A 1,150,177-nucleotide genomic window follows, 5' to 3' on the forward strand; every position below is an offset into this window, starting at 1 on the left:
AATATAATACATATAAAGAAAAAAATTAAAACTTGCAATTTTATTCACAGATAATAACATACTAATACTTCGGAATATCTCCTTCTTCTTTTTTTTTTTTTTTTAGATTTATTTTATTTATTTGAAAGACAGAGTTACAGGGAGAGGTAGAGATAGAGAGAGAGGTCTTCCACCCGCTGGTTCACTCCCCAAATGGCCACAACGGCTGGAGCTGTGCCGATCTGAAGCCAGGAGCTAGGAGCCTTCTCTGGGTCTTCCACGTGGGTACAGGGGCCCAAGCACTTGGGCCATCCCCCACTGCTTTCCCAGGCCTGGAAGAAGCTCCTGGTTCCTGCCTTCGGATCAGCACAGATCCGCCCATTGCTGCCATCTGGGGTGTGAACCAGTGAATGGAAGACCTCTCTCTTTGTCTCTACCTCTCTGTAACTCTTTCTTTCAAATAAATAAAATAAAATCTTAAAAAAAAAAAAAGATTTACTTGGGCTGGCATCTTGGTGAACCAAGTCAAACCACCACTTGCAATGCTAGCATCCCATATGACTATTTCTGGTCTAGCTCTCTGCTAATGTGTCTGGGAAAGCCGTGGAAGATGCCCAAGTGCTTTGGCCCCAGCTACCCATGTGGGAGATCTGGATGGAGTTCCTGGCTCCTGGACTCAGTCTGGCCCAGCCCTGGCCATTGCAGCCATCTGGGGAATGAACTAGCATTTGAAAGACCTTTCTCTCTCTCTCTCTCTCCTTCTCTCTATAGCTCTGCCTTTCAAATAAATAAACAAATATTTTAAACAAGGAGATTTAGGGGCCGGCACTGTGACATAGTGGATAAAGCCACTGCCTGCAACACTGGTATCCCACATGGGCACCATTTCGAGTCCTGGCTGCTCTACTTCCTATCCAGCTGCCTGCTTAATGGCTTGGGCAAGCAGCGGTTAAATGCTTCGGCCCCTACCACCCATGTGGGAGATCTGGATGAAGCCCCTCACTCATGGCTTCCTTCTGGCCAGCACTGGCTGTTGCAGCCGTCTGGAGATGAATCAGGAGGTGGAAGAGCTCTCTCTCTCTCTCTCTCTCTCCTTCTCATTCTCTCTTTCACCTTTCAAATAAATAAATAGAAAAATCTCATTAATTTTTTATTATTTCTTCCTTAACACCCTCCTCCGCAAGAATGTAAGTTACATATGGCAATTTACCATTCTTGTTTAGTATTTAATTTCCAGTGCCTCAAACAATGTCTGATACAGAGGACTTGATAAATCCTTGTTGGCGGAAGGAATTACATCTATTTAAAAACCTTGATAGATATTCTCAAGTTAAGCTCCAGAAATCCACTTGCCTGGGAGTGCCAGTGCCTGCCCCATGACCCTCTTTCCTGTCTTTGCTTGAAGGGTTGCTGACGTCACGTCTGCGGGGTGCTGTTGTTCCTTCCTTGTAGGCTGGTTATCATACTCCACTAAGCGTGTGCTGATTGAAGCAGCTGCGTCGCCTTATACTTTTTATCCCCACCCAGTGTTCTACGTGCAGAATGATCTGCAGTGTGTCTGCTCGTGGTACTCATTCTTATTTTCATGAGTGTATTGAGTTTGGATAAGGCATATTTGCTTTCTCTTTTTTAAGATTTATTTTATTTACTTGAAAGGCAGAGTTATAGAGAGAGAGAGAGGGAGAGACAGAGAGAGAAATCTTCCATCTGCTGGTTCACTTCTCATGTGGCTGTAACAGCCAGAGCTGGAGAAGCCAGGAGCTTCTTCTGGATCTCCCACATGGGTTCAAGGGCCCAAGGACTTGGGCCAGACTCCACTGCTTTCCCAGACACATTAGCTGGATCAGCCAGGACTCAACCAACAACCACATATGATGCTGGCGCTGCAGATGGTGGCTTAACCCACTACGCCACAGTGACCCCTGCCCCCTTGTCCCCCTACCCCGATATTGTTTCTTTTCAACCCTTTTCATCTCACAGTAGCAAGAAAAATAAAATAAAATAAAAATCTTAAAATATAATTCCACAGGTGGGCATTCAGCCTAGTAGTAAAAATGCTGGTTAAGCTGCCTACATCCTTGGCCGGCGCCGCAGCTCACTAGACTAATCCTCCGCCTTGTGGCGCCGGCACACCGGGTTCTAGTCCCAGTTGGGGCACCAGATTCTGTCCCGGTTGCCCCTCTTCCAGGCCAGCTCTCTGCTGTGGCCCGGGAGTGCAGTGGAGGATGGCCCAAGTGCTTGGGCCCTGCACCCCATGGGAGACCAGGAGAAGCACCTGGCTCCTGGCTTCGGATCAGCACGGTGAGCCAGCCGCGGCGGCCGTTGGAGGGTGAACCAACGGCAAAGGAAGACCTTTCTCTCTGTCTGTCTCTCTCTCACTGTCCACTCTGCCTGTCCAAAAAAAAGATGCCTACATCCCATAATAGTGCCTTGGTTCAATTCCTGGCTCCAGCTCCTGACTCCAGCTTCCTGCTGATGCAGACCCTAGGAGGTGATGGCTCAGGAAATTAGGTCCCTGCCACCCACATGGGAAACGTGGATTCAATTCCTGGCTATCCCTTCATCCCACTCAACCCAACCCTAGCACTGTGGATATTTGGGTAGTGAACCAGCAGGTGGGAACTTCCCATCTCTTTCTCTTTGCTTCTCATATAAATAAATAAACTACAAATGCATTGGCTGGTGTTAAGGCACAGCAGGTTGCCTTGCCATTTGAGATGCCCTCACGTCATATCAAAGTGTCAGTTTGAGTCCTGGTTGCTCCACTTTTGATCCAGCTTCCGGCTAACGTGCCTTGCTCTACAGCAGATGATGGCCCACATATTTGAGTCCCTGCCACCCACATGGGAGACCTGAATAGATTTCCTGGCTCCTGGCTTCAGCCTGGCCCAGCCCTAGCTGTTGTGGGCATTTGGGAAGTGAGTGAACCAATGCAAGATCTCTCTGTGTGTCTTCTCCCCCTCTCTCTGTCTCACTGCCTTTCAAATAAAAAATCTTTTTAAAAATAGAAGAAAAAGCTCTTCATTTCTCTGCTTAAAATCTTCCAAGGCCTTCACTTTTTATTCAGAGTAAAAGTCAAACTCAGCACAGCCCACAGAACGTGGTTGCTGTGAGCTCAGCGTCACTTTTGGAGTCCCTGTGCTCTTTCTCGCTGCGTTCTGACTACTTGATCTTCTCTCAGTTTCTCTGCACTATCAGGTCTTTCACCAGGATTTTTTTTTTTTTTTTGACAGGCAGAGTTAGACAGTGAGAGAGAGAGAGAGAGAGAGAGAGAGAGAAAGGTCTTCTTTTTCTGTTGGTTCACCCCCAATGGCCTCTGCGGCTGGTGCATCGCGCTGATCCGAAGCCAGGAGCCAGGTGCTTCTCCTGGTCTCCCATGGGGTGCAGGGCCCAAGCACTTGGGCCATCCTCCACTGCACTCCCTGGCCACAGCAGAGAGCTGGCCTGGAAGAGGGGCAACCGGGACAGAATCCGGCGCCCCGACCGGGACTAGAACCCGGTGTGCTGGCACCGCTAGGCGGAGGATTAGCCCAGTGAGCCACGGCGCCGGCCCACCAGGATCTCTGCATGTGCAGTTTATTGCTTCTGTCGAGAGTCACAGCTCCTGAAACATTGCCTGTGCTCACGTCTCAGCGGAAATACCTGGATCTCTTCTTGACCTGACTTTTCCCGAACACCCTAAGATTATTTTTCTCTGCCTTTACTATTTTAACCTCATGTTTATTTTCTTCATAAAACATTCACAACTCACAGGTATTTTTTTTTTTCATAATTGTTTCTTCTGTTACCCCACTCCCAACCTCAATATAAACTCCATGAGTATGTAGGGATTGTGTTGGTTTTCTGTTTTATTGGTTTTCCTCCTGTGTCTGTAGCACCTCTCACAGATATATAGTAACTGTTCAAAATATTGAAATTTATTGATTTCATGAACAAAAGAGTAATATGCCGGAATGCTGATTTCCTGGTAGTTCTGTGTGGTTTCTATGATTAGCAGGCAAACTTCCATGATTGACGCATTTCATTTTAAGCAAATCACTTGATCTTTTCGTACTTTAGTTTTCCCACACATACATAAAATATAATCATAGCCTATTAATCTGTTTATAGAAACATTACTCATAAAGGCAATTTCGAAGTGATGAGTGATGGCTGCTAATCAGACATGCAAATGGTGAAAGTGCGAGCGTGTCTAAGAACATGAGAACACACCAGCTGGCTGCGTGTTCTCCCTGGAGACTGGGAGACTTCTCTAGCAAACCGAGGAGAGTCTGGGGACAGCAGATGATTACGTAATAAAAAGACCTCTTGGTGGAGGCAGGCACTTAGGACACATCCTGGGGTGCCCACCTTCCACATCCTGTAATCGCACACCTTGGGAGGCAGCGAGTCGTGGCTCCAGAAGTCGGGTCCCTCCCACCCTACGTGGGAGACCAGGGCTGAGTTCCCAGCGCTCAGCTCCAGGCTGGGTCAGCCCCAGCTGTTGCATACATTCGGGGAGTGACTCAGCTGAGCGGTCTTCTGCCTCTCAAATAAATAGAATTAAATTAATTAATTTTAGCAAAAGACTTTTCAACAAATCTTCATGAATTGATTTATGTTTCTCCTTGAGTGTTGAAAAGAGACTTGAAAAATCCTAAGAGGTTGGAAAAAGTATCTTGAAATTGTAACTACAGATTTCTGCTTTCTGTGTCTGTGAACTGGTTAGTTACACACTGTTGCTTGGAGATTCCAAAGCCAATCTCCATAGGCCTGGATTCTAAAGGATTGGATTGCGTTTTGTTCCTAGAATTTTTTTTGACAGTTTGGCTTTTTTAATATAGGTGTGTTTTTTTTTTTTTTTTTTTTTTTTTTTTTTTTTTTTTTTTTGACAGGCAGAGTGGATAGTGAGAGAGAGAGACAGAGAGAAAGGTCTTCCTTTTGCCGTTGGTTCACCCTCCAATGGCCGCCGCGGCTGGCGCACTGCGCTGATCTGATGGCAGGAGCCAGGTGCTTCTCCTGGTCTCCCATGGGGTGCAGGGCCCAAGCACCTGGGCCATCCTCCACTGCACTCCCTGGCCACAGCAGAGAACTGGCCTGGAAGAGGAGCAACCGGAACTGAATCTGGCGCCCCGACCGGGACTAGAACCCGGTGTGCTGGCGCCGCAAGGTGGAGGATTAGCCTAGTAAGCCGGGGTGCCGGCCTTAATATAGTTTTTAATACTTTAATAATTCGTTATGCATCTTACAACACTTTCCAATCCATTTTCACATTCATAAACAAACTGATATTTTCTGTTGATTTTAATAGAGGCTTGCAAATAAAGGTAATTATTTTGTTTTATTTAAAGAATTATTTATTTGAAATGTAGAATAAGAGAGAGGCAGAGACAGAGAGGTCTTCCAATCTCTGGTTCACTCCCCAGTTGGCTGCAACAGCCAGGGCTGGGCCAGGCCGAAGCCAGGAGACTGGAACTCCATCCAGATCTCTCATGTGGGTGGCAGGGGTTCAAGCACTTGGGTCATCTGCTACTTTCCTAGGAGAATTAACAAGGAGTTGAATCTAGCAGTCTCGAACCAGTGCCCACGTGGGATGCTGACATAGCAGGCAGTGCCTTAACACGCTGTGCCATAACGCTAGTCCACGAATAATTTTATAAATGGAATCACTCAAAAAATCTATAATCCTGTAAGCATCTAGAATATTGACCTAAGTGATATGGACAGCATTAATATTTGAAATCTCTTTTCTTCAGTTCGTGGCTTTTTCCAGTTTGAAATATTTGATATGCTTTTAAAAATCATGATTAGATAGTTGGGAGAGAACTGTTACCTATTTTTGCTCCTGAAGTACTGAAGTGTCTTGGTCACCTAGTGCCCTCTGCTGAAGCAGTTATAGTATAACAAACTAATACTAGAGGAATTCATTTTCTCAGAGGAACTGATGGTTGGTGTTACGTCTCAGGAGAGAGCAGAGCCCCCGGTTTTGTAGTAATTCTCCAATGAATTCCCCTTTCCTGAGTGTATTGTATTGTATAAACGGAAAATGTATGTTACTAGCACCAACTCAGAGCCAGCTCAGAGGGCTTTCAATAAACGTTAGGTGAGTTCACGTTCATGACTGTGCTTTGTTCTAGGAAAGTTCGTGGAACAGTCCACAGGAGCACACTTTTGGGAAGTAGTGTCAGTCTTTCGTAGTTTCAATTGGACCTCATTAATATTCTCTTCTCGGAGCTGGCACTGTGGCAGAGTAGGTTAAACCTCTGCCCACGGCACCAGCATCCCATATGCGCGCCGGTTTGCATTCGGGATCCTCTACTTCTGAACCAGCTCCCTGCTAATGGCCTGGGACAGCAGTAGAAGATGGCCCAAGTGCACCCACGTGGGAGACCTGGAATAAGCTCCTGGCTCCTGGCTTCGGATTGGCCCTCTGGCTGTTGCAGCCATTTGGGGAGTGTACCAGCAGATGGAAGACCTCTCTCTCTCTGTCTCTCCCTGTCTCTTATTATAACTCTGCCTCTAAATTAAGTAAATAAATCTTCTAAAAAAAGTATCATTGTAAAGAGTAAAAAATAAGAATCATATAAAAGTATTCCCTTCCCCTATAACCCTGCTCTGAGACTGGGCAGCCATAGTCATTTTAATATTTCCCTGTGTAATAATATTATTGTTATTAGTTTTGCTCCAAATGCACTGAAAGTGTATGAGAGCTTGGACTTTTGAGTAAAATAGATCTGGGTTGAAACCCAGTGTGCCACTTCCTCAGACAAGTTACCACTCAGCCTGTGCAGGCTTTTCTAGCCACAGAATGGGGAGACAGCGAGCTCTCACTCAGGGCATCCTTGTGAGGATTCGAACAAAGTCATGCAAATGAAGGCGCAGCGCAGTGCTGGTCACCTGGAAACTGCTCCGTGAGTGTTGGTGGTTATTATTGCTTGACTATTGTTTTGTCGCAGTTTAGTTTAAACAGATTTTGTCTTGAAGACCGGCTTTCTGGGCCGAGCGAACGCTTCGGAGAGCCTGCTGGTCGCCGCCATCCTGGACAGCATTTGCAGAATGCGGGTTTTTTGTTGTTGTTTTTTGTTTGTTTGTTTGTTTGTTTTTTGTTTGTTTGTTTTTAATAAAAAATCTGTCTCAGGGAAGGAGAATTCTAGAGAAAACCACCACATTTTAGAGTTATTTTTCATCTAGAAGATGTGTCCTAGATTCCTCATTATTTCAATCTTTTATACTTACCATTTTTATTAGTTTTTCCTCATTTCTTGTGAAGATGGTAAAATAATCTTCAGCTATGAAAATAGGAGAGACCTTGAGAAAAGAGAAGAGACTTGGAACCAAAAAACTAGAACAAGAGGGGAAGAAACAAGGTTTCATTTCACTCTCGCGGTATAAAGGTGCTGGCTATATTTGATTTTAATTTAAACAAACTAAAATCTTATTTGTATGTTTGTTTAGATTTTTATCACATTAAGGCACAGAGACTATTTTTTTCTTTTCTCCTTTTTTTCTTAATATTTACTTATTTATTTATCTTTTAAAGATTTTTTATTTGAAAGGCAGAGTTAGAGAGAGGCAGAGAGAATGGAGGGAGAGAGAGAGAGAGAGGAAGAGAGAGAGAAACAGAGAGAGAGAGAGAAGTCTTCCATCTGTTGGTTCACTCCCCAGATGGCCACAAGGACCAGAGCAGTGCCGATCTGAAGCCAGGAGCCAGGAGCTTCTTCTGGGTCTCCCACATGGGTGCAAGGGCCCAAGGACTTGGGCCATCTTCCACTGTTTTCCCAGGCCATAGCAGAGAGCTGGATTGGAAGTGGAGCAACCGTGACTTAAACTGGTGCCCATACGGGATGCCGGCACTGCAGGCGGCAGTTTTACCCGGTATGCCACAGCACCACCCCCCACATCAATATTTAAAAAGCCAAATGGTGGGGTTGGTGCTGTGGCATGGTGGGTTAAGCCTCCACCTGCAACGCAGGCATCCCACATGGTTGCCAGTTCATGTCCCGGCTGCTCTTTTTCCGATCCAGCTCTCTGCTTATGGCCTGGGAAAGCAGTGGAAGATGACCCAAGTGCTTGGGCTCCCACGCTCACATTGGGGAACTGGAGGAAACTACTGGTTCCTGGCTTTGGATCGGCCCAGATCTGGCCGTTGTGGCCTTTTGGGGAGTGAACCAGCAGACGGAAGACCGCTCTCTCTCTGTCTCTCCCTCTCTCTCTCTGTAACTCTGCTTTTCAGATTAAAAAAAAAAAAGATTTTATTTATTTATTTCAGAGGCAAGAGTCACAGACAGAGGGAAAGATAGAAAGGTCTTCCATCTGGTAGTTCACTCCCCAAAAGGCCACGACGGCCAGAGCTGTGCCGAGCTGAAGCCAGGAGCCAGGAGTTTCCATCCGGGTCTCCCACATGAACATATATATTTAAATGATCGTAAAAGCTCCATTCTCTTAAGACTTGGGATTTTGCTAAACGTTGATCAGCTGCCCATCTATCTCATTTCCACGGACCCTGTCATTGTTAATTATTGCCACAGACCATTTCTGAAAACAATTGATTAACACATGTTCTCTGCAGCTTAATGTGGTACTGCATGCACTCGTCTCTAGTGATTAAGTGCTGCCACCTGGCTTCTCTCCCCCCCCCCCCCCCATCCTACGATTCTTCTGAAATCAGGGGTTCCGATTGTGGAAGCTTTCCTGCTGTCATGGCTAATCTGCAGAGGATCTCCGGCCTGGAGCTCTTCAGGGAGACTGTGCAACCCAGTCAGTGGCTTTTATTAACTGATTCATTTTTTTGTTTGTTGACTTGGTAATGACTTGGTGAAGGGAGTGTGGTCTGGGTTCTCAGGAGGCGCTGCTGGTGTGTGACTATGCGTGCTTGCTCAGATACACCGGGCCGCGAAGCCTTGGGTTTCATTTCTAAGGCAAACCAAAGGAGCTGTGGCATCTCGGTTTCCTTCCCTACAGACCCTACTGAAGTGAGGACCAGTAACCAAGCAAGAAAACTGTTACAAGTCACACCAGGGGCTTCAACATGCGTCTTAAAACTTCACATTTTTTAAAAAGGATTTATTTATTTATTTGAAAGTCAGAGTTACACAGAGAAAGGAGAGGCAGAGAGATTGGTCTTCCATCTGCTGGTTCACTCCCCAGTTGGCCACAACGGCCGGATCTGTGCCAATCCGAAGCCTGGAGCCAGGAGCTTCTTCCAAGTCTCCCACGTGGGTGCAGGAGCCAGGACACGAACCAGCACCCATAGGGGATGGCGGCACTTCAGGCGATCTCTGCCTGCTATGCCACAGTGCCAGTCCCACATTTCTTCATTTTCAACAGACATTTCAGTTTTCCCTCTGAGCTACCCTGGGATTTAATTATCATTGAGGTTGGAGATATTGTGGAATTTTAAGACATTTATGGGGGGGCCGGCGCTGTGGCACAGTGGGTTAACGCCCTGGCTTGAAGCTCTGGCATCCCATATGGGCACCGGTTTGAGACGAGACCCGGCTGCTCCACTTCTGATCCAGCTCTCTGCTGTGGCCTGGGAAAGCAGTAGAAGATGGCCCAAGTCCTTGGGCCCCTGCACCTGCGTGGGAGACCAGGAAGAAGCTCCTGGCTCCTGGCTTCAGATCGGCGCAGCTCCGGCCATTGCAGCCATCTGGGGAGTGAACCAGCAGATGGAACACCTCTCTCTCTCTCTCTCTCTCTCTCTCTCCCCCTCTGCTCTTCTCTTCTCTCCCCCTCTGCTCTCTCTGTGTAACTCTTTCAAATAAATAAACCTTTAAAAAAAAAACCAGACTTATTTATGGGACTAGTGCCGTGGTGTAGTAGGTTAGGTTTGAGTCTCAGCTGCTTCACTTCTGATCCAGCTCTCTGCTATGCACCTGGGAAAGCCGTAGAGGATGGCCCAGGTGCTTGGGCCTCTGCACCCAGGTGGGAGACCTGGAGAAAGCTCCTAGCTCCTGACTTTAGCTTGGCCCATCCCTGGCCATTGCCACCATTTGGGGAGTGAGCCATCCCCTGGTTCGCTCCCCAAATGGGTGCAAAACCAGGCCTGTGCCAAGCCGAAGCCAGGAACCTGGAATTATATGTGAGTCTCCCACCTGCGTGGCAGAAGCCAAGCACTTGGGTCATCCTCCTCTGCTTTCCCAGGTATATTAACAGGGAGATGGATCGGCAGTTGAGCAGCTGGAACTTGAACCAGCACCCATATAGGATGCCGGCACTGCAGGTGGTGGCTTAAACTGCTATGCCACAGCGCCAGCCCCTTGCCCAACTAATTACTAGCATTCTTTCGGGTCTCAGCTAAAATTTTGTATTCTCGTGCAGGCATTGTGGTGTAGTGAGCAAAGCTGCCTCCAGTGACATCAGCATATGGGCACCGGTTCGAGTCCCAGCTGCTCCATTTCCAATCCAACTCCCTGTTAATGTACCTGAAAGAGCAGTAGAAGATGGCTCAAGTGTTTGGGCCTCTGCCACCCACATGGGAGATCCACGTGAAACTTCTGGCTCCCGGCTTCAGCTTGGCCCCGCTGTGGCTGTTGCGGCAATCTGGGGAGTGAATCAGGAGATGGAAGATTTCTCCCTCTCCCTTTCTCTCTGTAACTCTGACTATGAAATAAGATTACTTATTCTCTGCTGCCCTCTCGGACACCTAAAAAAGGCCAGTTGCCCCTGCTTCATTATAAATAATGTTGAATCTTTATTTCCCACTATCTGTTGGAAAGTAGTGCCTTTCATTGCTGTATTTCCAGTGCTTAAAATCCTAAATATCTTAATTGAATAAATTTATGTTGTTTAGTGGCCTTTTATGCCCTCTGTCCATTATAGTACAACTTGCTCATTTAGAACTCTTGCTCTGATTTCTTAGTTGAATATGCATACACTCAAGATTTTTTTTTAAGATTTTTTATTTATTTTGAAAGGCAGTTACAGTGAGAGAAGGAGAGACGTATCTTCCAACTGCTAGTTCACTCGCTGATGGCCACAATGGCCAGGGCTGGGCCAGGCTCAAGCCAGGAGCCAGGAATTTCGTCCAGGTCCCCCATGTGGTAGTAGGGGCCCTAACACTTGGGCCATCTTCTGCTGCTTTCCCCAGGCCATCCACAGGGAGCTGGATCAGAAGTAGAGGAGCCAAGACTTGAAGTAGCACCCATAGGGGCTGCTGGTGTCAGCTTTACCCACTATGCTGCAATGCCAGCCCTAAGATTTTTTTCAAGAAATGAGGGTGATTTTTTTATTCTGAAACATCTCATGTTTTTTTTTTTCTTGCCATCATATATATAAACACTTGATTATTTCTTGGCTCTCGGTAGCTTGGACTTAAATTTTTATCCATCTAAATTTTTTTAAAGATTTTTATTTGGCCGGTGTCGTGGCTCACTTGGCTAATCCTCTGCCTGTGGCGCTGGCACCCCAGGTTCTAGTCCCAGTCGGGGCACCGGATTCTGTCCTGGTTGCTCCTCTTCCAGGCCAGCTCTCTGCTGTGGCCCAGGAAGGCAGTGGAGGATGGCCCAGGTGCTTGGGTCCTGCACCCACATGGGAGACAAGGAAAAGCAACTGGCTCCTGCTTCAGATAGGTGCAGCGCACCAGCCGTGGTGACCATTTTGGGGGTGAACCAATGGAAGGAAGACCTTTCTCTCTGTCTCTCTCTCTCTCTCTCTCTCTCTCTCACTAACTCTGCCTGTCAAAAAAAAAAAAAGATTTTTATTTATTTATTTGAGAGGTAGAGTTACAGACAGTGAGAGGTAGAGACGGAGAGAGGTCTTCCATCCGCTGGTTCACTACCCAAATGGCTGCAATGGCCAGAGCTGAGCCAATCTGAAGCCAGGAGCCAGGAGCTTCTTCCTGGTCTCCCATGCAGGTACAGGGGCCCAAGCACTTGGACCATCTTCCACTGCTTTCCCAGGCCATAGCAGAGAGCTGGATTGGAAGAGGAGCAGCCAGGACTAGAACCAGTGCCCATATGGGATGCCGGCGCTTCAGGCCAGGGCTTTAACCTGCTGTGCCACAGTGCCGGCCCTATCCATCTGAATTTTAACAACTCTATTACCATGGAAGCTCTAAATGAGCCTACTTGATTTTTGGTCATCTAGGTAATTTGCTTTAGTTTGCCTGAATTCTTAAATTCTTGTTTTCATCCAGTGCCCCAGCTTACTAGGCTAATCCTCCGCCTGTGGTGCCGGTACCCCGGGTTCTAGTCTCGGTTGGGGTGCCAGGTTCTGTCCTGGTTGCTCCTCTTCCAGGCCAGCTCTCTGCTGTGGCCTGGGAGTGCAGTGTAGGATGGCCCAAGTGCTTGGGCCCTGTACCCGCATGGGAGACCAGGAGGAAGCACCTGGCTCCTGGCTTTGGATCGGTTAGCTCCGGCCGTGGTGGCCATTTGGGGGGTGAACCAATGGAAGGAAGACCTTTCTCTCCGCCTCTCTCACTCTCACTGTCTAACTCTGCCTGTCAAAAAAAATTCTTATTTTCCATTTTTCCTTCCAGGATATGTTTAGATGAGAATTTTTTTCCTCTTTTAGTCCATATCACATTTTCTTCTATTTCAAGTTGCTCTTTAAGTCCAGACTTCTTTTTTTATTCATTTAATCTTATTTTCCATTACTTCTGTCCAAGTTCTTCTAGATTATCCATCAGACCTAATCATAACCCCTGTCTGGGGTTTATCTCATCTTCTCTTTCATCCTCCCACTTCTGTTCTACATAGGACATGACTTCCTGCTTTCTTGAGAATATCAGTTTTCTAAAAAGAGTTGTCTTTTTCCTTTGTAAATCACTTTCAGAGATAAGTGTATCTTCTGAATCTTCTGGTCGTGTTCCATTCCCCTTTTCTATATGATTATTTTTCAGTTTTTATTTTTTAAAGATTTATTTATTTATTTGAAGGCAGAGTTAGAAGAGAGGGAGAGGGAGGGAGCGAGAGAGGGGAGAGAGAGATAGAGACAGACAGTCAGTCTTCCTCCAGTGGTTCACTCCCCAAATGGCCTTGATGGTCAGGCTGAGCCAGGCCAAAGCCAGGAGACTAGAATTTCATTTGGGTCTCCTATGTGGGTGACAAAGGTCCTAGGACTTGGGCCATCTTCTGCTGCTTTCCCAGGCACATTAGCAGGAAACTGGATCTGAAGTGGAGCAGCCAGGACTTGAACTGGCGTTCACATGGGATGCAGCTTCACCTGCTGCATCACAGCCCCGGCCCCCTATATATTTTTTAAATCGTTCTCTTTGGACAAGAAGAGAGCTGGGGATATGGACCAGGGTTCCAAGGATTTGAGGCAGTTTACATGTAAATAAGCAGGGCTGACCCAGCTGTGGACAGGGAGCAAAGGGGAGTTAAAGTCTAAGAGCCTTGCCAAGCAGCCTGAGAAGAACACATGATCTGAGACATGGAATCCTTGGGGAACTGGATCTTTTCAAAGGTGGTCAGCAAAGACTGATCTTTGCTAGTAGACTCTGGATATAGATCCAGGAATGTTAACCTGAGGAAATAAAGCTTACTTATGATAAAAAAGCTTACCGCCATTTTTAATAGTGCTTACCATTTGGGGAATGAAGACCTTCTGTCAGTTTGGAGAGCTTTTCCCCTTTATTTCCTCACATGTATTCAGGGTATCCATCACGTATCCAGACAGGAAGTCAGGATTTCCCTAAGTGGAGGCCCGATTGATGTTCCCAGTCTCAGAGTGATTCCCAGCGTCTTTTTCATTTTTACAGATTAATTTATTTATTCATTCGAAAGGCGGAGTTAGAGAGAGGCAGAGGCAGAAGCCTAGAGAGGTCTTCCATCTGCTGGTGCACTCCCCAAGTGGCCACAACGGCTGGAGCTGCGCCGCTCTGAAGCCAGGAGCAGGAGTCCTTCCAGGTCTCCCATGTGGGTGCTGAGGCCCAGACACCTGAGCCTTCTTCCACTGCTTTCCCAGGTGCAATAGCAGGGAGCTGAATGGGAGGTGTAGTTGGGGTTTGGACCAGAGCCCATACGGGATGCCGGTACTGCAGGCAGCAGCTTGAACTGCTACACTACAGCACTGGTGCCTGTCTGTCTGTCTGTCTCTCTTTTAAGATTTATGTATTTATTTGAAAGAGAGAGAGGACAAGAGAGAGCTTCCATCCACTGGTTCACTCCCCAAGTGGCTGCAACATCCAGGGGTGGGCCAGGCTGAAGCCAGAAGCCAGGAGCCTCCTCCAGGTCTCCCATGTGGGTGCAGGGGCCCAAGCACTTGGGCCATCCTCTGCTGCTTTCCCAGGAGCCTTAGCAAAGAGCTGGACCAGAAGCGGAGCAGCCAGGACAGGAACCGAACCGGCGCCCATATGGGATGCCGGCATCACAGCAGTGGCTCTACCCGCTACGCCACAGCACTGCCCCCCTCCCCCCGCAGTGTCTTTTCTCACTGGTTCTGTTATACTACAACAGGACTTGCGGTCCTTAATGTGACTACTTGAAGGACGGGCGCTAATACAGCAATGGAGTTCACGAGGTGCTACTATCCCAGCAAGCGCTGTGAGCGGGAACACTCCGCCCACAGACCGTTCCTGGGGTGACTCTGCCAGGGCAAACGGACAGTGACCGCTTTCCCGTCCATCGCATCCTCCCTCCCTGAGTCAGGTTGCAGGCTCCAGATCTATGCAAAACGGTGATGTCTCTGAAGGTCCTCTACCTCTCAAAGCACGATTTGGGGTCGTGGGGGACCAGCTGCTCCGTCTGTGTGGACACGCTCTCGGATCCAGCTAGCAGAGGGAAGGGGTGTTCAGATGCCACCCCGCTTCTGCCCGAGTGAATCCACTGTGGTAGGAAGCGGAGGGTGGACAGGACTCTGCTAGTCTCATAGATTAGCTAACTCCTCCTGGCCATGCCAGCCTGTCAATCTTCCTGCTCTTCACTGGCGAGCCTTTTTGCGTTTTTCTTTATCTTTTTATGTGCTTCAGGCAGCCGTTGAAGCAGGCTGCTGGCCAAGCACCATTTAAAACTGGAAACGCCTTGCTGAGCTTTACTGCGGTTGCATCAGCCCGCTCTCCTGTCTGCAGCCTCCCACTCTGGGGGTTCCCGGGGCGCAGGCTCTGGCTGGCTGCGCAGCCTGCACGCTGCTTCTGAAGACGGACCTTCTCTTCCCCCTCGCAGGCACCCGTCAGCTGAGACCTTCATTTTACACCTAGAAGATAGTTCGACTCTTCCTTCCACAAAAATCCCATTCCCTGCTGGATATATTCCTACTTTGATTATTAAAACTGTGAAAATAGCAGAGACCAAAGCCATGGAACAGAAAATAAAGATTCTTTGCAAGGGCCAGCAGGCGAAACTTTTCGAGATACAACTTCACTTATACTCTCTTGGTTCCTAGAGAGGAGACAGTACACTACACATTAGTCAAAGGTTCGGACACTTCCAGGGCCACACCCTCTGTTCACACCCAAGGTAGCTCATCCCCCAGCTGGCAAAACAACCAAGTTTTCTTTACTTTTTTGAACTATTTATGTTTGTTTGTTTTCATCTTATTTGAAAGGCAGAGAGACAGACAGGTCTTCTGTCTGGTGGTTCACTCTCTAAACATCTGCAATAGCATACTTAAATATGACATGTACTGCCGGCGCCGTGGCTCACTAGGCTAATCCTCCGCCTTGCAGCACCGGCACACCGGGTTCTAGTCCTGGTCGGGGCACCGGATTCTGTCCCGGTTGCCCCTCTTCCAGGCCAGCTCTCTGCTGTGGCCCGGGAGTGCAGTGGAGGATGGCCCAAGTGCTTGGGCCCTGCACCCCGTGGGAGACCAGGAGAAGTACCTGGCTCCTGCCATCGGATCGGCGTGGTGCACCGGCCACAACCCGCCAGCCGCGGCAGCCATTGGAGGGTGAACCAACGGCAAAAAGGAAGACCTTTCTCTCTGTCTCTCTCTCTCTCACTGTCTAACTCTGCCTGTCAAATAAATAAATAAATAAATAAAATAAAAATAAAAATATGACATGTACTGCCTCTGAAGTCCAACAAAGTTCACAAAGCGCCCGATCTCTTTCTCAGTGACGGGAAATGACAGCATGATCTTCGTTCCAGAGGGAGCAGCTCAGCTGATGCGGACTGAAGTGCTGGTTCTCAGCCGATGCAGCCCCAAATCTAGCCCATTATTCCATACAGAGACTGTGTCCAGTCTTGTGAGGAGAATCCCAAGCAGACCTTTGAAGTAAAACAAATATACTCTCATACAATAGAAGAGATGCTCGCCTGGGGTTGGCACGGTGGCACAGCAGATTAAGCTGCTGGCTGCGAGCCTGGCATTTCCTGTGAGTGATGATTTAAATCCTGGCTGCTCCACTTCTGATCCAGCTCCCTGGTAATCCACCTGGGAAAGCAGTGGAAGATGGCTCAAGTGCTTAAGCCCTCACCATCCACGCGAGAGAACCAACCGGAGTTCCAGGCGCCTGGCTTCAGGCCGCTGAGGCCATTTGGGGAGTGAATCAGCAGATGGAAGGTTCTCTGTCTCTCTCTGTCCTCCCTCTCTCTGTAATTCTGCTTTTCAAATAAGTAAATCTTGGTATAAAGATACACTCTTGGCTGGCGCCACGGCTCACTAGGCTAATCCTCCACCTTGCGGCGCTGGCACACCGGGTTCTAGTCCCGGTCGGGGCACCGGATTTTGTCCCGGTTGCCCCTCTTCCAGGCCAGCTCTCTGCTGTGGCCCGTGAGTGCAGTGGAGGATGGCCTAAGTACTTGGGCCTGCACCCCATGGGAGACCAGGAGAAGCACCTGGCTCCTGCCATCGCATCAGCGCAGTGCGCCAGCCGCAGCACGCCGGCCGCGGCGGCCATTCGAGGGTAAACCAACGGCAAAAAGGAAGACCTTTCTCTCTGTCTCTCTCTCTCACTGTTCACTCTGCCTGTCAAAAAAAAAAAAAAAAAAAAAAAAAAAAAAAAAAAAAAGATACACTCTCACAAAATGTACTGTACTGTATAGTAAGAATTATGTATGCATATAGTTAAAAATTTTTTCTGTAGATTGCTGTTGATCCCTGATGGGTAACAAATGCATGTTCCTGAGAGATCAAGTATCCATCGTGAACTTGACAGTCACTGGCCATAAGCTCAAGCATCCTATACACCTTCACCAAGTGGAAACCAGGTGGACAGGACCAGACCCAAGCAGCTCCAAGTTCCCAAGACAGCTGCACTTGCAGGCAGCCCACACGGTCAGCTTGCCTCTTCCGATCTCCCTGCTGAATCTCTCAGGTCCCACGCCTGTGGTCTCATGGGTGCGTCCTCAGGATCATTTGCCTGGGGAGGGAAAAAAAATAGCAGAGCTTATGGAACAAAGCTTTGCATAATATGGCAGCTTTTGCCCTAAGTGAACGTCTGTGGCCTTCAGAAAATGGCCTATCTGATAGGTATTTTCCATGCAATATTGCTTCAAACCAAAGAATTCTGGCAGTCAGGAGTCTGACACTCATTGAATTTCCAGGTCTTAGCTTGCTCCCTCTTGGCCAGAAGTGTTTGTTGCTGATCTTACAGAACAGTGTCATGGCTACTGAAAACTGGCCAGGGAGGCATTTTGTGCAGTGGCCCAGCCCTGGCTGTTATACGCACTTCAGTCTGGGTAAATTGGGATATTCCCTCTAAAATGAGGTTCATGTTGCTATTTTACCTACCATTAAGAAAGAAGCACAGTGGTTTGTGAACCCTGTTGGGTTTTGAAGCCTGCATATGCCACATTTGAGAATGTTACTCTGATCTGTTTTCAGGTTAACACAAAAAGTTCTCATCTTTGAGAGGACTCCAGAGCTTACAAGCATTTTCTCTATATGGTCAAGGCAGATCCAGAAGCTGTTATAGAGATGAAGGCAGGCTCCAGTAAGAGAGTAAAAATAGAGGTACCCTAAAGGCAGAGAGATGGGGAGGGAGGGAGGAAAGGGAGGGGAGAGAGAGAGAGAGAGAGAGGGAGCGAGAGATTGAATGATTTTTATCTGCAGGTTCACATCCTCTAGATATGTGTAACAGTTTGGGTTGGGCCAAGCTGAAGCCAGGAACCTGGAATTCAATATGAGTTTCCCATGTGGGTGGCAGAGACTCAAAGGTGATCCATTTATTTGAAAGGAAGAATTACAAAGAGAGAGAGAGAGAGAGAGAGAGAGAGAGAGAGATCTTCCATCTGCAGGTTCACTCCCCAAAATGGCCACAACAGCCAGGGCTGGACCGGGCTAAAACCAGGAGCAAGGAACTGCCGTCTCCTGCTACTTTCCCAGGCACATGAGCAGGGAGCTGGATTGGAAGTAGAACAGCTGGGACTTGAACCGGCGCCCCTATAGGACGCCGGCACTGCAGGAGGTGGCTTAAACTGCTGCGCCACAGCGTGGCCCCTGATGGTGCTTTTCTTGCTCTTGTCCACCAGCAGGCTGTTCTTTATACTGCACCCTTAGTTCTTCTTTTGAAAAATAAGTCGGGCCAGGTCACCGTGTACTGCAGAATAAGAGCCCAGTAAGAGCCCAGGTCTTCATTCTGCTTCACCCTCACTTGGGGCTCTTGGAATGTGCCAAGAACATCTCCACCTAAAGAGATTGCACATTTCCCTCACCCCGCCCCGCCCCCAGTTAGCACTGTATTTTGTTCTTTATTTCCGTAAGGTCTTTGCATAAATGTTACCTTCTCAGTGAGGCTTTACCCAAGACTGTATTTAATATTGTAACCATTTCTCCCTTGGCATTCCCTATCCCCTGTCTCTGTTTTGCTCCATAACACTTATAATAAATGTTTTATTTATTGTATTCTCTGCTCCTGCTGCCTGCCAAGAAAGCAGGCATTTGTTGTCTGTTTTGTTTAGTGCTAACAGAGAGCTGGAAACATTAAATGTTCAATAGATGTTTTTTTCTCCCCCTCTCAACTTCCTGTTTTGAAAATTTCCAAACCTATAGAAAATTTTAAAACAAAGAGTATTCCTATGTCCTTTACCTGGATTCATACTTGCTAATATCTTGTTACATTTGCTTTATTTCTCTTTCAGTTGCGCTATGCGTGCACACACACGTGCACACACACTTCCCTTTGTATCTGCGGTGGATTGTTGGTTCCAGAACCTCTCTACCCCCTGCAGAGAGCAAAGTTGGCAGATACTCAAGTCTCTTATATAAAATAGCATGGTATGTGCCTTTAAAAAAGATTTTAATATTTATTTGAAAGGCAGAATTACAGAGAGGCAGAGGCAGAGAGAGAGGGAGAGACAGAAAAGTCTTCCATCTGCTGGCTCATTCCCCAAATGGCCACAATGGCCAGAGCTGGGCCTATCTGAAGCCAGGAGCCAGGAGCTTCTTCCAGGTCTCCCATGTGGGTGCAGGGGCCCAAGGACTTGGGCCATCTTCTACTGCTTCCCCAGGCTATAGCAGAGAGCTGGATGGGAAGTGGAGCAGCCGGGACTTGAACCGGCACCCAGATACACTGCAACACCATGTATACTTTATTTTTTTAAAACAATAATGTGCATTTAAGGATGATTTCAAATATTTATTTATTTATTTGAAAGGCAGAATGATAGAATGGGGGGTGGGGAGATAGAAAAAGATCTTCTATTTGCTGGTTGAGTCCCCAAATGGCTGCAATGGTAGCAAGGTCCCAAGCACTCACACCATCTTTTGCTGCTTTCCCAGGAGCATTAGCAGGAGCTGGATCAGAAGCCGAGTAGCTGGGACGCAAACATTCCCTCTGATACGGGATCCCAGCATTGCAAGTGGCACAATGCAAGACCCTTCCCATGTATTTTAAATAATTTCTAGATTACTTATAATACCTAATAAATGTAGATGCTGCGAAAATAGTTGTTAAGTGACGTGATGGTACTTCAAAAATTTTGTGGGAAAATGGAATTAAAAGATATTTATTTTGGGGCTGGTGCTGTGGCATAGCAGGTAAAGCTGCCACCTGCTATGACAGCATCCCATATGGGCACCGGTTTGAGTCCCGGCTGCTCCACTTCCGATCCAGCTCTCTGCTATGGCCTGGGAAAGCAATCGAAGATGGCCCAGGTCCTTGAGCCCCAGCACCCGCATGGGAGATGTGGAGGAAGCTCCTGGCTCCTAGCTTTGGATCAACGCAGTTCTGGCCTTTGCCCCCCAGAGTGAACCAGCAGATGGAAGACCTCTCTCTCTGTGTAACTCTGACTTTCAAATAAATAAGTAAAGCAACAACAAAAAAGTTAAAAAAAAAAACTAATAAAAAATAGAGTCAGCACCAAAGGTAGATTTTCTTTAAAAAATGTTTATTTTGGTGCAAAATTGAAATCCATGCATAGTTTTGTCATAGTTTGTGCATCCATGAACTTTTTTTTTTTTTTTTCTGATAGGCAGAGTGGACAGTGAGAGAGAGAGACAGACAGAAAGGTCTTCCTTTGCCGTTGGTTCACTCTCCAATGGCTGCCACAGCTGGCGCGCTGCTGCCGGCTCACCACGCTGATCCGATGGCAGGAGCCAGGTACTTATCCTGGTCTCCCATGGGTGCAGGGCCCAAGCACTTGGGCCATCCTCCACTGCACTCCCTGGCCACAGCAGAGAGCTGGCCCGGAAGAGGGGCAACTGGGACAGAATCTGGCGCCCCGACTGGGACTAGAACCCAGTGTGCCGGCGCCCCAAGGCAGAGGATTAGCCTAGTGAGCCGCAGCGCCGGCCGCATCCATGAACTTTTTGAAGATCCATTGCATTTTGGAAATTCACACAAAATTATGAAAAACTATGCAAGGATTGCCAAACTTTTTTGGCACAAAAATAAACTTTCAGTTCTATTCTTTCCACAAACTTCTGAAGTGCCCTCATATTGTTGAGGGAGCAATGACAAAGAAAGAAGTGTACACATTTAGGATAGACACAATATTTTTTTGTGAGTATTTTCAATCTGCCACTGGCTGAATGCTTGGATGTGGAGATCATGGATCTGGAGAGCTGTTTTATATAAGGGACTGAATTTTGGTCCAGTCAACAATGGACAGCATATATAAGATTAAATCACTTCGTAGCCATGAACTTGATGCACTTGTAGCCATCTGTTTGCAGATGATGAGGTGACCAAACGACACATTTCTCAGCACGTATCCCAGTCATTAAAGGATTCGTAACTGTATTTGTGGGGGTCTCATGGGGGAGGATTCCCCCCTGCTGTAGGGCCTCTGGGTTTTGTTACAGCAACCTGAATAGACTAAGACACATTCTCAAAGCTTTCAGTTTTTGGTGCCCTACTCTTAAACACAAGCAACGAGCAATTGAGAAATAGAAGAAATCCTACACAAAAAATTAAAACCAAAATGTGTAAGCACAAGAGAGAAGCTTGAGGAGATGGCAACCAGACAAGGAGGAAACCTCCACGGGGAAGGCATCACATTTGTGAAAGAGATGCTACATACAGTTAACATTCAGATAACAAAAAACATTCTTTAGAGTTAACATCGTGCTATGTAAATGAAACACTTAACAGAGGAGCTGACGGATCGAGCAGAGGATATCTTCCAGACAGTAGAGCGAAAAAGACCAGCAGCTGGGGCTGGCACTGTGGTGTAGTGGGTAAAGCTGTTGCCTGCGACAAGCATCCCACGTGGGAGCCAGTTCATATCCTGCATGCTCCTCTTTTGATCCAGCTCTCTGCTAATGTTCTGGGAAAAGCAGTGGAGGATGGCCCAAGTGCTTGGGCATCTGCCACCCAAGGAGGAAGACCCGAATGAAACTCCTGGCTCCTGGCTCCTGGCCTCAGACCAGCCCAGCCCTGGCCATTACAGCTACATGAGGAGTGAACCAGCTGATGGAAGACCTCTCTCTCTGATTCTAACTTTCAAATAAATAAATAAATAAATCTAAAGAAAAAAAAAAAAAAGACAAGACCACAGCTGGAAAATAAGAGAGGGATAAAGAGAAGACCCAGAGAACCAGGTCAAGAGGTTGAGCATCTAAATAATAGGAGACCCAGACAGAGGGAACTAAGAGTACTGTAGAAGCCATGAACAAGATCACTTAAGAAAATTTCCCAAAATTGAAAGTCCAAAGTTTTCAGATTGAAATTTCTCACTGAGCATATAACACAAAAGATACAAATAGATTCTGATCCTGGCACTTCACCACGCAATTTCAGAACACTGGAGACAACAAGAAGATCCTGCTAACTTCCAGAGAGAAGAACCGAGGTCTAACACAAAGGATCAGGAATCAGAACGGGAAGCTGGTGTTGTGGCATAGTGGGTAAAACTGCCTCCTGCAATGCTGCCGGCATCCCATGAGGGTGCTGAGTGGTGTCCCAGCTACGCCATCTTCCAGGGCCTGGGAAAAACAGCAGAAGATGGCCCAAGCGTTTGGGCCCCTGAACCCACATGGGAGATCCAGAGGAAGCTCCTGACTCCTGGCTTCAGCCTGGCCCAGCCCTGGCTGTTGTGGCCATCTGGGGGAGTGAACCAGGGGATGGAAAAATGAACCAATCAATCATCAATCTCTCTCAGTAACTGACTTTCAAATAAATAAATCTTTTCTAAAAAATCAGAATGACATTGGACTTTCAACAGCAGTGTTAGAAGGCAGAAAGCAATGGATAGGTGGTCTCAAAACTCTGAAGGAAATTTATACCCAACCCAGAAATCCATACTCAGTATGTATGTATAAAGGGAAGAGATAGTTTCAGACATGTAACATCTCAAACAACTTATTTCTCATGTAGATTTTCTTTCTTTTTTTCGTTAATTATTTATTTGAAAGGTAGAGAGAGAGAGAGAGAGAGAGGTCCTCCACTCGCTGTTCCACTCCCCAGATGACCACAGCGGCCAGGCCGGGCCAGGCCAAAGCCAGGAGCCAGCTTCTGAGCTTCCATATGGGTAGAGGTCCTAGTACTTGGGCCATCTTCCACTGCTTTCCAAGGCGCATTAGCAGGGCACTAGATCAGAAGTGGAGCAGACAGGACGAGAACTGGTGCCCACGCGGGATGTTGTCTCTGCAGGTGCACGCTTCTTCTACGCCACAGTGCCAGCCCCTCACGTATATTTTCTGAAGAAGTTACTGAGGATTGTGTACTGTCGAAATAAACTAAGAGATCTATCTTGGGAGAGATGTGAAAGGCTCCTCCAAGATGAGTGTGAGTAAGTGAGAAGTCCTACTACAGAAATATTCGGGATGGTGAAATTGATGCAGTATTTTATGTGAATTTAAACAATGGCAGAGAGTTCAACCCAAATAGAGATTAGAAAATTACACACACACAAATTATTTGTTTTAAGATTTATTTATTTGAAAGTCAGAGTTACACAGAGAGAGGAGAGGGAGAGAGGGAGAGGGAGAGAGGTCTTCCATCCACTGGTTCACTCCCCAATTGCCCGCAATGGCCAGAGTTGCCCTGATCTGAAGCCCGGAGCCAGGAGCTTCTTCCGGGTCTCCCATGCGGGTACAGGGACCTAGGGACTTGGGCTATCTTCTACTGCTTTCCCAGGCCTTAGCGGAGAGCTGGATCGGAAGTGGAACAGCTGAGACTAGAACTGGCTCCCAAATGGGATGCTGGCACTGCAGGCCAGGGCTTTAATCTGCTACACCACAGTGCCGGCCCCACAAATAATTAATTCTAGGGGAAACAAACATTTTGTAGGAGAGGAAAATTATCATAGCTGACTACATCACTTTTCTGAAAGTAGATATAGTTATGATAATATAAACACTATATATTTAGCTCACCCAAGTTATATCTCCATATTGTGAGGTTAAGAATCATAGCTACTTGTGTATGCACGTGTGTAATTGCAGGGCTGGGGAGGGGCTGGGGAAGGAAAGATGGCGGTGAACACCTACAACTGAAAGACGAAATAGCACTGCAAGCATGGAGCATGAGACGAAGCACTGGGAGTTGAAAGCAGCTGCCTTTCGTTAGAAAGACTGAGGACTGTTTCTCCTTTTAACATAGCTCATAAAAGTTGTTGACTTTTTTTTTTAAAGATTTATTTTATTTATTTGAAAGACAGACTTAGAGAGAGAGGTAGAGACAGAGATAGAGGTCTTCCATCTGCTGATTCACTCCCCAGATGGCCGCAATGGCCAGAGCTGAGCTGATCTGAAGCCAGGAGCCAGGAGCTTCTTCCGGGTCTCCCATGCGGGTGCAGGGACCTAAGGACTTGGGCCATCATCTACTGCTTTCCCAGGCCACAGCAGAGAGCTGGATTGGAAGAGGAGAAGCTAGGACATGAACTGGTGCCCATATGGGATGCCGGCACTTCAGGCCAGGGCTTTAACCTGCTGAGCCACAGCACCAGCCCCAGTTGTTGACTTCTAAAAAATGAAAACAGAGGGGGCGGCACTGTGGCATAGTGGGTTAAGCATCCACCTGCAGAGCCGATGTCCCATATGGGCACCAGTTCGTGTCCCGGCTGCTCCACCTCTGATCTTGCTCCCTGCTGATGACCTGGGAAAGCAGCGGGAGGTGGCCCAAGGGCTTGGGCCCTGCACCCACGTGGGAAACCTGGAAGAAGCTCTTAACTCTGGCTTCGGATCAGCTCAGCTCCGGCTGCTGTGGCCATTTGGGGAGTAAACTGGCGGATGGAAGATCTCACTGTCTCTCTGTCTCTCCGTCTAACTCTGCCTTTCAAATAAATACATCCTTTAAAAAATGAAAACAAAAAGTTAATTGACAATCGCAGTATTTCAGAGACACTGTTAAAGTCACTGCAACTTTTGTAATTTTTAAAAATCATGCTGTGTGCATGGCTAGGAATCTTGGCTTTCTTTTCATCTAGTCCTTTAAAATGTATCAGAAGGTGCAAGGCGTTCTGTAAAATCCTTGCACGCAGGGATTATTTCTTAAAAAAAAAAAAGATTTATATATTTATTTGAAAGTCAGAGTTACACAGAGAGGAGAGGCAGAGAGAGAGAGAAAGGTCTTCCATCTGCTGGTTCAATCCCCAATTGCCCACAATGGCCAGAGCTGCCCCAATTTGAAGCCAGGAGCCAGGAGCTTCTTCCGGGTCTCCCATGCGGGTGCAGGGACCCAAGGACTTGGGCCATCTTCTACTGCTTTCCCAGGCCATAGCAGAGAGCTGGATCGGAAGTGGAGCAGCTGGGACTAGAACCAGTGCCCATATGGGATGCCTGGCACTGCAGGTGGTGGCTTTACCTGCTATGCCACAGCGCCAGCCCCATGGCGTGGCATATTTCACTTTAGAAATAAATCTCTTTTCAACGCCATGAATCAAAGCTTGCCTCCCAATCAAGAACCATGTGGTCTGAACATGTCCCTTCCAACGGACCGTGTTGGGACATGGGGCCTGTGTGAGGTCATTGAACCATGAACTTAGCAGAGGGAGTTCACCTCTGAGCACTTCCGCCTTCTGCCATGTGAGGGCGCACTCTCCTTCGGAGGATGCAGCACTCAATGCGCCATCTTGGAAGCACAGATTGACCTAAGGGTGAACCTGCTGGTGCTTTGATATGGAAATTTCTGGCCTCCAGAATTACGAAAAAATAAATTTCTCTTGTTTATAAGTTACCCAGTCTGTGATAATCTGTTATAGTAGCATAAGCAGATTAAGACAGACAAACCAAAAAATGTGGCGGACCTTCTTGGGTTAAGACAGATCATTAGTTTTCTAATTAACTATGGTACATATAGCTCTTTAATAACAACATTCCTATATTGATGAACTATGTCGCATTCTCTAGGCAAAGAATCTGAGAGATGGTCAAGGTCACCCAGAGACGCAGGCAGCACCACCCCTCAGAGCATTGCCCTGCACCAAACTCGTGTGCTAACCAGATGCCGAGGAGCTGTGATTACAAGTCAGAGGGTTTATCCCACTTGAGATGAACGGGAACTGAGGTTTGTCTTCAACTGCAGTGTTGACGGATGAAAGACAAAACCTGGGGTGGAAATCCAGCTCTCGCTTTGTTGAAAGGGGCTTAAAAATAGAAAGGAATTCTATTTAGGGTCAGATGCTGAAAGTTGAGAAACAGAAAGAACTTCTGTAAAGGAGGAGGCTTGAGATATTTTTTCCGACTGAAGAGCCCGAATTACGGAGCTGCCCAAATAAGCATCTTGCCGTCTGCCAGTGTTTCTGGTGTTTTGATTAATCGCATGGCTGTCGTGCATCAGCGGTTTTTAATCTATAAATTCACAGCTCCAGAGAGTTAATATGAGATACTCCAGACCCTATTTAAAGGGCCAGTGATCAAAGAAACAAAGAAGCCTCTTCATAGGGGTGTTTGAGTACTTTCCTAGTCCTTTGGCACTTGGTTATTTCAGAGTAGATATAGCACATTTGTCAAGCCAATCTCTCTCTCTCTTTCTCTCTCTTTTATAAAAGAATTATTTTATGGATTTGAAAGACAGAGTTACAGAGAGAGATAGAGCCAGAGAGAGACAGGTCTTCCATTCCTCTGGTTCACTCTCCAAATGACCACAACGGCCAGAGCTGAGCTGATCTGAAGCCCAGAGCCAGGAGTTTCATCTGGGTCTCCCACATGGGTGCAGGGGCCCAAGGACTTGGGCCGTCATTTTCTACTGCTTTCCCAGGCCACAGCAGAGACTTGTATGGGAAGTGGAGCAGCCGGGACTCAAACCGGTGCCCATATGGAATGCTGGCACTGCAGGTGGCGGCTTTACCCGCTAAGCCATAGTGCTGGCCTCAGTTTTATACTTTTTAAACTGTTTCCACATGCATAATTTGAGATAGATAGTGCAGGTGTTATTATTCTTGATAGACTGAGGAAACTGACACATGAGAAGTGGTATGGTTGATGCCTCAAATTGTATTGTGAAAACCAGAACCAGGATTCTTGTTCCAGTGTTTTGTTCTTTATCATCTCTCAGTAAAAATATTATCTTTGATTTGTTATAAGAATTCCTGTCTTACAGTTCAGTATGTGAAGGCAAAACAAAAAATATTAGTGGGTTCATTCAAGGTCACTCTGCAAAAGAAATAAACAGCTTAGAAACATATACAGAGACCCTGCCTTGCAGTCCTTTGTACAAATCACTTGACCACAATAAATGTGAGAGTGAAAGCTAACGAGTTGTGCAGAACGTATTGTCCATTATTGCTCTCCTTAAGGTTTGTCCCAGATAAAAGGTTTCCATTAAAATCCATTTATTGTTGGCAAACACCATAGCCTTTGTATAACTACTCTTCTTCTCAAGAAAGATTAAAAACAAATGAGAAAAAAAATTTCCAAATAAATAATAGAAATGAAGAAATCCTTAATGATGAACAGAGGTCAAAAGAATTATGTTTTTACGGCTTAAGTACAGGCTTATTTCTGTCATGTAGCTACATGGCAGTATGTATGAGCTAAATACATAATTTAGCTAAATGTAGCTATAATTTATAGTTGTAAAGTTCTGTTAATTTGACTCTTAAAATTATTTAAAGAAATAATTTATATGCCAGATGAATGGTATTCTTAAACAAATAATATTAGAGAATTAAAAATAGGTTGAGGGGCTGGCATTGTGGTGTAGCAGGTTAAGCTGCTGCCTGCAATGCCAGCATCCCATGTGGGCGCTGGTTCGATTCCCAGCTGTTCTACTTCAGATCCAGCTCCCTGCTAATGCAGCTACAAAAACAGGAAGATGGCCCAGGTACATGGGTGGGAGACCTGGATGAATCTCCTGGCTCCTGGCCCAGGCCTGGCCATTGTGGCCAACTGGAGAGTGAACCAGTGGATGGAAGATCACTCTGCTGTGTCTCCTTCTCTATCTAACTCTGCCTTTCAAATAAACAAATAAACCTTAACAACAACAACAAAAAAATAATTTGAGGGGCTGGCATTTGGCCGAGCCTGGTTGAGATGTCTGCATCCCGTGTTGGAGTGCTTGGGTTCAAGTCCCAGCTCTGTTCTCCATTCCTGTTTCCTGCTACCGGGAGGCAGCAGGTGTTGGGAACCTGCAGGTGCTGGCTCAAGTAAGTGAGTCTCTGTCACGCATCTGGGAGTCCCAGACTGAGTCCCCAGCTCCCAGCTTTGGTCTAGCCCAGGCCAAGCCGTTGTCGGCATTTGGGGAGTGAATCAGCGAATAGCAGATCAATCTCCCTCTCCCCTCTCCCCCTGCTTTTCAAATAAAATGAAAACAACTAAGAATTTAAAAATGTTAAGATACATAAACATAATTTGGATGCTATATGGAGATTGGTTATTACTAAAGCCCCCCGATAGTTGGAGTGAGTGGAGTGTTCCTCACCGTGTGAATCTTGGTGGCAAGCAGGCTGTCTCCCGTAACAGACAGAAGTAGGAGGTGTCACCTTCCCTCCTGCTGTGCCTCCCTTGCAGTGAGGGTGCAGGCACACGACCTAGGCTTTTCAACCAAATGTCTATGCCAAACTTCGGACTCCAAGCTGAAGGGACAGGCAAAAGCGTTTCTTCCTGCCCTCATTGCCCACCCAGTGGCAGCAGGGGTTACTGCTAGCTTGGGTTCCCAGAGTAGGAGAGGCCAAAAGGCCAGTTGTGTTTGGTGATTGACATCTGTGGCGCCAGCTGTGAGGTGACCACTTTGTCAATCATACTTTGCCCAACACTTTCCAGGCTTTGGCATGGAAGGATTCCAAATCCCTGGAAACCACTCAGTCCCAGGAACAGGGTCGACCTGGACAGCTGTTCGCCCCTGCCAGCCTCCTCCTCAGGCTGGTTCTGTGGGTGGCTTAGCTTCCACTCTGGTTTTCCAGCCTTCTCATCAATTCTGTGAGCTACCCAGTGTCTGCTACTTTTTCTTTCTTATGGAAGTAAAACTCAGTATCTGCTACAGTCTGCACGTTTGCCTCCTCCTTCAGTTCCTATGTTGAAAACAAATCCCTGGGGCCTGCACGGTGGCACAGCTGGTTAGGCCCCCATGTGATGCCAGCATCCCACATGAGAGTGCGGGTTCAAGTCCCGGTTGTTCCACTTGTGATCCAGCTCCCTGCTAATGGGCCTGGGAGAACAGCAGAAGATGGCCCAAATACATGGGAGACCAGGATGGAATTCCTGGCTCCTAAGTTTTGCTTGGCGTAGCCCTGGTCATTGTAGCAATTTGGGGAGTGAACCAGCAGATGGAAAATCTCTCTCTCTGCCTTTCAAGTAAACAAATAAAGTCTTAAAAAAACTAACCATCAGGGGCCGGCGCTGTGGTGCAGCGGGTTAACGCCCTGGCCTGAAGCACCGGCATCCCATTTGGGCGCCAGTTTGAGACCCAGCTGCTCCACTTCCTATCCAGCTCTCTGCTATGTCCTGGGAAAGCAGTAAGAAGATGGCCCAAGTCCTTGGGCTCCTGCACCCATGTGGGAGACCCAGAAGAAGCTTCTGGGTCCTGGCTTTGGATTGGCGCAGCTCCATCCTTGTGGCCAATTAGGGAGTAAACCAGGGATGGAAGACCTCTCTCTTTCTCTCCCTCTCTCTGCTTCTCCTCTCTGTGTAACTCTGACTTTCAAATAAATAAATAAATCTTAAAAAAATTAAACTAACCATCAGTATAGTAGTGGTAGGAGATAGGACTTTGGAAAATGATTAGGTCGTGAAGGAAGAGTCCTCACGACCTTTGTGATTGATTGATTGATTGATGAGAGGCAGAGTTACAGAGAGGCAGAGGAAGAAGCAGAAAGAGAGGTCTTCATACGCTGATTCACTCCCCAGATGGCTGCAACCGCAGAGCTGGGCCAACCCGAAGCCAGGAGCCAGGAGCCTCTTCCAGGTCTCCCACGGCGGTGCAGGGGTCCAGGCACTTGGGCCATCTTCTACTGCTATCCCAGGTACATCAGCAGGGAGCTGGATTGGAAATGGAGCAGCCAGGTCTCCAGCCAGTGCCCATATGGGATACTGGTACTGCAGGTGGCTATGCCACAGCGCTGGCCTCATGACCTTTCAAAAGAGACCAAGAAACTCCATCATCCCTTCCACCATGTGAGGGCACAGTAGGAGGGTGCTGTCTGTGAGCCAGAGAGTGGGCTCCCTGATAGTGGGCAGCCAGGTCTCGAACTGGCACCCATATGGGATGCCAGCACTGCAGGCGGTGGCTTTACCTGCTACGCCACAGCACTGGCCCTGCTTTCTTGATTATTAATGAGGCTAATAGTTTAAAATATCTTTTTGGTCTTACATTCCTTCTTTTGTGACCTGTTCATGCTATGGGCCCAGTGTTCTTCACTGTGGAGATGTGAATTTACCCACTTAGTTCTGTCTTGAAATGCAGATCAGCAAACCAGATACTGAAAGTAATTAAGACTCCCTGAAAGAAGTAGCACTAGTTTGTTATCATCACCTAACTATTTGGATTATGTAACTTATTTCCTCTCTAAAAATTTCCTCTCTGATTTTCACTCTCTTTAACTATGTTTTTAGCTATGGGGCAGGGGTGCAGAGAGAGAGAGAACTCCCATCTGCTGCTTTACACTCCAGATGCTTGCAATGGACAGAGCCAGGCTAGACTTGCAGCCGGGAACTCCACCCGCATCTCCCGCCTGGGTGGCGGGAACCCAGTTACTTGAGCCTCACGGTCCACGGTAGCAGGAAGCTGGAGTCAGGAGCAGAGCAGGATGTCTAACCCAGGTTCTCCGATATGGGGTACAATTGGCTTATTTTTTTAAAGATTTATTTTATTTATTTGAAAAGCAGAGTTACAAAAAGAAGTAGAGACAGAGAGAGGTCTCCCATCCGCTGGTTCACTCCCCAGTTGGCCGCAACAGCTGGAGCTACGCCAATCTGAAGCCAGGAGCCAGGAGCTTCTTCTGGGTCTCCCATGTGGGTGCAGGGACCCAAGGACTTGGGTCATCTTCCACTGCTTTCCTAGGCCATAGCAGAGAGCTGGATTGGAAGTGGAGCTGCCATGTCTTGAACCGGTGCCCGTATGGGATGCCGGCGCTTCAGGCCAGGGCGTTAACTTGCTGCGCCACAGTGCCGGCCCCTGGGATATATTGCCTTAGCCAACTTCTCAACCACCAAGGCCCCAACTCTCTTTCATTCGCTTCTCAAGGAATCCTTAGATTTTCTAAATTCATTTTCTTCTGTCTCAAGAGGTACCATACTCAGATTGTACTATTTATTTAAAGAGTGGGTGTGTGGGAACTTTTCCTCGCATTGGAAGGAATCAAGCAGGCAGTATCAAAATGTAGTTAAATGGGGCTGGCGCTGTGACATGACAGGTAAAGCTGCCTCCTGCAGCACAGGCATCCCATATGGGTGCTGGTTCAAGTCCCGGCTGCTCCACTTCCCATCCAGCTCTCTGCTGTGGCCTGGGAAAGCAGTAGAGGATGGCCCAAGTCCTTGGCCCCTGCTCCCATGTGGGAAACCTGGAAGAAGCTCCTGGCTCCTGGCTTCAGAAAGGCGCAGCTCTGGCTGTTGCGGCCATTTGGGGGAGTGAACCAGCGGAAGGACGACCTCTCTCTCTCTCTCCCTGCCCCTCCTTCCCGTTTTGTGTAACTCTGTCTTTCAAATAAATAAAATCAATCTTTAAAAAAAATGTAATTAAACTAGTCAGTTTCTTCTTCAGGTTGAAAATATTATCTCCCTTTTGAATGGGGAGAAATTATAGCTTTTGGTTTTTTTCTTCTACTTAAAATACATAAACTACTAAATACAGTAGTTATGAGCAGGGGCCTGCAGTGCGGCAGGTGAAGCCTGCACATCAATGCCAGCCTCCCATCTGAGCACGGGTCCCAGTCCCAGCTGCCCCATTTCCTGCCGATGTGCCTGGGAAAAGCAGCAGAAGACGGTCCAAGTACTTGGGCCCTGCCGCCTGTGTGAGAGACCTGAGTGGAATTCCAGGCTCCTGGCTTGGGCTGGCCCAGCTCTGATCACTGGAGCCATTTGGGGAATGAATGTAAGATGTCTCTGTCTCTCTCTCTCTCTAACTCTGCCTTTCAAATAAAAAAAAAATCTTCAGATAAAACAGTTATGCTAGCTAGCATTTATCACAAGGTTGGAGTTTCAAGGGGGTGTAATCAGTATCTCTACAGCAGTATTTGCTATTTCCTAACTATTTTTTTTTTTTTTTTTTGCTGACCCCCGTGTCCAATACTACCTCTGAATCCACCATCACCCACTTCTAAATCCTGCTTACGAGGCGTTGCCAGAGGTTGTTAGTGTCAGCCACACCCGACTGGAGAGAGAGCTCTCCAGGGCTTCTTGCGGGCGACAGGATCGCAGCTCTATTTTTAATCCTGCAGTGTGGATGACATTAGACATTTGCTCCATCTCAGGGTACCCAGTCACGCTTTCCTTGGCTCATTCCTCTCCCACCACAGAACCTTCTCCTAAGCTGCACCTAACGGTCCAAGAGGCCATATGTTCTCTATTTCTCTGGAGTCCAAATTTCAGATATTTTGTCCTGTTGCCAAATCAGATGCCAGACCATATGCTTCATATTTTCTTTGGGGAAATATATCCACTTACCTATGCTTTCATTCTCTAAACTCTTGCACATCAAGGTTTTTATTGGTTTTGGCAGACAGTTTATGAAAATTTTCTTTATCGAAAATGCATCTCCGATTTCTTCTCCTCTGGGAAGCTTTCCTGCACAGTCTTCCTCCCTTAAATCCATTTCCAACCATTAGGATTTTCCTCTGTGGTCTGTTTGGGAATAGTGAAAGGTGAGAGGGGTTTATGGGTTGGCCCACCTGCACTCTGCTCGGGAAGTCACTACCCAGTGAGAGGACACTTTCATTTTCCTGCTGCTAATGGTTTGCATCATGTACCGTAGTCCATATTCTTCTTCCCACTTCTGTTCATCTAGAGATCTAAGTATACCCAGACGCACATTTCTCCTCTTTGCATTTTGCAATCCAGAATAATGCCACAGGGAATGGATGTGAGTTCCAGGGGGGCTTTCCACTCCACGCCCGTCAGTGTAGGTTTGAGCATGGGAAAAGTTTTTGTATTCTGAGGATCTAGGAGACAGTCCTTGCATCTGGCACATACGCACACTCTTAATCCATTTTACATTGCTGTAACAAAATACTTGTAGCTGAGTACTTACAAATAAAAGAGATTTATAGGGTGGGCGTTTAGCCTACTAGTTAAGATACCAGTTGGGGCTGGCACTGTGGCGTAGTGGGTAAAGCCACCACCTGCAGTGCCAGTATCCCATATGGCGCCGGTTCTAGTCCCAGCTGCTCCACTTCTGATTCAGCTCTCTGCCATGGTCAGGGAAAGTAGTAGAAGATGACCCAGGTCTTTGGGCCCCTGCACCTGTGTGGGAGACCCAGAGGAAGCTCCTGGCTTCTGGCTTTGGATCAGCCTAGCTCTGGCCGTTGATACTATTTGGAGAGTGAACCAGTAGATGGAAGACTTTTCTCTTTCTTTTTCTCTCTCTCTGCCTCTGCCTCTCTGTAATATTGCATTTAAATAAGTAAATCTTAAAAAAAAATACCAGTTTAGATGCTGACACCCCATGTTGAGTACTTGGATTTGATTCCAGCTTCCTGCTGTTGCAGACCCAGCAAGGCAGTGCTGATGGCTTAGGTCGCTGGATTCCTGCCACCCACATGGACTGAGTTCCTGGCTTTGGGCTCAGACCTGGTTATGGTGGGCATTTGGGGAGTGAACCAGCAGATGGGAGATGTCTCTATCTATATCTTTCTCTCTGCCTCTTAAAAGAAAGAAAAGAAAGGAAAAATTTATTTAGTTGTAGTTTTGGAAGCTGAAAACCCAAAATTAGGTAGCCTCCATCTGTTCACTTGCTGGTGAGGTTTGCCTTGGCTGGCTAGGTCACAACGTGGCAAAATAAACAGAAAGGGAACTGCCTATGTGCAGAAGGGGGCCCAGTATGGAGGGTGGCCATACTTTATAACAGGGGTGGGGAACTTTTATTCTGCCAAGGACCACGTGGATACTTATATATTTATAATATTCACAAACCATATGAAATTATCAACTTAAAAGTTAGCCTGCTGTGTTTGGTCAGACATTTAACAAATTCACCCCTAATGTGATGGCTGGAATTGCTTCTGTTTGGGAAGTGTGTGACGTCAGCGGACATCCACGATGTTACTCACAACTGTTTTCCTGGATTTGCATGGATCAGTTTGAAATGCAGTTGAGTCTTTGTGAGGGCACGTTTTGAAAAGAACTCCTTGCAGTAAAAAGTTGTATGCAGCACAGATGCATATTTCAATGCATGTCTCCTCGAAGTGGGAAATTCAGCATTGCTTATATAACATTTATAGGACTTGGGCAGTGCGGAGGGTTTACCTCGCTTTGCATCCACTGTGCAGGTGAATGAAGTCTTGTAGATTATCAGGTGCAATCAGTGGGTTCCACCTTGAATGATGTAGCGAAGATGTTTGATTCCATTTTTCAGTCCTTGGACCTTTCATTAAATGCCTCGGTTGGTCTCCCCCATTCATTAGCATATTCAAATGTTAGAAGGCTTTTGACCTTCCAGCGTGGGGAGATGGACAGTTGTTACTCCTTTCCAGTTGCTCGTTCCGCAGCCTTCATTTAGCTTCAGATGATTTCACGTTTAAAAGTAGGGAGCAGAGGAGCTCGATGGGGCTCTGTAACTTGATGTTTAGCTGTGAGGGGTACTTGGTAGTGACCACCATGAACACTAGATCACATAGCCACTCGTTATGTGTGGGGAGCAATCCGGACTAGACTAAGTTACTCGAATTAGGACTTATTCTATGCATCTGCTCTCCCACAATATGGCGCTGGGAGAGAAGTAAACAGCTTTCGCACAGCTGCCTCCAGTTCAACCAATTAACTGTAGGACTTGTTCCTGATTGGAGAGCAGCGTACTCGGCGTGTGGGCAGCCGAGTTGGGATTGGCGGAGGAGGACTATAAAGGAGGAGAGAGACGGCATGCACCAGGAACATCTATGGGGAACATCTAGCTGAAGGAACACCTGTGCAGCCCCCGAGAAAAGCCGGCCGGCGGTGTGCCGCTCCCCTGCGGAAGTGGGGAATGCGGCCAGGGGGAACTGCCCTTCCACGGAGGTGGAAGGGATAGTAGCCAACCCGGGAAGAACCAGCAGCAAACCCGGGGAGGGCCGAGCAGACGAAAGAACAGCGCAGGGTCCTGTGTCGTTCCTCCATGAAGAGGGGGAGCGACATTATGGAGTTCCCTAACAGGTTTTCCCTTCACCTCCATGAACTGACTTCTTCCTGCAGTTCATAAAACCTCATAAGCATATTCCTGTGGCTCAGCCACCACACCTCACAGCAGCAAATAAGATCACTGCACAGAGTCAGACTCAGTCAGTAACTCTTTAAACTGGCAGCTGTTACATTCTCTGCTTTGGATAAAATTTACACAGGACACTACTGCTGACATAAAATGACTGAGCCACAATGACCGTGCATAGAGACCTTCTGGGTGTGTGATGCAGTGGCATACAATGCAATCACTTGGTTCAAGACAGACAAATGCAATGAACCCTTTTTTGCAAGCCAGTCATCACTGGAGTTTTAAGGACACTTAGCTCTTCAAATGTTAGCTCAAGTTTTTTCACTGATAGAAGAAGTCTCTCAAACAAGTCCTCACCTCTTGTAGTGCCATACATGGCTTCTACTGAGAGCAGTTCCTCTTGAGTGTCAAACTCTGCAGTTATCCCGTGAATAAAAATAGCCAGTTGGGTAGTATTTGTTGCTATTTTAAAAAAAACCTCCTAGATTTACTGAATGTCTTTTTTTTTAAATTTATTTGACAGGTAGAGTTATAGACAGTGAGAGAGAGAGACAGAGAGAAAGGTCTTCCTTCCGTTGGTTCACCCCCCAAATGGCCGCCATGGCCAGCACTGCGCCAATCTGAAGTCAGGGGCCAGGTGCTTCCTCCTGGTCTCCCACGCGGGTGCAGGGCCCAAGCACCTGGGCCATCCTCCACTGCCCTCTCAGGCCACAGCAGAGAGTTGGACTGGAAGAGGGGCAACCGGGAATAGAACCGGCACCCATATGGGATGCCGGCACCATAGGTGGAGGATTAACCAAGTGAGCCAGGGTGCCGGCCGATTTATTGAATTTCGAGTCCCACCTGTGGCTCCCTTGGTAGGGCCAGACCAGATGATTTTAAGGCCTGCAGGTCGGAGTTCCCCACTCTTGCTTTATAACAACCACTCCCGTGAGAACTAACTCATTCCTGAAAGGACTACATGAATCCCTTCCAATGATGCTGTCTCCTATGACAATTACGTCCCACCAGACTTCACCTCTTCCAGGTTCTACCAGCTCACCACCCCTATACTGGGAACCAAACTCCCAGCATATGAACATTTTGAGGACACTCTCAAACCACTTCCAACCATGGCATACACATCGATCTCCCAAAAACAGACATCAAATTTCAGAGCAGTATTGCTGTAGAAACAGTCCTCTAAACTAGCTGGAGGTGTTGCTATTGAACCCTCACATCTGGGTCCACTGGTCCTACACACAGAAAACCAATCACTGACACCATGGTGGTGGAAAAAAGTAGATATTTATTGCAAAGTGGAGAAAAAGTGCAGGGAAGTTATTACTTAATTCCAAGACTCTCCAAGGAATTAGAGGTGAGGGTTTTTATAGACTGACACTGGGGCTGAGAGGTGCATGTCCAAGTTCGTGGTTGGTCAGTGGTGCTCATGGCCTTCTTTGATTGGTCAGTGATGCTCTGCTCTTGAGGGAATTGTTATGGTGGCCAGGTGGGCTTCAGCTGGGCTGAGAGGGACTGCATGTAAGTGGGAGCTCCTTCTGCCCCAGACCTGGAAGTCCCTTACAGAAACTCCTCTGGACACTCTGGGCCAGCAGGGTCTTATCTCTTGGAGAAGCAAATGACCTCCTGAGTCAGGTGATTAGAGCCTTGTTGGACCAGCTGTGCCACTCCCTCAGCTCAGTGAATTCCTTTTGGTAAAGGACAGGCAAGGACATCCTGGGCTAAGGGAGACAGACAAGAGGCTGATCCTGCTTTTACAACAGGGGTTTGGTCTCAGTTCCCCCTGGTTCTTGCTGCTCCCCAGTCATGAGGGAATACTGACAAAGACTGCTTTGTTTCATGATGCTTATGAAGAGAAGCGGGTTGTTGGCAGGATTGGAGGGGAACTTGTAAGCATTTTTTTAAAAAAACTTTTTGGGCCGGCGCCACGGCTCACTAGATTAATCCTCCACATAGCGGCGCCGGCACACCGGGTTCTAGTCCTGGTCGGGGTGCCGGATTCTGTCCCGGTTGCCCCTCTTCCAGGTCAGCTCTCTGCTGTGGCCCGGGAGTGCAGTGGAGGATGGCCCAGGTGCTTGGGCCCTGCACCCCATGGGAGACCAGGATAAGCACCTGGCTCCTGCCTTCGGATCAGCGCGGTGCGCTGGCCGCAGTGTGCCAGCCGTGGCGGCCATTGGAGGGTGAACCAACGGCAAAAGGAAGACCTTTCTCTCTGTCTCTCTCTCTCACTATCCACTCTGCCTGTCAAAAAACAAATAAACAAACAAACAAAAAACCACACTTTTTGGTCCCGGCTTTAACTGTAGAGATCCTGTGTATCATGATCAAGTTTCACCCAGCTCGTCTCTGTACATCCATATCTTGTAGACATATGACCATTTTACAGCCATGAAAGCCAGAGGAATTAGTTTTTTACCAGGAAACTTTTAGTCCAGAACTGGAACTATTGATAGACACTTAGTGTTTGGTCAGGCACAGCATTTTTTTTTTTTAGGATCTATTTCTTTTTTCAAAAGATTTATTTATTTATTTGAAAGGCAGAGTTACAGAGAGGCAGAGGCTGAGGAAGATAGAGCGATGTCTTCCATCTGCTGGTTTGTTGCGCTGATCCGAAGCCAGGAGCCAGGAGCCAGGAGCCAGGAGCCTCCTTTGGGTCTCTCACATAGGTGTAGGGGCCCAAGGACTTGGCCCATCTGCTTTCCCAAGCCATAGCAGAGAGCTGGATCAGAAGTGGAGCAACCAGGACTCGAACCGGCACCCATATGGGGAGCCGGCACGTGCCACAGTGTAAGCCCCCCCCCCTTTTTTTTTTTTAAGATTTCTTTCATTCCTTTGAAAGGCAGAGTCATGGGGAGAAGGAGAGGCAGAGAGAGATCTTCCATCCTCTGGCTCACTCGCCAAATAGCCGCAATGTCTAGAGCTGGGACAGACTGAAGCCAGGAGCTGGGAGCTTCTTCCAGGTCTCCCACATGAGTGCAGGGATCCAAGCACCTGGGCCATCCTCCACTGCTTTCTCAGGTGCATTAAGAGGGAACTGGATCAGAAGTAGAGCAGGCAGGACTCCACTGGCGCCCACAGGAGATGCCATTGCTGCAGGCTGGGGCTTTAATGTGCTGAGCCACTGCGCTGGCCCCTCAGGCTCTCTCTGATACGAACAAGCGTCCAAGAAAGCTGTGAGACACACACAGGGGTGACTGTGAGTCAGGCGCCAGCGTGCCACAGGCAAGGTGCCAACTCAGAATCTAGTCCCTCATGGGGCTACACCATTCCACTGCAAAACAGCTCCCAGACTAGCGGGATTTGTTTTTAAGAAATCCCAAATTGATCCACTCACCCAGAAAGTCCCCGCATCAGGGTGGTGGGAGCAAGTAGGTATTTATTGCAAAGTGGAGAGCAAGGAGCTGGGCACCCATTGCTTAACTCCCGTGCTTTCAGAGGAGTTAGGGGTGACACTGGGGCTGAGAGGTGCAGGTGTGGCTCATGTCCAAGTGACGTCCAGTGGTGCTCATGGCCTTCTTTGATTGGTCAGTGATGCTCTGCTCTTGAGGGAATTGTTATGGTGGCCAGGTGGGCTTCAGCTGGGCTGAGAGGGACTGCATGTAAGTGGGCGCTCCTTCTGCCCCAGACCTGGAAGTCCCTTACAGAAACTCCTCTGGACACTCTGGGCCAGCAGGGTCTTATCTCTTGGAGAAGCAAATGACTTCCTGAGTCAGGTGATTAGAGCCTTGTTGGACCAGCTGTGCCACTCCCTCAGCTCAGTGAATTCCTTTTGGTAAAGGACAGGCAAGGACATCCTGGGCTAAGGGAGACAGACAAGAGGCTGGTCCTGTTTATTTATTTATTTTTAAAGATTTATTTATTTATTTGAAAGGCAGAGTTACGGAAAGAGAGAGGTCTTCCATCAGCTGGTTCCCTCCCCAAATGGCCACAATGGCTAGAGCTGGGCTCATCTGAAGCCAGGAGCCAAGAGCTTCTTCTGGATCTCTCATGCAGGTGCAGGGTTCCAAGGACTTGGGCCATCCTCTACTGCTTTCCCAGGCCATAGGAGAGAGCTGGATCAGAAGAAGAGCAGCTGGGACTTGAACTGGCACCCATATGGGATGCCGGCACTGCACGCAGCAGCTCTACCCACTACACCATAGCGCCAGCCCCAATCCTGCTTTTACAATAGGGCTTTGGTCTCAATATCAGTGAGGAGATAAAGAACTGTTTTTCTGAGTATTCCATATAACACAGACCTGGCATGCAATGGAGTTAGAATCTCACATTATCATACAGAACAGAATTATGTCTTTCATTCATTTTTTCTTTTATACTTTTTTTTTTTTTTGACAGGCAGAGTGGACAGTGAGAGAGAGAGAGACGGGTCTTCCTTTGCTGTTGGTTCACCCTCCAATGGCCGCTGTGGCTGGCGCGTTGTGGCCGGCGCACTGCGCTGATCCGATGGCAGGAGCCAGGTACTTCTCCTGGTCTCCCATGGGGTGCAGAGCCCAAGCACCTGGGCCATCCTCCACTGCACTCCCTGGGCCACAGCAGAGAGCTGGCCTGGAAGAGGGGCAACCGGGACAGAATCCGGCGCCCCAACCGGGACTAGAACCCGGTGTGCCGGCACCGCTAGGCGGAGGATTAGCCTAGTGAGCCGTGGCGCCGGCCCTATACTTTTTTTTTTAAAGATTTATTGAGCAACTCTACCCTTAGAGACCCTTTGCTGACTACTGTAGCAAGAGGCTTTCTCACTTAATTAAATTTTACTTTGCTCACTGTCACAAAATAAAAAGTAAAAAGGATTTATTATTTATTTGAAGGGCAGAGTGACAGAGGAGAGAGAGATCTTCCATCAACTTGTTCACTCCCCAAATGCCTGCAATAGCTGGGGCTGGGCCAGGCCAAATCCCAGAGCCCAGAACCCCATCTGGCCACCCCAAGTGGTTATCAGGGGCCCATGCAAGTTAGCCACCATGCTGCCTCCCGCTCAGGAAGCTGGGTCAGAAGCAGAGCAGCAAAGCAGCGGGGGCTCAAAACTGACACTCTGATATGGGATGCAGGCTTTCCACGCAGCAGACTAACCTGCTCTACCACAACGTCACCTGCTGCTCTTAAACAGGGAACTGCAGGACAACCAGAAATGAGGTAGTGGGTGATTCGTAATGAAGAGAGGCCAGTTAGGACACTCTGACGATAGGTGAGAGAAGATGGTGATCTGAAGAAGAGTTACGACAGTGGAGGAAGAGAAGAGTGGCTGGGTTCAAGGAATAGTCCAGGAGTGAGCTGATGAACTGAGCGACGAGCTGGGAAATGGGAGAACAGAGGGGAAGACGTCAAGAAGACGTGTGAGCTCTGGGCTCCCGCAGCACATTAAATGGTGGAATAATTCAGAGAAATCAAGTTTTGGAGGACAGGTTTCTGGGTTCGTTTTGCACATGTTGAATATGCTAGGTCAGTCATATCTTCAATCGAGGTATAGATTAGGCTGCTTAAGTTGCCATAACACAATACCACAGTCTGGGTGATTCAGTCCAAGATGGAGCAGCCAGCAGGGTTAGTTCTGGTGTGGTCTCTGTTCCTGGTTCACAGATGGCCACCTTTTTGTGAATCTTCACATGGCCTTGTTGGTGTGAGTGGACAGAGCGCAAAAGATGCTGCTCTTCTTAAAAGGAAACTAGTCCTAAGGGATTAGGGCTATGGCGTGATTTAACTTTACCTTCTTAAGGGCTCTCTCTCTAAGGATAGTTAGCATATAAATTTCGGAAGGACACAATTCTGTCCATGGCAAAGTGTGTTAAGTGGTAGGTAAAATCATGGACGCGGGCTGGTGCTGCGGCATAGTAGACTCTGCCCGTGGCTCTACCATCCCACATGGGCGCCAGTTTGTGTGTGTCCTGCCTGCTCCTCTTCTGACCCAGCTCTCTGCTGTGGCCTGGGAAAGCAGTGGAAGGTGGCCCAAGTGCTTGGGCCCCTGCACCTATGTGGGAGACCCGGAGAAGCTCCTGGTTCCTGGCTTCAGACCAGCTCAGCTCTGGCCATTGTGACCGTTTAGGGAGTGAACCAGCGAATGAAAGACCTTTCTCTTTCTCTTTGTCTCTCCTTCTGTAACTCTACCTCTCATAAAAAAAAAAAAAAAAAAAAAAAAAAAAGAAATCATGGACATTTTAGTAAAACAGAACCAGATTTCAAAAGTCCATGAACAGCTACGTGGATAAATTGTGGAATATCCGTACAACACCTGATAACTCATCAAAAAAAAAAAAAAAAGAAAAGAAAAGAAAAAATATTCGTACATATAAAAACATGGATGAATGTCAAAATAATTACATTTAATGAAAGAAACCAGAAAAAGGAGAATGTGGAATTTTATTGAAATAAAATTCGAGAAAATGAATCTATTATGACAAAGAAAATCAGTATTTTCTGGTCTGTTACCAGGAGTGAAGGGGGAAGGATTACGTAGGGGAGTGAGAACATTTGGGTGTTAGATATGTTCATTATTTTGATTGTGGTGATTGTTTCACAGTACATACGTTATGTAATACATTAAGAGGTGTCAGACTGTACATTTTAAATATGTGCACGTTATTCTGTCTTCTTTGTCTCTCACTGCAGTACTGAATTGGGGGGTGGGGAAGAATCGATGAAGTTGGGCTTTCTGCCCGGACGGAGGCCTAGGTGGCCTTTTCTACCCACGGTGAAGGGCACAGTGCCAGGCTCGGGCCAGTGCTTGACCCACGCTTCTGACGGTGCTCTGGGTCTGTTTAGAGGAGAATTTTTGGGGGCAGCTGTGACCTTCACCAGAGTTGCTCTCGTCCCATCTTCTTAAGCCCATCACTTATTGAAACCAAAGAAGAGGAAGGGATAGTTTGGGGCTTCCAGCTCCCAGCCGGTAAGGGACAACATCTGCGAAGTGATTGCCTTGAATGGAATCTGTGTCGAATTAGATTGGAAAGCCTTCTTACCATGTTCGATAAGCATTTACTGAGTACCTATTAGGTGCAAGGTGCTGAGGGCGTATTCACTGAGGGATTTCCCCATATCTTAAATGTAGGTCGTGTGACTTCCTTCGCCAATACCGTGTGGCAGATACTGTATGCCAGTTCTAGACCTTAAGAGATCTTGTGTGCTTCCATGCTAGGACCCTGCCAGTCCATGTGAACAAGCCAAGGCCAGCCTGCTGGAGGATGCGACAATAGGATGCACTCATCCCCATCAGCCCAACAGACAACTCACTAAACTCCACAAGCAGAACTTCCTAGCTTCCCAGAAACTGACTCCAGATGCGTGAATGGATCCAAGTGAGACCAGAAGAGCTGCTCATGTAAGTGCAGTCCAAATAATTGCTTCTAAAACTGTGAGTTAAATACATGGTTATTGTAGGTCTCCCTCGCAACCTGTATACACCCAGCTCCTCTTATTACTAGTACTCGACTGACTTAGTCAACTCGTCCAGCCTGCTGATATGTCAGGTTCCTCATCTTTCCAATGATTATAAAAGTACTCGTAATAGAGGGTCACTTTTAGTATCAAATCAGGCAATATTTCCCAGGTGCCTAGCGCCATGTTAGGCACAAAGCATGTATTCCGAGTATGGAAGCAAGGATTGTTTTTGAATCAGGCCCATGTGTTATTCATCTTTGTCTCCCCAACAATTAGCACAAAGTCTCATTCATAAAAGGGATTCAGCAAATGTGACTGATTTGGGATCTGAAGTGACCTCTGTGAACAGGCTGAAGACAGTACCATATATTTACCTTAAAGGCAATAAGAAATCATCAACTTGCTGATGATACATTTTAACAGGTAAGAAGCAAACAGGAGATCTTTGTTATCTTGTAACTCAGGACTGAAACTGAAATTCTCATTTCTTGACCGTTCAGTACCAACAGATCATTCCTTCCTTCTTGAAACACAGTCTTCCTGCGGCTCCCTGTGTAGCATACTTTGCAGATTTCCCTGTTTCACCAGTCACTTGTACTCAGTCTCCTTTGAAAGTCCATCCTTGGCAGGCGCCGCGGCTCACTAGGCTAATCGTCCGCCTTGCGGCGCCGGCACACCAGGTTCTAGTCCTGGTCGGGGCGCTGGATTCTGTCCCGGTTGCCCCTCTTCCAGGCCAGCTCTCTGCTGTGGCCAGGGAGTACAGTGGAGGATGGCCCAAGTACTTGGGCCCTGCACCCCATGGGAGACCAGGAGAAGCACTTGGCTCCTGCCATCGGATCAGCGTGGTGCGCCGGCTGCAGTGCGTCGGCTGTGGTGGCCATTGGAGGGTGAACCAACGGTGTGGGGAGCAACTCGGACTAGACTAAGTTACTGGAATTAAGACTTATTCTATGCATCTGCTCTCCCACAATATGGCATTGGGAGAGGAGTAAACAGCTTCTACGCAGCTGCCTCTCACCAACTTGAGTGATGACCTGCAGGAGCTGATCCTGCTCCTGATTGGAGGAGAGCAGCGTACTCGGCGTGTGGGTAGCAGAGTTGGGATTGGTGGAAGAGGACTATAAAGGAGGAGAGAGACAACATGCACCAGGAACATCCGGATAACATCTGAGCAGCCCCCGAGAGAGCCGGCCGGCGGTGTGCCGCTCCCCCGCGGAAGTGGGGAAAGTGGCAGGGGGAACTGCCCTTCCACGGAGGTGGAGGGACGGCGGCCAACTCGGGAAGAACCAGCAGCAAACCCGGGGAGGGCCGAGCAGACGAAAGAACAGCGCAGGGTCCTGTGTCGTTCCTCCGCGAAGAGGGGGAGCGACATAATGGTGCCGTGACTCGGATAGGAAGCCTAGGAGTAACACAACGGCAAAAGGAAGACCTTTCTCTCTCTCACTGTCCACTCTGCCTGTCCAAAAAAAAAAAAAAAAAAAAAATCCATCCTCCTCTCCTCCTCTCCTCAGCCTCTAAATGTTAAGGTGATCTGGGGCTCAGCCCTGGGCCCTTTTCTCTTCTCTATTTGCCTTATCTCCCTTAGTGAGCTCATTTAGTCTCATGGCTTTAAATACCTTCCATATATATATATATATATATATATATATATATTCCATATATGGAATACACACGCACACACACGTATAAAATGGCAATCCCAATGTATATCTTTGATTTGGCCCTCACTCCTCAACTCCAGTATCATAAATCAACTTCGTATATCCAACTGCCTACTTGATGCCTCCATTAGGATATTTGATAGGCATGTAAAACAGTGCACATCCAAAACTTACCTCCTGATTCTGCTCCCTCCCACCTCACACCTGTCGCTCCTGAAAATTTCCCCACTTCAATATAGACTATTCTGTCTATCTAGTTGTCTCCACCGTTTGGAGAACCTAAACATTAGGGAGCAAGTGTCCTGGATATTTCTCATAATAACCAGGGTGAAAGGTGGAAGATGGACTGTGATAGTACAACAGAAGTTGTCAATCCTAACTTGTAAGCACTAATGGTTTCCTGTGTCTTCCACAGAAGTCCCCTGCTTCAAATTGCTCTTCTTTTTGGTCAGTTGGGTGACAAGATAGGTAATATGACACACTGATTAGTTTTAGGTATTCATTTATTTGCAAAACAGAGTTACAAAGACAGAGAAGGAGAGACAGAGAGAGATCTTTCATCCGCTGGTTTACTCCCCACATGGCCGCAATAGCTGGGGCTGTGCCAAACTGAAACCAGGACTTCTGGGTCTCTCAGGCAGATGGAAGGGGCCCAAGGATCTGGATCATTTCTGCTGCTTTCCCACGTGCATTAGCAGACAGCTGGGTTAGAAAGGAGCAGCTGGGACTTGAACTGGTGCCCATATGGGATGCCAGCCCTGCAGGTAGTAGCTTAACTTGCTGTGCCACAGTGCCAGCCCCTAGAGTGATACTTTAAAACAAGCTTTGTGTCCTTAGGAAGTTCCATTGCCCCCACAAATATGTATAATTATTACATATCAATTTAAAATGTCATGAAAGCTTATTTTCCACTAGTGGGCTCTCTTGTCATCTTATTATAAGCTCCTTTTCCTTACTAAATTATTTCAAAATAATATGCACATTTTACCAGAAGCCTTTAGTATTTTAAAGCTTAAAACAGTAAATATTAGCCAGTATGGCGTGACTGGGGGAAGAATATATTGTTGGGCAAGATAATCTTTTGGTGCCAATCAAAAATATTGTATTATATATTCCATATACTGTGTTTCCTACCACAAATTCTCCCTCTACCTGTAGGCTAATTTTGGTTTCACAGTACCATCTTAACATTTTTCTCTCTTCTTTCCTTCAGAGAAGTTTTATAAGCAAAGAGCCCAGGTTTCTTTCTGGAAGGGTGTTCTTGCATGAAGTATATGTAGTCTCCTCCCGTTTTTATAGATTAATCCAGAGACTGGAGGATTACCAAAAAGAAGATTGAATTTGCATGGGATGGCTCATCCTGCATGAAGCTTCAAATGCCTTCACATCTACTTTCTTCCCTCATTCTAATACTGTTCTATCCTAATCCTATTACTGCTAGTACTGTTGCACTTTTGCCTCCACTGCCATTTATCCCTGCTCTGAGCTGATTTGGTATCTCCCAGGCCTTTCTGACTGCATGTTCTTTGCTTTAATATAGCGTGTGTTCTACTAACACAAAACAAAACCAACTTGGTTTATCAAATTTGTACCATTCTCTCTTTACTTTGTAAATTTCAATGGGTCTATGATGACTACGTTGCTTAATTATGGTGGCCATAAAAATATTATTACCCATGCTTTTCTTTTTTGTTTATTTTTTAAAAATAATTTATTTTATTTATTTGAAAGGCAGAGTTACAGAGAGAGGAAGTGATAAAGAGAGAAAGGTCTTCCATCCACTGGTTCACTCCCCAGATGGCCGCAAGGGCAGGGGCTGGGCCAGGCCAAAGCCAGGAATCAGGGGCTTCTTCCTGGTCTCCCATGTGGGTACAGGGGGCCCAAACACTTGGGCCATCTTCCACTGCTTTCCCAGGCACATTAGCTGGGAGCTGGATCAGAAGCAGAGCAGCTGAAGGAACAGAAAGAAAAACAAAAACAAGAAAAAAGAAGAGGAGCAGCTGAGACTGGAACCAGCCTTGTATGGGATGCCTTCGTCACATGCAGCACCACAATGCTGACCCCAATTGCCGATGCTTTTAACAGCATACCTGGGCAACAACCTATTCAAAGCGTGTTACCCAGGAAGATCACATAGGTAATGCGTGGGAGAGCTGAGATTCAAATCCAGGTCTTCTTGACTCTACTCTTTTTTTTTTTTTTTCCCCACTCAAATTTATATTCACTTTTGGGGAAAACAGTTAAAACATAGGTTCTACTGAAGGCGAGTCCAGCATATCAGATTCTTATCTTTTTTTCCCCCAAATAAATCTTTATTTAAGGAGTACAAATTTCATAAGTATTACTTTAGGAATATAGTGATTGTTCCCACCATACCCGCCCTCCTACCTCCACTTCCATCCCACCACCTCCTCCCTCTCCCATTCCCAGTCTGATTCTCCATTAAAATTCATTTTCAATTAACTTTATACACAGAAGAGCAACTCTATACTAAGTAGAGAGTTCAGCAATTTGTACACACACACATGCACACACACAAAATTGTTTGAGAACAAGTTTTACAGTTAATTCTCATAACACAAATCATTGAGGACAGGGGTCCTTCATGGGAAATAAGTGCACAGTGACTCCTGTTGTTAATTTAACAATTAATGCTCTTCTGTATGATATCAGTGATCACCTGAGGCTCTTGACATGAGCTGCTGTGGCTATGGAAGCCTTTTGAATCTACAATCTCTGTTAGTATTTAGCCAAGGCCATAAACAAAGTGGAAGTTCTCTTCTCCCTTCAAAGAAAAGTACATCCTTCTTTGATGACCACTTCTTTCCACTGGGATCTCACTCGCAGAGATCCTCATGTAGGAATATTTTTTGCCAGTGTCCTGGCTTCTCATGCCTGCAATGCTCTCATGGGCTTTTCAGCCAGACCAGGAAGCCTTAAATGCTGATTCTGAGGTCAGAGTGCTATTTAGAGCAATTGTTATTCTATGAGTCTGCTGTGTGGACTGCTTCCCATGTTGAAACATTCTCTCCTTTTTAATTCTATCATTATTGCAGATGCTGTTTATAACCCTCTCTGCCTACCTTCCTTCCTAATAGTGGCATATTACTGTCCCCACCTTTTATCCAGATCCCATATCAGCTCATACCCCATGGAAACAGCTGATTTGACCGAATATGGACATTTGGACCAAACTGGGCCTATCAAATTATCCCTCTCGGTAGCTTGTCACAGAGACTCTGACAGCTTCTTGGAAACTAATGCCGAGGGATAGAGTAGTTTTTTCTCTGATATGCATGTGCTGGTGTCCACTTCTTAGAAGACTGAACTGCCAGCGCTGCGGCTCACTAGGCTAATCCTCCACCTAGCGGTGCTGGTACACTGGGTTCTAGTCCCGGTCGGGGCGCCAGATTCTGTCCCGGTTGCCCCTCTTCCAGGCCAGCTCTCTGCTGTGGCCAGGGAGTGCAGTGGAGGATGGCCCAAGTGCTTGGGCCCTGCACCCCATGGGAGACCAGGAGAAGTACCTGGCTCCTGCCATTGGATCAACGTGGTGCGCCAGCCGCAGCGCACCAGCCGCGGCGGCCACTGGAGGGTGAACCAACGGCAAAGGAAGACCTTTCTCTCTGTTTCTCTCTGTCTCTCTCTCTCTCACTGTCCACTCTGTCTGTCAAAAAAAAAAAAAAAAAAAAAAAAAGAAGAAGAAGAAGAAGAAGAAGACCGAACTGCTATACAAGGATAGGGTTGGGGGAGGAAAGAGAGAGAGGAGAGGAGAGGAATGACAATGAAAAGCAGAAATGAGAAATAATATGTCTACAGAAAGAAGGAAGATTCACCTTGGTTCCTAACTTTCCAGTTCCTGGTTCCTCACACCTGTGGAGCCCAGATACGCTTGAACCTGTGAGAAATTCTTATCTAAATGTGTGAAAACTTGATTGAGTGGATTTTTGCTTTTGCTGCCCAGTGATTTCTAAAATATGCTACTCTTTTCATTCATTTTCCCCTCCTTACCACCAGTGTTTTTGCTCACATTGTTCCTTCTGCCTTGAGAGCTTCCTTACTCTGTCTTTTAAATTCTGCCCTCCTTCAAATTCTGCTAATTTTGTTAACTATGTCTTTCCTTATGCCTTCTTTGTTCATTTGCCTTGGAATACACAATCACTCTGCTTCACTCTAGTATGCAGTTTGCATCAACAAAGGAACACTTACCATATACTGCTTTAGAGAATTACTTGTGTGCTTATCTCATTTGGCTTATTGTTATATAAACCTCTCGAGCTAGAAAGCATAACAGAAGACTTTTATGTCCCTTACGGAGGCAAGTATGGTCATTTTCAAATAATTGTGAGTGAATGAATGAAGAACTGAAGGCCTTGGCTTACCCAGTTCCAACAGGAGTTGAGGCCTAGGGAACATCTGGTTGTCAAAGCGGAGCCACCTGTGGTACCCACATAGCTGTTCTTGCATAGTAAGTATGGATGTGTTTCCCTATTGGCTTAGTTTTTTATGAGTTAACAAAATTACTGAACTAATAACTATTTAAGCTGTTGATGCCCCAGGACAAAACAGAGAGGTGAAGTGGGTTGAAAAATTCAAGTTAACAGTCCCCCGGAATGCAAATGGAAGAATTGAGCCCAATATTTCTTAAATTGCATTCAGTTTAGAGCCAAGGAACAAAAGCCATTTATTATTGAACACATCATTGTACAGTGATATTATTGATGATGATGTTGATACCAAATCCTGAATTTATTTAGTATTGGAAATTCCTGGACAAATCTCCAAATGTGAATTTTAATTAAGAAAAAAGAAATTTTTTTTTTTGACAGGGAGAGTGGACAGTGAGAGAGAGAGACAGAGAGAAAGGTCTTCCTTTTATTCCATGGGTTCACCCTCCAGTGGCCGCCGCGGCCGGCGCATCACGCTGATCTGAAGCCAGGAGCCAGGTGCTTCTCCTGGTCTCCCATGGGGTGCAGGGCCCAAGCACTTGGGCCATCCTCCACTGCACTCCCAGGCCACAGCAGAGAGCTGGCCTGGAAGAGGAGCAACCGGGACAGAATCTGGCTCCCCGACTGGGACTAGAACCCGGGGTGCCAGCGCCGCAAGGCGGAGGATTAGCCTAGTGAGCCGTGGCGCTGGCCAAGAAAAAAGAAATTTAATTTTTGTATTTGAGAGACAGAACGACACACACATACAAAGCAGGAGAGAGAGAGACAGGTAGAGCGCGAGAGAGATCTTCTATCCATTGGGTCACTTTCCAAAGTCCCACACGGGTGGGGCTGAGACAGGCTAAAATCAGGGTTCCAGGAGCTCAAGCCAGGTCTCCCAAGTGGGTGGAGGGAGCAAGCTGCTGCAGTCATCACCTACTGCCTCTCACGGCACGAATTAGAAGGAAACTAGAGGGCCAGCACCATGGTGCAGCAGGTAAAGCCGCTGCCTGCAGCGCTGGCATCCCATATGGGCGCTGATTTGAGTCCCGGCTGCTCCACTTCTGATGCAGCTCTCTGCTGTGGCCTGGGAAAACAGTAGAAGATGGCCCAAGTCCTTGGGCCCCTGCACCCACATGGGAGACCTGGAAGAAGCTCCTGGCTTTGGATTGGCACAGCTCCGGCCATTGCAGCCATCTGGGGAGTGAACAGCAGATGGAGGACCTCTCTCTCTCTCTCTCTCTCTCTCTCTCTCTCTGCCTCTCTTTCTCTCTCTGTGTAACTCTGACTTTCAAATAAATAAATAAATATTTTTTTAAAAAAGAAGGAAAGTGGAATTGGGAGTAGGGCGGGGGCTCAAACCCAGGCGCTTTGATACGGAACGTGGATGTGCCAACTGGTATCTTACCTGTCAGGTCAAATGCCTGCCTCAGAAGACTTGTAAAATAGAGAAGCTTGTGGGACTGGCAACGTGCACAGTGGATGCCAGCATCCCATACCAGAGTGCCGGCTCGAGTCCCTGCTCCTCCAATTCCGACCCACTTGGGGAGTGAAACAGCAGACGGAAGATCTCTCCGCCTGTGTGTCTATCTGCCATATAAACAAACAAATAAATCTTTAAAAAGTAAAAATAAAATAGAGAAGCTTGTAAGATACTACTTGGACTGAGTGATTCAAATGACAGTTTGCAATAAGAATAATCCAGGATCACTTTTGTGATCTTCCCAATAAAGATACATAAACTCAATGCAGTCATGCTGAAATTTTAAGATTTACTTGTTTATTTATTTGAGAGGTACAGTTATAGACAGAGAGGGAGAGACAGAGAGAAAGGTCTTCTATCTGCTGGTTCACTCCCCAAATGGCCGCAATGGCTGGACCTGGGCCGATCCAAAGCCAGGAGCCAGGAGCCAGAGTGCCATTCTGGTCTCCCTTCTGGGTGGCAGGGGCCCAAAGATTTGGGTCATCATCCACTGCTTTCCCAGGTGCGTTAGTAAGGAGCTGGATCAGAAGCTGAGCAATGGGGTCTTGAACTAGTACTCCAACATGGGATGTGTTACTGGTCATGGAGGGGAGGGAGGTTGCTGGAGTGAATCATGTGGGTTCTTTTCCTCAGCTTAGTATAGAAAGAAAAAGCCGCGAAACAATTTACAAAGAGGCAGAAACTTTTATTCAATTGGCAGCGACAGAGAAAGCATCTGGTCCAAGAGGAGGCCGGGGGAGTGCCCGAGTGGGAGCCTGGCTGTGAGGAAGTGTCCCGGGTTTTTAAGGCATAGCTGCTTTTTTCACTGGGCCATTCTGTGGGGGTGCCCATTGGATGGGGGTTTCACATAGGTATGTTGCTTGGCTTGGGGCTCAAGGAGGTAGTGAGGGTCTCTGGAGACTATCTGTTTCCTTAGGGGCTCAGCCCCCTCCTCTGGTAGCTCTGGGTGGAAGATTGCAACTAACTTGAAGGTGTGGTTTAAAACTGCAAGGTCACACACAAGGGTCTCTTGGAGTGGGTCCAACTCCCTCCAGGTGCTCAGCCCCATCCCCTGCCAGCTCCGAGTGCAAGTTTGCACCCACCCTGAAGGTGTGATTGAAGCTGCAAGGTCACACGGGCAGCACAAGAAGCTGTTAGTGGGGGAGACGCCAGTTAGTCTGGAGACAGGCTTTCCAGCCACGGCCGGCAGCCTGCTTGTGAAGAACATTCTAACAACGTCTGAAGGGGCCCTCGGACTCCAGCCCCCCTTGGCCAGCCTCAGGATGCTAGTGTCACAAGTGGTGGCTTAACCCACTGCACCACAATGCCAAAGACATTGTTACTTTATTTATTTATTTATTTATTATTTGAAAGGCAGAGTTTACAGAGAGGCAGAGGCAGAGAGAGAGAGAGGTCAAGAGAGAGGTCTTTCATCTGCTGGTTCACTCCTCAAATGGCTGCAACGGCTGGAGCTGGACCAATCCAAAGCCAGGAGCTAGTAGCTTCTTCCAGGTCTCCACGCAGGTGCAGGGACCCAAGGACTTGGCCATCTTCCACTGCTTTCCCAGGCCACAGCAGAGAGCTGGATCGGAAGTGGAGTAGTTGGGACTCCAATCAGCACCCACATGGGCTGTCGCACTGCAGGCAGTGGCTTTATCCATTATGCCAGCCCCTAAATTAGTTTTCTGATTTCTATTCTCACTTCCTATAATTACTTCTCAATGCTGGAGACAGAATGGCCTTTTATTTTTTTAATAAATCTTTTTTTTTTTTTTTTGATAGGCAGAGTGGACAGTGAGAGAGAGAGAGAGACAGAGAGAAAGGTCTTCCTTTTATTCCGTTGGTTCACCCCCCAATGGCCGCTGCAGCCAGTGGGCTGCAGCCAGCACACCGCGCTGATCTGAAGGCAGGAGCCAGGCGCCTCTCCTGGTCTTCCACGTGGGTGCAGGGCCCAAGCACCTGGGCCATCCTCCACTGCACTCCCGGGCCACAGCAGAGAGCTGGACAGGAAGAGGAACGACCGGGACAGAATCCAGCGGCCTGACTAGGACTAGAACCTGGGGTGCCGGTGCCGCAGGTGGAGGATTAGCCCATTGAGCCACGGTGCCAGCCCAGAATGGCCTTTTTAAAGCCTGGAACTGACCGTGTCACTCCTCTGCTCAAAATGGCCTTCCATCAACTTGGAACAAACTCTAAGTTCTTTCTGTGGGCTGTTAGCCCTCTATCATCTTTGCCATTAGCTATTCCTCATACTCATCTCCTACCGACTTTCTTTCAATCGCTGGGCCCTACTGTACTGGCTTCCGTGCTGGTGTGAGCGCACCCCACGCAAGTACTGTAATCTCAGTGCTAACCCAAGCTCACTTCATGATATTTCTGCTCAAACGTCTCTCCCTAGGGAGGCCTGCCCTGACCACCCTCTCTACAATGACGATTTCTATGTCTTTATGCTGCCTTGTTTTTCCTGGTGGCATTTGTCACTGCCTGACACTGTATTGTAATGTCTGGTCATTTGCTTGTTTACTCCCGGTGTTTTCCCCGAGGGTCCACGGGGGTCTGAACTCCTTCTGTCGTGGTTACGTCTATTTCTCTGCTATCTGAGATGGCGCCTTGTAGCTCAGCTTTTTGTGACTTCAACTCAGACGCGGGGCAGGAGCCTCTCAGGGAGGGAGGTCTGTTCCGGCTCAGAGTTTGGAGGTTCACAGTCCCAGAGGTTCCGGCTTCTGCTGAAGCTGCCGGACGCCAGAGGGCAATCACACAGGCAGCCGGGAAGCAGAGACACAGAGCACACTCCCACGTGCCTTCTGTGCAATCTCTCCTTAGACAGCCATCGTGATGCTACCTCTGATCCAATCCAGCCCCTTCCCAGGGGTCCCCCCTTCAACACCATGATCGGATCAAACCTCCACCCTCATTCGTCAAACATTAACCCATTAACCACTAATATACGATTTGGGATGTACATATCTGCATAATGTTGGGAGGTCAAATTTTATTCAAACCATAGCACAAGTACTCTTTAAATCTTTATTCAGGGGCTGGCACTGTGGCGTAGTGGGTAAAGCTGTTGCCTGCAGTGCCAGCATCCCATATGGGCGCCAGTTCATGTCCCGGCTGCTCTACTTCTGATCCAGCGCTCTGCTATGGCCTGGGAAAGCAGTACAAGGTGGCCCAAGTCCTTGGGCCCCTGCACCCACTTGGGAGACTGGAAGAAGCTCCTGGCTCTTGGCTTTGGATAGGCACAGCTCTGGCCATTGCAGCCAATTGGGGAGTGAACCAGCAGATGGAAGCCCTCTCTCTCTATGCCTCTCCTTCTCTCTCTGTGTAACTCTTTCAAATAAAGAAATCAGTCTTTAAAAAACTATTCAGTGAATGGAATCAATGTGTGGGAATGGTTACTATTAATCCAATGACCAAGTGAAAATTATACAGTAAATTTTGACCAAGAGAATGGGAGGACTTTGAAGTATAGCTCTCAAAAGGTAGAATTTGAGTAATACTATGTTATGTGACCTGAAGTTAGATGCAGCACAGGTAAACAAGCATTTTTCTTCAGAACCCATGCTAGAGTAATAACAAATATATATGCATGTAAGTATACATTTACAAAATATAAAAAGGTAGAATTTGGGAGGGAGGGATCAGTAAAGGTAAAGATTTTTATAAGTTATCATGATAGGAAGGGAGTGAGAAATGAATAATATCAGGACACAAGTTTATCATGTGCCTACAGTTCCCTTTCTTCTTTGTACTTATCCACGCACAAGGAAAGGAAGTTTTCTGGTGAAAAGAAGGTTAAAGTGTACAGAGAATTTAGCTGAGTAGCATGGTGTGTAAAAGAATCACTCAGTAGAATTACCAGACACACTGATACAACTACACATGTAACTAGAAGGTCATTTGATTTTTTAAAATTTCATTTTATTTATTAGTTTTCACTTTATTTGACAGGCATAGAGACTGAGGGACTGTCCACCCACTAGTCCATTCCCCAAATGCCCTCAACAACCAGGGCTGGGTTAGGTCCCAGCTGGGGGCCAGGACCTCAGCCCAGGTCTCCCATATGTGTGACAGGGACACACACACCTGAGCCATCATCTGCCACCTCCCAGGCTGTGTATTAGCAGGAGGAGCCGGGACTTGAACTCGGCATCCTGATAGGGGCTGCAGGTGGCTCCAGTAGGGATTTAACCACTGTACCAAACGCTGGTCATTTGATGTTTTACAGATTTATTTATTAATTTATTTGAAAGGCAGAGTTACAGAGTGGGGTAGGGGGCAGAGAGAGAGAGAGAGATCTGCCTGCTGATTCACTCCCCAAATGGCCACATTGGCTGGGCTGGGTCGGCAGAAGCCAGGAGCCTGGAACTCCATCCAGATCTGCCTCGAGGGTGGCAGTGGTCCATGCACTTGGGCCATTTCCCCTGCTGCTTTCCCAGGCGCATTAGCAGGGGGCTGAAACCTGCACTCACTTGAGATGCTGGTGTCACAGGCAGAGACTTAGCCTACTACACCAGGGTCTAGCCCCGCGTCATCTGACTTCTAAAGAGGTGCTTTATTTCAAAGCGGGCAGTCAAATCAGTTTGCATTCCTACCGTTCTAACAAAGGGCCCCAATTATAAAAACTTAATTTATTGGGACACTGTGCAAATTTTCTCCTGGTTAAACACATGTCTGAGAAGTCTGACTATTTGAATCCTGGAGCTGTAACTGTTACAGAAGATGGCATAGAAAAATTTTGATCTAAGCACGCTAATGGAACACATGTGATATTTCAGAGTGAAGTACCAGACCACCAAGGAGAAATTTCAAAAACAAGTTTCCGGTGGTTGGGTGATTGTTAAAACCAATCAAGGTCAGATGGCGGAAACGGAGACCGCTCTTGTGACGACGTGCTCTTTAGTCGTGTTATGTACTGTGCCCTTCTCCCTAGGGTGACGGAGAGAAAGGTGCTGCCCTTTCATCTCAAGCCTACTTAGAACCGCTAAGAGGATGCTTACTCTCACAGAACCGTTCAGAGGACTGCTTAACTCCCTCCAGGAAAATCTGGAAGGTTACAAAGAGAATGGCTGCAGTCTGTTTGTTAGTAGCAAGGATATCCTCGGTTGCTTCCGACCGGCCAGCTCTCACTTTGTCAAGAGAAGCATGCATATGGAGACACAGAAAACCTAAATAGAAAGAAAAAAAAAAAAAAGAGAGAGAGAGAGAGAAGCCCATGGATCAAATATGGGCCACACGTGGGAGGAAGAGCCTGTCGAGAGCCCTTTGACTCCTGTCCAAGAAAATGCCTCTGATGTCAATTGGTCTTTAACAGAACAATATGGTGTGGCTTTCCAAGTGAGGCTAATGGAGAAGTGGCAGCAAGAGAAATAGAATACATGCGTGTATCATAGAAGGTATTGGAGGAGCTGTAGATTCAGTGGCAAAGCATGTGAGCCTCTGAGAAACTCACCAAGATGCCCACAACAGAAAGAGCCAGCTTTTTTAAACGGTTCATATATCTATATACATATATATATTTTGAAGATTTATTTATTTGAAAGTCAGAGTTACACAGAGAGAGGAGAGGCAGAGAGAGAGAGAGAGAGAGAGAGAGAAACTTCCATCCACTGGTTCACTCTGCAGTTGGCTGCAATGGCTGGACCTGCGCTGATCCAAAGCCAGGAGCCAGGAGCTTCTTCCGGGTCTCCCACGTGGGTGCAGGGGTCCTTCAGATGTATATATATATATTTTTTTGAATTATTCTTTCTTTGCAAGGTTGCGAGAGCTCCCAACTGCTATCTCACTTCTGAAATGCCCACGACACCTGGGGCTGGGCCAGAGCCAGGGACCAGGGAGCCAGGAACTTAATCCAGGTCTCCCACCACAGTGGCAGGAACCCAAGTACTCTGGTGGGAAGCTGGAGTCAGGAGCCAGAGTGGGAGTCAAACCTGGGTACTCCACTGTGGGGGTAAGCATCTTAGCCGCCAGGCCAAACGTCTGCTCTCCACTGTGGGGGTGAGCATCTTAGCCGCCAGGCCAAACGTCTGCTCCCACCGTCAGCTCTACACACCTGCGAGTCTCAGAGAGAACAAAGCAAGTTCACCACTGCTCCCTTTCCCGCTCCTCCCTCCTTGCACTTCAACCCACAGAGTCAACAACAGCAACCACCGAATAGTGGAGAGTGTGGAGAGTGAGCGCAGCAAAGAGAGCGACGCTGACTGCATTCCTCTTCTCTAAAGCTTTTCTTGCTAAAGATCGAAGTGAGGCGAAATTTTGTGATTTGACAGTGCAAGGCTTTTGTTTTCTTCAGAAGAACAGGAAAGTCATGAGACTTGCAGGAATTTTCCTCTTAGTGGGAGGGGAAAAACCGTGCCCCACTGAGTTAATTTCAAAAGTGCAGTTATGTTTTGACTATATCTTATATATATGCTAGTTCAGTGCAGTGTACACACAGATTTTCCACTTAGCAGTTGAGCAAACCTTTTGGAACTTGTAGGTACGAGTCTTTAGAGGAAAAAAAGCATTGCAAGCTCGTTTATAAACTAAAAATTTTACAATTCTTTATTTCATTCACCCACTACTACACTAGAATCCTAAACTGAATAAAATATAGAATATTGACACTTTCTGGAAGAAATAAATTAAAAATCTGAATTAAAAATTCAATTTGGGGGGCCAACATGGGGCACAGTGGCTTAAACCACATATCAGACTATTGGTTCACATCCCAGTTGCTCCACTTCTGATCTGGCTTCCTGCTAATGTGCCTAGGAAAGCAGCAGAGGATGGTCCAAGTGCTCAGGCCCCTGCAACCCATGTGTGAGACCAGGATGGAGCACCTGGTTCTTGGCTTCAGCCTGGCCCAGATGTGACTGTTGCAGCTACTTAGGGAGTGAACCAGGGATGGAAGATATCCGTCTCTCCTCCTCTCTCTGCCACTCTGCTTTTCAAATGAATCTTTTAAAAAATTTAGTTTTCCTAACATGGGGAAAAAATACAGGGTGCTTTCAGTAAAGAGATAACCAAACCAAAATAGACTTTTAAAAAACATTTATGGGTCTGGCATTGTCACGTAGCAGATAAAGCGGGCACCTGCAAAGCCCACTTCCCATGTGGGTGCTGGTTCATGTCCCAGCTGCTCCACTGCTGATCCAGCTCCCTGCTAACAGCCTGGGAAAAGCAGTAGAAGATGGCCCAAGTGCTTGGACTCCTCCTATACCCATGTGGAAGAAGCTCCTGGCTCCTGGCTTCAGCCTGGCCATTGCAGCCATCTGGTATGTATTTTCACATACGATATAATATATAAAATATGCCATATATTTATTGTCATCATATGGTATATTTCTTCCTAGATATTTTTATTTATTTCTTATTTATTTGAAAGGGGGAGAGAGAGAGATTTTCCACCCATTGATTCACTCCTGGCTGAAGCCAGGATATGGGAACTCAGTGTGGATCTTGCACTTGACTGCTAGGGACCAACGTACTTGGGCTATCATCTGCTTCTTCCCAGGTTGTATATTAGCAAGAGAGTGGAAATGGAAGTGAGCTGGGACTCAAATCCAGGCATTCTAATATGGGATTCAGATGTCCCAAGCAGTGTCTAATCTCTCAAACACCTGTCCAGCCACGGTTATTAAGGTAGAGTTGTACCGGCGCCGTGGCTCACTAGGCTAATCCTCCCCCTTGCGGCGCCGGCACACTGGGTTCTAGTCCCAGTCAGGGCACTAGATTCTGTCCCGGTTGCCCGTCTTCCAGGCCAGCTCTCTGCTGTGGCCCGGGAAGGCAGTGGAGGATGGCCCAAGTGCTTGGGCCCTGCACCCCATGGGAGACCAGGAGAAGCACCTGGCTCCTGCCATCGGATCAGCGCGGTGTGCCGGCCGCAGCGCGCCAGCCGCGGCGGCCATTGGAGGGTGAACCAACATAAAAAAGGAAGACCTTTCTCTCTGTCTCTCTCTCTCACTGTCCACTCTGCCTGTCAAAAAAAAAAAAAAGTAGAGTTGTTACTGAAATCCTTATTAAAACTTTATCAGCTATCCTGTACATGGTGGGTCCAAATAAAGGATTTCAATTTTAAAGGAATTTTATCATTATGAAACTATTTTAACTCTCTCCTAAAATCATGTGAATCAATGAAGAAGAAACATGATCCTAAAATGAGATTTCATAGTAAGAGGAGTGGTTAGAATTAAGTGTACCTACAATGAGTGAGACCAAAGATAATATATATATTAGATTATGTACGTAAGTCTTTATTCCCTATAAAAGGACTTTGTAAGCTGGCATCTCAGGTGGGATAGAGAGTCCACAGAGTCAGCAGGGGGCTAAACTCCTTCCACTTTATCGCTCCACAATTTCTAGGGTGGTCCTTGTCTTTTGGTTCAAGATGATTGCTGGATTCAATGATTACATCCATGTTCCAGGCATCAGGAGAGAAGAAAGGGAGAAGAGCCCAAGTGTCTTTGCAGACAGCTTCCTGGTCATTTCTTATTTGCTAGAATATGTGCTATAAAGTAGGTTAGAAAGTATTGTCTGTCATCTGTATACATTTTAATCCTGAATAAATTTAAGGTTCTGTTACTAAGGTAAAAGGAGAACATGGATGTTGAGGCAAGCACTTAGGAGTCTTTAGTAAAAAGACTTAAATATATTGTTTCTGGTAAAACAGTTAGGTCTAACATTGATTACTGAGTTAGAATTACAGGTAAAGACCCTAATTGTACTGGAGATTTAATTTTCTTTAAATCATGTTTATGAAGAGACCATTTCTGTTACTTGCAACCACAGAAAGACCAATTCAAGGTCAATTATCAAGAAACTCAGCAAGTTGTTAGATTATTTAAACTTTGTTTCACAGAGAGGCGTATCAACAATTTCTAACACAAATTAAAAAATGTATACATTCATTACATTCATTCTTTCATCCAAAACATTTACTGAATGGCTGGGTACTAGAAATGAGAAAACATGATTTTTGTCTTCCAAGCTCTCATAGTCTAGTGGAGAAAGATAGCCATAAAATTTTTTAAATTTAAGAAGGTGTTTTAAGTGATGTAAACAACTATATACCAGATGTTGTGGTTATACAGTTTTATAATTACACGATTTAAAAATATACAAAAAGATATAGAGAATAACACAATAACACATTTATTTACTATCTACTGTATGAAATAAGATAGTTTGAATATAACTACAGGTTGCTCTTCTGATTTAAAATATCCTAAAGTCTAGATTTTGGCATGATGTTTGAAATTATTAGTAATGATATTATGAAGGAATGAGTGCCATAAACTAATGATTTTCCATCAAGAGGTTGTTATTGTAACCAAATCAAAAAATTAAAATGAGAGGCATAGTGGCTAAGGCTCTGCTTGGAACACCCACATCCCATATCTGAGTGGATGAGTTTGAGTCCTAGCTGTGCTTCAGATTACAGGATTCTGCTAATATGCACCCTGGGAGGTAGCAGGTGATAGTTCAAGTACTGAGGTCTCTTCCACCCATGTGGGAAGCCTGGATTAAGTTCCTACCTCCTGGCTTCAGTCTGGACCAAACCTACTGGTGAACATGTAGGGAGTAGACAGGCAGATGAACTATTTCTCTGTTTCTTAAAAAAAACCAAAGTAGCTAAGAATCTCCCTAGAATTGAAGAAAAGCTAGACAAAGTATTCAGAATCTTTTAATACATTCTAAAGTAACAGTAGCTGTCATTTACTAATTTTCATTTACTTTTATATTCGATATATTCTCAATGAATTTGGACATATATATTTTTAAAATCTGCAGCATATTTTTTACATGGTAAAGGGAAAAGGAACCAAAAAAAGTCTTGGAAAGAGGGGCAGTGGGTGTGGATTTCCCTTGACTCAGAAGAGGAAAGTGGTAATTTTCTTCCTTTTACCATGAAAGTATTTTGTAACTTTTGAAGTTGCTTTTCTGTAGAACATATGTATTTAAGGAACATTTCTTATACGTCCAAAACCTAGAATTTACTAGGTTTGTGGCAAGTACTTCAAGGGAACTTGGGGTTTACTGCTAAGGCTGTGTTTGGAAAGACTGGGTGGGGGAAGACTGCTCAAGTGGTTGACGACACTGGGGCAGGCTCCTTTCGACTAAATCAGCGTTCTCTGGAAGCCCTTCGATTCTACAGTGTATGGTAATTGTTCAGCAAATCTAATCAAGCTTAATATAACAAACTAGGCAGGCAAGGGAGACTCCCTACCTTTCTTTCTTTCTTTTTTAAAGATTTATTTATTTATTTGAAAGTCAGAGTTACACAGAAAGAGAAGGAGAGAGAGAGAGAGGTCTTGCATTCGCTGGTCCACTCCCCAATTGGCCACAATGGCTGGAGCTGTACCAATCCGGAGCCAGGAGCTTCCTCCCAGTCTCCCACGTGGGTGCAGGGGCCCAAGGACCTGGGCCATCTTCTACTGCTTTTCCAGGCCGCAGCAGGGAGCTGGATCGGAAGTAGAGCAGCTGGGACTCGAACTGGTGCCCATATCGGAGGCCGGCATTGAAGGTGGTAGCTTCACCTGCTACATCACAGCGCTGGCCTCCCCTACCTTTCTAAAAATATAAAAATGCTGAATAATAGCTTAAAAAAAAAAAGAGTTGGCAAGCTTGAAAACATGAAAGGGGAATTCCTAGATTCTAGAAAAAGGAAAATAGAAAAACTGCATTAGAGGGAGCTGAAGGCAAGAAGATACTGAAACGCAGTGACTCACATAGGTACTGGAACTTGGATGTGTGTTCTGTGACCGAATGACTAAAAAATAATAGACTATTGACATATTCAATATGGCGAGATCTCAGAATACTTATTCTGAGTGATAAAAAAACACAACAAAGAACACATTGTATGATTCCATTTATAGAAAACTCTAGAAAACGCAAACTTATCTATGGGGTTGGGTCAGTGTCTGCTTGAGGATGCAGGAGGTGGGGCAGAGTAGGATGGAGCATTCACATAGGAGCAGGAGGGGCGGGTGCTGTGGTGTAGCGGGTAAAGCCGCCACCTGCAGTGCTGCATCCCACATGGGAGTCCTGGCTGCTCCACTTCCAATCCTGCTCTCTGCTGTGGCCTGGGAGAGCAGTGGAAGATGCCCAAGTGCTTGCGTCCCTGCACCTGCGTGGGAGACCCACAAGAAGCTCCTGGCTCCTGGCTTCCTTCTGGTGTAGTTCCGGCCATTGTGGCCAATTAGGGGATGAACTAGCGGATGGAAGACCTCTCTCTGCCTCTGCCTCTCCTTCTCTCTCTGTGTGACTCTGACTTTCAAATAAATAAATAAATCTAAAAAAAAAAAAAGGAACAGGAAATGGATGGGATGATGACTGTGTCCACTCTCTTGTATGCAGTGATGGTTTCCCGGTGTATACCCATGTGCAAACTTGTTAAAGTGCACATTTTACACACGTGCTGTGTAGTATGTCAATGATACCTCATGAAGCTGTTAAGCAGAAACAAACAAACAAACAAAAAGACCTAAATGAAAGATCTCTGCGAGTGAGATCCCAGCAGAAAGAACGGGCCATCAAAGAAGGAGGTACCTTTCTCTGAAGGGAGGAGAGAACTTCCACTTTGACCATGACCATGTCTAAATAAGATCAGAGTCGGCAAACTCAAAGGGCTTCCATAGCCTTGGCAGCTCATGACAAGAGTCTCGGTGATTACTGACGCCATAAACAAGAGTGTCAATTGTTAAATCAACAACGGTAGTCACTGTGCACTTACTCCCCATGTAGGATCTCTGTCCTTAATGTGTTGTACTATGTGAATCAATGGTATAACTAGTACTCAAACAGTACTTTACACTTTGTATTTCTGTGTGGGTGCAAACTGTTGAAATCTTTACTTAATATATACTAAATTGATCTTCTGTATGTAAAGATAATTGAAAATGAATCTTGATGTGAATGGAATGGGAGAGGGAGTGGGAAATGGGAGGGTTGTGGATGGGAGGGAAGTTATGGGGGGGGGGGAGCCAATGTAGTCCAAAAGCTGTACTTTGGAAATTTATATTTATTAAATAAAAGTTAAAAAAAGAAGAAACAAACAGAATTCATATCCAAACAAATTCAACCCATCCTCTTTCCCCTTTATATTTCTGCAATTTGTTGAAGGAACTTGGTAGTCTGTCCTGTAGAATTTCCTACATTCTGGATTTTATTGATTGCAAAAGAAAAAAAAAGAATCCTGATGTTTCAGAGCTATATAGTGAAGTATTTATGGGTAAAATTCAAGAGAGGGTAGGAAAGAGGAAATTGGCCATATGTTGTTAATTGTCCAAGCTGGGTGAGTGCCACATGTGGGCAGATTACACTACATTTTATGTGCTAAACATTTTTCATAATGAAAAGTTAAAATGAGTGTTGTGGTACAGTGGTTAAAGCTCTGCTTGGAATGCCTGCACCCCATATTGGCGACCTTCATTGGAGTCCCAGCTCCTCCACTACCAATCCAGCCACCCTGCCACCATGTGGGAGACCCAGATGGAGTTCCAGCTTCCTGACTGTGCCAGGCATTTGGGGAAAGAAGCGGAGGCTGGAAGATAGATCTTCCTTTATCTTTCTTTCTCTTGCTCTGCCTTCCAAAAACAAAACAAAAACAAAACAAAACAAAACAGCAAGTCCTACCAAGTCCTAGTCCCATTGCAAAGGTACAGAATCTCTTCAAGCTGATGATGTTATGCACTAAGAACCACGGCCCCAGATGAAAGAACTCTGATGGTGAGATGGTTTCGTTTTGGATAGCTACCTCAGGGTGTTCATAGCTGTCCTTTTAATTTTTTATCAGATTATAAAATCAGTGGGTTAACTATTTGTCAAGAAATCTTGATAGCTCTGCCTGCCTCTTCCACTACTGAGGACATTTTCTGATCTCCATACACTTATTGTTTGCACTTCTGTTCAGTTTTAAAAGGGTGATGGTAACATAGGCTTGGCTTATCAGACAGGCTTAGCATGAGTCGTGATTACCCTGGATTCCAGGCCTCTGTAGACTGAAATGTGCACGTTTTTCTTCTGTATCTGCAGGCTCGCCTCCATGGCATTTTCTGCTCCCTCTGTGGCTCCCCCTTCTTCAAGTAGCCGCTGTGGTTTTTCTTTTTCCCAATCTTCTATCAGAAAGATCACTCAACGAACCCGTGAATAGAAGATCTGTTTGCCTGCCTTTCAAATAAATAAAACAAATGCATTCATTACCCAAAAGCCACCTGATAAATTCATTTATGTAAATTACTAATTAGATGCAGGGGTGGGGAAGCTTTTTTTCTGCCAAGGGTCATTTGGGTATTTGTAAGATCGTCAGGAGCCATACAAGAGTATCAACCTAAAAATTAGCCTGGTTTAGATTTATTGAATTTCGAGTCCCACCTGTGTTTGCCTTGGCAGAGCCTAATATGTCTTGCCCACCCCTGCTCCACCAGAGTTACAAAGTGCTGTTTTCAGGGAACATTGATTTAAGCAGGTCAAAGTAATAAAGTAATAGTCAAAGTATTAAATAGTATTACTCAAAGTAATAAAATATAGCCATGGATTCTCAGGAAACAGGTAATCTAGTTAGGGAAGGTTTTTGGAGGGTAGTCAAGTTCCTTTCAAGACCCTCTACAGGAGCCAGCACAGTGGCCCGGTGGATTAAGACATCGCCTGTGGGGCCGGTGCTGTAGTGTAGTGGGTAAAGCTGCTACCTGCAGTGCCAGCACCACATATGGACGGTGGTTCTAGTCCCGGCTGCTCCACTTCCCATTCAGCTCTCTGCTATGGCCTGGGAAAGCAGTAGAAGATGGCCCAAATTTGGGCTCCTGCCATTGTGGCCATCTGGCGAGTGAACCAGCAGATGGAAGTCTCTCTCTCTCTCTCTCTCTCTCTCTGCCTCTACCCTGTGTAACTATGTCTTTCAAATAAATCTAAAAAAAAAAAAAAAAAAAAAAAAGATATTGCCTGTGACACCAGCATCCCATATCCAAGCACTGATTCAAGTCTCTGCTACTCCTGCCACACTGATTCCAATCCAGTATTCCTGCTAATGTGTTGGGGAAAGCAGTGGGAGACGGCCCAAGTACTTGGGTCCCTGCCACCCACATGGGAGACCTGGGGCTGGGCCAGGTTGTTGCAGCTATTTGGGGAAGAGTGAACCAGCAGATGGAAGATCTCTTTCTCTCTCTCCCTCTCTGCCACTCTGCCTTTCAAATAGATAAAACAATATATTTTTTAAAGACCCCCTACAGCTTTTTTTTTTTTTTTTTTTGGACAGGCAGAGTGGACAGTGAGAGAAAGAGACAGAGAGAAAGGTCTTCCTTTTTTCTGTTGGTTCACCCTCCAATGGTCGCTGCGGTCAATGCACCATGCTGATCTGAAGCCAGGAGCCAGGTGCTTCTCCTGGTCTCCCACGTGGGTGCAGGGCCCAAGCACCTGGGCCATCCTCCACTGCCCTCCTGGGCCACAGCAGAGAGCTGGCCTGGAAGAGGGGCAACCGAGACAGAATCCGGCGCCCCAACCGGGACTAGAACCCGGTGTGCTGGCGCCGCAGGCGGAGGATTAGCCTAGTGAGCCGCGGCACTGGCCCTACAGCTTTTCTAAATATGTTGTTGCCTATCCAACCCTTGGGAAATGTGTCCTTGGTAGAGTCACTAATGCAGTGATAACTCTTTCTTTTGTAACAGGCATGGAGAAATTTAGCTTTGGCTGCAAGCAACAAAAGGCCAAATGCAAACTTTCTTAAACTAAGAAAAAGCTGTGGCTCAGAGAAGTTACTCAACCCTGAGGAAGAAGCAGGCTTCATGCCGAGCTTGAGCTTTTTCGTCACGTGTCTAAGGCTGCATTCCCTCGTGGTAGCCGAGTGGCTGCAGTATCCATGGACTCACAACCCCCCATCACACTAGCCAGAGGAACACAGAGGGCACTTTGCATTGCCCGAGACGCACAAGATCTGTCCTTCACGTGATGGGCCCAATCTAGACCTTCGGCAGTGCCTAGCGAGGAGCACTGACAGTCAGGGGCAAACAGGATTGGGCTGGTTATCCAACATCCATCAGGGCCCACATGTGGAGCTAGAACCCAGCCTATTCCCACTCACATCCTTGGCTGCCTCACAATTGCAGTTGGGTGGAAATTGTCTGTTGGGGAACCAACCAGTGCCACCTTTCACAAAAGGAATACGGTATTCCATACCGAGAAACACCACAGTTCCAACTCTTCTGTTATTGCTTAATGTTTGTTTCCAGGTGTTTTTTTCTTTTTGATATTGAACAGGGAGGTACAGACCTAAATGAGGGAAAGACAGTGCCAGGTTCAACAAGGAACACAGAGACCTTGGCATGTCCTGCAGGTGATTCTTGTCCTGTGACAACGGAAGCCCACTTTTTAAAAGAGAAGGCTGGAATGCTTGTGAAATCTGATTTTTAACTTAAATTTTGGCCCATTTTCTTTCTGAAGCACTGTGCTGGCCAAACAAAACATGCTTAGAACTGTTTTCTGGGTGGTGGAGATGAGTTTACACCTGTCTCTTACCAAGGTTCTGTTGTGACTTGTCTCTTATCAAGGTCCTGCTTCCATGAAAAGTTCAGCGTCCCAGAATGAGTCCTGGGGATTAGAGGTGTGACACATGGCCAAGGGACAGACCTTGTCTTTTCACTGTGGCAAAATGGCACAGATTGACCCTCCTATAGCAATTTAGTTGTCATGCTCCCCTTAAATAGAGGAACTGACACCTGCCAATGGCGGCCACTAGTGTTGCTTTCAAAGACATGGAATTGAATCTAGGAAACACTACCTTTTTTTTTTTTTTTTTTTTTTTTTTTTTTTTTTTTTGACAGGCAGAGTGGACAGTGAGAGAGAGAGACAGAGAGAAAGGTCTTCCTTTTGCCGTTGGTTCACCCTCCAGTGGCCTCCGCGGCCAGCGCGCTGCGGCCGGCACACTGCGCTGATCCGATGGCAGGAGCCAGGAGCCAGGTGCTTTTCCTGGTCTCCCATGGGGTGCAGGGCCCAAGCACTTGGGCCATCCTCCACTGCACTCCCTGGCCACAGCAGAGAGCTGGCCTGGAAGAGGGGCAACCGGGACAGAATCCGGCGCCCTGACTGGGACTAGAACCCGGTGTGCCAGCGCCGCAAGGTGGAGGATTAGCCTAGTGAGCCGCGGCGCCGGCCGGAAACACTACATTTCTTTGGACGCATCATTTAAAAATTTATTTTCTTTTTTGGCTAAGTTTATAACTGAATGCCAATAATAACCACAGTGTTAGCCTTTTATGCCAACAAGCTTTTCTCCAGTTGGAAACGATCAGAAGGGAGAAACTGAGTTTTTCAAGTATGGCTCCCTGAGGGTGCCTAGTATAATTTTATTACTACTTTATTTAGTACAGGCTCAGTACCTAGTTGTTGGCATATTTATTAATAGATTGCGTATGTTTCAGCAAATCAACAGCTGATTTTATTCTAATACTAATTTGATTAAGTGTTAGCAAAACTTCCAGGTGAAGTGAGGCAGGCCCAGGGCTACTAGGCAGCCTCTTGGGATACAGAGGTTATTAATGGGCCGTCTTCAAAAGACGTGCTTGAACCGTCAGCTCGTGGGGGAATCAGGAAGGACAGAGTTGAGGGCTGCCACTTGGTGCAGCAGCTAAGACACTGATTTCACATTACAGTGCCTGAGTGGGAGTCCCCCCCCTTTTTTTAATTTGAAAGGCAGAATGGGGAGGGTGTTGGGAGGCGAGTTTGGGGGCAGATACCTTCCATCTGTTGGTTCAATCCCCAAACGGCTGAAACAGCCAGGCCAAAGACAGGAACCTGGAACTTCATCCAGGTCTCCCATGTGGGTGGCAGGGGCCCAAGCCCTCGGGGTGTCTTCCTCCGCTTTTCCAGGTGCATTAGCAGGGAGCTGGATTGGAAGTGGAGCTGCTGGAACTCGAATCTTCTGGCAGCAACAGTAGGTTAACCTGGTTCTTCCTGACGCTGGCCTCTGCGGCAGTGTTTTGGATCCAGCTTTCTGTCACTGTTCACCCTGGGAGGCAGCAGGTGGGTCCTTGCCAGGAACTGGAGACCTGGATTGAATTCCAGGTTCTCGGCTTTGGCCTTGCTCAGCACTTGCTGTTGCAGGTCTTTGGGAAGCAAACCACCAGATCGAAGACCTCTACGGCTCTCTCTCTGCCTTTCAAAATAAACAAACTCTAAAAAATAACATGGATATGCCCCATTGTTTACACACGTTAACTTAGGAAAAGAGAAAAAATGGAATTTAAGAGGCAGGGCCCTTTGCACAACGTCACATTTCTCAGAGTAGCTTTTGGATCCGGGCGGGGGGAGAGCTGGAGTTAGAATTCTATACCAAATTAGTCACTCTTGGGCTCACGCCACTGGACACACACACACACTCTTGTGGTACCACGTGAATTTATTCCACGCAGCGAAATTCACCCAGTACTTCTGAGTCAGGCACCACGCGAGTGAAACCCGTCCTCGAGCGTTCCTAGGGGCTAACTACTGCCCAGATTATCCCCGAGCAGGTGGGTGCCACAAACCCACAGCGCCCTGAGGACACTCGGGAAAGCCGACAGGCCGTTTGTGGCTTAGCCTGAGTTCAAAGATCAGCCCAGGATGTGCGGCGAGAAAGAGCGGGGTCACTGTTCCCCTAGCGGGTTCGGCCGATTCGGCTCCCCCACAAGATGAAGAGGTGCAAACGGGGAGCCGTGCTCTTCCCGTGTCCGCGAAGCGGCGCTTTCCACGCCCGCCCGCGGGTCCTCGCCGCCGTCTCCCCGAGTCCCTCAACCCGCGGCGGCTTCAGGAAACAGCGGCCGGTGAGAAAGTTGGTGCTCTTCAGGGCGGCTTCCTGCAGAGCGACGGCTTCAGGAACGAACGTCTACACCTCAGGGCTCTCAGCACGAAAATAATTCCCGCGAGCGGGATGACATCAGAACTCAGTGACCGCCCGGCGGGGCTTCCGCCCCCTCGCTCGCACGCGCGCGCCCGCGCCCACCCGCCCCGCATCCCGGAGGTCCTCGAGGGCCGCGGGCACGCCCGCCCCCGCGGCGCGTCCCAGCCCCGACAACTCCGTCTCCGCCAGGGCCCCCCAGGCCACGCGAGTCCGCGAGGCCGCGAGGCCGCGAGTCCGCGCGCGCGCCAGGCCGGCCGCCGAGCGGAGCGGGCGCCCCCGCCGTCAGGAGCGCGCACGCCGCGCCGCGGGGCCCGCACGCGCGCGCTCCCGCCGCGCCGCCGCCGCCTCCTCGGCCCGCCCCCTCCCTCGCCTCTTCCTGCCGGGCGGTCCCTGCGCCCGCCCCTCGCCGCTCCCTCCGCCCTCCCGAGGCTCCGGCGGCGGCGGAGTGAACGGGACGGGGCCCGGCCGCGGGCGCCTGGCGGAGTTGTTGTTCCGGCGGCGAGCGCGGAGGCGTGAGGAGGTGAGGCGCGGGGGGCTCCCGCGGGGCTCGAGGGCGGCCCGGCGGCCCGGATCCGCGGGCCGGCTCGGCCCGGGGGTGCCTGTCGGCGCCGCGGCGGAGCCTGAGGAGGGTCGGGATGGGGGCCCGGCCCGGGATGGGGATGCAGGATGCGGGAGGGGGCGCGCGGGGCCGCCCGCCGCCCGCCCGACGCCGCGGTCTGCGCCCGGGCGGCTGCCGGCGTCCGGGGCGGGCGAGGCGGGCGCCCCTCACCTGGGGGCGGGGTGGTGGTTTCGGCGGCCGCGGACGCCGGCGGTGCCCTCTCCACTTGGCCGCCGCCTCGGCCGCCGCGGGGTTCTCAGCCCGGCAGCCCGCGTCCGGGGGGGCGTGTGGCTAGGCTGGTCCCTTACCCACCTGCGGGCGGCCGCCTCGCCCTCGCCCTCCTCCTTGCCCGGCTGCTGCTGTCGATGCTGGCGGATGTGCAGTCTGGGATGGGCTGCGTCCGGGGCAGATCCCTACCTGCCAGTAATGCCCTGCCTCGGGGCGGACCCCCCACTCCGGTCCGTGACCGACAAGTCGCCAGCCCCCAGCCCGGGGTGCGGGTGCTTGGTGTCCCGAACGCGGAGTCAAAGTTTCTGAGACTGGGCTGGTACTTTGCTCCGGTCGCCAGCGGTGCAGAGCTGGGCAGTGCGTCAGCATGTGGAAAGGGGCCACCGGCCAGCGGGAGGTGGCCGGGCTGACAGGCTTCGTTCCCGATCCCGGGGTGGTGTGTTCTCCTTGCACTTCTCAGCGAGGATGGCTTTAGAGCATGCTCCAGAATTCAGATGGAGGGTTTCGTGCACGTGAATTGCAACGCCGACCTCCCTGCGCTCCACGGGAGCGCTTGGCATGCTTGGTCGATTTCAGCGCTGTTCCCAAAGGGATGTCGGGGCTTGCGTTTTCGGCCCTGTCAAGATTTAGGGAATTTTGATACTCGCACCTTGAAGTTTCCTTGCGCGTGGTGGGGTGGTAGGAGGTAGGTAGCGCTTGTTTATGGTTAGCCCCTGCTGCACTTCTGTAGGATATCTAGTAGTTACTCTGTCAGAACACTGGGATGTGCAGATTGCTTGTGGTCAAACTGGAAGTGGTTTTTTGCCCGTGGAAAAATAGCTGGTCTACAGGCTGCTAGTTCTAGAGAATTGGCTTGTGGCTCATTACTTCAGCAGAGCAGCCTATGTGAAACTGACAAGGAGACTGCAAAGGAGAAAGACGAATGAATTTACATCGTCATCAAGTAGCACTAACTGTTCCCCTGCCTCAGGAGTTCGCCAAGGCTTTGAGCTGGGCTGCTGCGTACACTGCATCAGTTCAGATGTGAACTCTGTACTGAAGTGGTCTGGGGAGGAGAGACGTTAGCAGGGTGGACTTCGGTGCGAATGCTTTGTGCACTAGAAAGCTGGAAAGAGTCCCGTACTGTTGTGTGTAGTGAACACAAACCAGCCTAAAAAGATGTGACTGTAAATATGTTTTTCCTTTTTTATTGTTTGACCGTAGTTACTTGATGGGAACTTGTCCGCATCAGAGTTGTGATAGTCTGAGGGTTTTTGTTTCTTCTGTAACTGTTCATGATTCAAGTCATTTTTTTTTTTTTTTTTTTTTTTTGCTGTAACACGTATAATGTTTTATTCTTTGAATGACAGAATTTTGTTTGGTATGTGACACAAGAGTTTTCATGTTTGTCAGCTTGGCAGTTCTGTGTTTGTGACTTGTAATAAACTTGTGATGATTTTTTTTTTTTGCTTTAAGCTGGACTTGAAATTGTTTAATTACTGTATTTTATTGGAATTTTCAAATGAGAGAGTATTAAAGGTAGAATTCATTTTATTCATTCTTTTTTTTTTTTTTGACAGGCAGAGTGGACAGTGAGAGGTAGACACAGAGAGAAAGGTCTTCCTTTTGCCGTTGGTTCACTCTCCAATGGCCGCCGCGGCCGGCGCGCCGCGCTGATCCGAAGGCAGGAGCCAGGAGCCAGGTGCTTTTCCTGGTCTCCCATGGGGTGCAGGGCCCAAGCACCTGGGCCATCCTCCACTGCACTCCCTGGCCACAGCAGAGGGCTGGCCTGGAAGATGGGCAACCGGGACAGAATCCGGCGCCCCGACCGGGACTAGGACCGGGACTAGAACCCGGTGTGCCGGCGCCGCTAGGCGGAGGATTAGCCTAGTGAGCCGCGGCGCCGGCCCCATTTTATTCATTCTTTTGACATAGTATAAAGAAAGAACTCTGTTGTATCAAGTGACAATATTTTGTGGGAGACAGCCAGGCTACTACATACGGACTTTGACGAGACTGTTAGCCAAGTAGCAAAACTTTCGTGTTCTGGACGTGTAGAGCTGGAACTGAATTTCAGCCTACTGTTATCTGGAAGTGGTACAGGGATAAATATGGCTGGATAAAGGGTGTTTGGAGAATGAAGTTGGTAGTGTAGCCTATGGGATTCCTAGGCGTAGACCTGTTTTTTGCAGGTGTCTCACAAGTTTTGATGAATTCCTCTAGGTTTATACATTTTGTCTTAGATGAATAGTCCAAGCCATGGGGTCTGAGGATGACCAGCAGCCCAAGGCCATTCCAACCATTGCTACTTAAAGGACAGCTCAGGTATTTTTTTTGAAGATAGACTTATGAACGCTTGTCACGACTAATAGTGGAAGTAGAGGATATACAGACTTGAACCTGAGCTATGGTAAAAACACTCAATTTTTATGGAGAGTTTTAATGTTGAAATTATTGAGAAACACATTGCTTCATTTGATTCCTGGCTTTTCAGAATAGGAATAATTTTGACTTTATAGTCAGTATTTACATTGGGTGTAAGTGTGTGAACATCAGCATACCTTAATAAAGAACAAAGGGGCTGGCACTGTGGTGTAGTGCATAAAGCCGCCTCCTGCAGTGCTGGCATCCCATATGGGCCTTGGTTCGAGTTCTGGCTGCTCCACTTCTGATCCAACTCTGCTATGGCCTGAGAAAGCAGCAGAAAATGTCTCCAATGTTTGGGCCCCTGCACCTGTGTGGGAGACCCAGAAGAGGCTCCTGGCTTCGTATCAGCACAGCTCCGGCTGCTGTGGCCATCTGGGGAGTGAGCCAGTGGATGGAAGACCTCTGTGTCTCTGCCTCTGTCACTCTATAGCTCTGACTTTCAAATAAATACATAAATCTTAAAAAATTAATGGGACTCAGCAGAATTCAGTTCTCAACATTTTCCTCTTTATGCTTCATTTATTCTGTGTACTGCTCTGATTCAACAGATAGGCTGCCATAATTATTTGAATATAGAAAATTTATTTCCATAGGAACTCTTTTTTTTAGTCATCTATTGGTGTTTTTTGGCAAAATACTTGGGGATTTTCTTGGGAAGTTTCTCAGCATGTATTTGGTTGATTTAGAGTTAGGTTTGAGCTAAGATTATTACTATATTTGAAGTTCTAAGCCTTCTTGTTTTCTAGTCTTAAAAATAGAAAACACAATTCTTTATAAATACTCATGAAGAATCTGGTTATAGGCTATGTTGTTGTGATAGACATAGTACAGCCAAAAATATATTCAAGAAACTTCTCACCCAATTTCTAAGCTTAAACAAGAAGAAAATAAAGTTTTTTTTTTTTTTTTCAGTAAAATCCCAATTTTCTTAGAATATCAAGTCCAACAACTCTTTGCTGTGCTATCTTTTCTCTTGACTATTCTTAATCCAACAAGTACTAGTCTGTGACAGAGACTTAATCCTAGTGGGGGAGTCTTGGTAATGAAGATCCCATTGAGGGCTGCAAACGTGTGCTGGGAAGTTTGGGAAACATGAGATCTGGAAAATCTACCATTTTACCATGTCAGTTTTCTCTGTGGCCAGGTTCTGAGCATGGATACAAACCAGAATTACTTGAACTTTTTTCATACTATAAATTTCTCACCTCCTTCCCTTACCTCTCAACCCTTTGCTAGATGAGTCTTTGTTATTAATAGGAGTATGTTGTGTCCTTCAGATGTGTAGGGCCGAACGGAGGTGTAGAACCTTGACCCTTGGCTGATAATTGTTTTTTTTTTTTTTTTTTAACATTTAATTGTTTGAAAGAGTTATAGAGAGGGAGAGACAGAGATCCCAGTTCCATCTGCCAGTTCACATCCCATATGGCTGCAATGGCCGGCGCTGGGCCAGGCCAAAGCCAGGAACCAGGAACTTCATCTGGCTCTTCCACATGGGTCGCAGGGGCCCACGTACTTGAACCAGTTCTGCTGCTTCACCCAGGCCATTCGCAGGGAGCTGGATAGGAAGCAGAGCAACTGGGATGTGAACTGTCACCTCTATGGGCTGCTGGCATGTGGGCGGAGGCTTCATCCACTTCGCCACAACACCAGCCCTGGCTGATAATTCTTTTTTTCTTTTTAAATATTTTATTTATTTATTTGACAGGTATTTATGTGACATGCCTGTACGTGCACACACACACACAAATTTCAAAGAAGTCTGGTAAAATAATACTTACCTTTTCAGGGCCGTGCTGTCTTGGCTGATACTGGCTTGCAAGAGCAGTTGGGCCTTTCTCCATAGACAGTGAGAGGGAGGGACAGAGAGAAAGGTCTTTCTTCCGTTGGTTCACTCCCCAGATGGCCGCAACGGCCGGCACTGCGCCGATCCAAAGCCAGGATCCTGGTCTGTCATGTGGGTGCAGGGCCCCAAGGACTTGGGCCATCTTCTTCTGCTTTCCCAAGCCATAACAGAAAGCTGGACTGGAAGAGGAGCAATCCGGACTAGAATCAGTGCCCATATGCAATACCGGTGCTGCAGGTGGAGGATTAACCTAGTGTGCCATGGCGCCGGCCCCTGGCTGATAATTCTTCAACCAAATTTCTAATTCTTTTATTTGCCTTCTGCTGCTGGCAGGAAATGTTTGCTTCTCTCATTTTTGAAGAGAAATACAAATTGATGTAGTGAAGAGACTGAGTCTGTGACCAAGAATAAGAATTATTGAATTGTGTAGCACACATGAAGGAGACGGGAGATTGTTTAGCTGAACATTCATTAAACTGCTTTGACTTGATCCACAGCAAGAAATAGATTTTATGTTTTGATGTGGTACATATGCACGCCTATGCACACACACACAAAGTTCAAAGAAGTCTGGTGAAATAATACTTATCTTTTTAGGGCCGTGCTGTCTTGGCTGATACTGGCTTGCAAGAGCAGTTGGGCCTCTCTCTACTCAGCTCCATGTTCACTGATATCATGTTGGTAACTGGAAATTGGCCGTAGTGGGAATATTTATCTCAGTGAAATTAGCAAATTGTACAAATAGCTAGTTGTTCATAGTACCGTGCTGCCTATGGTGCACATTAATACTCCTATATTTTATTTCCTTTTGGGTAACAGCCTATAGTTGAGAAAAGGGTTTAGCCCACCCTTCTAATTTTGCCGGTGAATTTATTAAAGCACAAGGTCCAAGTCATATTGCTAGTTACTAGCAAAGCCAGGATTCTGCATTGCTAATCCAGAGTTGCTTCTACTGGGCTTCTGCCCTTGTCTAACCCATTCATGTATCAATTGGAGTGCTTATTATGTGCAAGGCCCAGACCTTGACCCTGAGGACTTTATGCTTATATATAAGATTAAATATGGATACAAAGATAATGCAGAAACTAATGGTGAGAAAGAAACAAAGATAAGTACTGTAAGAGTTTAGAGGGGAGGGAGAGATTACTTGTAAGCATAGTGGAAGAAGTGACTTTTTTTTGTTTTTAAGGATTTATTTTATTTATTTGAAAGACAGAGTTACAGAGAGAGGTAGAGCCAGAGAGAGAAAGAGAGGTCTTCCATCCGCTGGTTCACTCCCCAGATGACCCCAGTGGCTGGAGCTGAGCTGATCTGAAGCTAGGAGCTTCCTCTGGGTCTCCCATGTGGGTGCAGGGGACCAAGCACTTGGGCCATCTTCTGCTTCTTTCCCAGGCCATATCGGAGAGGTGGATCGGAAGTGGAGAAGGTGGGACTTGAACCAGCGCCCATATGGGATACCGGCATTGCAGGCTGGGGCTTGAACCCACTACGCCACAGTGCCGGCCCCAGAAGTGACATTTTAACTGTGTTTTGAAGACTGGGTAGAATTTGGACATGTGGAAATAGGATAACTAGTATGGAGAGAAAGGTCTTTTTGGACCAAGATATTGTATCACGTAGAGGAAGGGACGTGAAAAAGTGAGTAGTGAGAGTTAGGCGATAGTCAGTTAACAGAGATGGTTTAAGAGACCAGAATGCCAGTTTTCCTTTCTGTTTTCTGGCTTGTCTTTCATTTTTATATCTGGAATCATCTGGTACTTAAATAAATACGTTGTGCTCCTGGTTAAAATACGACCAAGCGAGCCCTTTTACCTTAGAGTAAAATCTCAAGGGAAAAATGATTGGTATTAGAGAAACACCCTGGAGTTCACCCATCCTAAAACTTTTGGGAAGGGAAAGTATTTTCTTTGTAAGGACATAAGCAGTGTTTGTTCCTTAGCTCGGTCGAGAGCATCAGATTGGCTGAGGCAGAGCAGGGAGCAGTTCTGAAAGTCTTTTCCAAGGACTCTGTAAAGTGTGATTTCTGTGCCTGGCTCCTGATTCTCAGAGGCCACTCTGGTTCATCAGAGGGTAGTCTGTGCAGATCCTCAGCTGAGTGGGCTGGCTCTCAGAATTTAGGGCAGCAAGGCAGTTCTGAGAGACTCACAGGTTCTTAATTCCAAGAACTTCCTTGGATTTCAACACGCGTTTGTTCGACAGCCAGTGTGTCAAGGATGTTTTGAAGTCCTGGGTGGAACTTGCTTTGTTTTACAGGGGAATTTGGTGGCTGGAAATGAAGATGGATGACAGTAAGTTATTTGTCTGTTAAGTGACAAATGACAGTAAGTTATTTTATCTGTTAATCAAGTTGAAGCACTGGTGGTGGCAGTTCTGTAGCTTTTGTGTCTGCTGCTGATTTCACACCCGCTGCTTCTAATGAAAATGGTGCAGTGGGTTTGAAGAAGCTTGGTTCTCGTTGACCCACCAGTTCTGTAAAGGTAAAAACCCTCTCACAGTGTTGCCCAGGAAACAACACACACAGACACTGTTTAATAGCTCATTGCTGAAGTGTGTGGAAAATTTTGGAAATCTTGGTCATGAAGTTGCTGTACTATTTGGTTGGTAACAAGCGGGGCTACTTTTGGATCTTTGAAGGTTTTGGAAATGGATCTAACATAAATATACATTGTGTCGTTGCTGTGTTGTTTCCCTCATTTATTGAAACTCCAGACAGGTAATCTATATTGTCCTGTTATTTCCTGTTATTTTGAAAGGTTTCAGCAGTTTCATATGTACTGCCCCTAAGATCACATACCCCAAATAGCATGATAAGAGTTTAGAGGCAGCATGCCCCAGATACCTCACACCAGTTGAATGAAGTAGATAATCATGTCAGTAGTTTTTTTTTTTTTTTATTGTTGTTGTTTTGTTTTTGGTTTTTTTCCCTCTTTGAATCATGATAGCTTTCACAAATTGAGCTTGAATAACCTCCAAATTTCTGGCCACTATTTTTTGTGGTACAAAGTGTGAGGTTGGTGTTCTTAATTTAAATGATATAAACATTTCTAAAGCTGTGCATACATTGTTGTGAGTATGTGAATATATATACAGCATATATATATCTATATAGTTGGAATTTATGGTAAACATATAGCCCACCTGGCAGAGAACTGAAGACAAGTGGTCTGGCTCTTTGAAGACTATCTTGTGAAATATTCACAAATGTGAAACTACTGTAATACACACCCAAAGGGAATTTTTGTATGCCACATTTCTGGGAAAGGAACACATTTTAATCATAGTGAGGAATTTCTCAACCTCTTTGCTACCCCACATCTAGACCTGTGTTCTGTCCTCATTATCTACAGCAAGCATAATTACAGGGCTTTAAAATCAGACTCCTACACCGGATGCAAATAACAAACACTATTTTTAGAAAAAAACGCTAACCTGTGGTTTTTAGTTTTGCAGGTTTAAGAGACATACAACACTAGTTTTATTCTGTACCTTAAGATACTGTCTTTTTGTCATTTTGAGGCTCTCTGCTAAGAGCATTATATAAGTGCAAAGAGTTAGAATACTTACTAGGTGTTTCTTTAACTAGTCCGTGCTAAGTTTGTTGTGAGCTAACACTTTGGGAGGAGTATAGCTCTGTCACTGCCTCTGAAGAGAGCCTGTACACATAGTAGCAGGCGATATGGTTTCTGAGGTGGTTTTTGAGTAGTTTTGTTTTTCAGCAACTATTTGCTAGTAGAGCTTAATCACTTTTTATTGTATTTTCCCAAAGTTTTTCTCTCATGAACTATATTCTTTCACTTTAAATCTTTGACTTGTATTTGCCTTGTTGTCAGTAGTCATATTTAGACAAATGTTTTGTGTGCCTTTGTCCCAGACTTTCTGTGTAAATGTCTATTTACCAAGTTGTATTATCAAGGTCGTTGTACTGAGTGTTTTCTCCCCTTCACACCCCCATGTCTGCTTTCTTCTCACGTATTTTAGAATTCACCTTTTTTTTTTTTTAAGATTTATTTATTTATTTGAAAATCAGAGTTGCACAGAGAGAGGAGAGGCAGAGAGAGAGAGAGAGATGGAGGGAGAGAGGGAGGGAGGGAGGGAGGGAGGGTGGTTGGTTGGTTTTCCATCCACTGGTTCACTCCCCAGTTGGCTGCAACGGCTGGAGCTGTGCCGATCCGAAGCCAGGGAGCCAGGAGTTTCTTCAGGGTCTCCCAAGGTACAGGGGCCCAAGGACCTGGGCCATCTTCTACTGCTTTCCTAGGCCATAGCAGAGAGCTGGATCGGAAGTGGAGCAGTTGAGTCTCAAACTGGCGCCCATATAGGATGCTGGCGCTTCAGGCCAGGGTGTTAACCTGCTGTACCACAGTGCTGGCCCCTAGAATTCACCTTTAATGCTAACTCAGGCTTCTTGGAAAGTTAATGAGAAAATGAAATTAGATGTTATTATTCAAATCTTAGCACTGCCTATTTGCCACTACTAATGAACCTACTAAGTTTTTTGGCATGACTTGTACAGCTTAACTTTTCACTAAGTGTAGACTTTTTTTTTGTTCTGACATAAATTTTTATATTTCCTATCAACACTGTCAACCGTTTCATAGATGAAGCATGTTTCTTCTGTTCCATTTGGTATCACAAACGTTAGCCATCCATACTGTTGAAGATATCACAAAGTTTTTTAAAGGTAATCTAATAACAGTAGATTAATCAGTTATCAGTTAAGCTGATACTTCCCATTTGTAATATACTTTTTGTGTTTGCATGCTATTATTATATTGCACTGAGAATTTTTCTAAAGAAAGAACTTGTGCAGTTTTTCAACTTTTGAGACTTTTACTTTGAAGACAGTGGTGATAGTAGCTTTTAGAAAAGTTTGTTGCTTGGGGGCCAGCATTGTGGTGCAGCATGTTAGCTGCATCCTGTGACACTGGCATCCAGTATGGGTGCCCATTCAAATCCTGCTGCTCCACTTCTGATCCAGCTCCCTGCTCATGTGCTTGGAAAAGCAGTAGAAGATGACCCAAGTGCTTGAGCCCCTGACACCCATGTGGGAGACCCAGATAAAGGTCCTGGCTTCAGCCTGGCCTACCCCTGGACATTTGAAGAGTGAACCAGTGGATGGACTGTCTGTTTTTCCTTCCCTTTCTGGAACTTTGCCATTCAAATCAATCAATCAATCTTTTTTTAAAAAAAGAAATGTGGGGCTGGTGTGTGGAATGGTTGGTAAAGGCACCACCTACAATCATGCCAGCATCTCATATGAGTGCTAGTTTGAGTCCTGGCCAGCTCCCTGCTAATGGCCTGGGAAAAGCAGTAGATGGCCCAAGTGCTTGAGCCTCTGCCACCCACATGGGAGACCCAGATGACGCCTCTGGCTTCAGCCTGGCCCAGCTCCAGCTGTTGTGATCATCTGGGGAGTGAATCAGTGGATGGAGGATCTCTCTAATAAATAGAAATATTTATTGGTTGCTCAAGTGAGAAAAAAGTAGTCATTAATGTAGATTGGAAATAGTTATTATGGAGAACAGTGTGGAGGTTTCTTAAACTGAAAACATGATTTACCGTGTGACCCAGCTGTCCCACTTATGGATGTGTATCTGAAGGAAGTGAAATCAGCATATGAAAGAGATCCTTGTACTTTCATGTTCGTTGCAGTGCTAGTCACAATAACCAAGGTGTGGAATCTACATAGATACCCATTGATGGGTGGATGGTTAAAGAGAAGTGGAATATTATTCAGCCACGAAAAGAACAAAATCTTGACATTAGCAGCAAAATGATTGGAGCTGGAAGTCGTTATGTTAAGTGAAATAATCCACCCATAGAAAGACAAAATACTGCATATTCTCTTTCATACGTGGCAGTTAGAAAAATAAAAAAGTTGATCTGGACTTAGAATAGTGATTACTTGAGGCTTGGAAGGGGGTGGGGGGGAGGGAAACAGTGGGAAGTTGGATAATGGGTACTAAAACATAGTTAGATAGAAGTAACAATTTCTGGTATTCCACAACACAATGGAATGACTATAGTTCAAAATAATGCATTGTATACTGTGTGAAAACTAAAAGATGCCTTAAAAAAGATGAAAAATGGGGCCGGCACTGTGGCACAGCAGGTTAAAGCCCTGGCCTGAAGTGCCAGCATCCCACATGGGCGCTGGTTCTACTCCCGGCTGCTCCTCTTCTGATCCAGCTCTGACCTGGGAAAGCGGTAGAAGTTGGCCCGGGTCCTTGGGCCCTGCACCTGTGTGGGAGACCTGGAAAAAGCTCCTCCTGGCTCCTGGCTTTGGATTGGCACAGCTCCAGGCGTTGCGGCCAATTAGGGAGTGAACCAGCCGATGGAAGACCTCTCTCTGTCTCTACCTTTCTCTGTAACTCTTTCAAATAAATAAAATAAATCTTTAAAAAAAAAAAGAGAAATGGAAATGCTAATTACTTCATTTGATCAGTTTACACTGTATGCCATTATCCATAAAAATGTACAAGTATTATGTGTTAAAAAATAAAGATGCATGTAAAGAACAACTTTTGGTTTTGTGAAAGACAGTGTAGATAGAACACAGGGCCTTAGTTTTTTCTTGTTTCTTTAGGAGTTGCAGAAACCCTGGCGGAGAGACACACAGATACACGTGGTGCTCCCATCTGCTGGTTCACTCCTCAATGCCCAGAGTTGCTGGGGCTGGGCCAGAGGTGAAGCCAGGTGCCGGCACTCAGGCCAGGTTTTCCCGCGTGGGTGGCGGGAATCCAGGTCCTTGAGTCATCACTGCTCCCTCTCTGAGCCTGCGTTAACGGGAGGCTAGGGTCAGTAGCTGGTGTGGAATCAGGGCCAGAGCTCAGAGTCAAACCCGGACACTGTGGTGTGGAGGGGAGGCAGCTGACATTGACACCTTAACTGCTAGGCCAGATGCTCCCCAGGACCTTAATCTTCATCTGATGATGCTGTGAGAATGATTTGACCAGTTTTTTTTCCTTCCTTTTTGTATAGCAGTAATAAACTAACACTGAGCATTTCTGTGGGTTATTACATGATAACGCGTATTACCTAGTTAATCTTTACAGTAACTATGAGGTAGGGACTACTACAATATCGTTCCCAGTTTGCTGTTGAGGAAACAGGCTCAGAGGCGTTCAGCTACTTGCCTGAGATTACATAGCTCTTAAAAAGGCAGGTCTCTGTTGTTCCTAATTTTTTTTTTTAAAGATTTTTATTTATTTGAAAGTTGGAGTTGCACAGAGGGAGAGGGAGAGGGAGAGAGAGACAGAGGACTTCCATCCACTGCTTCACTCCCCAGTTGGCCGCAATGGCCAGAGATGCGTTGATTTGAAGCCAGGAGCTTCTTCTGGGTGTCCCGTACAGGTACAGGGGCCCAAGGGCTTGAGCCATCTTCCATTGCTTTCCCAGGCCATAGCAGAGAGCTGAATGGAAAGTGGAGCAGCTGGGACTCGAACCCGTGCCCATATGGGATGCCGGCACTGCAGGGAGTGGCTTTACCCACTGCACCACAGCTCCGGCCCCCCTAAATCTGTCTTACAGTAACTCTCAACGTGTACTCTTTATTGATGATCTTTATTTCTTTGGTTTTATTTATTTATTTATTTGCATGCATTTCATAATTACAACTTTAGAAACAGTAATTCTTTTTTTTTTTTTTTTTTTTTTACAGGCAGAGTGGACAGTGAGAGAGAGACAGAGAGAAAGGGCTTCCTTTTGCCATTGGTTCACCCTCCAATGGCCACTGCGGCTGGCGCGCTGCGGCCGGCGCACCGCACTGAGCCGATGGCAGGAGCCAGGTACTCATCCTGGTCTCCCATGGGGTGCAGGGCCCAAGTACTCGGGCCATCCTCCACTGCACTCCCTGGCCACAGCAGAGAGCTGGCCTGGAAGAGGGGCAACCGGGACAGAATCCGGTGCCCTGACCGGGACTAGAACCCGGTGTGCCGGCGCCGCAAGGTGGAGGATTAGCCTAGTGAGCCACGGCGCCGGCCCTAGAAACAGTAATTCTTCCCACCCACATTCTCCCCTCCTTCCTCTTCTATTTCTTATCTTATTTTTTACCATGATCTATTTTATATTGATGATCTTTAAATGGGGATAAAACTTGCCTTATTTCATAGAGTGCTTATGAGAACGAAAAAGTTAAGCATTATACAATATCATAGTGTGTTCATTTTGTTGGATACTAATTGAGAACCCAAAGAAATCTTTGAAATCTCTTAAATTAAAAAAAAATCAGTTATCAGTAATACTGTAAACTAAGTTGAACCAATGAGTATTTGAAAAGTTTTTTGGAAAGTAGAAGATTTATTTTGCCTGGGTCCAGAGAATGAGTGAAAATCGGGAAAGGCAGAAATGTAAGGATGTGCTGAATAAAAAGTCGATTGGATGATCTCTAGCAGCCTGAATTCTTTGTGCAGTTAGGAGGAGTATGTGTAAATAACATTAGTCAATGTGTAAGATCATTCCAGCATCAAGAATCTATGAGTCTCTGTAATGGGTACTTTTCTTTTTCCTCCCTTCCTCCCTCCCTCTCTTTCAGTAATGGGTGCTTTCTTTCACCTCCCTCCCTCCCTTCCTTCTTTCCTTAAAAGGTACTTATAGAGAGAAAGAGGGAAAGATGGAAGGAGAGAGAGGAGAGATTTTTTCCATCTGCTGGTTCACTCCCCAAAAGCTGCAACAGCCAGGGCTGGGCCAGGCCTAATCTAGGAGCCTAGTGCTCCATATGAGTCTCGCATATGGGTGACAGGAGCCCAGGCACTTGGGCCATCTTCCTCTGCTTTCCCAGGCACATAGCAGGGAGCTGGATCTGAAGTGGAAGTGGAGCAGCTGGGACTCGAACTGGCACTCATATGGGATACTGGTGTCACAGTCAGCAGCTTAACCCACTGTGCCACAACACTGGCCCCTGGGTGCTTTTCTTCCATTCTCATATTCTCAAAGTAGCTAGATGTGTCCAGAATAGCTTTTGAAATATAATTTTAAAAATTATTTCTTTAAGAGGGAGAGAGGCAGAGAGCACGAACATGTACCCATCTGTTGACTGATTCCTAAAATACCTATAAACAGCTCCAGGTGGGGATAAAGCTGGGGTCTGAGATCTCAGGGCAGGGCTCCACCCTCGGTGTCAGGAACCTGATGATTGAGCCATCTTTGTTGCCTCCCAGGGTCTGCACTAGCAGGAAGCTGGAGTCAGGAGTGGTGCTCACAGTATAATGTGAGATGTGGGCATCTTCATCACTAGACTGAGTGCCCCCCTCCCAGAATAGCTTTTTTATTTTAGTTTAGCTCATCAATGATCACCATAACTTTTTCTTCTTTTAATTTGTTTGTATCAGGTATATAACCTGATGTGTTGATACACATGTATGAATAAAAGAATTACTATTGCGAAGCAAAAGTAAACCTATCCATATCTTTACCTTTTTTCAAGCAAAAGCTAATGTTTATTGACTTTTATGGAAGTTTATTTATTGAATTTGAGAGGCAGAAGGAGAGAGGGTGAGTGAGAGAGAGGGAGTTCCTATCAGTAGACTTAGTGTCTAAGTGTGTGAACTGGCTTGAGCTGGCAGCTGGGGGCTCAGTTCAGCTCTCCCCCATGGGTGGCAGGAACCCAGCTGCTTGAGTCATTGCCACTCTCTTCCTGCTTTGCATTAGCAGGAAGCTGGAATCAGGAGCCTGGTGCTGAAGTCAGGAGCCAGGAGCTTCACCTAAGTCTCCCATGTGGGTGACAGAAACCCAAGTACTTGGATTATTATCTGCTGCCTGCCGGCTGTACTAGCAGGAAACTGGATCAGAAGGACAGAGTAGCCACGACTCGAACTGGCACTCCTGTAGGGATGCGGGCGCCCCAAGCAGCTGCTAAACCCTCTGTGCCATGCCTGGTCTGTATTGGACTTTTTTAGATTTCTCATGTAAGGGAGATCATGTAATACTTCTCTTTGTGTGTCTGGCAAATTTAATTTAGCATAATGACTTTCAGTTTGTCATATGTGTGTGTGTGTGTATGTGTGTGTATCAATTCTGTTATCCATTTCTTTGTCAATAGACACTTAGGTTATTTCTGTGTCTAGGTGTGGTGGGTAATGCTGCAGTGAACATATGAATGCAGGTATCTCGTTGAGGTTCTAACCTCATTTCCTTTGGGAAATGTACCCAGCAGATGGAGTCCTGGATTACATGTAGTTCTATTTTTTAATATTTGAAGGAACCTCCATACTATTTTCCATAGTGTCTGTATCAGTTTATATTTCTTCCAACAGTATTCAGGCTTCTTTTTTTCTCCACACCTTCACTGACACTTAGAGATCCTAACAGGTGTTAGGTGATGTTTCATTGTGGTTTTGGCTTGCCTTTTTCTGATGATTAGTGATATTGGATGCCTTTTCATATACCTATTGGCCATTTATCTTTTGGGGAAAAATGCTGTTTAGGTTCTTTGTCCATTTTTTCTTTTCTTTTATTGGCTATTGAGTTGTATGAGTTTATATATACATTTTATATATGTATGTATATGTAGACATGTATATATACATATGTATATATGTATGTATTATATATGTATGTTTATATATACATACATATATATAATATGTGTATATGTATATATAAACCACTTATCAGATACTTGGTTTGCACATGCTCTAATCCATAGACTGCCATTTTGTTTTGTTGGTGGTTTCTTTTGTTGTGCAGAAACTTTTTGGTTTGATATGGTCCTACTTGTTTATTTTTGCTTTTGTCATTGGAACTTTCATTATGATGATACCAATGTCATTGTTAAGGCAAGGAGCTTTTCTTCTGTTTTCTTCTAGGAGTTTTAGGGTTTTAGGCCTTAAGTTTAGTTATCCGATCCTTTTTAGCAATCACCATTCCTTAAGTATATCAACTTTTTGCACTTAGGTTGAACAGAAGTTCATAGTTGCCTGAATAAAATACAGTTATTTTATTTTTACGTATCCCCTGCCCCCAAATTAAAAAAATTAAGGGGATGTGGGTGAAAGACCTTGATAGTTTGTTGTCATGTGATTGGTACTTGATACACATTTCTTATGTGTTATCTATAAATTTGAATTTCCTGAGTGTACATTTTCAGAAGGAAGTTAATATGAAAATTATTTTTATTTAATGGGATGTTTTAATTTCATGGGTTTTTGTACAGTTGGTTTTATTCTATGTAATTGTTTTATTCAATAAACTTTTTAAAAAAATATTTATTTATTTGAAAGAGTTACAGAGAGAGAGGCAAAGGAAGAGAAGAGAGGTCTTCCATCCAGTGGTTCACTTCCCAGATGGCTTCACCATCTGGAGCTGTGTCGATCCAAAGCCAGGAGCCGGGAGCTTCTTCCAGGTCTCCCACGCGGGTGCAGGGTCCCAAAGAGTTGGGCCATCTTCTAGTGCTTTCCCAGGCCATAGCAGAGAGCTGGATCAGAAGTGGGGCAGCTGGACTCAGACCGTCACCTATATAGGATTGCTGGCACTGCAGGCAGGCATTTACCCGCTACACAACAGCACTGGTCCCCATCAATAAACTTTTATTTATAAGGCAGAGTATAGGGATTCTGCTAGATAAGTAGAGATGGGAGATTGGTAACCAAAGCTGACAGTCATGTTGGGGAAATGGATAGAGTGGAGTATGGCAAGGCTGAGCAGCACAGTGCGTGCCCACCTCTTATAGTAAAAGATCTGTAGGTTGTCTGGGAATCAGGTTAGGCCGTCTGGAATATCTGAACTGAGTTTAGAGAAAGCAGGAGGAATATTTTAGGTATAGGTAGGAAAATTTGAAATAATATATCATATGTCTAGACCCAGTAGTATCTCCTCGTCTCTTTGGGATATTGCAAAAGCTCCAAGATAGATGTCATTTTAATAAATTCCTTAGAAATAAAATTTTTCAAACTGTTACTGAGCACTTATTATTTTATATATGTTGCTTGTTGTTTCTAAGGTTGTGGTAGATTAAAAATAGGAATAATTAAGAAGCACTGAGATGGTGCTAAAAGCATACATACTGATCATAGGACAGTGAGATTGCTGATATCTTGATAACAATGAAGAAATTGGTAAAGAAGAATACTCCAAAAATTTCATGGAAAATGGAATTAAAAGATAAATTTATTTTAGAGCAAAAAATGAAATTTATGCCTAGTTTCTTCATAATACACATTTTCATGAACTTTGCAAAGATTACTCCTATACATGGATTTTAAAATTCTTTTGCACCAAAATACACTAATTGTTTACTTCCATTTTCCATGAATTTCTTTTAAGATTTATTTATTTATTTGAAAGTCAGAGTTACAGAGTGGCAGAGGCAGAGAGAGAGATCTTCCATCCACTGGCTCACTCCCCAAAAGGCCACAATGGTTGGAGCTGTGCTGATCCGAAGCCAGGGGCCAGGAGCTTCTTCCGGGTCTCCCACATGGGTGCAGGGGCCCAAGGACTTGGGCCATCTTCTACTGCTTTCCCAGGCCATAGCAGAGAGCTGGATCGGAAGTGGCGCAGCCAGGACTCAAACCGGACCCCATATGGGATGCCACTGCAAGTGGCGGCTTTACCTACTATGCTACAGCGCCAGCCCCTTTCCATGAAATTTTTGAAGTATCTTTGCACGTATATGTATGTAAGTGACAGATAGTATGAGGAAAACATCCTTGAACAGCCTAATTAGCTTTAAAGGTGACAACTGTATTTAAATACTTCAGAATAGTCATGAAAGGTTGTCATGCTTTCTCTTAGCAAGAAAAGGTTAAATACATGGTCTGTATAGTATATGTATTAGGGTTCTGCAGAGAAATAAAATCAGTAAGGTAGGGAGATGCATGGATATAGATATATGAGAGGGGATTTGTTTTGGGAATTGGCTCATATGATTATGGAGATGGTGAAGTCCTGTGGCAGGCCACCTGAAAGCTGGAGAACCGGGCAGTTCAGTAGCCAGGCTCAGTCCTGGAGTCCAAAGGCCAGAGAATCTGGAGTTCTGATATCCAAGGACCTGAGAAGGTGGCAGGCAGGTCCCAGATCCAGTACAGGAGGGTAAATTCATGTTTCCTCTGCCTTTTTGTTTTATCTGGACCCCAGCAAATTGGATGGTGCTTGCTCAGATTGTATGAGCTCAGATCTTCTTTGCTCAATTCAGTGATTCAGATCTAGGCTTTTGTGGCACAGTGGGTTAAGCTGCCTCTGTGACACTAGCATCCCAGATGAGTGCTTGGTTAAGTTCTGGCTGCTCAGTTTCCCATCCAGTCCCCTGCTAATGCGCCTGGAAAGGCAATGGAAGATGGCCCAAGTACTTGGGCCCCTGCCACATGTGTGGGAGACCCTGATGGAGTTCCAGGCTGGCTTTGCACTGGTCCAGTGCTGGCCATTGTTGCAGAGTTGTGAGGAGTGAGCCAGTGGAGGGGAATCTCTCTGTCTCTGTCTATAACTCCTCCTCTCAAATAAATAAATCTTGAAAAACAAAAAAATCCTGCAAGTCCAATCTCTTCTGGATATATCCTCATAGACATACCCAGACAGTGCTACACTAGTTATCTGGCCAGACCTTAATTCACTGGAGTTGACACCTAAAAGTAATTGTAATAGCATATTTATGAAAGTGTTAAAGTATTTATATTAGAAAGATTATATGAAATAGGATGAAAATCAGAGTAAACAGAGTTCAGTTGTCAAATATTTATTGATAATGATTGATTTCCAAAGGGTTTTGGCTAACTTTGGATTTAATTTGCTTATATATGTACATACAGAGATGTAGGTTTTATGGAATGCTATGTAATTCAGTAGTGTATTTATATAATTGTGATTATGTTATTTTTAATCAGAATGTCAGAATTTTTTTTTTTTTAAATACCAGAGAAAGAGAGATCTTCTATCTGCTGGTTCACTCCCACAGAGACTACAACAGCTGGGGCTAGGCTAGGCCAGGCCAAAGCCAGGAGCAGGAACTCCATCTGGGTTTCCCATGTGGATGGTGGGGACTCAAGTGTTCCAGCCATTTGCCACTTTCCAGGAGCCTTCACAGGGAGCTATACTGGAAGTGGGATAGCCAAGACTGAAATCGGTACTTGAGTATGGGATGCGGGCTTCACGAGAGGCGGCTTAACTCGCTGTGCCACAGTGCCTCCCCAGTGTCCTGATTCTTGACCGTCCCGCTAACAGATACTTGGAGAGAACATGAACCAGGTTCTCTGTTCTGGATGGCGCGTGGTAGCTGTGGCCTCACTACGGATATCATCTTCAGAGCCTTGCCTAGGCTGGTGGACTCTGTTAGAAATCTCTCATATGTGCTTTCAGAGAGTCCTGTTTTGCTTCCTGTTGTGTTTCTAATAACACTGTATCAGAACTTACTTTTTTTTTGTATTAGACTTTTCAAGAGCAAACGTTTCCTTTGCTGCTCTAATGTTTGCCCTAGATTTAGGGCATTGATATTGATCTGTATTTGGATCTTATCTGTAAAATGGAGATAACAGCACCAAGTGCATGGGCTTATTTCTCCTCAATAAGTTATTGAATGTAGTAGAGGAGGTTTAACACAATCCTTGGCACATAATTAAAATTTTCATAAATGTTTCCTCTTTTGCTTTCTGGTTGTATCTGCCACTTAGTAAAGTTTGACTAACTCTTGTTAAGTGAGTGCATAAGTTGTGTTAGAACTGAATTGGATCTATCTATGTATCTATATCATTTTTTTTTTTTTTTTTTTTGACAGGCAGAGTGGACAGTGAGAGAGAGAGACAGAGAGAAAGGTCTTCCTTTGCCGTTGGTTCACCCTCCAATGGCCGCCGCGGCCGGCGCGCTGCGGCCGGCGCACCGCGCTGATCTGATGGCAGGAGCCAGGAGCCAGGTGCTTTTCCTGGTCTCCCATGGGGTGCAGGGCCCAAGCACCTGGGCCATCCTCCACTGCACTCCCGGGCCACAGCAGAGAGCTGGCCTGGAAGAGGGGCAACCGGGACAGAATCCGGCGCCCCGACCGGGACTAGAACCCGGTGTGCCGGCGCCGCTAGGCGGAGGATTAGCCTAGTGAGCTGCGGCGCCGGCCCTATGTATCTGTATCAATTATTAACCTTATTAAATGAAAATTTTTCTTAATGAATAATAACTATTATTTGATAATAGTTTGAGCTAGATAGTAGCACATTATTTAGATTAGCAGCCTGAACATTTTTTAGGTCTTTGTCAAACTTTTTTTTTTTAAAGATTTATTTGAAAGGCAGAGTTACAGAGAGGCAGAGGCAGAGGCACAGAGAGAGAGAGAGAGAGACAGGTCTTCATCCGCAGGTTGAGAGAGAGAGAGAGAGAGAGAGGTCTTCATCCGCAGGTTCACTCCCCAAGTAGCCAGAGCTGGGCCAATCCAAAGGAAGGAGCCAGGAGCTTTTTCAGGGTCTCCCAGGTGGGTACAGGGGCCCAAGGACTTAGGCCATTTGCTGCTGCTTTCCTGGTGCATAGCAGAGAGCTGGATTAGAAGTGAAGTATCTGGGACTCAAACCAGCACCATGTGGGATTCCAGCACCGCAGGCGGTGCCTTTACCTGCTACAACACATTGCTGGCTCCTTTGTCAAACTTCTAATTGTTATAATGGCAGAGGGAATAAACATCTTGAAGATAATATCAGTGAAATGTATTGCCGGGAGATTTAAAGTGAGTGGAAGAGATTTATTTTTTTTTCCCTGGATTTGCTACTTTCTGACATTTTTCACTAGGATCAAATTATAAGTGGGTTTGGTTTCTTCTTAGAACTCTGCCCTTGGCTTGGAAATGACCACCATCTCACTGTATTCCCATGTGGTCGTTCCTCTGAGTGTATACATCTCTTGTGTCTCTCTGTGTGTCCAAATAATTCTCTTTGTAAGAATACCAGTCAGATCTGATCAGCACCCATTCCAAGAGCCTCATTTTATCTTCATCACATTTCTTTTCTTTGCTTCCTTCCTTCCTTTTTTTTTTTTTTTTTTTTTTTTTTTTTTTGACAGGCAGAGTTAGAGAGAGAGAGACAGAGAGAAAGGTCTTCCTTTTCAGTTTGTTCACTCCCCAAATGGGTGCCAAGGACTGGTGCACTGCACCGATCCAAAGCCAGGAGCCAGGTGCTTCTTCCTGGTCTCCCATGTGGGTGCAGAGCCCAAGGACCTGGGCCATCCTCCACTGCCTTTCCGGGCCACAGCAGAGAGCTGGACTGGAAGAGGAGCAACCGGGACAGAATCCGGCGCCCTAAGAGGGACTAGAACCCAGGGTGCCTGCGCCGCAGGCAGAAGATTAGCCAAGTGAGACATGGCGCCGGCTCTTTCTTTCTTTTTTAAAAGAATCATTTATTTATTTGAAAGTCAGAGTTACAGATGGAGAGAGAGAGACATCTTCCGTCTGCTTGTTCATTCCTCAGATGGCTGCAATGGCTGGAGCTGGGGCAGGCTGAAGCCAGGGGCAAGGAGCTTCTTCTGGGTCTCTCACGTGGGTAGCAGAGTTCCAAGAACTTGGGCCATCTTTCACTGCATTTCCCAGACCGTTAGCAGGGACATGGATTGGAAGTGGAGCAGCCAGCACATGAACCAGTGCCCAAGTGTTGCAAGTGGAAGCCTCTCCTGCTGTGCCACAATGCCAGAACTGATCTTTATCATATTTCTAAAGGGTCCATCTCCAGGGACAGTCATGTACTGAAGTTAGAACTTAAACGTGAGTTTTGGGGAGCACGTAATTGAGTCCGTAATTATATCTTCTAATGCAGGTTTGTTTAAATAAAGATGATCAAGGATTATGTAGTTGCATTTAGTTGTGAATTTCTTGTGTCTGTTTTAAATCTATAATGATTGTTCCTGTGTTTTTCTTTTTTTCCATGGCTGTCTAGGTACCTTGCCACTTGTATTGTAAAATGTTCCATGTTTTCAGTTTGTCTGATTTTTTTTAAAGATTTATTTATTACAGAGAGGGCAGAAGCAGAGAGAGAGGTCTTCCATCCACTGGTTCACTCCCCAAATGGCCGAAGCCAGGAGCTTTTTCCGGGTCTCCCACATGGGTGCAGGAGCCTAAGGACTTGGGCCATCCTCCACTTCTTTCCCAGGCCACAGCAGAGAGCTGGATAGGAAGTGGAGCAGTTGGGACTTGAACTGGACCCCATATGGCATGCCGGCATTGCAGGTGGCAGCTTTACCTGCTATCCCACAGCGCCAGCCCCTTAGAATTGTTTTCAACTTACAAAAATTGTGAAGTAGTAATACAAGGTGATCCTCCTATTATTAACATATTAGTATATTTGTCACAATTAGTGAACTGCACCCAGTTTCCCTAATTTTTAAATCCAGCACCTTCTATTCCTCTCTCTCTCTTTTTTTTTTTTTTTTTTTGACAGGCAGAGTGGACAGTGAGAGAGAGAGACAGAGAGAAGGGTCTTCCTTTACTGTTGGTTCACCCTCTAATGGCCTCTGTGGCCGGCGCGCTGCAGCCAGCGCACCGTGCTGATCCGAAGCCAGGAGCCAGGTGCTTCTCCTGGTCTCCCATGTGGATGCAGGACCCAAGGAGTTGGGCCATGCTCCACTGCCCTCCTGGGCCACAGCAGAGAGCTGGCCTGGAAGAGGAGCAAGCGGGACAGAATCCGGCGCCCTGACCCGGACTAGAACCCGGTGTGCTGGTGCTGCAGGAGGAGGATTAGCCTAGTGAGCCGTGGCGCTGGCCCTTCTATTCCTCTCAACCTCCTGGGACGCAGCATGCTGCCATCTGGTTCCATCCACTTTGTTGCAAATGACAGTGGTTCATTTTTTATGACTGCATAGTATTCCATTGTGTATATATACCACATTTTCCTTATCCATTCATCTGATGATGGATACATAGGTTGATTTCATATTTTGGCTATTGTGAACAGTGCTGTGATAAACATGGTAGAACAGATACCTCTTTGATGAAATGATTTCATGTTTTTGTTGTATATACCCAGTAGTGGGATTGCTGGATCGTATCGCAGTACTGTTTTTAGTTTTTGGAGAAATCTCCATATTGTTTTCCACAGTGGCTGCACTAATTTACATTTCACTGACAGTGTGTAAGAGTTCCCCTTTCTCCACATCCTTGCCAGTTTGGTTAGTACAGCAGCTCAAAAGCAGAATCCAGTTCTTAGATGCTTTCTGTCATTTTGAATGATTATTCTCAGTATGTGATGTCTCCCTTCATTGTTAAGGAATGCTGCAGCGATTCTAGTATTTGTAGACACTGGGATGTCAGCCAAAAAAAAGGGGAGCCTATTTCTCCATGCATCTCTTTATTGCATGGGAAAATCTTTTCTAGAAGTCCCACAGTGAATTTTACCTTAGGTTGCATTGACTGGCTTTGAATCATTGCCTATCACTGGACCACTCAGTACTGGCAAGGGTCATGTAGTCATTATGATTAGCTGGTAAAAAGAGGTCACCATTCCTGAGCACAGGGCCGTGAGAGCAACCATCTAAACAAATTCAGGGCTCTGCCAAAAGAAGGGAGGTGAGTGGGAGTGACCGTGACCTGGGGAACAAAGAGTGTCTGCTCCCTTGTGGCTTTCTGACTCCTCACCATCACTATACTGTGACTCCTTCCTAATTTAAAGAGAGTACAGATGAGGGAAACATGTAAATGGAGTACATTTCAGGGTAGGAAAAAATACTACCTGTAGAGACAGTGACAGTGATCAGTGCGACTTTTTATGCAGATGGGTGAGTAATACACATCATGCTAAAGAAAAAAAAGCAAATTTGGAATGAATTTGTGCTGGGATAAATTATAACTGTGTTGTTCATGGACTAGAACTTACTCTGTAAGTTCATTATCAGAGTTGTAGAATTACTTTTTTTTTTTTTTTATTAAGGATTATTTATTTATTTGAAAGGCAGAGTTACAGAGAGACGGAGAGGGAGGTGAAGGGGAAGAGGGAGAGAGGTCTTCTGTCTGCTAGTTCACTCCTCAAATGGCCACAATGGCCTGAGCTGGGCCTATCTGAAGCCAGGAGTCAGGAGCTTCCTCTGAGTCTCCCACGCAGGTGCAGGGGCCCAAGCACTTGAGCCATCTTCCACTGTTTTCCCAGGTGCATCAGCAGGGAGCTAGATTGGAAGCAGAGAGGCTGGGACTTGAACCAGTGCCTATATGGGATGCAGCTTAACCCACTGCACCACAGCACTGGCCCCTAGAATTTCTTATGTTTGTAAAAATAAAGTTAATAAATGACCTCAATAATAGTTTTTAGGCTTGTAAAACATGCTTTAAGTACAAATAATTCTCATCCCCTCCCTCTTACTCCTATAAAAGAAATTGAGATTATAATGTTTTGGTTAGAGATAAAGAAGAACTTCCTGACTATAAAGGTTCTTAAACACTGGATCTCAGGGGAAAAGGGCCAGCGGTCTGCTTTAATCTGAAGATGAAGTGAAAATGCTAGACTCATAAATCATACATTACAGCTTAAGCAGTTAGTAGTTTTGTAAAGCTGTTGGAGATAGGAGGTAATTCTGGTCTGAATATTCCCATAGTCAAGTTCTTAAAGTCAAGTTCTTTGTTCCTCAAACTCTCTCCCTACTTTGGTAGCATTTAGGTCAGTTTTGTGTGTTTTTAAAATATTTCAAATTTGTTAGGGAGATCGTCCATTCTCTGGTTCACTCCCCAGATTCTTACAAAAGCCATGTCTGTGCCAGGATGAAGCCAGCATCTAGGAACTTCTGGGTTTCCCACATGGGTGGCAGGGTCCAAGCACTTGAGCCATGATGTGCTACCTCCCAGGCATTAGCAATAAGCTGGGCAGAAAACAGGACTGTGATATGAGATGTGGGTTTCCCAAGTGGTTGCTTAATCCACTGTACCACAAAGCTTACCCAAGATTTTAATTACTTTACTTTCTGTTCATTTGAAGGGCGGAGAGACAGAGACAGAGAGATCTTCTGTCTGCTGATTTACTCCCCAGATGCCCACAACTGCTGGGGCTGGGCCAGACTGAAGCCAGGAGCTGGGAACTCAATCTGCATCTCCCATGTGGATGGCAGGGACCCAAGTACTTGAGCCCTCACCTGCTGCCTCCAGGGGTGTGCATTAGCAAGAAGCTAGGATTGGTATTGGGGCTAGAACTTGAACCCAGACGCTGTGATATAGGATGCAAGTATCCCACGTTGGGTCTTAGCAGCTGTGACAAATGCCTGCTCCACTTGCATTTTTATTTTTTGCATAAACAACTCCACAAAATGTGAGATTTAAAAAGCTAGAAAAGCCAATATGTAAACTCTTAACAAGTATTACTATTTTGATTTTTCTCATCTTGCCTTTCAAGTTTTTTTTTTTAAATCAGTTTCTTAAGTTTTTTTTTTTTTGTGTGGTGTTGTTCTGACAGGAGTTACCTATATTTATTGTAGAAAACCATCAGTAACTTCTGTGAACTTATTTTTTTATTTTTAAAAAGATATTTTTAAAGATTGATTTATTTGAAAGGTTGAACTACAGAGAGTTCCATCTGCAGATGTACTCTCCCGACCTTCATCTGTTCTCCTGTGTGGGTGCAGGGGCCCAAGCACTTGGGCCATATCCTGCTGCTTCCCCAGGTACATTAGCAAGGAGCTGGGTCAGAAGAGGAGCAGCTGGGACTTGAACCAGTCTCCATAGTGGATGCTGGTGTCACAGGCAGTGGCTTAACCGGCTGTTCACAATGCAGGCCCCAAACTTCTTGTATATTTTTCTAAATCATTTGTGTGTGTGTGTGTTTGTCTTAGAATTATGTGACTTTGTACTTTTATCACCATGTGTAATAATAATTGTCATTTTCCTATTAGACTGTGATACTTTTAAATTCATATTATATTCTGCTAATCTTTGAAACTCTCTAAAATATATGTAGAGCTGGGAGTCATAGGTACAGTGTATATTTTTTTGATAACTTACCAATATTTCCTATGTTGTTACATAATTTTCCTAATTTTATTTTTCATACTATTCCTTTGAGGTCTTTTGAGTTGAATAGTTTATCTGTTTTTGTATGGCATCAATTTTAACAAAATAAGGAAGAAAGTGAAATAGCCAAAAAGCACTAAGCAAAACATGTTTTCAGATGAAAATTTTGGGGGCTGGTGCTGTGCTATAGTGGGTAAAGCCACTGCCTGCAGTGCCAGCATCCCATGTAGGTGCCCATTGGAGTCCCGGATGTTCCACTTCCAATCCAGCACCCTGCTAATGTGCCTGGGAAAGCAGTGGAAGATGGCCCAAATCCTTGGGCCCCTGCATCCACGTGGGAGACCTGGAAGAAGCTCTTGGCTTTGGATGTGCCCAGCTCTGGCCATTGTCGTCATTTTGAGAGTAAACCAGCAGATGGAAGACCTCCCTCTCTCTCTCTCTTTGTTTCTGCCTCTTTGTAACTCTGCCTTTCAAATAAATAAATCTTTATTAAAAAATGAAAATTTTTATTTAAAAGTTCCCAGGAGTGATCCTGAGAGTTATCATTTTTCAGTTATCAGTGGCATCTGTGACCATATTTCTTTTTTTCTTGTATCTAGAATTATTTTGTTAAAGGATCCCCTCCTTTATTGGTTGCCCTACTGCCAGGCTGGAAAATTGTACAGAAGGAAAATTCAGTGGATAATAAATCCTTTCTCGGGGGCCGGCGCTGTGGCGCAGCAGGTTAAAGCCCTGGCCTGAAGCGCCGGCATCCCATATGGGTGCTGGTTCTAGTCCTGACTGCTCCTCTTCCAATCCAGCTCTCTGCTATGGCCTGGGATAGCAGTATAGGATGGCTCAAGTCCTTGGGCCTCTGCACTCAACGTGGGAGATCCAGAAGAAGCTCCTGGCTTCGGATTGGTGCAGCTCTGGCTGTTGCGGCCATCTGGGAGTGAACAGGTGGATCGAATACCTCTCTCTCTGTCTCTACCTCTCTCTGTAACTCTGTATTTCAAATAAATAAAATAAATCTTAAAATAAATCCTTCCTTTTTTGGGGAAAACCCCCCACTGAGATTATCGGTATTTGTGGGCCTGTTCTTTTTCTTTTCTTTTTTTCTTTTTTTTTTTTTTTGACAGGCAGAGTGGACAGTGAGAGAGAGACAGAGAGAAAGGTCTTCCTTTGCCGTTGGTTCACCCTCCAATGGCCGCCGCGGCCGGCGCGCTGCGGCCGGCGCACCGTGCTGATCCGATGGCAGGAGCCAGGAGCCAGGTGCTTTTCCTGGTCTCCCATGCGGGTGCAGGGCCCAAGCACTTGGGCCATCCTCCACTGCACTCCCGGGCCACAGCAGAGAGCTGGCCTGGAAGAGGGGCAACCGGGACAGAATCCGGTGCCCCGACCGGGACTAGAACCTGGTGTGCCGGCGCCGCTAGGCGGAGGATTAGCCTAGTGAGCCGCGGCGCCGGCCTGTGGGCCTGTTCTAATGCATACTGTTTAACCAGAATTAAATAAAAAATGGAGATTTTGTGGGAGGAATTTGGATTTTTTTTTTTTAAGATTTGTTTATTTGGAAGGGAGAGAACAAGAGAGAGAGATAAAAAATATCTTCCATCTGCAGGATCACTCCCCAAATGGCTGCAGTGGTCAGGGCTGGGCCAGGCCGAAGCCAGGAGCCTGAAACTCCGTCAGGGTCTCCCATGTTGGTGGCCCGGGCCCAGGAAATTGAGCCCTCTTCCACTGCTTTCCCAGGCACATTGGCAGGGAACTAGATTGAAAGTGCAGCAGCTGGGACTGGGACAGGACTGGAATTGATGGTCACAAGAGATGCTGGCAGCTGTTTAACCTGCTGTGCGACAATGCTGGCCCCTGTAGTGAAGCTTGTGAGCATTAGGTAAGTAGAGAAAATTATGTAGTCTCAAGGTCAGAAACTTGAAACCATTACCGTGAACTGAAAGGGAAAAACAAAAGAAAAATAACCACTTTAGACTTGGATCTCAACTGTTTCTTAAGATTTAGTTTATTTATTTGACAGAGTTAGAGAGGTAGAGACAGAGAAAGAGGTCCTCCATCCGCTGGTTCACTCCCCAGATGGCCGCAGCGGCTGGAGCTGTGCCGATCCGAAGCCAGGAGCCAGGAGATTCCTCTAGGTCTCCCACGTGGGTGCAGGGGCCCAAGGACTTGGGCCATCCTCCACTGCCATCCCAGGCCATAGCAGAGAGCTGGAGCAGAAGAGGAGCAGCCAGGACTAGAACCAGCGCCCATATGGGATGCTAGCGCTTCAGGTCAGGGCTTTAGCCTGTGGCACCACAGTGCCGGCCCCTCAACTGTTTCTTAGATAAAGTCTAGAATATGATATGAAGACCGTGGGATGAGTAGTTCGCTAATAATGCTGAGGAATAAGAATAGCTATTTATTGAGTGCTTTCTGTGTGCTGATTAGTGATTAGAGTAGGATCATTTGATGGTTATACTTTTGTGCCTGACTTCTTTCACTCAGCAACATTGTGAAATTTTCAGTACTGTTATACACAAAGTTTGTTTATTCTTTTTATTTTTTAAAATATTTATTTATTTGAAAGAGTTATATATAGAGAGAAAGAGAGGGAGAGAGAGAGAGAGGTTTTCCATCCACTGGTTCACTCCCCAGTTGGCTGCAACGGCCGGAGTTGCGCCGATCCGAAGCCAGGAGCTTCTTATGGATGTCTCACATAGGTGACAGGGGCCCAGACACTTGGCACATCTTTTGTTGCATTTCTCAGGCCATTTGCTGGGAGCTGGATCAGAAGTGGAGCAGCTAGGACTCCCAACTGGCACTCACTGGATACTGGTGTTGCAGGCAGTGGTTTAACCCATTGTGCCATGGCACTGGCCCCACTGTAAATTTTTGTTACACTGTATTGCATTATATGAATCAACCAGATTTATCCATTCTGTTTATGGATAGACATATGGGTTATTTTCAGTTTTTCTGCAGTTAACGATTAGTGCTGCTGTGACTATTCTTGCACATTTGTTTTTCTGACTGCATGTATACATTTCTTTTGACTATATACCCAGGAATGGAATTACCAGGTCAGAGAGTATGTGCATTGGTTATTGCTGTGTAACAAGTTACTCTGTAATTTAGTGACACATCAATAAATATTTTCTCATGGTTTCTGTGGGTTGGGAACCTAGGAGTAGCTTTTCTGGGTAGTTCTGGCTTAAGGTCTCTCATGGGATTGTAGTCAAGATGTTGGCCAGTGTTGGAGTCACCTGAAGGCTTGACTGATTGAAGGATCCACCTCCAGGTAACTCCCTCAAAAGCCTGGCAGGCACGTTTGTTGGCAGGAGACCTCAGTTCCTCACCATGAGAACTTCTCCCTCATGTGCTGGACTGAGCCCCGGCCCTGGCAGCTGGCTTTGCCCAGAGCAGGTGATCCAGAGGAGAAAGCAAGAGGGCTGATACAATGCCTTTTAAAACCAAGTCTTCCAAGTGACAGAGCATCTTCTTTACATTCTGTTAGAGGTGAGTCACTGAGCCAACCCACACTCAGAGGGAGGGACATTGCAGCACTCTTTGAAGAGAAGTTCATCAGGGAGTTTATGGACAGCTTTTAAAGTTACCTGTGTGTTCAGTAGGCACTGTCAGACAAGTTTCCAGAGTGAGGGTTATTCTGAGTTATACTTCTCCAGCAGTTTGGGGGGTTCTAGTTGCTCCGTATCCTTGCCAATATTTAATAATGAAGTGGTTTTAATGTTAATAATAATATCCACTTGAAAATTAGAACACTCTACCTTTCAAATAAATAAATAAATAAATAAATCTGAAAAAATTAGGACTTGAGTTTTAGAGCTTAAGGTACTAATTTTTTTTTAAGAAACGTTTATTTTAAACTCCAGTATCGGCTGGCGCCACGGCTCACTTGGCTAATCCTCTGCCTGCGGCGCCGGCACCCCGGGTTCTAGTCCCGGTCAGGGCGCCAGATTCTGTCCCAGTTACTCCTCTTCCAGTCCAGCTCTCTGCTGTGGCCCGGAAAGGCAGTGGAGGATGGCCCAAGTGCTTTGGCCCTGCACCCGCATGGGAGACCAGGAAGAAGCACCTGGCTCCTGGCTTTGGATTGGCACAGCGCCAGCCGTAGCAGCCATTTGGGGGGTGAACCAACGGAAGGAAGACCTTTTTCTCTGTCGCTCCCTCTCTCACTGTCTAACTCTGCTTGTCAAAAAAGAAAAACAAAAAATTCCAGTATCTTCTCAGTATTCTGAAAACCCGTGCACTTAGGAACTTAGTTATTTTGCCTTTTTTAAATTTATTTTTAAAAATTTTTTATTTATTTGACAGATAGTTAGACAATGAGAGAGAAAGGTCTTCCTTCCTTTGGTTTACACTCCCCAAAAGGCCGCTACTGCCGGCGCTATACTGATCCGAAGTCAGGAGCCAGGTGCTTCCTCCTGTTCCCATGCAGGAGTTATTTTGCTTCTATCATCACCTCTTTTAGTGTGTACAAGATAGTCACAGGAGATGGAGAAATTGACCTGTATGGAATTGAAAATTTTGCTTATGGATACACTATGGATTGGAATTTGGAAGCAAGATGTTACAACTGAGTTAGTATTTTTAATAAAATGATTAGAGAGTTGGATTACATACGAATATAATGTAACACAAAGTTGCTTTAACCCAATGAAGCTTTACTAAAATGATTCAATATTTATACTTCAGTAATATATCTATTTAAATTAATCACATATTTAATATGCTATATACTATAATATATATCAAATACTGTACTATATTATAAAATATAAAGATAGTGCATCTCATGCTATATGTCCTTTACATAAACAATATATATGATATTTAAATTACTGTAAATTAAAAAATATTTATTTATTTGAAAGGCAGAGCCACAGAAAGACCAGAGTCAGAGAGCACCTCCATATGCTGATATACTTCCCAGGTGGATGCAACAGCTGAGGCTTCACCAGGCTGCAGCCAGAGCCAGGAGCTTCATCTGGGTCTCCCATGTGTGCGAGAGGGGAACAGGTACTTGGGCACCCCCCAGGTGCATCTGCAGGGAGCCCAGTTGGAAGTGGAGCAGCCAGGACTTGAACATGGGATGCCAGCATTGCAGGCGACTGTTCAACCCACTGCACCACAATACTGGCCCCATGTGTAAAATTTTTTAAAGGATTGCTTTATTGAAGAACTTTGCTCATCTTTAGTGATAGCAGGGTCATTATTTTAAAATTAAGTTTAAAATGTGCAGAATTAAATATGTTACCTGTAAGCTTAGGAAATTGTTCTCCAGAGGTCTTTTAAATAAACCCAAATAAGCTGAAGCTTAGCAGATTGGCCTGAAATGTTCTGTTTTTTGTTTGTTTGTTTGTTTGTTTGGTTTTTGTCTTCTGGCAGCTGTTTCTGTCTAGAGTTTCTGCATAGAGAAGTTTTGGGAAACTCAGCAGTGTTGCTCTCTTGAATGCGTCTCAGGATTTAGTAGTCCAGACTCTCAGACTAAGACCTGATTCTCTTCATTTGCTTCTTCAATTTGTGGTAGCTGAAGTGAACAGAAGTAGTTTTTAATTTTGGCATCTCTACAATGGAATTGTCTCCTTTATTTAAGAAATGGTTGACCTAAACAATGTGGGCAATGATTGCACAGGTCAGTTAGGTTGGGCTGGAGTTGTGCCCCACTTGTTTGCTGTATGGGGCAATGCTTCTTGACCTCTTTGGGCTCATAGACTCCATTAAAGTATGTTTCTAGGGATAGAGGAACTCTGGGAGGGATCTCTCAGTGTTCTGAGCCATTCTGTTGTTTTTGATGATAATGTATCTGAGAAATTTTATTTTTAAAAAATGTATTTGTTTATTGGGCCAGCATTGTGGCGCAGTGGGTTAAGCTGCTACCTCTGAAGCCAGCATCCCATTTAAATGCTAATTGAAGTCCCTGCTGCTCCACTTCCAATCCAGCTCCCTGCTAATGCACCTGGGAAAGCAGCAGGTGTTGTCCCAAGTACTTGTGGGAGATCTGGATGGAGTTTCAGGCTCCTAGCTTTGGGATGGCCCAGCCTTAGCCATTTGGAGAGTCAACCAATGGATGGAAGACCTTATTTTCTCTCTTTCTCTCTCTCTGACAAATAAATAAATAAATCTTAAAGAATTATTTATATGTGTGTGTGTGTTTGTGTGTGAGTGTGTGAAACTCAGAGGGGTAGAATGAGAAGGAATGAGTGTGATAGTGCATGTACTCTAATTTGTTTGTTCATTTCCCAAATGCCCTCAAGTGCCCCTAGCAAGGGCCAGAGCCCAGAAGCAGGACCTCAGTCCAGGTTTCTTGTGCGAATGGCAGGAACCCAGTTAGCTGAGCCATCACCATTGCTTTCCAGGATCCACAGTCGCAGGGAACTGGGGTCAGTAGTGAAACTGGAGGTGGAACTTTGCTGCTCTGATGTGGGAATCAGGCTTCGTATCTGCTAGGAGGTGACTGTATTTGGAGAGCCTTGTAGTCGTGTAGATCTAACTTGAACATTGATTCATTAGACTTGTTCAGTTCATAAATATACCAGTTGTGATGGAGAGAATTGTAAGCAGTTTGTCTTGAGAACCAGAGTACATTGAAGAGTAAGTTTAAATTTTAATTTTTTTCGAGATTGCCTGTTCAATTTTTTTTGTAAGTAAGTATAAACTTATACATTCAGATGATTATTTAAAATTGTTTTTCTGCCTTTAAAGTCCTGGGTAGTAATTGAAAATTGTATCATATTTAAAAGAAGAGTACAAGTCATACACATTCTAAAAAGGAAATGAACTCATAGTGAACAGTATATTTTCAGGCCGGCGCCGCGGCTCACTAGGCTAATCCTCCGCCTAGCGGCGCCGGCACACCGGGTTCTAGTCCCGGTTGGGGCACCGGATTCTGTCCCGGTTGCCCCTCTTCCAGGCCAGCTCTCTGCTGTGGCCCGGGAGTGCAGTGGAGGATGGCCCAGGTGCTTGGGCCCTGCACCCCATGGGAGACCAGGAAAAGCACCTGGCTCCTGGCTCCTGCCATCGGATCAGCGCGGTGCGCCGGCCGCAGTGCGCCAGCCGCGGCGGCCATTGGAGGGTGAACCAACGGCAAAGGAAGACCTTTCTCTCTGTCTCTCTCTCTCACTGTCCACTCTGCCTGTCAAAAAAAAAAAAAAAAAAAAAATAAACAGTATATTTTCAATATGTTTCTGTAACAATTCTATGTCAGTGTAATACCTCACAACTTAGTTTTCTTATTAGAAATTTAGTGTGCTCCCCATTTCTAACACATATATTGAGAGAAATGCCAATGTGTGTTCTTGTAATTGTATTTCCTTAGGTCAGATTTTTGCAGATGATTTGCTGGGTCATTATATACCCTTACTTTAAAATTTTGTTTAAAATTTTTCTTTATATTCTAATAGAGCTAAATTTTGATTTCTAGTTCTCTTTGAACGATAATGATCAAACTCATTTTTGGTAGAGCTAAAAGGCAGGAACCCAGTTACCTGAGCCATCACATTGATTAATGAAAGATATTTAGCAAATAGAATATTACAGGTAGATACTCCAAAGAAGTTCTCTACATAGCTGAATTTCAAGTAGATTGTGAAGATTCAAGGAAGTGACAGCTAGTATTCATATTTTAAGGTTGGTTAAAATTTAAGTGAAAATAATTTATGAAAGGTTTGGCAAAATTTTGGCAGTTATATTATTTTAAACTACTTTGTAGTGAGGAATGTTCTAATGAAAGTCAGTATTTTGATTTAAAAACTAATACATATGGTTAAAATTTAACTAGTTCAGCATATCTGCATCTTCTGTATACACCTCTGCTCCCTTTCCATCCCATCCTCTAGAAGAGCAAGTCAGCTAAGTTATTCAGAGACTGATTACTCAATCTGTCACTATCCATGTATGCTTATTCTAGATATATATCTTAAAGATTTATTTATTTATTATGTGAAAGGCAGAGTTACAGAGAGGCAGAGAGGCAGAGAGAGAGAGAGATCTTCTATCTGCTGGTTCACTTCCCAGTTTGCTGCAATGGCTAGAGCTGGGCTGATCAGAAGCCAGGAGCTTCCTCTGGATCTCCCATGCAGATGCAGGGGCCCATGCACTTGGGCCATCTTCCACTGCTTTCCCAGGCCATAGCAGAGAGCTGGATTGGAAGTGGAGCAGCTGGTCTCGAACCGTTGCCCTTATGGGATGCCAGCACTGCAGGTGGTGGCCTTACCTGCTACGCCACAGAGCCAGCCCCTATTCTGTATTTGACCATTTTACTACTTATTTATGCTCATATAACATACAAGGGAAAGTGGAATGTGATCATGTCTCATAGTTGATGGGTTAATTGAAAAAGTCCTTTAAATTAGGGAATCCTGAAAACAAACATATATACATCTTATACATTTTATTCTCACTAGAATTCTATGGCTACCTTAAGCTTTTGGTGTTGGTCTCTCAGGCTTTCTGGCAACCTGTATCTTTTTTTTTTTTTTAATGATTTATTTATTTATTTATTTATTTGAGAGGTAGAGTTACAGACAGTGAGAAGGAGACACAGAGAAAAAGTTCTTCCATCTATTGGTTCACTCCCCAAATGGCTGGAACGGCTGCCGCTGTGCTGATCCGAAGCCAGGAGCCAGGTGCTTCCTCCAGGTCTTCCCACGCAGGTGCAGGGGCCCAAGCACTTGGGCCATCTTCTACTGCTTTCCCAGGCCATAGCAGAGAGCTGGATCGGAAGAGGAGCAGCAGGGACTCAAACAGGCACCCATATGGGATGCCAGCACTGCAGATGGAGGATTAACCTACTGCACCCAATCCTCCCCCCCCTTTTATTTTGATAGGCAGAGTTAGTGAGAGAGAGAGAGACAGAGAGAAAGGTCTTCCTTTTTCCGTTGGTTTACCCCCCAAGTGGCCACTACATCTGGGGTGTTGTGGCCGGCGTGCTGCGCCGATCCAAAGCCAGGAGCCAGGTGGTTCCTCCTGGTCTCCCATGTGGGTGCAGGGCCCAAGGACCTGGGCCATCCTCCACTGCCTTTCCGGGCCACAGCAGTGAGCTGGACTGGAAGAGGAGCAACCAGGACAGAATCTGGCGCCCCAATCGGAACTAGAACCTGGGGTGCCGGCGCCGCAGGCGGAGGATTAGCCTAGTGAGCCGCAGCGCTAGACCATCCTCCTTTTTTTAAAGATTTATTTTTTATTTATTTGAAAGGGTTAGAGAGGTAGAGACAGAGAGAGAGGTCTTCCTTCTGCTGGTTCACTCCCCAGATGGCCACAATGGCTGGAGCTGTGCCGATCCGAAGCCAGGAGCCAGGAGCTTCTTCAAGGTCTCCCATGCGGGTGCAGGGGCCCAAGGACTTGGGCCATCTTCTACTGCTTTCCCAGGCCACAGCAGAGAACTGGATTGGAAGAAGAGCAGCTGGGACTTGGACTGGTGCCCATATGAGATGCCGGCGCTTCAGGCCAGGGCTTTAACCTGCTGTGCCACAGCGCCGGCCTCCATTCTGTATCTTGATCTTTCTTAATAGATACTTGCAAGTAATGTTTCATTTTCTGTTTTTCAGTGCACCTAGAATAAAACTTTAAATTCTTAAATGTGGTAAAAGACTGTACGTTATCTGTCTCTTAGTTCCTTTGAAATCTCTCTGGTTTCCTGTGATCAAGTTATACTGGCTATTCGATTTCTGAAATCTGTCTCAGGGCCTTTCTATTGCTCCAATAATCTGAAAATGTCATTTCTTTAAATCTTTGCCTGGCTTGATTTTTTTTCCATGTCTCTAAAATGTCCTGTTCTCAGATAGACATCTTTAATATTAGATAATATTCCAATATAAAATAGGATAACTCCAACCCTCTGAACCCCACTAATACCATCCTGGGACTCAAAGTGATGCCCATATGGGATACCAGTGCTGCAGACTGTGGCTTTAACCACAGCGCCACAGCGCCAGCCCCAACCTGTCATGTGTTTTAAGATGGAAATATATATAGGCAAGTATATATTATATTGAACAAAATATGGGAAATATCCAAAATTTTCACATGTTAATATTGGAGAGAATGTGCAAGTTAATACTAAATAGAAGTCTTTTAAAGACACATGAGAAAATATTGCTTATTCTTTTAGAAATTGTCATACATTTTTCATTGAGACTATCTTGAGAATTCTCACCATCTTGTGGGACACTTTGAAAAGCTAGGACGGTCACAAGCACTGTTAATAATTGTAGAATTTCTTTCCTAAAGTAATTAAAGTTTCCTTGTGACTCTATATAATGTAATGATAGTTGCCCTCTGGAGAACCATAGCCTTGAAGGTTGGAACTAGAACTGGGGCAAAAGTAATTAAAGCTAATGAATATGCTGCAGTTCTGACTTGTTACGTCTTAAAATTTGTTGTCCTTAATGAGGTATACTGGGATAAACAGAATGGAAGACATCATTTGTGAAGGTTTGCTTGTTTAATTAGTTTTGTTTTCGAATGACCATACTTTTCTGATTTGGCAAGGTATACTTTATTGTAAAGAAAGTGTGTTATAAGTGTTTAGTGCTGGGGCTGGCACTGTGGTGTAGGGGGTAAAGCCGCCGCCTGCAGTGCCGGCATCCATGTGGGTGCTGGTTTGAGTCCCGACTGCTCCACTTCCAATCCTGCTCTCTGCTGTGGCCTGGGAAAGCAATGGAAGATTGCCCAAGTCCTTGGGCCCCTGCACCCACATGGGAGACCTGGAGGAGGCTCCTGGCTCCTGGCTTTGGATCGGTGCAGCTCCAGCCCTTGCGGCCATCTGGGGAGTGAATCAGTGGATTGAAGATCTCTCTCTCTCTGCCTCTCCTTCTCTCTTTGTGTAACTCTGACTTCAAATAAATAAATAAGTCTTTAAAAAAAAGTGTTTAGTGCCTGTCTTTGTATTAAGTCTATGGAATGTGATTTCTTGACTCTGGGTAAAGAAATTAGTCTTTTAAACTCCACCCAGCTGTAGAGTGGATTTGTTTTTAAATTGAATTTAGTTGAATTTATTTACTTGAGGGAGGGAGCAAGGTGGAGGTCTAGGAGGGAGGAGAAAGAGAGAGAGAGGAGGGAGGGAGGGGGGGTAAGGGAGAGAGGGAGAGAGGTCTTCCGTCCGATGGTTCCCAGATGGCTGCAATGGCCATACTGTGCTGATCTTGAGCCAGGAGCTTCTTCTGGTTCTCCCATGTGGGTGCCGGGGCCCAAGGACTTGGGCCATCTTCTGCTGCTTTTCCTGGCCACAGCAGAGAGCTGGATCTGAAGGGAGCAGCCAGGACTTGTACCTGCACCTGTGCGGGATGCCGGCACTGCTACCACCTGCTGCTTTACTCCCCAGTTGTCTGCCGGGCTAGGCTGAACCTAGGAGCCAGCACATATAAGTGACAGCACACAATTTCTTAAGCCATCACGCTGCCTCCTAGGGTCTACACTGTCAGGAAGCTGGAATCAAGAGGTGGAACTGGGAATTGAAGGTATACACAGGTTGTCTTAGCTGGCGTCTTAACTACTAAAGCAGATGCTCACTCCAGTAAAGTGAATTTAATTTGGTACTTGGATGGGTTGTCTAATCCAACTTTGATCTTTTAAAATTCTCTGCTGGGATGATCATACTAGAGATTATTTCAGTCTTTGAGATGTATAAATTCAACCCATTCATTCAATAAGTATTACCAAATGGTATTTCTTGTACTTAGCAGGGAGCTGAGAATGCAAAGATGAATAAAGCTTGGTTGTTGTGGAGGAAATAATTGTAATTGATGAGGTACACCAAATTTGACATGGCAAACACTGGAGCAGGATTGTAAACTATGTAAAGTGTTCTACTCATATGCGTAGAGTTCCAAGCTTTTTGTACCCAAATAAATAATTTTTAATTCCATTTTCATGAACTTTTTGTATAAGCACTGTGTAGAGAGTGGTTGGCTTTTGTTTTGGGAGAGTTGGACGTTTCTAGATTGGTTAATCCAGACAGACTCAATTGTTGAGGTTTAGCCCTCTTCTCCCCAGTATGTGAAAAAATGACTTTTTGAAACTACCACTGGGAGGGGAGAGTAAGTGTACCTTTAGGTATTTTTTGCGAGTTTGGGACATACCTTAGAACAGCTTGAAATTTTCTTAAACTCTGTGTTTCATCTTAAAAATTCATGTGAAATTTGCATTTAATTGTATAGTGCTTGTATGAATACAGAGATGTTCTAGTTACTACAAAAAAAAATAAAAATCGAAAAGAATCTCCTGCGGCTGGCACTGTGGCACAGCGGGTTAAAGCTGTGGCCTGCAGTGCTGACATCCCATATGGGCGTCGGTTCGAGTCCTGGCTGCTCCACTTCTGATCCAGATCTCTGCTATGGCCTGGGAAAGCAGTGGAGGATGGCCCAACTCCTTGGGCCCCTGCACCCGCGTGGGAGACCTGGAAGAAGCTCCTGGCTCCTGGGTTTGGATCAGCTCAGCTCTGACGGTGCGGTCATTTGGGGAGTGAACCAGCGGATGGAAGACTCCCCTCCCCCTGGCTCTACCTCTTTCTGTAAAAGATTTTTTAAATACATCTTTTTTTTTTTTTTTTTTTTAAATAGCTTCTCCTGCTTGGCTGTTAATTTGTAAACAGAGTGAATTAAGAGACCTAGGGGCCAGCTTGTGGTACAGCAGGTTAAGCCACCACCCATGACACTGGCATCCGTTTGAGTGCCAGTTTGTGTCCTGGCTGCTCCACTTCAATCTAGCTCCCTGCTAATGTGCCTGGGAACGCATGCTTAAGCCCCTGCCACCCACTTGGGATACTTCGATAGAGTTCTAGGCTCCTGGCTTTAGCCTGGCCCAGCCCCAGCTGCTGAAGATACTTGGCGAGTGAACCAGTGGATGGCAGATCTCTCTCTCTGTCTCTCCTAGTCTGTCTGTAATTCTGCCTTTCAAATAAATAAGTAAATAAATCTTTAAAAAAATCTTAAAAATAATAAACTTTATTTCTGGTTGAAGGTGGTTTGGAAAAGCTGGTGAGGATTCCAGTGTTGAACTCTGCCTTTCAAATAGTAAGAAGTGAAAGCCCCCATATAGAAATTGAATCCAGGAATAGGGTTTTCTTTTCAGTGCGGTGAGTAATGACATCTGTCACTGCCACAGTCCCTTCACATGGAAACTTTAGGCAGGGAACTAGGCAGCCATGTTTGAAATCATTTAACTGGGTCCCTGGCCCCACCACAGCTGGTCTTGAGATGTGTATCTGACCAGTGGGCAGTCATTACTGCTGGAGACAGGCCACCGTGTGGTAAAATTGATTTGGTTGCCTTAAATCTGGACTCCTTCTTTAATTATCTACCTTAGGTACAACACATTTTTTAATCTTTTGAATAGTCTTTTTTTTTTTTTTAAAAGATTACTTATTTGAAAGGCAGAGTTACAGACAGAGACAGAGAGAGGTCTTCCATCCTCTAGTTCACTCCCCAGTTGGCCACAATGGTCAGAGCTGCACCAAACTGAAGTTAGGAGCTTGCTCTGGGTCTTTTCACGCGGGTGCAGAGGCCCAAGGACTTGGGCCATCTACAGCTGCTTTTCCAGGTCATAGCAGAGAGCTGGATTGGAAGTAGAGCAGCCAGGACTAGAACCGGTACCCATATAGGATGCCAGCACTGCAGGCGGTGGCTTTACCATCTATGCCACAGTGCTGGCCCCAACTAATAGTCTTTCATTTATAAAGTAGTAGTACACTTAGTTGAGTGATTGTTGAGAACATAAGCAGTAAGATATTAAAATTGCCCAATATTGTTTGATTCCCAGCAAGCATTTAGTAAATAATAGTCATAAAATGATCATTTTTGGGTTATAACAACTTAGTATCAACAAACTAGATCTTGAATGTTTAATTCTTTTAAAAGTTAAAACTGCCACCTTGAACACATAGTTGTAATAGTTGTTAAATTCCCAAGTTGTACTGTTAAAAATAGAAAGCATGTCTATTGCGTGTTTGACTTACTCATTTCATAAAAGCGAAAGCCTGCACTGTCTTTCTGTTGACACTGCAGACTTGGCCATATATATAAAAATTACACAGAATGCCAGACATAGGCTTTGATTTTCTTGTCAGATTGAAATCTCAAGACTATTCTCCATATATTTTTGAAAGAGGATATATGAGTTAATCATGTCTTAGTGATAACCTGTTTTTCTTAGATGTCATTTCAAATAGGAGCTTTTTAAAAAACAAATATATATATTTGGGGCCAGCGCTGTGGCGTAATGGGTAAAGCACCATCTGCAGTGCTGGCATCCCATATGGGTGTCAGTTATAGTAATGGAGATCCTAAGGTGGTGGCTCTTTGAAAATCAGAGCACATGAGTAGTTGTATTCTGACTTTTTTGATGCTAGAGGGTTTGACAAGATGATGAGTTTTTAGTACTAAAATATTTTGTTTATTTAGGAAAGGATTATGGAGCTCTTAGAGCAGTTAGGATTTACTGATTTGATTCTTAAAAATGTACTGAAGAAAGCTTTTAATGTATGGATTTGTCGAGTTTCCTGAGTTTTTCTATATCAAACCTCCAACTGTTTATTTTCATCATTCTCATGATGGAGCAAACTGAAATATGTTTTTTGGCATATATGAGTTTTACATTTTTTTTTCAAGATGATAAGTTGTGAAAGGCCTTACCCTGCAACCAGTGGAGCTGGACCAATCTGAAGCCAGGATCCAGGAGCTTCTTCTGGGTCTCCCACATGGGTGCAGGAACCCGAGCACTTGGCCCGTGTTCTACTGCTTTCCCAGGCCAAAGCAGAGAGCTGGATCGGAAGTGGAGCACCCGGGACCAGAACTGGCACCTACGTGGGATGCTGCTGCAGGCAGCAGCTTTATCTGCTATGCAACAGCGCCAGCCCCAAAAGAATAACTTGTCACTTTGTGCTTGGGTGTTGACCATTGTAGAATTCTTTTTTTTTTTTAAACATTTATTTATTTCTTTGAAAGAGTTAGGGCAAGACAGGCAGAAACAGATCTTGCATCCTCTGGTTCATTCCTCAAGTGGCTGCAGCAGCCAGGACTGGATCAGGCTGAAGCCAGGAGCCAGGCCCTTCATCCAGGTCTCTCAGTGGGTACAGGGACCCAAGTCCTCCATTGCTTTTCTAGGAACATTAGCAGAGATCTGGGTTGGAAATGGAATAACTGGACTTGAACTGGCGCTGATATGGGATGCTGGCATTGCTAGTAGTGGCTTAACCTGTTGCACTAGGACACCAGCCACCTTTGTAGAATTATTATGTATAGTCATTGGGAATCAAAGAATTGCTTGGATAAAGCAGCATTATGTTTATGACTATATGTTTACTGTCTGGGCCTATTCAAGCCTACTAGGAACAGTCAGATTTTTTTTTTTTGTATTTATAACGTATTTTAAGTTTTTTATGGCAAAAATTTAATTATCTGAGCCATAATTAGATTAAAAGAAAATGCATGTAGTTAAACTGCATTTCAAATCTTCTGTCAATAATTGTGCAGTAATAGGAAAATGGCTTGGGAAAACCAGAATTCGTCTTCCTAGCTTAACTGAATGCTTGCAGCTTTCATGTGAAAGAAGCTACTTCAATTTTAAACTTAGTAATTGATAAGAGTTAAAATGAGTACTTTGTATATTTGTATTTGCTTAAAGCTTTTAGAGTATTCAGCTACTTTTTTTTGTTTAAGTTTCATTTTATGATTTGAAAGGCAGAGTTAGAGAGAAACCTCCCATCCGTTGATTCACTCCCCAAATGGCTGCAATGGACAGGGTTGGGCCAGACTAAAGCCAGGAACTTCTTCTGGGTCTCGCACTTGGGTACAGGGACCAAACATTTGGGCCATCCTCTGCTGCTTTCGTAGGCAAATCAGCAAGGAGCAGGAATCAGAAGTGGCACAGTCAGAACTTGAACAGGCATCCAGATGGGATGCCAGAATTTCAGGCAGTGACTTAACCTGCTATGCCACAACACTGGTCCCCTCAATACTTTTTTATATGTTAGGTTTTAGATTGTGGCTTTAAAATGTAATGATAGGGGCCGGCGCCGCGGCTCACTAGGCTAATCCTCCGCCTAGCGGCGCCGGCACACCGGGTTCTAGTCCCGGTCAGGGCGCCGGATTCTGTCCCGGTTGCCCCTCTTCCAGGCCAGCTCTCTGCTGTGGCCAGGGAGTGCAGTGGAGGATGGCCCAGGTGCTTGGGCCCTGCACCCCATGGGAGACCAGGAAAACCACCTGGCTCCTGGCTCCTGCCATCGGATCAGCACGGTGCGCCGGCCGCAGCGCGCCGGCCGCGGCGGCCATTGGAGGGTGAACCAACGGCAAAGGAAGACCTTTCTCTCTGTCTCTCTCTCACTGTCCACTCTGCCTGTCAAAAAAAGAAAAAAAAAAAAAAGTAATGATAGGAACTAGTGCTGTAGCATAGCGGGTAAAGCCGCTGCCTGCAGTGCCAGCATTCCATATGGGCGTCAGTTCAATCCCGGCTGCTCCACATCTGGGAAAGCAGTAAAAGATGGCTCAAGTCCTTGGGCCCCTACACCTGTGTGGGAGACCTGGAAGAAGCTCCTGGCTTCAGATCGGCGCAGCTCTGGCTGTTGCGGCTATTTGGCGAGTGAATCAGTAGATGGAAGATCTCTCTCTCTGCCTCTGCTCCTCTATATAACTCTTTCAAATAAATAAATTTAAAAAACATGTAATAGATCTGGACATCAGCTATCACTTTACTTACCTCTAACATGTTTTCTTAGTGGGGTTTGGTTTCAAGATAAAAATATAGAACTTCTTGTATGTCTTCCAGTGTATGTTCATAGCAACCATCAACGTACAGAGTTGAAAATTGTTATCCTGATGATTAAAATTGTGAAGGCCTTGAGTATTTGAATTCAGATCAGACTAATTTTAGTGGTAGTTAATTGGGGAGAGGTTTCTGTTTTCTTTTTCCCTCCTTAAAAGCATCATTCTATGAAGAATCTTCCCTAAGAGAAAGTACATGTTGACTGAATTGGTAGGTGAAAATTAAAAATAAACTTCTCATTCAAATAATCAGCGATTCTCAATTGTTAACTTCTTTTTCTTTTTTGTTTCTATGTTGTGCTTATATTAAGTTTATATAGACTTTAGACTTGCAATGCAATTTAAGGAACCTGTTGGTAATAAGTCCTTCCTAGCCGTGTGATGTTGGGTGTGACATTTAGAATTCTGTTGTTTATTCATTTCTTTTTTTTTTAAAGGTTTTATTTATTTATTTGACAGGTAGAGTTACAGACAGTGAGAGAGAGAGAGAGAGGTCTTCCTTCCATTGGTTCACTCTCCAGATGGCTGCAATGCCGGAGCTGCGCCGATCTGAAGCCAGGAGCCAGGAGTCCTTCCTGGTCTGCCATGCAGGTGCAGGGCCCCAAGGACTTGGGCCATCCTCTACTGCTATCCCAGGCCACAGTAGAGAGCTGGACTGGAAGAGGAGCAACTGGAACTAGAACCGGCGCCCATATGGGATGCTGGCTCTGCAGGCGGAGGATCAGCCTAGTGTGCCATGGCGCCGGCCCCCCCCCCCTCTTTTTTTTTTTAAAGAAAAGATAGATTTGTTTATTTGAAAGGCAAAGCCATACAGAGAGACAAAGAAAGAAACAGAGACATCTTCTGTTTATTCACTCCCTAAATGGCCTTAGTTCCTGGGGCTGGGCCAGGCTGAATCCAGGAGCCTGGAACTCCATCCTGGTCTCCTACGTCGGTGGCAGGGACCTAAGTACTTGGTCCATCATCTACTGCCTTCCCAGGCATGACTCAAACTGGTGCCCCTATGGGATGCCAGTGTTGCCTAGTCTGCTGTACCACATCCTCAGCCCCACTGCCTCTGTTTCTGCTTCCTCTATATGGATGTTTTTATTTGTGGACCTGTCACATATAACTAGTGCTGTTCCTTTAAATTTTAAAAAATTTTCTTTTTGTTATTTGAGTGGCGGGGGAGGGGATGAAGGTATGGGGAGAGAGAAGGGAAGCACCAGAGTGCATATACATCTGCTAGTCCACTCCCCAAATGCCCGCTCTGCCCAGGTCTGGGCTGGACTATAGCCAGGAGCTGGGAACTCAGTGCAGGTCTCCCACATGGGTGGCAGGGACTCAACCATTGGAGCCATCATCCACTCCTGCCCAGGGCACACGTTGGCAGAAAGCTGGAATCCAGGAGCTGGAGCTAGAATCTGGAATACTCAGGCATTCCTTTGTGAGATATGGGCTTATTAACTGTGAGGCTAACTACCCACTCAGTTCCTTTAATTCTTACATTTTGGTATATTCTCGTTTTTATTTTGTTTTCAAGTTCAGTAACAGGTTAGCTTCCAAGAGGTCTAACAGTAATTCGAAAAATTGGGGAGAATTGTTGGGAGTGCTGAAATTTTTATTTTTAAAAGGCTCAAGTGGCATACATGGTCTATGCGGTGATTTTAGAAGCTACGGGGATCTTCTGGATAGTTTTAGGAATTAGGGCCTGAAGAGTCTATAGGTTTGATTCGTCTCTAAATGCTCAGCTTATAGTGTGAAGTAGTGGGTAGAGTTGCAGTAAGTGAATGAATGACCCCATGCCATACACATTAAAAAAACTTTTGCATCTTTTGGTCAAGTATGTATTTATTTTTCTTCCATTATTGGGGTCATCTTTAGAAATTATGAAACATCGCGATTGCTCTTTTTCTCAAGGTTGGACTAGCAGCTTATAGGACTTTTCAGTTTTGATCCAGTGTTTCATGCTCTTATGCCATCCCACCCCCACCTTTCTAAACTGTGCAGTGGCTGGTTTCTGGTTTCCTAGATTATTCCTGTGCTTGATTAAATACAACTGTGTTCTGTCCCCTTTTTTTCCCACACATTCGCAGGGTTTGCATCTCATCTCCATTACTTACTGAGTGTGTGGCTGTTTAGTGAGTTACTCAATTCCTCTTTAGTCCCACTTAACAGTCAAATTAACTACTGAGTATGAGCTCCTGACAGATGAGCTTACTAATAATAAAATGACAACTGCTCATAATAACAACTTCCAAGTTTTGACTATGTTTATTTAGCATTTTATTGTTTCTCATTAATAAAATGAGCTATTATTAGCCCTGCTTCATATTGTAATACGTAAAGGAAATAGAATATAAAATTCCTAGGAAAAAATAAGCACTCAGTAAATGTTAGATATTATTATTGTATACTTTGTTTTTGAGAGACATCACTGCTTAGTCAGCAAAGCGGCATCTATGGAGTCCAGCGCATTAGTTGTGAATCTTGCCTTAGCTGTCTAATAGCACTTTGACCTTCGGCAAATTACTTTACTATTCCCTTCCTGTTTTTCATGGCTATAAAATGAGGATAATAGCTACTTTGTAGGGTTTTGTGGCATATTATAAATACACTTTTTAAGGTTTTGTGGCATATTATAAATACATAGATACTTAGTAAATGCTAATTATTATAGGCGTTCATGTTGTTGAGGGATGGCTGGGTCCAGGTTCTAGTTTCCAGTGCAAGAACAGAGTTTGAGGATGAAATTTAGATAAAAGTCAGTGGAAAAACAAGATTTATTTACACGCAGAGTGAAAGTGCATACTTAGGCAGGAGTGCGGGCATGCCCTAAAGAGAGCTGCACTCAGTGAGGTTAAGGTACATCCCTTTATATCCCTGGAGGCATATGGGATGGAGTTTTATTGAATATTCAAAGGGGAGAAGAGTTTTCCTTGTCCTTTTTTGGGGAATCTTGGAAGTGTCACGGCAGCAGGTACATGATGGCTAAACACCCATAAAATTCACCCTTTAAAAATGTATAGTTGGAGCCGGCGCCACGGTTCACTAGGCTAATCCTCTACCTTGTGGCGCCGGCACACCGGGTTCTAGTCCCGGTCGGGGTGCTGGATTCTGTCCTGGTTGCCCCTCTTCCAGGCCAGCTCTCTGCTGTGGCCAGGGAGTGCAATGGAGGATGGCCCAAGTGCTTGGGCCCTGCACCCCATGGGAGACCAGGATAAGTACCTGGCTCCTGCCATCGGATCAGCGCGGTGCGCTAGCCGCAGCGCACCAGCCGCGGTGGCCATTGGAGGGTGAACCAATGGCAAAGGAAGACCTTTCTCTCTGTCTCTCTCTCACACTGTCCACTCTGCCTGTCCAAAAAAAAAAGTATAGTTGGAGAGCAGGCTTTTGACCCTAGTGGTTAAGATGTCTGGCTCCTGTATTGGAGTGCCTCTGTTTTATTCCTCTGGCTTCTGATTCCAGCTTCCTGCCAATGCAGATCCTTGGAGGAAACAGGCCATGGCTTAAGTAGTTGGGTCTAGAACCTTTAAGGGAGACTTGGGTTGAGTTCCTGACTCCTGGTTGCAGCCCCCACCCAGCACCGCCCATTGCCTGCAGTTGCAGAGTGAACCAGCAGATAAGAGCTCTGTTTCTCTCTTTGTCTTTCTGTTTCTCAAATAAAGAAAAGTTTAAAAAAATGTAGAATTGGTGCTGGTGCTGTGGTGCAGCAGGTTAAGCTGCCGCCTGGGACGCCAGCATCTCATATGAGTGTCAGTTTGGTTGGATCTGTTCCCCTTAGCCATCCAGCTCCCTGCTAATGCGCTTGGGGAAGCAGCAGCAGATGGCCCAAATCCTTAGGCCCCTGTTCTCCTGTGGGAGACCTAGGTAGAGCTCCTAGCTTCAGCCTGGCCCAGCCAAGAATTCTTTGCTGAAGTCCTGCCAAGAAAATGCCATATAAATTGGTTAAGATGAAGTAAAAGCCATTAGGTTAATTGACTTAGAGTTCAGTTGGAGAGCTCTCTTCTGCCACTGGCCCTGAAGCTAGGGATTAGAGCTGCAACAGTTGAGGGAGGGGAGGAATGGATGTCAGAAGACAGTATGTTGATTGGTCCTTTATCTCTTCATGCCCTTCATTTTGTTTTCCTTTGGGCTGTTCATCTTTTTCTTATTTATTTCTAATAGCTTAAACAAATATCCCATTTTGTCATATTTTGCCATGTTTCAGGGTTTTGCCTTCGTTTTTTTTAATTTTTATTTATTTATTTATTTTTTGACAGGCAGAGTGGACAGTGAGAGAGAGAGAGACAGAGAGAAAGGTCTTCCTTTGCCGTTGGTTCACCCTCCAATGGCCGCCGCGGCCGGCGCACCGCGCTGATCCGATGGCAGGAGCCAGGTACTTATCCTGGTCTCCCATGGGGTGCAGGGCCCAAGGACCTGGGCCATCCTCCATTGCACTCCCTGGCCACAGCAGAGAGCTGGCCTGGAAGAGGGGCAACCGGGACAGAGAAGAGGGGCAACCGGGACAGAATCCGGCGCCCCGACCAGGACTAGAACCTGGTGTGCCGGCGCTGCTAGGCGGAGGATTAGCCTAGTGAGCCACGGCGCTGGCAGGGTTTTGCCTTTGAATGTTGCTCATGTTATCATTTGATACACACAAATATTACATTTTATGAAGTTAAATTTGTCAGTCCTTTTTTTTTTTTTTTTAAATTTATTTGACAGGTAGAGTTAGACAGTGAGGGAGAGAGACAGAGAGAAAGGTCTTCCTTCTGTTGGTTCACCCCCAAAATGGCCTCTACGGCCGGCGCACTGCGCCAATCCGAAGCTAGGAGCTAGGTGCTTCCTCCTGGGACTTGAACCAGTGCCCACATGAGATGCTGGCACTGCAGGCTGTGGCTTTGCCCACTATGCCACAACATGGGCCCCATACAAATTTTTTTAATACTTCAAAATTTTTTTGTTTACCTGATCTCCCTGGGGTTGAGATGGTAAGGTTTGTTTTTTCCTTTTTTTTTTTTTGACTGTAAAATAATTTACTAAAGTCACTATAAACATTTGTTTGCTAGTAAAGTGGTCTGTGTATTTCTAATAATTATGCTACAGTGTTGTTTAGGACATAGCATTTCAGGAATGCTCTCTTGTCCCTGTTGACTATATTTTGCATTTATGTGTATGACCTTTATTGAATAATGTACAGTGCCTTTTACCCTGAAGAAAGATGAAAGTTTCTTCAGTGTATCCCCATAATGTTCCAGATGACCAAAGCTGAAGTCTTGTGACTTTGCTTGTTTGGACAAGTTAGTTCTCTGGTCTTTGTAGTAGCAGCTATCAGGGCTATCCATTTACCTGTCATTTTTCTTTGACTCAAAGGAATGCCCATTTTGGTCATTATTTTTTGTTTTAATCTGTTCCCATCATTATGGTAATCTATAAAATCTATTCTTTAGTTGTGACATATGCTTTATTCTTTAAATATTTGTTTTTAGGTGTCCTATAACGTGCTAGATGATAAAGGCAGTATATTCTTGGCTTGTGTTTTTATGTTTGGTTTGTTTAACTTATTTTCTGGGTTCCTACATTTTTTTTTTGAGATGAAGAGACAGAGACAGAGAGCTTCCTTCTGCTGGCTCATTCCTCACATGCCTGCAATGGAACTTAATCCAGGTCTGGCATATGGGTATCAGGGACCCCAAAACCCCTTGACCTATCACCTGCTACCTTCCTGGGTCTACCCTGAAAGGAGGCAGGAGCAGGGAACCGAACCATGTACTCCAGTATGGAACATGGGCATCCCAGTTGGTGTCTCAACCACTGGGCCAAATGGACGCCCCAACTTTTTTTTTACTTTGGCAAATTGGAAGCATATACAAGGTCAGGGAGAATAATATGAATACTCTTCTGACTCTGTCCGGTTCAGCAGTTATCAAACAGCAATTTTGTTTTCTCTGTGCCTTACTCCTTCATTCCACTCAAAATTATATGAAGCGAATCTCTGCTAATCATGTAATTTAATCTGTAAATATTTGAGTATGTATTTTTAAAAGACAAGGAGTTCTTCATAATCATATTGTCATCCTCACACTCAAAAAATATCAACAATAATTCCTAAAAACATTATCTAATCTAATAGGCCATGTTCTCAGTTTCTGGTGTAAATGGAAATTTGGAATAAGGTCTAACATTTTAATTTACCTTTTAAAATGATCTCTTGGTGTCCTATTATATCAAAAATCTTTATGAATTCAAGAGCATTCTTGTTAATTACCCAGCGAAAGAAACCATCAGTGCTGTTATCCTATTCCTTTAATGGTACCATTCCTGATCAGGCTGCACCTAGAGACCTGGTTGGCTTCTGGAGTTTAAGACACTTTATTTTTTATTTAAAAAAAATTTTTTTTTATTCGACAGAGTAATAGACAGTGAGAGAGAGAGGGAGAGAGGTCTTCCTTCCATTGGTTCACTCCCCAAATGGCTTCTACAGCCGGCGCTGTGCCGATCCGAAGCCAGGAGCCAGGTGCTTCTTCCTGGTCTCCCATGCGGGTGTAGGGGCCCAAGCACTTGGGACATCTTCCACTGCCTTCCTGGGCCCCAACAGAGAACTGGACTGGAAGAGGAGCAGCTGGGACTAGAACCCAACGTCCATATGAGACGCACTGCAGGCGAAGGATTAACCAAGTGAGCCATGGCGCCGGCCCTAAGACACTTTAGTCATCTTGAATGTTCATCTTTTTATCTGTACAGCTAATATTTAATGGTGCAGCTATGTGACAGTTACTTTTCTAGGTGCTTGGGTTACGTCAATGCATAAGACAAAGATTCTTGGCTTTGACAGTTTTATTTTCTAGTGGGGGAGCAGACAATAAACAGAAAATACAGTACAAACAATATTAACAGTTATTAATTAGAAAATAGTGCTCTGGAAAAGAAGGACTAAGTAGAATAAGATAGAGGGGAATTCAGATTTTGTTGTGATGGGAAACAATATTAAATAAGATGATCAGGGCTGGCACTGTGGCATAGTGGGTAAAGCTACTGTCTGCAGTGCCAGAATCCCATATGGATGCCGGTTCTAGTCCCGGCTGCTCCTCTTCCGATCCAGCTCTCTGCCATGGCCTGGGAAAGCAGTTCTTGGGCTCCTGCACCCTCGTGGGAGACCCAGAAGAAGCTCCTGGCTCCTGGCTTTGGATTGGTGCAGCTCCGGCCGTTGCGGCCATTTGGGGAGTGAATCAGCAGCTGGAAGACCTGTCTCTCTGTGTAGCTGTCTTTCAAATAAATAAATAAATCTTTTTTTAAAAAAAATAACATGATCAGGGTAGATCTCTTGACAGGTTGAGGTTTGAGGAAAGATCTGAATGAGGGAGTAAAGATGGTAGCCAGGCAGCGCTCTGGGGAGGGGATTTATTGTGATGGAAGAGCCAGAGAAAGTGTGCCAGGCTTATTTGAAGGAAAAGAAGAACTACATTGCAGCTGAGGTTGAGTTGAGTAGGGGAGATCATAGTAAGCAGATAAGGATTCAAAGGTGAGACAGTGGGTAGTGGAAGTGTGAGGAGTGATGCTTTGTAGCACCAGGCACATAATGCCTTTGAAGTCACTTGGCTCTGATCTGCAGCAAAATGAGGGGGGGCATTGGAGGATTTTGGGAACTGAAGTAAGAGGATCATTCTTGTTATTTTTTTAGTATACCATAGCAGGGGAGCAAGTGAAGAAACTGGAAGACTAGTTAGGAGGCTTTATAAATAGTCTAGGTAAGAGATGATAATGACTGGGACTGGGTTATGGCAGTGGAGGTGGTGAGAAATAGATGATTTCTGTATATAATTTGAAGGTAGAGCCAAAGGAATTTTCTGATTTAATGTGTTTGTGTGCATATGTGTAAGTGTGTTTGAGGAAGAAGACAGATGCTATCAGCTGAGTTGAATAAGTGTGTAGGAGGGTAATAGAGAGATCAGGGTAGAATGGGAAAGATAGGAAGTTTGGTTTTTTAATCCGTTAGTTTGAAATATCTCTTAGATATCTAACTAGAGAAGATACTTTATAACTATGCCTGTAAAGTAATAAGTGTTAAATGACAACAACAACAGTGATTGTCAAAAGAATAAATTAGGGGCAAGCATTTGGTCTAGCAGTTCAGACGCCATGTCCCATATTGGAGTGCCTGTGGTTGAGTCTTGGCTCCCAATTCTGGCTTCCTGCTAATATAGACCTTGGAAGGCAGCAGTGGTAACTCAAGTAATTGGGTTTCTTCCACCTATGTTGGAGACCTCGATTGAGTGCTGAGCTCCCAGTTTAGGCCTGGCCCAGCTCCAGCCATGACAGACATTTGGGGAGTGAGCTAGTGGGTGAATGGCCTCTCTGTCTTTGTCTGTGCTGCTTGAAGAAGAATAAGAAGAAGAATGAATTAACTGGATTCTGTGTTAGTGGCATTAGAGATGCTGTGACAGAAATATATCAAGCTCTGCCCTCAGTGTGATGCTCTTTTGTTCTTTTATGTTCTGTTATGGCTTGAACAACGTCTAGATAGAATGCAACCATGCGGAGTTAATAAATGAGTAACTGTCAAATAATGGGTTCCTGATTATATTTTATCATGCTTTTCTTTTTTAAACCACAAAAAATATCCTCTAGCTCTGGTGTATTCAATAAAAGTGTTTGAGAAGCCAGTACATTTTATTGAAAGCATGAATAATTTTCTCTTCTAATTACATGGTTTTGGTTTTCATTTGCCTTGTGAGAATAAAAAAATTGTAACATAGGGTAGAAAAATCCAATACTAGAACTTTTTTTAAAACTTTGAATTATTTCCTATTGAATAATTACTTAGTTTTTTGTTTACAGTTTGCATTCAGCAAGACCTGCCTCTTCTTTGCTTTTGTAAATACATTGCAGTATATGAGTTCATAGAAGCTACTTCTAATTTTTGGCATGTCATAATAATATCTAAATATTAGATTCTTTAGATCTTTCTTCTTCTGGGTGTTCTCATTTTTATTTTAGCTTTAAGTGATCATTGATCACTGTGACTAAGTCAGCAGTGCCTTGCGTTGTAAGTTTGAAAATCCTTATTTTAGAATTTCAAAACTTAGAAAACCTGTTCCTTCCTTCTTTCCTTGTTTCCTTAAAGGCAGAGAAGGCAAGACAGAGGGACAGATAGAGAGATCTTTCATATGCAGATTCACTTCCCAAATAGCAGCAACAGCCAGGACTGGGCCAGGCTGAAATCAGTACTCCATCCTGGTCTCTCTTGTGGGTGAGAGGTACCTAAGTATTTGAGGCATCATCTGCTGCCTTTCAGGGTGTATATTACCAGGAAGGTGGATTGGAAGCAAAGCTGGAACTCAAACCAGGCTCTTCAAAATGAGATACGGGGGTCTCAAAGGATGACTTACTCACTAAGCCAAATGCCTATCCTGGATTTCACAGGATTTTGTGTTTCTTCATTAGCATCTGCTGAACTATTTTAATGAAAATATTAGGAGTTAGTTGCAAATATAAAATATCTTGTTATAAATTGTACCATATCAAGGGAAAATATTTGCACTTAAAATCTAATCTCAAAGAATTTTCATGAGGCCGGCACCGCGGCTCAATAGGCTAATCCTCCACCTAGTGGCGCCGGCACACCAGGTTCTAGTCCCGGTCGGGGTGCCGGATTCTTTCCCTGTTGCCCCTCTTCCAGGCCAGCTCTCTGCTGTGGCCAGGGAGTGCAGTGGAGGATGGCCCAAGTGCTTGGCCCTGCATCCTATGGGAGACCAGGAGAAGCACCTGGCTCCTGCCTTGGGATTAGCGCGGTGCGCTGGCTGCAGCGCGCCAGCCGTGGCAGCCATTGGAGGGTGAACCAACGGCAAAAGGAAGACCTTTCTCTCTGTTTCTCTCTCTCTCACTATCCACTCTGCCTGTCAAAAAAAAAAAAAAAAAAAAAAAGATTTTTCATGAATTATCTTTTATATGGATTTCTGTGTTTTCAAATCATCACAAATTCTATGGAGAACAAGGCAGGTATAAATGTATGCACAGGTACAAACATATGTACCCAAATACATACTATTTGCCCAGAAGACTTGGGGTGCTGTATACAGGTTGAGCATCCCTAATTTGAAAATCAGAAGTTCCAAATGCTCCACAATCTGAAAGCTTTGGAGTGCTGACTTGACCCCACGAGAGGAAAATTCCGCAACTTACTTTCTGTGACAGGCTGTAGTCAAAATGCAGGTGCATTAGAAATATGAAAAGTTATCTTCGAGTCTATGTGTATAAAATATATATGAAACAGCAGTGAATTTTTTTTTTTAATCTTTGACAGGCAGAGTGGACAGTGAGAGAGAGAGACAGAGAGAAAGGTCTTCCTTTTGCCGTTGGTTCATCCTCCAATGGCCACCGCGGCCGGCACATTGCTGCTGGCGCATCGCGCTGATCCGAAGCCAGGAGCCAGGTACTTATCCTGGTCTCCCATGGGGTGCAGGGCCCAAGCACTTGGGCCATCCTCCACTAAACAGCAGTGAATTTTGTGTGGACATGAGTCCCATCCCCAAGTTACATTATTACATACAACGATACTTAAAAAAAAAATCCACAGAAAATAGAATTAAAAGATTAATTAATTTTGTTATTAAAAATTTTGGAATCCATGTTTTTTTTTCATAATAAAACTATTTCATGAACTTTTTGAAGACACTCTAGGTACCTAGATTTCAAAAATTTTTTTATACTGAGATGAACATCTTTATATTTCATTTTCTGTGAACCTTTTGAAGAACTGTCATGCATGTGGATATTTCAGAATCTAAAACTATCTGAAATCCAAAACGTTTCTGGTTTTAGGCATTCAGATACAGGATACTCATTCAACCCTTGCTTGAATTTCTGTTTCTGATGGTATATCTCAGAAATATACTGAATGCTCTACGAGATCTAGGGGTCTGTGCATCAAAGACAGAAGTAAATCTTGCTTGTAGGCTTTAGTGGGAGAGAAAAACAGTTAAAATAGTGATTTGGCTTCTCTTCCTTCATTGTGTTGATCTCTTCCTTCTTAGACAATGACCCTCGCTCACCTGACTGGTGAACTTGTTTGGATGAAGTAGTGGAAATGGATAAAGGGGGAGGGGGGGTCTTTTATCTTTTCCTTAGATGTGGAAACCATGTGTGATTGCCAGGTTCATTAACTTTTAGGTTCTACCTTGAGTCTGTCTGTGCTGGATCCAACAAATTGGGTAATATTTTTTCTGTTGAATTTAGTGCTAGTTATGTAAAGTATGCACAATAAACATTAACTATCTCCAATTCCTTATTTCTGTTTATTTGATATACTGTATATTATTCTGTATATTTGATATACGTTTATATAGTATACTATGTGATGACAAAAGAGATAGTGAGTTGGAGTCAAAATGTCTGAAATAATCAATGTAATGATTACCAGTCCTTGGAATGGTAATATGGTAGTAGTGACTGTATTTCTAGGACTTGTAGATTCTACTTCTGGCTCTGTAACTTTTAAAAGAAATCAGTTTCTATGTGCTTCAACTTCTTCATCTGTGTTATGTATCTTCTTCATGTACTGATGTATTCTGAAGATAAGTGACTGATGTGCAGAATTTAAATCTTTTCTCCATGCTCTTGCCTTCTTTCATCCCTTTTACTCTGCTGTGTATCTAGGAAATTATTGTCAGCTTTTCAGATTCTTTTCTCTTGCCTCACCTAATTTTCTGTTCTCATTACCTATATATGGAAGCATATAGCCATCCGCAATCTCTTTAAGTGTATCGTTAAGTGTCCTGTTGCTAGCATGTGATTTTATTCATGTGACAAACTCAGATTAAACTAGTTTATTATTGGGGGGATAGTTCATGGAATTAAAGAAACAGTGGATTTATCAAGGCTGATAATGGGAGCAGAAGGAGCTAGACTTCAGGAATGATTCAAAGGGATAGGATTTTTTTTTTTTTAAGATTTATTTTATTTTATTTATTTGAAAGAGTTGCAGAGAGAGGTAGAGACAGAGAGAGAGGTCTTCCATTTGCTGCTTCACTCCCCAGATGGCCGCAATGGCTGGAGTTGAACCGATCCAAAGCCAGGAGCCAGGCACTTCTTCTGGGTCTCCCACATGGGTGCATGGGCCCAAGGACTTGGGCCATCTTCTGCTGCTTTCCCAGGCCACAGCAGAGAACTGGGTTGGAAGAGAAGCAGCCAGGACTAGAACCAGTGCCCATATGGGATGCCGGTGCTTCAGGCCAGGGCTTTAACCCGCTGTGCCACAGCGCTGGCCCCAAAGGGATGGGATTTGGTTAAAACACTAGTCTCTGAGATTTAGTTTTCTCTATTAACTGCAGATTGGCTTTCTTCATAGGAGGAAGAACAGGCCCACCAACAATTCTCAGTTTCCATCTTAAAAGTTTCTACTGGAAGAGAGTAATGAACTCACCAGTCAACAGTCCAGAAATCTTAGGAATTGAGTTTAATTGATCTAGCTTGCATTTAGTATCCACCTTTTAATCTGTTTCTCTATGGGGCTTGAGGGTTCTGTAAAATCCATGTTATTTGAATGGAGAGAAGGCTTATTCCCCCAAAACTAAAAAAGGTTCTGGAATTATTGCTGGACAAATGAAAATACATAGATGTCCACTAAAATACTGGGAGTAATGAAAGTTCTTCTATGCCCTTTTCAGGACCAGAGACTTACTTTCATGCATAATGTTGTGACTCTCATGTGGGAACTAGAACAGTGGATGGATGCTTAGAAAACAGAAGTCAGAGTAGGGTTTTTCTGGACTGGCTGAGTTCAACATGGAAGAATTTTGGTTGGCAAATGTTGTTCTACATTATTCATGTCTATTTTCTTACAGTAAATTAAGAGCTTCTCCTTTTCTACCTTTGTAATGTGTCTTCTGTGACCTTTCTAACTCTCATGCCTTATAGTCCTCCTAACTTAGCCACTTTTGACTCACACTCATGTTTTTAAGTTCTATTTTAGTTCAAGAGCCACTTGAATGTGAATAGGTACACACATATAATCTAAAAACAAGAAGCAAGCTAACCACATTTGGTACAGAATGAAATTAGATCACATGGACTACAATTTTGTACTTTTGAGTATGTTATTTTGGGAAGAACATAGCTTCCAGTTAGACTTTGCTGAGTGTTGTTAGACTTTTTCTAGTACATATGTGGAAATTGTAGTTTCAGACATCCAAGTGAGGTGTTAATTGAGATATCACCATTGCTCATTTAACAAAAATGATGTGACATTAAAGTAGGAGTTAAAGGCTGTTCACTTGGTGGAATTGGAAGAATTGCTACAGTTGTGGAGGATAAGTCTGTTACTAGTGAGTCAATTCAGTGAAAAAATATTAAGTGTCTTTGGGTTCAGTGGAGAACAGGATGGTTAGATGAAACACAGCTACACGTGTCTGACTTTGTGGAACTCTGTTTTCTGTTAGCCTCATATCCCTTTAAAATGTCCCACAAGTGAAGACTTTATGCCTAGACTACGGAGCCTAATGTTGATTTTTATTTGCATTTGAAGAGAAATAAAAAATTCTTTGTCAGATTTTATGGTCTCACTTTTGTATTAGAGCAGGGCAGTCTTCAAAAACAGGTCCCCCCCCCCCCACCCCGCCATTGCTCTGTTGTATATAGTGGGTTAAAATGGATGTATTGGTTCAGGGTTCACAGAACAGTGAGCTCAATTTTATTTAGAAGACTTCTGAGAATTGTCAGCTTTTAAAAGATTTATTAGAAAGGCAGAGCAACAGGGAAAGAGGGGGGAGGGAGGAGAGAGAGAGAGGGTGATGCGGGGGAGGGGAGAGAGAGAGAGAGGAGAGAGGAGAGAGAGATTTGCGGGGATGCATCCTGATGGGGATGCACTGTGATGGGGGTGCACTGTGATGGGGATGACTGTGATGGGGATGACTGTGATGGGGATGACTGTGATGGGGGTGCACTGTGATGGGGGTGCACTGTGATGGGGATGACTGTGATGGGGGTGCACTGTGATGGGGATGACTGTGATGGGGATGACTGTGATGGGGATGACTGTGATGGGGATGCACTGTGATGGGGGTGCACTGTGATGGGGATGACTGTGATGGGAGTGACTGTGATGGGGGTGCACTGTGATGGGGATGACTGTGATGGGGGTGCACTGTGATGGGGATGACTGTGATGGTGCACTGTGATGGGGATGACTGTGATGGGGGTGCACTGTGATGGGGGTGCACTGTGATGGGGATGACTGTGATGGGGGTGCAATGTGATGGGGGTGCACTGTGATGGGCATGACTGTGATGGGGATGACTGTGATGGGGATGACTGTGATGGGGATGACTGTGATGGGGGTGCACTGTGATGGGGATGACTGTGATGGGGATGCACTGTGATGGGGATGACTGTGATGGTGCACTGTGATGGGGATGACTGTGATGGGGGTGCACTGTGATGGGGATGACTGTGATGGGGGTGCACTGTGATGGGGATGACTGTGATGGGGGTGCACTGTGATGGGGATGACTGTGATGGGAGTGACTGTGATGGGGGTGCACTGTGATGGGGATGACTGTGATGGGGATCACTGTGATGGGGATGACTGTGATGGGGATGCACTGTGATGGGGATGACTGTGATGGGGGTGCACTGTGATGGGGATGACTGTGAAGGGGGTGCACTGTGATGGGGGTGCACTGTGATCACTGTGATGGGGATGACTGTGATGGGGATGAGTGTGATGGGGATGACTGTGATGGGGGTGCACTGTGATGGGGATGACTGTGGTGGGGGTGCACTGTGATGGGGGTGCACTGTGATGGGGATGACTGTGATGGGGGTGCACTGTGATGGGGTGCACTGTGATGGGGATGACTGTGATGGGCATGCACTGTGATCACTGTGATGGGCATGACTGTGATGGGGATGACTGTGATGGGGATGACTGTGATGGGGGTGCACTGTGATGGGGATGACTGTGATGGGGGTGCACTGTGATGGGGATGACTGTGATGGGGGTGCACTGTGATGGGGGTGCACTGTGATGGGGATGACTGTGATGGGGATGACTGTGATGGGGGTGACTGTGATGGGGATGACTGTGATGGGGGTGCACTGTGATGGGGGTGCACTGTGATGGGGATGACTGATGGGGTGCACTGTGATGGGGATGACTGTGATGGGGATGACTGTGATAGGGATGACTGTGATGGGGGTGACTGTGATGGGGGTGCACTGTGATGAGGATGACTGTGATGGGGGTGCACTGTGAATGGGATGACTGTGATGGGGGTGACTGTGATGGGGGTGCACTGTGATGGGGGTGCACTGTGATGGGGATGACTGTGATGGGGGTGCACTGTGATGGGGGTGCACTGTGATGGGGGTGACTGTGATGGGGGTGCACTGTGATGGGGGTGCACTGTGATGGGGGTGCACTGTGATGGGGATGACTGTGATAGGGATGACTGTGATGGGGGTGCACTGTGATGGGGGTGACTTTGATGGGGGTGCACTGTGATGGGGGTGACTGTGATGGGGGTGCACTGTGATGGGGGTGACTGTGATGGGGATGACTGATGGGGTGCACTGTGATGGGGATGACTGTGATGGGGGTGCACTGTGATGGGGATGAGTGTGATGGGGATGACTGTGATGGGGGTGCACTGTGATGGGGGTGACTGTGATGGGGATGACTGATGGGGTGCACTGTGATGGGGATGACTGATGGGGTGCACTGTGATGGGGATGACTGTGATGGGGGTGCACTGTGATGGGGATGAGTGTGATGGGGATGACTGTGATGGGGGTGCACTGTGATGGGGGTGACTGTGATGGGGATGACTGTGATGGGGGTGCACTGTGATGGGGGTGACTGTGATGGGGATGACTGTGATGGGGATGACTGTTATGGGGGTGCACTGTGATGGGGGTGCACTGTGATGGGGATGACTGTGATGGGGATGACTGTGATCACTGTGATGGGGATGACTGTGAGGGGATGACTGTGTGGGGGTGCACTGTGATTGGGATGACTGTGATGGGGATGACTGTGATGGGGATGAGTGTGATGGGGATGACTGTGATGGGGGTGCACTGTGATGGGGGTGACTGTGATGGGGATGACTGATGGGGTGCACTGTGATGGGGATGACTGATGGGGTGCACTGTGATGGGGATGACTGTGATGGGGGTGCACTGTGATGGGGATGAGTGTGATGGGGATGACTGTGATGGGGGTGCACTGTGATGGGGGTGACTGTGATGGGGATGACTGTGATGGGGGTGCACTGTGATGGGGGTGACTGTGATGGGGATGACTGTGATGGGGATGACTGTTATGGGGGTGCACTGTGATGGGGGTGCACTGTGATGGGGATGACTGTGATGGGGATGACTGTGATCACTGTGATGGGGATGACTGTGATGGGGATGACTGTGTGGGGGTGCACTGTGATTGGGATGACTGTGATGGGGATGACTGTGATGGGGATGACTGTGATGGGGATGCACTGTGATGGGGGTGACTGTGATGGGGATGACTGTGATGGGGGTGACTGTGATGGGGGTGCACTGTGATGGGGATGACTGTGATGGGGATGACTGTGATGGGGGTGCACTGTGATGGGGATGACTGTGATGGTGGTGCACTGTGATGGGGGTGCACTGTGATGGGGATGACTGTGATGGGGATGGCTGTGATGGGGGTGCACTGTGATGGGGGTGCACTGTGATGGGTATGACTGATGGGGTGCACTGTGATGGGGATGACTGTGATGGGGATGACTGTGATGGGGATGACTGTGATAGGGATCACTGTGATGGGGGTGCACTGTGATGGGGGTGACTGTGATGGGGGTGACTGTGATGGGGATGACTGATGGGGTGCACTGTGATGGGGATGACTGTGATGGGGGTGCACTGTGATGGGGATGACTGTGATGGGGGTGCACTGTGATGGGGATGACTGTGATGGGGATGCACTGTGATGGGGATGACTGTGATGGGGATGACTGTGATGGGGGTGCACTGTGATGGGGATGACTGTGATGGTGGTGCACTGTGATGGGGGTGCACTGTGATGGGGATGACTGTGATGGGGATGGCTGTGATGGGGGTGCACTGTGATGGGGATGACTGTGATGGGGATGACTGTGATGGGGATGACTGTGATAGGGATCACTGTGATGGGGGTGCACTGTGATGGGGGTGACTGTGATGGGGATGACTGATGGGGTGCACTGTGATGGGGATGCACTGTGATGGGGGTGCACTGTGATGGGGATGACTGTGATGGGGGTGCACTGTGATGGGGATGACTGTGATGGGGATGCACTGTGATGGGGATGACTGTGATGGGGATGACTGTGATGGGGGTGCACTGTGATGGGGATGACTGTGATGGGGATGGCTGTGATGGGGGTGCACTGTGATGGGGGTGCACTGTGATGGGTATGACTGATGGGGTGCACTGTGATGGGGATGACTGTGATGGGGATGACTGTGATGGGGATGACTGTGATAGGGATCACTGTGATGGGGGTGCACTGTGATGGGGGTGACTGTGATGGGGATGACTGATGGGGTGCACTGTGATGGGGATGACTGTGATGGGGGTGCACTGTGATGGGGATGACTGTGATGGGGGTGCACTGTGATGGGGATGACTGTGATGGGGGTGCACTGTGATGGGGATGACTGATGGGGTGCACTGTGATGGGGATGACTGTGATGGGGATGACTGTGATAGGGATGACTGTGATGGGGGTGCACTGTGATGGGGATGACTGTGATGGGCATGACTGTGATGGGGTGCACTGTGATGGGGATGACTGTGATGGGGATGACTGTGATGGGGATGACTGTGATGGGGATGACTGTGATGGGGGTGCACTGTGATGGGGGTGCACTGTGATGGGGGTGACTGTGATGGGGGTGACTGTGATGGGGATGACTGTGATGGGGATGACTGTGATGGGGGATGCACTGTGATAGAGGATGCTGGCAATGCACATGTTGGTTTAACTTGTTGTCACAACTCTTGCCCCATCCCAGATTTTTGTGCACCAAAATAAATTTTTCTTTCCAATGAACTTTTGAAGTATGCATGTGTACCTATTTATTTCATTTTCCCTCTATTGTAAATAACACTTTAAAAAAATAAATTTCAACTTAGTATTGTTTATTATGTGTAGAGAAGACATTGACTTTTGTATATTGACTTTGTATCCTGATGCCTTACTATGTTTATTTATTAGTTTTAGGGGGGGTTTTCTTTTTAAACTTTTTTTTTTTTGGCAGGTTCCTTGAGGCTTTTTACATAAAGAACCATCTAATCTATGGATAAAAGCAGTTTGATTTAATCTTTCCTAATCTATATTTTATTTCTTATAATGCTGAATGGATCATTGTGATGAGAGAGGACATCTTTGCCTTGTTTCAGCATTAGGAGTAAAGAGTCCAGTGTCTCACAGTGAAATATGATGATAGCTGTAGGTGGTTTTTTTTGTTTGTTTTTGGGAAGATTGCCTATGTCAAGTTGAGGAAGTTCCCCTCATTTGCTAGTTTGCTGAGTTTTTTTTTTTTTAAATCATAAATAGGTATTGGATTTCATTAAAATGTATTTTTATATTAATATGATCATGATTTTTTAAGCCTGTTGATTTGTTTAGTTACATTGGTTATTTTTTGAATGTTGAGATAGTCTTAAATACCTAGTAAATATTTTAATACATTGTTGGATATCATTTGGTAGTATTTTCATGAGGATTTTTTTCTGTCTGTGTCAGTAGAAATAGTGATCTGTAGTTTTCTTATAGTCTGGTTTTAGTATTAGGTGATGCTCATTTCATAGAAAGGGGTTAGGAAGTACTCCTTTGCATTCTAATTTTTTGAAGAGATTATGGGAAATTAATTGTATTTCCTCCTTCAAGGTTTGGTAGAATTCACCAGTGAACAAATGGATGAGAGCTCTTATTATCTCTCTGCCTCTCACATAAATAAATAAAAATTTCAAAAATGTGTGTGTGTATATATATATATATAGAGAGAGAGAGAGAGAGAGAGAGAGAGAGATTGATTGTGAGCATGAGAGAGCACTATTCAGATTATCCATGTCTATTCAGATTATCCAACACTCCCTGGGGTGAGTGTTGGCACTTTTTATCTTTCAAAGAACTGGTCCATTTCAGCTAAGCTACCAAATTTGTGGATATAGTTTTTTGGTAGTATTCCATTATCATTCTTTTAGTGTCCATCTGTTGGTAATGATGACCTTTCTTTCATTTGTGATATTGGTAATTTGTGTTTCTTCTTTTTCTTGTTTAGCTTGGTTAGAAGTTGATAATTTATAAATCATTTCAATGAATGAGCTTTTTAAAAATTTTTCTGTGTTAATTTCCTGTTTTCAGTTGCATTAATTTCTGTGTTTTTTGTTTCCTTTTATCTACTCTCCTTTTTCTGAATTTCCCAAGTTAGTAAGGATATCTGTATTAAAAGACTTTAGGTATTTTTTTCTTTTTTTAGTATATTCACTTAATGCTTTAAATTTCCCTCTAAGTGCTTTCACTGCACATAACAAGTTTTGATAAATTCTGTTCATTTCATTTGAAATGTTTAAAAATTCTCTTGTCTCATTGTGACTCATGGTTTGTTTAAAATTAATTTTCCGTTTCTTGTATGTGAGAACTTTCCAGGTATTTTTCGCTTCTGATTCCTAGTTTAATTCTATTGTGATTGAAGAGCTCATAGTATGATTTTACTTTTATATTGATTTAGGTGTTTTATGGTTTAGAATTTGGTCTAACTTTGTGAATGTTCTCTGTGAACTTTAGAACAAAGTATGTATTTTGCTTTAGTTAGATGGAACATTTTATTTCATTTACTTATTTTTACTTAATAGAAAGAATGAAAGTGAGAAAGAGAAGCGAGGCAGAGATCTTCCATTCTCTGGCTCACTCCCCAAATGACTGCGACAGCTGGCGCTGGGCCAGGCCAAAGCCAGGAGCCTGGAACTCCATCTTGGTCTTCCCATGTGGTTGGTGGTGATTCAGCCACTTGAGCCATCACCTGCTGCCTCCCAGACTGTACATCAGCAGGAAGCTGGATCAGAGGTGAGGAGTAGCCGGGACTTGAACCTGGCACTTTGATGTGGGATATTAAGCCATGGCTTAATGCACTATGTGCACCACAATGCCCCCTACCCCCTGCCAGCAAGGAGCTTTTTTTTTTGGGGGGGGGGTAGATTTCAGATGATAGCTTTTATTTATTTTAATCTTAGTTATTTACTTAAAGGGAATAGATTTCATTTATTTCATATATCCAGTTTTTTTTTTTAATTTTTTTTTTTTTTATTTTTTGACAGGCAGAGTGGAAGAGTGGACAGTGAGAGAGAGAGAGACAGAGAGAAAGGTCTTCCTTTGCCGTTGGTTCACTCTCCAATGGCCGCCGCTGCCGGTGCGCTGCGGCCGGCGCACCGCGCTGATCCGATGGCAGGAGCCAGGAGCCAGGTGCTTTTCCTGGTCTCCCATGGGGTGCAGGGCCCAAGCACCTGGGCCATCCTCCACTGCACTCCCGGGCCACAGCAGAGAGCTGGCCTGGAAGAGGGGCAACCGGGACAGAATCCGGCGCCCCAACCGGGACTAGAACCCGGTGTGCCGGCGCCGCTAGGTGGAGGATTAGCCTAGTGAGCCGCGGCGCCGGCTCATATATCCAGTTTTAAGAACATAAATGTCAGGGCCAGCGCCGCGGCTCAGTAGGCTAATCCTCTGCCTGTGGCGCCGGCACACCGGGTTCTAGTCCAGGTCAGGGCGCCGGATTCTGTCCCGGTTGCCCCTCTTCCAGTCCAGCTCTCTGCTGTGGCCAGGGAGTGCAGTGGAGGATGGCCCATGTGCTTGGGCCCTGCACGGCCTGGGAGACCAGGATAAGTACCTGGCTCCTGCCATCGGATCAGCGCGGTGCGCCATTGGAGGGTGAACCAACAGAAAAGGAAGACCTCTCTCTCTCTCTCTCTCTCTCTCTCTCTCTCTCTTTGTCTATAACTCTGTCAAATAAAAAAAAAGAAAAAAAAATATAATTTAAGGGGGCCAATGCTGTGGCGCAGCAGGTTAAATCGCCGCCTGCAGTGCCAGCATCCAGCATCCCATATGGGAGCTGGTTCGAGTCCTGGCGGTTTCCCTTCCAATCCAGCTCTCTGCTATGGCCTGGGAAAGCAGTAGAAAATGACCCAAGTCCTTGGGTCCCTGCACACATGTGGAAGACCTGGAAGAAACCCTGGTTCCCAGCTTCAGACTGGCCCAGCTCCAGCCATCACACCCATTTGAGGTGCGAACCACAGAATGGAAAATCCCTCTCTCTCTCTCTCTCTCTCTCTGCCTCTCCTTCTCTGGAACTCAACCTTTCAAATTAAAAAAAAAATCTTTTTTAAAACTGCTTTAAAAATTTAGGTGTCCAAGGGGAGAGTAGGTTGTGAAAGAGTGATTTGAAATGTTTTGCAATACCAAGCTTGTGCTTAATAAGTAATAAAGAAATTTCTGGGGCTGGCACAATGGCATAGAAGGTTAAGCCTCTGCTGTGGCAGCATTCCACAGAGGCTTCGGTTTGAATCCCAGCTGCTCCATTTCTGATCCAGCTACCTGCTAATGTACTCGGGATAGCAGTGGAAGATGGCCTAAGTGCCTGGACGCCTGCACCCATGTGGGAGATCCAGATGAAGTTCCTTGTTCCTGGCATTGGCCTGGCCCAGCCCCGGCCATTGCAGCCACTTGGGGAGTGAACCAGCACACAGAATATTGATCTCTCTCTCCCTCTCCCTCCCTCCCTCCCTCTCCCTCTTTCTCTGTAATTCTGCCCTTCAAATAAATCTTTAAAAATTTTTTTCTAACATTCAAAATAAAATAAAAATGGTGAAATAGCTACATTGATTTTAGACAAAATAGATGAATTCTTGATACAACTTTTCAAGTAAGGACATGCTCTCTTCTCTCTTCTGAATAAAACTTGTCCTGTAAAACAAAGAAACACGTACTGGTAAAATGTGTCCTGTAGCTGTTAACCTGGCTCCATCTGCTGTCCAGGTCCTGAATTACTCCTTTTCATGAACTCTTGACTTGACAAAGAAAGTCTACCACTTCGCTTACTGGTGTATCATTCTGAGCTTCAAAATGTTCTCACAGAGTCTCAGCTTTTTTTTTTTTTTTTTTTTTGGATAAGATTTATTTTATTTATTTGAAAGGCAGAGTGAGGAGGGGTGGAGGAGGGAGTTGAGAGAGAGAAGGATGGATACCTTCCAACTGCTGATTCACTCCCTAAATGGCCACAATGGCCAGGACCATGCCAGGCCACAGCCAGGAGCCTAGAACTCCATCTAGTCTTCCACATGGGTGAGAGGGGCCCAAGTACTGTGGCTGTCAGTGCTGCTTTCCTGGGTGCATTGGCTGGAAGCTGCATTTGGAAGCAGAGCAGCTGGTACTCACAGCAGCGAGCAATATGGGATGTTGGTGTTGCAAGCGGAAGCTTAACCCACTGTCCTGCTGCGCTGGTCAGAGTCCCAGTCTTTTATGTTGTCTATCTGAGAATGGCAAAATTAGTGATTCCCGCTGTATATATATTTTTTCCTCTTGTTTTTGTAATTGTAGTTTTCGAGTTTCTTGAGACATCTAGAAAGGTAGAGAGTTAGGTATATTAAGGTCTTATCAGCTTCATTCTTATTTTTTTAATATTAGATAGTGTGTTTATGTAATATATAGAAACAGGCATGCAAACATGGTTGATGGATACTTACTGCTCATTTTGTTCTGTGCAAAATATGATACTTGAATTCTGTTGTAGCAGCGTCCTTTTCTGTGGTAAGAATAGGTAGCAGCATGTGACCTGTTTTGTTGGACTTTTATGTCGTATTATTAGCTACGAAAACTGCTGTACAGCAGAGCTTTAGAAATTACTCATTTTGTACAACTGAGAGTTCATCCTGTTGGACAGCTGCAGTGCCTCATTTTCCCTTCTCCACAGTCTCCAGCAACTACTATGCTGCTTTGTGCTTCTGTGAGCTTGGCTGTTTTAGATGCCTCGTTTAAGTGGAACCATATAGTATACTCCTGTAATTGCCTTATTTCCTTAATGGTATCGTTTTTCAGCACAGATGTTCTTCATTTTGACAGTCTAATTTATCTTTTTTTTGTTTGTCACTTGTGCTTTAGGTATCATACTTCAAAACCAATACTTAACCCAAGAATGTGAAGATTTATTTTTTATTTTATTTATTTATTTATTTATTTTTGACAGGCATAGTGGATAGTGAGAGAGAGAGAGACAGAGAGAAAGGTCTACCTTTGCCGTTGGTTCACCCCACAATGGCCGCTACGGCCAGCGCACCACGCTGATCCGAAGCCAGGAGCCAGGTGCTTCTCCTGGTCTCCCATGCGGGGGCAGGGCCCAAGCACTTGGGCCATCCTCCACCGCACTCCTGGGCCACAGCAGAGAGCTGGTCTGGAAGAGGGGCAACCAGGACAGAATCTGGCGCCCTGACCGGGACTAGAACCTGGTGTGCTGGTGCCGGAGGTAGAGGATTAGCCTATTGAGCCACGGCGCCAGCCCTGATTGGTAATTTTTTTTTTTTTTTTTTTTGACAGGCAGAGTGGACAGTGAGAGAGAGAGACAGAGAGAAAGGTCTTCCTTTGCCGTTGTTCACCCTCCAATGGCCGCCGCGGCTGGCGCGCTGTGGCCGGCGCACTGCGCTGATCCGATGGCAGGAGCCAGGTGCTTCTCCTGGTCTCCCATGGGGTGCAGGGCCCAAGCACTTGGGCCATCCTCCACTGCCTTCCCGGGCCACGGCAGAGAGCTGGCCTGGAAGAGGGGCAACCGGGACAGAATCCGGCGCCCCGACCGGGACTAGAACCCGGTGTGCCGGGGCCTAGGCTAGGCGGAGGATTAGCCTAGTGAGCCGCGGCGCCGGCCCCCTGATTGGTAATTTTAACAAATGGTTTAACCCACAGGTGCTGCACTATGCATGGGGTATTCTCTGGTGAACAAAGCAGAGTTTTGAGATTGACCTGGGGCTCAGTTAGATAGCCTTAGCATTGGGAGTGGCCCTTGTCTTCTGTCCATGGGTGATTTCGTATTACTCTCACCCACACGCTCTGATCTAGTCACCACCGTCTTTCCGTTCCCCAGCAAGTCCTTTCTCACATCTTGGCTTTGCCATTTATTCTGTTTGCAGTTCTTTCTTCCTGAGTCTTTCCATGGCTGACTCATTATTTAAGCCAAATAACAGCCAGGCCAGTATCGCCTGCCTCCTGCCTTCTCATTATCTTTTGTCGTGTTCATTGCAAGTTGTGATACTGATTGATTTCCTCTTGTTTGTCTTTCTCTTCCATGGGGATAGTAGCTCTAGAAGACAGGGACTGCAGTGGTCTTAGTTACCAGTACAGATTCCGGTAGTAGAGTAGTCTCACTAAGTGGGTGTAGAGTGCGTGAATGAAAACCGATAGCTGAAGAGGTCAGCCATGTGGAAGTAGAAGGTGTGAGCTAAGACCCAAACATGAGAGAGAAGTTGCTGTGATTAGTGAGCTAGGAGAAAGTAGCAGGGGCTTATGTTGGGCCTAAGTCCTGGTAAGCAGTTTGCATTTTATTTGAATTGTATTGGAAAAGTTTTAGTTTGCAGTTTTAACATAACCTGATTTACTTTCCAGTGCTTTTTTTTTTTTTTAAGATTTATTTATTTATTTGAAAGGCAGAATTAAAGAGAGGCAGAGAGAGAGAGAGAGAGAGAGAGGGAGAGAGAGGTCCTTTATCCGCTGGTTCACTCTCCAAATGGCCACAATGGCTGGAGCTGTGCTGATCTAAAACCAGGAACTAGGAGCTTCTTCTGGGTCTCCCACGTGGGTATAGGGACCCAAGGTCTTGGCCATCTTCCACTGCTTTCGCACACCACAGCAGAGAGCCGGATCAGAAGTGGAGCAGCCAGGACCTGAATCAGTGCCCATATGGGAAGCCGACACCGCAGGTGGTGGCCCCCCAAAAACTTTATTTGGCAGCTCTGTGATTGAGATACAAGATGGGTAGGAGGCTTTTGTAGTAGATAAAAGTCTAACTTGGGTGGTAGCAGTAGGCTAAAAAAAAAGAAATTGGATAGATATAGGGATTATTTCGTAGGTGGGACCCTTAAAAAATTCAGTTATAAGGAGTGAAGTGGAACTGAATTAGGGATAATATCTAGGTTTCTTATTTGAGTAGCTTGGAAGAAGGCAATGTTATTTACTGATAATCAGATACCTAGATGAAAAACAAATTTGAAGGATATAATAGGAATTCCATTTTTTTCCACATTTCATTTAAGTAGAGAATTAAATTCCAGATAAGGAATTTAGAGGAGACATTTGTGTTGAAATAGAAATTTGGGAGTCAGCATATACTTAGATGATATTTTAATCTATAACAATGAGAAATACCATGTAGAGTGTGTGGCAAGGGAAAGGGGCTAAAAACTTGAAGGCAGAGAATTTCTAACATTGAGAAGTCAGGTGGGGGACTGGCACTGTGGCATAGTGGGTAGATCGACTGCCTGCCCTGCACTGGCATCCAATATGGGTGCTGGTTTGAGTCCTGGCTGCTTTACTTCCCATCCAGCTCCCTGCTGGTGTGCCCGGGAAAGCAGTGGAAGATGGCCCAATTGCTTGGGCCCCTGTACCCATGTGGGAGACTTGGGTGAAGCTCCTGGCTTTGGATCTGCTCAGCTCCAGTCGTTGAGGCCATTTGGGGAATGAATCAGCAGATGGAAGATCTGTCTCTGTCTCTCCCTCTCTCTCTAACTCTGCCTTTCAAATAAAATAAATAAATCTTAAAAAAAAAAAAAAAAAAAAAAGAAGAAGAAGAAGAAGAAGAGGCAGCCAGGCAGAATAGCAATCTGAGAAGGACTTGGAGAAGCATGACCATAAAAAGACACATGCAGTGTGTGGCAATCAGGGACTGACAGTGCAGCCTAGAGGGGGTAGAGATGTAGCTTGTAACACATACTGTGTTTTCAGAAACATATATACAAAGTGAAGAAAACCTTTAGAGGAGATGAATGGGGTTGAAAGTTTTATTTATTCATTTTTCTATTTGACAGAGTTAGAGAGAGAGACAGAGAGAAAGGTCTTCCTTCCATTGGTTCACCCCCAAAATGGCCGCTACGGCCGGTGCTGCGCCGATCCGAAGCCAGGAGCCAGGTGCTTCCTCCTGGTCTCCCATGCAGGTGCAGGGGCCCCAACACTTGGGCCATCCTCCACTGCCTTCCCAGGCCACAGCAGAGAGCTGGACTGGAAGAGGAGCAACCGGGACTAGAACCGGCGCCCATGTGGGATGCCTGTGCCGCAAGGCGGAGGATTAACCAAGTGAGCCACGGTGCTGGCTCCTGAAAGTTTTTTTTTTTTTTTTTTAAAGAATATTAACCAGTGTAAAAGAAATAAATGATGGCTAGCTAATTATTGTAACCCAGGAGTGTTATTTTTTATTTTGATATTCTTAGAAACTGATTTTAATTTTTTCAAGTGTATCTTGAAGGTAAATCATTTTATTTTTTGCAGGAGCAGTGGTGTTAGTGCCATCTAACGGCAGAATGGAATATTGCATCCATGTTTCTGTGTGGTAATGAAAAAAATAACCTGAAAGAGAAAGAAACAAAACTCAAAGCAAAACATTTCTGGGGAGATTTTAGGCATAGATTGCTAGTAGACTTACTGTAGTTTATAAGGCCCTGTGGGCTTCAGCCCCAGGCTCCCTGCCCTGCCCCTCTGCATGCTACTTGTGTGTCACTGAGCAGATTGTTTGATGTAGGATTCTTTTTTGTCTTTCAGGTTTCTGCTCATGTATTTCTCTCTCAGAGTTTTTTTTTTTTTTTTTTTCCTATCAGCTTGCTTCAGATTTCCTTGTTTGTTGGCTTGTTTCCTCACGTGGGTGTCCCTCCACTGATCTTGGCTTGGATACAGTGTGTTATGGAGTATTTATCTTCAGTTGAAATGGGTTGTTAATACATGAACTTCTGGAAATGACAGTGTTGAGTTTCTGTGGTGTAGAAATCTATTCAGAAAACAGAATTGCACTGCCTTTGATTACAGAAACATTTACTACATAAATGCCTTTTTATAAATGTTGTGTGAGTGTGGGTGCGTGCATGTGTGTACATGCAATAAGGATTAATTTGTCTGCAAAAGAAAAGATCTATGGCTTCCGGTGTTGAATTCAGTATGACTCCAACCTCAATAACCCAGAAAAAATATTTTATGGGACAATATTTGGTCTTGAATAGATTGATTTTAGGGAAGTATGTAGGCTTAATTAATACACTAATTTTGTGTGTGTGTATAGTTATTTCCAATTTTGTGTTTAATCCTTTCTCTTATTAAAAAGATTAAAACCAGCACTTCTAGGAGAAAATAAGAGATAAAGTAAAATAAAAAGCAGCCAGTCTGTTGAGTTGATATATAGGCTGGTTTGGGTTATTTTTTTCAGGGAACAATTTGGTTCTTTTAGTCTGAAAACTCCAACTGAAGCGAGTACCTTTCCATTATGTGGTCCAGTCCAAGAAGTTAGCTTTCCTAATTCTGGAATAATTATTTAGCCAACAGGATTCTTCTTCACATGAAACATTTTAAAAGCTTCATTAGTTCATATTTTTAGTCAGTAGGTTTTCTTTTTTCCCTTCTTAAATCTCTGTAATTTTGCCAGGTGGATGTGGGCGGAGAAGTTTGCAGAACTGAAATGGAGGTCAGAGCTTCATTACAGAAGGTTAGTGGGTCATCTGATTCTGTGGCCACAGTGAACAGTGAAGAATTTGTTTTGGTTTCTCAGCATGCAGACGGTACTTCTACAAAGGATGATGAAAAACCTCAACTGAAGGTATTTTATTTCATTTTCTATTATGGTATTATTTTTAATTATTTTTCAAACTTTCTTTAAGCTTATCTTAAGAGATGTGTAAAATCCAAAGATTTTTTTGCAAGTACTGACCCTGAGAATAAAATCAGTGATTTATCTAGATGCTGTTTGGTTTGTGTGTTTTTAGGGTTTTTTGCTTTTGGTTATTTACTTTTGAACTAAATTTTAACAGCAAAGCATAGAAGGAAAAAATAGAAGAGAAAGGATAATTGGTGAGTTAAACTTAATGCTTAACTATTACATTTCTTTATCAGGATATTTTTGTTTCTCTTACTGCTGAGTTTTAGAAGTCAATTATATATATCACTATGTTTTTCTTCCAGTTTAGAGATTTTTTTTCCCCATTTTTTTGGTGTGTTCTAAAGCAGGTGTTAACATTCCTCTGTGATTTAACAGTTTACATACCTGTATTTATTTTTATTTTTATTTGTTTGACAGATAGAGTTAGACAGTGAGAGAGAGGCAGAGAGAAGGGTCTTCCTTCCGTTGGTTAACCCCCCAAATGGCCACCACGGCCAGAGCTACGCTGATCCGAAGCCAGGAGCCAGGTGCTTCCTCCTGGTCTCCCTTGCGGGTTGCAGGCGCCCAAACACTTGGGCCATCTTCCACTGCCTTCCTGGGCCACAGCAGAGAGCTGGACTGGAAGAGGAGCAGCCGGGACTAGAACCCGGTGCCCATATAGGATGCCAGCGCCGCAGGTGGAGGATTAACCTAGTGAGCCACAGTGCTGGCCCCAGTTTATATACCTGTATTATTTTAAAAGTATATGTCTTGGCTGGCGCCGCGGCTCACTAGGCTAATCCTCTGCCTGCAGTGCCGGCACCCTGGGTTCTAGTCCCTGTCGGGGCGCCGGATTCTGTCCCGGTTGCCCCTCTTCCAGGCCAGCTCTCTGCTGTGGCCAGGGAGTGCAGTGGAGGATAGCCCAAGTGCTTGGGCCCTGCACCCCATGGGAGACCAGGAAAAGTACCTGGCTCCTGCTATCGGATAAGTGCGGTGCGCCGGCCGCAGCGCAGCGGCCATTGGAGGGTGAACCAACGGCAAAGGAAGACCTTTCTCTCTGTCTCTCTCTCTCACTGTCCACTCTGCCTGTCAAAAAAAAAAAAAAAAAAAGTATATGTCTTACATATTTAAAAGCATATCTCTTATCTGGGTGTAATCCTTTTGCCTTTTTGTTTATATGTTGCCTTTCCTAAGTCAAAGAAAATGAAGCAGGCAAACTCATATATGTATGGAATTTTAAAACCATATTCTACCGTATTCTAGAAACAGAAGTAGAAAAATGGGTCAACAGTACTACTTATTATACATAACTTTATTTAGTATTAACTATGGCATCAAAGATGTATTAGGATATCAGTCTAATAAATAAAAATATCACACATGCTGAGCATATATAATTTTATTAAAAAATCAATGACTTTATTTTTAGATTTCTATATTTTAGCATTATTGTGTTTTTAAAAATTATTTATGAAAATGGGACAAACCTTATGTATTTCATATATACAGTTTTAAGAGCATTAATGATACTTCCCACCCTATGCTGCCTCCCTTCCAGCCTCCCTCCATTTACTTTTCTTTTAATTTTTACAATGATGTACTTTTAATTTTCTCTATAATTACAAGCTTAACCCTCCACTAAATACAAAATTCTACAAGTAGTAAGTAGAAAAACCACTGTTCCTCAAGAGTACAGACCAGGGCTATAAACAAAACTCAAGATGTCAATTTTGTAAGCATTATTGTGTTTAACTTAAGGCATCATCTGTGCACGTAGGGTTTATGTCTCCCCTTTTCAGGGACAGATGAGTCAGCTAAAATCTAAGGGTATTGGCACATCTTTTCTCAGCAGCCAACAGTTGGTTAAGAAAGCAGAAATATATTTATGTTGTGATAGTAAGACGAACTTTGAACTGATATTCTCAGTAGACCCTGTCCATTGAAACTTACCCATTTTCCTCGCTTTAAAACATATAAACTTAAGTTTATCCAGTATTTAGATTGTTTGCCTAAAAAGTAAAAGAGGAAAAATAAAAAAAACCTTGTAAATAAGGTTTTATATCAAATAAGTTGGGAAACTGAAAATGTTTAAGAAGGATCGTTTTGTGAAGATGAATACTTTTCTGTATTTTAATTAGTTTTATAATTTAGGATTTTAATGTATTATGTGACATTGTGTAACTGCAAATTTTTAGTATCAATTAATTATATATTTATATTATTTTAATTTCTTCTTGAAATATTTTCTGTGGCTGGCATTGTGGTACAGTGATTTAAGCTGCTGCCTGTGATGCTGGCATTCCGTATGGGTGATGGTTCGTGTCTCAACTGATCCATGTCCCATCCAGCTCCCTGTTAATGTGCCTTGGAAAGCAGCAGAAGGTGGCCCAAGTGCTTGAGCCCTTGCTACCCGTGTGGGATCCTGGGATGAAGTTCCTGGCTTCGGCCTGCCCCAGCCCTGGCTGTTGTGCCAGTCGGGGAGTGAACCGGCAGATGGAGGATATCTCTTTCTTTTTCTCCTCTCCTTCTCTCCCCTTCTCTCTCTCTTTAACTATAGCTTTAACATAAATAAGTACATCTCATAAAAAAGGAAATGCTTTTCTAAAATTAAACTCCGTAGCCATGATGGAATTGACATTTTCTTTCTCCATCTCTAGATGGTTTCTGATGATGATGAACAACTGGAGAAAGCCATGGCAGAGATTTTGAGAGATTCTGAGAAAGGGCAGAGACGTCTTGTTGATGGTCAGAGTTCCAGTGAGGTTTCAGACCGTTCATTTGGAGACAGTCCAGCCAGTCAAACAAATAAGTCATCTCTTCAGTTAATTTTGGATCCGTCTAACACAGGTACTGTATTGAACTTTTGGAAATTATAAGGGAAATGTTATAAAGTGATAAAGAAGTATTTAAGATGAAAATTAGAACATGCTATTGGATTTTCTTTCATGAGTTCGTGGCCACGAAGTTTTTGGTTCTGATTGAGAGTTTCCATTTTGTTTCTTATGTTTCTGCTTATAAAATGAGATCTCAACCTTCTTTGAGAACAGGGATTATATCTGGCTTTGCATTTGATCTCTAATGCTTGACACCATGGTAGGTCCTCTGTAAATACTTAATAACAAATGAGTAAATTCTTGGGCATCAGAGAATAGTATGATGGATATAATCTTTCATATGATGTACATTTTTACTCAGCTTGACTTATTTGCAATGTAATTGGTAAAAATTCTAATAGCATAGCAGTACCTTTATTTATATTGGATAATAAATACACCATGAGGGTATAGATATATATTCTGATCAGCAACTTTGAAGTCAAGGTGCTTTTAGATTCAAGAAAAACAAACGCAATCTAAAGCCAACTCCAACTTCAGCTGGCTTCAATACTAGATGTGTGGTTTTATCTGGGCTCTCTGGTGGTGTTTCTTTGTGATCTACTCAGCTTTGATTTTCTGCTTTTCTCCTATCTCCTTAGCTGGTTTCCATCATAGTCACAAAGTAGCTGCCAGCAGAAATTTATAGATAAGGTTGGCTGATCTGTTTCATGCGTGGTGGCAAAGAGAAAGGCTTCATTCATTTACCAGCTGCACAAAACTTCTGAGTTTCACTTTGATACAACCAACTGAACCAGTTTTTATTGGTTAGGGAGATGACATGAATTGATAGATGATAGGATTGGGTTACATTCAAACCCCTTCATGAGTCACTCTGGCCTGTAGGATTACCCTGTTTAATTTAGGATATTCATAATCCATTTCTGCATCTTGCCATAGGGTAAATAGAGGTATAGGCCAAAATGCTGAACAGTGATGGAATGTATATAGGGAATTTAATCACAATGCTTGCCATGGCAAGGATGATTCAGGAGTAAGACATCTGTCAATATGATTTATCATATAAGACAAAAAAGAGAAATGAATCAGGGCCGGCGTCGCGGCTCAATAGGCTAATCCTCCACCTTGCGGCGCCGGCACACCGGGTTCTAGTCCCGGTTGGGGCACCGGATTCTGTCCCGGTTGCCCCTCTTCCAGGCCAGCTCTCTGCTGTGGCCTGGGAAGGCAGTAGAGGATGGCCCAAATGCTTGGGCCCTGTACCCGCATGGGAGACCAGGAGAAGTACTTGTCTCCTGGCTTTGGATCAGCGCAATGCGCTGGCCGCAACGCGCCGGCCACGGTGGCCATTGGAGGGTGAACCAACGGAAAAGGAAGACCTTTCTCTCTGTCTCTCTCTCTCACTGTCCACTCTGCCTGTCAAAGATAAAAAAAAAAAAGGAAATGAATCAAATACAGAACAAACACTGAAAAATTGAGGATTTATTTTATGTATACACATGTAAAGTCCTTGAAAAAATGAGAATAGAAGGAAGTTTACTTAATCAGATAATGATATCTACCAAAATCTTAGGTGCACTACCCTTAAGATACGTCTGAACAGGCACAGTGAGGACATGACAGCTGTCATCGTGGCTGTTTGACATTCTGCTGGAGAATCCAGCTCATATTAGATGACAGGAGAAGGAAATGGGGTATGATAATTAGAAAGGGAAAATAGTGCCACAGTTTGTAAAGTTGTTATTTTTTTAAAGATTTATTTATTTATTTGAAAGGCAGAGTTACAGAGAGAGGGAGTGACAGAAAGAGAGAGATCTTCCACCCCCTGGTTCGCTCCCCAGATGGTCGCAACAGTCAGCCATGCCAAAGTCAGGAGCCAGGAGCTTCTGGGTTTCCCACGTGGGTGTAGGTGCCCAAGCACTTGGGCCATCTTCTGCTGCTTTCCCAGGTGTAGTAGCAATGAATTGGATTAGAAGTGGAGCAGCCTGTAGCCTGGGAAAGCAGAGGAGGATGGCCCAAGTCCTTGGGCCCCTGCGCCCTCATGGGAGATCTGGAGGAAGCTCCAGGTTCCTGGCTTTGGATTGGCACAGCTCCAGCTGTTGTGGCCATCTGGGGAGTGAACCAGCGTATGGAAGACCTCTCTTTCTGTCTGCCTCTGCCTCTCTGTAACTTTGCCTTTCAAATTAAGAAATAAATCATAAAAAGAGAGTAAAAGTTTAAACAGTTAAAAAAAAAAAAAGAGCAGCCTGGACTCAGCTGGCACCCTTATGAGTTCCTGGCATTGCAGGTGGAGCTTAGCATGTTATACCACAGCTCTGGCGCCTGTAACGTTGTTAAGTGCATGAGCAAGTTACTAGATTTAGACTTTCAGGAATGTTAGCAGTGATAATAGAAAATATAAATTCCATGCAAAATACCAACAAAGATAATAAATGTCAAGCAAGAAACTGAGATTGTATGTAAAGCTTAGTAAGGGAAGTTAGGGAATGTCATTGAAGGAAATGCACACTGAGTCAATGGGAAGGGGTGCCATATTGATTTCTGGAGGGTGGATTCAACCTTGAAAAGCTTGTCATTTATCTCTAAATTAGTCTGTAATTTGAGTGGTAGTTCCAAGTTTCCAATTATTCTTATAAACTGATTATAAAATACATTTAAGGCATTCGGATCTGGCTGAAGAGCCCATGAGAGTATTGTAGGCGTGGAAAGCCAAGACACTCTGGCAAAAAAAGAAAAAAGACCTAAATGAAAGATCTCTGAGAGTGAGATCCCAGTGGAAAGAACAGGCCATCAGAGAAGGAGGTACCTTTCTCTGAAGGGAGGAGAGAACTTCCACTTTGACTATGATCTTGTCTAAATAAGATCAGAGTCGGCAAACTCAAAAGGCTTCCATAGCCTTGGCAACTCATGACAAGAGCCTAGGGTGATTACTGATGCCATAAACAAGAGTGTCAAATTGTTAAGTCAACAGCAGGAGTCACTGTGCACTTACTTCTCATGTAGGATCTCTGTCCTTAATGTGTTGTGCATTGTGAATTAATGCTATAATATATATATATATATATAATATATTCAATAAATAGCATTGGAGCAATTGCTACTTTGAATGAAATGAAAGAAAATTAGGTTCCTACTATACACAAGAATTATTCCTAGTTAATCAGATATTTAAAGGTGAAAAATAAGTCATTGAGAAAATATTAGAGAATATTTTTGTGGTTATCAGGGCAAGAAAATCCAACCAGAAAAGGAAATGATACGTAAATTTTTAGTGGATAAAAATTTAGTCTGAGTGAGAAAGATGCGTAATAAATATGGTTAGACAACAGATGGCAGGCAGGTAGAATATACTTGCAGTGTGTTGCTGGAAGGGAGAGGTGTCTCTAAGACTTACCTCCTACTATAATGATTACCAAGAATCACAGATCTGAGCAGGTATAGTTGTACTCATGGCTAGATGTAAATACAAGGGCACTTAAGTGTCCCCCTCCCCCCGCCCTGCCACAAGGGGTTGTCAAAAATGTATGTTATCTTTTAATTCCGTTTTCTAGAAACTTTTTGAAGCTCTTTCATGATTATAAATCTATATTTCTTGTATATATGCTTTTAATAAAAAATATAAGATTGGGAACAAATATTACAAACCTTCTTATTCTAGTTTGAGGGTACATATGAGATTATATTATTCATTATGTTTTGCTTTATCCTTGAATTTTATTAAATTTTGCCGCTTAAGAAAAACCATAAGCATACCTGTTAGCTGCATTCCTGTGGTTAAGTGATTATGGTTAATAAGTCAATTGAAAGGAAGGAATTCCTTTGACTGCTAACCTAACAGTGGCTTAAGCTAATATGATGTATGATGATATTCTGTAGGAATTATATATTGTATCCTTTTTATGGTCTTAGCACTCATTATACTAAATACATTTAAAAAAATGTTTCACTGACTGTTTCCGTGGGTAAGAAGAATTTGCCTTATGAGAAATTTTATTTTATTTTTTTTCCTGGTTGTATATTTTTAGATTTCATGTTCACTAAATGGGCATTTCTGTTGCCTTTTTTTTCTTCTGCAATGAACACAGTTTTTGCTAATCAAATTGTGGTTGGTTTAAAATGTCAGATAACTTTAGGGACCAGCTGTGGTATAGTGAGCTAAACTTAGACCTGTTGGCATTCCATATCAGAAAGCAGGTTCAAGTCTCTGCCTCGGTGCTTCTGATCCAGCACCCTGCTAATGCACCTAGGAAAGCCGCAGGAGTTGGACCTCTGCCACCCATGTGGGGGGCCTAGACGGAGCCTCAGGATCCTGGCTTCTGCCTGGAACAGCGCTGGCTGTTATGGCCATTTGGGGAGTGAACCAGTAGATGAAAGGTATCTCCCTTTCTCTCTTTCTCTTTCTGCCTTTCAAATAAATGAATAAATATTAAAAAGAAAAAAACACAGATAACTTTAGTGGTAAGAGACTGTTTTGAAACTAGGGAGTGAAATTGTATGAAATAAACATTTATATGTTATTTGGTAATTGTAAAATGAGGTAGATGAGAAATTTTGTTTAAACATTGAGAAGATTTATTTATTTGGGTTGGTAAGGCTAGAGAGATGAGATGATATGAGAGAAAAGAGATTTTCCATCTGCTGGTGCACTGCCCAAATGGTTTCCAACAACCAGGGCTGGGCCAGGCCAAAACTGAGAGCCAGGAAATCACTTTGGGTCTCCCAGGTGGATGGCAAGCATCCAAGTACTTGAGCCATCACTTGCTGTCTCTCAGGGTGCCAGGGTATGTGTTAGCAGGTAGCTGGATCGGAAGCAGAGTAGCCAGGACTTGAACCTAGGGACTCTGATGTAAGATGTGGGCATCCCAGTTATGTCTTAGGTACTGCATCAGATACCCACCATTGCATTATTTTCTTTGAAATATTTTATTTTTTTATTTGAGAGGAAGAGTTACAGGCAGGGAGATACAGAAAGATCTTCCATCTGCTCATTGATCCCCAAATGACCACAACGGCCGTAGCTGGGCCAATCCAAAGCCAAGCCGATCTGAAGCTGGGAGCCAGGAGCTTCTTCCAGTCTCCCATGCGGGTGCAGGGGCTGAAGCACTTGGGCCATCTTCTTCTTCTTCTTTTTTTTTTTTTTTTTTTTTTTTTTTGACAGGCAGAGTGGACAGTGAGAGAGAGAGAGACAGAGAGAAAGGTCTTCCTTTGCCGTTGCTTCACCCTCCAATGGCCGCCACGGCTGACGCGCTGCGGCCGTGCTGATCCGAAGCCAGGAGCCAGGTGCTTCTCCTGGTCTCCCATGGGGTGCAGGGCCCAAGCACTTGGGCCATGCTCCACTGCACTCCCGGGCCACAGCAGAGAGCTGGCCTGGAAGAGGGGCAACCAGGACAGAATCTGGCGCCCCGACTGGGACTAGAACCCGGTGTGCCGGCGCCGTTAGGTGGAGGATTAGCCTAGTGAGCCGCGGTGCCGGCCATGGGCCATCTTTTGCTTTCCGTGGCCACAAGCAGAGAGCTGGATCAGAAGAGGAGCAGCTAGGGCACGAACTGGTGGGTGTATGGGATGCTGGCAGTGCAGGCAGAGGCTTAACCTACTACGCCACAGTGTTGGCACACATTGCATTATCTTTTAATTGTGTTATTCTGTGAACTTTTGGAAGCTCCCTTGTATGTATGGGGGCTGTTAAATGCTTTTGTATTTTCATTGCACTGTATACCTATCCTTCTGTCAATACCATACTGTCTGTGGGACAGCTGAGTTGCAGGGTAGATCTATTTTTAGTTTTCTGAGTAATCCCCATACTATTTTCCATAATGGTTGTACCAGTTTGTATTCTCATAAATTAGTTCTGAGAATCATGGAATGTGTGTTTTCTTTGTTTTTCAAGATGATTTTGGCTCTTCTTTGTCTTTATAAAATCAATTGGTTGGTCATAAATTCTTTCTGGAATCATATTGGGATTGTTAGTGTAGATAATTTTTTGGGGAACTAACATCTTAATAATACTGAATCTTTCAATCCCGGGACTACAACATATTCCTTGATGTTTTAAAGTATTTTTAGATTTCTTTTGTCACTGATTTGTAGTATTCTTCCTGTAGTTTCTACACATGTATTTATACCTAGATGTATATTTTAGATGGCCTGATAAATAGTATTGTTTTTTAAATTTGGAGTTTTCATTGTTCGTTTTTAGTGCATAGAAATACAATTTGTTTTTGCGTATTAATCTTGGTTGTGGTGCCCATTCCAGACTCTTCTTGGTTCTAGCCCTTTTCTGCTGATTCCTTGTTATGTTCTACGATAGACAGTCGCGTTGTCTGCCCATAAGAACAGCTGTGTCTCTGTCTTTCCCGTCTTGTATGCCTTTTCTTTTTCTTGCCTTATTACCCTGGCTGGGAGTTTCCAGGTGATGTTGAACAGAAGGAATGAGAACAGACTTCCTTGCTTTGTTTTTCGGGTGTGAAATCTCTACTTTTTTTTTGTAAATTTCTCTGTCAAGTTAAGAAGTTTTTTTTTTCTTTTTTAAAAAGATTATTTATTTGAAAGGTAGAGTTGCAGAGAGAGAGAGAGAGAGGGAAAGAGGGAGAGAGAGACTTCCATCTGCTGATTCATCCCTCAAATGGCCACAATGGCTGGGGCTGGGCCAGGCTGAAGCCAGGAGCCAGGAGCCAGGAGCTTCTTCAGGTCTCCTACGTGGGTACAGGAGCCTATGGACTTGGACCATCTTCTGCTGCTTTCCTAGGGGCATTAACAGGGAGCCAGATTGGAAGTGGAGCAGCTGGGACTTGAACCTGCACCCATATGGGATGCTGGCATTGTATACAGCAGCCTAAATTGTTGTGACACACCAGGCCCTAGAAGGTTTTTTTTTTTGTTTTTTTTTGTTTTTTTTTGTTTTTTTGGTGACAGAGTAGACAGTGAGAGAGAGAGACAGAGAGAAAGGTCTTGCTTTGCCGTTAGTTCACCCTCCAATGGCCGCCACGGCCTACGCGCTGCAGCCGTAGCACTGCACTGATCGTATGGCAGGAGCCAGGTACTTCTCCTGGTCTTCCATGGGGTGCAGGGCCCAAGCACTTGGGCCATCCTCCACTGCACTCCCGGGCCACAGCAGAGAGCTGGCCTGGAAGAGGAGCAACCGGGACAGAATCCGGCGCCCCAACCGGGACTAGAACCCCATGTGCCAGCGCTGCAGGCGGAGGATTAGCCTATTGAGCCGTAGTGCCAGCGGGAAGTTATTTTCTATTCCTACTTTTTGAAAGTTGCTATTTGAAAGGATGTTGAATTTTGGGAAGTATCTTTTCTTTGTCAGTGGTTATAGTTATGTAATTTTTTCCTTCTTTAGACTGGTAATGACAATGTCCTTAGTTACATTGACTGTTGAACCAGCCTTTTATTTCCAGATGAACCCACTTTCTTGTGAAGTATTATTCTTTTCATAGGTTGTTAGATTCAGTTAACTCATATTTTGCTGATGGTTTTAACTTTTATGTTCACAGTGGGTAGTGGTCTATCATTTTTTTTTCTTGTACTATCTTTATCTTGGTTTGGTATCAGAGTAATGCTGGCCTCATAAAATCATTTATAAAATATTTCCAGGAAGAATTGTAGAATTGATATTTTTTTCTCCTTTAAATATTTGATAGAATTCAATAATGAATCCACCTGAACCTGGAGTTTTCTCTGTTGGAAGAGTTTACGTATTCATTTATTTGGTAAATGTAAGATTATTCAGTTATTTGTTCTTGGGTGAATTTTAGTGGCTTTATCTTTCAAGGAATTGGCCTGTCTCAACAAATATGGGTGTGAAGTTGCTTGTATGTTCTTATGTTATAATTTTAATGTCTGCAAGATGTGACTCCAATTCTCTTACATGTGTTAAAATTTTATTGCTAAGGAAATGATCAATCCTGGTGAATATGCCATGTACATTTGAAAGGAGTGTGTCTTCTGTTGAAAATTGGTTGTTAGTGTGATTTAAGTCTTGTGTATCCTTGTTGATTGTCTGTTTACTTGTTCTATGCATGCCTGAAAGAGTAATTTTGAATTTCTTACATGTGATTACAGACTTGTCTGTTTCTTCATTTAACTTTTACCAGTGTTTACTTCATGTATTTTTTTAAAATTTCTTTATTTATTTGAGAGAGAACTAGAGAGGGAGAGACAGAGAGAAAGGTCTTCCATCCACCAGTTCACTCCCCAGGTGGCCACAACAGCTGGAGCTTGGCCAATCTGGAGCCAGGAGCTTCTTCCGGGTCTCTGACATGGGTACAGGGGCCCAAGGACTTGGGTCATCTTCTGCTGCTTTGCCGGGCCATATCAGAGAGCGGAATCAGAAGTGGAGCGGTCCAGACTCGAACCAGTACCCATATGGGATGCTTGCACCGCAAGAGGAGTCTTAGCCTTCTGCGCCACAGTGCCAGTCCCTACTTCATGTATTTTGAAGCTGTATTCTAGTTGTGGACTCATTTTTATGTTTTATAGTGAATTAATTTATCTGTTATTATGTAAGTTGCTTTTCCCTGGTGATTTTGTGTATTCTAATGTCTGTTTCTTTTCTATTAATAAGGTCATTGCAGCTTTCTTTCAGTTAGGATTTGCATGTTATATATTTTCCTTTTTTGTGATTTATTTGTGCCTTTATATTTAAAATAGATTTCTTGTAGACAGCACATGGTTCCATCTTTGTTTTTTGGGGTATGATTTGTCAATCTCTTAATTGGTATGTTTAGACTATATATATTTAATGAAATTGTTACTATTTGTAACAAATATTTCACATATTAATGGAATCCATGTGATATGTCAGTACATGTGATTGTGCAATATTAAGTTCAGGGTAATCATAACTATCTCCTCATATAATTATCATCTCATGGTGAAAACATTCAAATATTCTTGTTTAGGGGCCAGTGCTATGGTGTAGTAGGTTAATCCTCCATCTGCAGTGCTGGCATCCCATATGGGTGCCAGTTTGTGTCCCAGCTGCTCCTCTTCCAATCCAGCTCTTTGCTATGGCCTGGGAAAGCAGTAGAAGATGGCCCATGCTTGGGCTCCTGCACCCATGTGGGAGACCTGGAAGAAGCTCCTGGCTCCTGGCTTCAGACTGGCCAAGCTTCGACTATTGTGGCCATCTGGGGAGTGAACCAGTGAATGGAAGACCGTTCTCTCTGTTTCTCCCTCTCTCTGCCTCTCAAATAAATCAATCTTTTAAAAAAATCCGATTTAAACAAGTCTATATACAGATAGAATTCATTATTGTCATTTGTAATCACTCTGCGGTGCAGCGGAGCACCAGAACTTCTTTCCCTGTATGCTGTAACTTAGTACCTGTTCATGAACCGCCTCCCAGTCTCTCTCCCCAACCCTCGCCCTAGCCTCTGGTCACCATCACTCTATTCTCCACTTCTATGAGGTCAGTTTTTTAGATTCCATTTATGAGTGAGGACATGAAGTTCTTGTCTTTATCTTTTTTTTTTCATTTAACCTAATCACTTGCCATGCCTTTTGCAAATGAAAGGATTTCATCCTTTTTATGGGCTAATATTATTCCACTTTCTTTATCTGTTCATCAGTGGATGGACATGGAGGTTGGGCACCGTAGGATAGACGTGTGTTTGCAGTTGTGAATGTGTTGCAGTAGATGTGGGAGTGTAAATGTCTCCGACAGATATTTTACTTGGATGCGGACTTAGCAGTGGGGTTGCTGGATCAAATGGGAGTTCTGTTTTTAATTTTTCGAGCACCACCCACACTGTCTTCCACAAAAGCTCTATTGCTTTCTCTTCAACAGTGTGCAGAGGGTCTCTCTCCCTCTCCATCCTTGCCAGTGTGTTCTCTTTTGCTACTTTTTTTTTTTTTAAAGATTTATTTATGTATTTGAAAGTCAGAGTCACACAGAGAGCGGAGAGGCAGAGAGAGAGGTCTTCCATCTGATGGTTTACTCCCCAGATGGCCGCAACGGCCAGAGCTGTGCTGATCTGAAGCCAGGAGCCAAGAGCTTCTACTGGGTCTCCCACGCGAGTACAGGGGCCCAAGGACTTGAGCCATCTTCCACTGCTTTCCCAGGCCAAAGCAGAGAGCTGGGTTGGAAAAGGAGCAGCCAGGACTAGAACCTGAGCCCATATGGGATGCAGGTGCCACAAGCCAGGGCATTAACCTGCTGTGCCACAGCGCCGGCCCCTTTTGCTACTTTTTTAATAGTAATCATTCTAACTGAAGTGAAGTAGTATCTTGTTTTGATTTGCATTTCTCTGATGATTAATGATGTTGGACATTTGTTTATATGCCTGTTGGCCATTTGTATGTCCTCCTTTGAAAAAATGTTCAGATCTGTTTGCCATTTTTACTTATTTTTAAAATGTTTATTTTTATTTTATTTGAAAGAGAGAGAAATAAGGAGAGAGCTCTTCTATTCATTGCCTCTAACAGCCAGAGCTGGGCCAGGCTACAGTCAGGAGCCCAGAATTCAATCTAGGTCTCCGTTGTGGGTGGGCAGGGACCCTAGTACTTGAACCATCAAACTCTGCCTCCCAGGGTGTGCCTTACCAGGTGGCTGGATTGGAAGTGGAGTAGCCAGGACACCAGCCAGGCACTCCAGCGTGGTATGGGGGCATCCCAAGCAGTGTCTTAATTGCTACACCAAATGCCTCTCTCCTGCCCATTTTTAAATTGGATTATTTGTTTTGGTGCCATTGAATGCCTTATACATAAGGATATTCCAGTTATTAACCTCCCTGTCAGATACCTAGTTTGCTAATGTTTTCTCTCATTAGGAAGGTTGTCTCTTCACTTTGTTGATTGTTTCCTTTGATGTGCTATAAGCTTTTCAGTGTAATGAAATCCCACATGTCTACTTTTGCTTTTGTTTCTTGTGTATTTGGAGCCTTATCCATAAAATCCTTATCCATTCTAAAATGTTTCTTCTATGTTTTCTTCTAAGAGTGAAAGACAGTGATTTGGTTTCATTCTCTGTGTGAGTACTCGATTTTCCCAGTCTTACTTATTGAAGAAACTCTTTTCTCGCGTGTATGTTCCTTGCACCTTTGTCAAGGACCACTTGGCTGTGGATGCATGAGTTTACTTCTAGGCTTCCTGTAGCCAATGAGTTTTCTACCTTCCGATATTTTGTTTTTACTTGTTAGCATCCATCTTTGGGTTTGAAAAACCCCTTTGGCATATCTTGTAGGGCAGGTTTGATGGTAATAAATTCTCTTAGCTTTTGTTTGAGAATGCCTTTGTTTCTTCTTCATATCTAAAAAGTAGCTTTCTGGGTACAATATGCTGTATTCTTGGTTGGCAGTTTTTTCTTTCAGTACTCTGAGTGTCTAATTCTACTGTCTTCCGGCCTTTTAGGCTTCTGCGAAGAAGTCTTTAGTCTGGAAAACTAGGACATGCTTCAGTGTTAACTTTTTTTCTTCTCTCTTGCAGCTTTAAGAATCTTCTCTTTATCTTTAATCTTGGAGAACTTAATTATAATATGTCTTGTTGTAGACTGAGTTGAATCTAACTGGTGACCTCTGACCCTCCTACATCTGGATAGTTTTGTCTTTCTGTAGCCTGGGTTTTTGTTTGTTGGTTTGTTTTTTATCTCTTTGAATATGCTTTCTACTTCTCTGAAGTCCCTTGTGAATCCTATCAACTCATGGTCTCCCATGGGGTGCAGGGCCCAAGTACCCTCCACTGCACTCCCAGGCCACAGCAGAGAGCTGGCCTGGAAGAGGGGCAACCAGGACAGAATCTGGCGCCCTGACCGGGACTAGAACCTGGTGTGCTGGCGCCGCAAGGCGGAGGATTAGCCTAGTGAGCCACTGCGCCGGCCTCCATACATAAGTTTCTGTCCAGTTCCTGACACCTTATTTTGCTCATTCATTGAGGTCGTTGTTCCTGAAAGCTCTCCATGCTAGTTGGTATAGCATGTCCTTTGTGCATTGAAGGATTAGGACTTCCCCCATTCTTTGTAATCTGGCCCTGTTTGTGCCTGCCTTCCAGAAATTCTAAGCAGTCTGCTTATTGTTTCTGAGCTTATGTACACTTTTGCTGTTTGAACATTATGTGACACCCTAAGTTGAGGTTTGCTGGAAGCCTGTTATTGGTGTATTGTTGCTGTTGTAGCACTAGAAGGCATTCCTATCCTAGGTCTGTCCTAAAACTGAAGTTAGTACGTTGTGTCAGAATGAACTGGAAGTGTCTAAAAAGTGTAGCTCCTCTCTGCAAACCTCTTCTTGAGGCCAGGGTAGGCCCAGACAGATGATTTACAGTAACTGGCCTGTAGTTATGTACCATGGGATTCTGCCTAGCCCTGGGCCTCACTGTGGAGGGACTAGCCCCGGATTCTGATGCAATGTTTTACCTGTTCTCTCGGATGGACAATTACTACCTCTCTCTTGTACTGCCTTGGGTTAGGGGAGGAGTAGGTCGGGTAGACCTGTGCTTAACCAGTGGCATGATACCGAATCATACCCTGAGCCCACGGCCCACGGCCCACGGCCCACGGCCCACCGCCCACCAAGTTTAGTACAGCATGGAAGTAGGACCAAAGGCCTGTTTCTTTGGACTGCCTGCTGCTGAGGTGAATTCGTGGCCTGAGGCTACTGTGGTCAGATACAGGTCTTACTGGCTGGGGTGGCACCAGGGTAGGTCCAGAGGCTTGTCCACAGGCCCTGGCCCAGGGACCTGGACCAATAGGATCTGACCAGTGTTAGGTTTTATCAGCCTGGGGGTATGTTTCAAGATACAGTCCTGTGTTCTCTGTTCTGTAGTTGCTGGAGTGTTGCTCCTTGTTGTTTAGGGAGGGATGCCTGAGGTTTAGGGAGGGAGGGTGAAGGCAGTCCTTTGGCTGTTCACCCCACTGACACTAAGGTAGGTCACTCTAGCAGCCATAGGGCCCTGTGCAGTCTCCAGGCCTGTGTATGCTGGTGGTTATACAAGTTGGAAATGAGTCCATCTTACATCAGAACAGGGTTCTGTTCAGTGCTGGGACAAGTCTAGAGCCTCTATCTGCAAACACTAGCCTGGGGAGAGGGACCTTTGGGTCTTAATATAGCAGGCCTAGCCCTGCGCTTCAAGGCGTAGTCACATACTGAATTTCCTTCCCTGCTTCCCAAGCTAGAGTCTTGTTCTGCTGTCAAATGGAGGTTGTAGGAAGAGTAGTTAAGACAATCCCTTGGCTTGTCTGTAGATAGTAGCCTGGGGGAAAGGGGCCTTGAGTCCTGTCTGGCACCGGGTTTTAAATTGGGGAACTTGGTACTGGGTTTCAAATCTAAGGTCTGCACTTGATGATCTCTCCCTCTCCTGAGTCAAAGATACTGGGTTTCTTCCCTGGGTATGCCACTTGGAATTGGGGGCAGGTTATGTGGCAATTCTTTCTTTCTGGCCTACTTTAATGTGTCTTTTTTTTTATTATCATACTGAAAGTAGGTACTGTGTTCTCTCACCTGACTTTCTTGGCTCATGGAGGTGGCTGGTGTTGGAGTAGTTACTTCAGTTGGAGTTTCAGTGGGGGGATAATTATGGCACATCTCACTCAGCTACTGTCTGCTCTTCCTGTGTGACACTTGACACAGCTGGCTTTGTAGCTGCCATTTTTGCATTTCCTCCTCTGCTTTTGGTTTCTCCGTTCTTCCTCCTGTTGAATTATTGAACATTTTTAAGTGTTTTAATTTATTTAGTGGTATTTTTTTTTAGTGTTTGCTTTGAGTTATAGTATATACACCCCAGTGTTCACAGTCTACTTAGATACAGGTTTTCTTTAAAAATTAGTCACTTCCAATACAGTGGGCAGCCATTATAACCATATATGGCTTTTTATTCTGCCCTTTTTATTCTATTGACATATGTAATACAGTTATGTGCATTGAAAAACACATGAGACAGTGTGATACTTACAGTGGTTCACATGTTTTAAAGAATTTGTGAGGAGAAAAATGAATGTGTTGTATTTGTGACTACTTCTTTTGCTCTTGAAGTTCCAGATTGCCCTAGCATCGTACTTTTTCTTCGGTCTGAAGAGCTTCATGTAGCATTTCTTTTACTTATTTTTAAAAGATGTATTTATTTGAAATGTACAGCAACAGAGGGAGAGGGACTCACACAACATAAGAAAGTACATTTAAAATGAATGAAAATATCAAAGTTCTTAATGCAAAAACAGAAAACTTAAAAAGAACCAATGTAAACTGCTATTGTTTGCACACACACACACACACACATACAAGGTTTGTTTATTTGTAAGGCAGAGTTATAGAGAGAAAGTGGAGAGAGAGAGACAGAGTTCTTCCAGTGGCTGGTTCACTCCCTGAATGGCTGCAATGGCCAGGGCTGGCCCAGGCGAAAGCCAGGAGACAAGAGCTTCATCTGACTCTCTCACATGGGTGGCAGGAGCCCAAGGACTTTGGCCATGTTCTGCTGCTTTCCCAGGCCATCATCAGGCAGTGGATTGAAAGTGAGCAGCGAGCACATGATCTAGTGCCCACGTGGCATGCCACCATTGCATCTTGTGTCTTCACCTACTATGCCACAACACCAGCTCAGACATATGAAACACAAATTTGAGCGTCTGTGAATTAAGGTTTTTTTTTTTTTTTTTTTTTTTTTTGGGTCGGGGGATGATGTTGTGATGTTGTGTCATACCAGATAAAGCCCCACCTGCAGTGCTGGCATTCCATGTGGGTGCCACTTCAAGTCCTGGCTTCAGCACTTCCTATCCAGCTCTCTGCTGTGGCCTGGGAAAGTAGTGGAAGATGGCCCAAGTCCTTGGCCCCTGCACCCGCGTGGGAGACCCGGAAGAAGCTCTTGGCTCCTGGCTTTGGATTGTCCCCGCTCCAGCATAGTGGCCATTTGGGGAGTGAACCAGCAGATGAAAGACCTCTCTCTCTGCCTCTGCCTCTGCCTCTCTATAACTCTGCCTTTTTCTGATTAGCTTTTATTTAAGATTTAGGATTCGCAAGAGTCACCATTTACAAAACAGAACGAGAGCTCCCAAGGGCTAATAAGCAGAACAGCGTTTTAAGGGGGAAATGAGGGACAGAATAAAAACAAACATTATTAGATTGCAAATCTGTTTTTCAGGAAAAACTGGTGTTTCAGAATCAGCGTCCCTAAAGCTGTAGTTTATGTGACATTTAGTGCAAATAACTCTTGATTCTGTCTGGTGTGCTGGGGGCCTAGTGCAGGAGCTCAGCTGCCTTATGATGGTATTAATGTGGGGTTCCTTTAGTTTTGACCCCCACTCAGTTAAGACCCCTCACTTGTATACCCTTGCCCTTCCACACTGCTGCCTTGTACATTCACATGAACTCAGGTGGGAGAACTCCCAACCCACCGCTTCTACTTAGGTTGCTCCACCTACACAGCCTGTACTTAATGAGCTGTTTACATAGTAGTTTACCAACGCTTGCCTCTCATGATTGTCAGCCTTCAAATAAGCAGTTTCCCTGGGTGATACCACCTCTAAATAGGTTGTGACTACACTTTAGTCGGGAGCTAAAACTTCTCAAGATCTGGCCGAAGCCAGTTCAAGGACACCGAGGCCTTTAACATTGCTCAAGGCAAAGTGTTCATTCCCTCCCTGTAGCCGCCATTGCACAGCGTTAAATGGAGTCTGCATGTGTCTGCTCTCCAGGGCTCAGCTCTGGACTTAGTGATAGGTTAGTGTTCCCTGACAAGCTCATGGAGGAACGCACAGGTATGCACGTGATATGCGATGCCCTCCCTGAGGGGCAGAGCCTGCAGTTGTGCCCCACCCCCCACCCCGTGACCCCTTTGGGTAAAGACATCCTCCCATTGCAGCCCAGGTGGTCGTGTTGCTGGAGGTTTAACGGGCTGCTCATGAACAGCAGGTGGCTTCAGTTACGTACAAACTGTGCTCTGGTGCTGCAGGAATTAAGTTAAATTTTGTCAAAGAGAAATTTCTGGAAGATTGTTTTTATTCTTGTTATATAAATACCTGCATAATATTCTAGGTCTTGTTTCTTGGCCCACAAAACCTCAAATACTTATTATGTATATATGGCCTTTTATGGAAGCAGCTCAGGGGGCCTGCGTTGTGGTGCTGAGAGTGAACTGCCTCTGCAGTGCCAGCATCCCATGTAGACGCTGCTCCACTTCCCATCCAGCTCCCTGCTGATGAGCCTATGAGGGCAGTGGAGGGTGGCCCAAGTACTTTGGTCTCTGCATCTACATGGGAGACCCAGATAGAGTTCCAGGCTCCTGGCTTTGGCATGCCCCATCCCTGGTGGTTGTGGCCATTTGGAGAATGAACTGGCAGAGGGACGATCTCTGTCTCTTTGTACCTCTGCTTTTCAAGTGGATAAGTAAATCTTGGGAAAAAAAAAAAAAACCCTGAGGATTCATCTTTTGATTATTTAATTTAAAGTTTAAAAAAATACATGGTTTGGGAGGTACCAGCATTGTGGTATAGCAGGCTAAGACGCTGCCTGCAATGCCAGCATCCGGCTGCTCCACTTCTGATCCAGCTGCCTGCTAATGGATCTGTGAAAGCAGCAGAAGGTGGCCCAAGTCTCTGGGCCTCTGCACCCAACATGTGGGAGACCCGGAAGAAGCTCTTGGCTTCAGTCTAGCCCAGCCCTGGCTGTCACAGCTATTTCAGGAGTTAACCAGTAGATGGAAGACTTCTCTGTTTCTCTTCCCCTCTCTCTGCAACTCTGCCTTTCAAATAAACAAATACATCTTTAAAAAAGAAATTTATATGTATATTTATTTGAAAGTCAGAGTTAAACAGAGAGAGGAGAGGCAGAGAGAGAGCAAGAGAAAGGTCTTCCATCCACTAGTTCACTCCCCAATTGGCTGCAACCGCCGGAGCAGCACCAATCTGAAGCCAGGAGCCAGGAGCTTCTTCCAGGTCTCCCGCATGGGTGCATGGGCCCAAGCACTTGGGCCATCATCTTCTGCTATCCTAGACCATAGCAGAGAGCTGAATCAGAAGTGGAGCAGCCGGGTCTCGAACCAGTGCCCATGTGGGTTGTCGGCGCTTCAGGCCAGGGTGTTAACTTGCTGCACTACAGCGCTGGCCCCTATCCATAAGTCTTTAAAACAAAACAAACAAAAAAAAAATCAAATCCCGTCACTATATATATATATATATATATATATATATATGGGCCTGTCACTTTATATATATATATATATGTATATATATATATATATATATATATATATATATATAGGCCCATGCTATAGCACAGCAGGTTAAGCCGCTGTCTGCAGTACCAGCTTCTGCCTACTCCACTTCTGATCCGGCTCCCTACTAATGTGTTTTGGAAAAGCACTGGAAGATGGCCCAAGAACTTGGGCCTCTGCCACCCATGTGGGAGATCCTGATGAACTTCCTGGCTCCTGGCTTCTGCCTGCCCATTGAGGCCATTTGGGGAATGAGCCAGAGGATAGATTTCTCTCTCTCTTCCTCTGCCTCTCCCTGTCTGTAACTCTTCCTTTCAAATAAATAAATCCTTTAAAACATACATATATATTTGCATATAAATGTACCTTTTCCTCCCTGTTTTCTCTGTTTCATTTCCCCTCTCTTTTCCTGCCTTTTTTTTTTTTTTTAAGATTTATTTATTTATTTGAAGTCAGAGTTACAGAGAGAGAGAAGGAGAGGCAGAGAGACAGAGGTCTTCCATCTGCTGGTACATGTCCCAGTTGACCACAGTGGCCGGAACTGTGCTGATCCGAAGCCAGGAGCTTCTTCCGGGTCTCCTATGTGGGTGCAGGGGCCTAAGGACTTGGGCCGTCTTCTGTTTTCCCAGGCCATAACAGAGAGATGGATTGGAAGTGGAGCAGCCGGGACCCAAACTGGTACCCATATGGAATGCTGGCACTGCAAGTGGCGGCTTTACCAGCTAAGCCACAGCGCTGGCCCCCTGCCTTCTTTTGCATTGAGTATTTTTTTTCTTAATTTTTGAGCGTTTTTTTTTTTTTTAAAGATATATTTAGTAACTTGAGAGGCAGATTTAAAGAGAGATGGAGAGACAGAGAGGTCTTCCATCTGCTGGTTCACTCTGCAGATGGCCACAGCTGCTGGAACTTAGCTGATCGGAAACCAGTAGTCAGCAGCTTCTTCTGGGTCTCCTATGCTGGTGCAGGGGCCCAAGCACTTGGGCCATCTTCCGTTACTTTCCCAGGCCACAGCAGGCAGCTGGGTGGGAAGCAGACCAGCTGGGACTCAGTGTGCCCTATGGGATGCTGGCACTGCAGGCAGGTGCTTAATCTATGCCATGGTGCTGGCCCCTTTATTGAGTATTTTTTAATGTTCCATTTAACTCTGCATGTGGCATCTTAGCTATATAATTAAAAAATATGTATTATTTATTTGGAAGGCAGAGAGAATTGAGGTGTAGGGGGAGAGATTGATTGATTCCTATCCACTGCTTCATTCCCCAAATGAATGCAACAACTGGGATGGCCTGGGCTGATACATGGGGTTCTGAGAACTCAGTCTGGATCTCCCATGTAGGGTGCAAGGATCCGAGTGCTGGAGATGCCATCCGTGGTGCGCGTTACCAGGCAGCTAGAATCAGAGCAGAGCTGCAAATTGAACCCAGGCACTCCAGTATGGGATACATGTGTCCCAAGCTGTGTCCTAACTGCTCTGCCAAACTCCTAGCACAGCTATGCAATTTTGTTTTATGATTTTAGTGATTACTCTGCGGTTTATAGCATGAGGTTTTAATACATATATTTTAATAATAAGGCATTTCACGTACACTATCAATTCTTTCATCTCTTCCCCTGCAGACTTTGTGCTTTTATCACCATTCATTTTGCTTATATACATGTGTTACAGACTCTGCAAAGTAGAGTTATTTTAGGGGCTTAACCTACTCCATTATATATATTTTTATAATCTAAAATTATTTTATTCAGAGACAGATGAGGGGAACCGAGAGAGAGAGAGCGCGTGAGCGAGCGTGTTTGTGCTTCTCATTCACTGATTCACTCCCTAGATACCTGTAGGGTTGGAGTCAGGAACTGGCATAGCAATCTAGGTCTTATATGTAGGTGGCAGGAAACTGGTCTCTTGAGCCATTGCCACAGCCTCCCAGGGTCTGCATTGAATCTAGGCACTCCAGTGTGGGACAGGGGCATCTTAATAGGCTAAATGCCTCATCCTATTGTATTTGGAAAAAAATTTAAAAAGCAAGGAAAAAAGTCTTTTTCCTCATATTTATACCTAGATACTCTTCAGTTCCCTCTAGTGTCATTTTCCTTTAGCCTAAGAAACTTTTAACATTCTTCTGCAAATTAGAATCTACTGTTACATCAATTCAGGGAATATTTGACTATAATTCTAGACTGTTTTTTGGTTCTTTGTTTTTCTTCAAATTCTGATCACATTTAAATAATTTTATTTACTTTACTTCTTTGAAAGGGGGAGAGAGCAAGTGAGTGTGAGAGAATGTGTCCCTATCTGTTTGTTCACTCCTCAAATGTTTGTATCATCCCAGGCTGGCCAGGCTGGTGCCAGGTGCTGGAACTCAACCCAGGTCTCCAGTGTGAATGACAGGGACCCAATTACTCGAGCCATCACCTCTGACTCCCAGAATGTACATGAGCAGGAGTGTTGACTTGGAGTGGAGCTGGTGCCTGAACCCATGCACTCTGATGTGGGATGCAGGAGTTGCAAGTGATGTCTTTTTTTTTTTTTTTTTTTTTTTTTTTTTTGACAGGCAGAGTGGACAGTGAGAGAGAGAGACAGAGAGAAAGGTCTTCCTTTGCCGTTGGTTCACCCTCCAATGGCCACCACGGCTGGCGCGCAAGTGATGTCTGAACAGTTAGGCTGGGCACCTGCTGGCTTCTTCATGGTTGTAATAACTTTTTAAAAAGCCTGGGCTGCCAATTTTATCATCTGTCATTTTTGGATCCATTTCTGTACTATTTTGTTTATTGGGTCTGTAGAGTTACTAATCTTGGGTTATACAAATTGGTAAAATATTTAAGTCTTCAGCCCCCCTTTCTCTTAGGACTTCAGTTACATATGTCAGACCACTTGAACTACTTCATCTACCATGCTTATCAATCACTGAAGCATGGTTTTACCACTGGACTTGCAATTAATTGTTACTGCATTATAGTGCTTGTTGCATATCTAAATGATACATGCAGATAATAACAATATACAACAAGCAGTATAAACATGTTAATATTCAGCCTTAAAATGTATTTGTCATTTAAAATTTATCACCTTTGAAATATAGTATATTGAGCAAATACAAAAAGAAGGAAACTATACTTCAGTGACTGAAGAACACGGTGGAGAAATAGTTAATTTTGAATGGCTTTAGTATCAATGGAAAAAGTTCATAGTGAGGATACATATTTTAGACTAGTATTTATGAACTAGAGTAGGGAGGTTTTTAATGACTTTGGTGAATTATTTATTAAAATCCTTTTTTTTTTTATTATTTGACAGGTAGAGTTATAGACAGTGAGAGAGAGATAGATAGAAAGGTATTCCTTCCGTTGGTTCACTCCCCAAATGGCCGCTACAGCCGGCAGTGCGCTGATCCAAAGCCAGGAGCCAGGTGCTTCCTCCTGGTCTCCCATGTGGGTACAGGGGCCCAAGCACTTGGGCCATCCTCCATTGCCCTCTTGGGCCACAGCAGAGAGCTCGACTGGAAGAGGAGTAGCCGGGACTAGAACCTGGTGCCCATATGGGATGCCAGTGCCGCAGGTAGAGGATTAACCAAGTGAGCCACGGCGCCGGCCCCGAATTATATATTAAAATCCTTTAAGATGAATCTGATATTGAGAATTTGAACATGATGCAAGGACCTAGTTCAAGTGAGATGGGTTTGCTTAATTTTAGGCAGCATGGATATGGGTAAAGAGAGAGGGAAAGAGTTGGAGACAAGCTGAATGTGTGTTTTAGGTAGAGACAGAAAGGAGAACACTGTTACTACCTGATACTTGCAAGTAGATGCTTCCTAACTGCTCTATGATGTGGTTAGAATTAAAGTGGACATTTTATTAAAAGAAATTCATCAAGGTTGGAGTGGAATTGATTGAAGCAATCATAGACTAATGTATCACAAATAACTGTTTTGAGGAAAAAAATTTCATTGGAATACTTACATGGTTCATAGAAGCCAGGAAGGGCAAAATAAAGGAACTTATGTTGTTATTGTTAGGTGGTGTGATATTTTTAACATGTTTACTTTTCCTTTGACAATTAGGCTATTTAATAAATGTGGTGCTACAAAAGTTCCTGGGGGAAAAGGAATTAAAAAATAAGTTCATTTTATGAAAAAAAAATTGAAATTCATGCAGTTTTTTCATGATACACATTTTTCATGAATTTTTGAAGACCCCTTGTTTGCATGGTTTCCAGATTTTTTTCACCAAAATAAACTTACCTTTATGAAATTTGAAAAATTTATTTTCATTTTATTTGGAAGAGAGAGAAAAAGATAGTTCATCCTTTGTTTCACACTCCAACTACCTACAACGTTTGTGATTGGGCCAGGGCAAAGCCTGGAGCCTGAACTCCATCCAGTCACCCACGTGGGTGGCAGGAGCCCAACTACTTGAGACATCTCTGGTTGTACGTTAGCAGGAGACTGGACTTGGAAGCAAAGCCAGGACTCAAACACAGGCACTCTGATATGGGGTGTGGGCATTGCGAGTGTGTATTTATTTATTTGAGAAGCAAAATTATAGACCAAGAGGGAGAGACAGGGAGAGTTCTTCCATCTGCTGGTTTATTTCCCAAATGGCTGCAATGACCAGAGCTGGGCTGATCTGAAGCCAGGAGCTTCTTCCTGGTCTCCCACAGGTGTATAGGGGCCCAAGAACTTGGGCCATCTTCCACAGCTTTCTCAGGCCATTAGCAGTGAGATGGATTGGAAGTGGAGCAGGTGGTACATGAATCTGTGCCCATGTGATATGGTGGCGCCACAGGCAGAGGCTTAACATACTATGCCACAGAGCCGGCCTTGCAAGTATGTCTTAACCACTGCACCAAGTGCCTGCCTAGTTAACTTATTTGTAATACAAATTTTCACTAGGTTCTTGAGGCATTCTTACATGAAGAATCTTTAACAAATTTTATGTTTAATATTCTTTTTAAAATATTTATTTATTTGAAAGGGTTAAAAAATCCATTGTTTATGGGCTAATTCATACTATCTTTAACATAGGTTTTTTCTTGTTATTGTTCTGTATCATTTAAACTGAACATTTTTGAGGCAGGTGTTGAAGCTGTGGCTTGTAATACCCACATCCCATTTTCAGAGAGCCTGGTTGGAGTCACTGCTGTAGTCCTGATTCTAACTTACTGCTAAGGTACACCCTGGGAGGCAGCAAATGATGTCTCAGGTATTTGGGTCCCTGCCACACATGTGGGCAACACACTTGAGTTCTGGGCCTCTGGCTTTGGCCTAGCCCAGCTCTTGCTATGTTTGGGAGTGAACCAACCGATAGGAGATCTCCTTATCTCCCTGTCTCACTGTCATTCTGCCATTTAAATAAATTAATTAATTAAAAAATTTAAAAAAAAACCTTCACTTTTTTAAAAATAGAGCTTAATTTGTTTCCTCTGAAGAAGTTATAGCCAAGAAAGTTATTTTTCGAGATTTGTAGGTACAAAATGGCTAATTCTAGAACTCTGAGTTAACATTTAGGATTAACAATAAAAGACATGACAGCAGAGACTTAAATTTTTTTTGTAATGCTTTGCTTCTTTTTGGGCATTTGTAGAATTTTGCATTGAGTTTTTAGTGTTTATTGATGTTGTTGTTGTTCTGCAGAAATTTCTACACCCAGACCATCTTCTCCAAGTGGACTAGCTGAAGAAGATAGTGTTTTATTTAACAAACTGACCTACTTAGGATGTATGAAAGTTTCTTCCCCACGAAATGAAGTGGAGGCTTTGCGGGCAATGGCCACCATGAAGTCTTCTAGTCAGTACCCTTTTCCTGTTACTCTGTATGTGCCAAATGTTCCTGAAGGTTCTGTGAGGTAAGTTCCGATTTCCTTTTTCTGTAGACACGTGCTGAGTCTTTAGAATGATGGTGAGGATTCCCTTTTGGAAGTCAGGTGAAGGCCTCACAGTGAATTCACTTAGACATTTAAAGTAAATGTTATGTTTAGGCTTAGACTGTGGTGTTTATTTGCAAGGAGCACTTGCAGACTTAGAAGTAAAACTAAGAATAATGATAATTTGTATTTCTCCATTCTGAAGTAGTATTAAAAACCTCTCTTATCATGTCATGTAACAGTGGCTCAGGAAACTAGAGTGAGCCTTAGCTTTTAAGCTGTTGATGTATATTAGATGAGGAAGAAGCAAATGGTTATGCCTAATTAGGTTAACATGTAGTGTCATCTGAACCATGACTTTCCTCAGATGTAAATGAGGTAACTGCTTTCCTGCACTCAGTCCTCTGCTGGCCTCTGATCACACTTTGCTTGCATCTGATCTCCTCAATCTGCCTGGCCTCTGATGACTTACTGCTCTGGGTTGATCTTCTGTCCTTCTTCCTCCCACCTTCCCCTGTCGTGGTTCCTTTGGGCTGCTGTTATAAACTGCCACAGACCAGGTGGCTTAGAAACAACAGAAATTAATTTCTCACAGTTCTAGAAGAGGGAAATTTCTAGATCCAAGCTTCAGCCTAACTTCAGGTTTCCAGTGAGGGCCTGCTTCCTGGCTCCTATGTCCTTACATGATGGAAGGTATCCTAGTTAGTAGAAGGGGATGAGAGAGTTCTCTGGGCTCCCTTTATAAGGGACTAATCCATTCATGCGGACTCTAATCTCACTCCACTTTTCTCCCTTTCCATCATCAAAAGAAGATAAAGACTGTACATGGTGTGTGTGTGTGTGTGTGTGTGTGTGTAAGATTTGTAGGGATATGAAGATAATTCGTTTTCCTGCATTTGTAGTGCCAGCAGCCTCACTCTCCCTCTCTCTTACAGCATTCCTGTCATCCTAGCCTCCTTGTTCTTTCCCAGACTTATCAGTCATGATCTTGGCTAAGGGCCTTTGCATATTCTCTTTGTTCTACCTAAATACTCTCCTTGGTCTTTCAATAGCTGTTTCTTTTCTCTCTAATTTCACTTTAAGACTCATATTGTTGAAGAAGCCTTCCATGGTCATATCATCATATCTCTGTTTCCCTCCACAGGACATTTTCTTTCCTTTTTTCCTTTTCCTTTTCCTGTTTCTTTTCCTTTTCTTTCTTTCCTATCTTCCTACCTTCCTTTCCTCCCTCCCTCCCACTCTTTCTTTTAAAGATTTATTTATTTGAAAGACTGAGTTACAGAAAGGAAGTGGCAAGAGAAAGAGAAGTCTTCCATCCACTGGTTCACTCCCCAAATGGCCACAGTGGCCTGAGCTGAGCCCAGAGCTTCTTTCAGACCTCCCACGTGGGTGCAGGGGCCCAGGCACTTGGACCACCTTCTGCTGCTTCCCAGGTGCATCGCAGGGAGCTGGATTGAAAGTGGAGCAGCCAGGACTTGAACTGGCACCCATATAAGATTCTGGCACAGAAGGCAGCAGTTTAACCTGCTACTCAGCACCAGCCCCATATTTTTCTTAATAGAATTTTTCTTGGACTTAATATTATATTTATGTTTATATTATTTATGTATGGCCTGTCTTCCTCACTAGACAATAAGCTCTGTAAGAGCTGGTTCTTCGTACTTTTCCCTGCTCTAGCTTCAGTGCCTACAGGAGTATCTGGTCCATTGCAAGATTTTCGAAAATAAACAGATAAGTAGACCAGCTTTAGGATATGTTGAGTTAGTCTTGAACTTGGAATATTGCCTAAGTGTTGGTTTAATCTCTCAACCTCCCCCAACATTTCTTTATTTATCTGAAAAACAGAATGGCAGAGAGACAGACATGAAAGAGAAATATCTTCCATTTACTGACTTACTTCCTGAATGCCTGCAGGAGCCAGGGGTAGGCCAACCTGATGCCAGGATGCTCCAGATGCCAGGAGCTCCACTGGGATCTCCCCAGATCGGGGCAGAGGCCCAAGTGCTTGGACTATCGTCCTCTAACCTCCAGGACATGTTAGCAGGAGGCTAACCAGAAGTGCGGTGTCGCTAGGACTTGATGCTCCAATATGGGGATGCGGGTGTCCCAGGCAGCAGCTTAACCCATTGTGCTACAGTGCCCACCAGGTTTAAATTTTTTTTTTCACATTCTAATTTGCCGCATTCTCTCATTAATAGAATGTGGGAAAACTTCAGCTACATCCTAAGTACCAAAATAATAGCAATGTAAATTTACAAGGTTTTGGTAAAAAATGCTTTGAATTTTTAGAAAAGGGTTTTGTAAATATATTGTTTATGTTATCTCCTAAAAATGGATCTTTTTATGTTACTTGTTTAGTTTTAATTTGCCAAACCCATCTTGACCAAGATTTCATGTTTTGACTTTCCTCTCTATTCCTGTTGGTTGCCCCTTACCAACCTCTACTCCTCTGTTTTTTACTTTGAATTCTTGAGGGGTTCTCAGATGTTTAGGTCAGGCTAGGACATATGGTTTGTTATGGGAAATTCACAGAAATTATTGCTTCTAATCCCTACAAACCCCTTTCTGACCTTATATTCTGTTTTTGAGTCCATTGTTAGAATCATCTGACTTTTTGGATGATTAAAAGGGGTCTTAGTTGAACAAAGACTTGGGGCCTACCTAAGATTACAAGTGCTATTTTAAATAGAAATGGACTCTCCAGGAATGGTTTATGCTGTTCTGTGCCTACTTTTCTTGTGCCACAAATAGACCAAGACTAGACTTGAGGGATGAGAGATATAAGTTTTACCAGTCCCTGTATACTTGGCTTTGGAGTGTGTCCATTAGATCATAGAAAATAAGAAAAGGGGGCTGGTGTTGTGGCTTAGGGGGTAAAGCCACCAACTGTGATGCTGAAATTCCATATGGGTACTGATTTGTGTCTTGGCTACTCTATTTCTGATCCAGCTCCCTGCTAATGGCCTGAGAAAAGCAGCAGAAAATGGCTCAAGGGCTTGGGCTCCTGCCATCCACATGAGACCCAGATAAAACTCTTTGCTTTTGACTTGGGCTTGGCTCAGTCCTGGCTATTGCAGCCACTTGGGGAGTGAACCAGCAAATGAAAGACTTTTCTCTCTCTTTCTCCCTCTCTGATGTAACTCTTTGAAAGAAGTAAATCTTAAAAAAAAAAAAAAAAAAAAAAAAAAGAGAGAGAGAGAGAGAGAGAGAGAATACAAGAATGAAGAAATTGTCAAAAAAGGATGAAGAATTATGTGTGTATTTGTGTAAGATTTGCAGGAATATGAAGATAATTTCTTGTATTAGTACTAGTTTATTTTTGTAGTTTCTAGATAGTTGTGTTTATCTGCTACATTATGTTTATATTTTGGCATAGTGAAACTGTGTATCTTTATGCCTTGACATTTTTTCTCATTCTCATCACTGTTCTGCAGAATCATAGACCAATCCAGCAATGTTGAGATAGCGTCTTTTCCGATCTATAAAGTGTTGTTCTGTGCACGTGGACATGATGGGACAGCAGAGAGTGATTGTTTTGCATTTACAGAGAGCTCCCATGGTTCAGAAGAATTTCAGATACATGTTTTCTCCTGTGAAATTAAAGAGGCAGTAAGTATAATATAGTGTAGCGATTGAGTTAGGGGGATCTTTCTGAACTCTACTCTCACTGTTATGTAAATAACGTCATAAATTGGGAATATGTTTTAAAGGCATGATTAGTATTTGTAATAGCAGAAACTGAATATGGAAAACAAAGTCTGGTATTTTTGTTTCCTAAGATGATGTTGGAAATAGGGCACTCTCAGAGCTTAGCACGTGTAATAGCAAAATCCCACTTCCTGAGCTCCCCTCCTGCCTCACCAAGGTGGTCATTGCTTCTGCCCAGAAAGGGCGAATGTTTCTGAATCTTGCATCTTGCCCAAGTAGAGTGGTCTGTGTGATTCTAAAAAAGTGCTTATGACAATGCCTGCTTCTCTGCTGGGTTTGATGGCTGCATATTGCTTTCATTTAGATATTGCGCTAAGAGTATTTCATGGGTTTCTCTGATTTTCATGTGATTGTTACGTGCATTCACTTAGAGCAGCGTGGGGGACGTGCAGCCCATGGGCTGTATACGGCCTGCAACATCACTTGGTCTGGTCCTGCCAAGGCAACTGCAGATGCAACTCAAAATTCAGTAAGTCTATAGCAGGCTAATTTTTAAGTTGATAATTTTGTATGGCCCATGAATGATGTTATAAATATCCACATGGCCCTTGGCAGAAAAACGGTTCTGCACTCCTGAATTGCAGGCTGGATTTTGTTCTGGAGAACTGGACCAATTAAAAATACAAATGCACACACAGAGCAGGGTTATTTACTGATGGTAGCAGTTATTAAGTTGTGGTTTATTATTATACTGGATAAGTAGTTCACAATCAAATGGCTCTTAAATAAATAGAAAAACCTTCCTTTTTTGTATCTATTGAATTCTCCCCAAAATAAAAATAAGGACTTTGGTACATGTAATCACTTCAATGGATGTGGAAGGACAGTCTCCAGTGTATTTGCTTTTAGAAATATAAATTGTAAAGAGAACATACTGAAAGCAGCAGTTATTCTGATCTCTGTTTACAGTGAAACATGAATAATCCAATGTGTTAACAGCAGTGTTGAAAGTTTATTTCTGTCCACAGCATGAAAATTCATAGAAATGTAGATTTTCTGAGTTCAATTCTGAACATTCCAGATATCATTTCGAAAACCTTGGTGATCAGTTTTACACTAACATGGACATGTACAAACACACACAATTTGGATTGTAACCATAGAAGTTCTCTGCTAGAACATATGCCTTTTGTAAACAGGTTCAAATTTTCTATTTTGTTTTCTAAGGCAGACTTTATTTCACCCAACACCTACATAGCTTTGCATATAGTGACCTCTCGCTAAAAATGTGAACAGGTACAAGTGTGCTGCTAGTGTGCCTGGCACATAGAACTGATGCATTGATATGTTGAAGTAATACGTGTGTGTTTGTGAATGAGGGGGGCTGTTTCTGATCCTTAGCAACTCCACTGCAGAGGTGGGAAGCAGATGGTAGAGCCCTGGCATTTCGTGTTGGCAGCGGTCACTTAGCCCCGCCGTGTGGTTTCTGCATCACTGGAGCAAGAGCGCCAGGAAATGGACTTGGAAGAGCTGGAGAACCTGCTGCTGGAGATGAAACACTCCTGAAAAAGGAAGTTGAAAGGGACCTTGCTGCAGGCGTTTCCTTGACTGTGATGGTATGAACCTCTCTCTTGGATTACAGCGTCCTCTTGCGTATGAGTGGAGGAAGTGTTTGCTATTGTGAGAGCTTTAACAGTAGGAAAAACTGTGGGAATTCTTGATCATTTCGGTTAAAGTATAAATGACATGGATGACATGTTTAGGGAGCATATTGGCATAATGCAAGTTGGGAGAAAGTGGTTTCGATATATTACTTCATTTTTTTAGAGTTCATTTTTGAAAGTGTTACATTGTGAGGCGTTAGTGGTACAAATACATTGTTTGGAGGTGGGCATTTTGCCTAGCAGTAAACAAGTCATTTAAAACATCCGTGTCCTGTTGCTTGAGTTCAGTTCTCAGCTATGGCTCCCAATTCCAGTTTCCTATTAACGTACATGCTGGGAGACAGTGGTGTTGGCTCAAGTAATTGAGTTCCTACCTCGCATGTAGGAGACCTGGATTAATTACCAGCTCCCGACTTCAGCCTGATTTCAGCACTTGGCGTCGTGGGCATTTGAAGATTGAATCAGTGAATGGGGTGGGGTGGGGGGTTTGCTTGTTTTCCCTGTTCTTCTCAAATTAAAAAAAAAAATGTTTGTTTAAAGGAAAAACACTGTAGTGATCATTAAGCCTATTATGAGGCATCCTTTTGTTTGTTTCTTTCTTTCTTTTTAAAGATTATTTATTTGAAGGGCAGAGAGAGAGAGAATCTTCTATCTGCTGGTTCACCCCCCAGATGGCCAGAGTTGGGCCTGACTGGAGCCAGGAGTTTCTTCTGGGTCTCCCATGTGGATTCAGGGACCCAAGGACTTGAGCCATCATCCACTGCCTTCCCAGACCATTAGCAGGGAGCTGGATTGGAAGTGGAACAGCCAGGACTCCAACTGATGCCCATATGGGATAGTGGTGCAATAAGTGGCGGCTTTACCTGTTAGGCCTCAGCACCAGCCCTGGGGCATCGTTTCTGAGTGAAGAATAACACTGAGTGTATAATAGAGGGCTTATGCCAGTGACTGTGCTAAGCATTTATTTCATACTCATCCCAAGACAGACAGCATTTGTTTATCCGTGGGATCATATTTTTCTCTTTGCCTGGAGAAGTCCTTTTCTAGACCTGGTTTCCAGGCTTCTTATTAGCACCTCCTCTTTCTTTTCTTTCTGTCTGTCTTTCTGTCTTTCTGTCTTTCTTTTCTTTCTTTCTTGACAGACAGAGTGGACAGTGAGAGAGAGAGAGAGACAGAGAGAAAGGTCTTCCTTTGCTGTTGGTTCACCCTCCAATGGCCGCTGTGGCCGGCGCACCGCACTGATGTTGATCTGAAGGCAGGAGCCAGGTGCTTCTTCTGGTCTCCCATGGGGTGCAGGGCCCAAGCACTTGGGCCATCTTCCACTACCTTCCTGGGCCACAGCAGAGAGCTGGCCTGGAAGAGGGGCAACCGGGACAGAATCCGGCACCCCGACCGGGACTAGAACCCAGTGTGCCAGCACCGCTAGGCGGAGGATTAGCCTTTTGAGCCGTGGCGCCGGCCCTCCTCTTTACTTTCAAGAGTTCTGGTTTCAGTGATGTTCTGTGACTGCCCTTTGTTTATCCTCAGGCCAGCAGAAGAGGTGGGAGAACTGAGGTTCAAATCCAAGTCTTTGGCTCTGAAGAGCCATATATTTTCAGTAAAACTTTCCTGCTGTTTAAATACCATAAACACAAGTGTTGATTCTTTTTGTCTTTCTATTGTGTTCATTAATCTGATTTATCAGCCACAAAGCTTGTATTCCAGCCACCTTTGTGTTCTACCTGAGCCCCTCACAGACTATCTTACTCTCTCCCTCAGAGCATGATTATGCCTTTAATTCCTCTGAAGTCTTGTAGTTCGATTTCCTGGCTGTGTGGTTGGTTGCCTGTTTCCTGCTCTGTGGTAAAGGCACACATTTAGTTCTCAGTGTTTGGATGGCAGAGGTAGTTGGCACAGATAGCTCAGAAGCCCGCTGACAGATACTCTTATCACTTAAGTATTTGTGTGACAATGCCAGTAATTCCCTTGTTTTCCGTTTTTTGTTCTGCAGAGTCCCTGGATCAGTTAAAAGCAAGAAGACACCTTCTGGAGAGTGCGGCCTGCCTGCCACCACCCGCGTCCCGCGCCTTCCCCGCCTTCCCCGTGCTGCTCTTGCTTCCCTGTGGAGTCCCTGAAGCGGCAGGCAGCACCAGTGGTAGAAGGGAAGCCCAGTGAAGAGAATGGCTGCCTTGGACACGTGTGACGCAAGAGTTAGGGCTTCCCGCAGCAGGGCTAGGACACGTTTGACCTGTTACCCTGGATAGTATTCTGCAGGCCTCTGCTGGAAGGGATCTCCGCCATCAGTGGCCCCGAACTGGGCAGCCCAGCCACAAGTACACAAGTAGGAGGAGTGATGTTTAGTCTTCCGCTGAGGAACTGCGGACAGGACAGGGGGAACAGCAGGAGTCAAGAGGCACCCGAGTTTTCCTTTCTCTCTCTCTCTCCCTCTTTCCTTCCTTCCTTCCTTCCTTCCTTCCTTCCTTCTCTCTCTCTCTCTCTCTCTCTCTCTCTCTTTCTCTCCATTTGTATGGTTATGTAAGAGCTTAAAGAGATACTCTAAAACACTTGATTGACTATACGACTTTCTTTTAGCCAGTGTGACCATTTTTGTCAATGGATTTTGATGATATTATTTGCATGTAGAGACACCATTTTTCTCATTTGGCATTGCAGGCATGTATAGATATTTCATGATATATATCGAGATTATCATTGAGCTTTCTGTTGCATGGAAAGATACTATTTCTATACAGATATTTATTGAGGTGGTATTTTAGCTAAATGCCTTATTTTGAAAGCAGAAGTGGTTACTTTTGTGTAAATAAATTTATTTTTGATAACTTTATTTTTGATAAGTTTCTTGAATAACATGCCTGTTAACTTATTTTCAACAGGTAATTTATCTGAGCAAGTTGCTTTAAAATTTTACCAACTGCCTTTCACAGTATCTTTTAAACAGTGATTTTTCTACATTTATTTTTTGAGTGAATACTTTCTTGAAATATATCTCTAAAAGAAGGAGTTATCTCATACTAATATTAATGAAGAGGCTTATCTTTGAAAAAATTAGCTATGATGTTTATGTAACTACTTTTGTTATTTAGTAACTTTATTTGGACTTTTAACATGTAATACCCATTTGAGAATTTGGAAAATACTGAAATAAAGAAGAAAATTAAAAGCGCTCAAAAATCCAATGCTTTTAATATTTCGTCGTCTCTGCATTCCAGATAGATGCGTGTTCCCCATCCTTACTAATTCAACAACAGCGATAACAACAAATTGAACCAGATACACAGCTTTTGTTTGTTTAATTAGTACTCTCTAACAAGTATTGTTACCTGAAGAAAAATTATACCATATTATTTGTCAATAAACCTTTCCGTTCTGTAGAGGAAATGGCCGTCCTAGATATTTCCATGTATATTTGCTCTAATAATGTGACATGTATTATAGTGACTATCGTGGTGTATGTTTTTAATTTTTCCTTGATGTAATTGGTTGTCCTGTTTATTTCAGCAACAGACATTGGGAATCATTGTTTCTGAAATTTACTGTTCTTTGGGTTCTCATTTCAGCTTATTTACAGATTTCAGAATTCACAAATGAAAACCTTTTTGGTGTAAATAGCCACTTGTAAGATATAATTAGTATTAAATGAATTTGGTTGCTGATAATAAAATGAATGTTCTATTATTTCCTTTCTCCAGAAGAGAGAAAGGTAGACTTTGTTTTTTTTCCCTACCATTCTCTACTCCTGTGGCTCTGCTGAATATACTTAATGTTATAAAGAAATTTCTGGCTGGCGCCGTGGCTCACTAGGCTAATCCTCCGCCTTGTGGCGCCAGCACACTCGGTTCTAGTCCCGGTTGGGGCGCCGGATTCTGTCCCGGTTGCCCCTCTTCCAGGCCAGCTCTCTGCTGTGGCCCGGGAGTGCAGTGGAGGATGGCCCAAGTGCTTGGGTTCTGCACCCCATGGGAGACCAGGAGAAGCACCTGGCTCCTGGCTTCAGTTCAGCGCGGTGCGCCAGCCGCAGCAGCCACTGGAGGGTGAACCAATGGCAAAAAGGAAGACCTTTCTCTCTGTCTCTCTCTCTCTCTGTCCACTCTGCCTGTCAAAAAAAAAAAAAAAAAAAAAAAAAGAAAGAAATTTCTGAGCCTTGCTATTTATTACAGAATTTACTAAGTTCTTTGACTTTTTTTGATGTGGCAAGCTAGCAAGTATCTCTGACTAAAGAAAATGTGTTAGAAGAGATGGGAAAGGAGAAAAAAAGGAAAAAAATATGATTGGGGTTTGGTACTAATTCATATAAAATGATGTAGAGGTGTTTCTTTATTTTTACTTATAGTGCAACCTAAAAATACACTGAAGTTGAATGTATAGAAGGTAGACAGTAGACTTCAAATTTTATTTGAGGGTAACAAGTAAGGGGTACCCAAAAAAATAAAAGTTGCTTAATATCCATAATTTTACCCTTACCTTGTAGGTATATTCTTCAGTGGCATATTTCTACCATGTTCTTTATCTTTGCTTTCCTCCCCAACACTTAAATTATTGTGCTAAGTCTAATAAGTAATACCAAGTAAGTAATAATAACTTAAGCTAAACTTAGTTTCTGCGATTGGCTGACATGCTGATTTCCTTTGCCTCATCCCAAGCACATGCAACTACGTTTGATGGAATGGAAACTCTTTCTCTGCCTCCAGCACCTAGAATGGTACTTAGTACACAGAATTCACTCAAGAAATATTAGTTGAATGAATGAGTGAATTTGTTATTGTCTTAATTATATGAGATTTGAGACCTAAAGTTCTTATTGATATCAGTGCTTCACTACTTTTGTTTTTTTACATTTATGTAAGATTATAATGGGATAACATGGCAAAATATTTAAAACATTTGATAAATGTTGTAATACAAGTTGGGGCTCTTGCAGGAGTTACACTTAGGCTGGCACACTGTCTTTACGGTTGTTAAAAGTGTTAATCAGCTCAGTTAGGAAGCTATTTGGCAATCATTGTTAGAGATATAAGTGTGGCTATTGGAAGGAAGTATGAAGACCACTTATATTTGAATGCGATAGACAAGAAAAGGTTCATGGTAGAATATAATGTTAAAAGAAAAGTAGAAAAATTAGAAATGGCCTGTTGAAAGGAGTATTCTTATTTTAAGCATTTTTTTTTTTTTTTTTGACAGGCAGAGTGGACAGTGAGAGAGAGAGACAGAGAGAAAGGTCTTCCTTTTGCCGTTGGTTCACCCTTCAATGGTCGCCGCGGCCGGCGTACCGCGCTGATCCGATCGATGGCAGGAGCCAGGTGCTTCTCCTGGTCTCCCATGGGGTGCAGGGCCCAAGCACTTGGGCCATCCTCCACTGCACTCCCGGGCCACAGCAGAGAGCTGGCCTGGAAGAGGGGCAACCGGGACAGAATCCGGCGCCCCGACCGGGACTAGAACCCGGTGTGCCGGCGCCGGAGGCAGAGGATTAGCCTATTGAGCTGTGGCGCTGGCCTTATTTTAAGCATTTTACAAGATAGTATATTCCTTGACTAATAGAATCCCATGCTCATTTGAATTCATTTCATCTGAGGTTAAGGGTTTGCTAATATTTAAGTCTTCTTACTTGCACCTCCCAGTGTGAGGTATTGAAATTACGAGCTTTGTTGTATCTTTTTCCTCTCATTCATTCTTCAGCCCACGGGTGGGCTGAGACATTTGGAGAGTCTTTAGTGCTTTAGGCTCACCAACTTGAGGAGGTATGATGCTTTGGAACCCAAGGAAGAGAATAACCTATAGAGAAGTGAGAGATTTAGAGTACTTCTCCACTTCAGGGGAAGAGTATAAGCCGTTGCTTTTATATGTACATTTGTAAATGTCTATATCTTTAATCACTATAGTAGCCTTATACTAATAGAATAAATAAGATGTTTTTGGCATCCCATTCTGGGGCTCCTTTAGCATTTTGATACCATGATGACATTGAGTAAAACCGCTAGAAGCTCTTTATTCATGTTACCGTATATGCTTGTTGCTAAGACCACTGTTTGCTCTATTATGTGGCTCGCTATCTAGCCCTCTGAAGCTGGGAGAAGTGAAGAGAAAAACCAAGGACTTGCTAAAGTCTTGTTTGTGAGTGTTCACTGGGAAGACATAGACGGCAGCATCATTTTAGCAATTATCTTAGGATCCATCCGTTGAGATGTTGTCGAAGTATGTTTTGAAGCCTAGAGACATCTAAAAATAGAGTTTCTTTTGTGAACTTTAATTAGGTCACCATCTTTATAACTGCCTTTAAATGTCACAGGTAAAACAGCAAAGCAAGAAAATTTAAAACTGACTTTTTAAAGTAAAATGAAAGAATCTTTTTTAAGATTTTATTTATTTATTTGGTACATAGAGTTACAGACAGAGAGAGGGAGAGACAAAGAAACAATCCACTGGTTCCCTCCCCAGATGGCCACAACAACTGGAGCCGGGCTGATCTGAAGCCAGGAGCCAGGAGCTTCCCATGTGGGCTATCTTTTACTGATTTCCCAAGAGAGCTGGATTGGAAGAGGAGTAGCTGGGACATGAAATGGTACCCATAGGGGATGCCGGTGCCGCAGGTGGAGGCTTAGTCCCCTATGCCACAGTGCCAGCCCCAGGAAAGAATTCCTTTTTTTTTTTTTTTTTTTTTTTTTTGACAGGCAGAGTGGATAGAGAGAGAGAGAGAGAGAGAAAGGTCTTCCTTTTTGCCGTTGGTTCACCCTCCAATGGCCGCCACGGCCGGCGCACTGCGACCAGCAATCATGCTGATCCGAAGGCAGGAGCCAGGTGCTTCCCCTGGTCTCCCATGCGGGTGCAGGGGCAAAGGACCTGGGCCATCCTCCACTGCACTCCCGGGCCATAGCAGAGAGCTGGCCTGGAAGAGTGGCAACCGGGACAGAATCTGGTGCCCTGACCTGGACTAGAACCCGGTGTGCCGGCGCTGCAGGCGGAGGATTAGCCTATTGAGCCACGGTGCCGGCCCCAGGTGGTCTTCATCCTCCTATGTTTCTTCATTTTCAGGATGCCCAAATCCCTTTATCTTAGTTCCTTCTAAGTTGCAGCTCCTAAATCTTTGTTCTCTTCTGGTCACTGGTATTATAGTGGTGATTACTTACTGTGGAACTATATCTATGTGAGTTTGAAAACACACCTCATGTTTGAACTTAAGTTTCTGTGAAATGATTTCCTATATTAGTTTCATAAACTTTTAAAATAGATTTATTTATTTTTATTTGAAAGAGTTACAGAGAGAGATAGAGACAGAAAGAGAGAGAGAGAGGTCTTCCATCAGCTGGTTCACTTCCCAAATGGCTGCAATGGCCAGAGCTGAGCTGCTCTGAAGCCAGCGGCCAGGAGCTTCTTCTGGGTCTCCCACATGGGTGCAGGTGCCAAAAGACTTGGGCCATCTTCCACTGCTTTCCCAGGCACATTAGCAGGGAGCTGGATCAGAAAGGGAGCTTCTGGGACTTGAACTGGCAACTGTATGGGGCACTGGCATTTCAGGCCGCGGCTTTAAACCGCTGCTCCACAGTGCTGACCCCAGTTTCATAAACTTGAACATTTTGTGAACTGAATTTACATTCTGAAGCATAGTTTGGTGATGTTTCCCTCCTCGGGCTTCATTCACAGAGAGTTTTTAGGCTGTAACAATTTAGAGTTGGGATAGCCTACACTTAACATACATAGTTTTGTACCCACCCCTCTTTAATGGGTAAGTGATAAAAAATTTGTCATATAACATCTAAGCAACTGATAGATATGTAGACTATATATTTTATCTGTTAAAATGTGTCGAGCTGGCGCCATGGTGTAGCAGATAAAGCTGCAGCCTGCAGTGCTGGCATCCCATATGCACACCGGTTCAAATCTTGGCTGCTTCACTTCTGATCCAGCTCTCTGCTGATGGCCTGGGAAAGCAATAGAAAATGGCCCAAGTGCTTGGGCCCCTGCACCCACTGGAGAGACTCGGAAGAAACTCCTGGCTTTGGATTGGCTCAGCTCTGGCTATTTTGGCCATCTGGAGAGTGAACCAGTGGATGGAAGATTTTCTGTCTCTAAACTCTGCCTTTCAAATAAATGAATGATTTTTCTTAAAAAAAAAAAAAAATCATAGTCATGGAAAGTTTGGATGCAAGAATTAGGAGAGAAGAGTATCAGAATACACATCCTTTGCCTAATCGTATCTATTTTTATTCTTTTAGGTAAGCAGAATTTTGTATAGTTTCTGTACAGCATTCAAACGTTCTTCCAGACAAGTATCTGATGTTAAAGACTCAATTGTCCCTACTCCTGACAGTGATGTGTTCACCTTCAGTGTCTCCTTGGAGGTAAAAGAAGATGATGGAAAAGGAAACTTTAGGTGAGGCTATTTGGAAAGAATAAAATTTAGTGTTGTCCTGAAATACAAAACTGGCTCCTGTAGTTTCTAGAAACTATACAGTATTGGCATAAAGCTTTAAATGGATGAAGAACTATTTGGTCCGTGAATACATGTGTTTCATTGCTTACCTGATATTTAAATAACCTAGTGGCTTAAAAATATTGATATTTAATTGAGAATTTAGTAAATTAATAAGAGTAAAAAGTTATTTCTTTTGTTTCATGGAACTTCTAAAGTTTTGTGTATGTGCTTTTTTTTTTTTTTTTTCATTAAAATGTACTTAGAATCACTTTTGATGTTCTCTGGTAGTACTTATACAGATTGATTGACCATCAGGTAATTTACTGTTCTATTCTGTTGTATGGTTTGAATTTTTTTTTCCAGTTCAAAAAGAAGTAGTTATTAGGGCAATTATATTATTTAATGATTGCCTGTTTACCTTAATTGTGCCTTTAATTCTAGCACTGATTACTATGTAGGTATTTTACCTGTATTTTACAGATAGAGAAATTGAACCTCAGGTGGAATAAGTTGTTCAAGGTATTTTCTTTTTCAGATTAGATAATCTACACTTTAGAAATGTATTATTTTAATGAATTAATTCATAAGAATAGCAGCCAAGCTAGAGCCTGACTGAGTTGCCCTATTCTTTATTCTACATCTTCTTGCGTATCTTTTATATGTTATAGTCTCCTCAAATTGTAGGTATCTGAAAATAAGTTCTTCTCACTGTCTGTGCTTTAGGTTTTACTGTATTACAATCACCCAGGACCCCTCAACCAGTGAGACCAGAAATGTGTTTTAAAAAACTTAAACCATATTCCTAAATTTGTTAAATTTAAAAACTAAAATTTGAAAATGTTGTAATTTTTACCATTTTGGGTTTAACCTCGGTTGAGATATTTGTAAATTGAGCTTAAAAATTCATAAAAACTGTATTATTGACTATAAAATGTGTGGTTTGCTACTTGTGGCAAGGTGAGAACTTAGTACATCTCAAGAATGAGAATGTTGTCACTTAAATACCTTCTTTTCTGATTTTAACATCAGAATAGGTTATGTGATCATTTTATTGAATTATTATATTGGTAATTCCTATTCTTTTTGAATATTTCAGTCCTGTGCCTAAGGATAGAGATAAGTTTTATTTCAAATTAAAGCAAGGAATAGAGAAGAAGGTTGTGATTACTGTGCAGCAACTTTCGAACAAAGAATTAGCTATCGAAAGGTAAGCATCTTGCTCCTAAACACGAGGAAAACCGTGGGCTGACATTACGAATGTGCTTCCAGAACCTGCTGAATCTCAGCAGCCTGCTGTATTACTCACTGTGCTTCTCCATATGCTTCAGTTTCTCCAGTTAGAAGTAAGATGAGAATAATATTACTGACTCCATTTTAAGGATAAAAGGTACTATAAATAAAGTCAGTTACAAATGATATTTGTAATGTAGAAGAAAACTGAAAGGTTACAATCTAATATGTGAGGCTGTGCAAAGGTTTGTAGAAAATGGAGCTAAGAGGTCAGTTTAGGGAAGAGCACTTGGCCTAGTGGTTGAGATAGTCGTGTACCATATTGGAGTGCTTCTGCTCCCGACTCCAGCTTCCTGCCAGTTGAGTCCTGGGAAGTAGAGGTGATGGCTTAAGTACTTGGGTTCCTGCCATCCATGTGGGAGATTTGGATTGAATTCTGGTCTCTGGCTTCCGCTCAGCCCAGCCATTGAACCAGAAGATAGGAGCTGTCTCTGTGTCTCCATCTTGAACCAGTTTTTTAGAAAAAGTTTATTTCAGGCCAGCGCTGTGGCATGGTGGGTAAAGCCGTGGCCTGTAGTGCCGGCATCCCATATAGGCACCGGTTTGAATCCTGGCTGCTCCGCTTCCAATCCAGCCCTCTGCCTGGAAAAGCAGTAGAAGATGGCCCAAATCCTTGGGCCCCTGAATCCACACAGGAGACCTGGAAGAAGCTCCAGGCTCCTGCCTTCAGATCAGCTCAGCTCTGGCCTTTGCAGTCATTTGGGGAGTGAACCAGCAAAAGGTAGACCTCTCTCTCTGGCTCTACTTCTCTCTGTAACTCTGTCTTTCAAATAAATAATCTTTAAAAAAAACTATAAAGTTTTTTCTTTTTAATAAATTTAAAAATTTAGTTTTTATTTATTTGAAAGGCAGAGAAGGAGAACTTTCATCCACTAATTAACTTCCCAAATGCCTACCATAGCCAGGGCTGGGCCAGCCTGCAGCCAGGAGCCTAGAACTCAGGCCAGGTCTCCCACATGAGTGAGAGGGACCCAAGAACTTGCGCCCTCACCTGCTGCTCCCCAGGGTGCACATTATCAGGAAGCTGAATTGAAGCAGCAGGTGTGGATGAGGACATGGAACCTACACATTCTGTATGGGATATGGAAATCCTATGCAGAGTCTTAACTGCTTGTCAGATGCCTGCTCCTGTGGTTTTTGAAAATATGGATTTTCCATTAACTTTTTGAGAAGCTGTTATTATTTATGGACTTTAAAATTTTTTGCATCAAAATAAAATTTTATTTCAATTCCAGTTTTCACAAACTTTTTGAAGTACACTTGTACATAAGTTTCTTGATAACTTGTAGAAAACAAAGGAGAAAAGTGGGCAAACGGTTGTGTAGATAAACCACTGTAAGCCTGTCTGAATGTGTAACGAATATATGTAAAGAACACTTGATTTGGGGCCAGCACTGTGGCTTAGCAGGTTAAGCTGCCTCCTATGACTCTGGCATCCCATATGGGTGCCAGTTGCTGCACTCTTTTTTTTTTATTTTTTTTATTTTTTTTTTTTTTATTTGACAGGTAGAGTTACAGACAGACAGAGACAGGTCTTCCCTTCCGTTGGTTCACTTCCCAAATGGCTGCCACAGCCGGCGCTGCACCTATCTGAAGCCAGGAGCCAGGTGTTTCTTCCTGGTCTCCCACGCGGGTGCAGGGGCCCAAGGACTTGGGCCATCCTTCACTGCCCTCCCAGGCCACAGCAGGGAGCTGGACTGGAAGAGGAGCAACCGGGACTAGAACCCGGCAGCCATATGGGATGCCGGCACCGCAGGTGGAGGATTAACCAAGTGAGCCAAGGCGCCCCCCCCCCCCCCCCCACGGTTGCTGTACTTCTGATCCAGCTCCCTTCTAGTGTGCCTGGGAAAGCAGTGGAAGATGGCCCAAGGCCTGGGGCCCCTGCACCCATGTGGGAGACCCGGAGGAGGCTCCTAGCTCTTGGCTTCGGACCCGCCCGGCTCTGGCTGTTGTGGCCATTTGGGGAGCGAACCTGTTGATGGAAGATTTCTCTTTGTCTCTCTGTTTTTGCTCTCTAACTCTGCCTTTCAAATATGTAGATAAATCTTGAAAAAAAAAAAAAAGACCTGATTCACATATAGATAGGAAAAAATGCAAATTTACTCTAGGACAACATTGCAAAAGTATGTTGTAATGATGGGATATGGGGAAAAGAGTATTCTCCTATTGTTAATGGAAATGTAATGTTGCAAATCATTCTGGCAGTATCTGTGAAGATAAAAAATACCTGTATTTGGACATGACAATCTCATTCTTAGGGAATCTATGCTGTTGGGAATTATAGTGCCACTATTTAAGGACATATTTTAGAGGATGTAGAGGGTGCTTGTTAATAAAAGACATTGCTTTGTAGAGGAAAAAAGCTGGAATTATAAATGCCTGTTCACTTTACTTTAAGGAGTGGGGAAAGTTTGTAAAAACCTCTTCATCAGGACTTCTTATATTATAATTACTCTCTCTGTCCTCCACATTCTCTAGACTGGGATGAGGGTGGGGGTACGTGAGCTGCTGTTGGCATCCATGACTACTCCTGTTCCTCTTAAATCTTGGAGATACTTTGGCTGGCGCCGCGGCTCACTAGGCTAATCCTCCGCCTGCAGCGCCGGCACACCGGGTTCTAGTCCCGGTCGGGGCGCTGGATTCTGTCCCGGTTGCCCCTCTTCCAGTCTAGCTCTCTGCTGTGGCACCGGAAAGCAGTGGAGGATGGCCCAAGTCCTTGGGCCCTGCACCCACATAGGAGACCAGGAGGAAGCTCCTGGCTTCAGATAGGCGCAGCGCGCCGGCCGTAGCAACCATTTGGGGGGTGAACCAATGGAAGGTAGACCTTTCTCTCTCTCTCTCTCTCTCTCTCTCTCTCTCTCTCTCTCTCTCAATGTCTAATTCTGCCTGTCCCCCCCGCCAAAAAAAAAAACAAACCAAACTTGGAGATACTTAGTCCTCCATCATCTGCAGTTTCTCTAGAAGCTAGGGTATTTATTTCTACTTTGTTTCTATCTTTGGATATAGCAACCAGTGTTCAGTAACAGAGAAAGTTCTGTCTAACACCTTTGTATTTTGATACATACATTTATTTTTTGTTTTTAATTTTTATTTATTTGAAAGGTTATTGAGACCTTGATGGGGAGGAGAAGGAGAGTGGAGAGAAAGGAAATGAGAGAGAGATGCAGAGAGAGGTTTTCCATCTACTGACTCACTACCCAAATATACACAACCACCAGGGCTGGGCCACCAGCCCAAAGCCAGGAGCTTGGAACTCCATCCAGCTCACCCGTGTGATGGCAGGGACATCTTGTCCTCTCTCCAAGGATGCTCATTAGCAGGAAGCCATAATCAAGAGCAGAGCTAGGACTTGAACCCGGGCACTTTGATGTGGAATGTGGGTATCCCAAGTGGTCACCTGACCTGGTAATTTAATTCTAAATAAATATTTTAGAATCTTGAAGTTATATGATTAAATAGTTTATTATGCCTAAATTATGTCTAACTATAAGGCTATCCTACTTTTCCCAATGAGAAGCTCTAGTTTGGTCAACTTGAATATATGAACCTGTGTGAGTATAAATGAAATAGTTGAATGCCTAATTATGTTTCCATTGTTAAGTTGCTAAAACATTTACATATGCATTCAAAATATATAAAAAAATACTAATTTAGAAATGTTACTTTTGTCCACCTTACATTCATAAAATATTTTTTCAGATTCTCCTCAACAATCTTTAATATCATTGTCTTCATTATCAGGTAAACTGCTTGCTGAATAATTTGAAGGCACTTGTTCCAGGGCGCTTTTTGAGAGAAAACACCTTTTGAGTCAGTATGTCACTATCAATAGAAATTTTACCTAAGACACAGGTGCTTATTTTTATACATTAGAAAATTGTTCTAAAAATGATTTCATACAGAGCCACTTACTCTAGTGCTTTTCTTCTTAAAATTGTTTTTTATCTTGAATTTATTTTTGATGACGCATCATTATGCATATGTCTTTACAGGGTACAGGTGATTTTTCAGTAGGTCTATACATTGTGTGATGATTAAATTAGAGTAATTGGCATATTCATCACCTCAAACATTTATCATTGCTTTGTTGTGAAAACTTTAACCGTGCTCTCCTATCTGTAGTGAAAGATACAGTATGTCGTTAACTGTGGTCAGCCTACTATGCAATAGAACACAGGAGTTTCCTTCTTGTATCTAGCTGTAACACTATATCCACCAACTAACCTCTCACCTTTCTGTCCAACCCCCTTTCTACCCCCGGGGAACAACGGTCCTGCTCTTAGCTTCCGTGAGATATTACAGTGTTTAGGGTCCCCAGGTATGCGTGAGATCATGCAGTATTTGTCTTTCTGTGCCTGGCTTGTTTCATGTTCCAGTTCAGTCACGTCTTCACAGATAACAGGATTTCAACTTTTTCTGTCTGAGTAGTCTTCCATTATGGAAATATACCTCTTTTCTTGCATCTGGTCATTTACTGATAGATACTTAGGTTGATTCCATGTTTCGTCTCTTGTGAAGAGTGCTGCAGTGAAGCATGGGAGGACAGATATCTCTTTGACAGAGATAAACAGCAGTGGAAATGCTGGAATACAATAAGGTAGTTCTGTTATAATTTTAAGAACGTTTAACAATTTGACACCTACAGTGTTGCGACTTATTTGAAATGCGTGTTTCTCTGAAAACGCAAATTGAGAAAACTTGACATGGAAAAAAGAATATTTGAATAGCTCTATATGTGTTTAAGAAATTAAATTCATTTACAAAATATTCTCCTCATAGGAGGTTTTTTTGCAGGAGGTAATTAATAAGGCATGAATAGTGTCACTGGTGAATTCTACTGAACTTTTAAAGAAGTAATAACACAATAATATGTTCTTTCAGAAAATAGAGAAGGATCAAATCAAATACTTTCCAGCTCATTTTAAGAAATCAACATAACCTAGGTAATCAAACCTAGTGAGTACAAGAAAAAAGTCATGGATTTGTAGTTCTAATTAACCTACATGAAAAAACCCTTATCTGAATATATAGCAAATCAAATTGAGGGATTAAAGATAAAATATATAACATTAGATTTTTTCCCCCTCTTTCTTTTGTATGTCTGCTCTGTTGTTGAGATTTATACTTTTCCCATGTTTTCATGATGGTGGTTACCACCTTTTCATTTTTTTTAAGATGTATTTTATTTATTTGAAAGACAGAGTTATAGAGCGAGGTAGAGACAGGGAGAGAGGTCTTCCATCCGCTGGTTCACTCCCCAGATGGCTGCATCGGCCAGAGCTGCGCTGATCCAAAGCCAGGAGCCAGAAGCTTCTTCCAGGTCTCCCATGCAGGTGCAGGGGCCCAAGGACTTGGCCCATCTTCTACTGCTTTCCCAGGCCATGGCAGAGAGCTGGATGGGAAGTGGAGCAGCCAGGACTAGAACTGGCGCCGATACAGGGTGCCAGCGCTTCAGGACAGGGCCCTACCTTTTCATTTCTTATGTAGGACTCCCTTAAGCATTTTCTGATGGGCCAGTCTGGTAGAGATGAATTCCTTCCATTTTTGCTTGTCATGGAAAGTCTTTGTTCTCCTTCATTTCTGAATATCCTTGCTGGGTATAATATTTATGTCTTGCAGTTTTTTCTTTCGGAACTTTAATTTTTAAAAAGATTTATTTATTTATTTATTTGAAAGGGTTACAGAGAGGGAGAGAGAGCACTTCCATCTGCTGGTTCATTCCCCAGATAGCCACAATAGCCAGGGCTGGAAGCCAGGAGCTTCATTCCAGTCTTCCTGTGGGTCTCAGGGGCCCAAGCACTTGGGCTGTCATCTGCTGCTTTTCCAAGGGCATTAGCAGGAAGGTGGATCTGAAGTGGAGTATCTGGGATTTGAACCAGCACTCATATGGAAGCCTGTGCCAGAATGCTGGCCCCACTTTTAGAACTTTAAATATTTTGTATCATCTCTCCTATTTTTAAAGTCTCAGTGTTAATCTAATGTAGTTCCTTATAAGTAATTTGATGCTTTTCTGTTGGTGCTTTTAGAACTTTAAAAATTTTTTTTATTTTTAATTTGATTATAACATGCTTTTGGGAGGATTATTTTTGGTTCAATTGTTCAGGGTTCTTTCGGCTTTCTGGACCTAGATGTCTCTATCTTTCTGAAGACTGGAATGTTTTCAGCAATTATTTCAGCAATTATTTCATTGACATAGGTTTTTCTATGTCTTTTCCCTTTTCTTCTCTTTCTAGAACACCCATAATATAAATGCTGACTTAATTTACTTACTTTATTGCTGAGATTCTCAACAGTAATTTCATTTATTGAGTTTTTTAGCTACAAGATTTCTCAGTAATTCTTTTTTAGGTTCTTTATGATAACTTTCTCATTCATATCACGAATTGTCTTCCTAGAGTTATTGGTTTGTTTATCTGCATTCTCTTGGAAGGTTTTCTTACCTCAGGCGGTGCATCCATGTCCATGTCTTTGTGTGCTGTGGTTAGAGATACTGTGTTCTTTTGGAGACATCCTGTTACCTTGGTTTTTCATGCTTGTGTCCTTATATTGGTTTTTGTGCATCTGATGGGTCAGTTGCGTTAATCATTTTAATAGGGTAGTTTTAGTTTTTTTTTTTTTTTTTTTTTTTTTTTTTTGACAGGCAGAGTAGACAGTGAGAGAGAGACAGAGAGAAAGGTCTTCCTTTGCCGTTGGTTCACCCTCCAATGGCCGCCGCGGCCGGCGCACTGCGCTGATCCGATGGCAGGAGCCAGGTGCTTCTCCTGGTCTCCCATGGGGTGCAGGGCCCAAGGACTTGGGCCATCCTCCACTGCACTCCCAGGCCACAGCAGAGAGCTGGCCTGGAAGAGGAGCAACCGGGACAGAATCCGGCGCTCCAACTGGGACTAGAACGTGGTGTGCCGGCGCCTCAGGCTGAGGATTAGCCTATTGAGCCACGGCGCCGGCCTAATAGGATAGTTTTATAGTGGAAAATTTTATTCTGGTGATGTGTCCTAGAGCATTGCTTTGGATATGCTATATTGCTTTGGTTTCAGGTGGCTGTTTTAGTGTAGTATCTATGTATCTTCTTCGTCTGTAATTAATGTGGGTGATTTGTACAGGCGCGTAAGTGGGCTGGCCTTCAAGGGTTGTGGGACTTCATTGCCAGTTGGGGTACAGTTCTCTTAGGCAGGGCAGGTTCATAGGCAGCTGTGTTTGTGGTGTGCCTGGCTGTGGGTATGGAGATCCTGTCAGTTTCTGTGGGTCTTGGGAGGATGAGGCCACCCCTGTGGGCCCAGGTGGCTGTGGAGTTAGTGGAGTGCTGCAGTCAGTGTAGGAGGGCTGCACAGGTAACTTCAAGGGGCTTCTGAGTAGGTCAGCCTACTCAGGGAGGTCTGCCCAGCTACTTCTCAGGCTGACCGGGTGGGCGAGGCCAAGCACCTCAAGGCCAGAGTAGGCCAGGTTTCTGCGAATGGGCTGCTCAGCCTCTTGTTGGAACTGTAGGAGGATGAGCTGGGCTACCTAGTTACTTCCTGGGGTGTTGGTGCGCCACATAACTCAGGAAAGGCTCTTGGCTGCTTGGCTGCTTCTCTGGGCCATCGTGCTAAGATTCACTCAGGCCTGGTTGTCAGGTTGCTTCTTAGGCCTTGGAGTGCTTAGGTGGAGCTACTCAGCCTCTGGGGCAGCAGGAAGGTGGGTGGGGCCACCCAGTTTTCTGGGTGCGTCTGCAGGCCAAGTCCCTCATGATGTGCTGTCTGAGTTCTCCTAGGGTGATAGGAGGGCAGGTGGCACCTTATGGTCTTCACAGGGCTGGGTCTTTGGAGCTACTGGGAGCAGCTGCTTCATAAGACCCCAGGTGGGAGAGATCTCAAGATGGCTGTGTGCACCAAGAGACTGAGTGGAGAAGGGTGCAGTGTGGGCTGGGCTCTTCTTTTGGGGAGCAGTGCAGTTGCATGGTAACCCAGTATCTCCCTAGATTGGGCTTAGGGCCTGGGAGGGCCCAAGAGTCGTCCAGTGGTGAATCCTTGGGTTCTGATGTGAGGGGATTGGCGAGAAACTCCTGCTTGGACTTTCCCCACAGAATGAAGTCCCTCTTGGCTCAGGCTTGACTTGAGAGATGGAATGGCAGATGCTGTGTGCTTTGTTCTCTGTGTGTAAGGCGGTTGTCTTTTTGGTCTGCAAAGTTTAGTTAGTCCTGTGCTCTCTTTCCTGCCCCACTCCCCAGTGGGTGTGGTCTTCCTCTGTGATGTGCTGCCTGAGTTTGGAGGAGCAATGCTCTTGCGGTCCCATGGCTGTCTGGCTAATGCAGTGAAGAGGCTCCATCTGCAGGTTCTTCTTGGAGACAGAGGCTGAGGGACTCTGCCTAGCACTGAGCCTGCTGTTAAGGCATGGACCTGTTCTCATTCCCTCTCCCAAGTTGGAGGTATTCTCCACACTGCTGCTCTTGGAATTGGGGCAAGGCTGGGGCAGGCAACTCTTCCTTTTCTGCCTCCTTCAGTGCCTCTTACTAGTGTGATGAAACCAAGCTTTGTGGGTTCTCACTTGGCTGCACCGGCTCTTGGGAATAACTCTTCAAATTAGGATCTCTGTGGACAGATGATCACTGGAGGATCTCAGCCTTCATCTCGCTTTGCCCTTTAAACGGATTTTTAGTTGACAAGGATTGTAGGTATTTACTGTGTATGACATGTTTTGAGATATGTATATGTTGTGGAATAGCTTAGTTATATCACTCTTACCGCCATGTTGACGATGATATCTAAAAATATAACTATTTTGTTGATGATAATATCCAATACTTGCAGTGTGGATTCATACATCCCGTAATAATGACTAAATCCATGTTAAACTTCTTCCTTTTTCACTCATCCTATCAAATGACCTCTGTAAACATCCAAATGACAATTGAGCTTGCTTTAGGCTAATGAGCCGTCCCCAAACAGTACATTATTCAGCATAGCAGACAGAATTTCTTCTGATCTGGCAGATGTTTAAATCACTGTCTATAAATGGTGAACTTCAAGGTAAGCCAGTAGGTGGCAGTCTTACCAAGATAATTCTTATTTTTATTTTTATTTTTATTTTATTTTTTATTTTTTATTTTTTTGACAGGCAGAGTGGACAGTGAGAGAAAGAGACAGAGAGAAAGGTCTTCCTTTGCCATTGGTTCACCCTCCAACGGCCGCTGCGGCCGGCGCACCACGCTGATCCGAAGGCAGGAGCCAGATGCTTCTCCTGGTCTCCCATGGGGTGCAGGGCCCAAGCACTTGGGCCATCCTCCACTGCACTCCCTGGCCATAGCAGAGAGCTGGCCTGGAAGAGGGGCAACCGGGACAGAATCCGGCGCCCCGACCGGGACTAGAACCCAGTGTGCTGGCGCCACAAGGCGGAGGATTAGCCTAGTGAGCTGTGGCGCCAGCCAAGATAATTCTTAACACCTCTGAATCGTTAACATTGCTGCTAACAGTGAATTGTAGTATAAAACCTTGGTTTGAAGAAAACCCTTTAAATTCCATAATGTTGTCTTCTAAAGGAGGAAATAAAACTTAACGTTATTAAAAACTTTTCATATGTGTAAAATTGAAACCCCAGCACACCATCACCTACCCAGGATGCTAATTAATACTGTGTTTTTTTAGAAGTAATTTTTCCTGTGAACTAAGCCGTTTCTCTGTACATCCTGAGTTCCTCTTATTTAGATATTTAATAAACTATACTGGAATTGTCTGTCTGTACCCCCCCTTTTTTTCCTTTTTATTATTTAATAAATGTGAATTTACAAAGTGCAACTTTTGTATTGTTGTGGCTCCCCCCCAACCTCCCTCCCTCCGTGGCCCTCCCCTCTCCCACTCCCTCTCCCATCCCGCGCTTCATGGAGTTTCATTTTCAATTACCTTCATATACTGAAGATCAACTTAGTATATACTAAACAAGGATTTCAACAGGCTGCACTCAGACTGCCTGTATCCCTTTTTAAGGCAAGTTCTATGTTGTTTATCCCCAGAACCTCCAGCATCTGTTATAGTACAGCGTTATAGTTAGCTACATGATCCTTACTAGCACTTTGGCTATGCTGGGCACAGATCCAGGTTTCACCTGTGAGGTGTAGGAACTTTTCTTTTTCATTTTACAATTGAGGACACTGAGGAACAGGTTAAATAATTTACTCAAGGTCATTCAGTTATTTTTGAATCAAGTCCACATAACTGTTTCTATAACCTTTTTTAAAAACTTGGATAACTGGCCGGTGCCGCGGCTCACTAGGCTAATCCTCCGCCTAGCGGCGCCGGCACACCAGGTTCTAGTCCCAGTGGGGCACCGGATTCTGTCCTGGTTGCCCCTCTTCCAGGCCAGCTCTCTGCTGTGGCCAGAGAGTGCAGTGGAGGATGGCCCAAGTGCTTGGGCCCTGCACCCCATGGGAGACCAGGAAAAGCACCTGGCTCCTGGCTCCTGCCATCGGATCAGCGCGGTGCGCCGGCCGCAGTGCGCTGGCCGCGGCAGCCATTGGAGGGTGAACCAACGGCAAAGGAAGACCTTTCTCTCTGTCTCTCTCTCTCACTGTCCACTCTGCCTGTCAAAAAAAAAAAAAAAAAAAAAAAAAAAAAAAAACTTGGATAACTGAATAAAAAGTATATAAAATGCTAAATTCATTGTAATATGGGATGAGTAATTTAACATTGCACTTGATAAAATCCTACTTTTTAAGAGGTTTGTGAAAGCTTTTCTTATGTCTTAATGGCTTCTAGTTTTCTTTCTCACAATTACCCTTTTGGATGTTAGTAAATATTAAGCTTTAAGAAGTGGACATAAGACAGAAAAGAATGATAGCCAGCGTTTATGAGCACTTCTTTTTGGTGGCTGGTGAAGAGTTTAATTGTCTTAAATGTAAGGAAGGTTCTAACATTAATGCCTCACTTGGCAGGTGACCAAACACAGACTTCATGAAGTTGAGTAATTTTATTCAGAAAATGGTAGAGCCAGGGTTTAAACCAGTGCCTGACTGATACTTGAGTGGGTACTGTTAAAGAATGAACCTTTTTAATTCTTTATTACATACTGGGTTTAACATTAATCAAACAAGATAAATGATTTGGTATTCTTTAGGGTCTTTTTAGCCGAATTTTAAAGTAAGAACATAGGTGTTGGGGCATCCAAGTGATGGCTCAGGGATTTAAAACCGAGCATGGCTTAGGTAAGAAGTTGATTGGTATGTGGAAGAGAAAACCGACTTTAACACCAAGGGAAGAAAGCAAGATGTTTGTAATTTGAAGTACGTGAAGAGAGGGAGGTCCAAGCCTGATTTTTTGGGGTGACTCCAGCTAAATTGTTAAAGTGCATGCAGATCTGATCAGGTTAGACCCCTACAGTGTTTTGAAAGCAGAAATGGTGATTATTTCTCTCTGACCAGCTGACCTTTCCAAGAGTTTTTTGTGAATACCAGCAGAAATATTGTACAAGATTTTTTGCAGAATACTGAGTTGATTTGGATTTTTAAGGTGTTATCCAGTGTAAATACACAATTACTATCACTATTACCCAGCACTCACTTGAATGCTTTGTATGGATTATTAATTATGCTTGAGACCCAAAAAGTGAGGAAAGGAAGGGGGAGAGTTTTCAGGTTTTATCTTATTAATTTTCTAACTGATTTTTTTTGCCATTATTACTGTGTCTTTTGTAATAAAGTGACTCACACAAATAATACTATATATACTTAGAAAATAGATGACTTTATAATTCCTTAACAAGGATAGATGTTTAAATGATGGTAATCTCAGGTTTTGTGGAGGGGTAATTTGGAAGAGATTTTTGGGCTTTGGGGTTTTATGTTGTTAGACCACTCTGTTCCCAGGGATCTCCTTTTGTACTTGCAGTGTTAGCCAGAATTAAGTAATGATACAGCAAGCTGAGGACAGTGGTTGGATTTGAGAAAGCGTGAGTAAGGATTAGATTTGACTTGTGTGAGTGATGTGGGTCAACACTGGTAGAAAGGAAGGGTTTCCATGAAGTCACTTTTACCCTCATGTGGGTGAAAAACAGTTGTTCCATATCCATAGGAAAAAATACAACACATTACTGGAAGGCAGTGATCATATGCAACAGTAGATTTAAAACCTATGCAGTTTAATCATCTGCAGAGTAATTCAGAGATGTGCCTGTCTCAGTAGCAAATTCTGCTGTAGCTCTTAGTTTATACTTGCTGGCTTGTAGCAAAACCAATATAATGAGAAATAAGTGATTAGCACCATACTTTTCAAAAGCATGAGTGATTGCCAAGTACCATTCCTTGTGTTATTTTCTTGAATGCAGAATTTTCTAGCCAAGGAGTACTGAAAAAAGAAAATCAGGTGGGCTCATTTCTTCCTACAGGACAAGCAATTTTATAGAACGATTTGACACCAATGAAGTTCATCAATAGCAGAATTTGAATTATTATTCAGCTTATCTAATTTGGTGTTAGACTTCTCTGAGAATCTTTTGTTGAATTTACCCAGTACTTAGTTCTGCCTTTACCCTGGCAAGTTTTACGGTTTCATTTAGACAGAAGCATGTCCCTGACTTGAAGTTGCCTAGATGTTAGTCCGACTTGCATGGTATATTTTCTTATATAGATTGATGTGTATATGAACTCTTTGAGAAAAGTCGAGTTTTAGATGTTCTGATAATCTTAGAGGACATTCATTCTTCTCGTTTCTGAAAATGAGAAAAATTAGTGGGGTGACCTGCGCGCTACATAGTGTTTTAAAATCTGCCCTGTGAGCTTATTCTCTTATTGGCAGGAGAAAAATGACACCCCCCCCCCCTTTCCTTAGGAACACAGGGCATTACTTACAGAAAAATCCCTTGATTGTTCTCTGATAGTGATGTCAAGTGGCAGTTGGTAGAACTCTCTTGGCATCATGAGATGCTTTGGAAAATGGATGACTGGAAGCTTCTGTCTGTGTCTCGCTATTGGACTGGACTTGTTGTTAGAACAGAATTTTCAGCATCTTCCATTGCTGGCTTCTGCTGGCATCCAGTGGAGGGAGGTGTGTATAATAATTCCACCTGTATATGAGGGATGAAAAGGTACATTGTGTTCTGTAATGTGTTTTTATGAGTTGATTAGTTCCAGGAGCTCCTTTTAAAAACCTTTTTAGCTTGAAATAACTAAAGATCCACAGGGAACTGCAGTGCTGTTCCCGACAGGCTGCACGTGCAGTTTGCCCAGCTTCCTGTAGCAGTGGGTAACATTTTACCTAGCTGTGGTGCAGTATCAGAGGTCAGAAACTGAACTTGAGGGACTGGCCTTGTGGTGTAGTAGGTTAGGCTGCTGCCTGTGACTACGGCATCCCCTGCTGGAGCCCCGATTTGAGTCCTGCCTGATCCAGCTCCCTGCTAATGTGCCTGAGAAAGCAGCAGAAGGTGGCCAAGGTGCTTGGATCCCTGCTCCCCACCTGGAAGACCTGGATGGAGTTCTGGGCTCATTTCTTCATGCTAGCCCAGCCACTGCAGCCATTTGGGGAATGAAGCAGGGGATGGAAGATCTTGTTCGGTGTCTGTCACTGTGCCTTTCAAATCAGTCAATCAGTAAATAGTTTTTTTTTTTTAAAAGAACTTGACATTGATACAATATGTAGATTTTTTTTTTTTGCATTTAAAAGCAAGATTTATTTAACCCCAAGACCTCCAGCCAGAGTAGCCTGGAGGGGGCCTTCAAGAGAGGAAAACCTGAAGGGACTGGTGGTAGTGGTTTTTTTTTTTCTTTTAAAGATTTATTTATTTATTTGAAAGTCAGAGATACACAGAGAGAGGAGGAGAGGCAGAGAGAGAGAGAGAGGTCTTCCATCCGCTGGTTCACTCCCCAGTTGGCCACAATGGCTGGAGCTGTGCCTATCCACAGCCAGGAGCCAGGAGCTTCTTCAGGGTCTCCCGTGTGGATTCAGGGGCCCAAGGACTTGGGCCATCTTCTGGTTTCCCAGGCCATAGCAGAACGCTGGATCAGAACCGGCACTGATATGGGATGCTGGCACTGCAGGCGGCGGCTTTACCTGCTACGCCACAGCGCTGGCCCTGGTAGTGGGATTTTTAAGCACAATTTTGGGGAAGAAAAAATTGTCAATCAATACAAGGCAGGGACAAACCCATGAAAAGACCTGTTTCATAATCTTTTTACCGTGTCTGGCTTGCTCATTTGCAGCTTCCAAGGAGTGGAAAGATTTTGGTAAAGACAACTTTCGGGGAAAGAAAGCATTTTGCACCCTAAATTTCTACTGGGACCAACTGGACTGCCTATGAACTGTCTAACTCCTCACATAAGGGAGGCATGAGCCCCCTTGGGAAGCCCTGTTGACTTCCATTGCCCAGCTGGCCTGGGAGGAGAGCTGCCTGAACAGGTGGCTTCTCTACCAGGAAGTACGGTTCTGCCTGCAGTGTCACTGAGCCTAGGCCGTCCTCAGCGGTGGTGCTCGCTTTGGAAGCTGGGCAGAGCGAACAGTTTTCCAGCTTCCAGCCAACAGGGTCTGCTGCACAACATACAGATTTCTAGTGGAGCTCTTATTGAGTCTTGTGAATATTGTATACTTCTATGATACTCGTACACCTGGATTTGAAACTTTTTTTTGTCATCTTTTAATTCCATGTTCTATGAACTTTAAAAAAATTTTTAAATATAGTTCCAGCCACATTACTTTTTTATATAAAAAATTATTTATTTGAAATCCAGAGTTACATAGAGAAGGGGGGGGGAGCGAGCAAGCGCGCGAGAGAGCGCTGTCTTCGATTTGTTGGTTCACTCCCCGGATGGTATCAATGTTGTGTCCCCAAATAGCTGCAATACCCAGGTGGAAGCCAAGAGCTTCATCCAGGTCTCCCACATGGATGCAGGGGCTCAATTACTTGGGCCATCTTGCTCTGCTTTCCCAGGCACAGTAGCAGGCAGCTGGATCAGAAGTGGGGCAGTGGGGACTTGAACCAGCAGCCATATTGCATACCTGCATTGCAGGCAATGGCTTTACCTGCTACGCCACAATCCTGGCCCCTTCCATGAACTTTTTGAAGTATTCTTTTATAATTATTTCTTAATTTACTGGTTTAAGAAATTTGTATTTGTATCCCAGATGCTAAATAATGAGAAGAGGTGGACATTTGAGACTATATTCTGTATCAGTTTATTGCCTCGTGGCTCTTTGCTGATGTGCATTAATGGTAGCTGCAAACGTTGCGTGCGGCAAGGAGAGTCTTGTGCCAGTAGAGGGTGCTGGAGTGATACTGCAGGAAGAAGGGCTTTTCTTCCTGGTTTCTGAGTGCCGGGATTATTTCCTGCTCTTGTCACAAGGTCTGTGGACGTCCAGCGATGCTGTGTCTCGTGCTCTGTACTCTCCGTGGGCTCATTGCTCTGGTTCTGGCTCACTGAGACCTTACTGGGAATCTGACACACATACTCTGTGCCCTAGGCGTCACACCACCCTGCTGCCGAACTGCCTTGAAGAGTCTGATTGCCTTGCTGGGCTGGCTGCTTGCCTGCCAGAGGGTTGTTTGCTGCTTGCCTTGTGGTCCAGCTTTGCCTGAGCAGTCTGACAAACTTCTTTGCTACCCACTGAGTTGCAATTATTCCTTCTCCAGTGAGGTCTGAATACCAGCTTTAGGGTTTATTCTTTTTTTTTCTTTAGATTTATTTATTTTAAAGATGGGGTGGGGGTGGGGGTCTTCCATCTGATAGTTCACTCCCCAAATGGCTGCAACAGCTAGAGCTGAGCTGATCCGAAGCCAGGAGTCTGAGGCTGCTTCTGGGTCTCCCATGTGGATGCAGGGGCCCAAGTACTTGGACCAACTTTTACTGCTTGCCAGGCACATTTGCAGGGAGCTAAATAGGAAGTAGAGCATCTGGGACTCGAATTGGTGCCCATATGGGATATGTAGGCCAAGGCTTTAACCCACTGCACCACAGCACTGCCCCCCCCCCCCCCCAAGTTTATTCTTCCTTGAGATACTCTCCTTCAGCCTCATGGTTAGAATTCTGCACAGACACCCTCTAATTCTCTTCTGTTAAAGTTAATAATTCTCTCTCTTTTTTTAAGGTTTAAAAGCAAGATTTATTAGAGTCAGAGACTTCCAGCCAGAGTGACGTGGAGGGGGCTGGTGATGCTGGGGCTTTTAAGCACAATTTTGGGGAAGAAAAAACACTTGGCATTGTTACAAGGCAGGCACAAAACCCATGGGAAGACTTGATTTGCAATCTTTTATCTGTGTTTGGCTTGCTCATGACCGAACAGTAAGAGCCTCAGAAGGGTGGGAAGCCTGGTTTGCTCTACAGTAAAGTGGGGGCTCTGGAGGGGTGGCCACTGCCCTGCTGCTCTTAGAAGATTGCAAGCTTTCCGGGAGTGGGCAGGCAGGCACTTTTGATCTTGCTAAAGACAACCTCTGGTGAAAGTGAGCATTTTGCACACTCAGCTTCCACCGGGACCACCCTGACTGCCCACTAACCCATCCGACTCCCACATCCCCTCCCCCAGAAGAATGGACCCTAACTTCTGTGAGAGGTGTGGGTGATGACATCCCCTCCCCCAGAAGGATGGACCCCAGCTTCCGTGAGCGGTGTGGGGTGATGACATCCCTCCCCCAGAAGGATGGACCCCAGCTTCTGTGAGCGGTGTGGGGTGATGACATCCCCTCCCCCAGAAGGATGGACCCCAGCTTCCGTGAGCGGTGTGGGGTGATGACATCCCTCCCCCAGAAGGATGGACCCCAGCTTCCGTGAGCGGTGTGGGGTGATGACATCCCTCCCCCAGAAGGATGGACCCCAGCTTCCGTGAGAGGTGTGGGGTGATGACATCCCTCCCCTAGAAGGATGGACCCCAGCTTCCGTGAGAGGTGTGGGGTGATGACATCCCTCCCCCAGAAGGATGGACCCCAGCTTCCGTGAGCGGTGTGGGGTGATGACATCCCTCCCCCAGAAGGATGGACCCCAGCTTCCGTGAGCGGTGTGGGGTGATGACATCCCTCCCCCAGAAGGATGGACCCCAGCTTCCGTGAGAGGTGTGGGGTGATGACATCCCTCCCCTAGAAGGATGGACCCCAGCTTCTGTGAGCGGTGTGGGGTGATGACATCCCTCCCCCAGAAGGATGGACCCCAGCTTCTGTGAGAGGTGTGGGGTGATGACATCCCTCCCCCAGAAGGATGGACCCCAGCTTCCGTGAGCGGTGTGGGGTGATGACTGCTCTGGCTTCGTCAGGCTGAGGAGGGGCAGAGAGGCAGTCAGGCAGGGTCCCAGCAGCAGGTGGGGCGCGGGCCGACTTGCAGAAACTGCTTCCATCCCAGGTTTCTTGCTGTGCGTGGCCACCTGGGATCCCACTGTCTCAAGTCTGGAGGAAACAAATCTAACAAGCAGATTCAACTCCCAGGGTCTAAAACAAAGGTCAGAGTCATTATTAGAGGACCTAAGAAAGGAGCTGTCTAAACCATGGGGAAGTTTTTCTTTTCTTTTCTTTTTTTTTTTTAATTTATTTGACCGAGTTGGATAGTGAGAGAGAGACAGAGAGAAAGGTCTTCCTTCCGTTGGTTCACCCCCCAAATGGCCGCTACGGCCGGCGCTGTGCCAATCTGAAGCCAGGAGCCGGTGCCTCCTCCTGGTCTCCCATGCGGGTGCAGAACCCAAGCACCTGGGCCATCCTCCACTGCCTTCCTGGGCCACAGCAGAGAGCTGGACTGGAAGAGGAGCAACTGGGACTAGAACTTGGCACCCTTGTGGGATGCCAGTGCTGCAAGGTGGAGGATTAACCAAGTGAGCCACAGCACCGGCTCCCAGGGAATGTTTTTCCATTGAGAGACAAATAGAAATCGACAGGAGGGACCTGGTAACAGTCAGGTAAGCTGAGGCCTGGCCAGGTATATATGAGGTCCAGACCTGTCTCTTCATGTGCGGTACTGGAAGGGACATCATAAGAGAGGTGTGAACCTCCTTAACGAAGGCACCCTGTTGACTTCCATTACCTTGCTGGCCTGGGAGGAGAGCTGCCTGAGTAGAAGGCAGGTGGCATCTCTAATAGGAAATTTACAGTCTACCTGCTGTGTTACTGATCCCACTTGGCTGTCCCCTCGACAGTGGTGGTTACTTTGGAAGCTGGACTGAGTGAATGGCTTTTTTTCTCAGCTTAGAGCTAATAGGGTTTGAGGCTGTGACCCAGGAGTCCTTCAACCCCCAGGACACTTCCATTTCCAATGACCCAGCTCTTGGCTGGCAGACTTTCTAAATGCTGACTTCTGTGTCCATCTGAAGCCCTGATTTTCCACATTGAAAACCAATAGCATTTGCAGTGGTTGGGCCTGTTGGGTCTTCTTGATGGCAGATCACTGTGTAAAGCAGCCATCATTGGCCTGCCACCTGTCTTTCCATTGCTGCCGCTGCCTGGCCTCTCCTCTCCCCTCCTGGTCTGGTGAAGGAGACCACGGAGGCAGTCTTTAAGAGGATCCAAGTCAAGGGGGTGCGCAGTCCCATTCCTGATCCTTGGAGGCCTGAGCTAGAGATCTGCGGTCACAGGCCTGTGCTGGTAGTGGTCTTTCTGTGAGGCAGACAGTGCCCCTGAGGAAAGCTGTGTCCTCACTTCAATATCAAACGTGATGACCGCCTCATCTATGAAATATGAGGTCATTTGTACAACTTTCTTGCCCTTCATTTGGTTTGAAAAGGGAGGTTTTGCCTGTTTACTGTGCCTATGGCAAAGGACATATAGCTGTGAAATCATAATTTAAGCTCTCATTTTGGCTATGCTATTATTAGAGAAAATGTTAGCCATCCCTTTTATATGGTCTGCAGATCAAACTGTATATCCTGCAGAGTTCTTCAGTACAGAGTCAGTTTTCCATCTTGAAGAAAATAGAGAAACAGGGCAACAAGTCAGGTTTCCCAGATAGCTTACTGTCAACAACTTAGTATCAGATGAAAACTCAGCAAGCTATTATAACTGTTAGATAACTTAGAGAAATATTTACCCAAAGGTCCAATGCTTTCTATAAATTTAAAGATATATATATATATATATATATATATATATATATCTGATATAGAGATTTATTTAGGTCATGTGAACCAAAAAAATCTTTTTGATTCATTTGGCAGTTTAAATTTATGAGCAATATTTTATCTATAAGCCAATTAAAACAGAGTTCTCAGTTTTCCCATGTAGACATATAGTATGTACATATGTATAACATAACATACAAGGTAGAACAATAAAGCAGTTTCAGTAATAGCTTCTTAAAATCTTAGCTTTTTTTTTAATTATCATCAATCGATTAGAATTACTTCTTGCTGTTAAAATCTGAATTACCCATAGTTTTTCTAAGTTGGAAACTATAGTACATTATTGGCTTTATCTGCTTTAAGAAGTGTCCCAAAGAATTGAATACAATAGAGAGGTCAGGGAAAAGAAATCCTTTGGAACCTAAAAGGACACATTTGAGCTGGTGCTGTGGTGCAGTAGGTTAATCCTCTGCCTGCAGTGCTGGCAACCCATATGGGCTCCAGTTCTAGTCCTGGCTGCTCTGCTTCTGATCCAGCTCTCTGCTGTGGCCTGGGAAAGCAGTAGAAGATGGCCCAAGTCCCTGGGCCCCTGCACCCACGTGGGAGACCTGGAGGAGGCTCCTGGCTCCTGGCTTTGGATCGGTGCAGCTCCGGATGTTGAGGCCATTTGGAGAGTGAACCAGTGGAAGGAAGACCTTTCTCTCTGTCTCTCCCTCTCACTGTCTGTAACTCTAACTCTCCAATAAAATAAATGAAATCTAAAAATCAATAAAAGGACACATTTAAACATAGAAGCAACAATGTTTTAACTTCATGAGCAGTGAATCTCATTTTTTCTTTGGAGAATACAAAACTGTGGATGACAAAAGACTTTAAGTAACCATGTTTAAAACTATAAACTCTTGCACACCGGGTTCTAGTCCCGGTTGGGGCGCCAGCGCCAGATTCTGTCCTGGTTGCCCCTCTTCCAGGCCAGCTCTCTGCTGTGGCCAGGGAGTGCAGTGGAGGATGGTCCAAGTCCTTGGGCCCTGTACCCCATGGGAGACCAGGAGAAGTACCTGGCTCCTGCCATCGGATCAGAGTGGTGTGCTGGCCGCGGCAGCCATTGGAGGGTGAACCAATGGCAAAAGGAAGACCTTTCTCTCTCTCTCTCTCACTGTCCACTCTGCCTGTCAAAAAATAATAATAATAATAAAAAATAAAAAAAAACCTATAAACTCTTTAACCAACAAGAAGAGGCACTTGGTTACTCCACGCAGTATTTTGAAAGTACCTGCAAGATTTTATAAAACATTTAGCCTTTTTAGGCCTCTGAGCCTTTCTCGTTAAGATAACCATCATGTCTGATAACACAAGCTCATTAGACTTTTGTAACTTTTGGACATGTGTATCCGTAGCATTTTACATTATCACCACTTAAAATTTGGTACCACCTCACATCTTGACAGTACCTTTAATATAATCCAGATAGCTTTATTAGTTGGTATCTCTGCAAGATGAGACATATCCTTTGACATTTCCAGGGGCTCAACTGGAAATATCAAAGTCCAAAGAATTTGGAACTTTTGAATTTTTGAATGCCTGTCAAAGATGCCAAGAAGGCTTAAAATATCTGGCAGAAAAAGAATCCGTTAACATCATGACATACTACCAGATTTGATCACTGTTACAAAGCAATCACCCAAATGTTTTAGAATAAGTATATATTTGAACCATCCATAACTCTTTTAAAACTCAGTTTTTTTTTTTTTGTTTTGTTTTTTGTTTTTTTGTTTTTTGTTTTGGACAGGCAGAGTTAGAGAGAGACAGACAGAGAGAATGGTCTTCCTTTTTCCGTTGGTTCACCTCCCAAATGGCCGCTACAGCCAGCGTGTTGCGGCTGGTGCACTGCGCCGATCCGAAGCCAGGAGCCAGGTGCTTCCTCCTGGTCTCCCATGGGGTGCAGGGCCCAAGGACTTGGGCCATCCTCCACTGCACTCCTGGGCCACAACAGAGAGCTGGCCTGGAAGAGGAGCAACTGGGACAGAATCCGGCACCCCAACCGGGACTAGAACCCGGTGTGCCAGTGCCGCAGGTGGAGGATTAGCTAGTGAGCTGTGGCGCCGGCCAAAACTCAGCTGTTTTTAGATAATCAGAACTTAACAGAAACATTAAGAGAATGCAGTAGATTTCTTCAGCAGAATACAAAATTGGTCTCTGGTCATAAAGATGGGAGTAAAACCTCAAGTATAAGAGTTAGCACATGGAATCATCTCATAACTTGGAACAATTTTAACAAGATTGTTAAAGAGGAAGAGAAAAGAGAAAATAGCTTACTGGGGCTGGCTAGAAATCTGAGAGTCACCAATTGAACAAAAACTATTAAAAGGAGATGCTGCAGTTTTTAAACAGATTTTTTAGACTATTTCAAAATATTTACTAACATATACATTGCAAAAACCTCATTTGACAGAGGATCTGATTCCAGTTCTGTGTCAAAAATAAGACATTTTCTAAATAAGATAAATTTCAACCTGTTACTTTCTTTTTTTATTGTTTTTTTTTAACTTTTATTTAATGAATATAAATTTCCAAAGTACAGCTTATGGATTACAGTGGCTTCCCCCCTTCCCCCATAACTTCCCTCCCACCCACTTTCAAGTGATGTTGAACTATTTTCATATGGACAGTTTATAAAAACATATCTTAGCAAACCCAAATAGTTTTCCCATAATATATAAAGTGCTAAGAATAACAAAGTTTGCATTTAGATACGTTTATCTCATTTGCCTTTACCCAATTTACATTTTTAAAAGATTTATTTATTTATTTGAAAGTCAGAGGTTCACAGAGAGGGAAGGAGAGGCAGCGAGCGAGAGAGAAGGAGAGGCAGAGAGGTGGGGTGGTTTTCGATCCACCGGTTCACTCCCCAGTTGGCTGCAACAGCCGGAGCTTCGCCAATCCGAACGAAGCCAGGAGTCACAAGCTTCCTCTGGGTCTCCCATGTGGGTGCAGGGGCCCAAGGACTTGGGCCATCCTCCACTGCTTTCCCAGGCCATAGCAGAGAGCTGGATGGGAAGTGAAGCAGCCAGGACTTGAACCCGTGCCCAAATGGGATGCTGGCACTGCAGGTGGTGGCTTTACCTGCTATGCCACAGCACCCATCCTACCCAATTTACATTTAGCAGTTACTCCTAGATGACTGAAGATACTGATATTCTGCAAGTGGGATAATTAGACCTTAACATAAAACTAACAAACAAAATATCTGGGAAATAGCTGTTAAAGGGACCAGGAAATCGAGTTTGTAGGAACGGAGGAGACCTGGCGAGGTATGGAAAGCATTTAGAGGGGCAGAGAGATGGAGATTTGTTGGGATCTGGGGTACAGGAAAAACTCACTGAGGCCTGGAGCCTGGAACCCATGGCCTCACTCCAAGCTGTGCCTGGTCTCACCAACAAATTAATCTCCGAGAAGGAAGAACAGAATGCAGTTTTCTGCCGACACCCTGATGGGCCCTCAGGCTGATCCCCGCGAAAGAAAGCTGCTTTGGAGCAGACCAAGACTCCAAGATCTGAGACGAGAAGAGTGGAGAGTGGAGCCTCTGGTTTTACAGCTTGTGAGGACTCCAGCAGGTAGAACACTTGCTCCCTGCAGGCAGGTGCGTTTCCCTGCCCAACATCACTCTGGCTGTTGGGGTCAGGTGTCCAGCCAAGGGACCTTCTGGGAGCACCGGAGTGTAGCCCCAGCCAGAATCTGTCATTCGTCTCGAGGCCCACTCACAGTCCCACACGAAGGGACAATCCACGCAAGAGGGAGGGAAGATGTTTCACAGTCCAACACCATTTCAGGAGTTGGGGTCAGGTGTCCAGCCAAGGGACCTTCTGGGAGCACTGGAGTGTAGCCCCAGCCAGAATCTGTCATTCGTCTCGAGACCTGCTCACAGTCCCATGGCCGATCCACACAGAAGAGTAGGGTTAGACTAGAGTCTCAGCTCCAGGGGATTGCTCTGGCCCCTGAGTCTTAAGTCCAGCAGCCATGCTAACTGCTTTTAGCTGGCTGACAGGGACCTGGTGTTTTTGAGAAAATGAGAGCTGCTATGGAGGAGAGTGAAATTCTCCAATAAGCAAGCGCAGTCCACATGCTCTTCAGTCTGGTGAGATGATGCGATGCTGGCTGGAGTTGAACTCAAGTGGGGTCTTGGACACGTTGGAGTTGCTATCCGAGTCATGGCACCAAAATGTTACTTGGGAAACGGTGGCTGAGAAAACATTATTACCTTGATTCTTCGTCTCACATGGAAGAGGAATTTCCAGGCAGACAAGGCAGAAAGAAACGCAAGGTTTATTAGAGTCAAAGACCTCGAGCCAGAGTGGCATGGAGGGGGCTCCAAGAGAGGCAGACCCCAGTCATTCTTTACAGTAAACTTCCTCTGATCAAATTCTCTTGTGTTGTCTCTCCTGATTGGACCCTGACCGGGAGTATCTAATTGAATTTGTGTCTAATGATATTAACCAGTCACACACACATTTTTTTTTTTTTTTTAAAAAAAAAAAAACAAAAAGCAACCAGTGTTTTAGATAGTGTTCCCATTGTCCTAATTATAGCAGGGATAATTGCTATTTAATGATTCCTATCATATGTTTATTCTCAAGTGTTTAATGCCTAGGCTAATTTTTCAAACTAAAGGAAGAAATCCTGAAAAGTAGGTAATCTTTTATTTTTATTTATTTATTTTTTGGACAGGCAGAGTGGACAGTGAGAGAGAGAGACAGAGAGAAAGGTCTTCTTTTGCCGTTGGTTCACCTTCCAATGGCCGCTGTGGCCGGCGCACCGTGCTGATCCGAAGGCAGGAGCCAGATGCTTCTCCTGGTCTCCCATGCAGGTGCAGGGCCCAAGCACTTGGGCCATCCTCCACTGCACTCCCTGGCCACAGCAGAGAGCTGGCCTGGAAGAGGGGCAACCGGGACAGAATCTGGCGCCCCAACCGGGACTAGAACCCAGTGTGCTGGCGTCACGGCTCAATAGGCTAATCCTCTGCCTTGCCGCGGCGGCTGGCAGGTAATCTTTTATTTACATTTGAGGAGAAGGAGCCAAAGCATGTTTTGCCTTGGTAATAAATACTGCTAAGAAGAAGTAATATATAAAATTGAATCTAGGGCATCATGCTGTTCCTCCTAAAGCCTTGGGAGTTGGGGAAAAAAGGAGGGAGAATATCGCATACTTACAGATGGGATGTAATTGTTTTACGTCACTGATAAATACTGCTTAGCTACCAATACCTTGTCCTTATTTATATTAGCAGTATAGTTGTAAAAATTGCTTTGAAAAATCTTTGGATCATTTTGAAGGGAAGGAGGAACAAGACATAAAATGTTATTTTTAAAAAAGACTTATTGAAATGCAGAGTGACCTAGGGTTGGGGGCAAAGGGGAGGGGAGGAGAGAGAGAAATTGATCAATTGATCTCCCCAAATGGCTGCAAAAGCCAGGTGGACTTGAGTTGGTCCAGGGGTTTACATGCAGATGGTAGTTACGTTCTGCCTCAGACCTGGAATCTCTCTGAACAAAACTCCTGTGGATAATACTGACCATCAGATTTTGTCTACTGGAGAAGCAAATGACATAAAACCTTACAGGACCAGCTGTACCACTCCATTAATTCATTGAGTTGCTCTTGATAAGTGGTTAATCCTAACAAGAATACCTTGGGTTAAGGGAGACAGACAAGAGGCTGGTCCTAAGGATATCTTGCCTGCACATTAGGAATGTTCATAGAGGGATTCAGTCTCACAATGTATCACTATCTACATTTCCTGTGTTACTCTTAATTGGTTGGGAAAGCAAAATAATTTAGTTTTTTATCAGAGATTAATGCATGTTATATTTTGAAATTTAATTAATGATTGTTGTGATCAGTTTTAATACTCTTAATTTGAAGATGAACTTACATTAATAGGGAAAGTGGTTGTGATGAAAAAAGATTAAAGTCCCAGAGGAAGTGACTCTGGCAAAAACGTCACATTAAAGGAACTCCTGGAGACATTTCACAACATTGAAAATGCAAAGGAGAAAATATTGGAAGCTGATCCAGCCTAAGAAAGGAGTATCATAGCTTGGCAAGGCATAGAAAAAAATGCTTGCTCTGAATAATGAATTATATGAGAAGGCAGCAGGCAGTGTTCGGAGTAGGCTTGTTTTTAGTTTTGAGAAAAAATTTAAAGGTCATAGAACAATTATAGTTATTTCTGTTGATTATATGACTACTTTGCAATTTTACCTTGCATGGTTATTTTTATAGTTCCACACTATAGTGCCTATAGTAAACAGAGCTTGTATTATCTTTTCCTATTTGATCCCTTTGGTAAAAGGACAGTGGGAAAGAAAGACTTGTAGCAAAGGTAAGATTGGGATTCCAGTTTTTATGAAGTCATTTAGTCTTACTGTTGTACACATCCCTCTGAAATGGTGATTAAATTATTCTGTTTTGCAGTTCGCTTTACCCCCTTTGGTGATGTGCTCACTTTTTCATTTTTAATAACAGAACTTTAGCTTAGTATGACACTGTGCTTTTTAACTGATTGTTGGTCAGAGCACCCCTAGTGTACTCCCCCACTCTCTCCCTTCATCCTCAGGGAGGTATATAGAATTCTTAATGCTTTGATAGACTAAAAGCAAAAGTAAATTAAACTTTCATATTGCCAAACATCTTTTTTTCTCACTGTTTCCTACAATTAAGTCTAAAGTAATAAATTCTCACTGAAGTTTTAGTATTTGCTAAAAGGGAACTTGAAGCTTTGTTTTGCGTAGAAGCTCATTAAATATTATGGAAGGCCGAACTTTGTCTTCTCAATGATAGATAGTGCTGCTAATACTTTATAATTTGCAACTCCTCTATAGTATACACTTCATTTTCACCATGACTTTTTCAGTTCAACTTTACACTAACGTAATATACATGTAAGCAGGTAATTATATTTCAGAAATATGGAAAGTAAGACTTTGAACTTTGCGACTTGTCCAGTTTCACATGATGAATTTATGGTCTTTTTCTGCTGATAATCTGGAGAGATGGCAGGCTGTTTTTTTAAAAAAGATTTATTTATTTATTTATTTGAAAGAGCTACACAGAGAGAGAAGGAGAGGCAGAGAGAGAGAGAAAGAGAGAAAGGTCTTCCATCTGCTGGTTCACTCCCCAGTTGGCCACAACGGCTGGTGCTGTGCCCATCTGATGCCAGGAGCCAGGAGCTTCTTCCAGGTCTCCCACATGCGTGCAGGGGCCCAAGGACTTGGGCCATCTTCTACTGCTTTTCCAGGCCACAGCAGAGAGCTGGATCAGAAGGATAGCAGCCGGGACTCGAACTGGCACCCAAATGGGATGCTGGCACAGCAGGCGGTGTCTTTACCCATTGTGCCACAGTGCCAGCCCCAGCAGGCTGTTTTGTAAAAAAAGAAATACAAAAAACAAAAAACAACAACAAAAAAACACAACAGTTTTGTAGTGATAGATATGGGTTTAAATCCAATCCTATAACTTTATAGCTGTCTGGCTTTCAGCAAGTTACTTTTACTTTCCAAAAAATGAGTTTTACGCTTCTTATATGGAAGTTGTTTTAAAATTTAAGTTTAGTAACAGGAAGTATCTGGTATTAAGACATTTAATAAGTTTCATGTAGTTGTCAGTGTAATATTGTTAAAGTGATAATGTCGTCTCATTCTTGGTTTTGAATTCAAGTTCTGGGTCAGGTCACACATAATGTTGGCTGTGTCACATCTCTGCTTTATTACCTTTCTGTACTTACTGGTATCATGGAACTTACCCTATTATGTTATAATTACCTGCTTACTCATTTTCCTCCCATACTGGACCATGAGCTGTTTGAGAAAATAGGTGGCATACAAATTTGCTTTCTTACCTTATTTATGTAGTTAATTAGAGAAAGTTGAGTGCCTTGAATTCCCCAGTGACACAATGTTTACATTAGGTGTTTGTTACTAATAGTATCTAATTACTGATATATTATTCCTAATAGGTCTCGTTGGTCTTCATAGGAAGCTTCGTATGCTTAATGAAGTTTAATTTTGGAAGTGACTAATACAGCTTGATATTCTGTCATTTTAGTGTTGGAAGAACCCTTAACATTCATGTTTTATACTAATTCCATTTTCTAGAAGAGGAAGCAGAGAGGCACGTGTGCTAGGTGCTTTTCTGTAAGGGTACCCTGCTGGTTGGGCAGGATTTTTTATTTATAAGCCTGTTAAAGAGCAGTACATCAAAGATCATGATAATAGTGTTACAAATATTTCCATTTAGGAAAATCTAAACCTCTAAAGCTCCTTTTATGGTAGAGTTTAATTATAGGATGTTATGGTAAAAACATTATTAAATTGTACCAGAAACAAGATGCTATAAAACTTTAACAGAGGGGCCGGCACTGTGGCGTGGTAGGTTAACACCCTGGCCTGAAGCGCCAGCATCCCATATGGGTGCTGGTTCGGGACCCAGTTGCTCCACTTCCAGTCGAGCTCTTCTATGGCCTGAGAAAGCAGTAGAAGATGGCCCAAGTCCTTGAGCCCCTGCACCCTCGTGGGAGACACGGAGGAAGCTCCTGTCTTTGGATTGGCGCAGCACCGGCCATTACGGCCAATTCGAGAGTGAACCATTGGATGGAAGACCTCTCTCTCTCTGCCTCTCCTCTCTCTGTGTAACTTTGACTTTCAAATAAATAAATAAATAAAATGTTTCTCTGAAAAAAAAAAAAAACTTTAAAAGAAAGAGAGGATGTATCAACTTTAAGCACTAGTTCCCTAGGGAGCTGAGGGGGGGAGAAATTATTTTTTCCTTATAATCTTTGATAATTTTAACTTATAATTAATATACAGTAGTTTTATAATGTAAAAGCCCTGCAGTATAGAAAATTGTCTCTTAAAATAATGAGATGCAAAATGATGCAAAATTATATAGGAAAGTTTGACAATTGTGACAAGTCTGTCTCCATTGACCTGGTTTTTAGGAAATAACACAGTAATTTGCTTGATTAGTTACCATTTAGTTTGCAATTACTGTTTATTATAGGAATTCATAGGAGAATGATTGTAGCAGTATATAGTAATCATATTAAAATTTTGAACATTCAAATAGCTATCCCTTTGTGTAGATTATATTCTATTCATTGGTACAGAAAAATGTTGGGAAAGTTATCCCTAGAGCTCACGGACTTTATCTTTGCTGTGTACTTGATCAGATTTGAATACCAAGAAGGAAGTGTTCCTAAGCACTCACAGGGAGCATGAGTATTTACTACTTTATAAGCTCATGTGTTAATAGCCCAGCCACTGAAGAAGAGACCATGCTGCTTAGAAAGCAAACCTTGGGAAACAGCAAGGATCAGATTTAGTGTTCACTGGTCAGCTGCCTCTGTTTTGAAGCTTAAAAAAACTGTTATTAATTTAGTTACATTGTTTACCCCTTCTGTAAAATGCTCTGTAGTGGGATGCTACAGTGAAAACACGTAAGTGTGGGTATGTGAAGTTGGCGGAGGGATGCTGTGGGCAGGTATGAGGTCCAATTAGTAGCAATATGAATTTGAGTAACTTGTTTAATTTCTTTGGACTTAATTTTGCATACAGGTAAAATGGAATTAATAATGCCTAACAAATGTAAAAATCTTAGATTTAGCTGAATTTTAGAGCTTATGAAAATCTTTTACAAATAAGGTGGCAGTGTTGGTGGGATTCCTCAAGGTTTGCTATAGCACCAGGAGACACATAGTCAATAGTTAACAGTACATTAATAGTCTGTTGGATGGTATTTTCACCAGTGTGATAGCCTGTGTAGTAAGTTCTTATTACCACTTTTGTTTTAAACTCAAGATATAATATTGATGCTACTCGTGAACATGACTGTTCAGAGTCAGGGTAATGATTTTCTGTTGATCTGGTTTGTTTCCTGTTTCTCTGTGTTCTGTTAAATAGAGAACACAATGTCTTATTCTTAAGAATCTCCTTTTTGATTTAATTGTATTAACTGATCTTAAGCTACATATGTGGAACAATTCTGAGGCAAATAAAATCTTTCTATCCCCCTGGAAGTTAGTTCATGTCTTGCCGTGGTGTTTTCTGCCAGTCAGCGGTTTGTGGACTTCTCGATGGCAGTTTCTGATCATTGGTAATCTTTCACAAGCGCAATTAAGACCTGAGAATTTAAATTAATTAATGAATGGTGATTTTATTGTGATCTCTGTGAATTCTAATTTCTGGTGTTTCCAGGGGAAAGACTCAAACTCTTTATAAGCACAGAGTTCAGATTGTATAGTTTGTATAGAAGTACTGTTTTTGCTCACTGGGTTTTTATGTATTTTTGCTAACCTTGTTTCCCCTTTTCTTCCCCCTAATATTTTCAGATGTTTTGGAATGCTATTAAGCCCAGGTCGAAATGTGAAGAACAGTGATATGCATTTACTGGATATGGTAATGATAAAATAATAGTTATTTTATATTTTTAAATTACTTTCTATTTTTCACTTTTGTTACATTGTCTGAATTGTTAATTTTAGCTGGCTGATACTCATCATTAAATTTCCTTTTTTTAAAAAAAATATTTATTTATTTGACAGGTAGAGTTATAGACAGTGAGAGAGAGACAGAGAGAAAGGTCTTCCTTCCTTCCAAATGGCCGCCACGGCTGGCACTGTGCCAATCCGAAGCCAGGAGCCAGCTGCTTCTTCCTGGTCTCCCATGCGGGTGCAGGGGCCCAAGCACCTGGGCCATCCTCCATTGCCTTCCCGGGCCACAGCAGAGAGGTGGACTGGAAGAGGAGCAGCCGGGGCTAGAACCTGGCCCATATGGGATGCCGGCACTGCAGGTGGAGGATTAGCCAAGTGAGCACAGTGCCGCCCCTCATCATTAAATTTCTAAACCCAAAGTTAGTTACTTGTGAGCCAAGGGATTTACAAAAATTTCCAACAAAAAAATCACACACAAGTTGAAAGCAAATAAAAGCATAATGTTGTGACTATGATTTATGCATCTATTTGGCTTCTTAAGATGAAGTCTTGTCTTTGAGCCCAAAGTAACTATACATGATTATAACAAGCATCTCCGTAATGAATGTGGCTTCTTTCACTTATTTTAATGCACTGTCATTAATTTGAATATTGTGATATGCTTTTGTTTTCCTTAAAGCATTTCTCTGTGTGAATTTCTCCTTGATTACCTGTCTGTAGCAGAGTATACTTACTGTGGACGTGGTATTTACAGAATGGTATTCAAGGTTAATACATATTTGCTAGTAGGTATTGGGTGTGAAGTAGCAGTGCATCTTAACTTTTACACAGAAATACCTTCTAATGATGAAGTTGATTAACACTTTTACTTTGTGATTTAGAAATGGCGTAGGAGATAGTTGTCCTAGAGTGAGTATGTGGCTCTTACTTGTGAACTGAGATGTTTACATGTGGTGGTAACAAGCACTGCATGCCTTCTTCCTTTCACCTGTGCTTTGCACATGTCAGTTAAGTGTCGCTAGTTATAATACCGTGCACAAATAATTTCATGGTGACATAGATGCTGGCCTTTCTGGCAGTACTGGAGTGCTTCGTTTGAGGCTTCTGGTCACCTGTTTGTGTGCCCAAGTGTTGTGTGCAAAGTGCTGGGGTTAGACTCTGAGCCAAATATGGCTTTTACTACCTGTTGATTCATATTCTTGCTATGGAAACAGACCTTTTAAGTGTGTCAGTGTAGCCGTTGATAAAATGCTCTCTCTGATGGTACAGTGAACCATGGAAATAGAGAAGCAGCACTACCCTGACCAGGTAAGGATAACCAGTTACATTGGATGTGGAAACATAAATTTATGGTTGATCCATCTCGCTTCCATCGAGAACACACTAGTAATAAAGGTCGTTTTCTTAGGCAAGCCATAGTCTCTTGGAGCCCTGACATTGCATGGGGAGGTGGTTCGGAAGCATTGAAGCATTAGCTTTTGAGATCCTGGGTCCTCATTGAATCTGGTCCATCAGAGTTCGGAAGAATCGGGGGCAAAGATTTGTCCTTAAAAACCCAAGTTCAGATTATACAATTGTAGAATGGAAGCCCCTTGTCATGTTGGTCTGCCTTGTAGAATAGTCTACCACTTAGAAGTCCAGCATTTGCCCTTCCAAAAAGAGAAATGGATAGTTTGTATTTGCAGTTATCAACAGTTCTTATAACCTAGTGTTACTAGTCTTCACTAATATTTTATTATGTTGTCATTGAGCCTTGTTTTTTATATATATATATATATGTATTTTATTATGTTGTCATTGAACCTTGGCTAGATAAACTTGCTTTAAGTCTAAGGGACAGTTCTACTTGTTAAAAAGTGTTTATGCTGCCAGTGCCCTATTTTTGCTCGCTTAATCAAATGCCTGATGTTTACTGTTCACTATTCTCTGACTCACTCCTAAATTCCTTCCTGAAACAAAATCACAGACCTAAGTACTGGGCAGCCCTCACTGTCCAGCACCAGTATATTAACATCTTCCTGTTTGGGCAAAACTAAGACTGTTTAGGCAAGGTTACAAGGAACATGGCTTCAGGTGATCATAAAAACTTTCCTCCTGTTTGGAGGAAAGTGTCTCTGAACTGTGCTTAACGTTACATGGTTGTTCAATGAAAGGGAAGTACATTCTCATAAAGGAGAGGAATATTCAAGAATTTCCGGGAAAGTGGTTGCAGAACTCTTGCCCGCCCTGCCCCAATCCTGCAGTAGCCCATTTTCACTTCTTATGTGGTCCATGTTTCATATTAAAGCAGCTGATTGGATTATCATTTAGCATGGGAATTATTATAATGAACCATAGAACTGTAGTTAGCTGTAGGTTAATCCAGGTAGCCTTGGCTTCCTAACTTATGAGCCTGGTTCAGACTGAGGGGCTGTTTTATCTTCAAAGCTAGGGGAACCAAACCCATATCCTGTAGGCCTTTAGATAATGGTATCTGTTATATCCAAGTTTCTCAACTGCTTCCTCTACCTCTATGTCTCAGCACACCTAAATTTGGTATAAACACTGAAAACAAATTGTACTTACACTTTATGTATTCTAAAAAACTTTGAAAAAGTATATAGTTTTACTTATTTATTTATTTATTTATTTTTAAAAGATTTATTTATTTATATGAAAGTCAGAGTTACAGAGAGAAGGGGAGGCAGAGAGAGAGAGAGAGAGAGGTCTTCCATCCACTCGTTCACTCCCCAGTTGGCCACAACTGCTGGAACTGTGCCAAGCTGAAGCCAGGAGCCAGGAGCTTCCTCTGGGTCTCCACATGGGTGCATGTCCACATGTCCAAGGACTTGGGCTATCCTCTACTGCTTTCCCAGGCTACAGCAGAGAGCTGGATTGGAAGTGGAGCAGCCAGGAATCAAACCAGCCCTATACGGGATGCCAGCACTGCAGATGTCAGCTTGACCCGCTATGCCACAGTGCTGGTCCCCGATTTTATTTCAACAATGGGAATGTTTTTGGTAATTGTTCTTGTAGTATAGGAATAAGGAAATAAATTTTTTGATGTATAACTATTGATACCTAGAAAAAACCCAGCAGCATGGTATGAAGAAAAGTAGAAAACTCAGAACTGTGGAGCCAAGTTTCTTGGAACTGAAAATAAAATTTAAAATGAAAGTCCTAGAGATGGTTCAGAAAGTTTGTACATCTTTATAGCTAACTGTTTATTTATACTAGACCAATGGCTAGACCCATACTTAGAAATATATTTGATCTTGTAATCCAGTGTACTTGTGTGTTGTGTATGTGTAAGAAGTTGAAGGAGGGGTGAGTGTGTGTGTGTGTGTAAGAAGTTGAAGGAGGGGTGTGTGTGTGTGTAAGAAGTAGAAGGAGGGGTGGGTGTTTGTGTGTGTAAGAAGTTGAAGGAGGGGTGAGTGTGTGTGTGTGTGTAAGAAGTTGAAGGAGGGGTGAGTGTGTATGTGTGTGTGTGTAAGAAGTTGAAGGAGGGGTGAGTGTGTGTGTATAAGAAGTTGAAGGAGGGGTAGGTGTTGTGTGTGTAAGAAGTTGAAGGAGGGGTGAATGTGTGTGTGTGTGTGTGTAAGAAGTGGAAGGAGGGGAGGGTGTTGCGATGAAACAGTTAGTTAAGCTGCAACCAGGAACGCCTGCATCTGATGTCTGGGTGCCAGCTGATAAGCTCCCGGCTAATGCACCTGGGAAGCCAAAGCTGAAAGGTCAAGTACTTGAGTCCCTGCCATCCACACAGGAGATCCAGATGGAGTTGCTAGTTTGTGGCTATTGGGGCCATGTGGGGCATGAACCAGCAGACGGAAGCTAGCGCTCACTTTACCCCTCTCTCTTTCGTTCGGCCTTTTAAATAAGTGAGTGAATGAATAAATAAATAAAAACATAAATGAAAGAATTTTTAGGAAGCAGTAATTAAGCCTTACTGTGCAATGAGCTCTTATTTTCTCTTCTGCTTGCTCACTCCCTGCTCCCTCTCTCCTTTTGTCTCTGATCTCTTTCTCTCCTCCATCCTTCAGTCTTCCCAGCGTCTGCCTTTGTGTTTTGTCTGAATGATTTGCAGTTTTACGTTTTCTTAATATTTTCTCCATTGTTCTCTTTCCTCGTATCAGTTTCTCAATATTCTGTTCTTTACGTATTTTCCCCTGCTTTATTGTTTCTTTTGCTGTGTAGAAGCTTTTCTTTAGTTTGATGAAATCCCATTTGTCTGTTTTCACTTTTATTTCCTGCGCTTCTGGAGGCTGATCCAGAAAATTCTTGCCCATTCTAATGTCCTGAAGTGTTTTGCCTATGTTTTATTCTAATAGTTTCAAAGTTCCAGGTCTCACATTTAGGTCTTTAATCCATTTTGAACTAAGTTTGGCAAATGGTGAGCATTTTATATTGTATTTTTAATAGAAACTATGTACATCCTTATGTATAGGTGTATAAGATTTTGACAACCAGCATAGAGTTAAATAGAACCTCTTCCCGATAGTATATTTTGTGATTCAGCATGGAAGAATATGCTTCCTTTTATCTAAGAGATGCGCATCTACGTAGAAACTCTGAAGAAAGCTGTAGGAGAATTTAGGATTTAAAGAAATACTTTCTATTCTTTTAAAGATTGAGAGGCAGAGTTACAGAGAGAGAGGGAGAGACAAAGAGAGATCTTCCATCCACTGGTTTACTCCCCAAATGGCCACGATGGCCAGGTTTGGGCCAGTCCGAAGCCAGGAGCCGGGTCTCCCATGTGGTTTCAAGTGGCCTAAGCACTTGGGCCATCTTCCACTGCTCTTCCAGGCCATTAGCAGAGAGCTGGATCAGAAGTGGAAGAGTCAAGACTTGAACCAGTGTCCATATGGGATGCTGGTGCTGTAGGCAGAAGCTTAAACTACTACACCACAGCACCGACCTCAAGAAATACTTCCATAGGGTGAAAAACTTTACAATGAAAGTGAAACCCCCATTTGATGGTAAATCCAAATTTTAGTAAAATGGATTGCTTAAAATAAGATAGTTTAAAACAGCAATTTTTCTTGATGAATACAGTATCAGTGACTCCTGTTTGAACTTTTACAGGAATCCATGGGGAAGAGCTGTGATGGGAGAGCCTATGTTATTACGGGCATGTGGAACCCCAATGCACCGATATTTCTGGCACTTAATGAAGAAACACCAAAAGGTGACTCTTCTTAAAGATCCCTTATTATTTGCTTTAAATTTTACATCATAAATAATGCAATTTTGTTATGTTTTTAAAGAATTGTGGTACTCATTTAAAATGGAGATATTCTTTTAGAATTTGAAGTTCCTTGACATACTTTTGCTTCTATGAAGAAAACTCCATTATTCAAAAGAATCTCCCCAAAAGATAGATGAATTAATTTTATTAAATTATAAATGTTGAAAGCATTTGGGCTTTGCACTTAATCCATCACTGTAGAGTTTTATTGGGTGGGAGTATTGGAAGATTATGAAAGATAATCATGGAAGCAAACAAGGTCTGGAATGTTGCATGTTTTTATTTATACTTTTAACCTTTTTATATTATGGATTACTTACGTTTTTTCATTAATTATTGTTCCTGCTCTTGTCCTTCAGCATCTTAGCACTATATAATAATAAGGCTTTCATTTGTGGCACACTTTTGTTCTCTAGTTGTTTATATTTTCATTTTATTTAACATGTCTAGAAATAGATTAACAATAATGTTAAATAGTCACATTTATCATTTTTCCCGTTGTGCTTTTTATTCCTGCTTTATCCAGATACTGTTAATTGCCTAGAAGATTCTAGATTACAGTGAAATGAAGTCTATAATGAAATAAACATTTTACATGACAACTAGAATTTTGGCTGATAACACTACACTGTTTTTGTCTATAGCACTTGTCATGATTCCAATTTTATACATGTGGGGGTACTTCAGATAGTTAAGGGAAAAATGCTATTAAAGGATAAGTTTATCATGGTGCAAAGAAATCTGAAATCCACCCATAGTTTTTTTTTTTAACCACATAACTTTTATTAATATTTACATTCATTGACAGTCATAGAAAATGTTGATTAGAATTGAAGGTGATCCTCAAGGACTCATTTACCCTCTAATAAAATGAACAATCGAAAAAGGTTTGGGATTGTTAAACAGTGTCCATGGGAAGCTATCATTTGGACTGACTAAGCCAGGATGGAGTTATATAGGAATTAAAAAATGGGCCAGTTTAAAAAAAAAAAAAAGAAGAAGAAGAAGAGATTGACTTTAGTTAACCAGAGGGGCCTTTAACCAGGGTCAGCATGAGGATGTTCCCTCTGTTAACATGAAAAAAAAAGTTAACTTTAAAATGATTCTAGAAAAAGAACTTTATAAACTTTTTTTTTGGTAATTAAAACATTAAAAAAAATTAAAGGCAGAGAATTTCTCATCCACTGCTCATCCGCTGCTTCACTTCCTAAATGCCTACAACAGGGGCTGGATCAAGCCAGAATCAGGATCCAGGTTCTCAGTTCCCTGGTGGGTGACAGGGACCCAGCCACCTGTGCCAGTACCTGCTTTTCTCAGGATGCAGATTAGCAGGAAGCTAGAGTCAGAAGTGGACTTGAACCCTGGCACTCTGATATGAGATGGGGTGTGTCTGCTTTTATTAATTTTTTTAAGAGACTTCAAGTGATTACTAAGTGTAGAAAGATACGAGTGAAGTAATGGAAGATCAGGGCTGTTTTACTCAGGGTCTGTTTTTGCATGCTCATCTTAGTGCTGACTGCCAGTCTTCAGTGATGGCGGGAGCACTTTCCCTTAGCCCTTATGCTAGGTGGCCTATATTGATCCCTCCTAGGAAAAGTTCAGTGAGATCATAGAAACAATGAACCCTAAGCAAATAGCCATCATTTTACTAACATCACAGAAGTTTGATGAATATTGCAAATGTGCTCAGTGGAAGTTTACTGTCAGTATCTGCATTGACTTCAAAGTTTCTATTTTTCAAACAGAGCATGCATAGTTTTTTTTCTATAGCACAAACTTTTTGTGCACTTTTAAGTTATTTTTTAAGATTTATTTATTTTATTCGAAAGGTAGAGTTACAGAGAGGGGTTAGAGAGAGAGAGAGAGAACAAGAGAACGAGAATGAGAACGCGCCATCCACTGTTTCATTCCCCAGATGGCTGCAACGGCCGGCCAGGGCTGGGCTGTATTGGAAGCCAGGAGCTTCATTTGGTCTCCTTCATGTGATTTTCCTGATGAATATATTATCAGTGACTCCTGTTTAAACTTTACAGGAAGTGTTTGAAGTTTTACAGTACAGGGGCCAAAGCATTTGGGTTATCTTCTGCTGTTTTCCTAGGTGCAATAGCAGGGAACTGGGTTGGAAGTGGAGCAGCAGGGTTTCGAAATGGTGCCCATATGGGATGCTGGCATTGCAGGTGGCATCTTAACCCATTAGCCACGGTACCAACCCATTAATGAACTTTTTGAAGAGCCCTTATATGCATGGATTTGAAAAATTTTTATCACCAAGATGAACTTATCTTTTAATTCCATCTTTCCACAAATTTTTGATATATACTTATATATGTATTTCCTTGTGTGTGTGTATAAGCATACATGAATGTAGACACATGCACACATATATGTATATGAAAACTTCACAGAACTGTTTTATTAGCACCTTGATTAATGGTTTTCCCAAGGGTAGATATATGTTATGAACAATGAGGGTACTGACAAATTTCCAGAGACTTCCTTTAAGACATACAACGTGGACATACTTGTATTAATCATATTTGACGTATACATGTTTAAAATAGAGAATGCTGAGCATTTTTTTTTATTTAACTGTTCTTCCTATGCAGTTCATCAAACAGAGCCAATAATTGCTAGTGTATCTTTTTATAAGAGGAAAGGACAGATCTCTGTGGTTTTCCAGAGATTCTCTGGGAAATGTAATAGAGTGACCAACAGTGAAGATTTTATTTTGCTTATTTTATATAATAGGGGTCTAATGTGAGGAATGAAAAAAGAGCGTCAGGAGATTTGGACAGCTGATTCAGATAGGATCCTTGGTGTCGGATAAACATACTTTGAGCACTTGGTTAACTGCTGAATCAGATTGATACTAAAATATTACAAAGTAAATGTATAGCAGGTCCTATTACTAAGAAGCTCAGTAGTTTCAGAAGTGAGGAACCTTTGTTTTCTTAATCAAAGAGGTATAAACCCAGACGATTTCTGCCACAGATAAGCGGGTGTACATGACTGTGGCAGTGGACATGGTAGTCACGGAGGTGGTGGAGCCTGTCCGTTTTCTCCTGGAGACCGTGGTCCGTGTGTACCCTGCAAACGAGCGATTCTGGTATTTCAGCCGCAAGACTTTCACAGAGACTTTCTTCATGAGGTTGAAACAGGTGGGGCCCTTTTGTTCTCTTCATAGCGTAACATAGTTTTCTTTCTGTCTTTCATTTTTTATGCCAAGGCGATTGTGTAAGTTGCCATCAAAAACAATAAAATTCTTTCAAAAATAAAATATTTTATGTTAACCCATAGAGTGTTTGAAAAATCTGCATCTGGGCAACTTAAGCTTAAAAAATAACAACTGGTATAATAATTACCTACTTTTCCCCCAGAAGCTTGTAATGTGTACCTGTAAATTATGAGCATACTTATTAGAAATACTGATGATGTATAAAACAACTTTTCTTCCTTTTATATATAAATATTTGAAACCAAACTGACGGGGCACAGAAATATCATATGCTTGTAACATTTTAATTAAAACGTTCTTAAGAAATTGCCATAGTTATTTCTGCCTGTAATGTTAGGTAGTCTACATTATAAGAACATCTTATTCAGCTTATCAGTAAGCTAATAAAATTATTTTAACATTCAGTTAACAAATTTCATCCTTAAATTAGGTAGTACTGGGTAAATATTTAATTTTTGTTTCGTAGTGAAGGAGGAAGTTAACAGTAAAATAATTGGAATTCTAATGCTGTCAGTTTCATAAACTCTGTGTAAAATTCTCTGTTCCAGTAATGGGAATCCTTCATATGCTGTTTTTGTCTGTACTCCTGTTCTGCGGAGCTTTAAAATGCTTGGTGCTTCTTGTATTGTAATACGTGAAATGTACTGTGATGAAGTAAGCATCAGTACTGACCAAGCATAGGAGCTACTTATCCATTTGCATTAAAAAATGGGGGAAAAACCAAACAGCTTGTTGTGGCTCAGTTAGCCTTCCTATAGTAGTAGATGGTTTGAAATAATTGTGTTTTGTGTGTTTCATAAAATTTTTATAATTGTGGTTTGACTCAGTTTTATTACTGAATGCACTATTTTTTGCAGCCTGTGCTAATGAGATTATATGAGCAATACTGAAAACTTCATTCTCATGAGCACTGTTTAATATTTTGTTATGAGGATTCTACCCCCTCTCCCGGCTCTCTCTGGTCCTTCCTCCTATCCTTCCCTTTAACGACACTAAATTATAATGAGATAGTCTACCTTTCGGACACCTGTGGAAAATTTAAAATTTTCCCAGTTCTGATCTGTGTATATGCTCATAATTATAAAATATAGTTTGGATTTTTATTATTAAATGTTATTTTCATACTTTGGAAACTGCTAATGTTGAATGACTTCGATAAATATCATAAGAATGCTTTTAGTAATAAAACATAAAATTGCTACATGGGGCCATTTCCTGTGAATTAATAAGTTTAAATTGAATTCACTTGCACTGTTTAGCGCTATTAAATATGAGACTGATTTAAATTAATTTTACCTGTGAAGAAGATGGTTTCTTTACTGCTGTAATCTGTATTAAGGAAAAAGTGTGGAAAGGTATGGAAAATAGATGGTTGCCTGACCCACATAGGAAAACATACCCATCTTGAGCAGAAAGAATGAAAATGAAAATGCTGAGATCTAGCAAAATTCAGTTACTAAATGTATTTGTGTAATTATTGTAGGAGCTGAGGTGACAGTTTCTTAGCGTAACACAGACTGTGCTGCTGTAAGGGCAGACTGGTTTGATCCTGTAATTCCAGAGGCTGGATTGGTTGGTAGCTGTTGAGAGTCATCGGGAGATACTAGACTAGATAACGTTGGTTGAGAGAAGGAATTATGTGAGCATCCGATGCTCTTTAGGTCCAGGGCGATACTGTTTTTAAAGAACCCATGGGAGGATGAGTTGGTTTCAGTTCTGAGTGATTTATACTTAGACGCCAGGAACTGTTTCTTTCTTTCTGAGAGTGTTGCACATACTGAATGAGCTCGGAAGCGTTCCCATGTCCCATCAGCACTAGGCCTGACTCCCAGGGGCAGCATCAAAGGACGGATGTCCTGTCCCAGATTATTGTTCCTGGGCTGCTTTCTACTCTGAAATGTTGAGAACTTTGTCTGTCAAAGATGAGGTCCCCGCCTGTTCCTGAGTAGTGTCCACTGAAGGCCCAGTGGCATTTTCGTGTCATTCCTTCTGCACGCACAGGGAGCAAGGAGAACATGTAAGAAGGAGACGGGAGCTGGGGGCTTTCCTGTCTTTTGATCTGAGGGCCAACCTGGGAGCAGAAGGCAGTTGGGGCACAGCAGCATGTGGCAGTGCCCACGGAGCTGCAGAGCACAGTAGTGTGACAAGAGGGAGCTGATCATGGGAGACTGCCGTTCCCATCAGGGTTCCTTCCTTATCGAGGTGTGCTTTGTACACAGTAAAATGTGTCTGTGTTAATTGTACGCTTGGCGAATTTTGACACATTTGTACATCTGAAAAACTGCCACCAAAATTAAGATACACATTTGCATCACTCAGCTCCCACTGTGCTGGAGCAGGCGTTCGGCCTCGTTAGGCTGCCGTTTGGGAGGCCTGGAGCCCACATTGGAGTGACTGGGTTTGATTTCAGATTCTGGCTTCCCGCTGATGCCGTGAAGTAGTTGGGCCTTTGCCACCCACCTAGGAAACCTGAATTGAGTTGGTGTGGCTCAGCCTGGCCGTTGAAGGCATCTGGGGAGAGAAGCAGTGAATGGGAGTGTTTGCCCTTTCCTCTCTCACTCCCCTCACTCACCGCCTCTCGTCTTTACTCTCAAGTGAAAACCACAGATTCCACTGTACCTGTTCCAGCCAGTTCTCCCCAGCCTCAACCTCAGGGAACCCCTCTGCTTTCTGTCATGAGACATCGTATTTGTCTTTTCGAGAGTTTTGTATAGCTGCATTCATACGCCATCTACTCTTCTGTGTAAGACTTCTTAGGTGTGACGTTGTTTGTGAGATTCGTTCATGTTATGTGCCAGAGTTCATTCTTTTTACTCCTTTGCACGAATGCACCACAACTTGTTTATCCATTCGCGTGTTGGAAATCTGAGTTGTCTCCAGTTTTTGTCTAGCACGGCTGAAGGTGCTCCATGTGTGCCTTCGTGGGGGACATAGGTTTTCATTTCTCTTGGGTGGATACTGACAGGTGGGATTGTTGTGTGATACAACAGTGTGCTTCAGAGGAAACTTCCACACCGTCCTCCAGAGTGCTTGGCCATTTCATTTTCCCTCCACTAATGCGTGTGCATGTGTATTCCAGTTTCTCTTCATTTTTACCAACACTTAATATTGTTGCCTTTCACTTTTTGCTGTTCTTATAAGTACGTAGACATCCCTCATTACAGCATTAATTTGCTTTTCAGATAGAGTCATGATTCTGAGCTCGTGCTTATGGGTCATTCATGTTTTCATTATAAAATACTTTTCCAGATATTTTTGCCCACTTCTTAATAATTATATTTGTCTTCTTACTGAGTTGTTTATGTATTATGAATATGTATTTTGTCAGATATTTACATATATGTAAAATAATTCTGACAATAGCTTGCCTTTTTTTTTTTTTTTTTGACAGGCAGAGTGGACAGTGAGAGAGAGAGACAGAGAGAAAGGTCTTCCTTTTGCCGTTGGTTCACCCTCCAATGGCCACGGCTGGCGTGCTGCGGCCGGCGCACCGCGCTGATCCGGTGCTTCTCCTGGTCTCCCATGGGGTGCAGGGCCCAAGCACTTGGGCCACCCTCCACTGCCTTCTTGGGCCACAGCAAAGAGCTGGCCTGGAAGAGGGGCAACCAGGACAGAATCTGGAGCCCCAACCAGGACTAGAACCCAGTGTGCCGGCGCTGCAGGCAGAGGATTAGCCTATTGAGCCGCGGCGCCGGCCTGCCTTTTTATTTTCTTAGCAGTATCTTTTTTTTAAGATTTTATTTTATTTATTTGACAGAGTTACAGACAGTGAGAGAGGGATAGAGAGAAAGGTCTTCCTTCTGCTGGTTCACTCCCCAAATGGCTGCAACGGCTGGAGCTGTACCGATCCAAAGCCAGGAGCCAGCTGCTTCTTCCTGGTCTCCCACATGGGTGCAGGGCCCAAGCACTTAGGCCATCTTCCACTGCTTTCCCAGGCCATAGCAGAGAGCTGGACTGGAAGAGGAGCAACCAGGACTAGAACCAGCGTCCATATGGGATGCTGGCACCACAGGCGGAGGATTAACCTATTGTGCCACGGCACCGGCCCCAGCAATATCTTTTGAAGAGTTGATTTTAATTAAAAATTGTTTAACACGGGCCGGCGCCGCGGCTCACTAGGCTAATCCTCCGCCTAGCGGCGCCGGCACACCGGGTTCTAGTCCCGGTCGGGGCGCCGGATTCTGTCCCGGTTGCCCCTCTTCCAGGCCAGCCCTCTGCTGTGGCTGGGAGTGCAGTGGAGGATGGCCCAGGTGCTTGGGCCCTGCACCCCATGGGAGACCAGGAAAAGCACCTGGCTCCTGGCTCCTGCCATCGGATCAGCGCGGTGCGCCGGCCGCAGCGCGCCAGCCGCGGCGGCCATTAGAGGGTGAACCAACAGCAAAAGGAAGACCTTTCTCTCTGTCTGTCTCTCTCACTGTCCACTCTGCCTGTCACCAAAAAAAAAAAAAAAAAATGTTTAACACTTTTTAAAAGATTTGTTTATTTATTTGAAAGAGTTGCAGAGAGAGAGCTAGATCTTCTGTCTGCGGTTCATTCCCCAGATGGTGGCAACAGCCAGGGCTGAGTCAGTCTGAAGCCAGGAGCCAGGAGCCTCATCTGGCTCTCCCACATGAGTGGCAGCGGCCCATACACGTGGGCTACCTTTCACTGCTTTTCCCAGGCCATTAGTGTGAGGCTGAGTCAGAAACTGGTGCCTGTGTGGGATGCCAGCATCACAGGCTGCAGCTTTACCTGCTGTGCCACAACACCAGCCTCGAAGTTTTAAATTTTGGTGAAGTCATACTTGCCAATATTTTATTATTTGTACTCTCCGTATCACACCGAAGAGAACTTGGCCTACCTCAGAGTGTGAGGATGCAGTCATTTATTTTCTTTTAAATGCCTTATAGTTGAGCTCAATGATTCTTTTGCTTGATTGTATCTACTGTAGAATCTCTGTTTTGGATTTTTCAATTCAGCCTTCAGTGCTAGGATTTTTTAAAATGATTTCCATGGCTTTGCTAAACTCATTTTTGTGCTTATTTTGCTAATTAGTTGTCTATCCATGTTTTCTTGTAGTCCACTGAACTTTGAATGCTTCTCATTCACTTGATAGCTTTTCATTTTTTACAGGATTTATTAATTTTAAAGTCAGAGAGGGAGAGATATGGAGAGAGATCTTCATCTACTAGTTCACTCGCTAGATGGCCACAACGGCGTGGGCTGGGCCAGGCCAAAGCCAGGAGCTTCTTCCAGGTCTCCCATGTGGGTAGCAGAGGCCCAAGCACATGTGCCGCCTTCTGCTGCTCTTCCCAGATCATTAGCCGGCAGCTGGACTGGGAGTGGAGCAGTTGGGACTCCAGCTGGCATCCGTGTGGGATGCCAGTATTGCAGGCGATGGCTTAATGCCAGCTCCTTAGATTCCCATTTTTAATGGTCACTTACTACAGCTGTATTAGGTTCCCGTCCTTGTGATCTGTAGTACTGTGAAAGTGGTGTCTGTAGTACTGTGAAAGTGGCCACCTCTTCAAGCTGCTACACATTTACAGTGGCAGGGAAAGACGCTGCTCTGCACGGGGTGAAGTTCTTGGGGGGTAGCAGGTAGCATCTAGAGGCCCGTGAGGCTTGTTCTGGGGGTCTCTGGTTGAGTGAGGTTGCTGGCAGGCTTTATGGTCATATGAATCCTCTGGCTGGACTCTGTGGTCAGGCAGGACCACCGACTGGGCTCCTTGGTGAAGTTCGGCCACTGTTTAGGGTGTGAGATCAGATGGAGCTATTGGCTGGGCTCTGCTTTGCTTGTGTTTGGATCGGGCTACAGCTGTGCCTCACAGTTGGGTAGGGTCACTGTGCTGCACTCTGCAATTGGACAGGCCCATACGTATTGCCCTGCAATCAGACAGGCTGCTGGCTGTGCTCGTGTTTGGGTAGGACTGCAGACTGTGCCCCAGAGTTGGGCATGGTCATTAGCTAGGCTCCCTGGTAGGGTGGGGCTGTAGGCTCTGCTCTGTAGCTGGGTCAGATCAGATCACTTGTTGGATAGCTTAGCCAGGCCAAACTGATGACTGCTCCCTGGTTACATGGAGTGCCAGCTCCGCTCTGCAGGTGGGAGGAAAGACTCCACACAGCCAGGATGCTCAGCCTATGACCACATCGAACTCTGTAGGGTCTAGCCAGTAGCTTTGACTGCTGGCCGGATTCCTTGGTCAGGTGAAGCTGCTAGCAGGGAAGTGATGCCACTCCCAACTTCGTGTGCTGGTTGTTTTGAGACATGTCACTAGCTGACCGTATGCAACCTAGCTAGTTCCCTGCATGGGCCCATGGAAGTAGCTTTCCTAGGAACTGCTCAGAATGCTAGAGCAGCTGCATGTCCACCTTAGGCTTTGCTTTTCCCAGTGGAGAAAGGATAGGCCAGGGTGTCCTTCTCAGTGTGGTTTTTGTTAGCCCAGGGGAGAAACAGTATGGTCAAAGTAAAATGCCTCATCTTGTCTTTTTTTTTTTTTTTTTTTTTTTTTTTTTTATAGAGTGGACAGTGAGAGAGAGAGACAGAGTTTCAGAAAGGTCTTCCTTTGCCGTTGGTTCACCCTCCAATGGCCACCGCGCTGATCCGATGGCTGTAGCCAGGTACTTATCCTGGTCTCCCATGGGGTGCAGGGCCCAAGTACTTGGGCCATCCTCCACTGCACTCCCTGGCCACAGCAGAGAGCTGGCCTGGAAGAGGGGCAACCGGGACAGAATCCGGCGCCCTGACAGGGACTAGAACCTGGTGTGCCGGCGCCGCAAGGCAGAGGATTAGCTTAGTGAGCTGCGGCGCCAGCCGTCTTGTCTTTGTAGTGTGACTTTTCTCAGATTTGTGCTTTCAGGAGACGCGTCAGCCTCACCTACAGGTTCTGGGATTTTTGTAAAGGTGTTGTTGCCTGTGGATAGTTGCTAGTTGGTATTTCTGTGAGGAAGAATGAAGCTGGAGACCTCCTGTTCCATTTTGCTATGTCCCCAGTATTCACATGGTTTTGATCTGACTGTATGTTGTATTTCTCTATCAAATTTTACTGTTCATTTCTGGAATATAGAAAGATAATCTATTCTGTATATTAACTTTATTTTGTGCAACCTTGATAAATTTACTTATTAGTTTTGTAGCTTTTCTAGATCCCTTAAGATTTCTATGTATGTGATCATGTAGTCTGCCATTAAAGAAAGCTTTTTAAAGATGAACTGATTTGTTTGGAAGGCAGAGTTACAGAGAAAGAGAGAAAAGATAGTTTTATAGCCTTGTTTCCAACCTCAATGCCTGTACTTAATGTTCTTGCTTTGCTGAGTTTTTTCCCCATGGATAGTATTGGGATTTTGGTAAATGATTTTTTCTGCCTCTTTTGTTTTTTCCCTTTAATATAGTAAATAACATTGAACAATTTTTCAAATATGAAGCCAAGTATGCATTCTTTGGGATAAGTGCCCCTGATCATTATATTATATATTTTTTAAAGATTTATTTATTTACTTGAAAGTCAGAGTTACACGGAGAGAGAAGGAGAGACAGAGGCAGAGAGAGAGGTCTTCCATCCGCTGGTTCATGCTTAAGTTGGTCACAACGGCTGGAGCTGTGCGATCCGGAGCCAGGAGCCAGGAGCTTCTTCCGGGTCTCCCACGCAGGTGCAGGGGCCCAAGGACTTGGGCCATCTTCCACTACTTTTCCAAGCCGTAGCAGAGAGCTGGATGGGAAGTGGAGCAGCTGGGACTCGAACTGGTGCCCATATGGGATGCCAGCACTGAAGGTGGTGGCTTTACCTGCTATACCACAATGCCGGCCCCTCATTATGTTATTTTAATGTCTATTGTGATGACATTCTTTTTATATATTAGCTTTATCTGTCTTTGTAATATTTTTGTTAATGATTTTTATGTCTATTTTCAAGAATGCTATTTTTGTAGTTTTCTTGAAATGTCTTTGGTTTTTGTATTAATGTTTTGTCCCCAAAAAGTGAATTGGAAAATGTTTCTTCTTCTGTTGGCTGGAACAATTTATGTAACTTTGTATTATTTTTATACTTAAATGTTGGATAGAATTTATCCAGTGAAAACATTTGTGCCTATAGTTTACTTTATGCAGTAGCTTTAATTATGAATTTAGTATCTTTAGTAGAAATTGAGTTATTCTATTTTTATTTCTTTTTAAGTCCCTCTTAGTAATTGGTGTCTTCCAAGGATTTTTTATTTTATCTAAGTTTATTGCTCAAAACAGTACATTATTGTCTTTCCAATGTCTTTCAGATCTATAGTATTTTTAAGATTTTTTTTGAAGATTTGTTTGTTTGTTTGGAAGGCAGAGAGAGATGTCTTCCATCTGTTGGTTCACCCCTCAAATGGCCACAACAGCAGGAGCTGGGCTGATCTGAAGCCAGGAGCCAGTAGCTTCTTCTGGGTCCCCCATGTGAGTTCAGGGACCCAAGCACTTGGGCCATCTTTTCCTGCTTTCCCAAGCAGCAGAGAGCTGGATAGGAAGTGGAGCAGCCAGGACTCAAACCTGCGCTGATATGGAATGCAGGTGCCGCAGGTGGAGGCTTAACCTACTACGCCACAGTGCCAAGCCCTGCTTGAAGCACTTTTAATGCAGCTACTTATATAACCTTCAGTGCATGTCTGTTGAGGCATAGAAACTATTGTTATCCCCACTTTTTAGATGAGCACTTAGGTACAGTGGTAGACTCAGAATTGAACCTAAGCAGTTTGACCCTAAACTTCACCCTTGTAAAAAGTGCATGATAAGTGGAAAATTGGACTAATCTGACACTAAAATTGAGATTTTTGTTCTGAAAACTTTTCCTTATGAGTCCTAGTTTTTTTCTTTTTAATTTCACTTCAATTTGCCCTTTCTTTACCTGCCCTGTCTTTGTAGATAGCACTGTTTTAATTAGTTATAAATTGCATGGAAAGTGTAGAGAGAAAAGCTAAGGACTTAGAACATTAAAAACATTGCTGGCTGGCGCCGTGGTGCACTAGGTTCATCCTCCGCCTGCGGTGCCAGCATCCCATTTGGGCACTGGGTTCTAGTCCTGGTTGCTCCTCTTCCGGTCCAGCTCTCTGCTGTGACCCAGGAGGGCAGTGGAGGATGGCCTAAGTACTTGGGGCCCTGCATCCGCATGGGAGACCAGGAAGAGGCACCTGGCTCCTGGCTTTGGATTGGCTGTTGTGGCCATTTGAGGGGTGAACCATTGGATAGAAGATCTTTCTCTCTGTCTCTCTCTCTCACTGTCTGTAACTCTACCTGTCAAAAAAACAAAAAAAACATTGCTAAGGAGTCTAGTCTTATTCTTTGTTGAAAATAGGCTCTTAGTTACTGAAATTTAGTGATGAATGCTGTTAATCTAGGAGGAGAACTGTGCTTATGTGAGATGATTTGAAAACTGTTTGCCAAAAATATTTCTGCTTCAAAATCTGATACTAATGAATGTCTGATATCTTACTATTAGATGCTTATTCCACTAGCTTAAAGCTTTGCTACTTGTTAAAATGCCACTGTTTCCAGGAGGTAGACCCTAATGATTTTTCCCCGGTCATATTGTTCTCATTATTAGTGCGTTTAGTAAGACTGCTTCCTTAGGGTAGATTTTATTAGAAGTCAAGGTAAAGTAATCAGGAGGGCCTTCGTGCTTGACAGGAAGTTTCACTGTTTTGAAGAGGCAAGGCCAAAGGCCTTTAGCCCTTATTTTGATAGTTTTGCTGACATGCCAGTATTCATTTTTTGAGATGATTTTCAGTGCTTAGTTTATTAAACATTTACTCAGTGACTGCAGTGTGCCAGGCATTTTGCTAGATTTGGGGGATAAGCAGATGAGGAGCAGTGTTTATGTTCTCTGTCCTAAAGGAATGGAGAATATAGTGGTCACAGTATTACAATGCTAGGTAATGTGTGCAACAATAGAAGTATGTGCACGGTTTAGTAGCAGTCCTCACTAATCATATTTATCGCTTTGGATTGAAGTAAAGTTTTCTTCAGTTTTGTTGGCAAGTGTACCTAGCTGTGAGTTTCCTGCTCAAGATACTCCTCATCTCTGAAATGGGGATTATAATCATACCATTTTAGAGAGTCGTCATTATGCATAGAAATTAATTTATGTAAGGACTTTAGAGTAGTGCTGACCAATAAATGCTCAATAAATGTGAGCTATTATTGTTACTGACTGACTGTTTATTTGCCTTCTGTCCAGTCTGTATTTTTGGGAGACAGAGTATTTTGTATCTTCAGCTTAACAAATGATTGAATCAATAAGTGACTGGAAAGGTCAGGCTTTTGAAGTGTGACAAAGCAGGGAAGGGCTTTTCAGCTGGATAATGGCTGGGTAAATTAATAAATCTGTACCTGAGCATGGCGCGTTCGCGAGGGGAAGGACATCAGATACAGCTGAAGCACCGACGGAGATCTGGCCGTTTCTCTGGGTAGATAGGTCATCGCCATGTGCAGGACTCAGAGACGTTATCTTCACATGGAGAGGGGCCACTGAAGCTTTTATGTTGTGAATGACGCTAGACTTACAGGAGCTACGGTGGCCGAGAAGACGCTGTTGAGACTCGAGGCAGTGAATACGAAGGGAGAGGGCTGTGTGGCCAGCCTAAGAAAGAATGATGGCCAAAAGAAAGGTAGTGACAGTGGAGTGGTGGAACCATGGATGGGGGAGGCTTTAGGGAAGAGAAAATGAACAGGACTTGGTGTTTGAGGTTGAGGTAAAACAAAGGGACTGGGCTTAGCTCCAGGTGACCTGGTGGCTGTTGAATTTCTTGGTGAGCCAAGTGCCAGCGAGCAAAGTTTGGAGGGGATGGAGGATGGTGGAATTTTGGATATGTTTCAGTTTGCATTTCTGTGAGCTTGCAAGTAGACATGTTTAACAGGCAGTTAAATATGTGTATTCTTAGCTTGGGAAATAAAGTTTTTTTTTTTCTGTTAATGACAACTTTATTAAATAAAGGGAACAGATTTTATGTATTTCATATATTCAGTTTTAAGGAAATAAAGATTTAAAAAATGTTCACTGCTTGAGGGAGCTGGTGGAAGAGCTGGTTAAGATGCTGCTTGGGGGCCTGCATTCCGTACTGGGGCCTGCGTTTCGGGTCCACCTTCCTGCTGCTGCTCCTGAGAGGTAGCAGGTGATGGCCAAAGTGCTGCGTTCCTGCCGATCACGTGGGAGACCCAAATGGAGCTGCTGGCCCGTGGCTTTGACCTGTGCCGACCCTGCCTGGTTAGGCCCTTTGTGAAGTGAACCAGCACATGGAAGACCTTGATATCTTTCTGTCTCTCCTCCCTCTGCCACTCTGTCTTTCTAAATCGATCTTTGAAAAAAAAAAAAAGGTTCAGTGATTGAGAATGGTGAATAATAGCAAGTGAAACCATGCAGGGACCAAGTGTTGGATGAGGAGTGAAGGCTGAAGAAATGGCCTTGGGGAAGGCAGATATTTAAACAATTGGTACAGGGAGAGTACTGAGCCAAGTAATTGTTGTAGAAGGACAAGCACAGATCTGGGGGTAAAATCACAGGAACGTGAGGTCAGGGAAGGCAAGAGAGGAAATAGTTTCTAGTAGGACAGGAGGCCCGCAGGTCAGTCACCGCAGGGAGGTTAATTAGGGAGTCCACTGCAAATAAGAGATGATGACTATAAATGCTGAAGACTGGGACAATTTCAGAGGAGACGCGGGGCAGAAGTAAGATTGAGGTTGATTTAGGGTTGAATAGGAAACATAATGCTACCTGCCTCTGCCTGTACAGAACTCCTTACCCCAGTCAAGGACAAATGGTGCTGGATCCAAATCCAGAGTTTTAGGATACCTTTTAAAAAAAAAAAAAAATTATGAACATATTTCAAAGGCAAAGTTACAGAGAGGGAGAAATGGAGAGAGAAAGAGATCTTTCATTTGCTGCTTCATTTCCCAAATGCCACAGTGGCCTGGGCTGCTTCAGGTGGAAGCCAGGAGTCAGGAACTCTATCTGGGTCTCCCAAGTGGGTGGTAGAGGCCCAAACACTTGGGCCATCTTCTGCTATTTTCCCAGGCTTGTTAGCAGGGAGAATGGACCAGAAGTAGAGCAGCCAGGACTTGAATCGGTATTCATATGAAATGCTGGCATCACAGGCAGTGACTTAACCCACTGTGCCACACCACCATTCCCCCACCCTTTTTTAAATTAAGATTCACTTATTTATTTGAAAGGCAGGGTTAGAGAGAGGGAGAGACACAAAGAGAAAGAAATAGGATTCATTTTATTTTATCTTATATAATATTGCACTTCTGGAAAAATTATTTTTTTTCCTTGTACTTTTCCTAAGTTTGGAAGCAAGTTCTGGTAGTGATACCACTAGATTAGTGCCCTTTGAAAACAGGGAGTCCAGGGACCGACACCACGGCATAGTAGGTTCTGCCTTGGCCTGCAGCACTGACATTCCATAAGGGTGCTGGCTCCAGTCCTGGATGCACCACTTCCAGTGATGGCCTAGGAAAGCAGTGGAGGATGGCCCAAGTGCTTGTTCCCTTGCACCCACATGGGAGACCCAGAAAAAGCCCTTGGCTCCTGGCTTCGGATCTCGGCTCAGCTCCAGCTGTTGCAGCCATCTGGGGAGTGAACAAGCTGGTAGAAGGCCTCTCTGTCTGTCTTTCCCTCTCTCTGTCTGTAACTCTGCCTCTCAAGCAAATAAATCTTAAAAACAAAACAAACCACAGAGTAAAGCACTAACAGGCTTTCACTGACAAAATTTATAAGAATGGCAGAGCAGGTATTAAAACAATTAATTTCTGCAGCTTTGAGATATATAAATTATACATTGATATATATATAAGCTATACATTGCTTGATATTTTGTTTTTTAAATATTTTTAATGGCTTCCAAAGCAGCTGAAGTTATTTTTCTAAATTTTTTTGTTGTTACTATGTCCATTCAAAGATGATCTTTAAATTTTTTTGATGATGACAGTCTTTTTTTTTTTTAAATATTTGTTTATTTATTTGAAGGTCACACAGAGAAAGAGGGAGACGCAGAGAGAGATCTTTCATCCATTGGTTCACTCCCTGCAACAGCCAGGGCTGGGCCAGGGCAAAGCCAGGAGCCAGGAGCTTCTTCTGGATCTTGCACGTGGGTGGCAAGGGTCAAACACTGGGGGCATTTCTGCTGCGTTTCCCAGGGCATCAGCAGAGAGCTGGATTGGAAATGGGGCAGCCAAGACAGGAGCTAGCACCCACGTAGGAAGCCAGTGTTGGAGGTGTCGGTTTTACTGGCTGCGCTGCAGCACCGTCCCCTGATGGCATCTTAGAGTACCACAAGTAGAATTCATGTTGGCAGTAGCAGCTACTGCTGCTTCAGCAAACTGCATGGGGAATGATTTGATGAGCTGTTGTTTCTTCTTTCTCCTGTTATTGAAAATAAATGTCACGCATCCTATCATCCACAGGTGTTTAGAGGCAGAATTTTTTGATAGAGAATTGATGGAAGTGCAACCATTATAGTAATTTTTTCTGTTTTTATACTGTTTTATAATTTTTAAATTGAAGAATAATTCTGTATTTTACTGGTGATGTTTAGTCAAAATACTTATAAGACACTGGGAACATTTAGGTGGTACCACTTTTTTTTTTTTTTTTTTTTTAAATTTATTTGAAAGGCAGAGTTGCAGAGAGAGAAAGGTCTTCCATCTGCTGGTTCACTCCCCAAATGGCTGGAGCTGGGCCAATCTGAAGCCAGGAGCCAGGAGTTTCTTCTGCGTCTTCTATAGGCCCAAGCACTTGGGCCATCTTCTACGGCTTTCCCAGACCATAGCAGAGAGCTAGGTTGAAAGTAGAGCAGCTGGGACTCGAAGCAGTGCCCATATGGGCTGCTGGCACTGCAGGTGGTGGCTTTACCCACTGTGCCACAGCGCTGGCCCCAATACCACTTATTTTTAAGTTTGTACTATATAAGGGTACTTCAGAAAGTATATGGAAAATGAAATTTAAAAATAAGTTTATTTTGGTGTAAATTTTTTTTCTTGAAGGGACATTCTTACTGAACTCGAGTGGATTGTAAGAGAGACAAGATTTATTTTCTTATCCACTGCTAAGTTCATGGTCAAGGCCCCTGTTTTTAAAAGATTAACAAGGAAAAGCATTCCAGATTTATTTAATATAAGTATGTAAGTGACACAGGAGCCTTCGTAAGTAAAAACTGAAAAAAATAGGGAAAACTCAGGAAAGTACTTCACAGGTTCATGGAAAGTGGAATTAAAAGATAAACTTAACTTTGAGGCTGGTGCCGTGGCTCAATAGGCTAATCCTCTGCCTGCAGCGCCGGCACACTGGGTTCTAGTCCCGGTCAGGGTGCCGGATTCTGTCTCGATTGCCCCTCTTCCAGGCCAGCTCTCTGCTGTTGCCTGGGAGTGCAGTGGAGGATGGCCCAAGTGCTTGGGCCCTGCACCCGCATGGGAGACCAGGAGAAGCACCTGGCTCCTGCCATCGGATCCGCGGCCATTGGAGGGTGAACCAATGGCAAAAGGAAGACCTTTCTCTCTGTCTCTCTCTCTCTCACTGTCCACTCTGCCTGTCAAAAACAACAACAACAAAAAACAACAACAACAACAACAAAAAAAAACAACCTTAACTTTAGTTCAAAACTTTTGAGATCCACGCATGGAGGACTCTTCGGAAAGTTCATGATAAATATATATTATGTATATTTTTCCTTTGAAAGGCATAGTGACAGGGAGAGACAGAGAATCTTCCATCTACTGGTTCACTCCCTAAGTGGCTGCAAGAGCCAGGACTGGGCCAGGCTGAAGCAAGAAGCCAGGGACTCCATCTGGCTCTCCTCCATGGGTGGAAGCATCCCAAGCTTTCCCAGGTGAATTAGCAGGAAGCTGGGTTGGAAGTGGTCCTAGCCAGGCTAGAGCTGCCGCTCAGATTTAGAATGCTAGGAGGCGAGCAGTGGCTCAATCTGCTGCACCACAATACTGACCCCCCTAAATGCACACTACTAAAACTGTGCATGACCTAAAAGGTAATCTGTAGAAGTGAACTTGACACTTTGAGATGCAAAGTCTTTGATCAGCCCTTTTCTTGACTGTGAGGAACAGTATTTTTTTTCATACTATGTGTTGCTCTCTTTATTTAGTATAGAGTTAATCTTATGTGTATAACGTTAATTGAAAATAGATCTTAGTAAAGCATAACAATGGGACTAGCAGAGGGAGGAGGAGTGGTGGAAGTGTGGGTGGAAGGGCAGGTATGGTGGAAAGAATCACTGTGTTCCTAAAGTTGTATTTGTGAGATGCATGAAATTTGTATTCCTTAAATAAAAGCTTTCTGGGAGAAAAAGAACTCTGCATGGATTTCAAACTTTGCACAAAAGTAATTATGAAATAATTGTGAAATTTTTGATGTACCTTTATATCTTTATGTTTAGGTTTGATGACGACTGGATAGTCATCAGAAGTATGATTGGACAAATGGGAGTATTAGTTAATAGTAATAAATTGGGGAGAATGTAGCTAGGTCTAGATCCTTTTGGTGTCTATGTGTCTTCAAGAATAAGGATGTTTTTCTCTTCTGGGAGGGTGCCTCTGGGATGAAAGTCTTGACCTACTTCTGGAGAGGTTAGGCTGGAACTGGATAGCCTGCTTCAGAGGGAGGGAAAGGGACGGAAGGGGGGAGTGACCCATCTGCTTGTGCTGTTTTCTGAAATGCCAGGTGCTGTATTGTGGGATGAAGACTCCAGGTTTTATCGGGATCCCACAGCAGAGGAAGTGAAACAATGCAGGCAGTATCTCCTTCAGGTTCTGAAGTGAGTGTAGCTAGTTTACTACAGGACTTCAGAAACGTGTGGAGTTGTTAGGTATGAATAGGATTGTTTCTGAAAAAATCATCATATGTTCAATTTTATTTTTTAAAGATTTATTTGAAAATCAGAGAGAGAGAAAAGAGAGAGAAAGGTCTTCCATCTGCTGGTTTACTCCCTCTAAGTAGCCACAACAGCCGGAGCTGAGCTGATCTAAAGCCAGGAGCCAAGAGCTTCTTCTGGGTCTCCCACATGGGTGCAGGGGCCCAAGCACTTGGGCCATCTTCCACTGCTTTCCTAGGCCTTAGCAGAGAGTTGGATCGGAAGTGGAGCAGCAGGGACTTGAACCAGCACCCATATGGGATGCTGGTGCTATAGGCCAGGGCTTTAACCCACTATGCCACAGCACCAGCCCCAAAATTATCTTTTAAAAATTTGAAATTATAAAGCAGAAAGGACAAAATCCTTACATAGGATTAGAGTTAGGGTTTTATATATATATGTGTGTATATATACACACACACATATATATGTACATATCTATGTTGCTTTGCCATGTATTTAAAATATAATGTGCCAGGTGGACGCTGAAAGGTATCTTTAAAGAAATAGGTTTATTGCCGGCGCCGCGGCTCACTAGGCTAATCCTCCGCCTTGCGGCGGCGGCACACCCGGGTTCTAGTCTCGGTCAGGGCACCAGTTTCTGTCCCGGTTGCCCCTCTTCCAGGCCAGCTCTCTGCTGTGGCCAGGGAGTGCAGTGGAGGATGGCCCAAGTGCTTGGGCCCTGCACCCCATGGGAGACCAGGATAAGTACCTGGCTCCTGCCATCGGATCAGCGCGGTGCGCCAGCAGCAGTGTGGCAGCCATTGGAGGGTGAACCAACGGCAAAGGAAGACCTTTCTCTCTGTCTCTCTCTCTCACTGTCCACTCTGCCTGATGAGACAAAGTCTATTTGAGTATAATGGGAGAGAGCACAACATAACTGATATTTAATGATGAAATTTTGCTTATTCCATAGTCAGGCAAACTTTTAAGTCCAGAGAATATTTTTATTTTTAAGACTAAGGCATTGGCAATAAAACAGTTGTTGTTCAACATTTAGAAATCTGTTGTTTATTAAATATGTTGTTTTCCATGAAAATGTTTTTACTTTGTGCTAGTGCCAAAAAGTAGTAGCACTTGATGATAGTAAAGTTCTAATTATTAGGATTAAGAGTGAGCATATGGAGATAGGAGCTTGGAAAATGTTTTTCTTTGTTTAGTGAGCTCAGTGATATTCTATTTCATAATTAAACATCTTGGAGAATAGAGAATATTGAAAAATAGCAGATTTGGATGATTAGATGAAATTGTTGTAAAACAGTTCAATTCTCAAAAGCTCTCAATTGAGTCAGTAGCAGTGAAAATATGCAGGAGGTGATTCTTGAATTCTTGCTTATTCTGGGAATATGTGGTGGTAAACTATGCAGAGCAGTTTGAAGCAGAAAAAACCAAAGTTATGAAGGCAGAAATGCTTTCATAATATTCATTTTAAAGATCGTCTTAAATAGGATTATTTAAGTTGCATACCCTGGGAAAGCACATGCTGTATAATGAGCAGAGTTTAAATAATTGAAACAATTCCTGTGTGGACATGTGATTATCATGATGGATATGTTTTCTGAATAATGGGTTGTTGCTTATTATGGATAATTTTCAACTCATATTAAAAATAAGTTTAGTTGTTTAAGCCTCTGTCTTGAAAGATATACTGAATTTTACATCTGATTGCAAAGGAATTACCTATTCCTATTTCTGTGTGTAGTGAATAGCATATATTTTGGATTTAGTACATGAAATACATGCTTTTAATTTGTATATAAAATTAACATTTCAGATTAAACTGGTTCTCAATAGATAACTAATAAAACATATCCTAGTAGGAGTCACATTATCTCTCTAATCCTTAGTTTCTTTATTGTAAAATGAAAGTGTGGGTTAATAGTATTACTGAAGTGTTTTTCATCTCTAAAATTCTGTGACATTGGAATTAGCTTACATAAAGGTTTTCAGCACAAATACTTCCATGACTGGAACAGGCAAGTTAATTCAAGGAGTCCAGTCTTGTTTTTAGTGTCTGCAATATGGTGGTGGCCACACTGAGGCTATGATGTTTAAACTAGCCTTACCATCAAAGAATCTCTGTGTTACCTCATTTTAATAAGGAAACATAGAGTCGTCAGTATACAAGCAGTCATATGCTAAATACCAAATAAATATTGCTAAGTTGGTTTAGAATAGCTAGAATGACCCAGGTGTTGTTAAAACAAGTCCATCCTGGTGTGGGTGTTTGGCCTTGTGGTTAAAATGCTCTCACCCCATATTAGAGTGCCTGAGTTCAGTACCTGCTTCTGGCTTCTGACTGCAGCGTCCCGGCAGTGTACACCCTGGAGGCAGTAATGATGACTCAAATATTAGGGTCCCTGCCACCTATGTGAGTGACCTGGTTGAGTTCTCATAAGATAACCAGAGAGGGAGAGTTCCCATCTGCTGGTTCATTCCCCGGATGCCATAATGGTTGGAGCTGGACCGTGGCAAAAGCTGAGAAAATTCAGTCCCAACCAGCTCCTTAACTGCTAGGCAAACACGGCCCCCAGATGATTTGATTCTAATGCGAGTTTCCCCTTCTGGCATTTGGTAGTTGTATCCATGAGCCTCCAGCTTCTGTACATGTGAAGTGAGGATAGCGTCTACTCATAGAATTGTCACTCATTCGCTTATTCCTTCAGTAAGCATTGCTTTGGTAGACCTTGGAGCAGTAGTACTGAATGTCGCAGAAGAGGTCTCTGCCTTGTTCTCTAACCTAAGGCAAACAAACAGCAAAATTAGCAGACGCTAACAGACTGATATAATGAAAGGTGGAACTTTCAGATGGGCAGTTAAGGAAGGCCTCTCTGAGGAAGAGACATGCAATGCCTGAAGTCTCTACGACAAGAAGGAACCTGCTATGTGAAGATCCAGGGAAAGAATAAAGCAAGCATCCTCACATACAGGTGCTGTAGTTTGGTGGTTGGGGGACCCCAAAGGCCCATATGTCAAAGGCGTGGTGCCTGATGTAGTGCTGCTGGGAGACGGTGGGACGTTTCAGAGGTGAGGCTTTAGGAGGGAGGTTCAGAGGTCGCGAAGGGGGATTGTGGGGCCTCAGTCTCTGCATCCTGGTGGACATGCACTCCAGCCATTGCTATCTATTGCCATCATTGGAGGCCCAAAGCCATGGAACAACCTGATCTTGGACTTGAACCTTCAAAACTGTGTGCTCAAGAAGCCTTTTTTTTTTTTTTTAAATTTCTGCTTGGATTCTTTTTTTTTTTTTTTTTTTGACAGGTAGAGTTAGACAGTGAGAGAGAGAGACAGAGAGAAAGGTCTTCCTTTTCCATTGGTTCACCCCCTAAATGGCTGCTATGGCCGGCGCGCTGCGCCGATCCGAAGCCAGGAGCCAGGTGCTTCCTCCTGGTCTCCCATGTGGGTACAGGGCCCAAGCACTTGGGCCATCCTCCACTGCACTCCAGGTCACAGCATACTGGAAGAGGAGCGACTGGTACAGAATCCAGCGCCCCAACCAGGACAAGAACCCAGGGTGCCGGTGCTGCAGGTGGAGGATTAGCCAAGTGAGCCACGGCGTCAGCCTCAAGAAGGCTTTTTTTCCTTCAGTCAGCTTATTTCAGCTATTTTACTGTGATAACAAAAGCTAAAACCATGGACAAACTTGGGGTATTTCCGGGCTGAATGCTTGCTGTCATCCATGATCACCAGTGTAATACTTGTTTAGGAGGATTTCTAGAGTGGCGCTAGAATAGGATGTGGAAACCCACTTTGGCTTTTCAGTTTTTTGTGTGTTACTTGTATATTCTACCATAGGTGAGACTCTCATTCCCAAAGTGGTGTTATCAACTACAGCACAAAACAGTAGTGACAAGTAGGAGTTGTCTAGTGTTTTCTGTGTGCTGAACGTTATTCTAAGTCCTTGACTTGCCTCTTGTATCTACTAGGAATCAAATCGAGATTCAGAAAAGAGAACGTTCTCAAGAGAGTGGGGGAAAAGTGGGAATGAATTAAAAGTTACAGAGTAAGACTGCAAATGAAGTTGAAGCATTAAGTGGGGGTGGGGTGAGACCTTTGTTTGGTAAATCTGATCTCTACAAGACAGTTTCCAGTCTTGTGTTTTGGGATAGCTTATAGGCAGGAGGCTGGCCTGTATGAAAAGGACTCCTGATTTTGTGCCTGGAGGCGGTGAGACCTGGGGGCGTGGAGGGGTGGGGGGATCGTGATAGTCTTACTTATTCTCAAGTTCCTCTGAGTATGGGCAAGTGAGCTTTTTCAGTCTCTTCCGGGATATTGTGACCAGGCTGGAGGTAGATGTTAGCTGCCTGTTCTTAGTCCTTTTTCTGGCCACAAGCTTCTTAAAGATTTGCTTTGGACTCCATGCTAAGTGGGGGTTTAATGTTGTTATTGCAAGGTGTCCAGCGCATAACAAATCTTCCTAGACAGACGAATCAATTAATTCGCAGGCTTTTATTGGGGTTCCGCTCCCGGGCGAGGTTCCCCCGTCCCAACAGAGCAACAGCGGGGGCCAGGGAAGTCGTCGCGCGTCAGAGATTGGGAGAGCTCCTTTTATAGATTCAGGGCGTGGGGGTTAAAGGTTGAGGCGGGTCTGATCCTCACTGGATGACCTTTAGGCACCCGCAGGGACCTTGACAAGGACTTTTCTTCCCTGGACTTCCCGGGACTTCTCCATTCCCAGAAGTGTAGGCCTTCCCTCCTTGGGGATCCCAAAGCTACCATCCCGACCTTTTGATGATAGGAAAGGGGGTGACGATGAGTCTCTGGCTACTTCCTGCTGACTGGGGACGTCATCTACAGGGGCGTGCTGGGGCTATCTTGGGGCTCCGCAGGGACAGGCATGTATGGATGGAGAAGCATCTGGTTGACTGCCTGGTTGCTGAAGGCCTTGGTTCATTCCATTGTCACCTGCTGTAAACACTTAAACAGACACTGTAGTATACAAGTTAGGGTGAGAATAGCAACCAATGATCCTAAGAGTCGCATTAACCAGGTAATGAGAGGATTTCATAGAGAGGAAATGAGGGGGTCTCTAGACCCTTGTGAGGATTGTTTGATGGATGTGGCTTAAATCTGATCCCAGCCAAGACCGGGAGAAAGGCCACTCAACTTTTGCTGGTAGAGGGGTTTGTCTGTAGAGAAATTCTGAATAATCATACAACATTAAGTGGAGGAGAGGACCATCAGTACAAACAGGTTGGGAGCAGAGACATTGATGTTAGAGTAGAGGTTATTCTTACAAAGGAATGAGACCCAACTGGGCTAGACAGAGTCTAGAACAAAGGACAGAGTCATTATTAGAGGACCCAAGGAAGGTGCTGTCTAAGCCACAGCAAGGTTTTCTGATTGAGAGACAAATAAAGCCTGACAGAAGGGGCTTGAAAATAATCTGGTGGGCTTTAGGCCTTGTAAGTTAAGAGGCCCAGACCTAACTATCTCTTCACATGGGGTACATTTTCAGGGAAGTGTGAACCTTCTTGGGGAAGGCACCCTGTTGACTTCCATTACCCAGCTGGTCTCAGGTGAAGGCAAGTGGCATCTCTAACAGGAAATTTACAGTTCTGCCTGCAATGTCGCTGACCCTACCTGGCCATCCCCTCAGCTGCAGTAGTCACTTTGGAAGCTGGGCTGAGTGAGGGGCTTTTCAGCTTAGAGCCAATAAGATTTGTGGCTCTGACCTGAAGTCCTCCGACTCCAGGGCAGGTCCATTTCCAGTGATCCAACTCTTGGCTGGCAGAGCTGCCAGGGCTCATCACAAGCTGACTTCTGCTGAAGCCCAGGCTCACCATATTGAAAGCCACTGCAGTGAACTGGCCTGTTGGGTCTCCTTGAAGGCAGATCACTGTACAGAGTTACATTTAATAGGCCTTTCACCTGTCTCTACATTTCTGATGCCTAGCTTGCTTTTCCTCCTGATTTTTGTTAAAGTAGACCAGAGGATGCAAGTCAAGGGGGTGCTCAAGTCCCAGATCACTTACTGACAATAGCAATATCAAGTGAAAATTTAGAAAGCAGTTTCAATCATTAGATAACAAATATAGCAGTGTCAGTACCAGCTTTTTAAACTCTGTTTTTTAATTTACCAATTGATTCGAATTACTTTCTGCTCTTAGTAACCTCAGTTAACCATACTTTCTCTCAGTTGGTACCTGCAATACATTATTGGCTTCATCTGTTTACAGCGCCATCCCAAAGTACTGAATATAATAGATGTGGCTGGAAAAAGTCCATCAGAACCTATAGGAGGACAGCTAAGCACAGAACCAACAACGCTTTAGTTTTATGAGCAGCAAATCTGATATATAAAACTGTGGATGACAAAAGACTTTCAGTTGCCACGTTTAAAATTATAAACTCATTATAAACTCAACAAGAGGCACGTGCTTACTTCACATTAAGCATTTTTGAAAGCACCTGTAGGATTTTACAGAACATTTAACTCTTTAGGCCTCTTTTGCTTTCTCATTAAGAGCCAAGATTTCTTCTGTAACCTTCTGTGACTTCCACACACCCTCTTCAACTTACTTGAAACATTCCATCATTTCCATTCCAGTCTAGAGTAATGGCTAGTATCCTAGCCATCAGGATAAAGTCAATCTTACAAACTTTGTCCTTTCTTTATTCAAAATAACTCTTTCCTTTTAACCTTCCTTGCCAAATGTACATTTCTATAACATTTTTAACACAAATTTAACATGCTGAGTATACAAGAGTTTACAATAAATTAGCAGTTACACCTAAATGACTTAAGATGCTGATATATCTCTACTTGAATTCAATTAAAATTAAAATTGCATTCATTTAAAACAAGTACTAATTACCCATTGCTGTTTCATTGAGTACTGATTACCCGGAAACTTGTTAAAATAAATTGCAAAAATAAGCTCAGCAAGTTACAAAGCAATATTTTCTTTTTCTTTTTTATTTTTTTTTTAAATTTTTTTAACAGGCAGAGTGGACAGTGAGAGAGAGAGACAGAGAGGAAGACCTTTGGTTCACCCTCCAATGGCCGCCGCGGCCTGTGTGCTGCGGCCGGCGCACCGCACTGATCTGATGGCAGGAGCCAGGAGCCAGGTGCTTTTCCTGGTCTCCCATGCGGGTGCAGGGCCCAAGCACTTGGGCCATCCTCCACTGCACTCCCTGGCCACAGCAGAGAGCTGGCCTGGAAGAGGGGCAACCGGGACAGAATCCGGCGCCCTGACCGGGACTAGAACCCCCGGGGTGCTGGCGCTGCAAGGTGGAGGATTAGCCTAGTGAGCCATGGCACCGGCCACAAAGCAGTATTTTAAAAGGTAGTGATCTTCCTAGATTCAAAGAAAGGAAACCAGAGGAGGAGGCTAGAGAGCCACGTGTTCAGGAACAGGTCTTTTTAAAACTTTGCCGGAAGGCGGCCAGGGAAGCAGGAGCAGCGAATCTCATTAGGTTGGGGGTGGGGAGCTTGACACTGGTGTTTGGGCCACGTGACTACCTGGCTTCCAGCAATGGCAGTGGGGAGAGGCAGGACATGGGGTGGGGCAGGGCAGAAGAATGCGCATATGGGGGCCGGAGGTTCCTGGCTAGCTGTGGGGTCCCCAGGAACTCAGGAGGGTTGGCAAAGGCAGAGGGTGGAGAGTTTGGCAGTAACACAGAAGAGGCGTCCTTAGGAGGTGGGGGCCCGATCTTGGCCAGCAAGACCTGGGCCGTGGAGCAGGCAGAGAGGAAAGTAGAGGAGAAGGGGTAGGACGGGAGCGGAGGTCACAGAAAGCCTGGACATAGGGGACCTCTGACCGTTTTCTCTCCCTGCGGCAGAAATTCTCAAGGTAATTAGGCCATGCCTGGGTGGAGTAGAAGATTAGGCATTTACGCCGCAGGTCCTGAGCCAGTCCCAATTTGTTCAAGTTCTTTAGGAGGCAGGCCAGGGGGCAGGATTGGCCAGATCCCATGGTCTCCCCGGTAGCCCGGATCTACTGAAATTCGGTCAAGGCGTCCCCTGTCCCGGACTGCAGCAGACGGATTAGAGGTCAGTCCTCTACGGGGCCAAGCCAGCGGCGGGATGTCTCCACAGCCACTGGGAGGCTAAAGAGCAGAGAACAGAGGCCACGTGCGCATGATTTGGAGGTCTCTTTCTGGACGGAGAGCTAGCCGGAGATCACAGAGACTGGGCCAACCAGAGGAGGGAGGGAGAGCAAGAGAGGAGTTACTTACAGTGGGTCGAGCATGGTCTGTAGTCAGCCTGGGGCACCAGACAGGTTCAGTGAGCGAGGGGGCCTCGAACCCAGAAAGGGGAGGCGCCAACCTCAGCTCCCGGGTATCAGCGCCATCTGCAAGGTGTCCGGCGCATAACAGATCTTCCCAGGCAGACGAATCAATTAATTCACAGGCTTTTATTGGGGTTCCGCTCCCGGGCGAGGTTCCCCCGTCCCAACAGAGCAACAGAGCGGGGCCGGGGAAGTCGCGCGTCAGAGATTGGGAGAGCTCCTTTTATAGATTCAGGGCGTGGGGGTTAAAGGTTGAGGCGGGTCTGATCCTCACTGGATGACCTTTAGGCACCCGCAGGGACCTTGACAAGGACTTTTCTTCCCCGGAAGTACAGGCAGGGACTCCCCATTCCCGGAAGAGTAGGCCTTCCCTCCTTGCGGATCCCAAAGCTACCAGTTATCAAATGTTTTCTTGTCCTCTATTTTGCTTTTGTGTATCTTGATATTCTTGTAAGTTGGAAACAAACACTTTCTTCAAATATTTAGACTTTTTTATTTATTTATTTTTTTTTTTGACAGGCAGAATGGACAGTGAGAGAGAGAGAGAGAGACAGAGAGAAAGGTCTTCCTTTGCCGTTGGTTCACCCTCCAATGGCCGCCGCGGCCGGGGCCGGCACGCTGCGGCTGGCGCACCGCGCTGATCCGATGGCAGGAGCCAGGTACTTCTCCTGGTCTCCCATGGGGTGCAGAGCCCAAGCACTTGGGCCATCCTCCACTGCACTCCCTGGCCACAGCAGAGAGCTGGCCTGGAAGAGGGGCAACCGGGACAGAATCCGGCGCCCCGACTGGGACTAGAACCCGGTGTGCCAGCGCCGCAAGGCAGAGGATTAGCCTAGTGAGCCGCGGCGCTGGCAAAAATTTGTTTTTGAAGAGAAATGTTGATTTAAATCTATTTAAATAGAAATTAATTAGTAAAAACCAAGAGTAAGTGAATAATGAGAGTAGCTGTTCTAATTGCTGAAAGATAAAGATTAACAAAGTCGTGGAGTATTTATAAGGTAATAAGGAAATAAAAAGCCTTGGAAAGCAGGGTTTTTGTTTTTTTTTTTCTAAACAGTTCTCTTCCGCTTTGGCTTGACTTTCACCTGGTGCAGCGGCAAATAGAAGCTGCTTGGAAATACTTTTTTTTTTCATGTGATGGTATATATCTGTAGCTTAGTGAAAATATATGATTCTGTTATATGGTGTTTGTAGGCATTTTCATTAAAAAAACAAGAGCTCTTAAAGAAATACATAAGAATACAGGCAATGGAGCTTGACACTTAGATAACTAGAACTTATGATGCGTAATATCATAATTGAACAAATTAAATCTTTGGGATTAAGTTTTGCCCTTAAAGTTAATACTGTAGTTCTTTTGAGAACAGAGGTCCTACATGGGAAGTTAGTATGCAGTGACTCCTGTTGTTAATTTAATAATTAACATTTAGAGGCCGGCGCCGCGGCTCACTAGGCTAATCCTCCGCCTAGCGGCGCCGGCACACTGGGTTCTAGTCCCGGTCGGGGCGCCGGATTCTGTCCCGGTTGCCCCTCTTCCAGGCCAGCTCTCTGCTGTGGCCAGGGAGTGCAGTGGAGGATGGCCCAGGTGCTTGGGCCCTGCACCTCATGGGAGACCAGGAAAAGCACCTGGCTCCTGGCTCCTGCCATCGGATCAGCGCGGTGCGCCGGCTGCAGCGCACTGGCCGCAGCGCGCCGGCCGTGGCGGCCATTGGAGGGTGAACCAATGGCAAAGGAAGACCTTTCTCTCTGTCTCTCTCTCTCACTGTCCACTCTGCCTGTCAAAAAAAAAAAATTAAAAAATTAAAAAAAAAATAACACTTAGGTGTGACGTCAGTGATCACCCAAGGCTCTTGACATGAGCTGCCTAGGCTATGGAAGCCTTCTGAGTTTCACAAACTCCATCAGTATTCAGACAAGGCCATAAGCAAAGTGGAAGTTCTCTCCCCCTCCAAAGAAAAGTACATCCTGCTTTGATGGCTATTCTCTACTGGGGTCTCCAAGGCAGGTTCTTCACATAAGGACACTTTTTGCACAAGTGTCCGGGCTTTCCACACCTGAAATGCTCTTGTGGGCCTTTTTAGCCAGACGAGAATGCCTTTCGGGCTGATGTTGAGGTCACTGAGTGCTACTTAAGGCAATTGCCGCTCTGTGAGTCTGCTGTACAGACTCCTCCCCATGTTGGAGCATTTACTCCTCTTTAACTTTATTCACTATTAGTAGTTAACACTTGATCCTATTGACATGATCACTTTAGCACTTAATCCCACCTATATGATCACTTTAAAACTTAAGATTGTATCATTACCATTTAGCCCAAGGGGATTTGTGATCCCATAGCAAATTTTAAACTGTACTCTTAGAAGTAAGTCCGTAAGAATGCATGTAGAGCTATATAGCTTTACAGTCTCTCCGTAGGACCTGAGAAAATAAAAATAGACACAGCTCTTCATGAGCTTAATTATCCTTTAGCATTTCACATGGATACATTGTATTAGCTATAATTTCTTAATCCCATCTAGTCGAAGGGTCTCCCAATTATCAAGTGAAGATCTTTCAGGGAGTCTCCAAAGGAGTAGTTGTAGAACTACTCATAGTTAAATCACCTTGTAACCTGGGGAGACAGGAGGTATATAGGGCTAAGCTTTGGCCCAGTTATATCTCTGATCATCTATCCTAACCAGTAATCTAACATCCTGGAGCTACTATACCTATTATAGAGTTTAATGCATATGTATTATAGCAAGGAAGTATGAACCACCCAGTCTGAGAAAAAACCGTTCCAGACTGTTAGAATCCCACTCAGAGGTGAAACAAACCAAATATAAACCATCCAGTCTGAGAAACACCATTCCAGACTGTTAGAATCCCACTCAGAGGTGAAACACCATTCCAGACTGTTAAAATCTCACTTCAGAAGTGAAAATAATAAGAACATGATTTAATATACATTGCTGTATTAACCAGGCATGTAGCATGTGGTGGTTCATGGGGGCCGCCATCTTGGGGCGGAATCTGTGCCCATTTTCCTGTGAGGGCGGAAGTTCCACCCTCCACGACAGGAAGTAGAGCATCCTCCATGTTTAAAGATCCTCCTCTCTGACACTAATACATCTCTGAGCAACCAGAGCAGTTGTCCAATTCAGAATTAGCAATTGAAAGCTTGTACAATAAGGCCCAGGGACAAGGAGAAATGTTTTATAACTTTTTTAGCTGCTGATACTAATTAAAAACTTGACCTTAGAAAAGCACGTAAATTGTCTTTGAAACATACTACAACCAATCTGGAATCCTTAGGAGTTTTTCCTCTTTGTAAATCTGTTTTATCTCTTATTACATTGCACTAGCAACAACACCAAAGTCCTTGAAGCCAGAAACTGTGAAACAAAACCAATCTATGCCTTTTTGAAAGCTACCAGCAAAACAAAAGAAAAAGAGAAGGATAAAAAAAATCTTGCTTGTTGTCTGTGAGCAGCTGTCTTCTCCCCTCAGGGTGGGGTGGCTCTAGCCTCACTCCATTTGACTACCACACTGGGCTCTTCTTTGGCACCCATCTCAGCTTGCTTTGAGCGCGTTCACTGGCCGCCGAGGCCGGCTGCCATGCAGTCCTGCAGGGTAGGTCTAGCTCCAGACACAGGTGTGTCGCCCTACGGTGGACCTGAAACTCTAATATGGGATGCAGCCATCTTGATATTAAACTCTATACCCATCCATAGGATCCCGACAGTTTATAAGGTAAAAACTGGCTACTTCCATGAATTAGCTGGTGGGTGTGCTGATAGATCTCTGCAGCAATATGAGGTAGTCAGTTCTAAAAATCTAGCATTGGGGCCAGTGCTGTGGCATCATGGGTGAAGCCACCACCTGCATTGCCAGCATCCCATATGGGCACCTCTTTAAGTCCTGGCTGCTCCACTTCCTAACCAGCTCTCTGGTACAGCCTGGGAAGGCTGTAGAAGATGGCCCAAATGCTTGGGTCCCTGCACCTGTGTGGGAGACCTGGAAGAAGCTCTTGGTTCCTGGCTTCAGATTCGCCCAGCTCTGGCTGTTGTGGCCATTTGGGGGGTGAACCAGTGGATGGAAGACCTCTCTCTCTCTCTCTCTCTCTCTCTCTCTCTCTCTTTCTCTCTCTCTACCTCTCTATAACTCTGCCTTTCAAATAAATAAATCTTAAGAAAAAGTCTAGCATCAATGGCTTCTCTGTCTATCCCAGGACCTGTGGTGTCTCAGATTTTTCTGATTGGAACTGGCTTCTCTTAGAGTAGCTAGTAGGTTTTATCATGTCTGTTGACCTAATGCTTGAGGAACCATGTGTTTATGTATATTTTGAATGTCATGTGAGTAATAATGCACCCTAAAAGATGTGTTAACCTCAGACCTGCTGAAGAGCCAACATGATCTGCTGCTCTTCATTTTAACTCTTTTTTAGTGAGTCACTGAGATGCTATCCCTCTGTATTTCCTTCAGGTCTTTAACGTTTAAATATGTGTTTTATCTTTCTCAGTCTGAAGGGAAAGGCCACACCAGTGCTGGAGATGCCATATATGAGGTGGTGAGTCTACAGCGAGAGTCTGACAAGGAGGAGCCAGTCACTCCTACTAGTGGAGGGGCACCAATGTCACCCCAGGAGGATGAGGCGGACGAGGGTAAGAAGTTGAGCTTGAACTTTCCCTGTATTTACATGGCCAGTAACCATCTTTAAGGCGTATATGTGTATGTGCACAGGAAAAGGAAGGATGGTACTCATTCCCAGTCTGTGCCACTCTCAGGCTAGACTTTGCTTTCTGCTGGAGATTTGATTCAGTTGGTTGTCTGATTGTGCCATCTACAGTGTCATTTTATCTGCTGACTTAAAATTGACACATCATTTTGCTGTTTTTTTCTTCCTGCTTTATGTTTTATGTTTTAAACATTTATTTATTTATTTGTAAGTGTTGCAGAGAGACAGAGACAGAGACAGAGAGAGAAATAGAGAGAGAAAGAGATGTCTTCTATCCGCTGGTTCACTTGCCATATGGCCACAGTGATCAGAGCTGGGCCAATCTGAAGCCAGGAGCCAGGAGCCTCCTCAGGGTCTCCCATGTGGGTGCAGGGCCCAAGGACTTGGGTCATCCTCCACTGCTTTCCCAGGCCACAGCAGAGAGCTGCATCGGAAGGGGAGCAGATGGGACTTGAACCGGTGCCCACATGGGATGCTGGCACCACAGATGGTGGTTTTACCCACTACGCCACAGTGCCAGCCCCAAGATTTATTTATTTATTTGAAGGAAGAGTTACAGAGGCAGAAGTAGAGAGAGAGAGGGAGAGAGAGAGAAATCTCCCATCTGCTGGTTCACTCCCCAAATGGCCGCAATGGCCAGAGCTGCGCCAGTCTGAAGCCAGGAACTTCTGGGTCTGCAACGCAGGTGCAGGGGCCCAAGCACTCGGGCCATCTGCTGCTGCTTTCCCAGGTGCTTTAGCAGAGAGCTGGATCAGAAGTGAAGCAGCTCAAACTTGAAGCAGCGCCCACATGGGGTGCTAGCACTGCAGGTGGCGACTTCACCTGCTACACTACAGTGCTGGCCACATTCCTGCTTTTTTTTTTTCCCGCATTTCTATGAAATGTGGTATTTCTCTTCTCACTTAATATTGGTCTTTTCTGAGTTTGTATTGCTGCTGTGTGCTTTGTGCTTCACCACTCACTTTCTGAAGTAGCGTGATGTCTGCCCTGCTTACTGCATGGATGCTACTGAGAGATGCTGATGCAGCCCTTGAGAGCCGCATGTCATTGGGCTCTGTGGTCGGTACTCTTTTCATAGAAACTGGAGCTAAGGAGTAGATCTGAACTTTGAGAAGCTCTTACAATGTCTGCTTCTAGGCTCAGACTTTTTAGGGGAAAATGTCTGAATTTATGCCATCTTTGAAAAGAGCATTTCAAAATTCTTTGAATCTGTTTTCCCATGAACTTTGGAAGTACCCCATATATCAGCCACCGATTGCAGTATTATCTTTCAGCTTTCTAATTTACATGAAATTTTGCCAAACTGTATTAAAGTGGGTATTTAATTTCTATAAAAAATAATTGATGTCATTTCTTAGATTGGTCTTGGGTTTCAAGGAAATGGAGCAGAAAATACAAAGTCCTTGTTATCTCTTCCCCTCTTTCAGTTTCCCTTGTTAACATTTTGTGTGGTTACTGTTCATTTGTTGTAAGTAATGAACCAATATTGATAGATTATTAAAAACAGTACACAATTCCTGTGAGGTTTCAGTCTTTGTGTTTGTATAGCCCTGAGATGTGACAAATCTATGCAGTATATCCACCATTACCAAGTTATCACAATGCCTCATTGTCCTAAAAATTTGTCTTTCTGTGGCTTGATACCGAATGTCTTTTTATTGCTATATAATACTCTATTCTATGGATGTAGTAGGGTTTTTTGTTGTTGTTGTTTATCTACTGAAGGCTATTTTAATTCCTTCCAGTTTGGGGCAATAAAATGAAGATACTATAAACATTCTTACATGGAGTTTTATGTGCACATCATACTAATCTAAGTAACTCCTTAGGAGTGTGATTGTTAGAAGCCAGACTCTCTTCCGCTGTGGCAGTGCCATTTTGCACTCCTGCTGCCTGTGAATGGGAGCTCCAATGGCTCTCTCTCTTGCATCCTGTCGGTGTTGATGATGTTGTCTTTCCTTTCGCTTCCAGCCGTGTATACCGTATATACCGTGGTAGGTGTATAGTGATACCTCATAGTTCATTGAGTTTCTAATTCCCTGCTGACACATGGTGGACATTTTCATATGCTTATTTGTCATCTGCATATCCTCTTTAGCAGAGGTGATTGGTCCCATCTTTGTTTTTTGTTTTAAAATTTATTTTTATTTTAGTTGGCAAATAGTATATATATATATATATATATATATATATATATATATATATATGATTTCATTACATATGGTATATTCAATACATGGTGATATTTCAGTACGTACTTTTTGGTATGATTAAATCATACTAACATCTATCGCCTTATGTACTTGTCCTTTATTTGTGGTGAAAACATTGTTAATCTTTTTTTTTTGCTGTTTCAAAAAATACACTGCATTATTATGAACCTTAGTCATCACAATATCTAGTAGGTCGCTAACATTTATTCCCCTACTCAGCACTCTCCTGCCTTTCTATTGTTTAAGCAAGTCTCGGTCACTCTAAGATGTGTCTGTCCGCTGTGGTATATGAGTCACCAGTTGTAATCTCTTCTTTCATACTTCTCACTCTGAAAAACAGTACATTGGACTGGTTTTTGTCTAATAATTTTGTTGGTGTTTTTATACAGCAGAACCATTAAAATAAACTTTGTGAAGGCATAATTTTATTTTGAATCATACAGTTCATGGGGTTTTGGAAAATTAGTACATCTATGTAATCTCCACTGGAATTACAATATAATATGTTTCCATTACCTCAGAAAACTTACCTTGTAATTTTTGTTTTAATAGTCCATCCTTTCCATCTCACCTGTGATTCCGGGCAACCACTGATTTATTTTCTATCTGCATAATTTTGCCTTTTCTACAATTTCATGTAGGTGAAATCAATTAATGTGTAGTCTTGCCGGCACTGTGGCTCACTAGGCTAATCCTTCGCCTTGTGGCGCCGGCACACCGGGTTCTAGTCCCGGTCGGGGCGCCGGATTCTGTCCCAGTTGCCCCTCTTCCTGGCCAGTTCTCTGCTGTGGCCAGGGAGTGCAGTGGAGGATGGCCCAGTGCTTGGGCCCTGCACCCCATGGGAGACCAGGAGAAGCACCTGGCTCCTGCCTTCGGTTCAGTGCGGTGCACCGGCCGCAGTGCGGCGGCCATTGGAGGGTGAACCAACAGCAAAAGGAAGACATTTCTCTCTGTCTTTCTCTCTCACTGTCCACTCTGCCTGTAAAAAAAAAATAAATAAATAAATAAAAAATTAATGTGTAGTCTTGTATCTGACTTCATATAGCATAATGCTTCTGAGATTTCTCTGTTGCATCAGTAGTTGATTTCATTTTGTTGAGGTAATCTGTTGTATAAATGTGACATGATTTGTTTAGTCATCAGTTAATGAGCCTGTGGGTTGTTTCCAGCTATTCACTATTATGAATAAAGCTGCTGTGAATATTTGAACATAATTCATTGATGAATGTATGTTTTCATTTCACTTGGGTAAATACCTAGGACTGTATTGACTGGGTCTTAGGATAAGTATGTATTTATAACTACCAAACTACTTTTCAAAGTACTGTGCCATTTTCTGTTCCTACCTGCAACATAGTCAGTTGCTCCGTGTTCTTGCCAACAGTCATCATTATCAGTTTAAAAAATTGTAATTATGTTGGTGAGTATGTTGTGGTAGAGCTTGTCAGATAATTTACATTTTCCCTAATGATTAGTGTTTTTTGTCTTTTCATGTGATTATTTGAGATTCATGTATCTCCTTGGTCTGTGACTCTTTAAATATGTTGCTCATTTTAAAAATTGGGTTATTTATCTTACTGGCTTTTTTTTTTTAAGATTTATTTTATTTATTTGAAAGACTGAGTTACAGAGAGAGGTAGAGAGAAAGAAAGGTCTTCCATCCGCTGGTTCACTCCCCAGATGGCCACAACGGCTTGAGCTGCCCTGATCCGAAGCCAGGAGCCAGGAGCTTCTTCTAGGTCTCCCACGCACTTGGGCCATCTTCTACTGCTTTCGAAGGCCATAGCAGAGAGCTGGATTGGAAGAAGAGCAACTGGGACTAGAACCGGTGCCCATATGGGATGCTGGCGCTTCAGGCCAGGGCATTAACCCTCTGTGGCACAGCGCCGGCCCCTATCTTACTGATTTTGAGTTCTTTATATATATTATGGAAAGTGTTCCTTACCAAATGTTTTGGAAATATTTCCCCTATTCTAGTCTGCTTTTTCATTCTTAAATAATGTCTTTTAAATATAAAGTTTAATTTTTATAAAGCTGATTTTTTTGTTTATGATTTGTGTTCTTTTGTTTTTTGTCTAATCTTTGTCTAACTAAAACATTCTTCTTCCCATGTTTACCTAGAAGTTTTAAAGTTAAATTTTACGGTTAGGTTTATGATCTATTTAAATTTTTATATATGGTTGGAGATGGAGATCCAAGTTTTATTTCATTTTGTTTCTTCACTGCTTTTCTTTTTTGGGGGGGGGGCAGATTTAATGGCAGAAAGCATTTATTATCTGGTATAGCTTCTGGGAGCTCGGAATTAGGGAGAGGCTTGTATGGGGAATTCTGACTTAGAGTTTCTTTTGAAAAGTTAAATATTATTGGGGCCGGCGCCCTGGCTCACTTGGCTAATCATCTGCCTTTGGAGCAGAAATCTGATATGGGCGCTGGGTTCTAGTCCCGGTTACTTCTCTTCCAGTCCAGCTCTCTGCTGAGGCCCAGGAAGGCAGTGGAGGATGGCCCAAGTGCTTGGGCCCTGCACCCACGTGGGAGACCAGGAGGAAGCACCTGGCTCCTGGCTTCAGATCGGTACAGTGCGCCGGCTGTAGCGGCCATTTGTGGGGTGAACCAATGGAAGGAAGACCTTTCTCTCTGTCTCTCCCTCTCACTGTCTGTAACACTACCTGTCAAATAAATAAATAAAAAATCTTAAAAAAAAAAAAAAAGAAAAGTCAAATATTGTCTTGGAATGTAGGCATCTGAAAATTTGATTGGGTGGTGCTGAAAACTTGGAGAACCTCCCAGACCCTCACTTACAGAATTACCAAAATAAGGGTTAGTTGTTGAATAATAATAATAAAAAAGGTCCCTTTCCAGGCAAGCTTCCCTGTAGATCTATTTGTGTGTTCTTATGTTATAACGACCTGCTTCTGCCAGATGTATAGCTTAAGAGACCAGGTAGGAAGCCACCATGCCTTACATTTCTTAGCTTTGGAGTCATAAGGCCCTGTTTCCCTTTTCCCTCCCTTCCTTCCTTCCTTTCTTTCTGTCTCTTTCTTTCTGTCTGTCTGTCTTTTTGTCTGTCTTTCTGTCTGTCTGTCTGTCTTTCTGTCTTTACAGGCAGAGTTAGGGAGAGAGAAAGACAGAGAGAAAGGTCTTCCTCCCGTTGGTTCACCTCCCAAATGTTCCCATTATTTCTGTTGTGTGATTTCACTTTATTTTATATAAGACTTCCAAGAATGCTGTTGGGCTCGTCTGCATCCCAGCTGACACGAATGGGAAGAGAGCGTAGGTGACTTTTGAGTTGTACCTACAAACTCTGCGCATTACTTCCTGCAAAACAGAGATGTATGGGTAAATTAATTGAGCTGTGTGCTCGGGAAGAAGAATACATAAGTGTGACAAGTATCTTCCACAGACATTTGAACACAAAACTTCATGTAATGCCATACAAAAATACCCTTTCTTTAAAGATGAAAGATACAGCACTAGAATTGAGAAAGAACAAAATTAATAGAATCAGAGGTGCTATTCATCAAGAATATATTATATAATTTAGTATCACATAATTCTGTCTTTTGCTTCAATTCAGTAAAGTAATTCTTCACTTCTACTAAGTTTGAAAAAGGAAAACTTGAGGGGGTTGGTGTTGTGGTACACAGTCATTGTCTATATCTCATATTAGTGGTGACTTGAGGCCTGGCTTCTCCACTTCCAGTCCAACTCCTGCTAACACACACAGTGCTTGGGCCCCTATAAATCCATGTGGCAGACTTGGATGGAGTTTTAGGCTCCTGGCTTTGGCCTGGCCTAGATCCTGCCATTGTGACTATTTGGGAAGTGAACAAGCAGATAGAAGATTTCTCTCTCTTTTTCTCTGTCGCTCCCTCTCTTCCCTGCCTCTCTATAACTCTACCTTTCAAATACATAAGTAATAGCATGAGTTAAGGGTCTATTTGGTATCATATAATGTATTAGGTATTTAATAAACCTACTTTTATATTTTATTCATATTAGCTCTGAAAAATAACTATTATTATCCTTATACTTCATGTGAAGAAATAGAGTTAAAAATGTAAGTGAATCATTCAAGGCCGTATAACTCCACAAACCATGCTGTATTTTATTTTATTTATCTATTTATTTATTTGAAAGAGTTACACAGAGAGAAGAGAGGGAGAGGGAGCGAGGGGGAGAGAGAGAGAGAGAGAGAGAGAGAGAGGTCTTTCATCCGATGGTTCACTCTCCAATTGGCCAAAACCAGGAGCCAGGAGCTTCTTCCAGGTCTCCCACGCTGATGCAGGGGCCCAAGCACTTGGGCCATCTTCTACTGCTTTCGAAGGCCATAGCAGAGAGCTGGATTGGAAGTGGAGCAGCCGGTCTCGAACCGGTGCCCATATGGAATGCTGGCGCTTTAGGCCAGGGCGTTAACCCATTGTGCCATGGTGCCAGCCCCAAGCAATGCCTTTTAGAAGATAGAACTTAATGTTACTTTTTCATATTGTATTATGTTGTATCCTTTTATCCCAGTTCTTCAGTCGTAGATCCAGAATATCTAGAATATGATAAATATTCTAAAGACTTAATATCTACAATATCCTGTATATAAATGTTACAACTGCTACTGTTACGCATTTTCAGAGGATGATTTTGAGCATACAGATAAACTGTGAGTATAGGATATTTGAATTATGTTAGCCATACATACTCCCTTAAAGGAGCAGTGGTCGAAAAACCCTGGAAACCGAAACGTTCTCTCCAAAACCTTCGATTAATTTCCCATACATTTTGTATGATAACTTATCAGTGTCGTTCAAGGCTTGGAAAGATATTTTAAGATCTGGTGAGGGTACTTTAGGGGCCATAAGATTTGAAAGTTTATTTAGGAAAAACAACATTGCTAGGAAATGGATACCTTTACAAGTAATGTTAAGCAGAAAACCCCCACAGTTTTGACTTGTTTTTTTTTTTTTTAAAGATTTATTTATTTTACTTGAAAGTCATAGTTACACACACAGAGAGAGAGGGAGAAGCAGAGAGAGAGAGAGAGAGAGAGAGAGATAAAATCTTCCATCTGCTGGTTCAGTCCCCAAATGGCTGCAAAGGCCAGAGCTGCGCTGATCTGGAGCCAGGAGCCAGGAGCTTCTTCCAGGTCTCCCACGTGGGTGCAGGTCTCCCACGTGGGTGCAGGGGCCCAAGGACTTGGGCCATCTTCCACTGCTTTCCCAGGCCATAGCAGAGAGCTGGATCAGAAGTGGAGCAGCGGGTCTCGAACCAGCGTCCGTATGGGATGCCAGCACTGCAGGCGGCAGCTTTACCCGCTACACCACAGCGCCAGCCCCATGTTTTGACTTGTTAATCAGTAAAATATCCAGAAACACCAACTGCCAATATCTTAAAATGGTGTAGGGAAACATTTGAAAAGTCTGTGCTTTGTTTTAGTCTGACCAGAGAGCACCAGGTTCACTTTTGACATAGCCATTCTGATGGCCTTGTCTTGACAGAGTTGTGTCTGTCATGAAACACAAGAAATGAGGGAGAGCAAAGCCAGATGTGTGAGTATTCTGGAGGTAAGATTAGTGAGATTCATTAAAGGATTGGCTGTTGCCAGCGACAGAATAGAAGGGGTGAGAAAAGGTTTTCACCTCAAGTCATTTTTCTTGCTGCCAATGAATGAATTACGGAACATAGGAAGAAGAAAAGTTGGTTTGGAGGTGGGGATAAGATTCATGCAGTTTTGGGCATTGATGAATTTGAGTTCACGTGGACTGTTAATGTGGAACTATTTTTCAGTTATTCGAAATCACCTGTAACTGTCAGAGAAATCTTAGAGCTAGAGATAAAAGTTTGAGAGTCCTCAGCTTGAAGCAATGACAGTGGTTGAGATGATCTTAGGGAACAATACTGGGGAGATGAGTTAAAGTAGGTGTTAGGAGATCCCTAATGCTAAGGGTGTAGGTTCAGGAAGAGAAAACTGCAGGTAAAGATCTGAAAAAAAAAAAAAGATCAGGGGAAGGATCTCCAGATGGGAGGAGCCAGACTCAGGAGTGGGCGGGCGTTGTCCAGGGAAGAGTGATCTGCCCTGTTGGCGGGTGAGCAGGGAGCTTCAGGGAGATAAGCTGCTCTCTGGATTTGGTTAGTTTGGGAGGTCACTGACCTCCGAAGAAGGTGATTGAGCTAAAGCTGAGAGAGAAGCCTCAAAGGAATAATGAATTGAGGATTGACTGGAGGTGAAGAAGGGAGAACAGTATTTGGATTAATCTTTCAAGAAATTTGATAGGAAGACAAGGAGAGTGGACTGAAAATACTGGATTATTCTTGGACAAGAGAGGGCATTTTTAGGGTGTGGGAGATGAGTTTATTTGTAGTTAGAGCTAAAAATAGGAGTTCACTCACCCACCATTCAGTGTCCTGACATGCTTTTGTGTCTTTGCAAAGACTATTTACTGTGCTTGGAGGGCTTTTGTCATTTAAGTCCACCTGAGTAAGCATTTCAACAAAGGCATCTTAACAGTCAAAAGAAAATAGTGATTTTAGCATAATGGCAGTTTCTATACTTAGAAATGTTTCAAAATATTTTCTCTGAACATTTTTTAGTAGGTTACTCAGGAACATTACATTTAAAGTGTATTTGATGCAGAGTAGCGGAGTGAGGAGCATGGCAAATCCAGGTTATCACAAAAGTGCTGATATGAGTGGATAAACTTGTTAAAAACAACCATTTCAGGACTTTGGCGTGTGACAAAAATCACACAACACATTGAGACATATTTCTTCAAGACAAGTTAACCAAACCGCACGTACGAATCTGGGCATCTGTGGTGTTTTGGCCTCTGCTTCTTCCTACCACTGATTTATTGTTGAGGTACTTTTGTTACAGTAGAGCAAGCAGGATATCCAGCTTTGTTTTCCCTAGTGGAGGTGGCTTACTTGATTTGGGAAAGGGCATGGGAAAAAGCATGTTTGCTAAGTATTGTTGATTTTTGTGGTGAAAGAGTGGGAAAGCCAGTATTGCAAGTAACATGAGGTTCTGTCCTGGTTGGGGAAAGTCACAGATTGGCCAGGATTAACGAGATCTGAAGGATGAGTGGGTGTTAGTAGATTCTATGTATTTCTGGTAGTTTCAAAGGCTGTCCATAGATCCAAGACTCCGCACACACTCAGGAGAGACTACAGAAACTGTAGTGCGTCTCGTTCCTGCATTTATTCTGGGCAGAAGGCTGTGTAAATGTGCAATGGAGATGTATTTCAGAACTCGACTCCTAAATGGTTGCTTGCCTTTGTATGGAGACAGTGTGTGTTCCTTGTGAAGGAAATGAAGGCTGATTCTCTCTCCAACCAATCTTCAGGCTTCCCTAGTGAACAGGCAGCAGCTTCGAGGCTCCAAATATAGGAAATCTAGAATCCAGCGTTTAGCTGGCCATATCATTCCTGTGCTGGATTGTTTTGACATGTCCAAGGCAGTATCCTGTTTTCCACCGTTGACTCCTCCCCTGGAGGCACTCACCAACCACAGTCACCCTTTTGAAATTTGTCATATCACATTATTCATTGTCTTGAAAGTCTTTGGTGGCTTCTCATTGTATTTAGCCAGTGTTCTTGTCCCATAGTTCCCTAAGGCAGGCACAAGCTTGCTATCTTGATTTACTTTTCTGACTTATCTCCTACTAGTCTCAGCCTTTCGAATTCCGAATTCCTTCCTTGTCTGTTTGTTGTTCTTCAAACACATGGAACTCTTCCTTCCCCCCAGATGGCCACATGGTTCTCACCCTCCCCTCTTTCTCCGCTCTTTCCTTGAATGGTCCCTTCTGAACGAGCTCTTGCCAGTTCAGTACCTAGTATTGGTAATACTAAATCAATGAACAAATAATAATGAATGCATAATGGATGCTTTCCTTTTATAATGACTCAACAACATTCAACACTGAGAGTGACTAGAAAAACTAACATTTCTAGGATTGTAGTTGAAAGTATAAAAAACATAAAAATCACAGTTTGTCATATATATGTTGAACAGGGCAAGTTGTCAAATTTCTGTTTTTGACATTTTTTCTCTTCTGTTCTTAACAATTCTTCACTATTGGAGATGTCACCTTGTCTTTTGAAAAATCTATTAGCCATCACCTACATAAAAAAAGTAACAAAAATCACAGAGTAGGAAGTAATAGTTTCTTTTCTTTTATATATAGGCATTTCATATTCAACATACTTTATTATTAGTTCTGTAATTGACATTTTTGTCAACGCAGACATCAAAAGTTAGAAGTGGAGGTGGCATAGAAATGTTTTCCTGCTGAGGGGAATTGGAGTATTCTTTTATTTAATTATTTTCAACAATTTGCCTGTCAAAGCAAAAGTGGAAGTTCAAGTCATTCTAAATTGTCTTGCCTTAGCCTATAATTTAACTAAAAAATGGATACAGACTTAAAATGACTAAAATTACTCTTAATTTTCTGGGAAAGATCTAAAGTAAAATGAATTAAAAGTATATGCATATTTTTTTCAAGTGGTGTTCAAAAAATGAACTGTGTTAAAGGGCATTTATTTGAATGTAAGGAATCTTAGCAGAAAGTTAAGCTTATCAACGCAGCGTTATAGGTATTCTTTTTAAATTACCTTGTCACGTTTATGCATTCTCAAATGTTCTAAATTGTTCTGCTATTGAAACTCGAGGTACACTTTGTACTTCTTCATGTGAACTTCTGTTTGTTGACCTCATACATGCATTGATTGTGTGTGCTGTGGATTGTCAGCTGCAAGCATGAGATACTTGTGGCAACAAATAGCAAAACAGTGTGCTGTCATTTAAGACCCATGCCGAAGTGACTGCGAAAGTGCTGCTTCACGGCAACCTTAGGTCAGTTTAACAAGTGATTGTAGTTTTTAGCTTTAGCATAGTACACTTTTTTTGGGTACTTGAATCAGTTAAGTGCTAGCTTAAAACAATTTATCCCAGGGTCAGCCCTGTGGCCTAGTGGGTAAAACCACTGTCTTTGCCACCAGCATCCCATATGGGTGCTGGTTCGAGTCCCGGCTGCTCTACTTCTGAGCTCGGACATTATTAATGCACCTGGGACAGCAGCAGCAGATGGCCCAAGCCCGTGGGCCCTTGCACGCATGTGGGAGACCTGAATGAAGTTCCAAGCTCCCAGCTTTGGAGCTGCCTGGCTGCGGCTGTTGTGGCCATTTGGGGAGAGAACTAGGAGGTGGATGATTTCTCTGTCTGGCTCTCTCTCTTGTCTCTCTCTTAACTCTGTCTTTCAAATAAGTAAGTCTTTAAAGAAAAATTTCTCCCTGATTTTAATGACTCTGAACTATCTAATACTGCTTCCAATTCATAACCAAGGGCCAAATAGACTCAAATTCAGCAGTTTGCTTTTTTTTTTTTTTTTTTTTTTGACAGGCAGAGTGGACAGTGAGAGAGAAAGAGAGAAAGGTCTTCCTTTGCCGTTGGTTCACCCTCCAATGGCCGCCGCGGCTGGAGCGCTGCGGCCGCCACACCGCGCTGATCCGATGGCAGGAGCCAGGTGCTTCTCCTGGTCTCCCATCCTCCACTGCACTCCCTGGCCACAGCAGAGAGCTGGCCTGGAAGAGGGGCAACCGGGACAGAATCCGGCGCCCCGACCGGGACTAGAACCTGGTGTGCTGGCGCCGCAAGGCGGAGGATTAGCCTAGTGAGCCGCGGTGCTGGCCTACTTTCTTTTAATTGCTGAATTCATGATCTGATTAGGGAAAAGGATGACTATAGAAAAAATTTAGAAATTAAAATTCTTGATACTCAAATGAAAAGATGATAGATGATGTTAAAAGAAATTAGCTGTTTTAGAACAAAAAACCGTACAGCACTAATTGTGGCAGGTGTTGGTTACAGAAGTGCTTCTCACACTTTAAACATGCCCATGGATTATGTGGAGATCTTGTTAAAATGAAGTCCTAATTTTTAGGCCTGTATTGGGGCTTGATTAGCATTTCTTTATTTTTTTTAAAGATTTGTTTTATTTATTTGAAAGACAGTTACAGAGAGAGGTAGAGACAGAGACAGAGGTCTTCCATCCACTGGTTCACTCTCCTAATGGCTGCATTGGCCAGAGCTGTGCTGATCCAAAGCCAGGAGCCAGGAGCTTCTTTCAGGTCCCTCACACGGGTGCAGGGGCCCAAGGACTTGGGCCATTTTCTCCTGCTTTCCCAGGCCATAACAGAGAGCTAGATCGGAAGAGGAGCAACCAGAACACGCACCAGCACCCATGTGGGATGCCGGCACTGCAGACCGAGGCTCTAACCACTGCGCCACAATGCCGGCCCTGATAAACATTTCTCAAAAGCTTATCTGACGTTACTGTTCTTGGTTATACCATACTTCGAGGAGCAAGGGCTTACGTTGCCTATCTATACGAACTCATTTAATCCCCCATTCCTGTAAGGCTGGTGCTCCTGTTACCTCGGTTTTACAGATGAAATATATTTCTATAAAGTAATCTTGTCATGATAAATGCTATTTCTTTACCAATCAGATACGTTCTATGTTTATAAATTTGTATGTGTGTTAGAGGGAGAAGGAAAGACAGAGGACAGAGAAGTGAAGAAGAATGGAAAAAGGAAAGGACTTTAAAATGTTTTACTCTGACATTTTTACATTATTTGTTCCAGCAAATTAAGATGATTTAGAGCAAAAAATGAGGGGAGAGAGTGTATTCCTTTTCCATTACTATACAACAAGTTACCAAAACTATTTGGTGTCTTAGAACAGCACATATCATTACCTCACAGTTTCAGAGGGCCCAGAGCCTGGGCATGGCTTAGCTGGGCCTTCTCATTGGATCTCGTGAGGCTGCGGTCAGAAGTTTTGGTCAGGTCTGGGATTTCTTCCTAGCGTTGGGGCCCTAGTCAAAGTTCCCATCATTTTGACAGATCTGTTTCCTTGAAGCTTCGGAATTCCTGGTGACTTGTTTCTGTGGGGTCACCAGGAGATCTCAGAGAAAAGCAGAAAGTAGAGAGGTAGCATTTGGACATGTGTGGAAGCAGGATTGTAGAAGGATGCAGAGTGTGAAGTTTGGCTGCTAGACAGCGTCTGAGGTTGGCGAGGCAGGTCGCGAGCAGGCTGTGGAGAACGTTGGTGGAAACACTGAGCACGTGTTGAAGGCTTTCAGCTAGGGCATGGCATGTGCAAAGGTTTGAGTTAGGAAGATTAAGCTGAAAGGAAGCTACGTACCGTGCAGTGTAGAACAGTGAACGTATAACATCTAACTGGAACTGGAGGAGGTAAAGGCTTGAATTAGGGTGTTGGCTTTGGAAATAGAAAATGACCAATTTAAAAAAAGTTGACAGGAAAAGGTGACTGAGTCATACCTATTTTTAATTCCCATATTCAAAAGCCCAGTGCTGGGTTAACTTGCCCTGGAAAAGTATTGTTTCCATATTAATTAACTTAATTCATTTAGCAAATGTTTGTGTACCTATATTTTTAGGACTATGCTGGATTCTGAGAGGTGACAGAAAATTCCTTTAAAATTGTTTTTAGATCGGAGTAAGCATTTTAAAGCACTTTAGAAATTAAGTAATACTATCAAACATCACCATGTGTATTGAACTTGACCCAAATGCTATTGGTTTCCAAATGTGTGGTTTAGACCTTAAGTGCTGGGAGACTCATTAAAAATGTCACTTAGGCTGTTAACCTTTCCCTATAGATAACCAGTGGGGTCTTAGAGGCAAAACAAGGCAGAGCCGATTTAATCATTTGGTGCTCGTGCCTGAGTTGGTCCCTTGTTAACTGACAGCAAGCATTTGAGATTAATACACTGATTTCCTGCCCTGTGATTTTATATTTAAAGTTCAAAATAGAAAACAGAAAATTTAAATTCATGAGTTCAGTATGTTAAGGTTTAGTTTTATTCTATTCTCAGTTATATAGTAATCTTTGCATATATATATATATATACATATACCTATATATATATATTTAAAAGATTTATTTATTTGAAAAGCAGAGTTACAGAAGAGGCAGAGGAGAGAGAGAGAGGTCTTCCATTTGCTGGGTCACTCCCCAGATGGCCGAAGTGGCCAGGGCTGGGTCAGGCCGGAGCCAGGAGCCAGGAGCTTCTTCTAGGTCTCCCACATGGGCGCAGGGGCCTAAGCACTTGGGCCATCATCTGCTGCTTTCCCAGGATCTTTAAAGGGAGCTGGTTTGGAAGTGGAGCAGCTGGGACTCAAACTGGCGCCTGTATTGGATGCCGGTGCTGCAGGCGGCAGCTTTACCCGCTATGCCACAGTGCTGGCCCCAATCATTACATATATTTTTTCAAATACAGCACATTCCAAATTGTGAAAATCAGCAGCATTCAAAGAGTGTTTGTTCAATTCTTAAGTTTTGAGGTTGTAGGCTTTTTTTAAAAAAAATTATTTTATTTGAAAGGCAGGATAGCAGAAAGTGAAGGGGAGGTGGGGAGGGAGGGGAGAGAGAGAGGGAGAGAGAGAGGAGAGAGGGGGAGAGAGGGAGAGAGAGGGAGAGAGAGGGAGAGAGGGAGCGGGAAAGAGAGAGACACCTTCCATCCACTATTTCACACCTCAGATTACTGTAGTGACTATTGCTCGGTCAAGCTGGAACCAGGATTCAGGTGCTGCATCTGATCTCACATGTGGATGGCAGGTGCCCAAGCACCTGGGCCATCTTACGATACTTTCTCAGGCACAGGGAGCTGTGTCAGAGTATCCATGACTTGAAACGGCACCTATGACCTGTGCTACTGGCATTGCAGGTAACAGCTTAACCCGCTGTGTCACAATGCTGGTGCTAGCTGTAGTTCTATCAATAAAAATCCTCATGTAGTATTTTTTTTTAAGATTTTTAAAAAATTTATTTGAAAGGTTGAGTTACGGACAGACAGGGAGAGACAAAGAGAGAGGTCTTCCATCTGCTGGTTCACTCCCTAAATGGCTGCAACGGCTGGAGCTGTGCCGATCCGAAGCCAGGAGCCAGGAGCTTCTTCTAGGTCTCCCACATGGGTGCAGGGGCCCAAGTACTTGGGGCATCTCTGCTGCTTACCCAGGCTATAAGCAGAAGAGGAGCAGCTGGGACAAGAAGGTGCCCATATGAGATGCTGGTGTCGCAGGCGAAGGCTTAACACATTGCCAGAGCCCTGGCCCCCTCATGTAGTCTTAAGGAGTAATTGCCTTTTCAGTTTGACAAATAATATATTTTAATCAGTTTCTACAACAATATTTTTGTGCCTGGAGGGTTTATTATCCTGTCTTTAACTGATGAAAAACTTACTGGAATCTACCATTTTATTTAACTGATAAGATTTGTAAATTTGGTAAATCCAGGGTTGAATGCAATGTATTTAATGTGTGTTAGAGGGGCTGGCGCTGTGGCGTAGTGGGTTAACACCCTGGTCTGAAGCACCAGCATCCCATGTGGGTGCCAGTTCGAGAATGGCTGCTCCACTAATGATCCAGCTCTCTGCCATGGCCTGGGAAAATAGTAGAGGATAACCCAGGTCCTTGGGCCTCTGCACCCACGTGGGAGACCCGGAAGAGGCTCCTGGCTTCAGATCGGCATAGCTCCGGCTGTTGCGGCCAATTGGGGAGTGAACCAGCAGATGGAAGATCTAACCCCCACACCCCCCCGCCTCTCTTCTCTCTGAAAAAAAAAATGTGCTAGAATAATTTGCATTTAAATTGTAAAATATATATTCTGCTATTTTATAATGCTATAAATTTTACTTTTAATGAAATTGTTCCTGTAGAAAATGTTATTGGGCACTTAATTTTTTAAAAGATGTATTTATTCATTTGTAAGGCAGAAATAGAAGGGGGGGTGGAGATCTTCTGTCTGCTGGTTTACTCCCCAAATGGCCGCAATGGCCAGGGCTGGGCCAGGCTGAACACAGGAGTCAGGAGCTTCTTCTGGGTCTCCCACATGGGTGCACTTGAGCTGTCCTGCTCTGCTTTCCCTGGTGCTGGACTGGAAGTGGAGCAGCCAGGACACCAGCTGGTGCCCATAGGGGATGTAGGCGTCGCAGGCCCCAAGTTATCCCACTGTGCCACAATGCCGGCTCCAATAGTGTTTATTTTAAATGTTCCTATTTGGTTATTTATTTTTATTTTTATTTTATTTATTTATTTATTTTGACAGGAAGAGTTAGACAGTGAGGGAGAGAGAAAGAGGAAGGTCTTCCTTCTGTTGGTTCACCCCCCAAATGGCCGCTATAGCCAGTGCACTGCGCCGATCTGAAGCCAGGAGCCAGGTGCTTCTCCTGGTCTCCCATGCGGGTGCAGGGCCCAAGCACTTGGGCCATCCTCCACTGCCTTCCCAGGCCACAGCAGAGAGCTGGCCTGGAAGAGGGGCAACCAGGACAGAATCTGGCGCCCTGACTGGGACTAGAACCCGGTGTGCTGGCGCTGCAGGTGGAGGATTAGCCTAGTGAGCCGCGGCGCCGGCCTGGTTTTTTTTTTTTTTTTTTTTTTTATATATTTATTTGCTTGAATAACGACAGAGTTCACCATGAGAGCTGGAGACAGAGAGGCAGAGAGGGAGAGAGAGAGAAAGAGAGGGAGGAAGGGAGGAGGTCTTCCATCCACTAGTTCACTCCCCAAATGGCCACAACTTCCGAAGCTGAGCCAGTCTAAAGCCAGGAGCCAGGAGCTTCCTCAGGGTCTCCTGCATGGGTGCAAGGGCCCCAGCACTTGGTCCATCTTCCACTTCTTTCCCAGGCACATTAACAGGGAGCTGGATTTGAAGTGGAGCAGCCAGGACTCAAACCGGCACCTGTATGGGATGCTGGTTTCACAGGCAGAGGTTTTACCTGCTATGCCACAATACTGGTTCCTTTTTGGCTATTAAACTTTTAGGTTTTGTTTTTCTTAGTGTTCTTTTTATTTATTTATTTATTTTGGTGTATTCATTTTCATGCTGGTATCAAATTTTGTTGCTTTAGCAATTTGTAGATACATTATTTACATTATCCGGAACTGCATTAATATAAAGAGACATTGTCAAGAATCAAATGAACATGTTTTCTTTTTGTATATTTCTTTTTGTTTAAAATATTCATTCTGAAGTTAGGAAATTAATCTTGAACTAACCAGTACCCTACAGAAAGTAATTAGTGATTTTCCTTTTTTTTAAAGATTTATTTATTTATTTGCAAGAGTTACACAGAGGAAGGAGAGAGAGATAGAGAGAGGTCTTCCATGCAATGATTCACTCCCCATTGGCCACAGCGGCAGAGAGAGAGAGAGAGAGAGAGAGAGAGAATGAACGAACGAACCTGGGCCATCTTCCACTGCTTTCCTAGGCCACAGCAAAGAGCAGGGTCAGAGCTGGAGCAGCCAAGACTTGAACCACACCCATATGGGATGCCGCCATTTCAAGCCAGGGCATTAACCCGCTGTGCCACAGCGCCAGCTCCAGTAATTTTTCTTAATTAGTGCGAATTTCATGTCATGGCACTATACATTCAGCTTCCCTTCATTTTTCTAACTTTAGTGTACTAAATGCCTCACTTTGCAGTTCCCCAAATTCTCCTGAATGCCAATTAATGTGACACTTCTTTGCTTAGCTTCAGGTCTCAAAATTTTTTGAAAGATGGAAATTAAAATTAATTTATAATTTATGTTGGCAAAATTGTCACAGTACTGGCTTTATGATTTCCTTATCAGCAACTTCTGTAAACATTTCAGAATAGGATGGAGATATAAGACAATTAGGAATAGGAAGGGGGCTGATTTTAATATTTGTTTAGGCAAATTGTTAGGTGTTATAATACTAAGGCTGGTAGTGTGTCAAGCTTGAATGGAAATTTGACCACTTATTCTTAAATAAATCTTTTTTTTTTTAAATTTTATTTGACAGATAGAGTTAGACAGTGAGAGAAAAGGAGAGAAAGGTCTTCCTTCTGTTGGTTCATCCCCCAGTGGCCACTACAACCCACGCTGCACCGATCAAAAGCCAGGATCCAGGTGCTTCTTCCTGGTCTGTCATGCAGGTGCAGGGCCCAAGGACCTGTGCCATCCTCCACTGCCTTCCCGGGCCACAGCAGAGAGCTGGACTGGAAGAGGAGCAATCGGGACAGAACCCAGTGCCCATATGGGATGCCAGCGCCGCAGGCAGAGGATTAACCAAGTGAGCCAGAGTGCTGGCCCCTGACTACTTATTCTTTATATACTTTTTTCCATTTATTTATTTTATTCATCTATTTGGATGGCAGTGATAAAGAGGAAGAGACAGTGAAAGATCTTAAATCTCCGTAAATGGTTACAACAGCCAGGGCTGAGGCAGGCTAAAGCCAGGTCCAGGAACTTCATTCTAATCTCCCAGTATGGGTGGCAGGGGCCCAAGTACTCGGGCCATCCTCTGTGGCCTTCCCAGGCATATTAGCAAGAAGCTGGATTAGAAGTGGAGCATCTGGGACTCGAACTGGCACTCTAGTACATGAAGCTGGCATCATGAGAGTGGCACCTTAACCTGCCAAGCTACGTAGCTTGGCCCTCACTCATGTTTCATATTGACATTATGAAGAATTCACAAGACATACAAAGGCGTTTTATTTGAAATCCCTGAAGTTTAAAAGATATTTTTCTTGCCGGCGCCATGGCTCAATAGCCAATTCCTCCACCTGCGGTGCCAGCACACCGGGTTCTAGTCCCGGTCGGGGCTGGATTCTGTCCTGGTTGCCCCTCTTCCAGGCCAGCTCTCTGCTGTGGCTTGGGAGTGCAGTGGAGGATGGCCCAAGTGCTTGTGCCCTGCACCCCATGGGAGACCAGGAGGAAGTACCTGGCTCCTGACTTCGGATCAGTGCGGTGCGCCGGCCACAGCGGCCATTGGAGGGTGAACCAACAGCAAAAGGAAGACCTTTCTCTCTGTCTCTCTCTCTCACTATCCACTCTGCCTGTCAAAAAAAGAAAAAAAAAAAGACATTTTTTCTATCTTTAATAAAATATCCTTCTCTTAATTCATGGAATAGTTGGGAATTGGGGGAATATCTTTGGTCTTTTACATTCTAAGTTAGTAATGAATTAATTTCCTCTCTGATTTCTTTTTCAAGGAAAATGATTATTTCATGACTTTTTTTTTTAAGGGTAATAAGCTCCAAATGGACAGAAATCTCACCTATTTACATGAGTAGCAATCAGATTGAAAATAAAATTATGTGCTGGTAGCTATTTAGAGTCTGGAGTACTTCATCTAATCCTATAAAAGTGTTTGTTGATAGTGCAGTCAGTCTTGGAAATATGGATAACTGAACCTTGTGCTTCAAAGGTCAGTGCAACTGATAAAACTGGCTAAATGTTACATTTTTTTTAAATTTGTTTATTAGAAAGGCAGATACAGAGACAAGGAGAAACAGAAAAAGGAACATCTTCGATCTGCTCATTTAGCTCCCAGATGCCTTCAAACAGCCAGAGTTAGGCCAGGCTGAAGCCAGGACCCTGGCTAGAATTCAGTGTGGGTCTCCTGTGTGGTTGGCAGGGGCTCAACTTGCCTCATCACCTGTGGCCTCCCAGGGTGCACAGTGGAAGGCCGCTGGATCGAAGGCAAAGCCAGGACCAGAAGGCAGACACTGTGGGCATCCCAAGCCATGACTTCACTGCTGGGCCAAAAGCCTGCCTGCTTTGACAGTTGGTGGTAGTGGTGGGTGTGTGTGTGTCTGTTAAATATTTATTTATTTATTTATTTGAAAGGCAGAGTTTCAGAGAGAGGGAAAGACAGATCTTCCATCCACTGGTTCATTTTCCAGATGGACACAGTGACTAGGGCTGTGCAAGGCCAGAGCCAGGAACTTCATCCTGGTCTTCATCAGAGAGAGGGGGAGAGAGGGGAAGGGGGGGGGAGAGATAAGGGGAGAGAGGGGGAGAAGGGGAGAGAGGGGAGAGAGGGGGAGAGAGGGGAGGAGAGAGGAGAAAGAGAGAGAGACAGGCAGGCAGTGTTATGGTTGAGAAACGTCCGCCACCCAAGGAACGACTCCAAGAGACTCTCTCTCATGCAATTAGCAAAGGGTTTATTATTTTTCCAGCATGCTGGGGCTCTCTGAACATACAAGAACAGAGCAGCCCCGAGGAGTTGAGAGTCAGGGTTTTTATATAGTTTGAGGAGTGGGCTAGGGTCAATCACAGGTCAAGAAAATTTACAATTATTTAATTGAGTGCAGGTGCATTGGGGTGAAGCTATGGTCACATATTCACAAACTGATATGCGTTACCCAAGATTTCACAAAGAAGGCACGTAGTGTGAGGTCATATTTAGGTCATTGTGTCACAGAAGATTCATAAGTGTCTATAGGAACATTTGGATGATCTACTACCTAAGATTACAGGAACTCGGAGATAATCTATTAACTACGGTTACATAAAGCAGGTACAGACAGTCTTTCAAAACTTTCTGCCACCACCATATGGAATGCATCAACCTAGGAGGGTAGGGTAGGGTTACACAAGAGCCATCTTTCTTCCATAGGCCAGGGGTGAAATAGAGGCTCTCATTAGGAGGGCATTCCGGAGGAGGGAGGGGAGAGGTAGCCTTTAAGTTTTGACTCCTCAGCAGCAGCTTTACCTGTTAATTATTACTGACAGTTTTCTGTGTCTATTTTTCTAGGTGGTTTCGTGTGTTTATCTATGTGTAAGGGCCGACCAGATCCAGCATGCTAAAACAGGGAGATAAGAATGATATTTATTCACAGGTGCTACAGATGCATAGCATTTTAGAATGGTAACTTAGTAATCAGAATGAATTGGTCAGAAACTCGCTGGAGTTCTTAAAATTATTGCTACTGCCGACGTCCTCTGAAGTCAACTAATAACGGTGCGTTCTGTTTTTCCTTAGCAGATACAGTTGGTGTGTCTGTCATTGCCATTTTCCAAATAAGTGAGTCAACTAAAGTTGACTCTGAACTGTTCGTTTTTGACTGAGAAAATCATGTGCTTAATCAAAATCTTTGAGAGGTTTGAGAGATTTTAAGAACTTCTCTGCAAATTGGATTTGTAAAGTTAGTCACTGATTTAGGTGTGATATGGCAAGATAAGTAAATTTATATTACTTAGGAAAAAACCCCAAAGATAATATGGAATTTTTTCTCTTTTCAAATTGTTTTAAACATCTAAATAAGAAACATGAAATGGACTGTCCCTCTACCAATTCTAGTTTTCAGAATTTTTTTAACAGTTCATGTATCTTTTTCCGAAAGAAATTTTCTGGGTGCATCCCTTTTGGCAACTTAGTTTTCTCACACAACAATTATTATGAATACTACATTAAATTATTTTTGAATCTTTTTAATTGTGTAGTTTTCTGTGACATGAATATAGCACAGTTTATTTCTCCATTGATCTTTTGAGTGTCTTACATGAAATTTGCACTTTTCTCTTTTGCCATTGCAATTATACAAATATTATTGTAAAGAGTGGTCTTCCTGACCTGTGTACTGGGAAGCACATACACAAATCTTCAGCAAGAGAATTGCTATGTTGGGCACAATCTGGTTTATCATAGAGACTACTAAATTTCTCTCCAGAAAAGCTGCAGATTTATGCCTCTTCCAATAGTGTATCTTACACACAGTAGTTATAAGTCTTTTTTTTGAAAGATTTATTTATTTATTGGAAAGTCAGCATTATACAGAGAGAGAATGAGCGGCAAAGAGAAAGAGAGAGAGAGATCTTCCATCCACTGGTTCACTCCCCAGTGTTGTTGTTGTTGTGCCGCTGGTGTTGTGCCGATCCGAAGCCAGGAGCTAGGAGCTTCCTCCGGGTCTCCCACGCGGGTGCAGGGGCCCAAGGACTTGGGTCATCTTCCGCTGCTTTCCCAGGCCATAGCAGGGAGCTGGATTTGAAGTGGAGCAGCCGGGACTCCAACCGGTGCCCATATGAGATGCCAGGACTGCAGGTGATAGCATTATCCACTGCGCCAGAGCTCTGGCCAGTCTTTTCAGTTTTTAACATTCTCATTTGCTATATGTAGCATCTCATTTTGTTTGCATTTCTGTTATACTGGGATAAGAGATGCAATTTTTTGGTAGGCTGTATGATTTTTTAACCCTCATAAGGACTGCTCTTTGCATCAGGGATTTAATGTTTGACAATACCTATAGAATAAATCTATCAGCATATTATTCTGAAGGGAAGTCAGGAAAATAAAGTGAGCAAATTTTATTTATTTTTTTAGTATTACAGTGGAAGAACCATGAAAACTCTTTCCTCCTCTCTCTTCATATGCCTGTTGGATTTTTACTTAAAAGATTATTTATTTATTTGAAAGGCAGAGTTACAGAGAGGCAGAGAGGGAGAGAGAGATTTTCCACTTGTGGTTCACTTCCCAGATGGTCGCAGTGGCTGGAGTTGGGCCTATGCGAAGCTAGGAGCATCTTCCAGGTCTCCCACACGGGTGCAGGGTCCCAAGGACTTGGGCCATCTTATACTGCCTTCCCAGGCCACAGCAGAGAGCTGGACTGGAAGAGGAGCAGCCGGGACTCTAACCAGTGCCCATATCGGGTGTTGGCACTAGCAGGCAGCAGCTTTACCCACTTTGCCACAATGCCAGCCCCTCTTGTTGGACTTTTATCTGATAGAATGTCTGTATTATCTTGGGATTTCAGCATGCCATGGCTACAGATGAACACTACTAAGAAGCCCAGGGATAATAATCCAGCCTCTCTGGGAGGAGGGGATTCTTGCCTTCCCCTAGAAGTCTCTGCTTTTCTTCCTGTTGTTTATTGAGTGCCTGATCCGCCAGCACAATGGCTTCCGGGCGCTTAGGCCTGTTTCATTCTTCACAGGGGCCAGCTTTAAGTGTTGGCAGTAAGTCAAATAAAAACATTTGTTCTCAGTAGATTAAGACATCTAAATCATTTCCAACTGACCTAAGGGTTTTGAATGTTCTGGTGAATGATCTCTAGAGAAAGTTGGAGATTCTTCAGTTTGCCACAACATTGAGGTATGGATGGCACCTAAAAGCATATTAAACTTGGACCTTACTTTTATGGTGGTCATAAAAATATGACTGACTGGAGACTGATGTGTGATGGTATTGGGCACATAGGAGTCACCAGTTATTGACTGTTTCTACATGCCTGGTGTTTTTATTTAATCTCTGTAGCATGAAATAAGCTGTCTCTGTCTCAGTGTCAATCTTTTTTTTAATTTTTTTTCTTTTTTTTATTTTTTTATTTATTTTTTGACAGGCAGAGTGGACAGTGAGAGAGACAGAGAGAAAGGTCTTCCTTTGCCGTTGGTTCACCCTCCAATGGCCGCCGCGGCTGGCGCGCTGCGACCGGTGCACCGCGCTGATCCGATGGCAGGAGCCAGGTGCTTTTCCTGGTCTCCCATGGGGTGCAGGGCCCAAGCACTTGGGCCATCCTCCACTGCACTCCCTGGCCACAGCAGAGAGCTGGCCTGGAAGAGGGGCAACCGGGACAGAATCCGGCGCCCCGACCGGGACTAGAACCCGGGTGTGCCGGCGCCGCAAGGCGGAGGATTAGCCTAGTGAGCCGCGGCGCCGGCCTCAGTGTCAATCTTGACATTGATTCCCTTGCATGGAAGTAGAATGTCTGCAGCTATGCTTGCAGAGACCCCTTCTCCAGAGCCCTGGTGTGCAGGTGTACATGTGTGTGTGTAGAGACCCCTTCTCCAGAGCCCTGGTGTCCAGAAGTACATGTGTGTGTGTGCAGAGACCCCTTCTCCAGAGCCCTGGTGTGCAGGTGTACATGTGTGTGTGTGCAGAGACCCCTTCTCCAGAGCGCTGGTGTGCAGGTGTACATGTGTGTGTGTGCAGAGACCCCTTCTCCAGAGCCCTGGTGTGCAGGTGTACATGTGTGTGTGTGCAGAGACCCCTTCTCCAGAGCCCTGGTGTCCAGGTGTACATGTGTGTGTGTGCAGAGACCCCTTCTCCAGAGCGCTGGTGTCCAGGTGTACATGTGTGTGTGTGCAGAGACCCCTTCTCCAGAGCGCTGGTGTCCAGATGTACATGTGTGTGTGTGCAGAGACCCCTTCTCCAGAGCCCTGGTGTCTAGGTGTACATGTGTGTGTGTGCAGAGACCCCTCTCCAGAGCCCTGGTGTGTAGGTGTGCATGTGTGTGTGTGTGTGCAGAGACCCCTTCTCCAGAGCCCTGGTGTGTAGGTGTGCTTGTGAGTCTTAATCTCTTCGGCTGGAAGTTGGCTGTTAGAAGGAAGGCCTGCACTGATTTCCTTGGTGTGATCATTCACACTCGTGGTGACAAGGATAAGGTTCTCATGGGGGTATCTTTAAGTTAGAAGACATGGAATTAGCTACTGCTTACCTTGTCCAGAATTAGAATCCCCCTCGTGCCTTATGAGTGGACTGGCTACTGTGGAAACAGAGTCAGTGATTGATTGACCTAGAAGTTAATTTCATTTTTATAGTTGTTAATAATGATGGAAAATATATATGAAACACTTTTTAATTATTAATTTCTTTTAAGATATATGTTAATTGAAAGAGTTACAGAGAGAGGGAGAGACCGAAATCTTCTATTTGTCGGTTCACTCCTCAGGTGGTCGTGTTACCAGAGAAATTGCAGGGTTCTTGTCTTGGCGCAAGAAAGAATTCAGGAGTGAGACAGAGAGTAGTGGGAGGTAAAATAGCAAGGTTTATTAGGGAAGGGACATACGTAAGGATGGATGGGGAGAGACTGGGGTGGGGGGGTGGGGGTTACATGGTTGAGTGGAGAGAATACACCTGGCCAGACCAGGTGGGCGGCTCAGCAGAGAGGCAGAGGGCTGAGCGCGCAGTCGCAGTCCGGTTGAGGCTGGGGGTTTTTAAGGAGATGGGTCTTTGTCTTCACACATCTCCTCCGGAAACAAAGGATTTTTTGACTGTAAATATTAAGAAGCTCCTATCTGAGTTTTCCCTTGAAGGTATCAGACAGGAGGAAGCCTAGCTGGCGCCATCCTGGGTTCAGAGGAAGGGTGAGCAGGACCCTCTAGAGAATGGGGATCCGGAGCAGGGTGTTTGAAATGCAGATACTGGGCTGCACCTGGGAGATTGTGGAAGATTTGTCAGGCAGAAGGGGCGGGGATCTCCACCTGGCAGGTTATCAGGTAGAAGGGGGCAGGGCAGAATGTGAACACTGGGCTGCCCCTGAAGCATTATCGGGATAACTTTGAGATGTAGATGCATATGCTGGACGTAGGAGTCTTCTCTGGAGGCCTTTGTCACACACACATAAGCTCATACCTAACTTCCTACCTAACAGTCGCAATGGCCAGGGCTGGGCCACACCAAATCCAGGAGCCAGGAGCTTCTTCCAGGTCTCCCAGGTGGGTGCAGGGGCCCAAGCACTTGAGCCATCCTCTGCTGCTTTCCCAGGCACATTACCAGGGAGGTGGATTGGAAGTGCAGCAGTTGGGACTTGAACTGGTGCCCGTATGGGATGCCAGCATTGCAGGCCAGGGCTTTAACCCACTGAGCCACCCACTGGCTAATTTGTTGTTCTGGAAACTAAGATGCTGAGGTTAAGTGAATATCAGAGCCAGAATCTAGCTCCTGATGACTTTATGATTATGTTCTACAAACAGTTAACTGTTTTACCTGGATCAAGAGCTGAGCTCATTGACTGTTTGCAGAAAGATTAATAAGGCAATTTGTGTATTCTTCCCTTTAGCAACAGTAGCTATCTAGAAGGAGGGAGGTTAATTTTTTAGTTGGGTACAGTATAGCTCTTGTAACACCATGGAGATGTAGTGTTCTAATAATTTGAATATGGCATTTGGAGTTGAGTGACTCAGATCTCTTATAACTGCAGGAAGAAAGCTGAGAAATTCGTGCTAAAAATATAATACTGGCTTTATTATTGAGACCAGAGTAAATATTTGTAAAATGCCTGTCGGCAGAAGGGCCACAAAATTGAGCACTGTTAGTATTTTCATTACCGTGATCAGAGTCGAGTCTGCCAAACTATTCAATTAAAATTCTAAGCAGTAACAATTTGAATATATTATCATTTTTGAGTGGTATTTTAACAATAATACTAAATTTTGAATCCAGATAATTAGAGCTTCAATTTGCCCTTTCTCTGTTCCACAAAAAGCACCAACAAATTTTACATCAGAGAGTTAATAGCTTTGGATTTCTGTGTCTCTTTAGAGCTGCCTGATGATAATCGGCTTAATAATCTTGGTAAGCGCCACTTCTCTCTATAATCTTTATGATTCTCCTGTGTTAGTGTTCGCAGACTTGCTTAGACCAGTTCTTTTTCTTTTTTTTTTTTTTCCTCTTTAATTTATTTGAGAAACATGTTCGTCTCTGCAAACTCCACTAGCTGTTACCTGATAGGGACTCTGTGTAGCGATAAGTGAGTTCCCTGTCTCCCTGCTGTTTGGCTCAACATGTGATACCTCCTCTGCAGATGTTCTGCTACTTTCCACCTTCATCAGATGCCAGGCCAGTAGGGCTGCTTGATCTTGGACTTTAGAACTGCCAAGACCATGAGCCAAAACCAGAGTCCCTCCTTCTCAAGTTGCTCATGTTAGGTATTTAGTGATGACGAAAAGCTGTCTATCACAGATAGTTGGTACGAGGAACAAGGTCATTACTGTTAATTATACCTGAAGATGTGGACAAGCCATTGAAATTTGTTTACTAAAAAGGTTAGAAGAGTTTGGAGTAAGCCAGTTAGAATGCTATAAACTGGGGCAGGCGCTGTAGCGTAGCAGGTAAAGCCACTGCCTGTAGTGCTGACCTCCCATATGGGTGCTGGATCAAGTCCTGGCTGCTCCACTTCCGATCCAGCTCTCTGCTATGGCCTGGGAAAGCAGCAGAAGATGGCTCTGACAGAAGCTCCTGGCTTCTGTCTTCAGATTGGCACAGCTCCAGCCATTGCGGCCAACTGGGGAGTGAACCAGTGGATAGAAGATTCTCTCTCTCTCTCTGCCTCTCCTGTGTGACTCTGACTTTAAAATAAATAATAAAAATATCTTTAAAAAATGCTATAAGCTGAGAGCTTTATGGGTGATTCTGGTGTACAGCCAGAGGCTAGGAGAAGAGTGGAAGGTGAAGGTGTTGATGAGATTTCAGATGCAAATAAGGGTTCTGTTAAGAATTAGACTGAAGGCTCCTTGTTACGCCATGGCAACCCTGGCTGTATTGTGCCCCTGTCGTGTTACTTTGTGAGAAGCTGAACTTCAAGATGGTGTGTCATTTTGTCTGGCAGAAGACATTTTTTAAAAGCTTTATTTATTTATTTATTTTTTTAATATTTATTTATTCTTTGAAAGACAGAGTTAAAGAAAGCAGAGGCAGAAAGAGAGAGATCTTTCATCCCTTGGTTCATTCTCCAAATGGTTGCAATGGCTGGAGCTGGACCATTCCAAAACCAGGAGCCAGGTGCTTCTTCCAGGTTTCCGACACAAGTGTTTGGGCCATTTTCTACTGCTTTTCCAGGCCATAGCAGAGAGCTGGATCAGAAGCAAAGCAGCCAGGTCTCGAACCAGCACCCATATGGGATATGGCTTTACTCGCTATGCCACAGCGCTGGGCTCCCTTCTTTATTTATTTGAAAGGCAGAATAACAGAAAGAAAGAGGATGTGCGTGTGAGTAAGAGAGCAATCTTCTGTCTGCTGGTGTAGTCACCAAATGGCTGTAACAGCTGGTGCTGGGACAGGCTGAAACCAAGAGCCTAGAACTCAGTCTGTGTTTCCCATGTACTTGGGGCATCTTCTGCTGCTATCCCAGGCACATTTTTTTTTTTAAGATACACTTACTTATTTGAGAGACAGAGTTAGAGACAGAGAGGAAGATACTGAGAGAGGTCTTCCATCTGCTGGTTCACTCCCCAGGTGGCTGCAATGGCCGGAGCTGGGCCAATCCGAAGCCAGGAGCCAGGAGCTTCTTCCGGGTCTCACATGTGGGTACAGGGGCCCAAGTGCTTGAGCCATTTTCCACTGCCTTCCCAGGCCATCAGCAGGGAGCTAGATCGGAAGTGGAACAGCTGGGACTTGAACTGGTGTCCCTATGGGATGCGGGCACCGCAGGCTGCAGCTTAGCCCACTGTTCCACAGTGCCTGCCCCAGAAGAGGGCATCTTAAGGCAGAAAGCACTCATGCTGGAGCGTGGGTGTTACTGTTTGCTGTCAGTGAGTTTTATAGTGATTATGAGGAGCAATAGGAGCAGAGCTGAAGGATTTGGGAAATTTACTGCTTGTGCAGAGACGGCAGGTAGAAAAACCTTGTTCTGAACAGGAGAGTGAGGTTGAGAAACCACTTGCTAAAGAGATTAGAATGAATATAAGCAGTGAATCAAAGATACTAAAATATTTTTTTAAAAGATTTATTTATTTATTTGAGAGAGTTACAGAGAGAGAGAAGGAGAGGCAGAGAGAGAGGTCTTTCATTAGCTGGTTCACTCCCCATTTGATTGACCGCAATGGTTGGAGCTGCGCTGATCCAAAGCCAGGAGCAAGGAGTTTCTTCTGGGTCTCCCACGTGGGTGTAGGGGCTCAAGGACTTGGGCCATCTTCTACTGCTTTCCCAGGCCATAGCAGAGAGCTGGATCAGAAGTGGAGCAGCTGGGCCTTAAATTGACGCCAATATGGGATGCCGGCACTGCAGGCGGCGGCTTTACCTGCTACACCGCAGCGCCAGCGCCCTGAACTATTTCCTCTATCATTAAGGCTTCTTGTCCTATCACAGGCCCGAAGACTTGGAAGGATAGAATTATTTTGTGAAACCCAGGGGGCAGCTCTGGGGTGGCTGCAGCAATGGTTCAAGTGGGCCCTGGCATGGCTTGTGCTGGTGGCAAACGTTGGCCTCATCCCCATGCTACTGGCTTTGCAGGCGTGCAGAATGCAAGAGTTAGGGTCATGGTGGTTTTCAAAGGTAAGCCCATGAGCCCAGGCTGCGTTGTGCACCAGGGTTTGAGTTTCCTGAGTGGTGCCCCTGATGGTGCAGTGCCTACTGGAATTGTGAGAGTGAAGACCCCAAGAAGGTAGAGGTAGCAGCAATGTGAGATACTTGCCAGGGAAATTTGAAGTAACAAGTCGGGCCAGACTCAGAAAGGTGCAGCCAGAGGGGCGAGAAGGGCAGAGCTGTGGAAACGTGGAGACCTCCACCTAGATTTCAAGAGATGTCTTTGGACAACCTGTGGGGCCGTGCAAACATCATTGTGGGGCCTGAGCCAGCTACTCGGAGAAAGAGGAGTTGAATTCTAGTGGTGAGAATCTGGGTATCTCCTGAAGTCTATACACCTGTCATTTTCCCACAGTGTGAGATTTCTGTTGAATATTTATAATGTCGTTTTGTCCAGCTGATGGATTCAAACTTTCAGGTTTAAGGGATTAGGAATCCCCCTTTCACTCCTTTTCTTGGAAGGAGAATGACATTTTTCGTGAGTGGAATAATAAGCCTTAGTCATAAAGTGACACAGCAGATTCCCGTTCCTTTAACTCTGACTAACAACAAGACCTCAAGGCAGAGGAGCAGAAGTATGAATTGTGGCTTGAATTTAATGGAGTGTGTGATCTTGTAAGTCACACTTTGTATGCTAGCCTTTTAACGTAAGCGAATTTTTTAAGGAAAGAAAATACATGTTGTAAAAACAATCATAAAAGAATTAATTTATCAGATCCTGTGTGGTCTTTTTGAATTGAAGTAATGTATGTAGAACCATAATTCTCACTATGTAAGGATGTTGTGTTAACTCTGAATGCGTCTCCCAAGTTGAGTATTCACTGTGTTTACTGAAAAATATCCCTCATGAGAATGAGCTACATGGGTGAAAAATGCAGAGGTAGGAAAAGCCGAGAATCCCTGATTACGGATCCACCCATAGGTGGGTGAGTTCAGTGGCGCTCATTCCAATATGAATATGTGAAAGGCTTTTTTAATGCAGTTTCATTTGCTACCCATGCATTTGACAAGTGTCACAAAGCAAATGCCTCTTTTACTCAGAGTGCTGGCTGCAAGTACACTGCAGCACTTGCTAATGACCCCTGTTTTGAAGAATCTGCCCTATATCTACTGAGACAGATGAAGACAATTGATAACAGGACAACCCCTCTAAAGACAGCATTAAGGGGGGCCCACACTGTGGCGCAGTGTGTTAACACCCTGGCCTGAAGCGCGGGCATCCCATATGGGCGCCGGTTTAGACCTGGCTTCTCAACTTCTGATCCAGCTCTCTGCTATGGCCTGGGAAAGCAGTAGAAGATGGCCCAAGTCCCTGGGACCCTGCGCCCGTGTGGGAAACCTGGAAGAAGCTCCTGCTCCTGGCTTCGGATTGGCGCAGCTCTGGCCATTGTGGCCAATTGGGGAGTGAAACATCCAATGGAAGACCCTTCTCTCTCTCTGTAACTCTGACTTTGAAATAAATAAATAAATACTAAAAAAAAGCATTAAGGATGCATTCTTCATAGTTTTTCAGTGTGATTCCTGATCAGTTAAGATGATTAGAAAGCTCTTTATGACGCAAGTTTGTTATTCAGTAAGTTATATCAAACATAGAAAATTTTAATAATTTTTAGTAGGCACCTGCAGTTCTGCCAGTTGTTACACACATAAAGTTAGGTAAGACATGACTCAATAGAAACAAACTCATAAGTAGATAATTTAACAAAATACAGAAGTGTAGTAAAAAGATATAAACAGGGTGTCATGAGAACTGACTAAAAGGAATCTCGTTAACCCAGAAATTCAGGGAAGATTTCTTGGAAGTCATGTCTCTGTATTCAGTCTAGATTAATGCATATTATTTAACCACAAGTATTTGGATGCTGTGGTAAGGGAGGCGTCCAGGCAGAGGGAAACTTTGGGTGATGGGAAGGCCTGTGTGTGCAGTAAAACCCAGATCGTTCCCTTGCAAGGGTGGAGAGAACAGGAGGCCAGATTGGAGGGCAGAGGGTAGGTGCTGGAGGACATTGTGTCTCAGCAATGCTGCATTGTCTGCTTTAGCTATGGGTTGTTATAAGAAATACCTCCACAGATGTGCTAAGAATGCCTATGAGGTATTTTGGGTGTTTTGTATAGACTTAGGAGATCAATTGCTTACATGGCTTAGAAACAGGTATCTCTCTTAATGAAGTTGCTTTTAGGGGCAAGCATCATGGTGTAGTGGGTAAAGCTGCTTCCTGCGGTGCAGGCATTCCTTATAAGTGCTTGTTCAAATCCCAGCTGCTCCACTTCCAATCCAGCTCCCTGCTGATGTGCCAGGGAAGGCAGTGGAGGAAGGCCCAAATCCTTGGGCCCCTGCACCCACGTTGGAGACCCACTGGAAGCTCCTCTCCTGGCTCCTGGCTTCAGATCAACTCGGCTCTGGTCCATGTGGCTATCTGGGGAGTACACCAGGGGACGGAAGATCTCTCTCCTCTCTCTCTGCAATTCTGTTTCAAAAAAATAAATCTTACTTAAAGAAAGTATTTTTAACCTTTTATCAAAATTGTGCACTTAACCTTTCTCTTTTTTTCCTTCTTGACTTTATTTTTGGAGATGTTTAAAACCTTGCTTTTCGTTACCTTGTTGCATATTGTGTTAGCCTAAGTGTTCTGATTAAGACATCTTTTTTTTTACTATCCCATATAACATTTACTTTTCTGCTCCTATTTCCATTGTAATGTATATATACTGCTCTGCCATTTTGAATCTGCGTCCACTTCCTTCCCCAACTCCTGTAAACTAGAAGGTAAGCTCCTCAAGGTCAGGAAACATGTCTGTTTCACCTTTTACACCTGGCCTGGTAATGACTCCTAAGTCAATATATGAATGAATGCTACTGAGATAATTGATTTTTGGTTTTATTTTACTTCTTCCTATTTTTAGCTCCAGACTCAAATTCTCTTTATGAATGGATAGGGTAGATATAAATAAGATACAATTATATTAGCAATATGGGCTTTATATATTAAATTTCTTAAATTGTCCCTTTTTTAAAAAAAAGATTTATTTTTTACTTATTTGAAAGTCAAAGTTAGAGAGAGGCAGAGAAACACAGAGAGATGTTCCATCAGCTAGTTTACTTCCTAAATGCCTGTAATGGCCAGAACTGAGCCAGGCTGAAGCTAGGAGCCATTTGCTTATTCCAGGTCTCCCATTTGGGTGCAGAGGTTGAAGCACTTGAGCCATCCTCTGGTGCTTTTTCCAGACCCTTAACTGGGAACTGGATTGAAAGTGGAGCACCCAGGACTAGAACTGGCACTCACATGGGATACCGGTGTCACAGGGGAAGGCTCAGCCTGCTGTGTCACCATGCTGGCTTCAAATTGTCCCCTTCTTTATTTTTAAAAAATTTATTTTATTTATTTGAAAGGCAGAGTTACAGAGAGAGGTAGAGACAGAGAGGTCTTCCATCTGCTGGTTCACTCTGCAGATGGCTGCAATGGCCAGAGCTGGGCCAATGCAAAGCCAGGAGCCAGGAGCCAGGAGCTTCTTCCAGGTCTCCCATGTGGGTGCGGGGGCTCAAGGACCTGGGCCATCTTCTACTACTTTCGCAGGCCATAGCAGAGAGCTGGATCGCAAGAGGAACAGCCAGGACTAGAACCGGCACCCATATGGGATGCGGATGCTTCAGGCCAGGGCTTTAACCCGCTGAGCTACAGCGCTGGCCCTGTCTCACTTGATTAATCCTTTGCCTGTGGCATCCCATATGGGTGCCAAGTTCTAGTCCCGGTTGCTCCTCTTCCAGTCCAGCTCTCTGCTGTGACCCGGGAGTGCAGTGGAGGATGGCCCAAGTGCTTGGGCCCTGCACCCCATGGGAGACCAGGAGGAAGCACCTGGCTGCTGGCTTCGGATCAGTGCAGCTCGCTGGCTGTGGCAGCCATTTGGGGGGTGAACCAACAGAAAGGAAGACCTTTCTCTCTGTCTCTCTCACTGTCTAACTCTGCCTGTCCAAAAAAAAAAAAAAAAAGAAAGAAAAAAAAAAGGAAAAGAGAGTTGAGGGACCAACTCCGTGGCACAGTAGATTAATTCTCCACCTGCAGCGCCGGCATCCCATGTGGGTGCTGGTTTTAGTCCCAGCTGCCCCTCTTCCAATCCAGCTCTCTGCTGTGGCCTGGGAAGGCAGTAGAGGATGGCGCAAGTGCTTGGGTCCTGCACCCACATGAGAGACTGGAAAGAAGCACCTGGCTCCTGGCTTCGGATTGGCGCAACACCGGCCGTAGCGTCCATTGGAGGATGAACCAACAGAAGGAAGACTTTTCTCTCTGTCTCTCTCTCTCTATCACTGTCTATAACTCTACCTGTCAAATAAATAAATAAATAAATAAAAGCAGATATTGTAATAGAAGCTATGTATTGATGCCTACTGTATGCTGGGTACTTGGGGCTCTCCTTTCGATTACTGCTTCTCAGCACTGTGTGGTGGGTTGTTCCTTGTTTGGAATGTACTGTCATCAGAGCTTTTCCTAGCTACCTATTTCTCATCATTTCCACCTGACCGCTAGCCCAGTTGTCACTCTTTATTTTTTTAAAGATTTATTTACTTACTTGAAAGACAGTGTTACAGAGAGGCAGAGACAGAGAGAGAGTTTTCCATCCTCTGGTCACTCTGCAAATGGCCGTAATGGCCAGAGCTGGGCTGATCTGAAGCCAGGAACCAGGAGCTTCCTCCAGGTCTCCCACGTGGGTGCAGAGGCCCAAGAACTTGGGCCATCATCTACTGATTTCCCAGGCCACAGCAGAGAGCTGGATCAGAAGTGGAGCAGCTGGGTCTGGAACCGGTGCCCATGTGGGATGCCGGCACTGCAGGCAGTGGCTTTACAGCACCCAGTTTTTACTCTTTATAATCGTCTTTGAGTATTGTTAGCTGAGATAGGCTCTTCCTGCTCACATTTATTTATTTTTTTTCCCCAGGAAACACTTCTTTTACACATCGAGGTATAGTGTTAGTCATTCTACTGTTACTCTAGTGAGAGTTCTTTGAACAGACCATTATAATAATTTTTAGACTATTGTATTACAGTCTTTATTCATCTCTCTTACCTACTAGTGTATTAGTTGCCAAGGGGCAGATGGTGTTCTTTTTGAGTTCCCACTGCCTAGTGTGTGGCAGGTGTTAAGTGAGTATTTAATGAATGAAAATGTCTTTGAAATGGTTCATTCATGGAACAGAGTATTTTTGTTTTTCAGATTTGTTAATAGAAATTAAAACAAGTGATACAGAAGTGATAAGTGATAAGAAATAAGTCAACATAGCATGCTTCAGACTGCTTTTCCTAGAGAAGACTGCTTGCAAAGCTGAAGTTAGCCCTGGGCTGGTATTAGAGCACTTAGATTTTGAGAGGGTTCCTAACTGATGAGAATGAGCCACTGTCCTTAAAACTGCCAGTGGTATGACTTCTGAGAAACACTTGCTTAGCTTCTCAGAGTCTGGAATATTTTTTTCCCCATAAGCCTGGTACTTGTAGGACCAACACCAACAGAAGCCTCAGGCACTGATTGTCTCTGCTTATTACCTTTCCTGCAAGCAACATTTTATATGTATTATGACAGCTTGATGTTGGAGAAATGAAATATGTCCTATGTGATCTTATTGGGAGAGAATTGTTGTAGGGTTGGGTCTCATTTCTTCTGGACTTCATCTCTGGTGGTCAGGGACACTTAAAATTTTCTTTTTCCTCTGAATGTTTGATCATTTTAGTCGCTGACATAAATTGATGATAGATCATCGGGAAAAGACCATATAAACTTATTAACGTACAGTAGCACAGGAGCCACACGCAGAGTGTGAAACTCAAAGGAAGTGCTAGATGGTTGACTCTGAAATAGAACTCTGAGCTGCAGAAGGAGGTCGGGACTGCTAGGTTGGGGGAGGAGGTGACAACACAGGTTAGTGAGGGATCAGGAGAGGAAAATGCACCGCGTTTGTCTTAATATTCACGTGAAGTCGTAGTGGTCATAGCCTTTGGAAGACAATGGGACGTCTCGTGGAGATCTCTGGGCAGATCCAGATAAGGCAGTTAAAGAAGAGTACGAGCGAACGCCTGCTTGCGTCAGCTGGTCACTGCTGTGGATAGAAATCCTCCCTCTTTTCTCTCCAGCACAAAGGTCAGCTTTTCAGGGCTGTTCCCGTCTCTGTGGCCCCCCTAAGCAGGCAGCTCTAAATATGTCACTACGTATATTTTGTGGTGGCCTGTTCTGATACCCCTTTGATGATGATTTCACTTTGTATCCTTTCATTATAGTGAATCTTAGCGGTGAGTAGGACCATGGGCGAATCCTATGAGTCCTCCTGGTGAATCGTTAAATCTTAGGGGTGATCTGGAAGACCCCTGACATGATAAGATAGATAGATTCTCTCTACTTCTAATTAGGGGAGAGTTGACAAGTAATAAATGAGCAAGCAAAATATCAAGAGCTAATATTCCATACAGGTAATTAAATTTAGTTGGTTGCTAGTGTATCTAGAGAACTACTTTGTACTGGCTTTTCAACAGAATTTCTTTCACTGGAGGAGGTTGGGTTTCAACTAAGATCTGAGTGACAAGTTGAAGCCAGCCTTTGGGAGACGGGGGAAGAGAATTTCAGGAGAGGGAACAGTTAGCGCAGGAGCTCGAGGGTGAACCTGTGCCTGGTGTGTTGAGAAGGGAGGACGGTAGGGGACGAGCAGGACAGGGGTGTAAGATAGGTGTGGACACAGAGGGGGCGGAATTCATGGAAGGTCCTGTAAGCCACAGCGGGGAGATTTTTGTTTGTTTGTTTTTTTTTTTTTTTTCAAATGTATTGTGAAGTCTTTGAAGGAATTCAAACTGGCGAGAGAAAGCTATGATGGCTAGTTTCAGAACACCACCCAGCTGCACATCGGAATGGATTTCAGTGGCGCAGGGGTGGAAAGCAGGCAGGCCATCCTGGGTATTCTCAGTTGTGTCTGCCAGTGATGCTGGAGGCTTGCACTAGGCTTCTAGTTTGAAGGGGGAGAAAACTAGATAGATCTGATTTATGATCAGTGCTTGGGAATTGAATGTAGGTGCTGAGGGCAAAAGTTTTCAACAATAGCTTGTAGAATTCTAGTTCAGAGCTGTAATTTGCGAAAATGGAAGGGGGGAAATCAGGCACATAAAGGCATGAGACGTTTTTCTTTGAAATGTTACTAGATGTTTAAGTAGAAATGTTAGGTAGGCAGTTGATATACTTTTTATAAGATTTTATTTGTTTATTTATTTGAGAGGTAGAGTTAGAGACAGACAGACAGAATGTCGTCCGTTCACTGGTTCACTCCCCAGATGGCTGCAACAGCCAGAGCTCGGCTGACCTGAAGCCAGGAGCCAGGAGCTTCTTCTGGGTCTCCCACGTGGCTGCAGGGGCCCAAACACTTGGGCCATCTTGCACTTTCCCAGGCCATAAGCAGAGAGCTGGATCAGGAGAGGAGCAGCTGGGACATGAACCATTGCCCATATGGGATGCTGGCCCCAGGTACAGTCTCTAAAGCAGGTAATGTAATATATAACGTGATCTGCAAAGGAAGGCAGGCCAGTATTCAGTCCATTGGAGAGAACAGTGTTACCATTGGGTGAGGCAGAGCAAGCTTAGCAGGTCCATCAAAGTGGCACTGCTGTTTTGAAACCTTACGTTTTACTCTAAAAGCCATTATTTCCTCAGTTCTGCTTTTATTGCTCACTGTGAATATTGAAGTCCTTCTGTGTAAGAGTCAATTTGTATTAAAGTCTGACCTGGGACGGGCATATGGCTTCGCAGTTAATATGCTCGCATGCCATTTCAAAGTGCCTGGGTCGGAGTCTTCCCTTTGGTTGCTGACTCCAGCTTCCTGCCAGAGAAGACCACGGGAGGCAGTGGTGAGGGCTCAGGTATGGAGTTCCTGCTGTCCGTGTGGGAGACCTGGTGAGTTCTCAGCTAAGCCAGTGGATGGGCGTTCACTCTTTCTATCTGTGACTCTCTCTACCTCTAAAATAAATACATAAAAAGTGTTTAAAAAGACTAAGTGTGGTTTATTTTGACTGTGTCCTCTTTCTCTTTAGTAGAATCCTTTTCTTCCAGAGTCTGCATCTCCATTTCCAGATTCAGAGATGTTTGGCCGTTTCTTTCTACCTCCCTCTAACTTTCCCTACACACCTGTCCACTCACCCACACTCACACCCACACCCACACCCACACTCACACCCACACTCACACCCACACTCACACACGTGAATGGGTAGATATTCTGCCTCTACAATGTCTGATTTCTAATCTGTTCTGTGACTTGGTTACTATTCAGCAGACTTTAGGACAGGAGCATACAAAAATCTGAATGCAGACATGAGCCCGATCTTGATTTCATGTGGCTGCTTTTGCTAGTGGTATGGTTGTCCCCCTCTGATAGAATTTGTAAATATTTTCCCTTTCAGAGTTACTTGCTGGTTGAAGGCAGCAATCAGGCCAGTTAGAAGACCCTTCTTTAAATTGCACTTTCTTAATGTATTTTTTTAAGATTTATTTGATGGGTGCCGGTTCTAGTCCCAGCTGCTCTTCTTCCCATCCAGCTCTCTGCTATGGCCTGGGATAGCAGTAGAAGATGGCTCAAGTCCTTGGGCCCCTGCGCCCACGTGGGAGACCCAGAAGAAGCTCCTGGCTTCGGATTGGCACAGCTCCGGCCGTTGCAGCCATCTGGGGAGTGAAGCAGCAGATGGAAGACCTCTCTCTCTGTCTCTACCTCTCTCTGTAACTCTGTCTTTCAAATAAATAAAATACGTATTTTAAAAAAACCCATTTATTTGAAAGAGTTGCAGATAAAGTGGGGGAGAGAGAGATCTTCCATCTGATGGTTCATTCCTTAAATGACCGCAACAACCACAGCTGGCCCAGGCTGAAATGAGGAGCCAGGAGTTTCATCCGGGTCTCCCCTGGGTGCAGGAGCCCAAGCACGTAGGCCATCTTCTGCTACTTTCTCAGGCACGTTAGTAGGGAGCTGGATCAGAAGTGGAGGAGACGGAACTCTAACTGCTGCCCGTAAGGGATGCTGGTGCTACGGATGGAGGCTTACCTTGCTTCCCCACAGGGCCAGTTTATTTTTACCAAGGTTTATGTATTTGAAAAGCAGAGTCAGTCACACACACACTGACTTTCCTTCTGCTGGCTCATGCCCCAGATGGCCACACAGCTAGGTCTTCACGTGACACTGCATTATGAGATGCTGCCATTGCAAATGACAGCTTAACCTGTGCCACAGTGCTGGCCCCGAGAGGACTTAATCTGACATGGGAAGTGTTGGCTAGCAAACTCTTTCTATCCATTCGTGGAATTTGAGCTATCCTAATACAGTGTTTCTTCTCTGTCACCTCTTTGCTTCTAATTACCTCCAACCCTTGCTTATGTTTTTTTAAATTGTTTTGCTGCCTTTAAAGCAGTCATTTCTTGAATAAATAAACTTAAAAATAATCTTTTTGTGTAACTATTTATGTATGTTTTTTCTCAGCGTCTGCCACATTCTCCTCTCCTTCTTCACTATGGCGTTACTGACTTTGAAAGAGAGTCATTGATAATAAATTTAAATGAATATTTCTCAGGTTTTTTATGATAATATGATAACCTCATGTTAAGAAAATAGTTTGCTTAATATTGTTAATTGCCCTTCAGGCTTCCCTGGTTCTCTTGAGCTTCATCGACAGATTTCAGTGATTAATGATGCACTTTTATTAATATTTTGTGTTTAGAAAGTACGGGAGGAATTAGAAAGCTGTAATTAAATTCAGATTGACAGTGATGATACTTTAGTTGGGAAAGAGCTCATTCATCTGTGGTCTCTACTGTTAGTAATAAATCACCTTGCCTTTGATGGTAGGGAATGTTGTAACATTTCTGGAATTGATGATGATCTTTTGTGTTAATTTTAATGATTGACATATATATCAGCTTCCTTGTAGAACAATTATATTCTGACCCTGTCTTGCAAGAAATGAGAAATTATATTATAGTCAAGGTTATACAGATATAGTTTTAGTTTTTGGCTGTCTACATTACATTATTTACCTTGAAGTAGTCAAAACAAATTGCTTTTACACTAATCTAGATTGACAGGTGTCGTTATTACCTTTGTGAACTTGTGCACTTACAGGTTGTGCATGAATAATAAGGTTTGAGGTTTTTATTTCTCCCTGAGTGGTTAGATGAGAATTTATAGCACTATATTGTGACCTGTGCAAGTAGTATTTACTCAAAAGAGTAAAATTAAGAGAAAAATCTTTGAAAACCCTTAATAGTAGCATTTTATTTGTTTATCCCTTTTCATTGTATGAGTTATCCTCAGTTAAAGAGTGGTGAGCATTTGACCTCATGGTTCAGATGCTGGACGAGATGCCCTAGTCCCTAATTGGAGTACCTGAGGTCAGTGTCTCCCTCTGATTCGTGACCCCAACTTCCTGCCAAGGTGGACTTTGTGAGGCAGTGATAATGACTCAGCTGAGTTCTGGCCACCAGAGTGGGAGACCTGGACTGAGTTCTGGGCTCCTGGCTTCACTTCAGCTCCCGTTTGACCACTGTGGGCATTTGGGGAGTCATCCAGTTTTCAGGAGGGGGACACTGTCATTCTTTCATTCCCCCTGCTACTTTTCAATAGATAAATTAAAAATCTTTTAATTTTTTTTAATAAAAATGAGATTTTTGTGCTTATTTACTCCTGATTTTATAATTTATTTGAAGCTTTATTGAAAAGGGTTTGTGTGTGTGTGTGTATGCATTCCTTTTATAATGTCAATTTATACTAGTTCTGAACATTTCCTTTCATGATTAGGATGAAAAACATTGCTAATAGAAACAGAATCTTTTTTTTTTTTTTGTAAAGCAATGAGTGTCCAAAGTTAAGAGCCCTTAAATTAGTTTGATTGAAGCATCATGTATGTTTGTTCTGTTTGATCTAAAAACTTGTATCTAATGTCTCTTCTTTTTGAGTTCTACAATTGACTAGTGCTCTCTGCATGTTAAAAAATCATTGGCTGAGATGAGAAGAGATAAAACAAACCTGGATTGCCTTTCTGGTTGCTTTGAAGTGATGGAAAACTGTGGACTCGGCAGCAAAAATAATAATAAAAAAGATAGTTAATCTCTGAATACTAATGTGCTCCGAGCAGCAGGTTTAATACTAAATCTGTGTTTTCACTGAATTCTTACAGTACTATGTGATTGAGACTGTTATTTCTATTTCATATATTTTTAGACCAAAGAAAGCAGTAGTTCTAAAACGTGAATTTGATGACATGTGGAATACTCTGGACAATGTGTTGCTTTTGAAAGAGCCAAGTAACTGCACAGAGACTAAAACAGAGTAAGGAAAATGTTCCTGAAAAGGAATTGAAAATTAGACAAATTAGAGAAGGCATCACCAAATTCTCTTCCCTATTCACTATCTTCAAACTTTCCTAACGCCCCATATTCAGTCAAAAGGTGAAATGCCCTCTTGATCAGTCACCATCTGGAAACCTGTGCACTGTCTGTCCTCGGGGAGTTTACCAGATTTGTCTTTGGCCAGTGTTTCCACATCCCCCTGCCTCCATCTTCCCAGAATAGAGCAATAATTAGGAAATACTTCCATTTATTCCACATTTGAGTGTTGTTATATGCTGAAGGCTAAGGTGTGAAGACTAGTAAGACATGGTCTCAGCACTCAATGAATGTGGATACCAAGAAAGAGAATCTGACCTATAAATCATGAATGTTGTAGATATTAAATATATGAGTAAATAATGGGAAAAAAGCTATATTTTCATGAAAATCTAATACTTTTTTCCCTATTTTACAATTTTTCATTTTATTTGGGAGGCAGAGAGTTGAAGTGGGTGGGAGATATTCCATCTGTTCCCTCCCTAAAAGCCTGGAGATGGGCCCAGCTGAAGGGTGGCAGAGACCCAAGTCCTTGAACCATCACCTGCTGTCCTCCAAGGTGCTTAGTAGCAGAGAGGTGGAATGAGAAGTGGAGGCAGGACTTGACTCAGATACTCTGATCTGGGATGTGGGTGTCCCAAGTGCATTTTTAACCACTGTGCCAAATACCCTCCCTGAAAGTCTTCTAAGTACTATGGTAGAAGTCTATATAGAAACAAAAGAGCAAGGAAGGGCAAGTTTTCTGGGAGTAGGAATTGATAGTGGAAATACAAATGCTTAATTGGACCCTGTAGTTCCTTTAGCTGTGTTTCCTGCCTCTGCTTCCCCATATTGCATGAATTTGAGTAAGGAAAAATGTTTATTTACCATTTCCACTTCCTTTCAGTTCCTCAAACCCTTTAGTGGAGCTTCTACCCCCATATTCTACATTATAGGTATTCATATTTGTTGACGTAAAATGACTTGCGATAGCTAACATTTATCTAGCTCCTTTGCCAGACTTTGTAATATGCGTCCTGCTTAAAATAACTTTCTCATGTCTTACAATTCCTTGGGCAAGCAGATACTGTTATTATTCCCATTTTAAAAGAGTGGCAACTGAAGCACAGAGAGCTTCAGCAAGGTTTGACCAGGATCACAGCTCAGTAATGATAGGACTGGGTGTGAAATCCAGTTTGGCTTCAGCAGTCATGCATGATGAATAACTGAGTGAACCAAGTTCTCTTTACCCATGTCTGCACACAGATGCTTAAATCTTAAAGGTCTCTAATTTCTAAGGCGTGCATTTTTTTTTCTAGTTTAAATGGATTTTCCCTCTTAACTTTCCCTCACTCAGCCTGGAAACTTTGAATTATGCTAATGGGGATCTGGGAGCTGGGACCATAGAGACAAAAATTATTTCTGTGACCAAGGAACTCATAATCTGATGGGAGAAGATGTAGAGGAAACATGTAACTATAATAGACGTAGTGCTGTGATGTAGTGGGTTCAGAGGGTGAGGACTTAGCCTTGCTGGGGGAAGGGGACGAACATGGGTTTTGATGGAAAAGCTGGAGTTAGTGAAGCCTCTCTATAGGAATCCTCCACTGCTGTAGTTTCTGTGTTTTTTCTCACTCTCACCCTATATATGATAGAATACAGTTACCTTTTCAAAACCTACAGATTGTTCTGCATGGTTTCATCATTTCTTCTCTTTTCATCTTAGTCATGGTCAGTCTCGCCGTGTGTGTGTGTGTGTGTACTGTACTGTGTCCTCCATCGTCTTTATTATTTCCTTCTTAGCTTACTTCTTTTATCCAGGAACTCTGTCTAATTCAGTAGGAACTTTAATTTACTTTCCTTCAGCCCCCTTTATTCTTCTCCAGGAGATTGTTCGCTAAGTATCTGCTGCACTCCTGGTATTGTGTTTCTGCAGTAGGATAGACAGATCTAGCCAACACTCTGGAGGTTCCTGTGATCTCAGCTTCATTTTGTTCTTCCTGCGCGTTAGTGGGAATTTCACCTCCTGAAGCCTCCCAGATAAATCTGTTGCCCACAGTTGACTGTGTTTTGGACATATTGCTTTAAATGTGCCCAAGTTTACCAGTTTGGGCTTCTGCTGCCAGCATTTGCTACATGTTGGTTGCTGAACACAGACTAGCATCTGCTAACTGCCAAGCACAGCCTCTTCTGAAGAAGGTGGTAGGAAAGAAGTGTAAGGGTAAGAGGATTTGATTTCAGATTCAAACCATGTTGAGTTCCCTTTTTTTTATTTTTTTTTATTTTTTGACAGGCAGAGTGGACAGTGAGAGAGAGAGACAGAGAGAAAGGTCTTCCTTTGCCTTTCTTTCACCCTCCAATGGCTGCCGCGGCCAGCGCACCACGCTGATCTGATGGCAGGAGCCAGGTGCTTATACTGGTCTCCCATGGGGTGCAGGGCCCAAGCACTTGGGCCATCCTCCACTGCACTCCCTGGCCACAGCAGAGAGCTGGCCTGGAAGAGGGGCAACCGGGACAGAATCTGGTGCCTGACCGGGACTAGAACCCGGTGTGCTGGCGCCGCAAGGCGGAGGATTAGCCTAGTGAGCCGCGGCGCCGGCCAATTTGGAGCATTTGATGCATTATGTCTGTCAGGCTTAGAGCAGTGCCCAAAATATAGATGAAAACGCAGAAAGATATTTGGTAGAGGCCAGTGATTTTTATCTTCCTTAGCTGAGTCTTGTTTTCCCATCTGAGTATTTGGGCCTGACTTACTATCATTTCCTGTTTAATTGTTTCATCAGGAATCTGTTTCTACTTCAAATTATGTTCATTTTCTTCCCTTCTCTGCTAATCTAGATTTTTACGCTTCTGATAACTCTTTAGGTGGTGGATAACAACTTTGGAAATTGTCAGGAAGACAATATATTGTTATCAGTGACAATGTTATGCCTCATTAGTAGGGGTTTATAGTAATAAAATAGGTTTTTGTTTCATGTAGCCATGGGCATTATTCAGAAGATAAAAATCATTTTCTCATGTGTATTATCATTATCATCATGCACGTGCATTGTGAAGCATTAGAATATTTTAGAAATTTTAAAACTCAAAAGTGAAAAATGTGATAAGGTATTGTTAGATGCAGAAACTTAATGCTGTTAATAGTTTAATATGCATTCTTCAAATTTTTTTAGAAGTTCTATGTAATCACATAGCTAATATACTTTGGATGATTTTCACATTGCATATACAAATGCTCCTTGACTTGTGATAGGGTTATATCTCAATAAACCCCTTGTTAAGTTGAATATATTGTAAGTCAAAAATGCACTTAACACACTTAACTATCAGTTATGATTCCTTAGCATAACCTACCGTAAATATTCTCAGTTCACTTACATTAGCCTACAGTTGGTCAAAATCATCTAACAGAAAGCGTATTTGATAATATAGTATGGATTATCTCATGTAATTTATGATAGTCAAAGTGAAAAACAGAAAGGTTGTATGTGTACAGTTTTGTACCAGTATAAAGTAGAGAAATTATAAGTAAGACCATTGTTAAGTTGGGGACCATCTGTACAAACTGATTGTTTAAATGACTTAATAATATTCCCTTGAATGGATACACCATAATTTAGTGAATTAAACTTAACTGGTATATTCCTGATACTCTTTAGTGACTTATTACAAGCAAGGATACAGTGAAAACCCCTTTAGCTACAGTCCTTGATTTATGATGGTGTGTGTCTTAAGAAACCGAACTGTTTGAGGCTACTGCTACCTCCCAGAGAATGTAGGAAGCTGGAAGCAAGTATTCAACCTGAATACTCCTAGGTGGAATTCAGGCCACTTATCTGGTAGGCCAGACGCCTGCCCCAGGACTTAGAATTTAGTTGAATTTAAGATGGATTTATGTGGGCATAACTGTATTGTAAGTCAAGGAGCCTCTGGACTTAATGATAGTTCATCTTTGAATTTTTCAACTTTGTGATGTGTTTATTTGAATTTTTCAACTTAGGATGGGGTTACATGGATATAACCCCATTGTAAGTTGAGGCACATCTTGAGAGCTTGTTTGGAGGTTCTAGCAGGGGAGTGCAGCTACTTGTAAACCCTTGACCGAAGACCAGTTCTCCTCTAGCGGGGAAGGTTGTCCTCTTTGACCGAGCGTGCAGCTTCGGGAGGGACGCACATGGAGCGGTGAGGGAGGAAGGGGACACCCGCCTGGCCAGCCGGATCAGCCGAATCAACCCTGGCGATCAGTGGGTGACAGATGGCGCAGCCAGATCGCCCTCACCTCCAGAGGCACGTCTTTATATCTGTTTGGTGTATATGTTTCTGGAGAGTAAATTTCTAGAAGTGGAGTTGCTGGAATACATGGTATATATGAATTTATAATTTAATAAATTAAAAAAGACTGCTAATAAATGATAACCTTTTGTGGATTTGCCTATACTTTTATGAAAACTAGGTGTTATCAATATTCCAACCCTGCTAATTTAGCTCTGAATATTAATTTTCATTTCAAATTATTAATGAAGTGAGACTTTCTTTATCTATGGGTAGTTATGTTTTATATTTTGTTTTGTTGATATTAGTAAAATCGTGTTTCTGTTATTAAAAATTGCCTTGTTTCATAGGTTGGAAATATTTTTAGTTTTTTTAAAATTTGTTTTTGAATTTGTACTTTTTAATTTTGTCTATTTGAAGGAAAGAGAGAAAGAGAGAATGAGAATATCTCCCATGCACTCGTTCACTCCAGAAACGCTCGCAATAGCTGAGGCTAGGCCAAGTCAAAGTCAAGATCCAGGAACTCAGTCTAGGTCTCCCCCACAGGCGGCAAGGACCCAGCTCCTGGAGCCATCACAGGCTCCTTCCGCCTCGGGGTGTGTTAGCAGAAAGCTGGGGTTGGGAGCAGAGCCAGGACTTGATCTGTGGCACTCTGATGGGGGATGCAGGTGTCCCAGGTGGCACCTTAGCTGCTGTGGCACATGCCCACTGTTTAGCTTTTCAGCAGTGCTCTCTGCCTGACTCCATGAGAGCGTTAGATTCATAAAGTTGGTTTCTTAATCTTTGTTATGGCATTTTGATTTTGTCTCATGCTTAGGGATTCCTTTCCCAACAAGATTAAGAGTCTGAAAAATTCTCTGTGTCAGTAGTAGTTTTGATTTTTATTATAATCAAGATTTATGATGTCTATGAATGTTTATTTCATTTTCTCCCTTTTCCCTTTTCATTGTGTTCCTAGGATTTGCTCTCCAATATAGTATGTACAACTTCATCAAACATTTTTTTGGAAGCTTTTATTTAATAAATATTAATTTCGTAGGTACAGCTTTAGGAATATAGCGGTTCTTCTACCCCTCCCCCCGACCTGCCCTCCCATCTCCATTCCCCTCCCACCTCCTACTCCCTCTCCCATCTCATTGCTTATTAAGATTCATTTCTAATTATCTTTATATACAGAATATTAACTCTATACTAAGTAAAGATTTAAACAGCTTGCATCCACACAGACACAGAGAGTATAAAGTGCTGCATCAAACAGTGTTGAACCTTGGCAAATTATTATTTACTGTGGAGCGGAATAGAGTATTAGGTAGGACCATCTTGGATCCTGCATGTTTAAATACTGATTTATAAGTACTTTTTTGGGTAACAATTTATAAGTTAGGGTAACTGTTAGTCTCTGTTTGAGCTTGTCCTAAGTTTAACCTGTTTTCCAGTGTAATTTTAATAGTCCCCTTTTGCTCTCAAAAGTGTCTCAGATTAGGTGAAAAATTATGAGCTTAAAGGGGTAGTTGTTTACATGGAATAGTTTTTTAGGATATTGTAACATTAAAGCTTTGGTAGTTTGTGTTTATAGTATTCCTCCAATACATAGTAATAGTTGACTTGCTTTATTAGTTTTTTAGAGATCTCTCATTTCTATTTTTTTTTTTTTAAGATTTGTTTATTTATTTGAAAGACAGAGTTACACAGAGAGAGGAGAGGCAGAGAGAGAGAGAGAGAGAGAGGTCTTCCATCCAGTGGTTCACTCCCCAACTGGCCACAATGGCTGGAGGTGTGCCAATCCGAAGCCAGGAGCCAGGAGCTTCCTCTGGGTCTCCTATGCGGGTGCAAGGGCTCAAGGACTTGGGCCATCTTCTGCTTTCCCAGGCCATAGCAGAGAGCTGGATAGGAAGTGGAGCATCTGGGTCTGCAACCAGCACCCATATGGGATGCCAGCGCTTCAGACCAGGGCGTTAACCTGCTGCGCCACAGCACTGGTCCCACATTTCAAATTTTTTTTTAAAAGATTTATTTATTTGAGAGACAGATTTAGAGAGAGAGAGAGAAAGAGAGAGAGAGGTTTTCCATCTGCTAGTTCACGCCCCAAATGGCCATAACGGCAAGAGCCGGGCCGGTCGAAGCCAGGAGACAGAAGCTTCTTTGAGATCTCACTCTTGGGTGTGGAGGCTGAAATACTGAGCCATCTTCTACTGCTTTCCCAGGCCATTAGCAGAGAGCTGGATTGGAAGTGAAGCAGCCGGGTCTTGAACTGATGTCCAAATGGGCTGTGGGCGCCACAGGTGGAGGCTTAACTTACTGCTGTGCCACAGCACTGGCCCCCATTTTTTATTCTAGGAAGCTTCATTGATTTGCTTATGTGAGATACTTCCAGGGCAGTCATGCTAATGTGTATCTTCTTTGTCTTCATTCGAATCTCCAGATGTTCACTTTTTTAAACAAATTATCTCAGAATTTTTGTTTAACTAGTTTTCCTGAAGATGAAGCACTTGTTGGTGTGTGTGCGTATGTGGTTTTGGTTATATTTTACTAAATGTAATAAAATCTTTTTGTATGGATATGATCAAATCTTTTCACCTGACCAGATAAACCTTTATTTATTACATGAATATTTTTAGATGATGTATAGATAACCAGATGTGAATTAGTTTTATTTGGATCATTAGATTTTGTAGTATGCCAAGTAATACTGTTCTTAACACAGGTTCTTTGGGAGTAACTTCATGTCAATCTCTATTTTACTGTACCAGCATTGATAAAACCTTGGGACTTGCCATGTGCCAGAAAGATTTCAAGCTTGCTTATTTCATTCAGAGAGTACCAGCCTTTTCCTATGTAGTACTGTGTCAGAGGCCTTTTTATTACATAGATGAATTGTATCTATCACGTTTCCTTTCTTAGCGCCTCTATTACTGATTATAAGGTTTATAGAATTTAGAATTACTCATTTTCACCACAGACTGTTTGTATCATAATATAGAGTATATGTTTCTCATTTCCTATATTCATATATGTGTTTTATCACTAAGTTTTTGCATTTCTTGGACTCACTAATAAAATATTAATATTTGAAAATATTAATGTGGTACAGTTTGTGAATTTTATTAGGTAGTTTCAGCTTCATACCATGTAAATTATGGATGTGAAGTTTTGTAAAATGCTTATTTGACAGTATTTAGACAAGGATAGACTATAATAATAAAGTTTCGTTATTTTTACAGTAGTTTTAATAATATAAGGAGAAGTATTGCTTAATTTTTTTATTAGACACACCATCGTATTTCTCATACTATGCAAATATCCACTATAATATATAATGTGTGTGTTTGGTTTCTATGTTTCTTCTGCAGAGAGTGATAATGAACTCTCAAGTGGAACAGGTGATGTGTCTAAGGATTGTCCTGAGAAGATCCTGTATTCTTGGGGAGAATTGCTAGGAAGATGGTAAAAATCTAATTTTTAATTAGAATTTTTATGTTTGCATAGTTGATGTTAATTTGTTGGTATTAATTAAAATCTTTGTGTTAACATAGTCTTTATTTTTTTAACATAGACTTTAGAGAACAAATGTTAAAAATGTGTCTTAATATCTTAATGGACTTTAAACATAAAAATCAAATATAATTCATAGATACGTTTTCTGTTTGGCTGGGTCTAACTCCTTTCCCTCCCACCTAGTCCCCTGCCAATAGTCTTAATTTTAGAAGATATGGTTACCTTATTATTCTACTCTGTCATAACATTGTTTAGAGTTGCCAGTTTTTTTTTTTTTTTTTTTTTTTTTTTTTTTTTTTTTTGACAGGCAGAGTGGACAGTGAGAGAGAGAGACAGAGAGAAAGGTCTTCCTTTGCCGTTGGTTCACCCTCCAATGGCCGCCGCTGCAGCCGGCGCACCGCGCTGATCCTGGCAGGAGCCAGGAGACAGGTGCTTTTCCTGGTCTCCCTTGGGGTGCAGGGCCCAAGCACCTGGGCCATCCTCCACTGCACTCCCTGGCCATAGCAGAGAGCTGGCCTGGAAGAGGGGCAACCGGGACAGAATCCGGCGCCCCAACCGGGACTAGAACCCGGTGTGCCGGCGCCGCAAGGTGGAGGATTAGCCTATTGAGCCACGGCGCCGGCTCGAGTTGCCAGTTTTATACTACATTGCCTACATGTCTAAATATATATTGTTAAGGGATTATATTTCCTTTATTAAGTCTATTACCACTAAAAGGGATTGTAGAATTTAGAATTACCTCACCACTAATTGTAAACTCTGAATTGCCTGTCTTGTTCTTTCGGACTAAAACTATTACATTATATTAACTACCAAAAAGGATAGTTTGTGTATTATAATACTGTCTCTTTGTATGAGGGGCATTCAGAATGTTCACGGACAATGCGTTTTTTAGAAAAGCTATACATGGATATCAAAATTTTTTGTACTAACATTAACATATAGATGTATTTTACTATTTATTTCTGTATACTTGAAAGGCAGAATAACAGAGAGACACTTCTTGTCAGACACACATATACACACACATACACACACACATGCACACAGAGATATCTTTTTCTGCTGGTTCACTGCCCACAGTAGCCAGGCTGGCCCAGGCCAAAGGCAGCAGCCCAAAACTCCATCTGGGTCTGTGATGTGAGGGGCAAGGATCCAAGTGCTGGAGCCATCCTATGCTGCCTCCCAGACTGAATTAACAGGAAGCTGGATTGGAAGTGTTAAAGCTGGGACTTGAACTGGCACTCTGGCCCACCCCTAAATTTATCTTTAACTACCTTTTCTATGAATGTTTTGAGTACCCTCATATTTATCATAATGTTTTTTAAAGGATATGTATATTTATTTATTTGAAAGGCATAGTTACAGAGAGGGAGGGAAAAGGTAGAGGGTGGGAGAACTCTTCCATCACAGGTTCACTTCCAAAATGGCTGCAACGGCTTGGGCTAGTCCATGTCAAAGCCAGGAGTCTGAAACTCCATCATGGTCTCCCATGTGGGTAGCAGGACTGAAGTACTTGGGCCATCTCCCACTGCTTTCCCAGGCACATTAGCAGGAAGCTGGATTGGAAGTGGAGCAGCTGGGACTGTGTGGCTACTTAATCCGCTGTGCCACAACACTGGGTCTCATAAATATTTTTTCCCCAGAAAACTTTTATGTAAGGAATACATACTTCATATATTTCATAATTACAACTTTAGGAACACGGTGATTCTTCCTACCTTACCCCCTCCCACCTACTCTCCCGCCCCTCTTCCTCTTCCCTGTCCTGTTCCCATTCTTATTTTTTGCTAAGATCTATTTTCAATTAACATTATACACATATGATTAACTCTGTTAAGTAAAGAGTTCATCAAATAGTATGAAAAAAAAAAAACAACTGTTCCTCAAGAGTTGAGAGGGAGGGCTCTTCAAAGTCATTGATTCTCAAAGTGTCAGTTTGACTTCTGTAGTAACCACAGATCAGGGAGAACATACGGCATTTGTCTTTTTCGGACTGGCTTATTTCACTAAGTATGATGTTTTCCAGCTTTATCCATTTAGTTGCAAACAACTGGATTTCTTTTTTTTTTTTTAATACCACTATTCCATGGTGTACATATCTCATAATTTCTTTATCCAGTCTTCAGTTGATGGGCATCTGGGTTGATTCCATATCTTAGCTATTGTGAATTGAGCTGCACTAACCGTGGGGGTTCAGACCACTCGTTCAGATGCTGTTTTCATTTCTCTTGTGTAAATTCCCAGGAGTGAGGTGGCAGGTCATATGGTAGTTCTATACTCAGATTTCTCAGGTATCTCCATACTGTCATACATAGTGGCTTTGCCTGTTTACATTCCCACCAAAAGTGAATTAGGGTACCTTTTCCCCCATATTCTCACCAGCATTTGTTGTTTGTTAATTTTTATATGAAAGCCATTCTAAGGGGGGGTGAAATGAAACCTCATTGTGGTTTTGATTTGCATTTCCCTGACAGCTAGTGGTCCTGAGCATTTTTTCATGGGTCTTGTCCATTTGGATTTTCTCTTTTGAAAAATGCCTGTATAAGTCCTTTGCCTTTTCTTAACTAGATTGTTTTGTTGTTGTGGAGTCTTGATCTCTTTATATATTCTGGTTATTAATCCTTTGCCAGTTGCATAGTTTGCAAATAATTTCTCCCATTCATTCGGTTGCAAGGCTAGTTCAGCGTTGTGTCTGTGCAATTCAGTATGTCAGCAGGCTAAAAAGAAAAAACATGTAGTCATCTCAGTAGGAGCAGAAAAAGCATTTGGCAGTATTCGCTCATGGTAAATACTCCCAGTAAGCTAGGAATGCAAGGGAGCACTCTCAACCTGATAAAAGGCACCCCTGGAGAAGCTATGGGCAACATCTTACAAAAGATTGAAAGGCCTAACATTGGGACTAAGGCAGAATGGGCCTGTCCAGGACTGTAAAGCAAGAAAAAGAAATAAAAAGCAAACAAGATTGAACATTGGCATTGTGGTATGGTTGGTAAAGCTGCCACGTGCAAAGACAGCGTCTCATATGGGTGCCAGTTCAAGTCCTGACTGCTCCACTTCTAATCCAGTCCCAACTAATGGCTTGGAAAAAGCAGCAGAAGATGGCCCAAGTGTTTGGGCCCCTGCACCTAAGTGGGAGACCTGAATGAAGCTTCAGGCTTCAGCATGGCCCAGTCCTGGCCATTGAGGCCATCTGGGGAGTGAACCAGTAGATGGAAGGTTCTCACTTGCTCTTTCTCTGTCTCTTCTCACTTTGTAACTCTGACTTTCAAAATAAATAAATACATTTTTCAAAAAAAATTGGAAAGTAAACTATAAAGCTTTCTGGTTTGCAGAAATGCGATCATCTATGTAGAAAATCTCAAGGAATCTGCAAAACAAGCAAAAACTCTTCTAGAACCTACAAGTGGGTTCTGTAAGGTTGTAGGTTACAAGGTGAATATGTGAATGCTAATCTTACTCTAAATGCTAGTGATGCAAAATGGAATAAATATTTTAAAAGCTAGAGAAGCATCATGGAAGTAATATCAAGTACTTAAGTGGAAATATAGCCAATTGTGTGCTGAAGCTGTACTTTTAAAATGTTCTGAAACAGTAATGAGTGAAATCAAGAGACCTAAATAATGGAGAAATAGTCTGTAATCGTGATTTAAGAATTAATGTTAAGGTTTCATTTCTTCCTGACCTGCATAATTTCAAAGAAAATTAAAGCAGAATTTAAAGAATAGATCTATCTATCTATCTATCTATCTATCTATCTATCTATCTATCTATCTGAAAGAGAGAGAGTGAGAAGAGAGAACTTCCGTCCACTGGTTCACTTCCTGAATGTCCACAACAGCTGGGACTTGGCCAGGCCCAAATCAGGAGCCAGGAAGTCCATTTGGTTCTCCCAATTAGCTGCTTCCTTCCCAGGTGCACTAGGAGGAAGCTGAACTGGAAGTGAGGCGGCTGGGACTTTAGCTGGCGCTCTGATGTGGAGTGAGGATGCTGGTGTGACAGATGGCAGCTGAATCTGCTGTGCTGGAATGTCAGCCTGCTGAGTATTCTATAGCAGCCACCAATCTCATTCTAAAACTTGCACAGACCAGTTAGAATATCTAACAGAATTTTGAAAATGAAGAACAAAGTTGGAAGATATAGTACTTGATTGCAGGGTTTTTTAAAAACCTATGACAAAAGTATTAGATAAGAGATATGATAAGGATAGATGATAGATCAGTGGCACAGAATAGAGAGTTTAGAAATACAGGTAAGGCCAGTGCGGTGGCACAGTGGGTTAACGCCCTGACCTGAAGCACTGGCATCCCATATGGGTGCTAGTTTGAGACCCGGCTGCTCCACTTCCAATCCAGCTCTCTGCTGTGGCCTGGGAAAGCAGTAGAAGATGTCCCAGGTCCTTGGGCGCCTGCACCCGCATAGGAGACTCGGAAGAAGCTCCTGGCTTCAGATCGGTGCAGCTCCGGCTGTTGGCGACCAATTGGGGAGTGAACCACTGGATGGAAGACATCTCTCTCTCTCTCTCTCTCTCTCTCTGCATCTCCTCTCTCTGTGTAGCTCTGATTTTCAAATAAATAAATAAATCTTAAAAAAGAGAGAAATACAGGTACACAATTTAAACTTTTCCAAAGAAGATACAAGGATGGCCAATTGACACATTAAAGGATACTCAGTCTCATTAGCCATTAGAGAAATGGATATAAAAACTAATGTGAAGGCCGGCGCTGCGGCTCACTAGGCTAATCCTCTGCTTTGCGGTGCCGGCACACCGGGTTCTAGTCCCGGTCGGGGCGCTGGATTCTGTCCCGGTTGCCCCTCTTCCAGGCCAGCTCTCTGCTGTGGCCCGGGAGTGCAGTGGAGGATGGCCCAAGTCCTTAGGCCCTGCACCCCATGGGAGACCAGGAGAAGCACCTGGCTCCTGCCTTCGGATCAGCACGGTGCGCCGGCCGCAGCACGCTGGCCGCGGCGGCCATTGGAGGGTGAACCAACGGCAAAGAAAGACCTTTCTCTCTCTCTCTCTCACTGTCCACTCTGCCTGTCAAAATAAATAAATAAATAAATAAACAAACTAATGTGAAATACCAATGCATGCCCACTAAAATGACCGTGATTGAAGAGACAGATAACAGCAAATGCTGACAAGAATGTGAAGAAATTGGATTAGCTTAGCAGTTGCAGTTCTCATAGTTGCTGGCAATGCTGAATGGTGCAATTTTGGAAAATAGATGATATTCTTTTAAAAAGTTGAATGTATAGACTTCTCATTTGACTCTGTAGTTTCAGTTCTACCTCTACATACTTATCTAAGTGAAATTAAAACCTGAAAATGAATATTAATGGCAACTTTGTTCATAATTGCCCAAGACTGGAAACAACCCAGATGCCCTTCAGTAAGTAGCTAAAAGAATGAACAAGTGTTACACACCCAACGATATGGTTTCAAATGTATAATGTTAAATGAAAATGGCCAGATTCAAGTAGCCTAATAATGTATTATCCCATTTATAATAAGTTCTAGAAAAGCCAAAACTATCATAATGGAAAACATAGAGATGTTTACCAATGACTAGGATTGTTGAGGTGGTATGTATTATTAGTGTGCATGGGAGATTTGTGGGGATGTGTTTATGTCTATATCTTGGTTATCGTGGTGGTCATACAGCATATATATGCATTTGCTAAAACTCATAAAACCATATGATAAAAAGGTGACTTTTGTTCTACAAAGTGTGCCTTAAATAAATGGCCAAAAAAGGGCGTAATAGTAAGAACAGTAAGATGCCCCGAATATTAGCTGGGCCTTATATGTAACGGCACTGAATGTTACCACTATATCAAAAAAGAAGAAAAAAACAAGAATGAAATTGTGACTTACAAATAGATTTTCTATTTGAAGTATGTTGTTCTCTCTCAGGATAGTTCCTACATTATCCCTTGTACACTTTTTTCTTTGTCTTTGATTTGTAGTATTTATTAGAGGAGATTGTGTGTCAGCTGATTTTTTGTTCTGTATCATTGAAGTTATGGCATATATACATTACTGTGGCTTTACAGATATCTGTTACATAGTCCACAGTATAGTAGGCACTCATTAAATATTTACTGACTACACTTATGACTAAAGTATTCCTGACCATTAGAGATTTCTCTCTATCCAATTCTGTGAACGTTTTATGCATCAACATTTTGGTACTTGATTTTCTTTGTCTTACATAACTTTAAAAAATAAAGGTTATTGTATTCCTTATTAAGTTTTAAGTACAGTCAGCCCTCCATACCAGTGGGTTCTGCATCTACTCCAACCAACCATGATTGATGATATTCAAAAAAAATTTGTGTGCTGAACATATACAGATTTTTTTCCTTGTTTTTTTTCATCTTAACAATACAGGGCAACAACTATTTACATGGCTTTTCCATTGTATTAGGTTTTATACATCATCTAGAGATAACTTAAACTATGTGGGAGAATGTCATTGGGAGTCCAGGAACTAATGCCCCACACATACCATGGGATAACCATGTTCCATTGCTTGTACCTGGTACCATCTTGAACTCTAGGAAGGTTACTCGACTGCTTTGTGGCTTATTCATGTCGTGTCACAGCAAAGTGACATTTCAGCAGAATGGTTGTTATTGCAGATAATCAGGAGGAGATATCACGGCCTCTTTCAGTAGGCTAATAACAGAGAGTGAAGTGTGATGGCGGCTGTGTATAATTTGAGAGATACAAGCTGATAGAATTTGCTCATGTTTCCAGTATTGCCTGACAAAAAGAAATAATTGACTAGCTATCTTGAAGTTTTTGGCTTGAGCAACAAAACAACTTGCCATTTACTCAAATACAAATGACGGGGGAGTAAGAACAGGTTTTTGGGGTAAGATCAAGGTTCGGAGGATATTGAGATGCCTTTTAGACATCAAGTGACTATATCCATTACTCAGTTACATCTGAGATTGAACTCAAGGGAAAGATAGGTAAAGAAATAATGAGGTTGGGAGTCATTAGTGTATGGACAGGTTTTAAAGCTGTTAGAATGGAGTGAGTGAGATTACTTAGGATATCATTATAGATAAAGAAGTTACACAGGGGCTGGTTCATGGAGCACTGTCAGAGGAGAACTAAGATAGGAATCAAGCAGACTAAGTCTGTTAAGAAGGAAATAAGCAAGTGCTGGTAAGTCAAGTTAGATGAAGCCTTGAGGACTCCTTTTGGGTGTCTCTAGTGACTTTGAAGAGAGCGGTTTGGATGGAGAGGTAAGAATAGAAGCCCTTGCAGACCATGCCTAAAAGACAGAGAAATCAGTGGGCAAGATAGTTCTGAAGAGTAGTTTTGCTATAAAGAGATGCCAAGACATAGGGACAGTTTGGAAGTAGATTTGGTTGGGGGGGGGGTTCACTAAAAACTAAGATAGTCACTGTAGAATGTTTGTACGTTATTAGAAATTATCCATCTGATAGAAATTTTGTTAATGTCAGAGGGAGAGGACACAGTTGCAAGAGAAGCTGATGAGTAGGCAGGAAGAGATGGTTGACTACTAAAAGGATTGTACTTAGGAGAGCACAGATAGTTCATTGTAGCAGGAGGAAAAGCGAGGCATGATTACCGAAAGTAGAAACAGACATATAAGTGCATGTACGTACTATGTGTCCCTTGCTGTTTGAAGTGCTGTATGGTTGTTAGTGGATTTACTCATCACAAAAGCCTTCCGAGTGGTCCTGTTAATTTTGGAAATGAGAAAACTAAAGCACAGCCATGTTAGATAGTGAGTGTGAAAATGCACAGCAAACAGTAGCAGCAAATAGGTAAGTTTCTCAAGGCCTCATGGCCAACACTGATCACCTAGCAGGTAAATAGCAGAGTTAGTACTTAAAACTAGACAATCTCTGGTTCCAGAGTTACAGCTTTTTTTTTTTTTTTTTTTTTTTTTTAAACCAAGCAGCTAGACTGCCATTTTGCTGTAAGTAGAGCTAGGTAGTTGGATTGGTTTTTGGGGTAGGGAAATTAATGCTGGTGCCCAGGCAGTCCTTGAAGCTAATAGTCGTGAGTTTAAAGAGAGATTGTGAGAATGGCAGTGTGGTAGACAGAAAAACAAAGTGTTTCTGAGCCAGTGCTGTGGTGTCGCAGGCTAAGCCCCTGCTTGCATCACTGGAGTGCCAGTTTGAGTCCTGGCTGCTCTGTTTCTGATCCAGCTTGTTGCTAATGCTCCTGGGGAAACAGGGGAAGATGGCACAAGTACTTGCACCTTTGTCACCCTCATGGGAGACCAGGATAGAGTTCTTGGCTCCCGGCTCTGGCCTGGCCCAGATCTGAATGTTGCTTCTATTTGAGGAGCAAACCAACCAGCCAATGGAAAAGTCTCCCTCTCCATTCCCCTCTTCTCTCTTTCCTCCCTGTTTCAAATAAATAAATATTTTTAAAAGTGTTGATAACAGCCAAATGGAGATTTCCTATCTATTCCTATAATGAGAATTTTATAACTTGGTTCAGTATACATTTATGAGACATTGTCAGGGTTTGGGAGGGGCATAGATGATGACACAGTTCTTCCTTTGAAATTGTAGTTAATGTAGATGGCAATGCGTACTTGGAACAGATCATTTAACACAATATTTGAAGCACTGAGGTTCTTCAAAATTTCCCACCATTTTTTAAAAAAAAATTATTTTTGGCCGGCGCCGCAGCTCACTAGGCTAATCCTCCACCTAGCGGCGCCGGCACACCGGGTTCTAGTCCCGGTCGGGGCGCCGGATTCTGTCCCGGTTGCCCCTCTTCCAGGCCAGCTCTCTGCTGTGGCCAGGGAGTGCAGTGGAGGATGGCCCAAGTGCTTGGGCCCTGCACCCCATGGGAGACCAGGATAAGTACCTGGCTTCTGCCATTGGATCAGCGCGGTGCACCGGCCGCAGCGCGCCAGCCGCAGCGGCCATTGGAGGGTGAACCAACGGCAAAGGAAGACCTTTCTCTCTGTCTCTCTCTCTCACTGTCCACTCTGCCTGTAAAAAAAAAAATTTTATTCTTAAGTATCTTTATATTTTTATTATTATTTATTTATTTGAAAGTCAGAGTTACACAGAGAAGGAGAGGCAGAGAGAGAGAGAGAGAGAGAGAGAGAGAGAGAGAGGTCTTCCATCAGCTGGTTCACTCCCCAGTTGGCTGCAACAGCCGGAGCTGTGCCGACACAAAGCCAGGAGCTTCCACCAGGTCTCCTATAAGGGTGCAGGGGCCAAAGGACTTGGGCCATCTTCTACTGCTTTCCCAGGCCATAGCAGAGAGCTGGATCAGAAGTGGAGAAGCCAGGACTTGAACCAGTGCCACAGCACTGGCCCCAACTATTTTGTTTCATCTTTTTTTCCTGTTTAATGATAATTTAATCAATTGATTCATCCATCTTTTCCATTTTTTTTTTTATTTTTTTTTATTTTTTAATTTTTGACAGGCAGAGTGGACAGTGAGAGAGAGAGACAGAGAGAGAAAGGTCTTAGCCGGCGCCGTGGCTCAATAGGCTAATCCTCCACCTTGCGGCGCCGGCACACCGGGTTCTAGTCCCGGTTGGGGCGCCGGATTCTGTCCCGGTTGCCCCTCTTCCAGGCCAGCTCTCTGCTATGGCCGGGGAGTGCAGTGGAGGATGGCCCAGGTGCTTGGGCCCTGCACCCCATGGGAGACCAGGAAAAGCACCTGGCTCCTGGCTCCTGCCAGGATCAGCGCGGTGCGCCGGCTGCAGCGGCGGCCATTGGAGGGTGAACCAGCGGCAAAGGAAGACCTTTCTCTCTCTGTCTCTCTCTCACTGTCCACTCTGCCTGTCAAAAAAAAAAAAAAAAAAAAAAAAAAAGAGAGAGAAAGGTCTTCCTTTTTGCCGTTGGTTCACCCTCCAATGGCCGCCGCTGCAGCCGGCGCACCGTGCTGATCCGATGGCAGGAGCCAGGATCCAGGTGCTTTTCCTGGTCTCCCATGGGGTGCAGGGCCCAAGCACCTGGGCCATCCTCCACTGCACTCCCTGGCCATAGCAGAGAGCTGGCCTGGAAGAGGGGCAACCGGGACAGAATCCGGCGCCCCGACCGGGACTAGAACCCGGTGTGCCGGCGCCGCAAGGTGGAGGATTAGCCTATTGAGCCACGGCGCCGGCCCATCTTTTCCATTTTAATCATAAGTTCTCTTAAGAATTATAATAGATACTGTTGATGTAAAGATAAGTAACAGTTTACCTTCAAGGTTTATTGTTAAAAAAGCATGTAGATATTTAAACAGATAATTAAGATATAATTTATAAATGCTTCTGTATTATAGGTCTGATGGAAATTTTTGAATATACACAAAAGAAAAAAATACAGTAAAGGCTCATGTACTCACCACTTAACCTGAGTAGTTGTCTATATAAAGGCGGTGTGCAACAGACACTATAAAGCTGAGATTGCTAATGATTCCTTGTGTCTTTAGAAGAGCAAATTTGAAGTGGGAAGAAAATGGGTAACTCAGAAACTTTTGGGCAGTATTGTCATGGGTTGGTGAAGTCTGTATTTCATCAGGGATCTTATGAATGGAATGGAGGTTCCTAGTGCAGAAAGGCTTCTGGGGTAGATGGAATTGGTAGGGTTTTTTAGCTAAAACTTAGTATAGTTTTTCAGACATAAATAGTGTCTTTAGAAATGAAAGTATTATTAATGAACTTAATAAATTAAAATCTGAGGGAACTATTTTGGAGAACTAAGATAATTGATTTTTAGACTTTAGAAAACTCACTGAAGGCCAGTGCCGCGGCTCACTAGGCTAATCCTCCACCTTCGATGCCGGCACCCTGGGTTCTAGTCCCGGTTGCTCCTCTTCCGGTCCAGCTCTCTACTGTGGCCCGGGAAGGCAGTGGAGGATGGCCCAGGTCCTTGGGCCCTGCGCCCGCATGGGAGACCAGGAGGAAGCACCTGGCTCCTGGCTTCGGATCGGCGCAGCGCGCCGCCCGTAGTGGCCATTTGAGGGGTGAACCAACGGAAGGAAGACCTTTCTCTCTGTCTCTCCCTCTCACTATTTAACTCTGCCCATCAAAAACAAACAAACAAACAAACAACCTCACTGAATCTTTTACCGTTCAATTTTTTTAAAAAATTTGTGTCATTATTGCCATGACAATTGGAGAGATGTGCCTAATCTAGAAAAGTTTGCAACTTTCTGTTTCAAGAGTAATTGACAGGTGTTTACATGAAGATATTTTTGTGATTTATTTATGTAAGTACGTGTTATGTAGTATCTTTTGTCCTTTGGGAATTTTTATTTTAAGTGATGATACAGTTTGTATTCTCAGTGAACTTTTAAATATAATAAATGTATTTTGAACTTATTTTCAGCCTAGATCAGTCTATTAAAGCCCAGCCTTTATGGATAAAATAAGAATTCACATAATTAAAAAGCTATCAGAATGATGTAAAGGAAAAATATTTAATGCTAATTTGCAGTTGAACAATAAGGATAATATAAGAAAGGAAGCTAAGAGCTGACTATGAAAAGTTCAGTAAGGTAGATCTTCACATAAGATTGGCGTTAAAGTATTTGGAAGAATAATTACATAAATAAAAGGAAGTGGGGAGAGGCAAAGAGCAGAGAAAAGAGGGAGAGGAGAACAACCAAACATCGTGGCAGTAAGACTGCTTTTATATGTTGAATGTATTCATCATTGTAATAGTAATGCTGATGACTTAAACACTGAGTTATTTAAGGAACTGACATGATTTGGGGATAACTGCCTCTGGTTTAGTAAATGTACAGAGCACTGCTAAGAATTTTAAAGGCTGTGAACATGTGAAATTCAGCTTTTATAGCTGGAAGACTTTCTAACCAAAGATAGTAAGTGGACATTTGAGTGGGAAAATGGGTATTCGTTTCTTACTTTAAGTAAAATCATTTTCAAGCTACTTATTTTCCTTTATGAGTATTAGAATACCAGAAAATTGTTACATATTTCATGGACATTTTGATTGTATTCTTCATTGCTATACTTACCATCATTGTGGCCATTTGGGGAGTGAACCAGCGGATGAACAATTGATTCTCTGTGTTTCTGTCTCTCTTTCTGTAACTCTGCTTTTCAAATAAAAATAAATAAATCTTAAAAGTTCTCATCCTACCTGAGCATCAACAAATTTTCAGGAACAAAATTTAAGATCTGAGGAAACTTGAAGATTAAAATCAGTGAACATGAACATAAAAAATTTCCTTCCTTTTCATATTAATATTATGTTACATTTTAAAAATTAAGAGTACAAACACAAACAGTATAAAATTTTTTTTTTACTTATTTGAAAAGCAGAGTTAGAATCAAAGAGAGAGAGAGAGAGCAGAGTGAGAGAGAGAGAGGTCTTTCATCTGCTGATTGATTCCTTCCCAAGTGGCTGCAACAGCTGGGGCTGGGTCAGGCTGAAGCCAGGAGCCAGGAGCTTCTTCTGGGTCTCCCATGAGGGTGCAGGGGCCCAAGCACTTGGGTCATCCTCTGCTGCTTCCCTAGGCGCATTAGCAGGGAGCTGGATTAGAAGTGGAGCACCCAGGACTGGAACCATTTTCAAGTTATTTATTCTCCTTTATGGGTATTAGAATATCAGAAAATTGATACATATTGCATGGACATTTTGATTGTCCACTGTAGACCACAGCTTAACCCACTGCACCAGTGCTGGCCCCTGTTTTCATAATGACATTTAACCTGTTCTTTATCTTGAAACTTTCTTAATGTAGGTTGTTGTGTTAGTCTGCTTTTCTTTTCTGTAACTGAAATACCCTAGAGGAACTTCTTGGGGTAGAAAAGGCTTATCTGAGCTTCAAGTTTGGTGGTCATATCAGGATCAGGCAGCCCCATAGTCCGGAGTCTGTGGAGGCTGTTCATGTGTGGTGTGGAGTAACGATCGTGTGGTAATCTAGGAAGCCAAGAGAGAACTGCTAGGCTGAGTACGAACTCAGATAATTAAACCTTTGCTAATACCACCCTCCAAGGGTAGGTTACTTCACCTTGACCCAGCCACCTCTCACCAACCCAACTGAGGCCATAATTAGATGAAGTCTACACCCTTAGTCCATCAGTAATTAATATTAAGACAGCAGAGTGTAGGAGCCGGTGCCATGGCATACTAGGTTAATCCTCTACCTGCGGTGCCGGCATCCCATATGGGCACCGGCTTCTAGTACCGGCTGCTCCTCTTCCAGTCCAGCTTTCTGCTGTGGCCTGGGATAGCAGTGGAGGATGGCCCAAGTCCTTGGACCCCTGCATCCGCTTGGGAGATCAGGAAGAAACTCCTGGCTTCTGGCTTTGGATCAGCATAGCTCCGGCCACTGGGGCCATTTGGAGAGTGAACCAACGGAAGGAAGACCTTTCTTTATGTCTCTGTCTCTGTCTACCTGTCTTAAAAAAAAAGACATCAGAGTTTAAACATCTGCATGAGTTTTGTGGAGAGAAACCCTACTCAATCCTTAACTTCATAGTTTCTGTAAATCTGGGTCTTATTTTTAAGGGAAGGAGAAATCCGCAACCTGACTTGATGCCATCCTGTCCTGTAATTGCGGTTCTAGTCCTTGTCTTTTCTGAGGGAACTTTTTCAAATGGGTCAGACTGCTGCCTTGAGTCTCTCTATCTTTTAGCCGCCTACTCTATCTCTCTTTTGTCAAAATTGCCCTCATTCCATTGGTGACCTCTCAGTGGTCACATTTAACACCTCCTCTTCTCATCTCTTGACTTGCCTGCTGTTTTTCTTTGCAATGATCCCTTCCCTTTGAAATTCTCTTCTCCAATGGACAGCTTAAAAATAGAAACAGTTCTTAGATGCCTAGATAGTTTTCAGAAAATTTTCTTTAAAGGCAAGGGAAATTGGCTAGATAAGTAGATTAAAGCATTTTGAATCTATTGTAGTCAAAAAGAATTCTTGCTTTTAAAAAAGTTTGTGTGTGTATCTGTGTTTATTAATTAGCCATGTTATTTTTATTGCATAGTTTTATTCATTTATTGAAAATATATTGGAAGTGGGCATTTAGTTCTAATGGTTACGAGATTGTATCTCATATCAGAATATAGGTTGAATTCCTAGCTCTGGTTCCTAGCTCTATGTGCCTGCCAGTGCAGACTCTGGGAGGCAGCGATGATGGGTCTAGTAATTGGGTTGCAGCTACCCATGTGGGAGACCTGATTGTTTTCACAGCTCCCAGCATTGTTCCCTACTCAGTGCAAGGCGTTGGGGGCACTTGGGGAGTGAACAAGTGGATGGGAGCTCTTTTAGAGAAAAGAACTGCCTGCCTCTTTGCCTCACATATGAATTTTTTTAAAAAAAGTTTTAAGAAAAAGATGAGATTAAAAGATAAATTTGCTTGACTAAAGAAAGTATTGAATGTCTTCTGTATGCCAGGCATTATTCTAGGTGCTTCTGATAGACACATAAGAAGACAAGGATTCTTGCCTTGGGGAGTTTATATTCATACATTAAAAATTACAAAAAAATACACAGTATGGCTAATGGGTACCTGGTATATGTGTGGCTTTGTAAGTAATTGTATTAGATATCTGTCTCGCTTCTAGGGGAGTTCAACACATGTTATAACTAGTTGCCTATTTCCAAGTTGCTGATAGCTGCAACTAATATTGGGTCAAAGCATGGACATATGTAGTTATATTTTTATATGAAATATCAGTGATTATTTTTATGAATTACTCTTTTTTATTAGAATATTCCCTTATCATAGCTATGCACTAGCAGTATTTGTCCTGATAGCTACTAGTACTTTGTAAGTAGAAGGAAGACATATATGGCATAATTACTGTATTGTTACTGAGATAACCAGTAAAAGATGTTAATGAGGGGCCGCAGTGTGGCACAGTGGGTTAATGCCTTGCCCTGAAGCGCTGGCATCCCATATGGGCACAAGTTCAAGACCCGGATGCTCCACTTCCTGTCCAGCTCTCTGCTATGGCCTGGGAAAGCAGTAGAAGATGGCCCAAGTCCTTGGGCCCCTGCACCCGTGTGGGAGACCCGGAAGAAGTTCCTAGCTCCTGACTCAGATTGGCACAGCTCTGGCCATTGCGGGCATTTGGGGAGTGAACCATCGGATGGAAGACCTCTCTCTCTCTCTCTCTCTCTCTCTCTCTCTCTCTCTGCCTCTCCTTCTCTCTTTGTGTAACTCTTTCAAATAAATGAATAAATCTTCAAAAAAACAAAACAAACAAACAAAAAACCAGTGCCACCAGGGGCCTTTTAAAAAAAAGGATGTTAATGAAACAATGTTATAAATGACCTAAATATTCTTAAATGCCATTCTGTAAAGAAAAGTAGTGCATAGGTTTCTAAGAGAGGGAGAAACAACATTTTTATTAGCCTGACCAAACAGATGTCTGGATCAGCTAGAAGCTGAAAGTTCATTGAGCTGAATCATGTTATTGAAGTGTTCATTGGAGACTGTTCACTGTTAGTCTTAAAGGGATGTGTTTATGCACATATATGTATGCATATATGAATGTATAGGAAGAGATAGTCAAACTTCTAAATCTTAAGTAGGTCATTTTACAAAATAGTCTGAGCCAACAAAATAGTTAATCAAGCTGTTTGCTTTTTCATTCTACCTGTGATGATGGCAGTGGAAGGAGGAGACGATGTTAGGAGGCTTCTACAGAAGTCTTGGGCAGAGAAAATTGGTGGCAGTTGAGATGGAAATGCATGGATTTTGAGTAGGTTTGGAAAATATGATCCATTAGTGTTGGTGATGAATTAGTTATGGTAAGGGGGCATAAAATAATGGCAACAGCAGTGACTCCTAAGTTTCTATTTGGACAGATGGCGGTACGAATTACTGAGAATGGTACTCTGGGAAACACTTAGGTTTAGGGAGAAGAATTCGTTCCGATTTGGACTTGTTGGTTTTGAGGTGCCTCTGAACCCTTAGAGCTCACAGTATATCCGTGTGGTAATACTGCCCGGAGCTGAGATGATGAGAGAAGGAGATCACTAAGGGAAGGCCTGGAGAGACAGAGAACTTGGAACTCGAGGGCAATAAAGGAGGAGGAGGAACAGTGGGGTTTGTGAAGGGGGAGAAAGAGGGACCCTTTCTCACTGGAGCCAAGGGAACTGGAGTGGTAACAGTGAAAGGACTAAAAAATGTCCCTTTAATTTACTGGCATGTAGAAGAGATCATAAATTACTGGAGAGAAAGGTTCCCAAGAAGAAATAGGGAAGCCATGTTGAACTGTGTTGAGGAATGAGTGAGAAGACTGTGAGTATCCAGTAACGGTTTTGAGAAATTTGATGTGCAGGCCAGGAGACAGTATGACAGGGAATTAAGTGGGATTGAGTAGAGATTTCTTTTGCATAAAGGTATCTGTTGGAGTTCGAATGAGTGTAGGTGTACAGTAATGACTTACTGATCATTAGATAACTTGTAGTATATACTACGTTTGATTATTTTGAGTTCCCTTATATGATATTATACATTATGAGATCCACGATTCAGAGTACTTTGCGTTTAATTTTGTGAGATATGAGTTTAGCCATTTGTACACTCTTGCTTTTAAGTAACTCAGTTTTCTATACAAAGAATATAGAATTTCAGCTACTCTCAAACCAAATATATTTTTCCTATTCAGAAGTTTGATTAGATGTGTGGAATTAAACCAAGAAGGATCCATTCATGGCTGATTCTGGCTCTCTTGAGTGTAAGATTCTTTGGTGATCTCATACTCAGCTGGATAAGGACGACGAACCTGGAAGGAAGTTCCGGGTACCACAGATTTCACTTAGGTAGCAGTAATTTCAAGAGTGATTAATTTTTTTCTATTTAATATTTTCAATTTACATTAAGTCAAAGGCTTGATGCTCCACTAAATAAAGACTTCAACAAACAAAAAAACAAAAAAAGACCAGAGTTCAGAAGGAACTCAGGCAAGGGCCATAAACAGCAATCAACTGAAAAGATATCAATGCCACAAATACATAGTAAATTTCAAGATAGTCACAGATCATCCAAAGGGTAGCAGTATATAACTCCTAATAATTTGCCTGACAAAGATCCGAAACAAAGTCTGACAAAACATATTCGCAGCAAAATTTATATACATAGGCATTTATTGTTGTTTGTATTTCTTTTTTAATTTTAGCTCCCCATATAAGGGAGCGCATGCAGAATTTGTCTTCTGTGTCCAGCTTATTTACTCAACATGATTTTCCCCAGTTACAACCACTTTGATGCAAGTGATAAAATTTCATTCTTTTTTGTAACTGAATAATATTCTTTTATATTTCCTTTAAATGTTTAATAGGTTTCAAAATTATGTGTGTATATGTGATTATAACAGCTATCTACCATTTTGAAAACTACTTTTGTCACTTAGCATAATTATATTCTTTTTTTTTAAGATTTATTTATTTACTTGAGAGGCAGAGAGAGAGAGGTCTTCCATCCACTGGTTCACTTCCTAAATGGCTGCAATGGCCGGAGTTGGGCCAATATGAAACAAGGAGTCAGGAGCTTCTTCTGGGTCTCCCACATGGGTGCAGGGGCCCAAGTACTTGGGCCATCTTCCCCTGCTTTCCCAGGCCATCAGCAGGCAGCTGGATCAGAAGAGGAGCAACCAGGACTCGAACCGGCACCCATATAGGATGCCTGCACTGCAGGCAGAGGCTTAACCTACTTTACTCCAGCACTGGCCCCTAATTATGTTCTTTAATGTTTGATAGTGTGATAGATCATATAAGTTCTGCTTCATTCAACTTTATTTTGCTTGAATTCTCTCACAGAATGGTCTAAAAAATTTTGTTAGAATAGAGTGAGTATAAATCTAATGGTTTATTAAAATTGTTAATGGGATGAGTTTACTCAAAAGTTGTTTGAGTTGTGGAAGTTACTCAGTTTTTCTGAAATAGCCAAATTACAGCAGCATGGGGAAAGCATGTTGGAATATTTTAGAGGAAGGGCATGCCAGACGAGGGTCCGGGCTGGAGGTGGAAGAGTATGCAGAATCTAGAGAAGTAGATGGGTGATGAATTTCAGTAAACAGCCAAGTGGATTCTATGACTTTTCAGACTTAAAAATGGATACCAGGTGCTGGAGTATCAAGTCAAACCAGAGGACAGCATTATAGTTTGGAATCCAGATGAGTGTACCAAGGCCAGCTCCACGAGATCCAAAGGAAACACCAAGTAGAGATAATTTCTGATAAAAAATAAATGCATAGAATCGTAGCTTTGTGGCCAAGGGAAGCCTCCTGAAAAAAGTTGAGAATGGAATTACACTGACTAGACTGGGAACTATAATTCATGTTTTTAGTCAGGAGGGCCCATCATCAGAGTGGCACTTCTGTTCTGTGACTACTGACTTTAGGGGGAGTGATGTTCGCCTTTGTTCTGATTCTAAACACCCTTGGGAATGGGTCAGGTTGATTAACAGTGAGGTGGATTTGTATAAGGTTCTGGCTAGGTCTTTTCTTTTAGGGAGTACTTGGATTTGTAAGAAGTCAGGGAGATAAATCCGGAAGCACAAACAATAATGAACTCTTTTTAAAAAAGTGTTTTAAAGATTAATTTATGTATTTCAAAGACCAGGGATGGGGAGAGGTCAGTCTTAAATCAATTGGTTCACTCCCAAATGTCCTCCACAATAGCTGGTGCTGGGCCAGGCTGAAGCCAGGAGCATGAAATTCCTTCTAAGTTTCCCACAAGGGGCCTGAGCACTTGGGCCATCTTCTGCTTTCCCGGCAGATTAGTGGGGAGCTGAATTGGAAGTGGAGCAGCTGGGAGTCAAACCAGCACCTATATGTGATGCTAGTGTGACAGGCAGTGTCGCTGTACAGTGCTGGCCCCCAAAACGAACTTTTCTCGTTAAAAATATTATATTACATAGTTTTTATGTGAAAAATCCTTGGTATTTAAGTTCATGCTGGAATAAAGAATTGTAGGTTGGGTCATCAAAGACAGGGCTTCCTGGGGAAGCTCTGTCTCAGGATGTGGCTGCTGCACAAGACTGAAATATATAGGCTTACTGCAACCTCCACCGTGACGCCTGCTTGTGGAGCTGGCCCCACTTAGTCTGATCTCAGGCAAGGGGTGATGGGCCTAGAATCCACTTTGAGCGCTTGCTGAACCCCACCCATGCCTGCACACGACTGGACATCCTTCCATACATTTATCTCAGAGAATTCAGATGGTTCTTTTTATTGCCTTGAATCTCGCCTAAAAATAGGTCACCAACACATTCATTATTACAAGTTCAAAAGAACGTTTTTTAAAAATAAGAGGAAGAAAATATATTCCCTAAAGATGAAGTGACGTGACTCACCGAGAAGGAAGATAGATAGGGTTGAGAAAAGCCAAGTGTCTCTGAGCAGAAACATTACTGTTGTTTCATGCTGCCCACCATTTTACCTGGGCCCGGGCGTACCACTTTTATATAATAAGCTAACCAGGATATGTTTGTAGTGACAGCAGTCCTGGAGTCGTTAAAGGAGTGTGAATGGTATTTTCTTGTTTTCTCAGGCACAATAACCTTGGTGCACGGCCAAAAGGGCTGCCTACTCTGGTGAAGAGTGGTGTTCCCGAAGCATTAAGGGCAGAGGTGTGGCAGTTATTAGCTGGCTGTCATGACAACCAGGAAATGCTGGATAAATACCGAATTCTCATCACGAAGGTAGGAAACTCTTCATATTACTTTCATGGGACAGCATGTTTAATACATTTTGTTTTCTATAGTTCTCATAAATCATAAGCTTTTAACTTCTTTAAAAATAATTTGGTGGGGTGTGGTTAACGCTGTGCCTTTTGTTCTGAGTACTTGCAGAATGCCGGTAAACGATACGTGTTGTCATCTATGAACATTTGTGCCCTGATTGTCATTTTTTTGTTCAAGTGACTTTATAATAACTATTTACCCAATTAGAGTATATAGTTGGCCCTCTCTTTACAGGATTTCACATCTGTGGTTTCAGCCAATCACAGATAAAAGATATTTGGGAAAAAATTATGTCTGTTGAATATGTATAGACTTTCTCTTGTTATTACCTAAACAATACTATCTAATAGCTGTCAAAGCTTTTGCATTGTATTAAGTATTATAAGTAATATAGAGATGATTTAAAAGTATGTGGAAGGTCTGTATAGGTTACATGAAAATGCTGTTATATTTTATCTGAGAGACTTGAGCATTGGCAGATTTTGGTGTCCTTGGGTAGAAGATGTCCTGGAACCAGTTCTGAATTGATATCAAGGGATGATTTTTTTTTTAAGTTTATTTTGTTGTTGTTGAGTTTCTTGAGCTCTTTATATATTCTGGGTGCTAACCCTTTATCAGTGACATAGTTTGCAAATATTTTCTCTCATTCTGTTGGTCTTCTCATTACTTTGCTTAGTGTTCCTTTTGAAGTACAGAAGTGTTTCCTGGTGTAATCCCATATGTCAGTTTTGGCTTTGATTGCCTGTGCTTCTGGGGCCTTTTCCAAGAAGTCTGCCTATGCCAGTGACTTGCAGTTTCCCCAATGTTCTCTAGTAATTTGATGCTATAGGCTTGTGCAATTGCTGTGTGCAGAGGTTTGGCTCTGCCCTGCCGGTCTGTCTTGTCGACAGAGAGGCAGATGTTCCCCAAGCCAGCTCTGCCTAGGCATCTTGATCCTTGGAGGCTCGGTGCACCTTATAGTTCCATGTGGGTGCCCAGCCACCTCCCAGCCAGGCTCAAAGTCAGTGGGAACTGCGGATTGTTCTCTGGATCACACACGGACACAAGAGCCATTGGCCAAATGCTGTTCTCTCTGCCACTGCCCCTGAGAAGGTGTCCTGTCTCAGCCAGTTGCTCTGTGCATGCGCAAGGGCTTCTGCACCTGCTGCCCAAATCGAAAGTTGCGCCTGCCCTTTCTCAGCCCACCAGTGGGCTCTGTTGTACGGAAGTTGGGGTGAGATAAACGAGCCCCCTGGACTTCCATTGGACCCACAGCTAGCAACCCCTAGCCCCCAGGGCTGCAGCACAGACTCAAGCCACACTCTCCCTCCAGCTACAGTCCAGTCTCGCCTCCCTCTCCAAGCCACCTCCCACTCTGGCTCTCAGCTGCTGCATTTATTCGTGTCCATGCTGTGTGTCCCCACCCTCCACACAAGTCCACCGCATTCCTCTTCCTCTTGTAGGGTTTCCAGTGCGGTTTTCTCTGCAGTTCTCCCGGGAGAGTGCACTTGTTGCCTTTCTTTCCCCTTTTCCTCTAACCTAGCACAGTACATGGTTGCTAGTCTGCCATCTTGGAATCCCAATGCACGATTGCTTCTATATTTCAGGTGCATTCCAGTTTTTCAGTTCACCTTTTTTTATGGTGTGAAATTTGCATGTTTGTACTCCTAACACTCTAGTGTAATTGATAAATACAATTAAAAGGCCTTCTGTTATGTCACCTTGCATTTAAGTGATGTGGATAGTTGCCTAGATCATTGACAAGTACTTGTGCCATCTTCTGCTGCTTTCGCAGGCACATGAGCAGGGAGCCGGATCTGAAGTGGAGCAGCCGGGACAGAAACCCACATCCCTATGGGATGTTGGAGTCACAGGGCACGGCCTTACCCTCTAAAACACAATGCAGGCACAATCTGTTTTATGGAACTCTCCCTTAACCAACACCTCTCCCAATATCTTCTGTACGAGAATTCTGTTGACATGGTTACTATTGTATGAAAAGCTAGGAAATACTTTTTTAGGTCAATAATGTTATTATCATTCACATATTTCATAGGAAAAACCGTAGTGGATAGACTAGGGTTGTATGAATAAATTCAGATGTATACACATTGCTGTATTTGTGTTTGTCAGCAGGTATCTCCTGACATCTGGTTTGGTAGCTCTTCTTGCAGGAAATGCATTTTCACTGTGCTTTTGCAGGAGGAGGTACAGGTCTAGGAGCCTCTGATGGTGCAGGAGCAGTTGGGGTCCATTTTGAACCAAGGTGAGGTTGGAAGTCCAAGTGGCAGGCAGAGTCGTTTGCACTGGTGGAAGGATTTTTGGGAAATACTCTTTTCAAGTACTCTCCTGTACTTCGCAAATACGGGTTTGTTGATAAAGTCAAAAGAAAATAGAAATTCATTGGGCAGGAACCCTTCTCTCCCAAAGCTGCCTCTTAATGTCCATAGCTGAGGTTGTTAAGGAATAATTTATCCTAAAAATACATACAAACTCAGGTTTATTTTCGAGTGGTGAATGTTTACTAGTTGCTACTTAAATTTGACTAGCAGCATATAATTAAGATAGTACGATATTTCCGCAGTAGTTTATAAGTCTGTGACAGCATAAAATTTTTAATGTCATTTCTGTTGTTAGCAGTACAATTGATCAAAACCAACATTTTCTTGCAAACACTCTAGAAACGTGGCTCTGTTCATTTGCCTTTATTTAAGCTCTCACGTTGTAACATTCCTATGACAGGAAGTATAATGGTATACTTAATTTCATTATCTTCCTTGCATCATACCACATATATTGAGACACATAATTTCATTATTTCTGAAAACCATTTTCTTCATTGTCTATCCTTAGAAGGAGAAATGAGATGGCAAGTACTTGTAGCCAGGAGTGTGTGTGTGTGCATGTGTTCGTGTGTGTGCGTGTGTGTGTGTGTGTGTGTGTGCTTTGGTAGCAAATGCATCTGCTTACTAGCCACTCAATGGGAAGAACATGAAAACCCAAAGAATTGCAGTGAGAAATGTCTGCATAGTTGGCCCTTGTTGGTCATGAATCAGCAGCTGATAGTCGTTTCTTTTGGTCCGGTTAATCTTCCTTTCTGTCTTACTAAGAGAATGGCATAATTTCAAGTTCAGTTAATGAAATGGCTCAGCTTGAGCAAATAATTTTATAGATACCCTACCAGAGACCACAAAGTTATACAGCAAAGTAAGACTGTGAAGGACATACAGAAAACTTAAGATTTGGTTTCCATGAAATAATCAGTTATTTAATTCTAGGAGTGTGCTGGTTTAGAATCTGAAGCTACAAATCACTTTCTGAGGCATTCGTTTTAGTGGTGGTGAACTTACAGCCAGTAGGCTGGATCTAGGCTGCAAATGTGCTTTGTGGAACAGTCAGTGGCTCACTAGTTTCTACCTTTGGGTCACATTAGTATTCTTTATTTTGCATAGGCTTACCACTGCTATATTCCTTAGTGTCAGTCCTGTGTATATTTTAATACCTATCTGGCCCTCAAATCTGTTTGATTTTGTTACTCCATCATATCATCATGTCAGCCACGGCCTCCAAGGAGGGAGCTATCACATAGAATTCTTTTAATTGTTTACTTTCTCCTTCACCACAAGATGCTGAAATTGCAAGAAACAGTGACCACAACTTTTGCCCTTTGATTCCTTGTGCCTGGCATAGGGCCTTGCTTATTTTGGAGGATAAATAAAATTTGCTTTTCTGTCTATCAAGAGGGAACCAGATCAATAGCTCACTTACTTACCATATAATCACTGATTTATTCTTTTTTTCCCATTTCCATAAACTACCTTTTGTTAGGTATAGGGTAAAGTTTGTGTCTATAAATTTTTTTTACCCCAGCAAATGTATCTGTTATTGGGAGAACTATAAATAATGACTTAATATGAACAGCAGTTCCAGTATACCAGTCATAGTTGTCTTGTCAGGGAGCCACTAACTACTGGCCTAGAGAGTTTTGTAATCATAGTGGGACATGTAGATTAAGTCAGCTGAATCATGTTAGCCCAAGGCCAGAGAGTGATATTGGACAGGAAAGGGACTCTGATTACAGTATGGAACAATCACACCTTCTGGTCTTGTTGGTTTTATAATGTTATTTATAGGAAATACAGCTGTACATGTTTTTGATTGATAGAAGATGACTATAGGGACCAAAGTTTTTTTATTTATTTATTTTTTATTTATTTATTTTTTTTTTTTTTGACAGGCAGAGTGGACAGTGAGAGAAAGAGACAGAGAGAAAGGTCTTCCTTTTGCCGTTGGTTCACCCTCCAATGGCCGCTGCGGCCAGCGCGCTGCGGCCGGCGCACCGCACTGATCCGATGGCAGGAGCCAGGAGCCAGGTGCTTTTCCTGGTCTCCCATGCGGGTGCAGGGCCCAAGCACCTGGGCCATCCTCCACTGCCCTCCCTGGCCACAGCAGAGAGCTGGCCTGGAAGAGGGGCAACCGGGACAGAATCCGGCGCCCCGACCGGGACTAGAACCTGGTGTGCCGGTGCCGCAAGGCGGAGGATTAGCCTAGTGAGCCACGGCGCCGGCCAGGGACCAGAGTTTTAAAAAGGATGCAAACTTCTGGGCTAGATTCAGCTGACGATGAATGAGGTCAGGATCAGTAGACGACCTGATATTTTCAATCTGGAGCCAAGGACCTACCAGGACTAGTCAGAAGAGCTGTGGTAATCTAAAGCCATGGATACTTATGTTGAGTCTGCTGGTGGCACCAGAAGGAATGTTCAGATACAGCTTGCTTCAGTGACTGTGGAAGCTCCACTACAGGTGGAAGTGCTAGTGCTCACTGTGGAGGGAGACCCTGGATTCGAGTGTCAAACCTGCTGCTTACTAACTTGTGCTGTGGGGCAAATTCCTTAACTGTCTTCAGTCTTGATGCTCTCACTGTTAAATAGGTATAATAGTATGCGTCTTCCAGAGTTATTTAAAGATTCCATAAGATAATTCATTAAAATCAATGTGCATTTCCCATATATAGTAAGCACTCACCAGTGACAGATAATAAGGAAAATTATACTGAAGTGTCTGCTTCAGTGTTAAATAAATGGCACAGAAAAGCATTGTAGTACACTTGAGTGCGTGGAGATTACAGTGGGCTCTCAAGGTTCCAGGACATCCATCTGAAGAATGAGGAAGAAGAGAGAAAACAAGCTTTGCCTAACACCTGCTGTCTCCGCGTGCTGCTTTCATTCTTGAGCAAATAGTAAGCATCTCTTTTGTGTCAGACTATGCTGAGCACCAGAGGCACAAAGAAGAGCAGTATTTAAACCCTGTCCCTCGAGGATTTTACAGTGCAGAGGGAAAGGAAGTCAAGAGAGAGAGACTTACGTGGTAGTTACTTGGTCCAGTGCTGTGAGCAAGGTATTAACCAAGTGACAGGGAGCACAGATGGGAGTAGCCAGCTTTGCCCAGCCCCAAAGAGACGCTGTGCTTCAGCTGAGGTGATGCCGTGTACACAGACGCAGGGTCGTGAGTGGTTCCGCTGCGATCGGTGGCTGTGGGAAGTTCATGTGACCCGTTGGGATCCCTTAGCCCGGAAAGTGTGAGTGAACAAGGGTGTTGTCTGGGTTTTGCTCACTGCTGTAACCTTAACACTCAGCACTCGGACTGTCCATGTTGGATAAACGCTTCGTGAGGGAATTAATGGGGAATGGGCTGGGTATTTAGTGACTTCTTAGGCCCTCCGCATAAACCCCCCAGTTTAAGTGAAAGGGTTATCATTTTTACCATGGATGAAACAGGAGGTACAGACAGATTGAGATCCATAGTTACTAAATAAATGAATTGATATTTGAACCCATGAAATACACTAAACCTGAAATGAGAGGAATAGATCACTCCTACTTTAGTACTTACTATTATTTTGTTTTCATTTGAGAGAAAGTGAGTCAGGATTACAGAGCTGCCATGTGCTGGGTTACTCCTTAAATGCCTGCAATGACTGGGGCTGGGCCAAAGGCCAAAGCCAGAGCTGGGAACTCAATTACAGTCTCCTGCTTGGGTGGCAGGAACCTGCTGCTTGAGCCATCACCGTGACCTCAGAGAGTCTGAGTTAACAGGAAGCTAGAATCAGACACTGGAGTCTGGCATTGACCCGGGGAACTATGAGTCCTCAGTAGCATCTTAAATAATAGGCCAAATGTGCACCCCCTTTATGTCTCTTTAAAGGTCCTTTAGAAAAAGTAATTTTTTCTATGTGTTTTTCTGATTATTAATCATTAAGGATGATAAATAAAAGATTGAAGAAATAAAGGCAAGTGTTATCTCTTCTTGATATTATTCATTGTAGGGAAATGAAAATACATAATATACCTTAGAAACTATAGTTTTTAAAGCAAGATTTATTTATATTTGAAAGGCAGAGTTATGCACACACACAGTCACAGAGAGAGAGAGAGCTTCCATATGCTGGTTCACTTCTCAAATGGCCACAGTGGCTAGGCTGGACCAGGCTGTAACCAGGATCCTGGAACTCTGTTTGGGTCTCCAACGTGGGTACAGGGGCCCATGGACTTGGACTATCTGCTTTCCTGGGTGCATTAGCGGAGAGCTGGATAGGAAGTGGAACAGCCAGGACTGAAACCAGCACCCATATGGGATGCCAGGTGGTGGCTTAAGATGCTACACCAGGATGCTGGCCCCAGAAACTAATCTTTTTATATCATGGAACATGTATAAACTTTCCAAGTGAATCAATAACAGAAAAGTTCTCCAGTGTCTAACTTCAAGCTGTCTCTTTTAAGATGGGCATTTTATCTGTCAGCTTTTCATTGCTACAACCAAAATGCCTAAGAGGTGCTTCTTAGGAAGGAAGATTTGTTTCACTGACAATTTAGAAGGTTCACAGTCCAAGATCAGGCAGCACCATTAGTGTGGTGTCTGATCCATTAGTGTGGTGTCTGATGAGGGCAGAACACACGAGAGAAGATCATGTGGTGATTCCGGGAGCAGAGGTCACATGTTCTGCTTATGTGAACAACCTCTTTGGAGGGTGATCTCCAGTGACATAAAGACCTGCCACACAGATGCCATAAAATTAGATCGAGGGCCCATCCTTGATCTGTCAACCATTAACACTAGTCCTTTAACCGTTAACAGAATACTTGGGGTGCCAAGCTTTCAAATAATGGGTCTGTGGGAGACATGCAATCTATTTTACAAACCAGTCAGGTATTAACAATATCTAACCCAAAGTGGCTCTGAGGCTTCAGCCACTGTGTGGTTTATAACAGGGAGGCTGAGGGCAACACACTGCAGGCGAGTCACTGGAAGACTCTTCACCACCTGTTTCCTGAAACCTTAAATCCTTTCTTGCTCATCACTGAGATTTCCTGTGATTCCTGTGAAACCAGCATTTATAATTTTTGAGGTGATCTGACAGGACAGTAGATGGATTGTGATTCTGCTCCTCCTGTAGAAACAAAACAAGCAAACAGATTTTAGAGGTTATGAAAGAAGGATTAAATCTTATTTGCTGGCTTGAAGAGCCACTGGATAGTGATCACATTTGCACATAATCTGAACCATTTGACATGGGGCGGTTGTGTATGTTTTAGGGCAACTTGGATTTTATGTAGCGTAACAGAATTACGTGTAATTTCAGTAATTACTTGGCATGTGTGGTAGTTTATCTATGAAGTCTGCTGATTGCCCAGCAAATATTATATTATAGTTCCCCTGCTTTTTTTGTAGAAGTTACGTAATTTGTAATATTTGTACCTTATATTTTGTTTAAAATCAAAAGTCTTTTTAAACTGATCAACTTTGAAAAATAACGTCCTTGTATTTTCTCCAATCATGTGAATTTTGTGTTTTCCCCAAATCTTTTCTTCAAAAACTACATATATAGATATATGTATATCTATACTTTTATGTGCTTGTATATGACTATAGCATTTCTTTTTAAAGGATGCAGATTCTAGTGTTTGAGGACTTGGATTTAAATTTCACTTCCCTTATGTTTCCATTTGTGATCGTTGAATATTACCTGAACTTTTGTAAGGCAGGCATTTATAAAAGCAGGCATAATTGTAGTGTTTCCCGGGATTGTTGTTTGAATTTATAAAATGATGAAATGCTTGGCACATAGTGAGCACTCAACATCACCTTTACTCTCTCTATCCACTGTCTACCATCTTTATCAATATGGTATTACATCGTGACAACAGTAATAGTGATAACCATGATAGAGTAGTCATGGATATTGATGTCCGTGTGTAGTTGTGCTTTAATATGTTTGGTAGACGATTTCCGGTCATGTAATTTGCACAAGGGCACGTGGTATTTGTGTGTAGCAGTTGATAGGACTGAAGTAGCAGGTATCAGGTTTGTCTTGGTTTTTGGTTAATATTCTGGTTGGTGAATATCATGGAGCATGTGAATTCTAAACTTGACTTTGTAGTGATCATATGAATTATTATATTGGTGATTATGAAAATTATAATATCAAAGTCAAACGAAAGTCTCTAAAAACTACTCATAAAGACACTGATAAAATTAAGACAGCAAGGCCAGAGCAGATGTTACTCTCATTCTCTTATGAATTTACTCTCAGTCAGTCACTCTTTTTTTTTTTTTTTTTTTTTTTTTTTTTTTTTGACAGGCAGAGTGGACAGTGAGAGAGAGAGACAGAGAGAAAGGTCTTCCTTTTGCCGTTGGTTCACCCTCCAATGGCCGCCACGGCTGGCGCACTGCGGCCAGCGCACCGCGCTGATCCGAAGGCAGGAGCCAGGTGCTTCTCCTGGTCTCCCATGGGGTGCAGGGCCCAAGCACTTGGGCCATCCTCCACTGCACTCCCGGCCACAGCAGAGAGCTGGACTGGAAGAGCAGCAAGCGGGACAGAATCCAGCGTCCCTACCGGGACTAGAACCCGGTGTGCTGGTGCTGCAGGTGAAGGATTAGCCTAGTGAGCTGCGGCGCTGGCCACTCTTTTTTTTTTTTTAAGATTTATTTATTTACTGGAAAGTCAGAGTTACACAGAGAGAGAAGGAGAGCCAGAGACAGAAAGGTCTTCCATCCGCTGGTTCACTTCCCAATTGGCTGCAATGGCTGGAGCTGCACTGATCTGAAACCAGGAGCCAGGAGCTTCTTCTGAATCTCCCATGCGGGTAAGGGGCCCAAGGACTTGGACCGTCTTCCACTGTTTTGCCAGGCCACAGCAGAGAGCTGAATTGGAAGTGGAGCAGCTAGGACTCGAACCGGTGCCCATATTGGATGCCAGCACTGCAGTGGTGGCTTTACCTGCTACGCCACAATGCTGCCCCCCAATCACTCACTCTGGAGCATCTTTTACAAGCCAGACTGTATGCTTTCTAGGGCTATGTAGATACAAAAGGTTCACACCCTTGAGGAGTATGGTTTAGGAAAAGCCAGGCCTTTGCGTAGAGATAGAGTATCTTACAGTACAAGGTCTAATAAATGTCTTAATCTGGTAAGTGGAATCCAGAAGAGACAGTGACAGCTGTGCTTTGCTAGCCAGGAAAGATCTGCGAGGAGACAGTGTCTGAGGGGAGACTTGAAGAATATGTTTGAACAAGCTAGGAAGGGGGCTTTATTATGAGGAGTGGCTTATGTAGTAATTCAGCTGTCAGTGACTTAGCCTGAATTGTCCAGGGAGCCTTGAGAGTGAAATCAGTGCGCTCATTCCTTCCCCCGCCTCCCACCCTCTTGGCCAGCCACATCCACTATTCCAGGATAAATGCTTATTCTCTTGTGAAATAGGGAGAACTTGGGGCCGGCGCCGTGGCACATAGGTTAATCCTCCACCTGTGGCGCCAGCATCCCATATGGGCGCTGGTTCTAGTCCTGGCTGCCCTTCTTCGAATCCAGCTCTCTGCTGCAGCCTGGGAAAGCAGTAGAAGATGGTCCAAGTGCTTGAGCCCCTGCACCCTAATGGGAGACCATGAAGAAGCACCTGGCTCCTGGCTTCGGATCGGCGCTAATCCTGCCTTTTTGACCATCTGGGGAGTGAACCAATGGAAGGAAGATCTTTCTGTCTCTCCCTCTCGCTGTCTGTAACTCTGCCTCTCAAATTTAAAAAAAAAAAATTAAAAGAAAAAGAATTAGGAAGAACTTAATATAATCTCACTCCTGTTATAACAAGAATAAATAAGGAAAGACCTCAAAATAAATATCACTGAAATGATGCAAGCTGGTCATCTAGGGTTGATGTGATGGATTCTGAACCAATATTGCAAAGTTCATTCAATAAATGTTTGAAAACCTAGTGCCAGTTGCTTTTTTAGCTTGGTAGTATGTATTAATTTTTTAAATCAGTTAACTAAAAAAAAAAAAGCATTGATTGACTAAAATAACAGGGTATAAACCTGCAAAGAAGTAGCCTGATTTTATAAACTGCAGAGAGCATTCATTAAACTTATGTCAGAGAGCAAAATGGATAGTAGTCTCACCCGATACTTTGGTCATTGCTGCCCCAAATCCTTTTTGGAATAATAAATAAAAAACAACCCTCAGAGTGGCCTGTTCTAAGATTCTGCCAGTTCTTTGCTTTCTTGCGCATTGTATGGACTGATGAAGCTTCATTGTGTTTATTCCTGTCAAATTACTGGTGCTGCTCTGAGCAAAGTCCGTCTTCTCTTTGTTCTCCTGTGCATTATTGTAGCAGATGGCTTTTAATAAAATATGGAGCTAAAAATTTTTTTACTCTAGTTTAGCGGAATGTCCTGTAATTATAAAGCTGTATATGCTCAAGAGCAAATATTTAGGTTGGTGTTTTTCTTAGATTGAATAACATTCAGTGAATATTTAACTGAAAAGTCAAATTATGGTTTCAGTTATCTAGTTTTGTATTTGGTAAGCATTCACAACTAAATTAAATTCTACATGTCATTTAACCAGTAAATATTTGCTTTTTCTGTACATGGTTTATTTTAAAAAAATTCCATGCCATTTGTTAGCCAAATAACACTCAACACTAGATTTCATTGGGAGTCACAGCATTGCTTAATTACATGGCTGCTCTGTTCTCTGTCATCACCTTGTCTGGTTCTAGGAAATGAGCTTTTTGATAGAATGAGGTTGTTCCAGCTGGGCTGTGCTCTTGGTGTTTGTAACAACCATGAGGTTTTGTGCTGGTGCATTACTGATAAAGCCATAAACTTTGTAAACATTTCTTTCAGGAAATATATAATTCTTTAAAACTTAAGTAACCAAAGAGGGGGGGGGCTTGGGGAGCTGGGCTTTGTGACAGCACATTTAGCCACTGCTTGTGACACTGGCATCCCACCAATTCAAGGCCCTGACACTGTCATCCAGCTTCCTCCAGATATGTCTGGAAACAGTGGAAGATGGCCAAGTACCAGGGCCCCTGCCTCCGGATGAACCTGGGCCAAACCTAGCTGTTAGGGCCCTTTGGGGAGTGAACCAGCAGATGGATGATATCCCTATCTCTCTGTTATGCTGCCTGTCATATATATTTACTTGTGTATATGTGTGTGTGTGTGTGTGTATAGTTTCTTCAAAAGAGGAAGGTGGGCAAGGGCAAAGAGTATTCAATTTATTGTGTTATAGATACCTTGAACTTGTAGCTTCTGGAAGAGTTTTATTAAAGGAAACTAGGATTTGATGAAGGAGATTCTTTAAGAGAAACTACCTCTTGCTGGTGCTGTGGCACAGCTGGTTAAGCATCTGCAGTGCCGGCCTTCCATATGGGTGCTTGTTCGAGTCCCTGCTGCTCTACTTTTGAACCAGCTCCCTGCTGATACACCTGGGAAGGCAGCAAAGGATGGCCCAGTTGTTCTGGCCTCTGCACCCACATGGGAAACCCGGAAGAAGCTTTTGACTGCTAACGTTGGCCTGGCCCATCCCTGGCTATTGTGGCCATTTGGGGAGTGAACCATTGCACGAAAGATCTTTCTCCCTTTCTCTCTGTAACTCTGACTTTCAAATAATAAATAAATAAGTCCTAAATATATATAATAAATATAAATATATAAATAAAATAAATATAAACATATATAATAAATATCTTATTTTCTTTTTATGTACTCTAAAGGTAGTAGTTTCTTATTGCATAATTATACCTTTACTTGTTGTTTTTTCACAGTGTAATTTTTATCCAATTTTCTTGGTCCTTATCCCCTGAGATCTTTCATTATCCAACAAATCTATAGTATTAGAGGCAAGTGTAAAGAATTATAGTTGCTGGCGCTATGGTACAGTAGCTAAGCCTCTGCCTGCAGTGCCGGCATCCTATATGGGTGCTGGTTCAAGTCCTGGCTGCTCCACTTCTGATCCGGCTCTCTGCTTGTGGCCTGCGAAAGCAGCGGAGGATGGCCCAAGTCCTTGAACCCCTGCACCCACGTGGGAGACCCAGAAGAAGCTCCTGGCTCCCAGCTTCGAATGGAAGAGTGAACCAGTGGATGGTAGATCTTTTTCTGTCTCTCACTCTTTCTGTCTATAACTCTACCTCTCAAATAAATAAATAAATAAATAAAAGTGAATCTAGTTTTTTTGTCAGCATCTCAACACTGACATTTATATAAAAATCTAAGAATATACTCAGTTTTTTTCTTAGTTTAGTGATATGTTTGATTACTAGTAACAAATACAGTTTTTGCAGTCCTTTAAACATACTTGAGGAAAAGATAATTTTCTAATGTTACTTTCTGTTTCATGTTATGGAATTTGAGTATGTGTATACTATTTTGTAGGAAGACTTTTGAGGTTATTGTTGAGCATAGATGATTCCATGGTGTAACAGAATTTGCATTGTTTTATAACTAAAGCTGTATTTACAACTATAGAATTGTGAAGAGGAGAGCATTGATTTTTTTTATTTATTTAAAAAGTAGTGTGATAGTGGGGAGGTGAGAGAGAGAGAGAGAAAAATATCTTCAATCCACTAGTTGATTCCCCAAATAGCCGCAGTGGCTGTGGCTGGGCCAGCTGAACCCAGGAGCCTGGAGCTCCATCCATTTCCCCCTCGGTGGCAGAGACTCAAGTGCTTGGGACATCTTGCTCATCTTCCCAGGAACATGAGCAGGGAGCTGGATTGGAAGCAGAGCAGCCTGGACTTCAGTTAGTGCTTTGGTAAGGGATGGCCGTTTCATAGGTGGTTGCTTAAGTCATTACACTGCAATACCAGCTCTGATTTTTTTCTTAAATCTCACAAATTTTTAAGAGCCTAAGATTATACTGTTGGTTCTCAATTTCGTAACAACTTGATTGGTCTTAGCACGTATTTCTAGAACATATTTATGTTTTATTGGATAATATGATATGCTGTTTTTCTCCTGGGCTTTTTTTTAAACTTTTATTTAGTAAATATAAATTTCCAAAGTACAGTTTATGTATTACAATGGTTTTCGCACCCCATAAATTCCCTACCACTCGCACCCCTCCCATCTCCCGCTCCCTCTCCCATTCCATTCACATCAAGATTCATTTTCAATTATCTTTATATACAGAAGATCGATTTAGTATATATTAAGTAAAGATTTCATCAGTTTGCACCCACACAGAAACACAAAGTGTAAAATACTGTTTCATTACTAGTTATAACATTACTTCACATTGGACAACACACTAAGGACAGATCCCACATGAGAAGTAAGTACACAGTGACTCCTGTTGTTGACTTAACAATTTGACACTCTTGTTTATGGCATCAGTAGTCTCCCTAGACTCTACTCATGAATTGCCAAGGCTATGGAAGCCTTTTGAGTTCACCGGCTTCAATCTGATTCTGACAGGGTCATAGTCAAAGTGGAAGTTCTCTCCTCCCTTCAGGGAAAGGTACCTCCTTCTTTGATGGCCCCATTCTTTCCACTGGGATCTCACTGGCAGAGATCTTTCCTTTAGGTGGTGGTTTTTTTTTTTTTTTTTTTTTTTGGCTTTCCATGCCTAAAATACTCTCATGGGCTCTTCAGCCATATCCCAATGCCTTAAGGGCTGATTCTGAGGTCAGAGTGCTGTTTAGGACATCTGCCATTCTATGAGTCTGCTGTGTATCCTGCTTCCCATGTTGGATCATTCTCTCCCTTTTTGATTCTATCAGTTAGTATTAGCAGACACTAGTCTTGTTTGTGTGATCCCTTTGACTCTTAGACCTATCAGTGTGATCAGTTGTGAACTGAAATTGATCACTTGGACTAGTGAGATGGCATTGGTACATGCCACCTTGATGGGATTGTATTGGAATCCCCTGGCACATTTCTAACTCCACCATTTAGGGCAAGTGCGATTGAGCATGTCCCAAATCGTACATCTCTTCCCTTTCTTATTCCCACTGTTATATTTAACAGGGATCACTTTTCAGTTAAATTTAAACACCTAAGAATAATTGTGTGTTAATTACAGAGTTCAACCAATAGTACTAGAACAAAAAAAATACTAAAAGGGATAAAATATTAAATTGTACATCAACAGTCAGGGCAAGGGCTGATCAAGTCACTGTTTCTCATAGTGTAGGCAGGTTTGGGAGGGAGATTTCGGCTAACTCCCTCTTAGATATCTGCCGCCTATTGCTTTTTGCAGTAGGGCTTTTGTTTTAACTTTGATGTATTTTTTAATTCAAATTTATGTTTAGATGTGCTTACTACAAATTAGCATCAAGGTGCAAAAAGCAATAGGCGGCAGATATCTAAGGGAGTTAGCCGAAATCTCCCTCCAAAACCTGCCTCTAGCATATTACACATTTTGCGTGTGTTTTGGTCACAGTTCTGTTTTTCAGCTTCTGGCTTGACTCCTTTGTGAATTTCTTTCCCAGTGTCTTGTCTTTGTCACTTTGCTCCTCTTTGCAGTTTACCGATCTCTCCTTGCATCTTCCATTCTGTTTATGACCTGCATCCCTTTCTTAAGTATCCACCATGCAGTTCTGAAAAGTGGTTGCATTTAGTTGTTCTTTTCACATTTGCTGGATTTCGTACTCGCTGTGCATTCCTGAGATGAAGCTGCTTTGTAACTGTATGACTTTTCATTGATTTTTAAACTGACAAGGTAGTGGATCCTGTCATGGGGAAACTAGGTGGTTCTGTTGTACCCCTAGAGACCTTAATGAATACATATTGAATGACTAAGTGAATTGAATTCTACAGATCAATGCTCCATGCACTGAAGGAGTTAATTAACAAAGAAGGAGTAAATTGGCAAATGGCATTGTAGTTGAAAAATATGATTAGAAGTTACAAATTTTGGATTATTTTATTGAAAGCTTCGAGTTATGGACCAGAGCTGATTAACTGAAGTCTAACTTTTTGTATCATGTTTAGTGGATAGCTTATAGGGATTAAACACGGAGCTAGTCACTGAGAAGCTTTTTATTATTCAGTTCTTTTCACAATGATAATTACTTCATTTTAATGGTTACTCATGGAATAGATGTATAATTATTAATATGCAAACACAAATGCATGCAGCAAAATATGTTACATTCTCTGCTGCAAACTCATTTCCTAGACCCGACTTCTTTTTTCTATCAAGAAGGAAAAAAATTGAAAAGCTAAGATATTGCTGAGTAAATTGTAAGTTTGTTGTAGATCTTACAGAACTGCAGTTTCTCTGTGAAATTTCTTGAGTTTCTTCAAAAACATACCTTATGGGGACTGGTGCTATGGTGTAGCAGGTTAAGCCATGGCCTGCTGTTCAGGCATCTGAATGGATGCCAGTTGGTGTCCTTTCACTTTCCATCCAGCTCCCTGCTAAGATGAGTAGGAAAGCAGCAGAAGGTGGCCCCAGTGCTTGGATCCCTGTACCCGTGTTGAAGGCCCCAGTGAAGCTTCTGGCTTCTGGCTTGTGGCTTCAGTGTGGTCCAGCCCTGACCATTTGGGGAGTGAACCAGCAGATGGAAGACTTCTCTCTCTCTGCCTCTGCCTTTCTCCTTCTTTAACTCTGCCTTTCAATAAATAAATACATCCTTTTTTTAACAGGCATTATGAATACCGTGTTGGTGATATTATTGGTGCTGCAGATTTTTTGTACTTTAAATTTTATTTCATAATGTAAATTTTGACTGAATTAACATATTGCTCTTTTAGCTTTATTCATTAGATGGGTTCGAACTAAGTATTATAATCTATTCAGTATGTTGCAGTTTTACAGGAATAATCATACCATACCAACTTGGATTTAGGATTCTCTATTTTGTTCCTATATTAAGTCTTTTTCTAGACTTGCAGTTTGTTTGACCAGTGTTTCCATTGAGCACCAACAGACTTTAATTTTTTACATACAAACCTTTCTGTTCCTAAGAGTGATGATTAATAGATTAGGTAAAAGTTGCTCAGAACTTTTTAAAATGATAGGCAAGCATACTTTTTTCTTTGAGAGATTTAATTGTTATTAATGTCAGAATAATTCAGTCACTTTTACCCTTTGAGAAGCTGATCTCTGACATGTTTATGAAAACTGCTTAATCTTTTAATAGATGACTGATTTTTTGAAGACAGCATCCTGAAACTTTCACCTTGATACCAGCAAAAAATGATGTGAAAAGGAGCAATTTACATTTGCCTCTTTAAATCTTCAGTTCTTGTGTGAAAAACTAGAAAGGCAATTTTGGATTAAAAGCTTATCTTCATTTTTTTCTGTCTATCTAGTTGGTATTGCAGTACTCTGAAAAAGATTCCATTTTTTCAGAGAAATTCTTGCTTCGAAGTTGCTATACTTTCTTACTGTACTTGCCAGGGACCTTGGATCTTCCTCACTTTGAGGGGTTTCAAAGCTCAAGTACTGGGGGCCGGCGCCGCTGCTCGCTTGGTTAATCCTCCACCTGCGGCGCTGGCATCCCATATGGGCGCCGGTTCTAGTCCCAGTTGCTCCTCTTCCAGTCCAGCTCTCTGCTGTGGCCCGGGAAGGCAGTGGAGGATGGCCCAAGTGCTTGGGCCCCTGCACCCACATGGGAGACCAGGAAGAAGCACCTGGCTCCTGGCTTCGGATCGGTGTAGCTCCGGCTGTAGCAGCCATTTGGGGGATGAACCAACGGAAGGAGGACCTTTCTCTCTGTCTCTCTCTCTCACTGTCTAACTCTGTCGAATTTTAAAAAAAACTCAAGTATTTAGAGGAATGATTTAGGTTATGTTTATGAAATTTCTGTCTCATTTGGTTCTTTAAATCTGATCTCCCATTCTAAAAATAATTTGATCTTTATTACATACTGTTTCCCTAGATAATATACATCCTCTGTTTTCCTGTTGTGGCTGATGCAGGTACCTCTTGAATTTGAACTACAGTTATTCCAACTAACTTGTATTCTAAAAAGTCCTTTCCCATTTGAATCAACAAAGAGATTGAGGGGTCAGTGCTGTGCATAGTAGGTGAAGCCTCTGCCTGTGGTGCCAGAATCCCATATAGACTCTGGTTTGTGTCCTGGCTGCTCCTCTTCCTATCTGGCTCTCTGCTTATGGCCTGGGAAAGCAGTGGAAGATGGCCTAAGTGCTTGGGCCCTTAAACCTTCATGGGAGACCTGGAAGAAGCTCCTGGTTTTGGATGGGCCCCGCTTTGGCCCATTTGGGGAGTGAACCAGCGGATGGGAGACCCTGTCTCTCTCTCTCCCTCTATCTGTAACTCGTTCAAATAAATAAATAAAACCTTAAAAAAGGAGAGATTGAGCTTAATCCCAGGGAAGGATGATGCTTTTCAGTTCCCATGAGGTGAATCGTGCTTTGTCCCAGTGGTGCAGAGTAGTCTGCGGTACGTGTTCTGGGACTAATTAACCAGGAAAGCGCTCTGATGAACAGGGACTGCTCGTCAGCTGCCAGTTGAGGCTGCCTGCACGCCAGGTTCCCGCAGCATTCGCGGATGCGGGTAATTTCAGGGTTCTCAGCAGACTGGATTTTGTGGTGATAAACTTTATGTTTAATGGGCTTCTTTTTACATGCAAATTTACATACAAGAAATAATTTTGGAGTTAGACTCTTTTGTTATCTCTGTGAGGCTTTTAAACTTTTTACTTGAGAGGGAGAGGGGGCGGGAAAGGAGGGACAGCCACTTCCTTCCACTTGTTCTTTATTCAGATACTCACAGTAGCTGTTGTTAGGCCAGGCCTGAAGCTGGGAGCCAGGAACTCAAGCCAGGTCTCCCAGGTGTGTGGCAGGAATACTTGAGCCATGGCTGCTGCCTGCCTAGGGTCTGCATATCCAGGAAGCTGGAATAAGGAGCTGGAACGCTATTAAACTCAGCACTCTGATATGGGACATGGGCATCTTAAATGGTGTCTTGACTACTAGGCCTAAAACCTGCTCCTTCACTTCTTCTTCTTCTTCTTCTTCTTCTTTTTTTTTTTTTAAAGATTTTATTTATCTGAGAGGTAGAGCTACAGACAGTGAGAGGGAGAGACAGAGAGAAAGGTCTTCCTTCCGTTGGGTCACTCCCTAAATGGCCGCAATGGCCGGAGCTGTGCCGATCCGAAGCCGGGAGCCAGATGCTTCTAACATGGGATGGTGCGCCTCAGGCGGAGGAATTAACCTACTGCGCCATGGTGCCGGCCCCGCTCCTTCACTTCTCATCTTACTATGTTTTTTAAAGTTCTGGAGTAAATCGTGCTGCTTAGAAATAATCCTAGTGGAGAACCTTGGAGTATGGATGTGAATATATGTAAATAAACTTGATCTGTTTGTAATGCAAGGTCAAGATAAAAAATCCAGACACTATTAGTGATTTTATTTATTTAAACATATTGACATTTCTGATACTTTCATCATTTGTCTTAACTGAAGCCTTACAAGATTATCATATAAGAGAGAGCATTTTAGTTTCATAAGAGTGTGCTATTACGTAGGTATTCTATGTGTTGTTTCCTAGGCTGTTTGATGATTATTGTATCTGGCATATCAGGTTTTTTCATGATTTGCTAATATAATTTATTATGAACTACCAATGAGAATTTTATAATTGCTCTTGCTGTCACGTTAATTTTACTTCTTTTGACATTTGTCATAGTATTTCTGCAGAGATTGATCAGTTTCTAAAATGGGCAAGGTTCGGTAGAAAGTCGGAAGCTGCCCTTAGTAGGGGTTGGGCATGTACCCAGCTCTTGTGTCCTCACCCTTGGCTGAGTGTACTTTCAGGAAGCCATGAATTTGACTTTTTGAGGCTCAGTGTATTCTGTGCTAGTACTTCAGATAAAGATGGAAAGCCTTGGGCATATGATCAGGGCTACAGCACAGACTGAAGTTTATAAACTTCCTGGCACACTCAGCCAGGGGAGTCTTGTGAATGAGGGGTAATTACTTTTTAATGGGTGGGCTGAATTCTATTACACTTGAAGTTTGATTGAACAAAGGGAAAAAATTAACTAAAAAAATGTATGTGATGGAGGTTGGTGCTGGGGCATAGTAGGCTAAGCCCTCTACCTGTGCTGCCCGCATCCCATATGGATGCCTGTTTGTGTCCCAGCTGCTCCACTTCTGATCCAGTTCTCTGCTGCGGCCTGGGAAAGCAGTAGAGGATGGCTCAAATGCTTGGAGCCCTGCACCTGAGTAGGAAAATGGAGGAAGCTCCTGGTCCCTGGTTTTGGATTGGCCCGGCTCCGGCCATGGCGACCATTTAGGGAGTAAACCAGCAGATAGAAGACCTTTCTCTCTGTCTCTCCCTCTCTCTGTAACTCTACATCTCAAATAAATAAATAAAATCTTAAAAAACAAAAAAGAAGCCTGGAGCCTTAACTTTCAGGTGTGCTTTATATCTCTTGGCTTATTTTTGTTTCAGGGTTCCTTTGAACTCTGCGTACATGAATTGTTGTTGATTTGTGTAATCCCTTAAATGTTCACTTATTTGAAATATGTTTATTTAGCCTATTAGTTTAAAGACTTGATTTTAAATCACTCATTTATTTTTGTGACTCCTCTCTGTTTTATATTGATTTAAAATAATAGTATAAGTAGCATAGAAGCCTAAAAGTTTAAGAACTCAGCCCAAGGTCAAGTGGAAGATGTGTGTCAGAACCAGGAATAGAAACCTAAGTTACTGATAGTTTATCCATGATTTCTAGATTTATTTTTTTTAAAGATTTATTTTATTTATTTGAAAGAGTTACAGAGAGAGGTGAGACAGAGAGGTCTTCCATCTGCAGATTCACCCCCCAGATGGCCACAACAGCCAGAGCTGCGCCGATCCGAAGCCAGGAGCCAGGAGCTAGGAGCTTCTTCCAGGTTCTCCTATGCGGGTGCAGGGCCCCAAGGACTTGGGCCATCTTCTGCTTTCCCAGGCCATAGCAGAGAGCTGGATCGGAAGAGGAGCAGCAGGGACTAGAACCGGCACTCATATGAGATACCGGCACTTCAGGCCAGGGTTTTAACCCGCTGCGCCACAGCGACATCCCCTTTAGCTTTCTTTTTAAAATGCTTTCCTTTGAACATTGCTTGGAGCATAAAGCCATTGAGAATATTTTGTCTTCATTTTGATAAAGTTGGCAGTGCCTCAAAAGTTTCCATCAATAATAGTACCTCCAGAGGCGACTTCCTGGTTTTCCATGGGTGACCTTTCGAGTGCTGTGGCATGACAGCACAGATGTGCAACTTGTCTTCCTTGCTGTTTGGTTGCTCACCAATGCTTTGGAGCTACCCTCCTTGGTGCACAAGTAGCAGTGGATGAAAGCTGTCACTCCAGTGTGATGCTGAACAAATTCAAAGTTGACCCTTGAAACATTTGTTTTTCTAAGGTAACATTTCATATTCAGATTCAACAAAGTATTAGATATTATTTCCACTGATAACATATACATGATTCTGGATAGAATGAATTTCTTGCCACATAAGTGGGAAAATCCTCTTGTGCTAAATTCTATTCAGTTTGGGCCAGGTTCAATGATGTCTTAGGTTGCCGGATAATTCTTGATTATACGGGTCCTCTGGTAGCACATCAGGGTTTTTGAGAAAATGGTTCCAGTTAAATTCTGACTGTTTCTTTTTATTCTCAAGATAGAGATGCTGTCTAAGAATGTCTCCAGCTGTGGAGCATCCTTGGAAACTCAGAAAAACCTTTGTCTTGTTTTGGCATTCTTAAGGATTCTTTAAGGATTCTATGGTGCTTCAGGGCCACTCCAAGGAGTTGTTACAGAGTCCTTAGTCCATAAAAATATGACAGTAAAGCCATGTGCCAACATTGTCATTTTGTTTCTATGTAGCACTTAAACGTAGAATACAGTCTAAGGAACTGATTCTATACTTGTCTTCAAATCTTCTTTTAATTGTTAAAGTGCTTAGCCGATTCTTTATAATATGTTCTTGGTTTGTTTATTATATTAAATTTTAATTTCACATGATCTTTTGTCAGAAATATCATCTGGGCCAGGTATAACAATTTAAATTTAATATTCATTTAAACCACCTCCCTGGATCATGTTTAAATGCAGATTCAGGGACCGATGTGGCATAGTGGGGGTGGGGGACTTCCCCCTGCAGTGCTGGCATCCTGTATGGGCACTCGTTCATGTCCTGGCTGCTCTACTGCTACTGGCTGGGAAAGCAGTGGAAGATGGCCCAAGTGTTTGGGCCCCTGCACCCACATGGGAGACCTAGGAGAAGCTCCTGGCTCCTGGCTTCAGCCTGGTCCAGCTCTGGCCATCTGGGGAGTGAACCAGTGGATGGAAGATCTCTCTTTCTGTGTGTGTCTCTCCCCCAGTCTCTGTAACTTGGACTTTCTAGTAAATAAATCTTAAAACAACGACAACAACAACAAAACCCACGTAGATTCGATAGGTCTGTCAAACAGTGCGGGATTCTCTTTTCTCCAAGCAGTCATATGATATTAACACTTCTTGTAGACCATGGAAGGTACTTTGACACAAAGTCTAGGTCCTAGTCCCTGAACTCTAAATTGTTCCTGAAATATTTTTATGATTATTAGATCAGTGAATAATACAGTTATTTTTAGCTTACTTTAGCTTTAAGAAAGATAAATGTGCTTTTAAAAAGTCATAATGTAGCTTAATAGTCACTGTAGGACAGTTCACATTTTTTGTAACTGTGGTTTGCTTTTGTAAGAATAAAGGGTTCATAGAACGGTTTGCTAAATTGTTAAAAGATGGACAGATGAGACAATATAGTTTAAAAGTAAAATGGTAATAATTCCTTATGAAAAGAATATTATGTAAATAAATGTAAGCTGATAACCCTGATACTGGGTTAAAGATTGTAGCCTTATAAGGTTTAAGCTATTTTTAAATGTGTGCTTTATGTAATATCTTAATCATCTGATACTTGGCTTTCACTTGCTGGAAAAGTAGGAAAGAAAGTAAGATTCAAAGGAGTAGAAGATGATTCTTCTGAACAAGTTTTCTCTCTTGGGTTTTGGCTGTCCACTTTCATTTTTGGTTCAGGCTTCCTTTTTAACTCTCAAAATGTGTAGAGGCTTTTAGGTTTTCCATTTGATTCCAAGGAACGGGGATTAAATTTTGCTTCCATTAGTCTTCGTTCTTATGCTCCTTCAACCCATCACATTTAAAACAAGACTACATTTTACTCCCGGGAAGATAGGTCTTGCTTCCCATTCCTTCTGACAGGTTCTATTGAGGAAAGAGGGCTTTAGTGAAGAAGCCAACCATATTTATTTAAATTTTATGAACTGGAGACAGTAGTTTATTGCAGAGTTTAAGGTTGTTGGAGGGCTGTTTTTTGTTTTGTTTTTTAATTTGAGAAAGGTATTGTTGACAAACAGCCCTCTAAGTGACTCAAGTGAGTTTATTTGTTATACATGAAGTTGTTCCTGAAACAGATATAATGTGATCTTGAACATAATGTATACTGATCCATGTTGTTGATTTAGAGTACATTCAATTGAATTTTACTAATTTAATTTGTGAGAGTGCTTTTCAAATCACACCTGTCTTTTAAATAATCTCTATTATTTGTTGTAAATGTTCAATTGAATTTATAAATGAGCTTTTACATTTTGGTTTCTTGTGGGCCTTTTATGCTACTTAGTTTTGTTTGATTATCCAGTGTGGATTCAGGGTTTTTAGAGACCTGAAACTTAAGGAAAAATATCTTTTTTGGGTGTGTGTTCAACTTTTACAAAGGTGTGCAATGATGTGAACATGTTTCTAAGGACACTTCGAGAACAGATGAAGATTACAGCCCAGTATATTTGGAAAAAGCATAGATCTGATGTTACAGCTGGAATTCCAACTCCATTTTTCTAAAGATCTGCACACTTCATTCTTTTCACATGCACCCCTTTCAATGTGGACCTGCTCTCACTGCAACCAGAGAACTCTCCTTCCAGTGAGATATTTAGAATAAAGAATAAATCTAGATTATTATTATTTTTTACTATTTTCAGTGTTCTTCATTCATTCCTAATGGTCTCAGTTTTTCTGTGCTATCATTTCATTATCATTGAGGTTACACTAATTTGTTTAATACTTCTGATGGTTCAGCTCTGTTGGTGAAAGCTTCTATTAGTTTTCCTTTATTTGAAAATGTCTATTTTGACTTTGTCTTTGAAGGGTATTTTCACTGGCTGTAGACTACTGGGTTGATGGTTTGTGCTTTCAGCATTTTGGTGTTTTCCACTACCTCTGGCTTTCCTAATTCCTGATCAAAGAACATCATTATTCCAGGGTTGGGTTTCATAGACATGTGACTTGGGCAGTTGCATAGAGCCACACGCTTACAATGCTGTTGTGCCTGTTTAAGTGTTCTGTTATACCTATCTTGAAAATTTTAGCAGGCTTTTTTTTTTTTCTTTACAGGCAGAGTGGACAGTGAGAGGGAGAGAGAGACAGAGAGAAAGGTCTTCCTTTGCCGTTGGTTCACCCTCCAATGGCCACCGCGGCCAGTGCACCACTCTGATCCGATGGCAGGAGCCAGGTACTTCTCCTGGTCTCCCATGGGGTGCAGGACCCAAGCACTTGGGCCATCCTCCACTGCACTCCCGGGCCACAGCAGAGAGCTGGCCTGGAAGAGGGGCAACCGGGACAGAATCCGGCACCCCGACCGGGACTAGAACCCGGTGTGCCGGCGCCGCAAGGTGGAGGATTAGCCTAGTGAGTCGCGATGCTGGCCTTTAGCAGGTTTTTTAAAAAGGGGTCCATTGTTTTTGTCCGCACTGCTTCTGTACTTGCTTCTAATTTGGAGACTTGTTTGTTATAAATGTTAACAAGCCAGAATTTCCTTTCTGCCTATTGGTTGAAATTGTCTTGTGTCTAAGCTTTTTGTGGCAAATTAATAAGGATCTTCAAGTTTTAAGTACATTTTTTTGAAGTTAACCAACCTCCAAGAAAATTTTTAAGAATAGTAAATAAAATCATATTAATTAGTATAGTCATTTATATTTCATAACACTTCATAGTTTATAAGGTTTTTCCATAAACTTTAATTTTATCCTATGAGAGCCCTGTGATTTAGGCCACCAATAAGTATATGCCCCTTTATTAATGTGTAAAATAAAGACCCACAGGAAGTTCTATGAAATATGTCAGTTAACTGTTTTCCAATTAAAATTTGCATTAAGATATTTTCATTGATTGTTGGCAACAACAGTAACATTATAGTATTCTTTATAATTTTGCAAGTTTTTTCATTAATTTAATCTTCCATGGCTCAAGATCAATATAACCATATGAGATAAATAATTCATATATTACTCTTTTTTCAAATGAAAAAAATTCAAGATACAAAGATCTATTTGTATAGGTTGAATAAATAATTATAGGATCTGAAGCTATAGATGAAATCTCTAATACAAAGTTCTACGTCTGTTTTTCTGTACTGCACTATCTTTTTCATAGGTGAATATTAAAGTATACAATATATATGTTTCTCATTGTCTCACCAATATTTTGCCATCATGTGTTTCAATTACATCTGATGGTGTAAGTAACACTCAATACTCTACTGAATCAACAAATAATTAATGTAAATGATTTTTTATTTTATTTTATTTTTTTGAGATTTAAAAGCAAGATTTACTAGAGTCAAAGACCTCCCACCAGTGACATGGTGGGGGGCCTCCAAGAGAAGCAAAACCCAAAGGGGCCAGTGGAACAATTTTGGGGAAGAAAAGAATCTTAACAGCTTGACATTCAGTTACAAGGGGGGAACAAAACCTATCAAAAGATCTGATTTGCAATCTTTTACTGCCTTGATATTCTCAAGATACGATTGGAAGCTTTCTAGGAGTGGGCAGGAAGGTACTTATGACCTTGCTAAAGAACCTTCAGAGAAAGCAAGCATTTTGAATGCTAAGCTTCCACTGGGACCACCCTGACTGTCCACTAACCTGTCTGTCTCCTCATATTCCCTCCCCCAGAAGAATGGACCCTAACCTCCATAGGAGGTGTGGGAGCCTGAGTAGGGGTGGGGTAGGCAGGATTCCAGCAGGAGGTGGCCTCTTGAGGGGGATGCAGTGCCTGCTTGCAGAAACTGCTTCCACCCAAGGTTTCATGTGCATGGCCACCTAGAATTTCACTGTCTCAAGTCTGGAGAAAACAAATCTAACAAGCAGATTAAACTTCCAAGGTCTAAAACGGAAGGACGGAGTCATTAGTAGAGGAGCTAAGAAAGGAGCTGTCCGAACCATGAGAGTTTTCCCACTGAGAGGCAAAGAGAAGCTGACAGGAGGGACCTGGAAACAGTGAGGTGGGCTAAGGCCTGGCCTGAATAGAAGGCAGGTGGCTTCTCTAAAAGGGAACTTCCGGTTCTGCCTGCAGTCTCCTCAACAGGGGTGGTTGCTTTGGAAGCTGGACTGAGCGAAGGGCTTTTTTCAGCTTAGAGCCAACAGGGTCTGTGGCTGTGACCCGAGTCCTTGAATGCCCAGGGCAGTTCCGTTTCCAGTGACCCAGTTCTTGGCACACAGAGCTGCCAGGACTCTCCAAAAGCTGACTTCTGTGTCCATCTGAAGCCCTGGCTTTTCACATCAAAAACCAATACCATTTGTGATGGATAGGTCTGTTGGGTCTCCTCGTTGGCAGATGACTGTGTTAAGCAGTCATTAATTGGCCTGCCACATGTTTGTAAATGATTATTTTGGCTACATCTCTTGATATGCTTTGGAGTTTTTTCTTCTTTACTGCCTTTTAAAAAATGTCCAAGGTTAAAACTTTTCTTAACCTCAAAATAAATTGCATAATGTTTCCAAAGCGGCCTTACTTGTACTTTGGGTTATGAATCAACTAATAAATCTACTTGCACTGTAAAGAAATGTTAAGTGTTTGAGGCGTCAGGTATGTTTTTCTAATTGGATGTTACGCGGGGTCTACATGGATAGAAACATCACCATGGTACCCCATAAAAATGCGTAATATTTTATATGTCAGTTAAAAATGAAGTTAAATGAAAAACAAGTTTTAAGAGTCTTGAATCAAAAAGGCTATTTAGGTGCTAATCCCTTGGGATTAAAATCTATAAATATTAATGTTTAATAATTTTTGTATGTGTCTGCTCGGAAGTTTTTTTGTTTGTTTTCCCCTTCCTGCCTCTCTTTCTCTCCCCCTCCTCTCCTGCCTTTCTGGTGTAGAATGCTGTTCTCTAACAGCTGAAGTCCATCTTTTGCTAAATCCTCAAATCTGGTTTTGGAACAGTTTCTGTGGGTAATTTAAATAGGTGGATCGTGTATTCATTTAACTTTTGATTTATGTATGGCATCTGTTTGGAACAAAAGTTTCTCTTCAAAAATAGAAAAACATACATTTTGGAATATATATAGGCTAAAGGCACATGATCTGAGAGATAAGTTCCCTTTTTTCTAAAAGAGAAGTTATAGTTTATAACCAAAGAGTACACTTGACCAAGATGGAAGGATTTCAGAAAGAACTTACAGCGTCTGGTCGACCTTCAGTGAAAGGCTTAGGTGAATGTTCAAGGAACATGTGTATCAGTGTTTCCACCAAGAATATAGAATATATCCTCTGTTTTCTGACTCACTACCAAAGAAGAGTTCTAAAATTGCTGTTTTTGTAGCATAGCCTAGAACAAGACTTACTATGGTATTACGGTGTGAGATTGCTCACCTTTATGGACCTTACTGTCAGATTTTGTGCCTTTTAAGATAAGCAGAGACACTGGCTCATAGCTTTAAGTCTTGGTGCTTTTCTAATTTCTGTGTGGCACTTAAAATTAGTGAAATGAAAGACTTCATTTCTTCACTTGAATGTAAATCATTGTGCATTTCTTTAGTTATTGAATACTGTTGATTATATTGTAAAAATAAACATTTTGTTGACTTTTAGGAGCATTTAAAAATTAATTTGAGAGGCAAAGAGAGAGTGAGGAAAAGAGCAAGAATGAGAGAGCCCCCTTCCACTGGTTTACTCCCAAATGCCCACAATATCCAGAGCTGGGCCAGGGCCACATCTGGAAGCCAGTAACTCAGTAATGTCTCCCACATAGGCATCAAGAATTCAGTAATTTAAGCCAACAGGTCTACCTCCCAGGGTCTGCACTAACAGGAAGCAGGAGCTAGAACAGGGAAGTGAATCCAGGTACACCATTGTGGGTTGTAGGGTCTTACGTGGCATTGTATCACTGAAGGTAAATAGCCAGCCTAGGAACATTTCCATCAGATACATTTTTATAAGATTTTTAAATTTATGTACTTGAGAAGGTAGAGTTACAGATATAGAGAGAAAGGTTTTCCATCTGCTGGTTCACCCCTAAATGGCCACAATGACCTATCCGAAGCCAGGAGCCTGGAGCTTCTTCCAGGTCTCCCATGTGAGTGCAGGGGCCTAAGCACCTGGGTCATCTTCGGCTACTTTCCCAGGCCGTAGAAGAGCGCTGGATTGGAATAGGAGCAACCGGGAATAGAACTGGTGCCCGTATGGGATACAGGCACCACAGGTGGAGGCTGAGCCCCCTGTGCCACAGCACCGGGCCGCCATCATATACTTTTCATACTTTGATGTAAGGTCTTTTAACTTTGTGTACTCTAGTGGTAACCATATTTTATGTGTTTTTTAAGATTATTTATATGAGAGGTAGAGTTACAGACTTAGAGGGAGAGACAGAGAGAGAGATCTTCAGTCCACTGGTTCAGTCCCCATATGGCCACAAAGGCTGGAGCTGGGCTGATCGCAAACCAGGAGCCAGGAGATTGTTCCAGGTCTTCCACGCAGGTGCAGGGTCCCATGCACTTGGGCCATCTTCCATTGCTTTCTCAGGCCAAAGCAAAGAGCTGGATTGGAAGAGGAGCAGCTGAGACTAGAACCAGCACCCATATGGGATGCTGGTGCGACAGGTAGAGGATTAACCTACTGTGCCACAATGCTGGCCCCCGTAACCATATTTTAAATCAAAATTGGGTGGTCATGGGATTTTTGTTGCCTTTATAGAAGATGAGCAGGTGCTAGAAGAAGGTGCTGAGTGATTTTAACCCTATGCAGTACAATAATCACCTTGAAATCAGGCTGTTTTCTAAAGTGTCTTATCGGGTCCATGAAAACAGAAATAAATTCCAGTCTTTGATATATTTTATTGCCTTGTATATAATAGCATTCATGGCATGTATTTATGTTCCATTTGTGAAAAATGATCAATACTTTATTGGCATTTTTTTAAGATTTATTTATTTATCAAATTTCTGAAGATAGAGAGACAGAGACAAAGACAACCATCTGCTGGTTCACTTCTCTGATGGCCACGGCAGCCAGGTTTGGGCCAAGCCAAAGCCAGGAGTGAGGAGTTTGATCGTTGTATCCCATGTGGTTTGCAGGGGTCCAAACAGTTGGACCATCTTCTGCTGTTTTTCTCAATCCAATAGCAGGGAGATGGACCAGAAATGGAACAAGCCAGAACACGACAGCTATATCATAATACTAGCCCCTATTATTGTTCTGAAATTGTAGTATGAATTGGAATCCAAATTTTTGTGGAATGAAAATAAGCCAACAACAGGATTATCATTAGACATTTAAAACAAAGATCTAGTTGTCGTTGTTGACTAGAATAAGCAAATAATAGGATTTCCTACCATCTTTCTGTTGCTAATTTTAGTTGGTATGGGACACTGTTTTATACTGAATATTTTTTTTGACAGGCAGAGTGGACAGTGAGAGAGAGAGAGACAGAGAGAAAGGTCTTCCCTTTTCTGTTGGTTCACCCCGTAATGGCCACTGTGGCCAGCGCACCGTGCTGATCTGAAGCCAGGAGCCAGGTGCTTCTCCTGGTCTCCCATGTGGGTGCAGGGCCCAAGGACTTGGGCCATCCTCCAGTGTACCCCCGGGCCATAGCAGAGAGCTGGACTGGAAGAGGGGCAACCGGGATAGAATCTGGCACCCTGACTGGGACTAGAACCCGGTGTGCCGGTGCCATAGGCAGAGGATTAGCCTAGTGAGCCGCGGCGCCCGCCTATACTGAATATTATTTGAGGTCATAAATCACGGCTTTGGGATATTTTTGTCATGCTGTGCTTTTTTACTGCAGTTTGCTAATGACATTTGTGGTAAATGGGATTTAACCTGAAAAGTGAACAGATACCAAAGTGTATCTTAATCTCTCTTAGATTTTTCCAATTATTTTATCTACAGACTGTGTGCCAGCCTGTATTTATAGTATTCATACTTGGAAATATTCACCTTACTAATGCAAAGTGTTCTAGGCTTTCCACTTCAAAAGGCATCTAGGTATGGCATCCCAGCTATAGATGGTAAACATCTCATTTTAGAAATGATATAGATAGGCACTTAGGACTGGGAATTGTGACCTGCTCTCCCAATGAATAAATGGACTAGAACGTTCTTTTCTTATTTCCAGTAATATTTACCTAAGACCTGAAGAATATTTGGAATAAATGTATTCAGAATTCTCTACAGGGCCCAATATTGTCGTGAAGCGGGTAAAACCGCCTACACTGGCATCCCATATGGGCGCCGGTTCATGTACCAACTGTTCCACTTGGGATCCAGGTGCCTGCTAATGTGCTTGGGAAAGCATCAAAATTATGACCTAAGTGCTTGGATCCTTGCACCCACTTGGGAGACCCGGAAGAAGCTCCTGGCTCCTAACTTCTGGCAGGCTCAGCACGGTCATTGCAGCCATTTGGGGAGTGGACCAAGGAATGGAAGATCAATCGATCTGTGTCTCCTTATCTGTCTGTAAATTCTGCCTTTCAAATAAGTAAATCTTTAAAGAAAAGAAAAAGGAATTCTTTACAAACTTGGATTCTCATGAAAATCCCCCCAAATTTAAGGAATTTAAGGAACAAATTATATCTAGTCTAATAGGTTTATTCTAATAGATTCATTTGGAACTGAATAAATAAAGCAAAACAAAAGTAAATACTTCAGTCTTACTGTCTTGTCTGCATTGTGTATTCCTGATTGGGTTATAGACCAGTGTTTTCCACAAATCTAGTACATGTTCATGTCGCCAAAAACTGTCATTTTCTTTTGACTCTATTCATGTTGGTTAATCCTATTTTGTTCAACATTAAAACTTACAGATAAAAAGGCATTCTGGGGATATTGGATAAATGTTTTTTCTGAAAATTTTCTAGTAGCAATTTTGTATACAGACAAAATCGTAACTGTAATGCTAACATACCTGTAGGTTATTAGAAGTTCTAAGGATTAGAGCTGTACTCATAGGCGTGGTCCATCTACTTAGAGGAAAGGAGCATTGGTTGAATAACCTTTATTATTATAACTGTGATTGTCTGGGTGGCGTGACTTTATTGCATGTTAGAATCAGTTAGCCATCGCCATGCTCTTGAAGTTCTGTAAGAAGGACAGCCTGTCTAATACTTCTGCTCTTGAACAACACCAATAATTTCATTTCCCTTTGGGGCATACAGCTGTTCCCAGCCTACTCAGTGCCATGACAGGGCATAAAATCATCTTGACAGAAAGCTCTAAATTATAAATAGTCCCATAATGACATTCAGCTTGGGCGGTACATTTATAAAAGGAGTTATTATGGAAAATGTCATTCCAACCCATTACTATAACTAGATTTCCACACATTTCTGCAGCCATTTTTGGTACCCAGATATTATTTACATATGTAAGCATTTAAACAATTAGAGTTATGAGAGTCACAAGTATAAAGACATAAAGAAATTTTAAATAAATGATTTCCTAAAATTTTCTGAAGCTCCTCCATCACTAGTACATCTTAGTATCTATCTTTGGCCTGGGAAAAGTACTGAAAACCCTGAGAATTAAGACTGTCAAATTGCACCAAGTTTAGTTTAAAGATCGTACTTGGCTTTTATTTGTGACTATAGAATATGGCAACAACAGTTTTATATTCTATAAAATATAATGGGTCTTCCAGTGGTCTGAGCAGAGGAGATTGGATTTCTAGACAGAAAAGGGCTGAGGGAGGCAGCAGCAGACTGGGCTAACTTATAAGATTTAGAGCAGAGGGGACTTCTTTACCGTCTGACTAAAGCAGACCTGTTTTAGCTACGTTAGACATTAGGGATTTGGCCATTCTCCCCTACCCCATTTCCAAGAAGATAAAATAAACATCTTAGTTTTGGGTTAGATATGTGGAACCTCAGTTTAAGTGACTCTGTTTTGTTTTAGTCTGTTGGCCTGGTGCAGTAGCTCAGTCCAAACCAATGGCCTCCTGTATATTGTATTTAACAACAGGAAGGTTCTGATACTATTCAGAAGGCACAGCACTAGAGTGGTTCGTATATAATAAAAGAAGTGATGCAGAAGTTCATCTATCTCATTCTTAATCAACTTCAAAATATTGACTATTGAATAGAGTTTTATGAGCACTTTTTTCCATGTGTCAGTTTTGATTATAAGTTACACGTTAGTAATCTGATTTTTAACTATCCAAATGAGAATCTACTTAAAGCTAATTTTTTAAACAAAATTATATTTTTTGGAAAATATATTTAATGACTGTATTGCTATGAATCATCTTCTGTTTCATACTGCAGGTTATTTCAGCAACAAAATAGGTAGGGAAAGGTAAAGAGAGTGAGTGGGAAGAGAGGAAATCGTACCCTTTTGCAGTGTGAGTCCCTGGTGCAGAACCACCCAGCAGGCTTTAACGTGGGTTATGGTCACTGCTGGTCATTGCTGCTGAGTTGAAGCTACCATTGTGAGGTGTCTGTGTTACAACGTTTCATCTGTGAAGAGGTGTATTGTATGTGTGTGAATATTCATTTTACTTAATGCTCTATCCCCTAGCACAGCAGATTGTAAACACTGTTGTGTTATATTGTTTAGTGGGCCAAAAATTATCCATGGTGGTTGGTAACCCCTTCTTTAACCTAATTCAGATATTTTTTAAGTAAATATTTATTTATTTGAAAGGCAGGGTTAGAGAGAGAGAGAGAGAGAGAGGAAGAAAGAAAATGAGAGAGATAGATATTCCATCTGCTGGTTTACTTCCCAAATGGCTGTAATGACCAGAGCTGGGCCAAATCTGAAGCCAAGAGCCAGGAGTTTCTTTTGGTTCTCCCATATGGGTGCAGGGGTCCAAGGACTTGGGACGTCTTCTGCTGCTTTCCCAGGCATGTTAGCGGGGAGCTGGATCAGAAGTGGAGCAACTGGGACTCAAACCACTATCCACAGGGGATGCTGATACCACAGGCCGCGGCTTAATTCACTACTCCCCAGTGCTAGCCCCTTCATTCAGTTTTTAATCTCATTTTCTCCTTTGATTACAAATCCTTCTCAATAGATTGTTTTCTTACTGGGCTTCTGCCAGTAGCATTCATTTCTCTTTTAGAGTTGTCTTGAAAATAGCATCATAAATTTATTCTTTGCTTTCACAGTTTCTGTCCCTTAAAGGTGATCTCTGTCAGAAAGGTCAGTGTTTGGAACTTGACTTGAAGGCTGTCCAGGTAAAGGAAAGCTTTGCTTGTGCATGTAGGTGAATTCACCTGATTTGTCCTTTCTTTCATGCTCCTATCAGGGCCCAAGAATGTCTTTAAAAAAATGTAATCCATAAGCCGTACTTTGGAAATTTATATTCATTAAATAAAAGTTTTAAAAAAATTAAACTAAAAAAAAAAAAAGGAAAACCTCTATATTCTGCATACGTTTAAGCCACCCCCATTTCTGATATTTTAAGAGAATCTTGCTGGTTATTGTAGATTAGCTCCAGCTTCATGAAATAATCACTTGTGGTGATAGCAGGAAAGGCACATGCATCAGTGTTCCTGGTTTATTTAGCAAATATTACCTTCTGTGTGCTGGGCTCTGTGTTTCCCACTAAGGATAACAGTTGTGAGAGATATTCTCAGTAACGGTGATGTTCCATCCTTCATACCTTTGTCGGTTGGTGAATTAAACTGCATAGTGAGTTGTTTTAGGCCCCTGCACCAAGCTCTTAATGATGTTCTGCTTAATACATCTGTTGCTGAAGGTTAGGTCTTCATGTCATTCCTTTCTGTTGACATTTCACCTTCCATTATATATTTAATACGACGTTGAGTAAGCCATATAACACAATTATAAAATCAGTAATGTCTGTTTATAAAGTGCCATGAGATCTTTGAGTAAAGAGCCCTTTGTCAGCATACAAAGAAAAAGTACTGTGTCAAATAAACGTTGTCGTGTGCGTCCATGAGCGAGGCGCTGTGTGTTAGATGCCACCAGTGACACAGAGGTGAGTGAGCCCACTGTCCAGGTCTGGGAGCTGACGGTACAGTGTGAGGGTGGAAATGACAGCTGGTGGGAGTTGGTGACGGAGAGGGCATCAGTCAGAACCAACCTCCCTCCCTCCCTCCCTGCCCCTCCCTCCCTCCCTCTCTCTCTCTCTCTCTCTCTCTCTCTTTCTTTCTTTCTTTCTTTCTTTCGTGAAGGAGCAAATATGTGTTTAAATTAACATCTTAGGATTATGAATTATATTATCTTATAACATTTTTCTATCTGTTCATGACGCTTTCTAATTGGATATTTTCTGTGAACTTAATGGACACTGAGAACTGAAAAATGAAGTTAGGATTTTTTTTAAAAGATTTTATTTTAATCCTCCGCCCGTGGTGCTGGCACCCCAAGTTCTAGTCCCATTTGCTCATCTTCCAGTCCAGCTCTCTGCTATGGCCCGGGAGTGCAGTGGAGGATGGCCCAAGTGCTTGGGCCCTGCACCTGCGTGGGAGACCAGGAGGAAACACCTGGCTCCTGGCTTCGGATCTGTGCAGCATGCCGGCCGTAGGGGCCATTTGGGGGGTGAACCAATGGAAGGAAGACCTTTCTCTCTCTCTGTCTCTCTCTCTCTCACTAACTCTGCCTGGCCAAAAAAAAAAAAAAAAAAAATTTTTTTTTTTTGAGAGTTAGAGTTACAGACAGTGAGAGGGAGAGACAAAGAGAAAGGTCTCCATTGGTTCATCCCCCAAAGGGCTGCAACGGCCTGAGCTGCACTCATCCGAAGCCAGGAGTCAGGTGCTTCTTCCCAATCTCCCATGAGGGTAAGGGGCCAAAGCACTTGGACCATCCTCCACTGCTTTCCCAGGCCACAGCAGAGAGCTAGACTGGAAGAGGGGCAGCTGGGACTAGAACCGGCAACCATATGGGGTGCTGCAGGCAGAGGATTAATCTGCACCATGGTGCCAGCCCCTGAAGTTAGGATTTTATCACTTCAGTTAAATAATGTTCCTCAGCTTTGTTGCCCCCATCACTTGTATTGCCAGAGTACTTAATCACCATTATCAAACGACTTTCAGAATCCTTTGCTTCACATTTTTATTTATTTTATTTGACAAGCAGACCGAGATCTCCCATATGCCGATTCACTCCCCAAATGCCCACAGCAGGTGGGGCTGGTGCAGGCGGAAGCCAGTCATCCAGAACTCAATCCAGGCGTCCTGTGTGGGTAGGAGGCACCCACCCACTTGGACCATCACTGGCTGCCTCCTGTGGTATGCATTTAGCAAGGAGCTGGAATGGAGAGGGGAGCCAGGAATTGAACCCTGCACTCTCACGTAGGGTCTGGGCTCCCCAGGCTGGGGCACAGTCACTGCACCAAACACCCTTCCCAGGAGACAGTTTCTGAGCGTCAGCTGTATGTGTAGGGTTTTCAGCTTTGGGTTTGTGGAACTGCTTCGTGGGGAAAAAAGCCCTTCAGCGTCCTCCCTCCCCAGTGTTGAACAAATTAGATGGATGTGTAATTTCATTGTCATCTGAATATGAGGAAGTATAAAACTGAGGCTAACTATGAAGTCAGTTATAATGTGTGTTTACTATATTCATTGAACATCTTGGATGATAATGATACTGTCTTCCTGAAACTACACTGCTGCTGATACTGCTGAAATTGAACCTGACGCTGAACAGCATAATGCACTTTTGTTTTTTCATTGAGCTTGGCACGTTTGTGAGGCCATGTATCTTCAGATGACTCCGTTTTGTCCAACACCCTTTTCCAACCCAATGGAAAATCTCGCTGTGTGGTGTGCTGGTAGGTCATATGACCTTTACTTGATACATCATTTGCATCTTAAATCTGTTTATAGTCTATTTTCTTAGCCTGCAACAGATTAGGAACTGCTTTGCCCTAACAGGATGGTAAATGCTTCACCAAATATTGAGACCAACATTGCAGAATAACACTTTGTTGTGAAGTAGAAGCCGGGTTATCAGATTTACTTCTAGTAAAACTTCTGAACTTGTGTAGAAATAAAAATACAAAATTAAAAATTAGCTTTGGATAGCTAAAGAGAATCATCCCAAAGACTTCTTAGATTCCAGTTTGAGAAATGTTATGAAATATATGTGTACATAGGCGCTATATATGTGTGGCATAGTCAAGTAGAAATCAGCTATAATAAAATTAATCATAGAAGCTTATGTGGATAAAAATTACATATATAGCTTAATATAGTGATCAAATTAATTATTGAATAATTCAGTTTTATTTTGATGGTACATTCTAAGCATTTAACACAACTGTGTAGAATTATATTAGGTTCTTTTTCTAGTGTTTCTGAGCCGGATTCTGTCCTGGTTGCTCCTCTTCCAGTCCAGCTCTCTGCTGTCACCCGGGAAGGCAGTGGAGGATGGCCCAAGTGCTTGGGCCCTGCACCCGCATGGGAGACCAGGAGAAGCACCTGGCTCCTGCCATCGGATCAGTGTGGTGCGCCGGCCGCAGCACGCCGGCCACAGTGGCCATTGGGGGGTGCACCAACGGCAAAGGAAGACCTTTCTCTCTGTCTCTCTCTCTTTCACTGTCCACTCTGCCTGTCAAAAAAAAAGTTAGTAAAGATAAGATTTTGTTGGTTGTTGCTGCTAAGTATGGATTAAGAGTAAAGCAAAGTATTGTAAATCATTCATCTAAAGTTCAGTAATAATTATTGCGTTTTAATGAAAGGCAATATAATTGTATTGGTTATCACTAGTGATCTTTTTTATGGGTAAAGTAGATAAGAACTGGGAATCTGTTTTTTAAGGCATTTGCTTTCTACAGAGATAATAGCATCTATGGTACATAGGATAGGAGGCCTTATCTAACAAGTGCTGCAGCTCCCTTTTTTTAGGTCTAAGAAAAAACATGACACTCTTTTCTACCAAGCCCAGTCTATTTCAAGTGTCCTTTACTAGTCCAAAAGATAAATCAGTGATTTCAGGTGAAAAAAGAACTGAAAAGCAGATAGAGACAGGGATTAAGTAAAGCAGAAAGTTATGAGTAGACATACATTGGGGTCTGTTTCCAGCTAATTCTCTTCCGTCTATGGACGCTGAGGAAATATGGTATGTTAACAGCGTGTGTTAGTGTATTTGTCATGGGACCTCAGTCATTAGTTACTAGCAAGCAATAAGGTAGAGACTTTTCTTCATAATCAGATGGAGAGAGTATAAACTTAAAATTTTTTATTTCACTTCCCTGTTTAAATTGTGCAAAGGTCTTATCACAACTTACAGAACTTTTCATGAATTTTCTTCTATCTGACAATGGTTTCCAAGAACCTTGTATAACACTTAGCCATTAATAGACCTTCAGTTACTTTTTAATTTAATTGAACTGCAGTTGGGTGAATTTGAACGTGGTACTTTGGCAATGAGTAGATCTCATCTACCTGTGTATTCTGGGCGGAATGGTGAAGACTGTGGATCAGAAGCAAGTCAGAAGGCTGGAAATTCCAGAGTTTATATCACTGAATAGTTGAATTCGGTTCAGTGGGTGTGTATTGAGTGGTCAACATTTCTACTATTCATGGAGTGCAATGATATATAGGGTTGTCAAAATCACATTGTTATACAGAATGGTGAGAGATATAAATAATATTAAAAATACATTTATGCTGAAGTTTTTGTTTTTAATTTGGGCTCCAAATACTCAGGAAGACATGAGCATGAGTACTTCAAGGTTTTTTTTGAAGACTGAGTCATAGATGTTGCATTTCAAGCCAAGTAAAGGTTTGATTATTCTACACTTCATAGCTTTTTAAAATTCTAGTTGCTATAACAACTTTGATATTTCTTTATTATTTTTAGTCCTTCAGTTGCCATAACAATAAGATATCTTAAAAAAAAGCTGTTTTCTTTTATAAAGGAAAAATTCCTTTCAATTAAAACTGAAGTTATGTCATCAATTTCTTTCCTATAATGTGAGCTCATTATTTATAATGTGATCATGCTCTTCTATTTTTGTACAACTTGAACAGATTTTTGTGTATGTTAAGATTTAACTTTTCTCTCTATTTTTACTGTACAAAAATTGAAGAGATTTGGCTGTTTTGAACCCTTTTATGAGATAGTAGTTTTTGATACTTCATTAAATCAGAATTTTTATTCAATATTTTTATATCCAGATTCGTTATTCTGTACAGTGAGTGAGGAACATGAGTGGTGGACAGCCTTAGCCAGGCGAGATGTGAGAGCGCTTGGAATTTCCGCTTCTGAGTTATTTTTAAGTGCACTTTCACATCTGCTGTACTGAAACAGCTACCAGCTCACCTACCTAGAAATCACTGGCAACTTAGGTCTGAGCTGTGCACTGTACTTATAGAGCAGTGCTTTTATTTATTCCTTGAGAAAAAAATTATTCTAAGCTTAGTGTCTGATACCTAAGCCTCTAGGAAATTAAAGATAGAAAATAAGAAGAGGAAGGAGGGATACTTCTGTCTTTGTTGTGCAAATTGAGTCATAAAATATAAGGACTTATGCACACACACACATATATTTTAGGTGCTTGGTTACTTGTGGACTTAAATTTATATATATGTGTATATAAAGGTACTTTAGAAACATCATGCAAAATGGAATTAAAAGATAAATTGATACTGGTGCAAAAAATTCTGAAATCCATGCATAGTTTTTTCTTTTCTTTATTTCTTTCTCTTTTTTTTTTTTTTTTTTTTTTGACAGGCAGAGTGGACAGTGAGAGAGAGAGAGACAGAGAGAAAGGTCTTCCTTTGCTGTTGGTTCACCCTCTAATGGCCGCCGTGGCCGGCGCACTGTGGCCTGCGCACCGCGCTGATCCGAAGCCAGGAGCCAGGTACCTATCCTGGTCTCCCATGGGATGCAGGGCCCACGAACTTGGGCCATCCTCTACTGCCTTCCTGGGGCACAGCAGAGAGCTGGCCTGGAAGAGGGGCAACCGGGACAGAACCCGGCACCCCAATCGGGACTAGAACCCGGTGTGCCGGCGCTGCAAGGCGGAGGATTAGCCTAGTGAGCCGCGGCGCCAGCCCACATAGTTTTTTCTTACTACACATTTTCTGTGAACGTTTTGAAGAACCCTGATGCATGTATATTAAATGTAACAGCTGCAAAGGTGATTGTTTCGGAAGATAATGTTTAATGGGCACTGGATTCTAGTCCCGGTTGCTCCTCTTCCAGTCCAGCTCTCTGCTGTGGCCTGGGAAGGCAGTGGAGGATGGCCCAAGTGCTTGGGCCCCTGCACCTATGTGGGAGACCAGGAGGAAGCACCTGGCTCCTGGCTTCGGATCGGCGTAGCTCCGGCCATAGTGGCCATTTTGGGGGTGAACCAAAGGAAGGAAGACCTTTCCCTCTGTCTCTCTCTCACTGTCTATAACTCTGTCAAATTAAAAAAAAAAAAAGATAATGTTTGAATTGTCATTAACTGTGATGTTACCAGCCTACCAAGAAAATTTTAAATTATGTTCAGAATTCTTGGCTTAAGATGGTAAAAGGGGCCCAGCGTTGTGGCTCAGTGGGTTAAACCACTGCTTTGGAGACCAGCACCCCATATTGGAGTGTTGGTATGAGTCTTGGCTGCTTTGCTTCAGATCCAGCTCCCTGCTGATATGCCTGGTAAGGTAGAAGATGGTCCAAGAGCTTGGGCCCCTGCCACCCATGCAGGAGACCTGGATGAAGTTCCTGGCTCTTGACTTCAGGCTGGCCCAGCTCCTGCTGTTGCAGCCATTTGGGAAATAAACCAGTAAATGGAAGATCTGCCTCTCTGATTGCCTGTCTGTCTCTCCCTAATTCTGCTTTTCAAATAAATAAATATTAAATCTAAAAACATGAAGAAGGCAGAGGTGCAACATATAAAGATTTAGATGTGAAATTTGTTAGAGTAAAACAAAATTTTAAAAAAATCCCTTGATCTCTGAGATATAGGGTTCATGTTACTGAGATATATATATATACATACATATATACATTATATATATATATATGATATGTTGCTCATCACAGGATTTTCTTGATCATGTTCAGACAATGGTTTTATTAAAAGAAATACAGGGAAACAGTGAGACAGAGAGAGCTCTCATTGCTGATTCAAAGACTTCCCACAGCTGGAACTGGGCCAGGGCTGGAAACAAGACCTAGGAATGCAATCCAGGTGGTCTACATGGATGATTGGGATGCAGTTACTCGGATCAGGAGCTGAGTATTGAACCTCAAGTATTTCCATGTGGGATGTGAGTCTTAACCAGCGTCTAAACCTATGGGCCAAACGTCTGCCCCCTAAGACTTTTTGAAATGCCTTCATGTTGGTGTCTCATTGCGAGCTTTTCCTGATGATCGCTGCTGCTGAGGACTTTTTAGCTTTCTTGATAGCTGTTTGTATATCTTCCTTGTGAAAGGAATGATGAGCAGAATTTTTATTTTTAGTATGATTTATTAAAATTTTCTTTTACAGTTACTGCTTCTGTTATCCTAAGAAATATTTGTCTGTCTTATGTCATGAGGATATTCTTAGTCTAGAATGTTTTCTTTTAAAAATTATATATTTATAGTTGTAATTTTTAACTTTACTTTTATGATCCATCTCAACTAAGTTTTTGTGTATTGGAGAAGGAAGTTATAAGCTCATTTTCTTCCGGGTAGATATTCATAGCTTTTGGGGGTCATTTACTAAGAAGGTTTCCCATTCCTGTTGACTTGGTTTTTTTTTTGTTTTTATTTTTGTTTTTTTTTTTGTTTTTTTGACAGGCAGAGTGGACAGTGAGAGAGAGAGACAGAGAGAAAGGTCTTCCTTTGCCATTGGTTCACCCTCCAATGGCCGCCACGGCTGGCGCGCAGCGGCCACCGCACCGCGCTGATCCGAAGGCAGGAGCCAGGTACCTATCCTGGTCTCCCATGGGGTGCAGGGCCCAAGTACTTGGGCCATCCTCTACTGCACTCCCTGGCCACAGCAGAGAGCTGGCCTGGAAGAGGGGCAACCAGGACAGAATCCGGCGCCCCGACCAGGACTAGAACCCGGTGTGCCGGCGCCGCAAGGCAGAGGATTAGCCTAGTGAGCCGCGGTGCCGGCCCCCATTCCTGTTGACTTGTTTTGAGAGTTTTTGCCGAAGCTCAATTGACTACATAAGTGTAGGTTTATGTTGTGACTCTATTCTTTTCACTCATCTATTTACCTTGAGTCTTTAAATCATGTTGTGACAGTCTTCCAACTTCTATTTTTTCTTTTGAAGGATTGTTTTAGCTGTCCTAAATCTTTTGTCTTTACATACAGACTCCCAGATCAGCAACTTGTTGTAGAAACATCTGCCTGGATTTTAATGTTGCTATTCCATAACTGTGGTATATTTCTCCATTGTCTAAGAACATTTTAATTTTTCTCAATAACATTTTGTCATTTGTCAGTATAGAGGTCTTACACATGTCTAATTAAGTGTAACCTTGTTTTCTTGTTTTTAAAGGTTATAGTAAATGGTTTACTATTTTAAGAACTCATTTCCTATGGATCGTTGCAAATGTATAGCAATGATATTTGCATATTAACATTATATTCTGAAAATATCAGGTTTTTTTAAGATTTATTTATTTGAAAGGCTGAGTGAGAGAGAGAGAGAGATCTTCCATCTGCTGGTTCATTCCCACAGTGGCTGGGATGGCTGGGGCTGGGCCAGGCTGAAGCCAGGAACCAGGAGCTTCATCCGGGTCTCTCACTTGGGTGCAGGGGCTCAAGCACTTGGGCCGTCCTCCTCTGCCATTCTAGGCACACTAGGAGGGAGCTGGATTGGAAGTGAAGCAGCTGAAACCCAAACCGGCACCCATATGGGATGCCGGTGCTCACACAGAGGCCTAACATTCTATGCCACAGCGCTGGTCCCTACTTAGCAGTTTTAATAGGCTCTTGGGTATATATATGGATTGACTTCTTTTTCTTGCCTCCTATACTGGTTGTGAATTGCAGTACTGTGTACTTAGAAGTGGTAGAACAGACTTCCTTGTCTTGTACTCAGTCTTTGGGAGAAAGCATTTACTCGTTCTCCATTAAATATTCCATGAGACGCAGGTTTTCTCACAGAGTGTCTTGACCTGGCTGAAGAAGTTTTCTTCTGGAGTGCCTTTAACTTACCTTTTGTTAATTCTTCCGAGTAGTTAATAATTTAAGCAATTTGAAGTGAACAGCATAAACTTGTTTTCTGTCCTTGAGAAATCAACAAATCAGTAGATTGTGATATATATCATTTCAGAGGGTTTATTTGTTTCCCAGTACTTACACCAGGAAAGAGTACTTTCCATAGTCATTGGAAATACATTAGTACTTCTTTTGGCAGTCTAAGTAATTAAATAATCACCACCAGTTGTTATATATATTCTTTCAAAGCACTAATCAAGTATTCATATTGAATTGACGTTATGTATGATACTGCTCCTACTTCAAATATATTAGCAGGTTGATCTTCCCTTCCCCGGACACATACAACTTGATTATGTGTTTTCTAGCTTGTTCTTAGGAAGCTTGTATGTCATCCAAGGGATTGCAAATAACTTTGTGTATTCTGTGCTTCACAAAAAGGGGCTCTTTTTCATCCTCTCATTTATCATATAAGCTGTTTTATATGCTTTCCATTAAAGTTATGTTAAGCACTTACTTGACCCCTCTGTTCTGTGCCCACCACTGTAGAATAGGCAGCTTGACATATAATGGTAAACAAAACAGATGTTGTTTCTCTCAGGGGACTTGCAGTCTAGGTATGAAGACAGACTGAAATAAGTACCTATAAGCTGTAATGCGTGTGGGGTCTGGCTCGGTTCCCTATGGGAACTCAGGGAAGGTTTCCCATAGGAGGTTTTCTTTGAACCCAGACTTAAGATTGCATCTGAATTAGATAAAACAAGTGTGAAGGCATAGGAAGCAGACACACAAGTATTCCAAGGCAGTAAGGACCGTAACTGGTATGTGTGCGACTAGGGATTGAGGGAAATGAGGTGGGGAGAGGTGAAGTGGTTCGTAGTCCTAAATACGTAGACTGGAAGTGACTGGGGAGATACATGGAGACCAGCTTTTACAGGGCCTTACAGGACTGTATCCTAAGAATAAAACCACATAAACATTTTGATGAGGGAAGTAATTGGTCTCACTTGCACTTTGGAAAGGCTGTTTTTTGTGGTAATGGAGTAAGAGAGGCCACCAGCAACTGAGGACGGAACAGACTGGAAAGCCACTGCCGCACAGGATGCTGCTGGCTTGCCTCGGGTGAAGACGGTGGGGACGGAGAGAAGTTAGTGGAGGAGAGAGCGAAGTGAGGAGATGGATACATTCTGAATGCATGCACCTTTTGGTACCTTTCAAAAGTATCTTAAAAGACACAGCTTTTATTTTGCCTCTGTCCTGCTACTTTTTGTGATATTGGGAATGATTTTCAAAAAGCTCATGGAAAATGCATATTATCAAAAAAACTGCACAGACTTCAGAATTTATTGCATGAAAATAAATTTTTTTAAAGATTTTTAATTTATTTATTTGACAGGTAGATAGACAGTGAGAGAGAGAGAGAGACAGAGAAAGGTCTTTGTTTCGTTGGTTCACTCTCCAAATGGCCGCAATGGCTGGAGCTACGCCGATCCAAACCCAAGAACCAGGTGCCTCTTCCTGGTCTCCCACGCAGATGCAGGGGCCCAAGACTTGGGCCATCCTCCACTGCACTCCCGGGCCACAGCAGAGAGCTGGACTGGAAGAGGAGCAACCGGGACAGAACCTGGCACCTGTATGGGATGCCAGTGCCTCAGGCAGAGGATTTCAGGGCTACGGTGCCGGCCCTGAAAATAAACTTTTAATTTCAGCTTCTTAAAAACTTTTTGAAGTGCTCTTGTATTTACTTATATAGTTCATTTTGATGGTCATTGTCTACTAATTTATCCTATTTTAAATATTCATTTTTTTAAAGATTTATTTTTTTATTTGAAAGGCAGAGTTACAGAGAGAGAGAATGAGGGAGGGGGAGAGAGAGAGATGGAGGAATGGACAGACATAGAGTCAGAGGTATTCCATCTGCTGGTTCATTCCCCAGACGGCCTCAATGACCAGGGCTGGGCTAGACTGGATCAAAGCCAGGAGCCGGGAGCTTCATCTGGGTCTTCCATGTGGCTGGCAGGGGCCCAAGTACTTGGGCCATTTTCCACTGCTTTCCAAGGTGCCATTTTCAGGGAATTGCATCACCAATGAAACAGCCTGGGAACCTGGCATTGCAGGTTGCATTCCATATGGGATGCTGGCATTGCAGGCAGTGGCTTAACCCACTGTGCTGACCCCGTAATTTATCCTGTTTCTCCATTGATGCCTGTTGTCTGGCTTGCTTTGCTGTTAGGTCTATAAAGTAATTTGAATTGGCTGGATATTTTTTAATATTGAAGTAACTGATACCTATGAAAGAATATATAAAACTCCTCATCTGAGGTATAAATGAAAAATCAGGTGCCTGTGATTTATCCCCTCAAAAAGTTACACAATTTTAGTTATTAGAAGTAATTGTGAAATAATTCCAAATAATTACTCTTAGATATTTCACAATTAGAATTCATCAGTTGAAAGGAGCGATAGTCAGTGATGATTATAAAAAGAATGGCAGTAATAAAACACCTGATGAGCCCTAAAATGAAGAGAATGATGCCTATTAGAAAAGCAAAGAATGCTTTATATAATAAGCTAAGTCAACATGATATTAGTGCCTCTTTGTTACTATTTCTTCACATTATAAATTAGTTCCTATTGGAGTCAGCACAGAAAGAAAGGATAGAAAAGCACGTAAGAGGCTAGGAGAGTCAGTGGCTGAAAGAAGAAAATGACCTTGCCAGACCTCCTGAAGCTGAAGGAGACTCAGTGGGTCACAGGCACTGCTTCTCAGACTTGTCTCGTATTGGCATAACCCTGTGGAAGCATGTGTCATTGTGGATTATTCACAGCACTTTTAGTTTCCCGTCCTTGCCAGGGATTACTTTTGGAAATAAGCATGGCCAGCTCAAACAATCCAATATTTGAATTTCCTTCAGTGAGATTTTTTTTGGTTGGATCAGTAATCTGGGAATAATGTCCTTCAGAACTGTTTTAAAAGCGCATGAAGGGAGGGGCCGGCGCTGTGGCTCACCTGGGCCCCTGCACCTGGCTCCTGTTGGCGTGGCGGCCATTTGGGGGGTGAACCAACGGAAGGAAGACCTTTCTCTCTCTCTCACTGTCGAACTCTGCCTGTCAAAAAAATAAAATAAAATAAAAGCACATGAGGGGTCAGACAAGGTGCAGCAGGTTAAGCGCTGCTTGAGGTGCCGTCCTGGCTGCTCTGCTTCTGATCCAGCTTCCTGCTGATGCCCCCTGGGAGGCAGCAGCTGACAGGTTTAAGTGCTTGGGTCCCTGCCAGCCATGTGAGAGAACTAGATGGAGTTCCTGGCTTCTGGCTTCATCCTGGCCCAGACCTGGATATTGCCAGCATCTGGGGAGGGAGTGAACCAGAGGAAGTGAGGAGGATCTCTCTCATTCTCTTTCCATAAGTAAAAAATAAGTAAATAAATGTTAGAAGTATGTAAAGACTATGCATTTTTTAAAGACTATTTGAGAGGCAGAGAGTTACACACAGAGAGTTGGAGAGACAGAGAAAAAGTTCTTCCATCCATTGGTTCACTCCCCCAATGGCCTCAATGGCTAGAACTAGGTCTCCCATTTGGGTGCAGGGACCCAAGCACTTGGGCCATCTTGCATTGCTTTCCCAGGCCTTAAGCAGAGAGCTGGATTAGAAGAGGAGCAGCTGAGACAGGAACTGGTGCCCATATGGGATGCTGGCACTGCAGGAGGAGGCTTAGCCCACTACACCACAGTGCCAGCCTCTAAGACTATACTTTTAAAATGATTTGTTTATATTTTGGCAACTTGAGGTGGCTATAGTAGTTGATATACTTTAGTGTTTCAGTGTTTTCATGGTAAATTGTAATATTTACTTGTCTTTAAATGGAATATAGAAACTGTCTACATTTATGAATATAAAGTATACATTTATTTTCAATATTTATTACTGTACTAGAGAATGTTCGATGCAGTCTTATTTGATGTACATGCTTTCAGGTATCTCTGAAAGTAGAAATGCAATACGGACATAGTGGTGCCGTGGATTAAGTCGCCACTTGTGATGCCAGCATCTCATGTCTAAGTCATGCTTTGAGTCCCAGCTGCCCTGCTTCAATCCAGCTTTCTGCTGGATGCCTGGGAAGGCAGCAGTGCAGAGCCCAAGTGCCGGAGTGCCTGCCACCCACAGAGGAGTCCAGGATGGAGTTCTGGGCGCCTGGCTTTGCCAGGCCCAGGGCTAATTGTTGTTGCCATTTGGGGAGTGAGCCAGTGGATGGAAGACAGCATGCTCACGCGCTCTCGCTCTCTCTTGCTGTGCCTTTAAATAAATTCATCTTTTCTTAAAAATGTCAAAATGCTTCCAGTGAAATAGGACTTTCTAGGTTCTTTTGTGTTAAAAATATAAATATTTCTTTTAAATATAACCATGGTATTCTTTGAAAACTGTTATTCTAGCTTATATCTGATAGCGAGAAATGCACTTGCTATTATATATTTCATCTAAGCCTCCAAAAATTTTAGCGGTGACCTCATCTTAAAAGGCAGTGTAACATAAAGGAAAGAATTGAGATGGCTAGTTTTTAAAAATTATTTTTATGAAATCTGAAGTAACTCTTCTAAGATGTTACCTTACTGGTTGCCATCAAGAGAAAGGAGAAGGGGTGGGTTTTATCAATGCATTGTTAGAAATGACAGTTTTGACCTGTTTTAATTTGCAGCTTCACACTTGGTAACAGTAGGGAAGTTGTACTAACCTTCTCTGGTAGTACCTACTTTCTTCATTTGGAAAAAGATGTTGCTAGTACCTACTTGATCTGGATGTAAGGTTTTCATAGAGAAAAACTGTAGTTAAAGCTCATAGCATAATGCACGCACACAATGAATGTTATCTTCAGTTTTCATCGTAATTTCCCAAATTTAATTCTGAATTTTAAATTTGTCCTAAGTTACTTTTAAGAAAAGTACTTACTCTGTAAGAAATATGTTAAAAATACTTAATAGTTTTCTACAGTAAGCCACATTATTTAAGCTTTCTTCTAACTTCGGTATATGTAGCTCAATCACTCTAGGACAAATTTCTTTGACCTTATTTGTTTTCCCACATTGGGACAAAAAGTGAACTAAACCATCTTTCTATTGATTCTAGTACCAATAGTCTTCTTAGATCTTCTTGGAACTTCAGTGTTTCCCTGGAGAGATTCGAACTCGGTGGTGTTGATTCCAGTGCTTTGTTATACAGATACCACTGAGCTAGGTGATTTTGTGTGGGTGTGGCAGGGATTGGAGAGGTTAGTAAAGGAATTTTATCCTGGACCAATCAAAACATAGCCATATAATTTAGAAAGCAAAACTGGTAGCCATATCACTTGAGTTTGTGGAGAGTGGGCTGATTTTTAATAATTAATAAGTTTTTTCTGCCAGTGAGTGTTAGATTACTGCTGACTTTTTGGTGTCATAGTACCTTGAGGTCCTTTCTTCCCAGGGTTTAAAGGTGTACACCAGGTTTTCAGTCTGTCCTGTCCTTAGGAAATCATCCTTTCACATGATGTAAGGAGAAAGCCTCTAAAAGTTCTCAGATGCCGTGACTATGTTGTAAGGATCGGTCAGTTCTATTGTCTTCTTTTGTCAGTCTTGATCGGAGCTCCAGAGTAAGTCTGTAAGCCTGCATGTGCCTGGCAACTGTTACCTAGTGACAGTTTGAGCTGCAGTAGCCATTGGCTGTGCTGCTGATTGGGGCAGCAGGACCGAGTCACCTTTCTCAGGGTGAGTTCTGCATCACTCAGGATGAGGAGCAGCGGGGCCGGGCTCAGGTGGAGGCCGTGATACTGAGAGACTGAAGAAGATGCCGACAGCATCCTGCTAGTGCATCCCAGTAAATCGGACTTCCGAGTCAAGCAGCCCAGCCTGGCAGCTGGTAAGAGTGACTGTAGGGGAGAAGCATCACCTTATTCCGGTAACAAGAGGACTCTTTTGTGATAAGTGAAATTAGGAATTTGCAGGAAGAATACCCTGTGGCTATTTTAAAAGAAGAAGGACCTCACCGAATGGCTTGGTGTTGCACCAGAAAATAACTTTGAGAAGAATGCTTTCTGCTAAGCTGCTGCCTTGTTCCTGAAGGAAGTGTTTTTATTTCTAGTGCATGCTGTTTCTTCAAAAGGTATGCGAGCACAGATCGGCAAGGTGCTGTCTGAGATGCCCGAGCTTTAAAAGACTTTGCAAACGTTCACCTGGTAGCAGAATGACCTTGGAAGCCGTTTTGGATGGATTTTATCCTGCCAGTCTTTCCGTATTTCAAACATTAGGATGTAAACTCATCTTGATGCATTGGGGGTATTTTAATACAAGACTGTATTGTAGCTTCCTACCTAATGGCCCCTATATCAATTGAGCATTTGCTCAAAAGAGAACACAGAAATAGAAGAGACATTTCTTAGCATATGGGTGCTTCATAACTGCAAATATAGTAAATATGGTTATTTTCCACTTTCAGAAGATCTTGCTGAAGAAATGATTTAGTGTTAATCATCTATTGATAATTGAAAAGGTATAGCAAAATAGAGTATGAAGCCTACTAGAAATACCTGTCATTAATAATGACGTTATTTCTAGTCTAAGCTCAGAGCATGTAGGAAAGTTTAGGCTGCTGTCTAAATTTCGTAAATGTTTACATACATGGGAGGTATAGGTATGCTTGCAAAGGTGAAAATTAACTGAGCTATCTGTTTTATTATGTTCCACTAAATGGAAAGAGGCATATCAATTAATGCAAGTTATTTTCAGTTATGCTTGTAACTGTTGGAATTGATGGCAAAAAGTATTAATTTTTATTTTGAAAGGGAAGAGGTATAAATTACATTGGTGGTAGGAGCATCGGTATCTATAATGGGCTGAAATTGTTTGTATCTAAATGCTTAAAAAAGTATGCAGAATTAAAACTTCAGAAGTTCATAATTTGTCATTTGTTAATTGTTGTATATTTTCTTCCCTATTGAAAACACACTTTTTTTCTCACAAAAGTTACAGGGCAGTCTGGAGTCTGTTTGTGAAACCTATTCTGCTCTTTGTGCCCACAGAAAGATAAATCTTTGAAATTGACCTTAATAAGGTGTTTTCTTAATTTTTTTTAAAAATGAGAGAAACGTGGACTATAAAGTTGACCTACCAGCAGCAAATCCTGAACTGAGCCCAAAGATACTCTTTGCCACAATGAACTGTTTCTTTTCCTCCCAACCAAATGTGAGCTCTTAATTATTTAAATTCTAAGATTTGAATGGTTTTTCCTAAGTGAAGCAGGAAGCCCGAGACAATTTAAGACTTTCTTTTCTCATTCTTCCTAGTTGATCTCTAGGACAGTAGTACCTCTTTCAGGAGGACGAAGGACCACAGAAGCTCTGTCTCCCCTGGCCATAGTGTCTGTGCGTGCTTGCCTTCTTTTTACAGATGTCATTTTTCACAGTGCAGGGTAGGAAGACATGCTTTTCTCTAGACGTGCCTTGTATCTGCACAAAGTTGTTTGCGAGCACTGGAAGGAGCTAATCGGTGACCTGTTTTCACCTCCTTTCTAGCTAACTCCCCTCCTCCTCTTCCCCCCAAAGCTGAGGTGTGTCACTGCTGAACTGAGGCAGAGGAGGAGACTGGAGCACTCTTTGGGACACTCAACTGTGACAGAAGCTCTGACACTGTCTACTGCAGCAGGTTCTGAGCCACTTGTGTGCAGAGTGGAACAGATGCTGGGCAGGGCACTTGCTTGGCGCAGCCAAGACTGCGGGTTCCCCTGATTCAAGCCATGAATGATTCTAAGTGGACTGACTGGCGGATCGTGAACATGAGCAGTGGCATTGTGAATGTGTCCGAGCGTCACTCCTGCCCGCTTGGATTTGGCCACTACAGCGCGGTGGATGTCTGCATCTTTGAGACGGCCGTGATTGTCTTGCTGACATTTCTGATCATTGCTGGAAATCTCACAGTCATCTTTGTCTTTCACTGTGCTCCACTCCTACACCACTATACTACCAGCTATTTCATTCAAACAATGGCGTACGCTGATCTTTTCGTTGGAGTTAGCTGCCTGGTTCCCACTCTCTCACTTCTCCACTACTCCACAGGTGTCCACGAGTCGTTGACTTGCCAGATTTTTGGATATATCATTTCCGTTCTGAAAAGTGTTTCCATGGCTTGTCTGGCTTGCATCAGTGTGGATCGCTATCTTGCAATAACCAAGCCTCTGTCCTACAATCAGCTGGTCACTCCTTGTCGCCTGAGGATTTGCATTATTTTGATCTGGCTCTACTCCTGCCTGATCTTCTTGCCTTCCTTTTTAGGCTGGGGGAAACCTGGTTACCATGGTGACATTTTTGAGTGGTGTGCCACCTCTTGGCTCACGAGTGCCTATTTCACTGGCTTCATTGTTTGTTTACTTTATGCTCCTGCTGCCTTTGTTGTCTGCTTCACTTACTTCCACATTTTCAAAATCTGCCGGCAGCACACCAAAGAGATCAGTGACCGAAGAGCCCGGTTCCCTAGCCATGAGGTAGACGCCTCTAGAGAGACTGGACACAGTCCTGACCGCCGCTACGCCATGGTTTTGTTTAGGATAACCAGTGTGTTTTACATGCTGTGGCTCCCTTATATCATTTACTTTCTTCTGGAAAGCTCCCGAGTCTTGGACAGTCCGACATTGTCGTTCTTAACGACCTGGCTGGCTATAAGTAACAGTTTCTGTAACTGTGTGATCTACAGCCTCTCCAACAGCGTTTTCCGGCTTGGCCTCCGCAGACTGTCCCAGACAATGTGCACGTCTTGTATGTGTGTGGACGGTCAGGAAGCACGAGACCCCAAGCCTAGGAAACGGGCTAATTCCTGCTCCATTTGAGGAGAGCCACACAGACAGTCACATGCAGCCTGACGGTGATTCTGGATTGTATTCTTGATTCATCTGGAAATTGCCACCAGAGAAACACTTACTTGAATAGTTGACTGTGAAATGAAGGATGAAACTAAAGGTTTCTCACCCCCCCCCCCCCATGGAAAAAACTAAAGGAAAGATGTGTAGACGGTAACTTAAAGAGATAATTATAGTGTGTGAGTATAAATGTACAGTATTAAGGAAAATTAAGTGCTGAGGATGAAAAAGGTGTCTCAGTTCTTGTCTAGGACAGGAGCAAGCCCCCTGGATGTCTCTGTCTCCCTGTCTGTATTCTCTGCCTGTCTGTCTGTCTCTGATTTTGTGGCTCTCCATTTCTTTCACTCTCTGTGTTTGTAAAAGTTGTCACTTAGCTAAATTGCCCCTTATAGAAAAATGCTACATATTATATATGTGGCAAAGTATAACCTTTGCATCAAAGTGTATTTTTAAGCACACTAATTATAATCCCTAAGTGGTCTCTTCTTGGAGGATCTGCAGTAGTGTTTTTTATTACTTGCCACAGGACCCTTTAGTTTATGTTTTTGTAATCTTTGCTGCAGAAATTTCCTGCTACAAACAAAAGCAAACAGTACTTTAGTTTCTTCTAGGTAAAGTGGCATTTGCTTTTTTCCCCCTCTTCTTAACAACCTACTTTTTTTTTCCTCTCTCCATTTTTCTTGATCTGCATCCTTTTTATAATTTACTCCCGGAACTGGCTTAGCTAATAAAGGAAGCTACTGCAAAAAACAATCATAATGTGAAATAATTTATTCCTTTCAACGAAGCAATCTAGTAGTAGCCTGTTGGAGAGATTGTGTTATATATTTTAAATGGCTTTGGAAATATTTTTATATGATTCCTTTTAAATTAATTCATGTGTCTAATGCAGTGTCATTTTGCTGTGGTACACCTTGGTTTTTCTTTAAAAAAACCCACCAGTGATTTTAATGCAGAGTCTGGGTGTTCACCAAGCAGTAAGTTGTTACTCTTAATGCCACTTGGAATGTTCTTTAAAAAAAAAAAAAAAAGTAAAATGTTAACCTTTCTGTGTTAGGTCTCCAATAACTTCCTGTTATATTCCCTAGTCCTTTATGTGATAGGAGCTTGCACATACTATATTTTTTACAACAAAGAAAATATAAAATATATTATGTGATCTGTGCCTAATGTTTTCTTAGCACAATATATAGATCAATGTTGCTTCAGTTGTCAACATTGGGAAAAATATATACAAAAACTTATTTTAAGAGAAAAATACTTTTGTGTAGATATTATTTAGATATTTATATTAGACAAAGCTGCATCCTTAGTGCTGCTGAGATTATAATGTACTTAGTTATTACATACAGGTAAGAGCTGTCAGTATTTTCTTTTGTAACGATCTGTTTTCAGATGCAGAGATTAACTTATTTTTAGTGTGCTATATGGGACGGTGTAGTATGTTGTTAGGGGTTTAGGTGAGGTGAGAAGACATTTGGAGAATTAGTTGTGAAGCAGGTATGAACAGTAAAATATCTAAATCTTTTTTTATTTTTACCGAGAGTTTCCTGCCTGAAGATATTTTAAAATTTCTATCAAAATACTGAGCATTTTTCTTCTCAGCATTTTTTGATTTCCTTGTTGTATGAAGTGCATTTAATGAAACGTGCCTATGACCTCAAGTTAGCAGCCAGCTCTGTTTGCACATTGGTGGTTCGATTTTGGAGACCTTTTGTGAAAATACTGTTGTTCTGAACCTCTGGCTATTTTCAACATGTAAGAAAGGTTTAAATAAAGAGTAAACTAGTATTCTATATCAAAATCAGGCTTTGCTTCTGTTTAATTAAATGCTTGTTTAGAACAAGACTTTACTTGTTTGGGAATTAAAATCTACTTGTCTTAGACTTCTGTAGTGTGGGTTTATATTGACTCTTGTCCTTTGTTTGCCTGTACCATCTTGGGTGAGTCGAATTGTTGCTTTTAAATTTAAACCTGTGCAAGGAAAACAAGGTTCAAGGAAACACAGACCTGCTAACTCTTCAAGTATTACAAATAAAACCTTCAGCATTGTATGTATTACTTGGGAATCAGATTGGGCTTTAGTTTGGAGTAGCTTAAAAAAAAAAAAAAAGTGGAAGCTCTGTTCTGAAAGGTTGAGGCTGTGCTTTGGCATTTTCTCTGCTCGCTTTTCCTCCAAATAACTAACAACGGTCTGTGCACAGGCGCCCTGTTAAGTTTTGCACATATGCCAAGCGTGACTCCTCACTCCAGCCCTTTGAGGTGACACTGTTAGTACTCTCCCTTGAGAGATGAGGAAACTGAAGACAGTGATTCGTCTGAGGTCACTGCAGAGCCTGGTGTCGGAACTGCCAGCACCCCTGTCGGCCTGGGGCCACCGCACCCTGCTGCTTTCTTTTCAAAAGCCCACAAGCCTTTGGACCTCTCTCTGTACCTTTTCCCTGTAAAACTTCTCTGAGTTTTTATTATTTTTAAAATTGTTTCTCTCTATCTTAAATCATTTGTGTAGGTTCTTTGCTTATCTTGTGATTATTTGTTTGATCTTATACATTTCTTTATTGAAACAGCAATCAGAAAACCCCAAACTTAGGAATTTGGTATGTAAACAAACTGAAACTCTGGCATGGCATCTCCTTGATCTATTTTTCTTTCTTTAAGATTTATTTATTTATTTATTTTGACAGGCAGAGTTAGAGAGAGAGAAAGAGAGAGAGAGAGAGAGAGGTCTTACTTCCGTTGGTTCCCCCTCTAAATGGCCACTACAGCCAGCGCAGTGCGGCCGGCCGGTGCACTGCGCTGATCCAAAGCCAGGAGCCAGGTGCCTCCTCCTGGTCTCCCATGCGGGTGCAGGGCCCAAGCACTTGGGCCATCCTCCACTGCCTTCCCAGCTCACAGCAAAGAGCTGGACTGGAAGAGGGGCAACCGGGACAGAATCCGGTGCCCCAAATGGGCACCTGGGGTGCTGGCACCACAGGCGGAGGATTAGGGCCATCTTCTGCTATCCCAGGCAATAGCAGAGAGCTGGATCGGAAGAGGAGCAGCCAGGACTAGAACCGGTGCCTATATGGGATGCCAGCACTTCAGGCCAGGGCTTTAACCCGCTGCACCACAGCACTGGCCCCCAGCCTTGATACAGTTTTGTTCACTGTTTGTTAAGGTTTCCTGAATAATTTTCAAATGTCAATGAATTTCTTTTTGAAAAAAATTTGCAAAGAGGCAGAATATAAAGGAAATGCTTTATCGTAGACTAAAAGAGGCTAGTTGCAGGTTTATGTTCTTCATTTACCATAATGTTTCATGTGTAAGGGAAGCCACATCCTTTTGACATTTCAATATGCATTTATATACAAACATAGCACTTTCAAAATATGTCTTTCTTAGAGTAACTTAAGAACAGGAAACATAACCATTTTCCCCATCATCATATTGTGCTGGTTATCCAGGTTGTTTATAAATGGTATGCCTGAAAATAATGATCTATTCTATATCTGAGGATTCTTATACTTATGTAGTTGTTTCTAAAATTGTACAGTAGTGAAAGGCTTAATAACCCTATCAGATATGATACTGGGCCGAAATCGTGGCGCTTATAGGCCATTTTGCCTTAGATGAGATACTGAATGTTCAAAACGCTTTAGTTTTGTCATTGACGCTGTACCTCCTTGTTCAGTGGGATTTGAGGACTAAGTAAGAGTTTGCTGTGTGAGTGCTCGCCGTGACCCCTGGCACATACCACGTGTTTAGAATGTGTTAGCTGCTGTCTTTGTGGGTATTCTATTTCTTATCATCACAACTTAAAGATGATTAATGGAAATTTAAACCAAAGTCATCTGTTGAGCATTAGGGTATCCTAAGATAGTAGTTTTCTGACGTAACACATTTGGGGTTAAACTTCGGTATTTTGAAATATAGAAAAGTTCCGTGTTTTCTGAAAGTTCATTTTCCAGGAATCATTATCCATCAAGACATCACTTGAGGTTGCAGACACCCAGAAAGCAGATGTTGAGACGAGACAGTGTGGTTCTGCGATTCACCTGCCTCCTTACTTTCACTGTTAAATATGCTTAAGCAGTTTTTGGAATTTGCTCATTAAGGGGCAGTAGCAGGAAAGGATTGTCCATGAATGCCGTAACATTCGCCTTTGCATTTTAATTTTCTTCATTTACTAGAATGGAATTTAAGATATCTTGTCATATGCATGTTACCTAGAAGTAGCAATCATTAATAAACTGGTTTGCTGACAGATAAAATGAATTATATGAACTTAAAAATAAGTGAAGTTGTTGCCTTAAAGGACTTCCCTCTGTCCTTTCCTATCCTGGATACTAATCATTGGATGTTAAAAGCTAAATGACTATGTAATAAGCAGACAAAAAAGAGCAAGATGTGGAGAATCTACTGGTATAACACAAGCATCACAGAGTTTTAGGTAGGACCAACTTCATGCATACACACTATGTGTGGCTGGATCAATGCCATCATATTCTTTTTTTTTTTTTTTGAAAGATTTATTTATTTTACTTGAAATTCAGAGTTACACAGAAAAGGAGAGGCAGAGAGAGAGAGAGAGAGGGAGGGAGGGAGGGAGAGAGAGAGAGGTCTTCTGTCTGATGATTCACTCCCTAATTGGCGCAATGGCTGGAGCTGCGCTGATCTGAAGCCAGGAGCCAGGAGCTTCTTCCAGGTCTCCCATGCGAGTGCAGGGGCCCAAGGACTTGGGCCATCTTCCACTGCTTTCCCAGGCCACAGCAGAGAGCTGGATGGGAAGAGGAGCAGCTGAGACTAGAACTGGCGCCCATATGGGATGCCAGCACTGCAAGTGGTGGCTTTACTTGCTATGCCACGGGGCCAGCCCCAATTCCATCATATTCTACATGGAGGTCCCAGCCAGATTCTCTTTTCCCTGAGCAAAATTTAACTCGACCTTAGGATTTAAAAGAATGTATACAAAGTGGCCCATTATGTTGAGGAAAACAATATCTAGAAAAAAATGCAAATTTTATTTATACTATTTCCCAGAAATGAAATTTTATTCAGTGCTAGTTTTGCCCTGTAATTTAAGCTATTCATAACTTTTTTTTTTTTTTTTTTGACAGGCAGAGTGGACAGTGAGAGAGACAGAGATAGAAAGGTCTTCCTTTTCCGTTGGTTCACCCTCCAATGGCTGCTGTGGCCAGCGCACTGCGGCCGGCGTACCGCGGCCGGTGCGCTGCGCTGATCCGAAGCCAGGAGCCAGGTGCTTCTCCTGGTCTCCCATGCGGGAGACTGGAAGAGGAGTAACCGGGACAGAATCCGGCGCCCTGACTGGGACTAGAACCCAGTGTGCCAGCGCCACAGGCGGAGGATTAGCCTAGTGAGCTGCGGAGCTGGCCTCTATTCATAACTTTTAAAACTATAATAAGAACATTCATCTTTTAACATATCAAAAGTAACAATAGGGCGGCGCTGTGGCTCACTTGGTTAATCCTCCGCCTGCGGTGCCAGCATCCCATATGGCCGCCGGGTTCTAGTCCTGGCTACTCCTCTTCCAGTCCAGCTCTCTGCTGTGGCCCGGGAGGGCAGTGGCGGATGGCCCAGGTGCTTGGGCCCTGCACCCGCATGGGAAACCAGGAGGAGGCACCTGGCTCCTGGCTTCAGATCAGCGCAGTGCCAGCCGGGGTGTCCATCTTGGGAGTGAACCAATGGAAGGAAGACCTTTCTCTCTGTCTCTCTCTCTCACTGTCTAAAACTCTACCTGTCAAAAAAATAAATAAAAAATCTAAAAAAAAAGTAACAATCATGATTTTTTTTCTGCTGTTCATTTTTAAAGTTCTTATAGTGAACATTTCTTTTATAATTAGGAAAAGAAATTACTTTATTAAAAAGAATGCTGAAAATTTTTAAATGCTTTATTTATTTGAAGAAAAGACAGAGAAAGAAATATTTTCAGATCCCAAATGCCTGCAACAGCCAGGGCTAGGCCAGGTAGAAGCCAAGAGCCAGGAGCTTCATCTGGGTCTCCCTTGAGGATGGCAGGAACCCAAGTCTTTGGGCCACCATCTTCTGCCTCTCAGGTGCATTAGCAGGAAGCTGGCTTTGAAGTGTGGAGTAATCAGGATTTGAATCAGGCACTCCCGTTTCAAATGTGGAGCTGCTGGTATCCCAAGCAGTGGCTTAACCTGCTGTGCTATAATATCCACCCGAGTGCTGAATGTTCTTTTCTAAAATGTTTTGATATTTGACAAAATATCTTGTATTAAAACTACAAGTAACATACCCAGTGCTACTGCAGCCTTCTTAAGAAGATAGTTTATATAGTTTTCTGACTTCCGTGTTTGTTGTTTCAGATGGATTTTCAGAGAAATTTGATGACCTTCTACTTGAAATATTGGATGTCCTTGATGTATTTTCACATTAACATAAACAGTTTGATGTGTTATTTGCTGAATCTGAAATGGCTTTCAGTCACTGTGAGATTCTTTAGTGCACCGTTGACGGTACATTTCAGCAAATTTCATGTCATTAAACAACAAAAGGATGGCCTGCATTAGGGAAATTGGGTCCAGCTGGTATATTAACTCTGTTTCCTAGATGTAGTCCCCCATCTCTGAAGATCATATCCATATTCACATCCATATCCATAATTTTCATGGTAACTTCTCTTACATTTTTATAGATGATTTCCTATTAAAGTGAAGACAACCACAGTAATAAATGCACCAGGGGTTTGTTTTTGTCTGATAACTTTTTTCAAGTTTTATTTATTTATTTGGAAGAGTTAGAGGGAGAGACAGAGAGAGATCAGTCTCCTATCTGCTGCTTCATGCCCCAAGACCAAAGCCAGGAGCCAAGGGCTTCAGTGAAGTTTCTCATGTACAGGGCAAGGTCCCAAGCACTTAGATGGTCTTCTTCTGCTTCCCCAGGCCATTAGCAGGGAGCTGGATCAGAAGAGGAGCAGCTGGGACATGAACCGGTGCCTGTGTGGGATGCTGGCACCACAGATGGCACCTTTACCCTCTACTCCAGCGTGCTGGCTCCTGTCTGATAAATGTTTAGCATGGAAAGGCATACATGTTATTAGTACCTTTACCATTGTAAATGGGAACAAAATGACTTAAGCGGGCCAAATTCTAAAATTTTTAGGTGGTAAATATGTTGTGATTGAGTAGAATTCATTAAGTGGAAATATTTGCTAAAATTCTATAACTTCCAAAGATGATATTTATCCCAGCAAAATAATATTAGCTTTACCTTTGGAAATTTGAACCCAGTTTTACTCTGTTTTATGCTTAAGCAAGTGCAACTAAGGTTGATGCCAATTAAAAATGCTCACATGCACTCTAAATTCAAGGAGTTTGAATTATCTTAATTGCAAGGCACACAAAAATAAAGTACAGAGTCGTATACTCTGTTTTTTAAAACTTGAAAAGTAGCTTTTTTCTAAAAGAAAAATATATTGCCACAGAATAAGCATACATGTTACTGGAGTACAATGTATTATTTCAATACCTGTATTCAACGTGTGATGGTCAGATCAGGATAATTGTCTGTAACTTCTGTTGTTATATCCATTACTACTAGCTGTTTTGCAGTATACAGGTAAGTATTTTCAACCACAGTTACCCTACTATAGAGCACTGGAAGTCATTCCGCCTCTCTATGTGTACTCTTGTACCATTAACCCTCCTGGCTCTCTTGGTCTGCAATCAAATGCTGTGCCCCAGAGCTGTAGCCCCCTGCTAACCCTCCTGGCTCTCTCTCCTCCCTCCTTCACAGCCTCTGGTGATCACTCTTCTGTTAAAATCAAGCTTAAACAACAGAATTTATGTATTTACTTACTTGACAGAGAGGCAGAGTTGCTATTGCCTGGTTGACTTTCCAGCTGCCCATGATGGCCTGGTCTGAGCAAAGACCAAAGTTGTGAGCCAGGAACTCAGTCCAGGTCTCCCACGTGGAGGGCAGGAGGTCAGTTGCTGCCTCCCTCATTTGGCTTCACCCAGAAGGTGGACTCAAGATCTTGGGGTGGATATGGCGCTCCGGCACTCCCATACGAGATGTGAGGGTTTCAGCCACTTGGCCAAACTCAGCCTCATGCTCAACGCTTGGAGCTTCCACGTTGAAGTAAGAAGGTACAGTGTGTATCTTTCTGTGCCTGACTTTACATAACATAATGTTCTCCAGTTCTACCCATGTTGCTGCAGACGATAGAATTTCATTCCTTTTTTGTAGCTAAGTGATACTTTATTGTGTAAATACCATAATTTCTGTTTTCATCTGTCAGTATCTTTGAATGAAATGCAGAATGTAGCAAGACATGAGTAATATGTTAGAGATTATACGTGAAACAAAGTTGTGTTCATGTATATGTATCTATACTTTATGGAAAAATGCATTTAAAAACATTTGCATGTGTTGCTTAAAGTGTTCAATTTTTTGTTTATTTGAAAGGCAGAAAGAGACAAAGCCAGACAGACACTGACAGGTAGAGATCTCCTATCCAGTGATTTAATCCCCAAATGCCTGCAACAGCAGGGCTGGGCGTGCTGAAACCAGGAGCTGGAAACTGAATCCAGGCCTCCCGCGTGAGCGGCAGAGACCCCGTTGTTTGAGCCCTCTCCTGCTGCTTGCTGGGGTACAGGTGGCAGGGATAAGGGGCGGAGCTGCCGCCTGAACCCAGGCATTCCGATGGGGATTGGAAGATAAACATGCACTCAAGGTTTTAGCTTTTTTGGAATAAATGTTGAGGCCAAACTTGGTATCTGAAAAATTAGTTTTATCTTCCTATTTCAATTATCCCAAGGAAATTTTTGTTTCTAAGCTTAGGACAGATCTTAAAACTTTACTAGATACTCACTTATTTGGAAATAAATTTGAAAAAGTGCATTTTGAGAATTCCTGTTGAGAGTTAACGTTACTAAATAAGTTCCTGTGATGACTTCTGTTTGGATGAACTCCACATATCAGTTCTGCTTTCTAACTGTAACGTACCTCTTTTAATTTAGCGAGTTACTAAGGTTTACTAGAGGACTTTATTTGATTCACGATTACAGATGTTGAAGTTCAGGACACCTGGTGACAGTACAGCAGCAGCTAAGCATGTGTGTGTGGAGGGGGTGGTTCAGTGCATGTATTATGTGTTCTGCTTCGCTGTGTGTAAGATACAAACTCGAGGGGAACCTCGCATTCGCGATGTGCAAACTTCGTAGGGTGTTTAATTACTTCCACCGGGGCTGAAGATAGACATTTTTATAGAAAACATGAAGATCTAAGGTAACATTGTTGGATGCAATTACCCATGATAAAGCTACAGAGAGAGAGGGAGAGAGAAAGATCTTCCATCTTGCAGTAGTAACGTGAGATGTATTCAGGCAAGGAATATGGAGACGGATCCTACTTGTCTCATCAGATGAGACGATTATGAAATTATTGAACAGTGATGCAAATTGCCATTTGCAAAAGCTGAAAATGTGTTTTATTATGTATAATGTGCTTGACATTATGAATTAGATGTAGCTTCTCTGAGTAAACACCATCATTTCACATACAGAAAGCTGAGATAAGATTTTTTAAAAAATATTTATTTATTTATTTGAAAGTCAGAGCTACAGAGAGAGAGGGAAGGACAGAGATCTTCCATCTGCTGGTTCACTCTCCAGATGGTCACAACAGCTAGGGCTGGACCAGCCAGGAGCCTGGAACTCCATCCAGGTCTCACATGTGGATGTCAGGGACCCAAACACTTGGGCCATCCTCTGCTGCTTTCCCAGTCCATTAGCAGGGAGCTGCATCAGAAATGGAGCACCCAGGACATGAACCGGCGCCCGTATGCGATGCCAGCCTTGCCGACAGTGGCTTTACCCGCTAGGCCACAAGGGCGACCCCCTGAGATAAGAGTTTTTAAGTTACACTAACAACATCACTTAGAGATACTACAGACTAGGTGTTTTGTCTAGCAACAGTGTTGCCCGTGATAAGATTCTTGAATAACTTTTTGTGGATGCTTGGTGACAGAGTGACCTGATGCTTCCTTCCTGAGTAGAAAATGGCGACCTAGTTGACACATGAGAAATTGCACGTGAAATTTTATCTTTTAACTTAGGAGCAAGAAAGATTATATTTATTTTTTATTTTATTTTTGGGGAATTTATTTATTTTATTTGAAAGAGTTAGAGAGATCTGCCATTAGCAGGGAGCTGCATTGCAAGTGGAGTGGCTGGGCAGGAATAGAAGGCCATAGAGGATGCCGGCATTGCAGGCAGCGGCTTAACCCACGATGCCACAGTTCCAGCTGCAGGATTATTTTTAAATTAACTGTATGCTGAAGGTGAGGTTTTGAGCTCATGGACAATTTTAATGGAATGTACTTGCAGCCCTGAACAGTGTTTTTGAAATTTCTCATGAAAACATGAGAATCACCTGCTGATTATATTAGGAAATTATCAACTGAGCAATATTTGCTGTGTATCTAAAATACTATAACCATAGTGATGAAGAATTATCATAATCACACTACATTCATGTAACCACTATTTTAATATTTTTTAAGATTTATTTTATTTATATGAAAGACAAAGTTACAGAGAGAGGTAGAGACACAGAGAGAGGTCTTCCATCTGCTGGATCACTCCCTAGATGGCTGCAATGGCCGGAGCTGCGACGATCTGAAGCCAGGAGCCAGGAGCTTCTTCCGGGTCTCCCACAAGGGTGCAGGAGCCCAAGGACTTGGGCCATCTTCTACTGCTTTCCCAGGCCATTGCAGAGAGCTGGATGGGAAGAGGAACAGCCGGGACTAGAACCGGTGCCCATATGAGATACTGGTGCTTCAGGCCAGGGCGTTAACCCTCTGCGCCACAGCGCCGGCCCCTCGTATAACTACTTTTGAAATGTAGCAATGTCACAGTCATTCACTAATGTTCTGACATTTGGATTTGCAATGTTTTTATATTCAGCATAGGTTGGATATTTCTCCAGAACTGTGATGGAAAAGGTTTTGCTTTTTCTGGCTACAGTGCTTTACACATGTTTGTGGGAAGTCTGTCTTTAAAATATTTCTCAAGGAGGTGGAGATCAGTGTGACTTATTGAAATTTTAAGTAAAACCTTTTCACTACATAATTTAGTTTTGTCTCAATGAAATAATACAGATACATAAAAATGAAAAGAATGCACAGTGATAGTATTGCCTTATAAATGTCTTTAGTTGAAACTTTCTTTTCATCATTTCTAGTGTGTGCCTCAGATGAATAGAGATAATTTCCACTGAGTTGACTGGAAATTTTATAATATTAAATGTTTAAAATTTCCATGATCATTTTATTAATGCTTAATTTATGCCACTCATTTAAAGAGTTCACAAAATGAATTATTACATTATTCCAATTATTAAAATCTGAATTAACCAGGTATTTTATATTCTTCATCAAAAATTAGGACAATAAAAATTTGTTGGTTGTGTTTTATATGCAGGAGATAAATTGAGGTTTTGTAATTCTCCTGGACTCTTCAACTATAAGAACTTACTGATTTGTGGGAAACCTGTAAGGGGACAGATTATTCTGTTTTACAGTTGGGGGAAAGACTGCAGAAGGCTCTTGGAACCATTTAGTGTAGTGAATGGTTAGAGACACCGGTCCATTTAAAAATTAATCAGCCCAAATATTTAGCCATCTTTGTGGATGGCAGTGGCGCTGGAGGATACCTTGGGATATTTGAAAATTTATTAAAGTGAAAAGAGAGATGTTTACCTTCACATGCAAATGTTGTGGGAAGAAATAGACAGTAATTTTGGGATGTGGTATTGGAAAATGAAAATCTTCATGTGGATTAATTCTGATTAGTGTGAAATCATCACCTTGGGTATGCAATAGCAGCTTTGAGAGTGGGGGAAAATCATTAAATGGGCAGAAGTAGCTTGAGGGACTGTACAGGGGACACATTCTAAAAAACTCAAGCACCTTCCTAGACTACTTCTTAGAGTTACTTTTCATAACACTTACCTCCTGAGTGTAGGTGTATATCACTACATGAAGGCTATTTGTATGATAGGCATGTTTTAACTTGTTGGCAAATCAGTCAAGTTAGTAATATTGGATTTGATCATTTTTGATCAATAGAATCGTTCAGATTCATTCACTCATTTTTAAAATACTTATCAAGTTGCTATAGTGTGTCACAATTATACTAAATTCTATGTAAGATAATGAATTTTTTAATTAGTTTTTATTTGGGAGGCAGAGTGAGAGAAAGGGAATGAGAGCTAGAGAGACAGAGAAAGAGATTTTCCATTTATTGGTTAACTTCCCAAATGGCTGCAATGGCTGGGGCTGGACCAGGTGGAAGCCAGCAACTCCATTTGGGACTCCCACGTGGTGGCAGTGGCCCAAGCACTTGGGCTGTCATTCCACTGCTTTGCCAGGCACATTAGCAGTGATCCTGAGAGGAAGTGGAACAGCAGGGGACTTGATATAGGATGTCTGTGATACAAGCTGCAGCTCTGATGTAGGATGTGTGTGACACAGGCTGCAGCTCTGATGTAGGATGTGTGTGATACAGGCTGCAGCTCTGATGTAGGATGTGTGTGACACAGGCTGCAGCTCTGATGTAGGATGTGTGTGATACAGGCTGCAGCTCTCTGATGTAGGATGTGTGTGATACAGGCTGCAGCTCTGATGTAGGATGTGTGTGATACAGGCTGCAGCTCTGATGTAGGATGTGTGTGACACAGGCTGCAGCTCTCTGATGTAGGATGTGTGTGATACAGGCTGCAGCTCTGATGTAGGACGTGTGTGATACAGGCTGCAGCTCTCTGATGTAGGACGTGTGTGATACAGGCTGCAGCTCTCTGATGTAGGATGCCCGTGATTCTAGCTGCGACATAACCTGCTGAATCTCCAACACTGGCTGCAAGATAATAGAGTTTTTTTTTTTTTTTTTTTTTTTTGGTTAAATAGTTTTTCAGTTTTCTAAGAGTATATAGGCTACTTGAAGGTATAGAGACTGTATACTGATAATTGCAGTATAAGATGGGAGTTCACAGATTACAGTCTACTGTCTATCATACACAAAGTTTTAATGGAACTCAGCTGCACCATTGAGTTATGTATTGCCCAAGGCTGTCTTCCTGCCATATGGCAGTGTTAAGTACTTGTGATGGATCTGGCTCTTTATAGTAAAAAATTTGTTGACAAAATAATATAATGACCTTTATATGGTACTCACAATATTAAAATGTGCTTTCATAATTTCTGGTATGGAGTAAAAACCTAGATACCAATTCTTCTTCTGTGATTCTTATGGTTTGTCAACTGAATATCTCACACTAAACAAAACAGATGTACTCTTTCTTATTAGTTCTCACCTTTCGAGTTAATGGACACACTTAGATTTAGGGTGCTTTTCCTATTTGGGTAAGGATGTTTGCATCAGGCTTCTGGGCTGGCGGTTGTGATGCGGCCTCAGATGCCTGCATTCCGTATCGGTCGCCTGGTTTGAGTCCTGACTGCTCCAGGCTTCTGACCCAGCATCACTGTTAAAGTGCCTTGGCAGCACAGGATGCCCAAGTACCTGGCTCTCTGCCACCACGTGGGAGACCTGCATGGAGTTCACACTTCTGGCCCAGCCCCAGCTTTTGCAGGCGTTTGTGGGGAGTGAATCAGCGAGTGGAAGATCTGTTTCTCTCTGTCACTCTGCATTTCAAGTAAATAATTTTTTAAAAAAACACCAAATATCGTCATTTCTTTATTTTACTAATAATTCAGGATAATTATATATTATCTTAAGTATGGAGTCATAATCAACATTGAATGTAATCTTTTAAGTATCAGAAACATTTGTTGAGCTTGTAATCAATAAATTATAATCTCATACTTTGAATAAACCAGCCTTTTTTTGTATTAATCCAGTAAGCAGTGAAACAGAAGTAAAAACAGAGATCTGTTTGTGAGCTGAACTTGTAGACATTCTAAAATACATATGACTTGTAAGAGTTTGTAATTCAGCACTGATGGATGACATTATTAGTGAGCTCTTGGTGACTTGTAAGTTAGAAAATACGTGAATGTGGTCCTACCCACGGCTAAGAGTTACTAACACTGGGAATTTTATGGCTTTTGACGCTGTGACCTAATAGTTGAGAATATTAAGCAGTTTTAACTGAAGCACAGTTTATATTTACACAAAGTAAGCAGCTGGAAAGATCTTGGTGCTTCAGTTAACCCACAGGTATTTGACGCATTGCGTATAAGTTTTTGCCTTTGTCAGTACTAGTGTTTTAAATCCATCAGAAAGTTTTTATTTTCTTCAAGGTTGATAAACAGGTGAGAAAAAGAACAAATGATAATTATATTTATCTTGACAACACAATTCATTTGGTCCATATGAACAAAAACACGTGTGCTTTTATGCATTAGATATGCAATTCACGGGCGTAGTAGATTAATCATTTGAACCTGTTTAGTCTGGTGAACACCTTAGTAATTTGTTTATCATATCATATGTTTTCCCTTAAAAAGTGAATAGGATAATCTGATGTAAAACTATATGTAAGCAAAGAATTGTTATAAAACAAAAAAAGAATTTTAGAACACAAAATAAATAAATAAATCTTTTTTGTGAAAGACCAACATCCTTCAAATTGAAAAAAAAGGAAAAGTCCATTTTTGCTCATGATCCTTTATTACCTTTCTGCATAGCTGCCAGGTTCTCACTGCTTACTTTCTAAGTTATTTGAAGATTGCTACACATTTTTCATGTTCAAAAGTCAGTTCCCTCTTCTGCATAATCCTTATGAATTTTGCATGGTCTATTATATTTTTTCCATGTATTAAAGGGGGATGTGCTGCTTCTAATTATTCTGTTGCTTAGGCTGGAGATTTGTACATTAAATTGTTAGTTACTAAATATTAAGTCTGGAACAAGAGAAGGCACTTCAGGCACAGCAAAGGTGAATTACGGCATGCAGTACTATTATATGGTGTGCTACTATTTTTGTAGTAACTTTACCCACTCTGTAACACAAATAAGTATTTAACTAGCATGTGTGTTTTGAAGGAAAACTTGTAATTACTTGCCCTGAAATCCATCTGCTCAGTCTTAGATGTACTTCCTGAAATGCATTTTGGAATGGGAGATATGTTGGATATGTTTAAGATGCTTAGAGATGATTAAAGCAGTGGTATTTAGCCCTTTAAGAATAAATATACTGGGGCGGGGGGGATGACAGGTTTCCATTAGTTTTATTATCTTTTAAAGCCTATAATTATTCATTTCTTGTTAATTATAATATTTCATTTATTATTATTGGGGGAGGGGAGCAAGCTCTCCCAGCTGCTGGTTCATTCCCCAAACGCCCACAGCGGCCAGGGCTGGGCTGAGACTGAAACCAGAAGGCAGGAGCATAGACCCGGTCTCCCACTTGAGTGACAGGACTCCAGGTACTTGAGCCTCACTTGCTGCCTCCATGGTGCACTTGAGCAAGGAAGCTGGAAAGGAGAGCAGATCTGAGGCTTGAACCCAGCTGGACGTGGTGACTGCCAGGCCAAAGGCCCACCCCTCATTTGATTCTAAATGGAAGATTTCTTTTTTTTAAAATATTTTTATTTTATTTTATTTAATGAACATAAATTTCCAAAGTACAGCTTATGGATTACAATAGCTTCCCCCCCCACCCATAACTTCCCTCCCACCCACAACACTTGCCTCTCCCACTTCTTCTCCCCTCCATTCACATCAAGATTAATTTTCAATTATCTTTATATACAGAAGATCAATTTAGCATATATTAAGTAAAGATTAACAGTTTGCACCCACACAGAAACACAAAGTGTAAAATACTATTTGAGTACTAGTTATAGCATTAATTAAACACCTAAGAGTAATTGTGTATTAATTACAGAGTTCAACCAATAGTTTTAAGTAGAACATAAAAAATACTAAAAGGGTAAAGTATTAAGTTCTTTTTTTTTTCTTTTTTTTTGTTTGTTATATAGTTATTTTTTATTTAATAAATGTGAATTTACAAAGTGCAACTTTTGTATTGTTGTGGCTTCCCCCCCGACCTCCCTCCCTCCCGTGGCCCTCCCCTCTCCCACTCCCTGTCCCATCCCGCCCTTCATCGAGTTTCATTTTCAATTACCTTCATATACTGAAGATCAACTTAGTATATACTAAGCAAGGATTTCAACAGGCTGCACTCACACAACCGCACAAGGTATAGGGTATTGTTTGACTAGTAGTGTTGTTTTTAAGTTTCATAGTAGAACACATTAAGGACAGAGATCCTACGTGGGGAGCATGTACCCAGTGATTCCCGTTGTTGACTTAACAAATGGCACTCTTATTTATGATGTCAGCAATCACCCGAGACTCTTGCTATGAGCTGTCTAGACTATGGAAGCCCCTTGAGTTCACCGACTCTGAACTTGTTTAGTCAAGGCCATATCACAGGGGGGGTTCCTTCCTCCCTTCAGAGAAAGGTGCCTCTCTCCTTGATGGCCTGATCCTTCTCCTGGGGTCTTGTTCACCAGGATCTTTCTTTTAGATTGTTTTTTTGCCACCGTGTCATGGCTTTCCATGCCTGTGAGACTCTCATGGACCTTTTAGCCAGATCCGAATGTCCCAAGGGTTGATTCTGAGGCAGGAGTGCTGCAGTTCTATGAGTCTGCTGTATGTCCTGTTTCCCCTGAAGGATCATTCTCTCCCTTTTAATTCTATCCTTCATTAGTTGTTTACACTGGTCTTATTTGTGAAATCTCATCGACACATACCCTATCTTTTTGATCAGTTGTGTATTTATACTTATCACTTTATCAAGTGCATTGGCATTGGTACCTGCCTCCTTGGTAAGATTGAGTTGAAATCCCCTGGCATATTTCTAGTTCCACCATTGGAGGTAAGTCCGAGTGAGCATGTGCAAACCTATATATCTCCTCCCTCTCTTATTCCCACTCCTATGTTTAACAGAGATCACTTTTCTGTTAATTTTAAACGCCTAAGAATGATTGTGCATTGATTACAGAGTTCAACCAGTGGTCTTATGTAGAACAAACAGAGCAACAACAACAACAACAACAACAATAACAAAAATACTAAAAGCAATAAAATAGTAAGTTGTTCCTCAACAGTCTAGATAAGGGCTGATCATGTCATTGTCTCTCATAGTGTCCATTTCACTTCAATGGGTATCATTTTAGATGCTCCTTTAGTTGCCATTGATCAGGGAGAACATATGATATTTGTCCCTTTTGGACTGGCTTATTTCACTCAGCATGATGTTTTCCAGCTTCCTCCACTAAATGGAAGATTTCAAAGAGTCCTTGGGACCTTTGGCCTCTTGCAGAACAGTCAGAGGACTGGACGGTCTTTGAGAAGACCTCATGGCGTTTCCATAGAGATAATTTGAATGGCAAGTGATCGTCTCGACTTCTTAGACTTACCAACTTGCTTCTCCACAGTTCATATCTTTTCATTTCTGGACACTCTGTGAAAAGCTAATCACTGTAAGTTTCTAAATTCTACTTTTTAAAATTCTCTTCCCTGCACATAACTAATTTACTTTTATCTCTTCAGTCAAGAATTTATTTTATTTTTATTTATTTATTTTAACTTTCATTTACTTGAAAGGTAGGAGGGGATCTTCCATTCACCAGTTCACTCCTTAATCCCCAATAGTTGGAGCTGGGCCAGGCCCAAATCAGGAGCCTAGAACTCATTCTATGGGTCTCATGTGAGCACAGGGACACAACTACTTGAGTCATACTGCTGCCTCCCATGCTGGGCTTTAGCAGAAAACTGGACTCAGCAGCAGAACCAGGACTCGAACCCAGGCGCTGTAATATGGGATTCAGGCATTCCAGCAGCGTCTTAACCATTGCGCCAAATGCCTATTCTGGTCATTTTTCTATTTTATTTATTTATTTGAGAGGTAGAGTTACAGACAGAGGGAGAGACAGAAGGGTATTCCATCCTCTGGTTCACTCCCCAAATGACTGCAATAACCAGGGTTGGCTGGGCCAATCGAAGCTAGGAGCCAAGAGCTTCTTCTAGGTCTCCCACCTGGGTGCAGAGGTCCGAGCACTTGGGCCATGTTCTATTGCTTTCCCAGGCCATACCAGAGAGCTGGATTGCAAGAGGAGCAGCCGGGACATGAATTAGCGTCCATATAGGATGCTGGCACTGCAGGCGGGGGCATAGTCCACTATACCACAGCACCAGCCCCTTTATTTTTCATTTTTAAAGAAATACTGCTCTTGAAGGAAATTTAGCAAATGGATAAACAAGAGAAAAATCCATGCATCTTTCTTTCTTTCTTTCTTTCTTTCTTTCTTTTTTTTTTTTTTTTCTTTTTTTGAATCTGCTTGGCCTCAGGCTTTTAAACAATTATACTGCATTTCTACATTTCCTAAAGGTTTGGCAACAACTGTTTTTTTTTTTTTTTGATTTTTTTTAACTTTTATTTAATGAATATAAATTTCCAAAGTACGATTTATGGATTACAATGGCTTCCCCCCCATACCGTCCCTCCCACCCACAACCCTCCCCTTTCCCACTCCCTCTCCCCTTCCATTCACATCAAGATTCATTTTCGATTATCTTAATATACAGAAGATCAGCTTAGTATACATTAAGTAAGGATTTCAACAGTTTGCTCCCACACAGAAACATAAAGTGAAAAATAATAGATGATTTTTTTTAAATGATGATGAAATCAGATCAGACCTATTGTCATGTTTAATCCCAGTGAGAGTCAAGTTGGGAGTTGATAATTTCTTTTTCTTTCTTTTTTTTTTTTTAAGAGGATCAGTTTAGTATACATTAAGTAAAGATTTCAACAGTTTGCACCCCCATAGAAACACAAAGTGAAATATATTGTTTGAGTACTCGTTATAGCATTAAATCTCAATGCACAGCACATTAAGGACAGAGATCCTACATGAGGAGTAAGTGCACAGTGACTCCTGTTGTTGACTTTACCAATTGACACTCCTGTCTATGGCATCAGTAATCTCCCTATGCTCCAGTCATGAGTTTCCAAGGCTATGGAAGCCCTCTGAGTTCTCCGATTCTTATCTTGTTTAGACAAGGTCATAGTTAAAGTGGAGGTTCTCTCCTCCCTTCAGAGAAAGGTACCTCCTTCTTTGAAGACCTGTTCTTTCCACTGGGATCTCACTCGCAGAGATCTTTTGCCAGAGTGTCTTGGCTTTCCATGCCTGAAATACTCTCATGGGCTTTTCAGCCAGATCCAAATGCCTTTAGGGCTGATTCTGAGGCCAGAGTGCTATTTAGGACATCTGCCATTCTATGAGTCTGCTGAGTATCTCACTTCCCATGTTGGATCACTCTCCCCTTTATTTATTCTATGGGTTAGTGTTAGCAGGTACTAGACTTGTTTATGTGCTCCCTTTGACTCTTAGTCCTTTCATTATGATCAATTGTGAACTGAAATTGATCACTTGGAATAGTGAGATGGCATTGGTACATGCCACCTTGATGGGATTGAATTGGAATCCCCTGGTATGTTTCTAACTCTACCATTTGGGGCAAGTCAGCTTGAGCATGTCCCAAATTGTACATCTCTTCCCTCTCTTATTCCCACTCTTATGTTTAACAGGGATCACATTTCAGTTAAATTTCAACACTTAAGAATAACTGTGTATTAATTACAGAATTAAACCAGTCATATTAAGTAGAACAGACAAAAAACCTACTAAGAGGGATAATGTATTAAGTTGTTCATTAACAGTCAGGGCTATGCTGATCAAGTCACCGTTTCCCATAGTGTCCATTTCACTTCAACAGGTTTCCTTTTTGGTGTTCAGTCAGTTGTCACCGATCAGGGAGAACATATGGTATTTGTCCCTTTGGGACTGGCTTATTTCACTCAGCATGATGTGTTCCAGATTCCTCCATTTTGTTGCAAATGACTGGATTTCGTTGTTTCTTACTGCGGTATAGTATTCTAAAGAGTACATATCCCATAATTTCTTTATCCAGCCTACCGTTGATGGGCATTTAGGTTGTTTCCAGGTCTTAGCTATTGTGAATTGAGCTGCAATAAACATTAGGGTGCAGACCGCTTTTTTGTTTGCCAATTTAAATTCCTTTGGGTAAATTCCAAGGAGTGGGATGGCTGGGTCGAACGGTAGGGTTATCTTCAGGTTTCTGAGGAATCTCCAGACTGACTTCCATAGTGGCTTGACCAGTTTGCATTCCCACCAACAGTGGGTTAGTGTCCCTTTTTCCCCACATCCTCGCCAGCATCTGTTGTTGGTAGATTTCTGCATGTGAGCCATTCTAACCGGGGTGAGATGAAACCTCATTGTGGTTTTGATTTGCATTTCCCTGATTGCTAATGACCTTGAACATTTTTTCATGTGCCTGTTGGCCATTTGGATTTCCTCTTTTGAAAAATGTCTATTGAGGTCCTTGGCCCATCTCTTAAGTGGGTTGTTGGTTTTGTTTTTGTGGAGTTTCTTGATCTCTTTGTAGATTCTGGTTATTAATCCTTTATCTGTTGCATATTTTGCAAATATTTTTTCCCATTCTGTCGGTTGTCTCTTCACTCTCCTGACTGTTTCTTTTGCAGTACAGAAACTTCTCAATTTGATGCAATCCCAATAGTTGATTTTGGCTTTGATTGCCTGTGCCTCCCGGGTCTTTTCCAGAAATTCTTTGCCTGTGCCAATATCTTGAAGGGTTTCTCCAATGTTCTCTAGTAACTTGATGGTGTCAGGTCGTAGATTTAGGTCTTTAATCCATGTTGAGTGGATTTTTGTGTAAGGTGTAAGGTAGGGGTCTTGCTTCATGATTCTGCACTTGGAAATCCAATTTTCCCAGCACCATTTATTGAATAGACTGTCCTTGCTCCAGGAATTAGTTTTAGATCCTTGATCAAATATAAGTTGGCTGTAGATGTTTGGGTTGATTTCTGGTGTTTCAATTCTGTTCCATTGGTCTATCCATCTGTTTCTGTACCAATACCATGCTGTTTTGATTACAACTGCCCTGTAGTATGTCCTGAAATCTGGTATTGTGATGCCTCCAGCTTTGTTTTTGTTGTACAAGATTGCTTTAGCTATTCGAGGTCTCTTGTGCCTCCATATAAATTTCAGCACCATTTTTTCCAGATCTGAGAAAAAGGTCTTCGGTATCTTGATTGGTATTGCATTGAATCTATAAATTGCTTTTGGGAGAATGGACATTTTGATGATATTGATTCTTCCAATCCATGAGCATGGAAGATTTTTCCATTTCTTGGTATCCTCTTCTATTTCTTTCTTTAAGGTTTTGTAATTTTCATCGTAGAGATCTTTGATGTCCTTGGTTAAGTTTATTCCAAGGTATTTGATTGTTTTTTGTAGCTATTGTGAATGGGATTGATCTTAGAAGTTCTTCCTCAGCCATGGCATTGTCTGTGTATACAAAGGCTGTTGATTTTTGTGCATTGATTTTATACCCTGCTACTTTGCCAAAATCTTCTATGAGTTCCAATAGTCTCTTAGTAGAGTTCTTTGGGTCCCCTAAATAAAGAATCATGTCATCTGCAAAGAGGGATAGTTTGAGTTCTTCCTTCCCAATTTGTATCCCTTCAATTTCTTTTTCTTGCCTAATAGCTCTGGCTAGAACCTCCAGAACTATATTGAATAGCAGTGGTGAGAGTGGACATCCCTGTCTGGTACCAGATCTCAGTGGAAATGCTTCCAACTTTTCCCCATTCAATAGGATGTTGGCTGTGGGTTTTTCATAGATTGCTTTGATTGTATTGAGGAATGTTCCTTCCAAACCCAGTTTGCTTAGAGTTTTCATCATGAACGGGTATTGTATTTTATCAAATGCTTTCTCGGCATCTATTGAGAGAATCATATGGTTTTTCTTCTGCAGTCTGTTAATGTGGTGTATCACATTGATCATCTTGTGCACATTAAACCATCCCTGCATACCAGGGATAAATCCCACTTGGTCTGGGTGGATGATCTTTCTGATGTGTTGTTGCATTCTATTGGCGAGAATTTTATTGAGGATTTTTGCATCTATGTTCATCAGGGATTTCAACTGTAAATGTTTAATGAAAACTGCCTTAGCACACACTGAATTATGATATAGAGAATACACATTTTCCTGCCAGGAATTGGTCACTAAAGTTGGAAAAGACAGCTTGCTTGTGGGACCCAGAGGCCCTTGTTACAGGTGGTAGAAAAAGCAAAGTGGATTTTCACTGTTGTGCCAGTGAAGCAGTGAGAACCAGGATTTGTTCCAAATCTGGTTCCAAACCTGGTTTGTTCCAAACCTGGTCAAAATATGGTGTATTACTAGGAAGTTCTAGGCACAGGCATCAGTCTTTACCCAGCTATGATTAGGTGTGATGAAAACTTTTGAGTTTGGTTTTCTCTCTTCCATTTCTCCCATTTGTGTATTAGGGATTTTTCTATGTTTTTAATTCTTATTTTTAATTATAGTTATGTAAATCTTAAACATTTTCTTATTCATTGCATATTCTTTATGAACTTCTTTATGGATAAAGCTTTATGCATAGTTAGTTTTATTTTCTTAGAGTTTTAAAGAAAGAAAAATACTGGGTCAAACTCACATTGCCAAATTGCTTTCCAAGAAGAGTGAGCCAGTTTATCTTCACATTAATAGTAATTATCAAACTGTGACGTTGCACCACAAACCTGCAGCAGTTCTCGTTAACATTAAAGGAGTTTGACTTTTCACTTTATCTCCTCCCAGCCCGTGGAAGAGATTTCTTTGTTTGTTTTCCTTTATATGCTTAAAAAGTTGAAGATGCGCTAACTAGGATGATCTGCTGAGCCTCTTAGACAGAGCTGCCCCAGCTTCTTGACTTCAGATGTCTTGGAGCTTAGATGGTCTTGTTACTGTTATCGGCTTACCATTTAACCTGTGTTACTACTTTGTTGTGTAGGCCGCATGCTGAATTGTCGGTGCTGCTCTCCTTTTACAAGTGCCATCCTCAGCCCTGTGTGTTTCACCGTATCTTGTGTGAGCCACACAGCTGTCTTTTCACTGGGGTTTGAGAGAGGCTTAGAAGTTTCCCGTGGTGCTCTCCACACTCTGCTGGGGCAGTGACATCCTTACTGCCCTTTCGGGGTGAGCGAGGGTCTTTTCCTAAGCCAGAAATGTGGAGGCCCCTGTCCTGGGGGAGTTCATGGACGTGAGGATTTTAGCTGTTACATGCTGAGGGCCCCAGGCCTGGTTTTAAGATGAATTATTGAATTTAGTTAAGGCTTGTGATAGCAAAAGGATGTAAAGCAAGCCTGTGCTGCTGGAGCACGGACGTGGTTTCCAGTCGAGCCCAGAGCCGTGGTAAATGCGTGAGTGGTCAGCACTTAGGAGAAGCGCACCTGGACTGCGTGTGTGAGGAGCAGGTGTGTGTGCCTGTCTGCATCTTTATCTCCTTGTTAGGTCATTTGCGTCTTTCTGGTTCCTCATGTATAATGGTTACTCAGCTATTACTGAGCTGAGTGCAAGTGCTCTATGGTAAGCCATGTGTTTGTTCAGCGGAGTTCTGTTTAATTGTCAGGATTCACAGCGTTTCTTGTGTCTCTTCCCAGCAGTCCTTTTCCTCCAGCTCAGTTCAGGGTGTGGGTGAACTGAAGATTACTTCAAGATCCTTTCTCCTTCTGCCTCTCTCTAACTAAATAAACAGGGAAGCTATGGGATAGAATGTTTCAGGAGAGTTGAAAGATGACTTAATGTAGCTATCATTTCATATAGCTGTCCACTTTAACTTAAAATCTGCATTCAGTGGACTTGTAGGCTTTTTTTTTTTTTTAAATTTATTTATTTGAAAGTCAGAGTTACAGAGAGAGAGAGATCTTCCATATGCTGGCTCACTTTCCCAGATGGCCACATGGCCAGGGCTGGGCCAGACCGAAGCCAGGAGACAGGACAGGGGCTTCTTCCAGGTCTCCCAAGGAGTAGCAGGGAACCAAGCAGCTGGGTCATCTTCCTGCTGCTTTCCCAGGCCATTAGAAGGGAGCTGGATCAGAAGTGGAGCAGCTGAGGCTTGAACTGGCGCCCATGTGGGATGCCAGTGTTGCAGGCTGCAGCTTTACCCACTGCATCACAGTGCCAGCCCTTGGTCTTGTATATGTGTCTTAAAGAGAGGATGAATACAGTTTGGGTTAGCTCTGCCTTTGAGATAATTTTTTATTTATATTCAGCTGAAATGAGTATTTTTTCTTTTTCCCATTAGGATTATATAGAAAAAATGAAAAATCTGTTTTGCCCAGGAACCTTAATTTTGCATTGTTAGTTCCTTAGACTTCATCTTGTGAAACTTTGTTCTGTCTTCTAATATCTTCATTAAATTTTTCTCTCTGAAAATGTGATTAACATATCTTTAATATATACACCCAGATGATATTTTTAAAAAATAGGTAATCCGAAACCCTCTTTTTCTTTAAAGATTTATTCATTTATTTCAAAGGCAGAGTTACAGAGAGGCACAGGCAGAGAGAGAGAGATCTTCCATCTGCTTGTTCACTGCTCAGATGGCCGCAACAGCTGGAGCTGGGCTGATCTGGAGCCGGGAGCCTGGAGCATCTTCTGGGTCTCTCATGGGGATGCAGGGCCCTAAGCACTCGGGCCATCTTCTATGCTTTCCAAGGCCCTAGCAGAGAGCTGTATTGGAAGAGGAGCAACCAGGACTTGAACTGGCGCCCACGTGAGATGCTGGCGCCACAGCGGTGGCTTTGCCTGCTATGCCATAGCACAGCCCTGAAACCTTAGCTTTTTCAAGGGACCCCCAAGACCACTCACAAATTCAGAGATTTATTAAAAGGACTCATAAGACTTGGCATATAGTTATACTCATGGATAACACTCACTGTAGCAAAAGAATGTACAGCAAAATTAACAAAGAGAACCAGGCGGAATCTTTTAAGTGTTCTCTCCCAGTGGAGTCTCATAGGACACACTTAATTCCTCCAGCAGTGAGTTGTGACAGCATGTGCAAAGCGTGGGGTACCAGTGAAGCTCTTTGGACTCAGCAGTGAGGCTTTTGTTGAGAGTTAGTCCCATAGATATCTTCTGCCTGGCACCTATCAAAATCCCTGGTTTCAAAAGGAAAGCATCTATGTGGCGTATATCATCTTGTTTGCACATTCTGCGCACAGAAAGTCCCTCTTTTTTTAGGTGAAATTTTCTAGCAGTGTAGGAAACATTATTGGTTAAATTCTTAGAAGCTAGCCACAGGCCAGCCTTTTAAGTGGGCAATTTAAGGATAGACAGCCTCTAGCCTGCTGTTTTAACTTTTTATCCATTGTGTCATGTTAACATGTATATATTCGAAGTGTTTTTAGGATATCGGTGGGGTACAGTTTACTATTCCTATAGTACCAACCTAGGGGAGTCTTTCAGTTCTCTTTATGTTCATAGAATTGATTTTGCGTGAAGGCCTTTTTGATGAGATTAGACCTGTTATTTGTACAGCAGTAAACCTTTCTTTGTAATACTCCTTGCCTTACCATTTCTATTGACTCCTTCTAAGTGATAGTTGGAGTTATGTACTTTTGGTCAAGAATGTTTAACATTTGCTTCTCTTTTCTCCTCCTGATCACTGATCACAACATCATTCATTTTCCAGGTTTCAGACTTAGCAGTGACTAAATTACAAAGATGCTCTACAAAAATTTATAGAACCTAGGTTCCCTCTAACATTTTTATTTTGGATTCATGAGAGGGTTATAGATGACTTTAAGCTTGTACTATGTTTTGAATTATAACGTTTTAGAAGACCAAAGGACAGATTATTAAGTTCTTTTTTATCCATGTAACAAATCACAGTATAATTTAATATATAATTATTTGGTAGCTTTTATTTACTATAAGAAATTTTAGGCCGGCGCCGCGGCTTACTAGGCTAATCCTCTGCCTGGCGGCACCGGCACACCGGGTTCTAGTCCCGGTCGGGGCACCGGATTCTGTCCCGGTTGCCCTTCTTCCAGGCCAGCTCTCTGCTGTGGCCAGGGAGTGCAGTGGAGGATGGCTCAGGTGCTTGGGCCCTGCACCCCATGGGAGACCAGGAAAAGCACCTGGCTCCTGGCTCCTGCCATCGGATCAGCACGGTGCGCCGGCCGCAGCGCGCCGGCCACAGCAGCCATTGGAGGGTGAACCAACGACAAAGGAAGACCTTTCTCTCTGTCTCTCTCTCTCTCTCTCACTGTCCACTCTGCCTGTCAAAAAAAAAAAAAAAAAAAAAAAAAGAAATTTTGTCATTTGTATTCCATAACTGTCATCAAAATGTTGAAACTTGAAAGATATAAGATTTATATTGAAAGATTTTAATATAGATATCTTCAGTATTTTGAACATATTTTGCAAAGAGATTTTTGCGAACGCATTTTAGTGGAGATTTTTAAGATGAAAGATAATGACTTTGGGGTTTTTATTTAAGTGCAGTTCTGCCCAAGGACAAATGAATGAATAGATGGCTTTTCAAAATAACCCTTACAGAGTTAGAATTCTATGAGGCTCTCTCCATCCCTAATGCATTGCTCCCTTTAAATATTTATACAGAAAGCACATGTGCTCTCAGGTCCTGAGCTACCGCCCTTTTGCCAAGTATTGCAAAATAGGGCTCTCTCAGTCTGGCCTTGCACCTTTTCTTGTGTCTGCTGAAATTCGAGCAATACAAAGGGGGAATCATTACTGCCAACTTTATTCTTTGCTTTGTGTTGTATTTTCTTGTTAATGTCATTGATACCAATATTTTCCTAGATTTCCAACTTAGAACCTCATGTGCTTAATGAATGTTGATTGAAAAAAGATGAGGAAGCCTTTTTTTTCTTTTTCCTTTATTCTCCATTTCTTTTTTTTTTTTTTAAGATTTATTTATTTATTTGCAAGTCAGAATTACATACAGAGAGAGGAGAGTCAGAAAGAGATCTTCCATCTGATGGTTCACTCCCCAATTGGCCGCAACAGCCAGAGCTGTGCTGATCCGAAGCCAGGAGCCAGGAGCTTCTTCTGGGTCTCCCACGTGGGTTCAGGGGCCTAAGGACTTGGGCCATCTTCTGCTGCTATCCCAGGCCATAGCAGAGAGCTGGATGGGAAGAGGAGCAGCTGGGACTTCAACCGGCGTCCATATGGGATGCTGGCACTTCAGGCCAGGGCTTTAACCCACTGCGCCACAGCGCCGCCCCCTATTCTCCATTTGGTTCCAACTCTTATTTGATGCAGTTCTCCCTTTACCGTCTTTTAAGGCGCCTTCTCTGAATAACCACTCAGCTACTTTTCTTCTGTTGAAGAATCTCGGGTTGCTTTTGGTGTTCAGGTGTTTTCCTGCTTTCTTTATTTGCATCATAGGAGCTTTTAGGTTGACTGATAGCTAGTGCAAGTAGCCTTCTACCCTCAATGCTTTCCTAGCTAGTGCAAGTAGCCTTCTACCCTCAATGCTTTCCTAGCTAGTGCAAGTAGCCTTCTACCCTCAATGCTTTCCTAGCTAGTGCAAGTAGCCTTCTACCCTCAATGCTTTCCTAGCTAGTGCAAGTAGCCTTCTACCCTCAATGCTTTCCTAGCTAGTGCAAGTAGCCTTCTACCCTCAATGCTTTCCTAGCTAGTGCAAGTAGCCTTCTACCCTCAATGCTTTCCTAGCTAGTGCAAGTAGCCTTCTACCCTCAATGCTTTCACAGCTAGTGCAAGTAGGCTCTTCCATTGTCAGCTGCAGGGCTTAGAAGATACTCTAAAATTTTCTTCTTCGTCATAGCTACTAGTTGACCCTATGTTGATTGCCTAAAGAATCAGAAACATCTTCCTTTTTGATACAGCTCTTCTGGTATATGAAAGTCACTGTTACAAACTCCTTCTCTTCCCCTGTTGAACATCTTTGTTTCCTCAACGCTTTGCTCATTCATTCAACCATTATTTGCAGAGCACCTTTTAGGTGCAAGTCACTGTTTGAGGCACTTGGACTATGGTCACAGGGAATGGTAAAGTCTTCTCGTAGGGTTTAAACTCACGTAGAGGTCAACAGAAGTGCTTGTTAGAAGGCCAGTGTCTCATATTGGAGTGCCTGCTGCTGAGGTGTGGCTCTGCTGCTGATCCAGCTTCCTGCTGATGTGAACCAGGTGAGGGGGCTTCAGGGGGTGGTTCCAGGACTTGGGTCTCTGCCACCCACATGGGAGTTCCAGATAAGAGTCTGGGCTCCAACTCTGGCAGAGACACAGAGAGGCGGGGCAGAGGCGAATCTTCTGTCCACTGGTTCACTCCCCAGATGGCTGCAACAGCAGGAGGTCTGTTGATCCAAAGCCAGGATCCAGGAGCTTCTTCTGAGTCTTCCATGCTGGTGCAGGGGCCCAAGCACTTGGGCCATCTTCTATTGCTTTCCCAGGCCATAGCAGAGAGCTGGATCGGAAGTGGAGTAGCTGGGACTTGAACTAGCACCCATGTGGGATGCTGGCACTTTGGGCCACGGCTTTACCTGCTACGCCACAGTGCCAGTCCTTATGTTCATGTATTTTTATTTACTGTTAGCATAATACAGCTATGGCTATATAGCAACCTTTCATAAATTGCCAAGTGTCAGGTAGGTGTTACTTTGATTTATTATCCTAGAAAATAGGTCAAAACATTTGCATTTATATACAGTTTTATATAAATATACTTGTGATAAGGGAAGTTATTTTGGCTATCAAATATCAGAAAGTGTCATGTTACTGCCTGTATCTTGCTAGTAACAAAGTTATTACTTTCTGGTAAATCAGGTCTTTTTTCTGATGTGAATTAATCCTTAAACCACTAATCCATCATTTTTCAAGGTAGTGAGTTGAGTTAGTGTACATCAGATTCACTCATTAGAATTGCAGATTGCTAAGTTGTCTTAGATTCCTTAAATGTGGGATGGAGGTTGATTTCTGAAATCTGAAATTTTTTTAAAGATTTATTTATTTATTTGAGAGGCAGAGTTACAGACTGAGGCAGAGACAGAGAGATGTCTTCCATGTGCTGGTTCACTCCCCAATGGCCGCAATGGCCAGAGCTAGGCCTATCCAAAGCCAGGAGCCAGGAGCTTCTTCCAGATCTCCCATGTGGGTGTAGAGGCCCAAGTACTTGGACCATCCCCTGCTGCTTTCCCAGGTCACAGCAAAGAGCTGCATCAGAAGTCAAGCATCCGGGAGCCGGTGCTGTGGGGCAGGGGGTTAAATCCCTGGCCTGAAGCACCCGTATCCCATGTGGGCGCTGGTTCTAGTCCTGGCTGCTCCTCTTCTGATCCAGCTCTCTGCTCTGTCCTGGGAAAGCAGTGGAAGATGGCCCAAGTGCTTGGGCCCCTGCACCCACGTGGGAGACCTGGAGGAAGCTCCTTGCTCCTGGCTTTGGATCATTGCAGCTCCAGCCGTAGCGGCCATCTGGGGAATGAACCAGCAGACTGAAGACCTCTCTCTCTGTCTCTACCTTTCTCTGTAACTCTGTCTTTCAAATAAATAAAAAATAAATCTTTAAAAAAAAAGTCAAGTATCTGAACCATATGGGATGCCAGTGCCACTGGAGGCGACTTTACCCGCTACACCGCCATGCCAGCCCTGATCAGCAGATCTTACGGAGATAACTGTGGACTGAGCTGCCCAGTGGGTGCAAAAACTCCACTTGCTCTAAGTCTAAATCAGCGCACATTGTCTGGTACTGTGAGCATTTCAGTCGTAAGTGTGCCCTGTCTTTGTGATCCTGTCCTGACCCCTGCTGTGTGATCCAGTCCTGTCTGGTCCACCTTTGTTCTGTCACCATTTGAACAGGACCACTACTGCCTTTGTTGTGGGCTAAATGAAGCCAAAAGTAATAGTTTGGATTCTTGCCTTTTACTTAGAAAAAAGTTCTAAGCACAGGCCCAAACAAGACATGCAGCATGGTAGGGTTTAGAATGGATTTAGAGTGAGAATGCACAGGAACTTGAGGGCTTTGTTAAGGGAGAGTGGGCCAGAAAGGGTGAACAGGGAGTTCCATACCAGTGGTTCCTGGAGGTCCAAGAGGAGAGAGGGGAGCAGGGCAGAGGCTGCAAGTGGGAGGGCGCGTGGAGGAGAGAGTGGGGCAGGCAGGAGAGAAAGCTGCCCAGCACTCTCCAGGCCTCTTATTCACTTCCAAAGGGGAGTGGTTACATAGTCTGATTGACAGGTGGGTGGATCCAGATGAGACTTTGTGGGTACAAGGGTGGGGGTGGCCTCCAGCTCACGAACCTAAGCTGACTCCTCCACCATATCCCCTTTGGTTGGTTCCTGTCCACATGTTGCCATCTCCTGGAGTAGATAGCATTTCATGTTCTCACTGCTCTGTCAAGTAGAAACTGAGTCTGATCTTCAGGACTTATATCAGACACTCTCTTAATCCCTCAAAAGTCAGCATAGGAAAAAATACAATTTTCTGTGTATGCATTCTTTATGCATTTGTATTCGAGAATTAAATGGTAATTTATAAAGATGGTGATGCTGAATGAGTTTTCCAGCAGAAGTGAGTTTTCACTGGTGTTTCTGTGTTGTAATGGTTGGCCCTCCTTGAATTCAGGGACATTCTTGAGTGTGGTATTCAGATATGGAACAAAGCATACCAATTAACTTATACATAGTTTAAATCTGTGGCTTCACTGGCATTGTACCCAGCCTCACAGATTGTATTTTGCCTCTGTATCCTGTTTTATTTTCCTAATCAAGACTTAAGAATACTAACATTATGTATTAAGTTTTTTTAATGTCCTGAAGGAATTATTTTAATTAGCATGTTGATTTATACATAGCATATATTTAGGGCAAAAGTTTTGATTTCTTGATACTGACTGTGTTTCAATGCAAGGGCATTTCAGCTCCTGTGTGTGAATTTCCCTGGGAGAGTTTTACTAGGATTTTTATTCGTTCTGTTGTGTGCTGTTTCTGTGTTTTCATTCAGTTGTGGTGAGTGCTTATCTGTGGACTTGTGCAGCCTCTTTTTAATTGGATGTGATTATTGCATTGGTGATGTATTAGTGTTCCTTCAAAGTTTGAGATTAAAAAGCTACTACAAGCCAATGATGGCACTGCAGCTGAGGACAGGGTGATGTTAAGACAGTGTTCATCACCCCCTAAACAGGAAAAGTAAAACCATTCAACTTGCCTTTAATACCAGTGTACCTGTTAGGAAGTAATTTGTTTAGGAAGTCGATAATGTCTTCATGTGTTAGAAATTTTGCCGAAGTAGACAAAAATCCCAGGAAAGTAGATGTTTATTGGACAATAGTTCTAGGTAATGATGTTTTTATAAGAACTTGAACCTTTCTAAATCAGCACTACACACTGACTTAAACAGCTCTAATTTGTGAGCTCCAAGAAAACCCTGTTCAGTTAGTAGATGTTGGCTCTGTGTTAAGCAGGTTAAGTAGTTTTTCTGAATACCACGGGTGTAGTAGACGCCTCCTTGGTGGACGGTGAGCAGTGCAGATTCAGAATGATGATACCATTAGGAAAACCTGTCTGCAGGGTGCAGAATTCAGAGAGACCAGATAGGAGACGGTTACAGGTCGAATGTGTGTATCCCCGCAATTCATAGATTGACTGTTGTAAATGATGACTGTATTCAATGATGGGGTACGTGAGGAGACAGAGCTCAAGTGTGCTCACAGGGATAGGCCCCGTCCCTAGGCCGGTTCCCTTTAAGAGGATGAGATGCCAGAGCGCCCTCTGCACATCATGTTGGGGGTGCAGTGGGAAGGCAGCCATCTGCAGGCCAGGAAGGAGCCGGCACCATGGCCTGAGTCAGTCAGCGCTGTGACCGGGACACCCTAGCCTCTGGAACGTGAGACATGGGGTGCTGTGGCTGAAGCCGCCCAGCCACGACCGTTGAGACAGAGAACACTGTCAGAATCGAAGCTTGAAGCGACTGTGGGAGCGGCAGCAGGAGGGGAGGCACGTGGGTGGTTATGGGAGGAGAGGAAGAAAGTGGCAGAACAGCAGAGTCCATGTGGCCTGGTTGACAACACCTTTAAAAAAGATGTGTTTGTTTATAGATTTGAAAGGCAGGGTTACAGAGAGAGAGGGAGAGGCAGAGAAAAGATCTTCATCTGCTGGTCACTCCCTAACTGGCCTCAAGTAAGTGGGCCATCTTCTGCTCTCCCAGGCACATTTGCAGGAAGCTGAATCAGAAGTGCACCAGCCAAGGCTCGAACGGGCGTCGTATGGGGAATCTGGCGTTGCAGGCTGTGGCTTTACCCGCTACGCAACAGCGCCCACCCTGGACTTTTCTTTATTGCAGACTTGCAGGAGAATTATTAGCTTTTTCCCCTTTTATAGTATATTGTTACCTTCTATCTCCCCTCCCCTCTTCCCACTGCCCACTTCCCATAAGAATGTTATGAAGACAAAGGATTTAAAATTTATATTTGCTTTCTAAAAGAATTCTAGCTTACCATGAGGTTCAGTTTTTGCTTTCTTCCTAAAAAATAGGCATGACTAAAATGTAAACATGAATAAATTTACTCAACACTTTGCTTAGAAGTTAAGATGGAATACAATGAACCTGAGGATTTTATAATGTTGTAGGTTCAGATTTAATAGGCTTAAGATGGGGTTTGAGATTCTTAATTTCTTTTTATTGTTTTTTTTTTTAATTTCAGTTTTATTTATTTATTTACTCATTTCTGCACACCCAAGAACGTGCCTCTGAGTTTGTGCATTAGAATAACATAGAAAGAGAGTAGACATGACAGGATCCTGAGGTCAGTCAGGAGCTCCAACATGGAGACCTTACTGGGAGCTATCATCTTATTCTTAGGTGATGCCGGTGCTGTGGTCCTGAGGCCATACGTTGAGTAGCAGGCACCGAGTGTTCAAGATTCCCATGCCTGCTTCCTCCTGACGTGCACCTGGGTGCACACATGGGGGTCCAGATTGAGCTCCCAAGCCCCTGGCTTCTGCCCGGCCCAGGCCCAGCTACTGTGGCCGCTTGGTGAGTGAGCTGACGGATGGGTATCTGCCTCTCAGCACTGGTGGCGGTGGTGCGGCAGGGGAGGTTCCCACGTAGTTGTAAACTTTTGCCTGTGTTGAATGACAGGCTGGATTGTGTTGTTCTGTGTGTTCTCAGACATTCCGACTCTCTCTCTCTCTTTTTATTTGACAGGTAGAGTCATAGACAGTGAGAGAGAGAGACAGAGAGAAAGGTCTTCCTTCCCTTGGTTCACTCCCCAAATGGCTGCTATGGCTGGTGCACTGCGCTGATCCGAAGCCAGGAGCCAGGTGCTTCTCCTGGTCTCCCATGGGGTGCAGGGCCCAAGCACTTGGGCCATCCTCCACTGCCCTCCCAGGCCACAGCAGAGAGCTGGATTGGAAGAGGAGCAGCTGGGACTAGAACCTGGCACCCATACGGGATGCCGGCTCCACAGGTGGAGGAATAACCAAGTGAGCCATGGCACTGACCCCCCTGCTGTCTCTTTAAGGTAGTTAACAATAGTATTTTGGACTTGCACATTGCTTTATTTTGAAAACCTATTTCCTGTTACGATGCCAAGGGACCAATATACTTGTTTGTATATCTCGTAGTGTTGTGTATCAAACAGTTAGGAGCAAGCACGGTAAGCGTGACCCTGTCTGCTTTGCGAGGTTTAATGGATTTATTGAAGCTGAGAGGATGCCAGGCAAGTACTTATGGCACATTAATGCAGATCAAGTCTTTAGCCATCTCATTCTGCTTTGAAAGGCAAGTTAATTCTTACTTCCTCATGTATTTTGACACTTTATAAAAAGTTTTCAATAAAGTTCTCAGTCTTCTATGTAAGATAATATATTTCCTATAATAATTTCTTAATCTTCAATATTCTGAGTTTAAATTAAAACTATTACATACTTTAAAAATTAATTATGCCTATATTATTTTAATTGTATTCATTTTGTTAATGAAACTTTAGTGACAAGTTGTGGAGCACTTTACTGAATATCTCACATTTCATCAAAGTTTAAATCTATTTTCTAAGACTAAAAATTCAAAGAATTCCAAGAGTTTTAAACTACTTCAGGTTATTTTCCTTCTAGTGTATGCAAAATTATCCATTGAAATAAAGGACAAGATATCTAAGAGATTTATAAATTTGTGAATATTTAAAATATTCCTCAGCACTATGTGGGAGTCTCGCTGATCCCGTGTGAATTTGTGAGTACCTCCAGGACTGCAAATGAACACCTGAAACAAGAAAATGGACCCTTGGCACTACAGGGAAACGATCCTTAGGTAGGCAGGGATTTATTGTGCTCATGATATCTAAGAGGAAGGATTTGACAAGTTGATTAATCTGTCTTTTATCTAAGTGCTTTCATCACCCAAAGCTCTAAAGCAGTATCTGTCTGTCTTCAGCAACAACAGCACGTCCCGTCCTGTGCACCTGCCGAGCATTCTGGCACAAGATCCCCTTCTGTTGTGAGGACGGAGGGCACGCGGTGAGGAGAACCATTCCCTCAGGGCTTGCAAAGCGTAGTTTCAGAAGCAGATGGAGGTTACGGGCCACGCTGGCAGTGTCAGAGCCAGGTCCCAGGGCAGAAGGCCTCCGCGTGTTCTTCACTCACGCGCGTCAGTGTTACGGTGGAACAGTCTGCAGCAGTGTCCCTAAGGGTGGCGCTGCTTGAGGGCCGTGGTTGCAGCGGCAGCACTGGGTATCTGAGACGTCAAGGTCAGACGTACAGTCTCAGCCTGGTTTTTACAATTGAAGTAGTATTTGGATACCAGCTAAAATGACAAAGCTATTATTGGGTAGACTGCTCTCACAGTTCTCTGTGGCTAATCTGCATCTTTGAATGGCAGCCAGGGTATTAAAGCATATGAACAAACAGCCTTGCAAGCTACAGTGGTGTGTGGTCAGCGAGTAACCTTCACTGGGCGTCTGGGCATGTTGGAGATGCTCGTTCCTGGCTGCAGCCGCTGTGTCCTGTGTACATATAGTGATCATCAGTGTCTACCATTTAGGACTTCGGAGCTATGAAGTAGGCCTTGTGTATCTGTCTCATTTCTGACATGGAAAGGAGAAAAACAAGTAAGAGTTTACTGTTGATACAAAGGCAACAAATGGGTGACAGCTGTTTTACATGGTTTTCTGGTGTTTATTTCCTTCAACATTGTTTTTAAACTCTGTTCTTAAAGTCTTGATTTGAGGGAGGGGGACTGGGGTATCTGTATAATTTTTTCCCTGCCATTATTGTCATAAGCTGTGACAGGTAGTGTTGTAGTACATAACAGGGACGCTTAGAGATAATGTTTGAAAAAATAAGTTCTATTCAGAAGGGTATTGACATTTATTTTATAACTGGCTGAATGTAAAATTAGTTCCTACTGCATTATGTTAATAAGATTTCTATATTAAAATACTCAGATCTGCTAGTGCTTAAATAAATGAGTGATTAAAACCTGATCTCTGATGAGATTCTTTCAAGTATTTATATAAAAGCCTCATGATGTATTTTACAAACAGCTTGCATATATATATCGCATTCCCATATCTAAGTGGTAATAATGTCATTAACTGGTAAATTTAAAACTAATTTAGTATTTTCCTATGTAAGAAAATAAGTGTCACTTTTATGTAAAGTAATATTTGTGGAGCAGTATAGTACTTCATCAGGCAACAAATGTTTTATATAGAATACATTAATACCTCTCATTTTGGTTCTCTAGATTTGAAGTATATGTTTTTTATTTTAATTCCCTCTATGAGTGATTTTTCCCACCTTATTTAGAAAAATTCGAGGGGCTGGTATCATGGCTCAGCAGGCTAAGCCACCACCTGTGATGCTGGCCTCCCATATTGGAGGGCCGGGTTGTGTCCCAGCTGCTCCGCTTCCTATCTGGCTCCTTGCTGATGCACTAGGAAAGCAGCGGAAGGTGGCCCAGGTACTTGGTCCCCAGGCTGGACTTCCTGGCTCCTGGCTTGGCCTGTCCTAGCCCCAGTGAATGGAAGACCTCTCTCTCTCTCTCTCTCTCTCTCTCTCTCACTCTGCCTTTCAAATAAATATTTTTTTAAAAAGTTAAAGAAGATTGTCTCTTAACTTTTATTTCCTGCATTTTTAAAAAGCTTTATTTATTTATTTTGAAAGTCAGTATCAGAGGGAGTGACAGAGAGATCTTCCATCTGTTGGTTCACTGCCCAGGTGAACTTCAGCAGATAGCTTCAGGCTGTGCCGAAGCCAGGACCCAAGAGCTTCATCTGGGTCTCTCACAGGATAGGAGGGGACTAAATGCCTGGGCCATCCTCTGATGCTTTTCTCAGTTCATTAGCAGGGAGCCGGACTGGAAGTGGAGCAGCAAGGAGTTGAACAGGTGCCCTTATGGGATCTGCTATGCTATAACATTCACCTTTATTTTTCTTGAAAGACACACACACACATTCACACTCACACACTCACACTCACACCCACACTCACACACACCCCCCCCCCCCACACTCACACTCACTTTTATCTCCTGGTTCACTCCCCAAATGCCCACGATAGCTGCGCTTGAGCTTTGAGCCAGGCCAAAGCTAGATGCTGGCAAAGCAGTCCAGATCTCCCACATGGGTGGCTGGGACCCAACTACTTGAGCCATCAGCTGCTGCCTCCCAGGGTGCACATTATCAGAAAGCTGGACTTGAGAGTGGAGCAGGGACTCTCCAGTTCAGGCACTCTAGTGTGGGTGCAGGCATCGCAGCCAGTAGCCTCACCACTAGTGCAAATGCTCCCCCGTGGTTTTGATTGTGTTTAGCAAGTCTTTTAATTTTTATTATTTTTTATTTACATAAATTAAAATTTATGTATTTATTTGAAAGGCAGAGATACAGAGAGAAAAGGAGAGTGAGGGAGACATCTTCTGTCTACTGGGGTTCACTCCCTAGATGGCCAAAGTGGCTGGGGCTGGGCCAGGCTGAAGCCATGAGCCAAGAGCTTCTTGCAGGACTCCTACGTGGGTAGCAGGGGCCCAAGCACTTGGACTGTCTTCTGTGGCTTTCCCAGGCATATTAGCAGGGAACTGGATCAGAAGTGGAGCGCCGGGCTGGAACTGGCGTCCATGTGGGATGCTGGTATTGCAGGCCAAGGCTTACCCTTCTGCACCACATCGCTGGCCCCAGGTCTTTTTATTAAATATGGAAGTTTATCTCAAAGTTGCAGGCATTCATATATAGGAAATATAATTTTTAGAGTGCACTGAATTAATAAATGAATGAAGTCCTGGTTATTTATATCTCTTTTAAAAAATATTTATTTATTTATTTATTTATTTAAAGCGTTAGAGACAGAAAGAGAAAGAGAAAGATTTTCCACCTGCTGGTTCATTCCCCAGATGGCTGAAATGGCCAGAGCTGGACTGATCTGAAGCCAAGAGCCAAGAGCTTCTTCCAGGTCTCCCAAGTGGGTTACAGGGGTCTGAGGACTTGGGCCATCTTTTGCTACTTTCCCAGGCCATAACAGAGAGCTGGATGGGAAGAGGAGCAGCCGGGACACAAACTGGCACCCATATGGGATGCTGGCATCACAGGCAGAGGCTTAGCCTACTATGCCACAGCATTGGCGCCCCCGTTATTTATATCTTAATTGAGACAAACCATTGTTGCTCATGAAATCTCTTTTTCAACTTTTGTCTGTTCTCAATTTTGAAAAACATCTATCACTAGTGCAATATTTAGTAAAGTAGAATGGAATTATATTACCATTAATCTTTTATAAAATTTATTTCAAAGTCAGAGATAGAGACATTGATGTCCTACCCACTGGTTCACTCCCCAAATACCCTCAACTTCTGGGGCTGGGTCAGGCCAAAACCGAGAGCCGGGAACTCAGTCTGAGTCTGCTGTGTTGGTGGCAGCGATGCGTGACTTGAGTCATCACCTGTTGCCCCACATTAGCTGGAAGCTGGAATCGGGTGTGGAGCTGGCACTTGAACCCCGGTACTCTAACATGGAGTCTGGATGCCTGTGTCTTCCCCACAATTAATGTTTTTTTTCTTTTCTTTTTTTTTCTTTCTTTCTTTTTTTTTTTTTTTTTTTGACAGGCAAGAGTGGACAGTGAGAGAGAGACAGAGAGAAAGGTCTTCCTTTTGCTGTTGGTTTACCCTCCAATGGCCACCGCAGCCGGCATGCTGTGGCCTGCGCACTGCGCTGATCCGATGGCAGGAGCCAGGTACTTCTCCTGGTCTCCCATGGGGTGCAGGGCCCAAGCACCTGGGCCATCCTCCACTGCACTCCCTGGCCACAGCAGAGAGCTGGCCTGGAAGAGGGGCAACCGGGACAGAATCCGGCACCCCGACCGGGACTAGAACCCGGTGTGCTGGCGCCGCAAGGTGGAGGATTAGCCTAGTGAGCCGCGGCCCCGGCCCACAATTAATGTTTTTAAATTGACCACAAGACACTCAGATTCTTCCCTCTGCATCTCAACAGAGCCTTGAGTTTGATTGCCTGTGTTACTATAAAATACATTTAAGATGTTTGGTGCAGTGTTCCTGATAAACTGTTCTTTCACTGACGCAAGATGATGCTCCAGGAGAACCTGTATCGAAGAATAGCAGCTTTCCACCTGGGCGTGCAGGGGCTGCAGTGCAAACATGCTGTATCACCCGAGCATCTTGATAGAACGCAAGTTTTCATCAAGCATCTTGCAACGGGCCTGAGAGTCTGTGTTTCTTAACAGGCTCCCTGTGATGTCGCTGCTTCTGGCCAGGGACCGTACCTGGAATAGAAAATACGGGTTTCACCTGTACTGTCTGTCTGGCGCTTCTTAATGTGTTTACCAAGTGTTACTGGTTGAGCTTGTCCTTAGGTCCTTAGGCAGTGGTATTCAAACGTGATCACTCAGCACAATCAAATTGGAATGTGTTTGTTGAAAACACGCAGACCTGGGATCCATTCCTTTGAGTCTGTTTTGGTGGGGCTTTGGAACACAGGAATCTGCTGTTTTTTTTTTTTCAAAAGTTTTCAGATTTTGGGACAGGCTGGCTAATACCACACCTGGAGAAACTGCACTTTCAAGTCTGCAATTCCCATGGAAATTCACAGTTCTTTCTGGAAAGGCACAGGCAGGTGTATGATGCAGGGATTCTTCAGTTGCTGCTTGGGACACCCGCATCCCATTTTGGAGTTCGTGGTTTGATCCCCTTGCCTGATCTCGTTTCCTGCTAATGTGTCCTGGGGGCAGCAGGTGATGAGCTGAGCACGTGGGTCCCTGGCTGGCCACGTGGGAGACCTAGATTAAGTTCTTGGCTGCTGGCTTGGCCTGGCCCAGCCCTGGCTGTTGCAGGCATTTAGAGAATGAACCGGTCTATAGAAGCTTGCTCTTTCTCTCTCTCTTTCTCTGCCTTTCCAATAAAATGAAATAAATAAATAAAAATAAATCCAAGGGTACCCTGGAAAGCCCATCTGAAAGGCAGTTGCTTTTGAATACGAGTGTATTTAATTAGTGGAGAAATGGTGTTATGATTTTGCATATTTTTCTTCTGTATCCCTTGGCCTTAGGTAGAGGTGCATGCTTTGTTGTAACATCACAGTGGTGAAGAACACAGTGTCATTCACTCTCTAAGTAATACTAAAGGGATAATTGGTTGATCGTAATAGGTGAGTAGGTGTCTTAATGTTGCTGGGAAGATAATCAGTATCCATTCTTCTCATGGATATTCTGACCAGCATATATATATATATATTTTCTGACCAGCATATTTACTCTTCTTCGTGAAGATCTACTTCGCTTACATTACTTGCTATTTTATGTACCAACTGTCACAGAACTGGTTTATTCTATATATAAAAATACAGAATTGATTCTCATATTTAAAAAAATAGTTCAGTTATCATTTCAGTTTCAGACAGCAGTTATATTCTAAAAGTATGTCATTCAAAGTGAACTTAAAAATTGCACCTTTTTATAACTTGAAGATTGATTCTTTGTGCACGTCTCTTTCTGTTTTAAGGATGTGGGTGGTATTTATGTAATGCCTAATTGATTCTATATAAATTATTTAAAATAAAAAGGTTACATCGAGGTCGCAGTTATTAGATAATCTTACCTGAATCAGTGAGTGTCATTTAGAATACTTGGTTCAGCAAACTGAGTAATGTCAGTCAAAGTCATTTAACAGCTTTATTTAGGATGAAGCCGTCATCTGCTTAAATGTATTATCTGATTTATTCACTAATTTGCATAGATTTTTGCAATTCAAAACTTCTGGGGACACAGTGGAAAACCCCCAGGTGGGTGACAGAGTGAACCGGGTTAGAGCAGACTCAGTCCGCAGCAGCAGCCCTGGACATGGTGTGGCCTCCGTGGCTGTGATTCTTCACTCCTCTTCCGCTTTCTCGCCACCGCAGGCTGGTTCCCCTGTGCTACCTCTGGCTGGTTTTGTTCCCTTGCTTTGGGCCACTGTGAGATCTCCCTCGCTCTTGACAGCTTCAGAACTAACAGCAGCTTTTGAAGGTCCTTCTGACCACGGATTGTCAGCACTTAGTGAAGGTATCTCTACCACAGCAGACGCTTTCTGTTCACAGCGGGAGTAGTTCTGTCTGAAGAGAAAGGAGAGAAGTGAATGAACATGTCCTAGAGGCAGTTGATGAACACATAATCATGGAGGAGGACATTGGCCAAATGGCCTTTTTGAGAGGCCTTGCTGTTGTGACTTTTCTGGTTTGTTAAAAGCCTAGTAATTGTGCTTCACAATCCATATTTTTGGAAAATATTTATTTATTTATTTGAAAGTCAGGAGTAGAGAAGAGGAGAGTCAGAGAGTCAGAGTCAGAGAGTCAGAGAGAGAGAAAGAGAGAGAGAGAGATCCATCTTCTATCTGCAGGTTCACTCCATAGATGGCCACAACAGCCAGGGCTGGGCTGGGCCAAGGCCGGGACCAGGAGCTTTATCGCGGTCTCTCATTGTGGGTGGCAGGATCCAAACACTTGTGCATCTCCTGCTCTTTCTCCTGGGCCATTAGCAGGAAGCTAGGTCAGAAGTGGAGCAGCCGGGTCTCAAACTGGCACCCATATCAGATGCCCTTGTCACAGGTGACAGACAAACCTGCAATACCAACTAACCACAACACTGACCCCACAAGCCACACTTTTTGTACGTTTTAACTCAAGACTGGTTTGGATTGGAGAGGAGAAGGGTCTGTACTAATTTTTAATTTAGACCTGAACACTTAGTGTATGATTTTGCTTTCATCTCATCAAACATAAAGTATCTTTATTGTCACAAGTGACAGCTAACATTTTCTGAGTTTATACAGACTTGGCTTGAGATATAATTTTAAGAAAATTACTTTGGGAAAGTGTAAGTATACCTGTAAATGAGAATATTTTTTGGAGTTTTACTTTTTATCATAAATAAATAGGCAAGGAATTTTATATCATCCTAAACTAACTCAGATACAATTTTGATGGCCCTTTGATGGCCAGTGGGAATAGCCAGTAGCCATATGTAACTATTTAAGTTAATTGATTTTTTAATTATTTATTTATTTATTTGAAAGTCAGTGTTAAACAGAGAGAGGAGAGGCAGAGAGAGAGAGAGAGAGAGAGAGAGCGCGAGCTCTTCCATCTGATGGTTCACTCCCAATTGTCCGCAATGGCCGGAGCTGCGTGGTCTGAAGCCAGGAGCCAAGAGGCTCCTCTGAGTCTCCCATGTGGTTGCAAGGGTCCAAGGACTTGGGCCATCCTCTACTGCCCTCCCAGGCCACAGCAGAGAGCTGGATAGGAAGTGGAGCAGGTGGGACTCGAACAGGTGCTTCAGGCCATGACCTTAACCCCCTGTGCCACAGCAGTGGCCCTATTTAAGTTCATTGAAATGAGATACAATTGAAAAATCTGTTTCAAATGTTAAAAGCATTCCACGGGGTGAGAATTTGGTACAGCAGTGAAGTGATGCCTGCATCCCATTGCATAGTGCTGGGTTTGGATTCTTGCTTCTCTGTTTCTGTTCCAGCTCCTTGCCAGTGTACACCCTGGGAGACAGCAGATAATGACCCGAGCACTTTTGTCCCTACTGTGCACCTGAGAGATGCAGATTGAGTTGCTCATGGATTCAGCGTGGCCCAACCAGTTGCAGGCATTTGGGGAGTGAACCAGCAGATGGAAAAATCTCCCCATGTGTATCTCCTTATATCTGTGTCTCTCTGCCTTTCGAATAAAAACAAAAGCCCTTTCATGTGCTGGATTGGACAGTGACAATACAGCCCATTTCCATCATCACAGCAAGCGGTATCAGGCAGCACTGGCCTAGATTTAGAGTAATTACTAGATGTGGCATTCTTGGATATGCACATTGTGTCAGCGTTAGGTTCACTTACATAAAGCTGAATACCCTGAATAAAAGTGGTTTTCAAAAGGGAAAAAATTGATTTCCTCCCATGGAAATGGTGTCTGGAAGTATACAGTACAAGGCTGGTGAAGTAGTTCCATGGTGTAAGAATCTAAACTCATTCTCGTCTTGTTGCTGCCTTTTATCACATAGTTTCTAGCTTGTGGTTCAAAAGGTTGCTTGTGCGTCAGCCATAAAGTCTGCATTCCAGCCAAGAGGAAAGAGAGAGAAAGAGAAGATGTTTCCCTGCTATTAAGATGATATGCCGTTTAACTAGCACAGAATACTATGACTTAAATTCCTTGCTTTAGGATGTATATTGCACAGGACCTACCTTAGCTACAGAGAAAGCTGGGAAATATTTTTTACTTTGTTGAGAGTTCCCTTTACTGGCTCCTGCAATAGCCAGGCACTCCATCTGGGTCTCACGCATGTGTGTTGAGGACCCAATCACTTAACTGATAAATTTGCTGCCCCCTGGAGGTGTGCACAGCAGGAAGGGTGGTTCAATCCACCCTTTCAATAGTGAATATGGGTGGCTCACTTGGTTAATCCTCCGCCTGCAGCGCCGGCATCCTATATGGACACTGGTTCTAGTTCCGGTTGCTCCTCTTCCAGTCCAGCTCTCTGCTGTGGCCCGGGAAGGCAGTGGAGGATGGCCCAAGTGCTTTGGCCTCTGCACCCACATAGGAGACCAGGAAGAAGCACCTGGCTCCTGGCTTCGGATTGGCGCCACTCTGACCATTGCAGCCATTTGGGGAGTGAACCAACGGAAGAAGACCTTTCTCTCTCTCTCTCTCTCTCTCTCTCTCTCTCTTACTGTCTGAAACTCTACCTGTCAAGTAAATAAATAAATCTTAAAAAAAAAAAAAAAAAAGAAAGTGAATATGGAACTCAAACCAAGGCACTCTGTTATGGGATCCACATGTCCCAAGCTGCAGTTTAGCCTGCTGCACCACAGTGGGTGCCTCTTTGATTAATTTTTAAAATGTCTGCACATTCAGGAAAGAGAATGAGAAAATACTCTAGTGGAGGAGCACATTTAGCAGCCATGCTGCTTTCCAGGCACCTGGCGTCGCATGGCAGATGTTGCTCAGAGGAGATGTACGACAGACAGGGTAGTCTTGGAACATGAGCTAAGTCCAAGGTAGCTCCCCAGGGCTATGCATTTGGATATTTAATTATACTCTTAGTGGTTATTTGAATAGAGGCAATGAAAAGAGTACAGTGTCAGGGTTGAATTTGAGTCACAGCAGGTTCAGTCACCACTTGTGATGTTGCCAGATTTGCATCTTGGCTGCTCCACTTCCCATCCAGCTTCCTGCTAATATGCCTGTAAAGCCAGTGGAGGATGGCCCAAGTGCTTGAGCCCCTGCCCCACCCATGTGGGATACCCAGATGGAGTTCCTGACTCCTGAATTCAGCTTAGCCCAACCCTGGCTCTTGTGATCATTTGGGGAGTAAGCCAGTGGGTGGAAAATCTGCCTCTTTCTTTGTCACTCTGCCTTTCAAATAAATCAATCTTTTTGTTCTTTTTTTTTTTTAACGATTTATTGATTTATTTGAGAGTTGCACAGAGAAGGAGAGGCAGATTGAGAGAGAGAAGGAGAGAGAGAGACATCTTCCATCCACTGGTTCACTCCTCAGATGGCTGCATGGCCAGAGCTAAGCTCATTTGAAGCCAGGAGCTTCTTCCAGGTCTTCCATGCAGGCGCAGGGGCCCAAGCCCTTGCCTTGGCCATCTTCTACTCCAGGCCACAGCAGAGAGCTGGATTGGAAGTGGAGCAGCTGGGGCATGAACCTGCGCCCATATGGGATGCTGACACTGTAGGCAGCAGCTTCACCTGCTACGCCATGGCGCTGGCTCCGATAAATCTTTGTTTTCTAAAAGTATGGTATCAGGAGAAAACAGAGGAACAGAATTAACTTGTCCTGAATTTAAAGGAATCTAAGGTTCCAAATACTTAATGTAGTTTTCCTTCTTGTGTGAGGACCTATACATCAGGAAAACTGTAGGACAAGTTGAGCTTATCTTTTAAATGCTGGGTGGTACTCCCTACCGAAAAAGGATTTCTTTAGGAATTATTATTATTTTTTTAAAGATTTATTTATTTATTTCAAAGAGTTACACAGAGAGAGGAGAGGCAGAGAGAGAGAGAGATATCTTCCATCCAGTGGTTCACTGCCAATTGGCCACAACGGCCCTAGCTGTGCCAATCCGATGGCAGGAGCCAGGTGCTTATCCTGGTGTCCCATGTGAGTTTAAGGGCCCAAGGACTTGGGCCATCTTCCACTGCCCTCCCAGGCCACAGCAGAGAGCTGGATAGGAAGTGGAGCAGCTGGGTCTTGAACCGGCGGCTCATATGGGATGCCAGTGCTTCAGGCCAGGGTGTTAACCCACTGTGCTACAGTGCCGGGCCCAGGAATTATTATTTTGACTGAAGGCCTTTCTAATTGTATTTGTTAAATTCCAGACAGATAGTGTTTTCCATGGACACAGCCGGATAGTCAATTTGTAAAACGCAGTTACTATGTAAATTGGCCTTGTTAGGAAACTGGCACAGTTGTAGCCAGGTGGCCGCATGGTCCAGCTACCTGAGCCAGGCTCCACCCCCATCCTAATGGGATTTGCTGCTCCTGCTTCCCTGCCCGCCCTCAGGCAAAGTTTTAAAAGGGCCTGTTCCTGCTCTCTTGGCCCTTCTCTCCTGCTCTCTCTCGGTTCTTCTCTCTCGCCTCCTCCTCTGGGCTCTTGGCCCTTCTCTCCTGCTCTCTTGGCCCCTTCTCTCCTGCTCTGTCTTGGTTCCTCTCTCTAGCCACCTCCTCTGGTCTCTTGGCTCTGCTCTCCTCTCTCCTCTGCTCTGCTCTATCTTCTCTCCTTGCTAGCTCCTCTCCTCTCTGTCTCTCTCTCTTACAGTCTCCCTCCCTTTTTCCTTCGTCGCCCCTTCACTCCGGTCTGTAGGGTGTTCCCCAATAAACCCTTTCCCTTACTCCGGTGTCCGGTGTGCTTTGCGACGGCTAACATGAAGATATAACAGGCCTCCTCCTCAGTTTTATTAGAATGTTCTTTGTGCCTAGGTGTTGATTTGAGTGTTGGAACCTGAGTCTTCACTCTGATTTTTCGCTCTCTCTTTATCTGGTTTCATCTGTATACTGCCAAACCTTTTATACTATCCTCTTGAAAGTCTTTGCATTTTGCTTTCTTTACACCCTTTCAACAGAGTAATTTATACTTGCTGCCAGCCCATTCTGTAAGAATTGCAATCTGGCTTCTGTCACTGGCAGTTTCCTGGGAGTACTTATTGAAGATCACCAGTGATCCAAGAGTTAAAATCACAGTGACCTCTTTGTCCGTCATTGTGTTCTTTCATTTCTGCCACAGCTGAATTGTTGATCATTTTCTGCTTGAAATTCTCAGTTTCCACTGCTTCCTATTGAATTCTTTGCTTACTTGAACAGTACTCGCTAAGTGCATCTTCCTTTTCTGTGTTCTTTGCATTTAGTCACAGAAAGCCCCCATGCAAAATAGCACCATAAACTCATCTCAGCCTGTGAAAATCCCACCTGTGCTTCTTATCCGTTCCCTCTAAGCCTTTGTGCTGAACGTGTTCCCTCCTTGCTGAGCCTTCTGACTCCTACTGGAATATTGTTAGGGCGCGTTTTTCCCCTGATAGTGTGAGCTTGCACCACTGCTTATCTATCCCAGCAGGTACAAGTCACCAGGCTGCTTTTGTGTTGAGGTCCTGTTTTTCCCTTGGGCCAATAGGTGCTGTTTCATGTAAGACAAAAACAGGGTAGGGAAGGAAATTTGTTCTGTTTTGCTGCTGTTTAAAGCGTCCCAGCACTGATTGGTAGACTTCAACACTCTGTTCATCTCTTCCTTGATTGGATTATTACTGTTGCTTCATTAGAGGGAAAAAATTCCTCTGAGAAAATTTTTACAGAATAGTTATAATTTGCAAGAGGTTTCATGATTGTCTATGTGAAATGAAATGATTGTCTGGTGATTTCAACCTATTAATATTTGGTGTCAGAATTTTTTTAAAAAAGATCTATTTATTTATTTGAAAGTCAAGAGTTACACAGAGAGAGAAGGAGAGACAGAGAGAGAGAAGTCCTCCATCGATGGTTCACTCTCCAATTGGCCGCAACGGCTGGAGCTGAGCCGATCCGAAGCCAGGAACCAGAAGCTTCTTCCTGTTCTCCCACATGGGTTCGGGGCCCAAGGACTTGGGCCATCTTCTGCTGCTTTCCCAGACCACAGCAGAGAGCTGGATCGGAAGAGGAGCAGCTGGGACTAGAACCAATGCCCATATGGGATGCCAGCGCTTCAGGCCAGAGCATTAACCCGCTGCACCACAGCGCAGGCCCGTGGTTTTAGAATCTTAATTACTAGATTGTTCTGCTTCCCATTTAGATGATTAACATCAATAAAGCTAGTTTATGTCCTCTGCTTTTATTATTAATGTGAAATTTTTGTTGACCCGTAGAGAGAATTCCTAGCAGCCACACTCTTGGGCGTTTGTAACATCCTTGTAAATGATTCTACTCCTGCTTTCCTTCTTCTGCCTGTTTGCGTGCACTCCATGTTCCATTTACCTGGATACATGGGTTACTGCTTCCCTCACCCATTGTTCTGTAGTCAAAGGGGAGAAGGTTTGGTGTGTATGCTAAGTCTGAGTGGGGGCGACTTGAGTGAGTCAGGGGCAGGTTTTTGCCAAGTCCTGCCGTCTGGGGAGTGCCTGACTCTGCAGGGAAGACACCTTTGGTAAGGGAATCGCCTGTCTGCTGGCATGTATCTGCATCTGTCCCCATGTGCTGCTGTTACCAGTATTGAACGCCTGAAGCTTCCGGCTGGCCTGAAGCATGCTGGACCCATTGGCTGGTGTTGTAAGGTTTGTGCCAAGTGTTCAGTCCTTGGAGCCTTTCCACTCTTGGAATATCTAGCGGAAACACGTCCCTCTGAGGGCGGCCCACCATTAAACCTCATAATTTCAGGTCACTTTCTCCCAGCCTCTCACATTTGTAAAACCTTGCGTAGTTTCCTTGGCGGTGTGGGTACTCGTTGAGGAGTATTAGAACAGTATTCTTCTGATGAATATGTCCTGCTCCCTTTTGCTGTGAGGTTTCCCCTATCCCTCTTGGAATCACTGATAGTCATGATTTCAGGGTAACGGTAGATGCAGCCTCATATAGGCATCGCTGCTCAGCTCTCAGGGTTTAGTTTTTGCTGTTTTTAAAAATGAATTATTATCTTTACTTGGAGGCTGTATTACTGACTCAGTCTGTCTTGGTTATTGTTACACTGAGTTTTAATCTGCCTTTGTGCCTCAGTGTAGGTAAGTTATTTTTTTTCTTTCTTTTTCTTTTTCTTTTCTTTTCTTTTTTTTTGGACAGGCAGAGTTAGACAGTGAGAGAGAAAGACAGAGAGAAAGGTCTTCCTTCCGTTGGTTCACCCCCAAATGGCCGCTACGGCTGGTGCGATGCGCAGATCCAAAGCCAGGTGCTTCCTCCTGGTCTCCCATGCGGGTACAGGGCCCAAGGACCTGGGCCATCCTCCACTGCCCTCCTGGGCCACAGCAGAGAGCTGGACTGGAAGAGGAGCAACTGGGACTAGAATCCGGATACCGGCGCCGCAGGTGGGGCATTAGCCTAGTGAGCCACGGCGCCGGCCCAGTGTTGGTAAGTTATATGTGGCCAGAAATCTGTTCATTTCTTCTAGATTTGTTACCGGAGAAAGCAAGGGTTCTTGTCTTCGCACAAGAAAGAATTCAGATATGAGAGAGTAAGTGGAAAGCAAATAGCAAGGTTTATTAGGGTAGGGACATTCATAAGAACGGATGGGCACCTTTCCAGACAGGACCTGAGAGAGAGTGCCCAGTCTCTCAGACTGGGGGAGAGCAAGGTTACATGGTTGAGTGGAGAGAACACACCTGGCAGGCCAGGCGGGTGGCTCAGCAGAGAGGCAGAGGGCTGACCCTGCAGTCTGGTTGAGGCAGGAGGGGGTGGTTTGGGGGTTAAGGGGATAGGTCTTCCTTTCTGCCTCTTCTCCAAAAAAGACTTTTTGGATGTAAATATGAAACATTCCTTTCTGATTCCTTACTGAGTTTCCCCCCTGCAGACAGGGGGAAGCCTGCCCCCCCCCCCCCCCCCCCCGCCCCGTTAGAGGAAGGATGGTTATCAGATACTGGGCTGCACCTGGAAGGAAGATGCAGATGCTGGGCCTAGATGTCAACTCCTTAGGCCTTTGTCACACACACATAGCTCATTTCTGACTTCCTACCTAACAGATTTTCCGGAGTGTTAGTATTATGCTGTTTGTAATAATTCCTGTTTATACTTTGGTGGTATCAGTTGAAACATCTCTTTTATCATCTTTGATTTTGTCAACTTGGTTCTTCTCTAACAGTTTTCTTTTTGGGTATTTCAGCCAATGGTTTATCAGTTTTTTCGAGGTCTTTGAGATGCATTGTTAGATCATTTATTTGATACTTTTCTGATTTTTTGATGTAGGCAGTTACTGCTATAAACTTTCCTCTTAACATTGCTTTGCTATATCCTGTAAGTTTTGAAGAAAAAAGAGAATGAAAGAAGAGCACCGTGGCTCAATGGGCTAATCCTCCACCTTGCGGTGCTGGCACACCGGGTTCTAGTCCCGGTTGGGGAACCCAATTCTGTCCCGGTTGCCCCTCTTCCAGGCCAGCTCTCTGCTATGGCCTGGGAGTGCAGTGGAGGATGGACCAAGTGCTTGGGCCCTGCACCCCATGGGAGACCAGGAGAAGCACCTGGCTCCTGCCTTCGGATCAGCGTGGTACGCCGGCTGCAGCGCGCCGGCAGCGGCGGCCATTGGAGGGTGAACCAACGGCAAAGGAAGACCTTTCTCTCTGTCTCTCTCTCTTTCTCACTGTCCACTCTGCTTGTCAAAAAAAAAAAAAAAAAAAAAAAGAAAAAAGAAAAAAAAAGAAAAGAAAGATGGATAGAGGGAAGATGGAGGGAGGGAGGGAAGATTCGTTATTATTTTTTTCCTAGAAACCTTTTGTTTAAGCTCTGCAGACTTCACACATTTCATACCATAGACTAAGGAACATAGTGATTCTTCCCACTCTGCTCTCCCTCCCTCCCACACTCCCACCCTTCTTCCTCCTCCCTCTCCTATTCCCCTTATTATTTTTTAACAAGATCTATTTTCAATTAAACTTATACACATAAGATTAACCCTATACTAAGTAAACAGTTCAGCAAATAATATGAAGAAAAAAAATCTGTTCTAAAACAACAAGGGCTGTTTGAAATCATTGTGTCTCTGGGACATATCATTATATTCTTAGAATTATATCTAGGAACTACGCTGAATCTGTTGTTTATATTAGTATCACATCAATAGGAAAATTGATGAGAACTGTGAGCCCAAGAATCTAAAGTATTAATAAATTATTACTGTAATAAAAAATACATATACAGAAACAAAGCTCAAAAGGTATAAGATGGTATAATAAGTCCCACACCCTGCCACAAAAAAATTTTTCCCCAGAAGCCTTTCATTTAAGGTATACAAACTTCAGGCATTTCATAAATACAACTTTAGAATATAGTGATTCTGGGGCCGATGCTGTGGTGTAGCGGGTTAATGCCCTAACCTGAAGAGCCGGCATCCCATATGGGCGCCAGTTCTTGTCCCGACTGCTCCACTTCCAATCCAGCTCTCTGCTATGGCCCGGGAAAGCAGTAGAAGACGGCCCAACTCCTTGGGCCCCTGCACCCACGTGGGAGACCCAGAAGAGGCTCCTGGCTTCTGATCGGCACAGCTCCGGCTATTGCGGCCATCTTGGGAGTGAACCATCAGACGGAAGACCTCTCTCTCTGCCTCTCCTCTCTCTGTGTAACTCTTTCAAGTAAATAAATAAATCTTTTTAAAAAAAAAAAAAGATTATAGTGATTCTTCTCACCTTACCTTCCATTTCACCCATATTCCCACTCTTCTTTCACCTCCCTCTCCTATTCCCGTTCTAGTTTTTTACTAAGGTCTATTTTCCATTAACTTTATACACATAATATTGTCTATAACAAATAAAAGATTCAACAAATAGTATAAAAAAATCCTGTTCCTCAACAGTTGAGACAAGGGCTGTTCAAAGTCATAACATCTCAGAGTGTCCATTTATCTTCTCTGTTAAATTTTATGTGCTTTATTAGTTACCACAGATCAGGGAGAACATGCGGTATTTGTCCTTTTAGGACTGGATCATTTCACCAAGTATGATGATTGCCAGCTTCATCTGTTTTGTTGCAAACAACAGGATTTTTGGGTCCTTCCTTCCTCCCTTCCTCCTTTCTGTTCTTTCTGTCTTTCTGTCTGTCCTTCTGTCTTTCTTTCTTTCTGTCTGTCTGTCTTTCTTCCACTATGTAGTATTCCATGGTGTGCATATCCCATACTTTCTTTATCCAGTCTTCAGTTGACATACATTTGGGTTGATTCCATATCTTAGCTATTGTGAATTAAGCTGCAATAAACATGGGGACACAAATAACTCTTTCATATACTAGAAGGTATAAAAGGTTTCTTTCCTATTAAATTCTGCTGTTACTACACCTACTTATGACCTTTGGAAACAAAGATTTGTAAAATATATTGGGAGAGGGCCAGCCCCGTGGCTCACTTGGTTAATCCTCTGCCTCTGGCACCAGCATCCCATATGGGCGCCAGGTTCTAGTCCCGGTTGCTTCTCTTCCAGTCCACTGTTCCACAATCCTTACTTAACATAGTTTTAATTAATGAAGTTGATTTTGTTTTACCTTTTTCTAACCATTTCTCTGAAAAGTACTTATAACTCTTGGCAACTTTTTGCATGCAATTGTTGCTTATGATAATAGAAGATAAAATGGCTCACTAGGCTAATCCTCCGCCTTGCGGCGCCGGCACACCAGGTTCTAGTCCAGGTCGGGGCGCCAGATTCTGTCCCAGTTGCCCCTCTTCCAGGCCAGCTCTCTGCTGTGGCCTGGGACTGCAGTGGAGGATGGCCCAAGTGGTTGGCCCTGCACCCCATGGGAGACCAGGAGAATCACCTGGCTCCTGGCTTCGGATAGGCGCAGCGCCGGCCGTAGTGGCCATTTGGGGAGTGAACCAACAGAAGGAAGACCTTTCTCTCTGTCTCTCTCTCTCTCACTGTCTATAACTCTACCTGTCAAATAAATAATATAAAATATATATATATATATGGAGAAACCATGAAAATGGTAAGTAGAAAATTATGCAAATAATTTGTTAAGATATGTTAATAAACATGCATTATACCTAGCTGCTCTTTATAATTACTGTATATATAAATAAATTTCCTTGCATAGTGAACTTTTTATAAAGAACAAGTAGACACAGTAGTTCATGTAATTAATATAAGCAGTTAGAACACCAGGCAGAATATTAGTAAGCCAATTTATGCAGTGAAGTCAGAAATTGAAGATTCCGGGGCCTGCGCCGTGGCTCACTTGGTTAATCCTCCGCCTGCGGTGCCGGCATCCCATATGGGCGCTGGGTTCTAGTCCTGGCTGCTCCTCTTCCAGTCCAGCTCTCTGCTGTGGCCCAGGAGGGCGGTGGAGGCTGGCCAAACTGTTTGGGCACCTTCACCCGCATGGAAGAACAGGAGGAAACACCTGACTCCTGGCTTTGGATAGGCGCAGCACGCCACCGTGGCGGCCATTTGGGGGGTGAACCAATGGAAGGAAGACCTTTCTGTCTGTCTCTCTCTCATGGTCTAGAACTCTACCTGTCAAATAAAAAAAAAAAATTGAAGATTCTTCCCTGGGGAAACTGACACACCTTTAAGAAAAAAACTCCCAAAGAACTGACTGGATCATGGCTCCATCACCCTATCAAGTTACTGAGTTTCCAAACAGATTTTTGGTTTCCTAATGTGAAAAATGTAAGTCTAGAATCACCAAATTTTCAAGGAATGCTTTAATAAAAATGAGGACAAAAGAACAAAAAACAGAGAACTCATGGTGTGAACTGCAGAAGAAAATACTCAAAAATATGCATAAATACTATGATAAATATGTCTTTAAAGAGAGAGGAAAGAAATGAACAAACAATTCTTAGAAATTAAAGGTATAATTGCAGAAATTTAAAATTGGTTAGAGGATTAAAATTCAATGATTTCCCAGAAGGATTAAAAGATAGTGGAAGAAAAAAATTAAAATTAGAAAATCATTCTGAGAAATAGCTATTCCACAAAGAAAAGATAGGGGAAACAAAGAAGAGGAAAAAAATTATTGAACAATACAGCAAAATTTCCTATAACAAAAATCATTAGTCTCAAATTGAAACATCTCACCATGTAGTGTCCCAAATGAAAAATTGTATGTCAAGATAACTCATCATGAAAGTTCAAGAACTGCAAGAATTAAGAAGAAATCCTAGAATTTCCTGGAAAAAAATTTATTCAAGTAGGAAGGTTTAGGAATTAGGATGTTACCATACTTCTCAGCATGGGCAGAAGAAAATGGGGCACTAACTTTAAGTTTTCAAGGGAAAATAATTCTAACCTGAAATTCTTCACTCATAAACCATCAAGGATGAGGATAGAATAGTAAATATGTTTTCAGATGTGCAGGGTCTAAAATCCTTTTTAATTCTTGTGTGTTCTTTCTGAAGAAGCTAGTAGAGCAATGTTCTCTATAAGACTTGAGGAAATGAGTAGCTAGCACAGGTACTGCTGGAAACACTGTGTGTGAGATTCAGAAATGACCACTGGAAATCTGCATAGGCAAACAGAGGGCCCCAAGAAGACAATGAACTTATATGTGAAATCAGATTCCTCCAGAGGAGGTTTTCAGTTCTTTGCAGCAGAATGGAGATTTATTAGTGAATTCTATGATTCTATGATGATATAATACTTCACAATGTATTTGTGAATAACAGATATGTAACCTTGATGAAAATGCTGAATGCTGACCACATTGGTGATGCCCTGTTCTGAGGTTAGGAATAGAAATGCGTGTGTGTGTGCATACACTTCTGCTCACGCATACAAGAATAGAAATGCAACCCTGCTCACTTGATGGCAGAGGGCGTGGTTTCCACTCTTCTGAAGGAGAACCGTCATCTTCCCCACACACCGCTACAGTATTGCTGTGAAACTAGGCCTGAGAACCCTGCCCTGCTTTTCCCCATAAATTCTACCGCTATGGCAGAGAACATCTTAATATTTTCTTAAGGTTTATTTATTTGAAAGGCAGCATTGTAAGAGAGGAGAGGCAGACAGACAGATAGGGTGGGGGAGAGAGACAGACAGATCTTCCGTCCACCGTCCACCGATTCACTCTCCAAATGCCTGCTTTGGCTGGGGTTGGGCCAGCCTGAAGCCAGAAGCCTTGGGCCTCTTCTGGGTCTCTCAGGTGGGTGCAGGGGCTTAAGCACTTGAGCCATCTTCTGCTGCTTTCATTGACGCAATAACAGGAAGCTGGGTTGGAAGTGGAGCAGCCCAGTCTCTAACCAGCGCCTGTATGGGATGCTCGGTTGCAGGTGGAGGCTTAACCTGCCATGCCACAATGCTGGTCCCCGCGAATGTGGCTTTATTCAGGGGGTTTTCAGTACATCGCAGATGTGTATGTAGTAAATCTGCTAAGTGCTTTTGTTTCCCACTCTTGCCTTTTCTCTGAACCAATGCAATTAGGCAGTTCACTCTGCTGTTGAATCTCAGAGTGAGTTTCTTGCTTATTAAGACCGTGTTTCATCATTCATGCCATGTTCTCCTTGGAAGCATCTTGCTTTTTGCTAAATGGTACTGCAGCCAGAGAAAAAGTGGTTAGGATCACATGACATTGGATAAATTAGCATGTTATTTGCAATTGTGTATTCTATGCACTTTTGTTATTCAGAGAGTTTCTTCTGGGAGGTCTAGAGGAGTAGTTAAAGCGTTGTTCCTCAGCAAAGGTGTTCATAGTCGTGTATCTGTGAGACACATCTAGACCACAGAGATCTCATGGCAGTGATTGTCCTTACTGAACAAATGCCACCTGCTTTCACTTGAATCTCGTTTTCTTCTCATCCTGGAAATAATGATGTTGAATGTATTCTGTGACTCTAATGAACTGTGGCTCAGATATATAAATAATGCTTTTTTATTCTTTCTGTATAATATCAAAGTTATTTAGTTGTATTCATTTCACTAAAAATGAGAAAAGCACATTTGTATTTTGCATTTAATTAAATTGGAGTGATGTAGTATTATACCAGCTTTTAAAACCGCTGGCAAATTTTAAATGTTCAGAGCACTGTATAAATAGAGAAGAGCAGAATCTATTCAGGGCAAGGTAATTAGAGCATCTTTGGCTAAAAGATCTGTGAATAAAAATAGATAGTCTGCGATAGTGTTGGAGTAAGGTAATTAAGGCCTGAAGGGTAATGATGAAAACCTTTTGGTCAGATGTGTTTGCTTTATTTTAGGTTCAGTGCTTTATATTCAATGTAGTGAACCCTAATTTCAAAATCTATGTAACGTGACTAGTCCAGTGAATACTAAAGTATGATAAAATTTGAGTACTTTATTGTATGTCCTTGCTAAAGACAAAAAATGCATATGGCCTAGTAATAGGACATTTTATAAATTTAAAGCATTACCAATCCCTCTTTTGTTTTATCAAAACCTTATTTCTATTTACAAACATAATATCCCAACCTCTACCTCCTTCTCTTCCTGTTTCTCAGGTAATGTACAAGAATGCATTACGTTAAGCTGAGATTGCTGGGTTTTTTTATGCTGTTCTGAATTCTCTGACAAATCATTTATGGTTTCTTTTTCCCAAACCTTACATTTAGGAATTCTTTAATGAGCTATTTTTGTCTCTGTGTTCCCACTCTTATGTATGCCTTGAAAATTCTTTATTTCTAGTAGTACATATATTTCTGGTCTTACAGCCTTTTGGACTCCAGTTGCATTTCCACTGTTGCCTGGAATTCTGTATTTGAGGTGTAGTGACATTTTAAGCTAAGTGACTTCAAAGTCAAGAGTCATTTTCTATTCTCTGTTGCACTCCCACTTCCCCTACGCACAGCCTCCACTCTTTGAGTTCATGGCACCACCAGTCACTTTTGATAACTTTGAAATGTTACATATCCAAACAGGGTCACGTACATTCTACTTATATAACGTCGTGAAGTTTATCTTCTCCATTCCACTTTGCATGCTCATGCTAAGGTTCAGGCGCACACATCCTGCCAACAGGAACGTAGCGGTTATTGCTGCTGGTCTTTAGGTCCGTTCACCAGCGGTTTGTGGGCGTGGACTGATGACGGCCTGGACGACAGCATTACCCTATCTGAGAACGTCATGCGATCCTCACTGCCTCGTATCCTTGCACCACCGTTTTCTGCCCCATTTTGCAGGAAGGCCTGTCCTCATCTAGCTCTGGAACTGCCTGTTACCTGTGTGTTATCCTGACAAATGGTGCTTTAGTCAGTTTTTTGTCACTGCGATGAAGTACTTGAGGCAATCAACGTATGAAGATAAAGAAGTTTATGTAGCTCACGGTTTTGGAAAATTTGTCCTGCATACTGAAGGCTTTCATGAGGACCCGATGGCAGGTGGTGGGACTGTGTGGAGAGCAAAAGATTTTATCTTGAAAAATAGACAGGTGTAGGGGTGGGTGGGGCCAGACTCAGGCTTCTACAGTAGTCTTCTCATGGGAAGTAACCAAGGCCCCCAGAATACCTTGATTCCTTCTAGGCAGTTTTCTCAGGTCCCTAAGTCCCTGCCTCTGCAGCGTGCCATCATCTCCCAACACTGCACCTGGGCACTGAGAGTCCCTGACGGTGCAGCTTCGCGGGCACAGGACTGGGCGCAAACAGACCACAGCAAGTGGAATGGCTTTGTTCCCCTGAAATACAATTTTTCTTTTTTTCTATTCTTTGGAAGATTTATTTATTTATTTGAAAGTCAGAGTTACACAGAGAGAGAAGGAGAGGTAGAGAGAGAGAGAGGTCTTCCATCTGCTGGTTCACTCCCCAGATGGCCGCAACGACTGGAGCTGCGCCAATCTGAAGCCAGGAGCCAGGAGCTTCTGCTAGGTCTCCCACACAGGTGCAGGAGCCCAAAGGCTTGGGCCATCTTCCACTGCTTTCCCAGGCCATAGCAAAAAGCTGGATTGAAACTGCAGCAGCCGGGTCTTGAAGCAGTGCCCATATAGGATGCTGACGCTTCAGGCCAGGGCATTAACCCGCTGCGCCACAGCGCTGGCCCCAAAATATAATTTTTCTATATGTGAACTTTTCACATTAATACGTAAGCTTCATGGAGGCAGTGGCTTTCTCGATCTCTTTTGTTCATGGTTCTGTCCCTCACAACTAAAAGCCATGTGTGGTACATAGCAGATATTCTGTAAATATTTGTTGAATGAATGGATAAATAAATTACTAAGAGAGGGAGTTGGAAGATATCTGGCAGGGAACTCAGCTATTGTTTCTGGATTCAGGGCTCTGAGCAAGAGTTACGTCTATTCTCAGTAAACTTCCTTCCTTCTGATAACTTCAGTGGATTCTATTCCTTCTCCTCAAACAGTCCTGGACCAAGACAGCACAGAAAAGTGCTGATGGCCATTTGGAAAAAGAGGTTTGGTTTTAGAGAGCTGTTTCATTTTGAGGAGAATTTCTTGTAGCTCCTTTCAGCTTTGCCTTGTCATTCACAAAGCGCCAGTGCAAGCAAAGAAAACTCTACTCCAATGCAAGTGGTTCCACTCCAACCACGTGGCAACTGTGGAAACATCCTGATCTCATTAAATGAATGCAGGGTATCTCCATGACTCGATAATATCATTTCCTGATTGCATGCAAAAAAGAAATTTAATGAGAGCCACATATAAATTATAAAGCTTATTACAGCTAAGCAGATCATTTAGCTTAGTGATACTAATTCAGTACACTAATTAGTTGATTGTCAAGGTACACTGATTTGCTTGATTAACAAGTCACAATAAAAATATCCCCTATATACTGCATCCATTTTCTTAATAAATGAACAAAACTTTAAGATGAAAAAACAAAATCATGAAGATAATATGTGAAATCTTTGAAGTTTTGATTAGTATTCTTCTTTTTTTTTTTTTTTTTTTTGGAAGAAGGGGTTAGTTTTTAATAAAATTGTTTTATACATCCACCTGACAACTCCTGTGGGAGTACGGTGGCAGACATAGGCAGCATATCTAAACATGGGTCAGCAGAACTGCTTGTACCCTGAGTTGTGGAAGTGTACTTTCCACTTCTAAAGGAGGTTAATTTTTGCCATAAAGTAGTTATGTCAAAGATATCTCTTTTAATCAATGATTTAATGATCTGTACCATTTTATACACATCTCAAAGGTCTATTAACACATGCTAGATTTGAGTTCCAATGTGTAACAGATTTTTCTAGATGTATGGAATCATAAAACTATTCCAATTATTGTACTATGTTAAACCTATTTCCAAAATATTAAATTATATTTAGAACCCATATCTTAAATAAAAATTAACATGTTCACTGATACCTTTACTGATAGGTCAAAATTTGTGACAAAAATCAAATTACTATGGAGAAAATCCATTCCCACATAAACAAATGTAGGCTTGGATTGAGTTTTAAGATATATTTTTCTCCTTGAGATATTTGAGTGGAATTTTTGCACATTATATTGTTTGTAAGAATTCACATTATTTTGGATGTGAGGGCGATCTGGCTGCGCCCTCTGTCACCCCATGGATCGCCAGGGTTGATTTGGCTGATCCGGCTGGCCAGGCGGGTGTCCCCTTCCTCCCTCACCGCTCCATGTGCGTCCCTCCCGAAGCTGCACGCTCGGTCGAAGAGGACAACCTTCCCTGCTAGAGGAGGACCAGTCTTGGGTCAAGGGTCTACAAGTAGCTGCTCTCCCTTGCTAGAACCTCCAAACAAGCTCTCAAGAATTCACATTATTTTGCTTGGCATAACATAAAATCCTATAGAAATATAATGCAACATTTCCAAGGATGTAGCTTTTTCAGGTTTGAGAATTAACCCCCAAAATGTGTGTTTGATAAATCAAGCTCCAGGGGCCATCGCTGTGGTGTACTAAGTTAATCCTTTACCTGTGGTGCTGCCATCCCATATGGGCACTGGTTTGTGTCCGGTTGCTCCACTTCCAATTTAGCTTCCTGCTAATACTCCTAGGAAAGCAATGGATTATGGCCCAAGTCCTTGGGCCCCTGCACCCATGTGGGAGGCCCAGCATTAGTTCCTAGCCCCTGGCTTTGGCCTGGCCCAGTCATGGCTGTTGCAGCCATGTGGTGCATGAACCAGGGGGTGAAAGACCTATTTCTTTTTCTCTCCCTCTCTCTGTCAATAACTCTGACCCTCAAATAAATAAATAACTATTTCAAAAATTGTATTTAAGTTATACAAGTTTCATGTAGTTCATATATACAGATTTAGGAACATAGTGACACTACCTCCCATCCTCGCTCCTGCCCGTGCTCTAACCCTTCCTCTTCCTCTCTCTCACTTTTCCACTATTGATTTTTATAAAGATCTATTCTCAGTTTACTTAATGATTGTATAGTTACCCCTATGCTAAGTAAAGGAATTCAACAAATAGTATGAAGAAAAAAAAGCACTGCTCCTCAGTGGAAGAGACAAGGGCTGTAAACAGTCATCGAATCTTAAAATGTCTATTTCACTCCACTATACTACATCTCAGTAACGTCAGATCAGGGCAAAAATTATATATCTGTCTTTTTGAGACTGATTTATTCACTAAATATGATAGTTTCCAATTGCATCCATCTTGCAGAAGATAGGATTTCATTTTTTTTCACAGCTGAATAGTACTCTATAGTGTGTGTGTGTGTGTGTGTGTGTGTGTTAATTTCTTTATCCAGTCAACAGTTGGATATTTGGGTTGATTCCAAATCTTAGCTATTGTGAATTGTGCTGCAATGAACGTGGGTACAGATAACTTTATATCCTGATTTCTTTTCCCATGGGTAAAGTCTGTTTTGTCTGATGTTAGGATGGCAACACCTGCCCTTTTTGCTTTCCATTAACATGGAATGTGTTTTTCATCCTTTCACTTTCAGTCTGTGTGTATCTTTGTGAGATGTATTTCTAGTAGACAGCAAATAGATGGGTTTTGTTTTTTAATCATTTAGCCAGTTGATATTCTTTTTTTTAAACTTTTATTTAGTAAATATAAATTTCCAAAGTACAGTTTATGTATTACAATGGCTTTTCCCCCCCATAATTTCCCTCCCACCTGCAACCCTCCCATCTCCTGCTCCCTCTCCCATTCCATTCACATCAAGATTCATTTTCAATTATTTTTATATACAGAAGATCAATTTAGTATATATTAAGTAAAGATTTCATCAGTTTGCACCCACACAGAACATAAAGTGTAAAATACTGTTTCAGTGCTAGTTATAGCATTACTTCACATTGGGCAACACATTAAGGACAGAGATCCTACATGAGGAGTAAGTACACAGTGACTCCTGTTGTTGACTTAACAACTTGACACTCTTGTTTATGGCATCAGTAATCTAGTCATGAGTTGCCAAGGCTGTGGAAGCCTTTTGAGCTCACTGACTTCGATCTTATTTAGACAAGGTCGTAGTCAAAGTGGATGTTCTCTCCTCCCTTCAGAGAAAGGTACCTCCTTCTTTGATGGCCCGTTCTTTCCACTGGGATCTCACTCACAGAGATCTTTCATTTAGGGTTTGTTTTTTTTTTTTCTTTTTTTTTTTTTGGCCAGAGTGTCTTGGCTTTCCATGCCTAAAATACTCTCATGGGCTCTTCAGCCAGATCCCAGTGCCTTAAGGGCTGATTCTGAGGCCAGAGTGCTGTTTAGGGCATTTGCCATTCTATGAGTCTGCTGTGTAGCCTACTTCCCATGATGGATCGTTCTCTCCCTTTTTTATTCTATCAGTTAGTATTAGCAGACACTAGTCTTGTTTGTGTGATCCCTTTGACTCTTAGACCTATCAGTGTGATCGATTGTGAACTGAAATTGATCACTTGGACTGGTGAGATGGCATTGGTACATGCAATCTTGATGGGATTTTATTAGAATCCCCTGGCACATTTCTAACTCCACCATTTGGGGCAAGTCTGATTGAGCATGTCCCAAATTGTACATCTCTTCCCTCTCTTATTCCCACTCTTATATTTAACAGGGATCACTTTTCAGTTAAATCTAAACACCTAAGAATAATTGTGTGTTAATTACAGAGTTCAACCAATAGTACTAGAACAAAAAAAAAATTACTAAAAGGGATAAAGTATTAAATTGTACATCAACAGTCAGGACAAGAGCTGATCAAGTCACTGTTTCTCATAGTGTCCATTTCACTTCAATAGTTGATATCTTTTAACTGAAGAGTTGAGGCTGTTTACCTTCAAGGTGGCTGTTGATAAGTAACGACATGGCCCTGCCATTTTTCAATAAATTTTCAATATTTTTCAATAAATATTCCTATTGTTTACTTTGGATTTAGTTTGTATGTCTACTGGGGGTTTTCTGCCCTCACCTTATTTCACAGTGATGACCATGTTTCTGTGTGTAGCACATCTTTTAGCATCTTTTGTAAGGCTGGACAAGTGACAAGTTCTATCTATTTCTGTTTGTTATGGAAGGTCTTTATTTTACCTTCATTCATTGATGAGAGCTTTGCAGGGTACAGTTTTCTGAGTTGACAGTTTTTTCCTCTTAAGACTTGGAATATATCTTGCCATTCCCTTCTAGCCTGCAGGGTTTCTGATGAGATGTCAGCTGATAGTCTAATTGGACGTCTTCTGAAAGTAATCTGGTGTTTCTCTCATGCACACTTTAGGATCTTTATGCTTTACTGTGTTGAGTTGGACTACAGTGTGTCGTAGTGTAGATCTTTTCTGGTCAATCTGTTATGAGTTCTGTGTGCTTCCATACCTGGATGTCCTTTTCTTTCTCCAAATTGGGGAAATTTTCTGTAATTACTTCACTAAGTAGACCTTCTGGTCCATTCTCTCTTTCCACAACTTCAGGAACTCCTGAGACCTGTATGTTGGATCATTTGATAGCATCCCGTAAATCTCCAACACTGTTTTTAAATTTCTATTTTCTTCTTTTTTTAAATTTGGTCTTATTGTAAGATTTCCAGATTTGTCTTCTAGTTCAGATATTCTTTCTTCTGCCTCATGAAATCTGCTGTAAAGACTTCCAGTCACATTTTGTACTGCTCCTAAGGCTTTCCACTACATTTTTTATTTGACCTATTGAATTCTTCATTTTTAATATTTCATTTTGATTTCCCTTCAAAATCTAAATTTCATGGAAATTTGCATTCATGTTATGTAGGACTTTCTTTAGTTCATGGATTTGCTTCTATTTGCACTTGAGTAATCGTAGGAATAGTTGTTTGCGTTCTGTTTCCAGCATATCCTCAATCTCTTCATCTTGACATTCTTATATTGAAATGTTGTCTGTAGCTTTGTGCGGGGGTTCACGGTGAGTTACTCTTTTTCTTGCATTTCTGCATTTGTTTTTAGGCATTTGTGGAGTTGATTTTTGTTTTTTCCTTCTGATGGCGTTTATCTTTGAGGTATGCTCTGTGGCCTAGTTGTGTGTGTGCACTTCCAGTGACTACCCAGAGGTGTGTAGTGGGCGTGGCCACTGAGCTCTGGGAAGTGCTGGGGACAGAGGTTTCTCCGTCCTGCCAGCCTGTCCGGTCAGCAGAGCCGCTGTTCGCTGAGCCCGCTCTGCCTAGGTGCCTTTATCCCGGGAGGCTGTGGGCACCTCTCCATCCTCTGTGGTTGCCAGCCACGCCGGCTGCACTCACAGTCACTGGGGACTGCGACTGTTCTCTCTGCCAGGCCCTCTGGATCACATGTATGACAGGGGCCACTCATCAAGCCTTGCTGTCTCCCTGCCACTGTTGCCTGTACCGCCACGTAGATAGCGCCCTGTCTCCCCCAGTGGCCGTGCGTGCACACCGTGTTTGCTGGAGCTCCTGCCCAAACAGAATGATGCCTGCCCTTTCTCAGCGGGGCAGTGGGCGCTGTTGTCGGGAGCTTGGGGTGAGATAAATGTGACCCCTATACTTCCACTGGGACCATGGGCAACTGCTAGCCCCCAATGCTCCAGTGTGGACCCAGGCCGTGTGTCCCTCCAGCTGTCTGACCGCAGTTTGCTGCAGTTGGGTCTCACCCCTGTCTCTGAGCTGCCGCAGTGGTGCTCGTGTTTGTGTTCATGCCCGTGCTGCAGTCCACACAGGCCCATGGCGTTGCTGCTCCTCCTTACACTTTCCCGTGCAGTGTTCTCTCCAATTCTGGGAGTGCACTTCCTACCTTTTTTTTTTTAACTGCTTATCCCTAGCCTAGTACTGTGTATTGTTCCCTAGTCTGGCATCTTGGAATCTCAAGTAAATAAACCTTAAAAAAAAATGAAGCTGCATTAATGATGACTTTCTTTGATCAAAAAAGTCAAAAGTTTGGGTAAATACTTTTTTTTTTTTTTTTTGACAGGCAAGGTGGACAGTGAGAGAGAGACAGAGAGAAAGGTCTTCCTTTACCGTTGGTTCACCCTCCAATGGCCGCCGCGGCCTGCACGCTGCGGCTGGTGCACTGCACTGATCCAAAGCCAGGAGCCAGGTGCTTCTCTTGGTCTCCCATGGGGTGCAGGGCCCAAGCACTTGGGCCATCCTCCACTGCACTCCCGGGCCACAGCAGAGAGCTGGCCTGGAAGAGGGGCAACCAGGACAGAATCCGGCGCCCCGACCAGGACTAAAACCCGGTGTGCCAGCGCCGCAGGTGGAGGATTAGCTTAGTGAGCCACGGTGCCAGTGGGTAAATACTTTTACTTTTTTGAAAGGCAGAGTTAAAAAGAGAGAGAGGGAGGGATAGATATATCTTCCATCCACTGGTTCAATCCTCAAAAAAATAGAAGTAGTTTGAAAATTGAAATATCCTTTATTTTTCCTTTGCTCATCTATTCCTTGCTATATTCAAAGATGGCTATTTACTTTCTCAGTCTTTTTCATGTCTTTAATTGTTACAGACATCCAAGGTGGGAAGACTCCCTTTGTTCAAACAGGCACTGGAACCAGTGGAGGATTGAAGTAGTTTGTTACGCCAGCGGGCTCAGCTGGAATCATTTCCTGAGAACTGAGCGACAGTCCCAAGTGTCTTACAGTATATATAGGTTCATTAGCATCACACCTTAGCTGTTACAGCATTGGTGGGTTTAAACTCCAGCCTGCGTGACCTGGAACCACACTTCCAGTGGTCGGTGGGCCTGGTATTGTCGTTCCTCCGCGAGGGGGGGAACGGCAGCAAACCCGGGAAGGGCCGGGCAAAGAGAACAGCGCAGGGTCCGGTGTCGTTCCTCTGCGAGTGGGGGAGCGACATAATGGTGCCGTGACTCAGATATGAAACCTAGGAGGGAAGAAGCGGGAAAATATCGGAGAGAAGCTAGGAGAAATCTAAGATTGAAAGCGAAAGTGGAAGCTAGAAAAAACAAACTCGGATATGGATTGCGGGGAGAAGCTAGGAGAAATCTAAGATTGAAAGTGAAAGTGAAAGCTAGAAGAAACTTAGACTCGGATACGGACTGTGGGGAGAAACTAGGAGAAATGAGAGAGAAATATTGCTGGAAGAAAGCTAGGAGAAGTACCGGGGAGAGAAAAATATAAGCTAGGGAAAGTGAAGCCGCGGGGATTGGCCAAAGCGGAGACGTAAGCTAGGTTGGGATTCGCCAAATTAGCCTGGGGAGCAAAAGACGGAAGCTAAACTGTAGCGGAAACGTAAGCTAGGCTATGATTCGCGGAAGCCGCCAAGCGCAGAGAGCGCGGGGCGTGAGCGGAGAGCGCAGGGCACGAGCAGATAAGAGAGTGTGGGGCTAGCGCGGAGGCCGCAGGACGAGCGCGAAAGCCATGGAGACCGTGGAACGTGCGCAGAGCCGGGAAGCCGTGCAGATAGAAGTAAAATAAGAGAAATAGGAATGCCCGGAGATAGAGAGAAATAGAGAAAAATAAAAAAGGCCTCCCCACAACATGGCGATGAGAGGGCTCGGATTCGGTCTGCCTGATTAGTAAGGTGATAAGCACCTGCGGGCAGCTCTAGCAGAGCAGAGTATGTGCCGCAGGGCACCAAACACAGGCACACATCAACGCCTAAAAGCCTCCCCACAACATGGTGATGAGAGGACCCAGATTCGGTTTGCCTGATTGGTAGGACGATAAGCACCTGTGGGCAACTCTAGCTGAGCAGAGTATGCGCTGTGGGGCACCAAAGACAGGCACGTATCCATGCCAAAGAATAAAAAGAAGGGGAATTGTGGGGAGCAACCAAGACTAGACTAAATTACTGGAACTGCTAGGACTAATTCTATGCATCTGATCTCCCATCATATGGCGCTGAGAGAGAGTAAACAACTTCCACACAGCTGCCTCACCAATTCGACTAACAAGCTGCAGGAGCTGATCCTGCTCCTGATTGAAGGAGAGCAGTGTGCTCAGCGCGTGGGCAGCAGAGTTGGGATTGGTGAAAGAGGACTATAAAGGAGGAGAGAGACAACATGCACCAGGAACATCTGAGGAACATCTAAGCAACCCCTGAGAGAGCCGGCCGGCGGTGTGCCGCTCCTCCGCGGAAGCAGGGAAAGCAGCGGCAGGGGCGGCGGGGTGGGGGGTGGTGCAGCAGCAAACCCAGGACTGTGTCGTTCCTCCGTGAGGGGGGAAACAGCAGCAAACCCGGGAAGGGCCGGGCAAAGAGAACAGGAAGGAGAGAGAGAGAGAGAGAATCTTCCATCTGCTGGTTCACTCAAGTGACTGCAACAGCTGGGACTGGACCGAGTTAAAGATAGGAGGCAGGAGTGCCATCTAGGTTTCCCAGATGGGTGGTGGAAACTCAAGTCCTTGCCATGCTTGCTGCTCCCACGCGCCTCAGCAGGAAGCTGGGTTGGAAGGGAGATGACTGGACTTAACCTGCTGAGCTGCAACACCTAACTGAGATGTATGTTTTCAGTGGGAAATAAGAACTGACAAATATGCGATTTTCCTTGGATATAGACCTCAGAGACTCCTATGTGATGCTGAATGTTGACAATTAAGTAAGCCTGTTCTGAAAAGCACCGATTTAGAAACTGGAACTAAAATAGATTAAGCCATAATTTCTACCTAAGAAAAATTAAAATTTCATGCCTTTTTTTTTCACAACTACTAGAGTAATTGTAGGCATACCAAACATGCTTTTTTTGCAATTTGGTGTAATTTTCCAGCTCTCTTCAAGTCCCTTGGTTAATTTATCTCCTAGTGGGCTTCTCAATATTATGTGACTTGTTTATATAACTAATCATGTTGTCAGGTGTTTTAGATGATTTTTAAAGAACAGTAAGCTATCTTAATTTTTAATTAGGAAAAACAAAGAATTTCTCCATTATAAATTATTCACAGGACAAGTATGCTCCATTAGTAGATAAGATTTACCATTTGGGACACATTTCTGGCCTAGTATTCTGTTCCTAGTGACAGCTAATAGCTGACATTATTCTCAGAGATAGTGAAAGTGGCACTGTTAGCATTTTTATAGCTTTCTACTCCAGTCGCAGACTCCCAGCAAACGTCTTCTTGTTACATGTTTTGTGACTAACACTTCTCGTGATTTCTGAAATGCATGGTCACAGGTGTTCTAGCCAGTGTTACACTAAGGTAGGGACATAAGGAGAATACATGCTATATAAGAAGTCTGTGCTTCAGACTATACTAGATTTTTTATGTTACACTCTAGCTATCGCCTCCTTTGCAGTACGTGAGACAGCTGGAATTCCTCATTTGCCATGGTGGGAAAAAGACCAGGTTTTCAGAGCATGCTGAATGACTACTTACTGTAAGCCTTCACTCTTCGATCTTTTAATATTCGTATGGGTCTTAGGCCAAGAATTCAAAATGGGTTAGCTAGGTAAATCAGAAGTGTAGTTCTTTGGTAGATGAAACACTTGGTTAACTGGGGAGCAGGGGAGGGAAGAAGTGTACTGTATGACAGTGCTATTAAAATGTGCTCTTTCCAGAGCCCAGAGTGCTGGTGGTGCTGCTTTAGTTTAGATCGCTCTGCTCAAAGAAGAGTATTTAAACAGATACATATACAGAGTGTATGTCACTCGGGATGGTTATGTTGTAGATACAGAATTGTATACACTAGTTTGCTAGATCCTGCCGGAATTATTCATTTTTTTTTTTCATAATTACAGCTTCAGGAACATGGTGATTCTTCCTACCATACCAACCCTCCGATCCACTCTCCAATCCCTTGGCTTCCTCCCTCTCCTATTCCCATTCTTATTTTTTACTAAGATCTATTTTCAACTGACTTTATACACTTACGATTAATGATGTTAAGAGTTCAAGAAATTGTATTAAAAAAAAAAATCTGTTCCTCAATAGTCGTGACCACGGCTGTCCCTTTCTTTCTCTAAATTAAGGAAGTTTTCTGTAATTATTTCACTAAAAGGCCTTGTAATCCATTCATTCTTTCCCCGCCTTCAGGAACTCCTAAGACATGTATATTGGGTCATTTGATAGTATCCCATTGATCTCCATCACTGTGTTTAGTTTTCTAGTTTGGGTTTTTTTTTTTTTTTTTCGGTCTGACTATAAAATTTCTAACCATATATCTTCTAACTCAGATATTCTTTCTTTTACTTCACCAAGTTTGTTGTTAAGTCTTTCCACCACATTTTTTATTTGTTCTATTGAATTCTTCATTTGTAGGATTTCATTTTTACTTTTCTGTAAGATAGCGTTTCCATGGGAGAAATTTTCACTCATTTTATCTGCGGATTTCATTAGCTCCTGGTTTGTTTCTGATTACTTCTAAGTACTCTTTTGATCAGTGTTTTGAATTCAGTTTCTGGCATTTCTGCAGTCTCTTCATCTTCACACTCTGGTGTTGAAATGTTGTGTTCTTCTGGGCGGGTCATGTTTCCTTCCTTATTCTTGTTTCTTGATTTGCTGTATCTGTTATTTTATTTGTTATTTGGCATTTGTGGAGCTACTCGCTGATTTTGTTTTTTGTTTTATTTTTTCCTGTGATGGCTTTTGTGTTTTCAGTGTGCCTCAGTGGCTTGCTGGAGTATGCCGTTTCAGTGAATAACAAGGCGTGTGGTGGGGTGGCCAGGGAGCTCTGTTCTGTGCTCCAGGGTGAAGGGAGTGGTCAAGGTGGCACCCAGGTTGTGTGTGGTAAATCTTTTATTTTTAATCAAACCTTCAGAGGGAAGGTTTGTTCTTTGTATAGTCTTTCACACTTGCCTCTTCACCTCAAAGGAGACCAGTGCCTTTGGCGCTAGCCCCAGTGCATACAATATTTGCCCTCGCTGCCCCAAGAGCCACAAAATGGTGTGTGCATGCGTCGGTGTAAGCATGGATCCTGAAGCAGTGACCCTCAGCAGGGATTCGGGGAGCCGAGGGTGAGGAGCCGCCCACAGTGACTGCCCTAGGTCCCAGCCACGCCCTGCACCCTCACACTGTGTTTTCACAGTGCTGGCACACGAGCCGCCAGTCAGGTGCACTGAGCTCCCATCAGTCCTCTCGGCCAGACTCAGACATCTCCGCTGGGCTGGCTGCTTGGCACGGACACAGGGGCACAGCTGCTACGTATGTCCAGGTTGGCGCCCGCCCTCGCTTGGCTTGTTACAGGTCGCTGGTTTAGGGAGGTTCGGGAGAGACAAGCGTGCACCCTGTTTGCTCCTCTTTTTGGCAGGTACGCTGTCCCCCAGAGGGCTCTAAGCCAGACCTGCAGCAGGATATTCCCCAGTTTCATCAGCAGTGGCCTGGGCTGCTGCACTCTGGTTTCGCCTCACTCCCCAGAGCTGAAGCTGAGGATCTTGTGTGTGTCCACACTCTCCACGTAGGCCATGGTGTCCTTCTAATTTGTGTTGAGTCTTCTCTGCCCTTTTCTCTCTAACTCTTCCACTCTTCCACTCCACTTTTTAAAAACTGTCTTCCCGGCTCACTAGGCTAATCCTCCGCCTGCGGCGCCAGCACACCGAGTTCTAGTCCCGGTCAGGGCACCGGATTCTGTCCCGGTTGCCCCTCTTCCAGGCCAGCTCTCTGCTGTGGCCCGGGAGTGCAGTGGAGGATGGCCCAAGTGCTTGGGCCCTGCACCCCATGGGAGACCAGGAGAAGCACCTGGCTCCTGCCATCAGATCAGCGTGGTGCGCCGGCCGCGGCGGCCATTGGAGGGTGAACCAACGGCAAAGGAAGACCTTTCTCTCTGTCTCTCTCTCTCACTGTCCACTCTTCCTGTCAAAACAAAAACAAAAACAAAAAACAAAAACAACAAAAGCTGTCTTCCCCTAGACTAGAGCAGGAAGCTCCCTCTGTATTCCACCGTCTTCCTCCTACAGGAGTTCTTCATCTTTAGTGCCCTACTGTTTTAGTGCCCTGGAGGCAGCCCTCTCCAGTAGCCCGTGTTCTCCCTGAAAGTAATTTTATCTTAGCACTGTCACGCCAGTTATCATACATGTGCATTAGCGGAAGACTGCACGGTAATTGTTACTGTTATCACCAAACTGTGCTTTTATTCCAACCTTAACCATTCATGTAGACCCAGACTCTTAGTACCCATTAAGACCTTTCATTTTTTCCCATTAAGTCTATTAATCACACTTGATTCTGTACCATCCTCCAATAATATTTTAAAATGTACTTTTTTTAAAAAAAGATTTATCCACTTATTTGAAAGGCAGAATTACAGAGAGGTACAGGCAGCTGCAGAGGGGATGGGAGGGCGTCTTCCGTCTGCTGATTCACTCCCCAGATGGCCACAATGGTTGGGGCTGTGGTGAACCGAATCCAGGTGCCAGGACCTTCCTGCGGGTCTCCCACGTGGATGCAGGGGCCATCTCCCACGTGGACCTGGGCCATCTTCCACTGCTTTCCCAGGCCACAGCAGAGAGCTGCATCAGTAGTGGAGCAGTTGGGACCCGAATTGGAGCTTATATGGGATGGTGGCACTGCAGGCAGCCGCCCCACCCGCCATGCCACAGCACTGGCCCCTTAAAATATACTTTTATCATTATTTACTTTTATCATCCTGGAAATATACTGTCTTTCATTCAGTAATAAATCATTATCTAAAGAAATAAGCTTTGAGCCTGATAGCTCTTGTCAACTCTCACTTTAGGATACATTTATTAAAGGCTAAACCATATTACTTATATTTTGACTAATGTAGCATAAACATTTCTTCACAGCTTTTATGTTTTGTTGTAGAAATTCTCCTGGCAGCTGGCGCCACGGCTCACTAGGCTAATCCTCCACCTGCGGCGCTGGCACCCCAGGTTCTAGTCCCGGTCGGGGCACCGGATTCTGACCCGGTTGCCCCTCTTCCAGGCCAGCTCTCTGCTGTGGCCGAGGAGTGCAGTGGAGGATGGCCCAAGTGCTTGGACCCTGCACCCGCGTGGGAGACCAGGAAAAGCACCTGGCTTCTGGCTTCGGATCAGCACGGTGCGCTGGCCGCAGTGCACCAGCCACAGTGGCCATTGAGGGGTGAACCAACGGCAAAGGAAGACCTTTCTCTCTGTCTCTCTCTTTCACTGTCCACTCTACCTGTCAAAAAATAAATAAAAATAAATTTAAAAAAAAAGAAATTCTCCTGGCTGGCGCCGCGGCTCACTAGGCTAATCCTCCGCCTGCAGTGCCGGCACCCCGGGTTCTAGTCGCGGTTGGAATGCCAGATTCTGTCCCGGTTGCCCCTCTTCCGGTCCAGCTCTCTGCTGTGGCCTTGGAAGGCAGTGGAGGATGGCCCAAGTGCTTGGGCCCTGCACCCGCTTGGGAGACCAGGAGGAAGCACCTGGCTCCTGGCTTCGGATCGGTGCAGCGCACCAGCCGTGGCGGGTGAACCAACAGAACTCTTTTCTCACTGTCTCTCTCTCACTATCTAAATCTGCCTGTCAAAATAAAAGAAAAGAAAGAAATTCTTCTAGTTACATAGGGAGAAATTATCCAAAATTATTTTATTTATTTGGATCAGTTTATTTATCTAAAATATATAGTGTCAATAACAGATATTTATACATCTGTAACAAAGGTATATTATATTTGGATCACCTTGCGTGTGAAAAATTAGGAAGCAAAACTGACAAAATAAGCTGTATACTTTTTTTGAGTTTCTAGTTGATTTGGAGATGTTTGGGTGTCAGGAAAGTCAGAGGAGAGACCTTGACAGCCAAGAAGGGGCAGCAGTGAATGCTGCTCTTCCTTTTAAGATGAGGTTCAGATGTTATTAGAGGAGCCTAAAGGAAAATTCACACTGAATAAATGAAGAAATAGCAATATGAGCATCTGGGTGTTTAGGTAGAATGATAGTAATTATCCTCAGGGAACGTAGTTGCTTCTGAGAAGAAGGATGAGCAGGAAGTGGAGTCGCAGGGTGATTGTGCTGTTTTTTCTGAAGAGTGTTATATTTAAGCCAGGAAAAGCAGGGAAGGCAACTTTGTGTCGAGGGGCTGCACCTGCCGTTTCCACGGCTGAGCACGGAGGTCGGGGCACAAGGCGGACATTATGGGATGGATGTGGGGAGGAAGGAGACCGAAGTCACAGACCACTCTTGTAGGAAGTTTGATCTGGAAGGTGATTGTGGTAGTAAGAGATCATGAGGTGGAAGAGGGCAATTTAGCAAAACCTAGTTTCCTATTTTTATTATGAATGAAACACACTTCAGTGTTTGAACATTACCGCGGCAGTCACCCTTCACGTGGAAGCATAGATGACCGCATTCTGTGCAGAAGGAGAGGAAGGCAGAATCCCAGGTCCCAGAAGGCTTAGGGTTTCACTGTGCGGATCTTTTTCTCTGCGCTCCGCCCCCCCCCCCCCCAACCCTGAAAACTTTTGCTTTTCCTGGTCCTGTTATATTAGCTAACCTTGGTTCCTAGAGCAAGATTATTTTCTTTTTTTTTGCTTTCATAAGGCATTTCCAATTGCAGCACCGTCTTTTTAATCACAATTCGTTCTGACAGGTTTTTGATTGGATCCAAATTCACAACCCAGGGCTCTGAAAATCTAATTTAAGTGTCTTTTGCAACAGAACTGAAACATGTTAGTCTCGGAACTGTTTCATACTCTTAAGAATTATTGAGGACCCCAAAGAGTTTTTATTTATTGATAATTTCCGTATTAGAAATCAAAACTGAGAAAAGAAATTTTAATGTTTCTAGTTCACTTAAAATGACTTTATTAAGCCTATTGTGTGTTAACATGATGTTTTATGAAAAATAGCTATTTTTAATAATTTAGTGAGAATAATAAGAATATTATCTATTTTTGTAGCTCTTTTTATTTTCATTCTCTTAGCAATTTTCAGGAATATGGTACAAGTTTTTAACTTTACTCATCATGTTTCAAATATCTTTTGAATGTATTTCTCCTGTGTAGCTGAAATGTTTATCCTTTGACCAACTTCTTCCCAACCCCACCCACTATCCCTGATAATCTACCATTTTACTCTCTACTTGTATAAGTTCAACTATTTTGCATTGCACATACAAGTGAGATCATGCTATATTTGTCTTTATGTGTCTGGCTTATTTCAAGTAACATAATGTTCTCTGGTTCATCCATGTTACAAATGACAGAATTCCCTTCTTTTTAATGACTCAATAGCACTCCACTTTGTTTAGATACAGTAGTTTCTTCATTCTCTCTTGGACACTTAGATTGATTGTGTATCTTGTGAATAATTCTGCAGAGAACATGTGAGTGCAGCTGTCTCTCTGACATACTCATGTGCTGTTTTCATTTTCTTCAGATATTTGTGCTCAGTAATTGGATTGTTGGGTCAGTTTCCAGTAGATGCTAAATAAGGTGACTATCTGGCTTAATATGATAAGCTGTCAAATCTGCTTCTGCATTCACTGTTATCACGTCATGTGGTCTTTGGAAAACTCTACTATCAACTTAGGAGAGAAAGGGTGAAAAGGGCACGTAACATCTTAGTTTTAGCAACAAAATAGTTTTGATCTTGAGGTTGCCCTCTGAAAGAATCTTGAGGCCCCCATATTGTATCTCAAGGCTATTTGTTGCCCTGTTTAGCAACCATCTAATAAGTATGTACGTGTGCACCAACCTATTCTGCTTGTCTTAATTAGTACTGCTATTAAAAAACACCTTTAAGTAGCTTATAAATAATAGAAAGTTATTTTTTACAGTTCTGGAGGCTGGGAAATTCAAGATCAAGTTAATGGCAGATTTGGTGTCTAGTGAGGGGTTGTTTCTTTCTTTAAATTTTAATTTATTTTTAATTTGAGAATGAAGCGAGACAGATATAGGTCAATCTTCCATCTGTTGGTTCACTCCACAAATGCCTACTAACAACCAGGGTTTAGGCAGGCTGACTTCAGGATCGTAGAACTCAATTTGGGTCTCCCACATGAGTGGGAGGTGACCCAAGTTCTTGAATCACTTGTTGCCTCCCAGGATATGCATTGGAAAGAAGCTGTAATTGGAGCGGACCTGGGACTTGAACCCAGGCACTCTGTCTGATATGGGGTATGGGTGGCACAAGCATTAGCTTAACCACTGATCCAAACACCTACCCCGTCCTATTTCTTGATCGATTTATGGTGCTTTCTTGCTCCGTCCCTTCATGTTGAAAAGGACAAGGCATCTTGTAGGGGCCTAATAAGGGCACTAATCTCATTTGTGAAGACTGTCTTCATGATCTTATTACTGCCCAAAGATCTCCCTTTTGAATACCATCAAGGTTAGATTTCAGCGTATGAATTTTGAGAGCACACAAACATTTAGATTGTAGCAGTGCTGCAATGCTAAGAAAGCCATGATTGCTCTGCTTCATTTTTCACAGTTACACGACTAAGGTTTTTTCCATTTTTATTTCCATTTCTTCTTTTGTAAAAGGAAGTTCAAATTCAACAGCATTGCATGTCTGCTGTTAAACCTATGTTCAATTAGCAAGCTGGAGGCATTAAATCCTACAGTGGGTGACAGTGGAGACCAAAGCACTTGCCTCAGCTCTGAGCTATAATTGGATACTCTCCAAATTTTTTTGAATGTGTATGCTATTGGCAAAATATTTTTGAGCACTCATCTTCAATTTTTGTATATTTATTTATTATGTGTATATATATGTATACACATACACATATAAAAAGGGTACTTCAGATAGATCATGGAAAATGGACTCAGAAGGTGAGTTTATTTTGGTACAGGAAATTTTGATTTCCAAGTATAGTTTTTTTTGTAGCACATATTTTTTCCATTAACTTCTTCAAGTTCCCTGCATGCATGAATTTCAAGCTTTTGTGCATAAGAATAAACTTACCCTTTAAACTCATTTTTGTGTGAAATTTTTGAAATATCTTCATGTATATTTCCCTGAGTTACATATACTATTTTACTGATGTTATGAAATGTATAAAAATACAAATAAGAGTAGACTAAATTAAATATTAGAAAGTCTGGGCACACACCCCGGTGGCCTTTTCCTCCCAGGGTACTCAGTTGTGGATGAAACCACAAAGGGAGAAGTGAGGAGGGAGTGTGTGGAGAGGAGGCGAGGGGAGCTTTCCAGTGCTAAGGGAGGGAGTGTGTGGAGAGGAGGTGAGGGGAGCTTTCCCGTGCTAAGGGAGGTGGTGTGTGGAGAGGAGGTGAGGGGAGCTCTCCAGTGTTAAGGGAGTTAGAGTGTGGAGATGAGGTGAGGGGAGCTCTCCAGTGTTAAGGGAGGTAGTGTGTGGAGAGGAGGTGAGGGGAGCTTTCCAGTGCTAAGGGAGGGAGTGTGTGGAGAGGAGGTGAGGGGAGCTTTCCAGTGCTAAGGGAGGTGGTGTGTGGAGAGGAGGTGAGGGGAGCTCTCCAGTGTTAAGGGAGGTAGAGTGTGGAGATGAGGTGAGGGGAGCTCTCCAGTGTTAAGGGAGGTAGTGTGTGGAGAGGAGGTGAGGGGAGCTCTCCAGTGTTAAGGGAGGTGGTGTGTGGAGAGGAGGCGAGGGGAGCTCTCCAGTGTTGAGGGAGGCAGAGTGTGGAGAGGAGGCGAGGGGAGTTCTCCAGTGTTAAGGGAGGGAGTGTGTGGAGAGGAGGTGAGGGGAGTTCTCCAGTGTTAAGGGAGGTGGTGTGTGGAGAGGAGGTGAGGGGAGCTCTCCAGTGTTTAGGGAGGTGGTGTGTGGAGAGGAGGCGAGGGGAGCTCTCCAGTGTTGAGGGAGGCAGAGTGTGGAGAGGAGGTGAGGGGAGCTCTCCAGTGTTAAGGGAGGGAGTGTGTGAAGAGGAGGTGAGGGGAGCTCTCCAGTGTTAAGGGAGGTAGTGTGTGGAGAGGAGGCGAGGGGAGCTCTCCATTGTTAAGGGAGGGGGTGTGTGGAGAGGAGGCGAGGGGAGCTCTCCAGTGTTAAGGGAGGTGGTGTGTGGAGAGGAGGCGAGGGGAGCTCTCCAGTGTTAAGGGAGGTGGTGTGTGGAGAGGAGGCGAGGGGAGCTCTCCAGTGTTGAGGGAGGCAGAGTGTGGAGAGGAGGCGAGGGGAGTTCTCCAGTGTTAAGGGAGGGAGTGTGTGGAGAGGAGGTGAGGGGAGCTCTCCAGTGTTAAGGGAGGTGGTGTGTGGAGAGGAGGTGAGGGGAGTTCTCCAGTGTTAAGGGAGGTGGTGTGTGGAGAGGAGGTGAGGGGAGCTCTCCAGTGTTAAGGGAGGTGGTGTGTGGAGAGGAGGTGAGGGGAGTTCTCCAGTGTTAAGGGAGGTGGTGTGTGGAGAGGAGGTGAGGGGAGCTCTCCAGTGTTAAGGGAGGTGGTGTGTGGAGAGGAGGTGAGGGGAGCTCTCCAGTGCTAAGGGAGGTAGAGTGTGGAGAGGAGGTGAGGGGAGTTCTCCAGTGTTAAGGGAGGTGGTGTGTGGAGAGGAGGTGAGGGGAGTTCTCCAGTGTTAAGGGAGGTGGTGTGTGGAAAGGAGGTGAGGGGAGTTCTCCAGTGTTAAGGGAGGTGGTGTGTGGAGAGGAGGTGAGGGGAGTTCTCCAGTGTTAAGGGAGGTGGTGTGTGGAGAGGAGGTGAAGGGAGCTCTCCAGTGTTACGGTAGGGAGTGTGTGGAGAGGAGGCGAGGGGAGCTCTCCATTGTTAAGGGAGGTGGTGTGTGGAGAGGAGGTGAGGGGAGCTCTCCAGTGTTAAGGGAGGTTATTTTGTCTGTTTTCTTGCTTGTGTGCTTGTTGGAGAAAGAATCACAGAGGGAACCAGGGATGCAGGAGATTGTCCCCATAACCTCTGTGGTAGAAGGTGGACACCGGGATTCACACTGAAACATGGAAGGGCAGTTCCTATACAGCTGCCAGGTGAGCAAGCCTGTAGGACCTTGTAAAGGAAGTGGGGAGTGAGAGGGACCTTGAGAGAGAGTCAGCTGCTCAGTAAAGTCTAAGAGTAGATGGAGACTGGCGTTGAAATCTTTGCTTAGTATATACTAGGTTGATCTTCTGTATATAAAGATAATTAAAAACGAATCTTAATGAAGAATGGATGGGAGAGGGAGTAGGAGATGGAATGGTTTGCAGATGGGAGGGTGGTTATGGGGGATGGGTGGGAACCACTATAATCCAAACGTTGTGCTTTCAAAATTTATATTTATTAAATAAAAGTTTTCTAAAAAAAATAGAGTAGCAAGAATCTAAATTGACTGTTGTGCAAATGTGACCTTCATCAGGAGGATCAAAGAAATGACTCTGTAGATTGCTCAGCAGTAGAAAAGACCTTGCTGGAGTTAGATACAGAATGGGTTTTAGGTCCAAAAAGCATGGTTTCTGTTTTCTTTAGCAGTGTTTAGTATCCTGGAATGAGAGTTAAGAAACTGAGATAGAAAGTAGACTACAAAAATCTAGAAATGAGCAGGTTTTCTATAGCAGAGTTTGAAATTGAGAGGACTTGAGTACTGGTCTTAGTGTCTTGTTACTGACATACCACGTGGCTGTAAATGGAGCTGCATGGAAACGCAAGAGAAAACCAGTGGGTTTGATGACTGAATGGGAGACTGGGAGGAGTATTTACTAGAGTGAGGAATCAGAGGAACGGGAGCTGGGAGTTCGTTGTGTTCTGCATCTGGGATGTGAATCAGAGCAGTTAGTGGGTGGTGGTGATACATGGATGGAGTGGTTAGGAAGGAAGCCCACTGAAGTTCAGGTGGTACCAGTGGTTAGTGTGGCTCTTTAGGTCACCTTTAAGGAAAAGGAATATGGAGGCTTACCCTTAAAGCACTCTGTCAAGGTGAAACTCTGTATAGGGGAGGGTTATGAGAGTGCCAGTAAATAGGTGGATAGAAACGCCTGGCTGGGACTTGAAAAGGCGTAAGATGGTGCAGCAGCAGTCTGTAACTGCCGAAGAAGAGCTGAGGAATGAGTTGGGACACAAGAAATAACTTCCACTGGAGTGGTTGAGAGAGAAAGCCAGGTTCCAGTTAAGGTGAAGGGATAAAGGAGCCACCAACAAGGGCTTGGTGGGTGTGGGAAAGTTTACTTACTATTCCCGAGGCCCAGTGAAAGGGGCCATCAGAATAATACAGTAAACTGGCTTGGGATAGAGTAGGCATGGACAATGATACACATTAAGCCACAGAGTAATGAGGATGATGAATATAAATAACAAAGAGGAGGTGCCAGGGCTGTGGCTTGGTGGGCAAGGCTGCTGCCTGCCGTGCCTGCATCCCATATGGGCACCAGTTCGAATCCTGGCTGCTCCACCTCCAATCCAGCTCCCTGCTTGTGTGCCTGGAAAAGCAGCAGAGGATGGCTCTGCACCTGTGTGGGAGACCTAGAAGAAGCTCCTGGCTTCGGATCTGCACAACTCTGGCTGTTGGTGGCCATCTGGGGAGTGAACCAGTAGGATGGAAGATCTTTCTCTCTCTCTGCCTTTGCCTCTCTATAACTCTGCCTTTCAAATAAATTAAAAAAAATTAAGAAAAAGAAAGTATGCTTGAAAAAAAGAAGAAAGAAATGATATTCAACTTTGTTAGTGATCCTTAGATTTGACCAAGTAGGGCTTCTGTTGTTAGAAGAAACACTTGTGAAACTAAGTAGTCCCAGTTTTCCAGATACAGTATGAATTTTCCGGAAAGAGCATTTGCAGATCTGCCCTCCGAAGTTCTGAGCTTGTCTGTGCAGAGATCAGCTGTTGTACTGCCCCTGTGAGCTAGTTTTTAGGTGTTGCCTTTCTGAGAACTGACCCACCACTCCAAGTATTTGTTAAATTCTGAAGTATACTAGTAGAAAGGACTAGCTCACAGCAGTTCAACCTCTAATAAAGTAATCTTGTTCCTTGAACAGATTATTTTTCAGCATTCACAGATGTTTCAGGTAAATGTCTTTGATCTGTGTCCTCGTGTTCCTATCATATGTTTGCTCATGTTCCTTCCCTCATTCCCACTTCTGCTTCAGCCCATCTTGTTCAATAAGAATTTCCTGCCCACCATCTGCAGGCATTCTAAGCAGGCCTCATACCATGATGGAGGATTCTGGCTGAATCCCGTCTCCCAAAGAAATATGCTTCCACTTGGCTTTATACCCATCAGTCCAAGGGCACTTCTTCTGGTGTGCACAAAGGCACTTCATGTACTAGTAGGGCCATGAGTAGTGAGTCATCCCCCAAACCTGCTGGCACTCATATGTATTACTGAACAGTGAAAGGAAGAATCACTAATGAGTTATGAGGACTTACTAGTGCTAGGCATTGTGCTAAAACTCAACAAGGATTATTTCATTTATTTCTCAAAATAATCCTCTGAAGGAATTGCTGTAGCTACAGACAATTAGAGGAATGGACAAGTATTAGGAACAAATCAAATGTATCCAAAATACCCACCGCCTTTGCAAAGTGCACCTGTGTCCTCCTGTAATAAGGTTAGATAAAATTCTGAAATCAATTGGAAGGTGCTTGAGTATTTCGCCTTTGAAAATGTGTGTGCAATTTCTTCGGCAGGAAGCCCTCCCGCAGAGATTCTTCCCATTGGACAGGGTGCTTCTTGCTGCTTGTCTGTAGTTTGTGACAATAAGCCCAATAGTTTGGAGACATCTTAAGTATTATATTGCGGTAGAAAGATTAATTTTTTTTCCTTTGCAAAGTGGTCAGTTTGGGCCTAAAGCCCTTAATCCATATACCTGTTCTCAGTTACTTTTTATACGTTTGTTATTGCAGACGTACTTACATATTTTTGATGGAATTGCCAGGGCCTTAGGAAGAGAGATAGTATTTTTAACTGTAGAGTAAGTTCTTTAAGAACACTGATGGTGTTTTTAACTGTGTAGTAACCCATCATGACTTGTCGTATTATGCTGTGTTCATATGCACTGACATACACTTGAGTAAAGATCATTAGAAACAGAAAAGTCTTGATTAACAGAATCGCATTGAAGGAGTGACTCTAAGATCATTTTGGAAAGAAATGTAATGCAGGTAGCACTGTGTCTTGAGTATGGGTTCTAAAATGATTTTTGTTGTTTATATCAGAGACAGTTCTTGGACACTTGCTGAATCTTTGTTAATCAAAGTAGTAGAAATAGTAGTTCCCAGAAAATAGCTTCCAAATAAGAACAGTTGTAAACAATATAGATAATTATCAACAATGTAGATAATCAGCTATACATTTAGTACCTCCATGTTGCACAACTGGAGGAGACCCCCATCATATTACATTCTATTTGAGTGATACTTCCTCTAGGAGTGGATGGTGGCTTCTGGATTTTGACAGTTGATTTTATATATATACATATATATATATAATATATAATACATATATATATAAAACTGATAGCTTTAGCAATTAGTGACATAGGAATAACAGAATTACTAATATTAGAATATATAATGTGACAGTAGCCTTCTATACATTTGTCTTCAGTTCCAAAATACAAATGAGTCCCTTGACGGTCACTGTCTATTTTAAATAGGTCAGATGTATGTAACAGGGATACTGGGGGAAAATGTGTTTTATAGTAGCTAAGGGTTCAGAAGATCCCAAGAGGAATAATGAGAGTCATTTAAGAAATTCAGATTTGTTTGGGGATTCAAATCTAAGAGAGTGGGGGGTGTCTGGTAGAGCAAAAGCGCGTTTTAATCATCGCTGATTATGGACATGTTATGGCAAGCTTATCTCTCTGCAACAGAACAGGAGAGATACGGTTATAGAAAGCAATGCCTCATTAAATACCATTAGAATAAAGAATATGTGTTATATCTATTGAGTCTCCTGCTAACATGACAAACATATATTGCTAACTGTGCTTAGGTGCTTTACATTTTAATTAATCTTCTGTGATGTTAAAAAAAATCACTGGTCTTTAACAATACTTTAAACTCAAACCCATTTATGAGGCTAAGGAAAAATGTGACTTTAGGCTCTCAGCACCATTGTGTATGCTTTATTGTGGTGAATATCAAAACAGCAGTTAATTATAGTAGCACCATTTCTGTTCTTCACCTCATTATCTCTGTCTTGCACTATTATTTTCTGTTGCTGCTGGCTATACAGCAGCAGGCCTGGCACCAGTGAAGTGTGAACACAATGCCAGCGCTGCATTCAGCACAGGAATAGAAAGGCAGATGGCAGATCTTACTATTTATAGTCGCAGCCAAGCTGCCTGAGGTGAGCCTGCTGAAACGGTTCTTATCAAGAATGCTTTCATTTATTAAAAGGATAAGGAAATGAAAGTCAAGTAAAAAGCCCAAGTCCCCAGGGCTCTGGCAGCAAAACTCCTGCTATAGATTGCAAAACAAGTCTGAGTATTCATGAGGCCTTTGTGAGCTGGGAAATTGTATATGTATTTTTTCTCGATTCTCCAAATAATGACTTCAGGTTGACGGTACACTTCATGGCAGAATTAGAGGAATTTCTTGTTCAATGAAATTGTGCTGCCATAGCAACTGATGAGAAGTCGATTTTAATTATTAGGAATAAAATAGGCTTATGATAAAAGCTAATTATTTAATATTATCAATTATTTAAACTATGGGTAGTTTTATTTTTTCACGTCATTTCTTGACTGTCATAGAAAGAACACAAAATAATTGCTTATATCTGATTCTATGTATTGTTTTTTCTATACATTTTAAAAAATTCATTATTCAGAACCCTGAAATATATTTTATAATATCAATTAGAAGATTGAATATAAACTTTGTATTGAAAATTAACGGTTGTATGAATTATCTAGGATTTTTTATCCTTTTGGCATCAACTTTAACTTTTTTTTAATTATTGTTTTCATTTTCTTGAAAGAGCGACAGAGAGAGAGAGACAGAGACAGAGACAGAGATTTCTGTCTGCTGATTCACCTCCCAAATGGACTCAGTAGCTAAAACTGGGCAAAGTAGAAGCCAGGAGCCCAGAATTACATCCAGGTCTTCACTGTGGGGAGCAGAGGCCCAAGCATTTGAGCCATTATCTGCTGCCTCCCGGGACGTGTTAGCAGAAAGCTGGGTGGGAAGCTGGGTAGCTGGGACTTGGACTGGCACTCTGAGGAGGGAGGTGGGTGCACCCATTGGCAATCCCAACTGGAGACTTAACCCGCTGCGCCGTAATACTTGCCGCTAGGCATCTGATTTAAAATATGTTTTATTTTTAAGAACATAATGAATTGATGACTAAAATGCCCTATTAAAGCATTTGAGTGGTCCAAGTAATCTGAAACAAGTCAGCACATTATGGTAGTGGCTACAAAATTCATATTGCACAGAAAATAAGCAATTGCATATTGTAAGCTGAGGAAACTAGTTTGAGGTGTTTTTTTTTTTTTGTAGTAATGAAAGAAAAAACATTTCGATTGGATGTATTGACACAATAGGTTATTCAGTTAAATTTTACCTTATGCCAAAACATTTGTTCACTTTAGTCCCAGAACTTTAGATCAAATCTCTCATATGAATTTATTGGTTTTATTTAGATGAAATTTTCGGTTGATTTAAATGTTTTACTTTTCTATGGCTCATACTTAGAAGGAGCTTTTAGAAAACTACATTTGGAAAGGGACAGCTACCATCTAAATTTAGAAATTATATTCTTGCTTTGTGAATTTTATATTCATTTTTGAAATATAGCAAAAAAGCAATAAAGACTTCTGATTAGACAGCAAATTCATAACACAGATAGCTCAGATTATTGCAAATGCTCTTTGAAAGGAAAAGTAAAAAGATTGTTAAGTTAAAAAAAAAAACTCAACAAGAGCAAAGAAAATGGAGAGATGATAGCTATAAAATTTGGAAGTTGGTAGGCAGATGGATAGGTGCTAACTTAGACCTGAGAAAGTTCAATTAAAAGTTTGCCTTGAAGAAAACTGACAAAGCCCTGTTTAATATACCATTATGCCATAATGCACAGAAATTGGAAACACTGGGGTCTTCTGAAAGTAGGAGTTAACATAGGATTACAACCAGGAATTAATTAATTTTAAAAGATTCATTTATTATTTGAAAGGCAGAGTTACAGAGAGGCAGAGGCAGAGAGAGAGAGAGAGGTCTTCCATCTGTTGGTTGACTCCCCAGATGGCTGCAACAGCTAGAGCTGCGCTGATCCAAAGCCAGGAGCTTCTTCCGAGTCTCCCTCATGGGTGCAAGGGCCCAAGGACTTGGGCCATCTTCTGCTCTCCCAGGCCATAGCAGAGAGCTGGATTGGAAGTGGAGCAGCTGGGACTTGAACTTGTGCCCATATGGGATGCTGGCACTGCAGGCAGCGGCTTTACCCGCTACACCACAGTGCCAGTCCCCAGCATTGATGTTAAAACCTATGTAAGAAGCACTTGGTTCCCACCATCCTGCTTTCCCTGTAGCTGTGTTTGGTAGTAGACTAGAAGACTAAATGCATATACACATATGTTTGCTATAAAGGGTGAAACAAGGGTGCCAGGACTGTGGACTCTGAAAACAGTAGAAGTCAGAAGAGCAGGTGGATACTTGATCACACTAGAGAAAGTGAGTGAAATTTTGTATATTAATTGTTGAGACTTGCAGTCTTCACTTAGCCCTCAACATATTGATAATCAGGTATATATCATTGAGGCAGGAAATTGAAATTAATAATTTTAAAAAGTCCAGGAAAGACTTAGAGATTTCAGAAGGATATGGGGACATTTTTTACAGCAAGTGAAACTGATAGAATATTCAGAGTATTTCAGTTTATTGAGAAAAGATTTACAAAACTGGGAGAGTTTTGGGCACATAGAAAACGAAGCACACCAAGAAGGAAGAAAGCTGTGAACTATGGGTTTGGAGGAAGCTACGTGGGCAAGGAAAAAGGAAGATAATAGTATATTTCATGGTTCAGCTTTGGATAGTGTATATAGCTGCATAACTCCAACCATGGAGTGTCCCATCCAGATGAGGTGTTGCATGCATGCAGCAGAATATAATAAGGCAGTAAAAAGGATTATATCACAAATATCCCCTTAACATGGATACCAAAAGCAAAATGTAGGGTGAGAAAGGCAAATTGTGGAATACATGCCACTCAATAGCATTTGTGTCAAATGTTGTTTTTCTAAAATCTCATTAAAACTATAGATAATATGTAGTGTTGTGAATATCCATAAATCCACACCTGAGCTTAACAAGTAAACATTACAAGTACAATGCAATCTCCTTATGTATTATTTTTTTCCTATGTGTTCTTACTCTTTGCCTGAAGGTAACCACTATTTTGAAGTCCTTTTTTATCATTCTGATCTAAATAATATATTTGTGTCCCTAACCAATGTTTAGCAAATTGGATTTTTTAAATAAATGTATTTTTATAGAAAAGTATATTTTATTGTGAAATTTACTTTTTGATACTTATTGTTTCAAGTTAACATCATATTAGTACAAAGAGAATGGATTCAGTAGTAATTCATAGATGCAATTCTTTATTTTTTCTCATCTTTATTTTTTGGCAGTTATTGACAAACTATAATTGTACTTATTTATGGAGTACAAAGACCAAATTACATACCCGTGAGCTCATTTCAGAAGAGCTTTGCAGACCCCTTCCCTAGCCTACGTGGCCTGTTGGAAACCTCCCCTGTGCGTCACTGATTTTGTGCTGTTGCCTTCTTACTGAAGTTACCTCTCCTTTCTCTGTGAAAATATTGCTTCTGTTTTAAAAACCACTTCAGATGCCTCACCTCCAAATGAATATGATTTTCTATGCCTTTTGAATTCCACTGAACTTGGTTTGTGAACATGAATTCTTTACAATAAACGAGTGGGGTTAGGCAAGAAGTGAGTGCTGCAGCTAATATTTACCAAGTGCTTCTGGCAGGCGGTTTACTAGAATCTTCTCATGTGCTTTCCTTTGTCTAGTTGTACCCGATACATATTTAAGTGTTTTTTTTTAATAAGTCAATAGCATTTTTTAAAAGCGAAGTGAGTGCTAGAATGAACACATTAATTCATTAGCTGATGAAAGTGTACATATCCCATATTTATTTCTCTCAAATTTATTTTTTGTATTTTCTTGTCAATTTGCATTTTTGTCAGTATGGATTTTTTTTTTAGGAAATTTATTTCCGAAACATAGAACTGATGAATTTCCTGTTTTTATATGCCATAAACTTGTTCCTACAGCTTCTTTTTTCCTGCAAAAAGAACTCCTTGCTGCATTTAAACGAATGCAAAGCAGCAAGTTGAGGATTTTTATTTACATTTTACCCAGAGCAAATATAATACTGAAATATTTACACTTTAGTGAACTGGGGGCTTTAACAGAGGTTTCAGGTAAGCAGAGTGCTGGGTGGAATGTAGGAGTGACTATCATGTTTGGCATTAACCACTGGGTTGATGGACTCACTTGTCAATCAAGTACTGAGACAATGCCAAGAATATAATCCAGTTTAAAACATTTGCCTGACTTGCTTGTAATTGTTGTAGTAGGATTTTATAATAAACACATTAGCAAATTTAACTAAATTCATAGCTAAAAATAAGAGATCAAAGAAAAGATTCTTGCATAACAATTTTAATGCTAAAGCTTTGATAATTTAGAAAGCTAAAGACAGCCCGATTTTATCTCTTAGAAATAGAATTATTAGATCACTAGGGCAGCAGAAAATTTTGCTCAGCAGAACAGGATGATTTTGGTTATTGCATTCATCATTATCCCTAATTTGTAATCATGATGATTTAATCCGTGTAACTTCTCTTCAGAGTTCTGTGAACCTGCTTGTTATTCTCTGTATGACCTCAGCTCAATGAAAGTGTCTAAGTAGAAAAACCAATTTCATTGAGAATGCTACATTCATGTCCACTGTTTATTGCAAGAATGTACTTAGATAATGTCAGTATTTCTTATAAGAGTGATATAAGGTAATTTACATACATTGCCTCTAGTTCTTCTGATAGCCTTGTTTTAAAAAAATTCCAGTAGTATGGGAAAAACTAGGCTCAGAGAGAAGCTATGTGGCCTGCTCAGGTTCACACACTAATGATACGATTGGAAATGAAATCTGCTAAACTAAGTATGCAAGGTATTTGGCATCTGTAGTTTGTAAAAACTGGGAAACTCTATTAGCTGGCTTGGAGTTGGGCTCCTGTAGTTTCAAGTTCCCATACCGTTGTCATTTGCTCAGAAGGAGCTAGGTGCTACAAGTGACAAACACTAAGCATCAAAAATAGATAAAATAGAAAATTTTTTAAATTGAATTTCAGTTAAGAAATACTTTTTAGTAGACTTATATCCCAAATATTGTGTGGAACTTATATCTACTAAAATTATTCATTGTGTATGCGGAATTCAAATTTATATGTATATTCTGTATTTCGATTTGCTGAATCTGCCAACTCTAATCCAAATGACTGCCTCAAGTGACCTTTGGGAAAGTTCAAAGGGGGTCCAGCAGCATCAGAAAACACTGTTAGTGCTTCAACATTGAACAAGTATGTCCCTGTCTGCATTTTTTGATCCATAATATTGTTTTTCCTCCATCTGCTCTTTATTAAGTAAAATTCTTTATATGTATGTGTGTGTATATTCTTTTAAAATAACATACATATGAATAAATTCTTTATATGTAACATATAAGCACTTCTTAATATATGGAGATATATATGAATAAAAAAGGAATACATGTATATATAATGTATATATATTATACATACATATATGTGCTTTAAAAAAAAACACTAGTCCACCTGGAATTGTTACAAAAGGATTCTAGGAATCAGCATTATGACACAGCAGCTCAAATCATTGCTTGGGATGTCTGCATCCCATGTTGGAATGCTGGTTTGAGTCCCAGCACCTCCGTCTGATCCAGCTTCTAGACCTACTAATGTGTCTGGGAGACAGCAGATGATGGCTCAAGTGTTTGTGCTCCTGCCATCATGTGGGAGACTCCAGTGTCGTTTATGGCCCGGACCCAGCCACTCACCCTCCCCGCTCCGTCCCCCCTCTGCCTTTCAAGTAAATGCAAATAAATAAAATTAAAGACAGGATTCCATTCCTTACTGGATTTTACTGAGGGTAGAAAAGGTTTTATTAGCCGGTGCCTGTGGCGCCGGCAGACCGGGTTCTAGTCCCGGTCAGGGCGCCGGATTCTGTCCCAGTTGCTCCTCTTCCAGGCCAGCTCTCTGCTGTGGCCCAGGAGTGCAGTGGAGGATGGCCCAAGTGCTTGGGCCCTGCACCCCATGGGAGACCAGGAGAAGCACCTGGCTCCGGGCTTCGGATCAGTGCGGTGCAGCAGCCGCGGCGGCCATTGGAGGGTGAACCAACGGTAAAGGAAGACCTTTCTGTCCGTCTCTCTCTCTCACTGTCCACTCTGCCTGTTGAAAGAAAGAAAGAAAGAAAGGGAAGGGAAGGGAAGGGGGAGGGAAGGGGGAGGGAAGAAGGAGGGAAGAGGGAGGGAAGAGGGAGGGAAAAGAAAAGAAAAGGAAAGGTTTTATTCCTTTCTGGCTTGGGCTTTCTGTAAGCCATCTATTTGTGTAAACCATCATTTCCATATGCATCCCCACTCCCCATCCAACTTGTCTTTATTACAGCCCAGTTGTTTCTCTAACCTTGGGGGTTAAAAAATCTGCCACGGTGTTCTAATTCCTGAATTTTCTGCCATGATTGTTTTTAATGGTTTGGTATCACATATCAGAAACAAACGAGAATGAATTGATTATTTAAATATTTCATTGCAAACTTTGCTGCATTCATGGAGTCATTTGGGGATGAGAGAAAAATAATTGGCCACTGATTGGTTTAAGTAGGAAATCGAAAGATTACCTTATGATCCTATGAGTCTCAATAAAAAATAAAAGCAAATGGCTTCAAGCCAAAAACTGATAATACACAAAAATTCATTATCTCTGTAACTCCATTTTTAAGTGATTTTTAAATTCTATTTATTTATTTGAGAAATAGAGTTACAGACAGAGGGGGAGATAGAGCCAAAGGTCTTCTATCCACTGGTTCACTCTGCGAATGGCTGCAACGGCCAGAGCTGAGCTGATCTGAAGCCAGGAGCCAGAAGCTTCTTTCTAGGTCTTTCACGTGGGTGCAGGGCCTAAGGACTTGGGCCATCTTCTGCTTTCCCAGGTCACAGCAGAGAGCTGCGTCAGAAGAGGAGCAGCTGGGATATGAACCAGCGCCCATATGCCACAGTGCCAGCCCCTCTCCATAACTTATCAAATTATGTTTGGGACTTGTGACCAGAATGCAGCAAGAGTGCAGAATGTTGTTACCATAAAGAAACAGGGGACAGGCATTTGATGCAGCAGTTTAGGTGATGCTTGGGATGCCCAAGGCGCCTTGGTTGGAATCCTGGTTCCTCTGATTCCAGCTTCCTGCTGCAGTGCACCCTGGGAAGCAGCATTTGTTGCATTTGGGTCCCTGCTACCAACATGGGAGACCTGATTAAGTTCTAGGGTCCTGGTTTTGGCCTGGCCCAGCCATAGTTGTGGAATTTTGGGGAGTGAACCACCAGATAGAATATGGTGTAGCAGGTGTAAGCCGCTGTCCGCTATACCAGCATCCTGTATTGGAGGGCCAGTTTGAGTTCTGGCCCGTCTGTTGCTGATCCAACTTCCTGCTAATGCTCCTGGGGAAACCAATGGACGATTTCCCAAGTACTTGGGTCCCTGCCACCCATGTAAGAGACTAGGATGAGTACTTGGCTTCTGGCTTCAGCCTGGCCCACATGTGGCTGTTGTGGCCATTTGGGGTGTGAGGAAGCGGATGGAGAAATCTATCTCTGTCTCTCTCCCTCTCTCTCTCTCTCCCCCCCTCTCCCCCGACCTTTGTTGCTCTGCCTTTCAAATAAATAAATCTTTTTTTTTTTTTTTTAAGTCTCTGTAGGCCGGCGCCGCGGCTCACTGAGCTAATCCTCCGCCTAGCGGCGCCGGCACACTGGGTTCTAGTCCCGGTTGGGGCACCGGATTCTGTCCCGGTTGCCCCTCTTCCAGGCCAGCTCTCTGCTGTGGCCAGGGAGTGCAGTGGAGGATGGCCCAAGTGCTTGGGCCCTGCACCCCATGGGAGACCAGGAAAAGCACCTGGCTCCTGGCTCCTGCCATCGGATCAGCGCGGTGCGCCGGCCGCGGCGGCCATTGGAGGGTGAACCAACGGCAAAGGAAGACCTTTCTCTCTGTCTCTCTCTCTCACTGTCCACTCCTCTGCCTGTCAAAAAAAAAAAAAAAAAAAAAAAAGTCTCTGTATCTCTCTCTGTGCTTTTCCAATAAATAAAAATAGGCACAAAATTTTTAAAGATAACTATCTATTAATATCATTTAAAGGGGGAAATCAAAATGCTTATACTACATTTGTGATAATGTGGAGACAGATGAAGCATGCGTCCAAAATTAGTCATTTTAAGCAGAATAATAATTATTAGCTTTTTTTTTGTACTCATATTTTACACTTGTTTGAAAAGAGCTTTTTATTTGTAGTGTATTTTTTAATGTGTGTGATTTTTTTTTCTAAAAAGCTTTTATTTTCTTTTCACTTGAATGTAAGCCTTGCTTGATTGGGCTTCAGTGATGATGAAATTGTTTAAAATGTGACAAGAAATGGATGTGCACAAGCACAAAGAAATGCGTCTCATTCTCTTTCCCTCCCTCTCTTCCTCTCCCCCTTCCTTCCCTCTTTCCTTCCTCCCTTCCTTTCTTATTTTTTGAGATAATATTTTAAATTTAGATTATAGTCAAAGACTTAATGCTCTACTAAATAAAGATTCCAACAAGTAGAAAGACCATAGTTCAGCAGGAATATAGAACAGGAGAATAAACAATCATCAAGTGAGAAGATGTCATTTCACTAATATTCAGTAAATTTTAAAATAATCACAGATCTTTAAAATTGTAGTAGTATATCATTCCTAAGCATTGGTTTGGCAAAGATATAAAACAAAGTTTGGCAAAACTAAATTTGTAACAATATTGATGAACACAGGCATTTCTTTATCTTTTTTGATTGTTGATATTTTCTCTTTTTAAAATATTAGCTGCCATATAGAAGTCAGAAAATGTTGTATTTTTTCTTTTGTTTCTGGCTTATTTTACTCAACATGATGTCCTCCAGTTGCATCCATTTTGATGCAAAATTGCAGAATTTCATTCTTTTTATAGCTAAATATATACCATTGTGTCTATATACGTGTGTGTGTGCGTGTGTGTGTGTCTGTCACAAAAATTGTTTATTCATTTACCTGATGATGGACAACTTTTGATTCCATGTTTTGGCTGTTGTGAACAGTGCTCCTGTGAACTTGGTGGTGCAGGTATCTGATAAAATGTGTTCCTGTCTTTTGTGTATAAACCTCATAGTGGGGTTACTGGGTCGTATGGCAGGTCTGTTTCTAGTATTGTGTGAGATTTTCATGCTGTCTCCCACAATGGCGTCACTAATCACTTTCTCACCCACAGTGTGTAAGTGTCGCCTTTCTCCACATTCGTGCTGGCGTTTGTTACTCTGTCTTCTGAATGATGGCTGTCTGACAGGGGTGTAGTGACTTCTCATTGTGGTTTTGATTTGCGTCGGCCTAATGGCTAGTGATGTTGAGCATGCGGGTTTTTCCTTATGTTTGTTGCCTGTTATGTGTTTCTTCTGTTGGGAATTGTCTGTTGACGTCCTTTGCCCATTTCTTACCTGGATTGGTTGGGTTGTTGTTTAGTTTTTGAGTTGCAGATATGTGCTGGATATTAATCCTTTGTTTGGTTGATAGCTTGTGAACATTTTTTCCCATTCTGTTGGTGTCTCTTTATTGTTTGTTTTCTTCACTGTGCAGAAGTGTCTGAGTTTGATATGATCTCCTTTGTCTAGTTTGGCTTTTGTTGCCTGTGCTTTGGGGGTCTTATCCAAGAAGTCATCACCTACACCAGTGTTTTGAAGTGTTTCCCCTAAATTTTCTTCTCGCAACTACTTAGTCTCAGGTCTTAAATTTACGTCTCTGATCCGTGTTGAGTTGGTTTTTGTGTATGATGAGAGAGAGGATTCTAATTTCGCTCCTTTAAATGTACACATCCAGCTTTCCCAGCACCATTTGTTGAGAGATCTTTTCTCCAGTTATGGTCTGAGCAGTTTTGTGAAAGATCAGTTGGCTGTGTGCAGTGATTAATTTCTGGACTCCATTCCGTTCTGTGTGTTGGCTTTTATGCAGTACCATGCTGTGTTAAATACTGTACCTTTGTTTCATGTTTTGAAGTCAGGTATCGTGATGCTTCCAGCTTGGTTTCTTTTGTTCATGATTGCTTTGGCCATTCTGGGTCTTTTCTGATTTCGTATGAATTTTAGGATTTTTTTCTAATTCTCTGTGAAATATTTTTGGTTTTGATAGGGATTACATTGAATCTGTAGATTGCTTTAGGAATTAGAGACATTTTAATAATATTGATTCTTTCAATTTTGAGCAAGGAGTATCTTCTCTTTTGTATGTATCCTTGATGATTCCTTTCATCAATGTTTTAAAATTTTCATTGTAGAGATCTTTCACTTGGTTAAATTTATTCCTAAATATTTTATTTTTAGGGTAGCTATTGTGAATGAGATTTCTTGCTTTTTTAGTTAGCTCATCATTAGCATATAAAATGACTTTTTTGTAATTTTATTTTATGACCTGCAGATTTGCTGAATTAGTTCATCAGTCACAACAGTTTTTTTATGGAGCTTGTAAGTTTTTCTGTATACAACATCATGTCATCTGCAAACATGGATATTTTGACTTCATCCATTATTTCTTTCTCCTCCCTAATTTCTTCACCCTTTCTCCTTTCTGAAATTCATGTTTTCATAGTTTAGGGTAAATAATTAGTTTTCAGTTCCTACAACACTAAGTATTAATTTCAAATGGGAGAAATTCATTGTGCTTATGGAAAATTCTCAGAGAGTAGGTTCTCATCTTGGGAATTGCTTCTGAATTTTTCATTGAAATAGAAAACCTAGAAATTTCTGTATGCGTTTTATAGAAAATGGAGCATATTTGAAAAACAGTCTGGAAGTATATAATTTCTTAAGAATCAAAAATGTTTGATCTTGACGTCTTGTGGTGCTGTGTGCACATGGTAGGTATAGTGAATACTTACTACGTGAATGTGATAGCATCATGGAAATAAAATTCATAAACAGTAACATAATTTAGATTTGTGTTCGTGTAGCCATGCCTGTCCTTATTTTACCTCAGGTTTTGAAACATACATTTTTTTCCTCTTTGCAGATATTCTTTCATCAGTGTTTTAATTATTTATGTGAGCTCACTCAGATAATTTATTCAAATGAATACTTCCAGTGACAGGGGTAAAAACTCAATGGAAATTTAATGTATGGCTTTTGTGTGTGTGTGTGTGTGTGTGTGTGTGTTTATATCATGTTGCTTAAAGGAGCAATTTGAGAATGAAAAACTCCAAAGCAATAATTTTAATTGTGTGTGTGTATAAAATAAACATGTTCTTTCCTATGGGTAGTTTTCTTTTTTCATTTGAAAAATTAGTTTTCATAAAATCAAGCAGTAACAGGGCTAACAACTGTGACTGTTAGGTCATGTGACAGTCGCTTTTAGATAATAGCCTAGGTCATTGATTAAAATTTTTCTTTTGGAAAATGTTGTATATCATGTTAAAGTAAAAGATTTAGTAATCACCTTAAGCTAATTTCATAAGGCTTAAAAGAAATATCATTTCTTTTCACTGGAAGGCAGATTATCTGTATTATCTAAAATGGTTTTCTCCTTGACCGTTTAAGTAGTTTATTGTTTCTCTTTAATCGAGAAGGGGCATATTTAGGTATTGGATGTTTGGTTTACATTTAAAATCAATTTTCTTTGCTAACACAGAGGCAGGTCTAAAATCAAGGGAATTTTTATATTACCTGAAGCTGGTTCTTTGACTAAAGGGCCAATGATTTCACTTACTGGTTTCTTGGAAATAGTGAGTTGCCTTCCTTCTTCCCATTTCCAAACCATAAAGTTAATTTCATAAAGGTCTTTCCTGATGAGCTTTCGTGTTTTGCCAGTTTTTCTGTGACTTAGATGAAATTTCAATTAAAAATAGGCCATACGCTGACATGTGGGTGACTGACAGTGCGTTTTCTGTTTGAACTAAGTGCAGAGCAGCTTACTGAGAGTGTGTGAAGCATGGAGCTGCATCAGTCCTGATGGGCACCCTCGGCAGAGCTGGGATGCCCAGGAAGGAACACGCTGTCTCTCCAGAGGTCAGACCTCCCTGAGGAAGCAGTGCAGCCGGTAGACCCGAGCTCACTGTAGGACAGTGCTTCCCGTTTCTATTTGTGGGCGAAAGATCTTGGAAACCCCGTCTGTCTCTGCTTGCGCAGCTGTGTACAGCCAGTTCTCAGAGAGGTGTTCAGCTAGTGCTGCATGCCATCCTTCAGTCCTGCACCTCCTGCTTGTGAAAGCACATTTAGAATTGGCCTCTCTTTATGGAATTTTCCTAATACGATTCTGTCATTTCTATGTTCTATTTCTCAGTGTAAGTTTGGAACAAAGTACATCTTAGTATAGAGCAAGTAGTTCTCCTAGTTTGTTATAAATGCATCCTTGGACATTAAACTTTACTGTAGGACAGGGAGGCAGAAGACAGCATTTTAACTGCCCTATGTTTTAAGAAAAGGTTTCCGTTTGCAGAATGCTAGCAACTAAAATGGAGAGAGGATAATCAGAGGAGGAAAGATGGCAGCTTTTTTTTTTTTTTTTTTTTTTTTTTTTGACAGGCAGAGTGGACAGTGAGAGAGACAGAGAGAAAGGTCTTCCTTTGCCATTGGTTCACCCCCCAATGGCCGCTGCGGCCAGCGCACCACGCCAATCCAAAGGCAGGAGCCAAGTGCTTCTCCTGGTCTCCCATGGGGTGCAGGGCCCAAGCACCTGGGCCATCCTCCACTGCCCTCCCGGGCCACAGCAGAGAGCTGGCCTGGAAGAGGAGCAACCGGGACAGAATCCGGCGCCCCAACTGGGACTAGAACCTGGTGTGCCGGCGCCGCAGGCGGAGGAGTAGCCTAGTGAGCCGCGGCGCCTGCCAAGATGATGGCTTTTATCTGGGGATTTTATTAGGAGACAGCTAATGAAAATCATTTGGAGAATGAGAACTCAGATATTGGAAAAAACATGCATGTGTTGAGTTTATTTTTCACATTTCCAGAAACTGCATATGTGAAATGGAAGTTTCATTCTCCTGCTGGCGTCGTGTTCGTTATTCAGAATGATAATTTGCAGAGCCAGAGTCGTAGAGCCACAGATCTCACGTAGGAAATAGAAATCTCTGTTTATTTTTCCTGACTCTCGGGAAAGACTTGTGACTCTTTATGGGAAAGTCAGGGTACCATTTTCTCTAATCAGTTGTATATATTTTGTATATTCTTTGCTGTGCTTGTAACCTGTATTGTAATTTCACCTAGCAAATGACTGGGAACATTTTTCTCCATGCTACTAAAGTTCTTGATAAAATAATGTCTGCATAAATTTTACTGCAAGGCTACTGTGTATTTGAGCATTTCTTGTTTCCAGGAATTCCTGATGGGATTTTTAATATTCCACCACAAAATCTACAAATTATTCTTTTTTACCTTTAAAGTACTTTATACTGAGTTTTTACAAAGACACACAAAGAAAATGTCATTGTTTATGTTTTCTCAGAGACCAAGATGGTGGAACAGGGAGGGAGCTGACTGCTGAAGTCCAGGGGAAGGTAGTAAAAAAAAATACGTGGAGCGAGTGCAATCTCAGGGAAGGATTAGGGAGAACATGGCAGAGAAAACTCCGTGCATATTAGAGGGGCACTGTGGGCCTGCGTGAAGGGTGTGCACGGGCTCGTCTGAGCGCCTCAGCACCAGCGCCGGAGAGGGAGGTGAGAGCAGACTGCAGAGCCCAAGCCACTGCGATAAAGCTGTGGGAAGAGCCTGGCGTGAGTCTGGCTTCGGGCCCTGTGGTGATGTTTTACACATTGTCACATAAATAATAAAATTATATTCACACGCAGGTAAAACGACATTATTTCTTGACTCAGTCCAGAGCAAGTCTCATTCCCACAGCAAGGGTTTGCCCTTGGTGCTCCTCCATTGCTGTACACGGGGCAGCTCTGCCGGTCTCTGGGCACATGCGCGGTGCACATCAGTGCATACGTGCGCCCCGATCCGGTCCTGTTTAGAGAGGCAGTACGATACCAGAGGGACTCCAGGACACGACTGCTCAGTGTCGTTTTGAAATGTTCACGCCTGGGGCTGTAGTCTGGCCACCGCACATCTCACCATGGCTCTGAGAACATTCTCGCTTTTGATCGGATTAATTCCTTGACGAAGTAGTGAGATCTTCAAGTGGAATGGGCAAACTAGTTCCTGTCCTTGGTAGTGAAGTTTTGATGCCATTTCATCTGTTTGCTCCATAATCATTTATCTCTTGGACATTTACTAGATTACATTTACTAGATAACAAAACTGTGCGAAGTACTAGGAATACGACTGTAACCCAAGACCGTCCCTGAGATGGTCCGAGTTGAGGTGAGTTGTACACAAGCAGGCTCTTAGGATACAAGTTGCTAAGTGCTGAGTCAGTGCTGCGCCACGTCCTGTGAGTCTGTGGTTGGGAATGTTGCCCGTCTTCTCGGAAGGAAGAGGAAGGGTAGTTAGGATTGCCTTATCCCAAACACCCATCCCCGCCCTCCCTCCTTTTTCATTTTATCTGAATATTTTAGACCTTCCCACTTACCTCACTGTAACCTTTTGCAGTGCTTCTCAAGCAGTTGCTCCCACCTTAGAGCTCCGAGCAGCCAGCACAGGAGAAGGAGGAGTTACTGAGAAGGGACAGAGAGAGTGGTGTTGCCTCATGGTACAACCCTAATACTCTGCCATCGGCTGAGTTTCTCATACTATCTTCTACTTGTTTATAGTTTCAATGTGGAAAAGCACGGTTCTCATACATGTGTCAGGACCCTTTAAAGAATGCAACGTTTGTAATTCTTTTCAACTCCATACATCTTTGAATAAAATCAGGTTTTATGGGACTGGCATTGTGTGTGGCACCACAGGTTAAGCTGCCACTTTCAACAGGCATCCCATGTTCAAGAACTGTTTTGAGTCCTGGCTACAGAACTTACAATATGGTTTCCTGCTAATGCACCTGGGAAGACGGCAAATTCTGGCTTTTGGCTCCTGTCTTTGGCCTGGCCCTGCTCTGGCTGTGGCAGGAATTTGGAGAATGAACCAGTAGATAGAAGTTTCCCCCCCTCCTCCTTCCTTCCTCTCTGTGTCCTCTCCCTCTCTCCTTCTCTCCCTCTGCCTGTCTTTCAAATAAATAGATCTTTTCTAAAAAAACTGACTTTCAAGGAAGATTTTCCTTGAGTTCCCAGTGATCCTGTCTGTCATTTAACTGTCACTCTCTACCTTAGTCAGTATTCTAAAGATGTTGTTAGAGCAGTCTCCGTGGGGCTCACCTTCTGTTCTGTAGTTCCTTTGTTTTCCAAATACAGTTCTAAACTCCCTGTTCACTGAGGACCTGCTCCCTGCCGGCTGCCTCAGTCCTGCCTTTTCAAGTGCAGCCCTCATTGCCTTCCCCAGGTGATGCGATGAGCTCTGTGCTATTCTTAGCAAAACCATTTCTTGCTTATGTGGTGCCTCCATTTGAAATTCACATGGCTGTACCTGTGCTTGAGAGCACTTGAGCTAGTCCTGTGCTGCGTCCTGGTGTTTTGGTCAACAGAGGAGCACAGATACAGCAGACATGACAGCAGGCTGGAGCGTTTGCTGTGCTGTAGCCATCTTAGTTATGTAAGTCCACTCTACCATCTTCACCCAATGACAAAATCAGCTAAGGGCACGTTGCTCAGAGCATGTCTCCATTGTTAGTCCATGTGCAGCTGTATTCCTAAGGTGAGGCTCTCTACTATTTTTCAACCTGAGAGTTATTATGCTCCTTTGGTTTCTTGGTATATTTCTTCCAGCTTTTATTTACCTCATCTTTCCCTGTGTTTTCTCATACATCTGTCTTTTTTTTCTGCCAGATGATAAACGACTTAACAATGATTGTTTATATTTTTCTAAGCCTAATATTGTCTGTCCCCTGAATTGAACTTAGCCTTTGAAGTACAGCCTTATAGACATGTCACTTATCTAGGGACATTTATATCCTATTCCCAGTGCTACCATCTACTCTTTGAATTGCATCTTGGCATTTAATTTTTCTTAGTGAAATGACTTAGTTTTTTTTTTATCCATAAAGTGAATGTAATGACATTTCACTCTGTATTATAAAGTTGTTATTGTTTTTTTAATCAAAGAACTACTTGTAACTTCCTGGGAAGAAAATTATCAAATTTATAGGAAGCATAGTGTTTTGCTTCTGAAATATAAATGTTTGGAACACAATTAGAGATCATTTATTTAAATACAAAATAATCTGGGACTGTTACCGCCAGTAATACATGTGTGTGTGGTATGTGTGTGTATGTGTGTGTGTTTATAAACTCATTTTGCAGTGTGTGTGTATATGTGTGTCTGTGTTTATAACCTCATTTTGTAATGTGATACTAGGCCATGGTAAATTTGCCTAATATATTTTTAGGAGGTTAAAATTATAATGGCAAAACACAGTTTTTGAAAGAGTGGTCTCTGAAGATAGATTGCCTATATTCAATTTTATGGTTTTTTTTTTTTTTTTGTATAACCTTGGGCAAGTTATTTAACTCTTCAATATCTTGATATCCTCATTTATAAATCAGAATACTAATGAGGGTGGATATTTGGCCAAGTGTTTTAAACACGGTTAAGATGCCCATGTCCCATATTGGATTTCCTAATTCAATACCATGTTCTTGCTAATGCAGTCCCCTGGAGATAGGGGTGATGGCTCACATAATTGGGTTCTTGCCATCCATGGAGGAGCCCTGGATTCAGGCCCATCTCCTGGCTTCAGTCCTTGTCTCTGGGCACTTGAGAAATGAACTGGCAGGAAAATGCTTGCTCTCTCTCTCTCCCTTTGCTTCTCTCTGTCTCTCTCTCTGCCTCTTAAATACATAAATAAAACTTTTTATAAAAAGTTAGAGGGGCCGGCACTGTGGCGCAGTGGGTTAATGCCCTGGCCTGAAGCACTGGCATCCCATATGGGCGCCGGTTCAAGTCCTGGCTGCTCCTCTTCCGATTCAGCTCTCTGCTATGTCCTGGGAAAGCAGTAGAAGATGGCCCAAGTCCTTGGGCCCCTGCACCCACGTGGGAGACCCGGAAGAAGCCCCTGGCTTGAGACTGGCATAGTTCCAGCCGTTGTGGCCAGTTGGGGAATGAACCATCGGATGGAAGACCTCTCCCTCCCCCTCTCTCTCTCTCTGCCTCTCCTCTCTCTGTGTAACTCTGACTTTCAAATAAATAAATAAATAAATCTTTTAAAAAAAAGTTAGAATAATAGCAACTCTATTCCAAGAGCTTTAGAACAGATTAATTAAAATTGACATACAGTAAATAAATACATGATATCATAACTTTTTCCCAGTGAATTCATGCATAATTGGGCTTTGTTGGACATTAACCTTTGTTGCTGAGAACGTGTCAGGAGATAAATCTGGGTTTTAATTCTCACTTTTCCTGTTGCTGCATGTATAATTTTGTGGTGCTGTATCTAATTACTTCTAAACCTCCTTTGGGTTTTTTGAGGGTGGAATGACATCGTACATGTCTAATGCTTAACATCTTGCTTGGAGTATGACAATATTTAATAAAAATTAGTGATTATTAAATTGTACTGCTTAGTGATTTGTTTTTCATAAATTACATCTGTCTCTTCACACAGGCTGCTTCAATTCTTTGTGGTACTTATTTTAGCATTAAAATAGAAAGTTTTTAAGAGGAATTCTATCATAAAGACAAAAAATTATGAAGAATGGACCTATGTGTATATTTAAAGAAAATAGAGCTTTTTTCGTGGCTGTCCTGAAAATGTTTTTAAACAATCAGATTGCCTATTCCACTGGCTATTCCAGAAGTTGGCAAAAGTCCTTCAAGTTGTACTGAGCTGCTTCAGGAGACATTCCTGAGAAACTGTACGCCTGTGCATTCATGTACTTCCAAGGTGTCCAGAGTAAGGAGTATACTGTAGCTCACTGGGTGAGGAGACAGAGTAGACTGTCTGGTTACATTGATTCTACCTCAAAGTACTTAACATACAGGTCGACACTATATATATATCTTACCTATCAAGCATAATTGTGTTGAGATAGGGACTCACTTTATTTATTTATTTATTCATTTATTTATTTATTTGACAGGTAGAATTAGAGAGAGAGAGAGAGGTCTTCCTTCCATTGGTTCACCCCCAATGGCTGCTGTGGCCGGCGCACCATGCTGATCCGAAGGCAGGAGCCAGGTACTTCTCCTGGTCTCCCATGCGGGTGCAGGGCCCAAGCACTTGGGCCATCCTCCACTGCACTCCCGGGCCACAGCAGAGAGCTGGCCTGGAAGAGGAGCAACCCGGACTAGAACCCGGCGCCTATATGGGATGCTGACGCCGCAGGTGGAGGATTAGCCAAGTGAGCCACAGCGCTGCGCCTGAGATTTGCACTCACATTTAAAATGTATACAAACACACACACACACACACACACACATACACAGTAGACTGCTTCTCTTGAATATGGCTATCTGAAGCCAAAATTCTAGTATAAAAGTTCTTTTGCTGATGACATGATTCAGATATTACTCAATTATCTAAATTGATCAGATCCTTGCTTCCTTGTAGTGTGCTCTATGTGATAAAGGGAATAGGAGCTTTTTTTCAGAATCAGAGAGAAAGGTCTTTCATCCGCTGGTTCACTCCCCAATTGGCTGCAACTACCAGAGCTATGCCAATCCGGAGCCAGGAGCCAGGAGCTTCTTCCGGGTCTCCCATGCGGGTTCAGGGGCACAAGGACTTGGGCCATCTTCTACTGCTTTCCCAGGCCACAGCAGAGAGCTGGATCGGAAGTGGAGCAGCCGGGACTAGAACCAGTGCCCATATGGGATGAAGCACTGCAAGCGCTGGCTTTAGCCACTACACCACAGCGCCGGCCCCCATAGAAGGCTCTTTTAAAGATGACTCTTTCAGTCATGGTGAGGTGGGGAGTCAGAAATACTAGAATCGCTTTACAAAAATAGAGGAAAAGAATTAGAGAGCCAAATTGCTTATTGATGTATTTTTCTTAAATGGCATTCTTTGGAGTAAGATGAAGAAGTCAAATTATGACAACATCAGCGGAGATTTCCTTAAGTTCACTTTGTAAACTTGAGACTAGAGGTGATGGTGTTTAACTAGACAGACCTGGAGTCAGATCTTGAGTGTAGATCTCGCTCGTGGTGATGCTGCTTTATGTGTAAAATTGGGGTAATGACAGTAGCCTGCTCCTGCTGGCACTCACCAAGAAGCTCTTGGTGAATGTTAGTGTTGATTATTCTCAAGATGGTTGAGACATGAGAAAAGCAAGTTTTTCTTATACTGTAGATCTGGACTTGGTTTAAAAGAACATAAATTGAGAATAACCCTTAGCTCCTTTAGAGTTTGGATATGCAGAACTAGTCTTATTTTGTTGACTGACCTTAGAGATATCAATGTGTAATCTGCTGCATTATATTTGGAAAGATCGTTGGGTAAGATTGAATTTTTTCACATTGAGGCAGACTATTTACCTAGTCAAAGAAGATTTTTTTCCTCTGTATTTCTTTTTTTAAATTTTATTAATATAAAGAGAACAGATTTCATGTATTTCATAGATACAGTGCTAAGAAGAACTTTTCTCCCCCTTCCTTTCTTTTTATTCCTTTAATTTTTGCAATAACATACTTTTTTAAAGATTTATTTTATTCATTTGAAAGGCAGAGTTACAGCGAGAGGAAGAGACAAAGAGAAAGATCTTTATTCACTGATTCACACCCCAAATGGCCACAATGACTAGTGCTGGGCCAGGCTGAAGTCAGGAACCAGGAACTTCATCTTGGTCTCAAGCACTTGGGCCATTCTTTGCTGTTTTCCCAGCTGCATTAGCAGGGACTGGATTGGAAGTTGGACAGTTGGGAGTTGTACCAGCACCCATGTGGGACACCAACATTGTAGGCAGTGGCTTTATCTGCTATGCCACGATACTGCCCCCAATAATATACTTTCAATTTACTTTATAATCACAGGCTTAATGCCACCAACCATGATGTACAACAGGTAAAAAAGCAGAGAGAGTAGAAAGACCAAGGTTCTACAGATGTACAGATAAGGGTTATAAACAATTATCAGGTCATAAGGTACCAGTTTAATTCTTCTACATGGTGGGATTTTTTTTTTTGTATTATATATTAACTAGCATCAGAGAAAACATGATATTTGTCTTTTTGAGACTGGCTGATTTCAGTAAGCATAATCGTGTCCAGTTACATCCATTTTATTGTAAAAGACAGTATTTCATTCTTTTTTATGGCTGAGTAGTATTCGATTGTGAATCTATACCATGTCTTCTTTATTCTGTCATCACTTGTTGCAAATCTGGGTTGATTCCCTATCTTAGCTATAGTGAATTGAGTTGCTATAAACATGGGAGTACAAATAACTCTGTCATGCTCATTTCATTTCGTTTGGGTAAATTCCCAGCAGTGGAATTGCTGGGTCATATGGCAGATCTGTTTTTAGATTTCTGAGGTATTCCATAATGGCTGTACTGGTTACATTCCCACCTATAGTGTACCTTTTTGCCACATCCTCACTAGCATTTATTTTTGATTTTTGGATGATATATTGTTGGGGTTCTATGAAGGTCTCTGTGTTATCCTCTCTTCAACTATAATTTACATCAGGTTAGATGTTCTAATTTCTTTTATTTATAGATTTATTAGAGCTTTCCCTTCTACTGGCTCATTCCCAAAATGTCCACAGTGGCCTGCACTGGGCCAGGCCTCGCCAGGAGCCAGGAACTCAATTCAGGTCCTCCTTGTAGGTAGGTGGGACCCAGTCACTTCAGACCTCACCCACTTGTTGCATTCCAGGCTCAATATTAGCAGGAAAGTGGAATTAAGATTCTAGGCACTCTGATATTCTGGTGTCCCGCTTGGTGTTGTAACTGCTGGGCCAAATGCTTCCCCCAAATGTCCTAATTTTTTTTTTCAGATTTATTTATGTATTTAAAAGGCAGAATTACAGAGAGAGAGATTTTCTATCCTCCAGTTTATACCTCAGATGGATGCAACAGCCAGGACTGGGTCAGACTGAAGCCAGGAGCCAGGGGTTTATTTCGGTCTCCCATGAGGGTGCCAGGGTCCAAGCAGGGAGCTGGGTCAGCAATGGAGCAGCTGGGACTTGTGCTGCTGCCACATGGGACGCTGGCGCTGAATGCAGTCACTTAACGCACTGGGCCAGGGTGCTGACCTCAAGTGTGCTAATTTCTTACACTTTTTGTTCTGGTTGCTTTCATGAACCTTAACTGTACAAACTGCCATAAAATCTATTAGGAGGTTTAATGCCTTTTAAATTTGTCAGTGCTCCTGGCAGCTTGGCATGACTCTTTGCTCTCTGTGCAAGAGGCTTTTAGTTTAGAAACAACTTTCATGGCTCCGTTCCAAGGCTAAGGTTGGCATATCTTCATTTTAGAACCTGATGAACAACTAGGTTCTAAAGTGAACATATCTTTTCTGATCACGTCTGCTAGTTCTGTGTGCTTCCTGTGCTTGGACATCCCTTTCTTTCTCCAAACTGAGGATGTTTTCTGTAATTATTTCACTATATAGGCCTTCCAGTCCATTCTCTCTCTCCACACCTTCAAGAACTCCTGATACCTGTGTGTTGGATTGTTTGATATAATCCCATAAATATCCAACACTGATTGTGAGTTTTTATTTTGTTCTTGTATTTTTTGGTGACTGTAGGATTTCCAAAGATTTGTCTTCTAATTCAGATTGTCTTTCTTCTGCCTCTCAAAGTCTGCTATCAAGATTTTCTGTCGCAATTTTATTTGATCTATTGAATTCTTCATTTCTAATATTTCATTTTGATTTCTCTTTCAAATCTTATTTTCATGGAAAACATTTTTATTCATGTCAAATAAGGTTTTCTTTAGTTCGTGGATTTGCTTCTGATTGGTTTTGAGTGATCCTGGGATTAACTTTTTGAATGCGTTTCCAGCATTTCCTCAACCCCTCGTCTTCACATTCTAGTGCTGAAATGTTGCTGTGTTCCTTTGGAGCAGTCATGGTGTCTTCCTTATTCTTGTTTCTTGAATTTCTGTGTTTGTTTTCAGCCATTTGTGGTGTTGATTTTTGTTATTTTTTCCTCTGATGGCTTTATCTTTGAGCTGTGCCTCTGTGGCTAATATCTGTGCTTTAGTGAGTACCTGGAGTTGTGTGGTTGGTGTGTCCAGAGAGCTCTGGTCAGTGTTTTAGTGTGGAGCGAGTGTCCAGGGTAACACCAAGTTGGAGTGGTGGCTCTCTTCTTGCTAGCAGAAGCGGGAGGGAGGGTCATGTCTGTTGGTGTTTCCCTCTTCTTCAGGCTGAGCAATGCCTGGGTGTTAGTCCCCACTGTGTCAAAACTCATGTGCACAAATGATCTGCATAGCCCTCCCTTTGAGCTCGTTCCAGCTGCTCTGGCAACCAGGGAGTTCTGAGAGTGAGGCTCTGCACCCAGAGCTCGGCCCGGACCCCAGCCGCACCCTGCCCGTCTCAAGTAGTCACAGTGCTTTCCCATCTCAGCACCCAAGGTTCCCGCAGTCAGAGTGGAAGAGAGTCCACTCTGCCCCCCAGCCTGCCCTGTCCACCGAGAGACGGAAGTCCCCAGAGCAGCAGTGTGTTCTGCCCAGGCTGATCTAGTCCGATCCCTCCTCTAGACTCAGAGTCCGTGGGGAACATAGATTTTTCCTCCTGGACCATAAGCGTGCACAGTACCCGCCAGCCGCAGCCCTACTCCTTTCACAGTTGTGCTGGGCAGGTGCAAGAGTCCCTGGGGCAGGCAGCACTTCCTTCGGTGGGATGGTTCCCCTCCCTCCCCATTACTGGGTGGGCGCAGTGCTGCCCTGATGACAGCGTGGGGACAGGCCTACCAGTTGTCTGGAACCGCTGTGGTTCCTCTGCCCACAGAGCCCTGTGGCTGCTTTGTGTGCGCAGAAGAGCCGGAGCACCTGTTTGTTATGTTTCTGTCTTAAAGGGTGCATGCCTTCTCACAGCCTTCTGCAGGGCGTTGGTGTGGAGGGGGAAGTGGAGAGACTCACTCCCCCCCCCACACTCTGGGGGAGCAGTCGCCCAGCTCCCCTGAGGGTTCGGGCCAGTCTCAAACACTATGCAGTCTACTAGGCTCTCCTTCCAGCTGTGCCAGTAACGGCCGAGCTGGTGCAGTGGGATCCCACCCGGCCAGCCAGTGCGGGCTGCTTGGTGCTGCGCATGGTCTTCCCCTCGGGGGGGGGGGGGGGCAGACTTTCCGCTGCTTCCGCAAGACCGCCCACTGCAGGTTTCCCTGAGAGTGCACCTTCTCTACCTTCTTTTGCTGCTAAGTGGGCATCTCACATTGGAATGCCTGGCTTTGAGTCACAACTCTGCCTCCTAAATCTGACTTCCCGCTATTGCAGACCTAGAAGACAGCGGTGGTGGGTCAGGTATTTAGACTCCTACCACCCACAGGGGAGACGTGGATTGAGTTTTCATCTTGTGTCTTTGGCCCTGGCCTCGCCCTGGTCCATTGTGGACATTTGGGGAGTGACCCAGCAGATGAAAACTCGCTCTGTATCTGTATCTGTCTCTGTCTCTCTCTGCCTCTCACATAAATTTAAAAACTGTTAATGGAAATATAGAATGAAAAGATAAGTTAATTTAGTGTAATTTTAAAATTCGTAGATAATTTTGTCTTAATACGCACTTTCCATGAATTTATTGAAGAATTCTTTTATCTGTGTATTTCTATTTCTTCATATTGAAAATTTTAGAAAGTAAAACTCAATAAAATTGTCTTGGCTTATGAAGGGTTGGGGAAGGTGGTTGTTGTAGGTACTTAAAAGATAGAAAAGCATTAACGGGGGATATTGGATTTTAAATATTGAGATGCACTCCTATTACCTAGAATTCTGGTGAATAGAAAAGCCCATACAAAGTTGGTTGCCCTTCCAGGCTAAAGTTGAGAAGTATGCAGACAGAAAGTGAAAGCCTTAGACTTTTAGTAATAGCTCTTGAGATCTCAAGAAATGGAAAAAGCCTAAGAAGTAAAACTATTGAAAAGCCAAGCCACTTGTTCCTGAATCCTTAAACTAAGAGTAATTTCAGAAGCTTAGGGTTTCTCCTATAAATAGTATAGCAGGATTAGCTTCATCTTTAAAGAGGAGTTGAGCACTATACAGTCTGAAATCATTGAGATTAAAGCCAGCTGAAGCCCTAGCACTATTTAAGTTTTTAATCCCTTCCTTCAAATTCATCCCTGATTTTATGGACATTGCTTATAATGATAATTGGGGAATTTTATTTTTATGTTTTTCCTAGGTGACTATTATACTTAAACTGATCTTCTTAAATCCATACCTCTCCAACACTCCCCCATTTCTGAAGTATTAAACTAATCATATTTTCCTCCTGTTTCAAAAACTATCTATGGTTCTTATTGTGTAAAGTCTAATGTCTTTATTGAGACAAATACGTTCCCTCACAATTAGAGTTGCCAGTCATCCTGCATTTGATGATTTTGTTCTTTGTCATCTAGTAACTTTGTTAGGTTGCATTGAATATCTAGAGTTGGAGTGGGAATTTAGGGTTAAGATGACTACATTTCTTATCAGAGTATATGTGTTCAATACCCATCTCTCTGGGTCCTGACTCCAGTTCACTGCTAATGCAGAGATGCTAGAAGGAACATAAGTAATTGGGCTCCTGCCATTCATAGGAGATCTGGATTGAGTTCCTGGCTCTTGGCTTCAGTCTGGCCCAGCCCTGGCTGTTCTGGCCATCTGGGGAGTTAACCAGTAGATGGAGGATGGATGGATGGATGAATTCATTCATTCATTCTCTCTCTCTCATCTGTCTATCTCTCCCTTTCCCTTTCTAACTCTAACTTTGAAAGAAGGAAGGAAGGAAGGAACTGGTATCCTAGGAATTCAGCCATGTCAATGTTGTCCTTTTTACATAATTAACTGAAAAAAAAAGAGTGCCCTGTAAATATTTAAGATTAGAAAACAAAAAGAAATCAGAAGAAGCCAGATTGCATTTTTAATGTGAATCATAATGATTTTCCATCATCACTGTTGAAATTGCCCTTTTTCATGAGTGGAATGAGCAGGAACATGGGTATAGTGTGGAGGAACTCTTTGGTGAAGCTCTCCCAGGTATTTTTCTGCTGAAGCTTGGCTAACTTTCTTAAATTACTGTCCTAAGAAGCAGATGTTATGGGTGTTTAATCCTCTGCAAAGTCAATGAACACAATCCCATAAAGCTGTTGTTATGGTCTGCACTGTGACTGGGCCACTTCTACCTCTTCACAGCCATTTCTTTCCTTGTGTTTTGTCTTTAGGATCATACTGGTAAAAACATGTTTCATTTCCTTTTCCAGTTTCCTTAAAGAAATGTGTTATAATCTTGTTCTTATTTGTTTAAAATTTTTGTGCTCTTGTCTGTAGTTGATCTTTGCACAACAGTTTGGCATTCATTGAGCAGAAGTTCACTCAGTTTTAAATTTTCAATCAGGATTGTGCAGATGGAGGTGTCTCTGATGTTGGTTATCATTTCTGCGGTTAATTATCGGTCCTGTCCAATTAGTGCACAAATAAGATGAATTTTTCCTTGCCAGTTGTTGTAGGTAGTCTGCCACTGAGGGCTTAAATCTTCAACATCATCTCATCTCTTTTTTCAAACATGTTACCCATTTGTCAATTGGTGATTTCTTTGGGACATTAGACTCATAAACTTTTCATAAAGCATAAGCTTATTTCACCCAAGATTTACCATCAATTTTATGTTTGTTTTTGTTTCGGAATTCATTCACTGTGGTAGGGGCTCTTTTCAAATTGAAAAATTATCCAGCTTAGTGCCTTAAACTACATCCTGTTCAGATACATCCTAACAAGGTAGTATGAATTTACTTTAGGACAATTTTAATATCAAGCTTCATTTTTCATAATGCATATTTCCCCTAAATATGTTCACTATATCAGCTCATCATTTGTTAATTAATATTCAGTGTATAATGGAACAAAATAAGTCTGATGTGAGCACTATAGTGCCTATTTTAAAATATAAGAATATTCATCTTAAACACCCATCCAGAAAATGAGCAAAGATATAAAAGATTTGAAGACTACAATTGACTAACAGAATCTAATAGGCATATATAAGACATTTCCCAACAAGAACAGAATGTAAATGGAGCATTTGCAAGATGGACCCCACCCTAGGCTATTAAACAAACCTCGACTAGATTTTACAGCTTGGAACCTCACAGTGTATGTTCTCTCACCATGTTGGATTCAGAATAACAGTGAGTAACATAAAGACTATAGGGGAGAAGTGTTATAATCCATGAATCAAAAAGGAAGTCTCAAAGGAAATAAGAGAAAATATAATGGATTGGAAATAAGAAAAAAAAATAATGTAACTTGGTGAAATGTGGGGGAAGCAGCTAAAGCAGTGCTGGCAGGAAAATGTGTAGCACTAAATGCTAATGTTAGAGATTTGAAAAGTAAGGAGGAGGCTGAGGGAAGGACAGGGCAGGGAGGGAAGTGCAGTTATCTTCCTAGAATTATAGCTATGAAATACGCGGAACCTCTTCTCTTTATGGTAATAAAAAGGTTAAAAACAACAACAAAAAAAGAAAATTGAAAAGCTCCCCAGTCCGACTACAAGGAACCTAATTTCTGGCCTCAAGAGTAGAAAAAGAGAAAAGTAAAGTCAAACCAAGCAGATGGAAGGAGGTGATAAAGATAATAAGTTGAGGAATCTGAGAAGAAGAAAGCAGTAGTTAAATCAAGGAAACTCAAAGATGGTTCTTGAATAGAATTGGTAAAGCTCTGGCAATACTGAAAAAGAAGGGGGAGGGAGAAGTAGACCCACAGTCAGCAGTGATAGGAGTCAGTGCACACATCAGTACACATCCTGTGGCCACTGAAAAGTAAACAACTTTACACTCATACATGGATCATTTTAAAAAAAGAATCAATTCCTTAAAAACTTCAAACTGTCAAAATTCAACCAAGATGAATTATCTCGGTAGCTACTTAGCCATTAATTTAGAAGCTCCTACAAAAGAAATCTCCATGTCAAGATGTTTCTCTGGCCGGCACCCGTGGCTCACTTGGTTAATCCTCTGCCTGCGGCGCTGGCATCCCATATGGGCACCGGGTTCTAGTCCCAGTTGCTCCTCTTCCAGGCCAGCTCTCTGCTGTGGCCTGGGAGTGCAGTGGAGGATGGCCCAAGTGCTTGGGCCCTGCACCCGCGTGGGAGACCAGAAGAAGTACCTGGCTCCTGGCTTCGGATCGGCGTAGTTCCGACCGTGGCAGCCATTTGTGAGGTGAACCAACGGAAGGAAGACCTTTCTCTCTGTCTCTCTCTCTCTCTCTCACTGTCTGTAACTCTACCTGTCAAATAAATTAAAAAAAAAAAGATATTTCTCTGGAGATTTTTAAGCAAACATTTCAAGAGAATTCAGTCCCAGTTGTATGCGTTCTTTTTCAGAAAACAAGAGGACGTACTTCCTGACTATAAGTCCATGTTATTACCTTGAAACTTAATATGGAAAAAGAAAACTGTAGATTGTTATTTCTCATGCAGAAGTCTTCAGCAAGAATCCTAGTTATAGAAAGAATTGCAGTCAATACTCATCTCTTTGAAATTAATAAATGAAGCTGCCACTTGGAGATGAGATTTGGCCTAGCAGTTAATAAGCCCTTATCCCACGCAGGAGTGCACGGTCTAATACCATGTGAGGCCTGGATTAGATTCTTGGCACCCACTTCAGCCTGATCTCGCCCAGCTGTTATGGGCATTTGGAAAGGAAATCAGCAAATGAGAGCTTCCTCTTTCTGTCTCTCTTTCTGCCTCTTTGAAAAAAAGAAGAAGAAAGAAGAAGATCCTGTCACTTTAATAACTTTGTCATTTCAGTGCTCTTTTAGTTACTTCTGTAGCCTCAAAAATGAGTAGATTTAAGTCAGATTCAGGGAATTTTTATAGTTTCATTTTAATCTTCATTTGTGTCATCACATGTATTTTTCAAATATAAGATAATTACTTTCACAAGTTGGGCCAATCCTTGGTATAATTTTAAAAATTGTACCTTCTCACAGTTGCCTTCTTTTGAGAAAGGTCATGTACCTTGTATTTACTTATTTAATTTTTTTGGTACCATCTGATGCTTTTTTTCAGATGTGAAAATGTGTCTTAAGACAGATTAGATTCAGGTAGTTGGTAGATAGAATTCTAGGTACATTGCTTTGCTTCTTCCCTCTCCTTCTTTCCTTTTATTTTTTGAGATAAAATATTTAATTTACATTATAGTCAAATGCTTAATGCTCCACTAAATAGTTTGACAAATAAAAAGATTCCAATTTTCTGTTTTTTTTTTTTTAAGTACAGAACCTGCTTAATCTGAAGTTCACCTCCCTTTGAAAAGAACTATCTAAAAATGTTTATTGAAATGTGTTTATAGGCTAAATTTTCCTCTTTATAATTTGGTGGCTGTAAAGCTGAAATCAGAATGAATTGAAAGTAACCTACCACATCTGTGTCCACACCCCTGGCATTCACAATCACCTGATTTGAAATTTGGTATTAGGCTTGCAAAATTCAGTACTTTTTGTTTCAAAGTAAAATACGGCATAATTGAAATGTCTATTTTTTCCTTTACACGGGATGACTTCATGTCGTGTTCCTTTCTTTAAAAGGACACCTTTGTTTGTTTGAAATAGTTCCTTTCACTCTCAGCCAAAGTGCATTCCTCAGAGTTTAAATTGACACCTTCCCTCTAAATCAAAGGGATGATAAAATACTTGCAGTGGTATGTGTGGGGGGATCGTAACACAGATCATGTTTGTTTTAAAGGAAGAAAATGAAAGTCCTCCTTAAATTTAGTTGGTGATGTAAGTCGTGTTTGCCTTTTGCTGCTTTCTGACTCTTGGGGTAATGACAAGTAGTGATAGTTGCGTAGCCCCGTTTGCATTGCTGTGCTGTAATTCACACTTGGAGTTTCCAAGGCAGGCGCAGAGAGCTGTTTATTGCTCCTTAATGAGGTCTCCAGCAGCTAGAATGAGCAAGAGGTGCCTGCCTGTGGCACTGCGCTGTGTCCTGATAGGAGGGAGACTTCTGTTGTTCCTGTTCGAGTGAAGGAAGCGAGCATTATGTCACAATTATATCTCTATATAAGTGTTGAAAAATAATAAAATACACATTCAATAATTGGATTTTATATTTAGATTCCCTTAAAAAGGAGAACATATACACTGAGGTGTAAATTATCTTTCATACTCAATTTCATCTGTTTTCCGTTACTGTTTAACTCAACATTCTTTAAGCTTTAAGTCATTCCTTAATGTGTTTATAATAAAGACGAATACCCCACATTAGCTTTATAACAGAGGTTCCTACTAGGATTTCGTTAACATGTGTACACCAAGTTAAACACCTGCTTTCATTCTATGAAATGTATGGTCAGTGTATTTCAGGATTCCTCCAGCAAACATTTGTTGAACAACTGTTTTGTGCCAGGAAGAATATTAGATATGTCCTTTTCCTTTGATGTTTAATCTGATTGAAAATTTATAGGTATACAAAGAAAAAAATGAAAAACAGCTTATAATCCATGATAGTAAATTATCATTATTGAATCTCAATTTGTTCTTAAGAGGGGAAAAAAGATGACTTTGGCCTTACAGTAGATGTAAATAGTATCACAGATGATAAAAATCTCTAAGGGTGAAGATGATTTGGAGAAGGAAGGGAAGGCTTTAGGGACTACATTGCTGTTGAGAAGAGGAAAGTTACAGAAGAGTACGTGAACAGACCAGTGTGTTTGAGTGCAGAGTTCATTGGTAAAAATGAGTGGGTAGAGTAGGAAGTCACTGGGGGGCTGTGTGTGTTTGGACTATATTGGAGTGAAACAATGAAATTGTAATTCTTTCACATCCACAAAGAATTTTCATGTATATATATATATATATATATATATATATGTATACACACACACACACATGTCCATTGCAGAGAGATTAGGATATAGTGATAAGGGAAAAGAAAGCAAGCGAGAGCGTGAAGTGTAGTGCCGTCCACAGTGGGGGACATGAGGAAAAGGAGCCCCTGAAGACAGGGCCAGTGAGCAGCAGCGTTACACATGGTGGAGCCAGGGTCTCTCAGGGCTTTGGGACGCATACCCAGTGGTGGGATTGCTGGATCCTATGACAGTTCCTTTTCTAGTTTTGGGGAAAAACCTCCGTACTGTTTTCCATAGTGGCTGCAGTAATTCACCTTTCCAAATGGTAGAGTCCCCTTTTCCTACACAGCATTTGCTACTCTCTCTCTTAAAACAGCCATTTTGACAGGCATGAGGGAGAACCTCATTGTGGTTTTGGTTTGCTTTTCCCTTATAGCTAGGGTGTGAGGTTATTTTTCCATATATTTGTTGACCTTTTGTATTTCTTCTTTTGAGAACTGTCTATGCAGATCCTTTGCTCATTTCTTAACTGAATTGTGTAGGTTTTTGTTGCTCTTGAGGGTTTTTTTTTTTTTTGAGTTCTTAATACATTCTGGATATTAATCCTTTGTCAGACAAATCACTTGTCAGTATTTTCTCCAACTCTGTTGGATGTCTTCATTTTATTGAGTGTTTCCTTTGCTCTTCACAAGTTTCTGAGTTTGATATAATCCCATTTGTCTAGTTTTGCTTTTGTTGCCTGTGACTTTTGGTCTCATCTAAAAATCATTGCCTATGACAGTGCCTTAAAGTTTTCTTCCCTATGTTTTTTTCCAGTATTTTCATAATTTCACATCTTAAACCTTTGATTCATCTTGAGTTGATTTTTATAATAGTGATAACTAGGAATCTGATTTGATTCTTTTACATATGTATGTCCAGTTTTGCCTGCAGTTTTTATTGGGAAAACTATCCTTCCTTCAAGGTGTGTTCTTGGAATATTTGTCAAAATTCAGTTGCCTGTGCGTATGTGGATTAATCTGGAGCTCTGCACTCTGTTTCATTGTTCCCTGTGTCAGTTGTACCAGTTGTACAGTACCATAGTGTTTTAATTACCATAGCTTTGAAAAGTGGTTTGAAGTCAGATATTCTGATGCGTCCAGCTTGGTTTTGTTTTCACTTAGGTTCTGTTTGACTATTCTGGCTCTCTTGTGGTATCATATGAATGTTAAGATCATTTCTTCCGGGGCTTTTGTGGCGCCAGTACCCATATAGCCGCCAGTTTGAGTCCTGGCTGCTCCGCTTCCCATCCAGCTCCCTGCTAATGCACCTGGGATAGCAGCAACAGATGACTCGAGTGCTTGGGAACCTGCATCCTCGTGGGAGATCTGGAAAAGCTCCTGGCTGTTGGCTTTGGATCTGCCCAGGTCGGGCAGTTGTGGCCACATGGGGAGTCAATCAGCAGATGGAACATCTCTCTGTCTCTCTCTCTCTCTCTCTCTCTCTAATACTGCATTACAAATAAATCAATAAATCTTTTTTTAAAAAGAGCATTTCTTCTAATTCAGTAAAGAATGCCATGGTGTTTTGATAGGCATAACATTAGCTCTGCAGATTGTTCTAAGTAATACAGATTATTTCAATGATATTAATTCCTCAAATTTGTGAACAAGGAATATCTTCCCATTTTTTGTGTACATGATGATTTCGTTTATCAGTGGTTTGTAATTTCACTTCTTTGGTTAAATTTTTCCTAAATATTTAAATTTTTGTAGCTTTTGTGAATGAATTTCTTTCTTGATTTTTTTCGACAACATCATTATTATCATGTATACAAGTGCTCCAGTTTTTTTGTATGTTAATCTTATGTCTTGCTAGTTTACCCAATTGATTTATCTGTTCTAACAGCTTTTTGGTGGAGTGTTTAGGTTTTTTGATTCACACATTTGATTCACACACACTTCCTCCTTTACTATTTCAACATCATTTCTTTCTTTCTCCTCCCTAATGCTCTTGGTCACACTTCCAACATTATATTGAATAAGAGTGGTCAAAGTGGACATTCTTCTTTTGTTCCAGATCTGAGAGGAAATGCTTTAAGCTGTTCCCCACTCAGTATGATATTGCCTGCGAGTTTGTCATATGTAGCTTTTACAATCTTACTTGATGTTCCTTCTCTACCTAATTTGTTGAGAGTTTTTATCATGAAGGGATGCCAAATGTTACCATGTGCTTTTCCAGAATTTATTAAAATGGTTTCAGTTTTTGTTCTCCATTCTTTTTTTTTTTCAAGATTTATTTATTTATTTGATAGGCAGGGTTACAGAGAGGCAGAGGCAGAGAGAGAGAGAGAGAGACAGAGAGAGGTCTTCAATCCATTGGTTCACTCCCCAAATGGCTGCAACAGCTGGAACTTCTTCCAGGTCTCCCACATGGGTGCAGAGGCCCAAGGACTTGGGACATCTTCTGCTGCTTTCCCAGGTACATTCGCAGGGAGCTGGATGAGAAGTGGAGCAGCCAGGACTTGAACCAGTACCCATATGTTATGCCAGCACTGCAGGCAGCAGCTTTACCTGCTATGCCACAGCACCAGGCCTCCTGCTCTGCGTTCTGTTAGCGTGATTGATGATATTCACTGACTGGTGAACGCTGGGCCACTCTTGCGTCTCTGAGATAGAGCCCACTGGATCGTGATGTATGACCTTCTTAGTACAGTACTGGATTTGGGTTGCTAATGTTTGCTTGAGCATTTTTCGTGTATGTTCATTAAGGATAATGGTTATAGTTTTCTTTTTGTGTTGTGTCTTTGGTTTTGGTATCAGAGTAGTGCTGGACTCCATTTATTTTATTTTATTTTTTTACATTTTGAAATAGTTTGAGAAGCACTGGAACACTGGAGTTAGTTCCTGTTTAAATGTTTTATTGAATTCCATCATAAAACCATCAGGTCCTGGGCTTTTCTCTGATAGGAGTCTATTAATTATTGCTTCCATCTTATTGCTTATTGCTATTTATGGGTCTGTTTAGATTTACTTTATCATTTTGATGTAATTGGTAGGTTGTTTGTATCCAGGAATTTATCCATTTCTTCAAGATTTTTTGATTTGTTACCATATGGTTAGTTGTTCATAGTTTTGTATTTCTGTGTTATCAGTTGTAATGTCTGCTTTTTCATCTCTAATTTTATTTACTTGAATTTTTTGGTTTTTTTTTTCTTTGTTAGTCTAGCTAAAAGTTTATTTTGTTTATATTTTCAAAAGGCCTACTTTTTTAAAAGATTTATTTTATTTATTGGAAATACAGAGTTACAGAGAGAGGTAGAAATGGGGGGGGGGGGGGTCTTCCATCCGCTGGTTCATTCCCCAGACGGCTGCAACGGCCAGAGCTGCGCCGATCTGAAGCCAGGAACCAGGAGCTTCTTCCGGGTCTCCCACGTGGGTGCAGGGGCCCAAGGACTTGGGCCATCTTCTACTGTTTTCCCAGGCCTTATAAGAGAGATGGATGGGAAGAGGAGCAGCCAGGATTAGAAACAGCACCCATATAGGATACCTGCGCTCAGGCCAGGGCTTTAACCTGCTGTGCCACAGCACTGGCTCCCAAAAAACCAATTTTTTTATTTAGCCCATCTTTTGTATTTTTTGTTTCAATTTCATTTGTTTCTACTTTGATCCTTATTATTTCTTGCTTCTGCTACTATTTGGTTTAGTTTGTTGTTTCTTTTATAAGTCTTTGAGATGCATTATTTAGTTGTTTGAGATCTATTTTTTCATCATGCACTTATTGTTATAAACTTCCTTCATAATACTGCTTTTGCTGTATCCCAGAGATTTGGATGTGTTGTGTTTCTATTTTAATTTGTTTCAAGACTGTTTTAAATTTCTTTTCAAATTTCTTAGTGGTTCACTGCTCATTCAGGAGCATCCTGTTCAGTTTCCATTTATTTTGTAAAGTTTCTGTTGTTCTTGTTATTGATGCCTCGTTTTACTCCTTTCTGAGAAGACACGTGATACCATTCCAATTTTTAAAAATTTATTGAAACTCAATTTGAGGCCAAATATGTGGTGTAGCCTAGAAAATTTTCCAAGTGGTGTGAGAAGATTTTGCATTTTGTAGCTCTTGATTGAAATGTTCTGTCGTGGCTGTTAAGTTAATTTGTTACGTAGTGTAGTTTGACTCTGATGTATCATTGTTGATTTTTCCATTACTGACAGTAGAGTGTTGGTATCTCCTACTGTTACTGTGTCAGAGTATATCTCTCCCTTTAGTTTTTGTTTTTTTTGTTTTTTTTTTGTTTTTTTTTTTGACAGGCAGAGTTAGACAGAGAGAGACAGAGAGAAAGGCCTTCCTTTTTCCGTTGGTTCACCCCCCAGTGTCCGCTACCGCCTGCCGAAGCCAGGAGCCAGGTGCTTCCTCCTGGTCTCCCATGCAGGTGCAGGGCCCAAGCACTTGGGCCATCCTCCACTGCACTCCCGGGCCACAGCAGAGAGCTGGACTGGAAGGGGAGCAACCGGGACAGAATCTGGTGCCCTGACCGGGACTAGAACTCAGGGTCCCGGGGTGCCGGCACCACAGGCAGAGGATTAGCCTAGTGAGCCGTGGCACCAGCCTCTTTAGTTCTAATAATATTTGCTATGTGGGTGGTCTTATTTTGGGTACATATATATTTGTGATTGTTACACTTTTCTGCTGAATTGGTCCTGTTATCAATATATAATGTTCTCCTTCGTCATTTTTCCTACACATTCTAAATTAACATGTGTTTTATCTGATATGAGTCTGGCGAGTCCATCTCATTTTTGTTTTCCATTTGCATGGCATATCTTTTTCAAACCCTTTTTTTTCGGTCCTTGTGTCTTTACCTGTGAAATGGGTTTTTTTCAGGACCTGTAGTCCCAGCTCCACAGCTGCAGGATGCTGTGGAAACCTTACCCAGGTCTCACGTTTCATGCTCAAGTCATGCTGGGGATTTTCACTGGCAGCCAAGGGTGTGGAGCACTTGAATGCAGACAGGGCCTTCCCAGGTGCCACAGGGAACTCGGGCACTGTGGAGTAGAGCTCCCACAGGTGTGGTCTCAGAGTCGCAGGACTCAGAGGCACCTTACCAGCATCCTACAGGTTATGCAGGAGGTTGTGTGAGCTTGGATCCTCATGATGCAAAGAGCCTTCCCTAGCCCCACAGGCAAGCACAGGTGTCCCTGAGACTTACTGAACAAAGAATGAGAGACCCAGAGCTGCAGAATTCAGTGTATTGCTTGCCCAGATTCCTCGGGATGAACTCGGGCAGCTGTGAAATACGGCTCCCACAGCCCCAGTCCCAGAGCTGCGGGACTCAGTGGACCTTACCCGGGTGCTCATAGTGATCACACGTTTTACTGGGGACTGTGCACTAGTAATGCAGGCCTGGAGCAAGGGACTGACTGGGACCTTCTGCATGCCCGACAGGTGAGTTTAGATGTCCCGCCAGAATCACAGTTTCAGAGGTGTAGGATGCAGAGTGGTCCTTACCCAGGTCTCACAGATCAGTTGCTGGTTTTGTTGAGAATTGTGGATGGTAGCCACCAGCCTGAACCAAAGGAATGCAAATAGGGCCTCCTGGTCCCATGGTGAGTGTGCGTTACTCCAGGGATTTCAGCATCAATAGCCACAGTCCCAGAGCTTCAGGACGCAGAAGGGACTGCCCGCTGTTCTGACCTGGCACGCATGGGTGACACTGGGGTTTGTGCCCTGCTTACCCAACACCCTGTGCTAATTGATGTAGAAGGGGACTTCTTAGACTTGGTCCTCTTGGCTTGTGGATTGGCTGCTGGTGGTGCACAGGCCCCGGGAAATAAGAGGAGCACTTCCCTGGACCACCTAGAGCAAGTGAGCGTGGTCCTTTAGCTGTGGGACGGGGGGCCTGCTTTCTGCCTTGTGAAGTGTCCTGGCTCTGCCTGTGGCAGCTTCTGGTCGCGAGGAGCTGCTTCCTGTCCCCTAAGGCAGAATGGAGTTTAGCAGTAGCTGTACTACAGTTTAGCTTGTGGCTGGGGGTTTGGGGTAGTCAGAGGCATCATGGGTTCTTTTTTGGAGTAAAGAAGCCACTTGATCCCCATCAGCTTTCTAGAATGGATGTGTACCCGGCAAGGGCTAGGGGACTTTCCTGTAGCGGGGGCGCTGGTCTGGGTGCTGGGGTGGCGGGGAGCCCGCTGCTGCCTCGCCACAGCGAGTCGGAGGCCCGCTGGCCTGAGAGCCGGGGCAGGAGCTGCCGCGGGCTCGGCCCTTCTCTCTGCCTGCTTTTGCATCCCTGTGCTGTTCACAATTCCTGCTATTGCTTTTTTTTCTTTTTAAAGATTTATTTATTTACTGAAAGAGTTACAGAGAGAGCGGGAGACAAACACAGAGAGAGAGGGAGAGAGAGATCAGTTTTCCATCTGCTGGCTCACTCCCCAGATGGCTGCAGAAGCCAGGCTGTGCCAGGCTGAAGCCAGGAACTTCCCCTGTGCCTCCAACACAGCAGGGTCCCAAACACCTAGGGCATCTTCGGTGCTTTTCACAGGCCGTTGGTGGGGAGTGGGATTAGAAGTGGAGCAGCTGGGGCAGGAACCCATGCCTAAATGGCACACCGCCATTGCAGCTGGTGGTTTTGCCCACTGTGCTGCAACGCCAGCTCCTCTGCTCACCTCTTAATTGAAGATTATCTCAATCGGTATTCTGAAATGGAGCCCTTCTCCGGTTCTTCTCTGTGGCAGAGGCTGGTGCAGGGCCTCTCTTTTCAGCCATCCTGGATGAGTCTCCAGGAAGTTTGCTTAGAGTTAACTAGATACAGGTAAGCACAAGTCACCACAACTGCACTTTGAGGCTCTGTTAGGTCTCAGTCCAAATCAGTAGTAATCTTCCCCTAGTTTCTCTGTGTTGACCTCCTTTTTCATGGCCACCCTGGAGCTCCACTGCAGTCACCTTGTGCTTTCTGTTGATGCCATGATGCTTTGATTCAGCCTAAAGGAACTCTTTATGCTGTTTTATAGTCTGACTGCCAGAAGAAGTTAAAATTCCCACTGAATCAAACATGCATAGCTTAATAAGTTGCTGCCTTACCCAGTTTAACCTTGTCTTACTGTTAAGTTTTGCCAGTTACCTAGAGAGAGAGAAAAAGATTTCATCCACTGGTTCACTCTGCAGACAACCGCAGTGCACAACCACTGGGGCTGGTTCAGGCCACGCTGCATCTCCCACATGGGTGAGGGGCTCAGACACTTGGGCTTCTCCTGCTTTCTTCTCAGGCACGTTAGCAAGACACTGGATCAGAAGCAGAGCTGCTGGAACTTGAACCGACACTCACATGGGATGCTGGCACCCTTCATGTGGTGTGGGTGTCTTTGTAACTGTAGCTACTATTATGAACATGTATTAGAATCCTATGAGGTTTGGGAGACAGAACTTTTTTTTTAAGATTTTATTTATTTATTTGAGAGGTAGAGTTACAGACTGTGAGAGGGAGAGACAGAGTGAAAGGTCTTCCTTCCATTGGTTCACTCCCCAAATGGCCACTACAACCAGAACTATGCCAATCTGAAGCCAGGAGCCAGGTGCTTCTTCCTGGTTTCCCACAATGTTGCAGGGAACCAAGCACTTGGGCCATCTTCTACTGCTTCCCCAGACTACAGCAAAGAGCTGGACTGGAAGAGGAGCATCGGGACTAGAACCAGCACCCATATGGGATGCCGGTGCCGCAGGCGGAGGATTAACCTACTGCACCATAGTGCTGGCCACTCTGAACATGGATTTTAAGATGTTAAAACCTGTGTGTGTGTTTTGGCTGGCACAGAATTGACTTTCTGCATCCATATGCATCATTTAACTTCTTTGCATATTACTTTTCTCCTGTAGAAAATGAGGTAAGTTCACCTACCTTCTCTTTGTTATAACTGAGATGTTACTGGTGTTGAGGACCAATATGCAGTCATTCTAATTTGTATGCAATTCCTAGCATACACCCTGAAAATCCAGGAAGCTGCATAGTGTTCTTTTTGGAAGTTATCGCAGTGACTTTGCGGTTTCAAATTTGTAGGCAAATCCTCCTTAAGAGGCCATCAAGTATCTGTGACTTCCAGCGTTGTTCGTACATAGTGCCACCCGTTCACAATCTAACAGCATGTAGACTGCACACCGAAATTGGAAGTCTTTCATGGCACATTCACAAAACTATTGGGAAATCTGGACTGGTACAGATGAAGACGTTACAGAGAGGACATGGTCGGACAGGGCTCCAGCAGTGGTTTCCTGTAGGACGGAGTGCTGTAAACGTCAGCACGGGAGTAGACCTGATGGAAGGTGTTCAAGACGGATGAAGGGTACGACCGTGACTCTAACTTGCTGTTTACCGTGTTTTGTGTTGTTGGATGTAAATGTCGCTGTCCCCTTCAGAGTGCTGAGCTGACAACTAAGATACTGAAAGCCTCCCCGGATTGAGCATCCTACTGTTTTCTGGTTATAACAAAAAGTAGACAGCTAGAAAACAATTTTATCTCTTACAAAAAAAACCCACTTCCACCTAAAAAAGGGAATGAGGTGAGATTTCCTGTTTCTTAGAAATGTTTCTAGAGCTACTAAAAATTTGGCATTCTCAAAATAGTTGATAGAAATATTCATTTGAATTTTCTAAGAAGGGGGATGGGGATCATTGAGAAGACAAGGTGTATGACAGCGTTCAGAAATGACTTCGTTCTCTTCTGCCCTCACAAGGAGTGTCTCCTTTTTCTGCAGTACAAACTTCAGTTTCTTGGCCAGCCACCTCGGCCCCCTTTCCATTATTTTTCTTTTTCCTTTTGTTCGTCCCTTGTCCAAAGACGTCATATCCTGTGCTTCGTTTTCACTTTGGCAAGAGCAGGGTTAGCGGACAGCCTCTTGGGGTCCTTTGAGCTAAGGTTCCTCTTGCGCAGCTTGTCACTGAGAGCCTTTAGGAAGTGGGGTGCCTCCCACCCGCCACGCCCCGCCTTCTCTTCTTTCCAGTGTGATTTCAGGGTCAGTGTGAAAAGCTCTTTAGAAGAATAGGAAGAACAGACTGTTGCTGTTGTTAAACCAGCATTGGCACTGCTGTCGCTAACGTAAGGCTAATCTTTCTTTCTTGTGAAGGTGGACCTGCACACAGTAGGACACATGGCAGCATCCTTGACTCTGCCTGTGGCCTTCCCTAACTGTGAGGGCCTTGGGCAGGGTTGCGCTGGCTGAGAGCCAGTGCTTTAAAACAAATGAACAGCAGCTTCTGACAGTGCTGTGGGTCTGTTTTCATGATAGGGGGATTCTTACTGATGTGTGTGTTGTCATACTTAGAGCAGGAGTGAGCAAACTAATCTGGCCCTCAGGCCGAGTCTGGCTGCCACCTGTTTCATAATACTGTTGGAACTGTCATTTAATTATTGTCTATGACTGGTTTTGTGTCGTGAAGGCAGAGATGAGTAGTAACTAGAGAGACTGTATTATTCACAAACCTGCAATACTTACCACCTGGCGTCTTACCAAAAAAGTTTCCCAATATATTAGAATGTTCTTAGAATGAGATGAGAGAGTATCCTTTGCCTTGCACTCAATTATGAGTTATAGGGAGTGCTCAACCTTAAAATGAATGTTTTTGTGAAAAAAATCAGTTTGTACAACTATGCAAATCAGGTATGAAATTAAATTTCTCAAACACTTATTGCATATGCCTGTGCTGGCTGCCATGTGGATGCGCACGTTAATTAAAGGAGCAGAACTTTGGAGCCAGCCTGCCTTGTTTCCAAGCTGCTTCTGTGATCTGTGCAAGTCACTATCGTCTTTGTGTCTAGGTTTCCTCATCTGCCAAGTGCGGGTGATATTATTGAGAACCAAATAGGTCAGCGTCTGCGAAGCGTCTAGAGTAGTGTTTCACATTTAACAAGCACTGTAATTATTACTTTGGTAACTGAAGAGTTCAAGAAGTCAACTCAGTCGGTATTTGCCTCTGTCATTCATTATGTAGCAGTATACTACAAAGATGTGAATATGTGATAGTTGTTTGCACAGTACAATACAAGGTAATAACTTTATTGGTTTCTTTCTCCAATGCCAGCAACCTTATAGGCATAGCACATACCTTTTCTGTCCTAGTCTGCAAAATTGTACAGATATGGATGTTGAGGGAATGTTGTTCAATTGACATTCTGCCAACCTACTCATTTAATTCTAGCCAGAGATTAGTTTTCAATCACAAAAAATGTTGTCACCCCAGGTCTTGCCATTTGTTGAAAACAAATTACCTCTGAAAAAGCAGTGTGGGGCTTTGAAACTGTGTATCCTTTTCAGTCCCATCACCCAGACAGGTAATCCCACTTGCAGGAAGCTGTGCTTGGTGGTAATGAGGGTATCACCAGATACTAGCCAGTCCAGGCACAAGCATCTCCTCACTCCCTAGGAATACGTATTTTAATAGAATTAATATAATTTTCTATTTATGGAGTATCATTTTGCTCAAAGCACAAAAATGATTACAGATGATCCTTTAATTTTTTAATAATATTTAACAGTTACAGTGTTCTTATTTTTCCTTTTAAAAAACTGAAAACAGGTAAGTGCGTCCCACAATGAAATTTATATTCCTGCTTCCTTCCTGCACCTCTGGGACATCCTAGCTGTGTTGGGGAAGCCATATGCGTTACAAATGATTAGCTAACAAGTGATTCTTGAACTTTCTTCTGTATACGGTTCATATTTTATTGACCATTTATAATGCTTCGGCCTCTTTACTGGGTGCTTTGCGTGTCTTGATTTGTCTCATCCTTATGGCAACCCCTGAGACGCTACCGTTGTCATAACTGTTTTGCAGCTGAGGACAAGGAAGGGTTGAGAAGACGAGTAACTCACCTGGAGCCCTTGTCTGGCAAACTAGCCGTCTGGAGTTAAACCCAGCTGTGTCTGAATCTAGTATTTTTAACAACTCCTCTGTTCTGCCTTCTGTCACTCTTTTGGCTTCACTGAAATGCCTGACAGCCCCGAGTAGGGCACATGGATGTGGTGAAGGACGCTAGCTAGATTTCGGCAGCTCAGGTGCCTTGGAAATGTTTTTGCTGTATTGTAAATGTTCACTTCAAGGGTTAAAAATATGTGAAATTATGGAAGAAAAGCATCTTATTTAGTAAGTTTAGAACTCTCTAGATTCTGCAGAGTGCTTAAAAATCAATAAAATGGGCCACCTTGGACATATGCCAGGGATTAACTACCTTATAGTTTCCACAAAACAACATATTTCCTCAGAAAATGATTTGAACGCCCTGTTGTGTGTGCTCTTGAGCACTGCCGTAATGTCTGCCCAGAATATCAAGTGCTTGCCATAGCGTCAATGATTTCTATTTGAAAGCACAGAGACGTGTACCATACAGTATGTGGAGAGAGAGGTTACATTTCCTGGGGAATTAGTAGTTTAATCCATGAGTAGCGGTGGTTACTAGAAGCTTGGTGAGTCACCTGACTCTCTGAGGCCAGTGCAGCCAGCAGGATGAGCTTCTTTCCTAATCCAGCAGGTATCTTCCACTCCTGGGGACACACGCAATGACACAAGGCTTTTCCCCCCTCGGCCTCCTTAATGACTGTGTCCAGCTGTGTGTTGACACACTGCGTCTTCTGCTTCCTTAGATTTTAATTACCACAGCCTCATTACGGACTCTCTGCTTTCTTGGTTTCCAGTTAATGACCCTCTCTTCTATTTCTTGACTATATTTGTCTCCTTCCTGATGACTTCTCTAGCTTCTCTTGCTTTCCCCTTTCTCTTCCGTTCTCTCCTGAATTCCTCTGTGTATATTTATATCAAACTGATTGTCATAATATTTGTAAGGGATTCGTTTTCTGGACTTGACACAGTTTGCAATTTTCCTGGCACATCTGAAGTTAAATTTCTAATACCAAACAGAACTGTGCTGCAATGTAGCTTTAGCTGTGGTCTCAGACTGAATACGTTCTACTCAAAGTTATTTCCCTACGTCCCAGTTGCTTTGTTTTGGGAGCATTTGCAGTTGGTTTAATGAGGCAAAAAAAGGTGCTACATTTGGGGGCCAAAACAAAATGAGGGAAGTAGATCCTTCAGGAACATGATTAAATCAATTTGCTTTTGAGTGGATCCTATTCCTTATATATACATATAAAGATCTGGTTTTCTTTGTATAATAAATGTAAAATCATAATTTGCTTTTCAATTGTGTAAGTATTAATGAAACATAACATTTCATAAAGAATCCCTCATTCCTACTTAGGATCTTAAATCCCTTCAGAATTATTTATCCAAAATATAAAGATAACTCATTGATATATCCAGTTATTAAATACACAATTTGCCTAATGTTTTACCTTTTAGTACATCTTTATTCTTTGGTGTCACACTGTTGGTAATTCCTTTGTATTAGCAGTTTGGGAAGGTTCCAGGATGGTGGATTAGGGAATGACATACTATGCTAGGCTAGGAGTAATCAGTTAAAAGAAGTGTAGGAAGTGCACTCTCAGGGGAGTAAGACCACACTGGAAATCCTACAAGAAGTTGAAAGAATTTTTCATCACTTGTCCAGCATTTAAAAAAAAAAAAGATTTTATTTATTTATTTGACAGGTAGAGTTACAGATAGTGAGAGGGAGAGAGAGAGAGAAAGATCTTCCTTCCGTTGGTTCACTCCCCGGGTGGCTAATGGCCAGAGCAGCACCCATCTGAACGCAGCAGCCAGGAGCTTCTTATGGGTCTCCCACATAGGTACAGGGGCCCAAGGACTTGGACCATCTTCTACTGCTTTCCCAGGCCATAGCAGAGAGCTGGATTGGAAGAGGGGCAGCCGGGACTAGAAATGGCACCCATATGGGATGCCGGCGCCGAAAGTGGAGGATTAACCCAATGTGCCACAGAGCCAGCCCCTCATCCAGCCTTTCAAAAGATGTTTAAAGATATGCTACACACAGAAACACAGAAAGGCAGCCTTCATTATAAAAGAATGTGAAGGCAGAAAATCCCCCTGTAAAAATACAGAAGAAATCCTAAGTGAACAATAGGACTATTTATGGAAAAATGCCAGGGACGAGTCATTACTTATCAATAATCACCTTGAATGTAAATGGCCTCAACTATGCAGTTAAATGATACAGATTAACTGAATGGATTAAAAAATAAGACCCGTCTGTTTGCTGTCTACAAGAAACACAACTCACCAACAAAGATATATGCAGGCTGGGAGTGAAAGGATGGAAAAAGATATTCCACACTTCCAGAAAGCAAGAAAGATCTGGTGTAGCCATCCTTGTATCAGACAAATAGATTTCCGCAGTTTGTATCTCCAGAGCAGGCCAAGCACAGACCAGCAAGCAGAGAAGTCCCATTTGGGTGCTTCTCTTTAGCAGTAGAGGGATGCACAGAGAATCATCTGGCTGATGAGGTTTGGGAGCTTTTTCAGTAGGCAAGGGCTAGAACCACTTTCTTAAAGTACAGATGCCATCTTCGTTTATTTCTCAATCCTGGTCACTTCAGTGGTGTTAGTTGATTGCCTCTTCTGAGCTAGGTTCTTTAAATTTTTGTTTATTTATTTCTATTTATTTGAAAGGCAAGAGACAGAGACAGAGATAGAGGTTGAGAGATATTTCATCAACTAATTCACTCCCCAGATTCCTGCAACAAGTGACTCTGGGCAAGCCCAAAGCCAGAAGTCAGGGACGCAGTCTTGGTCTCGTACATGGGTGGCAGGAACCCAAGTACTTGAGCCATCACACGCTGTCTCCTAGAGTATGCATCAAAGGGAAGCTGGGATTGGAAGAGAAGCCAAAAATTCGCCCCTGAATTTGTTCTTTAAATCCTCCCCTTTTAGGTTGGAGCACCTGTTAGATACTACGGGAAGGCAGGGTAGTGGTGGAGAGTTGGTGTTGGTCATCAGTATTCCCTTGCTCTGCTTTAGACTCTTTGTAATGTACCATATTTGATGTTTCGTGATATTTTTCAAGACTGTAAACCCAGCATCCTAACCAAATGCTAGTCACATTTACAGAGCAGTTCAAACAGCATCACCAATTATCTCCGTGACTTATATTCTTCATTTTTTTAATGAAGAGGGAGTGGGCATTCAGCCTAGTGGGTAAGATGTCCTCCACCCCCATCAGAGTGCCTGGGCTGCATACCCAGCTGCAGCTCCTAGCTCCAGCTTCCCACCCATGCAGGCACTGGGAGGCAATGGCAATGGTCAAGTAATTGGGTTCCTGCCACTCATGTAGGAGACCTGGATTGCACTGCTGGCTCCTGGCTCCTGGCTCCAGTCCTGGCTCCAGCCTAGCCTTGGCCACCATATAGACACAAGCACCCTTGGCTTTCTCTCTCTCTCCCTCCCCCTCTCCCTCCCCCCACTTCTGTCCTTCTCTCTCTCTGCAGCTCTTCTTCTCAAATCAATCAATACATTTTTAAAGTAAATAAAATGGCAAGTATAGACTTATCCTCGAATATTTCTTAGTAATTCTAATGATTATCTTTGTATTTGTGTCTTTGTGAGACTTTGAGTTTAATTAAACAAAATTTTTTTTGAAAATCTTTTTTTTAAAGATTTATTTTATTTATTTGAAAGTCGGAGTTACAGAGAGACATAGAGACAGAGAGAGAGGTCTTCCATCTGCTGGTTCACTCCCCAGATGGCTGCAACAGCTAGAGCTGCACCAATCTGAAGGCGGGAGCCAGGAGCTTCTTCTGGGTCTCCCACATGGGTGCAGGGGCCCAAGGACTAGGGCCATCTTCCACTGCTTTCTCAGGCCATAGCAGAGAGCTGGATTGGAAGTGGAGCAGCCAGGTCTTGAACTGGCACCCATACGGGATGCCTGTGCTTCAGGCCTGGGCTTTAACCTGCTGCGCCACAGCACTGGCCCCTTGAAAATCTTTTATGTGTGCATTAAACCTTTTCTTGAATATACTATTAATCGTTTTGGAAAGGGAAGATGTGGTTATGGATTAATTTGTGTATTTAGAGGAAATGGTAGTTTTCATGTGCTGTCTACCATTGCTTTGAAAAGTATAGAAACCAATGAAGTAGAACACTTCCTGTCTTCTGCTGGTCCCAGAAGGGTAATGTGACTCTAACATAAAATACCCACTTCTTTATTGTACTAAAATATAACGTGGTATTTATCATGTTGGCCATTTAAATATACAACTTAATGTTAAGTACATTCACTTTTTATTATACTAAAATATAACATTATTTATCATGTTAACCATTTATAAGTGTACAATTTAGTGTTATTAAGTACATTCACAACATTGTATAGCCGTCACCTAAAACTTTACCATCATCCAGAAAAATCTCTGTGCTCATTAAAGATAACTCTTCTTCCTTTCCTCAAGCCTCTACTAACCTCTGTCCTGCTTTCTATAAATTTCATTACTTTCGATACTGCAAATAAGTGGAATTGTTCAATATTTATCCTTTACTATTTGATTTCTTTATGTATAATGTTCTCAAGGTCCTTGCATGTTAGAACATATATCAAAATTACTCCACTGTATATGTGTATCACATTGTGTTGATTTATTTATCTTGTGCCTCATATTTTCGTGTTTGAGATGGCTATATAACACCAACTGTGATTTAATGTCTAAATAAGGAATACTGTATTTTGTTATGAATTATTGAAGATAAGTTAGTAGCAATATGGTTTACTGGTTAAAAATATGAACTCTACATGCTGGGAAGCTGGATTTGAATCCTGAACCCAACATTTACTAACTATAAACTTGAGCAAGTGACTTAGCCTCTCTAGAGCTCGTTTGCCTGGTTATAAAATGGAGATAATTGTGTGCTAGTTGGTAGTGCTCTTTGGGAGGATTAAGTGCCATCTCCATATCGTGCCTAGATCAATGTACTATTATAACTACACACGCACTGTTGGCTGTCCTTCTTGTTATTAGTGGATGGCAGCTCGTAGCAGAGTTAAGAAGTGAGGCCTTAATGATGCTCTGCAGAATTTAACCAGAAAAGGAATTCTGAGATGACAGAGGTGAATGCACAGAGAATTCAGATGTCACGTTTGTGCAGGCGAACGGCTGTCACTTGGCACTAAACACACAGCTTTGGCGTCTAACAGACCCCCGTGCAAATCACAAACCCACTGTATCCTCAGCGTGTGACTTGTAGTGTGACCTTCCTGAACTCTGGTTGTATCAGACCTGTTGGGGGTAATACTGGTGAAAACCTCACACTTATTATGAAGGTGAAGAGGCAAGATCTACTGTAAGACACTTGACACATTACCTTGCAGCAGCAACAGTAGAATTCCAACAGTGATAGTCGCTGCTAATTTAATTACCGCTTATCTGTGATTGTTATGGTTAGTATTATCCACACTGGGTCACAGAGGAGGGAACTCTGGAAAGACATTAAGGAAGTGAGGGGAGTTGCATGGCTATGGCGTACCTGTAGGGATTTACACTGGAGTTTAAGCAGAGGGGTGACACGGAAGTTTTCCTTCGGAGAAGGAGAGAGAGAGTGCAGTTTGGAAGCACTCTGAAGACAGAGTTGGCTTGTACCCTCCGCCTCTTCTGCTCCCCTCTCGCTTCCCCCGTCTCCCACTGTAAACCTATCGTAGTCAGAGCTGAGCATGGACCATGGAGACCGCAAGTGCGTCCTAGGAATGGCAGACCGTACAGTAGGCAGGAGCTAGCTTCCCTGGGGCTTTGGGGAGCAGCACCCCTGGCCTGCAAGCCTCTGGGCATTTATGTCACAGAGGAAGATCAAGTTCTTGTTGAGGTTTCGTCTTTATGTTTTCATCCAGCTTGAATCTGCGGTAGTGAAGTGTGGTGGGCACCCTGCAGCTTGAATCTGCGGGAGTGAAGAGTGATGGGCACCCTGCAGCTTGAATCTACGGGAGTGAAGAGTGGTGGGCACCCTGCCTCTGGAGCCTGTAGTGACCACTGTGTGTCCTGGCTCTGTTCTCTCTGCCTCAGCAACTCTCAGACGCCCACCAGTTTTCATCAGGAACGTACCCAGGTGTTGTCAGCCGTATTTACTGAAGTTAGACCTGTGGCCAGAAATGGACTCCTGCATCCAGGATGTATTTTCCGGACTTTTTTGGGTAAAAATAGACTAAGCTGAGAGGCTTGAAAGCTCTGCTGCTTCTATCTCCAGCTAGATAAGGTTTCTTTTTTCTTTGCACAAATGTCCCTAATCCTGATAAGGGTCATATTGCCACTAAGGAAACAAGTTGAAAGGTGGTTTGCTTGTTGTTTTCATTGTCAAAAGCAGGGATATTTAAATGGATTTTTGGGAAAATAATACCCGTCTTTAAGCTGAGTCCCTATATAGGTATTAAACGTGCTTCTGGGTGCTGCCAGAGCTGTTCTGTGGTTTTTATTTTGAGCACTTACTGAAGGATGTTGGAATTACATCTGTTGATTGGTTGCTCACAGGCAATCCCGATGCATTGTGTAGTGGTTACCAGCGTCGCATATTCGTAAAAATCCTCAGCTTGAAATCCTTTCTAAAACAAAGAAGCTTGTCATCATCATTACATATGGCAGTATCACACTGAGGAGGGGGATAGCTTTGGGCTGGTTATCAGATAAGCCAGGTTTTATTTTGCTCCTGTGCTGGACAGGTTGAAGAAGCACAGGGCTATTATATCAGTGACTGGCGGGTAAGGTGTGTGTTTAATAATCAGTACATGTGTATGCAGTTTAAATGCTTGCTCCTAGAAGATTCCAAGACCATATGATCTTTTTGAGTAATATTCTATACCAAAGCCCTTCAAGCAAGAGCTTCTCATACAACCTAAATTATGTAGAAATCGAAAGGATTATAATTATTTTCAAGTTTATTTTTTAGAAATTTATTTGAAAGGCAGAGCAACAGAGAGAAAGAGAGAGAGAGAAAGAGATAGAGATCTTCCACCTGCTGATTCACTCTCCAAATGCCCGCAATAGCCAGCACTGGTTAGGACAAAGCCAGAAGCCAGGAACTCCATCCAGCTCTGCTTTGTGGGTGTCAGGGACCCAAGTACTTAAACTGCTTCCCAGGAAGGCAGCTGGATCTGAAGCAGACCCAGGCAAGATTTTGTCCAAGGCACTCTTACATGGGATGCTGGCATCCCAAGTGGTCACTTAACTCGTTGCACTGCAGTGCAACAACACAATTTGGAAATAACAATTAGCTCTAAATTAATTACAAATTATGTAATTTCTGATATGGGAACCAAATGAAGTATGAACTATATTTACATTGATTCAATATGGGGGCTCCATTTTAGCTCTAAACAGAACTACTTGTCTTTCCTGTTAGGATTGGTATCAAATTTATCCTGAATCTTTGCCTAGGAAAAACTCATGAATTTCGGTACTGTGGACAAGGTGTTGCTCTACTTTCCTTATCTAATAGGACTTGGACAGCTCCCAGTGAGACATTTTTTGCTAAATCAGATCTGGCTGGTGATATAACACCCAGCAGGGACTGTCAAGTGGGAAGACACACATGGACTCGGGAGGAAATAAGACAGGTGCTAGTGCTGCCTCGGAACTTGACCGTCGTCAAATGGGAAATCTAGCAGTTCTACTTTTTGTTGGTCAGATTAAATGAGATAATATGTTTTGAAACTCTCTTAAGGAACAAAAATCTTAGGTATTATTTTATTTGGCCTGTTTTCATGTCACATGTTAAATTTCTCTTTTGAAGTCAGAGCATATGGCTTTGAAAGACTTCATTTCTGAGGTCAGACATTAGACTCCAAAGAGCGTGAATACGCTGTTAAAGCTTGCTGTCCCACTACGACAGTGAAGTGTAAGGTAGAAAAACGAGTTAAAGATCCTCTGCAGCTGAGCTGAAAGTCCGACAGTAGTTTTCTTCTTTCTGTGGCTCTTACATAACGAGTATCATAGGAGGGTTGAACTGGGAGAGCCTTGGGTGGGTAAGCCATGTCTTCCATTTTGTGATTAAGTGAACCGAGATCCACAGATTAGTCAGCTTTCTTGGAGTTCTCTAACCTAGTTAACTGCAGAAAAGGCAGAACCTTTTGAATCTTCAATGAGTTCCCATTTCAGTTTGCTACGACTTTTTAAAAATCATCGATGTTAATATAAAAAAAAAACTGTGCCTGAGAAAGCAGAGGAAGATGCCCCAAGCCTTGAGCCCCTGTGTATATGGGATACTCAGATGGAGTTTGGGTGCCTGTCTTTGGCCATTGGCAGAATGGACCTGTGGATGGCAGATGCTCTCTCGTGCGCTCTCTCTCTCCCCACCCTCTTCCTCCTCTCTCTCTCTCTTTCCTCATCACTGAGTCTTTCAAATAAAAAAGCTAAATCATTTAAAAAACAATAAATACTCAATACTAATTTTTACACTGGCCATTTTTGAAGGTCCTGGGATGTCTTCTAAAAGTTTTTTTTTTTTTTAATTATTTTGAAAGTCACAGAGAGGGAGAGAAAGAGAGAGAGGGAGAGAGAGCTCCATCTTCGATCTGCTGGTTCACTTTCCAGATGGCCACAACATCCAGGGCTTGGCCAGGCCAAAACCAGGAGCCAGGAGCTCCATCCTGGTCTTCTGTGTGGGTGGCAGGACCCCATTCAATTGGGTTATCTTTTCCTGCTTTCCCAGGAACATTAGCAGGGAGCTGGATTGGAAGTGGAGCAGCCAGGACACAAACCAGTGCCCATATGGGATGCTGAAGTTGCAGGTTTTGACTTTACCGTCTATGCCAAAATGCTACCCCTGTACTGGGATCTTTTAAAATGCTTATCTTTGAGAGATTTGATTCATTATCCTACTGTGTAACTATATTTTTGCCTCATAATAATTGCGATACATTCCTTCTTCTGAATTACAGAATATAAGACTAGAAATAAGAAATGATCACTATTTGGTCTCAAGCTTGTTTTATCTTCTTCTTCTTCTTCTTCTTTTTTTTTTTTTTTTTTTTACAGGCAGAGTGGTCAGTGAGAGAGAGAGAGAGAGAGAGAGAGAAAGGTCTTCCTTTTGCCATTGGTTCACCCTCCAATGGCCGCCACAGCCGGCGCACCGCGCTGATCTGAAGCCAGGAGCCAGGTGCTTCTTCTGGTCTCCCATGTGGGTGCAGGGCCCAAGCACTTGGGCCATCCTCCACCGCACTCCCGGGCCACAGCAGAGAGCTGGACAGGAAGAAGAGCAACCAGGACAGAATCCGGCGCCCCAACCGGGACTAGAACCCGGGGTGCCGGTGCCACTAGGTGGAGGATTAGCCTAGTGAGCTGCGGTGCCGGCTTGTTTTATCTTCTATTATCATAAGCAACAATTGCATGCAAAAAGTTGCCGAGAGTTATAAGTACTTTTCAGAGAAATGGTTAGAAAAAGGTAAAACCAAATCAACTTCATTAATTAAAACTATGTTAAGTAAGGATTGTGAACAGTGCTTAAACTGAAATTTATTTTTGCATTTAGGATTCATAAACATTGCCTTTACAAAATAATATTGTGAGCAAGATTAGAAAGGGAGTGTTGGTTAAAGGAACAAAATGTCTCTGAGCACCAAGCCTGCAATGGTTCGTACTGATTAATGTACACATAAGAGGCATGCTAATTACAGACAGCCTTATCTGGTCATTACAGCAGGCCTCCTGGGACCTGTCTGTTACTAGATAGAACTGGAAAGTAATACATTTGCTTTTCTTTACAATTATTCTGTAATTAGAAATTTAACAAATTTAAATCATTTTCTCATGGCATTGCCCTGAGTGAACAATTGACTTTAAGCAAATAAGCCTGTGTTTCTTGATTCTTAGTACAAAATCAACATGGATGCACGAAAAAATAAGATGGCAATTAAGTTTGTTAGAAAGCATCATTCTTCCTAATTTTTCCATCTCGTTTTTATGGGAAAGTTGAAAATATCTTCTTTTTTTTATTGATTTGCCTGAAGGCTCATATTGATTTTGTTCTTAAATTAATGAAAGTTAACAACCTTCGTAGATTTCAGAACTAATGTTTTTATTCTTTGATGGAGCAAATAATAAGAAAAAAATTGTTTCTCCTATTGACAGGCAGATTGAAGCCTTATAAAGAAAGGAGATATTAGTAGTTTGAGATTGCAAAGAATATAGCCTGTATCTAATTGTGCCAGTTATGTTTTTTCCATCAGTAGAACAACCAGATATTACAATGGCATAGTGTTACTGTTACTTAGTGAAGGACTTACTGTGTAGTTATCATCATGTGGCTGTTGAGCTATTCATCTTAGGTATCATTACCAAATAACTGATTGGTGGTTGTATCATTTTATTTTTGGTCATGTCTAATTTTTCTGACTATCTGAGTAGCACAAGCAAAAGTGTGGTACCTATGAAATCAGTTAAACAGTCAATCAGGTGGTCTGTTATACCTCTCTCTTTTCTGGATGGAATAACCTTCTGTCTGGGTAATATATTTAGTACCTTCTTTCACTCTTTGTCTTTTTCCAGACCTTATAGGAATATGGCTTTGATCCCAGTTGTGCCCAGAACAATTATTTTCTAACTCTTTAGCCTTCGGCCAGGGAGGACATAAAGATTTAAGTTGCAAATAATGATTCACAGCCTTTGCCTCTTCCCTCATCCCTCCACTAGAAATTGTACTCCCTCTTCCTCCAGAGTAGTCATCAGTCTCCTTGTTTTGTCCACAGGGGCTGTTGCGATTCTGGTTTCGCGATGTCTGTGGTATTGATACTGTTCCTTGACACTCTGGTCTCCTCTAAAGTACTCATGGTCGTTCTCTCTTAGTTTCTGTTCTCTCTCTCAGTCATCTGTGCTGCAGAGATTTATGATGGTCTTTGCCAGTTCCTGGGGATTTAAGTGGTAAACAGAAGACACAGTAATTTCTGTAATCTCAAATAGATTATTGTCTAAGGAAGCAAAAGGGCCAGAAAGCAGTCTCCTGCCTTTATGCATATTGGTTTTTCTGCCTGGACTTATCTTCTGTGCATCACTGCTTGTCTGTCCCATGCATAGATACCCTCTTTATATTCATGCTTTTTTGGGAAAAAATCTGGTTTTTATCAGATTGTGTCTAAATGGTATTCTCTCATAAGGATATCCAATTATTCCTCTGTCAGTTTGCCTGATGAAAGATCCTTGGTTTGTTTCTAAATGAGCACAGCTGCTACACATATTCTTATATAGACCTTTTGTGGATGTAAGTTTATTTTTCTTTTGGATAAATATCCGAGTGGAATATATTATGTTTAATCTAATGTGGATTTTACCTTTATATTTGTATAACCCATTTTTATCATAGGAATTTTCATGCATGCAAAATATTGAAAGGATTTTTATCAACATTCATATATTCACCATTAGATTCTTTTGTTAATATTTTGCTATATTTGTTTTGTCATATTCTGTTCCTCTATCAATCCACTTTGTATTTTGATGCAATTCAAAGTAAGTTACAGATGTCAGTACAGTTGTACAGCTTTCTAAAAAATTTCCAGTTTTCCAAAGTGCTCAAGTCATTTCAGTCTTTGTTCTGACCTAAATAATTACTTACTAGGTACATCCATGCAGTTGCCAGTTCTTGAAAGGCAGGAAGTTAAGTCCAAGTAAGCAAGGACACTTCATTCCGTCACTAAATCTGTGTATCTTAGAGAGCCACAGTCAGTTATGCCTTCTAGAAATTTTAAACAAGATTTTTTATTCAATTTTATATATGGGAAAATTTTGTCAGAGAAAATGCAACAGATCTCTTACATTATTTGTGTTGTTTACAGCCAAGGGTCACAATTGTTTTGTTCATTTATTTGTGATCTATAGAGAAGTCAATATTAAAAAGCCATTTTATATGACTACTCTAGTGCTTGTAAATGATTCACTACATTTACAACTTCTCTGCCTGTTTGTTTATGCTGTTTATATTTCAGTATGGTTCTCTGAGAGCTCACCTGACACGTCGCTCTGTACTGGGACTGAATTAGAGCTCTAACGCCTTCTCTAGATTTAAAATTGTATGATTCACTGACTACTGAATTAATTCTGTTAGTGTGGAAGATACATGTCTCCTCAAGGGTTATGTAGAAAAGTCTAGTTGGCAAATAGCAGAACTATCTCCAGGAATAAAAACCAGTTAAAAAATACATACAAAGCTTATATACATTGGTGGTCCCCAAGTACATGCGTCACAGGGTTATTGAAAGTAATAAAACAGAGCAATATTAGGAGAAGGCAAGGCCTGTTTTGATTGATTTATGTTGTAGACATGTGTTGAAGCATTTCACTGTACTCCGTAAAAATGTACAAGTATTTCATGGTAATCAAAACTTTTTAATAGTGAACTAATTTATTTTGGGAAGGAATTTGTGAACAGAATGAAGGTGGTTTAATATCCAAACCAGTATGTGAATAGCCAGGGACTGCTACTCACGCTTTCTCGTGTTCTGTGCATACTCTCCATGAATGAACATTTCATGAGACTTTGGTATCTGATCATCCCAAGAGAAATATGTGCATCCTAATTAGACAAAATCAAGACCATCTTGACTGTAATGTCATATGTACTTTAATATGGTGCACCAGTGCTTTAACCAGTTTTATTGAAAGACAAATGATTATTTTGTGTTAGCAGGCAATGCTTTTCTTTTGGCAGATGTATTTATTGTAGCATGAGACAAGTTTATTTATTTATTTATTTATTTGTGACAGGCAGAGTGGACAGTGAGAGAGAGAGAGACAAAGGTCTTCCTTTTCCGTTGGTTCACCCCCCAATGGCTGCTGCGGCCGGCATACCGCGCTGATCCGAAGCCCAGAGCCAGGTGCTTCTCCTGGTCTCCCATGGGGTGCAGGACCCAAGGACCTGGGCCATCCTCCACTGCACTCCCGGGCCACAGCAGAGAGCTGGCCTGGAAGAGGGGCAACCGGGACAGAATCCGGCGCCCCGACCAGTACTAGAAACCCGGGTACTGGCGCCGCAGGCAGAGGATTAGCCTAATTGGAAACAAGCTCATTTCATAGATGGTAACAAGAAAAAAAAAGGCCAGTGCCGCGGCTCACTAGGCTAATCCTCCGCCTTGAGGCGCTGGCACACCGGTTCTAGTCCTGGTCGGGGCGCCAGATTCTGTCCCGGTTGCCCCTCTTCCAGGCCAGCTCTCTGCTGTGGCCAGGGAGTGCAGTGGAGGATGGCCCACATGCTTGGGCCCTGCACCCCATGGGAGACCAGGAGAAGCACCTGGCTCCTGCCATCGGATCAGCGTGGTGCGCCGGACGCAGCAGCCATTGGGGGGTGAACCAACGGAAAAGGAAGACCTTTGTCTCTCTCTCTCTCTCACTGTCCACTCTGCCTGTCACAAATAAATAAATAAATAAATGAGCTTGTTTCTCTCCCAGAGTATCAACTGTGTGGTACAGTTTCCATATTTCCATAACCTTCAATAAAGATGTCATTAATATACAAAGAGAACAACACAAAAATAATTATTAGTGTCTGGCAACCTGTCAAATGTGTGTTGAGTGTTAATGTCACCACCGTCAACGCTGGGCTCAGCACCTGATGCTGAGATAAGTTATCTTTGTCCATCAGTAGTATATCCTCTAAATCCCGGAGAGATTATGACCGATCTAATTAGAAAACATATAGTTCCCTAGAAGCTTTAAATTATGCTGAAGTTACTCTAGAAATAATCATTACAACCTGAGTTCAATCTGCTTAACATAAAGAAAGCTGTTTCATAAGACTCTGAAACAGATTTGTAAAATAAAAATGCCATGGCATCAAATATTAATATTTTTCTAACAGCAGGCAGCCCAAATGTTAATAGCTGGTATGTGTTTGAAGGCCTACTTAACTGTGAATTTTATTAGGACCATTTCTCAAGGCTAGAGTTATAAATGGGCTTATAAATGAGAAATTAGCCTCCCCTCTAGGGAGTCGCCATTTCTTTGAAATCTTAATTAACCAATCATACTGATCTTCTCTTCCTTCAATTGCCAATACTTGAGTAAATGCTGAAGTAAATACTGTCTCATTGAAAAGAGCTTAAATAATAGGAACGCCATTATTTTATGTTTTGAAATAAATACATTTGTAAAAATGAAAACTAGAAATTTTAGAAGCTGTTTGTATTTGCCTGTTTGAATATTTTGTATTGCCCATTGTACTTTTAAAACAATTTTATTTAAGGTATACAAATTTCATGTATTTCATGAAATACGCTATATTCCTATATATATATATATCACTATATATAGTGATACCTCCCACCCCATCCCCCAAACTTCCACCCTTCCTCCTCCTTCCTCTCCTGTTCCCTCTCTTTTTACAATGATGTCCTTTCAGTTTATTTTATACTCATAAGATACCATAAGAGCCCTACACTAAGGGAAGACTTGAACAAGTAGTAGGGACAAGATTTGTGAACACTTTTCAAAGCTCAAAATGCCTATTTCATGTGTATCCATTACATTTTTGGTATTATATTAGTTAGCATAGAACAGGGAAAACATATGGTATTTTTGTCTTTTTGGAACTGGCTTATTTCACTAAGTATAATGGTTTCTAATTGCATCCATTTTGTTGCAATAGGATTTCATTCTTTCTTATGGTTGGCTAGTATTCCATAGTGTGTATATATACCATAATTTTTTAAAGTTATATTTAAGTTATACAAGTTTCGTGTATTTCATTTATACAGATTTAGGAACATAGTGATGCTTCCCCCTCTCCCTTCCACTCACGCTCCAGCCATTCCTCCTCCTCCCTCCCACATTCCCACTCTTAATTTTTACAGTGCTCTATTTTCAAATTACTTAATGATTATAGAGTTAACTCTACACCAAGTAAAGTAGTTCAACGAATAGTATGAAGGAAAAAAAAAAACAAACCAGAAAACACAGTTCCTCAATGGAAAAGACAAGGGCTGTAAACAATCAATGAATCTCAAAATGTCAATTTCACTCCAATACATTACATTTCAGGCACTCTGTTAGTTACCTTGGAGCAGAGAAAACATATAGTATCTGTCTTTTTGGAACTGGCTTATTTCACTGAGTATAATGGTTTATAGTTGCATCCATCTTGTTGCAAAAGACAACAGTTGGTTTTTTTTTTTTTTTTTTTTTGCAACTGAGTAGCACTCTTATTGCTTCTTGGCTTTTTTGGCTAAGATCAACTGCACAATTGAATAGTACTGCATAATGTATATATGCCATAATTTCTTTATCCAGTCTTCAGTTGATGGACATCTGGGTTGATTCCATATCTTAGCTATCGTGAACTGTGCTGCAGTGAACACAGGGGTACAGATCTCTTTCATATGTTGATTTTTTTTCAGTTTGGGTAAATTCCCAGGAGTGGGGTGGCTGGGTCCTATAGTAGGGCTATACTCACATTTCTGAGGTATCTCCAAACTGTCTTTTACAGTGGCTGCAGCAGTTCACATTCCCACCAACAGTAGATGAGGGTATCTTTTTTCCCACATCCTTGCCAGCATATGTTATTTGTTGGTTTCTGTATGAGAGCCATTTTAACTGGGATGAGGTGAAGCATCTTTGTAGGTTTGATACGCATTTCCCTAATGGTTAGTGATCTTGAGCGTTTTCTCAGGCATCTGTTGGCCATTTGAATGTCCTTTCTTGAAAAATGACTGTCCACATCTTTAGCCCATTTCTTACCTGGATAGCTTGTTTTATTGTGGTTGAATTTCTGGAGCTCTTTATAGATTCTGGATGTTAACCCTTTGTTTGTTGCAGAGTTTGCAAGTATTTTCTCCCATTCTGTCAGTTGTTTCTTCGCTTTGCTGAGTGTTTCTTTTGCAGTGCAGAAGCTTCTCAACCTGATGTGATCCCATTTGTCTGTTTTGACTTTGATTGCCTGTGCCTCTGGGGTCTTTTCCAAGAGGCCTGTGCCTGTGTCAGTGTCTTGCAGAGTTTCCCCAGTGTTTTCTTCTAGTAATTTGATGGTATCAGTTAGTGGATTTAGATCCTGGTATCTAAATCTTGTGTAGATTTTTGTATGAGGCATAAGTTAGGGTTCTTGTTTCATACTTCTGCATGTATAGATCCAGTTCTCCTAGCACCACTTGTTGAGGAGCCTTTCCCTACTCTGGGAATTGATTTTAGCTTATTTGTCAAAGATTAGTTGGTTATAGCTGTGTGGATTGATTTCTAGAGTTTCAGTTCTGTTCCATTGATCTACATGTCCATTTTTGTGGCAATACCAGGCTGTTTTGATAATAACCTCCCTGTAGCATATCTTGAAATCTGGTCATTGTACTTTAAAAATAATTACACTATAAAAAAGTCACATTATAAAGGCAGGAAATTTTTAAAATCAGAAGTATAAGAAATGTAGGAGATTTTGTGGCTTTAATGAACACTGTTTACACTGTGACTTTTGAAATACCACTTAATTTTCTTTTTTTTTAACTTTTATTTAATGAATATAAATTTCCAAAGTATGACTTATGGATTACAATGGCTTCCCCCCCATACCGTCCCTCCCACCCACAACCCTCCCCTTTCCCACTCCCTCTCCCCTTCCATTCACATCAAGATTCATTTTCGATTATCTTAATATACAGAAGATCAGCTTAGTATACATTAAGTAAGGATTTCAACAGTTTGCTCCCACACAGAAACATAAAGTGAAAAATAATAGATGATTTTTTTAAATGATGATGAAATCAGAGCAGACCTATTGTCATGTTTAATCCCAGTGAGAGTCAAGTTGGGAATTGATAATTTCTTTTTTTTTTTTTTTTTACAGAAGATCTGTTTAGTATGCATTAAGTAAAGATTTCAACAGTTTGCACCCCCATAGAAACACAAAGTGAAATATATTGTTTGAGTACTCGTTATAGCATTAAATCTCAATGCACAGCACATTAAGGACAGAGATCCCACATGAGGAGTAAGTGCACAGTGACTCCTGTTGTTGACTTTACCAATTGACACTCCTGTTTATGGCATCAGTAATCTCCCTATGCACCAGTCATGAGTTTCCTAGGCTATGGAAGCCCTCTGAGTTCTCCGACTCTTATCTTGTTTAGACAAGGTCATAGTCAAAGTGGAGGTTCTCTCCTCCCTTCAGAGAAAGGTACCTCCTTCTTTGAAGACCTGTTCTTTCCACTGGGATCTCACTCACAGAGATCTTTTGCCAGAGTGTCTTGGCTTTCCATGCCTGAAATACTCTCATGGGCTTTTCAGCCAGATCCGAATGCCTTTAGGGCTGGTTCTGAGGCCAGAGTGCTATTTAGGACATCTGCCATTCTATGAGTCTGCTGAGTATCTCACTTCCCATGTTGGATCACTCTCCCCTTTATTTATTCTATGGGTTAGTGTTAGCAGGTACTAGACTTGTTTATGTGCTCCCTTTGACTCTTAGTCCTTTCATTATGATCAATTGTGAACTGAAATTGATCACTTGGACTAGTGAGATGGCACTGGTACATGCCACCTTGATGGGATTGAATTGGAATCTCCTGGTATGTTTCTAACTCTACCATTTGGGGCAAGTCAGCTTGAGCATGTCCCAAATTATACATCTCTTCCCTCTCTTATTCCCACTCTTTTGTTTAACAGGGATCACATTCCAGTTAGTTTTCAACACTTAAGAATAACTGTATATTAATTACAGAATTAAACCAGTCATATTAAGTAGAACAGACAAAAAACTACTAAGAGGGATAATGTATTAAGTTGTTCATTAACAGTCAGGGCTATGCTGATCAAGTCACCGTTTCCCATAGTGTCCATTTCACTTCAACAGGTTTCCTTTTTGGTGTTCAGTCAGTTGTCACCGATCAGGGCGAACATATGGTATTTGTCCCTTTGGCACTGGCTTATTTCACTCAGCATGATGTGTTCCAGATTCCTCCATTTTGTTGCAAATGACTGGATTTCGTTGTTTCTTACTGCGGTATAGTATTCTAAAGAGTACATATCCCATAATTTCTTTATCCAGTCCACCGTTGATGGGCATTTAGGTTGGTTCCAGGTCTTAGCTATTGTGAATTGAGCTGCAATAAACATTAGGGTGCAGACCACTTTTTTGTTTGCCAATTTAAATTCCTTTGGGTAAATTCCAAGGAGTGGGATGGCTGGGTCGAACGGTAGGTTTATCTTCAGGTTTCTGAGGAATTTCCAGACTGACTTCCATAGTGGCTTGACCAGTTTGCATTCCCACCAACAGTGGGTTAGTGTCCCTTTTCCCCCACATCCTCGCCAGCATCTGTTGTTGGTAGATTTCTGCATGTGAGCCATTCTAACCGGGGTGAGGTGAAACCTCATTGTGGTTTTGATTTGCATTTCCCTGATTGCTAATGACCTTGAACATTTTTTCATGTGCCTGTTGGCCATTTGGATTTCCTCTTTTGAAAAATGTCTATTGAAGTCCTTGGCCCATCTCTTAAGTGGGTTGTTGGTTTTGTTTTTGTGGAGTTTCTTGATCTCTTTGTAGATTCTGGTTATTAACCCTTTATCTGTTGCATAGTTTGCAAATATTTTTTCCCATTCTGTCGGTTGTCTCTTCACTCTCCTGACTGTTTCTTTTGCAGTACAGAAACTTCTCAATTTGATGCAATCCCAATAGTTGATTTTGGCTTTGACTGCCTGTGCCTCCCGGGTCTTTTCCAGAAACTCTTTGCCTGTGCCAATATCTTGAAGGGTTTCTCCAATGTTCTCTAGTAACTTGATGGTGTCAGGTCGTAGATTTAGGTCTTTAATCCATGTTGAGTGGATTTTTGTGTAAGGTGTAAGGTAGGGGTCTTGCTTCATGATTCTGCACGTGGAAATCCAATTTTCCCAGCACCATTTATTGAATAGACTGTCCTTGCTCCAGGAATTAGTTTTAGATCCTTGATCAAATATAAGTTGGCTGTAGATGTTTGGGTTGATTTCTGGTGTTTCAATTCTGTTCCATTGGTCTATCCATCTGTTTCTGTACCAGTACCATGCTGTTTTGATTACAGCTGCCCTGTAGTATGTCCTGAAATCTGGTATTGTGATGCCTCCGGCTTTGTTTTTGTTGTACAAGATTGCTTTAGCTATTCGAGGTCTCTTGTGCCTCCATATAAATTTCAGCACCATTTTTTCCAGATCTGAGAAAAAGGTCTTCGGTATCTTGATTGGGATTGCATTGAATCTATAAATTGCTTTTGGGAGAATGGACATTTTGATGATATTGATTCTTCCAATCCATGAGCATGGAAGATTTTTCCATTTCTTGGTATCCTCTTCTATTTCTTTCTTTAAGGTTTTGTAATTTTCATCGTAGAGATCTTTACATTTGAAGAGAAGCTAAGTGTAACAAAATATAAATTAATTTATCCATTGTAGTGTTATCTAGAAAAGATCATCGAGGTTATGGAATGACAATATACAGTAAATATTTGGTAAGCCTTTTAATTGGACATATTCTTACACTTTCTGAAGTAAATTCTTCTGTTGTATGTCATTAACTTCTTGCAGTGACTAACATAGCCAACGTAATCTAAAAGAATTTATAAGAAGGACTCAATAAATGTGAGGTGGCTTTGTGATCAGTTTACTTTCCCTAAGACTTATTATTATTTAGAAATTGTTTGTTTTGCTTATACTGTATAGTTTTCATACATATACAGAATGAGGTTTTCCAGTCTTAACTATTGAATAAAAAGTATGGATTGGATCAGCACTTGGCAAGTGTTTCAGATGGCTGTGTCCCGTAGCAGAGTGCCTGTGTTGGATGCCTGGCTGTGGCTTCTGAACCCAGCTTCCTGCTAATGCAGACTCTGGGAGAGAGTGAAGGTAGTGGGAGACCTGCATTGCCTTCCTGGCTCCTGGCATCAGCCAGGGCTCAGCCCCAGCTGTGCCAGGCATTTGGGGAGTGAACCAGTGATCGGGAGCATGTATCCCTTTGCTCTCTTAGCTATCTTCCTAATAAAACACAGATAAAACAGCCATTTAAACCACCAGATTTATAGAAATATAATTTTGAGCCCTGATACCTCAAATATATTCATAAAATCTTTTTTCACATTCAGCAAACATTATACCTTCTACATGCCATACACATTTGCATAGTTATTATTTAGCACAGTATTTTGAGTTAGGGAAAATAGTTCAGGCAGAAAGAATTGCATATATGTACAAAGACAAATCATTATAATGGGGCAAACACTGTAGACTGTATCAGCAAGTTTTTTTGTTTTAAGGGTTAATTAATTTGTTTGAAAGAGTTAGAGAGAAATAGATCTTCCATCTAATATATCAGTTCCCAGATGGCTACAATGGCCAGGGCTGGGTTAGCCCAAAACCAGGAGCCGGGAGCTTCATCTGGGTCTCCCACATGGGTAGCAGGGGCTCCAGCACTTTGGCCATCTTTCACTGCTTTCTCAGGCCCATTAGCAGGGAGCTGGATCAGAAGTGGAGCAGCTGGGACAGAAACTGGTACCCACATGAGAAACAAATTCATAGTTTTTCCAGATTCTCTAATCTCACCAAAGTTAAGAGAAAGTGCAGTGGAAATGATAGAGCTATGTAGAGATTCTAATTATTTGGTGATGGAGTGGAAATCATTGTGTGTTGGCTTATAAAGAAAGATGTTGGGAGCAAAACCAGAGCTCACTAGACAGATTATTAAATAATTATTTCTTACAGGATCCCTATCTCATATCATATTAAAAAATAAAGTTAAAATGAACCAAAAGCCTAAATCTTAGAGTCAAAAGTATAAAATTCTTAGAACATATAGGAATAAATAGTCATTCCTTTATTCATTTATTCATTTAAGATTGGTTTATTTGAAAGGCATAGTTAAGAAGAGAGCAGGAGGAAGCTGCAGTGACCAAATGGTCACAATGGCCAGGGCGTGCTAGCCTGGGCTCTTAGCCATATCTCCCATGTGGGATCAGGGGCCCAAGGACTGCTTTCCCAGGTGCTTTAGCAGGAAACTGGATCCAAAGTAGAGCAGTTGAGACTCGAACTGGTGCCCAGATGGGATGCCAGTGTTGCAGGTAGCAGCATAACCTGCTTCTCCACAACACTGGCCTCACTATTCATTACCTTAGACTTGACAGTCGTTTGTTATATGTGAAGCAGAAAATATAAGGAACAGCAACAAAAATAAACAGATAAATTATACTACATAAGAATTTAAAACTTTCATATCAAGGAATACACTCAGGAAAGTGAGAAGACAACCCGGAGGATGGGAGAAAGTTAATAATTATGTATCTGATAAAATGTATGGTATCCAAAATATGTAATGAACTCTTATCTCTCAATAAAAACAAACAAAGACAACCCAGCTGAATAAAATGGGAATAGATATTTCTCCAAAGAGGATATACACACATGAAACATACTTAACATTAATAGGCATCAGGAAAAATGCTAATCAACAGCACAATGAAATACCAATTCATACTTGATACGCTACCATGACTGTAATCAGAGTCAGATGTAGGTGAGCATGTGGAGAGAGGGACACCCTCACACACCGATGATTGGGATGTAAAAGCTGCACCTGCTGGACTTCCGACATTTCATCAGGAAGCTGGACTAGGGCAGGCATTTGGCCTTGTGGTTAAGAGGGCAGTTAGTAGACCAGAGTCTCCCATCACGGTGCCTGGGCTCAATTCCCAGCCCCAGCGCCTGATTCCAGTTTATTGCTAATGCAGACCCTGAGAGGGTGTGCTGGTGACCAAGTAGATGGGTTCATACCATTCACATTGGAGTCCTGGATTCTGGCTCTTCATGCTTTTCAGGAGTTAATCACTGGATGGCAACTCTCTCCTGTCTGTCCCTGTCTTTGTGACTCTCAAGAAAAAAAAAATTAAACACAGTTTCCATGTGGCCCAACAATTTCGCTCTTAGAAACACATTCAAGAGAATTGGAAGCCTATGACACAATTACTTATACACTAGGGCTCATAGCAACATTGTACATCATAGCCAAAAAGTATAAATAATTGAGATGCCCATTAAGTGATGCATGTATAAAAAGTGTGCTTTGTCCATACAATGAGTGTCCTGAGCTCTAAAACGGAATGGAGTACTAACACATGCTACAACATGGATGAACCTTGAAAACATTATGCTCAATGAAAGAAATCAGTCACAAAAGATTACATTTTACATATGGTATGTTTTTGTCTTTTGAGTTATTGAAAATATGCAGATTAACAGGGTCATAAAATAATAGAGACAAGCTAGAAGGAATGGGAGTATTGGGGATGTTGACTAAAGAGTATGAAGTTTATTTTTGGACTATGAAATGTCCTAACCTACATTTGTGGTAAAAAATGTACAACTCTGTCAATGTTACAAAAGCTGTCCATGTACATTTTAAATGTATTTATTTTTCTTAAAGTAAATAACCTTTTATTAAAGATTTATTTATTTATTTATTAAAATTTATTTATTTATTTGAAAGTCAGAGTTATACAGAGAGAGGAGAGGCAGAGAGAGAGATCTTCCATCCACTGGTTCACTCCCCAAATCGCCGCAATGGCCAGAGCTGCACCGATTCAAAGCCAGGAGCCAGGAGCTTCTTCCAGGTCTCCCCCGTGGGTACAGGGGCCCAAGGACTCCATAGCAGAGAGCTGGATCAGAAGAGGAGCAGCCGGCACTAGAACCGGCGCCCGTATGGGATGCTGGTGCTTCAGGCCAGGGCGTTAACCCGCTGCACCACAGCGCCAGCCCCTATTTATTTATTTATTTGAAAGGTGGAGTGGCAGAACGAGGAATCTTCCACTAAGTGATTCACTCCTCAAATGGCCACAGTAGTTAGGTCTGGACCAGGGCAACATTAGGAGCCAGGAACTCGTCCTGGTCTCCACCTGGGTGGCACGGGCACAAGCACCGACTTCTGCTGTCTTCCCAGACACAGTAGCAGGAAGCTGGATCAGAAGTGGAGCAGCTGACTCTCTAACTGGCACCCCAGAAAATTGATATTCCAGGCATATTAGTATAGCATCTAGGGAGAAGGAGTCAGGTCTGAGGAAAGGCAGGGCAATAGAGGTGGTGGATTTGAGGGTTATGATGAGGAAGAGTATCTAGGGCTTTGTAATTCATACTGATAGGCAGGAGGAGGGTGTGTGTATGGGAACTCCAGATACCTGGCTTGCAGGACTAAAAAGAGAGTGGTGCCATTCCCCACAATAGGGCAGGAATATGAGGTGGAAAGAATGCTTTAGAGAAAAGATAATGAGTTTGTTTAGTATGCAGATTTCTATGTACTAAAGGGGCAACCAGCTCTAGATGACCATTAGGCAATTTTTTAAAGAGCATTTATTTAGGGGCTGGCATTGTGGCTCAGTGTGTTAAGTCTCCTGCAAGTCAGCGTCCCATATAGGAGTGCCAGTTGAGCCCTTGGCCATTCTGTTTCAAATCCAACTCCCTGCTGATACATCTGGGAAAGCAGCAGAAAGTGACCCAAATACCTGGGCCCCTGCCACCACATGGGAGATCCTGTCACTTGATTTTGATCTTGCCATTGCGGCCATTTAAGGAGCGAACCAGCAAATGGAAGATTTGTTTCTTTCTGCCTCTTCCTCTTTCTCTGTTGCTCTGCCTTAATAAAATGCTTTTAAATGTGTTTATTTTTTTATATTCTTGAAGGCAGAGTAAAAGAGGGAGAGAAGAGAGATCTTTCATTCTCTAATTCACCCCCCAAATGTTCCAAATGTCCCACAGTGGGTGGCAGGAACCTAATTACTGAGCCATCAGTACTCATGCCTCCCAGATTGCATTGGCAGGAAACTGGATCCAAAATGGAGCAGTCCATACTCAAATCGGCACTGTGATACGAGATAGAGTTGTCCCACATGGCTGCATTAAATTGTTGTGTCACAACTCTTGTTGCCTCTTTTTTTTTTTTTTTTTTTTTTTTTGACAGGCAGAGTGGACAGTGAGAGAGAGAGAGAGACAGAGAGAAAGGTCTTCCTTTTGCCATTGGTTCACCCTCCAATGGCCGCCGCGGCCAGCGCACCGCGCTGATCCAATGGCAGGAGCCAGGTGCTTCTCCTGGTCTCCCATGGGGTGCAGGGCCCAAGCACTTGGGCCATCCTCCACTGCACTCCCTGGCCACAGCAGAGAACTGGCCTGGAAGAGGGGCGACCGGGACTAGAACCCGGTGTGCCGGCGCCGCAAGGCGGAGGATTAGCCTAGTGAGCCACGGCGCCAGCCTCTTGTTGCCTCTTAGCAAGCAATTTAAAATGTAGACCTGACGGAGCCAGCACCATGGCTCACTTTGTTAATCCTCCACTTTGTGGCGCGGGCATCCCATACGGGTGCCAGGTTCTAGTCCTGGTGCTCCTCTTCCAGTCCAGCTGTCTGCTGTGGCCTGGGAGGGCAGTGGAGGATGGCCCAAGTGCTTGGGCTCCTGACTCACGTGGGAGACCAGGAGGAAGCACATGGCTCCTGGCTTCGGATCGGCGTAGCTCCGACTGTAGCGGCCATTTGGGGGGTGAACCAACAGAAGGAGGACCTTTCTGTCTGTCTTTCTTTCTCACTATATAACTGTCAAATAGATTAAAAAAATTAAAAAAAAAAATGTAAACCTGACACCTGGAAATTTGAGAATCTAGTGAATGCATTGTAGTTGAGGCTCTGTGTGTGCACAAAATCATGCACGAAGGATGTTGGTGCAGAAGGAAGGGGAGCGGGGAATACATTATGAATTTTGCAGGAGAGTTGATGACAGAGCAAACCAAGAAGGTGCGAAGAGGTGAGAGGAACGTGAGGCAGAGGTATTTAGGAGCTCGTGTGGAAGGACCGTCAGGGTAGAGGGAATAGCCAGCTTTGGTAAACACTATTTCATACGATATGAACACTGAAAAGTATCCTTTGTGCTGGGTCTTTCAAAAGTCACTGTAACTTTCATGAGCAATGGAATGTTGGAGCTAGAATAGGAGGGGTTCAAAGGAATAAAGTTAGCTTTATCAAGGACAAACTTGTTTTCTCTAATTCTTTTATGCCTTAATGCTAGGATATCTTTTCTTTAAACATTTCCAGTCCATAGTGCTTCATTGTGTAAAAATCACATGTGCTTTAATCCAGTTTTTTTCATTTCATAACCAAAATAGTAATTCAAGCTGTAGCATTTTATTATACGCATTATTAGGATTCTGAATTTATGTAAATCTCTACTTCCACGCACAAAAAGGATTTATATCAGATTCTATTTATAAAGTCAGAAAATTCCTTTCACCATAACCTTAACTCTTATATTTCCTAAGGGCTTTTATAAAGAATCATCATTAAGGGCAAAAGAATTGTGTTTTACTCAGGTGACAGTTATCCTTTGTCTTGTAGTCATCTGTGAGTCTTTAGACTTAACCATATCGATCAAAGTTAGACTCGTTGTATTCTTATCCCATGTATGTATTCCAGAACCCATCTGTAACAAATTTGTGTCATGACTGTCCCAAAAATTCTTTTTTTTTTTTTTTTTGACAGGCAGAGTGGATAGTGAGAGAGAGACAGAGAGAAAGGTCTTCCTTTACCATTGGTTCACCCCGCAATGGCCGCTGCAGCTGGTGCACTGTGGCCAGCGCACCACGCTGATCCGAAGCCAGGAGCCAGGTGCTTATCCTGGTCTCCCATGTGGGTGCAGGGCCCAAGGACCTGGGCCATCCTCTGCTGCCCTCCCGGGCCACAGCAGAGAGCTGGCCAGGAAGAGGGGCAACCAGGACAGAATCCGGCGCCCTAACCGGGACTAGAACCTGGGTGCCGGTGCCGCAGGTGGAGGATTAGCCTAGTGAACCGCGGCACCGGCCCCAAAAATTCTTTTCTAAGGATGCCAGATGCTGTCTTCTGTCTTGCGTATCTGCATCTCCTAGAAATCGAGGAGTTTCAGAACTCCTTGCAATGCCAGTGTTCTAAGGCAGTGGTATTCAAACATTTTTGACCATTCTCATGCATACATGTATGTTTGCCTATCAGCCAGAAGCAGAGGTTTTCAAGATACTGTTGGATGGGATGTAGTGTGCTAACTAATTCTTATTTTCTTTCAGTTATGATCATGAGCTACTATGCTGAGCAATAGGTCAAAGACGTGTCTCACTAATGGAGACTTAAGTTCCCATAGCTCACAGAGAAGATTGTGTCGCTGTATATTTGCTGATCCTCAGGCTGATCACTGTGACCCCATCTTGCTACAGAAATTGCCCAACTCCCAGCTGCTAGGATCACTGCCCTCATGCAGAAGAATCCTAGGCTTAACATTACCCACCATGAGTCCAGCACTCAGCATGTTTCATGATTGGCCTAATAATATCTAATTTTTTAAAAAAAGGTTTATTTTACTTATTTGAAAGGCAGAGTGAGAGAGAGAGAGAGAGAAAGAGAACTCTTCTATCCATTCATTCACTACCCACATGGCTGTATTGGCCAAGGCTGGGCCAGACCAGAGCCAGGAGCTTCTTCCACATCTCCTATGTGGGTGCAGGGGCCCAACGACTTGGGCCATCCTCCACTGCTTTCCCAAGTACTTTAGCAGTTAGGTGGATAGGAAGTGGAGCAGCCTGGCCTGGAACTGGTGCCCATATGGGATTCATCATAGGTGATGGCGTTACCTGCTATGCCACAGTGCCAGCCCTATATATCTCATCTTAATTTTGAAAATTAGAATTAGCATCATCATTTTGGTGGAGTAGCAGAAGGAATGTAGAAAACAAGGCTTATTCAGTGACTTGCCTATATGTGACTGTAGAACTCAAGTGTTTTGTTTTTCCACTATCACACACTTACGGAAAAGGGCCTTCCCTTGTGATGGGGCATCTTTAGTTCTCCGAAGGTGACTGAACAATCTGGGGGAAGAAGTTCCAGACAAGACTTGGAGATCCTCCCCTTCAAGCTTTCTCACCAGCGAAACGGAGAACTCACGGCAGTAATGATGAGATCAGGTCACTGCCCTCGCAGTACAGGATTAAGTAAAATCGCTTCCATGATTTTTGGCAATCCCTGGAGCAACTTCTCTCTGATGATGATCGTATGTGGAGATCCTTGAAGCCAAAGTCTGTAGAAAATGTTTGAGATGATGCCCTGTTTGTGCTTTTGACTGGTGTTTCTCTGTCCCCCCAGGGTAATAGGATAAATCTGTCTTAATTGTAACATGTATGAGAGCATAGCTAAGAAATTCATTCTTGGTAATGAGCTTAGCCACTTTGTAAGACACTTTGCCATCTCAGAGGGCTGGCGAAGGGAATCAGAGCATACGCAGTTATGCCCTGAGAGGTTTAGACATGGGGCTAATAAACTGACACTCCTGGAGGGAGGCGTAGGAACTTCATTTCCATTTTGCTCTCCTCTTCCCGATTTTTATTCCCCAAATCCAAGGACTTTTTTTATTGTTGTTCCTTACCTAGAGGATGTGGTTTCTGCCTTAGACTCTAGATGTGCATTGTTTATTATAGAAGCCGCTAGGGGCCGGGGCTGTGGTGCAGTGGGGTAAAGCCTCAGCCTGCAGAAGCCAGCGTCCTGTGGGTGCCGGTTCCAGTCCCGACTGCTTCACTTCCAATCCAGCTCCCTGCTACAGCTCCTGAGAAAGCAGTGGAGGACGGCCCAAGCGCTTGGACCCCTGCACCCACGTGGGAGACACAGAGGAGGGCTTTGGGCCTGACCCAGCCTGGCTGTTGCAGCCACTGGGGAGTGAACCAGCAGATGGAAGACCTCTCTCTCTGTCACTCTGTCTCTGTCTCTGTAACTTATTCTCTCTCTCTCTCTCTCTGTAACTCTGCCTTTCAAATAGATAAATAAATCTCTATACACACACATGTGGCTAGTGTTGTATATATATATACACATACATATATATGTATGTGTGTGTGTATATAAACCACTAGCCACATGTATGTTAGGCAGTTGAAAGTTACAAGTCAGAATTAACAAGTACTGTCAGTATAAGAAATTTCACACAAGATTTGAAAGACCTAGCATGAAAAAGAGAATATAAAGTATTTTATTAATAGTTTTTGATATTGATTTTATGTTGAGATATTAATATTTCAGATACATTGTATAAAATGAAATGTCATTGAAAATAATTTTTAACAACTTCTTTTTACTTTCTTAATGTGGTCATCTATATTTATGGCTTGTATTGAATTTCTTTTGAACAGCATTGATTCTAGATCAGTACTACAGCCCCACCCCCGGCTCAGCCTCGAAATTTAGGAGCCTCCACTCACCCAGAGAGAGGACTCGAGTTTGCGCAGCCTTTTCCTCTGACTCTTGTTCCCATCCTTCTACCCCCACGTTAAAGGAGTACTTGGTGCTTTACTGGACAGATAGAGCACATTTGAAAAATGAAGTTTTTCCCACCTGGAGGCGAGAGTCTGTGTTCTTGGATGAGATGGGGCCACTAGGCTGGTGGAGCCCCGTGGTCATGAGTGTGCTGAGGAGACTCCTGGAGCAAGAAGCAAGTTCAAGGTAGTTCCAGCAGAGGTTCCCATTTCCCGCGCGGATTACAGCCAGCTGTGGTACTGTCTGAAATAGCAAGTTCACCCCAGCTTTGCTCCTTCCTTTCCAGTGCCCCCTAAAGCACACGCTCAGTTAGATTCTGGGCCGTTGATTTTCTGAGGCCGCCAGAGCCTTGTTGAGCCCAGCGCTGAATGGTAGGATGGTGGTAGATGATTGTGAGCCTTGCGAGCTGAACTCCGACTCTGCTTGGTTGGTGCCAGGCAGAAGACAAAGGCTGCGATGACAGTTACTTCAGAGGAAGTGGGCTGTCACGGATGAGCCTGTGTGTAGGCACGCATGTGTGTTAGCCACGTGTCTGCTCAACTTGCTTTTACTTGAACAGTCTCTCCTTGTGGGCGGGTATCTGGTGCACTAAGACGCTGCCTGGGACGCTTGTGTCCAGCATCACAGCAGTGGAGCTGCAGTCCCTGTGCCGCTTCCCGCTGCAGACTCCTGAGGACGCACACCCCACAGCAGCAGAGGATGGCCCGAGCGCGCGAGTCCCTGCCGCCTGCAGGGTAGACCCGCTCTGAGTTCCTGGCTCTGGGTTTTGGCCTGGCCCAGCTGCATCAGCTATGGCTCTCTGGGAAATGAATCAGCGGGTGGAGGAGCTCTGTCTCTGTCTCCCTGCCTTTCAAATATAAAGGAATTAATTTTTTAAATTCTGTTTTAAAGAATATATGATAGGACCAAAAACAAAACCCACAACTTCCATTTACTTTTTTTTTTTAAAGATTTATTTATTTGAGAGACAGAGTTGCAGACACAGAGAGAGATACTCCATCTGCTGGTTCACTCCTCACATGGCCACAGTGGCCAGAGCTGAGCTGATCCAAAGCCAAGAGCTTCCTCTGGGTCCCCCACATAGGTGCAGGGGCCCAAGCACTTGGGCCATCCTCCCTGCCAGGTCATAGCAGAGAGCTGGAAGAGGAGCTGCTGGGACGTGAACGTGTGTCCACATGGGACGCTGGCGCCACAGGCAGAGGCGTAGCCTGATGCCACAGCACCGCCCCTTCACAATTTCCATTGCAGTTCAAACAGTGACACATGAGTTGTTCACATGTATGCCATTATAATCAAATATTACAGTGCCTGCTGCTGAATTAGTTTAAAAGATTTAAGACCTTTTGGAAAAATGATAAAGAACTTTTAAATGTAGATGCTATAATTATTACATTTTTTAAATTAAAAATATAACTTGTTTAAACCATATAACCCATGAATTTTCATTTTTCCTAAGTGGCTGGTATAAAAAAAGGTTATTTGTCTCCAGCTGCCATAGCCACTAAGTCTTTCAGGTGGTGCCCTGATCCTTCTTCGTATCAATATTTGCAGTGTCAATACCAGAGAAATAGATTGTCCTTTAGCAAGGCATCGCATTGTGCTGGCATTTCAGCTGTACACTTACGTCCCTGTGCGAATTTTGAAACTTCTTTCTTCTGTGAGCAGAAACATTTTCCAGATGTTAATTGATTGATCTTTATTTGACATATGATCAGAGAGACGGTATTGACAGAGTCAACATTCTCAGCCTCCTTGCCATTTGTTCACCGGGAGGAACCTTTATCTGTCCCTGTCTGTCTGTCTTTGGGGACCTCGGCCCAGTCTGCTACAGCTTACTGTGATCTGGTTTTCCAGGTCACGGATTCAGTCCTTCTGTGTCTCCTAGCCTTGGCGTTCTCGCTAATGATGATGTCTGTCCACTGTTATCTGGATGTCCTCATTTGCCTCTTAGTCTTTTTTTTGGGTCAGATCAGATCTTTCTGATCCTATCCATGGCATTATCTGTAACTTTTAACTAATGTCTGCTCATTTTTATTAAGTAAATTGAACACAGCTTGCTTGAGAAGTCAAATGAGACCACTTGATGCTGGCTATGGTAAATTTCAAAACAAAATACTTAAGTATAAACAAAAATAAAATCTTAGATGAAGCTACTGAGGAATTGCTTTTCCCAGCACTGCGATATTAATCATCTGAATAAGAACACCACATTTAGCCGATAGAAATATCAGAAACCACTCAAATTTTAATCTCAGATTATCAACACAGTTTTTTAAATATACATATGTCTCATGCAATATTAAATCCTGTATAGTTCAACTGGGCATCCTGTATTTTATCTTGCAACCTCAAAACTGGGCAAAAACAGACCAGCTGTTAACCCTTATAGAATTATAAAACTGTAAGATAATTAAAGTCCACATTACAGCTGAGCCTATTGAATTAAATACCTTTTCTTCACAGGACACTGATTATCTTAGTAGTCACCCTACTGAAATCCAGTAAAATACAAACAAAAAGCTAACAAGTCAAGATTGCTTCTGTTCATGCAATACTTTTGTCCCTGCTTGTCGTGTCATTCTTTTTCCCATGACACTTGGACAAAGTGTCCTTGGTTCTTTTTATGGGCAGCTGTCCAATGGGTTTGCAGTCCTGTCCTCAGGAGCCTCCGCATCACTCCCTCATGGTCTCTCCTCTGCTGGCTGAACGAGTGTCCTCTTCGTTCCTACTTGGGATCTTCGTGCTGCATCCTTTTGTTTAACGAATCAAAACCATTCTACACTGCCTTGCTTCGCCCTGAGCTCTCACGGTTGCTGCATTTGTGAAAGGTTCTGTGTTTCCTCCTGTCCCAGGTTTGTTTCAGGCCTGCATCCTTTGTACTGTGAACTGGAACTCGGTATCACAGCCATCATCAGCAAGAAATTCTAACTTGGGAGACTTTTCAGTAGCTAACTAGGCAATTGTAGCATTGCACTGTCTTCTAAGGCATTCTAGCCTAGGCGAGGTTGAATGTATATTAAATGAAATCAGACAAAATACATGCTTTATAAATCTGTGAAAAGGCTTTGTGATCCTTGGCTCCTATATATGAGGAATGTAGCACTGTGAACTGATGTGGTAATTTGCTCCGTAGTTACCTCCAGCTAGCCCTTGGCAAAGTAGGGTCTCAAAAGCCGAGCCCCTCTTTCGTGTGATGGGAATATTGTGAATCACTCAGCGCTGGCTGAGCTGGTGATAACATTCCACTTTATGATGACATTAATAATCTTCCTCGCAGGGAGTCAGCTCAGAGCATTTCCAAGGGCAGGCGTGATTGCCCAGCAAGGAGAATTTGCCCCAGCCTGGCTTCAGTGTGGCTCAGGGTGAGGCATGACCCCTCCAGAAAGCCTTTCATTGTTCTTTGTTCTTCTGCTGTTCTTACTTGGGTCACCGTTTTTGCCCCCCTCCCTTTTTTTTTTTTTTTTTTGGACAGGCACAGTTAGACAGTGAGAGAGACAGAGAGAAAGGTCTTCCTTCCATTGGTTCACCCCCCAAAATGACCGCTATGGCCGGCGCACTGCACTGATCCGAAGCCAGGAGCCAGGTGCTTCCTCCTGGTCTCCCATGTGGGTGCAGGGCCCAAGCACTTGGGCCATCCTCCACTGCCCTCCCGGGCCACAGCAGAGAGCTGGACTGGAAGAGGGGCAACCGGGACAGAATCCGGCACCCTGACCAGAAATAGAACCTGGGGTGCCAGTGCCACAGGCAGAGGATTAGCCTAGTGAGCCACAGTGCCAGCCCGTTTTCTCCTCTGATAGAGTCATTTATTTGGGAGCTATATTTTTCAGCCCCTGCTATATAAAGTGAGATGTGTTACTATGAGGTACCATCGTTAGTGGTTAGGAACTTACCTTTTAGTTAGGCAATAAGTTTTATAGAAGTATCTACCACTTGGTATTATAAGAACATAAAGGAGGAAGATTGGGGCTGGCATTGTTGTTTAGTGGGTAAAACTGCTGTCTGCAACACCAGCATTCTGTATGAACACCAGTTCGAGACCCAGCTGCTCCACTTCTGATCCAGCTCCCTGCTAATGCACCTGGGAAAGCAGCAGAAGATGGCCCAGGTGCTGGGGCCCGTGAATCTATGTGGGAGACCCAAAAGAAGCTCTTGGCTTCTGGCTTTTGACCAGCCCAGCTCTGGCCTTTGCATTTGGGGAGTGAACCAGAGGATGGAAGATTCTCTCTCTCTCTCTTTCATTCATTCATTTTCTCTCTCTCTCTCTCTCTCTGTAAAGTCTGCCTTTCAAATAAATAAATTTGTATAAAAACATAAAGGAGGAAGATATTTTTACTTGGGATCTTTAGGAAAGCAGTAGGAAGGAAATATGATGAGCTTTTATAAATGAACAAGATCTCGTTAGGAAAAAATAGGAAAAGTAGGGCCATCGAGTAGGGGAAGATGAACACAAGCTTTAGAGTTTCGACGAGCAGTGCAGCTTTGCAGAATGGGAGATGAGTCAGATGGAAGGAATAGTGCTTTTGCTATGATTTGAGGGTAACAGAACCATATTGAAAATGGATTTGTAATGCTACAGGGCAACAAAAATAGTGCTTTGTTGAAATAGTGATACTTACTGAAGGAGGAACACTTTAGGAATATGGTGACTTATTGAAATAGTCTAGTCATAAAGCGATAATATCCTGAACGAGGTAGGGTGCCCGAAAAGGTCTCATGTCCTAACTTACTCAAATTATGAACTGTTTAACACTTATGCCTAATTACCGTGCAACGTAAGGACAATTTAAAAAATGTACTTTGGTATCAGGCACTTGAAACTTTGGAAAAATGAAAGAGCTTCTGTTTCTAGAGCCTAAGTAAATAAGAGAGCCAAATAAATTCCTGGAACGAACCCACCTGCCATTCCCAATAACCAACAGATCGAGTTAAAGTCCCTTCTGCAAATGGCAGCAAGATGCAGGAGGTAGAAATGGAGTTACTTTTACAAGTTCTTAGTGTTTACAGATATTGTGTTTTCTTTCCCTTCGTTAGAAATTTGGACTTGAGAAATCCTCTCTTAACTCCTTGAGTATATTAGGAAAAAAATTACATAAAAACCTGTGGCCCAGTTGACATATAAATGAAGAACAAATGCATATGGTTTTTCAAAAGTGAGAAAGAGTTCAACCACAGACTGTGTAGACCTCTGATATTAAGAGCAGCAAAGAACTTGAGCCTAGTAAGTATCATGGTGCAGAGGTACAGTGAGCAGGAGCTTCCTGCTTCTTGCCTAACCCTGAGATCAGTCTACTCTTCAAGGCTTTTTAGCGAGGAAAAAGTTAACATGTAAACTAAGACGAATACCTGAGATGTCTAAAATATCATATTTGATATAATTTGCTTCCAGCAGGTTTTTGAACACATTAATTATGTGATTCATCTTGTCACTTTAATAAGATTGATTTTAAAATAGTGCAGCATTTGAATGTACAACCCCTTTGTGAATGTAAGAGGTCGTTAGAAGTTCACGAAAGGGCTTTGGCCTAGTCATTAAGTTGCCTGTTAGGAGACCGCAGCCCTGGGCTTGGTACACTGTTCAGCTCCCGGCTCCAGCTTCCTGCTACTCCAGACCCTGGAGACAGCAGTCACGACTCAGCTGATTGTTCTCTTGCCACCCTGGGGGAAACTTGCATTGATTTACCCTCTATTGGCTTTGCTCCCAGCCAGGGCGTTTGGGGCATGAATCAGTGGGTGGAGGGAGCACTCTCTCTCCCCTACCTCAAATTAAAAAGAAAAAAAATTGTTGAAAAACTTATGCATAGATTTCAAGAAACTTTTACTCCAAAATAATCTCTGTTTGGGGCTAGGGGAAGGTAAAGAGAGCTTCCTGGTTTGCTCTCCAAATGCTCACAATGGCTAGGGCTGAGCCGAACCAAGCTGAAGCTAGGAAAAGAAACTCAGACCATTTCTCCCGGGGGTGGCGGCACCGTGCTGCCTGCAGAGTGGCCATTAGCGGGCAGCTGCAGTCAGGAGCGGAGCCCGGCCTGAATCCAAGCATTCCAAGTGGGAACATGGTCGTCCCAGCCGTATACTACCTGCCAGGCCAGACACTAGTTTTTTTGGTTATTTTGGATGAATACTATAGTGGTAGGATTTCTAACAAATCTGTTTAAAGATGGAGATCTAGTTTTTTTGTTTTTCCTGCAATTTATATCATATCTGTAATTGTTTTCATATTTGGTGTTAGAAATAAGGCCTTTTGTTATGTAATTAGCTATGAAATTTTGCGTCAGAAACCTATGTGTCTTTCATCTTTGGTTTGGAGCAAATTATTTGGTTTTGCTGCTGCTTTTGACTAAATGATGTTGGAAAATAATTTAAAATTGCAAGCAGAAGTTAGAAAACTTCAGTCTCTCCATCATGGGGCGTAAATGCTTATCCTGCTATCTCCTATTATTCTGATTTACTCAGCATTCGTTTCCTAAGTGCCTACGAAGTCTCAGGCGCCAGGGAGACACAGGTAAATAAAAACTGATCTTGATCCACCTCAAGATGGCAATCAAGTGGGTGAGGTACATAGACAGAAATGCCATTAATTAAAATAGCAAATTGAATCAAAAGATGGGAGAGCAGGCTCTCTGTCTCCCTTTCACTAACTTTCAAATAAAATGAGAGTAAATAAGTGTTTAAACTCAAGAAGTCATATAAATTAAAACAGTCTGTTACGCCCAGTTCAGTTGTCCCCAAAGACCACCAAGGAGCTGATACCGCTGTAAAGCGCACCAGAGTTTTATTGCAGGTCCGGGCCTGGACTCTCAATCAACACCGACGCAGCGGGTCTGAATTGAGAGCCCCGACCCTTCAGTTAACAGGGTTTTTATAGGTTTCTTTTTTTTTTTTTTTTTTTTGACAGGCAGAGTGGACAGTGAGAGAGAGAGAGAGAGAGAGAGAGAGAAAGGTCTTCCTTTTTGTGGGCAGCAGGGCCCGTCTCCCGCAACATGGCGAAATAAGTACTGAGACTACCGAGACTAGACTAGACTACTGAGACTATTGAGACTAACTCTACGCGCCTGAGCTCCCACCATATGGCGCTGAGAGGGAGTAAACAAATCTGACACAGCTGCTTCCTCAATTAGCTGATTCCTGATCCAACCTCTGATTGGAGGAGAACAGCGTGCTCAGCACGTGGGCAGCAGAGCACGGATTGGTGGGAGAGGACGATAAAGGCGAGATGGGGGGGGGGGGGATTTGCTTATTCACCGCGAGGCGCTGCAGACATCTCACACCATACGCCGAAAGAATAACAAGAATGCGGACACACACCAAGTGGAATGCGGTTATAATGCAGTTAGCACAGGAGCAAACTTGAGCGCACAACCCAGAGTCATTCGCTTAAACAACCACGTCCGGTGTCGTTCTCCCGCCAGCCCATGGAGGAGCGACACCTTTTGCCGTTGGTTCACCCTCCAATGGCCGCCGCGGCTGGTGCACTGCGCTGATCCGAAACCAGGAGCCAGGTGCTTCTCCTGGTCTCCCATGGGGTGCAGGACCCAAGTACTTGGGCCATCCTCCACTGCACTCCCTGGCCACAGCAGAGAGCTGGCCTGGAAGAGGAGCAACCGGGACAGAATCCGGCGCCCCAACCGGGACTAGAACCTGGTGTGCCGGCGCCGCTAGGCGGAGGATTAGCCTAGTGAGCCGCGGCGCCGGCCTATAGGGTTTTCAGAGACATTCGATACATCATGGTACCATTTAGCAAATCATCTCATCCTGAGGGAAATTCAAAGGACATCTCCTAGAATTGATTAGTGCATCCAGTGGCGGGAACGGACCTACTAAAGGTGGTTGGATGCTTTGGGGTTGATGCCTTTTGAATTGATTGGCTGAAGCATAGTGTCCGAGCTGATGGGCTGTAGGTACTGAACTGCAGGGTCTCAGGTAGCTATTAATGACCTTATCTGCCCTGAGAAGACACCAGGAACTCTGGGTATTTCTCTGTTATCTGCTAATCAGCTGTTGCTAGGAGAGTTTATCACAAGGGGAGTTCATTTATTTACTTTTAGGAACTTCTGGATTAGGGTTCAGGGCCTGGTCAGGCCCAAGTTACAAGATGGAGGCCTAATTTAAAATAGTTACACCTTGATCCAGGCTCAGGTCTCACATTCTCCCCTCCTACTGGTAACTATGGGGACCAATGATGGTCCCCTTCTGCCCACTCTAGTGGCCTGCTCGTCTAGGGGCTAGTATTGAGATTGCAGGACCATCAACTGTACAGTGCTGACCCTTGCCTTCTAGTAAGGGTCTGTAACAAAGGACAGAAAGATGCTGTCTAAGACAAATAGAAACTGATAGAAGGGGCTTTAAGGCCTTGGCCGCTATGAGACCCAGACCTATTTATCCTTTTACATGGGTACATCCTAAGAGAGGTGCGAACCTCTTTGGGGAGGCACCCTGTTGACTTCCATTGCCTAGCTGGCCTGGGAGGGAGCTGGCCAGGTAAAGGCAGGCGGCATCCCTAACAGGAAACTTACAGTTCTGCCTGCAGTGTTGACCCTACTTGGCCGTCCCCTCAGCAGTGGTGGTTACTTTGGAAGCCGGGCCAAGTGAAGTTTTCCAGCTGAGAGCCGACAAGATCTGTGGCTCCGACCTGGTCATCCTTCCACTCCAGGTCCATTTCAGTCATCTAGCTCTTGGCTGGCAGAGCTGCCAGGGCTCTTCATGAGCTGACTTCTGCGGAAACCCTGAATTTCCACGTCGAAAACCAATGCAGTGGACTGGCCTGTTGGGTCTCCTTGATGGCAGATCACTGTACGGAGCAGCCTTTAATAGGCCTGCCACCTACCTTTACATTGCTTCTGAGGCCTGGCTTTATTTTTCCTCATGTTCTTTGTTAAAGCAGACCAGAGGATGCAAGCCAAGAGGATGCTTAAGTCCCGTCTCTAATCCTTGTAGCCTAAACTAGAAGTTTACAGTCACAGGCACGTTCTGATAGTTTTTATTTTGATGCAGACAATGCCCATGAGGAAAGCTATGTCCTCACTTTAAACTTTGTTTTTTGTTTGGTCTGAAAGGGAGGTTTTGCCTGTTTACTGTGCCCATGGCGAAGTAAGCCTAGTTGTGAAATTATAATTTAAGCTCTCCTTTTGGCTATTCTGTTATTACAGAAAATGTTAGCCATCTCTTTTATAAGATCTAAACATCAAACTGTACATCCACAGAGTTTTTCAGAATAGTTATTCTCCCATCTTAAAAAGAACAGAGAAATGAGGGAGCAAGTCCCAGATCGTTTGCTGACAATAGCAATATTAAATGAAAACTTAGCAAGTGATTTTAACCATCAGATAACAATTTAGGGAAACATTTACCTGAAGGTCTAATGCCTTCTACAAATTTTAAGAATACTTGTATTTGGAGACATCTCTTAAATATCCAACATGGTGTAGCTAGTTTAACTAGCAAACTCAAGCACAAACATAGAAATGATTTTAGTTTCTTTTAACCAACAGATTTAAAACATCTGATACAGAGATTCAGGTCACACGAATCAAAATGTATCTTTGATTAATTTTGGCAGTTTAAATTTATGAATGGAAGGGGAGAGGGAGTGGGAAAGGGGAGGGTTGCGGGTGGGAGGGACGTTATGGGGGGAAGCCATTGTAATCCATATTCTGTACTTTGGAAATTTATATTCATTAAATAAAAGTTTAAAAAAAAAAGAAACAAAAGAGAAAGAGAAAAAAAAAGCTGAAAAGGAAAAAATCTAAAAAATTTAATAAAAAGAAATTCACTTTTTTCTTAAAAAAATATTGTCGCTCCCCCTCTTCGTGGAGGAACGACACAGGACCCTGCGCTGTTCTTTCGTCTGCTCGGCCCTCCCCGGGTTTGCTGCTGGTTCTTCCCGGGTTGGCTACTGTCCCTTCCACCTCCGTGGAAGGGCAGTTCCCCCTGGCCGCATTCCCCACTTCCGCAGGGGAGCGGCACACCGCCGGCCGGTTCTCTCGGGGGCTGCACGGGTGTTCCTTCAGCTAGATGTTCCCCATAGATGTTCCTGGTGCATGCCGTCTCTCTCCTCCTTTATAGTCCTCCTCCGCCAATCCCAACTCGGCTGAGTACGCTGCTCTCCAATCAGGAGCAAGTCCTACAGTTAATTGGTTGAACTGGAGGCAGCTGTGCGGAAGCTGTTTACTTCTCTCCCAGCGCCATATTGTGGGAGAGCAGATGCATAGAATAAGTCCTAATTCGAGCAACTCAGTCTAGTCCGGATTGCTCCCCACAGATCCCCCTTTCTTTTTATTTTTTGGCGTTGATACGCGCCTGTCTTCGGTGTCCCGCAGCACACACTCTGCTGTACTTGCTAGAGTTGCCACAGGCTCTTACAAGTCCTATCAATCAGGAAAACCGAATCCGGGTCCTCTCTTCGCCATGTTGTGAGGAGGTTTCTAGGCGCTGATGCGTGCCTGTGTTCGGTGCCCTGCAGCGCATGCTCTGCTCTGCCTGCAGGGGACTTACAAGACCTATCAGGCAAACCGAATCCAAGCCTTCTCATTGCCTTATTGTGGGGGAGACTTATTAGTGTTGGTTCGTGCCTATCTTCGGTGACCTGCAGCTCATGCTCTGGTCGAGCTTTGCTGGCGCTTACCGCCTTAAATCAGGCAGACCGAATCCAAGCCTCCTAATTGTTGCATTGTGGGGAAGCTTTACTGATGTTAATTCGTGCCTGTCTTCGGTGACCTGCGGCTAGCCGCCCAGGTACTCATCGCCTCACTAATCGGGCAGACCGAATCCAAGCCTTCTAATTGGCATGTTGAGGGGAGGCCTTATTTTTCTCTATTTCTCTATCTCCGGGCATTCCTACCTCTCCCATTTCACTTCTATCTTCCAGCATTCCCATTTCTCTTTTACTTCACTTCCAAACTTCTGTTTCTCTTATCCCCGCAGCTTCCCGGCACCTCGCTGCTTCAGCCCGCGCGCCTCTCTCATCTGCGCAGCTTCCCGGCTTTGCGCGGCTCGGCTTTGCGCGGCTCGGCTTTGCGCGCTCCGCGGTCTCCACGCTTAACCCTTTCGCGTCTGAACCACGGCCTACGCCAGCGTTCCCTTATCTATTCACGCCCCGTGCTCTCTCTGCACGCGGCGGCTTCCGCGAGTAACACAGCGTAGCTTGCGTCTCCACCACTAGGATTCAATCTAAGTTCCCCGGGCTAGCCTGGCGAATTCAACCCAGCGTACGTCTCCGCCCCACGGTTTGGCTTCCCGTCCTTTGCTCCCCGGGCTAATCAGACGGATCCCAACCTGGCTTACGTCTCAGCTTCTAGTTTCAACTTTTCGCCCCCTATTCCCGGGCTAACTTGAGAACCCCAAAGTGGCTTTCGTTTCCGCCTCGGCCTGCCCCCCGCGGCTTCAATTTCCCTAACATTTTTCTCTACCCGGTATGTTTCCCCAAGCTTTCTTCCAACGATACTCCTCCCTCATTTCTCCTGGCCTCTCCCCACAGTCCGCGTCCGAGTCTGTTTGTTCTAGCTTTCACTTTCGCTTTCGACCTTAGAGATTTCTCCCAGCTTCCCCCCGTAGTCCGAATCCGAGTCTATGCCTAGGCTTTCAATAGCTTCTTCCGGCTCCTTTTTCGTCCGGCTTTTCCCTAGGCTGTTTCGAGTCTATGCCTAGGCTTTCAATAGCTTCTTCCGGCTCCTTTTTCGTCCGGCTTTTCCCTAGGCTGTTTGCTAGTTTCTCTCTCCGGTATTTTCCCATTTCTTCCCGTTTCTTCCCTCCTAAGTTTGCTATCCGTCCTAGGTTTCCTATCCGAGCTAGGTTTCCTATCCGAGTCATTTCTTCCCTCCTAGGTTTCCTATCCGAGTCATTTCTTCCCTCCTAGGTTTCCTATCCGAGTCACGGCACCATTATGTCGCTCCCCCTCTTCGTGGGGGAACGACACTGAACCCTGCGCTGTTCTTTCGTCTGCTCGGCCCTCCCCGGGTTTGCTGCTGGTTCTTCCCGGGTTGGCTACTGTCCCTTCCACCTCCGTGGAAGGGCAGTTCCCCCTGGCCGCATTCCCCACTTCCGCAGGGGAGCGGCACACCGCCGGCCGGTTCTCTCGGGGGCTGCACGGGTGTTCCTTCAGCTAGATGTTCCCCATAGATGTTCCTGGTGCATGCCGTCTCTCTCCTCCTTTATAGTCCTCCTCCGCCAATCCCAACTCGGCTGAGTACGCTGCTCTCCAATCAGGAGCAAGTCCTACAGTTAATTGGTTGAACTGGAGGCAGCTGTGCGGAAGCTGTTTACTTCTCTCCCAGCGCCATATTGTGGGAGAGCAGATGCATAGAATAAGTCCTAATTCGAGCAACTCAGTCTAGTCCGGATTGCTCCCCACAAATATATCTTGGTTTTTGGTAAGTATCCTCATGGTTTATAGTTTCAATTGATAAATGCAAATATGTACCTTAAATATTAATTATTAATTTTATATTTTAGTTATGAGTTGTATATTGTTTGAGAACAATGACTTTTGCTAAAATATTAAATTACATATTTCATATATCACAAGGAACTGATATTTATGAGTGTGTGTATCTATGGAAGTAAAATAGGAAATAATTTCATATCTGTCTATCTTAATAAACATGTGACCAAGAAAAAAAAATTTATGAACAATCTTTTATCTATAAGCCAATTAAAATAAAGCTCTTAATAAACTTTTCCATATAGACATACAATCTGTATAACATATAACATAACACACAAGATGGAACAATAAAGCAGTTTTTGTCTTAGCCATTAAAATCTTTAACTTTTTTTTTGTAAATTACCAATTGATTCAAATTACTTTCTGCTCTTAGTAACCTCAGCTAACCATACTTTCTCTTAGTTGGTACCTGTAATACATTATTGACTTTATCTGTTTATAGAGCCATTCCAAAATACTGAATACAATAGAAGTGGCTGGAAAAAGTCCATCAGAACCTATACAAAACTGGGAATGACAGAAGACTTTAAATAGCCACGTTTAAACTTATTATAAACTCAACAGGAGGGACTTGCTTACTTTACACAGCATTTTGAAAGCATGTGTAGGATTTTACAAAGCATTTAACCCTTTTATGCCTTTAGGGCCCCCCCTCTTTGTTTTTTAAGATAACCATCATGTGTAGTAATACAAGATCATTAGACTTTTTAACTTTTAGACATTTATAGCAGTAGCATTTTATATTATTAAAACTTAAAGTTTATCACCACTTTACATTTCGACAGTACTTCTAATATAATCCAAATAGCCTGATTAGTTGGTGTCTCTACAAGATGAGAGACATGTTCTTCGACAATTTCCAAGGGCCAATTTGTATAAATTGTCAAAGTTTAAATGTTTGAAATTTCAGTTTTTTTTTTTTTGAATGACTGTCAAGGATGCCAAAAAGGCTCAAAATCCAAATATCTGGTTGAAATAAGATTTTTTTTAACATGATGACATAATATAGACCAAATTTTATCATTGTTACAAGGTGATTATTTAAATGCCTGAAAATAAACACATATTTAAATAACTCATAGCTCTTAATAAAAAACTTAGCTGTTTTTAAACAATTAGAATTTAACAGAGACATCAAGAGAACATAATAGATTACTTTAACTCATTGCTGTAACAGAGGATCAGATTTTGATTTTATGTCAAAGAAAAATAGACTAATAGTTTTGTAACCAAAAAAAAATTTTTTGGTAACATTCTGTGACTTCCTCACACCTTCTGCAACTTACTTAAAACTTTCTTTCCCATTCTAGAGTAAACTAGCCATTAAGATAAACAATTCTTACAAACCATGTCCTTCCTCTATTTAAACTCTCTTTTCTTTTTACACACCCCTTCAACTTACTTGAAGCATTCCATCATTTCCATTCTAGTCTAGAGTAAACTAGCCATCAGGATGAAGTCATTCTTACAAACCATGTCCTTTCTTTATTTAAAAAACTCTTTCCTTCTTAACCTTCCTTTTTAAGTGCATATTTTTATACTTATGATTTTTTTTATCTGCCAATTTTCTTGATTTACATTTTGGAACAACCTGTTAAAAATCTCCAAATTAAGGCAACATTTCTAAACAAGGCAACACATCGAATTTCAGCCTTAGTCTTCCAATAGTGGTAGGCACCCCATACCTGGGTGAAATCTTAATCAGCAAAACCCTGGTGCCTTTTCTGGCTTTCTCTGTTCTGGTGTGGAAGGACTCCACCCAGCCTGAGTCGTACAAACAGTAACAACAGGTATCCTTAGCCTCTGCTGGGTAGTAACTTAGCAAAGTCTGTCTCTAGGCCTCCAAACAGGCTTCGTCCTGTTTCTTCATATTCCTGGTGGCTGTGAGGGCCCTGTTTGGCATTGCTGCAGGCACAAGTTTAGCATCTCCGAGTTACATTTCTGTCAAGCATGGGGAGCACAGTCTTATAATACCAGTTGACCAGGGCTTCTAAGCTGTTTTCCCCGTGTGAGTGTTTCCATGAAGCTGATGAAGCAGGGAGTAGGCCAGGTAGTCTGGGACAAAAAGCATCTGTCAGGAAGAAGCCACCATCCGTCCCAGCAGTGAATAACAGCACCAATGCCGGCTCCCAGGCTGCTTCCAGGAGCCTTAGGCCCTCAGTTCGGTTTTAATGGCCTTTTCCCCTGTCTGGTAGAGGGAGGGGCCTCTCCTCCGAGGAAGGAGATGGGGAGGTGACGGTAGTGGGGCCTCTTGTGGCTCTCCCTGGAGAATGGGTGGAGAGGCTGTGGAAGTCCTGGTGGGCCCTTGATCTTTAGACTCAGGGCTGAGTCCAGGTCATAAGAATTTAGGGTTCAGGGCCTGGTCAGGCCCAAGTTACAAGATGGAGGCCTAATTTAAAATAGTTACACCTTGATCCAGGCTCAGGTCTCACAAGTCCTGCAGAACTCTTTCATTGTAATCTTTTGTCAAAGAGAGAAGAAAGTACGGGCAGCGATATACTTGTCTGAGTAGAGAAAGTGTTCTGATAAGAACAGCGCACAGTGAGCGCTTTCCATTTGTTCATAGCCAACTTGCAGAGTCAAACTGTTAGAGAGGGAGCATGGTCCCCGCAAGGCTGTCCTCACTTTGGACACCAGCTGTAAACTCGGGGAACTCACAAAGCTGCTTCCCACAGTGGCGGCGAATTCCAGGTAGAGAATGCAGACTGGAGCCAGCCAAGGGAAGATCAGAGAGATAAGACTTGCAGCTCTCTTTGTCCTCAGCCATGGAAGGCTTGTATGGTTGACCTTTCGCCTCCATTGAACTAACACTACGTGGTCCAAAGCCTCCATCCTAAGTCCCATTGTTAGACTGTTTAGTGGCCAAGGCCCCCTACAAAGACCTCCCACTGCGCATGACATTCATGGGCAAAGAGATTCCCTCCTAAGGCCAGATCTTTCTTTGGGTAAGGTTCATTCCTTGCTACACACCACCTGTTTCAGAAGATAGAAGCAGATGAGACCAAACTGAACAAAGCCTCACAAAACTGAGACTACACACACATTGCCACATAAATGGCTCCTTACTGCCCACAGGATTATGTTAAAATAATTTTTAATTCAAGATCACCTTTCCATATTCTGAATCCCAGCCATCTTATCCCTTTATGAATTCCATTCTGTGGTCATATCTCCCCGTCTTTGGAACCTCTGTTCACATAGTGTTAGCTGCCAATGTATTTTCTCCCAGCCTTTTGATTTTCTACCATTCTGGTGCCCATCTCCTGTGAAAGGCCACAGTTGCCACTTGAACCTTTTTGTGATCTCCTGCTCCACTGAATTCCAGTGAATTTCTATAGCTAATGTTGTCCATGTCCTGTTAATGTATATTTCCTTCCACTGGTATTTATATCTATGTCTTGTCTTTACAAGATTTTAGATCCTTGTAACTTAAGGACATTATAGACTATCTTAGACCCCCTCCCCTTTTAATAATTATTTATTTATTTGAAAGGCAGAGTTACAGAGAGAAAAGGAGAGACTCAGAGAGAGAGAGAGACAGAGAGAGAGAGAGAGAGATCATGCTTCCATTCACTGATTCACTCCCTAAATGGCTGTAACAGCCAGGGCTGGGCCAGGCTGAAGCCAGGATCCTGGAGGCCAGAGCTTTACCCCAGTCTCCCACATGGGTGCAGGGGCTCAAGCACTTGGACCATCCTCTGCTGCTTTCCCAGGTACATTAGCAGGGAGCCGGATCGGAAGTGGAGCAGCTGGGACTTGAACCAGCACACATATAGGATGCCGGTATTTCAGGAGGTGGCTTAACCCACCACGCCACAGCACCGGCCCTTCTTATATTTTTTGATCCTCCAAATCCTTTCACAAGTCATGCAAATAAGAAATAGTAAATCAGTGTTCGAATGGGAAGCTTTTATGTTGACATATACAACCAATAGTGCATTATTCAGATATATTAGGTATTTGATTTTATTAAAAATAATCTAAATAATACTAATTCCATAGGTAGCATTTCTCCGGGAAGGTTTGGGTCATTCTGGCAGGGCTCAGAGGATACCTACACATGTAAAGGTCAGCGCTGTGCCGGAAAATGTCAGAAGTCTTGCATTTGGCTCCCACCTCAGGGCTTTGGCTTTGACCTCTGACTGTCATAGGCTTCAAATACTTGTGCTCTCACTCAGACAGGTTCAGTCATCTTTTCTAAAATATTACCCTCTCTTCACTGTCTCTTTATCTTTTTGTATTTTTTCATAGTACTTTTTAAGCCAACTTATATGCTTCTTTATTTAATGTTTTTCTCCCCTATAGCTAGGGATACATGCCTGAGGGGCGGAGCCTTTGTCTTGCCAACAGTGAATCCTCCTACATCTAGGATAATGTCTGCTTCTTGGTGCCTACCCAGAAAAGTATTTCTTGAATATGTAAATGAATTCATACTGTACAGCAACTAGAAAGCTTAATTTTCAAATGCATATTTTATTTTTATGTCATTCAATTTAAGAAGATGTTGTTGAACTTTAAACATTTAAAACCGGAGCATTGAGGGTGGCTTTATGGCACACTGGGTTGATCTGCCACCTGCAGTGTCAGCATCCCATATGGGCACTGGTTCGAGTCCCCCTGCTCTACTTCAGTCCATCTCCTGACTAATGTGCCTGGAAAGATGCAGAAGATGGCCCAAGTCCTTGGGCCCCTGCACCCATGTGGGAGACTGGGAAGAAGCTCCTGGCTCCTGGCTTTGGCCCGGCCCAACCCTGGCCATCGTGGCCATTTGGGGAGTGAACCAGCTGTCTTTCCCTCCATGTCTCTCCCTCTCCTTCTGTCTCCCCCCTTCTCTCTGTAAGTCTGCCCTTCAAATAAATAAAATAAATCTTAAAAAAGAGCATCTAAGGTGACTGAATGATTATTAGAATGTTTCCTAAAATTACTAAAAACTTAGCTTACAAAAAGTTACTGGGTATGTTCATATATTAATAAAAATATAAGAGGTAAGATCATGTTAAAATAGTGATTGTTATCACCCACTGATTGTAGCAGTGGCATTCCTTAAAGTTTTTAAGAAAAATAATGAATTATTTTACAAGATGTTAAATATATACATAGAGCTTTTTTTAAAAAACAAATTTATGGGGGTTGGTATTGTGGTGTAGCCACCCCTACCGTTGCCAGCTTCCCATATAGACACTCATCTGTGTTCTGGCTGCTCCACTTCTGACCCCACTCCCTGCTATTGGCGTGGATTTAAGGCCGAGGATTAGCCTAGTGCGCCACGGCGCCGGCCCCTCAAAATAGTTTTTTTAAGGTGTTATCTATTTATATGAGAGGTAGAATTACAAAGAGAGGGAGAGACACAGAGAAAGGTCTTCCATCCACTGGTTCACTCCCCAGATGGCCACAACAGCGGCACTGGCATCCCATATGGGTGCTGGTTCAAGTCCTGGTTGCTCCTCTTCCAATCCCGCTCTCTGCTGTGGCCCGGGAAGGCAGTGGAAGATGACCCAAGTGCTTGGGCCCTGCACCTGCATGGGAGACCAGGAGGAAGCACCTGGCTCCTGGCTTCGGATCAGCGCAGCTCTGGCCGTTGTGGCCTTTTGGGGAGTAAACCAATGGCGGGAAGACCTTTGTCTCTCTCTCACTGTCTGTAATTCTACCTGTCAAATAAATAAATAAAATCTTAAAAAAATTTTTTGATACAAACTAATTACTTGTTTTAAAAAAGTGGAAAGCTAGAAGCATCTGACTTTGGGAAATCTCAGCATGGAGTTTAGTTAAGGTGCTCATTCTACCAAGCTGAAAGGTTATTGTTGCCTGTTGCTATGCATTCCAAAACTGTCGAGTGCTCCAGTCGAACCCTTATTTTGGGGCTGATGAGCAGTCAGCAGCCCTGAGAATTAAAGCATATCCAGTTATGGCACAGCATGCTTGATAGGTGTGTGGGGAGTCTCAAAGTAACCCCAGATCCAGTGGAGAGTTATTCCTGAGTCTGACCTAGATTCTGTAGGATCTCTCCGAAACCCAGGCTGTGCCCATGGGCTGCAGTGTCTCTAGTCTGCTGGTCCCAAGGGAATGTTCTGTTTTGTTCGGCTGCCTTCCTCTTCTGTGCTAGAAGTCCCTTCAGGTCGAGGCACCCATCATGAATATCGACTGGTCTATAAATACCTTCCTCCTCCCCGTCCTCACCTGCCTGTGGTTTGCCTTGCTGCTGCTCTCCCTTCAGGGGTTTCTTTCTGCACGAAGACGGAGCTGGCTTGTGCTCTTGACCTTTGGCTCTGGCTTTGATTCGTCGCATTTAGCAGCTTAGGTGTGCACCGCCTGCGCAGCAGCTTGCTCGCTGGATGACTTAGCCGAGGTTTATTTCTTTGCTTAGATCTTAGCACACTTACGATGAGGCCTCCCCCATTTCCAAGTTTTCAATCTTAGCACACTTATGTTGAGGCCTCCCCCATTTCCAAGTTTCAAAGATGCCAGTGACCCGCTCTTTTGTGTTACTGTTCCAGCTCATGATTGCAGTAGCAACTTTGAAACTGGACTATACTTTTCTGTTTTCTCCTTTCATTCTTCATCTTTGCGTCTGGGCAAACAGTAAGGTGCATACATGAGACCTACCACCCCAGACCCATCTGCTTTCAGGAACATGTGCGCGGGCGAGTTTGGGACAGACGTAGAACTGAAGGGGGCTCCCTGTGGGCATGTTGTTAAGGCCAGAATTTTCAAGCTCAATCTGCTGACTGATTATGACTAGAATGTTCTGTGTTCATATTTTTAATGGCACCAGCAGATTGGCATAGGGCTTATAAAGCTAAAAAAGAAAAGATGCAGCTTTTACTTTGAGTTTGGCCATGAAGTTTAGTGAGAAAAGATGCACTCATAGTTTTTTAAATCGGGCAAATCAAGGTACAGAGGAGGTGCCCATTTGTCAGAATATTACTTTTATATGACTTTTATGTAGTCATCTTCACTAAAATACCTACCTCATGCTTGCCAGCCCAGAGGTTATTTCACAAAGAAGTAACGGCTGTGGTCATCCACATTTGTCTTCCTAGTACTTGTTGGCACTGGAATGCTGCCTCTGTGTCTTTCTCATAAGCAAGTAAGTGATGCCTGTCTTCACACAGGAGTAAAAGAATTACAAACGTGTCAGGGTGCATAAGTTGTACTGGGGAGACGGCTCCTGCAGCGCTCTTGATAGCAGCCTCTGAACTGAACTGCTTTAGAATGATCAAAAGTTAATCAAGCTGCTTATCAGTACCTCTTACAGTTGGTTTTATACTGATCTTCCACAAACTCAATTATATCTTCTGTTAGACCATGGATTTTATCTGGAAGAGACCACGATCTTTTGTGAGGACAAGTTTAGACTCATGATGTAATGGTTTGAAGATTCAAGAGAATCCGTGAAAGGTGGTTTAGTTTCTGCATGCTGGTGTTTCACAGTGTAGAGTTTGGGGGAATAAAAGCTTTTCAGACCTTATTGCAAACCTCTCCCTGTTCTGTAGTCTGAGTCAGTTTCTTGCATGGCCCCAGCTGCCTAAGGCAGGAGAAAGGATGGTGTCAAGGACTTTGCCTACAAGTTACTTTCTTAGTGGTGATGGTTCAGAAGGAGGCTTGTAGCTGTGACAGTAGCCTTTGTCCTCTTAATAACCATGACTCCAACCCTTCTCTGTTACTTAAAAGCTGAATTCTAAAGTAATGATGGAATTGGCAGCTGCTCTGGCGAATTTAGGTTTTGTCCTACTCTCCCCTTTCCTTTCTCCTTTGGGGTATCTTTGCATATGCCTTGCTCTGTTGTGTGGGCTCTGCGTACAGCTTGGGTCACAGTATGAGTTACTCAGAATGGTATTGTATTGATATAACTGTCCACTTGTGCTTTAACAAATGGATTAATAGAAACAAGAATAATTTGAAATAGATAAGATACATAATAGAAAATTAAAAACAATGTGTACAGGTATTTATCATCATGCTGTAAATCTTTAGGAGAACTGGTTTCATAAGTACAGTGATTATGATAGCCAAAGAAAAATAATTGTGTATTACTTGAAGTGTACAAATACAGAAGGATGTCTAAAGTATATGTTCACCAAAAATTTAGTCAAATAATGATTTTTAAGGAAGGGGAATAATAAAGTTAATAATTGTGAGTAATAATATTTCACAGTACTTAGATTAGGCAGCATTTTAAGCAGCTTACATACTTGTTTACCTTAAATGAAACATACTTTTCCTGTTATCATCCCACGTTATAGGCAAGGAAACAAGTTTAGCAATACTAAGTCGCTTGTCCAAGACGCTGGAGGTATTCAGCAAGGAAAGGGAAGATCGTCAATGAGTTTGGCTCCAGAGTTGCCGAGCCACTGTTTTGGGTTCTGTGGCACGCAGTGGGAATGCATCTACTGAGAAGTGAATTGTGGGTCCAGTTGTGAGTCGCGGCAGTGGGGAGGGTGCTGCCCAGGAAGGAGTGGCTCTTCCCTTGTCTCGTTTCGGAGTTGATTGGCAAGGCCTAGGGAGCTCCTGCTGATGGGAGCCTTCCAAGAAAACGACCTCATTTCAGCGTTGGTTGTAGCCATACAGAAATATAATACTTCCACATGAAATCTTTTAACTTAGTACACTGCAATGATGAATTTTTTGGCCTTTTTTTTTTTTTGTCCTTCCTCTCTTCTTATTTTATTTCTGGTTAAAATTAACTAGTACAAGTGGAATAAATTTAAAAAGGAAAAAATATCAGTGTAGGTTCTCCTTTAATAGAGGGTTAGGCTTTATCCCTCCCTGACTCACGTAACTGTTGAATGAGTGAGAGAGAGTGATTTTGGAGGATTAGATGTGATTTCCTGATACTGTTTCTACTCTCAAGTGTTTGGAAACTTGAGAACTTTTTTTTTTTTAACTTTAGCTTTTACCTGGAACATAGTTGTTGTTCCTTAGAGTATTCGCTACTCTAACACACAATGTTATTCCTATTAGTCAGCTTATTATAACTCTCAGCCTTCATGTGTGTGAGACGGATGAGTGAACACTGTGGCAAAGTTGATTAATTAGTCTATAAAGTGAAGTGTCAGAAATCACTCTCTTAGCCAACTGAAAGCAACATATCTAAGAAGACTCTAGAAACACACAAGTGAGAAAGCATTTAGAAGTAATCATAGGAAAGAAAATTTAAGGAAGTAAAAGTTGATGATTTTGTTTTCATCCTTTTTTAATTTTAATTTTTTTCTATCTAATTGAAAGAGCGAGAGCGATATCGTTAGAGAGAGAGCGAGATTGATAGAGCGAGAGAGAGCCAGCGTGTGTGGTGGCGGCGGCAGCGGCCGACAGACAAACAGGGATAGGAATTTCCCACGTGCTGGTTCGCTCCCCAAAGGTGTGCGACTTCCAGGGCTGGGCCAGAAGAAGCCAAGAGTGCAGAACTGCATTGCTGTCTCCCACGTGGGTGTCTGGGGCCCAGGTACTCGCGACATCATCTGCTGCCTCCCAGGGTGCACTGGCAGGAAACTGAGTTGAAAGTAGTACGGAAACACAAAGCCTGCTTCTCCAGTGTGGACGCAGGTGCTGAAATGAGAGACTGAACTGTTGCTCCATGATGTCCCCCAGCCCTGTGTCTCAAACCAGGAAGATGCAGTACACACAGGGAAACAATCACTCCTGATTCTGCAAATAGACTAATTTACTTTCTAGAATTTTTTAAAATTTTATCAATCTCCGATTGACACCGATGGTACTATTTAGACACAACATCAGCTAAATATGTAAGCGATTTCTTGAGAATATAGTCTAAGGACTTTTCTGTTAACATTCAGAAAAACACAGAATGTCTTGTGAGCCACTGGACATGCTCCCTGAAACAGTTCAGTAATGGCAGTAGTAACTCTGTCATTGATCATCTTTTCAAGAAGTTACTAAGTGCAGCCAATTTGTGTTTGAAAAAGAATTCTTCTATTGGAAAAAGCCTAGGCAGTGAAATTTTGGTCCACCTGGTTACCAGATTTTCATATTTAGACTCCAGGTCAGATTAAATAAATATTCTGCAGTCTCCCTCGTTCACCATCCTACCTACCCCCCAGTATTCTTTGTCTTTTACCTTAGCAAATTTAAACTTTCTGGTGTCCTTTTATTTAAATGTGGTAATTTTTTTAAAAAATTCCATTTTTATTCACCTTTAGCATTTTATTACAAGTGTAAACTCTCGGACTCTGGGCTGATATGTAATGTGTTTGATGTTCGCGGGCAACTTGGGAACTTTTCCATTCACTTCCTTTCTTTCTCTACATGACATAAGACCTAATTACCACCCAGCATGAAACAGCCCCTGAAGTGAAAAAGGCCAGCAAGAGAGGGTACTGACTTCACTTAGTTCATCAACTGCCCCATTCTTCTTCTGTACTTCCCAGCTATAAAGAGAAAGGGAAATAACATTCATCAAAGAAACTCATAGACTGAATATTTCTTTCTTTATTTGAGAGTGAAAGAGCAGATTTGTTCAAATCTTTATGGAGGCAAGATGTTAAATAATAGTTTTAATTTGCAATTAGTAGTCTTTGATGCTTCTTTGAATTGTGTAAAATATTTTCATCATAAGGGTTGCTGAAAGACCCATCCTGTTTTCTTGACATTTAAACAGATAAACAAAATTTCCAAGAATAAAGTGAAATCAAGTGGATGACTAATAGTTTTTATAAAGCTTAGAATTTTACTCAGTTTTGAGCTTCTGTTTCCAGAATCTGTCATAAAAAAATCTTGAGGTTTGTCTTAAGGCATATGTTATCTTAGCAGAGTAGCCTGTAGGGATTTTTTGTTTGTTTTTAAAATTTTGTGGAATATTTGAAGCATTTGACCTAGCAAGGCTGAAGCAATGATAGTATTTTCCTTTTTATGTGACTGTGGTCTGAGTTTTTATGTATCAGATAGCCAAAGGTTTAGTAATTAGTAATTAGTAATTAGTGCCGTATTGGGCAGGTGTGGAGAAGCACGCACTCTGCTGCGGTTTCGAGTCCCTATTGGTAGTGGGAGCACTAGAATCAGAATCAGGAACGCGTGTCCTTTGTCCTAGTTCCTTCTCTGGGAATCTGTCCTTGAACATTATATGCAGGGTTTATGTATGGAAAAGTTTCCTCTGGTGCTGTTTGTTATACAAATAGGAAAACATGCAAAAAAGTCATTACTAGGAGAATGTTAAGTAAGTTTTTGATATATTTATAGCCAGACAGTCTTTGTTCTTTTTAGCAACTGCTCCTAAAGAGAAAGAGACGCATTTGCATGTCTTGATGAGGAACACTCTATACTTTATTGCATTAGTGACAGGAACAGACTGCTTGGTTCTGTGGAGATGTGTGTGTGAGGTTCCCTTCCTCTCTGCCCCGCCCCCCACGTGAGCACTCGTGCTCACCCTTCCACCTAGAGGTAGATGGGTGAAGGCACCAAAGAGACCACTGGTAACCTCTCTGGGAGGTGGGAATATGGGTACAGGGTAGAAGGCACGTTTCTTTTGAGTTATTTTTTCTGTATTATTCGATTGTTTTTACTGTGTGCTCTTTTTTCATCATAGAGGAGAAACTGTACACTAATCACCGAGTCTTTTCCCCCTGTAGGACTCAGCCCAGGAGAGCGTCATCACTCGAGACATCCACCGCACGTTTCCCGCGCATGATTACTTTAAAGATACTGGAGGAGACGGTCAGGAATCGCTGTACAAAATCTGCAAGGTAGGGCCCTCACCTTGCAGATTGTTAGGTTTTTTTCTGTCTTTGTTTCTTATTTGTGCTATCCTGTGTTCTCTGGGTCACTCATACGCTTTCAAAAGATCCTCAGTACTGAGGCTACGGGATGACGTATAGGCTGTGTATCCTGCCTGTCTGTGAGGGTGAGGCACAGTGTGGCTTCAGACACCCCTGATAGCGGGAAAAGAATCGAGGGTTCTCTTCAGCTGTGCTAAAAAACTTACAGGGGTTCCAGATGCGTCTGCCCTTCTACCAAGGTGACGTGTCGCTTGTCTCAGTTTTTGACATTAGGCGAGCATAAGAAGTGGTGTGGGGCCAGTTGCTGAATCTGACAAGGTCTCTGACGTTGCTGATATTCTCTGACTTAGGCTGCATCATACATCTTGTGTAGCCCTTATATCCCATTCTGTACCTTTCTTCCTCGTTATTAGTGGGTCTGGAAAGGAGCTGTTCCGTGATATTCAATCAGTGTGCTTTGCTTTGGATACAAAAGATTCTGTGTCAGCGAAGAAGAGCCTACAAATTATCCCATTCTCAAGGTGATATCAGAAATGCAGACGAATAAGAGAGACTCACATCATCCCTATGTAGCATTCCAGTGGAGATTGTTAGTGAATACTGAACCACACAAAGATCCTGCAGTGATATAGAGAAATAGCAAATACCATGACTCACTTGTAAATTATGTAATCAATCCTGAGTAGTCAAAGTAGCCTTTTTAATGAGCAGGAAAAATTACCTAGTAGGAGTTGGAGATATACTCACAAATCTATTTCATTTTATATTTACTCTTTAAAAAAAACACACTTATAAAAGCTCTCGCCTACATGTACCAACCAAGTAGGATGGTGTTTATTTCTGCAAATGGCATAGCTTTCATTAAAATCTTCCTTGCATGTTGGTGGTTTAGCCATCTTCCCACTCCTGTGATTTTTTTTTTTTTTGCTTCCTCTCTCAATCTCTCTCATTGTTTTTGACCTGAACATCTTAGAGGATTATAAATATACACTAATCAGGCATCTAATTTTCTGTGGATGTGTCATTCAGAGCTAAAAGTACGGAAATAGCTTAAAATAAGAGCATATACTGATCTCTGGAAAGTGATCAACTGGTTTTCAAAAAATACTAAAAAACATGCCTTGGACATCATAGAAAATGTATAATATATTCATTATATGCTTGTAAAAGGCAAAAGTAATTATTAATTTTTTTCTACTAGAGGCTTATTAGCTTCTGGCTTAAAGAATATGGCAAATTGTGTATAGTTTCTAAACTTATTTAGAGAAATTTGACTTATGGCATATTTTATAACATTGTTTTTTTCCTTAGCATTTTTTTCAGCCTGTCAGTGACTTTCCCCTTAGATCGTCTCTGATTGATGCTAGCTATTTTCTTCACAGAACTGAAACAGATGGTTCTATGTGCTTGTTGCCTCTGACTTACAATTTTGCTCCATTGTAGTAAAAATAGTATTTGACTCATTATATAATATCGAGAGAGGAAATATCTGAAACATTGCTAAATACAAAGATAAAATGTTTAACACCTTCAAATAGGACATACCTTTTGCTTAGACTTTGTCGATAATGATAAACCATGAGTTTATTCAAAAATATTTATCAATACATTCACACAGTTCTTATAGCCATTTTAGATTATAAGTGTACATTTTACAACTATTAGATGGTTTTAAAGCTCTCAGTGATGAACATGAAAATGTAGATTTAAGGTACTTTATCATTGACAAGTATTTAGCTTAAATTTTGCTAAATTTTGTGAAGATAGGAAAAACAAAATAGTATTCAAGATAGGAAATAGAAGTTACACAGCTTTTAATACTGTACTCAAATAGGTATACGTAATAATTTCAGTGGTCTTTGATAATAGAGGTGAGTTGAGGTGCAAGGGGTCTTCAGAAAGTTAATAGAAAGTCTGAACTGTGAAAGCTTGTGCATGACTTTCAAATTGTTTGTGCACCAAAATAAATTTGAACTAACTTGTCATAACATATCTGAACAAAATCTAATTTGAGTCACTATAAAAAATGAAATGTCAGTGTGAAAAGAGCCCCTATCAAAACAACATGAATTCTTTTGAAATTGGAGGAAGAACAAACATCAAATTGACAATGAAGCCTGGGTGGAAAAATGGTGAAACCATTGATGTTTTACGAAAGCTTATGGGGAGAATGCCCAAAAGGAATCACCACTTAACAAATGGGTGACTCATTTTAAGACGGGATAAGAGGCAGGCACTGTGGTACAGTGGGTTGAGATACCACTTGGGATGCCATCAGCCTAAATCAGAGTGCCAGGGATTCTGTCTTGTCTAGGCTTCCTATCCAGCTTCCTGCTAATGCATACTCTGCGAGACAGCAGGTCATGGCTGGAGTGCTTGCGTCCCTGCCACAGATGTCGTAGACCATGAGGGAGCTCCTGGCTCCTGGTTTTAGCCTGTCTCAGCCTTTGGGCATTTAGGGAGTGAACCAGTAATGGAACAGAGAGAGAGAGAGAAGCAGAGGTCTCCAAACTGATGGCTCATTTCCTAAACACCCAAAACATTGTGGGCAGTTCTAGGCCAAAGCCGGAAGTCAAGAATTCAGTCTGTCTCCCACATGGATGACAGGAACACACAGTTGAGCCATCACCTGCTGCCTCTTAGGGTGTGCATTAACAGGAAGTTGAAATCAGGAGCAGAGCTGAGACTGGAACCCACGCACTCAAATATGGGGTACAGACATCCTAAGTGGTGGCTTAACCACTGGGCTAAACACTCCCCACCTCCCCAAAAATCATCTGAGTGTTCATTTATTTATTTATATGACAGAGAAAGATGTAGAAAGGAAAGCTCCAATCCACTAGTTCAGCCCCTAATGTTCGCAGTGAGCAGTACTGGGCCGACAGTGGGAGCTGGCAGCTGTATCCGGGGCTCCCAAGTGCGTGGCAGGAACCCGGTTACTTGAGCCATCGCTGCTGCCTCCTTGGGTCTACATTAGCAGAAAGCTGGAGTCAGGAGCTGAAGGTCAACTTGAATCTGAATATTCTAGTATGAGACACCGGAGTCTAACTGCTACATCAAATACCTGCTTCCTTTGTAAGAGCTTTGATGGGAAATAATTGGGTTTCCATCTTACAGTGCTGATTTGCTCATTCTGATTTCTGTTTCCTAATCTTAGAAATTCTTAATCTTTGTTCTTCAGTAATTCATGTTAAAAATAAAAAGGCTGCATTGGCCTGCATCGTGGCTCACTAGGCTAATCCTCTGCCTGCGGCGCCGGCACACCGGTTCTAGTCCTGGTTGGGGCGCTGGATTCTGTCCCGGTTGCCCCTCTTCCAGGCCAGCTCTCTGCTGTGGCCCAGGAGTGCAGTGGAGGATGGCCCAAGTGCTTGGACCCTGCACCCCATGGGAGACCAGGAGAAGCACCTGGCACTTGGCTTCAGATCAGCACAGAGCGCTGGCCGCGGCGGCCATTGGAGGGTGAACCAATGGCAAAGGAAGACCTTTCTCTCTGTCTCTCTCTCTCTCACTGTCCACTCTGCCTGTCAAAAAAAAAAAAAAAAAAAAAAAAGGGGCTACATTAACATGGACTATATGGCTGGCATCATTACTTATAGAAACTGTTGAACTTGATGGAGGTTATATTGAGAAATAAAGTGTATATTTTAATTCCATTTTACTTGAACTGCTTGAAATCCTCTCCTATCAGCAAATGTTAGATCAGATTTTTCTGGGGTCCTACTATTTGGATCACTTGGTTTGTGCTTGACCTGATTTCTTCCCTTCCTGGTCTACAGGTATTTCATTGTCCAGCGCTCCTGCCAGGAAACCTTAGGAGGTAGTGACAACTCACAAATAGGATAATATACTTGTGAATAATTCAGAATTGAATATTCTTCTAAAGCTTCTGCTCCCAATTTTGCTTTGCTTTTCTTCCCCAATTTGAGTCAAAATCTTTGGTTTCATACCCCCCTTTCAATACCCCTTAAAACTATTTACTTGTGACTTTTTAAGGACACTGACTTTAGTCCACCTGTGCTAGTTTTCCTACATGATACTTCACACTCAACAGTGTGTCTTGGCATTTCCAATTTGGATACCCTGGGTAGAACTGATTAAGCATTATTAAATCTTGATCTTGTAACAGTTACTTTGTTCTATAAATACAGATAGGTTTGCTTTTTCATAATTCTTATTCTTTTTATATTTTTTCTTGTCTTATTGCATTGACTACCCTCCAATATAGGGTCAAAATGAAGTGATGAAATAGACATCCTTGTCTTGCTCCTGATTTTAGAGAAAACACATTGAATGATTCACCACTAAGGATAGTAGATCTTACTTACACCAGTAACACAATTATAGACCTTTTTAAAAAAATAGTGCCTTCTGTGTGTTTTAATAATTTCGTATTTGAGAGTACTATCATATATATTACCTCATTTATTTCTGACAGCTCCTTATTGCTGATCCTGTACTAAAGATACAAAATGCTATGCTCTAAAATGGAGCAAAAATTAGGTAGAAGTCTCAGTTACAGTAAGCTGAGAAGCCAGCTCTAGCTTCAAGGGTACAGCAGTCTGACTTTGTAACTGGAAAGTTCTCTCTGGCATTGGCGAAATGAGAAATGATCTAAACTGTCAGATTAGAGGGAGGACTGTGAAAAACTTACTGTCATGTTTTAATGGCCCTGTCAATTCCAATTTCAGCTCTTAATATCTTTTTCAGAGTAGGAGGAAATTGCAGTGCTTTAAAGTTTCGTTTGTTGTCCTAAGTCTAAATGGAGAAGTTGAGCCAGAAGTGTAACAGTGGAATTCACAGGTTTCACAGTCAAGAAGGTTTGCACACTCATATCTGTGCAAGAGAAAATGTTTGATCTTTCCCTTCTTCCCTGTCTTTCCTGTTAGTTAGAGAAATATTATATTTTCAAGGAATGTCCTTGAGAGGAAGGAAGAGTATACCATTACATGAAGTCTCCTTAGCCCTTTTCTTTTTTAAAAATTATTTATAAAGGAGCGAGTTTCCTGTACTTCATATGTGCAGTTTTCAGTGTATAATGATACTTTCCAGTGTACCTTCCCTCCCATCTTCCATCTTCCTTCTTATTTTTCTTATAATTTTCACAATGACATACTTTGAATTTTCCTTGTAATCACTAGATCAACCCTCCAATAAATAAAGAATTCAACAGGTAGGAAGTAGAAAAACTACTGTTCCTCAGGAGTTAGAGACAAGGGCTATAAACAATAATCAAATCTCAGAATGTCAGTTAACTCACATATATTATGTTTCTTTGTACTCTGTATATTAGTTACCACAAATCAGGGAACACATGTTTGTCTTTTTAGTGACTGGCTTATTTCAATAAGCATAATGGCCTTCAATTGCATCCGTTTTGTTGCGAAAGACAGAATTTCATTTTTTTTATTTTTTTGTTTTTTAAAGCTGAGTGGCGTTCCATTGTGAATATATACCACAGTTTCTTGCTGCAGTCATCAGTTGATGGACATCTGTGTTGATTCCATATTTTAGCTACTGTGAGTTGAGCTGCTGTAAACACGGGGGTACACTTACCTCTTCCATACGCTGATTTCCTCTGGATAAATTGTGGGAATGTAAAGTTGTACAACCACTGTGGAGAACATTGTGGAGTTTCCTCAGAAATCTGAAAATAGATCTACCGTGTGACTGGCTAGTTCAGCCTTTTTCTAATTCCCACATGATGTAAAACCCGTTTTAAGTTAGGAAATAGGTTGATACAGTTTCAAGGACTGGACATAAAGATCAGGCTCTGTCTCTGTTTGGTTCACTAAGCGCAGATCTAATACTGGGAAAGTGATTTTTTGGATTTCCTCCTGAGAAAGGGATATGGAGTCCGAGATAATTTTCAGGTTCCAGTTTACTATAATTCTCTAAGTGTTGTTTAAACTTTTCCCCCTAAAACATAACACATAGTTGGCGCATTTAACCATGTCAGGTATTAGCTCTCTTAATGTCAAAGGTGTCTGCTTTGACTTGAAGACTTTACCTGGCTTTCTGTTACTGTTTTTGGGTCTGCTCACATCAAACAGAGCATTTAGTAAGACTTAAGACCAGTGATAGTCAGCAGTTAAATTGTCGCGTACGACATGATAGACTGGAATGACTTTTGGTGTCTAATTTAATTTGTGCTATCACTTTACCTAATTTTCTGATTAGAGCACCTGCTTTCTGCAAAAGAGACTACTACTATGAATTTAATAGGAGAGGTTGAAAATGTTACAGAAAGAGGGATACCTGGTTCTGTGGGTGGACAAAATAAACTTAGCACATGTCTTATCAATTATTTTTTGTCAAAGAAAAATTGGATTTTTTAACAAAAACTAGAGCATTTCAGGGATTATTTTGATACTTATGAGTAATTTGCAGTGTAATTCTGAAGAATGGAAATGATCAAAATAAGATACAATTGTACATTGTATTATTTTCTAAACCTAGGAGGTTTCTGTAGCTATATGGGAAATTAATTTCCAGTGAGTTGACAGGTTTTTCAATGCAATTTTCAAGCTATTTGACTATTTGTAATTCATCTCTCTTCCCTTGAAGTAATTGTACGAGCCCCAGTTTCAATGAGAGCATTTACTGAACAAATTGTGGGCCACGTTTTACTGAATGTAGCCCAGTTTCCTGACAGTGAGCAACCTGCGGAAAACTCCTATTTATACCTTTGAAATCTGGTTGACTCAGAGTAAAGACTCTGTGATGGGACATTATGGGTATTCTTGGGTCAAAGTGGGCCCACAGGAGTTTAGTTTGGAGCAAGCAGTACCTTGGGGGACCCGGGGAGCCCTTGGAAGATCTGCAGGTTTTCCTATTCTCTGTGTGACTTCTAACTCTCCCTAGAGTTTCTGGCGGGCTGCTTTGAATTCTGAGAGCTTCTAAAGTGGATGCACACAGGGGCTGCCGAGGAGCCCTGCAACTCCTGAGGCCACAGATTCTAGCGAAGGCGAATGAAGCGGCTTCAGCAGGCCTCGGGAGCAGCGGCATGTTCTCAGTGAAAACTAGCTTCCTTCCAGAAAAATGAGTGCTGAGACCCTTCCTAATGTGATTGATACAGTCACAAAAGCAATAGCAGGTGCTTGTGAAGCCCTGGTTCAGGAAGCACTCTGGTACACGTTGTTTGATGCGTGTAGTAACTCTGAAGGGAGCATAGAATTGCCCGCATTTTACACATGAAATCCCGAGAAGTTAAGATACTGGTCTAAAATTACATAGCCATTGAGTGACGGAGATAGAAGAAAGAGAGATCGATCTTCCATCTGTTGGTTCACTCCCCAGATGATTGCACTGGGCCAGGATAAAGCCAGGAGCCTGGAGCCCCATCCAGGTCTCCCACATGGGTGGCAGGGGCCCACACACTTGGGCCATCATCCTGCTGCTTCCCCAGATACATTAACAGGGAACTGGATCAGAAGTGGGAGCAGCCAGGGCTTGAACCAGAAGTTGTGTGGGATACCGGCCCTGCAGGAGGTAGCCTAACCTGCTGTACTGCCATGCTGGCCCGTTTATTCATTGCAGTTATCTTGGAAATAAAAACTGCATCTCTGTTCTAACAAGTCCTCGAAAAGTTTAAGCAGCACTCACCTGTAGCACACAGATGAAAATGATGACATTGGGAAGCTTTAAGGCAGTTGTACTAACTCTAGATGTACGATGGTGGGTTTTTCTCACTGTTACTGGACCAGCATTGGAATGACAAGTGAACCTTAACATTATCATAAATGAAATCTGGAGGGCTAGAAAATATATTTTGTCAAGCTACATATTAAAATGTAAAAAAAAGACCCTATTTATATAAAATCTTACCAAAAATAATGATACAGATGGACATTTGGCCTAGTAGATAAGATACCGTTTGCCATATTGAGAGTCTAGGTTGAATAGCTGCTTCCATCTCTGACTCCAGCTTTCTGCTAATTCGGACGCAGGGAGACAGTGTAGCAGGGTTCCTGCAGCCCATGTGGGAGAGGGATTGAGTTCCCAGTGCCTGGCTTCGGCCTTAGTTGAGCCCCAGCCATCACCGTCATTTGGGGAGTGAACTAGCTGACAGGACTTTGAGTCTGTTTTGTTCTTTCTTTGTCTAACACTCAAATAAATAAAATTTTAAAATAATAAATAGAAGATCAGGGTCACCAGTGTTTTGTTTTTTTATTTTTTTTATTTAAGTCAGAGTTACAGATGCGGGGGTGGGGGGTGTTTCCATCCGCTGCTTCACTCCCCAGATGGCTGCAATGGCTGGAGCTGAACCAATCCGAAGCCAGGAGACAGAAGCTTCTTCTGGGTCTCCCATGTAGGTGCAGGGGCCCAAGGACTTGGGCCACCTTCTACTGCTTTCCCAGGCCACAGCAGAGAGCTGGATTGGAAGTGCAGCAGCTGGGACTTGAACTGGCGCCCATATGGGATGCCAGCGCTTCAGGCCAGGGCGTTAACCCGCTACGCCACAGCGCTGGCCCCAGCACTGGCCCCAGCAGTGGAGTCTGATCAGGCTACTAGACAAGATCCATGCTTCACTTAATTTTTTTCTGGGACAGCCAGTACAAGACTGCTCGGAAGACAGACCAAGGGCACATTAACAGGTGCTCCAAAATACAAATGAGTTCCATTTTGATGACTTAATCTAAAATCTTAGAACCTAAAATTCTTAAAAGAAGTTATTTAATTTGAACATGTATTTATTATTCCTGTTTCAGAAGGTTATTTGAACTACATTTAGGGGATTGTTACCATTATCCCTTTAATGCTTAGGGCCTTTAAAGGTCTGTATAAGACCCTTGAGATTTCTAAAATATGGAAAATGGATATCATATTTACAGACTTTGTCCTTTTTTTGTAGTCAAACTGTGAGAAGGCAGCATCTTTTTTTTTTTTTTTTTTGACAGGCAGAGTTAGAGAGAGACAGAAAGGTCTTCCTTCCATTGGCTTACCCCTCAATGGCTGCTACAGCTGGCACACCGCGCTGATCTGAAGCCAGGAGCCAGGAGCTTCTCCTGGTCTCCCATGGGGTGCAGGGTCCAAGCACTTGGACCATCCTCCACCACACTCCTGGGCCACAGCAGAGAGCTGGCCTGGAAGAGGGACGACTGGGACAGAATCCGGTGCCCCAAGCGGGACTAGAACCCGGTGTGCTGGCACTGCAGATGGAGGATTAGCCTAGTGAGCCACGGTGCCGGCCAGCATCTTTTTTTTTTAATTGAAGCTTTTATCTTCATTTAAAATAGTTTCCCTAAGGTCATTTAGATCTCACTGTCACCATTCAAAAAATTAATTAGATCTATTGCACACAGTACCTATAGTGAAGTGCACAGAGATTAAGGGCGAAACTCAGTGAGTTTTACCAAGTGAGCGCACTGTGTATGCTGCAGGATAGAGGTAAAGAGTTTCACCAGCTCCCAGGAATCTCCTTTATATCCCTGCCAGTTACTGCTTCCCCGAGAGGTGACTGCTATTCTGATACCCATGTTCATTCATTTGTGTTGCCTCCTTGTATGCTATAAGGAAAATAGTATGCAATATAGACCTTTTTGTCTCTAAATCCTTTTTCCTATGAGACCGAGATTCATCGATGATATCAGTCACGTTATTGCATTGACTAAAAGTCATCCATGTTGACTGTGGATTTACCCATTTTATGGCATATAGCAGTAGTTTTTATTTTCATCGTTGTGTAATTAAGATTCCACAATGTAGTATCTTTCTGTTCTTACTTAGATTGTTTCTGATGTTAGCTATTATGAATAATGTTTCTACGTACACTTTTGTATACTTAATGCTCTGGTACTCAAATGTATACATTTGTTTTGTGCATTGTAAATTTAAGTTCTTCCATTTGCATTCCATCAGCAAATGTGTAAGAATTCCATTTGCTGCACTTGGTGAACTTGTAAATGTTAACCATTTTGGAGGATGTGCAGTGGTTTCTCTTCGTGGTTTCCAATGCATTTCTGAGAATAAGTATCTTTGCACATGCTTGGTGGCCAGTTGGGTATTCTCTTTCATGACAAGACTGTTGTCTACTCAGTTTTACAATTGACTTTTCTCTTGTTCTGTAGGAATTTTTCTCTGTGTCTTGGATACAAGTTGTTTTTCAGATATATTCACGTATGTTGCAAATATTTCTCTATGGCTTGCATTTTCACTCTCAGTGGTATTTTTGATGGACAGAAGTTAGTAATTTTAAGGGGATCCACTTTATAAATCTTTTCATGGTTGGTATTTTTTTGTGTCCTGCTTAAGAAATATTTGCTTAACCTAGAGCCAGGAAAATGTTCCCTGATGTAATCTAGAAATTTTACTCTTTAGCTTTTTACATTGAGGACTATGATCCATTTAAAATGGAATTTCTTGTGAGGTAGAAGTCAAGGTTCATGTTGTCCCATATATATCACCAGTTTATCCAGCTTTGGTTTTGAACAAGCACAGTTTCCCCACCGTTTTGCTGCAGCATCGTTGTCGTGAGTCGGGTCCATGTGTGTGTGTGGTTACTTCTGAGCCATTCCTTTCCATTGATTTATGTGTCTATCTCTGTACTAACAGCACTCTAATACAATTATAGTAGCTTTGTATCAGCTACTAGAGATGGTATGTCTGAGTATCTGGTCGTGTTAGGCCTCCAACTTTGTTCTGCTTCTAACTTGTCTTCGCTCTCTTGACCCTTTTATTTCCTTATTTCAGGAGGAGCTTGTCAGTTTACCAAGTGTCTACTTTGGCATTGTTGATTTTATATGTTGCATATTTGCTTTCTATTTCATTGATACAGTTGTATCTACCCTTGATTTTCATTATTTCATTTCTTCTACTTTCTTTGAGTTTACTTTGCTGGTGGTTTGTTTTTTTTTTTTTTTGTTTTTTTTTTTTTGTTTTTTGGTTTTTAAGATGAATGCTTAAATCAATGTTTTTTTTTAGCCTTTCTCCTGTTCTAATAGATACATCAGAGGCTACAAATTGCTCTTAAAACTGCATTAGAGTCTAGCGCCAGGGCTCACTTGGTTAATCCTCCGCCTGTGGCGCCGGTATCCCATATGGGCGCCAGGTTCTAGTCCCGGTTGCTCCTCTTCCAGTCCAGCTCTCTGCTGTGGCCCGAGAGGGCAGCAGAGGATGGCCCAACTGCTTGGGCCCCTGCACCCACATGGGAGACCAGAAGAAACTCCTGGCTCCTGGTTTCGGATCAGCACAGTGCCGGCTATAGCAGGACCTTTCTCTCTGTTTCTCTCTCTCTCACTATCTATAACTCTACCTGTCAAATTAAAAAAAAAAAAAAAAAAAAAAAAAACAACAACAACAACAAAACCTGCAATAGAGGAGCCAGCGCTGTGGTGCACTAGGTTAATCCCCTGCCTGAGGCACTGGCATCCCATATAGGTGCTGGTTCTAGTCCCAGTTGCTCCTCTTCCAGTCCAGCTCTCTGCTGTGGCCCGGGAGGGCAGTGGAGGATGGCCCAAGTGCTTGGGCCCCTGCACCCGCATGGGAGATCCAGAAGAATCTCCTAGCTGCTGGTTTCAGATCCGCGCAGCTCCGGCCATTGAGGCCATTTGGGGAGTGAACCAAGGGAAGGAAGACCTTTCTCTCTGTCTCTTTCTCTCACTGTCTGTAACTCTACCTGTCAAATAAATAAATAAATAATATTAAAAAAAAACTGTATTAGATTCATCATTGCAAAGTTTCTTTTTCCTGTACTTAGATTCTCAATTTTAAGGTCAGTATAATTGATATAAAACATATATAATAACTGTACCCATGCTAACCGTAAAGTTTGATAAATGTTGACAAATATATATGCTTGTACAATCTCATTCAAAATACACCATAATCAATATGCTGAGCATTTATGTCTCTCACAAGTTCCCTCATGACCCTTGCAGATAATCTCTCCACCTAGTTACTATTATTATATATTAGTTTCTGTTTTCTAGAACTGAATATAAGTAAATCATCTAGCACATAGTCACTTGAACCTGGCTTCTCTCCTGTAGCATAATGTATTTTTTACATCTGCTCATAGTGTTCAGTATTTTTTAATGTGAAGTAGTTGGCAGTTTTAATATATCACATTTTATTGCCGTGTAGCATTCTTTTAATTTTTTATTTTTTGTCTTTAGCTTTAAATGTTTTCTACTTTCCATTTTGATTTCTGTGATTGATAACATTTGATCATTTTAAAGTTACTTTTTGGTATTGAAATTCTAGCTCACTTTCACTATGATCTGAGAAAACACTGTGTATTATTTCAAAACTTTGAAGTTTGTTGTGACTTGCTTGCTCTATGACATTCCTATGTCCTGTTTTGTTGTCAACTAAATAAACTTTGTAGAGCAGGTGTCGTGCACTGGGTTAGGACGCTGCTTCCAGCGTCTCCATCGATATCAGAGTGGCCGCTGAAGTTCTGGTTATTCCGCTTCTAGTCCAGCTTCCTGCTCTTGCAGACTGGGAGACAGGAGGATGGCTCAGAGGCTTGGGTCCCTGCTGCTCACAGGGAGACCTGGGTGGAGTTCCAGGCTCCTGACTTCAGCTTGGCCTATTCCAGTGAACCAACAGATGGAAGATTTCTCTCTCTCTCTTTCTCTCTCTACCCCCGACTCTTTCTCCTCCTTCCCTCTCCCTCCCCCTCTCCTTCTCCTTCTCCCACTTTCAAATAGTTGTAAATAAATAAACAATCAGTTTAAAAATAAACTTTGTAATAGTCATTTTCTAATCTTTTTAACTACTAGCTTATTTGTAATCTCTTCTGTCAATTATTGATGATAATCTGCTAAAATTTCCCCTATGATTGTAGACTTCTCTACTTTTCTTTTTAGTTACATTAGGTTTTGTTTTATGTATTTCAAGGCTGTGTCATTAAGTGCATGCAAATTTGATATTGTTACATTTTCACTTTGGATTAAACATTGTTATTATAAATCAAACTTATTTATTCATTAATTATAAAATAATATTTATTGCTAGTGTGTACTTCAATACTAATATGGCCACATTAGCTTTACTTTGCATTGTATGCCTTTTATGTCCTTTTGCTTTTATTTGTGAGTCCTTATATTTAATGGGCTTCTCTTGTAAGTAGACTTTGTATCTTATTCAAACTAATTCCATATGTCGCTTTCCTGGTTTCCTTCCTCCCCCTCTTTCCTCTCCTTTCCTCTTCCTCTTCCCAGCCAAAACAGATAAAATAAGTGTGCAGAGATGGCTAACTGGCAGCAGCACACAGAGTGAGCACATTTTTAGTTACTCTAGGTTTATAGAGCATAAGCCAGGTGAAGACCTCGAGGTGGGGGCAGAGCTGAGCTTCCTCTCTGCGGCCTGTTTAGTTGAAAAGAATGCAGAGAGTGGTGTAGAGAAGAATACCGGGTGGGGACCAGGCCTAAGAATGCAGGGGCTAGGGAGCACCCTGGGGGCTGGACCTGCTCTCAGGCAATGAGCCAGAGAAGCTCTGAGACCTATGTCTGTTTGTCTTATTAAGTGCTTAATTCTGTACTTAAAACTAACCCCTTGGCCGGCGCCGCGGCTCACTAGGCTCATCCTCTGCCTTGTGGCGCTGGCACACCGGGTTCTAGTCGCGGTCGGGGCGCTGGATTCTGTCCCGGTTGCCCCTCTTCCAGGCCAGCTCTCTGCTGTGGCCAGGGAAGGCAGTGGAGGATGGCCCAAGTGCTTGGGCCCTGCACCCCATGGGAGACCAGGAGAAGCACCTGGCTCCGGGCTTCAGATCAGCACGGTGCGCGGCGGCCATTGGAGAGTGAACCAACGGCAAAGGAAGACCTTTCTCTCTGTCTCTCTCTCTCACTGTCCACTCCACCTGTCAAAAAACAAAAACAAAAACAAAACAAAACAAAAACAACTAACCCCTCTACACACAGATTGTTGTTGTTATTGTTTTTAAAACATTGAAATAGATCCATGTATTTATGTATTTTGCTTTCATTTCTTCCTATATTCTTTGATGAAATACTTTTTTCTTTTTTATTGAACAGATTAATCATAGTTATCTTAAGGTGCAAGTCTGATGAAGTCTAACATCTAGTCACCTATAGATATATATCAGTTCTTGATTTTTATTTGTTTGCTCATGCTTTCTGTCATATTTGATAATTTTTAATAGAGTGCTAAACTTATGTATTAGAAATTATAAAGGCTCTAGATCATATTATTTTTCTCCAGAATCTATTTACTTTTTTCTGGTAGGAAGATAAAGTATGACAAATGTCTTTGATTACATTTTTTAAAACATTTGTTTTTCTGAAAGGTAGGGTGACAGAGAAAGGAGGAGAGATAAGACAAGAATGTGAGGATAAAGGTAACTTAATCCACTATTGGTGGGAATGTAAACTGGTAAAGCCACTATGGAAGACATTATGGAAATACCTCAAAATCTGAATATAGACCCACCAAATGACCCAGCCATCCCACTGCTGGGAATTAACCCAAGGGAAATGAAATCAGCAAACAGAAGAGTTATCTGCACCTCAGTGCCGCTCAATTCACAATAGCTAAGACTTGAAATCAGCCTGTCAACCAAAGACTGGATACAGAAATTATGAGATAAGTACACTATGAAATTCTACTCAGCGGTGAAAGAGAGAGAGAGAGAGAGAAAGAGTGAAACAAATCCAGTCCTTTGCAACAAAATGGATGAATCTGGAAAACATTATATTTTAGTGAAATAAGCCAGTCCCAAAGGCACAAATACCATATGTTATTTATTATCTGTGAGAACTAATAGAGCCCCTGAAAGGAAATCTGTAGAAGTGAAATTGACACTTCAAGAAGGGATGACTTGAGCTGCCCTTGTCTTGATTGTCAAGGAACAATTTCATTGTTTTTTTGTTTTGTTTCTTTGTTTTTGTTTTTTTTTTATACTATTTGTTGAGCTCTTTCCTTAACAAAGAGTTCATCATATGTGTATAAAGTCAATTGAAGATGGATCTCAGTACAGAATAAAAGTGGGAATTGGGGCCGGCGCTGTGGTGCAGCGGGTTAACGCCCTAGTCTGACGCGCCAGCATCCCATATGGGTGCTGGTTCTAGTCCCAGCTGCTCCACTTCCAATCCGGCTCTCTGCTGTGGCCTGGGAAAGCAGCAGAAGATGGCCCAAGTGCTTGGGCCCCTGCACCCACGTGGGAGACCCAGAAGGAGCTCCTGGCTTCTGGCTTTGTATTGGCGCAACTCCAGCTGTTGCGGCCAACTGGGGAGAGAACCATCAGATGAAAGACCTCTCTCTCTCTCTCTCTCTGCCTCTCCTCGTTCTGTGTAACTCTGACTTTCAAATAAATAAATAAATCTTTAAAAAAAGTTGTGTATCAGATATATAAATAATGCTATGGCAGGCTCAATAACTGCAAAAAACTTTTAAAAAATTAAAAGGAAGAGGAAGTTTGTAACTGTAAAGCTGTATAGTTCTGCATACATTCCTGCAGACTTGCTTCTAAGGGTAGAGTTTAAAAACTTGTCATGGGACTCCAAATCCCATTAAGCTTGGTGGTAAAAATGCCATCTTAATTGTTAAAGTGATCATATTAAGTGTTAAAGAGAAGATATAGATAGGATTAAGTATTAAATTAATCATATAAATCGGATCAAGTGTCTGATAATAATTAAATAGAATTAAAAAGGAGAGAATGTTCCAATATGGGAAGCAGTCCACATAGAAGACTCAGAATGACAATCACTTTAAGTTACACTCTGACCTCAGAATCAGCCCTTAAGGCTTCCTGGTCTGGCTCAAAGCCCGTGAGAGCATTTCAGGCATGGAAAGCCAAGACACTGTGGCAAAAAATGTTCTACATGAAGGATCTCTGTGAGTGAGACCCCAGTGTAAAGAAGTGACCATCAAAGAAGGATGTAGAACTTCCACTTTGCTTATGACCTTGTCTAAATACTAACAGAGTTTGTGGACTCAAAAAGCTTCCATAGCCTAGGTAGCTCATGTCAAGATCCCCTGGTGATCACTGACATCATACATAAGAGTGTTCATTGTTAAACTAACTAGTTGGCCGGCGCCGCGGCTCACTAGGCTAATCCTCTGCCTAGCGGCACCGGCACACCGGGTTCTAGTCCCGGTCGGGGCGCCGGATTCTGTCCCGGTTGCCCCTCTTCCAGGCCAGCCCTCTGCTGTGGCCAGGGAGTGCAGTGGAGGATGGCCCAGGTGCTTGGGCCCTGCACCCCATGGGAGACCAGGAAAAGCACCTGGCTCCTGGCTCCTGCCATCGGATCAGCGCGGTGCGCCGGCCGCAGCGCGCCGGCTGCGGCGGCCATTGGAGGGTGAACCAACGGCAAAAGGAAGACCTTTCTCTCTGTCTCTCTTCTCTCACTGTCCACTCTGCCTGTCAAAAAAAAAAAAAAAAAAAACTAGTTAGTCACTGTGCACCAATTCTCCATACAGGACCTCTGTCCTCAATGAGTTGTATTATGAGAGTTAACTATAAAACTAGTTCTCAAACAGTTGTTGTGTGTGTTTGTGTGCAAATTGTTGATATCTTTACTTAGTATAAAGTTGGTCTTCTGTGTCCAAAGTTAATTGAAAATGAGTCTTAATGGACAATGGGGCTGGGAAGGGGAGGAAAAGGGGTGGGAGTGTGGGTGAGAGGGCAGGTATATGGTGGGAAGAATAACTATATTGCTAAAGTTGTACTTACGAAATTTGTATTCCTTAAAAAATAAATGTAATAAAATGTGAAGTGTAGGGCCGGTGTTGTTATGACATAGTGGGTAGAGGCACCACTTGTGATGCTGGCATCCCATATGGGCACAGGTTCAAGTCCGAAGTGCTTGGACACCTGCCACCCACGTGGGAAATCTGGAAGAAGCTCCTGCCTTCTGGCTTCAGCCTGACCCAGCTCTGACTGTTGGGGCCATCTGGGGAGTGAACCAGAGAATGGAAGAACTCTCTCTGTCTTGTTCTGTTTCTCTCTGTAACTCTGACATTCAAATGAATAAATCAATATTAAAAAAAAGTGAATCCTTTCCAAGGTCTTAAAAAAAAGCCTTAGATACTTTAACTAGAGACTTGCCTCTGTGTTGTGCTGAATATTAACTTTTTATTTTTGATACTAGGAGATTACTGATTAATTTTCAATAATTTTTTTATTATTTTTAACACTGTGTTAGGTCAGCTTATCCAAAATTTCTTTCTATGAGATATCATTTAGCTCCAATGAGGAAGTATGAGAGATCAAGTTTTCACAATGTTCTCCTCATACTTTTAATAGATAAATTGATGGCTAATAGTTTCAGATTTTCTGGAGGAGAGAGAAAGTTTTCATTGATCTTCTGGTTTATAGTAGAATAGAAATGGTTCCAGATTTTCATTCTGATAAATCTTGACCTCTTAAAGTAAGAATCTTATTTAGGGGTTTTTTTTCCCTTTATATCATTTTATATTATCCATTTTAAATGAATTTTCCATTCTGCTCCATTGCTAAGAAAATTATGTGTGTAACTATTAACAACATATAAACATACTGTAAAGTATTATATATATATATAGTTGTGTCTGTGCACATTTATATAAACACATACTATAAAGAACTCAATATGTGTATTTTATATATACATATAAAATACACATAGGTGCACATACATATTAACACATACAGTAAAGAACTCAGTAAATCAAAATTGAAAAATGCAACTTGTGTGTGTGTGGGTTTGGGCATTAATTCATACTGAGCCTTTGCTTTAAACTTTAAAATGATGGTAGTATCACTATAGTCCTTTAAGAGGGATGTTTTTGTCTTCTTTAACATGCATATTAGTAGGGTCGACTTGAAGAGATACCATGTGATTTTAAAATATGAATGTTTCTTCTGAGACCATGACAATCAAAACATGAGGTTTGTGAGGCTGGCGTCCTCCAGAGAGAATGAGAGATTTGTAATGCTCTTGAGGATGCCTGAAGAGATTGTTAAAATTTCTTCGTGTGCTTGGTCACATAAGAGACTTTCTTGAAATAGCTTTGTAGTTTCTGGGCAGCCTGTAGTCTTTCAACTTAAAGGGAAATTGAAGCCATCACACTATTACTGGGATATAGAAAAGAAAAGGTGGGATTATGAGGATGATAAAAAATAGATAAAATTAGAATAAAAGGATTAGTGCGATCCTAAGGGTTTGATTATACTCACTCTATTTAGAACCCAACATTGCTCTTTGAAGAAGAGAATAAAATTACTTTCCAAAACAGAAAAGAAAAAAAAAAGCCTGCAAAGACAAAAATAGAAGGGATCTTCAAATAGAAAGTAATATATGAGATATCCTAAATTAATTTTTTATAACTGAGATCCTTTGTTAAATTTTTATTTTATTTATTTGAAAGGCAGGAAGGGAAAGATCTCTCATCTGCTAGCTTGTTCCCCAAATACCTCCAACAGCTGGGAATGGGTAAAGCCAGGAGCCAGGAACTCAATCCAGGTCTCCCATGTGAGTGGTAGGGACTGAACTACTTGAGCCACTGAACTGGCAGGAAGCTAAAATCAGAAGTGGAGCCAGGATTTGAACCCAGGCACTGTGACGTGGGATGTAGGTATCTCAGTTGACATTTTATCTGCTACATCAAACACCTGCCACGAGATTTGTTCTCATACTAGAATCAAATGCTTTAAATACCTTAGACAGTAAACTCTCAGTTATTCCTGAATTTATTATTTGTTACAGAATGCTGGGGATTTGTCTCCTGTTTACTGATTGATATGCAGTTGATACCATCTGCATAACTTTGAATCTTCCTTGGTAACCACTTAGGAAGAAGGTGAATCTGAATTGCCCCCCTGGTCTTTCCTGTCTGCCCTAATCTTAGTAGCCCATCTGCCTTATGAAGCTTTTCTTACTCACATGAATTAAGAAAACAACTCTTGAGATCCAGCGTAGGACATGGGGACTCTAGTTACTGAAATAATACTGTTAGGAATTTTTGTTAAAAAAGTGGATGTTAGTTACTCTTGACACCAGCACCAAACTAACCATGCACACGTAGATGTAGTCATCTGCTTCACTGTAACTGTTTTATTCTCTCTGTATATATCTTAGAACACATTACAATGTACTTTCAGAAGACTCTACCTTTATTATGATGGCAGTATTTTGAACATAGGTGGTTTGTTGCATTGTTTTATTTTTCTGCATTGTGCTCCGTCATTGTGGGAAGACGCCGTCTCTGACATTGTCTTTTTCTTTGTCTCAGAGAGCCCCGGGTAGTACTGGTAACTGTCCTATAATCAGCTCTGTAGACTTGATCTGGTGACCCTGTGTTAATTAGGATCCTCTAGGAAGCCTGTCACCAAGTCAGAAGTAAATATATAGTTGATGTATTAGCAAATGCTGTAACAGAAATTCAGCAAGGAGTGGGAGAGGCTGGGGGAGTCTTTGGGTCCCGGTCCAATTTTTGACCCCAAGAGAAGAAGGAAGGAAGGAAGAGCTTAGAGGGACGTCCTAGACTGCAGTGTTCTAGGGCACCTTTCACAGGGCCAGTCCTCAGCCAGTGTTAACTGTGACGTCCCACTTCTTTCCAAAGCCGGCCTTCCGGAATATTCCTGTTATGCTCAGTCATAGGCTGGGAGCAGCCTCTTTATGCCACTGCACAAATGGATTTCAGAGGAGAGCAGCTGGGCTCGTGTTGATTATGTTCCTGGCTGTCAGAGATTGAGGTGCATTTCTTTCCTCCCTTCCCTCCTTCCTCCCCTCCTTCCCTCCTTCCTCCCCTCCTCCCTCCCTCCTTCCCTCCTCCCTCCCTTCCCTCCTCCTTCCCTCCTTCCTACCTTCCCTCCTCCCTCCTTCCTTCCCTCCTTCCCTCCTTCCTAACTTCCCTCCTCCCTCCTTCCTTCCCTTCTTCCCTCCTTCCTTCCTCCCCTCCTCCCTCCCTCCTCCCCTCCTCCCTCCCTCCTTCCCTCCTTCCTCCCCTCCTCCCTCCCTCCTTCCTCCCTTCCCTCCTCCTTCCCTCCTTCCCTCCTTCCTTCCTCCCCTCCTCCCTCCTTCCTTCCCTCCTTCCTACCTTCCCTCCTCCCTCCTTCCTTCCCTCCTTCCCTCCTTCCTTCCTCCCCTCCTCCCTCCTTCCTTCCCTCCTTCCTACCTTCCCTCCTCCCTCCTTCCTTCCCTCCTTCCCTCCTTCCTTCCTCCCCTCCTCCCTCCCTCCTTCCCTCCTTCCTCCCTTCCCTCCTCCTTCCCTCCTTTCTACCTTCCCTCCTCTCTCCTTCCTTCCTTCCTTCCCTCCTTCCCTCCTTCCTCCCTTCCCTCCTCCCTCCTTCCTTCCTTCCTTCCCTCCTTCCTACCTTCCCTCCTCCCTCCTTCCTTCCTTCCTCCCTTCCCTCCTCCTTCCCTCCTTCCTCCCTTCCCTCCTCTCTCCTTCCTTCCTTCCTTCCTTCCTCCCCTCCTCCCTCCCTCCTTCCCTCCTTCCTCCCTTCCCTCCTTCCTCCCTTCCCTCCTCCCTCCTTCCTTCCCTCCTCCCTCCTTCCCTCCTTCCGTCCTTCTTCCCTTCCCTCCTCCCTCCTTTCTCCCCTCCTCCCTCCCTCCTTCCCTCCTCCTTCCCTCCTTCCTCCAATCCCTCCTCCCTCTCTTCCCTCCTTCCTCCAATCCCTCCTCCCTCTCTTCCCTCCTCCCTCCCTCCTTCCATCCTTCCTCCCTTCCCTCCCTCCCTCCTTCCCTCCCCCTTTCTTCCTTCCTCCCTCCCTCTCTCCTTCCCTCCCCCCTCCTTCCTTCCTTCCTCCCTTCCCTCCTTCCTTCCTTCCCTCTCTCCTTCCCTCCTCCCTCCCTCCTTCCTTCCCTCTCTCCTTCCCTCCTCCCTCCCTCCTTCCTTCCCTCTCTCCTTCCTCCCTCCCCTTCCCTTCCCTCCTTCCCTCCTTCCTCCTTCCTTCCTCTTTGATTCTTTTTCCTTCTTTCTTTCTTTCTTCCCCCCTACCTACCTCCCCTTCTCTCTCTCTTTCAGTCTCTCTCTCTGTTTGTTTACTTGAGCAGCAGAGTTACAGAGAGAGGGAGAGACAGAGAAAGAGGTCTTCCATCTGCTGGTTCACTCCCCAGATGGTCACAATGGACAGCACTGGGCTGATCCAAAGCCAGGAGCCAGGAGTTTCTTCTGGGTCTCCCATGTGGGTGCAGGGGCCCAAGGACTTGGGCCATCTTCCACTGCTTTCCCAGGCCACAGCAGAGAGCTGGATCACAAGAGGAGCAGTGAACCAGCACCCATGTGGGATGCTGGCATTGCAGGCAGAGGTTTAGCCTACTGTGCCACAGCACTGGCCCCTCTTTCTTTCTTTTAAAGATTTATTATTAATTTGAAAGGCAGAGGTACACATGGAGAGGGGTAGTTAGAGATAGACAGAGACAGAGAGAGAGAGCTCTTCCTTCACGCCCATAAATAGCCAAAACGGCCAGGACTGGGCCAGGCTGAAGCGAAGGTCCCAGGATTTCATCCAGGTCTCCCACATACATGGCAGGGTCCCAAGTACTTGGGCCATCATTCACTGCTTTCCCAGGTGCATTAGCAGGGAGCTGGATTGGAAGTGGAACAACCAAGACTCCATCTGGTGCTCCTATGGGATGCCAGCATCCATACACCTTAACTACAACTCTGGCCTTGAGTTGCATCTTCATGGCCAGCTTAGAGATACTTTTGATGAAAATTTAATATATTTAAACTCTAAGAGAGTTCTCTGTTCCTACCATTTCCTTCTTCTATGAAGTGGTTTTTTTTTTTTTTTTTTTTTTCGTGAGTTTTTAGGCTAAGCTCCCTAAGGGCAGGGTTATTGCTTTATTTTATAAAACTCCTGAGTGGTGGTGTCTTCTCTTACCATCTCCCTCCTCTTTTTAATAATGTAAATTGAAAACTTTAAATAATGTACCATAATCAAATAGTAGATTGTTTGTAATCGGGGCATTAAATATTTTTAAGGATTTGACAGTCTAGTTATTTTATATTTTCTTTTTTTTTTTAAGAATATGTTCCCTTCAAAATTGTTGCCAAAGGCCTTTTTTTAAAAAGTGTTATATAAAAGGAGACTTAGATCTAGGAATTGTGCCAGCCATGTTAGATAAGAAAATTGCTTTGTGAGTGAATATTTGTGAGTACGTCTAGCCGTCTACATTTATCATCTCCAGTGTTTAGATTATTTCATATCCGTGGGTCTATTTTTAGAGCTTTTATTGATAGACTCCTTCTTACCAGCATATAGGACAAACTTAATAACCTTTTTTCTTAAAGTTCGATTTCTTTGTTAGGTTCAACACAAAATGATACTGTCAAATTTATACATAGCAAACATATATTTCCATTTTTTTAGCATTCTCACCCAGGAAAGTTGCAAGGGCAGAATTTTGTTTTCCTAAATTATTTGAGAGTGATTTGCCAGCATCATGACTCATCACCCCTGAATACTTTAGGGTGTTTTCTCAGAAGCAAGGATATTCTCCGTTACAAGCATAATATGACATCCAAATCAATAAATTAACATTGATGTATTGCCACTACCTAAGCCTTAGATATGTTTTGGGTTTCACTAATTGTCCAAATGATGTCCTTGTTAGAGAACGGATCTAGTTCAGAGGCGCCACTTCCTCTAGTTGTCCTGTCCCTTTGATTTTCTTTGATCTGGAATGGTTTCTTACTCTTTTCTTTCATTTTATTGATCTTGCTTCTTTTGCAGCTTATAGGCCAGCCGTGTTTAGAATATCCCTCAATTTCAGTGTGTCATGGATAGACTCAGCTTGTACTGTTTGGCAGGAGTAACACAAGGGATAATCTGTTCTTATTTCTTCTTTTTGGGTGCTTTGAATTTTTCACATTATTAACGATGGTCGCTTTGATCACAGAAGTTAAGGGTTTGTCTACCAAGCTTGAGCGCTCCAAGTAACTCTTGTCTTGTAGAATTAGTAGGTATTGTGTGGGGGGATACTTTGTAGCTGTGTAAATGTTTCATTCCTGTCAGCAGTTCCTTTACGTATGATATCCATATGAACTCAGGAATTCTCATTTTACTCAGTGGATTATATGCACTCACTACCATGCTCACTTCAGTTCTGGAATTGCCCCCAAGTCGGCCGGTAGGAAGCTTTTAAGCTCACTTCCATGTCCTTTTGACCATACTCTGGCGTTCTTTGAGCCTTGTTAAGGCTCACGAAGATATTCCAGGCTGATTTTTATACCTCAGCTCTCGATTTAGTCACCACAGAGCCCTGTTGCCTTTCATTAAAATGCCATGAAGCTGTGGTCCTGATGCTAAGTATTTTTGTTGTTTTGGGGATATCATTGCTTGTGAGTTACCTCATTGCACAGAGCTTAGGAATATATGTTCATGCATAGGTTTATATACATGTGTTTGCACAAAAATAAATGTTTGCATCCATATTTTTTAAATTTTTAATTAAGATTTATTTATTTATTTGAAAGAAAGGGTTACACAGATAGAGAAGGAGAGGCAGAGAGAAAGAGAGATTTTCCATCTACTGGTTCACTCCCTAAATGGCCACAACTGCTGGAGCTGCGCTGATCCGAAGCCAGGAGCCAGGTGCTTCTTCCAGGTCTCCCACGTGGGTGCTTGGGCCATCTTCTACAGCTTTCCCAGGCCATAGCAGAGAGCTGGATCAGAAGTGGAGTAGCCTGGACTCGAACCAGTACCCATATGGGATGCTGGCACTGCAGGCAGCGGCTTTACCCACTACACCACAGCGCCAGCCCCTGTATCCATATTTTTTAATTGTGACAGTCACATACCATAAAATTCATTCCTTTAAAATGCACAATTCAGTGGGTTTTCATATATTCACAAAGTGGTACAACTGTCACTGCTGTTTAATTCTAGATCATTTCCATCAGTCTGCAAAGGACCCTTTTACACATTAGAAGTCACTCCCCATCACTGCTACCTTCAGCCTCTAACAATCACTAATCTATATTCCATTTTCCTCTTGTTGTCATTTGTTGTAGAGACGTGTTTGTTTGGTTAGTGACCTGATTCTGTAAAGTGCATATTCTTTGTTACGTGTGGCTGCTTGGTGGTCGGTTAATGATTGACCAGCAGGGGTGTGTGTACACACACACACACACACACACACACGCAGGCCTTCTCACTACTCAACTAGCCAATTGAAAATTACCTTGCCTTCACTTCCTGCTGTGCAGAACTTCACGTTCAACTCCAAGTGGGAGCTTGTAGGTTCCTCTCAGGTCTTCCCTGAATGTGCACAGAGACCTGGGCATGAGCACAAACTCACATGTGATCATAGCAACTCCGGAGTATCAGACTTACACGGAGTCTTCCGGCACTCTTGTGGACGTCTCATTCCCCAGTTTGCCTTTTCTAAGCTCTTGATTCATATGTTGTTTGCCCAGTTTTTATCCATTGCCTTGGACAGCCACAAGATTAAAATTTTGCTTGTAATTGTTTTTGACAAATGTCCACGGGGAGAAGTGTTTTCGCATTGAGTTAGTGTTGTTCAGGGAACGACCAGACAGGTCAGGTAACGGTAACTCTCTAGGCAGGAGTCTTTACAGGGCCTCTTACCCTTTGCTGCCTCTGAAGGCTGCAGATGCAGGCTGTTGGTTCTCAAGGTTACAAGGTGGCTATTGTTGTCCTATTTGTGTTAAAACATATCTGTTTCCTTTTACCAGAAAACAGTCCTCAAAACATTTATCTCTACTTCCTGTAACCAGTTCCTCTCCTCCTCTTCCTTAAACTCTTCTATCAGGATTTCTCCTGCAGCAGTGTGCTGGTCAGAATCCTCTTGACACGTCAGCATCTGACGAGATGCACAGCTTTCTTCTAGCACTCTCTTCACTTCTGTCCCTCCCCCCCTTCCTTCCTCCTTCCTCCCTCCTCCCTCCCTCCTTCTTCCTTCCCTCCCTCCTCCTTCTCCCTCCCTGTCCTCTCTCCTCCCTCCCTCTGTCCTTTCTCCTTCTTCCCTCCCACTTCCCTCCCTCCTTCCCTCTCTCCCTCCCTCCTTCCCTCTCTCCCTCCCTCCTGTCCTTCTTTCTTTCCTGGCTCTTTTGCTCATTCTTTTTTTCTTAACCAGTTTCAGTTTTTGAAATTTTGTAAGATTTCTATACTAATTTCTTTAAAAGGCTGAGGGGCATGGATATCTTTCCATCTACTTTTTTTTTTTTTTTTTTTTTAATGGCTGTGCAGCTGAAGTGGAAGTCCGTCAGGGTCTACCATGTGGGTGACAGACTGTATACGTGAGCCATCATGTGCTGTTTCCCAGGTGTGTTAGCAGGAAGCTGGATCAGAATGGGAGCAGCCAGGACTTGAGGCAGCACTCTGGTATGGGATGTGGGCATCTTAAATAGCTGCTTAACCATTGCATACCAGTACCACACCCCTGAAATGTTTGTAATCTGCATTTACTGTGTCAATAGTTCAGTCCAATCCCATAGCTGTAGATTCCGTACAAGCACCAATAATTGCTAGCTTTATCTTTCTTCCTTGGACTTTAAGCTTATAGATTCAACTGCCTACTTGATTTTTCCTCTGGAGGTCTAACAGGTTTGTCAAACACACCCTTTATAGAAGCGAACCTTTGCTGTTCCTCATAAAACCTCCGACCCTGTAGTCTTTTCATCTCAGCTGCTAGTGCCTGCATTCTTCCACGTGCTCACTCCACAACATCGGATCATCCTTGGCTACGTTCTTTTAACATCAGCTGTAGAGCAAGTGCATGTGCTGCTGTCCCCAGATGTCAGGTGTCGCGGTTGCTGACAGCCACTGGGCGGAGCAGCAGCTTCCACTCACAGAGAAGCAGCAGAGCAAGGTCATTGTCGGGAGCAGCAGTCTCCCCGGCCCGCGGTTCTGCTGCTGCGGCCCTCACAGGGTCTGTGTTCACACTCTTGTTCTGCAGCGAACGCCCGCGTTTCGTCTTCCTTTGGGAATGAAGACAGCAGCCAACTGCGTGTACCCTGTAGCTATCCTGATCTAAATTCGTATCATTGCTTCCCGGGCTTTCTGTTTCATTCACTGCAGAATCCTGTTCTTACATGATATGCCGGGCTGAAGATTGCTCTGTGTGTGTGATTATCATTCTCCCCACCTCTTCCATCACAGCCGCACGTTGCAGGCCAGCTCACACTGTGTGTGATTATCGTTCTCCCCACATCTTCCATCACAGCCCCGCGTTGCAGGCCAGCTCACACACCACTGGCTGTTCTCTCTGCCGAGAACACCCGTGCATAGCTTGCTCTTTAACCTCTTTCAGCTCCGTTGTTAACGTTCTCAGGTGGACTATTTTACCTGCCCGAAAATTACTATCTGTTCTTAGCCAGCACTCCTACGCCCTTTCTCCACTTTATTTCTCACCATTACATGTAAATGATTTACTTACCACTGTTAGTATCTGTCTTCTCTCAGTGGACTATTAGCTGTATGAGAGCAAAGGTTCTCTGTCCATTTTGTTGACTGCTTTGATCTCCTTCATATAGTAGACAATAAACATTATTGCCTCAGCGAAAGAATTCAAAGCCTATGGAAATTAAGTAGTTCTGGTGACATAGCTGTATTTTGAGATGTTTGGCATTCATGAGCCATCAGTAGAACATGTCTAAATAAAATTTCTAACAAACAATGATTTTTAGAGTGCTGTTAACAAGGTACTATAATCAGGGGCAGATTTCGTGATCTACACTGATCTGATAACTTCATAACCATATTTTTTAGTTAGAAAACATGAACTTGTAGGGCTCAGCTTTGTGGTGTAGCAGGTTAAGCTGCCGTCTGCAGTGCTGGCATCCCATATTGCACCGATTCAAGTCCTGGCTCCTCCACTTCTATCCAGCTCCCCGCTGATGAGCCTGGGAAAGCAGTGGAGGAAGGCCCAAGTGCTTGGACCCCTGCACCCACGTGGGAGACCCGGAAGAAGCTCCTGGCTCCTGGCTTCGGCCTGGCCCAGCCCTGGCTGTTGGCGGCCATTTGGGGAGTGAACCAGTGGATGGAAGGTTTCTCTGTCTGGTTCTCCCTCTCTCTCTTTCTGTAACTCTTTCAAATAAAATAAAACTTACAAAAAAAAAAAAAAAACCTGGTAAATGATCTTTTAGAAAATGTTCTGTTCATCACTGAGGACTACCTGTACTGAATGCTAAAGGAAATGAACATGTGGTTGGCCATGATTCTAAAGACTTGATGGGAAAATAATGTGATGAGAAACAGTAGGTACTGAAAACTTTTCATAAAAATATGCATTTATAACCAAGTTTGAAAATTCAAAATTATAGTCTGGGAATACATCTGTATTAATATTTTACTAACTTGATTTTTCCAATAATTATGATCTTTCCTGAAACTGTTAAGTCATGACTCTAATCAATAACAATTCTGGTTTTATTAATTAAAAGCTCTTTAATTTATTTTTGTAGGATAATATAGAAATAAACTGTTTTGACTTATTTCTGGATATGGATATAATGTGTGAATATACATAGGTATATATGTGTGTATATAATAATATGTATCCACTCACACACATACACATATTCATACATATACATATGTATACATGAGTATATCTTCATTATTCATGCATTCCCTACTTGCAGATTTGCCACTCACTAAAATTTATTTGCGGCCTCAAAAACCAACACTTGCAGTGATTTTTGGTCATTAACTGACACATGAATAAGCAGTATCAAAAAATTTGAGTCACCAGATGCACACATTGAAAGAGCTGGTGCAGAAAGCTCCATGCTCTGCTTTCTTGCTTCAGCTCGCATACTGTAAACCCGTTTTATGGTATGCTTACATTGTTGATCTTGTGGTTTACAATGGACCCCAGTTAGAGTGCTGAAGTGCTGTCTAGTGTTGCTAAGCACCAGGAGGCTGTGATGAGCCTTGTGCAGAAAACACATGTGCTCGATGAGCCTCATGGAGATGTGAGTGATACGTAGATATGATCCAATGCTTTTGGTTGTGAGTTCAGTGTTAATGAGTCAGCAGTATATGGTACAGAAGGTGTCTGCAAACACACTTAAAACGAAGGTAAGACTTGATTTATTTCTGAATCACTCAAGACCTATCTCCGTGAGTAGAGGTTTGGAGGAGTCTAACCCTATGTATACCCAAGGGGCAGTAATTCAGTTTTGGTTAATTCAGCACTGGGACAACTTTAGAGAACACAACTTCTCCGAACAAAGGTCATCTGTGCACATATATGGTTATCCTTGAAAAGAAGCATTTTCATTGGTTCTCTACCTCCCTCACTATTTGAATCATTTACATTAAACTCCATGAAGCCTTGATGTATGTCTTACAGATATTTGCATTCTAGAAATGTCACCTGAATTAAAATCTTAACACAAATTATTGAATGGACAATTACTAATGAGTTGCTTAAAACTATTACAATTTATGATTAAAAAAAAACACAACAGAAGTAGTATCCTGTACCTACAACTTAGGAATGATAATTTTATCGGTCATTTTGAATGTCCCCCAAGTGTTTCTGTTAGATCCTGTCTTCCCCCACCAAAGCCAGCTACTCTTTTGAATTTTGTGCTTATCATGTTCTCTAACTAAAGTCATCTCTTTTGTTAGTTAATGAAAATCTTTGGAATACATAACAAAATGAGAAATTTGTGTTTTATTGTTAGGGTTGATGGTCATTTGCTTACACTTGGCAGTACATGTCAGTGATATTAAAAATCCAGAGACAAAAAGTGTCTGTCTAGTATGATGGGTGACGTACCAGTTAGGGTACTTAGGTCCCATATCTCAGTGCCTGGATTTGAGTCCTAATTCCTGTCTCCAGCTCCTGACTCTAGCTTCTGGCTACTGTGAGAGGCAGTAGATGATGGTGCAAGTACTTGGGCCCCTGCCACTCATATGGGAGGACCTGGAGTGAGTTCCTGGCTCTCGGCTTTGCCTGCTTCCACCAGCTGTTGTGGTAATGTGAGGAGTGAACTCATACAGAAGAGTGCGTGCTGAGTGTGTATGTCTCTCCCTCTACCTGTCTCTCAATAAAAAGAGAAGACAAAAAAAGAAACATTCCGAAGACCAAATGGACAGTGGGGAAGAGCCTGGGCTCTGGGCTGCACTGCCCGAGTTACCTGAACAAGTTGTTCAATCTCTTTGTGCTTGAGTTTCTTCGTCTAGAAAGTGAGGCTGAAGATAGTACTTATTCTAGGGTTTGTTTTTAGGATTATGTAAGTTAGTATTCAGATACTTTTAAAAGGTAATGGAAAATTGGATTAAAAGATGAGTTTATTTTGGTACAAAATTTTGTAAGTCCGTGCATAGTTTTTTCAAAAGCTGTTTTCCATGAACTTTTCGAAGACCTCTTTGATATGTGTAAATACTTTTGACAGAGGGTAAGATTTACTGGATCATTTTTAAAAAGATTTGTTTATATGAAAGAAAGTGACAGAGAAAGACAAGGTGGGGCAGGGAGACAGAGAGAGCCTTCTCCCATCTGTTGGTTCACTCATCAGATGCCCGCACCAGCTGGGCCGGGGCAAGCTGAAGCCAGGAGCCAGGACTCCATTCATGGAGCAGAAACCCAAGAACTTGGGCCACATCTGCTGCCTCCTTGATGCAGTAACAGGAAACTGGAGCATGCAGGCATCCCAAGTAGCATCTTATCTCAGGATACCACAGTGTCCACCTAGGCAGTAGCCGTCATTAAATAAATGTTAATGGTTATTTAATAGGTAGACAAATTAATGCTAAAGTATTCTGTGAAAAGCCAATTTTATTCTTACGTTTCTATAAATGTCTGATTTCTTTTACACAATGTTTTAAGGTTCTTGTCACTCTGTGACTCTTTTTACTTAGCTAATTGTGGCATTACTTCAAAAGTCTATCCTAGTATATCTTTTTGTCTCCCTGGTTGTATGAGAACAGTTTAGTTTGTAAATAAAGTTTTTCTTGATTGTTTCATTAATATCTTCATTAGGGATTAATCGTGCCAGGAACAATAATCCAAAGGCTGACTGTTTGTTTGTTTGTTTTGACCATGATTTGGGAGAAACTTACTGTTGGAGATAGATTAAATAGTTTGTCTAATAAATGGAAAATTGCTTTCCATAAACAACAGACTCCTACTGATGTGAGAAGGACAGCTGCGTTACTATTGCCTGTTCTCCGCACTGTTCTTAGATCTGCACTGTGAAAATCATGACAGCCCAACGTTTTGGTTAGGATTTGGAGAAAGAACTACGTGCAGTAGCGAAGAGCTAAAACTGGTCACCCCGAGTCCTTGTTTCAATAGCGAGCAAATTAGCAGGTATGTCAGTTACCGGAGCGGTTGCCAGGAAGCTGAATGGGCATCTGTGAGACGCTCAGCCCCTTCTCGCGTGCCCGCAGAGCGCCTTGTCCATCTTGTTAGAGAATGTATTTGATTTCCCTTTCATTTTTCCCGAGAGGCGAGCTCGCCTCGTCTTTCCCTCTCAGTGTGCTTGTGTGATAAAAATATCCCCGCGTGCTTCTGTTCCTGGGGCAAAAGAGAAATGCTGTTCAGTCCTAACCGAGTGAAGGCATGCGTGTGTGGGGAGTGTTCGGGAGAAAAGAAATCTTTAGGAAAATGGAACTGTAAGAATAAAGATGTTCTTCTGTGATTTTAAGTTAATCCAAAAGCAGTAGATGTTACTGTGTGTTTTCAGTTGGCAAATATAGTCCCACTCTTCTGTGGCCATTTATTTCAAAATCAGCATTCCTATCGCTGGGTGACAGTTTCTCACGAGGCACAGAAGTCAAGTGTCTTTTCTGTTTTATTAAGGAGAAGGTACATTTTGTATGAATGTTAGCACCGGCAACATTAAACCTAACCAACTGTCTCTGTTTTCATGCCTAAATTTTTGCCTGTGGTCAGCACGGTAATACATATATTACATAAGGAAATTAGAAGCTCTCCTTTCTGAAACCCAGAAGACGTGGAATGAGAAGAATTAAGCTGCCTTTGGTTAGATTGCCATTCCTCTGTGAGCATATGGGAGCCTGCTTTTCATCTCTGTTGAACCCAGAGGCAAAACAGGATGTAGGCTCTCCCATCTTCTGTGGACACAGACGTGTAACTCTTTAAGAACCACTCTACATGGAGAGATTCTTAAGTTTTACAATAAAGGTATTAATGGTGTGGACTCTTTTTTTCAGCACATTTGGGTTCGAATCCTAACTAAACCACTTCCCGAGTTTCTTTACCAAAGTTAGCTACTCTCTAAATCTCATTTTTCTCATGTCTTAGGCCAGTGTAAGGAATAAAGAAGAACATGGAGAAGCGTTTAGCCCAGAGTCTGCACATCACAAATGTCCCAGCTGTCTCGTGCCTTGTCTGTGTCCTTTCTCTTCAGCGTGGGCAAACAACCTTTATATTCTGCCACTGCAAACAGGAGTCCAACTCTGTGGCGATTCTGCTCACTCTCTTCTTGAAGACTGAGAGGACATGACCTTGCTTGCCTTTACTCCCTGTGCTGTGCCCCAGTTACCTGTGTTCTCCCTCTGAGCTCTATGTATCCATCAGCAGTTCTCTTACTGTGTGCTTTGTCATGGTGTACACTGATCATTTCTGTCAGATTCCGAGCTGAGAGCAGGGACTAATTCTTTTCATCCCTGTGTCTGCCTTTCTCAGCACCATGTTTGACACATAACAGGTGCTCAGCACATACTCGCTTGATGAATGAAGACATGAGGTGTGCCTGGGAACCCAGCCAGAAAAGTATCCTATAGTCCAGAGCAGAAAGGAGGGACATGGTTTGGCTATAGATTCTGCCCGCCCCCAACCATTATAAGATACACGGAAAAGTTGCAAGAATAGTACCATACCCATGCCTGATACTGCAACATGTACGTTAGTAACTAGAGTTCAGTATCCATTAATAGTTACTTTTTTTTGTGGAGGAAACTTTCACTGAAATGCACTAGTGTGAAGTGTGCTATCACTGTAATTGTAACAAATGCATGTATTTATGTGATCCAGGGATAGGAGTCCCCTTATGTATTTCCAGTCGACCCCTGGCTTTTCATCTGGAAGAACCTGCTTCGATTTTATTTCTACTGAACGTTAGTCTGACTTGATAAGCAAGTTTTTATGCGTAGACTCATAGACGGATTCATCTTCCCAGCCCGCCTGCCCCGTTGTGCTGCTGTTGATTCTAGCATTTCCACTGTTTCCATTCTAGCATTTCCACTCTGTTTCTATGGTCCCTCCAGTATGTTCTCTGGTTCTACACTTCCCTAAAATCATGCCCAAGTTGTAGCCACTCTCCAGTGTGGTGCTACCGGATCCTGTCTTCTCGCAAATTCCATAAAGATTTGAAGTTTTATCCACTGTCATTCACCTCTTCCGATTCTATAGTCCTTTGCAATTTTTGCTTGCTTTTGTTCAGCACTTCAGTCCTTTAAAGTAGTATATATATTTGTCTTGATGCATTTTGAATTGGCCATCAGGGTTAAGGTTCATCTAAAAGCAGCTACTGCTCCTTTATCAGAAGTAATACCCAGATGTTTTTTGAAAGCCAGGCTAAGTAGGCTGCTAGCCAGAGAAGCAGTTAAGGTGGGGAATGGGGAGAGGTAAGAAGGGAAAGCAAGCTTTGAACATCTCCAGAGGATTGTGTTCAATTCAGCTAGAGATTTCTCTGACCAAGTAGACTCATGCTTTGAAGAATTCCAAAGGAAAGAGTACAGCACTGTGTTTTCAGACTGCCTCCAAACCCATTGCTGGGCCTTAGAATCAGTGTAATAGTTTCTAAAAATCATTTTGGTCACCAACCCAACCCCAAAACAAGCAGAAAATAAGTTTGCATTCCTGATTTTCGTGTTTATCCTGAAGTTTCTAGTTAGAGCATACACTGTAGAGCCAGTGAACCCGTTGTCTTTATCTGATAAGGTCTGAGCCTTTGTTTTCACTCAGGCTTTTCTTAAAATATAAATAGCACAATTTTGTATAACAGGGGAGCAAACATGGACCACAGTGATATGTTAGAGGAGGCAGGCGTTGACCTAGTGGTTAAGGTGCCTGCATCCCATACTGTAGTACCTGGGTGTGATACCCAGCTCTGGCTCCTGCCTCCAGCTTCCTGCTAATGTAGACCCTGGGAGGCAGCAGCTAATGGTTGACTTAACGGGGTCCCTGCCATGAGTTCTCAGCTTGTGGCTTTGGCCTTAGCCCAGCACAGGATTTTGCAGGCCTTTAAGGACTGAACCAGCAATGGAAGGTCCTTGTCTCTATCTCTTTCTTTTTCTCTTCCTTTCAATAAATACATTCAAAAATGTTTTTTAGTGATGCCAAAGTTGATGAAGTCTGGTTAATTTTTGAAGACTCGGTTTTTTTTTTTCCCACAGAAGATTTATTTATTTATTTAAAAGAGTTACAGAGAGGGATGAGAGGAGGGAGGAAGAGAGAGAAAGAGAAAATAGTCTGCCATCCGCTGGTTCACTCCCCAGATGACTGCAATGGCCAGAGCTGAGCCAATCCAAAGCAAGCAGCCAGGAGCTTCTTCCAGGTCTCCCGCTTGCAGGGGCCCAAGAAATTGGGCCATCTTCTACTGCTTTCCCAGGTCTTAGCAGAGAGCCTGATCAGAAGTGGAGCAGCTGGGACTCGAACTGGCACCCACGTGGGATGCCGGCACTGCAGGCAGCGGCTTTGTTGCTATGCCACAGCTTCAGCCCCAGGAAACCTAGTTTTAAGGCGTCCTCAGGATTGACATCTTTCATGAATGAGGGGAAACTTTGAGAATATGTGTATTTATCACTCGTGTAACATATTCTCTCATCAGTAAATCTCCAAGTTCCCAGTTAATGATAAAGGATGTGACAGACCCTGTAATCAGGAACGCTCCAGCTAGGGATACATAAGATCTGAACTTTCCTCTCTACTCTTTCCCTTTTTTCTCTTGTACATCCTCTTTGTATCCTACTTCCAACCCCCAGTACTCACACATACAGACACACGTGTGCGTGCATGCGTACCCACGCACACACACAGGAGCCCCGGATAAAAGTATAATTTAAGCAATTAGAAATACAGCTGCATAAGTCAAAGAAAATCGCGTAAGTGAAATATACTAATTGATTCTTCAGTCTTTAAGATGAGGCCGAGCTCTGGAAGCTGAGGAGGCTTTTCAGATCTGTTAGGTGATGACTCCAAGGACCCCTTTTTCTCTTATTAGAGGAAAATGTGATGATGTCATTATTAGCAGAAAAAGATGAAAAGAGAACAACGTTACCAAAATATAATTTTCTTGGTTGAGTGATTGCCATTCTATTTATTGAAAAGCCTGAAAGAATTTATAAAATTAAAATGAGTGTAAAACAGATTCAGTAGCAAAGAGGAGTGGATAGTATCAGGTGCCAGAAGTGAACTGCTTTTTTTTTAAAAAAATGGAATAATCCATTTGGTTATTAATTTCTGGCACTTACAGCTAAAAGTGCTGAACCAGCACTTATCGCCAAAAGTGCTGAACCAGCACTTATAGCTATAAGAGCTGAAGTATGTGATATTTATTACCTTATTAGCATCTACTTAAAAATAAAGGTCTAAATATTTTAGGTGCAGAATTAGAGAAATTTGTGAAGATTGGATAGCTCTATTATTTACCATACTAATTAGGAAACTTTTGAAAGTGAAGGCAATGTCACTAGTGATTTTCCTGGGATGGGAATGTCGGGGTAATATGGTAGACACTGACTTTAGAGTATCTCTACATAAAATGTGTAAATACTGCCTGCATGGATGGTTTTGATATGGACCACGTTCTGGAGTGGGGTGTGTTGAAGTCTTAGAGCTAACTATGAAATGTCAGCTATCAACTTAATAAAGGTAGTTCTGTGGAGTAAGATACTTTGTTTTCTGATCAGAATCTAGAAATGTTATTGACATACCCAGTGGTATGTCTTTCTCCAAAAACAGAAAAATGGAGAAAGAGTGAATCTTACTGTATATAAACTGTACCTCAGTAAACATTTGTAAATAGAAGGAAGAACGCTGAGTCAGTTGTAAGAAGTGGCCAGAGTTCTGAGCAGCTGAGAAGCTGCGTCAGTAAGCCTTTGTTCTTAGATGTCATGTGTCCTGGGGCTGGGCTGCAGCCAAGACATGGCAATGTTGATTCTCGTGATTCTACTAGTGCATGCTTCTGGCTAAACAGAGAGACTTGCAGGAAGCATGTAGTCATTTTGTGAAAATGTTAAGAACCGTATTCGAGTGCTCATCTGCATGTGAAGGTCAACACTGGTTAACGCAATCCCAGATAACAGAGGTTCTTACAGGTAAAACCAGCACTGTTTTAGTTAAAAAAAAAAACAAAACAAAACAAAACAAAAAAAACACAACTTTGTCATTATCAGTTACTTACACAGATACTACCTTGAGATATCCAATTTCTTTACTGTATGGCCTGGAAGACGTGATTACAGACTGAAAACTTACTGAGGGCATTGGACACTAATTAATAACTATCTCTAAGATAATTGTAGTTATCCTATGAAGACTGAAATCTTAACTTCCAGGACAGATGCTTGTATGGGACTGGATATTGTTGAGACGACAGTGTTTCCCTAAGAAGACTTTTGAGTGGATTTACTGAGGCCCTTTTAAATATTTGGGAATTCTTGGGCCAGTGTTGTGCCATAGCAAGGAAAGCTACCACCTGTGAAGCCAGCATCCCATATGGGTGTAGTTCATGTCCCAGCTGCTCCACTTCTGATCCAGCTCCTTGCTAATGTGCCTGGGAAAGCAGTAGAAGATGACCTAAGTTCTTGGGCCCCTGCCACCCTTGTGGGAGACTCGGAAGAAGCTTCTAGTTCCTGGCTTCATTTAAGATCTCTCGTCCCTCCCTTTGTCTCTGTAACTCTTTCAAATAAACAAATGAATCTTAAAAAAAAAATAGGGAATCCTTCCTTTTATCATCCTAGTTGCAAAGAGGCTTCTTTTGGTAGTGAAAACTCAGATATGACTGTCACTGTAGAGATAGTAAGATACTCGGTTTTGGCTTCTAATATGAAGTTCCATAAATATTTCTAATAATTTTTAGTGACAGAGCAAAAACAAAACAGACAAAAGTTCATCTGGAGTTGAAGATGATGTAATATTTTAAAGTTTGCAGCTTAACTTCTAGATGAAAAGGTCTTTAATTTTTTAAAATATACAGAGATTATTTTAGAAGCATATGCGTGAATATAGAAATTTACCTATTTGTCAATGAAGATTTACATTTTGTTAATTGCTTACAGAGATTTGATGGCATGGGCAGCAGTATTCTGACATCTGCTTTGATTGTCAGCTTTGGTCATTATATAGTTTGTGTCATTGGCTTATAAGGTAATCATTAATAACTTGGTTTTCTTTTATTTATATGTTACAAAAAATTGAATGTTTCTCTTTCCTTCTTCTCCCTTTCATAATTTTAACAGGTGTCTGAATTAAAAAAAAAAATCTGATAACACTGGAAAAATCCCATGTAGGTGGCAGGGACCCAACTCACTGAGCCATCATTGGCTGCCTCCCAAGGTGTATTTAGCAGGGAGCTGGGTCAGAAGCATGGAGTCGCTGGGACTCAATCCCAGGTTCTCTGGTAGGCGGTACGGACATCCCAAGTGATGGCTTAATTAAAGTACCCTCATGCAGCAGCTCTGTTCGTTCCAGCCAAAAACTGGAGACAGAGAATGGAGAAACAAGTCGTGCTGTATTCATACGGTGGGCACTGCTCTACAGTGAGGAGGAGTGAACGCTGATACACACAACACGGAAGCATTTCAGAAGCAAGCTCAGGAGAAAAGCCAGTCACACGTGAGCATGTGTATTAGATGGCTCCATTGACAGGAAATTGTAAATAATTCAAAACTAACGTATGGTGACAAAATCAGACTAGTGGTTGGTTGCCTAGGGTAGAGGTGTTTGACTACAAAGAGATGTGAGAGAATATTCTGGAGGGATGATAATACTCTGAAGGTTAGACTATGTAAATGCCCCAGATCGTAGAATTATGCAATTAAAAATGTATGCACTGGATTAAATATAAGCCATGCTTTAGTAAGGTTTTTTTAAGTTAAAAAAGAGTTCTAGACCCTGCTCTCTGAGTCCTTTGGCGGATGGAAGGTACACTTGCCCTCCCAGTGTCGTAACTTGTCCTAGTTGTCTTTGATAACCATTCCCTGGAAAGAGGCAGTTTTATGCTCGCCAAATCAGAATGCAGTGTCTTGAACAAACTGAATGGGAATGGGACTCCCTCGTTAAAATGAAGCATAACCCATGGATCGCGTTCATGGAGTGGGATGGAGATCATAATTCCAGCTGCACTATCGAGGTGGTTGTCTCTTGAAAATAACTCTAGAGCACCTGAATTTTTTTCAAATTCTGAATCAGAGGTCAGTGACCCATGTTCCACGAAGCCTATTTTTATATTGCCTTTGATCTAAGAATGATTTTTACATTTTCAGAGGTTGTCAAACAAAAACAATGTATATTAATTATCCTCGAAAGCCTAAAGCACGTGCTATCTGGACTTACAGAGAAAGAGCGTTCTCACTATCATTCTTATTTGGCCAGCACATTCTACCTATTCTAACTGACTCGCCTTCCTAAAAATTAGTACAAGTTGGTTTTCTTATATAATCCTGGCCTAGCATGTGGCACAGCAAATTCGGCTGCCACCTGTGACACCCATTCCCCTGTAAACACAGGTTCAAGTTCCAGCTGTCCCACTTGTGATCCAGCTCCCTGCCTGGGAAAGCAGCCAAAGCTGGGCCAAGTGGGAGACCCAGGTGGAGTTACAGGCTCCTGGTCCAGCCTGGCCATTGCAGCAACTGGGGGAGCGAACCAGTGGATGGACAATCTCTGTTTCTGTCTTTCCCTCAGTCTCTGTAACTCTGCCTTTCAAATAAATTAATTAATTAATTAAATAGACACATGCCAGGTGTTTGAAGTACAAGTTAGTATATATTAAACATGCAACCTAATTCCCGTTAATCTAAAGACAAAGAGGTGAATGGTGTGATAGCTGCAGCCCGAGGAGTGCTGTACTTCCTTTGCATCCCCCCTTTGGCTGTGCTCCAGCGGCCTGATTGGAGTGATGGGAAAGACAGGGAATGGCCAGAGGCAGCTGCAGTGGTGTGGGGGTGGGGGGGTGGGGATGGGACTCAGCCGTTCTGTGAAGACACACAGCAAGGCTGTTCTGTATTTCCGGTTTGCCCCAGTGATACAAATGAGAGGAGCCATTTTACTCGTCAGCCTTCTGGGAAGTGGGAGGGTCGTCTAGAAGGTCTTGGAGAACTTCTAGAGGTCTAGAGGGTACCAGTTATCAGAATGGCAGGTCTGTACTACAGATTTCCCCCTTGAAGAACAGTGGACTCCCACATCAGCCTTAAACCCTTTTTCCTGTCCTTTGCTGCCGCCTGCCATGTTCTCATTGACCCACCTGACCTCAAACCATAATAGGACGTTTAAAATTAGGTGCTTTAAGCATCTCTTTGTTTCCAAATTCTAAAGAGGAACCCGGGCCAGTGGGACGTCTGGAACTGCTTTAGGAAGCACACAGGCTCTGCGGGAGATCCCGCTGTGTTAATGGCACACGCATGCAGGGGGGTTGTCGGGGGGCTCAGGGACAGGAACAGCGGCAGCCCGGTCTGAGCTAACACTTAAAATCTGTGCATGTTCACAGTATTTCTTTCTCTTCTCCTTTTCCCTAGGCGTACTCTGTGTATGATGAAGACATTGGGTACTGTCAAGGACAGTCGTTTCTCGCTGCTGTCTTGCTGTTACATGTAAGTAATGTTCCATGTGTTAGCACAGTACTGCCCAGTGTATTTTATTTTACACTTGGTCTTGTTCTTCCTCCTCATATCCCATTTTCCTGATGGAGATTACATATGGCATTCTTGTAAAAAAAATGTACCTTGGGTAATACAGTAAGAGATCTGATGTGAAGAACAGGACAGTTTCACAATAGAATTAATTTTGCTGGCCAGAAGGGAATAAATTTGGAGTTATTTTTAACTAGAATCTTCTAGAATTATAGATGTCAGTGTGTGTAACTGCCACAGTATCAGGACTTGCACCCTGCAGACCTCCATACTGTGGTAAGGAAGTCTTACCTTCTCTGGTTTATTTCTGTAGGCTCTCATTTCCTTACCTTCCTTTAACACACATTACTGAGCATGAGTTGTCAGGTGCTGGGCTAGGAAGTGGGATTACAGAAAAATGAATCAATTACAATCTGTGTTCTCAGAGACCGAGACCTTAGTTTTATTCTTTTATTGATTACTTTATTCTTTTTTTATTCTTTTATTGATTTTTCTGATGACAAAAATAATGCATGTTCATTAAAGAACTTACAGTGTACTAAATGAAAGTGATGCACAGGGTGAGAGAAGAGAGAATTACCCAACCTAGCTCTGCCAGAACTGGCCGGAAAAAGCATTCTGGACGAGGTGGCAGCTTCGCCAAGGCATACGTAATTGAGGTTAGGAAAGGCAGGAGGGGAAAAGGACAGAGTAGAGAATTCTAGAAAAAAAGGAAGAGAAAGGCCTAGTATATGGAAGACAGTGTGAAAGCACACTTGACTTTAGGGACTGTGCAGAGGGAGTGGCCTGAGGGGAAATGATAAGATGGACAGGGAACGAATTATGAAGACTGCATGATCAAGTCACAAATGAGGGTTTTGGTCTAATCCTGATGACGAGCCCTGGATCAGTCAGAAGCAAGGGAACAACAAATCCAATGTTCATTTCAGATAGATTCTTGTCATAGCTGTGTAGAGGGAGGACCTGCAGGCAACAAACAGGCACCAAGAGACCAGTTAGAAAACGTCCATGGAAATGAGCAACACTGAAGCCCAGAGGGAGAAACTGCAGAATTAAGAGACATGCTAGGGGCAGAATTCCTGAGTCTTGTGGCTGCATTGGCACAGGCATTGTCAGAGGTGACATGTCTAGGTTTCCGTCTTTGGGGCCTGGGCAGGTGGGTACTTTGAGCTGAGACAGGAACTAACACCCATTGAAAATGAATAGGGGAAAAGGGTTTAGGAGCTGGTAGTGCATATTGTTTTGGAGTTTGCGATATTTCTGGGACATCTAATTGGAACTGTCAAACGATCAGTTGGATATTGGTAACTGATAGTAGAAATCATGAGAGTAGCTCAGATCATCTGCGAAATTGAGTAAGAACGAAGTAAAGCCCAGGAACACTGAACACCTTTTTTTTTTTTAACCTAGAAACCTTTTATTTAAGGTACACAAACTTCACACATTTCATACATACAAATTTAGGAACACAGTGATTCTTCCCACTGTACCTCCCTCCTTCCCATACTCCCACCCTTCTTCCTTCTCCTAATCCCATTCTTATTTTTCACAAAGATCTATTTTCAGTTAACTTTATACTCACAAGATTAGTTCTACACTAAGCAAAAGTTCAACAAATAGTATGAAGAGAAAAAAAACAAACACTGTTCCTTGATGGAAGAGACAAGGGCTATAAATAATCATCTAATCTCAAAATGTCCAATCCACTCCATTACATTACATTTTAAGTACTCTATTAGTTACCTTGGATCAGGGGAAACATATGAGATCTGTCTTTTGGGAACTAGCTTATTTTACTAAGTATAATGGTTTCCAGTTTCGTCTATCTTGTTGCAAAAGGCAGGATTTCATTTTTCTTTTTTTGGCAGCTGAATAGTACTCCGTAGTGTGTGTATATACCGTAATTGCTTTATCCAACCAGTAGTTGATGGGCATCTGGGTTGATTCCACATCTTAGCTGGTGTGAAATGTGCTGCCATGAACATGGGGATACAGATAACTTTCAGATGCTAATTTCTTTTTGTATGGGTAAATTCTCAGGAATGGGATGGCTGAATTATATGGTAGGTCTATATTCAGATTTCTGAGGTACCTCCATACTGTCTTCCACAGTGGCTGCTCCAGTTTACATTCCCACCAACAGTGGATTAGGTTATGTTTTCCCCACACCGTTGCCAACATTTTTTGTTTGTTTACTTCTGTAGGTGAGCCATTCTAACAGGAGTGAGGTGAAACTTCACATTTCCCTGATGGCTAGTGACCCTGAGCATTCTCTCAAGTGACTGTTGGCCATTTGAATTTCCTTTCTTGAAAAATGCCTGTCCATGTCCTTTGCCCATTTCTTAATGATTGATTGTTTTGTTTTGTTATGGTTCAGTTTCTTGAGGTCTGTATAGATTCTGGATGATAACCCTTTATCAGTTACATAGTTTGCAAATATTTTCTCCTGTTCTGTCAGTTGCCTCTTCACTTTGCTGAGTTTTTCTTTTACAGTACAAAAGCTATTCAACTTGATGTAATCCCATTAGTCAGTGTTGGCTTTGATTGTCTGTGCTTCTGGGGTCTTTTCCAAGAACTCTTTTCCTATGCCAGTGTCTTACAGAGTTTCCCCAATGTTGTCTAGTAATTTAATGGTATTGAGTTGTTGATTTAGGTCTTTGATCCATGTTGAGTGGATTTTTGTATAGTGTGTAAGGTAGGCGTCTTGCTTCATACCTCTGCATGTGGACATCCAGTTTTCCCAGCACCATTTGTTGAAGAGGCCATCCTTACTCTAGAGCTTGATTTTAGCTTCTCTGGAAAGCGTAAGTTGGTTGTAGATGACTGGATTGATTTCTGGCATTTCTATTCTGTTCCATTGGTCTACAAGTTTTTTTGTGTGTGTTTTTTTTTTTTTTTGCCAGCAAAAGACAGTTTTGTTTATCACTGCCCTGTAGTATGTCTTGAAATCTAGTGTTGTGATGCCTTCGGCTTTGTTTTTGTTGTGTAAGATTGCTTTAGCTATGTGAGGTTTCCTGTGTCTCCATATGAATTTAGCCCTGGAGTCCCATCTCGCCTGGTTTGCCAGGGCGGGCAGGCAGGCGGGCAGGCAGGCAGGCACCCCTCCCTGGATCCATGCTGCTGTGTCCTCTGTCGTCTCGCTGTACCTCGCTGCAGGTCTGCACTTCTGCACAGACTCAGGCCATTGCTACTGCTTTCGCTGGGAGTCCCACTGTAGTTTCCACTGTGGCTTTACTCCGAGAGTGCACTCTCTCCACTTTGTTTTTTAAGATTTATTTATTTATTTGAAAGTCAGAGTTACACAGAGAGAGAGAGAGAGAGTGAGGTCTTGCATCCGCTCGTTCATTCCCCAATTGGCTGCAATGGCTGGAGCTGTGACGATCTGAAGCCAGGAGCCATCTTGGGCCATCTTCTACTGCTTTCTCATGCCACAGCAGAGAGCTGGATCAGAAGTGGAGCAGCTGGGTCTCCAACCAGCGCCCATGTGGGATGCCGGCACTGCAGGCAGCGATGTAGCCCATTACATACTGCACCGGCCCCTCTCCACTTTTTTGATATTAATTTCGTCCTGCAGAATCAGACCGCCCTGTCACTGTTCCACCATCTTGGAACCCTCCTTGCCTGGGTTGACATTCTCAAGACTTGGACTGTGTCTCACCGTTCTCTCCTAGCCTGTGTGGTTTCTGATGAGCAGTCTGCTGTGAGTCTAACTGGAGATCCTCTGAGAGTCATCTGGCGCTTCTCGCATGCACGTTTTAGAATCTTTCCTTCATGTTTTACTGTGGAGACTGACTACAGTGCGTCTTATCTGTTAGGGGTTCTATGTGCTTCCTGTACTTAGACATCCCGTTCTTTCTCCAAATTGTGGAAGTTTTCTGTAATTACTTCTGTAAAAGGGCCTTCTAGTCCATTTTCTCTTTCCATGCCTTCAGGAGCTTGTTTGATAGTATCCCATACATCTCTTCTTTTTTTGTTCTTAATTTCTTCTTTTGGTCTGACTCTGAGATTTCCGAAGATTTGTCTTCTAGCTCGGATACTCTTTCTTCTGCCTCACCAATTCTTTGTTAAGGCTTACCTCCACATTTTTATTTGATCTATTGAATCTTCATTTCTAATATTACATTGATTTGGCAGGCGCCGCGGCTCACTAGGCTAACCCTCCACCTTGCGGCGCCGACACACTGGGTTCTAGTCCCAGTCGGGGCACCGGATTCTGTCCTGGTTGCCCCTCTTCCAGGCCAGCTCTCTGCTGTGGCCTGGGAGTACAGTGGAGGATGGCCCAAGTGCTTGGGCCCTGCACCCCATGGGAGACCAGGAGAAGCACCTGGCTCCTGGCTTCAAATCAGCGTGGTGCGCCGGCCGCAGTGCGCCGGCCGCGGCGGCCATTGGAGGATGAACCAACAACAAAGGAAGACCTTTCTCTCTGTCTCTCTCTCTTTCTCACTGTCCACTCTGCCTGTCAAAAAAAAATATTGCATTGATTTATCTTTCAAATCTCAATTTTATGGGAGACATTTTCGTTCATGTCATGTGTGGATTTATTTAATTCACGGATTTGCTTCTGAGTAATCCTGTGATTAATCTGCAGAATTCCTTTTCCAGCATTTCATCCATCTCTTCATCTTCGAATTCTAATATTGAAATGTTGTGTTCCTTTGGGGGAGTCATGTTGTCTTCCTTATTCTTGTTCCTTGAATTTCTGTGCTTATTTTTAGGCATTGTGGAGACACTTGTTGACTTTTTTGTGCAGATGGCTTTCATCTTTGGACCATGCCTCTGCGGCTTAGTGGATGTCTGCTCTTGTCAGTGAATACTCAGAGGCATGTGCTGGGTGTGGCCAGGGAGCTGTGGGGTGGAGCTCCATGCTGGGGCGAGTTTCCAGGGGGACACCAAGTTGGATATGGTAGATCTCCTTTTTTTTTTAATCAGAAGGGAGGGTTTGATCAGCCCTTTTGGCACACCGTCACCTCCTCTCTTCCAAGGTGATCAGTGCGCTGGTGTTAGCCCGCAGTGGGTGCAGTACCCATCCGTGCTGCCCTGGGAACCACAGAAGAACCTGTGCAGTCCTCAGAGCGGGCACGGACCCTGCTGCAGTGACTCCCCTCAGGGAGCTCTGAGCATGTGGGACCGCTCACAGGGCTTGCCCAGAGACCTAGCTGCACCCTGCATCTCTCACGCAGTCTCAGTGTCCCACAGTCTCAGCACACAAGGCTCCCACAGTCCTGGGGTGCCAAGGACCTGCCCCGTCCACAGAGCGGCAGAGATGTCCCCAGAGCCAGCTGCCTGTGTGTGCTCTGTGTAGCAGCTTGAGCCCCAGAGCCTGTAGTGTGTTGGGAGGCTGGGGACTCCACACAGTCATACGTAGGCGCCCAGCCCCCGCTGTCCTTTTTCTCTTATCTCCACACCCATCTTCTTGGGGGTCTGTAATGATCAAGCACTTTTAAGTTGGATTCCCAGGGCCCTTCTTCCACTACGGAAGCTCTGCCTTGTATCTAGAACATTCAGCTCAGGAGACTGGAGACCGTAAGCAGAGACATGAGAATGATCATCAAGGTTCAGATCCATGTTTCTTATTTGCAATCATTCTGATGAGAAGTTTTTCTTGAAGCTTTGTTTTAAACAGATTAATCTTTGAATGTATCATAGTTTAGCGTTTTTGACCTGTCGTCCTATAATATGTATTGATTAAAATTCAGTGATGGGGCTGGCACTGTGGTATAATAGCTAAAGGTGCTGCCTTTGGCACCAGAGTCCCATATGGGTGCCGGTTCAAGTCCCAGATGCCATTTCATATCCCGCTCCCTGCTGATGGCCTGGGAAGGCAGCAGAGGGCAACCCAAGTGGTCAGGCCCCTGCACCCATGTGGGAGGCCCAGAAGAAGCTCCTGGCTCCTGGCTTTGGATTGGTCCAACTCCAGCCATTGTGGCCATTTCTTGAAATACAGGATGCTTTCAAAATCACTGAAGGAAGATTGAGTGATGTTGAGAACTGTGTTAATGAAAACAATGTGTTCTAACTTTAATTGGCATTGTGTTTGGTAATTTTGTGAATAAATTCCATTAAAAGACCCAGCTATCCAGCAACCACTTTGGATAAGTGAACTGTATTTTCCTTCCTCATCTTTTTGCCTCTGGTGAGAAGAACAGGTAAAAGAACACAGGTTGCCTTACACAGTTCGTCAAATACACCATCTCACTTCCGCGGAGGTGTGCCTGCGTGCCTGCTGACTGATGTGTATCAGTTACGGAAGCTGTTGCCCCCTCTTGCTGCCAGCCTTCCTTTGGGAGCGCCGTGTAAGTCATCGGCCGAGCCGCTGCTCCCTGGGCTGCGTCGTGTCCTCGCCCACGGTCATTTCTGTTTCACATTCGTTACCTAAGAGGAAAGAAAACCAGAGAGGAAAGTATGCTCGGAAACAAAATTTCGAGTTTTTAAGTTTTTCTGTGTCTAAGCACTAGATGAATTGAACGTTAACCAGCGTAGATGCTATTATATCCATTTATGGAGTTAGGAGAAATTCATCATTTACAGTTGGAGAATAATCTATACCACAGATTGCCTGCAGCCGTTATAATGTGCATCTACCTTTGAAATTAAAATGCAATAATAATCTGTATATCATCATTGTATTAGTCTTTGCTTCAGCAGAGGTAAAATGGATAATGAAATGTTTCATTTATGTAATATTAATTAATATTTGAAGATACAGAATTGTTTTAAAAAGTGTGACTAGACACACTTCATCGGACATCAGTTGGGCTTTATCTGATAAAGATATGCGCCCTCAGTAATTCTACCTGTGAATCAGATTTATTCACATACACCAAAATCCATGTATTAGAACTGTCGGAAGAACAGTGTTTATAACACTGAAGACATTGAAACAGCACAACTCTCCACCACGTGCGTGTCCAACATCAGAGTTGTAATTAGATATTGCAGTGTAGTAGAATGCTGTGTAGCAGAGAAATTGATGTTTTATGCTACACTGATTAACACAAATTAAGCTTCGAAAGTTCAGTGAAAAAGCCAAGTACGAGATTGTGTTTATTATGAACCCATTTCATATCAAGCTCAAGACAGGCAAAACTAAACCACTTTTAGGAGGCTAAAGAGGTGTAAAAACTGTGAGGAAGACCAATTAATCCACTTGATTCACTGCTAACATCAAGACAGTGAATTCTTTGGTGAGAAAATGAACGTTCTTGTGAAATTTTGACAGTATATCTTTATTAGCTTGGTGGTAGACACATAAGTCCTTTATAGTTGTTTATTTTTACTTTGTAATCATGTATTCATTAACATATGTGGAAAATGGAATAAAAAGAATTTATTTTGTTTGAAAATTTTTGAAATTCATGATACATATTTTTTCATGAACTTTTTTTAAAGCCCCTCTTATCCATGGATTAGAAAAGTTTTTGTGCCAAATAAACGTAGCTTTTAATTCCATTCTTCCATGCTCTTTTTCCAGTGTCCTTCTACATTTAACTCTTATGTATTTTTCTGTATGTTGTATTTCAGAATAAGATGATATTAAAAATTGTTAACTTCTGGGGCAGGCATTTGGCTTAGGAGCTGATGCTGTTTTGGGAAGCCTGCATCCCGTGTGGGAGGCCCTGGGTTTGAGTCTCCGCTCTGCTCGCAATCCAGCTTCCCTCGGTGCACACCCTGGGAGGTGGCAGGTGGTATCTCCAGCGTCACCAGCACCAGCTGTTGAGAGCATTTGGCAGTGAAACAGTGAATAGGAGGTCTCTGTCTCTCTGACATGGAGATAAAATAAATGCATTCAATAGATTTTAAAAATTTATAGAAGTTTAAAAAAAATTTAACTACTTTAGTACCTCTTTCAAATGGGAATAAGAAATAAGAAACAGAACTACTTATAGGTTTTCCAGAAAATAAAGATTTCATGGAACCTGTGGTAACAAGATTGAGACTGCCAAATGGCTTTATATGTATATATAAATAAAACTATTTGTGACATTTTTTGGTAAATATTTGTTTATTTATTTGAAAGTCAGAATTACACACAGAGAGAAGGAGAGGGGTCTTACGTCTGCTGGTTCACTCCCCAGTTGGCCGCAATGGCTGGAGCTGTGCCGATCTGAAGCCAGGAGCCAGGAGCCTTCTTCCGGGTCTCCCATGCGGGTGCCAGGGCCCAAGGACTTGGGCCATCCTCTGCTGCTTTCCCAACCATAGCGGAGAGCTAGATCAGAAGTGGAGCAGTCGGGACTGGAACCGGCACCCATATGGGATGTGGGCACTGCAGGCAGCGGCTTTACCCGCTATGCCACAGTGCCAGGCCCCAACATTATATTATTGAAGAGACTTTCTGCTACACGTGACAGAACTTTAACTCAAATTAGTTCAAGTGTTAAAGGGAATTGTTTAATTCATTCAACCAGGACATAGGTGATATTTATGTGGTTAGATTCTAGAGTTCATATTTTTTTCATCAGGATTCTCTGTTTTTCTTGAATTTTCTTGCCTTTATTTTATTTATTTATTTGACAGATAAAGTTGGATAGTAGGAGAGAGAGACAGAGAGAAAGGTCTTCCTTCCGTTGGTTCACCCCCCAAAAGGCCGCTACGGCCGGCACTCTGCTGATCCCAAGCCAGGAGCCAGGTGCTTCCTCCTGGTCTCCCATGCAGGTGCAGGGCCCAAGGACCTGGGCCATCCTCCACTGCACTCCCAGGCCACAGCAGAGAGCTGGCCTGGAAGAGGAGCAACCAGGACTAGAACTGGTGCCCATATGGGATGCTGGCGCTGCAGGCAGGTGGAGGATTAAGCAAGTGAGCCATGGCACCAGCCCCAACCTTTATTACATATATATGGAGCATAAGAGGGGCGACAATGTATGTTGGCTGTCCTGGCTTCATCTCCTTTCATTTTGCAACTTCATTTAAAAGGAACCATGTTTACTGTAGCTCCTGAAGCAAGCAGACTTTCTCTTTCTCCCTGTTGGACTCCAGTTGGCCTGGTTTGAGAGTTCCTGAATCATTGTGTAAGCCCAGGGCTGTAGGACATTCTGACTTGCCCAGTCTTCGGTACACCTCAGTGGTGACAGTGAACTGGGAGCAGCACCCCTTGGATCCTGATGTTAAATGATGAGGAGATAGGTGATTGGCTGATAGATCACATGCTCGTAGGAGGGTGTATTTTCTTTTCTTTTCTTTTTTTTTAACTTTTATTTAATGAACATAAATTTCCAAAGTACAGCTTATGGATTACAATGCCCCCCCCATAACTTCCCTCCCACCTGCAACCCTCCCATCTCCCGCTCCCTCTCACCTTCCATTCACATCAAGATTCATTTTCAATTCTCTTTATATACAGAAGAGCAATTTAGTATATATTAAGTAAAGATTTCAACAGTTTGCACCCACATAGAAACACAAAGTAAAAAATACTGTTTCAGTACTAGTTATAGCATTAAATCACAATGTGCAGCACATTAAGGACAGAGATCCTACATGAGGAGTAAGTGCACAGTGACTCCTGTTGTTGACTTAACAAATTGACACTCTTGTTTATGGCATCCGTAATAACCCTAGGCTCTTGTCATGAGTTACCAAGGCTATGGAAGCCCCCTGAGTTCACTGACTCTGATCATATTTAGGCAAGGCCATGGTCAAAGTGGAAGTTCTCCCCTCCCTTCAGAGAAAGGTATAGGAGGATGTCTTTTCAACAAGAGTTTTAGTATATTTTTTAAATAAATCCTTCTGTTGCAAATCACTTTTCCTCATAATCAAAGAGAAAGAAGCATTCATTTTCCTATTTTGAGTTAATTCTTGTACCTTGAGCTTTTGAGCTATTTACCAGTGTCTTTTTCCTTGAGTCCTATAATACACTCAAGACATTTTACCTTCAAAAAAGAATACTCTCTCCTTGAAAAATATTTATTTATTTAATACTTTGAAAATCAGTTACAGGGAAGTGCGGGAGAAAAAGAGAATCCTCCATCCGCTGGTTCGCTCCGCAGATGGCTGGAACTGCCAGTGTTGGACCAGGTCTAAGCCAGGAGCTTCATCTGGTTCTCCCATGTAGGTGGCAGAGGGCCAAGTACATGCGCCATGTTCTGCTGCTTTTCCCAGGCCATTAGCAGGGTGCTGGATCAGAGAGGAGCAGCCAGGACAAAAGCTGGCACCCCTAGTGTCAAAGGTGGTAGCTTTACCCCCAATGCCACAAAGCTGGCCCCAAAAAGAATCCTCTCTTAATCCTCTTTTTTTTTTTTTTTATTTGACAGGCAGAATTAGATACAGAGACAGAGAGAAAGGTCTTCCTTCCATTGGTTCACCCCCCAAAATGGCTGCTATGGCCGGTGCTGCGCCGATCCGAAGCCAGGAGCCAGGTGCTTCCTCCTGGTCTCCCATGGGGTGCAGGGCCCAAGCACTTGGGCCATCCTCCACCACCTTCCCAGGCCACAGCAGAGAGCTGGCCTGGAAGAGGAGCAACCGGGACAGAATCCAGCGCCCCAACCGGGACTAGAACCCGGTGCCCATATGGGATGCTGGCGCTGCAGGTGGAGGATTTAACCAAGTGAGCCACGGCGCCAGCCCCAATCCTCATGTTTAACTGCTACCTTATGTTTCTCTGCTCTTTCAAAGCTGAACTCCTTCAAAGAATAGTAAAAAGCACAATTATAAATTTGACTTGTGGTTTAATACTTCTTAAGTTACATGACCTGGGGCAGGTTTCCTAAGCTGAGTTTTAGTTTCTTCGTTTATAGAATGGAAAGAATGTCGTCATGCTCCTAGTTTTTTCTGAGTATTGAGTCCTTAAGTTATTGGTGTCCACAGTGTTTCTTATTTGGTTCCTGGCCCACACCAAGTGCAGTCATGGTATTAACGCAGGACTTTATTTAATAGATTCGCAGTTATTGGCAAATGACGGGACTTCTCTAATCTTCACTAGTCCTATATTTAAAATAGAAAATACCTTCCTGGCAGGATTTTTTGAGGATCAAATGGAGTCATGAATGAATGTGCCTAATTGTGGCAACTGGCACTATATATTTCTGAAATTAATAATTACTTGCCTACTCAATTTTTTTTGTCCCTGGCCCCACTAATGGAAATTGATTAAACGTAGGAAACAAATACATCATACAATGACTGTGTTTTGTGGCTTATAAATAGACATTCAATTTAGGTGTATTTTTAAAAATAATTTATTTATTTGAAAGAGTTACGGGGGTGGGGGGGTCTTTCTTCCGCTGGTTCACTCCCTGGATGGCTAGAGCTGAACTGATCCGAAGCCAAGAACTAGGGGCTTCCTCCATGTCTCCCTCGTGGGTGCAGGGGCCCAAGGACTTGGGGCATCTTCTACTGCTTTCCCAGGCCATAGCAGAGAGCTGGATCGGAAGTGGAGCAGCCAGGACTTGAACCGGCACCCATATGGGTTGCTGGTGCTGCAGGCCAGGGCTTTACCCCGCTCTGCTACAGTGCCAGCCCCAAAGTTAGGTGTATTTTTGCATAAACAAATGGCTGTAAGATTTCATTCTATTTGCTTTTCAGTGTGTAAACAGAAAATGAAGACTCATGAGCTTATGATTTTCAGATTAGTCACTAGCATCCGTCTCAGTTGAAAATTTAGAAAATCAGTGGAGTGTTTACTAGCTTCAATAGAAAAAGGTGGATCATTCCAAAAGATGTGAAGCACAATTGTGTGACATGGGAAAACTAGTTTTATCCTAGCCTAAAAATAGGTATTTTTTCAATCATCAAAATATGATCTTATTTCAAAAAATATCTTTTTAAAAAAGATTTATTTATTTATTTGAAAGTCAGAGTTACATACAGAAAGGAGAAGAGGCAGAGAGACAGAGAGAGAGATCTTCCATCTGCTGGTCCACTCCCCAGATAGCCGCAACAGTCAGAGCTGCGCCGATCCAAAGCCAACAATCTCCCTCATGGGTGCAGGTTCCCAAGGACTTGGGCCATCTTGTGCTGCTTTCCCAGGCCACAGCAGAGAGCTGGATCGGAAGAGGAGCAGCTGGGACTCGAACCAGCGCCCATATGGGATGCTGGCACTGTAGGCGGTGGCTTTTCCTGCTACACCACAACGCCGCCCCCCCAAACTATCTTGATGTGTATTAGTTCAGGTGAGTCTGAAAGACGTTTTGAAGTACTTGAAGCTGCTCTGTTGTAGGGTTCATTGTGGACAGAAGCAGCGGAGCCTGGGGACTGTCCCTGTCAGTACAGATGGCCGAGCACAGCAGCATTTACTCCCACACAGCGATTATATCGATATGTTTGGCTTTCAGATTATGCTTATAAAGCAGGCATTTGGGCTGGCGCCGTGGCTCACTAGGCTAACCCTCCGCCTTGCGACGCCGGCACACCGGGTTCTAGTCCTGGTCAGGGCGCTGGATTCTGTCCCGGTTGCCCCTCTTCCAGGCCAGCCCTCTGCTGTGACCAGGGAGTGCAGTGGAGGATGGCCCAAGTGCTTGGGTCCTGCACCCCATGGGAGACCAGGAGAAGCACCTGGCTCCTGGCTTTGGATCAGCGTGGTGCGCCGGCTACAGCGCGCCGGCCGCAGCGGCCACTGGAGGTGAACCAACAGCAAAGGAAGATCTTTCTCTCCGTCTCTCTCTCTCTCTCTCTCTCTCTCTCACTGTCCACTCTGCCTGTCAAAAAAAAAAAAAAAAAAAAAAGGCAGGCAATTGGCTGGTATTGCATAATGCCCTGGGTGATATGTTGGTATCTTAAGTGAGGAGATTTTTGTTTGTCTTTTCCTTTCCCAGTTAAACAGCATGGATCCCATGACAGAGTTCTGCATACGACAAAAATGGATATTCTAACACCTTTATATTTTATACAAACATTGATCAATTTTTTATTTTTATTATACTTTAGATCAGTTGTAAGTCAGGGATAAGTTAAATTGTTCAATTAAGCTAATTATTATAATAGCTTACATAATCATTTTAAGGGTTTTTTTAAAAAGGTTTATTTATTTATTTGAGAGGGAGAGTCACAGAGAGAGATAAGTGGAGACAGAGAGAGAAGTCTTCATCCTCTGGTTCAGCCCCCAAATGGCCACACGGCTGGAGCCGAGCCTGTCTGAAGCCAGGAGCCAGGAGCTTCTTCTGGTTCTCCCACACGGGTGCAGGTCATCTTTGCCTACTTTCCCAGGCCACTGGCAGAGAGCTGGATTGGCAGAGGAGCCACTAGGTCTCACACCGGCACCCATAAGGGATGCCGGCGCCACAGGCAGAGGTTTAGCCTACTGTGCCATAGTGCCAGCCCCTTAATGTTTATTTTTAAAAGTGTGCTGATACCACAATACCACCTCGTTGAGGAACAGGATTTTTTTTTACATGTAATGCTGCTTTTAATGGCAATGCGACAGGGAAGTACTAGGCTTTACTAGCTTGAGCTAGTAGGAGTTTTAACAGATGCCCACTGACGCTACCAGGTGGCCTCGTGATAGAAATGCTACCTAGGAAGTGTGCAGGACAGGAGACCATTTCTTAGATTATTTAGTGGGGTGCACACATGAGCTGCCAGCGCTGCGGCGGGATTGTTCTACTCGGAAAAAGTTGGTTCTGGTGGTGAGAGTAGCATCTTCCGTAGCTTTCCCTCGGGTGGGAGACGAAAGCATGCTTCCTGGAGTGTTAGCTTCTCCCGTTCACACACGTTTTCTTTCAGGAGGATGCCGTCCGTTAGGCCTGCAGGCGTCCTCTGGGGTACTTCTGAACGCTGGTGTGTGTGTGTGTGTGTGTGTGTGTGTGTGTGTTTGAGAGCGCAAACCGCTTCCCTTCTTACAGCGTTTAGTTGTTGTTGGCTGCCCTGTTGGACAGAATATCAGCAGTGTGGCCCTTCCGCGTTCCCTGCCGTCAGACCTGTAAGAATTCTCACCAGACATCTGGTTTCAGAAGTGGGGAGATGGTAGTGGGGAAAATGGTTGCTGAGACCACTCCCTGGGTAAGCACAGGGCTGTGACTGCCCCTCCAGCCACGCCTCCAGCTCAGGCAGCCAGCAGAGATACAGAATGATAGGGGTGGCACTGTGGCATAGTGGGTAAAGCTCCCGCCTCTGGTGCTGGCATCCCATATGGGCGCTGGTTCGAGCCCTGGCTGCTCCACTTCTAATCCATCTCCCTGCTATGGCCCGGGAGAGCAGTAGAAGATGGCCCAACTCTTGGGCTCTGCACTCATGTGGAAGACTCAGAAGAAGCTCCTGGATCCTGGCTTTCGATCGGTGCAGCTCCGGCTGTTGGCCGTTGTGGCCATGTGGGGAGTGAACCAGCGAATGGAAAATTCTCTCTCTCTCTCTCTCTCTGCCTCTGCGACTCTGCCTTTCAAATAAATAAATAAATCTTTAAAAAATAATAATAAAGCAAAGAGGCCTCTGCGCATTTTGTTTCTAGCCGCACCTGCCTTTCCAGTTTGAAGGATGGAGTGGCCCCCTAGTTCCTGTTCAGGGTGACCTTAAGCACGAAGTGAATCCCTGGCCAGGTTGTCCTGTATTGTTAGTTATGCATCAGTTCAGATGGCGCACGCTTCTTAGCAGCGTCCATCCGTGTCTGGCCTGTCGACTCTTGAGGTGGACTTCTCAAGGAGATCACATAAGCTGCTGATAGAACAAGTTTGGAACCACAGACATCATGGCGCATTTCTCAACGTTCGGAGCTGTGCAGTGTTATCTACTAAAGTCTGCGGCACAGACAGGGAGAGCACTGACCCAGAAGTGATCAGGGTGTCCCAGAGACTGATCCAAATACATAACAAAGATGGGAGACCATTCCCGGGGAGGGCGATTCAGGCGCAGTCTCTGCTGAGTTAGCTTGTTCTCCTCTAACGGAGAGTCCTTGCATTAGAACAGCTGCATACCAAGACATGATGTGGCGGTTAATTCCAGTGCAAGACTGAATCAGACCTTCTGTATTTTGGGGAAAAAAAGTATGTTTGTTCATGCAGACTAGACACTCTTTACTAGTACATTGAGTTAAAAATTGAAGATCCTTCATTTTTGAAAGGCCTTTTTACATAAAGCAGAATCTACTTGACAGTTCTGGAAATCAGTCTGAATTGGACATACTATGGATTCAACACGCAGATGAGATTTCCTTATACCCTCCCTGGAAATGGACCTGATACCTCCCTCAAAAGAATCTTATAAAAATGTACTTCAAACCCCTTTGAAATTGCAGTAGTGCAGCAAAACCACAAGTAAACAATTGCCTGTTAACCTGTTAGTTCAAATATAGACTGAAAAGCCAACAGGCAGTTTGTGTGTATGTGTGTGTGTGTGTAATTTCTTTTTTTTTAAGATTCATTTATTTATTTATTTGAAATTCAGAGTTACAAAAGGAGAGGCGGGGGGCGGGGGTTCCATCCACTTCACTCCCCAAATTGGCTGCAATGGCCAGAGCTGCCAGGAGCTTCCTCCGGGTCTCCTACACGGGTGCAGGGGCCCAAGGACTTGGACCATCTTCTGCTACTTCTCCAGGCCATAGCAGAGAGCGGGATTGGAAGTGGAACAGCTGGGACTCGAACCGGTGCCCATATGGGATGCTGGCACTGCAGACAGTGGCTTTACCCGCTATGCCACAGCACCAGCCCTGTGTGTGCAATTTTTTAAACAAATTGTAAGCTGAAAGATCTGCACAGCACTGCCCCTTCACAGAAGGCACGAAGCTGCGGCACATCATGTTGGAGGCCGTCCTCGGTGCGGCAGGCTGTGGAGGTGGCCACCTTCAGGGTCCGGCTGATGTGGAAGTGAGGGCCTTGGCGCAAGGCAGACTGCGCAGGCGTGGGCTGGATGCTGCTGTCAGACCGTGGCTCTCCCTGAGTGTGAAGGCCGCTGCTGCTGCTGCCACTGCTTGAAGACATGAGGATGCTTTGTTTCCTCTTGGGCTGTTTTCTCTACTGTTTTTTCGTCACAGGTGCTGTCTCTGTGTCCCAGGAATCCTGGAAGACAGGGTTTCTGCTACTCCTTGCGGTCTGGGGGGACAGGTGATTCTCCTCTGCGTTGCTGTTCCTTCTCCTTCGCCTGGAGCCCAGGCGCTTGCTCGTGGCAGCTGGTGGAAGGGACGGCCACACTAGGAGGGAACAGACGGTCCTGTCTAGGCAGCTGCACCACCCACTCCTCCGGCCTCGGCTCTGGCCTCTGGGGTGAACAGGGTGTCTGAAAGTGAGATTTGCTAGTACAGTCAGGTGTTGGGCAGATATTGATTGGTTTTATTTATGCTGATTGAGGGACCAGCTTTATAGCCAGTATAAATAATAGACCAGCTTCTGGTATTTAGCATGTTTAATAATGTTAAGAGAACCCACGTGCCAGTCTGCGTCCATTGGCTTCCCCGCAGTGCCGCTTTCTGTTGGCTCTTGTGCTGGGGATAACCGCCAGCTGGCCCCGTTCACGGGTGTGCCTTCACTGACAGCGCTTTGCTAGTTATCGTCAACAAATAATTCATACTGGATATTATGAAAGGCTTCATGTAAGAGCTGGGGGTGTGGGTACAGAGTACAGGGTTAGGGGCGCATAAATGACTGATGCCTGCAGCAACGCATTTGGAGATTCAGAGAAAACAAACAACCATCACGTTAAAGGAAATAGAGCTTTCATGATCTAAGTGCATTTATGATCACACTTAGGATTTCAGAGGAGAGCTGTGCCATATTGTGCAGCCCCAAGCCAGAGACCGCCCCTGAGCAGCTATGCCTAGCTACAAGGACAACCTGCAGCTTGTCACTGTGTGAGCTATCAAAAGGGTGGAGAGGAAAAGGAGGACCTTTTTCCATACACGAGAGATGCTGTCTTTGTATGAAAAGCAACACATTTGCCACTTTCTGTTAATGTAGATTCTAATAAAACATCTTAATAGTGGAAAACTCATTTATTTATTTGAAAGGCAGAGTTAAAGAGAGACAGAGAGATCTTCCATCTGTTGGTTCACTCCCCAAATGGCCAGAAGAAAGCCAAGAGCTAGGAGCTTCTTGTAGGTCTCCCACGTGAGTGGCAGGGGCCCAGGTACTTGGGCCATCCTTTGCTGCTTTCCCAGGCACATTAGCAAGGAGCTGGATTGGAAGTGGAGCAATCAGACTTGAACTGGTGCTCACATGGGATGTCAGCATTGCAGGCGGCAGCTTTACCTGCTACGGCACAGCACTGGCCCCGATAGACTCTATCTTCAAGCAGGGGATTTACGTTTATTGATCCTGATAATATGTATATGTTGTTGCATACATATATTTTATTTAACCTTTTCAATATCTTTATGACAGATATTATTTTCTCTTTTTAAGATTTTATTTATTTATTTATTTATTTGAGTGGCAGAGTTACAGACAGAGAGGGAGAGGCAGAGAGCGGTCTTCCATCTGCTGGTTCACTCCCCAGATGACCACAATGGCCAGAGCTGGGCCGATCTGAAGCCTGAAGCCAGGAGCCAGGAGCTTCTTCTGGGTCTCCCACCTGGGTGCAGTGGCCAAACACTTGGGCCTCCTTCTACTGCTTTCCTAGGCCATAAGCAGAGAGCTGGATTGGAAGAGGAGCAGGCAGGACACAAACTGGCACCGATACGGGATGCTGACACCGCAGGCGGAGGCTTAGCCTACTGTGGCACAGCGCCAGCCCCCAGATACTATTTTTCCTAATGTTTTAGGACTAAAATCACTCAGGCATTGGGAGATTTCCTGCTTACGGTCACCCAGCTTGTAACTAAAAGCTTATGTGACAATTCACATCTATTGGTATAACTCCAAAAGAATGTGTTTCCTCTGTAACACCTTTTCCTCATTTGCCGCCTAATTTGGGGCAACCTCTTGAGGACAGTGGTTGAATACAGTTCTCATGGATGCCACTTTCATACTGAAGAGTGATAGATGCTTCCTAAATCAACTTCTGTCTAATCCATCTTTCCCGTCAGTCTGTGCCGCATGTAGCCACTGAGTGACCTTGCTAAAAATCAAAACCTAGATTCCCTGCTGAAGTCTCTGCGGTGTGTAGCCCACCCATTCAGACACCTGCCTCCCTTATCAGAGTTCCTAGGTTCAGTTCCTGGCTCAGTTCTTCAGCTTCCTGCTGATACAGCCTTGGGAGGCAGTGGTGAGAGCTTGAGTAATTGGATGCCTGCCATTCATGGGGGAGACCTGGACTATGTGTCTTAGACCAGGCTTGATCCAACCCTGGTTTTTGCAGGCAGTTGAGAATAAAATAGCAGAAGGAAGGTCTCTCTGTATGTCTAACTGTTGCTTTCTGTATCATATTGCCTTGAAAATAAATAAGTAAACAAATGAAAACAAATAAATAAATGAAGTGATTCCTGCTAGACTTTGAACACAGCTCTAACTCTTCATTATAGCCTATATCAGTGGTGTGCTAGATTGAGATCATAGCAGCTCATGAGAGCCGGGTGTTGAATTTTAGGGAATTTTGTGAACCAGTTGTTAAACATTGCCATTGTTAAAAATTCAGCCACATAAACTTGCATTAAAACCAAAAAGTAGGGGCTAGCGCTGTTGCATAATAGGTTAAGCATCTGTTTGCGGCTCCAGCATCCCATATGGGCATCAGTCTGAGTCCCAGTGCTCCTCTTCCAATCCAACTTCCTGTTGATGGCCTGGGAGAGCAGTAGAAGATGGCCCAAGTGTTTGGGGCCCTGCACTCATGTGCAAAACCCAGAAAAAGCTCCTGGCTCCTGGCTCCTGGCTCCTGGCTCCTGGCTCCTGGCTCCTGGCTCCTGGCTCCTGGCTTCGGATCAGCAGAGCTCCAGCCATTGCAGCCATTTGGGGAGTGAACTATGTTGTCTGTTTTATCTGCATGATAGAAATGGACGGTAGTGACGTGCTACAGTACCACCCGTGTGTCCCTTCTCATCTCCAGTCCATTTATTTTCCAGTGTTCTGTGAGCTCGGATAGTGGCCTAACAAGGCTAATGCTACTTGTTACTGCAATTATTAGTGAAGTATTCTATTTATTTATATTGACAAAGCTATCAGTGAAGTCATTAGTAGCTACTAAAAAGTAAATAATATTTAAAATTTGCAAACTATGTCTCCACGTCATCTATCGTGTGTTACACAGTACCACAAAGTGAAGCTGAGCCTTCACTCCCTCGTGTTGCCACTGCACCAATAGGTAACGTCGTCTTCAAACATGGGTTATCTCAACTTCTAAAGCAGAATACTACGACAAATCAATACTTATCCTTTGTTCTTTGCCAGTGTGAATATCAATCGGTATTTGCTGGTTAGCTATATTTCATACATCTCTAGACACTTGTTTTTATTTGTAAAATATTTGACGTTTTGGCTAGATTTTGTTTGCCTACCCTGATTGATGCTGTGATATTGAACATGTTAATTGAAGAAAAATAAATACCAAGGGAAGCTTAAGTAGGCATGTTCACCTGATGCTGTTAATCTTTAAACTGGAAAGAAAAGTTTGTGTTTCTACTTTTCCAGAGATTATATGTATTTCCCATTAGTTTCTCATTCATTTTGTTAGAAATTTGGTTTTTTTTTTTTTGTTTTGTTTTGTTTTTTTTTTTTTTTTTTTTTGTTTTTGACAGGCAGAGTGGACAGTGAGAGAGAGAGACAGAGAGAGAAAGGTCTTCCTTTTTGCCGTTGGTTCACCCTCCAATGGCCGCCGCTGCAGCCGGTGCACCGCGCTGATCCTGGCAGGAGCCAGGAGCCAGGTGCTTTTCCTGGTCTCCCATGGGGTGCAGGGCCCAAGCACCTGGGCCATCCTCCACTGCACTCCCTGGCCATAGCAGAGAGCTGGCCTGGAAGAGGGGCAACCGGGACAGAATCCGGCGCCCCAACCAGGACTCGAACCCGGTGTGCCGGCGCCGCAAGGTGGAGGATTAGCCTATTGAGCCACGGCGCCGGCTCAGAAATTTGGTTATTTTTTTAGAAAAAATTATTTATTTATTTACTTATTTATTTTAAAGACTTATAGAGAAATGGAGAGAGGGAGAAAGAAGGTCTTCTACCTGTTGTTCACACCCCAGATGACTGCAATGGCCAGGGCTGGCCCATGTCGAAGTCAGGAGCCAGGAGCTTCATCTGGGTCTCCCATGTGGGTAGCAAGGGCCCAGGTACTTGGGCCATCTTCTGCTGCTTTTCCCAGGCTATCTGCAGGGAGCTCGATGGGCAGTGGAGCAGCCGGCCGGCACATGAATCGGTGCACATGCGGAGTGCCAACATTGCAGGCATTGGTTTACCCATTACGGCCCAATGCCAGCACCAGACTTTTTTTTTTCTTTTTTTTTTTTCTTTTTTTTTTTTGCTATCTGTACAAGGATCCACTTTAGTCAGTTTTATGATGAGATACTATTTGAGAGCCTGCAACAGTTTGGTGTATGTAACCTTGATCTTCACAGGTAGTAGTCAGTGCAGATTGTATTAGTCTGCTGTGTTCATGCAGCATAGGGGTGCACAACCAATTTAATATCGCGAAGGTTAGACATGATGGCTGCTAACTCGGAGGTGCCCCCTCGTCCCAGAATGTGAGTGTTATTTTAAAAAAATAAAGATTCTGGGCTGAGATTGTCAGTTAGTAGTCATAAACTGTTGTTCAGAGATAAATCTGTTCAGAACCTTTAAAACTGTTTGTTTCCAAAGAACATCTATTAAATGTATTGTTTTCTACTTCTGAGGAAGAGAAAGGTAGAGGAGGAAAGAGATGAGGGTATGTGAGCTCCGTATCTCGGAAGGAGCAGACGTGTCTGTCCATTTGCTATGACCCCATCTTTGCCTTGAATCACGTGTCCTGATCTGGCCCGTGTTCAGCCGTCCTTCTGCTTGGCCTGTCTGTCGTGAGGTCTACCTTCTTATCCACACATCCGACCTGTTGCACCCCACGACTTCTGTGTCCTTGTGAAACGCAAGTAGAGGTGTCGGTTGATACATCCTTTGGGAAGTCACTGTTCCTTCATTGCGCCAGGCCCAGAGCCTACCCGCTGCCCACATGTCATCACCCTGGTGACTGTGTAGGAGTGCCGAAGAGCATTTAGCCCTTTTATTTACTGCTGTGATTTTTACCACCTTCAAGGCAATAATGGTTTGTCCCCCGTGTAAGGTACCAGATGGTAAATACTCAGCCAGTTGAGTTCATTTGGAGAGACTTGAAGTGACTCAGTTGCTCTAGGGCTGGTTGCAGACTTCTCGCATGCAGCTGTTTATGTAGTGTTTGCATGGGAAGCAATCGAAGAGGAAGATGAGGAAACGTAGAATCAGGTGGTGGAGAAGTTTCGCAGGTCATGTATGTACAAGGGAATGTCTCTTGAGGCATCAGTGACACAGTAATGAAAGCGTGGGGCCAGTGCTGTGGCAGAGTAGTGAGCCTCCACCTGCTGTGCTGGTATCCCTTATGGGTGCTGGTTCAAGTCCCGGCTGCTCCACGTTCGTTCCAGCTCTCTGCTTATGGCTTGGGAAAGCAGTGGAAGATGACCCTGCACCCATGTTGGACACTCAGAAGAGGCTCCTGGCTTCTGGCTTCGGATCAGCCCAGTTCTGGCCAGTGGAGCCATTTGGGGAGTGAACCAACAGATGGAAGACTTTCTCTCTGGCTCCCCCTCTCTGTCTGTAACTACTTCTCAAATACATAAATAAAATCTTAAAAAAAAAAAAAAAAGAATTGCAAGCGTATGAAGAATACAAAATACAGTGTACTTGTTCTATGTGACAAAAACCGAAAAATATTTGCTGACTTGGACAGCAGAGGTCAAAAACCAAAAACTTTGAGAAGGCCTCAAACAACTCATAGATTAAAAAAAGGAAAAATCAAATACGTAGAGAAATAAACTGACAATAGATAATGTACTTATTTAACCTCGGGAGGTTTTTCTTTAATTTTGGTGTTTTCTGGTTGTGGCTAATCTGTATAGGAATTTTAATAAACAGTTACACTTCTCAATGGATAAATGAAGCTGCTCGACTCAGAACTATATCAGAGGTGTGAAACAGCAGAGCCAGCCTCGTTCAGATGTCCAGGGAAGTGACGTGTGGTGTGAATGTTACATAATAGTTGATCCTAGGACACTGTGTGAGGACATCAGGGTTTTCTGTCTGCTTGATTTAATTTCAGAATATTGGACATGTGCCGATCCATATTCTTTCAGCTTACTGTACTGCAATTCAGAAATGTGTTCCTTTGACTTTAGATTTTACTTCCTGTTCAGATAAAAAAATACTTTTAAGAGGGTTAATATATTAGGTGTTATTGGTCATTTAAATCTTAGTAGTAGAAGCTCTTAAGATCCTTTCCTGAAAACTGTTTTTTACAGAAAAAAAATAGCAATGTCGTGAAAACTCTGGGAGCATGGTATCATACTGTCTGTCAAAATTAAAAATGCTCTATCCTTCGACCCAGCGATTGCTCTTTGGGGAATGGGCCCTGCCCTGCCCTGCCCTGCCCTGCCCTGCATATGTAGATCAATGATGCTTATACATGATTGTTTATTGTAGCTCTGGGTGACAAAAGCTCAGGAACAGCCAAAGCATCCATCAGCAGGAAATGTTTAGATTAACTATGGTATGTCCACAGGCTGGAGTACTGTGCGGCCGTTTTAGAAACATAGGCACACCGCTTTATACACTGAAGTGGAAGTATTTCCAGCTTACATTGGTAAGGGAAAAAAGGCAAGATGCACAATGAAGAGTGTAAAACGTCACCTTTTGTGTAAGAAAGTGAGCAATAGAAATTAAGAAATATTGGCAGGATTTAGGAGAAATTAAGAGTAGTTGGGTCATGCAGAAGAGGTAACGGAGGGAGGTACTAGGGACTAGTTGTGTGCAAGGACAGGGAAGAGTGAGACTTGATCTCTACTTTTTTATATTTTTGATTTTTTAAGTTTTTGCTCATATTAGCTAACTTTTTCTTAGTTGTTTATTTGAGAAACAGACAGAACTCTTATCCACTGGTTCACTCTGCAAATGCCTTTAACAGCCAGCTATGCTGGGACCGGAACCAGGAGTCAGGATCCCTGTTCGGGTCTCCATGTAGGTGGCAGGAACCCAATCACTTGAGCCTTCTAGGATCTGTATCAGCTGGAGGCTGGAGTTAGGAGCCGGAAGCTGGGCGTTGAAGCCAAGGTCTCTGATGTGGACATGAGTGTCTCAACCAGCATCTCAACTGCCAGGCTAAATGCCCTTTCTCCTGATTGTTTGAGACTGACGGGTGATTGACAGTGTGGTTAAAATCAACAAAAGAGGGTAACTCATCTCCAGTGAGGAGGCTAGAAGCTTTGAACACAAATTTTACTGATGTCGCTTGGCATGAAGCTTGCTCTGAAGGGCTTCGTGCGCTGTAGGCCTTCAGCCATTCATGCAAAACACTGACGGCGTGGAGGGCTTGAAGATGTGCTCGTGAAATGCCGTGAGTCCTGTTCTGCCTGTGTTTCCTGTAGATGCCGGAGGAACAAGCCTTCTGTGTTCTGGTGAAAATCATGTATGACTATCATTTGCGAGACCTCTACAAAAACAACTTTGAAGATCTTCATTGCAAATTCTATCAGCTGGAGAGACTAATGCAGGTAAATAAAAATTAGGAGCTTTTATCACTAGGGGATATGTCGAGTTACAGAAAAAAACCTAATAGAGTTGAAAACCAATAATATATAAATGTAAATGGACTTGGTTTCTGGCCAAAATCTACATTGGTCTTAATATCATAATTATGTATCCATTTGACTTTTAAAAATATTCTTACACACATTTTTAGTTATGCTAATGTGTTGTACTTTCTCTTCAATACTTTTCAAAAGTATTTCCTTATTTAAATCATTTTTTAGAAGACAGTTTCATACTTCATACCTTTGCACAGTTCCTTTACATTGCAGTTTTTAATATGTTGAAGATACAGTTTGGAAATATTTGGTTATGCCGTAGGGTTTTGCAAGTGCCCAAAAATATACTGAAATGATATCCTCGTCTCCGAGTGATGTTGGTGTTAGATGGAATCCGAAGAAGATGCATTTCTTTGCTCGTGGTCTGAGTGTAACCTGAATGGGTATGCTGTGACTTGACTGGAGTCAAGATAACCACTGGGCTGTAGGTGTTCTGTCAGAACAAATGTTTCCCAAAAAACAAAAACAGTCAAGGAAGCAAAAGGGGGCCCTGCTACTTGTTTCTAACCAGTCTGTCTTTATTTTTCTCAATTATGTTTCATACTCAGCTGCTGTGCCCTGTCATTATTTCTGTGTAATTACATAAATTACAACCAATGCTAAAATGAAGTGATCATGGAAACTTTTATGAATCGTGGTTGTGGCAGGGAAACAAAGCTTCGGCCATGTTTCTTGCCTTAAATTTTTCACTTTGACTTCTAGGAGCAGCTACCAGACCTGCACAGCCATTTTTGTGATCTGAACCTGGAAGCTCATATGTATGCATCCCAGTGGTTTCTCACCCTTTTCACGGCCAAGTTCCCGCTCTGCATGGTGTTCCACATCATTGACCTGCTGCTCTGTGAGGTAGAGTGACTCCCGTCTCTCATATCTAAGCTAAAATAGAAAAGTTTCTACTTAAAATGGTTGCAGTTTTCTTCATCTTATTTTCTTTTTGTGACATTGTCTTAGACACTCACTGATGAAAAGTTCTAATGGAATTTTTAGTAATGACAATTCAAATTGGGATTTTATTATTTGTGAGGGATGAAAATATTCAGACATGTCATTCCTACAAAGGAAAATGAGGTGGCAAATTTGTATAGTTAAATTCATAATGAGCCTGTATCTGTGCAGGAATGCATTACCCATGTAAAGGTCTTTTGAATCTGGTCTTTGTAATATGAATGGACTTTTCTCCAAGAGTGAACATAATGAGACTTGTGTGGTAACTGTCCCCTCCATTCGTAAGGTGGCTCTCTGTATGTGACATGGGAGGCTTCTGCCAGGTGAGGAGAAAACGGTACACGATGCCTATGTCGTATAATTATATTTTTAGACAATGGAATATTTCAGAGATTGGTGTGCACAATTTCTTAGGTGCTTATACTTATTGTTTTTAGTCCCTTAAGTGCTCTATTCATTTATTTTACTCTTTTAAGTTACTACATACTGTAACATGTAATGCATAATACATTACACATCACACATGCAGTTTTAGCAGTTATAGGAAAGTTACTGGCTGAGAAAGATGTATTTTTAAATGGGATTATAAATGCACATAAAATATGAACTGTTCTAAAAAGATAGAATACTCCAAATTATAAGCTTAATACAATCTACATAGTTTTGTTGTACCAGACTTTGTTTTTAGGTAGATTTCTCTTTCTCAAAAGAAAAGTCTGTTTTAACCACCCTGTCACTCCAGGAGCTACAAGTTTAAGTGTTAAAATAAGGTTTAAAACGATAAACTATATAAGCCCTATAAAACACAACAGTGTGGTCAGGAGTCTCCTGTGACCGTCTTACGTGCAGTCGACCTTGGGCTTTTGCTCTTCCAAGGCTCTTGTTAGCGGTTGCGTAGTACCTGAAGGTCGCAGAGATTTTGCGAATGTCTGTAAGATTTTTCATCATTTGTAATGTACTTCAATGGAAAAAAAAAAAAAAAAACACGTTTTGGTGACTTGCTGGGCTCACAGAATCAGCTCCTGAATCCTGAATGTATAACAGCTACACAATATGATTGACGTTAATTCTCCTCAATTAGAGTTTTTTGTACTAAAAAGCCTGCCTTGCCTGATGATCCAAGGAAGCATGGTGAACAGTTCTCACTCTTCTATTTAACGCTCTTTGAAGTAAAAACCAAATCTACATCTCTGAGTTCTGTAATCTTAAAACAAGCTAATAATCAGTCTGTTTTAATAAACAACTATCCACAGGCTTTATGTATTATGTACTTAGCTGGTTTTAGTATTTTGTAGTAATTAATAAAAATAGACAAGTGGAGGGTTGACATTTAAACAGTTTTTGCATTATCTACAGTGTGAGCATGCAGATATCACAGCTTCACATATTTTGCTCAGAGATTATCTAATGTCATACTAGATTGGTTCTATAGTGTTCATTATAGAAAAGGCAATGAATTTAATGTGGTCAATCATGCCATCTAAATGGGATTTCTCAATCGCTTTGAGTAGAGTGGGGACATTGTCCTTGAGTTCACTGGAATACTGATATTTGAAAATTATCTCTGCTTGAATGGTAGCGCAGCTGGCAGCAGGCCCTACTATATGGGTCATCTGGGAACTAGATTCAAATTAACTTCTAGGAGATTCCATCTTGAAGAGACTTCAATTTCTAATGTCAGATGGTTAAAAAAAAAAGAAAAGAAAGAAAACAATGTATGATATAGAAAAGAAAATGTGTAGACCTTCCTACCACTTGTCAACTGTGCTTTATAGTTACAGTCTATGAGAGATGTAGTGTTCATTAAAATTAAAAAATCATCATAGATGTTACTTTCTCTCCTCCTTAAGCCTTTACTTTGTAATGATTTAAGGAAGTTCCATAGCTTCCCAAAATATGCAGTGGATTCCAATCCTAGCCTCCTATTATCCAGGGAAATAAATGGTACCATCCCTTAACAGAGGAAAGTGACTTTTGAAATAAATTTTGTTGCAAACAGTATTGTAGTGTGCTTCAGGATATTTGTTCTTTCCACTAACTCATCTTTGTCAAGGAATATTTTACAAAGGAAACTTTTGAATAAACTTTTACTTCCTGCCCCCTTTCCTTCTTGTAGTTAATAAAATATTTATATCAAAAACTATTCTTTCATATGTGATAAAATAGTCTAAGAGAAGGAATGGCAACATAGCCTTAAATAGATCATCTATAAGTGCTTGTTTTTGTCTTATCCTCCTTTTTAACAAAAACAATTCAAATACTGATGGCTAAGAATTCATATTTAGTTACAAATGGAAGGAAATCCTGAGATGGAAAACTGAGAAAGTTTTCGTTCTGATGAAAAAATAAATTTCTGCAAGGTTTCCACTCAGAGATCCTGCGGCAAAGTGAAAAGGACATTCCCTAAGCTGCATGCTGTTAGGAGCTCCTTCATTTATCCTGAGTTTAAGAGTATGAGGTGAATGTGGCAGGAAAGGTAGAACATACCCGTTAACAGTGCAGTCTGAGTCAAACACTCCTAGTGTTAACAGTTCCATTTAAATTGTTTCCTTAAAGTCGAGTACAAGTGTGTGGTGAGCACAGGTAGTTCCTTCGTTTAACTGAAGATGGAGGGCTACATATTTGAAACCACAGTTCAAAAATGGGTTTTCTTTTCTATGAACATGAATGGAACTCTGTGCAGGTTGTCTTTTAGCCAATAAATAAAATGAAAATCATTTTTGAAAAGTCTGTTTTTTTAATCCGCCTCTATTTGAAGACATAAGGGCCAAATAAATTAACACTTAGAGTGTAAATATTGTACCAATATTCCACTAAGAATATAACATTACACTTTAGAATTGTTGTTTATTTGAAAGGCAGAGAGAAAGGAAGAGAGAAACAGAAAAAGATCTTCCATCTGCAAGGTCTGAGCCGGGCTGAAGCCAGGAGCTTGGAACTCCATCACCTCTGTCACGTGAGGGGCAGGAACCAAAGCACTTAAGCCACCATGTGCCACCTCCTAGGTGTTCATGAGCAGAGAGCTGGATCAGAAGCAAAGTAGGCAGGACTTGAACCAAGCACCAGATATGGGGTGAGGGCATCCAGTAGTGCGTTAATCACTGTGCCAGATGTCTGTCCCCAGCTCTTCTTATTGAAGTATAACTGAGTAGAAGAAAGTGTGCAAAAATTCGTAGAAACCTTGATGGTTTTTCTCAAAGTGAATATACTAAAGTCATCAGCACCCTGATCAGAAAAGCAGAGCATTATCTCAGAAACCTTCCTCCCATTCACCACCCTTTTAGCAGTGACCCCTGTAGAGTAAGCCGTGTCCCGACCTCTAATACCACAGATTGGTGGGGTATGTTTTTGAACTTGATGTGGACAGAATCTTATGACTGCTTTTGTCTAAGTTTTTCATTCCTCACTATGATTGTGATGTTCATCCATATCATTGAACCTACGTATAGTTTGTTCCGTTATGTGAATGTACTACAGTTTCTCCACCCTTCCATTCAGTTGTTGATAGTGATTGAGTTGTTTCCCGCTTGAAGCTGTTACGCATAATGCTGCTATTCCCATTCTTGATCTTGTCTTTGGCAGACAGAGCAGTACACTTCCAGCGGTACACACCTAGGAACGGGATGACTGGGTTAAGGTGTGCATATATTTGACTTGACTAGATACAGACAAAGCAGTCTGAGCATCCCACCTTGGGATTGCTTTTAATTCAATGTCTTCCTTTTGAGTGAAGAACAGGTTTCTCTTTCGTTTTAAGTTAGCAGATCCTGGGTCAGATTGCAGTTCATGAATATGTAACAAAAAGAAACTCAGTTGGTGATGGAAGTGATTCACTTGGTCTCCAAAGTTGTACACAGATTAGGACTCTAGGCTGGAACTAAGAGGTGAATGAATCACTTTGGTCCTCTTAGGAGAGAAGCTACCATCACAGAGAAAGTTTAGCATAGCACTCAGTGTAGAAGAATCCATACAAAGACAGTGCAACATTGAGTTAAGATCCTAGACATTTTAGTCAACCCGTTCTGGATCAGCTCATTCCTTTTACAAGAGCCATGCAAATCCCAATATCTTCATTTGTAACAGGAGGTAGCCATACTTATCTCTCAGGTTTAGTTTAAGGATTAAATGAGATTGCTATAAAGTGCTTAGCCCTGTGCCTGCTACAAAAGAAATACTCAGTTAATAATTGTTCCCTGCCTTCTGCTCCATGGTCTGTTTAGTTGTTTCTAAGTTTCTTCAGTTAACTAGCCTTCTAATCACCGCCCTCCCACAGCTGGGATACTTCCTTGCAAACATTTTCCCAGAAGTTTCATTCTGTTTCCTTTCCGAGGAGCCATTGAAGTAGCTCTCCAAAAGTGGTGTTTTGTTTTCTTTCTTTTCCTACACCTTCTTTCAAAAGACTTAAGGAAAAACAGTATTTTTCAGGATAACTGACAGCTGGTGTTTGAAAGGGACTCTTCTCAGTTCAGTTTTTAGAGTGCCAAATATATTCTGCTTTATATAATACCTTGGTATTTCATGAAATTTGAGGAAACCGTTGACCCTTCAAATCAGAGTTTACCTCTGGTGTCTTCCTTCTTCCTAGGATGATGAAAGATGACAGTAGCGTATTATCTGGTGAAATGCCACCTGGTAGAATCTGCTTCTCAAGGCAGTGTTCTGAAGTTGTCTGAAGTCAGTTCAGTACATAATGGTCTCCCTCTTTACCCTCAGTCCTCCCGCCCAAAGAAACTTAGCAGAATGTGCTGATGATATATGGTATAGCAACACCTTTGACATAGACATGAGTGTTTCTGGAAACTCATACGAATAGTAATTGACCAAAAGAGTAGAGAAAAAAAAATGCCTTGGCTAACCAAGTTAGTATGTAGACTAAAAACTATGTAGACTGCTTTATGGTTTTACCTATCAATAGAAAATTTCTGGACCAGAAAAACTCAGTTCCTGTACAGTCTCATTCCTGGATCCTGACTCTTTCCCACAGGTTCTTTACAGTTCTCATATGAGCTGACTCAGCACTCTTTCTTGTGCTGTCATTACTTCTCACGTTACAGGGGGAGGCAGAATTCTCAAATGAAAATGGCAAAATCATTGTGCTTCTTACAACATCTAGAGGAGCATTCACTCATTAAATAAACATTTATTGATCTAAATTAATTTACATCTAAATGCCTGCCACCCTTCCAGTTTAAGAGTACAGCCAATGATAAAGAAAAAGCAGATAAAACTGCCTCTCATAAAGAGGCAAACAAACAAATGACTAAGTAGGGTAAGTAGTGCTATGGAGAAAAAATGAAGGAAGAAAACTATAGCCCATCGTGATAGGGTCTTGTAATGATGTGAAAGCATTCGGTTTCACTGGTTTGAAATGGAAAACCGCTGGAGGGTTTGGGGTGTAGGACCTGCACAGATGCACAGTGCATCCTGACCATTCAGACTGCAGTTTTGACAAAAGTGTCAGGAGTTCAAGGCAGAAATGAGTGGACCAGTTAGGAGGCATCTGCAGTAATCTGGGTGGGATCTGTTGCTTGGCCAAGACAACGACAGCCTTGGGGAGTAGGGATTGAAGTCTGGATAGTTTTAAGGTGAAGGCAACATGTGCTGCTGGACCAGCGTGGGGTATGCTTTATTGATGACATGTTGTGACTTAATGTGGTAATGAAGGAATGTCTGGTCTTTCAGTTTCTGTGCCTTCAGAGGTGTCTTGGAAACAGATGATGTTGTTACAGAATGTTTGGACAATGTCACTGTTATGTGCGTTGTTCCAGCATAACCCAGAGTACCATTTTTCTGCAATGTTTATTTTAGAAGCAGGTTTTGATACTCAGAAACATTTAAGGTCAATACTGGTTCCTCTTTAAATAAAAATAGAGTAGAATAATGATGAAAGATGAAAACAGAAGGATAAGTGTATTACTTTTAAATAATGGTACATGTTTATTGTTAAAAATAGGAGTGATATATTGTTTCATTAAAATCAGACTTGTATTACCTTGAAGACTCAAAAAGAGGATGCCTCTGACCTGTTAAATCACCCATGGTGTTCAGTTGTTGTGTTCAGAAGAAAGATTACTGACTTGAACTTTTAAGGTGACATTGTTTTCCTAATAAAATTGATCTTGTTCTTAATGAATTGGAATAGCTAAAGTTACTGCATAGTATTTTTTATTGCAGAGAAATCCATAAAATAAAAATTAGACTAAAATTAATTATTAAATATTTAAAACATTAAAAAAGTAAGCCATACATTTAGCTCCTCTGTGTCTACCATTTTGGTTAAGAAATAAAATGGACCAGCATTGTGTTGTAGTGGGTTAGGTCACTGCTGGTAATGTCAGCATCACATGTGGGTGCCTGTTTTAGATGTGGCTGCTCTACTTCCAATCCAGCTCCCTGCTAATGCGCCTGGGAAAGCAGCAGAGGATGGTCCTAGTGCCTGGGCCCCTGCACCCACATGGGAGACCTGAAGAAGCTCAGAGGTCCTGGCTTCCACCTGGCCCAGCCCCAGATGTTGCAGCCATTTGGGGAGTAAACTAGTGAATGGAAGATTCTCTCTCTCTCTCTAACTCTGTGTTTTAAATAAATAAATAATAATTTTTAAAAATTAATAAAAGAATACTGAGGTGGCCCTTTGTTGGAGCAAGTGAGGTGCGTTTTAGGATGCCTCCCTCCCATATTGAAGTGCCTCGTTGGCTTCTGATTTAGTTTCCTGGTAATGCCCGGATTGGGAAGCACTGATGATGGCTCAAGGCCATGTGCTCCTGCCACCCATTTGGGAGGCATGAGCTCCTGGTTGCTGGCCTCCACCTGGCCCAGCCCTTGCTGTTGTGGGCATCTAGGAAATAAAGCAACAAATGCAATAACTCTCTCAGTTTCTCTCTCTCTGTCCAATAAAATGAAAATACATGAACAAAAATTATACTAAAAAGAAATAAAAAAATACCAAGGAGTTTAGAAACTTTGTATGTACTTCCTGACCACACCCCCTTTAGCCTCCCTCAGAAAACCATTATCCAGAATTCAGTTTTTATAATCCCCATGCATGACTACATTTTTATGACATATGCATTTATTTCTGAACACTTGTAGTTCGAGTATATTTAGAAAACAGTATATTATTAGTTTATCAATTTTGTCTCCAGAATAGGTCTTAAACGTCTGTCTACTTCTCCTGTCCTTTTTATCCCATTTTCTCCATGGCATCCCAACAGAATTCCATCAAACACCTGTCAGGCCGAGTCACTCCTCTGCTGTACACCGTCAGCGGTTTCTCCCTGCTCAGAACTCTTGTTGTTGGCGTTGACCTGTCGTCTTCCCTTACTTCTCCCTCAGTGCCGCCTGCATTCAGTCTTCCTGTTTTCTTCCATTATGCTGCGAGACTGACCTTCCAGTTGCCAGGGCCGGGTGGGTCTGAAGCTGGGAGCCAGCAGTTCAGTCCAGGTCTCCCAAGTGAGTAGCAGGGACTCAGCTCCTTGAGCTGCCTCCTCCTCCCAGGCTGGGAATGACCAGGACACTGGGATTGAGAGTGGAGCCAGAAGTCAACCAGGTACTCTGGCGTGGGCTGGGGCCATCTCAGTACGGGGCTGGCCCCTAAGCCAAACACTCACTCGTCCCTTTCTTTCTTTTTTTTTTTTTAATTTTTATTTATTTATTTATTTTTATTTTTTGACAGGCAGAGTGGACAGTGAGAGAGAGAGACAGAGAGAAAGGTCTTCCTTTGCCGTTGGTTCACCCTCCAATGGCTGCCACAGCCGGTGCACTGCGGCCAGAGCACTGTGCTGATCCGAAGCCAGGAGCCAGGTGCTTCTCCTGGTCTCCCATGCGGGTGCAGGGCCCAAGCACTTGCGCCAGCCTCCACTGCACTCCCTGGCCACAGCAGAGAGCTGGCCTGGAAGAGGGGCAACTGGGACAGAGTCCGGCGCCCCGACCGGGACTAGAACCTGGTGTGCCGGTGCCAAAAGGCAGAGGATTAGCCTAGTGAGCCGCAGCGCCAGTCTCCTCCCTTTCTTAAGTAGTTCTGTCCTTTTACTTCCTGTGAGAGTAGCCTGAGGCTAGTAGTTACTTATTCATTCACTTTGTATTACTTTCCAAAGCTCCTTTTCCCTATTAAATTCTTGCTCTATTTTATACAGAGCCCAGAATATCTCAGAAAGTTCTGTATGGCTTTTCAGCCCTAATGCGGCGGCTTTTGACAATCCCTGTCTGATTTCTGAAGGAAGGCCTGATGGGTCCTGCACATATTTTTAAATACGTCTGCATAATCACCGGTGACAGGCAGGGGTTGCCTTCACCCGTTTGTCCTCTTGTCCGGTTGCTGTGGCGATGGATGGGCATGGTCTGAGTCACCTTACAGCCCACTCAACAGAGAATGACAGGGAGATGGGAGATGGGTGTACTGGGAGGCTCACTGCTGGATCTGGCTCAGAATATGTCTAGTGTGCATATAGCTCGTGGACGGAAATTGTTAGAGTTGACTGCGTTGAAATAAGGCATTTGAGAAATCAGAATTCAAACAGAAACATGCTATGTGTTACACGGTCACAGGTATTTCTTTAATTAGATTGGGCAGTCGCATAGCTTTAATGTACACTATAATCTCTGATATTATAAATTGTCCTCATTGGTGATGTTGAAGCTGTACTCCAAATCATTTTCATGAGATATGCTTTTTGAGGACAGAGTCTTGAGCAAAGCGAACATGCAACTTTGACCTCTATAGATTATCTTAATGATAATCTAATAAAATGATCTGAGGGTACTTCAAAAAATTCATCCAAAATATGTTTTGTGTGTAATATGCATGGGATCTCTGTTGACCCCAATAATAGGTATACAATGATTCTGAAGCCAGCATATTCCATCCCAACCATCAAATCAGTAAATTTTTAACTTTGTGCACCAAAAGAAACTTATCTTTTAATTCTGTCTTCACAACACCATTTTTAAGTTCTCTCATGAAATATTTGAGCCTTTTCCAATGGCTGGAAATTGAATTATGAAAGTACTAGGGAGCCAATGTTGTGGCGATGTGGGTTAAGCTGCTGCCTGTAATGCCTATGTCCCATATGAGCAGCAGATCGAGTCCCAGCTGCTCCATTTCTGATCCCACTCCCTTGCTAGTCTGCCTTTGAAAGCAGCAGAGGATGGTCCAAGTTCCTGGGCTCCTGCACCCAGGTAGGAGACCTGGAAGAAGCACTGGGCTCCTGGCTTCAGCCTGGCCCAGCCCTGGCCATTGCAGCCATTTGGAGAGCGAACTATCAGATGGAAGATCTCGGTCTTAGTATCTTTCCTTCTCTCTCTGTCTCTGTCTCTCTCTCTCTCTCTCTCTCTGTAACTACCTTTCAAGTAAATAAAAATAAATCTTAGAAAAATCATAATGAAAAGACTAATAAGACCTCCATTGAAATTATTAGTAATAGTACTCTTTAATTTATAAATGGTATTGTACCATAGAGGAGGAACTCTATTATATAGCATCAGCTAGAAGTAGATTGAAAACGAGACCTCTGTCGAAGAATGGTGAGTTGCCCCTGCCATCCTGTTTTAAAAATACCCGAGTTGAGCTGAAGGACTCTCTGGCTTCCCGCTGTATTTCTTAGAGATTCGACAGCAGGATATCAGCAAGCTTTCTTTAGAAGAGAGTATTTTTGGGGCACGCACCGCACTAAAATCTTTACATACCTTGCCCCACTTGTTCTTATCTTCAAAGTTCTGCCCGTCACGTCCCTCCTGTAACTGTCCAGTTTCAAAATTCATTTTTACTTCACATGTGTAGAGTCTAATTATTCTTGTCCGTCATAGCTGCAAGCACGTAAACCGATTGTCTCTCTGAAGAAGTCGTTGTCTTTCTGCTCTGATTTTAAGGTTAAAGTTTCATCAACTCTCAACCTCAGTTTGGGTCTCTCCATCCAAGGCTGTTGATAACAGTGCTCCTTCCATGGTCTAGTAGGTTTTCTCCGTCCTGCTTTCCTAGTATTTTTTTCTCCAGCTGCCCCTTGCAGGTGCGTTATCGTTGTTTGGCATGCTTAACCGAGCAGCGGTTTGACCTTCTTGTCACTTACCCAGGCCCCCTGCTTGTACCTAGACATGCAGTACCAATTACCTGTGCTAGAACTGCTGCTTGTCGTGGTTAGAAAGAACTATGGCCTCCTGCTTTCCAGCTGTCCCACCAGGGCTTTCAGAAGCTCTTAGTTTTGAAAGATCCACTTCGCCTCGTGCCCCTTGTCCGTGTCTTAAGACTACAGCCGGATTCACTCTACTTTTCTGAGGAACGCTGCCAGACATCTCCCAGAATTGACTAGAAGGATTTCCTGTTGGCTCATTGACCAGCTGTCGGATTGCAGCTTGGACCACATCGCAGTTCAGCACTAGGTGCCTACTTAAAGCATTTAGCTGTCCCTTATTTAAGGCACTTAGAGCATTTGGTTTGTGCTTTTGTTAAGGAATGGTCTCATTGTTCTTCTGATATCCCAGTGAAGTAGGCACATACTACTTCAGACCTGTTCTCTTGATTGTTCTGTCAGGTAGCAGTCCACTTTGTCCATGGGGGTCCTTAGTGCAGACAAAAAAATGGTGCATTCTTAGTGTTCTTTTAGCCATGCAGTTAAAGTCTGGAGGCTGGCGTTGTGGTGTAGCAGGTAAAACTGCCGCCCGCATTGCCAGTATCCTTTGTGGACAGCAGTTTGTGTTCTGGCTATTCCACTTCCAGTCCAGCTCCCTGCTACTGGCCTAGGAAAAGCAGCAGAAGTGGTACAAGTGTTTGGGCCCCTGCCGCAGACATGGGAGTCGTGAATGGAGCTCCAGGCTTTGGCCTGGCCCAGCCCTGGCTGTTGCAGCTATATGGGGAGTGAGCCAGCAGGTGGAAGATCTCTCTCTCTCTCTCTCTCTCTCTCTCTCTCCTTCTCTCTCTGTAACTCTTACTTGCAAATAAATAAATCTTATTAAAAATATTAATATATGATTCTTTGGGAAGGACGAAAAATAGATATCTAATAGTATAGATAATACCTCTAGTTTAAATGTACTATTTTCCCCAATAAATAGGACAAATTAGAATCAAAGCACATTTTATCTAGTAATTAATAAGCTCTCAACTTGAAAATAAACAGATTAAAATAAGTGAGAATGAGTTGAAGCTGACAGTGCTGCGCATATTTATGTAATATGCCATGAAGCTCCAAGGCTTCTGAGAAACAGGGCAGTGTTAGAAGTCAGATATTATTTTGCTTATTCACTGATCTAGACGCATGATCTAATGCTTGTCCTAGATCTAATTCTTGTCATGCTTTTTTTTTGCAAAAATCAGTGTAGCTGCTTTTTGTTTGTATCTAATAGTGGACCACATACAAACTTTACAAATATTCCTTATGAAGTGAGAATCCTTCTTAATGTCAGGTCACGAGGAAGATACAGTTCAATACTAAGTGAAAAAGAAGCCCCCCTGTATGTTGATCAGCTGTAACAGAGTCTTGAAGGATTTAGAGAATAATTATTTCTCCAAAACCCAGTTCCATTCCCGTTCATCTTGCATCAGGAACCAGGCAGGATGGGCTTCTTCTGTCTGTCTGTCTGTCTGTCTGTCCTAGCTGCTTCCCAAGGGTAACACCCCCACCCTGGACCACAGGGAGCCTGTCTGTGAAGGCTTCTCTCTTCTCTTCATCTTTTGTCTCCTGCTCTTACTCCTGTGCCGTGTTTTGCTTCCTCTTCTTAGCTTTTTGGCCTGGGTTTCGGTTTTTCAATTTCAAATATTGTGATCCTGCTAATATTTTGCACCCAGCCAGGTTGAAGAAGAAAGCGAAGCTCAGCCACTTGGCTGGCCCGAGATTCACAGTGTGTGTGCAGACAGACGTCGCCCCTGATAGAACGGCTGCCCGTGTCAGCTTTGCTCCTGACAGTCTCGACCTCATTGCTCTGCTTTGTGGTACCTGTTGGCCTAGGTCAGGAAGTGCCTGGTCCCGACAGGCAGAGAGGGCGTGTGCTGTGCCCCGAGAAGGGGAGGATAGGAAGGAAGATCTTGTCCTGGCTTTTTTGATGTCTCAGTTGGGTTCTACTCAGCTCTTCTGTTTGATAAACCCGCTCCATGTTGAGGCCCTCGCTACCGTATGTCACCATGTACAATAAAGCATTCTCTGGCCATGTGAGGGTGGAGGAGACCCACAGCAGTGTACATGGAACCTTCTGTGGTAGGCCAGGCCGGGAAAGAAAGCCATGGTGAAGGTACAGCCACCCCCAGAACGGTGGCCTGAAGCACTCGCGTTCCCTCGGACAGAGACGTGGCGTCTCCCCTACAGTGGCATAGATTTCCTGAGATCTTCTTTAGCTCCGTCTTTAAAATGACTTTTAAAAGTTGTGCCAGCCAGCATTGTTTATCTGTGTGTTTATCTCTAAGAATGAAGAGCCAGTTTTTAAACATCTTTACTAATTAAAGATAAATTTGGCTTTTATTTGAAATTGACTGATAAGCCTGAATCACGTTTTGCCTACTAGATGCACTGCTTTCAGCTGTAGATCGTGTGCCTAGACCTGATAGCAAAAAGTGCTTTGACCTGGTGGAGCTTTATTCCCTGTCCTTAATCTTTCAAATCACAGAAGTACTCCCAGTCGGTGAGTAGCTGCTAAAACCACCCTGAGCTCAATAAAAGACCCTCCGATTTAATCACACACTGGATAAAGCTCTGGAAAAAATTGGGTGCTTTTTATCACAAAATAAAACGAAATCGGCATTCTTCCCACTGCTCCTTAGCGAGGCTGTTTTTAGGATTTACTTAGATCAGTTACAGCAGACTCAAATGCACAAAAAGGGTGCAGTGGGCTAGGCAGATCCCGGTGCGGAGTAGCAAGGACTGAGGTGCATTGTAAAGTATGTCCCTCACCTAGGTGAGCTCCAGGCCAACATGTGTAAAAACACTGTGTGACCAAATAGAATGTAGCATCAGTCCAGATTCAGCCAAAAGCTGCCATTTGGACTTCTGATTTGAATAACAAGATAAAATATTCTTTCCGAGGGGAAATTTGAGGTGGTAGGAGTAACTCTACATCATGATAAATGAATATATTTTAGAAACACATATTGAAAAAATGAGAAGTGATCATAGAAATAAGATAGTTGACGAAAGAGTATAATTCTGCTTGAAGGTATAAGACTGTTTCTCAAAGTGAGCTCCATAGACCACTTTTATCAAAATAATTGGGAGCAGGAACAATTTCCAAACTCACCACAAAGCTACAGTAATCAGTGCTGTGTAGTTGTGGCATATGTGTATACCTGTAGATTAATGGGGTGGGATTGAGGAGATATTTCTGGGCACTGTTTTGACAAAGCTCCCCAGACAGTTTGATAAGGGAAGAGTAAACTTCCCAACAGTGTTTCTGGATAACTAGATATTTGCATATAAATTAATAAAATTGTACCTCTACCTGAAACTGAAAATGGATCAGAGGCCTAAACATGAGAGCAAAAGCTATAAAACTCTTAGAAGAAAACCTAAGTGTAAATCTTTACGACCTTGGATTAGCCTCTTATATATGACACCTAGGCCATAAACATCAAGAAAAAACAAAGTGGATAAATTAGACTTTGTAAACATTAAAAACTTGTGTTTCAGGGATGGCACTGTAGCATAGTAGGCTAAGCTTCCACCTGCAGCACCGGCATTCCACATGGACTCTGGTTCAAGTCCCGGCTGCTCTACTTCTGATCCAGTCTCTGCTGTGGCCTGGGACGGCAGTAGAGGATGACCTAGGTACTTGGACCCCTGCACCCGTGTAGGAGACCCAGAGGAAATTCTGGCTCCTGGCTTTGGATTGGCCCGGCTCCAGCCGTTGTGCCCATCTGGGGAGTGAACCAGCAGATGGAAGACTTCTCTCTGCTTCTCCTTCTCTCTACCTCTCAAATAAATAATTATTAAAAATAATAAAACTTGTATTTCAAGGGACACTATCAAATGTCAAAAAAGCCTGTAGCATGGGAGAAGGTAAATTTTGGAAATCATTTATCTGAAAAGGACTTTGTTTCTTGAATATTTGAAATTCTTACATTGCACCAAGAAAAAAACACAAATGTAAAAATGGGGAAAAGATCTTAGTAGACATTTCTCCAAAGATATACAAATGTAAACCTTCATAAATTGCTGATGGGAATACAAAGAGGTGCAACCACTTTGGAAAATAGTTTGGCAGGTCCTTAAAGGTTAAACGTACCAATTGGCTCCAAATACATACCCAGCAGAACTAAAAGAAGTATGTTCACATACAAAAAAATGCCTACGAATATTCATGCCAGCGTTAGAACATCTGACAAAAGGACGAAACCCAAATGCTCATCAAGTATAAAAGAACAAAAAGGTGATATATCCCATAATACATATGATTCAGTTGTAAGAAGGAACAGTGTACTGATACATGGTACACATGGATGAACCTGAAAACATGCTACTGGGAAGAAGGCAGACAAAAAAGTCATGGACTGTATAATCCCTATGATATGAAATGCATAGGGAAATTCATACACACAGGAAGTAGATTCATTTCCAGGAACTGGAGGGACTAGGGATTAGATAGTGAGCTGAGGTATCTTTGGGGAGTGAGGTAATATTCTGGAATTAGATGGTGCTGATGGTTGTACAACCTAGTGAATATACTAAAAGCTACTAAATGTATACTTTTAAAGGTCAGCTTTTATGATTTTTCAGTTATATCTCAATTAAAAATAAATTGGGTGGGGTTCACTGGGGGTGCCTATAAAAAAATTAAAATTCTGTAGGCCCATCTTAGACTCAACATTCTTTGAGAGGAGCAGGTGTTTTGCCTAGTAGTTAAGACACTCTTTGTGGGGCCAGCGCTGTGCTGTAATGGGTTAAGCTACTGCCTGCCATGCTGGCATCCGATAGAGGTACCAGTTTGAGTCCTGGCTGCTCCACTTCTGATCCAGCTCCCTGCTGATACACCTAGGAAAGCAGCAGAAGATAATCCAAGGACTTGGACCCCTGTAGCCATATGGGAAATGTGGAAAAAGCTCCTGGCTCCTGGCTTTGGCCCAGCCCCAGCCATTGTGGCCATTTGGAGAGTGAACCAGCTGATGGAAGATCTCTCTCTCTCTCTGTCTATCCATCTATCTGTAACTCTGTCTTTCAAGTAAATAAAATAAATCTTAAAAAAAAAAAAAAAAAAGACACCCCTTGGGATGCTCACATACCAAATAAGAATGCCTGGGTTCAGGTCCTGGCTCTGCTGAGGCAGACCCTGTGAAACAGTAGGTTACGGCTCAATGGTTGGTCCCTGGGAGACCTGGATTGGGCTTCCGGTTCCTAGCTTCCTCCAGGCTGAGTTCCAACTGTTGTGATTGTTTGGGGAGTGAATCAGCCAATGGGAGTGCGCTCTCTACCTGCCCCCTTTCTGTTCCTCTCTCCCTCTTCCTGTCTCCATGCCTCTCAAGTGAATAAATGAAATTGTAAAGAAAAAAAGATTATTGTAGGATGTAGCCCTACAATTCTGCATGTTTAATAAATAAACACAGGGTGTTTGTTTTTTCATTTGTCACAGTTTAAAGAGTGCTAATTTAGGCGCAGTGTGGTGGCCATTTGGGGGGTGAACCAATGGAAAAAGGAAGACCTTTCTCCCTGTCTCTCTCTCTCTCACTGTCCACTCTGCCTGTCAAAAAAAAAAAAAAAAAAAAAAATTCTGGGCTTCCACTAAATAAAACTAAAATAAATGTGAAAGTTAAGTTAAAAAAAAAGAGTGCTGATTTAACAGTTGTGTGTGCTTACACATTGAAATGCCTTTGAGCTAAAGGACGTGTGCTTTCTGGTCATTTTAAACAGAAGGAGCAAAAGCAAAGAATGTGGGGGATACTACTTTCTATCCCATATGGGAGTTACTGAATAATACAGGCGTGATCCTCTTTGGAGGAGTGGAAAGAGTGAGATGGAGAGGCATGAAATGGTACTTTTTTCCCCCCAATTTCTTTGAATTCATTAGCTTGGCAAATTCTAGGAAGTAAGAGAATAGTCCAAAGTAATGAATCCAAAGAAGCACAAAACAGAAGAGAAATACTCTGCAATGCTTCTGTGAGTTGCTATGTTTTTAGCCTTGATTCTAGGGGTAAAAACCTTGGTGTGTTGATTTTTTTCAAGGCCTTTTTAGTCAGACGTTATTGTGGGTTTATCAACAGAGCCACGCTGACGGAGAGCAGAGGCGTGTTTTCACAGCGGAACTTCCTTGGGAAGAGTATCTGGACCAGATTTGTCTCCCGGCATAACTGTAGCAGGACAAATGGTGATGGAGAAGAGGCAGATATTTTATTTCATAAAGATTTAGGAGAAGAACAAGACGAAACAGTTTAGAGAGAGCAGTTGTCAAATAGGGAATGAAGGTGCATCTGCATTTTCCCCAAAGTACTTGGGGGCTCATTCAGATGTTCACTTTCACTGAGTTGGAAAATGGTATATAATGGTCAAAATGGGATCCTATAAGCCTTAAGCTTGAAGATCTCTTGAAAATTTAAAGCTACTGCTTTCTCTGAATTATCAGGGATTTTTAAAAAGCTGATTCACAAATACCTCTTTGTAGAAAGAGAGGTGTTGCTTAATACTCATTTTTTTATGGTTGCTATCAAGTCACTGTGACTAAGCCTATTTCTTTCATTGACAGTAAAAATAGGTGGTCATGCTTACAGATTCTACACGTAGGTGAATGGCGTATTATGAGGATTTTGTTTTACATAAACTCAGTAATAGCTGTAGGGCAAACAGTTTGTTCAGTTAGGGTCCCAGGGCCATGAGTGTGACTGGCTTTCTCCATGTGGTAGTTTTTGTGGGTTTTTTTAAAAAGATTTATTTTATTTGAAAGGCAGAGTTACAGAGAGAGATGGGAAGACAGAGAAAGAGAGACATCTTCCATCCATTGTTTCACTCTCCAAATGGCTGCAACAGTCTAGGACTGGGCCAGACCGAAGCCAGGAGCCAGGAGGTTCTACTGGGTCTCCCACGTGGATGCAGGGGCCCAAGGACCTGGGCCGTCCTCGGTTGCTTTCCCAGGCTGATGAGCAGGGAGCTGGGTCGGAAGTGGAGCAGCCAGGACCGGAGCCAGTGGCCAAATGGGATGGCGGCATCCCAGGGGGCTGCTTAACCTGCCACGCTACAATGTTGGCCCCACCATGTGGTTTTATCTTGAGCTTGTGCCACCACTGTTAGTGGTTAACGGGCACCTTCTGTGCCTCAGCCTGAAGGAGAGGTGGCTCTATTACCAGTCTTCCCTCTTCAAAAGTGGGGGGTTTCAGAGGCTTGTTTGTACTTCTCGTGTGCAAACAGAGCCAGACTCAGCCCTCGCCCAACACCGATAGTCGTTCATTGTCGGCCATTCAGAGTACCTGATACTGGAGACACAGAACTAATAAACAAGTTTAGCAGGAGACAGGTTGAAATCATCAAAGACTTTTGCATTATGTTGCACCATAGGAATTTGCTATTTTTTTTTATTTATTTGACAGAGTTAGACAGAGAGAGACAGAGAGAAAGGTCTTCCTTCTGTTGGTTCACTCCCTAAATGGCCACTATGGCTGGAGCTACGCCGATTCAAAGCCAGGATCCAGGTGCTTCTTTCTGGTCTCCCACGTGGGTGCAAGGACCAAGTACTTGGGCCATCCTCCACTGCCTTCCCAGACCACAGCAGAGAGCTGGACTGGAAGAGGAGCAACTGGGACTAGAACTGGGACTAGCGCCCATATGGGATGCTGGCGCTGCAGGTGGAGGATTAGCCAAGTGAGCTACAGCTCCAGCCTCTTGCTGTTTTTTAAATTCAAAAATCATTCAATATTAGCAGTTTCCTGCCAAGCAACCTCACATTACACTGAGAAGAGTGATGTGTTGGCTGTAAGTTCATAAGAAAGTAATACCTAATGCAGACTGGGGGAATGTCCACTGTTGAGTCCCATCATTGGTGGGTCAGGGTGGACACTGCTTACTTTTTCATTCATTTGTTTTTGCTTGTCAGATGATCCTTTACTGAAACAGCAAGCCTCAAACTGGCACTCTACCCTTGAGAGGTGGCAGCCTAACCCACCATTCTAGGCCCATCGCTAGCCCAAACAGGTGTCTTATAATATTGCATACATGCATTAAAAATAAAGCATTGAAGAATAAAGTTGCAGATTGTTTGTTGATTTTATAAAAGTATCCTCTAGCACTTGTGCCTTTTATATTTTGCATTAAGCACATGCTTAAGAGAATGTGGTATAACACCAAATAAACTGTCTAAGAGTACCACGGTTTGTGTACTTAGTATACAATGTATGCAAAAGCTTTGACTAGATTTTGTTTTACAGCCACTTCTCTGATGTGGTTTCTTATTTTGGAGGAAAAAAAATCATAGCCTACATTAGCATGTTGCATTGTGTCAGCAGTATAGCTAGATTTTTAAATGTTAGATTATTGAAGGTTTATGTAGGAATCAAAAAGGACTCACAAGTAATTTAAAGGCATTGAAAGGAGTGAAAATGTGGATGGCTATTTATTTTGAGACATGAATAGGAGACAGATTAATACTTGTAGCATTTAGGAGAATGCCAGTAAAGCAAGCAAGCAAGCAAGCAAGAAAAGAGCAGCATATACTTCCAAATAGATTTTTTAAAAAGATTTTACTTATTTATTTGAGAGGCAGAGTTAGAGTCAGAGGGAGTGAGAGAGAGAGAAAGGTCATCCACCCACTGGTTCATTCCCCAGTTGGCCACATCAGCTAGAGCTGATCTCATCTGAAGCCAGGAGCCAGGAACTTCCTTTGGGTCTCCCACATGGGTGCAGGGGCCCAAGGACGTGGGCCATCTTCTATTGCTTTCCCAGGCCACAGCAGAGAGCAGGATCAGAAGAGGAGCAGCTGGGACTTGACCCGGCACCCATATGGGATGCTGACCCTGCAGCCTACTACCCCACAGTGCCGGCCCCCCAGATAGTTTTGAAATGAGGCTTTGTCTTTATCTCTAGAAAAATAGCTCATAGTTCATCCATCTAGGGGACCAGAGGTATCTAAATAAGGAATTTCTCCTTAGTCATTCATTTATTTAGGAAGTGATGGACATCTAACAGACACTTAACTAGTCCTGATAGCCAGTAGGGCTGATGGAATAACAGGCAGACAGGTGGTAAATACAAACATCGGAATTGTTTTACACTTCAGTCCTTGCTGTGAAGGGAAAGCACAGGTTGCCTATGGATTCTGTGACAAAGAAACTTGCCTCAGTGTAGGGTTTCAAGAAAGGGCTCTGTGAGTGACAGGTGAAGCTGGGATCTGAGAAATGGGTGCTGCAGGAGGCACGTGTGACGCTCTGGTGCAGGAGGACCGAAAAGAAAGCTGGAGCTTCTAGAACCTAGAGGGAGGTTGACCAGCCGGTGGGTAGGACCCACGTTACCCCAGAGCCTGGGGCTGGGTGAGGAAGACCTGGGATTTCCTCCTGGCTCTGAGAGACACTGTTGCAGATCTTTACGATGGACTTGCATGGCCTGGTTTAGGTGTCTCAGAGGGGACTATGGCGGTTAGCAATGCCGTGGAGGAGATAAGGAGATCGGCGGCTGCTCCGTGAGAGCTGGTGATGGTTACTTGCACGTGTCTGTGATGGACTAATGCCAGTAGGGTCAATGCTAACTGCAAACCGAGTGTTTGAACAATCTTGGAGGCTGGTGCTGTGGCACAGTGGGTGAAGACGCACTTGCAGTGCCGGCAACCATATGTTCCAGTCCCGGCTGCTCCGCTCCTGATCCAGCTCCCTTCCAATGTGCCTGGGAAAGCAGTGAAAGATGGCCCGAAACCCAGAAGAAGCTCCTGGCTCCTGGCGTCGGATTGGCCCAGCTCTGGCTATTGCGGCCATCTGGAGAGTGAACCAGTGGATGGAAGACCTCTCTCTCTCTTTCTGTCTCTCATCACCCCCTGACCCACGTAACTCTGCCTTTCAAATAAATAAAATATTTTTAAAAAAAGAAGTATTCTTGCTGTTTCCCCTAGGTAAAATACCTAACGCAGGGTAGTGGGAAACACTGCCCCCCGAGACACTGCGTAGGCTGAAGGTTAAGAAAGAAGAATTTATTGCATGAAAAAAAACTTTGCTAAAATTGTTTTTCTCTGTTTACTTTGGAAACAGGATTTCCAGTTCTCTCCCCCAGCAACTTTTCTGTTTGGGAAGAGATTTGTAAAATTTAGACTTAATAAATTTTTTTCCATAGAGAAATAAATCTTTATTTAAGTTGTCATGGGATTTTCTCAACAATTTTTCAAGAAAAATACCTCCCCATAAAAGAGAAGCTAAGTCAGGAAGTCTGATACTGAAATTAAGAATATCACAAGTAAATAAACACAACAGTGTGGATCTCAGGAAGATTCTATATTATACATGGTAATAATTATGCTTATTATATTTGAAACATAAAATACTCAAATATCTACTGAGAGCCAATATAAATTTTAAACATCAACAATTTTTGCCTCATTTTACTTTTCACTTTTGTGTTTAACCCTTTCTTCTTTCTTTCCATGACTTATGTAGAAATTTATCTATGGGATCTCTTTTCCTAATAGCCTCTGAAGTAAATGTGTATTTGCCTACTGACTTGCTAGGTCACAGAAAGGAGGGCTCCATTATACTCTAACAGTGTTTTGCTTTAGCCTACTTCTTAGGTTTTTACTGTGTGTTTTTTTTTTTTTTAAAGATTATTTATTTGAAAGAGTTACACAGAGAGAAGGAGTGGCAGAGAGAGAGAGAGAGGTCTTCCATCTGCTGGTTCACTCCCCAACTGGGTGCAATGGCTGGAGTTGTGCCGATTCAAAGCTAGGAGCCAGGAGCTTCTTCCAGGTTTCCCACGCGGGTGCAGGGGCCCAAGGACTTGGGCCATCTTCTAGTGCTTTCCCAGGGCACAGCAGAGAGCTGGATCGGAAGTGGAGGGACTGATTCTCCAACTGGCATCCATATGGGATGCCAGCCGGGCGGGCAGAGGCTTCAGTGCTGGCCCACCAGTCTGTTAATATGAGCCATCCTCTCTGTTCTGTGTCTTAACTGAATGACATCAGAGTTCTATCCGTGATGTCGCAAACGCAGGATTTCTTCTTTTTATGACTAAAGAGTATTCCATCGTATTATATGTACCACATTTTCTTTATCCATTCTTCAGTAAAAAGCACTCAGGTTGTTTCCATTTCTTGGCTGCAACAAACAAGGGAGTGCAGATGTCTCTCCAACAAAGACATTTCATTTCTCTCGAATATTTACCGAGTAGCGGGATTGCTGGAACCACCTGGTAGTTCTGTTTTTGTTGTTTTGAGCAATCTCCATACTGTTTTCCACAATGGCTGTACTAATTTATATTCTCACTAACAGAATGAAAGGGTTTCCTTTCCCTTTTCTTTTAGGAGTTTATTTTGGAAAATAAAGTACAGTGAAAAGGCAGAGGGGGCTGAGCGTGCTGTCTGAAGTGCTGTGGTGTTGGTGGTTGGAGGGCCTGCACCGCAGCACCCCAGGCTCACAGTGTGACCACGGTGACTGCCTTGTTGGTCAGATCTGAGGCCACCGCTGAAGCTGCCAGTGCCTCCCTCACCTTGTAGCTGGGTCAAGATCTACTCAAAATGCTTCGTAGTGTTGCACACATTGCTTTTGAACCAAGTAGGGCCACATTCCTGGGTGATTCTGGAGATGTCAAGTGAGCTAAAGAAGGCCCAGGCTTCCAGGTGGGTTTTGGTCCAACTGCCGCTGTGGGATTTCACACAATAAACACTTGCTTCCTCCACTACTATCAGCTGGGCATGGTTGACGTTTGCAGTGAACTTGTTCCATGGCGTGAGTCCTGGGTCCACAGAAGAGACTTCAGGATGTGCAGTGAGCGGCAACATTGGCAGGAAACAGGCACCTAGTGGGGCATCCCGTTTTCTGGGTCAGGAGGTTGCTCCTGCTGTGCTGTGTCTTTGTCAAGACGTGTTAGCTGCAGGGATTCCGGTACACAGAAGGCAGTAAGCTCTCGGTCCTGAGAATTTCGGAGTATGCTGTGGTCCAGGAAACACTTCACCATCAGAAAGGCTGGTGTGAGTTCAGCACCCACCACTGAAGGGGTGCTGGGACCCAGGGACACACAGAGGCCAGAGCGCGGGCCGCCCACGAGGCTTGCAGCTCGGTGGCTGCCGCCCTGTGCCCAGGCCAGTGATGCAGCCTTGAGTGAGGCGTCCCTTTTCTACATGTCCTCATGCGCACTTACTAACTTTTATCTTTTTGATACTAGCCAGTCTAACTGGAGTGAAGTGCTATCTCATTGTGGTTTGGATTTGCATTTCCCTGGTGATTAGTGATGGGGAAGAAATCCATTTTGAGGCTATAATGATTTATTTTATGATCCTTAGTGTATATTAAATCTGTGTATTTCCTTAATAATTTAGCATTTTGAATTTTTATTCTTCCAGAAGTCCTTGCTGGAGTAGTTTTCACATAAGGATTTTTGGGCAATACCCCCCAAAACTCTACTTGTAAACTGATTTTCAGCAGAGTTTTTGATTTATGATGCCTCTTTCCTCTTTTATTTCTTTACATAAATTTTGATCATCAGTGCTGACTGAAAAGTAATTTCGTTTTTACTGTATTATCAAAATCAGGTCTTTTAAATTATCTGTCATTATATTAAAGCTAGTTGGATAATTTGAGTCATTTTCTAGAAGATGAAACTTTTGACAGCTTAATTTTTATGATTTTTTTGTCATTCCTCCACTGATACAGGGTGCCATCTGCTGTTTGTGAGAAGCAGGTTATATTTGGAACCAGTAGGTAGAATAGATAGGAACAGATAGTATAGTATCAGAAAAGAAAAATGCGGAGTGGTGCTGTGGCCCAGCAGGTTAAGCCATGGCCTGCAGCACCGGCATCCCATTTGGATGCTGGTTCGAATCCCAGCTGCTCCACTTTTGATCCAGCTCCCTGCTAATGCACCTAGGAAAGCAATGGAGTCCTTGGGCTTCTGCCCCCACATGAGAGACTCGGAAGAAGCTCCTGGCTCCTGGCTTTGGCCTTGCCCAGCACTAGTTGTGTGGCAATTTGTGGAGTGAACCAGAGAATGGAAGATCTCTGTCTCTCTCTGTCTCTGTCTCTCTCTCTCTCCCTTCCTTCCCCCCCACCTTCTATAACTCTGCTTTTCAAATAAATGAATACATCTGTAAAAGAAAAATGCAAAGCTAGATGAAAGGGGAGAAAAGCAGCAGTGAGACCTGGTGAAACTGTAGCTCGTGTATCTGCTTTCTGTACAATGTGCAGTCGGTTGAAAGCTCCAGTTACTTCTAGTAGCTATGTGAATTATGAGATGTTTTGCTCACTATATGCTGCCTTGGTTCTGTCTCTTGCTCATCTCACTTTCTTCTCAGCACAGCACTGCTTAGCGCTGAGTAAGAGTCAGTAAAGCTCTGTTTGTTGAGTCAAGTCTGACTGGCTTTATGTCTGTGTGACTGCGCAGGCACTTCTCTGTGAGCAGCTGTGTGCAGACTACGCTGCCTTGGGCACATCATTTCACTTCCCAGCGCCTCTGTCTCCAACTCCCAAAGAGAACGATACTGTCCATCTCTCCGGGCTTGTTGAGGATTAAATGAGATAATGCTGTTGAATGCCCAGCACGAGCCTTTCCTTCACTAAAATGTTACTGTAGGGTTCGTTGAGTTTCCCTTTTGCTTTATTTCAAAGACCCTTTCATCAAAAATCAAATTTTACTGTTACAGGTTCATATATTCTTGGCTCTAGAAAGAACTTTAGCAAGTGGGTCTCACATTTGAATATGCATGCATATTGCCTGGCAATTCTGTAGAAATGCCAGTTGAGACTCTGGTGATTCTGAAATGTATAACCCGAGAGTCTGCACCTCCCACTTAACACTTAGGCAGTGTGATACTGATTCCTTAGAATGCAGGGCTTTACAAAACAAAAACCAAAAACAACAACAACAACAACTCATTGAAATCCTGGTGTTCTTTCTCACACAATTAATCTCATGTGCAAATCACCAGAGCTGCATTTCTGGCTGGAGGCAAGAAGTAATCTGGAGTCTCTCTCCAGAACACATTCTGGATTAATTGCTTATTCTTTTGTCTCAGCACTAAATCTTGTTACTTAGCAGTAACATTTTGTCATTTGTAATAATGCTAATCGGCTGTAACATTGTTAAGAGAAATTATTTAGTACAATTTATTTAAGACCCAATTATTTGTTGCCAAAGCTAACACCATGAGCCCCAAATATTTCATTGGAAAAATAAATTCAATTCAAAATCAACTAACTTTTTTTATATCTTTGTAATTTGTTACCCAGGACTTTTTATAGGATCTTTAAATTATTTCAGTGTGGAAGAATTGAAAAGCTGGGGGAGCCTTGTGATCCAGCTGGGTAAGCCACTGTCTGGAGCACCCACATTTGTATTGGAGTGCTTGTTTCAAGTTCAGGGTCCTCTGTGCCAACATCCAACTTCCTGCTAATAGGCCTAGAAGGCAGCAGGTGATGGCCTAAGCCCCTGCCACCCACACGGGAGACCTGGATGAAATTCTTGGCTCCTGGCTGTAGTCTGACTCTGCCTCCACAGGCGGCATTTGTGGAGTGAACCAGCAGGTGGAGGATCTCTCTCCCTCTTTCTCCCTCTCTCTCCCTCTCTCCCTCTCTCCCTCTCTCCCTCTCTCTCCCTCTCTCTCCCTCTCTCTCCCTCTCTCTCCCTCTCTCTCCCCCTCCCCCTCCCCCTCCTTCTCCTTCTCTCTTTCAAGTTAAATCAAGTCAATCACTCACTCAAAGCAAATTAGTACCAGTAATTCAATACAAATTCTCAATCAGTTGCTTGGCTGAAATAAATTTTTCAGAGTTGGAATAGTTGAATATACAATGCCCTCTGTTGATATTTGGATTTTCTTCCACAATGGTTAATTTTACTTAAATCCACATATTCACATTTCTGGGAAGTGAACCAGTGGATGGAAGACCTCTCTCTGTCTCTGCCTCTCTCTATAACTCTGTCTTTCGAATAAATAAAATAAATCTTTGAAAAAAAAAAAAAAAGTGGGCCTGGCACTGCGGCTCACTAGGCTAATCCTCCACCTGCGGTGCTGGCATCCACACCAGGTTCTAGTCCCAGTTGCTCCTCTTCCAGTCCAGCTCTCTACTGTGGCCCAGGAAGGCAGTGGAGGATGGCCCAAGTGCTTGGGCCCCTGCACCTGCATGGGAGACCAGGAGGAAGCGCCTGGCTTCTGGCTTCGGATCGGTGCAGTGCCGCCGTAGTGGCCATTTGCGGAGTGAACCAACGGAAGGAAGACTTTTCTCTCTGTGTGTAACTCTACCTGTCAAATAAATAAAAAAAAAAAAGAAGGAATCCTTTAGTTTTAGCCATGAAGTCATAGAGTTATTCATGCCTAAGTAGTCATCAGCCTAGTCAAATAAATTCATAATCATAAAAGAAATTAAAGCGAGAATAAAATATATATTAACATATATTCATAGCAACATATGAATTAGTTAGCAAGTTAAAAATTATGACTTAGATTCTGTTGGCTGGCTCACTTCTCAAGTGGCCACAAGGAGTCAGGGCTGGGCCAGACTTCCAGGAACCAGGAATCCAATGTGCATCTCTCATGTCCAGGGACTCTCAACTACTTGAGCCAACATCCACTGCCTCCCAGGCACATTAGCAAGAAGCTAGATTGGAAGCAGAGTAGCCAGGACTCAACTTGGCACTCTGATATGGGGTGAGGCATTAAAAGTGGAGACTTAACATGCTATGCCACAGTGCCGAAATGCTTTTTTAAATACAATTTTAAAAGTTTACGTGAAAGAGAGAGAGAGGTCTCCCGTTCCCCTGGTTCACTCCCCAAATTCCCACAACAACCAGGAATGGGCCAGACTAAACCAGGAGCTGGGAACGCAGACCAGGTCTCCTATGTGGGTGGCAGGGACCCATGTCCTTAAATCATCACTTGGTACCTTCCAAGGGATGCATTAGCGGGATGCTGAAATCAGGCACAAAGTCAAGGCTTGACCTAGGCCCTCTATATGGGATGCAAGTATCCCAGGTGGCTGTTTACCCGCTGTGCCAACCAACACCCACCTTACAGTATTTGTTGTTTGTCTTTTTTTCCTTATGTTGAAGCCAGGGAGCAACAACAAATAAACAACAACAACAATTTACACCCTGGATCTCCAGCCTGAGAATTTTCCTTTCCATGTTGCTGGCTCTCCATCTTCACTCTTACTCATAGACTCACCCTCCATGTGAGTTTTTAGGTACCCGGACGGTCCTCCCATTTAAAAGGCACTTTTGGCTTATTCTAGAAGCAAGTCTTGGTTGCAGCTTCTCTGGCCACTAGAGCTTATACTGCCACAGCTGTGTAGATCTAGTCAATCTTCTTATTTTCAAATAAGAGAACCAAGGACCTATGTTTCTGCTATATTCAAATCATAAGGCATCATGGATGTTTTTTTAATCTCAGAAGATTTCTTACAGGTGGTTTTGGTCCATAACTCTTATTCAGAAGAAGAGGGCTTATCTAAGTGTGGCAATAAAGATTTAAGGACTGGCTGATCTCAAGCTCAAGGCAGGAGTAGGTAGGTTAGTGTTAGGGCTTAAAGTTAATACTCTGAATATTGGAGGTAATTGTTTTATAGTAGTCTGTACTGTTGGATCCTATTCTACAAAATTCTATCTAGTTCTAATTTTTATTAGGAGACTTCTACAGATCTGGAAGAGAATTCACAGGTAAACAACCAGAAACTGTAACGTTAGTGCCTGTGAGGACAGATTAAAGGTATTGGGAATATTTATACCTTCAAGAGCGTCTTCAGTGACATGAAACATTGTGACCAGATGTTCTCTCCCTCCTCTGAGGACAGAATGAAAGGAAGTAGGTTTACACCAGAGTGAAAGCAGTTAGATGCAAGGCAGATCCACACTGAGAGGCCAATAAACAATGGAACAGGAGGGATACTCGCTTCCTGGTTATCTTCCTCAGATTCTCTGCTTATTCTCAGTATCTGTCTCCTGTGGCTGATTGGCATCCACAGGTCTGAGTCCCTGTGCGGCTCAGTGATCTCGCAGGATCTGATAGAGACTGTTAGACACCTGTCAATGCCGGCTTCCTGCGTTGTCAGGAGAGCAGACCTCTGTTTCACTGAAGTCATTCTTAAACCCCAGCAGCAGTTAAGGAAGGAGTGCCAAAAACCTGTAGTCGGCATCTATGATTTTCCTGGGGCAATAACTATAGCAGTTCCTGTCTGTCCATTTAAAAAATATATTAATCCTTTGATCTGTTTCTACTAAGATACTAGCTACTTCCCATTTCCTGGTAACCTCAGCTTTTCCTTTCAATACTGAGTTATTGATATGATCAAGTTGGGAAAAAGAATATTTTTTGAAGAAGTTAAGCAGGAAATGTGCAGGTCCGCTTTTGCTTGCTCATGCACTATGGAATGCAGTGTGTTTATTACTGTTACTGCATCTAACAGTGTGAAAGCAGATATTAGTATAATTGTATGCTTGATTTGAGCTTTTAAAACGCTGCTGTAGGGATATGATCAATGCCTTCACAATCCTTTGTAGCAACTCAGAAAACTTAAGGTTTTTAAAAATTATTTTAAAGATTAATGTGGGGCTGGAGCCAGGTCTACCTTATACATAGGTGGAACCAACGTTTAGAACTGAAAAGGGCAGGTGTCTATTTACAGTTAACTTTATTTCTTGAGTATGGGTCATTGGATTTAAAAAATTTGCATTTTCATTCTTTTGGCACTTGTTTTAAAGTAAGTGTCATCAGCCAACTGACGCCACCGGGAAGAAGGCAACCTGAAGTGTTCCCTGATGAGCCGCCTTCTTTCCCAGTGTCACTCTGGTGTCAGCACGTTCTGTCACGTGTTCTGTTTGCACTGGGGCGATACAGGTCAACAGTCTGGCAGCATAGGGATAGGGGAGCGTTAGTGTCTCCCTTGTCCTGGTGGTGGCTCCTGCTTTGTTGGACTGATCTACCCTCCTAACCCTGTTTCATCGCCCAAGTGGAAGTGCTGAATGTGCCCCCCCCCCCCCCGCTCGGTTACTTCAACCATGCTGCTGTATACGGTCAGGTAGGGCACAGGGGACAACTTTGGCGCTCGGCTGAGTTCTCGGATAGCAGTTATTGCACTGTGCGGTTCCCCTCCTTCGCCTGCCTGCCATCGCCTACTGTAGATAGGCATCGTCATAAAAGCTAGACTATTTCTTCAGTGGGGGGGAGGAGGACACTTATTTAGTGTAATTTAAAGACTTTTCCAGTAGCAAATGAAATACTGTTGAAAATAATATCTGTTTTTTAGCTTTCAGCATTTGACAGTACTTTGTTGTGGTGTCTGCTGGAAGTGTACTGCCGGTGTAGGGATTCTCATTAACCTCGCTGAGAGAACCGTGCTTGGTAGCTTCTTTTGGTCTCTATCCTAAACAGCCTGTTAGTGAGGATACTTTCTGTAGGAGGTCTATTCTGAGTGCTTAACTTCCTGTAAAATTTCCCCATGTACTTGCCCATTTCCAGGTATTTTTTTTAAAGATTTATTTATTTATTTGAAAGAGTTACAGAGAGAGAGAAGGAGAGGTCTTCCATCCACTGGTTCACTCCCCAACTGGCCGCAATGGCCGGAGCTGTGCCGATCCAAAGCCAGGAGCCGGGAGCTTCTTCTGGGTCTCTCACACAGGTGCAGGGGCCCAAAGACTTGGTTTTTGTTTTTGTTTTTGTTTATTTGAAAGACAGAGTCACAGAGAGCGAGGTCTTCCATCTGCTGGTTCGTTCACTCCCCAGATGGCTGCAGTTGTTGGAGCTGCGCCGATCCGAAGCCAAGAGACAGGAACTTTTGGATCTCCCACCCAGGTGCAAGGGCCCAAGGACCTGGGCCATCCTCTACTGCTTTCCCAGGCCACATCAGAGAGCTGGATAGGAAGTGGAGCAGCCGGGTCTTGAACCAGTGCCCATTTGGGATGCTGGAGCTTCAGGCCAGGGCTTTAACCTGCTGTGCCACAGCACCAGCCCCTAGCCCAAGGACTTGGGCCATCTTCTACTGCTTTCTCAGGCCATAACAGAGAGCTGGATAGGAAGTGGAGCAACCGGGATGCAAACCGGCACCCATATGGGACACCTGCACTGCAGGCGGCTGCTTTACCTGCTAAGCCACAGCGCCGGCCCCCAGATCAACATCTTTAGCATTCATCTACCTCAGGAGCTCTCCAGAGGGATAGTATTCAGAAGCAAGATGCCATTGTGTGTGTGTGTCTGTGTTATAAAGTATATATTTTAAAGTTTTATCTATCTGAAAGGCATAGTTAGAGTGAGAAGGAGAGAGAGAGAGACAGAGAGAGAAAGGTATTCCATCTGCTGGTTCATTTTCCAGATGGCTGCAATGGCTGGATCTGGGATGAACCCAAACAAGGAGCCTGGCATTCCATCCAGGTCTCCCCGTGGGTGACAGGTGCCCAAGGACTGCAGCCATCTCCCACTGCTTTCCCAGGATCATTAGCAGGGAGCCGGATGAGAAGTGGAGTAGCCGGGACTCCACCGGTGCTCATGGGGATGCCGGCACTGCAGGTGATGGCTTAGACTTCTGTGGTTCCAACACCAGGGTGTCATCTCTAAGCAAGGGGCTGGCAAGAGTCAAGTGAAGTCCCCGTCCTAAACAGGCCTGCAGTCGAGCAGGTTCTCAGGACAGCAGCTAAACAGAGGTAACAATTCAGAACCAGAATTCAGTTAGGAGATACAAACTTGGTCTTACAAAAGGGCAGAAGTCATTTATTATAAATAAGGCACAAGATTAGAGATGGAATATCATCGAACCTATCCTGATAGTTAGCCTCTTGAATATTGGATTAAAGAACTCCTTGCTTTCTTTCCAACTGGGTACATTCTTCAAGACATCTCTCTTTATACCATGGGTCAGCCAGAGTTAGAGGCAGATCAGGAGTTGATCTTTGTTCGTACTGTTTAAGAAAATAAATCATTCAAAATATCTGCCTCATTTATATTCTTAAAGTTTGTGCATATTTTATTTTTTAATATCTATTTATTTATTTATTTAAAAGTCAGAGAGAGAGAGAGCAAGAGAGAGAGAGAGAGCAAGAGAGCTTCCAACCACTCGTTCATTCCCCAGATGGCCACAATGGCCAGGGCTGGGCCAGGCTGAAGCCAGGAGCCAGGAGCTTCATCGTGCAGGTCTCCCACAAGGTTGGCAGGCTCCCAGTTAAACCATCTTCCTCTGCTTTTCCCAGTCCATGAGCAGGGAGCTAGATGGGAAATGGAGCAGCCGGGACCCGAACTGGCACCCATGTGGGATGTAGTGTTGCAAGCACCTTTACCTGCTATGCCATAAAGCCGGCCCCAAAGTTCATGTATCTTTTGTACTAATTCTTTAGATTGTTTTGGATTACATGTGTCTGATTAGCCTCATTTTTTAAAATCTGGGAAGAAAGAAAGCTCACTTTGTTTTGGAAGGCAATGTTTTATTATTTTATTACCCATTTTCATCTCATTAAAAAGCTTAAAGCCTGGGTTGTTCTTCCTTGAATAGAAAGCTTCCCAGTTTCCAGTCATCTGAATAATAGGACCAACTCAATTAATGCAGTTTTAAAAACAAAATAAGTGAAAATTACTGACCACTTATTATATGCCCAGCTTGGATTGATCCAGGTGATCAAAAATAGTGAAAATACGATCCTTGGCCTAAAAGGCTTCTCCAGCTGTGGGAGAAATGGACATTTGTAAAAAGCTACATGATATGAGGTAAATATAGCAGTAACCCTAATAGAAGATGCATGGGCAGGAATGGTGAGAACACAAGCCGACATGAACAAATCTGAGTTGGAGTCCCAGCTACTCCATTTCTCATCCAGCTCCCTGCTCATGATGCTGGGAAAGCAGTGGAAGATGCCCAAGTACTTGGGCCCTGTCACCCATGTGGGAGATCTGGGTGGAATTCCAGACTCCAGGCTTCATTCTGACCCAAATCCGGCCATTGCGGCCATCTGGGGAGTGAACCAGCAGGTGGAAGACCTCCCTCCCTCCTCCTTTCCTCCCTCCCTCTCTCTCTCTCTCTCCATCTCTTTCTCCATCTCTCCCTATCACTCTGTAACTTTGCCTTTCAAAAAAAATTTTTTTAAATATATTAAAAAGATACGGTGTATTGCCTCTAAATACCTTTCGCTGGGGCTGGCACTATTGCATAGCAGGTAAAGCCACTACCTGCATCACTGGCATCCCATATGGGTGCCGGTTCAAGTCCCAGCTGCTCCACTTCTGATCCAGCTCTCTACTATGGCCTAGGAAAGCACTAGAAGATGGCCCAAGTCCTTGGGATCCTGCACCCATGTGAGAGAAGCAGATGAAGCTCCTGTCTTTGGGCTGGCCCAGCCCCAACCATTGTGGCCATGTGGGGAGTAACCAGCAGATGGAAGATTGATCTCTCTCTCTCTGCCTCTCCTTCTCTGTAATTCTTTCAAATAAATAAATAAAGCATATATATATATATATATATGTGTGTGTGTGTGTGTGTGTTTATATGTATATTCCCCATATATATGTTTCTATATACATGTTTATATATATGTTTTTTATATATATATATATAAAGTAAATTAAATACCTTGAGCTGGCATCTGTCCTGACTTGTTGGCCATCTCTGGTAAGAAAATCCAGTCCCTGCTGTAAGGAGCCTGGGAAATTAGGTCCCAGTTAGAGAATTAGGGGAAGGACAGGCGTTTGGCACAGTGGGATTCCTGCATCCCATATCAGAGTACCTGGGTTGAGTCCTGGCTCTGCCCCAAGTCTGCCTTCCTGCTAATGTATACCCTGGGAGGCAGCAGATGATGGCTCAAGTCTGTGGGCACCTGCCACTAATGTCAGAGACCCGATGGAGCTGCAGACTCCTGAATTCTGCCTGGCCCTGTCTGTTGCAGGCATGTGGGGAGTGAACCAGTGAATAGAATCTCTCTCTGCTTCTGTCTGCCTTTCAAGTAAATAAAAACACCTAAGAATTAAAAATGATTTAAGAAATTCAGCAAATAATCAGAAAGAGATCGCACTGGTGCCTTTCAGCTCAGTCACTTCAGTGGAGCGAGTTGCCTGGGCAGAAGTAACATAGAAGCAGACAGAATGGTGACTGCGGAATAAGGAACAGAACCCAAACTTAGTCAAGGGTTGGATAAAGCCCTCTTCCGTTTGACATATACCAGTACTCATATTTGTAATTTGTTTTTCTTTAACTTCTCTTAAAACTTAAAAACACATGCACCAGTGGTTTCTAGAGCTGACTTATTAGTAGTATCTGCAGAAAGGGGTGGGAGACACAAATGCATAGTAGATATTCACACCTGTCTAGGACTCCCTGAGTCAGAATCTTCCAGGCAGGGATCCAAGGATCTGAACTCTTTTTTGAAAGCTCTATTTAATAAAAATATAAATTTCATAGGTACAGCTTTTTGAAATATAGTGGTAAGTACTGTTTGAAGACAAGTTTTACTATTAATTCTCATAGTACACCTCATTAAGGACATGGATCTTACATGGGGAGCAAGTGCACAGTGACTCCTGTTGTTAATTTAACAATTGACACCCTTATTTATGATGTCAGTGGTCACCCGAGTCTCTTGTTATGAGCCACCAAGGCTATGGAAGCCTCTTGAGACCATAAACTCCATCAGTATTTAGACAAGGCCGTTAGCAAAGTGGAAGTTCTCTCCTCCCTTCAGAGAAAAGGTACCTCCTTCTTTGATGACCACTTCTTTCCACATGAAAGATCTCATTCTCTCTCTCTCTCATTCTGCCTTTCAAATAAATTTTTTAAAAAATTTCTACAGTAGACTTTCAGACTATTTAATATTGGGCTTAATTTACTATGTTTAAATGGGAAGAAATTTCATAGAATTTTTTTGAAGATTTATTTATTTGAAAGGCAGAGTTTAAGAGAGGGAAAGAGGCCGGCGCCGCGGCTCACTAGGCTAATCCTCCGCCTTGCGGCGCCGGCACACCGGGTTCTAGTCCCGGTTGGGGCGCTGGATTCTGTCCCGGTTGCCCCTCTTCCAGGCCAGCTCTCTGCTGTGGCCCGGTGTGCAGTGGAGGATGGCCCAGGTCCTTGGGCCCTGCACCCCATGGGAGACCAGGAGAAGCACCTGGCTCCTGCCATCAGATCAGCGCGGTGTGCCGGCCGGAGCGGCCATTGGAGGGTGAACCAACAGCAAAGGAAGACCTTTCTCTCTGTCTCTCTCTCACACTGTCCACTCTGCCTGTCAAAAAAAAAAAAAAAAGAGAGAGAGAGAGAGAGGGAAAGAGGGAGGGAGAGATAGAGAGAGAGAGAAAGAGAGATGGAAAGGTCTTCCATCTGTTGGTTTATTCCCCAAATGGCCACAATAACTGGGTCTGGCCAGGAGCTAGGAACCAAGAGTTTCTTCCGGGTCTCCCAGGTAGGAGCCCAAGTACTTAGGCCGTCCTCTGCTGCTTTCCCAGGCCATTAGCAGGGAGCTGGTTCAGAAGTGGAGAAACTGGGACTCAAACTGGTGCCCATATGGGATGGCTGGTGGCGCTGCAGGTGGTGGCTTAGCCTGCTACACCACAGTGCCACTGGCCCCTTCATAGGACTTCCATGCCTCTCCCTATAAGTACAGAATTTTTTTGCAATAATGCAAATACTATTGCTATGGTATCCTTTAGTAAAGAACTGGTAGCTTTGTTACAGCTCTCACTTGGATCGTGTGTGTGTGTGTGTGTGTGTGTGTTTTGTCATTTAGCAGATCTCAGGCCAATCAGCTAAACTAATGCCTCCATCTTCTTAAATGAGGACATCTCTTTCTCACGGTGGTAGACAGATTTGTGATTTCCAGCATAATTTCTTGATTTGCAAGCAGAATTTCTTGGAAAAGAACTTTCAGAATGAGTGCTTTAGTTATCTGCTCCTTTAGCTCCTAATAAAAAACAAGTTCTCTCTAGTTCTCTCCTCGATTTCGCAGCTTAACCTAATTCTGAATAAACTGAATTATAGCCTGAAGCAAAAGACTAAATATAATCAGGGTACTGAAGTCATGGATATGCCTTTCCTTGATAGCTGGTTACTAACAGAGAATGGTTTGCTGCATCAGTTGCAGTGCTAGTACTTAATTTAATATATACTAGAAGCTCTTGTACTTTTCACTTCCTGAAAAAGTAGATAATTGGGTTTTTTTAAAAGGTTTATTTTATTTGAAAGGCAGAGTTACAAAGAGGCAGAGGCAGAGAGAGGAAGAGAGGTCTTCCATCTGCTGGTTCACTCCCCAGCTGGCTGCAACGGCCGGAGCTGCGCCGATCCGAAGCCAGGAGCCGGGAGCTTCTTCCAGGTCTCCCACGTGGGTGCAGGGGCCCAAGGACTTGGGCCATCCTCCATTGCCATCCCAGGCCACAGCAGAGAGCTGGATGGGAAGTGGAGCAGATGGGACTTGAACCGGTGTCCCTATGGGATGCTGGCGCTGCAGGGGGCAGCTTTACCTGCTTTACCACAGCGCCAGCCCCATAATTGCTGAGACTCAGTGGTCAAAAGGATTTTTTTACATTCCTGATGTATGAATGGATAAGTGCAAATAGATAAAGTAAGTTTATAAATAATTGTCATTTTTGCCTGAATATAAATATCATAAAGCTGTAGAAATAGGAGCTTTGCTTATTTACATCATTAGTATTTGAGAAAAATCAGTTGTTCATAAGAAAATGATGTTACATTTAAGACTTTGTCTCATTTCTGCTGTGTTTTATAAATGCTTTTAGTTTGATTAAATTTTCACATTGAAGTAAAAATTTAGTACCGCATTTCAAAGCATGTGTATTCTTCACTCTTCGGGAAGGGATGTGGTTTCTGGGCAGCCAGCAATATGCATATTTGTTAATATTTGAGGCACGTTTGTAATTGATGAGCACATTTTATTTTCAATAAATTTTTTAAATTTATTTATTTATTCGAAAGAGTGACACAGAGAGAGGAGGAGAGGCAGAGAGACAGAGAGAGAGAGAGAGGCCTTCCAACTGCTGGTAAACTCCTCAATTGGCCACGAGGGCCAGAACTGCGCCAATCTGAAGCCAGGAGCCAGGGGCTTCTTCCAGGTCTCCCACATGGGTGCAGGGACCCAAGGACTTGGACCGTCTTCTACTGCTTCCCCAGGCCATAGCAGAGAGCTGGATCGGAAGTGGAGCAGCCAGGACTTGAACTGGTGCCCATATGGGATGCCAGCACTGCAAGCAGCAGCTTTACCTGCTACACCACAGCGCCAGCTCCTATTTTCAATAGAATTTTTAATGGAAATAATATTGACAGCTTGTTTTCTCTGATTTCATAGAATTAATCGGAACTGAAATTTTGTGGATTAGCTTTTCTTTTATGCTGTTCTTTTCTTAATGTTAATCTCTCAAAATTTTATAACGTTCAAATATTTTTACTAAGCTTAACTCATTTTATTGTGTATAGTTTCCTATTAAGATAGAATCCCAGACCGGCGCCGTGGCTCACTAGGCTAATCCTCCGCCTTGCGGCGCCGGCACACCGGGTTCTAGTCCCGGTCGGGGTGCCGGATTCTGTCCCGGTTGCCCCTCTTCCAGGCCAGCTCTCTGCTGTGGCCCGGGAGTGCAGTGGAGGATGGCCCAAGTGCTTGGGCCCTGCACCCCATGGGAGACCAGGATGAGCACCTGGCTCCTGCCATCGGATCAGCGCGGTTCGCCGGCCACAGCGTGCTGGCCACGGCGGCCATTGGAGGGTGAACCATCGGCAAAAGGAAGACCTTCCTCTCTGTCTCTCTCTCACACTGTCCACTCTGCCTGTCAAAAAAAAAAAAAAAAAAAAATAGAATCCCAGTTGTATACAAATACATAAACATACAAGGGGCCGCCAGGAAGTTCATGCTAAATGTATATTCTGAAAACACTGTGCTTGGAATTCACATTTTTGACATCAAAAGAAACTTTTATTTCAGTTTTTATATAAATCTTTGAAGTACCCGTGCATGCACAAAGACACAGATCATTGAAGACAGTTGTGAAATTTGACAGAAGTAGCCTGTTTTCAGCAATCTCCCAAGTGATCACTCAGCGTTTTTTGTTTTGTTTTGTTTTGTTTTTGCTGCTGGCAAATGATCTATCGGATATATAAAGACTAGCCTGCATTGTGTCCCAACGCTCATGATTATTTTATCTGATAGCATAATATTTGTTCATTTAGAGTTTAATTTAAAAAAAAAAAAAAGATTGATCTGAAAGGCAGAACAACAGAGAGAGGAGGAGAGGAAGAAGGGAGGAAGAGAGATTTTCCAGCTGCAAGTTCATCCCCTAAATAGCCACAACAGCCAGTGCTGTGCCAGGCTGAAGCCAGGAGCCAGGGACTTCATCCAGGCCTCTGAGGCGGATGGCAGGGCCCAAGCACTTGGTCCATCATCCACAGCCTTCCCAGCACATTAGCAGGAAGCTGCATCAGAAGCAGAATAGCTGAGACTAGAACCGTCATTCTGATATAGGATGCCAACATTGCAATCAATGCCACTGTAGCCACTATGCCACAATGCCGGCCCCTCATTTTTTAAATTAATTAACTATTTATTTGAAAGATGGATGAGAAAGAGAGATCTCCTGCATGCTGGTGTCACTCCCCCTCTTCGTGGAGGAACGACACTAAACCCTGCCTAGGTTTCCTTTCCGAGTCACGGCACCATTATGTCGCTCCCCCTCTTCGTGGAGGAACGACACTAGACCCTGCGCTGTTCTTTTGTCTGCTCGGCCCTTCCCGGGTTTGCTGCTGGTTTTTCCCGGGTTGGCTGCCGTCATTCCACCTCCGTGGAAGGGCGGTTCCCCCTGCCACTTTCCCCACTTCCGTGGGGGAGCGGCACACCGCCGGCCGGCTCTCTCGGGGGCTGCACAGGTGTTATCCGGATGTTCCTGGTGCATGTTGTCTCTCTCCTCCTTTATAGTCCTCTTCCACCAATCCCAACTCTGCTACCCACACACCGAGTACGCTGCTCTCCTCCAATCAGGAGCAGGATCAGCTCCTGCAGGTTATTGGTCGAACTGGAGGCAGCTGTGTAGAAGTTGTTTCCTCCTCTCCCAGCGCCATATTGTGGGAGAGCAGATGCATAGAATAAGTCTTAATTCCAGTAGCTTAGTCTAGTCCGAGTTGCTCCCCACATGCTGGTTCGCTCCCCCAATGCCTGCTGGGGCTGAGACAGCCCAAAGCCAGGAGCCCAGAACTCAGTCCAGGTTCGCCTGTGGGTGGCAGGGACCCGACTACTTGAGCATCCATCACCTGCCGTCTCCCAGAGAGCGCACTGGCAGGAAGCTGGAATGGAGGAGTGGAGGCAGGGCTGCCGACTCAGGGAATCTGGTACGGAAGGTGGGTGTCCCACGTGGCATCGTCACCTGTACGCCAAATGCCCATCCCTACTCACTTTTAAATGCATAAAATGTAATGTTATCTTGATAGTTTAAGTACTTTTGTCATATTTTATAGAAGTAAATAAAATCTGTTATACTGATTGACTCACTGTAAGAAACATCAGCTACCCTTTCTTTGTGTATGTGAATGTACTTGACAGGTGTATTAATTAGGAAATTGAAATATACATTCTTTTTTATTTTTAATTTGAGAAATAGAGTTACAGAGACAGGGAAAGACAGAGAAAGTCTTCCATTGCTGGTTCACTCCCCAAATGGCCACAATGGTCCGAACTGGGCTGATCCAGAGCCCAGATTCTTCCAGGTCTCCCACGCGGGTGCAGGGGCCCAAGGACCTGGGCCATCTTCTACTGCTTTCTCAGGCCACAGCAGAGATCTGGATCGGAAGAGGAGCAGCAGGGACACAAACACACACATATGGAATGCTGGTGCCACAGGTGAAGGCTTGGCTTACCTTGCTACTGCGCCGGCCCCAAATATTACATTCTTATAATGTTATATGATCAGCAGTAACAGGTTACAAAGAGATTATTTAACATCTTCATTTGTCCTACCTTAATTTCTAAGAAAAAAGGAAATTTTTCTGAAAACAGATAAATATCAGTCTTATTTTTAAAAATATAGTGGTTGCTTCTGCTATTTATCATCATTAGTATTTTCACCTAGATTCTAAATCTCTTAATTAATGAACCTACATTTCCACATTTCTAGTGATATCTCTTTTTTAAAAAAAAAAGATTTATTTATTTATTTATTTACTTATTTGAAAGTCAGAGTTACAAAGGGAGAAGGAGAGGCAGAGAGAGAGAGAGATCTTCCACCCACTGGTTCACTCCCTAATTGGCCATATTTGAAGGCAGGAGCCAGGAACTTCTTCCGGGTCTCCCATGTGAGTGCAGGGGGCCAAGGACTCAGGCCGTCCTCTGCTGCTTTCCCAGGCCTCAGCAGAGCGCTGGGTTGGAAGTGGAGCAGCCAGGACTCAAACCAGCCCATATGGGACGCCAGCACTGCAGGCCGTGGCTTTACCCACTACACCATAGTGCTGGCCCCGTGATATTTAAATTTGATGTTTGACTTTGGGAATTTTGCAGAAGTGACCTTCAAAAGCATTTTAAATATTAAAAAATAACTGTGGGGAGACAGAATTTTACAAAAGGCTTTTTAGGAGTACTTTGCAGTGCTTCCCACGCTTGGCTGTATTTTAGAATCACCTGGCAAGCTTGGGCACACCCAGACCCATTCAATTAGACCTTGGGGTGCTAGTAGAGCGTCCTGGGTGATGCTTGTATGCTGCTGAATTGGGACCTCTTGGTAATGTTCAGTTCCAAGGCTGGATTCATGTTAGCAGCTCCTGAGAAGTTCTTAAAAATGCGGGCCCCATTCAACGCATGAGAAATTCGTACTGGTTTGATCAGAGGTGGCTCTCCAGCATCAGTGTGTGCTACGAGCTCCCCTAGTGTGGGGAGCAACTGGGAGCAACTCGGACTGGACTGAGTTACTGGAATTAGGACTTATTCTGTGCATCTGCTCTCCCACAATATGGCGCTGGGAGAGGAGTAAACAGCTTCTACACAGCTGCCTCCAGTTCAACTAATAAACTGTAGGACTTGTTCCTGATTGGAGGAGAGCAGCGTACTCGGCATGTGGGTAGCAGAGTTGGGGTTGGTGGAAGAGGACTATAAAGGAGGAGAGAGACAACATGCACCAGGAACATCTAAGGGGAACATCCGGATAACATCTGAGCAGCCCCCGAGAGAGCCGGCCGGCGGTGTGCCACTCCCCCGCGGAAGTGGGGAATGTGGCAGGGGGAACCGCCCTTCCACGGAGGTGGAAGGGACGGTAGCCAACCCGGGAAGAACCAGCAGCAAACCCGGGGAGGGCCGAGCAGACAAAAGAACAGCGCAGGGTCCTGTGTCGTTCCTCCACGAAGAGGGGGAGCGACACCCTAGTACTTTTTTTTTTTTTTTTTAATTTTTATTTTTTTGACAGAGTGGACAGTGAGAGAGAGAGACAGAGAGAAAGGTCTTCCTTTACCGTTGGTTCATCCCCCAATGGCTGCTGCGACCGGCGCACCGCGCTGATCCGAAGGCAGGAGCCAGGAGCCAGGTGCTTCTCCTGGTCTCCCATGGGGTGTAGGGCCCAAGCACTTGGGCCATCCTCCACTGCACTCCCTGGCCACAGCAGAGAGCTGGCCTGGAAAAGGGGCAACCGGGACAGAATTCGGCGCCCCGACCAGGACTAGAACCCCGGGGTGCCGGCGCCGCAGGCGGAGGATTAGCCTAGTAAGTCACAGCACCGGCCACCCCTAGTACTTTTAATAAGCAACCATCGGGGTGCCAGATTCTGTCCTGGTTGCCCCTCTTCCAGGCCAGGTCTCTGCTGTGGCCAGGGAGTGCAGTGGAGGAGGGCCCAAGTACTCCCCATGAGAGACCAGGATAAGTACCTGGCTCCTGCCATCGGATCAGCGTGGTGTGCTGGCCGCAGCGCGCCGGCTGCGGCGGCATTGGAGGATGAACCAACGGCAAAGGAAGACCTTTCTCTCTGTCTCTCTCTCTCACTATCCACTCTGCCTGTCAAAATAAATAAATAAATAAATAAGCAACCATCATTGCAAAACACTGGTCAAACGGAAAGAGCAGTTAGAATCAAGAAAACCCGGCTTTCTGGTCCCACGTAAGTGAACTTAAGTCAGTTCTCTAGCATATTTGAGTTTCCTTTATAGAATAGAGGCATTAATAATGGCTTCTACACCTAACAGACATTGTGATGGTTGAAGGAAACAGTATACCCAGAAGTTCTTTGTAACTAGGATTTAACCATGTGACAGGTACTGTAAAGTGGTATGTTTAGTTTGGCACTGTGTGGCCAGCTTTGGGGCAGAAGGAAACCTGGCTCCTTGGCTGTCCTCTGGCTGTCTCACTGTAATTCTTAAGGTCTGCCCTGCGTCTGGTGTCGACAAGCTTGCAGTGGCTCCAGGAGGCAGAGGAGAAGTGGAGCTGTCCCAGGTGGCATTAGTAAAATCCCCCCTATGCCTTCACAGAGGCAGGATGGGCAGCAGTGGAGCCATGGGCATGGTTTAATTTTTCAAGATCTTTCACACTCCCATCCTATCCACTCTTTTTCAGGTTTTTTTTTTCTTATATCACTTTTGTCCCTGCTGTCCCCAGTGTTCATTCTTCACTAACACCCAGATGCTGGGAGAGAAAAGAAAGGGTCCCTAAGATTAATACCCTCGTTACTGGTTTCACAGTGTGACACAAAGCTGGGAGGGGAGAGCTTCGCTGTCCGCCGCGTTCCCTGCTGGGGGCCTCGGGACAGCCTCTCGCTGGCTTCATCCATGTTTCCAAGCAGAATCGCGTCTCACTTCCTGAGGGTCTTCAAGCCTCCCAGCTGTGTGTGAACTGTACTTTGCAGAGCATTTTGTATTGCTTGATTCTGTTTTGGGAGTGCTTGTTAAAAACAGCAGCTCTTGTGTGTCTCTGAAGACCATGACTCACATGTGATCAGTCTGTTTTCCTGAGCAAATCAGTGTGATGCACTAGACCCCAGCTTTCAGAGGAAGGGAGAAAAAGATGCAAGATAATGTACCTGAATTCCGGTGCTCCTGTCTAGGAGTGCAGCATTATAGCAGCAGAACATTGAAGGGAAGATGTTACCAAGTCACCTGGGAAGGGGCTCAGCATCCGGGAGAAAGCGAGCAGCCACGACTCTAGACTCAGTAAGTACCCCAGGACAGTACAGGAAGAAGTAACCTCAGTTTCATGACTTTAAAGGGGCTCTTGCCCTGATGCGAACCATGTAGGAATCTATGCACTCACGCAGCTGATGTGGGCCCCTGCTCTGCTCCCGTAGTGTCTGAGCACACAGAGAAGGTTCTCCCTCGGGGACCTTACAGGGAACCAGACAGTGAGTAGCAGCGACAGCTACAGGATGAGAGCCGCAAGTGGGAATTCCTGTCCCGGCAAGAGGAACGAGCATCTAAGCCCAGACCTGGAGGAGGGCAGCAAAGTGAGATGGAAGGGAATCTTCACCCAGGGGTTCTCTGTCCACCTTCTGCCTTTCAAGTGGATGGAAATAAACATGGGGAAAAAAGGAAGTTCACTGTCATCAGGAAAGGCATCAAAATCATCCTTCCCCTGGGGACAGATGGCTTCTAGTGTCGCTAGAAGACAACATAGACCAAGGTGCACCGTGGCTCAAGGGGATTTGAGGAAGGCAGAAAGGTGGTTGTCAGTGTCCAGTGCCAGTAGGGGGTCTTTCCAGGGGCTTACAGTGCTGACCCGGTGCCCTAGCTGCCAGGTCATCCCCTCCTTTGTCCCCTGGCAGTGATGTGTGATCTGTTATTGTTTTATCCCCAACCTGGTCTGTGAGCCCTTTAGTGTAGGAATGACTTATCCATCCTGTGACTGTGCAAATGTTATACACACACACACACAGAGTCCCCAAAATGCCTAACACAGATTCGATGAATATAAGTCAGAACCTCCAATGTGATGTATTTCTTCAGTTTTACCTGCCTTGCTTCTGAAAGTTTTACGTAATTTTGATGTCACCAAATTTTAAGAATTCACCCCAAAGTCACCCATAATCAAGAACCCTCCAACTCTGTAGATATTTATTTAGCACTTTGTTGAAACTGTTGCACACAAGGCACAGATAAAAATTGCTTGTGGCTAGGCAAATGTGTTTATATGTTAAATTTCTCATTTTTGAACTTCTAGATCAATATGCATTATGAAAAAATGTATAATAAAGAGTCACTAATAAGACTGGAAGACATCTAATGAAACTCGAGGGAAAGCAGGGGGGAATCATTCAGTTTTCATGTGTATTTCGTATTATGTTAGTACATTAGTGGTGGACGCAGGCAGGGCTGAGCCGTGAGGGTTTTAAAGCAGCATGAGTAAATGAATTTGCATGCAAGGCTGCTTACTGTGACGGTTAGTGAAACCTTTTTCTTTTGAAGCTGTTGCTTGACTTTCGGTGCTGCAATCCTGACCCCTAGTGGCCATTCAGAAACAAAAACTAAATACCCAAGCTTGTCCTCCTTACTCCATGAACCTCCACTATGCAGCCATCCTAAAAGATAGAACTTTTAGCAAGAGCTTAAAATATGAGAAGCAAAGTGAAGCAAAAGGCTTTGGGGCTCAAATGTTACCATATTCGTGCTTTAGAATCTTTCTCTAAAAGCAGCTGGCGTTTGCTCCTTTGAATTTACCCAGTAATACCCACTTTCACCTTCCTTCTTTGGAAAAAAAAAATAATTTACAGATCAGAGAAGTAAGAAATTTACCAAAGAGAAGCCAAAGCAATTCTCTCCTTGTTACCTGACAACTTGTTATGCATAAAGAGCTACACCAAAACTAGGTAGCATTAAGGCATTTTTTTGTTTGTTTGTTTTAGTGAGATATACGGGTGTAGTACAGCCTGCTGATAGGATGTATGTAGAGCGCACAGCATCACTTCTGTGGTGGTTCTGCCAGAAGTGTATAATCTGAATTTCAGCCCAAGTTAGCACAAGACAAATCACGTTGAGGGACATTCTGTAAAATGACTGGCCAGCTCTTTACAAAAGGTCAAGGGCCCTGGAAGATAAAGACTGAAAACCGTCGCAGGTGGAAGGAGACAGAGGAGACAGCCAAACTTAGCGCAGTCCCGGGTCCGACAGGAACATCCGTGAGGCTTGGACACAGTTTCCCTACTGATGCCTGGGTTTGGAGCATCATACTGTGATTATATCGGATGTCAGCAGTTGGTGAAACGGAGTGAAGGATATGCAGGAATTCCTGCTACTGTTTTTGCAAGTTTTCCTAAGCCTGAAGTCATTTCAAAATGAATACAAATTGTCTTTAAAATAGCCATTTATTTTGTTCACAGTCTCACAAGTCAGGAATTTGGAAGGATCCAACTGTACTTAGTTCATTGTCGATCCGTACGGCGTCAGTGGACCACCAGACTCGCTTCCAGGCTGACTTCTCTCACAGATCCAGCACCCTGGGGCTTGTTGGTCCTTCTTCCTTACTGATGGTATCTGGTCTTCGAGGCCCTCTTGTTGCTGCCTGGCCTCTCAGAGTATCTGGGTCTAAGTGTAATTGTTCTTGTATGTCGCCTCCCTTGGAAGAGTGAATGCTGCAAGAGATGGGGGCTGTCAGTCTCTTACGGCTGAGACACACAGAAAGAGGCCCGGTGTCACTTCCACAGTATCCTAAGGTCAAAGCTGTAGCATCATCTGCCCAGATACAGAGGAGAGGACATAGACCCCACCTCTCAATGGGAGAGGTCTCAAAAATCGTGTCCGTCTTTAACCCATCAAACAGTTCAAAGGGAATTAGTTAGAAAGCATGGCCTTTTTAACCTTGCAGGCCTAGTTCTTGTCTTGGCTTTACCATTTACTGATAATGTCATGTCTCAGCCTCCATTTCCTCATCTCTAAAACGGTAGCCATGAAGCTGCTGAAAAGACGAAGTGGAATACATGTGTATAACACGTAAAATATAAAGACATAGGTAGTGCTGAACCTCGCATCACCGCTGGCATTGAGCACGTGCGTCTCAAACGCTCAGTTGCTTTAAGGTGCTGTTTCCGTGCTGGCCTGTTTACTTCCGCACTCGTGCCGGGTGGTCTGTCCATCCTGGACGGGTCAGCGTCAGCAGCACCCCACTTCCTCTAGCTTATTCCTGGGCAGGCTCCGTTCACCTCGGCGCCTGTGGCTTTGACAGCTTCTCGCGCTGGCTGGCAGGATTTCCCTGTCCGTGTACTGTTCAGTTCCCTTTTCTTTCGGTCCCCGAGGACCCAGCTTCTGATGCACATTTGGCACTTTCTGACACCACCCGTTCAGCCTTTGTTCTCAGCGCTGTCACCGTCGCTTCTGACAATTCCTTATGCAATCTGTCAGCTCCCCCTGAACCCATGATTGCCTGCTCATCAGAGCCAAAGTGTTCCGTGCCTGTGTTGCAGGGAGTGCTGTGCTGTCAGCCTTTGCTCTATGCAAGGTCGTGGGTGCTCGGCTGTTGACCCACCCAGGACCACCTCCGTCTGCGCTGGGAGCCATTATTCAATTTGGGGCAGGTACTCGTAGGTGTCCTTTACAGCAGAAGTGCTGCCAAACGGTGACTGATCCCACACAGTTGGGGAATCACTTCTGCACGCACACAGAGCGGATCTCTGTTGTCACTGGGGGAGAGTGGTGACCCTTCCCTTCCACAGCGAGCTGGCTGGTTGCCGTTGCAGGCGCTTGAGGAGTGAAGCAGTGGAAAGGAGACCTTTGTCTTTCTCTCTCTGTTGCTGTATTGCCTTTCAAAGTAGATTAATATATAGCAAACTAAAGTTGCTTCTTTATTATCCTGTTAATTAATTAGGATACATTTTGTAGTGAAAGAAAGAACCTGATAGAAAAAGATTTCTCCTGATTTCCAAAAACTAAGAGGTCTGAAAGTGTCCCATAGCTTCCATAGCCTGTCCACTCTATTCTACTTTAGTTTGAAGTTTGTGAAGTCATTCCTTTTCTTGATTTTTATATCTTGAACTCCATATAAGCAGACACAATAATGCATTACTACTTGGAATTCATTTAAAGAATTCAGAAATATAAATTTTTCTAATAGTTGAAAGTTACCTTTTTAGTTCTCAAGTGTAAAAAAAATCTGATTTTTTTAAGAATTATTTATTTGAAAGGCAGAGATACACAGAGAGAAGGAGAGAGAGAAAAAGAAAGAGATCTTCCATCCACTGGTTCACTTCCCAAATGGCTTCAATGGCCGGGGCTGGGCCAGTAGAAGCCTGGAGGCAGGAGTTTCTTTCGGGTCTCTCATATGGATGACAGGAGCCCAAGGACTTGGGCCATCTTCCGCTGCTTTCCGAGGCCATGGCAGGGAGCTGGATGGGAAGTGACGCAGTCAGGACAGGAAGTGGCACCTCTGTGAGATGCTGGCCCTGTGGGTGGCAGCTTAATCTCCTAAACCACAGCACCAGCCCAGATTATCTGCTTTTTATTTAAGACATACGTTATTCTCTCTTCTTTCTATTTTTTAATGATTTATTTATTTACTTGAAAGAGTTACAGAGAGATAGAGGCAGAGGCAGAGAGAGAGAGAGGTCTTCCATCTGGTGGTTCACTCCCCAATTGGCCTCAATGGCCGGAGCTGCGCCAATCTGAAGCCAGGAGCCAGGAGCTTCTTCCGGGTCTCCCACGTGGGTGCAGGGGCCCAAGGACTAGGGCCATCTTCTACTGTTTTCCCAGGCCATGGCAGAGAGCTGGATCGGAAGTGGAGCAGCCAGGACTCAAAACTGGCACCCATATGGGATGCCGGCACTGTAGGCAGCGGCTTTACACCCTAAACAACAGGGCAGGCCCCATGTTCTCTCTTATTAAGCACAATATTTTAACTAATATAAATATAAATTAATTCAACTAGAATATCATTGATAATGACAATATTATTAATGCCATTAGTAGCTTGTTGATAATTATCAAAAAACTATTGGCTCCCCCAAGTGGCATTTTGTAGTTTTTAGAAAATATTTATCTTTTGGGACCAGCATTAAGTCACTGGTGTTGGGTTTGACGAAGTCCTGGCTGCCACATTTCCCATCAAGCTCCCTGCCAGTGCGCTGGGGAAAGCAGCAGCAGATGATCCACGTGCTTTGGCCCCTGCCACCTGTGTAGGAGACCCAGATGGAGTTCTGGGGTCCTGGCTTCAGCCTGGCCCAGTCCCAGACATTGTGGCCATTTGGGGAGTGAAGCAGTAGATGGAAAGTCTCTCTCCCTCTAACCCCCTCATCCCTCTGCCTGTCAAATAAATGAGTCATATATATGTATATAATCTTCCATTTCTGTCAGATTTAATATTTTAATTCTGACAATTGTTATTAAATCCATTGGCACATACTTTGTAAGTTACTACTTCTGTCTATAAACTCGTAAAAATCATATCACCAAATCATTTAGAAGTAGAAAATAAAAATATAAAATAAAAATATGAACAGCAATGTTTTTCACAATGTTTGTGGGAGCTATTCTTGCTATTTAGAAATCAGTACTTTTAAAAATGTGAGTTCTTGTGTTTTTCATAACTCAGTTGTCTAATAGCTTGACCTTGAGATAATTGAGGAAAGAGTTCTTACTGTAAGTTGATGATGAGTCTGTCAGTTGATTAGTCGGGACTAGAGGGAAGATAATGAACGCCCCGATATTTGGGACAGCTAGTATAGTATAGTTCAAGCATTCAATTATCAAATAAGCACTTACTACATTGATCTAGCACTATTTGGTGAAAGTGTCATTCAGCTAGACACCAGGAGGCTGGGAGTGTTATCCTAGCCTGCTGATACATCTGTACAGATGTAACCCAAAACCAGTCACATTCATATTCTGAAATAGTATTTAGGAGAATCAATGGGATGTCATTCTTCCTATGGAAGCATGGAGGTTGGGGGAATGTTTGACAAGGGGTTCCGAGCAAACAGCAGTGTTGGTTGTACATGGGGTGGAGTTCAAAGAATAATGTGAACAGTCTTGGGGAGAAGCGTGGGAAACTGGCTTGGAAGAAAGCCCCAAAGCATTATGAAGATTCAAGAATGGGAGACGAGGGACCTACATTTTGAGCAGTGATTGAAGACACATGGGATTCAGTCCTGTGGGCAGGGGCTAAGTGTTCAGGCTGTGAGAATCCATTGTCAACTAGCAATGGTGTTGTGGAGGTGGACAGAATGAGGGAGGGGCAGAGTATCAGGTCTGTTTGGTCTTGGCCTACAAGTTTTGGGAGGCGGGCCATAGCTAGTGGGATTTATATTATGAAAGCAAATTTTGGTTTAATTCTAACCTACGTTTTAAGTATAGAATAATTCCTTTATGTCTCTCCATCTCTTTGTCTGTAACTCTACCTCTCAAATAAATAAGTCTTTAAAATATAATCTTTGATTTTTCTAGTTAGCAAATTGTGGTTACAACTACTTGAAGATCATTAATCGGTGTGGTGATGAACTGTATCAATCTGCTTTTGTCTCCTGGCCTGATTATTCTTACTTCCTTTTGGTTTCTTCTATTAAAAAAAAAAAAAAGTTTATTTTACATATTTTTATTTGCAAGTCAGAGAGTGAGAGAGAGCATGAGAGCCCCCATCTCTGGTTCACCCCTGCCCCAAATGCCCATGTAAGTGAAGAGGCAGAAATTGACAGACCAGGCTGGCGTCTCAGTGAAGGGTTAATGTTACAGGTGAAACAGTGGCGGAGAAAATATTACCCCAGTTCTTTGTCTCACATGGAAGAAAATATTACCCCAGTTCTTTGTCTCACATGGAAGAAGAATTTCCAGGTGGACAAAGCAAAGATTAAAAGTGAGATTTATAAGAGTCAGAGACCATCAGCCAGAGTGGGGTGGAGGGGGCCTCCAAGAGAGGCAGGACCCAAAGGGACTGGGGGTAGTGGGGTTTCTAGCACAGAGAAGGAAAAAAAAAAAAAACTTGACAATCAGGTTGTGTTCAGTTACTAGGCAAGGACAAAAGCCCATCAAATGACCTGATTTGCAACCTGTTCACCCTGTCTGGCTTGCTCAGTGTAAGACAAAAGAGCCGTAACAAGGGTAGGGCACCTAATGTGTTTCACAGTGAATGGGAGTTCAGAGGGTGGAGTCACCACTCCCTGCGGTTCTCATGATAAGATCGGAGATTTCTATGGAAGTAGGGCTGGCACTTTTGATCTTGCTAAAGATAACTTTTGGGGGAAGAAAGTATTTTGCACGCTAAATTTCCATTGGGACCACCTTACACTGAGGACCCAGGCTGTTCTCAGACTAGGGATTTCCCGGACAGGAGTATGGGCTCCCCCCCTTCTTCTCCCCTCCTCGCTCTTCTGGGAAAGTGTGGGTGGGGATGTTGGGTGTGGAATTCCCCTAAACAAACCCCTGCAGACCATACTGGCCATGAGGGTTGTTATCTGTTGGAGAACCAAATGACCCCTTCAGTCCAGTGATGAGAACCTTGTCCAGCCAGCTGTCACTCCCAAGGCCACCTTGGGCCAGGGGACTCAGACCAGAGGCTGGGTCCCGCTTTGAAGACTTGTTTCCTCACCCCATTGCACATACATTTATTTTTCATTAAAGCCTCTCATTTTCTTCAGCCCATCTTACATGCACAGGCTAGCATCTGCCCAGCTACCTTAATATCCGCAATGGCTGGGCCTGCGCCTGGCTTAACGCCAGAGAACCAGGGCCTGGCTGCTCCTCACCGGAAGTGTTGTGGGCAGAATGAGGTCCAAAATCCCTATTCCAGGCACAAGCACAGCATATAAAGGGAATCCCACACACACGTGGGCATTGTTCACCAATAGAGCGGGCCTGGAAGAGAAGAGATGAGAGACAGAGAACGTTCCAGTACCTGGCTCCTCTGAGTCCTTGGGAAGAGAGAACCCCTCTCCATTGCCAGCCTCTTAGGAGGTTGGAAAGGGGCGTGGTTACCTGGTGCCACCCCCCAGGTCCCAGGTGAGGAGAGCTACAACTGGGGAAGGAGTCATTGGACTGACAGGTGGACAGATAGGATTACTTAGGTTGGGGGAGGTGTGGCTTCTAGCTGGTGGCCCTAAACTAGCTAATTGCTTGCCTTATCCCAGATCAGGATTATTTACCAGACAGGAGTTGATGCGAGGAGTATCAGGTTTATATCCAAGATGCTAGCAGTCTTGGAAGACAGGCAGACACTTCTGTCTCAGAAAGTGTTGTTTAAGTGACTGTGTCCGGATTCTTGTCTCTGCAGGAAGGGATACAAGGATGAAACTCAAAGAAGGTATAGCAGAGGAACTGGACTTATTTGTAAAGTGAAAGTACACACTGGTGAGGGAGTGCAGGCAAGCTTGAGAGTGAGCTGTGCCCAGTGAGGTTCAAGGTTATCCCTTTGTAAAATCTAGAGGAATTAAATATTCATAGGAGATGGTGTTTGGTGCATGGCTTAAATATCTGGAGGGGTGATGTTTGGGTCAGTGTTTGCTGCCCACTTCCTTACCTTTTTGGAAGTCTCAGAAGTGTGTCAGCATTGTGGCATAGCAGGCTAAGCCTCTCCCTGTGACACCGGCAGCAGTTCCCGACCTGGCTGCTCCACTTCCAACCCAGCTCCTCACTCAGGGGCCTGCTGAACCAGCATTCCATATGGGAGCCAGTTCAAGACCAGCTGCTCCACTTCCAGTCCAGCTCCCTGCTAATGTGCCTGGGAAAACAATGGGAGATGGCCCAAGTACTTGGGCCCCTGCACCCACGTGGGAGACCCAAAGGAAGCTCCTGGTTACTGGCTTTTGACTGGTCTAGCCATTTGGGGAGTGAACCAGCAGATGGAAGATCTCTCTCTCTGCTCTTTGTGTAACTCTGTCTTTCTTTTTTTTTTTTAAATCATGTTCACCCATCATAAACCAGGGACTATCTGTCTATCTATTTATTAATATTATTATTAGGCATAGTTAGACAGTGAGAGAGAGACAGAGACAGAGAGAAAAGTCTTCCTTCTGTTGGTTCACTCCCCAAATGGCTGCCACAGCCGGCGCTGCACTGATCTGAAGCCAGGAGCCAGGTGCTTCCTCCTGGTCTCCCATGCGGGTGCAGGGCCCACTGCCCTCCCGGGCAACAGCAGAGAGCTGGACTGGAAGAGGAGCAACCGGGACTAGAACCCGGCACCCATATGTGATGCTGGTGCCACAGGCAGAGGATTAGCCAAGTGAGGCATGGTGCTGTCCCAATGTAACTCTATCTTTCAAATAAATAAATAATTTTTTTTTTAAAAGAAGATCATGACATCAGGTGCGTGATGGGAATGAGAATGTCCTCCAGGTTAATTTTTCATAATGTTGTTATAATTGGCTTTGGGTTACCATGGGCGCATGGGCAGTAGCCTTGTTGGGTATTTTCAGCTAGCACGCATTCTGGTCAGTGCTTTTGTGGAAATAGCAGTTTTCTGAAGTGCAGTGAGGGCAGTTGTGTGAAGTAGACAGGGTTATAGGGAGGGCTGGTGACCTCAGCTCTGTCCTTGCTAGCTACTGCCCATATTAGGAGAACTTTTTAGAGGAGAGAAGGGATGGGGGGGGGGCAGCTTGGGAGCTTGGGGAGCTGATTGTTGTCCCTTGGGTCTAAGACTTGGTGTTCACAGCTGATGGTTGTAAATTCCTGAGCAGGTGCTGGGCCCTTTGGCATTGGGCTTGGTGGTTGCAAATTCCTTCCTTTTCTGAAGTCTCAAAAACTCTAGCAGTTTCCCAGAAGTTGCTCTCTGGAATTCTTACACAAGCATCATGTACCTGTTGGTTAACCACAGAGTGAGCAATTAACTTTTGTTAAAGAGAATACATAGAGTAAAGAAAATGTGTTCACTTTAGTCGTGGTTACAGGCTGAAGCAAGGAGCCAGGAAATCAATCTGGGTCTCCTTCGTGGGTGGCAGGAACCCAGTGCCGTGAGCCATTGCTTGCCGCTTCCCAGCGTCCACATTAGCAGGAAGCCGGAACCTCGAGCTGAAGCCAGAACTCCCATGTGAGATGTGGGCATCCTAACCAGCACCTTACTCTCTACACCAAACACCTGCCCGTAATTCTGGTTTCTGAAAGAATTAACCGAATAAACCCCAAAACCAAAAACACTGGGTCTATATTTTAGCCAGCCAAAGATTAGGGGTGGGGCTGGTGTTGTGACTTTGTAGATTATGCCTTCACCTGCAATACCAGCATCCCATATGGATGCCAGTTCAAGTCTCAGCTGCTCTACTTCTGATCCGGCTCCTTGCTAATGTTCCTGGGAAAGAAACAGAAGAGAGCCCAAGTGCTTGGACCCCTAACCCACATGGGAGACCCAGAGGAAGCTCCAGGCGCCAGGCTCCAGGCTCCAGGCTGGCCTAGCCCCGGGCATTGCGGCCTTTTGAAGAGTGAACCAGCCTTTCTTTCTCTCTCCTCCTCTTTCTGTAACTCTGCCTTTCAAATAAATAAAAAATAAATCCTAAAAAATGAGTCATTGCCTGTCTTGGTTTGCTCAGAACCGAACAGTTAAATAAAAAGATTTGGGATTTATCATTAATTCTTTCCGCCATTATGTCATATTTTTTGTAGCTAAATATGAAAGATTACATTAGCAAATCATAGCACAAATGTACTCTACCATTTCTGATTTTGGAAGCAGAAAAATCTTCTATTGGAAGTTCTTTGTGGAAGGATATACTTTTCTCTGAAGGGAGGAGAGAACATCCACTTTGCTTATGGCCGTGTCCAAATACCGATGTAGTCTGTGGTCACAAAAGGCTTCCATAGGCTTGGCAGCCCATGGCAAGAGCCTCAGGTGACCACTGACGTCATAAATAAGAGTGTTAATTGTTAAAGGAACAACAGTAGTCACTGTGCACTTACTGCCCATGTAGGACTTCCGTCCCTAATGAGTTCTACTATGAGAATCGACTGCAAATTTTGTTCCCAAACTGTACTCTGTATGTTGTGTGTGTGTGGATGCAAACTGTTGAAATCTATGCTTAACATGGAGTTGGTCTTCTGTATATAAAATCAAACTAAAAGTGAACCATAATGAAGAAGGAGATGGGAGAGGGAGAGGGAGGTGAATGGCAGCTGGCGGGGGAGAAGTAGGGGGAGGCACGGGGGAAAGAACCACTACATTCCCGAAGTTGTATCTGTGAAAAAATGCACTCATTAAATAAAAACTAAAAAAAAAAAAAAAACTAAAAAAAAAAAAAAAAAAAAAAAGAGAGAGAGAGAGAGAAGTTCTTTGTGGAACTGGTGTTGTGGTATAAAGGGTAAAGCCACCACCCACACCACTGGCGTCCCATACAGATGACAGTTCATGCCCTGACTGGTCCACTTTTGAACCAGCTCCCTGCTAATGGCCTGGGAAAGGCAGTGGAAGATGGCCCAAGTGTTTGGGCCCCTGACCAACCATGTAGTAGCCCCAGATGTAGCTCCTAGCTCCTGGCTTCAGCCTGGCCCAGCTCTGGCCATTGCAGCAATCTGGGGAGTGAATCACTGAATGGAAGATTCTCTGTCTCTCTCTTTCTGCAAGTCTGACTTTCAAATAAATACATCTAAAAAAGTTCTTTGTATAATACATTTGGTATAGTTCCATATTAAAAAAGCTAATAGATTATGATTGTGACCAAGATGAAGACCCATTGAATAGAACCTAGACAAACAGAAGGTGTCAACTCATACTTTTTAAGGCTCTTAGTATAATGACTTGCATGGCAAGGAAACCGCAAATTCCATGCTAGCTTATTTCTGTTCCTATTTTCTTGAGCATAAAAGATTCCCTGTGTCTCTCCAGACTCACTGAGCTGAATGAGGAGTCCAAAATTCAGCTCCAATATGGCTTGCTAAGAAGCTGTTTGTTTTTCCTAAAGAAATATTGCTCTGATTTTCAGGAAACAAGGAAAAAGAAGTCTGCCAGCCCCTAGAGCCCACCTCTCATTGTGGAACTAATACTTGAAAGCAAGCAGTGAAACAGTTGTGGTGTAAATCCAACGTGATACTTGGAAGGCCTTTATATAGTCTGTCCCAGTCATCAGGAACCCATTTGGTCTTGTTTTGTTTTGTGTCCTCTTTTCTCCCCCTGGCAATCAAATAGCATTACCCAGATATCTGGACTAAGATCAGGAATTTCAATCAGTAATTTTTTAAATATTTATTTATGACAGGCACAGAGAGAGCATGCTCCCATCTTCTGCTTCACTCCCCAGATGTCTGCAACGAGGGGCGGGGGGCACAGGACCTCAGTCCAGGTCTCCCATGGGGGTGACCGGAGTTCAATTACATAGACGGTGTCCTCTGCCTCATGGAGTCTGCCCTAGCAGGACAGGAAGTCAGGAGCCAGAGCCACGTATCAGATGCAGGTGCTCTGATAGAGGACGTGGGCTGCTGAGCTGGCGTTTCAGCCTCTGATCTCCAGTCCCTAATTAGCCTTCTGCATCATGCAACCATCTTGAGCAAGGAGTTCGAACTCGCGACACTTACGCATGTAAATAATCCAGAAATGGATTGAATAAAATCTCTTATTGTAAAAACAATAACTTCATGTGAATTAATAATCAGAATCTAGACTTCTAAAATTTATAAAAAACCTCTCAGAGAAGGAGATTACCTTTTTTTAAAGCAGGCTCATGGCCTAATTATTGTACATGAAGATGAAAGCAACTCGGAACTATTTTAAAGATGTATGGAAGCCTTGGGAAAATCCTTAATAAAATAAGGACATGTGGCGATGCTGATTTTTGCACTCTTTCTCTGTTTCAGGGTTTGAACATCATCTTTCATGTAGCCCTGGCTCTCCTGAAGGTAGGTCTGTTTTAGCCGTAAGTCACCAGATGGTCTTACCTCTGCTCTCGGGGCTGGAGGGATCCCTTACAGCCCGTTGTGATTCTAGTTCATGAACACAGTAGGACAACTGCTCTGAGAAACTCGGGGGTCCCTCCCTCCTTTCTCCTCTTGTGTTCTGTATTTGCAATTTGTTTTTCTTAAAATCCATTTAAACTTGCTGTCACAGCACTTCTTTCAGTATCATAACAGATATTTTCATTCATACAAGTTGGATAAAATGAGAAAAAGTTAAAACCTGTTTTCTGTCAAAATGATGCCTGCATTTTTCTTCAAATACTTCTCATCATAATAACATCTCCAGAAGTACCTAAACATATAATTGAATTATCGAAAAGGCAGTGTAATGTACTGACTAAAAAGAAACTGCTCTATTTTTAATTTGCAGTTCTTTCACCGATAGCTGGAAATTTGTAAGACACTTTAGAATTCAATTATAATTACTGTGTTGGATTGTATATCAACATATCACTATAGCTTTAACAGTGTGGTAACAGCGAGACATTTTCTGCAGAGTTGGTGAAAATAACCCAGTTGGCGTTTGCTTTTCAGTCAAAAAAGACATTGCCTTATTGGAGGGGATAATTGCCTTGTTTATAAGAAGACACAGGCCTACCATTCCCCACCGTAACCTAGCGCTGAAAGTTACAGACACAAGACTCAGACAGACTGGGTTCTGATTTTAGCTCTGCTTTGTGACCTTTAGCAAGATACTCTTAGGTGCTCAGAGCTTGGATTTTAAGAGGATAAAAATTAATTTGTGGAATTATTATATGAATTAAATAAGACTATACATAAAAGCACTTAGGATAGTGACTAGAAAATTTTACTGCCTAATGAAAATTGTTGTTATTATTATGGTTGCTATTGTTATTTGCAAGGTAACTCAGAGGGTGTTCCAAGGCCCCCTAGCATTCTTCAGACCTCCAAAGATAATGTCTAGATGGCTGGGCAGGGCCTCTTGGTGTATTTGCAGTCTTGATTCTTAACCATTAACATTCCTTGATTCTAAACAAGTGCCTAGAATAGCATGGACCCGCTGCAAGCTTAGAAGTGGGTGAGGCACCTCATCTTTCATTCTAGTTAGCATTTACTTTTCATTATATTTATAAAATGTATTTTATTCATTAAATCATTTTGTGTTTATAGCTGAACAGTTCTTATGCCAAAAGCTATTTTGGGAGTTAAGAAAGTGTTTAAAATGAAGTAACATGTTTGTTTATGTTTATATCATTTAATGACATGATGAATCTGATCTTTTATTTTTTTCTTTCATAATAAAAATCAAAAACATCTCGATATGTATGCTCTCTCAGTAGGGCTGGAATGCGACTTTCAGAATGGCTAAGTGAAGAGAGTATTACATAGTCAGATACAGAACAGTACCAAACCACAATGTAAATGTAAGGAAGTCCAACAACGTTCTGATATTTTCCTATCATATCCAATTCTCAGACACAAAATTATAGCTTTCCCGGAATGCCTTCCCTATCCAGGAACCACGTGAAATCTGTTCTTTGTATTAATACCACAGTACCATGAGAACTGGGTTGTAGTAAGTAGCGTGCATCTGCTGTGACCCTGAGAATCTATTTTAATATATAAATTACTTGAAAAAAATCAACAAGCCCTGTTTTGAGCCATTTAGCTAATGATTTTAATAAATTATAGTCTTTTCATTTTTAAAATCAGGGATATTAGTGATGGCCCTGTCGTAGGATTGTTGACTTAATGAGCCAATATGTGGCTGGGCCTGGAACTCAGTAGGTGCTACAGTACGTCAGGTACTATTATTGTTCACAGAATCCCATATCCTTCTTAGTGACTCTGTGATCCTGCTGCATGTACCATCATTTACTTAACCAATTTAAATTAATTTTTATGTAATGTTGATTTCCAGATTTTCCTATTAAACTAAGCCGTAACAAACATCCTTAGACTTTCATCTTTGCATCCTTAAGTAAATTTCTAGAAAGGGAATTGCTGGGTTGAAATGTAATCACATTTCAGTTTTTTATATCTGTTACAAAATAAGCCCTTTACCAGCGATATCAAAGTGCATTTCCTCCATAATCTTGAAAACAGCAGGGTCTCTAAATAGGCACTCCTATGAACATTGAAGAAAATTGTATTGCTAAGCAGTTTTAAAAGGAATTATTGGGGCCGACAATGTGGCATAGCATGATGACCCGCTGTTTACAACACCAGCATCCCATACAGGAGTGCTGTGCGAGTCCGGCGGCTCTGCTTCCAATCAGCCTTCCTGCTAATGCGCCTGGGAAGGCAGCAGAAGATGGCCCAACTCCTTGGGCCCCTGCACCCATGTGGGAAACGAGAATGGAGTTCCTGGATCCTGGGTTACGATTCTGCCTGGGTTAGCCCTGGCAGTCGCAGCCCTTTGGGGGAGTGAACCGTTGCATGGAAGATTTCTCTCTTTCTCTGTCTCTCTCTCCTCTTGCTCTGCCAGTAAATAAGTAAATACATTGCATTTAAAATTAATATTATAGTAGTTTGTTTCATTGTTAAAATAGAACTCTTCAGACATTTTTTTAATGATTGGTTTATTTGAAATGCAGAGTGATGGAGAGAGGCAGAGAGAGAGATATATCTCCCATCCGCTGGTTCACTTCCCATGCAGTGGCAGAAACCCAAGTACTTGGCCATCATCTGCTGTCTCCCAGGCACATGAGCAGGAGCTGGGTCAGATGCCAACTAGTCAGGACTCAGAGTGGTGCTCCAGTGTGGGCTGTGGGGCATCCTTAGCAGCAATAAATCCTACTGTGCTGCAATGCCCAGAGCCTCGTCAGATGGTTTTAAACACTGCAGAATTCTTGTGTTTAGAAACAGCCAGGTTGTTTTTTTGTTTGTTTGTTTGTTTGTTTGTTTTTTAAGCAAAGCCAGTGGATCCTGTCTTTATTTTGGAGAAATGAGCCTTTTCTTAGCTTGGGGGAGGGTGGTGGTTGATATCATCTACAAGTTCTGAAGTGTGTCTTTGGTGGTTTTGGCTTTTCATTTCTCTCTAGTATAGCTTTTTACTTACCAACCCATTGAAATGTTTGTGATAAATCTCTGATAAAATCTTATGGACATCTTTCCATGAATGATGTAACATTTCCTTTTTTCTGTTTTTGAAGCAACTTCTCTTGGATTCTTTTTAAGATTCATTTATTTACTTGAAATACAGAACTAGAGAGAGGGAGAGACAGAGAAATGTTCCATCCATTGGTTCACTCCCCAGATGGCTTCAGTAGCCAGGGTTGGGCCAGGCCAAAGTCCAGAGCCAATGACTTCATTCAGGAATTCCATGTGGGTGACTGGGGCCCAAACACTTGGCCATCTTCCGATGCTTTCCCAGGCTCATTAGCAGGGAGCGAGATCAGGAGTAGAGCAGCCAGGACATAAACAGACACCTGCATGGGATGCTGGGGTCACAGGTGATGGCTTAACCCTCTGTTCCACAATGCTGGCCCCTTGGCTTTTGTCTTCTTTTATCTCCCTTTCTGCCATTCCTTATTTTCCTTTGCCCACCCCTTTTTTCCTAGCCATTATCTTGGAGTTCCACAAAACTCCAACTTCTAGGTACTCCATTGAAGCTTCTCCCTTCCTGATCCTCTTCATTCCCATATTTTCACCAATAAATGCTAACACTCACACCTTTATATTTAGCCCAGACCCAAGTACAGGTTGAGTCAGAAATGCTGCAAAATCCAGAAATCTTTGGCATGACACCACAAGTGGAAAGTTTCCCGCCTGACCTTGTATGACAGGCAGCATTAAAATGTTGTGTAGCATTACAAAAACCCGAAAGCTGAAACACTTCTTGTCCCAAGCACTTTGGATAAGACACTGACTTGTCTGCTTGGATGCGTCACAGGCACATCAAATCCAAAAGTGAGCACTGAATGAACGCTCTCCCAAATGTGCTAGACTGCTTCCTGAGGCACTGCTCAGACCAGAAGTTTAGGAGCCATCCTCAACTCTCCTCTCCTCTCCTCTTAATTCCCCTTGCCTCCTCAGCAACCAGAGTCCATGCTCTACTCTGCTGGAGACTTTTTGACTCCTCCCCTTTTTCTCCCACTCCCACTTGGGTAGGTTAGGCTGCTGACTCTGATCTGGACTATTGCGGTACCTCTTTCCGTAACAAACTTTGAACACCTGCCCAGTGCCAGACACCATTGTAGGCACTGGAGAGGAAGCCGTGGTCAGGAGAGGCCCTGCTCCCTTGAAGCTTGCATGCTAATGAAAGAAGATAGTGGGCCGGCGCCGTGGCTCAACAGGCTAATCCTCCACCTTGCGGCGCCGGCACACCGGGTTCTAGTCCCGGTTGGGGCGCCGGATTCTGTCCCGGTTGCCCCTCTTCCAGGCCAGCTCTCTGCTATGGCCAGGGAGTGCAGTGGAGGATGGCCCAGGTGCTTGGGCCCTGCACCCCATGGGAGACCAGGAAAAGCACCTGGCTCCTGGCTCCTGCCAGGATCAGCGCGGTGCGCCGGCTGCAGCGGCGGCCATTGGAGGGTGAACCAGCGGCAAAGGAAGACCTTTCTCTCTCTGTCTCTCTCTCTCACTGTCCACTCTGCCTGTCAAAAAAAAAAAAAAAAAAAAAAAAAAAAGAAAGAAGATAGTAATTAACAAACACAAGAATATGGTTTTAGAAATTTCTGTAGTTTTTGAAAGAGAATGATTTAATGCAGAGTGGAGAAGGGGATTCCCTTTTGTGGATTGAATGGTAAATAAAAGTGCTCTGTGGGATGATCACTGGAGCTGAAAATTGAAAGAAAAGAAGGATGGGTCAGTGCTGTGGCTCTCTTAGTTAAATCCTCTGCCTGCAGCACTGGCATCCCATATGGGCACAGGTTCTGGTCCCGGTTGCTCCTCTTCCAGTCCAGCTCTCTGCTGTGGCCTGGGAGTGCAGTGGAGGATGGCCCAAGTGCTTGGGCCCTGCACCCGCATGGGAGACCAGGAGGAAGCACCTGGCTCCTGGCTTCGGATCAGCGCAGCGTCAGCCATTAGCGGCCATTTGGGGAGTGAACCAATGGAAGAAAGACCTTTCTCTCTGTCTGTCTCTCACTGTCTATAACTCTACCTAAATTCTACCTGTCAAATAAATTTTAAAAAAGGAAGGAAGAAAGAAAGAGAAGAAGGAGCCAGTTCTGACAGTATTTGGGGAATGAGCTTCCTATGCAGAAGAAACTCCTGTAAAGGCCTGGAGAGCTTTCATTGCTTACAAAGACATGGCCAGTGTCTCCGGTGTGATAGATGAAAGAAAATGGTGACTTGGATTTGAATGTTACCAGTAGATCAGAGAGAAGTGACTGATATCTTCCTTCCATGTGCTTTTGACCATTTTCTAGGCCATTCGCATAGTGCCAACAGCATAATCTTTTAAAAACAGATTGTATTATTCATCATTCAACAACATTTACCAAGTACCTATTCAGGGACCAATGCATTCTGTGTGTTGAGTATATCAGTGAACTGAGTTAGCAGAGATACTTGCCTCCATGGAGCATATAGAAGACAGTTTTAAAAAGGCATATGAAATATGTCAATATAGTTTATTAGAAGTTAAATACAGGGAAGAAAGAAAAACTCAGCGGAATAAAGGGGTTAGGGGTGGGTGGCACTACTAAATAGAGTATTCCATACAGCCCTCCGCTGGGGCTGGTCTTGTGGTGCAGTGGGTTAAGCCACTGTTTGAGATGCTGTGTCCCACATCGGAGCAGCAGTGCAAGTCCCAGCCTTCGGGAGTGAACCAGCGGATGGAAGGTCTCTCCTCTCTGTCTCTCTCTGCCTCTCTCTCTCTCCTTTCCTGCCTTTGTCACTCTGCCTTCCAATGAAAAAAATCTTTAAAATCAAAACCAAAGTCCAGCAAACAGAAAGATAGGCCCCACTCAGAGGGTGAGATCTGGACGAAGACTGGGAGGCGGTAATGGAGCTCTCTGCTGAGTGTGACTGGATGCGGACAAGCAAGAAGGAGCCACTGAAACCAGCAGTGGGTGAGGAAGAGCCGCAGGAAGATGCCCCACACTTGCAGTCCCGCAGTAGCCTCCCGTGGCTCTCAGGATAAAGCGCACCGTCTCTAAGATAGTCCACAGTGTTCATGGTCTCCCCGGCTTACCTCTCATTCTCAACACTCCCCTGCCTCCCTCTCACTTGCACACTCAGTCAAGCCGTAATGACACTATTTCCGGTTTTCCCAGCATGCCAGTCTCTGTTCCACCACAGCCGTCACCTGTGCTGCTTTTCTCCACCGTGAGTGTTCTTTCTCCCTCTCGTCAATGGGCTGATTTCTAATTCAGCTTTAGCATCCCTGCCTTAGAAGAGCCTTCTGCACCTCCCCACTTCCCTCAAACTTACATAGTACAGCAAACCTGTAGGCTTCCCTCGTGTACCAGTACCTCTGCTTGACAGCCCTGGCTTCACCTGGGATTGCTACATGATTCAATGGCTGGCAGTTGATGCTTGTAGTTAACCTATACATGGTTGTGCCTTTATAGTCAAGTATGTGACACAGAGTAGGTGCTTAGTAAACATTTATTGAATAACTGACTTTGCTTGACAATCAAAATAAGAATACATAAGCTCATTTTTCCCCTCTTTTTTAGAACACTTTATTTTTATTTATTTATTTATTTATTTATTTATTTTTGACAGAGTGGACAGTGAGAGAGAGAGAGAGACAGAGAGAAAGGTCTTCCTTTGCCATTGGTTCACCCTCCAATGGCCACTGCGGCCAGCGCACCGCGCTGATCTGAAGCCAGGAGCCAGGTGCTTCTCCTGGTCTCCCATGGGGTGCAGGGCCCAAGCACTTGGGCCATCCTCCACTGCACTCCCGGGCCACAGCAGAGAGCTGGACTGGAAGAGGAGCAACCAGGACAGAATCCGGTGCCCCGAACGGGACTAGAACCCCGTGTGCCGGTGCTGCAGGCGGAGGATTAGCCTAGTGAGCCGCCGTGCCGGCCAAAACACTTTTTTTTGAAAGGCAGAGTTACAGAGAGAGAGAGATGGAGAGACAGTGAGAGACAGCCAGGGTTGGGCAACGCCGAAGCCAGTAGGCAGGAGCCAGGAGCTTCTTCTGGGTCTCCCACGTGGGTGCAGGGGCCCAAGGACTTGGGCCATCTTCTCCTGCTTTCCCAGGAACGTTAGCAGGGAGCTGGATCAGAAGTGGAGCATCTGGGCTCAAACCAGTGCCCATATGGGATGCTGGCATTGCAGGTGGTGGCTTTACCCACTGTGCCACAGAGCCAGCCCCTGCCCTCATTTCTTAATATATGTATGTGAATAAGAATCTTGCAAGGATAGAAGCTTATTTTCAATTCAAAACTCTTGCTTTTTTACAAAATAATTTTCATTCTATTTGAAAGGCAGGTAGAAAGAGAGAGAAGGAGAGAGAGAGAGAGAAAGAAATACTCTTCCATCCATGGGTTTACTCCCCAAATGCCTATAACAGCCAGAGCTGGGCCAGGTTTCCCAAATTCTTGAGTCATCACTTGCTGCCCTGCAAGGTGTACACTGATAGAAACCTGGATGAGAAGTGGAGGAGGTGGGACTTCAACCAGGCGTTCTGCTATGTGATACAACATCTTAAGCAGTGACTTAACCATTGTACCACATACCTGGCCTTCCCTTGCTTTATAAAACCTTTGAAATTAATTGTTCTTGTCCACAGTGTTTTTATTTTATTTTTATTAAAATGCAATTTAATGTCCACTTTTGTCACTCTTTGTCAATACAATACTGGAAGTACTGGAAGCAATTAGGGAAAAGAAAGAAATAACAGGAATCAAAATTGGAAAACAGGAAGTCAGCTTATCCATGTTTGCAGATGATGTTGTACAAGGAAAAACCTAAACACCCCACCAAAAAGCTGTTAGAATTGATAAGCAAATCCAGTAAAGTTGCAGGTTAGCTTTTTTGTTTGCTAATGATGAACTCAAAGAAATTGAAATCAAGAAAGAAATTCCATTCACAGTAGCCACAAAAAAATTTAAATATTTAGGAATAAATTTAACCAAAGAAGTAAAAGATCTCTACAGCAAAAACTATCAAACATTGGTGAAACAAATCATCAAGAACTCAAAAAAGGAAAGATATTCCTTGCTCAAGGATTGGAAGAATCAATATAATTAAAATGTTTATACTACCTGGGGCCGGCACTGTGGCACATGGGTTAACGCCCTGGCCTGAAGCGCCGGCATCCTATATAGGCACCGATTTGAGTCCCAGCTGCTCCTCTTCCGATCCAGCTCTCTGCTATGGCCTGGGAAAGCAGTAGAGGATAGCCCAAGTGCTTGGGCCCCTGCACCCGCATGGGAGACCCAGGAGAAGCTCCTGGCTCCTGGCTTCAGATTGGCGCAGCTCCAGCCATTGAGACCAATTGAGGAGTCAACCAGCGGATGGAAGACCTCTCTCTTTCTCTCTCTCTCTCCTCTCTCTGTGTAACTCTGACTTTCAAATCAAAAAAATCTTTTTTAAAAAATGTTTATACTACCTAAAGCAATCTACAGATTCAATGCAATCCCTATCAAAATACCAATGCCATTCTTTACAGAGCTAGAAAAAGCAACCCTAAAATTCATATGGAATCACAAAAACCCCAGAATAGCCAAAGTGACCTTGAACAAGAAAAATAAATCTGGAAAGTGACAACACCTGACTTCAAAGTATAGTACAATGCCATACTAATGAGAACAGCAGGGTACTGACATAAAAACTGATACATGGATGAATGGAACAGAATTCAGAGCCCCGAGATTAATCACATATGTACAGCCAGCTGATGTTTGACAAAAGTGCTCAGACCATACTATGGAGTAAAGACAGTCTCTACAACGAATGGTGCTGGCAAAATTGGATTTATACATGTGGAAGAATGAAAGTAGATCCATAACTCACCAAATACAAAAATCCACTCAAGTTGGCTCAAAGATCCAAATTTGACACCTGAGATTATAAAGTTGCTGGAAGAAAATGTAGCAGAAACACTCCAAAACATTGGTGTATGTGACAACTTCTTGGACAGGACCCCCTCAAAGCACAGGCAACTTTAGCAATACTAAATAACTGGGATTAGGGCGGTGCTGTGGTGTAGCAGGTAAAGCTGCCACCTGCAGTGCTGGCATCCTATATGGGTGCCAGTTGGAGTCCCAGCTACTCCACTTCTGATCCAGCTCTCTGCTATGGCCTGGGAAAGCAGTAGGAGATGGCCCAAGCCTTTGGGCTCCTGACCCACCTGGGAGACCCAGAAGAAGCTCCTGGCTCCGGGCTTTGGATCAGCGCAGCTCCGGCCATTGCAGCCATCTGGGGAGTGAACCAGCAGATGGAAGAAATTCCTAACTTCTGGCTTGGAACTGGCTCAGCCCTAGCTGTTGGAGGCACTTGAGGTGTAAACCAGAGGGTGGAAGATCTCTTTCTATCTGTCTCTTTCTGTCGGTCTGCTTTTCAATGAGAACTAAGTAGGTAGACTTTAAAAGCAAGGTAGTGAGCCTCAGGAAGAAGCCAGCCTCACTGACACTTTAATACCAGACTTCTGGGCTGTTTAGGTCTCCCAGTCCGTGGTTATTTTTTAAGGCATCCCTAGTAGGCCAATAATGCCACATCGTTCTTCAGCACGTGGGTTAGTCTTCCCTGCACCATTTGCTGAAAAGACTGTTCTTTCCCCATTGAATGGCTGGGCATTCTCATCAAAAATCAGTTGGCAATAAACACATGGTTTTATTTCCATTGATATATGTGTCTGTCCTTACTGTCTACACCATACCATCTTGATTAGTAAGTTTGGTAGTCAGAACATAGGAGTCCTCCAACTTTGTTTTTTTTTTTTTTTTTTAAAGATTTGTTTATTTTATTTCAAAGAGTTACAGAGAAAGGCAGAAAGATCTTCCATTGGCTGGGTTATTCTCCAGTTGGCCACAACAGCCAGGGCTGGGCCAGGTCAAAGCCAATGCCAGGAACTACTTCTGGGTCTCCCACGTGGCTGTCAGGGGCTCAAGCGCTTGGGCCATCTTCCTCTGCTTTCCCAGGCCACAGCAGGGAGCTGGATCTAAAGTGGATTCAGGACGTGAACCGTGTTGGAGGCAATAGCTTAACCCCTCTTTCTTTTTCTTTTTCTTCTTTTTTTTAAATTAATTTTTATTTATTTGAAAGACAGAGTTACAGAGAGAGAGGTAGAGACAGAGAGAGAGGTCTTCCATCTGCTGGTTCACTCCCCAGTTGGCCGCAATGGCCAGAGCTGCGCTGATCTGAAGCCAGGAGCCAGGAGCTTCTTCCAGGTCTCCCACACGGGTCCGGGGGCCCAAGGACTTGGGCCATCCTCTACTGCTATCCCAGGCCATAGCAGAGAGCTGGATTAGAAGAGGAGCAGCGGGACTAGAGCCAGCACCCATATGGGTTGCCAGCACTTCAGGCCAGGGCATTAACCCACTGTGCCACAGCGCTGGCCCCAACCCCTCTTCTTTTTCAAAGTTGTTTTGATTCGTTGCATTTTCATGTGGATTTTAGAATCAATTTGCCAATTTCTGCAAGTGGGCAGTGGAATTTTAATAGCATTTGCATTGAATATTTAGATCAATTGGAGAGTAACAGTAGTCTTCCAATCCATGAATACAGGATGTTTTTACATTTATTTAGTTCCTTAATTTCTTTCAATTCTGCTTTGTAGTCTTCAGTGTTTAGAGAGCCTGTACTTCTTTTGTTAAATTTATATGTATTTTTTTCTGTTTGACACTATTATAGATGGAATTGTCGTCTTAATTTCATTTGCAATTGTCATTGCTGTTATCTAACATACAATTGATTTTTCTGTAATGATCTTATACCTTTCAGTCTTGCCCAATTCATCTTTAGTTCCAGTGTGTGTGTGCATATGTGTATGGATTTACTAGGATTTTCTATATGCAATATATGTCACCCTGTGGAGATTCACTTCTTCTTTCTCGTCTAAATTCCTTTTATTTCTTCTTCATGCCCAGTTACCATGAGTAGAACCCCCAGTGCAGTGTTGAATAAAAGGGAGAGGAACAAGCAGCGCTGTTGTGTTCTGATCTCATTTACCTTCTTGCAGAAGAGTTTTGCCCCGTAGTGCTCGCCCCATTGCCCAGTGAGCACTCCCGTCCCCGTCCCCACTGCCGTCTTGTTGCCTCATTTGGTAACAGAGAGAAATGGATTGCGTTCACCGAGCATCAGAGTTGCTGTGCACAGGGAGTAAGGAAGTCCTTTCCCTTATTCTGGGAAGACTCTGCCATGTTCTGGCTTCTCGTTTTTAACCTGTCACCCCTGTGACTCGGACTAGGAACCTACAGGACACTGCAGGAAATTCTAGTTCTACATTATTGTTCAAAGAAGAATCTTTGTGTGCAGCTGGGTTTATGCAATCTACTTGTTTAATTTTTAAATTGTTTTCTGATGGGTTATTCATATGTTCCTGATTCCTTTAGTGTTCTGCTCTTAGAAACAAAGAATCTCACATTACGTGAGAAGTAGGAACTACTAGGTACTTTCCATTATCATACTAATTTATTTATCCTTTTTTCCATGTTGCTGTGTGCCTCCGACTTGTATGTCAGATAGAATATAAATACTTAACTGTATTATCTCTTTCTGGTATCTGCGGCTTGCTGCGGTAGGCCTGGCTTCTGTGTCACTGAGCCTTCCTTCCAGCAGTCGGTCTGAAAGTCTGTAGGAGAAACTGCCTTTCCCGTTCCCCATTGGGGCCTGTCAAAGCCTTCCAGCTCGACACGCTGCCGCTGGGCGCTGGGCTGGCCGCTTCCTCACGAGCCGCGCTGCTCCTGCTCGTGTGATCAGGGCCCTCGCTGCAGCTCAAGTCCCGTCCCGTCATTCCTTTCCAAGACATGAGTAACTTCAGCACTCTATGATCTTCTGCTCACCTGCCAGTCCCTGCTCAGGACTCCTGGGATGAGAGAAGAGCTTTGTATATTCATATTTATGTATGTGAGGGCTCTTCACTTCCCTGTCTCTCCCTCAAAAACGGCAAAAATGTCCACCGGCCTACAAGAAAAACAGCGATCCCATGTACTAACGTTACAGTGTTATAGTCCCACAGCCCTGTTTCTTAACTCTTAGTGTGCCTCAGAGTCATCTAAGTCCCAAGGAGCTTCTGTACGGAGAACATTGCCGAGTGCTTCCTAGCGCTTCCCCCGCCATCGGATTCTGACACAAGCAGTTCCAGAACAGAAGGCTGGATAGACTTGTGTATAGTGCACTGCTCTTAACTGTGTGTTACAGTCATGTGGTACATTCGAATTCGCTTTTTTTTTTTTTTTAAATACTCATACACAATTTTCCAAACACAACTTTCCACTTTAAATGCTATTTCCCCCAACTGGCAATTCTCACTCAAATCTCTATTTCAATATATTTGCCCCAGAAGTGAACTTCAAGTTTTTAAGTCTAACTATGAAAACTGGTGATAGCACCCTCGAATTCGCTTTTAAGATTCTCTGATTCCTGGATGGTGGGACACAAGCATCAGTGTTTTTTGAAATTCCCAAGTAATCCCCGTAGGCAGCTAAGCACCTTGTACACTGTGATCAAGCATTCAGAATTAAATTATCCAAACAGCGGAATGAGAGCAGTAGAAGGGAAAGAAAGCACATCTGTGGTTAGGGCAAGTGTCGCAGTCACACTTGCAGAGCGGATAGCGTCCTTCTCATTGTTGGCGGTTACCGATGTGTGTGTTTCGGCTCGGTGCTCCTGCAGCTCCACCCTCCTTGTTTCGGATTGTGGCAGCTGCGCAGTGGGGCCGGTGAGGCCTGCTGCTGGGTTCCTGGGGAGTAGTGAGGAGCTCTTTGACAGGGGCGACAAGGAAGACACCTGGGCTCTGCTGTGCGTCGTGGTTCAGCTCATTCATATCGGATTACGAGGGTGGCTTGAACTGTGAAACTTAATTTAAGAGGCTTACCTCATTCATGGTGAGGATCTTCAAATGAGCAGAAGGGCACTGGAGGGAGAAAAAGACTTAATAGAGATGAACAAGAGCAACAAAAAATTCAGAGTCAGAGCTGGTTGATTTGAGGAATAAGAAACCAGCTGTTTAGTAGCATGGTGGCAGTAAGTATTCCTCTGGCATTTCAAAGTTTAATTCTCTCTCTCTCTTCTGCTATTGTTGGAAAGAAGGACCAACACATGCCCTAAATGTTCTACCTGCTGCTCTCTCAGCAAGGCTTTCTTTTTACCTCATGCAGCATTAAAGGTAGAGAAGTAAAGAACAATAAGCCTTGAAATTAAAAAATGAATTTCTGTCCTACCTAGTCTGGATGCACCTGCTTAGGTTCAAAGTTCCTGATTCTGTGCTTAAAGAGGGTGACATAAGGAAGGACTGAAGTTAGGAGTGACATTTCTGCAGTGAGCATTTGGCTTATAAAATTAGAAATCTTAAAATTTGTAAAAAAAAAAAAATGGAAACTTGTTCTTTTGGACCTGCAATGATTTTTGCACATTCCTTTAGTTTGGTAACGTTCGTGAAGGAGTGCCTTTTGTCCTCTTGGTGGCAGTAATTCACTATTTCTTGCTATGGAAGTGGTTTATACTAATGTAGCACTTTGAATTCTGTGACATTGTATTTTTATTTTATTTTATTTAAGATTTATTTATTTGAAAGGTGGAATTAGAGGGAGACAGAGAGAAAGATGTTCCATTTGCTAGTTCACTCCCCAAATGGCCAAAGCGGCAGGGGCTGGGCCAGGCTGAAGTTAGGACCCCTGAGCCCCATCCGGGTCTCCCATCTGAGTGCAGAGGCCCAGTGTCTTGGGCTATTTTCTGCTGCTTTCCCAGGCATATCAGCAGGGAGTGGGATCAGAAGTGAAGCAGCCGGGACTTGAACAGGTACTCATATGGGATGCTGGCGCTGCAGGCACCAGCTTTACCTACTACGCCACAACACTGGCTGCAACCGTTCCTTTATTTGGATTTCTTCCTCCAACACCGTTTGTTGTCTGAATATTTCATTTGTTTGTTTTTAATTGTTCTCTAGAGTATTGTTCATTTGGTGAAAGGTTAGTTTTAAGGTACTATCTAAACAGATACTTTTCTTCTAACTAGCGTAGGGTATTCAACAAATTTCAGTTTTAAGGTTTCAGAAATAATGTTTTATGAATTGGATGTACGTCAGAAAAAATGTTTATCATCATGTGCCGGGTATTATGTAGCACCTGAGTGTGTCGAAGCGATTTCTCATCATTCATTTCTCATGAGACAGACTGAAGTGCCGGAAGGAAGGGATAGTTGAATCAACACACCATGTTCCAAGTAGCCATTAATTAATTTGAACTTAATGCACTCCAAGCAATATGAGGTGACTTGACAGAGACAAGAACAATAAAATCCAGTTCCTTCTTGGCCTGTTTTTGTGAGCAAAATAAGTATTCAACGTAATTCATTGAAACTTGTATCCCTTTTTCGTAAAACTCTCTCCATCTTTTTTTTTCTCAGTGATAAGCAGGGTAGCAGTGTTCACTAGGGTAGGGCATCATCAGAATGGATGGCACAGGGTCAGAGAGAGAGTGCCCAGTCACTCAGACGGGAAAGCAAGGTTACACAGTTAAATGGAGAGAATGCACGTCGCAGGCCAGGCGGGCGGCTCAGCAGAGAGCTGAGTGCTGAGTGTATGCCGTCTGTCTTCAGACTGCTGCTTTTAAGGGGATGGGTTCAGTTCTCCCGCTGTTTCTCTTTCCCCTCCAGGACAAAGAGAATTCCTCCCAAGGGTTTACTGCTCGGTGCTATGAGACGGGGGAGCCCACCTGGCCCTGGCAGATCCCCGAGGCGCCTGCCTTGGAGGAGGCTGTGAAGGTTGTGTTGCTCCGTGTTACAGGCCAGGTAGCCCGTCTGTGCTGAGGAGAGAGGACTGCGCTGGGAGCCCTCCTTGGGGGAGGGCTGAGACCACCTGCAGAGGTGGCAGGGTCTGGGCAGGACTTCGCAGTGGAGTCCTGGGCGGCTTCCAAGGGGAGCATCTGCAGGTGCTGTCCTCCCCAGGCCCTCACACAGGCTACTTTCTAGCTTCCTACCCAGCATTCTCCCCTGGAGAGAACACCTGCAATCTCATGGGGATAAGTGGACGAAGATCCGTCTTCTGCAGTTTCTTCGGAGCTGACAGATGGGCGTAGAGCTGGGTGTGGGTGTTCTCTTGCTGTGTGTCCTGCGGTGTTGGGGGGTGGCCTCGGAGAACACGGTTCTGCTCGGTCTAGAGGACGGGCACCTCGTCCTGTGGGGCAGGCGGGAAGCCCATCTCAGAAGCACCTGGGGCTGGGTGGCTTGTCTTCTGCTAGAGACAGAACAAGCCAGGATACTCAACACTGTAGTCTACAGAGAAGCAGAAAGAATGTGGACACTGTGTCGCCCGGAGAGGCAGTGACCAGAATTTCCACGCCCCTCGTCTGACTGTCCTCCCTGGAGCTGTCTGGCGTGTCCAGGAAAGCACGAGCACGATGCATGCCCATCTCGGTTGACCCTAGTGTGGAGCAGGTTCTTGGGCAGCAGGTAGCAGGTCTAGGGCCTGCCTGTTTTGAAGGATTTAGGGAGTTTGCTATTTCCTTGTATCTAGGAATCCGTAACCTGTTAGGGAAATGCTAGGACTGTCTTAAGGTTGCGGAAGTAGGAATTTGCTGCACGGCCTGTATCCTCTCTGGGGCTGGTCTTCTCTCCCCAGGGGCGGGGGTAAGGGTTAAAAAATTAACTTTCTGGCAGATTAGCTGTGCTTTTCCCCTGGATGCCTGGTAGCTACATTCTGCTGGGACATTAAGGGTGTTAGCTAATGCACAAGACCAGTCTCAGGTTTGGAAAGGAAACGGACTAATGGGTCATCTACATTCTGGATTATTTTGTACCCCCCTCAGGGGATAGGTCCTTTAAGTCCTCTGTGAGGGCCTGTCCAGATAGGTGCAGGACTGTCTTAGTTAGCTGTTCCCCTAAGCCCTGCTTTAGGAACTGACAGGAGGGCCTTTTTAGGCTAACTAGTATTTGGATAGGCTTTCAGGCCTGGCCAGGTATGTGTGAGGCCCAGACCTACCCATCGGGTATTGGAAGAGAGGTGTGAACCCCCTTAAGGAAGGCACCCTGTTGACTCTCATTACGTGGCTGGACTAGGAGGAGAACTGCTCTAACAGGAGGCTATATGCAACAGGCAGTGTCTCTAAAAGGAACTCTACGGTGTTCAGTGACCCTAGGCCATCCCTTCCATAGCAATGGTTACAGTTGGAAGCTGGGCAGAGCTAAGGGTTGTTTAGCTTTGGGCCAACAGGGTCTGCAGTTCTGATCCAGGAGTCCTTCAAACCCCAGGGCACTTCCATTTCCAGTGGCCTTGCTCTTGGCAGAGCTGACAGAAGCTGGTTCTGTGACGACAGCTGCTTGCCCAGTGCTCCGGCTCCTCACATGGAAAGCAGGTGTCATTTGGGGTGGACTGGCCTTGTTGGATCTCCTTGATGGCACATCACTATGTAAAGCAGCCATTAATTGGCCTGTTGCCTATCCTTACATTGATCCTTTTGCCTAGCTTGCTCCTCCTTTCTCCTGGTCTCTAATAAAGCAGACCATGCAGGCAGCCTTTACGATGTCAGTCAAGGGGGTGCACAGTTCCATCACCAATTTTTGAAGATTTTTTTAAATTTATTTTTCTTTTGACAGGTAGAGTGGACAGTGAGAGAGAGAGACAGAGAGAAAGGTCTTCCTTTTTGCCATTGGTTCACCCTCCAATGGCCGCCGCAGCTGGCGCACCGCGCTGATCCGATGGCAGGAGCCAGGTACTTCTCCTGGTCTCCCATGGGCTGCAGGGCCAAGCACTTGGGCCATCCTCCACTGCACTCCCTGGCCACAGCAGAGAGCTGGCCTGGAAGAGGGGCAACCGGGACAGAATCTGGCGCCCCGACCGGGACTAGAACCCAGTGTGCCAGCGCCGTAAGGCAGAGGATTAGCCTAGTGAGCCACGGCGCCGGCTTGAAGATTTCTTTTAATATCATCAGGGTGAGCTAGAAAGCTATGGTCATGGGCAAATTCTGACACTTAGGGTGGCTCTGGGAGAACTCTCTCCATCTTAGCCTCTGTTTTGCTCTTGTCTTTAGTGAAGGTATATTCTGTATTTATTTCCAAGGCTAACTTCCCACCTAAGTCTTTGCTGCATCTTTCTTTGGAGAAGCCTGTGGTGGTTGGTTAGTTCACTTATGTGACAGACGTTCAGGGAACTCCTAGTGTAGACAGACTGAGGGCATGTGTTGGGGGGATCTAGAGATACCATGATGTATCATCAAGTTGTCTTGCGGCTAAGCGGCAGAGGCGCATGTGTAGATGGGGAGCTTAGGGAGTCAGAGGGAGGGTGCCTCACTTATTCTGACAGGACCAGGGAGGATTCTGCGAAGGAGACAGCTGAACAGAGAATGGGCCCTTCAGCAGGGTGAGCAGCGTGGGGAGAGGCACGGGGAGCACGGGCGAGACAAGCCTTTGCTCTTGTGCGTCAAAGGAGGGTGCACAGGGTGAGGGTCTGAGGGGCTTTGAGTACACTTCTGTGAAACATCTTTAAAAGACTTATTTTTCTGAAAGGCAGAGATACATGTAGAAAGAAGAAAACACACAGAGAAAGAGAGAGAGACTCTTCCATCCTGTGGTTCACTCTCCAAATGGCTACAGCAGTTGGGGCTGGGCCAGGCCAAAGCCAGAAGCCTCATCTGGTCTCCCACATGGGTGCAGGGGCCAAAGACCTGGGCCGTCTTCCACTGCTTTCCCAGGCACGCTGTCAGGGAGCTGGATCAGAAGCGGAGCAGCCAAGACTTGAACCAGTGCCTGCATGGGATGGCGGTGTTGCAGGAGGCAGCTTAACCCTCTTTGCCACAGTGCCTACCTCTATTGTGAAATTTTAATCAAATCACCTAAACATTCTAACATTTAATTTGCTCATTTACAAAATAATGAGATAATAAAATAATTTCTTGGGGCTGGAACTCTGGCGTGGAGGGTAAAACCGCTGTTTGCAGCACCGGCATCCCATATGGGCACTGGTTCGAGTCCTGGCTGCTCCACTTCCCACCCAGCTCTCTGCTATGCTCTGGGAAAGCAGTGGAAGATGGCCCAAGTGTTTGGGCTCCTGCACTCCACGTGAGAGACCCGGAAGAAGCTCTTGGCTCCTGGCTTCAGATCGGAACAGCTCCAGCCATTGTGGCCAATTGAGGAGTGAACCAGCAGATGGAAGACCTCTTTCTCTTTCTCTGCCTCTCTTTCTCTCTCTGTGTAACTCTGACTTTCAAATAAATAAATAAATATTTAAGAAAAAGAAAATAATTTCTTAGAAAAATTTATTTATTTATTTATTTGAAAGTCAGAGTTAGAGAGGAGAAAAAGAGAGAGATGCCTTCCATCTGCTGGTTCACTCCTCAAGTGGCAGTAATAGCCAGGGCTGAGCCAGGACAAAGCCAGGAGCCAGGAGCCAGGAGCTTCTTCCAGGCCATTAGCAGAGAACAGGATAGGTAGTTGAGCAGCCAGCAGAAGAACCAGTGCCCATGTGGGATGCCAGCATTGAAGGCGGCAACTTTACCTGCTATACCACAACATCGGCCCCCAAGTCTCTCAATTTTTGTCATGTGGACTGAGTTAATCTCTGCTATATGTACATGTGTGTATATGTATGTATTGTGGGAAAATATGTATATATGAGGGGGCTTCAAGAAGTTCATGAGACTGTTGAATTATCTTTTTTTAAAAAAATGTATTCAAGAGGCAGAGAGAAAATACAGAGTTCCTATTCTCTGGTTCATTCCCCAAATGCCCGCAATAGCCAGGCTGGACCCAGAGCCAGAGCCAGGATCCAGGGGAACTCATTCCAGTTCTTCCAGGTGGATAGCAGGAACCCAGCTTCTGGAGCCATCACCTGGTGCCTCCCAGATCTGCACTGGTGGGCAGCTAGAATCAGGAGCTGGAGCCAGGAATCAAACCTAGGTGTTTCAGCCAGGAGGCTAATGCCTGCTTGTGTTATCTTTATTTTTTATTGTTTGAAAGAGAGAAGGGGAGAGAGAGAGAGAGAGAGAGAGAGAGAGAGAGAATGAATGAATATGTCAGCTGGTGGTGGTTCACTCCCCAAATGTCCACAACAGTCAGGCTGGGCCAGGCCAAAAGCAGGAGCCAGGAACTCTGTCTGGGTCTCCCAGTTAGGTGACAGGGACCCACGTACTTGTGCCATCATCTGCTGCCTTCCAGGGTGTGCATTAGCAGGAAGCTGGATCAGAAAGGGAGGTGGGACTTGAACCCAGGGCCTTCAGCCTAGAATGCATGTGTCCCAAGCAGCAGCTTAACCTTAACATGTGGGCCCTGCATCATCTTTTAATTCCATTTGTCCATGAACTTTTTGTGGCTCTCTCGTGTTTATGTCTTAAACAACTCCTGTGGGCTTTTATGCAATGGATAAGACTCATGATAACATATTTGTGCTTTTATTTTATAAAGGGATTTATTTGTTTCTTTAAAAGGCAAAGCCACAGAGGGAAAGAAGGAGGGAAAGGAAGCGTGAGAGAGGTCTTCCATCTGCTGGTTCACTCCCCACATGGCTGCAATGGCTGGGGCTGGGCCAGGCTGAAGCCAGGAGCCTAGAACTCCATGTGAGTCTCCCCAAGTACTTCAGCACCCTCCCCTGCTTTCTAGGCACATTAGCACTGAGCTGGACTTGAGGCAGAGCAGCTGAGGCTGGAACTGGTGTTTGACACGGCATACCAGTCATAAGCAGCAGCTTAACACGTTGCGCCACAATGCCAGCCCCAGCACATTTAAGTACTTTGCTGAATCATCTCTGTGAGTTTCCAGAGTGATATAATAAAATTAGGAGCAAAAGAACATTCTGTTACTTAAAATAAGAACAAGTGGGAACATCCAGTGGTTAAAATGTTGGTGGCGACACCTGTGATGCTGGGCTCCGGCGCGGGACTCCAGCTTCCTGCTCATGCAGACCCCAAGAGGCTGCAGTGATGGCTCAGGTCATCGAGTCCCTCTGAGAAACCTGCCCAAGCCTTGGCCGTTGTGACCACTTGGCCTCTCTGCCTCTCTCTTTCAAGTAGGTAAATCAATAATTTCTAAGAAGAATAGCAGTCAGTTGTTTCCAGTCTGCTCTAACGGCCGCTTTAGCACAGGGCTTGGCTGTGAACCCCGCATCAGCTCCGAGTCGGCTGTGTGTGATCGTGTGCGAGTTCTCAAGTCATCCTTGGTGTGCGGCGCCTTCATGAGGATGTGCATCCGCGCTCACACCTCTGCAGAGTGATCATTCCATCGGGTATCTCTAGATACTCAAGTAATATGTTGGATCTATGTAAAAACATGACAATAACAGGTATGTAATTGTATAGCAGTCTCAAATTCATGTTAAGTCTTTAATAAAATGAACAATATGTGTCATAAGTTAGCACTTCAAATGTAGCTGGTGTCTGCACCGCAATGTTTATAGCAGCACTGTTCACAGTAGCCAAATTTTATAATTAAGGTGTTTATCGGCCAGCGCCGCGGCTCACTAGGCTAATCCTCTGCCTAGCGGTGCTGGCACACCGGGTTCTAGTCCCGGTCAGGGCGCCGGATTCTGTCCTGGTTGCCCCTCTTCCAGGCCAGCTCACTGCTGTGGCCCGGGTGTGCAGTGGAGGATGGCCCAAGTACTTGGGCCCTGTACCCCATGGGAGACCAGGAGAAGCACCTGGCTCCTGGCTTCGGATCAGCGCGATGTACCGGCCGTAGTGGCCATTGGAGAGTGAACCAACAGCAAAAAGGAAGACCTTTCTCTCTGTTTCTCTCTCTCACTGTCCACTCTGCCTGTCAAAAAAAAAGGGGGGGGTGTTTATCATCAGATAAATGGATAAAGAAAATGTGTTATGTATACATAATGGAATATTATTCAGCTATAAAAAGAACAAAATTCTACCATTTGCATTAAAAAATGGATGCAATTGGAGAGCAATTGTGTTGAGTGAAATAAGCCATACAAAGAAAGACAGATACTGCATGTTCTCCCTTGTGTGTGGGAACTAAAATTAAGGGAAAAAATTTAAAAAAGAAGGTAAGAAATACCTGTATCAGTCTTCCTGCATATATAGTTTGGAAAATGTTTTTAAAAAATGCAATTGGCACTGTACCAAGCACTTTTAAAGTAATATTCATGATCTTTAATTTTTTATTTTTATTGTAATGAAGTAGATATAAAATTTAATTCTAACCATTTTAAGTATATAGTGTAGTGATGTTAATACATTGACATTGTTGTACAGCTACAACTAGCACCTGTCTCCATAACTTTTTCATCTTCCCAAACTAAAAGTATACCATGAAGTCATTATGCCCCATTCTCCTTCTTCCAACCCCTTTTAGCCACCATTCTGCTTTCTATCTCTGTGAATTTCACTACTCTAGGTATCACATGTAAGTAGACTCATATAGTATTTGTCATTTTGTGGCTAGCTTATTTCACTTAGCATAATGTATGACCTTTAATTTTAACAACAATTGTATTATGTTAGTAGTGTATTAATATGGTGGTATGGGTCAATGTCTCCATTTTACAGATTAGGGGACAAAGGCTTAGAGAAATTTGAAAAGTTGACTAAAGTCATTCAGTTATGCAGATCACACACCGGAATCATCACGACCTGTCTTACTGCATAGCCAGTGTTCTTAGCCTGTAAGCTGTGTATGTGTGCGTGTGCGTGTGTGTGTTCTAAACCTTACAGTTACTCTGTAATGAAGAGATTATTATCCCTCGTGATACTCAAACCTAGTCGCTGCCACTCAGAACTCTGTGCTTTTTCACGCTGTACAACAGGAGATCCTTAAATTGTGGTGAAGCCAGCCTCCATTTCATACATCTATATCAACATTGTGCTCTGAATGAAAAGAAAGGCTTTTGTTCAGGTTGCTCGAAGGCGGCGTGTTCAAAGATAGTTTCCGCAATTAAAAATGTCACCAGTTGAATAGGACAGAAGCAGATCTGAGCAGCGGAGCCATTGTAATGTCAAGGAATGATTGAATTTAGGCTAATGAAAATGAACTCGCTGTCTGCTCCTGACTGGCTGGATATTGTTTGCTTTCTGTGTTCTGCCTGTCTGCTTGGCATCACCCTGAACCGTGTTCAACGCTTCAGTCAAACATCGGTTTACTTCGACCAGTCACTTTGTGTGTGCTGATCATATGAAGATGATATCAGGAGACTTTTTGTCAGCGAATGTCAATGCTCAGTAAGCTTTTATGATTCCTTCTGTAAGAGTGCTGATATTGCTTTTAGCATGAAATAGACTAATTTTGTTCATTAAATTAAGTGTTGGTAGTTTGACTCACTGTGGGAATTGATTGATAGTATCACAATAGTATAACCAGAGAGGGGAAATTCAGCTGAAACGTAAAGAAATGTATTTGATGTTTTGTCTATGCAGAGTGAGAAAAGGCTGAAATATACTTTCTCTAGAAGTACAACCCAAAAATTTAATAGACTTGCTCTTTTTTCTCCTTTATTCTTTCCATTGACTAGGGGAATTTGGTTTTGATAAAGCTAAGTGAATTTAGAACAAAATCATTTACTTGTGACGTTTGTAACCTTGATTGATACATTTTTTTTAAATTTCAATTTAGAGGGACCAAGAAAAGAGCACCTGTGAAAAAGCACAGTGGTCTAAAGAAGAAAGTTTATTTTTCCAGATCTCGGGCTTTAGAAAAGAGGATTGGCCAGGGGCTGGCGCCCTGGCTCACTTGGCTGATCCTCTGCCTACGGCGCCGGCATCCCATATGGGCACTGGGTTCTAGTCCCAGCTGCTCCTCTTCCAGGCCAGCTCTCTGCTGTGGCCCGGGAGTGCAGTGGAGGATGGCCCAAGTGCTTGGTCCCTGCACCCCATGGGAGGCCAGGAGGAAGCACCTGGCTCCTGGCTTCGGATCAGCTCTTTAGGCCATTTGGGGGTGAACCAACGGAAGGAAGGCCTTTCTCTCTGTCTCTCTCTCTCACTGTCTATAACTCTACCTGTCAAATAAATAAAGAAAGAAAGAAAAGAAAAGAAAAAGAAAAAAGGATTGGCCCAGAAAGACAGGTAGCTCTGCTTCGTGAGATCACTCAGAGACTCAAATTCTATATACATGTGTGTCCCACCGTCCCTAGGATATTGTTCTCATGTACGTGGCTACCATGAGATGAGCTCCTCATCCGAGTTACATTACAGGAACAGGAAAATCTCAAGCAAATGTGGAAGACCAGAAATCACCTTAGTGAAAATGCTGCATATTATCACTTTAATTCACATTCCATTGACAAAAATTTTGTCTGTGTTCATACTTAGCTGCAAGGAAACAAGATAATACAGGATACAGCCGTCGCAAATAGCTAGAAGCCTTGTGTTCTGGTGCTACGTCTCATGCCTCTGAAAGCAGGAGCAGGTCTTTCAGGGAACAGGCAGTGGTCCGTCATGGTTGCCCTCTGCCATTCAGCAGCTGGGCTCACTTTTATTCACACGCACAGATACTCCCCACTGAGGAAACTCTGCTCAGTTACTCCCCCTCACAGCCTAGGGATGTTGCATGATGCCCTTTCCCGTTTTCAGGGCTTGGATGACATGCTCTCTGCAGAAGAGTGGGACTGAGGTAGAACAGTGATCAAAGCCGTCCTTCAGAGAAGGGAAGCGAGGGAAGAAATCCCAGTGAGTCGCTCATGGGGGTTTGCAGATCCCCTACTGTGGCAGCAGCGGTTTCCTGCTTGGCCCGTCTGGGTGCCCACTGGTTCTAGTCGCTGGAAGTTACAACACTGTCCTTGGTCGTCTGTGGTCGTATCTAGGGTTTCTGTTAGAGAGACATGCTCATTGGAAGCTGCGCAGTCTTCAGTGCTTGCTACTTAGGGAGATTTGGAAGCCTAAGGGTTGTTCGGTGATTAGAGAAAGCTTTGTTTTCCAGGCTAGCCTTTGATTTATTTTGGAAAATATTTTGTTGGCTTTGGGTCTTTTTGCTTCCAATCAATTCCTTCTGAGAACAGAGATCCAGAGATATCTTGTAGGCATAGTTATTAAGTCATCTTGGCTTTTTAAAAAATTTATTTATTTGGCGCCAATGTTGTGGTGTTAAGCCACTGCTTGTGAGATCGGCATCCCCCGGTTCAAGTCCTGGCTGCTCCACTTCCAATCCAGGTTCCTGCTAATGCACCTGGGAAGGCAGCAGATGATGGCTCAAGTGCTTGGGCCCCTGAAGCCCAGCTTGGAGACCTGGATGGAGTCCCAGGCTCCTGGCTTTGGCCTGGCTGTTCCTGGCCATTGCAGCCATTGGGGCAGTGAATCAGAGGATGGAAAATTTCCCTGTCTCTGCCTCTCTCCCTATAACTCTACAATTCTTTTTTTTAAAAAGATTTTACTTTTTCATTGTTTAAATATTTAAATATATAATTTTCTATTTAAAAAAAGCAATGTGTTATGGGATTTATTACAAAATGTTGGTGTAAAATGGAATTAAAAGATGTTTATTTTTGGTACAAAACGTTTTTGAAGTCCATGTATAGTATTTTTCATAATACACATTTTTAATGAATTTTTAAAGATTTATTTATTTATTTGAAAGAGTTACACAGAGAAGAGAGGCAGAGAGAGAGAGAGAGGCAGAGAGAGAGAGGTCTTCTATCCTCTGGTTCACTCTTCAGATGGCTGCAACAGCCAGAGCTGAGCTGATCTGAAGCCAAGATCCAAGAGTTTCTTCTGGGTCTTCCACGCAGGTGTAGGGGCCCTCCACGCAGGTGTAGGGGCCCAAGGACTTGGGCCATTTTCTACTGCTTTCCAGGCCATAGCAGAGAGCTGCATCAGAAATGGAGCAGTCAGGACTCGAACCGACACCCATTTGGGATGCTGGCACGCCAGGCGGAGGCTTTACCTGCTATGCCACAACACCGGCCTCTTTTTCATGAATATTTAAAGTCACCTTATAAATACTGCAATGTGTGAAAATAACAGAATAAAAGCCAGAAGAAAAAAATGGAAGGATACCATGGAAGGTACTAACACTATACAAGGGGCTGGCACCATGCTCAGTAGGTTAATCCTCCGCCTGCAGCACCAGCATCCCATATGCACACCAGTTCTAGTCCTGGCTGCTCCTCTTCCAGTCCAGCTCTCTGCTGTGGCCTGGGAAAGCAGTAGAAGATGGCCCAAGTGCTTGGGCCCTGCACCCACACAGGAGACCAGGAAGAAGCTCCTGGCTCCTGGCATCAGATCGGCGCAGCTCCAGCCGTTGCGGCTGATTGGGGAGTGAGCCATTGGATGGAAGACCTTTCTCTCTCTCTCTCTCTCTCTCTCTCTCTGCCTCTCTTCTCTGTGTAACTCTTTCAAATAAATAAATAATAAATTTTTAAAAAGGTTACCTAATTATCCCTATGTAAATTAAAATATTGTGTTTACAATACATTTATTTTGCAACCTGAAAACTCTAGTAGCTAGAGGCAATGGGAACGCAGTCACATGAGTCCTGACTCCAGGAGCTGAGGAAAGCAGAATGAGGTGAGGTGGGCAGAAGCAGCTTTCATGATCTGCTCCCACCTGCTTATCACCTGCAGTCATAGCGACCCACGGCGAAGGGTTCCGCTCGTCTACAGTTTCGTGTTCTTTAGGTGCCTTCGGTGGAGTTCTTTCCTCAGCCTTCACCAGTAGTCAGTCTGTGGGCCTTGAGCTCCACTTCCAATTGTACATTGCATCCACACCGTCTTTAGAGAAGTCAGAAAGTCACATTCCCAAGAAAGCAATTCCTAATTTGTATTGTAACCCAAGTTCCAATTTTATTTTTTAATAAATATTTATTTGAGAGGCAGAGTTAAAGAGGGAAAAGGAGAAGCAGAGCAGAGAGACAGAGAAGAGAGATCCATTCGTCGACTGGCTCACGTCCCAAATGGCCACAATGGCCATGACTGAGCCAGGCTGAAGCCAGAAGCCTGGAACTCCAGCTGGGTCAAGGGCCCAAGGACTTGGGCCATCATCCGCTGCTTTCCCAGGCACAGGGAGCTCGACTGGAAGTGCAGCACCAGGGATCTGACCGACACTCATATGAGATGCCAGCATTGCAGGCAGCAGCTTAAACTGCTCTGCCACATGCCTGCCCAAGTTCCAATTTTGTATCTTCAGTGACCCTGTGTGAAGCCTTCAGAGTCCTTTGGTGTTTCCTTTTCATTATTGCTCACCTGAGAGCTGGGCAACTTGTGTACAGCCCGACTGGATTTAGTGAGTCCTATTTCTGTCCTGTCTCAGTAGGGGAAGGGAGGGGGAAAAAAGTCTTATTTAATCACACACTAATAACAATTTCCCTCAGTTAAAGTGATCAGTATGGCCTTGTTCTGTTTCCATCCCACTTTTCTCATGTTATGCTGAACTTACCTTCAACTCTCCTATCAGAAGTCTTCCAGCTGAACTCTGACACTGCATTCTGCATTCTCTCTCTCTCTATCTCTCTCTCTTTTTTTTTTTTTTTTTTTGACAGGCAGAATGGACAGAGAGAGAGAGAGGGAGAGAAAGGTCTTCCTTTGCTGTTGGTTCACCCTCCAATGGCCGCTGCGGCCGGCATGCTGCAGCCGGCGCACCACGCTGATCCGAAGCCAGGAGCCAGGTGCTTCTCCTGGTCTCCCATGGGGTGCAGGGCCCAAGCACTTGGGCCATCCTCCACTGCACTCCCGGGCCACAGCAAAGAGCTGGCCTGGAAGAGGGGCAACCGGGACAGAATCCGGTGCCCCAACCGGGACTAGAACCCGGTGTGCCGGCGCCGCAGGCGGAGGATTAGCCTATTGAGCCACGGCACCGGCCATCAACACTGCAATCTGAAAGCATTTTTGTCTCACATGTCATATTCCCTTTTCTTTATGTAGTACAGAGCCTTCCTAGCCCTAATGGTGTGGCTCCATTGAAGAGAAGGTCTGGGCCCTCTGCCCTAAATGAACGTCTGCTTCAATTAGACTATGTAGCATTGACCGTGACACTAACTTGCTGCCTTTCATTGTTATCTGAATGTTTCTTATGTGTGTGTCTTGCATTCTGCAATTAGCTGCTTATTTCTTAAGCACCGTGTGAGGTTTGCTTTTTGTCCCTAGTTGGCAAGAGCACTTCTGCCATTCAGCAAGCATCCCTAATTCCAGAATCGGTGCACAGAGCAGCAAGGGGGCAAAGGTTAACTCATCACTTTGTTCTGTTGAAGCACACCGTACTCTGTCTACAACCATGTGTGAAATGGTTTAGGTTTACCCTAAAGGGAAAACTTTGCTTTCAGGTTTTATATTAGAAATAAACGATACTCATCTTTCTTCTTTTGATTAATATTTAGCATTTGCTGTTGTTTTTACAAACCTTTTCTCATAGATTATAAGTATTGAACCCCTTTCTTTGAATGCCAAGTCCCGTGTTTCCCAATCTAGAAAGGCTTAGAGGCTGCTGGTATCACTGACCTCAAGTCCTTTGGCTCCTTTGCAATTAGAGACAGACGAGAGGCCACCGTTCAGCCCAAACCAGGTGTGTTGGGGCTTATGCTCGAACCAAGGGAGACAGCACTGCTGGCTTCCCGACTGGAGCTGTTAAGAGGTTGGGGAGGCATGTCGATTCCACCTTAGCACCTGACCAGGAGTCCTGCCTCATCTCCCCTAGCACCAGACATTTGCACCCTACTCAGTAGTCTGTGCAGGCGCTGTGATGTGTTTTATTGTTGCTTGTGTGTTTTTTTGCACACACGTGGTCAAAATGGAATGTGTAACTCACACTGACATCCCAGGAAGGCCACGTCAGTCACCCTGGGCTGTCCTGGGCATGCATGCAGGTTGGGTAAGAAGGTCGCAGGGCAGTAGGGGTCTTTTGAAGTTAGAGTCTGGACATTGTTCGTTTCTGATTGGTTTGGAGCTGGATGCCTATCAGGTCCAGAGGTGGATACATAACAGGTTGGGAAGGGCTGGATTTAGTGAGTCCTATTTCTGTCCTGTCTCAGTAGGGGAAGGGAGGGGAAAAAAAGTCTTATTTAATCACACACTAATAACAATATGGCCTTGTTCTGTTTCCATCCCACTTTTCTCAGATTTAATGGAATTTAACTGACTCCTAAATGTGGACGCTTAGGTTCAGAGGCCTTAGTCTGTTTCTGAAAATCCTCCATGCCCTGCTCAGTTGGGTGGTTCCAACCGCATCATGGTCTGCAGTCACGGAAAGTGGACTGGAGACAGCCGTGCCCTCTCAGGCCTGTCAGCTCCGTGTTCTGGGCTAGCTTCCTGCCGTCCCCTGTGAACCTAGACCGTTTTCCAAAGTTAGCTCACATCTCACCTCCATCATCACTTACCTTTCTCTGGTTTACGTTATTCCATTACACTGTTAGCCTAAACAGGGCTAGCTGTCAGGGAGTACTGTTTACTGCTTCACTCACCAAATGCTGGCAAAAGCCAGGGCTGGGCCCCAGGCTGGACCAGGTTGGAACCAGGAGCCAGGAACTCAATCCGGATCTCTCATGTGGATGGCAGGGACCCAGTCACTTGAACCATCACCTGCTGGCTCCAAGGTGCACACTAGTAGGAAGCTGGAGTTGGGAGCAGAACTGGGACTTCAACCCAGACACTGCCAGGTGGGATGCAGGTGTCCCAAGGAGCATCACCCCCACCTCTCAAGTGAGGGCTTTTAAATGCCTGCTTTACTGTAGTGCTGTTCAAGGAATTTGAAGGAAACCCCGTGGCGGTAGCTTCTTCATTTATTTCTCTCGTCTGGGGGCAGCTCTTTGTTTCTGCGTGGGTAGCATTTGGCATCATGGGAGACATTAGACTTCTTATGGGTACAGTGGACTGGGATGTGGGTTTGAGGGAGTACCAGAGGAGGACTATAAATATATTCCTAGGTCTTCCTGAGGCAGTTCTTCACCGAATGACTTCATTATTTAAATTCATTCCTAATATATGAGATGCTAAAGTAGAATTACAACAGCATATTCAAGTCTCTGTTAATCCTTAGTTTGAAATTAGTTCTTTGTTGATAAATGAGATATGACTGAGCGTCTTTTTATAATCTTTGGTATTTTCCCTTCTTATGTGAATAACTATAAAGTTGACTACTTTTATCTTTTTTCCCTTCTCTAGAATTCTGTTGTCAATTTATTATATTTATCATCTCTCAGATTCCTTTCCTTTATACTATAGCAGTCTGAATCCCTCCCCTGTTGTGGAAGGAAGTAGGAGAGCCTGACCCAGCAGGTCCTGGTCTGCTAACGGGAACATCTACCCGAGGTAGTAATGCATTGCAAAGGTTGAAAGTTAAGCAGAGCTGAAGGAGGCAACCAAGACAAGCATGGACCATTAAGCAAGGCTGCCCTAAGGTGCCTATCAGGAGCCTGAGTACAAAGCCAAGGACAGACTGAACTGACAGGAAAGCAAATCATAGTGGCATAAAGGAGGGCAGACTGGAGATGAGGCTGGGGGCGGCGTGGAGGGAGGGAGCTGCTGCTTCGTTCCTGGGCCTTCACACGTTCTGCGTGCTCTCCTGCTTGGGGCATCTCCACGTCAACACTGGGAAGGAAGCCGCCGTTCTTTTTCTTCTTAGTCGTTGAAGTCTAAGTGAGCTCTTAATTATAAAGTAATGGAAGGTAGTATATTTCAGATAGGATTGTGTCCTTGGTAGCATTTCTTTTCTTTCTTTTTCTTTTTTTTTTAAGGCAACCCTGGAGTTTCTTTTTTATTATTATTATTTTTTTATTTTATTTTATTTTTTGACAGGCAGAGTGGACAGTGAGAGAGAGAGACAGAGAGAAAGGTCTTCCTTTTGCTGTTGGTTCACCCTCCAATGGCTGCCGCGGCCGGCGCGCTGCGGCCGGCGCACCGCGCTGATCCGATGGCAGGAGCCAGGAGCCAGGTGCTTTTCCTGGTCTCCCATGGGGTGCAGGGCCCAAGCACCTGGGCCATCCTCCACTGCACTCCCTGGCCACAGCAGAGAGCTGGCCTGGAAGAGGGGCAACCGGGACAGAATCCGGCGCCCCGACCGGGACTAGAACCCGGTGTGCCGGCGCCGCTAGGCGGAGGATTAGCCTAGTGAGCTGTGGCGCCGGCCTGCATTTCTTTTCTTTCTGTGTCTCTTTTGGTAAGAATATACTGCCGTATTTCAAAATACAGGATTTTCATGAAATGATTTTCAAATAGACAATTAGGTCTTGCTCTCATATTAAGGTTAGTATATCATTCAGCTATTACTTTAGTAAAATAAATAAACAGTAATGGAACTATAAATATAGTAGTAAGGGCAAGTGTTGTGGTATAAAGGTTAAGCTAATGCTTGGGTTGATTGCATCTTATATGGGAGTGCCTGAGATGGCACCTGGCTCCTCTGCTTCTGACCCAGCTTCCTGCTAATGCACTCTGGAGGCATCAGAAGAGGGCCCTGCGTGGAAGACCTGGATGGAATTCCTGGCTCCTAGATTTACCCTGGCCAGGGCTCAGCTATTGTGAGCATTTGGGGATGATCCATAAGATGGAAGATCTCCGTTCTCTCCTTCTCACACTCTCACTCAGTCTTTCAGATAAACAAAGAAATCTTTCTTGTATGTGTACATATAATTGTAATTGTAGTTATTTTGATTTGGTGTTTTATGCTATGTTTAGGCAATTTTAGGATAGGGAGAAGAAATCAAGAGTTCTTGCTGAGCACACTTGCTGCTGAAGAATTCTTTAAACAAAATAATGTGTTTTCACTTCCGAGCAAAATGACAAAGCTAACCCTGGTATTTGGAGAGCTAAAGCAGTGAAGGCTCCTTTAGAAACAGGTGGCAGTTAACGGGTGCAGCAGTTAAGACCCTATCACTTGAGACATCCACATTAGAGTATCGGGTCAAGTCCCAGCTCTGCTTCCGGTGTCAGCCTCTTGCTAATGCATACCCTAGGGCCAAAACGTGATGGTTGGGAGCTGGGTCCCTGCCACCCATGTGGGACACTCAGATTGAGTTCCCAGCTTCCTGGCTTTGACCTGGCCCAGCCCTGGCTACTGTGGGCATTGGGGAATGAATCAGTGTACGAAAGCTCAGTTTTCTCTCTCTGTCTCTGTCTCTGTCTCTCTCTGACTTTCAAGTAAATCAACATGAAATTTAAAAGCAGCAACAGGACCATTTGAGCTCTCTAGGGTGTGGCCCAGTAGATGCCTTCAAACAATTGCATGATCAGATATTGTATCTTAGGAATATAGCTCCAGAGACTGAGAATGAAATTAAAGCAGTCTTAATCAGTAGGAAGACCAGTTAGCCTATTAGAATAGTCCGGGGAGAAATGATGATGGCGTCTTTGTTTTTTCCCCCCAAAAAACCACTGATTTAATGAGTACAAATTTCAGAAGTACAACTTTAGGAATATAGTGATTCTTCCCATCATACCTGCCCTCCCACCCCACTCCCACTCCCAGCCCACCACCTCTTCCCTCTCCCATTCCCAGTTCCATTCTCCATTAATTAAAAAAAAAAAAAAAGAAAAGAAAAGAAAGGAAAAAACAGTCAAGACAAGGGCTGTTCAAGTCATTGCTTCTCAAAGTGTCAATTTCACTTCTATAGATTACCTTTTAGCTGCCTTGTTAGTTATCACAGCGGGAGGAACATGGTATTTGACCCTTTGGGACTGGCTTATTTCACTCAGCATGCTGTTTTCCAGATTCATCCATTTTGTTGCAAATGACTGGATTTTTTTTTTTTTACCACTGTGTGGTATTCCATAGAGTACATATCCCATAATTTCTTTATCTAGTCTTCAGTTGATGGGCATTTAGGTTGATTCCGTGTCTTGACTATTGTGAATTGAACTGCAATAAACTTGGAGCTGCAGATAATGCTTTTATTTGCTGATTTTACTTCCCTTGGGTAAATTCCCAGGAGTAGGATGTCTGGGTCATATGGTAGGTCTATATTCGGATTTCTGGGGTATCTCCAAGCTGACTTGCATAGTGGTTTTACCAGTTTACATTCCCACCAACAATGGATTAGGATACCTCCTCCCCCCACATCCTCTCCAGCATTTGTTGTTTGTAGATTTCTGTATGAAAGCCATTCTAACAGTGATGAGGTGAAACCTCATTGTGGTTTTGATTTGCATTTCCCTTATGGCTAGTGATCCTGAGCATTTTTTCATGTATCTGTTGGTCTTTGGATTTTCCTCTTTTGAAAAATGCCCATTTAAGTCCTTGGCTACTTTCGTCACTGGGTTGTTTGTTTTGTTGTTGTGGAATTTTTTTGATCTCTTTACACATTCTAGTTATTAATCCTTTATAACTGCATTACTGCATTATTTGCAAATAATTTCTCCCATTTTGTCGGTTGCCTCTTCACTTTCCTAAGTGTTTTGTTTGCAGTATAGAAGCTTCTCAATTTGATGTAATCCCATTTGTTGATTTTGGCTTTAATTGCCTGTGCCTCTGGGGTCTTTTCCAAGAATTCTTTTTCTGTGCCAGTGTCTTGCAGGGTTTCCTCAATGTTCTCTAGTAATTTGATGGTATCAGGTCATAGATTTAGGTCTTTAATCCATGTTGAATGGATTTTCATGTAAGGTGTGAGGTAGGGGTCCTGCTTCATACTCCTGCATGTGGAGATCCAGTTTTCCCAGCACCATTTGTTGAAGAGACTGTCCTTGCTCCAGGAATAGGTTTTAGCTCCTTTGTCAAAAGTAAGTTGGTTGTAGATGCTTGGATTGATTTCTGGCATTTCTGTTCTGTTCCATTGGTCTAATCATCTGTTTTTGTACCAGTACTGGGCTGTTTTGATTATAACTGCTTTGTGATGATGGCTTCTTTAATTAAGGCTGCACAGTAGGGGTGGAGGAGGATAAACTGAGCAGTGTTTCCTGTGTACTGCAGTGGAGACTGGGGAACAGTTGGATGTGTGGACTGGGCCTTTCTCTCTCTCCCTCCCTCCTCCCCCCTCCTTCCCTCCTCCCCTTTCCTCCTCCCCTCCTCCCCCCTCCCTCCTTCCCTCCCTCCTTCCCTCCTCCCCTCCCTCCTTCCCTTCTCCCCTCCCCTCCCTTCTTCCCTCCTTCCTTTCCCTCCTCTCCCTCCTCCCCTCCTCCTTCCCTCCTTCCTTCCTTTCCCTCCCCTCCCTCCTTCCCTTCTCCCCTCCCCTCCCTTCTTCCCTCCTTCCTTTCCCTCCCCTCCCTCCTCCCCTCCTCCTTCCCTCCTTCCTTCCCTTCCCTCCCCTCCTTCCTTCCCTCCCTCCTCCCCTCCCTTCTTCCCTCCTAACTTTCCTTCCTCCTCCCCTCCCTCCTCCCCTCCTTCCTTCCCTCCCTCCCTCCTCCCCTCCCTTCTTCCCTCCTCCCTTCCCTCCCTCCTCCCCTCCCTCCTCCCCTCCCTCCTCCCCCCTACCTTCCCTCCCTCCTGCCCTCCCTCCTCCCCTCCCCTCCTGTCTCCTCTCCCTCCATGCATGTTCTTTCTTCAGTTTTAAGGAAGAAAGTTGCTGTAAAGTATTCTTTGTGGAGAAGGCAGCTCACCAGACCTTAGCTATTCTCACTTACGGCGCATTTACTGATAACCAGAGTATCCCTAGGTAATTGAATAGTGATCCAAAGTCAGCTTCTGCTTGCTCTGATTTGGTGTGGTATGGCTTGATCTCTACTAATAATTAGACTTAAAGGGAAATGAGTGAATCAAGTGATTCTTAAAACCAATTGTGTGCCTCAAAGTCAGGAACTTTGAGAGACCCTCTGTTCACTTAGCAAGGGGCTCCATTCCTCTGTGACAATCCAGTCCCTTGGCTTAGTAAAGAGTGCATCTTTCTGGCTGTGTTGTATCGATGAACTATACAAAGTACTTAGTACTTAGATGAACTTAGTACAAAGGTGTACTAAGCCATGTGCATGCTGGACAGTCACACAGAAACACTGAGGAGCTGTTTCCCTCTATGGTGCTTCTCAGATTCAGGCGTGCCTCTCACTGTGTGGCCGCCGCTCCTGGCAGGTTCTTACTTTCTCACGTTTGGATTACTGCAGGAGCTTTCCGGCTTGTCAGTGTCTCCTCTTCTCTTGAGGTACCGTGCTCTCTGATACCGGGCTATGCCCCTCTACATGATCTCCATAGCCTTACTCCCTGCGTGTCGTGCACGGTAAGGCCCATCCCTCTGGCATTCCATCTTCATCATAGTCTAGCCTTGGATGTGCCTTGGCAGCCCGGCTTCAGATCTACTTCCTGGGCACATTAGCCCCTGAAGGTGTCCCAGGTGTCCCAGTCTGTGTCCTCCATTGTGTCCTCCAGTGCCACTGCAGGCAGAGAGCACAGTGTGAGCTGGCTTTGTATCCTCCCTAGCACTGAGCACAGTTCCAGCTCAGTACGGACGTGGAGTAGGGAAGATTTCTCCTTCTACCCCTTGTCCATGGATTCATCTGTCCCCTCTGTCTGTACTGTGTTTCTAGTTGTTTTGGCTTCCTAACTTCCTTCTCCTTCCTAGAGGAGCTGACAGTTATATAACATGTATTATCCAAAGCTCACAGGACGCTTTAAACACTGATAAGAGGATATCTTTATTTTTAAATAGAAAAACCTTTCCTCTTTAACCAAAACCACAGTGACTCAGCTACTTAACATGTCTACAGTGGTTTCTGCGTTTTTCTGTGGCCAGTTTTTATGATGGCTGTGGATCAATATTAGCCTTTTTGGAAATACAGCATTTGGTGTTAATCATGACATTCTGAAGGAATCACTTCAGTTAACCTGGTAGCCCAATTTAGTAGGCCTGTGAAAACAAAAAAGGAAAAAATAAGAAGTTGGACTGTGGTCTGCTTTCTTTAGTGTATATAAGCATGGGTTCAAGGGAAGTAAAACAACATTCATGAAGGACTTATTCTAAGATACTCTTAAATTTCCTAATTTTAAATACCAATGGGTTTTTTTTTTTTTTGCTCAGTTTCTTCATTTAGAGATTTATTTTATTTATTTGAAAGAGGCGCCCATATAGGATGCCAGTGCTGCAGGCTGGGGCTTTAATCCATTGTGCCACAGCACCGACCCCTAAGCTGCTTCATTTTTTAAAACCAACCAACCAACTTCCCTCCCTCCTTCTGCATTCTCTCCCTCTCTCTCTTTTTCTCTCTCTCAAGCAGAGAGTGAGAGAAGACGACACAAACACACATACACACATACACATAGATCTTCATCCACTGGTTCCCTCCCCAAATGGCTACAGTGGCTGGGTCTGAGCCAGGCCATAGCCAGGAACTCCATCCACGTCTCCCACATGGATGGCGGGGGCCATCTTCCCTGCTTTTCCTGGGGCACGTTAGCAGGAGGCTGGATTGGAGGCAGAGCAGCTGGGCCTGAAGCCAGCACTCCAGTGTGGGGTGCTGACGTAGCTGGCAGAAGCTTAGCCTGCTGTGTTACAGTGGTGGTCCAGAGCCTTCATTTTTTAAATTCAGAGAAATAATTGCTTCGTCATAAGAACGTGTAATAACTGAGAAGAGTGAGGCTTACTCACCGTCTGCTACATGGCACTAACTCAATTCATACCTCAGCCAACCCACAAGTTGCTGTGTTGTGGCCCTGTGGGCTCTCCCGGCAAGAACAGAAGCAATAAATATTAAATCTATAAATGTCAAGGGGTTACTTTAGTTGCCTCTTTGTTGCTAAAGGAAAGAGAGGTTCAAAGGCTATGTCAAATTACAATCTTTTTCAACGTAAAAATGAATGAATGAATGAATGCAACAAGCTGGACTAGGAATCTTGGTTTGTGTTTATTTTTATTTAACACCCTGTCAGTAAAGATTTTTCAGAGCTCTTTCTCTTTTTCATAATGAATTTTCCCTGATATTTTCTAGTTGGACAGAGAGGTAATAAATCATAAGAAAGTAAACAATATCAAGTAGCGATCAATGTCATGACAGAAAGCAAACAAGAGAATCCACTGTGTTACTGCCTTCTGTTAGAAACAATGGGAGAAGAAGGCCCCTGTGAGCAAAATGACTTCAGAATTGAATGATGCGGTAGAGCCAAGAATATGAAATGGCAAGTACGAAGGCCATGAGGCAGCCTAAGCTTTATGTGTTCAAAACTGAAAGAATGCCAGGGTGACTAAAGCATGGTGAATGCCTGAGTGGATGAAATACAGAGAAGCAGAAAATGTGGTCTGAGAGCTGGGCGGGGGCCAGATCAGTAGACATAAAAGCAGTAGTGTAGTTTTTGCATTTGGGTACAGTGTATAAGTTTTCCACTGCAATGCATAATGGTTACCATGTTAAGTTTTTTTTAAAGAGTTATTTGTTTACTTGAGAGGCAGAGTTACAGACAGAGGGAGAGAGAGAGAGAGAGAGAGAGAGAGAGAGGTTCTCCATCCACTGGTTCACTGCCCAAATGGCCACAATGGCCATGGCTGAACCAGGCTGAAGCCAGGAGCTTCTTGCGGGCGCTGGGAACATCCTGGTGAGTGAGGTGAACGCAGTGGCCTGCTGCAGGGGAGGAGACAATAGTGTTTTCTCTAGAAAGCTTGAGTTCTTAGCTGAGACCATTTGTAGCAGGAGATGAATTAGCGAAAGAAAAGCAAGCACATTTTTTTCTTTTGTATTCGAAATGCTCTATTGTGCCTATATTTTCTCTTCTCTGAATTTTTTTATGCTTACTTTCTTTCTTCTCTGATTAAAATACACATTTCAAAAGGACAAGGATTTTATTTTCCATTTTGTATTAATACATAACACTTGCCCACATTTCAGGGTCAACATATCAAAACACACACAGCATAGAATGCCCATACCAGGCAACCAGCCTGTCCAGTTCTGCATGTTCTCTTTTTATTTAGAGTCTACCTGCTCCTCTGTTCCAGTTCTTTTTATAGAATATCATACATCATTATGAGCTGTAGACTCCCCACTGGGCTGCAAAATATTGGAACCCATTACTTTCATCCTACTGCTGTTGTGTGTTGGTACCCATTATCCAGCCTCCCTCATTGCCTCCTCCACCTTTCCTAGACTGCTTATCACTATTTTAAACTCAGATCAAATAGATATACTTAATGTATGTATAATTATTATCACCAATATTATTATTTTAACTTCTGCTTATAAGAATAAACACATGGTATTTGTCTTTCTATTTGTCTTAACATAATGATCTTCAGTTCTGTCCATCCTGCTGTAAACATTAGGGTTTTATGGCTGACTAATGGTCCGTCGTGTAGAGGTACCACATTTCCGTTGCCCTGCATCCGTTGATGGACATGGAGGTTGATTCCGTGTTGTTGCCCTTGTGAATAGTGCTACCATGAATGCGGGAGTGTAAGTGTCTCTTTCATATGCTCATCTTACTCCTTGTGATACATATGCAGAAGAGGTTTAGCTGGGTGATAATGCTAGACTACTTTTAGTTTTTTTGAGGAACCTCCATACTCTTCTCCACAATGGCTATACTAACTTGCATTCCTATCAACAGTGTGTAAGGGTCCCCTTTTCCACATTGTCACAAGCATTTGTTATTACATGTTCTTACTCAAGTGAGATGACACATAATCGTGGCTCTGATTTGCAGTTCCCTCCTGTCAGTGATATTGAGCATTTTTGCCTGTGTTTGTTGGCCACTTGTATTTCTCTTTTGGGAAATGTCTGTTCCAATCCCGTACCTATTTCTTAACTGAATTGTTATTTTGTTGTTGCATTTTTTAGTTCCTTGTATATTCTAGATATTTATACTTTGTCAGGTTAATAATTTCCAAATATTTTCTTCCATTCTGTTAATTGTGTCTTCACTTTGTTGATAGTTTCCTTTTCTGTGCAAAAACTTCTTAGTTGGATATAATTCTTTTTTGTCTATTTTGTCTTTTTTTTTTTTTTTTTTGCCTGTGCCTTTGCACACTGGGAGGCAGTAGGTGATAGATCAAGTAGGTGGGTCCCTACCATCCACGTAGAAGACCCAGGCTGTTGTGGCTTTTGGAGTGTGAACCAGTGGGTGGAAGACACCGTCTATGTCTGTCTTTCAAAAAAAAAAAAAAAAAAAGATGTGTATAGGGTGGATATTGTAGTACAGCATATTAAGCAGCTACTTGGGATGCCTGTATCCCATATCAGAGTGCCTGGTTTGAGTCTTAGCCAATAAACACTTCTTTTTTTTTTTTTTTTTTTAAGATTTATTTATTTGAAAGAGTTACAGAGAGAGGTAGAGACAGAGAGAGAGAGAGAGGTTTTCCATCCTCTGGTTCACTCCCCAGTTGTCTGCAATGGCCGGAGCTGCACCAATCCGAAGCCAGGAGCCAGAAGCTTCTTCTGGGTCTCCCAAGCGGGTGCAGGGGCCCAAGCACTTGGCCCATCTTCTGCTGCTTTCCCAGGGCATAGCAGAGAGCTGGATTGGAAGAGGAGCAGCTGGGACTAGAACCGGTGCCCATGTGGGATGCCGGCGCTTCAGGCCAGGGCTTTAACCCTCTGCGCCACAGCACCAGCCCCAATAAGCACTTCTGATCCAGCTTCCTGCTGGTGCACCTGAGAGACACCCAATGATTCCCCAAGTTCTCACTACCCATGTGGGAGACCAAGGTGGAGTTCCTGGCTCCTGGCTTCAGCCTGGGCCAGCCTTGGCTGTTGTAGGCATTTGGGAGTAACCAACAGATGGAAGATACCTCCTAACTCTGTGTCACTCTACTTTTCAAATAAATAAATAAATAAATCTTTTATTTAAAAAAAGTATGGTTATCCAAAAAGTATAGTTGCAGTTACCACTTACTAGTGTAGAAAAAGAAACATATGTTTCCTTCCACCTTTCCACGTTTTTGTTCAAGTCCCCTGTAACAAAAGACAGATTCATAGATTAATGTGAGAAATATACAGACTTATTGATGTAAGTTTATGTAATGCAAAAAACTTCAAAAGAAAACGAAGATCTAAGAAATGGTTAAATCTTAGTATTTTAATGCTAGACTTGGTGAAGAATGGAGAGTTGTTTGAAAATGTGATTGGGCAGGAGTGTGGCCTAAAAATAGTAGATTGGGCAGATGTTTATCAAGATGTATTCTTTCAGCTTCTCCTTGTGATCCCTTGGTCTTCTCAGGTAGCGGGAAGACACCTGCTACATGAGGGTCTTATGACCTGCTTCAGGGCAGTAAGGTGGAGAAAGGTCCTTCCCAGTGTTCCTCAGATTCCTGGAGTTTATAAAAATCAATATGCTAAAATACTATATTTTGGGGTATTATGTCTTGAACTGTATCACCAACTCATGACCTTAGGCAAACACTTAACTTTTACAAGCTCAGGTGTCTCCTATGTAAATGGACATAGTTGGTTGTTCTAATCAAATGCAATAATATATAGTAAGGGCTTGATATAGTTCATGGGCCTTATGAACTCTGAAAAAAGGTAGCTATTATCCATACTTTTAGTAACTTTGTGTTTATCAAGAGTCTGTGCTATGCAAGTTACCTTGTTAAGCTTTGCTTGCAACAGATATGAGCATGAGATAAATAAAGGAGCCCGTCAGGCATCACAACCCATAGACACTTGTCTTGTTCCGTGTCATCGTGCAAGGCAGCCTGTGGCAGAACCGCATGTGGACAGGTGTTGAGCTCACAAGAGAAATGGAGGGGAAGCAGATGACCTCCAGTAAAAGTAGAAGAAAAGCCATCGTGACTCTTAAGATTTTCCCACCTCTAAAATTCAGCTGAATCCAACTGAAGCCATGGCTGGGGGGGGGGGTGAGGCACGGGAGGGGGATTTGCAATCAGTTATCACCTTTATTTCAGAACACAGATGTTCATTAAATAAATGTCCCCATCTTGACATACTCATTTTGCAGAAACAAATTCACTTGCTAATGATGGGTTGACCCATATAAAAATGAAAATACAATTTTTTTCACAGTGACAGCTGTTAACAGTGCCTAAAATTCTGTTACATATAAATGCTAGAGATACAAATTTGACAGTGAATTGGAGGTTATGGTAGGAAGATGGTAAAAACAGTTCACAACTTACCAAGGTGGGTATAACACCTCATTAATTTTATTAACAGCAACAACAAAATCCACACAGACACATAAAGAAAAAAATGAATGCAGGTCTGGCTTTAGGGAATAGTCAAAATTCTATATTGATCAATTTCAAATTAAAAACGGGCATCTGCTAATACTTACGCCGTCTGCTTCAGCCTGGAAATCATATGAGCTCTGTACACGCACTGCTCAGGGACAGGAGTGAAAGGACTGCGACACCTTCTGGTTTCAGGCCTGTGTCGCTAACATGGCTTTAAGGAAGCAGTTCTAATTAAAGATATCCCTAAAACTGTGGAATTAAAAGATAATGTAAATTTCCATGAACTTTTTAACTCCACCACCACCATAGACACTGTGACTGAGTTCCTTGAACTCCCTGAGAGTGAGTGTGATTCTCGTTAAAAATTGAGAAGACAGGTACACTGTAGCACCACAAGTCTGTGTTTAGAAGTGACTGTTCTCTGGACCGAATTGTGGACAGCCCCCTTGCAACTCAAATTTTAACACCTTAGATTCGTTCACGGCGGATGGCAGGCACAGGACCTGGGCCAGTTCCTTGTGGAACACAGTGGTGAAGCGTCATCTTCTAGTAGGAGGTCTTCATGGGCTGTGTTGATTGAAAGTTGGCCGGCGACAGTGCAGGCAGTGCCGGGTACCCTGCCCGGCGCACCTCTGCACTCTGGGGTCCTGCAGGTTCCTGGAGCTGCCTCTGACCAGGGTAAGACTGCGGGCGGTCACTTGCCTGCTGCTTCCATGTTTTCATTAAGAGTAGAAATATGATAGACTTGGTATTCTGTAGGCGCTAACAAGATCCCATTATCTTATGATTCTGTTATCTCCAGACCGTGTTTTTCAGGGTGGGAAACAGATATTGAGAGAGAGCATTCAAAGAGGCCGGCAGGATTGTAAACAGTCTAAAATGGTAAAAAATCAGCTCATAGAAGACTCCGCAACACAAACGATTAAGATGGGGAAAAAAAAATTAAGATCATCTTAAAATATTTTCATTAATGCCACAGGAAAAAAAAAAAGTAGACTTTTTAACTGAAGTGGCTCTTACCTACAGTGCTCTAACTACACACACACAAAAGCCCGAAATACAAAGGAAAGAGAAATTTTTCAAGATGATGGGTAGGTTTCTGGCATTCGAAGTAATAATAGTTTCACGGGTATATAATTATACCCACATATATCATACGTCATGTGATCTACGTTAGATATCTACAGCTTGTGTTATGTCAATTATACCTCAGTGAAGCAGCTAAAATATTTATATGTAACTGAGTCCAGTGACTTGAAATTGCAGATTTCTGGCTTACTGTCATGAAATCCTTTTCTATCAAATAGAAATGTCCAGTAAGGAAATAGGCAGCCCCTTGAGGTACCTGTCAGTGAAGATACGGAAGCAGAGACAAAATGAACAATCCCCAAGATGCTATGGAAGAAGTTGTTGTGTTATTCAAAGCATTACAGATCTGGTCACAAGATAGGTGCTAAGCCACTAGTTATGCTGCCAAGACTATCTGGAATATTATTGAATTGATTTTGGTAGGGAAAAGTTCTTTTTCTATTTTAAGGATTTGTTTATTTGAAAGGTAAGTTAGAGAAAGAATGTGTGCGTGCAAGTGAGAGAGGCAGAGAGAGAGAGAGAGAGAGAGAGAGAGAGAGAGAGAAATCTTCCATCCTCTGGCTCACTCCTCAAATGATTGCAAGGGCCAGAGCTGGGCCTATCTGAAGCCAGGAGCCAGGAGCTTCTTCTGGGTGTCCCACGCAAGTGCAGGGGCCCAAGCACTTGGGCCATCTTCTGCTGCTTTCCTAGGCATGTTAGCAGGGAGCTGGATTGGAACTGGGGCATCAAGGCTCGAACTGGCTCCCATATGGGATGCTGGCACTGCGGGTAGCACCTTTTACCTGCTATGCTACCGCACCAGCCCTCACAATGGCTTTTATAAATGCCCTCCTCTACATGACTTCTTGGAAAGAATGAAGACAGCTGTTAGCTATCTTGTACCCGCCATGTGCTAGGCCCTATGAGAGAATTCTTTATTAACTTGTTAAATTTTCAGAGAAATTTGACCAGGTAAGGGATGTTGTCACTTAGAGAGTGTCAGTAACTTAGCTATATCATGCAGCTAGTAAATGTGATTATAAGGTGATGTAATAAACAATGCCCTGTTTCACTCTTTTTTTTTTTTTTAAGATTTATTTTATTTATTTGAAAGACTTACAAAGAGAGGTAGAGAGGTCTTCAATCTCCTGATGGACTCCCCAAATGGCTGCAACAACCAAGGCTAAGCCAATCCAAAGCTAGGAGCCAGGAGCTTCTTACAGGTCTCCCATGTCAGTGCAAGGGCCCAAGGACTTGTGCCATCTTCTGTTGGTTTCGCAGGCACATTAGCAGGGAGCTGGATTGGAAGTGGAGCAGCCAGGACTCAAACTGGTGCCCCTAAGGGATGCTGGCGCTGCTGGCCAGGGCTTTAACCTGCTGAGCCACAGCCCAGCCCCCTGTTTTGTTCTTAAAGAAATGTTAGTTGTCATAACTGCTGAATTTGTAACCAGACCAGTCTCCCTCATGTGAGCCCAGTTCTGTGTGGGTCTGCTGTGGACAACAGAGTCATGCTTCCATCCTAACACACAGCGTGCATTCCTCCCTCCTGGCATCTGTTGCACCATGCTTTACCTTGGTGTTTGGATACCGCCCTGATCTGAAGCTCCCCTGTGTTGGCAAGTGTTTCCATTTTCCTCTTGGTAACTACCGAACCACATAGAATTGCGTTTTTGTACTCATCGTTCTTAATTAGAGGTCCATGAATTAAGACAAATATGCTTTGCGTTTTTCAGTGGAAATGTTTTTCTGTCCTGAACGTGTCTGGCGAGCGTGACACCTGGAGGGGCTCAAGAAGAGCACTGTAATGCCAGGCTCTAACCGAGACTGCTCCGCCTGCACCTGCTGCTGCCAGCGCTCCAGGGGCGACGTTCTGGTCGTCAGACCCAGGCTTTGGGAGTACTGCCTGTCTATCCGACTCCCTGACTCTCTCCGTGGATACAAAGGGGTTCGGAGCATGCCACCTGGCCATATTGTTAATATAGAATATAAAACATTCCAGCATATCACTCTGGCTGAAAGTTCAATGTGGGCTAAAGGTGATTGAGAAAAAGCTGTCTCTCACGCGCCTGAGAGTGGAAAACACATTCTCCTCTCCTATCATTTCCATACCAGGAAGGGGCCACAGCCTTATCTCCAGATATGAGATGGTATCAGGAAGGAACCTACATGTAGAGTAGCAATAAACAAACCTTACAACTTGCCCTTAGCCACCGTGAGTTTCCCCGTCGTCATATTTGCCTTCCACATATAGCAGCTCAAAGTCCTTTCCCTTTGTCTTGAACTTCTGTAGGAAATTATTGTTCTTTGCTTGAATGCTATGTGAGCCCCACGTTCTAGACGCTCTTTGAGTTACTCATTCCTGAGTTACCGCCATGTGTATGCACACTGCCTGTGTTAAGCCCCTGTTTGCTTTTCTCTTGGTAATCTGCCTTTGATCAGGCTTATTTGCAGGACCCGAGGCAGAGAACCTAGGAAGACAGAGAGGAACGATTTTCCCTCTCCTATATGGACCTTATCCAGATTTCCCCGATTCCCTTTAACTTGCTGTGGAACTTACTTTTCAGAATTAAAAAAAAATCTCTTTTGTGATAGTATAGGAAGTTTGAGAAATCACGTTATTAGCTGGTTAATTCATTAGTTTTTCTTGCTATTCCATTTTTTGCACTATTTTATAACTCAAAAATTTTTTTAAAAGATTTATTTATTTATTTGAAAGAGTTACACAGAGAGGAGAGGCAGAGACAGAGAGAGAGAGAGAGAAAGAGAGAGAGAGTGAGGTCTTCCATCCGATGGTTCACTCCTCAATTGGCCGCAATGGCTGGAGCTGAGCTGATCCGAAGCCAGGAGCCAGGAGCTTCTTCTGGGTCTCCCATGCAAGTGAAGGGACCCAAGGACTTGGGCCATCTTCTACTGCTTTTCCAGGCCATAGCAGAGAGCTGGATTGGAAGTGGAGCAGCCGGGACTAGAACCGGCGCCCATATGGGATGCCGGTGCTTCAGGCCAGAGCGTTAACCCGCTGCGCCACAGCGCCGGCCCCTCAAAATTTTTTCTAAAAACTGCACTGTATTTGCTACTGAATCCCATTAGCAATAAAAAATTATTTGGGGTTTGGGGAGGAAGAGGAAAAGATACTTATGGAGATACTAGAACCTGTTCTTCCATTTCACTGAATGATATTCTAGTTTTATTTTACCTAATAATGAGAAAGGACAATCTGAAAATAAAACCTGGGCTGAAGAATTATAAAAATGTTGTAAGGAAGCATGAAGTATTTTTAAGGAAATCACAATAGAGACCTTGGGGAAACTAAAATGCATGACCACTTGTTACAGCTCCTTTTATGTACCATTTTGTTAAATGCACCTAAATATTTTAAGTATGACTTGGTTTTCAAGTTAAGATATTGTATTTTAATTATTACATAGGATACTTATTATATTTAAATTTGTTTTTATTTGAGAGACAGAGTGAGGGATACACACACACACACACACACACACACAGAGCTCTCCCCATCTGCTGGCTCATTCCTCGAACAGGCATTTTGAGGAACTGCCCAGGCTGGGCCAGAGAGAAACCAGGAACTTAATGCAGGTCTCCCATGTAGGCAGCAGGAACGCAGTTACCTGAGCCATCCCTGCTGCCTCCTGGGATCTGCATTCATTGGAAGCTGGAATAAGGAACTAGAGCTGGATTTTGAATCCAGGCATTCGAATATGGGAAACAGGCATTTTAACCAGTGTCTTGCCTGCTTGATCAAGTGCCTACCCCGGTACATTAATTTTAGCTTCTTTTGTGATCATTATAGCCAAGCCATACAGTTGCAAAATCATCTAATTAAGTTTTACATCTTTTTATTGCAACCTTTTAGGTGAATTCTTTACTAGTGCAGGCATTTGGCACAGTAGTTAAGTCATCACTTGAGAGACCCGTATTCCATATCCAAGTGCCTGATTGAGTTCCAGCTCCTCGGCTTGCAAGCCAGCTTCCTGCTAAGGCGCACCCCAGGAGGCAGCAGCTGGTGCTCCAGTGTGTTGGTCCCTGCCACCCAAGGGAGGCCTGGATTGAGTTCCAAGCTCCTAACTTCAGACTGGTGCAGCTCCTGCTGTTGCAGGTATTTGGGGAGTGAACCAGTGGATGGAACATCTCTGACTCTGTCTCGATCTTTCAGACAGAAAATGAAAACTAAATAAAAACTGAAAAAGTAAAAAGTCAATCAGAATAATCCTGTAAGCTGAAGACTCATTAAGTTCTTCCTTCCTGTGGTGGGCATTTAGCCGGGAGGTTGACACTCTGCTTTGGAAGCCCACATCCCACACTGGAATGCCTGCTTCAGATCCTGAGTCCTCTGCTTCCAATCCAGCTTCCTGCTGGTGCACACCAGGGAGGCAGCCGGCGATGGCTCAGGGACTTGTGTTCTGGTGACCCCTGTGGGAGACCTGGCAGAGTTCAGTCTTCCGGAACTAGTCTTGGCTGTTTGAGGCATTTCAGGGGTGAACCAGTAGATGGTTGGATGATAGCACTCCCTCGCTCTGTGCCTTTCAAATAAAATGAAGGGAAGAAATGAAAAATCAATCAAAAAAATAAATCCTGGGGCCAGCACTGTGGCATAGCAGGTAAAGCCACTGCTGTGGCGCCGGCATCCCATAGTGGCGCCAGTTCTAGTCCCAGGTGCTCTTCTTCCGATCCAGCTCTCTGCTATAGCCTGGGAAAGCAGCAGAAGATGGCCCCACGTGCTTGGACCCCTGCACCCACATGGGAGACCTGGATGAAGCTCCTGGCTCCTGGCTCAGTCTAGACAGTTGGACAGTTATGCCCCTCTAGGGAGCGAACCAGAGGATGGAGGATTCTCTCCCTCTCTCTCTCTCTCTTCCCTTCTCCCCTCCCCCCAACTCTGCCTTTCAAAACAAGTAAATAAAGCTTTTAAAAAATTAAATCGTGGGGCTGGCGCCATGGCTCACTTGGTTAATCCTCCTCCTGCGGTGCCAGCATCCCATATGGGCACCGGGTTCTAGTTCCAGATGCTCCTCTTCCAGGCCAGCTCTCTGCTGTGGCCAGGGAATACAGTGGAGGATGGTCCAAGTGCTTGGGCCCTGCACCCGCGTGGGAGACCAGGAGAAGCACCTGGCTCCTGGCTTCAGATCAGCGCAGCGCCGGCCATATTGGCCATTTGGGGATTGAACCAACGAAAGGAAGACCTTTCTCTCGGTCTCTCTCTCACTGTCTATAAGTTGAAAAAATTAAATCCTTTTATAGGTCAAAATTCTCCCTTGTCCTTACGTATGAAGTGTCTATAGCAGTGCTTTTCACCCATGTAGCAGTAGCATGAACAAAATTCCCTGCAGAACACCAGTTTGTAAGCAAGGGGAAAATGGCGTGATTCTCTGTGCGTGTTTAGGGGTAAAATAGGAAAGGCCCAGGGCCTCTTCTGTCTTCCTTATAATTTCATCTTTCCAGGTGAGCCTGCCCTCACCCTAGGCAGCCCATCAAACATTTCCTGCAAAACCTTAGAGACCTGATATTTCTTTTTCTGTATATGTAATATTATAATGCTTTTGAGCATTTTGTTTAAAATATTTACTTTGAATAGTTTTCAAGGAAATCTTTTTTTGCAAGAAATAAAAGCCTTAACAATATGTAAATATCATATCTAAGACATTTTGTTAAAGATTTAATTTAAAAACATTCCTCCTGAGATTTTAGAAAAAGAAACCAAACAATATTTTGTTAAAGAAAACAAGTATCGGCCGGCGCCGCGGCTCACTAGGCTAATCCTCCGCCTAGCGGCGCCGGCACACCGGGTTCTAGTCCTGGTCGGGGCGCCGGATTCTGTCCCGGTTGCCCCTCTTCCAGGCCAGCCCTCTGCTGTGGCCAGGGAGTGCAGTGGAGGATGGCCCAGGTGCTTGGGCCCTGCACCCCATGGGAGACCAGGAAAAGCACCTGGCTCCTGGCTCCTGCCATCGGATCAGCGCGGTGCGCCGGCCGCGGCGGCCATTGGAGGGTGAACCAACAGCAAAAGGAAGACCTTTCTCTCTGTCTCTCTCTCTCACTGTCCACTCTGCCTGTCCAAAAAATAAAAAAAAAATAAATAAATAAAAAAGAAAACAAGTATCTTTTTATTTCTTTTGCATTAACCTCAGTTCTATAAGTTTTCTTTAATCAAGATTACAAAGACATGTTAATAAATTGCCTCTATTTTGATATTGGGGTTTTGTAACTCTTATTTGTTATGTAGGAAACTAAGGTTTAGAAAAAAATACTTGGGGCCAGTGCTGTGGCTTAGTGGGTAAAGCTGCCACCTGCAGTGCTGGCATTACATATGGGCACCGATTTGTGTCCCGGCTGCTCCTCTTCTGTTCCAGCTCTCTTGTGTGGCCTGGGAAAGCAGTAGAGGATGGCCTACATGCTTAGGCCCCTGCATCCACATGGGAAACCTGGAAGACGCTCCTGGCTCCTGGCTTCAGATAGGCTCAGCTCTGGCTGTTGGAGCCATTTGGGAAGTGAACCAGCAGATGCAAGACCCCCCCCCCCCTCTCTTTCTTTCTTTCTCTCTGCCTCTGCCTCTCTGTAACTCTGCCTTTCAAGTAAATAAATAAATCTTTAAAAAAAAAATCCCTTTCTAAAAAAGAAAGAAAAAAATGGTGCTCCCCTCCCAGCCCCACTGTGCCATGTTACAGGTCACCTGGAGAACCTGATGTGTTTCCGAGACCAGCTACAGAACTGCAGATTGTCAGGCTGACATTAAGAGGCTGTTGCTAAAGATGATTTTCTCCTTTTGCCTTCACTGGGCTGCAACTAAATTATTCACATCCAAGAGATGAACGTAGCTCTGGATCACAGAGACAGCACAGTTCTCAGCTGTGGCTGATTCTTGCTTATATCTTTAATAGGGAGGATTTTATTTGACCAGAAATTGTCAAATCGGTGCTTGGAGCTATTAGCAGAGTGTTTATGAAGGCCTATGGCATACGAAAGTTAGTTTTACTTTGAGAATCTCAATGTACATTCTCAACATTACACTGTAGGTGATTGTTTTGTCATATTACGTGTTCCTAAAAACCCACTTGATTGTAGCCAGCTCTCCCCAGGTACTGAAAAGCTCCCGCGCATCCTGGCGTTGGGAAGTCATTACTGCATAAACACTTCAGCTGGAGGGCGTGTCGTTTTTCCAGGGCTCAGCCCTTGCTCTTTGGTCCATATGTCAGCGTTTTACGCCAGCACCTTTCTTCTGGGATCTGAAAGGATGTGTGTGCATCTCCCAGGATAAGCTCAGACCTTTCACTGTTCTCGTTATTAGAAAGCTGGAGTGAATACGGGTCAGCCTGTTAGATGGCTGGCTGGCTGCTTTTTCTGCGAGCATCGGATGTTAGGAGAAGCTAGTTCATCTGTCTGTGGGTTTAGGATTCGACAGCAGAAGCTGTCAGACTAACACTGATGGAAGGTGGACTGGGAGGAGGAAGCGCATCTGTCCTGCGGCTCGCCATTGGCTTCTTATTACGGCATTCTCCCCGGAGACGAGACGCCCTCGCACGCTCATTCACGGGCTCCCTCCCTCCCCTCCCTTCCTTTCTTACCCCTTCATTACTGATTCACAGCGAGAGGCGGCGGCGGCGGCGGCGGCGGTGGCAGCAGCAGCAGCAACAGCGCTGCTCGTCACGAATCAAGGATTGCAATGAGCTCATCCTTTTCTCCTTGCAGAATCGCAACTGCCCCGGCTTCCTGGCTGCTGCTGCCGCCGCCGCCGCCGCCGCCTGCTCAGCCACAGCTGCACGCACACATTCTCTCTCACACACATGCACACGCACACACGCTCACATGCTAGACCCTCCTGAGCAGCTCGTCCGTGTCCACACATGTCCGAGAACTCTCCCGCATCACTCTGAGCCATTTTCTTGCATGTGATTGCTTTTGCTGTTTTTTATTTGCCATCAGCATTTGATCTCCTCTTCATCCTCCAGTCTACTTTGGGGCTCTTGGAACAGTGGAGAATTTAGCCAGCATGTTTTTCTGGAGGAGACATTAGCTGACAGTCCCCTGTACAGACTGGCGTGTGCGTCCTCCTGGGGAGACCTCAGCCTGGCTCCTCTCCCACCGCAGTTCCTAACAGTGTGGATAAGAGATCCAGCTTTCTCATTCTGGATCCCTCCTTACTGCTCATGGAAGAAGGGGTGCCCTGCCCAGCCCCAGCTGCTAAGCTCACCCCTCCTGTCAGAAAGTCCCAGGACATGCGCGACGAGAGAAGCAAGCTGGTGAATGAGTATGCTTGTCGGGTGCTGGAACTTCTGGGGATGGGGCATCGTCTGTTCGTGCCTCGGCTTCTCGCGGTGAGACTGTTTTTCATTGAACTTCATTTGTGGGAGGCTGCCACCCTCTGTGAGAATCCCCGATCCCTGGGAGAGGCTGTGGTCTCCCGTTGGCTTCTCCTTCTCCCGGTTCCGCTGAGAAGGAAGGGCCGAGAGCCACCGCTGCGCAGCTCGTCGGAGCCTGGCCCACGCCACTCCTTAATTGGCTGGAGAAGACCATGGCTCTTTTCCTGGAGTCAGGGTTCCGTTTGTGGCGTTATCTCTGTGGCAGGGAAAACATGGTTTTCTGGCCGGCCAGGCTCAGCAGCAAAGCAGAATACCTGAGTTCTTGGTTTAGGATTCTGTTATTTTATCTCCGAAGGGTTAAATTTTACAACAGACATAGCTGCTTACCTAGACATGTGTGGTTTGCTTTCTAGCCTCCCCCCTTTGATTGCCAACTTGATTATTTTTTTCTTTTTCGCTAGGGAATTTGGCCACCTCAACATCTTTGGGGTAGGAAATTTGGGCTTTTCTCCCAGCATGATTGAACTGAAACAGCTTAAAGCTTAAAGCTGCCGGTTCTGTGTCATGAGACTGGAAAGTCTGGCTTGTTTGTTATTTGATTTCCTGAACGAGAAAAAAAAAATCATCCTTCTTCCTTGCCTGCCAAGGGTTAAAGTTAAATACCCACAATCACTGTTGCAGGGGTTCTTTTTAGTGGTTTGAGAACTGTACCTAGCAACTGTTCTGTGATATAATTGGTCTGCAGGAATCCTATACCATTATTTGGTAATAAAAGAAGAATAATTAAGCTGGGTGTCTTCTACAGAATGCAATTTAATCATTCCAGACTGTTTGCCTGTATTCCAACCTTTAGAGTACAGTATTTATTTGGCTGAATTTAACTGTGTTCCCTCCCATGTCTCGCTCCAGTGTATTTCAGCTTTATTTATATTTACAATTATTCATCTCTTTGTGTGCAAATTCACATGCATATGCAATCTCTTCTGTGTAATAACAGACACGTTGGGTGGCCCTGTACGTAAGGAATCTCCCACCCTGAAGAAAGTCTGTTTTTCATTGCAAGAGGAAGTTAGGTGCAGTGCAGGTCCCCGGGGGTGGGGGCGGTGTTCAGAGACCCAGGGTCCTCTCCCAGTAAAGGAAGGAAGCAGAAGAGCCCAATAGAAATGTTTTCATGCCCAGGTGAGGTTCTGGTTTTCCTGAATCCCGTTTTTAATCGAGGAGATTCCATAGAGAGGAGTTTTGTTTGTTAAAAAGTGAGAGAAGGAAATACATTTCAGTCAATTTTCTGCCTCTCTGAGGAATCAGACTTGGTCTGATGTAGTTCTGCATCCTAAAAGACCACACACCTTTGTGACTCCAGGTAACTGGCCAGTAATCTGGTGTTGCCTCTCTCTGGCAGTTACGGTTTCAGTGTATGGAAGGAAACATAAGCTGGTAACTAAAAATATCTCTCATACTGAAATCTGCTTTAGAGATGAATTGGAACTACTCTGAAAAGAATCACCAGTCAGATTGACAAGGGGTTGAGTTCTCAAGCCTGAGGCCTTTGAAAGGCCATTATATTCATCTGTATATTGCATTCGCATGCAGCTTGTTTACCAAGTCATGTATGTGAGGACACAGCACCTCTCAGGTTGGGTGTGCTCTTAGTGTTCAGAACGTAGGTGACAGCGCCACCGGAATCACCTGTGACAAGCGTATGCTGAGCTGTCTGTGGGGCCGTTTAAAATCTCTGCCTGTTACCCACCATGACACTTGTAAGATTGTTGGTAGAACCAGGATGAGCCACATTTTAGGCAGTGACATACCTGTTCATTATTAGCAATGTAAATGCGAATATGAATAGGGATCTGCTGTCCAAGGAGTCACTGCTCAAAATGTGTGAGTGCCAGTAGGGGGATGGTTGTTCCATCCTCGTGTTACTGGACTGGCTAATGACGTGGGGTCGATGGCTACCCACACAGGGCAGTCCAGGAGGGATCCCGCCACATGTTGTGCTATAATCTTTCCATTTCCTGTCCAGAGGGCGAGCACTGAAGTTGAAGACGTGCCTGTGCCTTTTTAGTCACATTTTAAACATGATTGCATGTGATGTAAACATGTACAGATCTCTTATGTAAAGATCGCAGTATTCTCCATTAGAAGACACGTTATTTTAAAAAAACTAAAGTAATTGGAGATATACCAAGACAACATGCAGATTTGAATCCTGGGCCTTATTTATTGTTCCCTGTTTCACAGAGGGGCCATCAAACTACTCAAACACGCAGCTCCTATAACTCTTGGGTGGAAAGAGGCCATTGACTGAATAGAGGAAGCGCATTTGGAATTTTTGCTTATCACCCTTTAAAGGCACACTGGGTAAAGGACAATTTTCCTCTGATACATCAGGTACAAGTACTTCATTTTAGATACCACCCCAAGGAGGGGATAGGAATATCCTAAGCACCAGCCAAATAACAGCTCCTCTTGGAAAGCTTGAGCTTGCAAATGATTCTCAAGCTTTCTAAAATATTTCTTGTCTGAACAGAAATCATGTTAGAAAAGGAGAAAAACAATCAAAATAATGAAAGTGGAAGAAAGGACCAGTCTTAGATTTTTTTCCCCAAATTACCTCCCAAAAGAATAAGCCCTAGAATTTTCTGCTTATTGGAGACCCTTAAAGAATGATTTATCATCTCAGAATAGTGAGGAGTTTGGGATAGAAGCATCTGGAGTTAACACTGAGATGTTACAGCTATTTCCGCCCACCCTGCCTCCTTAAGAAAAACATCACTTTAAAATGTGACACTCTTGCACTGAATTTTTCAGTGGGAAAAACACATTCAAAATGGTATCAGCAGGAGCACATGGCCACAGTCCATGCTCTGACAAAATGTGGATAAAGTAGAAAAACTTTTATTCTGCTCATGTTCAAAATCTCCCTTTTCCGCTCTGCATTTTTTTTTCTTTTTGCTACCATATGAATAAGAAGTTATTATCGTGTCATTATTGTATTAAAATTACCATTGGCTACAGTTTCAGTACTGATAAGCTGGGCACTTTCTGCCAGGAGGTTATCCAGGCAAATGCTCTAGCTATCACTTTGATAGCCATTTTAGGTTTTCATTGCAATGAGATTTCTTACACTGTCAAATTGCATTCCAGTTTGGTTTAGTTTGGTTTGTGTTGCTAATTTGTGGTCTTTGTTTATTTTTGAAGATTTATATATTTATTTGAAAGTTAGAGTTACACAGAGCGAGAAGGAGAGGCAGAGAGAAGTCTTCCATCCGCTGGTTCACTCCCCAGTTGGCCGCAACAGTCGGAGCTGTGTTGATCCAAAGCCAGGAGCCAGGAGCTTTTTCCGGGTCTCCCACGTGGGTGCAGGAGCCTAAGCACTTGGGCCATCTTCCACTGCTTTCCCAGGCCATAGCAGAGAGCTGGATCAGAAGTGGAGCCAGGACTCTAACTGGCGCCCATATAGGATGCCAGCTCTGCAGGTGGCGGCTTCACCTGTTACACCATAGCATTGGCCCCCATGTGGTCTTTCTTAAAACATTAATTTTAGCAGTGTTGAAAGAAGAGGGGAGAGAGTATGTCTCCCATGGCTATCACTATTGCTAGGAGCTGCAGAGATTGGTTATTGAAGAGATTACAACCTCTAAAAGAAGTTAAGACTCAAAATTGAGAAATTGTACGTATATTTCTGATGCCCCTCAAAATCTGAAAATCAGTTTTTATGTCAAAATAAGTCCTAAATCTACTCCATAATTTCCACTGTATAAATTTTTATTCTTTGGAGGGACCAGGATTGTGGCACAGCAGGTTCAGCTACTACTTGCAACACCAGCAACCCATATCCGAGTGCCAGTTGAGTTCTAGCTGTTCTACTTCCAATCCAGCTCCCTTCTAATGTGCCTGTGAAGGTAGCAGAAGATGGCCCAAGTCCCCGGGGCCCAGCTACCCATGTGGGAGACCCAGGTAGCATTCTCGGGTCCTGGCTTCAGCCTGGCCCAGCCCCAGCTGTTGTGGCCATTTAGGGAGTGAACCAGTGATCTGTCTCCCTTTCTCTGTAGCCCTACCTTTCAAAAAAAGAAATAAAGATGTCTTTAAAAATGTTTTTGACTTTTTTAATATGGGATATGTTTGAAGTCAAACCTTTATGAATTCTTGTGAATTCTTGTGAATTTACGTGGACATCTCTTGGGATGCCAACCCAGTTTGCTGACTTCATTTTACTGGGCTGAGTGCAATGCATGCTGACATTAACAGCCTACTTCCCTTTTCCCCGATCTTCCTTCCTGCCTATCCAAAGGAAATACAAGTAGGACTTGTTTACATGTCTTTAAGTGTGCAGGTAATCTTTTTACACACAGCAGTTCTGCTGAAATGAAGGAAGACCGTTAGAGATGTACTTGGTTCACATGTTTCACATCATCATTTGAAAGGATTTGTCAGGTTGGGCATTTGGCTGGGTAGAATGCCTGGATCTCACATCAGAGTTCCTGGGTCTGATGCCTGGCTCCAGCTCCTGACTCCAGCTTCCTGTCAATACAGACTTGGGAAATGAGAAGTGATGATCAGGTAACTGGGTTCCTGCCACCCCTGTGAGAATCCTGGATTGAGTTCCTGGATCCTAGCTGTGGTTCAGCCCATTCCCAGCCCTTAGGGGTATTTGGGGAGTGAACCAGCAGATGGGAGCGCTCTCTCTCTCGCTCTCTCTCTCGCTCACTCTCTCATCAATAAAAATAAATTTAAAAAATGAGTGAAACCTACCGTTAAACACTTAATCCAGGGAATCTCTTGATATAATATGACCACAGACCAGTTTCATGGGTAGAGTGGCATCTGTTGCTTGCTGATGAAGAATGAAACAGACAAATGGAGTGAATGAAGTGTTTAATGGGAGCAAATTAAAATGCCCATGTTGCTCAATGGAGCAGGGCCAGAAGATGCCAAACAGAGATTTTTCTGAAGAAATAATTTTACTTTGCAATTTGTAAGTGAAACTGAATTGTGGGTGCATTTCATTAGACAGTGTTCCCTGTGACGCAGTAACCAAGGCCTCCTGTATTGCTGCAAGCTGATACTCCAGACATGTTGGCAGCACGTGAGTGCACACGGGGGAGTGCTCCTCACCGTTATCACAGGGCTCTATTGTATTTTTTGTCTTCATTTCTGATCAAGTAAATCTACCAGCAGTTGTCATGCGGTGCAGGTTTTTGTACTTAATTATATGGTGACCTTTTTTTTTTTAACTTTCTGAGATCAGAAATAGAAATTGCCATCCATGCTATTGTGTAATATTCCCCCCCCCCCCGTCTTTACTTGAGTCATTTTCTTGATAATTGTAAGCCTTGAGACTGTTTGCGAAAAACTTTTATGTCCTGGTGTGTATATATAATTAAATGAAAATTATTCTGAAAAAGTTTGATAAATTGAGTTGTGGGATATAAAACCAATTTGCATTTTTGCTTACAGAAGAAATTTGTGATAGCTTGCAAAAAATAAAATAAATGATCTCTTAAAAATTTGTTTTAATAAAATGATTTGTCACAATGTTTGGGAGCCAAAGGTAGATGTAAATAGAGCCACTGATTTTCAAAAGTTGTCCTTTATTTATTATTTAAAAACTGGCAGAATTCTTTCCTTTATTTGAATAGGGGAAGAAAAGATATCTTTGCTTATTCAGATGTCCATAATTCTTATCTCTGTTACCTTTTGGATACCAGCACTTAAATAATGTGTGGAAAGTAGCTGCATTTTCATTACTTTTATCTTCCATTGCTTTTGTTCTAAAGGCAATGTTAAAAACAAAAACAAAAACACTAAGAGTTCCCCCATTTAAATCAGTTCCCTGGGTGTGACGGGAGCCTGTGCAGTGAGCACAGGTATATAATAATAACCCAGAAGCCAGCATAACCTCTGTGAGTATTTGGTTTGGTTCTTGAAGAGTTAGTCTGCCTTTTAGGGGTGTATTTTATTTTTATTTTTAATTTGAGAAGAAGAAAAACAGATGCACACAGAAAGAGAGAGAGAGAGAGGGAGAAAGGGAGTGAGTGGGAGAGGGGTACCGACTGGTACACTCCCTCACATGCCTGCACTGAGCTGGGAATCATCTGCTGCCTCCTGGGGTATGCATTAGATGAAACAGGAGCCACGAGCCAGAGCAGGGAATTGAACCCTGGTTCTCTGACATGGGAGACCAGCGTTTTAACTGCTGAGGCCAAGCACCTTCTTCCTTCGGGTACATTTTTAAAGCTTGAGTCTTACTATTACAAGGTCGTGTGTTAAGCTTCTCTTCATTGTCTAGGTACAGGATTAGTATTCACACAATCCTAAGCTAAATTATAACCATTAATTAAGTTATCTCCATAATAATTAGTACTTGTGAGAACTGTTTCTGTAGCCTTGATTAAAGTCATGCTTTTATTTTCATAGAAAGCACCACTTAAATTTTAATAAATATATTTATTAATACTTGGCACTTGTGAAGCATTTATAATTAACAAAATAGGCATAGGATGCTTCAAAGTTTGTTAAATGTATATAAGATGTATGTGTAAGGATCAGGAAAATAGACAAGTAATGTTACAAAATATTAATCATGTTTATATTTGGATTTCAAGACCTTATATAGTAGGCTTTTTGTTTTATTTTAAAGATTCTACTTATTTGTTTGAGAGGCAGAGTTACAGACAGAGAGAGGGAAGGACAGAGAGAGAGTTGTTCTATCCTCTGGTTCTCTCCCCAAAGGGCTGCAACTGCCGGAGCTGGGCCCATCTGAAGCCAGGAGCCAGGAGTTTCCTAGGGGTCTCCTAGGCCAGTGCAGGGGCCCAAGCCACTGCTTTCCCAGGCCACAGCAGAGAGCTGGATTGAGGAGGAGCAGCCAGGACTAGAACCAGTGCCCACAGGGAGCCGGCGCTGCAGGTGGAGGCTTAGCCCACTTATACCACAGAGCCGGCTCTTACTTTAGGCTTTTTAAAAAAATACTTTCCGTGGAGCAGGTGTCTTGGCACAGTGTGTTAAGCTACCACTTGGGGTGCCCATATCCTGGCTACTATGCACTTCCAGTTCAACTTCCTTCTTGTGCCCGTGGAAGGCTTTGCAGATGATGACCCCAGTACCTGGATTGCTGCCACCGATATGGGAGAGCCAAATGGAGTTCCAGGCTCCTGGCTTTGGCCTGGCCCAGCCCTGGCTGCTGTGTGCATTTGATGAGTGAACCAGCAGATGGAAGACCTCTCTCTGTGTCACTCTGCTTTACAAATAAATAAATAAATCTTTAAAAAAGAAAAGATTTGGGGCCCGCACTATGGCATAGTGGGTAAAGCCGCCACCTGTAGTGCTGGCATCCCATATGGGCACTGGTTCAAGTCCTGGCTGCTCCACTTCCAATCCAGGTCTCTTCTATGGCTTGGGAAAGCAACAGAAGATGGCCCAAGTGTTTGGGCCCCTGCACCTGCATGGGAGACCTGGAAGAAGCTCCTGGGTTCAGATCAGCCCAGCTCCGGCTGTTGCAAGCAATTGAGGAGTGAACTAGTGGATGGAAGACCTCTCTCTCTCTCTCTCTCTCTCTCTCTCTCTCTCTGCCTCTCCTTCTCTCTCTGTGTAACTCTGACTTTCAAGTAAAAATAAAATAAATCTTTAAAAAATATGTATTTATTTATCTGAAAGGCAGACTTCGAGAAAGTGAGATGGATTTTCAATCCACTGGTCCACTCTGCAAGTGGCCACAACAGCAGGAGCTGAGCCAGTCCGAAGCCAGGAGCCATGGGCTTCCTCTGGGTCTCCCATGTAGAGGTAGGGGCCAAGCACTTGGGCCGTCCTCTGCTGCTTTCCCAGGTGCATTAGCAGGGAGCTGGATCAGAAATGGAACAGCGAGGCACCCAGCTGAACTGGCACCCAAAGGGCATGCTGGTGCCAAAGGTAATGGCTTTACCTGCCCCAACATAAATGAATCTTTAAACAATATATGTATTTTCCTGTTTTGGGACTATTACCTTGCAATATAAATACACAAACACATGCATATACAAATTGTGATTGAAAAATAAAATATTATTTTAAAAAAGCTGAATGCCATTCTGAGAAGCTCTTAGTGAGATACTCAAACCTCCGTGGACAAGAAGTGTCTGTACCTTGATTGTGGAGGGGAAAACCTCTTAGATGCGTTTGTCAGAAAATGGAGAGTTAGCCTCATAAGCTCATAATCTGCTTACGGCATTAGGAAGGCATTTGAGGTGATAATGACTGTGGAGGTCTTGTAGAGACGGGAAATTGGAGAGAACATCCCGGGAGAATCAAAGCAGGGCTGCAGGTCACCTTCTGGAATCCTGGCAAACAGGGCTTTTGTTTACGTGCTGTTTACTGACTGACATTTTTTTCATTCGCCGTGACGTTAGCTATGTTCCAATCCATGGGAAGAGTATGCATTCTTACATCTTAGACTGCGTTATAGAACTAAAAATGTCAGTGAGAACAAGGTGCTATTTTTATTCACGGAAATACCAGCATCTGAGCATATTTGAGTAATACAGAGACAACTTACCAAACTGTCGACCCTTATATTTATTTGTTTTGGAGTTTGTGAAATATACCCGTATGCCTTAACTTACTTCGTTTTCAGACACTTCAGATTAAAGACATTCCCGTTTAGAATTGAGAGAACCATTGTAGCACCATGTGTTAGCTAGAGCTGGAATGAGAATGAGTTGATTCCCATTTTTTGCAACCTTGTCTGGATACCTTGAATGTGCCAGGTTCTGCCCTGAGGCCGAGGCCATGTGTCATTCCCACATCTTGTGCATCTGAACCTCACTGTCCCATGGTTGTCAGAGCTCCTTTCTTCTTGCACTTGACTGAGTTGGACACACCCTGTGATCTCCAAAGGGTGGCCACAAGGTGCTCTGACCTCTGTGTGCCGAAACTCAACCTGATTGGCGTAAGCCGCACCCTGATGGAGGGGCCCTTGCTGCGCCTCTGTGACTGTAGCATCGTCACACGGCACCTCTGCCCGTCCAGCCACGCCTGCCTGACCGGAGCGTGTGAGGATGTCGGGTTTCTCATTCTTGGTCTCAGTCGTTCTGCTTCTGTGTGAGCTCACACACTAGGCTTGAAAGCAGGCCTGGAGCAGCATGAGAAAGCCAGGGGACCAGGCTGCTGCCTGCAGACCAGGGATTCAGGGATTGCCCCCACCAGGTGGGAGCCTCTGTTTCCAGGCAACAAGAGTCGGTTGCACTGAAAATACAAGAGGTACCGCCAGCGACCTTTCGGGAGTGAAGGAGGGACTAATGCTCTTCTCTTTCAAACTCCGGAAAAGCCTGTCTTGGGTTTCCTAAACCACCACCCGATAGAGAACCTTCCAGCTGCACGTGTGAAAAGGAAGTCTAGGCTAGGGTGCGTCCGGTCCAGCGGCGGCCGGCTGCTTTCCCAGCAGTTCAGCAGTTGATAGGCTAGTGGAAGAGGGCCTCTTTTGGCCTGAAGTTATTTCTAGTAACTGCCTTCTCCAGCTAAGGTGAACTGATAGCAAACTAAACACTCTCTCAGCCGCCTGCTGCCACCACATCTCAGTATTTAAAGAGGAGGGAAATAAATCTAAGACGTACTGAAATTTTTTGTGATTTTTTTCCATTGTCATTGTTAGCTTACCTTTATGTTCTGCTTATTAGTTTGCAGACCTAAAGCTGGGCCAACCTAGACCGTTGCGAAGCTGCCTGTTATGTTAGTTAATATAGTCTTTTATTGTACAGCTTTCTGTTTAAAGAGCAGAGAAAATCATACATGTGGCAAAACGGGGATGAAAGTAGATTTCATTCATTCACTCTGCAGCAGGTCTAAGCGAGCACCTCCTGATGTTCCTTCCGGACGTTGTTCTTGTGGTGCGCACAGCGGTGGATAAGGCAGGCAAGGGAGGGAATAGGTAGGTTCCATAACAGGAGGAGCAGAGGAACAGGTAGAAAACTGGAGAGTGATGTGGTGGCACATGGGCTTCGGGGGGAAGCGCTTAAGGGCTCAGATCTTCAACTTGAGCTAAAATATATCAACAAAAAGTTGATAGCCTGGTTCACTCCCCAAATGGCTGCAATGGCTGGGGACAGGTGAGGGCAAATCCAAGAACCAGGAACTCCATCTGGGTCTCTCACGCGGGTGCAGGGGTCCAAGGACTTGAGCCACCTTCCACTGCCTTCCCAGGCCACAGCAGAGAGCTGGGCCGGAAGCGGAGCAGCCGGGACTCAGACCAGCGCCCCTATGGGATGTCAGCCTCACAGACAGCAGCCTTCCCTGACGAGCCCCTCAGGAATGCCTTTGCAATAAGACAATAAAAATTTTAATAAACAAGCTTCAGTAAGCACCAGCATTAAGTATCTAGATTTAGGCAGAACCAGTAAGCGGAAGTAAGCCAAAAGGAAAATAGAGTTCTGGAGTCATTATTATTTATTCAATTATCAAAAAGTTCAGTTATTAAAAAAAATGGCTCATAAAACTATACCCATGGGGCCGGTGCTGTGGCACAGCAGGTTAATGCCCTGGCCTGAAGCGCTGGCATCCCATATGGACGCTGGTTCGAGACCTGGCTGCTCCACTTCAGATCCAGCTCTCTGGTCTGGCCTGGAAAAGCAGTAGAAGATGGCCCAAGTGCTTGGGCCCCTGCACCTGCATGGGAGACCCAGAGGAAGCTCCTGGCTCCTGGCTTTGGATCAGCACAGCTCCGCCCGTTGTGGTCTGTTGGGGAGTGAACCATTGTATGGAAGACCTCTCTCTCTTCCCACACACATACACTTCTCTGTAACTCTGCTTTTCAAATAAATCAATGAATACATCTTTTAAAAGAAAGATGTTACTGAAGAAAATATAACAAACTATAAAGAAAAAAAAAAACATGTCCCATTATCCAGATGAACATTTTGTTTCCTTTTAGGCTTTTTTCTGTGCATATATTTATTTCCAAGTGGTTATTATTTTTTATAGATTTATTTATTTATACCCAAGGCGGAATTACAGAGAGAGGGAGAGACACAGAGAGAATAAGAGCTCTTCCGTCTACTGGTTCTTTTTTTTTTTTTTTTTTTTTGAAAGGATGAGAGCATTTTTTTTTTGACAGGCAGAGTGGATAGTGAGAGAGAGAGACAGAGAGAAAGGTCTTCCTTTTGCCGTTGGTTCACCCTCCAATGGCCACCATGGCTGGCGCACTGCGGCCTGCGCACCGCACTGATCCGAAGCCAGGAGCCAGGTGCTTATCCTGGTCTCCCATGGGGTGCAGGGCCCAAGCACTTGGGCCATCCTCCACTGCCTTCCCGGGCCACAGCAGAGAGCTGGCCTGGAAGAGGGGCAACTGGGACAGAATCCGGCGCCCCGACCGGGACTAGAACCTGGTGTGCCAGCGCCGCTAGGTGGAGGATTAGCCTAGTGAGCCGCGGCGCCGGCCTACTGGTTCATTTTTAAAGAAGTAAATTTCACAAGCAGTAGTTTTCATAAGAATTCAGTAGTTAGCTCTTCACTTTTTCACAGCATTTTAAGGTGTCAGATCAGTTTCCTATTTTCTTCACTTGATCTGTTGCTAGTTCAAAATCCATCTTGAAAGACTCAAATGAAAGTCACAGATTAGTCCCAGAACTTAATTTTTTTTCTCCTTTTTTGGTGTCATTCTTTTCTCAGAACTGTAGCTATTCTCGGTACTATTCCAATCTTCAGGTAAAATTAATTAGACATGTTAGTTTGCTAATTAATTCTTAAACTGCTTCTATTTTATGGTAATTTATTTCTGCTTATAAAATGTCTTAACAGCTAGAAATGTTACTAATATCATCTAGAACTTTCTGGAACTAACTTAGATCTTACTATGGAAATATTTTTAGGAAAATGGAAATTCTTTTTCTAATATGTTTGTTCTGAGTGCAGGCGGAAATATAACGATGATTCTTGGTGATTGTTTTGCAGACCTCAAAGGAAGACCTCTTGCAGGCTGATTTTGAAGGTGCTTTGAAGTTCTTCAGAGTTCAGCTTCCAAAGAGATACAGGGCAGAGGAAAATGCGAGAAGATTGATGGAACAAGCTTGCAATATTAAAGTAAGGCACACGGTTTATGTACTATAGAGATGGAATTTGAATGCAGAGTAAGTTGGCGAACTATGTGAGGTTCTTTTTCCGTATGTTGCGGGTTTTGAATGTGTTTAAGGTAATATTGTATCTGAACTGGTCTGTCCCATTCTTGCAGACTTTTTTGTCAATGTAGTGTGCGTATAATCTCCTTAGTTTCTAGTAGAACACAGAGCGGAAGCTGTCAGGTTTAGATTGTAACCACAGATGGACATTTGTCTTCTGGGTGGGGCATGGGCTGCTGTGATAGTGGTTACCATGACAGCAAATTTAGTATTTACCTTTGGTCACCTGTTTTACAATTATTTAGAACGAAGCAGGAAAAACCTGCTTAGACAATAGTTTGATTTCTCTAAGGAACTTGTTGAGTCTTGATTTGCCACCCATTCCCTCTAAATATTTCTGAATACTTTGGTCCATGTCATATATCTAATTAAATTATATGAATTTTTAAAATTAATTCAAAATTGAAAATTCAGTCTAGAAACTTGGGGCATTGTGGTGAAGGAGAACTCTTTTAGAAGACTTAGAACCTATGTAATGATTTCAATTCTTACACATACTAGAGAATCTTCTCACCTAACCATGATACAAGGTTAAATTTGTCACCTAAATAAACAGATAAACAGGGCTTGTGCACCTTACCTGAATCAGACCATAAGTTAGCAACGTAAATGAGGAATTTCTTTCTTAAGTCAGAAGGTAATCAGTACTAGGGGAAGTCAGGGAAGTTAGATTGGTGGAGGAAGACATGTTCTGATTGCTATTACATAGCTGGGGTGGACCTCACTAGGAAGATGCAGGGGACAGAGGGTTAGCCGTGGAGATGTCTGGAGGAAGAACATTCCAGACACAGGCAGCAGCCAGCTCAAAGGCTTCAGACCGGCTCACCCTGGAGGCTTTGAGGAACAGGTAGAAGGCCGGCTGGTGTGGCTGGAGTGAAGTGTGAAATCGGAGCGGTAGGAGGGGAAGTTAGAACGGCACAGAAAGGCAGAGAAGGAAGGCCCCCGTAAGCGCTGAGGCTTCACCTTGGGTGAGGTGGGGAGCCCTTGCAGGGTTGTGAGCGAGGAAGTGATACCTAAGAAGGTAGGAGAAAGAGAGAGAGCAGACGGGAGGCTTTGTGGTGCACCCATTGTGAGACAGTGGTGGACTGAACACAGGCTGCTATCAGTGGAGATAGAGATGGTGTAGAGGCGGAAATGCTTAGAACCTGCGTGTACTTTGAAAGAGAACCAGTAAGATTCCATGATGTGTTGAATGTGGATGTGAAAGTGAAAAAAAAAAGAAAGAAAGAAAAGAGCCAGGGTGGTTCTACAGATTGTTAATGGAACAGCTAGAAGATCAGAGTTGCCGCTCACTTACTGTCAAGTGGTGGCCTCAGTGAGCAGTCCACAAAGACTTCTGACAGTCCCCACCCCCTTTGTGCCGCTGTCTTGGTGTAATGCCTTTGTCTTGAGTTGTGTCCTCTTCTAAGTAAGTTACAAATGTTGAAAGGTGTACCTGTAACTGAGCAGAAAAAAAATACTGTGTTTCAACTGAACTCTGTACTCAAAGAGATCATTTTCCACCGTTACCAAGAAAGATAGACTTCTGATGTCTTCATCAAAAATGCACACTCATTAGGGCCTTCAAGACTGGCTATCTAATTTGGCTGGGCAAAATGACTAAGCCTAAGCCACGTTTTGGTGGCCTTTCAAAGTGTATTCCAGCAAGCATGGTATCTTTGATTGACTTTCGTGGAAGGTGGGTTTGAAAGGAGGCTTCAGCCGGCTGATTTGTTCTGAGATGCAGAGAGTACAGAAACCAGGGAAATGCTCCAGGAATATGTAGAATAAAACATCATTGCTAAAAATAAAAGGGTAAAAACTCAAGAGATACAGGTAAGTTGCACAGTCAATGTTTTCAAGGGAAATTGGATATCATTGGCAAAACACTAAACAAATAACCTGGAAAAACAATCCAAAAATATGGAACTTTTAGAGAAAGGTAATTTGCGAGTTGATTTGCCTCAGAGGATGGAGGCAGCTAATAATTGTCAACCAAGTAATATGGGATCTGAGGGACACAGAAACACTGATAGTGCAAAACAGGTCACAATGTGATCAGAATAGACTGTTCATGTAAAGGAAGTGTTATGTGCATCCACAGTGACTTATTTGGACTTAAATAGATAGATATGAACATTTTTTAAAGTTTTAGTGAAGTTCCAATCATTTAAAATTTTCAATAATTTTAATAGTAACAGCTTTTTGAGGGGATTTTTGCGTTATCTAAGAAGAGTGCCTTGTGGTGTAGTGGGTAAAGCTGCTGCCTGCAGTGCCGGCATCCCATATGGGCACTGGTTCGAGTCCCAGCTGCTCCACTTCCTATCCAGCTCTCTGCTATGGCCTGGGAAAGCAGTAGAAGATGGCCCAAGTCCTTGGGCCCCTGCACCCGCGTGGGAGACCTGGAAGAAGCTCCTGGCTCCTGGCTGGGGATCACCTCAGCTCTGGCCATTGCGGCCATCTGGGGAGTGATCCGGTGTATGGAAGACCTCTCTCTCTGTCTCTGTCTCTCTCTCTCTCTCTCTCTGCCTCTCCTTCTCTCTCTGTGTAACTCTGCCTTTCAAATAAATAAATAAATCTTTTTTTTAAAAAAAGAGTGCCTTTCTCTTTATTTTTTAAAAAAGATTTATTTATCTGAAAGTCAGAATTACAGAGAGAGACACAGAGAGAGAGAAATCTTCCATCTGCTGGCTGACTTCCCAGATGGCCATAATGGTCAAGGCTAGGCCAGCATGAAGCCAGAAGCCAGGAGCTTCTTCTGGGTTTTCTACGTGGTGGCAGGGCCCAAGCACTTGAGCCATCCTCTGCTGCTTTTCCTAGGCCATTAGCAGGGAGCTATGTGGATTAGTAGTGAAGCAGCTGGGACTTGAACCAGCACCCATATGGGATGCTGGCACTACCGGCGTCAGCTTTGCCCACTAAGCCACAGCACCAGACCACAAGAGCCTTAGATATTTAAAACAGTGCCCAAGGGATACCATTTTGACTTAAGACACATGACTGGTTTGAGAAGAAGGAAGACAAGCAGTGTGGAGTATTTAGGGAATGTGCTGAGGCTAGAACGTGGGACTCCAGCCCAAAGGGTTACATTGTTTTTAATAGGGACCTATATTTTTTAAAATGTTTATGTATTTATTTATTTGAAAACAGAGACAGACAGATGGAGAGAGATCTTCCATGCAGTGGGCTTACTCCCCAGACACCTGCAACCACTGGGGCTGGGGCAAGCTGAAGCCAGGAGTCAGGGACTCCCTCCCGGTCTTCCATGTAGGTGGCAGGAACCCCAGTACTTGAACCATCATACAGCTTCCTGCGATGTCCCTCGCAGGCACCTGGACACCCCCACGGGGGAGGCAGGTGTCCTGAGCCATGTCTTACCTGCTGTGCTGGCGGCTCACCCCGAGACCTCCACGCTGACATCGCTTCGTACCGAGACCTCAGGCCAGAGGTACATGCGCACGTATCTGAGGACATTTCCCTGTGATGTATGAGGCACTCTGTTTTCTCTTGCACTCCGTTGCATTCTGTTTTATTTTAAACTCCTCTCCCCAAGAAAATATTTAAAAAAAAAAAAAAAAGCTGATTACAGCCCACTAACCCAATTTCACAGTGGCTTGCGATTTTGATAAAACACTGCGTCCTGTTCCACTGTCCTGCCGGCTTCGCCTTCCTCACTGGGACCCAGTGCAGCCAGGGAGGGGCTGTGAAAACGAGGTGTTGCAGAGAATAGTGACTGCGCGAAGTGTGAGCCGTCGCCCATGTCACAGTGGGCTGGGCCGGCAGCTGGACATGGAGGAGGTGATGGACTTACAGACACGCTGTGTGTTAGACAGAAGTGGACTGCGGGCGTGCAGGCGACAGAAAAATTGAACTCAGAATTGCTTAATCTATAGCTTGTTTAAGCTTAAGGCTAGAATAAACATTTTAATGAGCATTTGAAAGATTTTTAATTATCTGCCACAGTTGGTGTCGTCTGCAGTTCTGTCTCCTCTGAATAGACGTGTTCACATGTAGTTACCCAACACGTGAATCATTGTCCTGTAACTTTAAGGAGCTGAGTGACGTGTGATTCCAGAGCACTGACTGCTCTCAAAACAGATGAGCAACAACTTGCTAGCCCCGTGTGGGGTCTGTTTCTCTGGGAGTACCAGCGAGATTGAGGAATAAAGCCTGTTAGATCAGGTAGTTTGAGTCTTCTAAAGCCTGCGGGACGTATCGTTGGGTGGGTGGCCCTGTGCTGCTAATTTAGTTCATGTGATTTTATGTTATTTTGATATCTTCTCCTATGGTTTATTTTTGTGTATTATTATTTTTTAATTTCAGGGTTCTGATTTTTCTTACAGTGGCATATACATATATATAATATATATAGTTTCTTTTTTATGATTTGTTTATTTATTTGAAAATCAGAGTTACACAGAGAGAAAAGGCAGAGAGAGAGAGAGGTCTTCCATCCACTGGTTCACTCCCCAATTGGCCACAACAGCCACAGGAGCGTCGATCCAAAGCCAGGAGCCAGGAGCTTCTTCCAGGTCTTCCACGTGGGTGCAGGGGCCAAACATCTTGGGCCATCTTCCACTGCTTTCCCAGGCCACAGCAGAGAGCTCGCTCGGAAGTGGAGCAGCCGGGAGTTGAACCGGTACCCATATGGGATGCCAGCACTGCAGGCAGCAGCTTTACCTGCTATGCCACAGCACCGGCGCCATGCTCCTGTGGTTTAAAACCAGGCTAAAACCAGAAAATATGCTGATCCAGCAGACCTGACTTTGAGTAGTCATCTGATTATTTAATGTTGAAATTAATACCTAAATAAAAGAAACTTAAAGTACATGTTTTAACTATCCTGTGCTTATCCAGGGAGTCAGCTTGGATAGAGTGTCGCTATCCGGTTTTTACCTTACAGTTAAGAGTTTTGCTATTACAGAACTTTTTAAATTTGGAGTTTGACTACAGAGACCCTGAGTCACCAGAAACTTGAATTTCTTTGTCAGGGCTGAAGCCAGACACAGACATGAAGAATCCAATTAGTTAAGTCATTACCACGGCCTCCCAGTATCAACATTAGCAGGAGGCTGGAGTCAGGAGCTGGAACTGCGTAGCAAACACAGATACTCTGTGATTGGATGCAGACATTTTAACCAGTGTCCTAACCACTTGGCTGAATGCCCACCGATCCATTCAAATGCCTATGCATACACACTTTATAACTTGTTCTAATTATCTGCTTTTCTGTATAGTTTTATTTGATATCATTCACTTTGTGTTAGGCTAAACTGATGAAAGTACCACTCTTGTTGATCAAAAACTTTCAGGCATTAGATGTTGTATGATTTAATTCATACTTTATGCTTCTTTATCACTTAAATAGGTAATATGTAGATGATGAATTTCAGCATTCAAAGTTTCAGACAAATGGAATTCGTTTAGGTAACATTGCTCTGATAAAAATAAGAAAAGTGAACTGAAAGAATGAAGCATCTATTTCATTGAGTATTATCTATTTACCTTGTTCTGAGGTCATGTAATTTCCTGAGAATTGCACTCCAAAGACTAGAGAACAAGTCTATTTTTTATTAGGATTTTATTTATTTATTTGATAGGTAGAGTTACAGAGAGAGGGAGAGACAGAGAGAAAGGTCTTCCATCCTCTGGTTCATTCCCCAAATGGCTGCAACGGCGAGAACTGGACCGATCCGAAGCCAGGAGCTTCTTCTGGGTCTCCCACGTGGGTGCAGAAAGCCAAGCACTTGGGCCGACTTCTGCTGCTTTCTCAGGCCATTAGCAGGGAGCTGGATGGGAAGTGGAGTAGCCGGGACACAAACCGGCATCCATATGGGATGCCAGCGCTGCAGGCTGAAGCTTAGCCTACTATGCCCCAACGCTGGCCCCCAAGTCTATTTTTTGAAGTTGATTTTTATTTGGGATAATGTTACAAGTGTCACATTTATGATAGACTTAATTAGTAGCAAAGTTCATAAGCACATCATCCCAAATATTCTGTTGGTGTATCTTCATAATCAAGTGTTTTTAGATATAAATAACTTATTTTATTTGTTTTTTTTTTTTTTTTAGTAAAATAATTTGAGCAAAGTCTACCAGTAACATAAAAGACGGGATTTATAAAAGTGAGATCATTTATTGAATGACTAGAATATACCAAAAACTATACAAGAAGACCCATCAGAGAAAGTAAGAACCAGAGTGAAACCTGAATAATTACCAAGCATTAAGGAGAAAGGATGTTCCAGGCAGAGAATATGCAAAGGCCCATAGATAAGAAATTATGGGGACCAGCGCCGTGGTGCAATAGGTTAATCCTCCGCCTGCAGCGCCGCCATCCCATATGGGCGCTGGTTCTAGTCCTGGCTGCTCCTCTTCCAATCCAGCTCTCTGCTAAGGCCTGGGATAGCAGTAGAAGATGGTCCAAGTGCTTAGACCCCTGCATCCATGTGGGAGACCATGAAGAAGCGCCTGGCTCCTGGCTTGGGATCGACGCAGCTCCGGCCATTGCAGCAAGTTGGGGAGTGAACCCATGGAAGGAAGACCTTTGTCTCTTCCTCTCACTGTTTGTAACTCTACCTCTCAATTAAATAAATAAAATCTTTAAAAAAAAAAAAAAAAAGAAATTATGGAGCTATCCAGGACCTAAAGGTAGGGTACACAGAGGGAGAGGGAGAGGGAGTGAGGCCAATAGAAACAGTGGGAACAGGGGACATGAGCAGGAGCCAGACAGCTTGTGGAGAGCCACACAAGCAGTGGTAAGCAGTTTGCATTGGATCCTGAGGGCAGTGGTAGGCACTGGGGCTTTCAAATGAGAGAGAGAAATTGCCAAATTTATGCTTTAGGAAATTCATTGTGGCTTCGATGTGGAGAGTTCCTTGAAAGATAAAAGGTTAGATATTGATGACAGGTGATTTCAGGGGCTTTCACTGTAATCTAGATGAGTAACTAGAGTAATTGATGTGGGCTGGATTCCAGAGACATGCAAGAGATAGAATTCCCAGATCTTAGGGATTTAGCATGAACACTGGAGCAGAGGAAGAGAGCCGGTGATAACACAGTATTCTCACCTAGGCAACTTGCTATAAATCATAGTAAGAAAGAAAACACAGAACAGATAAGGATAGAAGAAAATGAGTTAAGTTTTGGGTATTTCAAGTTTGTGGTGCAGAGCCACGAACTCATACTCGAGTAAAGAGAAATATCCAATAGGCAGATATGTACTTTTTTTGAAAAGATTTATTTATTTTACTTGAAAGGCCGATTTACAGAGAGGGAGAGACAGAGAAAGAGGTCTTCCATCCGCTGATTCACTCCCCAAATGGCCACGACGGCTGGACCTGGGCCCGTCTGAAGCCTGGAGCCAGGAGCGTCTTCCAGGTCCCCCAGTGCCACGGGCTCAGGGGGCCCAGGGACTTGGGCCATCTTCCGCTGCTTTCCCATCACATCAGCAGGGAGCTGGATCACAAGTGGAACAGCTGGGACATGCCCACATGGGACGCTGGCACTGCAGGTGGCGGCTTTACCCACTCCGCCACGGTGCTGGCCCAAGGCAGGTAGATACTGAAGCGCCATGTGGGTGAAAAGTAGACATTTGGAAGTCATCAGCATTGAAACCCATGGGAGTTGGTGAGTTTCTTAGAGGAGTAAAGCAAATGAGTAGAGAGAAGGGTTAATGATAGGTTCAATAACAGATAAAAATGCGATGAGTAACGGAAGCTGGTGACACTGAGCAGGCAGGAAGAAACCCAGAAGAGGGTGAAATGCGAACACTAAGGGCACAGGTGTTTGCTTTCAAGGGGCCACGTCAGGTACTGAGGAGTGCAGAGTGGTCTTTGTGCACTATTAATGATCAAGTGATTCTTGACGACATTAGTGCGAGGGTCCAGCGGAGTGATGAGATGTGCAAGCCAATCATTCGAGGAATAAAAAGGAATGAGGACATGGAGAAGTGAATGAGGTGAAAATGACAAGGGGGAGAGGATGGGAAATGCAAGAGCGCGCAGCAGGCAGGGAAGAAGTCCGAGAGAGAGGTTAAGGGACATGCGGCTGCAGTGGGACTTCGGGAAGATGGGAAAGATGAGCCCTTGATACTAACAAAAATATTCATTAATCTTAATTTCTTTATTGACTGTCTCCTGTATGCTGGAAACTGTGCTAGATACAAGTAACAAGGGTTGAGCAAACGCCGACACGCTCTCTGGTCTCGTGGAATTCTTAGTTTTGTGAGGAGAATGCTAGTTAGGTAAGCACGTTAATACACCCGTACTTACAAAGTGTTCAAACAGCCCCTTTCTCCAGCGAGCGTTTAATTTTCCTCTTATTGTGGGCCCTTCCTTCTGATCTGCAGCTGGCATGGGCCGGCTCCCAGATATCAGTCCTGGCCACTCCCTCAACTTCAGTCGCTCCGTGTTGTCCCAGTTCTAAAACTCATCACTTTCCCGTCTCCGCACGCTGCACACCCTCCTTCTTCAGTCGAAAATGTTTTATAAGAGAGCGCTCCCTAGACCACGGAGTCCAAGGCTGTACCTCTGCTCCTGGCTCTTGCATGCCCTTCTGGGCACCCATCTCACATGAATGAATGAAGAAAGCGGGCAGTTACCTTATTTTAACCCTCCCTGAGGTTTTCCACTGTGAATGAAAAAAAGAACAGTGGGGCAGGCGGTGTTGTGTGGAGCAGCGCTATCCTGGGGGGAGGGCGGGGCGGAGGGAGGAAGGGAAAGAGACACCTCTCTCTGATTGGTAGTTTGGGTTTATTTCCATAACATAGGTACTCTCGCCTGGGCAAACTATTGCCTCCAAGTTTCTTTTTGTCCTTCCTTCCTCCTCCCTTCCCTTCCCTTCCCTTCCCTTCCCTTCCCTTCCCTTCCCTTCCCTTCCCTTCCCTTCCCTTCCCTTCCCTTCCCTTCCCTTCCCTTCCCTTCCCTTCCCTCTTTTTCTCTTTCTCTTTCTCTTTCTCTTTCTCTTTCTCTTTCTCTTTCTCTTTCTCTTTCTCTTTCTCTTTCTCTTTCTCTTTCTCTTTCTCTTTCTCTTTCTTTCAAAAGATGTATTTATTTATTTTAAAGGCAGAGTGGCAGAGGCAGAGAAAGAGAGAGAGGTTTACTCCCCTAATGGCCACAACTGCCGGAGCTGTGCTGAACCAAAGCCAGGAGCCAGGAGCTTCCTCCAGGTTTCCCACGCAGGTGCAGGAGCCCAAGGATTTGGGCCAAATTCTACCAAATTCCCAGGCCATAGCAGAGAGCAGGATCAGAAGTGGAGCAGCCGGGACTTGAACCAGCACCCATGTGGGATGCCAGCACTGCAGGCATCAGCTTTACCCGCTACGCCACAGTGCCAGCCCCACAGTCACTTCTCCCAGGCAGGTAATTGCCAACTCCATGTACCACTAAGTCACAGAGATGGGTCTAGTAGCAGGAGAGTGGTTGACATGACGGATAACAGAGTCTAACTGCTAAGAAAGAAAGGGAAAACGGGGACTGAGAGACTAAAATAAAAGGAGCTGAGAGAGGAGAACAAAGTTGTTGAACTCGATCAACAAAAAGAATTGTGGAAGAGAAGATTAAAGAATTTATTGGTTGTTACCCAAGGAAAAAACATCTTTTCTTCAAAACTCTTTTCTTTAAAATACACACACACACACACACACACAGACCATTTCTTTGAGAGAGGGAAAGAGAGAGGTATGGAGTTTCCATCTGCTGGTTCGCACCCCAAATGCCCACAACAGTCATGGCTGGACCAGGCTAAAGCCAGTAGCCAGGAACTCAATCCAGGAATCCTGTGGGTGGCAGGGATCCAAGCATCACCGGCTGCCTTCCAAGGTGTCCCGGCTGGAGTCAAGAACAGAACTGACATGGATGCAGGTGTCCCAATGCGTGTTCCAGTCAGTACACCAAATGCGTATTCACTAAATTTTTTTTTTTTAAATATTTAGTCTCGGTTGGGGCGCCAGATTCTGTCCCAGTTGCTCCTCTTCCAGGCCAGCTCTCTGCTGTGGCCCGGGAAGGCAGTAGAGGATGGCCCACGTGCTTGGGCCCTGCACCTGCATGGGAGACCAGGAAGAAGCTCCTGGCTCCTGGCTTCGGATCAGCACAGCGCCAGCCTTAGCGGCCATTTGGAAGGTGAACCAACGAAAGGAAGACCTTTCTCTCTGCCTCTCTCTCTCTCTTACTGTCTAACTCTGCCTGTCCAAAAAAAAAAAAAAAAAAAAAAGATTTATTTATTTATCTGAAAGGCAGAGTTTTATTTATCTGAAACGGAGAGGCAGAGGCAGATAGAGAAAGAGAGGTCGTCCGTCTACTGGTTCACTCCCCAGTTGGCTGCAACAGCTGGAGCTGTGCCGATCCAAAGCCAGAAGCCAGGCTCTTCTTCTGAGTCTCGCATGTGGATGTGGACGCAGGGGCCCGAGCACTTGGCCGTCTTCCACTGCTTTCCCAGGCCACGGCAGAGAGCTGGATCAGAAGTGGAGCAGCCAGGACTAGAACCGGCGCCCGTATGGGATGCCGGCCTAGGCGGCGACTTTACCCGCTACGCCACAGTGCCGGCCCCCTGATTTGTTATTTTTTAAATGCAGCTTTCTAACGTTAGAAGGTAATGCTGACCTGTGCTCACAGCTTTCAGTTAGCAGCAGCAAGGTTGTGTAAACTGCTCTTTTGGCCTCTGTGGTTTGCTTCTCTTTGTCCTGGTAACAGTGCCACCACCACTACCATTTTACTCGGATCCCATGGTCAAAAGCTCGAAATGCGCTGTAGGAGGAACACACAGAGGGGCAGAGGAATGAGAGTTGGGGCCTGAGAGGTGCCCTAGTGGCTCACGACGGAATCCTGATTCGGCATTTTCCTCCCACACACCGAAGTCTTACTACCGCATGACGGAGGGGCAGCTACCAGTGAGAGGGGCTACCAGTGAGAGGGGCTACCAGTGAGAGGGGCTACCAGTGAGAGGGGGCTACCAGTGAGAGGGGGCTACCAGTGAGAGGGGCTACCAGTGGGAGTGACTACCAGTGAGAGGTGACTACCAGTGAGAGGTGACTACCAGTGAGAGGTGACTACCAGTGAGAGGGGCTACCAGTGAGAGGAGGCTACCAGTGAGAGGGGGCTACCAGTGAGAGGTGACTACCAGTGAGAGGGGCTACCAGTGAGAGGGGGCTACCAGTGAGAGGGTTACCAGTGAGAGGGGCTACCAGTGAGAGGTGACTACCAGTGAGAGGTGACTACCAGTGAGAGGGGCTACCAGTGAGAGGGGCTACCAGTGAGAGGGGCTACCAGTGAGAGGTGACTACCAGTGAGAGGTGACTACCAGTGAGAGGTGACTACCAGTGAGAGGGGCTACCAGTGAGAGGGTTACCAGTGAGAGGGGCTACCAGTGAGAGGGAACTACCAGTGAGAGGGGCTACCAGTGAGAGGGAGCTACCAGTGAGAGGGGGCTACCAGTGAGAGGGGGCTACCAGTGAGAGGTGACTACCAGTGAGAGGGGCTACCAGTGAGAGGTGACTACCAGTGAGAGGGGCTACCAGTGAGAGGGGGCTACCAGTGAGAGGTGACTACCAGTGAGAGGTGACTACCAGTGAGAGGTGACTACCAGTGAGAGGGGCTACCAGTGAGAGGGGCTACCAGTGAGAGGTGACTACCAGTGAGAGGTGACTACCAGTGAGAGGGGCTACCAGTGAGAGGGGCTACCAGTGAGAGGGGCTACCAGTGAGAGGAGGCTACCAGTGAGAGGGGCTACCAGTGAGAGGAGGCTACCAGTGAGAGGGGCTACCAGTGAGCGTGCCTCAGCCAATTCTTCAGCGCTGCTTCTGCTCAGTTACCTATTTATTGTGCTGGGCAGTTTTTACCTCATAAATCATGTTTTTAATGGAAGAGTGATAAATTCTTGGTGTTTAATATTTTTCCACACCTCTATATTTGTGGATTTCAATTTGAAAATTACTTTCACACCAAAGTGAAACTTTAAGGAACATTTATGTTAAAAAGTAGTTTATCTCTGGGGCCGGTGCTATGGCGTGGTGGGTTAAGCCGCTGCATGCAGTGCTGGAATCCCATAAGTGCATTGGTTCAAGTCCCGGCTGCTCCACTTGCAACCCAGTTCCTGATAATGGCCATTCCACCCATCTGGGAAGTGAACCAGCAGATGGAAGATCTCCCCACCTCCTGTAATTCTGACTTTCAAGTAAATTAAAATAAATCTGTAAAAAATTTTATTTATTTATTTGAAAGAGTTACAGAAAGGGTGAAGTAGAGAGAGAGAGAGGGAGAGAGAGAGAGAGAAAGTCTTAGATTCACTAGTTCACTCCCCAGATGGCTACAATGGCCAGGGCTGGGCCAGGCCAAAGCCAGGAGCCAGGAGCTTTGTCTGGGTGTCCCCCATGGGTGCAGGTGAATTAGGAAGCTGGATGGGAAGTGGAGCAGCTGGGACTTGAACCAGCACCCATACGGGATGCTGACACTGCAGGTGGTGGCTTTACTCGCTACATGACAGTGCTGGTCTCAAATCTTAAAAAATAGATAAATGAAAGTAGTTTGCCTCTCGTGTCTTCAGACTGTTTGCTGTTTACTGCGGGCTGTGTTGCTGTAACAAGAATGCGCTCTCCTGGAGGCCTCCTCGGAATTAGCAGTAGGGCCACACAGAAGCTGTTGCCGCATCCATGGGTCTGAAATGAGTGCCCCAGCGGTTACGGAGCTTCCTGCTGATGCACACCTGGGAGGCAGCAGGTGATGGCTCACGTACTTGGGTTCCTGCCAGCTACACGGGACACCCACATGGAGTTTCCGGCTCCACCTGGCCTTTGGGGAGTGAGTTAGCACATGGAAGATTACTGTTTGTCTGCGTGTGTGTGTATATGTCTCTGTCTGCCTTTCAGATAAAGAAAGAAAGAAAATGAAAGCGTCTGCGCATTATGCACACCACTGGAAGGGCCTGTGGTGGATGAAGCCACAGGTTCCTTTCCTGTACAGTCTTCCTCACAGTGACCACCGCTAGCGGGGTATTTGCTGTAACGTCTCAAAATTCAGCCCTTTTTATTTTAAGATTGATTAATTGATTTGGAAGGCAGAGTTACAGAGAAAGAGGGAGAGGGGGGAGAGGCAGAGAGAGAGTGAGTGAGAGAGCTCTTCGGTCTGCTGGTTCACTCCGGAAGTGATCACAGCAGCCAGGACTGGGGCCAGGCCAAAGCCAGGAGCCAGGAGCTTCCTCCGGGTCTCCCCCGCGGGTGCAGGGCCCAAGCACTTGGGCCATCCTCCACTGCTTTCCCAGGCCACAGCAGAGAGCTGGATCAGAAGTGGAGCAGCCGGGACTCGAACCAGCACCCATATGGGACACTGGTAACCTGCTGTGTCATGATTCTGGCACCAAAACTCAGTTTTTATGGCTGTTCTTAATCAGCCGAAATATGTGGATCTCTTAAATTTATATTTACTGAGGTATTATTCATATTCTCATTTTTCCAACTCTTGGATCCATTTAGCATTTAGCTGGCAATGACGGAATGTAATACTCTGGAGAAGATAGTTATTTTACTATTGTGAGTTTTTCTCTCCTCCTGCCTTCCATACCCCCCATGTGAAAATGTTACAACACATAAATGACCAGAACAGCCCAAAAAAGATAGTGTTAACACATGCCTAACTCTTGTTTGTCAGGCTCTCTGAAGCTCCACTCAGAGGCAACAGACCAGCGAGGGCAGTTTTATTCCTTGCTGTAGTTAATACTTGTGATCAAATAGGGATTTTTTTTTCTCATTGCCAACTCCTCAGGCCTGGGCACTTCCCATTGCTGCCACCCATGGAAGGAGGGAGATTCCTTTCTCATCTACAATGCCTAGCCTTGCCTTTTCTCTTTTCTTTGCCTGAAATGCGTCCTACCCGAATCTTTCTGAGAAGTTCTTTCCAGTGCTTGTTTTTGTTCTTGTTGTTGTTGTTTGTTTCTTTAAGATTGCTGCCACGTGAGGGAACATTGGAAGAGGTGGTGAGGGGCGCGTCCCGGGGGGATGCTACGGCACTGCTTTGGCGCAGCTGCCACGTTTGGCACGCGCTCCCGCTGGGCTTCACCCTCTTGGAAGACACTGGTTAGCCTCGGTGGCTGCGCGCCCTGCAGCCCTGCAGCATTCCCTGTGTTGGACTGGTGTTTCTCACTAAGTTGTTTTCTGCAGAGCAGATGCTGTGAGATTCTTCTTCTCGCGTCTGCTCCCAGTTCTGTCTGTAGTTTTTGCCAGGGCTGCCACAGCAGAATACCCCAGTCTGGGAGGCTTAACCAACAGAAAGTAATGTTCTCATGTTTCTGGAGAGGGGGAGGCCAAGGTCAAGGTGTTGCAGGGTTGGCTTCTTCTGATGCCCTCTGGCCTTGGCTTATCGTCAGTCATCTCACCGTGACCCCACACAGCTGCTCCTCTGGCTGCGCTGTCTGTGTCCCAGTTGCTTTCCATAGGAGTACCAGCCGTGTTGGCTTGAGTCCAACCTGACCACCCCATTTTAACTTAGTTGCTTCTCTGATGACCCCATCTCCAATACGGTCACGTCCGGGTTTCTAGGGTGCAGGATTTCAGCATGTGACTCTGGGTGGGGGCGAGGGCACCATTCAGCCCATCGCGGGTTCTCCTCACAGTCAAGCGCATGCAGATTTCTCCTCAGTGTCCCTGAAGACGTTCTCTGCTGCACACGACTCTCGCTTGGCAGCTCTGACTGAACCTCCAGCATCTGGTACCACACGGCCGTCTCCTATTTTTGTCAGCATACCCGCGCCTTCCCTTTTTCTCCTGAACTCTCAGATTATCCACAAGATTTTGTTTTTTTCACAGTTCCATCCTCCACTTCCCTCAGCCCACTCTGTTGGCAAGGAATTTCCCTCGGCGCGCATGGTAGTCTGTGAAAAGTTCTGATTTACCTCGTGTGCCCTGTTCTGCGTGTGCCTGCCGCGTTAACTTCTCGGTGGTCCTACTTCCGGCTTCCGGCGAATCTTAGACACACTGCAACCTCCTGCCTTCCCCTCCTGTCCCGAAAGAGCGAGTTTGTGCGAGTGAGTCGTGTCTTAGCAGTGTCTAGCGGTGAAACAAGTCTATACTGTGGTAATAGAGCCTGGGGATTTCGAACGATATCATTGGAACACTGCGTAAGACACAGGGACTCGTTGTCTAGGATTATTTACACCAACCCTTTTACCCTAAAGTGTCTCACCACATTGTAGGGTGGCGCTTGTTTAGGAAGCAGAGGCTGACATTGTCCCCGGGAAGGAGAAGGGGTGGAGAAGGTTATGTTGAAGTCTGACTTAATGGGATCTTCTTTGAGCCTCCGGAATTCATGGTTTTGGGCCCCTGTTGTTGCTTGTCTGAACTGCTGTAGCTACATCATAGATGCTCTCTCTGCCCCCCTCCCCCCTTTTCAGATTTCTGTCTTTATTTGAAAGGCAGAGGAAGAGACAGAGACAGAGAGACAGAGACAGAGAGATCTTCCATCTGCTGGTTCACTCCTCAAATGACTGCAACAGCCAGATCTGGACCAGGCCAAAACCAGGAGCCAGGAACTCCATCCTGGTCGCCCCTGTGGGTAGCATCGCGAGTAGTGGCTTAACCTGTGGCAGTGTAACCTGCTGTGCCACAACCCCAGCCCCACTGTCTGTCCTCTTTAAGCTCCTGCTCTCACAAAGCAACCTTACCCTCTCACACCCCGGCTGAGAGAAGCTGGGGCTCCCTGCACCTGCAGGGTCACCCCACCCCGCTCAGCATGGCACGCTTCCCGTATTTCACACCAAGGTGCTGTGTGCTTGTCGCGTCCTGGCTCTTCTGCCGGGAGTGCCTCCCTCCGTGTGGCCTGGCAAGGGCGACGGCAAGGGCTCTGGAGGCAGACACATCTGCGCTTGAATTCTGGCTCTAGCCCCTACTGACCGGCTCTTCTGAGAGCGGTACCTCATCTCTTTGAGCGTGGGCCTCCTTGTCATGAGACAAGGCTGACACGGAGTATGGTAAGGATGAATTAAACTACGCACATCCTCCCGTGGGAAGCACTGGCTGAACTATTTATCACCCCCTTGTTGCGGCTCTGTGCCCAAGCAAACCGTATGCATCCCTGAAGACCCAGGTCCATGTCAGCCCCTCTGTGGACCTTTGCTGCCGGCTATCTGACCTGGCAGTCCCTCCACCAGAGCACCATGGCCAGGGCTTAAGAACGTGGCTTTCTGAAGTCGTGTTGGGACTCAGCGTTTGGCTGCTGCCCGTAATAGCTGTGTGGCCTCCGGCGAGTTACTTACACTGTCTTGACTTCCTTCAACTCTTCTGTAAAAAGGAGATAATGCCATCCAGGACACAGACTTGCTGTGAGGACTGAATAGTAAATATGGGTGAGGAACTTAGCACAGTGAGATACTTTGTGTAAAAAAAATGTTAGCATTGCTTCTGTAGTCATTTTTTAAAAATATTTATTTACTCGAGAGACAGAGTTACAGAGAGAGAGACAGAGAGACAGAAGAGGTCTTCCATCTGTTGGTTCATGCCCCAGATGGCTGCAATGGCTGGAGCTGAGCTGATCCAAAGCCAGGAGCCAAGACTTCTTCCCGGTCTGCCACGTGGAGGCAGGGATCCAAGCACCTGGGCCATCTTCCACTGCTTTTCCAGGCTGTGAGCAGAGAGCTGGATCGGAAGGGGAGCAGGCAGGAACCAGAGCCGGCTCAGCCTGCCCCGCCGCAGCGCTGGCCTTTCGGTAGTCATTTTGAGCCGGGTTCTCTCGAGGTCAGTTTCCCAGGGGAGTGACTCCACCCAGTTCCTCTCTAGATGGCGTCCACCCATCGTGGTGCACAGAGTCAACAATAAGTCCATCTACTCTTTGCATGTATTCAGTTAACAAATCCCACCCATAAACAATAAATATTGGGCTTTAAATTCTGCCTCCAAATACTTCCAGAAGTAAGCGGGAAAATCCTTCTTTGTCAGACTGAATGGTGTTCTGGATTGTTTCCTAATGAGGAGTGAAATCGGTTTGACTTCTGCTCTTAGAGTGGTGTCTAGGGGCTGACCTTGTGCAGTGGGTTAGGCTGCTTCGTGGGATTGTGCTTTATCTACTCTGCTTCCAACCCTGTGAGTGCTGCTTCAAGTCCTGGCTGCTCCACTTCCAGTCAGGCGCTCTACTGATGTGCCTGAGAAGCAGCGAATGATGGCTCAAGGCTGCAAGTCCCTGCCTCCTCCATGGGAGACCCGGGTCGAGTTCTGGGACCCTGGCTTCGGCCTAATCCAGCCTCAGAAGTTACAGCCATTTGAGAAACAAATGAGCTTGTTTTCTTTCTCCCTCTCTCCCTTCAAAGAAAGGTGTTTGTTTGTTTGGAAGTTACAGAGAGGAAGCGGGGCGGAGGGGATCTTCTGTCTGCGGTTCACTCCCCAGCTAGCCACAATAATTGGGGCTGGGCCAGGCCAAAACCAGGAGCCAGGAGCTTCATTCAGATCTCCCATGTGGATGCAGGGGCCCAAGCACTTGGGACATCTACTGCAGCTCTTCCCAGGCCATTAGCAGGGAGCTGGATCAGAAGTGGAGCAGCCAGGACCCCAGCTGGCACCCATATGTTATACCAGTGTTGCAGGTGGTAGCTTAATCTACTGTGCTTACAACACCGGCCCCTATATTTACTTATTTATTTTATTTGAAAGACAGAGAGACAGATAATAAAAATCTCTCATGTCTGGTCACTCTGCAAATGCCTACAACAGGCTAAAGCTGGGGGTGGGGTGGGGAATTCAACTCAGATCTCCCAGGTGAGTGGCAAGAACCCAACTACTTGGGACATCACCGTTAGTTCTTCTGCTAGTATCTCCTTGACTCCCTCATGTGGCAGGTGCAGCGATGGGATGGCGCAGAGCAGGGCCTCTCTCTCCATTCGCTTTTTCATGGTCAGCTTCTTCACAGCATGAGAGTTTCAGGTTTTCAGCCGGCAAGACCCAGTGCGCAAATATTCATCACATTGTCAGTGTCCCATTGTCCAGAGCAAATCACAGGGCTGTGAGTCAGCGTGAGAACACAGCATACAAAGGAAATGAATGCAGCAGGCTTGATCGAAAGGCATTTCCTACAATGATCTACCACGTATGTGTATAGCAAGTTCATGTTTCAGTGCGTCAAAAATCACCAACTTAGCTTCTGAGGAGTAGTCTGAAAGTCTGATGTGCAAGGGAAATTTCCCTGTCATTTAATACAATTTTGCTTTTATTTTTGAATACTTTTTTTTTTTAAAAATATTTATTTGAAAAGCAGAGAAAGAGAGAGAGAGATAGAGAGAGAAATCTTCCATTTTCTGTCTCACTCCCCAAATGACTGCAGTAGCTGGGGCTTGGCCAGGCTGAAGGCAGGAGCCAGGAACTCCATCCTGGGCTCCCACATGGGTGCAGGAACTCAAGTGAGCCCTCACCTGCTGCCTCCAAGGGGCATTGGCAGAGAGCCAGATCAGAAGAGGAGTAGCCGGGACTTGAACTGATGCACTGAAGTGGGCTATAGACATGCCAAGTGGTGGCTGAACCTGCTGTGCCACGACACTCATCCATGTACTCATATCCTTTTGTGCAATTTGAATGTTTTCTTCACTGTGCTATTACTGTTAAATTAAAAAATAAAATAAAACCTTCACTAAATGTTTCAAAGAGTGAACCTGGTATCCACTTAGGTTCCCTGACAGCAGAATTGCTGATAAGACTAGAGTGGAGATCCTCTGATCACAAGGAACATTACCTATGATACTGAATTTTTCATGCCTCAGAAACTTGGGTTTCCAGAGTTCAGAGGAGGATCAAACATTTTAAAGTCTTCACCCTTGCGGTTATGTGAATTTATAGAGGATTCGAGGAAAAATCCAAATTAAGTATTTATGTAACTTTATTTTATTCTCACAGGGTTTTGTATCTTCCAGTTGTGTGGTGGACAATCTGTTGAGCAACGCTCACTCTAAAAGAACAGTTTAGACAGCAGAGTCAGTTGGGGAAGGAAAGAATACATTTGTCAAAATGACGCTAAGTCAGTAGTGCATGAGAACGTGGCAATGAGATTTAGAAACTAAGCTGAACCTCCTCAAACATCTACTTTCTTTTTTTAAGATTTTATTTATTTGAGAGGCAGAGTTACAGAGAGAGACAGACAGACAGACAGACAGAAAGGTCTTTAATCTGTTGGTTTACTCCCCAAATGGCCGCAATGGCTGAAGCTGATCCAATCTGAAGCCAGGAGCCAGGAGCTTCCCCCAGGTCTCCCACATGGGTGCAGGGGCCTAAGCAGTTGGACCATCTTCCACTGCTTTCCCAGGCCATAGCTGAGTGCTGGACTGGGAGAGAAGCAGCCGGGATGCGAATCAGCACGCACAGGGGACGCCAGTGCCACAGGCCAAGGCTCAGCCTACTATGCCATGGCACCGGCCCCAGACAGCTGCTTGCTTGATTAAGACAGAGTTGCAGCTGACCTTGACATTCACGTGTTCTGATTCCAATAGGAATTTGAGGTTGAATATCACAAGATATTTCAGAGAAGGGTCCCAAATTTTTTCTGAGGAAAAGGATGAGTTCATGCCATTCTGTTTGTTAAATTAATTAATTTCTTCAAAACAAGAAAAGTATCCCAATTTTTTTTCTGAGGATAAGGGTGAAATCACATTGTTTCCTTTTTAATTAATTTTGAAGCAATGTTTGATAAAAATATATTTGGAGCAGTACTGATACAGGCATTTTGTTTTTGCTTTTTATTTTTTATTTTTTTTTAGCTGCCACTTATAAGGGAGAACATGTGGAATTTGTCTTCTGTGTCTAGCTTGTTTCACCAGCATAATGTCCTCCAGTTGCATCCATTCTGTTGCAAATGGGAGAATTTCATTCTTGTTCATGGCTGAATAATATTCCGTTGTGTAGATATACCACATCTTCTTTATCCATTCATCTGATGATGAACATCTGAGTTAGTCTGTGTTGTGGCTATTGTGAGCAGTGCTGCTATGAACATGGAGGTATCTCTGATACAGTGCGTTCATGTCATGTGGGTATATGCCCAGTAGTGGGATCGCTGGATCATATGGCAAGTCTGTTTCTAGCTTTGTAAATCTCCATACTGTTTCCCACAGGGGATGCACTGATGTACATTCCCACCAGCAGTGTGTAAGTGTTCCCCTTTCTCCACATCCTCCCCAGCATGTGTTACTGTCTTTTGGATAACAGCCATTCTGACGGAAGTGATACCTTCCTGTGTGTGTGTGTGTGTGTGTGTGTGTGTGTTTAAGATTTCTTTATTTATTTGAAAGAGTTAGAGAGAAGAAGAGACAGAGACAGGGAAATCTTCTATCCACTGGTTCACTTCCCAGATGGCTGTAACAGTCAGCACTGGGCCAGGCTGAAGCCAGGAGCCAGGAGCTTCCTGCAGGTCTCCCACGTGGGTGGTAGGAGCCCAAACACGTGGGCTATCTTGTGCTGCTTTTCCCAGGCCATTAGCAAGGTGCCGGATTGGAAGTGGTGCAGCCGGGACATGGACCGACACCCATATGGGATGCTGGCATTGCAGGTGGTGGCTTTTCCCACCATACCACAGTGCTGGCCTCTCTTACTGTGGTTTTAGTTTGTATTTCCCTGATGGTGTTAGAGTCGAGAAACATCCACCGCCCCAGGAACGGCTCCAAGAGACTTACTCTCTCATGCAGTTTGGCAAGGGGTTCATTGAACCAGCATACTGGGGCTCCCTGAACAGAGAAGCCCCGAGAAGTAGAGGGTTGGGGTTTTTATACACGTTTAGACAAAGAAAATCAATCATTGTATAGATCAAACAGTCGGTACAGAGTAAACAATTGATACAAGTTAAGTGATTTTACAATCAGTTGATTTATGAATACAGGGAGTACAGGATATCGAGTAAGAGCTTGATTAGACATCAGAGAACCATATGCCCTATACAGGGAGGATCAAAAAGCCTCCTATTGCCAAAAGGGAGGGCCACACAACAAGGTTACGGGAACTGCCTTGATGATACCTAGGAGTGCAGCCGAATGGCGATAAGGGACATATGGTGGGGTCAGAGTTCCAGGAGCAAAGGGATTTCTTAGTGAAGGTTTGTTAATTTCTAAACAGTGACTCCTTCTATCTTACTTAGGTGAAACTAAGGTTACGTCTACCTTGGGGTAATTCACTGACTAACTAACTTTAAAGAGAATGGCTATACAGAGCAAGTTCACCAGGGGAGGGGATGGGGGAGCGGCTTTTCACTTTTTAACCCTTCAATGGCTAGTGAAATTGAGCATCTTTTTGTATATTTGTTGTCCATTTGTACTTCTTCTGAGAACTGTCTGTTGAAGTCCTTTGCCCATCTCTTAACTCAATTGGTTATTTTTGTTTTTGTCAGTTGGCTTGAAAGAAAGGACAACCTGATACTCTTTCTCTGATACTGATTGATTTAGAATATGGTAGAACCAAATGAAAGCTTCCCCTGTGGTATCAACCTAGCCGCTCAGTTTTTGCTGGAGGTAGGCTCTGTCATCGGCTCTAGTTGTCATCAGCTCTAGTTAGCCTGTACTTGCTACAGTTCATCTCAGGGCCCAGATTTCATCATTTCTATCTCAACAGGTATAACTTCAGACTCTTCCATGAGTGCCGTATTCAAACTCAGCTTAATGTAAATTTTCCACAAAGGGCCATGGGTAAATGGTCTTCAGCGACCAAAAAAGCGCTCACTTCCTGTGTGGATAAAAGGCTAACCCTTGGCTCCTTATAAAATAATCAGGCTCATGATTAGTGAAATGTCACATAACCCGAGCTCAGTGACTTTATTTTAGCTGGATTAAAGACCCGAGAGTGGAGTGGTATAGATGCACAAGCGGAGATTATATGTTTTCAATGTTCGGAGGAAAATGCAGTTGAAAAAAGAAGGCAAATGAAAAGTGGGGAAGACCTCGTGTTCTGTCTTTGGGAAGATGAGATCCATGAGGACAGTGAGCACTGCATTCGTCAGGAAAGCTGCTGCGTGCGAACTTTCCTTTCGTGCACGGTGACTCTCGTTGCTGTCAAGGGTACACAGCTCCATCTTGCCTCCTTGGCGGGCTCTCGGCTGCACCGGATAGCACTGAGCCTCAGAACAGACCCAGAGGCACCTTTCCCTCCGAGAGCTGCTGGTGGACCAGATGAACTAAGTGCTGTGAGCGTGTTTGCAAGAGGAGATCACAGCTCCCTCAGCGGCCTTCCTCCGCTGTGCACCACACCCACGTGCTGGCCCTGGGTGCCCCTCCCCCTCCTCAGTGTGTCTTCACGTTCCCGCCTCTTGCTTGTGCATCTGCAGCCCAGTTACCCCTCCACAGCTTGCCACGGCTGCCCGTTTTCCCCCGATGATGCTGTGCCACTTGCTGTTTTGGTTTGAAGATACCGCAGGGGTTACCATTGGCTTTGTAATGGTGACAAGTGTCATAGCCGTTATGTCCTAGGAAGTCCAGCATGACTATCATTCCATTGTCACAATAACACTTTGCAATAAATGCTGTCGTTGGCCCGATTGTATAGATGAGAAAACACGCAGAGTATGTAAGTCCCTGGCAGGCTACTTGGCTGATAAGTGACTGAACTAGATTTGAATCCAAAGCAGTGTGGTCCAGAGCCTATGGGGCACTGCCTCTCTTGGACTCACTGTTAGTATTTGTATCAGTCTTACTCTGTACCGTAGGGCTTCTGGAGGCAGTCGGAATGTAAAGTTGTTTAATATTGCCAGCATTTACAGGAGTATTTTCTAATGCAGTGTGACCATATTAAGTTGCATTCATTCATTCAACCTAATGACCACTTAGCGTTTGCCCTGCAGCTGCCACGTCGTAGTACTGTGGTTGGCATTCCACTCAGGAATAATCACAGCAGAAGATGCCTGTCGTCCTGAAGCATGCAGCATAGCCGATGGGACAGATGACAAAAATAATGTCTGATTGCAAGTTGCGGTAGAGGTTACATAGGGAAAGAGAACGTTACCACGAGAGAGAAAGCAGCGTGAAGCTGATTGAAAGTGGACAATGAGAACCAAGGAAAACTTTCGGGGGCAGCAGCGTGGGAAGCTGAGGCCTACAAGATGAAGAGGAGTGCTTAGGTGTGCTTAGAGGAACTTTGATGTTTGGCAAAATACTGACCTGGATAGTCAGTCTAAGTTCTGCATAAAATAATTTTTTAAAGTGTTTTAAAATGTGTAGCTGATGGCCGGCGCCGCGGCTCACTAGGCTAATCCTCCGCCTAGCGGCGCCGGCACACCAGGTTCTAGTCCCGGTTGGGGCGCCGGATTCTGTCCTGGTTGCCCCTCTTCCAGGCCAGCTCTCTGCTGTGGCCCGGGAGTGCAGTGGAGGATGGCCTAAGTGCTTGGGCCCTGCACCCCATGGGAGACCAGGAGAAGTACCTGGCTCCTGGCTCCTGCCATCGGATCAGCGCGGTGCGCCGGCCGCAGCGCGCCAGCCGTGGCGGCCATTGGAGGGTGAACCAACGGCAAAGGAAGACCTTTCTCTCTCTGTCTCTCTCTCTCACTGTCCACTCTGCCTGTCAAAAAAAAAAAAAAAAAGTGTAGCTGAGTTAGTTAGCCAGGCGATTTGAGAAAACCCGAGTCCTGAGATGGAATTGTTTTATTCTCTGAGCACGTGTCACAGTCCCTGGCAGTGACCTTGTATGTCAGTGGATTCGTGCAGGAAACAAAGACAAAGCCAGGCCCCTAAACGACATCTCTGCTAACTGGTGAAGTCAAGTCTCTCCCTTCCTTCCATCTCCCTCTTGTTCCCAGAGGGATACAAGCGGGATAATCGCCCATCTTCCCTTAGTGCTTGAGTGGTTGGGAGTCTTATATATCCATTACATTTTTATATGAAAATATATTTCATGGTAGGATGGTATTAAGCCATTCAACACAGGAAATACTCTGTAGCAAAGCCCCCCCGTCAGAAATGTGGCCTTTTTCAAGGAATTCATAGGTCACTAAGGAAGGAACAAAGGGCCAGAAAGTAAGGTTGGCGTTGAAGCCTGGGCCCAGATTCTTGCAGGGCCTCAAAGGCTGTGGGTAGGATCTTGGATTTTTATCCTAAGCACAATGCAACGCTTTTGAAGGGTTTTAAAAATTGTCTGACTTTTGTGAGAAAGAGCAGGTTGAGAGAATGTGCAAATAGTATACGCCACTGTGAACGTAAAAGTACAGAGGCAAATGTAGAGTGATCCCGATGAGGGGTAGATTTGTCTTGGATTAGGGGAAATTGACATAAATAAATTCAAGATATTTTTTTTAAATTTGGGGGGAGACTGGCATTGAAGCAGAGCAAGCTAAGCTGCCCCCTACAGTGCCAGCAAGCCTGGTTGCTCTGTCTCTGGTCTAACTCCCTGCTAATGCACCTGGGAAAGCAGCTGACAGTGTCCTAAGTACTTAGGCCTCTGCTTCCCATGTGGGACACCCAGAAGGAACTCCAGGTTCCTGTCTTCAACTTGGACTTGTCCTGGCCATTTGAGGGGTGAATCAGCGAATAGAAGATTCTTCCCCACCCCCTCCACACACACACACACACACACACACACACACCCCTTCTCTCCTCCCTTGGAATAAATAAATGAATCTTTAATTTTTTTTTTAATTTCAAAACCTCTTTTTTTTTTTTTTTTTTTTTTTTTTTTTTTTTTTTTTTTTATAAAAGAGAGACAGAGACAAAGACCTGCAGTGGCCAGGGCGGCGGAAGCTGGGAGCCAGGAACTCAGTGCAGGTCTACATGTCAGTGGAGGAACCCAGCTGCTTGAACCATCACTGCTGTCTCCCTTGCTGTGCACTGGCAGGAAGCTGGAGGCCGGAGCCGGAGCTGGGCGTGGGACCCGTGTACTCTGATGTGGGATATGGGCAGCATCTAAGACTCTAGGCTAAGTGACTGCTCGCAGGATATATTTTGAAAGTAAAACATTTGAGGGATCCAACAAAAATTCATGAAAAGTGCATATTATAAAAAAGCCATGGATTTGAAATTTTTTATACCAAAATAAGCTTTTCATCTTTTAGTTGCATTTTCCATGAACTTTGTGAAGTATTCTCATATCGAACCTGCTTGAGACTGGGAAGCTTCAGAGAGAGCAACACAGAGCGTTATTCCTAGGCTTTGGACTTGAATAACCAGTTAGTCATCCAGGGGTCTCCTGAGCTCAAGGGGTCAGGAGGAGCTATAGAGAGGATTAACAGTTCAGTTTTGGAAATGTCACGTTTTATAAATATTAAGTTTAATGAGTAGGAAATGCATATGGAGAGAGTCTCATTATTTGATACAGTAAGACTAAAAACTTTTTTATTTTTATTTTATTTATTTTTTGACACACAGAGTTAGACACAGAGAGAGAGAGACAGAGAGAAGGGTCTTCCTTTGTTCCGTTGGTTCACCCCCAAATGGCCACCATGGCTGGCGCGCTGTGCCGATCTGAAGCCAGGAGCCAGGTGCTTCCTCCTGGTCTCCCGTGCAGGTGCAGGGCCCAAGGACTTGGGCCATCCTCCACTGCCTTCCCAGGCCACAGCAGAGAGCTGGACTGGAAGAGATGCAACCAGGACAGAACCGGCGCCCCAACCGGGACTAGAACCCGGGGTGCCGGTGCCGCAGGCGGAGGATTAGCCTATTGAGCTGCGCGCCAGCCCAAGACTAAAAACTTTTAAAATATTTTTATGGGGGTTGGCATTGTAGCACATTGGGTTACACCAGCGCTTGCGATGCTGGTGTGCTAACTCCCTTTAGATCCCAGCTACTTTCGCTTCTTATCCGTATCCCTGCTAATGTGCGGAGAGGCAGCAGGTGATGGCCCAAGCACTTGGACCCCTGCACCCCGGGGAGACCAGATGGAGTTCCAGACTCCTGCCTTTGGCCTGGCCCGGCCCTGGCTGTTGTGGCCATTTGGAAAGGGAACCAATGGACAGAAGGTGGGTCTGTCTCTCTGCCTCTGTCTCTCTCTCACTCTCTGTCACTCTGCCTTTCAAATATTCAAAAACATAAATGTTTTGAAAAATATTTTGTGTAGTTGAACTGATAATTGACTAAGCCAGTTGTGTAGTAATAATGAAGATTTCCATTTTACGGGCAATCCAATTTATAGCAGATCTCATTGAGGGGCACGTTTGTAAAAAAAAAAAAAAAAAAAAAAAAAGTAGTAGACTTGCATTACAATAAATCCACCATGTGTTTAAATTCACAATCCTAGGATAAAAGATCCGGGTGAATTCTGAGAAAGACGCTGAAACAGAAATTGTCCAATTGTTTCCCAAGCCTATTTTTCTTTCTTTTTTTTTTTTTTTAAAGATTTATTTATTTAATTGAAAGAGTTAGAGAGAGGGAGGGAGGGAGGGAGAGAGAGAGAGAGAGAGAGAGAGAGAGATTGAGAGATTGAGATCTTCCATCCACTGGTTCACTCCCCAAATGGTTGCAATTAAAAAAAAAAATCTGACTTGGTCTAGCGGTTAAGATGCACCCACATGGGAGACCTAAACTGAGTTCCTGGCTAACAGCCTTCACCCTGCCCAGCCCCAGGCATTTGGGATTTCAAGCATTTGGGGATAGAACCAGCAGATGGGAACTCTTGTGTGTGTGTTCTCTCTCCCTCTGCCTCTCCCTCCTCTTCTCCCTCTCCCTCCCTCCCAAGTAAATACATTAAAATTAAAAATGTATTTTATGGAATTTTTAATTATGGTAATGTTCATTATGTAAGGATCTCACCTAAATTTATATCCCTTTTGTTTGATGAATGTGTCTTGAATGGTAGTGTGAAAAAGACCATCAGGGTTTTTTTCGGTCAGCAGGGTTTATGCGTTTACAGTAATTAAACACATCTTACACAGAGGGACGGTGCATGTATGTCCCCTCAGTAGTTTTAAAGAAGCAGTTCTGGTCCTGGGGGATTTGCCTCCTCTTGAATTCCAGTGGCATATGGCTAGGTTGAGACAAACGGATGTTGCACCAAATAAGGCTTTTTTGTCTCAGTTCAGGTCCTAGCCCAGGCCGAAGGTTACGCTGCTTGTGCGCTGATTGAAATTCTAAAGCAATCGGAGTTTACTCTCCGAATCAGCGTAGCACGTATCTAGAAAGATGGCATCGTTGGCTTCTGAGATGATTTTCCTTCTGCGAGTCTATAAAGTTAATAATAAAGCCTGTTCCCATAGGGATTGTAATGAGCAAACCTAAATTCAGCTCTCAGTTGAACTAAAACAGTTTTTCTCTGTGTGGTTTTAGGTGACAGAAATAAAATTATAAGTAAGTCCTGGTTGCTTGCAGGCACCACTGTATCTGACCCTAGTGAATGAGTGGTCTCTGTACACACACACAGACACACACACACACACAGATTTATTTTTCTTTTTTAAGGTGAGAGGCTTTATTTATTATTTAAAAAGATTTATTTTATTTGAAAAGCAGTGAGAAAGGGAGACTCAGAGAGAAAGAGAGCGAGAGATCTTCCATTCGCTGATTCACTGCCCAAATGGCTGCAATGGCTGGGGCTAGGCCAGGCCAAAGCCAGACATCACAACACCAGCCCTGAGAGAAGTTTTTATTTTAAAAATAATTTTTATTTGGGAAACAGAGAGCTCCCATCTACAGGTACATTCCCCAGATATCCACAGCAGGCTGGAGCAGGCCACAGCCAGGAGCCAGACACAGCTTCCAGACTTCCACTTGGGTGGCAGGAATGGAACTACTTGAGCTATCTTGTAGTTGAACTTGAACTACTTGGGCTGTCAGCTGTTGTCTGCCAGCGTGTGCATTAGCAGGCAGCTGGAATTGGAAGTGGAGCCAGAGCTAGACCTTGGATACGGGAGGTGGGCATCCCAAAAGGTGTCACCCACTAGAGCAAGGGCCAATCTCTTCTTAAAGAAAAACAAAATGGAAGACAAATTGCTGAGAGGCAAAGAGTCCTGTGAGAAATCTCCTGTCTGCTGCTTCATTTACCAAATGCCCACAGCAGAGAGGGATATGCCAGGCCCAACCTGGGTGCCAAACACTCAATCCAGGTCTCCCACATGGGTGCCAGGGACTCTTTTTTTTTTTTTTTTTAAGATTTATTTATTTGTTTGAGAGGCATATTTACAGAGAGAGAGTGAGAGACAGAGAGAGGTCTTCCATCCACTGTTCGCTCCTGAAATGGCCGCAGTGGCTGGAGCTGGGCCAATCTGAAGCCAGGAGCCAGGAGCATCCTCCATGTCTCCCACGTGGGTGCAGGGGCCCAAGCACTAGGGCCATCCTGCACTGCCTTCCCAGGCCACCAAGGGAGCTGAATTGGAAGTGGGGCAGCCAGGACTCGGCACTGCAGGTGGAGGCATAACCCAGTACTCCACAGCACTGGTCCCTCCAGGAACTCTTTTTTTTTTTGACAGGCAGAGTGGACAGTGAGAGAGAGACAGAGAGAAAGGTCTTCCTTTGCCGTTGGTTCACCCTCCAATGGCCGCTGCAGCCGCACGCTGTAGCCGGTGCACCCCGCTGATCCAATGGCAGGAGCCGGGTGCTTCTCTGGTCTCCCATGGGGTGCAGGGCCCAAGGACTTGGGCCATCCTCCACTGCACTCCCTGGCCACAGCAGAGAGCTGGCCTGGAAGAGGGGCAACCGGGACAGAATCTGGTGCCCCGACCGGGACTAGAACCCTGTGTGCTGGCGCCCCACGGCGGAGGATTAGCCTAGTGAGCCGCAGCGCCGGCTCCTCCAGGAACTCTTACTAACAATCATCACCACTGTCTCCTGGGGTCTACATTAGCAGGAAACTGGAGGCAGAGCTGGAATCAAGCCCAAGGGCTGTGACATGGTATGCAAGCCTCTTACCTGGTGTTCCCATAGCCGGGCTAAACTCCTACTCCAGAAGCAGATCTAGGAATGACTTGAACCTCGTGGAAAACCAGCAGCAGGAGCTGTCTGATAGAGTTCTTTTCAAGACTTTCTAGCAGGCCTGGCTAAATTTCCATGACTTCGATGGTATACTATATAACGTTTATTTTGACAGTGGTTATATCTGAGTAGAGGAGAAACACTAAAAGGCAATACAGTGTGCAGATCTGTTGCATGCAGCTGATGCTTCTCGGTCACCTCAGAGCCCTTGGGGTAAATGCACGGTGTTGGACGTCAGAGCTGAGGATACCGTAATACCGTGTCAGGTGTATGCACACTCTGGTGAGCGGTCCTCCCAGTAGTCCCTCACTGGACGTCAGCTCCAGGCACATGCGTTTAAGTGGCCGTTTCTATTCCGCTTGCCCTTTCCATGCTGACCATATCCCAGGAGAACAGTTGACCTGCAGTGTTCAGGCTGCTTGGAGGCTGACCCGTTGGATGAACTGGTGGAAGTGCTTTCTCTAACTGTGATGGTGTTGTGGTTGATGGATCAGATGTTCTGTCTTAGGAGATTTTAAATTGGAGGTAGAGAGAATTATTTGAAAGCAAGATTTTAACCAGAGGAGAAGGTAAAGAAAGACGACATGGGGTGCAAACATGAACCTGGAGATTAAGAGGCGCGCATTCCATACCAGAGTACCTGAGTGTGGGGCCTGCTTTCAGCTTCTGACTCCAGCCTCCTGCTGCTGCACAGCCTGGGAGGCAGCAGTGACAGCTCAGATATTTGGATCCCTGCCACCACATGGAGACCTGGATTAAATTCTAGCTCGCAGCTCAGCCAGCCCTGTCCCAGCCATTGTGGGCATTTGGGGGGAATGAACCAACAGGTGAGCACGCGCTTTCTCTCTATGTATCTCTTGAATGAGTAAATTAATTAGTTAATTAATGAGAGATGAGATTTTTTAAAAAAAGGAAGATGACATGTTTCAGTAGAATGCATGAGCAAGCAGAACTAAGCCAAGAATTGTTAAAGTTCGTGTGTTGGCGGAGAGGGTGATAGAAAACTAAGATTTCAGTTGCCTCCGTAGGGGAAGAGGATGATCAACAAATGATTGCTGCTGAAGAGACAGGGAGGTAACCGTGTGGTTGTGTATCTATCTGATCCTGGACAGTTTGAAGTTGCAACTTGAATTTCTCCATCTGTGTTGCACTTCTCACGCGGCCTGGTTAAGCTGCTTTCCACTGCCCCCGCGGCCCCGTCCACATGCGTGCCATACCTTTCCCATTTTTATGATAAACCTCGCAATGATTGCACCCACTGTTACCCATCAAACACACACACACACACACACTCACTCACACTCACTCACTCACGCAAGACCAGGTACTTAAGATATCTTGAGTGAAAGTGTCTTCTTTGTAGACAAAGGAACCTGATTTCCCCAGCTGCTGTAGGAGTTCAGCGTTAATTATTTTAGCTCTGTAAGTCAAGGACTGATGAACAATAGCAGTTTTTGTGCTCATGAAAAAGATAGAGACTTTGGACACATGCACACACCCAGTAAATATGTCATAGTTTAAGAGAAGTTATGTGATAAGAGAGGGAGATGGGTGATTACAACACAGCTTTTCACATGGAAATATGCAGGCGTAGCCAAAAGCTTGAGAACAGTGTTTCTTCATTTCCCTTCCAAGTTCCTGAAGCATTTGCCTTGCTGTGCCCCATCAATGCCCAGGAAAGGACGTTGCACTTAGTAGGTGAAACGTTACTGAGCACGTAAGGTAGCTTAGCTATTGTTCTAGCTTAAACTTCAGTCTTGACGTTAGCTTAAAGTTCAGCTTTAATCTTTATATTAGCTTAAGCTTCTTGTTTTTAGAGTTTATTATTTTATTTATTTGAAAGAGTTACAGAGAGAGGTAGAGACAGAGAGAGAGGTCTTCCATCCACTGGTTCACTCCCCAGATGGCCTCAACGGCTGGAGCTGTGCTGATCCCCAGCCAGGAGCCAAGAAAGAGCTTCTTCTGGGTCTCCCATGCAGGTGCGGGGGCCCAAGGACTTGGGCCATCTTCTACTGCTTTCCCAAGCCATAGCAGAGAGCTGGATCGCAAGAGGAGCAGCCGGGACTAGAACCGGCGCCCACATGTGATGCCGGCACTTCAGGCCATGGCTTTAACCCACTGCACCATAGCACTGGCCCCTCTATTAGCTCAAGTTTTAAAGTTCATCTTTTAATGGACTGTTAAGAATATTTTTTCAGGCAGACTATACTGAACTACAGAGAGGCACACGAGTCAAAAACAAGAATAGAGTTCCCAGAAAGTTCTGGGAGAAATAAAGATGGAAAGTGTGAAACAGCCCAGAAACCATGAAAGGGATTTTAAGGAAGCCTTCCTCATTAGGGGACTGAGAGACAGAACAACTGTTACCAAGGACATCTGCAGAGCACTGGGAACAGCCTAGCCTTTGGCTGGAGTGCATGACAACGAATGAGATTATGGAGGAAAACTGACAAAAAAATTCTAGATTCTAATTTTAAAATGACAAAGCAGAAATCAACACATTATCCTCCTTCTCCCTTACAAATCATTCAATTGCACTGGAAGAACCAAAAAAGTAAGAATAAGAAGAAAAACTAACCCTATCTTCAGAGATCTCAGTAGATTTGTGTGTTACATGACAATGATAGCTGTAGCTGAAGGAAGGACAAAGCTTGCAGAAGACCCTGGTGGGAAGTTCCAACAATCCCTGTTCCGAATTTGGGAGGAGATTTGTAGCTGGACAGTCGGAGTGCCTCCTTGGCCCTGAATAGGCATAAAGCAGCAGTGGGTTAAAGCCGTGGCCTGAAGCGCCGGCATCACATACGGGCGCCGGTTCTAGTCCCGGCTGCTCCTCTTCCGATCCAGCTCTCTGCTGTGGCCTGGGAAAGCAGTGGAAGATGGTCCAAATAATGGGCTGAGTTAAGAATCAAACACGTAAGATTTAAAAAAAAAAAAAAAAAAGAACATGAACAAAAAAAGTAGAGAAACTATTTTTAATATCAGGCGGAATTGAATTTAGAGGAAAACGCTTTAAGACAAAGATAATCCAAGGCAGCAGTGCAGCGTTATCATCCACAAAGCAAGGAACTACATGAAATGTGAGAAAACTTGTGGCTTAATACTGACAGGAAACATTAATTCACTTCCTTTAGTTCAGAAGAGACCAAGTGGACAAAAAAGAAAAATCCCAGGGGACAAGAAAGAGCACAAAACCCAAATAAAAGATAATGAATAAGGGAATTATTTGCTATTTGTCAACTTTTGAAAGTTAAGAGTAGACCTTCTTAAGTGTCAAACAAACATTCTCAAAAATAGACCAGAAGGGAGATGTCAGTGAGTTTCTAAAGGCAAGAGGAGTGCATACAGCATTCTCTGATCTCATGGCAGGAAAACTAGAATTCAGGAATAGTTGGAACCAAAAAGTCACCTCACCTGGACATTGAAACCTGTCTTCTTGAACTATTCCCAGATCACAGAGGAAGCAAAACAGGTTACCAAAAAGCAAGGAAAAAGGCATAATGAAAACACTGTGTGTAGCAGCCAATGGGATGCAGTTGAAATAGAGCTCAGAAAACACCTCTCTTGATGAAGAAAAAGAAAAGAATAACCGAATCAAATATCTAACTTACAAAGTTAAAATAATTTCATGGAAAATGTGTATTATGAAAAATTTTTTAGAAGTTGAAAACATTAACAATAAAATAGCCTAAAACAAGGAAGAATAAAGATGAAAGTTAATAAATTAGACAAAAGGATGCCAGCACTGTCAGCATCCCTTGTGGGCACCGGTTCAAATACCAGCTGCTCCACTTCTGATCCAGCTCCCTGCTAAAGCATTGGAAAAAGACCCAAGTACTTGAGCTGAGCCCCTGCACCCATGTGGGATACCTGGGTGAAGCTCCTGGCTCGTGGCTTCGTCCTGTTCCAGCCCTGGCCATTGCAGCTATTTGGGAAGTGAACTACAGATGGAGGACTTCTCTCTGTCTCTCTGTCTCTCTCTCTGCCTTTCTAAAATTTTGAGCTAATCCAGTTTTGTTACAGTAGCAGTCTTATCTAAAAGTCAATAAAGATAGTTCAGCATTTCAAGTTATCGTACATTGGAACTTATCTTTCAATTAATTATATATTTTGGTTAAATGTGGTGGAAGACATTTGCTTTTTTTTTTTACACTTCATTTATTTGAAAGGCAGTTACAGAGAGGCAGAGGCAGAGAGAGAGAGAGAGAGAGAGAGAGAGAGAGGGAGGGAGGGAGAGAGAGAGAGAGAGAGAGAGAGGGATGGAGGTCTTCCATCTGCTGGGTCACTCCCTAAATGGCCTCAATAGCTGGAACCACTCCAATCCAAAGCCAGGAGCCAGGAGCTTCTCCTGGGTCTTCCACACAGGTGCAGGGCCCAAGGACTTGGGCCATCTTGTACTGCTTTCCCAGGCCACAGCAGAGAGCTGAATGGGAAGTGGAGCTGCTGGGACTGGAACCGGCGCCCACATGGGATGCCAGCACCAAAGGCAACAACTTTACCCTCCACACCACAGCATTGGCCTACATGTATTTACTTTTTATCAATTGATTGTATTTCTGCAAGCTTTCACCTGAAAATATTAACTCTGAGAACCACAGAGAAGGAAAACCTGTCAGGTCTTGGAAAAGTGTAGAATTTAAGAATGTATGGAATTATTTTGTAGTTACCCTCAGTCTGAATTCTGTGTAGAAAAGCAGCAAAAAGCAGCATGGCAAGTCAATGTCATCTCCCAGCTTTGTAGCATTGTCACAGGTGCATTACTGCTCTCTGACAGTGTCACTCAACCAGCTTTGTAGCATGTCACAGGTGTGTCATTCCTGACAGTGTCACTCAGCCAGCTTTGTAGCATTGTCACAGGTGCGTCATTGCTGTCTGACAGTGTCACTCACCCAGCTTTGTAGCATTGTCACAGGTGTGTCACTGCTCTCTGACAGTGTCACTCACCCAGCTTTGTAGCATTGTCACAGGTGCGTCATTGCTATCTGACAGTGTCACTCACCAGCTTTGTAGCATTGTCACAGGTGCATCACTGCTCTCTGACATTGTCACCCACCCAGCTTTGTAGCATTGTCACAGGTGTGTCATTGCTGTCTGACAGTGTCACTCACCAGCTTTGTAGCATTGTCACAGGTGTGTCACTGCTCTCTGACAGTGTCACTCACCCAGCTTTGTAGCATTGTCACAGGTGTGTCACTGCTCTCTGACAGTGTCACTCACCCAGCTTTGTAGTATTGTCACAGGTGTGTCATTGCTCTCTGACAGTGTCACTCACCCAGCATTGTAGCATTGTCACAGGTGCGTCATTGCTATCTGACAGTGTCACCCACCCAACTTTGTAGTATTGTCACAGGTGTGTCATTGCTCTCTGACAGTGTCACTCACCCAGCATTGTAGCATTGTCACAGGTGCGTCATTGCTATCTGACAGTGTCATTCACCCAACTTTGTAGTATTGTCATAGGCATGTCATTACTGTCTGACAGTGTAGCTTTGTAGCATTGTCACAGGTGCATCATTGCTATCTGACAGTGTCACTGACCCAGCTTTGTAGCATTGTTGTAGGTGCATCATTGTTGTCTGACAGTGTCATTCACCCAACTTTGTAGTATTGTCATAAGCATGTCACTACTGTCTGACAGTGTCACTCACCCAGCTTTGTAGCATTGTCACAGGTGCGTCATTGCTATCTGAGTGAGTCTCTGAGACTGAGTGTTGAAGTCTTTCCTTTTTGCTAGTAAGGTCCATGGTCCAGTTTTTCTTTCCTAGTTATCACAAACCTGTTAATTCTTTCCAGGGAGTGCTTCTACTTTGTGTATAATATCATCATGTAGTGTATTATAAAAACATTTATCCATGATAAATGTGAAATCCATAAATAAAAAATTTAGACAACCAATTTTAATGGCTGTGTAGGAATGTGACTAGCAGATCGAAAAGGAACCTATTCTATTTGGATAATCAAGTTTCTATAAAGAAAATATTGAACATATTTAGCAGAATTTTGTTATTTTTCTTTTGACCATGAAATTAAATGTTTACCTTTGTTTTCTTTTTCATGAGCTGTTTATAAGTGTTGCGATTCTATTGTGGATTGAAGCGTTTGGAGTGGCAAGAATTAGATTAATGCATTGTACCAAAAAATATAAAATGGCTTATCATTGATTGGTGTCTCGATCATAAAAAGGTAATAACTTGTAAAATAGGATCAGAATGCTGTTTGAAAGAAAGCAAGACTTTCTTCTTGAAGTCTGATAATCTTTTATTTAGTCAAAGTACGCCTTACACTGGGCTTTAGCTTCTGTATAAGCCATCATTTACAGGTGCTGGTGGGCCGAGATTTCAGAGTTGTGCATGATCCTGAGTGAGCTGTGTGGAGTAAGTGCCTTAGGAGCTGCCATGTGCAGCCCCTCTGACGGCCAGACCCGGCAGACCACGGCAGAAGGACCTGACGGCCAGACCCGGCAGACCACGGCAGAAGGACCTGACGGCCAGACCCGGCAGACCACGGCAGAAGGACCTGACGGCCAGACCCGGCAGACCACGGCAGAAGGACCTGACGGCCAGACCCGGCAGACCACGGCAGAAGGACCTGACGGCCAGACCCGGCAGACCACGGCAGAAGGAGAATGAGTGATACCCGTCACCCCAAAGCCCTGCTTGCCTCTCCCAGTTTTAGTTCTTCCTCTGGCATGTTTATCTTCTGGGTAATGCTTCTCACAGTGTTGGTTGTCTGAGTGGACCCAACAGCGTGATGTGCACACAAAAGAGAAAGAAACTTGTGGGGATGAGACTTGAGAGGAGTGGTGCCTGTTATTTCCTGGGCTTCACGTGGCAAATCCAGCATCAGTTAGTCCACCACAGTCTGCTTTCTCTGATTGTGGCCTCCTGTGATTTGGTGTTTGTATTGCAAATCAGTGGTGCAGTAAACTCCTTTAACAGGTTTCCATTTCAATATAGAAATTTTATTTTTCTCGTCGTAATAACATTGGCCTCATATTTTGTTTGTATCTCCTCTTCATTGATTGCATGGGTCACTTGCTTTGCAGGAAAAACAAATAATACACTTCCGGGGGAGGAGGCTATTGTGGTCCATAAGCTGTACTTTGGAAATTTATGCTCATTAAATAAGTTAAAAAAAAAAAACAAATAATACACTTCCAGGTCCCTTATTACACATGGGCTGAGACTAAAGAATGTCACGGAGGACTAGCCTTGTTCATCAGACACTACCGGGAAGGGAGCCTTGCCATGGTTTTTTAAAGCAAAGTCTTTTCATTGTGAAAAGCGAGATTCTTCCATATAAATTATGGAAGAGAATTTTGAACAGGAATACGTTTTGGGTGAGTAGATGCCAAATGTTCATCTCACTGGATGATTACTGTTCTAAATATTTTTCCATTAGCTGGTTTCAGCTCAGGAAATAGATTAGACCCTTAATGGCCTAAGCAACCAGGAAACGAGTGATATATTTATAGATTCCACCAGTGAATTTGAAATAAAACTTCTTGCCTTTTAAAAATTATGACTGCAATAGACTCATGTAAATGCCTCATTTTTCTCTTTAATGTTTTTTTTTTTAAATAGTCCCTCTTCTTTTTTCTGTCCCAGCACCTTTTTATGTTTTCTCTATGGTATTCTCAATAAAGAGAATAAATTACCCAAAATTATATCTGGAAGGGATGCTTGATTTCACGTTACGTGAGTCTATTGCAGAACCCCTAAAACCCGAGTCTGCCGATCGCTGACATCAGTCGGTGGAAGGAAGTGGGGATTTCTTGCAAAGTGCGGAGCAAGGAGCCCAGCTGCTGCGCCTAGTTGCCGGGCTCTCTGAAGGGTTAGGGGTACAGATTCGTTCAGACTGCAGCTGAGTTAAGGGGTGTGGATGTTCAGCTAGTGTACAGGTGTCCCTGTCGTCCCCAGTGCTCACGGCCCTCCTTCGGTTGATCCAAGTGACAGTGTGTACGTTTGGGATTTCTGATGATCGCAAGGCGGGCTCCAGTCAGTCCGGTGGAAGTTACTTCTTGCTCAGGGCCCGGGGTTGCTGGAGAACACCTCCAGACAAGACCAAACATCAAGATATTATCCGTAGGGGAGATAAGTGCCTTCCTGAGTCTCGGATCGAGAGCTCTGTGGCGCCATCTGTGCTGCTCCCTGAATTTAGCGAGGTTGATTTGCTGATGGTGTCCAACAGCAGAGACAGAGGCACTGTGTGAGGGCTCAGCTTCAAGCCTACTGCTACAATCAGGTAGCCCGGATCACCTATTTCTGGCCTCCTTCTGGAATCTGGAGCGAATGTGAACCAGGACAGTCACGTGGGCCCCTCTCAGGCCCACAGCTTCTTCAGTCCAAAAGATACTGAAAGGGAAGGCCTTGTGGCGCAGCAGGCCAGGCTGTCACTTGGAATGCCTGCATCCCCAGGATTGTGTTGGAGTACTTGGTTCAAGTCCTGGCTACTCTGCACTCCTGACCCTGCTTCCTGCTGCTGCGCCTGGCAGTGGATAGTGGCTGAAGTGCTTGGGTTTCTGCCATTCATGTGGAAGACCCGGGGGAACTCGTGGCTCCCGGCTGAGGCCTGGCCTAGGCCTGTCTGTTGTGTGCATTTGGGGAATGAATCAGTGGCTGGAGGATCTTCCCCGAGCCCCCATCACTCTGACTTTCAAATTAATGAAATAAGAAAAGACAGTGACACCTTATGTGGCACTAAGAGTTTGTGCTCTTTGGAAAACCAGGAATAACTGTATCCTGAGATAAAGCATGCTTTCGGCTTTCCTTAGGGTCCTTGCTTGAGAGTTGGAAGTGCTGGTGCCCATCTTGATTTTGCCACTGAACCTCTCTGTGTCTTGGAACCTCTGAGATAAGTGGTTGACTTCGAGGGTCCCAGGGGGTAGGGTAGAGGGGTAGGGGCTGTTTAACTCTTTTTTTGTTGTTAATATTTTATTTATTTATTTGAGAGGTAGAGTTTTACAGACAGTGAGAGGGAGAGACAGAGAGAAAGGTCTTCCTTCCATTGGTTCACTCCCCAAATGGCCACAACAGCCAGAGCTGAGCCAAACCAAAGCCAGGAGCCAGGAGCTTCCTCCGGGTCTCCCATGTGGGTACAGGCGCCCAAGCATTTGGGCCATCCCCCACTGCCCTCCCGGGCCACAGCAGAGAGCTGGACTGGAAGAGGAGCACCAGAACTAGAACCCAGCACCCGTCTGTGATGCAGGTACCGCAGGCGGAGGATTAACCAAGTGAGCCACAGCGCCAGCCCCTCCACCATGTGTTTAAATTTTCAATCCTAGGATACAAGATCTGGGTGAATTCTGAGAAAGCCACTGAAGCAGAAATTGTCCAGTTATTTCCCATGCCTATTTTTCTTGGGCCATCTTCTACTGCTTTCCCAGGCCACAGCAGAGAGCTGGATGGGAAGAGGGGCAGCTGGGACTAGAACCGGTGCCCATATGGGATGCTGATGCCACAGACGGAGGATTAACCTGCTGTACCACAGTAGTAGGATTAACCTACTGTGCCAGCCCTTAACTCTTACATCTCATGAATCTAAATTTCACCTATGGTTTTCTAGAATCCTGAAGTAAGCATTTCACTTCTGTCTGTAGCACTCACTTTTTTGCACCTGTTAAGCAAAGACTAAAAACTCTTCAGAGAGACTATTAAAAGCCATGCCGTTTTTTAAAAAGAAAGGCTCAAATCAAAGACATTTTCAAAAGAACTGAGATTTAAAGGTATTTGGAATTTTGTGGGCAATGTTCAGTTAACACATTCATTTCCATTCTGTGTAGAAATGTCATCTTATTCCTGCAGCCTGTTGATACTCTGGTAGGTTATAAAAATAAAATGAAAGTTCATAAAAACTTCATAGCTCAGTTATGCTTATCAATAGGTACTGCTTTCTCTCTTGGCATTTGACCCTTACCTGGACAGTTAGACCTTTACCATGGATTCTTGAGTTTGGTCTGAGACATGGTTGTTACTCCAGAAAACAAAAATAGAGAGTACTCAAAAGATCCTACTCTATGGGACAGTATAATTATACCATTGGATCAGGTTTAAAGCTCAAGTAATTCTTTCACAAATAATAGTTCTTATATAGCAAGATGCTTCAAAATGCAGTCCTAAACTGTTACAGTAGACTTGACCAGCCATTCAGTCCAATTAAAATAAAATAAGCTGGGGGGCCGGCACTGTGGTGTATCTGGTAAAGCCTCTGCCTGCGGGGCTGGCATCCCTTATGGGCGCCATTTTGAGTCCTGGCTGCTCCTCTTCAGATCCAGTCTCTGCTAAGGCCTAGGAAAGCAGTGTAAGATGGGCCAAATCCCTGGGGCCCTGCACCTGCATGGGAGACTTGGAAGAAGCTTTTGGCTTCTGGCTTTGGATCCTGGCTTTGGATCAGCTCAGCTCCAGCCATTGTAGCCATTCACAGAGTGAACCATTGGATGGAAGATTTTTCTCTCTGTCTCTCCCTCTCTCTGTCTGTAACTTTACCTCTCAGATAAATAAATAAAATCTTTTAAAAACTAAACTAAAACAAAGTAAGCTGCCTATCTAAACATACATGATATTTTGGTTGCAGAACTAACACAAGGCATTATTACAACCCAAACACAAGGTATTTTCTTCTCCATGAAACTAGGCATCACAAATATAGATTCTTTTCATGGGCACATTTGATAAGGATAGTCTCAGTAGCTTTCACATCAAGATTTGCTTAAAATGGCATTTAGAAAGTGCTGAGTGGCAGACATCTGTCATGGCGGTCAAGAGGCTACGTGGGGTACCCACATCCCATACCAGAGTTCCTGGGCTTAAATTCCTGCTCCACTCCCGATTCCAGCCTCCTGCTCATGTGCGTTCCAGGAGTCAGCAGATGATGGCTCAACTACTGGGGTCCCTGCCACCCCACTGGGACTTGGATGAGTTCTTGGCTCTGGCTTTGAACTAGTCCAGTCACGGATGTTAAGTAGGCATTTGGAGAGTGAACCAGGGATAGAAAATTTCTCTCTCTCTCTCTCTCTCTCTCCCTCCCTCTCTCTCTCTCTTTCTCTCTCTCTCTCTCCCTCTCTCCCTGCCTTTCAAGTAATAAATAAATAAATAATGTGGGAGGGAAGTGGTATAATGAATAAAGAGATTGGCAACTGCACCGTAATACCTTTTATCCTACTTGCAGCATAATACTAAACACTGAGAAAGAGCGGTACAGAGAGAAGGTGGGAAATTTTCCATCCATTTCTCAAAGTGATGTTCCACTCCCTGCCCTTCTTCTCACCGTAGTTGAAATTCTACAGTGATTTTCCCTTCAGTTATTTGCCTATTTCCTTTTTAATGAGTTTTCATTGTTAGACTCAGTAGATTAAACAACGTTCTTCTTTGTTCATTGAGTTGGTAAGAGGATACTTTAAATAGATTGTGGAAAGATGGAATTAAAAAGTAAGTTTGTTTTGGTGCAAAAAAATTTGAAATCCATGAATACTTTTTTTCATAATATGCATTTTCCATGAGCACTTCAAAAAACTCTTAGTATAGTGAGATCTGTAAAAAGTTATTCTGTGCTGATATTGAAGAACCAAATTTGTTAAAGATTTATTTATATATTGTTTTGGAAGTCATGGGGAGAGAGAGAGATTTCTTCCATCTGCTGGTTCACTCCCCAGACGGCCATAACAGCCAGGGCTGGGCCAGGATGAAGCTAGGAGCCAGGTCTCCCATGTGGGTGACAGGGGCCCAAGCATTTGGGCCATCCTCTGTTGCTTTCCCAAGTGCTTTAGCAGGGAGCTGGATCAGAAGTGGAACAGGCAGGACTCAGACTGGTGCCATGTGGAATGCTGGTGCTGTAGGAAGCGTCTTAACCCACTGCGCCATAGCTCTGGCCCATAGATCACATTTTCTGTATCTGTTCATCCATCACACACACTTAGGTTGTTTCTGTGTCTTGGCTGTTTTGAATAATGCTGTGATGCAAATGGGAATCCCAGTATTTCCTCAAGATGCTGATTTCATCTCCTTTGGGTATATATCCAGAAGTGGAATTGCTGGATCATGTAGAATTTCAAATTTTAATTGTTTGAGGAACCACCGTATTGTTTTCATAGTGGCTAGGCCAATTGACATTCCCACCAACCATGTCCAAATGTTTCCTTTTATCCACATCCTTGCCAACTCTTATTATCTCTTGGATCTTTTTTAAAAGATGTATTTGTTTATTTGAAAGAGAGTTATAGAGAGACAGAGGAGAAAGAGAAAGAGAGAGAGAGAGAGAGAGAGAGAGGTCTTCCATCCGCTGGTTCACTCCCCAAATGGCCGCAATGCCTGGATCTGGGCCAATCCAAATCCAGGAGCCAGGAGCTCCTTCCTGGTCTCCCATGTGGATGCAGGGGCCCAAGGACTTGAGCCATCTTCTGCTTTCCCAGGCCTTAGCGGAGGGGTGCATCGGGAAGTGGAACAGCTGGGACTTGAACCGGCACCCATATGGGATGCCGGCACTGTAGGCGATGGCTTTATCCACTATGCCACAGCACCAGCCTCTCTCTTGAACTTTTGATTATAGCTATCTTAATAGGTATGAGGTATGATTTTGATTTGCATTTCCACAGTGATTAATAATTTTGAGTATCTTTTCATATATCTGTTGGCCATTTGTATATTGTCTTTGGAAATTATCTATTTAGGTCCTTCATACATTTCTAAATTGGATTATTTGATGGATTTGTTTGTTTTTGCTATCGAGTTATATGAATTTCTTATATATTTTTATACTAGCTTCTCATTCTATATATGGTTTGCAAATACCTTCTCCATTCCATGTGTTGCCTTTTCATTTTGTCAGTTATTTTCTTTGCTGTGCAGAAGCTTAAAAGCTTGATGTAGTTCTACTTGTTCATTTTTGCCTTTATTGCCTGTGCTTGTGATGTCATATCAAATCCAAAAAACCAGTATGACAAACTTTCCTTCCATGTATTTTTCTAGGAGTTTTGTGAGTTCTGGTCTTACATTTAATTTTTATTGTGATATAGCAGGGGTCCAATTCTGTTCTTTGCTGTGTGGGAGTCCAGTTTTCATAGCCCCGTTTATTGAAGCAGCTGTCCTTTCCCCTGTGTACGCTTGGGGCCCTCATCACAGACGTCTAGCCATCTGTAGTTGCAAGGCAGCATCATGAAGCTGTAGCTTTACCAATTTCATGTTTCAAAAACAAACTTCTTTTAAAGATTGATTGATTTGAAACGCAGAGTTGAAAGAGAGAGAGAGACAGACAGACATCTTTCATCCCCTGGCTCACTCCGCAGTGGCTGGAGCTAGGCCCATCTGAAGCCAGGAGCAAAGAGCTTCAGCAGGGTGTCCCACAAAGTGCAGGGGCACAAGCACTTGAGCCAGCTTGTGCTGCTTTCCCAAGCCGTTAGCAGGGAGCGGGATCGGAAGCGGAGCAGGCAGGACTTGAACCAGCACCCGTATGGGATGCCGGTGGCTTTACCCACTACACCACAATACCAGCCCCAAAAATATAAGTTTTAAAACATAAACTAAGATTGTGACATGCCCTGAAACTGAGGATTTGAGAAAAATAAATGGCAAAGATCCATGGTGATCACTGGTAGTAGCAGTAATTGGAGTATCCGACCTGATTTGAGCTATTCAGAATAATTAGGCGTCTGCATGCACAGGTGAGTGTAATGATTACTATTTCAATAAAATTAAAATATTGGTGTGTTTAAGTCTCATTTGGTACTGGTAGGAAAGAAAACGCTTAAGCACTATTGCTAAAGTCTCTAAACCTCTCTTTCAGCCTAATTAGCAAGTTAATGCTTTCTCCCTCTCTGCTCTTCCCTAATTTTTCATTCAATTTATCTTTTCCTGAAAACCTGCTAATTTCATGCACTTTAGCCCTACAGAAGAGTGTTGCTTAGCAACTGCCTAAATGACTAGCAAACCTATACCTAGTAAAGGCTCGAAGGACTTTCTATTCTGTGTTTATATTTTTGTGTGTTGACCATCAAAACCAAGAGGAAGTTGTTTCCCTGTCAGTCTCATCATTTTTCAGTTCAGTTTCTACATTTTTATGGTTACTTTATGTGTGAGTTCTTTGTAGCAACAACAAAAATGCACAGTATATCGCATGAGCATCTTCTCTCTTCCATTCCTAGTAGCATTGCTGTGTTCATCATTTTCATTTTTTCTAACAAAATATCCAGCAATGACAATGTGCTGAGTAAAGAACCATTGTTAATGGGTTGAGTACAGGACTGTACACTATGTGGCCAACCTGAAATGTTAAGAAGAAATATATTGAGATTTTAGGAGAGGGACTTGCTTAGAGATTACGGTGAAGAGGTTGATATCACCCACAGTGGTTTAGCTTTGGTTATTTGATCCAGAAGTGTCTGAGAACTCTTAATGAGGGTATGCCAGAGCGCGGGATGCCGAGTGGTGCTGCAACACGCAGCGCCTCATCAGGCCCCACTTGGCCTTGGGCTTCTTCCTACCATGGCATACAGTGCTTCCTTACTTTCCAAGTTTCAGACCAGTTTTCTTCACTCTGTTTCTCTTTAGCTCATTGCTCCCTTTGTGTGTTGTGGTGTTGAAAAATTAAAGACCATTCATGCAAAACTGTGAACAATAGAAAGTGCACGTGCACTTCTGTGACTGGTGCTCAGGAAGTCTGAGCGGAGAAAAACCCTGGGGCAACAGGTGAAGCAGCTGTAGCAGCAGCATTGCGTGTCAGGTGTCCTGTGTGAGCCCCAGCTGGTGCACCCTGGGGAAGCGGCAGAAGGGGCCCACGTGCTTGGGTTCCTGCCACCCACACGGGAGGCCCGGGTGGAGCTCCTGGCTGCCAGCGTCCGCCTGGCCCAGCCCTGGCCTTTGCAGCCATTTGGGGAATAAACCAGCAGATAGAAGCTCTCCCCCTCTTTTCTCTTTCTCTCTCACCCTGTCTCCCTCTCCCTCTGCCTTTCAAATAAATCAATTCTTTTTATTTTTTTTTAAGAGAGAAACTCCGTGTGCTTTCAAAGAGAACTTTTTTCTTAGAATGGAGCTCCTTGCACAGCGGCCACTTTAGATTGGTGTCTTGCAGCGAGGCTTTGCACAAATGAGTTTTTTCTCATAGGCAAGAACTCCTAAGATGTGACTGTGCGTAATGGATAAGCACCCTCCACACATGTCAGAGACAGTTTTTTTTTTTAATGGAAAATCTTCAGAAAGATATTACCCTAACACAATATAAAGTGTTGGTTTTTTATTTAAGCAGTATGAGTTACTGGCAGCCGTGGTCACTATAAATAATAAAACAGTTCATCCACAGCTGGCTAATGCAGGGCCGTTTATGAACTAAGATCTGAGAGACTGTGTGACGGTACACGGTCCTCTCACTTCATTTATGTTGTCAGCCCTCGCGTAAGTGAGGTCAGCTGTACAAGTGCAGGGTGTCACAACATAGCTTACGACAAAAAGAACTGTTGACGAGACACAGCTGTTTGGGAGGGGAAGAAGATAGAGAGGCCGGCATCTTGCTGTTCTAGAAGTTTAAACCTCAACCATGAAATTGTCTTTTTTGCCTTCTCCTTAGCCTTCCCTCAACTCTATCTGTAGAAAATAAATTCAGCAGAAAATAAACTGCCATTCAAATGAGTGAAATTGGAATGTTCTGAGCATTGCCACTACTGCTGCCATGGCCAGTGTGTAGAAATAAAGGGCTTTTGATGATTTTATTATTAGCCAGTCAGCATTCACTGACACTCTTGCAGCCAACTGGAAGCGCATTTTGAACATGCAAGCCAGCACCAGCAGGTTGTTGGGATAATGCTGCCTCAGTCCGGATGGTGTTTTCTGTTGTAGCAGACTGTTATTAGGTGCAGAGAGCTCATCAGTAACTTGAGGGAAAAGTGAGAGCTGCCGTCAGCCTTCTTTTTCTTTACATGGCGTGTTTCCAAAAAGTCTACAGAAAATGCATGTCATAAAAACACTGCGTGTATTTCAAAAATTCTTTGTATCAAAATACTAGTCAAAATTTATTTGAAAGGCAGAGAGAGCAGACAGGCATCTCCTGCTGTTGTAGAACAATCCCCCTAAACTAGTTGGAGGAGCTGCTGGAGACCCCCCATCGCTGGGCTTTGCTCAGCGGATGTGCCGAAATCTAACCGCTGGTGGAAGAAAGTAAATACTGCGTTTATTTGCAAAGCACAGAGCCAGGAGCTGGGCAGCTGTCACTTGATTTCCAGGCCCCCCAAGGTGTTGGGGGTGATGGTTCTTATGGTTTGAAGCTGGGACCGAGAGGTGTGTCTTCAGCTCATGTCCAAGTTCCTCATTGGTGACTGATGCTCATGGCCTTGCCTTGCGTGGTCAGCCAAGTTGTGTTCTTCAGGCGGTGGTAGTGATGGCCAGGCAGGTGCCTCATTTGGTCTGGGGAGTTACATTCTACCCTGGACCTGGAACTTCCCTAAACAAACCAGGACTGGCCACCAAGTGGTTCCTGGAATCAAATGATTAGCGTCTTGTAGGGCCAGCTGTACCCTCCATCAATCCAGAGAATTCTTTCTGAAAGACAGGCAAGGACACCTTGGCCTAAGGGAAATAGACCAGAGGCTGGATCCTCGTGCTATCTTGTCTGCTTTAGGGAAATTTGTGGAGGGGTTCAGTGTCATCATCTGGTACATTCCCAAAATGCCCAGAAGAGGACTGAGTGCAGGACTCCCACATGGGTGACAGGAACTCCGCTAGTTGCATCATCACCTGCTCTCTGCCAGGATGTGCATCAGCGGGAAGCTTGAACAGGAGTGGAGTTGGTCCTCAAATCCCAGCACTCTGATATGGGGTGTGTGTGTCCCAAGAGGGGGATTCACACTGTGCCTAACCTTATCTTTTAATTCCATTCTTCCATGACCTTTTGATTTTTAAGATTTATTTATTTATTTGAAAGGCAGTGTTACAGAATGAGAGAGGGGGGAACAGAGATCGTTCATGTGCTAGTTCACTCCCCAGATGGCTGCAACAACGGGCCTAACCCAGCAGCCTGGAGCTCCTTCCAGGTCTCCCACGTGGGTGGCAGGGCCCGAGTACTTGGCCATGCTCCTCTGCTCTCCCAGGTGCATCAGCAGTGGCTGGAAAAGAAGTGAGGTAGCCAAGACTCCAACTGGTGCTTTAGTGGGATGTTGGTGTCCAAGTGGCAGCTAATCCCACCGTGCCACTGTCATGGGCTACCAGGTGGCAGAGAAAAGATTACTTCGGTTCTTTGTCTCACATGGAAGAAGAATTTCCACGCGGACAAGGCAGAGAGAGAAAAGCAAGTGCCTTGGAGGGGGCCTCCAAGAGAGGCAGAACCCAAAGGGGCACCATTTTGGACAAAAACCTAGTGATCAGTTACAAGGCAGACAGAACCCATCAGAGAACCTGGTTTGCAATCGTACTGGCTCTGTCTGGCCTGCTCATGACAGAACAAACGAGGGGAGAGGTTCTTGTAAGTTAGGACGCCACTCCCTTGCTATGCTCATGACTAAACTGGAAGCTCCTGAGGAATGGGCAGGCACTTTGGTTCTGCTACAGGCAGATTTTGGGGAGAAACGTGCAGTGGGATTCGGCACTTTGATCTCGCTGAAGATGACGTTCGGGGAAAGCAAGCATTCTGCACCCTCGATTTCCACTGGGGGCCACCTGGCTGCCTGTTAACTCGTCTGACTCCTCACATCACAGCACCAGCCCGTTTTCCGTGATCTTTTCGAAGTTCCTTGCATTTGCAGATGATTTACATAGTAGATAGACTGTAAACTTTCAATTCAGTTTTCAGTGTACAATGATTAACATTAAGGTCAAAGTACTAAGAACAGAAACATAGAGTCCAGCTTTGGAAATGTAAAAGCTTTTATTCCAGGACATGGACTATTCATAAGTTGAATTTCCTTTCTTTTCTCTTGCACTCATGAGGAGAAAAACCCTGAGCCTTGTAATCAGGCATTTCAGATTTAATCATACCTCTTTCTGTTTCTAAAAAAAATGTTTATTTATTTACTTGAATGGCAGAGTTACAGAGAGGAGAGATCCTCCATCCTCTCGTTCACTCCCCAAACAGCTGCACCAGCTGGAGGGAGGGAGGGAGAGAGAATCTTCCACCTGCTGGTTTACTCCCCAAATGGCCACAATGGCTGGGCCAGAAGCCTGGAACTTCAGTTGGGTCTCCCACATGCGTGGCAGGGGCCCAAGCGCTCAATTCACTTTCCGCTGCTTTCCCAGGTGCAGTTGCTGGGAGCTGGGTCAGAAATGAAGCAGCCAGAATACAACCCAGTGCTCGTGTAGGATGCCCACGTCACAGGTTACTACCTCTGTGCCACGACATTGGCCCCTTAGTTGTAGCTGTGATTTACCAGTGATGCAACTTAACTTACTTAAACTCTTATGACAGGTATCCTTTTCTATAAAATAAGGGTAATAAAAGCGGCCACATAGTCTGTGTAAGATCTAATAGAGATAAGATAGTTAATATAGTTAAAGCTCACCCCAGGGCCCTGTGCTGTCTCGTAGCGGGTAAAGGCATCACCTGCAGTGCCCGCATCCCATATGGGTACCGGTTCGAATCCTGGCTGCTCCACTTCTGATCCAGCTCCCTGCTAATGTTCCTGGGAAAGCAGTAGAAGATGGCCCAAGTCCTTGGGCCCCTGCATCCACGTAGGAGACCAAGAAGAAGCTCCTGGCTCCCGGCTTCGGTTTGGGGCAGCTCCGGCCATTGCAGCCAGTTGGAGAGTGAACCAGCAGATGGAAGATCTCTCTCTCTCTCTCTCTTTCACTGCCTCTCCTTTCTCTGTGTAACTCTGACTTTCAAGTAAAATAAATAAATCTTTAAAAAAAAAAAAAAAGCTCATCCCAGGGTGGTAGGTGTTAAGTATGGATTTCTTTTGTTCTCTTTCCTCCTTCAGTCCAAATTCAAACTCAGGTGCTGTCTTTGCAATGGAGTGGATCACCGTGTTTTCTGGTCAGTTCTAAGCTTCAGGATAAACCACTCCTGTAAGCTATTGCACAGGGTATTCCACCTGACGCTCAGCTACAAATGAGCGGTGGGAAACCTTGTTATAATACAATTAGAAAGAAGGGTTATTTATTTCCACACGGTAGCCCCTAGTAAGGATGTTTTGTTCATCAGGTCACAACAGATGAATATCATTGTGCAGCAAATGCTCTCTTTGTTCCTTGTTCTTGTCACAATTGCTCAATTTGATAAGAGGTAATTGATTCAATTCGGTTAGCATTGTAGTCAGGAAACCAAAGCCTGGCAGCAAATAATTAGAGATCCCCCCACCTCCCCCAGCCCGGATCAAGCTTTCGCCTCCTCCCACTCTTCTCAGTCATTGTTGACAGAGGATTCATGTAAATTACCAGGCTGCTCTCTCCAGTGAAGCAACCAGGAAGATGGAGCTGCTTCGGGAGGAGGCTTAGCTGTGGGATTAGTGCCCTTGGGAAGGCGGCCTGAGCTCCTCCCTTCCACCGCTAGGCTGCCGCAAGCCAGCTGTCTGAACTGGAAGGGAGGCCCACACCAGACACAGAGTGCCGAACTTCCGCGCTGGATTTCCCAGGCTCCAGAGCCGTGAGGGAGACGTTTCTGTTGCTCATGAGTCACACAGTCTGTGGTATTCAGAGCAGTCACACAGCCAGTGAGTAGCAGGCCAAGTGTCCCAGCAGGCAGTTCTCCACCCTGGAGCCCACGTGTTACTCTCCTTCTGTGGGCGGACATGGAGACTAGGAAGGCGCCGGGTAGTCTTCAGTGACTGCCCTTGGTCCACATGCCAAATGTAGGCCACATTTTGGGGCTTGACAGTTGAAACCTAGCACGGCCAATTCACATTTGCCTCCTACTGCGTGCAACGTGGGCTCACCACTCTACTCAGGCCCACTTCTGTCCCCACCCCACCCCACCCCCACCGAGCTCCCCTGCCTGCAGAGCAACCTCCTCCTCTCACAGTCCTACATCACTCACGTTACCATCTGCTGGGCACGGTCAGTTCTGTGTGTGTGTGTGTGTGTTTGTGTGTGAAGGAAGCGTTCTGGTGTGTTGGCTTTACTTACCGCGTCCTCTTTAGTGGCGAAGGGCATGTGCATTGGAAAGAGACACACCTCGTTTTCAGTCCTGTCAACTCTGCTGCTACCTGTGAGTCTAATCACTCAAGTTTTCCAGCTCATGAGTTCCCAGCTCACTGACTTATTGTAAAGACTAAATAAGATTCCGCGTCTAAGACTTGATGAGTATTTATTACATGTTAGCTGCTAATTACCTTTATAAACTTTTTGTAAATATTCATTGTTATAACTAGATTTGTATGTGTTATATATTACAAAGTCTGTAATCCCTCTCATGCTTTGATACACTCGTAATTCACATATCATGAAATTCATGGAATTCTCACTGCAGAATTTTAGCAAAGTCCTCTGTTACAAGCTGCCTGTGTGTAACCCAATGCAGAGAGCGGGGGCTCCCCTGGCAAAGGAGCTAGCCACGCTGAAGGAAGAATCTTGAGACCAAGGAGCCCTGAAATGAAACCCTATCGTATTGCCTAATCCTGCTTCTGGGTTGTGACAAAATGAATGCAAGACATCAGGGAACGGTTTGATTTGGATGTTAGTAAAACTGGTAAACATAATTTGTAAATATTTTAGATATGAAAATTATTTGTCCTTAGAATTCAGCTGACGACTCTGCTCATAGTGAGACAAGGTGAAGCGTGAGTCGTGGCTTTCAGCCCTGTCCAAAACCACCTTCACTCTGGGCTTAGGGACCACTTGAAACACTTACTTCTGGGTAGGCAAGGTTTAATGTGAATGTGCTAATTGTGGATTTTGGAGTTGGAAATGAGGTGAAAAGCTGAATTGTTAGAGAGTTGCAGCTACTCTTTCATAGTCTGGAATCGACCTCACTCTCATTCTTTGCAGAGAGATGCAAATGAGGCAGTCAGATACCCAGGATACCTGTCAAGCAAGTATTTGTGTCCCACTGATTTGGGTTTTTTTCTCAGTTTAACTCTGGGGATTTTTTTTTTAAGAATCTACATTTTCTCAGGTTTTGAATTTGCCTACTAGTTGCTAGGAAAGATAGGAAAGATAATGAGCTGAATGGCTAGAACTCGACCTAAGAATAATGGTTTTCTTTATTTACCTTTGCATAATTTAGAGAGCTGAGATTTCACTTTATCTTTTTGCTTGTTGTTCTTTTACCATTGTAAAAATTCAGTAGGTGTTACTAGACCATTCCGAAGTCCAAAATATTCTGAAAAGCTCTCCTCTATGGCTGCTTCTATGGTTTCTCATTCACAGCTTGTTCTATCTTTTGCTCTCCCATTTAGAGCACTTGGATTTTGTAGTGTGCACTCTATTCAGTGTAGATAGAAACTTGCTTGGAATATTGGTTTTCTGTAATAAAGTACTCGCAGAATTTTGTTTTTCTTAGGGTTCCCTGTCTCTGTGTCAGCACTAGGAACATTGTGTGATTTTGGAGATCTGTTGACCTCGAGCTGTGTGTACTTCATGCATGTGTATATTGAGGTATTTTGGAACATCTTTGGTCGTGGATGGTCAGACGAGGGGCCGCTGGGCGGGAGGAGTGGGCTTCCTGCAGGGCTCAGGCTATAGGAGCAGGAGGCTCAGGCGACCTGGCCCTCTGAGCCAGATTTCTGTCACGGTGGTTTTGTCTTCTTTCCATCTGATCTTGTTTTATGGCTGTTGTGATGAGAAAGTTCAACAAGGAGAAGCAGAGACACGGGAAAAGGATCCTGATATACACTCTGGTGAGGTGAGATGATTTTTATGAGGAGTGATCGTTTTTTAATATATTTGCTGCTTTGACTGGTGGGTAACAAAATACTAGATCCATAATGAAGTTTTTTTGCCTTGCTGCTTGAGGCTTTTCTTGATTTTTGCTTTGGGCTTCTCTGAATTTGACACCTGAGAATAATCATTCTCTGAAGACCAGGATAGGGTTTATTTGACTCATATTCATTCAGTACAATCCAGGTATATTTTTTGCTGAAAAGTACAGTCCTAGTAGGATGACCGTTGAGACAAAATGGGCCACCGAAGTGGGCTGCTCTTTCAGTACACAAACTTTAAACAGCATGTAGAAGTCGATGGAGATATTTGTTAGGTTTTTCTTAGTAAGATCCGGAAAAGCTTTTGGAAAATTATTTTATAGCCTGCTTGGCTTCTGAATAGAAAGCATAAAAAAATATTGTAACTAATTAAAAGTATCGCTACTATCATTAAATCCTTATTTTTAGGCAAAAGAATTGCCATTAGAAAATCCAGACTAGTACCCAGTAGAATACATTTGCTGAGATCTATTGTGGCAGCCCTGGGGACCCTGTCGTTTAGTGTTACCCTTTGATTTTATCTGATAGAGATTAAAAAGGCGTTCCCACCTTCAAATCCCCACTCACCCTGTTTCGGGCTTTTGACTCTGCACACACGTGAAAGCCACTGATCTCGTCCATCCCTCTCCATTTGCATGGCCATGAGGAAGTGGAGACCTAGGGGAAGTTACTGACTTGCCCTCCGAGGACAGCTGCCCAGTTCCTGTTAGAACCGGGGACTGGCTGGTTCCCCTTGAATGCCTTGGCTCCTGCTGCCTGTTTGACACAGTCCTCTCCAGGTAACCTTTAGCAGCACATGGTGCTGTCTGTAGCACTTCCCTTGGTCTCAGGTAATGCTCCAGCCCTCTGCCTTTTCCCCCCGCAATGCAGTTGTCTGGTGTGAGGGAAATGTACTGCGGAAACTCAGGTGTAAACAGTCCCGGGAGACCCGTGGGTCTCCATGGCAGAGCGTGGGTGGTGGGCGCAAGAATGTCTTGCAAGGGAGCCAAGGACCCTAGGTAAACACGACTGCTGAAGTTTGGAGGGGGTGGGGGATCGGTGTGGATGTGGCTGTAGTCCTGAGACCAAAGAGAATGTCTTAGGAAAAGGGACAAAGTCAGTTCAGCCAGTTTTCTAATAGATGATCGGTATTCAAAGAGCTTACATTTTGTTGGAACCACAACTGTGCATTTAATTGTGGAAACAAACAAACAGGAAAAAAACAATTGGATTTTTTTTCTTCTCAGACTCTGAAAGTAAAATATATTTTAAGGGAGACAAAAAAAAGGAAGGTTGTAAACCAAACTTAGAAGAGTCATTGCTCAAGAGAATCTATGCACTGTAGCTATGATAGAGGACCTCCTGAATTTAGTTAGAAAATGTTATAGTAATTCTAGTCACAGTGGCTAATTAGAACAATCTTTTGAAGACAATAAGAACTTTTAAAAAATGTTGGCTTACGTAAGAACCTCTGTAGAATTCTAAAAGGCCCGAGTTATTTGCAGTTGTTAGCTCCCGTGTAAGTAAAACTAAAACTTTACAGCCTTTGATGTTTATAAAAATGCGTTTGCCCTGTTACAGCCCGATGCCTTAAAAGTTTTCTCGTTTTACTACGCTGCATCTCCCGGGGCTGTGTGGTACTGTTTGCCTGCTCCCTGTTTCTTGGATTGTGAGTGCACTTCCTAACCAAGAAGATCACCTATTGTTAACACTGATCTTGCTCTCCTAGGGTGCCTACGCAGCCTCTCACAAGTGGTTATAATTCCTGTTTGCCCCTGGGCGGTTGCCAGCAGGGAGTAAGGCATTATGGGAAGTCGTCTCTTTACCTTCCACAACAGGTGTCTTTGTCCGAGCACCTTATTCAGATATCAGTGCGTGGAAGCCCTGAGTCACTGTAGCAAAGAAAAATATGAAAGCAAGAGGGATTGTGCTCACAACTAGAAAACGGTGCTGCAAGATAAATCTGAAATATTCCGGTGCCAGTGAATGCATGAAGACTTTCACAGTAGGTTTTAAACTACTTCTGAAAAGATACAGAGGAAACAGGAATTTACAAGGTACGAACTGCCTGGACACTTTATAATGCCTTGTCTCCTGATTACCCTTTAATTTTTGCCTGGCTAGTCAGCATTGAGATAAATGTGCTGGAAAAAAATAGTTAACGAAAATAATGCTTAGAAGACAAAGCTGCCTTGTCGAAAACAAATAATGAGTAAAAGTGTTTTACTGGCTCCAACAAGGGTCAAGCAGTTTGAAGCTGTTTTCATCTTGAGGATTTATTTAAATATTGCATTTTTTGCCTAAATAAGCCTATTAGACTTGCTTGTTTCCTAGCAATAAGGTGTTTTTTTCTCCTTCCACCTGCGTCAGCTTTTAATCTAGACTGCTATAGCAGTTGTAGAACTCCTAATCACGTTTAGATGGAACAGGGTACTAATTAAGTAATCATGTTGATCTACATGAAGATTCTTTAGGAAAACATGTGGAAATAGACACTATAGATGTCACTGGGAGTTGTGTTTGTTTTCTGAAAAGCAAATAAATTTAGGCAGCATGACCCTGCTATGGTAATGGAGATGAAAGAACTCCATCCAGGGGCTGTATTTCCTTTGATTTTAGACAAACGTAGGCAAATTGGTTTCTAGCTCAAGCAAATACTACTTCTCATGCCGCAGCAGTGTCATCTGTGGAAGGCAGAGATGGCTCATTGAATTAGGAATATTGGGAAAACAGCTTTTAGAGGAGCGTTATCTGACCCCCTCGCCCCCTGTTTTATTTAATTCTTTGTAATAGTTTTTCCAGGGAGTTAGCATACTTTATGTTTCCTGGTACCTGGGGCAGCCTTGCAGTGATCACCGTGGGTAGCTTTCAGAGTTTTCATCCCGACATATGGAGGTTGGATTTCAAAAAATCCAGCTAGATTTCAAAAAATACTTTTGATGGCTAAGATGCCATCAGTTCATGTCTATCTGCTGATTTGGTAACCTTAAAAATAAAAGATGAAGAGAATATTTATCTATGGGAGAAAAACAGTTTATAACTGAGACCCTTGTAGTGTTTTTTGGATAACAGAAAACAAAATTCTGTTTAAAATACTTATTTTTTAAGTGGGTAAAGGGGAAATTATTATTGATTTTGAAAATTATTTCATTTTTATCTTTTGGTACTTCTTTTTTTAACAGAAATCTCAGAGGGGAAAAAGAATCCTTATTAACTTCAGGAAACAATTTTTAACTACCAAGAATTCTCTAAATTTTGAGAAATTAAAATGGTTGTCATCTGTTTATTTTCTAAGAACACGAAAACATAAACTCTAAGAGCATTAAGAAAATCTACTTCTCCAAGAAGAATCTTCATGTAAATAAAACTGAAGAAGATGAAGTATTAATTTTTCAAACCGAGAACATAAGTCAATTTTTGTTTTTGTGTTTTGAAATAGGATATTTCTAGTTAAGAAACTTTTATCTTTTTTTTTTGAAGTTTAAAGAAGTTATATAAAAACTGAATTTTCCATCTGCTGGGTTAAGAATGCAGAAGGTGTTTATAGAGTATACTTCCTGCATAGATAAGAGACCTCATTTAGTTTGCCACTGGGGGTGAGTCGCTAGACAAGCCTGAGATAGTAGCTGCCTCCTTTTTTTTTTCCTCCCGGTGTGTGTCTTTTTCTTTCTGGATTTTTGACATTCAGCCCCTGCAACTCAGGTGGGTGTGTGCATTGGCACGGAACGGCAGCCGGCTTTTCCTCGGACAGTCTGGTCTGGAGCCCGGGCGGCAGCTGCTGCCGTGGAGAGGCCAGCTGGCAAGATGATGGAAGAGGTGTCCATTATGGTCGCGTATGACGCGCACGTTTTCAGCCAGCTGCACGATGAAGACTTCCTCACTGGTCTGGTGGCCATCAGCAAGCCCAGGTCTATGGTAGGTCTGCCTCGCACACCGCCCCGGAGCTGATTTGTGTTTCTTTCCATGGTGGCTGTCCTCCTGTAGCAGTCAAGGCATGGCTTCCTGGGAATTAAAGTGCAAGTGTGCTGTGTGCTTTGTGTCACATGCTGTGACAGGCTCTAAAAGTGTCTGTGATTATTTACATTGTGAAACACGGTCACACATCACTAGGACATTTAAATATTGAGTTAATACTGTCACATGTAGTGAGGTTCAGTCTATAGGGCCAAATATCTCTCAGTACTGTGTGTTCCTTGTCTGTATATACATGATTATTAGGTGAGCCCTGTTAACACTTGTGTACATACAATTCCGTCTCTCTGAAGTGAAACATTTCTGTCAGTGGGCAGTGATATCAAGAATCAAACTGTCTAAAAAATCAAATAACTTTCAGGGCCTTAAATTATGACCGAGAAGAGCTTTTATTATAGATACCTTGTTTGTGTTTTTTGACCATTTTTTAAAAGTGTTAGCATATATGCCCTGGCGTAACGGAAGAATGCATTTCTTACAAGGGTTGTGTCTGCTCTGTGGATATCATTAAACTAGCTGCAGAGGTTGGGGTACTAGCCGCGTAAGCAAACTTTCCCACCCACACTTGAACGGTACTCATCAGAAGGCACAGAATGAGAGTGTGCATCATACAGTTACACCTTACTACTATGAAACCCTAACTTAAAACCATAATGTGGCAATTTTTTAAATTACAAATTAGAACAATAACAAAAAAGGGGACACCTATAAATTGATTTAAAGACACCTGAGGGCTATATCAACCAGATGCAAATTTGCTAAACTGTTAAAAAATGTTAAAAATCTGTAAGGTCATTGGAGGAAACTTGAGAACTGATTAGATATTTAATGATGTTCAGAGAATTACTTATTCTTGTCCAGCAATGATATCATGATTGGTTTTTGAAATGTTGATTTAGGGGTCCATATTGTGTAGTTACAGATGAAGTGTCTGCCACAGATCAAAATGACCCAGTGGAGTGATGGATGATATGTGTTGGTAATTGTTGAAACAAGGCAGCAGGCACAGAGGAATTCAATATACCGTGTCCACACTTGTAAATGTTTTCTAGATGCGGTTTAAACAAATCACCTGGAGAAATAAAACCAAACCGGAACAAATACAAAGCCACCATGTGCTTCTGGAGTGTTGTCTGGCACAGAAGCAGTGGGTCTGTTGCTTGCTTATTTAATATATACAGAGAGAAAGAGAGAGAGAGCGATCTTCCATTCTCCGGTTCACTCTCCAGATGGCTGCGATATCTGGGGCTGGGCCAAGCCAAGGCTAGGAGCCAGGAGCTTCGCTTCTCCAGGTCTCCCACAGGGACCCAGCCTTTTGGGCCATCTTGCACTGGTTTTTCCAGGCACATTAGAAGGGTGGTGGATGGGAAGTGGAGCAGCTGGGACACGAACCAGCAGCCATATGGGATGCCAGCATCGCAGGCGGCAGCTTTACCTACTATGCCACAACTCCAGCACCAACACAGTTTTTGTTTTTTTGATTACATAATGTGAGAATTATTGCCAGCCCACACCTGGTTCCCCACAGTGCACACACCAAGTATGAATATGAGAGCCCATCCTCATGGACACCCTCTCAGTTTCAGCTTGACCATATTCCGCCATGACGACATTCCATCATGAAAACTCACCCGAAGAGTTTCAAATTCTGTGTCATTTCTATTTGGTGGCCCTGTCAAGGTCCCCTTATAGGATCTGAACTTTTTCCAGACCAGTGTAGAGGAGAAACAAAACAGAGATCTGTGAAGTGGCTGGGTATAGAGGGGGTTGAAGTGGTGGACATCCACTCAATACATAGAGGACATTTTGTGTCCCTGGGGGTGTATATGTGTGCATGCACACATGTAAGAGACTGGGAAGAGAGAGAAGAATGAATGAATATTACTGTGCTTCCCAGGAAACACATGTGCATGCGCACACACACACACACACGCACGCGCCTGCACGGCTTGATGCAGCCCAGCTCCATCCTGAAGCTTATTTGGTACTGGATTTGGTCACTAATAGGGAAAACCTTGCAGTTATAAAAGAGACACAAACTATTGTTCTGCTTTACACTTTTAAATAATTAAATGTTGGGTGTTAAGTCCCACAATTTTTAAAAGACAGTTTTGCTTATCAGATTTGAAATTTAAAATAGTTGTTTGGAAGTAATATTTGCTTTTGATTCATCTGGAAAAGTTAAAATAGTTCTAAATGAAATCTTATCACTTGCTTTAGATTCTATACTGAATTCCATGTTGAATTTTTGCTCTGAAATGAGCCCTTTAAATCATATGAGAAACGTACTCAGATTTTCTGTAGTATAAAATAAATTGCTTCTCAATCTGATTTATTACTGCACTGTGAAGAAAATTATACTGTTGCTAACTTATAAAATCCTCTTTGGGTTTCGGTTGACTATTAGGGCATCTAGAAGTCTTCTTATACAGAATTAATTAAGTATCTTTCTGTAATTATACTTTCTTTCATAATGGAAGATATTGTGGATTCCTTCAGCGATAAGAATCTTATTAAGTAAGTGGTTCTCAGGGGTGGAAACAGGATCGTGTCTTTTTCATTCATAGCTCTGTGGCTTTCTGTTGTTTCCGATAGAAACCCTTTGGAAAAAAAATACATGGCAAACCTTTGCATACACAAAGAAAATTTGACTAACCCTAAACTGCTGTTGCTATATGGGTATATGAAATTTGTTTTCTGCTTAACTCTTTAAAGGCTAGTTAGGAGACATTAAATTGATTTCAGAAATCTCTTGATCTACATTTTAAAAAATATGGCTGGGGCAGGCATTATGGCGCTGTGGGTGTAAGCTGCTGCTTGCTATACCTTTCTCCTTTATCAGAGTGCCTGGGATTGAACCCTGCCACCACTCCCAGTCCAGCTTCCTGCTAACTGCCTGGAGGCCGCAGATGATGGCCCAAGTACTTGGGTTCTTGGCACCCATGTGGGAGTCTAGGATGGAGTTCCTGACTTCTAACTCTACCTAGCCCAGCCCCAACTGTTGCAGGCATTTGGAGAGTGAACCAGTAGATGGAAGCTCGCTCTCTCGCTCGCTCTCTCTCTGCTTTTCAAATGAATAAATAAGACTTTAAAAAATATATAGCTATATCCTATTAATCCCTTAAAAATGAATGATGCAGCAGATTGGAGATCTGTGTGTGTGTGTGTGTGTGTGTGTGTGTGTGTCTGTGTCTTTGTCTTTCTGTATCTCTGTGTCTCAAGTAAATAAAAAATAATGGTAAAAATTATGCAAGAAAATCACAAATTCCTTTACGTAAATCCCAGATAAGAAAAAAGGATGGGGGAGGTGACATTTGGTAGAGGCGTTAAGATGCACTTGAGATGCCCGCGTTCCATGTCGAAGTGCCTAGGGTTGATTGTCCATGCTGTCTGATTCAGCTTCCGGGTAATGTGCCTCGGAGGCAGCAGATGAGAGCTCAGGTGACGTGAGTCCCTGCCACCCACACCCAGTAAGTTACAGAACCTGACTTCATTCTGGCCCCGCCCTGGCTATTGTGGGCATTTGGGGAGTAAACCAACAGATAGAAAATCTCTCTCTCTCTTTTTCCCTGCTTTCAAATAACAGTTGATAAATAAACATGCCAAAAAAAAAAAAAAGATACACAGTCCTGAGTTCAAGTTTTAGATCCGCTGTCTGTCATTAAATTCCTTAATTTCCTTAAGCCTCAGTTTCATCATCTGAAAAACGGAGACCATGGAAGGCCCGCCTCCATGGATTACCATGAGGATTAATGAGAACACTTGTGTTCAGCATGGTGGAGGTTCTCACCCTTGTGATAAGGGAAGAGCCACGCCAACCCTTGCAGAAGGTCTGAGGAAGGAAAGAGGAAGGACCAGTGGAGAAGATGGACTAGTTGGGCTACCCTGGCAAGTTACTTTGCTTGATTGGAGTATCCTGATCAGCCCTCAGGGAACGTGAACCGTCCTGCCCTGAAGATGGTGCAGAAGACCTTTGGTGTGAGCTCAGGAAGGTGAAACTGCAATGTAGGACCAGCCAGTTGGAGGGACTGCGTATAGGCCAGAGCAGCTGCTAAGCAGAGGGAATTGAGTATTGCAGAAACAGGCAGCGAGAGACCAGCACGGGCCACACTGCACAGAGGAAAAAATGTAAAGGCATTAGGACAGTGCAGGCAGAACGGGTTGACAAGCGTCTGTGCTTAGCCACTTGCCAATGGCAGCATGGACAAAGAAGTTATTCTACACATACTGGGCACTCTTGCAGTGTGTATAGATACAGTGATGTTACTTAAGAATAAGCAGCTGCTGATCTACACAAGTCAGTGATTAAGTTGAACATTACCGAAGTGTACTGCCTTATAAAACTGGGAAGACTGTTGTGTCCACTTGAATGGGACAGGTGGGTGTCAGGAATACAGGGGAGGAAGGGTGACCCATTTTGCCTTTATCCTGTTCCTCATCTAGAAATCCCATGCCATAATATATCACTGTAGAAGAATTGATTGTTCAGAGGTTGGAACACTGGCTTTCAGTGAAAGCTGCCTAACTGAACTAACAGCGCTGTTCTGTATTGGCAATCGGTAGGTGTTCTTAACCGACAAATACCAAAATAGCAGCAGTGTGCCAGCGCAGGGAGGGAACTCTTTCTGGGAGCTACAGTGTTTCTGTTCTATAAATGGGAGATGAGGGTAAGCATTCTGTGATTACTTCCTCCTTCTCGGGTTGGCACATAGATTTCATCAAGCCAGCCAAACAAAAAATCCAGAAGAATTTCATATGCCAGAGATGGGTAAAACAATCAAATCAATAGTTATTTATAAATCATTGCTGGATATACATCTCACATATTGATCAGAATAAAACATTGTAAACCAATTAAGATTTTTCCATAATTAAAAAAACGACCTGAACATTTTAAAAAATCCTCATCGCTATTTGCATGTGCATATTTTCACACTATTTTATCAATTTCAGTTTAATCCAAGGAGCCAAACCTTCCCTCATGTGGATTATCAATTCTGATTAGTTATGGTTCCTACAGCTGGAGGTACTATAATGTTGTGCAATCTCAGATGAAAGAGAATTTATCCTGGGGACACCATAATAAAGGGTGTGTTCCTTTAAATGTAAGGGCAGTGTTCAGCTGGGCACGGAGCGGGTGCTGGACCTATGCTGGCAGGCGTTCTCCCTTTCTCTTGCCATCTAATTAACTTCTGTCTTGCATCTCCTTTATTTATGGCTCTGTCCCCACGTTCTTGGCTTCTTATTTCCATGGTAGAATCTTGCTGCCATGCGGCATACAGATTTCCAGTTCTGCCATGTGTGGAGTTAGGTTGCAGCACTGGGTGAGATGAGATCGTATAGAGCCACACCCCACCGCACCCCTGCTTAGGGCTAAGACTTCAGGGGTTACTTCACCCCCACTCCGTGCTTCATTTTTCTCCTCTATAAAATTGGATTCATGTTAGTAAGCACCTGCTGTGTAGGATTTTTTTTGAGAATTAAGTTAGTTACTATATAAAAAACAAGTATTTCAGAAACACCTAGCACACAATAAGCATATGTTTAGTATTATTCCCAGATGGTTTTTCTTTTCTTTTCAAAACCTTGACGTAAAATGAGGTGAACTTCGAGCACGATGTTATAAACTAACTCACCATCCAAAAACGACTTGGCTCATTGTACTGTCGGTATGAATTTATTCAACCAGCTTCTGTTAGAATAAGTATAGCTTTTTTGCACTTACGGTTATTTCAGATGTTGAGAAATCATTTTTCTGCTAGGGCTAGGATTGAGTTACCAGTCATTTCAAATGCCTTTTTACAGACGATGTTACAGAAACAGTTGATAAGAAGTATCATGAATTTCTACTAGTCCATTGCATAAAATGGAATCGTTGAGGAGAAGGAGACTTTTCAGGCCGAGGAATCTTCTGGAGAAGAGACTGAAGTGGCCAGCAGCTCGAGACTCTCCCAGAACAGCAGTCAGTGTAGCCTGACGCCTCAAGACAGGGGCAGCCTGGCAGGAGAAGAGTTCGGGCACGAACTTAGAGACCAGGTTACGATGCAGAGCTTCGTAGGTCAAGCGAAGCTGTTATCGATTTATTGCTTAGATGATGCCGTTATATTTTAAGAGAATAATGAATTAGTCTGGAGGTGAGGTTAATAGTTTAAAATGGTGATTAAATTATCCGGCCAGTCTGACAGCAGATACTTAGAGCACCACTGAAACTCACCGTGCAGTAAAATGGTGGTATTCAAACTCAATGCAGGGACTTTAAGTTCTTTTATAAGTAGGAGTCTCAACAACAAACATTGCAGCCCTGATGATCATAATACCTCCACTAGGATTCTAGTAGGCTGAAGTGTCGTAGAAGCCCTTTTGTCTGATAGAACTGTAGTTGGTTGGTTAAAAAAAAAAAAGCATAAAAAATCATGTATACTGTCTTAAACTTTTATTTTACACTGGAGCTTAGCCAAAAGGCCAAGAAGCGATTAAAAACTTTAACTTTTTTTATTCACTGTCAATTTTCTTTTTGGGCCTTTATGTCATTTTTTTGCATAGGAATTCTGAAATCCATGTGCTTTGCATATTCTGTTTTATAAAGAGGGGGAATAAACTAATAAACTTGTAAAGCAATCTACAGGCAAAATTTACTGTTTTTTTTTTTTTTTCACTTTTTTACACTTTGAGTAGTAGCATTACCACATTTAATGTGACTGTTTTGCATTTAATCCCTCACCTCTGTTCAGTCATTCCAAACCACTCAGTTTAGTGTTTATAGAAACAGTAATTCAGTTGCCTTTTCCATTTATTTTATGTTGAATATCAACAGGTTTGAGAACAAATGCAGTCAACTCTTTGAAAACTTAAACACGGTTGTGGGAACGGACTGGCAGCCACAGGAGTTTAAGCATGCCCAGGAATCCTATTTCTGTAGAGGGAATGGAGGAAAACATTACATAATCAAGCGAGATTTTTAAGACTACGTGTATCGTATTTTTTTCTTACACATTGGTGCACAGCAAACAACCACAGATCTCAGTGGCGTCTAGCAGGAAGCAGTATCTTTCCCTGTGAACCTTTGAATCACTAGAGATTGGCCGGTCTGGACTGGGCTTACTGAGCATAGCCGAGTTTCACTGCAGGCCGTGGATTCCGGTAGGTCTGCGCATTCTTCCATGATCAGTGGGCTACCTGGGGCGGATTCTTCTCCTGGCAGCATTCGGAAGTTCCCAGAGGATCACTGGAAACATCTGATGCCTCTTAAATGCCTAGGCCTGGATGTAGCACCCTTTGATTTTTGTCTGTGTCCCGTTTACTAAGCAAATGAAAGGCCAGTTTCAACACAGAGATTGGAACTAGGGGGCAGTGCATATTTGCTGAACAGTAATCTACCATATACATACAATCATGGACCTTTTGTATGATCATTATGATTAGGTTAGCTGTAGCAAATAAATTATATTTTTCAGCAGCAGAAAATATAAACACATAATTTATATTGACAAAACTGTACATCTACAGTTTTGTCAACAGAAAGTGACATCCTCTAATGGAAAAACTACAGTAAAATCTGATTAGAAATTCCTACTTACTAAACACTGTATGAGAATTAATTATTTTACTAAAAAGTCCTTCTAATCCATTTGCTCTTTCCACACCTTCAGGAATTCCTAAGACCCCTATGTTGGGTTATTTGACAGTATCCCATAGACCTCCAACACCATTGTTTAGTTTTCTAATTTCTTCTTCTTTTTTTTTTTTGTCTGACTGTAACTTGATTATTTCTTTCTTCTGCCTCACTGATTCTGTTAAGACTTTCCACCACTTTTTTTATTTGATCTATTGAATTCTTCATTTCCAATGTTTCATTTTGATTTCTCTTTAGAGTGAATTTCATGAAAAAAAATTCTTTCGTGTCATGTATGGACTTCTTTAGTTTGTGAATTTGCTTCTGATTACTTCTAAGTAATCCTACAATTATTTTTTTGAGTTCCATTTCAGCATTTCTTGAATCTTCATTTTTACATTCTAGTATTGAAGTATTGTATTCCTTTGGGGGCATCATGTTATCTTCCTTATTCTTGTTTCTTGACTTGCATTTATTTTTAGGCATTTGTAGAGATAGTTGTTGGTTTATTATTTTTTTTTCTTCCCTGTGATAGGTTTTATCTTTTCCTCTGTGGCTTAGTGGAGTGCCTGCTCTTTCAGTGAATACCCAGAGGGGTGTGCTGGGTGTGTCCAGGGAGCTCTGTTCAGTGCTCCAAGGGGAGTGTCCAAAGTGACACCCAAATTGGGCGTGGTAAATCTTTTTTTATTTTTTAAATCAGAGGGGAGGTTTGTTCAGCTCTGTTGGCATAGTCTCACCCTCACCTCCTCCAAGGAGACCAATGCCTGGGCACTAGCCCCTGTGGGTACAATATTCATCAACGCTGCCACAAGAACCACACTAAGGATCTGTGTAGTCCTTGGTGTGAGCACAGATCCCGCAGCAAAAACCCTTACCAGGGAATCAGGAAACCCTAAGCACGTGGAGCCGCCCACAGTGACTGCTAAAAGACCCAGCCACACCCTGCGCCCTCACATGCAGGCACAGTGTTTACACAGTCCCAGCACACACACACACGGCTCCCACAGTCACGAGCTCCCAACCCCCTGCCAGCTCTCCTAGCCAGAGTCAGATGTCTCCTTTCCACTGGTTGCTGAGTGAAACTGTTATAAATGTCCAAAATGGCGCCCGCCCATTCTCGGCTAGTTACAGGACACTGATGCCAGGTGGTTGGGGAGGGAGAAACATGCCCCCTTATTTTCCCTCTAGGTTGGCAGGTATACTCTCCACAACAGGGCACCAAGCCAGGCTCTTCCTGCCGGTGCTTGGACTGCTGCGGTCTGATCTCACTTCCCTCTCCAAAGCTGGTACTGAGGCTCTCAGCTGCTGGGGTCCTGAGTTGTGTGCACCCACACCCTCCACATAGATCCCCAGGGTCCTGCTAGCTTGTGTGGAGTTTCTTCTCCCATTCTCTCCCTAACTCTTCCCTGAAATTACACTCTCTCCACATTGTTTTTAACTATCTTCCCTTGGACTAGAGCGTTCAGCTCCCTCCCTATTTTGCCATCTTGGTGCCTCTCCCCTCTGCTTCTTCCGTGTGTGCATTAGCAAGGAGCTGGATCAGAAGTCGAGCAGCCGAGGCTCACTACTTGAAGTTTCTCAGGAGGATGATAAGTTAGACATCAAAACTGTGATTAGAGTTTTCTTGATGTTGGAAGCATAAAACTTAAAGGTGAATGATGTCTTTAACAATGATTGGCACTGCTACCAGATTTTTGCATGCTTTCTTTGAGGTAATTGGATAGTAAAGTAACCATGCTTGTCTAAATTCCAAAAAGGCTGCGTTTGGCTTGGTACACGGAAAAGGAGCCTTGTCTTATATAAAGCAAGCATACTTAGAGTGACTGTCTAGTACAGCATGTTAATAATATTTTAATAGATATTTTAATAATTGTAAACAAGTTTAAGCTTGTAAAACATGCAACGTTTATTATTTACTTTGTGCCCAGGAGTGTGTTAGTGTTAAGACTAAAGACAAAGCAAAGTGAATATGGTCGTTGCCTTCACAGGGTTTGCAACCTAGCAGGCAAGGCAGGTATTAGCAAATACCTCAGCAAGGAAAGAGTATGTGGTTTGTGAAGAGAGGGAGTATTTCCAGCAAGTGGAATTATCAGACGTAAGTGATAGCATGAAAAGCATGCATGGGGCAGGTGTTTGCCCGGTGGTTCAGATGTCCACATCCCATACTGGAGTGTCTGGGCTCAGATCCCATGCACTGCCCCCTGATCCTGTCTTCCTGATGCCCACATCCCGTACTGGAGTGTCTGGGCTCAGATCCCATGCACTGCCCCCTGATCCTGTCTTCCTGATGCCCACATCCCGTACTGGAGTGTCTGGGCTCAGATCCCATGCACTGCCCCCTGATCCTGTCTTCCTGATGCCCACATCCCGTACTGGAGTGCCTGGGCTCAGATCCCATGCTCTGCCCCCTGATCCTGTCTTCCTGATGTCCACATCCCGTACTGGAGTGCCTGGGCTCAGATCCCATGCTCTGCCCCCTGATCCTGTCTTCCTGATGCCCACATCCCGTACTGGAGTGCCTGGGCTCAGATCCCATGCTCTGCTTCCTGATTCTGTCTTCCTGCTAGTGCACATTCAGGGAGACAGCAGGCGATGGCTCAAGTAATTGGGTTCCTGCCACACACGTGGGAAACCTGGGTTGAGTTCTTGGCTCCTGGTTTTGGCCTAGCCCAGTCCTGACAGTTGTTGGCTTTGGAAGAGTAAACCAGCAGATGGGTGTGTTTTATCCCTCTCCTTCCCCCTTCTCTCCCTCTCCCCCTCCCCCCTCCCTCCCCTTCTCCCACTCTCTCTCCCTCTCTCCCTCACCTCCATCCCACCCCCTTCTCCTCCTCCCCCTCCCCCTCCTTCTCAAATAATAATTTAAAAAAATTAAATGTATCAGATGACAGGATGTGCATGTAAGAACTAGGCAGACAAGCCACCAGATCTTATCACTTGTGCAGCAAAGTAAAAGGAAATTTTAGGGCCATAAGACGAGGAATAAACCCAGAGGTAACTGAAAAATTTAAGGCATAAAAAAGTAGATACTCAATAGACAGGCATTTGGAGCAGTGGTTGAGTCGCCACTTGGGATGCCCACATCGCATATCAAAGTGCCTGGTTTGACTCCCAGCTCTGCTTTTAAGTAGATTTATTTATTTGAAAGGCATTGTGGGAGGGAGGGAGGGAGGGAGAGAGAGAGAGAGAGAGAGAGAAAGAGAGAGAGATCTTCCTTCCACTCATTCACTTCCCAAATGTCTGCAACAGCCAGACCAAAGCCAGGAGCCAGGGCCTCCATCCTGGTTTCACACATGTGTGGCAGGGGCCTAAGGACTTGAATCCTCTTCCTTTGCCTTCCCAGGTTCATTAGCAGGAAGTAGGACAGAAGCAGAGCAGCCAGGGCTTGGACTGGCACTCCAGTATGGGGTGCTGGTGTTGCAGGCGGTGGCTTAACCTGCTGTGCCTCAACACCAGCCCCTGCATTTTATTTTTCATTAATTTCTTTGAAAGGAAAAGTGCATGATTGAAAGAATGTTCCTATTTGCTGGTTCACTCCTCAGATGCTTACAATAGTGGTGACTAAGGTTAAGCTGGGACCAAAGTGTTGGTGGCAGGAACCCATTACTGGAGCCATCACTGCCGCCTTCTGGGTGCACATTCCAGGAAGCTGGAGTCACAACACAGAACCGAGCCTCGAGCTCAGGTGTCCCAGTAAGGGACGTGGGCATCTTAACTGGTGGGCTGAACACCTGTCCAGGCCATCTTAACTGGTGGGCTGAACACCTGTCTGAGCCGTCTTAACTGGTGGGCTGAACACCTGTCCGAGCTGTCTTAACTGGTGAGCTGAACACCTGTCCAGGCCATCTTAACTGGTGGGCTGAACACCTGTCCAGGCCGTCTTAACTGGTGGGCTGAACACCTGTCCAGGCCGTCTTAACTGGTGGGCTGAACACCTGTCCGAGCCGTCTTAACTGGTGGGCTGAACACCTGTCCGAGCTGTCTTAACTGGTGGGCTGAACACCTGTCCAGGCCATTATTTTTTTTTTTTATCCAGAACTCTACATAATTGGAATTTTGAGCATCATACCAGTGGATTCTGATTACTGATCCTTCTTTGTAAGTTCTCTTTATAGTTTCCGGTATGTTCAGTTACTAGATCCTTGAGAAATGTTCTTTTCCTAATAGTTGATTGAAGTGAAATTCACACAACATAAAATATACAGCTTTAAAATGAAAAATCCAGTCATATCTAGCACTTTCACAGTATGGTACCACTGTGGCCTCTGTTGTGGTTCCAAAACGTTGCAGTCACTCCCAGGCAAAACCCCTCACCCATCAGGAAGTTTCTTCCCATTCCCTTTCTCCTGAAGTTCCAGCAGCCATCCGTCTGCAGTCTGTCTCTGCGGATTTCTGTCTCTGTGGATTTCGCAGAGACGTAATCGTAGTGGATGTGACCACTTCTGTTCTGCTTCTTTGACACAGCAGAATGTGTTTGATGTCTTTGATGTTGTAGCGTGAGTCAGTACATCGTTCCTTTTTACTGCTAAATAATATTCCATTGTATTTATAAAGCAAAATTTGGTTACCCACTCTTCGGTTGCTAGGTGCTTGAGCTGCGTCTAGCTTTTGGCTGTGGTGAATAGTGTTGTGGGCGTGCCTGTACATACACTTAGAGAGTTGCCTGTCATCTGTTCTTTGAGGTGTATACGTAGGAGTGGACTCGTGGGGTCATTTGGCAGTTCCGTGTTTAGCTTTTTGAGGAACCACTGTGTTAGTCCATTCAAACTGCTAGCAAATAGTACCACAGGTCGAGTACCTTCTGAAGAACAGAGACTGTAGCTTGTGTCCTGGAGACTGGGATCCAGGGTCGGGCCGGCAGATGTGCTGCCCGGCGAAGGCTCACTCTGCTTCGGAGATGGCCCTGCCTCTTGCTGTGTGGCATCTGGGGAAGAGGAGGGCAGCCTTCTCTGTGTCTCTTACAGGGGCACGATCCCTCGTGAGCCGACTGCCTCCCAGAGGCTCCGCCTCCTACCGCCATCACCTTGGGATCAGGTCTCGGCTCAGCAATTCTGGAGGGACACAGACATTTAGACGGCAGCGACGCCACACCGCTTCACAGAGGCTGAGCCATTTTACGTTCCCACCAGCAGTGTAGGAGGGTTCCAGTTTGCAGTGTCAAGTGGTGCCTCGGGGTCTTTTTTTTAAAGCTTTTTTTTCTATGATAAAATATATAGAGAATCAAATTTCTTTGTACACCATCCTTAAGTATGCGATTCTGTGGCTTTAATTATACTCATGGTGTTATGCTAATATCACTGTTTCCAAGTTTTGTGCATACCCCTCAAGACAGAAACACTATATCCACAAGCATTTTCGGCCTGTGTCCTAACCCCTGGAAACCTCTCACCTAATTTGTTTCTGTGCATTTGCCTGTTCTAGGTATTTCATAGAAGTGTTTGAATATCTTTTTCCTTACATGTTGGGCTTATTTTACTTCATATGTTTTCACGGTTCATCAGTGCCATAGCATGTATCCGTGCTTCATTCTTTTGGTGTGCTTGAACACCGTTCTGTTTTAGGTATTGACCAAGTTTTGCGTAGCCAGTCATTTGTTCTTGGTCACATGGGTGACTTTCTGCATTTGGCTGTTGTGAATAATGAACGTGAGTGTACAAGTACCTATTTAAGTCCCTGTTTTCAATTCCATGGGGTAGGTACCTAGGCATAGAATTGCTTGCTCAGATAGTAATTCTATATTTAGCTTTCTGATGAAACACTACCCTGTTTCCACAGCGACTGAATCATTTTACATCCCCACCAGCAATGTATGAAGGTTCTAATCTGTCTACTCTTTCACCAATACTTGTTACTTTCCAGTTTTTATTCTGACCATCCTAAGTGGATGTGAAGTTGTAGCTCATTGTGATGCTGATTTGCGTTTCCTTAATGACTAATTATGTCGAATATATTTTCATGTACTTCTTAGTAATTTATCTTTTCTTAAAGAAATTTTTCGTATCTTTTGCCCTTTCTTAATTGGGCCATTTGTCTTTTTGTTGTGTGTGAGAGTTATTTATTCTTTCGGTTATAGGTTTTAAAACTATTTATTTATTTATTTATTTACTTGGCAGAGAGTTCACTCTCCAGCCTGCAGTTGTTGGGGACAGGATGTGCCTGAGGTTAGGAGTTGGGTACTGGCACCCAACTGTGTCTCCCATGTGGTGGCAGGAGCCCAATTACCTGAGGCGTCACTGCTGCCTCCTAGGGTCTGCATTAGGGTCAGGAGCTGGAGAGGGACTCGAGCCCAGGTACTGTGACACGGGACACAGATGTTTTCACCAGCATCTTTAACTGCCAGGTTGAACCCCCACCCCACAGTGTACATTCTGGATGGCAAATCCTTACCCGCTGGAAAATGTATCACTGTTTTAGCCTATTCTGTTGGATACCTTTTTACTTTTTTGGTAATGTTTTAGCACAAAGCTTTTTAATTTTCACAAATCTCTACTTTTCTAGGATTTATTTTCAAATATGAATACATATTATGTAACTGAATCATTTATTTTTTTTAAAGATTTATTTATTTGTCTGAAAGGCAGAGTTACAGAGAAGCAGAGGCAGAGAGAGATCGTCCATCTACTGGTTCACTCCCCAGGTGGCCACAGTGGCTGGAGCTGGGCCATTCTGAAGCCAGGAGCCAAGAGCTTCCTCCCAGCCCCCAACATTGGTGCAGGGGCCCAAGGATTTGGGCCATCTTCTGCTGCTTTCCCAGGCCATAGCAGAGAGGTGGATCAGAATTGGAGCAGCCGGGACTCGAACCAGTACCCATACTGGATGCCGGCATTGCAGGCAGCGTCTTTACCCGCTGTGCCACAGCTCTGTTCCCACCTGCCCCCATCATTTATTCTTATAAAAAGCAGAGCTCCCCTTGCTGGCCCAGTGATTCTTCTAAGCTGCTGAGTTAGGACTCGGCAGTGAGGGCTGCTTGCAGTTTCGAGAGCTCAGGCTGTGCTTACCTTGAGGGTCCAGAGTGAAGATGACTGTAGAGACAGTGATTTTTAAAAACAAAAGTATTTTTAAAAATGTATTTATTTGAAAGGCAGCGTTATCAGGAAGGGGACGGAGAGGAGGGAGGGATCTTCCATGTCCTGGTTTACTCCCCAGATGGTCTCACTGGTCAGGGCTGGGTGAGGCCGAAGCCTGGAACCGCATCTGGGTTTCCCCCGTGGGTGGCAGGGACCCAAGCTCGTGGACCGTCTTCTTCTGCCTTGCCAGGCACATGAGCAGGAAGTTGGATTGGAAGTCTAGCAGCCAGGACCTGAACTACTGCACAGCCTACCCTGCTGTGCCACAGTGCTGGCCCCTAGTTCTTGTTCTTGTCTTTTTCCTTTTATCTTGAAGGTAATTGAGATGTATGACATTTTAATGGCATCAGCTACTGAGTGCTTTGATTTCCTTGATGATTTGATATACCCCTCATTAAGCAGCGTCAGTATCCAGGGTTTAATCATTGCCTTGCTCTGTGTGAAAGCTTATCACTCTTTATTATGTCTGACACATACTGTACCCTTGGGTCTGAGTAGTAGTGTCTAGTAGAGTCCACTCTACATGCTTATTTATAACGGCTATGTAAGAGAATATTGCAACCGTAACGAATTTGATTGTTTCCCCTAGAGGTTTTAACTTGTATGTGAATAAGGCAGCAGCACTAAAACCTAGTGTTTCTAAAGGTTTCAAAGGAAAGTTTGTCCTGTCGACTGTGAGTCTGGACAGGCAGTTGGTCTTGTCCTGCCTGAAGAACTTCAGGGTTTTTTTTGTTTGTTTTGAGATAAAAATCTTCCTGATAAGGTAAATATGTATAGCAAGCCTTACTGTGGGAACTTGATGAGGCTTAACCCTATTTCTTCTTTAGTGGGGAAAAGGGGACTGACTGCCTTCAGACTTCTAAGCTCTTTTCTTGATTGATTTCTTGATTGATTGTACTTTAGGTCTGGTGGCAAGTAAGTATTTGGATTATTTTATAAATGAGCTACCTGCCAACTTTTTTTCATGTGTGAGACTAGCTTAAAAGTTTCGCTGGAGTTAGCCATGGGAAAAGAAAAGGAACAAGCATTTACATAGTGATTTTTTTTTTTTTTTTTTTTTTGACAGGCAGAGTGGATAGTGAGAAAGAGAGACAGAAAGGTCTTTCTTTGCCATTGGTTCACCCTCCATTGGCCGCCACGGCCGGCGCGCTGCGGCCAGCGCACTGCGCTGATCCGATGGCAGGAGCCAGGTGCTTCTCCTGGTCTCCCATGGGGTGCAGGGCCCAAGCACTTGGGCCATCCTCCACTGCACTCCCGGGCCACAGCAGAGAGCTGGTCTGGAAGAGGGGCAACCGGGACAGAATCCGGCGCCCCAACCGGGACTAGAACCCTGTGTGCCGGCGCCACAAGGTGGAGGATTAGCCTAGTGAGCCGCTGTGCCGGCCACATAGTGATGTTAATGCCAGTATTTGAAATGAAAAAGAGTGGCAATTTGTTGTTTTATAAAATAGCTTTTGACACTCAAATTGTAAAGCTTCGGTGACTTTCTGAAATGTTCTCCAAGCACATGCACTGTAGATAGAGCTAGTGTCCAGGATAGATTTCCCTGCACATTACCTACAACAGATCTTAAATATTGAGAACTAACAGAAGTTGTTGGGTATTTTTTTGTGATTAGTTGCCATTCTTATTGTTGGTGTGCAAACATTCATAAAGATACCTGCTGTCTAGGTTGACAGATGTTAAAAGATGAACTCTGTTCTTCATTTTCTCAAATGTAATTGTGTTAGCCTAGAATCTAATCATTGTTCTCATATGCAGTCCAAGACGGAGAGGCCCAAGGCCGGGAAGGCACCGTGCCATCCTTCCCTGCTGCTCCCAGAGCACTCACAGAGCTGTTAGAGCTCGTGCCATCCCCCTGCCAGCAGGGAACGGGAGAGGGGACACAGCCGCCCTTTTAGTGACCCACGTCTCACTGTCTCCTTTGTTAGAGCCCTATGGAATCAGTGGCCACACCACGCCAGGGAGGTGGCTGGGAAAGCTCATCTTCAGATGTGCAAGCGAGAGCCCAGTTGAAACTCAGGAAGGGGTCCTGCTAACCAAGAAGTAGAGAGTGCATGCTGGGTGATGGCTTTAGTAGTCTCTGCCATGGTGACAGCTCCAGCCACACAGATGAATCTGGGCCCAGAGGGACTGGGAAGGACTGGTGGAACTCATGTTAGTGTATTGTAGCATCCTTTCCCTTCTTGCTGCTTGCAGGAGGGTCTGCCTAGATTTCCTTTCTGACTTCTTAAAGCAACTTTTAGTTTATATAGCATGACATTCGCCTGCATGGACTCTTCAGTGATGTTCAGTAAGTCCATCATTCAGTTTTGGAACATTTCTCTCTCTCCCAAAAATTCCCTCATGCTCACCGGCAGTCCCTCTTCATCCCACCCACTCACCTCTACTTTCTGTATCTATACAGTTGCCTTCTCCGGAAATTTCATATAAATGGAATTATACAATGCATAGTCTTTGTACCTGGATTTTTTTGGGAGGGTATTATCATTCAAGTTACCCTTTTTTTTAAAAAAAAAAAAAATTTATTTGAAAGGCAGCACAGCAGACGGGGAGAGAGAAATCTTCATCTGCTGGTTCACTTCCCGAATGGCCGCACACGTGGGCCATCCTCTGCTGCTCTCCCAGGCTCCTCAGCAGGGAGCTGCATCGGAAGTGGAGCAGCAGGGGTCCCACCTGAATTCCAAGATGGAACGCCGTCCACATGAGCAGTGTCTTACTGTGTGCCACTTCGCTGCTTTCACATAGATGATGAATTTGAGGTTCATCCCTGATATGTTTTATCAGTATTTTGTTCCTTTTAATTGGATAATAGTATTCTACTGTATGGATATCCCACAGTTAGTTTATCCATTTACCAATTGTTAGACTTCTTACTTAGTTCTGATGTTTGGCTCCCATAAACTTTTCCCACACAAATTTCTGCGTGAACATGTTTTCATCTCTCTTGGGTAAAAGGAGTAAAATTGCCGAGTTGTATGGTACCTTTGTATAGTTGCCAAACTAGTTTCCAAAGTTCTATAACATTTTCTGTTCCTGTCATCAGTCTGTAAGGATTCTTTTTTCCTCCATATCCTCAACAACACTTGATGATTTCAGTCTTTTTCATTATGGTCATTCTAGTGGATATATAGTAGTATCCCATAGGAAGTTTTTGCATATATATATATGTATATATATATATTTAAAGATATATTTATTTATTTGAAAGGCAGAGCCACAGAGAGGCAGAGAGAGAGAGAGAGAAAATCTTCCATCCACTGGTTCCCTCCCCAAATGTCTGCAATGGCTAGAGCTGGGCTGACCCATAGCCAAGAGCCAAGAACTTCTTCCAGGTCTCCCACACAGGTGTAGGGTTCCAAGGACTTGGACCATCCTCTGCTGCTTTCCCAGGCCATGGCAGAGAGCTGGATCAGAAGTGGAGCGGCTGGGATTTGAACCAGCACCCACATGGGATGACAGCACTGCAGGCGGCAATTTTACCTGCTATACCACAGCACTAGCCTCCCTTATATTTTTAATGATCTTAAATATCTGTTTATGTACTTGCAAGTAGTCTCTTTGGTAAAATTTCTGTTGAAAGCTTTTGCCCATTTTTAAATTAGGTATTTGTATTGCTATCAAGTCACATGAGTTACTTATTTACATTGTTCTGGATCGAGTACTTTATCAGATATGTGACTTTCTAAATTTTTCCCAATCTCTAGCTTTGCTTGTTATTAATGGTATCTTTTTAAGAGCAAAATGATTTTTTTCTTTCACGTACTAGCCTTTTGCTATCATATCTTCAAATCTTTGCCTAATTCAAAGTTTTCTCTAAAAGTTTTATAGTTGCTTTTAACATTTAAGTATATGATGCATTTTGCTTCACTCTGTCTTGGTAAGTATAACATGAAAGTTTACCTACTTTGTGTGTGTGTGCATAGGGATATCCAGTTGTCCCAGTATCATTTGTCAAAAAGACTATTTTTTTACCATTGGACTTCCCTTGGAATCTTTGTTAAAAATCAGTTGACCATAAATGTAAGGGTTGAATTCTGGACTCTGAGTTCTACCCCGTTCATCTAGATGTCCATCCTCACCGGGTTAGGTTGTCAAGACTCTCACAGTAATATATCTGAACCATCATGCTTTCTCATTCAGTCCTGTCAGTGCTGGGACCTGAGGTGACCTTAGCCCGTTTCAACATCCCTGAAGAGAGAGATGCGGGAGCTGAATAAAATTTTATGTTAACAGGTCAGATAAATAAATAGAAGACAGGAAACATGTCAGTCTAGAGAGAAAAAGGGCCAAAACTGGGGGAAAATATATCACAAAAATGAAGTATTATTGTATTAGAATACTATTTATCAAGACATTTGGATAGTAACTTGGATCCATCCATAACTGAGTAACAATTTGAGTGTAGCAAGTAACAATTTGAGTGTAACAAGGTGGCATGGTGGCTACCTTGAGGTCAAAAACTCAGACTCCTCTTCCAGGGTATTGCCCTCAAGTTCATGGTCATATTATGGTCCCCCACCACTCTTTTTCAAGTCCATGTTCCACTTGAAGATTGTGGGAGAAATGGAAAAGAAAGGGCATGGCTGTTCCTTTGGAGTTTCTCTGTCAGTTGCAATCATTCCGTAGATGAAAACTTGTCACTGGCCGCTCTAGATGCAAAGAGCCTTTGGCTACATAATCTTTAGCTGAAGGTCATGTGCCCAGCTAGCACTCAGCACAGTAAGGAACAAGTTCAAGTCAGGCTGCCGTAACAAAACAACATAGTCTGCGATGGCTTAAGCAATGGACTTTTCCTCCCTACTGTTGTGGACGTTGGGAAGTGCAGGGTCACGGTTCCAGCAGGTTGGTTTCCTGGTGAGGGTCCTCATCCTGGCTTGCAATGTCCGCCTTGCCACTGTGTTCTCACGTGAGGAGAGGAAGAGTCCTGATCTGTTTTCCTCCTCGTTGATAAGGACATGAGCCCACCTCTGAATACCGCCATGTTGCTGGTTAGGCCTTCAGCATCTCAGTTTGAAGGGAGAACGTTCATCCAGTACGTATCAGGAGGAATGCGTGATTAGAGGCAATTAGCAGATGGTCCCTCCAATCACACAATGTCCAGTTACATAGCCGTGTGACATTTCAGTCAGTAATAGGCCTCATATATGGAAATGGTCCTAGAGATACCATGAGTAAGACTGTAGCCTTGTTGGTTGGATGAGTACACTTTTGGTTTGCATAATGACAAAATCACTTAATGAGGCATCTCTCACAACTGTAATTAAGCAACACATGACTGTATTTATAAATCTGCATGGATAAATATATATTTACATATACATCAGGAGGAAAGCATTGGAGCTTTATGTTTAAGGCACTGTGGTGGGGATTGCAAATATTCCTCTCTGCGAGAGTTCAAGAGCCTGATAATTGGTGATAGAAATAGTGTAACTACTTACAGTTTTTATTTCAAAACTGAAAATTCTGTTTCTGTTTTTTCAAATGCAATCACTACAGATCCAAGCTACACCATTTACATTTTTTTTGAGCTGCCTTGATTTGGTAATTCTTCATTTCAAAAAGTGTTTATTGAGTTCCTGTCATGTGCCAGAAATGCTAGTAACTTGTATCCAGAAATACAATTATGTTTGCTTTTGAATAGGAATCAGAATTTATTCTGAAATATTGCAGTTTGAATAATAATAGTAAGAGACCTTTATAATTTAGAACTGTATTATGAAATAATTGTGTTTTGGAAAGATCCCAAAATTGGAAGCAAAAGAGACTATCACTCACCAGAAAAGAGTGGGCTGGCCTCAATTTTGGCCTTATTTTTAAATATTTATTTTTGATTTGAAAGGCAGAGTGACAGAGGGGTGGGGAGAGATGGAGTGAGAGAGGGAGAGAGAGGGAGTCCATCTGCTGGTTCACTCTCCACATGCCTGCAGTAGCCAAGGCTGGGCCATGCTGAAGCCAGGAACTCCATCCAGGTCTCCCACATGGGCTGCAGGGGCCCAGGCACTTGGGCCATCCTCCTTTGCTTTCCTGGGCATATTAGCAGGGAGCTGGATTGGAAGTGAAACCAAACCCCCATTATATAGAAGCAGGACCAGCCTCTCTTCCGTCTCCCTCAGCCTAAGGCGTCCTTGCCTGCCCCTCAAGAAAAGGAATTAGCTGATTTAAGGAAGTGATGTAGCCGGCCTTGTAAGGTTCTCATCACCACACTCCAGGTGTCTCTTGCTTCTGCAATAGGTAAGAAACTTGATGGCCAGTGTTGTCCTGGGGTGGTTTGTTTAGGGAAATTCCATGTCTGGACAGAATGTGGCTGCCACCTTCATGCAACCCCAGACCACCTGGAGCCCACCTGGCCATAGTAAGTTCCCTAAAGATCACAGCATCATTGGCCAATCAAAGGAGGGTCATGAGCTCCACGGCCAACCAGGAACTAGGACACAAGCCAGTCATGTACCTCTCAGCCAGAATTCTAAACTGTGAGAACCTTCAACCCTACACCTAACTCACTTTACAGTAAATACCTACTTTCTCCCACCACCTCGGTACCAGGGATTGGTTTTCTGTGCGTCTGGCAAGTAGACCCAGTTTGGGGTTCTACAGCGGTGCCTACAACTAGTAAAAAATAAGTCTGAGAATGAGAGAGGGAAGAACAGTACAGTTCAGCACACATTCCCACGGCCTGACTTACCCCTAAGGGTAAAGCTAAAAACTTGCCGTGGGACTCCAAATCCCATTAAGCTGGGTGGGACTAATGCCATCTTACGTGTTCAAAATTGATTATATTAAGTATGTAATTGATCATATAAATAGGATTAAGTGTCCAGAGGATCACATAAATAAGACCAAGTGTCTGGTAATAATAATAGAATTAAAAAGGAGAGAATGCTCCAACATGGGAAGCCGTCCATGCCACAGACTCATAGAATGACATTGCCCTAAACTACACTCTGGCCTCAGATTCAGCCTTAAGGCTTTCTGGTCTGGCTGAAAAGCCCATGAGAGCATTTCAGGCATGGAAAGCCAAGACACTATAACAAAAAAATGATCTACATGAAGGATCTCTCTGAGACCCCAGTGGAAAGAAGGGGCCCTCCAAGAAGGATGTATTTTTCTCTGAAGGGAGGAGAGAACTTCTAGTTTGCTTATGGCCCTTTCTAAATATTGACGGAGTTTGTGGACTCAAAAGGCTTCCCTAGCCTTGGCAGCTCATGTCAAGAGCCTTGGGTGATCCCTGATGTCGTAAATAAAAATGTCAATTGTTAAATCAACAACAGGAGTCGCTATACACTTATTTTCCATGTAGGACCTCTGTCCTTAATGAGTTGTACTATGAGAATTAACAGTAAAACTAGACTTCAAACAGTACTTTATACTTTGTGTGTCGGTATGGATGCAAATTATGGAAATCTTTACTTAGCATAGAGTTCATCTTCAGTATATAAAGTTAATTAAAAAGGAATCTTAAAGAAGAATGGGATAGGAGAGGGAGTAGGAGGTGGGGTGGGAGGGTGGGTATGGGAGAAGAACCGCTATATTCCTAAAGCTGTGCCTATGAAATTTGTATTCATTAAGTAAATCTTTCTTAAACGATATTTTTTGGTAATAAAAGTGGAAAACTGGATTCAAACTGGTTTCCATATGGGATGCTGGTGTTGTAGGCAGCAGCTTAACATCCTACACCACAATGCTGGCCCCAGTGTTGACTAAAATGAGGTTGACTGGGGCTGGTGCTGTAGTGTAGTGGGTAAAACCACAGCCTACAGTACCAGCATCACATATGGGCACTGGTTTGAGTCCCGGCTGCTCCACTTGCATTCCAACTCTGCTATGGCCTAGGAAAGCTCAGTAGGCTAATCCTCCGCCTGCAATGCTGACATCCTATATGGGCACCAGTTCTAGTCCCGGCTGCTCCTCTTCTGGTCCAGCTCTCTGCTATGGCCCGGGAGCAGTGGAGGATGGCCCAAGTGCTTGGGCCCCTGCACCCGCATGGGAAACCAGGAGGAAGCACCTGGCTGAGCTCTGGTGGCGAGTGAACCAACAAAAGGAATACCTTTCTTTCTGTCTTTCCCTCTCATTGTCTGTAACTCATTGTCTGTAACTCCACCTTTCAAATAAATAAATAAAATCTTTAAAAATAGATAAATAAATAAATAAATAGAAGTATGTGGTTCAGACTCCAAAATTTTAAAATGAACTTATCCTCCAAACTTACTCTTTCTCCTCCCTTCTCTATTTCAAAGAGTGGTGCCACTCTGACAAGAGGTGAGCAGCTGCTCTAGGCAGTGTAGGCCTGCATCTACTTAGTGAAGAGGTGCTGTCCTGCTTCCATCCGGGTACTAACCAGGACCAGTTCTGCTTAGCGTTTGAGATTGGGCCATCAGGGGCTTTGACTGCAGACCCAGTCCTGTCATGTCACCATTTGTCCTCGCCTCTGTGTTCTTTCCTGGTTCTCTCGTCATTCTCCCCTGTAATATAAGAGATCTTCAGAAAGTTCATGGAAAATGCACACTGTGAAAAATTAGGCATGGATTTCAGTTTTTTGTACCAAAATAAACTTATCTTATAATTTCACTTTAAGATTATTTATTTATTTAAAAGTCAGAGTTACAAAGAGAAAGGGAGACATAGAAAGAGAGATCTTCCATCTGCTGGTTCACTCCCCAAGTGGCCTCAATGGCCAGAGCTGAGCCAGGCTGAAGCCAGGAGCCAGGAGCTTCACTCAGGTCTCCCACCTGGGTGCAGGGGTCCAACCACTTGGGCCATCTTCTGCTGCTTTTCCCAGGCCATTAGCAGGGAGCTGGATCAGAAGTAGAGCCAGGACAGGAACCGGCACCCAATGGGATGCTTGCATCACAGGTGGCAGCTTTACCTGTTGTGCCACAGCGCCATCCCATAATTGTACTTTCACGTGAACTTCTTGTAGTGCCCTCATACATGTCCTGACTCCCAGGTGGTGCAACCCTTGACTTCTTGTAACCCATTCTATAGAGATTCTGTACAGACCTTGATAGTCTTTAATCTTCATTGATTTATGTATTCAACTTCTCCACTAGACTAAGTATCTTCAAAGAAATGATGGGACAGGTATTGTGGTGTAGCAAGTAAAGCCACTGCCTGCAGTGCCGGCATCCCATATGGATGCCGGTTCAAGTCCCAGCTGCTCCACTTCCGATCTATTTCCCTGCTAATGTACCTGGGGAAGCAGTGGAAGAAGGGCCAAGCCCTGGGGCCCCTACAACCAGAAGAAGCTCCAGCTCCTGGCTTCAGATCGGCCCGGCTCAGGGCCATTGTAGACATTTGGGGAGTGAACCAGCAGATGGAAGACCTCTCTCTCTCTTTGCCTCTGCCTCTGCCTCTCTGTAACCCTGACTTTCAAATGAATAAATGAATCTTTAAAAAAAAAAAAAAAACAAACAGAAATGGTAACTATTTTATTAATCATTGTATCCTAGTATAGTGAAAGTATTTAGTATGTAAATAAATAAATGGATAAGCAAAAGAGTAAATAAGACAGGCAATGATTGATATAAAAGAAAAGGGGGTTATTCTAGAAGGAAAATAATAATATAAGCAAAATGCCTGTAAAGATCTGCCTGAGGATGTTAATTTCATTATCTGCCTTGAGCCCCAGGTGCAGCCCTGGGGACTTCAGACATGTTTTTGGTGATTGAAGTAGATCCTCTGACCTGCACTATTTTGTGAATTTGTGGTTTTTTTCTTTCTCTCTGTACAGAAGCTTTTTGTATTTTCCCCCTCTCTTTAGGGGTTTTGTTTATTTTCAACTCGTGCATACATTCAGTCAGTGAATATTGACTGAGTGCCCTACTCTGTGATGAGCTCAGGGCTAGCGCCAGGAATATTTACTGAGTTCCCTGCTCTGTGATGTGCTCAGGGCTAGTGCCAGGAACTGGAGCCTGTCCCTACCCTGGAGGATCTCTGACTGCCGAGAGACATGTTCTTGGAAACAGCGCACACAGCTGTCATTGGTTGGTTCACTCCCCAAATGCCCACAGCTATGGGACTGGGCCAGAACCAGGTATGGGATCTGGAAACACAATCCAGGTCTCCCACATGAGTGGCAGAACCCAGTTATCTGAGCCTTCCCTGCTGTCCCCCGTGATCTGCGTTAGCAGGAAGCTGAAGTTAAGAGCCGGAGCCGGCAGTTGAACCCAGGCACTCTGATGTGGAACATGAACATAAATGCTCGCCCCAGCAGTGTTGTTACATCCCGATTCTCTTGTCTTCCGCTGTGAACGCGCTCCACCCTGCCCCCGGCAGACTGCTCGGTCCTGGGGTTGTGATAGTCCTGCTGTTGAACAAGAGCCTAGCTGGACATGACTGCGGATGCTGGAAGGAAGAGCTGGAGAAGCACTCACTGCCCTCTGTCCCTCATCCCACCCGTGAAGCAGGGCCAGGTCCTCAGTCAGACTGCTGGAAGCCACCACGGGCTCTTGGTGCTTTGCTGAGGTGCCGGCCTGGTCTGTCAGGAGTCCACTCTTCATCATTTCTTTTCACTGAACTTTGCCAGCCTGTTTGCTGCTAAAACGAAAATCACTGAAATAATTAGAAATTTAGGAAGTATGCCAATCCCTGGTGATTTTAAAGCAAAATTCAGTTAATTTGCTTTTGTCACTGTTGAGTCACAATTTAGTTGTCACTTGTTTTCTTCAGCTCTATGTTCAGAAGCAGATAAGAAAAAAATGTACTGTGATCCATGAAGTGGAATATGATGGAATTAATTTATAATGGAATTGTATTCAACATGGACTTGGGATTTAGGCCAATTTACTATATACACTTTATGTCTAACTTTCGCCAACTGTAATTTGACCCACAGTATATCCAAATTTGAATGAATGAAAGTCAGTTATGTTATATTTGAGGTCTGACAGTAACTATTATGATTATAGTATTAGGTGGTTGAGAACATCAACAGTAGTTACATTTCTAAGTTAGTGTTTTAAAGGGAAAGAACTTAAATCCACACCACCTTGTGCCAGCACTGTGGCATGTGAGTGGAGTCTCTGCGTGGGGTGCTGGTGTCCCGCTTCCCATCCAGCTCTCTGCTGCGGCCTGGGAAAGCAGTAGAGGATGGCCCGAGTTTTTGGGCCCCTGCACCCGTGTGGGAGACCCAGGGGAAGCTCTTGGCTCCTGAGCAGCCCAGATCTGGCCATTGTAGCCATTTGAGGTGTGAACCAGTGGATAGAGGTATCTCTCTGTCTGCCTCTGCCTCTCTGTAGCTCTGCCTTTTGGAAAAATAAGTAAATGTTTAAAAAAATGTTTTTTTTTCAAATACGCACAAAAGTAGAGAGAACAGGAGCATGCATGTTCCTGGACCTGTTGTCCAGCTTCAGTAACCTTTAGTTCCTTGCTTTGCTTGTTTCGTCTCTCCTGCGTGTTTTTTTGCAGGAGTAACATGTAAAAATTCCAGACTCATTTTACTCATAAATACTTCAGTGTGTGCGTGTGTGTGTGTGTGTATGTCTATAAACAGATAAGGACCTTGAAGTTATAACCGTATTATCAATATAACACCTGCTGCAATTAACAATCTAAAACTGGGTGCATTTTTGAAATTCAAATGAATATTAAAAAACTTTGGTCCAAGTTAAGGAATTTATTACGTTCCAATTTATCAAGTGGGGGATAGTGTTTTTTTTTTTTTTAATTAAATTTATTTATTGGTGAGGCAGAGAGAGAGAGATAGACAAGAGTTACCATCCACTGACTCACTTTCCAGATGCCTGCAATGGCTGGGGCTGGGAGCCAGGATCTTAATCGAGGTCTCCCGTGTGGGTGACAGGAGGCTGGTCACTGGAGCCGTCGCTGATGCCTGTCAGGGTTTGCATTAGCAGACATGCTGGAGTCAGCAGTGGAGCAAGGTGTCAAACCCAGGACCTTTGATAGGAAAGGCAGGCCTTTTAACACCAGGCCAAATGCCCATCCTGGCTTGTTTCTGTGTTTGTGTTTTGTTTTGTTTTGTTTAACCTCCAAGTTTAGTGGAGTTTTCTTGGTTGCTCTTTTGATTTTAACCAGAACTATTTAAAAATCATCTTATCATTGTCCCCTCTTTTAAAATAGATTAGCAAAGTAAGCACTATGGATGCTCTTAGCACATTGATTTATTCTCGGGGTACTTCTCAACATTCTTGAACGTCCCCCAGGCCAGGCTGTAGGTAGTGGGAGTGGATATACAGGTGTGTGTCCAGCAGAACTTGGTCTTTCGTACATGATGAAAACTTCACATTTCTTTTAAAAGAGAAAGTTAATGAATGTCTTTTGTATGATATTCTAAGCATAAGACTCAGAATTCCTGCTGCTAATGGTGAGATTATATTCTTACACTGTGCCTCTAAGCCTGGCTTTGAGTGCTTGAATAAGGGAGGTCAATTCTTGTAACTTCTAACAATGTTTTTTGTTCACAGATCTCTTTCAGGCGTTTTCTTTGCGAAGCATAATAGAAGCCAGTACCGTTGAGCCAAATCAACGCTTACTTGTCTCTGGCAATACTTATAGGCTTCTTACAAAAGAGATTAGGGAAGTGACAGTTATTAGCGTGTGTTTTATTAGGTTGTACTAACTCAGGATTAGTCACCTTAGCCAGTTGGAGTATTTATGGAGTAAGGAAGGCGGGGAGCTTTTGTACCTGTGTAACAGGGATAGCTTTATTCTGCTATTAGGCTGAAGGTTTTAAAGAGTCTGATTAATTGGTGAACTGTGACCATCTCAAGTTCAGTTATACGATAAACGGATGGTGTTTTAGATGTGTGTTTACCATTTGCTGCTAGTCTCCTAGGCTGTGAGAAGGGAGAACAGAGACTTCTGCTTTATTCCAGAAGGCTTTGTCAATATTGAACTTCAGAAAGCATTTAAATATATGCCTTTTTATTACTTCCTGGTCGAGCCTACAATCAATATGCAGAAATACCGCGTGAAGGATTATTGTGGTCTCACTGGTTGAAAACATTGTCTGCCTCCTATTTTATGTCTCATCACAGATTTTTTTTTGAGACTAACCTTCTTACCATTAAAATAACATTTACATGATAAAATGGATTTCCTTAGGCTGATCTTGTTTTTTTGGCATTGTATTTGTCCAGTAAAGTTCTGAGCTGTCCATGTTCAGACTATTCAGTGAGCTGTAGCTCATAGATAAGCAGTTATAGCTATAGTAAGCTGAGTAGAATTGATAAACTAGGAAGGACCTAGAGAAATCAGCTGGTTCTTTTCTTTCTTTGATTATACCAACACCACTCAGAAAGCCAGTCCTTGTCTTTCAAGTTTTCAAAGGGCGGTATTCATTCACGTACGTGATAGAATTTGTAAAAGAACTTTTCTGAGCCTGGTGTTGTGCTCAGTTCTCTTTTTAGCCACCCTCAGTTAGGAAGTTTCTCATTCTTTTTTATTTTTTAAAAGATTTATTTTATTTAAAAGAGTTAAGAGAGAGAGCGAGAGAAAGGTCTTCCATCTGCTGGTTCACTCCCCAAATGGCTGCAACAGCTGAGACTAGGCCAGGAGCTAAGGGCTTCTTCTCAGTACCTTGGTGCAGGGGCCCCGGCACTTGGGAAATCCTCCATTGCCTTCCCAGGCATATTAACAGGGAGCTGGATCAGAAGTAGGGCAGGTGGGACTTGAACCAGTGCCCGCATGGGATGCTGGTACTGCAAGCCAGAGCTTTACCCCAGTACACTGCAGCACTGGCCTCTCTCATTGTTTTTTAAAGGTTTTTTTATTTACTTATTTATTAGAGAGAGAGATCGATCGTCATCTGCTGGCTCACTTTACAACAACTAGGGCTGGGTCAGGCTGAAACCCAAAGCCAAGAACTCCATCCCGGTCTCCCACATTAATGGCAGGAACCCAAGTGATGGCCATCTCCTGCTGCCTTCTAGGGCTATAGCAGGAACTGGGTCAGAAGTCGATACAGAGCCGGCGCCGTGGCTCAATAGGCTAATCCTCCACCTTGCTGCGCCGGCACACCGGGTTCTAGTCCCGGTTGGGGCGCCGGATTCTGTCCCGGTTGCCCCTCTTCCAGGCCAGCTCTCTGCTATGGCCAGGGAGTGCAGTGGAGGATGGCCCAGGTGCTTGGGCCCTGCACCCCATGGGAGACCAGGAAAAGCACCTGGCTCCTGGCTCCTGCCAGGATCAGCGCGGTGCGCCGGCTGCAGCGGCGGCCATTGGAGGGTGAACCAACGGCAAAGGAAGACCTTTCTCTCTGTCTCTCTCTCTCACTGTCCACTCTGCCTGTCAAAAAAAAAAAAAAAAAAAAAAAGAAGTCGATACAGGACTGAATCCTAGGCACTCCAGTATGGGGGAGGGGGGTCCCAGTGCTGGCTCCATCTGCTGAGCCATGGCGCCCTCCCTTTGGTGTTGGCGCTTTCGAAGCTCACAAGCTACCTCTGTAGTAGGATGTCACTCAGGGTGAGCTTGTCTGATGGTTCCTCCCGACTGACTCAGGGTGCACGTGTTGAGCCAGAATATCATAGAGGCTGTGCTGTGTTTTCCTCCCTGCATCTACGCAATCAGATGGAGCATAATTGTGGCTCCTCCTTCACTGGTGATGCTCACGCAGATCGTTTGAGTCTTTGGTTCCTGCTGGGTTCTGCAGATAAAGTTGCTCTCTTCCCCTTTATGATTAAGATGAATTTTGTTAAGGAGAACTTTGAAATTATACAACTAACTACTTGTGTTCCATCCCTAATCAAAAGCAGTTATTTATAGCTACATAGACCCTGGTTTTCTGTCGTATCCAGTGTTGTGTCTTGTACTATCATTTTTTTAAAAAGATTTATTTGAATGGCAGAGTGACAGAGAAAGAGAGCTTTCATCCACTGGTCACTCCCCAAATGCCCACAGCAGTCAGGGCTGGGCCAAGCTGAGGTCAGGAACCGGGAACTTCATCTGAGTCTCCTCCCGCTTGGGTGGCAGGACTACCCAAGCACTTGTGTCATCGCCTGCTGCCTCCCAGGCTCATTAGCAGGGACTCGGATGGGCACTTCTGTTCCCAGAGGCTGGCGTCCCGTGTGGCGGCTCAGCCCTCTGCCCCAGAATGTCCTCACCTCGTTATTTCTTTAATGAATTTGTCATTTTTTGTTTTCAAAGTTTTTGCGGGATTTCCTTAAGAGCCGTGGAACTGTCACGTTTTGTAATATTGTGAAAGTTCCTACTATCTGTATAATACTCTGTGAGGCTGAGTAAGACGTGAGTCCAGATGAGACCAGTTATCTTTGCAGCATCGACATTTAAATGTAATGTTTCTGGTGGCAAATGCCGTCAAAAAGAAAGCCAATCATGAGTCACGTTGGTGGAATTGATGAAAATATGAAGTCCAAAGAAAGGCTGGTTTTTAGGAAGAAGAGAGCACTTTGGATTAAATTGAACTCTTGATTCAATTGAATTCTTGTCCTGGAAATATCACCTTGAGTGGCTCCAGTGAGGCGCCCGCTTAGGCCCCGGAGTTCGGTTAGAATACCTCGGCCTCCTTGTGGCCTGCGCTCTGCGGCTGTTCTGAATCCTACTAAAAGATGCTCTGGTTTGGTATTTGCCTGAGGCACGTGTGAGCAAAAGCAGAGTGAAAGTGAGCCCTCCGGTACCGCAGCCTCTCCGGAAAAGTCCCTCAGAGACCAAGTCCCGCTGGCCGTGGGAAACACGGGGAATGCTTTGTTTTCTTGCCCAGCCTTCGCAGATGTTTTCTAGGATGCCATTCATTTCAGGTCATCAGTGAAGGTATCGCCCCTAAAGCTGAAACCGTGTAAGACAGCTCTCCCCAAATCACGTTGCGTGCATCTTTCAGAGCGGCTGCATGGGTGATCCTCAGGGAGGTCTGGCCTGTTGTCTTCAGTTACAGTAGCTAAGGCAGCACCATTCAAACTCAGGAGAGGGACCAGGCGAACAGCGACGTGTGTGTGTGTGTGTGTGTGTGTGTGGAATTCACTCCAAAGGCTCCACTCCAGATCCCTCAGAAAGTTGCGGATGCTCCGTGGTCCGCGTTTTCCCACAGCTTCTTAAATATAATGAAGCAGCATTTGAATATTAGGTAAGGTCCCTCCACCTCCCCTCTCTTTCTCCGTCTACCCTCAGTTGAATGAGTCCCGTCCACCATTCCCAGGAAGTTCGTGACGGCAGAGTGATTGGATGAGTGTTCATGCGCTGCATTTTCTGTTGCAGGCGTTCTTCTTCAAATGATAGATGAAAATGAGGTTATGAAAGGCAGCAACAGCCTAGGCCTCAAAAGACCCCTCTTGGATGTCAGTTTCCCCTTGTAAATTATTACAGTGGGGGAGTTATTAGGGAAAACACCTTTAAACATTTCAACAGCTGCTGTGAACTGTCATCTGCGGCTCTCAGCTGACACCCCACAGCAGCAGCCTGTGCGGGAGCTTTTACTTTGAGCTCCGGGGAGGTCCGGTGCCCCTGTTCCCATGGAAATGCGAAGGGCTGGGTGGATGGAGGGAAGTGAGGGGTGGAGGCACCTGTTTCTCGTGCCTCCCACAGTCTCCATAGAAATGAGAACGTAAATGCCACCCCACCCCCACTTTGGAGACTTATCGTGCGTGTGTAAGCTGCAGTCTCTGGACCTGAGAGAGACGCATAAACCAAACCAGCCTGTGGCCTTGGCTTTACCTGTGTGCAGCCAAACCCACTTTCAGATACATTTTCATTTGATCTAGTTACCTAATAGTGATTGCATATTGCTTTCAAGAAAAAACTGGACAGTACCTTTTTTCAGAATGAGAATTCTCTTAAACGTGCTGTTGTTGATGTTAGGTGCGTGTCTGTCCTTCATGTTTAAGAAGCATAGAGATTTTACTTTCTCCTTCATGTTTGCTCCTTCCAAGATTAAAGATGGGGAATGCACCAGCTGTATAGCCTGCAGTCTCCTCAAATAGTCTCATCCTTACACAGTATTTTAGAAATTACCCCTAGAACACATGTAATTGTTGGCTCTGTCAAACATATCAGGAAAACTGCCATTTTAATTGGTTATCGCAATTTTCTCAATTAGGTAACAAAAATATCTTGTGGCAAGAAGATGTCTGTGTCGTTGCACCTATCAGCTGTCTGTCATCACAGAGCTCCTGAATACCCGTGCTGCAGGAGAAAGTACAGGCACAGTCTTCCCGTCTCTGCCCCAGCACTCCAGCTAACACATTCCATTTGCACCCGAGACACTGACAGTGTTCGTACTGAATAAATCTGCTTTAGGCTTCTGCTAAGTAACGAGCTTTGTGTTAGGCTGAAGTAGATACCGTGGTGAAGCAGGATAAATTGTTTTACTCTAAAGCACCTTAGGCAGGGGGCCACAGCAGGTTAAGCCACCACCTGCAGTGCCGGCTTCCCAAATGGGCGCCTGTTCCGGTCCCAGCTGTTCTGTTTCCAGTCCAGCCCCCTGCTAATGCACCTGGGAAAGCAGCGGAAGATGGCCCAAATCTCTGGGCTCCTGCCGCCCACATGGGAGACTTGGATGGAGTTCCTGCTCCTGGCTTTGGTCTTATCAAGTCCTGGCCATTGTAGCCATCTAGGGAGTGAACTAGCAAATGGAAGATTGATACTCTCTCTGTCTCTCTCTTTCTCTCGCTCTCACTCTGACTCGGTCTCTGTTTCTCTCTCAACTCTGCCTTTCAAATAAATAAAAATCTATATTAAAAAAGGCATCTTAATGCAGTTAGAAAACTTCGTATCCCAGGAAAAACTCATCATAGCCATATGTGATTATTAGATGAATGGTATCGACTAATTATAAATTATTTCAAGAAGGAGAGGGACACTTGGCCTAACTGAAATGACCTGGGAAGACTTGCTTGAAAGACCTCTGTCTTACTGGTTTCTTTGCCCTTCTACTGTCACTTTCTTCACAAAAAACCTTTTTTCTGATCTATTTTCATGATGTCCTTAATGTTCTTTCTGTTGTTACTTTTTTCTTTTTTAAAATGTTTGTTTGTTTGTTTGTTTGAAAGGCAGAGCAACAGAGAGAGAGAGAGCGCTTCTACCTGTTGGTCCACTTCTCTAATGGTCCCAACAGCAAAGACTGAACCAGGCCGAAGCCAGGAACCAGGAACTCTATCTGGGTCCCCCACGTGGGCGCAGGGATCCAAGTGCTTAGGCCGTCATCTGCTGCCTTCCCAGGTGCAATAGCTGGAAACCGGATGGGACCTGGACTAGCCATACTCTTAACCGACACTCTGCTACGAGATTCCGACGTCACAGCACTGCACCACAACGCTGGCTCCTAACATTCTTTTTACAAAAACGACTTTAAGTCTAGCTAGAGAGCAATTGTTCATTTCAGTCTCTTTTTGAGCAGTAGTGAGAGAACACTCCCATCCTCTGGTTCACTCTCCAAATACCCACAGCTGCCTGGGCTGGGCCAGACTGAACATGGGAGCCTAGAACCCAGTCCATGTCTCCCACGTGGGTGACAGAGACCCAAACTACTTGAGCTATCACTTGCTGCCTCCCTAAATGGACATGAGCAAAAAGCTGGGATTAAGAGCAGGGCCATGAATTGAACCCAGGCATTTATGTATGGGATGTGGGCCCAACCTAGCATCTTAATGGATAGACCCAGATTAACATTTTTTTTCCTTAAGATTTATTTATTAGGGCCGGCACCATGGCTCACTTGATTAATCCTCCACCTGTGGTGCCAGCATCCCATATGGGCACCGGGTTCTAGTCCCAGTTGCTCCTCTTCCAGTCCAGCTCTCTGCTGTGGCCCAGGAAGGCAGTGGAGGATGGCCCAAGTGCTTGGGCCCCTGCACCCACATGGGAGACCAGGAGGAAGCACCTGGCTCCTGGCTTCAGATGGGCACAGTTCCAGCCGTAGTGGTCATTTGTGGGGTGAACCAACGGAAGGAAGACCTTTCTCTCTGTATCTCTCTCACTCTATAACTCTACTTGTCAAATAAATAAATAAATAAAAGATTTATTTATTATTTGAAAGAGTTGCATGCGTATGTGCGTTTACACACACACACACAGAAAAAGAGAGAGAAATCTTCCCTCTGCTGGTTCACTCCCTGAATGGCTATAATGGCTGAAACTGGATTGATCCAAAGCCAGGACCCAGGAGCTTCTTCCAGATATTCCACATGGGTGCGAGGGCTCAAGGGCTTGGGCCATCTTTTGCTGCTTTCCCAGGCGCATCTGCAGGGAGCTGGATTGGACATAGAGCAGCTGGCACTCAGTCGGCCTCCATGTGGGTTTCTGGCAACACAGGTGTTGGCTTTACCTGTCATGCTACAGCACCAGCCTGCAGATTACAATTTTTTTAAGATTTTTTTTTTTTTTTGAAAGAGTTACAGAGGGAGAGGAGAGAAAAGATCTTCCATCTACTGGTTCACTCCCCAAATGGTTCACTCCTGCAATGGCTAAGGCTGGGCTGGGCCGAAGCCAAGAGCTTCTTCTAGGCCTCCCATGTCAGTGCAGGGGACCAGGGACTTGGAGAACCATTCTCCCCTGCTTTCCAGGTGCATCAGCAGGGAGCTGAATCGGAAGCAGAGCAGCCAGGACTCAAACTGGTGCTCATATGGGATGCCGGCATTGCAGATGACAGCTTAACCCACTGTGCCACAGCACCAGTGACCCCACATCAACACGCCCCATTTAAAAACCTCAGTGATGGAACAATATTGTCTTTTTTTCTTAAGATTTGTTTATCTATTTGGGGAGCAGACTGAGAGAAAGAGATAGACAGACAGACACAGAGAGAAAGATCTTCCATCTACTGGTTCACTCTCTAAATGTCTGTAACAGCTTGGCAAGCAGGAAGCCAGGAATTCCATCCTTGTATCCCATGTGGGTGCAGGGGCCCACGCACCTGGGCCATCTTCCACTGCTTTCCCATGCACATTAGCAGGGAGTTGGATTAGAAGCCAAGCAGCTGATACTTGAACTGGTACTTCAATATGGAATGCCAGCATCATAGATGGTGGTTTAACCTGCTGCGCCACAACTCCAGCCCAAAGATTATGTTGTTAAAAAGTTCTGAATAGTAAATATTGTACCTCAAAAGCCTACAAGCTACCAAAGCAAAGAAAATTAATATTTCATAATTGTTATAGGTTTCCTGCCTTTCGCCCAGTCATGATCTGTGAAGCCAGTCTTTTGAGAAAAATGGCTTTGTTGTTATCACTTGCAAGTATGCAGCAGAATAAATCTGTCTCATATGGTGCTTTCCCAACTGGGGGTGGGGGAAGGCTGGTGTGCAGGAATGCCTGGCAAGGCAGTGTGGACTGGAGAGGCTTAGAATCGGGCCAGCATGGTCAGGCTATGTGACAGGTAGGTCTCTGCCTGGGTTCCTTCTGCTCATGCGCTGCAGGGACTGAAAGAAATATGATCAGATCCATCATTAAGGCATAAAACTGAGACTCTTTAAGGAAAGAATGGGGAAACATAGCAAGGGTTTTTACATTCGGGTGTCGAGGGAGACCTGGTAAAGGGCACGCCGATAGCAGGTTCTTTGATTTCACAGAGTGCTTCTTATGTCCACGGTGGGCGTAAGCATCTGGTAAGACCAAAGCCTGATCGCTATTTCAGAAAGTATGGTCACCGAGCTAGCAGCTCCCCAACTGGGGTCAGGCCTTCATCAGTTGGCGGCAACCTAGACTGTTGCCATCCAGCTCCGTGTCTGTGCTCTGGTCCGGTGTGTTCAGTCCATCGTGTTCTGCAGGCTCCTTCTGCCAGCCCACCTAACTCCTCCCAGACACCCAACTCCTCACCAGACACCCAACTCCTTGCCAGACACCCAACTCCTCGCCCAGACACCTAACTAACTCCTCGCCCAGACACCTAACTCCTCACCCAGATACCTACTCCTCACCCAGACACCTAACTAACTCCTCACCCAGGTACCTACTCCTCACCCAGACACCTAACTAACTCCTCACCGGGTTACTAGGCTCGTATTGTTTAAGTCCTTGCCTTTGCCCTCAGAAATTTTCTCCTGTTTGCTTTATCAAATGGACAAAGAAATAAGCAATCATGAGTTGATCTCTTCATATGGAATGTCTTGCCCTTCTCACTGCTCTACTATAATGCCATCTTTAAATTATATTAAAATGCTTCAGCATAGCCCACATGGTTTGTTGGCCAGTCTATACCTGGGACATTATTAATTAACATATGAAGCATAGTGAGAGGGGATTACACAGTATAGGGAGAGTCGGCTGGGACTGAAAAGACTAATCAAAACATAACTACTGGCCGGCGCCGCAGCTCACTTGGCTAATCCTCTGCCTTGCGGCACCAGCACACCAGACTCTAGTCCTGGTTGGGGTGCTGGATTCTGTCCCAGTTGCCCCTCTTCCAGTCCAGCTCTCTGCTGTGGCCCGGGAGTGCAGTGGAGGATGGCCCAAGTGCTTGGGCCCTGCACCCCATGGGAGACCAGGAGAAGCACCTGGCTCCTGCCATCGGATCAGCGTGGTGCGCCGGCTGCAGCGGCTGTTGGGGGGTGAACCGATGGAAAAGGAAGACCTTTCTTTCTCTCTGTCTCTCTCTCACTGTCTAACTCTGCCTGTCAAAAAAAAAAAAAAAAAAAAAAAAGGACATAACTACTGTAAGTGTAACCAACTTATATTTATACCTACACCGAAGGATTTTCTAATTAGTGTAAATAAGGATGTCAGAAAATTTTAAATTGGATTGACTAGAAATACTATATGAACTCCTCTGGCCCTTAATGAATTGCTTGCAAAATTCTGGCAAGCCAGGTAGCCTAACAGCTGCAGGATGGCAGTCCCTGGACGCTACTGAGTTGAACAAACCCCCGCTGATACTTTTGAATGGTTAATAGCAAAACCTCCTCCAGGACAATGCATATATGCTAGTTCTTCCCTTAAAATCTGACTCAAATTTCCTAATGGATTTGTAAAATCATTCTCCCAAAAGCTCCAGTAGCCCAATGCTTATATTTATGTCACAGCGTTAATAAAAGTTTCAAAGTTTGTGGTAAATTTCTTGATGCAACAGTTGTATCACAGCCATCCTTGTATCCTTGCACACTGTAGATACTTGCGGAACTAACGAGCTCATACATGGGCTTCCTTGTGCTATAAGGAACCAATCCAGTATCGGTCGGTCGTAGAGAAATTGGCAGGCGCTGTGTGAGTTCCCAGAATTGTTAATTCCGTGTTCGCAGGCCTCAGGAGTCGGTGATAACTGCCCGTGATGCAGGCCCTCTAGGACCTCAGTATACGTGGGAGCCGTCATCAGCGGCACTGTCGATGCTGTCTTCTTCCAGAAATACGTGCCTAAGTACTCCAGACTGCTTTTCCTGCAACTGAGGCTCTAGACAATGAAGTCGGATGAGTCTTTATGATGGTTATATAACTGAGTAGATGAGAAAAGGTTTAAACGATAAGAGAAGGCTGGGAGAAAAAAGAGGCAAAATTGTAGCATCCAGATTTATCAAAAGAAAAAAAAAGAAAAAAGGAAGGAAGGGAGGGAGGGAGGGAGGAAGGAAGGAAGGAAGGAAAAGCACTAATGTTGGTGAAACAGTGGTAGAGCCTAGTAGCCCAGAGCGAGGCCTGGGTTGGAACGAGTCACCAGCTTGCTTGCTATGTGACTCCGGGTAGATTGTTCGGTCCTCTCCGCTCCTGTTTCCGCGTCTGTAGTGGAGGGTGATAGCGTGCACTCACAGAGGGGCTCCAGGAGGGGGCACGGGAGAGGCGGACTCGCCGTCGGGCCCACAGAAGCGCTGGATGAGCTTGCTGTCCCGCAGTGCTCCGGGCAGAGAGACAGTCGCTGGGAGTCCTGTCTGTGTGTGTCTGTGTGGGGGGCAGTCTCAGCCAGAGGTGAGCTACCTTCACGCCATGAATCCCTGCGAACTGGTGTTTCTCCCGTCCTCCCCTCCCCTTCCCACCCTGAAGAGTAGAATTCCTTGCGCGCTCCTCGGAAGCAGAGGTTGTCATCTTTGTCTTCCTCTCCACTCTCGGTGGAATCGTCACACAGCAGCCTCGCGTGCACGTGGCTCCTTGCTGACGCGTGGAGGGAGCGGAGAAGGAGACTGGAAGGAAGTAGGAGGCGCTGTGAGGCTGGTCCTGGAGGCCCGCACCCCGGGCTGGTGCTGTTACCTTCTTCCTCTTCAGCCTCAGCGAGCAAGTCCTCCCCTCAGTACGCTCCAGCACCTGCCCCCACTCCCCCCCCCAGCATCTCGCCCGGAGCCGCGCTGCGGCTGTGTAACGGCCTGGATGTCCACTCCGCGCTGAGCCTGCAAGTTGGATAGCCTGTCTCCCTTCCCCCACCCTGTGCTCCCTGGGCCCGGGGCCTGGCGCACTTTCTCCCCCTTTTTTCCTATTTTCCTATTCTGATTGTTTTTGGGGCTTGTTTTTTGTCACTCCTCAGAGAAGCAATCAGTCAATCTTAGAGTCATGTCTGTTGTACCTCCAGCTTTGCTTCTCCTTGAACGCACTTACCTTACGTTGTAAGTCCAGCATCTGTTTAGTTCTAACAGACTTTCTCCCCACCAGATGGCAGATTTCTTGAGGGTACACACTGTATTTGTTCCTATATGGCTATGTCTGCTACACAATAAATAGGCAGTAAATACTTGTTGAATGAGTGAGGAAATAGACTATTATTTTCTTATTTATTTATTTATTTATTTGAGAGAGTTACAGAGACAGAGAGAATGGTCTTCCATCTGCTGGTTCACTCCCCCAATGACCACAATGGCCAGAGCTTCTTTCTGGTCTCCTACAAGCGTACAGGGGCCCAAGCACTTGGGCCATCTTCTACTGCTTTCCCAGGCCACAGCAGAGAGCTGGATCGGAAGAGGAACAGCCAGGACTCAAACCACGAGCACCCAAATAGGATGAGGACGATGCTGCAGGTGGCGGCTTAGCCCACTACACTCAGCACCAGCTTCAGATTATTATTTTCTTTATGCAGAAGTGTAGGGATAAAGTTTTTCTACCAGTGTTAAACAGTTGATGTATCAGGGGCCAGAACTGTGGCATAGTGGGTAAAGCCACTGCCTGCATGCCAGTATCCCATATGGGCACCAGTTCAAGCCTCAGCTCCTCCAGTTTGGATCCAGCTCTGTGCTATGACCTGGGAAAGCAGTAGAAGATGGCCCAAGTGCTTGGGCCCCTGCACCCACATGGGAGACCTGGAGAAGCTCCCGGCTCCTGGCTTCAGATCGGCACAGCTCCAGCCGTTGCGGCCATTTGGGGAGTGAAGCAGCGAATGGAAGACCTCTCTCTCTGTCTCTTCCTCTCTTTAACTCTAGCTTTCAAATAATAAAATAAATCTTTAAAAAATGCATTAAAATGGCAAGACAGTCATCGTGCACTTGAGTCCTTGATGAACACATAGAAGTCTCCTCGTTTCTTTCTTCCCATTGTTTCTCACAGAGTTTGGCATAGTAAAGTTGAATCTCTCTAAAGACAGATTGACTCAGGTTGTCTTGTACATGCGTCTTGAATTAAACTTCTTCTAGTATGCATACCCGCAGCCTTCAGCCCACTGTATTTGTAGCAAGAGACACCTATTTACTTTTGGTCTAACTGCCAGTGACAGCTGACAGAAGGCTGCTTCAGATTGGTCGGTGTTCAGTGGTAGAAAAGCACCATGTGAAGGTAATGGAGAGCCCTGTCCGACCTGGCTGCGCAGTCGTTCTTTCTCTTGTCTCATCATCTAGTTGTAAAGCAGCTTCATTAGCTCACTGTGAATGCGCGGCTGGGCCAGCTTTCTGTGGCCCAGTTTTGGAACTACATCTAGCTAATCTGCTCCCTGGAAACAGAGCAGTATCTTCAACGTGTAGCCAGATGGAATGCATGGCTTACATAGTACACTCTGGAATTTTAGCCCTTGATAACCATTCTGTTACTCTCCACATATTATCCTAAAAGTTTGAAGTGATAAATTTCTAACCCACATCTCATTAGGAAGTAGAATTGAGATATTACAGTGGCTTTTAGCACGCCTCGCTGCCCCCAGGGGGGAGATAAACGTCCGGGGGGGGGGTGCTCTAACGTAAGATCTGTTGCTTCTTCATTTTTGCAAAGAACAAAAGGTTCAGTGTTGCCCTAATTTAGCACCAAATTGAGAATAACCAATATAATGAGGAAAGAATTATTACTGCTTAGAAGAAAAACAGACTGAATTTTTCTCCTCTTCTTTGAGTACAAAGAATCAGACAAATCAGCAAGAAATAAAGACATGGAGGAGTAATAGAGGAGATGGGTATGAAGAGAGAGGTCTCAAAAAATGCCATCGGATCAGCACGGTGCACCGGCCGCGGCGGCCATTGGAGGGTGAACCAACGGCAAAAGGAAGACCTTTCTCTCTGTCTCTCTCTCTCACTGTCCACTCTGCCTGTCAAAAAAAAAAAAAAAAAAAAAAAAAAATGTCCCGCCTGGGTGCCGATTCTGGTACCTGAGGTGATGTGCTTTAGGCTGAAATCTCCTGGGTAGTTCCGCCTCCATGCCTGTTTTGGTTTTGTTTTTGTTTTTTTTTTTTAAAGACTTTGGAATCCCACAGGCCTCTCTGAGAGTTCAAGTCCTGATCCACTCCCCCGAGGGGCTATCTGACCTTCCCTTGCTTTCCGGCTTGCTCAGGAAATCAGGGTGAGGGTCCGCCCGTAAGCCAGACAGATGTGTTAGATCCGTTGTCTTCCAGGTAGATGTCAGCATAGCAGTGGACGCGCTCCCTTGGTGGCCACAGGCTTATGGAAGCGCCTGGGTTGAGGCGTGGTGCTGGCTAGATGGCAGGTGATACAGGTGGCTGTCCTGTAACACGTGTAACACGCTGCGATCCAGGCTGCAGCCTTGGTGTCAAGCAGGCTTGCTGAGTCTGTCATTATTAGGATTGGTACCTGTTCGTGTTGTTCAGTCTTTCTCGGTTTATTCAATTTATAAAATGGGGATAGTAGCACCTAGCTCAGCCTTGTGAGGCTTGCATGCTATGAAATGTGGCTCAGTGCTGTAGTATATAGTATATGCTCAATACGAGGAGGTGTTGTTTATGCTACCTCATTGCAAAATATATATAAAAATTAAGGTTCTGAGTAAGAAGTCTAAACGAATTGCTTATAAAGTCTACAGCTCATGTTTAGTGGAACAAGACTGCAAATGCAAGCTTGTTTAACTCCTAAACCACCCTTCATAGAGCATGGGAGAAAGAGCCCGTGTTGCTCAGAGGATGTTCCTAGTCCAGTCTCTGAAACTTGACTCTGTGAGCTAGACAGTGTGGCACAGTGGGTCACGCTGACGCCTGGGATACCTGCAGCCCACAGTGCAGCTCCAGTTCAGGTTCCAGCGACTCCGTTTCTGACCCAGCTTCTTGCTTGGCATCCTGGGAGGCAGTGGGTGGTGCCTGAGTGCCTAGGCCCCTGCTGCCAATAGGGGAGGCCCAGACTGAGCTCTGAGCTTCTTTCTTCCCCTCCCTCTCTGTCTCTCTGCCTTTCAAGTAGATTAAAATAAGTAAACATTTTTTAAAAGGAAGTAATTTTCACCAATTTAAAAAAATAACTTGATTTTGTCCTTAAATACTAGCTACCTAGATAAGAGAACTCTAGATATATTTTAGGACATTAAAAAGAGTCCTTCCTGGGGCCAGCACTGTGGCACAGCAGGTTAACACCCTGGCGTGAAGCACTGGCATCCCATATGGGCACCAGTTCAAGACCTGGCTGCTCCACTTCCTAACCAGCTCCCTATTGTGGCCTGGGAAAGCAGTGGACGATGGCCAAGTCCTTGGGCCCCTGCACCCACATGGGAGACCTGGAAGAAGCCCCTGGCTCCTGGCTTTGGATCAGTGCAGCTCCAGCCGTTGCTGCCAACTGGGGAGTGAACCAGTGGATGGAAGACCTCTCTCCCTCTCCTCTCCTCTCCTCTCCTCTCCTCTCCTCTCCTCTCCTCTCCTCTCCTCTCCTCTCCTCTTATCTCCTCTCTCTGTGTAACTCTGACTTTCAAATAAATAGATAGATCTTTTAAAAAAAAAAAGTCCTTCCTGATCTTACAGATTTACCCTTTCCTAAAGCATATTGAGAAATTGGTTTGTTTGAAACTCAAAATGGATAGCCCCTTAGAAATGAGTGGTTGTGTATTCTCAAGCCAATTCATACAAGCCTCTCAAGTCTGTATCTTACTCCTCCTTTTCTAGCACTTAATGTCTTAACGCCATGATTTCCAAATTCACAGTTTAGCAGAATTTCCTGAGAAAGAACCAACACCAGAGAGTTGGTGAAGCTTGCGTAGAACAGTGGAGCCATCAATGCTTTATGAAAAGCTTACAACGCCCTAAAGAAATCAGCAATTTACAAATGCATACTTGTTTTAATAAGGGAGAACAAGGTTGAAGATGAAGCCCACAGCAGCAAAAAAATTCATCTTGTTTAGAACCCTGATTGAGGGGGAGTAATATATAACAACAGAAACAGTAACCAACAACGTAGACATCTCAGCTCAGCCTACACAGTTCTCACTGAAAAATTAAGTGAAACTTGCACTAGGATCCGTGTTCAAAACTGTTACAACAGATTACCCAAAGACAAGAGCAGAGATTCCAATGGACATTTTGGTTTTGATTTTTATTGATTTATTTGCACCTTGTGTTGGCTTAGAGATTTTCGATTCGTCAGATCCCTCTCTGGCCCACCACAGCCAGGGTTGGGCCAGGCTGAAGCCAGGAGCCTGGAGCCCAGCCTGGGTCTACAAGTGGGTGGCAGGAACACAAGCACTCGAGTCATCATCTGCTGCCTCCCAGGGTACTACCAGCAGGAAGCTGTATCAGGAGCAGAGGAGCTGACCACCAAGTCACACCAGAACCAGGCACAGCAACACAGGACATGAGCATCCTAAGCAGTGATCCCAGTGCTGCACCTAACAGTCACCTCTCAATGGAAATTTTCTGAAAGAGAGAAGGAGCAGATATATAGAGACCAAGAGAGATCTTCAGTCTGCTGGTGTACTTCCAAAATGGCTGCAATGACTGGGGTTGGGCCAGGCCAAAGCTAGGAGCCCAGAACTTCATCTGGGTCTCCCATGTGCATGGCAGTGGCCGTTTTCTGTTGGTTCCCTGGCACATTAGCAGGGAGCTGTATCAGAAGCAGAGCGGTCAGGACTCAAACCTGTGCTCCAGTGTGGGATGCCAGCATTGCAGTTTTAACCCCTGCACCAAGCAACCCCTCAGCAGAATATTTATTTTATTTATTTATTTGAAAGTCACAGTGACAGAAGTATGGGGGTAGGAAGCGGGGGAGGAGATTTCCATCCACTGGTCACTCCCCAGATGGCCACAACAACCAGGGCTGGGCCAGGCTGAAGCCAGGATCCAGGAGCTTCCTCCAGGTGTCCTGCATGGGCGGCAGGGGCCCAACCACTTGGGCCATCTTCGGCTGCTTTTCCCCGTCCGTTAGCAGGGAGCTGCATTGGAAGTGGAGCAGCCAAGATGAGAACTGGCATGCTTCCGACTTCTTTGTTTCCTAAGCACAAAAAGAATCTGTGAAGTGCTCTCCTTTTTCTTCGGTTATTAATAATACAAGATTCTGTTGATGTAGTTGAGTTCCCAGGGTCCTCATTTCTCAAGAGGTGGGCTAAATGGCTAATGTGCGCACTGACAGAAGTGTCATTAACTTGATAGGGCTTCTGCTGAGTAACCGTTTTTAATTTTTATCTTTTAATTTCCATCAGAAACACTTTGAAGTTCCATTGTTTGTGTGTGTTCATTTTGTAATAAATTATGCAGGCACAAACACAGATATCTTTAAGAGATGAGGTAAAAAAATAAATAGAACATGAAGTTCTTCCCACTTTTTGCTTTCTGTAAGATCCGTGGACGTGTCAGGGGCGAGGGGGTGAGATGGGTGAGACCAGGGCCTCAGTCACCAGCAGAGCCACGGCGCCGGCCTTCTCTTTTTGTTCTAAGTGCAGTGGAAACAACTGAACACTTCAGGAAGGGGAATGCTAGCAGATTCACACCCTGGAAAAGAACATTTTAACTGCCTTGTGGTGAAGAGATTTGGAACAGAGCAGGCCTGAACATAGACCCGTTTGAAGGTTATTTCAGTAGTCCTGATGAGAGGTGATGATGGCTTGAACCAGGACATTGTTAGAAAGGCTCGAAAGAAGTGACAGAATAGGTCTTTTGGAAGCATGTTCTATGGAATTGAGTGATCAGCTGCATAAGCATTGAGAGAGGGAAAGATTGGAGGTGACTTCTGGGTGAATGACTTGAGCTGCTGGATGGAAGATGAACTATGAAAGGATAGTCGGGATGGGGCTGAGTCCAGTTTATGTAATTTTTTCTAAAGATGTATTTATTTACTTGAGATGCAGAGTTTGAGAAAGAGAGAGAAAAAGGTCTTTCATCTTCTGATTCACTCCCTGAATGGCCACAATGGCCAGAGCTGGCCCAGTCCAGAACCAGGAGCTTCCTCCTGGTCTCCCACGTTGGTGCAGGGGCCCAAGTGCTTGGGCCTTCTACTGCTTTCCCAGGCCATCAGCAGGGAGCTGGATTGGAAGTAGAGCAGGCAGGACGCCAGCTGGTGCCCATATGGGATGCTGACACTGCCTATGGATGCTCGACTCACTACGTCATAGCGCTGGCCCCGAGTCCAGTTTAAAATGTCTCAAATGTGAATCATCCAAATTATAATATAATATAAAGTTAGCAGTTGTATATATGGATTAAGCTCAGTGGAAGTTATGTCCTGGGATCTATAAATTTGGGAGTTGTCAACACATAGTACAGAAATCCCTCTACTTCAGATATTACTATTGATAGGCGAACTTCAGAGAAGTGCCAAGGAGTTCTACAAAAATAGTATATAGGAGTAAGTTTGCAGGACTTGGGTGAAGAATTAGAAATGAAAAGATAAGCAGATTCTACACAATGCAGGAGTCTCCTAGCAGTGTTACAACATTGGGACCGGACCGTCTGTATTAGAACATGGCCCTTAGGAAGTTGAGATCAATATTTAGAAGAGTTCATGGACATTGTGAGGAGCGGGTCCCCTCATAACGTTATTCATGAATGAAGCTGGGAGCCCGTCCCTGGCGTGCGTACAGCCGGCCTGAGGGACTGCGCGCACTGCACGGAGCAGATGAGATGACAACAGGTGGAGCGCCATCGGTTGTGTGCACGTGAAACTAGGGGAGCGCCTGGGACTGTGATGTCCGTGAGCCTTGGGAGTTAGGGTAGACCTGCAACACGAGAGGAGGGCTTTCCTTGTCCCCACCACCCCCAAACCACAGCGTTCTTAAATGCTATCATGTGTTGGCTCATATGTACTTGCAAATATTTTTCCTAGCCCCATGGAGTAAAATATCACTGAATTGTATCCCCCCCCCCCCCCCACTCCTTTCAGTGCTAAAAGCTCAAAAGAGTCAAAGTGATTTCTTTGCAGGCCTCTCTCTGAAGAGGAATAACTGGAGTTTATAGAACACGGGCGTTCTCCCTGGATGTCGTCTCTGGAATCCGGCCCTTCTGTTTCTTCCCAGATTGCAAGCTGATGGCTGGACTTTTGGTTCCCAATCATCTGCTCCATGTCTGGGCCTCGTTAAGTCCTTGCAGAACTGATAGTAACCCTGACTAGGGAACGCTCAGGTTGCCAGGGAATGTAATGCTGGACCTCTTACCTACTTTTTTCTCTCTCCAAAGACTAATATATTTGATGGAATAATTTATATTCATCCTAAGAAATTACCTGAAGTGGCCAAGAACAGTACAGTGGCTAGTACCCTTGGCCTATTTTACCAATTTTTTTTTTTTTTTTTTTTTTTTTTTTTTTTTTTTGCATCTGAATTGTTACCATCAAGAATCTTACTTTGGAAAATATTAACCTGGGTCATGTCAACCTTTTGTTGTTGTCCTGGTTGGACAGTAATTTGCTTTCCTAGCACTTGCATTCATCAGTATTCTTGTATCTTTTGTTTGTTAAACAGAAAAGATTCATCAAGCCCTGAGTGAGAGCTCTTATAAGTGGCTCTTAACTCAGTGTTAAACTGAGCACAGGGGAAATGCCGCACTCTTCAGCTGGGCAAGAGGGTGAACTGGATCAGCCGTACGTAGTGAGGCACTCCTCCTCTCCTGCCCCCTCCCCAGATCGTTCTGATCATTTTTTCACTTTTTTGTTATTTATTTGAAAGAGTTAAACACACAGAGGGAGACAGAGACAGAGAGAGAGAGAGAGAGAAGGTGACAGAGAGCTTCCATCCACTGGTTCACTCCCCGTACGGCCACAATGGCTGGGGCTGGGCTAGGCTAAGCCAGGAGCCTGAACCTCCATCTGGGTCTCCCACATGGGTGGCAGTGGCCCACGTCCTTGGGCCATCTTTCACTGCTTGCCCAGGTGCATTATCAAGGAGCTGGATTGGAAATGGAGCAGCTGGGACTTGAATCGGCACTCTTATGGAATGCTGGCATCACAGGTTGGGGCTTAACCCACTGCACCAAAACACCAACCCCTAAAATAAAATATAAAGGTTTTAAAAAATGAGTTGAAGTCAAAGATCATTTGATCTTTGCGGAGCATATACCAGTTTGAAAAATCCCCCACGTGTATTCTGCTACATTAGAGAGAAATGAAATGTGTCATTTCTCTCTTCCATGAAAAATGCACATTTTAAAAGAACTCTGCTTGGATTTTAAATTTTTTATTAGAAATAATGAATTCGGGGCAGGTGTTTGGGGCGGTGGTTAAGACACTCTTGGGGTACCCACATCCCATATCAGAGTGCCTGCCTTGAAGACCCGGCTGTGCCCCTTATTCTAGCTCCTTGCTATTACAGACTCCAGGGGGCAGCAGGCAATGGCTCAAGTAATTCAGTCTCTGCCACCCATGTAGGAGACCAGGACTCCTCTGGCTTGGCCAGCCCCAATACTGCAGGCCTTTGGAGAGTATCCCAGCAGATGGGAGATCTCTCTCTACCTTTCAAATAAGTAAGTTATGGAAATTTAAAAAATAAAAGTTTCCTAACAAAGGAAACAGTTAATACATGTGAAATTAAAATATTAAGTACTAAAAGTACTCAAAATAGGGGCCAGCGCTGTGACAGAGTGGGTACATCTGCCGCCTGCAGTGCCGGCATCCCATATGGGCACCAGTTCAAGTCCCAGCTGCTCCACCTCTGAACCAGCTCCCTGCTAATGTGCCTGGGAAAGCACTGGAAGATGGCCAAAGCCCTTTGGCCCCTGTGGTAGACCTGAAAGAAGCTCCAGGCTCCTGGCTTTGGATTGGCCCAGCTTCTGCTGTTGTGGCCATCTGGGGAGTGAACCAGCGGATGGAAGACCTCTCTCTCTCTCAGCCTCTGCCCCTCTGTAACTCTTCCTTTCAAATACATAAATAATTCTTTAAAAAAATACTGAAAATAGAAATACAAAATGGGGCAGTAACCCTGGTAGATGTGATTAGTGAATAAAGATTCTTGAGGAGGCGGGTTCTCTGAAGTTCGCTGATGTACGAGAGCATTAACGTCTGTCCAGCCTCCTGGACTGGATGTATGTAAAAAGCAGAAGCACAAACTGGAGATGTGAAGAGAGAACGTGGGCAGTGGAGAATGGTGGGTGTGTTTCTTTGCGGTCTCTGCCTCCGTCCCTCTGACTGAGGGCAGCACGGTTAACCTGGAGGAAGAGAAAGGCGAGTGAGTGATTGATTACGGTGCTTTCTCCTTGCCTGTTACGGCAGGTCACGGGTTAACACTCCCTCTCCGTGCCTCTACCACTGCTCTGCCTTCCACGTGCTCAGCTCTCTTCTTTGTGTTTCCTGCTAACAGAAGAGGACCCACTCTGGTGGGTACATGGCCGGCGAAGGTGTTGGTGACCCAGAGTGGAGTTAACAAAGCCTCCCCAATGACTGAGCATTGTAACCAACAAGTGGTATCGTCAGGGGAACCCGCCAAAGCCCATCGGATGTAGTGCAGTGCCCTTCAAACCGCTGGCCATGAAATCCTTCTATAGGTGGCGACGAGGCATTTTAAAAATGGAATACAGTAAGATATCATGAAGATATCAGAGTCCAACTTAACAGACACTACAGCCAGTCGCCGTTAGTGCCGTGAGAAAAAGCAGGAAGGGACCGAGTGGGTCTGCACATTGGCCATGGCCGTTTGTAGTGCTGGCTTGGTACTGTCTCGCTTGATATTCTGCTATTAATAACATAAGGGTTAACGATTTACAGTACATTTTGTCTTGACATAATTAACAGTTGGTTATAAACTGAAGGGCAGGGGAGTTTTTATCTTGCTTTCAGGAGAAGTTTATGACTTCTAATTGTTTCATTTGTAAACATTCGGTATTCAGCCGTAGTGATAATTTCTATTTTTTAGTTTCCTGTAGTTACCATGGCAGGTAGTGCAGTGGCTTAGCGCACTTATATGATTTTACAGTTGTGGAGGTTAGACTGGGCTGGACGGTGGTGTGGCGGGGCTGTGTGCCCTGCTGCAGGTGGGCTGGGCGGTGGTGTTGGGCGGTGGTGTGGCGGGGCTGGGTGCCCTCCTGCAGGTGGGCTGGGCGGTGGTGTGGCGGGGCTGTGTGCCCTCCTGCAGGTGGGCTGGGCGGTGGTGTGGCGGGGCTGTGTGCCCTCCTGCAGGTGGGCTGGGCGGTGGTGTGGCGGGGCTGTGTGCCCTCCTGCAGGTGGGCTGGGCGGTGGTGTGGCGGGGCTGGGTGCCCTCCTGCAGGTGGGCTGGGCGGTGGTGTGGCGGGGCTGGGTGCCCTCCTGCAGGTGGGCTGGGCGGTGGTATGGCGGGGCTGTGTGCCCTCCTGCAGGTGGGCTGGGCGGTGGTGTGGCAGGGCTGTGTGCCCTCCTGCAGGTGGGCTGGGCGGTGGTATGGCAGGGCTGTGTGCCCTCCTGCAGGTGGGCTGGGCGGTGGTGTGGCAGGGCTGTGTGCCTTCCTGCAGGTCCCTGGGGAGAATCCATTTCCTGTCCTTCCCCAGTTTCTAGAAGCTGCCCACATCCTCTCAGGGGCCCCTGTCCCAGCATCCAAGCCACCAACACTGAATTTCTTCGACGGTTCTGCAGCAGTCTCACCTCCCTCTGAATCCACACAAAGGCTCTCCTCTCTATTTTTTCTTTTTAAAGGTTTATTTGTTTGTTTGTTTGTTTATTGCTTTGTTTATTTGAAACACAGAGTGAGAGAGAGAGAAGTGCTGGTTCACTCCCCACATGCCTGCAACAGCAGGGGCTGGGCCAGGCTGGCGCCAGGAACCTGGAGTGCCGTCTGGGTTTCCCACATGTGTAGCCAGGATCCAAGGCCTTCCTGTGCGTTAGCAGGAAGCTGCGTCAGGCACAGGGTAGCTAGGACTTCCAGTGTGGTGTACCACAACACCCACCCCCGTTTTCTCCAAGCGAGTCAGGTCATTCTTCTGGGCCCACTCAGGTCATCGAAAATGATCTTCCCATTTAAGATCCTTATCCTCAGTTACACCTGCCAAATGCATTCTGCCATGTTAGTAAGATAGTCACAGGTCCCGGGCATCAGAGCGCCGACGGCTCTGGGAGGCTGCTGTCACGCCTCCAGGTGTCTGGTTTAACTGCTGTTTCCACATTGATTGTCTTCTGATAAAACGTAGTTTATGTCAAGGACAAATCCTAACTATACAGAGTAGGGATGTGGCAGAATCATGGCAACAGCATTCAGAGAGTTCAGTTTGGAGAGCCCGGCCCCTGAGAGGCGGCCCTGTGCTGGAGGCGGCGCGGTTGCTCTGCCGCAGCCCTCAGCCACGGGCTCCAGCCAAGGCGCTGCCACGCGGGTTCCCTTCCCTCATCCAGAAGTAAGCCCCCCCCACCAACCCCCAGGTCCCTCCGGTTTGCTAGTCCTGTGCAAATGGATGTTCACATTATGCATGCAAGTGTTAGGACCAAGCAGGACCTGAAAGAACTCTGACCGCAGGGAACGATTCAAACGACAGCACTGGCTCTGTCCTAGGTGCTCCGGAATGTGGAGGATTGCTGTCACTCCCACGAGGGGTGTCCCGCCGGGCGGCTGTCCTGCTGTCACTCCCACGAGGGGTGTCCCGCCAGGCGGCTGTCCTGCTGTCACTCCCACGAGGGGTGTCCCGCCCGGCCGGCTGTCCTGCTGTCACTCCCACGAGGGGTGTCCTGCCCGGCCGGCTGTCCTGCCGTCACTCCCACGAGGGGTGTCCTGCCCGGCCGGCTGTCCTGCTGTCACTCCCACGAGGGGTGTCCCGCCAGGCGGCTGTCCTGCCGTCACTCCCACGAGGGGTGTCCTGCCCGGGCGGCTGTCCTGCTGTCACTCCCACGAGGGGTGTCCCGCCAGGCGGCTGTCCTGCTGTCACTCCCACGAGGGGTGTCCCGCCGGGCGGCTGTCCTGCTGTCACTCCCACGAGGGGTGTCCCGCCGGGCGGCTGTCCTGCTGTCACTCCCACGAGGGGTGTCCCGCCGGGCGGCTGTCCTGCTGTCACTCCCACGAGGGGTGTCCCGCCCGGCCGGCTGTCCTGCTGCCACTCCCACGAGGGGTGTCCCGCCCGGCCGGCTGTCCTGCTGTCACTCCCACGAGGGGTGTCCCGCCCGGCCGGCTGTCCTGCTGTCACTCCCACTAGGGGTGTCCCGCCCGGCCGGCTGTCCTGCTGTCACTCCCACGAGGGGTGTCCCGCCCGGGCGGCTGTCCTGCTGTCACTCCCACTAGGGGTGTCCCGCCCGGCCGGCTGTCCTGCTGTCACTCCCACGAGGGGTGTCCCGCCGGGCGGCTGTCCTGCTGTCACTCCCACGAGGGGTGTCCCGCCGGGCGGCTGTCCTGCTGTCACTCCCACGAGGGGTGTCCCGCCCGGCCGGCTGTCCTGCTGTCACTCCCACGAGGGGTGTCCCGCCCGGCCGGCTGTCCTGCTGTCACTCCCACGAGGGGTGTCCCGCCCGGCCGGCTGTCCTGCTGTCACTCCCACGAGGGGTGTCCCGCCCGGCCGGCTGTCCTGCTGCCACTCCCACGAGGGGTGTCCCGCCTGGCCGGCTGTCCTGCTGTCACTCCCACGAGGGGTGTCCTGCCGGCCAGCTGTCCTGCTGTCACTCCCACTAGGGGTGTCCTGCCCGGGCGGCTGTCCTGTCACTCCCACGAGGGGTGTCCTGCCCGGGCGGCTGTCCTGCTGTCACTCACGAGGGGTGTCCTGCCGGGGCGGCTGTCCCGTTGTCTTTTTCTGTTTGATTGTGATCATCGGCATTTCAAAGTGAGGGCCCATCAGTTGCACTCATCAAACAATTTTGGATTATTTAAGGACATTTCCTGAACTTAAGAAATTAGGAAGTGCTGGGAAGGCGGAAGGTGGGCAGTTGGTAGAACAGGACCCCAAAATTACCTAGACACTTACAGGTACCAGTGACTCGTAACACATCTTCACATCTGCAACGTAACTTAAAGGGAGAAATGCCTACACGCCTCCAGAGGTATAGATTATTTCAGTTCTAATAATTCTTAGTGACTTTCATTCTTTTAATTAAAACTACATAGTCAAGAGATATTTTTATTCCTTTCTCCAATAAGAAAATTTTAAGCTTCAGTATTCCAGTCCCTAAAATAAAATAAAATGAATTCTGTCCTGAAATAATTTTAAAAGCTGAAAGTCCGTTTCCTTTATTTTGTAAGTAATGAGAGTTTCGTTTCAACTCTCTGTCTGTTCCTCCTCCACCCTCTTCCCCCTGCGTTCCTGTTGTGCCAGTCACAGGTGGATGCTCAGGATCACCCCACAGCACAAGATAAATAAGCTTGGAAGGTTTCCTAGCAACGTATTGTTCTGGGAACCTGCTCTGTTTGCCTCAACAAGATGAAGCCCAACATCCTAGAATCCCAGCCAGATGGGAAAGGATTAGCTTACTGAGAGTGTTGAATTCATTTTTTTTTTTTTATAAGAATCTCACTTTGAAATGAACCTCTTAAGTAGCAAGATTGACTTTTAAAGGGGCATTCTTTTACATGATAAAAAAAAGTAACATAGTTTGAATTTAAAAATATGGTTTTAGAAGAATTCTCTCTCTCTCTCAAGCTTGCAATATGTAATTCCGTCATTGATGACCCGATCTGTTTTAGAACCATGTTGAAAATGCTTCAACACTGGGCTGTATTCAGCCTGGTACCTGGTGGTGTGGTATTCCAGTTGAAAAAATATGTAAAAACTCAACAATCTGGGCTAAAGGCACTAGAGTAGACTCTGGCTTCACAGTACTTTAGCTGCCCCGTCCTGTGCCTAAGGAGACATTTGAAACACCTCATCACGGCTTAAAACCCTGCCACATCCAGGGCTATTTCAGTGCTAGTGATTTGCCACTTCATCTTGAAAATCTATTTTTGGTTTTCTGGGTATATGATTACTGCATATAGAGAAAAGAAAGCTATAGGAAGTTAAGGGTACTATCACAATCAAGAAAAATTATATTGTTGTTTTGTTACCACGTGATCATGTGCGTTCCCCTCTATGCTGATCTGCAGGTGGGTGGTGCTTCCCTTTCTCTCTGTAGGTGGGTGGTGCTTCCCTTTCTCTCACGCTGTATTTGGTCACTGTGGACTCTGGAATGTCTCTGGGGATCCAGTCATGAGGAGTAGCGTCTCTCATGGCAATATGCACAGTATTTTGCAATTCAGTTCCACCCTGGAAAATGTCCTCACTGTTTGTTTAACTGGGGAGACACTTCCCCCGTCAGCCAAATGAATATTCTCCTAATGTGCTTGTCCAGTGGTTTGTATACTGAATTCATGAAGCTTCCCATTTGTGGTTAGAAGTAGATAATTACAGTACTTCAGAGTGATCTTGGATGGTAACAACAGAGTAATGAGAATAAACTAGAGAATGACACCTGGTGTCTTTATTTTTTTTCATTTAACAAACTCTCTGGTTAGAGATTTGAAATTATCCTCATTGCAGAACACTGTAAGATAATTTTATATTCACGCTGGGTGCTATCCGTCTGTTTTGCTGTCTCCTAACACACATATACATCTTTTCTGAATACCATATTTTTAGCTCAAGAAGAAACAGTCTGAGGCTGGCATTGTCGCGCAACCAGTTAAGCCTCTGCCTACGACACTGACAACCCATATCGGAGCCTTGGTTTAAGTTCCCGTTGCTCCGCTTCTGATCTGGCTCCCTGCTAATGCACCTCCGTAAACAGCTGAGGATGACCCTGGTTTTGAGCCCCTGCCATCCATGTAGGAGACCTAGAAGGAGTTTCAGGTTCTTGCCTTTGTCCTGCCTGTGGCAGCCATTCAGGGAGGGAACCAGTGGATGGAACACTCTTTCTCTCTGTGTGTTTCCCTCTCTGTCACTATGCCTTTCAAAGAAATAAAATCAATCTATAAAAAAACATTCAAACCGGCCGGTGCTGTGGCACAGTAGGTTAATCCTCCACCTGCAGTGCTGGCATCCCATATGGGCACCGGGTTCTAGTTCTAGATGCTCCTCCTCCAGTCCAGCTCTGTGCTGTGGCCCGGAAGGGCAGTGGAGGATGGCCCAAGTGCTGGGGCCCTGCACCCGCATGGGAGACCAGGAAGAAGCACCTGGCTCCTGACTTCAGATCCGTGCAGCTCTGGCCATTGCAGCCATTTGGGGAGTGAACCAACAGATGGAAGACCTCTCTCTCTGTCTCTCCCTCTCACTGTCTGTAACTCTACCTCTCAAATAAATAAATAAAATCTTAAAAAATAACATGCAAACCATGTTTTGAGGGCCGACGATGTGCCAAGTACTTTGCCAGGTATCTTGGTGGATATTGAAGACATCAGTCCATCGTCTTTGCCATCATTAAATTCTTATGAAGTCATCAAAGCTGTATGTTTGTGTTTTTTTTTTAAGTTGTATTTATTTATTTCCATTTGAAAGGCAGAGAGAGAGAGAGAGAGAGAGAGAGAGAACTCCCATCCCCTGATTCAATCCCCAAATGCCCTCAACAGCCAGAGTTGGGCCAGGCTGAGGCCAGGAGCCAGGAACTCCATCTGGGTCTGTCACGTACTTGAGCCAACACCTGCTGCCTCCCAAGGTGTGCGTTTGCAGGCAGCAGGGGCAGAAGTGGAGCAGGCGCTCAAACCCAGGCACTCCGGTAGGGGATGCGGGCGTCCCCAACCTCCCGCGGGGCTTCATCTCTGTGCCAGATGCCACTCCAGCACGCGTGCAATCTGAAAAACCAAACAAAAGCCCGGTTTTGTTTCATTCATGCCAAAGGCAGGTGCTGAATATTAAGGAAATACTTGGATGTTTAAAGCAATTGAATCATTGTAGTTGTCTAAGAAAAGGCTAACAGTGCACTTTGTAATCTGGACAGAATGAAATATAACACATCGGCCGGTGCCGTGGCTCACTAGGCTAATCCTCCAGTCCCAGTTGCTCCTCTTCCAGGCCAGCTCTCTGCTGTGGCCAGGGAGTGCAGTGGAGGATGGCCCAAGTGCTTGGGCCCTGCACCCGCATGGGAGACCAGGAGGAAGCACCTGGCTCCTGGCTTTGGATCGGCACAGCGCCCGCCGTAGCAGCCATTTGTGGGGTGAACCAATGGAAGGAAGACCTTTCTCTCTCTCTCACTAACTCTGCCTGTCAAAAAAAAAAAAAAAAAAAGAAATATAACACATCAATTTCAGTTGAATACTTAAAAATACAATTTAAAAAAAACTTCCAAGAATCAGGCATTGTATTTGTTTTAATTATTTATTTATTTGAAAGGCAGAATGACAGAGAGGGAGAGAGACCTTCCATCTGCTGGTTTACCCTCTGGATGGCCACAACAGTCAAGGCTGGGCAAGGCTGCAGCCAGGAGCCAGGGGCTTCATCCAGGTCTCCCATGTGGGTGACAGGGGCCCAAGCGCTTGGACCATCCCCTGCTGCTTATTAGCAGGGAGCTGATCAGAAGCAGAGCAGCTGGGATTCAAACTGGTGTTCCAACATGAGATGAGTGTAGGGTAAGCAGTAAGTTAAATCAGTACACCACACGGCCAGCCCTGAGGGAATTAGATCCTTCACCCACGTTAAACCTTTAATTCTACTGACAGCCATTATGAGGTAAACATTTATTTACCTGCTATTTTACAAAGAATGAAACTGACACTAAGAGAGAAGAGTCCCTGTTTGCTAAGGGATTACATGCTTAAAAAACAGGTCTGTCTAGTGCCAAGTTCTCCGCCCATTATGCCATGCTACCCTCAGTTACTTTCAGAAATTCCCAATATGCTAGTGTGCTTTCAAAAAAGGTTAACTATTGTCTTTTGACGATGATAGTTTTAGCAAGGAATAGATGAGTTGTTCAGGTGATTTTTTTTTCTTTTATTATCCCATATTGCAGAATGAACTTGTATTTTTTTTTTTGGTGTCAAATTTTATGTTTTTATTTTTGGTACCTTAATTCCATCGTTAAAATTTTCTTGTTGCCCGGTTTTATTTCTATAAAATAATAACTTTCACTTTCAACATGGAAAGCTATGCTTTATTGTGAAGCAAAGGTAGTTAAAATTGCCAGCAGCATTAAATTGTTAACCTGAAAAAAGTTGCAGCATCAGCAGCATCACAGGACAGAGGTGAACAAACCGCAGCCGGTGCTTACAGATAAAACCTTGTTGGCGCACAGCTGCCCCGACGTGCTTAGCACCGCGACGACTTCCGTGCCGAATAACAGGACTGAAGGTTGCTTCCTAGACCGTGTCACCCACAGGACCCAGATGTGGACCGTCTGCACCTGTGCAGGAAGTTGCTCTAGATTAGGGGGCTCATTTTGAGTTGGGCATCTCCTAGAATGCCAGAAACTTCACTGGGAAATATACCAGAAAGTGTTTGCCTAACTGACGTTCTCACCTGACACGCATTCCCTCTTGTCTCTGCAGGTCCCAACCAAGAAGCTGAAGAAATATGAGAAGGAGTATCAGACCATGCGAGAGAGCCAGCTGCAGCAGGAGGACCCGATGGACAGATACAAGGTATGGGAGACGCCGCGCCCCGGCCAGAGCGCTCCTTTGTTTGCACCCTGAAGCAGCGGCTCTGGCGAGCTCCGTGGCCTCTGCTCCCGAGTGGCTCAGGTTACGCTAACTGTCCAGGTGTGCTTTCATTTTAGGATCCTCCCAAGTAGCCAACCGTAATATTTCTTTTCTTTCAGTTTGTATATTTGTAGGTAACGCCAGCTGTTGCATTTGTACTGAGAATCTTCATAAGAAGCTGAGAGAAGGAGAGGGAAAAGCAAAGAAAGTGGCTTTCTACTTTCAAAAATAAGAAAAAGAGAAAAATGGCAAAGTACTGTTTTAGCTGTGCATGGCCCCATCCACAGAGACTTTTAGAAGGTGAACTGTTGCAAGACTGGCACAAGGATGTTTCACACTTACCTATGTCTTTTGCAACTGTTAACAATACAAACTTACGTACTTGGAAGTAAAAATAAAAATCACGAAGGTATATCAAGCACAGTAATGGTGTTTATTGCAGCTCTTATTTCCACAAATTCATGAATGACAGCGGCATTTGGCTATAGGATGCGGTTTCAGAATCAGCGTGATTTCAGTGTAACGTCTTATTTAATTGTGGCATTTTTTTTTTAATGGGGCCATTCATGGAAATAGATCTCTGGAGTGCTAAGTAGCAGCACCGTGCCCAGGATTCGGTGTCAGGAAACACTGATTCCCAACTTATTTTTCCCAAGTGTAATATTATGCTCTCTCTGCAGCCTGTTTTAATTCTTCAGACTCAGCAGGTGCATAGCGGTTCCCTGTCTTTGCAGTCAGCACCCTAAGACAAGAGAACACTGTATTTTCAGCACTGGGAACCAGGGCCAGTGTGCTGCCTGAGAAAGTGCTGTGGTGGCGTTGCTAATGAAGTCACCCTTGGGGGCTGACTTCACTCCTGTAACTGCAGCCATCTTTATGAGGTCAGAAAGCCGGATATGGGCGGCACAGGCACGCTGTACGTCCTTGCTGCTGAATCGAATGGCCTGGGTTGCATGCAGAGGAGCATGGTGGGAGGAGTGTATGGGGTGTTGGCATCAGACGCACCTGAGTTCAGGAAAGAGCCTGGGATTCGGAACACGTCTGCCGCCACGCAGCATCTCGGTCTAGTCGTGGAGCTTCTTCCTCACCTGCACAGCATGTGGTGTGCGCAGTTCCGTGATGGGTTGCCGTGAGGGTGAGGGTTCTTGGATGCGAAAGACTCGGCCCATAGCTGGTGTTCATTAGACAGGTGTGACTGGTTTTATGAAGCACACCGTTAAGAATTACCCAAGAATGGCTAGAATAGTTTCAGCGTCTGTGGCTCTGCGCCTGCACCTTGCACTGGTCCTCCTCTGCAACTCAGCAGTCCACCATCATGTGTGTCCCCATGTGCAGAGCACTGGCTGAAGAGCCAAGGACAGAGTCCCACGCACTGCTGTGGGGGACACTTACACATAGAACAGAGAGCGTGCTCACAGGTGCCGGTGGAGGCTCACCCCCACCAGCACTGTGCCCTCAGAGGGACCAGCTGTAATGTAAGTCGTGTAGTGTGCCGCTGCAGACATGAGGGGCAGCCCTCATAAAGGTTAGCCCAGGGCCAAGGTGAGGCCCTCCTCCCGCTCTATCATTCTCATTTTTTCCCGCTGCCGCCACCGCCACCGTGAGTAGTCTGTGAAGAATGCCTTCCTGTTAGAAAGAGGGAACTGAGAGGTCAAACTTGTGCTGTTGAAATCAGGTTCCGCTGGCTTGCTGCGGCGCCCCAGATCCCTTGTCAAAGCAGGTAAGTGTAGATGGTAACATGCATGTGATTCTTAAAGCACTTCCAACATGTAAGATCATTAGTGTGCGGAATTTTACTGAGGGAGCAGAGTAGAAACGAAGCTGGTTTGGGCTTTCCTTTGACAACAGATGCTACTTCTGAGGGCTGTTCCCTCCTGCACGTACAAACCAGACGCCCTTTATTTCTGTTTCTTTGGGATGATTATCATAGCTTGTCCCTACAATGTCTAACTAATGTTTGTATCCTCTCGTAATACTGTCTAGGCATTTGTCCTGGTGATATTCTTGGCTTTAAAATGATTGTCCTCTAATTAGAATTACATTTTCAAAGTGGCTATTGACAACATAGTTTCCAGCCATCAACACATTTGATCTTTCAGATGAGATCAATATCTAGTTTAAGAGGCTAACTGTAGTTAGCTTAATTAATGCAGCAAAGTGTCTCAGAAAATACCTTGTAACATTTTCTAATTTTAATCCTGTCAAGAATAAGATGTCTGTGCTGGAACGAGCATGTTACAATTCATAGATCTTGACTTGGGAGCCCAGTTCACATAGACTCTTGTGAGTCACTCCGAAGATATCTGAGGGCACTCCGTGAAAACTGGCACCATTTCAGTAAAAACCCCTCCTCAGCCTTTAGAATCCACACTGTTTAAAATGCCACTTCTAGGGGCTGGCATTGTGGCACAGTGGGTTAAGCCATCGCCTGCAACGCCAGCATCCCATATAGGTGCCAGTTTGGTTCATGTCCCAGCTACTCCATGTCCGATCTAGCTCCCTGCTGCTGTGCCTGGGGAAGCAACAGAGGATGACCCAGGTGCCTGGGCTCCTGCACCCATGTGGGAGACCCGAATGAAGCTCCTGGCTTCAGCTTGGCCATTTGGGGAATGAACCAATGGACGGAAGATTCTCTCTCTCCCTCTTCCTCTCCCCTTCTACCTTCCTCTTTTCCTCCCTCTCTCCCTCCCCCTCTGTAACTCTACCTTTCAAATAAAAAAATCTTAAAATGTCAAGTCTACGTTGTAGCTGTCCATATGGCAAGAGACTTAAAAAGGTTGTGAGAATTAACAAAGCAAAAAGCCCAGAAATACCATACAGTAAGAGGCTCTAGGAGAGATTTCAGCTTGATTCCCTCTCTTGAGCATAGTGGCATTCATGAAAAGGCTGTGGCAGGAAAACCAGAGGTGACAGTAAAGACCCAGTCACGCAGAGCTGGCTCTCAGCACTCAGGCTTCTTGTTATCCACCTGAACCTGTGTGTGTCTGCTTTTATGGCGTATGTTCTCAGGATACACTCCTAGCACTGTCCTTACTTTTTCTCAGTTCTTAAATTTCAGTGAACTTCAAGAAAGAGATGAAGTACTGTTGGTATAAATTTATGTATTTAAACCCGAAGCATGATGCCAGTATTCCTGGAGTCAAGTGGTAGGGATCATTGCACAACGTTGTATATATACTAAAACCACTGACGTGTGCATTTTAGAAGCATGGTTTTCCATAGTATATGCATCGTACCCCCTCCCCCACCCCACAGAAACAAAGTGAAATAAAAACAAACACAAGCGGAAAGTCCCAGGAGGACTGGCATCTGGCTAATCATCTCCCTTTCGTGAACTCCCAGCCAAACCAGAGATACCTGTGTGGAAGCCGTGCTTGACGGACAGGGACCGTCTGCCACATGGAGCTAATGATTGACAGCTGATCCTGTCCGTACCCAAAGGCCAGCCCTAGTATGCTCAGTCCTAGTGATGCCTCTTGATTTCCAGATAGAATATACGTTGAACATACGCATGATGCACACACACTCATGCATGCACACACATGTATGGATATAACTAGGTAATGCATCTGTTTGCATTTGAAACTCAGTGAACCCCATAGTGACTGCTTAAGGATGAGGAATGCCCAGCCTGTACAAAGGGCCACAAAATCATCTGGTGTGGCCCTGTCAAGGCAGCAGCAGACAGAACTTGAAGTTCAGTGCAGCTGTAGCAAGCTAATTTTGAAGTGGATAAGCTGTGGCCTGCAGAGGGCCTTTGACAGGGAAAAGGTTCCCCATCCACCTCTGGTAGCCTCTGGGGTGCTCCTTTACCTTCCTGACTACATCCGAAGAATCAGAAAGCAAACTTTATTATAAGAAGAAGGTGGAACATTTTTTCTAAATCTCGACCATCTTTCTTAACTTGGACCTAGCCAGATTTGCTTAATATCCTTTGTCAACTCTGATATTTTGTTTGTCAGTTTATTCGTGGATTCCAGATGAGCTGAACTGGAGGGTAGAGATTTGACCGCAGAGTTACATGAACTATGTTTTCGTGCAAGTCCCTAGAGGTTCCACTGTACTGGGTATGTGGAGCCGTGTTAGTACAGTTTAAAAGTAGGAAGCAAGCCCCTAGGAAGCCGTTGGCCTTGTTTCCATCCCAAGGAGGTGGATTGCCTTCATCGTGGGCAGGTTCTCTAGTGACGTCGCCGTCGATGGACTTTCTAGAGAACGGCAGCCTTCACCTACCTTTGGAGAGTAATGCGCTTTCCTCTTTTAATTAAAGAACTGACTTCGCAAATGTAGGTTAAACCTTAAAAAACACAGCCAATTAATTAAATGCAGTGAATCTCCCAAAGCGTAATGAAGGGTACCTGTCTGGATGGAGAATCCCAGGAAGACTTCGAAATGCTTAAACTCTCGGATGTGGAACATAGATGGTGTTATAAATACAGAAGTCCTGATTGAAGTCACTTATCCATGTTCAGTATAATTACGTTTAGGATGTTGAACTTTTGTGAGATTGGTGACTGTGATTTTTTTTTTAGAAGAATGGAATGTAAATAGAAAAAATGGTTTCTCTAAGTATACGCACTTTTTCTTGTGCACAGAAATTTTCTTAGAGCAGCTGTTCTTACATAAAGTTTAAATGAAGCTACTTAAGTATGCTGGGTAAATAATACAAACTATCAGAAGTGAAGCTTCATTGTGCTTGTATTGTGCCAACTGTATACACCTACTGAAATGATTTAGAACAATAATCAATACAATAATAATTAAATAATTTTTAACCTGACAAGTGAAGAAATTTGAACTATGCTAATTTCTCCTCTGTGAAGGGGGAAGATTGTTTTTTCCTCCACTGTGTCGAGCCCTTCATTATTCAGGGAAATCAAGATAAGTGTGTCCATCTCTGAAAAGTGTTTTCTCAGCCATGGAAATAAGCTTACTACTTTTCATTTTCCCATATCGCAGAGGTTGTTGTTGGCTCTTGGAAATGTTTCTGTTGTGAAAAATGTGATTTTAGTGAATAGTACTAGACAAGAGGATGGTTTCTATCTGCCGTGATAATGATAAACTTCAAGAGGCTGCCACTTCCCTTTTTAGCTTGGATTGCCCAGTTAATTCACTGTTATCGGACGCTCGTATGGAGCACGGAGAAGCCCATGCCCTCATCGTGCTTCTCAAGCCGAGTGGCAAAACAGGAGAAGGTGCCTTCTGGCCATGCTGCGTTGCTGACCCGGTTCCCTTTAAACCTCGGGGGAGCTGTCAGTGTGGGGCACAGTGCACATCTCTAGGTGCATTTATTTCATGATCTTCATAATTCTCAAGAACAGTTAACGTGTTTGCAAAGCTTTATTTCCTGTTACAGTATTACTAAGAAAATGATACACGGCCCAAACAGGTTTCTAGAGCATGGGTCACCCATTTTGCTGGTTGCACATTGCATGTGTGTGTGAAAGTAGAGCCAGAGTCTGCAGTGCTGTGGCAGCGCCAGGTTCTGTAAAGGAGATTGTCATGAACCGCAGCTGCACCTCTGTGTACGTAGGTCTGTGGCTGCTTCTGCACGACGGCGGCCCAGTGGAGTCATTTCTCCAAAGCATACAGTGTTCACTGTCAGCCTGTTTGCATTTCAGGTTTGCTGGCCCTGTGCTTGGAGCGTGATCTCAGGTGGTTTTCTTAAATGCTAAAAGGAATGTGGTCTGTTTTGCCAGCTGTCAGTTATTACTTGCAAGATTTTGTTGCTAGTTTGACGTTTAAAAAGTTTAAAGTTTCTACCAGAAAGATCAAGTTGGATAGAATGGTGAAGGAGTAGCGCATAAGACAGTTTCAGATACCCAGGTTTTCCTCTCAAATCTTCATTTAAAGAGGAAATATACATTTGAACATTTCACCAGTAGGCATTTTTCTTTGTATGTCAAAAAAAAAAAAAAAACCTGCTGAAAATTTTAAAATGATGATTGTTAACTCTTTTAAAAGAGGTAGCTCAAAGAAAATAAGGGAGAGTTGAGTGTGTTGTTGCTAGCAAAATTGCACTGTCTCTTTTAGGAAAAATATTTTTTCCTGACTCCTGAATGTCTTTAAAAACATGTGCCAAGAATTCATCCTAGCAGCAGAAAACACACCCAAAACACTGAGCCAGGGTTTATAAAGCCGCCTCCTATCCGGTCACTTCTTCCTTTAGAGCTGCATCTGTGTTCTCTCCACTGCCAGTTCACATTTCTCTGGTTTCTCATCTTGGAATTAATGACATCCACCCACCAACCCTTGGACTGCTTCCCCAGGCTTCAACTCCCAGAATGCAGTGAGACCAGGAGCAGTTTTTCTTCTGCCTTTCTCTGCCCAGCGATTTCATTCCTTTGCCTGAAGACGAACTGTTTGGCAAGTTTCGAACTTGTCAGATGAGGAAGTGCCTTCCACCCACCTTTAATAACCACCGTGTCAACAACTCACACTGGGGTTGCTTCCAGTCCTGCGTGCAGCACCTCAGTGTCTCGCACGCTGCGAATAGCGGTGTGGGGGGAGGAGTTTGAGTGTCGCGAGTCTTCCTGAGTTGAGACTTGCCCACTGGCTGCTCAAGTACACTTTGTTCTGTTCAATGTTCACAGTCCAAGAGGGAACTTAGAGTACAGGACACTCTAAGGAAAAACCAAATAGCATTAACAGATACCTGTGTTTGTCATTGCCATCTCTTCAGTACATCAGTAGGTGTGCAATTTCATTGGATATTCCTTTTTTTTTTTTCAATTGTCTTTGTACCTATGATTGAAAACGGTAGTTGGTCTTTGACTTTTGAGGAGGTAAGTTGTTGTTTTTTTTTTTTAAATCTGTGTGTGTCTGTAACGTCAGTGTCTGTCTCTTTGAAAAATGCAGTATCCTCCTCCCAAAAGTTACTAACCAAACTTTCTCAGCTGCGCACCGGCCATGCCAGAGGAGAGAGGGAGCTAACAGAGACCGTGGTTGTCTGCTTTTTGTTCAGACGCTGTCCGGGTGTGAGGTGGAGTCCCTTGCAGGCCGTGCGATGGGAGCTTTAGGAGGGTGGGGGCAGCGTCTCGTGTCTTCTCTCTGAAGGCCTGGGAAGCAGTTTGCCTGTTTCTTTCACAGGCTCTGAGCGCTCAGCACATCTGCGCGTGCAAACTTCACCACACGCGAGTGTCTCAGGCCAGCGGGGCTGACTTTGCCAGCGTCTCCAGATGACCCAAGCGAGGGTAGAGCACCTTTCCAAGCCCACCACAACCAGCTTAGCTTCTCCGTTTTAGTATAAAAGCAAACTTCTTGCACTGGTCAGTTCTGAGAACAGGTTTGGCTCCTTGGGAAGGGGCAGAGAGAACAGCCGCGTGGCTTCGTCTGTGTCACCCTTGCTCAGGGTGGGCAGGTCTCAGCTGTGTCTCCCGGCAGCGCTCCCGGGCGCCGGAGGCCTCCCAGGGCTCCCTCCCGCCCCTGCACTCGGGCTGCGGAGGACGATACTGCATTTCTGGCCGGTGGCTTGCTTCCCCCATCTGTGAGTGCAGAGCAGGTCTGACACTCTCCACTGTACTGCTTGCTTTGCAGCCACTCAGCTGGAGCTTCTTGCTAGAGGGAGAGCCAGCAGGTGCCCCCACCCCTCCCGGCCCCCTCCCCGCCAGGCGATGTTGCTTTGTAAGGCCCTTAGACACAAGATTGCCCATCCAGTCTTTCCCCCATCTGGTCTCTACCCCTTTAGCCCTGTGTCTTAAGGAGGGGCTGGATTGCAGCGGTCGCTGTAACGAGAGGTTAGCAGTCAGAATCTCAGCCGGGCTTCATTTCTTTCTTATGTTGTAATCCATCAGCTGTTTGGCTCTGAGAAGTAGTGAAGTAGCTGCCTGGAACTTATACAAATACTTAACGAAAGTACTTTTCCATGAACGTCATGTGACTTTACCTGCAAGTTGTTTCGACACTGTCCTCAGCCCGTGCTGCCTGTAACCTGAAAAACTGGGAGCCGCAGCATTCTCGCTGTGCCCGACGAGTGTGACATAAATAATAGCTGAAGGAGCCCTTGTCCCTCGGAGTTCTACAAGGGGGCTTTCAGTTGGCATGGGACGCTTAGCTCGGGAACGGATGCTGAAGCCGTCTTGTCTTGTTCTCTTGAGATCTATCCAGAAATGAGAAAAATCTCTTGTCCGGAGCAGTCTGCATTGTGAAACATGTTGTGTTAAAACTGCTGGGAGGGGCTGCTCTTTCCTGAGAGGGAGGAAACTCGCTGAAGAAGTTTTTGAAACCGTTTTTGCTTTTAAATATAAGTTTTCTACAAGTATGTAAGTTGTTTCTATGAAAAAGAAGTAGTAGATCTATCGGGAATAGACTTTCTAGCTCCTACTGGAGACTGGGTTACTTTGGCAAAGACGGAAAGGTTCAACTGAGAAGCCCTGGCAGATAGAGATGAAAGAGAGACACATAGATAGATGACACACAATGTTGATATATCTATTTATTGTTGTCTTTTAAAAATATTTCCAAGTTTTGGCTGGTGCCGCAGCTCACTAGGCTAATCCTCCACATAGCGGCGCCGGCACACCGGGTTCTAGTCCCGGTCGGGGTGCCGGATTCTGTCCCGGTTGCCCCTCTTCCAGGCCAGCCCTCTGCTGTGGCCAGGGAGTGCAGTGGAGGATGGCCCAGGTGCTTGGGCCCTGCACCCCATGGGAGACCAGGAGAAGCACCTGGCTCTGGGCTTCGGATCAGCGCGGTGCGCCGGCCGCAGCGCTCCAGCTGCAGTGGCCATTGGAGGGTGAACCAATGGCAAAAGGAAGACCTTTCTCTCTGTCTCTTTCTCTCACTGTCCACTCTGCCTGTCAAAAAATAAATAAATAAAAATTTAAAAAAATATTTCCAAGTTTTGTAAATGACTAAATGTAATAGTTTTGTTACGAAGTTTGCTAAAAGAATTTCATTTCCACTGGAAGTGATATAATGCCAAAATGAGAAAAAGGATTGTAAGTTCACTTCTGTTAGAAGTTCCTATTCCACTCAACACCACACTGAATCCAGGATACAGGACAGTGTAACCCCTTGCCCAGGTATTCCTGAGAAGAAAGTGTAGCTACTTGTAGTCACAACTTGTACTCAGCTAACTCTGCCTGTCGCCTCCATCTCTGCAAGCATGATAAATGTGCAGACTATTTAAGCAACACCGTTACAAATTTATTCTGTGTTCAGTTGCACAAAACTTGGGAACCTGTTAAAAGAACAAAGACAGCAATAAAAAGAATCTGCTACCCCTCGATAATATCTGTTGCTTATATTGTTATAAAAATGGGATTTTTCACTTTTTCATCTTTTTTTCTAGAAGGTAAAATAAGCATTTCCTCTATTATTATTTTACTCCGATATCTTAATGCTGCCTGAAGCTCTATCACGAGTTGATTTCAAGTATTTATTTCAAAATGTATTGAAGTGAGCATAAATGTTGACCTAGCAGTTAAGACATTCATGTCCCATGATGCAAGTGCCAGGGTTCAGTTCTGGCCCCAGCTGCCCATCCCAGGCCCTGGGGGCTGCAGCTGGTGGCTTAGAGGGTTTGGGTCCCTGCCACGCATCTGGGAGACCTGGGTTGAGTTCCTAGCTCCCGGCGTCAGCCTGGCTGTCGTGGGCGTCTGGGAAGTGAACCAACAGGTGGGAGCTCTGTCTCCATCTGTCTGCCTGTCAAGTGAAAAACAGAAAATGTAAGTGATTTTGGCTGGTTTTCACATTTTGTAGTGCACATCTTTTTTGGAAGGATGTTTGGACATTCCCCCAGTGTGTCTCAGTCTGCCGTTTCAGACGGGCGCAGTAGCTGCTTACGGCCGAAGTGCAGGGCCGTCCTTAAATTTCTCAGCTGGCCTTCCCTGTTCATGGACCCTCTCTCTGCCTCCCTGGAAGTCTCAGGCTTTGCCCTGACCATCTATTTTTTAGCTCTTCTCAAATAAATAAATATATAAATAAACAACATAGAGATTAGGCTTCTTCTTTCTGCATAACAAAAGCGGGTTGTGCCACAGAAGGTAAAGGAACTCCACCCCACCCAGTGTGCGGTGATGCGCTGTCTTCCAAAACCCGCGTTTGTCTTCTGCTGCGTCTGAGTTTTTGCCACCCTTGCAGAAAGCAGTGAGGAGTGTGATCTGAAAAACAGGAAGGTCACAGCACATTGAAGTCTTTCCTGTCAGCTCGCCTTTGAGTCTCCTAATAAGTGCTAGCATTAGCAGACAGCATTTTCCGTACTGTGGATGGGAAACACTTCAGTCGCTATTCTGGAAACAGCTGTGAATGTACAAGTCCGTCATGGCTCCATATGGATTCATGACCTGGTTCTTTCATCATACAACTTTGCTTCTGATTTTCCCTGGGAGTTGGAGGGGCGGGTGCGGGGCGGCAGAGGAGGGGGCACTGGGAGGGAGGAGAAAGTTCAGTAACTTACTTTATCCAGAAAATTTCGATCTGAAATGTTTTTTAAAAAGCAAACATTTCTCGCACTAACACAAAAACGGGTGCTCAGGAAGGCTTCTGTTTTAACTCAAGGAGTGTCAGGTGCAGCCCAGTCCGGATCCCATGGTCCTCATTCTTGCCTCTGGAGCTCCTGCCCAACTCGGTGATTTGCAAGCTTGCCCTTGAGAAAGCATCCGTGGTGTTCCCGCCTTCCGTCCCTACTGTGGGGTCAAGGGTGGCCCTGCTGCGCTTGTGTCCGCGTTCTAGGTGTAGATGAAAACCTCACAGGAGCTGGCACTGTGTTTGGAGATGTGGCTGTGTGTGGCGTGTTGTGCATCACGCAGCTCCCCCCGGATCAGGGACAGTTGTGTCACCGGCAGACAGTCGCCTCCGCCACGCTGGCTCCTCGTTCCCCAGACAGCAGCGCTGCCTTCCTGTACCACTTGCGCCTTCTTCTTACACCTGCGGAAAGTTCCCGTTGTCGCTGTTGCTTGTTCTTCCTGGCCGCGTGCACGTGTGTCTGCCCGCACGCCCGGCTCTAACGCCTGCTTCCCGCTGTCGTCCTTTTCTGCAGAGGGAGAACCGGCGATTGCAGGAAGCCAGCATGAGGCTGGAACAGGAGAACGACGACCTCGCCCACGAGCTGGTAACCAGCAAGATCGCCCTGCGGAACGACTTGGATCAGGTAAGCTTGTTGGCTAGGTGGAGGGGAGCCGTGCCGACTACCTCCATGTGGCTGTCGCCGCAGGGCCGTGAGCCGTGGGACTGGTGAGTGGGTGGGCGGTGGCAGGAGCTGGCGGTGCAAGCCCTAGAGAAAGGGTTGAGTCATTTCCAAACAACCCGTGACGGACTTGCTGCACCCCTACACGTCCCTGGTGTCTTTTCTGTTTGTTGCCGCCTTTCCCAAACAGGGGCAGCCAACGGAATGTGCATGTGAGAGCTAGAATGCTCTGAGCATCAGAACAGACCGCAGGGGCAAGTGCGAGCCTAGCTAGCGGTCGACGGTGCACCTGGGTTGGATGCCCAGCCCTGACTCCAGCTTCCTCCCTGGGAGTCTGTGGTGGTGACACAAGTGACTGAGTTCCTGGCACCCACGTGGGAGACCTGGAGTCAACGCCCAGCTTCTGCTGTTGCCTCGGCCCCAGCCATTGCGGGCATTTGGGGGTGAACCAGAGATAGGAGTGCTTTCTTGCTCTCTCCCCCTCTCTCTGCCTTCTTCCCTCTCAAATATTTAAATAAATAGGCTGAGCGTGCTAGGCACCGAGTGTGTACTAATGCCGCTGTAACACTGGCAGGCCTCTTGCTTTCTGCTCCAGTAAGAAGCCTCACCTGTAAGAAGTGTGAAGTCTTATATGAAATATGTACATTAGGAGTGGACTCGCCAGGGCCAGCATTGTGGCAGCAGGTAAAGCTGCCGCCTGCAGTGCCGGCATCCATGTGGGTCATCTCCCAGCTGCTCCACTTTCAATCCAGCTCCCTGCCGATAGCCTGGGAAAAGCGATGGAAGATGGCCCAAGTGCACGGGCCCCTGGTACCCACATGGGAGCCGCTGAGAAGCTCCTGGCTCTTGGTTTCAGTCTGGTCCAGCCTTGGTCATTGTGGCCATTTGGGGAGTAAACCAGCAGATGAAAGATCTTTCTCTCTCTCTCTCTGTAATCTGCCCTTTCAAATTAATAAATCTCAAAACAAAACAAAAACACAAGTTGGATTGTCAAATGTCTTTGCCCAATGTGATTTCTGGCAACCGTGTTCCCCAGGGCAGTTCTTATCCTGTCTATAGGTATAGAAGTATCTACTTCATAGAGGTGAGAGAAGAAGGAGGTCGGTGGAGCCAGCCTCATGCTGTCGTGGGTGAGGGCAAACCCACTGCCTGCAACACCTGCATCCCATTTGGGCACCGGCTCAAGTCCCGACTGCTCCACTTTCTATCCAGCTCCCCACCAATGTGCCTGGGAAGCAACGGAAGATGGCCCAAGTTCTTGGGCCCCTGCTCTCACGTGGGAGACCCAGATGAAGCTCCTGGCTCCTGGCTTTCCCTGGCCCAGCCCCGCTGTTGTGGCCATTTAGGGAGTGAATCAGTGGGAGGAAGACTCTCTCTCTTTCTCTCTGTCTCTGTGTGTGTGTGTGTGTGTGCATGCGTGCGTGTGCACGCTCACTTCTCTCTCTGCAACTCTGCCTTTTAAATAAATAAATAAGTCTTTTTAAAAGCTGGAATAGGTAAAGCAGTCAGTAGAATGTGTTCAGTCGGTGTCAGCTGGTGCTAGGAAGACCTGAAACTGTTTAACTTCTGACAGTGCTGACAGTCTTAGGACTTCCTGTTTTCTGTTGCTGGCGCTACCAGAAATGATTGGCAATATGGAAACAGTCTTGTGCAGACTTAAAATTATCACTCTATTTTCTGACTTCTACAATGTAAATACTCCTGACAGATGGTGCAGGGTCAGGAAAATGGAGACGGAGACTGCGTGAGTCTGTAACAAAGTCGTCACTTGTGCTTAACTGTGCCTCAGCAGCATTCAAACTACAGATCCGGTAACAGCCTAAATTCGCTTAAATGTGTAAAATTGAAAGACAGCTAAAAACTTCCCCTGCCACAGCTTCTTTTTCCCTTATTGACAGCTAATCTTGTAGCTCAGAAGTATGGTAAGATGGCAGAAAGAGCACCACTAAGGAAAATAGTGCGAACTGTTGGAGAGGAAGCCGAGGGCATCGGCACTGACTGAGTTTGGAACAAAAACTGTACTTGCTTGGAACACAGCACGTGGAAGGCAGAGAGAGCAGTCCAGAAAATGATCCTTACAAAAACACTTGGCCCCCGGGCCAGCACTGTGGCATAATGGATTAAGCCACCACCTGCTGCACCGGCATCCCATACGGACACCCGTCAAGTCTCAGCTGTTCCACTTCTGATCCTGCTCCCTGCTACTGTGCCTGGGAAAACAGCAGAGGATGGCCCAAGTGCTTGAGCGCCTGCACCTCCATGGGAGACCCAGAAGAAGCTCCTGGCTCCTGGCTTCAGATTGGTCCAGCTCTGACCGTAGCTGTCGTTTGGGGAGTGAACCAGCAGATGGAAGATGTCTCTGTGTCCCTCTCTCTGAAACTCTGCCCTTCAAACACACCAATCTTACCAAAAAAAAAAAAAAAAAAAAAAAACAAAAACGTGTAATCACAACCCTGTTTCAGATTGGCTTTCCAAATGGTCTTAACTCAATTGATTTGGCCATGTTAAAAATTTCATCCATTAATGTTTTTCTTAAGATGAATAACTAAATAAAAAATTATAACAATTAGACTCAGGATGCAGTTGAAATGAGTTAAAGAGGTTGGAAGCTGTTTAGGAAATGTATTGGACGTATATAATAAGTCATTGGAAGATTTTAGCAAATAACATTTTTACTGAATACCTACTATGTACCAAGTTCTGTATATAGCAATTTATAAGTATTATCTCATTAATCTTTTTAATGACTCCATGAAGCAGGTATTATTTAAACCCCTCATTTTATAATGAGAAAACCACTATCTTTTTTCAAAGATCTTCTTCATTTATTTGAGAAGTAGAGTTACAGAGAGAGGTCTTCCATCCGCTGGTTCACTCCCTAAATGGCCACAATGGACCTGTGCCGATCCAAAGCCAGGAGCTTCTTCCGGGTCTCCCTCACGGGTGCAGGGGCCCAAGGACTGGGCCATCTTCCACTAGAGAGCAAGTATCTTTGCATACACACAGAGAGAATTGAAAAGCCACGTTGAAAAAGGAGAGATCAAAATGGTCAAAAATATATACATTCCAGGTTGTTTACTGGGCCCTCACCCACTGCCTTTCGGTGTTGTAGGAAGTTAGATTGGAAGCTGAGCATCCAGGACTCAAGTCAGCACTGATACGGGATACAGCATCACAGGCAGCAGCCTCAGCCTTTCACAGCTGCTCCGGAACAGTCACCACCACCCCCAGTTCTTTACTTTTAAGGTTGTAAAAGATGTATTTATTTATTTATTTGAAAGGCAGAGTGACAGACAGGAAGATTTTCCAATTGTTGGTTCACTCCCCAATGGCTACAACAGCCAGAGCAGGGCCAGGCTGAAGCCAGGAGCCAGGAACTCCAGTGGGGTCTCCCATGCTGGTGGCAGGAACCCCAGTACTTGAGTCATCGTCCGCTGCTTCCCAGAACACTAGCAGGAAGCAGAGCAGCTGGCCCTCGAACTATCACCCAGTGCAGGATGTGGGCATCCAAGCGGTAGCATAACCTACAGTACCACAATGCAGGCCTCCACCCCCGCTCCCCATCCCCAATTCTTGAAATCCATGAATAGCTTTTGATAGTATACGTTTCCTGTGAACTTTCTGAAAATCCCTCACGTGCATGGATTTCAGCCTTTTTACACTCAAACGTACCTTTCAATTTCATTTTCCCACAAACTTGTGAGGTTCCCGCATGCATGCATGAGCGAGAAGCAGGCGCCGTAGCCCGTGCCTTAATCCCTAAATGATAACCTGGTCACAAGGCTTCGTGCTAGCACCAGGGCTTTCAGTATTTGAGCTTCTGTAGTCCGCGCCAGATAGCTTACACTTACCAACACTTGTGACATTCTTACTGCATTTTTTGAAATCCACCTCTCCTGTTAGTCTGTTCATTCGCTACGTAGATTCCCCCCGCCCCCTTCAGTCCAAGGCATCGGAGCAGGTTTTAGAGTTTTAATGAGTTTTGAGGGACTTTTCCCACTTAACTACCTGGCAGTCCCAAATGATCTGACAGCAGAGGTCCGGCCACTGAGCTCGGGGGCATCAGGGGATAGAACAGAGACGTGGACCGCAGTTCTCTGTCAGTGTCCAGCAGCCTGTGCTGGCCGGGCCATCTGGCCGTGTGGCAGGCACGGTGAAACAGACAGAGCCAGCTGGCCACTTTGCATGAGCACGTGGATGAGGTTGGGTGCTGTGAACAGGGTTGTCCTCACATTGCTACCTGCCCTCTAGATCTGCGTTTTCAACGCTGGGCACTCATCCCACGGCCCTCTGCCACTCTGGTCCATACAGCCTACTCCCACAGCAACTTGGAGAGCCGCATGCATGCCCCACCAGGTACTTAGGGAGTGCCTACTCCGGGCATGACACAGGCTTGGTGCTGGGGACGCAGTGATGAGCGGAAGAGGTCAGGTCTTTGCCTCCCGGGACCCACAGTGTCATGGGCACGACAGACCACACCTGTCATTCGTCATTAGGGTGCCACCAGGAAAGCGTGAGAGTGAACACAGGGAGCTGATTTCGATGGGAGTGGTGAGGCAGAACTCGGGTCACGCCTCACTGCGATGTGAGCTTGAAGCTGAGACCTGAAAGATGAGCGCACGGCCCTGGGATAGGAAACGGGCACTGTCAGCCAAGTAACGGAGGCACGGTGCTCTCGGCTCAGTTTGGCACTGTCTCCAGCTTTTCCTGGCCATTCTAGAAATACGGTCTTCGCTGCCTGGATCCTTGGCCCATCCCTCAGTTTTCCCCAGGGCTCCCTGTTAGGAATTTCTGGTCTTCTCCTTACTCTACTCATTGACCTGCCCGGGTGCCTGTGTGGGCCAGTTTGCATCTGCTGGCCTTTGAGTTTTGGGGCCTAACGTGTTCGCAGATTGGCCCGTCCACACATCCTGTCTGATTCCACCCATGTACTGCCAGCTAGAAGCTTCTGTGGAAGACTCTGTCTGTCCCTTTATCAGACTCCTCTATGCAGAGTGAGTGCTGTGTGGCATCTGACAATGCATACGAAGCGTTTAGAAAGGACAGGAACCTTGATGTCATTCGAATCTAAACTCAGCTCACAACTCTGGTGGGTGTGTGGTTCCAGATAGTGATGTCGCCAAAGCACATTGCCATTATTCCTAAGAAGTGTTGTTACTGTGAGGGTTAGAAATAACGGGTGCCAAGCGCCCGGCACACAGTTGGCGTGCCGTGAGCGGAGCCACCCTGGGTGAGCCAGGGGGCGGGAAGAAGGGCCTGCAACCATTTGGGCACAGGCCCTGGAGGTTGGGCCTGGAGAAGGGAAGCGCGCGCTTGCTCCCCCTTTGTCGTGACTGTGGCGTGCCCTGACCCGCAGGCAGAGGACAAGGCCGATGTGTTGAATAAGGAGCTCCTGCTGACCAAACAGAGGCTGGTGGAGACCGAAGAGGAGAAGAGGAAGCAAGAGGAAGAGACCGCCCAGGTAAGAGGCAGCCGGGGCTTCGCTGTCCACGGGCCTGCAGGGAGAGAATCGGTACCGCGCGGAAGAGGGCAACGAGCCGCTATTCCAAGGCCAGGCGATGCTGGAGTCATCGTGACGTCCGCGTGACGGAGCTGAGCCGTGACGGAGCTGAGCCGTGATGTTTCCCTCAGGGAAGGGGAGGGAGAGGGGGAGGGGGAGGGGAGGAGGAGGAGGAGGCAGCATTTCTGCCCTTGAACAGCTTTGAGGCGTTTGCCTTTGTAGAGACGTCTAGCAAGGGTGTTGACTTTTCTCTAAGTTTAGCAACTCGAGTTCGGCTCCAAGAGCTCTGCAGGTTCCGTGTGGTAGCTCCAGGACCGTTGACTTCTCTGCAGCAGCTTGTGAGCAGGGCTGCGCGGAAGCCTGCCGCGGCCCCACCTCCGTCATTCCTGAGTCAGGCCTCGGAAGGGGGAGCTCGGTGTCCCGGCAGAGCGCGCGGACCTGTTCGGGGGGCACACAAGGAGCCCCTGTGGGAATCAGCCTTGGAGTGCGCCCGTGCTCTTCACGCGGGGCTGTGAGGAAGGCACCCCTGCAGCCGGGACAGGACAGGGATGGCGGCCTGGTGTCCTGTGCCTCCCGTGGGAAGCATAGGCTGCTCCCCCGCCAGTCCTAGCAGGACACAGACTGGAGTGCAGCCCCGATTGACCACTGCGCGGAGCTTGTTTGAACTTGACCAATAAAACTACTTAGGAAGCGAGGCGACGTCTTAGACCGTGAGCAGCTTGTTTGCGTGTTTCACTCTGACGTCGGTCGCACTGAGTACAAAGCAGAACACAAAGCGTTGCAAAGACCTCTGAGCCATGGAAAAGGTTCCCGTGAGGTTACCCACTCAGCACCTCAGAAAAAGTGTTCTGTGAGGCATTTTCTGCCATTAGACTACGATAAAAATGAGTGTAGGGCACTTACCATGGGCCAAGATTTGTTTTAACCCATCCGAAATTTTTCCTGGGTTGCCTACGTAGATTCCAGCCCGGGCACTGCTGGAATGATCCAGACCTCTCCGTGGATTTTGTGCTTCTCTTTACCTCTGCCCTTGTTCGGGCAGCTTCAGCGCTTGTAGTGAAGAATGAACTGTTGGCCAGGGAACTGAACCCAAGGGGGACTTAACCCATGGCTGCCTGCCCCTGCTTCCATGGGTGTGTCCTAGACCAGGAGGGACTGAACCCATGGCCGCCTGCCCCCTGCTTCCACGGGTGTGTCCTAGACCAGGAGGGACTGAACCCATGGCCGCCTGCCCCTGCTTCCACGGGTGTGTCCTAGACCAGGGAACTGAACCATGGCTGCCTGCCCCTGCTTCCACGGGTGTGTCCTAGACCGGGGGGACTGAACCCATGGCCACCTGCCCCTGCTTCCACGGGTGTGTCCTAGACCAGAGGGGACTGAACCCGAGAAGGGCAGGGGGTAAGGGTGACATCTGCTTTGGGTCTCCTCTCTGCTTTCTCTGTGTGTGTGCGTGTGCACGCGCATGTGTGTGCATGTGTGTCTGTGTGCATGTGAGTGTGCGTGTGTGCATGCGCATGTGTGCGTGTGTGTGCATGCGTGTGTGTAGCCTATTGTACCCACTATGGGCCACCTACAAGATAGGGATTATCTTGTCCTCATTTGTTAGATGAGGAGACTGTGGCTGATGGAACTCAGGGACGCTTGCTCAAAGCACCTGCCTTGTGGGGCACTTGGGTTCCTTGTGGCGTCACCGTTTTAGTCCCTGCATCACCTGCCTTTCTCAGGAGCTCTTAGGTTCACCCACCTTCCTCAGATTTCAAGCCTCTTGTTCCTGCTTTCAGAGGTAACAGGAGTGACTACGGGCACTATGAATAGGAAGTCCTAAAATATAGTTTCAGTAATTTATGTTATTAAGAGTAACGGCTTTAGCCTGCACTGTGGCCTGGTTGTTTCTTAGAGGGTAAAGGGAGCTTCTGAGTGGGCACTTACTAGCAGTGTCTTTGTGAAGCAGTGAGTGTACGCAGTTTTCCAGTGGGGCTGCTCTTTACATTTTGCAGGAAATCCACATCTCTGGGTACGATAGGGCTTTCCAGGGACCCAGATGCAGGGCTGGGTGTCAGCCTCGCGGTAAGACGTGCGTTAGGGTGCGTGGGTCCCACTTCAGGGCACCTGGGTTTGATTCCTGGCCCGTTCCTCATGCTGCTTTCCCGGTAGGCATCCCGGGAGGTGGGAGGTAATAGCTCAGGTAAGTGGGTCCCTGCCACTCAAATGGGAGACCTGGGTTGAGTCCACAGCTCTCGGCTTCAGCCTCAGCCCATCCCCAGCCGCTGCAGGCGTTTGGGGAGCCAACCAGTGGTCGCAGCTCTCTGTCTCCGTCTCTCAGATAAATAAATTTTTACAAAATGTTTTTAAATGCAACTTCGGTGAGGGAAATACCCGTTGCTGGAGTTGTTACCTTTGTCATTGACAGTGAATCCGGCAGACGGGACTAACGCACGGTGTTTGTGGAAAGGTATTGAGATTCTGGCTGAATCCCAATATTTCTCATTTGCATTCCTTTTTAGCTGAAAGAAGTCTTCAGGAAACAGCTAGAGAAGGCTGAATATGAAATCAAGAAGACCACAGCTATCATTGCTGAGTATAAGCAGGTAATGGCCATCGTGGCTTCTGTTGCCATAAAAGTAATTTTTGTTTGTTTGTTTGTTTGTTTTTCCTTGGGAAAGAAAGACTTTGGTTTCCGGAGTTTCCAGAACAGGTTTTCAGGTTTATGGAATTCGGTGACTCACTCTCCCCGCTGAAGTGAACAGTGGCTAGATGTGGTGCCTCCGGGGTCTAACTGACCTAAAGCAATCTTGTTCACAGGGCTTGGGAGATTCAGAGGGATGGGACGCGTATTATTTATTACCTCTCGGATCCAGCCTCTGCCTAACTCAGAAGCCGATTCCCAGGAGATCTGGCTGGGAACGCTGGCCTCTGGGAAATTTGCTGATAGCTCTGGTGGACGGCGGCCACGGGCTCAGGGTGTCCTTCGCTGTCAGTACAGAAGATGGGCACTCTTCCCACGTGGCGAGGTGGCCAGTGTCGGCAGGGAGCTGTCCTCTGGTGTTGCTGTCTCGGAGGGGGTTTGCTGACCTGTGCAAGGCTGGCCAGGGCAAGGACCCCCTCCTTGCCGAGAGGCCCTGAGGGGACTGCTCAGCTTCCAGGTTTCCGTCATCCATTCGTTCACTCACTCTCTGACGCAGTCATTCCTCTGAAGACCGGCGCTGACTGTTCTTTTGTTTGTTTCCTCTTCACTGTGTTTTGCTGCTTATAAATGAAATTTTATAATTTATATACCTTATGGAAAATATAATATATATTATATATATAATAATATATAATTTATAACCTTATGGAAAATTAGGAAAATGTGGGGAAGGCACAAAGATGAGAGACCTCCCTTAATCTTGCCAGCTAAGGATAATCTCTGAAATACACGGAATAGGCATTGTTGCTGTGTAAGTAAGTGTTGCATAAATAAATTTATAATTATAGGAATAGGAAGCATAATACCATTCTTCCTATTATTTTTAGAGCTAGCTCTAGTTCACTTCATACATCATGAACATCTCTTCATAAGGATTTCTCATATTCATGGAAAATGTCTTAAAATAAGATTTCCAAGCTATCTTACTCCCTTTTATGATAATCAACATATGCCTACTACATATGAGGATTAATTCTTCAGGGGAGAAAAAGATGAATTAATTCAATTTCTGTCCTCTGAAAGCTCTTTAATAGGGAGATAATACCTATGCATTAATAAGCAAAAAGGGAACTGCTACGTGTGGGAGCTGAGGAAGCCCTTCCCGGAGATGGGCTCATCTAAGATGCACTCCTGGGGCTGGGGAGACTTGGCTGCGTAGACAAGGAGCGGGAGAGCAGAGGACCGGGGGGGGGGGGGGGGGGGGGGAGGGCGCAGCACGCACACAGACATGGAGGTTGAGAAGTAAACAGCACGTGGCAGGGATTTACGTTCAGAGAAGACGCAGAGGTAGTTTGGGGCCCAGGTCAAGGAGAGTCTTGGGGTCTAAACTGAGCTGCTTGGATTTTATTTTGTTCATGGTAGGAATTTTTGGGCAGGGACAAACTGTTGGTGCTGATCTGTCCCTGTGAGGAAAGTGAACCAACTGAAGAGATCAAGAACACAGAGCAGTGAGGAAACAATACCAGAGTCCAAGAGAGACCTATGAAAGGGAGGACACAGACACACAAAAGGCAGTACGTTTTTGTGAGACAAAGGGGCACACTGCCGGTGATCTAGGGATTTTGAATGTGGGCGACTAGGAGCAGGATGGTTGGACATTAACTAATGCAGGGAACATTGAAGACCATGTGCTGGGGGGGCCGTTGGCACAGCAGCTCACTCGCCTCTTGGGAGGCCTGCATCCCCTGTTAGGGTGGGTGGGCTCAAGTCACATCCAATTCCAGCTTCCCACGACTGTGCGCCCTGGGGCAGCAGGTGACGGGGCAAGTACTTGGGTCCCTGCCACCCACGTGGGAGATCTAGGCACAGTTCCAGCTTCCTGACTTTGCTGCAACCCAGCCCCAGCTGTTGTGTGCCTTTGGGGAGTAAACTAGTGGATGGCAGATCTCCCTCTTACATCTCTCTCTCTCACTCTCTCTCTCTCTCTCTTAGTTCTCTGTTCCGCTGCCTTTCAAATAAATTTTTAAAAAATTTGAGGGGGCCGGCACCACGGCTCACTAGGCTAATCCTCCGCCTAGCGGCGCCAGCACACCGGGTTCTAGTCCCGGTCGGGGCGCTGGATTCCCCGGTTGCTCCTCTTCCAGGCCAGCTCTCTGCTGTGGCCAGGGAGTGCAGTGGAGGATGGCCCAAGTGCTTGGGCCCTGCACCCCATGGGAGACCAGGAGAAGCACCTGGCTCCTGCCTTCGGATCAGCGTGGTGTGCAGGCTGCAGCAGCCTTTGGGGGGTGAATCAACGGAAAAGGAAGACCTTTCTCTCTGTCTCTCTCTCTCACTGTCCACTCTGCCTGTCAAAAAAAAAAAAAAAAAAAAAATTGAGGGAACGGCACCGTGGCTCACTTGGTTAATCCTCCACCTGCGGTGCCGGCATCCCATATGGGCACCGGGTTCTAGTCCCGGCTGCTCCTCTTCCAGGCCAGCTCTCTGCTGTGCCCCAGGAGGGCAGTGGAGGATGGCCCAAGTGCTTGGGCCCTGCACCCCATGGGAGACCAGGAGGAGGTACCTGGCTACTGGCTTCGGATCGGCGCAGTACCAGACATGGTGACCATTTGGGGAGTGAACCAACGGAAGGAAGACCTTTCTGTCTTTCTCTCTTACTGTCTATAACTCTACCTGTCAAATAAATTTTTTTAAAAATTGAAAAGTTTAAAAAGGGAGAAAAGGCTAGTGCTACAACACTAGCCACCCTGCAGGTACATGTTCTTCATTGCCATGTGTCATGCCATATGTGGCCACCATATTCATGTAACTCTTCAAATAGTAATCCTTAGGACTATTCTTGAGTATTACCTGGGAAATAGTATGAAAGGCAACAGAGCTATCTGTTTGAAGACACTTGGGATATAAAACATAACCTAAATGTGTTCTGTAGTTGCATTGGAATTGGCCGTCATTGGCTCTATTTCAGAATGTTCTGGTTTATTTAAAAGGTTACCTGACTTTCAGAAATTATCAGGGTGATCCTTTTTTTTTTAATTTTCTTTTAATGATTTATTTATTTGTTTGAAAGTCAGAGTTATACTGAGAGAGGAGAGGCAGAGAGAGAGAGAGAGAGAGAGAGAGAGAGAGAGAGAAGTCTTCCATCCACTGGTTTACTCCCCAGTTGGCCACAATGGCTGGACTGGAGCTGTGCCGATCCGAAGCCAGGAGCCAGGAGCCTCTTCCAGGTCTCCCACGTGGGTGCAGGGGCCCAAGGACTTGGGCCATCTTCCTCTGCTTTCCCAGGCCATAGCAGAGAGCTGGATCGGAAGTGAAGCAGCTGGGACTCAAACTGGTGCCCATTTGGGATGCCGGCGCTTCAGGCCAGGTCCTTAACCTGCTGCACCACAGTGCCGGCCCCAATCCTTTGTTTTTAATATCAGTCCATATACTCCCACTGATTGTTCCTCAGGTGTGGATCAGGAGAAATTGGAGACTGATCTCGACAAGCAAGCTCTGACCTCAAGCTATTTTCATGTCTGTTTTGATAACAGCAGAGACCGTATATGTTTCCAGCCCAAATCATACTTGAACTTGACATCACCTGGTTTCCATCCCTTTTTCTAAAGTAAAATATTCTTGTTTTATTCCAATGGGTTTCAATATCCATTATTTTTAAACAGGTTTTTTTTTCCTTTGAAGACACGTATTTCCACCAGTTCCTAGTGCTTATTTTTACCATATTTCAGGATTAAGTCTACTACTACTGGTAGATCATATTTATTGAGCACTTGGCCAGTGCTGTCTAAACTCTTTACATACACTTATCTTTCCACTTGGTTGTCACAGTACAGCACTTTTCAGTTATGCAGAAACAGAAAGATTAGTGAATTTGCCCCAAGTCACAGAGCTATAAAGTAGTAGGGCTGGAGCCACATTAAAACTCACATTTGACTCCAGCACCCAAGTTTTTAATTTTCTTTTTTTTTTTTTTAAAGATTTATTTCTTTGAAAGTCAGAATTACAGAGAAAGAGATCTTCGAGCTGATGGTTCACTCCCCAAATGGCCAGGACTAAGCCAAGCCGAAGCCAGGAGCTTCATCCAGGTCTATCATTTGGGTGCAGAGGCCCCAGCACTTGGGTCATCTTTTGCTGCTTTCCCAGGCACATTAGCAGAGAGCTGGGTCAGAAATAGAACAGCCAGTACTCGAACCAGTGCCCATAGCGGATTACGGCTTAACCCACTACACCACAGTGCCACTCCCAACCTTGTAATTTCTACACTATTGACAAACCCCTGGATGACAGTTTTAGTGCATGTTGCTTTCTGGTTATTTTGTTTTATTCATTCTGCTACTTTTATCTTTAAGATTATTTATTGGGGCCTGTGCTGTGATGTAGGCTAAGCTTCCCCCTGCAGTGGCAGCATCCCATATGGGTACCAGTTCATGTGCTAGCTGCGCCTCTTCGAATCCATCTCACTGCGATGGCCTGGGAAAGCAGTGGAAGAGGGCCCAGGCCCAAGTGCTTGAGCCCCTGCACCCATGTGGGAGACCTGGAAGAATCTCCTGGTTCCCGGCTTCGGATCAGCCCAGCTCTGGCCACTGCAGCTATTTGGGGAGTGAACCAGCGGGTGGAGGACTGCTCTGCTCTCTCTGGATCCCTCCCTCTCCCCTATCTCTCTGCCACTACCTCTCTGTAACTCTGCCTTTCAAATAAATAACTGAATCTTTTTTTAAAAAAATGGCTGGCATTTGCAGGGCTATCATTTGAAAACCTCTTCTAGGATCCAGATGCTGGAGTAATATGTGAATTGATCAACAGTTAGGTGTGCATGTACCAGGTCATTCCTCTTTGTGATAAATCACCTCTTTTCCTCCCTTAGATCTGTTCCCAGTTGAGTACCAGGCTCGAGAAACAGCAGGCAGCCAGCAAGGAGGAGCTAGAAGTGGTGAAGGTAAGGACTGAACCAGCCCTGTGACGTGCAGTTTTGTACGTACCTGAAAGGACCCTCCTGCCCCACTTTGAATGAAAGGACTTGGAAGTTACAGCGAATGGCTTACCTGTCTCCTGCAGGGGGTATGGCCCCCTTCCCTACCAGCTCAGAGGTTGTGCATCCCTCCCGTGAGGGCCAGGTGGCAGGAAAGGAGCGAGCCTGAACGTCCTCAGCTGCCCATGTCCGTGCCTGCGTTGATGTGACTGGGTAGGATTGTCCTGTCACGCTCCTGGATAGTCAGCTCCGTAGGCAATGTAGGACTTGCCTGGAAAAATCCATTCTTCCACCACATTTTTTTAGAGGTTGGTTTGTGGGGGGAAAAGAAAAACGCTACAGCATTTGTTTATATGCTGCCCCCTGGTGGTGAAACTCATTATGTTGCCGCTCTGAGTCAGATTTGCTGTTTGAGTAAAAGATTGTTTAATGCTGTAGAAGCAACCCCAAGCCAAATAGGCTGGTATTCTTAAGAAGCACCTGCTGGCACAGTCAGCTCTCGGGACCAGTGTCACAGAAACCCGATGTCATCCTCTTTGCATGTGTTCTGGCTTCATACTAGTAAATAAGTGTGTTTTGGGCAATTGAGCATACCTGGGTGAATTTAACAACTTTGAAAAGTTGTCTGAACCGTTCTCAGCTTTGTTTTGTCTTCTGGAACAGAGAAGACATTACCCGGCTCAGAACCTCAGTTTGTAGGCTAAACAAGATGATGTATGAGAAGTGCTTAGACTTCCAACAAATATACACTTCTGTGTTATAACCTGAAAATAGGAACTTTGCTCTGACCTGCTGTTCAAAATGTGGGGATCTTTCTTGATTCATGTTACAGGACTGCAGTCCGAGATTACTGGTGAGCGTAGATTTTGGTATCTCCCGCTCTGAACCTGCTACAGTTTCGAGATCATTCTTCTCTTTCTGGTCAATCTTTGCAACCTTCCTCCTTAGCATCGAGCATGCTTTGTACGCTGTGGGTCCACCGACCCAGACTCACTGGTGAACTTTCTCGCCATGAGAGGATTAGCTATCCAGAACTGGAATGATGATGGAAATAAGAATGAAATAGGATTTACACTGACCCTGCAATAAAGGCTCTGTTGAGTGTCTACAGCGTTGCTCAGCTGTGAGGCTGCCATTTTGTAACAAAAACCACAGGCTCCCAATTTTCCTGTGAAAGAAGTTACACTTGTCCTTGACACCTTTAGGAATCAGTTCCCCAGTACAGAGTTGCACGCATGGACGAGCCCTTGTAGAGTGGGTGTGTCATGAGAACCGCAGACCGAGGAAGGCTCGGAGGGCTGGGCTGAAGCAGGGTGAGGAGCGTCCACTCAGACGGAAAGGCTAGAAAGGCCGTGTGGGAGGAGGTGGTGCCGATGAAGACACAGACGTAGGAATGGGCATTTCAGGGCCGGCGCTACAACGCAGCGGGTAAAGCCCCCGTCTGCAGCACCGGCATCCCATAGGGGCGCTGGTTTGAGTCCCAGCTGCTCCACTTCCAATCCAGCTCTCTGCTGTGGCCCGGGAAAGCAGTAGAAGATGGCCCAAGTGCTTGGGCCCCTGCACCCGGGCAGGAGACCCGGAGGAAGCTCCTGGCTCCTGGCTTCAGATCAGTGCAGCTCCCACTATTGCGCGTGGGGAGTGAACCAGCAGATGGAAGATCGATCTCTCTCTCTTTCTCTCTCTGTAACTGTACCTTTTAAATAAATCTTAAAAAAAAAAAAAAAAAAAAGAAACATGCATTTCAGAGTCTGGTGTGGCCGGAACTAGAGGGAATACTGGGTGACAGGTAAGACTGGGTGATGAAGGGCCAGCCGTCCGAGAAGGGGCGTGGATTTGTTTTGCTAGAATAAAGAGCAGCTAACGCTTACTAAACACTCCCGTGTACTGTTTTAACATGTTGCATGTGTTACCTGTTTAACCTTGTAACTACTGTAGCACATGTGCATCATTCTGTCTTCTTGTATTGATCATAAGACCCCAAACAGGTAATTCCTTTAGTTATGGCCATGCTGCTGGTAGTTGGTAGAACCAGGATTTGAACCCAGGGAGTCAGACTCTAAAGTCCATACCGTTAGTGATTTCCTCTACGTCCCCTTTCTCCAGTGCTGTGCTCTCTTCATCTCGTTAGCTGTGGAAGCTTCTGGCTTTCCCGGTTCTTCAACAACTCACCTCCATTCCTCTTCTTTACCACGATCAGAATGAACATCCTCAAATAATACTTTTTAAAAAATTCATTTTCATTTTATTTGCAAGGCAAAGAGACAGCAAGAGAGAGACAGAGATCTTCCATCCACTGGTCCACTCCCCCGGATGCCCACAGCAGCCAGGGCTGGGCCAGGCAGAAGCCAGGAGCGTGGAGCTCCATCCAGGTCTCCCCCATGGGCGGCAGGGACCCAAGCACTTGAGCTGTGACCTGCTGCCTTCCGGGGTGTGCGTCAGCAGGAAGCTAGACTGGAAGCAGAGGAGCCGAGAGACTCTGATACGGGCATCCCAAATGGCACCTTCGCTGCGGCCCACCTCCACCAGTCTAAACTGGACTGTGTACCTCCACGTAGCAGTTTAGATTAGAGCAGCCACATATGCGAAGCCCCAAATAGCACTGGCTGAAACCTCAGAGGTGTAAATTATCCCATGGAGAAGCAATCTAGGACTCAAAGGTGCAACCCCGGCATTACCAGTGGCCCCACTTCCCAGTTGAGACCACACATCTTCAGCACGGGCTTCCATCCTCAGGGCAGCTCACAGTCAGACCCGTCAGTGGGCTTCCAGCCTCAAGGTCAGCTCACAGTCAGACCCGTCAGTGGGCTTCCAGCCTCAAGGTCAGCTCACAGTCAGACCCGTCAGTGGGCTTCCAGCCTCAAGGTCAGCTCACAGTCAGACCCGTCAGTGGGCTTCCAGCCTCAAGGTCAGCTCACAGTCAGACCCGTCAGTGGGCTTCCAGCCTCAAGGTCAGCTCACAGTCAGACCCGTCAGCGGGCTTCCGGCATCCCACCCACACTCCACTCCAGAGTGCCAGGCCACGAAGAGATGCAGAGATGCCAGGGCTTCGCTCCAGCTCAGTGAGTTTGTTCTTAGCAGCCTTCTTAGAAGTTCCTCCTCACACTCTGTTTCTGTCTCAGAACTCAGTTTTGTGACCACACGCTGCTTCAAGGAAATCTGCAAGATGTCACCCTTCGTCAGGGCACGTCGCCGGCTCCCGCAGAGCCAGGGGCCTGCTGCTGAGGCAGAAGGCGCAGTTGGGTGTTGGGTGGGGATCGGCGGCATCCCCCCCCCCAGCACAGCTGCCCCCTGCACCTCCATGGAGCTTCGCGCTCGGTGGAGTGAATGAACACATCGTCTCTAAGACAGCATCAGGATCCGGTGGCACGGTATTTAATGAGCATCGCAGCCTGGCCTCGGAGAGCGCTGGGCCCACTTCTCTCTACTCTGGTGTCGCTCCCCGTCTGCTGGAGCCGTTTCCAATTCCTTGACGTCCTCTGGAAGTGCTGTCTCTTTGCGCATGGGTTTCTCTTGGCTTAAAGGTCATCACGCCTCTGGTGAGATTGGCGCGTTCCTACATATGGCTCAGCCTAATAAAATTGTGTGCCAGGCTTGGTAAACATTTAATGAAAGACACAACATTTTTGTAGTCAACGTTTTTAGATAGCTCTTTTGTGCCAGTACTGGGTTAATATTCTGGAATGTTTTTAAGAGAGTGGTGTTTTTGAATGAGTCTGTTGACTATTAACCAGGTAGGGGAATGAACATGGCATTTTGGGTGGGACAAGAAGGCACTGGAGACTGGGATAGTGACAGGGATCGAGGCCTGAGGTGCACAGGGCTTGGACACATCAGAGGAAGATGTTTATGATGCAAAGATGATGGTGGAGTCCTCAGGGCTGCCTGGTGATGTCACACGTGCCCGGTGGTGTAGAAGCGGATGGAGTTTTGCCAGGTGTGCAAGGAGCATGGGTATGGGAGGTTACAGAATAGAGAGAATGTGGACTTTTTCTCTAAATTATATTTAAAGATACTGTGGGAAGACAGCAGCACTGCCCCCTGAAGGAGAGCCCATTGCCGTGTGTCTGATTGGCAGCCCGGGCGGAGGCAGGGTTCTGTTGTTCCCGTAGACAGCAGAGTCTGCCTTCTTGCAAGCTGCGATTGAAGTGAGTCAGGATGACCTTCCTTCGTGTATTACAGTCGGGTTACGTAAACGCTCGAGTTTCTTCATCGTAAAGTGGGGGTGATAACAGTGCCCACTCTTTATGGTTGCTTTAGGATGAAGTGAAATACTACAGGTAGAGCAAAAGGGGCGGGACTTGGCATCTAGTGAGAGCAGGGGTAGCACAAAATTTCTAGGACAGGTTTCAAATAAATAAAGCATCTTTTTTTTTTAAAGATTTATTTTATTTATTTGAAAGACAGAGTTACAAAGAGAGGTAGAGCCAGAGAGAGAGAGAGAGAGAGAGAAGTCTTCCATCTGCTGGTTCACTCCCCAGATGGCTGCAGTGGCCAGAGCTGCTGATCCGAGGCCAGGAGCCAGGAGCTTCTTCCAGGTCCCCGACACGGGTGCACGGGCCCAAGAACTTGGGCTGTCCTCTACTGCTTTCCCAGACTGCAGCAGAGAGCTGGAGCGGAAGTGAAGCGGCCGGGACTCAAACCAGGGCCCATATGGGATGCCGGCACTGCAGGCCAGGGATTTAACTCACTGTGCCACAGCACTGGCCCCATAAAGCACATTTTCTATCCCTAAGGACTTTGTAGATACTTCAAGAAAAAGGAGCCCCTGTATTGCATAGTTGGGCCTCGTGTTGACTGTTTCTCTCTCTCTCTCTCTCTCTCTCTCTCTCTCTCTCTCTCTCTTTCTCTCTCTCTCTCTCTCTCTCTCTCACACACACACACACACACACACACACAGCCACCTGCAGAAAGGGGCCCGCCTTTGATGACAGTAACAGTGTCTGAAAGATCAGATCATCCTGTCTCAGCAAGGGAGTTAGCCTGTGAAGTCTGCGATGTTGTCTCTCTCGGCTCTTTCAGGGCAAAATGCTGGCGTGCAAACACTGCAGTGACATTTTCAGCAAGGAGGGCGCTTTGCAAGTAGCAGCCCCGAGCAGAGAGGACCAGGGCAGCGAGCCGGATGACGAGAAGGACTCGCTCAGGAAGCAGCTGAGGGAGATGGAGCTGGAGCTGGCGCAAACCAAACTGCAGCTGGTGGAGGCCAAGTGCAAGATCCAGGTGGGCGGCTCGGAAGACGGAGGAGGGACGTCACTGGTCCGGAGCTGTGGAGCCTTGGGATATATCTGTCTGGGTCAGAGCCACAAGCTGTTGGGATAAAGAGCACACCTGGCTGTCCACTTGTGTGCACCGCATAATCGCCCACGGCGAGCTCTCGTGTTTCCGAACACTGATGGAAACAAACGCATCAGTTTCAATGAAATCCTAGTAATGACAGTTACACCTTGCGAGACCGTAAGCACGTGCGTTTTCAGTCTGCCCCGAGATTTGTTTTTTTTTAATCTTCGCAGGTTTTGCCAGATCCTTTGCCTCAGTCTCTCTCCTCCCATTGGAGGATACCATAACTAGAAAAACCGCCCGGCTTCTTATGTACTGTGCCCATTTCCTGCATAGCAGAGATTCTGACCCACCGCCTCGAGCAGCCGGTACCAGGCTGCGCTGAACTGGCGGGGCCCGGCCACGTGTGGCTGCAGACCTCGTATGTTCTAAAGGGCGAAGGCGTTCACCTGTGGAGCTGGAACCCATTCATGCTTTCTCCAACAGTAACAACTCGATCTGGCCGTGACTTTGTGTTTATTTTTGTGGTTTTAAACATACTATCTCAAGTTGCAGCCTACATTGCAGAGGGGGAAAAAAAGGAATAACATGAGGTTTTATTTTACTGTTCCGAGAAAGCTCAGGCTCAGGTGTTAGTGGTAACTCCTTCAGCGCACAGCTTTTTCCTTGCATTACGAAGCCAAGTAAATCTCTCCTGGGTTTTGTGGGAGGAAAACTGCGGCTGCATAGACCTGGGGACTCCAGAACACTGTGCTCCTCTTGTGTTTTTTAGCCCCTGCTGGTAGAGAAAACATTTATGTAACTTAAATGATTTTCTTTCTTTAATTAGGAACTTGAACATCAGAGAGGAGCCCTTATGAATGAAATCCAAGCTGCAAAAAACTCTTGGTTTAGCAAAACCCTGAACTCCATCAAAACGGCCACAGGCACGCAGCCTCTGCAGCCGCCACAGGCCGGCCAGCCAGCCAAGGAGTGCACATAGTGCCCGCCTCCCCCAGCACGAGAGCACAAGGATCAAAGCGGCGGACACCCAGAGGGCTCTGCCTGGTCCCTCGGAAGGGGAGTCGAGGAGGCCGAAAGCAAGCCAGAATCTCTGAGCAGCTCTCACTCTTTCTTACGCGACACTTTTCAAAGGGATGCTAGAACCAACCTGCTTCTTGTTGAATACCTGTTTTCCAGCTTCTCAGTGGAAGGCTGTGTTCGGATGGGTCATAGTATTCCTCGTTATTTTGTATGCCTGACGTTTAGTTGGAAATAAGTAATTCAGAACTAAATGCTTTGTATTTAGAACTAATTATTCATAATTATTTTTATCTTAAGAATGGAGACATCTGTTATTCCAAGGTTGAAGTGGTAGGAAGATCTTTGCCACATCAAAAAAAAAAAAAAAAAAAAAACACACACACACACACACACAAAACACAAAAACAAAAAACCAAACAAACCTGCAAAAATTGAAACCTGAAGCTCTTACCCTTTCAGAGTTATTCAGATAAAGCACACTGTGGGGCCAGTCGTGACATAAGGTTTCCTCCCGAGAGTGATTCCCAGGGCAATGACAATCTGTCCAAAGGAAAGAACAAACCGGAGATTGACGCGTCCCCAGAGATACTTGGGTTATCTTTGCTTTCTGTGGGCACATCTGGGAGTGAAGTGCCAAGAACAGTGGAAGGGACCGGCTGTTGTACACACCGGCTGTTGGGACACACGCAGCAGGTAAAGGGGCTGAGATGCTGGTGATGGTGGATGGGTCGCCTTGGCTCTGGTGTTCCAACAGCTCCTTTGAGGAACCCCACACGGGCCTGCAGTTTCCTAAGTACAGGACAGCTGTGTCTGCAGCAAACGCGAAGGCCGAGGTCGGCTTTGCTGAGTTGCAGACTTACAGGACTTTCCCCAGAGAGGACTGGAGAGGCCGAGCTCCCGCTGTGCTCAGGGGGACCAGAGGGTGAGCCCAGCTGTGCTCAGGGAGGGGGACCAGAGGGTGAGCCCAGCTGTGCTCAGGGGGGGACCAGAGGGTGAGCCCAGCTGTGCTCAGGGGTCGCTGACAGAGCGACAGAGTGCTGGCTGCACTTGAGCTAAGGGCACTCAGTACTGCGACTTTGTTCAAGGACGTAGTTTTAAGATGGGAAAGTGAGGTCAGCCTCACGTCATCTTACTGTAATGTTAGGCAACTCTTCCTGATGTCTAAGGCTCCCTGAAAATGTGCTCTAGGTACATGGAGACGAAGATGTAAATGCATTTGTAACATTTTCCATTGAAGATGTTTATAGAAATACTTATCTCGTGGAAAGATGAAGCTGTTGCTTAAAAGTGGTAGAAGTATTTTTTCAGTTAGATTTAACATCCTGTGTGAATCTGCTTGCAGGAAAGTGTTTGGTAAGGACAAAACTGACGTTCCCATTTGTCTGAGCTATTTTGCAGGCCTCTGGTCCTTTCACACCAGTCAGACGACTGTCAGCTGTGTACAGTAATACGCACTGATGCTCACTCTTGGCTTCACTGGTGAACGTAACTGTTTGCAAAAGATCTTACCAACCTAGTGCCAGAGTGCTTCTCCCATGTGCCATATGTTGCCGTTGCAAGGAATGCGCCCGATAGGGGCCTCTCCACCCCGGGGGAGGTCCTGCAGCCTGCTCCTGCCAGACCCTCTCCTCTCGTGTGCTGTTTACAAAGTGAAGTCCCCTTCCTCTGGGCCCATACCATGCACAGCTCGTAAAAGTGATCGGGTTATCTGTTAGCTGCTACACCCATCCATCCGATAGCTCTGTTCCTACAGAAATCTCTCCTTTTCTTGTTCTCTCATCTTGCATCAGAAAACTCATTTCTTTTTACCAACCCAGAAAGTGACCCAGCATTCCAAGTGTCTCCATGGACTCCACATTCCCTACTTGGAGATTTAGATAAGCTAATATATTTTTTCTTGTAAAATAAAATGGCTAGAAAATTATATCTTGGCAGTTGTTTTTGTAAATCACTTAGTATGGTCTGTTAGCTTTAGTGGTACTGTATGCTTTGATTCCAAGAAGCCCTGTACAAGTCGCCTTATCAGATAGCCAGCTAAACGTAACATGTCCCCTTGTGCTGTGAACTTCATAGCTCCATACAGAGCTCTTTTTGCTTCCAGAAAGAAGTACATTCCACAGGATGCCTCAGTTGCATAATTTTCTTTATGAGGAAGAAAACAGAGTGGCTCTAGGTCCAGTCCCTACGTTCAGTTTCAGAGTCCCTGTACTTCTTTCCTTTAAGCAAAATCAGTAGGTTCATCCATTCCAAAAGAATGAGGTCTGTCTGCTGAGTTCTCTTTTAACTCTTTGAAGTGATTATGAAATATATGGATATTTTTCCCCTTTCTCCAGCCACTTTTCATACTTGAGTATGTTTAGTGATACCATAAGTCTATAGTGTCCCTTACTGCAGTATCTTTTAGTTAGTAGCCACAGTAAGGCTGGAATGAAAGTTGAGAATTTGGGATGTGATGTGGAATGAAAGTTGAGAATTTGGGATGTGATGTGGTCCCACACGCAGTGTTGTGAGGGCCTTCATTCTCTATTTGAAAACTCAAACATCTCAGCGTGAGGTAACTACTAGATTTAATTTCACTTATTTTGAGATATTGGCGAGAATTGCCACTGTTCTCTTAAATTTCTTTTATAAAGAAATTGACCAGCCAAATATTCTGGGAATTTTCAGACATTCTGGTGTTTTTCCATCCTTTCCTAGTATGTACACTGTATGTAAAACAGTCTTCCCAAAATACAGTATTCGCAACATCTAAGAATTACCATTTCTCTTTTCATTCAATCCTATAGAATAAACTAGGCGAATGACAGTCAAGTCAATAATCCAGTTCAGTAGTTTTTATATCTTGAGAATCTTGGTTAACACATTCTTTGAGGCTGAAAGAAACCGAGCTGAGCTTTGCAGTGCATATGTTTGCTAGCTTCCTACATCCTGGGCTGTGTCACAGTTGGGTTATATTTAGTTACATGTAACTTAATGCAAAGAAATTCCCACTTACCTTATGTTCTGTGTTATGGGTGCCAATCAGAAACACTAATAGGAATGCCACATGGGCCTAAAACCTACCTTTCCATATAACCAGTATCTCTCTTTACCTCTTCCAGCTATTAAATCATTTCTTTTTTATTGGCTGAAATTTCCCTGGGAAAGTAGAAAAGCAACTTTTGTAGCTAGGTTGGGATATTTAATAGTATTCATCTTGCTTCATTAAACAATAATATTTCTCTGTATATTGATTTGACTTTACCCCCTGTTCCACTTTCTTCAAACATTTTCCAACTTAAGTGAGAAAACTAAGAAAATTCAGAAATGAACGCACAGGAGATAACAGAACTAGAACCTCACAGGAGTCAGTCACCTAGCATGAGAGTCACGTGTGTGACCATCATATGGGACTGAGCTTTCCGTTAGCTGAAATTGATCTTCTAACTATTCCATCAATTCTGTGCATCAAACCAAAGGCGGTGGTCTGGTTTTAGGACCCCATTACGGCAAAAAATGAACTTCTAAAAAATATATCTTGTTTGCTTTATCTTTTCTTAATTATTTAGCAAGATGATCTTATTTTGTAATCTACCCTTAAAAACTCTAAAATACCTCTCATTCTCTTGCTTCTGTTATAGGTAAGTGAAAGAATGAGCAAAATCTGTTTTGTTTGACCAACGTTGAGGGGCGAGGGGTGCGTGAGTGTGTGTGTGTGTGTGTGTGTGTGTGAGGAATTTTAAAGAGTACCCCTGCACCCAGGTGTACTCAGGTGTACACTGAGATTTCAGTTCACAGTGATCAAAAGCTGGAAGACCAGACAGCAGCTGAATGGCCTGTGCTTCCCACTACCAGTACGACACTCTGTCCAGTCGCCATACTGATGTTCTTACTAACCCTGCTTCCTCTCTCCTAGTGGCTTCCTCTGACGCAGGTCAGACTCTACCTTAGCAACTGTCTTGTAAAAGCTCCCGCAGTGCGGCCGTCCGTGGGGACTGTACCTCAGTAGGAGATGCTGATCTTGGTTGCAGTGAGGAAAGTGGATGCTCTTGAGCTTAGTGGTCAGCTGGCTGGTGCTCCTTCCTGAGTTCCCATCTAAAGGAATGCATGCATGTCACCCTTACGGGCGCCAGGTGAATCTGCTACCTGCTGTCAGCACCTGATATGCTCTGATACACTTCAGGAGTATGTCCCGTTCTCCCAACTGCACCCTGGTTTCATCATCCTGAAAAGTAAGAGAAAAGAATCATTGAGTCAAAAATGAACATTCTAAGTTACTCTGCTTTTTTGTTGGCAATTAGTTAACAGGTAAAATCTTTTCCAGTGAAGTGTAACATTTAATAACTCTCAAATATGGCATAAAGTATAGGAAACTGGTTTGTGAGACCACAAATGTGTCAAGGCCCTGATGTCATCAAAGCACAAGAACAAAGCTGGAGACTGTCCCGACATCTGAGGTGTCCCAACAGCCTTTTGATTAGTTAGTTCCTCTGTCGTGGGCACTTTGTGTAATGCATGGGTGCTTAGTTCAAATGAGGGAATACGTTTCTCAGACAGCCCCCATTTACTTCCTCTCCAAATCCTACTTTTCCCTTGCTGAGGAGGTAGAAAAAACTCTATCCTACCTGTTTTTATGAATTCTATGATTTTGCCGACATCTCTAGTGAAAAGTTCTAGAGAATAAAAGAGCTGACTAGTCCAAACAGTGCTAACTGACCACAAGAGAAGCAGACAGTGGACAGCCTCTTCCTCAGTGAACACTGACCAGTTAGATGTTTCCATAACTCATGTATATGTATAGTACACTCTGTAAATGCAAATGTAATGCTTGTCAAGAAAAGTGCAATTTATTGAACATTGTCCCAACAAATGTTTACTTTTATAATTGTAATGAACTTGAATTGGATTAGTACCTTATTTTCATGTGTGAATGAAGGCTTGTGAAATAAACAAATGCAACCCAGAAAGTAACAAGGTGACTGTGTTTGTGAGTCAGTGGTGTTCTCGATGCCTCGTGTCGCCCTGTTGGCGACAAGAAATAGTAATAAACATTTGTTCCGAAGTCCATACATGTCCTTCTGATTTTTTTCTGGTTGGCTTGATTCTGAATCACTTGAACCCAGTGTTCCTGTAACACTTCTTACCAGGCACTAAATTCCAGGCAACTGAGAGAGGAAACACACACAGAATACACCTGCAGAGTGGTACCCTGCTCAGCAACACTGCCTCTCCCCTTTCTAGGGAGGACACTCCTTGGTTACAAGCAATGGACTCTGAGACTGGATTCATGTCAGCAGCAGGGAAGAGGTAATCAGGAATGCTTGTGTATCTCCCGCAGGCTACACAGCTGGGCTTGAGGGCACTTGGACAAGGGACTAGGATGTCACCAGCAGCTGTTCTCACGATTGCTCTCCTGCACGTTTTCCAGGTGATTCTTTGCTGCGTCATTCCTATCTGGAAGTGAGACTTCTCTACTTCTAAATGCTTCTGCATTCAAATGTCTTCTCTTCAAGTTAGAGAATCTGGCTGATCCTGGCTCAGGTGGCTTTGCTGGTCCTTTGAGTCACAGCATGGTGGTGACACAATTCAAACACTAGAAAACAGGCAGCGTGCAGACTCTAAGTGATGTCTGATTTGCACTTGGTCTTTTGTTTTAGGTGTCCATGACTGAAAGTTTAGGTTGATAAGCTCACGTTAGAATTCAGCATTGTTGGCCGGCGCCGCGGCTCACTAGGCTAATCCTCCACCTGTGGCGCCGGCACCCCAGGTTCTAGTCCCGGTCGGGGTGCCAGATTCTGTCCCGGTTGCCTCTCTTCCAGACCAGCTCTCTGCTGTGGCCCGGGAGTGCAGTGGAGGATGGCCCAAGTCCTTGGGCCTTGCACCCGCATGGGAGACCAGGAGAAGCACCTGGCTCCTAGCTTCGGATCGGCGCAATGCGCCGGCTATAGTGGCCATTTGGGGGATGAACCAACGGAATGAAGACCTTTCTCTCTCTCTCTCTCTCTCTCTCTCTCTGTCTAACTCTGCCTGATTAAAAAAGAAATTCAGCATTGTTTAAAAAATATTAATCAGAGGAGGGTCTTTGGCCTAGCAGTTGACGGTGTTTAATATGCCCGTGTCCCATAATGGAGGGCCTGTGTTCAACAGTCACCTGCAGCTCCTGATTCCAGCTTCCTACTGGGATGCTGGTGCAAGTAACTGGGTTCCAGCCACTCACATGGGAGATCTGGGTTGAGTTCCTGCCTCCCAGCTCTGGCCCTCGCCCAACCTCGGGCTGTTCCAGGCATTTGGGGAGTGGACCAGCATGGGCATTGCCTCTCAGTGAAGAACAAACATGCGGAATCTCAGCTGACCAAAGCAGAACCTCTGTGTGTGGATGGGGGATGGCTGATGATCGCACCTATCTCCCACTGATTCTTAGCTCACAGTCTGGAGGAGCCTCCCCGGTGTTACTTGAGAAGTGAGCTCTGTGTTGATCTGGGGAGAGTATTTCAGGCAGTGGGTTTGAACACAGCGTTGCAGAGAGCAAATCCAGTCTGTTCGAGGAAACTAAAAAATGGCAGTGTGCGAAGCTGGGAGAGGAGAGAGCGGTGAGCGAGGAGTTGTGTGAAAGAAGACACAAAGGGAAGTCCACGCAGGGCATCCGACAGCGAGGTGAGGAGTCTCAAGTGCATTCCGCGGCAGACTTTACTCCAGGCCTGACAGAAAGGTTGTGAGGGACTTCTGAGCAAAGGGGTAGGACGGTTTCAAAGGATTATTCCACTCTGGGAAAAATGAACCGTAAAGACCTAATGGGGAGGGAGAAAAAACAATAAAAGTAAAAATCCAGACAACATAATGAATGACGGATTGGTCTTAAGTATGTAGGACAGGAAAATGTATTTTTCCGTCCACCCATCTTAGGTCCATTGTCTGGGGCACCTCTAACAAGACAGATGAACACAAGAAAAACATACAAATTTGTGTAAGTTTCACATGAGATCCTTCATAAGGAAACAAAGACCTGAAGAAACAGTTAAACTCGGTGATGGTGGTTATCGTTCAGATTTTATTTGAAAGGCAGAGTTAGAGAGGGGAGACGCAGATCAATTTTCCATCTGCGGGCTCACTCCCCAAACAGTCCCATCAGCCTGGGGTTAGTCCCATGCCAGGAGCCAGGTCTCCCATGTGGGTGCAGGGGCCCAAGCACTCGGGCCACCCTCTGGTGCTTCTCGGGCCATAGCAGGGAGCTGGACTGGAAGTGGAGCAGCTGGACAGGAACCCGGTGCTGAGGCCATGGCCTAACCAGGTGTGCCACTGGACCCAGCGCTGTTTCTTTGAATAGCAGGTTTGATGAAGAATGGGGAGTTGTAGAAAACACAGGCTAGGCCCCAAACAGTGTGCTGTCAGGGTAATAACCCGGGGGGGACTTAGCAAGGTTTGCTCCCATTGCTGCGCCCCTGCGGTTCGGAGATAAGGGTGTTCCTCTCCTCCAGGTGTAAGGGCACCTCTCCAGGGAGGGTTTTAGACCTGCTTCCGGCGTGAATGAGGGGGAAGTCAGAGACAGCCCTGCAAACTCAGCTTAGTCAGTAGGCCCACTGCCGTATTTGGGGATAGGTCAGCCCCACCCGCTGGCAGCAGTGAAGGCGTGGGAAGTGGTCTGCGTGTAGATGTAGTGTGAAGACTCGCCACCAGACGGGCTGCGGGGACTGCGACTGAAGACGTAGCATGACGCCATGGCCTGGGCAGTTACAGAGAACGAGGTGGCCACGTCACCAGGTCACGTTTCACCGTGATGGCTAGTTGCTCCCTCTTAATTAAGCACTTGCGAATTCTAGACACTTTAAAAACAGGTGCAGTTAATACGCAATAGGGCTCCTGGCCCGCCCCGGGAACTCTGACGTCATCAGTGCACCATTTCTATCGCCTTGGGAAACTCTCCAGGCCCGAAGGGCACCCTACAAAGCAGCGCCACCCGTGTAAGCTTAGCTTTGTGAGGTCTCCACGAAGCGCAAACGTCTCTAGCCACAGGCAAAGCCAGAATCCGCCGGGAGAGCAGGCCGAGCCGCCTCCGGGCGTCGTGGGCTCGGAACCCAGCGCCGCCAGCTCCCGCGCGCTGGCTCCTTCCCTTCGCGGCATGTCCCTGGAGGGCCCAGGCGTGCGTTCCCAAGGCGCCGCGCACCGCGGACCTACAGAGCTCAGCGCGGGCTGTCAGGCCTCCCCGGGAGCTCGGTTTGTCCTCAACGGTGCTGCGGGCGTCTGGTGGCGGCCAGGGAATAACCATCAATCACCATCAAAACGTGGGGCGGGGCTGCCAGAACCAGTCCCCGACGTCACCGGTCCTGCGGGTCACGGTGAAGCAACCTGCTGGCAACCCTAAACCCGGTGCTGCCGCGCCCACCACGGGGTCAACACAGCCCCACCTCCAGCCTCGGCCGCGTGATGACGTCACAGCGTCCTGCACGCCAGGTCGCCGCGACGTCTCCCGGCGCCGAACCCGCTGAAAATCAAACTGCTCCCTGCAGTCATTCTCCATGACTATCACGTTTCTTCTGCGCCGCCTTCACCTCACGAGGCTGCGCCTTCGCATCCCTTTCCCTCCTCCCGGAGGCTCAACCAAGCCTTCGCTAACATGGCCGCCTCACTAGTCCGGCGTCCTAGAGCGGACGCACGCAGTCGCCTCTCTAGCCGACTTCCGCTTCGTGCCGGAAGCTCTCTGCGTTATTTCCGGGGCTGCGTCAAGGCAGCTGGTCCAATCTGCGACTGCGCAGGCGTGGCCTGCGCGGTTAAAGCCTCCGTTCCCCGGGCGGGGAGGAAGGGGCGTGGCTCTCGGCCGGCCGGTTCGCTCGCGAGATCTGGGCGGGGCGGGGCGGAGCTGCGCGAGGCGGGCGGGCGGGCTCGCGAAGGTTCCAGAGGCTCCGCGTGCGGGAGCGGGCGGCGCACGGTCGGGTGTACGCGGGCCGCGGGTCCGTGCGCGGGGTGAGCGCGCTCGGGCGGCGTTTCCTGTTCCCGGCGCTCGCGCGGCTGCAGCTCGGGCCTCGGCCTGCCCGCGCCGGACCATGGCTTCGGCTGTGGACGAGGTAAGGGAGTCGGCCCCGGCGTCCGCGTGGGTCGGGGCCGGCGGCCTCGGGAATGGCGGCGGGCGGCGGCGCGGTGACGCGGCGGGCGGCCTTGCGTCGCGCGGGTTTGAGCGCGGTGCTGGGTGCTGGGTGCAGAGCAGCGGCCGCCCTGCGCGGACCGAGTTCCCGGAGCCCTGCGGCCGGGCGCGCCCCTCCGGGCCCCGCAGGGTCGTCCCTGGCGCCGCCCTGCGCTCTCGGCCTCCAGCCGCTCCGTGTGGTTGTGGAAGTAGGTGACTTCTCTCCCTGCTTTCGGGCTCTGCGCCCCGCGTGTAGGCCAGACCGCTGCTGTGAGAAATCGTGATATGTGTGCTGTGTAGACCGCTGCTGTGGGGGATCCCGAGCTGGGTGCTGTGTAGACCGATGCTGTGGGGGATCCCGGGCTGTGTGCTGTGTAGACATGCTGTGGGGGATCCCGGGCTGTGTGCTGTGTAGACATGATGTGGGAGATGACGGGCCGAGCGCCGTGTAGACCGCTGCTGTGAGAAATCGTGATATGTGTGCTGTGTAGACCGCTGCTGTGGGGGATCCCGAGCTGGGTGCTGTGTAGACATGCTGTGGGGGATCCCGGGCTGTGTGCTGTGTAGACATGCTGTGGGGGATCCCGGCCTTGTGCTGTGTAGACATGATGTGGGAGATGACGGGCCGAGCGCCGTTTAGACCGATGCTGTGAGAAATCGTGATATGTGTGCTGTGTAGACATGCTGCGGGAGATCCCGGGCTGTGTGCTGTGTAGACAGATGCTGTGGGAGATCCTGGGCTGTGTGCTGTGTAGACATGATGTGGGGGATCCCGAGCTGTGTGCTGTGTAGACATGCTGTGGGGGATCCCGAGCTGGGTGCTGTGTAGACCGATGCTGTGGGAGATGCCGGACTGTGTGCTGTGTAGACCGATGCTGTGGGAGATGCCGGACTGTGTGCTGTGTAGACCGATGCTGTGGGAGATCCGGGCTGTGTGCTGTGTAGACATGCTGTGGGAGATCCCGGGCTGTGTGCTGTGTAGACCGCTGCTGCGGGGGATCCCGGGCTGTGTGTTGTGTAGACATGCTGTGGGGGATCCCGAGCTGGGTGCTGTGTAGACATGCTGCGGGGGATCCCGGGCTGTGTGTTGTGTAGACATGCTGTGGGAGATCCCGGGCTGTGTGCTGTGTAGACCGCTGCTGCGGGGGATCCCGGGCTGGGTGCTGTGTAGACATGCTGTGGGGGATCCCGGGCTGTGTGTTGTGTAGACATGCTGCGGGGGATCCCGGGCTGTGTGCTGTGTAGACCGATGCTGTGGGAGATGCCGGACTGTGTGCTGTGTAGACCGATGCTGTGGGAGATCCGGGCTGTGTGCTGTGTAGACCGCTGCTGCGGGGGATCCCGGGCTGTGTGTTGTGTAGACCGCTGCTGCGGGGGATCCCGGGCTGTGTGCTGTGTAGACATGCTGTGGGAGATCCCGGGCTGTGTGCTGTGTAGACATGCTGTGGGAGATCCCGGGCTGTGTGCTGTGTAGACATGCTGCGGGAGATCCCGGGCTGTGTGCTGTGTAGACATGCTGTGGGAGATCCTGGGCCGAGCGCCGTGTAGACATGCTGTGGGAGATCCCGGGCTGTGTGCTGTGTAGACATGCTGTGGGAGATCCCGGGCTGTGTGCTGTGTAGACATGCTGTGGGGGATCCCGGGCTGTGTGCTGTGTAGACATGCTGTGGGGGATCCCGGGCTGTGTGTTGTGTAGACATGCTGTGGGGGATCCCGAGCTGGGTGCTGTGTAGACATGCTGTGGGAGATCCTGGGCCGAGCGCCGTGTAGACATGCTGTGGGAGATCCCGGGCTGTGTGCTGTGTAGACATGCTGTGGGAGATCCCGGGCTGTGTGTTGTGTAGACATGCTGTGGGGGATCCCGAGCTGGGTGCTGTGTAGACATGCTGTGGGGGATCCCGAGCTGGGTGCTGTGTAGACATGCTGTGGGGGATCCCGAGCTGGGTGCTGTGTAGACATGCTGTGGGAGATCCCGGGCTGGGTGCTGTGTAGACATGCTGTGGGAGATCCTGGGCCGAGCGCCGTGTAGACATGCTGTGGGAGATCCCGGGCTGTGTGTTGTGTAGACATGCTGTGGGGGATCCCGAGCTGGGTGCTGTGTAGACAGATGCTGTGGGGGATCCCGGGCTGTGTGCTGTGTAGACATGCTGTGGGGGATCCCGGGCTGGGTGCTGTGTAGACATGCTGTGGGGGATCCCGGGCTGTGTGCTGTGTAGACATGCTGTGGGAGATCCCGGGCTGTGTGCTGTGTAGACATGCTGTGGGGGATCCCGGGCTGTGTGTTGTGTAGACATGCTGTGGGGGATCCCGAGCTGGGTGCTGTGTAGACATGCTGTGGGAGATCCTGGGCCGAGCGCCGTGTAGACCGCTGCTGTGGGAGATCCCGGGCTGTGTGCTGTGTAGACAGATGCTGTGGGGGATCCCGGGCTGTGTGCTGTGTAGACATGCTGTGGGAGATCCCGGGCTGTGTGTTGTGTAGACATGCTGTGGGGGATCCCGAGCTGGGTGCTGTGTAGACAGATGCTGTGGGGGATCCCGGGCTGTGTGCTGTGTAGACATGCTGTGGGGGATCCCGGGCTGGGTGCTGTGTAGACATGCTGTGGGGGATCCCGGGCTGTGTGCTGTGTAGACATGCTGTGGGGGATCCCGGGCTGTGTGTTGTGTAGACATGCTGCGGGGGATCCCGGGCTGTGTGCTGTGTAGACCGATGCTGTGGGAGATGCCGGACTGTGTGCTGTGTAGACCGATGCTGTGGGAGATCCGGGCTGTGTGCTATGTAGACCGCTGCTGCGGGGGATCCCGGGCTGTGTGTTGTGTAGACCGCTGCTGCGGGGGATCCCGGGCTGTGTGCTGTGTAGACATGCTGTGGGAGATCCCGGGCTGTGTGCTGTGTAGACATGCTGTGGGAGATCCCGGGCTGTGTGCTGTGTAGACATGCTGCGGGAGATCCCGGGCTGTGTGCTGTGTAGACATGCTGTGGGAGATTCTGGGCCGAGCGCCGTGTAGACATGCTGTGGGAGATCCCGGGCTGTGTGCTGTGTAGACATGCTGTGGGAGATCCCGGGCTGTGTGCTGTGTAGACATGCTATGGGGGATCCCGGGCTGTGTGCTGTGTAGACATGCTGTGGGGGATCCCGGGCTGGGTGTTGTGTAGACATGCTGTGGGGGATCCCGAGCTGGGTGCTGTGTAGACATGCTGTGGGAGATCCTGGGCCGAGCGCCGTGTAGACATGCTGTGGGAGATCCCGGGCTGTGTGCTGTGTAGACAGATGCTGTGGGGGATCCCGGGCTGTGTGCTGTGTAGACATGCTGTGGGAGATCCCGGGCTGTGTGTTGTGTAGACATGCTGTGGGGGATCCCGAGCTGGGTGCTGTGTAGACATGCTGTGGGGGATCCCGAGCTGGGTGCTGTGTAGACATGCTGTGGGAGATCCCGGGCTGGGTGCTGTGTAGACATGCTGTGGGAGATCCTGGGCCGAGCGCCGTGTAGACATGCTGTGGGAGATCCCGGGCTGTGTGTTGTGTAGACATGCTGTGGGGGATCCCGAGCTGGGTGCTGTGTAGACAGATGCTGTGGGGGATCCCGGGCTGTGTGCTGTGTAGACATGCTGTGGGGGATCCCGGGCTGGGTGCTGTGTAGACATGCTGTGGGGGATCCCGGGCTGTGTGCTGTGTAGACATGCTGTGGGAGATCCCGGGCTGTGTGCTGTGTAGACATGCTGTGGGGGATCCCGGGCTGTGTGTTGTGTAGACATGCTGTGGGGGATCCCGAGCTGGGTGCTGTGTAGACATGCTGTGGGAGATCCTGGGCCGAGCGCCGTGTAGACCGCTGCTGTGGGAGATCCCGGGCTGTGTGCTGTGTAGACAGATGCTGTGGGGGATCCCGGGCTGTGTGCTGTGTAGACATGCTGTGGGAGATCCCGGGCTGTGTGTTGTGTAGACATGCTGTGGGGGATCCCGAGCTGGGTGCTGTGTAGACAGATGCTGTGGGGGATCCCGGGCTGTGTGCTGTGTAGACATGCTGTGGGGGATCCCGGGCTGGGTGCTGTGTAGACATGCTGTGGGGGATCCCGGGCTGTGTGCTGTGTAGACATGCTGTGGGAGATCCCGGGCTGTGTGCTGTGTAGACATGCTGCGGGAGATCCCGGGCTGTGTGTTGTGTAGACATGCTGTGGGGGATCCCGGGCTGGGTGTTGTGTAGACATGCTGTGGGGGATCCCGAGCTGGGTGCTGTGTAGACATGCTGTGTGGGATCCCGAGCTGGGTGCTGTGTAGACATGCTGTGGGAGATCCTGGGCCGAGCGCCGTGTAGACATGCTGTGGGAGATCCCGGGCTGTGTGCTGTGTAGACATGCTGTGGGAGATCCCGGGCTGTGTGCTGTGTAGACAGATGCTGTGGGGGATCCCGGGCTGTGTGCTGTGTAGACATGCTGTGGGGGATCCCGGGCTGGGTGCTGTGTAGACATGCTGTGGGGGATCCCGAGCTGGGTGCTGTGTAGACATGCTGTGGGAGATCCTGGGCCGAGCGCCGTGTAGACATGCTGTGGGAGATCCCGGGCTGTGTGCTGTGTAGACATGCTGTGGGAGATCCCGGGCCGAGCACCGTGTAGACAGATGCTGTGAGAAATCGTGATAGGTGTGCTGTGTAGACAGATGCTGTGGGAGCGAAGTCACGGGCCGAGCGCCCGTGTAGACCGATGCTGTGGGAGATCACGGGCCCAGCGCCGTGTTAGCCCTGCCGCGGGTGTCCACGTGGAGCTGAGTGTCCTGTGCCCTGAGGGCGGTCCGTGTCGCGGGGGAGCTGCGGCCCCGCCTGTGCGAGCTCGCGTGGACCCCTCCGAGTGGGGGCCGTCCCCGTGTCGGACACCGAGAAACGCACGTGCACACGACGAGCGCTTCGTGGTGGAGGCGGAGCGCAGCCTTGACACTGTTTTCAGGTGCACCTTCGGCGACTCCTCACGGGGTCTCCATCGCAGGCCGCCGCCTGGCCGCACACGGTTCCCTCGCCCCTCACAACATGGCCCCCAGCCCCTCGCCCTGCCTGCCTCCTCACGTGTCCACTTCGTCTCCGTGGGTTTGCCTGCGCTGGGCACTGTAGATGTAGGGTGTTAGGTGTGCCTGTGGTTTTCGGCCGCTTTGGTGTGCGCAGGCTCGCCACGGGGTGCTGTGTGTCGGTCAGCCGTTCCTGTATAGGGCTGAGTACTACTTCTGGTCATTCGGTCGCCAGCTGAAGGACACTGAAGTTGTTCCCACTTGGTGAGTGTCTCAGGCCTTTATTCCGCCGCAGGGATGCGTGCCCAAGGCTGGGTGCTCAATAAATAAGAGGCTGCTTAGCTCCCACCTGCGAAGGCTGGGGAGGCCCCTCCTGGCTGCACACCACGTGGTGGGTATGCCTGAGTGAGCGCTCACGTGGCAGGAGAGGGGCAGGCTCACTCTCTGCTAACATCGCATTGTCACAGGAGCCCACGGGGGTGCCATGGAACTACCTCACTCTCTTCTCAAGGCACTTAACACCTCTCACTAAGCTTTTAGGTTTTGATTTATTTGAAGGGCAGTTACAGAGGGAGGGTGGGAGTGGTAGAGAGAGTGAGCCTCCATCAGTTGGTTCACTCCCCAAATGGCTGCAGCATGGAGCTTCTTGTGGGTCTCCCACTCGGGTGCAGGGGCCCAAACACTTGGGCGCATTAGCAGGGAGCTGGATCAGAAGTGGAGCAGCCGGGACTCAAACTGGCACCCGTATGGGATGCTGGCTGCAGATGGCTGCTTAACCTGCTGTACCACACTGCTGTCCCTCTAAGCGCTATCTTTTAGAAGTTCCCTCCTGATAATACCACCATACTGGGGACTAAGTATGTAACGCACGAGGCCTTAGCAGATGGATTCAGGCTGTATCCAAACCTCAGCATCCACTCAGGAATCATGCTGTCAGGGAATACTTCTGTGCAGGTTTTTGTGTGGACACGTACCTAGGAGTGGAATTACGAGGTCAGATCCTAACTCTGAGGTCTGTTCCTGAACTGCTGCACCTTTTTATATTTCCACAGAAATGGAAGAAGGTTCTAGTTTTTCCCATGTCCTCATCACCGTTTGCTAGTTTCTGGGGTTTTGTTTGTTTTTATGATACCCCCCCTAGTAGTATAAATGCCATAGACATTTCCCTGGTGACTAAAGGTGATCATCTTTTCAAGTGCTTGGTGGCCGCTGTGTTCTTGGGAGAGATGTCTACGTAAGTCCTTTCCCATTTTTAGGAGGCTTGGTTTTAATGTATGCTAGTGAAGATGTAGGAAATCGACTGGGAACTAAAGCTGAAGTGTTTATGGTGCAGGATAAAGATGAAATGCGGTTCCTGCAAAGAGCAAACACGCATGCCGACAAAGCCAGGACACAGGGTCAGTCGGAACATCTCAAGAACGTGCAGAAAAGCGCCAGGAAATCACTGTCGCTGGCGTTCAGGACTGTGAGAAACCCTCAGAACGGGCCTGCTGGAAGTTGCTGTGGTGCATATCTCTTGCAAATGAACTTTAGAGCCAAAACTGGCCCAAAAAAAAAAAAATGGGGCCTGACAAGACAGAAGTTGGGAGGTACTTGCTTCATTAATTCTGAGTTCCTTTCTGAGTCTACTATGAAAAGGATTCCTATCCCTTTCAGAAAAATTTGCTGTTTAGATTTGATCTGTTTGATAACTGAATTCCTACTTGGGAAAAATTACTCATTTTACACTTCAACATTTTTCATTATGTTGATACTAGAATCAGTGTGAATTTTTGAAACCATTATATGAACGAACTGTTTTGAACTAAATGTCTTCAATCTCCATTCAAAAGATGTAATTCATTTTAGTTTTAGTATATAAGTTTTTTCTGAGCGGGCGGGCAGGGTATGTACACCTGTTGAACAGATAGGCAAAATGAGTGATTCTCAGTTAATGAGGTGATAAAAGACTTGGGGTAGAAGGACTAGTTAGGTTACTGCACTTTATAAGACTGTTAAGAAACATAAAGGCTTGCAAGTTCTGTTGTACTTTGGATAATACGCTGAGTTATCTGGCAGTATAAGACTTTTTTAAAGCTTCTATTTAATGAGTGCATATATTATAGGTGCAACTTTAGGAATATAGTGTTCTTTACCCCCCCATCCCATTCTTCATTATGGTTCATTTTTAGTTTATATACAGAGGACCAACTCTATGTTAAGCACTGATTTCAACAGTTTGCACCCAGCACACATATAACATATAAAGTACAGTTTGAGAACAAATTTTGCAGTTAATTCTCATACAACTCATTAAGGACAGAGGTCCTACATGGAGAGCAGGTGCACAGTGATGTCTGTTGTTCATTTAACAACTGACACTCTTATTTATGCCGTCAGTGATCATTCCAGGCTCTTGCCAAGAGCTGCCAAGGCTATGGAAGCCTTTTGTGACCACAGACTCTGTCAGTATTTAGACAGGGCCAAAATCAAAGTGGAAGTTCTCTCCTGTCGCTCCCCCTCTTCGTGGAGGAACGACACTAAACCCTGCCTAGGCTTCATATCCGAGTCACGGCACCATTATGTCGCTCCCCGTCTTCATGGAGGAACGACACAGGACCCTGCACTGTTCTTTTGTCTGCTTGGCCCTCCCCGGGTTTGCTGCTGGTTCTTCCCGGGTTGGCTACCAACCCTTCCACCTCCGTGGAAGGGCAGTTCCCCCTGGCCACTTTCCCCACTTCCGCAGGGGAGCAGCACACCGCCGGCCGGCTCTCTCGGGGGCTGCACAGGTGTTCCCCTTAGATGTTCCCTTTAGATGTTCCTGGTGCATGTTGTCTCTCTCCTCCTTTATAGTCCTCTTCCGCCAATCCCAACTCTGCTACCCACACGCCGAGTACGCTGCTCTCCTCCAATCAGGAGTAAGTCCCACAGTTTATTGGTTGAACTGGAGGCAGCTGTGTAAAAGCTGTTTCCTCCTCTCCCAGCGCCATATTGTGGGAGAGCAGATGCATAGAATAAGTCTTAATTCCAGTAACTTAGTCTAGTCCGAGTTGCTCCCCACACTCTCCTTCCTTTAGAGAAGAGTACATCTTTCTTTGATGGCCCCTTCTTTCCACTGGGGTCACTCACAGAGATCCTTTATGTAGGATATTTTGTGCCACAGTGTCTTGGCTTTCCATGTCTGAAATGCACTCATAAGCCTTTCAGCCAGACCAGGAAGCCTTAAGGGTTGATTCTGAGGTCAGAGTGTTATAGACTGCTGTGTGGACTGCTTCCCATGGACATTTCCTCCTTTTTAATTCTATTATTATTAGCAGGTACTTGATGTTATTTACGTGATCTCTTCAACACTTAATGCTATCCAGATGTTCACGTTAACACCTAATAGGGCCACTGTAACAAGTAAGATGGCGTTTTTACCACCAATTTTAATGGCATTGGAGTCCCATGACAAGTTTTTAACCTGTACCCTTAAAAGTAAGTCCGTAGGACTGTATGCAGAACTATATTCAGCTTTTTGTATAATTTCAAACAAAAGTTAAGATTTCCCTGGTTAGGTTGCAGGTATCAAGCCAGAATATAAAGTCATTTTAAGAATAGTGGTTGGGGCCGGCGCCGCGGCTCACTAGGCTAATCCTCCGCCTAGCGGCGCCGGCACACCAGGTTCTAGTCCCGGTCAGGGCGCCGGATTCTGTCCCGGTTGCCCCTCTTCCAGGCCAGCCCTCTGCTGTGGCCAGGGAGTGCAGTGGAGGATGGCCCAGGTGCTTGGGCCCTGCACCCCATGGGAGACCAGGAAAAGCACCTGGCTCCTGGCTCCTGCCATCAGATCAGCGCTGTGCGCCGGCCGCAGCGCGCCGGCCATTGGAGGGTGAACCAACGGCAAAGGAAGACCTTTCTCTCTGTCTCTCTCTCTCACTGTCCACTCTGCCTGTCAAAAAAAAAAAAAGAAGAAGAGTGGTTTAGGGGCCAGCACTGTGGCACAGTGGATTAACACCCTGGCCTGAAGCGCCGGAATCCCATATAGGCACCAGTTCGAGCCCTGGCTGTTCCACTTCCAATCCAGCTGTCTGCTATGGCCTGGGAAAGCAGTAGAAGATGGCCCAAGTCTTTGGGCCCCTGTACCCACATGGGAGACCGGAGGAAGCTCCTGCCTCTTGGTTTCGGATCGGTAAAGCTCCAGCCATTGTGGCCAATTGGGGAGTGAACCAGCGGATGGAAGACCGCTCTCGCCCTCTTCCTCTCCCTCTCTCTTTCTCTCTCTGCCTCTCCTCTCGTGCATTTGCAATATGTCACAGAATAATTAGGGCGAAACTTTTAAACTCATTTATTTTACTTTTTAAAAAAATTCTTGTGGCTGGTGCTGTGCCACAGCAGCTTAAAGCCCTGACCTGAAGCACCGGCATCACATGAGGGCGCCAGTTCAAGTCCCAGCAGCTCCTCTTCAGATCCAGCTCTCTGCTGTGGCCTGGGAAAGCAATGGAAAATGGCCCAAGTCCTTGGGCCCCTGTACTCACGCGGGAGACCGGGAAGAGGCTCCAGGCTCCTGGGTCAGCACAGCTCTGGCTGTCGCAGCCAACTGAGGAGGGAGCCAGCGGATGGGATGTCTCTGTCTCTGCCTCTGCCTCTCCCTGCCTCTGCCTCTCCCTTTCCTTCTCCCTCCCCCTCCCCCTCCCCCTCCCCCTCCCCCTCCCCCTCCCCCTCCCCCTCTCCCTCTCCTTCTCCTTCTTCTCCTTCTCTTTGTAACTCTGCCTTTCAAATATTTGAGAGGCAAAGAGATCTCCCACATGCTCGTTCATTCTCCAAATAACCGCAGGAGTTTCCTCTCTGGAAGTGAAGTAGGAACTCAGCCCAGATCTTCCGCATGAATGACAGGACCCCCGTCACGTCATCACTGCTGGCTCCTAGGTTCTGTATTATCAGGAAGCCAGAGTCAAAACCTGGAGCCGTGCATCCAACCCAGTCACTGAAGGATCGTGGGGGCATCTTATCCTGTAGGCCAAACACTTGCCCTCAGGTTCATTAAAGGTTTATTTATTTATGCCAGAATTTCAAAGAGATGGGGAGAGACGGGGGTAGAGGGCAGGATCTTCCATCTGTTGGTTCATTCCCCAAATGGCCCAGGGGCTCAGGCACCAGGACCATCCTCCATTGTTTTCCCAGGCACATTAACAGGGAGCTGGATTGGAAGTGGAGCAGCCAGGACTTGAACTGAGCCCAGTTCATTAATTTTCTAACAGTGTCTTCAACTAAGGAACTTCATAAAATCTTTGCTGAATCTCCATGGAGAGTACAGTTATTTCAGTAGGTGATGTATTGACTTGAAGTGTGTGTTTTTACTTACTTGAAAGCAGAGAAGAGGGATCTTCCCTCTAATATTTCTCTACTCAGATGGCTGAAGCAGCCATGGCTGGGCTAGACCAAAGCCAGGAGCCTGGAGCTCTAGCCAGCTCTCCCACAGAGATACTGGCCGCCATCTGCTGCTCCCAAGATGCGTTGGCAGGGAGCTGGATTGGAAGCAGAGCAGCCGGGACTTGAACTCTGATAGGCAGTGTGGTAGAGTAACTCCCTGTATACGATGGTGCCTGCCCAGAGGGTTGTTTGTTGTTTATTTTTAATTATTTTGTCTTTAAAATACCAGCTTTTTATTTGGGGTAGGAGGATCAGTGAAGACTGGTCATTGACCATGGTGGGGTTATGTCAGTGTGGATTCTGTAATCTCTTAAGAAATTCTAACATCTGATGACTCTAAAACTGATGTTATAGGGAAATGTCTGAATTCCATTTTTTTTTTTTTTAAAGATTTATTTGAAGGCAGAGGCAGCAGGAGGGGTCCGCTGGTTCACTCCCCAGCCCGAGCTGTGAGGATCTGAAGCCAGGAAATTCTTCCGGGTCTCCCACGCGTGTGCAGGGGCCCAAGGACTTGTGCCATCCTCTACTGCTTTCCCAGGCCACGGCAGAGAAGTGGAAGTGGAGCAGCTGGCGCCCATATGGGGTGCGGGCACTACAGGCAGCGGCTTTACCCGCTACACCACAGCTCCCCTGAATTACTTTTTGTTAAAAAAGATTTTACTTACGTACTTGAAAAAGTTAGACCGGGGTGGGGGTGAGGGGTGGGGTGGGGAGTCTTATATCTGCTGGTGCACTCCCCCGAAGCCAGGAGTTTCCTCCGGGTCTCCCCTGGGTACAGGGGCCCAGGGACTTGGGTCATCTTTCACTGCTATCCCAGGCCATAGCAGGAAGCTGGATCAGAAGTGGAGCAGCCAAGACTAGAACTGGCACCCATGTGGGATGCTGGCACTGCACGCAGCAGCGGCTTTTACCCGCTATGCCACAGCACCAGCCTCTGAATTACTTTTACTAAAATCTGCAGAGTGGGGCCGGCGCTGCAGCTCACTAGGCTAATCCTCCGCCTAGCGGCGCTGGCACACCGGGTTCTAGTCCCGGTTGCCCCCCTTCCAGACCAGCTCTCTGCTGTGGCCAGGGAGTGCAGTGGAGGATGGCCCAAGTGCTTGGGCCCTGCACCCCATGGGAGACCAGCAGAAGCACCTGGCTCCTGGCTCCTGCCATCGGATCAGCGCGGTGCGCCGGCCGCAGCGGCCATTGGAGGGTGAACCAACGGCACAGGAAGACCTTTCTCTCTGTCTCTCTCTCACTGTCCACTCTGCCTGTCCAAAAAAAAAAAAAAAAAAAAAATCTGCAGAGTGGGTGTTGTGGTGCAGCAGCCTAACTTGGGGACCTGAATGCCATATAAAAATGCCTGGTTTGCCAGCTTCCTGGGTCTGGTCCAGCCGTGGCTGTTGCAGTCATCGGGGAGTAGAACAGTGGATGGATGGAAGATGTTGCCACCTTTTGGGGAGTGAACCAGCAGGTGAAAGAATCTCTCTGTCACTCTGCCTTAAAGACCAATTAATGAATAAAACTATCTTGAAAGGACACTAAATGTTTAAAAAACAACAGCTTGAGTTACTTACAGTGGAGCAAGTAAAGTTGTAGCTCAATCCCAGAATTCTAGTAATTTGAAATGATACGCCTTATTTATCCTCACTGACTCACCTTTTATTTTAATGCAGCTACAGAAGGATCTAGAAGAGGTGAAGGCGTTGCTGGAAAAGACTACTAGGAAAAGAATCCATGATGCCCTTACAGCAGAGAAATCCAAGATTGAGACAGAGATCAAGAACAAGGTGCAGCAGAAGCCACAGAGCAAAACAGAACTTGACAATGAAAAGCCGGCTGCTGTGGTTGCTCCCATTACAACGGGCTATACAGTGAAGATCAGTAATTACGGTATGACTTGTCCCGTGCATTTGGTGATTTCTGTCTGTAAGCAGTTTATGCCTCAGTAGTCATCCATTGACAAACTGATTTTTTAAAATACTTTTATTTATTTATTTGAAAGTCAGAGTTACAGAGAGAGGAGAGGCAGAGAGAGAGAGAGAAATCTTCCATCTGCTGGTTCACTCCCCAAAATGTCGCAATGGCCGGAACTGCGCCAGTCCGAAGCCAGGAGTTTCTTCCAGGTCTCCCATGCGGATGCAGGGGCCCAAGGACTTGGGCCATCTTCCACTGCTTTCCCAGGCATAGCAGAGAGCTGGATCAGAAGAGGAGCAGCCGGGACTAGAACCGGCACCCATATGGGATGCCAGCGCTTCAGGCCAAGGTGTTAACCCGCTGCGCCACAGCGCCGGCCCCAACAAACTGATTTTTTAAAATATTTTGAATGTTTTGGTATCTTAGAACACTCATCAGTTTCTCTTGAATAAGGTGCTTTGTATTTTTATTAGATAAAAAGGAAAGGATACACTCTAGATTACTAAAGAAAATAAGGAGATTTAACACAACGATGATAACTGGCAAGAACAACAGACTATTCTGAAATACACTATGTATGGAACACAGCTGTTTAGGTCATTTTGTACATTTCATCAAATGTACTACCAAAGTTAACTGAGAAAAGGAAAAGAAATATTTTTGAGCCATTATTGTGCTTAAATACGTAGATACATAGTAGTGACTAAAAGCCAGTTCCTGCTTAGTGTCTGATTAGGACATAAACATACAACTAATACTGTAATAATGTAGGCAAACTTTTTTCTTGATGGAATGTAAGTTTTTTGTTTGGAAATGGCAGCTTGCATCTGAGCCATGAACTGTCTTGTAAGGGGCAGCCATAGATCCATCACATAGTAGCTGCTTCATGGTATTTGCTTAACCAGGTTCAGTGGAGATTTTTTTTTTAAAGATTTTGTTTATTTGAGATGCAGAAGCAGAGAGAGAGGTCTTCCATCTGCTGGTTCACTCCTCGGATGGCTGCAAAAGCCAGAGCGGAGCCAGTCCAGAGCCAGGAGCTTCTTCTGGGTCTCCCACACAGGCGCAGGGGCCCAAGGACTTGGGCTGTCCCTCACTGGTCTCGCAGGCCACAGCAGGGAGCTGGATCAGAAGTGGAGCAGCTGGGACTTTAACCAGTGCCCATATGGGATGCCGGCACCGCAGGTGGCAGCTTTAATTGTTGGGCCACCAACACCAGCCCTTCAGTAGAGATTTTAAAATATTATGAGAATGTAGCTGAAGAAATAATTCTGGAGATAAGTAGAATTGGAGGAGACATTGACGTTTCAGGAGGTTTTAGCAAGTGGCCAAGGAGGGGAACAGTGAGCAGAGACGTGCGCGCGACTTAAAGGCACAGCAGGAGGCGGTGTGTCTCCCACTCAGGAGACGCATTGGGTGCCGTGAGACACTGCACGCCCATGACTCTAGGAATCTGTCTGGAGGAGGTAAGGAGGATCGGGGTTTTATTTATTTGGAACAGTTACAGAGACGCCTTCCATCGCTGGTTTATCCCCCAGAGGGCTGCAGCGGCTGGGCCAGGCGCTTATCCAGATCTCCCATGTGGATGGCAGGGCCCAGACACTTGGGTCCTCTGCTGCTTTGGAGTGGAGTGGAGCAGTCGGGACACGAACTGGCACCACATGGGATGCCAGCCTCTAGGATGATGGCATGTATGGGAGAAACTGCTGTCAGTGTAGACGCTGGATTGAGTCAGTGGTGAGGCGTTAGATGAGTTGTGCAGAACTCCACCAGGCATCCTTTCTGATTATCCTGGAGGACTGGGCAGCAGGATATGCAGATACTTGTACGTATTTTGCATGGAGTATGCTTCTTAAATGAAGCTGGTAAATTTTTATTGTGACAGAGACTTAAGAGTTTGATAGCTTCTACTGCAATGGCTTTTACTATGTTAGTCAAACTAAGAAGTCTGACTAAAGAACAGAAGTGTTGTTAAATTCATATTCTGGCTTGTGCTGGAAAGAAATCGAGAGAAGTAGAATTGATTGGGCAGCAGCAGCAGCCTGCTAGCTTGGTGAAGAATTAATACATAGGTGTAGGACAAAAGTAGTTCCATAAAAAGATAAATAAGCTCATCTTAAAGACCATGTATTCCAAAGAATAAAAAGAACATAGATTCAAAATCAGGTTAATGAACACGAAGGCTAATTAAGTTTTACCACTTAGTAGATACCTAACTTTGGGGAGAGTTTTTCTATAGCTAGAAAAATTTCTTAGTGAAATAAAAATGAGGAGCCAGTAACAAACATAAAAACTGAGTTTTATGATGAGTGGTATGCATCTGCTGTTCTAATGGGGGAGGTCTGACTGTGTCCCTTCTTTCCTGTTAGGATGGGATCAGTCAGATAAGTTTGTGAAAATCTACATTACTCTACCTGGAGTTCATCACGTTCCCACGGAGAGTGTGCAGGTGCATTTCACAGAGCGGTGAGTCATCGTGATGGGAAAGACGGGGGTCATCAGGAGGGACTTTGGCCAAGTGTGGACCCTGAAAAAAGCTGGTAGGTGTTTTCACAAGAAACCACAAAGGTGATGTATTCCTGATTGTGTTACAGGTCATTTGATCTTTTGGTAAAGAACTTAAATGGCAAGAATTACTCCATGATTGTGAACAATCTGTTGAAACCTATCTCTGTGGAAGGCAGTTCAAAAAAAGTGAGTTTCTTCCCCCTTTTTGGTCATAGTGTTATGTAATCTGGATGCTTTACAATTGAAATGAACTAGGGTTAACTTTGCTTTAACAGCGACCAGCAATGACATAGCCCTGCTTACTTGGTTATGAGTTGTACCGAGTAGTTGCAGCCTATGAAACCTTAAATATTACAGAAAAATGTTTGTCAGCTGATTGTAAGAATATTGCAATCAGGAGAGAAATAACTTCGGAAGTGCTTAAGGGTGAGACTTGAATTTTAATACCAGCTTTATAATTTACACGTTGTTCAAGCTTTGGCAGTTTACTTTCTCTGTGCCTCAGTTTTCCCTTTTGCACATTGGTAACAATTTCACAAAGGTCGAATGACACATGAGAGTGCTTAAGTTAACAGTAGCTATTCATAGGCGCACTGTGGATAAGGTAGTACTAAGCACTTAGCCTAATTGGAGTTGCTAGAATCTGTTAAAATAACGGAGCTGCCTTTCTAAAGACCATGCATACTTTGCACTAGTTCAGACCATACCTCTCTTCTCACTTGAATGAATGAGGCTTACTGTATGTGGTAAGACATGGCATCCTCTGCATAGTTACGTAGCAGGTTAAGTCACGTGTGTGTCTCACTGCACCTTCTCCATCCGCTGATTGCACACTGAAGGGACACTCAGAGGGCTCCTAGGACTTAAACTGACGGTTGTGGGAAGATGTGTTGCTCTTTTCTCTCTCTCCCCTCCTCCCCTCCCCTGCTGCCTTGTGTCGTCTGTTACCTGCCTATGCCTCCCCCCTTTCCTATTGTACTCGTCCCTCCAACCACTCAGGACCAGGCTCTCTCCATCTCAGGGCCATTCTGCCAGGCTGCTGCACCGGCCCAGAAGGCCCTTCCCGCAGAGCCTGGATTCCTGCCTTCCTAGCACGTGTTACTGTTGGGAGGCACTCAGGTTTTACTTCACAGACTTTGAAAAGGCACTGCCAGCACCAGTGCAAGCCCAGGAGGATTGAGTGAGTAACTGTTTGCTGCTGTTCACGCCTGTCTACACGTGCTCTGAGCTGTACCTGCTTTTCTTCCAGGTCAAGACGGACACAGTTCTGATCTTATGTAGGAAAAAAGCAGAGAACACCCGATGGGACTACCTGACCCAGGTTGAAAAAGAGTGCAAAGAAAAAGAGTGAGTTTACATCGGCAGTGTGCTTTACAGAGGAGAGCGAGGTAGTCAGTGACAAGGCCATGACTTACTCTGTCCTTAAAGAACGCCTGTGTCAAGTAGGCAACATGTTTCTTTTATTATTTGAAAGTCACAGTTGGAGAGCTTCCGTCCGCTGGGTCACTCCCAAAATGGCCGCAACAGCCAGGGCCAGGCCAAAGCCAGGAGTTTGTGGAGCCCTCCCAAGTGGATGGCAGGAATATTACCTTTCCTAATAAAGACAGCTTTTTTTTTTTTTTTTTTTTTTGACAGGCAGAGTAGACAGAAAGGTCTTCCTTTTCCATTGGTTCACCCCCCCAAAAATGGCCACCACAGCTGGCGCACCGCGCCGATCCGAAGCCAGGAGCCAGGTGCTTCCTCCTGGTCTCCCATGCGGGTGCAGGGTCCAAGCACTTGGGCCATCCTCCACTGCACTCCCGGGCCACAGCAGAGAGCTGGCCTGGAAGAGGGGCAACCGGGACTAGAACCCGGTGTGCCAGCACCGCTAGGCGGAGGATTAGCCTAGTGAGCCACGGCGCCGGCCTAAAGACAGCTTTACAACAGTGTGACATAGCGGGTAAAATCGCCACCTGCAATGCTAGCATCCCATATGGGCACTGGTTCATGTCCCAGTTGTTCCACTCAAGGGCCTGAGAAAAGTAGAAGATGGCTTAAGTGGTTGGACCCCTGCCACCCACATAGGAGACCTGGAAGAAGCTCCTGGCCATTGTAGCCACCCAGTTATGGAAGATTAGTCACTCTGACTTCCAAATAAACCTGATTCAAAGATACTTCTGTTCTAGCCCAGTTGTACCTCTTGAGTACCCTGTAATCCCTGGAGTCAGTGCTGCTTATGTAAGCCAGCATGCATTTGGGATGCGGCTAGCCGGAATCTGCTATATCAGACTTGTCTGTAGAATTGAGTTACTCAAGTACAGGGTTACTCAAGTACGGTGCCCAGTACAGACTCTGGCACTAATAAGTTGAATTCATGTGGGAGCCTCAGATTCAGTTCCCAGCTCATGAACCAGTAGATGAACTTTCTAATAAATTTTTAATGTAATTAAATAAAAGGTTAATTGGCCTAGTTTGAACATTTAAAAGTACTCCTACATACATTAAAGACCATTCTGGTCACTATGCCCAAAACCGTGGATTTCAGGCTTACGAAGGCTTAGAGAGCATGCTGCTATCCACTGGTTCATTCCACCGATGCCTACAATGGCCAGGCCAAAGCCGGGGACTTACTCCTGGACCCAGCGCCATGGGTGCACACTAGCAGGATACTGGAACCAGGAGCAGACTTGGGACTTCAGCCCAGGCAGTCTGATGTGGGATGCAGCTGTCCAAGCAGCATCTTAACCATCAGGCCTCATATCCACCCCTAAAAGACAGCTTCTCCAGTTGGGAAGCATGAGCTTCATTATGCATCTCTGTGTAATATGTTTGTGTTTTCCCCAACTCGTGAGGAACTAGCTTTGAAAAATCAAAACAGGTACATGCTTATTTTATCTAAAAATCTCCTGAGATCCCACTGTCTGGATCTTACTTTGGGGACTGCTGTTCCATGAGTTAAGTATGCGCCTCTCTGGTAGGTGCTGGTTTGGATAGCTCATCCCCTCCCCCTACTTCTACCGCTCCTAACAGCCTCGCTGTGTCTGCTCGTGCTCTGATGTCTCCATTCCCCTGCTTTAACAGAAAGCCCTCCTACGACACAGAAGCAGACCCTAGTGAGGGACTGATGAATGTGCTGAAGAAAATCTACGAAGATGGAGATGACGACATGAAGCGAACTATTAATAAAGCCTGGGTGGAATCGAGAGAGAAGCAAGCCAAAGGAGACACGGAATTTTGAGACTCGAGTCCTGTTGGAACTGTGGTGTGGAAGTACCGACCTTTCCAACAAGGGGATGTCGCTGCGCTGCGGATGTAACTCGACAGATAACTACTCACATACCCTGTAAGGAGAGGCAGTGATTCTCCATCTCCTGCTGGAGGATGTATTTAAATAAAATGTGCTCATTAAACGCTTCCTCTAAAGGTGGTTTCATTCAGTTCTGTGGTCTCTCGGCTTCAGAAAGGGTTATACTGCATTCTCATAGAAAAAGCCTGATGAGATGCTGCATTGTATTTTTGTCATGAGGTAGAACACAAACATACTTGCTTGTCTTTACTGACGTCAGCTCCCATCAGTGTAAGAAAATGCCTAAGAGTGAAACCTGCATTTCTGCGTAAAAGCCACCTTCCTGTGCTTAAAAGTTGCCGTCGAGTGGCTGAGCGCTGCCTCCATCTTGAGTGTGTATGTCGTGCATTATTGCCGTGTACTACAGACCAACCACAAATGTTCCCATCTAGGCTCTGGTATTTGTGTGAATATAGGTTTGTTTATAAACAAGAATACACAAGCATCTCTGTATAGTTCTAGCAAAATTCCATCTATTCCTGTGTTCAATAAAGTTAGATTTTTATGTAACAGAATAGTTTTACTATCTGTTTGTCTGGGAGTATGTCAGAGAAGCCAGAGTTTTAGGGGAGGATTGTTTTATTTACCCCAAAAGTAAGGAGCCAGGGCAAAGTGCCTGTGATCTGCATTACTGTACTGTCCTGGATGTGTTAGCCAGTATAGTTTTGAATATGCAATTAGACACAAAAAGGAAAAATCTAACATTAATAGGATCTGTGGAAGTGGTGGGATTCAGAGTAAGCATGCAGAAACGGCTTACTGACGTGGGCCAGGAAAACCAGACCAGTGGAAAACAGTGGGCACTTAGGATACGGAAGTTTTGGCAGCGTTTCAGAACACTTGAGGGAAGAAGGGTTTTTAATGATATTGATAACTATAAATACCTAAAGATCTCGATGTAAAAAAAGTACACAGGGACAGAAGACAGGGATGGACCTCCATTATAACCTAAGTGGGGGAGTAATATTAAATGGTGATCAGTTTTAACTACATAAAATAAGTGTTTATGTGGTAAGAAAACCCCCACCATAACCAAAAACAGATAATGCATGTGAGAAAACTACTACTTGGGAACAGAAGTTCATGGGCAAAGAAATGTAAGGACACTCCTCTTGTTCAGAAGAGTAACACTGAAACACAAAACATTCTTAACAGTCACTGAAAAAACCCAGTAGTTTGACACACTGGAGGATTGAGGCTGTGGAGAAATAGGGACATATACGGGGCAGTGAAATGAAAAGGTTAAAACTGGAAAGTACTTGGTAATGCCAACCATAATCAGTCACTTAGCCTCTGACCTGAAAGTCTAGCCTGGGGCAGTGCTGTGACACAGTGGCCAAGCTGCAACCTGCAGCACAGGCTTCCCATGTGGGTGCCAGTTTGAGTCCTGGCTGCTCCACCTCTGATCCACCTCTGATCCAGCTCCCTGCTAATGCACCTGGGAAAGCAGTGGAGGACGGCCCAAGTGCTCCAGCCCATGCACCCACAGGGGGGACCTGGAAGAAGCTCCTGGTTCCACCTGGCCCAGCCATTTGGAAAGTGAAAAGGGGATGGAAGGTCTCTCTTCTAACTCCATCCTTCAAGTGAATTTTTTAAAGATACAGTGGCAAATGTCGAGACACCTGTCAACAGGGAACCAGCTGGATCAAGGCGCAAAAAGGTGGGCGCTGTGCACTGATGGTCAGCAGTACAGCCTAAGTGGGAAGGCAGTGTGGTAAACGCTGGTGTGCATACCACCTCTGTGAGGGAGTAGGGAAGGGCTAGAAATGTGGACACCCATTTTGCCCTTAGGTTTGCTTGTGTTTCAAGAACTGGAAGGGTAAACCAAAAACCAAAAGTTTGTTACCAATAGAGGAAGGAAGGCCGGCCGCTGGGACAGAAGTGATGCTCCTGCAAATGGACCTTTTATGTCATATTTTTGAAGTCCTAAAGTTTGAAACAAGCCTAATTCATGGTTTCAGTCCACTGTAATTAAACATTTATCTCAGACTGGGTAATCTGTAAATGCTGGAGATTTAGCTCACAGTGTTGGAGCCTAGTAAGGGCTTGCCTGCGGCTTTCAGTGTCCTCACGAGGTGGCAGAGCAAAAGGTAGGAACTCCCTGGAGCACTTTTAACGTGGGTACTGACCCCACCCCGGGGGGATAGCTGCCTACGGCATAATGTCCTGAAGAACACAGTCACACCATAGCATGCATCCCTAATCTGCAGATTAGACAAGTTAATTTTTATTTGAAAGGCATGGCCCTGCGACGTAGCGGGTAAAACCACTGCCTGCCAGAGTGCCAGCATCCTTATGGATGCTGGTTCCAGTCCCGGCTGCTCCACTTCCGATGCAGCTCTGCTGTGGCCTGGGAAAGCAGAAGAAGATGGCACAAGTCCTTGGGACCCTGCACCCGCATGGGAGACCTGGAAGAAGCTCCTGGCTCTGGATTGGCACAGCTCCTCCGGTCATTGCGGCCAGTTGGGGACTGAACCAGCAGATGGAAGACCTCTCTGCCTCTCCTCTGTGTAACTCTTTCAAATAAATAAATAAATCCTTTTAAAAGACATGGTGACAAAGAGATCTTCCATCTGCTGGTAACGCCCCAGATGGCACAGCAGCTATGCTGAGCCAGGCAGGAGCCAGGAACCAGTTCTACCGGGTTCTCCCACTTGGGTGGTAGGGACCCTGCTGCCTCCAGTGTGTGCACTGGCAGGAAGCTGGATGGAAGCCTGAGCAGCCAGGCCTCGAGTCAGGCACTCTGATAAGGGGAGCAGCTGTTCCAAGCACTGAATGCCTGCCCCTATATATCTTTTGATGAATAACTAGCTTGATGTCAAAAAAGACAAGATATGAAATATAATCATTTTCAATTTTTCAAAAAAAAAAATTTTTTTTCCAAGGGGTCAGCATTGTGGCACAGCAAGTTGGTCGCCCCCTGTGACATCAGCATCCCATGTCAGTGCCAGTTGGAGTCTGGGTTGCCTGCTTCCAATGCAGCTTATTGTAGGAAGCTTATATGTAGGAGGTTAGAGATTAGCCTGTGTGTGTGAGGGGCATGGGGGGAACCAACCTTTGTTCCAAAAAGAAGGCAACAGCCTCTGCAGGTGGTCTCAGCCCTCCCCCAAGGAGGGCTCCCAGCACAGTCCTCTCTCCTCAGCACAGACGGGCTACCTGGCCTGTAACACGGAGCAGCACACAGTCCTCTCTCCTCAGCACAGACTGGCTACCTGGCCTGTAACACGGAGCAGCACAACCTTCACAGCCTCCTCCAAGGCAGGGGTCTCGGGGATCTGCCAGGGCCAGGTGGGCTCCCCCGTCTCATAGCACCGAGCAGTAAACCCTTGGGAGGAATTTTCCCTAATTTACGCTAAGCACACCCTTTGTCCTGGAGTCCCTTATAAATCCCAGTCTGAACAATGCTGCACGCTGAGCCACCTGGCAGGCCAGATATATTCTCTCCATTTAACCAGGTAACCCTGTTCTCCCCAAGTCCGAGTGACTGGGCATTCTCTTGGATTCTGTCCCATGCCCTATCCCAATAAACCTTGCTACCGTGTTTTCACTGAAAAAGAAACAAACCGCATCCTCCCTTCTGCCCTGGTCAGCCCCCATCTTCCTGTGCAGAAGGCACCTTGACCGGCTGTCTGGCCCGCACCTTTGCTGCTCATGGCTTCTACCACAGCCGTCCAGGACCTGCAGAGCAACGGGTGACGCCCTCATTGCTTCAAACACTCCTCCAACCCTGCATGCAACTCAAGTCCTGCCTTACAGGAGACTCTCCATAAGGCCCCCATCTTGCGCCTATTCTGACCCCCTGAAGTGACTACAGGTTTTGTTAGATGCAGTCCTTGCTTGTCCCCACGGCAAAGATCTCCCCTTCCCCCACCTCCTGATCTACCTGTGCCATCAGGTGTCATCCCACGAATACTGCCTGCTGTTAAGTAGCTGCTTCCGTACCACCAAGTACAAGCAGGCTCAGCAGAGTTCACGGGAAGTGAAACTCAGTTTATTTTGGTGCAAATCCACGCACGGGCAGGGTATCGAATTTCATGAAAACGCACATTGTCAAGAAACTCCTCCTGGACTCTGAAAGTTTCCGTACCAAAACACTCATTCAGAAGTATTCTTACATATTTTGTTGAGTTACTGCATGAGAGAACTGTTTGCTATTCTTATACTCATTTCTGTTATACATCCTAACCCAACCAAGCTTTTCCTCTCTGGATAGATTTTCAGAGGATGAGAGAGACACCTTTAATTCTGAAGGTCCTTAATTAGGCTGAACAAGGAAACACTCGGTGGTTCTTTTGTTCGGTTACGTGACCCAGAACATCAGCTTTACCTTCCAACATACTGCTTCTCTATCGAAAACTAACAGTGAGGTGAACCAGGACCACAAACTATCATGAATGCGCTGCCTATCAATTAGCTGAATTCTCCATAATACTGTGTTATGATACTGCACTGTATTAATACAGAAGCCCTTAGAGTTACATATCACGTTTGAAGGAAAAGGAAAGTGTACACAGCATATGTTCACAGGAAGTACTTTTTATTGGTCTACTCTCTGTACCACGGATGGGAGCAGTATACTGAATCTGTTAGACTTCGCATTTCTTCATTTAACACACTTCACAGGAATTCACGGGCAGCATCAGGTCCGCCAGACAGCTACGGTTCCGACTGTTAGAACAGTCTCTTTTCCAGAGCTGGAGCCCCTGCACCCGATCTACCACATTGCTCGCTGCACCCCAGAGAGCTGCCCGTGGTCGGCTAAGTGACGGAAGACGATGCGACTGAGCCTCCAGCGCCGCTTCACACCACGTGGCCGGGACGTCATCACACAGCGGTTTCTGATCCTAACGGGACAGCTATCCCGGGGAAGGGCAGCAATTTCTTCATCAGCCACTGCCTAAGGGAAGTCACAACGTTACTGTGCAGATCACACACATTCATTTTAGATGCTTGGAGGAAGACAAGAAGGGCAAGACTAATAAAGCCAGCAGTTAGCCAAGAACTCTGGATACAGTAGTAACCTTGACTCTCTTAGTAGAAATAGACTAGAAAGCTGCCAGATACCTTTTGACATCCTCCCAATATGAATTTTTGAAACTTAATACGCAGACAAAACAATTCACAAACTATAAGTATAAAATTCAGTAAAGTTTTACAAACAGAACACACTTGTATACCCAGCTCTCGATTATGAAACAGAACACTAACAGCACCCCAGGCCCTATTAGTACCCTGACAGCTATCTCGATGACTAATACAACAGGTAAGGTTTCCCTGCTGTGAATTATCTAGAAATGTAACCAGCCATTATGCATGTTGACCCATTTCTGTTTGGCTTCCACTCAACAGCATGCTGTGAGACTCACGCATATTGTTACATGTTACAGAGGAGCTGAGAATCAAACCACACCTCCAGTACGGGGCTATGGGATGGGGAAGCCCAAGCAGCACCCTAACCACTGCACCAGACACCTGACCCTCCTGAGGATTTTCCGGTCATGAACGTTCAGCACCTCCGGGCTGATGACCGACTGGAGGGAATGTGACTCGAGAGGAGACCGGAAGGAGGGAGGGGAGCACCGTACAGATCCCGAAGTCCATGGTGAACACCCCCGAATGCTGCAGGAGGAAACCGACGAGATAAGACTCACATTAATGAACTACCTGCAAGGTTTTCAAGATGGTGGAATGTTACTGCTCTAGGCTGGGGGAAGATGGCTGAAAAAAAAAGGCCAAAGTGCAATCTCAAGGAAGAGTCAGGGAGAAAATGGCAGCAGAAACGCCACACAAATTAGAGGGACACCACAGATCAACATGGAGGGTGTGGATGCCCACACTAAGGACCCAGGAGCCGAGAACCTCCGCACCAGCTCTGCTGTGAGGCGAGACCAGACTGCAACAGCCCAGGCCACCTACAACAAAGCTACAGGAAGAGCCTGGTGCGAGTCTGGCTTGGAGTCCTGTAGGGGGCAGTATACCTGCTGACCTAGAGGGGAAAAAAGGGCACGTTTCTCTCTCCCCGACCACCCAACACAGCATCCTGTAACTGCTGATTAGAGGGCGGACGCCATTTTGGATACACCTAAGAGCTCACCAGTTTGTGTCCACGCACCCAGCAACCAGCCAAGGGGAGAAGCCAGAGTGTGGCGGGAAGAGCTGACAGGAGGCTGGGTGCTCGTGTCGCAGGACTGTGAAGACACTGGCTGTGTGGGAAGGCAGGGTGGGCTGGGTCTCCAGGCAGCCGCTGGGGAGGCTCCACATGCTCAGGGCTCCGTGACTCCTCAGTGAGTCATTGCTGCAGGCTCCGCACTCACACCGGGAACTGCACGGATGCTCTGTGTGGTTCTGGCAGCATGGACGGGTACTGCACTCACTGAGGCTAGCTTCTTGCAGGAGAGGAGGTAAGCGTGAGGCTACACCAACAGACCACAGCACACCTCCCCTCTGATAAGAAAAAAAATTACCACACCCCACTGGGTGTCACCCTGGACATTCCCTAGAGCATTGAACAGCGCTCCTTAACTACACACACACCCAACAAACGCCTCAAGCAGTAGAAGATGGCCCAAGTCCCTGGGCGCCTGCACCCGCGTGCGAGACCCGGGAGAAGCTCCTGGCTCCCGGCTTCAGATCAGCTCAGCTCCGGCCGTTGCGGCCATCTGGGGAGTGACCCAGAGGATGGAAGACCTTTCTCTCTGTCTGGCTTTCAAATAAATAAATCTTTAAAAAAAACAAAAACAAAACAAAAAAAACCCTGATCTCAGGATTACTTAGAAATAATCAGAAGCTAATCCACAAATTAAAGAAATCCATACATGATGAATGAAAGCTTTTTCCAAAATTGAGATGTTGAAGAGCAATCAAGATGAAATACTGGAAATGAAGAATTCAATAGATCAAATAAAAAATGCAGAGGAAAGCCTTTACAACAGACTCAGGGGGCAGAAGAAATATCCGAGTTAGAAGAAAAAATCTTTGGAAATTTTAGACTAAAAAAAAAAGAAATTAGAAAACTAAAAACCAGTGCTGGAGATTTATGGGATACTATCAAACAATCCAACATAGAGTTCTTAGGAGTTCCTGAAGGTGTGGAAAGAGAAAGGGTTAGAAGGCCTTTTTAGTGAAATAATTACAAAAAGCTTCCCCAGTTGAAGAAAGAAAAGGAGGCCCAAGTATAAGAAAGACAGAACTCCTAATAGGCATGACTGAAAGAGATCTTCACCACGACATATTAGAATCAAACTCACCGCAGTAAAACATAAAGAAGATTCTAAAATGTGCATGAAACGCCAGATGACTTTCAGAGGATCTCCAATTAGACTAATAGATGACTTATCAGAAACTATGCAGGTTAGAAGAAAATGGTGAGATATATTCAAAGTCTTAAGAGAAACAACTGTTAATGCAGAACACTATAACCCACAAAGCTCTCACTTATGAATGATGGCGAAATAAAAACTCTCCATAATAAACAGAAATTGAAAGAATTTGTTGCCACTTTTCCAGCCTTACAAAAGATGCTTAAGGATGTGTTACACATAGAAATGCAGAAAAATAACCATCACTAGGAAAGAAAGTAAAGGCAGAAAATTCCCCAGTAAAAAGTACAAAAGAAATACAAAGTAAACAATAGGAATATTTATGGAAAAATGGCAGAGAAAAGTCATTACTTATCAACAATCACCTTGAATGTAAACCGTCTCAACTCTCCAGTCAAGACAAAGACTGGTTAAAAAAAACTCGCCTATTTCCTGCCTACAAGAAACACATTTCACCAATGAAGATACATGCAGACTGAAAAGCGAAAGGATGGAAAAAGATATTGCACGCTAACAGAAACCAAAAAAGAGCTGGTGTAGCCATCCTAATATCAGACAAAATAGACTTTAACACAAAAACTGTCAAAAGAAAGAAAGAAGGGCACTCTGTAATGATTAAAGGATCAATTCAACTGGAAGAAGTGACTATTATAAACATATATGCACCTAATTATAGGGCACTTGGCTATTTAAAAGAAATGTTAAGGGATCTAAATAGAGACATAGACTCCAATAGTAATGAGGGGCTTCAATATCCCACTTTAAGCAATGGAAAGATCAACCAGACAGAAAATCAGTAAGCAGAGTTAATCAGCACTATAGACAAAATGGACTGAATAGATATATACAGAACTTTTCATCCTACCATTGCAAAATACACATTCGCAGGGAACTCTAGGATAGACCACATACTAGGCCACAAAGCAAGTCTCAGCAAATTCAAAAACATAGAAATCATACCATGCATCTTCTTTAACCACTATGGAATGTAGCCAGAAATCAACAACTGAAGCATCTCTAGAACATATGTAAACACACAGAGACTGAATGTGTCTGAATGATCTATTTGATCATATATATAGATCTATAGATCATTTGATCTATTTCTTTTATGACCCACTGAATTAACAGTGGGTCAAAGAAATCAAAAGAGAAATCAAAAAAATTTTTGGAAATTTCTGGAAACTAATGAAAGTGACAATGCAACACATCAAAACTCATGGGATACAGCAAAAGCAGTGTTAAGAGGAAAGTTTATAGCAATTGATGCCTTCATCAAGAAATTGGAAAGGCACCAAAAAATGAACTATTAATGCATCTCAAGGACCTAGAAAAACAGCAAATCAAACCCAAAACTGGTAGAAAAGAAATAATTAAAATTAGAGAATAAACAAAATTGGAAACCCCCCCCCCCAAAACAAACAATGAACCCAAAAAAAAGCGAAAACTTTCAGGTGGTTTAAAAAAAATTTTGACACGCCATTGGCCCAAGTAACCAAAAACATGAGAGAGACAACCCAAAACAACAGAGATGAAAATGGAATGATAACAATACCACAGAACTAAAAATCATCAGAAATTACTACAAAGAGCTGTATGCCAATAATGACAGATTCCTGGACACATACAACCTACTTACATTGAGCCATGAAGACAGAGAAAACCTAAACAGACCAATAACCAAGATGGACATTGAATCAGTAATAAAGGCCTTCCCAGCAAAGAAAAGCCCAGGATCAGATGTCTTCATGGATGACTTCTACCAGACATTTGAAGAACTAACTCCAGTGCTTCTCAAGCCATTCAAAACAACTGAAAGGGAGGGAATCTTCCCAAATTCTTTCTATGAAGCCAGCATCACCTTAATTCCTAAACTTGAAAAAGATGCAGCGGAGAAGAACTACAGATCAATTTCCCTGATGAACATACAAACAAAAATCCTCAACAGAATACTAACTAATAAAATCCAACAACACATCTGAAAGATCACTCTCCCCGACTAAGTGGGATTTATCCCCAGATATGCAAGGATGGCTCAACATTTGCCAATCAATAAAATTAATAAACTGAAAAAAATGTATAGTTATCTCAATAGATGCAGAGAAAGCATCTGATAAAATACAACATCCTTTCATGATGAAAACCTTCAGCAAATTGGGACTAGAAGGAACATTCCTCAACATAATCAAGGCAATTTGTGACAAACCCATGGCCAGCGTCCTATTGAATGGGGTAAAGCTGGAAGCATTCCCACTGAGATCCAGAACCTAAGATGCCCACTCTCACCACTGCTACTGAATACAGTCTGGAGGTTTTAGCAGAAGCCATTAGGCAAGAAAAAGAAATCAAAGGGATACAAATTGGGAATGAGGAAGTCCCTATTTGAGGATGACATGATCCTACATATAGAAGATCCAGAAGACTCAAGATTCAGAGACTTGGTATTCCTAAAAGAGTTTGGTAAAGTGGCAGGAAATAAAGTCAACACTTAAAAGTGAATAGCCTTTGCATACACAATGTCATGGCTGAGAAAGAGCTTTTAAGATCAGTCCCATTCACAATAGTCCAAAAAGAATAAAATACCTTGGAATAAGTTTAACCAAGAATGTCAAAGATCTCTATGATGAAGATTACAAAATATTAAAGAAAGAAAAAGAAGACATAAAAAATGGAAAAATCTTCCATGTTCATGGATTGGAAGACTCAATATCATAAAACTGTCCATAATACCCAAGGCAATCTACAGATTCAGTATGAACCCAACCAAAATACCAAGGACATTCTTCTCAGATCTAGAAAAAATTATGCTGAAATTCATATGGAAACACATGAAACCCTGAATAGGTAAAACAATCTTAGGCAACAAAAACAAAGCCCTGAGGCATCACAATACCACATTTTAAGACTTACTTTAGGGTAGTTATAATCAAAACAGCCTGGTACTGGCATAAAAACAGATGGATAGGCCGGCGCGGCTCAATAGGCTAATCCTCCGCCTGCGGCACCAGCACACCGGGTTCTAGTCCCGGTCGGGGCGCCAGTTCTGTCCCAGTTGCCCCTCTTCCTGGCCAGCTTTCTGCTGTGGCCCGGGAGTGCAGTGGAGGATGGCCCAAGTGCTTGGGCCCTGTACCCCATGGGAGACCAGGAGACGCACCTGGCTCCTGCCTTTGGATCAGCGCGGTACGGCGGCCATTGGAAGGTAAACCAACGGCAAAGGAAGACCTTTCTCTCTGTCTCTCTCTCTCACTGTCCACTCTGCCTGTCAAAAAAAAAAAAAAAAAGTTAAATGAAAACAGATCTTACTAAAAAACAAGATTGGGAACAAGAGAGGGAAGCAGAAGTAGAGGGATAGGAATGTGGGTGGGAGGGTAGGTATGGTGGGAAGAATTACTATATTCCTAAAGTTGTATTTATGAAATGCATGCAAATAAATAAAAAAGGCATTAAGGAGGGGCTTAGTTTCATTCTATTAATATTAGCAATAATCATTAGTAATAGTTAACAAAATTACTATTAGTGATCAATCATAATAGCAATAACATGAAACCTTTCATTAATAATAATAATCATGAGGGGGCCAGTGCTATGGCATAGCGGGTAAAACCGCCACCTGCAGTGCCAGCAACACATATGGGCACTGGTTTGAGACCTGGCTGCTCCACTTCCAATCCAGCTCTCTGCTATTGCCTGGGAAAGCAGTAGAAGATGGCCCAAGTCCTTGGACCCCTGTACCTGCATGGGAGACTAGGAAGAAGCTCCTGGCTCCTGGCTTTGGATTGGTCAACTCTGGCCATTGCGGCCATCTGGGGAGTGAACCAGCGGATAGAAGACCTCTCTTTTTTTTCCCTGCCTCTCCTTCTCTGTGTAACTCTGACTTCCAAATAAATAAATCTTTAAAAATAAAATAATGATCATGACAACATGCTTTGAGTACTTACTGTGCTAATATATATTAATATACTTGTACCTATTGGGTCCTTCCATCTTATTCCATCTCCACCTTACTAACATAGCAAGAGACCCATACACCTGGTGGTCCCCAATCACACATCCTCCTTTTCTATCCCAGCATCCACATCTCACTTCTCCGTCCTGGATCTAAAGAACGTATTTTTTACCATTCCCCTACATCCTAACTCTCAGGACACATTTGCTTTCTCCCCGGCCAATCCTGACACTCAGTGGATCTGGACCGCACTCCCCCAGGGGTTCCAGGATGGCCCCACCTGTTTCATCAGGCCTTGGCCAGTGATCGAAGAACCCTGGATCTATCCCTCTCCTTTCTTCTCCAGGACGTCAAAGACCTCCTCCTTCGCAGCCCTTCAAAAACAGATAGCCAATGACAGACTGCTACTCTCAACTTCCTAGAAGCCAAAGGTCATCAGGTGTCCTTCCCCAAGGCATAGCTTTGCTTATCTGAGGTAACCCACCTAGGTGTACATCTCTCTCTCACTCACAAGGCTATCACTCATAGAAAGCGCCTCATAGCTAACCTCCCACCTGCTTCTACCAGAGAGGAAATTCTTTCCTCTCTAGGCCTGGCAGGATTCCTACGTTCATGGATTCCAAACTTCTCCCTTCCAGCTTGACCACTCTACAAAGCCATAAAGGGATCCCTCGAAGAGCCCCTCGTAGCCCCAGTCATGTCCCAGTATCGTAAGCTCCAACAGGCTCTTCCACAGGCCCCTGCCTTACACCTGCCAGATCGCACACGGCCCTTCCTCATTTACGTCACTGAAAAGCAAGGCACGGTCTTGGGGATTCTCAGCCATCAAGCTGGCCCCTCTTCTGCTGTCTTTCAACACATCAGACCCCCACAGTCAGGGATTGGGGCCCTGTGTACGGGTGCTAGCCTCAGCAGCAGTTCTCATACAAGGGTCAAACACTTTTGGTTCACTGCCTACCATTCTTTCCTCACACCATCTATCAGAACTCCTAACTTACAAGGGCCTCCAGTCTCTCCCACCATCTCACATTCTGGCCCTCCAGGTGGTACTAACTGAGGACCCCTACCCTCACTTTAAAAAAAAAAAAAAAAAAAAGATTATTGGCTGACGCCACGGCTCAATAAGCTAATCCTCCGCCTGCAGCACCGGCACCCTGGGTTCTAGTCCTGCTGGCTCCTGGCTTCGGACCAGCGTGGTGCGCCGGCCGTAGCGGCCATTTGGTGGGGTGAACCAACGGAAGGAAGACCTTTCTGTCTAGCTCTGCCTGTCAAAAAATAAAAAAATAAAAAATAATAATAAAGATTATTTATTTGAAAGAGTTACAGAGAGAAGGGGGGGTCTTCCATCTGATGGTTCACTCCCCAACTGGCTGCAACAGCTGGAACTGCGCCGATCCAAAGCCAGGAGCTTCCTCTGGGTCTCCCATGTGGGTGCGGGGGCCCAAGGACTTGGGCCATCCTCCACTGCTTTCCCAGGCCACAGCAGAGAGCTGGATCGAAGTGGAGCCACCGGGTCTCGAACCAGTGCCCATATGGGATGCCGGCGCTTCAGGCCAGGGCATTAACCCACTATGCCACAGCACTAGCCTTTCAAACCTTGTCCTCCCCTTAACTGAGCTACTCCCCTCCCACCTCCCCTTCCATCTCCAGATCACACGGCTCCCGTTCACACCTGCACTGAGACTATCGAATGCTAACTACCTCATCCCTCAAACATCCAGGAGGGTCCCCTCATTTATCCTACTCTAGTCTGGTTCAGATGGTAACTCCATCTTTCATGAGGGAATAAAAAGGGCAGCACATGCTGTGCTACCAATCACCAACCCATACAGCTGAGGTGGGACCACTCCCTTTCAATACTACTAATCAACAGGCTGAGCTCTGTGCTCTAACCTGTGCCTTTATGCTGGCAAAACTAACACCTGACTCAAAATACGCCCTCCGTATCATCCTATCCCACTCCACAATATGGAAAGATAGGGGCCTTCTTACCACTTAGGGAACAACCATCTCCAATGCTACCTTCATAACCTCTCTCTTAGAGGCAGCCCATCTTCAACATGAAAAGACTTGTCCACTGTAAGGCTCAGCAAACCTAACTCTGCCATCACAGCCATCACATAACAGGACAGAGCAGGCGGCCGTCAAGCGGCTCTGTCTCCCTTTTCCTTGTGTCTTCCACTCCATCTGCTATACTGGTAAATCACTTTCAAGATCAACCATCCCAACAGCCCTCCAACCAGGCCATTTTATTCTATCTCCAGCATTTGTTTTATCCCAACATTTGTCAAACAATCTCTTCCTCTCTCACCAGAAGATACCAAACGTCTTCAACAACTCGCCACTTCTTGTTCTGTATGTCAAAAAACAAACCCTGACTCTAACCTCTGTCCTCCACCCTTCCCCTCCCACCAAGCCAGAGGAAACCTGCTGGCCTCTGACTGGCAAACTGGCTTCACCCATATGCCCAGAGAACGGCGCTTTCAACACCTCTTGGTATTGGCAGCTACCTTCTCTGGGTGGGCCGAGGCCTTCCCCACCTCTAACAAATGGGCACTAACAGTATCCAATTCAGGGTCCCAGCCTCCCTCCACTCAGAGGTCCTAAACTAAAATCACAAGTAACTCCACAACCGAGTAAGCACCCAACATCCCCTGGCATTTCCACTTCCTAATCACGCCCAGTCCTCAGGAAAGGTGGAAAGGACAAATCGTACCCTAAACATTCTAACCAAACTCTCCCGTGAGCTTCACCTAGGCTGGACAGAACCACTTCCAAGGCCCTGCTCCGTATGAGAGCCCTTCCAAGAAACCTCTCAATATTTAGCCTTTTGAACTGATGTACAGGTATCCCTCGGTTCCTAACTACACACTTTCGATCTCCACTCCTGCCGCCCCACCTACTCTCGCCTCTCCTCAGGTATCTCTGAACAGTCATGGAAATATACAGACACCTACTGTCCAGCTCCAACCACCTCAGACAGCTTCCCTCCTGTACAATGGGAGACGAGGTCTTCCTGTCCTCTTCACACCCTTTCTCGCCCCCTACTCCCACAGGCTAAATGGACCGGCCCTTACTGGGTTATTCTCCCTACTCCTGCAGTAAAGTTACAGGGACTCCCCCACTGGGTCCATGTCACCCACCTGAAGCATTCGTTGCCCCCTCGTCATAGTTAATCCCACAGGGCCACTCACACCAAGTCTGCCCAGACTGAAGCTCCACCACCAATAGTGCCCAAAAACTCAGACCCTTCTGCGCTCGATGAATCCGCCTCCAAGAAAGTGACCACTTCCAAGGCCAGAAAAGTGCCGATCCTCTCTCACCCCGCTCCCAGCTCTTTCTATCCCTTCAGTGGGAGGAACATCACACTCCTCGCCATCCACCCGTCCGGGCTCCTTCGGGATACTGAAGGTTTACGCCTCCAGGGAACCTTCTCAGACTTCACTCCCTTTGAGCTACACTTTTCCATGCCTTTTCTCATTGTCTCACTCCCTTTTCCAGACACCATGATGAGCTTCTGATAATCTCATTTCTCTGTCCTGCATCCACACTAGCCCCAGGAACACTACGTGTGGCGATTTCAGATTTACAGCGCTCCTGCTCATCACTTCACACTACCTTCTGCCCCAGCACGGGCTGTGCAGGCCCTATCACTTTTTTTTCCCCCAGAAACCTTTTATTTAAGGAATACAAATTTCATACATGTTACAATTACAACTTTAGGAACACGGTGATTCTTCCATCTCACCCACTCTCCCAACCCTCTTCTTAGTCCCTCTCCTATTCCCATTCTTGTTTTTTACTAAGATCTATTTTCAATTAACTTTTTTTTAAACTTTTATTTAATGAATATAAATTTCCAAAGTACAGCTTATGGATTACAATGGCTTCCCCCCCATACTGTCCCTCCCACCCGGAACCCTCCCCTTTCCCACTCCCTCTCCCCTTCCATTCACATCAAGATTCATTTTTGATTCCCTTAATATACAGAAGATCAGTTTAGTATACATTAAGCAAAGATTTCAACAGTTTGCTCCCACACAGAAACATAAAGTGAAAAATAGATGATTTTTTAAATGATGATGAAATCAGATCAGACCTACTGTCATGTTTAATCCCAGTGAGAGTCAAGTTGGGAATTGATAATTTCTTCTTCTTTTTTTTTTTTTTTACAGAAGATCAGTTTAGTATAAGTAAAGATTTCAATAGTTTGCACCCACATAGAAACACAAAGTGAAATATACTGTTTGAGTACTAGTTATAGCATTAAATCTCAATGTACAGCACACTAAGGACAAAGATCCTACATGAGGAGTAAGTGCACAGTGACTCCTGTTGTTGACTTAACAAATTGACACTCTTGTTTATGGCCTCAGTAATCACCCTAGGCTCTTGTCATGAGCTGCCAAGGCTATGGAAGCCTTTTGAGTTCACTGACTCTGATCATATTTAGACAAGGCCATGGTCAAAGTGGAAGTTCTCTCCTCCCTTCAGAGAAAGGTACCTCCTTCTTTGATGGCCCATTCTTTCCACTGGGATCTCACTCGCAGAGATCTTTCATTTAGGTCCTCCTTTTTTTTTTTCAGGGTGTCTTGGCTTTCCATGCCTAAAATACTCTCATGGGCTCTTCAGCCAGATCCCAATGCCTTAAGGGCTGATTCTGAGGCCAGAGTGCTGTTTAGGACATCTGCCATTCTATGGGTCTGCTGTGTATCTCACTTCCCATGTTGGATCATTCTCTCCCTTTTTGATTCTATCAGCTAGTATTTGCAGACACTATTCTTGTTTATGTGATCCCTTTGGTTCTTAGTCCTATCATTACGATCAATTGTGAACAGAAATTGATCACTGGGACTAGTGAGATGGCATTGGTACATGCCACATGATGGGATTGAATTGGAATCCCCTGGTATGTTTCTAACTCTACCGTTTGAGGTAAGTCAGCTTGAGCATGTCCCGAATTGCACATCTCTTCTCTCTCTTATTCCCACTCTTATATTTAACAGTGATCACTTTTCAGTTAAGTTTCAACTGAATAAGAATAACTGTGTATTGATTACAGTATTCAACCAAAAGTATTAACTTTTTACACTTATGATTAACTCTATGGTAAGTAAGTAAAGGCCTACCATTCCAAAGGCATCTCACAAGGATTCAGCACTATAGAATTTTCTAAATAAGCTAGGTTAGCATCTTATTCCATTTCATATTTCCTGTCATCTCTTTTTATTCCTTAACTGAGAAACAGATTTCATATGTGGAGGCCAAATTGTTTTCTCTAACTTCTGTGCAAGCTGCTGGAGTCACAAGGAATACGTCAAATGCTTTGTCTACACGAGCCTTGTCTCCACTGCGCTTCCTAGTCAAGTCCTCGCTCCTCTAAACAGAAAATTCAACCTCCACCTCCCATTGCATTCATGTGACTATTGTAAAACCTTCTCAGTTCTGGTTACCTCTCTCTGGGTCAATGATAATTTATCATGTTCATACGAAATTCCAAAGAGAATTGGGGGGGCTGGCATTGTGGCACAGCAGGGTAAGCTACCACCTGCAGCACCAGCATCCCATACCAGTGCTGGTTCATGTCCTGGCTGCTCCACTTCTGATCCAGCTCCCTGATAATGCACCTGGGAAAGCAGTGGAAGATAACCCCAGTGCTTGGGCCTCTGCCACCCACATGGGAGACCCGGATGCAGCTCCTGGCTCCTGGCTTTGGCCTGGCCCAGCGTGGCCATGGAGCCATCTAGGGAGGGAGCCATCAATGGAAGATCTCCCTCTCTCTATATATGACTGTTTCTCAAATCTTTTAAAAAGAGAGAAAACTGAGAACAATAACTGACGTGTACTGACCAATTTGACAAATAAGGTCAGCCTACATTTTCACTTGTGCCGTTTGTATTAGTGCACTAGGTTTGGGGATTATTTGATTATTATTAATCCAACAGCCTTTTTATAACTACTCCTCTTACCTCCAAAACCAACCTTATATGGCTGACCTCATGTATCATGGGTATTTATTCCAGGTGCATTTTGCCTGATTAATTGATTTTGGGCCTGTTTCAGCTATGAAAATGTTGAATTACAATTCCATTGATTTCAAGGGTTTTTTTTTTTGTTTTTTTTTTTTGTTTGTTTGTTTGTTTTTTGACAGGCAGAGTGGACAGTGAGAGAGACAGAGAGAAAGGTCTTCCTTTGCCGTTGGTTCACCCTCCAATGGCCGCCGCGGCCAGCGCACCACGCTGATCCGAAGCCAGGAGCCAGGTGCTTCTCCTGGTCTCCCGTGGGGTGCAGGGCCCAAGCACTTGGGCCATCCTCCACTGCACTCCCTGGCCACAGCAGAGAGCTGGCCTAGAAGAGGGGCAACCGGGACAGAATCCGGTGCCCAGACCGGGACTAGAACCCGGTGTGCCGGCGCTGCAGGTGGAGGATTAGCCTAGTGAGCCGTGGCGCTGGCCTCAAGTTTTGTTTTAAACACACATTTGGTGAGTCTGTTTTGTCTGAGTTTGGTCAAGCTGTTGATACAACTGCTCAATAGACTGGGGCCAAACCTTCTAACGCACAATCAAAATACTTCTGAAGTGCTAAATATTTTTAAAAGTTTCTTAGGTATATCCCCAAATTTGGTAGGGCCAGAGGTTTCAAGTTTCTGTGGTCTAAAGACATGGAAAGGCACACGAACAAGTTAAAAATGCAAACTGACTCTTTGGAAGGCATACCTAATGATGCTGTCCTTTTGACATCCTTTGCAATACATTGTACAGTCAATTGCTGCAGCCACACCAAGCTCCTCACACCCTGCCCCCCTCTGCAGGTGCACCCAGGGTGCTCTTTTTCTTCAAATTTCCTTTCTTTTCCTCTTCTCTGTTTCACTTTATCTAAGACCTTTATCCTTTCTCCCTCTCAACACGTTGATCCAAAATTATGGTGAAACCTACTGGCCGCAGCCCATGGTGCTCTGTGCTTGGCACTATGACACTGCTCATGCTGAGTTGTAATTATTTACATCTCAAAAGAGATTCCAAGAGGGCAGTTAGGGAATAATGTGATGCACCAGACTAGGGATAAACAGTCAAAGAAAGGGGTGTAGGAAGTGCACTTTCAGGGGAGAACTGGAGAGAACACCACACTGGAAATCCTACAAGGGGGCCTGTGTGGAAGGTGTGGGCGTGCAACATGAATGTGGGCCCAGAGCACACAGCAGCAGCTGAGAGCTGGGGTGGGTGGGAGCCTGGAGACGGAGGTGAGAGGGACTGCAGCAACCCGTGCCGATACCGCTGGAGGGAGAGCGCGGGAGCAGTCCGGACTGAAGCCCTGGGGGTTGGTGGCAGCCAGCGGTCGCCCATGGACCCAGCAGGAAGAGGGGGCGTGTCTGTCTTGTGCCAATTTCCCCACACAGCACCTGCTGCCTGGCTGAGCAAGGGTGGGCTCCATTTCAGGTCTGGGGGCAGCTGTGCAAGCCTTTGAGTGCATGTAAAGCAACTGGCTGAGCCAGGACGCCAGCTTTTCAGAGCAGTCCTGGCAGCAGCGGCGGGGCCCAGGGATTCTCGCAGAGGTAACAGCGGGAGTCTCCGCCACGCCCACCACACACCTTACTACTCACTCAAGGTCCAGGCATCTCGCTAAGCCACAGAAGCGTAGCTCAAAGATAAAGGACATCACAGAATAAAAAACACAAATCAACCCCACAAATGCCTAGAAACACAGAAATCCAAGACACAATGAGGAAGACACCATGACTCCCAACCCCCACAAGGAACACAGCATTTCAATATCAGAATTTGAAGATTAAGAGATCGAGGACATGACGGAAAGGAAAAATTACTCATAGGATTACTCAAAGGCAATCAGACACAGATCCACAAACTAAAGAAAACCACTAATGATATGAATGAAAATTCTCCCCATGAAATTGAGACTTTAGAGAGAAATCAAAATGCAGTATTAGAAATGAGGAATTCAATAGTTCGCTGGTGGGCGCGAGGCGGGGGGGGGGGGGTCCCAAGCGCAGGAGATCCCCATAGGGCCCCACCTCAGAGCGGGCAGAGCCCGGCAGAGGAGACTGAGGGGCAGGCTGGCGGCCCCAGCCCTGGGGGCCCGCCCCACGTGTACCCAGCACTCTCCCCTCCAGGAGTTCTCCCAGGGCCAACAGCTCTGCAGGGAATGTCGGATCGCACATCCTACTGTAAAGTGTACTTACTGCAGATGAGAATTCCAACAAGAGAGCAAACGAACACAATCTGTAAGTGCACAAGATGTTAAGGGATTTGGGACACCCAAACCTTGTCGACACTGTAACATGATTGCAGCATTCATTGGTACCAAGTGTCAGCGCTGTACACATTCAGAAAAAAATGCAGACCCCCTCAGACCTGTGAACAGTGCGAACGACAGAGAGCTTTTGATGCGAGGGAGGAAAGTAGAAAGGCGGATCGAAAGTAGTTATGCTGGCGCTGTACTTTACCATACAAGAGTTTTACAGAAGACAAAAGAACAAAGGAAGGCTCTGGGATCCTCGCATTCAGATCCTCCTCCTCCTCCTCTGAGAAAGACTAGCATCATTCAAAACCTCTCCACCAGCACCACCACCGCCATCCTCTCAGCAGTAGCCATCACCAAGTCAGCAGCTGAAGTCCAGAGCGAGAGCAGGGACTGTGGAAACGGCGCCATAAATCCTCTGAAGCAGTTCAGAATGAAGCTCCAGAGAAACCCCAGCTGGAATCTAAGCCATCGGATGGAGACAGCTCTACAAGTCAGTCAGCACGTGGTGGGGCAACAGACAGTTTCGTCCTAAGTCAACTGAAAGAAGTGATGTCGCTTAAGCATCTCTTAGAGCAGAGAGACCAGGCCATTGTAGAAAAAGACAGACAGTCAACTGAACTAAAGGCAGATTGTACCAAGAGTCAAACTGGAGAACAAAGATGAGCAGCATGGAAAAGCTCACAAGAAACCGCGGAGCCACTTCAGGCCAAAAACAGAGACCTGCTTGAACAGGCTGCAGCACTATCAAAGGGAAAAGATTTGACAAAGTGGACGCATACTAACATCTCTTTGAGAAAGTAGTTTGTTTAGCGTTGTTTCTGCTTACAATGTAAATTCGAAAAAAAAAATTCTGTGAAGCCTTTAAATTGTGTGTAGTAGAAAAATATTTTGCATACCAAATGAACTGGTGTGTTTCCTATTCACTTTTATAAGGGATCTACAGCATTTTTAAAGTTGTAAAACATTCAAATAAAACTTAAACTGGTTTGAAGTAACCAAATCCAAAATCAGAGAGAAAATAATTAAAATTAGAGAATAAACAAAATTGAAACAGAAAAAAAAAGACAGGTGAAATGAAGAACTGGTTTTTGGAAAAAATAAACAAAATTGACACACACCACTGGCCCGATTAATAAAAAAAAATCAGAGAGATGAAAAAGGAAATGTAACAGACATTACAGAAATAAAATCATTAGAAATTACTACAAAGAGCTCTATGCTAACAAACCAGGAAACACAGAAGAAATGGATAGATTCCTGGACACATACAACCTACCTAAATTGAGCCATGAAAACACAGAAAGCCTAAACAGACTGAAAACCAAGAACAAAATTGATTCAGTAATAAAGGCCCTCCCAACAAAGAAAAGCCCAGGACCAGATGGCTTCACTGCTGAATTCTACCAGACATTTAAGGAACTAACTCCAATTCTTCTCAAACTATTCAAAACAATTCAAAGACAGAGAATCTTCCCAAATTATTTCTATGAAGCCACCATCACCTTAATTCCTAAACCTGAAAAAGATGCAACAAAGAAAAAGAACTGCAGACCAATCTCCCTGATGAACAGATAAACAAAAATCCTCAACAAAATACTAGGTAATTGAACCCAAGAATACATTAGAAAGATCATTCGCCTGGACCACGTGGGATTCCTGCCTGGTATGCAGGGAGGTTCAACATGCACAAATCAATGTGACGCACCACATTAACAAACTGCTGAACAAAAACCATATCTCAATAGACGCAGAGAAAGCATCTGATAAAATACAAACCCTTTCATGATGAAATCTCTGAACAAACTGGGTACAGAGGAACATTCCTCAACACAATCAAGGCAATTTATGACAAACCCAAGGCCAGCGTCCTAATGAATGAGGAGAAGCTGGAAGCATTCCTCTTATGATCTGGAACAAAAGAAAAAAGGATGCCATTCTCATCACTGCTATTCAATATAATCCTGGAAGTTTCAGAAAGAGCCATTAGGCAAGAAAAAGAAATGAAAGGGATACAAATTAGGAAGGAGGAAATCAAACCATACCTCTTTGCAGATGATATAATTCTATATATAGGGTATCCAAAGGACTCCACCAAGAGACTACTGGAACTCCTAGAAGAGTTTGATAAGGTAGCAGGATATAAAGTCAATACACAAAAATCAACAGCTTTTGTATACACAGACAATGCCACGGCCCATGGCCGAAATAGAACTAAAATCAATCCCATTCAAAATATTTCCAAAAAGAATAAAATACCTTGGAATAAATTTAACCAAGCATGTCAAAGATCTCAAGACACACAAAAAAAGGAAAAATTTCCCATGTTCATGGATAAGAATCAGTATCATCAAAATGTCCATAATAAGGAAAGCAGTTTACATATTCAATGCCCATCAATATACCAAAGAAATTCTTCTCAGAGAAAAAACAATGCTGTAATTCATATGGAAACACAAGAGACCCCAAAGAGCTAAAGAAATCTTATACTACAAAAACAAAGCCAGAAACATCACAATACTAGATTTCAAGACATACTACAGAGCAGTTAGAACAGCCTGGTACTGGCACAAAAACAGATGGATAGACCAATGGAACAGAATAAAACAGCAGATATCACCCCATGCCTCTACAGCCAACTTATATTTGATAAAGGAGCTAAAAATCAACCCCTGGAGCAAGGACAGTCTTCAGCAAATGGTGCTGGAAACACTGGGTCTCCACGTGCAGGAGTATGGAACTAGAGCCCCACCTCACACATTTCACAAGAACTTGCTCAAAATGGATCTCAGATAGCAATCCATGACCCAATACCATCAAATCATCAGAAAACACTGACAAGATACTGGCACAGGCAAAGGACTTCTTAGAAAAGACCCCAGAAGCACAGGCAATCAAAGCCGAAATTGACAAATGGGATTACCTCAAGCTAAGAAGCTTCATACTACCAAAAACACTCTGCAAACTTAAGAAGCAACCAACAGAATGGGAGAAAATATTTGCAAACTACACAATGATAAAGGGTTAACTTCAGAATCCATAAAGACCAAGAAATAAAACATCAACAAAACAAACAATCCAGTGAAGGAATGGACAAAGGACTTGAAAAGGCATTTTTCAAGAAAGGAAATTTCAATGGCCAACACACTTGAGAAAACATTCTGAATCACTAACCATCAGGGAACAGCAAATCAAAACCACAATGAGGTTTCCCCTCACGCCCGTTAGAATAGCTCTCATACAGAAATCAACGTATGACAAATGCTGGCAGGATGTGGGGAAAAGGTACACTGGTCCACGGTTGGTGGGAAAGCAAACTGGTGCAGCCACTGTGGAACACAGTATGGAGATACCTCAGAAATCTGAATATACACCTTCCATACGATCCAGCCATCCTACTCCTGGGAATTTACCCAAACCAAAAGAAATCAGTACATGAAAGAGTTATCCGTACCGCCATGTTCACCATTCACACTAGCTAAGGTACAGAATCAACCCAGATGTCCATCAACTGCTGACTGGATAAGGAAGGAAATTATGGTACACTTATAGACTATGGAGTACTACTCAGTTGTGAAAAAGAGAAAGAAAAATCCTGCCTTTTGCAACATAGGCACAACTGGAAAGCATTGTACTTAGTGAAATAAGCCAGTCCCCAAAAGACAGATATGTTTTCCTGATCTGAGGCAGGTAACAGAGTACCTGAAATGCAATGTATTGGAGTGAAATAGACATATTGAGATGCAATAATTGTTCACAGCCCTAGTCTCTTCCATTGAGTTCTTTTTCTCTTCATATTATTTGTTGAACTCTTATTTAGTGTAGGCTTAGCTACACTATCATTAAATAAATTGAAAATATATTTTTGCAATAATCAAGAGTGGAAATGTGAGAGGGAAGAGGAGGAAGGGCTGGGGCACGGGCAGGAGTTGCGGTGGGGGGGAGTGTCAATATGTTCCTAAATGTATATATATAAAGTATATGAAATTTGTATAACGTAAATAATTTTTTTTTTAAATCTTATGCTTTACGAAGGCAGGCAGGGTTGACACCCTCTTATTCAACTGGAAGAAACAAGAAGTGAGGAAGCCTACATGGATGTCACCTCGGCACACCAGCACGGGCCAGGGAGTCCAGGGGACAGGCTAGGACTGCTGCTGGATAGGGAACAGCTTACCCCACGCTAGGCAAGCGGCCCCTCGTGTGAGCAAGGCCTCCCAGTGCCTTCAGGGTTCAAAGGCTGTGATGAAGTGGGGAGAAGACTGTGGGTCAGTCACCAGTTTTGGCAGGTCACCATCAGCAGTCCTTTCTAAGGCTCTGGTCAGGAGGAGTCTTTGACCTGAAACTCACCACTAGTAGTTTCAAGGCTGTTTGTGTTGACTTGGTGTATTCAATCTTATTCTCCAGTATTAAAAGTGAGATTAGCTCGAGTTCATGATCTTGTGGTAGGGAGAGAGAGACTTAATCTTAACTAGCTAACCTGAAGATCTTTTGGTAAAATGGTATTCTTCCTCAGCGAATTGATCCGTAGCCTCTCATCCGCATATTCATAGGCCAGTTTTCGTCTCTTCACATCACGCAACATTTTCCAGTCTACGTAGTAACCTCGAATTTGGCCTGAAGCTGATAAAGGAACCATCTACAAGAAAGAGACAAAGAATAAGACAGGCCCAGGATCTAAGAGTGTTCCCCAACCCTCTTACAGCTACTCATTATGCCACTATTTATTAAAAGTTCCTTTAGATTAGGCCGGCGCCGCGGCTCACTAGGCTAATCCTCCGCCTGCAGCGCCGGCACACTGGGTTCTAGTCCCGGTCTGGGCACCGGATTCTGTCCCGGTTGCCCCTCTTCCAGGCCAGCTCTCTGCTGTGGCCAGGGAGTGCAGTGGAGGATGGCCCAAGTGCTTGGGCCCTGCACCCCATGGGAGACCAGGAAAAGCACCTGGCTCCTGGCTCCTGCCATCGGATCAGCGCGGTGTGCCGGCCGCCGCGCTGGCCGCGGCGGCCATTGGAGGGTGAACCAACGGCAAAGGAAGACCTTTCTCTCTCTCTCTCTCACTGTCCACTCTGCATGTCAAAAAAAAAAAGTTCCTTTAGATTAGTCATTTAAAATAATAGTTCATAATTAAGACTAAATTAAATGAATATACAGGGGCTGGTGCTGTGGTGTAGTGGGGGGGGGGGGGGAAGATACTGCTTGCGATGCCAGCATCCCATATGGATGCTTGGCTGCTCCACTTCCAATCCAGCTCTCTGCTATGGCCTGGGAAAGCAGTGGAAGATGGCCCAAGTCCTTCTGCCCCTGCACCCATATGGGAGACCCAGAGGAAGCTCCTGGCTTCAAATCGGCATAGTTCCAGCTGTTGCGGCCATCTGGGGAGTGAACCAGTGGATGGAGAATCTCTCTCTCTCTGCCTCTCCTTCTGTGACTTTCAAGTAAAATGGATAAATCAGGCCGGCGCTGCGGCTCACTAGGCTAATCCTCTGCCTTGCAGCGCCGGCACACTGGGTTCTAGTCCCGGTCGGGGGGCTGGATTCTGTCCCGGTTGCCCCTCTTCCAGGCCAGCTCTCTGCTGTGGCCAGGGAGGGCAGTGGAGGATGGCCCAAGTACTTGGGCCCTGCACCCCATGGGAGACCAGGAGAAGCACCTGGCTCCTATCATCGGATCAACGCGGTGCACCGGCCACAGCGGCCATTGGAGGGTGAACCAACGGCAGGGGAAGACCTTTCTCTCTGTCTCTCTCACTGTCCACTCTGCCTGTCAAGAAAAAAAAAAAAAAAAAAAAAAAAAGGATAAATCTTTGAAAAAAAAATGAATATACATGAAATTAAACTGATAACAAGATTATGCCAACAGCATGTGCTGAAAGGTAGAAACTTTAAGTGTTTTTTTTTTTTTTTTTTAAAGATTTATTTGAACAACAGAGTTACAGACATAGAGACAGAAAGAGAGGTCTTCCATCCACTGGTTCACTCCCCAAATGGCCAATCCAAAGCCAGGAGCTTCTTCCAGGTCTCCCACGTGGGTACAGGGGCCCAGGGATGTAGCCCGTCCTCTACTGCTTTCCCAGGCACATTAGCAGGGAGCCAGATCGGATGTGGAGCAGCCGGGACTAGAACTAGCATCAATATGAGATTTTGGCGCAGCAGGTCAGGGGTTTAACCCGCTGCTCCACAGTGCCAGCCCCTCAAGTATTTTTTTAAGATTAATTTATTTGGAAGGCAGAGCAAAGAGACAGAGACACAGAGAAATCTTCCATTCATCTATTCACATCCCAAAGAGCTGCAACAGCCAGAGCTGGGCCAGGCCCGCCTGGTGTGCTACACGGGAGGTGGCCGTCACCTGCCTCTCCACGGGGGCACTATGAAGCTGCACTGGAGGTAGAGGAGCCAGGACTTGAACTGCTGCACCACAACACCAGCCCCCAGAGATGTTCTTCCTGTTTTAATCTGAAAGGCAGTTATAGAGGAGAGGAGCAACAGAGATCATTTATCCACTGGTTTATTCCCCAAATGGCTGGGGCTGGGCCAGGCTGAAGCCAGGAGCTTCATCTGGGTCTCCCACATAGGCACAGGGGCCCAAGCACTTGGGCCATCCTCCACGGCTTCCCCGGGTGCATTAGCAGGGAGCTGTATCCAAAGTAGAGTAGCCAGGACTTGAATTGGAGCCCATACGGGATGCCAGTGTTGCAGCTTTTATCCACTACACAATAATGCCGGCCCCTCCCCAGAGATTTTTAACATAATTCCATTTGATCTTCAGGTAGGTTAACAGTTACATGATTCAAGAACCAAAAAAGTAGAAACAGTGTAAAATCTCCCTCCTACCCGCCCAGTGACCGCCAATCACTTAAGTACCACTGTTAATAGTTTCTTGTATACTCCTTCACAGACTTTTTTCAACACAAACGTATACACCCCCTTCCATTTTTCACACCCCCTTTTTCACTTAACGACACAGCTGAGAGATGGGGCTGGCGTTGTGGTGCAGTGGGCTACGCTCCTGCTAGGGACACTGACATCCCATGAGCACTGATTTGAGTCCCGGCTGCTCCAGTTCCATCCCAGCTCCCTGCTAACGCTCTTGGGAAAGCAACGAAAGATGGCCCAAGTACCTGGATCCCTGTCACCACATAGGAGACCTGGATAGTGTTCCTGTCCCGACTTCAGCCTGGCCTGGCCTGGCCCAGACCCAGCCGCTGCAGCCATCTGGGAGTAAACCAGCAGATGGAACATCTAACTCTACCTTTCAAACAAATAAATGAATTTTAAAATATAATTTTTATATATAACGCAGAGTTCTTTCCACATCTGTATGTTAAAATGTTTTTTAGATTACATAATATTCTACTGTATGGATCCATCATAATGTGTTTAATCTTCTGGTCATAAGATAAGCTGAATGGAATTTTATTTTTAAAGGTCTCAATTGGTTTTCTTTTCTGTTCTACAACTGAGCAACACTCCATCCTACAGAGTAAGTGTTCTGTGTGAATAGAGTTTACAAACTCATCTGGCACCTGACTGACGAATCCCATCGTAACTGTGCCTGGAAATATGTGCCCTGGAAGGGGGACTTACACAAGCCTTAGAAAGACTGACAGGGCCAGCGCTGCGGCTCACTAGGCTAATCCTTCGCCTTGCGGCGCCAACACACCGGGTTCTAGTCCCGGTCGCTCCTCTTCCAGGCCAGCTCTCTGCTGTGGCCCGGGAGTGCAGTGGAGGATGGCCCAAGTGCTTGGGCCCTGCACCCCATGGGAGACCAGGAGAAGCACCTGGCTCCTGTCATTGGATCAGCACGGTGCGTCGGCCGCAGTGCGCCAGCCGCGGCGGCCATTGGAGGGTGAACCAACGGCAAAGGAAGACCTTTCTCTCTGTCTCTCTCACTGTCCACTCTGCCTGTCAAAAAAAAACAGAAAGAAAGAAAGACTGACAGAGGGGCTGGTGCTGTGGTGCAGCAGGTTAATGACCTGGCCTGAAGCACCAGCATCCCATATGGGCGCCGGTTCTAATCCTGGTTGCTCCTCTTCCAGTCCAGCTCTCTGCTGTGGCCTGGTAAAGCATGGAGGATGGCCCAAGTCCTTGGTCCCCTGCACCTGCGTGGGAGACCTGGAATAAGGTCCTGGCTCCTGAGTGGCTGTTGCAGCCAATTGGGGAGTGAACCATTGGATGGAAGAGCTCTCTCTCTCTCTGCCTCTCCTTTCTGTGTAACTTTTTTTTTTTTTTTTTTTTTTGGATAGGCAGAGTGGACAGTGAGAGAGAGAGAGAGAGAGAGAGAGAGAGAGAAAGGTCTTCCTTTTGCCATTGGTTCAACCTCCAATGGCCGCCGCAGCCGGCACACTGCAGCCAGCGTACCGCGCTGATCTGATGGCAGGAGCCAGGTGCTTCTCCTGGTCTCCCATGGGGTGCAGGGCCCAAGCACTTGGGCCATCCTCCACTGCACTCCCTGGCCACAGCAGAGAGCTGGCCTGGAAGAGGGGCAACCGGGACAGAATCCGGCGCCCCAACCGGGACTAGAACCCGGTGTGCCGGCGCCGCTAGGTGGAGGATTAGCCTAGTGAGCCGTGGTGCCGGCCAAAATCTTTTAAATCCTCAGTTCCGGGCTGGCGCTGCGGCGTAGTGGGTGAGGCCGCCAAATGCAGGCATCCCAGCTCTCTGCTGTGACCTGAGAAAGCAGTGGAAGATGGCCCAAGTCCTTGGACCCCTGCACCCACGTGGGAGACCTGGAGGAGGCTCCTGGCTTCTTATCAGTGCAGCTCTGGCTGTTGTGGCCAATTGGGGAGTGAACTGGTGGATAGAAGACCTCTCTCTCCTCGCTGTGTGTAACTCTTTCAAATAAATAAATTTTCTTTAAAAGAAAAAATCCTCAGTTCCTTAACCTCTCCTTGACGTTTCTACTCCGGCTGCATCCTGAACCTCTGCAGCCACCCCCCCCCCCCCCCCCCGCCAGTTCCTCTGCTGCTCCCTGCAGCTCTCAGACCCTGGAAAGCTCCTGGCTCGGCTCTGCTGCCACCCCAAGCGCGCAGTGCTGCGGCTGTCTCCCACCCGCGGGCCCTGCCGCCCCTCTCACGTGCCCATTCTGGATCCCGGCTCCCAGTCACTCTCCACTCTTCCTGAACTGATTCCTGGCGACTCCGATGCACATGAGAAACACTCTGATTTCTTTGTTCTCTGAACTCCTCTCCTTCAATGACTTCCGTCCTGCACTTTTCTCTACTAATTTCTGTGTCTTTTATTATTAGTAAGTCATCTCTGTCATTTGGGTTTTGTTTATCTCATTCTCTGGTCCCCTCTTTCGAGCTCATCCTCCCAACACGCTAACACCCAGCCTTCTGGAACTTCCACTCCCTTGGTCCTGCCAAGGACAGTTAGGAGCTACCAGGACCCACAAGCCTTTAAAGAGTTAGGGAGGGAAAACAGGTCAAGTGGAGAGGAGGTGGATTAAGAAGGAGTTCTTTGTTTTCACACGCCAGAAGTAACGGCACGTGTGTGTATTAAAGGAAAAACGGGCCATGTAGGGGAGAGAGACGTTGCCGGAGCTGTGTCCGTGTTGGCGAGCAGCGGTGGGGTCTTGTCGCTGAGGGCTGGTCTTCAGAACTCAGAGGGCTGACCTGCGGCAGTGCTAACAGCAATGCAGTGCCAACCCCATTGTCATGAAACACGTTCTGGTATCCACGTTAAAGTAAGAAGCAGGGGCTGGTGCCGGCGCCGGGGCTGAGCCGCCTGTCGAGTGAGCTTCCTGAAACGCACTGGGAAGGCAGTGCACCTCTGCCGCCCATGTAGGAGGCCAGATAGCGTGCCTGTCTCCTGGCCCAGACCTGGCTGTTGTGGCCATCTGGGGAAGGAACCAGCAGATAGAAGATCGCTGACTGCCTTTCAAATAAATACGTCTCTTAACATCATGAAAAACAGGTGACATTAATTTTAATGTAAGTTTTGTTTAGCCGGGTGTCTCCGCCATATTGTTGCTTTGACGTGGTCAGTATCTTAGAAATGAGATATTTGCATTCTGTTTTCAATGCTGCATTTTCAAAATCTGGTTTTATCTACGCTTAGTGTATATCCCAGTTTGGATGCTAAATTTTCCACTGTTAAGATGGAAAATGGAGGTCGGCGCCACAGCTCACTAGGCTAATCCTCCGCCTTGCGGCGCCGGCACACCGGGTTCTAGTCCCGGTCGGGACGCCGGATTCTGTCCCGGTTGCCCCTCTTCCAGGCCAGCTCTCTGCTGTGGCCCGGGAGTGCAGTGGAGGATGGCCCAAGTGCTTGGGCCCTGCACCCCATGGGAGACCAGGAGAAGCACCTGGCTCCTGCCTTCGGATCAGTGCGGTGCGCTGGCCACAGCGGCCATTGGAGGATGAACCAACGGCAAAGGAAGACCTTTCTCTCTGTCTCTCTCACTGTCCACTCTGCCTGTCAAAAAAAATAAATAAATAAATAAAAATAAATTTTAAAAAAAGGATATAGTTGGGAATGGACGGGAAGAATAGTGAGGAGAGTTGAAGTTCAGAGAAGTGAGAGGCCCAGACAGTTAGGTGTACTTGAGAGTAACGTTGTACAGACCATGGCATTCAAGCTGGGTAAGAAAGGAAGCCCAGAGACCAGAAGTGGAAAGTTGAGAGAGAGCCAGGAGACAGGCACGCAGTCCGGCCTCCTACATGGGCGGCAGAGGTGCACTGCCTTCCCAGTGCGTTTCAGGAAGCTCACTCGACAGGCGGCTCAGCCCCGGCGCCGGCACCAGCCCCTGCTTCTTACTTTGACGTGGATACCAGAACATGATTCATGACAGTGGGGTTGGCACTGCATTGCTGTTAGCACTGCCGCAGGTCAGCCCTCTGAGTTCTGAAGACCAGGCCTCAGCGACAAGACCCCACCGCTGCTCGCCAACACGGACACAGCTCCGGCAACGTCTCTCTCCCCTACATGGCCCGTTTTTCCTTTAATACACACACGTGCCGTTACTTCTGGCACGTGGAAACAGAGACTGCCTTCCTGGTCCCCCCCCCCCTCCGCTCAGTGACCCAGTCCCTCTCCCTCAGAGGCGTGCGGGGACTCGTGCCCCCAACTTCTTTCCTCTCCGTCTCCCCGGGACGCGTATGCCCCCATCGCCGAACCCGCTGGGGCCCAGGTGTAAACCCCAGCCGACGCCGAGCCCGACACCCGACCGTGAACTTGCCGCACCCTCCCGTCGCTCGCCTCCCGCCTCCCGCCGCCGGACGGCCCCTTCCGGTGTCCCCTGCACAGCCCACAACGCCCCAGCCTGGGAGCCCTCACTCCTCGGACCCTCTCCTCCCGCAGCCTCCAACGCAAGCCAGCTCGAGGCGCAACAACGGACACCGCCACCTCCATCTCCCCTGAGCCGCCGGAGCGGTGGCGGGAGAACCCCCGACTGGTCCGCCCAGGACAGCACCGACGGCAGAGCCCGAAGACTCGGGGGAGAAAGGCGTTCAGGGACAGGGCAGGGGTCGGGGTGCACGCCTAACCTGCCGGAACCGCCGCAGCACGCAGCCCACCACGGCCGCCGCCATGTTGTCCGCCGCGAACGTCAAACAACGGCAACTTTATTCACACGGCCGGATGCAGGGGGGCGGGGCGGTAGGCGGGGTTTGGGGTTTGAACTCTCGCGGTATTTCGGTGCCCTAGGAACCTAGGGGCGCGGCGCGGCGCGGCGCGGCGGTCGGGGTCCCGCTGTTGGGCTTTTTGTTCCGCTTCCGTCCGTTTTGTGCACTCTGTGGAGCCACCCACGACCCTGCTCACGTCCCTTTCTTCAGTGTCTCTGACCCTGCGCCCCTGTCGGCCGCTTCCGCCTCCTGGTCCCGCTGAGAACTGCGAGACACCTTGGCATCATGGCCTCCTCCTTCCTCGCTGTCTTCCTGGGTCTTGCGAGTCTGCCCCTGGGGTGAGGATGCTGGTGGCGCGAGGAAGACAGCTGCTGGCATGTTTGGGGTTCTACGTGCGCACGTGTGGGAAGAGGGCGCAGTCGGGTTTTCTGGGGAGGAGACATCACGGGTTCGAGTCCCGGTCATGGCAGCTCGCCTGGGAGGGCCCCTCCCGTGTGCCACCCCCGCGCCGGTGGGCGCTGTCGGGGAGGATGCGGGTCAGCCTGGGACGCAGCGTGGAGACGCCCTTGGGCCTGTTGCGCAGGAGCCCTCCGGGACGCGTCCGTCAAGGTTCAAGTTCACGGGAACACAGGAGGTGCACCGGGGTGGGGGTGGGGGTGGGGTCTGGCAGAAAGAGACGTCGGGAGACCCTGCCAAGGCAGGCCCCTGTGCCTCACTCAGAGCCGTGACATGCCTGGCGTTCCCGCCCCACGCGGGGGTGCCGGCTCCACGCGCTGTGACCTTCCGCTTCCTGCCGGTAAAACCAGCTCCTGGGGCCGGCACTGTGGGGCAGTGAGTTCAGCCACCACCTGCAATGCCGTATCGGATACCCCAGGCTGCTCCTCTCCCATCCAGCTCCCTGCTGTGGCCTGGGAAAGCTGTGGAAGGTGGCCCAGGTCCTTGGGCCCCTGCGCCCGCGTGGGAGACCCGGGAAACTTCCCAGGTTTCTGGCCTTGGCCTGGCCCAGTCCTGACTACTGCAGCCATTTGCTAAATGAACCAGCAGAAGGAAGATGCCCCCTCACTTCCCTCCTCTTTCTGTAACTCTGCCTTTTTTTTTTTTTATCTTTTAAGATTGATTGATTTAGGGCCGGCGCCGCGGCTCACTAGGCTAATCCTCCGCCTAGCGGCGCCGGCACACCGGGTTCTAGTCCTGGTCGGGGCGCCGGATTCTGTCCCGGTTGCTCCTCTTCCAGTCCAGCTCTCTGCTATGGCCAGGGAGTGCAGTGGAGGATGGCCCAGGTGCTTGGGCCCTGCACCCCACGGGAGACCAGGAAAAGCACCTGGCTCCTGGCTCCTGCCATCGGATCAGCGCGGTGCGCCGGCCGCGGCGGCCATTGGAGGGTGAACCAACGGCAAAGGAAGACCTTTCTCTCTGTCTCTCTCTCTCTCACTGTCCACTCTGCCTGTCAAAAAAAAAAAAAAAAAAAAAAAAAAAAAAAAAAAGATTGATTGATTTAAAAGTCGGAGTTACAGAGAGGCAGAGAGAGGCCTTCCATCTGCTGGTTCACTCCCCAAATGGCCACCATGGCCAGAGCAGAGCTGCTTTCGGGCCTCTTACGTGGGTGCAGGGAACCAAGCACTTGGGCCATCTTCTTCTGCTTTCCCAGGCCACAGCAGAGAGCTGGAGCGGAAGTGGAGCAGACGGGACTAGAACCGGCGCCCATATGGGATGCTGGCACTGCAGGCAGAAGTTTTACCCGCTACACCACAGTTCTGGTCCCAACTCTGCCTTTCCAGTTAAGCCAGTTCAAGTCCTAGGTGGTCCACTTATTATCTGGCTCTCTGCTATGGCCTGGGAAAGCAGTGGAAGATGGCCCAAGTCCTTGGGCCCCTGCACCCACATGGGGACCTGGAGGAAGCTCCTGGCTCCTGGCTTCAGCCTGGCCCGGCCCTGGCTGTTGTGGCCATTTGGGGTGTGAACCAGGGGATGGAAGACCTCTGTCTCTGTCTTTCCCTCTCTCTCTCTCTGTAACTCTACCTTTCAAAAAAATACTTTTTTAAATAGCACTGTTAGTTTCTAGGTTATGGTATCACAAATGAATTTTTTTAAAAATGAAAAAAACCTAAGAGCAGAGTCCTGACTAAAGCAATAAGAAATTAAGACTTCAGTGACGCTTGCTGCGTTTGGGTTTAGTCCCAAGTCATTCCTTCGCCCTTTTGTCTCCCTGTCTCTGGCTCCTCAGCACCTACCCTCAGAGCAGTGGCTTTCCCTTTGATGTGTAACCTGCACCAGATCCAGGCTCACTTATTGCCTTAACTTCTGTATTTTCAGGGAGGCTTAATAAAATTATTCTCTTTTCTTAGTTTCTTTTTTTTCTTTTTTTTTTCTTTATTTTTTGAGAGGCAGAGTTAGACAGTGAGAGAAAGAGAGACAGAGAAAGGGCTTCCTTTTGCCGTTGGTTCACCCCCCCAAGTGGCCGCTACAGCCGGCTCATTGCCAGGATCCAGGTGCTTCTTCCTGGTCTCCCACGGGGTGCAGGGCCCAAGCACTTGGGCCATCCTCCACTGCACTCCCTGGCCACAGCAGAGGGCTGTCCTGGAAGAGGGGCAACCAGGACAGAATCCAGCGCCCCAACCGGGACTAGAACCCGGTGTGCCGGTGCTGCAGGCGGAGGATTAGCCTAGTGAGCCGCGGCGCCGGCTCTTTTCTTAGTTTCTACAGGGGAAATGACAGGACGAGTTCGTCTGCAGCCTCTAGCCACACAGAATGAATATGTGCTTGGCAAGTGCTTGTCCCAGGAGTCTAGGTTGTCCAGGCTGAATGACCCTGGACTTGCCCACCCTCCCTCGCTGACCCCGAGAGGTTCAGGGTGATGCTCCCTGGGACAGGCTGCCCCCTCCTGGAGTTACGTGCTGTGCCCCACATTGGACACAAGATGGCAGTATTGCTATGTCTGTGCTCCACACCCAGCTGTCTCCTCACCGTGTTCCCACCCCGGGCTTAATGCACACTGTCCACACACACACACACACACACGCATGGGATGATACGTCGCCTGTGGTCGGTGGTACCTATGTTTGACTTTGGAGCTCCTATTCTTTTTTTATTTATTTATTTATTTATTTTTTTATTTTTATTTTTTGGACAGGCAGAGTGGACAGTGAGAGAGAGAGAGACAGAGAGAAAGGTCTTCCTTTGCCGTTGGTTCACCCTCCAATGGCCGCCGCGGCCAGCGCGCTGCGGCCGGCGCACCGCGCTGATCCGGTGGCAGGAGCCAGGAGCCAGGTGCTTTTCCTGGTCTCCCATGGGGTGCAGGGCCCAAGCACCTGGGCCATCCTCCACTGCACTCCCTGACCACAGCAGAGGGCTGGCCTGGAAGAGGGGCAACCGGGACAGAATCCGGCGCCCCGACCGGGACTAGAACCCGGTGTGCCGGCGCCGCTAGGCGGAGGATTAGCCTAGTGAGCCGCGGCGCCGGCCCGGAGCTCCTATTCTTTATACAAGTCTCAGGCAGCGCTGGCTGTGGGACCCAGTGCAAAATGAACGCGGGGCTCCTTGTTCAAAAGGCAGGAGAGGGGCTGGCGCTGGGGCACAGTTCTAAGTGCAGCCGTGACTTTGACGCCAGCTTCCCACTTCAGAGTGCCAGTCTGAGTCCTGGCTGCTTCCCTTCCATCCAGCTCCCTGCCACTGCAGCTGGGAAGGCAACAGAAGATGCCCCAAGGTTGAGCCCCTGCCATGCATGTGGGGGACCCCGCTGGGGCGCCAGGCTCCTGGCTTCAGCCTGGCCCGGCTCCAGCTGCTGTGGCCGTTTGGGGGGAGCGAGAGTGGATGGGAGATCTCTCGCTGTGTCTGTCTCTCCCTCTCGAGTAAATACATTTTTTTTTCAAAACAGCAAGAACAAAGTGCTATTAAAGGCAGTGAAATAGGAAGCTTTTTCCTTTCTTCCTCAGGCTCTTGGCTTGTCATGGAGTTTTTCATTCGCGTTTAATGTCAGTCTAAGTAAAGAAACACAAAACCACTAAATTCAATTTTAAATCATTAGCATGAATTTTACCACTCGTTTTGATCCTGTGTGATGCCAGCTCACACAACTGTGGAAAACACTGTGATAGAGAATTAAGTCCTGCAGAATCAGTGAGGTGACACTGCTGATACCTCGCAGCTCACGCGTGCCCAGGCAGCCCATTCCGGGAAGACCGCACAGCGCTAACTCAGCGGCTTTTATTTCCTGTTCGTGCCCGTTCTGCCTACACCTCTACCTGTGACTTGCTGGAGAGTAAGGGAGGACGGAGTGAGGAAGCTCCGTTCCCCTCAGCAAGCCAGCGCCTACTTCCGCGCCGGGACCCGGTGCTGGTGGCTTCTCAGGGCTGCAGGGCCCCAGCTCACTCAGTCACGGGCACGACACGGTTGCCTTAGGCTTGATTTGGCTCTCACCAGCCTCCCTCACGTGGTGGATCCTGCGAATCCCAGGCCATCGAGGCATCCTTTGAAGGCAGCAGCGAGCAGCCGTTGCACGTACATCCCCGCTGTCCGTGCCTGGGCACCACCGTCCCATCGACTTCACTCCCAAGAGACAAGTGCAGAGAAAAAACTCATCATCGTCGCAACATAGTGATGGCAGAGCATTAAACCACGCATGGGGCTCTTCTGAACCGTAGGTCCTGTGGGATGTGAGGTGTCCTGGCACTCTGGTATCGGCCGTTTGCACACCCGTTTTCACAGTCCACGCCTACATCTGCAGTGGGCATTTTCATCCAGGGGCCAGAGCAGCTTAAGGCCACGCATGCCAACAACAGTGCCGGTGAGCATCCGTTGCTTCAGAAAACATTTACACAGAGACCCTGCTCTGCGCCAGGTACAGCTGCGGATCCTGGGCACGCAGCACTGCACACACGGAGCCCCTGTCCTCTCGGAGCTGAGACTCCGGGGGGATGAGGAAGAGCCACTTCTCAAAGCAATGCAGAGCAAAGCAGAGTGAAAGGTACAAAGGCTGAGAGGTGGGGTGTGCATTGTGTGTGTGTGTGTGTGTGTGTGTGTGTGTCAGAGCACCGGGGCTGTAGCTGGAGCCGAGCGAATAAGAAGCAGAGGGCAGATGAGGTCAGATCAGCGAGGGCTGAGGCCTTGTAGGGGCCTTGCTTTCCCATAAAAAACCTCATTCCGTTTGCCTCCTCTGCTCTACCATCTTTGTATCTGGATTCATAGGAACCAGGAACCTTGTTTTTTTTAAAAGCATCGAATGGAAGCATGTAATTTTAGTGCTTTCATCGTATTTTTATTTATTTTATTCTAAAGAGGAAATCTTCCATCTGCTGGTTCACTCTCCAAACACCTGTGATAGTGCCAGGCCGTCGCTGGCAGCCCAGAACTCTTCCAGGTCTCCCACGTGGGAGGCAGGGGCCCAAGTACTTGAGCCACCACCTACAGCTCCCCGTGTGCACATGAGCAGGAAGCTGGGACTGGAAGTAGTGCTGGACTTGAACAAGGCCCTGGGGTGCAGGTGTCCTGAGTGGCGTCCTGACCACCACGTGTGGCACCTGCCCATCTGACACTCGTCACTGGGCTCTTGCCCACGCGTAGCCCCACGTCTCGCTCCTGGCTCACCAGTTCTGAGCAGGCTGCTCGGGCGCCTTGGGTCGACATCAGGCAGTCCTCTCGTACCCTGGGGCTTCTCCGGCATCACACACCTGAGGAGCCAGAAGCCTGTTCAGCATTGGCACACACGGGGCTGCTGAGGGCAGGGGCGCTGGCGCCCATGGACTTCCTGAGCCAACAGGACTGGAAGCGGTGGAGAACACGTTCCATGTGGCTCCACAGAAGGCTTCGGGTACTGAGTAGCAGTCGTGTGCAGTAGAGGATAATAGTATTTTATTTTAAAGATTTATTTATTTATTTGAAAGAGTTACACACAGAGAGAAGGTGAGGCAGAGAAAGAGAGAGAGAGGTCTTCCATCCACTGGTTCACTCCCCAGTTGGCCACAATGGCTGGAGCTGTGCCAATCCGAAGGAAGAATCCAGGAACTTCTTCCGGATCTCCCACACAGGTGCAGGGGCCCAAGGACTTGGGCCATCTTCTACTGCTTTCCCAGACCATAGCAGAGAGCCGGATTGGAAATGGAGCAGCCGAGACTCAAACTGGCGCCCATATGGGATGCTGTCACGGCAGGCAGCGGCCTTACCCGCTACGCCATAGCACAAGCCCCAAGGCTAACAGTCTTAGTGGCATCCTGGTGCTGCTTTTTCATTTTCTTGTTCCAATGCCCTGATCCCTCCCCCTTTCTCGGGTCGCTTCCTAAGTGAAGCACTTGCACAGAAACCTCTGTCTTGGAGTTACTTCTGTGGGCGGCGGCAGGAACCGAGGCTAAGATACAGATATGCCGTCCGGCAGTTCATCCCGGCATTGCTGATGTGAGTCGTCTCTTCCTCTTTCTCCGTTCCTCTTCCTCTCCTCTCTACTTCCCAGTCTTGAATGTCATGTGTGTCTCTCACTTTCCCCCTCCACAAAAGCACCCACCCACTCTTTCCTTCTGCCAGAGTGAACCCTCTCGCATGCTACACCCACTCACTTCAGTAGCTTCCCATCATCTGCAAGATAAAGTCCAAACCTCAGGCCACGCCCACCTCCCCATCAACACCTCTGGCCGCACAGGGGCTTCCTCTCTGAAGTCTCCCCTTCAGAGGGTCTCTCTCCTGAAGCCTTTCTCTTGGCCAAGTTCCCCTCTGAGGTCCGTCTGGGTCATCAAAAGCTGACCTGAAGAGCAGGTACGCTCCATTTCCCATCACCCAAGGGGCTGAGCTGCAGAATTTGCCGCAGGTCAACACTACACCATGAGGTAAGACTTCAGGAAATCAGCCCCAGGTTAGGGGCCTACAAATGCTTTGTCATCAGGCCCAAACCACTGCTGGGGATTTGGTCAGGAGAAACACAGGTTTGCATTTGTAGAACTGAGATCCCGTGGGAAAATAGGGTTCCGAGTGGGATAAACGTTTGAGACGCCTTTTCATCTTCACAGTAATAATAAAGACAAATGTCTAAATATGGAGAATGCAGTCGCCGTTTTTCACATTTTGAATTAGTACGAGCGGACGTGGGGTTCAATTTCCAGTTACCATCCTGACTTCAAAAAAAATGTTGATTTCTCCTCAGCATTTTCAAGGGGATGCTTGCACATTTGTTGTGATTTGTTGCAGGTAAAATGCAGGCAGAGTTTTTCTTTTCCAATTCTCATTTTCCATCCACATTTTCAATGTCTTCTCAAGTTGGGGACTTAGAGTTGAGGACATCTGTCTAGGCGTGTCTGTGGGACGACTGGACATGGCCAGTGGGCAGCACCAGAGACAAGGACACACCAGCTGACATCCCGCCCAAGAGGTTTGCCAGGGGACTCCCTGGTTTACAGCTGCATTTTAAGACAAGCTTTATTTATTTATCTGAAAGGCAGAGTTATAGAGCGAGAGGGAGGGAGGGAGGGGAAAAGGAGGGAGAAAGAGAGCGAGAGAGAAAGAGCTTCCCTCTGCTTGTTCACTCCCCAAATGCCCACAGCAGCCTGGGCTGGGCCAGGCTGAGGCCAGGAGCCAGGAACTCCACCTGGGTCTCCCACATGGGTGCAGGGATCCAGTACCTATGCCGTCATCCGCTGCTTTCCAGGCACGTTTGCAGGAAGCTGGATTGGAAGCAGAGCAGCCTGGTCTCAAACCAGCAGTCTGAGATGAGGCGTGCGTGTCCCTGCTGCACCACGAGGCCTGCCTAGTGTCTGAGCTTTTTTTTTTTTTTTTTAATAATTCTGCCTAGAGCTATAAATCATTTAGGGTAGTCTTGTTTACCAAAGAGAAGTCCAGAATTCATTTGTATCCCCTCTATCCAGCTCCCAGGTTTATGGTCTCAGCCAGGAGCTTCGTGTCTGTGTACAGAAGCACAGACTACCAACTCCTCCTTCCATTCCTAGCCGTCTCCTTCCTCTTAGGCCAGTTCCCAAGTCCTAAAGACCTGGTTCACTTTTCCTCCCTGTGTCGGGTTTCTGCGGCTGCCATAACAAATCACACTCTCTGTGGCGTAAAACAACTCGCATGGATCGGGACGTCTGCAGTCCCACGTGGAGAAGGCAGCAGGGCTGTGCGCCCTCTAGGACTGTAGGGCAGAATCACGCCTCAGCCTTGCCTCTTCCGGCTCCTGGTGACTCCTGCTGTTTCCCGGCTCACGGCCACATCACCCGGGCTCTGCTCCGATCTCTCCCTGGCCTTCTTCCCTGGGTGTGACTGTGTTACCTTCGGCCTCCGCCGGAACACTTTCATTTAGAGTTCGGAGCCATCGGCGTGATTTCATCTCAAGCTCTACCTTAACGACATCTGCATTCTGAGGCTGTAGGTGGACACGAATTTCGACCCACTGCACTCACCTACTTTAACTCAGTCTAGGCTTAAATGCGAGCATCTCCACTTCTTTTTTTTTTAATATATATATTTAGTAGGTAGAGTTATAGACAATGAGAGAGACAGAGAGAAAGGTCTTCCTTCCATTGGTTCACCCCCCAGCTCCAACCTGGGAGCTGGATAGAGGGGATACAAATTACCTCTGGACTGCTCCTCTCTGTTAAATAAGACTACCCTAAACAATTTCTAGCTCTAGGCAGAATTATTAAAAAAAAAAAAAAAGCGCAGACATTAGGCAGGCCTCGTGGTGCAGCAGGGACACTCACATCTCATCTGCTATGGCCAGCGCTGCACCAATCTGAAGCCAGGAGCCAGGTGCTTCTTCCTGGTCTCCCATGCCGGTGCAGGGCCCAAGCACGTGGGCCATCCTCCACTGCCTTCCCAGGCCACAGCAGAGAGCTGGACTGGAAGAAGAACAACTGGGACTAGAACTGGCACCCATATGGAATGCCGGCGTCGCAGGTGAAGGATTAGCCAAGTGAGCCACGGCGCCGGCCCCCTCCACTTATTATAGCTTCTGATTTATCTCCTCTTTCTCTTCTGCACTGCCAGTTCCTCTCTTCGTAACTGACTCCTCCAAGACTGACTCATATTGTGTGTGTGCAAGACCCGGCCATTCTCCGCTCTGAGGGGATACACAGGTGGTAAGCACTCACTTAGTAGATTTCTCAAAGAAGGAAGCCACGGTCAGAGAAGGAGAGACCGACAGATTCCCGTCCAGCCCATTGCTGTGGTTTTGTAAGGCTCTGCTCAACTTAGTTGTATTTCCGAAGGAAATGTATGGCTTTCAACGTAGTATACAAGATCTAGCAGATTCTGCTGGGTAGTTGGTACTCATAAGTATGTGTTGCATCGAAATGATTCAGATGCCTCTCCTTGACCATGCGCTAACCAGACATTGAGTGGGAAGTGACAACTGACACACAACTCTCTCTTCATTGTTCGCGTACCCCCCTCTAATGCTGCCTCCAAGGATACGACCAACTGGCCTAGTATTTTATTTTACAAGACAGTGCTCCTGTACCCCTTCTGTGGCAAAGACCACACTCACCACGGTAACGGGGGTGACCTGGACCCTCATCTTCCAGAGAAGGAGGGCAACGAAGGCATCCACAAGAAGACAACGGGGGATGTGAGGGGCTCCCCCAAGCCCCTTTGAAGCCCAGTCATAGAGCATGTGTCTTGTCCCCGTGGTGAGAACCAGGTCCAGAGGGCAGCTATGAGGCTGGGCCTCTCTGTTCCTCCCACCAGGCATGCTGCCCACCTGCACAGAGCCAGCGCCCAGCAAGCCTCGTGTGGTGGCGGTGGCGGTGACGGCGACGGTGATGGTGAGGTTCAGAGAGCACATCCATCAACTGGTGACAGCCCAGCAGCGAGGTCACTGTGCCATCCTCTGGAATGTCCACGAGAGACCTGCCTGCCTCCTGCACGGACAGGGAGCGCCAGCAACCTGGCCTTTTTGGGTCCCAGGAGAGCCACAGCACTGTTTTCCTGCACCGACAATGCCTAAGACCTTGGTCTTCCTGCTTGTCGGCTGGCTCTGGTGCTTGCTTCTGCTTCTCGGAAATGTACATGCCTCCCTCCCCTCTCGCCGGAGGGAAGTCTGCACTTGGAGGTTTTGGATCCTATTCAGTGTCCCTGCAGGCTCTCTCCTCCAGAGGCTCGTGGCCCAGACTGAGACAGAATGTTTTGTGTGGTTTCAAGGACAAGGTCACACCCGTTCTCTTCTGCAATGTCCTCAGTATATTTTCATTTGGGAGAATAATTTGTTAGTCAATGGGAAAGCAGCCTTTTCTTTCTTTCACATCATTTCTCTTCATTTTCCACCCGGTTTTTCCTAAACTCCTAACTCATCTAATGAAAAAGGCAAATGTTAACAATTTAGCGTAAATGGATTGCTTTGGGAGTAACAGTTTAGTGTCCATGTTAGCCATGGGGACGAAAACATCAAAAGGCCTTGAATTCATGAGAATGGAAGGTAGGGAAGCTACCTGATGACGCCAGCACAGAGCAGCTGTCTCCTTTTCTGGGAGGTCCTTCAAAGCACCCTGCACCCCCAAAGCAGTGGGAATGTGTGCCCCATCTTCACGCCCCTGATTCCTGCCAGGGCCTGGGCAGGAGCGCGGTGAGACATGCTCCCCTTACATTCCATGTCTGTCAAAGTCACCCTCTCCACAGCTTTCTCCCAGGGCCTGTTCAAAACAAAAACAGATCCCTTCCTGTAAAATTTAATGTTTATATTTTATTTACTTCATCTACTTGGAAGATAGAGTGACAGAGACAGAGAGATCAGAGAGAGATTGAGAGAGATTTTGATTTTCTGTGACTGGTTCACTCCCCAAATGCCCACAACAGCCAGGGATGGGCCAGTATCTCCATCCAAGTCTCCCACATGGTCAGCAGGAACCCAGGCACTTGGGCCGTCACCCACAGCCTCTAGGGTGCATCAGCAGGAAGTTGTATTGGAAGTAGAGTAGATAGGACTGATTTGGGATACAGACAGCTTAACCCTCCTTACCACAATGCCCCCTCCCTCTACCAAAGGATCCTTGAGTTTCACTCCCACCCCACCCTACCTCCAGACCAGCTTATGTCAGGGTAAGAAGAATGTTCCTGTTCACACGGGGTCTTATGCTGAGTTTATCAGATGTCAGTCTAACCAGTTGAATTTGCATTTTGTCCCGATTTATTTTTGAAAAGGAAATTAGAATTATATTTCTAGATGCATTTTTTTCACCCTTTGCTCTGTGCTGTCAGAAGAGCTACTGTTATCTTCTCGTGCTATTCACTGATTGCTGTCTTTTCATAACACTTTCTTGGGTTCCTCATGGTGCCCTGCCTCCTATTGCCAGAGTGCAGTGGGATCCTGACTTGTGCCTACGAGCTGATAGGGAAAATAATGAATCCCGAGGTCCACAGAAGGCATTCAGTAAACCCCTTCTGATCAAGAAATAAGTTACAAGATTGCATTCTAGTGGCTGGACATCTGCTTTCAGGGTTCCACTTGGGGAACTCTTCCTTGGATGTAATTCAAAGAGAACTAGGTCGCTTGGCTTTTCTGTGCTATATGCAGAAGAAAGGAGGGAGCGGGATAGGAAACCACCTGGACTGCTGCCTCTGCTTAGGGTTCAAGCCGTAGGGTCCTGTCTTCCTGGTGTCCAATAGTGTCCTGTGCAGAGCTGAGGAATCAAGCCTGCACCCCTTCAAAGACATGAATACACACTCTCGACAATCCGTCCTCTCTCTCTCTCTCTCTCTCTCTCTCTCTCTCTCTCTCTCTCGTAGAACCACAGGGCAATGCTTTGTTGATACTGACCCCCTGTCTGTCTGTCTGATTCCCCAGGAGGGCAGGAATGACAACCATGATAATGCTGATTAGTTTCTTTTGTTCAGTTTAACACCCTCAGTTCATAGAACGTCCCTAGCACACGGCATGCACTCAATAAAGCATCTCTAGAAAGAATGGATCGATTCAGGTTATATTTGTTCTGATCTTACAGATTATGTGATTAGCAAGGGAAAAATCAGACCTCCTCATGCATTTGAATTCTGTGTTTGGCGTTTGACGTCTGACTATGACTCCCTTTCTGGTTTGATCCGGGACTCTGTACAAAACCGCAGCCTCTTGCTGTAAGTAACCACAGGGTCTGCGTCTGGAAGAGGAGGAGGCTTTGCAGTAATGAAGGGAAATGGTGACCCAGTAGGAAAAGCTGAGGTAATGAAGACGAGACGAGAGCCGCACACACGTGGCCACTTCTCTGCTCCATCCGCCCGTCTGTGCAGGATGCCCACAGTCACGACAGGAGCCTTCCACGGAATTCTCTTCCTCCTTTTTATCGCATCTAGCTATCCTTCACCCCTTTTGACTTGTAGGTTGGGTTCTGATTAATGTTGCTTACTATTGGGAAAGAATGAAATAAGAGCAACACTGCTTATTGTTAACAGTAGCATAATCATATGCCCCATAATGGCATGTTGGCCCATAATGGACTATATTATGTGCTAATGGCCCCATAAAATTATAATGGAAGTGAAGAATTCACATTATGTCATATTTTCACTGTACTTTTCTATGCTTTGCTATGTTCAGATTCATAAATACTTGCATTAGGTTACAGTTGCCCACAGTACTCAGTCCGGCACATAGTGTGTAGATTCATAACTCGGGTGTGAGGTGGGCTAGACCATCGGGCACTCCGTGATGATCAGCCCAGCAAGGAGGCAGCAATAGCGCAAGTCTCACAACATACCACGTTGTTAAGAGACGCGTGACTGCATCAGATTCACAAACCTTGGCAGTCTGTGTTTCTTCTGAGAAGACCCAGACTTCTCAGATCCAGACCCAAGCTTAATCTATTAAGCTTAATTATTAATTAATCTTGCAGGCCCAACAATCATGAGCCCCATTTTTCTAACACTGAGAAGTACGTGTACTTGGGACCATCTTCCACGGCTTTCGTAAGCGCACCAGTAGGTAGCTGGATCCGTGGTGGAACAGTTGAGACCCTATGTGCGATGCTAGCATGGCAGGAAGTGGCTTACCCCTCTGGACCCCAACACTGGCCTCACTCAAAGCCTTTATTATGTATCTACCATACACAAATGGTTGTGCAGGAATTGTGGGAAGTCCTTACACACATGTATGTGCAATAAAGTTGTTTTTACCTACAAAGCACTTGTACCCTCTTGTCCAGGGTACCCAGGACAGGCGAGGGCTGCTCCTCTGTCCACGCCTACTGTGCACCCCCAGCTCTATTACTCTGGATATTACTCTGTGATAGCCAGCCGTCTAGAGAACCATGAGTTCTGTGAACTCAGGCACTGTGTCACATTGGCTTATGCAGCACTCACAGGGTGCCTGGTGCTCGGTAGGACTGGACTGGGGAGGACAGCAGAGGCCGTCTTCTCACTGTGTCCCCCCCCCCCCCAGCTTTCATGTCAGAGCTCTAACTTTAGACTTCTTTTAGGATTCTTTCTTGGTCCCCTTCACCTATGACCTTCTCTCCAGGTAGTTTTTCTTTGTTTGTTTGTTTGTTTGTTTGTTTTAAAGGAAGAGTGAAAGAAAGAGAGAATCCATTCACTCATTCATTCCCAAATGCTTGCAAGAGCCAGGGCTGGGCCAGGCTGCAACCAGGAGCCAGAACTCAATTCAGGTGCCCCTGTGTGTGGCAGGGACCCAAGTGCGTGTGCCGTCATCTCTCTCCCAGAGTGCTCTGCAGCAGGAAGCTGGAATCGGGAATGGAGCCAGGATGCACGCCCGGGGCTGCGGTTCCTTGGGTGTTCCTGGCATTTCGGTTTCATGGGACTCACTGGGCCTTACCGTTGAGCCAAGAGAAAAAGGGTCCTATCTTCCCCAACATGGCGCTTCTTGGGAACCCAGGGGCTCAACCATCGGTGTCCTGTGTGTCAGGCTATCAGGTTCTCAGGCTCCGGCCTTTGTTTCCCCGGGGCCTGGTTTGTCTCTGCAAACAACGTCTCCTTTGAGTCACTCTCCTCCCACTGGGAAGAGGAATCCAGCACAAAGTGAAATTCGGGGGCTGGAGGGAGGTTTGGCCAAAGTTCATACAACTGTGTTTGCTTTACTGTTCTTCCCGCCAGGCTCCCAAGCACAGAGCCAGGGCCCGCCATTTCTCAGGGCAGCAGACCTGTCCTCTTCGGCCCTCAGCAGGCTCCCTGCGGCGTCTGGCGTCAGGCAGCGGCTCCGTCGGAGGCCGGTCTGAGCACCTGCGCGGTGTGTGTCTGCACAGTGTTTACGCCGAGCTCGGTCTCGTGCAGATGTTGGTGTGCACGCCATCAGTTACGAAGCGTCTTTGCACCAAGACTTTGCTCTCACGTGCCTCCCTCCCTGCTCAGGCTCACATACCCACCGGGCCCCCAGGGCCCTCTGCGAACATCCAGCCCTCTGTGGTTTTGCTTGGCCAGATCCTTCATCTGTAATTGGTTTGGATGTTCAGCTTTCAACGTCTCCCCAAACCACAGTGGCACGCCAAGGTTTAGGAGAGCCGTGGTGTCTGCGTTCCCCTCGCCTCAGGCCATTCTCTTGCCCGTGGAGCACTGTGATGGAAGGTGCACAGGCGTTTTTCTGTCTTGTCTGACAGCTCCTTGTGGAACATAAACTAACAGCCCCATGGTTCCCGTGGCGCCAACGCTCTGTGTCAGAGACCCGTTGTTGTAGGGGCTGTTGGATGAGCTGTGGTTGGTATGTGGACTTGGCTGGATCAGCAGGATTCTTGGGGGATTTTTAAATTTTATTTTATTTTATTTTATTTTCGTTAGCCATTTGTCACTGCCAAGGGTCTGGTTACAAGAACCGCACAAAAGTAATGACAGTCCTTGAAATTCTGGGTTCACTCTCCAGCTCGGCCAAACCAGCGGGGACTCACCTTAGAAGACGTACTTTTTGATGAGAAATATTTTCTTTTCTTTTCTTTTCTTTTCTTTTCTTTTCCTTTCTTTTCTTTTCTTTTCCTTTCTTTTCTTTTCTTTTCTTTTCTTTTCTTTTCTTTTTTGACAGCAGAGTTAGTGAGAGACAGAGAGAAAGGTCTTCCTTCCGTTGGTTCACCCCCCAAATGGCCACCACGGCCAGTGCGATGTGCCGATCCGAAGCCAGGAGCCAGGTACTTCCTCCTGGTCTCACATGCGGGTGCAGGGCCCAAGCACCTGGGCCATCCTCCACTGCCCTCCCTGGCCACAGCAGAGAGCTGGCCTGGAAGAGGGGCAACCGGGACAGAATCCGGTGCCCTGACCGGGACTAGAACCCGGTGTGCCGGTGCCCTAGGTGGAGGATTAGCCTATTGAGCCACGGCACCGGCCTGAGAAATATATTCTTAAAATGCCGCTCTCTACTCCCTAATTCCAAATCTCAGCTTCTGGGCCCTCCCTTAACTCACATTGTTTCTCAGGAGGCTTAGCACACTGCAGCCAGTAAATCTTCATTTCTCATCCCTGCTGACCGGGAAGGTTCTGGATAGAGACTCTGCTTCTCTGTCTGGCATGCAAGGACCTCCAGACTCCAACTCCGATTCACCTCTCCAATGTATGGCTCACTTATTTGAACTCCTGCTTTGATCAAAATGACACTCTCCGTTTTGGGGTAATTTCCTGATAGTCTTACCTTTCCAATGGTTCCTTTTCAATCTCCCTTTAGACTCTTTTTCCAGGAATATAAGCTTCCCTGGAGTTTTATTGATTTTTTTTGCCCCTTTCACTTTTTAGTGTTCTCATTCACTCTGATGGCTTCAACTCTCCATCCTATGTCCATTCTCTTTCTCCATCTGGAAATTCCTCTGGATTCTAGACCCCTCTAGCTTCATTGGCTATCGTGGATGGCTCAATGAGCACCTCAAACTCAACATGCTCAAAGCTAAATTCGTATTTCCTCCAGCCTTGACTCACCTATGGGAATGATCTCTAAGCCTAATCTGCTCTTCTCCTGATATTTCCCACCTGCCCTGAAGCTCGGATCACTTCCTGTCTCCACCGCAGGGATCAGCACACAGGCAGCTACCAAGGTAAAACTCTGAGGCTCCTGGATAGTCGCCTCTCCATCCTTCCTGGATTCCTACCAGCTCTGCCCCCAAAACAGTGCCCAAACCTCTGCTTCTTGTTGAATGACTCTAGGTTCTCTCCCATAATATCTCATAATATCCCATAATATCTTCTTGTTGAATGACTCTAGGTTCTATCCCATAATATCTCATAATATCCCATAGTATCTTCTTGTTGAATGACTCTAGGTTCTATCCCATAATATCTCATAGTATCTCATAATATCTTCTTGTTGAATGACTCTAGGTTTTATCCTATAATATCTCATAATATCCCATAGTATCTTCTTGTTGAATGACTCTAGGTTCTATCCCATAATATCTCATAATATCCCATAGTATCTTCTTGTTGAATGACTCTAGGTTCTATCCCATAATATCTCATAATATCTTCTTGTTGAACGACTCTAGGTTCTATCCCATAATATCTCATAGTATCCCATAATATCTTCTTGTTGAATGAATCTAGGTTCTGTGGGTTCTATCCCATAATTCTCCATAGCTGTTTTCTTCTTCCCATCACGTCTCCCTTTTTTCCATTTGGACACCTTGCGTCCCTTGTCCAGGTGACCACAGCTGCCTCCTTACTGGTCTGCAGTCTTACATCTTTTAAAGCCATTGTTGATTCACTACAACAATATTTACAGAGGGATCGCTGTGCTTGGGGCCATCTGTGGACAAGGCAGATGAGACGCCTGTCTTCACACGCCCTACATTTTGTTTGGAAACACAGACATTCCATCCTTGAAAGTACAACTGGTGGGAGAACCCCAGGAACTAAGAGCTAGCCTAAGAAACCAAACAGGAATTTCTAGGGAAGGAAAATGTCAGTCAAATGTTAGGGGTGCACGGGGGACACCCAGTGAGGGAGAAGGTCAGGGCATGGTTAGGACGTCCTCGTTGGAAGAATCGTCAGATGGCAAACGTGAGGAGCCTCTCCCACCCTCCTCTTTCTCCAATCATCTACTTTTCTGGTTGAAAATAATGCATATTCATGGTCGGATAGTTGGAGAATGCAGAGGGAGATAGAATAGGAAATAGCATTTATCCACAGTCTCACCACCCGGAGACCAATGCCGCTAACACGGCTGTGCACGCCCTTTCAGCTTTGTCTACACACACATGCATTTTCAAAGCGATCTCCCTATACCTAAAGCCTATCGTATTAAGCTGCAGCCTACTACGACATCATCCCATATCAGAATTGCATCCGGGTCTTGCACGTGGGTGCAGGCACCCCAGTACTTGAGCTATCTTTGGCTGCTTTTCCCAGACATGTTAGCAGGGAGCTGGATTGGAAGCAGAACAGCCCAGACAATATCATACCTTCCCTTTTATTATTTATTTTTTACTTAAAAAATGATTTATCTATTTATTTGAAAGTCAGAGTCACAGAGAAAGATCTTGCATCCGCTGGTTCACTCCCCAGATGGCCACAATGGCCAGGGCTGGGCCAGGCTGAAGCCAGGAGCTTCCTTCAGGTCTCCCACGTGGGTGGCAGAAACACAAGCACTTGGACCATCTTCCACTGCTTTTCCCAGGCCACCAGCAGGGAGCTGGATTGGAATTGGAGCAGCCCAGACTCGTGGCTGCTTTACCCGCTAAACCACCACATCTGCCCCATTCTTAACTCCACCCTTCTCGCAGGTGTTGAAAGGCAGAAAACTACATTTCCCAGAATCCTTTGCTGACAGTGCTAGGTCCACCAGTGAGGGGCATTCGTTTGAGATGTGGAATGAGAAGCAGGGGCAGGGGTGCTCGGCTGCTCTGCTGGCTGTGGTGGCACCCAAATGGCAGGATGTTCCTCTGACAAGTTCCTGCTTTGGTGCTGTAGGCAGCAGGGATCGTCCATGGCGGGCTCCCAGAGTTCTGGAACCCCTGGACTTTCTGAAAGGGAGGGACAAACCTGGCCTGTGTCCTGCGCCTCCTTACACGTTCTTATCTGGCACAGTTCCTTGCTTCCTGCACACATATTCTGCTGCTGTTGGAGACAGTACCATCCGACGAGTACCATCCGACACTTCATTTCTATTGGCCAAACATCTCAGCTGGTAGAAGGAGCTGTAATCCTTTTAGGAATTTAAGTTTCTCCTCTGTAGCAGCGGTTTATTTAGGATGTGAACATTTACACAAATGAAACAGAAAGGCTTTAGGAAACAGGTAAATGCTTACCGATGACTCAGCTCCCCGAGGCTGTCAGCACCAACAGTGCTGCACACTCAGCACCTGAAGAATCGTCAATGTTTGTTAACGGTCCAGTGTGTGTCTACAGCCTCCTTAGGCTTTCATGGAGTTGGAAACAGGAAGAAATTACTATGAACTTGTGCCTATTGCTAAGTGCCCTATAGGTAGGCGTTAGGTGTTGGGAAAACATAGTAAACAAGAGTGGTAGCTTTCTGCTGTCCCAAAGATTACAGGCTGGCAAGTTCAATGCTTGATAGGTCTTATTGACAAGGAGTGAGGCTGGTCATTCCCCATCTCCACCCCTATTCCCTGTGACCCTGGCATGAATGGCAACAAGCTCACCAGGTCTACAGAGCACCCAGTGTAATGCCAGAGTTTCTTGGGAACAGAGCTGTGAGCCGGGTGTTGCCTGGGGTTTCCCCAAGCATGCCGGCATCTCCAGCCTCATGGACTACGGCAGGTACAGCATGGTCCTCTCTGGATGGTTCGCTTCTTGCTCAGTATTTCATTCATCATGGAAGTCTGGCCTGGAAGCTAATAGCGTCCAACCTTAAATACTAGAGGGAAAAGGGCAAGGAAAGTAGTTATGTGACTATTGAAAGACAGGGCCGGATACACCTTTGCAGACTAGAGTGGCATTCTACGCCAGGCCACAGGGCAGAACATACAAGGAGAGAGAAACACTTAAATGCTATATTTTGAGATTTTAAGGGGTAAGAAATGTAAAATCCACGAAGTAACGGAAGGTCAGTGCAAAGATGGTCATTCCATGGGCTTAGCTAACGTTTATTGAGGCCTTGCTATGTGCCCACCACTGTTCCAAGTGCGTTACGTTAATGATACATTTAGTCCTAATGACCCCCATGAGTACGGACTACTGTGATCCCCATTTGATGGGTCAGGCAACTGAGGCAGGAGAGAAGAACTTTACCCAAGGCCATAGAAATAAGCGGTAGAACTTGAGTGTGAACCTGAGTAGTTTGATCACAGTGAGGGGAGAGGTCGTGTCTTCCTGTTTTGGAATTTCTCCTTGTATCCTGTGAGCCAGTCTGATCTGGATACAGTAAGCATCAAAGAAGTGATATTTCCTTTCTTTCTTTCTTTTTTTTTTTTTGACAGGCAGAGTGGACAGTGAGAGAGAGAGACAGAGAAAAAGGTCTTCCTTTGCCGTTGGTTCACCCTCCAATGGCCGACGTGGCTGGTGCACACGCTGATCCGATGGCAGGAGCCAAGTGCTTCTCGTGGTCTCCCATGGGGTGCAGGGCCCAAGCACTTGGGCCATCCTCCAACTGCATTCCCAGGCCTTAGCAGAGAGCTGGCCTGGAAGAGGAGCAACTGGGATAGAATCGGGCGCCCTGACCGGGACTAGAAGCTGGTGTGCCAGCGCCGCAGGCAGAGGATTAGCCTAGTGAGCCGTGGCGCAGGCAAGAAGTGATATTTCTAAGAGGAAGTTGTAAAAGGGACCTCTGGGTGTCTTCTTGACCATTGTGGTCTGACATGCTAAGGTCAGGTCACAATAGCTAGCTATTTCTTGGGCCTAGATTTTCCCAAACGGCGAATATGTCATCTGATCAGTCATCAGCCACTGGCATCTTGGTGTAGATGGCTGCATTATTTCACTTGAATTTTAAAATGTGGGGCTCAGAGCAGATAGCTTGAAATGGAAGGAGAGGAGAGCGAAGGGGCTAAGAAAAGAGTGAGGGAGGTGGGTGTACTGAGCGCTGTTGCAGAACGCCTTCAGGAATACGCATCACTTTGAAATCTTAGACGCTTACCCTTGAAGGTCAAGATCAAAACAAGGGCACCAGCCCACCATTCTGCAGAACTTTACTCAATTATGTCAAAAAGCAGAAGAATATAGAAGAAGCGAAGTCAAATTATCGTTACCCAGAAGGTAAGATTATTTATAAGGAAACTTGTGAAAATCAACTAAAGATGATGGAATTAATGTGAGGATTAAGACAAGTGTAGGCCGGCGCCGCGGCTCACTAGGCTAATCCTCCACCTTGCGGCGCCGGCACACCGGGTTCTAGTCCCGGTCGGGGCGCCGGATTCTGTCCCGGTTGCCCCTCTTCCAGGCCAGCTCTCTGCTGTGGCCCGGGAGTGCAGTGGAGGATGGCCCAGGTCCTTGGGCCCTACACCCCATGGGAGACCAGGAGAAGCCCCTGGCTCCTGGCTTCGGATCAGCGCGGTGTGCCGGCCGCGGCGGCCATTGGAGGGTGAACCAACGGCAAAAGGAAGACCTTTCTCTCTGTCTCTCTCTCTCTCACTGTCCACTCTGCTTGTCAAAAAAAAAAAAAAAAAAAGTGTAAAAGGTACCTTACAATAAGTTTTTAGTGCATTTTACGTAGCCCAAATTTTATTTCATAAACCGGTGCCAGCACCTGGAAGACGCTTCGGTACACCTCGGCTATGTGAACAATCAGGCCCATAGGAAGTCAGGAACCTAACAGAACTTAAAGAATGAAGTTGTGTGTCCTGAGGGCATACAACAATTTTCACCAAAAATATACTTTTTTCAAAACAGTTGTGGAAATATCAGCAGTAGAACAGGTAGCATGATTAGATAGAGAAGTCTTAACTACTTAGCACAAGATAAATGAACTCATCAGTTTTAAAGTTTCTGGACCCATTTTAAACATCAGTGCTTTGAACAAATGTAACAAAATATAGATAGGATTCCTATGGAGAAAATTATAAAGTTTTGGGGCCGGCACTGTGGCGCAGCAGGTTAACACCAAGGCCTGAAGCACCGGCATCCCATGTGGGCACCAGTTCGAACCCGGCTGCTCCACTTCTCAACCAGCTCTCTGCTATGGCCTGGGAAAGCAGTAGAAGATGGCTCAAGTCCTTGGGCCCCTGCACCCACATGGGAGACCCAGAAGAAGTATTTGACAGGCAGAGAGACAGACAACTCCCATTTGCTGGTTCACTCCCCAAATGTCGGCCATACCTGAAGCCAGGACCTGGGAACCCCATCCAGGTCTCCCCTGTGGAGGCAGGAACCCCCCCACAAGAACTCCCACTGCTGCTTCCCAGGGGCTGTGTCAGGACCCGGGCCAGGTACCATGATATGGGACGTAGATATCTTACCTGCTAGAGCTAAGCACTGCCCCTGTGATCCAGTATTTTAATTAAGGTGTTTACACTTTTTTTAAAAAAAATACATAATACTATCACATACTTAATAGATTATACTTTAAGTACAATTTTGATAAGCACAGGGAGGCAAAAAGTTTGTACGGCTGGCTTTGTGTTTTTTTTTTTTTTTTTTTTTATAGATTTATCTTTATTTATTTGAAAGACAGAGTTACAGAGAGAGGTGGAGACAGAGACAGAGGTCTTTCATCCACTTGTTCACTCCCAAGATGCTGAGCCAATCCAAAGTCCGGAGCCTCTTCCGGATCTCCCACGTGGGTGCAGGGGTCCAAGACTTGGGCCATCTTCTACTGCTCTCCTTGGCCATAACAGAGAGCTGGATGGGAAGAGGAGCAGCCAGGACCCCAACCGGTGCCCGTATGGGATGCCGGCACTGCAGGCTGGGGCTTTAATCCGCTGTGCCACAGCGCCGGCCCCATGGCTGGCTTTATTGTGAAACTCCCTTTACTGCAGTGGTCTGGACTCAAACCCACAGTATCTGCAAGACTGGTCTACATGGGGCAAGAGGGGCTGGGGAAGGAAGTGCTGTGAGGCTGGGCTGGGATGGACATCGGGAAGCCGAGCAGAGGACAGAGGCAGGGGGATGTCGGCTTGCGGAGCTATCTCATGGGGGCCTGCCTCAGCCACGCTGGGAACTGCCCGGAGGTTTGTACCCAGAGACCACAGAGGGCCTCAGATGGACGCCCTCAGCAGTTCCCCCAGCAAGACCTTGTTATTACCCGTGGCTTTGCCCTTGCGAGGAGTGGAACAGATGCCTGTCTGTAACCCTATCATCCGAGAAAACAACAATTAAGAAAAAAAAAAAGGAAAAGAAAAGAAAAGAACAAAGCCCCAAGCCCAGAACATAGGCAGTTGGGTGCTATTAGGGAAAATCAAAGAGTTATGTTTAAAAAAATAAAACCTGAGAAGCGGGCTTAGGAGGACATTGGAGATGGGAGACTGTGACTCAGTGGGTACGGAAAGTGATTGGATTTTCCTATCTTTTTTTTTTTTAGCAGGGAGCACTCTCAGGGAGGGACAGCAGGCTCTCTCATCCTTTCTGATCGGCACCCATGAAGTCTGAGAGATGTTGTGATACTTTGGTAGAAGGAACCGCTAATTCCCAGACCAACTCAGAGGCGAGGGCCAGTGGCGTGCCGGGAACATTTGACAGCCAGCTCCCCAGCCCTTGTCCAACTTCTGTGGGATAAACACTCCCACAACGGCTGATTCTAAGCTACTACAGTGATGCCCCTGGATGCGCAGGTGGGAAGAGACGGTGCAGTTGGCTTCCGAAGGCGCACACAGGTTGGCTTCCACCCAGCAGGAGGGTGAGGATGGCTGGAGGGCTCAGCCCTAGGCATGAGCAGTGCGCACAGGCAGGAGACTCCTCCGTCTCTGGCCTCACCCTGCTCCCTCTCCATCTGGCAATGTTGGGAGTGGAAAATGTCATCACCCCGCTGAGAATGGAACAGCACTTCCTTTGTAGCCAGACATTCTTAGAGGATCATAACACATTAAACACACTGACACCGGAACTCTCTTCTCTTTCTAGAAAAGCACTGGAGAGGCCACGCTCCCCCAGCAAGCCCAAGACGCCGTGTTGGTGACGGTGGCGGTCAGGTTACGCATGGTGCCTTCCCCGCCGCCCTCGGCCCGGGACACCGGGCTCTGCAGGTCCCAGGGACGCTTCCTCTGTGGGTGAGATGGGAAACTCTGCTTACAGAGGATTTTAAATCCCCAGATCCCCATGCCCAGCTTTACATTCCCCTGGAAGCTCTGCTGTCTAAAGGGTATTCTCTGTGCGCTGGGGACTCTGCATTGGTTAGAACGACTTGAGCAGGGCTAGCAAAACCCCCTGGCCCGATTTGCTGACCTGATGAGGAACGAACTGATCTCAGACAAAGAGGACTTCCCCGACAGGAGGGCATCATGACTGATTAACTCAGGGGCTCAGGAGGTCCACGAAGTCCCAGGTTCCCCTCTGCTGCTCCGCCTGTGTCCTCCTCAGCTCTGTGTGGGGATGGGGGCTGCCACACCCCCGGCACGCAAGGCAGCAGCCATTACAGACGGAGCAGCTCTCCTCTGCACAGAGCTTCCCCAGGGGCGGCGTTCGACAGAACTGGATGCCCGATATCCAGTCCTAAACGGAGCCGTGTCAAGGAGGTTGGAATGACTCTGATTGGCTCAAACAGGCTGGGATGTACGCCTGAGCTATGTGGGAAGGGGAACGCAGGGCTGTGGTTGCACTGGCTCAGGTCTGCCCAGGGATTTCTCTCTGATTCTGAGACTAGCACCTCGTGCAGGTCATTCTTCTTGGCTGACTGGGGAGATCTACTGAAAGCAGAGCCATCAGTTTGACCAGAAACAAGTTGTCTTCTGTTTATTAAACTGGTGACCCTCAAGACCTGTTTATCAAAGTGTTTTAGGGCCCAAGCGGGACCTGGTACATAGAACTCACAACCATGGGACGCCAGGCCTACTTGTCTGTAGGCGTGGACAGCTGGACGTGGCGCTCCTACTCATCCGGCAGAATGTGTAAACGTTTCTTCCAGGCGTGCAGAGACAAATGCAGATGGCTATGATGTTCCGGCATGCGGTCAAGACCACTCAGGGAGGAGGAGAGTCAGCTGCTGGGATGTTCACATACGAAAGAACGGAGTTGGCCCACAACTCCATCGTCAGTGACTTAGAACGGATTGCAGGGGGCAGGCGTTCCACGCGGCAGTGAAGCTACTGCTTGGGATGCCTGTGTCCCAGGTCAGAGGGCCTGGGTCGAGTCCTGGCTACTCCACTTGGGATCCATCTTCCTGTTCATGCCTGGGAGGCAGCAGATGATGGATCAAGTATTTAGTCCCTGCCACCCATGTGGGAGATGGGGATGTCGTTCTGGGCTCCTGGCTGTGGCCAGAAACAGCTCTTGCTATTGTGGGCATTTGGAGAGTGAACCGGTAGATGGAAGATCTATCCCCATTGTCTAATAAAATGAACATATATGCTTTAAAAACTGGATCATTGACCTAAAATAAGAGCTAAAATTACAAAAAACATAGACTAAAACTTGTAAATCTCATGACCTTAGATTAGTTAATTATTTCATTTTTTAAAGATTTATTTGTTTATTTATTATCTCTGCAGAGGGGGAGAGAGAGAGAGAGAGAGAGAGAGAGAGAGAGAGAGATCTGTTTGCTGGTTCACTCCCCAGATGGCCTCAATGGCTGGAGCTGGGTCCATCCAAAGCCAGGAGTCAGGAGCTTCTTCTGGGTCTCCCACGCGGGTGCAGGGACCCAAGGATTTGGACCATCTTCCACTGCTTTCCCAGGCCACAGCTGAGAGCTGGATTGGAAGTGGAGCAGCTGGGACTCCTATATGGGATGCCAGCACTGCAAGCAATGGCTTTACCCGCTATGCCACAGCACTGGCTCCAGTTAATGGTTTCTTATACCTAAAACACAAACAACAAAATTTTTTAAAAATTGGCTCTTTTCAAAATTAAAAATTATTGCGCTTCAAATCACACTTTCAAGAAAGTGAGAAGAGGGATCGGCATTGTGATGTAGTAGGCTAAGCCTCTGCCTGTGGAGCTGAGATTCTATATGGGCACCAGTTTGTGTCCTGGTTGCTACTCTTTCAACCCATCTCTCTGCTGTGGCCTGGGAAAGCAGTAGGAGATGGCCCAAGTGCTTGAGCTCCTGCACCCTCATGGGAGACCCAGAAGAAGCTCCTGGCTCCTGGCTTCCAACCAAGTCCAGCTCCAGCCATTGCAGCCATTTGGGGAGTGAGCCAGCAGTTGGAAGACCTCTCTTTGTCTCTCCCTCTCTCTGTCTATAACTCTACCACTCAGATAAGTAAATAAATATTTAAAAAAGTGAAAAGATATCCAATGGATGGGAGAAAATGTTTGTGTCTCATATACCTATTAAGGGTCTAGTGTCCAAAGTATCTAAAGAACTTTTGGCATTCAATAATAGAAAGACAAATAACCTAATTAAAAAGTGAGAAAAAGACTTGAATAGACATTTCTGCAAAGAAATACACAGATGTCCAATAAGCACGTGAAAAACTGCTTATCTTCATTAATGATTAGAGAAATGCAAATCAATAGCACATCACACCCACTGCGATGACTACATTGAAACCAAGATAGACAATAACAAGTATTGATGAGGATGTGGGAAAATTGGAATGCCTGTCTATTACTGTGGGAGTGTAAAATGGTGCAGCCACTTAGGAAAATCGTTTGGCAGTTCCTCAAACAGGTAAATATAAAATTAGTATTCAGTACCGCAATCAATTCTATTTCTAGGTAAATACACAAGACCAACCAAAACATGCATACACACAAAAACTGAGCACAAATGTTCATAGCATTATTATTATTATTATTTTTGACAGGCAGAGTGGGTAGTGAGAGAGACAGAGAGAAAGGTCTTCCTTTTGCCATTGGTTCACCCTCCAATGGCTGCCACAGCTGGCGCGCTGCGGCCGGTGCACCGCGCTGATCCGATGGCAGGAGCCAGGTGCTTCCTCCTGGTCTCCCGTGGGGTGCAGGGCCCAAGCACTTGGGCCATCCTCCACTGCACTCCCGGGCCACAGCAGAGAGCTGGCCTTGAAGAGGGGCAACCAGGAAAGAATCCGGCGCCCCGACCGGAACTAGAACCTGGTGTACCGGTGCCACAGGTGGAGGATTAGCCTATTGAGCCGTGGCGCCGGCCTTATAGCAGCATTATTTATTATAGCCCCAAGGTGGAAACAACTCAAATTTCCATAAATTGATAAACGGCGGGTCAACAAAATATGGTATATCCATATAACAGGATATTATTCAGCCCCAAAAAGGAATGACGTTCTGATACATGCAATGGGTGACCCTTGAAAACATTGCTAAGCAAAAGAATCCGGTAACAAGACAACACAGAAGGCAAAAAAGACCATTACTTTAAACGTCCGGAATCAGCGAATTCATAGGAAGAAAGCAGATTGGTAGCTGTCACTGGCTGGGGGAGGGGCAGTGGGAAATGCCTGCCGTTAGGCGTGTGGTTGGATTTATTTTGGACTTGATGAGCATGTTTCCAAAGAGATGATGACGACGGCTGCAGAATCTTGTGCATACTGAGAACCACTGAATGGTACACTTCGAAAGGATGAATTTCATGTTATGTGAATTATAGCTCACTAAAAATATGTGTATGACTTTTGTGGGGATTTGCAAATTAGGGCAAATGTATCAGTGGACTCACGAATATTTAATTTGAAAAATTTATAAAACCATTTTATGATTGTGACTTGTACCCATCCCATGTTATCTTCTCCTGTCTCCTTGGTCTAAAGGACCTGTTGTGTAGAGCAGGAGGTTCCCAACTCTGGGTGTACATTCGCACATTTTAGAACCATCCAGTAGCTTGTAGAAAACAGAGGGTTTGGGCCTGACCCCTGGACAATTAAACCGTGGTCTCTGTTCCCCTCTTCCCCAACACTGCCGACTTATTTTATTGAAAACTCCCAGGTGATTCCCGCGTGCTCCCAAGAGCTGGGCAACATTGGGTCCGGTTGTGTCGGCATCCTTTACCAAGCACTTTTTTCTTCTATTTCTTTAGTAAGGTTTATTGAGACACAATTAGACACTTTAAAATCTGCTCCTTTAAAGAATGCAGTCTGGTGAGTTCTGGCAATGTTTTTACATCCTGTGTCAAGGGCCACAATCAGACTACAGAGCGTTGCTGTTACTCCCCCAAATTCCTTTATGTCTGTTGGTAATCAGTCTCTTCCCCTGTGCGTCAGATGCGCATATGATAGCGTCTCCACGTCTGTGGATTCTACGTTTATTTCAACCAACCAGGGATCGGACACATTCGACAGTCAGATACGTGCCTGTAACATGTGCAGACTCGGTTTTGGTCGTTATTCCCTATCCAATACAGGGTTCCAGCTGTTCCTGCAAGATTAGGGGAAGTGAGTCGGCATGAAATAAAATCAGTGTCCTCTCGGGAGAGAAGTGCAGGGCTGGTGTGGAGGCAGACGGAGCAGAGCCTTCCGCCACGCCACGTTTGTGGAACTTGCCTTGTCTTTGCACGTATTGAGGAAATCTGTCATATAAACAGCATTTACATTGCATTTGTACTGTAAGTAATCTAGTATTGAATAAGCAATTAGAGTAATTCACAGTGCATGGGAAGATGGGCAAAGGTTATAGGAAAATTCTAGCCCATTTGGTTAAAGGAACTCGAGAATCTGCCGATTTTGGTACTTGTGGGGTGTCCTGGAACCCATACACCATGGACACTGAAGGGCAGCTAACTGTACTACGCATGTCTTGGAAAAATACAGCAAAAAATAGAGAGCAAAAAGCAGAAAAACATTCTCCATGTAATAGAATCTTGATTATTTAATCTTTTTAAAAGGCTTTTCATTTATTCAGGTGAAAAGTAGACTGATAGGGAGAGCAGAGAGAGAGAGAGAGAGACATCGTCCATCTACTGATTCACTTCCTAAATGGCTACAGCAGCTAGGGCTGGGCAAAGCCAAATCCACGATCCAAGAGCTCCATCCTGGTTTCCCCCATGCGTGGCGGGAGCCAAGCACTTGGGCTTCCTCTCCTGCCTGCTCAGGTGGATTAGCAGGAAGCAGAGCAGCAGGGATTCAAATGATTACTCTGATATGGGATGCTGGCATTGCAAGTGGCGGCTTAATGCACTGTGCCACAATACCCGCCCTAATTTTTTCAGGTATGTATATCTCTCCATGTAGAAAGAATCAGTGCTTATCTCCTGGAATTACAGGAAATGCTAATTTTCTTCTTTATATTTTTCTGCATTTTCTAGTCAGTCTATCGTAGTAGATTACTTTAATAATGAAAGCAATAATGATGTCTTAAAAATAGCAACCCCCGGGCAAAAGATGCTTGAAGAGCCTCCTAAAGACCAAACTCCTTCTCTACGAGATCCGAGGCCGCTGGCTGCAAACCCAACTCTGGTTCTACGCAGGTCGGCCATTGGCTAATAGCAACTAGTATCGCCCAAGGAGAGGAATAGGAGAGAGTGACTTCTACTGAGCTGGATATCACAAATCATTGATGCAAGAGGAGGAGAGGTTGACAGGGGAAGAAGCAAGGTCCTTCATCGCCTTGAAGGGGGTAATGAAGCGTCTTCTTTGCTGAGTTCCATATTCTGCTGTCTGTTTTTACAGAAGTGCCCTCCCACATCTGAAGCCAAAGATGAACCCTCCCTGTAAACACTGAGGGTCTTGAATTCAGAACCTCCTACACGGGGAGCAGAAGGGAAATGATCCTGCGAGTGGAGGACATGTAATCCAATTTACAGCTGAGAGAAGGAAAGAGAGAGGAGAGGGAGGGGGAGAGGGAGAGAGGGGGAGGGGAAGAGAGGGAGAGAGGGGGGAGGGGGAGAGAGGGAGAGAGAGGGAGAGGGGGAGAAGGGGAGAGAGATAGAGAGGGGGAGGGGGAGAGAGATGGAGGGGGAGGGGGAGAGAGAGATGGAGAGGGAGAGGGAGAGAGAGATGGAGAGGGAGAGAGAGAGGGAAGGAGAGAGGGAGGGGGAGAGAGGGAGAGGGGGAGAGAGGGAGAGAGGGAGAGGGGGAGGGAGAGGGGGAGAGAGAGATAGAGAGGGGGAGGGGGAGAGAGATGGAGGGGGAGGGGGAGAGAGAGATGGAGGGGGACAGGGAGAGAGATATGGAGAGGGAGAGGGAGAGAGGGAGAGAGAGAGAGAGATGGAGAGGGAGAGGGAGAGAGGGAGAGAGAGAGAGAGATGGAGAGGGAGAGGGAAGGAGAAGGGGAGGGGGAGAGAGGGGGAGGGGGAGAGAGGGAGAGGGGGAGGGGGAGAGAGGGAGAGGGGGAGGGGGAGAGAGGGAGTATGAGAAGAGAGAGGAGAGGTGAGGTGGCTGAGACAAGATCCTGACTACAGAGATCTGTTCAGGTTTTATTTCGGTTCCTTTAGACTCAGCAGAACCCTAAGGAAAGATACTAAGACATATCTTCCAACCAACTCAAACCGACCAAAACCAGAGGAGACCAGCTCTGGTTCTCCGAACTAGACACAAGTGAACCAGGCTCCCCCAGAGCCAGCACATGGGCCTGCTGGGTTTTTGGTGATTTCTCAGGACAAACACTTGAAAATGAAGGCAGATGACTGCAGCTGAAATGCTTTTTCCTATATTTTTCTCAAATAAAGAAGATGATATAATAACATGTTGGTTGAAGCAGCATTTGAACCAGTGACTTTTTCCAGGTTGCTCTGGAACGAGTTATTCTATTTGAACATAATAAGGAGATGAAATTAGTCTCATGTTAGACTGTTGTATCATTTTTCCATTGTTGCATTGCAAATGCATCCAAAGTGTAGTGACTTACAAGCAATCATCTATTCGCTCACAATTCTGTGGCTGGCAGTTCGGGCTGGATGGAGCTGGGTGGCTCCCCTAGCACTGGCAGAACTCATTCGAATATCTGGGGCCTCTGTTAGCATGGCTAGGCTCTCTCTCCCTTTGCTTTTGTCACCCAGAAGGCACTCATCCGAAGAGGAGAGCGAAAGCTCCCCTTCCCTTCTTTGACCACTACCCCTTATGGTTGGTTCCAAGGTGCCTGCCACAGTACCAGTCACTCCACGCAGACGTGGTAGTAGCCATCTCTTCTTTGGCGCTTAGTTTTTTTTTTTTTTTAAGCAATGTAGGCCTTCTTTGACTCTCTGCCAGCATTCTCCTCCTTCATGTCAGAACTCGCCTCCTGAAGCCCCAGATCAGGAGGAAGTGAGTAGCTACTGAAATAGAGCCAGCACTCTCTTGGGAAAGAGGGAGGGAAGGTTATTAGGGAAGCAGACAAAACACTGCCTGCCACCATGGTTTGGGCCCAGTAGGTGTGGGAACTTGCCTTGCTCTTGGTCTACCGAGAAAATCTGTCCCGATGGAGTTTTGGGCAACTTATCATGCACTTTGCCATGCGTCTGCTACTGAAGGCAGTAAATGACACAGTGCTCATTCTCCGGAAGCCCATACTGAACTTAAGGGGCCGTGGCATGGACACAGCAGTCAACCAGCACTGCAGGGCCCTAAGTGAGAGGCTCTAGGGAGAAATCTCCTAACTCAGGAGCCAGCCAAGGTTACCTGTCTTTGAAGTCAAATGAAACTGGTTTCACAGGGCCGGCACTGTGGCATAGCGGGTAAAGCTGCCGCCTGCAGTGCCAGAATCCCATATAGGCCAGTTCAAGTCCTGGCTGCTCCTCTTCCAATTCAGCTCTCTGCTATGGCCTGGGAAAGCAGTGGAAAATGGCCCAAATCCTTGGGCCCCAGCACATAGGGGAAGCTCCTGGCTCCTGGCTTCTGATTGGCCCAGCTCTGGCCATTGCTGCCAGTTGGGGAGTGAACCAGCGGATGGAAGACCTCTCTCTCTCTCTCTCTCTGCCTCTCCTTCCCTCTCTGTGTAACTCTGACTTTCAATTAAATAAATAAATCTTAAAAAAAAAAAAAAAAACTAGTTTCAACCTTGGTCCTATAATGTATGGGATATGCCAAACCTCCAGTCCCTCTGCCACCATCAGCGACTCCTGTAGATTCTGTCTTGGCTGGGCGAAGGAGGCTATGTGCTCCGGTCATGCCTTGCTCTGAAGTGTTCTTTCTCTGACCTCTTTGGCACTGTCTTACATATTCCCCTCGGGCGGTTATGACCCAGACACTTGACCCAACTCCTTTTCTTTCATTTATTTCTACCACTCAACCCAGTTGAATTAAGTATTTACGTGGGCAGAAGACTCAGTATAGGGTTTGGGACCATGAAAAAGAATTTATATAAAGTTGAAAAAAGGAATTTAATGTTGTTTAGATAGTTTGGTTCTTTGGGAAGTTTTTATTTATTTATTTATTTATTTTCATTTTTGTTTGAAGACCACAGGGACAGTCATAAATCTTCCATCCAGTGGTTCACTCCTTAATGTCCTTAAAGCCAGGGCTGGGCCAGGCTGAAGTTAGGAACTGGGAACTCAGTCGGGTCTCCAACATGGGTAGCAAGGATCCAGCTCCATGAGCACTCAACTGCTACCTTCCCAGAGGGTGAATTAGCAGGAATACAGAATCAGAAGTGGAGCCAGCACTTGAACCAGGCGTCACTTCCCAAGTGACATCTTAACCCCTGCACCAAATGCCTGTCCCTTTAAGAGAACCGTAGAAGCTTACTCCTGCAAGTAATGGTGACGGGTTCTGGTGAACACCAGTCAGGGAGTGGTGTGATGAGATGTCTTTTTTTTTTTTTTTTTTTTTTTTTTTTTTTTTGACAGGCAGAGTGGACAGTGAGAGAGAGAGACAGAGAGAAAGGTCTTCCTTTGCCGTTGGTTCACCCTCCAATGGCCGCTGCGGCCGGCGCCGGCGCACCATGCTGATCCAAAGCCAGGAGCCAGGTGCTTCTCCTGGTCTCCCATGGGCTGCAGGGCCCAAGCACTTGGGCCATCCTCCACTGCACTCCCTGGCCACAGCAGAGGGCTGGCCTGGAAGAGGGGCAACCGGGACAGAATGCGGTGCCCCGACCGGGACTAGAACCCGGTGTACCGATGCCGCAGGCGGAGGATTAGCCTAGTGAGCCACGGCTCTGGCCATGATGAGATGTCTTGATTGTGGGGAATTTTGCCAATGAGGTTTGGGTGCGAGCTGCAGTACTTCAAGCTGTCCATCAGTGCCGTTCTCCCTCCCTTCCTCTCTCACAAAGCCCCTGGGTTCCAGATGGACACTTGACCTCGCCCTCCGAGAGACACAGTGGACTCTCTGGCAGCTGTGTGTGAACATGTGACTAACTCTGGCCAATCAGGTGCAGCGGAAGTGACATACATCCGACGCTTATCCAACATGCACAGCACTTCCCAAGAACAGAGAACTGGGCTCTTTGAAAGTAAATCCAGAGAAGGAGAGCAATGTGACGCGGCATCAGTCCTAGGCTCCTCCACGGGGCGTTTCCCATCGAAGAAGCAGTGACAAAGTCCAAGGGGGAAAAGAGATGCTTGGGGCTGGGGGCTTTCTGGTGACACCCCACTGCACTCCACACTGCTCCCCTCTGTGCATGGCAGGCCCTGGTTCCAGCGGCAGAGAGCAGAACCACCTGTGGGTACAAAGTAAGAAGGGCCGAGAGCCACGGACCTTTCTGCATATTATCAAAGACTACTTATAGGACACGTAGAAGAACCAAAAGTGAAAATAATCCCAACAGCGGCTGGTATATGAAGCCTGCTATGTATCCTGGGCACCAATCTAAATTCTTTCTATGCGACAACTCATTAAATCCTCACAAGACCCCTATTATCCCATTTTAGAGATGAGTAAGCTGAGACATGAAGCCATTTGCCAGTGTCAGATACAGGCTTTGGAGCCAGGCAGTCCGGCTCTGAGCCCACCCTGGAACTTAGTCTCCATCTTTCCCGTCCTCTCCCTTCTCCTCTTTCCTTCCAACAACACCTGACGCCCACCCACTGGAGAGGGAACACACAGGCTCCTTGTGTCCTCTGGTGGCTCAGCCCTCCAGAGCCTACTCCAGGCAGGGGAGGAGAGTCATGGAAGGTAAGGAAGAGCCACAGGTGTCAGCCCATGACATACAGAAATGGCTGTGGTCCATAGAAAGGCTGGAAGTCCGTCCATCTGATGGCACAAGAGGAAGGGGGCCCAAGGGAGGAGCTGCTATCCTCTCCTGGGTCCCGTGAGGGGGCAGCATCTGGAAAGACGTGGGGGCCAGAGAGGACTGCGATTGGTGCCTAGGGCTGCTCTTCTCCCTCTCGGTCCCTCAGAGCCCTGCCTGCCACTCACAGGTGTGAGATGCTGCCGGGGGGAGGTGGGGGCAGAGGAAGGGCTCTGCTCCTTTCTCCCGGTGCTAAAAATCTTTTTTTATTTAAAACTGGTAGGCAGAAGTCCCCGAATGCCTGACACAGCAGAGAGAGAGAGAGAGAGAGAGAGAGAGCATAAACACACTTTCTAACCCTGAGACCCAGCTCGAGGCCAGACAAACCCTTTTAATATCCTTATTCTGGATCCACTTAAATGGAAACAGCCTCTGATATTTTTAGCCGCTGCGTAATCGAAGTAAAAAGGAAGAGGGAAACATATATTTTTTTCTCTCCTCATTAGGATAAGAGAAGGAACTGCTCATTGGGTCCTAACGGAGTCCCAGCCGGGAAGAGAGGAAAACGCCCAGGAGTCCCCATTGGCTCCTCCTCTGGCCCAGGCAGGATTTAAACCCAGGGAAGGAAGCCAAGAGAGAAAGCAGTGGGACAGACCAGCGCCGAGGTCTGCAGTGAGAGGGGCCCGGCTCACAGCGGGCGCAAGCGTCGGAAGTGGTGCCCAGCAGTCTCCCAGGTAAGAGTGGCAGCTTTGCCGGGGAGAAGGAGCAAGGTGTCCAGTGGGGAAGGTCCCAGATCTGGGCCCGAGGACCCACCAAGGCAGTATAATCAGCCTCCCACCAATCCTGCAGTCAAACCGGAGCTGGGAGCTGTCTCGGGACCTGCGCACCACACCCGCAGCCAGCCACTCGGTGCCCAGCAGGGAGGCATCTAGGTGTCCTCTCACCTGGCCCGATGCAGTCTGCCTTGGACTGGATTCTACCTGGAGGGGCCAGTTTTTGGCTAAAATGTCTCCTTTAAGCTGAGCATGTCCTCGTCTCTTTTCTTTGCTGACTTTTTTACAATGTCAAAGCCCTTTCTCTGCGGTGGTGGCGATGGTGGAGTGATTTCGTTTCTGTTGTCTCTCACTGTTCTTTTACTTTCTAAGGTGGAACTTACTGTTGTGATCAAGAAACTTCGAACGTTCCCTTTTCTGCCTTTTGTGTGTACCAGTTAGGATGACGTTGCGTGTGCCTTGGGAAGGCTTTGTGGTTGACCCGAACATTTACTTCTGCAGGTTTTAATGGTTATTTGTAAGAGGACAAGGTCTCTCTCCCAAATTCCCACTCTATTACCCTCACAATGCCTCAAGGAAAATATTTTTGAAATATTTTAAGAAGCGACGTGGTAGGCTAGTTTTTGGAGGTCTGACCTCTGCTTCATTAGTTTTTGTGTTTGGGATGGAGTTGGGGGAGAAGGGGGAAAGGGTGAGTGAGAGCAGGCGGGGTGTTTACTGGGAAGCATGAGAATCGTGTCTTGCTTATACAGGCACTAAAAGAAGAACAAGTCTCACCATGAAAGTCACAAACTACCCACATCAGGACACTGATGAGCCACGGTGCCCAAAGCCCACTAGGTGTTTGGAGAAACCGAGCTGTCCCCGAGGTATCCGAGACACCTGCTCAGCCAGTGCTGGGCCCTAGCAAGGATCATGCCTTGGGGCATGTGGGGGGTGTGTTGCAGAGCCAGGGTCAAGGGGACAGTGTCTGTGACCGACCGCTCAGGAGGAAGAACCCCTGCCGGTCTTACCCACGACTCTGAATCTCACGGAAGCTGCAGGCAGGTCCTTGTGGGAGGAAGCCATTCCCTCCTGCTTGAGCTGAGGAGCCTCTCCAGTGCCTAGCTCGGAGCCTGGCCCCGCCCCGCGCTGAGAGAGGCAGCTCCCAGGGCAGCCTGGGGCCCCTCGGGGTGGGCCCCACTAAATTAGCAGAGTGGGGAGAGACAGTGAGACCTGGACGGGGACCCTGTGAAGCCTTGTCACACACAACCACATTTTTCATTCTTGCCCACACCTAGCTGTCTTGTGTCCCATATGGAATCCCCAACCGAAGAGTTCAATGTCACAGAGACTTATGTACTTGGTTCAGCTGGAGTCTGGCCCAGAGAAACGGTGCTGCCTCGCACATCGGACGCTCTGGCAAACACAAAGAGAAAGACACAGAGGTGGCATGGGCTGCCCACGTCTTCAGTCCACGATGAGCAGAGCCAGTGCAGCCTTCTTAGGTACTCAAGAATGTACTTAGGTACTCTCCTGGACCAACTATTTGGGCCAGAAGAGCCCAGAGTCTCCCAGGGCTCCTGGTTGTGTATCAGTGGCAAAATGTACTCGACAGGGCCAAGGAACAAATGACAAGTTTGCCAGTGACATTTGCGATGCCGATGCCTCACCAGCCACTCAATTCCCGCATTTTCCTTCATGGTTCAGTGCTGTCTACCCTATCATTTGGGGACAGAACATCTTCTTACGTGATTCCATTGGAAACCCATCCTAATGCAGTGTTTCTAAAACCCAAAGCAGTTCTCTCATTTGCTTGTGGTTAATTGCAAAGGCAGGATGAGCTCATAAGGGAACTGGAGAAAACCCTGAATTTAAGTATAAAGGTCTGTAATAGTGGCTACAAATTGGCAACAGCTTTCTCTGGGGTAAGTGGTACTCTTGCTTCCCTCCGATGGAGGGAGCGTGTCCTTCGGAGAAAATGAGGTGACTTAGAGACCATCCAGGCCTGGGGCTGGAGAAGACCCTTGGGGTTCACCCTTCTGCCCTGGCCAAGGCCCCTGCAGACCGAAGTCTTGGTGATGCTGGGATTTAAGAAAACCCTGCAGGCCTGACTCCTCGTGTGCCTCTGACCCCACCTTCCCACACCTCCCCAGGCCTCTCTTGAAGTCAGAATTAAAGTCATGATCGGCCTTGATAAAACTGATTCTCGGGCACCGGGCTTCCTGCAAGTGGCTTCGCCCTGTTTTCGGGGTGGGGGGGGGAACCACTGCTCCATAGAGTCATCACCCCTGCTGGGAAACGCATCATCCTGCCTTTCTCTGGATGAAATGTGGGCCCTCGGGGCTCCCTCCCACCCTGTGGAGGGGTCTGGTTTGCTGTGGAGTCATGCCTTCCTTGTGCTGCTAACAAGGGACATCTCGGTCTGCCACAGTGGCTTCTCCTCCGGCTCCTCACCCTTGACCGAGTGTTGAGGATCTCCCCAGTCCCATCTTCTTTCGAGCAATCACCTTGCCCAGGAAAATCTGAGCTCAGCGGGTGGAATCCGAGAGGCTGTCATTAGCCCGGACATCTTGCTGTAATTACGACGGACAGGCGACCTCCAGGCAGGCTCCGACCAGAGTTTCTGGAGTTTCTCATATTCCAGTCTTCAAGAACAAACAGTGGGAGACGGGGCTGTGGCAGCCTCGCTGTGGTTTAGGCAGGACTCCATGGTGTTCTGCATTCGTTCAGAAGTTTTCCTGAAAACCATCTGCACTCATTTATGTCTCAGTGAGTGAGTCTGGGGCTGGATGGTAGGAATGAGCCCAGGAGCTCACTTTATAGCTCTGTTGTCGCCTGGAAGGAGACTGCACAGGGAAACGGGTGCTACTGTGAATAAAGTGGGTGCTTCAGAGAGCAGTATGTGTTCCTAGTGGAGATATAGAAACACACAGCTGGGTTATCTGAGATGGTGCCTGGCTCTGAATCCATGGCCTTGCACTCTTTGGTGGCATAATCAGGGCATGTTTTCACTGCCTGGGAGCCATAGTTGCCATCTTCAGGACTAAGTGCCGTGTTTGGGCGTGACTGTTCCGTCATTGGGCTGGGCATTTTAGGTTGCAAAATAGCATTTTTTATGCTATACTTACCTCCATCTCACTCTACTAGTCCCCCACTGCCACATCACCTGGCCAAAAATCTCAGATTCCCAAGCTTTTATGGTTGCTTTTGGTCTTAGAACTGGTCGGCTCTGGGGCAGGCCTTTGGTGCAGTGGTTAAGTGCCTGCTTGGCATGCCTGCATCAAATATCTGAGTGTCTGGATTGAATCCCAACTCCACTTCTGATCTAGCTTCCTGCTAGCATATCTAGGGAGCCAGCAGATAGTGGCTCAATTGCTTGGGTCCCTGCCATCTGCAAGAGAGATCTGGATTGAGTTCTGGGCTTCTGGCTGTGGCTGGGTCCAACCCTGTCTGTAGCAGGCATTTGGGGAGTGAACCAGTGGATGGTTCGCTCTCTCTCTCTCTCTCTCTCTCTCTCTCTCTGTGTGTGTGTGTGTGTGTGTCTCCTTGGTCTCTCAAGCAGGTCACAGCTTTTCTTCTCCCAGCCCAGGCCTGATGCTGGAACTGCAGACAAGTGCAGGGCAGGGCCCGGGGTGGGGGTGGCCTTGGCCTCCTTCTACTCCTCCCTGAGGTGCATGGTTGATCTGGGTCCCGCCCCCACCCCCAGCTGCTGCCTGAGGTGTGTGTGTGGGGGGGGGTGTTGGGAAAGAGGGCAGGGGTGCTGGAATTCCCCATCCAGCTGTGGCATCTCCTCCCGTAGCCTAGAGTTACCCACTCCTGCCGTGCTGTGGGCCTGCCCTCCCCTGGCCTGTTGGTGCTCAAAGACTGTGCGTGGAAGATGAGGGTGGGGGAGGGCGGAGCCACCCTGCCCTCTGGCCCTGGGGGAGCTGGGAGCTGGGAGCCATCCCGCCCTCCCATAGCACGAGAGGCCCACTTCTCCCATTGGCCAGGGAGGCAGAACCTAACCTCCTGCCTGGCCCGGGTCTCCTGGCCTGACTGACAAACCAGGTGTCCCTTGCACCAGAGGATCTGCGGAACAAGGCCCCAAGGTCCTGTCCCTAAGGGGCTGACGGCCTAGAAGGGAGGGAGACGAGCTATAGCCAAGAGTAACCGCAACATGAGCTGGGCCACGAAGAGACCCGCAGCGAGGCGTTGGTCACGTGGCCATATTTCTCTGCTTAGCAGGAGATCCAGTTTGCAGCTGGGGTGAGGCAGGTGGACGGGAGAGAAGGCTTCCTGGAGAAGCAGAGTTTATGAGAAATGCTGCTGGTGTACAAGGGGACATTGCAGGGCAGACACTGGCCTCGGGAACAGTGAGCTTGGCCTGAGGACTTGCCTGCCCTTCCCGACTGTGGTCTCAGGATGCTCCGACTCCTGACCCTCAGCTCCACCCCTGTGCAGACGTTGTGGGGACAAGCGTGGGCTCTGGAGCCAGCTTCCCCGGGCTCAAGTCCTGCCTCTCCTCGCAGTACGCCTGTGGGTGTTGCAGAAGCCTCGGGTGGGAAGACTCCCTTCGTTCAAACAGGCACCAGAGACAGTGGAGGATCAAGCAGTTTATTAGCGCCAGCGGGCTCAGCTGGAATCATTTCTTGAGCACTAAGCGACAGTCCCAAGTTTCTTACAGTATTTATAGTTCATCAGTATCACACCTTAGCTGCTACAGCTTTGGTGGGTTTAAATTGCAGCCTATGTGACCTAGGACCACACTTCCAGTGGTTGGTGATCTGTTATGTTTGTAAAAGAGATGAGGGGGCCAGTGCTGTGGCACAGGTTAATCCTCCGCCTGCAGTGCCGGCATCCCATATGGGCACCGGTTCTGGTCCCAGCTACTCCACTTCTGATCCAGCTCTCTGCTGTGGCCTGGGAGGGCAGTGGAGGATGGCCCAAGTGCTTGGGCCCCTGCACCCTTGTGGGAGACCTGGAAGAAGCTCCTGACTCCTGGTTTTGGATTGGCCCAGCTCCGGCCGTTGAAGCCGTTTGGGGAGTGAACCAGAGGATGGAAGACATTTCTTTCCGTCTCTCCGTCTGTAATTCTACCTCTAAATTAATAAATAAAACCTTAAAAAAAAAGAGGTATCAGGGGCAGGTTTATTAGGACAGATTCATGACAGGAGTTACAGAAACAGCACTTAGGACTCTTCCCTCCCTGGACCAGAGAACGGGGGCAGCGTCTTCACTAGTTAATTGTAGCAGCCACTTCTCAAGGTCTGTGTGTGTGTGTGTGTGGGGGTGTCCACTTTTCTTTCTTTGTCTCCGGCTGTGGCTGTGTCTCCTCTACATGGGTGAGTCATGTAAGGCAGCAGTGCCTCAGTTTCCTGATCTGCAACACAGGGGTAATCACAGCGCACTCCACAACGTTGCTGTGAGTTCTGAGTTAATGTGAGAAACACTCTGACTACTGCCTGTCCCGTGCCAAGTGCCTGTGTGCTGCTCTTGCTACTGACCTTAGGAAGGAGAAGGAGAACAAAGCAGGCCCTCCACACAGGACACCTGCTCCTCTTGACACGTGCAGGTGAGCCTAGAAGGGCAGGGCAGGGCCCCCAGGTGGTGTGGAAACGAGTAGGCAGGAGGCAGGCACGTGCACTGTGAGGGCGAACCGGGAGCCAGTGCAGACCCACGGTACAGGGCGTACGGGTGAATTCTCCCTGTGGTCGCCTAGAATCCGGTGTCCCTCTCAAACGCCCCTGACTGGCTCTCGCATTTCTCTTGGATGCAGGCCTCCTGGAGGGTCTGCTCCCTGTCTCCCCAACGATGCGTCCCCAGGGGCTGTGCAGCCTCCACTTGGGGCTCCTGCTGGGCTCTGCGCTGCTGGTGGCCTCAGCCCCCGCCACCCCGGAGCCCCACAGTTGCAGCAACCAGGACCAGCAGGTGACCCTCAGCCACACCTACAAGATCGACGTGCCCAAGTCCGCCCTGGTCCAGGTGGAGGCTGACCCTCAGCCCCTCGGCGACACAGGGACTTCCCTCTTGGCCCCGGGAGAGGCCGGGGAGGAGCAGAACATCGTCTTCAGGCATAACATCCGCCTTCAGACGCCGCAGAAGGGCTGCGAGCTGGCAGACAGTGTCCGGGACCTCCTGGCCCGGGTGAAGAGGCTGGAGGAGGAGATGGCGGAGTTGAAAGAGCAGTGCAGTGCCCAGCGCTGCTGCCCAGGAGCTGCCGGTGAGCTCCCCACTCGGTACTCGCGCGGCAAACCCTGGTCGAGGGCCGGCCGCGTGCCAGCTGCTCCTGCAGCTTCAGGAGCACAGAGCCTGGAGCACGCCCCCTCTCCTTCTGGGTTTCCTCGGGGGTGGGGGTGCAATGGTGCTAGTCCCTGCTGCTCATCCGTTTGCTCAGTGGTACTGGCTGCAGGGGGCTTCCGGCAGCCGGAGCAGGGAGGGACCAGCAGTTCTTGGGAAGGGTCTAGACGCTGGGGCCAGCGCTCCCCGATGGGCATATTAGCGGAGACGCTGACCTGTGGCTCTTGTCTGCATTCACAGCGGGAAACAAAGGCACACAGAGGGAAGACGGAGGGTTTTGGAGATGGGCAGGATTGGGTTCAAATCCCAGTTCTGCTTCTTTTTCGGTACGCCTTTGGGCAGACTCTTTGAAGTTCCCTCAACTGTAAAAGGAGGGTAATTTGATCAGTTAGTGTCGTTCTGAAAATCAGACATGGTGTATTTCTGTGTTCCTGGCCCATAGTGGATATCCAGCGAATGGTGACCATTTGATGAACGTTAAAGCCCTGAAATTTGATTTCACGAACATCAGTGAGGGTTCCTCCCCCTCCCTCCCCACCTTTTTGAAAACATAAGCTGCACAGGCCGATCCAGATGGCAATGAGTGGTACTTTGGCACAGAAGAAATCGCTGAGGTTAACAGCACCTCCTGCGAATGCAGACACAACTGGGCCCCGCGGACACCCCCGCGAGCATACAGCAGCTCGGAATCTTCCTGGAGGGGCCCCCACTTCGCCAACTTCCTTTTTTTTTTTTTTTTTTTTTTTTTTTTTTTTTTTTTTTTTTTTTTGACAGGCAGAGTGGACAGTGAGAGAGAGAGACAGAGAGAGAAAGGTCTTCCTTTGCCGCTGGTTCACCCTCCAATGGCCGCCGCTGCAGCCGGCGCACCGCGCTGATCCTGGCAGGAGCCAGGAGCCAGGTGCTTTTTCCTGGTCTCCCATGGGGTGCAGGGCCCAAGCACCTGGGCCATCCTCCACTGCACTCCCTGGCCATAGCAGAGAGCTGGCCTGGAAGAGGGGCAACCGGGACAGAATCCGGCGCCCCAACCGGGACTAGAACCCGGTTTGCCGGCGCCGCAAGGTGGAGGATTAGCCTATTGAGCCACGGCGCCGGCTGCCAACTTCCTTTTTAGGACGGAAAACTTTTCTGAGAAGTAGGAGCAAGGGCTGCACTGGCTGGCCAGACCTCCAGCTGGGAGCAGATGGCCGGCTGGGGTCAGCGACGGCAGCCTGGTCAGAGCCCTTCTCCTACCCTCCTGCCCACGGTTGAGCCCACACTCTTGAGTTTGGAGCTCCCGTGGGTCCGCTTTCCCAGGCTTCTGCACGGCTTGGTAGGCAGGGCCCCGCTCCAACCAGCCAGGATAAAAAATTCTCCCTGTGGCCCCCACCCCACCCCCCACCCTGCCTCCCTCGGGAGCCCCGCCCCTTGGAGTCACCCTAGAAAATCAGAGGGGGCGCGTCCGGGAGGATTTCCCTCCCCCAACCCCAGCCTTTGTTCTGCCTCCCTCCCAGACCTGAACCACCACTGCAGCGCCCACGGCACCTTCTCCCCGGAGACCTGCAGCTGCCGCTGCCAGCCGGGCTGGGAGGGCGCGGCCTGCGAGCGCCCCGCCTGCCCCGGCGCGTGCAGCGGCCACGGGCGCTGCGAGGACGGCCGCTGCCTGTGCGACGCGCCCTACGTGGGCGCCGACTGCGCCTCGCCGGCCTGCCCCGAGAACTGCAGCGACCACGGCGTGTGCGTGCGCGGCGTCTGCCAGTGCCACGAGGACTTCACGTCGGAGGACTGCAGCGAGCGGCGCTGCCCCGGCGACTGCAGCGGCCACGGCTTCTGCGACACGGGCGAGTGCTACTGCGAGGAGGGCTTCCTCGGGCCGGACTGCGCGCAGGGTGAGCGCCCCGGCCGCCCTGGTCTCCACGGGGCCGCCCCGGTCTCCACGGGGCCGCCCCGGACAGGAGCGCGGTCAGGCGCAGGGCCGGCCCCTGGCCCGCTCACCATCCCCCCAGCGCTGCGTAACACGCAGCCTTTCCCGGATTCTGACTCACGGGCCGGCCTGAAATGTGCGTTTCTGGCAGGTCCCCAGGAGCCGGGGAGGCTGCGGAGTGGGGCCTGGTCTCCGAGACCGCTGGTCTCATTGGTGATCTGAGCTCTGTGTGTGTGGTGAGTCTGACTCTCACCCAGGCAGTGACTTCCCTTCCCGAGGGCGAGGGGAGGAGCCAAGCGCAGTGCCTTGCACAGGTCTGCACCCTCCACCCTGACCATTGATGTAGTGCTACAGAGGAGGTGCTCGGTTACTGCTCATCCTGCTACAGTGCTGTACAGCAGGTGCTCAGTGCTCATCATTACAGTGCTGTACAGCAGGTGCTCAGTGCTCATCATTACAGTGCTGTACAGCAGGTGCTCAGTTAGTGCTCATCATTACAGGAGAGGCTCAGTTAGTACTCATCCCGTTACAGTGCTGTACAGCAGGTGCTCGGTTAGTACTCATCCCATTAAAGTGTTACACGGCAGATGCTCAGTTAGTACTCATCCTGTTATAGTGCTATACAGGAGGTGCTCAGTTAGTACTCATCTCATTACAGTGCTGGACAGGAGAGGCTCAGTTAGTACTCATCATTACAGTGCTGGACAGGAGAGGCTCATTACTCCTTATCCCATTACAGTGCTATATAGGAGGTGTTCAATTAGTACTCCTTATCTCATTACAGTGCTACACAGTAGGTGCTCAGTTAGCACTCATCCCGCTACAGTGCTATACAGGAGAGGCTCAGTTAGTACTCATCCCATTACAGTGCTATACAGGAGGTGCTCAGTTAGTACTCATCCCGTTACAGTGCTATACAGGAGGTGCTCAGTTAGTACTCATCCCGTTACAGTGCTATACAGCAGGTGCTCAGTTAGTACTCATCCCGTTACAGTGTTATACAAGAGGTGCTCAGTTAGTACTCATCCCGTTACAGTGCTATACAGGAGGTGCTCAGTTAGTACTCATTCCATTACAGTGCTGTACAGCAGATGCTCAGTTAGTACTCATTGCATTACAGTGCTATACAGCAGGTGCTCAGTTAGTACTCATCCCATTACAGTGCTATACAGGAGGTGCTCAGTTAGTACTCATCCCGTCACGGTGCTCCACAGCAAGTGCTCAGTTAGTACTCATCCCATTACAGTGTTATACAGGAGGTGCTCAGTTAGTACTCATCCCATTACAGTGCTCCACCGCAGGTGCTCAGTTAGTACTCATCCCATTACAGTGTTACACAGCAGGTGCTCAGTTAGTACTTGTCCCATTACAGTGCTGGACAGGAGGTGCTCAGTTAGTACTCATCCCGTCACAGTGCTCCACCGCAGGTGCTCAGTTAGCACCCACCCCCTGGGCTGCCGTGGACCTGCCCCATTCCTCACCCTCCCCTCCTGCTGTCCTGCAGTGGTCGTCCCCCAGGGCCTGCAGCTGGTCAGGAGCACAGAGAACTCCCTGCTGGTGAGCTGGGAGCCCAGCAGTGAAGTGGACCACTACCTCCTCAGCTACTACCCGCTGGGGAAGGAGCTCTCTGCGAAGCAGATCCGGGTGCCCAAGGAGCAGCACACCTATGAGATTCCCGGGCTGCAGCCTGGAACCAAGTACATCGTCACCCTGCGCAACGTCAAGAAAGACGTGTCGAGTAGCCCCCAGCATCTGCTCGCCACCACAGGTGAGGGGCAGCCGGGCAGCCTGGGTCTAGTGTCCTCTCCCACGTTTCCCTGCAAACAGCCTTCGGGAGTGAGTCTGCTGTGGGCTTTGAGATGCGAAAACCGCCAGTGTGTGGTCTTGGTTCTGGAGAGAAGTCCGCGTTCTCTCCCCGCTGCTACTCCCTGCGCACTGCGCCCTGCAGCCTGCGGTCCAGCCTGCTGGGCTGGGCTCCGGGGTCCTCTCCGTGTCTGAGATGAGTATGATCTCATGGCCCTGTACCTCCACGCAAGCAGCCACGGGCTACACGGCGGCCTCAGCCCCACCCGGGGCTTCCAAGGTCATTCAGCTGGTCCAGATCAACAGGGGTGTGTGTGTGTGTGTGTGTGTGTGTGTGCTGCAGGGGCCAGCTCTGTTAGATTTATCTCAGCAGGCGTGAGGACACACACAGCCCTGGAAGGAAGTGTAAGGAAAAGCTGTACAGTGCAGGTGGGGTTTGCGTGGTGGGACACTCTGGCACTGCCAGGCTGAAGGGGCCAGGGGTGGACCCAGAGAACGCTGTAGGAAGGTGCCGAGGTGCCTTTGGTGGAGGGATGCGGGTGGTTCACGGGGTCCCCAGAGGGAGGGAGTGGAGTCTGTCCTTGGAATTCTCTCCTACCCTCTCACCTGCTGGGGAGACCCTCTGGCTGAACCAGTGACCGCAGGGCTAGGGGTCCTGGTGACTCCGTTCACAGAGATCCTAACTGGGATATGGGGCAGGGGGTGGCAGAGGCTGGAGCTGCAGAGAGGGGGTCCCCCTGCATGCCCCCAAACGCCACCGAAATACTCGCAAGGACAAACATCAAAGCAGCAAGCCCACTCTCCTCGTTTGAAACCCGCGTTTGCTCGTGAAAGCAGCTTGGATCTCAGTGAGTTTGGAGAAAGCTACCATGAGTGACTGAGCCATTCCCTCACTCAGCACGTTTTGATGGATCACCTGCTACGTGCCCGGGCATGGGACTGGCTACTGATGGTCTGTTGCCCTGCCATCCTGCGCTGTGCCTTGTGGGAGATCCAGGGAGATCCCGATGGCCAGGCCTTTGGAGCGCGCTGTCTTCAGGAAGCTTTGCTACCTCTCCTTTGTGGGTGGCGGAGATGGGGTGGGGTGGGGCGGGTCAGAGCTGGAACGGCTCCCGGAGGCTCACTGCCTTGTAACTGGCTTCATCAATGCCCTGCAGCCCAAGATCCATAGGAACCCCCTGTAGTTGACCATGTTGGGCTTGCTGATGATTTCGGCGTGAGAGAGCCCGCACCATGGAAAGCTGTGGGGTGTTCCAGTAAGAGGGTGTCAGGAGGGACTGGTTATAGAATTTGGGGTAATTTGGGGAAGTTTTTAAAAAAGGATGTTATTTGTTTATTTTGAAAGGCAGAGCTACAGAGAGGTAGAGACAGAAAGATCTTCCATCTGCATTTCTCCCCAAATGGCTGTGATGGCCAGAGCTGGGCAGATCCCAAACCAGAAGCCAGGAGCTTCCTCCAGGTCTCCCACGCGGGTGCAGGGGCCCAAGGACTTGGGCCATCTTCTACTGCTTTCCCAGGCCATAGCAGAGAGCTGGATCAGTAGTGGAGTAGCCGGAACTCGAACCGGTGCCCATATGGGATGCCAGCACTGCAAGCAGTGGCTTTGTGTTCTATGCCACAGCGCTGGCCCCTGGGGGCAATTTTAAGAAGGCAGGGATTTGCTTTGGATTAGCAAAAAAAATGGGAATTACTCTGTGGTTGGTGAGCTTGGTGAAGCCTAGCTAGAAGGAAGGAAGAGGGGCCGACGCAGTGGCTCACTAGGCTAATCCTCCGCCTGCGGCGCCAGCACACCGGGTTCTAGTCCCAGTCGGGGCGCCGGATTCTGTCCTGGTTGCCCCTCTTCCAGGCCAGCTCTCTGCTGTGGCCAGGGAGTGCAGTGGAGGATGGCCCAAGTGCTTGGGCCCTGCACCCACATGGGAGACCAGGAGAAGCACCTGGCTCCTGGCTTCGGATCATCGCGATGCACCGGCCACAGCAGCCATTGGAGGGTGAACCGACGGAAGGAAAACCTTTTTCTCTGTCTCTCTCTCTCACTGTCCACTCTGCCTGTCAAAAAAAAAAAAAAAAAAAAAAAAAAAGGAGGAGGGAAGAGGAACGGGAGCTACAGCTGCCGCTGGGCAAGAAGAATGAAGTGCAGACGCCCATCTGTCAGGAGAGGGGACGCCCAGTCCTTTATGCGGGGTGGACAGCGGGCACCACGTGTCTGTTCAGACATGGGCACAGGGTAGCTCTATGTCCTTGAGTCTGCGTGGTCAGAGAGGCTAGTCTGGAGTTGACATTCTGTGAAATGGTTTCTGCCCAACAGGAGGACACCCAGCCCGAGCGGGAGCCAGGCTACCTCCCGCCAGCAGGAGCTCGCTTGCTTTCTCTCTCTGTGGTCCGTGGCTGCTTTTGCACACAGATGGAACAGTGTCCAGGCTGCCGGGAGTCACAGGGACATGTGTGCTAAAAGTCCTAGCGACCCTCCTTGGCATCTCGCTTTAGGAACTTATGTAAACTCCCACAAGGCTGAGGTTTGTCTTTCTGTCCGGCCTGATTCCAGTTGAAGCCGTTCTGATGTGCTCCCAAGGGGGCCTCCGACGCGCAGACACTGAGAGATGCTTGTCCCGTCGTGGCCGAATGTTCTCATTAAGCCCTTTCTTTCTCCTCTGCCAGTCCCTCCCGATTCTCCTAAGCCATGGGCGACTGCTTCTGAGTCACTTTCAGTGTTCGCCCCTGACCTGTCCCCCAGGGAATCCCATTTCTGAAGGACGTCTAGGCTGGCAGGAGGGAGGAAACGCCTCTGCGAGCCGCTGTCTCTGTGCCAGATGGACCAGGGACACCAGAGCAGGGCAACCTCGAAGTCGCTGAGTTCGCAGCCTCACGAGGCACACACTGTCCCACGTCCCTGACAAGTGCTCAGCCGGCCTGGGCGGCAGAAAAGCCTCCAAGGAGTTGAAGGGGGAAGGGACTTGGCTTCCCTGTTCCACACTTTAAGCTGGGATATGGCTTTTGGTGTTCAAAGTGCTCCCCGAAGATCCTAACTCCCCCATCTTCCTCTCCCCCCAACCCCCGTTTCCCCCCCGAGCATCGCATCATCCTCATTATCATGTCACGCTCTCCTTTCTGAGTGGGAGGGGGATAGTTTAGCTGTGAGCACGTTCCTGTGCGTGTGTGCAGTGACTCCTCCCTCGCAGGCAGAACCGTGGGGCAGCAGAGCCCCAGGTGGCTGGCGAGGTCCTGCACTTGTGCAGTGGGAGCAGGAAGGGCACCAGGAGGGACCTCGCTGAGATTCACCTGCTGTGTGGTTTTGCTCCGAGTTAATACTTAGAGGAGGGCTTGAAAGACGGAGGGAGGAGCCGGTTGTAATGGCACTGTTAGCTCTAAGTTTGGAGTGCGGTTCCCCGCATTTACATGGAAGGGCCTAGGCGGCTCCTCCGAGGTTGCAGGGGCCCTGTGGCTAAAAGCGGGGAGTCTAGTTCAGCACGTCTGAGCTCTGGCTGGGAGGTGTGCGCTGCTGGCCCGAGAGGTGGGGTTTGGGCTTGACCCGGGCCAGTGTGGGCAGGGAGGGCGGTGTGGCATCGGGCGGGATGGGTGAGCAGAGGTCTCCCAGGCTGGCCTCCGTGGAAGCTTTGAAAGCCAGCAGCTTGGGCGCTAGTTGAGTAGCTCTAAGGGACAGCAAGGCCTGTTCCCCACGTGCAGCCGATGGCCTGTTAGGGGCCCGAGGACCCTCTGCCGTTCACCACGTCTGCTTTGCCCTCTGTGCCCCCTGCCCCAGATCTGGCTGTGCTTGGCACTGCTTGGGTGACCGAAGAGACGGAGACCTCCCTGGACGTGGAGTGGGAGAACCCCTCGACGGACGTGGACTACTACAAGCTGCGGTACAGCCCCTTGACGGGGCACGAGGTGGCTGAGGTCACGGTGCCCAGAAGCAGGGAGCCCAAGAGCCGCTATGACATCACCGGTGAGCGCCCGTGTTGGGAGGGGAGCTGTCGGCTGCAGATACTGAGGGGGTGAGGGGGCGCGCTGCGAGTCTGGGGACGTGGGAGTTGCACCGGCAGCTCCCAGCCATGAGCCTGCTCTGGAGGCCTGCAGACTGCGTGCAGCCCACAGCTGGAGGCCCAGAGCCCCTTGTTAACAGATTCCCCGGCTGCTGTTCTGCCAAGTGAGCTCACCCTTCTGAAGACCCTGCCCGGGTCCTGGGGAAGATGTGATGCTGTGCAGACATGCCTTTCGGAGGAGCTCTGCGTGTGTGTGTGTGTGTGTGTGTGTGCACACGCGGTGCTATGGAGACACTGAGACTGGTTTCTGGAAACCAGTTGTGTTAGGAGGCCTGGGTCGGGGGCTCCCGGTCCCGGATGTCTGAACTAATGCCATGGAGGGCTAAGAAGCAGGGGTGCAGAGACGGGCCAAGTTTTGCAGAGTTTGACGTTTTCTCCACTTTAAGGAAAGCAGTAGACCATCGGAATGCCTAATGAGGCCCAGGGCCCGGAAGGGGGCCCGGGTAGGGCATTGGTGGTCTTTCCTCCTCTGGCGCCCCGTTCTGCCATCCCACTCCCTGGGTTCAGTGTGGAGAGGGAGCATCCTGGGGTTCCCAGTGTCAGTGCAGTGGGAACAAAAGTGTGTGTGTGTGCCTCACTCGCGTTGGGTTGCCTGTATTTTGTGACAAGAGCAACAACCATTCAAGTTGCTTCTACAGGGAAAGAACTCTAAGGGCAGGGTAGGGGTGGGGGGGGGGAAGGAGGGCAGGGAGGAAAAGGGGAAGACAGTCTAGGCTAATTATCACAATGAGAGGGGAAGGAACTTTGGCAGGAAGACCGTCGAGCAGTAAATAAAATCCAGAAGCAAAAGCTAGGTGCCCCAGCAAAGTTTGGGAGCTCCATGGCCCTCAGCTCACCGCCCGGGGCCTTCTCTCCTCATCAGCAGGGCCCCTGCGTGGTGCCTCCCATCCGTGGGTCCCACAGCTGTCTGTCCACCCAGAGACAGAGCGTGGCTACGGGGAGGGGAGCAAAGCCCCTCAGCTCCCCCTCCCAGGAGAGCTCCGGGGAGGGCTGGCAGTGGGGCTGTGTGTGGGAGGGGAGCCCCGAGCGCAACCTCACGTCCAGTGCTGCTGCGTGTGTGCAGGTCTGCTGCCTGGGACGGAGTACAAGATCACGGTCATCCCCATGAGAGGAGAGCTGGAGGGCAAGCCGATTCTGCTGAGCGGCAGGACAGGTAAGAGCATTATCTAAACGCAGGGGATGTGTCCTTTTTTTTCTGGCCACACCCGTGTTTTCCTGATGGCCACAATCAGGCAGTCGAAAGACTGAAGACCCAGGAGGGGAGTGGGGTGAGAAGTGTCACTGTGTTCCTGAATCCGCGTATGTGAAACTTGTATACCTTAACTAAACTTTTAAACTAAACTTTTAAAAAATGATTAAAGGCCCTCACCTAGGAGTGGCGGCATTTTTAGCATCTGTTTGTTGAGAAAATATTCAATGACAAAGCATTGTGAATCAGTAGTTTCTGATACCAACTTAGGATTCGTTGATCAGAACGGAGTCTGAAGACATGGTGGAGTGTATCGCAGGAGGTCCTATTAGCTTTCAGCTTTTAGAAGGGGCTTTGCATTTCCAGTCTTCCGGGGAAGATTTCTCATTCTTTCCCGTTCAGTCGTGTGTGTGTCTGATTAGGATGCTGAGAATAAGGGGCGATGGTGTGAGAATCCAGTTCGTTATTCCAGCCACTTAGCCGACTGCGTACTGGAGTAAGAAGTTATCGCGGGGCAGTTACAGAGCGTCAGCTGTAATTCCCTCTATAGATGAAGCTCTGCAGACGCAGCCTGCCCAGACAGCAGACTAGTGAAGCACTTAGTGGCTCGGAAAATGCCAAGTCCTTGCTGTTCGTGGCTGTCTCTGTAGCTGCAAATTAACTGAGAGCTTACTGTGGGCCAGGCATCAGACTGGCTAAGCACTTTCCACGCATTCTCTACTGAGTTCTCACAGCAGTCCTAGGACACAGGGCCTATTACTGTTGCTATGGCAACCACAAGACACCTGAAGGTCAGGGGGTGACTCAGAGCCACCCAGAAGGGAAATGACAGAGCTGGAATTTGGACCCAGGAAGTGCAAGTGTGCCCACTTTTACCGCCTGTAAGAGACGGACACTTTGTCTTCCCGCCCACAGTCCACACCAGATGGAACCTTTGCCCTGTGATGAACAGATTGGGGTGGTGGAGTTTCTCTGCACAAGTCTCCATTATTATTGCGTGTCCTAAGATTCAGTCCCGCTCTGGCACCGTCTTCTGGGAGATAGTGTTGCATGCCATAGGGAGTCTTACTCCCACAAGATTGTCCTTATTTCAGATGTCAGGGACAAGTGCCAGGTTGTCATCTGTACTTCCGACCACCTGGCTACAAATGACAGGTTTCTTGGGCCTGCTCCTTGGGTTCTATTAATTTGGAAGAGGAGTCACAGGACTCAAGGGAATTCTTAGGTTTACCCATTTGTGAGGGGGTCTTCATGGTCTTGAAAAGTGTGTGTTTGTGAACACACTATGTGTGGATCTCAGATATTTTTTTTTGCACTAAAGTAAACAATTTCATTTAAAATTGTTTATTGGATTTATTTGAAAGGCAGAGAGACAGTGAGAGGAACAGATATACAAAGATCTCCCATCTACTGACTCACTCCCCAACATTTGTTTATTTCACTTGTTAAAATACAAATTCTTAAAAAAAATAAAAAAATACAAATTCTTTTTTTTCTTTTTTCTTTTTTTTTTTTTTTGACAGGCAGAGTGGACAGTGAGAGAGAGAGACAGAGAGAAAGGTCTTCCTTTGCTGTTGGTTCACCCTCCAATGGCTGCCGCGGCCGGCGCGCTGCGGCTGGCGCATCGCGCTGATCCAAAGGCAGGAGCCAGGTGCTTTTCCTGGTCTCCCATGGGGTGCAGGGTCCAAGCACTTGGGCCATCCTCCACTGCACTCCCGGGCCACAGCAGAGAGCTGGCCTGGAAGAGGGGCAACCGGGACAGAATCCGGCGCCCGACCGGGACTAGAACCTGGTGTGCCAGCGCCACAAGGCGGAGGATTAGCCTAGTGAGCCGCGGCGCCTGCCTAAAATACAAATTCTTATCTATTAGTTTTATTTGTTTGAAAGTCAGAGAGAGAGAGAGAGAGAGAGCGCGCGAACGAAACACCCGAGTCTCCATCTGTTGGTCCCCTCCCTAAATGCCTACAATGGGCAGACTGAGTGAGAGTGGCTGAAGTCAGCAGGTGGAAGTCCATTCTACCATACGGGAGCCAGGGTCCCAAGTACTTGAGCAAACAACCGCTCTGGTCTCTTCCACTTACCAGTCACCCAGCGGAACCAGTGCCACCAAAGGGCAGGGATCGGCTGAAAATCCTCACCCTGTTCACACACTCCAAAGGCCTGGGGCCCCTTGCCAGAAGGCAAGGCTTCCGAAGGGGTCACTTCCAAGGGCGGCGAGCGCAGGCTGGGCCCGAGGCTGCAGACTCTTCCCTTCCCCGGGGAGAGCCCCTGGGTCTCCCCCAGGCCCTCACAGCCACACGTGGTGCTTCACGTGGCAGGCTGCAGACTGGGAGGCCAGGAATTCTGCGTCCTCGGTTTCTCCGTCTGGAAAATGAAGGGTTGGACTAAACAATTTTGAAGTTCCGCCTCTTGTTTTCGCTGTGTTTATTAATAGCTGCCATGGACGCTGCCTTTCTCCGAAGCAGAAAGCACAGCGGGTTGGCTTTGTTGGAACGTCACAGCAGAGCTGGGCCTGTCGTAATCGTGAGCAGCCGTCCCACAGCTTTCCCTCTGGGACTGTGATAGGAGTAGCACGCTGGCTTCTTTCAATATCTTCTCACTTTTTCCTGACTCCCCAGTGCAGGGTTCCTGCATGGCCCGGCCCCTAGCGCTGTCCCTCCCAGGCGTGTTCTTGTGGGGGGCTGAACTCCTGTGAATCAGGACTCCTGTCTCCCACACAGCCACCCAGCGCCCGGAAAGGGGTACTGGTCTCCATCATCGAGTGACCACGGCGTTGTGGTGGGCTTCTGTGTACCCTGAGTATCTCTGGTCTTTATAGCAATGTTTCAGGCACTCTAGGTTCCATTCTATAGACGAGGAAGTGGAGAGCTACGAAGCTGAGGAGATTCAGGGTGAACTCTCGACCAGCTGAGCTGCGGTTGGGGCGATGATAATCTTTCCAGAAGCAAGGTGGACGACGACAGGCCGAGGGAGGTTGGTCTCTCTGAGTACATCTAAGTGGTGCCTTTTGAATCCTTTTGCTGTCACACCAGAGGGACAGTAGAGGAGGCCATCGAACAAAGAGTGTAGCCCCAAGGCACCTTGAAATCAGTGGCAGAGGCTCCAGCCCCAGCTCTGTCCACAACTTCATGTTCCCGTAGATCCTGCATGTGCCGTCTTCTGCTGCACCAGCTGGCTGACCACTGTGATGGGAGAACTCCGTGCCTGCTGCCTGTGGCCTTGTGCTGGAGCGGGGCCTTGCAGTTGGGTGTCACAGCGTAGACTGAAGACAGTCATTCCCAACCCAGCTCTGTAGCGGATCTTCTTACAGAGTGAAATACTCTTCCTTGTGGACGCAGCTCCTGATTCATCGCTTCTATATATTCTGGTTTTGCAAATTAGATCCCTTTGAAGTGCGGCTGCCTTTTATTTTAACACAAGCACTTGAAAGTGAGTCCCACCTGTCAAGCCTTACAAGTCCTGCCTTAAATCTCTCGGACTTGAATGGCCCGGAGCAAGGTCCCACCACGGCTGCTGGCATCCAGCAGGTGGGCGCTGCAGCCTGAGGAAGAAGCTGGGACCAGGGTGGAGAGCTTGTTTTGTAGTTGAGGCTGCAGCTGGTACTTATCTAGGCTTTGGCCGCCTGCCGCAGCTACTGAAAAGCTTGGTTACGTGGAAAAAACCCATTTAATGATGCCCACGTCCCTTCCTGGCAGGGAGGGAGGTTTTGGCCTTGCAAAGTTGGCCCCTTCCAGCGCTGTGGTTCTGTCTCTGAGGGCTTGCTCTTGTTTCTGTATCTTGGTATCTGACTGAGAATGGCCCAGGACAGAACTCTGAAGAGACCCCTGTTTCGGTGACTGTTGTTGGGGAACTGGGAGAGAGAAGGAGGAAGGAGTCAGAGAGCCATGAGTTCCAGGCTGGCTCCGTGACCTGGCAGAAGTCACGTCTCTTCTCGGAGCCTAAGCCTCCAGGCCGCCTCTAACCAGGCACAGGGTGACCCTTTTCCCTCCCTACTCTTCAGAACCAACGTGCCTTTTCCACGTTCTGCTCCGACCTTCGAGTGCCCCAGGGCTGGTTGCTGTGGTGCCCATGCACTCCTGGGAATGTGACGGCTCTGCCCACGCAGGCAGGCAACACCGGCTCTGCCAGCATGTGCTGTGGGCCTGGAAGCTCTGTTCCTGGGCTTGAAATCCTTGTTTATTTATTTTCACTCACATGAAAAGGGGGGAAGGGAGAGATTGATTTTTTTCAATATATTTCCTAGTGTTTTGTCATATATGCTCTCTTATTTTAAAAGATTTATTTATTTATTTGAAAGTCAGATTTACACACAGAGAGGAGAGAGAGAGAGAGAGAGAGAGAGAGAGAGAGAGAGGTCTTCCATCCACGGGTTCACTCAACAGATGGCCGCATTGGCCAGAGCTGCGCCGATCCAAAGCCAGGAGCCAGGAGCCTCTTCCAGGTCCCCCGTGTGGGTGCAGGGGCCCAAGGACTTGGGGCATCTTCTACTGCTTTCCCAGGCCACAGCAGAGAGCTGGATTGGAAGTGGAGCAGCCGGGACTTGAACCGGCGCCCGTAGTGGATACCGGCACTGCAGGCGGCGCTTTACCTGCTACGCCTCAGCGCCAGCCCCTGATTGATTTTCTATACACTGGTGCACTCCCCACATCCTGCAACATCCAGGCCGGGTCAGGCAGAAGCCAGGAGCTTCCATCTGGGTCTGTGGGGGGCAGGGCCCATACACCTGCGCCATCCTCTGCTGCTTTCCCAGGTGTGTCAGCAGGGGGCTGGATGGGAAGTGGAGCAGCTGGGGCTTGAACCAGAGTTCCAATATAGGGTGAGGGGGTCCCAAGCAGTGGTTTACCCCACTGTATCACAATGTCTGCCCTTCCGTATGGTATTTGTTTTCCTGATGACACAATTCAACCCATGTGGGTGCAGGGCCCAAGCACTTGGGCCATCCTCCACTGCACTCCCTGGCCACAGCAGAGAGCTGGCCTGGAAGAGGGGCAACCGGGACAGAATCCGGCGCCCCAACTGGCACTAGAACCTGGTGTGCTGGCGCCACAGGTGGAGGATTAGCCTAGTGAGCCGCGGCGCTGGCTGGTCCCCCAGCTTTAAGTAGGAACCCAATGACTGTGGAATGAGCCAATGAAAATCATTCACTAGCTCAGTGATCTCCAGCACCTTATCTAACCTCTTTGACTCTCAGATATAGTTAAGGCTCAAAAAAATGCTAGCTGGATAATCTTTATTGAATTTACAGAGTAGTACATAGGAAATCTGATAACTGTGTTGTGACTGTGATATTGGATAAATTAACTTCTAAAAGCACCGGCCAGTGTGTGTTCATACATAGTTGATGTGCTACAAAGTAAGATGTGCTCTGGCCCTGGTGATGGAAATGCACACACACAGACCACTGCCACTGAGCCCGAGAAAGGTGCATTGTAGCTGATGTGAGAGAGTACGACTCGGTGAAATTTCAACTCCTCTCGCAAGCACCCTGGGTCAAGAGAACAAGAGAAGCATGGGAAGGAAGGAAAAATACTTAGGTGTCTGAGGCTCAGAAGCTGTTGTGAGTGTTCTCACCCCAACGATGCCAACCTGTGTGTGTGTGGGGGTCTGGGGGTACCTCTGCTTAGTTCTGTGCTGTGTCCTTGTCAGTGGCCTTGATAGAGAAACCCAGATGGCTCTCGCTTTCCACGCTGTCAAAGATAGACACTGGAAAGGAAGCTGAGCACGTGGGGTCCAAGGCTGCGTTATAATGGGATTTACAACATAAGTGTATAGCAAGGGTAGATGCTGAGTCCAGTGACCGCACTATACATGCGACAAATGCGGGCAGGTGGCTCACACGAGGTTCTCTGCCTTCGGAGTGCTTAAGAATTACTTGGAAAGTTCTGTTTCCTTCTGTTCCAGGGTGTTTCAACAAGCTCATGGAAAATGGAATTAAAAAGTGAATTTATTTTTCTGCAAAATGTTTTGTCAGCCATGCATATGAGGGCGTCTTCAGAAAGTTCAAGAAAATTCATAGTATGAAGATCTGTACGTGAATCTAGAATTGTTGTGTGAAAATAAGCTTATCTTTTTTTTTTTAAGATTTATTTTATGTATTTGAAAGACAGAGTTACAGAGAGAGGTAGAGACAGAGAGAGTTCTTCCATCCGCTGGTTCACACCCCAGATGGCTGCAATGGCCGGAGCTGCGCCTATCTGAAGCCAGGAGCCAGGAGCTTCTTCCAGGTCTCCCACGCAGGTGCAGGGGCCCAAGGACTTGGGCCATCTTCTCCTGCTCTCCCAGGCCACAGCAGAGAGCTGGATTGGAAATGGAGCAGCCAGGACTAGAACCGGCACTCATATGGGATGCCGGCACTTCAGGCCAGGGTTTTAACCCACTGCGCCACAGCGCCGGCCCCTCTTTTTTGTTTTTAAAGATGTGTTTATTTATTTGAAAGGCAGAATTACAGAGAGGGAGAGACAAAGAGAGCAAAGAGAGAGATCTTCCATATACTGGTTCACTCCCCAGATGGACACAATGGCCTAGACAGAACTGGGCTGAAGCCAGGAGCCAAGAGCTTCATGTGGGTCTCCAACAGGGCCCCAAGCACTTGGACGGTTCTCTGCTGCTTTTTCCAGGCACATCAGCAGGGGGCTGGATGGGAAGTGGAGCAGCCGGGACACAAACCTGGAGTTCCAGGTGGTGGCTTTACTTGCTATGCCACATGCCAGCCCCAACTTATCTTTTAATTCATTTTTCCCTGAGCTTCTTGAAGTATTCTCAGAGAGACACTCGGGCTCATCTGAGGCCTCCTGAAATGGAATCTGGTGGCAGTACGTAGCGAGTGCTTGGTTTTCACAAAGGTTGAGAACTTCTGGGTTAACCAGGGCAAGAATGAAACCAACTAAGGATTTTCTGAGGCTCCCAGGATATGTTATTGGGAAGCACACCCCTAGGATAGGCTGAACGCGGTGTTCTGGGTTGGCCTTTTTGAATGTCAGCTCCACATTGGCAGGGATCTCTGACTGATGTATTCGCTGATGACGTCAGAGTGCCATTGCATTCGCTGGCCCACTATGGCTGTTCAATGAGTTGTGAGATACGTGAACTGAATTTAGGGGATTTTTGTTTGAAAAGGGAAAGAAAGAATCACATCTAGAAGTGCCAGGTCTAGGAACTACAATTTGGAAGGAATCGGTAGAAGAGGTGAAGTTGTTTTGATTTCAGAAGAATTAAGAAGGGGAGAATAATAACTTCGTTTTTAAAGACTGATTTATTTGAAAGGCAGATTGGTAGGGAAGGAGAGACAGACAGCGAGATCTTCCATCTACTGGTTTGCTCCCCATGGGGCTCTAATGACCAGGGCCGGTGCAAGCTGAAACCAAGAGCCAGGAACTCCATCCAGGTCTCCCACGTGGCTGGCAGGGACCCAAGCCCTTGGGCCACCTTCCGTTGCTTTCCCGGCACACTAACAGGGAGCTGAATTGGAAGTGAAGCAGCTGGGGCTCAAACCGTGCTCTGACATGGGATGCTGATGTTGCAAGAGGTGGCTTAACCCTCTGTGCCCCAGCACTGGCCCCTGGTAACTGCTCTTGAAGGCTGACGTGATGGTCGCCGGGAAGAGGAGCTACTGTATTCTCTGTGTTGTCCTAGGATAGACACGTTTGGAGGAGGCAGACCTTGAGTGGCTACATCTGAAGGAGTTTTCTGAAAATGGATGGGTTTTTGGCTACCGGGGAGCCCTTTGTCAGTCTGGGGCTCAGGCAGAGACCAGTGGTCCGCCTGTCATGGGTGAATCCATGACCCTTTCACCTAATACTACACTGGATCACACTGATGAAGTAGACCTTTAAGTATCTGTGACTGGGCCAGCCCAATCGTTTCTCTAATTGTTTTCCTCGTGTGTTTTTATGAAGAAATTGATGGTCCGACCAACGTGGTGACTGATCGCGTGACGGAAGACACGGCTGCCGTCTCCTGGGACCCCGTGAAGGCTGACATAGACAAGTATGTGGTGCGCTACATCTCCCCTGATGGGGAGACCAGGGAGACGGCAGTCCCCAAGGACCAGAGCAGCACCATCCTGAGGAGCCTGAAGCCGGGAGAGGCCTACAAAGTCTACGTGTGGGCTGAGAGGGGCAGCCAGGGCAGCAAGAAGGCCGACACCCAGGCCCTCACAGGTGAGACGGCCAGGAGCCAGGCAGGTTGTCGCAGGGCAGGGGCAGGCTGGTTGCCGCAGGGCAGGGGCAGGCTGGTTTTGAATCGGAAGGTCGTTCGCCGGCGTCAGCTCTGTCATTCTTAGAGGTGGGAGAGAGGGGTGCACGGCAGTTATGAATTTCATGCTTATGCATTGCTTCCCTTTTTAACCTCGAATGATAAAGGTCAGACGTTTAATTGGATCCAGAAGATCACATTTGGGCTGGAACTCCATATGCAACTCCCTCTGAGTAGATTCACACTTTCTGATTTTCTTTCTTTTGGACACGGTGCACCTGAATGCTTGTCTTGGTTTGCAGTGGCTGTGCGGGCACGTTGCAGATCCGGGGCTGCCTTTCGTCTGTGCACGTGGTCTGCCTCCTGAGCCCACATTCGCCCAGTGTACTGTGTACTGATCTGCCTTCCTCCTTCTCACCCCTCCTTTTGAGTATTTATTTATCTATTTGAAAGTTACAGAGAGAGAGAGAGAGAGAGAGGGAGAGGGAGGGAGAGGGAGAGGGAGGGGGGGAGAGAGGGAGGGGAAGGGAGAGGGAGAGGGAGGGAGGGGGGGAGAGGGAGAGGGAGAGGGAGGGAGAGGGAGAGGGAGAGAGGGAGAGGGAGAGAGGGAGAGGGAGAGGGAGGGGGGAGAGGGAGAGAGGGAGAGGGAGAGGGAGGGAGAGGGAGAGGGAGGGAGAGGGAGGGAGAGGGAGAGAGAGAGGGAGGGGGGAGAGAGGAAGAGGGAGGGAAAGGGAGAGGGAGGGAGAGGGAGGGAGAGAGGGAGAGGAAGGGGGGGAGAGAAAGAGGGAGAGGGAGAGGGAGGGAGAGGGAGGGAGAGGGAGAGGGAGAGGGAGGGGGGAGAGAGAGAGGGAGAGGGAGAGGGAGGGAGAGGGAGAGGGAGAGGGAGGGGGGAGAGGGAGGGGGGAGAGGGAGGGGGAGAGGGAGAGGGAGAGGGAGGGAGAGGGAGAGGGAGAGGGAGGGAGAGGGAGAGGGAGAGGGAGGGGGGAGAGGGAGAGGGAGGGGGGAGAGGGAGAGGGAGGGGGAGGGGGAGGGAGAGAGAGAGGGAGAGGGAGAGGGGGGAGAGAGGGAGGGAGAGGGAGAGAGACAGATTATCTTCCATCTGCTGGTTCATTCCCCAAATGGTGCCAACTGCCGAGGCTGGGCCAAGCTGAAGCCAGGCGCCTGGAACTCCATCCAGGTCTCCCGTGTGGGTGGCGGGATCCAAGCATTCGGGCCGCCTTCTGCTGCTTTCCCAGGCGTGTGGGCAGAGAGCTGGACCGGAAGTGGAGCAGCCAGGACTGAGAGTGATCCTCAGCCCTGGAGGAGAGCAGCCCGACTCTGGAATCCGTTGACATGCTGAAACTCTTGGCAGCAGATCAGGGGAGGACTCACTCACTGTCTGCTCTGTCCTGGGTGGTCCTGGTGCCGAGCCCCTCAGAGAAGCAGGCCCGTAGCAGGACTGTGGTCTCAGGAGTCTGTCCGTTTCCGACCCCAGCCCTGCCTTTCCCTACCTGAGTGGCGGGGGGCGAGTTTCTTCACCTCTGTTGCTCAGTTTCTCTCTGTAAAAGGGGAGCATGTGAGTGTCTACATGACAAGGTTATTAGGAGACTTATCTGAGTTAATTTATAAAAAACACTTGACCCGTAGTGAGTGCTACAGAAAACGTGGCAGTGTTTCTTGGACTGTTAATCAGCATTTCCCTTGAACTGTTTTGTGACACACAGATCCATGTGGACCACAGAGAGCTGACAGTGAGATCTGAACTTGTTTAAAGTCAGGGTCATGGGGCCGGCACTGTGGCGTAGCAGGTAAAGCTGACACCTGCGGTGCTGGCATCCCCTATGGGCGCTGGTTCAAGTCCTGGCTGCTCCACTTCCAATCCAGCTCTCTGCTATGGCCTGGGAAAGCAGTAGAAGATGGCCCAACTCCTTGGGCCCCTGCACCCATGTGGGAGACCCGGAAGAAGCTCCTGGCTCCTGGCTTTGGATCGGCACAGCTCTGGCTGTTGTGGCCAACTGGGGAGTGAACCAGCAGATGGAAGACCTCTCTCTCTCTCTCTCTCTCTCTGCCTCTTCTCCCCTCTTGTGCAACTCTGATTTTCAAGTAAAAATAAATAAATCTTTAGAAAAAAGTCAGGAGACATTCTGGAAAGGGACAGATAGGAAATATTTCCAGCTTCCGGGCCGGTCGTTGTTACAACTGCTCAGTTCTTCCATTATAGCATAGAAAGAGCCCAGGGCAGTAGTATGTCAATGAACTGCCAGAAGGCAACGTGTAACACTTACTTATCCGAATGAGCAGTGAGGGTAGACAGTTACGACAGCACTGGAGACACCCCCATCGCACATTGGAGGGGCCGGATTCGAGTCCTGGCTCCAGCTGTGACTTCCGCTTCCCGCTACCGCACACCCTAGGAGGCAGCGAGTGATGGTGGAAGTAGCTAAGTCCCCGCTACAGACCCGAGAGGCCCGTAGTGAGTTCCAGGCTCCTGACCTCAGCCTGGCCCAGTCCCAGCTGTTGTAGGCATTCAAGGAGTGAACCAGTGGATGGAAGATCTCTATCTCTTTGCTTTTTAAACAAAGAAAAACAAAATATTAAAAATCAGCAGTGATTTAGATTTGGCCAATGGGCAGTAGATCGCCCCCTCCTGGCTTCCATTGCACGTGGCTTTCTGTTTCCGGGGATTTTGTGTGTTGTGAGGGAAAAGAGCATGTGGGTCAACATTTTTAAGGCAAAGGAAGTTGGCAGGGAGGAGGGCTGCCCCCATCTCTTTCAGGCAGGGCTGTGTGAGTGAGCACCCCAGTGCACAGGGAGCCACTGATGTGGGCTCACGCACGGCGCTGGGCTCCGGGGCATAAAGATCAAGGACCAGTTCACGCCTGTGTGCTGTGCATTGTCCTCTGGGTGGGGAAGACAAGTACAGAAGACACAGCGCAATGGGCTGTGTGCTTGAGCAAACGAATGTCGCTGGAGCGTGGGAGCCTGGAAGAAAAGGGTGCCTTCCCCCGATGGGGTAGGAGAGGGATCGGGCAGGCTGTTTGCGAGGGCACACCTGAACACAGCCATGCGGATCGGGCAGGCTGTTTGCGAGGGCACACCTGAACACAGCCACGTGCAAAGCCTGCAGGGTGAGACGGTGGCAGCCTAGGGCATCTCCGTGGCTTTTATGGTGCGCACGTCTGTGCAGCGGTCCAGCGGTGCGGGAGGAGACTGGAGCGTTGCAGGAAGCGCAGAGTCCCAGGAGCTGAGCCATCTGTCCCTCCAGTCAGGTGTCTGGGTGTGTTCCAACCCTGCTCCTTAAGGCTCCGTGCCCCCCGCTGGCCTGCCACGCTAAGCACGCGATGGAGTGCAGGCTGGAAGCTGCTCTCACAGGAAGTTCAGCCTTTCGAGGGAAGTGTTGTCCTTTTATTTGAGTAACACACACACACACACACACACACACACACACTGAGACAGACACACATAGGCACACACCCCACAGGCACACACAGACACACACAGACACCCGCACACACACACACACACACAGAGACACACAGAGACAGACACACACAGATACCCACACACAGGCACACCCACCCCCCCCCCACACACAGACAGATACACACAGGCACACACACACAGGCACACACACACAGGCACAGACACCCCCCCCACAGGCACACACAGACACCCACACACAGACACACACACAGAGACAGACACACACAGACACCCACCCACACACACACCCACACACACACGGGCACACACAGATACCCACACACACACAGAGACAGATACACACACGCACACACACACAGGCACACACACACAGGCACAGACACCCCCCACAGGCACACACAGACACCCACACACAGACACACACACAGAGACAGACACACACAGACACCCACCCACACACACACCCACACACACACAGGCACACACAGATACCCACACACACACAGAGACAGATACACACACGCACACACACACAGGCACACACACACAGGCACAGACACCCCCCACAGGCACACACAGACACCCACACACAGACACACACACAGAGACAGACACACACAGACACCCACCCACACACACACCCACACACACACAGGCACACACAGATACCCACACACACACAGAGACAGATACACACACGCACACACACACAGGCACACACACACAGGCACAGACACCCCCCACAGGCACACACAGACACCCACACACAGACACACACACAGAGACAGACACACACAGACACCCACACACACACGGGCACACACAGACACCCACACACACACAGAGACAGATACACACAGGCATACACACCCACACACACACACACAGACACCCACACACAGACACACACACACAGAGACAGACACACAGAGACAGACACACACAGACACACACACACAGACACCCCCCCCCCACACACACACACCGAGAAAGAGAGAGATCCGGCAGCCTGTGGTTCACTCCCCAACAGGGCTGGCCCAGCCTGAAGCCAGGAATCCGGAGCACAGTCCGGATTTCCTCCATGGGTAGCAGGGCCCCAGGAACTTGAGCCATCACTTGCTACGTCCCAGGGTGCACGTTAGCAGGAAGCCGGTATCGGAGCAGAGCCAGGACTTGAATCCAGGTACTCTGAAATGGGATGTAGTTGTCCATCCTGAAGAGGTTTTATGTTTTTTTTTTTTTAAAGAATTATTTTTATTTATTTGAAAGGCAGAGTGACAGAGAGAGAGGGAGAGACACAGAGAGAGAGATCTTCCATCTGCTGGTTCATTCCCCAAATAGCTGTGACGGTTGGGGCCAGGCCAAAGCCAGGAGCCAGGAACTCCATCCGGGTCTCCCAGATGGATGGCAAGGGACCGAAGTACTTGGGCCATCTCTGCTCACTTCCGGGCACATGAAGAGGGAGCTGGATTGAAAGTGGAGCAGCTGGGACTCGAACCAGTGCCATCATGAGATGCTGGCGCTGCACCACAGCACAGAAGAAAGTAACTTTCATGCCTCGTGTGCCCTCAGTAGTCACTGCTCAGCTAACGGTTTGCTGCACAATGTCCTGTTTGCTATCTGCCTGACCGTGCAGTTTCCTCTTCCTAGATATGAGGGTGCAGACACTTAAACCGCACAGCCGTGCCAAGTGAACAGCCAGGAGACAGTGGGCCAGATTCCAACATGGTTTAATCACATAGAAACCCAGACAGATTCCTCACGCTGAATTATTTTTTTAGGATTATTTTTGTTAGCCCAGACCTCAGACACCGTGAGCTAAAGAGTCTGCTGGTTCCCTGGTCACAGGCATCGTGGATGCTAGGGAAAGAATCATATTCATCTAGGATATTTTCTTTTGGAAGAACATATTAGAACAGATACAGGCCGGCATCATGGCTCACTAGGTCGGCACACCGGGTTCTAGTCCTGGTCAGGGCGCCGGATTCTGTCCCAGTTGCCCCTCTTCCAGGCCAGCTCTCTGCTGTGGCCAGGGAGTGCAGTGGAGGTGCACTTGGGCCCTGCACCCCATGGGAGACCAGGAGAAGCACCTGGCTCCTGGCTTCAGATCAGTGCGGTATGCCAGCTGTAGCGCGCCAGCTGTGGTGGCCATTGGAGGGTGAACCAACGGCAAAAGGAAGACCTTTCTCTCTGTCTCTCTCTCTCACTATCCACTCTGCCTGTCAAAAAAAAAAAAAAAAGAAAAAGAAAAAAAAAGAACAGATACAGAGCTTTATTGAAATATAATTACGTCCAGGTATAAGGAGTTAGGAGATGAAAGAGTATATTATGGGGGCTGGCGCTGTGGTGCAGCGCGTTAAAACCCAGGCCTGCAGCGCTGGCATCCCATATGGGTGCCGGTTCAAGTCCCGGTTGCTCTACTTCCAATCCAGCTCCCTGCTAATGAGCCTGGGAAAGCGGCAGAGGATGGCTCAAGTCCTTGGGCCCCTGCACCCATGTGAGAGGCCCAAAGAAACTCCTGGCCCTTGGCTCTGGATCGGCTCAGCTGTAGCAGTGACAGCCATCTGGGGAGTGAAGCCGCAGATGGAAGGCCCCCCCCACCTCTCTCTGTAATTCTTTCAAAATAAATAAAAATAAATATTTGTTAAAAAGGGTATATTATGGAAATCCAGAGTAACAGAGATTTGTGTGTGAGGACCCTTTCTTCCCTCTTTTATCCCAAAGCAACTTGTAGGGGAAAGTTTATACCTGGAGCTGATGTATATCTTGGCGAGGCCTGAAAATCAGTTTGCATTAAATGCTCGTAGATCATTCTTGTAATTTCTGACAACTCGCTTAGTTACACCCTGAAGTTCTCTCAATTGCTGCCATAGAATGACTGAAATTTATTGAGGACAACACTTTGTGTGTGCTGGCCTTTCAGGAACTGGAGGGTGGTAAGGGCTACAGTCTTCTTTCGTCTGTCTCTTAAAGAAATCGACAGCCCAGCAAACCTGGTGACTGACCGGGTGACGGAGAACACAGCCGCCGTCTCCTGGGACCCGGTGCAGGCTGACATCGACAGGTACATGGTGCGCTACACCTCTGCCGACGACCAAGAGACCAGGGAGGTGCCGGTGGACAAGGAGCGGAGCAGCACCGTGCTCACGGGCCTGAGGCCCGGCGTGGAGTACACGGTCCACGTGTGGGCTGAGAAGGGGGCCCGAGAGAGCAAGAAGGCCGACACCAAGGCCCCGACAGGTAACCAGGGGGAGACGGGCTGTTGAAACTGAACTTCGAGCTTATGGATTTGAGAGTGCGTGGTGTCGGAAGGGTGGGCTGAGCTGAGAGACTTAAGCTCACGATAATACTGTTAGGTCCCTTGATCAAAGTCAGGTCCCCTGCATCATGCAGCTGTTCAGTTTACGCTGTTGATGGCTAAGAAGACACTGTTCTTCCCATGTCTTAGAGACCTGGAAGCCTAGAAAGAATGCCAAGTTCATGAGGATTCCTCCTTTGCAGTGACCCACAGGCCCAGAATGGCCTCCCTGGCCTCGTGCTGAGGGCTCTGAGAAAGACAGCCATGATGATAGAGTGGTGCCCACGTTTCCCACGGCACCAGAGCTTAGGCTTTCTCCAACACTTCCCTTCCAGACATCGACAGCCCCAAAAACCTGGTGACTGACCAGGTGACGGAGAACACGGCCACCGTCTCCTGGGACCCGGTGCAGGCCGACATCGACAGGTACGTGGTGCGCTACACCTCTGCCGACGGAGAGACTAGGGAGATGACGGTGGACAAGGAGAAGACCAGCGCCATCCTGACAGGCCTGAGGCCGGGCGTGGAGTACACGGTGGACGTGTGGGCCCAGAAGGGGGCCCGGGACAGCAGGAAGGCCAACACCCAGGCCCCGACAGGTAACGCAGTCTGCTTGTCATCTGTCTGCGTTGACTTTCCTTCTAGGACCTTGGGAAAAAAAGAGATTTGGGGGAGGAGAAGGTTGGTGTGCCTCCATCGTGTATTGTGTGCCTCAGGTTTCTTTTGAATGACTTCTCTTAGCATGTGTGTCTCACATTGTGGTCTCTAACCTCTGTGCTTTTTAATTTTTTTAAAAAAATTTAAAACTATTTATTTGAGAGGTAGAGTTACAGACACAGAGAGAATGGTCTTCCATCTGCTGGTTCACTCTCTAGATGGGCCACAAAGGCTGGGCCAATCCGAAGCGAGCAGCCAGGAGCTTCTTCCAGGTCTCCCACGTGGGTGCAGGGGCGCAGGGTCTTGGGCCATCTTCCAGTGCTTTCCCAGGCCATGGCAGAGAGCTGGATTGGAAGAGGAGCAGCCAGGAACATAAACCGGTGACCATATGGGATGCCGACACCACTGGCCGAGGCTGAACCTACTACATCACAGCCCTGGCCCCTAAACTGGTTTTTAAAAATGGCTGGTTGTTTCTATGGTCCCTCCCTCCTCCTCTGCCTGTATCCCATCTGTGTTATTAACACACAAGGTGCTTCACCTTCACAGACAACAATAAACTTGATGAAAGCACAGTGACCGTCAGCTGTGGGCTGTGAGCCCAAAACTGCTTCTTAGAAAACTGCTGACCTGGGGCCGGCGCTGTGGCAGAGTGGGCTAAGCCTCCACCGGTGGTGCCGGCATCCCATATGGATGCTGGTTTGAGTCCCGGCTGCTCCTCTTCCGATCCAGCTCTTTGCTGTGGCCTGGGAAAGCAGCAGAAGATGGCCCAGGTCCTTGGGCCCCTGCACCTGTGTGGGAGACCCGGAAGAAGCTCCTGGCTCCTGGCTTCTGACAGGCTCAGCTCCAGCTGTTGCAGCCATTTAGGGAGTGAACCAGTGGATGGAAACCATTCTCTTTCTCTCTCTCTGTAACTGTTACCTCTCAAATAAATAAATAAACACATAAATCTTAAAAAAAAAAAAAAAAACAACCTCCTTACCTGTTGAAACCCCTTCCCGTGTAGCTTGGTTTTGTTCATGTCTTTTGTTATTTCCAATTTTATTTCTTATTTTAATTTTTAAAACATTTTTTATTTGCGGGGGAGGAGAGAGTGAGTGAGAGCATTCTCATTTGCTGATTCAATTCTCAAATGCCAACAGTGGCTGGGCAGGGCTGGGGCTGGGCTGGGGCTGAGCTGGGCTGGGCTGGGGCTGGGCTGGGTGGGGCTGGGCGGGGCTGGGGCGGGGCTGGGGCTGGGCGGGGCTGGGGCTGGGCTGGGGCTGGGGCGTGGCTGGGGCTGGGCTGGGGCTGGGCTGGGGCTGGGCTGGGCGGGGCTGGGGCTGGGGCTGGGCTGGGCTGGGGCTGGGCTGGGCTGGGCTGGGGCTGGGCTGGGGCTGGGCTGGGCTGGGGCTGGGCTGGGGCTGGGCTGGGGCTGGGCTGGGCTGGGGCTGGGCTGGGGCTGGGCTGGGCTGGGCTGGGGCTGGGCTGGGGCTGGGGCTGGGGCTGGGGCTGGGCTGGGGCTGGGCTGGGCTGGGGCTGGGGCTGGGGCTGGGCTGGGGCTGGGGCTGGGGCTGGGCTGGGCGGGGCTGGGTGGGGCTGGGGCGTGGCTGGGGCTGGGCTAGGGCTGTCGCCGGGAGCTAGGAACACAGTCCAGGTCACCTACAGAACTATTTGAGCTACGTCTCCTGCATCACAAGTGTGCATCATCCGGAAGCTGCAGCCAGGAACGAGGGCTGGGAATCAAACCTAACTGCTGGGCTAAATGCCACTCGTGTTTCTGCCCTTGGGGTGAACGTTACACAGCACTAGTGGTGCAGTATTAGCTAACATAAGGTAGTGTCCCGGTACCGTAGCTGCTGACCTGCCCATTCTTTAGGAAGGGAAGGGTCATTCTCCAGGAAGGGCCACCTTCATTTCTCCCTTTGGCTCAGACCAGCTGCCGGCTGTGGGAGGGCGCTGTTTGGCTTCTCCCGCCTGTCCCTCCTTGTCCTTCTAGCACTTTCCAGCCTGCCAAGCACAGTTTCCAACCCACGTGTGTTTGGCACAGCTGGGAAGTGTAAACTGAGGCAGGGTGCGGGGTCAGGAGGGAGGAGAGCTCAGAGGAGGGGGGGATTCAGCAGGAGGAGGAGAGGAACGGGGTCAGGATATGGGTCAGCAGCAGGAGGAGGAAGGCCAGGCGTCACGGACGACCCTGCTCGCCTGTGTCAGTCAAGGCTGTCTGGGGCCTGTGGGGCTGACGGGGCCGCAAGTGGGCTCTTCTCTCTCTTCTGTGTTCTTGGTCCACCAGCGCCTCTCACCGTGGTCACTCTGAGGCAGTGCCTGTCCCCTGGCCTCTTGAGCTCCCTCTACTGCCCTCCAGCACCTCGCCCCTGCAGGTGGCCCTGTAGGACAGCTGCTAACGCAGCCCCAGGTGGGCCCACTCTGGTCCCCAGGGAGCAGGCGTGCACCCTTTGTCCATTCGACCGGATGTGAAGGCCTTATACGTGTTGCAGCCTCTAATTCTGCCTCAGAACGCAGATGCCAGTGGTCTTGTCCTCTGAGCCAGCGTCTGAGCGAACGCCTCTGGGGAAATGGCTTTGCGGTAGACTATGTAGGACACAGAAATGCAAATATTTTCCTGGTGAATACATTTTTGAGTACCTGCCTTCTGTGTGTGCGTTATAAATATAATATCTTGCACTGATAAAATAACAAGCTGGTTTTTATTAATAATACTAGTATTATTAGTGCTATTATTAGTATTAGTATTATTAGTATTAATAATACTAACTCACGGTCCCTCAGCATCTGTTCAGTGACCTGGAAGGTCGTAGAGATGTCTTATTAACTCTAGGCTGTGCTGTCATCTCCCCCTGCCGCCCGACCCTTTGGTGGGGCTGAGGCTGGAGGTAGGCGCAGAGGTGAGGCTTACCTTTGGACATGTAAAGCGATACTCTGGGCTCCAGGGTGGCAAACCTGCAGGACTCTAGTGTTTCAGCTCCTTTTCTGCATGACGCGGTTTTGTCTTGGATTACAGAGAGATACGCACATTAAGTATTAGCAACCTCATTTTACAAACGCAGAAATAAAGGAAAGCAATTTGCCCACGGTCATGAAACAAGTTAGTAATGTGAGAAATGAGATGCATGCATAGAATATTAATGCTTGGAGAAACCTCCAGGTTTACCCAACCTGAATCCCAGATGTTACACACGAGGAAACTGAGGCCCGACAGAGGCAGCTGAGGTGTCCAAGGCCACAGCTGCCCAGAGGCGGAGCGCGGATTCCAGTCCTGGTCTTGCGGCTGCAGCCCATGGTGCTCTGGTCCCTCTGCTCTGCCCCGCCCCTCTGGGCTGGGCTAGAACCCAGGGCTCTGACTCTGGGTTTAGCCCATTCCCTGCCCCGTGCTGCCCCCTGGAGGACGCAGAGGCCAGCTGCAGAGCCGAGGTCCATGTCCACGGAGCACCTGAAACCAGCGGAGGGGACAGGACAGCCCCAAGGACGGGAACATGTCTCGGCCGAAGCAAGATGGTCCTCCCTTTGGTGCCTGAAAGTAGTGCATATGGATCACTCCTTTCCCTTGCAGACATCGACAGCCCCAAAAACCTGGTGACTGACCAGGTGACGGAGAACACGGCCACCGTCTCCTGGGACCCGGTGCAGGCTGACATCGATAGGTACGTGGTGCGCTACACCTCTGCCGACGGAGAGACTAGGGAGGTGCCGGTGGACAAGGACAAGACCAGCACTGTCCTGACGGGCCTGAGGCCGGGCATGGAGTACACGGTGGATGTGTGGGCCCAGAAGGGGGCCCGGGACAGCAGGAAGGCCAACACCCAGGCTCCCACAGGTAATGAGCGTCGATCTTTGGGGATGTGAGACCTGTCACGCTAAGCTATGGGTGTCAAGTTTTGTTTTCCTTTGCTGCCACTGGCAGCAATCAGTACTGCAGACCTCTGTCAGACTGATGCCACCTGGTCTCACTCCAACACATTACCTTAGAAGAAAGGCTTCGCACCTGCAGCCGCATCTGTGGCCTTAGAAGGCTGGCGGTGCTCGGCCACGCCACCTCTGTTCTTCCCGTTGTGTGTTTTGTTTGTGATCAGTCACTTCATATTCTTCCAAGGGAGAAACATAAAGGAACTGGTTATGTAGAATCTGTGAACCAAACACTTAGGGAGTGGCTTTTGCTATGATCGCTTTTGAATAAGGAGGGATTATTACTTTCTTAGTAATTCTTCTTTTGAGTACTGTGTGCTCTGTTTCAGGGGCCCTCTAACTGGTAGTTACATTCAGTAACAGTTCAGAGTCAAAGCTTTTTTCCTATCTCTTTGCTCCTTACTGAGATATGATTTACATGGTATAAATTTACACTTTTTAGTGGATACAATTCAGTTGTTCCTGGCACATTTATAGGGTTGGGTAGCCATCACCACCATCTAACTCTGAGTATTTTCATCATCCCAGTCGGGAGCCCGATACCCAGTAGCAGTTTTCCTTGTCCGCACTTCTCCCAGGCTGAGGGAATCACTCCTCCTGTCCTGACAGGTTTTCCTAGTAGGGAATTATCACATCAATGGGTCCATCAAGTACCTGACCATTCTGACTGGCTTGCTCACCGGCCATGTTTTCAGGCTTCATGCTTGTTGCGACATGGGTTAGTACTTGACTTCATTGTCACGCAAGTCCACTGCATGGATAGACCGCATTTTGTTCATCCGTTTGTCGGCTCATAGACGTTTGTTCCCGCTTTTTGACCACTGTGATAGTGATGAGACGAACACTTGTGTGCAGGTTTCTGTCTGCACATACGTCTCCATTTCCCTCAGATGTCCGCCTAGGAGAGGCATTACCGGGTCATGTGGTCACTTTGTCTTTGACTTTTCGCAGAACTTCTGGGCTGTTTCCAACGTGGCTGCACTGTTTTACATTCCCCCGGCAATGGTGAGGGTTATTTTCCTCATTTATTTGGTCCTCAGAGGAATTTGTTGAGCTCGATAGAGCAGGAATCGATAACTGTAGTCTGCAGCCGAGAAACCTCAGATACAGTGCAGTATAGGATTTCTCCAAGTCCCACTGCTGCCGCTACGTGCAGTTAGATACACGAATACAGGAATCTTCGTGGAATATTGTAGAAACTCAGGATCTGTTTTGTCTGAGGCCTACATCTTGTAGGTAAGGAAACTGAGGCCCGGACAGAGGCAGCTGAGGTGTCCAAGGCCACAGCTGCCCAGAGGCGGAGCGCGGATTCCAGTCCTGGTCTTGCGGCTGCAGCCCATGGTGCTCTGGTCCCTCTGCTCTGCCCCTCTGGGCTGGGCTAGAACCCAGGGCTCTGACTCTGGGTTTAGCCCATTCCCTGCCCCGTGCTGCCCCCTGGAGGACGCAGAGGCCAGCAGGAGAGCCGAGGTCCATGTCCACGGAGCACCTGAACCAGCAGAGGGGACAGGACAGCCCCAAGGACGGGAACATGTCTCGGCCGAAGCAAGATGGTCCTCCCTTTGGTGCCTGAAAGTAGTGCATATGGATCACTCCTTTCCCTTGCAGACATCGACAGCCCCAAAAACCTGGTGACTGACCAGGTGACGGAGAACACGGCCACCGTCTCCTGGGACCCGGTGCAGGCCGACATCGACAGGTACATGGTGCGCTACACCTCTGCCGACGGAGAGACCAGGGAGTTTCTGGTGGGGAAGGACAAGACCAGCACTGTCCTGACGGGCCTGAGGCCGGGTGTGGAGTACACGGTGGACGTGTGGGCCCAGAAGGGGGCCCGGGAGAGCAAGAAGGCCAACACCCAGGCCCCGACAGGTAATGAGCGTCCATCTTTGGGGATGTGAGGCTGTCATCCTAGGTCTCCTAGTGGCCAAGTGTATTTTCCTTCTTCCACATCGGCAGAAACGGGTCACTGATGGAGAAACAGCGAGGTATCCCTGTATGTTAGAATACGCACGCCTTTCCTCCTTCCTTCAGCTGTGTCCTTTAGGGAGATCCCAGTGGCTCTGTCCAGGCCTTGAGAGGGTGTCATATTCTTTACTGCTCTTCTGGTTGTGTAGATCTGTGGCTGTAGGGCTTTTTGGGGTCTCCTAGTGAGTTTGTGAGTGTGTACAGAAAATTAAAATCAAGTGTTGTTTCTGTACTACATATTGAAAATTGCACTGTATATTGAAATATAATAATTGTACTGTATATTGAAAACTCAACTTTTTCCTGCCTTATCCTGTAGATATAGGATTCATTTGATTAAAAATGACTCATAATTGTAACAGTGGGGCAGACATGTTTCTTCGAGGGGCTGGGTGAGTAGTAGTAGGACACACATTGACAGAAGTACCCAAACAACAGTTGCTTGCACAAGGGAGGAATTTATTTTTGGTCTGTACAGTGTGCGTGGGCCCAGGATTTGAGACTGAGGTAACTACTGTGTTGTATCCTTATTATTCTGAAAGAAATATATGATCGTATTTCACGGGGATTTAGCCAGCACAACAACTGAGACCGTGATCTGCTAAAGAACATTAGAGCGAGACTTTGCTGATTTATTTAGTAGTATATATGTCAGTATGTGCCTGTCATCCACGAGGCCTTGGGAGACAGAGGGGAACAGAATGCCCTCTTCCCCAAGAGCTCCCACTTGGCCCTGGCTTTTAGAATCTTCTAGCATGAATGGAAGGCCTTTATGCTGCTAGACACAAAATTGTTCGCTCCTTGTTGGCAGAGACGGTGTCTGCAACTCTGGAGCCTGCACACAGCCTAGAACACGCCTTGTCAGAGTAGGGGCTTCGTGTACCCCTCTGAATAAATAGAGATTGGTTTTGCTAAATTCTTCGTGCTGGTAAAAGCCCAGATGTTCAGATTCTGGCCTATTGTGCTCTCTACTCAGGGAGCCAAGTGCACTGGGGGGAGAAGATGCAGGGGGACAGGACAGCTGAGAAGCAAAACAGGAGCTGTGACACGGAAGACCCACAAAGCGTGAAAGGCTCTCACCCCAGACAAAATAGGGGGTCTCTTAATAGTGCGTGATGATCAACTTCTTCCCTTGCAGACATCGACAGCCCCAAAAACCTGGTGACTGACCAGGTGACGGAGAACACGGCCACCGTCTCCTGGGACCCGGTGCAGGCCGACATCGATAGGTACATGGTGCGCTACACCTCTGCCGACGGCGAGACCAGGGAGTTTCCGGTGGGGAAGGACAAGACCAGCACTGTCCTGACGGGCCTGAGGCCGGGCGTGGAGTACACGGTGGACGTGTGGGCCCAGAAGGGGGCCCGGGGGAGCAAGAAGGCCAACACCAAGGCTCCCACAGGTAACAGGCAGCGTTCTTTGGAAACGTAAGATCTGTTGTGCTAAGCCTATGGCAGTTCACGTTTTGCTTTCTTCCTCCACATTGGCAGGTCATGGGGTGAGGAAAAGAGCAGATAATTAATCATTAATATTAATGAACCAGTAATTCATGTGGGTTTATTTGTTGCTGCGTCTGAGATCTGTGACTTTAGGTTCTGTAGACTGCTTGAGCAAAGTGTCAGTCTTCAGCAGACGTTTCATGAGCATCTGCTAAGAGAGTGATCAATACACTCGGGAAGGACTGTGAAGACTTACATATTGAAGTCTGAGATGTGTGTGAGATTCCTTGGTTAATCGAACGATTTGTTTATTGATTCCACCAATATTAACTGAGTGTCTGGATAGGCCAGGCACTGCGGGGAGAGGCAGTTTAGATGCAAGTCAGCGGCTCAGAATTGATCCGAGAGCATCCATCTGCTGTTCAGGCTGTGGTCATAGGGAGATTGCCTGGAGAGAAATGAAGGGGGGGCGGGATCGGACACCGCAACATGGGAGGTTGCTGACAAAGGACTGGTGCGGAGGAGGGGCCCACGAGTTAGGAGGGAAGTCAGTGGAGTGCGTGGTCATAGAAGCCAAGAGCGGAGAGTGTTTAGGGGAGACAGTGGATCAGTTCTCGAAGCTGCCACTGGGAAGCTGAGTGAAGGGAGGATGGCAGGTGTCCCTAGACATCTAGGGAGGTCCCTAGACAGCACGGAGGTTGCTGGCGACCTGGAGCAGCAGAGTTCACGGCGAGGTGCAGGATGGGTGCATGTGAGTGTGGTGAAGTTAAGGTGTGCAGGCTTCTCAGGATGGGTAATTAATTTGGGTGCAGAGAAACAGAAGGACACGGGGAGGGAGGAGAGAGCCGAGAGCTCGTCCGTCTGGGCCAGATGGTGGAGAAGCTGGCGATGCGGGAGAGATCGAGCAGATGAGAAGCTGTGAAGTCCTCGAGCAGGGGGAGGCCTCCAGACTCGGAACACAGCCTGCAAGGCGTCTAGGCTTGGTTTCCGTGCAGGAAGACGCGGGAGCGTGGACGAGACTGCGTTTCTCTGGGTCTCCATTCCCTTGGTTAGAAGTGAAGCCGATTGGCAGATAGAACTTCTCAGCCCTCAAATTCTGTGAAACAAAACAACTAGGAACCATGGGGGTCAGGAGAGAGACTGTTGCGATAGCAGCCTTGGGGGCTTAGCTTGTGGCTCGGGGAGACTTTGATTACTTTTGTGTAAACGGGAGGCTTCTCTATTGATAACCGTGGAGAAGGTCTGATTGCTTTGCACGCCCAGTGGTTTGTCCTCCACTGTCCGGCGGGCCTCTTACTCCTGTTTTAAGTGGGTTAATACCGTTCCTCACCATAACCGGAGTGGAGGGTGATTGGGTGTACGGATGCCCTGTCTTGGTTCTGAAGCCCAGTTTTGTCTAAATCTTTTAAAAAAGAAATCGACAGCCCCAAAAACCTGGTGACCAACTGGGTGACGGAGAACACGGCCACCGTGTCCTGGGACCCGGTGCGGGCCAACATCGACAGGTACGTGGTGCGCTACACCTCTGCCGACGGCGAGAGCAAGGAGGTGCCAGTGGGCAAGGAGCGGAGCAGCACCGTGCTCACGGGCCTGAGGCCGGGCGTGGAGTACACGGTCCACGTGTGGGCTAAGAAGGGGAGCCGGGACAGCAAGAAGGCCAACACCAAGGCCCTGACAGGTAACAGGGCAGGGCTGGGACCTGGGAACCTCCACACTTACTAGGGAAGTCTTTCTGCATGACTGGGTGGGGAGGGGAGCAGGCAGGGTGCTGGCTTCCTGCGAGGATGGTCATCGGCATGGTTCCCTTGGGCCTTGGAGCAGCGATGTGTTGCCGTGACCTTCAGAGTGTAGGGTAGTGGTGTGACAGATGAGCCTAGGAGGCTGCCCTCAGCCAGCTCTCAGGCCCTCTGCCCAGAGAGACAGGCAGGAGCCTCTTTGGTTTTCTTGTCTGGCAAGGGGCTGATGGTGGAACCATTCCTCCCTCCCATCCCCGGCTGATGCTTACAGGTGCCCGGGCCATGTGGATTCTGTGTGCGTGGGGGCCTTCCCTCCAACGCCGAGGCCATGAAATCAGGTCACACCTGGGAGTGCAGGAGGGACCTGCCCATCCCCCCTGGGTCCATGCAGCAAGTGTGGCCATGGAGTTACACGTGCCTTCAATTTCTTCATGATTTTTATTAATGAAAATTAGCCAGGATTTTTAATCCCCAAAGTCATCTATGCTTACGGGAAAAATCTTCAAACTGGAAAAAAGTATGTGGAGACGTTGCCCTGTTTCCCCGTTCCAGATGCCTTAGTCCCTAGCGTGGCTCTCCAGGGGCAGCCACTGACTGGGACCTCCTGCCTTCCCCTCCACTCCTTTCTCTGTTGCTCCTTCTCTCCTTTGCACTTTCTTTCCTCTCTTTCTTCTTTTTCTTTTTCTGATTGTAAAGACAACAATAATGAAGTTATCATCTTTCTACATTATTCTCAAACCAACCCCCACCCTCCACAACTGGGGATCCATAAGCAATCAAAGAGGTGGCAAAAGTGAGCTTTAGATACTTAAGTAGTTGCAGTCTTGCTTTGATTTTGCAAACAGGAAATTCAATTTTTCCGTGTGATGGGTAGAATCAAATCCATGCCAGATGTTATGCTTCAGAAAATCAAACCAAGCTGATATTACAGAAACTCAAAATTTGTCAAAACACCCTAATTCAAAACAACAGCTGTCTGATTTCTATTAAAATGCTGCAATTCAGTTCTCAACTGAAATGCTACTGCGGAGAAAATCGCTTGGAGACATCTCTTTGGGAACTTCTAAATTAAAATCACCGTCTATGGTGATTTCTTTTTCAAAGTGGAATTTTCCATTCATGTCTTATTTGGGTAAAAAAATGAGCCGCCTGACCAGCTGTTACGATGTTGATGAGTGTTTCCGCTGGGCGTCTCTGTCCTGGTCTATCATGCATTCTCACACACCCACAAGTTCCCTCTGCTCTTTGGGTAGGGAGCCATGGAGATTCTGGAAGGCTCTCTGCTGCCTCCCTCCCCCGGCTCACGTCCTTTAGACAAGTACTGCCCCCTCTCCTGTCCCTCTCCCGGACGTGCGTCTAGCGCCACACTCTTAGATGTGTATGAAATATGACTCTGTGTTCCTATGGTATGTAAGAGGCATAGCTTTATAATTCTCTATCAACTTACCCTCCATCATCAGCCCCTGTTCTGCACGTTGGTCAGAAATCTCAGTCCGTGTAGGGTCCTGTCTGCTCCTTGGAGCTGCAGGTGGGTCTTGGGTACTTTCCCAGCGCGAGCTGTGGGAGGCCCGTCTGCATTTCAGATGTCCTCCCAGGCAGCTGTTTGCTGAGTCATCCCGGTCTCCATGCGCGCAGCCTTCCAGATCTGTGCTCTCTCATCTTTCCACGTCAGCTGGGCAGCCCTGCCACCTGTGCGAACCCACGTGCTGCTGTAGACCGCTCTTATCCCCCCCCACCCCGGGAAGCTGCTGGGCAGGTGGGGGACCCATCAAAGCCCTGCTCCTTAGTCCTTGTCCTCAGCGAGTGTTCATGCACCAGAAAGGTCAGGAAGGCTGCTTGGCAAGGGAGAACGGGGCCTGCTGCCTGTTGGAAGGGAGGAAGAGACACGGGAAGTGGAGGGAGAAAATGCAGTCATTTTTCAGTCATCAAAAAGGCCCTTGCCTTGGTTGACCTGACGTTTTATGTACAGAAATTGACCCTCCGAAAAACTTCCGTCCGTTTGCTGTAACCCAGTCTGGCGGGGTCCTGACCTGGACGCCTCCCTTGGCTCAGATCGATGGCTACATACTCACCTACCAGCTCCCTAACGGCACGGTGAAGGTACTGCGACTCCCTTGTCTTTTCTCTTGGGCCTTCTCTTTGCAGCCTCGGAGTGGGGTCAGTCAACTTGATGGGTTGCACGGCCATCTGCTCGCTCAGTGGGCTCCTGTGCTCACCTGCCGTGTGCAGGGGACAGTGCTACACATGGTCATTTGTGAACCCTGTGGTCTCACACGAGGACAACCCTTAGTGGCTGTTCCCAGCTGACCAATGCATATTTGCTGGCTGTGTATCTGCAGCAGGTTAATTTGCTTACTGTTGGTCTCCCCTGATAAAAGGGAAGGGAATTTTTGCCTGTTTTGTTTATTGCTTTATGCCATTGCTCAAATCAGTGCGTGGCGCCTGTGAGCTACTCAGTAAATACTGAATGATCAGCTTCACCCTGTTTCAAAGGGTCTGTCTCCCCTTGCAATCTGAAGGCCAGCAACATTTTCAAAACTTTGTGCCAAAGGAAAATTATCATTTTTCTCTTCTCTGGCGAGGAAGAAAGAAGGAGGAGAGAAAAATGGGAGGGGTACTTTGATTATTCAGCATCTCAATTAATGCTTTTGGTGACCCAGCTAGGAAAGTCAGTCCTGTGTTTATAGGGGAAGTGACACAGGTTCAGAAAGAAGTTTACGGCAATACCAGCTATCACCGTGTCTCACAGACATCAGGGGCCAGTTTCACTCCCCCCTTTAACAACTCCTTAGCCTGCCAACCTCCTGCTGCCCATGGCGGCTGAAGTCTGTGCCCCATGTGAAAGTGGAAGTCCCAGGAACCCTGGCCAGTGCTCCTGAAGTGGCAGTGTTCTCGGCTGATGCGCCCGGTGATGCCAAATCTCCATGGCACGGCACTCCCGAGAAGTGACTGGGACTCCCGAGAATCCTGGGTTGCCACTGAGCCCTCAGAGAGCTTGTGCCGTCAACACCGGGCAGTGCTGTTGACATGTAGGGAGCCAGGGCTTGAGTCACCACCTGCCCTTCCTTTCCTGGTAGGAGGTGCAGTTGCGAAGAGGCGAGCAGAGGTTTGAGCTGCAAGACCTTGAGCATGGCGTCACCTACCCCGTCTCCTTGGTCGCCTTCAAGGGGGATCGCCGGAGCAAGACTGTCTCCGCCACCCTCTCCACAGGTACCCTGCACTCCTGCTCTCTGAGTGACAGCGCGGCAGACAGCACACGTGGGAGAAGCAGGGCCGGGTGTTCAGGGCGCTGCAAGTAGGTCAAGAGGTGGAGATTTTCTCAGCGGGGAGACATGAAAATAGGCTCCTGTCGCAGCAGAGAGACGGAAGAGGAGCCAAGTGTTACTTTGTGCCAAGTGTTACTTTGTGGGGGAGCTGGCTTGGGGGAAGAGGTGATGTGAACTTGACCTTAACCCTGGTGCATTCAGAGAGCTTGAGAGGAGCAGAGTGAGCGAGGAAGGAAGACGGGGGTGCAGAGTTACAGGAAGCAAGCTCGTGGGTGTTTATGAAAGCTTCCCACGGCCCTTCTAACGAACCCGTTCTGCTCGGCTCCCAGTTGACGCCAGGTTTCCACACCCTTCGGACTGCACTCAGGTTCAGCAGAACAGCAATGCCGCCAGTGGCCTCTACACCATCTACCTGAACGGCGACCCCAGCCGGCCCCTGCAGGTGTACTGTGACATGGACACGGATGGCGGCGGCTGGATAGTGAGTCACAGAGCCCCCCGCAGCCCCTGCAGTGCCTTCCCCTCCGTGGCTGCTCCATGGAGGGTTTGGGGGACTCTCTACTTGTCTGTGTCCAGGGGAATGGTTTGCAGCTGTTTCTAGGCAGATCCTAATCCACTGTAAGGAAGAGCCTTGTATATAACACCTGTTACAGACAGGCTTGGGTGGACTCAGGTGGGAAACTAGTGTTACAGACAGGCTTGGGTGGACTCGGGTGGGAAACTAGTGTTACAGACAGGCTTGGGTAGACTCGGGTGGGAAACTAGTGTTACAGACAGACTTGGGTAGACTCGGGTGGGAAACTAGTGTTAGACAGGCTTGGGTAGACTTGGGTGGGAAACTAGGAGGGCCTGTGGGTTTTTTTGCATCTAATGTATTACCTCTGCTCCACCCTCTACAAATCACTTTCATAAACATGACTCTCATGAGACTGGCACCGTGGCATAAGCTATTGTCTGTGATGCCAACATCCCATATGGGTGCTGGTTCAAGTCCCAGCTGCTCCACTTCCAATCCATCTCCCTGCTAATGCACCTGGGAAAGCAGTGGAAGAAGACCCAAATGCTTGGGCACATGAGCCCGGGGGGGGAGACCCAGAGGAAGCTCCTGGCTCCTGGCTTCAGATTGGCCCCACTCCAGCCTTTGCAGTCATTTGGAGGGTGAACCCGTGGATGGAAGATTTCTCTCTGTCTCTCCCTCTCTCTCTGTAACTCTGCCTTTCAAATAAATATACCCTTAAAAAATGACTCTCACCCACCAGTGTTAGAGCAAGAAAGGATTATTATTCCTGTTTTGTAGGTAGGAAAGTGAGGCTCACAGAGAGAAATGCCCTAGCTAGGTCATGCAGGTTAATAACACAGCTAGGACCAGATTTCAAGGCGCCAGCCTGCTAACTCATTGGTCTTCCCAGCAGGTCATGTGAGCTCATCTAAAACGATCATCTGTTTGGGAGCTCAATCCTTTGCCTTGAAGCCTGTGGCCCAGGTTCAGCACCCTGGCCCCCCAGTACAGAGGCCAGGCATTTGGGACTTTGATTTGCAAGACCAAAGCCTGAAAGAAAGAAGGGTGGGCAATGTTCTAACCATTTCTCTTCAGTGTGGAGGTTTTATTCTCTTGGGTCACCGCTTAAACCACAGGACGCCCTGTGTGATTGCGTCTGCTGATCCAGTTATGTGATAAGCGGCCTTGCGGTCACAGTCTGATCCTGCATTCCCCCTGGCCCGCAGCTCTGTGCCTGCACTGGCTGAGACGCTCACTGCCCCAAGCCAGCGCGCAGCCTAACCTGCTGCGCATGTGCAGCTCGTGGTGCCGGGAGGCAGCGCGACCTCACAGCGCTCAGACTGCATTCGTTTACACGCCTGCTCAGAGGCCTGGGAAATCAGGGATGCTTGAGCAACCGTGGGTAAAACGATACCTTCTGATGAGCCCCAGCGAAGGAAGCTTATTACCCGCACAGCAGCGCGGTGGCTCAAGGGCAGTCACCCACGACTGGTGGGGAGAAATTCCTGATTGGTTGGTAATCGTAAGGGACAGAATGTAGCATGAGCAGTCTTCCTCTTGACCAGATCCATAGGTGCTTTTCATCAGCACCTTTGTAACTCTAAGCCTTCTGTCCCTTTAGGCCTGAAGCCAAATTTCCTCCCTTTGTGCCTGTAATGGGCCATTGGCGGGTGTTTGGACTGCCTGGTGTGGCATTTTTGAAAGCCAAGCTCACATAGGGAAGGTGACATATGTCAAGGACAGCCTTTAGAAAGAGATCTAGCAACCTGTCTACCCAGGAAACCCAGGGTTTAGTGCACAAATATTTATTGAGTGCCTACTATGCGTCAGACACTTGAAATTCAGCCATGAACCAAACAGACTCAATCCTTGACCTCAAAGAACTTGCTTTTCACCTCCCACCCATGCAAATGACCCTCACTCAGACACAGAGTTCAGTTCCAGAAGTAATGAGTCCACTCTGCATTCTGACCCACAGCAGTCCCCCATCCCTGCCTAAGTCTTGTTTTCTGACCCAGACTTCTGGAGGTGATGCACCTGCCGGGACACTGTAGGGTTCTTTGCAAGGCCGCCATGTCCCAGAAGTCATGTGGAGTCCTGAAAACTTCAGACAAGTCTTTAAATTTGCGAGGCAGAGAGCGAGAGAAAGAGATCTCATTCATTGATTCACTCCCCCAAATGCCCACGACAGCCAGGGCTGGGCCAGGGCCACGGTCAGGAGCCAGGAACTCAGTTTGGTCTCCCATGTGGGAGGCTAGGGTCTGACTCCTGTCACCTGCCTGCTGCCTGCTCTGATCCATAATGGCAGGAAGCTGGAATCGGAAACCAGAGCCGGGAATCAAACCCTGACACCCCGAGGTGGGATGTGGGCGTCTTAACCACTAGACTAAACATCCAGGCCTCTCCACCAGCTGTTTTACTGACAGTTTCCATGGCGAAAGGGCTCAGTTTTCATGGTTTTGGATCCTTCTGTCACTGCAGGGTGACCTATAGCGCCTTGCTCCTTTTTATTGAGCTTTTAAAATCCTTTTAAGGAAATGTGTTTCTCTGTCCCAGGCAGCAGGAACCCAGTGTGACGAACAGGCCAGAGGAGCTGTGCCCCGAGGTGGCTGAGGCTGCTGGCGGGGAGCCGGGAGCACATCAGGGAGCACTTGCTGTCTCCCCGCTGTTTCCATCGCTGTCTCCTGTCTGGAGAGCCCTTCCCACAGGCGTGCAGACGCAGTGCTGACATGTGCCTCCTTGACTTAGGTGCTCAGGGCACTGAGCAAGCTCTCGCGCGGAGTGGCATCTTTGCATGTCTTTATCCAGACACAAATAGATTTTTCTCCCCCTGAGACCGACAGCCAGGGGCCTTTGTCCCTCTTAGACAGTTCATTAGAGGGTGCTTTGTCCCCTAGACTGGGAATGGGCTGGACTCTGGGCGAGTCCAGGAGGGCTTCCTGATGGAGGTGTTTCAGTAGTCCCTGTGGGTCAGTAGTTCACTGGGAATCTGCTATAATAGAATGCAAAGTAGTCTGTATTGAGATGAGAAGAACTATTTTACCTACATGCACCGGGCTCTGGCCTGGATCCCTTACAATTTACTGTGAACAATGACCTGGTAGAAGATGCTACTGGAGTTTTTGACGGAGGGGCTGGTGACATCCTAACGTGACAGCTGGGGCTCGTCCAGGCTAACTGAGTGGCCTAAGGACGCGTCTAGTAAGTTTGGAGTTAAATCACCAGAATCAGCTTTGAGGCCTTCCTGGTCCAATTGAAGCAGTATGTATATAAAGTCAGCTGGAGAGGCCCCGTCCAGCGAGGGCTCTGTGTCCACTGATTGGCGATGGAGCCCACAGGTCTTTGTAATGAGCCTGTCCTAGGGTGGGAGCGCTGGATTTGAGCTTGACCTTGTGGTGGTAATATGAGTTGACACAGTGGATGTGACAGCAAACGTTGGTGCCACCTCCACCCTAGGATGTCACGGACTGTGGGACAGGCAGAGTCCCAGGAAAGGGGTTGGAACAGCACCTTGCTAGGGAACTAAGACGTCCTCAGAGTTTAGGAAATGCTAGGCTTTTTCCTGAGTTTTTAAGCGTTCTAATTGCATGAAGGGAGGTTTGTGTGTTATCCTTGCATCAGCCGCTGAGTGACAGCTGTGTGGCCCTGGCTGCCTGCTTTTCTGGACTTTCAGCTCCATCAAATGGCATCACGTGTATCTGCCCGGGAGCCAGCACACAACAGATGCTGGAAAAATGACGGTTCTAGAAGTGAGTGAATGAAGAAGTACGCAGGAAACCCGGAGAGGACCGGGTCAGTTTTAAAAGATGGCCGTGTGAAGAGAGAGGAGAGAGAGCAGCGTGGCACCGGAGGGTGCCCCTGTTGGCGAGGACCACGTCCACAGTCTTTCCCACATGAACAGCGGTTTTGCACATACCGCCTCGCTGAGTCCTGGCCAGCCAGCCTGGAGGCAGATCCCCCCCCCCCCCCCCCCCCGCGCCTACACTGCATGGGCCAGGGATCAGGAATGGAGGCTGCTGGCTCCCCACCCCTGCTGGGAAGGGCTGTGGTCTGACTCAGAGCCTAGAATTTTCCCCTGCTCATTGGTGCCTTGGTCAGGAGCTCTGGGCCAGCTGACCTGGCCAGGGGAGGCCCCAGAAGGAATGCATCGTGAGCTCTGAGCACCGTTCTCTCCTCCCTCCCTGCGTCTCCCCAGAGACAGATGTAAAGAAGGCAAGCTATCAGGCGGTTTACCTTACCAAATTCAAAATAGCCTGTTCCACTCGCAGGCACAGCTGTGAAGTCAAGTGGAAAGGAGGGAGATGAGATTTTGTACTGGGGCTCTGCATTTGAATGAATACAAGGGAGAGGTGCGATTGTAGCCTGTGGATGGTGGGAGCCCTTGCTGAGGTCAGCTGGGGCTGCCGTTCAGGTTGTCTGTCAAGGTCCTACAGGATTATACGCATTACCAAGTCCAACAGTGTGCACAGGTGTGCTTAGCTTTTGGGTACTTTTCAAATTTACTTCGTATTAAGGAATCCAATTTACTCGGGCTGGAACTGCCTGCCTTCTCCAGATAGGGAAATTTTTGAAAAGAAAGCAGCCGTACGCCTGTGGAACAGTGCCAGTTCCGTCTCCGTTTCTCACGGCCCGCTCACTCTTGTGCCTGTTCCCCTGGGCCTCTGCCCTGCCTCTAACAAACACAGCTCTTGTGCGAGTCACTGGCGGTTTCCATGTCTCTGAATTCTAGGGACAGTTTTGGCCTCACATCTGTGCACCTCTAATCAGTTTTTGACATTGTTGCCCTCACCCCTTCTATCTGTGGCTTCGATGATTCCATATTTTTTCAGGTTCCTTCTACATTTCTTGTTGTTCCTCCTCTATCTGTAATGAGCCCATGCTTTTTGTTAATGGCTGCTCGCTCGCTCGCTCCTTCCTTCCTTCCTTCCTTCCTTCCTTCCTTCCTTCCTTCCTTCTTTCAAGGTTTGTTTATTTATTTGAGAGGCAGAGTTACAGAGAGAGACAAGGAGTGACAGAGAGAGATCTTCCATCCACTGGTTTATTCCTCAAATGGTTGCAACAATTGGGATGGTGCCAGGCCTAAACCAGGAGCCAGGAGCTTCTTCTAGTCCACCCACAAGGGTGTAGGGCCCCCAAAACTTGGGCAATCCTCCACTGCTTTTCTAGGCATGTGGGCAGTGGAGCAGCCAGGACTGGCGCCCATACTGGATGTTGGCGCTGCAGGTCGTAGCTCAACCCATTGTACGCCAATGCGGGTCCCCTGGGTCTCTCTTTCTGTACATTCTGCTGTGGGGATGTCATCGTCACTCCTCAGGACGACTTGGAACGAGCTTGTCCTCGCCATGTGCACAGGGGAGCTCACCGTGCACAGTCTGTCTTCTCAGACTGCCCCATCGCAGGGAACAGCTCGGTGAGATCAGTCTGCAAGCCAAACCCAAGCATCATTCTTGACTTACTCCTCTTCCAGGTCCACCTTCTGTCTGTCACCACAGCACTCCTCCCCCCCTCCTGTATACTTGTGTCTATCCGCAGGGCAGCCCCCAGTCCAAGCTGCCGTCCTCTCTCACTGGTACTCTGCAGTGGTCCCCTAGCGCATCATCTGTCCTGCACTTTTGTCCCTGGCCATTCTCTGTGCTGAAGTTGAGGATCTGGCCAAGCTGTAAATATGAATGTATCATTTCCTGCTTACAAACCTTCGGGAAACCCCACTGCTTTCACAATGAGCCAGGCTCTTCAACAATTCCCAGTGAAGCCCACAAGGACGGACCCTACGCAGCTTTGTAGCCTCTCTTCCCACTCCTTCCTCATCAGCCCCCAGCGCCCCAGCATCCTGCACTGCCACCCTCTAAGCTGACCTCTTACACATCCCATAATTCCCAGCCGCTTCCCGAGGGGAGCTTTCCTGGCTCCTTGGTCAGGTCTTCACTCCCTGTTGCGTCTTTCCCTCATAACTCGCAATCTTAATTGCTGCTTTATCTGTTTGATTATTTAATTCATGGCTTTTTCATTTACCATTTAGCTTCATGAAGGCAGAGGCCACCTCTGGTCTATTCATTTTGTAACATTGTCTTGCATCATGCCACTTACCTAGTAGTTACTCAATAAATCTTTGTTGGATGAACTTTTTTCTCCATAATTATTAAAATAATTGCTATATTAGGAATAAGTGGATTAAAAATAATTCCTACATTCAAACTACTTACATGAGGAAAAGATAGCATATAAATATAACGTGGCCCCATTGAGCTGAAGAGATGTTCAGAGTTACAGGTCGGAGTTGGCAGAGTTCTGGAATGTTCTGCCCTACACAGTCCAGCAGTAGCAGTCATGCCGCCACTTCTCCAAGGCTCCCCGGTTCTAGAATTGAAATTTCTTGAGTGTAGGAAGAGTCTCTGCTTTTCTTCTAGACATTTCAGTTCTTCACAAGCTACTACACACATAAAGAACATTTATTGATGGAATAACCAGGGACCAGCATTTTGGGACAGTAAGTTAGGCCTGCACTTACAACTCTAGCATCCCACATTGGAATGCTGGCTCCAGTCCCAGCTGCTCAGCTCCCGATCCAGCTCCCTGCTAACGTGGTTGGGCAGGCTACAGAAGATGGCCCAGGTACTTTGGCTCCTGCCAGCCGTGCGGGGAACGCAGATGGAGTTCCAGGCTCCTGGCTCTGACGTGGGTCCTCTCTGGCCATTGTAGCCATTTGGGAAGTGAACCAGCAGGTGGAAGATAACTCTCTCTCTCTTTCAAATAATAAGCAAATAAATCTTTTTTTAAAAATGGTATAACCAATATAGTTAGTCTGCCGACTTCTGGAAGAGAAAGAAGGCGTGCTCACTGGAGGAAGTCGGTGTTTTGCAGGTTCATAGTTGCCCCTTGTATCCCAGCATGCCCTTGGAAAATACAGGGATGGTCCATTAAGTTAAGTCTGTTCAGTGTCAGATTGAAGCACCCGTCTTCTCCCCCAGGTCTTCCAGAGGCGGAACACGGGGCAGCTAGATTTCTTCAAGCGTTGGCGGAGCTACGTGGAAGGCTTTGGGGACCCCATGCAGGAGTTTTGGATTGGTATGACCTCTGAGGAGTCAGGAGGGCGGGGCTGCTAGGGGTGATTGCCCCTAGACAAGGTAGCCGGTCGGGCAGCTCACAGACGGTCACTCTGTGGAGTCTCCCGAGGGGCGTTGGTGGGGCCGTGTTGGTGGGAGGGCTCTCATGTGTTCTGGGCTTCTGCAAAGGTAGCCTGTCCTGATGGCTCCTGGGCTGTGTCTAACCCAGCTCTGCAGGAGCTCCCTGGAGCCTGAACTTCTTAGCAACCACCGGAGGAGGCAGTTGGTTGCCTGGGACTCTGGGCATTGTTGGGGGACGTCCTGGCAACCCCTGCGGTCCTGCTGGTTGTGCCGGGCATTAAGGCATGTCCCGCCTTTTCCCTCTGCTGCTTCTGGAGCAGAGGTTCACAGGGAGTGAAATCGCCAAACGCACCAACTGGGACATGAATAATTAAAATATCATAATCGGGATACTCAGTGTCTAATAGAGTAGGTGATGTCTGTGGTTTGCTTGGTCCAAAATCTCTTCTGAGACCTGAGAATGGGTAGCTGATCTGCTCTTCTGCTTGGTGAACCGAGAGGGCGCTACAGAGCTGCTTCTGCGTCCGGGAGATGGAGCCCCTGGAGGCACAGCCCGCCCCTTACTGCTGCCCTCCACGGGGCTCGTTAGCATGCGTGGGCCTAAGACGGTGTAGGGTGAGACGGTGAGCCTCCCTGAGGAGAAACCACCGGGCTAGGAGAGGAGGGAAGGGCTCAGTCGACTGACTTTTAGACCTGAAAATCTCAGACGCCAGTGGCGAGGGCTCACGTGCCGGCTGATTGGTCAGTTCCTTTCCTGGCTTTCAGGTCTGGACAAGCTGCACAATCTCACCACTGGCACTCCGACCCGCTACGAGGTGAGAGTGGACCTGCAGACGCTCAATGAGTCTGCCTATGCCGTGTACGACTTCTTCCAAGTGGCCTCCAGCAAGGAGCGCTACAAGCTGACCGTCGGGAAATACAGAGGCACAGCAGGTAAGCGGACGTGTTTGCACCGCGAGGGTGTCCTGCTCTGCTGTCTGGGTCGTGGGTCTCGGAGTGGAGTGTTTTGTGGAGGCCAAGTGTCCTCAGTGACAATCGAGGGCCTGCTCCCTGCAAGGAGCTGGGGCTGCACAAAACAGTGAAAGCCGCCCTTGACTGCCATCACAGTGGAAAAGTGAAAGCCGTCCTCTGCTGCCGTCACAGTGGAAACTTTGTATAGGTGACACAGTGACTCCTTCTGTGGTCAGAACTCACTCTTTCTCTCTTTTAAAGATTTTATTTAATTATTTGAAAGTCAGAGTTACACAGAGAGAAGGTGAGGCAGAGCGAGAGCGAGAGCGAGAGCGAGAGCGAGAGAGAGAGAGTCTTCCATCTGCTGGTTCACTCCCCAGTTGGCTGCAATGGCAGGACCTGCGCCCATCCGAAGCCAGGAGCCAGGAGCTTCTTCCGGGTCTCCCATGCAGGTGCAGGGGCCCAAGCACTTGGGCCATTTTCCACTGCTTTCCCAGGCCACAGCAGAGAGCTGGATTGGAAGTGGAGCAGCCGGGACTCAAACCGGCACCCATATGGGATGCCGGCACTGCAGGTGGCAGCTTTACTGGTTATGCCACAGCATCGCCCCCAAAACCCTCCTCTTGTACTGCCTCAGTCCGGCTGGTGCGCAGGAGTCTTCGCTGAAGAAGCAGCATTCCCAGGGGCTCATGGTGCCTGCAAGCCCCTGCTCGGGCGTCAGCAGTGAGCTCGTCAGCGCTGTTCACACCATGGTGTGAGTGCTGTTCTGTAAGTGCGCGCGGCGCTTTGCTGGAAACAAAGCCAGAGAAGTGAAAGTGCAGATTTCAGCCACGGGAAGCGCAGGCCTCTTTAACTGAATCCGACGCCGACGGCACGGAAGCAGGTCAGCCGAAAGCCGGGGTTCGCTCATAACCAGTCGATGGTGTGTTCAGTTCTGAAGGCGAAGAACAGAATTACGCAGCGTGGCCAAAATACTAGAGTTACCATGGTGAAGATCATATTGAAGGGTTGTTGGTTTGACACTATCGATTTAAAACCTCTATTTATGCATTTTAAACCGTAGCACATAAATCTATAGTTTGACTTTTGCCTATTTTTCTTAAAATAAAGATTTGTTTTTCAGTCTGAAAGTCAGTGTTGCAGAGGAGAGAGAGAGAGAGAGAGAGACAGAGACAGAGACAGAGAGAGGTGTCTTCCATCTGCTAGCTCCCTCCCTAGGCAGCAACAGGTGGGGCTGGGCCAGGCTGAAGCCAGGAGCCCGAAGCTCCATCCTGGTCTCCCATGTGGGTGCAGGGGCCCAGGTACTCGGGCCCTCTGCCCCCTCCCCTTTCTCACCAGGCACATTTTCCTTTTCGGAGGCCTGTCTCAACATGGCTCAGGAAAGGCGCTGAGGCAAGTGGAGGGTGAGTGACAGGGAGCCCCCTCCCAGGCACCCTATTTGCATTTTGACTGTGATCAGGCTAATTCCTGTCCGGAGGTTGTTTGGGCCAACAGTGGAGGTCAGTGGCGGATTTTTAATAGGAAGCCTTGGGAGACGTTCAGATCACACAGTGTTAGGGCGGGAATCGAGTCTTCTGTGTGTGCAGTCTTTTCTACTTCTAACTTCTGAATCGCTGTGGTTCGGGCTCACAGAGCGTTCACTTCCCTCATATATGCTGATGGCTCTACCAGGAGGGTTTTAAAATCTAGGAAGCTTCTGGCTACTCATGTCCTAAACGAGGCACTGTTTAGAGGACGTGGTGTTCAAGTGGAAGGTGGACTTTTCCCTCTCCCTTTCTGCCTCCCCAGAGCTGATGAGAACAGAGAGGCGCGTGGCCCTGGTGGGGGGTGTGGTTTTAGACTTGTCCCTGCGCACACTGCCCAGGTGGGCCCCCACCTTCTGACTTCCATGGCAGCCCGTCACTGCTTCCTGAGGGCGTCTCCAGCAAGGTCAGAGGGTGCTGTTGGCGTCTGATTGTGAGTCCGGCAGGGGAGCAGGCAGGCTGCTGGGAGCGCTGCCCTCACGCAGCCGCTCAGGTATTGAGCAGCTAACGTGAAAACACTGACATGCTCACTTGCTGCAGGGTGACTTCTAGGGCTGACCAATCAGTCCCAGCTGATTTCAAGTCCCACCCTATAGGACTTTGCAGTACCCAGCACCTGGAAGGATTGGAAACGTGGCAGGGGAACCCCACCAGCAGTTAGTGGGCTGGGCCAGGGGTACCAGATGTCCAAGCTGAGGGATTGTTCTGCTCCAAATGCTGGTGCCTTCCTTGTTTTGAAGTAGATTCTTAAATTCAGGCATTTAGATAGAGAAATAAATGAGTGGGTACCTGGACGAAAGCGAAAGCCAGAAATGGCACAAGTGCCTCTGTTGCTTGCCCACTCCTAGTCCTAAGGCAAAAGATCTTCACGGTACAGGCACCTGGCCTGTGTCTTAGATGGGATATGGTAAGGGCTTCTTCCAGTCCCGGCTGCTGCACTTGCTTGCGCCACCTTCCCTGTCCCGTGAGGTACTGGAGGAGGAGAGTACGCCTTGGAGTCACAGTTTGATGAGACAGGTGATGGCCCTGAGTGTGCTTGGGTTGAGACCCCTCCAGTCACCTGCGCCAGAAGAACCAGTATCCCACGCAAAGCCTTCATGCTACAGGTGATACCTCCCATCAGAGTTCCCCCTAAAACGGCATGGAGGAAGTCTAAGCTCGTTGGCTTGGCTGCTTTGCCCTACCTAGGGAGATAAGCTGCCTAAGTCAGAATGCTAATAGCGTCTCAGCGAGGGCCGGCTGACTTTGGATTCTTGGATACTCTCGCCGTGTGCACTCTGAACATTAGGATGGCTTCCGTCTCTGGAAGGTAGGAAATCCACCTGCAGGGAAGCGCCTTCCCTTACCCTGGCCAAAGGCTGCGTTACCCAGTGCCCAAGGTTGGGTAACCACGAAGGTTACCTTTAAGAAAGCCTCCTCCTAAGTTCTTACCGGACAGCTCTGGCAGTTTCGCATGTGAGAGGTGGGCCACGTGCATGTTACTGAGGGAGGCGCTGGGTGTCACTGGGGATGGAGTTGACTCTGCAGGAGACGGAAGGGAGGAGGAACTGTGGATGAGGAAGGGGACAGAGTGCCTGCCCCTGACTGGATTGGGAGCTGGCTGGGATGGAGTCAGAGCAGCAGAGGCCTCGTGGTCCATTCTTGCTCTTCTGAATGGAGCCACTGTGGGAGCCTGGAGGGCTGGAAGTGCCAGGCGGACCTTCCCTTTGTGTGGCGTGTCGTTAGCTCTTTGTGTTTTTTAGATTTATTTTTAATACACACACACACACACAAAGACACACACACACAGGTTCAGACAACCACATCCCACAGCAGAGTGCGTGGGTTTGAGTCCCGGCTCTGCTCTCAACTTCAGCTGTCTGCCTGTAGACACCCTGGGAGGCAGAAGACCCAAGTAGTTACTTGGGTCCTTGCCACCCATGTGGGAGACCTAGATGGAGTTCTTAGCTCCTAACTTCGGCCTGGGCCAAGCTCTGGCTGTGGTGGGCCTTTGGAGAGAGAACAAGTGGGGGTGTTGGGGGTGGGGAGTGGATCTCTCTCTCTTTCTGCCTCTCGGCCTCTCAAATTACCGAATTTAAAGATTTCTAAAAACTGAAAAAGAAAGAAGGAAAGCACAGGTGGATTGGTGTCTCAAAAAATAACCCGACTTGGAATCTGAGGACCAGGATTTGAATCCTGTTCTGTGGTCCGAGGACTGTGGGGCCCTGCTGAGTGCCGGGAGTCTGACCTCCTTGCCCCTGCAGGTTTGCTGTGAGGTCAGGTGAGACTTTGCTGGGCAAACTCAGAGGTTGCATGTCAGTGGAAGGGTCGCTAGGGCAGGAGCAGAGCTTGGTTAGTGTCTGACCCACGTGGCCCTTATTGCCTCTTCTAAGCTGAATCTAAACGCGAGCTTATGGAGGATGACAGCTATGCAGGGAGAGGGGAGACACGGAAGTGAAATCAGACTCCAGACAGGATGTGACGAAACACTCACAGCGTGAGCTCATCAGCATGAGGGTCTACAAGTGCAGGTGTGTGTGTGTTAGGGGGCGAGTGGAGGGTGGCTGGAGGAATCTTCCAGGGGAGTGGTGTCGGGATGGTTAGGAGTTGACTGATGGGGGACAGAGAAGAACCCCATGGGGGGTGAGCTTGCCCACCCCACAAGGAGAGGATGCCTGGTGGCCAAGAGAGATAAGGGGCTTCGGTGTCAGCCGCAGGAGCAGAGAGGTAGGGGTGTAGGTGAGTGACCTGCGGATAAAGGGGCACAGAGGGATGGCCAGTCGGGATTCAGAGAGTCCAGGGCCGGGCTGGGGGCAGGAGGTTTGGGCCACGGCAGAGACAGGGGCACAGGAGAGTGGTTCTCTCGTGCGAGGGGCAGTCAGGGGCTGTGGGCAGAGTCCACACAATCGGTTTTGGAAATCTGACACGTGGCTCAGTGGATCCTTGGCATTTTCACACCAAGCTGGCTTTCCGTCCTGCGAGTGATCATTCCCCAGGGGCTGAAGTCGCACGGGCTCCTGCACCTGTCTCTTCTCTCCTGCAGGGGACGCTCTTACTTACCACAACGGGTGGAAGTTTACAACCTTCGACAGAGATAATGACATCGCCCTCAGCAACTGTGCCCTGACACATCATGGCGGCTGGTGGTACAAGAACTGCCACTTGGCCAACCCCAACGGCAAATACGGGGAGACCAAGCACAGTGAGGTAGGCGACAGGTGCCACTTGTTTCTGTCTCAGCTCCGCCCGTAGTTAGCTCACAAAGGACACCTTCCAGGCCAGTCTGGGGGTCCCCCTCCTTCCTTGGCTTCCAGTCAGGGTGGTGGGAGAGCATCTCCATAACTCTGCAGCCTTGGGGTCACGGCCATCCCTGCCCACTTGGCGTTTCCCCCATGGCTGCTCCCTCCCTTGGTGCCAGCGGGGTGGGAAGCTTGGGCTGCCATTGCTGTGTAAAGACCTGTGATGTAGGTCAGACGCCACCATCTTGCCTAACCCGTTGACATGCTGTGTCAGTCAGCTCAGACTGGGCAGCTTGAGTGACAGTGCCTGGAGGCTGGGCAGTCCAAGATCAGGTGCCTGCAGGTGCAGTTCTTGGTGGGGACTCCTGCCCTGTCTCACGGCCAGCTGTCCTCCGCTGTGTCTGGAAGACAGAGGGAGCCCTGGTCTTTCCCTCTTACTAGTTGGACCCTATCCCACGGAGGGCGGTGCTGCACCCCGTGACCCCCTCTAAATCTAACTTCTCTGGAGGTCTCACCTGCTAGTGCCCACATCGGGAGCCAGGGCTTTCGGGGAGAATTTGGGAGGAGAGGCAAACATTCAGTCCTGCCAGACCGCTGCGTGGTCCTCACTAGTTGTTCTAGTCCAGCTCGGCTCTTCAACAGTTTCGTGGAGAATGCACGCCATGAAAACAGTGTGCGTGGATTTCCAAATTTCTTTTGCTCCTCAAACTCTCACATCTCGATTCCTTTTCCGGAGGACGTTTTGAAGATGCCTCCTGGTTCTCTCAAGCCCTCGGATCACCAGGGAGCCAGGTCTCTCTTCCTTAGGTCAGACCCAGCCTTGTCTCCACGGCACCCAGAGCGCCCCCACCCGGGCCCCCCCAGAGCAGCGGGTTCCACCAGCCCCTCTCTCCAGGCTTGTGTGCAGGCTCTCGCCCCTCCCTCGCTCAGAAGCTCTCCTGTCTACGACTTCTCGGACCTCCGCAGCCCCTGTGTGCCGTCCGGCCCTCGGCCTGCTCAGGGCGGCTCCTGCTCCCTCGCAGCTCCTTGGAAACCATGTCTTTGTTCCCCGCCCCCAGCTCTCAGAGTTCACAGCCTGGGGTTCTGCCCTCACTTCCTGGAAGGCGCCGCTCCCTGACCTCACCACGTACCAGTATTCCTGTAGATGTTAGCACTTCGGAAGTCCAGCTACGTCTGCATGACGTGGACCCTGACCAGGCAGTGGGGGCCTCCCAGTCCTTAGGTGACATTTCAATGGCAAGAAGACGTTTCTTCCGGGGAAGCCACCGGGAGGTGGGCCCACAAATCATGGTGGCAGCCGTGAGCCGGCGATCACAGATCCGATATTTGAAACGAGCAGCCTGCACGTGCTAAACCATCCCCATATTTACTAATAAAAGACATTCATCTGGCTAATGTGCTTTTCACAGTCTGCAAGGCATTTAGCTTCTTGTTTATTATTTACCTCACAAATTAAAATACATAAAATTGGTCGCTGGGGCTCTTTATTGGCCAGGTTGCAAGGTTATTAAGTGAATTAAATATTATTGCACTCACCAGTCAGAAGACATAAAAGGAAATTTAGTTTGCAGCGGGCCATTTGTTACTCCAGAGCTAATATCTAAACAGCCTAAATTGAAACTGATTTTACACCGTTGGCCAATTAATATGTTTATTTCTGACTTCACGTTCTTGGAAGGGAAACGAGGGAGGCAAAGCTAATTTGTTTCTTGCTGGCCAGGTTGACCCCGTCTTGTCTTTGCCGCTGCTCGGACCTCACCCACCTACCTCCTGGCCTCACACCCTGTTCCTGGGCCCCTCTGTGCTCCTAGCTCGGTTTTGAGTCCTTAGCCTGCCTAGGCCTGACTGCCCAGCAGAGGGCGCCCGCTCCCGGGTCCGGCCCTCACCGTCTATCACTAGGCCCAGGCGCAGGTGCCTCTGGCTTCCCCTTAGCTGGGAGGGGCTGCTTTCACTGCTAAACCAAGATTCTCGTGTGTTCCATGAGCCACCCTCCTCGCCTCCCAGGAGCCTCTTCTTGATTTTTTTTTTTTTTATGTAGGGGGTGAACTGGGAGCCGTGGAAAGGACATGAGTTCTCCATTCCTTACGTGGAGCTGAAAATCCGCCCTCAAGGCTACAGCAAGGAGCGCGTGGTCGGCAGGAAGAAGCGGACGCTAGGAGGCAAGACGAGAATGTTGTGATGGCCCGTCTGAGCGGCCGTCGCAGGAGACTGGCAGGGCTGGGGCTTTGGAAGCTGGGGGCGGGTGGGCAGCAGGGAAGGGGGAATGGGGGCTTGAGGGTCGCTCCGTCGTCCCTCGGCTCTGGGATCCCTGGTAACCCGCAGAAGAGGTCACGTCTCCAAGCTTCAGATCACGCAGTGTCTTGGCCCGTCTATACTAGGGAGCAGACAACACAGTAGCGGTTGCACAGTGTCTATGGGAAAGACAGCATTGGAGCCGCGCGGCTCGCTAGGGACAGCTTGCTGGAGCCGCGGGTCATCCAGTGCCTCCGCCGTGGGCAGCTGTAGAACCGGGCTGCCTCCCTCCCTCTCTCCCTGCCTCGCTCGCTTGCTCTCGCACAAACCTCTCTGGAAAGCAGCACCAGAGAGTCGGTGTGACTCCCGGGAGCCAGGGCTGCCGCAGCCTGACGCAAGTGGAACCCCTGCCCCGCTGTTGTAATTGCTGATCGACAAGAATGAATGGGGGCACCAGGAGGGGCCAAGGCGTGCTCCTCTGGCCACATTGCAGGATCCGGCAGGCTGGACACCAGAGCTCCCATGTCGCTGCCCCCTTTCCAGCCCCTGGTGTAATCGCGCTCACAGATCTGCACAGCTTGTGAATAACTTCTCGCTGGGTTCCGCTCTCTTGATGACTGGGCCCTCTGCAGACTCTTGCAGACTCTTGGCTTCCTTGCCATTCACTCCCATCAGCCCCCAGCCTCCGTCCTTCCCGGGACGGCTCCCAGCCCTGGGCGCCCCGACCTGGGCCACTCAGCATCGTGAGGTTCGCCCCTGGGGTCGCCGGAGCTGCCCAGCCAGCCCCAGGAGGCTTTCCTGTTTGAAGGCCCCCAGGCAAGATCAGCTCCTTTTTTCTGCTTATTTCCTATCATTGTGGAAGGTTTCTGTAGCTGAGTCAGTGACCAGTGAAGTCACTCAAACTGCTACTCAAGAACAAAAATAATAAACCACTTAAACAAACTCGCCGTGTGTGACTTTTTTTCGCCGCTGAAGCGCACTTGAACCCTAAATGTAACCCAAGTTCACGCGAAGGCACGCAGGTGTGCATGGTAATGGAATGCAGGTGGCTTTGGCTTCGTGTATGATGGCCACTAATCACCCTTGCAATGCACCGGATCAGGTGAGCGGGAAGGCAGGCCCCTCCGGGGCTGGGGTCTAGTTCATTGCCTCGCGTCTCCAGGCTTTGACTTCTGAGCCAACGCCAAGCCGCACTCTGGAAACAGCCTTTCCACTGCCGGGATCGCCTCTCCCTCTGCCCGCTCCCCAGACGGGCACACCGAGCAGTCGCGCCCACTGCTGCATCTGGTAATGAGTGGTTTGAATGAAGTATGGGGTTTGTGTCGGGGCTTGTGCGCTGTTCGTTGATTCGCAGTTTATTAAGTGTCTGTTGCTTGGTATCAGGTGGCGTGCGGGGCACGGGGGAGACAGGTGAACCGCGGAGGTGAGCAAGCCGGACAGGGTCACTGCATTTACTCTCGCAGTCTCTCAGTCGCTCATTACGCGCTGGGTTCTGTTCCAAGTGCCAGTGCCACGCAAGTGAGCCGGTCCTGCCTTGGTGCTTATGTTCTCGTAGGGGAGACTGACAGTAACAAGCAAATGTCGTTGGGCCAGCGCTGCGGCTCACTAGGCTAATCCTCCACCTAGTGGCGCTGGCACACCGGGTTCTAGTCCCGGTCGGGGTGCCGGATTCTGTCCTGGTTGCCCCTCTTCCAGGCCAGCTCTCTGCTGTGGCCCGGGAGTGCAGTGGAGGATGGCCCAAATGCTTGGGCCCTGCACCCCATGGGAGACCAGGAAAAGCACCTGGCTCCAGGCTTCGGATCAGCGCGGTGCGCCGGCCACAGTGGCCATTGGAGGGTGAACCAATGGCAAAGGAAGACCTTTCTCTCTGTCTCTCTCACTGTCCACTCTGCCTGTTTAAAAAAAAAAAGTGTCGCGTGGCAAGAAGTGACAGGAGCCGTGGGAGAAGAGCTAAGGGGGATCAGGACGTGCAGGTGCCGGCAGTATGTAGGATAAAATGAACTCGATTTGCGAGCTGGAAGACCACACCTTCACCACGCCGCTGTGTGATCTCACGCCCCTACCTGGCCACACCTGTGCGCCCACCTGCCAATCAGAATAATTAACCACACCCCTCTGGAAGAGGATAAAAGGCCTGGAGCATGGTGGTGGGCTGGGCCCGATTCTCCCTTGGTGCCCCGCCCTCTTCGCCTTCCCCTCACTGCTTGTGCTGAGCTGCTCATGGCTGCTCAACACCAAACACTCGCTGCACGTGGCTCCTGGCCTGCTCTCTGCTCGGTATGGACCCCAACTTAATTTCTGGACTTTTCTTTCTCCCTTAGATTAAAGCCCTCACACTCCCATGCATTTCTCTCACTAAATAAAAAGCTTAAAAACTTGCCATGCTGCCTGGCCCGTTTGAGCCAGGATTCAGAATTCTTCTCTGAATATGGGGAAGCAGCCCACACGGCGTATCCATTTTGGAAATATCGATAAGCAAGACGGCCTCAGGAGGGCCAGTGTTCCACCCGGGGCCCCTCCGAGTGGGAGACACTTGCAGCGACACCTGCCGGGTTCCTCCAGTCTTGTGGCTTTGCCCGAGCCGATTGCCTTGTCCCTTTGCACAGCTTCCGGTTCCCAGGCCCCTCCTCGCCTGCCAGGGTGTTCTAGTTGCCTGAGGTTCAGAAGCCGTGGGCTCCTCCCAGGAGCGTCAGGCTCTGTGGCCAAGCAGCACCCTCCTTGGCAAAGTGGATCCAGCCCCTACCCGGGGGGCCTGACGCAGGATTGGGGGTGTTCATCAAACACGCTTGTTAGCGCATAGACTGCTGGGCCCCAGCGCTGGGTGTGCTGACTCAGCAGTCTGGGCGGGGCTGCCGAGGGATCTGTGATGGCAGCAGACCGAGCGTGTCCCCAGGGTCCACTGACCCCAGCAGCAGCCAGGGTTTGAGAGCGCTCTGCTGGGGAGAACTCAGAGGCTATGGACCGCGCAGGACACGGCCGGGCAGTGTTCTGCAAATGTCAGTCCGGGGGCAGGGTAGGGGGGTGAGGGTGGGGGCATCGTGACACCTTGTGAAGAGAATGGAGACTCCCAGACTGTTTAGGGCCATTGCAGTTCTGACAAGAGGGAAGGGGTTTCTTGGCCTGTAGCAAGGGTAGTGGTCACAGAGAGGGCCTGGAAGTCAGAGTTACAGAGAAGAGGAGGAGAGAGAGACAGGGAGAGAGGGGGAGAGGGGTTCACTGCTGGTTCACCTCCCCAGATGGCCACAACGGCCAGGGCTGGGCCAGGCCAAATCCAGGAGTCAGGAGCTTCTTCTGGGTCTCCCACATGGGTGCAGGGGCCCAGGGACTTGGGCCGTCTTCCACTGCTTTTCCCAGGTGCATTAGCAGGGAGCTGGATCAGAAGTGGAGCAGCTGGGATGTGAACCGGTGCCCGTGTGGGATGCCAGTGTCACAGGTTTTAGCTTTACTTGCTAAGACACAACGCTGGCCCCAGAGCTGGTTGGTTTTGATAGTGGCTTCCTCTGGGAATGGGATCTCAGAGTTTATATTTGTCCATGAGGTCGAGAACTCCATTTAAACTTAGAATTCTCAAGAATCCAAAGAGTATAGAATCCAGCCAGTGCTTAAGGAGCCAGGGACAAAGATAAAGGATGACTTGGGGTGGAGGCAGGGGCAGCGTTTGGCATAGCTATTGGGACAGTGCCCTAACGCACACTCTGGAAGGCGACCAGTGATGACTCAAGGACTTAGGTCCCTGCCGGTCGTATGGGAGACCTGGGTGGAGCTTCAGGCTCCTGGCTTCGACCTGGCCCCGCCCTGGGTGTTTTGGGCTTTTGGGGAGTGAACAAATGGATGGGACGCCTCTCTGCCTCTGTCCACTCTTCCCCCAACTAAGTGCTGTCCAAACAAGCAGACAGTGACTCAAGAAGTTGTGTTCTAGGAAGGCCAAGGACACAGTGTGATGGATGAAATAAGACCGAGACGGTCGACAGGGCAAGGTGAAAATGGAGACAGAGCTTGCAGAAGGAGAAGCAAATATGCAGCGAGACGCTCCTGGAAATCTCATCAGCTGCTGGAAGTGGTTCCCCACGGAAATAATTTCCAAGTCGCTGCCCTAAGCCCTGCACCCGGACAGTGGGAAGGATCAGGGTGGAGTTCTCGTCAATCCCAGTGCGGCTGGGATTGGCAGCCCGCTGCAAGAGGCCTGCTATACTCGCCCTGGCCAGCAGATGGCAGTGCTGTCCCACCGGGACTCTCACTTCCAGGGCCCCACTTGTCCTCTGACAAAGGGGAATTCTGGGTTGTCCTCACTCTTCTTCCTGCTTGAGTTCCGTCGTCTGGGAGTGACGCGGGGTCCAGCTCAGCATCCTGCCCGCACTTGGTGGCTGCTCAAGCAGTGTTGCTGCTGGACGGAGGCACAAGTCAGTAAGAACTACCTGGAAGAACTCCCTAGTGAGACCTGGACTCCGCCCCAGACCTGGTCCTGGGCTGGGTGACGAGACAGGGGCTGGGGGTGTCCATGTGATGACAGGGGAGGGAGGTGTCCCTGGAGAGAACGACCTGATTTTCTTACTCTTCCCAAAGTCCTCCTGTTAGTTGTTCTATGGGGAGACGCTCTGAGCTCCGGTGGAAACACCATATAAAGAAATTGGGTTCCAAACGAGGGAGAATACCAAGGTGGTGGAATGGGGAGGGGGCTGACTGCTCTAGTCTAGGGGAAGAGTTAAAGTGGAGAGAGTGCACTCTCAGGGAAGAGGTAGGGAGGACGCTCCACACAAATTAGGGGGACACCGTGGACCCACGTGGAGCGTGCGGATGCCCACAACCCAGGACCCCAGCAGCCCAGCACCTCGGCACCAGCGTTGGAGAGGGAGGTGAGAGCAGACTGCAGAGCCCACGCCACTGTGATAAAGCTGTGGGAAGAGCCTGGCGTGAGTGCAGCTTGGAGCCCTGTGGGGGACACTGCACCTCCCAACCTAGAGGAAAAAGCGGGGCATGTCCTCTCTCCCAGCCACCCGGCACTGGGGTCCTGTAGCCAGCCCAGAGCAGGAAGGTGCCATTTTGGGCATATGTAACAGCTGCAACAGTTCAGGTCTGTGCACCCAGCAATCAGCCGAGAGGAGACGCCTGGGTCTGGCTGGGAGCATTGCTAGGGGCTGGGTGCTCGTGTCTCTGGGAGCCCTGCGTGCTGGGACTGTGAACACACCATGGCTGCGTGGGAGGGTGCAGGATGTGGCCAGGCCCCTGCCCAGTCACTAGGGGCAGCTCCACACAGCGCTCCCCGATTCCCTGAGAGCGTTTGACCTAGCACATGACCCAGCCATCCCACTCCTGGGAATTCACCCAGTGGAAATGAAATCAGCGTGTGCAAGTGTTACCTGCACTTCCATGTGTATTGCAGCTCAAATCATAATAGCTAAGACACAGAATCAACCTAAACGTCTGTCAACTGAAGACTGGATAAAGAAATTATATATACCTTGGAATACTACACAGTATAAAAAAGAGAAATCCTATCATTTGCAACAAAATGGATGCAACTGGAAAACATGCTTAGAAAATAAGCCAGTCCCAAAAGGACAAAAGCCATATGTTCTCCCTGACCTGTGATAATTAATAGAGCACCTCAGAGGTCATCTATAGAAGCGAAATTGACACTTCAAGATGCAATGCAATGATTTTCTTATCTCAACAGTTGAGGAAGTTTTTTTTTCCCCCACACTATTTGATGAACTCTTTACTTAGTGTAGAGTTAATCTTCTGTGTATAAAGCTAAAAATAGACCTTAGTGAAAATAAGAATGGGAGCCGGCGCCGTGGCTCAATAGGCTAATCCTCCACCTTGCGGCGCCGGCACACCGGGTTCTAGTCCCGGTCGGGGCGCCGGATTCTGTCCCGGTTGCCCCTCTTCCAGGCCAGCCCTCTGCTGTGGCCAGGGAGTGCAGTGGAGGATGGCCCAGGTGCTTGGGCCCTGCACCCCATGGGAGACCAGGAGAAGCACCTGGCTCCTGGCTCCTGCCATCGGATCAGCGCGGTGCGCCGGCCGCAGCGGCGGCCATTGGAGGGTGAACCAACGGCAAAGGAAGACCTTTCTCTCTGTCTCTCTCTCTCACTGTCCACTCTGCCTGTCCAAAAAAAAAAAAGTTTAAAAAAAAAAAAGAAAATAAGAATGGGAATAGGAGAGGGAGGAGGAAGAAGGGTGGGAGTGCAGTTGGAGGGTGGGTAGGGTGGAAGAATCACTATGTTCCTAAAGCTGTATTTATGAAATGCATTAAGTCTGTATACCTTAAGTAAAAGGTTTCTGGGGAAAAAAGAGAAATTAGGTTCCCAGGTTAGCCCGTGAAAACCTGTTTGGTCTGTAAAATAGATGAATTTCAGTGCACTTACAAGGACAAAAATAGAAGAAAATCATCCTGCAGTGTTGTAATTGAAGTAGAACAAGGAAACAAAATGAAAACATTTTGTTTATTTGGGTGAGTGAGGAAGATGCGCTTTCATGAGAGAAGGGTAAGGCGGCGGAGGGGGCTTGCTGCGGGACACCTGGGAGACACAGGGGCACTGCAGGGGCTCAGGGCACGACTCTGGGCTGTGTTCAACGTGTCAGGTGCGAAGGAGGTGCTGATGCAAGCTCAAGTCTTTGAGCGCCAGGCTCAGTGGGCTGGGCAGGGTCAGGGTGCGTGGTGACAGCAGCACTGGGCTGGGGCTTCCCCTGCAGAACCAGGTGAGCTGGCTGACCGCCCCGGCCGCATTCTCTTCACTCACAAAGTGGGGATGGGATAGTGACAGAGCTCCGTATGTGGGCTGGCAAGAGCGTGACTTGGATCTTCAGCCTTCACAGTTTCATTACCATTTTTGATGTATCTTTCCCTTTTTTCCCTTGATAGATATCTATCTATAACCAGTTCTAAGATATTTTTGCTATCAATTGCCACCACCGGGATTGCTATGGTTCACAAGGCGGTGAAAGGGAAGGGAAGAGTGAGAGAGACTTAGGTGAAGGTCAAGGAGAATCTGTGGGCATTTCAGAAAGGGTTTCCTTGGGTGATGTTGATGTAGCTGCAGGCAGTGGGAGGCGGGAGGAACGCACAAGCCCCCAGCAGTATTTCCCAGTTAGGGTCCCCCAGAATCCCTGTCCCTCGGATTGACTAAAAGATTTCATGTGCAGTCAGTTTGGGAGAACCGCGTTATGTGTGGTTAAACCGGTCTCTGTAGCACAGTGCCTGCTGGAACCTTCAGTGTGGCGCATGCCTTGCACGCCTGCGGGGCTGTGTCCTGTGCAGTGGTTTTTGTGAGTGCATTAGACTGCAGCAGTCTTGTGTGTTTTGAATATCTCAATGCTGCATTTCAAGGTGTGGCTCAGGGGCCGCCTGTATTTACCTCGAGTGCTTGTTTGCAGGGCAGGTTGTCTGGCTTCCTGGACTTAATGAATCAGCCAGATGGGCAGGGAAGCATCAGAAAATCCCACTTTTAAGAAACAGAGCAGTGATTATCCACCCCCCACCCACCACCCCACCCTCCTGCCAATCAACACATTTAGTGAGCATACAGCATGTGTCAAGTTCCATGACAGATACTGGAAGACATAATAGTGAACGTGACAGCTATGATTCTAGCCTCATACAGGCGACTTCTCCTGGGGTCGGAGAACCAGGAATGCGGACCACACACCATGGCAATGTGGCCGGGTCTCACCGTGACAGGGAGGCCTAGGATGGCCAAGGAAGCTTTCCCAGAGACAGCAAGGCTGCATCTGAAACACTTGGCCACAACTGTGTTTGTAGCAATGAAGACTTTCGGTTATGCAGATGCCCCTCTGTGAAACAGGCATGGCAGTGCTGACACTGACCGATCTGGGAGGAGCACGTGAGACACTGTGACTCTGGCACATTGAGTTTGAGCACAAGTCAAGGCTGAGTTGAAGTGCCCGCTGGAAGGTGGAAACAAAGATTCAGACTCTCTCTTCTGGCCACCAGGTGGCACTGTCGTGCAAGCGTGGCTTGGTTGTGGGAAGAGGGGACAGGTCCTGCTCGTTGAGAGACCTTCATTCGTAGATATTGGTAATCCTGACAGTGCGGTACGTGTTGCAATTAGGGAACACGTTTCATGGAGAAGGAAAGAAAATGCAAATTGTTCCAATTCCTATCTCATTTGACCCTTCTGCGTCATGACTACGAACTGCTGCCTTCTAGGAAGGCCTTTCACCTCGACTCTGACGAGTCTCCTTCTCCCTTAGGAACAGCCAGTAGCGTGCACTGAGCAAAGACTATGTGCCAGGCACTGTGCTGAGCGCGTTGTGTGTATTCCTCCATTTCACCGTCAGATCCCTGCGACACAGGGACTATCAAGGGCTCCACCTTTCAGATGAGTCTTTGCAGAGAGACGAAATCAGGGGTCTTGCTTACAGAATGAGTGGGGGTTGGAGTGAGCTTTAGGGTTGGGAGGGTGCTAGACCTGAGTCTGTGCACACAGCACTCGGAGGCTAGAGAGTCACTCCTGTTGGTGTCAATGTTCCACTTCAATGCCTGTATCACAGCTCCAGGGAGACCTCCACATGGCAGACTTCGCGAATGGTGCCCAGCGCTCAGCTCCCTGGGGTCTCCCTGCAGCCTGCAGCACTCCTGTAAGGAAGCAATGGCCATGGCACATTGCGATGGTCTGTTTGCTCGGCTGTGCTCCGCTTCCGGGCCGTGTGAGCGCTTGCCAGACAACTCTACCCAACTGGTCCCGGTGTGCTTGTGCTGGTCCCAGATGTTAATGGAATAGGCAGCCCCAGGAGGGGCCAGATGGACCCAGAAAGGCCGTTCCTGGGCAAGAGGCCGCAGGGCTGCCCACACAGGTGCTTGGAGTCAACAGTTCCACTCGCGACACAGCTGGCTGGGGACAGGGCTTCTTTCTTCATCGTTGTAATCCCATGGCTTTGAATTGGGGACTGACACTGAGGTTAAAGGGCAAGGGGCCAGCCCAGAGTACTGTCAGGTGAGCTGAGGATGCCAGTGGCTGGATGGCATTGTCCAAACCAGAGCCTAAAGTCAGGGCTGAGCCTAGGGACACTTAGCTGTGGCGTGCCCTCAGGTGTGTGGCAGCTGCTTCCCTCCCTTGGGGGTTCGGGACGATGTGTCCTCCTCTATCCTGCAGTGTTTGGGAATATCCTAGAGGAATGACCCGGAAATGGACAAAGAGCCTCTGCCCTCAGCTGTCACAGGTGTGTGCTGATAGGAAGGGGCCCAGGGATCTACTGGCACAGGCAGAAAAAGGCCTTCCCCAGGGCAAACGGGAGCCCATGTGCTGTAGGCTTTACTTCCTAAGCTTTCCTTAAACGCAGTCATCTGCTGGTTCACGCCCCAGCTGGCCAGAGCTGGGCCAGGCAGGAGCCAGGAGCCAGGAGCCAGGAGCCAGGAGCTTCATCCAGGTCTCCCACATGGTGCAGGGGTCCAAAGACTTGAGCCATCTTCCACTGCCTTCCCAGGTGCGTTAGCAGGGAGCTCGATTGATAGTGGAGCAGCCGGGACATGAATTGGTGCCCAAATGCGATGCCAGCGCTGTGGGCCACAACTTTAAGTCACTGAGCCACACTGCAGTTTAATGAATATGTTGGGCCACAGGAGGCTAATGGTACCACATTGGACAGTGTGGATAACACAGAACGGCTCTGCTTCTGCTTTTAGTGGCAAGCTTAGCATCATCGAGAGGAATTGAGTCTAAATAATTTTACTTTATAACTAGTGCACCTCTTATGGTCAGCTTGGAGGAATCCAATTTTGCACACACACACAGTGCGGCTCACCATCTATATGATACCACTTTATCCATCTCCATGTCTTGTGGCCACTGTAGAGGCTTTGGAGCCCCCCCCATCCCAACACCACGCTGAACACGGGAGTCTGCTTCTACTTAGGTTTTTGGTTTTGCCCTTGGCTGGGGTCAGCGATTGAGGCACTGGGTGAAGTCGCTGCTCGGAACACTGACATCCACGTGGGCGTGCTGGGTTGAGTCCTGGTGACTCTGCTCCGGATTCGGCTCTGTTAATGCACACAGGAAGGCAGCAGCGAAAGGCCAGGTGCTTGGGCCCCTGCGGCAACATGTGGTGGACCTAACTCCTGGCTTCCGCCTGGCTGTTGTGGCCATTTGGGGAGTGACCCAGCAGACAGAGGACTTCTCCCTCTCTCCCTCTTGCACATACATCTTAAAAGAAAAAGACGAGGCCAATGACCATCCTCATCGAAGGACAAGTCCTCTGGGTGGTACCAGGAACCTCCTCGTGTTTTTCCAAAGCCAGCGCCTCTGAGGGCCTTGGTTTCCACATCCACTTTGCAAACGGGTGAGAAGCCACATCCCTGGTCTCTGAGCTGTGACTGGGTTGGCAAGGCGGTGACTGGTGGGGCTGCATCTCTCTGTCCCACGGCACAGTCGCTGCACCCTTCATTTCCAAGTGGTGTGGGGTGAGGGATGACGCCACCTGTTGAGAAAGTCCGGGACTCCAGCAAGTGACGAGCTGGGCACGGCTTTGAGTTTCCAAGGTCTTTTATTTAAATAAGTCTTCTCGTGTGTGACTTGTACAGAAAACAATACTGACAAACATCATTCTGCTTTGATATCAGTTCCGCCCTTCCCCCTCCCCCCAAGAAAGCTCTAAAGCAGATCCGCAGAGCGAGGCGGTTGGAGACCTGGCGCAGGCGGCAGAGGCAGGCTGAAGCTGCCAGACATCCGGCGGGGTGAGCTCCTCCGGTGCTGGCCCGGGAAGCCTCTTCTATGAATCCTCCTGTTTTGGCTCCAGTCTCCGGGGTGCCACCAGGGGCCAGTGGAAGTGGGAGGAGAAGTGGAGAGGGATCAGGGGTGCAGCTGGCCCGGGGCCGGGAGAAGAGGAAGCACAGGACGCCGAGAGTAAACTGGGTGGAAAGGAGAGAGGACACCAAGGGTCACCTCGGGCTCCTCTCCTGCGTCCACTCACCCACCAGAACCACGAGGGCCCCGCGGGTGCCTGGTGCCATTCCGGGCATGCATGAAGGCTGAGGGGGGTGGGGAGGGGTAGGGAAGGGACAAACCCCACCCGGCTCTCAAGGTGAGGAGGAGTGAGCGTCCGTGTGTTTCATGCCTGGAGCTAGGGCAAGTCCATTCAATTAGGGGGCAGCAGGGACACTTGGCCCGGAGACAGAGGCCTTGTCACAGCAAGGACGACTGACTGCTGCCAGAATCCCAACTGGCAGCTGGTTGCCATGGAAACCATCACCCGTATGGCCCCAGATCATATCGGACGGCTGTCTTGGCTGTCAGTCTCCACGTCTCCCCCAGCCGTCCACTGTTGGGGTGCAGAGAGCTGGGGACAGGAAGGGCAGCAGTGCAGAGGGAGTGGGGATGTGACTTGTCAGCCTGTGAAGGGAAGGGTTAGCCGGGTGCCACACAGCAATCAGGGTGTTTCTTTCCGCGGTCTAAGGGTTTTTATGCGTGGTGGTGCGCCTGAGTGCCCATGGAATTCGGGCCACCGAGGGGAGGGAGAACATGACTGGCTCTTAAATACATGCCGGCTTGATCTGTGCCTCCCAGGGTCCCATGCTACGAGGCCCTGGGGCAAGAGGCACCAGCAGACACCCCTGCTCCACGGGCCTGGAGAACACCTGGAGGGCAGGCGAGTCCCGGGGGCCCCGGGAGTGACCTGGCACATCTCCCCATTAGCACAGCGTTGGGGGACTCGGTCTGTGGCTCGGCCAGGCTCCTCGACAAAGGACCTGCCACCGTTTAGAACCTCTTCTGTGGGGAAACTGTTCAAGAGACCTCTCGGGACATTGACAGTGAACCTTTGGACGCACATCCTGCTTCCAAGTGGGAAACCGGCCAGCTTTGGGGTGTGGTCAGGATGCCAACCGGTTTGTCGTACAGGTGGGCTAACCTCCCAGCCCCAGCCTGGTGGGGACGCTCTCTGTGACTCCCTGTTTGCAAGTCCTCGCGTACCTCAGGGCCCGTAGGCCGGCTGCCCCTCACTTCTGTGGGTCCTGTCCTGTGGCATGTTAACGCCGGGTCTGTCCACGGCAGCAGGTAGTGGGCGTTCCGGGAGGAGAAGGTCACTTGGGGGACGTGGTGAGGTATTAGGAGCACACCCTTAACATCATTGCATCAACAGCAACTGCAGTTGAGTACCTACTGTGTGCAAGGCACTTGCCTGAGCGTCAAAATAAATAAATAAACCTTTTTACAAATTCATCCTGCCTTCGTATAAACTCTTGTTCCTTCTGCTTCCCTCCTGCAACACAGCGCACACCCAGCACAAATCATTCCCAGTGCCGTCTGGGAGACTCCACTGGTCACTGTCTTGGTTCCCTTCCTGCTGAAAACCTCTGCTCACACAGGTGCTACTCAGCTCAGGTGCAGCATCCCCTGCCCCTTTCCAACCGTGACGCCTGCACCGCACAGGGTCACAATCGCAGCCACTCAAGTGTGTGAGAGGCTTCTGTGGTTTGCCAGTAGTCACCGCCAAGATCTGTGTGTTCATGCTAAGAAAAGGCACCCAGCTGCATGGCTGTGGGGGCAGCATCTCGACAGAGGGCTCCTAGCACGTTAAATACCTCTCAGTGGTAATGAGGACCTAGTTGTGAGCTGCAAGAAAAGAACTTTCAGAGAATTTTGAGCCATCTTGCTTTACCCTTTGCCACGCCGGTAGAGCAGGGTCGGAGCACAGGAGCTTGGCGTGTGTGCATCAGTACACGCAGGGGTTGCAATGTCCCAGAGTCCTTCCAGTCAAAGGCCACGCAGGCACAGGACCAGGAAAGCAAGCGCCTCTAACCTGAGTGGTGTATGGAGTACACAGTGCACGAGGCCCTTGCCTGGTTGTGCAGTTGTGAGGACGTGCCTCGATCTGGCCCGGCCCTCCTGTGACATATTTTTTTTTGCAAGTGTGGGTAATGTCCTGCCTTGCCCAAAGGGCACGTGCCATGGCCATTTGGTGAACAGAGCGTACTCTCCCTCGTACCTGTCACCTAGATGGGCGTGTGTGTGTGTGTGTGTCCGACTGGGAGCCGTATCTGGATGGGTGGATCAATGTTCCTTGTGCGTTGAGCCTGGGGTATGCCAGCGACGGACGGAAGACGTGCCTGGAAGTGCGGAAAAGCGCGTTCATTGCTAGGGACACGCGGCTGCCAAGACGGTGCCCAAGAATCGCCCGCGTGTGCCCCTGGGAGTGCCAGCTGGGAATGCAGTCTGAGGTCTGTTCCTGGGTGGAGCGGTTAACTCTGGACAGGAGGGTGTCCTCTGGGCTGTCTCTGTGCGGCTGGAAGGCGGCTCAGCCCCAGAGGGAGGACAGGCCGGCGTCCTGCCTACCTAGACGGGCAGAGACGGCCTCTTCTCCATCTGCAGGAGCTTGGGCTGCGCTGAGATCCAGAGGTCTTCCTCGTCCTTCTTCCTCCTCTTCTTCTTCCCCCGGCTCTGCTCTGGCGGCCGGCTGCCCTTGCCTGGCCGGCTCCAGCAGCAGTGGCAGCAGATGAAGACGAGGGTGAGGAGCACCAGCAGCGGCAGCCCCAGCAGGATGCCCAGGCAGATGGTGTTGAAGATGCCCTCCTGGTGTTTGACCAAGATGGTGTCCCACATGGAGCTGAAGAAGGCGCTGATCCTCTCCATGGTGCCTGGCTGGACACCCGGCGGCCCTCTCGGCTCACCACCAAGCCCTGGGCTCCAGAGGACGCGGCCTTGGCCGCTTGTAAGTTACTCCTCTTTCGGCTCTGGGTTTAGGCATGCCACGGGTAGCACCTGGAGAGACGACAACAGACAGTTCATGAGAAACGTGTGGCAACGTCTACTATCCTAACAACATCGTGGGTTTCAGGCTTAGGAAAGGGGGAGGAATTGAAGACTTACAGAGCTCATGCAACGGTGCTGAGACTCAACATACAAGACACATACATGCAGTGAGTCAACGGGCATTGACTAGTTCTTGCTAGCTACACACACCACCTTGGGCTTAGCACATAAAAACAAATAGCGTATCCGGTCTGGCACACACACGTGTGGTGGGTGTCAGTGGTCACTGGACCAGTGCACCCAGTGCTCTGGCGAGGGCCTGACTCCCTGGGCCCTCCATAGCTCTTCTTAGCTCACCTGGACACACAGGCCCACGCAACAGCTCTGTACCGACTCAGGGACCTGACCTGCCATTTCCAATGGCTCTGAAAGCCGAAGCTCAGGATAGAATGTTCACGTCTTGCTGCCCGAGGCAGGGGATTTGGTCTCCCCAGGCGAGGAGGTCACCAGAGTTCCCCCGGCCCCACCCCTGCCTGCCATGCTGTCCCACGCACTGCCTCCCACCCACTCCTGTGCCTCAGGGTCCTCTCCCCCCGAGGCTGGGAGAACAGCTCATCATCTGCTGGTTTTCTCTTGCTCCAGCAACCATTCCCCAGGCTCCATCTCTGCCTGGTCCTTTCTCCTTGGTGGAACAGGGGCCTTGGCGGTAGTCTGGTGTCTCCGGATGCCTCCCTGCTCCCACCCTGAGCTCGCTGCAGAGGAGGGGCCATTTCCCTCTCGCTGTAGCAGCGTGGCCCCTTCCCGGGTCACCCCTTTGCCTCTCCACACCTATCTTAGGGCTTAGCTATGAGGAAGAAGCTCTTTGAAGCTCCCTTTGGTCTTTGTCCCAACATAACCTCAGGGCCAGGCACAGCTCAGAGAGATTTCAGAGACCTCCTGGTGCAAGACACTGCTGTGGACCCAACCCCCGGGAAGTCAGACTTCTAGGCTGGAGGCCGCAAGACAGCATCCTGACCAGCTCTCCTGCCTAAAGGTGAGGAACCTGCAGGCCACAGCAGTGAGGTGACGTGTGTCAGGCCACGCAGAGCTGCAGCGAATGCCCAGACTCGGGACAACGGGTCCAGGGCTCGCCCATGGACGCTGGCAAGAGGAGGAACTCACAATGACAGCGCTGGTGCCTGATGCTGGGTGCTCACCACTTTCACATGCATTTGTGGGTGACAGGATAGTGCCGTGCCTACAGACACAGGCCTCGGGGAACCTGAGTCCAGAGTTCACGGTTAGCTCAGGCTGCATCCTGCTGCTGTGCACGGGAGCCCAGACGTGTGGCCTTCCCGAGTGGTGCTGTTCTTAGAGGTCTAATTCCTTGGATAACATGCGCAGGGGATGTCTCATAGACTTGGCTCCCATGTGCCCATCAAAGCCCTGCCTAACTTTATTTCTGGTCTCCTGGCATGTGACCAAGCCCCTAGCGTGACATTATTTACAAAACTTGCACTATTGTGTAACTGGCACCTACCACTCTACCGTTTGGCCCATGCAACCTGAGGTCATGCCGTAGGATGACAACCGTACTTTTAGATAGCTTTTATGAAGCAGTTACTATACGCCAGGCGTTCTTCTAGGCACCTGCCACCTCAGGAGGCGGGTCCTCAAACTCCTCCGCCCCACAGCAGGAGAGACGGAGGCAGAGGTCACACAGCGGAGTGGTGGGGCCGACCTTGCTCATTCTGGGGAGTCTGAGTGCCAGGCAGGTGTCAGCTGTTCACAAGCACCGCCCCGTGGCTTCCGACTGCCTTGTAAGGAATGAACCCACTTTGGAAAGCAGCCGGGACTTCCAGAATCTTACAAAGCTTGGCTATTCCCCAGGCTGACATCAGTGCTTATCCCAGTCTATTGCGGAAATGACTGCAAAGAGATTTTCATTCCATTGTTAGATACTTCCCAAATGCACAAAGAAAACATAACAAACCCAGTCCTGGCCAAGTCCATGTTTGCAGAAGGTATACGGCTGCCCCCACTTAAACTCAACGTGAAAGGGAGGTCTGAGCAGTCAGCCCCTTCACTGGAGGCTCTGGGTGAGCCCCTCCAAACGTCGGGTGACACCCCACAATGCGGGTCTGCCTGCACTCTGAAGCTGCCGGGCTCTCTGCAGAGAAAGGCCCCCTTGTTCATCTGAGACACCTCGGCGCTCTCATGCGCCCACCCCGTCTGCATTTTCCCTCTCCCTTCTCTGTGACCTTTATTTCACTTCAGCCTGGCCTGCTCCAGTACTTTTTGGCCCATGCAGGGGGGATATTTCTGCTCTGCTGTGGGAGAGCTTTAGATGCTCATCCTCTAATTGGATCCTACGCCTAGCTTTCCTGGGACCAAGTGCTCCACGCACAGTACTCTGGGACTCAAGTTAGAGGAAACCATGACCACAATGTTGACACACTGCTCCGTGCCAGGAGTCGTGCTGGTCCCCGTGGGGCGCAGAAGGCGCCCAGGCCCACTCTTGAGTTCAGCCAGGGAGAGAGCAAGGACGTCGACAAGGCTTTGGAGAACAGGAGGGCAGTTTTCACGAAGAGGGAGCCACTTGAGGAGGAGTCTGGAAGATGAACACGATTTTCAGAGAAACATGGAAGAAAGCAATGTCCAAGCATTCCAGGCAGAGAAAATTCTAGAACATCAGCAGGAGACCAGGGTGTCTTGTGAGCCTGGGACAGGATTGGGAGAGAAGCCAGAAAGGGTGGTTGTGGTTGGGGTGGGGCTTTGAATGTTGTAGTTAGGACTGCCCTTCCGGAAAAGGGAAGATCTGAAAAGCTGTGGACAATGTCTTCCGGGATCTCTTTATCCACTTAACAAGTCTTTGTTGAGCCCCTGGTATGTGCCATGCTCTGGGTTAGGTGTTGGGGTTCCGGTAGCCAATGACAACGATAGAGACTTGTCTGTTCCAGGGGGAGTTATTATCGTTGTAGGACCATGTCATAAAAGACAAGTCTAAGCAAATCCCAACCTGTGCTGCTTAGCTGGCTGAAACTGACGCATGCATTTGAATTATGTGTTTATCTCCGCGTCCCAGGCCCTCTTACCCCTCCCAACCTTTGTCTTAAACTAGTCCCTCCCATGGCCCCTAAAATAGCCTTTGAATAAATAGATTTCTTTTCAAGCTAAAGCCAAGTCAATAATTCTCTTCTTCATTCTACAGGTACTTATCTGAGTCTGCTCTCCATATAGCCAGAGAGAGAGTATTCATTAATATTTGGGAACCTAGGCTGGGGATTCGATTAAAAGGTATTCTTTATATTTTTTTCATCTAAGAATTCTCTTCTGGGCCCCCAGGTTACTTGCTGAGCTCTGCTAATCTATAGTGTTTCATTAGTATTTATGAGCCTTGTATTATTAGCAGCTCTTGGAAACAATCAAATACCTCCTTGGTGGCATGAATTAAAAGTTAGAGCTTCCATGGCCTGTTTTGCAAAAGAAGCCCGAGAAATACACTCTGGGAGACTCACTCTCTTCTTCAAGAGCTGCTGACACTGTTTGAAAAGCAATTTATCTGTCCTTGCAAACCAACAATAGGTGCCAAGCAACCTCATTTGCTTGTGGTTGAGGGGGTGGTGGGTGTGAGGAGGGGGAAGAGTGGAAAAGTTACTTTCAATTTGCTTGAAACCAGACTTTAAAAAAAAAAAAAACTTTGATATTCTCTGTAATATCTGGATGGGGAGACAGAGTCATCATTCATTCTTTCTTCCCTGGGCTTCTGCCTGCCCTCGTAGGAGGTGGTGGCAGGGAACAATGGTCCCGGACCCTCAGACCTGGGCTTGAGCCTTGGGTCAACCTGCATGACCCTGCTGAGTTACCGAACCTCAGCTATCAAATGGAGCGTCCCTGGTTGAGACGCTTGAGGATGAAATGGGCTCAGTATATTTAGTGTATGTTGTAAACCGTAAAGTACCATGCAACATAAAAATAGATTATCCCCAAATCCTGATGGACCAATTCTGGCCTTGAGTTTTTCCTCGCCAGCCCTCACCTCCAAGCCTCATCCTCACTGCCACAGAACCTCAGGCCCCCAACCCCATAGACATGAGAAGGGCTTTGCAAATAACCTCCTGGCTTACGGCTGGTGTGCAGGTCTGTGGATGTAATTCTAGACTCTGGCACTTGGCAACAGGACCAAGAGTCACGTGGGAACATCTGACGGTGTCTAGAGGATGGCTGAATTCATAGGTGAGGCCCAAGGAGCCAGCAGGCCCCAGCCTCTCTCCCAGGCTTTGGGAACCCTGGGCTGAGTCATTCCCACAGAGGTCCGATCCAATCTCCGAGAGCCCAGAGTTGATCCAGTGTTGCGTCCAGGGCTGCCTCTGCAGCTCTCCAGGACGCGGGTGGGGCATTCTACTCTGTATCTGCCTCTCATTGTTCCTGTTTATTAGGCGAAATCATACATGTGAAGTTCTAGAATAGTGTCTGTCAGATGGTAACTGTTCTATAGAGCTGTCCACGGCAGTAGGATGACAATGAGAACAGGAGGAGATCCATCCCAGAGTGACCTCCAGGGGGCCACACCTCCAGCCTTCCCGCGGAGCCTGGGCTCAAGTCGGGGGTTCCAGGCTTCTTCAGAACCTTGCGCTGTTCCTCCGCTGTGGCTGTGGTTCCTGGCATGCCGTGCGTCCGTGTCATCGCTGAAAACTAGGGGCGCAGACCTCTGTTGGGGCCTTTCCCTCTGCCTTGTGTTGGGAACAGCAGTGGGTTCGCTTTGTCCCCTCTACCCAAGGACCCACAGTGACAGCAGGACGGCATGCAGACCTGGGGAGGGAGTCAGAGACACGGATTCCTGGGCCCACCCCAGTTGACCCTGATTTAGTAGGTCTGGGGTGGACACAGGAAGTGATGCTCGTAACAGTCCAAGTGGCTGTGGACAACTGTCAGGTGCAAGAACTGCTGGCTACGCACGTGCAGCAGGTGACCCTCGTCTCTGAGCTTGGGGGCCCTGTGCTGAGTGAGGGAGGCGGGGAAGAAGTTCACCCGCTCCGCAGCAGCACTCTGGCCCGTCAGGAGCTGCGGGAGACGACACTTCTGGCCCTGCGCTGCCAGCACTGTTTGCCTGGAGGCCATGTGTCAGTGCCATCACCATGCACTGAATCTGCGTTTCGGCTCTGGCCCCGTGCACCAGAGGCTGAGCACCGTCACTTCTAGGCAGCAGGAGAAACACGAACAGCAGAAGCATGGGGAGGGGAGTGTTTGTGGCTGGGTCTGTGCAGGACACGGGAGCAGCACGGCAGAGGAGACAGCAAGGCCAAGGGCAGAAGAGCAGACGGCAGTCACGGTGGGGTCGGCTCTGTCTTTGGGCAATGACCTAGGGGCGCCTATTACCTGGTACGAATTGTGTTGGCCCTGGGTGTCCCGGAACAAGCAGAGCAGATCCCTGACTGTCCAGTGCTCAGAGTCTAATGTGGCAGCAGACAGTCATCGGAGAGCCATACCGACGTGTGCCAAAAGTGTAGTTACGGCAAGCGCTGTGAACAGGATGCTGGGGCAGTGGGTACCAGGCAAGAGTGACCCATCGGGGAGGTCACGAGGGCTCTGAGTGGGGAGTACTGAGCCAAGGCCTCAATGACAAACAAGCATACACGTGGGCTGGTTGTTAGGAAACTGGCGCGGTTGTAGCCAGGTGGCCGCATGGCCCAGCTACCTGAGCCAGGCTCCACCCCCACCCTAATGGGATTCGCTGCTCCTGCTTCCCTGCCTGCCCTCAGGCAAAGTTTTAAAAGGGCCTGTTCCTGCACACGTGCTCTCTCGGCCCTTCTCTCCTGCTCTCTGTCGGTTCTTCTCTCTAGCCACCTCCTCTGGGCTCTTGGCCCTTCTCTCCTGCTCTCTTGGCCCTTCTCTCCTGCTCTCTTGGCCCCTTCTCTCCTGCTCTCTCTCGGTTCCTCTCTCCAGCCTCCTCCTCTGGTCTCTTGGCTCTGCTCTCCTCTCTCCTCTTCTCTGCTCTATCTTCTCTCCTTGCTAGCTCCTCTCCTCTCTGTCTCTCTCTCTTACAGTCTCCCTCCCTTTTTCCTTCGTCGCCCCTTCACTCCGGTCTGTAGGGTGTTCCCCAATAAACCCTTTCCCTTACTCCGGTGTCCGGTGTGCTTTGCGACGGCTAACGTTAATATATAACACTGGTAAATCTTGAAACACAGGAAAAACTTATTTTCAGGCATTTCCAAAAATGCTTGGCACATTTTTCTTCAGCCTTTAGGTGATTTTTTCAGGTAAAGCGTCTCTAAATTTAGAACAATAAGCTCAGCTGTTAACAGTGTCTCCACCCTCCCACCCCCCACCCCCAAACAGAGGAATAGTAGTACATTTCTTGTGCTTTTTGTTAGGCCAGTAACTGGACCTATTGCTTCTCCTGAGAAGCCGAGACAGCAACATGGCTGAACACTGCAGCAGTGGCAGGCACGAGTAGGGGCCACGTGTGGGGCCCACGGGGCCGGCAGCCCTACACCACGGGGCCCTGTAAGATGTATTAAAGGCTGGCATGTGCTGTGAGAAGCCACAGGCTCTCAGGCAAGTGGAGATAGAACAGTGTGTGCTTCGTCCACAAACCGTCACTGAGTTGTGAGAGCGAGGAGTGGCAAGAGAGGATTTCAGGTGTTCGGGGGGAAAATGGAGGCTAGGGTGAGGGGGACGTGGCAGTGGAGGGGGCCACGTGGCCTGGCTCCGAGGTTCTCCAGTGGATGGGCGTGGAGACGCTGAGGCAGGAGGACACGAGGAGTGTCCTGCGCGTGCACGGCCCTCCTTCTCCTGGTCCTTGTCTCCTACGAGGTCTCTGAGTCCACACACACACACACACACACACACTTCTGCTTTCCTGAGATAGGAATCCCACCGAAGAGTCCACCTGACTCCCTGTCACCTTTGCTAGGGGTTGAAACCTCTTACTCAGCCCCAGGTCTCTCCACCACGCCCGTCTAAACCTTACCCCAGCTCTCAAACTGCCTTGCCTTGCAAAACCCCTCTGGTTACGAAACTCTGCCTCCCCCTCCCTCCTCACACACACACCACTCCAGAAACCAAGGCTCTCTGGCAGCGAGCGAGGGCTTGCAAGGGAGCCTCGGCCCCTGGTTATTAACTCTGCTGCCCTGGATGAGTATTTTCTGGGTGATCCGCACCTTGCTAACCTGACATGCCCCGACACGTTGCAGCCGCGCTCAGCACTGCATTGCAAGAGTTGTCAGATCCTGGCAAAGACTCTGCCCGTAGCACCATTATGCTTAGTACTTAGACCTGGCTCTAGGCATTACATTTTCTCCCAACTTAATTGCTTCAAATAACCCGTCCTAATAAAAAGTCGGAGGCTCCCTTGTCCTCTGAGAGTGTGCCTTATGTGATGGGTAACTAGATAGTATCAAAGGAAAATAAACGGTATTTTTCCTCTGAGTCGACATTATGGTTGCAATTTTGAACAGAAGCACAAATAGATCAATATAAAAATGATTAAGGCCCCATGGTTATTAAAAATAAAATGATGCTTCCCTCCATAGATAGTTTGGATTTGAAGGCTTCTAAGATGGGCCATCTGGTTGGATTTCCTCACGTTACTGATGAGGACTATGTGAGCTCTCAGCAAAGACTACCTGACAGCTGAGTCATCAGGATGAGAAGCATCCTAGCTCGCCCTGTGCCAGGTCTCCCCAGCAAAGTCCTTAAAAACAAGCCCCGGGCAGTGCTCTGCGAGCCGCCCACCACCACTCTGTTCCTGGCCACCTCACACCTCTGTGGGTCATGCGCCTGAGGGCTGGCCGAGGGGTCGTGGCTCCTGAATCTCCCCTAGGTCCTCCATGTGCGCTCTCTGCTTGCTCCTTGGCTGGCCAGGTGCAGGAGATACACGGTGGACTCCAAAGGCCCCGGGGGCAGTGAGATGACGGTGTGGAGGTGAGCTTCAGTGCTGCCCACAGGGAACAGGGCAACCAGCGAGAAACCAGTGAGCGAAGCCAGTGGTTTAGCCTGTCCTGACGGATGCAAGTGACACAAAGCTAAGCTGGTGATGCTAGCAAAGTGGGGAGAGCCCCACCGCTGTCCCGCCGTGCAGCTTTGCAGAGGGACTTGTCTGGATCGGTTCTGGCTCTGTGGCTCCCGCGCTGCGTCACCCCCGGGCTGCCGTTCCAGCTCTCTCCGGGGCTCAGTTTTCTTGTTTGTAGAATGGAGTTGATAACAACTGGGGACTGTGAGGATTAAATGAGCCGGTAGAAGCTGAGCGCCTCAGAGCCTGGCCTGCTTATCTGACCCTAAACAAACAGGCTGGCCAAAATCAACATTCCGGGACTCCTTAGCTAGTGATGGTTTCCTTTGCCTTCCTGGAATCTGGGGGTCCCGGAGTCGTGACTTTCACTATCCAGGACCCCTCTAAAAGGTGCTCCCTCCCTCCCTCCCTTCTCCTGCCTTAAGCGGCTTCCAGACCATTTTGGTCATCGTGGTTTTTCAACGCGACTGTTTCAGAAGTGGAAAGTGGCGTCACTCAGCACAATTATTGAGAGTTTCTTCACCTTCTGTCCACAGATCTCGCATTATGGGGCAGTTCGGGAAGCGAGTCTCCTTCCTCATCCCACACCGGATGTCTTTCCGTCTCTTCTCTTTCCTTCCGCCAATGCATTTGATGCGCTCCCAACACCTGTCACTTCCTGTCTGAGACACTGCGGACACAACCATGACTAAGACAGCACGGCAACGCTGCCGAGTGTCCACAGAGAGAAACAAGCAGTAAACAAGTGCGCAGTAAACCCAGCTATCTCGCCGGTGCTTTGGTGAAGCGGCTGGAGTGGCCTCTGCAGAGGTGACCTTGAACTGAGGTTGGGAGGATGACAAGAGTTCAGTTGCACACACAGCTAAGGGCAGAACCTCCTACGTAGCAGAAAGAGCCAAGGGGAAGGCTCTGAAGTGAGAACGAACGTGGCCTATTGTGAGAGAGAGGGAGGCAGTGCTGCTGACCACAGCGAGCGCCCATGGTAAGCTAGGCCTGAGCGAGAGAGCTCTGTGGGCACGGAGGGCAGAGGAGGGGACCAGGAAGCAGAGGGGCCCTCCTCTTGAAAGCTCTTATTGAGGTGGGCATTCAGGCACGCTGGTTAAGCTGCCACGTGGGACCCCTGCATCTCGAACTGAAGTGTTGGTTCCAGTCCCAGCTGCTCCCCTTCTGATCCCATTTCCTGCTAACGGGCATCCAGGGAGGCAGCTGGTGATGGCCCAAGTACCCAAGTCCCTTTCCCCCACATGGGTGGGACACCTGGATGGGGCTCCAGGCTTCTGGCTGCCCACCCAGCACAACCCTAGCTGTGTTGGGCATTTGGGGAGGGAACAGCGAATAGAAAACCTCTCTCGGGCCAGTGCAGTGGCGCAGCAGGTTAATGCCCTGGCTTGAAGTGCCGGCATCCCATATGGGCGCCGGTTCTAGTCCCAGCTGCTCCTCTTCCGATCCAGCTCTCTGCTGTGGCCTGGGAAAGCAGAAGATGGCCCAAGTCCTACTCTCCCGCGTAGGAGACCTGGAAGAAGCTCCTGGCTTCAGATCAGCACAGGTCCGGCCATTGCAGCCATCTGGGGAATGAACCATCGGATGGAAGACCTCTCTCTCTGTCTCTCTCTCTCTTTGTCCCTCTCCCTCTCCTCTCTGTGTAACTCTGACTTTCAAATAAATAAATAAATAAATCTTTTTTAAAAATCTCTCTCTCTCCCCTTTCCTATCACTCTACCTTTGAAATAAATAAGGGGCAAGCATTGTAGCACAGTGGGTAAAGCCGCCGCCTGCAATGCTGGCCTCCCTTATGGACACTGGCTCACATCCCACTATTCTACTTCTGATCCAGCTCCCTGCTAATGGACGGCCTGGGAAAAGCAGAAGATGGTCCGAGTGTTGGGGCCAACCATGTGGGAGACCTGCATGAAGCCCCTGGCTTTGGCCTGGCCCAGCCCTGGCTATTGTGGCCACCTGGGAAGTGAACCAGCAAATGAAACATCTGTCTCTCCCTCTCTCTTTGTAACTTTTTCAAAGTAAACAAATACCTCTTTATAAGATAAAAAAAAAAAAAGTCATTGTTACCATACTTGTCCAAGCCCTCAAATGACTATCTGGCTTTTCCTTCCTTCAATTCACCTAAAATCCCAGCATAATCGCGCATCCCCTGCTTAGCCTGGCTGCAGTCTGCGGTCACTGGGATCTGCCCCTCTGTCTCCACAGCCTGGCCTTCCATTCCACCTCTACTTGGAGGTGGGCTGGGGCATTCTCACGTCCTGTTTCCAGCCCTCACACGGCCACGCTCTGGCCCTTGTTCCACTTGCCAAGATGACCCCCGCTCCCCCCACCCAAGCAAGGGACTCCGTGTCCTCCAGGCTTCCTCTGTGGGGTCTTCCGTGACTTGCTACCCCCTGAGCCACCACAGAGCCGATCACCCACCAAAGGCTGAGCTCCTTGGATAATCCATTGTCTGCTTTGAAAAACTGCAAGAACACAGCCCAGTGCCAAGGGTGCTGGATCTCCAGGCACTCTGTCCTTGCACACTGGGTTTTCTGACTCCCTCCAGCTCCTGAACAGCTGTGCTGCCCACTCCTGGGTTTAACACACAGCCCAGGCTTCACGCTGATCACAGCCTGCGTGCCAGTGAACAGCCAGCCAGTGAGCGCCACCTTCAGTCTCTGGGCCGAGCAGAAAGCTGGCCCCGCGTCCTTGCCTCTCTCCTCTGCTTGGCCGCCACGTTCACTCTGTCAGCCGGTCGGTCTGTTGGCTCTACCGCTCACACACACCCAGAATCCAGCCACTTTTCTCCATCACCATTGTCTCTCACCTGGGTCACTGTCACGGCTTCCTAAACCAGTCCCTCTGGTTTGACTCTTCCCTCGCCATAGCCTGTCGTCCTCCCATGACCCAGATCCTGCCGCCCTCGCTCGCTTTACACCCAAGGCTTCCCGTCACCCCAAGTGTGCAATCTAAACTCCTCCTCCTGTCCCACAGGCCCCTCCTCTATCTGGGCCCTGTCTCCTTTGGCCTCCTGCGGGCCCGGTCACACCTATGTCGGAGCTGTCCACCTTGTCTGTCCCTTCGCCTGGCCCCTCTGTCCCCAATCCTGGGGTGACCGCTTCACCACATTCAGGTCTCGGCTCACGTGCTTCTCCGCTCAGATTTCTTCAGCTGCCACCTCGGCAACAGCCCTCTCCTAGCCGGGCAGTCTGAGCGGCCCCACCTCCAGCCGGCCCTGCAGTGTGTCCCTCCTCCACAGGGCACGCTCTGGCCACAACAGGGGGCAGGCCTGGCCCGTCTGCTCAAGTGCCCACAGTCTGGGACGAAGCAGACCAATCTAAGGGATGGGGGGAGGGGCCAGAGATCTTGGCTGCATGTCCATCAGCTCAGCCAGGTCACTGGTGAGAAACAGCCACAGGCGTGGACGGTGCCTCTCCACTCATTCAGTGCCCTGTCCAGGCAGACCCTCCAGCCTGAAAAGGATCAGGGAAGTCCACGCCCCTGGGAGCAGCCGGGAGTGAGGTGTGTGTTACCAGCTCCTACATGGTCACCTGCCTTGCTCTTGCTCAGTCACAGAGCCCACTGTGGCTGGGACTCTGATAACCAGGGGTCCTTTCTTAATTACTATGTGCTCTATGTCAGGTTCAGCAGAAAAGAAAATGAAAAAGTTCATTTCACCTGAGGTTCAATGAGTCCATCTTTCAATCAATCAAGTATTAATTAAGCCAGGCTAGGGAATCCAGAGGAGGTAAGAGAAACCCTCTCTCCTTTCAGAGGCGACACCAGGGAAACAATTAAGAGTTATTTGAGAACGAGAAGAGTTTAGAAAGGTTTTCATCTGGATTTTCTTTGAATTCCTATCATGGAAGGCCTGGAGTCTGATTCCTCTACTTTCCTCATCTCTCTCTCCTCCCCTCCCTTCCTCTTTTTTTCTCATCGTTAATTATGCCGTCTGCAAAGGGCTCCACGCCACAGGGTCCAGGAACGATCAGTCTGTCTTAACCTACCCTCAGGTCTCGTCACTGGCAGCCGTCTCTGCTTCCCTGCAAATCCCACCAGGCCTGCATGTGACTGACGCTCTCTCCAGCCCTTTAGCAGATCGCCAGCCTCCTCCTACCTGCCTTCCTGAGAGTACCACGGAACGTCTTCTCCCTCCTAAATCAGAAAGCTGGAGTCAGGAGTTTTGTCTGCACCAATAACATGGATGGGGCCTGGGGATTATTCACCTAAGCTTCTGGAGTTCAGTGTCTTCCTTCCGCAAACTGAGACATTAGCATCTTTCTTGGGTGTTTAGTGCATGCCCCCTGGGCATCTGGCACAGTGCCTGGTGGAAAGTGGGCTGGCCCTGAGCACTCGCTGAAGGGAGGAACGGATGCACCCAGGGCTAGCTGCAGTCAATGAGACAACACGCGTGAAGCACGCTGTCTGGCACGCCTCACACAGCCTGTGCGGAGAGCTGCCTGGGAACTAACACACCATCTTTACTGTCACACTGCACTGCTGTGGGAAAGGGGAGAACTTCCCTTAATTCAAGAATTCTTCGGCTAGAAGCAGAGTTCGGTCGGTTTTCCACGGCACCGGTTCAGGATGAGTTTCGCCAGCTCCTGGGGCTCAGGGCAGGTGCACTGGCCTGCCCACTGCTTCCTCCCTACTTCCACTCATCCCCTGCCCCCGCGGCCCGCCTGACCGCCAGGCTCCGGTTTGTGCGGGAAGCCTCGTTTAGCCTTCCTCTTCCTTCCGGTTACAGTGTGCATTTGTTTTCTGTGGCAAGGCCCCTCATAAGGGACTTCAGGAGGCCAAGGCCTCAACATGGGGGCTGCTGGCGACACGTCTGCTCCCTTTTCACAGGCGCTTGGAGGGACTGGTTGGGCCCAAAGTCACCAACTGTTGAGTTCCCACTGAAGGGTGCGACACTGTGTGATCAAAGCTTTCCAGGCACGACCTCATTCAACAGCTCCGCGGGATAGGCCATCTTGTCCCCATGATACAGATGGAGAAGCCGAGGCTGTCGGAGGTAATTTGCCCAGGGCTGTGCAGCTACGAGGGTGCCGGAGGAGGTTTGGGCCCAGAGGGCTATTGATTGAGGACCCAGGAAACTGGGCGGGCACGACCTCATCAACAGCTCCGCGAGGCAGGCCATCTTGTCTCCAAGATGCAGATGGAGAAGCCGAGGCTGTCGGAGGTAATTTGCCCAGGGCTGTGCAGCTACGAGGGTGCAGGAGGAGGTTTGGGTCCAGAGGGCTATTGATTGAGGACCCAGGAAACTGGGCAGGCACGGTGCTCACGGGCAGTCCAGCGGCTCCATCTGGCCCACAGGCTTTTTCATTTTTTACTGTTGTTCTGCCTCCTCCGGTTTCATATAAACACGCGAGTCTTGGATTTAAGATTTGACCACACTGACCTCCCAGGAAGCCCCAGGCTCTGGAGCTGCAGAAGGGCCTGCGGTTGGCTCTCGATCGCCCTACCCCACAGTGCTCCACCCAGTTCTGCTCCTCCACCTGCTCCCTGGAGGCAGCGGTAGCTCGCAGCCCCTGGAGTCCATCAAGTCCCTCGGGAGCAGGGGCTGCCTAACCTACTCCCTGTGCTGCAGGAGGCTTGGGAAACGTAAATGAGGACAAAAAGCAAGCCTCACTTAGCAGCTGTAACCCCAGGCTGACTTGAGTGGGTCTCTGGTCCAGCAGGTAAATGGTGCGGGAACTAGTCCGATCAAAGTATCCCAGGTAGAAGACCACAAGCAGTGGAAAGAATCCTAAGCAGTCAGAGGGTCCACTGGGTTCTCTTTGCCCTTTCTCCTGGGCACCAGCGAAGCTCCGGGAGCCCTCTCCACAGCTGAGCAATGGGGGTGTTACCTGACACTGATATCCCTCAGGATGGCTGTGAGGAGGGGAGGGCACCTAGCCGAGTGGTCAGGATGCCCACATTGCACACTGGAGTTCTCGGGTTCTGTTCCTTGGATCTGCCTCCTGACCTCAGCTACCGGCTAATGCAGACGGAGCCTGGGGGCAGTGGCGAGGGCAGTAACTGGACTCCTGACACCCTTGTGAGCGACCTGAATTGAATTCCTGGCTCCCAGCTCTCACCTTTGGCCAGACCCAGCTCAGTCCTGGCCACTGTGGGTGTTGAGGGAGTGAATAAGAGAATGGGAGCTCTGTCTCTCAATCTCTCTCTAAAAAAAAAACAAAAATAGGTATTGTTGTGAAGAACAGACAGTGTGAAGACGTGAGAGAACATGGAAGAGGGCAAACTGCGATCTAAATGCAAGGCAGTGGTTTTCTAGGGCATTAGAGTAAAAAGCTCCCTTAAAGATAGACAGAGACCACCAAGCTTCTCTCACTGAACCGGCCCCCGCCTTCCCGACTCTCCCTTCCCTTCCTCCTTGGTCTTTTACGAACCACGAGGAGTCACATTTCCATCGTGGAGAATGCCCGATGCTTTGCACACTTGGTTTGCCTACATGGAGTCATCCGACCACATCCTGGTACTAGTGCTAATAAAGCCTGTAGCCATGGTTACGGTGAGCCACCTTGGTTACACAGCCCTTCAGGACTGCGCCGTCAAAGACTGGAGCCAGCCTCGGTGGGTGTGGTGCGTGTCGAGGTGCAGTCTTATTTTTGGAAAGCGTGAGCCTCTGAGGTCATACGTGAGTTAGGCGGGGACAGGGCGGTGCCTCTTCTGTTCTGCTTCTGGCTGACTCCAGTAACCCACACTTAGGTCTGCACACGTCACATCCTCGCGGAGGCAAAGAGTGTTTTTTGAAAAAGCAAGAGGACAACTGAACACTTGTGCGATTCAGGTTCTCCCACAGAGGTGGTAATTACAAAATAGACCTTAAATTAAAAGCTGCGTCGTTCTCTCTAATTCTAGAGAAGGGAACTCACAGTCCCACAGTCCTGCAAACGTTGCAGCAATAACACAATGAGGGACCGACTGCTTTCCAGTGGTCGGGGGAGAGGTTTACAGGCTGGAATAGCTGAAACCCAATGGGGTGGCAAAAAATATACGATTATGCAACTCAAAAGCAATACAGGCACGGTTCTATTTTCCCTTCCATTTCCTCCCTTCATTTACTGTTAACAAAAGTTCAAGGCAATTAAAATCTGAAAGTTACCCTCCTGCACTAGGAAGGCTTGAAATGCAAAGGCTCCCTCCCAGAGGGATGAGCAGCCACATTCTCATTCCGACTGGACGCATCTCCGTGGACTGTCCGATGCGGCACATTCCAGCGTCGCTGGGCCATGGCTGCCGCCTGTGTCCCAGGGGCTGGGCTGTGTAGCAGAGCTCACGTTGCCTGAGGGTGAAACTTCAGGTCTTCTCTGCGCAGCTCTGCGTCTGCATATCTGGCATTGTACGCAATTATTTTTACGGTTTGGATGAATAACGGTTGAAGAATGCAGAGGATACATATGAATGAGCTAACGCATTTATTGAACGTCATCCATACCAGGCAAGCAGCGCTTTTTCCCTTTGGCTTCAGCACCCTTTTCTTTGCTGTAGACGGCATTTTCTGTCTCACACAGATTGCCGAAGGGGCAGGACAGGACTCTGATACAGCAGAAGTCTGAAGCCTGCCTCTCACTCCCCCTTTTCCCTGACCCCACTGGTGCACCCGGGCAGCCACCCCTGCACCCTGTGGGTGCGGCTGTCCCTCCTCATCTTCAGGCTCACTTTCTGAGGTTTCAGTTACCCGCGGCCAACTGTGGTAGAAAAATATTGCATGGAAAAATCTATGAGTAAACAGGTACGTTTTAAATTGTGCACCATTACGAGTTGATGAAATCTTGCGCCAGCCTGCTCCAGCCTGCCCTGGACATGAGCCGCTCCTTTGTCCAATGCAGCAACGCCGGGCACTGCCGACTTGTGAATGACTTAGCAACTGTCTTGGTGAACAGATCAACAGTTTGGTATCTCAGTGCCTGAGTTTCAGCAATCCCTATTTTACCTAACAGCCCTGACACGCAAGAGTACTGATGTTGGCAACTTTATCACTGTATATTTATCTTGATTAGCTTATTTTTTTTTTAGTATACTGTTATAACTGTTGTATTACTGTTGTTGCTAATTTCCTCCTTGCCAGCTGTATAAATTAAACTTTCTCATCAGTATGTATGTAGGGGACAAACAGTATATACAGAGTTTGGGACTATCCATGGTTTCAGATTCCCACAGCGGGGGTAGGGGGTGTCCCAGAACACGTCTCCCTGGATCAGGGGATACTTGTATTGCAAATGCATGATTTGGGAGGATGGACTGAAGAAACTGCTTCAGTTGGAGACTCCAGGGGTGCTGCACAGCTCTCTCTCTCTCACACACACACACACTCACACACACACCCTATTCTCACCCTTCCTTCTTCCTGATCCACAACCTCTGCTGCATCAACACCTGGAGGCCTGAAGACTTCCTGGAAAGCACTTGGGGCCACTGGGAGGAGAGTGGGATGGTGGGAGAAGCCAGGGAAGTCAGCCTGGTCTCTGGGCGCTACACAGTGTGGCCCCAGGGCTGGGCTGGGCTGGGCACCCACCTTCAGGGTGTATCTCTGCTTAGCAGCCCAGCATACATTTCAGATCGACTCTCAGGTATCAGGGTCTTGAAGGAATAGGACACTGGTGGGACGCTTTGATAGACAGATGGTGTAAATGTGGCGCCCTGGCCCTCCGGTTAGAAGGCAGGAAGGGTTCTGGGCACGGGAGTGGCCAGGGGCAGGCAGAGAAGGGAGTGGACGTCATGTTCCTGCAGCGCTGGGTGGGCCCAGGCCCTGGCTTTCCTGCTCTTAGTTGCTTTGCTCTTGCCGGCTTTCCCATGAGTCAGTTGGCTAAAGGGCAGTTCTGCAGAACCCTGGGTGGAGGGGACAGCTGGACTGTGTATGGGGCAGGGACGCCTTACTCAGTGTGTGCCCCTGGGAGAGCCACTCGGCTGCTGAGGGCCTCAATTCTTCTCCATCTCCCAAATGTGGAAAAATCCAGAACACATGCGGCCTGTCTGGAAGGAAGCTGGGGACAGTGCTGGGAGGGAGACCAGTTTTCCTCAGTCCTTTGGTTCCAGTCTAAATGTTCACACACACCGACTTCCAAAAGCCAGCACACACCGGGCAGTGAACACCTGCCTCACAGGGTTCGAGGCCAAAGCAGACAGGCGTGTGTGTGTGCCTGGGCTGTTAGGAAGTGGACAGATACAGACCCCTAACTGTTGCTATTCGGGGCCGAGGAGGGGCCGTGGCAAAAACAGTCACTTCTCAATGCTGCCGAGTACTCAGGAGGCCCAAACTTCTGCTAGGAGGTCTTCCTGCCTCCAACCGGGAATGGCTGGCCGGACATCCCCCCACCCCACCCCCAGCAGGGCCGCTCTCCACCTGGCTGTGTTGTGTCCTGGAGCGAGACCCACACACAGTCCCGGTGCCGGGTAGCCTGGATCTCCTGTGCACACAGAGGACCTCTGGTTCCCAGGGCCAGCCGAGCATGTCCACCCTGCTGAGCCAGTTCTGACAAGCGCGTTCCATCCACTGCCAGGAAGCAGCGGGGCTGGCTCCAGCGAGCAGAGGGAGCAGTGCCTGCCTTTGCGGTGCCCTCTGACTGACCTCTGGGGGGTCCAGTGTGTGTGTGTGTGTGTGTGTGTGTGTGTGTGCGTGTCTTAGGCTGTTTACTGAGTTGCCGTAACAAAAATAATGCCATAAGCATATAGTTCTTGATACGCAAAGAGGCTAATAGCACTAGCACCAATGATTTACATCAATAAAATATGCCATTGGGGTGATTTTCCCCTGCAGTTAAGTATGGATTCCACCCATATATAGAAGGATTTTAGTTCAATATCTACTGTGTCATCGATACGGTGCTGAAGGGGAGAAAGAGAAGCGCCTGCCCTGGTTCCCATCCCAAGAGTTTCTTCCTGAAACCTGCAACTCTGAGTCTGGCTCTGCTTCACCAAGGGTAGGCAACACGGCTCACGGACGTCAGGCTCCGCTCTCAGATGTAAGATAATCACAGCCCTGACATCACTGCCCATCCAGTGTTGTGAAAGTCAGCGATACACACCAGAGCACTCTGTAAACAGAAATGCCCTGAGAAGTTTAGTTTTCAAGAGCAACAGGAGCAAGAAAATGCTAAATATTGGAAAGTTACGGAGGAGAGAGGTCACTGTTGGCTTAGGTTGGGGAGAGGCCGGCTCAGAGGAGGTGGGGGTTGTGTTGGCCCCTGTGCTGTGTGCTGTCTCGGGGAGGGATGGACACGGTGCGGAAGGAGGGCTGAGGAGAACCACACAGGACGGGAGAGCCAGAGCCGGGATGCAGAGGCCGCGTGTACGGGAGGTGGGGCTGGGATGGCAGTGGGGAGACCCGAGGGAGAGAAGGAAGGAGGTGGTACAGCAAGATGATCTGGGACTACAGAGGACTGGCAGGTCTCCCGTGGGTTTGGTGCAATGGGCCCAGGGCAGAGGGGACCTCACAGCTCCACGTTCCAACGCCCCCCCTAACCTGATCCCATTCATAATGAAAGGACCCCTCACCAGCACTCAGGACCCTGCAGGAATAAGCCCTACCCCAGCCTCACGGGCAGGCTGCCCTAACCAGCCTGGCAAAGTCAACACAGACACTGCAATAAGAAAGCCTGTATTAACAGCACACTTTCTCCAGTAGGCAAAATCTGATTACAAACTGAAATATCAGCAAACCAATCAGAAAGGGACCGGCTGTTTATATCCTGGTCCCTGGGGGTGGGGTGGGGGGGCATCCACACACCGATGCAGTCCGCACCTGCAGTCTTCCCACTGATGCCTGAGTGGGCACGGGTTTATCTGTGACTGGGTAAAGACCGAAAGTTCAAATTCATTTTCATTTCTTCAAGCCTCCTGCAAATGTTCACTGTTTCAGTCCACGCACCGTGGGGGAAAAACGGAGGAAAAACCTAAGGAGTTTCCTAAGTTCGTTCCACGTCCTGGGCTGGCCGGCGCTCCAGCCCTGCGTTTGCCGGCAGGAGGCTCTCCTCGCGACACTAAGGCAGGACTAGTGCTCACCCCTGGGTCCTAGCTCACACACGGCTGCCCTTGGGAAAGCCTCCTTCACCTCACGAAAGCCCAGAACCCTTCACTGCGGCTCTACTGCGTCCACGACTCAGGATCTGCACTAGGATAACTGCTTGTTTAGTGATCTTTCTTCCTCCAGTTGAAATCTGTCCTGCCTTTTACGTCCCCAACATCTGGGACATATTCTACCCACTGGGAAATAATTTGCTGAATGAATAAACATTTTTATAGATGAGGAAACTTTTTTTTAAGATTTATTTATTTATTTGGAAGTCAGAGTTACACAGAGAAGGAGAGGCAGAGAGAGAGGTCTTCCATCCTCTGGTTCACTCCCCAGTTGGCTGCAACAGCCAGAGCTGTGCCAATTTGAAGAGCTTCTTCCCGGTCTCCCACACAGCTGTAGGGGCCCAAGGGCTTGGGACATCTTCTACTGCTTTCCCAGGCCATAGCAGAGCTGGATTGGAAGTGGAGCAGCTGGGACTCAAACTGGTGCCCATATGGGATGCTGGCACTGCAGGTGGCAGCTTTACCCGCTACGCCACAGCACTGGCCCTGATGAGGATACCTTGAGGTGCACTGAAATTAAATGACTTGTCCAAGCTCTCACAGCTACTGAAAGATGATGTGGTGCTTCTGCTACCTTTATAAATTATTTAGGGCTGGACTGGCATTGAGGTGGGTAAAGCCACTGCCTGCCATGCCGGCATCCCATATGGACACCGATTTGTGTCTTGGCTGCTCCACTTGCTACCCAACTCCCTGCTTATAGCCTGGGAAAAGCCGGGGAAGATGGTTCAAGTGCTTGGGCCCCTGCCACCTATGTGGGAGACCCGAAAGAGGCTCCTGGCTTTGGTCTGGCTCAATCCAGGTGGTTGGGGCCATCTGGGGAGTAGACCAGTGGTTGGAAGCGCGCTCTCTCTTGCTCTCTCTCTCCTGTCTCTTTGTAACTCTGACTTTCAAATACATAAATACATCTTTAAAAAATATTCAGGGTTTCTTCCACTCTGCCACACTAGCTTCTAGGTTCAGATATAACAGTGTAGTCAGATAAAAGAGCAGGCTCAGGACAAGCTACTTGCTGATTCGAATTTCATATTCTGGGTTTGCACAGTTTCGCCAGACACAGCTGGGCATTCCAGGGTAGATACACTCTGCCATCTTTTTCTGGACTCTGGTTTCCTTGGAATCTACAGTGAGGCTGTCAGTGCCGAGAAACAGTTGAGAGCAGCTCCGAGAGACGAGACGAGACCTGACTTTCAGAGGTTACTGGCCCCAAGGGAAAAGCAGCCTTGTTTTCATGGGGTGCTACCCTGAAGATTCAGATTCCATCTCTTGGAAGTGACACTGCTCCTGTATTGTTGGAAACCCCTGACTGGCTGTGTCCCTAAATTTCAGGGTTCTTGAACGGATGTAATTTCATCTGGTAACTTCCAGCCACCAAGCAATTGAGCAGAGTGTGCAGGTGTGCGGGGTCTCACAACCTCACAGCTACTGCACAAGGCACCCCGCTTCTTCTCAGAGGGAGGACTCCCTGTGCTAGCATGTTCCTTCCTTCCCTGAGTGAACGCTGATGGCGCCAGGTGGAAGACTTTCACCCCACTGTCCGCAGTACTGCAGATCACTCGGCTCACATGCGCTGAGTACCTTCTATGCCCATGAGGAATGCCTCTCTTCAAAGGCCTACCCAGATAACACTGCCTAATGAGAAGCAGAAAGCCTACCTGGGATTCAAAATATAACTAAAGATACAACCTGCAAACTCAAGGAATCTGGTTTTTGTTGGGGAAATGGGAAAGAACAGAAGAACTGCAAGGCCCAACTGGTTACGCGTCTCAAGAGAAACTCAAACATGCAGCTGTCGGAGCCACACGGAGGGAACTGTTCATTCAGTGTGGAATCAAGGCAAGGCTTTGAGGGGCGTGTGATGTGAACAGGGCCCTGCGGTGTGACCAGGATGGAGAAGGCTGCTCAAGAAAACCCAGCCTGCTCAGATTAACAAACCCCATCAAGGAGGCTCAGGATCCGCCCAGGTCTGGAGGCTTCCACCTGTGGTGTTACCTTGGCAATGCTCAAGCTGTGCTCTCCAGGGGTCACCCCTCTCCCTGACCCTTCTCCAGCCAGCTGCTCTCATTGCCACGGTGTCCCGGCAATGGCAGGGACGCCTCGCGGTTGTGGCCCAAGGAGGAAGGCTGCTGTTGGAAGACTTTCCTGTTCCTGCAAAGCCCATGGTGTGCTACGACTTGAACTTGAATGGTGGTGGCTGATGACACACTGGGCCCCGAGGACCGCCAGGGATGATTTGGGTGTCTGACCGTGAGGCAGATAATTGTGTTAAGGAAACCTGAGCGAAAAACGTGTTTTTGGTTTCCTTCACCTCAACCACACTTATCTCTTTGCATATCCTTAAACTGGGTGATCACCCTGATTTATATTGGGTGTCATCACACCCTAGGCAACCAAGGCCGGTTCCACTTGGCCCAAGTTCAAGAGTCTCTCTCTCTCCCTCTCTCTCTCTCTCTCTCTCTCTCTCTCTCTCCCCCTCCAGCCCTCAACACACAGAGCACCCAGTCATGTAGCAACATGCCAACATTCAGCCTAAGTTATGTGGAAAAGAGATTCCACCTGCGGAAAGGCTTGTCTAGGTATTTCTGTGGCTCAGATGTTGAAAACTAGAAGCCTACAAGGGAGATGCGGTATTTTGTTTGACCCAGAGCTCTCCTGGCTTAGTGTTCCCCTTATGTGCTTGTACCACCTGTGTTGCTCTTTTTCTCATTTCTCATTCACTTATTTGAGAGACGGAGGAGACAGAGAGAGAGAGAGAGAGACAGAACTTCCATCTGTTGGTTCAGTCTCCAAATGCCCAGAATGACCAAGGTTAGGCCAAATTCAGGTCTCCCACATGGGTGGCAGGAATCGAACTACTTGCGTCATCACGCACTGCCTCCCAGGGTCTGCATCAGCAGGAAGCTGGAATCAGGAGCTGGGTGCAGGCAGCCTGGTGTGGGATGCAAACATCCTGACCAGTGTTCTAACAGCTGGGCCCAGTGGCCACTCCCTGTGATACTTTTTTAGCTGGACCAGCCTAGGTCCGGGCCTGGCCCCAGCACTCCTGGTTGTCTGAATAGGGAAGTCCTTTTATCTCTCTGTGCCTGAATTCCTTCAACTCTAAAAGCAGAATAGGCCCTCCATCACAGGACTGTTGTGGGAACTGGATGAGTTAAGTACTACACTTAATGCAGTTTAAACCATGTATAGAGTAAACGTCCAATGTAGACACCTGAGTTTGTGACTCCTGCTGTGGTGCAATGATGAGGAGCTCAGGGGCCAAAGGGACCACAGCACTGGCTCCTGGCTATTTCATGGAAGATGACTTTCATTAGAGCGAGGAACGCTCTAGCCTGTAACACTACAGCAAACCATGACCTCCGTCCAGCCGCAGACAGATACAGGTGAGAAAAAGCAGGATTTGGTAGCCTAGGGCTTTCTCTGGAATCAAAAGTTATATAGAGAAAATCACACTTGAAAGCTTCTCTCCCTTTCTACCACCTTACATCCGACAACACGGCAAAGATTATTGCTTACTGATAGTACAGATGCTGTTCATGTCTGCTGTCCCACCCGACATCAAACCGTTCCAGAGCCTTCTCCTCTGGGTGTCCCCAGTGTCTGGTTTCGCATTGGCCCACATTGGGTGCTCAACACATGCTTGTTGGTTGACGATCTGCTGGCCTTGGGGTGTCCATACTGATCACTGGCACCCCAGTGCTCCTGTCTATACTGGCTCTTCAGTGGGCGGAGAAGCAAAGGAGGGCTACAGCAGGGCAAGGGGGCCAGGGCAGTACAGAAAGGCCTCACAGCGGCTGGGCTGTCACAGCCGGGGTTGCAGCCGAAAGCTGCAGCTGGTGGCTCAGGTGAGCTGGTTAGGCGTCTGTGGAGCCGGCTGGGCAGGGACACGGCAGATGTCAGAGCAGCCCGGGTGGTGGGAGGAAAGATGGTGGCTCTAGGGGCCAGAGAGTGGGAAAGTTGCTGCTTCTCACAGCTCTAGGTGGGAGGGCCGGACGTGCAGACTCCAGGGCGGTGGGTGGTGCGCCCCTGAGGGTGGAATCTGCGCCTGCTTTTATTTTGTTTTTAAAGAATTCCCCACCGCCTCTATCATAGAGTTGGGCACACATGGAGGTGTTTAAGAAATGTGGATGGGAAAAAATGCAGCTAGACTCATGTTGGGGCAGCTTCCGCCACCAGAAGCGAGGCTGCCGGGCCTCCCTAAGAGTTCGACAGCTCTCCCTGTGCAGAGAGGACCTGGAGATGGCCTAAGGCGGGGCACACGTCCAGCCCTCACCTGCGAAGGAGTGAGAATGACCCACAGGGGAGAGTCCAGACTTCCCACGAAGCTGCTGCTGGCTGACCTGAACTGCTTTCGGTCCTAGATAGGCAAATGCTAGGAGTCTTTGAGGCAAAAGTAAAGCCTCAAGGTGAAACAGAGGAATTACAGTTTTGGAAAGAGGCCCATCCGTTCCTCTCTTCCTTAGGACCCCACGTGACTCCAGAGTCTCCTCCCTGGGCGTGGGAAGGCCTCCACACCGTGCCATGCGACAGGCCTCCGGCCTCGCTCCTGCTCCTCTTCCCCACTTTTCTTGTCTTCCCTCCCAGAGGCAGCGAGGACAACTTAAGCCACTGGAGGCCTTCTCCTGTCTGCTTCCCAGAACCCCCAGGTCACACGGCTCTGAGAAAGCAGAGGTGAGAGTTGGCCCCAGGCACTGCAGTCTCAGAACAGCGTGATAGGGCTGGAAGTTCCCTCTACAGCACTGCCTGCATTGCAAAGTTTAGTTATTTTCATCTACTTGAAAGGCGGAGCTGAGACAGGGAGAGCAGGCGTGTGAAAGTACACACTTAATGTATAGGATGAAAGTGCACACCTAATCCTACCTCCAAGAAAGGAAAATGAATTTGTAAGTATGTTGATAACAATGTGGAGGAATGGAAAGCAGTTTGGCAGTTCGTCAAAAAGCTGCAGGCAGAATTAGCATTGACTGCAGCCATTCCATTCCTGGGTGTATGCTCCAAAGAACGCAAGAACAGCATTCAGCTGAAGCCTTGCACATACATGTCCACAGCAGCAACATTCACTATAGCCAAACGGTGGAGACAACTCAAACGCCTTTCAACGAATGAAAAGATTAAAAAAGTCCACACAATGGAATATTATTCAACTATAAAAATGGTGTATCATATATGCTACAACACGAATGGACCTTTGAAAACATTGTGCTCAGTGAAAAAAAGTCATCACCGAAGTCATCTATTATATGACCCCACTGTTAGGAATTATCTAGAACGGGTAAATGCATACAGGTGGAAGGCAGACTGTCACTGCTGGGGCCTGGGGAAGAGCCAGCAATGGGGAGAAACTATAGAATGAGTGCAGGGTTTCATTCTGGAACTAAACAGGATTCCAAAGAGGGAGGCAGCTAGAGGCAGTGGCTGCCCTACACTGTAAACCGCCTGGGACTCCTCTCTTTACAACGGTTAGCATTACGTATGTGAATGCTGTCCATCATCAGTCATTCGGGAAACAGAACACCTTGTTGGTGAGTCTTCCAGTGTGCACTTACTCACTCCAGTGCAAATGCTGAATGACCACATACCCAGTGGCTTAAGGATTTTTTCCCCTCACTCTCAGACCCCACCTTGAAGGAATAAATATTTTTTAAAACGCCCAAGTCTTATTCCTGGAAAATGCCAGTCAGGAGCACTGACTGTCCGCCCTGCGTGGCACACGCCCTGTGACTGGCTCTCCTTCCTTGTCCCAGCCGGTGTGGGGGTGCAGGGCCTCTGTCTGGGAATGAGGTGTTCTTTCCAAGGCCAGCTGAGGACGGCCGCTCATCTGCTGGAGAGGAGGAAAACGCAGGCCTGCAGCACAGTGGGACAGGCACGGCGCTGGCACTCAGCAAGGACCCTCAGGCCCGGCCAAGCGCGGCTTCCCCCGGGCCAGGCGTTCCTCAGGATCTGAGTTCTGGGTTTGGAACCTGGGAGGCTGCAGCGCGGTGGTGGGACCTGCGACTGTGTTCCCCTTCTCAGCTGACGGGGTGCTAAGGGATGCTGTGGGTCACCAGGTAACCCTGGAGGCTTGACTGGAGCCAGTACTGTGCTGCCTGGCACCTGCTATTCCACAGACTGCGGCCTTGGGCCAGAAGGAATCCGCTTCAGGTCAGGAGAGGAAGCTGGGGAGGGGGCAGTCCCCTGCAAGAGAGGGGCTTGATGGATAGAGAGTCAGCAGGGCTGGCCTTTAGTGTGGCGCATTTTCCCCCCACCTTGCTCTGTCTCCCTAGTGTGATGCTGAACACCCAGCGGATGTACCAGCAACCTGGCAGGTGAGAGGCGGCAACGGCTGTCCCCTTTGCAAGCCTCCAATTCTTAGCACCACCATTCAACAAGTGGTTATTAGAATCTAGTTGCACACTGACAATCTGTGGGAGCCGAGACAGGCTGGATGGACTTTCTTTTGCTCTGGGTTCCCAATCCCTGGGAAGGTCACTTTAACCCCAGTGTGAGTCCCTGCTGGTTCCAGGCCAGCACGAATGAGTCGCTGCCTGGAGCGTGCAGGCTTCGGCCAGGGCTTTGGGTGTCTGATGACCACACACGGAAGGGTTTCTGAAAGCCGGCACTTTGCCCACTGCTGCAGGCACCTAAGAATCAGACAGTAGAAGCCACAAGCAGGATGAGGACTTGGTATCTTACTGGGTTGGGGAAGGACTAAGTAGGCTCCTGACTCAGGTGACAGCGGCCACTGTCATGTCACTTGGGTTAATCCACGGTACGTCCACACTGATGCCTGTTCCCATAGCAGTAAGGCACAAAGAAACTCCCAGTCCCCCCTGCTTCTCCCCCTGTCTCCCCCTGACCTCTGCTCACCCCACCCCTGACTCCTGTGGCTCTCAACCTGGAGATTGGCAGTACTGTAACAGACAGAGCTCTTCACTGCTGCTATTCATGTGTTTTCCCTCTCTCTCCTACTAATTTTCTTTTATGACTTTCCCAGAAAACAAAACAAAACAAAACAAAACAATCACATGGCTCTTCTCAACCTCTCCAGCTTGACATTAGGGTGCTATCCGAGGAGAGTGAGACTCAACCGGAAAGCCGCACGCTGGGAGGCAATGACAGGATAGAGGGCAAGGCTGCGGTGGGTGAGCAGCACCAACTCCTCCATGGTGGCCAAGAGTCATAGCCGTGGTCAGCGCTCCTCTCATTTCTTAGCGACAAACTCACGGAGTGGCTTGCTGATGACCGTGGGAGCAGGATTCTTCCCAGAGGCGGGGACTCTGTCTGGACACGGTCACAGCCCCTTGGGAGTCGCCCGAGAAAGAAACCCTGTGTTTGTGGGAGGTTTCGCTTTGGAACCTAGCTACCCTCTGCTGGTCTCCGCTCAGTGTCCACTCACGTCCCCTGCTGATGCTCTGTCCAGATGGCTCAGCCTGATACGGGGCAAAGCCCGACACCCGAGCTGGACTGCTACCTGGGGACTGCCTTTCAGAGAATTCACCAGAGAGTTCCCCTTTGCTGTCTGGAGAGGTTTACAAAGCCTATCTCGCCACTGTGTTTCTCTCTTACTGGTCCTGGGATGAATTTCCTGAGCTCCTCTTGGTCACCCAGCACCTTCACGGCGAATGGCTAACTCGCCTGTTGGTGTCCAACATGTCACGCCTGCTTGTCTACTGCTCCCTGGCACGTTTTTATCTCAGAGGTGAAACAAGCTCCATGATACACTCGACAAAACACTACCAGGATTTAGTCAACTCGGGCACCTGAAGTGGTCTCCCTTCTGGAGGGGTCTTCAGGCTGTCCTGAGTGAAGGACAGAGCTGGGGAAGCAAGAAGGATGCAGGGCGGGATGGAGGCTGTGTTCCAGCACGGGGCCCAGCTGCGTCTCTAGCGCCCTGGCTCCTGCTTTGCCCTGGAAGTCACCACGGGGAGGAGCCGGCCTCCAAGCACTGTCTGTTCACCTTACCGCTCTGCCAGCACTGGAGTGCCTGCACTTGTCCCCAAGTAGCAGGGACACAAGGTCCAGGTGACAGGGATCCTAGAGAGTACCAGGATTCCTGGACACACAAGGATGGTGTCTGGATTCTGGTCCCTCCTTTAACCAGCTGTGTGACCTGACCACACGCGTTCCTCCCCAAACCTTAGTGTGCTCCTCTGTGAAGTCGGGGGTGGAGCTGGCTCACGACTAGAGTGTTTTTCCACTTAAAGTCTCTGAATCTGTGGTTACTTCCTCTTCTTCATCAATTGCTAGCCCCTGTGAGAATCCTGTTTACTGAAAGTTTGACGCCGGTATAAAACTTGAACGCCACTGGGTTGGACTATGTTGGGCTTTCCTGGTTAGAACACGGGAAAACAGCAAAGCCACTGATGGATGCATCACCCAGGGCCACTGCTGGTTTAACCAGCACCTCAGTGAGGAACAGGAAATGGGGTTCCGTCTGGGTGGACTCCCATGCAAGTGGGGCCAGTTCATCCCCTACCAAGAGGAACCCTGGCTGCTTGTAGCCTCACATACCCCCAGCAGTCCCTGTGCAGTACATGACCTGCATGGTCATTGGCAGGGCACAGACTTCTTTGGGCTCCAACTCCTTTAACTAAGGAGTAAAACAGGAAGAGACTGGAATAGATGTACAACACTGACAGGACTGATGGAGACTTATAGTTACTGCTTTGAAATATTTAATCCAATTAAAAAGCTAAAAGTCCAGGCCCGAGATGCTGCCTGATCCTACACCTACCTACACAGACCATCTGAATTTGATAGCTTCAAGAGTCTTGATTAGTAACAATAATAAAACCCCTTACATTTTTATAGAGCTTTACAATTTATGTGGCACATTAAGTGTACTTACTTTTTCAATTCGATTCTGATTCTAACCATTGCTCTGCTGAGTAATAATTATCCCTGTTGCAAATTTAAGGGAAATGGAGCTGAGAACTTCAAAGACTTGTTCAAGGGCAGCTCATAAGCGGTCAAGCCAGGAACTGAACCCATGCCTAACTTCTGAGTCCAAGGTGTCTTTTTTGCATGCAAGTTGTAAAAGATCCTGGCCTGGGCATTGGCAGCCAGACCTAGAGAATGACGCTGTGAGGGTCTGGAATTAGCCTGAGCAGGTATCCTTCCTGTTTTCACAAAGGCAGGGCTCACCCACGTGGCTGCTGTAACTCAAGATTTGGGGTATGAGCTCTGGAGAGGTCCTGGCAGATCTGACAACTGAACAGTGGTATTTTTCCCATGGGGAGTGGACTCCTGGGGTTTCACTCACGTAGGGTAATGCATCTGTACTTCCTGCACGTTGTTAGCCCAGAATTCTCTCTACAGTGTTAGGGACTGCCCTGCCCCTGAGAGTCTGGAGAGGGTCATCTGCAAGTTACCGCACGCTGCGATGGTTACATCCGCAGGTCACCAGTGACAAGCCCAAGACCCTTCAGTACTGACACAGCGTCCCTGATGGTGCCATCAGCAGCTCATCGGCTGCCTCCACACTGCTTTTTGGGCACAACATCCGGGCTGGAGAACTGGAGCAGCCTCCACCTCTCCCGGAGCCTCAGCCCTGTACACCCAACTGCTCACCACAGGTCTCCACCTGCACGCCCTCTGGGCATATGCACTTAAATACGTCTCGAGCGTTGGCTGCCGCTTCTTCCATGGTCTGCTTCTACTTCATACGACGTCCGTGCACGACACCACAGTGCACCTTCCCCCTTCCTCCAGCTCACACCTTGCAATCGCTCTCTGTTCCACTCACTCCTCCCTCACCACACTCCGTTAGTCCCCCGACACCGCTGATTCTGCTTCCTAAACTCCAGTGAGACCCGTTGCCTTTCCTCGGTTTCCACCACCACTTTTTTTTTTTTTTTTGGACAGGCAGAGTGGACAGTGAGAGAGAGACAGAGAGAAAAGTCTTCCTTTACCGTTGGTTCATCCTCCAATGGCCCCCAGGAGCCAGGTGCTTCTCCTGGTCTCCCATGGGGTGCAGGGCCCAAGCACTTGGGCCATCCTCCACTGCACTCCCGGGCCACAGCAGAGAGCTGGCCTGGAAGAGGGGCAACCGGGACAGAATCCGGCGCCCCGACCGGGACTAGATCCCGGTGTGCCGGTGCCGCAAGGCAGAGGATTAGCCTAGTGAGCCAGGGCGCCGGCCACCACCACTGTCTTAATAGAGGTTCCCATGAACTACTTCCTCTCTCTCCAAGCCAGCAGCCACCTAGCCAATATGTTTTTTTCCCCAGGTACAAATCTTCCCCTATTGAAAACCAAATACGGCTCCCCAGTGCTATCAGAGAGCTCCTTCTTCTTACTAAAGTGGTGTAGCCTCATTCCGTGCTGTTCCTTAAACCTGTCACTGACCTTGCAAATGCTCCCTCCTTTGACCAAAACACTATTTCCATGGGAACGTCTCATCACTTCCAAAACACTGCTCATCCACCACTTCTTCAGTGCCGACTCCCCAGTCAGTCTCTGGGGAAAGAACTCTGGGCGACTTCAGTGCCCCCCAGCTGCTGCTGTTCTAGGTACTTCACTCCGAAGTGCAGTCTTTTACCTGCCTCGTTTACCACACTAGGGTCTGCAGAAGCAGGAACCCTCACCTCTTCAGACTCCCAGGCCCTGGCTGTGCGCAGCACACAGTAGGTAGAGTGCGTGTGACACGAGTGCACGGGAAGCATGGCCCTCCCTCTTTGGTGAAATCAGTAACTTGGCTTGTGGCGTGTTCATTCTCTTCTTGAGTTTCGTCTTGAGGCAAAAGGGTGGAAGAAAGTTTCATTCCACAGGCTAGTGATGGAGTGTGGAGCCCAGAGAATCGTGTGCTCTGCAATGTGTCTCTTTCCTGAATTTTCTGTGGTGGGGATGAGGCGGCAGAACGTCAGACACAACGAAGGGCCTGATCAGATTTATCTGCCAGCTGCGTCCCCAGCCCAGCGCTGGGCGAGGGTAGACCCTCGATCAGGTGGTTGACAGACGTGAACCGGCGTAACGGCTGGCAACACCCTTGCAGGATTCTTGAGGTAGAACTCGCACACCTCTTATGACAGGAACAAGACGCAGGCATGCTACTTCAAAGTCCTGCTCTTTGTAAAGCAAGGCTCTCCCGTTACCCACCAGGACTTCAGAACGAAAAGTTCCTTCAGACTGGCTTCAAGTTCTCATGCGTTTTAGCGGAGTGAACCACGTGCAATAGCTTTGCAAGAGAGGTGCTTCCGAGGTGGTTAAGGGCACATTTCTGCCCCTTCCTCGCTGGACAGGATCCATGGAGCACTTCCATGAGGTAGCAGGCACGCTGGCTGCTCTGTGCTCTACTGAACTAGGCAACCGCTGGCCTGTGCCTCCGTACCCTGTTGGCCCAGGCAGGCCTGGTGCGCCCACTCACTGTACCTATCACCGACTTGACTCCAGCATTGCCTAATGACACACTCTGTCTCTCCATTATATATATGTATATATATAATGGATAGGTATATATATTATATATAATGAATATGTATATATATTATGTATATAATGGATATATATGTATATATACACACACACCCTGAAACTCTCCTATATACTAGGGAAACGCGTCCTCTGGGGTCCCCCATTTGACCCTCGGGGGTCGGAGGGGCTGTGGAGCCACAGTCCACGACTCCAGGAAGTCATCGGCGTCCCGGCCAATTTCCTGGAGCCCCGAGAGAGGCAGACAGGTACTCCGCCCCCGGGCGCCAGGCCGCGTTTTCGTTTTGGCCAACTTCTCGGCCCCACTCCAACTCCGGCTTCACCTGGGGCGGCAGAGAAACGTCTAAGCGCCCGACGCGGTCCGGTCTGCAGGTTCTCGGCCTCGAGAGAGGCCGTGCGCCCCTGCCTAGCGGCTCCCACCGGCCGGCAACACCCGGCCTCCGCCCCGGGCTGCGCGACGCGCACCGCAGCCCCGGAGCCCGTGCAGCCCCCCGCGTCCCCGGGGCCGGTCTCCAACTTGCAAAGTGACCAGAGTGGACGCCCGCTTCCCGACGAGGGCGGCGTCGCGGACACGCGGGGCACTCACCTCGGCGCCCACGGGCGGGCGGGCTTCCTGCGGGCCGGCGGCCGTCTCGTGGGAGCGGGGCGAGCGAGCCTGGGCGCGCCCCGCCGGCTCGGGAAGGCCCCGCCGCGGCCGCCCACGGGGGTCTGCGGGCGCCGCCCCGCCCCGCCCCGCGCCGCCCCGCCCCGCGCTTACCTGCGCTCCCGCCCAGGAAGGGCGCGCTCCGCGGGGCTGCCCGCGCCCGCCGCCGCCGCGTCCGGCCCCGGGGCCCGGCGCCCGCCTTCCTGAGTCGGGCTCGCGGGCGCTCCCGCTCCCCGGCTCGGCCCCGGCGCTGCCCCCGGGTGCGCTTGGGCCGGGGCGTCCACGCCCCAGACCGCCCTCCCCTCGCGCCGGGCCCTGCCGCCAGGCGCCCCCACTCCGCCCCGCCATGACGTGTTCCTCCCCTGCGCGCCTTCTTCGGGACGCCGCGCGCTCCGGGTGCGTCCCGGGCTCGCCCGGGCTCCGAAGGGGAACGGCCTGACGGGGCGGGAGGAGGGAAGGGAGACGCGGCAGGGCCAGGTGTGCGGCCGAGCGAAGCGACAGCCCCTCCGGCCACCCTGTGCGCTCCACACTACGTGCAGGCCGCACCCCGGCTGGCTCTCCAAGGGCCTCAGTGAAGCGCTGGGGAGCACCGGGGCCGTCAGCGGGGATGCCTCTCCCAGCCTCTGTGGGCTTTATCACCCTCTAATCAGATCCCGTGGGTCCCGCCGGGAGCACAGCACCCCGAGCGCCGGGCCATGGAAGGGTCTGCGCCCAGGCTCCTTAGGGGACTCGGGGCGCAGAGCTGTCGGCGGCCCAGGGCAGGGAGCTTGGGTTGTCTCCAGGTTCACTCAGGGCGCAGAGCTGTCGGCGGCCCAGGGCAGGGAGCTTGGGCCGTGTCTCCAGGTTCACTCGGGGTGGGTGGAGGTGATGCCAGCCCCTGGCTGGGGCGGGGGAACCCCTCTGAAGTATCTTGGGAGAACCTTCCATGACATGGATCAGAGATCCTGCTCGCTTGACTGTATTAGCCTGGTGCCAGGTGCCAGGTGCTGTGCGGGGACTTGCTCTCCGTTTCCCGTGTGGGCACTGGTGTCCTTTGGCCTCTGCCTGTGTGACTGTGGCAGCCAACTGTGGCATGTAAGGTACAAGAGATCTCTTCTGTGTCTGCAGGAGAAACCAAACGGCTCTGAATTGAAAGCCCAAAGAGAAAACCCAGCACACTCCAGTCCCAGAAATGCCAGGAATGGTTAGGGAATGAGGTAAGACAAAACAACAACAAAAATGTTTTCTTTCAAAAGAAGATTAGATGAGACTTCTTTCCCAGGAGTCCAGGGGCAAGTGCACTGAGTCTGCGTTTGAACAGGGGAAGAGGAGTCCCCGAATCAGGAAGATTAGCAAGCACTCCAGGCCAGCGGGGAGAAAGCTGCGGAGTTCTTCGGGAGAGAGCGCCTGGATGTGGACCGAAGCACCTGCTCCGTGGTGTGGTGTGTTTACCACGCTGGGAGAAGCCCAGTCTCTGGTGACGTCGGAAGCCTACAAGTGCCTACCTGTGAGGAGTTGGTTCCCTTGCAACTGGAGCCCGAAGCAAGAGGTCAGTGTCAGAGTGTGGAGGACAGGGCTGCAGGGCACCAGCACTGGGCCTTGAGTGCTGGCCCGAGGCTTTGAGATTGGCGGTGCCTGAAGCCTTACACACATCACTCAGTCTTTCCCAACACTTTGTGAGATGCAGCCTTGTCCTTGTTTTGCAAATGGGGAAACAGAGGTTCGGAGGAAGTTAAGTCACTTCCTTGAGGCGGTAGCTCAGATTTGAGTGGAACCCAAATTTGAGTCCAAGTGTTTCCAAACTCCCAGCCTGGCTTTTTCCACGGCCTCATCTGCTGGGCAGAAAATGTCTTTCCGTGCAGGAGTTCCATCCTTGAGCAGCGGCAGTGTGCAGACTTCCAGGGACACTGAGAAATACTGTGCTGAAAAACCTACAGCAACCATACAGATGGGTTCCGGCTGCGGTGACAGTTACGTAGGGTTGCTTTTGGAGAAAACAGGAAGAAACCGAGGCAATGAGCCGGAGCCCAGGGCTTCACAGGTGTGGCTGAGGGATGGTCGACAGAAACGCGGAGGTCCAGGGTCGGCGCTGCGGTGTAGCGGGTAAAGCCTCTGTCTGCGATGCTGCCATCCAGTATAGGTTCCCGTCTGAGTCTCTGAGTCCCAGCTGATCCAGTTAAGGCACTTGGAAAAGCAGCAGGGGATGGCCCAGGTGCTTGGGCCCCTGCACGCATGTGGGAGACCTGAAAGAAGCTCTTGGCTCCTGGCTTTGGCCTGGCACAGCCCTGGCCATTGCTGCCACTTGGGAAGTGAATCAGTGGTTGGAAGATCTCTCTCTCTCTCTGTGTGTGACTGACTTCCAAATAATTAAATAAATCTTAAAAAAAAAATGAAAAAAGAAAAGCAGAGGTCCATCCATAAAGTGGTATGCTAGCTGTGCTACACGCGTTAGCAAGGAGAAAAGTCTAAAGCTGACAGGTAATGGCTTCTGGAGCAGAGAGATGGAGGACTTTCGGGTGTATTTGCCCGCATTTGGTTGCCGAGGCTGCAGAATTCGTTGAGAGACTGACACCACTGTGGAGAGCAATTGTGGCAGAAGAGAAGGTGTGGGCGTCCAGGCAGGAAGTTCTCACTCTGGGCGATTGGTGCCTCCCTTTTGAAAAAGCAGGTTAGAGCCCCAGCCTGCTATCTTGTTCTCTTGCCAGCGAAGTCCTGATTCCTATGAACTCATGAATGGCTCCAGGCAACCACAGTGGGATTACATTTTGCATAATCCTCATTATTTTTCTTGTTGTCAGTAAGGGTATTTGAAGGTGCTCAAAAAGTCAGTGGGTTCTAACTGGAGTGAAAACGGGCATTAACATCTGTCTTTAGAAGAGAAACCAAAATAAGCAGATTTGTGAACTGAGAGTGGAAATGGAGGCTCTTTCTGGTGGCCCGTCCCCCTCTACCAACTTCAGCATCTGCTGAATTCTTAGTTTCACATCAGTATATTATTAGGTGAAAACAATCGTTGCCTCTCTCTCACATGTTGTGAAAATCAGTGGGGTATTCAGTATTCAACCGTAGCCGGCCTTGAAGGCTCGGACTGTCTCCATTTGATTTTCTTTCCCAGGAAGGCCCTGTTTCAGACGGGCTGACTTGCAGTATTGGCCAGGAGTGATCCACTTGTGCTGCCTCAGACGGATTCCTATCAGTTTGCAAACTCTGTGAGTGTAGAATCTCTAATACAATATGGTTGTGCTAGGGCTGGCGCCGCGGCTCAATAGGCTAATCCTCCACCTACGGCGCCGGCACACCGGGTTCTAGTCCCAGTCGGGGCACCGGATTCTGTCCCGGTTGCTCATCCTCCAGTCCAGCTCTCTGCTGTGACCTGGGAGTGCAGTGGAGGATGGCCCAAGTGCTTGGGCCCTGCACCCCATGGGAGACCAGGAGAAGCACCTGGCTCCTGGCTTTGGATCAGCGCAGCGCACTGGCTGCTGTGGCCATTGGAGGGTGAACCAATGGCAAAGGAAGACCTTTCTCTCTGTCTCACTCTCTCACTGTCCACTCTGTAAAACAAACAAACAAAACAATACGGTTGTACTCAGGATAGTGTTGCACAACATGGACACAATCTTTGGGTGGGGAAATAGTAAACTGACATTATGACCTTATTGTCACCTGGACCTGGCATATTCTTGCTTATAACACTGTGAGAAGGTCTCGATAAAAAACAGGGCTTGAGAAAGTCCCTGAACAGCAACCTGATGCTTTGCGGAACTGTCTGGAATCAGAAGGCCCGTTGCCAAGGCCCAAGCGCTGAGAGGAAATGATGAGACTACAAATGGTGTGGATAAGATGAGCACAGACTTGTTCATCACATACAGAAATACAGCAGTGTTTTGGGATCACATGTGAGGCAAGTTCAGGACAAGTCAGTGGAAACAGACTTCACACAGCAGGTAGTAAATTTATGGAATAAATGATCTCGCAGAGGTGGAGCAAGCTGGCAACAGGAATGGATTCCAGAGGGGTTTGGACAGATGTGTGAGTGCCAGGGACACAGTGGAGCATGGCAGTGGTCAGAAGCCCGTGGTGGAATTCCACGTGGCCTTTACACAGCGCCGACCTGGGGCCTTACTGGACAACAGAGTCCTGACGCCATTGAGCTTGGGTGTGAACTGATGGGCACTGCCAACACCACCACCTCCTCCTGATCCTGCAGTCGCTGTGCCCCTGGCCTTAGACGTTTTGCCTAAACCTGATAGCCCATTTAAAACACATGACTTGGGGGCCGTTGTGATAGGGCAGCAGGTTAAAGCTGTAGCCTGCAATGCTGGCATCTCTCTCTCTCTCTCTCTCTCTCTCTCTCAACTCTGCCTTTCAAGTAAGTACAATAAATCTTTTAAAAATGTGTGACTTTTTTCATTTTGGCTTTTGACTTCTAAACAGATTTGAGTGTCTGCCTTCATATTGGTTTTTATATTAACCTCTTGCAATTAGATTTATGTTTAGACCTTGTACCCTAAATTACCTGATTCTGATCATGAAAGTGCCCTTAAAAGCAGCTACAACAGTATACTTTTCTGGGAGCACTGTCTTTTTAAAAAATATATTTTTAGAGTCAGAGAGAGGGGGAGAGAGAGAGAGAGAGAGAGAGCTTCATTCACTGGTTCACTCCCGAAATGGCTGCAATGGCCGGGGCTGGGCCAGCCTGAAGACAGAAGCTAGGAGCCAGGAGCTTCTTCCAGGTCTCCCACACAGGTGCGGGCTCAAGGACTTGGACCATCTTCTGCTGCTTTCCCAGGCACATTAGCAGGGAGCTGGAGCAGACGTGGAGCAGCCGGGACTTGAACCAGTGCCCATATGAGGTGCCGGAGTTGCAGGTGGCAGCTTAACGCCCTACACTACAGTGTCGGCCGCGGGAGCACTTTCTCTATGCAATGTCCAGAATGTCTTCAATACTGCACCCAGGATAATAGGAAGAAGGTGACTCTTACGGCCATAGCTCCAAATCGTGGGCCTGGGGAAAGTTCAGGAAATTCTTAGATGTCTCCTCTAGTCTCAGCTTGTCTTCTCACTCCGTCCGTGCACTTTGTGCCTTCTTTAAGTTGTAGAGACAAAGCCCCATGCCTGGTTCTAGCGTGAGGGTGAGAGTGGAGGCGCAGATGGGAGGGCCCTTTGTTGATCCCTCTGGGGCACTGAGGGCTCAGTTTTCATTTTCTGTTCCTGGCTCACAGCCCCCCCCCCCCCCCCCCCCAGGCTGTGTCCTTAAAGCTGTTGTTACAGCCCTCTCACTGGCTGCTGTAAACGGGACAGGGCTGCTATTCAGGGCCCTCGTGGGGGATTCAGCATCCGCTTTGTTCAGATGTAGACAGCAGGTGTCTGGATCACTTTTGTGGCAGGGGTCTCCGGGCAGGAGGGGAGCCCCACAGAGTTCTCATTTCACCTCTCTGGGCCTCCCCGTCATCTGCTCTTCTCCCGGGGATGGGTTTACCTGTCGATGTACTGAGCGAGCCCCTTGGGTGGGTTTCGTAGAGCAGTGACACGGCCCAGGTGGAAGCCTCCCTGTCATCCGGTCAGGGAGGCTCCTGGGAAGCCCTGCTTGCCCTGCCCGCACGTTCACTCTGGCAGAAGTTTTTGTGAAGGCTGAGATCGTTCACTGCTCTGCCCTGAGGGCCCAAGAAGTAAGTGTGGCTTTGACATTTGCTTCCTTAACTAGTTCAGTGACTCAGAACATTGGGGTTGCTGTGAACAAACTTCCTCTCCCTAGGCCGGCTCTTTTTAACAAGTAGAGGGAAGCGCTGACCAAGCCCTCATGAAACAGTGGGCTGGCCTTCAGTGACCAGGTGGCAAGGCCTGCACTCTGTCTGACTACGTAAACTCCTGTTGACTCGATGCTTTCCCTGTGCTGGTCATGGGGCTGACAGCGCACACATACTGCCTTTAAGTTTCTGACGACCCTGTGAGACACTGTTGTCAAAGCAATCCAACAGATGAGAGAAGTGAGATTTGGGAAGTTGAAAAATTTGTCAAAGGTCAGGTAAGAAGGCAGACATTTTAATAAATAGTTAGAAGTGCACTTATTCAGGCTTAAAATGTCCCCAGGACTATGTGAAATGTTAGATAGGGACCAGTTTTGTGGCACAGCAGGTTAACTACCCTCCCCTACCCCAACACTGGCATCTCATATTATGGAGAGTTGGTATGAGGTACCTCTCTCTCCCTCTCCCTCTGCCTCTCCCTCTGCCTCTCCCTCTCCCTCTCCCTCTCCCTCTCCCTCTGCCTTTCAATAATCTTTTTAGAAAAAATGCATTAGATCTACAAAAGTGACTGAAACTCTAGTCTGGTGGAACTTGTACTAGGTTCAGGTTTCGATCTAGAATTTTCTGAATTCTGAGATCCACTGCTACCCATTTTAATCAACTGGACAGGCTTGGAAGGGTCACGGGACAGAATCAAGTTAAGTGATTCTGGGGTGATAACCTGGAGCTTTGTAATTTTCAGCTTATAAAGATGTTTCACAGGTACGTATTATTTAATTTGACACGACCTTCATTAGAGAGGCAGGGTTAATGAGCAGCTGGGACTTGAAGGGGCTGGTTGCCCACGGTAGCTGCATAACTGGACCGGAACCAAGTGCTCTGACTCCTAGGCCAGTGAGCTCTTGCAGTGTGTTGATGCCTTGGTGGGATCCTGAAATGATCACGTGAAAGCAAAACCCAGACTGACAGACTCAAACACAGTGTGGCTGTCGGCCTTGGAGGGCATTCCTGCACTTGGGGATGCATGGACCGCAGCACTTCAACATTTCCCACTAAATTACCCCTAAAGTACAAGAGACCGTTGCTTTAAAAAGACAATATTTAATATTTTGTGGCTTCATATGCAGTGGACACACATTTCCATCTACCTGCAGGGGTGTGTACACCACAGCTGGAGACGCACAGTACCGGATGACTTAATCTACACTAGAACTGTCCTCTTAGCAACTGGGCTAATCCATCCAGCCTGTGGAATTGCACCTATCCATTCGGCCAGCCAGCCAGCCAGCCACTAACAAACTTGTATGAAGAAACTACAATAACCTCTGCGCTGTGCTGGGTAGGATATGGCCCTGAAGGAATATGTAATCTAATGTGGAGCTGACTATGGGATGATGAGCAGGTCGTGAGAACTGCTTGTAATGAAGTGCTAAACTTTGTAACTGCGATTGAAAAGCAGTAAGAGCCGGAACACTCATAGAGTTCTGATAGATGGCCAGAATCTGAGAAACGTAGGGGAATTGGAAGGGGGAAAGAGAGTGAGAGATTCCTAGGTGGACATAACATGAACAAAGATATAGACAGGAATACTCATGGTAGGACATTTTGGTTAAGTAGCATTAATTATTTGAACACTCTCTTTCTGTCTTAAAACTAGGGAGAGACAAAGGAGAAAAACAAAATGCCGTACATAATCCTGGTAATCATGTAACATTTTGCTTTGGGCTATTCTAGTCTTAAGATTGATTTATTTATTTACTTATTTATCTGAAAGGTTAGAGTGACAGAGAGAGAGGGAGGGACCGGAAGAGAGATTCTTCCATCTGCTAGTTCACACCCCAGATGGCAGCTCTGGGTGAAACCAGGAGCCTGGAACTCCACCTCGGTCTCCGAAGTAATTTGGCTGTTTCCACTGCCTTCCCAGGCGCGTTAGCAGAAAGCTGGGTGGGAAGTAGAGCAGCCAGGACCCCCACTGGCACTCTGATATGGGGGGCTGGTGGCCCAGCAGCGGCTTAACCCACTGAGCCACACACCCGTCCCTATTCTAGTCTTTCAGAAGAGGATTAGGACTTGCATGTAGGCAGTTGGGTTCGCTGAAGGGTGTGACAATGGACTGACCACTCCCAAAGAAAGTTGATCTGGTGGCCTTTCGCTGGAATCACTAGCGTGAGGGGACACCAGGAGACTCGAGCGAGAAACACCAGCGAGGTGAAAGGCCACTCTGCTCCAGCTCCTGCCTTTGAAGCTCACTAACACTGACGAGCCGACTGGAGCTGCGATGAGAGGCAGGGTGGCCACCCACCCAGGGTGCTGAGAAAGCGCTTTAGTCCTGGCGGAGATTTAGTAGCCTGTGTGAACCCTTCAGCATTCCAGGGCTTACATTATTAGCTGTAATAATGAATAATAATGTAATAATGAATATGAAATTCATATTCAATGATTATGGTTCCGTCTTTTTTTAAAAAAAAAGATTTATTTATTTGAAAGGCAGATTGACAGAGTGTGAGAGATAGAAGGAGATCTTCTATCAGCTGGTTCACTCCCCAAATGGCTGCAACAGCCAGGGCTGGGTCAGGCCGAAGCCAGGAGCCAGGAGCTCCATCCAGGTCTCCCACATGGGTGGCAGGGGCCCAAGGACTTGGGCCATCACCTTCAGTCTTCTCAGACTCGGTATCAGGAAGCTGGATCGGAAGCAGAGCAGCTGGGGCTCGAATCAGCACTCCGATTATGGGATGCCGGTGTTACACCAACAGCAGCAGCTGGACCTGCTGCACCACAGTACCGGTCCCTCTCTCTTCTCTTGCTTGTCATTGGACAGCAGTTGGCTTGCTTCACTGAGCAACATGGTGAATGTTACTGAATGATAGAAATCAGCTGACTCTGCTGCTGACAGTCATCGCGTACAGATCTGAGCCCGGTGAGGTTGTTCATTGAGGGCTGCCCTCCCGGGGGCAGCGTCTGCCCGTGTGGCTCCTGGCTCAGCCACCATCCCCTCTAAAAAGGTCTCCTTGGCTCCCCAAGACTGAGGTGGAAGCCACCGCTTATGTTCCCAAAGGACCCTTGCTCACCCAGTAATGACATTTCCTGTTTATCCATTCCCCACACTGCTCTGTAAGCTCTCGTGAGCCGGGTAGGGTCTGGCAAACAGGACATTGCCTGGTAAACATTTATCAGGGAGCGAACATTCCCGGCCTCAAAGCCAGATCCGGGAGCTTTAGCAATGTGCTGTGAGCACGGCTGAGCTTGGCGCCCTTCCTCACGCACTTATCTCCTGGTAAGCCCCTGAGGCATGCAGCTTTTCTGCCCGGGGCTGCTTTGTGCTGTCATTCTGACCTCCTATCCAGGACTGATAGTACACTCGGGACAGCGCCCGCCCTAGGAGGGGCAGTGGACAGGAACAGAACGTAATCCCTGGCGGCCTGGGGTCAGGGTGGGAGCGAGGTTAAGGAGCACTTCCGAAATCAACAAGTTGTTCACTTTCCCCAAGGCTGCCGTGACATTTCCAAGAGAGGACCTGCCTACCCTCCTCCGTGGGGACCTGGGGACTCCCTTTGCACAGTGTCCATCCTGTTGCAGGCAAACCCCGCACCCCTGCTTGTGTTCCACCTCCAGTGTTAGCACGGCCAGCTACGGGCGAGGGCTAGGCGGGAGAAGATGCTGCCGGCTCATCAAGGATTCTGGACGCGGAGTGTCAGGCGAGGGGTGCTGGATCTGAGCTCCTGTGAGATCCGCACAGGTTCCACCTCGAGCCTCAGTGAGGAAGGAAAAACCCATGCACTGACGTCCACTTGCCCCATGGAGGCATACGAAGCAACACCGTTTTTCAGTGGCTCTGAACACGATGAAGACTATTTATGTCTATATATGGCCCGAAAATAGCCCTGCCACAGGGCTGGCTTCCTCATGACGCTTTTTCAGTTTTTCCAGACCTGTGGACTCCAGAGACATCCCGGCTGGACACTGCTCTCTGCAGGCTGCGTGCCACCAGGCTCAGCTACAGAAAATGTGGCTTCCAGCGCGCCTACCCCTGCTGTTCCCCGTCCCTTGCCTCCTCCACCCTTGCCTCTGCTCCCTTGGAATGCTGTGGCTAAAAAGCAAAGAATGAGGCTCTCACAGCTGCAGCCCTGCTAAAAATAGAAAGTTTGTTTATTCTCGTGTGCACAAAGCCCCTTTCCTGCTGTTGCTGTTGTGTGAGTGTCACTCCCAGACAGGAAGGGGACGGGCTCTGTGCTGGTCTCCGGCCAGGAGAATTCCATCCAATGCTGAGGGCTTCTGCCTAGCCCAGCGGGGCCCAGGGGATCCAGCGATCTGTTTTCGGTTTTGCGTGTCTCCTCTCACAGCTGCCACCTGCTCTGCGGCGTTTGGCGTGTGTGTTTCTCGGTTTGCAGATGATCTGCTCGAGTGTTCTTCCCTTTCTCTTTCGTGTGGTCTGCTCGTAGGAGAGGTGTGGCCAGAGGGAGGACTGGGCCAAGAGGCAAGAAACCTGAGTTTTTCTTCCAGGCCAGGTTTGCTATCTTGTCTTGTGGTTTTGAGAGGGGCGCAATCTCACTGAATGTCAGTTTCCTCATCTGTACACCAGGAATAAGGGCAAACGCACAATACTCAGGTGTCATAATGGATAAGAGACGTTCAAGACATCTAAAGCAGGAATTGCTTATGCTTTTGTTCAACCCAGGCTTCTCAACTGTGTCCGAAAGATGGGCATTTTCTTTGCCCCAAAGGGCTCTTGAATCCCCCTCTCTCAGAAAGAGAAGTGGACTGCGGGAGGGGAGACTAGTCTGGGAAGTGTGCTTTGATCTGATTTCTTTTGAGATATGCAAAAATCAGACTCACGTTGAAATGGAGATCTAGGTTAAAATAAAGAATTTGGGGGACCAGCGCTGTGGCGTAGTGGGCTAAAGCCTCCGTCTGCAGTGCCAGCATCCCATATGGGCGCCGGTTTGAGTCCCATTGCTCCTCTTTTGATTCTGCTCTCTGCTACAGCTTGGGAAAGCAGTAGAAGATGGCCCAAGTCCTTGGACCCCTGCCCAAGGACTTCTGGGTATCCCAAGATACCCAGAAGAAGCTCCGGGCTTCGGATTGGCCCAACTCCAGCCGTTGTGGCCGTGAACCAGAGGATCGAAGACCTTTTGGTTTGTCTCTCCCTCTCACTGTCTGTAACTCTGCCTCTCAAATAAATAAATAAAAATCATTAAAATAAAATAAAGAATGCTGGATTAGGGTTTGGGAAATGTTGGCTATTTTGGGCTTTGGAGTAATGGTTATACTGCTGTGCGTCTTATCTCCCTCCCCAGGGTGGTCCTCCAGCAGCAGCGGTCTCTTTCCAGCGGTTGGGATCTAGTGTTGGTCGCCTGTTTACCAGACAGTGTCCTGGAGAGTCTCTCCTCTAAGACACTGACAGCCAAAGGCAGCGTTGTGATGGCTGCGTCTTTGGCTCTCCTGGAGCCGCTGTGACAGCCGCGTCATGCATTTTCGGTGGAGGAGCACGGCGTGCCCCAGCCTGGTCCTGCATCCAACAGGGTCTTTGGTTGTAAGCCACAGACACCTTTGACTGATATAAGCAGAAAAATAGTTTATTTAGATCAAGACTCTTAACTTCTTTTCTTGTTTAAAATTTAGGGACTCCGCGACTTGGATGGGCTCCTTTCTTTCCTCAACCATCTTTCACTGAACTTAGCATTTCTTTAAGTGATCTAGGTATCTGGGACTTTATCATCTTTGGCAATGAAAGATACTTTCTTGTAGACATTCCAAATGTGGTTTATGCTCATTGCTATTTCTGAGTTACAGAAGTGATTAGACCTGCCACTAGATTCATTGAACGAGCTAATATAAAAAGGCACATGTATTATGTTATCACATAACTGGCTTTTAAATAAATTCTAACTGTATTTAAATACAACTGATTGCCTATGTTCTCTTAGGCTTCATGGGCTTCACCGGGCCACCAAAGGCCTCGTTCACATAAAAGGTTAAGAACTCCTTGACATAAAGCATATTAGCTAGCTCGTGTTGGATTGGCTACAAAATTTTCAGGGCCCAGTAAAAATGGAAAGGTGAGATCTTTTGTTCAAAAGATTTTAAGAACTGCAAGATAGCAACAGCAGGCTGGCGCCGTGGCTCACTTGGCTAATCCTCCACCTGCGGTGCCGGCACCCAGGGTTCTAGTCCCAGTTGGGGCACCAGTTCTGTCCCAGTTGCTCCTCTTCCAGTCCAGCTCTCTGCTGTGGCCCGGGAAGGCAGTGGAGGATGGCCCAGGTCCTTGGGCCCTGCACCTGCATGGGAGAGCAGGAGGAAGCACCTGGCTCCTGGCTTCGGATCGGCGCAGTGCCGACTGTGGCTGCTGTTTGGGGGGTGAACCAACGGAAAGAAGACCTTTCTGTCTCTCTCTCTCACTGTCTAACTCTGCCTGTCAAAAACAAACAAACAAACAAACAAACAAAAAAACCTAGCAACAGCAAAGCAAGCGCAGAGCCTTACTAAAACTGGAGCCCTGCGTGACTGCACAGGTCGCATCCATGTGAAGCTGGCCCTGGCTGGCCGAACTTCCAGAGGGGTCAAGGGGCCAGTCTCAGGGACAATACCCAGACTGTGCTGGAAAACGGTTTGGTGGAAACGCAGTGCTCTTCCTTCCTTCGGGGACAGTACTGCAGCTTGTCCCCATGCTACCCTGGCACTAAGAGCTAGAAACTGCCCTGGAATCTGCTAGCACAGGTGAGTCCGCGAACTGGATGCCTGGAACTGTCCCCATCGCTGGGGCTCTGTGTGACTCCTGGTTTTCAAGTTAAATGTGGGTGGGTGCATTTCATTGGTGGAGCCTAGCTCAAGGCCAACCCTCTAGCTGGAGCCTGGTGAGACAGACAGCTATGCCTGGCTACGTTCCACAGCGGGAGGCCAGCTCTGCCTGTGGTCAGAGGGCCGCCCCAAATACAGGAAGAGGGTTTAGATGCTAAGTGGTCAAATAAATGACGAAGGTTCTCGATAGAACCCATGTACCCGTGGGATCCCCTGACCACTTCTGAAGAAAGCCTGTGGGTTAGCCTAGGGGCGTGGTCACCTTTAGGGAGGAGCAGCTGTCTTCGGGAGGCAGCACTTTACATGCTGAGGTAGGGTTAACTTTTGTGAACATTGGAATAGTTTCTGGGAATAGTAAAGCGGATTATTTGGGATAGAGATCATTCTAGAAAATTCACAACCTATGGAGGTAGGACATAAAAACCTGGAATTTTTTTTTTTTTTTTACCAAAAATCCACAGTGTCAGGCAAAGCCAGGAAGCCTGGGTAGGCAATACACTGTCACAAAATGATAAGGAAGCCTCATTAATTCAAGTGTTTCCCTGAGGTACAGGATATGAATCAGTACAATGCACTTAAGGCTGGGTCAAGTCCCGGGGAAGGGGGCGTGCTGCAGAAATGAACCCCCCCCCCCACCCTGGCCGGCTGTGGCGCAGAAGGCGCCCCCTGGGGAGCAGGCGCTGGGCCCTGGACTGGGTTCTTGGCTTCTTGTCTCCCTTCCCACTTTCAGTGGACTTTCCTGGCCCCCTCTCCTGGCAGAGTGATGGCTGGACCATTGTTAAAAAGGGGTGAGGACAGAGCTGCAACAGCAGGGCTCGGCAGGAGGCCTGCAGGGTGTAAGCTGTCCCCCTAGAAGCGGGTTGAAAGACCACCCCTTGCTCTGCAGGGCTGAGCCCTCCAGCAGCTCCGCAGGAGGCCAGGAACACCACAGGCCCTGCTTGGCAAGACAGAGGCATGCTTGCTTCCCCGGGGGAACTCCCTGTGATAGCGTCCAAGAGCTGTTTGTGGGCAAGTTCTGAGAGGCAGCAAAAGGAAGGCCACTTCTCCAAGGCCCTGATATGTGTTGAACACTCTACATCTGTTGTCGCCTTTATTCTGCAGAGCTAAGGCTTGAGAGAGGGAGCATGCTTCCCACATCACAGGTCAGAGAGCTCAATGCCCAGTGCTCTTTACTTTTCCAACAGTTATCAAGGGGGAGTAGACACTGGCCACCATCATCTGCCTGAAGGTTGGAGATACTGGTCCCCTTCCTGTACTTATCACTGGGGACAGAGAATAGTCATCCCCACCTCTCCCTACCCACCAAGTAAATGTTCTTTGTCTAAAAACCTCTGATTATATTTTTGGTACTTCAAAAAATAAAATCTGGAGTGATTTTTGATTTACAGAGAAGTTGCCAAGATAAATACAAAGATCCTATCTACCATGCATTCAACTTTCCCTAATGTTAACAGCCAATGTAACTATTGTTGCATTTGTCAGAACTAAAAATTAGCATTGGTATAATGTGAGGACACTTAAAAAAAGTCATGGAAAATGGATTTTAAGGAAAGATAAGTTTGTTTTGATGATTTTTTTAATTCATGCATACAAGAAGAGTTTTTCAAAGGATTCATGGTAAATGCCTATTATGAAAAAATTGGGCATGATTTCAGACATTTTTGGTGCTAACATAAACTTATCTTTTAATTCCATTTCCATGAAGTTTTTGAAATGTCTTTTATTATTAACCAAAATTTGGAGTCTTTTTTGAATTTCACTAGCTTATTAAAGTTTTTTTAAAAAATGTTTTAGGGTCCAACTTAGGATAACACATTGCTTGGGAAAATCTCCAATTTTAAGAGGGTTTTCAGATTGCTGGTAGAGGGTTTGACTCAAGGTGAAAATAGAGTTTTACTTATAATTTTCTCTCATTTTTCTTGCCAAAATAGTTTGGACATTCAGTGCTTTTTAAAGTATGTGAGCTCAGTGGGTTCTTGCTGCTTCTTTGGGACATTAATGTCAGACAAGATCAAGGAGTTGGAAGATTTTAGAATAAAGATGCTGAAACAATGTAAAATAATGTAATGGTTGATAGGAAATTGGGAATATTCAGGTCTAAGTGTTGAGAAAAACCAGGATACTTTGTACACGAACTTCTACCACCCACCTTCCTGTGGAGTCAAGTAACTCTGGGCTTGGAGTAGGCTTGAGTCTTGTTTTCTGCTCAGGGCAAACGCGGATAAAAGCAGGCAAGGTGTGGATGAACTCAGCTGTGCAGCTGGTTTCTCTGAGATACTCAGAGTGCTGTTCCAAGCACCAGGCCTGTGCTGGCAGCATTCCAAGTCACACGTGCCTCCTTATAGTTGCCTGCGCTTCTGCTGTCGATTGGGCACCCTTGCGGATATAGTCTGCTTTCTCTTGAAATGGAACTGAAAGTGGAAATATGGCTAGGTATTCTTGAGTCTATGACATAGCTTTCTGCGGTAGGTAACATTATGACATTCATGATTTGGGTGATAAGAATGAAATTAGCCGGCGCCGCGGCTCACTAGGCTAATCCTCCGCCTTGCGGCGCTGGCACACCGGGTTCTAGTCCTGGTCGGGGCGCCGGATTCTGTCCCGGTTGCCCCTCTTCCAGGCCAGCTCTCTGCTGTGACCAGGGAGTGCAGTGGAGGATGGCCCAGGTGCTTGGGCCCTGCACCCGCATGGGAGACCAGGAGGAAGCACCTGGCTCCTGGCGTGCCAGCCATTGGAGGGTGAACCAACGGCAAAGGAAGACCTTTCTCTCTGTGTCTCTCTCTCACTGTCCACTCTGCCTGTCAAAAAAAAAAAAAAAAAAAAAGAAATTAAAAACTTAATTTCATCCATGGTCATACAACTAAGAAGCAGTGAAACAGGTCTTGAGCATCAAATCCAGTATTCTCTTACCCACTTTGCCACACGGAATCAGAATATACGGGTAGCTGGTACACATACACATGAGGGTACTTCACAAAGTGTGCAGAGGGCTGGCGCTGTGGCGTGGGGGGCTAAGCCTCTGCCTGCGGTGCCAGCACAAATATGGGTGCTAGTTCGTGTCCTGGCTGCTCCTCTTATGATCCAGCTCTCTGCTTATGTCCTGGAAAAGCAGTGGATGATGGTCTAAGTGCTCGGGCCCCTGCGCCCACGTGGGAGACCCAGAAGAAGCTCCTGGCTCCTGGGTTTGTATTAGCCTCGCTCTGGCCATGTGGCCATTGGGATGGTGTGCCAGCAGTTGGAAGATCTTTCTCTCTGTCTCTGTCTGTAACTCTACCTCGCAAATAAATAAATAAAAATCTTTTAAAAAATGTTTGCAGAAAAGTGGAATTAAAAGTTAAGTTTATGCTTGGTGCAAAAAATTTGAAATCCATGTTTTGCATAAGAGCTTTTCAAACAAGTTCATGGAAAAGACGTAGTATGATAAAACTGTGCATGCATTTCAGAATTTTTCCACCAAAATAAATGTCTTTTAATTTCATTTTCCAAAACTTTTTGAAGTATACTTTTCCTGATGTACTTTTCCAAGCAATAATTTCCATGAAGCAAAGATTATGCAAGTTCCAGAAATAAATAATCTGTGTCACTTACTGACTTTTTCCTACATGCAAAATTCTGTGCTTGACACTGAGAGGGGAATGCAGAGATAAAAGGAAAATCAACAAAGTCCTAGAGTGGAAAGAGCCCAGCTCAGTCACTGATTGGTTTGGTCTGGTCATGGGATCTCGTGGACGTCAGATGGTTTATTTGTAAGGTGAGCAGGTAGGATGGGATTACAGGAACCCAAAGCTCCTCACCAGTCCCTTGATTCTGCGCCTCCATCTTTGTGTCAGGCATGTCAGAGTTCAAATGCTGATGTCATGCCCACCCTCAAGGATCCTCCAAAAACCCTTTAAATCCAGGAAGCAATTAGACCACAGTAGAGCAGTAAATTGACTACCCCAGGCTGTAAGCAATCTATGGACAAGTACTCACTTGAACCTCTTCTGTACTCAGCAATTTTAGGGATAAAAGGCACATGTTAAATCTGTGCCCTTAATAAGTGTACAAATTAACTGGGAGAACAAGATGTAAGCACATGGAACGATGACTAATATAAAGACAGTAGGTGAGTCAGTGCTAAATTGCATTGTGCAGTCACGGTGTGGTGATGGTAAAATGGTAGCAACTAAAGTTTCTTGAGTTTTTAGGAGAATGTGCAAAACTTAAGGGGTGCAAAAGTCCTTCTAGAAATCAAGAGAAGTCATATTTTAATGCAACAATTTAAAAAGTCAAAATTAGTGTGAAAAATTCATGAGCAGAGTATCACTTTAAATAAGGACTGGGTTATTATGGATCTTTTTAAAATCTCAGGTTCCAGTAAGGTTCACAACAGCTCGTGCGCTTTATTGCTAATTTATTGCTTCACATTGTCTCATTTAACCCAACAATGGCTTTTTTTTTTTTTTTTTTTTTTTTTTTTTTTGGTAAAGGTTTTAGTTATTTGACAGGTAGAGTTATAGAGAGATGGAGAGACAGAAAAAGGTCTTCCATTTGTCTGTTCACTCCCTTAGGAGCTGGGCTGATCTAAGGAGCCAGGAGCTTCTTCTGGGTATCCCATGCAGGTGCAGGGGTCCAAAGACTTGGTCCATCTTCTACTGCTTTCCCAGGCCGTAGCAGAGAGCTGGATTGGAAGAGGAGCAGCTGTAACTCAAACCAGCGCCCACATGGGATGCCAGCACCGCAGGCAGAGACTTAGCCCATTATTTTTTTTTAAATATTTATTTATTTATTTATTGCCAGGCAGAGTTAGACAGTGAGAGAGAGAGAGAGAGAGAGAGAGAGTTATAGACAGTGAGAGAGAGACAGAGAGAAAGGTCTTCCTTCCGTTGGTTCACTCCCCTAATGGCCACCAAGGCCGGTGCTGTGCCGACCTGAAGCCAGGAGCCGGGTACTTCCTCCCAGTCTCCCACATGGGTGCAGGGACCCAAGCACTTGGATCATTCTCCACTGCCCTCCCGGGCCACAGCAGAGAGCTGGACTGGAAGAGGAGCAACCAGGACTAGTACCTGGTGCCCCAACCGGGTCTAGAACCCGGGGTGCTGGTGCCACAGGCGGAGGATTAGCTAAGTGAGCCACGGCACCGGCCAGAGACTTAGCCCATTATACCACAGCACCAGCCCTTAAACAATGACCCTGATGCTTAGATTCTGTTATCATCAGCTAACATTTGTAGAGCTCAAGTCATTGAGGTAACAAAGCACAGGGCTTGAATCCAGGTCTCTAGTTTTATAATTCGTGCCTTTTAAAAAAGATTTATTTATTTAAATGAAAGGCAGAGTTTTGGAGGGGGAGAGAGAGAGAAAGGAGAGAGATATTCCAGCCGCTGGTTCACTCCTCAGATGGCTGCCATGGCCAGGGCTGGGCCAGGCCAAAGCTAGGAGCCAGGAGCTTCATCCAGGTCTCCCATGAGGGTGAAGGGACCATCTTCTGCTGCTTTCCCAGGCACATCAGCAGGAAGCTGGATCAGAAGTGGAGCAGCTGGGATTCGAGCCAGCCCCATAGGGGATGTTGGCATTGTAGGTGGTGGCTTAACCAGCTAAACACAATGCCGGCCCCTATATAATTCATGCTTTTTGACATGACCCCAGATGCCCTTACAAATATACAGAATTCCCTGTCCCAGGAGAGAGGGCTGTGCCCCAGCGCAGCTGAGCTGAGGTGGGCTCTGCGCAGGGCAACCTCGTGGCCTTCCCCAAGGGCTGCTCAGTGAAGCTGCTCTCCTCACACCTGTTCCCTACCAGCTGGCCCACTCAGGCTCTTCTGTCCCCACCCAGTGGGTTCCTTGTGGCTGAAACCACCACTCAGGGCCCCACCCAACACCACCACTCCAGGGCGCTCTTCACATTCCAGGGTGCACGTCCGAGAGGGAGTGCGTTCCAACTGGGCTTTCCACCTGACCCCACCCAGAGCAGAGGCTCTGCAGTGTTTGTCAAGTTCTCCCAGCAAGGGAAGTCACACTGAACGCATGCCCTCTCTTAGAAGCGTTCGTCATCTGCAGCACTGAGCCCCGTTTCCGAGCAGGAAGTGAAACCACAGAGAACAAGTGAGATGTTGATCTTCAAATCGCCGCTTTGGAGCAGCGGGCTTTGCTACGGCAGCCCTGCCTCCAGCACACATCTGCCCAGGGTAGGGGGCAAAGATGCCCACCAGCAGAGCCCACGGGCCACTTCCTCTGAACTCTGCTGTGCGGGCCACAAAGCCCGTCCTGTGCCTTTGGGGCCTGGAGTTAGGTTTCTGCTGCCCAAGCGACTGGCTCGCAGTGTAGACAGAGGCCTGAGTGGACTAGATGTGATGTTAAAGGAGAGTCAGAATTCTCACCTGTCAGATGGGAGTGGGACTGAGGGTTACCTGGTCCGTTCTCTCACTTTACAGAGCCAGAGGAATCACGTGGCCTTGGAAAAGGTCACCTGACCGCATTGTGGTGGGAATGGGACGTGCAATTGAGTGAATGATATTGTGAAGTGGTAATTTTAACTAACCACAGGGCCCTTTTGATGATGCCCCAAAAGCGTTATTTTTAAGCACACAGCGAAAACTCTCTCTCCTCTTTGGTCTCACTTATTCTTTTTCTCCAGGTCCAGTGAGAAAACGTGTGGGATCCCTTACGATGTCTCCATTGCAGGGCCACATGCAACGTATTGGCTCTTTTGGTAGCAAAATTTGTTGTGTTGTGGGTCCAAACACAAATTGGTGTCCACCATCTTTGGTTTTATCTTTTAGCTGGATAGAAAAGATTTCTATTTTTACATTGTGGAAGAAAGAAGCTATATCTTAGATTTCTCAGCGTGCCTAGAAGATTTGTGTGCTATTTGCAGTGCTAACGTATTTCGGATGATTCTTCTAGGATGCTGGGTTATTTTGTCAGGCTGCTGAGATAACCACAACGGGAAGCCGTGTCCCTTGTCCCTCAGCCTCTCCTTCCTTCCTTCACTTTTTTTTTTTTTTTTTTTTTGGACAGGCAGAGTGGACAGTGAGAGAGAGAGAGGCAGAGAGAAAGGTCTTCCTTTGCCGTTGGTTCACCCTCCAATGGCCGCTGCGGCTGGCGCGCTGCAGCCAGCACACCACACTGATCCGATGGCAGGAGCCAGGTGCTTCTCCTGGTCTCCCATGGGGTGCAGGGCCCAAGCACTTGGGCCATCCTCCACTGCACTCCCGGGCCACAGCAGAGAGCTGGCCTGGAAGAGGGGCAACTGGGACAGAATCCGGTGCCCCGATCGGGACTAGAACCCAGTGTGCCAGCGCCGCTAGGTGGAGGATTAGCCTGTTGAGCCGCGGTGCTGACCTCCTTCACAACTTAAAAGTATTAAATGAACCTGATGAGTCCACAGACTAAAGAATGAAAGTTTACGGTGCATATGTCAACCAAGTGGGAATGTTAATTTGCTGTCAATTGCACAAGGATATTAAGATGTGTTTATATCACACACATACAGTACTATACACACACAAGTCTGCATGCCTTACAAGTGACCCAGTTCGTACACAGCTACCCACAATTCCTGGTTTCACATCACTGTCCAAGGAACTCCTACATGAAGTGCCCTCACCTTCTGCTGGCACGTGAGCTTCTTATCTTTTAAGGTGTGGCTCTGTGGTAACTACCTTAGGCCATTCTTTTCTTTGCAGCATCGTAAATTCATCTGTGTCCCTCCAGGTGGCTCATCATGCTTGATTGCCAGTAATTTGATTATATGTCTGTCCTCTGACTGAGGACGGGGTCATGACCCGTCTGTCTTGGTGTCCCAGATCCCAGCATATCCGCTAGGATGACGGGATGTATTCTAGCAAACCGTGTGTGTGCACAGGGCAGCTGGGTCTCCTGCTCCCTGAGTCATTTGGAGAGGGGTGGTTACGGATACCATGAATACACGGATCTCTCGATACTGGAAATGCTTTCGCCAATAAAGTACTGATGTGTTGGATACTGAGCCTGTGGGCATTCATATAAACTTGGGGTTGTGAATGAACACTTGATTTTTCCAAATGACTTCCAGTTCACTATTGCTTTTAAAAGATAAAATACTTACTCAAATATAGTCATTATTCTGTGTGGATTCCAAATTACCATTTTATGCTGTTGTCTTTTTCCATCTATGTGATTTCATGCTCCAGCAATGCATTTTTCGATCAACAAGTATTTATTGTGAGCTGTGCAGGCATCTTACGTAACAGTTTTCTGCTTAGCATACTGTTGCCGAGTTTTCTCCTGATATTGTAACTTTGGCTTCTAATACAACTGAAATGAGAAAAAAAAAAATCTCCTGTGAAGGTGTTTGGAAGCTCAGGATCCAGAGACTGGTGACTCTGATACCTTTACAGTTATAATTTGTCAGCCTACTGTGTGCAGTGTGCTCCAGTTTGCATCAGTGGTCTTTCTTAATCCCCTGTGGAGGACGCAGGTCCAGAGATGACAGGCAAAGGGCCAAGCTAGGGCGAGGCCTCAGGCTCACCTGAGACTAAAGCCCACACTCATCTCATGTATTGCTTCCTTTTTACATTAAACTACCCAAATTTTATTAAAGGCAAATGTTCGGAATGATTGAAATTGCAAGTGGAGTATAAATTCCTCGAGGCTGGAACTGTATATAAAACTGAATGTGTCATTTGATGAATTTGACATATCTTTGTATTTGTTTTTTTCCCCTATTTGTGAAAAATAGGCCTCACACTGTGATTCCTCCCCAGGCATCTAGAAATGATGCGAACATTTCACACCCTCCCTCCTTCCATCTGTCCCGAAGAACAATATGGAGGCTCTAACCCCAAATCGGAAAGTGTGCGGTGATGTTCGTGAATCCAACCACGTATTCATTCTTTTTTGTTCGTGTTCCTGCTGCTACTCAGGGCTCTTTCTTCTGAGGTATGGTGTTTCTCTCTCTCTCTCTTTTTCCCTCTCTCTCAAAGGTCCCAGAGTAAAGTAAAAAATACCCTGCGTAGTTATGAGACACTGCAGATCACTCATTCATTAATCAATTTTGAGCTCTTTGATATGTCTGAGGAGTGTCTGCAATGGGCACATTGCCCACCCTTGAGGACTGGTAGGCAAATCTGTGCATAGCTGATGGCAAGATGATATGATTTATTCCATATTAATCCTGTGAACAAAGTCTACAGGATTTCAGGAAAATAAGACATGAATTATACAGGGGAAGGGTGAGAGAGGGGAGAACAAGGGAGTCAGCACAGGGAAGGAAACCGCTGAAACTGGATGCTTGGCCATTGTGCAAACGTAGACTGGCCACTGCGTATGTGCCGGGCATCGCTCGAAGCGCCAGGGATGCAGAAGTGGATGAGACACAGCGACTCCCCTCAAGGCACTTGCGGGTTGGAGGAGTAAAAATGATGCATAATCCACTGACTGTTGCCTACCAAGATCAACACATAGCTGTGGAGGGCTGATGGGCCCTTCGTGGGCTGGGCTGTCAGCGAGGACCTCTGGGGAAGTGGCTCAGCGAGTCGTGAAAGCTGTGAAGATGCTTTTGCAGTGTTTGTGGGGCAGGGTGAGCAGGCAGGGAGGCGTGAAACAGCCAAGCAGAGCTCAGGAGGTCAGAGTTGGAGAGAAGGATGTGAGCAGGTGGGCATTTGTATGTCATCCTTTGAAAAATGCCTGTTCTTATCCTTTGCTCACTTCTTACCTGGATTGTTTGTGGTGTTGTTGTTGAGTTTCTTGAGCTCTGTAGACTCTGGATATTAATCCTTTATCAGGGCCGGCGCTGCGGCTCAATAGACTAATCCTCCACCTAGCAGCGCTGGCACACCGGGTTCTAGTCCCGGTCGGGGCGCCGGATTCTTTCCCGGTTGCCCGTCTTCCAGGCCAGCTCTCTGCTGTGGCCCGGCAGTGCAGTGGAGGATGGCCCAAGTGCTTGGGCCCTGCACCCCATGGGAGACCAGGATAAGTACCTGGCTCCTCCCTTCGGATCAGTGTAGTGCACCAGCTGCAGCGCGCCAGCCGTGGTGGCCATTGGAGGGTGAACCAATGGCAAAAGGAAGACCTTTCTCTCTGCCTCTCTCTCTCTCACTGTCCACTCTGCCTGTCAAAAAAAAAAATCCTTTATCGGTTGCATAGTTGCAAATCATCTCTCCCCTTCAATTCGGTTGCCTTGTTGACAGTGTTTCCTTTGCAGTACAGAAGCTCTTAGCTTGATGTAATCCCGTTTGTCAATTTTGGGTTTGATTGCCTGTGCTTCCAGGGTCTTTTCCCAGAAATCTTTGCCTATGCCAATGTCTTGCAGAGTTTCCTCAATATTCTCCACTAGTAATTTGATGGTAACAGATCATAGATGTAGATCTCTGATCCATTCTGAGTTGATTTTTGTGTATAGTGTAAGGTAGAGGTCTTCTTTCATACTTCTGCACATGGCGATCCAGTTTCCCGAGCACCATCTGTTGAGGAGACTGTCATTTTCCAGGGACTGATTTTAGTTCCTTTGTCAAAGATTAGTTGATTGTAGATGTGTGGATTCTGTTCCGTTGGTCTACATGTCTATTTTTGTGCCAGTACCAGGCTGCGTTGATTATAGCTGCCCTGTAGTATGTCTTGAAATCTGGTGTTGTGATGCCTCTGGCTTTGTTTTTGTTATATAAGGTTGATTTAGCTATTCAGGTTATCCATATGTGTTTCAGCATCACTTTTTCTAGATCTGAGGAGAATCTCATTGGTTTTTTGATTGGGATCCCATTGAATCTGTAAGTTGCTTTTGGTACTGTAGATATTTTGATGATATTAATTCTTCAAATCCATGAACATAGAAGATTTTTCTATTTTTTGTGACTGCTTCTATTTCTGTCTTTAATGTTTTGTAATTTTCATCATAGAGGTCTTTCACCTCCTTGGTTAAATTTATTCCAAGGAATTTAGAGTTTTGTAGCTATCGTGAATGGGACTGATCTTAGAATCATCAGCCATGGCATTGTCTGTGTATACAAAGACTATTGATTTTTCTGTGTTGATTTTATATCTTACAACTTTACCAAACTCTCCTATGAGTTCCAATAGTCTCTCAGTGGAGTCTTTTAGTCCCCCTATATATAGGATCATGTCATCTGCAAACAGGGATAATTAGATTTCCTCCTTTCCCATTTGTATCCATTTGATTTTTTTCTTGCCTAATGAGCCTGGCTAAAACTTCCAGAACCATATTGAATAACAATGGTGAAAGTGTACATGCTTGCCTGATTCTGGATCTTAGTGGAAATGCTTCCAACTTTTCCTCATTCAATATGATGCTCGCTGTGGGTTGAATTTAAATATTTATTATTTTTTTGAAAGTCAGAGTTACACAGAGAGAGGAGAGGCAGAGAGAGAGAGAGAGAGAGGTCTTCCATCCTTTGGTGCACTCCCCAATTGGCTGCAACAGCTGGAGCTGTGCCGATCCAAAGCCAGGAGCCAGGAGCCTCCCGCAGATCTCCCACATGGGTGTAGGGGCCCAAGGACTTGGGCCATTTTCTACTGCTTTTCCAGACCATAGCAGAGAGCTGGATCGGAATTGGAGCAGCCAGGTCTTGAACCAGCGCCCATATGGGATGCCGGTGCTTCAGGCCAGGGCGTTAACCCACTGCGCCACAGTGCCGGCCCCTATTCTTCAATTTCTTAATGTAATGTATCACATTTATTGATTTGCACATGTTGAGCCACCCCTGCATACCAGGGATAAATCCCACTTGGTCTGGGTGAATGACCTTTCTAATATGTTGGATTCAATTAACTAGTACTTTTTTGAGGACTTTTACATCTGTGTTCATCAGTGATATTGGTCTGTAGTTCTCTTTCTTTCTTATAAAAGGAGTTTGGGAGGATTCTCTCTCTTTCAGTTGTTTGAATAGTTTGAGAAGAATTGGAATTTGTTATTTTTTTTAAGACTTATTTACTTGAAAGCTAGAGTTACAGAGAGACAGAAGGAGAAACAGCTAGCGAGATTTTTCCATCCATTGGTTCACTCCCCAAATGGCTATAATGGCCAAAGCTGGGCCAGTCCAAAACCAGGAGCCAGGAGTTCTTCTGAGTCTCCCACATGGGTGCAGGGACCTAAGCACTTGGGCCGTCTTCCAGTGCTTTCCTAGGTACATCAGCAGGGAGCTGTCTTGGAATTGTAGAATTCAGCAGTGACGCCATCTTGTCCTGGATTTTCTTTTTGGGAGAGTCTTTATTACTGATTCTTCAATCTAGGTCTTGGTTATTGGTCTGTTTAGGGTTTCTGTGTCTTCATGACTCAATTTTGGTAGGTTGTATGTGTCCAGGAATCTGTCCATTTCTCCTAGATTTTCTAATTTGTTGGCATACAGCTCTTTGTGGTAATTCCTGATAATCTTTTTATTTCTGTGTTGTCTGTTGTTACTTCTCCTTTTTTGTCTCTGATTTTGTTGATTTGGGTCTCCTTTCTTTTTCTGTTAGTTGGGCCAATGGTGTATCCATTTTGCTTATTCTTTTTTAAAAGCCAGTTCCTTCTTTCACTGATCTTTTGTATATTTTGTTTATTCTGTTAATTTTAATTATTTCCTCCCTCCTACTAATTTTGGGTTTGGCTTGTTGTTGTTTTTCTTGGTCCTTGAGATACACTGATAAATCATTTATTTGATGTCTTTCCAATTTTTTGATGTAGGCATCAATTGCTATAAACTTCCTTCTTAACACTGCTTTTGCTATATCCCATAAATTTTGATATGTTGTAGTGACATTTTCATTTGTTTCCAGAAATTTTTGGATTTCCCTTTTGATTGCTTCTATGACCTCCTTCCTGCTCATTCCAGAGTGTGTTTTTCTTTCTCTCCGAGTCTGCATATTTTCTACAAATGCTTAAATTGTTAATTTCCAACTTCACTCTGTTGTGGTCAGAAAAGATACATGGTATGACTTCAGTTTTGTTTTTCTTTTTATTTTCTGAGACTTGATTTATGGCCTACCACATGGTCTATCCTAGACAAAGTTCCATGCACTGATGAAAAGAATGTGTATTCTTCAGCTGTGGGATGCAGTGTTCTGTAGATATCAGGTTAACTTGGTCCATAGTGTAGATTAGCCCTGTTGTTTTCTTTGTTGATTTTCTGTGTAGTTGATCTATCCATTGATGAAAGTGGGGTGTTGAAGTCCCTCATTACTATTGTATTGGAATCTGTCTCCCTTTAGATCCATTAATATTTGTTTTAAATAGCCAGGAGCTCTGGCTTTGAGTACATATACATTTATTATAGTCACATCTTCCTGTTGAATTGATCCTTTAATCATTGCATAATGCACTTCTTTGTCTCTTTTAACAGTTTTTGTGTTAAAGTCTATTTTTTCTGTTATTAGGATGGAAATACCTGCTTGTTTTTGCTTTCCATTAGCATAGGATATCTTTTTCCATCCTTTTAGCCTGCGTGTATCTTTGTTGGTGCAGTGTGTTTTTTGTAGACAGCAAATAGTTGGGTCTTATTTTTAATTCATTTGGTCAATCTGTAATCTTTTAATTATATTCAAGGTTATTACTGATAAGTAACAATTTGGTCCTACCATTTTCCCATAAGTATTCCTGTTGTTTGCTTTGGATTTCCTTGTACTTTTACTAGGAGATTTTCTGCCTTTACATTCTTTCATGGTGATGACTATAGCTCTGTTTCTGTGTGTAGCAAATCCTTTAGAGTCATTTGTAAGGCTGGACAGGTGGTGACAAATTCATTTTTTGTTTGTTTTGGAAGATCTTGATTTCACCTTCGTTTATAAATCAGAGCTTTGCTGGATACAGTATTCTGGGTTGGCAGTTTCTTTTTGAACTTGGGCTGTGTCTCTCCATTCTCTTCTAGCCTGTAGAGTTTCTGACGAGAGAAATCAGCTGTTAGTCTAATTGGTGATGCTATGAAGGTAATCTGGTGTTTTTCTCATGCACATTTTAGAATCTTTTCTTTATGTTTTACTGTGAAAGTTTGACTTTAATGTGTCGTGGTGAATATCTTTTCTGACTGCTGTATTAGGAGTTCTATGTGGTCCTTGTACTTTGATGTCCCTTTCTTTCTCCAAAGATCAGGGAAGTTTTTTGCTATTATTTACTGAATGGGCCTTCTAATCCATTCCTCTTTCCATGCCTTCAGGAACTCCTAAGACGTGTATGTTTGGTCATTTGTTAGTATCCCATAAGTATCAAACAATATTTTCAGCTTTTCTAATTTTTCTTCTTTTTTTCACGGAGATATTTCCAAGAATTTGTCTTCTAGCTCAGATATTCTTTCTTCTGCCTCATCAAGTCTGTTGTTGAAGCTTTCCATTGTATTTTCTATTTGACGTATTGAATTCTTCATTTTCGATATTTCAGTTTGATTTCTCTTCAATATCTCAATCTCTTGGCAAAATTTTTCATCCATATTGTGTGTGGATTTCTTTATCTCATGAATTTGTGTCTCTGTGTTTCCTAGTGTTTTTATGATCATTCTTTTGAATTCGTTTTCAGGCAGTTCATCAGTCTCTTCATCTTCACACTCTAATATTGAAGGGTTGCTGTGTTCCTTTTGGGGAGTCACGTTGTCATCCTTGCTCTTGTTTCTTGTATTTCTGCTTTTATTTTTAGGTATTTGTGGAACCACATGTTGGTTTTCTTCTCTGATGGGTTTTATCTTTGAACTATTTGTGGCTCAGTGGAGTGTCTGCTCATACAGTGGCTATCCAGAGGTGTGTGCTGGGTGGGCCCAGGGAGCTCTGGTCAGTGTTACAGGTGGGGTGAGAAGCCTGGGTGACACCCAGGTTGGGTGCAGTAGACCTCTGTGTCAGCAGGAGGGAGGGTAAGATCATGCCTGATGGCATAACCACAACCTCACCTCCTCTTTTCCAAGGTTCCCAGTGTCCATGACTGCCCACGGTAGGTACAGCCCCACCCATGCAGGTGCATGGATCACACAGGGATCTGTGGGGTCCTCAGTGTTTGGAGACTGTCGCAGTCGCAGTCTGCTCTCAGCTCGCACAGAAGCCGCTGCAGTGAGCCACCCCAGGCAATCAGGGAGCCCCGAGCCTCTGATGCCAGACACAGTGATTGCCCAGAGACCTTCATGCCCTGTTGTGCAACCACCGAGTTCCCACGGTTATGGCACTCAGAGGGCAGCGGGTCAGCTCTCAGCCCACAGGCCTGCGCTGTCCACAGGGAAGCAGAGACACTCCCAGAACCAGGTGCCTGTGGGTGCTCTGCCTTGGCAGTTGGAGCCCTGGGCCTTGTGACAGGTTGAGGGCATGAGGGCACCGCACAGTCCTAAGAGGGTGCCCAGCCCCCTGGGTCAGCCCTCCCAGCCAGACTCAAAGTCAGTGGGGAATGCAGACGTCTCCCTCCGGTAAAATCCGCCGGTCGGGTGCACCTGAGCGCTGCTGCAGCCTCTGCTGGTGTCACTGGGTGCCCCGTGGAGAGGCTGGGGAGAAGGAAGGGTGCTGTCCTTCACTGGATTAGGTGGGACCCTGCCCCTCGCTAGGGCCCCACCGGACTCCAAGCCAGTGTTGTCTGCAAGGCTCTCCCTCAGGAAATGCCACAGGCGGTGCTCTCCCCTTGCCCTCGGCAGCTGGTGTCTCCTCCAGGCCTGTGTGTCCCCTCTCTGCTGCGAGTCTGCACTTTCCCTGTTCTGCCCATAGAATGTCCACTGCAGGCGTCTCTCCAGCTCTCCCCTGCTTTCCTCCTGCCGTCTTCCCGGGGCAGAACCGGCCTGTCTGTCCCCCTCAGCCATCCTGGAGTCCCTCAGTCCAGCTTTCTTCACAGTCCAATGACTTTGGGCGAGTTGTGGTGGTTTTTGGGCAGTGGATCTGTTTGTCAAATTTAAGTGTATAGCTGGCGCCGCGGCTCACTAGGCTAATCCTCCGCCTTGCGGTGCCGGCACACCGGGTTCTAGTCCCGGTCGGGGCGCCGGATTCTGTCCCGGTTGCTCCTCTTCCAGGCCAGCTCTCTGCTGTGGCCCGGGAGTGCAGTGGAGGATGGCCCAAGTGCTTGGGCCCTGCACCCCATGGGAGACCAGGAGAAGCACCTGGCTCCTGCCTTCGGATCAGCGTGGTGTGCTGGCCACGGTGGCCATTGGAGGGTAAACCAACGGCAAAGGAAGACCTTTCTCTCTGTCTCTCTCTCTCACTGTCCACTCTGCCTGTCAAAAGAAAATATTTAAGTGTGTAGAGTTGTTTGTAATATTCATTTACTGTTTTTTGCCTTGTGAAAAGCCTGCGGTGATATCCTGTTTCATTCTTGATGTTGCTAATTTGTGTTGTCTCTCCTTTTTTTTTATCATCAGTCTTCATAGAGTGTTGCTAATTTTATTAGTTTCTACTGAAGAACCCCTTCTATGTTTCATTTAATTTCTGTTTCAATTATGTCTATTTCTTCTTTTAGTTATTATTATTTCCTTCCTCCCATTTACTTTAGGTTTATTTTAGCCTTCTTTTCTGGATTCTGGAGACTTTTTCTCTTTTCTAATGTATCATTTAGTGTTAGAGATTTACCTCTGATCACTGCTTTATCCAAAACCCACACATTTTGATATGGTAGATTTTGATTTTCTTTTATTTTAGTGTACTTAAAATGTTTTCTCTCAGGCTTGTGCTTTGACTTATGGATTATTTAAAAGTGGGCTGATTAGCTTCCAAGTATTTGGAGAGTTTCTCAAATCTTTCTGTTATTGATTTCTGGTGTGACTGCACTGTGGTTAGAAAACATAATCTTTTAGTAAGATTTCACTTCTAACTTAACTAAGCTTTAATTAATTGATTATTTAAGGTTCAGGGTGTGATCTGTCTTGTGCTATGTTCCTCAGGCACCTGATGTAAATTTGTACTCCGCTGTGTTTTTTTTTTTTTTTTTTTTTTTGACAGGCAGAGTGGACAGTGAGAGAGAGAGAGACAGAGAGAAAGGTCTTCCTTTTGCCGTTGGTTCACCCTCCAATGGCCGCCGCGGCTGGCGCGCTGCGGCCGGCGCACCGCACTGATCCGATGGCAGAAGCCAGGTACTTATCCTGGTCTCCCATGGGGTGCAGGGCCCAAGGACTTGGGCCATCCTCCACTGCACTGCCGGGCCACAGCAGAGAGCTGGCCTGGAAGAGGGGCAACCGGGACTAGAACCCGGTGTGCCGGCGCCGCAAGGCAGAGGATTAGCCTAGTGAGCCGCGGCGCCGGCCTCCCCTGTTCTTGAGCAGAGCGCTTCATTCGTGTTGGCTGGATTCTGTTGGTTGATAATGTGCATGAGTTTTTCTACACCTGTGATGACTTTCCGCTGGTTACTCTGACAGTGGTGTGAGAAAGGGAGACCGAAGTGTCTCAGCATGATTGTGCACTGGCCTGTCCTTTCTGTCAGGTTTTGCTTCACACATCTTGCAGCTCTTTTGTCTGGTGTCTTATATCTGAAACTGCTTTGCCTGGTTCCCCCACCAAGAATTTTTTTTAAAGATTTATTTTATTTATTTGAAAGACAGAGTTACAGGGAGGTCAAGACAGAGAGAGAGGTCTTCCATCCGCTGAATGGCCACAATGGCTGGAGCTGAGCCGATCTGAAGCCAGGAGCCAGGAGCTTCTTCTGGGTCTCCCACGTGGGCGCAGGGGCCCAAGGACTTGGGCCATTTTTTACTGCTTTCCCAGGCCACAGAGAGAGTTGGGATGCTGGCGTTTCAGGCCAGGGCTTTAACCCACTGCACCTCAGCACCGGCCCCAACCAAGAAATTTTTATTTTTTTATTTTTATTTTTGACAGGCAGAGTGGACAGTGAGAGAGAGAGACAGAGAGAAAGGTCTTCCTTTGCCGTTGGTTCACCCTCCAATGGCCGCCGCGGCCGGTGCGCTGCGGCCGGCGCACCGCGCTGATCCGATGGCAGGAGCCAGGAGCCAGGTGCTTTTTCCTGGTCTCCCATGGGGTGCAGGGCCCAAGCACCTGGGCCATCCTCCACTGCACTCCCTGGCCACAGCAGAGGGCTGGCCTGGAAGAGGGGCAACCAGAACAGAATCCGGCGCCCCGACCGGGACTAGAACCTGGTGTGCCGGCGCCGCTAGGCGGAGGATTAGCCTAGTGAGCCGCGGCGCCGGCCTCTCTCTGTCTCTTTCTATAACCCTGACTTTCAAATAAATACAAATCTTAAAAAAGAGAAAAAAATGTGCATGGATTTCAAACTTTTCACACTAACATAATTTTACCTTTCAGTTGCATTTTTCATGAACCTTTTGAAGTACCCTCATAGTTAGGTTGTGTGTTTTAATTTGCTCTCCCAATGTGTATTTTGACTATTTGCATTTAATATAATTATTGATAGGACTATAAATATGCCATGTTGCCTTTTGCTTCCTGCCTGCCTCGCCTTTTCATTTTCCTATTTTCCTTTGCTTGCCTTCTTAGAATTCCATTTTGATCCGTCCACAGTGATTTTGAGTGTATTTCTTTCTGAGGTTTTAGAAATGCTTGCTGGCCGGCACCGCGGCTCACTAGGCTAATCCTCCGCCTAGCGGCGCCAGCACCCCGGGTTCTGGTCCCGGTCGGGGCGCCGGATTCTGTCCCGGTTGCCCCTCTTCCAGGCCAGCTCTCTGCTGTGGCCAGGGAGTGCAGTGGAGGATGGCCCAAGTGCTTGGGCCCTGCACCCCATGGGAGACCAGGAGAAGTACCTGGTTCCTGCCATCGGATCAGCGTGGTGCGCCGGCTGCGGCGGCCATTGGAGGGTGAACCAACGGCAAAAGGAAGACCTTTCTCTCTGTCTCTCTCTCTCACTGTCCACTCTGCCTGTCAAAAAAAAAAAAAAAAAAAAAAAAGAAATGCTTGCTGTAGGGATCACGCTGTGTATGCCACACCCCTCTTGTGCAGAGTTTCACTTTCTGCACCTTCAGTTATCAGAGGGCAGTCACGATGTGACAGTATGACATGGACAATTCCAGAAATAAACAGTTTGTGAGTTTTACATTGTGCACTGCTGTGAGTTGCATGATGCAGTCTTACACCAGCCTGCTGCACCCTGCCTGAGACACGAATCACCCCTCTGTGCAGCGTATGTCCACCGTAGACTCTACCTGTCCATGGTCACTCAGTAACCATCTCATCCATCAGATGGATTGTCACAGAACTGCAGGGCTTATGTTCTAGTAATTCTCGTTTTACCTAATAATGGCCCTAAAGTGCAAGGTAAGTGATGATGGGAATTTGGATATGCCAAGAAGAAGTTGTAAAGCGCCACTTTGATGTGAAAAGGCAAAGGTTCTCATTAATAAAAGAAAAAAATCACATACTGAGGTTGCTATGATCTATGGGAAGAAGTTAGCTTCCATCTGTGAAACTGTGAAGAAGGAGAGACCTGTGCTGGTTTTGCTTTTGCACCCCAAACAGCAAAATCACAGCTAGAGTGTGTGGTGAGTGCTTAATTAAGAGGGAAGAGGCATTGTTTGTGGGTGAAAGACATGAGCAGAAATGTTCCAAGTGCTGGCAATCCGCTGTTCCAGAAATTGTTAAGCCTTATACAAAGACCTCAGCAAGCGGTCCCCTAAAATGAGTAACATTAAGCTATTTGCTGCAAGGAAGGATTAGTTACACGGATTCAGAAAGAGGTTGGAGAGGGGAGAAACAGAAAATTCCTGAGAGGCTGCTTCAACTGACAAAGACACTGCTGCTACGTTTCTAGTAGACTTAGAGCAATTCATGGGGGTGGGGTCCAATGTGGCGCAGAGGGTAAAGCTGCCATCTGCAGTGCCGGCATCCCATATGGGTGCAGGTTCGAGTCCCAGCTGCTCCACTTCTGATCCAGCTCCCTGCTAATGCACCTGATAAAGCAGTAGAACATGTCCAAGTCCTTGGGCCCCTGCACCTGTGTGGGAGACCCAGCTAAAGTTCCTGGCTCCTGGCTTTGGCCTAGCCCAGCCCTGGCGTTTGCAGCCATTTGGGGAGTGAACCAGCAGACGGATGATCTCTCTGTCTCTCCCTCTCTCTGTATAACTCTGACTTTCAAGTAAATAAGTAAATAACAATAGCAAAAGAGAAATTGATGAAGGAGAAAGGATACCAGTCAAATCAGGTCTTCAGCTGTGATGAAACCAGTGGGCTCTTCTGTAAGATGTTCAACAGAACCTAGATTCGCAAAAGTACAAAAGAGACACAAGGGCATAGAAATGGAAAGAGAGATGAACTCTGGTCCTGCTGGCAGCGCTGCAGGGCACACAATGACGCCAGGGGTTGTGTGCAGAATGGAGACCCTGCACGCTCTCAGAAACGAAACCCAAAGTGATCTCCTTGTGTTCTGCCCACATACCCAGAAAGCACGTGTGACTGTTTACAGTACGGTTTCATTAGCGCTTCATAAAGTCCTATTAACAATAAACAATGCACCTGGCCATCTTGAATTGGCTTGCTAAGAAAATGTAAAAGTTGGGGCCGGTGCCATGGCATAGCAGATGGAGCCGCCACTTGCAGTGCCAGCATCCCATATGGGCGCCATATTGAGTCCAGGCTGCTCCACTTCCAATCCAGCTCTCTGCTATGGCCTGGGAAAGCAATGGAGGACGACCCGGGATCTTGGGCCCCTGCACCCATGTGGGAGACTAGGAAGGAGCTTGTGGCTCCTGGCTTCAGATCAGTGCAGCTCCAGTCATTGTGGCCAATTGGGGAGTGAACCAGTGGATGGAAGACCTCTCTCTCTCTCTCTCTCTCTCTCTCTCTCTCTCTCTCTCTCTCTGCCTCTCCTTCTCTCTGTGTAACTCTGACTTTCAAATAAATAAATAAATCTTTTAAAAAATGCAAAAATTAAGGCTGTATTTTTACCTCCAAATACAATCTTGTTGCTTCAGGCTTTTGACCAAGGTATTATCTGGTTTGTCAAGGCCACATCTACCCACCTGGTATTGGATCACATTTGGTCAGCAATTGAGGAAGAGCCTCATCTGGTCGTAATGCTGTATTAGTGCAAGGTGGAGGTGGAAGTCCATGGTCTCCCTTGTCCTCTGCTGACAGCTGATACCTGTGAGTGCTGCTGCTCACTAACCACACGTGGAGGCTGCCATCCCGGCTCATCATGTGACCTCCACCGACTTAAGTTGGAAAGGCCCTGTTGCTGCTGGGTGGTGGTGAAAGCCACGCTCTCTCTAGGCCTGCGCTGATCCCAGGGGGAGTGGAGAGGAAGAGGCTTCCTGTTGTTGCTGCATGGAGATTGTACGTCCAGGCTCCCAGTGTGGTCCCCACTGTGCTGTCAGGGGCTTGCGTGGACTCTGCTGTCGGCCAGGTAGGATGGAGGTTCAGGCCCCCTGGTTGGTGTCTGATATCACCCCTGCTGGTGTGTTGGGCACCAGTTACAGTCTCTCAAGGGTGGAGGTCCAGGCTCCCATTGGGCCTTTGCTGCTATGGGTGACAGCTTTGTTTTGGAGTGGAGATAGAGTGGTTAATATGCAAAAAATTTCCCAGTCTGCTCTTTCCTGGTCCTTTGGCTTGAGAGAGAAAACTTGCGTTGAGGTCTGTCTGGTTTGTATCTGTTCCTGAGTTGCTGGTTTATTCTGCTCTAAGTATGGAGTACGACAAGGAAATCTGGGGGAAGTCACACTTTGATTCCTTGGGTTTTTTTTTTTTAGATTTATTTATTTGAATATCAGAGTTATTCAGAGAAAGGGAGAGAGGTCTTCCATCTGCTGGTTCACTCCTCAATTGGTTGCAACGTCTGCAACCAATCAGCTCTGCTGATCCAAAGCCAGAAGCTTTCTCTGGGTCTCCCATGTGTGTGCAGGGGCCCAAGCACTTGGGGCCATTATGCACTGCTTTCCCAGGTCACAGCAGAGAGCTGGATAGGAAGTAGGGCACCCGGGTCTCGAACCAGCGCCCATATGGGATACTGGCACTGCAGGTGGTGGCTTTACCCGCTACGCCACAGCACAGCCCTATTTCCTTGAGTTTTCAAGTATGCAGTCTGCCTTCTTTGCTCTGCCTTTCAGTGTCTTAATATATTTTACGCAAACACACGTACATTCACATGTATGTATATAATTTCCAGGACTTGCAGTTGTACCTAATGGCAGAAATGGTTACATCTAAGTACCTCATTTTCCTGGAAGCAGAAGTATTGAATACAAATATTTTACAAAAAGTCTTTGTATAAATCTGAATTTTAATGAAATTTTTGAGAATTTATAATACAGATGTCAATGTTTTTCTAGTTAGCAATGAAAATATTGGTGTTGGGGACAGTGCTGTGGTGCAGTAGGTTAATCTTCTGCCTATGGTGCCAGCATCCCATATGGGCACTGGTTCTCGTCCCAGCTGCTCCTCTTCCAATCCAGCTCTCTGCTGATGGCCTGGGAAAGCAGTAGAAGAAGGCTCTAGTGTTTGGGCCCTTGTACCTGCGTGGAAGACCCAGAGGAGGCTCCTGGCTCCTAGCTTTGGATTGGCCCAGTTCTGTCCATTTGGGGAGTGAACAAGCAGATGGAAGACCTCTCTCTTTCTCTCTCTCTCTCTCTCTGCCTCTCACTATCTGTAACTCTGTCAAATAAATTCTTTTAAAGAAATTGGTGTTGTGCTTCACTCAGATAAACAAATGTACAGGCAATATGATGTGCTTAATGGTGAAAAGCATTCTTCAGCTGCTACCTTCATCTGTTGCAAACATTGTGGTGATCTGCAAATACTTCGGGAAGCTCAATTGAAAATATAAAGAGTAGGAAGATCAGACACCTGGTGCTTACCAAGAGATAATTCACTATGTAAGAAGTACTGCAGTTCCGCTGAAGGCCAGGGCTTGACAAGTTAATTTGTCTTTTCTCTTAACTCCTGAGTGCTTCCATTGCTCAGAACCTACCTGTGGTTCCAAGTCTGCAGGACAAAACCCACGAATACAGCCGGCTTCTGTTTCAAGAATATGGGCAAGAGATGTGATGGTTTTTCTGGGGCTTGAAGGGTGCTGGAAACAAGAACACATATGAGATTGTGGGCTGGTCTGCAGCAGCGCTGGACACCACGCCTCAGGTGGCAGGTGTTCACATGATCGTCATAAGCATGTGTGTGCGTGTGTGGTGTGAGGCCTGGAAGGCCTTCAAACACAGGACCAGGACAGAGATCCTCCGGCCCAGAGTCAAAAGGTAGTGTTGCCTTCCGCTGAATAATTTTGGCTAAGACTTCTAAGCTACTTGCTGTGTTTCAGGGCCTTCTTGCCCATTCTTTTTTCTATAATCTAGTATAAGACTATTAACAATGTAAATGAGGCAAAGCTAAACATTTCCACATTCAACTGAGAATTAATATGAGGTAAACACAGATCGGGAGATGGGAGAGTTCTTTCTGCATAATTTATGATATCATTTTGATGGCACTGCACCACTGTGTCTCTGTGTGGAGACTGTGTGGGCAGAGAGGGATTATTCTCCCTCTGAATTATTGGGCAAAAGGCTGAAATTTTTTTATGGTCAATTTCATTTTTCTAACTAGAGTCAAATGCTTGATATGATAATTAAAAATACATCAAGTCATCCAGAACATTAGCAGTTGTGTGTTTGGTTAGATGACAGGATAATTGCTAGCCCTTATCTTCAGTTTTCAGACTTAAATCTCTTTCCCATTTAGTTTTAATTGGCTCTGGGCTTCCATCCATCCTTAACTTTAGGTTCATTTGTCGCGATTGTTTTATATGAGCTAAGCCATTCTCCAACGGATACAATAAATCCATGCATCTGATTCATCTTCGTTTTTATGGTTAATATTTTAAATTAGAAAGCCAGACTCTTCAGAATGTGAAATACAGGAATGAGAATCTGTTTCAGAATTGCTCTGTGCATGTCTGTGAAAAGGTACTCACAGGCGGTATCTTATTGAATCACAATTTAAAAAACTGTCTTAAACATTTTGTATTTTTATTTTTCCTGCCCTTAACTCCTATCAGTTTTTCGCAACTCCCCTGAAGGGTATTTTTGAAAATTGAAGTTTTTTCATAATGGTACCTCTTTCTCAAATTGCCAATTAAATACTAACCTGGCTTATGGCTACCTTGTCACCCTAGGCTGTAATGCAGAGACGGAGCTGTTGGTGCCCTGGTCCCTGGCTGCCGGGTAGTGGTTACAAACTCTGGAGTGAGGAGGGCGTCGCTGATGCCTGCAGGCTTTGTGTTCAAGTTACAAACCCTCCCTGAAGAGGTTGTAGGAGATTGGCAGCCATTTTGCAGCTGAGCCCAGCTTCCGTAGGAGTTGGGGACCTGAGCCGAGCCCCCGTGGTCCGGCACTCGCAACTCTGCTGTCTGGGGTTACTTAGCCGGTGGAGTGTGCAGATGCCGCCTGCCGGGGGCGGTGTCCTGTGGTGAGGAGGTTGAGGTAGAGTGCTTGTGGTCGGCCATATTCGTAATGGTAGGCTCCTAGCTGGAAAGACGAGAGGGCAGACCATGCCACCGATTGAGGGTCAGCTTATAAAGATAAACGGACGTGCCCTCTGCTCTCTAGTGAATGAGAATTCACATCAGGATTATGACAAGGCTCATCATTGTAAAGCTGCTGTCTGAAAGCTGGCACTGCTGGAGTCCGAGGATTTGGGTTCAGTGACACACCTAGGTGAGCCTCAGGTGTGCATATCGGGGAGCAGGCAGTGGGAAGGTTGCCTGGGTGGGGGAGGGGGGAGGAGCAGAGTCCTGGTGCTTCACCCTAAGGCGTGGCCAGGGAGAAATCTCTAGAGGATGTTGAAGTGGGACAGCTGGTATCGGATGTTAGGTTGTCTGCTGTCTGAGAAGGTGTAACCCGTCCTTCACGACCTACAAACTATCAGTACAGATTCTGTTAACGTGCAGTGCTTACAAAACTGATTGCTTTTTTTGGCAAGAGGGTAGGGTTGGGTGAAGAAGGTACAGAATTAGGGAGAGCACGGAATAAGAATTCAGCGAGGGTGGGATTTGGAGCCAGAGGTCAGAGCAGAATATAGGTCCTCTTGCAATTTGCAGACACCTCAAAGCAGATATTTGATTTCCCTCTAGGATGTATAACGTGGATTTGAGCCCAAAATAGCGTGTGTTTTAAGGCACGTGATGACTCCTGCTGACTGGAGTTCCGTTTGTCTACAGGAGTTAGCGTCCCAGAGCCTTGGAACTCTTTCTGCTGCCTGTTTTCCTTTGGCTCTGGGCACACAGGCACTGCGTCCAGGCAGGGTGGCAGGTGCTGGCCTGCGTCCAGGCAGGGTGGCAGGTGCTGGCCTTCTTTCCTCTCAGAAGGCAGCAACTCCCCAAGGCAGGTGGTCTGAGGGCGGAGGCAAGAAGGCATTGGGGAAGGTCGAGGCGAACCCGATTCTGAGAGGCAAATACAGATTTTGGTGGCGCCAGATAACTCCAAAAGCATCTGCCAAGCTTCCTTGTGAGGTTCCGAGTTCGTGCTCCTCTAGTTCCCAGCTGTGACAGCCCTGAGGCCCAGGGCTGCCACTCAGCGTTTCTCCAGCAGAGGAAGAACTGTAAGAATATCCTGATCGGAACTGAGCCCCTTGTCGCCCACAGAAATGTGAGGCCCTGGAGGTTCAGGTGCTGGCAGCAGGGCCCTGGGAGGGAGTATGGGGTCGGGGCGGGAAGGTGCCCAGGACTGTGGTCGGCCCTTTCTTTCAGTGGCTGGCTGGCAGGGTGAGACCGGGGCACATCTGGTGTGGCCTTCTCCATGGAAGACAGAATCGCACACCCCGCTCCCTTGCTTGCTGGTGTGCCTTAGGCATTGTTTGATTCTGCGCAGGAATTCCTTCCTGAGGAAGTCTTCAGGGCTCAGTGAATGGACTTGGAGTGGGAGGGAGGGAGACGCTGCTGCAGGGCTGCAGAAAGTCGGGTCAGATAGTCCAGGCCTGAAGATGCGTGGCCTGGCCGACTTACTTGATTTGGGAACACTGACCTGCACTGTCGGCCCGTTTCTTAAAATCTGGTAGAAAAATGGTATTAAGAGACCTGTGGTATCCCCTTCATGAGGGGTGAGGGGGTCAGACTAAATCTTACATGAGGGATCGTCAAAAAATTGGGAAATATTATGAAAAATATCCATGGATTTCATTTGCACCAAAATAAGCTTATTTTTAACTTCACTTTTCCCGTGAATGTCTTGAAGTCCCCTCATGTTTCATCAGGGAGTCTTATAGGATAGCAAAGGGCACGGGGGGCGGGGGTGGGTGGGGGGTGGGGGGTGGGGACAGAGGCCTGGGGTGATGACTGAGCATGCACACATGGGACACCTCAGTGAGTGCCTCCACCTGCACAGACTCGCTGGGCACTAGGAGCTGGGATGTGAGAAGCAAATGCGTAGTCTCTCTGATAACGGCGGTTAGGGCAATTTCTGCTCCCATTAGTGTGCTTCAATTTCTTTTTTTTTTTTCCTTTGATTTTTTTTTTTTTTTTTTTTTTTTTTTTTTGTCAGGCAGAGTGGACAGGGAGAGAGAGAAAGGTCTTCCTTTGCCGTTGGTTCACCCTCCAATGGCTGCCACAGCCGGCACATCGCGCTGATCCGAAGGCAGGAGCCAGGTGCTTCTACTGGTCTCCCATGGGGTGCAGGGCCCAAGCACTTGGGCCATCCTCCACTGCCCTCCCGGGCCACAGCAGAGAGCTGGCCTGGAAGAGGGGCAACCGGGACAGAATCCGGCACCCCGACCGGGACTAGAACCCAGTATGCCAGTGCCGCAAGGTGGAGGATTAGCCTAGTGAGCCACGGCGCCGGCCAATGTGCTTTAAGTTCTAAAGTGGCCTACAGGGCCGCATGTGACTTGACCTCTGTTACTTCACTGCATTTCCTTCTACATTATCCTGTGTTCCCTCTGATAGCCGGAGACACACATTCCCACCTCAGGGCCTTTGAACTGGCTGTTCCCTCTGCCAAGAATGTTCTTCCTTACTTTGAATTTTTACCCAAACGTCAACTTATTCTGACTTCCATCTTAAAAGTGCAACTAGGGGTGGGTGTTTGACCGAATGGTTAAGACTCCAGTTAATGTGCCTGCATCCTACATCAGAGCATCTGGGTTTTATTCCTGGCTCTGGCTCTTGGATCCAGTTTCCTGCTGATACAGCCTCTGGGAGGCAGTGGTGATGGCTAAAACACATGCCACCCTCGTGTGAGACCTGGGATTAAGTTTACTGTTCCTGGCTTTGGGCTGGCTCAGTCCCAGCCATTGTGGGCATTTAGGAGTCAACAAGTTGATTGGCGCTCTCTGTCATTCTGTCTCTCTGCTTCTCAAATAAAGTACAGCTGGTCCTCTGTCTCATGCAGCTGCTCTCCATTGTCTTGTTCTATATTTCTTTTTAAAGCATGTATCTCCTCCTACCATATCATAATTTAAATGCTTACTGTGTTTTATTTATTGTCCATGGTCACACACTATAATGTAAGCTTCATGAGAACAGACTAGCCGATGCACCCCGAGCACTGTTGGACAGTGGAGTCTGCAGTGGAGTTTTGAAAAACCCGCCTTCCCCTCCCATTTCTAGGCCAGGCCTTTTTAGGAGTCTCCTGGAACTGAGTTCTTGACTGTCACCCTTGGCATTGTATCAGGGAAACTTCTCTAGGCACAGCTGGCCACAGGATCACCTTCCTTCCGATGGGGCTGTGGGAAGAACAGTGTTGCCAAGTTCTCTTTCCCTGCCGCTGCCAAGTCAGGTGCAGGTGGAGACCTGGGTGTGTTAAAGGTTGGCCTTGACCTGTAACCCACCGCCATGGCTGAGGAAGGCATTGCTGTTGGAGGTGTGATGGACTGTACTACTGCTGCCCTCATCCATGATGGCCTAGCACGTGGACTTCATGAAGCTGCCAAAGCCTTAGACGAGCACCAAGCCCATCTTTGTGTGTTTGCATCTAACTGTGGTGAGCCTGTGTATGCCAAGCTGGTGGAGGCCCTCTGTGCTGAGTACCAGCTCAATCTCATTAAGGTTGATGACAACAACAAACTTGGAGTGGGTAGGCCTCTGTAAACTGAGCAAGAGGGGAAGCCCCGTAAAGTGGTTAGGTGCAGTTGCGTAGTGGTTAAGGACTATGGCAAAGAATCTCTGGCCAAGGATGTCATCAAAGAATGCTTCAAATGCAAGAAATGAACAAATAAAATTTGACTCATTAAAGTTGCCAAGTCGAAGAGGGGACACAGGGCTATTCTGGCCAATGTTTTCAGGCACTTAACTTTGATGGTTTTGAATGACTTAGCAAGGGAAGTGGCTTTGTCTTTTGAGAGATCCAATTCTAGTTTTCCAAATAAGATCTCAAGTTCCTCCTATCCAGTTTGACTTCTTCAAGAGGCTGTCTGGACATCAGTGGTCACCATCCAGGCTCTCCACCCATCCCAGGAATCCTGTCCACTGCCCTGGTGTTTCTGAAAGTCTCGCGTGTTCTGCACACCCAGTGGGCTCCGACTCAGATTGCTCTATCTACCAACTCTGGCCTTGTTCCTACCACTTCTCTAGAGTTCTCCAAACCAGACTGTGGGCCTGGAATAGCGAATTCAAGGCCAGAGATACTGGGAAAGTTGCACTGAGGACCTGATGCTACCAGCCAGAAAAGGGAAGCTCGCCTCTCCTGATAGTCACCAGAGCTCCTGAAAGTCTACTGGCCATGCTCCCTGGTGGTGCCTCTCCTTTCCCCTGGCCAGCCGCCTTGTTCCAGAACTTGTTTGTCCCCTCTGGAAGAACATTCTCTGTCTGCTTTTCTCTCTGAATTCAACTCCCAAACCACAATCCTGAAGCTGGCCAAGTGGTCCCCCTGGGCATTTCTGTTACTCCTAGGAGTCAAGTCTGTAACGGTTTTGGGGCATTGGTGCTTGGTGCTTGGTGCTTCCATGGCCTGGAAAGCTCCCCCACAGAACGGCCTGTACCGGGCTCCTTTGTCTCACCTCAGAGGACGCCTCTACAGAGGAGCTTCTGTGACCTCTCCGATTGTACTGTCTCCTCCCTCCTATCCCTGCCTGTGTTTTCTTCTCCGTCCTCATCACCATCTAAAAGGATCTTGTCTGTTGCTTTATTTTACTACTTACACCACGCACCCCCAGAGAAGCCTACTCCTACCTCTCCAACATAAAGTGGAAACCAAGCTCCTGCTTGGGATCACTGCCATACGCTTATTGCAGATGTACTGCTAAGTGTCCTTGAGGAAGGAGGGAGAAGGTCTAGGACTTCTGAGGGGAAGCAGGTAAGACAGAGAAGGGGAGATGCCTTTTTTTTTTTTTTTCTGAGTCCCTCAAAGAGGCAGTCTCCCTGGCAGTGTCTGTGGGGAGCTGGGAGAGACTTCAGAAGGAGAGAGGGCGGGGCCGGCGCCTTGGCTCACTTGGCTAATCCTCCACCTGCGGTGCCGGTTCTAGTCCCAGTTGCTCCTCCTGCAGTCCAACTCTCTGCTGTGGCCTGGGAGTGCAGTGGAGGATGACCCAGGTGCTTGGGCCCTGCACCCGCTTGGGAGACCAGGAGAAGCACCTGGCTCCTGGCTTCAGATCGGCACAGCACCAGCGGCCATTTGTGGAGTGAACCAATGAAGGGAAGACATTTCTGTCTCTCTCATTGTCTATAACTCTGCCTGTCAAATAAACTAAAAAGAGAGGACACTAGGAAGGCAGAACACCAGGCCGCAGGGTGACAGGGGCTCCCAGTGCATGAAAGTCTTAGAGGGATGAGATTTCAAGGGATCACGTGGAAGGCTCACTGCTGTAACTAACTCTAAGGCTGAGGGTGGGGTGGGGCAAATGCTTTGCACAGTAGGAGCATCCCCCAGCACCCTCTGTGTGGCCCTAAGGGTGAGGGCGCAGCAGTGACTGGCTGGGATCTCCCAGCAGCCTGGAGGGAGTAGGTCTTGAAGTCAGATTGAAATGAAAAGCTCCGATGCATTTCTTAGACAGCCAAGTTTGTGAACTTGTATTCATTCTATTTTTAAAGATTTATTTTATTAAGACAGTTACAGAAAGAGGTAGAGCCAGAGAGGTCTTCCATCTGAGGTTCACTCCCCAGATGGCTGCAACGGCCGGAGCTGTGCTGATCTGAAACCAGGAGCCTAGAGCTTCTTCCAGGTCTCCCACGCGGGTGCAGGGGCCCAAGGATTGGGTCATCCTCCACTGCATTCCCAGGCCACAGCAGAGAGCTGGATTGGAAGAGGAGCAGCCAGGATTAGAGCTGGTGCCCATATGGGATGCCGGTGCTTCAGGCCAGGGCTTTAACCCTCTGCACCATAGCACCGGTCCCTTGTATTCATTCTATTACTTCCTGTTTTAGCCAAAGTGGGGACTACAGCTGGGGTGGGTGGTGGGAGGAAGAATGACACCAAGGGTCATCCCAGTGTGGGCTCTTTGTCTTGGGATGCCCTTGGACTCTCCTGGGCACCTTCCAGCTCAACCTTGGACAGCATCTTCCCTGTTGGGTCTCCTTGGGTGAGCTTGCCCTAAGGGTGGGAGGGCCCTGCTTGCTTGCAAGCCTTGTGCCCTAGGAGCTGGACTGCACAGCACTTGGCATGTGAGCTCCAGCAACAGGAGGAGGTTCAGGCAGCAGAGGCCTCTGAGGTCCAGATGACAGCCAACCAGTGCAAGTGCACCGGCTCCCTCACTGTTCCCACACCACCTGCTTGTGACGGTGGGGGGAATCCCTGGGCCCTGCTGGCTCGGTCCTCTTCTGGAAGACAACAAAAACCTTCTTGAGCTTTCCCTCCCCAGTCTTCCTCCCGCACACTCTCCCTAGGGAATGACCTGGGGAGAAGGAAACAGCCTGGCTTGTGCTGATGGACAGGGCGAGACTTTTGTGCAGAGAATTTCCCAAGTGGCAACTGGAAACCAGGCAGGGGACCACTGCTGCCACGGACGAAGCAGAGTTTGCCTCTGAGTTTAAAGGGGCAGCCTCAGGTGCACCGTGTGCCTTGCTCATTCTTCCAGCTTCCTCGTCTCGTCCCAGAGATTGTCACCTCCTGGGAGTTACCCTGGGGGTGGGCCTCCCATTTGCTGGGATGCTTCCCCTCCCATGGGAGGTGAGCACACATGAGTACAGGGCAGACTCCCGAACTCCCACTGTTCTGAGGACCAGCAGAATACATAATGCATCAGGTGCTTGAGCAGTGGAGCCGATTCAGACCTGTGCCACCTTCTGCATCTCGCCTCGCCACTTCCTCTTGGATAAGTCGAGAAGGGAGTGAAGGGGAGGGAAGGGCGGGAAGGGAGGAGTGGAGCCCTGAGGTCAGTTTGGAAGTTTGTAGGCCATGAGTATGGAGCTGGGAGGGCCCTGTTTACCACGGGCACCCGTGTCTGCCGTAGGGGACTTGAGGCCAGGTTATGCGATCTATTTATAGCGTGGGCATGCTCTATCCACCGTAGGAATTCAGACGTGTCCAGGCGTCTCCAGCAACTTGGGCTAGGGAGCCAGGTGGGAACTCGGAAGCCTCCTAGATGTGCCATCCTGCGGAAGCAGGACAAGACCTTAGACTTCGGGGGGGAGGGGGAGTGAGGGTGTGAGCCCAGTGTCATGCAGACCTGTCCAGTCCTGGCCCTGAGCCCTAGGAAGAGAGGACTGCCTACAGATGGCACTGGGCAGGATCCTCTCTCCTAGCAGTCCTGAAATACTTGGTCCCACCACCAGGGGATCCCTGCCGTGCAGTAGGTGGAGGGTGTTGTGGGCACAGCTTTGTGGGGGCCCCAACGGCAGAAGATTCTCTTTGTTGGGTGTCACGTGTGAGACGGCTCCTGAGGACTGCCAGATACACGTGGGTGGAGCTTGGCAGGGCAGGTGTCTGGAATCCAACACGAGCAGGTTTGCCGCAGTCAGGACAATAATTCCACCTTGCATTGACCGTCGGGGATGGGCTTCACGGACGTCTTCACACAGCTGCCCTGCTTGGCTGCTCGCAGCTCCCGTAAGCGAGCAGTCCTTCTCAAACTCCTTCTCAGGACACTTCAGCCCTGCCTCCCCGGAGCTGTCTGGGCTCACCCAGGCTTGTCCTTCAGTGAACACACTCCAGGAGCCGTGAAGTCAAAATACATGCATCGCCTGGGACGCTGCCCTGCCCGAGGTCCTGAATAGGAAAGGCAGAGAGAAACATGACCTTTATGATCACTAAGTCTACACTGGAAGACACAGCTTACAGTGAGAAACCAAGGAGCCTGCTGTCTGAGCACAGAGTCGGGCAGACTGCTTACCTGGCAGCCCCGCTGGGTGTTTTTCCACGTGGGACATAGAATGAAGAGGAAGGGGCCAGGTAATCCTGCCATGACCCTGCTTCTAATTCACCAACCAGGCGAGGGAGGGGTGACCGGGTCAGGAGTGTCACACTAATGGATGTCCCTCCATGTGAAACATCAGCTTTGGAAAATATGTTCCTGCATGAACTACCGGGCCTCAGGAGCCAGGACGACATGGCAAGAGTTGTGTAGTCAGTACGGCCTGTTGAGGATTCATGGCTGTATTAGGCAGAATTCTCCAGGGAAACAGTGTTAGTAAAATGGTGCCGTCTTCCTAAGCCCAGCCTGGCTTACGAGAAGTCAGGTGACCAAACAGCCCAACCCCAAGTGTCAGTTCCACCACACCCACACCCACACCCACACCCACGTCCTGACCTCTGCCAAGCTGTATAAGACCCTTTCTCCTAGTGCAGGCTGCTCTGTGCATGGGGAGGCAGCCTGGCGGGTTTCCCCGACTCGACAATAAATGTTTTCCCTTGCTCCGGTGTCTGGTGTGTTTGGGGTGGCCTTTCCTTTCAAACAAACCCTACTGGCTAGAGAGGATACACTAGTACCTCTTCCTTGTTTGTAGTTTCGCTTTCTGCAGTTTCATTTACTTGTAGCCAGCTGTGGTTTGAAAATATGAAATAGAAAAAAGCAGACAACTACACTTTAAAAGTGGGGGAAAAAACCCTAGTACATGTAGGAGTGAGTAATATGATTTCAGACATCCACTGGGGGTCTGCAGATAAGGGGGCACTAGTGTGCATATGTACACACACACGTGCTCAAGTATGTGGGCAATGAGATCAATGTCAGTGAATTCATTGAACAAAGTTATACAGATTTATGTCAGTGTATCACTGCTTGGGTCTATTAATAGCTCCCAGTTACCTGGAGTCTGTGACTCACTCTCTGAGCCATGATGCTTCTCAAGCGTCGTTTGTATGGAAGCCAAGACGAGGGTGATTTGCTTCTTGATCCAGTGGGGAGCAAAGAGGCTTCTGCCGTGTGCTGCACCCTGTGTTGCAGGGGACAATAGAGGCAGGGAGTGGTGTTTGTTTCCTAGCAGCTCAAAGTCGAGATGCGGCAGACAAAGCCCAGTATGATGAGGCCATCTAAGGAAGTAGATGCAAGGTGCAGTGGTGGCCTGACTTGAAACCTGAGGGTTTCTGTTCTATTCACTTTCCAAGGTAGAGTGTAAGGATTTTGGAAAGGGAATTGAATTTTGACAAACAGGGATTAAAGGAAGGGCTGTTGTATCTGAGGAATGTGTTCTATCTGAGGAACGTTGGTGAGCCTGGCTATGTTAGGATGGTTCTGTGTATGTGTGTGTCTACGTGTGTATGTGTTAGTATGGAGAGTTGGATGGCTGTAGGGGATTTCTGGAGACCAGAGTTTACGGAAGAAAAACAGCTTAATAGGAAGGGTTACCTTTACATTAGGGAAGGCATTGATGGTGTGAAGGAGTTAAGGTTTCCACAGATGGTTATGGGGAGCTATTGATTGTATTTAAGAAAGAAAGGGGGAAACAGATATTTTAATATTTATTATTTACTTGAAAGGCAGAGTTAGAGAGCTTCCATCTGCCTGTTCACTCCCCAGACGGCTGCAACAGCTGGGAATGGGAAAGGCTGAAGCCAGGAGCCTGGACCTCCATCTGGGTCTCGCACGTGGGCGCAGGGGCCCAAGGACCTGGGCCATCTGCTGCTGCTTTCCCAGATGCATTAGCAGGAAGTTGGATTGGAAATGGAGCATCTGGGACTTGAACCAGTGCCCATAAACGATGCTGGCTTTGCAGGTGGTGGCTTAACCTGCTGCAATACCATGCTAGCCCCCAGAAATTGATTTTTAAAATCCCTGTTGCTATGCATGGAGCATGGATTGGAGGGTGGTCAGAAGCCAGGGCAAGAGTGTAAGAGCTGGATGAGGACTGGACCATTGCAGAGGTGGTGGGAATGGATATGAGGGCACTAATTAAGTTCTGGAGGTAGAATCTGGTAACTGACAGAAGGAGTAATTGAGGTTGGCATAGGAGGAAGCCAGTTGGGAGTTCATTCATACATCTCTATTTCAACACTACGGGTCTTCTACTTTGTGTCAGATTCTCCAGTGTCTCCTGGGACCTGTCTGGCCTGGGATCATTGAAGGCTGAGAGAGTCAGTGTGCTCATCTGTGTGGCCTTCAACAGGATGTGTTTGTGACCACAAAGTGAACCCAGAAAGATGGGCTGAGGCATGCAAATCTCCCATGGGCGTGTGTGTGTGTGTGTGTGTGTGTGTTGCTGGGTAGGTGTCCGGCCTAGTGCCTAAAGGGAAACCCTTTGCAAAAGACAGCGTGGGGCCGGGGGTATGTGTGGGAAACTCCACTGGCATCCTTGAGTGGCCACCTCGCCTGTGCCCTGTGAGCTGCAGAGGGACCCTCGTCAGTCCCTCAGGGTCTGGGAGGGCCCTCTCACTAGCCCTGGTCTGGGCTGGAGAAGCTTGCTGCAGCTGAGGAGATGGGCTGGTCAGGTTCCTGCTGAGGGAGCCTGGGACTCAGCACGGAGGGCCCTCACAGGAGCCACGACAGCACGTGGGAGTCATCGGTGGTCATGGGTTCCTAGGGGCATTTCTGAGCAGGGTGAAGGAGCGTGGGCTAAATGTTCTCTTCTTTTATATCTGTTTTTGCTTTCTGGGAAAAGTAACGTATGTAGAAAATCTGTAGAATTTTGAAAATCCCTACAACTAAAGATAGATAAAAATGCTCACAGTGCGACCAGTAAAGATAGCTGGTTACAAGTCTTCATGATTGTAAGGCAAGAGGTCTTTTCCACGGGTGTAAGACACGCACCGTTTGCTGGTGAAAACTTCGTCAGCCTTGTGGTGTCTTCTCAAGGCTAGACTGTTCTGGCAATCTCTAGGGGTCACCCCACTGGACCCCTGGCCTCTTCAGTCTCCCACTGGCAAGCATTGTTCTCAGAGTGCTACCATGGATCCCAGTGGCTGCAGCGTGAGGCCATTCCTGCCCCAGCCACACACTGGCCCAGAACTGGTCCAGCCACAGGAACTTCAGGCTGTAGGGGTAAGCCTAGTCTCCAGCATGGCCTCCTTTGGGTCTTCTCGTCTTTGGAATCTTTCTGCCAACAAAATATGGCCAGGGCTACTCCTGTTTTCCTCACTTTAAATACTGGGGGAAAGGATTTAGGGTTCTTCCTCCCCTGAAGTTCCTGGATTCCTTGCTCAGATTAGTCCTCCCCTTCTCTAGAAACTAGCTGTGCACATCCGGGAATATCTCTCAGCCTGCAACAGGCATAACCATGTGGTTCTTCAAGGCACACGTTAGAAAACTGAAGTCTCTTCCACGTCGACAAAGAACACAAACTCAAGAGATTGCTGTATGGGTGACGAAGGAGTTACAGGTCTGTCCACCTAGGCCATTTCCTTTCGGACTAAATAAAATCCAGTGTCCTTGCCCTGGTGCCACTGGAGATATGGGCCCCTCTGCACTCAGAGGACAAGCTTGCAATGCCAAGCGTTGCCTCCAGAGGCACAAAGCACCCAGAGCTGATCTTTCAGTCCTCAGTTTAAAAAATGGAAGCACTTCCAAATCTCAGATTGAAGGACTGAGAGTGAGTAATAATCATGTGTGTGAACTTGAGGTGTTCTACTTTCAAAAGGCAACCTGTGCCTTATCGCTTCCTACACCTAGATTCAGGTCACTGTCAAAGCGCACCTGCACAGCTGAAGTGACCTCCCACCCACCCAGTTTCTCTGCCTCCGGGCTTTTCTCTCAAGAGTCTTTCCCTGCCACCACAGCTCAAAACCCATGCATTTGCACACCACCCAGGCCAAACCCACTCTCCCCACTGTGCAAGGAAGGCCCTTTGCCGTGTGACTCCCACGCATCTCCCCTGTCTAATCCCTCTGCCTTCACTCCAGCCACACTGCCTGGATCTTCTTTGCATAGCCCACTCCTGTGTCTTCCTCAGGGCCTTGACACGTGCGGTTCCTGCTTTCTGGAATGTTCCTTCTTCATTTCTCTACATGGTTCACTCCTTCCATTCATCAAGTCTTTGTTCAGAAGTCACTTTTTGGGGCTGGTGCTGTGGTGTAGCAGGTAAAGCCACTGCCTGCAGTGCCAGCATCCCATATGGGTGCTGTTTAGAGACCTGACTGCTCCTCTTCCGATCCAGCTCTCTGCTGTGGCCTGGGAAAGCAGTAGAAGATGGCCCAAGTCCTTGGCCCCTGCACCCGCGTGGGGGACCTGGAGGAAGTTCCTGGCTCCTGGCTCCAGATCAGTGCCATTAAGGCTATTTGGGGAGTGAATCAGCGATGGAAGAATTTCTCTCTCTCTCCCCTCTGCCTCTCTGTAACTTTGCCTTTCAAATACATAAATAAATCTTTTAAATAGTCACATTTTCTGAGAGAATGTGAAAAACAGACACTGCTCCCTGCCCTCCCACCCCCATCATGTCCATCCCTCAACACACTTCTTCTTCATAGTTCCTCCTATTGCTCTCCCCACTCCAAATTTTATACTCCATTGAGCTGCTCCTTTAAGTGTTATCTGTCTTCCTAGTATTTGAGTTGAAGTTCCTTGCAAACAGGGCCATGTCTGCCCTTTCCACAATCCACTGTGCCTAGAACCAGGTCTGGCCCGTGCTAGATGTTTAATGAATGTGTTTCATATGAATCTGAGACATTTCTCAAGTTATGGAGATGGGACACAAGTAGTGAAGTGGCCTGCTTTGCTGAGAGTCAGTAGTCTCCTGGCTATCTTCTAAAGTTCTTGGCAGGCTCTGTGCAGAGGACATCAGGCATAGGATCTCTCCTCTCTCTCTCTCTCTCTTTCTCATTCTCTCTCTCTCTGACACACACACACACACACAAGAAAGGAAACAGATAGGCAGAAATGTGATTATATTTGTAAAAAAGATCTATTTGAAAGGTAGAGATAGATAGGGAAAGAGATCTTTGAAGCATTGGTTCACTTCCTCATATGGCTGCAACAGCTGGGCTGTCTGAAACCAGGAACCTGAGATTCCGTTGGTCTCCCATGTGGGTGGCAGGAGCGCATGTTATTTGGACTGTGTTCTGCTTTCCCAGGCACATCAACAGGGAACTGGATGGGAAATGGAGCAGCAGGGACTCTGGTGGGCTAAACCCACTGTGCCACAACGCTGGCCCCGTAATTAGATTTCCTTTCCGTGTGGGGGGCGGTTCTGAGCCAGCATCTTCTTTCCCTTTGAATGTTACTTCCGACCCCACCAGGCTGTGCCACTGGGCCACCAGTCAGGCAGATTCTTCTGGAGGAATTTGTCTATGGAACACGAGCTGGTTTCTGAGTGGTGCATCTCCTGTCAGGGAGCTTTATAAGAACGCTGGCCTTTGGGCTTAAAAATAAGAACGGTGAGTGATTTGTAGAGTTTCTCCAGATAATTCAGTCCATGTGACACTGCGGGAAGCCAATCCCTCACCTGCATTCAGCTGGTGCCCTAAATGGCCCAGGAGACCCAGGAAGGCTTTCCCCACGGGTCTGCTTCCTTGACGCTGCCTGTGAGCCGTCCTCTCTTCACAGGCAGGCTGGGCTTCCTCACAGCATGGCGGTCTAAAGGTAGTCGGGCATTTTCCCAGGCAGCTGGTTGTCAGGAGGGAGCAGCCGTCGGAGCACTGACCTCTTGATTCTACAACTTGTTAGCTTAGTGACACTCGGCAAATTACTTCCATCCTCCAAGGTTCAATCTCCTTATTTGTAAAATAAGGATAATAATACACGTCTCAAGATGTTGCTGTAAGGGCTTAGTGTGCTGTCTGCCTGTGAGAGTGGAATCCCAGACCCCCATGATCTGGGCTTTCGCTGGGGACGCTGGGAGAGTCACTTTCCTGTTCCGTTCCTTTCCATTCATGAGAACTAATGACGGGAGAAGGATTTCTGACCAGAAGTCTAATCTGGGGCACGTACAAGAAAAATCGCCATTTCGGGGTTTCATGTCGTTCTTTACGTTGTTTGGAGTGGAGCCCAGAGTAGAAACCCACATGAAAGGGCCCTTTGTGGTTGTTGAAAGCAAAGCTCAGGGGGACAGAGTGAGACAAAGGGGATCCAAAAGTGCTTTGCCCAAGAAACCGACAGAAGACATCTGTATTCTAGCCCTGGAGCTCAGAGCAGAGAGGGTGAGCGCAGTCTCGGCACAGGAAGTTGAGATCCCAGGGACGGTGCTGCCGTGGGCCGAGTGGCGAGATGCTCTGTCTGCCCTGGTGTGTGCCATACAACTTCGGTCTGTGTTCTTTTTCTATCGCTGCCTCCATCATCAGTAGGCCTTCAGGAACAGCTTTGTGTAGGTGGGTGTGGAGGCTACGGAGGATGTGGAAGAAGAGAGAGGACGGTATCTCAAAAACAAAATGGAGGGAGCTAGTAAGAGGTGAGCTGGCAGCAGGAACTTGAACGTTGGAGCCCACCTTGGAAACACTGGAGGAACACCAGGCTTCTCTAGTTTAGGATGTTAGATGGGCACTCAGATAATTATACTGGGGACACTGACCCCAGGAGTCTGGCAGAGTCAGGGATATTCTGGTTATGCACATAAAGAATTTGACCCATTGCTGACTAACCTTAAACAGTGACTTCCGCTATTATTATGCCGAGTACAAGTAACTTGCCAAAGGAAATAAAGCTTAGCAATGCCACTGGCACGCAGACCCAGGTTTTAGTGAGTCTTGTTCATTCTTTCCACTATACCACATTCCCTTCAAGTGCTATGTACTCACTACCAAGTCTTTATTTAGAGTATGGAAGCCAAATGAAGGGTCTGGTGGGAGCTTGCAGCCAAGCTACATGGTGACGCACCCTGGGTCACCCAAGGCAAGGCAGGGGCCTTCTTAGGGCTCGCTGGGGATTGTCCAAGTGTACTTTCTTTGATTATTTTGGGATCAAATCTGCAGGGATTAGGAGGCTCTAAAGTCCTTCTTTGTTCCAGTTCTTTTAAAATCTTGTTTATATGCTAATTGTACTCTACCCTCAGCTCGGGTTCTCAAATAAATAGGGGCCATAATGAGAAAAGAAGCCAGAAATGCAAATGAGGAAAGACAGAGTGTGGGTGAGCAGGAGCCAGCCTCGTGGAGACAGATACATTCCTGTGTGGAATACAGTCTCATCTCTAAGCTCACACCTTTATTTTTTATTTACTCTAGCATAAGAAGCCTTCGTTGCATTGGTAATGACTCTGTTAATGTTGTACGTGATGTAGAAGTCATGGTCACATTGAAATCCTCCCTCAGCAGATGTAGGACTCACACTTACTGAAATACTGTGTTTGAGTCGGGCTGTCATACACCCCTGCTAAGGACCTGAGCATTCTTGGGGGGTGTTGGTGACCCTTGGGTATCTTTGCGTTGTTACCACACCCCTCCAAGCCTGCAAAGAAACGTCAGAATCTCCTCCAAGTCTCCACTTCCCCTGCAGTTCCCATCAACGCAGGCTGATCATGCTCCGTGTTCTGTGTAGCCTTCTCCCAGGAGAAAGGTTGCTGTTCTCCTGACCCTGTCTCCACCTGCAGACCAGAGCTCATCAGCTTTGAGGTGGAAGCTCCAGCAAAGTCGTACTAACCATCTGTATCATGCTCTTTTCCTTTGGTCACTGGTATCTACCTATTTCCTGGACAGTCCTTTCCTTCATCAAGAATTCTGGGATGTCCATCAGTCATTGTCTCTATTTCAGACACCATTCTAGGGCAATTTAACATTTGCCAGACAACTGGTCCAACAACCCTGTCTCCTAATTCTTGGACATAGATGACTCCCATGCTCTTCATTCCTCTCCTCTCCAATCAACCTCTGGGCAGCACTGCAGTGTCCTAGTCTCAGATCACAAAGTACTGTCCTTGCACTATTTCTCCCATCATGCTGTGACCTCACATGCACTTCTTGGCCCTGATCACTTCATTTTTCTCACAGTTTACCAGCATCTTTATGACATTATTTTTCCTTAACACAATCTAGATACCCTGAGTTATACAGAGATCAAAGCCATTCTTTTACAAACATCTATGATTTCTTCCCATCTTTTAAGATTCTATCATTCTACCGGATTAAATCCCAATCTAGAATTAGTTTATTATTACTCTTATTCCTTTTGTTCCTTAGGTAGGGGAATATACTGGACAAGTAATCAGGTAGCCTTGCCTGCAGGTGGACATGCCAGAAAGTTCATAGTCTCCTATTTTGGTGTGTCTCAAGACTGCTTCTCAATCTTTTGTCTTTAGTCAACTCTATCTCCCATTTCCTTCAATAACTTCCAAATGCTATCTATTTCTTCAAACCTTACAGTTAATCCTTATTCCTTCACTCTCAGCAATCAAGAAAATCAAAGAAATTAAGGGTACTTTGAACCGCTGGATATAAACTTTCCCACATTTACTCCAACTGTGGCAGACACTTTTGGTTACTGACCCAACAGCCATGCCCAGACATTCTTCCTTGAGAACAGAACCCTGATATGGTTTAGGTCTCTTGTGGCTATGTTCTGCAGGGAGGCTGGATTCCTGCCTAGCCCCAGGGATGGATCATAATAAGCCCAGCCCAATTGTGACTGCTTCATTGCCTTTGAAGTGCTTCAAGAAATGCTGACCGTTGATGGCGTTCTGTTGTGGACCTTGGAGAATATGTTTCTCCCTCACAAAATGAAGCCCAGTGAAGAGCTCTGTATCCCTGGCCTCGGGATATTGCTCTGGGTGTAGAGTGGAGCTACTGGCATGGTCTTTTGACCGTGGTAGAAGTAGTTGATGTGTTGAAAGTGCCAGTTCACAGACATGAAAAGAACCTCAGTTCTTGCTGACATTATTAAGCCACTGAATTGGTGAAAAAAGATCTGTAAACCATTCTTCTCTTAGGCTTCTTGCTGTATAAAATAATTTTCTACTATATTAAGCTCTTTTGGGGTGGATTTTATGTTTTTACTTTTTGGCAAAAAAAAAAAAAAAGGTTTATAAATGTCATACTCATTTTTTTTGGTCCTTGGAGATGTTTTCTTTTCAATGTCAATATCTTCATGCTATTGATCATGTTGCTTCCTGCCTCTTCTGGAATTTTGCTACATCCTTTATTTCTCCCTCATCCTGTAGCTCCTACTTTTCTTTCGCTGTCAATTTACTCAAATTGTCTCCAATGTTAAAATGTGAAATGCTTTCTTGGATGTTAAAAGCTTTCTTGAATCCAAGTCTTCTAGTTCTTAGCAAACCTCTGTTCTGCCCTTCTCCAAGCATTTTAGAGTGGACTGTACTTTGTTTCCACTTCTTCACTTCCCATTTCTTTTCAAGTCATTCAATTTGGCTCCTGGTTCCACCATTGCATTAAAATGGTCATGTTAAATTTACCAATGATTTCTAAACCACCATATGCAGGAGGATGTTTGCAATCCTTTGTTTTGCTGTAACTTGCCTTTGCCATGTTGATGCCATTTATTGAATCTCTTCCTATTTTGGCTTTCATGTATCCACACTCTCCTTGTCCTCCCTATCTTTGTAAGTTATCTTTTAGGTCTCCTCTCCTTGTCAGAGTTGCAAATCTCAGATTCTTGCTTGACTCTCAGATTCTTCTATTAAATGACTGGCTCAAAAATGACCCCAGGAGGCCGCTCAGCACCCTCAAACCTAACATGGGTAAGCTAACTCATCATCTTTCTCACCAAACTGCCTCTCTCCTCTATTCTTCACCTGGGTTTGTGGCCCACCAACTACCAATAACTTACATATGACACTTAAGGACCATCCTGAACATTCTCTTCTCTTCCCGTCTCTGCATTCAAGCTACCATCAAGTGCAGCTGGTTCTGTCTTCCGTGTAGCTCTCAGTTCTACTCCTGCCTGGTAATCCTCAGAGCTACTTTGCCAGCTGTGCCGCTATCACCTCTCCTAACTCAGATGACCACTTAATTGCTCTCCCTGTCTCCACTCTTGACCTTCTACAACTCACACGCCACGTAGCCAGCAGAAGGCTGTATCTTCATAATTGGATTCTACGATGGTAGGATGGTAGGTCCTTGATTGAGTTATGCTTATGCCTTTGCGGTTTTGCAAGGTGAATTAAATGTGCATTCTTATTGCATGTAAGTCTCTTGAAGAGAAACGTCTGCTTGATTCTCCAGGCTTATTTCATGGCATCCTGCCTTAAAATTTATTCTCCATTAATAAGAAGTTTCTTTTATTCATTAGGCATACCCTATTTCTTAATACACTGACATGCACATACTACTTTGTCTGATTTTCTAAGTTAGATGTCATTTCTTAATTCTATCCTAAAATTTCTATTTGAATGTAGATTTATTAATATCTGGGCGGTTGTTGATTAGTTCATAATAAGGATTCCCTAATATTTGTTGAGTGCATGAAGGAATCAATGAATAAACGTATTTTATAGGGAGTTCAGTCTCCTGTATTTGTCTGTAGATTGAGATTTTCTGAGGCTTCAACTCAGGGCTTGGAAAGTAAATAAGAACTGTGCCTACGACATTTATGAGACTATCTTGTCATTGGTCCCACATTTCCCATCCTCCTGTAATTTTCAGCTTGTTTTTTATTCTTCCAGTCCTGGAATATAACAGAGTTCTCCATAGATCCACATATAGAAAATTGTAAAAGCATTTTGTAACTCTAGATTGATTTGAACAAAACTAATATGTGCATTACAAAAAGTATGTATTTTCAGGTTACCCAGAAGAAGTTGTTTTCTGATTTTTTTTTTCTAAATCTCCTTATTCTCCCATTCTTATTGCCTCAGAGTTTCTAGATGAGAAGAGGTTGCTTGACAAGAGAAGAAATTCTTGGAGCTGGAGGAGGCTATGAGACAAAGTAGTGGCTTCTGGATACTTCCTTCTTCCTGGATTTAAGAGAGTACTGCCAGTTTAGAAATGTTCCTCTCTCTCTGAAACTGTTAATCTCCCTCTGCCATCCACCCCTCACAGCACCCAATACCCAACTGGGACCCTCTATATCCTCCTGAACAAATGTGAAAAATTGTAAGCAAGCTAAGTCCTGGGAAAACTGTGTCTCATGTCTCCTCCCTCCCTGTGACATGAAGAGGAGGAACACGAACCTGTTGATGAATTGGTGGCAGAGAGGGAAATGTATGGAGTGGATAGATATTTGTTGATTAACATCTTAAGGCCATGTTATAGATTCAGATGCCTATTTAACCTGTTATTCAGGATGGGGACACATTTGCCTTTGAGCAATAGACTCTTTTAAAAATTTTTTTTTTTTTTTTTGACAGGCAGAGTTAGACAGTGAGAGAGAGAGAGAAAGGTCTTCCATTGGTTCACCCCCCAAATGGCCACTACGGCTGGCGCACTGCACCAATCCAAAGTCAGGAGCCAGGTGCTTCCTCCTGGTCTCCCATGGGGTGCAGGGCCCAAGCACTTGGGCCATCCTCCACTGCCTTTCCAGGCCACAGCAGAGAGCTGTACTGGAAGAGGAGCAACTGGGACAGAACCGGTGCCGCAACCGGGACTAGAACCCGGAATGCCGGTGCCGCAGGCAGAGGATTAGTCTAGTGAGCCGCAGCGCCGGCCTGAGCAATAGATTCTAAGATTTTTCAGACTTCTGTAAATTCCTTGGATTCTTCCAGTCCTCAAGATTTCTCAAAGCAGACTGTGGAGGAGGAGTAGTGATGAAATCTAAAAAATTTTGTTATCATTGCCCATGAACTTTCAAATCCAGGCTGTTCTGAGGTTAAGAAACAATTCTAACTGAGGTGAGACAGGGTGTGAAGGATACGAGGACGGCAGGGACACTTGCTAATAACGGGCAGACTCTGTTCTTCCTCTTGTGACTGCTGCAGAAGCATGTATCATGAACACATCTTCCCATATCTGGAGGCCCTCAGACTCACCCATACACACTCCTACGCGTGCCTCGTCGAAAGGACTGAATGTGACTATGAGCTGTCCAAATGTTCTTCCCCTACTTTTGGATGTTGTGATGACATTCTCAGAAATGTACTGCAGTGGATTTTGGTGCTTTCAAGCAGTGTTTCTTAGCTGCTTGGTCAGGGTAAAGAGATTGGGAGAGCCCTGATGGAGGCATAAGGGATGAAGGTAGTAGCTAGATGAGTAGTATTACAGGTACAGGGCGATGTACTTCAAGTGTTCCAGTCTTCTCAAGAGTCAGCAGAAATCTCAAACATGGCATCATATTCTGCTTTTGAGTTGAGCAAGTTCTGATCCTGTAAGTAGGGTAATCTTGCAAAAGTGTTAAAAATAATATCAATGACCAACTGTATCCCTCACTTAGGAACCAAATTACCTAACTCATTTTAGGAGACAACCATGATTTAATCTCAAGACTTTAACCAAGAACTAAAATAAAAAGAATGCCTTATACTATTTTTTGTGTATAGATACAGATACAAGAATTCTAAATAAAGTATTAGCAAATAGACTAGTTGACAATCAGCTCCTCCTTAGAAAGGAGTGGGGAAAGAAGGGTTGAATAAGATGTTAAAAGTAAACTCTTTTCACTTCATTACTGGGACTGGAACAGGTTGTGGTGAGATAATTAAGAAATGAAAGAAAACACTGGCCAGCGACGTGGCTCACCAGGCTAATCCTCCGCCTTGCGGCGCCAGCACACCAGGTTCTAGTCCCAGTCAGGGTGCTGGATTCTGTCCCGGTTGCCCCTCTTCCAGGCCAGCTCTCTGCTGTGGCCAGGCAGTGCAGTGGAGGATGGCCCAAGTATTTGGGCCCTGCACCCCATGGGAGACCAGGATAAGTAGCAGGCTCCTGCCATTGGATCAGCACGGTGCACTGGCTGCAGCATGCCGGCCACGGTGGCCATTAGAGGGTGAACCAATGGCAAAGGAAGACCTTTCTCTCTGTCTGTCTCTCTCACTGTCCACTCTGCCTGTCAAAAAAAAATGCTGCAGAAAACTATGACATTATGTATCAAAATAATACTAATGGGCAAGTGTAGTGAATTTGGAAGCCAAATACAGGCTAAGCCAAATACTGGATAAGTTAGCTAAGTATAAAAATGAATCAATGATATTTAAGAGGTAGAATGGTGCAGTTTTAGTAAACGGGAGACCTAGGATCTAGTCTTCTCAAACACTAATTTGCTGTGTTACAGATGGAGAGCAGTAATTTCTTTGCACAATTGAGGTGGTTGGTCTAGATCAGTAACCTCAAACTGAAATGTATATGAACCATTTGAGGACTGTGCTAAATGTGTGCTCTGGTTCAGCAAGCCTGGGGCTGGGCTGAAATGCAGCATTTCTAATAAGCTTTTAGGTGATATTGCTGGTCTGCAGACCACACTTTGTGTCATAAGGGTCCCGATGATTTGATGTCTTTTCCAGTTCAGCTGAACATGGTTTTATGATAGGACTTTTCTCTGGCAATCAGCCAAACACTTCCGGTATCACAGGAATGAAAACCAATGATGAGAACCACTATACTAAATAAGAAAAAAATCAAGAGATTAGTACTTAACAGGGTGGTTTTATCAGTGAGGTTTGGCTTAGTGACAGAGTAAGAGAGGCAGGGCCAACACAAAATCAGGGAATGAATCTTAGTCCATTACATAGATCAGAGAGAAGGAAGAGCGATGGAGTCATGAGGACGAAGGCGCTTCATGAAGCTCCCCTTGTTTTGCAAAGGAATAAAAGGGGCCAGCACACCGTTAACCCTCCTTCAACTCCCTGGCTTCGTTTGGAGCACGCAGTGTCACTATGATCCTTGACACCTCCTCTCTCATCACCAAGCTTTATAAATGTAAAGACACTGGGTTCGTATGTGAACATCAAGCTGCATTCTAAAGAGCCTCTGAGGTGCTGACAGGTATCCCAGTCCTTGGTTTAGGGGCCAGCCGCCAGGGGCGAAAGATCCACAACATAGATCCCATGTGTGTCTTAGTACTGAAGAGGGGAAGGAAAAGGTGGGGAGGAGCCAGCAAAAACAATTACTGAAAGGACCTTCAAGGCCAGAAGCCTTCCCTATTGCGTTTGTTCATGGGTACACGGACTTCAGCTTCATGGCAATATGACTCACTAAGTCGTTGGTACAAGGAAATATTCTGTGATGTGTATGAGATAAGTGTTGTCATCCAATGTAAAAAAGGAAAAAAATCAAGATTAGGCAGGTTGCTATCACCAGCTGGTTAGTGTTGGAGATAGGGTTAGAATGCTGGCCTCTTCCTCCACAGTCAGTGGGGCTTTCTCTACAGTGTCAGAAACCCAGCACCAAGCATAGTTAAGCGTATTAGACTTGGACTTCGCTCTCATGTTACACTAACCGTTCATATCCACTATGGCTATTTAGTGGCCAGATGCTTTTCTCTATTACCTGATAGCGTATTGTCTTAGAAAACAGCCGCCATATTGGCAGGATTGAGCCTCATTGCTGGTTGTCATTCCTACCGTAATTACCTTTCTTCTTTGCTCATGAATTACATCTTCCTCTGAGAATCCACATTCCTCAGCAGGATCTGGGCCCTCTCACAGCCTTAGGGCAGTGAGTGTTGATTGGTCTAGGCTAATCAAGATGAAATTGTTTGCCACATGATTGTTAAGGTGAGGGCAGGTGATGAAACACGAGGGGAAGTTGCCTCTGCTTTGAAAAGGGACACATTACACATGGTGAGAGGTCCCTTTCTGCCTCAAGACTTTATCTACCACAAGTGATGCTTGGAACTGTGTAAACAACCTAGAATATTGAGGGGAAGACACTTGACACAATGAGGTCAGCGGAGAAGAAAATGGGAAAGAACGTGCGTCCTTAATGATATCATTAAAGCACTGAACTGACAAAACCAAACACTGCTCTTCCTTCAGAACTTTGGCTGGAGTTTTTTATTTGCAGGCAAATGCATCTAAATGAATATAGAGTGACTGGGATGCACTCTGTTAAAACTGACATCAAAAGACCAGAGTTGGAATCTCAACTGTATCACCAACTAACTTTATGGACTTGAACAAATTTTGTTTTCAAGAGCCTTCTTCCTTATAAAAAGTGGATATAATGAAATACCTAGTTCATAAGTTGGAAGTTCTAACATAAAGTCTGAAAACTGTTCTTACTGTTATATTTATTTCTGTTTTGTGCCATGTAGTAATAACAGCACCATAGTCAGGCTTCATCATAAGCAATCTGCTGTGTGAATACTTTAAAGTCCGCCCATGTTTCCCATGAAAGTCACTGCATTCTGGAACATCCGTACCTCCCCCTTGTCCTAATGGCACACGAGAGACAGCCTGGGTGTAGTGTGGTGTGGGGAAGTTCCAGAAGGGAGTAGGAAAGCAACATCCCATCACAAGCAGGGGGAATTCAGTACACTGCTTTTGAGGCTAATGTTGCACAGAGTATTGCCAGCATTGCAGTGCATACGTAGGGCTCCAGCACACGCCAGGTAACTCTTCTCTCCATTCTCCTTTGTGTGGAGAAGACGGGAGTTCCGTGAATTAAGGTGAAAGATCATGACTCTGACTTTCAGAGGAGGAATGAGTCTAGGAGCCCAACAGCACTGTAGAAGTGAGAATAGTTTCCCAAGCAGAGGGTTGCAAAGGGCTTTCTTCTGTTCTATTGTCTCTGTCCTTTCTACTCCCAAGGACACTGTCTTTTTCAATTCAGGTTGCTATAAACAAGTATCAGAGACCAGGTGGCTCATAAACAGGAATTGATTTGATGGCTTACTTTTACTTAGTTTTAACCATTTAATGGTGCCCTCAACTATGTGAGGGTAGTACGGGATATTTTCCAACATTTCCTGTGTAAATTCAAACTTTAGATTCCTCTTTGAAAGTAACACAGATTTTTCACTGCCAACAAGATTATTCCTGAGATGAAAAATTCTCCCTGTGTTTCCCCACTGTGCTTCTGCATTGAATCCTGGCTGCCACAACCACGGTACCGGGAGGACGTTTCCCTTGCATCTATAGTGAGACTTCAGCAGCGAGTGGATCTGTCAGGGCAGCAGAAATTTGTTTCATGATTCCAGAGGCTGAGACGACCTCGATCAGGGGCTTGCGTAGTCGGAGTCTATTGAAGGTCATCCGGCATGCTGCAGTCTACCATCTCTCTTCTCCTTGTGTCTGCACAGGGTGGGAAGTGAGTGGGGGAGGACCCTGGGGCCATTTGCCATTTTCACAAGGGCACCAGTCTAACCCTGAGGGCTCAGCCTAGTTCCATCCCAAATGTCTCATTGGCTAGTACTACTACATGGGGTAGGAGAGGAGTGTGGTTGGGATTTCAGCATCTGAAGTCTGGGGAGACACACACATTCAGTCCATTTTAACGACTTCTTAAGCAGTCTCTGAATACAACAACCTTGGTTTGGCTTAGACCTAGAACCATTCTCTTTTTTTGCTGCCAGAGCAAGAGCCAGAAGAACCTTACATTCTGTGTGGGTTTGTGTTAGAGACAGCCTCTCATTTCCCACTGAAAATAAGAATACTGTCATTCTGATGGCTGACACCTGGGATGATATTCTCATGCCTGTGGCTGTCAAAGCTTTGGAGAGGATAGCACCAGGTTTGGACTGTGTAATTAGGACAAACCCATGGGCTCGGTGCTTGGCCCAGTTCCATCCCTGAGCCCACTATTTTTTTTTTAATGGAAGGTCAAGAAATGGGAAGCTGTGCCCAAGGACATCTGCCTGGTATTAAATTTCCAAATTGATATTTCTCCTCTGGAGGTTCAATTTCAAATTTAATTAGACAGCTCTGATGGCAAATTACCAAAACTAATTGATGAATGCTAAGTTGCTTTGATTATACAAAGACGTAAATATAATTTCTAGGGCAGTTAATATGTGGGCAAACTTTGCAGACTAATCTAGGGAAGAGATTTTACAAGAAAAATAATACTTTTTTACAGCTGGGACTGATGCCTTCTCTTGGTGTGGAACATTGCCTTAGGGGAGTGTCTCACACAGTTTCTGGTATCCTACTTAGTGAAAAGACTTTGCTTTTGCCACAGGCATCCCTGGAGGAAGAAGGCCTTGTGAGGTAGCTGTAAGCGTGTCTTTACAGTCCACTGGGTGAGACAGAAAAGTAAACAAGTAATTATTATTGAGTCAGCTATGTGCTGGGATAGGGAGCTGTCTAGGGAGCTGTGGGATCCTAGGAGAGGGGCTCTCAGTGTCCTGGTGGAGGTGAGAGCTCATGGTGAAAGCTGAAGTGCCTTTGCAGAGATGGGGTTGCATGGGGAGGAAGGAGGGCATTTGGAGCAGAGAGCAGCTTATAAAAAGGTGCTTATAAAAATGTGCATGGCTCGTTCACTCGCTCTCTCGCTTTCTCTTTCTCTCTCTCTCTCTCTCTCACACACACACAGGGAGGGAGAAAGACAACATAGTATAGTTTGAGAGCTGCATGTCGAGTATTTGGAAGGGTAGTGAGATGTAATTAGAAGGCCAGAGCACTGTTATTTTAAAAAGCAAACTAAACACATATATTATGTGTGGGAACCTAAAAGGTTGGCAAAAATGAAATTCAAAGATAAGCTTGCTCTGGTGCAAAGCATGTGAAGTCGATGCCTAATTTTTTTATGGCATGCATTTTCCATGAAGTTTTTGAAGCTTCCTTGTATGCATGGGTTTGAAAACTTTTCTGCACCAAAATGAATTTGTTTTGATTCCATTTCCCACAAACTTTTCGAAGTGCCCTCCTATCTCCTCCCTGAAAACTCTACCAAAGGGATGATAGTAGGATTTTTATAAAGACAGAAGCAGAAGACAAGCCAGCAGGGACTTTTTTTTTTTTTTTTTGAAACTAGACAGTACACAGGAGAGTGACAGTTGATTAGCAAACTGCAGAAAATGGAATTCTAATCTGAGCAGTGGGAAAAACCAAGTAGGAATCTGATCTGAATCCGAGACTGCCCCCACTAAATCTCAAGAATCGGAGGTAATGGACAGATTGGAACTAAAGGTAAAACTGGAATTAAACCAGGGGGATTCATTCAAGTTTTTGTATCTGAACTGCCTGAGACGGGAGAGTTTTTCTCTTAATGGATTAAATTAGATACTATGTGGAGTTAAGGATGGGGATATCATATTGAAAATATGAATTGATGAAAGTTTGCAAATCGAGATCTGAACAACACCAGTCTTCCTTCCTTCCTTCCTTCCTTCCTTCCTTCCTTCCTTCCTTTCTTTCTTCCTTCCTTCCTTCCTTCCTTCCTTCCTTCCTTCCTTTCTTCCTTCCTTTCTTCCTTCCTTTCTTTCTTCCTTCCTTTCTTCCTTCCTTTCTTTCCTTTCTTTCTTTCTCAGGCAGAGTGGACAGTAAGAGAGAGAGAGAGAGAAAGGTCTTCCTTTTGCTGTTGGTTCACCCTCCAATGGCCGCTGCAGCCGGCGCACCGCGATGATCCGAAGCTGGGAGCCAGGTACTTCTCCTGGTCTCCCGTGGGGTGCAGGGCCCAAGTACTCGGGCCATCCTCCACTGCACTCCCTGGCCATAGAAAAGAGCTGGCCTGGAAGAGGGGCAACCGGGACAGAATCCGGCGCCCCGACCAGGACTAGAACCCGGGGTGCCGGTGCCGCAGGCGGAGGATTAGCCTAGTGAGCCGCGGCGCCGGCCCAACACCAGTCTTTATCGCCTACCAGGCTCTCAGGTTTCTGACAGCACAAGGACCTTCTCTAGAATTGCAACCATCCCAGGAAAAAAGTCCTAAAGATGTTAACATTGTGGCTTGCTCAGGAAGTCCAATGAGATAGTAACAATGAACACTACAAGTCCATCCATGGGCTCAGATCTTCCAGATAGCTTCTTACAACACCAAGGATTGTGCGATGCCTGAGAAAAGCCATAAATATGAAAGACAAAACCAAACAGAAATAAGTGGCTTAGAAGAGATGGAGACTATAAAGGGAGAAGGAAACTTACAAAGAGGAATGAGGAGAAAAAAAGACTTCTAAAGCTGTTCAACATACAAATAAAAACTTTCCAGAAAGAGACAATGAAGGGATGGAAAATATCAACAGTTGGAAAATTTCTTAGGAATGAAAGACATGAGTTACCAGGATCCTCTACAATGAGTGAAAGTAAAGCCGCATAGAGGCTTATCAGTGTGAAATTTCAGAATGATAGCAACAAAAATGAAAATCTACCATTTCTGAGAGGGGCTTAATGCCCTTGCAAAAGCCAGATGAGAAAGGCTGAATCAGTAGGGTGGGAAAAAGGATTGGAGTCACTGTCCAGAGAGTAGACGAGAGTGGAAGAGGACCTAGGGTAACCCCTGCCAGGATACCAGCAGGTTATAGACAGGCAAGGCAAAGGGATGTCTCAAGGTGGCTAAGGAGCAACCAGATTAGTAATGCAAAGCCACAATCGTGCGGCACCTGCAAGCTGCAGAGGAAGACATCTCGGAGAAGCTGCAGAGGGGTACCACAGCTGCAGAGGTGTGTGAACTACGTGCTGTAAGGGGGCTGCGGTTTTCCCTGTAAGGAACTTGCTAGTGACTTCAAAACAGTGATGTTCAGGAGCCAGGTTGCAGCGTGGTTGGAGCCCAGGGATCGCGCAGCTGACACTAGTTGTTTTTTGATACCCACCTCTGTAACCCAAGCTAAAACTCCATGCTCCAACTCCGATCTAGGAGGAAACTGTTTTCACCCAGGAGACCACTTAGACACACAACATTGGGCTTCTACAATGACTTTGAGAGAACATTTCTAGGGATTCATGGACCCTGGCTAATCTTATTACATTCTTTAGATTAATTATGTTGTCTTAATGTGAAGCCCTAAATTGACTGAGTAGGAGAAGAGTATGTTGAATTACCTTGTCCTCCAAATAATTTCTCAGAATGAACCAAGAAGCTTTGACCAAGAAAACCAAGACTCTCTATAATATAAATAGGTGCTGTTGGTCTGTTACCAGCACCTCTGGTTAGCATTGCATTGCTGCTCATATTCCTGTCATATTTACTCATTCGTCTATACTTACCCATATTCTAAGAGTTGGAGACAAAAACATAGACAAGACATGGACTGGGCACCCAAGAAACTTATAGTAAAGCAAAGATGTTTTTGTGTCCAGAGAGCGCTGGTACAAGGCAAGACGTGCTTGGGAACACTCTGGAGAGTCTTCCATCCAAATAAGCCCTATGCAGAAGGACTGAGGCGAGGCTGGGGTCTCTGAGGAAGTTTGTCCATTGTTCTGCCTTGGCATTACCCCCGTCTCACATGAGTGTGACCCAAGTTTTTCTCGCGCTGTGTGGGTCTTGAACTCTCAACCTGCAGATTGACTCATTCAGATAGAGCAGCTGGGCTACATGTGCAAGAAGGGGGAGAGGAACTTCCATCTGCAGCTTGTGTTTGGAGTTTGCAGACGCTCCCTCTGTGGAGGAGAGGCAGGGAACCCAACTGTCCTACTCTCCACACTGCCACACAGTGTAACACAGCACCTCGGGTCACTGAAATGTGTAGGGGTTTCCCTCACATACAACTAAGTGATTCTGCAGTGGTTTCCCAAGCACACACTAGCTAAGTGTCCTGTATTCACTGCATGGATGCTGTTCAGTTTTGACATTATAATATAGTACAGTGACAGATTCCCTAGGGTAAGGGCTCAGTCCTACTATACTGCTCCCAACTCAAATGAAATGGCAAAACCCAAGATTGTTGTACCTGTTCTGACTGATTGGCTGCAACTAGGGGCTCTTATGCGGTTAATCTGCTGGAGCAACTCGTAGAATATGGGGCAACATTCTGGTTTTTTTTAAAATATTTTTTATTTATTTGAGAGGTTGAGTTACAGACAGAGGAAGAGACAGAGAAAGGTCTTCCTTCCATTGGTTCACTCCCCAAATGGCTGCAATGGCTGGAACTGAGCCAATCCAAAGCCAGGAGCCAGGAGCATCTTCCAGGTCTCCCACACGGGTGCAGAGGCCCAAGCACTTGGGCCATCCTCCACTGCCTTCCCGGGCCACAGCAGAGAGCTGGATTGGAAGAGGAGCAGCCGGGACTAGAACCGGTGCCCACACTGCATGCTGGGGTCGCAGGCGGAGGATTAAACTACATGCTGCAGCAGCGGCCCCAGCATTCTGGTTTTTAAAAAAAGATTTATTTGAAAGAACAGGGGAGACAGAGGGAATATCTTCCATGCATTGGTTCACTCTGCAATTGGCCACAACTGTGGGGGCTGGGCCAGGCTGAAGCCAGGTGTCTGGAACTGCATCCAGTCTCCCTTGTGTGTAGCAGGGCCCAAGCATCTTCCATTGCTTTCCCAGGCACATTAACAGGGGGCTGGATCAGCCAGGACTCAAATCAGTGCCCATATGGGATGGCAGTGTCACAGGTGGCAGCTTAACCCACTGCCCAACAACACTGACCCTAGAAACACTTATTGTAAAGTTAAAGCATACAGTGAACAGCCAGATGGAAGAGATGCATAGACAAGGCATGTGGGAATGGGCCTGGAGCTTCCATGCCCTCTCAGGACATAGCGCCCTCCAGGAACCTCTGTGCATTCAGCTGTCTGGGAGCCTCCACGGCCTATGTAGGCATGAGTGATTGATCACATCATTGGCCACTGGTGGTCAACCTAACCTTCAGTTTTTCTTCTTTCCCAGTGTTTAGAGAATGGGGTGGAAATTTCCAGCCCTCTAGATACCTCTTTTCATTTGGCAAACACTGGCCGTCCAGGAGATACCTAGGGGCCTCTCTCCGGGGGTTACTGCATTAGAACACAAGACACTCGGGTTACTTCAGAGATGCCACGTCCTGTGTGCGGGGACATGGGAATGAAGTCCAACATAACTCCATGCACCACACTCCCCACAGATGAGGTATGAATCAGTGCATGGGTGAGGCGGTGCTTCTGACCAGCTCGGTGCTCAGAGGGCGTGTCAACATGGAGATGAGGAAGCGCCCCAGCTGTTCTCGGCTGTGGCTGTGGGATCCAATCAGATCTATGGTCCTGTTGCAAATACGCCTGCTCAGAGTCTTCTACGCTCCAGAGGCAGAAATCCCCTTGCTTCCAGGAGTTCCTCCCTCCTAATATCCTGGGGCTCCTCTCAGATTCTGCTGTGGTCTCCTGGGGTTATCCTAGGTAAGGGTGTGTGTGTGTGGAGCCTGCAGTTTCTCACAGTTGGATCAGGGCCTCTGCCAGCAGCTCTGACATTCACGGTCAGCAGCCAGCCGGAGAGGCTGTGTGTCCCTCGAGCTGGCCTGCTGGCCTCTGGAATGCTGCTCCCTCTGGGTCAGCCGGGAAATGCCTTGCTCTTCTGAGCAGCTCTTTCAGGGACAGCCTGCACAGCAGAGCTCTGGGACCTCGATGGCAGTCTCTCCTGTATCCTGCAGTCCATGCCTTTGCAGGGTAGACACGCACATCCTATTCCTCTGGAGCCTTCGCACCAAATAGGCTCGTTCTACCACCGGCTTCAGTTACGACTCTGTTTTGTTGCTGGGTTCTACTCAGCTGTTACTAGGCAGCTACGTTAGGGTCATTTACTATTTCCTGGTAGTTAAACAGTTCCCCGAGTAAGCTCAGGGGATCCCAAGAACTTGAGGAAACTGCTGCCTAACTTCACAACAGGGACCCAGCTAGCCATGGGTGTGGGCTGCAGAGATTAGGATAGATAGAGCATACTTTTTTTTTTTTATTTGAGCATGCTAGAAGTGAACAGAATTTTCTTTAAAAAATGAAAATGTATATAATGGGCCGGTGCTGCGGCTCATTAGGCTAATCCTCCGCCTGCGGCACCAGCACCCTGGGTTCTAGTCCCGGTCGGGGTGCCGGATTCTGTCCTGGTTGCTCCTCTTCCAGGCCAGCTCTCTGCTATGGTCCGGGAGTGCAGTGCAGGATGGCCCAAGTCCTTGGGCCCTGCACCTGCATGGGAGGCCAAGAGAAGCTCCTGGCTTTGGATCGGCGCAGTGCACTGGCCGCTGCATGCTGCTGGAGCGGCCATTGGGAGGTGAACCAATGGCAAAAGGAAGACCTTTCTCTCTGTCTCTCTGTCTACTCTGCCTGTCAAAAAAAAAAAAATGTATATAATGATGCTTGGGAGAAGGGGTATGAAGTGGACATAAAAAAAACCACAACACTGGTTGATTGGTTGGAATTTTCAAACCTGGGCCGTTTCCATCAGTGGCAGCTCCTCTGGTTTGGGTGAGTTTGGCTCAGTATAAATAATATGCTATCATGGCTTGCTGGAGAACCTCAGCTATTTGTGGAGTAGTGCCTGGAACTTTTCACTTTGCTGTAAAATTTGCACTAAGCAGAAGAGAGACTGTATGTATTGTAGGGAATGAGAGAACAAAGCATAATTAAATACGAAGTGTGAAAGTTGGGGAAGGATGAAAAATATTTGGGAAAAGAGGGCATTTGTTATTATTTTTAGCTGCGATTCAACTCCTGTCCCCTTTTATCTTTGAGACATCCTCCGTTTTGGTAAAGAACAGAGTTCTCTCTGCAGAGGTCAGAAACTTAGCATTCTAGCCTTCCTCACAGCAAGACTGTGGGCATTTGACAAATGAGTCAGGAAGCAGGTCTACCCAGGGAAGCTTTTAACTTGGATGCAACAATCTCTTGGAGCCCTGGCTACATAGAAGCCGTTGTAGGGGATGTTAGTGGCTTTCCTGGTAGCTGGGTTCAGTTTCCTGAGTGTGGTGGTAACAGTTCTAGCAGCAAGGCCCGTTGTTGGAGGAAGACGTGGTTGGGTCTCTGTCCAGCAGAAGTGAAAATTGTGGCTTTGCACAGTCAGTTCCATGGGACAGTTTTGGAGGTTTTTCTTGATGGGTGGCATTTAAGTTCAGTTCTGATCCTGCAGAAACCTCCATAAACAATGCAGTATTCCTTAGTAATTCCCTTCCTACCTCAATCAGCTAAGAACATTGACATCAAAACAAAGCAAACAAAATCATCAACCCAATTTTGACTACCATGTGCTTGGAAGAGAGGAAGCGGCATCATGATTCTGTCACTTTAATACCCAAAAATAAAGACCCTCGCGTTCCCCTCATGGCACTGTCCCGATGTGTTTCTGTAGAGCACTAGGTGTTTCAACAGAAAACAGCTCCATCATTAAGTGATGTTGGAGATTTGCAAAAATGCTCTGGTAATATTCCATCCTTTCTTTACCTCAGCTACTAGCTTCTCAAGGTCTTCAGTAGGTCAGTGCACTTCGAGAAGATTCAAGAAAGGGATCGGCCGGCGCCATGGCTCACTAGGCTAATCCTCCGCCTTGCAGCGCCGGCACACCAGGTTCTAGTCCCGGTCGGGGCGCCAGATTCTGTCCAGGTTGCTCCTCTTCCAGGCCAGCTCTCTGCTGTGGCCCGGGAGTGCAGTGGAGGATGGCCCAGGTGCTTGGGCCCTGCACCCCATGGGAGACCAGGAGAAGCACCTGGCTCCTGCCATTGGATCAGCGCAGTGCGCCAGCCACAGCGCGCCAGCCGTGGCGGCCATTGGAGGGTGAACCAACGGCAAAGGAAGACCTTTCTCTCTGTCTCTCTCTCTCACTGTCCACTCTGCCTGTCAAAAAAAAAAAAAAAAAAAAAAAAAAAAAAAAAAGGGATAAACAACCATGTTACTTGAACACTTCAAATAATGTTGAACGTACTCACATGTGCTGCCGTATGCTATTTTTTACTCACCCGAGCCGTCTGTGTAATGACAGTCAGAGGGCACATGCACTTGGGAGCCCCATTTTCTTCTTCTATTGTCACAGGTTCTTGGAGGGAGAACCTTCTCTGTTTGTCCCCGGACTCTGCGTCTTAGTAACCTGAGATCATCCAAGAAGTGGAAAGGTAGGGACTCCTGCGCTGAGCTAGCAGACCAGGTCTTGATACTGAGTCTCTGCTCATGCATATTCTAGTAGATTAGATTGTCAGGACTTGAAATTAGAGACAAAACCTCTGGATCCTGAAATAAACTTAATTTAGTTGGGCATTTCTATTTCACCAAAGGACGTAATCCAACTTTCCATCCACTCCGCGGGCCTCAGGGCAAGACTTCGCATGGTGATTTGACACAGACTATAAAGGAAGAAAGAAAACCCGATTTTGCTCCAAGGGAGAAACTGGAGCACAACCGCCTGCAGCAGGGTTTGTCATGCAAACAGCTGTGTAGCAGTCTTGTTGCTCCCAGTTATGCCCAGTGTGGAAAGGGCACGTGCTTAAGGAGACATTTCAGAGGGGAGAAATAGAATAGGTTATCTGTGGGGCATGGCTGCTAAAGGAAAAAATATCTTTTTTTCACTCTTATTTTTTTCTCCTGGTGAGTTGGCCTCAGGAAATATAACACTCCCTGGTAGCTGTATCCCAACTGTGCTTCGTGTCTCTGTCAGTTAGAACGTGGTACCGAGAAAAGTCCGGACATGCATCTCCGTTTGAATTTATATTCAAGGCCTGCTTGGTTTTCCTGTGCTGCTGCATCGCCAGGATGTAGAACAGTGGCGCTATAAATATTTGTTGAGCTAATGAAATCTGTCTCTTTAGAGAAGAACTACTTTGGTTGGATCCAATAGACAGAAGTTGAACCACTAATCCTGAATCCTGAGATGTCTACTTGGGTATATATGTGTGTGTGAAGGCAATTACCATATTTCTCTAGGTTCCCTTTGAAAAAAAAAATCATCAGGCCACAGACCTGTGTAGTAAGAATCTACTCTGAATTACTTTCTTGCTGTAAACTCATAGGCTTAGAAAATGCATAGCTCAGTTTCTGGTGATACAATGGCTGGGGACCTAGAAAAAAACTTCGTTCCAATAACGATAAAAATGTGAAATGCGTTGAAGAACTGATAAAATATAGCAGCAAGGATTGATCAGTCCAACCACTAAGGAAACGTGGGAGCCAAGAGAAGTAATCAAAGGTCTGAGACTGTTTTTACCCTGGGGGCTGTACTCAGTGATCCTGAGCTTCATTTTTTCTGTATTCTTTTAGGATCAGCCTGTGTGTGCGTGTATGAAAGTCTCTCTCTCTCTCTTTCTCTCTCTCTTTCTCTCTCTCTTTCTCTCTCTCTCTCTCTTTCTCTCTCTTTCCCTTTCTCTCTCTCTCTCTCTCTCTCTCACACACACACACACACACACACACACACACAGTAGAAGGAGAGAGAAAATCCAGTGTCTGTCCCCAAGTTCTAGAACCTCAGTGGGTCACACACCCACTGAGAAATGGGAGCCAGAACTAAATTTACCATCCATTGCTTCAAGGCAAGCTGCCCGAGTATCCAGCAGAACAAGGAGGTCACAAAAACCTCGCTCTAACTTTGGTGATTGAGTCAAGTTCTTGTGACCTCTTAGGTCACAAACCCTTCAGGTTCGATTTTTAAATATCTTGGGATGTCAATGCCCCAAGTTATCTGGTGAAAGTAAGCACAAATCCTGTCTGAAGAAATAGTTTCATCTAAGACCAAATCTCACAGAGAGAAGGAGCAGATAATACTTAAAAATCATTAAAATATAGACAGAAGAAACACATCTAGCAGACTTGAGCTATTGTAGTTATCAAATTCATAATCCACAATAAATGATGACTATCTTTAAAGAAATAAAAGACAAGCTTAAAGTGTCTGTAGGGAATACAGCATTTAATTAAGTAGATTTGAAGAACTAAATATAATTTCTAAGAATGAAAATTATAGTAATAAAATTATAAGACCCCAAAGGATGGGTTTAAACTCAGTTTAGACAAAGGTGGAGAAAGAATGAACTAGCAGATGGATCGAATTATCTAGAATGTAGCATAAACACACACACACACACACACAAATAAGAAGGAGCTATCCAGAGACATGAGGAATGAGTTAGGATCTGTCATCTCACTGGAGTTAAGAAGTAGAGGTGTGAATGGGATAGGGAAGTGAAAAGATGATGGCTGAGAAGTTTTGCTAACTTTTTTTTTTTTGAACATTTATTTCATTTATTTGAAAGAGTTACACAGAGAGGGGGAGAGAGTTCTTCCCTCTGCTGGTTTTCACTCCCCAAATGGCCCCAGTGGCCGGAGCTGAGCTGATCAGAAGCCAGGAGCCAGGAGCTTCCTCTGGGTCTCCCACATGGGGGCAGGGGCCCAAGGACTTGGGCCATCCTCTGCTGTTTTCCCAGCACATTAGCAGGGAGCTGGACTGGACTGGAACTGGCACCCATATGGGATGCGGGCACTGCAGGCCAGTGCTTTAACCTGCTACGCCACAATGATGGCCCCTTGCTAACTCTTAAAGGCTAAAACTCACAGAGAAAAAAAATGCTCACAAATCCCAATAGAAATAAAAATAATAAAAGTGAACGTCCGTTTAGGCACACTATAATGAGGCACTAACAGTGAAGAAAACAATCTTAAAAGCAATCAGAGGAAAATACAGACAGATTGCCTTCAAAGGATCAATAGTCAGACCGAAAGTTGTTTGTTTTTTTAACTGAAACAGTAGAAACCTGGAATCAAAGCTTAATGTTCTGAGGGGGGAAAAATCCCTACTAACTTAGAATTCTGCAGCCAGGGAAAGTATATTTCAAGAATAAGAAGAGAATAAAAAGATTTTCAGAAAACGGAAAACCAAGAGAATTCCGCCACCAAAGGACCCACTCTGAAAGAAACTCACCCCAGATGGAGGTCTCCCCGTCAAAGCAGGGTGAGTGGCTGGCACAGGCGGGCTGCAGGGAATCTCTGACTACATAAAACACAAGATAAAAGCGAGCGACTTTAATTAAAACAGAATGTCAATCTGGAAGAGAAATGTATTTAAAAAGTCCATGGGTTGTTCCGAGTAACTCTTCTTTAAATTCAGACATTGATAAATTAATATACATGTTGTGGTTTCTATGGTAGTCACTGAAAAATAGGGACTACTATAGAATTTCCAAACTTATAAAAAAAGAAAAATGGGAGAATGAAAAATCCTCCATTTGAGAAGAGGTACAAAATGGGAAAGAAAAGAAACAGAACAAGTAAAGCAAAAGTAGAAGGCGCAAAATAAAATGGAGGAATATTTGTGGAAATATACCAGTCATTTCAATAAATGGGTTAAGCATATAGGAAACTATACTGAAGACACATGGGACGCAACAGCAAGAACACACATGAGCTGATGTAAACATGTGCATGCCTACTCTGGTAGGTACCAAGTGATGGCGCAAGTGGTTGGACCCGTGCAACCCACATGGGAGGCCTGGGTTGGACTCTTGGCTCCCAGCTTCAGCCTGGTGTCTGTCTGGCTCTTTCTCTGCCTCTCAAATACATGAATAAATAAATAAATAATCCGCAGAAGGGGTGGTGTTTACCTGATGGTTAAGAGGCTGATTGAGATGCCCAGGTATTTAAGTCTGTACTTTTTCTCCCATCTTTCTGTGAGGTCTTTTAAAATACACTTGTAATATGGTTTGATTCCATTTTCCCAGTTTGCATTCTCTCTTGAGGTCCCCCCCGCCAGATTACAAAATGATCTTTTTTTTTTTTTAAGATTTATTTATTTTATTTGAAAGAGTTAGAGGAGAGGCAGAAAAAGAGAGACAGAGAGGTCTTCCATCCGTTGGTTCACTCCAATTGTCCACAGCGGCCGGAGCTGCGCCAATCTGAAGCCAGGAGCCAGGAGCTTCTTCCGAGTCTCCCACATGGGTGCAGGGGCTCAAGGGCTTGGGCCATCTTCTGCTTCCCAGGCCATAGCAGAGAGCTGGGTAGGAAGTGGAGCAGCCGGGTCTCAAACCGGCACCCATATGGGATGCCGGTACTTCAGGCCAGGGCATTAACCTGCTGTGCCACAGCGCCAGCCCCATGATCTTTTCTTGATTTGCTTGCATGGAGTTTCACTGTTATGAAGCTCTGTCTACTGTCATACTATCAGAATAGTTTTACCACCACCCCATCCTGCCTGGAGTACCTGAGTTTGAAACCTAGTTCTGGCTCCTGACTCAAGCTTATGAGTAATGAGTAATGATTCAAGTGGCTGGGTTCCTGCCACCCATGTCACGTCATTAAATGGTCTGGATTGTATTCCCAGCTCATGGCTTCAACCTAGCCCAGTTTCTGGTCATTGTGGACATTTGGGGAGTGGACATGGCTTCAACCTAGCCCAGTTTCTGGTCATTGTGGACATTTGGGGAGTGGACTAACAGATAAAAGCTGGTCTCTCCATCTCTGTGTTTCTTTGGTTCTGTCTAGCTGTCTTTCTGCATCTCAAGTAAGTAATTAAAAAACTTAAATCTGAAAAAGATCTCAAAAGACCAAAACAGACCAAAGAAAATAGACAGATGGTAAATAAGCATATGAAAAGGTGCTGAACATCATTTGTCACTGGAGAATTGCTAATTAAAACGTACCAGTACACATCTCCTAGAATGGCCCAAATCCAAAAAACTGCTAGTGTGAGATGCTGGCTAATGTTCAGAGGAACAGGAACCGATTCACTGCTGATAGGAATGTAAAATGAACGACCACTGTGGAAGTCTGGAAATTTCTTATAAAGCTAGACATGCGTTTAACCACATTATCCATATTCACCCAGTTGAGCCAAGAGCACAAAGTTCTTCACACAAACGCACATAACAAGGTTCTTTGTAATTGCCACACACGGGAAGCAACCAAGATGTGCAATAGAGGAACCAATAAACACACTGGTATATCCATGTAATGGAGTGTTGTTTGGTGAGCTATCAAGCCATGGTAAGTCCTGGAGGGACCTTAAGTACATGTTGCTCAGTGAAAGAAGCCGGTGTTAAATGACTACTTGCAGTTGGATTACAGGTATGTGATGTTCTGAAAACAGTCTGCAGGGATAGGACAAAGATCAGCGATTTCCTGAGACTTGGAGAAGTGTGGGACGTATAGATGAAACCCAGGGGACATTTGATGGCGCTGAAACTGTTCTGTGTGATCGTGTGATGGTGGATACACGTCCTGATGCTTTTTGTCAAAACTGACAGTTTTATGACATGAACAGTGAACCTCCATGCATGCAAGTTAAAAAATCATTTCGTGATCTGGAGGACTCCAGGAGAGAATGCAAAATGAGACAATAGAATCAAACTATATGACAAATGTATTTTAAAAGACCTCCCTGCAGAAGGTGGGCCAAAAGGTACAGCCCTAAATAGCTGTGGAAATGAAAGGAACTGAACATAAGCGTTGTATTCCAGATGACAAAATTGCCTCCTATGGAGATACAGACTAACAAGTCTGATGCCACCATGCATGTATATGGAGTTGGACAATTAAGCAAATGGATGGCAGATGGTAGCAACTGCGTTGCTCACTGTTGGGGTGCAAATTTATAGGAAAGCATCAGGAGCAAGCTGGAGTGAACCATATGGTAGTAGATTAGACTTGGAGATACTAGTAAGAACTCATGTCTACTCTAAGATAGATAAAAATGGTTACATATGGGTTAATACAAACGCACACATTCATCTGTCAGGTGAGAGGGCCTAAAATAAATTATACCTCCGTTCCTATGAGTACACATAGCATTCAGATCATATTTAATACCATTCTAGAATAAAAGAAGCCGGAATCTTTAGAGAAATGGCTTGTTCTAAGATGGGGGCAGGAAATACATAAGATGAGTCTGGAAAATTTTGTAGTGCCAGAAAGTAAGAAAATGCTCAAAAGACATACATATATGACAAACACATAATAATGAAACAAAACCCAAACCACTCCAGACCTGGTCTTGTGGCATAGTGGGTAAAGCTGCTGCCTGCAATGCCAGCATCTTATGTGAGTGCTAGTTCATGTCCTGGCTGCTCTGTTTTCTATCTAGCTCCCTGATAATGGCCTGGGAAAAGCAGTGGAGGGTGGCCCGAGTGCTTGGGCCCCTGCCACCCACATGGAAGACCCAGCTGAAGCTCCTGGCTCCTGGCTTGTGGCCACTTGGGGAGTGAATCAGTGGCTAGAAGACACAAATTCTATCTTCTCAATCTCTTTTCTCCTTCTCTGTAACTCTACCTTTCAAATAAATATTTTTAAAAACTCACTTCATAATGATGTGGGTAAATCAAAAGATTTCATGATGTGAGCCGACTGGGACAGCTCTAAATGGCCGAAGCAGGAACAATCTGAGCAGCACAATAAATCAAGTAACACTGATTTGTAACCCGAAGTATGCAACAAACAAATCTCTAAAGATGCAAATAAATGATTGAATGGGTAAATAAGTGGAGGAGACAATTCTCTTATGCAGAAATAGTCCAAAAATTTATGTAGATACTTTAAGGAAGTGATACACAGCTCTTAAGTTGGTCCGCACATAGTCACTTCCTTTTGGAGAATACAGTATGAATGCAGGAGAAATAATTTAATTGTGCAGAAACTTGAAAAACATTGTCTCAGCCAAGTGAGTAAGGCCAGCATCAACAAAGATAAGTCATGTTGACAGTGTATCCTTGGTATGATAGGATGGAAACAGCACTTTTCTCCTGTGGCCTTCCTCTCCCAAACAAACTATCCGAGTAGAATAATGAGGCAAGCATCAAAAAATCGCTGCTGGGAGACAGTCTACAAAGGACCTGACCAGTAACCTTCCAAACTGTGAAGGTCATGAAGGACGAAGGAAATCGGAACTCGTCACAGCTAAGAGGAACCCAAGGAGTCACTGTGACTAAACCTCAGGTGGAATCTTGGATAGGATCCTAGAATAGGAAAAAAAAGCTAGGCAAGTCTGCCTTTAGTTAATAATAATGGCGTTATTTAGTTAGTAATTGGTGTTCACTGATTAATTGTAACACATGACATGAATGTAAGATGTCAAAAATAGGGGCATCTGAGTATAGGAGATATAGGAACTCTAATTTGTCTTTGTAATTTTTTTTGCAAGCACAAAGCTTAAAAATTGTGTATTAAAGCAAGAAGTGTTACAGTTACAAGAAAAATATCTAATTGGACAAGACATGAAATTCATCTATAGGCTGTCTAGAAAAGAAACATCTAAAATAGAAGGATATAGAAAAGATGAAAGGAAAAAAGATTGACAAGAGGTAATTATGACAAAATCTAACCAACGTAGTGGAATTATTTTAAGATTAGAAAAGCAAAAATCCTTACTAAAGATCACTTCATAAACAAAAAGTTCAATTTATCAAAAAAATAGATTATATGTATCTCTTAAGATTTATTTTACTCAAAAGAGTTATACAGATAGAAGGAGGGGGGGGGGTCTTCCAACCACTGGTTCACTCACCATTTGGCCACAATGGCAGGATCCTCTTCCCAATCTCCCACATGAGTACAGGGGCCCAAGGATTTGGGCCATCTCCTGCTTTCCCAGGCCGTAACAGAGCTGGATCGGAAGTGGAGCAGCTGGGTCTTGAACCAGCGCCCATATGGGATGCCGGCACTGCAGGTGGCAGCTTTACCAGCTTTGCCACAGCGCCGGCCCCGATTATATGTATCTTAACAGGACTTCTAAATTATCAAGCAAAAATTGATAGAATTCCAAAGAGTTAGACAAATGCATAATTTTAATAGGTCATTTTAATACTTTTCTTGGTGAATGTTTGAACACACAGATAAAATCAATGAAAATATAAAACATTAGAACAACCTGTTGGAAAAATTGACTTAGAGGAATATTTCATTGTCTTGACAAGTGTAGCAGATGTATTTTTTCAACATATACTGTACATCTCCCAAAATGGCTGTATGCTGGCCTTTATGTTGGGCCATAAAGTGAACAAATTAAAAGGGTGACAAATATAGGTGGGCTCTTTTGAGCACAATCCAATTAAGCTAGAAGTCAATAATGAAACAATAACTTACAGAGTTGTCGTTTGGTTAGAATTTTTTTTTTTTTTTTTGACAGGCAGAGTGGACAGAGAGAGAGACAGAGAGAAAGGTCTTCCTTTGTCATTGGTTCACCCTCCAATGGCTGCCGCGCTGCAGCCGGCGCACCGCGCTGATCCAAAGGCAGGAGCCAGGTGCTTCTCCTGGTCTCCCATGGGGTGCAGGACCCAAGCACCTGGGCCATCCTCCACTGCACTCCCTGGCCACAGCAGAGGGCTGGCCTGGAAGAGGGGCAACTGGGACAGAATCCGGCGCCCCGACCGGGACTAGAACCCGGTGTGCCGGCGCTGCTAGGCAGAGGATTAGCCTGTTGAACCGCGGTGCTGGCCGTGGTTAGAATTTAAAAACACTTATAAATAACCCCTGATTCAGAAAGAAACTTGTATGGGTATGGAATATTTTTAACTGAACGATAAGAAAATATTACAAATCAAAATGAGTAAGTTGAAACTAATGAAGTATATGGAGGGAATTTTATAGCTAAAATGCCAAAAAGAAAGGTTGGTCAAATTTAACTATACATGAAAATGATGATACATCATGCTGAAGTTGAGTTTATCTCAAGAATACAAAGTTTTGGGGCTGGTGCTGTGGCGTAGCAGGTAAAGTCATCACCTGCAGTGCCAGCATTCCATGTGGGTACTGGTTCGAGTCCTGGCTGTTCCACTTCCAATCCACCTTTCTCCTGGGGCCTGGGGAAGCAGTAGAAGATGGCCCAAGTCCTTGGGCCCCTGCACCCGCATGGGAGATTGGGAAGAGGCTTTTGCCTTCAGATCAGCCATTGAGGAGTGAACCAGCGGATGGAAGACCTCTCTGTCTCTGCCTCTCTGCCTCTCCTTCTCTGTGTAACTCTGACTTTCAAATAAATCTTTTTTTTTAAAAAATACAGAAGTTTTAATATAAAAAATTAAGTTTGCTTTAACATTAGTAGGTGAGTGACTGGAAATCATGTAATAACCTCAATAGATTCAGAAAAAATATCCTTCATTTAATCTAAACATTCAGTAACATGAAAGTAGAAAATTATTTAATAAGGAGTTTCTACAAAAAAGTAGAAAGTGTCAGGAGGAGAAAAACTAGAGAAAACATTATGTACAATGGTTAAACTCGTTGATATTAAAAAACGAGACAAGGGTGCAGTCTCTCAACACTTCTTCTAACATTGCCCTTGCTGTTTTAGAAAATGGAATAGAGCTGGAAAAATTCCAAAGAATATAAGGTTGATGGGGTGGGTGTTTAGCTTAGCAGTTGACACCTGCAACCGACATCTGAAGAACGGTTTGATTCCTGGCTCTGGCTCCTGACCCCAGCCTGCCAATGCAGACCGTGGGTAGCAGTGTGGACACTTCGAGTAATTGGGTTCCTGCCACCTAGCTGGAGGACTGGGATTGCTGTGGTGGCATCTGGCTTCAGCCCTGGCCCAGACTGCACCACTTAGGGGGTTTGAGAAGTGTGCCATGGATGAGATTTCTGACTCTTTCTGCCTATCAAGTAGTTAGATCAAAAAAGAGTATGTGGTTCAGAAGAAGAGAACATTTCATTCAAACATATGGTTTGTGTGTTTTAAGAATTCTACAGAATCCAGGGATAGGTGTTTAGAATTAATGAGTTTACTGAGGTTGCTAAATAAAGATTTAATATACAAAATTCAATTATATGTCTATATATCAGCAACAGAGAGAAAATAACATTTTTACAAAAGTTGACAATATTGTGTGAAATACTGTTGGGAGATACTTTCCTTGTTTTCATGCTTCTGCATTTCTGACTGGGTATGCCAGGAAGGCGAGGCCTTGACAGCTCTCTACGTGAACCCTGTCCAAGGGTAACTATTGCGGTGAGAATCCTTGAAGAGTGGGGAAGTGTCTTCCTCAGGGAGAAAGAGCCAGCCTGCTTACGGCTTGCAGTAGAATAATGAGTTTCCCAAACTCAGTGTTCCGCAGCTGTAAAACAAACCCATTTTGTGCCTAGCGTTCACCTAGGGACTTGGGTTGAAGCAAACCAATGCACTTGCTGCTTGCCGTGCCGTGAGTAATTGAGTTTTCATCTCTGCAGTGGTACTGTGTCTTCTGCCAGCATTTATGACACTTTAATAGGCCAACTTATTAACTTGGAAGTAGCGTAAAATCAAATCACAGATCCAAAAGGTAGCTGGCAGCAAATCTAATAAAAGTTGTGTAAAACCTCTTAAAAGAAAATTATAATCCTTTATTGAGAGACCATAAAGAAGACATACTAGGGTTGAGAAATATTCTGTGTTCATTGATTGGAAGACCCAACATTGTGAAGCAGCTTTTTCTTCCAAACTGATGTATTGATGTACATTTACGTGATTTCAATAAAAAATTCAAACAACTGTTGTTTTCTGGTGGGGCTTGAAAAGCTGATTGGAAAATTTATTTGGAAGTGTGAAGAAAATAGTCGAACACTCTTGAAAAGAAAGTACAAGGTGAAAGGTTTTAATCAATAATGATTAAGAGCTATTCTTGATTATTAATAATTATGAATTATTTTTAAACCATAGTAATTGAGACAGGGTGGTATTGGGCCTGGGGCTGACGAAAAGACCCAGCATTAGAAAGGTGGCATTGAAGGGGGCATGTTTTGGGCAGCAGTTAAAACGCTGTTTGATATGCTTGCATCCTACGGAGTGCCTGGGGCTGAGTCCTGGCTCTGCTCTCCCTTCCAGCTTCCTGCTAGCACTCTGGGAGGCAGCAGGTGACGGCTCAGCTTGCGTCCCTGACACCACCATGGGTTGCATTCCAGCTCAGGACCTCAACGTGGTCCAGCCCTGGCTGTTGCAGATCTTTGGGGAGTGAACCAGCAGATGGGAGATCTCTTCCCGTTTCTCTCTGCGTGTCTATTTCAGTGTGTGTGTGTGTGTGTGTCTCACTCAGTGTCTCTGCTTCTAAAATAAATTTGAATATGGCTAATCCTCCGCCTAGCGGCGCCGGCACACCAGGTTCTAGTCCCGGTTGGGGCGCCGGATTCTGTCCCGGTTGCCCCTCTTCCAGGCCAGCCCTCTGCTGTGGCCAGGGAGTGCAGTGGAGAATGGCCCAAGTGCTTGGGCCCTGCACCCCATGGGAGACCAGGAGAAGCACCTGGCTCCTGGCTTCGGATCAGCGCGATGCACCAGCTGCAGCAGCCATTTGGGGGGTGAACCAACGGCAAAGGAAGACCTTTCTCTCTGTCTCTCTCTCTCACTGTCCACTCTGCCTGTCCTCCCCCCCCCAAAAAAAAAAAACTAGGAAAAAAATGACATTGCAGATCAGTGGGCAAAAATGGGCTTTTACATAAATAGTAATGGGACAATGTGTTATTCATGTGGAAATGAATGAAAATGTATCATTACCTCACATCATATATTGTGCTGAACTATATAGAATTGCCATTTTTAAGGTCAAAAGCAGTCACATACAGTCAGTTTCATGTAACTTCACTTAATTAAAAGTTGCAGATAGGTTAAAATCCTAAATGTAAAAGGTAAAACCACAGGACCTCTGAGGATAACATGGGAAAATATACTTATATTTGTGGATCAGAAAATAAGACCAACAAACACTAACCACCAAGGAAGAGACTGACTGGACTGCATTGAAACCAAGAAATTCTCTTTGTGAAAGACACCATAAAGAGGATAGAAAAGCAAGCAAAGTGTGCAATAAGATATTTTACATTCACAAAACTGACAAATGCTTCCTATCTAGAATATATGAAATAATTTCCAAAATCATTACGAAAATGACAAGAAAAGTAGTAGAAAAATGACTTAATGAGTCATGCAGATCTTTCAAATTTGACATGTTTTATTATACAATATCACAAAATCACATTTTTTAACATCACCACTGATTTCATCAGAAAAGTTCTTTAAGTATTAGGAAGCTGTCAGGCTCACTGTGATGGAATACTAGTTTTGCAAAATCCTAATTTTCTCTTGAGAGCTCAAATTTTATCACTGGCTACAAATACTGTCGATTGTTTTCCTTGAAGTGACAGGTTCACTTGGCTCATTTTTGAGGAAATGCCTGCCAAATACCCAAGTTTAAAAAAAACCGTAGTTTGTCTGTCAGTTGTTCTTTCAAGTAAAAATGATGCTTCATGGAAAAAGCAACCAGTACAGCTGGTGACTCAAAGAAGCGCACCCGGTCTTCTCCTCAAATCGCTCGTGGAACCTGGCTGCATTCAGTCGCACAGAACTAATAGGCAGGAATTCAGGGTCGAGGAGCTATGAAGTTAATACTTTCAAGGACAGTCTTAAGTAGCATTTTTAAAAACTGCAAGTGAAGAAGATAGCTTTGTGGATATGGGGCATGGCCACGCCTTGCTTTGTGTTCAGGTGCCTGCAGATAGGAGACTGGATGCTGTGTTAGGAAGGACGGCTTGGACTTCGTAGAAACCCTTCGAGGCTCTTGTGGCTCTGGGGACCACAGCTGGACCATGGCTGCCCTACAAGGGTGATTTCTTCAATGTCAACAAAGCAACAGCAAAAATGCTGAAAATCCAGGTGTTTGTCTTTTTTCTCTGCTGTAGGATTCCTCAGGACTGTTCTGGCTGAGCTGCTGGTCTGGGTGTTTTGATGCTGCCTATGTGATGGAGATGTTTTTCTGAAAAGTTCTTCTCCCAGACTGTAAGGCAGCAGAAAGCATTTTTGTTGTTGCTGTTCACTTGACCCTACTCATCACGTTGTATGGCTGAAGGTGCCTTTAGTATTATGAAGTAAAATTTGGCCTGAAGATGTATCCATACTTGAGTCCTTATGTAATGAACTGCAACCTAACTTCATGCCTAAACTGAACGCCTAACTTGGATGTTTACTTTTATAACAAATAACTGAAGTTCAGCCAATCACAGCAGCTGAGCTTACATCAATCATACGTGACCAACTGATGACGCCATATCCAAGCACGACACACCTGGAGCTGTAACCAACCAAGCTGTTTCTGTCCCTCACGGCAGCCCTCCCACCTTGCGGAGCAGATTTCTGAACCTACGCTCATTCTGAGGACCTTGCACGTTGCAAATTGTTCTTTGCACAGTGAACTTCTTAATTTGTCTAAAGGGGTACTTTTGACAGCATCAACAGAAAACCCACCTGAAACCGACTTAAACAAAAAATAGGATATAGTCGCAAACCCAGATCAGATTTGATTCAGCAGCTTAGCAATGTAATCAGAACCCAGTTTCTTTAGTTTCTGTTTAGTGTGGTGTCAGCTTCATTCTAAGTCTGAGTTTCTCATGGAGGAAAAATGGATGTGCCGATTTGAAAGGTTTTATCCATATCACAAAATCTAAGAAGTGAGAATTGTATTCCTTTAAGCCTTCAAAAAATGCTTGTGCTATTCTTGGACTGTACACATCTTAACTGATACTGATGCGTGTTGGCCATGGAATGGTACTGATCAGCTGAAGCCAGAACAGCTGTGCCCCAGGGCAGTGATTTTCAAGGAGGGAAGTGATTTTGTCTCCATGAGGCTCTTTGGTTGTAACAACTTGGGATGAGGGTAGTTGTGCTACTGGTACCCAGTGGGGGCGAGGCCAGGGATGCCACTAACAACCTGCAGTGCTGTAGTACACAAGGACAGCTCCTCCTCCAGTCCCCCGCCCCAACACAGAGTGATCTGTGAACAGCAATAGTGCAAAGATTAAAAAAAAAACCTCTGCTCTAGGGGCCAGAGTTGTGGAGTAACAGATTTGCATTCCAGCTGCTCCACTTCCAATCCAGCTCCCTGCTAATGACCTTGAAAAAGCACTGGAAGATGGACCAAATGCCTGGGCCCCTGCACCCACCTGGGAGAACTGGAGGAAGCTCCTGGCTCCTGGCTTCTGCCTGGCTCAGCCCTGGCCATTGTGGCCATTTGAGGAGTGAACCAGCAGATAGAAGATCTCATTTCTCTCTCTCTCTCTCTCTCCCTCCCCCCACCCAGGGGTGTGTGTGTGTGTGTAACTCTGACTTTCAAATAAGTAAGTACATTTTTTTAAAGATTTATTTATTTGGAAGTCAGAGTTACACATAGAAGGAGAGTCAGAGAAAGAGAGGTCTTCCATCCGCTGCAATGGCCAGCGCTGTACCGATCCGAAGCCAGGAGCTTCCTCCGGGTTTCCCAGGTGGGTGCAGAGGCCCAAGGACCTGGGCCATCCTCCACTGCTTTCCCAGGCCATAGCAGAGAGCCAGATTGGAAGTGGAGCAGCCGGGACTCAAACCAGTGTCCATATGGGATGCTGGCATGTAGGTGGCATCTTTACCCGCTGTGCCACAGTGCTGGCCCCCAGTAAATAAACTTTTTAAAAAATAAAAAACTCTGTCTTAGAGGAAGGTTTTAATTTCAGAATGAAATTGGGGAATTTAGCAAGAGAAGAGGAATGGATGTTGGGGAAGCAAATGTCATGTCTCTTACACATATGTTTTCCAACTTCTAACCTATTGTAAACCCTTTCTTGTGTAAAACCAAGTGTCCGTCACTTGGCCTTGATTCCCAGTCAGGAAACTGAGAATGTTCTTCTTTTCATTAGGAAAATGAAAGGATTCAAACGTTATTGACTGCCCTTGAATATATCACATTAAAATTGAATTTGTGATAGTATTTAAAGTGAGAGTAAAACAGAAAATGCCTGTGTTAGGTAGACACCAAGGTAGTCTGGTTTCCCTGAGTTGGTAGAAAGTCTGTGTGGCTTCCAGTTCCCTAGCTGGATGTCGTGCCTGAGCTAACTGACTTATATATCTTTCCGTACAGCTTTCTCAAGCTATTAGAAACCCTGAAATGAAAAGCCTAAATAATCTGTACAGGTCCACAGGACTGCCTCTCAGACAAGGAAGACAGAGCTCAGACTTGCTGAAACGTCCTGGGAACCCCTCTTACGCCCTGCACACGCGCGTTGTCTCTCCTGTTCTGATTTGGAAGAAGCAGCGAGTTCTCATGCACTAGGACTGCCGTCCCCCAAACTCCCTTTCATCAAGGTCGCCGAGAAGCCTCTCCTGTTCCCTGCCCTCTTAGCACCAGCAGTCACTCACTCCTCTCCCTTGGATGCTTGTTTTACTTTGCCTTCAGGGTGCCACAGTCTCCTGTGTTTTCCTCTTCTCTCAGAATCTTCTCCTTTGCAGGTGACTTCTTACTTCAGTACTTAAAGTTTGAGTGTTCCAACTATTAGCTACAAATCCAGGGCAGCTATAAAGAAAATAGCTCAAAAATATAGGGAAAAAAACAGGTAAATTAAAATGTTTCACCAGAAAATAATTGTATAACACAAAATAAGGTTGCAAGGTAGAGGAACAGAAAAACTATAAAGGTGTAAGACTTACAGAAGAGAACAAAATGATATGGGTAACTCCTATTTTACCAGTGATTACACTGAATATAGAGGGATTAAAAACCAATCAAAAAGCAGAAATTGGTGGAATGGATAAAAATGTCGCCACTTCACTGTTCACAAGAGACACATTTTGAATTCACAGATAAAAAAATCACTTGCAAGTAAAAGAATGAACAAAGCTATACGATACAAACAGCAATTAGATCTAAACAGGCAGAGAGATTGAATTTGTAATCAAAAACATTCCTACAAAGCAAATGCCAGGCCCAGATAGCATCGCTGGAGAATTCTACCAAAATTTGTTGTTCTAAAATGAGTTTGCAGAAGAACTGACACTAACTATGCACAAAGGATTCCAAAATAAAAATAGGAGGAAGTACTTTCCAACCATCCTGTGAGCCTGATTTACTCTGATGCCAAAATTGAGCAAAGACATAACAACAAAAGAGAGCTATAGACCAATGCCCTTTACACATATAGCTACACAGACCCTAAATTAACTACTATTAAAGTGAATCCAGCAACATAGAAAACGGTTATACACCATGGTAAAGTGGTATTTACCCCATGAATCAAGGTTAGTTGAAAATTCACTGGTGTAATAATAAATAATTGTATTAGAGTTAAGGACAAAAACCCACAGGATCACCTCAGTAGTTATAGAAAGAGCATTTGAGAACACCAAAAATAAAACCAACCAAAGTAAAAAATATACATTGAACTTTATGAAAAGTAAAAACTTTTGTGCATCAAAGGACACTGTCAGGAAAGTGAGAAGCGAACCTTGGAATGAGAAAACATTCACAAATAATGCATGATAAGGGGTGAGTATAAAGAGGATATAAAGAACTTGTTACGCAGAAATGAAAAGACAAGTTATTAATAGGCATTTCTCCAAAGGAGACAAAAAGTGCCCAGTAAGTACATGTAAAGACACTCATTAGTCATTAAGAAATAACTTTCTGCAATGAGATACCACAATTTGCTCTACTGGGGCTCTTTTATTAAATAGATGGGACAATCTGGAGAGAATTGGACACCTTACACATTACAAGGTAGTCAAAATGGTACAACTGCTTTGGGAAACATAGTTAATCCTAAGTTAAACATAAAGCTACCATACGATCAAGTAATTCCATTCCTGGGTGTAAACCAAAAGGAAGGAAGATATATTTTCACACAAAAGCTTGCATTTGCATTTCAATAGCAGCATTATTTATAACAGCCAAAAAGTGTGCGACAGCTCATATGTCCAGCAACTGATGAGCAGATAAAGTGTGGTGTATCTATACAATGGAACCAGCCACAAAAAGGAATGAAGTCCTGACACGTACTACAATATAGATAACTGTTGAAGGCATTTTACTGTATGAAAGAAACCGAATACAAAAGACCACATGTTGTGTGATTCCATACCTATACAATGCCCAGAATAGGCAAATCTATAGAGCCATAAAGTAAGTTTGTGGTTGCCAGGAGCTGGAAGAAATGGGACATTTAGAAAGACTGGTATTGAGTATAGGGTTTCCTTTTGTGTTAATAAAATATTTTGGAGTTGTGGAATATTTTGGATTGTTGTGGAACTTTGTGATTAAACAACAGACACTAAATTGTATACTTTGAAAAAAATGAATTTCATGCCTCAATTTAAAAACCTCCAAAAAAGTATTTTTGAGTGTTTCCCGTATGTTTTTTTCTAGTAGCTTCCAGTTTCAGGTCTTGAATTTAGATCTTTGATCCATTTTGAGTTGACTTTTGTGTGTGGTAAGAGGTAAGGATCAAGTTTTAATTTTCTCCTTGTGGATATCCAGTTTTCCTAGCACCATTTATTAAAGAGAGGGTCCTTTCTCCAGTGTCTTTGTGACTTTGTCAAAGACCAGTTGACTGGACTGCAGCTGCATGGGTTCATTTCTGGCTATTTTGTTCCACTGGTCCAGGTGGCTGTGTTTAAGCCTGTACCGTGTTTTGGTTACAGTAGCACTGGAGTGTGTCTTGAAATCGGACATTGTGGTGCTACCAACTTTGTTCTTTTTGCTTTGGATTGCTTTGGAAATTCTAAGTTGGTTGTTCTTCCTTGTGAATTTTGGGATTTTTTTTCTAGTTCTATGAAGGATGTCATTGACATTTTGATGAGGATTGCCTTGGCTCTGCTGACTGCGCTGTGTAGTACAGACTTTTTAGTATGTATTAATTCTTCCTATCCAAGGACATGGTGGGGGTCTTTCCATTTTTGTGCCTTATTCAATTTCTATTGTTAGTATTTTATGGTTTTCATTGTAGAGGTTCTTTTTACATCCTTGGATAAGTTTATTCCAAAGCGTTTGTTGTTATAATTGTGAATGGGATTGCTCTTTCCTCTTAATGAGTTTATTATCAAGTACAAAGTTGCTATTGATTTTGCGTGTGCTGATTTTGATTTCTGCAACTTTACTAAATTAGTTTAGCAGTTTTAATAATTTCTTGGTAAAGTCTTCAGGTTTCTCTGTATATGGATTCATATCACCTACAGATAATTTGACTTCCACCTTTTCTGTTCTTTGTCCTCTACTATCACAGGATGAATGGGTTAAGAAAATGTGGTATATGTACTCAATGGACTATTATTTAGCCGTAAAAATAATGAAAGACATTTGCAGCAAAATCAGTATAACTGAGGGATATTATATTGGGTGAAATAAGCCACATGTAGAAATATGAATACCACATGTTCTATCTTATACGTAGAAGCTTAAAAAACTCATCAATCTCTATTCTGAGTAGTAGAGGCTCGAAATATGGGGGAAAGAGGAGAGACAGGTCATACAGTAGGCGCCAAAACACGTCAGATAAAAGCAACAAGTTCTAGTGTTGCACAGCACGATAGAGTGACTGTGATTCACAATAATGGTTTATGTTAACTATATAAAGACCTGGAGGAGAGGAGCTGGTAGGCTCCAAACACAAAGAAAAGATAAGGAAACGGGAAGGCCAGTGTCTGGTGTTTGGTTTCCAGTGTTATTATATGTTGAATTCTTATACTGTACCCTGTCTAGAATGCGCAAATGTGACATGTTAATACTTTTTTTTTAAATTAAAGGAAAATAGGGGTTAGGGAAACTTGGAGTCACTCTCATGCTTAATAGTTCACATACAATCCATCAGGAAATCCTGGCTCCTGGGCTTCTGCAATTTACCCAGAAACAGACGACTTCCCACCACCTGCAAGGCCTTTCTCCAACAGTTCTTATCTCCTCCATCATCCTGCCAGCCAGGACTCCCTGCCTCCATTCCTGCCCGCTCCTCTGTTCTGAGCTCAGCGGCAGTTGTGACTGCGTCGTCCTTTGGCTCAAAAGGCTTTACAGTCTTTCTACTTCGCTTAGAGGAAAAGCCAAATGGTCCGTAAGGCTGTGGCTGTCCTGTCAGACGCAGTGACCATTAACCCCGGGCAGTAACTGAGCATGCGAAATGGAGCTTCAGCAACCGAGAAACTTTTAAGTGTGTTGGAAAAAACTTGTGTGTGTGTGTGTGTGTGTGTGTGTGTGTGTGAACCTGGTTTTCCAACCATAAGTTTAAGTCGCTTTAGATTTGAAAATCTAAATACAGGTTGTCTTGATTTGCGAGAATTGGGTGATTTCAACAGCGGTTTATTTTCCCGTGATTCTGAAGGACAAAGTCTACCATCAAGGAATCACAGGGCTGGTTTCTCCTAAGGCCTCTTTCTTCGGCTTGCAGGTTCCTATGTGTCTACACCTAGTCTTCCCCTGTGTATGTCCGAGTCCTAGTGTCCTGTGAGGACGGTCAGATGGGATTAGGGCCCGCCAGGATGATCCCAGCTTGCCCCAATCACCTCTTTCAGGGTTCTGTGTCCAATACTGTCACATTCCGAAGTACCGGGCTTAGATCTTTAACATATGGATGTTGGGAGTACACACTTTAACCCATAACATGCGTTAAATATGTCTGATGGAAATTTTGCCTCCAAACTGAGATATGCTACGATTGTAAAAGAGGAGTAAATGCTAAAATTTGATGATACAGTAATGAAAATTGAAATATCTTCCAAATAATTTTTTGTTGATTATATGTTGAAAAAAATAACATTTTTGATATGTTGACAAATAGAATATGCCATTAAATCAGTTTGACATGTTTATTTACTCTCCCCCACCCCCAACACACATACCTTTTTCTTTTTAAAGAGAGACAGAAGTCTCTTATCTGTTGGCTCATTCCTGAAATGCCTGTGACAGCTGGGGCTGGGCTGGGCAGAAGTCAGAGGCAGGAACTGAATCCAGGTCTCCCACCTGGGTGGCGGGGATCTAAGCCACCTCTGCGACCTCCCGTTGTGTGAATTTGCAGGAAGCTGGAACTGGGCACGGAGCTGTGACTTGAACTCAGCAATGCTGATATGCGTGTGGGCGTTCAGTCGTAACCACCATGCCAAATGCCTGCCCCTGTTCGTTTTTCAATACAGCGACTAGGAACTTTACAATGGTATGTTCGGCTCACGTTCTGTTTGCATTGGTCAGTACTGCTCTGTTCTGGGGGCCTGTCATTATCCAGCTGATCTCATTTCCTGCTGCTCTTCCCCAGGGAGTCTGCCCCAGGTCCACTGTTGCCCCCAGAACTCTGAGGCAGCTCCACATCAAGGCTGGGTGCTTACTGTTCTCTCTACGTGGACCACTTCAGTTCCAGATCCCCATGGTTGGCTCCCCACGGTCTTCATGAAGCATGATTCCACTGTGACTTCACTGACACCTCCCCTAGCCATGTGTGTGTGTGTGTGTGTGTGCGCGCCCGCATGCATTACTACATTTTTCAAATTGAAAACCTGTATCTGAATCTGGTTCCTCTGCAGTGCAGACTATGGAACAGGAGTTGCAGTAGACTTTTTAGGAGATGTCCTCCAGAAGCTTAGTAGGGTTACAGGGAAGAGAAAAGGGGAAGGAATGAAAGCCAGTGAGAGATGTCACCATGGTGGACACCAGGACAGCTTCTGAGAAACCAAGTGCAACGCATCTCGGAACTGTCTCGCTCATGAGTGAGGAAGCCGGGTGCATGTGCCGTATCTCTGCTCTGTTTGAGGATTGCTCCTGGGACATTCAGTCCTTAACATTGTGCTAAACCATTGGAGCTTGAGGTTAAATGTGGGCAGGAATGGGGACTCTCCATCAAAGCTGCAGGTGACTGCAGGGGAGAGCTGTTAGTCTCTGCTCCACCCCTGTGTGCACAATGCTCCCCAACCCTTATGGACTGATGAGCGTCACCCCTTTGTGCTGAAATCCTAACCCCTAGTGTGACTGCATTTGGAGAAAGGGCCTCTACAGAGGTCATTAAGGTTAAAAGAAGTCGTCATGGTGGAGCCTTGATCCAGTCGGATGAGTAACCGTGTTAAGAAGAGACATGGTTGGCCGGCGCCGCGGCTCACTAGGCTAATCCTCCGCCTAGCGGCGCCGGCACACCGGGTTCTAGTCCCGGTCGGGGCGCCGGATTCTGTCCCGGTTGCCCCTCTTCCAGGCCAGCCCTCTGCTGTGGCCAGGGAGTGCAGTGGAGGATGGCCCAGGTGCTTGGGCCCTGCACCCCATGGGAGACCAGGAAAAGCACCTGGCTCCTGGCTCCTGCCATCGGATCAGCGCGGTGCGCCGGCCGCAGCGCGCCGGCCGCGGCGGCCATTGGAGGGTGAACCAACGGCAAAGGAAGACCTTTCTCTCTGTCTCTCTCTCTCACTGTCCACTCTGCCTGTCAAAAAAAAAAAAAATAAATAAAAAAAAAAAAAAAAGAAGAGACATGGTCAATTGTTAACTCAACAATGGGAGTCACTGTGCACCTACTCCCCATGCAGGATGTGTTGTACTATGCGAATTAATGGTAAAACTACTTCTCAAACAGTACTGTATACTTTGTGTGTCTGCGTGGGTACAAACTGTTGAAATCTTTACTTAGTATATACCAAGTTGATCTGTATATAAAGATAATTGAAAATGCATCTTGATGAAGAATGGGATGGGAGAGGGAGTGGGAGATGGGATGGTTTCAGGTTGGAGGGAGGTTATGGGGGAAAAGCCACTATAATTCAAAAGTTGTACTTTGGAAATTTATATTTATTAAATAAAAGTTAAAAAAAAAAAAGAGATGGTAGCGCTCGCTCGCTCTCTCCGCATGCACGGAGAAAAGGCTGCGTGAGCCTGGAGCAAGGAGGTGAGAATTTTCTAAATCTCGACCTTGGATTTCCAGTCTCCACAGCAGCGAGAAGACAGATGCCTGTCGTTCAAGCCATGGGCTATGGTGTTTTGTTACGCAGGCTCACAGACTGATCCCCCCACTCTGGGGATTTCTTCTTTTGAGGCTTATCACCATCTCAGACACTGTAGATTACAGTTCTCTCGTTTGCTGCCCAGCTACTGTCGGAGAGGGTCTGTGAAGGCAGGTATTTGTGTCTCTTTTATTTTCTCCTCTATCACCAGTGCACAGACCTCTGCCTGGAACACGCTGGGTGCTCAATACATAGTTGCTGAATGCATGAATGAATGAACTCACATCTCTAGCTTCTGTTACTATCAGTATCCTATTGCTATTATGATATGGTAAGGTCCAGTGACGTAACTTACAGGACCCAGTGCAAAATGAAAACGGGGGTCCCTTGTTAAACTTTCAAGATGATGACAGCAGAGCAACAAACCCAGCCCAGGCCCCTCGAAAGAGTAGACCTGTCACTGTGTATGTCACTAGCCTGGCTCTGTCTGTGATCCCCAGATATCTCTCTAGGTCTGTGACTGCCACTCCCTCACTTGCTTGGGTATCGCAAGGTGTCCCTGGATGGTGTTCTAAGTGGAGCTCCTGACTTTGGCTCTCACCTTGTATCTCTTCCTTTGCTGAGTGGCCCCGCCCCTCTGGTCTTGATGTCCAGAATCCTCTGCACCGTCCATGTGATCTCCTTGTCTCAGCATGATCAAGTTCTGTCCATTTACCGCACTAAACACGTCTTGGAAAAATCTCTCTGCCCAGCTCCACTCAAATCTGAGTGCAAGTAATCCTGGTCTCCCACCTGAACCTCTGGTCTCCCACCTGAACCTCTGGTCTCTCTCCTGAATGGCTGGTCCTTCTCCTGAACCACTGGTCTTTGACCTGAACCGCTGGTCTCTCACCTGAACCTCTGGTCTCTCACCTGAACTGCCGGTCTCTCTCCTGAATGGCTGGTCCTTCTCCTGAACCGCTGGTCTCCCACCTGAACCGCTGGTCTCTCACCTGAACCGCTGGTCTCTCACCTGAACCTCTGGTCTTTGACCTGAACCTCTGGTCTCCCACCTGAACCGCTGGTCTCTCACCTGAACCTCTGGTCTTTGACCTGAATCTCTGGTCTCCCACCTGAACCGCTCCTGATGTTCCTGGAAGAGTTGTATGTGTCCTCCCACTGCTTACACAGCAGGCAAAACCAACTCTAAAGAGCAGATCTATCCATCTTGCTCTCCTGCATAGGATCCCTGTGGCTTCCCACCCCTCTTACAAGAGATGAAGTGCAGTCGTGGCTCACAGGGTCCTGGGTGAATAGATCGTGTTTCCCTCCTCCCCAGAGGCGTCGAGGTCACCAATCCTCACCATCTGTGCCCAGCTACTCCAGTTTTCTACAGTCCCCTGCACTGTCCACAGCTCCACGCAGCAGGTGTGGGCTGCACCACGGGTGAGCGAGGGAATGGAAGCGTGAACACGTGCCTGAGGAGGGGACCAGTGTTCCAGGGCAGGAGTGCTCGGGTAGCTCTGATGAGGAGCTGCGTCACAGGACGTGGTCTTCCTGCCCACTGTGCCGGGGCTGCTTCAGGCATGCGCTGTGCAGGACGCGGTACTGTCTTGTCTGTGGTGTGTGGCTTTCACGCCTAGAGGGGAAGCTGCAGCTGAGGGGCCCCAGTGCCCCATGTCGGTCAAGGTCCATATGACACCACTAGTGTGAAAATAAGGAGCTCGGTGAACTGCGGGTTCCACCACACCACGTGAGTGTGGCACCAGGGAGTGTGACCGTGACGGTTTCTGTTCCTTTTCTTTTTATAGGTTAGCACCTGGGGTAGGTGAATTCCTCTGGAGGAGGCTCTGAGCCCCTTCCCCCGTTCTCTCTAACCCAGGGCTCTGGAGCAGGGACTGGGCAGAGGTGAGTGCCCCGCTCCTGGCTCTACCTCACGGGTGGGGCGGGGATGGAGCAGTTCCCTGAGAGCCCACACCTCTGTCTGTGGGAAATTTCGGGCCCATTCCAAAGGGCAGAAGTGTGTTCCTTTCTGTACATGGCTCCTGTGAAATGTTTGAGGGCAAGGCTGGGTTGAGGTGCATGGGCCTCTAGAATAATTGCTTTTGCAGACAACTGTTTTTTTTTTTTAAAGAAGCAAGCTTTTTATTTTATTTTATTTTATTTTATTTTATTTTATTTTATTTTATTTTATTTTATTTTATTTTATTTTTGACAGGCAGAGTGGACAGTGAGAGAGACAGAGAGAAAGGTCTTCCTTTGCCGTTGGTTCACCCTCCAATGGCTGCCACGGCCGGCGCATCGCGCTGATCCGAAGCCAGGAGCCGGGTGCTTCCTCCTGGACTCCCATGGGGTGCAGGGCCCAGGGACTTGGGCCATCCTCCACTGCCCTCCTGGGCCACAGCAGAGAGCTGGCCTGGAAGAGGGGCAACCGGGACAGAATCTGGCACCCCGACCGGGACTAGAACCCGGTGTGCTGGCGCCGCAAGGCGGAGGATTAGCCTAGTGAGCCGCGGCGCCGGCCTAGAATAATTGCTTTTGCCGACAACTGTTTTATCAGTGCTTGTGCAGCAGTGGGAGTAAGATGCGAGCCTCCCTGTAGGGAACTGGAGGGGGATGCTGATGGCAGTGCTCACCCTCTCCCCTTGAGCAGTTTGTCTTGGGCGGTGGGCACCCACACGACAGAAGGAGCGGTTGCTTGGTGCAGTGGTTAAAGCGCCACCTGGAACCCTTGCGTCTCCTATCAGAATGCCTGGCTTGAGTCCCAGGTCCTCCTCTCCCCTTGCCTTCTTTTCACGCGTGTAGGCGAGCTGGATTGAGTTCCAAGCCCCTAACTTCGGCCTGGCCCAGCCCTGGGTGTTGCAGGTATGTGTGGAGAGAACCAAGAGACTGAAGAACTAACTCGCTCTCTTTCTCAAGTAAAATGAAAATAAATAAAAATTAGCACACACACACACAGCAGAAACCTGCAGCTGCTTTGAAGTCAGGCAGAGGCCTCCTCCCTGGATGCTGTCGTCTGCTGTGTTGATCGTGGCCTCGGGGAGCCGATGAGGGGACCCCGCAGGCCTCTGCTCTGGAGGCAGGGTCTCCCTGAGTGGGTGCTGACTGGCATAGGGGCTCTCAGTGCGCAGCCTGCACTACCTTCACGGGGAGGATTACTATCGAGAATCTTTGTCACGACTCACGTCTCTTCCCCGTCCCTGCCCACCTCCTCCTGTTCTCCGAAGTCCGCTGAGCCCTGAGTGCAGGCAGGTGCCCTCACTGTTCCCAGGGCATTTTCTTAAGGCTGTCTGTTGCTTTAGGGAACAGATGAGTGAAATTTCAGGCCACAACCCAGCAGGTGTTCCAGACTGAACATCCTTCGCCTTCCATCAGGTCAACGCATTCGCAGGCGTGGACACCTGCTGCACAGTCTTCCCTGCACACTGAGACGTTTGCCCCTCAGAATACTCGGTAAGTGGGTGGGTGGGGAGTTCTGGTTCCCGTTTCACAGTTAAGGACACTGAGCTTCAGAAAGGACACACCCTAGGGCACATGGCCAGGAAGTGCGGAAATGGTTTGGTCTCCTGGGCCCCCTTGTTTCCCTCTGTTCATCAGAAGGCCCCATGCTCTTCTTGAATATTGAAGATCTGAACTGTCGCAGCATCAAAACCTTTGTTGGGGGCTTTTCAGGGTATAAGATACGATTGATTCAACTCGGTTTCCATCAACTCTATATTTAATTCATACAGAGTTCTGGGCTAAATATTGGGAACAGAATTGGAAAACCCAGGCTCTGCCCTCAAGGAACCCCTTGAGGGAATCCTGTTCTTGTTTACACCTTCCCAGTCCCTTTCCAAGCCCCCTCCTAGTCCTTATGGAAAGGAAAGAGCTCCTGGACTCTGTCGGCCTGGAGGCCACCCTGCTTCCCTTCTTTCTATCTGGCTTGATCTTGGAAGAAAAATCAATGGTTCTGGATATCTGGCAATGGGCTGCAGCCAGACAGAAGAGGCGCTTTTGAGCTGCTCCTGGGGCTCCAGGTCGGGAAGAAGAGCCTGTGTTGAAAAGGAATGTCCAAGCTGGAGAGCTGCACACTTCCTTTAGCGTCAAGACAATGGGCTGCAGCCCACAGAAGAGGAGCTTTTGAGCTGCTCCTGGGGCTCCAGGTCGGGAAGAAGAGCCTGTGTTGAAAAGGAATGTCCAAGCTGGAGAGCTGCACACTTCCTTTAGCGTCAAGACGGGAACTCCTGATTTTCCTCCTCTGCTGTGAGCTCTGTGGCTGTGCACACCACTGCAGGAAGACACCACTGTGCACACCTCATAGATTCTCCTGAGACTGCCCCAGACCAGTCCTTCCAGCCAAGAGAGGCAAACGTGAGGGCGCTGATGCCAGTCCTACTTACCTGTTGACCATCTCCCCTCCCAGATGACCTTCACAGTGAGCACAGGTTAGAGAGATCCACTCTGCTCCAACACAGACTCCATCAAGCAGCCCAACAGATGTGTTTGGAGCAATAGGCAAGAAGACTCCGTGGCTTACTAGGCTAATCCTCCGCCTGTGGCGCTGGCACACCAGGTTCTAGACCCGGTTGGGGCACCGGATTCTGTCCCTGTTGCTCCTCTTCCAGTCCAGCTCTCTGCTGTGGCCAGGGAAGGCAGTGGAGGATGGCCCAAGTGCTTGGGCCCTGCACCCACATGGGAAACCAGGAGGAAGCACCTGGCTCCTGGCTTCAGATCGGCACAGCGCGCTGCCCGTAGCGGCCATTTTGGGGGTGAACCAATGGAAAAGGAAGACCTTACTCTGTCTCACTGTCTAACTCTGCCTGTCAAAAAAAAAAAAAAAAAAAAAAGAAAGAAAGGAAAAGAAAAACAGGCAAGAAGACTCAACACTGCAACTTCTCCAGCAAGAGTGGAGGTAAACATGGTGCCCCGCCCCTTCCTGTGCATTGCAGCGCTTGTTTGAAAGGGTGGGTTGGGTAAAGGGTTCACAGCAGGTGCACTTCTCTGCCATCTGCCAAGGCTGAGAGAGCTTTCTTGGACACCTATCTTTTTCTCCCCCTCTTTGCTCCATTTCTGTTCTTAGAATAGACAGTTTGCCCTGGTTGGTGGTCTTGTTACCCTGGCTTTCGTCGACAGCAGGGAGCACTGTTAGGCAGCGTTTGATAACCACACTCTGGCAGAAACATCGGTGGTGCTACTGCTCTGCCTTGCTCAGCTGATCAGAGTCCTGGACGTGGGCATCATCCCTAGGCAGAGGTTTTGGACAGAATCTTCCCTTCGTCCTGTCTTTAGTGCCTCGCTTATCCTTGGTTTTCCTTCTCCTGAAGAAATCTCTAGGACAAAGGAGATTGTGAGGTATTTGGGGATGTGAAACAATCAATACTGCTTTTATTGTCCAGCAGGTGAAGCAATAGAGGCAAAGGGCTCATTTACAAATGGCCCTTGGTGCACAAACAAATCAATTCCTGGAGAGCCATGACAAATTGGACCATTGTAAATCAAACACTCATTTTCTGTCAGCACAGTCTTACAGATTCCACTCCCTGCCTTTGGAATCCACTCCTACACCACAAAGTGCTCAGAGTAATTCTGACAAAATGAAACTGAAATAAAACACAGATATATGCTTTTCAAACATTTATATACTATATAAAAAGAAATTCAATGGGAAAGCTATAATAGTGCTCCATTTGGGGGGTTATTTTGTCTTTTGGGCTAAAATGGATGGCCTGAAACTTCTTGAAATATTGTTCTCATGAAGTCCGAATTGAAATTACCTTCATTCTGTGATAAAGCTCGCTATCACAGTGGCTCGTCACTGACTTTTGTCCCCCCAGGGGACATTTGGCAATATGTGGAGACAGCTTTGGTTGTTACAACTTGCTTTTGGCGCTGGTGGTCTTATTGGAATTCAGTGAGTTAGAGCCAGGGAAGTGGCTAAATATTGTACAATGCACAGGACGGTCCTCACAGCTAGGGATTGTCTGCACAGCAATGTCCCCAGTATCGCTGTATTGAAACCAAAGAGCAAGCCCAGACAGTCAAACTGAGCTTGAAATTCAGGCCATTTCTTGGGGAACAAAGAAAGGTTGCCAGCTAATTTGCATGAACGTCTCAAGATCTTTAAGTGCCATTTGATGGGGGTAGGGGATGGAACAGGAGGGCGAGCAACTCTGCCTTGACTCCCTCAATGACCCCTTACTCTTTGTCAGTCAGTCCCCAAGTTGCCATTAACAGCAGCCCGCCCTGTCATTGTCACCAATTGTTTCAGCATAACTTTAGATGTAAATGCAGGTTTTAGTTATGACTTTGTGGGTTTTATTTACAGAATAAAGTCATAAAAAGAGTGTGTGTGTGTGGATCACAAATCAAGCCAGGTACTGCCTGCGTGCTGGCATGAGGTACACGTTTCTTCGTAGTTCTCATGGTTTTTCTTGCATCTTTAAATTTCCTGGACAGCCAGCATATTGAATTTTCATAATTACTGCTGCATTTCTTGTAATTTATGCTTGTTTCCAAGAAACCTCCAAAGAGCTTATTGTCACGAACGGCAGAACCGAAGCTTTCACACAGCTGTGAGTGAAGCTAAGCAGTGATCTCTGACGATAGCAGTTTTTATTTAAGGCATGAAAGGACATCAACTTCTAAGAGTGTCAGCACCTTTTTGGGTGCCCCCTCGCTGTCACCCCCACCCTCCGAAGGCTCCATAGTAACCATCCTTGGAAATGGTTCTGTTAGCTTTTTGGGATTCAAGAAGATCCTTCATTGCCACTTTTTCTTAGTGTTTGAAATGTGTCTGGCTTAAAATCAACGTTGTAAATATTGAACTGACGGAGCTCATCCTAATTTACTGAGTTCTTACTCTGTTTCTTTTTCTAGTTCCTCACAAACACATAAATGTGCATTTGGGAATTTTACCCTAAAAGCTTGGAAGTGAGGGGCCTTACAAATGTGTGGAACATCTGGATTGGGTAGGGATTTTTGGTAAAAATAGTGGGAAAGGGAAGAGGCAAAAAGGGAATAAATGCACACAGGCCATAGTTTCTGGATCCCTGTTCTAGACCAGGACTCTCCCTGCCAGCAGGGGGCTCCACGGGAAAGGAGCCAAGTTACCACCTGGTAACTGGTGGTGGTTAATTTCGTGTGTCACCCTGACAGCACCTCGGTGTGCCCAGACTAACCATTGTTTCTGGGTGGGTGTCTGTTTCGTGTTGGGATGAGCTTGACATCTGGACTGGTGGGCTGAGTAAAGCAGCCTGCACTCCCAGTGTGAGTGGGCATTATCCAGCCAATCACCTGCACTCCCAGTGTGGGTGGGCATTACCAGCCAATCCACCCCCACTCCCCAATGTGAGTGGACATTATCCAGCCAATCACCTGCACTCCCCAATGTGAGTGGGCATTATCCAGCCAATCACCTGCTCTCCCCAGTGTGAGTGGGCATTATCCAGCCCAGCCACCCCCACTCCCCAGTGTGAGTGGGCATTATCCAGCCAATCACCTGCACTCCCCAGTGTGAGTGGGCATTATCCAGCCAATCACCTGCACTCCCCAATGTGAGTTGGCATTATCCAGCCAATCACCTGCACTCCCAGTGTGAGTGGGCATTATCCCGCCCAGCCACCAGGGAAGGAAGAGTTAGCTCCTCTTCCTGCCCGCCTGTGGAGCTCCTGGCAGGGCATTGAGCTGGGACATGGTTCTTTTTTCTTTGAACTTGGATTTACAACAATGGGCTTCCTTGGTTCTTGGGCCTTTGAGTCTCCGACTTGCACATGACAGGTCAAGGGGCTTTGCAGGCTGCATAAGGACGTGACTC

General features: G+C 45.6%; 6 protein-coding genes, 8 long non-coding RNA genes and 2 pseudogenes across 39 annotated transcripts; 10 read left to right on the forward strand and 6 right to left on the reverse strand.

Moving 5' to 3' along the window:
* The first annotated feature begins 68,119 nt into the window (after positions 1–68,119).
* RABGAP1L (RAB GTPase activating protein 1 like) lies at positions 68,120–856,501 on the forward strand. 9 transcript variants are annotated; one of them, XM_070077148.2, is made up of 27 exons: positions 68,137–68,282; positions 138,094–138,132; positions 138,217–138,264; positions 140,961–141,150; positions 163,901–164,111; positions 167,564–167,738; positions 177,646–177,803; positions 178,942–179,052; positions 208,497–208,563; positions 213,660–213,762; positions 216,814–216,980; positions 245,657–245,798; positions 293,914–294,007; positions 313,538–313,688; positions 537,034–537,147; positions 575,756–575,830; positions 599,232–599,357; positions 600,153–600,296; positions 654,073–654,114; positions 715,374–715,502; positions 825,590–825,682; positions 836,715–836,825; positions 842,218–842,322; positions 844,866–844,949; positions 849,849–849,920; positions 854,973–855,170; positions 856,057–856,501. In XM_070077148.2, the coding sequence occupies exons 2-27, from the start codon at positions 138,127–138,129 to the stop codon at positions 856,207–856,209; spliced, it is 3,069 nt and encodes a 1,022-aa protein (XP_069933249.1). In that variant the 5' UTR covers positions 68,137–68,282; positions 138,094–138,126; the 3' UTR covers positions 856,210–856,501. The 9 variants fall into 9 exon arrangements, with proteins under 9 accessions (XP_069933253.1, XP_069933248.1, XP_089155551.1 ...); XM_070077147.2 differs by having other exon boundaries at positions 68,125–68,282; positions 138,094–138,264; XM_070077149.2 differs by lacking the exon at positions 138,217–138,264 and having other exon boundaries at positions 68,179–68,282; positions 138,094–138,153.
* Positions 358,663–364,322, forward strand: GPR52 (G protein-coupled receptor 52). The gene has a single exon (XM_089299428.1). It carries the CDS (start codon positions 363,089–363,091, stop codon positions 364,172–364,174), a length of 1,086 nt encoding a protein of 361 aa, XP_089155554.1. The 5' UTR covers positions 358,663–363,088; the 3' UTR covers positions 364,175–364,322.
* LOC149125263 (uncharacterized) lies at positions 688,585–692,837 on the reverse strand. Its single transcript, XR_016210323.1, has 2 exons — positions 692,778–692,837; positions 688,585–688,809 (listed from the first exon to the last, which is right to left on the reverse strand). It is a non-coding gene; the product is annotated as an uncharacterized LOC149125263 (long non-coding RNA).
* LOC149125264 (uncharacterized) lies at positions 854,318–856,834 on the reverse strand. The gene is made up of 2 exons (XR_016210320.1): positions 856,702–856,834; positions 854,318–856,002 (listed from the first exon to the last, which is right to left on the reverse strand). It is a non-coding gene; the product is annotated as an uncharacterized LOC149125264 (long non-coding RNA).
* A 4,220-nt stretch (positions 856,835–861,054) lies between these two features.
* On the reverse strand, positions 861,055–864,905 carry LOC149125265 (uncharacterized). The gene is made up of 2 exons (XR_016210319.1): positions 864,632–864,905; positions 861,055–863,017 (listed from the first exon to the last, which is right to left on the reverse strand). It is a non-coding gene; the product is annotated as an uncharacterized LOC149125265 (long non-coding RNA).
* Positions 864,906–865,102: 197 nt separating this feature from the next.
* On the forward strand, positions 865,103–883,532 carry CACYBP (calcyclin binding protein). Its single transcript, XM_002714999.6, has 6 exons — positions 865,103–865,288; positions 877,385–877,601; positions 879,992–880,088; positions 880,217–880,316; positions 881,380–881,477; positions 883,191–883,532. Exons 1-6 carry the CDS (start codon positions 865,268–865,270, stop codon positions 883,345–883,347), a joined length of 690 nt encoding a protein of 229 aa, XP_002715045.1. The 5' UTR covers positions 865,103–865,267; the 3' UTR covers positions 883,348–883,532.
* On the forward strand, positions 870,464–871,809 carry LOC149125266 (uncharacterized). The gene is made up of 3 exons (XR_016210322.1): positions 870,464–870,599; positions 871,532–871,569; positions 871,669–871,809. It is a non-coding gene; the product is annotated as an uncharacterized LOC149125266 (long non-coding RNA).
* Positions 883,533–887,971: 4,439 nt separating the features above from the next.
* Positions 887,972–914,515, reverse strand: MRPS14 (mitochondrial ribosomal protein S14). Of its 5 annotated transcripts, none has more exons than XM_089299430.1 (4): positions 914,459–914,515; positions 907,457–907,615; positions 893,929–894,033; positions 887,972–888,352 (listed from the first exon to the last, which is right to left on the reverse strand). In XM_089299430.1, exons 1-3 carry the CDS (start codon positions 914,501–914,503, stop codon positions 893,947–893,949), a joined length of 291 nt encoding a protein of 96 aa, XP_089155556.1. In that variant the 5' UTR covers positions 914,504–914,515; the 3' UTR covers positions 887,972–888,352; positions 893,929–893,946. The 5 variants fall into 5 exon arrangements, with proteins under 5 accessions (XP_089155556.1, XP_069933261.1, XP_089155555.1 ...); XM_070077160.2 differs by lacking the exon at positions 893,929–894,033 and adding an exon at positions 910,091–910,217; XM_089299429.1 differs by lacking the exon at positions 893,929–894,033 and adding an exon at positions 910,091–910,221.
* On the forward strand, positions 901,898–903,908 carry LOC103349991 (protein FAM76B pseudogene; annotated as a pseudogene).
* A 93-nt stretch (positions 914,516–914,608) lies between the features above and the next one.
* LOC108177625 (uncharacterized) lies at positions 914,609–926,404 on the forward strand. Of its 3 annotated transcripts, none has more exons than XR_011390243.2 (3): positions 914,739–914,874; positions 923,498–923,589; positions 924,197–926,404. It is a non-coding gene; the product is annotated as an uncharacterized LOC108177625 (long non-coding RNA). The 3 variants fall into 3 exon arrangements; XR_016210321.1 differs by lacking the exon at positions 914,739–914,874 and adding an exon at positions 921,212–921,348; XR_011390242.2 differs by lacking the exons at positions 923,498–923,589; positions 924,197–926,404 and adding an exon at positions 918,469–921,549 and having other exon boundaries at positions 914,609–914,874.
* A 21,546-nt stretch (positions 926,405–947,950) lies between these two features.
* TNN (tenascin N) lies at positions 947,951–1,007,742 on the forward strand. Its single transcript, XM_002715032.6, has 20 exons — positions 947,951–948,147; positions 953,924–954,367; positions 955,935–956,309; positions 957,849–958,112; positions 961,905–962,090; positions 963,251–963,340; positions 971,272–971,535; positions 977,966–978,232; positions 978,626–978,889; positions 982,495–982,758; positions 984,453–984,716; positions 985,951–986,214; positions 987,666–987,929; positions 989,957–990,087; positions 991,065–991,197; positions 991,583–991,734; positions 998,721–998,817; positions 999,642–999,809; positions 1,004,373–1,004,536; positions 1,006,607–1,007,742. The coding sequence occupies exons 2-20, from the start codon at positions 953,959–953,961 to the stop codon at positions 1,006,745–1,006,747; spliced, it is 4,161 nt and encodes a 1,386-aa protein (XP_002715078.3). The 5' UTR covers positions 947,951–948,147; positions 953,924–953,958; the 3' UTR covers positions 1,006,748–1,007,742.
* Positions 988,407–989,947, reverse strand: LOC149125267 (uncharacterized). Its single transcript, XR_016210332.1, has 2 exons — positions 989,435–989,947; positions 988,407–988,886 (listed from the first exon to the last, which is right to left on the reverse strand). It is a non-coding gene; the product is annotated as an uncharacterized LOC149125267 (long non-coding RNA).
* Positions 1,007,743–1,017,281: 9,539 nt separating the features above from the next.
* Positions 1,017,282–1,051,893, reverse strand: KIAA0040 (KIAA0040 ortholog). Of its 5 annotated transcripts, none has more exons than XR_016210324.1 (3): positions 1,051,727–1,051,885; positions 1,019,413–1,020,512; positions 1,017,282–1,017,664 (listed from the first exon to the last, which is right to left on the reverse strand). XR_016210324.1 is itself a non-coding variant. In XM_051856984.3 (2 exons), the coding sequence occupies exon 2, from the start codon at positions 1,020,381–1,020,383 to the stop codon at positions 1,020,087–1,020,089; it is 297 nt and encodes a 98-aa protein (XP_051712944.1). In that variant the 5' UTR covers positions 1,020,384–1,020,512; positions 1,051,727–1,051,893; the 3' UTR covers positions 1,017,282–1,020,086. The 5 variants fall into 5 exon arrangements, 2 of the variants coding, with proteins under 2 accessions (XP_051712944.1, XP_051712943.1); XR_007923734.3 differs by lacking the exon at positions 1,051,727–1,051,885 and adding an exon at positions 1,051,556–1,051,712; XR_011390247.2 differs by lacking the exon at positions 1,051,727–1,051,885 and adding an exon at positions 1,051,556–1,051,712 and having other exon boundaries at positions 1,018,725–1,020,512.
* Positions 1,051,871–1,141,460, forward strand: LOC103349973 (uncharacterized). Of its 8 annotated transcripts, none has more exons than XR_016210327.1 (5): positions 1,051,871–1,052,008; positions 1,052,720–1,052,808; positions 1,052,913–1,053,140; positions 1,140,510–1,140,644; positions 1,140,744–1,141,460. It is a non-coding gene; the product is annotated as an uncharacterized LOC103349973 (long non-coding RNA). The 8 variants fall into 8 exon arrangements; XR_011390249.2 differs by lacking the exons at positions 1,140,510–1,140,644; positions 1,140,744–1,141,460 and adding exons at positions 1,060,826–1,061,843; positions 1,062,322–1,062,544; XR_016210328.1 differs by lacking the exons at positions 1,140,510–1,140,644; positions 1,140,744–1,141,460 and adding an exon at positions 1,062,633–1,063,240.
* On the forward strand, positions 1,085,003–1,096,696 carry LOC149125268 (uncharacterized). Its single transcript, XR_016210331.1, has 2 exons — positions 1,085,003–1,085,336; positions 1,095,923–1,096,696. It is a non-coding gene; the product is annotated as an uncharacterized LOC149125268 (long non-coding RNA).
* LOC138850465 (small ribosomal subunit protein eS12 pseudogene) lies at positions 1,091,524–1,092,761 on the forward strand (annotated as a pseudogene).
* Positions 1,141,461–1,150,177: the final 8,717 nt, after the last annotated feature.

This window comes from Oryctolagus cuniculus, chromosome 7 (genome assembly GCF_051225735.1).
Source record: "Oryctolagus cuniculus isolate XC-2025 breed Fujian yellow rabbit chromosome 7, ASM5122573v1, whole genome shotgun sequence".
Lineage (NCBI taxonomy): Eukaryota > Metazoa > Chordata > Mammalia > Lagomorpha > Leporidae > Oryctolagus > Oryctolagus cuniculus.

Coding starts and splice junctions, on each gene's coding strand:
- CACYBP (XM_002714999.6), top strand. CDS start 865,268: ATGGCTTCGGCTGTGGACGAG. Junction 877,602..879,991: donor AGTGAAGATCAGTAATTACG/GTATGACTTGTC, acceptor CTTTCCTGTTAG/GATGGGATCAGTCAGATAAG. Junction 880,089..880,216: donor CAGGTGCATTTCACAGAGCG/GTGAGTCATCGT, acceptor ATTGTGTTACAG/GTCATTTGATCTTTTGGTAA.
- MRPS14 (XM_002715000.6), bottom strand. CDS start 914,503: ATGGCGGCGGCCGTGGTGGGCTGCGTGCTGCGGCGGTTCCGGCAG. Junction 907,616..914,458: donor TGCTGCGGCGGTTCCGGCAG/GTTAGGCGTGCA, acceptor TCTTTCTTGTAG/ATGGTTCCTTTATCAGCTTC. Junction 888,353..907,456: donor TTTTACCAAAAGATCTTCAG/GTTAGCTAGTTA, acceptor GACTTCCCTTAG/GCAGTGGCTGATGAAGAAAT.
- GPR52 (XM_089299428.1), top strand. CDS start 363,089: ATGAATGATTCTAAGTGGACTGACTGGCGGATCGTGAACATGAGCAGT.
- KIAA0040 (XM_051856984.3), bottom strand. CDS start 1,020,383: ATGGAGAGGATCAGCGCCTTCTTCAGCTCCATGTGGGACACCATCTTG.
- RABGAP1L (XM_070077147.2), top strand. CDS start 138,127: ATGGAGGTCAGAGCTTCATTACAGAAGGTTAGTGGGTCATCTGATTCT. Junction 537,148..575,755: donor CGCTGTACAAAATCTGCAAG/GTAGGGCCCTCA, acceptor CCTTTTCCCTAG/GCGTACTCTGTGTATGATGA. Junction 844,950..849,848: donor TCATTGCTGAGTATAAGCAG/GTAATGGCCATC, acceptor TTCCTCCCTTAG/ATCTGTTCCCAGTTGAGTAC.
- TNN (XM_002715032.6), top strand. CDS start 953,959: ATGCGTCCCCAGGGGCTGTGCAGCCTCCACTTGGGGCTCCTGCTGGGC. Junction 986,215..987,665: donor CAACACCAAGGCTCCCACAG/GTAACAGGCAGC, acceptor CTTTTAAAAAAG/AAATCGACAGCCCCAAAAAC. Junction 998,818..999,641: donor CATGCAGGAGTTTTGGATTG/GTATGACCTCTG, acceptor CCTGGCTTTCAG/GTCTGGACAAGCTGCACAAT.